Source organism: Hyla sarda, chromosome 4 (assembly GCF_029499605.1).
Source record: "Hyla sarda isolate aHylSar1 chromosome 4, aHylSar1.hap1, whole genome shotgun sequence".
Lineage (NCBI taxonomy): Eukaryota > Metazoa > Chordata > Amphibia > Anura > Hylidae > Hyla > Hyla sarda.
In genome coordinates this window covers 340338202-341483920 of record NC_079192.1, presented here as the reverse complement: position 1 = coordinate 341483920, position 1145719 = coordinate 340338202, and the positions used below count along the sequence as shown (strand labels likewise).

The 1145719-nt window shown below is 42.6% G+C and overlaps 3 protein-coding genes and 2 long non-coding RNA genes across 13 annotated transcripts; 3 read left to right on the top strand and 2 right to left on the bottom strand.

Annotated features, from left to right (window-relative positions):
* Window positions 1-226332: 226332 nt before the first annotated feature.
* Window positions 226333-235764, bottom strand: FOXI1 (forkhead box I1). Of its 3 annotated transcripts, XM_056569447.1 has the most exons (4): window positions 235686-235764; window positions 230304-230401; window positions 227826-228378; window positions 226333-227408 (listed from the first exon to the last, which is right to left on the bottom strand). In XM_056569447.1, the coding sequence occupies exons 3-4, from the start codon at window positions 228316-228318 to the stop codon at window positions 226879-226881; spliced, it is 1023 nt and encodes a 340-aa protein (XP_056425422.1). In that variant the 5' UTR covers window positions 228319-228378; window positions 230304-230401; window positions 235686-235764; the 3' UTR covers window positions 226333-226878. The 3 variants fall into 3 exon arrangements, with proteins under 3 accessions (XP_056425422.1, XP_056425423.1, XP_056425421.1); XM_056569448.1 differs by lacking the exon at window positions 235686-235764 and having other exon boundaries at window positions 230304-230596; XM_056569446.1 differs by lacking the exons at window positions 230304-230401; window positions 235686-235764 and having other exon boundaries at window positions 227826-228434.
* Window positions 235765-238305: 2541 nt separating this feature from the next.
* DOCK2 (dedicator of cytokinesis 2) lies at window positions 238306-1088981 on the bottom strand. 5 transcript variants are annotated; one of them, XM_056516504.1, is made up of 52 exons: window positions 1088811-1088981; window positions 1048908-1048991; window positions 1033826-1033866; window positions 1028532-1028587; window positions 1025762-1025858; window positions 988293-988441; window positions 978612-978747; window positions 974615-974769; window positions 947491-947572; window positions 944023-944158; window positions 940989-941064; window positions 925980-926056; window positions 923038-923163; window positions 914727-914842; window positions 913046-913144; window positions 855561-855633; window positions 855348-855451; window positions 848432-848615; window positions 843806-843903; window positions 839337-839426; window positions 838215-838315; window positions 834012-834146; window positions 767448-767556; window positions 742556-742626; window positions 733236-733342; window positions 693062-693213; window positions 679245-679340; window positions 494963-495061; window positions 492288-492382; window positions 442506-442584; window positions 420792-420892; window positions 414270-414328; window positions 374625-374773; window positions 369921-370006; window positions 366147-366303; window positions 365316-365356; window positions 356049-356139; window positions 353478-353597; window positions 352511-352600; window positions 350364-350468; window positions 348964-349105; window positions 339055-339136; window positions 329552-329636; window positions 313009-313095; window positions 312745-312921; window positions 288512-288595; window positions 281958-282095; window positions 273729-273856; window positions 266209-266392; window positions 255818-255938; window positions 251932-252077; window positions 238306-240020 (listed from the first exon to the last, which is right to left on the bottom strand). In XM_056516504.1, the coding sequence occupies exons 1-52, from the start codon at window positions 1088851-1088853 to the stop codon at window positions 239946-239948; spliced, it is 5514 nt and encodes a 1837-aa protein (XP_056372479.1). In that variant the 5' UTR covers window positions 1088854-1088981; the 3' UTR covers window positions 238306-239945. The 5 variants fall into 5 exon arrangements, with proteins under 5 accessions (XP_056372479.1, XP_056372480.1, XP_056372481.1 ...); XM_056516505.1 differs by lacking the exon at window positions 1088811-1088981 and adding an exon at window positions 1051929-1051966; XM_056516506.1 differs by lacking the exons at window positions 1033826-1033866; window positions 1048908-1048991 and having other exon boundaries at window positions 1088811-1088977.
* INSYN2B (inhibitory synaptic factor family member 2B) lies at window positions 534590-662553 on the top strand. Of its 3 annotated transcripts, XR_008843079.1 has the most exons (5): window positions 534590-534770; window positions 644125-646031; window positions 651103-651177; window positions 659381-659455; window positions 661347-661464. XR_008843079.1 is itself a non-coding variant. In XM_056516519.1 (4 exons), exons 2-4 carry the CDS (start codon window positions 644758-644760, stop codon window positions 661356-661358), a joined length of 1356 nt encoding a protein of 451 aa, XP_056372494.1. In that variant the 5' UTR covers window positions 534590-534770; window positions 644125-644757; the 3' UTR covers window positions 661359-661494. The 3 variants fall into 3 exon arrangements, 2 of the variants coding, with proteins under 2 accessions (XP_056372494.1, XP_056372493.1); XM_056516519.1 differs by lacking the exon at window positions 659381-659455 and having other exon boundaries at window positions 661352-661494; XM_056516518.1 differs by lacking the exon at window positions 659381-659455 and having other exon boundaries at window positions 534591-534770; window positions 661347-662553.
* On the top strand, window positions 948752-988401 carry LOC130267174 (uncharacterized). Its single transcript, XR_008843082.1, has 3 exons — window positions 948752-949004; window positions 980336-980403; window positions 988269-988401. It is a non-coding gene; the product is annotated as an uncharacterized LOC130267174 (long non-coding RNA).
* Window positions 993050-1076764, top strand: LOC130267173 (uncharacterized). The gene is made up of 3 exons (XR_008843081.1): window positions 993050-993176; window positions 1045994-1046091; window positions 1076648-1076764. It is a non-coding gene; the product is annotated as an uncharacterized LOC130267173 (long non-coding RNA).
* Window positions 1088982-1145719: the final 56738 nt, after the last annotated feature.

Below are 1145719 nucleotides of genomic sequence, written 5' to 3'. Positions count from 1 at the left end.
TGAGGGATGCCCTGACTTCGGGAGACAGGGTGCACTTTCTGTCCAACCCCTTGGGGTTGCGATTCCAGATGGTCAAGACTTGATCTTGAAGTGGTCAGAGATGCCATAGGGTCCAGGGAACTGCCTCTGCAGATGCTGACATGTGACCCAACATCTTCATCAGGGTTCTGATGGAGACCTTGTGAGGACTCCTAAAGAACTCTGCGGCTCTTAAGACTCAACGTTTTCTCTCTGGGGTCAGAGATAAGGTCATCTGTGAGGAGTTGACTATAAAGCCCAGGAACTTCCTGGAGGTGGAAGGAATAATCTCGGACAATTTATAATCCAGCCCAAACGCTGGAGAAAATCTAGAGCCAGATGAAGATCAGACTGTAAAATGTCTAAAGTAGCGGCTTTTAGAAGCCAGTTGTCTAGATAAGGAATGATCTCTAGTGTTGAGCGGCATAGGCCATATTCGAATTCGCGATATTTCGCGAATATATGGACGAATATTCGTCATATATTCGCTAAATTTGCATATTCGTAATATTTGCGTTTTATTTTCGCAAATGCAAAAATTTGCATATGTGAAAATTAGCATATAAAAAATTAGCATAAGCTGAAATTTGCATATGCGAAAATTAGCATATGCAAATTTTCGCATATGCGAAAATTCGCACGCCAGTCTCACACAGTAATATTAGAGCCTTCTTTACACCACACAAGCTGGAAGCAGAGAGGGGTGATCACTGTGATGTGTACGCTTGTTTATTCGCGAATAAAATTCGTATTGCGAATATACGAATAAAATTTGTATTGCGAATATTCGCGATCTCTAGACCTTTTAGTCTGAGAGCGGAAACAACTGGAGCCACAAGCTTCATAAAGGTGTGGGGAGCAGAAGTAATGCCGAAGGGCAGAACAGCAAACTGAAGATGCTTTACCACACCCTTAATGTTGACAGCACCCCTCAAGAATTTCCACGTGAGCAGGATAAATAGGAGCGTGAAGGTAGACATCCTTCAGATCGAGGGTGACCATAAGATCTTGAGGGTCCAGGATGCTGGTTACTGATCGGATGGTTTCCATTCTGAACCGTCTTTTCCTGATAAAACGGTTCAGGAAACTAAGGTGGATAATTATAAGCCTGTCTTCTGACGGCTTTGGGAGTAGGAAGATAGGGGAGTAAACCCCTGATCCCCTTTGATGGGGGGACTACCTCCAACGCATTTTTCTCTATATACTGAAGAACAGAATTTTCTAGAAAGGACTGTTTTGGCTGGGGTAACAACTTGGTCAAAACAAACTTCCTTGGAGGGGGAGAAATAAACTCTATTTTGTAGCCTGACTTGACTACCTCTAGGACCCAAAGATCCTGGATTTCCTGCATCCAAGCGTTTAGAAATAAACTTAGATGATCTCCTACTGGAGGGGGATTGGTGGATAGACTTCCCACCTGAGAACTTAGAAGGGAAGGGAAATCGTGGGTTGAGACTATGGGAGAGTCATAGGTCAGATTTGCGGTCTTTACCACGACCACGTCCCCCACCACGTTTTTGGTTGGATTGGCGCTTCTGAGACCTAGAAGGGCCTTGGTTTCTACCCCCTTTTCCTCTATCTCAGCCGCGAAAACTCTAAACAGGAAGGCATTTGCCTTTTTTATAGGCAAAGCCCTCCATAATATGGTCTAGCTCAGACCCGAAGAGTCGACCGGGTTCAAAGGGAAGACCACATAGATTAAATTTAGAGGAATTATCCGCCATCCAGGGGCGGAGCCATAAGGGATGCCTACTAGCAGAAGCAAGGCCCATGGATTTTGCGGCCATTCTAAGGTGCTGTTGGGACACCTCACAGAGAAAGTCCAGACTAAGGAGAAGGGTCTTGAATGAGTCCAGAATCTCTTCTCTGGGAATATTTCCTTCAATATCCAATTGCACACGGAGAACTCAATTCTTAGCAAATTCAGCAACCTCAGATGACGCTATAGCCACGTTAGCAGAAGCTGCCGAATAGCAGCGTCTTATTAACGAATCCACCTTCCTGTCCAGGGGATCCTGAAGATTGCTTCCATCATCAGCAGGGACCAGAACCCTTTTGGATAATTTGGTAACTGCCATATCCACCTTAGGAGGTGGGAGCCAGGATTCTGCTTCACTTTCCGGAAGGGGAAACATTGACTTGAACCACCAAGTGAGGACAGAAGGTTAACCTGGGTGTTTCCTTTCAGAAACCATAAATTTTTTGAGAGAGTCATCAACTTTGAAGGCCCACGGCCCTCTAGAGGTGGACGTTGAGGCTTTCCCTTGGTCAACATCCTGGTCCCTTGACCGAATGGACCGAAGTAATCTTTGTGTTTTGTCTACCTGAAAGAGAGATGGTGGAACTCTCTCTTCCACGGACTGTTCAGACCGTACATCCACAGACATAACCGATTCTTCAGGCATGGAGGTGGGACTAGAGGAAATTCTAGGCCTTTTCGCAGAAAAAATGTTCTTCAATTCATTGATGGAATTTCCCATGAACTCATTCATTCACACAAACATATCTAACATGAATCCTCACTCCTACAGGAGGGAAGGACCTAACAGCTCCTGAAAGAATATATATCTACTTTAGAGTAGGTCTCGGTGCCGGCGCCAAAACCGGAAGTTGTCAGATGACAAGTTCCGGTTTCACATAGATCCAAGCGCTGGAGATAGAAAAAAAACACCGGCAAAATAGAGGTCAGGGTAGCGGCCGCGCTGCCAGATGGAATCTTAGACCTGACCCTGGAGACGCGAGGGGCGTCTCTCAGAATCGGGCAGCAGCTCCGAAGATATGGGATCGGAACACCGGCCTAGAAGAAAGAAACCACAGGTTAGAAAATACATAGCACAAGGGCTATGAAAAAAAGATAAAAAGTAAATAAAATATAACATTCCATGCAGGCTCCAAGGGACTGCACAGGACAGAAAAAAAGCAATGTGGCCTGTGGGTTGAGGCCTTATATGGGAGACTAATTAAAGATTGAATTGCTTGTGCGGGATTAAAAATTCCACCGTTCTGCCAGCTTCACATGGGCAGAACACCCCACTTGTGCTGCTGGTTAGGACGTAAGGGAACTAAGCTTTGTATACCTTTGGCTTAACACATGTGCCTTTATGTAGATGCCCAGATTTGAAGTAACAACATTATTTGTATCCAATTAAAAGACCTTTAGAATTTTCTATACAGAATAGGGAATTGGCATGCATTTATTTTCAGGGATCCTCAAAATGTTATCATTGGAGTAGCAGACTGTATTTCACTCTTCCGTTCCATTTTCATTCTCCATTCCAGACATTCTTTCCCTCAACAAGTTTATTAAACAGTATATTTTTTGCCTTAATGCATTTCAGTGCCACATACCATGGATACATAGTTTTGCTGCTGCTGGTATACATAGAAATGCATTTGTATCAAAGGAGTAAAAAATAACCTATTTTGAAAAATCATAGATTGAGTTTTGAGATAATGTATTTCAGCCTTTTGAATTAAAGGGCCATGAACATGTTTGGTTTTGGCAGCACTGACTTGTTTTTCAAGCTCTGCGAGATTGTAGGTGCTGCCCTTGACCTTTACATTGATAGTAGAATCCTAGGATTATCTTTTCTTTTGTGTAAGAAAATAGTACTAGAACTTGTTATTTTATATCCCTAACCCCTAATAATTTATACATTGTAGATGTATTGATAATCAGAAGCATTACAGTTTATATAGCTAGTCATTTCGTATGTATGGCAATCTTGCAGTAACACCATCATTAGAGATGAGCGAATCGAAATTGACGAACCCGAATTCGTTACGAATTTCATGAAAAATTTGATTCGCAACGAATACAAATATCGCCGCAATTCTATTGCGCGAATCGCTTCATTAAACTCCATTTTACAGTGTTCCAGGCTATTGGAGACCTAAGATGGCAGATCCACATGTGACTACATGAGGCAGGGGATTATGGGAGGGCGGGAAACAGCGGTGGGAATGAAGGTAGGCGGGCTGACCCTGAATCACATGTGAGATGCAGCCTATCAGTGTTCACTGACCCCTGTGATGTCACAGCCCCTATATAATTGGTGGCCATCTTGCCTCACTTCCTTTCATCTATGCATTCAGAGGGAGAGGACGGGACTGCGTGTGTGTGAATAGCTCATACCACAGCGTTACACTGCAACTGCTAGTCACATCAGCATTAGGGAAAGACAGGAGTGCAGAGTGCTTTGCTGTTACACTGAGAATGATCATTGATAGCTAAACCTCCTATTCACGTTATTGAGCATTGGAGTAGAGAGGGGCAGATAGCTGTCAGCTGCCTCATACAGATCTCCAAGCTGCCTGAACTTTCTGAAGCATCTTATCTCCTCATTTTTTAGCCCAATTGAGTTTAATTTTATTTGCTCCACAAATCTTCTGCTGCTCAGAATTGTGTGACAGAGTGCAATTTAGGGTTTAATCCCTGGATTTTTTTTGTGGTGCTGCACTGTTGGGTCCTGCTGCTGTTCAGAAATAAGTCATATTAGTGTGGACTTTAGTGACTTTTTACCAATTTTCACCTGTCTCTGTGCTAAATTCAGTGTTATACCACACGTTATACACCTGCCGGTGTATGAAAGAAAAAAAAAAAGTTTTTCCTGCGTACAAATACACTTAACAGTGGCCTTATCATTGCAAAGGGCCTACATACATACAAGCAAATAGCGTACCATATACTACCTGTATTTCTGTCTCGGTGCTAAATTCAGTGCTATTCCACACATTAGTATACACCGGCTAACACCGGCTAACAGTGCGCTCATCATTGCAAAGGGCATACATAGAATCAAGTAGTTGTCACGATTCGGCTGGCTGGAGGTGGATCCTCTGTGCCAGAGAGGGATTGGCGTGGACCGTGTCGGTGGACCGGTTCTAAGTTGCTACTGGTATTCACCAGAGCCCGCTGCAAAGCGGGATGGTCTTGCAGCGGCGGTAGCAACCAGGTCGTATCCACCGGCAACGGCTCAACCTCTCTGACTGCTGAGATAAGCGCGGTACAAGGGAGTAGACAAGAGCAAGGTCGGACGTAGCAGAAGGTCAGGGCAGGCAGCAAGGATCGTAGTCAGGGGCAACGGCAGGAGGTCTGGAACACAGGTTTGAAACACACTTGGGATGCGATTCGCGAGCGGGCGCGTCCAGCTATGCGAATCGCATCCCCGCCGGCAGTGTCAGTGCAGCGCTCCCGGTCAGCGGGTCTGACCGGGGCGCTGCAGAGAGAGAAACGCCACGAGCGCTCCGGGGAGGAGCAGGGACCCGGAGCACTCGGCGTAACAGTAGTGTACTATTTACTACCTGTTATTCTGTCTCTGTGCTAAATTCAGTGCTATTCCACACATTAGTATACACCTGCTTGTGTATTTAAAAAAAAAAAGTGTTTTTTCTGTGTAGAAATACGCATACCAGTACGCTCATCATTGCAAAGGGCATACATACAACAAAGGAGTGTACTATTTAGTAACTGTTATTCTGTCTAGGGCCTATATACTTTGAATGGACAGCCGTAAGTAATCGCTTGCTGCTGTTCTATACCCTCATAAACGCATTAAATATGTCAGGCAGGGAAGTGTCAGGACGTGCACAGAGAAGGGGCAGAGGCCTACATACGTCAGGCAGAGTTGGCAGCAGACTTGGGGCGAGTGGCAGCAGGAGTCGCAGCAATAGGCCTGAGCTCCTTTTAACACCCAGCGGTTGTGTCGTCGACCCATCTCTCCTCGTCAATTGGTTTGCACACTCATCCCCATCATCACAAGCGACATGTGACAACCCCAGTCAAGAGTCGGTGGGTTCCTCAGACACAACCCTCAGTTGGCATGGCCCGGGAGCAGTCCCCGTAATCCCATTGCCTTTGTCCTATGTGGTTCCCTCTCCCAAAGAAGTATCTCATGCTTTGGGTTCAGCTCCACTATTTACTGAGGACGATCCAATAGAGGACAGTCAGCAGCTAATGGGTAGCCAAGAATGTTTAGGAGACATGCGTCGCTTGCTCCGCAAGGCAGGTAAGTAGTGATGCGGAGAGTGACGTGGGAGGCGGTGTTTCAATTGTTCAGGGTCCTGAGGCAGACACTGTTGTGGAACACGAGGAGGACATCAGTGACGTGCACACATCTTTTGATGATGATGAAGCCAATCGCAATTGGGAGTCGGGTGCAGAAGCCGGGGCTTCATCATCATCAGGAGAAGAGATTTGCTCTTTGTCTATGAGGCAGCAAGGCGGTAGCACGGTTGGCAATCAGCGTGGTGGTGGCAGTAGTGGAAATTCAGGAGCCAAATGTGCCAGGGGGAGACCACCTGCTTCGCGGCAAGCTACCATTCAGGGAGGTAGTGGAACAGGGGTTCCTGGACATGGCGCCAATAGCAGTGAAATAGTGCGGACTGCGGGTGGGAAAATCAGCTACTCTGCGGTGTGGTTGTTCTTCATAAAGAATCCTTAGCGTAGTCACATGCAAAATCTGTCGGCAGAAAGTGAAGCGTGGCCAGAGTCCCAATCTCGGCACCACGGCCCTGCGTCAACACATGATTCGCCACCATAAAGCGGCCTGGGATAACCGTGGCTCCGATGTAGTGGTCCAGCCTGCCGCATCACCCAGTGGCCATCCGCTCCCTCCGTCACCCAGCCAAGGCTCCACCACCTCAGCCGAAGGGAGCATTTTGTCAAACCCTCCTTCTGCTCCGCTTCTTCCGCTCGTAGTCAGCCATTCCACCAACAATCGATCCGCGAAGCCATGTCTAAGAGAGAACAGTATGCGCCCACTCATCCAACGGCGCAGAAGTTGAATGTGCTCCTGTCTAAGTTGCTGGTGTTGCAGTCCCTCCCTTTCCAACTGGTGGACTCTGCAGCTTTCAGGGAATTGATGGCTTGTGCAGAGCCAAGGTGGAGAGTTCCAAGCCGTCATTTCTTTGCGAAGAAGGCAGTACCAGCCCTGCATAATGTTTGAACAAGAGAAGGTGGGCCAGTCCTTGAGCCTGTCGATGTGTTCAAAAGTGAACTGCAGCGCCGACGTGTGGAGCTGTAACTATAACAGGGACAATACATGTCTTTTATGGCCCACTGGGTAAATGTTGTTCCTGCACAGCCACAACAGCAACTTGGACAGGTCACACCGCTTCCTCCTCCACGCTCTCGCTCCCAGGCAGTTGGTCCTTTTACAGTGTGCACCTCCTCCTCCTCCCCCCCCCCCCGTGTCCTCGGCCTCCACTGCACGTCCAAATCTCAGTGGCCCTTCATCGTACCACGTGTGTAGGACACAGCGGTGTCAAGCCGTCCTCCACATGGTTTGCCTTGGCGAACGGAGTCACACAGGGGAGGAACTGCTGAAGTTCATTAGGGAAGAAATCCGAGTATGGCTTACTCCACGAAATCTGGATATGGGAACCATGGTGACCGACAATGGGAAGAACATTGTCGCCGTGCTGCGACAAGGAAGTGTGAACCATTCGCCCTGCATGGCACACGTGTTGAATCTGGTTGTCAAGAAGTTCATCAAGTCTTCACCCCATTTGCAAGACGTCCTGACAATGGCAAGGAAACTGTGCATGCACTTCAGCCACTCGTACACCGCCAAGCACACTTTGCTTGAGCTGCAGCGTCAGAACAGTATCCCACAACATAGTCTCATTTGTGATGTTGCCACACTTTGGAATTCCACCCTCCATATGTTGGACAGACTATACGAACAAAGAAAAGCCATCACGGATTTTTTGATGATACAAGCAGATAGGAGTACTCCCCTGTGTAACTTCAATGTGAACGAGTGGCAGCTCATACGTGACACCTGCCGTTTGCTGAGGCCCTTTGAGGAAGCCACATTTTTTGTTAGTGGCTCGAATTACGCCATGAACAATGTCATTCCACTCCTACATTTACTCCAAAAAATTATTGAAAACATGGCTGGTCACGGCAATGGAGATGTTGCGCCTACATCAGAAGGCTACATGAGTCCTGAGGGGGATGAACTGGAGGAGGATGATGAGGGGTAGAGCGGAGCACAGTTTACGGTGGATGAGATGGGCGGGGTTTCTGGTCATTGGACAGGAGAGGAGGAGCAGGAGCAGCCAGAGGAGCTGGAGGGTTATTATGAGGGAGGCAAGACAGAGGACCCAGACACACCATGGCAGTATGCAGTGGAGATGGAGGCCGGTAGTCCCAGCGAGTCACTGTCACAAATGGCATGATGCATGCTGAGTTGCTTGCGTAGTGACCCCCGAATTGTCAAAATTCGTCAGCGCGATGACTTCTAGATCTCCACCTTATTAGACCCTCGCTACTGGCCCAGAATGGGGGCCTTTTTTACACCCACTGAGAGGGAGGACAAACTGACCTACTTCAGGGAGCTGGTCCTTCCACTCGAATGTCTGACTCGGGGGGCCCTCTGCGCTCACCTTCCACTGCCATGGCTGCTGAGGAGGGGAGGGGTGGCAGGAGCAGTACCGGCTCAATCAGCAGCAGCCTGAGTCTACAGTCGCTGATGAGTAGCTTTCTTCAGCCGCATAGTGAAGCTACTCATCAGCAGCAGGTGGACATGGAGCAGGACCTGAACCATCAGGTGGTGGCTTACCTCGACATGACCCTGCCAACAACCATTGAAGATCCGCTGGACTTCTGGGCAGCCAAACTCGATTTATGGCCGCAACTAGCGGAGTTTGCCCTGGAAAAGCTGTCCTGCCCGGCCAGTAGTGTGCCATCAGAGGGGGTGTTTAGTGCGGCCGGGGCCATAGTCACCCCAAGGCAAACTTGTCTGTCCACTAAAAATGTGGAGAGACTGGCGTTTGTCAAGAGGAATCAGGGATGGATCAGCCAGGATTTCCAGCCACCAATGACAGATGGGTCTGAGTAGACTGACCGTGCTCCTACAACAAAATTTTCTCTATTGTGGTTGGTTATGAAACCCTCTGGGGCAGACCTGGGCATTGTACGCCCTTTAATTGGCTCTGACTGGCCCGCGCTGATTGGGGGACAACTATGCTGCCTAATCTGGGGGACAACTATGCTCCTAATCTGGGGGACATCTATGCTGCCTAATCTGGGGGATATCTATGCTGCCTAATCTGGGGGACATCTATGCTGCCTAATCTGGGGGACATCTATGCTGCCTAATCTGGGGGACAACTATGCTCCTTATCTGGGGGACAACTATGCTCCTAATCTGGGGGACAACTATGCTGCCTAATCTGGGGTACAAGTATGCTTCTAATCTGGGGGACATCTATGCTGCCTAATCTGGGTGACATCTATGCTGCCTAATCTGGGGGACAACTATGCTCCTAATCTTGGGGACATCTATGCTGCCTAATCTGGGGGACATCTATGCTGCCTAATCTGGATGACATCTATGCTTCCTAATCTGGGGGACAACTAAGCTCCTAATCTGGTGGACATCTATGCTGCCTAATCTGGGGGACAAGTATGCTTCTAATCCGGGGGATATCTATGCTGCCTACTCTGGGGGACAAGTATGCTCCTAATCTGGGGGACATCTATGCTGCCTAATCTGGGGGACAACTAAGCTCCTAATCTGGTGGACATCTATGCTGCCTAATCTGGGGGACAAGTATGCTCCTAATCCGGGGGATATCTATGCTGCCTACTGTGGGGGACAAGTATGCTCCTAATCTGGGGGACATCTATGCTGCCTAATCTGGGGGACAACTATGCTCCTTATCTGGGGGACAACTATGCTCCTAATCTGGGGGACATGTATGCTGCCTAATCTGGGTGACATCTATGCTGCCTAATCTGGGTGACATCTATGCTGCCTAATCTGGGGGACAACTATGCTCCTAATCTGGGGAACAACTAAGCTCCTAATCTGGTGGACATCTATGCTGCCTAATCTGGGGGACATCTATGCGTGCTCTATTGCTCTATTGCCTCAGTGCAGAGGAATAGCAGATAGTAGTGATAGTGCCAGCATGTGTTGCATACTCCAAAAGTCCAATCAACAAAAGTGAAAAAAACAAAAACGGATTATTCTATCTCAATGTGCAAGAAGCAACATTGCAGCTTTCTCCAGAGGTTATTCCAAGAGGAAAAAAAAAACAATGCAAGTGCCAAAACACAGCAATCTCGGCTCGCTCGGTTATTTTCAAGAAGCCCACTTGGTGAGGCGGTTGAATCATCACTTGTTGTGATTTGGCACTCTACACTGCTGTCTGGCGTGTACAACCATCCAGCGTCCAAACTGAGACAGCGGATTATTGTGAACTGTCCCATTTAAATGTACTGGATCAGTTCTAACATCAGTTTCCCTCAGGTGCACGACAGAGGGAAACACTGCCAGACAATTGATATATGTAAAGGGGGGCTAAGTGGTGAGTCTCTGACCAGGGTTCCAGAATTTGTGTGCACCATTGTTTTGACATTACTGGGTTGTTTTTCTTCCCAGTTATCTATCTGTCTGTATGTCTATCTATCTATCTATTTATCTAGAAAACGAACGGCAACCGCACTCCCATATGTTGCAAAAAAAGTGGTCTTTATTCACACAAACGTGAAAATGGCGACGTTTCGGCTAGCTCACCTAGCCATTATCAAGCAATACAATGTGCAAACTGGTGAGTATATATGGCCGCGCAGGGCCAGTCAATTAATGACGTCATTATACAAACACATTCAACTCGGTACATCAAACTTAATAAATAATGATCAAAGTGCAATCAGTGTATCAATAGGGCCTCCCATATCGGGACGCTATAGTGTCCAATAGTTAAAAGCTGTATAAAAAACACTGTACATTATACAACATGTGCGTGTGTCCACGTGCAAGTGCGCATTCTTGATTGTCTGGGCGGGGGCACGGGCACTCACCGGATTGGTCCAGGAGACAGCATGTAAACAAAGGCCATGTGTTATGGCGACGAGACACCAATCCTTTCGCTATCCGCCCCGTTAACCTTTCCCTGTCCGCCTCTGGTCCCACCATCAATGGCGGTTGCCCTAGGCAACAAGTGGCACAGAACAGGATCCAGGAGAAGTGAACATACTTCTTATAATAATATGGCACAAATGTAGAGTAGTATGTACTTGCAGCCGTCTATCCCCTTCCAGAGAAAAAAACTTGTCTACATGTCTGTCGCTGTATTCGCTACCTGTGTTGCCCGTGTCCTCCAGCCTACGACAAACAAATGAATAAATAAAAATATATATTAAAATCATGTTTACACAGAAAAATTCTTTCAGCATAACACAGAATCGATGTAACAGGGTTCATGCATTGCATATATCATGGGTGATTTTAAAATCCACATTCAACCCTTTGGGCTTTAATGATTTAAGTTCATATATCCACCAAAGCTCTCTTTTTTTGAGAATAGCAGTTCTATTGCCTCCCCTCTTGGGTCTGGGGATGTGGTCTATCAACATAAACTTTAGTTCCTTCTCGGAATGTCCTGCTTCAAGGAAATGTTTAGGTACTGGTAAGTCTGTGAGTCCTTTGCGTATGGTATACCTATGTTGATTAATCCTCGTTTTTGCATCCAAAGTAGTTTCCCCTACATACAAAAAGTGGCAGGGGCACCAGAGAACATATATTATATGATCCATTGTGCACGTCATATAATGTTTCAATTTGTATACCTTACCCGTCTCAGGATGCACAAACTCATTGCCTTTCTGCATGTATGAGCAGTTAATGCAAGATCGACACGGGAAAGAGCCTTTACTAGCCCCAGAAAAATAGGTTTGTTGGGATTTTACTAGAGCTATGTCACTCTTGACAAGCTTGTCCTTAAGATTGTACCTCCTTCTATACGACATCAGGGGTGGGTTCTCAAACTCGGAGATGCAGTCGTGCCCATCCCTTAAGATATGCCAATGTTTCCTCAATATATTTGTTATTCTTTGTGATGCTTCCGAGTATGTGGAGACAAAAGCCACTCTATCTCGCAGCAACCCCGTTTGGACCTATGGGCTATAAGAACAGGTGGAGATTGCCGTGATCTGCTTCCCCATACAAAGATGGCTGCGGTGGAATCAATAGCTTCAAAGCGCCTGCGCAGGCAGAAGCTTACACGCAACCTAGCAACAAGCAGCGGATGTTTTAGCAGTGACGTCATCTCCGCCTCCAGAGTGAACGCCGACAGGATCGGCGTCTCGTCGCCATAACACATGGCCTTTGTTTACATGCTGTCTCCTGGACCGATCCGGTGAGTGCCCGTGCCCCCGCCCAGACAATCAAGAATGCGCACTTGCACGTGGACACACGCACATGTTGTATAATGTACAGTGTTTTTTATACAGCTTTTAACTATTGGACACTATAGCGTCCCGATATGGGAGGCCCTATTGATACACTGATTGCACTTTGATCATTATTTATTAAGTTTGATGTACCGAGTTGAATGTGTTTGTATAATGACGTCATTAATTGACTGGCCCTGCGCGGCCATATATACTCACCAGTTTGCACATTGTATTGCTTGATAATGGCTAGGTGAGCTAGCCGAAACGTCGCCATTTTCACGTTTGTGTGAATAAAGACCACTTTTTTTGCAACATATGGGAGTGCGGTTGCCGTTCGTTTTCTATGTGGAGGGATTCGTAACCAGGATCTATAGCAACTGGACGCACCCTATCACTGCTGCATGGAACCTAGGAGTGCTGCTCTCTTGGAGTTATCTATTTATCTATCTATTTATCTGCCATCATTTTAACATCCATCCTGGTGAAAATGCCACCTGGCATGGACTCCACAAGACCTCTGTAAGTGTGTCTTGGTATTTGGCAGCAAATCCTTTAAAGGGGTACTCCGGCGCTAAGACATCTTATCCCCTATCCAAAGCGGCAGGACCCCCGCGATCTTGCATGCAGCACCCCGTTAGAATCAGTCCCCGGAGCACGTTCGCTCCTGGTCTGATTACTGGCGATCACGGGGACCGGAGCATTGTGACATCACGGCCCTGCCCCCTCAATACAAGCCTATGTGTGGGGGTGCTGCATGCAAGATCACGGGGGTCCACAGCGGCAGGACCCCCACGATCAGGCATCTTATCCCCTATCCAAAGGATAGGGGATAAGATGTCTTAGCGCCGGAGTACCCCTTTAAGTTGTGAGGAGTGGGCTCCATAGATCAGACTTTCTTTTCCAGCACATCTCACAGATGCTGATTCGGATGCAAATTGAAATCATGTCAACAACTTGAACTCTTTTCCAAGGGGTTCTCTGGTGCTTAGACATCTTATCCCCTATCCAAAGGATAGGGGATAAGATGCCTGATAGCGGGAGTCCCGCCGCTGGGGACCCCCGTAATCTTGCACGCGGCACCTTGTTTGTAATCAGTCCCCGGAGCGTGTTCGCTCCGGGACTGATTATGGGCGACCACAGGGCGGGCGGCGTGTGACGTCACACCCCCGCCCCCATGTGATGTCATGCTCCGCCCCTCAATGCAAGCCTACGGGAGGGGGCGTGAAAGCTGTCACGCCCCCTCCTGTAGGCTAGCATTGAGGGGTGGAGCGTGACGTCACACGCCGTCGCCTCTGTGGTCGCCGGTAATCAGACCTGGGGAGAACACGCACCGGGGACTGATCACAAACGGGGTGCTGCGTGCAAGATCCCGGGGGTCCCCAGCGGCGGGACTCCCGCGATCAGGCATCTTATCCCCTATCCTTTGGATAGGGGATAACATGTCTAAGCACCGGAGAACCCCTTTCATGTTCCTCAAACCATTCATAAACAGTTTTTGCATTATGGCAGGAATGAACCAGACAGATAAGCTTTTGCTCCCCAAACTCATAAACCTTGGGTGCTGAAGACCTGGTTGCTGGTTCACAAGTTTTTCTCCCTTAGATCACTTTTGGTAGGCCTCAATCACTGCTTTAATGATGGCATAGCCTAGTGATTTGCCATAATTTACCATTGGCAATTGTGCATAAAATAATGTGTACTTATCATTATATCAAAAATGTGTTTCATAAATTGAATTGCTGCCATTAAACATTCAGACGTGTTAAACTAGGCTAAATTAGACTTTTATTAAAATTTATTATATACCATTTTTTGTGTGAGACGGAATCACCTGAATTGTTTTGTAAGCACTTGTCTCATAAGTACAACATGTTCAATTGTTAATAGTCATAAACCGACTATTAATTACTTAGGTATAATGCTAGTTTTAACTTAAACAGCAGAATAATAGTGTACACACCCATTGATGCTGTATCATGATGCAGACATGTCGATACAGACAGTATGCACAAGACAGCTGGCAAAGTCATGTTCTCTGCAGGTGTTTTGTGAGTGCAATAATTAATTCATTGAAACTTGCATATTCTCGTAGCCTTAGGTATTTTCTGAAAACCTATATGAAAATAAAGAGGACACAGTATTACAGTGTTATCATTTCACATCCTCATTCACCTTTCATCTACATATCCACACCATAGGTCAATTTCATTGTCGATTTCCTGTGACTTTTTCCCACAGCATGTAGGGATATCTTTTTTTTATCTCATTCACAACACTGCCACTATAATATGCTGTAGATTTTCTGCAAGTAACCTGTGTGAAAGTAGTCTAATCCAAAAGCATACAGTGCCTTGCATTAAAGGGTTATCCAAAGAATAGGGGATAAGATGTCCCCACCACTGGGGACCCCCACAATCTCATATTCGCCACCCACCTGTTTGAGCTGCATGCCGTGATGCCAGCTCACAAACTGACGGGTGGGGACCACGGGGCCATCACACCCCCTCCCATAGACTTGCATAGCGGGGGGTGATGTCACACGGGGACGGAGTTGTGACGTCACAATACTCTGGCCCCGTGGTTGCCATACCGCAGTTTGTGAGCTGGCACCGCGGCGTGCAGCTCAAACAGGTGGCGAATACAAGATTGCAGGGGTCCGCAGTGGTGGGACCCCCTCGCTGAGACATTTTATCCTCTATCCTGGATAGGGGATAAGATGTCTCAGGGCTGGAGTACCCCTTTAACCTCCTTGGACCTTTCTACATTTTGTCAGGGTATAAATACAGATTCAAATTTCATTGCCATTTTATGTAATGGACAAGACAAAATAATCCATAATTTTAAAATGGGGGAAATATTACATGGATATCAAAATTATTTATAAATATGAACCAGAAAAGTGTTGACTGCATATGATTTCACTCCCTCTACTGTGGAAACAGAAATCTGGTGCGACCAATTGTCTTCACAAGTCACATTTGCAAATAATATATTTAGTAAATAGAGATCACTTGTTCTGTAAAGGCTTCAGAGTTTGTTAGAGAGCATTACTAAACAAACAGGAGCATGAAGATCAAGACACTGACAAAAAAGGGCAGCTATAAAGTTGTGGAGAAGTACAAAGCAGAGTTATGTTATGAAAAATATATCCAAAGCTTGCAACATCTCCCAAAGCACAATAATATCCATCATCAGAAAATGAAAAGAATATGACAGAATCACAACCCTACTAAGACAAGGCCGTCCACCCAAACTAATGAATAAACATTAAATATAAAAAAAATTTAAGCTTGGGGTAATGGGGAGCATTGGGGAGCATGATAAAAAAAATACATTTAATGACAGGTACTCTTTAATAAAATAAAAAAAAACTATACCAAGCAGTAAATGCTGGAATTTTCTTGTGCACAAGCATCACCACAAACATTACATGAATCCAGCCTAGGTTTTAAAAATACTAGTGCAACTATTTAGCCTAGAAGTTAGAGAAGTGAGCAAATGTTTATTAAAGACTAGTATAAAAAAAAAAACAATACTTCTTGTTTCTATTGACAAAGGACCTTGACGTGTCAATTCCATGTAATAAATGACTATAATATGTACAGTTTTAGTTATAGTTTTATATATTTACTCTTCCTGTAAAATTCATATCACTGTGAGTTACTGCCAAAGGTTAAAGGGAAAGATGAATGTGTCTGCAGCTAGCATGGTTCATGAAGAGAGAAATACTGACTCTTAGCTATAAAACAGGGTGAGACAATCTGAAAATAAAACACTATCTTTCTGCTACTAATCTTACTTTGGCTACAAATAGTGGTTGGTTCAGTTTTATGGTTGAAACGGTTTCGACCTTTGAATTGCTCTATTGTTTACTTGTATAAGTTTAAAAATGTAACTAAATCAGATGAGATGTACTCAATGAGAAGCTCATAGAAAAGGTCCAGAAACATGGGCCAATGACCCTTTCCTCTTCACTCAACATATTGTGACAGTAGTCTTTCTTCACAGTACCTGAAATAGCTGCTCTCAATAGAAACTTTGCAAAATTCATTTTCATTACACCAGGATTAGAAACAGGATTGTCTCTACTTGCATCATCTAAGAATACACTGGCCAAAATGGAGGATTTACAAAGAAATATAAGGCACCCAGGCAAAAATGTTGCATTACTGTACTAAAACTCAGCATGCAGTTATGTCTCAGGCAGATATGTAAATTAATGCAAATGTGGTCTGATTTGGCACTGGATCTGGCCACAAAAAGGTGTTAAAGTGCTTCCCTTGCTGCCCTATAAAAAGACTCTTAGATCCAACTCTTGGGTTTTAATACCACATTAACCTCCACAGAGAATCATAGGCGCTTCCAATGAGGTAGTCCAAAGAAGTATAAAAGCTGGATTTATTAAAACATACTACGCATTCCGAAACCGGTCGATTTAGTAACGCATAGTATGTTTTAATAAATTCTGCTTTCATACTTCTTTGGGCTACTTCATTGGCAGCGCCTATGTGGACTTGCCTGATATACCAGGGGATATATGATAATTGGTGGAGTGTGGATTTAGATGATCATGCTGGCCCTTCAAAAGGCAGGAAGGCAGCTAGTGTGCACCTATAGGTAGAGCCAGGGAGAGCAGCAATAGCAAAAGAAGAAGCATTGGGAGAGAGCATGGATCCAACCATGAGTAGTGAAGGTAATCAAACGAAAATCACACTAAGACGGCAGCATTAGAATGCTGGCATTGCAATGCCTATGATACAAGTCTACCAACATTTAAATAGCCCAAATCAGGACATTTACACCTCTCCAACAGTCAAGTTTTACTGCAAAACCATTTGCAGTCTAGTTTATGGGATTTTACTGCCCAAATTATTGTCAATAATGCTCGGTAATATCTGTGAGTATACCAATGCTTTAAAGATATGAGAAATAAGATAAAGTGAATTTTTTTATAAAAAAAAATATATACAAATTTGGTTTCATGACAATCTTAAAAGAGTTAACTGTTACTTATTCTACATGATGAATAACATAAATAAAGTGGGACTTGCTAGTATTGGGTTGCAAACCCCTTTGCCTTCAGTACTGCCTTTATTTTTCAGGGCATATTTCTGGAAACATTCCTCAGAGATCATATGGACATGATGACATCACACATTTGCTGCAGATTTGTCGGCTGCACATCCATTATGTGACTCTTCCACCACATCCCAAAGGGGCTCTATTGGATTGAGATCTGGTGACTGTGGAGGCCATAGGAGTCCAATAAAGTCATTTTCCTGTTCAAGAAACCATTTTCAGATGATGTGAGCTTTGTGACATGCCAGTGGGAGCTATCAGAAGATGGGAACACTGGTCAGAAAGTGATGGACATGGTCAATAGGTACTAAGTTTGCCAAACAATTTTCTCCCACGCCATTATACCACCACCACCAGCCTAAACTGTTTGTACAAGGCAGGATGGATTTATGCTCTCATTTGTTTACACCAAATCCTCACCCTGACATTTAAATATCACGGCTGGAATTGAGACTCATCAGACCAGGCAATGTTCTTCCAGTCTTCTGTTGTCCAGTTCCGGTGAGTCTGTGTGAATTGTAGCCTCAGTTTTCTGTTCTTACCTGATAGGGGTGGCCACAGAGCAGCATTCTGCCACTGTACCCCACCTGCTTCAAAAAACAAAAAGAAAAATAGCCAGCACAACTACCTAATACACGGGTGCATGCTGCTGTGGCAAATACAGAGTATACAAAACAAGAAGGTTGCAGCAGCACTCTTGGTCAAAAAATGGAGTGATAAGAGTGTTAGGCTCAGAATGAGTGTTACGGTCCCAAATGAGGCCACCTCCGCGTGGTGGATGGGGGACACGTTTTGATCAAAACGTGCGCTAAGAGCCTCCATTTTTTGACCAAGAGTGCTGCTGCGACCTTCATTTTTTGTATACTCTGTATTTGCCACAGCAGCGTGCACTTGGTAGTTGTACTGGCTTGTGTATTAGGTAGTTGTACTGGCTATTTTTCTTTCTGTTTGTTCTGTGCAACTTAGGGGGAGTTCCACCCTCTGTAGCTGTGCACCCCTCCCCTTTTTCACAGGAGGTATTTTAAATTGATAATGGATCCAGCATGTCACTCAGTCAGAGGCTGTATGCCCAGCAGAGGTGAGTGATATGAGTGTTAGGCTGAGAATGAGCGTTAGGTTCAATATGTTGTGTTTTCTACATATCATGGTTGTAATGAGTTGTTATTTGAGTTACTGTTGCCTTTCTGTTATCTCAAACAAGTCTGCCCATTCTCCTATGACCTTTGACATTAACAAGGCATTTTTATTCACACAACTTCTGCTCACTGAATTTTTTTTTTTGGCTCTTTAAACCCTAGAAATGTTTGTGCGTGAAAAAACCAAGCAGATCAGCAGCTTCTAAAATATTTAGAACCGCCTGTCTGTTACCAACAACCATGACACTTTCAATGTTACTTAAATCCCAATTCAGATGCTTGGTTTACACTTAAGCAAGTTGTCTTGTCCACATCTACATGCCACTTATGCATTGAGTTTCTGATTAGATATTTGTGTTAACAAGCAATTAAACAGGTGTACCTAATAAAATGGCCCCTGAGTGTATATGACAAGGTGTTGTGTAAACTGGGATTACTCAAACAAACCACGCATATTTCATGTGGCCTCAGGATGCTTCTTTTTTCTCACTTTATCACCATCTATGTCTTTAGAAAATACATGCTTCATAACTGTACAGCGAAATTAACTATTTCAATCAGTTGCCAAATTAATTCCATTTTCCCATGCAAATATCAATTTGTCTTAAGTAACAGATGTTAGTAGGTGAATTAAGGCTGCTGCTTCATTTAACTCCTACCAAGAGATTTGCATAGGCTTTGAATAAAATACATCAAGTGTATGCAAAATAAAAAATGAATATTATTTTATTTGAGATATTGATCTCTGTATTTCTACTTTAAAACTTGATCAAAAAGGCATTGTGGACGGTTTGTTTACAACTTGCCTTATGTAACCCTATTTTCTGTCCAAGAAGTATCATGTTAAATTATAGTAGTACGGGGCCAAAAATGTGCTAACAGGAGCATAAAATTAAATCTCCATAAAAATACAAAGCAACAGTCTCATACTGAAGTCATGCTTTATCGCCTCATGCACTTGGTCATATTTGGGCACACCCAATTTCATAAGGATGTTTTTTGTGTTTAATCTGTATGAGCTGACAGAAAAATGTGGCATGCTCCATGAATCTCAGATCCCCTAAAAGCATATTGGGGGGCTCTGAGTATTGTGCCTATTCAACAGACACTAAAAAATAAGGCTGTTTCATATGAAATAGAGATGAAAATGTGAATTTGCTAATTTATTCACGGCGAAACGCTATTAAAAACGGCTATTTCTGGGCTACAGAGAGCCTTAATAAGGGTGTAAAACACTTTACCTTGTCATAACACACATAGGGAGTGTGCTTTGTTAGTGAAATAATACTGTTATTCAATATGACGTGCAGATTAGATGCACCGCGATTACAATCATTGTCGCAGAGTGGCACAATGACAGAGACTGGAGGTGGCATCAGTATGAGAAGACCATGTAGTGGCTGAATGAGACAGAGTGGAGGTGGCTGAAGCATAAGGAGACCATGTAGTGCCTGAATGACACAGCGTGGAGGTGGCAGCAGCATGAGGAATCCATAAAGGGGCTAAAAGACCCAGCCTGGAGGTAGCAACTGCCTGACGAGACCATAGAGCCTCACAATTGAAAAGATTAAAGATATTTTTTAACATTTAAGTTGAAGATTTCAAATAGATGCACCTAAAAAATTTTTTTTAATGTGCCAGCAGTATAAGGAGACCACATGGCGGCACAGTACTAAAACACTAGCCGGCTCAGCTATATATACCAATAATACATAAAAAAGGGTACCGTATGTACTTAATGAATCAACAAATACAAGAGGAAAAAGTACACCATATAGCACACACCTGTTCAATTATCAAAATATATCTTTATTCAAAAATACACAAAAACACATATAAATTGTCTAATCAGACATAGGACCCCCATAAAAACATTTAAAAAGGCATAGAAATGCGCCATGTCTAAAGTGAAAGTAAAACATTGCCGGTTAGCTCAGGGGGCTGTTTGGGATGTCCGCGGCAAAATCGTGGCATCCCTACAGGGTCTCCTACCTTGCCTCCTGGTGTCCGATCGCCGAATGACTGCTCAGTGCCTGAGATCCAGGCATGAGCAGTCAAGCGGCAGAATCATTGATCACTGGTTTCCTATGAGGGGGCTATAACACTGCAAAAAAAGTGGGAAAAAAAAGTGAATAAAGATCATTTAACACCTCCCCTAATAAAAGTTTGAATCACCCCCCCTCTTCCAAATATATCGTTAATTAAACCACACGGTCAATGGCGTACACGCAAAAAAATTCCAAGGCCCAAAATAGTGTATTTTTGGTCACTTTTTATATCATGAAAAAATGAATAAAAAGCGATCAACAAGTCCGATCAATACAAAAAGGGTACCGTCATTTTACAATGAACAACAAGTAACAGCATTGTAAACAGTGTCCATTTTAGCAGGAGTAGGAAGCCATGGAGGATGGCAATTAAAAAAATAAAATAAAAAAATACTGCAGGTATAGTAATAGGGCTCATAAAGAGTCAGGCTTTAAACAACAGTAACATAGTTTGTAAGGTTGAAGACAAGAGTCCATCAAATTTAACCTAATATCCTACTGTGTTGATCCGGAGGAAGGCAACCCTCCAATGAGATTGGTGCCAATTGCACCATGACAGAGGAAAAATTATTTCCCGACTTCAATAATTCCTAGGATCAACGTTTTATCAACATACATCTAGTCTCCATGACCATTAATATTATATTTTTTAGAAAAACTGAGTCAGACATCACAATATCACGTGGCAGAGAGTTCAATAGTCTCATTGCTGTTACAGTAAAGAATACCCATCTGTGATTATGTTGAAATCTACTTTCCTCTAGACATAGAAGATGCCCCCTTGTCATGGTTACCAGCCTAGGTATAAAAAGATCACTAGAAAGATCTGAACTAAATAACACCAAGCTTGATAACCGATCTTGGTTCTGTAATCCTCCCATGCCATTAATTATCTTTGCTGTCCTCCTCTGCACCTGCTCCAGTTCAGCTTCTTATATAAAGGTGACAAAAATTGAACATAATACTCCAAAAATTGAATATAATACTTATACAGAGTCAAAACTATGTTCTTGCAAGCTTCTATTTTTCTCTTGATACATCCCATGACTTTGTTAGTCTTGGCAGCCACTGCCTGGCACTGATTGTTGAAGTAGAGTTTACTGTCCACCAGAACTCCCAAGTCTTTTCTAGTAGAAGGTTTACCTAATGTCTTATTATTTAGAACATAATTGTACATTTAGTTTTTATGGCCTAACCTTGCATAACCTTAGAATACTTTTATCATATCTGCTGGTCATTTTAAAATATTGAATTATGATTAAATTATGCCATCAAAGGCCCATCTAAGCATTGTGGCTAAACAATCTTATCCCTTTATGATAACTGTTTCCAATAACAGAAGGAAGTCATTGCACAAGGATCATATACTCATGTATTGATTCCAGGAACATGACACCAAGCTTTCCTTGCTTCTTTAGCCATCACAGTCTTCAGGTCTTAATCCTATAGGACATCTCTGAGACAAGGTAAAGCAGTATGTTCAGAGTAGGTCAGTACCTTTATTTATTAGCGAAAATAGCAAGAGCCTATGTTGTCCACTTAGGCCAATATTCCTGTAGATCTGAAGGCAAAAGAAGGTCCAACATGCTACTAGACGGACGTTTATGATAAAATGGTTATTGAGTACATATACTGTGTAGTGTACTAATATATATGGAGCAGCCGTATTGAGTTATTAGGTATTAGTTGAGTGATGCAAATAAAAAATCATAGAATATTGTAGAATCTTGTAATAGCTTTTTTATTGGACTAACAGTATTTTGTAGAGACAAGCTTTTGGGAGTCCTCCCTTTTTCAAGTCAAAGCAACCAAAATGATTTTGACCTTAAAAGAGAAGACTGTTAGTCCAATAAAAAAGATATTACAAGGTTTTGCAACATTCTATGATTTTGCTTCTGTATATATTCACACACAAACAATTATAACATTAAAACCTCCTGCCTAATGTTATAATTTATGAATCATTAATAATTATTTATGATTGACCAGAACAGACCATCATTTAATATCTTCATAACAGACTTCTTTGTCCCAATATTGAGGGGGCAGATACATTTAAAACAATTAAATTAAAATAATTTGACTTACACAGAAAGGGCATTATTCATATTATGTTAATATTATTTTTGGGACTGAGATGTTTCCTTAAGCCTTAACATTAATGTGTTTCATGGGGGACTCCCTGGTAAATGGCACTATTGACTAATTAAAAAAAAAAAATAACCTCACACAAAGCTCCTCTGTAAATATGCCACCACAAAAACTAACAACACCACAACCATTGTAAAAGAAAGATCAGCTCTCATCATGCCTACTGAGAGGTTTCATGGCATCAATCCTTAAGACATTTTTAAATAAAGTTTATTAGGCAAACAACATCTTTACAAAAGGTATCTATAAATATTGTTGCATAAATTTACAAGACATCAGTTTCGGCAAACTACATAAAATACAGGCAGACTTGGCTTGTATGATACGTGGGGGCTCATCATCATTTTACTTGCAATGTATCTCAGTTACCTCCTATACATTTTTACATTTTCCTGAGACATTATACATGTTCTGACTCAATAAGACATCACTGACTAAATTACGAACCCCCAAAAGACTTAGGAAGTTCTTGGCTTTCGCGAGGTTAGCTTAAGAATAAAGTTGCAAGGTTCTTGGCAGGTTGCCAGAAACATTTTTTAAACTGTTACTGTAAACAGGAGCTGAAAAATGTCATCTTGGTTTAGTAGAAAATGTTTATAGCAAAAAGATGTCTTTCGCCATTCAATTCTCAATATGCGGGATACTTTCCATTCCAATTATGGTGATCTGTGCCTCTCCATGGTTGGGACAGGTAACAGGGTTCCCTTGCTTGGGCAGCTTCAGGTGCATTAATGGTGTTAATTCATGACAACCAAGATAAATTGGAATGTGAAACACAAGGGATAAGGCTCACTAACATTTGTACAGAAGCGACTTCCACCACAGGGGGAGGAGTGGTTGGTGACCGTTGTTCCAGCCAAACCTCTGAGGCATCAGTAGGAGGCCAAGGCACATTTGATGGAGGCTGTGACTTGGCTCAAGATGAAGCATAATGGAAGCCTCTAGAGCAAACTGACTCTGACTTTCTTTCTCCCTTTCCCTTGGGGCCCAGCAGGCTGAATGGATCAGATGCCCAGTCCTCCGAAGGGAAATATACAAAGAGGAGCTGTGTGGGTTTCTTTTGGTGAATCACCACTGCTGCCCACTCCCCTCTGGAACTCTGTACAGAGGTATATTCTACAATCATCTCCCTGCTCTCTAGGGAGTGTAGATGTGGGGACAGGTAGTCCCTCTTTACAGCTCCCTGATTCAACGGGATGGTACCCCCGTGGTGACAGTCCATCAGGGTCCCAAACCCCGGACCCAGTCAAATTTAACCACAGTGGCTCTTCGTCTTTAAAGAGGGGTTCATCGGATAATGGGTGGTCTAACATCCAGATATATACCGCTTCCAGGAATTTAGTGTGCGTCTGTAGCGACTGTCACACTTCATAAAGAAGATCCTTCTTACAGGCCTCTTGCTGCTGCCCCTTCCTGAACTTCTCCATAATAGCAGCTATCCGTGCCTCTCGTCTAGTCCGCATGGATATAACTGTGGCTGGGACAGGGGGATGCTCTTACCCAGGTAGTTGAAGTAGCAATGGCTGCATATACTTAATCAACTCCGGTTCATTGCTAAACACCCATTGCGGCAGTAGGGGTGACTTAGGACATGGTTTACGGTGTAGAGAACATGGCTTCCGCTGGGGTACTCACATCTGACTCCTCCATGGCGATCTCTGCCCAATGATTCCGAGGTTCAGTGGTGCAAGGAGAGTCACACAGGTGACTCTGCGCTGGATGACGATGGTGTTCCTGCAGGCGTTATACTCACTGATGTGGATAGCCAACTGGAGTCCCTTTTCTGTAGTGGTACGTGTAGACACCGCTTGTACACCGGCAAGTATTTCAGACTTTCTGCCAGCACGGGGAAACCTTTGGTGGCAGCCGCTGTAACTTCTAAAGTGCTGTACGCCATCTTGATGCTCTCAAAATGCTTGGCAACAGACATGCGCTCACTCTCCCCTTCCATCTTGGGTCTCAAGAGGCAGAGCTGTGCACTTCCTTTTATAGAAGGCTCCAGTAAAATGGCCACCAGACGAAAGTTCGTCAGCCGTGCATCTTCTTCAAATGTCCCCTATGCAACAAGGGGGCAGTCCTTTGAGTTCCCTTTGGAGATTGAATCTTGATTCCCCCTGCTGGAGGCAGGACGGTCACTTTCACGCTTTTTGGAGCCTGCTTTGTTAACCCCTGACGGGGTGGATGGCAATCTGTGACGCAGCTGGAGTTTGAATGCAGTAAAACACAGTTCTTTATCACAGTTTTTGCAATGGAGTGGAGAACAATAGACTTTTCTTTCCTCCCCGGACAACAAAACAGCACATACAATAGTACCTCCGCATCAGACCACAAGTAAATATTGAGGATATGCATTAGCTAAAACTTTACTTTTCTTAGGATAAAATATATGTACCCCAATTTTTTTTCATATCTAAGAAAACAAAAGGTGTGTAAAAAACACCATGTGCCACCTACACCACCAAGTATTGATGTGATGCAAAGACCTCTAAAAGGTGGATGGGAAAAACGTATGGTCCATTGTAACCGGTGGGGGTAAACACTTCTCCTGTAAGGCCCTACTCTCGCAAGTGTTACTCGCCCTAAAAAAGGCTAGTAACACTTGTCAAGAAGGGAATTAATAGGGTGAGAGTAAGGCCTTACAGGGGAAGTTTTTAATCCCACCTGCTACAATGGACAATACGTTGTTCCCTTCCACCTTTTCGAGGAAAGTGTTACTCGTCTTAAAAAGGGCGGCCTACACAGGAAACTCTCCATATTTTCACCTAAAAACCATGTGAAATGGCAGTGTTTGCAAGTGGTAATAGGGAGAGGTTCCTATGTGGGGCCGCCCTTTTTAGGGCGGATAACACTTGCCAAGAAGAGAATTAATAGTACGAGAGTAGGGCCTTACAGGGGAAGTTTTTACTCCAACAGTTACAATGGATCATAAGTTGTTTCCTTCCACCTTTTAGAGTTCTTTGCATCACATCAATACTTGGTGGTGTAGGTGGCACATGGTGTTTTTTGCACACCTTTCCTTTTGTTAACTAAATAAAAATTTGCCTACATATATCTTATCCTTAAAATATTATTAAAAGTTAAGTTTTACGCAATGCATATCCTCCAATACTTACTTGTGCACACTAACATTTTTAGAAAAGAGACTGTTTTCTTCTGCCTACCTACCTTAGCTACTATTCTACTATTCCTGCCACCCGCCTGATGCCATACATTTGATGCCAAGTTCTCCTTTTTTCACATACCTCCGTGTCCGGGTATTAGTATTGCCACCCACCACCCCACTCTGTTACTGGGTCACTTTCAGAACTCCTGATGCTGCTGATGCCAGCTCCAGGCTGTCTATTTCTGCCACCATATGTTCTCCTCATGCTGATGCCAGCTCCAGTCTGTCTCATACTGCCACCATATGTTCTCCTCATGCTGATGCCAGCTCCAGGCTTTCTCATTCTGCCACCATAAGTTCTACTCATGCTGATGCCAGCTCAAGGCTGTCTTATTCTGCCACCATATGTTCTCCTCATGCTGATGCCAGCTCCAGGCTGTCTCATTCTGCTACCACATGTTCTCCTCATTCTGATGCCAGCTCCAGGCTGTCTCATACTGCCACCATATGTTCTCCTCATACTGATGCCACCTCCAGGCTGTGTCATTCAGCCACTATATGGTCTCCTCTTGCTGCCACCAACTCCAGGCTGTGTCAGTCTGCCAGATTATGGTCTCCTCATGCTTCCCCCACCTCCAGGCTGTGTCATTCAGCCACTATATGGTCTACTCATGCTTCCACCACCTCAAGGTTGTGTCATTTAGCCACTATATGGTCCCCTCATGCTGCTGCCACCTCCACGCTGTGTCATTCAGGCAATATATGGTCACCTCATGTTGCCGCCACCTCCACGCTGTGTCTTTTAGCCACTATATGGTCTCCTCATACTGATGCCACCTCCAGGCTATGTCATTGTGCCACTTTGCCACAGTGATTCTAATAGCGATGTCTCTAATCTGCATGTCATACTGAATAAGAGTATTATTTTACTAACACAGCACACTCCCTATGTGTGTTACGGCAAGGCAAAGTGTTCTACACCCCTATTGAGGCTCTCTGTATCCCAGAAATAGCCACTTTTAATAGCGATGCGCCACAAATAAATTTTCTCATAAAATTTGTTGAATTGCTGAATCAAATTTTTCAAAAATTCGCTCATCTCTAGTGCCCGTCATAGCACCTAAGGACCATCCAGAAACAAAGAAGAAGTCATCTGCAGATGTGACCAGTCCTACTCCTGGTGATGAGGAGGTTTGGCCTGCTCAACGGGCACCAACTAAAGGGCCAAGGCCTACTCCTGTTGAGGAGGAGGTTTGGCCGGCCCAACAGGCACCAACACTCTGTCCCCCAGTGGCGAAAGCTGCTTTGGTACAGATGTTGGTAACAGTGAGCCCCAGCATCACTGATTCCAAGCTATCCCAGGTGTCTTGGAACACCCGAGTCAGTCCCTTGGAGGGGGCACAGTCATGTGGTCCCCACTACATGTGTTAGCCTAGAAAGCACCTTGGGATGGAAAGTTCCCAGGATGAGCTCACCTGTTCTATTATTGTTTTCCTACTACTCAGTCATGAGACTAACATTGTTTTGTGGAGTACTACTATTGTTTTGCAGGTTTTACTGTAACGTTCAAGTGATGTGCCTGGAGGACCAGCTAAGAACTACCAGTAACCAAAAATGGCAAGCTTATGTGCCCGACTTTGGTCGTGATCCTCTACTACAGACTCTTGAGTACCAGAACTGTAGAGCAGTACTGTCATTTACTTAAAGAGTGTAATATATTGTTTACTGTTTTGCACAAGTATATGCAATACTAAATGTTGATTTAAAGTTGATCTACTCGGACCTATTGTAATAAAGCGTATAAAGTGTAAAGTGTATATAAAATGTTTGCACACAATGGGGTTTATTTACTAACATGATCCCGACTCTTTTTTTGTCAGGCTTTGCGCCCAAATTGTGTTGCACGTCCCTTGCGACACAATTTGCGACCAAAAAAACCAAAACCCTCCATTTTATGAGAAAAACAGAAAAGGGGGCGTGGTCACTGGATAAAGTGGGTGTGGTCCCGACAAAGGGACGTGGCCCCGACAGTTTTGAAAAATCCCAACATGTTTACTATGGTTTCCACTGAAAATGTGGTGGATTTGAGCTGGGGAAAACCCGACAGATCAGAACAGCTGTAAAAAAAAAAAAGCAAAATGTAGGGAAGAGTGCAAAATGTAGGGAAACCTTAGTAAATACCTTGAAAAAATACCTGTCGGAAATCAAAACCCACAAAGAAACCTACACAACCCTCTTAGTAAATAAACCCCAATATCTGTAGTGCCTGAAGTTTCTGCTAGCTATGGCAGATGTACAGGAGATATCTCTAACCCATCAAGAAAAGCTAATCTATTTACCTCCTTGCCATAAGATGCACCAAGTTAGTGTACATGGTACTTATGTATAAAATAGTCAGTAGTCAAATACAAATTAGTTCGTCAGAAGTGTCTAGTCATTTATAGTCACTAGAGAGTATCTACTTATTATGTAATTTCATGTACAAAAAGTCAGTACAAATGTAAGCTAGTCAGAAATGTATATATTATATGTAGTGTACAATAATCAGTTAGGACTGTAGCCTTGTCGTCAGTGTATACTCAGTCCATATTAATCTGTAAAAATGAGTCATGTCTAATGCTTAATGTTTTCCTGTCCACAGAGTGCACAGAGTTCTCTTGTGGCCAAAAAAACCACCTGGAGAGTGTAAGTAGCGCATAAAAGTTGCAGATCTATTGTGTACACATATAATGTTGTTGTGTATGGAGAAATGGTAAATAAAACTGCTAAACAATTGTTACGGGGAGAAGTAGCATTTGCCGATGGGCCCCGTTAGCACAGCATCAGGGTAGAGAGCCTCAGGCAGACCGATCCACACTAACTTCCACTAAAGCAGTTGTAAAGTCGAGAGATATTACTCAATATATTGTTGATGCCACCTCAGTTTCAATACCCTGGTTATCCGAGTATGTATGGATGTTGTTCAAAATGCCCATGAACTCATTTTTCCCATTTATCAGCCTTGTGAGTACGAAACGTATCCATTTACTAGAGAGTGGTGACATCACTGAAAATGCAGCCTATCCATTCACCAGAAAAAAGTGGTGACATCACTAATAATGCAGCATATCCATTGACTAGAGATGAGCAGTGATATCACTTTGAAAATAGGCTATTTATTTGCGAGAGATCAGTGCTAACATTACTGAGAATAAAGCCTATCTATTCACTAGGGAGCATCAGTGACATCACTAACAATGTGGCCTATCCATTCTCTAGAGTGACATAACTAGACTAGACTAGAGGTCAGTGACAATGGAGTATACAGTCTATCCATTGATTAGAGATCAGTGGTGACATCACTGAGTATATATCCTTTCCATTCGCTAGAGTATACATCCTATTCATTGACTAGAGATCAGTGACATAACTGAGTATACACCCTATCTATTGACTAGAGATCAGCGGAGACATCACTGAGCATACATCCTATCCATTCACTAGAGACAAGTGACATAACTGAGTATACATTCTATCTATTTACTAGACAACAGTGCTGACATCACTGGGAGTACAGTCTATACATTCACTATAGAGCAGTGCTGACATCACTGGGAGTACAGGTTATCCATTCAATATACAGCAGTGCTGACATCACTGGGAATACAGTCTATACATTCACTATAGAGCAGTGCTGACATCACTGGGGGTACAGTCTATACATTCACTATAGAGCAGTGCTGACATCATTTGGAGTACAGTCTATGCATTCACTATAGAGCAGTGCTGACATCACTGGGGGTACAGTCTATACATTCACTAGAGAGCAGTGCTGACATCACTGGGAGTACAGGTTATCCATTCAATATACATCAGTGCTGACATCACTGGGAGTACAGTCTATACATTCACTATAGAGCAGTGCTGACATCACCGGGGGTACAGTCTATACATTCACTATTGAGCAGTGCTGACATCATTTGGAGTACAGTCTATGCATTCACTATAGAGCAGTGCTGACATCACTGGGGGTACAGTCTATACATTCACGAGAGAGCAGTGCTGACATCACTGGGAGTACACTCCATACTTTCACTATAGAGCACATCACTGTGAGTACAGTCTATACCAGGGGTACTCAACTGGTGGATAGCGGTCCAGATCCGGACCATGGCCGCCAGTCATCCGGACCTCCGGCTGGAACTCCCCTTATTCATTTGTATAGGTGTCTTTAAGACACCAATACAAATGAACAGTGGCGTACCTACTGTTTGGCGAACCCAGCCGCCGCCGAGGTCCCAGGCCGCAAAACATATCAGGTTGCCACACTAGTAGTTAGAGCAGTGTCAGGGCAGCGGGAGCGCTGCCGCAGCACAACGTTTAGCGTCGAGTCTGGGGTTAAAATCGCTACCTATAAGGAGCGCAGGGGGAGCAGCGCTGGCCGTGCTATACATTATGCTGCCACAGCAGGTTCATTGCCTTCATCCCCAGGGCGGGCTCTTTAAAAATCTGTATAGGGCCGGACAGGTCAGGGGCTGCTGGGAGCAGACACACACGTCTGCTCCAAGCCCCTGACAGGTCCCCCCACAGATCACCGCGGGCACAGAAACAGCACCCTCCATGCTACCTCATGTTTTACCAGCAGCACTGGAGGGTGAGTGTACTGGCTGGGGGAGGAGTGAGTAGAACGAGGGGGGAGGTGAGGAGACCCGTGCATGGATGGAAGGATGGGAAATGTGTGTGTGAGGAGACAACGGATGGATGGACGGATTGGGGGGGGGGGTGAGGAGAATGAATGAATGGGGGGTGAGGAGACTGTGGATTGATGGATGGATGGATGGACGAGTTGGGGGGGTGAGGAGAATGAATGGATGGGGGTGAGGAGACTTAATGGATGAGGGGTGAGGAGACGGTGGATGGTTGGATGGGGAGAGCACAGCGGCATCATTAATTCTGGGGGCACAGCGTCATCATTAATTTTGTGAAGCACAGGGGCATCATTAATTTTGTGCGGCACAGGGGCATCACTAATTCTGGGGGCAGAGTAGCATCACTAATTCTTGGGGGCACAATGGCATCACTAATTCTGGGGGCACAGTGGCATCACTAATTCTGGGGGCACAGTAGCATTACTAATTCTGGGGGCACAGTGGCATCACTAATTATGGGGGCACAGTGGCATCATGAATTTTGTGTGGCACAGTGGCATCCTTAATTCTGGGGTCATAGTGGCATAATTAATTCTGGGGTCACAATGGCATTATTAATTCTTGGGGCACAGTGGCATCACTAATTCTGGGAGCACAGTGGCATCATTAATTTTGTGCAGCACAGTGGCATCCTTAAGTCTGGGGGCATAGTTGCATAATTAATTCTGGGGGCACAGTGGCATAATTAATTCTGGGGGCACAGTGGCATAATTAATTCTGGGGGCACAGTGGCATAAATAACTCTGGGGCACAGTGGCATCATTAATTCTGGGAGCACAGTGGCATCAATTATTTGGGGCACAGTGGCATCAATTATTTGGGGCACAGAGGTACAATTACTCGGTACAGGGCACACACTGTTTGTCGAACATGTGTTTGGGGGCATAGTGTGTGGCAGTAATATTGCAGGGGAATAGTGTGTGGCAGTAATATACCAGGGGCATAGTATGTGGCAGTAATAAACCAGGGGTCCAGTGCGTGGCAGCATTATATTCAGGAGTACAGTGTGTGGCAGAATTATTTTCAGGGGTACAGTGTGTGGCAGTAATATACCAGAGGTACAGTGTGTGGCATTATTATATTCAGATGGTACATTGTGTGGTAGTATTATATTCAGGGGCACAGTGTGTGGTAGTAACATACCAGGGGCCCAGTGTGTGGCAGTAATATACCAGGGGCTCATTATTATATTCTGAAGGTACAGTGTGCGGCAGTATTATATTCAGGGGTACAGTGTGTGGTAGTATTATATTCTGAAGGTACAGTGTGCAGCAGTATTATATTCAGAGGGTACAGTGTGCGGCAGTATTATATTCAGGGGTACAGTGTGTGGCAGTATTATAATCAGGGGGTGCAGTGTGTGGTAGTATATTCAGGGGTACAGTGTGTGGCAGTATTATATTCAGGGGTACAGTGTGTGGCAGTATTATAATCAGGGGTAAAGTGTCTACACATTCACTATAGAGCAGTGTTGACATCATTCGGAGTACAGTCTATACATTCACTATAGAGCAGTGCTGACATCATTCGGAGTACAGTCTATACATTCACTATAGAGCAGTGCTGACATCACTGGGAGTACAGTCTATACATTCACTAGAGAGCAGTGCTGAAATCACTGGGAGTACAGTTTATACATTCACTATACAGCAGTGCTGACATCGCTGGGAGTACAGTCTATACATTAAACGTACTGCCAGGAACAAGCCTCAGCTAGAGCAACTGTACTGCCATTGACCAAAGAGAAAACATTCTGATACTAGCCTCAGTCTCCACCACTGAGTTGTGCCATCCGTGATGCCAGGGCATGGTTTAACCTCTGCACCACCCAAAGGTATGCCGCTGGATCTTGGGCTAGGCATGGAGCAAATAATGACTTAGATGCCAATTTACAGAACAAAGGCAGCTTTACTGAGGCATACAGATGGAATAGTCTTTACAGCTCAGTAAGGCCCAAGGAGGTGACCAATGACTTCAGAGACTTTAGGGCTCGCTGTGACTTGTAGTGGATTTGGACAATTTTCTGCAGGCCAACGCTGACTTGGTACAGACTGATCTTGACTGACTTGACTAGACTGAGTTCACCCCATATGTTGCTTACCAGGTTCTGACATTCACCTGTGGGGTACTGGATTAGTGGGAGCGTGGCTGCGTGGTAGGCCTTGGGTCTCCTCAGGACACCAGACACCCTCAGGACTTTACTTCACTGTAGCTCAGCTTAACTTGGACTGGCTAGCTAGCTTCTCCCAGGGTTTATATGAGAGAGACTCTGGAGGGGTCCCATAGGTAAACCTATTTGTCACGTGATCACTGGTACCTTCCTTGGTTACAACACTTCGTAACAGTATTTAAAGGCACATAACAGTATAAAGACATTATAATGGATAACATAAGGTATAATTAACCATTTACATTACATAAATTAAAGAGGGACTCAGGGGACACCGCAATAGAGTATGACTGACAGGACAGCAAGGGTACAAGGGTGCAACTCCTGTACTGGGCCGGCTAAAACTCCCCCTCCTAACAACAGCCGTCCTCGGCGCCCAGTCCTAGAGGACAGATGAAAATAAGGTGGCCACTGAGGCCATGTAACAACAATAGAGACAGTTCCTGGGGCATTGAGCTAATGTCCTTCACAGAGCTGATGAACTGGGGAAGAGTCCATGTGGCATTACAATCAACATTCTTACATGCTCCATCTTTGAGGTTTTGAAAACTGGGACAACTGAGACAAAAATATATGAGATCCTTTTAGTCTTATAACTGCTTTTTGGTGAATAAAGATGAGATTGGATCGGGCTGCCTGAGGCTCTCTTCCCTGATGCCTGTGCTATTGGGGCCCTTTGGCTTTTAGCTACTTCTCCCCATAACATTAGACTAGCAGTTATACATTTATTGTTCTATTTTGACAACACTTGAGAAAGTTATCTATATAAACAGTAGCTCTGTCACTGTACGTGTTACTTACAGCTACAGGAGAACTCTCTAGCCACAAGAGAACTCTGTACATGATGGACAGGAAACAATAGACATTAGACATTTGTTGACTGATATAGACTGAATATAGTACTACCTAAAAAATGTTTTTAAAAAATTGAAATAAAAGACGAAATACGCATATGCACACTTTATTAAACACAATATTAAAATACACTACTAACAATTTTTTTAAATAATAATAATAAAAAATATATTATTTTTATATTTAAATGGCCCCTTTCTACATTTTTATTCCTGACGGCTACATTTTTTGGTCCCTGCCCGCCCACATAATTTGATCCCTGTTTATAAATTAACATTAAAAAAAATTTTTGTTTGTTTTTTGTTTTTTTTTGTCTTTTAATCTTTGGGAGCAGGCAGGGACCAAAAAATTCAGCGCTCAATATTAAGCATTTCATTTTTTTTTTCTAGTTTTCGTTCTAAATCATAATTTTTATTTTATTTTACTTAACCTTTTTAGCCCCATTTATTTTATTTTATTTTTTCAGGCATCTAGATGTGATCCCATGAATAAGTGGGGGGGTCAGAGATGAGACGAGGACAGGGACATCAGTAATATGTATAGCACAGTAGGAAAAAAAAGGCTGAGTTTCTCTAATTTACCAAAAATCCATAAATTTACAGAGGTCTTCTATCAGAAATCAAAGATACTTCCAATTGTTATTTGTGGAGGTAGATGGCCGGGACAATAATGCATGTATGTATTTATTCTAATTGTGAAGGACTATGGGGGAGATTTATCAAAATCTGTGCAGTGGAAAACTTGCCCAGTTGCCCATAGCAACCAATCAGCTTGCTTCTTTCATTTTCATGAAGGCCTGTGAAAAATGAAAGAAGTGATCTGATTGGTTGTTATGGGCAACTGGACAACTTTTCCTCTGCACAGGTTTTGATAAATCACCCCCTATGTCATTGTAATTATACAATATGAGCTGGTTTTAAATGACAAATTATTGCAAAACTCTTCTTGTGATTCCAATGTCTCTGCATATGCAGGAAGACATGGATGGGAGCTATAATTTCAGGAGGATGAAAAGGACTTTTTCGTTGCTGTCAGCTGTAGAAGGGAATATGTAACCATGGATGTGGGATTACCTTTTTATATATGTGAAAAATCTTTTACTTTTTATGTAGGGGATGATGGGAGTTGTAATTCTTTAATTCCAGTTATCCTCACTTGCAATCACAATGGTTGCAGCAGGGACCAACAGGGAGTCACTGGGGCCGTATGAATGGAAGAAAGTTTTGAAATATACAGTAGCTCCTCTATTAGGAGCAAATTAAGGTTAATTGAATAATGAGACCACAGCCAATTAAGGTCAAATAGGTAATAGAACATCAAAGGAATGTAAGTCAAGTAGTTTGACCTTAATTGGCTGTGGTTTCATTATTCAATCAAGGTCTATATATATATATATATATATATATATATATATATATATATATATACACTGTATGTGACAAATACACATATCTCTCTCGCTCTATAAATATATATATATATATATATATATATATATGTAGACATATATATATATATACATAGATAGATATATAAATCATATATCTGTATATATTTATATATATATATATATATATATATATATATATATATATTTTATTTTTTTATTTTTTTTGCTCATGTAAATGTAGATGTAACCTTTCACATTAGATCATATATATATATATATATATATATATATATATATATATATATATATATATATATATATAGTTAGGAGTAGCCGTATTAGTCCAGTGATGCAAAAAGCAAAATCATCTGTAGTTGCAGTATCTAGTAATACCTTTTTTTATTGGACTAACAAGATTTTGTAGAGACAAGCTTTCGGGATTCCTCCCTTTATCAAGTCATAAGCATTTCTGAGCTCACAAGGGGAAAACACACATTCTATCTCACAAAATGTGCAGGGGTTAAAACAACATATGTGGAGAATGGACATTAAGTTGGGTCATAAATTGTATAGCTATAGGACGATAGACTACAGATAAGGATGAGGGGGGGGGGGGCTGGAGAGCAGAGGTGAGAATGGTGGTTACGCTGGACAGAGGAGAAAGGATAATTTTACTACAGAACCATAGACTGAAGATAAGACTTAGACAGGGGAGGGGGAGCAGGAGTGTAATGTGTTAGAGCAGGGAGAGGGAAGACAGTTTAGCAAAGGTTATAGGAAATTTTGATAATGGGATCAGAAGCTTATGACTTGATAAAGGGAGGAATCCCGAAAGCTTGTCTCTACAAAATCTTGTTAGTCCAATAAAAAAGGTATTACAAGATACTTCAACTACAGATGATTTTGCTTTATATATATATAGATAGATAGATAGATAGATAGATAGATGCAAATCATAAAATGTTGCAGTATCTTGTAATACCTTTTTTATTGGACTAACAGCATTTTGTAGAGACAAGCTTTCGGGATTCCTCCCTTTATCAAGTCCAAAGCAAATCTAAGCTCACAAGTAGAAGACACAGGTTACATCTCACAAATATGCAGGGGTTAACACAATAGATGTGGAGAATTCACACTAAGATGGGCCATAAATTGTCCTGTTATGGGAACATAAACTAAATAGATAAGAATGAGAAAAAGGGGGAGGGAGGGGGGAGCGGAGGAGAGACTGATAATTAGCAGGACATAGTGAGATGTAAAAGAGAACACAGTGCAGGTTATAAGAGAATACAGTACAGCACAGGTTATAAGAAATTTTGATAATGAGATAAGAAGCTCAGATCCACATTAAGTCCCCTGTTTTTCGAGTCAAAAAACAGTATCATTTTGATTCTCTCTTGTGTGTTTTTGAAGTTCCCTCTCAGTATCTTGATTGTAAGGTCATGTATGGACTGGCCTGTTTGGGTAAAATTATGTCCAACTGGGGTGCAGTAGCCATTTTCTTTATGGCGGTTGATGGAATGTCTGTGTAGATTCATCCTTTCGTTGAGTTTCCAGCTGGTTTCACCAATGTACCATCTCATGTCACACTTGGTGCATTGTATCATGTAGACCACATTTGGGGATGTGCAGGAGTATAGTCCCCTAATGTTATATGTATTGTTGTTGTGGGTGGCTTCCATCTTGGTGCAGATATGTTGGCAGAGTTTGCAGCGTGGTTTGTTGCAGGGTTTAGTCCTATTCTCTGTGTCTGTTCTTTCTGTAGGTAATTTTCGGCTGACCAGCTTTTGTTTTAAATTGTGTGGTTGTCTGAAGGCCAAGATGGGAGGTCCAAGGAATATTTCTTTTAGCATCTCATCTTCCGCCAATATCGGCTGTAGGTCCTTGATAATTTTTCGTATTTCTTCAAGGGCCGGATTGTATGTGGCTACCAGTGGTACGCGTGGTGATGGTTGTATCTCTCTGTATTGTAGCAGGTGTTCCCGTGGTGTTTGAAGGGCGGAGTGTATTTTCCTATTGATTGTCCTAGGTTTGTATCCTTTTTGTTTGAATTTCTCAGACAGTGTTTGTAGGTGCAGGTCTCTGTCATCAGGGTTGGAGCAGATGTGATGGTACCTGGTATCTTGGCTGTATATGATGCCTTTCTTTGTGTGTGATGGATGGAAACTGGATTTATGTAGATTGCTGGATCGGTCTGTGGGTTTTCTGTATACAGACGTTTGTAGTGTGTTCCTGTTTATTGTGACAGTAGTGTCCAGGAAGTCCACACTTTCTGTAGAGAAGTCCATTTTGAGTTTGATAGATGGATTGAATGTGTAAAAGACATCATGAAACTTTCTGAGTTTTTCTTTTCCTTCTGTCCAAATGATGAAAATATCATCAATGTAACAGTAGTATCTGTAGGGTTTGTGAAGTTGTGTGTCTAGAAATCGTTGTTCAAGGTCAGCCATGAATAGGTTGGCATACTGTGGTGCCATCCTGGTCCTAATTGCAGTGCCCATCATTTGTAGATATATGTCACTGTTGAAGCTGAAGAAGTTGTGTGTTAGGATGGATTCTATTAGTTTAGTGATGACTCCAGGGCTGTATTTCCGGTTGTGGGTTTGGGATGAGAGGAACAGGGAGCAGGCATCAATTCCATCTCTGTGAGGGATGTTGCTGTATAAGGATTCTACATCCATTGTTACTAATATGGAGTTTGCAGGCAAGCTTGTAATCTGATTGAGTTTGTTAAGAAAGTCAGTGTCCTATATGAAGCTGCTGGTGTTTTTGATAAAGGGCTTTAATAGGTTTTCTACTAAGCCAGAGATCTGTTCTGTTAATGTGTCCATACCGGTTATTATTGGTCTGCCTGGGTTCCCAGTTTTGTGGATTTTTGGAAGCATGTAGAATGTCCCTGTTATGGGATTTGTGGGTATGAGTGTCTCTAATCCTTTCTGTGACTCTTTTGGGAAGGATTCAATCAATTTCTTCAATTCCAGAGTGTATTCTTTTGTGGGGTCTTCTGTCAGTTTCTTGTAGTATGTAGTGTCTGACAATTGTCTGTTTCCCTCTTTTATGTAATCATCAGTGTTCATTATCACCACTGCTCCTCCCTTGTCTGCTGGTTTGATTGTTATGGTTTGATTATTCTTTAAGTTTTTGATGGCGTCTGTTTCTAGTTTTGAGAAATTGTAGTTGGTTTTATAATGGTGTTTTTTGACCAGGGATGCTGTTCTTAATCTGAAACCTATTCATGGCTGACCTTGAACAACGATTTCTAGACACACAACTTCACAAACCCTACAGATACTACCGTTGCATTGATGATATTTTCATCATTTGGACAGAAGGAAAAGAAAAACTCAGAAAGTTTCATGATGCCTTTAACACATTCAATCCATCTATCAAACTCAAAATGGACTTCTCTACAGAAAGTGGGAACTTCCTGGACACTACTGTCACAATAAACAGGAACAAACAACTACAAATGTCTGTATACAGAAAACCCACAGACCGATCCAGCTATCTACATAAATCCAGTTTCCATCCATCACACACAAAGAAAGGCATCATATACAGCCAAGCTACCAGGTACCATCGCATCTGCTCCAACCCTGATGACAGAGACCTGCACCTACAAACACTGTCTGAGAAATTCAAACAAAAAGGATACAAACCTAGGACAATCAATAGGAAAATACACTCCGCCCTTCAAACACCACGGGAACACCTGCTACAATACAGAGAGATACAACCATCACCACGCGTACCACTGGTAGCCACATACAATCCGGCCCTTGAAGAAATACGAAACATTATCAAGGACCTAGAGCCGATATTGGCGGAAGATGAGATGCTAAAAGAAATCTTCCCTGGACCTCCCATCTTGGCCTTCAGACAACCACACAATTTAAAACAAATGTTGGTCAGCCGAAAATTACCTACAGAAAGAACAGACACAGAGAATAGGACCAAACCCTGCAACAAACCACGCTGCAAACTCTGCCAACATATCTGCACCAAGATGGAAGCCACCCACAACAACAATACATATAACATTAGGGGACTATACTCCTGCACATCCCCAAATGTGGTCTACATGATACAATGCACCAAGTGTGACATGGGATGCTACATTGGTGAAACCAGCTGGAAACTCAACGAAAGGATGAATCTACACAGACATTCCATCAACCGCCATAAAGAAAATGACTACTGCACCCCAGTTGGACCAAAACAGGCCAGTCCATACATGACCTTACAATCAAGATACTGAGAGGGAACTTCAAAAACACACAATAGAGAAAGACATTTGAAGCCAAAATGATACTGTTTTTTTACTCAAAAAACAGGGGACTTAATGTGGATTTGAGCTTCTTATCTCATCATCAAAATTTCTTATAACCTGTGCTGTACTGGATTCTCTTATAACCTGTGCTGTACTGGATTCTCTTTTGTATCCCACTTTGTCCTGCTTAATTCCCAGTCTCTCCCCTGCTCCCCCCTCCCTCCCCCTTTTTCTCATCCTTATCTATTTAGTCTATGTTCCTATAGCAGGACAATTTATGGCCCATCTTAGTGTGAATTCTCCACATCTATTGTCTTAACCCCTGCATATTTGTGAGATTTAACCTGTGTCTTCTACTTGTGAGCTTAGATTTGCTTTGGACTTGATAAAGGGAGGAATCCCGAAAGCTTGTCTCTACAAAATGCTGTTAGTCCAATAAAAAAGGTATTACAAGATACTGCAAAATTTTATGATTTGCATCTGCATCACTGGACTAATACGGCTACTCAAATTTACTATATATATATATATATATGATCTAATGTGAAAGGTTACATCTACATTTACATGAGCAAAATAATAATAATAATAATAATAATAATAATATATATATATATATATATATATATATATACAGATATATGATTTATATATCTATATATATTTATAGAGCGAGAGAGGTATGTGTATTTGTATATATATATATATATATATATATATATATATGTAATTTTTCTCCAATAACATAGCAAACAGATGACTGAAAAACAGGAAAAAGGAGGGAAAGACCTTAATTAAATGATGAAACCACAGCCAATTAACCCCTTAACAATGGAGGACGTAAATGTACGTCCTGGTGAGGTGGTACTTAGCACACCAAGACGTACATTTACGTCCTAAGCATAACCGCGAGCATCGGAGCGATGCCCGGATCATGTGCGGCAGGTCCTGGCTGCTGATCGTGAGCCAATCATCCAGCACGGCAGACGGAGGTCCCCTCACCTGGCTCCGCTGCCTTCCCGCCGTCTTCTGCTCTAATCTGCCTTCCCGCAGACCAGAGCAGAAGATGACCGATAATGCCGATCAGTGCTGTGTCCTATACATGGCACTGAACAGTATTAGCAATCGAGTGATCGCTATAAATAGTCCACTATGGGGACTATTAAATTGTAGAAATAAAAGTAAAAAAATGTAAAAATATAAAGTAAAAAAAATGTGAAAAACCCCCTCCCCAATAAAAACGTAAATTGTCCCATTTTCCCTATTTCACCCCCAAAAAGTGTTAAAAAAATATTTTATATACATATATTTGGTATCGCCACGTGCATAAATATCTGAACTATTAAAATAAAATGTTAATGATACCGTAGGGTCAATGGCGTGAACGGAAAAAAGAAGTCCAAAATAGATGCTTTTTTATAACATTTTATTCCCAAAAAATGAATAAAAAATGGATTAAAAGTTCTATATAAGCATATATGGTATCAATAAAAAGTACAGATCATGGCACAAAAAATGAGCCCTCATACCGCCATTTATACGGAAAAATGAAATAGTTATAGGTCTTCAAAATAGGGTGATTTTAAACGTACTAATTTGGCTAAAAAGTTTGCGATTTTTACCGTACGGCGTGAAAACAAAACCTTCCAAAATTAGCAAAATTGCGGTTTTCTTTTTAATTTCACCACACATATAGTATTTTTGGGTTGCGCCATACATTTTATGGTAAAGTGAGTGATGGCATTACAATGGAAAACTGGTCGCGCAAAAAACAAGCCATCATACTAGTCTGTGGATGAAAATATAAAAGAGTTATGATTTTTTGAAGGCGAAGAGGAAAAAACGAAAACTTAAAAATTAAATTGTCTGCGTCCTTAACCCCTTAAGGACAATGGACGTACTCCTACGCCCCCGTTTCCGAGTCCTTAAGGACCGAGGACGTAGGAGTACGTCCTGTCCTTTCCCGGCCCCCCGCCGCTAGCCGGAGGGGAGCCGGTGCCCGATGCCTGCTGAAATCGTTCAGCAGGCATCGCGGCATATCGCCCAGGGGGGTCATTATGCCCCCCCATGTCGGCGATGGCCGCAGATCGCTGGACAATTCAGTCCAGCGATCTGCGGCGATTCCGGGTCAATCGGGTCTCCAGTGACCCAGTGACCCGGAATTACTGGCTGATCGGGGCCGTCAGAGACGGCCCCGAACAGCCAGAGCCTGCAGGGGTGAGGCGGCACTGGTGCCACCTCACGATCGCCCTGATTCGTCGGCCGGATTACCGGCCGACCAATCAAGGCGCCTGCTGCGGGTGTCACTCCCGCAACCGCTCCGCCCCTCTTCCGGAGGACGTGAGCGGGTGCGGGACGTGCACCCCTGGTGCTTGGGACCCCGATCCCCCGCGTTAATGTTGGGATCGGGGCCCCAGGAGCGACGACGGCGGCGGCGGCGGGACTGACCTGTGCGGCGATCAAGCAGCAGCAGGAGGTGAGTGCAAAAAGGGCATGCTGGGAGCTGTAGTTATGCAACAGGAGGAGGCAGACCACCACAACTCCCAGCATTCCCTTATGGACATGCTGGGACTTATGGTTTTGCAACAGCTGGAGGCACATTCTTTCTATGGAAAAGTGTACCTTCAGCTGTTGTGTAACTACAACTCCCAGCTTGCACAAACAGCTAAAGTGCATGCTGGGAGTTGTAGTGGTGCATCTGCTGGTTGCATAACTACAACTCCCAGCATGCCCGTTGGCTGTCGGTGACTGCTGAGAGTTGTAGTTTTGCAACAGCTGAAGGCACACTGAGTTAAGTAGCAAACCAGTGTGTCTCCAGCTGTTGCATAACTACAATCCCCAGCATCCCCAGCCAAAGTAGTATGCCTCCCGCTGTTGCATAATTACAACACCCAGCATGCCCTTCCGCTGTCCGTACATGCTGGGGGTTGTAGCTTTTGCAACAGCTGAAGGCACACTGGTTGCAAAACACTGAGTTTGTTGCCAAACTCGGTGTTTCACAACCTGTGTGTCTCCAGCTGTTGCAAAACTACAACTCCCAGCATGCACTGATAGACCGTACATGCTGGGAGTTGTAGTTTTGCAACAGCTGGATGTCCCCCCCCCCCAATGTGAATGTACAGGGTACACTCACATGGGCGGAGGATTACAGTAAGTATCCGGCTGCAAGTTTGAGCTGCAGCAAATTTTCTGCTGCAGCTCAAGCTGCCAGCGAGAAACAACTGTGAACCCCCGCCCATGTGACTGTACCCTAAAAACACTACACTAACACACAATAAAATAAAAAGTAAAAATACACTACATATACACATACCCCTACAATAAAAATGAAAAACGTCTGGTACGCCACCGTTTCCAAAACGGAGCCTCCAGCTGTTGCAAAACTACAACTCCCAGCATGCACTTATAGACCCTACATGCTGGGAGTTGTAGTTTTGCAACAGCTGGATTTCCCCCCCCCCAATGTGAATGTACAGGGTACACTCACATGGGCGGAGGATTACAGTAAGTATCCGGCTGCAAGTTTGAGCTGAGGCAAATTTTCTGCCGCTGCTCAAACTGCCAGCGAGAAACTACTGTGAACCCCCGCCCGTGCCACTGTACCCTAAAAACACTACACTACACTAACACAAAATAAAATAAAAAGTAAAAAACACTACATATACACATACCCCTACACAGCCCCCCTCCCCTCCCCAATAAAAATGAAAAACGTCTGGTACGCCACTGTTTCCAAAACGGAGCCTCCAGCTGTTGCAAAACAACTACTCCCAGTATTACCAGACAGCCACTGACTGTCCAGGCATGCTGGGACTTTTACAACAGCTGGAGGCACCCTATTTGGGAATCACTGGCATAGAATACCCCTATGTCCACCCCTATGCAAGTCCCTAATTCAGGCCTCAAATGCGCATGGCGCTCTCACTTTGGAGCCCTGTCGTATTTCAAGGCAACAGTTTAGGGTCACATATGGGGTATCGCCGTACTCGGGAGAAATTGTGTTACAAATTATGGGGGGTATTTTCTGCTTTTACCCTTTTTACAAATCTAAAATTTTTGGGAAACCAACATTTTAGGTAAAAATTTTTTTTTATTTTTTTTATATATGCAAAAGTTGTGAATCACCTGTGGGGTATTAAGGTTCACATTACCCCTTGTTACGTTCCCCGAGGGGTCTAGTTTCCAAAATGGTATGCCATGTGTTTTTTTTTTGCTGTCCTGGCACCATAGGGGCTTCCTAAATGCGGCATGCCCCCAGAGCAAAATTTGCTTTCAAAAAGCCAAATGTGACTCCTCCTCTTCTGAGACCTGTAGTGCGCCAGCAGAGCACTTCTCACCCCCATATGGGTTTTTTTCTGAATCGGGAGAAATTGGGCTTCAAATTTTGGGGGTATTTTCTGCTATTACCCTTTTTAAAAATGTAAAAATTTGGGGAAACCAAGCATTTTAGGTAAAAAAAAAAAAAATTTTTAACATATGTAAAAGTCGTGAAACACCTGTAGGGTATTAAGGTTCACTTTACCCCTTTTTACGTTCCCCGAGGGGTCTGGTTTCCAAAATGGTATGCCATGTGTTTTTTTTTTGCGGTTCTGGCACCATAGGGGCTTCCTAAATGCGGCATGCCCCCAGAGCAAAATTTGCTTTCAAAATGCCAAATGTGACTCCTTCTCTTTTGAGACCTGTAGTGCGCCAGCAGAGCACTTTTCACCCCCATATGGGGTGTTTTCTGAATCGGCAGAAATTGGGCTTCAAATTTTGGGGGGTATTTTCTGCTATTATCCTTTTTAAAAATGTAACATTTTTGGGAAACAAAGCATTTTAGGTAAAACATTTTTTTTTTTTTTTACATATGCAAAAGTCGTGAATCACCTGTGGGGTATTAAGGTTCACTTTAGCCCTTGTTACGTTCCCTGAGGGGTCTAGTTTCCAAAATGGTATGCCATGTGGTTTTTTTTTGCTGTCCTGGCACCATAGGGGCTTCCTAAATGTGACATGCCCCCCAAAAACCATTTGACGCTCCTTCCCTTCTGAGCCCTCTACTGCGCCCGCCGAACAATTAACATAGACATATGAGGTATGTGCTTACTCGAGAGAAATTGGGTTTCAAATACAAGTAAAAATTTTCTGCTTTTTACCCCTTGCAAAAATTCAAAAATTGGGTCTACAAGAACATGTGAGTGTAAAAAATGAAGATTGTGAATTTTCTCCTTCACTTTTCTGCTATTCCTGTGAAACACCTAAAGGGTTAATACACTTATTGAATGTCATTTTGAATACTTTGGGGGGTGTAGTTTTTATAATGGGGTCATTTTGTGGGGTATTTCTAATATGAAGACCCTTCAAATCCACTTCAAACCTGAACTGGTCCATGAAAAATAGCGAGTTTGAAAATTTTGTGAAAAATTTCCAAATTGCTGCTGAACTTTGAAGCCCTCTGGTGTCTTCCAAAAGTAAAAACTCATAAATTTTATGATGAAAACATAAAGTAGACATATTGTATATGTGAACCCAAAAATGTTTTATTTTGAATATCCATTTTCCTTACAAGCAGAGAGCTTCAAATTTAGAAAAATGCAAAATTTTCATTTTTTTTATAAAATTTTGGGATTTTTCACCAAGAAAGGATGCAAGTTACCATAAAATTTTACAACTAAGTTAAAGTAGAATATGTCACGAAAAAACAATCTCGGAATCAGAATGATAACTAAAAGCATTCCAGAGTTATTAATGTTTAAAGTGACAGTGGTCAGAATTGCAAAAAACGCTCTGGTCCTTAAGGTGTAAAATGGCCTGGTCCTTAAGGGGTTAAGGTCCAAATGGGCTGCGTCCTTAAGGGTTTAAGGTATCTCTCTCTCTCTCTCTCTCTCTCTCTCTATATATATATATATATATATATATATATAGACAAAGAGAGAGAGAAAAAGAGAGAGACATATATATATATATATATATATATATACTGTATGTGACAAATACACATATCTCTCTCGCTCTATACATATATATATATATATATATATATATATATATAAATGACAAATATATATATGATCTAATGTGAAAGGTTACATCTACATTTACATGAGCAAAAAAATAATAATAATATATATACAGTTATATGATTTATATATCTATCTATATCTATATATAGTTATAGAGCGAGAGAGAGTATTTGTATATGTAATTTTTTTTGCAATAACATAGCAGACAGATGAATGAAAAACAGGAAAAAGGAGGGAAAGACCTTAATTAAATAATAAAACCACAGCCAATTAAGGTCAAACCACTTCACCTACTTTACTTTGATGTTCTATTACCTATTTGACCTTAATTGGCTGTGGTCTCATTATTATATTAACCTTAATTTGCTAAAATTAGAGCAGCTACTGTATATTTCAAGACTTTCTTCCATTAATACTGTCCCAGTGACTCCCTTCCGGTCCCTGCTGCAACCACTGTGATTTCAAGCGGGGGCAACTGGATTTCAAGAATTACAACTCCCATCATCCCCTACATAAAAAATTTATGATTTTTCACATGTACAAAAAGTTAATCACACATCCCACATCCATGGTTAAATATTCCCTTCTACAGCTTACAGCAACGAAAAAGTCCTTTCCATCCTTTTGAAATTATAGCTCCCATCCATGTCTTCCTGCATATAAAGAGACTTTGAAATTACAAAAAGAGTTTTGCAATAATTTGTAATTTAAAACCAGCTCATATTGTATAATTACAATGATATTGTCCTTCACAATTAGATTAAATACATACATACATTATTGTCCCGGCCATCTGCCACCGCAAATTACAATTTGAAGTATCTTTCATTTCTGATAGAAGACCTCTGTAAATATATGGATTTTTGGTATATTATGGAAACTCAGCCTTTTTTGCCTGCTCTATATATATTACTGATGTCCCTGTCCTCACATGTTTTTTGAACAGTGACTGAATTGTTGGTATTAACCAATTTTTTTTATTTATTTTACAAGTAGTAAGAGAAAAAAATCTCCACAAAATTTGTAGCCCAATTTCTCCAGAATAAGAAAATACCCCATACAAGGTGGAAAAGGGCTATGCGGGTGCAAAACAGGGCTTAGGAGTGAGACAGCACCAATGAGATTTGAGGCCTAAAGTGGTGCTTCGCACTGCAATGGTTGAGGTTCCGGCATAAAATCGGAAAAAAACAACCCTGGCAAGTGACCACAATTTTGAAACTACAACCCTCAAGGAAGGTAACAAGGGGTACAGTGAGTACTTACACCTCAAAGGTTTTTTGAACAATGGGCCGTAAATTAAAAAATTTTATTTTTTTACACTAAAATGCTGGGGTTTTTACAATTTTTTACATTTACACAAGGGGTAATGGGAGAAATTGGGTTACAAATTTTGGAGGGCTTTTTCTCCTGACTATGGAAATACATCCCCATATGGTGTAACATGCTGGACGGGCGCACAACAAGGCTCAGAAGTCATAGAGGTCTGTTTGCATTTGCTTCCTATGGCATATCAGTAGCTGACGGTTGCATACATTCAGAAGAAAATACAAAAATGAAACACCCACATGTGACACCATTACAGAAAGTACCCATCCTGAGGAATGGGTATAGAGGTAAAGAGGAAATTTTGAATGCACAGGTGTTTCCTAAATTTATTTTCCAGGAATGGATGAAGGGTACCTTTTGAAAATTCCAATTTTCAACCTATGCCCTGTTTCATCTTTCTGGGAACAACTAACATGTAACTCCGAATTGTCACCTGGAAATACGACAGAGCTCATGAGCGAGAACTCTTCACATTTGAGGCCGATGTTTCTTATGGACCAAACAGTTACAAACATTCAGAGGAAAATACAAGAAAGGAACACCCACATGTGAGCCTATTACAAACAGAACACCCCCTAGGGAAGGTGTATAGGGGTGAAGTGGAGATTTGGAACAGATGGGTGTTCCCTAAATTTATTTTCCAGGAATGGATGAAGAGTACTATGGGGGGGGGGGGGGATGAAAATTGCTATTTTATTACTTGTATGCCAATTATTTTCGCAGAATGATAACCCAGAGTACAGCCAAAAGTAAAAATGATGCCCGTCCCAAACCCTATGCTCTGAATCATTATTCTGGGAATGTGATGTGTGTGGCCATCCCTATTAAGATACCTCAAATGTGCACCCTGCTCAGAGTGCTGTGCATTTGAGGCAACTGCAAACCCAAAATGCTGTTGACTTTTGTCAGGATCCCGATAGGTATGCAGCGAGGACACTGGTGGTGGATCCTCTGTGTCAGTGGGGTGATGACATGGGCCGTACCAGGGGAACGGAGTCTAAGGGGTTACTGGTTTTCACCAGAGCCCGTCGCAAAGCGGGATGGACTTGCAGCGGCAGGTAACCCCCAGGTCGTTCCACCCGATAGCGACTCAACCCCCGCTGACAGCTGAGACAGGTGCGGTACAAAGGGAAAAGGCAAGAGCAAGGTCGGACGTAGCAGAAGGTCAGGGCAGGCAGCAAGAGTCGTAGTCAGGGGCAACAGCAGAAGGTCTGGAAACACAGGCTTGGGAACACAGTAAACGCTTTTACAGGGCACAAGGCAATAAGATCGGGCGATGACAGGAAGGGGAAGTGGGTTTTTATATGGAAGGCACAGGTGTAGGTACTGATTGGGCCAGGCGCCAATCAATGGCGCACTGGCCCTTTAAATTTTAGAGAGCCGGCACGCGCGCGCCCTAGGGAGCGGAGCCGCGCGCACCGGGACTGAGCAGACGGAGGACGGGGCAGGTGAGGAGATTGGGATGCGATCCGCGGGCGGGCGCGTCCCGCTACGCGGATCGCATCCCCACCGGTGACACTAGTGCAGCGCTCCCGGTCAGCAGGTCTGACTGGGGCGCTGCACGGAGGTGAACGCCGCGAGCGCTCCGGCGAGGAGCAGGGACCCGGAGCGCTCGGCGTAACAACTTTGTGTCCCATGACCCATTTTTTTGGGGAGAAAAAAAACAGATATTGTCAGGGGTATTGGGAAATAGTTTATTTTATTTATTTAAACTTGGTGGCTCTGCCTGATCTCTGTGAGGAGAGAGGAATCAACGCCAAAGGCAAAAACAAGAATCAGCTTGCTGTGGCTATGAGAGAGCATGATGAGAGTATTGCTCCAAGGAGCAGCGCAATGGACACTATACAAGTCACTATCTATGAGGCCCTGGAGGACTTGATGGTCCTGGATCAGTTTCTCCAAACACGGAGCTTTGAAGCCAGAGAGTGGATATTGGACCGCAAGCCCAAGACAGCAATGGAACCAGCCGAACTTGGAGATGTCTTCGCCAACAACCGGGCACCAACAGCAAACCGTGGATTTGCACAAGCCGGAAAATTCTTGCCATCAGCACCAAAAGCAACAGGAGCCACATTGGGTCAGGGGGACACTTGCCGATGTTACAGATGCAACACTATTGGGCACCTGAGTGCCACTTACCCCAACAAACAGAATTCTCCACCAGTAGCTGGAGGACACACATGACCCCATTGTACCTCTGGATTATTCTGTATGTATCCCTAAGCTGTATGTACCCTATACCTATTTATAACCCTATTATGTCTCCTATCAAAATGTGCGTTATAATGTCACTGTATCAATAAGTGTACTGCTATCTATGTCACATCTTTTGGGTAGGAGAGGAGTTATGAATTATGGACTGTCAATCAATGTTTGAGAGGAGGTTGGGACATTTGGGAGGTGGGATGATGTGGGCTGATCTAGGAAGAAACTGGAGACCTCCCTTCTAACCCAACCCGCAGAGGGTTGGGTTAGAAGGGAGGTCTCCAGTTTCTTCCTAGATCAGCCCACATCATCCCACCTCCCAAATGTCCCAAAAAAGTGGTGCTCCAACCTCAGCTCATGGTTATAAGTTTGGGGCCAATTCTGAATGGACTTGTGCCTTTATTTTCTTCCTTGGCCCCAGGACAGATTAGGACTTTACTCCACAACGTTAAGTATGGAACTTTTCTGATTTGTATCCCCTTTTATTTTATATAACTGTTTTGCACATTATGTATGTCTATTTCTTTAACCATTTTTGTAACTAAGTACTGTACCTTTTATGTACATTAAAGCCATAACTTTAATGAAGTTCCAGAGGAGCTCTTACCCACTCCTTGGCGCCCACCAAAGATAAGGGCCTTTACAATTTCCTTTTGGAACTGCAGGAATGTTGCCAGCGTACTGGGACAGTACAAAAGAGTTATACAAGGCAACCTGTCAGAAAGATCAACTCCCCCCCTCCCAATATACCGATTGTAGTCCAGAATACATTTGGGCTTGAGGACCGGTTCCACGATGCCTCGCACAGAGACAGGGGTGCTGCCGTTCCCATGAATTGTGGACAGCATAAGGATATCCCTCTTATCCTTATACCTGACCAGCAACAGGTTTTCATGGGTAAAGGCACAAGTCTCACCCCAGGGGATAGGAATTGGGAGGGGATAGGAAGGAAGGCCTCTTTGATTCTTCTGGACTGTCCCACAAGCGACCGTGGATCTGGCGGCGAGGGAAGTGAAGAGAGGGATACTAGTATAAAAGTTATCCACGTAAAGGTGGTAACCTTTATCTAGCAATGGGTGCAAAAGGCCCCAAACGATTTTCCCGCTAACACCCAGAGTGGGGGGACATTCTGGGTGTTCAATACTGAATCTCGTCCCTCATACACCATAAACTTGCAAGTGTACCTTGAGGTACTCTCGCAAAGTTTATACATCTTCACACCATACCGCGCTCGCTTGGTTGGGATGTATTGCCGGAAGCTGAGTCTCCCCTTAAAGCTGATGAGAGACTCATCAATAGCGACCTCCCTTCCAGGGACATAGGCCTCCCAAAATTTGGCCCCGAAGTAATTGATGACCGGCCTGATTTTAAACATTCAGTCATACGCAGGATCAGTTCGGGGGAGACATGCTGCATAATGCAAACATTTCCGAATGGCCTCAAACCGGGGATGGGTCATGGCTATACTGTAGAGTGGGGTGTGGTAGAGGACGTCCCTACTCCAGTACTGCCTGACCGTTGGCTTTTTAACTAGGCCCATATGCATCACGAGGCCCCAAAAGGTCCTCATTTCGGCTGCACTGACTGGGAACCAGCCACCGGGCCTAGCTAAAAAGGAGCTTGGGTTTGATGTGATGAACTGTTGGGCATATAGGTTTGTCTGGGCAACGATCAGATTGACAAAGTCGTCACTGAAAAAAACTGAAATAGTCCATTTCAGTGAACCTGACGATGTCAATCTTGATTCCTGAGTCACTAACAAACTCAGGAATCACAGGCTCGTGGTCCGCTAGCTGAGTCCAGACAAGTTCGCCGGTACCAGGCACCAGTAAACTTGGCTGGGGGGCCTGACTAGTATGAGCGCCAGGGGGACTCATACTAGCCTGGGGCACAGGGTCAGGAGCAGAGGAAGATTGTGGTCTCGCATGGCGGCGACTCCACCGCCTTGGTGGCTCATCATCAGAACTAGATGATGAGGAGGATGAGGAAATAAGGAAGCTGGGGTCTTCCTCGTCCTCTGTGGCACTTTCAGTGTTGGAGGCAAGTATGGCATATGCCTCCTCTGCTGAAAATGCCCTGCAGGCCATTTCCCTACTCTAATGGGGATGGGGGGTGTGTATGTATGTGGGAAAAACTTTATTAGTGTATGTGCTGTGTGGTGTGGTGCGAGACTACCTCCCTATCCCGCCCTAACCTAACTAAACCTACCCTAACAGAAAAAGATATAAACTGAAAAGGGAAAAAAGGGAAATAAAAAAAATAAAAAGACTTCTTGCACAAAAAAAGCCCAGAGTAGTACCTGCAGTTAAGGACAGATCACAGCAGGTGTCACTCCTGACATCCACTGTGATCGCCCTATCTATTGAAGAGATGCAAGTACAGGAGAAAGCCGCACCCATCTATACATTATGTAGAACACTCACAGTGGGTGTCGTCAATGAAGAAATTAGTTATTTTGAATCGAGTCGAAGTTCGGATTTGGTCCTAATTGAATTTTTCATGCAATTCGGAACAAATTCGACTTTGTCCGATTCGATTCGCTCATCTCTAATAATTGCATTCACTTGTTCAAAAGAATAAACAATATATTACTCTGGGAATAGTTTTGGAGTACCGCTCCACAGTTCTGGTACAGAAGACTGTTAGGATTCGGCTAGCTGGATGTGGATCCTCTTTGTCAGCGAGGGATTGGTGTGGACCCTCGCTGTTGCTACTGGTTTTCACCAGAGCCCGCCGCAAAGCGGGATGGTCTTGCTGCGGCGGTAGCAACCAGGTCGTATCCACCGGCAACGGCTCAACCTCGTTGACTGCTGAGAAGGCGTGGGACAGAAGGACTAGGCAGAGGCAAGGTCAGACGTAGCAGAAGGTCGGGGCAGGCGGCAAGGTTCGTAGTCAAGGAGGATAGCAGGAGATCTGGAACACAGGCTTTGGACAACTCTAAACGCTTTCACTGGCACAAGGCAACAAGATCCGGCAAGGAAGTGCAGGGGAAGTGAGGTAATATAGACAGGGAGCAGGTGGAAGCTAATTAGGCTGATTGGGCCAGGCACCAATCATTGGTGCACTGGCCCTTTAAATCTTAGAGAGCTGGAGCGCGCGCGCCCTAGAGAGCGGAGCCACGCGCGCCAGAACATGACAGCCGGGGACCGGGACGGGTAAGTGACTTGGGATGCGATTCACGAGCGGGCGCTTCCCGCTATACGAATCGCATCCCCGCCGGCAATGTCAGTGCAGCTCTCCCGCTCAGCGGGTCTGACCGGGGCGCTGCAGAGAGAGAGACGCCGCGAGCGCTCCGGGGAGGAGCAGGGACCCGGAGCGCTCGGCGTAACAGTACCCCCTCCCCTTAGGTCTCCCCCTCTTTTTGTCTCCTTGTCCCTTCAAAAGAGACGAGAACATAGGGGACGCCTCTTGAGTCTCCTTCTGAAAAAAGAAGTCCTGGGTAGCTATACCAGCGGCAGGTAGTTCAGAAGAAGTGGGAATGGGGAGGGGAGGCAGAGGGTGAAGCTTGTCACGGGGCAGAGTGTCACCAGGACAGGGGCTATGAGGAGGCACGGCACAGTCCAGATAGGCCTTGGGGAGACCAGGCACAGGAGGAGACACTGAGGCCCGACAGACGGGACTGGGAGCAGATGTGAGGCATTTCTTACGGCAAGCAGAACCCCAATTCTTGATCTCCCCAGTGGTCCAGTCAAGGGTGGGAGAATGATGCTGGAGCCATGGCAGACCGAGGAGAACTTCAGAGGTGCAGTTGGGAAGGACAAAAAATTCAATCTTTTCGTGATGGGGTCCAATGCACATTAAGAGGGGTTCTGTGCGGTAACGCACAGTACAGTCCAGCTTCATTCCGTTGACCGAAGAAATGTAGAGCGGCTTGACGAGACGGGTCACCGGGATGCAGAACTTATTCACCAAAGAGGCCAGAATAAAATTTCCAGAAGAACCAGAGTCCAAGCAGGCCACGGCTGAGAGGGAGGAGTTGGCAGAAGGAGAAATCCGCATGGGCATAGTGAGACGTGGAGAAGCAGACTTCGTACCAAGGGACGCCACACCCACGTGAGCTGGGTGCGTGCGTTTCCTAGGCGTGGAGGACGAATAGGGCAATTCACCAAGAAATGTTTGGTACTAGCGCAGTACAGACATAGATTTTTTTCCCTACGGCGAGTCCTCTCTTCATGGGTCAGGCGAGACCGATCCACTTGCATAGCCTCCTCGGCGGGAGGCACAGGGGTAGATTGCAAAGGATACTGTGGGAGAGGTGCCCAGAGATCAAGGTCTTTTTCCTGGCGGAGCTCCTGGTGTCTCTCAGAAAAACGCGTGTCAATGCGGGTGGCCAAATGGATAAGTTCTTGCAGGTTGGCAGGAATCTCTTGTGCGGCCAGCACATCCTTGATGTTACTGGATAGGCCTTTTTTAGAGGTCGCGCAGAGAGCCTCGTTATTCCAAGATAATTCGGAAGCGAGAGTACGAAATTGGATGGCGTACTCGCCTAAAGAAGAATTACCCTGGACCAGGTTCAGCAGGGCAGTCTCGGCAGAAGAAGCTCGGGCTGGTTCTTCGAAGACACTACGGACTTCAGCGAAGAAGGACTGGACTGTGGCTGTGGCAGGATCATTGCGGTCCCAGAGCGGTGTGGCCCAAGACAAGGCCTTTCCAGAAAGAAGACTCACTACGAACGCCACCTTAGACCGTTCTGTAGGAAATTGGTCCGACAACATCTCCATATGTAGGGAACATTGAGACAAGAAGCCACGACAGAGTCTAGAGTCCCCATCAAATTTGTCCGGCAGGGACAAGCGGAGGCTAGGAGCCGCCAGTCGCTGCGGAGGAGGTGCAGGAGCTGGTGGAGGAGATGGTTGCTGCTGTAGCAGTGGCAGAAGTTGCTGTAATGTGGCGGTCAACTGCGACAGCTGCTGTCCTTGTTGGGCAATTTGCTGCGATTGCTGAGCGACCACCGTGGATAGGTCAGCGAGACTTGGCAGCGGTACCTCAACGGGATCCATGGCCGGATCTACTGTTAGGATTCGGCTAGCTGGATGTGGATCCTCTGTGTCAGCGAGGGATTGGCGTGGACCGTGTCGGTGGACCGGTTCTAGGGTTGCTACTGGTTTTCACCAGAGCCCGCCGGAAAGCAGGATGGTCTTGCTGCGGCGGTAACAACCAGGTCGTATCCACCGGCAACGGCTCAACCTCGTTGACTGCTGAGAAGGCGTGGGACAGAAGGACTAGGCAGAGGCAAGGTCAGACGTAGCAGAAGGTCAGGGCAGGCAGCAAGGTTCGTAGTCAAGGAGGATAGCAGGAGATCTGGAACACAGGCTTTGGACAACACTAAACGCTTTCACTGGCACAAGGCAACAAGATCCGGCAAGGAAGTGCTGGGGAAGTGAGGTAATATAGACAGGGAGCAGGTGGAAGCTAATTAGGCTGATTGGGCTAGGCACCAATCATTGGTGCACTGGCCCTTTAAATCTGAGAGAGCTGGCGCGCGTGCGCCCTAGAGAGCGGAGCCGCGCGTGCCAGAACATGACAGCCGGGGACCGGGACGGGTAAGTGACTTGGGATGCGATTCGCGAGCGGGTGCGTCCCGCTATGCGAATCGCATCCCCGCCGGCAATGTCAGTGCAGCGCTCCCGGTCAGCGGGTCTGACCGGGGCGCTGCAGAGAGAGAGACGCCGCGAGCGCTCCGGGGAGGAGCAGGGACCCGGAGCGCTCGGCGTAACAAAGAGTTTGTAGTAAAGAATCACAGCTGTACGCCGGGCACATAAATTTATGCAAAATGATTGCAAAGAGTTCTTGGTTAGTCCACCAGGCACTTTTCTTGAGCGTTGCATAACCTGAAAAACAATAGTAGTTCCTCCACGGAAACAAAGTCAGTCTCTCGACTACATAGTAAGAAACAAGGTTATCACACATAAACCTTTGGCTTGGAAATTTCCCATCCCAACCTCACCTGTCGGACTGCTTCCTAGGCTGGGACATGTGACGGGGACCATGGGACTGTGCCCCCTCTAACGGACTAACACAAGTGTTCCAATTCACATGGGACAAAGTGGACTCTGTTATGGTAGGATTCACAGTGACTACCATTTGCACAGCAGCAGCTTGCGCCACTGGGGGACAGAGTGTCGTTGCCCGTTGGGCCGGCCATACCTCCTCCTCAGCAGAAGTAGGCCGAGGCACTTTAGATGGTGCCTGTTGAGCAGGCCAAACCTCCTCAGCAACAGGAGTAGGCCTGGGCATATCTGTAGATGATTGAGTTGGTACTTCGGCGCCATGACAGGTGCCTTGGGCAGGTATGTTGCTTCCTTTTCTTGACAGGTTCTCCTGGCTTTAGGAGACCGCAAGCCAAAGGGGTCTGCATCCCAGTCGTCCGATGGAAAAAAGGCGAAAGAGAGCTGCGAGGCGTTCTTCGGGCGGGTCACTACTGCCACCCACTCTTCTCTCACACTGTTGACTGGAGTATACTCCACCATCTCCCCGCTCTCCAAAGAACTGCTCTTCTATTCATTAGGATGGTTCCACTGTGACGGCAGTCCATGAGGGTGCCAAACCCCCAAACTCAAAGTTAATGACCGTGGCTCTCCCTCTCAGGCATGGTCTAGCATCCTAATGTACAGGGCCTCAAGGGTTTTCGTGCCTTGTTGTTGCGCTTGGCGCACTTCATATGGCATTGGTTTTGGCCCATACTCCTTCCTACTTTGTGCCATTATCTCCTCCACTAATGGAGCCATTTGGGCCTCTTGCTTTGCCCTCTCGGACTAGGCTGTCGGAACTGAGGAATGGGGCTTCCCTGGCAGGGGTAACAGGTACTCTCTCATGTACTGGATAAGTTTCGTCTCATCGCTTAATAGCCACCGGGCAGCGGTCGTGTCCGGGGGTGTGCTGTGGGCTTCTGGACCTGGGGGGTATGCTCTGGGCTGGGGGTAGATGGAAGGGTAGAGAAAGCTGCCTCATCTGGGGTTACTTCCAACTCCTCTGTATGGATCTCCACCCAGGATCCCCAGGTCCGGGGGTGTGGGGACAGCTTCAATGGCGACGCTCCTCTAGATGATGTAGGCGTACAGGGTACATTCACACCGACAGGGGTTTACAGCGAGTTTCTCGCTGCAAGTTTGTGATGTAACAAATTTCCCACTGCAGCTCAAACTCCCAGCGGGAAACTCGCTGTGAACCCCCACCTGTGTGAATGTACCCTAAACACACTACACTACACCTACACAAAATAAAAAGTAAAGCACTAGATATAATCATACCCCTACACAGTTATCTCCCCCCCCCCCAATAAAAATTTAAAACATCTGGTACGGCACTGCACTGTTTCCAAAACGGAGCCTCCAGCTGTTACAAAACAAAAACTCTCTTAGTATTGCCGGACAGCAATTGACTTTCCAGGCATGCTGGGAATTTTGCAAAAGCTGGAGGCACCCTGTTTTGGGAAACACTGCTGTAGGGTTATTTTGGTATCGGAGGCAAGAATAATTTTTGCATCCGGGTCTGTCCCTATGCAAATCCCTAATTTAGGCCTCAAATGCGCTTGGTGCTCTCTCACTTCGGAGCCCTGTCGTATTTCAAGGTAACAGTTTAGGGTGAAATATGGGGTATTTCCATACTCGGGAGAAATTGCCTATCACATTTTCGTGGGCTTTTTCTCCTTTTACTTCTTATGAAAAGGTAGAGTTGGGGTCTGCTCCAGTATGTTATTGTAAAAAAATAAACATTTTTACACTACCATGCTGGTGTTGCCCCATACTTTTCATTTTCACAAGAGGTAAAAGACAAAAAGATCCCCAAAATTTGTAACGCAATTTCTTCTGAGTACGGAAATACCCCATATGTGGACATAAAATGCTCTGTGGACGCACAACAAGGCTCAGGAGTGAGAACACCATGTCCATTTTTGTTGATTTGCACAGGGGTGATTGATTGTTACAGCGGTTCTGACATAATTGCAAAAAAAAAACACCCACATGTGTCCCCATTTATGAAACTGCACCCCTCACGGAACATAGCAAGGGGTATAGTGAGCCTTAACACCCCACAGGTGTTTGAAAAATTTTCGTTAAAGTTGGACATAAAAATAAAAAATGTGTATTTTTTCACTAAAATGCTGGTGTTATCCCAAATTTTTCATTTTCTCAGGGTGTAATAGGGAAAAAAACCACAATTTGTAACACCATATATAAACATGTCCATATGTGGACATAAATGCCTCTGCTGGAGCCATTGGGCTTTTGGAGAGAGATTGTGTCTGGTATTGAAGGCCATGTGCGTTTACAAAGCCCCCATGGTGCCAGAACAGTGGACCCCATTTTGGAAACTACACCCCTCACGGAATGTAATAAGAGGTGCAGTGAGCATTTACACCCTAAAGGTGTCTGGCCGATTTTTGGAACAGTGGTCCGTGAAAATGAAAAATGTAAATTTTAATTTGCACAGCCCACTGTTTCAAAGATCTGTCAAATGCCAGTGGGATTAAATGCTCACTGCACCCCTTATTATATTCCGTGAGGGGTGTAGTTTCCGAAATAGGGTCACATGTGGGGGGTCCATTGTTCTGGCACCATGGGGGCTTTGTAAACGCACATGGTCTCCGACTTCCGTTTCAAACAAATTTTCTCTCCAAAAGCCCAATGGCACTCCTTCTCTTCTGAGCATTGTAGTTCCCCCGTAGAGCACTTTACATCCACATATGGGGTATTTCCATACTCAGAAGAAATGGGGTTAAACATTTTAGGAGGCTTTTCTCCTATTACCCCTTGTGAAAATGAAAAATTTGGGGTAACACCAGCATTTTGGTGAAAAAATCGAATTTTTCATTTTCACGTCCAACTTTAGCGGAAATTTGTCAAACACCTGTGGGGTGTAAAGGCTCACTGTACCCCTTGATACATTCCTCAAGGGGTGTTGTTTCCCAAATAGTGTGCCATGTGGGGCTTTTTATTGCTGTTCAGGCACAATAGGGGCCTCCTAAAGGCAACATGCCCGCCAAAAACCATTTCATCAAAATTTGCTTTCTAAAAGCCAAATGTGGCTCCTTCTCTTCTGAGCATTGTAGTTCACCGGCAGAGCATTTTACGTCCACACATGGGGTATTTCCATACTCAGAAGAAATGGGGTTAAGACTTTTGGGGGGCATTTTCTCCTTTACCTCTTGTAAAAATGGTAAATTTTGGAAAAAATATGCATTTTAGTGAAGAAAAAATTTCATTTACACATCCGACTTTAACGAAAAGTCGTCAAACACCTGTTGGTTGTTAAGGCTCACTGTACCCCTTGTTACGTGCCTTGAGGGGTGTAGTTTCCAAAATAATAGGCCATGTGGGGGGGGGGGGTTGCTGTGATGGCACCATAGAGGTTTCCTAAATGGGACATGCCCCCCAAAAACCATTTCAGCAAAATTTGCTGTCATAGAGCCAAATGTGGCTCCTTCGCGTCTGAGCATTGTAGTGCGCCAGCAGAGCACTTTATGTCCACACATGGGGTAATTTCATATTCAGAAGGAATGGGGTTACAACTTTTTGGGGGCATTTTCTCCTATTACCTATTGTAAAAATGGACTGCATTTTAGTGAAAAAATTTTTTTTAAATGTACACATCCAAATTTATCGAAAAGTCGTCAAACACTTGTGGGGTGTTAAGGCTCACTGTACCCTTTGTTAGTTTCCAAAATAGTATGCCATGTGTGTTTTTTTCTGTTATAGCACCACAGAGGCTTCCTAAATGTGACATGCCCCCCAAAAACCATTTCAGCAAAATTTGCTTTCAAAAAGCCAAATGTGGCTCCTTCTCTTCTGAGCATTGTAGTGCGCCAGCAGAGCACTTAATGTCCACACATGGGGTATTTCCATACTCAGAAGAAATGGAGTTACAACTTTTAGGGGGCATTTTCTCCTATTACCTCTTGTAAAAATGGTAACTTTAGGGAAAAATGCATTTTAGTGAGAAAAAAAATTCATTTACACATCCGACTTTACCGAAAAGTTGTCAAACGCCTGTGGGGTGTTAACGATCACTGTACCCCTTGTTACTTATATTATGGTTGTATGTACTTCTGGAAAGTTCCAGCTTGGAGTCACAGGAAACTGCTGTGTGCATGATCTGATCCCAGACAGAGCACTGGGAAGCCGCAGCATTAGTCGGTCAGAAGCCATTCTCTTCTCTAAACCTCTTGTGTGTGTGTTCAGCATGGGAAGATTTAGCAGAGAGTCCAGTGAAGGGGGTCAGAATCTTCCACTGCACTGTATTATGTGCAGTTTAGGTTTGTCTACCTGTTGGCGAAACTGTGGATTTGCAGGCAACAATCACCATACAGGCAGGAAAATGGGTCTTGGTAATTGTGTGAATTTTGGTTTGACATGTAAGCAAAACACATATGGCAGCCTAATTTTTACTGGCACTGGCCTCCTTCAGCCAATGCCACATTTGAAAAATGTTCAGTAATGGTTTGAGGAACATGACTAAAAGTTTAAAGGTGTTGACTTGGCGTAAAAATTCCCCAGATCCCAATACAATTGAGCATCCATGGGATGTGCTGATGAAACAAACTATTCAAGGAGGCCTCACCTCACTTCTTACAGGACCTAAAGTATTTGCTGCTCACGTCTTTGTGACAGATACTACAGGACCCCTTCAAAGGTCCTTATGGAGACCATGCCCTGGTGTGTCACTGGGACACCCACACAATATGAGGGGTAAAATACAGGTAGTTGGTAGGTAACAGGTTAGCTATGTGGTTTTAATACTGCAGATGATTGATATACATATATATATATATATATATATATATATATATATATATACACACACACATATACATATATATATATATATATATATATATATATATAGTCCAAAGTTTTCTTTGCAGCACTACTCAAGCCATATAATAAATACCACTGGGTGCCAGCGTCCACAACCCGATCATGGTTTCCACAAATATCCAAACAAGGTTGCAGCACTCCATTCAAAATTCAGTGCATGTTTATTGTCACAGCGGCTGTAACATGAGACAATAAAAATGAACAGAATTTTAAATAACATTATTCCAGAAAGCAGCATTCCTCAGTAAGTAAGGTGCACGGGTGCCTCCCGCTGTTGATCCGGGTGAGGGATCCATAGGTAAATACTTGAAGGAAAAGCAGTGGCACTCCAATATGGTGAATAAAGAATTAGTCTTTATTCACTCCTAGTGAAGCTATGTTTCGTAAACCTCACATTATCATTATCAATCTGGCTTGATAATGACAATGTGAGGTTGCCGAAACATAGCTTCACTAGGAGTGAGTAAAGACCAATTCTTTATTCACCATATTGGAGTGCCACTGCTTTTCCTTCAAGTATGGATAGATAGATAGATAGATAGATAGATAGACAGATAGATAGATAGATAGACAAGACGTTTTTAGGCATTTCACCAGAAGATTCTGATAAGAACTGTAAAGCATGGTGGTGGAAACGTCGATGTTTGGGGTTGCTTTGCTGCATCAGTTCATCATCATAGACTCCACTACAAATTCATTCTTGTACCAGAGGGTTTAAATTAAAGATTAAAATTCACAAAGTGAACCTTACAGCATGATGATAACATAAAAGCTAATCCATCAAGTAATGGCTTAAATATAAATGAAAGAATTAAAACAGCAAAAACGCTGTGGATTTAAAGAATACAAGAAACACACACACGCACGCACAAGGGAATGGGAAAAGTTTTACCCAGTATGTGGCTGGCAGATAGTAACAAGAAATGTCTGCTGGTAGTTATAAGAGCTTCAGAAGGAAATGTAATTTCTTTCATTTAGAGGTCAATTTAGTGTTTTGTGCAATGTACTTTATATATAGAATATTTTTAATATTTCAGGGTTTACATATGTTAAAAAAAAAATAGAAAACTTTCCATGGAGTAATTCAGTAGGTGATTCTCTGATATATGCTCTGGATTCTTTAGACAATAGATACCTAAGATAGACTTAGAACTTTTAGAAAAATGTTTATCTCATATTACATTTCTAATTTCAAAATAATTTAGTCGGGTGCTATGCAAGTTTATTATAACGTCAATGATAACTATGTTTAGGCAGTATGAGCTTAGTAAGGTAGTAATTACCATTATCTATATTATCTATATACCTCTTGATGGGCCAGGCATAGAATATTGCGTGGTGAATTTTATGGCATGACATAAATAACAGAACATTTAGTTAATGATTAATAATTATTGTGCCAGTCTTAAATGTTATTAAGTATTATTGATGTCTTTATGGACTGGTTAAAGGGTAACTCCACTGTAAAACATTTTTTTTTTAAACCAACTGGTGCCAGGAAGTTAAAAAGATTTGTAAATTATTTCTATTAAAAAATCTTAAACCTTCCAGTACTTCTTAGCTGCTGTTATGATCCACAGAAAGTTCTTTTCTTTTTGAAATTCCTTTTTGCCTGACCACAGTGCTCTCTGCTGACATCTCTGTCCATTTTAGGAACTGTTCAGAGCAGGATAGGTTTTCTATGGGCATTTGCTCCTACTCTGGACAGTTCCTACTCTGGACAGAGATGTCAGCATAGAGGACTGTGGTCAGGCAAAAAGGAAATTCAAAAAAGAGAAGAACTTCCTGTGGATCATACAGCAGCTAATAAGTACTGGAAGGATTAAGATTTTTTTAATAGAAGTAATTTACAAATCTGTTTAACTTTCTAGCACCAGTTGATTTAAAAAAAATGTTCCAGTGGAGTATCCCTTTAAGCTAGGACAACATGAAAATATAAGATCATAGTATGTTGAATGTATGGGTTGAATGTAATTGAACAAACAGTTCCCTAAAAAAGTTATGCAACAATTCCTTTGAAATCCACTTTCCAGTGGATGTTTCCCTTAATAGGGTTTTGGAATACACAGAAATGGCTTAGAGATAACTTATTATACCTATAATACTTTACAGATCAATAAAAGTTTCAAAAATGTCATTATTTAAAGACAAAGTGTAAAATGGTGCAATTAAGTGGTTGCTTGGTGACATTTCTACATAGCAGAAGAGGTACCAAAGGTAAATTTTAGAACAAAGGTGGAATCTGAAGATTTGATTCATTGACATTATCTTCTAAAGAGGTGGAGGTAAAAATGTAGGAGATACCATCCCATCTCAACCACCTTTTTCTATGACCAATTTACCTCTTTTTATATCCTACTGTATGAAAGCTGCTCTTCTATAAGCAGAAAATCCCCTTATTTCATAAAAGACCTCCTTGATAATACCACAAATAGAAGTTATATGTCCTCTGGATCATCTGGATGTAGAGCCATACTGTGCCACATCACCAAACTGAAGCAGGAAGGAGGAGGAGACTTGCAGGAGACATCAAAAGAGAGCAGGATAAATGGAAAAAAGCAGGAAGATGGAGACTGTCAGAGATGGGTAGCCATGCTAGGGACCAGGAAACAGACAGTGAGCTATGCTAGAGACTAGGGAAGAAAGGGGATATTATGCTGTGGACCTGGAATGAGATGGGGAACTATGCATAGGACCAAGAATAAGATGGGGAGCCTTGCTAGGGTTGGATAGCTATGCTGGGGATAATGAATAAGATTGGAAGCCAGGAATGGTACCAGGAATTAGATGGAAACCAGGAACAAGATAGAAGCCATGCTGGGGACAAAGAATGAGAAAGGAAGTCATGCTAAAAACCTGAGATGATAGAGTTAGGATTATGCTGTGGACTACAAACAAGATAGGGAGACAAACTGTGAACTAGGATTGAGATGGGGATCAGTGCTGGGGACTAGAATTGAGAAAGATAGCATTGCTGGGGATTATACAGGGTGGGCCATTTATATGGATACACCTTAATAAAATGGGAATGGTTGGTGATATTAACTTCCTGTTTGTGGCACATTAGTATATGTGAGGGGGAAACTTTTCAAGATGGGTGGTGACCATGCCGGCCATTTTGAAGTTGGCCATTTTGAATCCAACGTTGGTTTTTTCAATAGGAAGAGGGTCATGTGACACATCAAACTTATTGGGAATTTCCCAAGAAAAACAATCCTGTGCTTGGTTTTAATGTTACTTTATTCTTTCATGAGTTATTTACAAGTTTCTGACCACTTATAAAATGTGTTCAATGTGCTGCCCATTGTGTTGGATTGTCAATGCAACCCTCTTCTCCCACTCTTCACACACTGATAGCAACACAGCAGGAGAAATGCTAGCACAGGCTTCCAGTATCCATATACACTGCTATATACTACTATATACACCGCAGGAGAAATGCTAGCACAGGCTTCCAGTATCCGTAGTTTCAGGTGCTGCAGAATGGGCAAAACAAAAATTGGAACAGGACCCTCAGTTTACGCAGAATATTTTGTTCAGTGATGAGGCAAACTTTTATGTGAATGGTGAAGTTAGCAAACAAAACCACCGCTATTTGTCTGACATTAACCCACATTGGATAGATCCCTCCAAGACAGTTGGAACACAAAAATTGATGGTATGGTGTGGTATATGGGGTACAAAGATAGTGTCCGACTGGCCACCACCAAAATGGCCGACTTCAATATGGCCGCCATGGTCACCACCCATCTTGAAAAGTTTCCCCCTCACATATACTAATATGCCATAAACAGGAGGTTAATATCACAAACCATTCCCATTTTATTAAGGTGTATCCATATAAATGGTCCACCCTGTACATTTTACTTTGAGGGAACTTCCTATAAAAGACCACTTTTTTTTGCAAATTTGGGTGGTCATTTTAAAAGGGATTTACTGTATAATGTTTACATACAGTGCAATAACCTATTACAATGGTATATTTTCAAGGCCTAGATCAAATTAAAACTTTCATCCCTTCACAAATTCTAGAGGTTTTCTGTTGATGTAAAGGCTAGGGAACATTTTCCAATGTTTTCCCTTGTAGAATAAAGAATACTGCTTTTAAGCTAATACTTTGTTGAAGCTATGCAAATACATACACTATGACAATTAATAGCTAAACTCCAGTTCTTATATGACATTTTCAACGAAACCTAAAGAAAGTACAATCTGTTCTATTTCAAAACAGTTAAACTAAATTTAAATAAGTAAAATGATATCAGTAAGAGAATATCATCATCCTAACTGCTAGACTGGCTGCAGCCCAAAAACATTTTACAAACTCAAATTACTAAGTGTTTTCATCACAGATCTTAAATATTTCCTCCACCTGGCACAATATTGGCATGACTGTGACTTTGTGAGTGGTGGCTTTTGTGAATGCCACCTGTTCTAAAAGGTAAAAATTGGTGTTTACTAAAGAACACAAGTACCTTCAGTATCAGCTTGTTGAAGAAGTGATGCTAAGAATGACTTGTCACCTGCAGGAAGTTGGCTGAGTTTCTGTATTCTAAAGCAGATGCAGGGTCCTTAAATTTGTCATTCTGTTGTATGAAATGCCATATTAGAATTAATACACACACGCACATATACACCAATCGGCCATAACATTAAAAGTATATACTCAATATTTTTTAGCATCTCTTTGTGTCCCCTAAACAGCTTTGACCAATTGAGGCATAGACTCTTCCTGACCTCTAAAGATGTCACTTGGTTACCCAAGGTTTCCCATCATCACCACTGGCTTGCCTTTTTCTATAGTGGATCCTGATGCCTTTTATTTTCCAGATAAGAAACACCCAGCCACTCCACATGATGTAAAAGCCAATAATTTATCAGACCTGGCTACCTTCTTTTCTCACTCCATGGTCCAGTTCTAGTGCTTATGTTCTCAATGTAGGTATTTTTCATCAGGGGTAAGCATGGACAATCTGATGGTCTGCAGCCATACAGCAAGCTCTGGTGTCTGTGTTCTGATAACTTTCTTTCTTAGCCAGAATGAACTTTTTCAGCAAACTGTGCCATAGTATGGGCCTGCACCTGCTTTAACTCTCTCTAAGGGTGCTTTCACACTACGATTGTAGTGTACGGTTGCTGGATCCGGTTGGGAGGGGCGAAAACCGGCAGTTCCCGTATCCCATCTCATTTTTGCCCCATATACAGTTTTCTGACCGGACCTAAAACCGTGGTATACCACGGTTCTAGGTCCGGTCAGAAAACCGTATTCAGGGAAAAATGAGACAACCGGAGTCAGAGTTTGACTCCGGTCGGCTCATTGAAATGAATGGGGTTCGGGCAGGATCAGGCTGGGATACGGGAGCGGCCGGTTTTAGCCCCTCCCAACCGGATCCAGCAACCGTACACTACAATCGTAGTGTGAAAGCACCCTAACTGGCATCTATTTATGGGGAGGACAGCCAAAAATTATTTCATGCAGTCGCAGCCGTGCCGCAATGATTCTGTGCCTGACCTTTGGACCTGCTCCTCCTGGCAGGGAACTAATTTCTCCCTGTCTGCTGCTCCCTCTGCTCTCCTTACCAGCAACTGATGGCAGCTCAGGCTCCCCTGGTGTCATTGGACACTACAGCTTCTTCTGGGCCGGTCTTCTCCTCAACTCGTCCTCACCAACACGTATCCATGCTTCATCTTCAGGACAAAATCTCAGTCTGGACAGCTGCCGATTTTAAGGCCTAAGTCTCCGACCCACTCTCCCACCTCTCTGCTCTGATTGGGGTATCTGCAATGGCGGATGGATCTTAATCTTTCAACAATGACCGACTGGCTTTGTTCTTTGGTCTTCTCTCTATCAACAAAAGAAGACCTGTCCTCCTTGGCTAAACAAATAGTGGTAGAATGTAAGGAGAAGTCTACTCAGTTTCATATGAATGTTTGTCCTGTCTGCCAGAGGGGATGTTGTTAAGACAGTGAAAGAATACTCTTCTTCTATTTAGGCCTTATACAATGTAGTGAAATAGCACACTGAAAAGCTATTTACCAGCAGCACCTGGCTGATGTTGAAAATCGCAATCGACAAAAAAAATTCACGTACGCGGTTTGCTGGAATCAGTGAGACTGGATGAACTGCAATCCACCCTGCTTTCCATCTTTAACAGACTCCTTGATTGCTTTTCAGGTACCAACATTAAACTGAATAGTGCCGAAGGAGCCCTCAGTTCTCCTAGTTCTGATGACCAACGTCCTCGGGATGTCATTTGCAGGGTGCATTTCTACACTAATAAAGAGAATATTTTATGCCAGGCTTGCTCCTGTCAGCAACTTCTCAACAAAGATGTACATATTCAGTTGCTAGTGGACCTCTCTTGCCATACCTTGGAGCAGAAGGATGCACTTAAACGCATTATAGAAGTTCTCACAGAACGGGACATTCCTTATTGCTGGGAAAATTGCTGGTTGTACGAAAAGAATGCTGCACGGTCACCCTCCATTTTCCAGATGACTTGCCCGGGTTCTTACAGGAATTTGACATATCCAATATCAACCTCCCAGACTGGCTTATGCTTTGCTCTCACTCAAACCTCCTTAATATTGTCTACCTCAGAGGCCAGCCAAAATCGAGCGCTTTAGACATCCTCTGAGAGGTCCTCAGCACTAAGGATTTGAGACCCATTTTGATTCTGCTATTTCTACCTTGATGGCCTCTAGTGGAACTGCTTCTGCTACCTAACATCTATGTTAATATTTTGCTGACTTATTTTTTTACTCATTTTTCTTTTCTTTAGAATGGAGGCAGTGGCTTGAGACATATGAATTTCTCAATTCCTCTTCATGTGTTGCTTCCCGCCTTACGCTTATTTCCCTCTTCCTTCTTCCCTTCCATGATTTTGTGTGTGACCTCCCCTTCTGGGTCCCTTCTCATAGTCTGGATCTAAACAGTAGGCTTGGACCTTTATCTCATTTAGATGCCAGTTAGTTACATAATTTGTTGTTATTATGATGGTGTAAACCATGATTTCCCCCTCCCGTGTGCCTAGGTCTTGGTGGTTTGTTCTCCAGTATGTTATGCCATCTTTAGCAGCATGATGTCCGCTATCTGATTCTGTCTTTGTTTATTTTTAGGTTGAGCATTTCATGTCATTAACCCCTTAACAACAATGGACATAAATGTACGTCATGGTGCTGTGGTACTTAAAGCACTATGAAGTACATTTACGCTCCGTGATGACCGCGAGCACCGGACCGGTGCTCACTTCATGCACAACAGGTCCCGGCTGCTATCAGTCTGATCTCCTGGTCTGAGAACAAGCAGATCAGAGCAGAAGATGACCAATAACACTGATCAGTGCTAGGCCCTATGCATAGCACTGAACAGTATTAGCAATCAAATGATTGCTATAAATATGGGGGACATAAAAAGTGTAAAAAAAAAAAGGGAAAAAATAATAAAAAAAAGGAAAAAATTTGAAAAATCCCCTCCCCCCCAATAAAATGTTGTTCCTTTTTTCCATTTTACCCCCATAAAGTGTAAAAAAAAAATATTAATAAACATATTTGGTATTTCCGCCTGCATAAATGTCCAAACTATCAAATTATTATGTTAATTACACTGTATGGTGTACGGCGCAAACATAAAAAATAAAAAAAAATAAAAAATTATTACAAAAAATTTTATAAAAAGTTATTAAAAAGTCAAATAAACCAAAAGTGGTACCCATAAAAACTACAGATCACGGCATATACAGAAAATGAGACAGTTATAGGTATTAAAAAATAGGGCAATTTTAAACTTACTAATTTTCTTAAAATAGTTAGATTTTTATTTATTTTTAAAGCGGCACAATAATAAAAAAGCATATAACATGGGTATCATTTTAATCGTATTGGCCCACAGAATAAATAAAGCATGTCATTTTTGCCATAAAGTATACAGCGTGAAAACAAAACCTTCTAAAAATTTCTTAAATTGCGGTTTTCTTTTCAATTTCCCCACAATAATAATGTTTTTTTTTTTTTTTTTGGGGTTACGCTGTACATTTTATGGTAAAATGAGTGATGTTAAAGTAAAATTGATGACGCAAAAAGCCCTCATATGGGTCTGTGAATGAAATTATAAAAGAGTTATGATTTTTAGAAGGTAAGGAGGAAGAAACGAAAACGCAAAAATAAAATTGGCCTGGTCCTTTTTTTTTTTTAAATCAACTTTTTTTTTTAAATCAACTGGTGCCAGAAAGTTAAACAGATTTGTTAATTACTTCTATTAAAAAATCTTAATCCTTCCAGTACTCATTAGTGGCTGTATACTACAGAGGAAATTCTTTTCTTTGTGGATTTCTTTTCTGTCATAACCACAGTGCTCTCTGCTGACACCTCTGTCCATGTAAGGAACTGTCCAGTGCAGGAGAAAATCTCCATAGCAAACATATGCTGCTCTGGACAGTTCCTAAAATAGACAGAGGTGTCAGCAGAGAGCACTGTGGACAGACAGAAAAGAAATCCAAAAAGAAAAGAATTTCCTCTGTAGTATTCAGCAGCTAATAAGTACTGGAAGGATTAAGATTTTTTAATAGAAGTAATTTACAAATCTGTTTAGGTCAAAATGGGCCTGGTCCTTAAAGGGGTTATCCAGGAAAAAAAAACTTTTTTTTATATATCAACTGGCTCCAGAAAGTTAAACAGATTTGTAAATTACTTCTATTAAAAAATCTTAATCCTTTCAGTACTTATGAGCTTCTGAAGTTTAGGTTGTTCTTTTCTGTCTAAGTAATCTCTGATGACTCGGGAACCGGCCAGTTTAGAAGAGGTTTGCTATGGGAATTTGCTTCTAAACTGGGCGTTTCCCGAGACACGTGTCATCAGAGATTACTTAGACAGAAAAGAACAACCTTAACTTCAGAAGCTCATAAGTACTGAAAGGATTAAGATTTTTTAATAGAAGTAATTTACAAATCTGTTTAACTTTCTGTAACCAGTTGATATATAAAAAAAAAGTTTTTTCCTGGAATACCCCTTTAAGGGTTTAACCCCTTAAGGACGGAGCCCATTTTCACCTCTAGGACGAAGCCCTTTTTTGCAAACCTGACCACTGTCACTTTAAACATTAATAACTCTGGAATGCTTTTAGTTATCATTCTGATTTTGAGATTGTTTTTTCGTGACATATTCTACTTTAACATAGTGGTAAATTTTTGTGGTAACTTGCATCCTTTCCTGGTGAAAAATCCCCAAATTTGGTGAAAAAATTTAAAATTTTGCATTTTTTCTAACGAGTTTTTACTTTTGGAAGACATCAGAGGGCTTCAAAGTTCAGCAGCAATTTTCCAATTTTTCACAAAATTTTCAAACTCGCAATTTTTCAGGGACCAGTTCAGGTTTGAATTGGATTTGAAGGGTATTCATATTAGAAATACCCCATAAATGACCCCATTATAAAAACTGCACCCCCCAACGTATTCAAAATGACATTCAGTAAATGTTTTAACCCTTTAGGTGTTTCACAGGAAAAGCAGCAAAGTGAAGGAGAAAATTAAAGATCTTCATTTTTTACACTCGCATGTTCTTGTAGACCCAATTTTTGATTTTTTACAAGTGGTAAAAGGAGAAAATGTATACTTATATTTGTAGCCCAATTTCTCTCGAGTAAGAACACACCTCATATGTCTATGTAAAGTGTTCGGTGGGCGCAGTAGAGGGCTCAGAAGCAAAGGAGCGACAAGGGGATTTTAGAGAGTACGTTTTTCTGAAATGGTTTTTGGGGGGCATGTCGCATTTAGGAAGCCCCTATGGTGCCAGAACAGCAAAAAAAAAAAAAAAACACATGGCATACTATTTTGGAAACTAGACCCCTTGAGGAACGTAACAAGGGATAAAGTGAGCCTTAATACCCCACAGGTGTTTCACGACTTTTGCATATGTAAAAAAAAAAAAATGTGGGTTTCCCCCCAAATTTCACATTTTTGCAAGGGTTAATAGCAGAAAATACCCCCCAAAATTTGTAACCCCATCTCTTCTGAGTATGGAGGTACCCCATAAGTGGACCTGAAGTGCACTGTGGGCCAACTACAATGCTCAGAAGAGAAGGAGTCCTATTTGGCTTTTTGAGAGCAAATTTTGCTCGGGGGGCATGTCGCATTTAGGAAGCCCCTATGGTGCCAGGACAGCAAAATAACCCCCACATGGCATACCATTTTGGAAACTAGATCCCTCACAGAATGTAATGAGGGGTACAGTGAGCATTTACCCCCCCACTGGTGTCTGACAGATCTTTGGAACAGTGGGCTGTGCAAAATATTTCATTTTCACGGACCACTGTTCCAAAGATCCGTCAGACACCTGTGGGGTGTAAATTCTCACTGTACCCCTTATTACATTCCTTGAGGGGTGTAGTTTCCAAAATGGGGTCACATGTGGGTGTGTTTTTTTTTTTGAGTTTGTCAGAACCGCTGTAACAATCAGCCACCCCTGTGCAAATCACCTCAAATGTACATGGCGCACTCTCCCTTCTGGGTCTTGTTGTGCGCCCCCAGAGCACTTTGCGCCCACATATGGGGTATCTCCGTACTCGGGAGAAATAGCATTACAAATTTTGGGGGGCGTTTTTCCCTTGTGAAAATGAAAAGTATAGGGCAACACCAGCATGTTAGTGTAAAATGTTTTATTTTTTTACACTAACATGCTGGTGTAGACCCCAACTGTTCCTTTTCATAAGGGGTAAAAGGAGAAAAAGCCCCCCAAAATTTGTTAGGCAATTTCTCCCGAGTACAGCGATACCCCATATGTGGCCCTAAACTGTTGCCTTGAAATACGACAGGGCTCCAAAGTGAGAGCGCCATGCGCATTTGAGGCCTGAATTAGGGACTTGCATAGGGGTGGACATAGGGGTATTCTATGCCAATGATTCCCAAACAGGGTGCCTCCAGCTGTTGCAAAACTCCCAGCATGCTTGGACAGTCAATTGCTGTCCAGAAATGCTGGGAGTTTTTGTTTTGCAACAGCTGGAGGCTCCATCTTAGAAACACTGCCATACAATACATTTTTCATTTTTATTGGGGAGGGGGGTGGTGGGGGGGGGCAGTGTACGTGTGTATATGTAGTGTTTTACTCTTTATTTTATGTTAGTGTAGTTTAGTGTTTTTAGGTTACATTCACACTGGCGGCAGATTACACTGAGTCTCCCGCTAGGAGTTTGAGCTGCGGCGTAGCTCAAATTTGTAGCGGGGAGCTTACTGTAATCTGCCACCAGTGTGAATGTAGCCTGTACATTCACACGGGAGGGGGGTCAAAACTACAACTCCCAGCATGCACAGACCATGCATGCTGGGATTTGTAGTTTTGCAACAGCTGGAGGCACACTGGCTGGAAAACCTTGAGTTAGGTTCTATGACCTAACTCAGTATTTTCCAACCAGTGTGCCTCCAGCTGTTGCAAAACTACAACTCCCAGCATGTACTGATTGCGGAAGGGCATGCTGGGAGATGTAGTTATGCAATGGCTGGAGGCACGCAAGTACAACTCCCAGCATGCAGAGACAGCCTTATGCTGTTCCTGCATGCTGGGAGTTGTAGTTTTGCAATATTTAGAGGGGTTCAAGTTGTAAATCACTGTCCAGTGGTCTCAAAACTGTGGCCCTCCAGATGTTGCAAAACTACAACTCGCAGCATGCACAGACAGCAAACTGCTGTCTGGGCATGCTGAGAGTTGTAGTTTTGCAACATCTGGAGGGCTACAGTTTGAGACCACTTAGTGATCTACAACCTGAACCCCTCTAAATATTGCAAAACTACAAGTCCCAGCATGCCCACACAGCAAACAGCTGTCTGGGCATGCTGGAAGTTGTAGTTTTGCAACATCTGGAGGGCCACGGTTTAGAGACCACTGTAAACTGTGGCCCTCCGGATGTTGCTAGGCAACAACTCACCTATCAGGACCCGGAAGTATTGCTGCCGCCGCCGCACGTGGGGGAGGATCGCGAACGGGGATCCGGGATCCAGGTAGGGACCTTCGGCGCCGACCTTCCCTGGACTGTTCCCCCGTTTTGCCCGGACACCGATAGGTGGGCAAAGCGGGGGAACCGAACTTTAACCCCCCCTCCCCCGGTCTGCAATCGGTCGGTCGCTCGGCCGACCAATAGCAGGGATAGGAGGGGTGGCATCCCTGCCACCAAACTCCTATCCCTTTAGGGGGATCGAGGGTGTCTCAGACACCCCCGATCCCTCTTATTTTCTGGGTCACCGGGTCACCAGTGACCCGTATGACCCGGAATCGCGCAGATCGCAGGTCTGAATTGACCTCCGATTTGCGCGCATCGCGGTCATGGGGGGGTCTCAGGACCCCCCTCGGCGATGTGCCGGGATGCCTGCTGTTAGGTAACAGCAGTCATCCCGGCCCGATCACCGCTACCGGTGACGCGGCGCTCCAGGAACCCCGTGACGTACATGTACGTCGCCGCGCGCCAAGTGACACTTCGCGGCGCCGTACATGTACGTCGCTCGTCGTGAAGGGGTTAATGCTTATGCCCCTAATCTAGGCAACACAGACTTCTTTCAGTTGCTTCATCTTGCCCTTCCTATGGTTCAGGTTACTGTGGTGCTTTGCGCGGTATTGAATCTGACCTTGGATCCTACCCTTGATAACTCCACGAGTCAATCTAATCTTTCTTATGAAACTTTCAATCAGGTGAAATGCTCCTTGGCACAGTTACAACTGTCTGATTTCTGGAAACTAGAACATCCCTGTCATAGTAAATTAAGTTTTTCTCTTTCCCACATGGTTCCTACAGTCACCTGGACTATGTTCTGCTTTAACATAGTGCACTCCCACGGTTGTTCTCTTCCCGTTCTACTCTCTCTATGTGCCATTCTTGACACAGTCTGTCTGGTAGTAAAGATTGAATGAATCCTTGCTTCTAGACACAGTGTGCACAGCTAATTTAACACAGGTTAGTACAGATTTAGGCTTTATATTAAAGAGAAATCCAAAAAAGAAATGCATTTCCTCTGATGTCATGACCACAGTGCTCTCTTCTGACCTCTGCTGTCCATTTTAGGAACTGTCCAGAACAGCATACGTTTGCTATGGGGATTTTCTCCTGCACTGGACAGTTCCTAAAATGGACAGCAGAGGTCAGCAGAGAGCACTGTGGTCATGGCATCAGAGTAAATGCATTTCTTTTTGGGATTTCTCTATAGTATACAGCCCCTAAAAAGTACAGGAAGGATTAAGGTTTTTTTTAATAGAAGTGATTTACAAATCTGTTTAACGTTCTGGCACCAGTTGATTTAAAAAAAAAAAGTTTTCCCCGTGAGTACCCCTTTAATGGCTTACCTATATTTTCAGATCATGTGTGTACATAAAAAGTATCAGTATCTCTAGCTATTTTTTTTTTACCTTGTATAGAACATTTTTTACCCGTTTTCCCAACTCCATCTCAAATTGTAAATGTTTGCCTTAAGTTATCTCTCATTCTTTTTTTCTTTCCCTTTCTGTCTCCATAGGCTTCAATGGGCAGCTTAGGACCAATCCTTCAGTGAGTCCGTCTGATCTGTCAAGACAATTTTTGCAGTCAATGGAGAAGTGGAATACAAATGAAGATTTCTTTTTTTGCTGCCAGAGGCAGTGAATCTTTAAGCACGTTCTTAGATGAAATTGGGATGCAGATTTGAACAGAGCTGATATTTGATAAACAGTATTAGAGAGAAGATGGAATAATACTTGTTTCGTATTTTCTAGAATGCTGTTCAGTATATAGTTAAATATATAATGGTAGAGGTTAGTGACTTTGTTATTCTGTAAAAGAAAAGTAAGTAGCAATCTGGTCAATACTCAAGCTAGCTCTCATTCAACCAACAACAATTCCTTCCAACAACTATTCCTTCTGACAGCTATTCCTCCAGGCAATATGAACTCACTGGTGCCCTGCAGTCACTATTAACTATGTCATCTCTGATCTTGGCTTTTGCAGCAAGCAATATTATCGGTCATATACAGCTGACATCTGTAGCTAAGGCCGTGCCATCACATTTCTGTACATGTCTAGCAGACTGTCAGAATGCACGTTGTAAACCTGTTAAGGTGTGTAAATATTGACACTTGCTCTATTGCCCTATCGCAGACTTTTTCATATGGCTCCTATCATGAACAAAAAAGGTTTCATTAAAAGACAAAACTGTGAAAAAATGTACACCTTTATTGTGTACAACCCCAGTGTGTAAATTGCTGAAAGAGCTGTCCAAATGCTCCCCAAACCCCTAGATGAAAAATTTCAAAAGTGACATTTTCCAGAAGAATTCAATTAGAATCACAGAAATATGTGATAAAGTTTTTTCCTCTGCACTACACATGTTGTTCTTAGCTCTGACATCCCCTGCTAGTTCTCTTTATCTTGTGACAGCTGCAGTGTTGGGTTGTCATTTATCACTAAAGACTGAGTGTACAGAGACAAATAAGGGACCATAGCAGCAGGAGAGTCAGGGGAGGTGAGTATACTGTAGCTTCAGCTATACTGAATATACAGCTGACAACCAAGAGTAGTACAGCTGAGCAACTGCTGAGACGTCATGTTCTTTCTGTGATGATAATTAGGAGTTTACTGGAAAGTGATCTCTACAGCATTACAGCAAAAAAAAATAAAGAGCCAGCACAACTACCTAATACACTGTTGTGGCAAATACAAAGTATACAAAAAAAGTTTGTAGCAACACTCTTGGTCAAAATATGGAGGCTCTTAGCGCACCTTTTATACAAAATGGGGGACATGTATCATTATTTGTGTATGGTAGAAGCAGTTTACCCCTTTTCCCGAATTCTAAATTATGCGCAGAAGCGCTAAATTTATCAATCAAGCGCAATGAGCTTCATAAATTGCGGGTAAATATAGTAATCTCCTCAATCCACTCTTTGGAAAATAGAATCAATGATTTAGAGCATCTTGCTACGTTAAGTCCAAGATGGCTTATATTTGCGCAAAAAAAACAGCTCTTGCGGCAAAATTTTTGGTGTAAAGGAAAAGTACGCAGGTAATAAATCCATGCGTACTATAGATGTCACTCCAAGGTACCCTGATTCGGCCACATCTGGAGGACATGCTCTACCAAAACGTGCGCAAAAAATGCGCAAAAAAAGGGCTTGCGCAAAATTTTGCACAAAAAAATACACACAAAACAGGGGTAAAATCTTTGATACATGTCCCCCAATGACCCTACCATCCACCACGCGGAGGTGGCCTCACTTCAACCCTAACACGCTCATGTCACTCACCTCTGCTGGGCATACAGCCTCTGACTGGGTGACATGCTGGATCCACTATCAATTTAAAAACCTCCTGTGAACAGGGAGGGGTGCATGGCTACAGAGGGTGTCCCTTCCCCTAACTTGCATTGCAAAAAACAGAAAACTACACAGCACAACTACTTAATATATGGTGCACACTGCTGCGGCAAATACTGACACAAATAAAACATTTCTCAAAGTTTGCTGCCTCAGTGTTTTTATATCTTTAAGGCTAAGTTTCCACTTGTTTTTTTCTGGCAGTTTTTGGATATCTGCCACTGCAGTTTTTAAGCAAAAGCCAGAAGTGTACTCAAAAGGAATAGCACATCTATAGGAAGGACTTACGCTTCTCCTCCCTTATGGATCCACTTCTGACTTTGGCTCAAAAACTGCAGTGGCGGTTTTCCAAAAAATCCAAGTAGAAACTTAGCCTAAGTCAGATGTTTCTATGCTATACTGAAGTAAAATTAGGCTATGTACAGTATTGACCCTTATTTTTCAAGACTTCTGCAATTTGCCTGGCATGCTGGATATGAGCTTCTGGGTCAAATCGTGACTGAAGATAACCCATTGTTGTCTAAATATTGCTTGGAATGTATCAAAATATCTGTATTGTTTTGTGCGTCCACTTTTTCAGGATTGTCCACAAGTTCTCAATGGGATTGAGATCTGATGAGTTTCCCGGCCTAGGCCTAAAAGTTCAATGTTTTGTTCACTGAGCCTCTTACTTTTCACTTTTTCCTTGAGACATGGTCTCCATCATGCTGGAAAAAGCACTGATCATCACCAAATGGCTCCGGGATCGCTGGGAGAAGTTCTTCTCCCACGTATAAAAATTTTCTTAATCACATCGTATTATTGCATATTTTTCTTATTTTCTTGAACTGACCGTAATACTGTTTGTCTTACAACTTAAACATCACTTTGCAATGGGTTTAAGTACCACACATTTCACAGTCCGGAACACATTCTTCAAAAGTAAAAGAATAAACACATTTTTAACAACTAGTAGTTTTTCAGCACTTTAGAAACTGGTTTGAACCAGAGGGGAGACAGATCTGACCAGAATTGTAACCCATCATAAAGAATGTTTTGAAATTCTCCCTCAGCACTTTGGGTTGACTAAAAGCTGGTTTGTTCTTTACACCCATAAGGTCAATTAAAGTATAGAAGATATGTATCATAGCAATCACACATTAATTATGCTTTCTCAGTAGCATGCTTACAGTACACACGTACATGAAGCCCAATGTTATAAGTGTCTACTGTATGTTTTTAGAGAATGTAGTGTTACAGGTTGTACTGATGATCTGCAGAGAATGAATTTAGCCTAAATCCTTTCTGAATAGTCTTTCCTAACATGAGCTATGTTCCACTGTAGGAAGTGTTCCTAAAGGATCAAGGTTTCCTGTTTCTGTGCTTATATGTTTATTTTTCAGAATATGAAACATACAAAAGGCTAAAGACCCCTATTAATCTTTTCCAATAAAAAAAGCTGCTAAATAAATCAATAGGCAATACAATTAGTATAATTAAATGTTGATTCAGACTGTTCAAAGTATTAACCCCTTAAAGACCAAGACCATTTCACCTTAAAGGGGTACTCCGCCCCTCCGGCACCCCGCTGTCATTATTGCACAGAGCGAGTTCGCTCTGCACGTAATGACCGGCAGTACAGGGGCCGGAGCATCGTTACATCATGGCTCCGCCCCTCATGACATCACGGCCCGCCCCTTCAATACGAGTTTATGGGAGGGGGCATGGCGGTCGTCACGCCCCTGCCATAGACTTGTATTAAGGGGGCGGGCCATGATGTCACGAGGGGCAGAGCCATGACGTCACGCTGCTCCGTCCCCTATATCACACATCATTACGCACAGAGCGAACTCGCTCTGTGCAGTAATGACAGCGGGGTGCCGCAGCGGCAATCCCGGGGGTCCCCAGCAGCGGGACCGCGGCAATCTGACATCTTATCCCCTATCCTTTGGATAGGGGATAAGATTTCTAGGGGCGGAGTACCCCTTTAAGGGCCAGAGCGTTTTTTGCACAACTGACCACTGTCACTTTAAACATTAATAACTCTAGGATGCTTTCACTTTTCATTCTGATTCTGAGATAGTTTTTTCGTGACATATTCTACTTTATGTTAGTGGTAAATTTTTGTCGATACTTGCATAATTTCTTGGTGAAAAATTCAAAAATTTTCTCTGCTTGTAAGGAAAATAGACATTCCAAATAAATTATATATTGATTCACATATAAAATATGTCTACATTATGTTGGCATCATAAAGTTGACAAGTTTTTACTTTTGGAAGACATCAGAGGGCATCAAAGTATAGCAGCAATTTTACAATTTTTCACTAACTTTTCAAAATCGGAATTTTTCAGCGACAATTTCAGGTTTGAAGTGGATTTGAAGGGCCTTCATATTAGAAATATCCCATAAATGACCCCATTATAAAAGCTGCACCCCTCAAAGTATTCACAATGACATTCAGAAAGTTTGTTAACCCTTTAGGTGTTTCACAGGAATAGCAGCAAAGTGAAGAAAATTCAAAATTTTCATTTTTACACTCGCATGTTCTTGTAGACCCAGTTTTTGAATTTTTTACAAGGGGTAATAGGAGAGAAAAAAATAATTTGTAACTCAATTTCTCTCGAGTAAGGCAATACCTCATATGTGTATGTGAAGTGTTCAGCGGGTGCAGTAGAGGGCTCAGAAGGGTAGGAGCGAAAATGGGATTTTGGAGAGTGAATTTTGCTGAAATGGTTTTTGGGGGGCATGTCACATTTTTTATTTTCACAGACCACTGTTCCAAAAATCTGTCAGACACCTGTGGGGCGTAAATGCTCACTGTAGCCCTTATTACATTACATGAGTGGTGTAGTTTCCAAAATGGGGTCACATGTGGGGGGGTCCATTGTTCTGGCACTTTGGGGGCTTTGTAAACACACGTGGCCTTCAATTCTGGACAAATTTTCTCTCCAGAAGCCCAATGGCGCTCCTTCTCTTCTGAGCATTGTAATGCACCCGCAGAGCACTTTACATCCACATATGGGGTATGTTCTTACTCTTACATTCTTACATTTTTGGGGGGCTTTTTTCCTATTTTCCCTTGTGAACATGAAAAATTCAGGGTTACACCAGCATTTTAGCATTTTCCCATCCAACTTTAACGAAAATTCATCAAACACCTGTGGGGTGTTAAGGCTCACTATACCCCTTGTTACATTCCATGAGGGGTGCAGTTTCCAAAATGGGGTCACAGGTGGGTATTAATTTTTTTGCGTTTATGTCAGAACCGCTGTAAAATCAGCCACCCCTGTGCAAATCACCAATTTAGGCCTCAAATGTACATAGTGCGCACTCACTCCTGAGCCTTGTTGTGCGTCCGCAGAGCATTTTACGCCCACATATGGGGTATTTCCATACTCGGGAGAAATTGTGTTACAAATTTTGGGGGTCTTTTTTTCCTTTTACCTCTTGTGAAAATAAAACGTATAGGGCAACACCAGCATGTTAATGTAATTTTTTTTTTTACACTAACAGGCTGGTGTAGACCCCAACTTTTCCTTTTCATAAGGGGTAAAAAGAGAAAAATCCTACCCAAAATTTGTAACGTAATTTCTCCTGAGTACGGAGACACCACATATGTGGCTCTAAACTGTTTACTTGAAATACGATAGGGCTCCGAAGTGAGAGAGCGCCATGCGCATTTGAGGACTAAATTAGGGATTGCATGGGGTGGACATAGGGGTATTCTATGCCAGTGATTCTCAAACAGGGTGCCTCCAGCTGTTGCTAAACTCCCAGCATGCCTGGACAGTCAGTGGCTGTCCAGAAATGCTGGGAGTTGTTGTTTTGCAAAAGCTGGAGGCTCCGTTTTGGAAGCACTGCCGTACGATACGTTTTCATTTTATTGGTCGGGGGGGGGGATGATAGTGTAAGGGGGTGTATATGTTGTGTTTAACTTTTTATTTTGTGTTAGTGTAGTGTAGTAGTGTGAGTTTCCAGTTAGGAGTTTGCGCTGCTGCAGAAAATTTGGCACAGCTCAAATTTGAAGCAGGAAACTCACTGTAAACCCGCCCGTGTTAATGTACCCTGTGCAAAACTACAACTCCCAGCATGCACTGACAGACCGTTCAAGTTGGGAGTTGTACTTTTGCAACAGCTGGTGGCACACTGGTTGGAAACCCTTCAGTTAGGTTCTGTTACCTAACTCAGTATTTTCCAACCAGTGTGCCTCCAGCTGTTGCAAAACTACAACTCCCAGAATGTACTTATTGCCGAAGGGCATGCTGGGAGATATAGTTATGCAACAGTTGTAGATACGCAACTACAAGTCCCAGCATGCAGAGACAGCTGTTTGCTGTTTGGGCATGCTGGGAGTTGTAGTTTTGCAAGATCTGAAGGGTCACAGTTTAGAGACCACTGCACAGTGATCTCCAAACTGTGGCCCTCCAGATGTTGCAAAACTAAAAATCCCAGCATGCCCAGACAGCAAACTGCTGTGTGGGCCCTATGTCCAGTTGTAGTTTTGCAAGATCTGAAGGGCCGCAGTTTAGAGACCACTGCACAGTGATCTCCAAACTGTGGCCCTCCAGATGTGGCAAAACTACAAATCCCAGGATGCCCAGAGAGCAAACTGCTGTGTGGGAATGCTGGGAGTTGTAGTTTTACAAGATCTAGAGTGCAACAGTTTAGAGACCACTGCACAGTGATCTCCAAACTGTAGCCCTCCAGCTGTTGCAAAACTAAAAATCCCAGCATGCCCAAACAGCAAAAAGTTGTCTGGCAAAAAGCTGTCTGGGCATGCTGGGAGTTGTAGCTTTGCAACATCTGGAGGGCTACAGTTTAGAGACCCCTGTATAGTGGAACCACATTCACCCAGTGGGCTGTAAAGGACATGTATTGTCCCTGACCATAGTTACAGCACCACACGTTGGCGCTGCTGTGCACTTTGGTAGACACTGACAGGCTCAAGGACTGGCCCACCTTCTGTTCCACAAAATTGTGCAGGGCTGGTACTGCCTTCTTCGCAAAGAAATGAAGGCTTGGGACTCTCCACCTCGGATAGGCACAAGCCATCAGTTCTCTGAAAGGTACAGAGTCCACCACTTGAAAAGGGAGCACCAGCAACTTGGACAGGAGCACATTCAGCTTCTGCGCCGTTGGATAAGTGGGCGCATACTGTTGTCTCTTGGAAATGGCTGTGCTGATGGATTGCTGGAGGAATTACTGACTCGAAATAGGAGGAGCAGGAGCATCTGGAGTGATAGAAGGAGGGTTTGACATACTGCTCTCTTTGGCTGAGGTCGTGGAGCCTTGGCTGGCTGGAACAGGGAGCTTCGTGCCACGGGGTGATGCTGCAGGCTGGACCACCGCATCAGAGCCACGTTTCTCCCAGTCTGCTTTATGGTGATGCTGTATATGTTGACACAGGGACGTGGTGCCAACATAGGGACCCTGGCCACGCTTCACCTTCTGCCTAAACACATCTTGCATTTGGCCATGTTAACCTCCTCCGGATGCTTCATGACAAAAACTGCCACAACACCGAGTTGGTGATTTTCCCACCAACAGTTCGCACTGATTGACTGCTTCTGCCACCGACTCCTTGTTCCACTACCTTCTGAGAAGTTAGGCTGCCACGAAGCAGATGGTCTACCCCGTGCAAGTTTAGCTCAAGACTTTCCACTTCTGCCACCATGCTGACTACCAACCATGCTACCACCTTGCTGGCTCAGCTGCTGCCTCAAGGGCAACCTGCAACCCTCTTCTCATGATGATGAAGCCCCTTCTACACCCAGCTCCCAAGTGCGAGCGGCTTCATCATCATCGAGTTGTGTCTGCACCTTACTGATGTCCTCTTCAGGTTCCTCAACAGTGTCTGGTTCAGGAGCCTGAATGCTCGCAACACCACCTCCCACGCCACTCTCCTCATCACTACTTGCCCGCCTAGCAGAGGAAGCAACGGATGTCTCCTCCACTTCTTGACTGGGCAGTAGCTGCTGACTGTCCTCTATTAGATCGTTCTCATTGAATAGTGGAGCTATACCCACAGCATAAGATACTTCTGTAGGGTAGGTTACAGCATAGGACAGAGGCAATTGGAGGACAGGGACTGCTCCCAGGCCATGCCAACTGAGGCTAGTGTCTGATGAACCCACTGACTGTTGATTGGGGGTGTCAGATGTCACTTGTGAGGAAGTGGGTAACCGTTTTAACCAAAAGATGACGGCAGATGGGTTTCTGGTCGCGACACGACCGCTAGCTGATACCACTCCTCTATGCACATCCTGGCACTTCTCCACTATGCTTAAAACAGTATTTGTCTACAAAACCAGCAGGTGTGTACTTTTGACTGGCCTTTCACAGTATCTAGGCCCTTAAAGGGGTACTCGGTGTGTACTACACCCAAAGTTGCACTCTCTCTCAATGTCACTCCCTTCCCTATCAGTGCTTCTAGGCTGGATTTGGGTTTGAGGTGATCGCTGCTGTAAAAAAGCTTTTCTGTGCAACACACACTGCTGTCTGCCCCTCCCTCTCTGCAATAGAAAGCTGATGTGACTGGCCGCAAGATGGCTGCCGATTAAACAGAGCTGTGACATCACATGGGTGACTGGCTGCTGATAGGCTGCATGCTGCATGTGATTTAAGGTCATCCCGCCGACCCTTGTTCCCACCTTCCCAGGATTCCTTGCCCCATGTCCTCACATGTGAATCTGCCATTTTAGATGCCCTGGAGCCTGCACCGCGCTAAATGGAGTTTAATGAAGCGATTTTTTTCCTGAAATTCGTAATACATTCAGATTTGTAAGATTCTGTACGCTCATCCCTACTTAAGACATACAGTATTTCTGCCAGACCTGTTTTGCAGTCATTCTTATCTTGTAAACTGACAGCAAAATTACTTGTTACAAGATGTCAAATATAGGTTTGTTGCTTCAGGCAACCATTTTATTGTGTCTTCAGGACCCAAATGCTCCACGTCTGACAACAGTGCCATTATTTCTCTATTATTTTATTATTAGTAGTAAATATTTAAAACATGCACAAATACATCACTGTTCACCAAAGTAGTCCTGAAGCAAGCTTATAGGTCAACGACACTGGATATACCTGACTTTGCCTGTGGATAAAATTCTAATAACAAAAACATGCTTTTTTTTCTGTGCAAAAAATGATGATGTTCTGACGAACTGACAATGTTTTACTACCTTACTTTGGAAAGCTAATGTATGACATTGCTTCCATTTTAATGCTCAGAATGGCGTTTGGTTGTTCTACAAGATTTTCTGGTATAAAATCAGAAATAACCAGATTGTGCAGAAGAAAATTCATACTAGATAAATGTTGCATAAGCAGTTTAGAGTTCATTTTTATTCCCTTGATAAGAATATAAAATATAATTGAAATATAGTGTATGTTACACATGCATTTATGTGTGTACTTTACACATGTCAATAACTAGAAATTAACTGGGTCATATACAGTAAGTCATCTTCAGGAAGACATCACAAGAAAACTCACAACTCAAAAGTACACCCTGTAGACACCGAAGCACTAAAGTCTGCAAGAAAGAGCACTACTTTCTAGCTCTTGATTCCAGTCTTATCCACCAACTCTGCATCTCCTTCAAAATGAATATTGGCTTCTTTAAGAGGGTACTCCACTGGAAAACAGGTTTTTTAATCAACTGATGCCAGAAAGTTAAACAGATTTGTAAATGACTTCTATTAAAAAAAATCTTAATCCTTCCAGTAGTTATCAGCTGATGTATGATCCATAGAAAGTTCTTTTCTTTTTGAATTTCCTTTCTGTCTGACCACAGTGCTCTCTGCTGACACCTCTGTCCATTTTAGGAACTGTCCAGAGTAGTAGAAAATTCCCATAGAAAACCTCTCCTACTCTTGACAGTTCCTATAATGGTCAGAGGTGTCAGCAGAGAGTAACGTGGTCAGGCAGAAAGGAAAAGAAAAAAAAAAGAATTTCCTGTGGATCATAACAGCAGCTGATGACTACTGGAAGGATTAAGATTTTTTAATAGAAGTTATTTACAAATCTGTTTAACTTTCTGGCACCAGTCGATAATTTTTTATTTATTTTTTCCAGTGGAGTACCCCTTTAAGGCTTTCATCACTCCCTATAGAGTTGTGCTAATGATAGGTACAACTCTATGGAGGGCTTAGAGGATGAATTGTAAAGAGCTGCTGCACTCTGACCTGCTCCAACCCCCTTTAGAGGAGGACAAACAGCACGGGGATAGGTGATAAATAAAAAAAAAAGGGTCTTAGAGGCCCTTCTTAAAGTGTACCTGTCAGATCCAACAAAAAATATATAATAATATGTTACTCAGCACCTAATCCTGAACATGTATATGTAATTTTAATGTGTCTAACCTTCATTTTTTTTTAATTACATTTTTATTGTTGCTCACTTGCTTGAATTCCTCTCAAATGGAGGGGGCGTGGCCTCACTGTGCAGGCCTCATCCTCCCCCCGCAGTTTGCTGTCAGCTCACCTCTCTCTTTGCATTAGCAAAACTACAACTCCCAGCATGTCCTCACTGTCAGGGTATGCTGGGAGTTGTAGTTTTGCTAATGTAAATGGAATTGTGAGCAGACAGATGCTACCAATCTAAAGCGGGCTCAGCAAGTATAATATTTCACTGTGTGCTACCACGTATATCCATACTACAACATAATACCAACAAAGAAAAGATGATATACTAAAAGAAAGCGCACACCCACTGTTCCAATGAAACAAAGACATAATTTTATTGGTATAGATATAGAAAAACATAATTCAAAGCAGACAGACATTTAAAGGGATTCTTCGGTGCTTACGCATCTTATCCCCTATCCAAAGGATAGGGGATAAGATGCCTGATCGCGGGAGTCCCGCAGCTGGGGACGCCCGCGATCATGAACGTGGCACCCCGTTTGTAATCAGTCCCCGGAGCGTGTTCGCTCTGGGTCTGATTACGGGCGACTACAGGGCCGGTGGCGTGTGACGTCACGCCTCCGCTCCCGTGTGATGTCACACTCCGCCCCTCAATGCAAGCCTACGGGAGGGGGCGTGATAGCTATCACGGTCCGGGGACGTGAACACGCTCCAGGGACTGATTACAAACGGGGTGCCGCGTTCATGATCGCGGGCGTCCCCAGCTGCGGGACTCCCGCGATCAGGCATCTTATCCCCTATCCCCTTAATGTTTTGCTAAGATGTACAACATCTAAACAGTTTTTGTATCTGACAGTGCCTACTCAAAGCTGGCACTAAAATGACCACAGGCAATGCACAGGACGGCAATAATTTTATTTCGGTACACAGCTGCACAACGCGTTTCTGCACCAGTTATTCTGCTTTCCTCAGGTCCACCAGAATAACCAATGCAGCCTCCTGTTGGGGAACTGTGTGCCCCTCTTGCTCCAATGCTAAGTTTTGTAGGATGGACTTGACAGTGTAAGGGTGTTAACAGTGTGCATTGAGATAGTTCAGTATTTTTGGTATTTGCTTTATTATGCATTTTTATAACTTAATCTTCAAAATGTGCCTTCAGTGATACATTTAGTGATCAGTGTATAAAGTCAGTTCTATCAGTGCTCTGTGATGGTCCTCTTCACTTCTTAAGGTATACCTGCATTCACTCCAATATAGGGCATAGGTGAAGGAGGTAAATGACTTCAGTCATAATTTATTGTTAGTAAAAAAGGAAGAATATAAGTCCTGCCCACCAGCATTGATCACTTTCCCAGTAATGACCCGTGACTGACCCGTACTTTAACTCTACATCTTCATCACTTCGGGTGTTGACAACTTTGCAGACTGTGATCTGAAAATCTGAATGATGAACATTATCTCACCTCTCAGGGTTCTAGAATGAAGAATGGGGAAATTCCGTAGACTCCGCACCTTTGTTTATTGTACGTTAATGTGGTTAAATAAACTCTTCAGTGAGACCAGTTGCACTACAGTCTATGTTTTTTTTACAAATTATTTTCCCTGTTTTATTCCCCAGAAAATAATGATGCTGACAGATTATTAGTACCCAAATGTGTAAGTTAACATTTATCCAAATCTCATTTGTCACGTGCATGTCCAAACACTATAATGTCCAAATCATCTTCATCTTGTAGTTCATAAAGGTCTGTTATAGTAATAATGTAATACATAGTATTGTAATACACCTGAAAATTAGAAACCATGCTATATATATGCCATCTTCATAGGATTCTCAGCACTGAACCTCAGGATATACCACTTATAACCTGGCAACATTCACAGTTTGCATCATTCACCACCACTCTTTGAATACAGTTTTAGAGGAAATTTTAAAATCAACAGCAAACTACACATTGTAAATTAATTTACCTTATGTTACCACTTAGGCATATATTAAAGGGGATATCCAGTTGTGAAAAACGTATCCCCTATCCTAAGGATAGGGGATAAGTTTCAGATCGCTGGGGGTCTGACCGCTGGGGCCCCCCACGATCTCCTGTACGGGGCCCCGACAGCCTGCGGGAAGGGGGCGTGTTGACCACCGCCGCACAAAGCGGTGGCTTAAACACCCCTTCAATACAACTCTATGGCAGAGCCAGAATTTGAAAAAACACTCACTCATCTTCACAGGTTAGGTGTAGTACTGCACCTCATTTCTATTTACTTCAGTGGAGCTAAGCTGCAGTACCAGACACAACCAGTGGACAGGAGTGGCGCTGTCTTTGCATTAAAAAAAATAAAAAAATTCTAATCCTGTCTTTTAAGGACAATGTCAAGCTCAAATACATAAAACACATTTTTTTTTTTTGGGGGGGGGGGGAGATTTAGCAAACCATGTGCAAAGGGACTATGGAGCAGTTGCTCATAGCAACTAATCAGATTCCAACTAATCATTAAAAATGAAACAAACATTCTGATTGGTTGTTATGGGCAACTGATCAATTGTTTTTTCCCACCAGGCTTGATAAGTCTTCCCTAGTATCTGCATAGCTGCTTTCCCCCAAACCCCCCCCCCCCCCCCCAACTAGGCTTTTTCTCGCCTCTTCCATCCAAGAAAATCTTCTAAAAGATCTCAGGATCATTTAGAACCAAGCTCCCTTTCTATGAGTAGCACCATATGATATACATGATTATATAATCTTGCCTTCTCCATACTCATGATGAGTCTAATCCTATCACAGTATTCAAAATTGCATTTTAAAATATAACTTTTATTTTACAAACAAGCTAAAAAAACTAATGCACAATAATTTACACAGTAATATCTACAGTAATAAGGACTTAACAAGCAAAAATTCTACTTACAATTCAAATGCCCTGTCTTCCCACCACTCTAGATGAGAAGTTGTATGATAATTACCTTTAATTTACAAAATAAGCAGTTGACAAGTGAAAATGTCAGGTACAGTACACAAATATTCCTGGCAACAAAAACCTGCAGATTACATCAATAAAACGGTACATCAGTAAAATGGTCCAATCTTACCAAGTCACGTGGCTGGATGGCTACCTGTTGGAATGGTAGACAGCAACACTCGGTCCTCTAAAGAAGAAGGTGGTTTCACTTGCATCCTATATTATAGTGCCTAGACTAAAACCTAAAAAAAAAAAAAGTTGTTATAAAGATATGGGTAACTGCCCCAAGAGGGGTTGACCACATAGCTCTTTATATCAAAAACATTACCTATGTGTCCTTATACATTCCGCTACCTGTACTGTTAGATTCATCAGGGGACCAACTTGCAGAGGACAATATGGAACTGTAGATGAACTGCGCATGGCTCATGTGCTTACATCTTTAATGTCTGTCTCAGGTGATCAGCTAAAATACCTCTCTCAGGTTCCCACTTGCACAGATTTACTTCCCAGCCTAAAGGCTGAACCAGGGCAGGGCTACATACCTGATACTCCACCCATGTACAGCATATGTTGAGGCCAGGAACTCAGAGTTTGGACCTGACAACTGCCTCCAATAATAGCATCTATCTAAAATGACTTAATAAACTACCATGACATCCACAAGGGGGATCCCTGTATGTAATGACCATCTGAAACATCAACTTATGAGGAAAGGGCCTTCCCTCAAATATTGTACCATGTCTGTCTGTTCACAATGGGCTTATATAAACAGGGTTATTTGTGAATTTCCTAGTTTAACAAACATTGATTGGAGCATTCAATGTAAAAACAAACTAGTGCTGTAAATAATTTATTAAATGCTAAATGTCCTTATCAAATGCAGTTGATAACTCAGTAACCACTATTAATGGACCCAGACAAAGGTTACATTAATAATTTTAAATGGTTTAATTTTGTAATTATCAAACAAAACAAATTAAAACAATAACACAAGCAACAGCAGTGTCTGACAATATATAACAATACACACATACAGCAGGGTAAGCATCAGTTACAATCATATTGGAGAAAGGCACAGAACAGCATGTATCAACTGACAAGGCATGAATAATGGGAGAATCACAGTAGAGCAGGCAGACACTGTGCACCAATAGAACTGACATACACCTCCATCACACAGAAAAAACATATATAAACATGATACATATACAATCATTTATGCCTCTGCCTACTCCAACCCGCCAAGGGAGGGGAAAAGGGGAAGAAAAAATAAACACAAGGGAAAGGCTATATCAAGCTAAGGCATCTAGATTTTGTCAAACTTTTTAGGGCACCTTTGACTAAGGAAAAGAGTCTAATAAAAGGGGTACATATTTGCTAAGTAGGTTCATCCTTTCCTATTTATGAAATATGGCTGGATCATTGTATAAATAAAAGCATTTTATGCCTCCTGTCTCAACCCCATTTCTCGTAGTCTGTAAGCTCTCGCGAGCAGGGCCCTCACTCCTCCTGTTTGAATACAGGGGTCCCTCAAGTTACAATATTAATTGGTTCCAGGAAGACCATTGTATGTTGAGACCATAACTCTATGGAAACCTGGTAATTGTTTCTGAAGCCACCAAAATTTCATCCAAAAGTAGGAAAAAGTGAGGATTAAAGAAAAATAAGTAGATAACTAACACAGATAAAGAGCTGCTGGAAGCTCAAAACTCACTGTCTATGTAGAGGACAGGAGCATCTTCAGGATATTGTACAGTACATGTAATGTCCTAAAAAAGGAAAATGGAGCCGCCCTCACCTAGTGTCTAAAGGAGCAGCTAACCCTGGCACAGGTAAAGAGTAGTATAGAACATGTAGTACCTCACTGTACTCTAGGCCTGCGATATCAGACACCAGTCAGTGCATGCAATTCAGTAATACAGGTGTTTTACCAGTGAATGCCCATTCTGATTGGTCGGGTCTTCCAGCAATTGACACGTTTCACAGATCTGGACTGTCCGTCGCATTGTATGTTGAGTCTGGTTCCTAGTTACAATGGTCCAGAAAAGACCACTGTATGTTGAAACTATTGTATGTTGAGGCCATTGTAAGTTGAGGGATCACTGTTGTTAGTGTGTAATATTATGTCTGATACTTGTTTTAATTTTACCCCAATATTGTAAAAGTGCTGCAGAATCTGTTGGCACTATATAAAAAAAATATTATTATCCATCTCGAGGAAGGGGAGTGACACTGTCCTTCCAGGTCATCACTATAATCTTGTGTGCACAAAATAGAAGAGAGTGAACCAGCATATGCTTTTAACCCCTTCAGGACCAAGCCCATTTTGGCCTTAAGGACCAGAGTGTTTTTTGCACATCTGACCACTGTCACTTTAAACATTAATAACTCTGGAATGCTTTTAGTTATCATTCTGATTCCGAGATTGTTTTTTTGTGACATATTCTACTTTAACATGGTGGTAAATTTTTGTGGTAACTTGCATCCTTTCCTTGTGAAAAATCCTAAAATTTTATGAAAAATTTGAAAATTTAGCATTTTTCTAACTTTGAAGCTCTCTGCTTGTAAGGAAAATGTATATTACAAATAAAAAAATTTTTTATTCACATATACAATATGTCTACTTTATGTTTGCATCATAAAAGTGACAAGTTTTTACTTTTGGAAGACACCAGAGGGCTTCAAAGTTCAGCAGCAATTTTCCAATTTTTCACAAAATTTTCAGGGACCAGTTCAGGTTTGAAGTGGATTTGAAGGGTCTTCATATTAGAAATACCCCACAAAAGACCCCATTATAAAAACTGCACCCCCCAAAGTATTCAAAATTACATTCAGTCAGCATTTTAACCCTTTATGTGTTTCACAGGAATAGAAGCAAAGTGAAGGAGAAAATTCACAATCTTAATTTTTTACACTCGCATGTTCTTGTAGACCCAATTTTTGAATTTTTACAAAGGGTAAAAGGAGAAAATGTATACTTATATTTGAAGCCCAATTTCTCTTGAGTAAGCACATACCTCATATGTCTATGTAAAGTGTTCGGCAGGCGCAGTAGAGGGCTCAGAAGGGAAAGAGCGACAAGGGGATTTAGAAGAGTACGTTTTTCTGAAATGGTTTTTGGGGGGCATGTTGCATTTAAGAAGCCCCTATGGTGCCAGAACAGCAAAAAACCCTCACATGGCATACCATTTTGGAAACTAGACCCCTTGAGGAACGTAACAAGGAATAAAGTGAGCCTTAATACCCCACAGGTGTTTCACGACTTGCATATGTAAAAATATTTTTTTTTTCACTAAAATGTGTGTTTCCCCCCAAATTTCACATTTTTCCAAGGGTTAATAGCAGGAAATTCCCCCCAATATTTGTAACCCCTTCTCTTCTGAGTATGGAGGTACCCCATAAGTTGACCTGAAGTACACTACGGGCGAACTACAATGCTCAGAAGAGAAGGAGTCATATTTGGCTTTTTGACAGCAAATTTTGCTCGGGGGGCATGTCACATTTAGGAAGCCCCTATGGTGCCAGAACAGCAAAAAAAACACATGGCATACCATTTTGGAAACTAGACCCCTTGAGGAACGTAATAAGGAATAAAGTGAGCCTTAATATCCCACAGGTGTTTCACGACTTTTGCATATGTAAAAGAAAAATTTAGTTTTTATCTAAAATGTGTGTTTCCCCCCAAATTTCACATTTTTGCAAGGGGTAATAGCAGAAAATACCCCCCAAAATTTGTAACCCCATCTCTTCTGAGTATGGAGGTACCCCATAAGTTGACCTGAAGTGCACTATGGGCAAACTACAATGCTCAGAAGAGAAGGAGTCATATTTGGCTTTTTGAGAGCAAATTTTGCTTTGCGCCCACATATGGGGTATCTCCGTAGTCGGGAGAAATTGCGTTACAAATTTTGGGGGCTTTTTTCCCTTTTACCTCTTGTGAAAATGTAAAGTATAGGGCAACATCAGCATGTTAGTGTAAAAAATTAAATTTTTTTACACTAACATTCTGGTGTAGACCCCAACATTTCCTTTTCATGAAGGGTTAAAGAAGAAAAAGCCCCCCAAACCTTGTAACGCAATTTCTCCCGAGTACGGCGATACCCCATATGTGGCCCTAAACTGTTGCCCTGAAATACGACAGGGCTCCAAAGTGAGAGCGCCATGTGCATTTGAGGCCTAAATTAGGGATTTGCATAGGGGTGGACATAGGGGTATTCTACGCCAGTGATTCCCAAACAGGGTGCCTCCAGCTGTTGCAGAACTCCCAGCATGCGTGGACAGTCAACGGCTGTCCGGCAATACTGGGAGTTGTTGTTTTTCAACAGCTGGAGGCTCTGCTTTGGAAACAGTGGCATACCGGACATTCTTATTGGGGGAGGGGGGCTGTGTAGGGGTCTGTGTATATGTAGTGTTTTTAACTTTTTATTTTATTTTGTGTTAGTGTAGTGTAGTGTAGTGTTTTTAGGGTACAGTCATACGTGCGGGGGATTACAGCGAGTTTCCCAGCGCAAAATTTTCTGTATCTCAAACTTGCAGCGAGAAACCCACTGTAAAACCCTTGCCCATGTGAATGTACCCTGTACAATCACAGGGGGGGTGCACCAGCTGTTGCAAAACCACAACTCCCAGCATGCATGGTCTGTTAGTGCATGCTGGGAGTTATAGTTTTGCAACAGCTGGAGGCACACAGGTTAGGAAACACTGAGTTAGAAACAGACAATGTTTCCCAACCAGTGTGTCTCCAGTTGTTGCAAAACTACAACTCCCAGCATGCCCAGACAGCTGAAGGGCATGCTGGGAGTTGTAGTTCGGCAACATCTGAAGGGCCAGATGTTGCTGAACTAAAACTCCCAGCATGCCTGGACAGTCAGTGCATGCTGGGAGTTGTAGTTTTGAAACAGCTGGAAGAGCAAAGATTGGAGACCATTATACAATGGTCTCCAAACTGGGGCCCTCCAGATGTTGCAAAACTACAACTCCCAGCATGCATGGTCTGTTAGTGCATGCTGGTAGTTATAGTTTTGCAACAGCTGAAGGCACACAGGTTAGGAAACACTGAGTTAGAAACAGACAATGTTTCCCAACCAGTGTGTCTCCAGTTGTTGCAAAACTACAACTCCCAGCATGCCCAGACAGCTGAAGGGCACGATGCCATAGTGTGTGATGATTCTGAGGATGTGGAATCACTGTGGGTAGAATTACAAAAGGAGGGAAATACTGAAAAAATTATATTTGGTGTAATCTATAGACCCCCTAATATCACTGAAGAGATGGAAGTTCGGCTGTATAAACAAATAGAGAGGGCCGCCCGGGCAGGTACAGTGGTAATAATGGGAGATTTTAACTATCCAGATATAGATTGGGGCCGGGGGCTGGCTAAAACTACAAAGGGGAGAAAATTCCTAAATTTATTGCAGGATAATTTTATGGGCCAGTTTGTGGAGGACCCAACAAGAAGTGATGCCTTGTTGGATCTGATCATTTCCAACAACGCAGAGCTTGTTGGTAATGTAACTGTGCGGGAAAACCTTGGTAATAGCGACCACAATATAGTTACTTTTGACTTAAAATGTAGAAAACAAAGACAGACGGGGAAAGCAAAAACATATAACTTTAAAAAGGCAAATTTCCCTGGGCTGAGAGCTGCACTACAGGACATAGACTGGGGGGAGGTGTTCTAAAATACTGATACAGAAGGTAAATGGGACATCTTTAAATCAACTCTAAATAACTATACAGCTAAATATATACCAAAGGGGAAAAAATATAAACAATTAAAACTAAATCCTACATGGCTGACACATGATGTTAAACGAGCAATAAACAACAAAAAAATAGCCTTCAAAAAATACAAATCTGATGGGTCAGCTATAACATTTAAACAGTACAAGGAGCTTAATAAAATCTGTAAAAATGTAATAAAAACAGCAAAAATTCAAAATGAGAGACAGGTGGCCAAAGAAAGCAAAACTAATCCTAAATATTTTTTTAGATATATAAATACAAAAAAAACAAGGACAGAGCATGTAGGACCCCTTAATAATGATAATGGGGAGGTTGTCACGGGCGATCAAGAGAAGGCAGAGCTACTGAATGGGTTCTTTAGTTCTGTATACACTATGGAAGAAGGAGCTGACATTGGCCAGGTCAGCGTTGGTAACACATCATATAATGTATTGAACTGGCTTAATGTAGAGATGGTACAAGGTAAGTTAAGTAAAGTAAATGTGAGCAAATCTCCAGGGCCGGATGGACTATACCCAAGAGTTCTTAGAGAGGTAAGTTCAGTAATATCTGTACCCTTGTTCATGATATTTAGAGATTCTCTGGTGTCTGGTATTGTGCCAAGGGACTGGTGCAAGGCTAATGTGGTACCAATCTTCAAGAAGGGCTCTAGGTCTTCGCCAGGCAATTATAGACCGGTAAGTCTAACGTGCATTGTGGGTAAATTGTTTGAAGGACTTATAAGGGATTACATACAGGAATACATAGGGGATAAAAGTATTATAAGTGATAGCCAGCATGGGTTTACTAAGGATAGAAGTTGTCAAACCAATCTAATTTGCTTTTATGAAGAGGTGAGTAGAAGCCTTGACTGAGGAATGGCTGTGGATATAGTGTTTCTGGATTTTGCCAAAGCGTTTGATACTGTCCCTCACAGACGTCTGACAGGTAAGTTAAGGTCCTTGGGCTTGGAAATTTTAGTTTGTAACTGGATTGAACACTGGCTCATGGATCGTACCCAGAGAGTGGAGGTCAATGATTCGTACTCTGATTGGTCCCCGGTTATTAGTGGTGTACCCCAAGGTTCAGTACTGGGCCCGCTGCTGTTTAATTTATTTATCAATGATATAGAGGATGGTATTAACAGCTCTATTTCTATCTTTGCAGATGACACCAATCTTTGTAGCACGGTACAGTCTATAGAGGATGTGCATAAGTTACAAGATGACTTGGATAGACTAAGTGTCTGGGCATCCACTTGGCAAATGAGGTTCAGTGTGGATAAATGTAAAGTTATGCATTTGGGTACTAATAACATGCATGCGTCATATGTCTTAGGGGGGATTAAACTGGCAGAGTCACTGGTAGAGAAGGATCTGGATGTACTTGTAGATCACAGACTACAGAATAGCATGCAATGTCAGGCTGCTGCTTCCAAAGCCGGCAGGATATTGTCATGTATCAAAAGAGGCATGGACTCAAGGGACAGGGACAGAATACTCCCCCTTTATAAAGCATTGGTACGGCCTCACCTGGAATATGCTGTTCAGTTTTGGTCGCCTGTTCATAAAAGGGACACTGCGGAGTTGGAAAGGGTGCAGAGACGCGCGACTAAACTAATATGGGGCATGGAACATCTTAGCTATGAGGAGCGATTAAAGGAGTTACAATTGTTTAGTCTTGAGAAGAGACGTTTAAGGGGGGATATGATAAACGTATATAAGTATATTAATGGCCCATACAAAAAATATGGAGAAAAACTGTTCCAGGTTAAACCCCCCCAAAGGACGAGGGGGCACTCCCTCCGTCTGGAGAAGAAAAGGTTTAGTCTAAAGGGGCGACACGCCTTCTTTACCGTGAGGACTGTGAATTTATGGAACGGTCTACCTCAGGAACTGGTCACAGCAGGAACAATTAACAGCTTTAAAACAGGGTTAGATACATTCCTGAAACAAAATAACATTAATGCTCATGCAGAATTATAAAACTACATCCCTTTCCCTTATCCCCTTACACCCTTCCCTTCAATTCCCTGGTTGGACTTGATGGACGTATGTCTTTTTTCAACCATACTAACTATGTAACATCTGAAGGGCCAGATGTTGCTGAACTAAAACTCCCAGCATGCCTGGACAGTCAGTGCATGCTGGGAGTTGTAGTTTTGCAACAGCTGGAAGAGCACAGATTGGAGACCATTATACAATGGTCTCCAAACTGGGGCCCCCAAGATGTTGCAAAACTACAACTCCCAGCATGCCCAGACAGCCAAAGGCTGTCTAGGCATGCTGGGAGTTGTAGTTTTCAGACTCCTAGAAGCAGCAGTGAAGATCTTCACTGCTGCCTCTGAGGACCATATACTTACCTGCCGATCCCGTCGCTGCTCGTCCACGTGGCCGGTCCCGCGCTGCTCCTAGGTCCCGCTGCTGGTCCGGGTAAGGCCGCCGGTCCCCGCGTGTTCCCCCACCTATGCCGCGAGCCCCCGCAGCCATCGTCCCCCGTTCTGCCCGACTTCCAGGGGCGGGCAGTGCGGGGGATCTGAACTTTCACCCCAGGTCACTGTGATTGGTCCACAGGGACCAATCACAGTGATCGCTGACCAGGACCATCAATGGATGGTCCTGGGGGTGAAGCAGAAGTTGTCCCCTGCTGGAAACAGCGGGACTTCTGTCAGTTAACCCGTGTGATGCTGCGCATCGCCGGGTTAACTGAATGTCATTTATAAACGTCGGGATGCGCAAACGCACTGCAGGAAAACATTCTGCGGGATAGGGTTAAGAGCCCGACTCCACCTCATTAATCAGACATAACAAACAGACCTCATTTAAAGGGGTTATCCACTATAAGGTGATTTTAGTACTCACCTGCCAGAACTGTGTATTTCTTGTTGGATTTTGTTCTCTAAACTACAGATCCCACAGTTCCATGCTTGAAAGTTTGAGATCACTTTCCTTCCTCCCACACATCAGCCACCCCACCCATTGAAACACTGTTTTCTAACAGAAGGCCTACAGTTGTTGCAAAATTGAATCAGGACAAGCTCCCTCTGATCACCTTACTAGTGATGTCAGGTCTCAACACACTGCACCCTGGGAAATCCTGAGAAATTAGTAATTTTGTATGCTGTTAGAAATAAATATTGGGGCGATAATCACAGAAGAATTGAGATACCCCCATCACACACAGGTACAGACACTATATTATGAACTAACTTCACTGGAATACCCCTTTAAGAACTGCATGACTTCCCTCCAGAATGGAACACCACATGGACAGCTTCGCAATGCGTGCAGGAAGGTCTCCTCCTCCGTTTAAGTTTCACATGTCTGTAATAGAGGCGTAGACGAAATATGGACTGTATCAGCACTGACCACTAGAGATGAGCGAATTTTTTAAAAATTCGATTCGCCCTATTAAAAACAGCTATTTCTGGCCTACAGAGAGCATCAAGAAAAAATACTGTATGACATGCAGATTACAGGCATCGCTATTAGAATCACTGCTGCAGAGCATCTGGATGTGGCAACAGGGAGACCATACGGCGTCAAAATTTAAGAGATTTTTTATGTAATTTTTATTTTATTTGAATTAATTTAAAAAAAATTGAGTACCCATTCTGGTGAGAATCGAACTGGCGGTCTGCCACGAGATGAGCTACCACCTGTTCCAGCCCCTGCCTCTCAGCACCCCTGCCCCTACCCCCAACTGTCTTACTCTGTGAGGAACTGCAAATGATTCATTTAATCAGTTATGGTTCATGTTATCGCTCCAACCTGTTTCATTGGATTAAAAAGTTTGACTCGTCTGATTTGATTCGCTCATCTCTATTGAGGACCCATTGGAGGGCAAGTCTGGTGCCAGCAGCCAAGGTAATTCCAGCTCCAATAGTGTAATATTTGCTGTAGTGTATAAGTTGCTGCAGTGAAAAAGCTCTTACTTGTATCTTAAAACCAAGCTGGAGGTCCACCGCAAGGCCAGCTACTGCTCGTCCCAGCCCCTGCCTCTTAGCGCACCCCCATGATCATGACTGAGTGTCCACTTCAAAAGGGAGGGACTGCAGCCCCAGCACAGGAGCACATTCAGCTTCTGTGCCATTGGATAAGTAGGTGTGTGATAGCCTGGGGGAGTAGTATATGGGGAGTGTAGCTGTGCGGTGACTAAAGGGTGCTTGTTAACCCTTGCTATTCGTGACGCCAGGTTGGGGGCTCCTCAGTAATGCTTATCCTACCGCCACCCTTCCCAAGAGCGATAGGGAGGTAGATAATAATGGAATGCCCAAAACCGGAGAGTTTGCTGAAACAGTTGTAACTTTTACTAAAGATTTTATGCAAGCTTCATAACCGTAACAGTTGCTATACATGCAAGCTTTCTTTGGAGATTGACAAAGGTTGGGACTTTAGCAATTTAGAGTCCTTAGGATAATATGCGCTGTTCTACTGGATTTTGGGGATTTAGTTGCGGTCCAGTAGTCACGCTAACTTTAGTGGGGGTAGTTTAGTATTCGTGACGCCAGGTTGGGGGCTCCTCAGTAATGCTTGTCCTACCGCCACCCTTCCCAAGAGCGATAGGGAGGTAGATAATAATAGAATGCCCAAAACCGGAGAGTTTGCTGAAACAGTTGTAACTTTTACTGAAGATTTTATGCAAGCTTCATAACCGTAACAGTTGCTATACATGCAAGCTTTCTTTGGAGATTGACAAAGGTTGGGACTTTAGCAATTTAGAGTCCTTAGGATAATATGCGCTGTTCTACTGGATTTTGGGGATTTAGTTGCGGTCCAGTAGTCACGCTAACTTTAGTGGGGGTAGTTTAGAACTCACGGCCTAGCGTGTCTTTGAAAATTGCACAGATCCATCCTGCTAGTCCGGCATCCACGAGAGCAGCAACCCAAGAGAGCGATAATTGGCTACAGCTCCCTTATATGGGCAGGAGCTGGACTAGTGCTAATTGGTCCAATACTTGTGTCAATCCCCATTGCAAAGAATCATGTGTAACACATGACCCAAGGACCTCCAAAGGTCCTCCAACATACCATAGAGGATATTAACATGGTCACATGACCAAATGTCCTGCGACCCTAAACAAGGTAAGTACTATGCATTATATTAAAGATACACTATTACTAAATATATACATGTATTAACATTATAGAATTAGAGTAGAGAAGAGGCGACTAGGGGCTGTCCCACCTGGGGGACCCTACCTGAGCGTAGTCACTCTAACTTTGGGGACCACCACACAAGGTACTTAATTCTTAAAATCGAGCTGGCGGTCCTCCGCCAGGCAAGCTACCACCTGTTCCAGCCCCTGCCTCTCAACACCCATACTGTGAAAGTACGAATGTTTCATTTAATCAGTTATGGTTCATTGTTATCGCTCCAACCTGTTTGATTGGATTATTGTGGTAATTCCATAGATAATATATGATGTTGACGACCATAGGGCCTAAGTCTTGAAAAGATTACATCGATTTTTTTTTTATTTAAATTTTGATTAGATTCAAAAGTTTAATGTCCCGGATGCTCAAAGCGTTTACTTTGAACTAATACTATATGACCACAAAACCAAAGATAACAAGGAATCACATGGCAGCACAATGACAGAGCCTAGAGGTGGCAGCAGCCCAACGAGACCATAGGGCCTCACAATAGAAAATATTAAAGATATTTTGGAAAATGTTAATTAAATATTTAAAATAGGTTAAGATTAAGTTTCATTTAATGTGCCAGTATCATGAGGAGACCACATGGCAGTACAATGACACAGCCTTGAGGTGGCAGGGGCATAAGGAGACCATGTAGTAGCAGAATGACCAAGCCTGGAGGTGGCAGCAGCAAGAGGAGACCATAGGGCCTCACAATTGAAAAGATTAAAGATATATTTTCACATTTAAATTGAAGATTTTAAATAGATTACCATAAACATTTTTTATGTAATGTCCCAGCAGCATGAGGAGATCAAATGGCAGCACAATGACACAGCCTGGAGGTGGCACCAGCATGAGGAGACCAAAATGGATTTTGACAGAGATAAAGTAGATGGCTGGATGATGTCATTCCCTCACTTCATGCATGAAAGTGACAACCAGAGGGGAAACTGCTCTATATAGCTAATGAATGATATGTAGAGAATGAAATAGGTTGATGAGATGAAAAGGATGGGCTATGGGTTTAGTTCCCCTAAATTCCCCTTTAACTTCTTCCTGACATTTAACATAAAGGTACATTATATAGGGGGGGGGGGCAGTGGCTATCTGCAGCTGACGCTAATTGATGCTAATTGGTTTACCTCCTGGATGCTGCTTTCGATTTCTGTTTTTCAATGCATTATATTGTGGTGAGCTTGTGGGGATGTAGGGAAGGAAGGGTGTAGCTGTGCAGTGATGAAAGGGTGTTGGATTAACCCTTAACTGTTGTGATGCCAGGGTGCGGGTTCTTCCTATATATAAATATATATATATATATATATATATATATATATATATCCTACCGCCACCCGTCCCAGGAACGATAGGGAGGAATAAAGGATTGTCCACAACCGGTGGTTTAGTAAACTGGAAATAACTTTACTGCAACGTTTATGCAGGTTAACAGTAGTAACAGTCTTTACGGAGGACCGGTCTTTAAGTTCCTCACAGTTGGTTGGGACCTTGTAGGGAATAAGCTCTCAGGCTTGCTTTACGCTGTTCCACAGAATTTAGGGTTTAGTTTTAGGTTCAGTAGTCACGTAGATTTAGCTGAATTGAGTTTAGTAGACTCACGGTTAGTAAGATGCTGAAGGAACAGGCTTCAGGCCTAGGTTTGTCTTTAGACTTGTGCAGAGCTCCGCTCGCTGTCAAATCCCGGGGGAAAGAGATGTTCCTGCTTTGCAGTACAGGAACCAAGAGAGAGCTGATTGGGTAACAGCGCCCTTATATGGGAACGGGCAGGCTCATAGCTTATTGGTTCCCACCAACTGTCAGTCCTTTCACAAAGCATTGTGGTACATCATGTGACCCACTCAAGTGACCTGAAAGGTCCTTAAGCTTAACCTAACATAAGACTTAGTAGTCATGTGACCTAAGGCCCTGGAAGTACTATACAGATATATAAATTATATACAAATTATATACATCAAACACATAAAATTAAAGAAGGAAGAGGTGACCAGGGGTTATCCCACTAGGAGGATCCTACTGGTATGCAGGAACTCTGACTTTGGGGACTTACCACACAAGGTACGGTACAACGTACGGTTACGGGACACCGCAATATAATAAAATGAAGAGTGACATTAAAAAGTGGAAATTGTCACAAAAGCCTTCATTCATATGTCAATGATAAATATGGGTTCAGCCAACTGTATAAGGTATAAAGCAGCCTCAACACATGAACTTTTAACTGTGCTGAATGTTCATGTTCATGTGTATGAGGAGGTCAGGAGATATATCTGTTGGCCAAATAATCATTCCGACACAGTTATTAAAAACATATTTCCACCTTTAGGGTAGGGTCACATGGAGTACATCAGCACAGTATTTCACGCTGATGGCAGTCATAAAAGAGAGTTCACTGTTGTGGCTGGGAAGCTCTGTGTGTCCTCTCGTGACTGGACAAATAGAGTGGACAAATAGAGCTGCCAAGCCACAGCAGGGAGCTCGCTATTGTGACTGCTGTTGGTGCATCCACAGCGTGAAATGCGCTGCAGATGACCTACATGTGACACGACCCTTAAGTCTTTTGAATAAAATATCCTGTTCTACTCCATAGTTGGATGTTCATTCGTTCTCAATTACAACTTACGCAAAGGGAATCTGTGAGCAGTTTTGGGATTTCCGAACCATGGGCAGTATAAACAGAGACAGGGAGTGGGTTGGCTATAATTTGATCTGAATTGCTCAGGCTGCCAAGAACAGGGTGATAGGTGTGTTCCATTACACATATGGAGAAAGACATGTCACTCAAGGTTGAGGGGGGGGGGGGGGTAGGGAGTGGCTCCAGTCACTGATTCTTATGACTACACACTCTGTTCCAGGTAGCACTTATAATGGAATTCTCTGAAATGCCCATTTGTTTTAGAGTAAACCATAGTATATTACCATCCTAGTCACTGGTAAAGGCAGCATTAAACAGCTGTCAGGTTCCTTTTATCACATTCTAAAATGAATTTGAATCCTAGTCTAAGACTCCAAAATACATTTAAACTCAAAAAGGGAGGGGGGATTTATCAAGATCAGCATCACATACGCAGTCTAAATGAATTCCCCACCAGCGCACGAACACACTGGATTTATGTAAAGGTGCATGCCTCTTCACATACAAATCAAATTGTTATTCAACACTTATGCTATGTTCACACTTCAAAATGTCCGCACAGAGAACCTCCTGTCTGATAATACGCCTCTGTGCTCACTCCTGTACTATCAGACAGGAGAGAGCACAGAGGAGTCCTATCAGATAGGAGAGAGCACAGAGGAGTCCTTTCAGACAGGAGAGAGCACAGAGGAGTCCTATCAGACAGGTGAGAGCACAGAGGAGTCCTATCAGACAGGAGAGAGTACATAGGAGTCCTATCAGACAGGAGAGAGCACAAAGGAGTACTATCAGACAGGAGAGAGCACAGAGGAACCCTATCAGACATGAGAGGGCACAGAAGAGTACTACCAGACATTAGAGAGCACAGAGGAGTGCTATCAGACAGGAGAGAGCACAGAGGAGTACTATCAGACAGGAGAGAGTACAGAGGAGTAGTTATAACACATGAGAAGGCACAGAGGAGTACTATCAGACAGGAGAGAGTACATAGGAGTACTATCAGACAGGAGAGGGCACAGAAGAGTACTATCAGACAGTAGAGAGCACAGAGGAGTCCTATCAGACAGGAGAGAGCACAGAGGAGTACTATCACTCAGTAGTGTCACTTCGGTAGGGCATATACAGTATTGTACTTATATATCTCTGTCCATGCGCTGGGCTTGAGAAAGGCACTGCTGCCGAAAAGTTGCATCTCTGTTGTTATGGTGCAATAAATATATTTTTGACCTCTGCTTCTTTGCTGTGATCGCATATCGCTTGTTTAGTCAATCCCTAGGTACTAAATAGATTGATCTATTGCGGTCTCCTGGGATCCCAACGAGTATGTTGGTTGTTGTGCCTTGATTTACATTTGTTTTATATTGCTTTTGTACTGTTTTGTATTGTTGTAATTACGTTTGTTGCAGGTTTGTCTGGAAGCAAACAAGTTAACCTATGTAATACACAGATGGGTACAAAGAAAGAAAAAAGTGAGATCAGCTCACCACCTCTTCATGTATAGCAGGCACCATAGTATAGGGTCCGGAAGCACGGAAACAGGGAGCCGATCATTCCTCGTAGCAGCAGAAAGTTGAAGAAAGAAAATCCAGCTCCCGGTGGAAAGGAATCCAATAAAACTTAACGTTTATTCATGCACATTAAAAAAGGGGTTGCCATTTAGGTGGCAAGTGACTTATCACTCATAAAACAGGAGTGAAACGCTAATGCGTTTCGAGCAGACGCTCTTAGTCACGGCACTGATACCATGTCACACGGGGGTTTAAATACCTACTGAACCATGTCAGAGCCCACCGTGAGCAAACCTCTCTGTCTCCAAAGATAGGAAATTACGTATTACGTACGAGTTGTTTGACTCTTTCCTGGCCCTATGTGACCCAAAGATGCATTGGACAGAATACGCGTGCAATAATAATAGAAGCCAAAAATATGTATATGGCAAAATAGAAAAAATAAGGTAACTAATGCAGCACTAGACAAAAGATTATATTCTCCAATATTACACATAAAGGGTAAATTTGTGTGTGGACGGTCTTAAGTCTTGTGCAGTGATTCACTTTCCGTGCTGAACAGATAGTATGAATATCGGCCTGTAGAGACAAAAGCTCATGCCAGATAATGGAAGGCTGCGCAATGATCTATACATAGGAAAAAGTACAATGTGAACACCGGCTTAGCGTTGGAACAAAGAGTATCAGGTGAGGTGTTCATTATTCTTATTTGTATGATGCGCCTTGTACAAATCAGAAAAAACAGATAACTTGTAGTCGACTTTAGAGTCAGATGACAAAACATATAATATGATGTAAACAATATATATATATATTGTAAGGATTCCTCCTTGGGGATTAGCTCGGGGATCGTCCTGGACCACGCCACAGGATGCGTTTCTTCTCAATAAACCAGCAAGCAAATGGTTCTAATGCAAATCTGGCACCTTGCCAGTTTTATTACACAGGTTGCAGGGAAAGAAATAAACAAAAAGCAGGAACAAACAAAATCCTAGACCGTCTGGTCACTGACTACACAGATCAGCTTGTCCTGACTAACAACCGCTGAGCTACCCTCAGTCGGTTAAACATATGTCCCCTGCAACCTTTAACTCACAATTCATGTCACTCTCTTTGAGCCACTCAGCTCGGGCTGTGTACTCCTCAGCAGCCTCTGTCTCTTCCCTACAGCCCACATGCTGTCTCCTAGGAAGAGCCCCAACTATTCTGTTCCTTTTCCTTTTAAACACACACTTTCCCTTCCTGATACCTCATTAATCAGGCCACAGGTGGAGCATTCTGCAGAGATAGCAAGGGAAATACACCCTTTCCTTGCCACACTGCCACATATCCCCCCCCCCCCCTCTGCTCAGACCACCGGGAAGGAGCACTTGTATTCAAAAGGCAGAGTCCAGCTGCCTTTCCTTTTCCTTGAACAACTACGTCCAACAGATTTTGAGGCACTTGGCTTCCTTCATCAGTAGATTTTATCTGCACCACTTCAATGGTGCACCCTTCTTTCATTCGCACTTTCATCAGCCACCGAGCACAAGACTTTTGGTCACCTTTGACAAATTCCTTGTAAAAAGCTCCATTCATGTCACACCTTTCCAACACCAGGTTCTTCATCTTGGTCTGTGCAGTGCTCTGGACTCTAGGTGCGGACAAGGCAGATGCTCTAGGCCATTGTCTTCTTCTGTCACTGGTATGACCATTGCACGAACTTTGCTGGTGGCCAACCGAGCCTGTATCACCCATTTGCAGGTCTTCTAAGTCATCCTCCACAATTTCAGGAGGCTTCCCTTTAATGCACCTGTCCCTCTTCTCCTTGAGACGGACTCTTCTCCAAATTCTACTTCTGCGGACTTTCTTCCAGTGTTTTCTAATCCAGTGCCTCTCAGGGTTTCCACCACGACCCAGTCTTCTATCACAGTGACCTCTTTTTAAGGACTCTGCTTTCTTATTAGCCCTTTCTTTAGGGACACCGACTTTCACAGGCTCATTTTTAGGCTGAAAACTCTTGGCTCCTTTAGCCAGTTTTTCACCTGCACCTTCAGATGTGTCACTAACTTTACTTGCAGCTTCTGCAGTTATCTCTGGTTTAACTTCTACCTCAGAGAACTTCTCTGCCTCAGAATTTTCACCATGCAATGTTAATATCTCTGCAGCTTCAGAGGACTTCCCATATGGTTTCACCTCAGTCTCAGCTTCAGAGGACTTCCCATATGGTTTCACCTCAGTATCAGCTTCAGAGGACCTTTCATATGGCTTCTTCTCATGGTCTTCAGACTCTACTGTTTCTTGCGTTCATTGTTCAGACTCCGCCTTTTTTAGAGAAAGCATCCCTGTCTCCAGTAGCTTTTGCCTCACAAGCAGTTTTTCTTCTTTTACACGGACGGCTGTGGCTTTGGCCTCAATTTCCATCTGAGACACTTTTAACCTCTCGTTAGCCAGTTCTGCTATAACTTGGTCACGGCTTTCTTTTAGGACCTTCATGTCCCCTTCCAGCTTTAAACATTTCTGCTGCTCACTCTTGAGCTTAGAAGAGTTCTTCTTCTCACTTTCCAGCAATCCGGTCAAGTTTTTGACAGTATCCTCCAGGGACAGCAGTTGTTCTCATATCTGCTCATTGTCTTTATTCAGTTGCGCCATCTTGGACACTTTCTGCTCATAGACTTTTAGCTGAGCCTCTTGTTCAGAGAGCTGAGTACCCAGTGCATCCAAGGCAGCTGCGCGAGACTTAATATGCGTTTCGTTCTGCGCCTCCAGGCTCTGCACCTTATGAGCCATTACCACTTTCTCCTTCTCCAGCTCTTCCATGGCTACCAACCTAGCCTTGTGATCACTTTGTAGAGCCAGATATGCCCCACACAGGACATTCACTTCTTCATCCTTGAATGAGATCTGCTTGGCCAGAATCTCCAATTCTCTCTCCTTGCTGGTCATAAGACCCTGGGAGCGGGACAGTTCATCCTGCAGAGCCGCAAACTCACTTTTGTGGCGCTCCATATCTTTCTGCAGCTGAAGCTTTGCTTCCTGCTCTTTATTCAAGTCTGCAAGCGTTTTTTCTTTCTCCTCTGTCAGGTGATGAACTACTTCTTCCTTTTGAGACAATTTAGCAGAAACCATCTGTAAGGTTTCTTCAAGGTTCTGGATCTGCTCCCTTTTTTTACCAAGACCAGCGCGTTTTTTCCGAGATCTCTTACTTACAGCGGTCTCCTTACTCTCGCTGCTGGACCTTGTGACATTCTCTTGTCCTCTGACAGTCACCTGTGCTTGGCCTGTCTCTTCCTTCAAGCAAACTCGTTCAGACTCTTTTCCACCTTTAGGAGTAGTCTCCCCCTTTTCAAGGGTCTTGGCCACTTGGGCTTCAGGGTAGTTCCTGGACAGTCTCTCTGGACTGTCTCTCTGCTCACTGGCAGACTTCTCTTTCACTTCAACACTGTCTCTCTGCTGCCCAGCAGAAAGGTCTAGGGCTCCTGGGTCTGCAACAACATCTGGTCCAGTGGTTCGACCTTCCTGGTCACGATCCATCTCTGGTCCAGACATCACATCGCCTTCACTCAGGACTCTGTCTGTGACAGTAAGCGCAGCACCCAGCTCCACATGTACTCTCTTCAGTACTTCTGCATTATCCACAGACATCTCTGTAGCTTCTTTTCCAGTCACCTCTTCCAGATGACCGCGCAACTCTAGCCCCACCTTGGGCTCATCTTCAGCTGGCGGATGGAACCCATGTTCCTGTACCTGATCCGTTTCTGGTTTCACTGAAGATTCTGTTTCAGTCAGAGGCACACTTGTCACTTGAGTCACTGGATCCTCTTGGACTTCACTCACGGTCTGGTCTTCAGCTCCCCCAGCAGTCTGGCAGACCCCTATCTGACCTACATCTAGTAACTGCTAACACTCCCCGTCCTCAGCCTCTGCTGAGTAACTCTCCTCTAATGTGTGATGCAAGTCAAGTGTTGTGGGCCTATCAGGTGTTCCTGCTCTAGTCACCTGACAGTCTTCCCATAATTGCTGAAAAAATTGAAAATCCGTCCCCAGTACTACATCATACTCCAAGGAGGGCTCTATTGCAACCTTATGACCTATAGTACCATAGGGAGTAGAAATACAGACATTAACCGTTTTATAACCCCAAATACCAGCCTGCATAGACACTATAGCGGGGTCTGGCTTTCTCCTGCTGGACTTTACCAGACTTATTACACATCTAGGGTCTAACAAAACTGTCATCTTTTTACCTTCTATTGCCAGCTCACACAGGTTTTCTTTTGTCCTGTCAGAGGTGGCAGCAGTTCTCTTTACATCTGAACACAACATAATTTTTTCAACAAAAACATTATCAGATTGCACATGTTCAAAATTTACAGGACAGTTCATAGCACTAGGACCTAACTCAGGCAAAGTGTGTTTTGTTACATTTTCTCCCACTCCTGCATTTAACATTTTCTGTTCACCAGATTTTTTCAATCCGATCTGCACAGTGTGAACAGTCTCATCAGTCTTCATGAGGGGTTCCCCACCCTCACATGATTTTGCAACTGGACATAGGTTGGTACCACTTTGAACACTGTTCACACAGTCAACTAGGGAAACACCACCCTCCGACTCAGCTTTTCTGCTGCAAAACATCGCTCCACTTGCTCTTTAAGTAGCTCTGCAACTTTAAACCCAGCATCACTGTTAGGCTGCAGTGCACACTGTAGTCTTGCAGCTTGGCTTACTCCCACTTTAGTCAGGATCTCTGTCTTGACTTTCTCATAGTCCCGTAAGATCTTTGGATCCAGTTCACAATGAACTTTTTGGGCATCTCCTCCAATGAATCCAAACACCAAGTTTCCCCAGTGTGTCTTGGGCCATGCCTCATGCATAGCAATCTTTTCAAACTCTGTAAAGCTTGCTTCCTCTTGCGCTGCAGCCGTCTGCAACAAAGCACTTATCAGGACATCCATCTTGCAACACTTCAAACCTTGCAAACACAGTATAGTCCTCTGCCGAAATGTCAGCCGCTTGCCAACAAAATTTTTCCGTTGCCCCTAGCAACGCCTTTATACACAGTCTCAAAACGTAATCTGCACTCTGCAGGTGGCCCGTCCACCTGTCTCCTTACTTGAGAAAGAGTGCCCACTCGCTTGATGCGATCTGTTGCCCCTAGCAACAACTTCACCACAGGCGCAGTCCTGCTCTTGTACTCCACAGCTGGGCTCGTCCCACTGTCTCCTCTCTGAGAAAGAGTACACCCTTGCACCATGCACGGTAGTTTTCTCTTGGCAACAACTTCACTGCAACTCGACCACTGGTTGCTCCTAGCAACGTGTTTGCCTGCATCCGACACCAATTGTAAGGATTCCTCCTTGGGGATTAGCTCGGGGATCGTCCTGGACCACGCCACAGGATGCGTTTCTTCTCAATAAACCAGCAAGCAAACGGTTCTAATGCAAATCTGGCACCTTGCCAGTTTTATTACACAGGTTGCAGGGAAAGAAATAAACAAAAAGCAGGAACAAACAAAATCCTAGACCGTCTGGTCACTGACTACACAGATCAGCTTGTCCTGACTAACAACCGCTGAGCTACCCTCAGTCGGTTAAACATATGTCCCCTGCAACCTTTTACTCACAATTCATGTCACTCTCTTTGAGCCACTCAGCTCGGGCTGTGTACTCCTCAGCAGCCTCTGTCTCTTCCCTACAGCCCACATGCTGTCTCCTAGGAAGAGCCCCAACTATTCTGTTCCTTTTCCTTTTAAACAAACACTTTCCCTTCCTGATACCTCATTAATCAGGCCACAGGTGGAGCATTCTGCAGAGATAGCAAGGGAAATACACCCTTTCCTTGCCACACTGCCACAATATATATATATATATATATATATATATATATATATACAACAAAAACACAGGCTTGTTACATATGCATGATGCACATAAAATTATAAAGGGCATATATCATGCATTTTAGCATGTAGCATGGTGTGGAGACGGTCCTAATACAAAAAAAACACCGTCCTCACCTATACCGTTCTGGTTCATCATGCTGAGAAATCAATAAAAGTACCTAAGATCATTCCTGTAATTAAGACGCGGGGGGCTCGGGTCTCCATTCTGAGGATCCACAATGCCTCCCTGGTAAAGAAAGAATGTAACCAGTCCCCTCCCCGTTTGGAAGGAGGGACTTTCTCAATACCTTGGATGTGTATAGTATGGCTCTTTCCTTCGTGTTTCTCCACCAGATGTCTGGTAAGTCCAGACATGGAACGGGAGGAGAAATTGAGATGGGTGGAAAGATGGGTGGAAAGCTTGTGCCCTGTACATGGTGACTGGTTCATGCCCTCTTTAGTGGGGAGGCGTTCTAGATCCTCAGAATGGAGACCCGAGCCCCCTTGGGTCTTAATTACAGGAATGATCTTATGTACTTTTATTGATTTCTCAGCATGATGATCCAGAACGGTATAGGTGAGGATGATGTCCTTTTGTGTTAGGACCGTCTCCACATCATGCTACATGCTAAAATGCATGATATATACACTTTATAATTTTATATGCATCATGCATATGTAACAAGCCTGTGTTTTTGTTGTTTATATCTTGTGTTGTTCCTCTCATAATGGTACATTTGTAAGTAACATACACAAAATAGTCTTTTCCTTTCTGGACTTATGAAATTTTGTTTTTTACATTATTCATTATGTGTTTGTACGTTCCAAGTAGGCGTTGCTTATTGTCCAACTTAGCCGCAGACCTTTATATTTAGATGCACGGCCACTATCTATTATGCGTTTTTTGATATGTATATATATTTTTTCTAATATATTTTTCTAATTTATTGTTTATGCCACGCAAAAAACACTATGCAAAAAACACTATGCATTTCTGACATGCATATTTTCCAATCTACTCTTTATACTATGCGAATATTGTGCGTATACACACATTCACCATTCATTTTCCTGTCTTTTGCTTTGGACAAAATACTGTGCACTGTCAGTTGCAAGTCAGAAATTATTTATGCTTTGCAGTTATTAGTTTATTATTTATGCTTGCATTCTGATTGTCTCTTTAAATATTCTGTTCTATTTTGTCATATATATATATTTCCTTTACATCATATTATATGTTTTTTCATCTGAGTCTAAAGTCGACTACAAGTTCATCTGTTTTTTTCTGATTTGTACAAGGGGCATCATACAAATAAGAATAATGAACACCTCACCTGATACTCTTTGTTCCACCACTAAGCCGATATTCACATTGTACTTTTTCCTATGAATAGATCATTGCACAGCCTTCCATTATTTGGCCTGAGCTTTTGTCTCTACAGGCCGATATTCATACTATCCGTTCAGAACGGAAAGTGAATCACCGCACAAGACTTAAGACTGTCCACACACAAATTTACCCTTTATGTGTAATATTGGAGAATATAATCTTTTGTCTAGTGCTGTATTATTTGCCTTATTTTCTCTATTTTGCCATATACATATTTTTGGCTTCTATTATTACTGCATGCATATTCTGTCCAGTGCATCTTTGGGTCACATAGGGCCAGGAAAGAGTCAAACAACTCTTTGAAAATCTTAATTACCTCGCACCTGTTCGGCCTTCACCAGGTCGGTTCCTGGTCCAATACGTCATTTCCTTTCTTTGGAGGCAAAGAGGTTTGCCCACGGTGGGCTCTGACATGGTTCAGTAGGTATTTAAACCCCCATGTGACATGGTATCAGTGTCATCGGTATCATGTCACTTGCCACCTATATGGCAACCCCTTTTTTAATGTGCATGAATAAACGTTAAGTTTTATTGGAATCCTTTCTACCAGGAGCTGGATTTTCTTTCTTCAAATTTATGTACTAAACATCAAAACAAATGCTTGCACATGGAACTTTCTAGAGGTAGGAGGAGCTTTCTCTAAGCCAACGACTTTCTATAGAGGGGAGAAAATGTCTTAAGCACCATGCAGCCTGTTCTTGAGAGAGGTTCTTGAGAGAGTTACTCTCTCAGGACTGCTGGTGTCTGATATAGGTCCTGCAAAGAACCCAGTCCTTTCTCTTGAAGAAAAGACAAAGTTAGGCTTCATTCGCACTACCGTTATGCCTCGTCAATAATGGTCGCCAAACTTTTTTTTTTCCTTTTTTTTTGGGAGTTTGAGGATTGTCTGTAATGTCCGTTTATGTGTTTTTGTATTTTTCTCTTTTGGGGTCTATTCAAACACTAGGTTTGTGCCTGTATTGTTTTTCTGTGCTTTTCTTTCTGGCTAGGGAATAGTTAATGGTATTAGCCAATTACAAGTCGGACTCTTTGCTGGTCATTTGATCTATTACTATTTTATTATGCACCTTAGTTATGGCTGCTTGTTTATATTCTGAGTGTTTACCATGGTTATTTTGATATAGATTTTGGTCTGAAGTATATCTGTCGGTTTTTAGGATTATGTTTGTCAGTTCTGTTTTTACCTTGTATCTTAGTCTGTGTTCACACTGTGAGTCTTGCCGTACCCGTGCTCTGTATTTATTATTCCTGTTTGCTATCCTGACCCGTGTTCCTCCATGTTGTGGAGTTTGGTTTTGTAGTATTCCTGTTTGTTATTTTGATCTGTCCTGTGTCCTGAGTACAGTGTGAACAGTGTCCTTTGTTTCCTTACCTGTCCAATGTTTTACATTCAGTTCATCTGTTCATCCCCTGCATCTCCTGGTTTCTGATGTATCCATTTCTAGTCTTGTTAATTTTTTCATGTCCGACATTTATCTTGATTCCGGTTTCTGAACTGTATGTAGTACGCTATATCTTGCCCTGTTTGTATCTTAATATCTTGTCTGGTTTATCTGGTCTATCTGGTTGTTTCTCATTGTGTTTCTGGCCTGTGACGACTTTGTTCTGTATATTTGTTTACCTTTACGCCATTGCACTTTAGCGCAGGAATGGGCAAGTAGGCATGGACAGAGCTTCTAGGGACAGCTTAGGGTTCGCTCTCCCTGTCCTTAACCCCGGTCATGACACCGTCATTTTGACCGGGTGCAATGGGCAATAACGGGTCCCGATAGACCTCATTATAGTCAAAGTAAGTAGTGACTTTTTGGGACCAAACATCCAGTTATCACTCACCTCAGGAAAGAGAGATGAGGCACTAGTGACAGAATGTAGGCTAGAATAAAGACTAAAAGCTCCAGGAACCCTTATATTTACTTCACTTTAAATGAGTAGCTTCAGCCATTCCAGCTGGATATCTTGGTTGCTTAGTGGTTAGCAAAGTTGCCTGGGTTTGTGTAGGTTTTCTCCAGGTACTCTGGTTTCCTCCCACACTCCACAAATATACTGATAGGTGAATTTACATTGTAAACTCCTATGGACCACATATGTTGGCACTATATAAAGTAATAATAATAATGAAAAAGAGATTGTGTTTCCCACTTGTGAGCAAGTATTCTACTATCCCAGTGTTTGGTCTTCTTTCTGCAGAAATACGAAGGGCATCCCCCCACACCATTAGGTCAGACACTTTACAATGTGTGCCTAACAAGAAATGTTGCCAACAACAACATTTGTGCCATCCCTTCATCCCTGCACCAGCCCACAGACCGTGGGATAACACTGTGGAAGCCCTTGTTCCAGTGTGATCAGCATGGTAATGATTAACAAAGGACCACAGGTCCCAGCCATACCACAGGCATTCTTCCTCCATGGCAACATCAACTCTTCCTCTTGGTTGCTGAAACATTGTATTCATCACCTTAATGTTTTTTTCACCACTTTCTCAGGCCATGATGTACTTCGAAATATTCAGCTTTTGCAAATGGGAATTAAATTCAGACCCCATCATAATAATAACATTTCGAGAACGTGTCACAGGGCTACGTAAGAGGTGCATATATATGACAATAATGCATTAATACACTGTGCCCTATATATGAATTAATATACTGTGCCCCCATAAATATAGTAATTATATATACTGCGCTCCCTATGGTATATGGTGCATTCAGAAAGTTTTCAGACCTTTTCAAATTTTATGATTTTGCAGATTTTGCAGATTTTTCAAAAAAAGTTTTTCCCAGCATTCTTCGCTCAATACCCCATAAAGACAAAGTAATCAATACTTAGTTGAAGCAACTTTGGCAGGGATTACACTCAGAGGTCTTCTTGGTTATGATGCCACAATATTTGTACACCTGGGTTTTAGGATTTTCTACCTTACTTTTTTGCACATCCTCTCACGCTCTGTCAGGTAGGATATAAACCAATGGTGTACAGCCATATTTAGGTCTCTCTAGAGATGTTAGATTTGGTTCAAGTCAGGGATCTGGCTAGGCCACTCAAGAACATTCACAGAGTTGTCCTTAAATTACACTTATGTTGTCTTGGCTACGTGCTTTGGGCCATTGGTGGGAGATTTATCAAAACTCGTGTTGAGGAAGAGTGGTGCAGGTGCCCATAGCAACCAATCAGATTGCTTCTTTCATTTTTTAGAGGCCTCTACGCAGGTTTTGATAATTCTCCCCCAATTAGCACACAGCCTAGACAACCGAATAGGGGTTTAAAGAAGACATAATGCAAAAATAAACTTATTCCCTATCAATAGGATGGGACCCGGTGCTCAGTAAGCACTACATTATTTTCTAAAGGAGCGCCAAAAATATCAAAGTCCAGCACTCAGGAATAATCGGTGCTCTCATAGAAATGAACGGAGGGCGTGCCATCTACCAGTAGATAAAATGCGCTCCTCACTAGGGAGCTGGGGTCGAGAGGGGTCCCATGCACTCAGACCCCCCACCATCAGCTACTTATCCCTTATCCTGTGGATAGGGGATAAGATTACTTTTGCCGGAGATCTCCTTTAAGGACAACTCTGTGAATGTCCTTGAGTGGCCCAGCCAGAGCCTTACTTGATCACCACCCAGTTGTGCTAAACTAATTCCATTATAAGTCTTTTAAGCCTGTATTTTGCAACTTTATGGAGATCTCAGCGAGCCTGCTCTTGGACTCAAATAAGCAGGATCATTGGATCTAAGAGAAGCAGGATGGTTGTTTGGATGAACTGCCCACCATCTAGGCCGTTCTGACCATGCTGTTAGGAGGTGTTGGAAGCAGTGCTTATGTAAGAGCCTGCACACGTGGCAACCAGGCCCCAGAAGATTTAGAAAGGTCATCAGTAAGGAGGAACTTTTGATCCCCTGACAAGCATGGGCTGTTCCCACAGTTTCCTTGCCCATCATCCCGATATAGTTGGCACCTTCATTACATGTCTGTCTCTGCTGCTCAGACCATTTGCAGATGCTTAGCAGAAGGAAATTTGGTGTCACAGCCCCCATTCCACGTCATGGGATTGACAGCCAGCCACTGTCACCTGGAGCTATGGACTAAAACCGTATAATCTATAGAGATGAATTTAGGTTCTGTTTGGGATTTAACTACCATGATCTGGGGGACTATTGCATATAACAGTAGTTCACCTCTAGTAGCTATACAAGGGAGGCTTACAGTTCTGCAATATGTAAAGGACATCTTATGGTGAAGTGTTGTCTGTCATGGCAGGCGTTCTAATTGGAATTTTTTTCATTAGCAGAATAATGATCATCCACACATGCAGCAAGAGTTTCCCTTTAATGTCTCCTCCAGATTGTGACACTTACTCTGTCTATCAGGTCGGCAGATTTAACGCCAATTAAGCATTTATAGGACTAGTTGGGATGTCAGTTTCAGCAGCCTACAAGTGCACAGGATCTAAAGGCCAAGTTGCATCATATGTGGGCAAACGTGCTTCAGAATGCCATGCACCACCTCTATGCCTCCACGGCCAACCGTTATCCCATGTTGTATCCAGGCTAGAGCTTCCTTTCAATGGTAGTTTCCCCAATAAACCTATCCTATCATTATACGAATGAAAGAAGCGGCACTCCAAAATAGCTTCAAAAGCTGTGGTTTATTCACCCATCATGTGAATGGTGCTACGTTTCTGTCTCCACAATGAGACCTTTCTCAAGCCAATTAAACAGCATATCTCACTTCCTTTTATATGCAGTCTACTGGTGACATCAGTGTACATAATTTACATAATATATTCATATAAACAGTGTAAAAAAGAAACATTCATAGCCCGATCTTCAAAACCTTCATTATTTTGTCCGAAATATTCATAATTAATCAACAAAGTAGGTTGTGACTCACCCCATAAATGTCAGTGAACATACACGCCCCTCTCTTCTCTTCAGCACGTAGCCTTCGTTTGTAAACAAATGGAGAGCGCAGAACCGGAAATTGTAATCGCTCCGTCTGCGCTCTCGCGATGTTAGACTCAGGAGGGAGAGGACCAATCAACAATATGTAGATATGCACATGCGTATATGTACACAACCAAACAAAGTTGGTTGCATGCATGCGCATAAGTTGAGCCCATGTCCATGTCAGCACTATCGCGAGAGTGCACTCCGACAGTCACGCGCAAGCGCAGTGTGCATTTTTATTCCAGCACTGCCATCTTGGACATAAGAAGCATGCCAGCACAGTTCACATAGAACTCTACATGTGTCTTTAGTAAATGGTGCCATGCTACATAGGTGGTCCACTAGAATGAAGAGGGTAACACACTTCTATTGGATAAAGAGAAACAATATATAATCTAATTAATAGGGGTGTGTAAGTGAGTCCCCCAATAATAGATAGGTCACTCTCGCAACCACATATCCATGATTTTATTAGGAGTCCCGTCCGGGCTTTATTTATGATACAACAAGGCCTGTACTTACAGTTAGGAACGTCAGGGGGGGGGTGTATAACACTCCCAAGCCCGTGCCCTCTATATGTGTAAAGGTGAGCAAGGTGGGGGAGGCACCTCACCTTCAGCCTTACTGGAAGTACGGGCCGTGTTGTATCATAAATGTGGATGTTTTAAGCAAGAGAAGCCAAGCAGATTGATACATATTTTTTGGGGAAAAGATCAGTAGAACTTGTTATTTATTGATTGAAACTCTGATATTTTCATGCTTAGGAGTCCAGGAGTCATTTACAAAGAGGAGACAATAAAATGGGTAACAGTCCTACTAGGCTAGGGGTGAGAGATAGGAGAAAGAACCGAAGAAAAAATGCAAAGAGTAATAAAATAAATATAAAAGAAAAAAGAATATGAGAGAGAGTACTGATGTTGGCAGATCAGACTAGGTTCCCTTTAAAGGGGTTCTCCGGTGCTTAGAGTGCAGGAATTATTTACAAAGTCCCCGCCGCTGGGGACCCCCGTGATCTTGCATGCGGCACCCCGTTTGTAATCAGTCCCCGAAGCGTGTTGGCTCCAGGACTGATTACCGGCGACCACAGGGCGGGTGCCGTGTGATGTAACGCCCCGCGTGATGTCATGCTCCGCCCCTCAATGCAAGCCTACGGGAGGGGGCGTGACAGCTATCCTACCCCCTCCCGTAGGCTTGCATTGAGGGGCGGAGAGTGACATCACACAGGGGCGGGGCGGGGCGTGACGTCACACGCCGCCTGCCCTGTGGTCGCCGGTAATCAGTCCCGGAGCGAACATGCTCCGGGGACTGATTACAAACGGGGTGCCGCGTGCAAGATCACGAGGGTCCCTTGGATAGGGGATAAGATGTCTAAGCACCAGAGAACCCCTTTAAAGGAATACTCAGCTGGAAAAAAAAATTAAATCAACTGGTGCCATGAAGTTAAACAGATTTGTAACTTCTATTAAAAAAAATCTTAATCCTTCCAGTATTTATCAGCTGCTGTAGGCTACAGAGGAAGTTCTTTTCTTTTTGAATTTCCTTTCAGTCTGACCACAGTGCTCTCTGCTGACACCTCTGTCCATGTCAGGAACTGTCCAGAGCAGGATAGGTTTGCTATGGAGATTTGCTCCTACTCTGGACAGTAATTGACATGGGCAGAGGTGTCAGCAGGGAGCACTGTGGTCAGACAGAAAGGAAATTAAAAAATAAAAGAACTTCCCCTGTAGCATACAGCAGCTGATAAATACTGGAAGTAGAGATGAGCGAACTTACAGTAAATTCGATTCGTCACGAACTTCTCGGCTCGGCGGTTGCTGACTTTTCCTGCATAAATTAGTTCAGCTTTCCGGTGCTCCAGTGGGCTGGAAAAGGTGGATACAGTCCTAGGAAAGAGTCTCCTAGGACTGTATCCACCTTTTCCAGCCCACCGGAGCACCGGAAAGCTGAACTAATTTATGCAGGAAAAGTCATCAACTGCCGAGCCGAGAAGTTCGTGACGAATCGAATTTACTGTAAGTTCGCTCATCTCTAACTGGAAGGATTAAGATTTTTTAATAGAAGTAATTTACAAATCTGTTTAACTTTTTGTCACCAGTTGATTTAGAAAAAAAATGTTTTCCAGCGGAGTACCCCTTTAATTCTGGGTGTGTGCTTTTTCATAGCCATCTGGGCTGTATTCACAGGTATGCACTGGGCAAAGGGAATAAACTCCACTTCATAACATATGAGAAAGGGAGAGAAATAGAGTGGTATCAGAGTGGAGCTGAGAATACCTTAGTGCACCTGAACTATTAAGGATTGTGACCAGTCTACTGCCTTCTATTAGCTAATATATATACTGTTACTATGGTGCTTCATCAATGACAGGTTTATCTGTAAAGACAAAATCACTGTTCAGAAAAAAGGCATATAACATATTTATAAATATATATATATATATATATATATATATATATATATATATATACATATACATATATATATATATATATATATATATATATATATACACGTATACTTTTTTTTATTGAACAGTGCTTTTGTCTTTACAGAGCAAAGCTGTCATATACACACACACCCACATATATATATATATATATATATATATATATATATATATATAAACACACACACACACACACAACAGCTTTACTACTTTTAAGTATAAAGTGGATTCTGTAGTTGTTATATGGTCTGACAGTGCAGCTTTTAGGACACAAAAATAAATTAGATTTAGCAAATCCTAAACACCACACTCAAGCAACTCACTATAAATCATGATGGTGACAGTATTATATTGAGCAAATACTGCTTAAAGACATATTTTTTATAGTAAAATGCAGATAATTATAGTGGGTGCTAGTCTGGGCTCACAAGCAGTGAGGAGATGTGTATAGCTGACAGGATAGACTGGATCTTACAGAAGTAAAAGAGCTAAAAAAAGATATCAAAGCCTCAGTTAACGACCAGTAGCAAAAATTCCAATAAATAAAACAATATATTTGCAGGCAATATAACCATAAAGCAAGCCATGCAATTCTTAAAGTAAATATTCTATGACCAGCTTTACACTATGACATTGTTTATTCCTATACAAAGGATTGCTTTCCTAAAGAGTGAATGCTTTCACTTGAACTGTTACAAACAAGTATATATAGATAGCTTTTGTCCCTTACAGAGTCCCTGTGTAGGCTACGTCTTTGTTTATGTATAAACACGTGGCACACTTCTTTTTACCCATCCAAAGATAACATTTATTGCTTACTAATAAGGTTTTGATTTATAGCCTTCCTGTAGTTTTGGGATCACTTTATTAGAATTTACATTGCTAGTATTTATGACTCATATTTAGAGATGAGTGAATCGAACTTGACGAACCTGAATTCGTTAAGAATTTCATGAAAAATTTGATTTGCAACGAATACGAATATCGCCGCGATTCTATCGCACGAATCGCTTAATTAAACTCCATTTTACAGCATTCCAGGCTATTGTAGAGCTGAGATGGCGGATCCACATGTGAGTACATGGGGCAGGGGATTATGGGAGGGCGGGAAACAGCGGCAGGAATGAAGGTAGGCACCCAGAACCACATGTGAGATGCTGCCTATCAGTGTTCACTGACCCCTGTGATGTCACAGCCCCTATATAATCGGCGGCCATCTTGCCTCACTTCATTTCATCTATGCACTCAGATGGAGAGGACGGGACTGTGTGTGTGTGAATAGCTCATACCACAGCGTTACACTGCAACTGCTAGTCACATCAGCATTAGGGAAAAGCAGGAGTGCAGAGTGCTGTGCTGTTACTCTGAGAAGGATCATTGATAGCTAAAACTCCTATTCACGTTACTGAGCATTGCAGCAGAGAGGGGCAGATAGCTGTCAGCTGCCTCATAAAGATCTCCAAGCTGCCTGAACTTTCTGAAGCATCTTATCTCCTCATTTTTCAGCTCTATTGGGTTTTTTTTGCTCCACAAATCTTCTGCTGCTCAGAATTGTGTGACAGAGTGCAATTTAGGGTTTAATCCCTGGATTTTTTTTTTTTTTTTTGTGCTGCACTGTTGGGTCCTGCTGCTGTTTATAAATAAGTCATATTAGTGTGGACTTTAGTGCCTTTTTACCATTTTTCACCTGTTACTCTGTCTCTGTGCTAAATTCAGTTTTATACCACACGTTATACACCTGCCGGTGTATTAAAGATTTTTTTTTTTTCCTGAGTACAAATACGCTTTTTCAGTGGCCTTATCATTGCAAAGGGCCTACATACAAGCAAATAGCGTACCATATACTACCTTTTTTTCTGTCACTGTGCTAAAGTGTTATACCACACGTTATACACCTGCCGGTGTATTAAAGAAAAAAAAGTTTTTCCTGAGTACAAATACACTTAACAGTGGCCTTATCATTGCAAAGGGCCTAAATACAAGCAAATAGCGTACCATATACTACCTTTTTTTCTGTCTCTGTGCTAAATTAAGTGTTATACCACACGTTATACACCTGCCGGTGTATTAAAGAAAAAAAAGTTTTTCCTGAGTACAAATATGCTTTTTCAGTGGCCTTTTCATTGCAAAGGGCCTACATACAAGCAAATAGCGTACCATATACCACCTTTTTTTCTGTCTCTGTGCTAAATTAAGTGTTATACCACACGTTATACACCTGCCGGTGTATTAAAGAAATACTGCTGTCAGGACGTGCACAGAGAAGGGGCAGAGGCCTACATACGTCAGGCAAAGTTGGCAGCAGTCTTGGGGCGAGTGGCAGCAGGAGTCGCAGCAATAGGCCTGAGCTCCCGTTAACACCCAGTGGTCGTGTCGTTGACCCATCTCTCCTCGTCAATTGGTTTGCACACTCATCCCCATCATCACAAGCGACATCTGGCAACTCCAGTCAAGAGTCGGTGGGTTCCTTAGACACAACCCTCAGTTGGCATGGCCCGGGAGCAGTCCCCGTAATCCCATTGCCTTTTTCCTATGCTGTTCCCTCTCCCAAAGAAGTATCTCATGCTTTGGGTTCAGCTCCACTATTTAGTGAGGACGATGTAATAGAGGACAGTCAGCATCTAATGGGCAGCCAGGAATGGGAGGAGACATGCGTCCCTTGCTCCACAAGGCGGGCAAGTATTGATGCGGAGAGTGACGTGGGAGGCGGTGTTTCAATTGTTCAGGGTCCTGAGGCAGACACTGTTGTGGAACATGAGGAGGACATCAGTGACGTGCACACATCTTTTGATGATGATGAAGCCGATCGCAATTGGGAGCCAGGTGCAGAAGCCGGGGCTTCATCATCATCAGGAGAAGAGATTTGATCTTTGTCTATGAGGCAGCAAGGCGGTAGCATGGTTGGAAATCAGCGTGGTGGTGGCAGTAGTGGAAATTCAGGAGCCAAACGTGCCAGGGGGAGACCACCTGCTTCGCGGCAAGCTACCATTCAGGGAGGTAGTGGAACAGGGGTTCCTGGAGAGGGCACCAATAGCAGTGAAATAGTGCGAACTGCGGGTGGGAAAATCAGCTACTCTGCGGTGTGGTTGTTCTTCATAAAGAATCCGGAGGACCTTAACGTAGTCACATGCAAAATCTGTGGGCAGAAAGTGAAGCGTGGCCAGGGTCCAAATCTCGGCACCACGGCCCTGCGTCAACACATGATTCGCCACCATAAAGCGGCCTGGGATAACCGTGGCTCCGAGGTAGTGGTCCAGCCTGCCGCATCACCCAGTGGCCATCCGCTCCCTCCGTCATCCAGCCAAGGCTCCACCACCTCAGCCGAAGGGAGCATTGTGTCAAACCCTCCTTCTTGCGCTCCTGCTTCTTCCGCTCGTAGTCAGCCATTCTTCCAACAATCGATCGGCAAAGCCATGTCCAAGAGACAACAGTATGCGCCCAATCATCCAACGGCGCAGAAGTTGAATGTGCTCCTGTCCAAGTTGCTGGTGTTGCAGTCCCTCCCTTTCCAACTGGTGGACTCTACAGATTTCAGGAAATTGATGGCTTGTGCTGAGCCGAGGTGGAGAGTCCCAAGCCGTCATTTCTTTGCGAAGAAGGCAGTACCAGCCCTGCATAAGTTTGTACAAAAGAAGGTGGGCCAGTCCTTGAGCCTGTCGGTGTGTTCAAAAGTGCACGGCAGCGCCGACGTGTGGAGCTGTAACTACGGGCAGGGACAATGCATGTCTTTTACGGCCCACTGGGTAAATGTTGTTCCTGCACAGCCACAACAGCAACTTGGACAGGTCACACCGCTTCCTCCTCCACGCACTGGCTCCCATGCAGTTGGTCCTTTTACAGTGTGCGCCTCCTCCTCCCCCGTGTCCTTGGCCTCCACTGCACGTCCAAATCTCGGTGGTCCTTCATCGTACCACGTGTGTAGGGCACAGCGGTGTCAAGCCGTCCTTCACATGGTTTGCCTTGGCGAACGGAGTCACACAGGGGAGGAACTGCTAAAGTTCATTAGGGAAGAAATCTACGAAATCTGGAAATGGGAACCATGGTGACCGACAATGGGAAGAACATTGTGGCCGCGCTGCGACAAGGAAGTGTGAACCATTCGTCCTGCATGGCACACGTGTTGAATCTGGTTGTCAAGAAGTTCATCTAGTCTTCACCCCATTTGCAAGACGTCCTGACAATGGCAAGGAAACTGTGCATGCACTTCAGCCACTCGTACACCGCCAAGCACACTTTGCTTGAGCTGCAGCGTCAGAACGGTATCCCACAACATAGTCTCATTTGTGACGTTGCCACACATTGGAATTCCACCCTCCATATTTTGGACAGACTATACGAACAAAGAAAAGCCATCACGGATTTTTTGATGATACAAGCGGATAGGAGTACTCCCCTGTGTAACTTCAATGTGAACGAGTGGCAGCTCATACGTGACACCTGCTGTTTGCTGAGGCCCTTTGAGGAAGCCACATTTTTTGTTAGTCGCTCGAATTACGCCATGAACGACGTAATTCCACTCCTACATTTAATCCAAAAAATGATTGAAAACATGGCTGGTCACGGCAATGGAGATGTTGCGCCTACATCAGAAGGCTATATGAGTCCTGTGGGGGATGAACTGGAGGAGGATGATGAGGGGCAGAGTGGAGCACAGTTTAGCTGGTGTCATTGGACAGGAGAGGAGGAGCAGGAGCAGCCAGAGGAGCTGCCAGAGGAGCTGGAGGGTTATTACGAGGGAGGCGAGAAAGAGGACCCAGACACACCGTGGCAGTATGCAGTGAAGATGGAGGCAGGTAGTCCCAGCGAGTCACTGTCACAAATGGCACGATGCATGCTGAGTTGCTTGCGTAGTGACCCCCGAATTATCAAAATTTGTCAGCGCGATGACTTCTGGATCTCCTCCTTATTAGACCCTCGCTACCGGCCCAGAATGGGGGCCTTTTTTACACCCACTGAGAGGGAGGACAAACTGACCTACTTCAGGGAGCTTCTACGTAGTCGGTTGGCCGATGCCTATCTGCCACATGGTCCATCCACTGGCAGGTCTTACTCGGGGGGCCCTCTGCGCTCAGCTTCCACTGCCATGGCTGCTGGGGAGGGGTAGGGTGGCAGGAGCAGTACCGGCTCAATCAGCAGCAGCCTGAATCTACAGTCGCTGATGAGTAGCTTCCTTGAGCCGCATAGTGAAGCTACTCATCAGCAGCAGGTGGACATGGAGCAGGACCTGAACCAGCAGGTGATGGCTTACCTCGACATGACCCTGCCAACAACCGTTGAAGATCCGCTGGACTTCTGGGCAGCCAAACTCGATTTATGGCCGCAACTAGCGGAGTTTGCCCGGGAAAAGCTGTCCTGCCCGGCCAGTAGTGTGCCATCAGAGGGGGTGTTTAGTGCGGCCGGGGCCATAGTCACCCCAAGGCGAACTCGTCTGTCCACTAAAAATGTGGAGAGACTGACGTTTGTCAAGATGAATTAGGGATGGATCAGCCAGGATTTCCAGCCACCAATGACAGATGGGTCTGAGTAGATTGACCATGCACCTACAACAAAATTTTCTCTATTGTGGTTGGGTATGAAACCCTCCAAGGCAGACCTGGGCATTGTACGGCCCGCTTGCCACATACGGCCCTTTGATTGGCTCTGACCGGCCCGCGCTGATTGGGGGACAACTATGCTGCCTAATCTGGGGGACATCTATGCTGCCTAATCTGAAGGACAGCTATGCTGCCTAATCTGGGGGACATCTATGCTGCCTAATCTGGGGGATATCTATGCTGCCTAATCTGGGTGACATCTATGCTGCCTACTCTGGGGGACAAGTATGCTCCTAATCTTGGGGACGTCTATGCTGCCTAATCTGGGGGACAAGTATGCTCCTAATCTGGGGGACATCTATGCTGCCTAATCTGGGGGACAGCTATGCTCCTAATATGGGGAAATCTGATGCTTCTGGCCTTGGGCCTATAATTTTTTGAAGTTTAGCAGTAGCTAAATACATGCTTAATGCAAATGTAAACATTGATGTTTAAATGTAAGGGGTTATGAAAACCTTTTGGGTACTGCAAATGCATGCTCCAGATTCATTCTGTGTCTTTCAGGAACTACTTGCCTCCCTGGTGCCTCTGGCCTTGGGCTTTAAATTTTTGGATGCTTAGCAGTAGCTAAATACATGCTTAATGCAAATTTCAACAATGATCGTTAAATTCTTGGTGCTCTGCCAGGGCCTTCTCCTACCCCGCCTGGGCCGATCTAAGGACCTCACTAACCAACTCACTAACTAATCCAATCGCTTATAGCGACGGGCGGTGTGTACAAAGGGCAGGGACTTAATCAACGCCAGTTTATGACCCTCATTTACTGGTAATTCCTCGTTTTAAGGTTAAATAATTGCAATCACAGATCCCTATCACAAACTGGTTTCAGCGTGCAACACGCACCTGTCCTTGAAAGATAGAGACACGCTTATCCGTTCAGTGGAGCGCTAGTGCGGCCCAGGACATCTGAGGCCATAACACACCTGTTATTGCTCGATCTCACAATTGATCGGGCAAGGTAAGGGGTTATTAAAGCCTCTTGGGTACTGCTGAGGCCTACTCCTGACTGCTCCTGGTGCAATGTATGGGGTAATTAAACACTCTTGGGTAGTGTTATTGTTAAATTTACTGGTAATTTTATCAGTAATAAAATAGAATTTTGCAGAATGCTAACGCTTGTTGCGTGTGATTTTTTAATTAAAAAATAAATAAATAGATGGAGAGGGATTAACTCTGCTTAATCATTTTTGGCGATTAGAATCCTTTTGTCATCTGATTTTTTGGAGACAGATGCGCTTACACACATGTAATAATTTTTTTAACCAAATTTCAAACATTGTGTGATTTATTATTTTTGAGAAGAATGTCTTTTGGTGGTCCACCATCCTGTATATGCGCTTGTTTTTTAAAAAAAAAGGTATTTCGTCAGACAATGTCGATAAAATTTTGCGTTTTTCTGGGGTGGATTGTGAAGCCCGGGTGTTGGGTGTGTAGGGTGTACTCGTGCATCAGTCAACTCCAGTCTGTGTCTGTTAGGCAATGTATGGGTTACTGATGCAGCAGAGGTCGGGCTTTGGTCTTGGAATTTCAATTATTTAAAAAAATTGAACATATTGTGTGGTTTATTATATTATAGAAGAATGTCTTTGGGTGGTCCACCGTTCTGCATTATAGAGTCTTCTGAACTGCTGTATATGCGCTTGTTTTAACAAAAAGGTATTTTGTCAGACAATTTAAAAAAAATGTGCGTTTTTTTGGGGTGGATTGTGAAGCCCGGGTGACGGGTGTGTAGTGTGTACTCGTGCATCAGTCAACTCCAGTTTGTGTCCGTTAGGCAATATATGGGTTACTGATGCAGCAGAGGTGGGGCCTTGGTCTTGGAATTTCAATTATTTAAAAAAATTGAACATATTGTGTGGTTTATTATATTAGAGAAGAATGTATTTGGGTGGTCCACCGTCCTGCATTATAGAGTCTTCTGAACTGCTGTATATGCACTTGTTTTAACAAAAAGGTATTTTGTCAGACAATTTTAAAAAAAATTGTGTTTTTTTGGGGTGGATTGTGAAGCCCGGGTGTGTACTCGTGCATCAGCCAACTCCAGGCTGTGTCTTTCAGGCAATCTATGGGTTACTGATGCAGCTGAGGTGGGGCCTGGGTCTAGGAATTTCAATTTTAAAAAAAAAATTCAACAATTGTGTGGTTCATTATTTTTGAGAAGAAAGTCTTTGGGTGGTCCACCGTCCTGCCTTATAGAGTCTTCTAAAATGTTGGATATGCGCTTGTGCTTACACAAAGTTGTAAATTAAAAAAAAAATGTATACATATTTTGTTGATTTTGGAGGGGGGATTGTGAAGCCCTGGTGTGTACTGGTGCATCAGCCAACTCCAGGCTGTGTCCATCAGGCAATATATGGGTTACTGATGCCGCAGAGGTGGGGCCTGGGTCTGTTAATTTCAAATTTTTGGATAGCGGGTGCTACCAATGAGAAATCTTTGTCAAAAATGTCATATATTGTGTTGTTTTTTTGGGGGGGATTGTGAAGCCCTGGTGTGTAGTGTACTAGTGCATCAGCCAACTCCAGGCTATGTCATTGTGCTGCTGTGCGGCAGTGATTCTAAGAGCGATGCCGGTAATCTGCATGCTATTCTCCATATGCGTTTTAGGACACAGCAAAGTGTTCTATACCCCTATAGAGGCTGTATGTAGGCTAGAAATAGCCTTTTTTAATATCGATTCGCCGCGAATAAATTCGGCTCAAAACAAACTTTTCGGGAAAATTCGGCGAATCGGCTGAATCGAATTTTTGAAAAGTTCGCTCATCTCTACATAGCACTAGTAGTGGGCTGCTGTTATCCTCTTGTTTGTATGTATGTATAGATAGATAGATATATATTTGTGAAATCCCCATAACTAGATGGCCTCCATGTTGGAAAATGCAGTCCAATGTACATCCTGTTCAATGTATGCAATCCTTGAACAACAGTTTGAGGGTGCATATTGTTGTGCGAGATGTGTGTTAGTTGTCCGTTTGGAAGCCCAGATCCTGCATCTAGAGGGGCGACTGGCAACAATGAGAAGCATTAACAACATGGAGAGGAGTCTCCTGCTCACTGAGCAGGCACTCTCGGGAATAGAGGTGGGGGAGGACAGTGGGACGGAGTTGCAGGACAGTCAGGCAGTTAGCTGGGTTACAGTTAGAAAGAGGGGTAGGGGAAAAAGTGTCAGGGAGGCTAGTCCTGAACTGGCACACCCCAACAAGTTTGCCCGCTTGGCAGATGAGGGGGATGCCATTACAGAGCTAGCAGAACTGCAGCAGGATACCGCCTCTGACCGCCAGGGGGGTGTCTGCTCCAGTAAGGAGGGAGGGAGGAGTACAGGGCAGGCCAGACAGGTACTAGTGGTGGGGGACTCAATTATTAGGGGGACAGACAGGGCAATCTGTCACAAAGACCGGGATCGCCGAACATTGTGCTGTCTGCCTGGCACACGAGTTCGGCACATCGCGGATCGGGTTGACAGGTTGTTGGGCGGGGCTGGAGAGGACCCAGCAGTCATGGTACATATTGGCACCAATGACAAAGTAAGAGGTAGGTGGAGTGTCCTTAAAAATGATTTCAGGGACTTAGGCCGCAAGCTTAAGGCAAGGACCTCCAAGGTAGTCTTTTCTGAAATACTACCAGTACCACGAGCCGCACCAGAGAGGCAGCGGGAGATCAGGGAGGTAAACAAGTGGCTCAGAAGCTGGTGTGGGAAGGAAGGGATTGGGTTCATGGAGAACTGGGCTGACTTCGCTGTCGGTTACCGGCTCTACCGTAGGGACGGGCTGCACCTCAATGGGGAGGGTGCAGCTTTGCTTGGGGAGAAGATGGCTAGAAGGGTAGAGGAGTGTTTAAACTAGGGACTTGGGGGGAGGGAACCCACAGCAAAGAGGGGGAAGATAGTGTAGATAGAGAGGTGGGAATTATAAATGTACCTGGGGGTGGAGCGGAGGGAGGGGTTAGAATAGTTAATAGGAATAAGCTTCATAGGAAAATAAAACTTACACCCTTGAATCCCATTAACCCCAATAACATAAAGGATGGAAATGTAAAGTGTATGTTCAGAAATGCCAGAAGCCTAGCAAATAAAATGGGGGAGCTTGAGGCCTTGATACTGGAGGAACATATTGATATAGTTGGGGTCACTGAGACATGGCTGGACTCCTCGCATGACTGGGCTGTCAATCTTCAGGGGTTTACATTGTTTCGCAAGGATAGAATGAACAGAAAAGGTGGTGGAGTCTGTCTGTATGTAAGAAGTGGTATGAAAGTCAGTGTGAATGATGCCATAGTGTGTGATGATTCTGAGGATGTGGAATCATTGTGGGTAGAATTACAAAAGGAGGGAAATACTGAAAAAATAGGATTTGGTGTAATCTACAGACCCCCTAATATCACTGAAGAGATAGAAGTTCGGCTTCATAAACAAATAGAGAGGGCCGCCCGGGCAGGTACAGTGGTAATAATGGGAGATTTTATCTATCCAGATATAGATTGGGGTCCGGGGTTGGCTAAAACTACAAAGGGGCGACAATTCCTAAATTTATTGCAGGATAATTTTATGGGCCAGTTTGTGGAGGACCCAACAAGAAGTGATGCCTTGTTGGATCTGATCATTTCCAACAACGCAGAGCTGGTTGGTAATGTAACTGTGCGGGAAAACCTTGGTAATAGCGACCACAATATAGTTACTTTTGACTTAAAATGTAGAAAACAAAGACAGGCGGGGAAGGCAAAAACATATAACTTTAAAAAGGCAAATTTCCCTGGGCTGAGGGCTGCACTACAGGACATAGACTGGGGGGAGGTGTTGTCAAATACTGATAAAGAAGGTAAATGGGACATCTTTAAATCAACTCTAAATAACTATACAGCTAAATATATACCAAAGGGGAACAAATATAAACGATTAAAACTAAATCCTACATGGCTGACACATGATGTTAAAAGAGCAATAAACAACAAAAAAATAGCCTTCAAAAAATACAAATCTGATGGGTCAGCTATAACATTTAAACAGTACAAGGAGCTCAATAAAATCTGTAAAAATGTAATAAAAACAGCAAAAATTCAAAATGAGAGACAGGTGGCCAAAGAAAGCAAAACTAATCCTAAATATTTTTTTAGATATATAAATGCAAAAAAACCTAGGACAGAGCATGTAGGACCCCTTAATAATGATAATGGGGAGGTTGTCACAGGCGATCAAGAGAAGGCGGAGCTACTGAATGGGTTCTTTAGTTCTGTATACACTATGGAAGAAGGAGCTGACATTGGCCAGGTCAGTGCTGGTAACACATCATGTAATGTACTGAACTGACTTAATGTAGAGATGGTACAAGGTAAGTTAAGTGATATAAATGTAAGCAAATCCCCAGGACCGGATGGACTACACCCAAGAGTTCTTAGAGAGGTAAGTTCAGTAATATCTGTACCCCTGTTCATGATATTTAGAGATTCTCTGGTGTCTGGTATTGTGCCAAGGGACTGGCGCAAGGCGAATGTGGTGCCAATCTTCAAAAAGGGCTCTAGGTCTTCCCCAGGAAACTATAGACCGGTAAGTTTAACGTGCATTGTGGGTAAATTGTTTGAAGGACTTATAAGGGATTACATACAGGAATACATAGGGGATAATTGTATTATAAGTGATAGCCAGCATGGGTTTACTAAGGATAGAAGTTGTCAAACCAATCTAATTTGCTTTTATGAAGAGGTGAGTAGAAGCCTTGACAGAGGAATGGCTGTGGATATAGTGTTTCTGGATTTTGCTAAAGCGTTTGATACTGTCCCTCATAGACGTCTGACAGGTAAGTTAAGGTCTTTGGGTTTGGAAATTTTAGTTTGTAACTGGATTGAACACTGGCTCATGGATCGTACCCAGAGAGTGGTGGTCAATGATTCGTACTCTGATTGGTCCCCGGTTATTAGTGGTGTACCCCAAGGTTCAGTACTGGGACCGCTGTTGTTTAATTTATTTATCAATGATATAGAGGATGGTATTAACAGCTCTGTTTCTATCTTTGCAGATGACACCAAGCTTTGTTGCACAGTACAGTCTATAGAGGATGTGCATAAGTTACAAGATGACTTGGATAGACTAAGTGTCTGGGCATCCACTTGGCAAATGAGGTTCAATGTGGATAAATGTAAAGTTATGCATCTGGGTGCTAATAACCTGCATGCATCGTATGTCTTAGGGGGGATTAAACTGGCAGAGTCACTGGTAGAGAAGGATCTGGGTGTACTTGTAGATCACAGACTACAGAATAGCATGCAATGTCAGGCTGCTGCTTCCAAAGCTGGCAGGATATTGTCATGTATCAAAAGAGGCATGGACTCAAGGGACAGGGACATAATACTCCCCCTTTATAAATCATTGATACGGCCTCACCTGGAATATGCTGTTCAGTTTTGGGCACCTGTCCATAAAAGGGACACTGCGGAGTTGGAAAGGGTGCAGAGACGCGCGACTAAACTAATATGGGGCATGGAACATCTTAGCTATGAGGAGCGATTAAAGGAGTTACAACAGTGGTTGGCTATGAACAGTGGTCCGTTAAAATGAAAACTTGTACAGCCCACTGTTCCAAAGATCTGTCAGACACCAGTGGGGGGCAAATGCTCACTGTACCCCTTGTTACGTTCCTCAAGGGGTCTAGTTTCCAAAATGGTATGCCATGTGTTTTTTTTTTTTTGCTGTCCTGGCACCATAGGGTCTTCCTAAATGCGACATACTCCCCGAGCAAAATTTGCTCTCAAAAAGCCAAATATGACTCCTTCTCTTCTGAGCATTGTAGTTTGCCCATAGTGCACTTCAGGTCAACTTATGGGGTACCTCCATACTCAGAAGAGATGGGGTTACAAATTTTGGGGGGTATTTTCTGCTATTAACCCTTGCAAAAATGTGAAATTTGGGGGGAAACAAACATTTTAGTGGGAAAAAAATATATATTTTTTTTACATATGCAAAAGTCGTGAAACACTTTTGGGGTATTAAGGCTCACTTTATTCCTTATTACATTCCTCAAGGGGTCTAGTTTCCAAAATGGTATGCCATGTGTTTTTTTTTTTGCTGTTCTGGCACCATAGGGGCTTCCTAAATGTGACATGCCCCCCGAGCAAAATTTGCTCTCAAAAAGCCAAATATGACTCCTTCTCTTCTGAGCATTGTAGTTCGCCCATAGTGCACTTCAGGTCAACTTATGGGGTACCTCCATACTCAGAAGAGAAGGGGTTACAAATACTGGGGGGTATTTCCTGCTATTAACCCTTGCAAAAATGTGAAATTTGGGGGGAAACACACATTTTAGTGAAAAATAATATTTTTTTTTTACATATGCAAAAGTCGTGAAACACCTATGTGGTATTAAGGCTCACTTTATTCCTTGTTATGTTCCTCAAGGGGTCTAGTTTCCAAAAAGGTATGCCATGTGAGGGTTTTTTGCTGTTCTGGCACCATAGGGGCTTCCTAAATGCAACATGCCCCCCAAAAACCATTTCAGAAAAACGTACTCTCCAAAATCCCCTTATCGCTCTTTCCCTTCTGAGCCCTCTACTGCGCCCGCCGAACACTTTACATAGACATATGAGGTATGTGCTTACTCGAGAGAAATCGGGCTACAAATATAAGTATGAATTTTCTCCTTTTACCCCTTGTAAAAATTCAAAAATTGGGTCTACAAGAACATGCGAGTGTAAAAAATTAAGATTGTGAATTTTCTCCTTCACTTTCCTTCTATTCCTGTGAAACACCTAAAATGATGACTGAATGTCATTTTGAATACTTTGGGGGGTACAGTTTTTATAATGGGGTCTTTTGTGGGGTATTTCTAATATGAAGACCCTTCAAATCCAGTTCAAACCTGAACTGGTCCCTGAAAAATAGTGAGTTTGAAAATTTTGTGAAAAATTGGAAAATTGCTGCTGAACTTTGAAGCCCTCTGGTGTGTTCCAAAAGTAAAAACTCGTCACTTTTATGATGCAGACATAAAGTATACATATTGTATATGTGAATAAAAATTTTTTTTATTTGTAATATACATTTTCCTTACAAGCAGAGAGCTTCAAAGTTCGAAAAATTCAAAATTTTCAAATTTTTCATCAAATTTTAGGATTTTTCACAAGGAAAGGATGCAAGTTACCACAAAAATTTACCACCATGTTAAAGTAGAATATGTCAAGAAAAAACAATCTCGGAATCAGAATAATAACTAAAAGCATTCCAGAGTTATTAATGTTTAAAGTGACAGTGGTCAGATGTGCAAAAAACGCTCTGGTCCTTAAGGCCAAAATGGGCTTGGTCCTGAAGGGGTTAAGGACCAGGCCAATTTTATTTTTGCGTTTTCATTTTTTTCCTCCTCGCCTTCTAAAATCCATAACTCTTTTAAATTTCAATCTACAGACCCATCTAAGGGCTTGTTTTTTCCATGACTAATTGTACTTTGTAATGAAACCTCTCATTTTACCATAAAATGTACGGCGAACCCAAAAAAATATTTTTTAGGGAGGAAATTTTTATGAAAACCAAAATTTTTCAAGTTTTGGAGGGTTTCGTGTTCACAGTGTAAACTTACGGTAAAAATTACGTGTTCTTTATTCTGTGGGTCAATACGATTAAAATGACACCCATGACTAAATACTTTTATATTTTTGTACCACTTAAAAAAAAACTAAATTTTTTTGGACAAAATCAGTAATCTAAAAACTCTCTATTTTGACCACCTATAACTTTTTCATTTTTCCGTATATAGGGCGGTATGAGGGCTCATTTTTTGCACCGTCATCTGTACTTTTTATCGATACCAGATTTGCATAAATAAAACTTTTAGATAATTTTTTATAATTTTTTTGGGAATAAAATGTGACAAAAAAAGCAGCATTTTTGGCCTTTTTTTTTAGTTTACGCTGTACACCGTACGGGATCATTAATATTATATTTTGATAGTTTGGACATTTACGCATGCGGCGATACCAAATATGTTTATTTAAAAAAAATGTACGCTTTTTGCGGGTAAAATGGGAAAAACTGACAATTTTTATTGGGGGAGGGGATTTTTCACTTTTTTTACTTTTTATTTTTGCATTTTTCAACTTTTTTTTAAACACTTTTTATGTCCCCATAGGGGACTATCTATAGCAAGCATTTGATTGCTAATACTGTTCAGTGCTATGTATAAGACATAGCACTGATCAGTATTTCAGTATTATCGGCTATCTCCTGCTCTGGTCTGCTCGATCTCAGACCAGAGCAGGAGACGCCAGAAGATGGATGGAGGCAGGTGAGGGGACATCGGTCCGCCATTACAGATGATCGGATTGCCGCGGCAGCGCTGCGGGAGATCTAATCATCTATTTTAACATGCGCATTTGCCGCAGATGCATGAAGTACCGCCAAACAAGGACGTACATTTGCGTGCATGGTTGTTAAGGGGTTAAGGGGTTAAACATGTATGGGATAAGCATCCTTCATATAAGATAGGGCCAGGGACTATTGATAGGATTCAGATTATTGGGCAGACTGGATGGGCCAAATGGTTCTTTTTTGCCAACACATTCTATGTTTCTATGTTTCAAACCAATGTAAAAAATGGGAGCTACAATCTTGGCCATCACTATTGAATAGTCTTAGTTGATTTTATTAAACAGAGCAGCCTGTGCATATTAATACAATATTTTGGGGCTCCACCACACAGTGTCATTTTTAGGCATTTTAAAACGCTTAAAACACTATCTTTGTTATTGGTGTTTGTTATTTTGTGTTTTTGGTGGAGTTTTTGCGGTGGTTTTTATTTAGTGTTAATTTGTTCATAAGTTTTTATTGCCATTTTTCAAGACCTATAGGGAGGCCTATGGGAAAAATGCCAGGAAACGTGCTATACCCAGAGTTATGAAAAAATACCACAGACCCAAAAGATGCCACAAACATGCCAAGAACCAATATGCTTTGACTGTAATGAATTAAATTTTTTACTGTAGGCTTTAAAGTAGCATCTCGCCACAAAAATGCAGTTTTAAAAGGCTCTTCAGCATTGTCCATTACCCACTGCTGTTCTATATGATTTATTATCCCTTGACATATACCAGTTACTGAGCACCCTCTAGAGAACATTTGTAAAATGTTTTTAGCTGCTGAGAATAGAATATTAAACATGAGTATAGGCTGAACCACTATTTTACCATTGGTTGTGATACCTCCTAGAATAAATAAGTTAAGGAAAATGTGCAGGAAGAAAACCATATAAGAACAAATGACAACCTTGCAAAAACAATTGTCAAAAAAAGAAATAGAAAACACAATACCATTATGTTCCCTGTGTGTTCTATATGTGAATCCCAACTTCCGTCCTTTGGAAATATATTAGCCTTTATTATCCAACTTTGAAGCACATTGTATAACAGTATATTAGTCTAATAAGTTATATTACAATGTTTCTTATGACCATTAATTTATGGGAAAACTATTGAATTTGCTGTTAGTCTTAACAATCATAATAATAATTAAACAATAATAATTAACAATCTGTTCTTCAAATGAAAAATAGGTTTAATGAAACAACAGTGTTAGGCTTGGTTCTTACACTGAGGAGGAATAGCAGCCAAGGTGTGAAATGGACGACAATGCAGTTTTGAACTGGACCAAATTCATATTGTTGACTACTACACAGGTAAATTGTTTTTATGCTGCAAAATAAGGATGGCCATTGACAATTACAATGCTTTAAGATAAAGTCAAGGAAAAAATGGATATATTTGTCATTATTAAGATCCCTGACTGAACACGTAAAGCTTTTTGTAAAGGTTTCTTTTTTTTGATGGTCAACAAAATGTTCAAATGTCAGGGTGTCTGACGAATAAGCAATACTTACTTGAACGATTCGATGCTGCTTCCATTCTGATGGTGACCTCTCTACTCGTCGCTTACTGTCAGAGCTTGTTTTAAGAGTACCTCTGGGTAAAATTAAAAGTGGGGCCCAAAATGCTGAAATATTGTACCAACAACAGTCACATAGTACAGTTGTGCTTGAGAGTTTGTAAACCCTTGAGATACAGTGAAGGAAACAAATTATTTGATCCCCTGCTGGCAAAATAAAGATCAGTCCATAATTTTAATGGTGGGTTCATTTAACCAGTAAGAGACAGGAATACAAAAAAAAAACATTTTGAAAAACACATTTCACAAAATCTAAACCAATTGATAACTTATTCAAAATAAGTATTTGCCCCTTTTGCAAAACATGACTTAGAACTTGGTCGCAAAATCCTTGTTGGCAATCACACAGGTCAGATGTTTCTTATAGTTGGCCACCAGTTTTGCACAAATGTTAGAAGGGATTTTGTCCCAGTACACTTTGCAGTTCCCCTACAAGTCATTAAGTTCTGAGCGGCAGCACCAAGGCTTGATATTTTGTCAGCAGAGGGCCTGTCATCCATGGGGGGGGATCAAGAATGACTTCTCTGCGAACCAGAGATGCATTGTGGTCCAGTAAGCAGAGCTTCAAGAGGAGATTTGTAGGTGATGGAAGTCCCCATGGAATTTCAAAATAGTGGGGAATTGCAACTGATGTGATCGAGTTTAGTGCACACTTTACTGAACAAACGGCAGTGTTTTGCCACGTCAGCTGAAAAGTTCCACTATGCAAAGGTTTCTAATTTTCCACTCACATAAACCAGATTAGTTTCAACTCTGCCGAGGTGGGTGTTCTGGCCACTATTTTTATCTTTTAGGTTCAAAATACAGCATTCTGCCTAATCCAAACTAACAGCGTGTGCACTCACTTCTGTTTAGATCTGCAGCACCATGGAGAGGATAGTGAGCTCCAGTGCACTCAAGATATCAGGGAAGGTCAGCTTTACAACCTCAGCATGTGGTCCAGGTTCTCCTTCTGCACAGCTGTGGATTTCTCGGCCTGAATGAAGAGGGGCAGGCTGGCATGCCCATCCTGCTGCTAGGTTACAGGAGCAGCTGCTGGTGCTGTGTTTGGTGCCGCAAGTGGCTGTTCAGGGGCGTAAAGGGCTTGTGGTCCAGGGATGAGGGGCTACCAGGGAAAGAAGCACATTGCTCATTTTCTGTGTTACCAGTAAGGGACAAAAATACCACACCATGACCACTACCACCATTACCATTGACTCTTGACTAAACAGTTATATTGTTACTGAATAAAATCCACTCTTCAAAGACCAATATTCCCACATACAGTGACCATCTGTACGCTAGCGCTCTGAAGACCAAATAAGTGATTGCAGTTACATCAAATAACTTATAGGCGGCATTTCTCTTTTTTTTTTTCCTTCATCTGGCCCAGACTTCTCCCAGCAAAGACTCGGCAGAATCTGCTGGACAAATATTTTAGGCTTCTCACTCCAGCACAATTCCCATCTCCATACAAACTACTCATGTGTATTGACCCACACAGTAATAGTGACCTCTTTGTGCACTTATATAGTAATTAGCCTCCTCTGTGCCCTCATATAGTAGTTAAGCCTGTGCTTCTGTGCACCCCATGCTTCTCCTCTGTGCCAAGTTGCAGCCGGTGGTAAAGTGTTGTCCCTGTTAAAATGCCCCTAGGTCCCATTTTAGGGCTGGTCCTGCTAAAGAGTTTGGGTTCCATAAATAGACAGCCAGACAAATTGTATTAAAATGAAGGAAATTCAAGACCATTATTACCCACCCCAGGAGAAGTTGACCAGTAAAGATCACCCCAAGAGCAAAGCGTATAATAGTCCAAGAGGTCAAAAAGCAGCAAAAGGCCTTTCTTACATCAGCTAATGTTAAAGGGGTATTCCATGCAAAGTCTTTTTTTATATCTATCAACTGGCTCCGGAAAGTTAAACAGATTTGTAAATTACTTCTATTAAAAAATCTTAATAATGCTTTTTGAATAGATGAGACCAAGCTGTTTGATTTAATCCCTTAAAGGGGTACTCCGGTGGAAAACTTTTTTTTTTCTTTTAAATCAACTGGTGCCAGAAAGTTAAAGGGGTTCTCCGGTGCTTACACATCTTATCCCCTATCCAAAGGATAGGGGATAAGATGCCTGATCGCGGGAGTCCCGCCGCTGGGGACCCCCAGGATCTTGCACACGGCACACCGTTTGTAATCAGTCCCCGGAGAGTGTTCGCTCCGGGTCTGATTACGGGCGACCACCAGGCCGGCGGCTATCACACCCCCTCCCGTTGGCTTGCATTGAGGGGCGGAGCGTGATGTCACACGGGGGCAAAGGCGTGATGTCACATGCCGCCGGCCTGGTAGTCGCCCGTAATCAGACCCAGAGCGAACACGCTCCGAGGACTGATTACAAACGGGGTGCCGCGTGCATGATCACGTGCGTCCCCAGCGGCGGGACTCCCGCGATCAGGCATCTAATCCCCTATCCTTTGGATAGGGGATAAGATGTGTAAGCACTGGAGAACCCCTTTAAACAGATTAGTAAATTACTTCTATTAAAGAATCTTAATCCTTCCAGTATGTATTAGCTGCTGAATACTACAGAGGAAATTATTTTCTTTTTGGAACACAGAGCTCTCTGCTGACATTACGAGCACAGTGCTCTCTGATGACATATCTGTCCATTTTAAGAAATGTCCAGAGTAGGAGAAAATCCCCATCGCAAATATATGCTGCTCTGGACAGTCCCTAAAATGGACAGAGATGTCAGCAGAGAGCACTGTGCTCATGATGTCAGCAGAGAGCTCTGTGTACCAAAAAGAAAACAATTTCCTCTGTAGTATTCAGCAGCTAATAAGTACTGGAAGGATTAATATTTTTTTAATAGAAGTAATTTACATTTTTTTTTAAACTTTCTGGTACCAATTGATTAAAAAAAAGAAAGGAAAAAAAAACGTTTTCCACCGGAGTACCCCTTTAACCTGTTCAGGACCCTTGACGTACGCGTACGTCATGAAGCTCTGGTACTTAAGGACCCATGACGTACAGTTACGTCATGGGCAGTTCCAGTCCCCGCCGTGCACCGGGCGGGGATTGGACCGGGATGCCTGCTGAAATCAACTCAGCAGGCATCCCGTGCAAACACCCAGGGGGGTCATCAGACCCCCCCCATGTCAGCAATCGCGGCAAATCGCAAGTGAATTCACACTTGCAATTTGCGCGATTCCGGGTCATTACAGGTCTATGGTGACCCGGAATATAAGGGGGATCGCGGTTGTCTAAGACACCTACGATCCCCCTGAAGGGATAGGAGTGAGGTGGCAGAGGTGCCACCCCTTCTATCCCTGCTATTGATCGCCAGAAGCAACGACCAATAGCAGATCGGGGTGGGAGGGTTAACTTTCGTTTTCCCCGTCCTGCCCACCCACAATAGGTGGGGCAGAACGGGGAAATGACGGGGACCGGCGCCGAAGATCTACTTACCCATCCGGGCAGGCGACGGAGGCAGCGGCGACGGAGATCGGCGGGCGGCGATGTCGTGCGGCTGGATCGTATGGAAGCCGGTGAGTTGCTTCGCAACATCTAGAGTGTACAGTTTGAGACCCCTATAAAGGGGTCTCTAACTGTAGCCCTCCAGATGTTGCAAAACTACAACTCCCAGCATGCCCAGACAGCTGTTTGGGCATGCTAGAATATGTAGTTTTGCAACAGCTGGAGGGCTACAGTTAGAGACCATTATACAGTGGTCTCTAAGCTGTATCCCTCCAGATCTTGCAAAACTCCAACTCCTAGTAAGCCCAAACAGCTGTTTACTGTCTAGGCATGCTGGGATTTGTAGTTTTGCAACAGCTGGAGGACCACAGTCTGGAGATCACTTTGCAGTGTTCTCTAAAACTGTAGCTCTCCAGATTATGCAAAAGTGCAAATCCCCAGCATGCCCAAACAGCTGTCTTGGCATGCTGGGAGTTGTAGTTGTGCACCTCCAGGTATAACTACATCTCCCAGCATGCCCTTTGGCGATCAGTACATGCTGGGAGTTGTAGTTTTGAAACAGCTGGGGGTTTCCCCCCCCATGTGAATGTACAGGGTACATTCACACGGGCAGGTTTACAGTAAGTTTCCTGCTTCAAGTATGAGCTGCTGCAAATTTTTCGCCGCAGCACAAACTCCTAGCAGTAAACTCACCGTAACACGCAAGTGCGAATGTACCCTAAAAACACTACAGTACACTAACACATAATAAAGAGTAAAACACTACATATACACCCCCTTACACTGTCCGCCCCAATAAAAAATAAAAACGTATTGTATGGCAGTGTTTCCAAAACGGAGCCTCCAGCTGTTGCAAAACAACATTTCCGGACAGCCACTGACTGTCCAGGCATGCTGGGAATTTAGCAACATCTGGAGGCACTCTGTTTGGGAATCACTGGTGTAGAATACCCCTATGTCCACCCCTATGCCATCCCTAATTTAGTCCTCAAATGTGCATGGAGCTCTCTCACTTCGGAGCCCTGTCGTATTTCAAGGAAACAGCTTGGGGCCACATATGGGGTATTTCCGTACTTGGGAGAAATTGCACTACAAAATTTGGGGGGCTTTTTCTCCTTTTACCCCTTATGAAAAGGAAAAGTTGGGGCTACACCAGCTTGTTAGTGTAAAAAAAAAAAAATGTTTAAACTAGCAAGCTGGTGTTGCCCCATACTTTTTATTTTCTCAGGCGTTAAAAGGAAAAAAAGACCCCCAAAATTTGTCCTGAGTACGGAAATACCCCATATGTGGGCATAAAATGCTCTGCGGGCGCACAACAAGGCTTAGGAGTGAGAGTGGACTATGTACATTTGAGGCCTAAATTGGTGATTTGCACAGGGGTGGCTGATTTTACAGCCGTTCTGACATAAACGCATAACAAGAAATACCCACATGTGACTCCATTTTGGAAACTATACCCCTCACGTAATGTAATAAGGGGTATAGTGAGCATTTACACCCCACAGATTTTTGGAACAGTGGTCCGTGAAAATTTAAAATTAAATTTTTCATTTGCACAGCCCATTGTTCCAAAGATCTGTCAAACGCCAGTGGGGTGTAAATACTCACTGCACCCCTTATTAAATTCTGTGACAGGTGTAGTTTCCAAGATAGGGTCACATGTGGGGTCCACTGTTCTTGCACCACGGGGGGCTTTGTAAACGCACATGGCCCCGGACTTCCATTCCAAACAATTTTTTTCCCAAAAGCTCAATGGCGCTCCTTCTCTTCTGAGCATTGTAGTGCGCCATCAGAGCACTTGACGTCCACACATGGGGTATTTTCATACTCAGAAGAGATGGGGTTACAAATTTTGGGGGGCATTTTGTCCTATTACCCCTTGTAAACATTTTAAATTTGAGGGAAAACTAGCATTTTAGTGAAAAAAAAATCATTTACACATTCAACTTTAACGAAAAGTCGTCAAACACCTGTGGGGTGTTAAAGGGGTTCTCCGGTGCTTACACATCTTTTCCCCTATCCAAAGGATAGGGGTTAAGATGCCTGATGGCGTGAGTTCCGCCGCTGGGGACTTCGGGATAGCTGTCACGCCCCCTCCCGTAGGCTTGCATTGAGGGCTGGAGCGTGACGTCACACGGGGGCGGAGGCGTGACGTCACACACCGCCGGCCCAGTGGTCGCCTGTAATCAGACCCGGAGCGAACACGCTCCGGGGACTGATTACAAACGGGATGCCGCGTGCATGATCCCGGGGGTCCCCAGCGGCGGGACTCCCGCGATTAGGAATCTTATCCCCTATCCTTTGGATAGGGGAAAAAATGTGTAAGCACCAGAGAACCCCTTTATGGTTCACTGGACCCCTTGTTACGTGCCTTGAGGGGTGTAGTTTCCAAAATAGTATGCCATGTGTTTTTTTTTTTTTGCTGTTCTAGCACCATAGGGGCTTCCTAAATGTGACATGCCCCCCAAAAACCATTTCAGAAAGACTCACTCTCCAAAATCCCACTGTCGCTCCTTCCCTTCTAAGCCCTCTACTGGACATACACAAATGAGGTATTTTCTTACTCGAGAGAAATTAGGTTACACATTTTAGGAAGATTTCTCTCCTTTTACCCCTTGTAAAAATTCAATAACTGGGTCTACAAGAACATGCCAGTGTAAAAAATGAAGATTTTGAATTTTCTCCTTCAATTTGCTGCTATGGTTAACAAACTTTTTGAATGTCATTTTGAATACTTTGAGGGGTGCAGTTTTTATAATGGGGTAATTTGTGGGGTATTTCTAATATGAAGGCCCTTCAAATCCACTTCCAAACTGAACTGGTCCCTGAAAAATTTCGATTTTGAAAATGTTGTGAAAAATTGGAAAATTGCTGCTATAATTTGAAGCCCTCTGATGTCTTCCAAAAGTAAAAACATGTCAACTTTATGATGGAAACATAAAGTAGACATATTGTATATGTGAATCAAAATATAATTTATTTGGAATATAAATTTTCCTTATAAGCAGAGAACTTCAAAGTAAAAAAAAAATGCAAAATGTTAAATTTTTTCATCAAGTTTTGGAATTTTTCACCAAGACATGATGCAAGTATTGACAAAATTTTACCACTAACATAAAGTAGAATATGTCACGAAAAAACACTCTCGGAATCAGAATGAAAGGTAAAAGCATCCCAGAGTTATTAATGTTTAAAGTGACAGTGGTCAGATGTGCAAAAAATGGCCGGGTCCTACAGTGAAAATTGCCGGGGTCCTTAAGGACTCAGGGTTTTTGACCCTTATAAATTTTGAATTTTTCTGCATATGGGGCTATATGAGGGCAAATTTTTTGCACCGTGATCTGTAGTTTTTATTGGTACCATTTTTGTTTTGGACTTTTTGATCGCTTTTTAAATTTTTTTTTAGGGTATACAAAATGACCAAAAATATCCAGTTTTGGACTTTGGATTTTTTTTTTACATATACGCCATTGACCGCGTGGTTTAATTAACGTTATATTTTTATAGTTTGGACATTTACGCACGCGGCGATACCACATATGTTTATGTTTATTTTTTAATGGGAAAAGGAAGTGATTCAAACTTTTATTAGGGAAGGGGTTAAATCACATTAACTTTTTTCTTTACTATTTTCACACCATTTTTTTGTCCCCATAGGGAACTATTACATGCAATCTTCTGATTGCATACACTGTTCAATGCTATGCTATAGCATAGCATTGATCAGTGTTATCAGCACTCTGCTGCTTCAGCCTGCTGAGCAGGCATGGAGCAGCAGATTGCCTAGCGGACGGAGATGGAGGCAGGTAGGGACCCTTCCCCATCCTCTCAGCTGTTCAGGATGCCGCGTTTTTACCACGGAAGTCCCGAACAGCCCGACTGAGCTGCTGGGAACGTTTTACTTTCACTAAGGGGTTAATGCCGGCATCACCGTGATCGGTGATGTCCGGCATTAGACACGGGTCCTGGTGGCTGATAGCCGCTGGACCCACTCGGCTATGCCCCGGGTCAGCCTGTGAGTCTGTGTCGTAGCAGAGGAGAGGGCACAGGGTGTACAAGTATGCCCTGTGTCCTTAAGAGGTTAATAGAGAAGTATTATGTTTGCAAAAAGGAAAATATTGCATTCCAGCATAAAAACGTCATATCATCTGTAAAATGGTTTGGGCCTATTTTGCTGCATCTAGGCCAAGACAGCTTGCCATTAGAGATGAGCGAATCCAAGTTGACGAACCCGAATTCGTTATGAATTTCATCAAAAATTCGATTCGCAACGAATACGAATATCGCCGCGATTCATCGCTTCATTAAACTCCATTTTACAGCATTCCAGGCTATTGGAGACCTAAGATGGTGGATCCCTGTGAGTACATGGGGCAGGGGATTATGGGAGGGCGGGAATGAAGGTAGGCGGGCTGACCCTGAATCACATGTGAGTTGCAGCCTATCAGTGTTCACTGACCCCTGTGATGTCAAAGCCCCTATATAATCGGCGGCCATCTTGCCTCTCTTCATTTCATCTATGCACTCAGATAGAGAGGACGGGACTGCGTTTGTGTGAATAGCTCATACCACAGCGTTACACTGCAACTGCTAGTCACATCAGCATTAGGGAAAGACAGGAGTTCAGAGTACTTTGCTGTAACACTGAGAAGGATCATTGATAGCTAAACCTCCTATTCACGTTTTTAAGCATTGCAGCAGAGAGAGCACTTGCTGTCCTAAATTTTCGTAAAAATTTTTAGTCAAAAATGTTTGTCTTTTTCATTAGGCATTGTGAAGCTTTGGTGCGTACTCATGCATCAGCCAACTCCAGCCTGTGTCATTCAGGCAATATATGGTTTACTGATGGCGCTCCTGGGCCTGGGAATTTCAAATTTTCTCATAGGTAGCACCCGCTATCCAAAAGTCTTCTTCATAAATTTCTACAATTGTTGTGTTTTTTTGGAGGGATTGTGAAGCCCTAATGTGTACTCATGCATCAGCAAACTCCAGGCTGTGTCATTCAGGCAATATAGGTAGCACCCGCTGTCCGAAATATTCTTAAATTTTTTTTTTTTAATGGTTGTTTTTTCTTTGGGATTCTGAAGCCCTGGTGTATACTCAATGCTGCTTCCTGCTACACTCTGTCAGACCGTTGGTCCTGTGACAGTGTGCTACTCTACCTCCACATCCTCCACTGTGTCTTAAGCCTCCACTGCTCGGACAAGTCTCAGTGGCCCTTCAGCATACCATGTGTGCAGGTCACGGCGGTGTCATGCTGTTCTTCACATGGTTTGCCTTGGCGAGAAGTCTTGGAAACAATGGCAATGGAGATGTTGCGCCTAAATCTCACGGCCACATGAGCCCTGTGGGGGCTTGTTGGATTTGGTCCTTCGTACCCACACGCTGGGATCCGGGACACGCAAAGGTTGTTTTAAATTTCAAATCAGAGGGGCGTGGCCTGGCAGCCGAGGAGACTGGCCGCATAGAGAGTGTGCTCCGTCCATAGGGCCTATCAACCGACTAAGATACCGCAAAGACGCCGTTCCTTTCCCCACCTTCTACATCTATACCACCTCCTGACATGCCGGGGAGAAGACGGAAGGTTAATAAACCGGGACCGCTGGCTAAATTCTGTTTTACCCGCACTGCGATGTGTGCCCAAGATGGCGCCGACCCGGGAATCGCGGCCTCCTCCACTAGCTTGCGCACATCCGGACGTGGCAGCCCTCAGTCTCCTGCTTCATCAGTGCCGCGGCGCTCGCTCTCGGATCCTGCCCTGCACAGCGGATCACCACAGAGCAATGCAGGGGCTCAGACACCGGAGCAGCTAAGGGAGTCTGCACGTAGCTCTGAAGATGTCAGCAACACTGGCTCGCTGAGATCCCGCGCTCCAGAGGCACAGGGCTTCACAGCAGCGTCTCCCTCCACCAGCCCAGCTACGCAGAGGCAATGTATATCTCATTCGGCACCTTCTATGGAGGTATGTGACGGGGGACTTTCAGACTCTCATGCTACAGGAGATGACAACCTTCTCACTAACCTGTCTGTCACTGGTCAAATGCTCACTGACACTTCTATGAAAGCTATGTTACTGGCACTCAGACAGACATTCCTCCTAGACATGAATAAAATGATATCACCTTTGAGCACCACTATTGATGAGCTTGGGGGTAGAGTGGATCATGTGGAAACCAAGTTTGGGGAGTTTTCTGAGTCGCATAATGCCCTCATAGACTCTCATTATGATCTGGAGGAAGAAGTCACTACACTTAAAGCCAAAGTAGCCGATTTAGAAGACAGGAGTCGGCGCAATAATATTAAATTGAGAGGGGTACCTGAATCAGTGCAGCCAGCTGATATTCCTGATTATGTCCGCTCCCTCCTCAAAGCTGTGCTTCCCTCTTGCTCCTCACATGAACTGGAAGTGGATAGAGCACATAGAGTTCCGCGCCCTCGGCATCTTGATAACTCAGTACCCAGGGACATTTTGGCTAGAATCCATTTTTTCAACATCAAAGAAAGAGTGATGGAACACTCCAGAAGAAATGGTGGCCTCCCTGCACCTTTCCACTCTGTCTCGCTATACGCGGATTTGTCGGCAGCGACCCTGCAAGCCCGTAGGGCTCTGCTGCCAATCACGCAAGCCCTCCAAGCAGCGAAGATTCCATATAAATGGGGCTTCCCAACCCGTTTACTTATCCGGAGAGGGGAAAAGATGCATGTGATTAGATCAACGGATGAAGGCCATACCCTTCTTTCTTCCTGGAACATATCGCTTGCCACTCAGGGAAATCGCAAGGACAGATTATCACCTTCCAAAATCCCTAAAGAGTGGGATGTCGCCTGAAGAATATGGAGGTTACCCTACCTCCTTCTTTCCTTTTTTTTTCTTCTTTTGACATGGCGTATTTGATGATTTATTCATGTTAGGCCCTGTGTGTCCGGTCAGGATCCTTTGGTTACAGTGTGGACTATTGCCCTGTCCATGTTGGTAAATTCCAATATTTGGAACCATTTTAGTGTTTTTTTATTTGTGATGTTTTTGTTTTTGCTTTTTTGTTCATTTGTTGTTCATGCTAATCTAGGCTTTGTGCTAAGATTTTATTGGGATATGTGTTATACCTGCTCAACTCTAGGGAAGTGCGTGCTAGCTGGGAGGCGTGCTTTCCTATCCACTTATACTGTTATGCTTGATACTTGCTTTATACTTACCTTCCCACATGGTAGTTAAAATAGTGAGCATTAATGTTAATGGCCTTAACTCCCCCCATAAAAGATCGCATTTTTGGAGAGAGGCGCAATCACTACATAGCGATATCATATGTGCCCAAGAGACCCACCTTCTAGCGAAAGATGCCCACCGTCTTAAACACCCTTCTTATCCCCATATTTTTCATGCCCATAATGTTACAAAAACTAAGGGCACTTGTATCGCCATTAAGAATTCTGTTTCCTTTCTGTTACAAGAAGCAATTATTGACGTTAAAGGCAGATATATTATCCTGTTATGCTCTATTAATAAGATAGCCCTCACACTAGTATCTTTGTATGCTCCGAACAGAGGTCAAACCTGCTTTTTATCTGCAGTACTTAAAAAGGCTCGTAAATGCAAATAGGGTTCTCTCTTAATGACGGGCGACTTTAATTTAGTGATGGACCCCACTATAGATTCTTCTACTGTTTCAAGGTCTCCTCTTAAAGGATTGTCCTCCTGGACATGGCCTAATGAGCTATATGATGTTTGGCGAATCGGACATGGAGATGAAAGGGATTACACCTTTTGGTCCTCAGCACATAATTCCTACTCTAGGTTAGACATGTTCCTAGTCGATAATGCTATACTTACTAAAGTTCTCACCTCCTTAATTGAGACCATATCTTGGTCCGACCATTCCCCTATCACTATGACTTTGAAGGACTCGATCTCATCGCCAATGACCTACTCTTGGCGGATGAGCCCTTTTTTACTATCCCACGAGGAATATTCTGCCCGCCTCCGAACAGACGTTTCTGCCTATTTCCAACACAATACTGGCTCTGTGTCTAGCCCGATTTCTCTATGGAACTGCCACAAAGCGTTTACTCGAGGTTTATGCATTAGGTATAGCACCATTCTTAAGAAACAGAGAGATCTGAAACTGACAGCTTTGTTGTCTAAGTTGCAGATAGCGGAAGCTGCCAACAGATCTCAGCCTGGTCCAGATGCAGCTTCCAATCTGAACTCTTTGAGGAAAGAACTAAGGGGTTTCATGTTAGCCACGTATGAAAAAGCTTATCGGAAGACTCAGGCTCGGTACTACTCACAGGACAATAAGGCAGGTAAATTATTAGCCCACAGGCTCAAATCCAAACATTTAAAATCAAGAATCCCAGTATTGATACACCCAATCACAAAGGAAAAACTATATTCTCCCCTAGATATTGCTAATGGCTTTGGTATTTTTTATTCTAAATTGTATAACCTTACAGATTCTATCCCGCCCACTCCTAATCATTTAGAATTAGTCCAAGATTACCTTAAAAAATTGCACCTGCCCACTCTTTCCTTACAGCAACAAGATTCATTATGTCAAGATTTTTCCATCTCTGAACTTCTTAAAGTAATTAGTTCTCTCCCTGTAAATAAAGCTCCTGGTCCGGACGGATTTACTAGTTTATATTATAAATCTCTGTCTCCCCTCGTTGCCCCTGCTTTGTTGGCCTTTTGTAATTATGCAATGACACATGGTTCTCTACCCAAGGAAAATTTGCAAGCGACAATTACCACCCTTCCCAAATCAGGTAAATCGAATGATCTACCTCAAAATTTCCGCCCTATCTCACTATTAAATCAGGACCTAAAAATTTATTCTAAAATGATTGCTAATAGACTTGCACCCATTTTGTGTCAGTTGGTTAGCCCGGACCAAGCTGGATTTGTGTCCGGTCGACAAACATCGGACAATACCCGGAGATTGTTAAACCTTTTCCATTACATAGAGAGCCATAATACCACGGCCCTGATACTGGCTTTGGATGCCGAGAAGGCGTTCGACCGGCTCCGCTGGTCGTTCGCCTTCTCGGTTCTCCGAGTCATGGGTTTTAGAGATTCCATCTTATCGGCTATACAATTCCTTTATACTTGCCCTACGGCTAGAGTACTAGCAAATGGATCCCTCTCTGACGAGTTTCCCATCACTAATGGTACTCGTCAAGGGTGCCCCTTGTCCCCTTTAATTTATATTTTATCTATTGAACCTTTAGCACAAGCCATACGACTAGATAGCAGAATATCAGGTATCACAATAGGCCCCACACGGCATATCATTTCACTCTATGCGGATGATATCATTTAAGCCTTTACAGATCCGGTCGCTTCTCTAGAAGCAGTTATGGACAATATACAGGAATTCGGTGATCTCTCATATTACCATCTTAACACTACTAAAACACAGGCCCTGCCTATCAATATTGCTCCACAGGTGGTCACCCAGTTAGTTTCTAAATATGAGTTGGATTGGAGAGATTCTAATTTGACGTACCTGGGAGGGAAATTGTCCTATCCTTACTCTACATTATATCACACTAATTATGTCCCGCTCCTAGCAGATATAGCGACATCCACAGCGGATTTATCTAAAAATGAAGTTTCTTGGGTTGGCAAGATTGCGGCTTTTAAAATGTTTTTGTTGCCCAAATTTTTATACTTGTTCCGATCCCTTCCCCTGCCACTTCCACAATCGTTTTTTCAACAAGCACAAAAAATACTATCTGACTATATATGGGATAAAAAGAAGCCTCGTATTGCACGCCGTATAATGACTAAAACGTGGGAATCAGTGGGACTCAACACCCCAGACATTAAAAGTTATTATATTGCTACGCTAGTCTCTGCCCTTAAACAATGGTGGGTGGCTCCCTCTGACTGTTCGTGGGTAGAATTGGAACAATTTTCAGTCTCCCCCTTCACCTTACGGGACTTAATGTATCTTCCATTGTGGCATCTCCCCCTGCCCTCCCTCTCCAACCCTTACGTAAAAGCCGCTCATATGGCATGGTATAATTATCTTTCCTCCTTAACTATTAACACTAAATCGGACCCTTTGGACCTACCCATGTCACTGATTCAGGCCTCCATCCCTAATTTAAATCTCCATGAATGGTCACTGAGGGGAATAACGCATATTAAACATTTGTTTGATGGGCAGGTATTGATGTCCTTTAATTCCCTGCGACAATTATTCTCTCTCCCTAACAAAGATTTTTACATTTACTTACAATTACGTCACTTTATTCATTCCCTGAAACCTTCTAAGATTGGCATTGATAGTTACACCATTCATTACCTTTCCTCCTCTGTTAAAGGCATAAAACCACTTTACTTAGCGATTACCCAATCAGATGTATGTATTAAAACTTATCCTCTTAAAGCTTGGGAGAGAGATCTCAACTTAACGGCAGATATAGTTGTGTGGCAAAAAGCCTTTAGGAATATCCGTAAAGCCTTTCAATGTTCTACACACCTAGAGTCGGCTTTGAAAACAATTCTCAGGTGGTATCTCACACCAGATAAGCTGGCGATCATATACCCTGAGTCTTCCGATAAGTGTTGGCGTGGATGTGGTCATAGGGGATCTTTGGCTCACATTCTATGGTATTGTCCGGTCATTAAACCCTTTTGGGCAAAAGTTATAGAAATACTAAATGAAACATTCGAGTTCCAGGGGGCTTGGCTGCCGGAATCTATATTACTCTTTATGAACCTGCAATCTATCCCACCGGTTGATAGAGAGTTATTTTGTATTATCTGTATAATAGCTAAGCTTGCCTTAACTAGTCATTGGAAGTCGCAGATTATTCCAACCACTGACCTGATTGTAACAAAGATAAATAACACTTACTCCTTTGAATATATCATAGCCAGAGGTTCGGGACGAATGTTAAAATTCTCAAAACGGTGGTGTGCTTGGGAGAGGTCTAGACATTTCATACCTCCTCCGTGACGAGATGCTGAATACTAATAACCCTAACTTTTATAGCTATACTTGATTGGGGAATAAGGTCACTGACTGACTTACCTTATATGATTACCATCCACTACTATTACACTCAGGTTGACACATAAACATTTAGATATTGACAGATGATCAAACTTAGTACGTCCAAAGTATACCTTTTTAAGGCTGACGATACCCCCATTCAAACCCTTCTGACACTCTTTTTACCGACAAAGGACGAAGACTTTGGGGTTATATAAATCTAAGTTTACGCCCGTTGGTGTAATTTTGTTTGTTTCTGTTCTTCTTGCAAAAAAGAAAAAAATATGTCTACACTTGTTACAGCTGACTATGTATCTTGCACTCTATGTGTTGTATCATACGGCAGCTGTGACTGCTCATTGCTGTATATTTGTTCCTAATGTACAATAAAAACTATTGAACGTAAATTTCTAATAAAAAAATGATGGCGCTGCTGGGCCTGGGTCTGGGAATTTTAAATTTCCTCATAGGTAGCACCCGCTATCCAAAATCTTTTTCAAACATTTCTAAAATTGTGTTGTTTTTGGGGGGGATTGTGAAGCCCTGGTGTGTACTCGTGCATCAGCCAACTCCAGGCTGTGTCATTCAGGCAATATATGGTTTACTGATGCCGCTGCTGGGCCTGGGTCTGGGAATTTAAAATTTTCTCATAGGTAGCACCCGCTATCCAAAAGTCTTCTTCATAAATTTCTACAATTGTTGTGTTTTTTGGGGGGGGATTGTGAAGCCCTGGTGTGTACTCATGCATCAGCCAACTCCAGGCTGTGTCATTCAGGCAATATATGGTTTACTGATGCCGCTGTGGGGCCTGAGTCTGGGAATTTCAAATTTTCTCATAGGTATCACCTGCTATCCAAAATCTTTTTCAAAAATCTCTAAAATTGTGGTGTTTTTTGGGGGGGGATTGTGAAGCCCTGCTGTGTACTCGTGAATCAGCCAACCTCAGGCTGTGTCATTCAGGCAATATATGCTTTACTGATGTTGCTGTGGGGGCTTGTTGGATTTGGTCCTTCGTACCCACACAATGGGGTCCGGGACACTCAAAGTTTGTTTTAATTTTCAAATAAAAAAAATGATGGCGCTGCTGGGCCTGGGTCTGGGAATTTCAAGTTTTCTCATAGGTAGCACCTGGGTCTGGGAATTTCAAGTTTTCTCATAGGTAGCTATAAATTTTTTTTCTAAAATTTCTAAAATTGTGTTGTTTTTTGGGGGGATTGTGAAGCCTTGGTGTGTACTCGTGCATCAGCCAACTCCAGGCTGTGTCATTCAAGCAATATATGGGTTACTGATGCCGCTGTGGGGCCTGGGTCTGGGAATTTCAAATTTTCTCATAGGTAGCATCCGCTATCCAAAATCTTCGGTTTAAATTTCTTAATTAATCTTTTAATCTTAGGGATTGTTAAGGCCTAGTGCCTACTCATGCTGCTGGCAACTCCGGGCTGTGCCATTCATCCACTATATGGTCTCCTCATGCTGCCAACACCTCCATGCTGTGTCATTCAGCCACTATATGGTCTCCTCATGCTGACAACATGTTCATGCTGTGTCATTCAGCCACTATATGGTGTCCTCATGCTGCCAACACCTCTACACTGTGCCATTCAGCCACTCTATGGTGTCCTTATGCTGCCAACACCTCCACACTGTGCCATTCAGCCACTATATGGTGTCCTCATGCTTTAGCCTCATCCAAGCTGTGTCATTCAGCCACTATATGGTGTCCTCATGCTGCCAACACCTCCACACTGTGCCATTCAGCCACTAAATGGTCTCCTCATGCTGCCAACACCTCCACGCTATGTCATTCAGTCACTATATGGTCTCCTGACACTGATGCCACCATCAGGCTCTGTCATTGTGCTCCTGTGCGGCAGTGATTCTAAAAGTGATGCCGGTAATCTGCATGCTATTCTGAATAACAGTATTATTTCACTAACCCAGCACACTCCATATGCGTTTTAGAACACAGCAAAGTGTTCTATACCCCTATAGAGGCTGTATGTAGGCTAGAAATAGCCTTTTTTAACCCCTTAACGACGCAGGACGTATATCCCGCATAATATCACGTCGGTCCCGGCGCTAATCAACGGCCGGGACCCGCGGCTAATACCACACATCGCCGATCGTGGCGATGTGCGGTATTAACCCTTTAGAAGCGGCGTTCAAAGCTGACCGCCGCTTCTAAAGTAAAACTGAAAGTGACCCGGCTGCTCAGTCGGGCTGTTCGGGACCGCCGCGGTGAAATCGCGGCGTCCCGAACAGCTGACCGGACACCGGGAGGGCCCTTATCTGCCTCCCCGGTGTCCGATCGGCGAATGACTGCTCCGTGCCTGAGATCCAGGCAGGAGCAGTCATGCGCCGATAACACTGATCACAGGCGTGTTAATACACGCCTGTGATCTGTGTAGAAGATCAGTGTGTGCAGTGTTATAGGTCCCTATGGGACCTATAACACTGCAAAAAAAATGTAAAAAAAAAAAAAAGTGTTAATAAAGGTCATTTAACCCCTTACCTAATAAAAGTTTGAATCACCCCCCTTTTCCCATAAAAAAATAAAACAGTGTAAAAAAAATAAAAAATAAACATATGTGGTATCGCCGCGTGCGTAAATGTCTGAACTATAAAAATATATCATTAATTAAGCCGTACGGTCAATGGCGTACGCGCAAAAAAATTCCAAAGTCCCAAAAAGCGTATTTTGGTCACTTTTTATACCATTAAAAAAATAATAAAAAGTGATCAAAAAGTCCGATCAAAACAAAAATCATACCGATAAAAACTTCAGATCACGGCGCAAAAAATGAGTCCTCATACCGCCCCGTACGTGGAATAATAAAAAAGTTATACTGGTCAGAAGATGACATTTTTAAACGTATAAATTTTCCTGCATGTAGTTATGATTTTTTCCAGAAGTGCGACAAAATCAAACCTATATAAGTAGGGTATCATTTTAACCGTATGGACCTACAGAATAATGATAAGGTGTAATTTTTACCGAAATATGCACTGCGTAGAAACGGAAGCCCCCAAAAGTTACAAAATGGCGTATTTTTTTCGATTTTGTCGCGCAATAATTTTTTTTTCTGTTTTTCCGTGCATTTTTGGGTAAAATGACTAATGTCACTGCAAAGTAGAATTGGCGATGCAAAACATAAGCCATAATATGGATTTTTAGGTGGAAAATTGAAAGGGTTATGATTTTAAAAAAGGTAAGGAGGAAAAAACGAAAGTGCAAAAACGAAAAAACCCTGAGTCCTTAAGGGGTTAATATCGGCTGAATCGAATTTTTGAAAAGTTCGCTCATCTCTACTTGCCATCATTGATAGAACAATTGTTTGAATGAATGGATTTTAAATTATACCAGCAAATTCTAAAGGAAAAAAAATTAGGACTTCTGGGTCGTGCAGCAAATGAAAAAAAAAACAACCAGTGGTCATACCGAAGAATGGTTAAAACAAAATAAAGTTTTTAAATGGCCAAGTCAAAATCCTGACCTTTAATCCAATAAAAATGTTTTTGAAGGACCTGAAGTGAGCAGCTAATGGGAGGACAATCTACACACCGTTTAAAAATCAAATAGTGCTGAATGCTCTTTTGTTTGTTTTTTTCTCTATCTTGTTAGAGATCACTCTAGTATCATCATTTGTCTCTTTGTAATGAGTACGAGTGTGCCTGCAGGTCACACTCAGTACTATCTGGGCTCAACACTATTGTTTAAAATCTCCAACTCTGCCCCCCTCAACATATTTCGCTATGTTAGTAGCTTTATCGCTTTATCAAGTGGTGGCGGGCATGGCGTCACTAGGGGTCGTGACCGTGACGTCACGTCCCCGTCTAGGAGGCAGCACCAGGCACAGAATGCCGGGGGCTGCACCAGGATCGTGGGGGTCCCCATCGGGGGACCTCTGCAATCATACATTTTATCCAAAGGATAGGGGAAAAGATGTATAAAGCCGGAATACCCCTTTAATACATACTCACCTAAAGCCCAAGTAAAATGTGTTTGTGTTCTGAAAGATGTCTGAAGCTAGTGTATGATAAAGCATTTTCTATATGTGGTTTTGTTACCAGTAAAATATTACTGAACATTGTATCCTTGTAAAGTTTTTATTAGCTCATACTGCATCTGAACAATCACTAGATGCAGTCATGTAAGATGTTGACACAATATACAGAACATGAGCAAAACGTCTCCCTGGCACTAAATGTGGAAGGAAGTGGTGAGTGTTTATGTAATTCTTGAAACTGGTGTCTTTAAAGCCACAAAGAGGCTATTGAAAGGGTCAATACAATACACAGTTTAACAATTGCCAAGAAAACCAAACACATCCCAAACCATGGTAGGGTTATTTTTTCAAGAAATTGAAATAACCTTCACCACTTAAGTAATTTAACTTGCATATACGTTGGATCAGAGCCAGATTTATATGGAATGGCAGTTATATACTACATCCTGAGTACTTGTGTAGCCAAGAATGGAGCCTGGATTACATGCACATTGTGCCCCTGGCATGAGGCTGAAAGCATCTTACAGCTCAGCAGTAACAAGACCAGGAGCTCTTGTAGCCACTAAAACCTGTATAGCCAAACAACTATATATATATTTCAAGCTAAACCAGTAGGATAAGTTTGCATGTAATGTAACCCCAATGTTATTCAGAAGTCATATACAAGATGCAAGACGAGGGTCCAGGATACACTGGACTCCTCAAGTATGCAGCACAACATATTTGCTATCCTTCATCACTAGCTTGTCTTCTCTAGTGCCGATCTCTGGCTACAAGTGAATGATCATATGTATGGCGCAAAGATTAGGCAAAAGTACAACATTGTAAGAGTTTTGCATACAGCGTGTTACATAATTTATATGATTGAGAAAAAAAAAAGACAAGTGTCCATCAATTTCAACCTAAAATCCAACTGTGTTGATTCAGAGGAAGGCAAAAAAAAAACCTTGAGACGGATGCCAATTGTCCCATGAGTCAGGAAAAATGTCTTTCCAACTCCAATATGGCCATCAGAATAAATCCCTGGATGAACCTTCTATCCCTATCAGTCTAGTCTAGTCTTTGCTGTTGGTGAAACCTTCTTTCCTCTAGACGTGGAGGATTTCCCTTGTCATGGTTACAGACCTAGGTATAAAAAGATCACTAGAAAGATGTCTGTCCATTCATATATTTGTACATTGTGATCAAATCGCCCCTAATACGTCTTTTCTTCAACTAAATAGCCTCAAGTTTGATAACCTGTCTTGGTCCTGTAATCATCCCATACCAGTAATTATTTCTCTCGGCCCCCTATGCACCTACTACAGTTCAGCCATATCCTTCTTATATATAGGTGCCCAAAATTGGACATAATACTCCATATGTGGTCTGATTAATGATTTGTAGAGAGGCAAAACAATGTTTCTGTAACAAGCCTCTATGCCTCTCTTAACCAGTTGGGGACATGGGGCGTACAGGTACGCCTTTACCGCCCAGGACTTAATGCATCAGGGCGTACATGTACACCCATAAGCATTAAGTATATTTGAAGTGAGTGCAGTAGCTGGACTGATTATGTAGGCGCTGACCTACAAACCAGCTGTAACACCGTTTCACTAAACACTCCAGCGCATGCACCTGCCGTGGCTAGGAAGCTGTTGTCTACGTATGTGTTTTCCATGAGAAGCAAGTATGGTGGTGTGGGCTATCCTTGTTCTTACCTTGCGTTATTTTGGATATGGCGTCTTTTGCATTATTGGAGTGAGCACCGCCACTCGGAGATCACTACCCCAGCATCATTCCTGACTTACCTTGCACCTGTGAGATTCAGCAGTGCCGCACAAAACTGTTTCTCTTTTAATACAGTGCAGTAGCTATACTTGCTTCATAATATCAGTAACCGAATACTTACTGGGCAGGCAGCAGCAATTCCAATGCAATTAATGCTGATCACAAATTAAATCCTACATCTCTAGTTCATTGGACCCCTGTGAGGTGGTCATGGGGGTCTGAAGAGCTATAATGGTGGCAGAGGGTCCCCTTACTCCAGTAACTGGATCGATGATGTAGTAATGCAGCCTAGGAGATTCGGGCTGTATTACGGGTGCACAGATCTCACTGTTAAATGCTATGCAATTATTAAAACTATAGATCACAATACAAAAAATGAGCCCTCATACCTCCCTGTACACGAAAAAAAAAAAAAAAAAGTAACATGGGTTAGAAAACGAAAATTTTAACTCCTTGGGGACGGAGCCCATTATAACCCTAAGGACGGGAGCATTTTTTGCAATTCTGACCACTGTCACTTTAAGCATTAATAACTCTGGGATGCTTTTACTTTTCATTCTGATTCTGAGAAAGTTTTTTCGTGACATATTCTACTTTATGTTAGTGATAAATTTTTGTCGATACTTGCATCATTTCTTGGTGAAAGATTCCAAAATTTGATGAAAAAATTGAAAATTTTGCATTTTTCTAACTTTGAAGCTCTCAGCTTGTAAGGAAAATAAACATTAAATAAATAATATTTTGATTCACATATACAATATGTCTACTTTATGTTTGCATCATAAAGTTGACATGTTTTTACTTTTGGAAAACATCAGAGGGCTTAAAAGTTCAGAAGCAATTATCCAATTTTTCACAAAATTTTCAAAATCGGAATTTTTTAGGGGCCAGTTCAGTTTTGAAGTGGATTTGAAGGGCCTTCATATGAGAAATACCCCATAAATGACCCCATTATAAAAACTGCAGCCCTCAAAGTATTCAAAATGACATTCAGTAAGTTTGTTAACCCTTTAGGTGTTTCACCTAATAGCAGCAAAGTGAAGGAGAAAATTCAAAATCTTCATTTTTTACACTCGCATGTTCTTGTAGACCCAGTTTTTGAAATTTTACAAAAGGAGAAAAAGGAGGTAAAAGGAGAAAAAGCCCCCCAAAATTTGTAACCCAATTTCTCTCGAGTAAGGAAATACCTCATATGTGTATGTCAAGTGTTCGGCGGGCGCAGTAGGGGGCTCAGAAGGGAAGGAGCGACAATGGGATTCTGGAGAGTGAATTTTGCTGAAATGGTTTTTGGGGGCATGTCGCATTTAGGAAGCCCCTATGGTGCCAGAACAGCAAAAAAAAAAAAACACATGGCATACTATTTTGGAAACTACACCCCTCAAGGCACGTAACAAGGGGTCCGGTGAGCCTTAACTCCCCACAGGTGTTTGACGACTTTTCGTTAAATTCGGATGTGTAAATGAAAAAAAAAAAAATTTTCACTAAAGTGCAGGTTTTTTCCCCAAATTTACCATTTCTACAAAGGGTAATGGGAGAAAAATCCCCCCAAAATTTGTAACGCAATTTCTCCCGAGTACGGAGATACCCCATATGTGGCCCTAAACTGTTGCCTTGAAATACGACAGGGCTCTGAAGGGAGAGAGCGCCATGCGCATTTGAGGCCTGAATAAGGAATTTGCAGTAGGGGTGGACCCGGTTACAAGGATGGGGCTTGTCTCCACCAAAACCCTATAGCAGTGTCTCCCACAGGGTGCCTCCAGCTGTTGCAAGACTCCCAGCCTGCCAGAACAGTCTATGGCTGTCTGGCAACACTGGGAGTTGTGGTTTTGCCACAGCTGGAGGCGCCGTTTAGGAAACACTGATGTATGAGACGTTTTTAATTTTTATTGGGGGGGGGGCGACTTGTAAGGGGGTGTATGTGTAGTGTTTTACTTTTTATTATTTGTTAGTGTAGTGTAGTGTTTTTAAGGTACATTCACACAGGCAGGGGTTCACAGTAAGTTTTCTTGAAGGAAACCCACTGTAAACCCACCCGTGTGAATGTACCCTGTACATTCACATGGGGGGGGGGGGGCACCCCAAACCTTCAGCTATGGCAAAATGACAACTCCCAGAATGCACTGACAGACCGTACATGCTGGGAGTTGTAGTTTTACAACAGCTGTAGGCACACTGGTGGGGAACCACTGAGTTAGAAAACAGACTCTAACTCAGTGATTCCAACCCATGTGCCTCCAGCTGTTGTAAGACTACAACTCCCAGCATGCCCGTACAGTCAGGGATGCTGGGCGTTTAATTCTGCAATATCTGGCCCTTCAGATGTTGCAGAGCTACAACTCCCAGCATGCCTGGACAGTCTGGGCATGCTAGGAGTTGTAGTTATGCAACAACTGGGGAAGAACAGTGGCCTCCAAACTGTAGCCCTCCAGATGTTGCAAAACTACAACTCCAAGCATGCCCAGACGGTCCAGGCATGCTGGGAGTTGTAGTTCTGCAACATCTGAAGGCGAGATATTGCAGACCTACACACCCAGCATCCCTGACTGTCTGGGCATGCTGGGAGTTGTAGTTTTGCAACATCTGGAGGGCTACAGTTTGGAGACCACCATATAGTGGTCTCCAAACTGTGCCACTTCAGATGTTGCAAAACTACAACTCCCAGCATGCCCAGACAGTCAGTGCATGCTGGGAGTTGTAGTTTTGCAACACCTGGAGGACCACAGTTTAGAGACCACTACATAGTGGTCTCCAAACTGTGACCCTCCAGATGTTGCAAAACTACATCTCCCAGGATGCCCACACAGCCTTTGGCTGTGTGGGCATGCTGGGAGTTGTAGTTTTGCAGCTTTTAGAAGGCCACAGTGACGATCACTTATCGCGATCTTCATTGCAGCCTTCTCAGCCGAACTTTCCGGCCACCGCTCTTCTTCCTCCGGCCGCCGCTGCTCCGGGATGCCACCGCATCCGCCGCCGCAGGTCCGGGTAAGCCGGGCCATGTACCCCCACTCGCCGCCCGTGTTCCCCCCGCTCTGTACCGACTTCGATCGGTGCGCAGAGCGGGGGGGGGGGGGGGAATGAACTCTAACCCCCCGCCCCCCTCCTGCCATTGGTGGTCAGCCTGACCGACCAATGGCAGGGGATAGGAGGGGGTGGCAACACTGCCACCTCGCTCCTATCCTTTAGGCTGGTCCTTTAGTATGCTTAACTCCTTGGGGACGAAGGGCGTATGCATACGCCCTCGCGTTCCGTCACTTAAGGACGGAGGGCGTATCCATACGCCCTCAGCATTTCCGATCACTGCCGCTCGCCGGGCGGTGATCGGAACGGGATGCCTGCTGATATCTATCAGTAGGCATCCTGTGGCAATGCCTAGGGGGGTCCTGAGACCCCCCCCCCCCCCCCCCATATCGGCGATCGCAGCAAATCGCAGGTCAATTCAGACCTGCGATTTGCCGCGATCCGGGCAAATCGGGTCACTGGTGACCCGATCTCCCGGAAAATAAGAATGATCGGAGCTGTCCAGTTTTCGTGCCCATTTAAAAACCAAAGCGCCACCCCACAGACATATTTTTTTTTGTTTTGCCGTACATTTTGCGGTAAAAGGAAAGGTGTCATTACAAAGTACAGTGGGTCACGCAAAAAATAAGCCATCATATAAGTGTGGTTGGAAAAGAAAAAGTTAGCTCTTAACCCCTTATAGGGGTACTCCACTGGAAAACTTTTTTTTTTTTTTTTTATCAACTGATGCCAGAAAGTTAAACAGATTTGTAAACTACTTCTATTAAAAATCGTAATCCTTCCAGTACTTATCAGCTGCTGAATACTACAGAGTAAGTTCTTTTCTTTTTGAACTTCCTTTCTGTCTGACCAAAAGTGCTCTCTGCTGATACCTCTGTCCATGTCAGAAACTGTCCAGAGCAGTACAGGTTTGCTATGGGGATTTGCTCCTACTGTGGACAGTTCCTAAAATGGACAGAGGTGTCAGCAGAGTGCACTTGTGGTTAGATGGAAAGGAAGTTCAAAAAGAAAAGAACTTCCTCTGTAGTATTCAGCAGCTGATAAGTACTGGAAGGATTAAGATTTTTAAATAGAAGTAATTTACAAATCTGTTTAACTTTCTGGCATCAGTTGATTACATATTTTTTTTCCAGTGGAATACCCCTTTAAGGACCAAGCCCATGTTGACCTTAACCCCTTAAGGACCGGGGGGGGGGGGGTCCGTTTTTGCTCCTTGCCTTTAAAAAATCATAACTCTTTCAACGTTGCACCTAAAAATCCATATGGTTGATTATTTTTTGCGCCACCAATTCTACTTTGTAATGACGTCAGTCATTTTGCCCAAAAATCTACAGTGGATCGGGAAAAAAAATCATTGTGAGACAAAATTGAAAATAAAACGCTGTTTTGTAACTTTTGGGGGCTTCCGTTTCTACGTAGTAGATTTTTCGGTAAAATTTACACTTTATCTTTATCCTCTAGGTCCCTACAATTAAAATGATACCCTACTTATATAGGTTTGATTTTGTCGTACTTCTGGAAAAAATCATAACTACATGCAGGAAAATTAATATGTTTAAAATTGTCATCTTCTGACCCCTATAACTTTTTTATTTTTCCGCTTATGGGACGGTATGAGGGCTAATTTTTTGCGCCGTGATCTGAAGTTTTTAGCGCTACAATTTTTGCATTGATAGGACATATTGATCGCTTTTTATACATTTTTAAATGATATAAAAATTGACCAAAAATGCACTATTTTGGACTTTTGAATTTTTTTGCGCGTACGCCATTGACTGTGCGGTTTAATTAACAATATATTTTTAGAATTCGGACATTTCCGCACGCGGTGATACTCTATATGTTTATTTTTATTTACACTGTGTTTTTTTTTATGGGAAAAGGGGGGTGATTCAAACTTTTAATAGGGAAGGGGGTTAAAGGATCTTTATTCACTTTTTTTTCACTTTTTTTTTTGCAGTGTTATAGCTCCCATGGGACCTATAACACTGAACACACTGATCTTTTACGTTGATCAATGGTTTCTCATAGGAAACCAGTGATCGATGATTCTGTCGCTTGACTGCTCATGCCTGGATCTCAGGCACTGAGCAGTCATTCGGCGACCGGACAGCGAGGAGGCAGGTAGGGACCCTCCTGCTGTCTTGTAAGCTGTTCGGGATGCCGCAATTTCGCTGCGGCTATCCCGAACAGCCCACCGAGCTAACCGGCATGGTTTACTTTCACTTTAGACGTGGCGTTCAACTTTGAACGCCGTGTCTAAAGGATTAATAGCGCGCAGCACCGCGATCAATGCCGCTCGCTATTAGCCACTGGTCCCGGCCGGGCCCGACCCGCTATTATAGATTGGGAGCGGACACATGATGTTCCAGTATGTGATGTGTCCTTAAGGGGTTAAAGACCAGGCCAATTTTATTTTTGCATTTTTGTTTTTTCCTCCTCGCCTTCTAAAAATCATAACTCTTTTATATTTCCATCCACAGACCCATATGAGGGCTTTTTTTTTGCATCACCAATTTTACTTTGTAATGGCATCACTTATTTTACCATAAAATGTATGGCGCAACCAAACAAATATTGTTTATGTGGTAAAATTGGAAAGAAACCGCAATTTAGCAAATTCTGGAAAGTTTTGTTTTCAAGCTGTACACAACGGTAAAAAAATGACATGTTTTATTTGTTCTGTGGGTCAATACGATTAAATGATAATCATTAGAGATCGACTGATATCGAGTTTTTTAGGGCCGCTACAGATACCGATAATCTGTGGCCTTTCAGGCCGTTTGCCGATAACATATCAATATTCCGATATAAATTATCGGCTATTTCTCCAAAAATTTTACCCACAACAAATGTTAAACTTACAGACCCATATTTTCCAGGGTCTTCTTTTAAACATTGGCACCATATTTGCTAAGCGCCAGTGAAACAATCACTGTCATTATAGAATCTTTAAATATAAGGAATAAGAGTCCATGTGTGGTCACACAGTAAAACTATGTTCTTATCATGAGCCTCTATCCCTCTCTTTATACATCCCATGACTTTATAAGCCTTGGCAGCTGCTGCCTGGTATTGATCAGGATGCGCATGGATGAAAAGGCTAAACATTTGATGTGAGAAATGTCTTACTTGACAATTTTAAACAACAAAGCTTGCATGCAGGTACAGGGAGTATGACACACACTAGCCAATAGGGCATTATGTATAGTGCATTTTAAAGGGGCAGTACAATTCCCTCACACATTCACTTTCTTTGGGGCAAATGAGCAGTTCCTGGCTTTATAAAAGATTGTAGTATGTCTGATTTAGTATGTCCGAGGAGCTGCATAGACACAAGGAGGCACTGATGTCAGCTGCATGCATCTAAACTGCAAAATCCAAGGAAGAGGAAGTGTCAGCTGCTGCTAGGTTACATAGAGACTGTAAAGTAAAGGCAGGGACTTCAGTGCGGGATGGCTCAGCCCTATTGACAACTTCAGCATGTTAAAATAGCATTGGAGTCCTATATGCTTTTCACTGGTTTTGGTGCTTTTAAAGTGATGAAAGTTTGAGGAAAAAATTGTCAGTGACCCCTCTTTAACCCCTTAAAGATGCGGCCTAGTTTAGGTCTTAAAGCATTAGTCTCCCTTCCGCTTTGGTGGCAGGATTCATATAAACTCAAGGCAGCAGAGAATTGCTGAGTCTCACATGATCAGACGAATTCCCAGAACCCCAATGTCAGAGGTCCCAAGCAAGTCTATGGGACATCCAACTTCCGGGAATCCATCTGATAACGTAAGTCTCGGAGCAATTCTCAGGCCATGAAATTTTCTGTGAAGTTTAAATGAATCTTGCGGCACGAGTAAAGGAAGACTAACTCTTTTAGAATGTAACACTGTTTATTTTATTTTCCATGATTGGATTCCAAAGCCATACCTTTTTCTATTTAGCCATTTATGAGCTTTTCTTGTGAGGTAAATTGTATTTTGTTTTAGTAATGCAATTTTGTGATAAATTGAATGTGCTGTATTAAAACATTGTTGTTTTTTGGGACTTGTTTTTATGGTGTTCACTATGAGGTGACATTAAATTTATCATATGGGTCATTTCACTTACAATATAAAATGTATATAGTTTCAAAATCTGTAACTTTTTTATTTTTCCATCAATGGACTTTCCACAGGTTTTTTGTACTGGATACATTGCAGTTTTCATTGGTACAATTTCAAGAAGGAAGGGGAGTAACAAAAAAATAGCAATTTTATTGCATAATGCAGATAAAATATAATAAAGTATATCAGCAAAATGATTTCCCTCAGCTCTTCATCACACCCCTCCCACAACTGCAACACATTGGCCCTCCTTTACTAAGCCGAACCCAACAGTTTTTTATCAGATTTCGTGAACTAAATGTAGGCGCACGCCTGTGCGACACTTTTTGCAACATGTTTGGACAAAAAATAGTCTACAATCTCACATATCACTCGGAGAGCTTCAGAAAACCCCACAAAGGGGTGTGGCTTATCAAAAATTGTCGTACCCCGACATTTTTCAAAAATCACTCAGTTTTTTCGAAAAAGCGGAGAAGAATGACTTTAGAAAACCCGACTGCCAGAGGCTGGTGCAAAAACAGGTAAATGGTCGTTTTTTCCCTCCAGTCATGGGCAATATGCATAAACTAGCTAAACCAAAATTTAAAAGACTGGTTCACTTAACTCTAATTTCATCGGAACTTATATTTTTGACAGATGACAAATATGGACAATATGGACAAATATTTAATTTTAATACCTTAAATGTGTGGAAATGTTACTGTTTACTTTGATGTTTGCATTGTTACATGGTAAACAACAAAAAACATGGTCTCAAATGGCTGGAGGTGCTCAATCCCAAATGCGGTTGTGCATTTATACTGGAGGAGCAGATCCTGCCCTTGTAGTCCGTTGCTAGGGGCGATCCCCAGCATAAAAATGCATACAATGGAGGATGCCTGCAGCGGACTACAAGTGCCACAATAGAATCCTACACCAGATAAACGGTGTGGATGTGTAACAATTAGAATAATACAATACAGGAATATGGGTGCACTACTGTGGTAGATGTATACAATGCCATTGGCTATCCCTCAACACTGATATTAAAATTGAGACATTCGCCAGTATATTCTTATCTGAAGGACATACCAGAGCCCGCACACCAATGCCAAAGTTTCTCAAATGGCGCGGGACCTAACGCTAAACCTACCTGTGCGTGATAAGCAAAACAGGTCGCATTCGGTCGACCCATAGCGTCCTCCCAGGTACCCTCCAGCGTGGCTACAAGCACACACATACAATGGGAGGAGAGAGGAAGGCTGCAAGCTGCCACATTTTTTGTTGTTTGTTTAAATTTTATACTTTGAGGTGTGTAAACTAAATATATAATGCGACATGAATATCTTTCAGGCTGCATTAGGGTAGCACCTGTGAGGCCATGCACCTATATTAGCCAACTTAGGTGGGGCTTGCAGCCTGCCTCTCTCCTCCCATTGTATGTGTGTGCTTATAGCCACGCTGGAGGGTACCTGGGAGGATGCTGTGAGTCGACCGAATGCTGCCGTAATTGCCCACTGGCCCCTGTTTTGCTTATCACGCACAGGTAGGCTTAGTGTTAGGTCCCGCGCTATTTGAGAAACCTTGGCGTTGGTGTGAAGGCTCTGGTATGTCCTTCATATAGGGATTTACTGGCGAATGTCTCAATTTTAAGATCAGCGTTGAGGGATAGCCAATGTCATTGTATACATCTACCACAGTAGTGCACCCATATTCCTGTATTGTATTATTCTAATTGTTACACACCGTCTATCTGGTGTAGGATTCTATTGTTACATGGTAGTACTTTCTAACTTTATCTGTGATTTATTCAATATTTATTACAACTTTATTTATAGGATTGCTAACATGATCCACTTTAAGCCTTTTCTTCCATCTGGTCTGTACAGTATTGTCGCTATGGCTCGCAGCCACAGTGTCAAAATGCATGTTCAAATAGTATTCCCAAATTGTGAAAGTGTGTTATTTCTTAAATAAAATTGTTATGGTTCACAGAGCAGATTTTACATCCATCTCAATTTCTCAGGAATTTGGCAAATGCTTTAGAAATGTCATGCTTTTGCATGGCTGGTTGTTGAGGTGGTGTTTCTTGCCTCAGATTTTCAGGCCTGAAGAGCCAAAAGGACTTCTTAGTAGATAACACACAAAAAAAGAAGAGGACAAATAAAAAAAAAACAACAGACAAAATACCTACAGGGGTTGTTTCTTTTAAGGTGTGTTCCCTAGACATGTGTCATTTATTCATAAATTCATTTTTAGTAATTAATTTCAACTTTTTTTTTTTCTTTTTACATTTGGATCTATCCCAAAGTATGAAAAAAAAAATCATATATTCAGACAAAACATATAATACAATATACATATACATATAAGAACATATAAATAAGGGATTTAGAGCTCTTCTTTTGCTTACAAAAGTCACACAAAAAGTCGCATGTGCACCTAAGCAAATTTTTGTGTGATTTTTGGCTGTAAGCAAAAAGCTACAACATGCGATGGCCTCTCAGAGGCCATCGCATGCTGAAGGCAGCATCAACATACCATGCTTTTGTATGTCGGGGCCATCAAATAAACGGCTATCCGGCAGCTTCAGCTGCTGCCGGATAGCCGTTTACGATGCCATTTGTGCTCCGGTGATGGTCTCCTACCTGTCCACAGGGCTCCAGAGCGTCCTCTTCGCGATCCCCTCCATCGCCGGTGCTCTCCATCGTTGTCATCACGCCGCGTGCACGCCGTCCCATCATCCGATAGGAGCGGCGTGCGTGCGTAGTGACGTGATGACGGAGAGCGAGGATCCCGGGGAAGCAGAGACGTCCGGAGTGTCGGGGACACCACGGGGACACTGCGACAGCGCTGGAGGGCGACATCCAGGGCAGCGGTGACGGGTCCGGAGCGGCAGGGGCAGGTGAGTACAGCTTCCTATACTTTACATTGCACGGATCCCTCAACATACGATGGTTTCAACAAACGATGGTTCATTTGGAACGGATTACCATCGTATGTTGAGGGACCACTGTATATATTGCACATTTTTTTTCAAAGCTGCAAATTGGTGTTCTGAAGTAATTTATTGGTTTTTGCTTATGTGTGCTAAAAAAAATGGTATTCAAAAGTGATTTATCGTTTTTTGCTTATGTGAGCCAAATTTATCAACCCCCTGTGATAGTAAAATAAATGTGTCACACATAAGCAAAACCAAAAGCAAGAAAAAAATGCCTACAGAACTCTCTTATCAAAGCAACGATGATAAATGTCCCCGAAAGTATCTAATAAGAATGCATTTCAATATTTTCATTACATTTCTGCTGAGCTTAATGAAAATCTATTAGGAGTTAATCGATTACTATTTCGGATGGGCGAAGTTATTGTCATGTGTATGGCCAATCAGATTCTCCCTTTGTGTTTCTGTGTGGTCAGACAGCAGACAGGGAGGGAGTAGTTTATGTTTAAGTAGAAGGCGGAGCAGATCTTGTGACTGAGAAAGCAGTTAGGGGAGATTTATCAAAACCTGTGAAGAGGAAAAGTGGAACAGTTGCCCATAGCTACCAATCAGATTGCTTTTTTATTTTTAGAGGCCTTTATAGAAATTAACCCCTTAACTAGCACGGACGTAAATGTACGTCTTGGTTTGGCGGTACTTCCCGCACCAGGATGTCGATTTACGTCTTGTGTATGACCGCGAGCATCGGAGTGGTGCTCGCATCGTACACGGTAGGTTCCAGCAGCCGGGGACCCACTGGTTATGGCCGACATCCACGATCGCGCGGATGTCCGCCATTAATCCCTCAGATGCCGTGACCTGTACAGATCACGGCATCTGTGGCAATGCGCATAATAAAATAGATGATCGGATCGCCCACAGCGCTGCCACGGCGATCCGATCATCTGTAATGGCGGCCGGAGGTCCCCTCACCTGGCTCCGGCTGGCTCCCGGCGTCTCCTGCTCTGGTCTGAGATCAAGCAGACCAGAGCAGGAGGTAGCCGATAATACTGATCAGTGTTATGTCTTATGCATAGCACTGAACAGTATTAGCAATCAAATGATTGCTATAGATAGTCCCTTATGGGGACATAACAAGTGTAAAAAAAAATAGGGTTGAAAAATGTAAAAATAAAAAGTAAAAAAAAGTGAAGAATCCCCTCCCCCAATAAAAAAATTTTTTTCAGTTTTTCCCATTTTACCCCTAAAAAGCGTAATAAAAAAAATTAACATATTTGGTATCGCCGCGTGCGTAAATGTCCGAACTATCAAAATATAATGTTAATGATCCCGTACAGTGAACGGCGTAAACGTAAAAAATTTTAAAAAGTCCGAAAATGCTGCTTTTTTAAATGCTAAATTGTGGTTATCATTTCAATTTCCTCCCTATAAAAATATTTTTTTGGGTTCGCTGTACATTTTATGGTAAAATCAGAGGTTTCATTACAAAGTACAATTGGTCACGAAAAAAAACAAGCCCTTATATGGGTCTGTAGATGGAAATATGGAAGAGTTATGGATTTTAGAAGGCGAGGTGGAAAAAACGAAAATGCAAAAATAAAATTGGCCTAGTCCTTAAGGTGAAAATGGGCTTGGTCCTTAAGGGGTTAAGGACTCAGCCCATTTTGGCCTTAAAGGGGTACTCCGCCCCTAGACATCTTATCCCCTATCCAAAGGATAGGGGATAAGATGTCAGATCACCGCGGTCCAGCTGCTGGGGAGCCCCGGGATCTCAGCTGCGGCACCCCGCTATCATTGCGGCACAGAGCGAGTTCGCTCTGTGCGTAATGACGGGCGATACAGGGGACGGAGCAGCGTGACATCATGGCTAGTTATTTCACGGCCCGTCCCCTTAATGCAAGTCTATGGCAGGGGACGTGACGACCGCCACGCCCCCTCCCATAGACTTGTATTGAGGGGGCGAGCCGTGACATCACGAGGGGCAGAGCCATGACGTAACGATGCTCTGGCCCCTGTATTGCCCGTCATTACGTGCAGAGCGAACTCGCTCTGTGCAGTAATGATAGTGTGGTGCCGCATCGGCGATCCCGGGGCTCCCCAGCAGCGGGACCACGGTGATCTGACATCTTATCCCCTATCCTTTGGATAGGGGATAAGATGTCTAGGGGCGGAGTACCCCTTTAAGGACCCAGCCAATTTTCGATTTTGCACTTCCATTCTTTCCTCCTCCCCTTCTAAAAATCGTTTTCAATTTTGCACCTACAGACCAATATAAGGGCTTGTTTTTTGCGTCACCAATTGTACTTTGTAATGACATTCCTTATTTTATAACATACTCTGCAGCAAAACAAGAAAAAAAAACACCATTTGGTAACTTTTGAGGGCTTCCATTTCTGCAGTGCACTTTTCGGTAAAAAGAACATATTATCTTTATTCTGTAGGTCCATACGAATACAAGGATACACAATTCATGTAGGTTTTATTTTATTTTAGTACTTTAAAAAAAGCATGCACCAAAATTAGTATGTTAAAAGTTGTCATCTTCTGACCCCTATAAGTTTTTTTTTTATTTTTCGACATACAGGACCATTTGAGGACTAAATTTTTGCACTGTGGTCTGTAGTTTTTATTGGTACCATTTTTGTTTTTATGGGACTTTTTATCACTTTTTATACATTTTTTATGATATATGAAGTGACCAATAATGCACAATTTTGGATTTTGGCATATTTTTAAGTGTACGCCATCGACCATGCAGTTTATCTAACATTATATTTGAATAGTTCGGACATTTAGGCATGTGGCGGTACCACATATGATTATTTTTATTTTTTATTACAGTGTTTAATTTGAAAAATGGGAAAAGGGGGGTTGTTTCAAACTTTTATTAGGAAATGGTTAATTAACTTATATTAACTTTTTTTAAACACTTTATTTATTTATGTTTAGTCCCCATAGGGAGCTATACCATGCAATCTTTTGATTGCATATGCTGCTCAATGCTATGCCATAGCATAGCATTGATTAGTGTTATCGGTGCTCTGCTGCTCTAGCCTGCATGGCTGGCTGGGAGCATCAAACCACCGATCGGATGGCCCCCGCCGAGCTGAGCTGCCGGGATAATTTTACTTTAGTTTTAGACTCCGCTATCAACTTTGATAATGGTGTCTAAAGGCTTAATGCTGGGCATCAGCCCAATTGGCGGTGCCTGGCATTAACTCTGGGTCCTGACTGGCAATAGCAGTCGGGACCCACCGCGTTTGAAACGTGCTCAGCTCGTGACCAGGTAATGGGACCAGGGCGCACATGTATGCCCTGCATCCTTCAGTACCAGGACGTACCCATATGCCCTGCATCCTTAACGGGTTAAAGAAGAAATCTAATTAGTTGCCATGGGCAACTGTTCCACTTTTCCTCTGTACATGTTTTGATCTCCCCCATGGTAACTTTGCCAAATTAATAGTTTAGAATAACAAATTACGTTGAAACACGCAAGCGACGGAGCAAAAAAAAATGTGCTTAAATGGGCACCAGAAAAATGTTTTATATGTTGTACATCTTGAAAAAACATCAACCTTTCTAATATAATGTATAAAATGCTTAATCTCCTTTATACAGAAATCATAGCTTAATCAAAAGACCACTAGGGGTCCCCATAGCATCTTAAACACAATCCTGTCCAGCTGCAGCATTATCTTTGTCCCAGCTGAAGCCCCGGACAAAGTTGAGGAAGGGACTAACTAGCACTCCTCTGTGCTCACTCCTGTCCTGTATATCAGATAAAAAAAACAAAACAAGGGAGCAACAGAAAGAAGGTATGTATTTTTTAAAAAATATATAGGTTCTAGACACATAAATATATATGTACATGATCAGGATTAGGTAGTGAGTAACATGTAACATTGTCATTTTTTTTTTTTTTGTGGGATATGGCTTGAATTTTTTTACGAAAAGAGACTAAACTTAACAAAAATTTTCCCTAGTAAGACTAACGTAACGTTTGGAATACCAAATAAGGTAAAAAAAAACTAAACAACAAAACGAAAAACGAAACTTAATGAACAGAACCACTTTTTTCTTTCCTGAACATATCTAGTGTTCACACACCCTGGTTTTAAATACATTTGTGGTGAGTGCTGAGTTAACAGTAGATATGGTGCTAATGGCAATTGTTTGCGGGTAACGTATGCAAAAGTGTCAGGGTTGTGGCACCAGAAATAGGGTTGCACCACTCCAGCCACGTGATACTACAACCCTCATTGTACACTACTATTAGAACATAAATAGTAGTGTACGATAAGGGTTGCAGTATCACGTGGCTGGAGTGGTGCACACAAGGACCTTTAAAGCTAGGGTTTATGGAAAGGAACTTGTACAGTGATCCCTCAAGTTACAATATTAATTGGTTCTAGGACAACCATTGTATGTTGAAACCATTGTATGTTGAGACAATACATCTGTGGAAACCTGGTAATAGATTATGAAGCCACCAAAATGTGATCCAAAAATAGGAAAAAGTGAGGATTAAACAAAAATAAGTAGATAACTAATATAGATAAAGCAAGTCCACATATAAAAGTAAGAAAACGCTGCTGGGAGCTGTAAATCACTGTCTATGTAGAGGACAGGAGCTTCTTCAGGGTACTGTACAGTACACGCAATGTCCTAAAAAGTAAAATGGAGCCGCTCTTACTTGGTGTCCAATGGAGCTGCTAACTGTGGCACAGGTTAAGAGTAGTACAGAACATGTAATACCTCCCTGTACTGAAGGGAGGCGCTACCAGACATTCAGTCAGTGCATACACTTGAGTAATACAGGTGTTGTACCAGTGAATGCCCATTCTGATTGGTCAGTTCTTTCAGCCATTGACACGTTTCGCAGATCTAGACTGTCCATAGCATTGTATGTTGAGTCTGGTTTCAAGTTACAATGGTCCAGAAAGGACCATTGTATGTTGAAACATTGTATGTTGAGGCTATTGTAAGTTGAGGGATCACTGTCTATCAATAAGTATCCTATACAACCTGGTTCTGGTCGAATCTTGGGATTGCCTTCTTGAGTAAAAGGTTATAGGCGATCAGCTGTTTGATGGGGCCACCTTTTCAGTGCTTATTGCGGCTTGTACTAACATTGCCATACATTTATTAGTAGCAAAGTACTGTGGCGTTGTCCCATTTAAAGTGGACTGGGCAATGCTGCCAGATAAAGGGTTGTTAGAAGTCAGACCCCGCTAATCTAATATTAAAGAAGTACTCCGGTGGAAATTGTTTTTTAAATCAACTGGTGCCAGAAAGTTAAACAGATTTGTAAAGTACTTATACTGTATTTAAAAATCTTAATCCTTTCAGTACTTATCAGCTGCTGTATGCTCCAGTGGAAGTTCTTTTCTTTTTGAATTTCTTTTGTTTTTGACCACAGTGATCTCTTCTGACATCTCTGTCCATGTCAGGAACTGTCCAGAGCAGGATAGGTTTGCTATGGGGATTTGCTTCTACTCTGGACAGTTCCTGACATGGACAGCGGTGTCAGCAGAGAGCACTGTGGTCAGACAGAAAATAAATTCAAAGAAAAGAACTTCCTGTGGAGCATACAGTAGCTGATAAGTACTGAAAGGATTAAGATTTTTAAATAGAAGTAATTTACAAATCGGTTTAACTTTCTGGCACCAGTTGATTCAAACATTTTTTATTCCACCGGAGTACCCCTTTAATGGCCTATCCAGAGGATAGGACATACATTTTACAAGACTGGACAACCCCTTTTGAACGAAGGACGAGAAGGTCATGTGACCCCTATTGTTACAAATATAAACCAGAATTATCTATAAAAGTGTTAAAATTACATACTTACGTAGTTCTTAAAGGGGTACTCAACTGGCCAGCGTTTGGAACATTTAGTTCTGAACGCTGTGTGCGTGCTGCGGGGGTCGGTCACGCTCTTTTGTGACTTCACACCACGTCCCCTTGCCACGCCCCCTCCCATAGACTTGCATTGAGGGGGCATGGCATAACGTCAGGAGGGGGCATGGCTGACCCCCTCAGCGTGCACACAGCATCCATCAAGTTCAACCTATATCTTTATTTTGTCCCTACTTTGTTGATCCAGAAGAAGGACAAAAAAAAACTTATGAGGCTGATGCCAACTGCCCCATACTAGGGGAAAGAAAATTCCTTCCTGACTCCAAATATGACAATCAGAATAAATCCCTGAATCAACATTTTGTCCCTATAAATCTATTATCCATAACATGTTATTACTCTTCTGAAATACCTCCAGGCCTCTTTTGAACTCTTTTATTGTGTTCACCATGACCACCTCCTCCAGAAGACAGTTCCATAGTCTCAATGCTTTTACAGTAAAGAACCCTCGCCTGTGCTGGTGTAGAAACCTTCTTTCCTCCAGACAGAGGATGCTCCCTTGTTATAGATAAAATCCTGAGTATGAATAGATCATGGGAGAGATCTCTGTACTGCCCCCTGATATATTTATACATAGTTATTAGGTCGCCCCTAAGCCATCTATTCTAAACTAAATAACCCTAATTGTGATAGTCTTTCTGGCTGGTGTAGTCCTCCCATTCCCCGTACTCTGGTTGCCCTTCTTTGAACCCTCTCCAGCTCCACTATATTATTCTTGTGCACTGGTGCTGCACAGTAGTGTTGAGCGGCATAGGCCATATTCGAATTCGCGAATATTCGCGAATATATGGATGAATATTCGTCATATATTCGCGAATATTCGCATATTCCCGTTTTATTTTCGCATATGCGTAAATTCGCGTATGCGAAAATTAACATATGTGAATATTAGCCCATACGAAATTAACACCCGCGAAAATTTGCATATGCGTAAATTAGCATATGCTAATTTTCGCATATGCGAATGTTTGCACACCAGTCTCACACAGTAGTATTAGAGCCTTCTTTACACCACACAAGCTGGAAGCAGAGAGGGATGATCACTGTGATGTGTACTGTGAAGAGGAAAAAAAAAAAAACGAATATTCGTAATTACGAATATATAGCGCTATATTCGCGAAATTCGCGAATTCGCGAATATGCGATATTCGCGAATAATATTCGAATTGCGAATATTCGTGAGCAACACTACTGCACAGTATTCCATGTGTGGTCTGACTAGTGATTTGTACAATGGTAGAATTATTTCCTTGTCATATGAATTTAAGCCCCTTTTGATGCACCCCATGATTTTATTTTCCCTGGCATCAGCTGCCTGACACTGGTCACTACAGTTAAATTTATTGTTAACTAAAACTCCTAAGTCCTTTTCCACGTCAGTTTTTCTCAGTGTTTTTTGCCATTTAAAACATATGTGCATAACCTTACATTTATCAGTGTTGAATCTTATCTGCAACTTCCCAGCCCAAACCTCCAACCTATCCAGATCTATTTGTAACAGTGCCATGTCATCCATTGCGTTAACCACTTTACAGAAGCTTGGTATCATCAACCCCTCTACAAGGTCAATAATACATATATTAAAAAGAATAGGACCCAAAACTGACCCCTGAGGTACCCAACCAGAGTATGTACCATTAATAGCATCACATAAGACAATAGAAAATATGTGATGCTATTCTGAAGTTTGTACTACTCACACTTCCTAACACTGCTGCTGGACTAAGATTTCTGATTGGCATCTCCACCTAGCGTAGTGTGGATCCTGCATTGTGCTGAGACTCTGGTTTGGGGAATCAGCAGTGCCTCCTGTTCACTTCTAGTTGTCACATACGTATGTACCATTAATAACCACCCTCTGTTTCCTATCACTGAGCCAGTTACTTACCCACTTACACAGATCCTCTCCCAGCCCAATTATGGCACCGTATCAAATGTTTTGGAAAAATCAAGCTATATGACAACCAGCGATTCCCCCTGGTCCAGTCTTGAGTTCACCTCCTCATAAAAGCAGATCAGGTTAGTTTGACAGGACCGATCCCTCATAAATCCATGCTGATATGGGGTCATACATAGGGCTGGGCGGTATGACCAAAAATGCATGTGACTGTATTTTTGTAAGTTATGACGGTTCCACGGTATTTAGCAATATTTCCCCCTCTCCTCGGGAACTAATCATGTGTGACTCTGAGATGCCAGCCGCATGCGCTATAAATGGTTAAGATGCCGGCAGCAACGCTATAAATTGTTAAGATGCCAGCCACATGCGCTTTAAATGAATAAGATGCGGCCGCGGCACTGAAAACGATTAAAGGAAAACTGTCAGCTATATTCTCCCACACTATCCTGGTGGATAGTGCGGGAGACGCTGATTAAAACAAGCCCTACCTTACCCGGATCCGCCTGGCCGTTCGCCCGCAATTGTAGTTTTATTCTATATGTATATCTTGCTGTAGCTTGCACGGGCGGGGCTTCAGCAGGTTGCACTGATGTCAGCGCCGCTTATGAATATTCATCCCCCCTCCCTCCAGTTAGGAGCGGCAAAGAGAGGGAGAGCTGGAGGGAGGGGGGAATGAATATTCATAAGCGGCGATGACGTCAGTGCCACTTAACCTGCAGAAGCCCCGCCAGTTAGAGCAAGATATACACATAGCATAAAATTACAATTGCGGGCGAACGGCCGCGTGGATCCGGGTAAGGTAGGGCTCGTTTTAATCAGCGTCTCCCGCACTATCAATCAGTACCTGTGGATAGTGCGGGAGAAAATATCTGACAGTTTTCCTTTGAGTCGCGAGTGGAAAGCTGTCAGCTCCACATGCAGCAAGGAAATAGAGAGGGCGCTACCACTAAAAACACAAGGGTGAACAGAGGTATTTACAATGCTCACCCAGGATGTTACACTCGCCAAGTGTAACAATGGGAAAGGACTTGTGTGTAAGTATGCCGGCAGCCGGTCCATCTTAGAACAGATGCACAAAGAAACAAGGAGCCTCCAATGAGGTGGCGGACATAAAGAGGCGCTGGACACACTCGGAGGGTAAAATCCACTTTAATCACCCATCATGCAACGCGTTTCACAGATTATCTGCTTCATCAGGCATACTCAGGTGAGTAAAAGCATACTATATATAGGGAACTGGGTGGTTAGTCCTCCAGGCGAGCCAACGAGGGATTAACCCTCAAGGCTCCACTGGAGGGTAACCACCCAGTGTAAAAAAGATACACATACAAATAAACAGAGGAGGGGGAGGGTTTCACATATGAACAATACATATAGAAGGGAACATATATAAAAAGATATAAAAATAATATGTTCATATATACAGGAATGCAGGGGTTATAAAACACCTAGCTAACTAGCAACTATGAGGTAGAATATTACCCAAAAAGCAACTAGTAGAGAATAATGATGAATGAATGGATGAATAAATGAGTTTAGAAAAAATACAAAATAATAAATAATAGTGATAATAAAAATAAAAATAAAATTTAATTTATTAATTTTTTTTATTAAAAATTGAAAAGGAATTACCGGGCATTTTCTATTGTCTCATTCAATCCTCCTGGAAATAAAGTACCTAAAGTAAAAATACAAAACGACTCTCTATTAATCAGTCTCTGAAATCTATTGCGGATGTAATCTGGAATTGTTTCATTGATAATTAGTTTGATGCTATTAATATCTTTATTGTGTTTTAATGTGACGTGAAACGCTATGAAGAAGAAAATTTCTGTTGATGTTTGACCTGTGTTTGTTCATGCGGGACCGCACGGCCTGAACCGTGCGGGCCACGTATTGCATGCCACAAACACAGGTCAATAGGTATATGACATATGAGCTGTCACAATTATGAATACCTTTTATGGTATAAGATAGTCCAGACTGGTTTGACTTGAAACTATTAGTACCCCCTGCAATTATGGGACAGCAAAGGCATCTCCCACGACTACAGGGGTATACCCCCGGCGTCACCTGGGGCGTAATATGATTTTTCACAGGTTGATCGAGGGGTTTTAACCGGCTGGGAGCTAGCAAATTGCGGAGATTGCTAGATCTCCGGAAAGTTATCCCTGGGTGTTGAGGGAGAGACTTATTCAAAATTGGATCATCCTTGAGTATACCCCAATATTTCAAAAGGATGTTTTTTATTTCTTTGGATGCACTATTATAATTTGTAATAAAATTGTATTTGTAGTTGTTACCATTGTCAACCCTGCTCGCATGCTCCACTGACCTGGGCTGTACTAGACTAACCTGTTGTTTGTCTTTGACACTGTTATAAGCTTTATTCAACATTGATTGTGGGTAGCCTTTATTTCTAAACCTTTGTTGGAATATACGTGATTGTTTAACAAAATCCCCATCAGAGGTACAATTTTTCCTAACTCTTGGATACTGACCGTAGGGTACATTAGAGATCCATTTATTATAATGGGCGCTACTGAACGTGAGCATACTATTCACGTCAACAGATTTAAAGAACGTTTCAGTGGTAATATTACCAATCTCATTCTTCTTGATGAGTAAATCAAGGAATTCAATGTTATCTGTGGAGTGATGAAGAGTAAATTTGAGTCCCCAATCGTTGGAATTGATGTGGTCAACAAATTCAATGGCCTGTTGTGCACTGCCCGACCAAATAAAAAACAAATCATAAATAAATCTTCTGAAAAATAAAACATGATGACAGAGGGGGGACCGCGCGATAAAAAGGGACTCGAAACGCCCCATCACCAAATTGGCATAACTGGGCGCGAATCGAGTCCCCATCGCGCTGCCCCGCCTCTGCCTATAAATAATATTATCAAACTCAAAAACATTGTGTTCCAAAATAAATTCCATGGCTCTAATGAGGAAGTCAGATTGGGAAAAGGTGAGAGTAGAATCAAGATGAAATGTGTCATAAATCGCTACCAGTCCTATCGAGGTGGTGATGTTAGAATAGAGTGCGCAGACATCTAAAGTGAGAAAAGAAAAATTAGAGGGGAGGTGTAAAGAACAAATTTCCCGAATTAGTTGAGTAGAATCCTTAAGATAAGAAGGAAGCTGTACTACATAATGTTGCAAAAATAAGTCTATATAGTGAGAAAGATGGGAAGTGAGGGATCCTACACCAGAGATAATGGGGCATCCCAGTGGATTAGTGACAGACTTGTGAAGTTTAGGCAAATAATAAAAGGTGTAAAGAGAATAGTATTTGATGTTAAGGAAGTCAAATTCTTTTTTATTTACCAGACCATCGTCTCTAGCTTTATTAATGAGAATCTTATAGTCCAAAAAGTATTGGGATGAGGGGTCAGTTGGTAATACTTCATAATATTCAACATCGGACAATATTCTCAGAGATTCTTTAATGTAAGCGGACCTATCTAAGATGGCAATACCCCCACCCTTGTCTGCTGGACGTATAACTATAAATGTATTATTCTGCAAAGATTTAATTGCACTCCTTTCTTGGCTGGTCAGGTTATCATACTTGGCGGTGGGACTTATATAGTCACAAATTCGTGAGAATTGCTTAGACACCAAAGAATAAAAAGTTTCAAGATGGACACCACGGTGATGTAGTGGATAAAAAGAAGAAGGTGGTACAACGTGAACGTGTCTGACTTCACTCACTAGGGCCATGTCTGGGGTTTCCAAAACAGGGGTAGGACATTCATGCTCACTAACCATTGAGAAGTGGCGCTCAACAAACAAATTTATTCAAATCCAAAAATAAAGAAAAATTGTCGGGCAGTGCCATAGGGCAAAATGAGAGCCCTTTAATAAGAAGGTTGATCTCATTTCCAGATAATAAGTAAGAAGATATGTTGAATAGCTTGACCACATCACTTCCAACACTTACATTTTTTGTCAGTTTATCCTGTTTTTTTTGGAGGCATCGAGACTTAGATTTTTTACCGCCTCTACATCCTCTATGGCGAGTTTTCTTTTTAGTGGATTCTCTGGTAGGGGATGGAAATATTGTGTGATCCTGTTTAGGGATAGGTTGCTGTGAGGTGTCAGCATCGCAGAATCTGCAAGAGCAGGACCTGTGCCTAAAAAATGTTGATGGTAAGAGGAATTATTAGAGGGATACTCACAAATTTTGTAGTCAACTGTAACATCAACCAAGGTAGATTCACCAGAATTAACAATGGTAACATCATGTACGGTAAATAAAGAAAAGAAATATCAGGTTCCAAAGAAGTGGAGTTGTCATTCATGACAGATCCATCCACCAAAGATGTAATAGGGCTGGGAGCAAGAGTGCTCGCAACTGCTGGTGTAACACTCAATGTTACTTGTGGGTGGCTGGATAAATCAACAACAACAGATCCCCTTTCAAGATTCAGTTTAGAATTAGACATTGTATTATAAGAATGGTCAGGTATTGTAGTCATTTGTACTGAATGGGGGGCACTAGTGTTATTAATATGTCGCGGATATCTCTGGGTGGTATGTGACTTTGTTCTCTGACCAGAAGTACCTGAAGTAACTTGTGAAAAGAGCTTCTTTTTATGTAGGTTTGAGTTAATAATAGTACGGCTTTCATTGTAGGATCGTGTTGTAGGATCCCTCATTTCTAATGGGTGTAGACTGAGTAAGTGTATTAGAAAGGGGTGTTAACTTATGTGTATGTACATTAGAGTGTACACTAAAATTTAATGTGATATTATCATGAAGGTGTACAGTATCAGGTGCATTCGTAGGGACATTGTGATTAACATTGTGTCAATAACACTGTATCCTCGTTGCCAGTAGCGATGTTATCTGGAGTTTCAACACTCCCTGCATTCCTATTAAACCTGGGCCACTTACGGATCTGTCCACAAGCATAATCGTGCTTATCGCGACTAAACTTATGGACTTTTTTATTGATTGTGTCAAGTTCAATTTTCTGAAGACGATTAAGAACAATATTATCAAGTTTTTTAAAATCATTTAAATGAACATATGGTAATAAATCCTCCCTAATTTTGGCTGCATTGTTATATTTAATAGAGGCAGCCATGTTCCTTTTCACATATAAACGTTCCATTAAGCCCAGGGAGAAGGTTTCTAAATAATTCTCCCAATCATTAGTAAAAGCAATGTCTTCAGGAAAAGACGAGTCTATTAGCGGGCGTAGTCCTCTAGGTGTAATGTTACATGTCATGTACCTAGATAGAAACAGTGCATCCAGATTGTGTTGAATTTCCGCCTTGCAGCAGTTTTCATACTGCCGTAGGAGGTCATTAATGCGGTTTAAGTCCGATTCAGACAAAGGACTATGTCCACTCACAGTGGGTGCTATAGTAGGCATAAAGGGTTCACCGATAAGTTGCGAGATTAAACTGTTCCGGGTCAACTCACGGTTAGATAGAAAATCCATAGCGGCGTCCTCACGTGCGTCTCCTCCGCGGGGAAGTGATGAGTTGCCGGAAAGTATAGCGGTGTGGTAAAGTGCTGGTGCAGCCGTCAATCGAGTCGGTTCCTACGGAACCCGATAGGAGGCAAATATCTAAAAACAGCAAGGAAATAGAGAGGGCGCTACCTAGCGCATTATCACTAAAAACACAAGGGTGAAAAGAGGTATTTACAATGCTCACCCAGGATGTTACACTCGCCAAGTGTAACAATGGGAAAGGGCTTGTGTGTAAGTATGCCGGCAGCCGGTCTTTTAGCGCTTGCAGGGGGAGCTTCCAGCTTGCCGCTGCCGCATCTTATTCATTTAAAGCGCCGTGGCCGCAAATTATTCATTTATAGCGCATGTGGCCAGCAACTTAACCATTTATAGCGCATACGGATGGCAACTTAACCATTTATCGCGACGCGGCCGGCAACTTAACCATTTATAGCGCATGCAGCCGGCAACTTAACCATTTATAGCGCATGCGGCCGGCAACTGAACCATTTATAGCGCATGCGGCCGGCAACTTAACCATTTATTGCACCGCGGCCGGCATCTCATTAATTTAAAGCGTAGACGGCTCACAGGATTATGATGATAATTATATACCTGATGTGGGGACAGCCGCTGTGGCTGATAATTCATTCATTTGAGGGGGAGGGGCCCGACCGGTATTGCGGTATGGGGAAAAATTCATATAGTGCGGGGAAAAATTTTGGGTATTTGGTATGAACCGGTATACCCCCCAGCCCTAGTCATACATTTATTTTCATTCAGATACTTCAAAATAGCATTTCTTAAAAAACCTTCAAACAGTTTACATACAACGGAGGTTAAACTAACAGGCCTATAATTTCCAGGGTCACCTTTTGACCCCTTTTTAAATATTGGCACCACATTTGCTATGCACCAGTCCTAGGGAACAGACCCTGTCACTATAGAGTCCTTAAATATTAGATATAGGGGTCTGTCTATTACATTACTTAAAGGGGTTATCCACAATAAGGTGATTTTAATACGTACCTGACAGGCAGTAATGGACATGCTTAGGAAGGATCTGCGCTTGTCTTGGGGCTAAATGGCTATGTTGTGAGATTACTATAATACTGTGGCTAGCTTTTTGGGAACTGGTATTTCCTGTTTCAGTTTTCTTTTTTTGACTACAAACCCCACAATTCCATTTTCCTCCCTCCCACACATCAGCCACCCCACCCTTTGAAACATAAATGAGCTGCAGCCATTTATCTGATGTTTTCATATTTTTTTCCTGATAGCTTTTTTCCCTGTTTTCATTTTTATTGATCCACATTGTTTCTCTCTTGTTTCTAATGGTTCTCTCTTGTTTCTTGGTTTAATTTGATCTTATTGACAAGAGGATTGATGAGAAAGGTCCTTATATTATTTTAGTATGTGTCATAGACAATAAACCATATACCCATGTCAATCTATACTCTCCATTATCGAGACAGATTCATTTTCTGAGTAAAGTCCTTCACATCACTAATAAAATCAAAAAAGGTTGTCTCATCATGGGAGGCGACTTCAATGCAGTCAATGATATCTCATTAGACGTATCAGGCAACACATCCAAAAACAGAGTGACCTTAAACACATAGTTACAAGGCACAGCACTGCATGATGCATGGAGATGCATTAACGCTCAAGGTAAAGATTATTCATACTACTCCCACAAACACAATACATACTCAAGATTAGACATGTGCTTGGTGGAATTAGATGGTCTTCTAAAAGTATCTAAATGTAGTATTGGTAACATTACATGGTCTGACCATGGACCAGTAACAATTCATATTAACTCTGCGCTGAGTGTAGCAACTGTGCATGAGTGGCGTTTAAAAGCTTATGCATTTAGTATTCCTGGTGCCAAAGATCACTTACATAACCAAATCAAAGAATTCTTCAACATAAATGCTTCCTCAGTAGAGAGACCTATGGTGTGCTGGGAAGCACATAGGGGGAGATTTATCAAAAACTGTGCAGAGGAAAAGTTGCCAAGTTGCCCATAGCAACCAATCCGCTCGCTTCTTTCATTTTTAACAAGGCCTCTGCAAAACCAAAGAAGCAATTGGATTGGTTGCTATGGGCAACTGGGCAACTTTTCCTCTGCACAGATTTTGATAAATCTCGCCCATAAAGCGTATGCTGGAGGACTACTCATACAGACAATGACCAAACACAATAAAAGACAAAGAAACACTGACTTATATATTAAATAAGATTAAAGAATTAGAGAGAGCACAAACTTACTGGCTCCTTAATTACTTTACAGTCCCTTAAACATTGTAGGCTTTAGTTGTACGAACTGATCACAAAAGACTTTAACCCCTTAAGGACCAAGCGTTTTTCTGTTTTTGCACTTTCGTTTTTTCCTCCTTACCTTTTAAAAATCATAACCCTTTCAATTTTGCACCTAAAAATCCATATGAGGGCTTATTTTTTTATGCCAACAATTCTACTTTGTAATGACATCAGTCATTTTACCCAAAAATCTACGGCGAAACGGGAAAATAAATTGTGCAACGAAATTTAAGAAAAAACACCATTTTGTAAATTTTGGGGGCTTCCGTTTCTACGTCGTACATTTTTTGGTAAAAATGACACTTTATCTTTATTCTGTAGGTCCATACGATTAAAATGATACCCTACTTATACAGGTTTGATTTTGTCGTACTTGCACGAAAATTAATACATTTAAAATTGTCCTTTTCTGACCCTTATTTACTATAGCTATAGCTGCGTATGGGTGGTATGAGGGCAAATTTTTTGCGCTTTGGTGTTCTGAAGTTTTAATCGGTACCATTTTTGTTTTGATAGGTCTTTTTTATCGCTTTTTATTCCTTTTTTATGGATTTTTTTTGCGCGTACGCCATTGACCGTGCAGTTTAATTTACGATATATTTTTATAGTTCTGACATCCACGCACGTGGCAATACCATATATGTTTATTTTTATTATGGTTATATATTTTTATATGGAATTTGAGAAAAGGGGGGTGATTTAAACTTTTAATAAGGAAGGGGTTAAAGTGTGTTTTAAAACTTTTTAAAACTTTTTTTTTTTGCACTTTTAGTCCCCTTAGGGGACTTTTAGGAGGAATCATTTGATTCCTCATACAGATCAATGGGATTACATACAATCCCATTGATCTGTGTGCTCTGAGCTCAATTGATAAAGCCTGGCCCTGCCAGGCTTTATCATTCTGAGCACCGGAGACGCCGCAGCAGGAGAGGTAAGCCCTCAGGCTACCTCAGTAGTGGATCGCCCCCCTGCGATTGCAATGCAGGTGGGCGATACACCCCATTGGACCACCTGGGACTAGATACAGGCACCTTTAGATGCCGCTGTCAACTTTGACAGTGGCGATCTAAAGGATTAATAGCCGGCTGCGGCGATCAGCATGTCGGCTATTAACGCCGGTCCCCAGCTACAGGAATCAGCTGGGGGCCTGCCGGTATGACGCGGGCTCGAGTCGGGAGCCCGCGTCATACCCCGTTAACGACCATTGGATGAGCATAGACGTCCGTGGTTGTTATCGGGTTAATGACCACCTCAGAAAAACAAAAACTAAAGTGTATTCTCATCAAACCTCTTCATTTATGTCCAGACTAGCCAAGGGCATTGGGTATAAAACCAAAATAGCTTACATAGTAGACCCCTCTACCAATACACAACTCACATCCTAAAGACATTGCCAATTGTATAGTTAAATTTTATAAAAATCTCTACAATCTGAAACAAAATACCAATAATCTTCAAACATCTAATGAAGCAATGAATCAGTATTTGACAGAATGCAAACACAAAACACTTAATTATCTTGACATATATCATTTAAACCTCCTTACTTTTAAAAATCATAACCCTTTCAATTTTGCACCTAAAAATCCATATGAGGGCTTATTTTTTTATGCCAACAATTCTACTTTGTAATGACATCAGTCATTTTACCCAAAAATCTACGGCGAAACGGGAAAATAAATTGTGCAACGAAATTTAAGAAAAAACACCATTTTGTAAATTTTGGGGGCTTCCGTTTCTACGTCGTACATTTTTTGGTAAAAATGACACTTTATCTTTATTCTGTAGGTCCATACGATTAAAATGATACCCTACTTATATAGGTTTGATTTTGTCGTACTTGCACGAAAATTAATACATTTAAAATTGTCCTTTTCTGACCCTTATTTACTATAGCTATAGCTGCGTATGGGTGGTATGAGGGCAAATTTTTTGCGCTTTGGTGTTCTGAAGTTTTAATCGGTACCATTTTTGTTTTGATAGGTCTTTTTTATCGCTTTTTATTCCTTTTTTATGGATTTTTTTTGCGCGTACGCCATTGACCGTGCAGTTTAATTTACGATATATTTTTATAGTTCTGACATCCACGCACGTGGCAATACCATATATGTTTATTTTTATTATGGTTATATATTTTTATATGGAATTTGAGAAAAGGGGGGTGATTTAAACTTTTAATAAGGAAGGGGTTAAAGTGTGTTTTAAAACTTTTTAAAACTTTTTTTTTTTTGCACTTTTAGTCCCCTTAGGGGACTTTTAGGAGGAATCATTTGATTCCTCATACAGATCAATGGGATTACATACAATCCCATTGATCTGTGTGCTCTGAGCTCAATTGATAAAGCCTGGCCCTGCCAGGCTTTATCATTCTGAGCACCGGAGACGCCGCAGCAGGAGAGGTAAGCCCTCAGGCTACCTCAGTAGTGGATCGCCCCCCTGCGATTGCAATGCAGGTGGGCGATACACCCCATTGGACCACCTGGGACTAGATACAGGCACCTTTAGATGCCGCTGTCAACTTTGACAGTGGCGATCTAAAGGATTAATAGCCGGCTGCGGCGATCAGCATGTCGGCTATTAACGCTGGTCCCCAGCTACAGGAATCAGCTGGGGGCCTGCCGGTATGACGCGGGCTCGAGTCGGGAGCCCGCGTCATACCCCGTTAACGACCATTGGATGAGCATAGACGTCCGTGGTTGTTATCGGGTTAATGACCACCTCAGAAAAACAAAAACTAAAGTGTATTCTCATCAAACCTCTTCATTTATGTCCAGACTAGCCAAGGGCATTGGGTATAAAACCAAAATAGCTTACATAGTAGACCCCTCTACCAATACACAACTCACATCCTAAAGACATTGCCAATTGTATAGTTAAATTTTATAAAAATCTCTACAATCTGAAACAAAATACCAATAATCTTCAAACATCTAATGAAGCAATGAATCAGTATTTGACAGAATGCAAACACAAAACACTTAATTATCTTGACATATATCATTTAAACCTCCTTACCTTTTAAAAATCATAACCCTTTCAATTTTGCACCTAAAAATCCATATGAGGGCTTATTTTTTTATGCCAACAATTCTACTTTGTAATGACATCAGTCATTTTACCCAAAAATCTATGGCGAAACGGGAAAATAAATTGTGCAACGAAATTTAAGAAAAAACACCATTTTGTAAATTTTGGGGGCTTCCGTTTCTACGTCGTACATTTTTTGGTAAAAATGACACTTTATCTTTATTCTGTAGGTCCATACGATTAAAATGATACCCTACTTATATAGGTTTGATTTTGTCGTACTTGCACGAAAATTAATACATTTAAAATTGTCCTTTTCTGACCCTTATTTACTATAGCTATAGCTGCGTATGGGTGGTATGAGGGCAAATTTTTTGCGCTTTGGTGTTCTGAAGTTTTAATCGGTACCATTTTTGTTTTGATAGGTCTTTTTTATCGCTTTTTATTCCTTTTTTATGGATTTTTTTTGCGCGTACGCCATTGACCGTGCAGTTTAATTTACGATATATTTTTATAGTTCTGACATCCACGCACGTGGCAATACCATATATGTTTATTTTTATTATGGTTATATATTTTTATATGGAATTTGAGAAAAGGGGGGTGATTTAAACTTTTAATAAGGAAGGGGTTAAAGTGTGTTTTAAAACTTTTTAAAACTTTTTTTTTTTTGCACTTTTAGTCCCCTTAGGGGACTTTTAGGAGGAATCATTTGATTCCTCATACAGATCAATGGGATTACATACAATCCCATTGATCTGTGTGCTCTGAGCTCAATTGATAAAGCCTGGCCCTGCCAGGCTTTATCATTCTGAGCACCGGAGACGCCGCAGCAGGAGAGGTAAGCCCTCAGGCTACCTCAGTAGTGGATCGCCCCCCTGCGATTGCAATGCAGGTGGGCGATACACCCCATTGGACCACCTGGGACTAGATACAGGCACCTTTAGATGCCGCTGTCAACTTTGACAGTGGCGATCTAAAGGATTAATAGCCGGCTGCGGCGATCAGCATGTCGGCTATTAACGCTGGTCCCCAGCTACAGGAATCAGCTGGGGGCCTGCCGGTATGACGCGGGCTCGAGTCGGGAGCCCGCGTCATACCCCGTTAACGACCATTGGATGAGCATAGACGTCCGTGGTTGTTATCGGGTTAATGACCACCTCAGAAAAACAAAAACTAAAGTGTATTCTCATCAAACCTCTTCATTTATGTCCAGACTAGCCAAGGGCATTGGGTATAAAACCAAAATAGCTTACATAGTAGACCCCTCTACCAATACACAACTCACATCCTAAAGACATTGCCAATTGTATAGTTAAATTTTATAAAAATCTCTACAATCTGAAACAAAATACCAATAATCTTCAAACATCTAATGAAGCAATGAATCAGTATTTGACAGAATGCAAACACAAAACACTTAATTATCTTGACATATATCATTTAAACCTCCTTACCTTTTAAAAATCATAACCCTTTCAATTTTGCACCTAAAAATCCATATGAGGGCTTATTTTTTTATGCCAACAATTCTACTTTGTAATGACATCAGTCATTTTACCCAAAAATCTACGGCGAAACGGGAAAATAAATTGTGCAACGAAATTTAAGAAAAAACACCATTTTGTAAATTTTGGGGGCTTCCGTTTCTACGTCGTACATTTTTTGGTAAAAATGACACTTTATCTTTATTCTGTAGGTCCATACGATTAAAATGATACCCTACTTATATAGGTTTGATTTTGTCGTACTTGCACGAAAATTAATACATTTAAAATTGTCCTTTTCTGACCCTTATTTACTATAGCTATAGCTGCGTATGGGTGGTATGAGGGCAAATTTTTTGCGCTTTGGTGTTCTGAAGTTTTAATCGGTACCATTTTTGTTTTGATAGGTCTTTTTTATCGCTTTTTATTCCTTTTTTATGGATTTTTTTTGCGCGTACGCCATTGACCGTGCAGTTTAATTTACGATATATTTTTATAGTTCTGACATCCACGCACGTGGCAATACCATATATGTTTATTTTTATTATGGTTATATATTTTTATATGGAATTTGAGAAAAGGGGGGTGATTTAAACTTTTAATAAGGAAGGGGTTAAAGTGTGTTTTAAAACTTTTTAAAACTTTTTTTTTTTTGCACTTTTAGTCCCCTTAGGGGACTTTTAGGAGGAATCATTTGATTCCTCATACAGATCAATGGGATTACATACAATCCCATTGATCTGTGTGCTCTGAGCTCAATTGATAAAGCCTGGCCCTGCCAGGCTTTATCATTCTGAGCACCGGAGACGCCGCAGCAGGAGAGGTAAGCCCTCAGGCTACCTCAGTAGTGGATCGCCCCCCTGCGATTGCAATGCAGGTGGGCGATACACCCCATTGGACCACCTGGGACTAGATACAGGCACCTTTAGATGCCGCTGTCAACTTTGACAGTGGCGATCTAAAGGATTAATAGCCGGCTGCGGCGATCAGCATGTCGGCTATTAACGCCGGTCCCCAGCTACAGGAATCAGCTGGGGGCCTGCCGGTATGACGCGGGCTCGAGTCGGGAGCCCGCGTCTTACCCCGTTAACGACCATTGGATGAGCATAGACGTCCGTGGTTGTTATCGGGTTAATGACCACCTCAGAAAAACAAAAACTAAAGTGTATTCTCATCAAACCTCTTCATTTATGTCCAGACTAGCCAAGGGCATTGGGTATAAAACCAAAATAGCTTACATAGTAGACCCCTCTACCAATACACAACTCACATCCTAAAGACATTGCCAATTGTATAGTTAAATTTTATAAAAATCTCTACAATCTGAAACAAAATACCAATAATCTTCAAACATCTAATGAAGCAATGAATCAGTATTTGACAGAATGCAAACGCAAAACACTTAATTATCTTGACATATATCATTTAAACCGGCCTTACTCAGAGGAGGAAATTAAAAAAGCGATAAAGAAATTAAAGACAAAAAATCTCCTGGACGGGATGGGTTTTCGGCCAAGTACTATCTCACTTTTAAAGACCTTCTGGTACTTCACTTGACTAATACATTTAATTATGCCAGAACTACAGGCCAGTTTTCTCATTCCATACTAGGGGCTAACATTGTTACTCTCCCCAAGCCAGGAAAGGTGCCTAACTCTCCTGCAAATTTTAGACTTATATCACATCAATATAGATATCAAACTGATAAAAAACATTATCCCTAAAATTCTACACAATGATCAAGTAGGATTAACCCAAGGCCAACAAGCCAGTGACAGCATTAGAAAAATCCTCAATTTGATCTTATGGACCAGAACCAAGAAAACGCCTTCTCTGCTCCTATCTCTGGACACAGAGAAGGTGTTTGATAGGATCCATTGGGAATACCTAAGAGAAACTCTCAAATTTATGAAATTTCCAGCTCAGTTCATCCACACAATTTTTGCTTTATACTACCGTCCTTCCGCTAGAGTTTTTACAAATGGTGTCTCTTCTGACACATTCCAAATAAGCAATGGGACATAGCAGGGCTGCCCCCTATCCTATTTGTATTGGCGGTGGAACCATTAGTGCAGCATATTACAGTCATACCTCACCCCACAAGAAAGTATAAACTTAATTTATTTGCCAACATTTTATTATCATTGTCCAAACCGAGAAAATCCCTTCCAGCACTGAAAGCACAATTGGACAAATTTAGCGTCATATCTTATTATAAGATCAACACATCTAAATCACATATATTATATTACATATTATATCTCAGCAATAGGATTGAGCGACGAAAGGACAAAATCTAATAAAGAAGCAAGAAGAAATAAGGTAAAGTTATTTAGGGACTTTAAATTTATTATCACTATTAATAGCCCATAGAAAAATAAACTAAATAGCGGTCATACATAAATAAAACCCCTAAAATAAAACACTACCGGTATTTTCTTTCGCCTTTTAACCCCTTAAGGACGCAGCCCTTTTTCGCAATTCTGACCACCGTCACTTTACGCATTAATATTTCTAAAATGCTTTTACCGAATATTCTGATTCTGAGATTGTTTTTTCGTGACATATTCTACTTTATTTTGGTGGTAAATTTTCGTCATTACTTGCATCCTTTTTTGGTGAAAAATCCCCAAATTTCATGACATTTTTGACAATTTAGCCTTTTTCTAACTTTAAAGCTCTCTGCTTGTAAGGAAAATGGATATTCCAAATACATTTTATTTTTATTCACAAATACAATATATCCACTTTATGTTGGCATCATAAAATGGACATATTTTTACTTTTTGAAAAAATTAGAGGGCTTCAAAGTAGAGCAGCAATTTTCAAACATTTCATGAAAATTGCTAAATCTGAAGGGACAGATGTTACAGAACTACAACTCCCAGCATGCCTGGGCTGTCTAGGCATGCTGAGAGTTGTAGTTTGGCAACATCTGGAGGGCTACTGTTTGGGCACCACTGTAACAGTGGTCTCCAAACTGTGACCCTCCAGATGTTGAAAAAACTACAACTCCCAGCATGCCCAGACAGCCTTTGTCTGTCTGGGCATGCTGGGAGTTGCTGTTCTGCCTTCCTAGTGGTTGTCACAGTAAATATCGCTTTACTTTCACTTTCATTCACCCCCCCCCCCCCGTTGTTTCCCTACCTGAGCCAGGATCTCTGCAGTCTCCAGCAACGATCTGCCGTCCCCAGGCCATCTTCAGGTAAGGTACCGGCCTCCATCTTCTCCCCCCGTTCTGCCCGGCATCCAGGGGTGGGCAGAACAGGGGGTTGCCATGGCAACCCACTGTCCTGCTCTGCCATTGGTCAGAATCAGTTCTGACCAATGGCAGAGGATAGGAGAAGATCGCAGCACTGCGATCTCGCTCCTATCCCTCATGATGATCGCGGCTGTCCCTGACAGCTCCGATTCATCCCTATTTTCCAGGTGATCGGGTCACCAGAGATCCGATCAGCCTGGAATAGCAGATCGCCCACATGGGGGGGTCTCAGGACCCCCTCGGCGATGTGCCGGGATGCCTGCTGAATGATTCCAGCAGGCATCCTGGTCCGGGCCCCAACCGGCTAGCAGCGGGGACCGGAATTCCCGCGGGCGTATGCATACGCCCCACGTCCTTAAGGACTCGGGATGCAGGGCGTATGCATAATATATGTAATTTTGCTTGTTACAGGTCTGTCGGGTTTATTTGTTGGGGTAGTTTAACTGTTAAGGGAAGTTTATCATGCTGGGAGTTGTAGTCTTGAAGCGGGTGGGAGATGTGTGGCGTGGGTGGATGTAAAGCAGTGTCCCCGTCCCCTCATTAAATTAAAGGGGTTATCCACCATAAGGTGATTTTAGTATGCACCTGGCAGGCATTAATGGACATGCTAAGGAAGGATCTGCGCTTGCCTTGGGGATAAATGGCTATGTTGTGAGATTACCATAACACTGTGGCTAGCTTTTTGTAAACTGCTATTTCCTGTTTGAGTTTTCTTTTTTCCCTACAAATCCTAAATTCATTTTTTCCTCCCTCCCACACATCAGCCACCCCACCCATTGAAACATAAATGAGCTGCATCCATTCAAAAGACCTGTGGTTTTCAATCAGGGTGCCTACAGCTGTTGTGCTAGTTGCCAATTGATCTCTCTCCCACCAAGCGATCGCTCCACCCAGCTGACTAGTAAGGTCAGGTCTCGGCCGCATTGCAAACTGGGAAAAATTTGAGACAACAGTCATTTTGTATGCTGTTAAAAATAAATATTGGGGTACAAATCACATAAGAATTGTGAGAAAACCATCACACACAGGTACAGACATTATATTGTGAACTACACTAACTTTACAGCCCCTGTAGCATAGTCAAATAAAAAAAAATTCCTGGAATACCCCTTTAACCCCTTAAGGACACAGAGCTTTTCCATTTTTGCATTTAAATTTTTTCCTCATCACCTTCTAAAAATCATAACGCTTTCAATTTTGCACATAAAATTCCATATGATGGCTTATTTCTTGCGCCACCAATTCTACTTTGCAGTGACATTAGTCATTTTACCCAAAAATCCACGACGAAACAGAAAAAAAATTCATTTTGCGACAAAATTGAAGAAAAAATGTCATTTTGTAACTTTTGGGGCCTTCCGTTATATGCTAAAAAGGAGCCCAGGGTGGCATCACTCCGCAGCCGCCCGGGATTCCCGCAGACATGACGGGAGATGTGCAGGAGTCATCCCTGCCATCCCACAGCGCTGCGGTACATGCTGAGGGATGGAAGGGACGGCTCCTTCACGTCTCACAGCTCAGCTGCAGGAGTCCGGGGCTGCTGCGGTGTTATGTCAGCCCGGGTTCCCTTTGCTACAGCGCCATGGAGTTTACTTTAATTTAAAATTACAGTGAATGACAGTAAATATGAAATTACAGTGAATTTCTTACCACTGATGGCCAGGGAACGGAACAAATATTTAATTATTTATGCTTATTTTTATTTTTTTTATAAATAATTAAATATAAAAAAAAATGCATAGGGTTCCTCCTATTTTTATTCTCAGCCAAATACCAACCAAGCAGCAACAGCCTGACTTTGGTACCGACTCTTCCCTGCACCCCTATGGCGGTGGGTACTGGGGTAATAATTGGGGGATAGTGCTAGCGGTTTTTGTGGCTAATGCTAAGCCTGGCTGCTATGTTCACACGGCCATCTAGACCCGTCCCGTTCTTCTCTCGTCAAAAATAAAAACGGACTTTAAAAAAACGGACAATAACGTTTGGATCCGTTATTGTTCTTTTAATAAACCCCCCCCCCAAAATTTTTTTTAGTTCTGAGCAAAAATCTTAATCCTTCCAATAGTTATTAGCTTCTGAAGTTTTCTGTCTAACTGCTCAATGATGATGTCACGTCCCGGGAGCTGTGCATGATGGGAGAATATCCCCATAGGAACTGCACAGCTCCCGGGACGTGAGTCATCAGAGAGCAGTTAGACAGAAAACAACAACTCAACTTCAGAAGCTAATAACTATTGGAAGGATTAAGATTTTTTAATAGAAATAATTTACAAATCTGTTTAACTTTCCGGAGCCAGTTGATATATAAAAAAAAGTTTTGGCCTTGAATACCCCTTTAAGATGAGTAGAAAACACCATTACGTATATTGGGGTAGAACTTTCAACAGACCTTTCAACCGAACTTTCAACCTTGAATATAGGTCCCCTTATCTCCCTTATTAAGGAGAATGCTGATTTATATTCAAAAATCCCAATGTCATGGATAGGTTGAATATGGGTAGTAAAAAAAAATGTTCTACCTAAAATTATATATATATTTCAGAATTTACCTATCCTATACTCAGTGGGCTCCATGAGGCAATTGCAATCCATTATATCAAACTACATATGGAAAGGACAGAAAGCAAGAATAGCTGCCAATATATTACGTACACCAGTCCCGCTGGGGGGGATGGGTTATCCTGATCTCGCTGTATACCACAGGGCTGTAATACTTAACCAATTAAAAGCATAGTGGCATAATCATTATGATAAAACCTGGGTCTCAATAGAGACAACCATGATGAAACTGCCAGATGCAGATTTAGCCCTGTGGTCTACAGGGATTTCCCAATATAAAATTATTATAAAAACACCTATGGTAAAGGCAGGTATTAATATATGAAAAGAGGTATTATCTAAAAAATATTCTGAACCCTATAAAATACTCGGAAATTCCCTTTTAGAGTTCTTCAACTCCTGTTACCACAAACAGACCTTACACAATGGAGTGAATTAGGTATTAAGAAATTATCAGATAAAACTACAGAAGGGAAATTGATGCTCTTCTCGGATCTCTGTAGTAAATTTGTGATCCCCAAAATCGACTTTTTTAAGTATCTACAATTAAGACACTTCCTGACTACTCTAAAAAGGTGTTTATTAACAAATAGCTCTGTATATGAGAGACTTTTTCTTAAAGGGGACAATATGGGAAAGGGAGTTTCCCGGGCATATACTCATATGGTTTCTATCAAAAAATCTGATACTTTCCCATTTCAAAAAGCTTGGGAAAGGGATTTAGGTCATAGTTTTTCATCGGAAGAATGGCACTTTATATTTAGTTTACCTTCTGTAATCTCCAGATGCTCCAACCATCCATATCGACCATATGGATGCCATATCGACTTAATCAAATTTCCCTAGACTTTTCGAAATTTTGCTAGAGATGTAGGGAAGAGGTTATTTTTTTTTCCAAATTTGGTGGGAGTGTCGGGAGATTCAAAAATATTGGAAACAAATATTTCCTTTACTCGGCACCATCTTAGGACGCCACATAGACGGAAGCCCTGATGTGGCATCTTTAACAACCAATAACTTACCTGATTTTGAGCTTACAATAATAACACATATTCTGTTTGTGGACAGGTTACAGATAGCAGAGAGATGGAAATCGGATGCAATACCCACTAACCCGAGTTAATAACCATAGTACATGGGTGTTAGGATTCGGCAGGCTGGGTGTGGATCCTCTGTGTCAGCATGTTAGGTGTTGGCGTGGACCGTACCGGTGGACCCGGTCTAAGTTGCTACTGGTATTCACCAGAGCCCGCCGCAAAGCGGGATGGTCTTGCTGCGGCGGTAGCAACCAGGTCGTATCCACCGGTAACGGCTCAACCTCGCTGACTGCTGAGAAGGTGTGGGACAGAAGGACTAGACAGAGGCGAGGTCAGACGTAGCAGAAGGTCAGGGCAGGCGGCAAGGTTCGTAGTCAATGGAAACAGCAGAAGGTCTGGAAACACTGGTAAGGCAATCACAGGAACGCTTTCACTAGGCACAAGGCAACAAGATCCGGCAATGCTGGGAAGGGGAAGTGAGGTAATAAAGGCGTGTAGCAGGTGGGAGCTAATTACACTGATTGGGCCAGGCACCAATCAGTGGTGCACTGGCCCTTTAAATCTTAGAGAGCTGGCGTGCGTGCACCCTAGAGAACGGAGCCGCGAGTGCCAGGACGTGACAGCCGGGGACCGGTGAGTGGATTGGGATGCGCTCCGGGGAGGAGCAGGGACCCGGAGCGCTCAGCGTAACAATAGGAATTATAAGATGGAAGGCCTAGTTGCACAAAAACTGTTGGCCATTATCCCATATGAATCAAGATGTAGGCTTTGGAAGGAGTTTATGAGGAATGAATAGGCTCTGTCCCAGGTAGTCTTTTTATATTCCTGCGGATTGCAGGTTTCATTGAAATGGATAATGAGCTATGTGGTATCCTCTGGTGTATGTATGTGTATGTATAACTAGAATAGATTGGAGTAAAGGGTTTGTGTGTTTCTACCTTTCTTTTCTTCTTTACTCTTTATGTATTTATTTATGTATTTATGTATTTGTTGTATGTATTATGTCTATGGAAAAATAATAAAGAGAATTGTGCAAAAAAAAATTGATTGAAAAAACAGATGACATTAAAAGCTCATCCGTTTTCCATGGACTTCGATGTTAAATTTACTGTATCTGTTCTTTCTTCTGTTTTTTTGATGGGAGAAAAAATACTGCATGCACCGTATTTTTCCCGTAAAAAAAAACAAACTGAAATGAGCGCAGATGGGTGCATACGGATGTGAAAGGATTGTAAAAAAAAAAAAAAGGGATTATTTCACAACCGCTTGTAATCAAGCAGCTACAACGGAACCTACACGGGGGGGAAAAAACGGGGACAGACGGCCGTGTGGACGCACCCTTAGTAATGGACTACGTCTATAAGACAGCTTCCACTACTAAGCTTGTCAAGTAAATAAAACATTTTTAAAAAAACATCGCTTTTAAAAAAAATGTTATTCCAAAAAAACACTCCCCACAAGCCCTCATTAACCATTTTATTAACATTAAACCAAAAAAAATCACTGGTCACCGTACTCCTCTGAATCTAAAGTAATCCACAGGATACATGGATCTATAATGAGAAGTAAAAAAAAATAAAAAAAATAAATGAGTTATAACATTTAGGGTATGTTCACACTGCAGAATTCCGCGAGTGGAATTCTGCGGAGTGCACGTTACCATCACTGTGAATGGGTCTTCCGCCGCTGAAATTGTTCTGCGCAAAGAAAGAACATTCTTTGCGTGGAAGTCTGCGAGCACTGAATAGCCTTCAATGGTGACGGCGCAATGCCGTGGGAAAATACTTTGGCAGTGGCCGCCAGACAGAATCTTCTCTGGCTGAAGTCAGTGAGCGGAGATTCCGCAGTGTGAACATACCTTTAGGGAAAAAGTGGTAAAAAATGTAATAAACACATATATATCGCACATATTTTTCAAAGTTGCAAAGTGGTGTTCTGAAGTCATTTATTGGTTTTTGCTTATTTGTGCTAAAATAATGATATTCAAAAGTGATTTACTGGTTTTTACTTATGTGAGCCAAATTTATCATATGTGATAGTATGATAAATGTGTCACACATAAGCAAAAGCAAATGACTACAGAACTCGCTTACCAAAGCAACGATGATAAATGTCCCCAATTGTCCTCTCGCCTAACAACTATTGTTTATACAGACTGAGGTGTATATTTTCAAGGTGGGTATCTTCTGTCTATTTATTGCACTTATTCACTTGCACAGTTCTATGACACAGGCACACCGAGCATTGAGTTGGTGGATTTTGTTCACGTGGTGGTGTGATGAGTGTGTGTGTGTGTGTGTGTGTATTTTTACAGGTACCTTTTTATAAGCATTTTTTCAATTTTACATGGATCATGCACTTTTTTTCCTTCATACCAGCTTGAAAGAGCCTGTCTTGGTGTACGTCCCCTGCCTCCCTCCACCCATCTGTTTTTGTTACCTGAAATGCCGTAATAAAGCCCTGTTGCCTATGGTGAGTGCAGTCTCTTTTCCTTTATATTGCATACATCGTTCTATATATGGACTTTGCACCTCCTATTATTGGCACACCTACACAGAGTTACACATGCACTCCACCACAGCTCCACATCACTGACATCGTAGCCTTAGTCCTGCTAGTGCCAGGTCATTCTATATTTTGTTGTATATCATGCACTTTTTTTCCTTCCGTGCTGCACTGCCCAGTTGTGCAATGCAGCAGGGCGGAAAATTAGTCACTTTCTGGGTGTTTTGCCCCAATTTCTCCATCAGACATTTTTGGATGTCCCTCATTTCACATGGTTCTACCTTATAGGTATTTATGTAATCACTATCATGGAATAGCTAATTGTCTAATTTCTTTCTTTATATTTATTGTCATATTTATACTCACATTGATTCTATTGTTTTTTTTTTGTTTTTTTGTTTTTTTACTAGTTATACAGTATGTGCTTTAATTAGCATGCACTATTGATTGGGTGCAGCAATTTCAACATTATGCTTATGTTGTTATCTGATGCTCATGTTGTGATTACTGTATGCCATTATGGTATTGGCGCCATGATTATCCCACTTCATACAGTGTATACAGTTTATTGGATGTATTTCTTCCCTGCCCTTCCTTATACTTACCTAATTTTCCTGTTATGCTGCTGGGCTGCGGTCGGGTCACAGCGGCACTCGCGGACACTGCCGGCGTTTGCCCCTCTGCCTTGCTCGTGTCTGTCATATCTACACATTCACCCCTACTGCGGATGTGATGTTGTCCCTAATCTCTCCGTTTACTATTATGATCCTCTCTTTATGTTATGCACGGGATGGCGTCTCTGGTTTCCTAGACTACTATGAGTATACTCCCATCATGCTATGTCAGCTGTGACATAGCTGGAAAGGGGCGTTACTCAACGCTCTCTGCATTGTTTCAGGCATCTCGTGATGTCTGTTATCATGACATACTTCTGGTCTGGGTCACATAAACGGGGACGGCTGTATCAATAGCCGCGGTTCCACATATATATATATATATATATATATATATATATATATAATATATTTTTTTTTTTTATTAACATTTTTCAATAATAATTATTTCTTTTTTTAATAATTACTTAAATAACACCTTTGCCAAAAAAAACTAAGAAAAAAACTACAACCATTTCTGTGATTTCTACACTATCAAAAAGCTGGTGTGAAATTTTTGATGTAAACTGGACTCTCACCCCTTTGAAAATATCATAAAAAGCAGACAATATACATGGACACGCCCACTTTCACTAAACTGACGTGAACAGTGTAAACCGCGGCACAAAGCTCTTTGAAAATGTGGTCGATGCTTTTCACGCCAAAATTTTGGTGCAAAATTGTTTGAGAATCTCCCCCTGTGTTGTTATCTGTTCTTGCTCCTGATATTTTGCCACATTTCTTACTGCTTGTTCCTGATCCTGTATCTTTGGATCTCAAGCTTGCTATCTTTATTACGTATCTCTTAAAAGGTAGATACTTGATATTTTCCCAGTATTGTCCTGGCTCAATTGTATAAGAGCATTACGTTGCACACAGAACCCTGATTCTGTCTTTGTATCACAGAGCTGTCTCTGCTATTTTTTTGCATTTATGAAATGTTTTTAAATGTTTTTAAATCTGTAATTTTCTTACATTCCTGTATTAATAATTTTTCATAATTTAATCTTTACATGCTTTTTTTGTGTATGTATTCTCCTTGTTTATTTGCCTAAGTAATTGATCTTCTGCCTCTTCCATTATATTTGGCAGTTTATAGCAAACCCCAATCTGTATTTTTATCTCCATATATTTCTTTGCATAATGACTCCCCATTATCATTTCCCTCCCATATATCCTCCCGCAGTGCAGCCTTCAGACTGGACTTTGGATAAAGGCAAACTCGTTGTCCTTTCATTTTTTTCTGATCCTTCCTGAATAGACCATGTCTTTGTTATTCCCACTATGTTTTATTTTGTCTCAGACATTATTAACTCCAGTTCATCAGTTACATCAGTTAAATTGGTCAGATTTCTGGAATTAGTCAGCATGCAATTTAAAGGTGTATGGGCTTTTTTTTTTTCCTATGACACCTATCCCTATTAACTATTCTAACTCCTCCCTCTGCTCCACCCCAGGTACATTAATAAGTCCCAGCTCTCTATCTACACTGTCTTCCCCTTCTATATTGTAGTTCCCCAGCACTGCCCCGTCCCTAGTTTAAACACTCCTCCATCCTTCTGGCCATCTTCTCCCCAAGCACAGCTGCACTCTTACCCTTGAGGTGCAGCCCATCCCTACGGTAGAGCCGGTATCCAAAAGAGAAGTTTGCCCAGTTCTCTATGAGTCCAAGCCCCTCCTTCCTACACCAGCTTCTGAGCCACTTGTTTACCTCCCTAATCTCCTGCTGCCTCTCTGGTGTGGCTCGTGGTACAGGTAATATTTCACAGAATACTACCTAGGAGGTCCTTTCCTTATGCTTGCTGCTAAAGTCCCTGAAATCATTTTTAAGGACACTTTTTACCTACCTTACTTTGTCATTGTAACTGGAGCACCAGGAAGACAACACACTTCCGGAATCCCGTTTTTTGCGACAGATCACCTTATCTGTCCTCTTAATAATTGAGTCCCCCTCTACCAGCACCTGTCTGGCCTGCCCTGTGCTTCCCCTTCCCTCCTTACAGGATCAGACACCCGCCTGGCGGTCAGAGGTAGTGACTTGCTGCAGTATTTCTAGCTCTGAAATGGCATCCCCTCATCTGCCAACCGGGCAAACTTGTTGGGGTGTGCCAGTTCAGGACTAGACTCCCTGACACTTTTCCCTCTACCCCATTTTCTAACTGTAACCTAGCTAGCTGAATGACTTTCCTGCACCTCTGTTCCACTATCCTCCCCCACCTCTACTCCACAGAGTGCTTTCTCAATGAGAAGCAGACTCCTCTCAATGTTGTCAATGCACCTCGCACAGCAGTGTGCACCCTCAAACTGCTGTTCAAGAATTGCATACATTGAGCAAGATGTACACCTGACTGCATTGTCAAACATGGAGGACTTCTTGGCAATTAAGTCCCACTTAGACACGCACTTAGTACGAAGACAGGCACAGGCTCACACAAACTTGCTTCCTCTATCTGCTTTTAAAGTTATGCAAGAAGCCTGTTGCAGAATCTGCCTGGAAGTGAATGCATTGTAATCTTGCCTCTGAAAATAATGAGAAGTCTTTGAAAAAGTGATCTCTACAGAGCAGACAGTGTCATTCTATTATGAAGTTCATTGGTCACTGGGAAAACTACAAGATTTATAAAATAGGTCACAAATACGTGGCAAACAAACAGGATCACCATTTGACTGAAAACTTATGATGGAAATCTAAAATAAATATTTAATCTGTAGATTTGCTATGAAGATAAAAAGCTGGGTGACCATTACTTTTGGCAGGGTTATGCGTCATTATAGTAGAGTGCTCTCAGTGATATATCATTTCATTACATTGATTCAAAGTTTAGCCTTTTATGGCCTTTTCATGACTGTAAATCTATTTTATAAAATTTCCCTCCAAGAGTTGTTAGCCATTAAAATGTTTTGTAGAGCATAATGGTTGAACAAATGACTCTTCTTCTTTTCACAATGGTGGCACATACAGAAAGCAGGATGGTATTTTGTGTCACAGAGCATTTATGGGCATGTAAGCTTAGCCCATGAGATTGCGGCAGGTGTTGGCTGTCATACACAGACGAGCTCCGGCTGCAACTGTCAGGACCGATGCTCCAAAGCTAACAGTTATCCCTGTAGATGCAGCTGCGCGTGAGCCTGCTGCATGTAAAGGTCTGACAGGGAGAGGGGGTTCAAATTGTTGCAATGTGATTGGTTGTTTTGGTTTCAGGCAGCCTGTAAGCCCACAATCCCATGAGCTACATGTTGTTTCACCAAAGGGGATCACAGTACATCAAACATAATACAAATAAATGGTAAACACACCACATTTACCAATATAAAAACAAAGGAGACTGTCGTTTTTTTCCATAACAACCAATCACAGCTCAGCTTTCATTTTACCAAAGCTTGTAAGGGTACGAAAGCTGAGCTGTGGATGGTTGAAAGTTTCTGTCATCAGACAGATTGGTAAATCTGAGCCTCAGTGACATAAGGTGGAGTCTAAGAACCCCTCCCCCCTTCTCACATAATGTAAATTCTACACTATGTGCAAAGATCAATGAAGAAACAACTGAGAGCAACAAGGAAAGTGTTAACAGCAAATCAAAAAATGCAGATGGACCACTATGCCATTCTGCAGAGTTAAAGCACTTAATGCGGGTCCTCTGTTAACATAACATTGAGCTGCAGTGCTTATGTTAAAGTTAGGTCAAACATGAGTTCTGAGACCATGATGTGCATTGTCAGTATTATTATGGTAACTCCAAACAGGATGCAATTTCCATTGATTCGTAGGAGCAGGCGGGTATAAAAATGTTGCTAATCTCATTTCCTGCCCCAAAACTGAGATGCCGCAGGTTTGGAAGTTTAATTTGTAACATGCTCCTTCTGTTGATTTTGTGGATTTTTGTTGCAGGTTTTACTTCTGTAGTTTAGAAATCCACAGATAACAAAGGCAGTTTACACAGTGGATTTGCTGCAGATTTGAGGAGACAAGATCTGCACAAAAAATGTGCACTATATGTGGATCTGGCCTCTCTTCATTCAGACTACTTGTTTGTTTGTTTGTTTTCTATTTCAGAAAAGTTAGCATGTGCGTGTTTGTCTTCGTGTACAAGTATTTGGTGAAGGATTATGAACTGTTATGATTGTCAACCCAAAATGTATCAAAGTCTCCAGATAGAAAAATCTAGAACTCAATGACCCGAGTTCAGTGATAATTCATCATGCATTTGTGATTTTTTTTTTCTTTGCTGATGGTCAGAGCTGTGACAAATGTTACACAGATATGTGATCCTGGTTCTGACCAAAGTGTTAAAGGGTTACTCTGGTGAAAAACATTTATTTATTTTTTCAAATCAACTAGAGCCAGAAAGATTTGTAAATTATTTTTCAAGGACTTATCAGCTGCTGTATGCTCCAGAGGAAATTGAGATGTTCTATATTGTCGGACTACAGTGCTCTCTGCTGACACCTCTGTCCATGTCAGGAACTGCCCGGAGCAGGAGAGGTTTGCTATGGGTATTTTTGCTTGTACTCTGGACAGTTCCTGACATGGACAGAGGTGCCAGCAGAGAGCACTGTGGTCAGACTGAAAATAGCTATACAACTTCCTCTGTAGTATACATCAGCTGATAAGTGCTGGAAGGATTAAGGTTTATTTTTCCATAAAAGTAATTTACAAATCTGTTTAACTTTCTGGAGTCAGTTTATATAAAAAAATGTTTTACACTGGAGTACCCCTTTAAGTTATCCTGAGTTTGGCTGAGGCTTTCTGTGTGTTGCTGTGGCAGTGCTCAGATGAATTAGGGGGCTTGGGGCCCATCATTTTGGTCTCAGCATCCACACCCTTTTAGGTGTATATAAATACCAGTCAGTGTATCAAGTTGCTTGTGTTCAGTCTGTCTGCACTAGATTCTATTATACCACTTGCTTAATCCTTTCTCTGTACTTTTGACTCTTAACTAAGTTCTGTCTATCCCTTCGTCTTCTGTTCTTGTATTGCGAGCTCTCTGAACTGAAATCTGGCCTGTCTGACTACGCTTTCTCTGCTTAATACCAGTGTTTTGTACTTTGTGCTTTGTCTGTTAACTATTTGCCTCCTGGCCTGCTTCTCTGACATCTGTACAGTGTATGGTTTATTGCTTTGGACATTTTTAACCCCTGCATGTGCTCAGAACAGGGACCACTGTCCAGTTGAGGGGCCATTGTTCAGGGCAAATATTCAAGTAGGCAGGGAAAGTGGCTGTGGGTAAGTTCAGGGCTGAATCCCTGCCTAACATGACACTAGTGTGGTGGCCCAGTACAGAAGTGGCCCTTCTGTACACTGTTTGGTCCTTTGAGGTGGACTCAGTGGACTCAGTCCCAGTCCGTTGGCCCCACACTCCCCAGGACTCTCATCACCCACTTATGTTATGTATAAAGTAAATATATTATAGTGATGTGGTAAATAAGTGTTTATACCTTTAAATGTTGTTACTAAGCCTCGGAAGATGCCAGTAACCAGGTGACATGTAGGTGACCTATTGGAGTCCTCCAAATTTCTCCCTTATATATCACGGGAGGAGCTAGCCTAGTCAGTTCTGAGATTAGTCTAAGCTGAGCAGTACAATCAAGACCTGATAGTATCTGGTTTCCTGAGAGAGACCAAGGCCTAACCACACAGCCATGCTTCCATCATCAGTGAACCCCCTTCAGGTGTAAGTCAAAGCCTGGTAAGCACATACAGGGGAGAAGCTAGTCAGAATAGTGAAGTCTAAAGTCAGAGTGGGACTGCATAATTGAGTCCAAGTCCACTACAAGTCCTAGCGAGCCTGAAAGTCTCCTAAAGCCATGGCCACTAGCAGCTCCACTAACTCTGCTCTCCATCTGGCCATCAAGGATCATCTCTCATCATCATCCAGCCCCCTGACCGTCCCCTGATGAACTGGGGGCGCAAAACGCGTTGGTACATCTCTAACCAGTCATTCTTACTGATAAGTATAGGCCTCTTTTTTTGCATTTGGCTGCTATCAAGACCTTTGGTTTTAGCTGTCTGAAATTCATCATATAGTTGATAGCCTAAGCATGCTCTGAAATTGTATTTCATGATAGTTTTGATGCATGCATAAGTGGATTATATCACTTGTTGCACTTGATTGCCCCGTCTATGTTGGCGCAATATCCATTCAGTATTTGCAGTCTGTAAGCTATATATATATATACATATGGAGATGGTATATTATGTATAGCACATCTGGACACGGTGCATTATCTGCTGTACATCTTTTTTCTTGGCAGCTATTGAAATATTATTTATGTGTATGGTTATGACATACTACTGTGTATCTGCTTGTCTATCAGTTGCTGTATTATTATTGCATGCATCCACTGAATAATATCTCTATTGGATGTAATACAAACATTTGAGGTTATCCATGTGCATGAATTTATTTATCACACTCTGATAAATCCCACCCCAGTTGGATAGCACTGCGGGACTCTGCATAGAGCTATCAAACTTTATGGAAACCTTTCTTAGTAATTATACTATCTCAGCTTAACCAACAGAGCATTTCATTTCATTTTTGTATAGATCTCATAGGCCATACTGAATGCATAGAACCTAGATTCTCTAAGTGACCAATTATATGATCAACTGGGAAAGCATTTTCTTTCTCCGTGTGGGAGGGATTATCCCTACAATGGTTTATCTGTCCCACATTGGTTAATTTTGAGTATAGCTCAGGGCATCCTCTCCCTGTTCAAATATCTATTTATTGCATCCCACTGAGTTAGAAAGTCACCTTCCCTAATTTTCCCTTATCACTGGGTATACAGGGTCAGAGGAGACTTGATTCCGGTGCGGAGCCGCCCTTATCAGGGCGTAAACTCCGCCTAGGATTAGAGGTGGAGAGAGGGTATAATAGGGAGACTGCCCCTTTTCCTCACCTGCCCCTCTAGTGCCCACACAAAAGGAGCTACAGACTCAGGGTGATAGCTGCAGTAAAAAGGATCCATTGCTGGGGAGATTTGTATGTGGTTTAATGGAGGGTGCTCTGCCCTCCCTGCAGGAAGGGGGCGCCACTCACTTTCTCATTATCAGCTATTTCTCTGCTCCTCTCCACACGGAGGAGACAGGAGGAGCAGAGGAGGCAGAGAGAAGCCCCGCCCACTGTCTGTCCGGCCACACAAACTCCAGCCTGTGCAGAGGGGGATGGAGCCCTTACTTACTGTAAGTAACTGAAAATATAAGTGAGTGATTGTATGTGTGTGTGTGTGTGTGTGTATCTTTATGTATGTGCCTGTGCAGAGAGGGATGGCTGGGGCCTTAGTGTAAGTGACTGTTAGTGTTGCTCGCGAATATTCGCAATTCGAATATTATTCGCGAATATCGCATATTCGCGAATTCGCGAATTTCGCGAATATAGCGCTATATATTCGTAATTACGAATTTTGATTTTTTTTTTTCTTTTTTTTTTTTTTTTCTTCACAGTACACATCACAGTGATCACCTCTCTCTGCTTCCAGCTTGTGTGGTGTAAAGAAGGCTCTAATACTACCGTGTGAGACTGGCGTGTGAAAATTCGCATATGCGAAAATTAGGGTTTGCTAATTTTCGCATATGCGAATTTTCGGGTTTGCGAAATTTCCTATATGCTAATTTTCACATATGTTAATTTTCGCATACGTGAAATTTCGCATATGCGAAAATAAAACGAGAATATAACGAATATGCGAATATTCGCGAATATATGACGAATATTCGTCCATATATTCGCGAATATTCGCGAATTCGAATATGGCCTATGCCGCTCAACACTAGTGACTGTGTGTATATATTAGTGATTGTATGTCAGTGTGTCTGTATGATGTGTGTATATATATATATATATATATATATATATATATATATGTGTGTGTATCTCTATGTATGTGCCTATATATGTGAGCAAGTGAATCTACGTATATGTGTGTGTATATATGTGAGCAAGTGAATCTGTGTGTGTGTGTATATATGTATATACTGTATGTATATATATATATACACACACACACACATAGATTCACTTGCTCTCTCTCTCACACACACACACACATATATGTGTGTGTGTGTGTATATGTGAGCAAGTGAATCTCTGTGTGTGTGTGTGTATATATATATATATATATATATATATATACACACACACATATATAATGTGAGAAAGTGAATGTATGTATATGTGTGTGTATATATCTTTGAGTGAATGTATGAGTGTACCTGTACGTATGATGTGCCTGTTGGCTACCGTATTTATCGGGGTATACCACGCACCGGCCTATAACACGCACCCTCATTTTACCAAGGATATTTGGGTAAAAAAAGTTTTTTACCCAAATATCCATGATAAAATGAGGGTGCGTGTGTGCGCGTGTATACCCCGATATACCCCCAGGAAAGGCAGGGGCAGAGAGGCCGTCGCTGCCCGCTTCTCTCCCCCTGCCTTTCCTGGGGTCTAGAGCGCTGCTGTCGGCCCTTTTCACCCCCTGGTTATTGGCGCCGCTGCCCGTTCTGTCCCCCTGACTATCGGTGCCGGCGCCGATAGCCAGGGGGAGAGAAGCGGCGCCGACAGCCAGGGGGAGAGAAGGGGCAGCGGCACCCATTGCCGGCGCCGCTGCCCCGTTGCCTCCCCCCATCCCCGGTGGCATAATTACCTGGGTCCGGTCCGCGCTGCTCCAGGCCTCCGTCGTGCGTCCCCAGCGTCGTTGCTATGCACGGCGCGACGCTCTGACGTCATGCGCCGCGCCGTTCAGCGCATAGCAATGACGCCGGGGACGCACGACGGAGGCCTGGAGCAGCGCGGACCGGACCCAGGTAATTATGCCACCGGGGATGGGGGGAGGCAATGGGGCAGCGGCGCCGGCAATGGGTGCCGCTGCCCCTTCTCTCCCCCTGGCTGTCGGCGCCGCTTCTCTCCCCCTGGCTATCGGCGCCGGCACCGATAGTCAGGGGGACAGAACGGGCAGCGGCGCCGATAACCAGGGGGTGAAAAGGGCCGGCAGCAGGGCTCTAGACCCCAGGAAAGGCAGGGGGAGAGAAGCGGGCAGCGACGGCCTCTCTCCCCCTGCCTTTCCTGGGGGTGTATCGGCGTATAACACGCACACAGACTTTAGGCTAAAAATTTTAGCCTAAAAAGTGCGTGTTATACGCCGATAAATACGGTATATCTTTTAGTATATATTCCATGTTGTATGTATGTATCAAAGTGTCTCTATGTATGTGTGCATATTTCTTATGTATTGTATGTGTCTTTATGTTATGTGCTTGTATGTATTGTATGAAGCACATTATTAGGGAATTAATTGAGGAATGTAATCACAGTATATAGGGAATTTATGGAAGCACAGAATATATTTTATTTATATTGGAACATTATATTTTTATGTATGCTGGCACTGTGTATAGATCCTTAATGGTGGCACAGTATAGTTAAATAATAGTGGCACAGTATATAGTTCATTAAGGGTGGCACAGTATATAGGGATTAATAGATGAATGGTGGCACAGTATATAGTTCATTAAGGGGGGTAAGGTATGTAATTAAAGGGAAACTGACAGGCTGTTTACTCGCACTAAACCCAATACACTAGGTTACAGTGCAGGTGAACAGGAGAAAGATAATGTTATACTTACTAAATGTGGACCAGCCATTTTCTAGGTATTGCCCCACATTGCTAGTATGCAAATTCAGTCTTGTGCGCAATGGAGGCGGAGCTTCCCTGCCTCCATCCTGTATGCTGTGCTATGCCTGGCCATCTTTGTATATTTATAATTCTTTTTTTGCCAACTTGTATATGGCAGCATGTAAGCATATATTAGTGTGGTGTCCATCTCTTCAGTGTAAGAACCAGAGGTGTGTGGAGATTCCTACATAAGGTGGGTGCTGGGTGATTGACAAAAAAACACCTTTGACCCTGGGAAACCCAGGGTCACTGATACCCTTATTAAATCCCACCCCTAAAACTTAACTTTTATTTGTATTCAAATTAGAATTAAATAATGAGTGTATATTAAATGATGAGTGTATTCACTTAAAATCACGGGTTGGTGTGCTTTATCATAATATTTGGATTATATACAGTTAGCCACTGTGTATGTATCAAGTGTCCCAGGTGGGCTGCAGTACCACCGTAGATAGCACACCAACTCCCGCTAGTTAAAATGCTGTAAATGCCCCCTCTACATGTTTCACTACATCTGTAGCGTCTTCAGGAGGGAAAATGGGCATCTGGGTAATGGGCAAATGGTGCTGGGTGATGGGTGATTGGGGATGGGTGCTGGGTGATGGGTGCTGGGTGATTGGTGATGGGTGCTGGGTGATTGGGGATGGGTGCTTGGTGATTGGGGATGGGTGATGGGTGATGGGTGCTGGGTGATGGGTGATTGGGGATGGGTGCTGGGTGATTGGTGATGGGTGATTGGGGATGGGTGCTGGGTGATTGGGGATGGGTGCTGGGTGATTGGTGATTGGTGCTGGGTGAGGCCAGATACAGTGCACGTTCTGTCATATAGAGGTCAGACCGGGGCATATAGGGGGAGATTTATTAAAACCTTTGCAGAGGAAAAGCCTTCTGCAAAATGAAAGCAGCGATCTGATTGGTTGCTATGGGCAACTGCACCGCTCTTTCTTTGCAAAGGTTTTGATAAATCTCCTCTATTATACAGTATATTATAGGGCAGCTGTCACATGTTTTCTGTAAATAAGACTGACAGCACAGCCAAAGTGTATATTCACATGGCAGACCTTCATAGAAACTGTTCTTGACTTTATTTTACAAAAGCACCAACTTTCCACTGTGTCCCTGGGCCGCAGCCCATTAAAGGAGAACTACGGGATTTAACATCCCGGGGCCGCGGCTCTCTGCAAAGAGAGTGTGTGTCGACCACCGCACGAGGCGGCGGCAGACATGCGCCCTCCATTTACTGCTATGGGAGAGCCGAAGCGCTGCCTTCGGCAATTTCCTGCTCTCCCATAGCAGTGTATGGAGGGGGCGTGTCGGCCGCTGCTTCGCGCAGTGGTCAACACGCCCTCTCTAACCAGAGATCCGGGGCCCCGTACGGGAGATCGCGGGGGGCCCCAGTGGTCGGACCCCCCGCGATCTGAAACTTACCCCCTATCCTTAGGATAGGGGATACATTTTTCAATACCGTAGTTCTTCTTTAAGTCTGGCAGACGTTTTTTAAATGATGAGAAGTGCCCTTTTTTTTACTTGAGCCCCTGCCCTCCAAAATGTCTGTGCACATCCCTATATATATATATATTTTTTTTGGGATGTTTTTTTGAGGACCCTATAGGTTTCCTCTTAAATGGCTTAATAAATGTTAAGTCTTAGTGTTTTTTCGTTGATTTTTCCTAAAGTCACTGGTCATTTCTTGGGCCTAACTGAACTGCAAAGACTATACCATCTGTCTGCCTCAGTAAAGCTGCCAATGTTCTGTAACCTTGCATTGGAGTGATTATTTGCCCTGTGCCTGGCCCAGGAACCAGCGGCCATACCTCGGGTGGTGTAGAGGATAACCATGCCCTGGCATCATGAATACTAAGGGGTAATAACATCTGCCCTAAGGGTAATAACATTTGCCCTTCATCACACTCCTCACCACAACTTTTGGCATCACAACAGTGATATGGATGTGTGCCTTATGCGAAAGTAAACCCCGTCTGAACTGTGTCAGTACTGCCGAAAATTTGCACGCCAATGCGAAAATAAATTGCTCCAGAATTGTATGGGACTTTGTCTGCGAAAACTTATCGAGAGGCGCCTATGAAATAAATGGGAAGGTGAAGAAATATTTATTGTCTGTCAATGTGAATAGAGTTGAAGTTGTGCAGCCCTGTGTAAAATCGTACCTGAAGGGGTTAATCTGGACCAGCGATTCCAACACACGCGAGCAGCTCCGCCCACGTCAATTCCCAGCGGTGACGCCTCTTCAACTCAGCGAGGAGGAACCAAAAGGATTGCCCTATGTTGCACAGGAGAAGATTTTCATGACCGGACCCAAACAGGAAGTTCCCTGGGCGTAGCCAGCTTGGAAGCTCCAGCTGCTGCTTTCATGCTCGGCTGTTGTATGCAAAGTCTTCTGAAAGCCTTACCGATCATCAGTACAGAGTCTCCGGTACCCAAGTCTGCTACTATTATCCTGGTATTGTCAGCATGTCTGGTTATTAAGACTCCTGTTACCGAGTACCTGTAAAATAGAGGGGGAGTGTCTGCTGTAAACCTCCTAACCAACAGGTGCAACTGCTAACAGGACAACTCCAGGGACCGGCATTTGAGGAAGTCCACACCTGGCCAGCATCTGAGAAGGCGATGGTGGAACAGATTTTTGAACTGTACCAGGTATTTGAGTCATATTCCCCATCAGAGGTACGACTCCGGCTGTATGAAAGGCGACAAAAGCCAGATGAGATCCTGAGAGTGTATGCTGTAGCCCTACAGAATGCCCTAGAAACTGTCCAGAAGTTAGAAGGTATAACTCCAGAGCAGGGCAACAAAGTGTTCATTGACAGATTTATTGATGGGGCCCATAATAAGTGGGACAAGGCCCAACTGAGAATGTTAGCAGTCCAAAATCCCAACATGTCATTTCCTGCTTTCAAGAGACTAGCTATCCAAGTGATTCAGTTTGAAGATGTTTGTACTCCCCTTGCACCTTGCACTAGTGGTGATGGCCAGGCCTGTACCATCACCGTCCCCTGTCCCCGCCCCAGTACAACCTACTCTGCCAGTCACCACAGTCTCAGAGCCACAAAGTGTTGTGCAGGACATTGAGCAATTGACTAAATCTGTTAAGGAGCTTGCCGCCCGGCCTGCTCCACCTGACCTGTCCTTGCCTAGGAAACCTGCCCCTGCTCCCCGCAACGCCAGTTACCGTAATCCTCCAACCAATGGATATTCGGGGACTTAGAGACCTTTTTGCACTTACTGTAACAAGCTTGGCCATTGGAAAATACAGTGCTGGGATTTAAACAGATTCACCCTGAGGTCGAGGACCGGCCCTCAGGAAAACAGTCATCAGGTCCAACCCCCGAATGACCTGATGACCTGGTGAACATGTACTTACAGGGCAGGGAGTGATTGTAACTAATGTGACAGATAAGAGGTCTGCTGAAATTATAATTAGGATGAACATTATGAGAAATTGTTTTACTGAGATTCTAGATGCCTTGTATGCCTCTCTTCCCAATATGCCCCCTTCAGACCAGCAGGCTGTGCAGCACAACCTGAAAGTTCTACAAGCGGAACAAGTTTGCCAACAAGCAAGACGAGATCTGCAGAGTACAAGTCCAAGACATCAGATCCGTGACCCTGCAACTCAACACTGAGACCATCATATGGTGACGTGCATGTCCTGGAATCAAGAATCGGAATTATCAAGCCCTGCTGGAACCCATGCAGCTAGAAAATCATCCATTAGTCCGAACTGCGAGAAGTCTTGTCACCGTCTCAAATAGAAGAGTACTAGTATGGTTAGTAAACCTGTCTGATTCTGCTACCGTCTTACCCAAATACACTCCAGTAGCCTAGTTGTACCTCTTAGAGTCAAGAGACATTGTGATTGAACGTCTGGTGGCCCAACAGCATGCGGCCCAAGTCATCAGTGAATCCAGTACTAATCCTCCAGAACCCTGGTGGACACAACTCCAGGTTGGGGATGCTACTACCCTACGGGATCAGGTCAATGGAGTCATGAACGTCGCCAAGAGGTATCATGAAGCTTTCAGTAAACACCCGACCGACATTGGGAAGACTTCAATGGTCCAGCACTGTATCCTCACAGGCGACAGCCCCCCTATCAAAGACAGGCACCGTCCGGTCACGCCTGGCATGTATCAAACTGTCAAGAAGATGTTGGCCAACATGAAGAAGGCGGACGTGATCCAAGAAAGTCAGGGTCCCTGGGCAGCGCCACACCAGTCTGTGAATATGTTCATGGTGAAGGGATACATCCTATGTTCTCACTTACTCAACCCATATACATCTGTCAACCTCTGGCTACTGGCTCATCCCCATTGGCTCCAGTTTATGTGCCAGTTTCCAGAGCTCCGGAAGTAATCCCTGTGACTCCAGCCTATGTACCGGCTCCCACCATACCAACAGTCTCTATCCAGCCGATCTTGGATTCAGTTCAGAATCAAGTTCCAGTGCCTATAGAAGAAGTACATGCGGAGCTTCCAGATGTCCCTCCAGTTCCTGATTCTCAAGAGGTGGTGCTGTGCAGGTCCCAGCGGTCTACCCAAGGCCAACTGCCCGCTAGGTACAGAGAATAAAGCACTTGTATACAAAATGGTCACTAATAACTCATACAGTTATGTCCTGACTGTCTAGTCATTCTTAGTCACTCAACAATGTCTACTTATTGTGTAATTTTGTGTACAGAAAGTCAGTATAAAATGTACACTAGTCAGTAATGTAAATATTGCATTTAATGTACAGAATATTAGTTATATGTCATATTTAGCTAGGACTGTTATCTTATAGCCAGCCAATACATTTATACTCAGTCCATAGTAGCTATCAAATGTAAAGTGTCTAATGTCTTTAATTTTCCTGTCCACTGTGCACAGGGTTCTCTTGTGGCCAGAGAGTTCACCTGGAGGTCGTAAGTAGCACATAAAAGTGGTAGAGCTACTGTGTATATAAATTGTTGTCATGTATTGTGAAAAGTCCACATAATTGCTATACAATTGTTATAGGGAGATGTAGCACATGCCGATGGGCCCCGTTAGCACAGGCATCAGAGTTGAAAGCCTCAGGCAGCCTGATCCACAACAAAGCAGTGTAAAGCCAAAAGAACTCACACCGTCAATTGTTGATTTAATCCTGGTTGAATACCGTTTTTATGAGCATGTAAGGATGTTGTTCGAAATGCCACATAAACTCTTTCCCCACGTTCACCAGCCCTGTGCAGGACATTTACCAAATGCCACAGGAACTGTTTACCCTTGATTTGGGCCAGTGGCCTAGTCCTTCACCCCTCCTCAAGGACTTTACACTGAGGATGTCTTTTTTTAAGAGGGGGAGTTTGTGGTGACCCAGTAAAGAAGTGGCCCTTCTGTACACTGTTTGGTCCTTTCAGGTGGACTCAGTCCCAGTCCTCTGGCCCCACACTCCTCAGGACTCTCATCGCCCTCTTATGTTATGTATAGAGTTAATAAATTATAGTAATGTGGTAAATAAGTGTTTATACCTTTAAATGTTGTTACTAAGCCTCTGTAATCAAGGAAGGTGCCAGTGACCAGGTGACTTGTAGGTGACCTATGGGAGTCCTCCAAATTGCTCCCTTATATATCCAGGTAGGAGCTAGCATAGTCAGTTCTGAGATGATAGATAAAATTCTCCTCCAAATGAAAGCAAGGTAAAATCAAGCGCTGAGACCAAGATAAAATTCAGGGTGTTTAATTACCCACAATGCAACGCGTTTTGCGGGAGTTCCGCTTCTTCAGGCATCTGATTGAGTTGAGTCTAAGCTGAGGAGCAGTACAGTCAAGATCTGAGAGTGTCTGGTGTCCTGAGGGAGACCAAAGCCCAACCACGTACCCACGCTTCCATCATCAGTGAACCCCCTTCAGGTGAAAGTCAAAGCCTGGTAAGCAAATGCAGGGGAGAAGCCTAGTCAGAATAAGTCTGTGAAGTCTAAAGTCAGTGTGGCACTGCATAATTGAGTCTAAGTCCACTACAAGCCCCAGTGAGCCCAAAAGTCTCCTAAAGTCACTGGTCATCTCCTTGTGCCTAACTGTGCTGTAAAGACTATACCATCTGTCAACCTCAGTAAAGCTGCTGTTATTCCGTAACCTTGCATCAGAGTAATTATTTGTCCCACGCCTGGCTCAGGAACCAGCAGCCATACGTCAGGTGGTGTAGAGGATAACCACTCCTTGGTGTCACGAATACTAAAGGTTAATAACATCTGCCCTAAGGGTAATAACATCTGCCCTTCATCACACCCCTCACCACACTAGCATTTACAATAACAGTAGGGACCAGCATAAAGGGTGCTGTTTATAGAATGCTATTTCAGCATCTAAATGGAATTTACTCTTATAAAGTGGGAACTCTCATAGGGAGTTCTGATAGAACAGCCTGTCTGTCCCTATCTAGCTGTCTGTATAATGCTATTACAGTGTGTTTGCACAAGTGTGCAATTTAAATAAGGCCCGTGCATATACTGGTATTGACAGTGCCAGCTGTAGAGCCCAACTTTGAGGGCTGTTTAAGCTTGTCTGCTGAATTGGAATAACCTTCCATCACTGGGGAAAACTGCAAGGAAATTGATTCTGGTATTTGGCTTTAAGATTCACATCAGGATCAGAGAGCTCTAGTTTTTGTAGATTCAGCAGGTGTGTCTAGGCCCTAGGACCATTGCACATATTGTTTCAGTTACCAACTGTGAGTCCATATATTCTCCATAAACATTGAATATTCTCCATAAACATTGTCTGAGTCAATGTACACTCGGACAATGTTGTAAAGGAATTGTGTCAAAGGATAGGGGATAAGTTGTCTGATCGCGGGGCCCGGCCACTGGGACCCAGCGTGTCAGCACCCTCGGCAATCTGAACATTATGTTTAGAACACTGAGTTTGGGCAGACCTAACAATTTTGTATATATTTTATTATATCTCACCTCACCCCCCCCCCCCCAATGTCATGTGACTCGTTAGTGTTACTGGTCAATGGAAGCTCTACCTGACCCCTAATGGCAAAGAATCTAAAAAAAAGGAATTGTTGCTCTACATAAAGATGGCCTACACTGTAAGAAGATTGGCAAGATGGCAAGACCCTGAAGCTGAACTACAGCATGGTGGGCAAGACCATACAGCGGTTTCACAGGGCAGGTTCCACTCGGAATAGTCCTGGCCAAGGTTGATTGAAGAAGTTGAATGTACATGCCCAATGTCATATCCTTAGGTTTTCTTTGTGAAATAGACATACAGGGCCGCCATCAGGGGGCCCGGAGCTTCAGGGGGGCTGTGTAAGGGGCCCGGAGCTTCAGGGGGGCTGTGTCTGTCACTCACTGACCGCTGGGGGCCCGCCACTGTACACTGCGCTGACTGATGCAATCAGTCAGAATCCTTTGAAAAGGCGGTGGGCCCCCTCAAATGCTGGGCCGGCCCTACCGTGGGACCAGATGCACACATGACGGGGCAACTAGTCTTGCCCCGTCACTAAACTGGAACTTACATCTGCCTGTGGGGACTTGCTGGCGGAGGTGCGCGCAGTTAGTGATGTCATCGCAAGCGCCATGCTGGGACGTCATCGTCCTGCTCGGAGCGTGCAATGACGTCACTTATAGCGGGCACCTCTGCCAGGAAGTCCTTACAGGCAGATGTAAGTAGTGCAAGCCATGTGAGAGTGAGGGTGTGCGTGCGTGCGTGTGTGTGGGTTGGGGGGGGGGGGGTGCTTCGTAATGTGGGGAATCTATGCCATGCTACCTAATGTGGGGAATTTATGCTACACTAGCTAATGTGGGGAATTTATGCTTCACTACTTAATGTGGGGAATTTATGCTTCACTGCCTAATGTGGGGAATTTATGCTACACTACCTAATGTGGGGAATTTATGCTACACTACCTAATGTGGGGAATCTATGCTACACTACCTTATGTGGGAAATCTATGCTATGCTACCTAATGTGAGGAATTTATGCTACACTACCTAATGTGGGGAATTTATGCTACACTACCTAATGTGGAGAATCTATACTACACTACCTTATGTGGGGAATCTATGCTATGCTACATAATGTGGGGAATGTATGCAACACTACCTAATGTGGGGAATTTATGCTACACTACCTAATGTGGGGAATCTATGCTACACTACCTATTGTGGGGAATCTATGCTATGTTACCCAATGTGGGGGAATTTATGCTATGCTACCTATTGTGGGGAATTTATGCTAAACTACCTAATGTGAGAAATTTGTTCTCCACTACCTAATGTGGGGAATTTATGCTACACTACCTTATGTGGGGAATCTTTGCTATGCTACCTAATGTGGGGAATTTATGCTACGCTACCTATTACATAGCTTGGGGTTGTCCTAAAAGAAAGCCTATTTTAAAGATAAAGCACAAGAAAGGCAGCGAATAGTTTGCTAAAGACAAACTGACTAAGGACATGGATTACTAAAACCATGTCCTCTGGTCCAATGAGACAAAGATAAACTTATTTTGTTCAGATGGTGTCAAGCATGTGACCACAACCAGGTGAGGAGTTCAAAGCCCAGTGTGCCATGCCTACAGTGAACTAAAACATAAAGGAAAGGTCCTCCATAGTGCAGTAGTGTCAGAAACAGTAAACGCTTAGTGTGATACAGCGCTTACCCTTGATGGTTGTGCGATCACAAGCACAACTTTGGAAACTGTATCTATTGCTCTAGATCTCACTGCAACCTTCCCATCAGCGACGACATGATATTCCAAAAATTCCCTTCAAGAACGACAGGATTATCAGGGGGCCAAGAGAACTACCTTCTATGGTGGTTGGAAGCTCTCTTGGTACCCTGAGAATCCTGTTGTTGTTGCCTACAGAGAATCAGGGGGGTGGGAGTGTAATGGTCTGGGGCTACATGAGTACTGCTGGCACTCAGGAGCTACAGTTCATTTATGGAACCATTAATGCCAACATGTACTGTGACATACTGAAGCAGAACATGATCCCCCTCTCTTCAAAGACTGGGCAGCAAGACTGTATTCCAACTTGATATTGACCCCAAACACACCTTTAACCCCTTAAGGACTCAGGGTTTTTCCGTTTTTGCACTTTAGTTTTTTCCTCCTTACCTTTTAAAAATCATAACCCTTTCAATTTTCCACCTAAAAATCTATATTATTGCTTATTTTTTTGCGTCGCCAATTCTACTTTGCAGTGACATTAGTCATTTTACCCAAAAATGCACGGCGAAACAGAAAAAAAAAACATTGTGCGACAAAATCGAAAAAAAAACGCCATTTTGTAATTTTGGGGGCTTCCGTTTCTACGCAGTGCATATTTCGGTAAAAATTACACCTTATCATTATTCTGTAGGTCCATACGGTTAAAATGATACCCTACTTATATAGGTTTGATTTTGTCGCACTTCTGGAAAAAATCATAACTACATGCAGGAAAATTTATACGTTTAAAAATGTCATCTTCTGACTCCTATAACTTTTTTATTTTTCCACGTACGGGGCGGTATGAGGACTCATTTTTTGCGCCGTGATCTGAAGTTTTTATCGGTATGATTTTTGTTTTGATCGGACTTTTTGATCACTTTTTATTCATTTTTTAATGTTATAAAAAGTGACCAAAATACGCTTTTTTGGACTTTGGAATTTTTTTGCGCGTACGCCATTGACCGTACGGCTTAATTAATGATATATTTTTATAGTTCGGACATTTACACATGCGGCTATACCACATATGTTTATTTATTTATTTTTTTACACTGTTTTATTTTTTTTATGGGAAAAGGGGGGTGATTCAAACTTTTATTAGGGAAGGGGTTAAATAACCTTTATTAACACTTTTTTTTTACTTTTTTTTTGCAGTGTTATAGGTCCCATAGGGACCTATAACACTGCACACACTATTCGCTCATCCTGATCACAGGCGTGTATTAACACGCCTGTGATCAGCATTATCGGCGCTTGACTGCTCCTGCCTGGATCTCAGGCACGGAGCAGTCATTCGTCGATCGAACACTGAGGAGGCAGGTAAGAGCCCTCCCGGTGTCCGATCAGCTGTTCGGGACGCCGCGATTTCACCGCGGCGGTCCCGAACAGCCCGACTGAGCAGCCGGGATACTTTCAGTTTCACTTTAGAAGCGGCGGTCAGCTTTGACCGCCGCTTCTAAAGGTTTAATACCGCACATCGCCGCGATCGGCGATGTGTGGTATTAGCCGTGGGTCCCGGCCGTTGATTAGCGCCGGGACCGACGCGATATGATGCGGGATCGCGGCGCGATCCCGCTTCGTATCGCGGGAGCCGGCGCAGGACGTAAATATACGTCCTGCGTCGTTGAGGGGTTAAAGGGGTACTCCATTTTTTTTTAAAATAAACTGGTGCCACAAAAAGTTAAACAGATTTTAATTACTTCTATTAAAACATCTAAATCCTTCCAGTACTTATTAGCTGCTTTATACTACAGAGGAAATTCTTTTCTTTTTGGATTTCTTTTCTGCCTGCCCACAGTGCTCTCTGCTGACACATCTGTCCATGTCAGGAACTGTCAAGAACATGTGTTTGCTATGGGGATTTTCTCCTGCTCTGGACAGTTCCTGACATAGACATAGGTGTCAGCAGAGAGCACTTCCTGTGGAACACAGCAGCTGTTGGGTGTGTCTGACTTCCGGAGTTTTCCAGAGAGAGAGGATTGAAGCAGTGTTTCCTACAGCTTTTTCCCCAGGAGGGTGGCAGCTTCCTTGGGAAAGCCTCCTGCTATGGAGCCCCAGACTTCCACCCCTCGAATTAGGCCGACGGGGGTGGGAGTGAGAGAGCTACGGCCGATTCCCAGGACGGGGTGAGAAGATCCAGCAGGCTCCGCAGTAATGTGGAGCCCACTCCCCCGTCTGTCGCTGGAAACTGCAAGGCGTCCGGTAAGAAGCTTACGGTTATGTCTTCGGGGACTGTGTCTGATATTATGGAACCCCTTCACCGGGGAGTGAAGGGACCCAGGGAGTCGCTAGCTACTTTCGGTTCCCGCATGCAGGCAAAGCTAGTAGAATATGAGCAGATGGGAAAGAAGCTGAAAATCATAAGGGAAGACCTGAAGTTTGCCCGCTACAAAACAGATAACTCCGCCAAGGCCATGAGGGCAAGGTTCGCTGCCAGGGTGTGTGAGCTGAAGGCAGAGGAGCAGGAGGTGGTGAGAGCCCGAATGCAGATCGTAGAGGGATTGGGCATGTTTAAAGAAAAATTAAAGAATAAAGACCACTAGTAATGTGGAGCCCACTCCCGCGTCTGTCGCTGGAAACTGCAAGGCGTCCGGTAAGAAGCTTACGGTTATGTCTTCGGGGACTGTGTCTGATATTATGGAACCCCAGAAATGCGGAGTGAAGGGACCCAGGGAGTCGCTAGCTACTTTCGGTTCCCGTATGCAGGCAAAGCTAGTAGAATATGAGCAGCTGGGAAAGAAGCTGAAAATCATAAGGGAAGACCTGAAGCTTGCCCGCTACCAAACAGATAACTCCGCCAAGGCCATGAGGGCAAGGTTCGCTGCAAGGGTGTGTGAGCTGAAGGCAGAGGAGGAGGAGGTGGTGAGAGCTCGAATGCAGATCGTAGAGGGATTGGGCATGTTTAAAGAAAAATTAAAGAATAAAGACCGCTATAAAACCATGCGGACCCCTGTGAAGGAGGAAGAGGATAGTCAGGGGGAGGAGGAGTGCTTGTGTGTCACGGAGGAGAAGATGGAGTAAGGTAGTGAGGGAGATGGCGGCAGTGAGGGTGATGAGAGTAAGGGGGATGTGTGTGATACCCTGTGTACCCCTAAGACCTCTGTCACCCCGAGTGCGGATTACATCAACCCTGCCCAAGTCGCCTTACCAGCTACCTCTGAGGAAAGGGACAGTAGTGATGGCAGTGACAGTGGGCCGGTCGGTGGGGGGGCTCCTGCGGGCCATAGTGATGCAGGAGTCACCCACCCGTCTGGAAAATATCAGTTTTAGCCAGAACCTGGGCCCTGAGGAGAGTAAGAGGAAGAAAAAGAAGAAAAAGGCTGAGGAGCAGATAAAGTTTGTCTTCTCCCCTTTCCAGCAGTCTGGGCCACCTGAAAAGTTGGTTAAGGCTGCTGGGCCCCCCACCCTGCCAGATCCCGCTTCTGCTGTGGAACGGGACAAGCATTGGAGGTACAGTGCTGCATCCAATATGGGTGCGGGTGCTACAGTCACGCGTCCTGCTGGTAGGGAAGAGCAGGACGGGCTAATGGTGGGCAATAGTTATGCGGCAGTGTGCAAGGGGAGCGGTTCCCCGAGTATTGTGGGCAATGTTACCAGCCCTGCAGGGCACTTCCCTGAGAGGGGGGGAGTGTCCGGGCACTTGAGGTGTGTGGTGAGATCTTCTGCTCGGGGGGCGGTCCCCTGGGCGCTGCTAGTAGTGTCGGTGCTGTGGGGCACTCCCCTGTGAGGGGGGGGGAGCGTCCAGGTGTCAGAACCTGCTGCTGAGCCCGTGCGGTTGGGCGCAGTGTGTGGCGCGGGCACTGCAGGGATCTCCCCTGTGAGAGAGGGGAGTCCCTGCACATCAGTGGCAGGAGGAGGGGTGAAGGTGCGCCCGGAGGGGCAGCCTCAGCTTCGGGAGGTGATGTCGGCAATGACATCTCGAATGGAGGAGGAGTCAGCTTCGCCAACAATGGCAGCCGCCGGTGACCTGAGAATGTACAAGAAGGCCAAGCTAAAGCATGTCCAGGCCAGCCCAGAGGTAGTGGGTGAAGCAGCTGCTGATCCCAAAAATTCTGTCAATAAAAGCAACGTTAATGTGTGAATGATGGTGAGTGGTAGTGCGGTGGATGAGAGGGGTGTATGTGGCAGTGGCAGTGGTGTAGATGGGAGGAGTGGTAGTGGTGCAAATGGGAGGAGTGGTAGTGGTGCAAATGGGAGGAGTGGTAGTGGTGCAAATGGGAGGAGTGGTAGTGGTGCAGATGGGAGGAGTGGTAGTGGTGTAGATGGGAGGAGTGGTAGTGGTGTGAATGAGAGGGGCGATAGGGGAGTGAATGAGAGGATTGGTAGTGGTGCAGATGGTAGGAGTAATAGTGGTGTAGATGGGAGGAGTGGTAGTGGAGTGATCGGGAGGAATGGCAGTGAATTGAATAAGAGTGGTGATAGTGGAGTGAATAGGAGGGGTGGTAGTGGTGTGAATGAGAGGAGTGGTAGTGGTGCAGATGGGAGGAGTAGTGGTGTGAATGAGAGTAGTAGTAGTGGTGTGGATGGTAGGAATAAGAGTGGCTTTTGTGGCAGTACAGGTGGCCTAGGCGGGGATGTAGGGACAGTGTATGGTCCGGCTGCCCCCCCGGTTGCCAGGAGTTATGCAAGTGTGGCGACTGGGGGTTCAGTAGGATCTTTACCTCCTGCATCTGGTGACGGTCAGTTACAACGGCGCCTCCTGGAGGCACTAAAGAGAGGAGAAAGGATGCTCCAGGTAGAGGGAAAGGAGATGGACCTGTCTTTTTGGGTGGAGAGACATGGTCTGGGAGCGTTCCCAGAGAGGAATGGGGAGACCGTATGGTCCCTCCAGACACCCGGGCAGGAGGTAGGTCACAGGAATGTGGCCAGTTTGGTCTGGAAAGACGAAGATGCATGCCCCCAAAGGGGCAAGGTGGTGGAGCTTCTTTTCCAGAGGGGTTTCAGGGCTGGGGACATCTTTGCCCTGATTCACCCCTTCGGCTCCTCCGAGTTTGACGTCAGCTTTGTTAGGCCAGAGGGACTAGATCTCTTTTGGTCTAATTAAGAGCTGATGAAAAACTAGCCCGGATGGCGAGATTTCGCTGTAAAAGCGGTATCTCGCCAGAGTATGGTAAAGAAAGTGACCGTTTTGACCCGAAACGAGTCACTTTCTTGTTATGACATTATGACCTGGCTGGGCAGGTATGGAGAGATGACGGACGTCCCCCGGAAGAACTTTGACGAGCACAATATATGGTCTGGGGCCTGGACGTTTTCCGTTCATCTCAGGCGTTCAGGGAACACGGTCACCCACATCCCTTCGGCCACCTTCCTGGGACGCGACAGGATTCAGATCTTCTACCAGGGGCAGCCGAAGCTGTGTCACAGGTGTGGTGACCCAAACCACTTTAGTGCCAACTGCACTCAGCAGATATGCGCCCTCTGCTGTGGGGTGGGTCACCTGGCGGCCACCTGTGGGCAGTATAGTGGGGTGGCGGTCCTTTTTACCGCTCCTGTTGAATGCAGACGGGTTATTGAGTTAGAAATGGCGAGGTGCCTGATCTTAGATGTCTTCATGAAGGGACAAGAGCTCCGGCTCATTAACATCTACGCCCCGCAAACTAAGCGGGGCCGTAAAGATCTTTTTATGAGGATTAAGCCCTTTCTTTTTACGAGTCGGCAAGTGATCTTTGGAGGGGACTTCAATAATGTCACGAGGTCCCAAGATAGGAGGCTCCAATGGTCCGCTGACTTGTGATAGTGTGGCGCTGATTAGCATAGCTAGAGAAGCTCGCCTAGAGGACGCCCACATCCGGAGCCCCTCAGGCCACGCGGGTTTCACCTATCATCAAGGTAGTCGCAGGTCTAGGAAAGATAGGTTTTATTTAAAGGAGGAAGCCGTCTCTTCCGCAGTGTCCGTGGATGAGGTGGAGTTCTCCAATCACTGTATGATTTTGTTTTCCCTGAATGTTTCAGAGACCCCCCGGATGGGAAAAGGTTATTGGAAGCTGAATTCGTCCCTCCTGGAGGAAGCGGGCATAAGACAGTCCTTTGAGGATTTTCTTCAGAGTCAGGTACCTTTACTGGGCCTATGTAGTAGTAAGTCAGAGTGGTCGGAGATATTAAGGAGGCGGGTTGCGGGGTTCTTCCGCCAGCTCTCGAGCCTCAGGTCCCTGAACAGGTATCGCCTGTATCAGGGACTGAGGAGGAAACTCGAGCTTCTCATCTCAACTGGAGGTAGCCGTGAGGATATCTCCAGAGTGAAATCCTTGCTGATGGGGTGTCAGTACGATAGGCACGTAAGGGTCAGGAAGTACCGCTCGCCCGACCCTTACAGAAACTGTAAGATGTCAGTGAGTAGTAAAGTCATTTCAGGACTGATTGATAGTACATGATCTCTGAATCGGTCCTGATCAGGGATCTTGGAGGTTGTCAGATCATTCTACTCACACCTCTTGGGGAGGAAGGATCTAGATCGAGACGGGATGTCGGCTTTCCTGGCTGAAACCATTCCTGAGCCTGGGGTAGACCCCTCTCTTGATATTTTGGCAGAAGAAATCAGGGAAGTGGAAGTGAGACTGGCGATCGAGGGGCTTGCCCCTAAGAAGTCGCCAGGTCCGGATGGCTTAACATCCGAGTGGTACAGGACCTTTAAGGAGTCTTTAGCTCCCCTCTTGACTGAGGTATTCAATGAGTGTCTCTCCTCGGGTACTTTGCCGAATTAAACGAGGAGGTCAGCCCTGATTCTTCTGTCTAAGGGTAAAGATCCCAGCCGTATTGAGAATTGGAGGCCCATAGCTCTTCTCAATACGGACAGGAAGCTTCTGGCTAAGATACTGTTTAATCGGCTGGTGAAGTTTGCATCCCGGCTCCTTTCGGGGGCTCAGCACTGCTCTGTTCCAGGCCGAAGCACCTTAAGTGCGGTCCTTAGTGTCAGGGAGGCAGTGGAGCGGAGTAGTGCGGATTTCTGGAAGGGGTACTTGCTGTCCCTGGATCAGGCCAAAGCGTTTGATTGGGTGAACCACGAGTACCTCTGGTCCGTCCTCCTGAGATATGGCTTACTGACTACTTTTGTTAATTGGCTTATGATCTTGCATGCAGGGGCAGAGAGTTTCCCGCTGGTGAACGGTTGATCTGGCAGCTCTTTTGTGGTGGGATCCAGAGTCCATCAGGGTTGTCCTTTGAGCCCGCTTTTATACGTGTTTGCAATCGATCCCTTCGTCCGGAGGGTAGATTGTGGGCCGTTGGCAGGAGTCGGGATGAGTCTGGCGGAGCTGGATGTCGCCCAGAGAGTGGTGGCGTACACTGACGATGTCACCATTTTCTTGTCCTGGCGAGAGGAGGTCGATGTGGTGATGTCGGAAGTGGACCGGGATAAGTGTGAGAGTCTCTGGCTGGGAGGGGGAGATCCCACGTTTGATCTCCCGGACACCATTCCAGGGCCCCATGAGTCAGCAAAAGTTTTGGGCATCACATTCGGCCAGGATGATTATCCCATCAAAAACTGGGATGGTAAACTCCAGGATGCCGCTCAGAAGGTGGACCAGTGGAAGGGTTGGTCTATGACCCTCAGGGAAAGGGTACAACTGATCAAATCGTACCTGCTCCCCTTGTTTATCTATCTGGGCAGCGTATGTATCTTGCCAGAGGCCAACTACACTAGGATCTACAGCCTGTTTTTCCAACTGTTATGGGGAAACAGGATGAACCTAGTCAAGAGGGAGGTTACGTACCGCACGAGGAGAATAGGGGGTTTATCTATGATAAACCCTGTGATCTTCTTGAAAGCTAACATCTCAAACCTCTTGTCAGAGAGGGCTTCTCCATGGGTACTCTCCTGCAGGGAATGGTTTCGGCCTTTCTTCCAGGAATGGGAGACAGGAGGGCAAGTGAAGGACCTCCGTACGCCCCATGGATATCTTCCGGCTTATGCTACCCCGACTCTGAAAGCGATACGTCGGTGGGGTCTGGGAGATCAGGACCCAGTCAAGGCAGGTCCTTGACAAATGGGTTCTGTTGACCCACTTCCAGAAGCCTCTGGCGCTCAGGGACTGCCCAGGTTGGGATCTGAGGATGGGGTTGTACCTTTTAAACATGAAAAGGATCCCCCAGAAATTTTGGGACTTAGCCTGGCGCTGCTTTCAGGGGAAGCTATATGTGAGGGACAATTTGAAGTGTAGGAACTCTGATGACCAGGGATGTCCCCAAGAAGAGTGCGGGGACACGCTGGAAAGCATGGACCATTTCCTGCTTCATTGTCCCTTTAATATAGGGGTTTACAACAGGGTGGGTGCTTCCATCGACTGGAGTCAACTTGCCGGCCTTACCTATCCGGAGTGGGCCTATGGGGCATTCAGGACCCCGGGTGGCCGAGACCAGGGCACTTTATTCTTAGTTAGTTTAGTGGTTAGGTACTACACGTGGAATGCACGGTGTTTAGTGTCGACCCAGCAGAAAATCCTCTCCGAGGTGGAGGTCTGTAGGAATATCACCGTTGACCTCAGGAAGATCAGGTCTTTGGAGTATGGCAGTCTTGGTAACAGTAGGGCTTCTCTCCTATGGAGAGGGTTTTCTTTTGATGTGCCCTAGGTACTAGACCTTTTGGGTAGAGTACCTTTATTTTGGTTAGGGACAATGTTATAGGGATAGAGATAGGATGAGAACAGGGTTAGTTTGAATGGAGGGATAGGATCAGGGAGAATTGTAGGGGGAGTTAGGGAAAGAATGTAAAATTATTTTGAATGTATCAAGTCTGCCATCCTTCTTCCTGGTGGTGGGCTAATGCATGTGCACGCTAGCTTTTTGTTTTGTTTTTAAGCTGATATGGTATGAAGGGCTTACAGGTGACCAAACTTGGGCCTAAAGTGGGTTTGTGTATAAGTTGGTTGGGAGGAGTGCTAGGTGGGGAGGGTGTGCTTGTGGGTGGTGGTGTTCATCTTTGAGGGACCTGACATGGGTCAGTTAAGGACTGGACTTTGTGAACTGTAAGAACGGTATGGACTCTGACCCATGTACAGGAGGGGTGGTGTGGGTGAGGGTACAGTTTTAGTGTAGGGTTTTTCCTAGGGTTTTCTATTTATTTTTTAAGTGTTTTCTGTAGTGCAAATATTTTGTTTCTATCATATTTTATTTATATAGTATATTTAGTGATTTGTTACCTATATTGTGTTATATCTATATTGTTTTATATTGTTTCATGTTATAGCGTTATGGTAGCCGGACCAGTTGTTGTGTTGATATGTGGTTTATTTCGTTATTTGGTCTGTTTTGTTATGTTTTCTTTGGTATTTTCATTAGTCCCGGATAGAGGATTCAGTTAATTTGGTCATTTTGTAAGTGATCGTATGTGTGATATGATTATTTTGATTATTATTACTATTATTATTTTTATTTATATAAAAAAAATAAAAAATAAAAATATATATATAAAAATAAAAAAATAAAAATATATATACAATTTTTTTTTTTTTTTTGAGGTGTGCTTGCTATGTTTGTGTTTAGTTGTTCCCAAGTATAGATGGTTTTGAGTTATAGTCGGGTAATGATAACTTTTATGTTTATATTTTGATAAGACAAGTTGTGCTATTTTTTTTTCTTATGTTAATTTTTGGTAAGCGTGTGAGTGTTTGATTAGATATTTTGGGCATACTTTAATATCTTAGTATTTTAGTAACTTAGTAAAGCTGGGCTGGCCGGTTAGGCAGGGTTTTGTTTTTGGTTCTAGAGTATTTCTTATTTATGTTATAGCTGGTTAAGCTTGCTTTGTGTTTTGTATTTGATAAGTTTTGTATTTTTCTAATAAAAAGAGTGTCAGCAGAGAGCACTGTGGACAGACAGAAAAGAAAATAATTTCCTCTGTAGTATACAGCCGCTAAAAAGTAATGGAAGGATTAAGATTTTTTAATAGAAATAATTTACAAATCTGTATAACTTTTTGGCACCTGTTGATTATGATAAAAAAAAGTTTTCCACCGGAGCACCCCTTTAACCCCTTAAGGACTCAGCCCATTTTGGCCTTAAGGACCCAGACAATTTACGTTTTCATTTTTTCCTCCTCGCCTTCTAAAAATCATAACTCTTTTATATTTTCATCCACAGACTAGTATGAGGGCTTGTTTTTTGCGCGACCAGTTGTCCTTTGTAATGACATCACTCATTATATCATAAAATGTATGGCGCAACAAAAAAACACTATTTTTGTGGGGAAATTAAAACGAAAAACACAATTTTGCTAATTTTGGAAGGTTTTGTTTTCACGCCGTACAATTTATGGTAAAAATGACATGTGTTCTTTATTCTGAGGGTCAATACGATTAAAATGATACCCATTATTATATACTTTTATATTATTGTTGCGCTTAAAAAAAATCACAAACTTTTTAACCAAATTAGTACGTTTATAATCCCTTTATTTTGATGACCTCTAACTTTTTTATTTTTCCATATAAGCGGCGGTATGGGGGCTCATTTTTTGCGCCATGATCTGTACTTTTTTTTGATACCACATTTGCATATAAAAAACTTTTAATACATTTTTTATAATTTTTTTTTATAAAATGTATTAAAAAAGTAGGAATTTTGGACTTTTTTATTTTTTTTCGTTCACGCCGTTCACCGTACGGGATCATTAACATTTTATTTTAATAGTTCGGACATTTACGCACGCGGCGATTTCAAATATGTCTATAAAAAATGTTTTTTACGCTTTTTGGGGGTAAAATAGGAAAAAACGGACGTTTTACTTTTTTATTTTGGGGAGGGGATTTTTCACTTTTTTTTTACTTTTACTTTTAAATTTTTTTACATTTTTTTTTACACTTGAATAGTCCCCATAGGGGACTATTCATAGCAATACCATGATTGCTAATACTGATCTGTTCTATGTATAGGACATAGAACAGATCAGTGTTTTCGGTCATCTTCTGCTCTGGTCTGCTCGATCACAGACCAGAGCAGGAGACGCCGGGAGCCGCATGGAGGAAGGAGAGGGGACCTCCGTGCGGCGTTATGAATGATCGGATCAGCGCTGCAGGCGATCCGATCGTTCATTTAAATCGCCAACTGCCGCAGATGCCGGGATCTGTATTGATCCCGGCACCTGAGGGGTTAATGGCGGACGCCCGCGAGATCGCGTGCGTCGGCCATTGCCGGCGGGTCCCTGGCTGCGATCAGCAGCCGGGATCAGCCGCGCATGACACGGACATCGCTCCGATGCCCGCGGTTATGCTTAGGACGTACATTTACGTCCTGCGTCCTTAAGGGGTTAACCCCTTAACGATGCAGGACGTATATTTACGTCCTGCGCCGGCTCCCGCAAGATGAAGCAGGGTCGCGCTGCGACCCCGCATCACATCGCGTCGGTCCCGGCGCTCATCAATGGCCGGGACCTGCGGCTAATACCACACATCGCCGCTTCTAAAGTGAAAGTGAAACTATCCTGGCTAGTCAGTCAGGCTGTTCGGGACCGAACAGCTTACAGGACACCGGGAGGGCCCTTACCTGTCTCCTTGGTGTCCGATCGACGAATGACTGCTCCGTGCCTGAGATCCAGGCAGGAGCAGTCAAGCGCTGATAACACTGATCACAGGCGTGTTAACACACGCCAGTGACCAGCATAGGATATCAGTGTGTGCAGTGTTATAGGTCCCTATGGGACCTTTAACACTGCAAAAAAAAAAGTAAAAAAGAAGTGTTAATAAAGGTAATTTAACCCCTTCCCTAATAAAAGTTTGAATCACCCCCCTTTTCCCATAAAAAAAAATAAAACAGTGTAAATAAAAAAACAAATAAACATATTTGCGTAAAGATCACAGAGATGTCCGAACTATAAAAATATATAATTAATTAAACCGCACGGTCAATGGCGTACGTATTCCAAAGTCCAAAAAAGCGTATTTTTGGTCACTTATTTATACCATTAAAAAATGAATAAAAAGTGATCAAAAAGTCAGATCAAAACAAAAATCATACTGATAAAAACTTCAGATCACGGCGCAAAAAATGAGTCCTCATACTGCCCTGTACGTGGAAAAAGAAAAAAGTTATAGGGGTCAGAAGATGACATTTTTAAACGTATAAATTTTCCTGCATGTAGTTATGATTTTTTTCCAGAAGTACGACAAAATCAAACCTATATTAATAGGGTATCATTTTAACCGTATGAACCTACAGAATAATGATAAGGTGTCATTTTTACCGAAATATGCACTGCGTAGAAACAGAAGCCACCAAAATTAACAAAATTGAGTTTTTTCTTCGATTTTGTCGCACAATTATTTTTTTTTTCCGTTTCGCCATGAATTTTTGGGTAAAATGACTGATGTCACTGTAAAGTAGAATTGGTGATGCAAAAAATAAGCAATAATATGGATTTTTAGGTGGAAAATTGAAAGGGTTATGATTTTTAAAAGGTAAGGAGGAAAAAACGGAAGTGCAAAAACTGAAAAACCCTGAGTCCTTAAGGGGTTAAGACAACTGCCTTGCTAACGAAGCTGAGGGTAAAGTTAATAGACTGGCCAAGTATGTTTCCAGACCTATACCATATTGAGCATCCTCAAACCGAAGGTGAGTGAGTGTAAGATTTCTAACATCCAGCAGGTCTGTCATGTCATCATGGAGGAGTGGAAGAGGACTCCAGTGGCAATCTGTGAAGCTCCATGCCCAAGAGGCTCAGGGCAGTGCTGGAAAAAAAATTATGGCCACACAAATGATTGACACTTTTTGCCCGGTTTGGATATTTCCACTTTTGATGCCAAGATTTAGACATTAATAACTGTGTGTTGTTAGTTTGAAGGGACACAACATGAAACACTGTTATACAGGCTGTGCACTCACTACTTTACATTGTACCCATGTCATTTCTTCAGCGTGGTCACATAAAAAGATATAATAGAATATTTTTTATATGTGATGGGTAGACCCACTTATGTGAGATACTATGAATTGAAATGGACAGATAGATAGTATAGATAGACATGAAAAGAGTTTGCACTATTTTTTACTTGAAATGGAACAAAGTGATTTTTGGATTTTTTCCCCCCATTTGGTGCTGCAGCAACTCTTTCTCTTTTTTGTGTGAGCCCCGACCCTGCACTTTACTAGCTGTGTGCACTACCTATACATCTGATCTGAAGTTCTACTCACCTTGCTTTTTTTTGTAGATAGAGAGATAGTTGGATAAATGATCTAAATATTAATGAAATAAGCTTTTACCCAGCATCCAAGCTTTCTACAACCTCCCAAGTAGTTGAAGTCATCTTTCCATTGTCTGTTAGAGACAGTATATCTTATACAAATAGCTGTACCCTCCTATAATAGGACCAATACAGATCTCTAGATCAGGCTCTTTGAGACTTTGGGGTAACTGACATAGGTGGTAGGTCTGAGGGGGGGGGGGGGGTGAAGAGCCACAACATCACCCAGTTTTTACCAAGAGTAACACTTTACACAACATTTAACTTTGACAGGTTGCTTCAACTTGTTGTGAGGCGATATAATGCTTTATTTATATGTCTGTGTATGTATGAGTATATCATTATGGTGTGTGGAATGCTAAGGAAATAAACTAGTTTTACTAAACACCACAAAATAGCAATCTTTCTTTGGCCATATAATGAATTAATTACTTTGGTTAATATATAAATCGGTTATTATAACTTAACTGGATCTGATCTAATAAGCACAAGATAACATTGACCTAACTACCCAATGAAACTAAATCCAAGCATAATGTCAAAATCCTTCAAGGGTCATATCTCTGGGATCTTGACATGTTTTGCTCGTATAATTTTATGTATTCTTCATAGGGCTTTCCCTGGGGTGTCTTACCTTTAACTCTATTTAGTCTAAGATACGGTTCAGACTATTTTTTGTACTTCACATTATAAACACAATAGTTCCAGATAAACGAGGACTTAGTTCAATATTAACCTTATCTGTAAGTCATATAGTCCTATCCTCTAAGAACCTTATTGTAGAGTGCATACAGCTCCATAATAACATGTATACTGGATGTATACTGGAGAAAAAAGAGAGCTACACCATTTTTTCATTTGGAGAATTAAAAATCAATACTTTATTGATATTTATCATAAAAAAATATATCGCACAAATGTGGTCTTTAAAATGTACAACAGTCCAATACAAACACAATGCGTGAAGGGAAAAGGGGTATCAGTCTACATAATCTGTCTTATCAATCATCCGTTATATATTAAAGGTACATCAGCAATAATCCTCCATACAGTAGTATGTATTAGTATATATTAGGGGTTGGGAACCAATCACTCACTATGGAGACCCAAACCTTATACTACACTGTAGTTACCATATGTAAACCATACTGGAGTTCTGCTTACCCATTCTCATGTAGTACACCCCGGCCCCTCTCCAGACCTCAACGCACGTTCCACCGTCTTTCTCAAGAGGTCTTTCTGATTTCCTCTTGAAAAAGACGGTGAAACGTGCGTTGAGGTCGGGAGGGGGGCCGCGATGTACTACATGAGAATGGGTAAGCAGAACTCCAGTATGGTTTACATATGGTAACTACAGTGTAGTATAAGGTTTGGGTCTCCATAGTGAGTGATTGGTTCCCAACCCCTTATATATACTAATACATACTACTGTATGGAGGATTATTGCTGATGTACCTTTAATATATAACAGATGATTGATAAGACAGATTATGTAGACTGATACCCCTTTTCCCTTCATGCCTTGTATTTGTATTGGACTGTTGTACATTTTAAAGACCACATTTGTGCGATATATTTTTATATGATAAATATCAATAAAATATTGGTGTTTAATTTTTCAGATGAAAAAATGGTGTAGCTCTCTTTTTCTCCAGTATACATTGTACTTCACATTGTAGATTCCAGATTTACTGTATGGTCTAGAAGCTTCTTAGGAGACTCTGAAAAAATGTTCATATGAATGCAATGTAGAACATGTATGTAATGGGGGCAAACTATAGATTTATATGTATTATATGATCTGACAGTCTAAAATACTTTTCACCTAATAATTTCCTCATTGCCAATGGCACTTTGCTGGGCAGGAGATACTGTGATTGTCATGTTGAAATGAAAGTCAAAGATGACCTAAACAATAACCTTGCGTAAAAATTTACAGGAACAATAAATATAGCCTTTCCCACTTGGAGTTAGACTATACTGGTCCTTGTACCAAGATGTTATTATGGTATAAACAAAGACCTGGATGATTCTGGGCTGTATAATGCAGTCACCTTATTACCACACGTGATGTTGAATACTTGAATGAAGTCACCACAAACACAGAATTTTCTCATTTTCTATTATTTTTATTACAAAATAACCCATGTTTTCCCACAAAGTCAGTTTTAACTCTAAAACATATTTTACACCTGTAAAAAGTCATGGAATTCATTAGTCCCATCCAACAATAGAAATCCCAGTAGTAAACATTTATACAAAACATTGCTGTCTATGCTATCATATACTCCGGTAAAGTACAGTCTGGCAGTAGCATTGTGCATGCTTGATAATATGAATTGACGGGTGCATTTTTTATGAAATTACAACATTTCTAAACATAATGCACTATGCAAATATTAAGCAATAAAAAGGCAGTGTGTAGTAATAATAATACAACATTTTCCTATAAAGAAAAAGTTTTATAGGATTAAGACCTCTAACTTTTAAATTATAAAGCAAAGTAATGCAGCGGGCAATATGGGGGTGCAGAGGAAGGTAACTTGTCATTTTATACATAAAATGCTTTTGGCTGTAACACAATTTCTACACGATACAGTGGTTCTGTTTAGCTGGTGCACATTTTTCTTTAACTACAGTACAACAAAGTATATTGTGGACAGCTCCTTATACTTCTGTGCCTTCTCTGGAGTATAGGGTGCTATTTGCACTGATATTATAGAAATGGGAATTGAACTGATTTAAAACTGAACTGCCATAGCCAAAGGGATTTGATGGCACTGTACTGGACCACTCTGTCCCTCCGTGGTTGGCTAAGTTGGAAAGCGGAGAATAGGAGTTAAAACCAGTCATGTTCTGTCCCATTTTGTCAGAGGTTTCATTGAGTCCAAGTGGCCTGCTTACTGAGTTGGTAGTATTGACATAAGCAGTCATGCTAGAGAGAAAGTTGTTAAGGCATGGTGTTATAGCGGGCGGAGATAATCTTTTCTGAGATGAATCATCGGCTTCTGGTGAGGAGCTCTCCAACATGTCTTGATGTTCACCATTCTTTGGGCTGTTAGACAGCGGACTGCCCTCAGATTTCTCAGAAGATAGCTGTCCAGCGGTGTCAGACTTTCTCTTTCTCTTTCTGCGGAAGTTTCCATTATCAAACATCTTTTCACAGTTTGGATCTAGGGTCCAGTAATTTCCTTTACCTACAAAAACAAGAGAGCCTCTTAATAGTCTTTTACATTGTTTGCAGAAGGCCACATTATCTACAGAAATGGTTTGTAGCATTTTGATTTTTAAATAAAAATTCTACGACTTATGGCTCAGCTGAAAACATTAGATATATAACTTTGTATCTACTGAGTTGTAAAAAAAAAAATATGAAAATATACTTCGTAGACAAGGATAAAAAGTGCACAATGCATCCATCTACTCATTAGCCCTCATATTTCCCAGTCCTTTCTTTGACCTTGTACAGCACATTGCATAGTTTACTTTGCATTTTGATAAATGAGGTCTAAGCAGCGGTAACTTCCTATCATAGGAAACATCTCATATTACTTAAGAAAAAAAATCAACAAACTTTCTTCTCTAAATATAGATAAAAGTAAAATGTTATTTACCTGGATCGTCTTCATCTCTGGGAACCTTCTTGAAACAATCATTAAGAGACAAGTTGTGTCGGATGGAATTTTGCCACCCAGCCTTGCTTTTGTTGTAAAATGGAAAGTTGTCAGCAACATATTGGTAGATCTGGCTCAGTGTGAGTCTTCTGTCAGGGGCACCATGGATGGCCATGGCTATCAGTGCAGAATAAGAGTAAGGAGGTCTCACCAACTTCATGAGTTCTTCCTGGGAAGGAATTGGAAGCCAACCTAGTTCAGAACCTCCTAAGCCATGCATGTTAGGCAAGAGCTGCCTTTGCATCCCATAAGATTGAGGCATGAAGTGGCTGGTGTTAGATCCTGGAAGGTATGGAGGTGGTGTGATGGATGGTCCATTCAGCCATAAGTAAGGATTTGTAGTTGTGCTGTAATCTCCAGTCTCAAAGTTTGAAGGTCGCTGAGGACTAGGCATTGTCTGTGGGTGGAAGATGCTATCACAGTAGATATTCATCTCTGGAGGTTCTTGTCCAATATTTGGAAACTGTGGGCCACAGCGGGGTGGAGAATGTGTCTGTGGATCAAAAGCACTCATGGTATAAAGCTAGAAGGTTAGAGAGCACCTGTGCTTGCTACTGTCTTGAAACAGGTGTATCACCTGTGCCCTTCCTCACCACTACTTATACACCTGTCAGGAGCTAGCTTTCTGAATATGCTCCGCCTAGCTTTCACTGACTGGCTGGAGATGAAGTGATATCTCTTTTTGGAATGCTGGCAGCCTATAAGCCCATTTGAAATTTATGAGTGTTTATCTTTTAAATGAATGGAAGATTTTTTTTTCTAGTTCTAAAAAAAAAAAAAAATATATATATATATTTCATAGTAAACCTACTACAGTTAATGAATGTCCTGTAGTGGTATTTGCTGGTATTTTGCAGAATGAGATCAATTTTGAAAAGTGCAAAATGCACTCCTATCTTCATGACTTAACCAGTAAAACTTTATAGATGTATACCAAAGAAGTCTGGGATTGCAAAACATATGGGACAAAGGCTTCTTCTTATAAAACACACTGTGGATCTGATACATTGAATGTTACACATGTAGGTACTAGGAACCTCCTTGCATGACAAACTTGATCAGTGCATTTATCAATGTCACACAAGCCATCTATGAAATGAGAATCATTCACCAGAGCCACTTACTGCAGCACATTCACTACTTTTTATGGGCTCTGGGTTTTGCTCTGAGTTTAATGGCCAAATAAAAAAGATAAACATCAAAATCATCTTTACCCTTCATAATGTTTAGCTTCCTGCACACAATGTTTGTACTAACAAAAGCAACAGTTTTTCTACAGAGCTGCAAATTCTGGCATTTTCCCCCTAAATACATTTCTGTATTAACCACTTGCTGCGCTGAGAGCTTTCTTTAAACAGCACAAGCTATGTAGACACCGCTTGTTGAAGCTATCCAGTGCAAAGGGAAGCCAAGGACAATGCACATTCTGAGCCAATAGACTTGCTGATGGAGCATACGCTATATTTGTCATCCAGACCCAACTGGTACTTACATCTGTTGTTAAAAATAATCAGTTTTCCATAATTTTAGCAAATCAAATGTATGTACCAGAAAGGGTGTGATTTAAGGACTTCCATAGAAATTACACTCCACTGCTTTCAATAAGGCTTAAGTATTGTTTATACATAAACCAAAATTCAGAAAAAAAATATATATATAATACCATAAACATTTTATTTATTTTTGTAAAAATAAGGTTTGGTAACAAGCCATAGCAGATGTATCTGGTAGACTCTCATCTCTCCTCCCTTGATAAACCAGCCAATCTGCCGAATGATCACTGTTAGATATATATAGTAGCATTCAATGCTATGATATGAGAAATATCCTGACTATATCTAGATATAATTAAAATTTAAAGACAGATATACACAAATAATCAGGGCTATTTTTATGAATATATTATTATTATTATTATTATTATTATCAACAGTAGTAGTATCTAGCCATCTCTCACGATAAATATATCCATATAATCCAGGTGATGATAGAATCCTGATGGGCCTGCCATAGACAGCACTACATTTCTGTGACACAGATTAGTTGTTGTTTTAATGAATGCCTTTGTTTTTAGAAGATAAGTACGGTGATGTTTATGGATTGCTTGAGACTGTCCACCCTGCCTTTGATTCTCCGGGTTGTCTTGTTTGTAGCACACATTGCTGCGTAAAGCTTATGATAACTAGATGCCTTGGTGGCTGGAGATTGTGGAGATGGCTCTTTACATTGATGCCTCCTTGTCCACACTTACACCTGCTGTGTATGAAAAGGTTTAGACAAAGGGAAAGAAGACGTGACCTGATGGAGTGATATTGGTGAAAGTGACACTATAGAGGGACAACTTCTTTACTTATACTGGTGCAGTGCCTCTCTAGACTCTAGTCACATATCTAATATACCATATGATTTAGTACTTACAAAGTGATATCTAGTTCTTAATAGGGTTTTGTTCAGAATTACACCAGTCTAGGAGTCCGAAAGTATGTGTTCAAATACTTCTGCTCATAAGGTGTCATCTAAAAAGAAAAGTCAATTTTATTACTTTAATTCAAATGTATTCAATTCAAGATAAAATATTGTTCTAATAGGTTAATGTATCATAAATGTTGTATATTCAAACTTCAATGTAGTTTTATTTTTATCTTTTACAGGGAGTCCTTCATTTGTGCACTGACTCATTATTCTGCACACACAGGAAGAGTGGGAGTCATAGTTTGTTATGGATGCTGTATTACTGATATGTAATATTACCACAATTGGTATTAAAGGGGTTACCCAAAATCTTCCACAAGGGATAGCATGCTGAACAATTGGGGTCAAAACTCTGGGACCCACACCAATCCCAAGAACAGAGGAAAATTGCCCCTTAAAGAAAAAAAGAGCTGCGTTCTTTCCATAAGGCTTTGACACATTGCCAAGTTCAGCACTGGACGCATGTGCACTAGTTGCTCCATTTATTTGAAGGACAATTGTTCTTTATTTTCACAATCATATTGTGAAAATTGGATGATATTGGATGTTCAGTTAATTATTCCATATTCTGTAAATAGGGATAACTTTGCATCTTTGGTAACCCCTTTAATGTGTTTTTAAGCAGCTCCTATAATAATCAAAGAGTGCAATTTATACTGCTATTCAGAGAATGTATCCGTTCTTTTTCCAAAGCTTCGCTCACAAATACTTGAAATCATTAAATATTAGCCATATGATTTTCCTTATAAGGAATGACCTGAATACTCTTGGAAGAACACCCTACAGGCATACAGTATTCACTTGCCTTGAATTACGGGTTTGTTTTATATTATGATCAGACATATATTATGAGATGGACATACTAAACACTATCCAGTTTGTCAATTCTGGCCCTGACAAGCTGTCTTTGAAAAGTACTGGAATAGGGTAATGTTCCTTCATATGCTACCAGATTAACATTATAACAAAACCATTTTATGTAATAATTTGCAGTATATAATGCATAATAAATAATAATTTAAAAAAAACAATATATATATATATATATATATATATATATTTATATAATTTTCTAACCTTGTTATCATGCATTACTATTCTTGCTGTCAATAAAACAGAACCCACAATGGAGCAAATATGAGGTCCATTGTAAGCCAATGTGGTCTGACGGTCATACTATAGATCTGTCACAAAGTCATGGTTTCCATTTATACACAGAAGCCATGCTGCTGGTGGTGAACATAACCTAACTGATGCTGTCTACAGAAAGCTAAGGATACAGCTTAGCAAGTCAAACCTATGTTAATATTCCTGAGACTTTGCAAACACTTTAACTATCTTACTAATGCAGGGGCATAGCTAAGGGGGAATGGCATAGTATGTGTCTTCGCTGCTGGATGCAAGAAGGGGCATCAACAAAATAAAATAGCAACTTTAATAATGTACTAAATGTGTATTTCATTAAATTGTTTGTAACCCAAATGGGCTTAAACAAGAATGAATTTGAGTAAAATATGAAAAAGGCCCCATAATGAAGTCATGTTTTACAGTTTAAACCTTTTTTAGACTTTAATGCCAAAGTAAAAGGGGTGCTCCACTGCTCAGCGTTTGGAACAAACTGTTCTGAATGCTGGAGCCAGTGCCCCCTCCCATAGACTTGCATTTAGGGGGAGGGGTGTGACATCATGAGGGGCGTGGCTATGACGTCACAAGCTCTCTGTGCCAGTTCCAGCATTCCAACAGCTTGTTCCAAACGCTGAGCAGCGGAGTACCCTTTTAAGTATATCTTAAATTGTAACAACCCCTTATCAATATAATTCCTCATTCTTTACCTCTAATTCCATCAGTGCCATATCGGGGCCAGAATAGCAACCCACATCGGGCCTGTCCGTTTTGCAATTGCAATGCAACTTAGTAGGATATATAGTATTTAATGGGATAAATCAAACTACTTGGAGAAAAGCATCAAGAACAAGTCAATATGTAAACATTCATAAGAAAAAGGTGGAAAAAGTTGACATAAGAAACAGCATTGCGCACATGATAACATACAGAATCCATTTCCTGGCCCTTTATGTATTAAGAGAACACTTCAGACCCATAACACAGGTAGTGGCATTGTGAGTAAACTTGATGAAGACATACACATTAAATATCTATGGAGCTCAGCTTTCAGACTGGTGTCTATTGCCAGCATTAAAGGGTACCTTTCATAAAAAAAACTTTTGATATATTATAGATTAATATATGCAGAATAACTTTCCAATAGCACATTATTTAAAAATATGCTTCTTTCTATTTAATTTTCCATTTTGAGAAAATGACCAATAGGGGTCTCCCTACCAGTCCTTTTTTTTTTATATAGATTTCAGACTCATGCTGGAGTCCTAAATCTCAGACTGTAGCTGGGACACAGACAAACTCAGCGCTGCTCCCTGCCAGGGAGTTTGTCTGTGTCCCGGCTGCAGTCTGAGATTTAGGACTCCAGCAGGAGTCTGAAATCTATATAAAAAAAAGGACTGGTAGGGAGACCCCTAGTGGTCATTTTGTCAAAGTGGAAAATTAAATAGAAAGAAGCATATTTTTTAATGACATGCTATTGGAAAGTTATTCTGCATACATTAATCTATAATATATCAAAAGTTTTTTGATGAAAGGTACCCTTTAAGCCTTCTGACAGCCTCATATATTTGTAATTAAAAGGCCCAGTATAAAATGTATATCAACTATCCTCTTTATCACCATATTTCTCACGACAATTTGTGCGGTTCTAGATTGTAAAGTGTTTTAAATCCAACTGAAACTGTTCTGGTTAATGTTCACATTAAATAAACATATATATATATATATATATATATATATATTAAACAACTAAATGCAAGAAAGAGTAGCGTTATAAAAGGAGTGTTGTGTGGACATTACAACTACTTCAAGTCTTCATATATTTAAATACATTATGCATTGTTATATGTAGGATCATTACATGACTTTTATTGTGTATCCTCTTTCATTTTGTAAATGCAAAGTTGAGATGAAAAGTTCAGATGAAGAAGAAAATTGTATCACATTCCCCAGTATAAGAGCACAAAAATAAAACATTTCAATGATAATCTTATGGATTCATTAGTGCATTATATAAATATTATTAGGTATAGTATATAAAATATAAGAACCTTGTAATGGTGATACTCTGCCGTCGAAGTGTTAAGATAATACTGATTGGGTCTAGATTTCTAAGATCATATAGCTGGGCCAAGGATGCAAAATAGCAGGGCAGAACTGTTCACATCTATAATGTAAGGTAACATTAGGTCGGCTGTGATGTTATACGTAACTGATCTATATGTAAGTATGGTCCACTTATGTTTTATATCTTGTACTTGTTGGATATTATAGAAACAATGACAATGGGTTAAGACCATATTATTATAGAAGTCATTTCAGTATTGAAGCGGGGTAACATATCTCTACGCCTGCCATATTCGATAGACTTTTCCCATGATCTCTGCTTGAACTCTAAACCATGTTTTCAGTAAATGTTCACCACTTGGAAACACAGCCGATAGATTCAGAAGTACTGTACACAGCGCCGCTGTTTATTGTCTCACTAGGTTTTAGCAGTCGGGAGATTATAGTAAATACACCAATAATAACACTGACTTGGTAAAATTTGAAAACTGCGACAAATTGTTAATGATTTATTTGTGACCGCCTCTGGGAAAATCTTGACGGCCAAGAATTCTTACTACGTTCCCTTTTGGTCTCATTTTAAGTCCTACAATGTAATGGAAACAAACACAATCTCATTACATGTCCTTCTCTAAAAGAAAACATGCACTGCTATCGGACAAGGCGGTCAGCTAGCTACCAGAATATTCCGGTAAGTGGCACCTTTCTTTTGGCATTCCTTGAAATCAATACCTGAGGATTGTCCTACGATTGTCCATATACATACACTCAGCTTTGAAACAAGACGTAGTTGACAGTTTGACAGACTGCTACTTATTATTACCAAATATAGAGGGTCAACCTGATCTAGAATCAGATATACCAATCCGGGAAGTGTATGTTTGTATGGTTCACAACCCTAGTGTGCTGCAATATATACTCAGGGATTCCAGAATATTATCATTGGCTGCTGCTCCCTGATTCCTGTCCAAAAAAGAGAATTTGTCACATACATCAGACGCTATCGAAGAATTTATCAACTGTACTATATAAATTAGTGGCTTGATATATAGCCGACGTTGCTGGTGTTCATGAAAAATGTTGTTTTTATTGGTATTAATAACACATTTGCCTATTACTGGGGCTCTCAATCATAAAATACTATGAATATAAAGAGACCAATAGTTATTTCCCATTAGAGAGCCACTTAGTCAATAGGGTCAGACTTATACAATGGCAAAAATGATACCTTATCTCTATAGTCCATTAGTTTTTCTCTATGTAGTTCAGAAATGGCAGCAATTGTTTACTCTTCTTAAGTTATACTTCAAATTGCTTGACATATATATATATATATATATATATATATATATAAATATATATATATATATATATATATATATATATATATATTTTAGATATATCTTACGGAAAAATGTGGATTTGAAGTATGTCAGTGAAGACAGTATAGCATTGATTCCCAACCAGGGTGCCTGGTGGGAGTTGTAGTTTTGCAACAGCTGGGGGCTCCCTGGCTGGGAAACACTGTAGTATAGTCTCGTTGGGAAAATAAGAGCAGCATCTCAGAAGTCTTACAAAGAATTAACTATAAGAGTAATAATACTGGGTATAAGAAAACATGTTTCAAGGAATGAACTACAAGGCTAGGAAAATATTCTTAGCCACTTTTCAAAGTCTGCAATGAAGTCTGTTTCACCACTCACTTATGGAAAAGATTATTAGATTTCCTGCAATTTTCTATGAGAATACAGCCTGTAAGGACTCAGTTACACTTTGCTTACTGTGGGGTTAATAAGATTATAAAAATGATTATAATCATTAATACAATTTAGCTGTATTATCATCAGAAAAAGCTGGGTGTACATCATTTGTCTTGTTATTATTGCGTTATACACCATATATAAAAAACAAAACGTTTTATTTATTGGCCAAGCCAGTGGAATAGGGATCTTGGGACTGAAAGCATAAAAATGGTAAGAAACAATCCACCCTGCAGCGTTACATAAAGTGTAAGTAAATAAGACATTGAGTGACAGGAATAAGTGAGCTCCTGGTGCAGCAATCCCTTACTGGATGCTCCTCATGTCAGCAGGCTCCAGCCATACAGCCCCGTAACACTGTCATACACCACGCACAGACCTTGGATAGAGGTCAACTTTGGTCTTGTTTTGAGTAAATCTTGAGCATAATGCAATACTGGCTTTGATGAGCGGTTTCAGATGGTTTATGCCGGTGGCAATGTGTACGTATTTACAGTAAAAATATATAAAACAGATATCTTGTACTGAAAAAAAAACATGACTCATAGGAGCAGCTCCCAGAAGTGTGACCTTGCAGCACGACAACAGTGGAGGAGGTTGGATTCCATGACACGTGCAGGGGACATAGTACCAGCATCTCTTAAAGGACCAGCTCCCTCTTTTACCCATGTAAGCAACTGCTTAAGAATGAAAAGAATGTGGATATGAAAACAGTGTAACCACTTTATAATACATGGATTATCAGCCCCCACAAGGTTAGGATAGTGTTGAGTATATGTTATTTTTCTTTTGCTAGACAGTTTTATGTTCTTTTTAAACTGTTACAATGAAACACTTGAAGATTCTTGTATGATCTGTCAGACTTTTAACCATTCTATAGATCTGCTATCTGCCCTTTACTTGTGGAAGGAATAGATTAATATGAGTATCTATGTTCTGTATGCAAGAAGAATATTTAAAGGATTTAACGTAAGTAACTCAAGTTGTAGTTGTGCTTTGTCGTGATCTAAATATCTTGGGGCCTAGCTGCAATGGGGATTAAAATAGATTCCTCCATGAAATCTGTCTAAAATCAGAAAGCCATGTAGATATCTATATATCATATACACATATATATATACACACACATCCGTCGTCATTGTAAAAGAAACAGCTAAATCTGTAACTAGAAAACAAAACCTACCATAAACTGAGGTCTACTGACACGCTGGAGCGAGTATGAAAAGCTGGTAGATATCGCCCCCTAGTGTTTCCTTTCTTCACTTGCTCTCCGTAGGATCAATGTACTGTATATTATGATACAACAGCTGTAACAAATGTCTGTCTACTATGTGTATAAGGCTGATGATGTCTTGCAAATGTTAAAAACAATAACAATAAACAACCATGTACATTACATGAGCTGGTGATAATGAATGTGAAATAAATCTGTTCTGCTGTGACCAGATGTGGTAGAATGTATAAGGCCATGTTCACACAACCGAACTTCTGAACAAAATGCGGCGGAAAAATTCTGCGCAGAAATTCCATTGGAGCAGAGATCCATTGTCAATTCAATTGCGGTGGAAACATTTGGCACGAAAATCCTGATTCCAGCCTCCACCAAAACAATTGACATTTCAATTTTTTCATTGGAATCTGCTAATAAATGCATTGCCGTCTATGGAGACAGCACATTTCCAAGCGGTCCTAGCTATTTGCAGAATGTCTGTCTGTGTTTTCCGGACAGACATTCTACAAATATTCCACTGTGTGAACATAGCCTAAAAGTAAAGTAGGAATAATATTCTGATTGCCTGCACTGTGTGTCACTATTGCACAGATTTTTCAAACTATGTGAGAGAGAATATGGTTTGTATGGTTTTCTATTGATGTTCTTTGGACTATTTTATTTATTTAATACATTCTACTTCTACTGAGTGCTGCAGCCTTGTTATATACCACCATATCTAAATATATCAGAGAGCACAACTTGACCTTGTTTCCTGTATTTTAACCACTTCTAGACCAGGCTCATTACCCTACTTCCTCATACTTTTTTTTTTTTTTGTTAAAGCTATAATGTTTTTTGTCCTTTTTGTATTAGAATAATTTTAGTGATTTTTTTCCATAAAACAATGGGCTTAATTTTAGCTGATATATTTTTCAGTCAATTTTTTAAAATCGTTTTTTGTGTAATATCAGGCACAAAGAACAAAGAAGGAGCTAACAGTGAGTGTCCCATTGACATTACATTTAAAACAAGAATTATTTACAACCTGCCATTCTCAGATCTTCCAGCACCCTGTTTTACAGCAGGGACAGCTGAATGGATTGATAGATTGTGTTGGTTGAAAACATTAAGTATGACTTGTATTTCATTCATTCATATCTCTCATTATTCTGGGCTTAGGAGTCCAGTGGGAGGGCCTACACAGTGGCTGGCAGCTACCTCTGTATGTATGCTTACATTGAGCAGCATGTCAGTCATTGAGTCAAGCTACACATTAAGAATATTAATATTTATTTCATGGAGGATAGAACAGATCAGGCAGATCATGTAAAAGTGGAACGTCAGAAGGAGTGCAGACCTCTGGAATTCTTGTTAAAAATAGCTGTTTATTAAAAATTGGTGCGCCAATTTTTAATAAACAGCAATTTTTTACAAGAATTCCAGAGGTCTGTGCTCCTTCCGACGTTCCACTTTTACATGATCCGCCTGATCTGTTCTATCGTCCATTTATGCACTGGATTTCCCCACTGAAAATTCCAGAGGAACCAGGATGCTGCGACCTGTATACTACATGCAACGGTAGGTGTTATGCTCTTAGCATAACGCTCTGAGGTAAGGGTCCATCCTGCTGGCCCATTTATTTACCATATTTAATTCTCTATTCTACTGCTGATTTACCTGTTCCGGCCTTTTTCTCTCTTGTGTATTTAATATTTATTTTCTAGAGCATAAATAAAGGGGGTGTTACAAATAACAAACACAGCATAAGCCAGCACATATGCTAAATGCTATAGCTTTTATTTTATCACACAGCATGCACAAAGTTGATTATATGTGAAAACAATAAAAATGAACATACAAAAAAGTGTAAAAATATAAAATTGTTTCGTCACTTTTGTTAATAAAAAAAACACCATACAAAAAGAAGCCACATTCTATATGACTGAAGAACCTTGCACAAAACAGTCTTTACAACATATTTCAGTTCAATGTTTAGTTTTCATTTAAAGGTTTTTGTACCTTTGTATATCTGATTAATATGGCAGAATGCTCTATGCCGCCTCTTTAACTACATTCCTACATGGCAGATTGGTACAGGTTTGTGTGCTCTTTTTTTAGTAAAAACAAGTTGAGTAGATAAGATACAGTGAAACTGACTAAAAGCAGAGAAAAAGTAGCTTGGCATTCCATATCAATTAGACCTTTCTAAGCCTAAATTTAAGAACAGCCATTCTTATCCAGTAGCCTTCATTAAGAAATATTTATCGATTTGCTGACAAAGTTATTTTACTGTCATTACTCTATGCAGCCTATTTTAGACTTTGTCCCTGGCAATTTGTTAGAAGCTTTTTCCATGGTGCTCAGCTGGGGTATTATTACCCGTTATCACTTTCATGCTTTCTGAACCACAAGTCATCAGGGCGGTCCCTGGTGGCTTCTGCCCGCCCCACCAGCCTTGACTAATAGATTTCTCCTTGTACCCAAACATCTGTCAATAAAGGCCAGTGGGGCAGGGAAAGGCCAGCAGGGACTGCCCCAATGACTCTCAGATCAGGCAGCTTGAAAATGATGACAGGTTCCCTTTTAGTCATTTATCTTCTATGTAGTTTTTTATGCTGTTTTATATAAACACGGGGGCAGCCAGCTTGTCAATGCTACTCTTTTCTGTGAACAATACTTTAGAGCAGTGTTTGCCAACCAGTCTGCCACCAGCTATTGTAAAACTACAACTTCAGCATGCCCGGATTGGTTGTATTGACATACTGGGAGTTGTAATTTTGCAACAGCTGGAGGCACTATGGGTGGGAATCACTGCTTTAGAGACTTTCTTCACAGCAGCCACATGGATGTAGGATATATAGGAAGATGATTCATTTATGGGAATTTTGTGTATTTCCTATAATAACCATAAGCCAAACAAACCCTCATAACTACAGTATTTCTTATGGTTGCTTCACATAGCATTTTATTATATTTGTATATTTTTTTTTTTATACAAATTTTTTTTTTATCACTTTTTTGATCAAAAGGGTTTACTCCAAAGTAGCATACTGCAGGTATTTCCAGGTTACCCTTTGTTTCTCTCCATAAAAACAGTAGGGATGTACTGTTTCTAGCTACATGTTTGATATGTCTGAAGCTGGGACAGTTTTACATAGGAAATAATTGTTCACTGAATATAGTTATTCAGATAAAAAAAAGATTTATATAATAGGGGTACTTTGCTCTAGAATAGGGCAAAAATATGTTTTGTCTTTGTGAACATATACCTTGACCTTCTTTCCATCTCTGCTCTCCATTGTTGTACACAAATTAATTAAATTTTTTGGTAATTTTTACTTTTCTGCATTAATAACAGTAATGAAGATTGATTTTACATGGAAACCGTGTCCCCATTTAGAGATTATTGTCACTTGAACACAAAAATCACAGGTTAAGAAACAATGTTTCATTTTGCGGGTCCATAGTCTGCTTTCCATCATCGGTGCCCTTGGTGGAGCGCTGTAAAGAAAAAGATGAATAAAGCATTAAAAATGTCATTATGCTGTCATTATTTTATATGCAATACTTACCAGTTTAATTTATAACAATAATAAAAACACAAAGTATAACACAATGCGTCAAAAAAACTTTTAAGTATGCAATGTACGGTATAAATAAACCTGCAATATATAAAGTAATAAAGCCAGGCTGTAAAAAAAATAAAAATAAAAAAAAAACATATATATTGATACCAAAAAGTTAATGTGGTTTAAAAAAAATAAAAATAAAATCGGATGTGTCCATTTCAGAGAAATAGATGGCAGGGCTCTATGTGGGCAAAAAAAAAAAAAAGAAATGGCTTTTATATATACCACAGAGACAGCTAAAAACTCATTGGAGGACATTTATCAGTGTTTGCTCTGGTAAGCAAGTTCGGCAGGGATTCTTTTTTTTTTTTTTTTTGCTTAAATTTAGCTTTTGTGCTACATATTTATCATACTATCACGGGGTTGATAAATTTGGAGCACATAAGCAAAACAAAAAAGTTTGCGACTTTTTACATTTGCTCACGTATGGGAGTTTTGTACTCCGGGTCAGACCGGGACTAGAATTGCGACTTTTTATAAGGGGTTTGTGACTTTTTCCTGACTTTGACCTCCTGACGAAGTGGGGAGACAAACGAAATGACGTCTGTTGAGGGTGCACTGTGTCCCTGGATGGCCTGTGGGAACATGCCTACTACTGGTAGTGTTTTATGGATATTTATCATTTTTGTATTAGCAGTGATTTTGTATTAAGGTACACACTACCGTACTGATAATTAGAGGGATTCATTAACTTAACTCGTGCAGTGTTCCTTATATTTACCATCTTGACAATCAGGACCAGGTCACTAGTGCTATTCTGGGGTATATGTTTTTTAGGGGTGGGGTTGTCTGTCCAATAGTTTGTAATTGTTTATCTAATAAAGTTTATACTAATTTTTTCATGAATTTTGTACTATTGGTGATTATTTCATGATGACAATTGTAGGAGTAGTACCATAGGTGGTTTTTGTTGCCATTTCTATTGGTTTAACATTTCAGAGGAAGAGTGTAGGTTATATTGTTTGTGACTTTTTCCTACCTACGTGTGACTTTCGCACATCATAAATACCTGACCACTGCAAAGTGAAACCTGAAAATTGCTTAGGTAAGGCTGTTTAAAGGGGTACTCCGGTGAAAACTTTTTTTCTTTTAAAACAACTGGTGGCAGAAAGTTAAACATATTTGTAAATTACTTCTATTAAAAAATCTTAATCCTTCCTGTACTTATTAGTACTTATTAGCTGCTGAATACTACAGAGGAAATTCTTTTCTTTTTGGAATGCTCTCTGATGACCTCACTAGCACAGTTCTCTGACGTTATTGTAATAATAATAACACTTTATTTATTGTTGTCCTTAGTGGGATTTGAACCCAAGTCCCCAGCACTGGAAGGCAGCAGTGCTAACCACTGAGCCTCCATGCTGCCCTTAGCATACATCTGCTATGCATCTGCTATGCATGGTTGCTAAAATGGACAGAGATGTCAGCAGAGAGCACTGGGCTCGTGATGTCATCAGTGTTCCAAAAAGAAAGGAATTTCCTCTGTAGCATTCAGCAGCTAATACGTACTGGAAGGATTAAGATTTTTTAATAGAAGTAATTCACAAATATGTTTAACTTTCTGCCACCAGTTGATTTAAAAGAAAAAAGGTTTTCACCGGAGTACCCCTTTAAGCACTTTTTTGAGCGACTTTTGTGGGTAAGCAAAAAGTTGGCCAAACAAATCAGGCAAAATATATGTGAACCTGTAAATATTTGGTTAGTGTAAACCCACAGTCAGTAGCAAACATAATTTTGCATGCAGGTCTGGGTCAAGAGTGAGGATAGGGGGAAATGTCCACCGTAAACAAGAGGAATTTTAAGGAGTGTATATATATTTTTTTTAGTATGTTAGCCAAGACTGTATTGGCACTGTGGTAATGTAAAATCATTACACTGCGATAATGACTTGTTATCTGCCAGAATGTAAGGGAATCCCATTTATATCATCTGGCTAAAGTGTTGGTAGCACAGTCCTTCTGGTCCACATAGTGGATTCTGGGACTGTGTATAGGACTGGCTAAGGGTCATTTTGGACCAAAGCTTGCTGTAAGCAAGTGATCTTGTAAGTCAGCATTCATTTAAATTGCCTATTACAAGATTTGTAAGGCTTCAAGCAGGACACCCCCTCCGATAGACATGAATGGAGGGGGTGTGGCGTGACGTCCCATCCCCAGTTCCAGAAACCTGGAGGTTTCCGAAACTGGAGACTCAGCCCTGCATTGAATGTGGGTGCTGCACGGGCTGCAAGGGGGGTCCTAGCAGCGGGCCTCCTGCGATCAGACATCTTATCCCCTATCTTTTGGATAGGGGATTAGATGTTTTTGTCTGGAATACCCCTTTAATTTTCTTGAAAAATTTCAGGGGTGCCAACAAGGGAAAAGGTACTGGGTCTAGGAGAATTGGCGCATGTTTGGCAAATACTCCAGATGTCTATACCCCGATGCAGTGTTTCCCAACCAGAGTGCCTCCAGCTGTTGCAAAACTACAACTCCCAGAATGCCCGGACAGCCAAAGGCTGTTCAGGCATTCTGGGAGTTGTAGTTTTGCAACAGCTGGAGGCAACCTGGTTGGGAAACACTACCCTGACGTATGTAAACATCACCAATGACCACACGAGAACGTTTCTTCCAAGACCGCCTGTATTAAAAAGTGTAGTGGACTAATCTCTTCAATACAGTGGAAAAAGAAGGCATGCCTCCAAAACATATACAGTATGCGAAAAGTGCATTATGTACTGTATACATTTAAGTATTTCATCTAAAAAATATAATACAGTACAGTAGTTTGTTACTAGTTAAAGTTACTGCCAAAAGAGGCTAAATAAAAAAGAGAAAGTAAAGCTGGTTGGGTTCTTAAAGGACATTTACAATTATTTATGTTTTATGATTAAAAAAAAAACTTTAGCATTAACAAATGAAATATTTCAAAATACAAGTTGGAAGATTTAGTTTCTAGTATTTTACAAGTGTTAAAAACTACTAAACCGTCAGCGAGCGTTCTGCATGTAGTATAACACTGACATCTAGTGGCTGTTTTAGGAACTATTATTACAACCTGTATAAAAAGAATACAGTACAAGGAAATGTTCAGGAAATGAAACACAAAGCCCATTGGTTGCTGTGATCAAACTGTTCACTAGTACAGCTGCAGTAGGTAGGGAAAGGCGCATGCAACTTCCATAAGATTTATACATTACTGTCATAGGATACAATGTTGACTCTGTTTAACAATGGCTGTAGCATAGCTATAACTTCAGACTTACAAGAACTAAAAAAGGGGTAATCTGAGGGACCCATCATACCTCCTGGCAGATGCTTGCCATATTACCTTGGCAGGTTGTTTCTCTGCTTAGGTAGACTGAGGGAATGACGCAGAGGCGAAGACACGTGTATATTCCTATCTACAAAGCTTTATTGGGAGATTGGATTGAGGGATGGTGGTCTCTATATGTTTTGACAGGGTTTGTTTTATATTTTCCAAAAAATAAAAAGGGTGTTCTCCAAAAATTTATGATTGATAACCTTTCCTTAGGATAGGCCATATATTAGATCAGTAGGTGTCCAGCTCTCAACGATGGAAGCAATATAGAACAAAGCTTTTATCTGCTTCAGAGAACATCCTTATTGGCCCTCATTTACTATTCTAAACCCGACTTCTTTTGTCGGGTCTTTTTGTCGCATCTTTGTCTGCGCCATGTCGCAGACATCGTGCGCCAGTCTGCGACACGATGCGACATTTTTTCCCGACGGACCCGATGTGGATTCTCCTAAACCCGAAAAAGGGGCGTAACCCGACATTTCTGAGCTTTCCCACGTATTTATAAAGGTTTCCAACCCGAATTTGTTGAATGGTTGTGGATTTTTTCCCGACAGCTCAGAGGAGTTGGAAACAAAACCAACAAAACGCACGTGCGACAAACAAGATGCGACATAATAATAAATACCAGGGGAAAAAAGCAGTCGGGTAAGAAAGCAAGATAGACTTACAACCCGATTTTCTAAGTAAATGAGGGCCATTATGTGTATTTTATAAACAGGTCTTGTCTTTATATGAATACATATAGCCTGTGTGTGAATAAACTGGATACACAGGTTTTATAGAAATATATATATATATATATATATATATATTTGTGGTCGGTGCTCATCCGTATAGCGAGCCTACCTAACTAAACCTCTTACTAAGCTCGTAATTCCTACTCAATCCTGTAACCTATCTATGCAGTTAGAGTTATGCCACATACTGCCGCGTAGGAGTATACCTGAAAAATAGAGGGCATACCCTGATGTATAATGATAGTCATGAAAATTATATTGAGGGAGGGTTGGGTGGGACGTGACGAACCCGCGGCGTCAGAGACAGGTACTGCTGCGGGTTCTTATAGGGAATCCCCACCCCTCCCACAAATACAGGCTAAATTATTAGCCTTAACACTTGTGGTCGGTGCTCATCCGTATAGCGAGCCTACCTAACTAAACCTCTTACTAAGCTCGTAATTCCTACTCAATCCTGTAACCTATCTATGCAGTTAGAGTTATGCCACATACTGCCGCGTAGGAGTATACCTGAAAAATAGAGGGCAAAACTCATAATGAGAACAGAGCGCTATTAACACACATAACCACGTCACCAGTGACTGAAATGTATCGCGCATTACTGACTATGGAATGGGGGTACAGTGCACGTAATACCCCAATTACCTTACTACATATGCTGGCACACCATGTTGTGACGTCTGTGCAGCTGCCCCAATGCTTAGTGAAAGACTGGATATAACCGACAGTTCGCTATAATAGTACTTGACATTTGTTTCACAAACAAAGTAGAAATAAATGCTACCCCCTTTACAATGGCAGCGGCTGATCCCGTTGGATCCTTGATGTGCGGAAGCAAAGCTTGCAACACTCAGGCTGAGCTCGTGACTTGAGAAAATGCCGTATGACGACAACCTGACCGGACAATGACTTCCTTCTGCTACACAATTTCAATGCGTAACTATCTGCATCCCAACAAACTAATGTAACTACGGTCATGCATCTAAATATGATACCCCTAAACCTTAAGAAACCACGACAACTCAAGAACAGTGTGGCCTCTGACCTTTAAGCTGTGCTGATGTCCCACTGGGGAATACCTAAACGTCAACTAACCAACTGACTAAGCCAGCTGTCAGGGCTGATGGCTGGAGGGCTTACGAACCTCCCTTTGTGTGCACTCTTCAGGGCAGATTGATGACATGGGACGCAAACAATGACGCCCCGTCAAGGCTAAACCACGTAAACTATGCTGGATACCTGACAGATACTTTGTTAGTATTATACTAGATGCAATAAGAGTGGCAAAACCCGATAAATTCAAAATTGCACGTGAGACCTCCTCTGGGTATTTGACGTAAAACATTGTGAACGTATACCAGATCTCTGTGAGCTGTAGATGTGAAAAAAGTCTCAGAGAACAACCCTATGCCCGTATGCACAACTCCAAGTGCTACCAACGTGTATACACATGTGACTACCTAGTCACCAACCTCAACTTGTGTCAGGTTACCACTGTAACCAACCTGTGAACGTGACCGGCAATGAAACCACTAATGCAGCAAACATGACGATGAGACTCAACCAACACATGGTTACTATCGTCAACCTAAAGCCGAGACAACAAAACCAACCACCCAGAGCCCAGCTAAGTCCCTGTACGCACAACCCAAATGCTAAGTAAACATGTGGACGCATAATGACGTTTCCGCCAACCAAAAGTCATGTCAGGTTGCAACTGAATAAACCTGTAGACATGACAGGCCGAACATAAATGAAAGACTCAACCAAATCTGTAACTAATAATATGACCGTCAACCTGAACCAACCAGATTGTACCCATAATAGACCTATGAACATGGCAATTAACAATGGAAAATAAAGCTATATCCCTGTGCATAACCCAACAGCTGAAAAACATAACGTATAATGACATTGCCGCCAACCTGAAATCGTGTCAGGTTGTATCTGGATTAAGCTTTAGACGTAACTGGTCCAGCAGAATTTAAAACCTCAACCAATGTAATACACAGACAACTATATGGGCGTATGTACGAACTGAGTGCATGCACCGAACAACTTATGAACGTATGGGTAAAATTAACTGCTTGAGTGAACATATGCACTGAAACAACTAAATAAGCAGGTACACCGAGCAACTTATCCGCACATATGCCCCGTATGACTTGAATAACTGCATTAAGCACTGATATACAATACAACACATGAAATTAAACTATACCACCGCCTATGTGTCGTAATGTTGTCGCTCTGAAAGGCGTGTCAGTAACAATAATTATCTAATGTATCCCCTTCCGTGGCAGGTATAATGGGTATACACTGCCTATGTGTCGTGTTATTGTTGCTCTGAAGACGTGTCAATAACAACAATTATGCAACGTACCCCCCTGCAGACGTGGCAGGTATAATGGGTATACACCGCCTATGTGTCGTGTTATTGTTGCTCTGAATACGTGTCAATAACAACAATTATGCAACGTATCCCCCTGCAGACGTGGCAGGTATAATGGGTATACACTGCCTATGTGTCGTGTTATTGGTGCACTGAAGACGTGTGAGTAACAATTATGCAACGTACCCCCTGGACATGGCAGGCATAATGGGTATACACCCCCTATGTATCGTGTTATGTTATTCTGAAGACATGTCACTAACAACAACTACGCCATGCATCTCCCTGCAGACGTGGCAGGCCTGAAGGGCATAAACCATCAATGGTCATGAGGCCGTTACTCTGAAAGCATGTCAGCAATAACTACTGAGTCAAACAACCCACGACCGTATACATAGACAAACTAGGGGGCGTATGTACAAAACTTTGAGCGCGTGCACCGAACAACCTAGGAACGTATAGCTAGAATGAACTGCATGAACGAACATGTGCACTGAACAAACCATATAAGCTGATGCACAGAGCAACTAATCAACACACATGCCCAGTACGACTATATAATTGCATGAAGCGCTGATGTATGATACAACACATGAATTTATACATACGATGTCTGTCCCACTGTACAGTAACTAGAAAGCACTGACCCGAAGCGATTTTCCCTTTTTATATACAAATATAAATATATACACACACATAAATGGGGCAGGTATAATGGGTACACCACCACTGTGTCGTAATGTTGTCGCACTGAAGGCGTGTCAATAACAACAATTGCAATGTATCCCCCTTTAGACGTGGCAGGTATAATGGGTAAACACCACCTATGTGTCGTGAGGCTGTAGCTCTGAACACATGTCAGCAACAACTACTGAGTACCACCCCCTGCTGGCATGGCAGATACGATGCCCCGACCGCAACAGCTGTATAAATACTAAGTGAGGAACGCATGTGCCCTAATGCTATGAAACTATATGCACTGCAGATACTACAATGAATCTATAGAAATGCACTGTAAACACTATAACGTGTGAAAACTATAGGAACTGACATTAGCATGAAACCCTGAGCGTATAGACCAAATTAACTATGTGCGTATACACAAGCGAACTATATGAATAAAGCCCGCTGTAAATGCTACCATGGCAATAAACACTTATCCACAATATCAAAGTAACAAGCGGATGTAAGATATAACAGCACAAGCGTAAGAACAGTGCAATTAATACTAGCATATGTAAATTACAAGCTTAAGTAAAATGAATCTATGCATGTATGTACGAGAGTGTGCTACAAGTGTATAAACAACAACATACTACCTCACTTATATAATGTAATCTGAAGTCACGAGCCCATATGCCCTATAGCTACAACTAAGTTGACCTGGAAGAAATTAGGACAAACTATGTGTGTAAGTTCGGGACAACTACATGCACATAGGAAAAGAGCAAACTAAGTGCATATGTACGGAACTATGCCGTATAACAAGCTATGAGCGACTGTACTAATAAACTAGATGAACCTATAATCAAGAAAACTGTATGCGCGTATGCACAACAAGTGCATGTGCGTATGGCCAACAACAACTATATGAACGTCTGCACCGAACAAATCTGATAAACTTATGCAAAAAACAAACAATATGCATGCATGTAGTAATCATATGACCACGTACTTACGCACAGAACTCTCCATGCGCTGTACAAGCATATATGCGGCACCATAGGCGTGTGCCCAGCACTACACTACAAGCGTGAGTACAGCACACATACCACGAGCACATGCACCGCACAACTCCCACGAGCCACCAGCGTATGTACAGTGTAACTCCTATAAGTGTATGTATGATATGAATCCTACAAGCGTGTGTGCAGTATGAAACCTACGAGCGTGTGTACCGTGTAAATACTACCAGCGAGTGTGCAGTATAACCCTCTGAGGGTATGTGCAGTATAAAACCCTGCGAGTGTGTGTACAGTATGAACCCTACAAGCATGTGTCCAGTATGACTCCTACGAGCGTGTGTACAGTACAATCTTACAACAAGTGTACACCTGCGAGCGTAAATGCAGTATGAATCCTACGAGCGTCTGTACAGTATAAATCCTGCAAACGTGTGTACAGTATAATTCTGCGAGCGCAAATGCAGTATAAATCCTACGAGCGTGTGTACAATATAATTGCTGTGAGTGTATATACAGCATAAATCCTGCTACAATATAAATGCTACGAGCCTGTGTTACAGTATAAATGCCACGAACGTGAGTACAGTATAAATGCCAGGAACATATGTACAGTATAAATACCACAAACGTTTGTACAGTATAAATGCCCCGAGTGTGTGTACAGAATAAATGCCACAAGTGTGTGTACAGAATAAATGCCAAGAGCGTCTGTACAGTATAAATGCCACGAGCGTGTGTACAGTATAAATGCCACGAGCGTGTGTACAATATGAATGCCACAATGTGTACAGTATAAATGCCACGAGCGTCTGTACAGTATAAACGCCATGAACAGTATAAATGCTACAAGCCTGTGTACAGTATAAATACCACAAGCGTATGTACAGTATAAATGCCACGAGCACGAGTACAGTATAAATGCCACGAGCGTCTGTACAGTATAAACGCCATGAACAGTATAAATGCTACAAGCGTGTGTACAGTATAAATACCACAAGCGTGTGTACAGTATAAATGCCACGAGCATGTGTACAGTACAAATGCCATGAGCGTGTGTACCAAATGAATGCTACCAGCGTGCGAATAACGACTTAAAATTAACTTAACCTATCTGCACGACCAAATGACAAGCGAAGACCTTACCACGATGGTGACACTCCTAACTATTTTGATACCTTACACCTTTTTTTTTTTTTTTTTTGTGACGACATTCACAATGGTCATAACAAATGCCTGATGGAAAGAAATGCTAGGATCGTGGACCTCCTCACAATGAAGCAACATACATAGAAACTGTTCATGACAACCCATAACTATTGACAAATCAGTGCCTCGTACTAGCGAACTTAAATGCCTGGAATAGAAAATGCAGGGATCAATGCTGAGTAAGTCCCTACTGAGCTATGACACCGGCCATTGATTTATCCACGTGCTAGGTGCCGTGCTGCCCACAATATGAGACAGACCCTGCATATACGATGCACTGCTGAAATTCTGCAGATACCCGATATGCCCGGCGGCAAATAACACCAAAAGTATCATCATACTACTTACATCTCCCCGGTATAAATGCACACAGGGCTGCAAGACCCGCACGACCTGAGGGAGACCGCGCTACCCTTCACTGTTGCGGTACCGTAACCTGTTACCGCCGATGATCCTCCGCTATCCCCGAGATTAAATGCAGTATGCTGTACCCAGAGCTGAGTAAAGATAGAAGGCCGGGCTGCTCCCAGTTCCCGGTCCCCGCCATCTTCCTAACCAAGCCTCGGAGCGCCGTTCCACGAGGCTGCGGGAACCGGGACCAGGACAGCATACTCACCGGCCTCAACGCCGCCGCCCACAACATCCAGTCGGCTGACGTGGAATGTGGGATCCCGTGCAGAAACCGGGGCCGGGGTTGACCGAGGGTGCCCTCCGTGCTCCGGCTTACCTCCGGAGAGAGGGCTGCAGCGGACGCCGCCACCCCGGCCGCTTACCAGTACACTGAAAACCGGAACTTCCGTGCATCAGCTGACTCGTGTGTCAGCTGATCCCCAGTCACGTGACGAACCCGTGGCGTCAGAGACCGATACTGCCGCGGGTTCTTATAGGGAATCCCCGCCCCTCCCACAAATACAGGCTAAATTATTAGCCTTAACACATATATATATATATATATATATATATATATATATATATATATATATATCATAGGAAAGAAATGTCCGGCACTCAGGTGTTTGCAGGTAAAAAACTTTGTATGGCTTTATTCACAACGCCCAACACAGGCTAGGATCCTGTACTGTGTTGGGCGTTGTGAATAAAGCCATACAAAGTTTTTTACCTGCAAACACCTGAGTGCCGGACATTTCTTTCCTATGATCTTGGTTGAACCGGGGGCGGTACCGATGTCCGTAGCGCAAGGAGGCGCAGCAGACGGAGGAGTGGTGAGCGGCTCTACCTTGCTTGCATATATATATATATATATATATATATATATATACATACATAATCTTACTTTGGTTACACAAAGGGGAGCCTTATTCTACTAATTTTGTGATATATATAGAATAGCCGGACATTATTTAGGGGTTTCAAAACAAAAGGGGTAAATATATGCACAAATCCATTATATATTTGATATAAGTATCAAACACCAGGAGGAGAGGCTACGCACCAAGACATTTGCAGCATATCACTTAAAGGGGTACTCCTTCCCTAGAGATTTTATTCCTTATTCAAAGGATAGGGGATAAGGGGTCCGGCCGCTAGGGCCCCCCCACAATGTCCAGCCCGGCACCCTGAACATCTATGTTCAGAATGCTGGTTTCAGGCGGCTGTGGTCATGACGTCACACCCCCTCCATTCATGACTATGGGAGGGGGCTCGACCACAGCCCTCAGATCCCCTCCCATAGACATGAAAGCAGGGAGCGTGAGGTCATGACCACTGCTGCCCGAAACTGATGTTCATGTGCCCATTGTAGGCGCTTTGAGAGATGGACACACATCAATATGGGAACACTGACCAGTCAGCAGCAACACAACCATATACACAGCAAAATGCTATGTTCTGTATTTTCTCACATCATCATAAGCCAGCATTAACTTTTATAGCAATATGGGCTTTTGATGAGCCTTGTCTTTTCTTAGACTTCTTTTGGAAAGTCATAATCACTGCATGCTGGGAACATCCCAAACCACAGCATCCTGGAAACCCCATAGAACCAAAGTCCCCACAGTGTGTATTATTGATGTTATAATTTACTTCTAATATTAAAATAGTTAATAAATTTGCAGTAAAAAATTATTCTGTGACCGTAATGATGACGTTTACTGTACAGTGCTGTGGAATATGTCGGTAACAGTAAATTGCATTCTACAATGTTATTATTTACAGCTCAGCATTGTGTAATTTGTATCCTCATATATGAGATTATAGATTTTTGGTAATGCATAACATAATTGTGGATATCTGGCTGCTGCCATCTACCACAGTCCGGCAACAAAACTGATACGGTTCAAAAATGAGCCGAATGGAGTCACTATCTGGGATGGGGTGCAGGTCCAATGGTGATGCAGCAGAGGCTGATTTTTAAATTCTCCTGCCTTATAGCAAAAATGTGGTGTGAATGCACCCTTCGCGGGTATTACTGCAGAGTCCTTTCTATATTTGATAACTACTCACAATTGTCTTAAAGAACTGGTTCACTTTGCTGCTTTTCTTCGCAATCTTCCTGTCTGACTCCAGGGCACCTGCATTTGGTTGGCTCATCCTGTAGGACGGATTTGGATCTTCACTTGTTGAACCATTGGCAACTGATAAAGTTAATGCTGAAAAGAAGATAAAAAGATAAAGATAAATCATTGGCATCTAGAGTAATGATTATACAGTCATGGCTGTAAATGTTGGCACCCCTGAAATTTTTCAAGAAAATGAAGTATTTCTCACAGAAAAGGATTGCAGTAACACATGTTTTGCTATACACATGTTTATTCCCTTTGTATGTATTGGAACTAAACAAAAAAGGAGGAAAAAAAAGCAAATTGGACATAATGTCACCCCCAAACTCCAAAAATGGTCTAGACAAAATGATTGGCACCCTTTCGGCATTGTGGAAAAATAAGATTGTTTCAAGCATGTGATGCTCCTTTAAACTCATCTTGGGCAAGTAACCCACCTGAAAGCAGATAAAAAGGAGAGAAGTTCACCGTGGCACACACAGACACACAATGCAAAGACTAAGCATGGTCAACAGAAAGAGGAGAAGAGAACTGTCTGAGGACTTTAGAACCAGAATTGTGGAAAAATATCAACAATCTCAAGGATACAAGTCCATCTCCAGAGATCTAGATTTGCCTTTGTCCACAGTACACAACATTATTAAGAAGTTTGCAACCCATGGCACTGTAGCTAATCTCCCTGGGTTTGAATGGAAGAGAAAAATGTATTAAAGGTGTCAACGTAGGATAGTCTGGATGGTGGATAAGCAGCCCCAATCAAGTTCCAAAGATATTTAAGCTGTTTTGCAGGCTCAGGGAGCATCAGAGTCAGCGTGAACTATCCGTCAACATTTAAATAAAATTAAACGCTATGGCAGGAGACCCAGGAGGACCCCACTGCTGACACAGAGACATAAAAAAAGCAAGACTAGATTTTGCCAAAATGAACTTGAGTAAGCCAAAATCCTTCTGGGAAAACGTCTTGTGGACAGGTGAGACCAAGATAGAGCTTTGTGGTAAAACACATCATTCTACTGTTTACCGAAAACAGAATGAGGCCTACAAAGAAAAGAACACAATACCTACAGTGAAATATGGTGGAGGTCCAATTATTTTTTGGGGTTGTTTTGCTGCCTCTGGCACTGGGTGCCTTGAATGTGTGCAAGGCATCATGAAATCTGAGGATTACCAATGGATTTTGCCCAGTGTCAGAAAGCTGGGTTTGCGTCCGAGGTCTTGGGTCTTCCAGCAGGACAATGACCCCAAAACATATGTCAAAAAGCACCCAGAAATGGATGGCAACAAAGAGCTGAAGAGTTCTGAAGTGGCCAGCAATGAGTCCAGATCTAAATCCCATTGAACACCTGTGGAGAGATCTTAAAATTGCTGTTGGGAAAAGGCACCCTTCCAATAAGAGAGACCTGGAGCAGTTTGCAATGGAAGAGTGGTCCAACATTCCGGATTTGTATGAAGCTTATTGATGGTTATAGGAAGCAACTGATTTCAGTAATTTTTTTCCAAAGGGTGTGCAACCAAATTTAAGTTAAGGATGCCAATATTTTTGCCCAGCCCATTTTTGGAGTTTGGGTTGACATTATGTCCAATTTGCTTTTTTTCCTCTCTTTTTTTGGTTTAGTTCCAATACACACAACACGGAATAAACATGTTTATAGCAAAACATGTGTTACTGCAATCCTTTTATGTGAAAGAATTTTCTTAAAAAATTTCAGAGGTGCCAACATTTACGGCCATGACTATATAGTAAGATATACAGTGGGGCAAAAAAGTATTTAGTCAGCCACCAATTGTGCAAATTCTTCCAGTTAAAAAGATGGGAGAGGCTTGTAATTTTCATCATAGGTATACCTCAACTATGAGAGACATAATGAGAAAAAAAATCCTTTAATCACATTGTCTGATTTTTGAGATTTTTAAAGAATTTATTTGCAATTTATGGTGGAAAATAATTATTTGGTCACCTACAAACAAGCAAGATTTCTGGCTCTAAAAGACCTGTAACAACTTCTTTAAGAGTATTCTCTGTCCTCCACTTGTTATCTGTATTAATGGCACAAGTTTGAACTTGTTATCAGTATAAAAGACACCTGTCCACAACCTCAAACAGTCTCACTTCAAACTCCACAATGGCCAAGGCCAAAGAGCTGTCGAAGTGCACCAGAAACAAGATTGTAGACCTGCACCAGGCTGGGAAGACTGAATCTGCAATAGGCAAGCAGCTTGGTGGGAAGAAATCAACTGTGGGAGCAATTATTACAAAATGGAAGACATACAAGAACACTGATAATCTCCCTCGATCTGGGGCTCCACGCAAGATCTCACCCCGTTGTGTCAAAATGATCACAAGAACGGTGAGCAAAAATACCAGAACCACACGGGCGAATCTAGCAAATGACCTGCAGAGAGCTGGGACCAAAGTAACAGAGGCTACCATCAGTAACACACTACGCCACTAGGGACTGAAAACATGCAGTGCCAGACATGTCCCCCTGCTTAAGCCAGTACATGTCCGTGCCCGTCTGAAGTTTGCTAGAGAGCATTTGGATGATCCAGAAGAGTATTGGGAGAATGTCATACGGTCAGATAAAACCAAAGTTTTAAAATTCAACTTGTCATGTTTGGAGGAGAAATAATGCTGCGTTTCATCCAAAGAACACCATGCCTACTGTGAAGCATAGGGGGTGGAAACATCATGCTTTGGGGTTGTTTTTCTGCTAAGGGACCAGGACGGCTGATCCGTGTAAAGGAAAGAATAAAAGGGGCCATGTATTGTGAGATTTTGAATGAAAACCTCTTCCATCAGCAAGGACATTGAGGATGAAACGTGGCTGGGTCTTTCAGCATGACAATGATCCCAAACAAACCGCCCCGGCAATGAAGGAGTGGCTTCGTAAGAAGCATTGAAGGTCCTGGAGTGGTCCTAGCCAGTCTCCAAATCTCAACCCCATAGAAAATCTTTGGAGGGAGTTGAAAGTCTGTGTTGCCCAGCGACAGCCCCAAAACATCACTGCTCTAGAGAGGAGGTGTGCATGGAGGAATGGGCCAAAATACTAGCAACAGTGTATGAAAACCTTGTGAAGACTTACAGAAAACGTTTGACCTCTGTCATTGCCAACAAAGGGTATACAACAAAGTATTGAGATTAACTTTTGATATTGACCAAATACTTATTTTCTCCCATAATTAGCAAATACTTTAAAAATCAGACAATGCAATTTTATGGATTTTTTTTCTCATTGTGTCTCTCATAGTTGAGGTTTACCTATAATGGAAATTACAGACCTCTCTAATCTTTTTAAGTGGAAGAACTTGCACAATTGGTGGCTTACTAAATACTTTTTTGCCCCACTGTATTAATGGATGTTTCCAAACAAACCCTAGAAATGGAAAGAATTATTAAAATTTTTTTAATGAATCCAGTTTAAATAAAGCTTTTAAATATATAATTTTTTTTTCTTTTTTTTTAATGTGTGTCGGTGAAAAATTTGGATGTAAAACTAAAAACCCCTTAAATTTTATTTTATTTAGTTGTATGTTTACATTATGAAAAAAAAAGTGAAATTAATACTCCGAGAAAAACTGAGACACTATTCTATTCCTAATGCAGTCCTTGAGGGGGCAGTGCATGACTCAAACATTATCTCTTGCATCCCTTGATGCTTTGTGTCAGAACAGTTTTTCAAACTAATATTTTTGTAGGCGATAAATGAGAATTACCAGGGCCACCTTGCTTACGTATTATCATGCAGTATTTATTCAGACACAAATGACCTCCTGAACATGTTTTCATAAACTGAACTGTGCCCATTACAGCAACAAGTGTTGGATGTTACCTGGTATTGTTGGCATAGAGCGACTTGCAAAGCTCATTTGCTTGAGAACAGAAGTACTTTGCTGTGCCGTTACACGATCTGAGAGGTTGGTGTCACTCATAAATTCCTGCTTCCTTGACAACTGCAAAATAAATAAATAAAAACAAACATAGCACAAATTTAGTAAATAGCAGAAGAACAATGTTAGACTCTGTTCACATATGTTTTGTGGCTTCCAATTATAACAGTCCAAAGTCAGAACATTATGCACGATCACTCATATGACGGACAATAGTGGGACTCAACAAACCTCAATAGTTTTACTAAAAAGTCCATCATTTTGACAATAGAAAGAGCACTGCAAGCAGCATTATATTTATCTAAAAAAAACAAAAAAACAATGGACTTCGAAAGCAGCTCCGAAAATTCAGAAAATTATGCTATACTACAGGAAAAATGAGCACAGTGAGGTCACAGTACAGGGCTAATGTGCACAGTGATGTCATAATACAAAAATAGTGTTTGTCATGCTACAGAATAATATGCCCTGTGAAGTCATGTTACAGGATTAATGTGCTCAATTATGTCATACCACAAGAACAATGTGCGCAGACATGTCATAGTACAAAAAATGTGTTTACAATGTTGTCATCATACAAGAAAAATGTGCACTGTGATGTCATCCTACAGGATTAATGTACTACAGAAATAATGTGCACAGTGAGGTAATCGTACAAAAGTAGTGTTTACAGATTAGAAATCTTACAGGCATAATGTGCACTGTGATGTCACAATCGAGAAATATATTACATGTGGACAGTGACGTCAGAGTACATAAATAATATGTACAGTAACATGTCACAGTACAAAAACAAAGTGCACAGTGATGTAACAGTACATAAATAATAAGCAATGATAATGTCACAGTGTGTGAATGTGCACAGTGATATCACAGTACAGGAATACTGTGATGTTTTAGGTAACTTTTCAGGATATGTTACCCTGTGTATCTCAATGAGCTTTGCAGGCTTCAGCTAAAATTTTCAGGTGTCCAAGAGCTGGTGGGCGGAGCCTAATATCAGCAAAATGTCAGCAAAAGCAGTCTAAACTGTGTATATAGCCCTGAGGTGAGATCTCTTACTTCTAATGTCTCTGTCTTTGCAGCATGTGTATGTTCACAGGCACTTCCCCTCCCATCCCAGAATTTAGCATTGGGGAGGGGGTGTAAAGAAAAAGTTTTGTAACAGATTTGTCTAATTAATCTATTACAAAGTGTCTTACATAACATTGTGCTATTGCTATATGAAAAGTCTGTTGAAACAAAGAAAAACAGAATCACTGTGTCTAAATGTCAGTGCTTCCATAGCATATGGGTGTTTGCTAGATGTTTCTAGCACATCATACCAGCTGTCTGTTACTAAGTATTATACCTACCGTATATTTCTTAAGTGGACAGAAATCAACAAATAGAAACTTTCAAATTTATTTTTGAATAATTTTTGTCTACCCATATGTAAATAATATTTGATCTGTGTATTCACCTTGTGAACTCAATAAGGGAAAACTCTATAAGCCACCAAAGATACAGAAACTAACTGCAACAGAGGAAGACAGATTGGACAAGACAAACAGAGAACATATAGCAGCCTATGTTCGCTGGATCAGCTGCCCATCTAATGGAACTTTTTTTGACAAAGCCAAGATTGAAGAAAGAAAAAGCATTAAGAAAAGACTCCATTTCTATTTTGTAGCTACTCCATAGCTTGACTCAAGACACTGCATGGAAAGTTACATGTGTAAAATTAGTTTAAACAGGCTGAAGTGTTGTTCCAATAAGTGTTGCCGCTAGATGTTAGTTAAAGTAAAAAAATTATGCAAATAAGTGGAGACACTACAGAAAAGAGTGCAAGGAATTACAGGAAAAAATCTGTAAAGGAGAAAGTACAGGAGGAGGAAGGCTAATAAAGGGGGACAGGGGTGACCTTACCTGTTGCAATCACTATTCTGACGGCCCCCTGTCCCAGCTAGTCTGTATTTTATGGTCTGTGACTTAGCACAGGGAAGTGCCTGCCCAGCCAATCATTGTCCACAGCAGTGACATGTCGTGGAACATCCTTGTGTCCCGACAGAGACCAGGGCTGACCAACAGGACCAGGTCATTGGAATGGCAGCAGCAGAGAATGGCGGCAGGTGAGTACTCCATATATTTTTTTAGCCTAGCTTAGCCACTTAGTAAATTTCAAAGAAATTTATAGATAACAAAATTGAAGAATAAAATAATATCAGCATTTTTTTTTCAAAATATAAAGACTTGATTTAAACAATAGGTAATTTTCAAGTGACACATTCCCTTCGAACCCTCCGTGACATCTGCAGTTTATATGCAGAAATTTCAATAAGTACCTCTTATGTGCGGCATGGTTATGGGACAGTCCTATAGCTGTGCCCATACACTCCAAAGTAAGTGTCATCTGGATATTACAGCTGACAAAATACCAGGGGCATGAAGCCATTCAGTGTTCACACATAGAAATATGGCCATATTTTATTCATGGATGGATTTTCCGCTATTAACGGATTAAAATATGGCTGTAAATACAATATAGCTGTATTCTATTGTGTGTGTTAACAAACCCTTATGCTGACAGGCATAAAACACCGCAGGACAGAAGTATTGCAGTTTATTATAGGAGCCATCAAGTAATCACATGGACAAGTCTTTTAGTGGGAGTAAAAAGTGGAAAACAAATATAGCTATAGTTATAGCTAAATAGAGTTAAAGGCCCCTGCAAAAAAAGTATATGTAAATGTAAAATTTAAATTGTTTTCATATTATTTTTAGTATTATTCCAAAATAAACAATAAAGGTATTGTCTGGTGAAAAATCTTACCTATCCACAGGATACGAGACAAGTATCTGATCGCTGGGGGTCTGACCGCTGAGACCCCTCATGATCTCCAGAACAGGGCCCCCTCAGAGCACGTGCTCCATTCATTTGTATGGGAGTGTCAGAGATGCATGAGTGCTGGACTCCAGCGCTCCCATACAAATGAATTAAGTGCGTGATGTCTACAGAACACGCTCTCTCTGAGCCAGGATCTCAGCGGTCAGACCCCCCACCCCAAAAAAAAAAAATCTGTAAAAACATTCCCTTTTCTGTGGATGGAGGTCAAGATATTTTTCACCATACAACCCCTTTAAGGCTGCATTCACACCACATTTTTGCAATACAGTTCCCGTATCAGGTTTTTGATGAAAACCGGATTCCTCAAAACCTGACTAAACTATCAAAATGTGTGTACAAATTTCAACCCATATACAGTTAAAAACCGTATACGGTTTGAAAAATGATGTCCGGTTGCATCAGTTTTTTAAGAAAAAAACGTATACGTTTTGAACTTTTCACTCCATTTTGAAAAAAGTTTCACTTGTTTGATTGAAATTCCAGGAAAAAAAACTGTGCGAAGTCAAAAAACTTATGGTGAAAACCGAATGGAACCGTATGCACATACGGTTCTGTACGGTTCCCATTGACTCCCATGTAAAAAAAAAAAAAAAACGTATACGGTTTAATAAAGTTTTTCACCCGGACCAAAAACCGTGGTAGACTACGGTGTTGGGTACGGGAAAAAAAAAAACTGACAAAACCGTACAGGATGCAAAACGGATGCAACCAAATGCATCATTTGGCATACGGTTTTCAATGGAGAGTCAATGCATACCGTTTTTAATGGAGAGTCAATGCATATGGTTTTCAATACTGTTCCGTACGGTTTTCACATTGAAACGTATGCGGGAACTGTATTGCAAAAATATGGTGTTAATGCAACCTAAGAACAATTCTGTTAGAACATAAGTTTCTAATGGTTTCTGCCTCCTGCTCAGGGCACGCACAAAGCACAGGAGAATGTGTACTGGTATTGCTAAAAGATTATTTCCAACAAAAGGGAAAAGTGACTCAGCACCGACATCTTTAATAAATCCAGTTCTCAAACACACAGCACAGAGAGCTGGAGGTCTGTAACCTGGCCGCATTCAATCCACAATGTAATACAATTATTAATTAACATTGTCAAAAACAAATAAGTAAAACAATCCCTAAAGACTGTAAGAACGTAAAATACAAGATGCTACTGTGTGAAAATGCATTTTAGACCAATATTATAGTGCATAATACAATACCACTTTTTCCTTGATAAAATGTTTATTACATTGGAGTGCCAAAATGTAACCATACAGCTGGGGGAAGTGCTATGATGTCATGTGCATTGCGGCATTGAATACAGTGAAGAAAAAAAACTCCCCTGATGATTTTGTACGTTGGCCCACTGACAAAGAAATGATTTGACTATAATTTTAATGATAGATTTATTTGACCTGTCCCAGACTCAGGGCGTACAGGTACGCCCTGGCGTCCTGGGACTTAAAGGGGTACTCCGGTGGAAAACTTTTTTTTTTAAATGAACTGGTGCGAGAAAGTTAAACAGATTTGTAAATTACTTTTATTTTCAGTACATTTAAGCAGCTGTTTTCTACAGAGGAAAATTTATTTATTTTTTTCTTTTTTGTGTTGTCCACAGTGCTCTCTGCTGACACCTGATGCCCGTATCAGGAACTGTCCAGAGCAGGAGAAAATCCCCATAGAAAACCTATGCTGCTCTGGACAGTTCCAGACACGGACAGAGGTGTCAGCAGAGAGCACTGTGGACATCACAAAAAAAGAAATTAAAAAAGTAAAGAATTTCCTCTGTGGCATACAGCTGCTAAAAAGTACTAAAAGAATTAAGAATTTTTAATAGAAGTAATTTACACATCTGTTTAACTTTCTGGCACCAGTTCATAAAAAAAAAAAAAAAAAGTTTTCCACCAGAGTACCCCTTTAAGGACTTACGCCCTTGACGTTTCCGTTCACCGTCAGTAACCGGGCGGTGAACGGAATGGGATGCCTGCTGAAATCATTCAGAAGGCATCCTGTGCAAACCCCTGGGGTCGCTGTAAATCAATCCAGATCGACGATTTGTGGCGATTCTGGGTCAATCGGGTGACTCGGGAAAAAAAGGGTGATAGGTGCTGTCCCAGACAGCACCTATCTCCCATTACCAGCAGAAGTGAGGTGGCACGGGTGCCATCTCATGATCACCTGATCGGTCGGTTGGGATGACTGACCAATCACTATCTGGCTGGGCGGTGATCGGGTCATGATCACTGGTGATCGGGGCCTTCCTTACCTGTCCTGAGGTCATGGGGGACCCTGCAGGCGGCGGCAGCAGCTGGAGTGGCGACAGCAGGAGCGGCGGCAGGTTACAGCAGGAGGTGAGGCCTGTTTGCCTCCTGCTGTTGCTTATGCAACACCTGGAGGCACAACTACAACTCCCAGCATGCCCTTTGGCTGTCTGTGCATGCTGGGAGTTATATTTATGCAACAGTTGGAGGCACATTTTTTTCTATGAAAAAGTGTGCCTCCAGCTGTTGCATAACCACAACTCCCATCATGCACGGACAGCCAAAGGGCATGCTGGGAGTTGTAGTAGTGTTCCTTTAGCTGTTGTATAGCTACAACTGCCAGCATGCCCTTTGGCTATCAGTGCATGCTGAGAGTTGCAGTTTTGCAACAGCTGAAGGCACACTGGTTGTGAAACACAGAATTTGTTACCTAACTTAGTGTTTCACAACCAATGTGCATCCAGCTGTTGCAATCTACAACTCCCAGCATGCACAGACAGCCAAAGGGTATGCTGGGAGCTGTAGTTTTGCAACATCTGGAGGATTGCAACCCCCCCCCCCCCCCCCCAATGTGAATTAACAGGGTACAGTCACACGGGCGGGGGTTTACAGCGAATTACCAGCTGCAGGTTTGAGATGCAGCAAATTTTTCCGTTGCAGCTAATACTCCCAGCGGGAAACTCTCTGTGAAACCCCGCCTGTGTGAATGTACTCTAAAAACACTACACTTCAATACACTCACACAAAATAAAGAGTAAAACACTACATATACATACACAGTTACACCCCCCTCCCCCCCAATAAAAATGAAAAACGTCTCGTATGGCACTGTTTCCAAAACAGAGCCTCCATCTGTTGCAAAACCGCAACTCCCAGTATTGCCGGACAGCCATTGACTGTCCAGGCATGCTGGGAGTTTTGCAACAGTTGGAGGCACCCTTTTTGGGAAAAATAGGCTATTTTTGGCATCGGAGGCAAGTGTAATATTTGCATCCGGGTCAGTCCCTATGGAAATCCCTAATTTAGGCCTCAAATGCGCATGGTGCTCTCTCACTTCGGAGCCCTGTCTTATTTCAAGGCAACAGTTTAGGGCCACATATGGGGTATTTCTGTATGAACACATTTTGTGGAGCTTTTTCTTCTTTTACCCCTTATGAAAAGGTAAAGTTGGGGTTGGGGTCATGGACTTCTGGATCACCAGATTAGACCATTGGAGAGAACTTGCCCAGTTTGCAATGATCATGCTGTACGCTAGTGACATCAGTCCGCCATCTCGTGCTGTAGGCTTGTAACATCAGTCCATCATCTCATGCTGTACGCTAGTGACAACAGTCCACCATGTCATGCTGTACGCTAGTGACAACAGTCCACCATGTCTTGCAGTACGCTAGTGACATCTGTCCGGCATTTCATGCTGTATGCTAGTGATATCAGTCTGCCATCTCATGCTGTATAATATTATCATGAGTCAGCTATCACCTGCTGTACATAGGCTACTACTAGTAACACCAATCCACCATAATCCCACTTCCAACAAGGCCTACACATACACAATCCATCCTCCTCAGAAAAGGGATAATTTTTTCGGCTTCATACAAGAACTATTTCTACTTCAGTCTTCACGATTTTAGAATGCCAATTCTGTTACTACTCCCAAAAAAGGGATAATTTTTGGTACGCCGGGATAAAGCCATGTCTCTGTGTGCATATTAACCCCTTAAGGACGCAGCTCATTTTCACCTTAAGGTAGGAGCCATTTTTTGCAATTCTGACCACTGTCACTTTAACCCCTTAAGGACCGGGTTTTTTTCCGTTTTTGCATTTTCGTTTTTTGCTCCTTGCCTTTAAAAAATCATTACTCTTTCAATTTTGCACCTAAAAATCCATATGATGGCTTATTTTTTTGCGCCACCAATTCTACTTTGTAATGACGTCAGTCATTTTGCCCAAATATCTACGATGAAACGGAAAAAAAAATCATTGTGCGACAAAATTGAAAAAAAAAAACGCCGTTTTGTAAATTTTGGGGGCTTCCGTTTCTACATAGTAAATTTTTCGGTAAAAATGACACCTTATCTTTATTCTGTAGGTCCATACAATTAAAATGATACCCTACTTATACAGGTTTGATTTTGTCGGACTTCTGGAAAAAATCATAACTACATGCAGGAAAATGAATACGTTTAAAATTGTCATCTTTTGACCCCTATAAGTTTTTTATTTTTCCGTGTATGGGGCGGTATGAGGGCTCTTTGTTGCGCCGTGATCTGAAGTTTTTAATGGTACCATTTTTGCATAGATAGGACTTATTGATCGCCTTTTATTCATTTTTAAATGATATAAAAAGTGACCAAAAATGCACTATTTTGGACTTTGGAATTTTTTTGCGCGCACGCCATTGACCGAGCGGTTTAATTAATGATATATTTTTATAATTCGGACATTTCCGCACGCGGTGATACCATATATGTTTATTTTTATTTTTATTTACACTGTGTTTTTTTTTATTGGAAAAGGGGGGTGATTCAAACTTTTAATAGGGGAGGGGTAAAATGATCTTTATTCACTTTTTTTTCCACTTTTTTTTTTTGCAGTGTTATAGCTCCCATAGGGACCTATAACACTGCACACACTGATCTTCATCATTGATCACTGGTTTCTCATAAGAAACCAGTGATCAATGATTCTGCCGCATGACTGCTCATGCCTGGATCTCAGGCACTGAGCAGTCATTCGGCGATCGGACAGCGAGGAGGCAGGTAGGGGCCCTCCCGCTGTCCTGTCAGCTGTTCGGGATGCCGCGATTAGCCGCGGCTATCCCGAACAGTCCACTGAGCTAGCCGGCAACTTTCGCTTTCGCTTTTAGCCGCCAGGACCGGCGCTGCGCGCTATTAGAGGCGGGTCCCGGCTTCACTATGACGCCGGGCCCGCCGTGATATGATGCAGGGTTACTGTGTAACCCCGCGTTATATCAGGAGAGCAGGACCAAGGACGTACGTCCTTGGTCCTTAAGGGGTTAAGCATTAATAACTCTAAGAAGCTTTCACTGATTATTCTGATTCAGAGATAGTTTTTTCGTGACATATTCTACTTTATTTTAGTGGTAAATTTTTGTCGTTACTTGCATCCTTTCTTGGAGAAAAATCCCAAAATGTCATGAAAATTTTGAAAAATTAGCATTTTTCTTACTTTGAAGCTCTCTGCTTGTAAGGAAAATGGATATTCCAAATGCTTTTTATATTGATTCACAAATACAATATGTCTACTTTATGTTGGCATCATAAAATTGACCTATTTTTACTTTTTGAAGACATTAGAGGGCTTCAACGTATAGCAGCAATTTTCTAAATTTTCATGAACATTTCAAAATCTGAAGGGACAGATGTTACAGAACTACAACTCCCAGCATGCCTGGGCAGTCTAGGCATGCTGAGAGTTGTAGTTTTGCAACATCTGGGGGGCTACCATTTGGGCACCACTGTAAATAGTGGTCTCCAAACTGTGACCCTCCAGATGTTGCAAAACTACAACTCCCAGCATGCTCAGACAGCCTTTGGTCAGGGCCTCAATGGAGCGTCAATGATAATGAGAATGGGTAACACTATGCCATGAAAGACTGAAATCCTGAGGCACCTGCATAGTCCCCCTGCTCAAGAAAGCGGTGTACAGGCCTGTATAAAGTTTGCCAATGCTCTGACTCAATAAACAAGCTCAAGGGGGCCTGGATGTTTTTCTGGAAAAATATACTATTACAGGTTATGGATACTAGATTTATGGGGATAGAACATTGATTCAGGGATTTATTCTGATTGCCGTATTGGAGTGAGAAAGGAATTTGTATTCTGTTATGGGGCAATTAGCATCAGCCTCATGGGATTTTCTCTTCTTCTGGATCAACACAGTTGAGTTATTGGTTGAATTTAAAGGGGTATTCCAGTAAAAAATAAACATTTTTTTCATATCAATTGGCTCCAGAAAGTTAAACAGATGTGTAAATTACTTCTATAAAAAAAAATCTTAATCCCTCCAGTACTTATCAGCTGCTGAAGTTAAGTTGCTCTTTTCTATCTCCTGACACCTCTGTCTCAGAAATTGTCCAGAGCATGAGAGGTATGCTATGAGGATTTGCTCCTACTCTAGACAGTTCCTGAGACAGACAGAGGTTTCGGCAGAGAGGACTGTTGTCAGACAGAAAATAAAAACTCAACTTCAGCAGCTCATAAGTACTGGAAGGATTACTATTTTTTAATAGAAGTAATTTACAAATCTGTTTAACTTTCTGGAGCCAGTTGATATGAAAAAAAAAATAGTTTTTGACTGGAATACCCCTTTAATGGACTCTTGTCTTTTGAACCATACAAACTATAGGTAAGAAAATTTTTGTTCCAATGCATCTAAAAGAAAAAAAGAAACGTTGTAAATATTCATTCTGTTGGTAACTACAGTTCCTTTGCAGACCTGTGTGCCTCCATATTTACACACAACAAACCCTCAGAAGTCAAATCCTGCAGTCATACTCCCCTCTTTTTTTTCATATTTCTTGATAACATAAATCCATTGATACATTCACAAACATGTTTAAACATACTGTAGTATGTGCATTTAAAGGGGTACTCCGGTGAAAACCTTTTTTCTTTTAAATCAACTGGTGGCAGAAAGTTAAACATATTTGTAAATTACTTCTATTAAAAAATCTTAATCCTTCCTGTACTTATTAGCTTCTGAATACTACAGAGGAAATTCTTTTCTTTTTGGAATGCTCTCTGATGACATCACGAGCACAGTTCTCTCTGCTGACGTTATTATAATAATAATAACGCTTTATTTATTGTTGTCCTTAGTGGGATTTGAACTCAAGTCCCCAGCACTGCAAGACAGCAGTGCTAACCACTGAGCCACCATGCTGCCCTTAGCATACATCTGCTATGCATGGTTGCTAAAATGGACAGAGATGTCAGCAGAGAGCACTGTGCTTGTAATGTCATCAGTGTTCCAAAAAGAAAGGAATTTCCTCTGTAGCATTCAGCAGCTAATAAGTACTGGAAGGATTAAGATTTTTTAATAGAAGTAATTTACAAATATGTTTAACTTTCTGCCACCAGTTGATTTAAAAGAAAAAAGGTTTTCACCGGAGTACCCCTTTAAAAAAGATTTTAAGGTTTTACAAGATAGATGTTCAGTAACTCACTCTCTTTGACTCTGACAGAGATGCTTCAGAAGATGTTTTTTCATCAGCAAATACCACACTGCTCCTTTTATTTTTCTTGCGAGATCTCCGCAGTTTTACATCAGGTTCACTGGACACTGGAGAAGGCTCTCCTTCATTTTCAGGAGGTTTTGATTTGGACATAGAGGTTTCAAGATCAAATTTACTGAAAAGGCAAAAAATTTCAATAAACATTACAGTACAATAACTTACTGTCAGTTATTATTATTGTGTCAAATGCTGTTGTATTCATTTTAGAATAATGTGGATTTCCCCCAATAAAAAAAAAGTATTCTGTGTTACCTGTAGTCATGCTTCGCATTATAAGTGTTCCATTTGTTTTAATGTTTTTCATGACTACAAAAAAAAACTGCATTAAAAACTGCACCAACATTTATGTGATCCCAATTGAGACTTGGAAAAACTAGACCATACAAAAACTGCTTGGCAATGGACATGGTAGACATAGTTTTCCTTCGATAATATCAGAAAAATGGTGGTGTACGGGAGAAAAATACCAGAAAAAAAAAAAACACCACATCTGGAACAAAAAACAACAGCAACATGAAAAATATTAACAATAAATACACAATGGCCCAAGTGTATCAACAAATGTGCACCATTTTGGCAGAAATCTAAAGTAAAAGAGGCTATTTTATTAGCACAGAAAAGAGTAACGTTTTGCAGGACCTTTTATGCAGCTGAAGACGGGCCATGGTTTTACACTTTTTTTTATGAAGAGCTTTTTAGAATATCCATAAAGACACATCTGACCCAATACACTAGCTTAAAGGGGCACTCCGCTGCCCTGCTTCGGAAGCTCCGCTCCCCAGCGTACGGAAGTTTATTGTTCAGAACGCTGCGTGCGGGCTTCCGTGTTCAGGGACGCCCCTCGGGACGTTACACCGCCCCCTCGTGATGTCACACCCGCCCCCTCAACGAAAGTCTATGGGAAGGGGGCGCGACGGCCGTCGCGCCCCCTTCCCATAGACTTTCGTTGAGAGGGCGGGCGTGACGTCACGAGGGGGCGGGCGTGACGTCACGTGGGGCGTCCCTGAACACGGAAGCTCGCACGCAGCGTTCTGAATAATAAACTTCCGTACGCTGGGGAGCGGAGCTTCTGAAGCAGGGCAGCGGAGTGCCCCTTTAACACACCCTGCTGATCAGCTGTTCAGTACCTGCACTACACATTGAATGTGGCTGGAAGCATTTAGCCCTGTTAACTACATAGTGGTTGGGCCTGGTTACTGCAGTTCAGCTCCTGGGTACTCCGGTGGAAAACTTTATATATCTCAACTGGTTGCAGAAAGTTAAACAGATTTGTTACTTCTATTAAAAAATTCTTAATCCTTCCAGTATTTATTAGCGGCTGTATACTACAGAGGAAATTCTTTTCCTTTGGGATTTCTTTTCTGTCACGACCCCAGTGCTCTCTGCTGACGCCTCTGATGTCCATTTTGGGAACTGTCCAGAGCAGGAGAGGTTTGCTATGGGGATTTTCTGCTGCTCTGGACAGTTCCTGACATGGACAGAGGTGTCAGCAGAGAGTACTGTGGTCGTGAAAAGAAATCCAAAAAGAAAAATGTTCCTCTGTAGTATACAGCTGCTAATAAGTACTGGAAGGATTAAGAATTTTTAATAGAAGTAAACTTTCTGGCATCAGTTGATTTAAAAAAAATAATTTAAAAAAAGTTTTCCACCAGAGTACCCTTTTAATGAGAGATGAGCTGCTGTAATGCGGTACAACCACTACACAATGAATGGAACTAACTTCTTCTGGCCCCGTTCACTGTATAGTGTGGTGGCTTTATTGCCATTTTTAGACCCCTGTAACTTATTTAATTTTCTGTCCATGAAACTGTGTTGGGGCTACATTTTTGGATATCACGCCCCCTCCATTAGATTTGCATTCAGGGGGTGTGGTCATGATGTCACGGGCAGGGCGTGGCTGTGACGTCACAAGCCTCTGCCCCGCGTTGCTAGTCATCCGGCAAGGAGCGAAGTTCACTCTGTGCACTGGATGTCTGGGGTGCCGCAGATCGCAGGAGTCCCCTAGACATCTGAGGGGTCGCACAGTAGGTTGGTAATGCCCTCAGTAGGTACATAGTAAATAATTCTACAAAAAGCTCCCAGGTAGGTAATGCCCCCAGTAGATAAGTAGTAGGTAATGCTCATGTAGGTGGGTTGTAGGCGATGTCCCAATAGGTAGTGCCCCCAGGTAAGTAATGCCCCCAGTAGATAGTGCCTCAAGTAGATTGTTCCTCCAGGTGGGTAATGCCCCAGTAGGTAGTGGCTACACCTGGCATCTGCTGTGCTAAGTTTATAGGGCCTGCAGCCCGTCCTGTCATTTAAATAAGATGGGGCACCAGGGGAAAGGGGGGTAAACTTGGAGTTAGGGGCTGGCATCTTAATAGGCTGGCAGCGGCATGCTCACCCTCAGGCTTAGGCCCTTGGGTAGTGCACAGGTGCCTGATTTGTCAGTCTGCCCCTGGATATAACATACATTATATATAAGATAGATAGATAGATAGATAGATAAATAGATATGAGATAGATAGATAGATATGAAATAGATAGATATGAGAGAGAGAGATAGATATAAGATAGATAGATAGATATGAGATAGATATGAGATGCATAGATGGATATGAGATAGATAGATAGATAGATAGATATGAGATAGATAGATATGAAATAGATAGATATGAGAGAGAGATAGATATAAGATAGATAGATAGATAGATAGATAGATATGAGATAGATAGATATGAGATGGATAGATATGAGATGGATAGATGGATATGAGATAGATAGCTAGATAGATATGAGATAAATAAATATGAGATAGATAGATATGAGATAGATCGATATGAGATAGAGAGATATTAGATAGATAGATAGATATGACATAGATAGATAGATATGACATAGATAGATATGAGATAGAGAGATATTAGATAGATAGATATGAGATAGATAGATATGAGATAGTTAGAAAGATAGATATGAGATAGATAGATGGTTAGAAAGATAGATATGAGATATATAGATATGAGAGAGAGATAGATATAAGATAGATACCGTAGATAGATATGAGATAGATATGAGATAGATATGAGAGAGAGAGATATATCAGATAGATAGATATGAGATAGATAGATATGAGATGGATAGATATGAGATGGATAGATAGATATGAGATAGATAGATATGAGATAGATATGAGATAGATATGAGATAGAGAAGATATGAGACAGATAGATAGATATGATATAGATAGATATGAGATAGAGAAGATATGAGACAGATAGATAGATATGAGATAGATATGATATAGATATGAGATAGATAGATAGAATGATAGATATGAGATAGAGAGATATTAGATAGATAGATAGATATGAGATAGATAGATAGATATGAGATAGAGAGATATGAGATAGATAGATATGAGATAGAGAGATATGAGATAGATAGATAGATATGAGATAGATAGATAGATAGGTAGACAGATAGATATAAGATAGATAGATAGATCAGTGTTTCCCAAGCAGGGTAACAACAGCTGTTGCAAAACTACAACAGCAGCCCACACAGCCAAAGATAGCAATAGGTAGGAGTTGTAGTTTTGCAACAGCAAGGGACACCCTGCTAGGAAAACACTGAAATTGGCCATTAACCTCTCACTGACCCCCAACCTCTAACCTGCCCCGACCCCACCCCAGAAAGTCTTCAGCTTCCCAGCTGCGCGGGCGGGTGTCAGGTTATGTAAAGCAAACGCCTGCTGCACCAATAGGACTGCACGGCAGGTGAGCATGTGGGGGGAGGGCCCTGAGCATCCCTCTCTGCGCTTTTCCCGATGCGGCTGCAGCCCCTGCGCTGAATTTAAAGTGCCTGCTATGTTAATAAAAACAATGCTGGCAGTGGCAGGCCCTTCCTCAGGCATAGTCAGTCTGCCCCCGGAAGCATGGACTGCTGTTATAACAGCGGTCTCCTAATTCTTTGCTGAGGCTGCTGCAGGGGGTACAGCAGGAGCTCGGGACCCTTACTGGGGTACTGGCTGTACCCCCTAAGGGCGGCCCTGCTCACAGCCAACATCTGTGGGCTGCATTTTTGAACAAAAAAATGTAAAAGAAAAAGGCGTGCAACAACCACACCATTATTTTCTTAGTTGGACACAAAGATTTCTCAGCTTGATAAATGACAGTCACTTGCTAGTTCTGTTTTCCTGATCCATCAAGCATTACACTTCATACAACCCTTTTTTGTTTCTTGGTCACACCACAGCAAACATATTTGGCCAAAATGCTGGGGTCTGTCCTGTATGGCTGTGCCCTTCGCCTAGAACACCTAACTGTACTAGTTAAAAGTCATCAATTGTATTGACATATAACACAAGAAATACTGAATGCTGAATTATTTATCGATAATAGATGGTTGAGGTTGTTCTTTTAACACATACTTGGCTCAATTAATGTTAATGTAACATTTCATTGGTAAACTCTAATTATTCCTGGCTGTGTTCTTCAGAAGTCATTCTTCCCCCACCGGCAGCTAGCTCGCTCCTGATGAGCATTCTTTGTTGCTATTTTGCACTAAAATTCCTAAACACTGCAATTCTCACAGCATTATTTGTGCTGAAAGACATAATGAATGCACTTTGGAAAAATAAGATATTAGCGGGGAATGCTAAGGCAAACATAAATTATGGCATTTTACACTCTTGTGTGGAAGAACTCCCCTACCAGCCATTCTTTAAATGAACAAAAATGAAGCTGCTAGGAACAACGTATAATTAACCATGCGAGCTCAGATCTGAGGGAAGACGCTGACATTCACAATGAAGAGGATTGTGGAACAGAAAATTATTTCCCTAAGTGATACAAATGACTCGCAAGTAAAAATGATGTCTGCCTGCTCTTCAAAATATTTCTCTTCCTCAGATACATCATTTACATCATATAAGATTTGTCAATAGATGGAGGATTGAGGATGTCATGATTCACATCACCCTAACCCAACAGTCATATAGGTAGCAGGGAAACGGAGTCAAGGAAGGGAGTGATATTTGGCACTTCACAGCTTGGCCCCCTGGGCACCAGAGCTGGGGAAAATCATCACTTGTGGCAAATCCATAACCAATAACAAAGGTATGTTGGAGGTTGTTGACTTGTCACCCTACTGGCCATGTCTGCAGCTTGTATCATAGGTATGAGATGACAGATTTTCATGTGAGCTCACATTTCTGTGTGCTTAATATACAGATTTCTGCCAAAATTCATAGGCCCCTTAAGTACTTATCAATATTTTTATAGTATATAATGTAACCAAAAAAGCACAGTTTTGGACTTTGGTATTTTTTATGTGTACGCCATCGACCGAGCGGTTTAGCTAACCTTATATTTTAATAGTTCGGACAATTACACATGTGGTGATACCACATATGATTATTTTTATTCTTTATTACATTATTTTATTTAAAAAAAATGGGAAAAGGGGGGCGATTTTAACTTTTAATAGGGAAGGGGTTAATGAACTTTTATTAACTTTTTTTTTTTTTTAGCCCATAGGGGGCTAAAACATGCAATCTTCTGATTGCATACACTAATCAATGCTATGCCAGGGCATAGCATTGATCAGTGTTATCGGCACTCTGCTGTCCTAGCCTGCTGAGCAGGCATGGAGCAGTAGATCGCCGATTGGACAATGGAGAGGCATGTGAGGACCCTTTTGTCGTCCAGTAAGCTGTTCAAGACTGCTGAGCTGCCGGGACAGTTTTAGTTTCGTTTTAGATGCCACAATCAACTTTGATCGCAGCATTTTAGGGATTAAGGCATCGGCCCGATTGGCGATGCCCAGGATTAGCCGTGGGCCCTGGCTGCCGGTAGCAACCGGGACCAATGAGGTTTAACCCGTTCTCCACTGGTGAGAACGGGACCAAAGCGTACAGGTACGGCCTGCTTCCTTAAGGACTTGGGATTCAGAACGTACCTGTACGCCCTGCACCTTAACAGGTTAAAGGGATTTTGTTGCAGAATTTTGCTACATTTAAAGACATGTTTAATGTTTTTGCAGAATTCAAAAAGCAGTATTTCCACAGCGGAAATTCTGCTGTGTGAATGAAACAGCGGAATCGCAATTTAACACAATGGGGAGATTTATCATTGCATTTCAACCCTTTTTTTTTTTTTTGCTTACTCCGGGGAGCATAAAATGTTGCACTTTTTTTTGCGACTTTTGTGGGTATGCATAAAGTAGCAAACAGCCTTACCTAAGAAACTTTCAGTTTTCACTTTACAGTGGTTTCAAATTTATGTCGCACATAGGTATTAAAAAAGTCGTGAACCTCCCCAAATAGTCAAAGCCAGGTCAGCCTGGCTTACAAAACTGCCTTTGGAGTACACCTTTAAAAAGTCTCACAAAAAGTCCAAAAGTCACAGAGGAGAGGGAAGAGGAAATGTGTATGATAAATTTGTCGCACATAAGCAAAACCAAAACAAAAAATAAATGACATTAAAACACACTTTACAAAGACAACAATGATAAATACCCCCCAATGTGTAGTAAATGTTGCTGAATTTCCAAGCAGACTTTTCGTGTGGTATGTGAACATCGGTAAAATCGGTCGTCAGTGAACAGTGTACGGCAGTAATTCTAATGTTGGAATTATTGACATTTTTTTGGGCTACAGTGTGCACTGACAACCACTTTTTCCTAGAAACTGACAGCAGGGTCACTGGCACTAACATGAATAAACAGATAGATAATGTGGGTGCCCATGTTTCTAACGCTTGTTACCAGGTGAAAATCAATGCAGTCGTTCAGGGGATATTGATTTGGTTCCTAATATGGTAATTTCTTCATATGTGCAAATGAAGTGGCTGCTGCTGTGTGTGCAATTCTTTCTCCTGCACGCTCCAGTGACAACCCCACCCCCTTCTGTCAATAACTTTGCCCCCTTATAAATATTCATCCCCTCTACATTAGCATGGCTGTGCAGGGGATGGGGCTGGCACCTGAGTGGGCAGGAGAAAGCAATAAACATACAGCAGCAGCTGCCACTGTTCAACAAGAGAAAATACCTTATTAGCAACAAACTGAACATTTCCAGAATGGCTGCATCAATTTTCACCCCGTAACAGGCATTAGAAACAGAGACACCCGCACTATCTACCTGTATATTCAGGTAAGTGCAGGTGACCCAGCTGTCACTTTCTTTTAAAGGAACATATTATTAGATAACAAATACTCCTGCTTTTTATACCTATTTTACTACAGTACTTTTGTTTTCGTTTTACACTGTGTGAAACTAGCCTTAAAGTCAATATCCACCACTGGATACAATCTACATACAGTAGGTCAGAAATTCCTTGCAGTTCATTTCTTAACATATCTATAAAGAGATCTAGAGCTCTGGTTTTCTGAAACAAAGCTTCAATCCCATGCACAGACATAAAAAAATGTCAGGATATCAACCTAGAGAGATAAACTTTATATCTAACCTTTCTGCTGCAGGCTTGTTGGGAGTGCTGCAGTCAGATGTCATTGAAGTCATAGATATGATAGACATCTGTCGATAGGATCGTAACATGGATCTTGGCCTTCCCACTCTTCCATCATCAAAGTCAGGCTGCAAAAGATGTACATTATAAGGATTTTACTGTGTACATATTGCTACATATTCTCAAGTGCATTGTCAATTTTACCAAATAGATCAAACAAAATAATTTAAGAAGAATAACTATGCTGCCAATATTGATTTTTTTTTTTTTTTTTACAAAGTAGAAATGGGTAAAATATGATACAGGACATATCTCAAATCATATGAAGGATACAGGACATAACTCAAATGTTACATTACGGTCCACCATTGTTACAATTTTCAATTATCCTTCTGATCAATGTGGTGCTTGATGACAAGCTCTGTGCAGCTCTGTTGCAGAATATGATGTTCGATTGGGTTCAAGTCAGGACTCAAGGACATTCTGTCTTTCATTGATCTATTTTTGGCCTTTGGTCAGATCAAAGCCTGCCTGTCTGCCAAGTTGGGTGGACTTTTCTGGGTGCCGTGTCACAGATTACCAGAAAGAAAAAAAAATTAGTAGGGGAGTGCCATCCTATATATTGCACCTTGCACCATGGTTGGCCAACCTGTAAAGATCCTTTTTCAGTAATTTTAATTTGACAGGTAGAGTACTTTACTCCATGCACATACATCTGCAGTAGACGATTTCACATACATGTGCCAAGAGCACTTTAAGATTTCTAAAATTCAGTTTAACTCATATAAATGCACATTTCAAGAAAGCAGTATTCAAGTAACTGTATTTCTCTGGAATTGTGAAGAAGTTCCGTAAAGTTGTTTTCCTGCTTTGCATGCATGAACAGCTTAATTTGATGTCCCAGCTAGGGATGAGTGAATCGAATCTGATGAATCCGAATTCGTTACATATTTCAGGAAAAATTAGCTTTGCAACAAATCTGAATATCGCTTAATTAAACTCCATTTAGTGCGGTCCAGGCTCCAGGGCATCTAAAATGGCGGATCCACATGTGAGGAACTCTGGGAAGGTGGGTAGGCGGGATTACCCAGAATCACATGCAGGATGCAGCCTATCAGCAGCCGGCCACCCCTGTGATGTCACAGCCCTATATAATCGGCAGCCATCTTGCGGCCAGTCACTTCAGTGTTTTATTTCAGAGAGAGAATTTCATTTCAGGGAGAGGTAGAGCAGAGTGTGCATTGCACAGAAAACAGCTTCACAGCAGCGATTCACCACAAGCCCAAATCACTGCATAAAAGCACTCACAGAGAGAGAGAGAGAGAGAGAGAGAGAGAGAGAGAGAGAGTACACTTTAGGCTATAATACACAGCGACTCTACTGCTGCAATGGTGTACAGCAACTCTAAAGCTTAAAGGGTCCAGATAGGCAGAGCAGTAAAAGCCATTGTCACCTGCTATTAGTACTGTACTGGGCTCTACTACACCGCGATTCTGTACTGCTGCAGTTGGTTGTACAACAACTGTAAAGCTAACAAGGACCAGTTAGGGTGAGCAAGAAAAGCCATAGTCACCTGATTACATTGCCTAATACAGGTTGCATAGCGGAGATTATTGTCCTCTCATAAGTGTAATCTGTGCATACATAGATGGTGTACTTTTTTTTTGGCCTAGTTACTGTGAAAGGCCAGCCAAAGCTACACCCTTGTTTCTGTAGCCTTATACAGTTTTAAGTAGAGCATATTGTCCAGCTCTCATAAGTGTAAACAGTACGTACACCTACGTGGTATAAGCTTTTTTTTCTTTTTCCTGAAAAACTAATTTTGGCCTAGTTACTTTAAAAGGCCAGCCAAAGCTACACCCTTGTTTCTGTAGCCTTATACAGTTTGTAGTGGAGTGCATAGTCCTCCTCTAATAATTTTAAACTGTAGGTACACCTACGTGGTGTACGTTTTTTTTCCTGAAAAACTAATTTGGGCCTAGTTACTGTGAAAGGCCAGACAAAGCTACACCCTTGTTTCTGTAGCCTTATACAGTTTAAAGCTGAGCGTATTGTCCAGCTCTCAGGCTGTTTCATACTGCCACCACATGTTCTCCTCATGCTGATGCCACCTCCAGGCTGTCTAATTCTGCCACCATAAGTTCTCCTCATGCTGATGCCACCTCCAGGCTGTCTAATTCTGCCACCATATGTTCTCCACATGCTGATGCCTGCTCCATACTGTCTCATTCTGCTACCATATGTTCTCCTGCTGCCGCCAACTCCAGGCTGTGTCATTCAGTCACTATATGGTTTCCTCATGCTTCCGCCAACTCCAGGCTGTGTCATTCTGCCAGATTATGGTCTCCTTATGCTGCTGCCACCTGCAGGCTGTCACTGTGCTGCCATGTGGTCTCCTCATGCTGCTGTCACCTCCAGGCTGTGTCACTGTGCCGCCATGTTGTCTCCTCATGCTGCTGGCACATTAAATAAAACTTTTTAGGCTCATCTATTTGAAATCTTCAATTTAAATGTTAAAAATATATTTAATCTTTTCAATTGTGAGGCCCTATGGTCTCGTCAGGCTGTTGCCACCTCCAGTCTGGGTGATTCAGCCACTATATGGTCTCCTCATGCTGCTGCCACCTCCACCTCCATGCTGTGTCATTCTGCCGCCATATGGTCTCCTCATACTGATGCCACCTCCAGGCTCTGTCATTGTGCTGCTCTGCGACAGTGATTCTAATAGTGACGCCTCTAATCTGCATGTCATACTGAATAACAGTATTATTTTACTAACACAGCACACTCCCTATGCGTGTTACGGCAAGGCAAAGTGTTCTACGCCACTATTGAGGCTCTCTGTAGCCCAGAAATAGCCATTTTTAATAGCGATTTGCTGCAAATAAATTCGGACTGAACCAAATTTCTTCGGAAAATTCGGCAAATCACTCATCTCTAGTCCCAGTTACTGAAAAACTCCCCCCACAGTATGATGCTTTCACCACCACACTTTACTGTAAGGATGGTATTGGGCAGGTGATGAGCAGTGCCTGGTTTCCTCCAGACATGCAACTGTCAGGAACCAAAAAACTAAATGGAGACAAATCTGGATCAGAAACCAGAGTGAATGTCAGCCAAGCCAGGGTCATACATGGAATCGCAGTTAGGAAAAACAGGAACATTCTTAGAAATCAGAGACCATGCAAGGGCATAGGCAGTCTAAATAGCTTGCAGTTAAATAGCCAGGGCCTAATAGGGATCAGCTGTTTGATTTGCAGGTAGCCACGGAAACAAGGAGCTGCTCATTATTATGAGCTTAGGTGTTGTTGTTTACTAAGAAGCAGGTAGTGGTGTGGTGAAGGGGTAAGAACTATTAAATTTGAGTGAAGTGCTGCAGTGATGGTTGGCCTTCTAAAAGTTTCCATCTGTACGTAGGATTAGCCAAAGTGGCCATTGAATTCTAGGTCACCTCTCTTACCAAGGACCTTCTCCCCCAATTACTTTGTTTAGGCAGCCAGCACTAGGAAGAGTCCTGGTTGTCCCAGACTTCTTCCATTTAAGAATTATGGAGGCCACTCTGCTCTTCGGAACTCTTAGTGCAGAATGTTTTTCATACTTCTCCAGAACCTGTGCCTCCACACAATCGTGTCTCTAAGGTCTACAGACAGTTCTTTCCACCTTGGTTTTTCCTTTGATATAAAGTGTCAGCTGTGAGACCTTTTATAGACAGGATTGTGTCTTTCATCCTGTTTAGTCACCTGACTGGTGACTCCAATCAAGGTGTAAAAAAATCTCAAAGATGATCAAGAGAAATGGGAGGAGCCAGAGCTAAATTTCAAGTGTCAGAGCAAAGGGTCTAAATATTTATGGTCATGCAAACTTTTTAAATTTTGTTTTAGGGTAAAAAAGACATTTACAATGCCGTGTAACTGTATCTGAAAAAGGAAGTCACTTATGACTGGGTTCATATCAGCATTTGGAGCTCCGTTATGGAACTCTATTCACTGATTATGTTATTTTGACAGGTCTTTAGTAGAGAAAAAAACCTGCATGTCAGTTTTTTTCCTTGCTAAAATTGTGTAAAATAATGGGCATCTAACGGAATCTTGAAGAAGCCCCTTCAAAGTGAATGGAACCTGTTGTGTTCCGTTTATGCCCGCTGTCACAACCTCCGTTCCAGCCCCGTTGTCACGAACCAGCAGGACTGGTAGTGGATCCTCTGGACCAGAGAGGCGATGACGCGGCTGTACTGGAGGACCGGTTCTAAGCAGTTACTGGTCTTCACCAGAGCCCGCCGCAAAGCGAGATGGATTTGCTGCGGCGGTAACTACCAGGTCGTGTCCCCCAGTAACAACTCGACCTCTCTGGCAGCTGATATAGCGTGGTACACAGGGAGTAGGCAAGAGCGTAGTCGGACGTAGCAGAGGTCAGGGCAGGCGGCAAAGGTTCACAGGCAAGTAGACGGTAGACGGTTCGGCAACTGGCAAGGCAAAGTAACACAGTAGGGAACGCTTTCTCAGAGGCACAAGGCACAAAGATCCGGAAAGGCAGGAAGGGGGAGGCAGCTTATATAGGAAGGACACAGTAGGAGGCGAGGAACCAGCGCACCAATTACCGGTTCGCTGGCCCTTAAAATTTACTGAAATTTACTGAACTGCGTGCCCTAGAGAGCGGGGCCATGCGCGCCGGGATGCAGGAGTGCAGGGAGCCGTGCGCCGAGGATCAGGTGAGCCGGGCAGGGACGCGGCGTGTGAGCGGGAACCAGCCGCCACGCCAGCCGCGTCTCTGAAGCTGTGAAACCCGCGCTCCCGGTCAGTGCAACTGACCGAGAGACGCCGGGACCCCAGACTGAGGGCTGAGGCAGCGGGCGCTCCGGTCCGGAGGTGATGACCGGAGCACACGCTGTGACACCGGTTATCAGCTGTTGTAATGGAGTTCCCCATTGGAGCTCCACAATGCTGATGTGAACTTAGGTTTAGATGTACAATTTTAGTACTAAGTTAGAAATGTGATAAATTATTTAAAAGGATCAAATAAAGAAAAAAGCCTGTGCATTACAGAAAACAATACATCTGAGATTAGAGTAGTCCTGCATGCAGTAAGGAATGTAGAACTGTGTTTGGCCGTTAACAGTGGTTAAAGATTTGGTAAATATGGATTTGGCTATAAAGAATTCCGATGTAAGCTTTGAGTGCAGGTTTGTTGCCTTTTGTTGCACAAGCATGTTAGTGGCTTTTGCAGATAGCATTCACGGGTTGCAGAAGACCCCCTGGCATCTTATACAGAAACCCTGTAGGAAAACTGGATGATTAAAGCCACTTTTCATTAAGCAGAATGCCATAAGATCATAGTGCCTGGATATATGAAAAATACAGTGAATTCTACAAAGCATTGCAGGAGAGATCTGCCACCATACAAGGGATAACAGCACTAAAAGTGTCCTTAAAAGCAGACGAAAGTAGAATATAGACATAAAAGAGGCTAAAGGACGTCATTGTTAGAACTGAGCTATTTAAGTCTGATGTTTTTGCTGCTTTTTATTCTCTTTCCTTCCTTTGCCCTTTTTCTCCTCTGTTATCTTTCTTTAGTCTCCTCCCCACATGAACATCTGTTTTTATGCTGAACAAAACCTTTTCTACACATCTCTTTTTAACCGTAATGGGAATGTGGTGAACGTACCTTTTTTTCCTGCAGTTCTGGCTCATACAATTTGAATGAGGTTTCCACTAATCCAAACTGTCCCAGTTTGAGGCTGGCATTTTTTTATCTGCAGATTTGTTTTATCTCCAAAACCAATTACCTCTCTTCCATCTGTCTCCTAACATGCACTGACTGCAGTCAGAGATCACTAAATCGCTCTCCTTATTCTAGGGGATTTGTAATATTTCAGCTGAATATTTTCCTATTACAAGTTATTAACCTTCAATGTACACACTGACAGCACAAAAAAAAAAAGTTTGAAAAGCAACTATTTTACTCACGGTTAAGAATCAGATCTAAGAATGAGTCACACTAACTACTGCTGTAAGTCTGCCTACCGAGTACGCCACGAAGGTCTAATATAAAAGCAAAATTTTGCATATGCCCTAATATACAACTAGAATTACAGACATTGCTCCCTTGTGAGCAATGTCTTTATAGGATAATGGTTTGGATATAAAATTTCACTTGTCATTGCCCTGTAGTATGTCGGCTATAACTTATAAGGATTCGCACACTGCTTATGGCACAGTAGACATTGGCAGCGTCAAACAACATGTGTTTACTGCAAGCTAACAAAAGGCAGTGTAAATGTGAATTCCTGTTGCCCTAGGGCTCATGCGCATGTCTGAACTATGACTCTGCTTTCTCTTTATCTGCCAATGGGCTGCAACAGAGGTGCATGGGCCTGGACTGTAATCCAGTATGTCCAACTTCATAGTTAGACATACAGAGTTTCTTTCTTATAGATTCCATAATAATACAACAAACAAAATGTTGCATATTCCATTAGTCTTACATGAGGAAGTATTCCTTGTAGAAGTCAGCTTCTAGAAGAGAATGTCTATGAACGTACAGCAATCAATTGAGCATTTAGGGCAGTGCACACATTTTAATAAGTCCTAGATGTCACTATCAATGGTGACAGCAGGATCTAGACCAGGGGTAGGCAACTTTCGGCACTGTAGATGTTGTAGACTACATCTCCCATGATGCTCATAAAGCCAAAATTCTGCAGCCAAAGCATCAGGGGAGAGTCCAAAACATCTGCAGTGCTGAAGGTTGCCTATGCCTGATCTAGAAAGTTAGAAGCCATGCCAGAGTACCTATCGGGGTCTGATCACTCCCCGTGACACAACCAGTTCGTTGTCATGGCAGCCCAAGGTCTTCTAAAGGCCTCCATTGCTACCATATCAGATAACATACCATACCAATTATACCATATATAACAGTATACCCACCAGCCTGACCATCAATTCTAGAGTGAAGTGGTGGTTTGTAACCTAGGCAACCAGGTGTCAACAAAGGGAGGAAAGAAGTTTCAGAAGGAGCCAAATTTGCTTAATGAAAGTATTTGAAAAAATATTTACCTTGATGTACCCTACAACTATCTTAGTTTAGTTGAGAGATGGGAATACCCCTTTATGGGGTTAAATACTAATTTATTTCTACATAAATGAGGGTCTGAGGGAGAGACTGGAGTGGCTATAACAGTGGCTCTGTACACTATGGGGGAGATTTATCAAAACCTGTCCAGAGGAAAAGTTGCTAAGTTGCCCATAGCAACCAATCAGATTGCTTATTTCATTTTTAAAAAAGGACCTCTGAAAAATGAAAGAAGTGATCTGATTGGTTGCTATGGGCAACTCAGCAACTTTTCCTCTGGACAGGTTTTGATAAATTTCCCCCTATGATCAGAAGGAAAAGATGCTACTTGACAGCTGCTTCATATGGTCTGACTAGCAGGGAAACACTAGGGTCCATAAAAGGCCTGCCAATTCTATATCCGTCTTTCAGGTGTGTCTTAGAATATATGTATGACACATTTATATATATATATATATATATATATATATATATATATATTTTTTTTTTTTTTTTTATTGGTCACATAAAGCCAAAAACCATCCAAGTGAACAGAACCCAGTATATACAAAACATAGAAGCTGTGGCTTTAAAGAGGTTGCAGAAGTGAAATTAGTTTTAAAACCTATTTACTTATTTCCTAGGGGATGACTAAGCAACTGTACTTCCCACGTACACAAATCTTTACAAGCTACTGAGGTGTGGGTGTAAGATACAGATGGCATATCATTGTGATTACTCCGACTCCTCATCCAAAAATTACAGCAATTGTAATGACTAAAATATGCTGCGTGATGCTTTGAAAATGGCTGAGCTGAGCAATGTTTGGCAGATGCAAACACTTCTGTTGCCTACTACTAAGTTGGCAACCTAATAGTCCAAGTATACTAACAGTCTGATCAGCAATAAGAAGCTATGACCGCACTACAATGCATTCATGACATGGCTTTAATTGTATAAACAGCAGATTCCAGTTATCAATCAGTATTTCCCATGACAACCATCACATGGGAATATAGAAATATATAGTTTGTTTACTTGGATTGATGCTGTCATAAAGAAGAAAACATGTGAGCTCCAAGAAAGATAAAAAACAAAACTGATATATAAGAAGCGGGGATTCTCTTGGGGCAAACATCTAAACCAAAACAGACTGCAACAAAATTTAAAATAATATCTTACCAATTCTCTCATGCCATATTGCTTTTCAACCTTCATTTTTAAACTCCTAAAACATTCCTCCATTCGGTCATGGAAAGGACGAAGGTCTTCAGTGACTCTTTTTTCATGAATTCGTATTCCAGCCCCAAGGAGAGGTGTCTATAATATTAACACATTTGTTACATGCAGCAGTATCCAAAATGTCCACACTGAAGACAACCCATGTAGACTAATTCCATTGTTGAAGCCATTCATTACTATAATGGCTACTACTCTAGGTAGGTTTCAAGGGCTATTCCGATTACTTTTACTTATTGATAGGAGATAAGTGTGTGATCATGGTGGTGGGGGTTCCGACCACTTTACCTGGTAACAACTAAAAAAAAAAAATCAGGATCTGGAAATGTTGTTGTTTTATAAAAAGTTGTAATTTTACCTTAAAGCATTACTGCTAGTTAGAAAAACTCTTTAAATATTATGTAGACAGGTCAAAAGTTTTCACTGGAGGGGTTTCAGTGCTTAAACCCCCGACCAATCTCCAACTATAGGTGGGTAAAGCATGTGGCAGCACACTTCACTCCCTGGCTTAGCATTCACGCCAACTCACTAAACTAATGTATATCTAGAGATCAGTGGGGGTCAGGCACCTCATGAACAACAGTGGACAAGTTATATAACTACTCTACTACTCCTTATAATATTTATTTTACTACTACTTATAACTATGTTCTCAATGCATCAGCACACCAAAACAAAATACATCTTAAGATTTCAGTGATTTAATGCTCAGGAATGTGGTGTGACATAAGGCGTTTGTACAGAATCTATTCAACAGATGTGGCCCACAGTGACATTTGCTAAGTAAATTGAGCGTGAGGTGGTCACATTTTCTGATCTAACAAAAGTCACTTTCCTGCCAATTAATTCTACACATATTTATATAACATTTCTCAAATGATACCATTTACTGTAGGCCACTTTTAGCAAAGGAGAAACATAACAGATTAAAGCCACTACTAATGTCCTTATATGCCTGACAGCTTAAACAAACAGACAATTGGATTCAGCAAAAACATTTCCTTAAAGGGGTATTCCAGGATTTTTTTTTCTATTTGACTATGCTACAGGGCTGTAAAGTTAGTGTAGTTCATAATATAATGTATGTACCTGTGTGTGACGGTTTTCTCACAATTCTTATGTGATTTTCACCCCAATATATATTTTTAACAGCATACAACTGTAGACTGTTGTCTCAGATTTTTCCCCGATTGCAATGCGGCCGGGACCTGACTCACTACTCAGCTGATGACAGGGAGCCTGCCTGCTTCAATGGGTGGAGCGATCACTTAGTGGAGAGAGATCAATCTGCAACTAATTGTATTTTTGCAACAGCTTAAGGCACCCTGATTGAAAAACACATGTCTTTTGAATGGATGCAGCTCATTTATGTTCCAATGGGTGGGATGGCTGATGTGTGGCGGGAGGAAAATAGAATTATGGGATTTGTAGGCAAAGAAGGAAACTCAAACAGGAAATACCAGTTCACAAAAAGCTAGCCACAGTATTATAGTAATCTCACAACATAGCCATTTAGCCCCAAGACAATCGCAGATCCTTCCTAAGCATGCCCATTACTGTCTAAAATCCCCTTATGGTGGATAACTCCTTTAAAGGCTGGTATATTTTACTTTTAGCTGAACCTGGATCCCAGTTTCTGATCAGAATTGAGCTAATGACTGATTCACTTTAGCATCACAATAAATGCCAAAGAGATTGGAAAATGTGAATACTGTACATCCAAAGTGTTTCCGTATAATAAATCATCCTTCTGTCAATTCCTTCACTAGGGGATCCCATCTGTATTTGCTTGTATATACTTCCCATTTAGACCATTGCTTGGATTGAGGTCTCTACTAAGACATCAATTTTACAAAACATGAAAACTATATGTAAAACAATTTTTTTTAGACATTATTTTGTTATTTCGCTTATTAAGATTTTAAAGGGAAACCTTGTTCACCACATTAAACCCCAAAAACAGGGATATAGTCTGGGTAAGCTTGATTAAAAAGAGTTATAACTCACCTGGATCCTTTGTCTGGAGATCAAGGCTGTATACAGGCACCATTACTTATCCCCACCACCACCACCCCCTGTGCACTAGGGACAGGAGCCGGTATGCAGAGCTTCCCTGCCCTTGTCCCCTTCTGCTCTGATATGATCACTCACCTCTTAAATATTTATAAACTCTGATCATGTGATCACAAGGTGGGCGGGCATATGGAAGCAGAGAAGACGGAGGGAGGGAAGCTCTGTATGTCGGCTCCTACCACCATTGCCCTGGAAGGGGATTAGCAATGATGACTGTACACAGCCTGGATCTCCAGAACCGGACCACTTATCAGGGTGAGTTATACATTTTTCTAATGAGGTTGACACATACTTAAACTCTGTTTATTGATTTAGTGGGGGTGAACAAGGTGTCAGTTTTACTTTAAAGTTGAAAGCCATCCTTGTCCATTTGTTAAGTTGCCGTGCAACACTGGGGTTCTAGGTTTAAATCACATGGAGAACAACATCTGAGTTTGTCTGTTCTCCCTGTGCTTGCAAAAATATACGGATATGTTAATTTTTGTGCACTTAACTTTTCTGCACTATAACTAAGAAATGGTTCATATACAGAAGTGGTCTTCAAATTGTGGGTCAATTCAACATATGGAGGTCCACAAATTGAAGGCCACTGATAAACAGTATGTGTTCCCATAAAAAAAAAAAATACATAGTGCTGTTCGCCCATGGGAAAAATGGCTTGCTTTATTATATTATTGGAGATAGAAACTAGCTGCATGTTGACCCTTATACATAAATGAATACTACACTAATGTGAAACATGGCCACATAATGTGGGTACACTTAGGGTTTACAATTCATTATGTACACTCTGACTGTAAAGGAAAAATGGGCAGGCATAGTCCACATATGTGGTTGGGGTACTATCCATGAGCCTGCCTGCATTTGATAGCTCTGTTTTAGAAAATAAGTGCATTGATATCTCTGTGTTTTGGGCAGAAAGTGCATTGATATCTACAGTTGCAAGAAAAATTATTTGAACCCTTTGGAATTACATGGATTTCTGCACAAATTGGTCATAAAATTAGATCTGATCTTCATCTAAGTCACAACAATAGACAATCACAGTCTGCTTAAACTGATAACACACAAAGAATTAAATCTTACCATGTTTTTATTGAACACACCATATAAACATTCACAGTGCAGGTGGGAAAAGTATGTGAACCCTTGGATTTTAATAACTGGTTGAACCTCCTTTGGCAGCAATAACTTCAACCGAACATTTCCTGTAGTTGCAGATCATACGTGCACAATAGTCAGGAGTAATTTTTGACCATTCCTCTTTATAGAACAGTTTCAGTTCAGCACTATTCTTGGGATGTCTGGTGTGAATCGCTTTCTTGAGGTCATGCCACAGCATCTCAATCTGGTTGAGGTCAAGACTCTGACTGGGCCAATCCAGAAGGCTTATTTTCTTCTGTTTAAGCCATTCTGTTGTTGATTTACTTCTCTGCTTTGGGTCGTTTTCCTGTTGCAGCACCCATCTTTTGTTGAGCTTCAGCTGGTGGACAGATGGCCTTAAGTTCTCCTGCAAAATGTCTTGATAAACTTCGGAATTAATTTTTCCTTCAATGATAGCAATCTGTCCAGGCCCTGACGCAGTAAAGCAGCCCCAAACCATGATGCCCCCACCACACTTCACAGCTGGGATGAGGTTTTGATGTTGGTGTGCTGTGCCTATTTTTCTCCACACATAGTGTTGTGTGTTTCTTCCAAACAACTCAACTTTGGTTTAATCTCTCTGCTGAATATTTTGCCAGTACAGTTGTGGAACATCCCGGTGCTCTTGTGCAAACTTTAAACATGCAGCAATGTTTTTTTTGGACAGCATCTTCATCTGTGGTATCCTCCCATGAAAACCATTCTTGTTTAGTGTTTTACGTATCGTAGATTCGCTAACAGGGGTGTTAGCATATGCCAGAGACTTTTGTAAGTCTTTAGCAGACACTCTAGGATTCTTCTTCACCTCACTGAGCAGTCTGCTTCTCCATTTATAGACAATTTTTCTTACCGTGGACTGATGAACAGCAAGGCTTTTGAAGATACTTTTATAACCCTTTCCAGCTTTATGCAAGTCAACATTTCTTAATCGTAAGTCTTCTGAGAGCTCTTTTGTGCAAGGCATCATTCACATCAGGCAATGCTTCTTGTGAAATGCAAACCCAGAACTGGTGTGTGTTTTTTTTTATAGGGCAGCTGTAACCAACACCTCCAATCTCATCTATTGATTGGACTCCAGTTGGATGGCACCTCACTCCAATTAGCTCTTGGAGATGTCATTAGTCTAGGGGTTCACATACTTTTTCCACCTGCACTGTGAATGTTTACATGGTGTGTTCAATAAAAACATGCTAAGATTTAATTCTTTGCGTGTTATTAGGTTAAGCAGACTGTGATTGTCTATTGTTGTGACTGACCAATTTGTGCAGAAATCCATATAATTCCAAAGGGTTCACATACTTTTTCTTGAAACTGTATGTAGTTTTGTGTGGTGCATTCTTGTACATATCATTAAACTAGGATTATACTGGGTTTGTGTAAAATAACCCTTCATATTAGACATATTGAAAGCACTTGACATGTACACCCCTCTGCAGTTATACTTCAGCACTTACACTATCACAGTGACAGAATGATTAATAGTATTAGATAACTGATATTCAAGAATGCATAGGATGTAGATGCACCATTTGCATATTTCCTAGTGTACTTTTCCAAGGTACTATTAATCTGAGCATAGGCTAATCTCTTTAGCCAAATGGATCCTCAATACATCTTTTCCCCGAGGCATGTGAATATCTTAGTTAGGGAATATATCTTTGTATTGTGCTCAGTGTGGCATTCCATCAAATGTCCTTGAGCTATGCCAAAGAAGCTTGTGAAGGAAGCATTAAATCAATGTACAGAAATGCTATATATTTCTAATAGAATGATGAAAACAAGGTTTCTAAAAAGCTGTGATTTTATGTTTTGAAAAGAGAGTGTATAGTAGGTCCCCACTCTATATGGCTACTCCTGGCATTAGAAACAGTTGTGTCTGATATGGGGTAGAAGGTTTTGCAAATACTGGGAAGTAACAGGCCCATGGATCTTGCATTTGTGAGTAGAGCCAAACTGTAAAGTTGATCTGCGTGTACAGAGAAAATGTCATATGAGTGCCCTATAGAGGTATCACCATCTCCAGGGGTAAAAGTAATTTATGGGTCAGCACTTCTGTAGATGCTGGTGGTGCATGTGGCAAATAAGTCCAGAATATAAGTAAAGTAGAGCCCGGGCCCTACTTTACTTACAAGTCCAGGGGTAGACAACGTTTATCCCATGACATCAGATGTTTCACCAAACTTTATTATATTAAAATAAATGAACAAACTGAAACATATCCCATGACCATCCAGCATGCACCAAAACATTACAGTTTCTCAATTATTTTAATTTTTAATAATCAAGTGTCCTACAGATATAATAGCACCAACAATTACGCACAAAACCGTACATTGGTATGTATCTAATTTTCAGAATACAAAAGGGTAGTCTAACCACACATTTGCGTCCCTCAAATAAAACATATACTGGCTTGAAAGAGTTTAATCACAGTCATAAGTAAACTGCCGTACTTTGTTCTATTAAAGCCTATGGCCATGCCACAGCAACATTGTGGCTTTTAGATGATATTCTGATGTTCACGTTTGTCTATTTTTATCTCTAAACTCAAGTTACCCTGAGATGTCTGGTGTGAGCTTACCAGCTTTTCACAACTACATGATTTGGTGACTCTGTCATGAGATGTATACACTTTATCTATGTGTGGATACTCAATGTTTGTCATGTAAATGAAGACCTTTCAGGCTTCTGATATCCGGTCCCGATATTATGTTGAATGAAAAAATGCAGTTCTTACCCAAATGAGAGATAAGCTTAGTACAGGCACATCAGTATATGAGGGGCATACAAACAAAACATAGAATTTGTCGGAAGATAAGAACCATTTGGCCCATCAAGACTGCCTATCTCGAGTTACTCACTCCCTTATGGTGTGTGAGAGTGTGCATGCATCTTCCCTAATTCTAGTTGTAGGATGTAGGAGAGAGAGCGAGACATTGAGAGGGAGAAAGAGCCTCATACTTGTGGCCACTAGAGATTGGGGCATTATTTCTCCCGTGAAGCACATGCACTTGCCAAAATGCAAAGACAAATTTTATATTTCTACATATAACCCTTTTCATATGCAAAACACTTTTAAGGATTGTAAGATGAGAACCACAAAATCCAAACTACAATGTTTCTGAATGTATATGGTTAGACTGGCTACACCTCCACATATAATGAAACCTGCAGTGCCCCCTAACACACCATTATATCAGTACACCCTGTCATATGATTAGAAATGCCTTACAGAAATACATTTATTGGGTGATAGAGTATAGGTGACTGTTAAGATGTACCTGCCAAGCGATAAGATCCTTCAGTTTGTGCAGCTTCTCACAATCTTCAGGATGCTCCCGTGTGTATTCTTCAGTAAAGAAAGCCTAAAATTGAAGAAAAAATATTTTCCATCAGCAGAAATCACAGCAATAACACCAACAGTTCAATTTCATATCTCTTTCTGTGCCCAAATGATAAAGTAATACAAAGGCCAATTGTACAGTTAATATGACATTTCAGATGGGTAGATGGAGGCAGGCTGAGGTTAACACAGAGGACCACACACGCAATGATTGCTTGTGACCAGTAATGAAGACGGGGGCAGCATTTAATGTTCTGAAGATCAGAAATTTAACTCACTGAGAAACACAAAGAAAACTGCAAAACCAGCTAGAAAAAAGTCACAAAAAGTTCTCAGAGTTTAAACCTGTGAATATGCTGCTAGTAGATAGATATACCGTATTTATCGGGGTATACCACGCACCGGCCTATAACACGCACCCTCATTTTACCAAGGATATTTGGGTAAAAAAAGTTTTTTACCCAAATATCCATGGTGAAATGAGGGTGCGTGTGTGCGCGTGTATACCCCGATATACCCCCAGGAAAGGCAGGGGGAGAGAGGCCGTTGCTGCCCGCTTCTCTCCCCCTGCCTTTCCTTTTCCCTGCTGCCGGCCCTTCTCTCCCGCTGGCTATCGGCGCCGCTGCCCATTCTGTCCCCCTGACTATCGGTGCCGGCGCCCCATTGCCGGCGCCGATAGCCAGGGGGAGAGAAGCGGCGCCAACAGCCAGGGGGAGAGAAGGGGCTGCGGCACCCATTGCCTCCGGCGTGTGTCCCCTGCGTCGTTGCCAAGCGCTGCACGGCGTGGCGCATGACGTCAGTGCGCCGCGCCGTGCATAGCAATGACGCAGGGGACGCACGCCGGAGGCCTGCAGCAGCGCGGACCCGACCCAGGTAATTATGCCACCAGGGATGGGGGGAGGCAACGGGGCAGCGACGCCGGCAATGGGTGCCGCTGCCCCTTCTCTCCCCCTGGCTGTCGGCGCCGCTTCTCTCCCCCTGGCTATCGGCGCCGGCAGTGGGGCGCCGGCACCGATAGTCAGGGGGACAGAACGGGCAGCGGCACCGATAGCCAGGGGGAGAGAAGGGCCGGCAGCAGGGCTCTAGACCCCAGGAAAGGCAGGGGGAGAGAAGCGGGCAGCGACGGCCTCTCTCCCCCTGCCTTTCCTGGGGGTGTATCGGCGTATAACACGCACATAGACTTTAGGCTAAAAATTTTAGCCTAAAAAGTGCGTGTTATACGCCGATAAATACGGTAATTGTGAGGTTACATAGCATGGCATTTCATCACTAAATGCTAAAAATATGTATAGCTCAGACAAGTAATAGTGACCAGGCAGTTTAACTGGATTAAAGGAAAATTCTCAGCTTTAATTCCTTCTTTTTTTGTGGGTAAAAAGTCACATAGTAAAATTCCTTGTGAACTTGTAGAAGTGAAACATGCAGAAACAGCGCTGGGGATTCAGTGATCTGGGTATACATAGCAGGAATGGAATACCATCTACCATAGCAGGATTTAGTAACATGAAGATACAATATTTGGCTTTACGGATGTAGCTAGCTTTTCCTTCACCTGGGGAAAAGATTCAGGTTTGTGAAGGGTCCACAGTGCCAGCTCTTCATTCTCAGTATCCAAAAATTACAGATAACTCCAGATCATGACCATATATTACCATATTTATCAAATACCCCTGTACTGTTCCTGAATAACTTTACTTAACTTTACCTTCACTTAGTAAAAATAACCATGTCTACCAACTTCATTATTAGCTTGGCGCAGGCAGGTGCAAATATATAATCATGTCTACCAACTTCATTATTAGCTTGGCACAGGCAGGTGCAATGACAATATCATGTCTGCCTACTTCATTATTAGCTTGGCGCAGGCAGGTGCAATGACATAATCATGTCTACCAACTTCATTATTAGCTTGGCGCAGGCAGGTGCAATTACATAATCATGTCTACCAACTTCATTATTAGCTTGGCGCAGGCAGGTGCAATGACATTATCATGTCTACCAACTTCATTATTAGCTTGGCGCAGGCAGGTGCAATGACATTATCATGTCTGCCTACTTCATTATTAGCTTGGCGCAGGCAGGTGCAATGACAATATAATGTCTGCCTACTTCATCATTAGCTTGGCGCAGGCAGGTGCAATGACATTATCATGTCTGCCTACTTCATTATTAGCTTGGCGCAGGCAGGTGCAATGACATTATCATGTCTACCAACTTCATTATTAGCTTGGCGCAGGCAGGTGCAATGACATAACCATGTCTACCACCTTCATTATTAGCTTGGCGCAGGCAGGTGCAATGACATTATCATGTCTACCAACTTCATTATTAGCTTGGCGCAGGCAGGTGAAATGACATTATCATGTCTACCAACTTCATTATTGGCTTGGCGCAGGCAGGTGCAATGACATTATCATGTCTACCAACTTCATTATTAGCTTGGCGCAGGCAGGTGCAATGACATTATCATGTCTACCAACTTCATTATTAGCTTGGCGCAGGCAGGTGCAATGACATCATCATGTCTGCCTACTTCATTATTAGCTTGGCGCAGGCAGGTGCAATGACATCATCATGTCTACCAACTTCATTATTAGCTTGGCACAGGCAGGTGCAATGACATTATCATGTCTACCAACTTCATTATTAGCTTGACGCAGGCAGGTGCAATGACATAATCATGTCTACCAACTTCATTATTAGCTTGGCGCAGGCAGGTGCAATGACATAATCATGTCTACCAACTTCATTATTAGCTTGGGGCAGGCAGGTGCAATGACATTATCATGTCTACCAACTTCATTATTAGCTTGGCGCAGGCAGGTGCAATGACATTATCATGTCTACCAACTTTATTATTAGCTTGGCGCAGGCAGGTGCAATGACATTATCATGTCTACCAACTTCATTATTAGCTTGGCGCAGGCAGGTGCAATGACATCATCATGTCTGCCTACTTCATTATTAGCTTGGCGCAGGCAGGTGCAATGACATAATCATGTCTACCAACTTCATTATTAGCTTGGCGCAGGCAGGTGCAATGACATTATCATGTCTGCCTACTTCATTATTAGCTTGGCGCAGGCAGGTGCAATGACAATATCATGTCTGCCTACTTCATTATTAGCTTGGCGCAGGCAGGTGCAATGACATTATCATGTCTGCCTACTTCATTATTAGCTTGGCGCAGGCAGGTGCAATGACATAATCATGTCTACCAACTTCATTATTAGCTTGGCGCAGGCAGGTGCAATGACATTATCATGTCTACCAACTTCATTATTAGCTTGGCGCAGGCAGGTGCAATGACATTATCATGTCTACCAACTTCATTATTAGCTTGGCGCAGGCAGGTGCAATGACATTATCATGTCTACCAACTTCATTATTAGCTTGGCGCAGGCAGCTGCAATGACAATATAATGTCTGCCTACTTCATCATTAGCTTGGCGCAGGCAGGTGCAATGACATAATCATGTCTACCAACTTCATTATTAGCTTGGCGCAGGCAGGTGCAATGACATTATCATGTCTGCCTACTTCATTATTAGCTTGGCGCAGGCAGGTGCAATGACAATATCATGTCTGCCTACTTCATTATTAGCTTGGCGCAGGCAGGTGCAATTACATAATCATGTCTGCCTATTTCATTATTAGCTTGGCGCAGGCAGGTGCAATGACATTATCATGTCTACCAACTTCATTATTAGCTTGGCGCAGGCAGGTGCAATGACATAATCATGTCTACCAACTTCATTATTAGCTTGGCGCAGGCAGGTGCAATGACATTATCATGTCTGCCTACTTCATTATTAGCTTGGCGCAGGCAGGTGCAATGACATAATCATGTCTACCAACTTCATTATTAGCTTGGCACAGGAAGGTGCAATGACATAATCATGTCTACCAACTTCATTATTAGCTTGGCGCAGGCAGGTGCAATGACATAATCATGTCTACCAACTTCATTATTAGCTTGGCGCAGGCAGGTGCAATGACATAATCATGTCTACCAACTTCATTATTAGCTTGGCGCAGGCAGGTGCAATGACATTATCATGTCTACCAACTTCATTATTAGCTTGGCGCAGGCAGGTGCAATGACATTATCATGTCTACCAACTTCATTATTAGCTTGGCGCAGGCAGGTGCAATGACATAATCATGTCTACCAACTTCATTATTAGCTTGGCGCAGGCAGGTGCAATGACATAATCATGTCTACCAACTTCATTATTAGCTTGGCGCAGGCAGGTGCAATGACATAATCATGTCTACCAACTTCATTATTAGCTTGGCGCAGGCAGGTGCAATTACATAATCATGTCTACCAACTTCATTATTAGCTTGGCGCAGGCAGGTGCAATTACATAATCATGTCTACCAACTTCATTATTAGCTTGGCACAGGCAGGTGCAATGACATTATCATGTCTACCAACTTCATTATTAGCTTGGCGCAGGCAGGTGCAATGACATAATCATGTCTACCAACTTCATTATTTGCTTGGCGCAGGCAGGTGCAATGACATTATCATGTCTACCAACTTCATTATTAGCTTGGCGCAGGCAGGTGCAATGACATCATCATGTCTGCCTACTTCATTATTAGCTTGGCGCAGGCAGGTGCAATGACATTATCATGTCTACCAACTTCATTATTAGCTTGGCGCAGGCAGGTGCAATGACATTATCATGTCTGCCTACTTCACTATTAGCTTGGCGCAGGCAGCTGCAATGACAATATAATGTCTGCCTACTTCATCATTAGCTTGGCGCATGCAGGTGCAATGACATTATCATGTCTGCCTACTTCATTATTAGCTTGGCGCAGGCAGGTGCAATGACAATATCATGTCTGCCTACTTCATTATTAGCTTGGCGCAGGCAGGTGCAATTACATAATCATGTCTGCCTATTTCATTATTAGCTTGGCGCAGGCAGGTGCAATGACATTATCATGTCTGCCTACTTCATTATTAGCTTGGCGCAGGCAGGTGCAATGACATAATCATGTCTACCAACTTCATTATTAGCTTGGCGCAGGCAGGTGCAATTACATTATCATGTCTACCAACTTCATTATTAGCTTGGCGCAGGCAGGTGCAATTACATTATCATGTCTACCAACTTCATTATTAGCTTGGCGCAGGCAGGTGCAATGACATTATCATGTCTGCCTACTTCATTATTAGCTTGGCGCAGGCAGGTGCAATTACATAATCATGTCTACCAACTTCATTATTAGCTTGGCACAGGCAGGTGCAATGACATAATCATGTCTACCAACTTCATTATTAGCTTGGCGCAGGCAGGTGCAATGACATAATCATGTCTACCAACTTCATTATTAGCTTGGCGCAGGCAGGTTCAATGACATAATCATGTCTACCAACTTCATTATTAGCTTGGCGCAGGCAGGTGCAATGACATTATCATGTCTACCAACTTCATTATTAGCTTGGCGCAGGCAGGTGCAATGACATAACCATGTCTACCAACTTCATTATTAGCTTGGCGCAGGCAGGTGCAATGACATTATCATGTCTACCAACTTCATTATTAGCTTGGCGCAGGCAGGTGCAATGACATTATCATGTCTACCAACTTCATTATTAGCTTGGCGCAGGCAGGTGCAATGACATTATCATGTCTACCAACTTCATTATTAGCTTGGCGCAGGCAGGTGCAATGACATAATCATGTCTACCAACTTCATTATTAGCTTGGCGCAGGCAGGTGCAATGACATAATCATGTCTACCAACTTCATTATTAGCTTGGCGCAGGCAGGTGCAATTACATAATCATGTCTACCAACTTCATTATTAGCTTGGCACAGGCAGGTGCAATGACATTATCATGTCTACCAACTTCATTATTAGCTTGGCGCAGGCAGGTGCAATGACATTATCATGTCTACCAACTTCATTATTAGCTTGGCGCAGGCAGGTGCAATGACATTATCATGTCTACCAACTTCACTATTAGCTTGGCGCAGGCAGGTGCAATGACATCATCATGTCTGCCTACTTCATTATTAGCTTGGCGCAGGCAGGTGCAATGACATTATCATGTCTACCAACTTCATTATTAGCTTGGCGCAGGCAGGTGCAATGACATTATCATGTCTGCCTACTTCATTATTAGCTTGGCGCAGGCAGCTGCAATGACAATATAATGTCTGCCTACTTCATCATTAGCTTGGCGCAGGCAGGTGCAATGACATTATCATGTCTGCCTACGTCATTATTAGCTTGGCGCAGGCAGGTGCAATGACAATATCATGTCTGCCTACTTCATTATTAGCTTGGCGCAGGCAGGTGCAATGACAATATCATGTCTGCCTACTTCATCATTAGCTTGGCGCAGGCAGGTGCAATGACATTATCATGTCTGCCTACGTCATTATTAGCTTGGCGCAGGCAGGTGCAATGACAATATCATGTCTGCCTACTTCATTATTAGCTTGGCGCAGGCAGGTGCAATGACAATATCATGTCTGCCTACTTCATTATTAGCTTGGCGCAGGCAGGTGCAATGACATCATCATGTCTGCCTATTTCATTATTAGCTTGGCGCAGGCAGGTGCAATGACATTATCATGTCTACCAACTTCATTATTAGCTTGGCGCAGGCAGGTGCAATGACATTATCATGTCTGCCTACTTCATTATTAGCTTGGCGCAGGCAGGTGCAATGACATTATCATGTCTACCAACTTCATTATTAGCTTGGCGCAGGCAGGTGCAATGACATTATCATGTCTACCAACTTCATTATTAGCTTGGCGCAGGCAGCTGCAATGACAATATAATGTCTGCCTACTTCATCATTAGCTTGGCGCAGGCAGGTGCAATGACATAATCATGTCTACCAACTTCATTATTAGCTTGGCGCAGGCAGGTGCAATGACATTATCATGTCTGCCTACTTCATTATTAGCTTGGCGCAGGCAGGTGCAATGACAATATCATGTCTGCCTACTTCATTATTAGCTTGGCGCAGGCAGGTGCAATTACATAATCATGTCTGCCTATTTCATTATTAGCTTGGCGCAGGCAGGTGCAATGACATTATCATGTCTGCCTACTTCATTATTAGCTTGGCGCAGGCAGGTGCAATGACATAATCATGTCTACCAACTTCATTATTAGCTTGGCGCAGGCAGGTGCAATGACATTATCATGTCTACCAACTTCATTATTAGCTTGGCGCAGGCAGGTGCAATTACATTATCATGTCTGCCTACTTCATTATTAGCTTGGCGCAGGTGCAATGACGTCACTGCAGTTGCTTACTCAGGGGCTCATCCAGATGTCTCAGCGGCTGTAAGCCTAAAGAGTGAAGGACAGTACAAGGAGCTTGGCGCAGGCAGGTGCAATGACATTATCATGTCTGCCTACTTCATTATTAGCTTGGCGCAGGCAGGTGCAATGACAATATCATGTCTGCCTACTTCATCATTAGCTTGGCGCAGCCAGGTGCAATGACATTATCATGTCTGCCTACTTCATTATTAGCTTGGCGCAGGCAGGTGCAATGACATTATCATGTCTGCCTACTTCATTATTAGCTTGGCGCAGGTGCAATGACGTCACTGCAGTTGCTTACTCAGGGGCTCATCCAGATGTCTCAGCGGCTGTAAGCCTAAAGAGTGAAGGACAGTACAAGGAGCTTTGTTGTAGTATTTATCTGCATCTACATCGTGAGTTGAAAGTGACACATACCTGGCAATAGTGATGGCACCACACTCATGAATTATTTGCAAGGGAGCTGGGTAAGTGCCATAACAGTTAACTGAAAGAGAGTAACAATAGGGTGGTGCTCCCTCTCCCCTCAGTCTATACTGAAACAGGGCATATGTCCTGTCTGCCCCTCCTAGATATGCCCCTATTTATCCAAAGAAAAGGTCCAGCTACTACCATCCCCCTAGACTATATCCCCCCCAAACCCATCCATCATATAACTAGTGGTGAAACATAATTCATGGCTTTGGAGAAAGCAATGCCCAGTAGGGTTTGCTTTTCACCATTTGCCATTTTGCATTAAATTTAGTGATCTGGAAACCCAGTCTAAGACTATCGGTCTGAACATAGCAGTTTGACACCTAGCAGTAAGTATTTACATGCTTCAGCAATAGACAGTCCGTTATGTGAGCTTGTGTGACCTATTGCTTCTTAGTTGAGCTGGCATTGCTTAAACACTTTCCCACTTGGCATGAACAGCACACAACAAAACTAAACAACTCTAGTAGGCCAAACAGAAATGTGGCATCCTATGGCAGCCATGTAGGCCTTTCACTACTTAGCAGCTCTCAGAGGCCATCGCATGTTGAAGGCAGCATCAACAAACTATGCTTTTTTGTGTCGGGGCCATCGCCTAAACAGCTATCCGGCAGCGCAGACTGCTTCAGCTGCGGCCGGATAGCCGTTTACGGTGCCCCGTGTGGTCCGCTGACGATCACTCACCTGTCATCGGGGCTCGGTAGCGTACTCCTCGGGATCCCCTGCATCGCCGGCGCTCTCCTTCGTCATCATCACTTCGCCGCGCACGCCGTCCCCTCATCCAATAGGAGCGGCATGCGTAGCGATGTGATGGCGGCGACGGAGAGCGACGTTCCCAGGCAACAGAGACCTTCCCGGAGCATCGGGGACGCGGTGACAGCGATGGAGGGCGACATCAAGGGCAGTGGTGACGGTCCGGAGTGGCGGGGACACGCGAGTATAACCTCCAATACCAGTGGTCTTCAACCTGTGGACCTCCAGATCTTGCAAAACTACAACTCCCAGTATGCTGGGAGTTGTAGTTTTGCAACATCTGGAGGTCTGCAGGTTGGAGACTACTGTCCTATACTTTACATTGCACGGATCCTTCAACATACGATGGTTTAAAAAATCGATGGTTCATTTGGAACGGATTACCATTGTATGTTGAGGGACCACTGTGTATATATATATATATATATATATATATATATATATTAAATGGTTTATTATGCTCAGTATTAGGGTACGTTCACATATACAGGATCCTGGGCAGATTTGATGCAGATTAGAAGCTGTGCTCAGCCATTTAGTTTACATTGAAATCTGTAACAAAAAATCCTGTGCATAGAATCCTGCGCATCAAATCTGCGTACGTGTGAACGTACCCTTAAACTGATTTATATTTTATGAAGATATCAATGTCCATAAAATATTTACTTTTTTTTTTACATGAAAGCACAGACCTATGTTGGTCATACATCATCTTTGAATGTACTGTATGTGTATTTTCAAGGGATTTGAATACACTGTGCAGGTCAAAGATACAAAGATAAGATACTAAGGAATCAGGAAAGAATGGGGAAAGCTAGATGAAATGCAATGCTGACTGTGCACATTCTTAGATGTTGGAAAAGCCATTCTCGATTCTACAATTCAGCCCAATCCTCATACAAATGGATTGCATTTTGGAGGTCAGGTAAGTCAACCTTCAACCACAGACCATGTAGACTGACCTTTAGTGTTCTGTACACAGTACATCTCTGCTCATAAAAGGAAGGTGGATATATGAGTAACTCTGCCAGACTTACTGTATTATTGGATAGGTGTGACATTCTACTTGGTAGAGAAATGTTAATGTACCTTTTCTTTAATGTCGTCTGTTTTTTTTCTTTTGTTAACTTGAAAAAAGACAAAATGCTTATAAATAAACTGTTATAAAAAAAAACAGCTGAAAAATCTAAGGAAAATCCTTGTCTGGTTTTGAATCATGTTTTTGCATGCAGGGGTGTTACTAGGCTTAAACATTGGGAGCCTGTGCCCCCGGATAGAGTGTTCAGTGCCCCGAATCGCCTTCTGGGAGCAAGAAGACAGTTACACACAATGCAGCGCATCTGCACTGAGGAGAGAGAAGCTGCCAGCACTACAGAGGAGCGACAGGGAATAGATACATATAAGCAAGGGGGGGGGGGGGCTGAGTATCTTGTCCACTGTACATAGTTGTGCCCAATGTGTGTGTGTATATATATATATATATATATATATATATATATATATATATATATATACACTGTGAGCGTGTGTGTTACTCTGTGTATATATATTCTGTGTAGGTATGTAATTGAGTGTGTGTGTGTAGAGAAATACAGTGTGTAGCTTTATACAGTCTGTGTCTATGTATATACAGCATGCATAAGTACATATATACAGTGTGTGTAGGTATATACAGTATGTGTCTATGTATATACAGTGTGCATAAGTACATATATACAGTGTGTGTGTGTAGGTATATACAGTATGTGTCTATGTATATAGTCTGCGTGTAGGTATATTCAGTGTGCATGTAGGTATATACAGTGCGTGGTTATATAGAGTGTGTAGCTTTATACAGTCTGTCTATGTATATACAGCATGCATAAGTACATATATACAGTGTGTGTAGGTATATACAGTATGTGTCTATGTATATACAGTCTGCGTGTACGTATATACAATGTGCATGTAGGTATATACTGTGCGTGGTTATATACAGTGTGTAGCTTTATACAGTCTGTGTCTATGTATATACAGCGTGCATAAGTACATATATACAGTGCGTATGTAGGTATATACAGTCTGTGTCTATGTATATACAGTCTGCGTGTAGGTATATACAGTGTACATGTAGGTATATACAGTGCGCGTGTAGGTAAATGAGGTGTGTGCCTATGTATACGCAGTGTGTGTCTATACAGTATGGGGGGAATTCATCAATGTTTTTACCCCTTTTTTTTGTCTATGTTTGACACAATGATTTGTCGCAAGTCATCCTGTGAGACAAATGCATGCGCCAAACCTTATATGCCATTTTCCAATATGCAATGTGAAGTGTGTTAATTTACTCCTTATTTTCATTATGTGCAACAATCCATTAAAGTAAACAAGAAAGTAAAATGTGTGACAAATGATGCGTTTGTAGCACGATGGTGTTATAAATGCGCCAAACACACATGCGCCAAACGTATGCGACTGTCGCACACATCCATTCAATAGACGAAACATAGGTTGAGAAATAAGAAAAAATATTTATTAGTTTCATGGCATAGGAATACACCGCATTTATCAACTGGCCTATGCCAACTGATGAATTGGAACCTGGACAATCAAATCAAAAGCAAGAAAAAAACGGGGTAAAAAGAAATACAAAACCGTTATTGATGAATTCCCCCTATATGTGCATGTACATACTGTATACCCAATATGTTGCAGATATATGTTGCTTTCCTGCTATGCCAACATATATGTGGTGACCCACGGTGTATGGCGGGACCACGGGTGTAGATGTGTAGGTGGTGGGGCCAGATGGTATTAACCCCTGGGGCAAGATTTTGTTAACCCCTAGTGTTCGTGACGCCAGGATGTGGTTGTATGGTGTAGGGTACCGCCGACAACCAACCCAGAAGCGGCATATATTAAATGAGAGTCCAAAGCAGGTTTTGACACAACTGGAACTTTACTGAAGAAGGCAGTATAATGTTTCATACAGATAGCCAACTTCCACAGAGGCGACACAAGGAACCTCTCAGGCTTGCTTGGACTTGTAATGGTAATAATGATGATGCAGACCACTGTACTACTGTTATGACTTTGGTAGGGACAGTAGAGACTTGACTTGTAGACATAGAAGAGACTTACAGATTAGATGTGGCTGCAGACTTGTAGGCTTTGGCCTAGCTGGACTGGACGGAACTTGTACAGGACTGGTGCTTGCTTTAGTGTCCAGGAAGAGAACAGGAACTAAGAGAGCTAGTGTGAAGACTACAGCCCTTTATATATCAGGGGCTGGACTAAAGCCCATTGGTAGCTGGTTGCCTCTGGTTACCTGTGCCTCTGGAACTCTGGGTATCAAGGGTTCACATATCACATGATCATATCACATGACCTTAGGAAGGTGCTATACAGTTTAAACATCCTAATAACCTCTATACCTAGTTTATATTCACTGTGCAATACTTATAATAAATGTACATAATTAATATACGATAATAATGATCTAGGGGGACCCTGCAGGAGAGCCCTGTGGAGTGAGGGACTCTACCTGAAGGGACTTTAGGAACTATACAGAACCACATTATGTACCGGGACACAACATATACTTCAGTGTAGTGCCAATAGTATAAGTCAGCATACCTGTTTTATAGAACACGAATGTATACCTACAATGCACTGGGTAAATATAGGATGAACCCAGCGTTAATGAAAATATCAGTAAATGGGCAGGAGTTAGTTTATTGATTATTAAAAACACATGGCTTAGGTCCTATTCATCAGGTTCCTGGGCTCTGCAGCTAGAATACATTTGGACGCCTTTAGAACGCATTCACACACCGGATCTGCTGCAGATATGACCATGCAGATCCTCCCTTGTGAAATCAACAGTTGTGGATCCGGTGTGTGTGAATACGATTTTTGTGCAGTGTAACCATAGGTGATAACAGACCCGATAAAATCTGCTTGTGACTATATTTGCCCTGTTTTATGCTATATGGTATATGTTTTATACTGCACTTTTGTGTTTTTAGTAAAATACATACTGGCATAAAACAGACCAAATGTCACAATCAGACTATGTCTGGTCCATATCACTTATGGCTATGCAGCGGTTTACATTTGAATACCTTTTTAAAGGTTTTTAAAGAAGCCTCACGGTAGATTCACATGTACTGTAATTTTATGGCAGAGATAAATCCACACAAAATTCACAGGTCATATATGCATTGCTGTATGTATTCAAATCAACAAATTCAGATTGCTCCAAGTATAGTCTATTACAGGCTATCGCAGGTTCCCCAACATAAATTACAAGACTCAAATTATGAAAAACTGGGGTATGACTTACAAGTTAAAACTGCAATTTATTGGTTATATTCAAATAAAACAACATATAACCCCTATGACAAAACAAAGATACTCTCCTGTGACTGCAAAGGGGAAGAAATATTCACAGAGAATAATTAACATATATATACAATGTCCACCACCTAAATGATTGCACATATAAATTGTCACTTCAATAGTCCTATGATAGTGACCTATTGCACATTTATAATCAGTTGTCACCTTTTAGTCAGTTCCAGTGCACATATTCTGGGTGCATCTGTTGAGCATATTGGGACCTCAGGAGAATTCACATCAGTGACGGGAAGACTAATGTATGTGTTACGCCGAGCGCTCCGGGTCCCTGCTCCTCCCCGGAGCGCTCACGGCGTCTCTCTCCCTGCAGCGCCCCGGTCAGACCCGCTGACCGAGAGCGCTGCACTGACATTGCCGGCGGGGATGCGATTCGCATAGCGGGAAGCGCCCGCTCGCGAATCGCATCCCAAGTCACTTACCCGTCCCGGTCCCCGGCTGTCATGTGCTGGCGCGCGCGGCTCGGCTCTCTAGGGCGCGCGCGCGCCAGCTCTCTGAGACTTAAAGGGCCAGTGCACCAATGATTGGTGCCTGGCCCAATTAGCTTAATTAGCTTCCACCTGCTCCCTGGCTATATCACCTCACTTCCCCTGCACTCCCTTGCCGGATCTTGTTGCCTTGTGCCAGTGAAAGCGTTTAGTGTTGTCCAAAGCCTGTGTTACCAGATCGCATGCTATCCATATTGACTACGAACCTTGCCGCCTGCCCCGACCTTCTGCTACGTCTGACCTTGCATCTGCCTAGTCCTTCTGTCCCATGCCTTCTCAGCAGTCAGCGAGGTTGAGCCGTTGCTAGTGGATACGACCTGGTTGCTACCGCCGCAGCAAGTCCATCCCGCTTTGCGGCGGGCTCTGGTGAACACCAGTAGCCTCTTAGAACCGGTCCACCAGCACGGTCCACGCCAATCCCTCGCTGACACAGTGGATCCACAAACTGTAAGCCGAATCGTGACAGTATGCTACCCCTACACTCCCTGTCAGTCCCTATGATGTAATGAAAGTCTGGCCCCTAATCACACCTTCTCCTCACTATGTGGCATGTAACTGGGGCACTTGTCCTAATAAGGAGGACCCCATGCCTCAGGACCCTGTCCCTACTCTGGTTGGATCCTGATAGTAATGTACACAGTTATTGAGGACAAAAAGTGCAAGTACAAAAGGAACGCCTTAAGCTTATAAAAGAAATATAAATCAACCGCATATGGTACAATATAACCTGGCCTCCAATGCAGCGTTTCGCTTGGATTAGCTCATCAGGGAGACATGTTGTCAGGCTGTTGCATTCCAGCAGGGTGGAGTGGCAGTGACAGCCAGTCTCACCCTTTGCTGTCTTTTTAAACACATACTCCACTCCCCTTTGTGACACATACCTCCGTGTCATCAGGGTGTCATGTCCGAATGGGAGAGGGAACCCCCACTGTCTCCGCCCAGGTTGATGTCACCAGGGTTGCGGCCGCAGCGTCCTGCGCCTCCCTTAAGTGGCGTCACTCGTTCTCTCACCGGAGCAAAGATCACGCCCCCCCCATCAGCTCCACATCCTGATGCAGAGGGGGGGGGGGTATTTTAAGGTCTGTTACCTACGGGACGGTCAGCGTGTCCCTGGTCAGAGCTCTCCCGCAAGTGCTGTAATCGCGAACGGCTGGTCTCAGGTATTGCACATAGATCGCAATAGAGGCACTGAGACTCTGTAGGCGACATTAGTGAGCAGACTTCTTCCCTATCAAGCCCTTTGTATCTCCCATTGACAGAACATGATTCCACAATAGTTTCTAGATGAAGGTTTGATAATTATGCAGTGTAGATGCATGGTGATTAATGGATGGATAGCAGAACAAATGCATATAATGGCAATGGCAGTATATAGCAATTAACATGCAGTGACAATGAACAAGGAGGCAAATGGCATTTCTAAGAACCTAAATACTCCATAGATGCTATTGACATTCACAATATTTATAACGAAAGGTACAGGTTGCATTAAGTCACAGCGCGGCATGATCCTCCATTAGAACTGCATCAGGTGGCGCATACACAACCCTCATATAGCCCATTCGATGTCCTGGCTAGTCAGTTACACATATGCCATATAGGAGTCCTTCGCCCTATCTCACCAAACGCACTCATTTTATACAGACAATAGCCTTAGAATTTTAGACTTACTCTGCAATGGTGGTACATTATGGCCATTTGTTAGTAAATATGTTATGATCTCCTTATATTAATACTTAGAAATATATTATAGCCTTTACTCTCACTGGCCAGCCCAGATTCCCAGACTGTCCAGGAGACACACAATCATAAATTAAATGACATTTAATCACACGCCATTCATATGTTCGCAATATCACACCTACTATACCAAAATATTTCCCTGCCTAAGGGTACCCTCTTTTTTGATTATCAGATGTACTTATGTAGCCAGTTTTTAATTTGATTGTCAGATGTATTTATGTAACCAGTTATACACTTGACAGCCTCAAATGAAACATGAAAAGCTCAACGACTCGTTTAGGCCCACGGAAGCCATCAAATTCAATCTAAATATCCATTTGCATTCGGTTTGGAGGAGTTTAGTGTCCCAATCCCCCCCTCGTGGGCCTTTCATCACAGTTTGTATCCCCACAAATTTTACAGTGTTGGGATCACCACTGTGTGCTTGGTGAATATGTCTCTCGAGAGATGTATCCATATGGTTGCATATATCATTGTAGTGATCCCTGATTCGGCAACGGAATTCGCGACGGGTCTTACCCACGTAATCCATGGGGCAGGGGCACTGTGCTAGATTAATAACCCTTGAGGTTTTACAATTTATAAAATCTATGATTTTATACTCCTTTCTGTCTGATGAGTTTGAAAATGTTTTGCAGGTCATTACTGATGAGCAAGCTACACATGACCCACTCCTAAAGGTGCCATTCGGTTTTCTATCCAACCAGGTACCGGGTCCCCTCTTTGGGGTCAGGTGGCTATGTACCACCAGATCCCTAAGACTTGGGCCCTTTCTATATGTCCCTTGTGGACCATCTCCCAGAACGCATCTGATGTCCTCATATGCTAGCAGAATGTCCCAATATTTCTGCAATATGGACCTCACTTCCGCATGCCTGCTATCAAAGGTCCATATTACTCGGATAACATCCGCATCCTCTTTTGGCGTCTGTTTAGGAACAAGGAGATCTCTCCTTCTGCGAGAGATGAAGCCATCAAATACGTTACGTAGGACATTGTCTGGGCATCCTTTTTCATGAAAACGACACCTTAGATCCTGTGCCTGCTTTAGAAACTCAGTTGTTACTGAGCAGTTGCACCTTAGGCACAAGTACTGGCCCCTTGGAATGCCTTTTTTCAGGGCCAGGAGGTGGGAATTTTACCACCTCAGTAAGCCGTTGGTGGATGTCGGCTCTATGTTTCCATCTCTTCCTTTTGTGATAAGTAAATCCAAAAAAGGAAGTTTACTGGGGTTCCATTCACATGTGAACATGAGATTAAGGTCATTCTGATTCACCAGGTTTACAAGTTTCACAAACTCCTTCCCAGTTCCAGTCCATAGAATGAAGACATCATCTATGTATTTCAGCTACATGGTCAGATGTTTATGCCATGGGCTGAGTTCCTCTCCAAAGACCACTCTTTCCTCCCATCAGCCCAGGAGCAGGTTGGCATACGTGGGGGCACAGGGGCTCACCATCGTGCTGCCCCTAAGCTAGTGGAGGAAGTGGCCATTGAAGAGAAAATAATTGTGCATTACACAGAACCCTAAGAGTTCCCTGACAAATTCATTGTGAGGTACCAGATGTATATCCCGGGTGGAAAGGTAAGATCTTACTGCCTGCAGACCAAGATCATGTCTTATGGAACTGTATACGGCTTCCACATCGATGGACACAAAGATCGTATCTGCGTACATCGATATGCCATCCAATTTCAACAGGAGGTCCGCAGTGTCTCATATATAGGAAGGTGTGGTGTCCTGGTACCGTATTGCACACCGTACCTAGTGTAGAGGTCCCCAAAGTCAGAGTAGCTACGTTCAGGTAGGGTTCCTCAGGTGGGACAGCCCCTAGTCACCTCTCCTAAAGTCTATCTTTAATAATAATAAATGTATATATTCAATAATTATATGTAAAATCTTGTCCTGATGAATTCCAACGCTTTGAATCAAACTCCCCACTCCTCCCTTTTAGGGGGGAGATCCCTGTATGTATCTTCGGGAGTGAGTAAAAAGTTGGAATTACCGGATGTTCTGGATATAGACAAGACGCCTCATTTTCATCCACTAACTGGTTCTCCACAGCTCTGGAGATGATAGCTTGGAGTTTGTGTCAAAAAAAAATGTGGGGATACAAACTGTGACGAAAGGCCCACGAGGGGGGATTGGGACACTAAACTCGAATGCAAATGGGTATTTAGATTGAATTCTACGGCTCACGTGGGCCTCGTTGAGCTTTTCATGTTTCATTTGAGGCTGTCAAGTGTATAATAAATACAGCTGATAATGAAATTAAAAACTGTCTACATAAGTACATCTGATAATCAAAATAGAGGGTACCCTTAGGCAGGGAAATATTTTGGTATAATAGATGTGATATTGTGAACATATGAATGGTGTGATTAAACTTAATTTAATTTATGATTGTGTGTCTCCTGGACAGTCCGGGAATCTGGGCTGGCCAGTGAGAGAAAAGGCCATAATATATTTCTAATCATAACATATTTACTAACAAATGGACATAATGTACCGCCATTGCACAGTAAGTCTAAAATTAAAGGCAATGTCTGTATAAAATGAGTGCGTTTGGTGAGATAGGGCGAAGGACTCCTATATGGCATATGTGTAACTGACTAGCCAGGACATCGAATGGGATATATGAGGGTTGTGTATGCGCCACCTGATGCAGGTCTAATGGAGGATAATGCCGCATTGTGACTTAATGCAACCTGTACCTTTCATTATAAATATGGCGAATGTCATGCAGGGGCTATAAAGTTAGTGTAGTTCATTATATAGTGTCTGTACCTGTGTGTGACGGTTTTCTCACAATTCTTCTGTGATTTTCACTCCAATATTTATTTTTACCAGCATACAAAATTACTGTTGTCTCAGATTTTTCCCAGGTTGCAATGCGGCCGAGACCTGACTCACTAGTCAGCTGATGACAGGGAGCCTGTCTGCTTCAATGGGTGGAAGGATCGCTTGGTGGGAGAGAGATTAATCTGCAACTAATGCAACAGCTGTAGGCATCCTGATTGAAAACCACAGGTCTTTTGAATAAATGCAGCTCATTTATGTTTCAATGGGTGGGGTGGCTGATGTGTCGGAAGGAGGAAAATGGAATTGTGGGATTTGTAGTTAAAAAAAAGAAAAGTCAAACAGGAAATACCAGTTCACAAAAAGCTAGCCAAAGTGTTATGGTTACCTCACAACATAGCCATTTAGCCCCAAAACAAGCGCAGATCCTTCCTAAGCATGTCCATTACTGTCTGTCAGGTAAGTACTAAAATCACCTTATGGTAGATAACCCCTTTAATTGCTATATATTGCCACTGCCATTATATGCATTTGTTCTGCAATTTATCCATTAATCACCATGCATCTACACTGCATAATTATCTAACCTTCTAAGGGTTAACATCTATAAACTATTGTGGAATCATGTTCTGTCAATGTGAGATACAAAGGGCTTGATAGGGAAGAAGTCTGCTCACTAATGTCGCCTACAGAGTCTCAGTGCCTCTATTGCGATCTATGTGCAATACCTGAGACCGTCCGTTTGCGATTACAGCACTTACGGGAGAGCTGTGACCAGGGACACACTGACCGTCCCCTAGGTAACAAGCCTTAAAACAATCCCCCTCTGCATCAGGATGTGGAGCCGATGGGGGACGGCGTGGTCTCTGTTCCGGGGGAGAGAATGAGTAACTCCTCTTAGGATGACGTCAACCTGGGCGGTGACAGTGGGGGTTCCCTCTCCCATTCGGACATGACACCCTGATGATGGGGAGGTACGTGTCACAAAGGGGAGTGGAGTATGTGTTTAATAAGACCGAGAAGGGTGAGAATGGCTGTCACTGCAACTCCACCCTGCTGGGATGCAACAGCCTGACAACATGTCTCCCTGATGAGCTAAGCCAAGTGAAACGCTGCATTGGAGGCCAGGTTATATTGTACCATATGCGGTTGATTTATATTTCTATTATAAGCTTAAGGCGTTCCTTTTGTACTTGCACTATTGCACATGCACATTTGCACTTTTTGTCCTCAATAACTGTGTACATAACTATCAGGATCCAACCAGAGTAGGGACAGGGTCCTGAGGCATGGGGTCCTCCTCATTAGGACAAGTGCCCCAGTTACATGCCACATAGTGAGGGGAAGGTGTGATTAGGGGCGAGACTTTCATTACATCATAGGGACTGACAGGGAGTGTAGGGGTAGCATACATTAGTCTTCCCGTCACTGATGTGAATTCTCCTGAGGTCCCAATATGCTCAACTGATGCACCCAGAATATGTGCACTGGAACTGACTAAAAGGTGACAACTGATTAGATATGTGCAATAAGTCACTATCATAGGACTATTGAAGTGACAATTTATATGTGCAATCATTTAGGTGGTGGACATTGTATATATATGTTAATTATTCTCTGTGAATATTTCTTTCCCTTTGCGGTCACAGGAGAGTATCTTTGCTTTGTCATAGGGGTTATATGTTGTTTATTTGAATATAACCAATAAATTGCAATTTTAACTTGTAAGTCATACCCCAGTTTTTCATAATTTGAGTCTTTCTGTATGCGTTCACTGTGAACTTGCTGTATATTTCCCCCTTTGCAATGCAACATGTGAAACTTGCAACAAACATGCATCCAGCAGTGCATGCATGACCAGCAGATATTGTGTGACAGTAAATTACGACACTCCTCCCCCCCCCCCCCCCCCCCCCCCACAATTTGGGTGGTATTCTTTTGCCTTGAAAAATATTGGATTATATAATATAGTATAGGGCTGTGCTCCTGCTAGCATAATACAGATACAATTTTGTGTTTATGGTACTGCTGCTAGTCCCAGACTGACCAATGGTCTGATGGTCAAAATGCAACAAAGAGGGCCGGTGCCCCTGCTGTTTTAGGACCCTAGCAACGCCCCTGTGTTTTTGTATGTTGTAGAAATGTCCTGTTTGTTTTTCTTGTTGGGCTAGCTTACCATTAAAGTGTCTGTGAATAAAAAAATAAAATAAAAACATTTGGTATGCCATGCAGAGATGTTAATAGTTTTATTGGCCAGGGTCTCAGCGCTGAGACCCCCACTGATTGCTAGATATAGCCAGGTAATATGCGTGGCTGAAAGCTTAACTTTGCATCCTGGCACTCATTGGTGGAGACAGTATATGAAGCCTTTCATCTGCAAAGTGATGGATTGAGTGCCAAGCTAGGAACTGTCTGCATGAAATGTCAAAAGTTTTTTTTTTTGAGGACAGCAAAGCAATGCAGGTTCCTTTTTCTGCCCTGTTAAGAACAAGATCCAAACATTTGTTTTTTTTTTGGGTCAAAAATAAATCAATGGCAAAAAGGGACCTGTTTTAAAGGTACCTTTTTTCCAAACCTTGAAAGAAAAAACAGGACATTTCGACAGGATGCAAAAACTTGGTGTGAAACCAGCCCTAGTAACTTTGACAAGGGACACACGGCAGATCTCACTCCTGCTACAATGAAAGAGTATAAAAATTGGCAGTGAAAATCTACAGAAGAAATTGGTACACGGCAGAATATAAAGGTCAATCTACAACATGTGGTAGAGATTTGTAAGATCTCATCCACCTGCCTGGTACTGTATTCCACTGCAAATCTGCCACTACAATCCGCACCATTTCCGTCCCATGTGAATTTACTCTGAGCCTTCTAAGAATAAACAAGTACTTGGCAATTTTAGGCCCACATTTGGCTTGGGCATCCCATTCTAAATTGCTGGCACACATTTTATTGTCTCCAAACCTTCACTTTCAATCCAAGTTCTTAAAATGCCCTTCAGCTATACTGTGTCCAGGGCCCAACAGTGACAGAATTTTTACTCTCTATTGTTATGAAAACTACAATACAGTATATTTTATGTATATATTTTTTATTTACATGTACAGGAAATGTAAGATGTCTAACAATACCCATAAAGCCAAACCCACGGAAATCTATCTAATACATGGAGTTGTGCCAACTCTCCATCGACCAATGATGTGTTTCAACATGCCCAATTCTTTACTTGAACGGGAGATAATGCCCTGCCAGAGAAGTCTACCTATACAGTCTACCCCTCTCCCTATACATGACTGGGAAGTGAGGAGAAACAGCTGTCGGTTGACCAAGCATTCAACCAAACATTTTTTAAGATGAATGGACAGCTTAAAGTGGTAATTCCATTTGAACATTTACAGTGTATTTCACAGAATATGCTGGAAATGTCTCATGAATGTGGGCCTTATTTCTGAGACCTGCCCCTATTTCGAGATCAAGGTTGTGAAGCTGAAAACAGCTAAGCAGTTTTTTTTGCACTTCACATAATAACCATTGATGTTGATGGTGGCACCATGGGCTTTGCTGTTTTCATAAATCAGAACTTTCAAAAACTGCATAGCTTGGGGTGCTATGCTGTCTATGTAGCTCCCATTATGCCAATGTGAAGTATGCAAAGTATGCATATTGTCAAGGTGAGCGCTCACCGCCCTGCTCTCCCGGCCGGGCTGCGTTTGACATCGCGGGACATGCCTGCATGCGAATCGCGACCCGTCCCTTACCTGCTCCTGCTCCAGTCTCTTGTTCTCGGCACGCGGCTGCCTGAGATTTAGAGGGCCAGAGCACCATTTATTGGTGCCTGATACTTCTGCTAGCTTATTTAAGGCTGCTCCTCCCCCTCTTCCCTGCTGGATCTTCAGTGCCACATAGCCTGAGATTAAGCATTCATTTTGTCTGTTGTTGCCGTTGTATTTTACCCTTCCGCTACGTTATTTGACTACGCTTCCTTGCCGCCTGCCTAGACCTTCTGATAAGTCCGACTAGGCTTCTGCCTCACCCAGCTACTTGTGTGGTTGAGTCATACCGGGGGAAGCGACCTGGCACCTTAGACTCCGCTCTCCGATACCGCCCTAGTCATCTGCCACACAGGTCAGTGGATCCACATCCAGCACCATTACACATATAACAGCTAGTGTGGCATCGAGGATTGATGCGTGTTTCCATGGGCAATAGACAGATGTGGTATGTGACTCAGGTGGTTAGATATCACTTCATGACACCAGGGCACTGTTAACCTACACGAGGATGAGACAGCTTCTCCTGGGCCAGGTGCAGGATAAAGAATACACCAATGCGGAGTTATGGATAACTGTCTTTTTACTGATAATATAGGTAACAGATCTTGTACAATATAGATTTTTGTGCAGAGGGGAAATTGGGGAGCCTGTCGCCTTGCTGAGAGTTGTGGTGGCCGTTGAATGCAGCATTAAGATTTATAAGAGCATACGCTGACTGGAAGCTTTAGCTTGACTGACTGAAGTAAATATTTTCTCCAAAGAGTTTTGCTTACCTCCTTGCTTTGACAATTCACCTGAGAGCCAGGGTCTTTTCCTGAGATTTGGGGTGGCTTTGGAATTTAGTAGACTTCTTCTCCCTAAACTTCTCCTCAGCTGGCTAGCTAGAACACACTCTCCTTCTCCTCTGAACTCTCCAATAACACACCGCTCCAACTCCCTCTCCCTTTCTCCCTTAGATTACCTAAGGGCAAGGTTTGGGGGTTCCCCATTGTGGAATCAGGGTCACCTGGTCTATCTGCCTCACTCCCTTAAGGGTACAGTACATAACTAAATACAGAACATGACATGACAATAGGATACATAACAACAAGGTTAAACAATAAGTTAGTGGGCCCAGTAAACAGTCAGCAAGGGTGCCAGAGGCAATCTTTAGCCCACAGGACAGTGTTTGGTGCTGGGACACCACACCAGTCCAGCAGTTTTTGGCTTCCTTATCACTTTCTGGTTCCAAATGCAGGTAGAGGAGGTGGGTCGGGGCTTTACTCACAACATACGTCCTGATATAACAGATGGGAATACCTCTTTAAGGCTACCACTCTGCTTTAAGATTATTTTCAATGGAGGAAAGAGGGCCTAGTAGTAGGGTAAAGTGTAAGTACACAAGGGAACCCCATATTTCAGTGTACTTTGCCATTTTCTGTAATCTACATAAAAGTTGAGCAACTTTTCAAATACTTAGTTTTACTAATCCTTCCATACAACCTATTTTTGTCCAGAACAGCACAATACAGCAGACTGCCGACAGAAAATCCCCCTTGTTCAGTGTCTGTAATGAGTTTTTCCGGAAATGGCAGCCTTTATGCCATACACAGCACAGTAGTTTAATATAGCAAATCTAAGAAAAAACTAAAGAGCACTTTAGTACAGGAGTTTTACTAAACTGTGAGGGGTGGTCATGTCTACAGAGCATCGACTGATTCCAGGAACGATCAGCAGAATTGTAAAGACAGCTCAGATTTCTTTACTATAATAATTATAATTTTTTTACTGTAAAATAGAAAATATTCTCTTAAAAAGCAAGAGCAGAGGAGTAAGAACACATAACTGATAACAGCACTTGACATTTTAACTCATTTTTTAGCTGTACAAGAAGTGACCACTATAACTTTTTCATTTTTTTCCATCTGCGAAGCTGTATAAGGGCTCATTTTCTCCAATGGTCTGTAGTTTTTCTCCAATTATTTGTAGTACCATTTTAGGATAGATAGGACTTTTTTATTTTTGGATATGTGGTAGGTACACTGTGCAGAATCAATAACATTATATTTTAGGCGTTTGGACATTTCTGCTCAAGGTGATATAAAATGTTACTACTTTTCTTCACAAAATGGGAAAGAAGGGGGGGGGGGGATTACATTTCTGCCCGCTAGTAATCTGCATAAGATTAAAAACTGAGTTGACAATAACCTTACAATTACCAGTGGCTTCATTTTCCATAGAGGTGTATTGTTGGTCTAGCTTTTATACTATGTGACCAGCTTTCTGACTGCCCAAATCCCACAAACAGCAAGTTTAACTTAAGGTATCACTAACATTAGTAAAAATAACGTTTACGCATCAAGGGTGTCCATAGCCTTTCAGCCGCTAAGGCCTTAGTAACATATTTTAGAAATCTGCATATTGATAACATTCACATGAACAAATATTTTCTTACCTTTTCATATTTTGCAAAGCCGCCCATGACAGCAGGGTCAACAATCCCATTCAGACACATGGATAATGGATTTATTGGCAGATTTTCATCTCTCTGGTACTGATTTATAAGCATCAGTATCTTCTCATTGGTGGCAGACATAGTTTCAATTGCATTTTCAAGAGGACTAATGGTTGTCTAGGAAACAAAATAAAACAACACTCAAAAGACAAAATGTCTTAAATGTCCCACAATGTCTTAAAGCAAAATATATATTGCACATACATGAGACACTGATGTAACCTCAAACCAACGTAGTATTCCAGGTAACCTGTAAGCCGTGACAAAAGTTGTTCTTTCAATCCACATGGACTGCAAATAGAAATACAATAATGTTAATATGTACATCTCCATGTAAAGCTCCAATGATATGACAATATAAACAGTCATGGAAAATGTATCCCATATAAAGAGCAACAACACTACATAGTAAAAATGCATTGGTTGTAGAAATAACTATAGTGCCTGTCATCTGAAGAAAACCATATCTACTGTCAAATTCATCCAGTTATACATGCAGAGATTTCATTTAATTGGTCTGGGTAATGCTTCATTGTTCCTGTGGAGGTGCTGCAGGGAAACTGAACACTTGTTGGGAATTTTCCACCTAGTTTGCTGGAAGGTGTAATAGTGATACATTTATGGTCAGGACCCTTCCAACCAGGAGGGATTGTGCTAAGTTATATTGGGAGATTTATCAAAACCTGTGCAAAGAAAAAGCTGCCCAAAGTAACCAATCAGATTTCTTCTTTTTACAAAGGTTTTTGAAAAATGAAAAAATGAAAATGCTATCTGGTTGCTCTGGGCAACTGGCCAACTTTTCCTCTAAACAGGATTTGATAACACATTATGTGTTATTTATATAACACATTTCTGTCAAAGGAATGTACTTCGGCCATTTAATACAGTAGCTGGAAATACAATAGATCAGCAGAAAATTACCCCCTACTTTATTCAGAAGATTAAAAAAAAAAAAATGAAGCAACATGTCCATGATTTGCTTATATTGCACTCAGATTGTCGCCTCCAGAGGAAGTTGTGAATTTCTTTCCAGTCTGACCACATTGCTCTCTGCTGACACCTCTGGCCATGTAAGGAACTGTCTGAAGCAGGAACAAATCCCCATAGCAAACCTCTCCTGCTCTGGACAGTTTATGATATGTCCTATGACAAATGAGTTGGTGCATAGTGATCTGATAAATCATGTCCTTATTGGTTCTCTTTCTATTGCTCTGTTAATAATACACTTTCCTCTTCATCTGTGGCAGCACACAATGGGTTAATGTTTCTAGCACAAGCAATAGAGACAAGTAATTAGCTTAACAGGGTCATGCCTCCTAGAAATACTATAAAGATTCCTTTAACACAATAAACAGGTGTATTTTTTTCTCTTCTTGGACACAGAAGATACAGAAGATATAGAGACAAGTAAGCCTCTAAATCGGGTATTTGCCTGGTCCCTGGGGCGTTATTTCGGCGGCCCGCAAATGGAGTGTTATTTCTGTCCCTCGGTCATCCCGCTACCCTTACCTGATTGGAAGAAGGGGTAGGAAAAGTTCCGGCGCTCCTGCAGGGGTTCGGGGAGGTAAGCCTCCCAGAGAGCCAGCGTGCAGCAGGTACGACGAGTGATGGTCTAAAGTCCGCGACGCGCCAAGGAGAGGATGCTAATGTGCAGATGCGCCCGACTCCTGTTTGCGCATGCGCAAGGTTTGAAATCCGGGCGGGAAAGTTTAAAATGCCGGGAATTTTAATAGTGGATCTAACACTCTGCTGAGGCAGCAGATCCACTGAGAGGTTAAGGTATTTACCTCTCCCTTCCCTCTACAGTCCCCTGGCTCCTTTATATTATTACTACTCTGCTCCTTTCCTTTTTAGATTTCGGGAATAGGAGGAAAGCACAAGAGGAAGTCCAAGCATACTGCTTGTTTGAAATGTCTGCCGCCCCTATCGGAGGCTTGGAGTCGGGACGTTTGTGAGAACTGTATGCAGGACGACCAGCCAGCCCTTTTGGAACCAGGCGCGTTTCAGGGATGGTTTAAAGGGGAACTTACATCGGCTTTTCAGCAGGTGGTTTCCTCCATAAAAGGGAGAAATAAAAGCAAGTGTTACACCGAGCACTCCGGGTCCCTGCTCCTCCCCGGAGCGCTCGCGGCGTGTTCCTCTCTGCAGCGCCCCGGTCAGACCCGCTGACCGAGAGCGCTGCACTGACACTGCCGGCGGGGATGTGATTCACATAGCGTGACGCGCCAGCTCGCGAATCGCATCCCAAGCTACTCACCTGTCCCGGTCCCCGGTTGTCACGTCCTGGCACGCGCGACTTCGCTCTCTAGGGCGCGCGCGCGCCAGTTCTCTAAGGTTTAAAGGGCCAGTGTACCACTGATTGGTGCCTGGCCCAATCACTGTAATTAGCTTCCACCTGCTCCCTGCTCATATAACCTCACTTCCCCTTCCCAGCATTGCCGGATCTTGTTGCCCTTGTGCCTAGAGAAAGCGTTTCCTGTGTTTGCCATACCAGTGGTTCCAGACCTTCTGCTATCACCATTGACTACGAACCTTGCCACCTGCCCTGACCTTCTGCTACGTCTGACCTCGCCTCTGTCTAGTCCTTCTGTCCCACGCCTTCTCAGCAGTCAGCGAGGTTGAGCCGTTGCCGGTGGATACGACCTGGTTGCTACCGCCACAGCAAGACCATCCCGCTCTGGTGAATACCAGTAGCAACCTAGAACCGGTCCACCGGTACGGTCCACGCCAATCCCTCGCTGACACAGAGGATCCACATCCAGCCTGCCGAAGCCTAACAGTAGATCCGGCCATAGATCCCGCTGAGGTGCCGCTGCCAAGTCTCGCTGACCTATCCACGGTGGTCGCCCAGCAATCCCAACAGATCGCCCAACAAGGTCAGCAGCTGTCGCAGTTGACCGCCATGCTACAGCAACTTCTGCCACAGCTACAGCAGCAACCATCTCCTCCGCCAGCTCCTGCACCTCCTCCGCAGCAAGTGGCCACTCCTAACCTCCGTTTGTCCCTACCGGACAAATATGATGGGGACTCTAAACTCTGCCGTGGTTTCCTATCTCAATGTTCCCTACATTTGGAGATGTTGTCGGACCAATTTCCCACAGAACGGTCAAAGGTGGCTTTCGTGGTTAGTCTCCTGTCTGGGAAGGCCTTGTCATGGGCCACACCGCTCTGGGACCGCAACGATCCTGTCACTGCCACTGTTCAGTCCTTCTTCGCTGAGGTTCGTAGTGTCTTCGAGGAACCAGCCCAAGCCTCTTCTGCCGAAACAGCCTTGCTGAACCTGGTCCAAGGAAATTCTTCTGTAGGCGAATACTCCATCCAATTTCGTACCCTCGCCACTGAATTATCTTGGAACGAGGCCCTCTGCGCGACCTTTAAAAAAGGCCTATCCAGTAACATCAAGGATGTGCTGGCCGCACGAGAAATTCCTGCCAACCTGCATGAACTTATTTGGCCACCCGCATTGACATGCATTTTTCTGAAAGACACCAGGAGCTCCGCCAGGAAAAGGACGTTGATCTCTGGGCACCTCTCACACAGTATCCTTTGCAATGTACCCCTGTGCCTCCCGCCGAGGAGGCTATGCAAGTGGATCGGTCTCGCCTGACCCATGAAGAGAGGACTCGCCGCAGAGATAAAAATTTATGTCTGTACTGCGCTAGTACTGAACATTTCCTAGTGGATTGCCCTATTCGTCCTCCACGTCTGGGAAACGCATGCACGCACCCAGCTCACGTGGGAGTGGCGTCTCTTGGTGTGAAGTCTGCTTCTCCACGTCTCACTGTGCCCGTGCGGATTTCTCCTTCTGCCAACTCCTCCTTCTCAGCTGTGGCCTTCTTGGACTCCGGTTCTGCGGGAAATTTTATTTTGGCCTCTTTTGTTAATAGGTTCAACATCCCTGTGACCCGTCTCGTCAAGCCGCTCTACATTTCCTCTGTCAACGGAGTAAAATTGGACTGCACTGTGCATTACCACACAGAACCCTTGCTTATGAGCATTGGACTGCATCACGAAAAAATTAAATTTTTTGTTCTGCCCAACTGCACCTCTGAAGTCCTCCTCGGTCTGCTCTGGCTACAACGTCATTCTCCTACCCTTGACTGGACCACTGGGGAGATCAAGAATTGGGGTTCATCTTGCCACAAACAATGCCTCACATCTGCTCCCACTTCTCTAACTCCTGAGGTGCCACCCATACCGGCTCCTCCCAAGGCTTATCTGGATATTTTCGGCAAAAAGCAAGCTGGGATTTTGCCTCCTCATAGCCCCCTTCGTGGTAACACTCTGCCCCGTGGCAAGCTTCACCCTCTGCCCCCCCTCCCCCTTCCCACTTCTTCTGGATTGCCTGCCATTGTTGAAGTTACCCAGGACTTCTCTGCCTTCCGGAAGGAAACTCAAGAATCGCTCCCAATGACCTCGTCTCCTATGAAGGGACAAGCAGACAAAAAGAGGGGGGAGACCTCAGGGGGGGGGGGGGTACTGTTACGCCGAGCGCTCCGTGTCCCTGCTCCTCCCCGGAGCGCTCGCGGCGTGTTCCTCTCTGCAGCGCCCCGGTCAGGCCCGCTGACCGTGAGCGCTGCACTGACACTGCCGGCGGGGGTTGCGATTCGTATAGCGGGACGCGCCCGCTCGCGAATCGCATCCCAAGCTACTCACTTGTCCTGATCCCCGGCTGTCTAGGGCGCGCGTGCGCCAGCTCTCTGAGATTTAAAGGGCCAGTGTACCACTGATTGGTGCCTGGCCCAATCACTGTAATTAGCTTCCACCTGCTCCCTGCTCATATAACCTCACTTCCCCTTCCCAGCATTGCCGGATCTTGTTGCCCTTGTGCCTAGAGAAAGCGTTTCCTGTGTTTGCCATACCAGTGGTTCCAGACCTTCTGCTATCACCATTGACTACGAACCTTGCCGCCTGCTCTGACCTTCTGCTACGTCTGACCTCGCCTCTGTCTAGTCCTTCTGTCCCACACCTTCTCAGCAGTCAGCGAGGTTGAGCCGTTGCCGGTGGATACGACCTGGTTGCTACCGCCTCAGGAAGACCATCCCGCTTTGGTGAATACCAGTGGCAACCTAGAACCGGTCCACCGGTACGGTCCACGCCAATCCCTCGCTGACACAGAGGATCCACATCCAGCCTGCCGAAGCCTAACAGCAAGCATTGCGTTTATAGGGAATTCCCAGATGTGTCAGACTCATCCAGTGCCATCACGGTATCAGACTCCGCAAGCGAGGAGGATACAAAAGATCTTTACCTGCTGCATAAGGATAAGATGCCTAAGCTTATCTCAGCGTTAAAGAATGTATTAGAGTCTGACAAGGATGTATCTACCAAGCCGGCTAAAGAATGGCTATTTTATTTTCCCCCCAGTTCAGCTAGGAAATTTCCAGGTCACCAGTTGATTTCACAGTGGGGTGAGAAGGATTGGGACAAACCAGAAAAGCGCACAGATCCTGGGGCAAAGTTTAAATCCATATATAAGCTTAACCAAGCTTCTTGTTCCTCATGGGACAACCCTCCCAAGGTGGATATTGTTGCAGCTAAACTGGCAAGGAAATCCATCTTCCCCTCGAATGACTCCTATAAACTACCTGATCACATGGAGAGGAAAGCAGACGCAATATGTAAAAAATCTTATTTGGCAGCCTCCTCAGCAGCCAAATTGGTGGAGGCGTCAGTTCCGGTAGTCAGAGCGCTACAAGTTTGGCTTTCTCATCTCTACCAGGATATCCCAGAGGGAGTGCCAAGGGAGGAATTGTTAAAATATGTCTATAACGAAAACAGCAGCCGATTTTCAGTGTGATGCCCCTCTGGATACTTTGAAGTTCTCTGCAAGATCTATGGCATTAACAAATGCAATAAGAAGAGCTCTGTGGATTAAACAATGGGACGGTGATATCCCAGCCAAGTACAACTTTGTATCCTTACCGTTTCATCCCTCCTTGCATTTTGGGCCACAACTTAAAGACCTCCTAAAGTCTTTCAGTGAGGAGAAGGGCAAATCTTTTTCTTTTAAAAATAAGTATAACTTCAAGCCCTACGGGAAAAGGTATAGAAGATTGCTTAGTAGGCAGTAACCCTTTCGACAAACCGAAAGGAGAAGGCAAAATAGAGGGAGGCAAGAACCGGCATCTAAAAAGAAGCTGTTCCCACAAAAAATGGAGACCAATGATGCCAGTCCGTCAGTGGGCGCCAGGCTTCTAGATTTTGCCAGCATTTGGTCTTCAACATCCTCAGATGCCTGGGTCAAGACCACCTTAAGAAGAGTATATTCTCTGGAACTCAAAAGGAAACCTCCAGATAGGTTTATTACCAGCAAGACAAATCCGACTGTGATTCATCTAGTGAATCCGTTCACTCAAAAAAAAGCGCTGGAGGATGTTCCGCTCTCAGAAAGGGGCAAAGGGCATTACTCTCCGGTGTTCGCAATCCCCAAATCAGGGGAAGACTGGAGGCTGATAATAGATTTGTCATTCCTGAACCTGTTCTTTGTCAAAAAGACATTCCGAATGGAATCTATTCGGTCGGCTGTACTGAATATCCAACAGGGGGACCACCTAGCACCTATAGACCTTCAGGATGCGTACCTGCATGTACAAATACTGATGAGTCATCGGAAATTTCTGCGTATTGCTGTCCAGGACTGTCAGGAGGTTTTTTTCACTTCCAATTCATGTGTGTCCTGTTTGGAATCACCTCAGCCCCACGGGTGTTCACAAAGATTAAGGCAGTTATAGGAGCGGATCTCAGGGTCAAAGGCATTCATGTCACTCTATATTTAGATGATTGGCTGGTGAGAGCTCCATCAAGGCAATTGTTGATTACTCATCTTCAGATGACTATCCAAGTACTCCTGGAACACAAGTTTCTGATAAACCTGAAGAAATTTCATCTCACTCCAACCAATTGTCTCACATATCTGGGGTTCATAATTAATTCACAAAATATGACGCTTCAAATTTCTAGCGAAAGAAGAGCAAACATCTGCCAGGCATTGACATTTTTTTTTATCTCTCTCAACAACTGCTCCATAAGATATGCCATGAATATTCTGGGACTCTTAACATCCACACTGGATGCAGTCCACTGGGGAAAGGCGAATATCAGGACGCTGCAGGACCACATCTTGAATTCCTGGAACAAACATCAAGACACCTTGGATTGTTTAATCAATATTCCCAGTTTTCTCAAGAAACATTTAAACTGGTGGCTGGTTCCAGAGATTTTTCTTCTGGGAAAATCCCTGATCTATGTTCATCCGGTGGTACTGACCACGGACGCATCATCAAAGGGATGGGGAGCCCATATCTCAGATGCTTGGGTACAGCGGGCCTGGACACCGGATGAAGCAAGACTCTCTTCCAACATGAGGGAATTGAATGCCATCAAGTTGGCTCTTCTTCACTTCAAACCCCTACTTGTTCAAAAAGCGGTTCAAGTGCAAACGGACAACCTACCAGCAGCATACTACATCAACAAGCAGGGCGGAACCAGGAGCAAGTTACTACAGAAAGAATGTGAACAGATTATGAGCTGGGCAGAATCTCATCTTCATTCCATATCTGCAGTACACACAAAAGGATCTTTGAATGTGACAGGAGCTTGGCTGAGCAGGAACACTATACTTCCAGGAGAATGGGAATTGAACCCCAAAATCTTCAATCTCCTAGCAGCCAAATGGGGTCTTCCAGAATTGGATGTAATGGCAACTCGCTTGAACAGGAAGACCAGACGGTTTTGCTCAATCTCGAAAACAGACAACCCGGACTTCCTAGATGGTCTGTCTATCAGTTGGAGTCAGAAGTTTATTTATGTCTTTCCTCCAATTCCCCTAACCCCCAAAGTATTGTGGAAGATTCAGAACTAGAAAGCAGACACCATAGCCATCCTCCCATACTGGCCCCGCAGGGCCTGGTTTCTAGTTGTATCAACGAAGGGAGAGTTCTGGGTGCTCCCAGCAGACAAAGATCTCCTCCTTCAGTCAGGAATGTTTCCTTCAGAGCTGGCCAGACTGCGTCTGATGGCATGGAGGATGAAAGGTCACTATTAGTACAGCAAGGTCTTTCGGAAGAAGTAATTTCCATCTTATTGACCTGAAAATCTGCAACCATGAAGGTGAACTCTAGGATATGAGGTCTATATTCTAGTTGGTGCTCCAGATGTAAGGTCTCTCCGTCAGAAGTGTCATCTCTACTAGATTTCCTGCAGGAAGGGTTTACTAAAGGGCTGAAGCCTAACACCCTGAAAGTGCAAGTGACTGCAATCAATGCACAGTTGAATGGAGTTTTTGCAAATAATCCTCTCATCTCCAGATTCTTGAAAGCCATCTTCAAACTGCGGCCTTCTTACCATGACCCAATTCCATCATGGGACCTACCTTTGGTCCTGAAACATCTTTGCGAGCAACTATTTAAACCCCTGGATAAGGCTTCCCTAAAACATGCTTCTTTCACGACCATCTTCCTGATTGCCATGACCTCGGCCAGAAGAGTCAGAGAGTTGCAAGCATTATCTAGCAAGGAACCATACTTAAGGCTTCTCTCTGATGCTGTAGTTCTCCGCACTATGACAGGGTTCTTGCCTAAGCAAATTTAAATCAAGAAATAGTTCTTCCGGTGTGCACCTCTCAAGAAGGGAACATGCCCCTATTAGTTGTGAAGAGGGCAATAATGATCTATCTGGAAAAGACAGCATCTTTCAGGTTATCAGAAGGACTGTTCCTCCAGTTTCATGGCCCGAATAAGGGTAAGAAGGCAAGTAAATCCACATTGGCTAGGTGGCTTAGAGATGTCATCTAATTGTGCTACTCTATGGAAGGGATTCAGTCACCACTCACACTAGGAGCTCATTCTACAAGATCTACAGCAGCTTCTTGGGCAGAAAGGTATCATATCCCTATGGACCAGATATGCAGAGCAGCCACAGGGGCATCACCTATAACCCTCACCAAGCACTACAGATTGGATGTCACTGCCTCTCAGGGATCAGCCTTTGGCTTGAGTGTTATCCAGGGAGCTGGTTGCCGATGAAGAATATTCCCCCCCCCCCCCTTTTTTTTTTTGTTCCTTTACTACTGCTGGGGCTGTCCCATTGTGTGCTGCCACAGATGAACAGGAAGTGGAAAATCTACCTTTTCTGAAATTTTCATTTCCTGGAATCCGTGGCAGCACAAGTATACCCACCCAATAAATATATTCACATATGCAAAAAATACACCTGTATATTGTGTTTAAGGAATCTTTATAGTCTTTCTAGGAGGCAGGACCTTGTTAAAGGGGTACTCCGGTGAAAACCTTTTTTCTTTTAAATCAACTGGTGGCAGAAAGTTAAACATATTTGTAAATTACTTCTATTAAAAAATCTTAATCCTTCCAGTACTTATTAGCTGCTGAATGCTACAGAGGAAATTCCTTTCTTTTTGGAACACTGATGACATCACGAGCACAGTGCTCTCTGCTGACATCTCTGTCCATTTTAGCAAACATGCATAGCAGATGCATCATAGCAGATGTATGCTAAGGGCAGCATGGTGGCTCAGTGGTTAGCACTGTTGCCTTGCAGTGCTGGGGACTTGGGTTCAAATTCCACTAAGGACAACAATAAATAAAGCGTTATTATTATTATAATAACGTCAGCAGAGAGAACTGTGCTCATGATGTCATCAGAGAGCATTCCAAAAAGAAAATAATTTCCTCTGTAGTATTCAGCAGCTAATAAGTACAGGAAGGATTAATATTTTTTAATAGAAGTAATTTACAAATATGTTTAACTTTCTGCCACCAGTTGATTTAAAAGAAAAAATGTTTTCACCGGAGTACCCCTTTAAGCTAATTACTTGTCTCTATTGCTTGTGCTAACTTCCATTCCAGGTCAATCAAGAAACATTAACCCATTGTGTGCTGCCACGGATAAACAGGAAATTAAAATTTCAGAAAAGGAAAATTTTCCACATTTCCTTTGTGTCTCATTTAGTAATCAATCAGGTTTCCACTTTTTTTCAACTAGTTGCAGTGGAGAGATAATATTTTTTGTGGACAATATAACAATACCTGGTTTACACAGAAGTTGCTTGGTTTACTTTATTAATTTACCAAGGTATAGCGACATGGCAGACAATTAAGAACATGGAAGGAAACACTCCACTTAATAGGATTATGAGGTTTTTGTTAGAAGTTTCATTAACTATACATTTTCATTTCTGATACATGTATTAAAACCACTGAGCATGGTATTTATGTGATAATTTGTGTTGACACATAGGTTGCTGATTTAATATATTAACTATATATGTTTTATCAGGCACTAGCTAAGTACCCGGCGTTGCCCAGTTTTACCTACCTAATCCTTGTGGTTGGGGTGGGGGGAGCAACATAGGAGGAAGTACTTGTCCTCACTCATATCCCATCCTCATATCCTGTCCTCATACCCTGACCCCATATCCCGACCTCACATCCCCACCTCAGATCCCGACCTTATATCCCTTTCCTCATATGCTGTTCTCATATCCTGTCCTTATTTTCTGACCTCATATCCCAAACTCATCTCCTGACCTCATATCCTGTCATCATATCCCGTCTTCATATCCTGACCTCATATCCCGTCCTCATCTTCCGCCCTCATATCCCATCCTTATATCCCGACCTCAGGTGGGGATGAGTTGTATTGAAGAGATTGTAGGAAGAAAAGAGGTGTGTTTTTTGGAAGTGGGCATGACTTGCAGGCCAGACCAATGCACAAAAAGGGGAGAAAATAAAGTGGGCGTGGCGTATATGGTGGGTGTGGCTTTGCGGGGTAGGGTGTGGCATGCGGGAGGGGTGTAGCCGGACTGATGCACTCACCGACATGCAAAAAAGAGCTTGGAGTAAGGTACTGGAAGTCCCATATACTTGAATGGGACTTAAGACATTACTTGCATGGGACCCCATCTTTCACGTGAGGGGGTAGGTTAGGGTTTATTTAACTATCATATATTTTTATTTGAAATAAAAGTAACGAGTACTAAGTTTCATCAAAATATTTCCAGCCACTTGGAAGTTATGCTGCAACATATATTTCCCATAGACTTGCATAGGACTTTAAAGAAAAACCCCAACCCTCTCAAATGGGGGTGGGTTAGGGTTAATTTATCTATACTATGTTTGTTGATGACATATAAGTAACATGTGTACCAAGTTTTATCGAAATATCTGCAGCCATTTGGAAGTGATTGCTGGAACATACACACATACACATATACACACGTTGGGGGAGATTTATCAAAACCTGTTCAGAGGAAATTTTGCCCAGTTGCCCATAGCAACCAATCAGATTGCTTCTTTCATTTTGCAGGGTCCTTGTTTAAAATGAAAGAAGGGAGCTGATTGGTTGCTATGGGCAACTCAGCAAATTTGCCTCTAGACTGGTTTTGATAAATCTCCCCCGTTGAGTTATTTATAAATATATATATATATATATATATATATATATATATATATATATATATTGTATGATAGGGTTCATACTATGGCTCTTATCTCCATTGCTTCTTTTGAGCAGATATTTTTTGTGTTGCTGGACTGAAAACCATGACAGACCACGGTTTTCAGTCCAGCAATAAAACCGGATACAGTCCAAAAACCAGCAGACCAGAGTCACTAGCTGACTCCGTCTGGCTCATTGAAGAAAACTGGGTGCGTCGGAGATACAGTAACAGCTGTTTTTTTAATTCTCCTGCCGGATCCAGCTGCCATATAGCCAAAACATGGTGTGAATGCACCCTTCCAGAGGCATTGCTAGAGCAGGGGCAGAGTCTGGAAAAGTAAGATACTGACTGTTCTAAATCTCATTCTTTCCCCACCTGTACCATTTTATGAATTACAGAACCTGACTTATAGATGGCAGAACTACACAACATATCAATTTTCCTTACATTTCCATGTAGGAGCTGTCAACAAAATGCAACAGGGGAAAGCAAGGGATGTGACATTCACTTCCATACTACAGACTCTTGTTAAAAAGAGCTTCACTTTAAGCCCCTTAAGATAACCATACATGTAAATTTATTTATTTACATGCTGTCAATAAAATGATAACATAACTAAATATGGCAAACAGAAACATACTGATACATAAATATAAAAAATCCTGAATAATTGAGAGACAAGGGCTTTCTACCTAAAATACAATTCTTACTTGTGTTTACAACATACCATTCCTTGCAGTCACAAAAGTGACATCTTGCAGTGAAATGTTATCTACAACTTGTCAGTTACAATCTGAAATATGTCACATTATTTGTTTCACAAATTACGGATTTCAGTTTGGATGTTTTTATATTTTACTAGATAGGCCCAGCTGTGAAACCATATGGAAGAGATTGTAGGATAATAGATATCGATACAAAGTTATTTATTAGAAGTAACAATCTCCTATTGATATGTTATGCGCCGGATTATTTCATAATATAATGTAACTTTTAGGGTAGGGTCACATATACCTAATCTCACACATACACAGCATACTTCACGCATATGTTACACATTTTGCCATGAACAGACACAGGGCTGAACCCCCCCCCGGGCTGAACCCAATATCAGTGGAGTGGGTGTGGTGTAACCTCACGAGGGGGCATGGCATGACGTCACGTCTCCATTCCCGTAAACAAAGAGGTTTCCAAGACCGGAGACGCAGCCCCGCACAGAATGCGGGTGCTGCATGGAGATTGCGGAGGGTCCCAGCGGCGGGCCCCCAGCAATCATGCATCTTATCCCCCTATGCTATGGATAGGAGATGAGATGTATTTGGCTGAAATACCCCTTTAATGGGGTATTCCAGGATTTTTATTTTTATTTGACTATGCTACAGGGGCTGTAAAGTTAGTGTAGTTCATATTATAGTGTCTGTACCTGTGTGTGACTGTTTTCTCACAATTCTTCTGTGATTTTCACCCCAATATTTATTTTTTACCAGCATACAAAATGACTGTCTCAGATTTTTCCCAGCTTGCAATGCGGCCGAGACCTGACTCACTAGTTAGCTGATAACAGGGAGCCTGTCTGCTTCAATGGGTGGAGGGATCGCTTGGTGGGAGAGAGATCAATCTGCAACAGCTGTAGGCACCCTGATTGAAAACCACACTGATTTGAATGGATGCAGCTCATTTATGTTTCAATGGGTGGGGTGGCTGATGTGTGGGAGGGAGGAAGATGGAATTGTGGGATTTGTAGTCAAAAAAAGTCAAACAGGAAATACCAGTTCACAAAAAGCTAGCCACAGTGCTATGGTAATCTCACAACTCAGCCATTTAGTCCCAAGACAAGTGCAGATCCTTCCTAAGCATGTCCATTACTGTCTGCCAAGTATGTATTAAAATCACCTTATGGTGGATAACCCCTTTAAGGCATCAAGCCAAGGCGATATTTTAACCTAAGCATACTATAGATAGCTTTGGTATACTATAGATAGCTTTGGTAAACTATAGATAGCTTTGGTGTACTATAGATAGCTTTGGTATACTATAGACAGCTTTGGTATACTATAGATAGCTTTGGTATACTATAGATAGCTTTGATATACTATAGATAGCTTTGGTATACTATAGATAGCTTTGATATACTATAGATAGCTTTGGTATACTATAGATAGCTTTGGTATACTATAGACACCTTTGGTATACTATAGACAGCTTTGGTATACTATAGACAGCTTTGGTATACTATAGATAGCTTTGGTATAATATAGATAGCTTTGGTATACTATAGATAGCTTTGGTATACTATAGATAGCTTTGGTATACTATAGATAGCTTTGGTATACTATAGATAGCTTTGGTATACTATAGATAACTTTGGTATACTATAGATAGCTTTGGTATACTATAGACAGCTTTGGTATACTATAGATAGCTTTGGTATACTATAGATAGCTTTGGTATACTATAGATAGCTTTGGTATACTATAGACAGCTTTGGTATACTATAGACAGCTTTGGTATACTATAGATAGCTTTGGTATACTATATATAGCTTTGGTATACTATAGATAGCTTTGGTATACTATAGATAGCTTTGGTATACTATAGATAGCTTTGGTATACTATAGATAACTTTGGTATACTATAGATAGCTTTGGTATACTATAGACAGCTTTGGTATACTATAGATAGCTTTGGTATACTATAGATAGCTTTGGTATACTATAGATAGCTTTGGTATACTATAGACAGCTTTGGTATACTATAGACAGCTTTGGTATACTATAGATAGCTTTGGTATACTATATATAGCTTTGGTATACTATAGATAGCTTTGGTATACTATAGATAGCTTTGGTATACTATAGATAGCTTTGGTATACTATAGATAGCTTTGGTATACTATAGATAGCTTTGAATATAACTGAACTCTACCAATGTTCTACACCAGATTTCTTTTCTTTTTTTAGATATTGAATACAACAGAATTGAAAACTACAAATTTGAATAGACAGCCACAAGCTGCAGGGAGCATATGGATATCGGATACAGGACAGTGCCTCGATAGCTCTATGGTTTGCAAAGAACAGAATACATGCCATGTGATTTTGGAAAAGGCTCATAAATGTTTTATAGCGATTAAGTGATTTTTCATTTTACTCTAAGGATGTGTCTGTTGCTTAGAACCAACTACACAGAAATAATTGATTTCGTTTTCTTCTTTTATGGATTTTGTAAACCGATTTTTAAAAGGTAAAGCAGAAGAGCTACAGTATGTACATGGATCCTGTAGGAAGGCACGCAGCATGCCTACGACTCTCCTCTCTCCTTCCATATGGATCATTTTCCTCTTATATGGGATAATGGATTAAAGACCGCTTTTATTTACCAGTGACTGCTGCAAGGTTTCTACTTGCCTTTTATCTTGTGGATATAAAAATGATATAATAATCAGTTCACAATTAAAATCTACCAGTGTTTCCATACCAGTGTACCTTCAGCTGTCTGGACATCCTGGGAGTTGCAGTTTTGCAGCAGCTGGAGGTACACTGGTTGGGAAACACTTAAATATACTGATATATACATGAGCAATTGCAGAAACTTTGGCAATGGTGATACATTTACCTAATTTCTAGGGCCCAGAAACCACACAATCTGTGTTATTAAGTCCTAAATGTTTTTATTCCAATTATACAGGAATATAGAAATATTAATATATCAACCTAAAACACCCCTATTTTTACATAGCTAAGTTGAAACTCTTCATGACATACCTGCCATCACCAGTAATGTCCCTTTTTTCAGTCATGTAGCTTATATCACTGTCAATACAAATTATTATTTGTGCTGCTTATTTGTTTTAGGGGCATGATATTCCAGACCTTACAGATTCTTAAGGGAGAATGATTGTTGATGTGTGCCTGGTAAGTGTTGCTTTGTTGGCTGGTAAAACAATCTGTAGACAGAAGTAGCTGTGGTCAAAAGTAAAAGTTTGAAATGAGGGGCGGAAGAGACAAAAAAACAAATGTGAAACTACAGCCCATCTAATTACTGTAGAGTTAAATACAAGTTTTAGGGTAATCTGAAGGATTAAAGGATCTGTTGTTTCATATTTATGGCTATTATTTAATGCCCCTGGAAGAAAATATATTTACTGAAAGGTGTCTGGAGCAGCCTTGCATTTCTAGTAACGGATCTTATGTTTTTTTTTTTTTACTTTTTCTATGTTATTTCTTAACAATTGCTTTAGTTTTCCACTTTTATGAATATTGTAAACAGTTTCCATTAAAAGGTAAAGTAGCAGAGTATGTGCATGGAGCCGGTAAGAAGGTACGCAGCATGCCTGCGACTCTCCTCTCTCCTTCCATATGGATCATTTTCCTCTTATATGGGATACTGGATTATTTTTACCTTTTCTATATAATTTCTTACCACTAGACAATTGTATACTGTTTACTATTTAGTGGCATAACCATTATTTTGAATAGTCACATATTTGTTTCCCTATATTTGTATGCATACGCAGAATTACAACTGCTGCCCAGACATTCTTGGTTGTGTTTTATTTAATTTTTTTATTCCTTACTCTGATTCCTTTTTAATGATCTCGCTCATTCTTTTGGCGGAATATCATGCAGAATACACTGCGGTCTATGGGGACAGATTCAGTGGTCATTGGCTTCCCTTGGAATCTTCCGGCCAGAGGTTTCTCAATGTAATCCTGGCCTAAGTGTTTAGAATATCTAAAGAAACATGTCTTACATATGGTATAGGTTCTCCTCTTGCTGTCAGAACAGAATTTTGACTCTTCGAAGCATAGACTTTAAAAGATCTGTGAAGGTGTCATTTGTTACTTGGCACATTAGCATTAGATGCTTTAAATCTATTATGCTGCCTTTTCCCCATAGTTCACAAAAACTTATATAAAAGCATGGAGCATGTGCCTAAAAGATTCTTCAATGTCAGTGTAGAGTTATATAGAGGCACTAACATAACAATAAATGGAAGCAATACACAACTATTCTAGACAGAAACCTACAGTAGATGCCTAATCATATATTGGTCTAAAGAAAAATCATTATTTATACCATGCCAGCTTGAAAAACCCAAGAAGTCTAAAAAACTTGCTGTTTAACATCATTTCTTCTACTTTAGTTAGATTATTGCCGGTATCATAACATCAAGATTATTATAACTCTTTACATCATGTAACCTTCATCCAGAATAAACGCAATAGTCATGGAATAATGCCTTTTTAGTATTATAAACACATAAAATATCCCAAATGGGTATACTTACAGAAAACTCGTTCTCAGGATCAATGGAGCCTTTTCTTACAGGTCTTGAATAGTGAAATCTTTGCACATAATTTGACTTGTAAAAGCTAAAAGATATCAAGGACAATCAGCCAAAATGAGTAGCGGAATGTAATCTCCAGGGCAATATCACACTCTGAATGTGAATCATGTCCATAAATTCCCCCTTATACATACTCTGCTTATACTTTTACAGGCAAAGTGTATGCAAATTAATTGAAAGTGTCCACCTGGAAAGCTTGTACAATAGATTAAGTAATAAGAATAATGCCTACACTTATTTTTCATACCTCTTTGATTTAGCCTATATCATTTTTTTTCAGCTAGCTGTAAAATGCAGAATTATGATTTTATAGCCGGTGTTCAGAGTTAAGTGCACAGCTATAGAAAATCAATTAGCATATTCTTCACATTGCGTCCGGCATTGTTTTCATTGTTTCTAGAATGAATGTTTAGGAGAATGGTTTCTTACATTGTTTACTATGTAAAATAGTAAGACAATTTATGGGGTTACAGTGTTGAAAACGTAACGGACAGAGAAGCATCTATAATGTCCAAACTAAAAGAAGCAGACCATAATAGTGTATCAATAAGACTGTATAATATACACTAAGAAATAACACTTTTTTTTTTTAAGTCTAAGTAAAGGCTTCTCAACTTTTTCTAGGGGTCACGCCATGGAAAAATTACCGCTGTGCCAGCCTACATCATTTGCTGCACCCCTTTATCTTCCAGATTTCCCTTGCACATCTGCCTAAGTGGAGGAAATATGAACATGGTCATGTGACTATAACATTGTTATTTTTAACCTCATGTCATTTTTAACCTCAGTGGAGTTTCTGCTTTGAAGTTCCAGCTTTGTGCCAATGCCAAAGTCTTACAAGCTAGTCAGCAAAGAATAAACAATTAGTGGAGCTAGGCACTGCATGTGTTAATCAGCTTGTAACAAAGTAGACACACTAGTGGAACGGCAGCTATCTGACATTGGGGGCGCTCTACGCCAGTAGAAAATATAGTATCAAACTATTCCAAAGCAGAGGAAAATAAGCTGAGCACTTCTAAAGCTGCAATGTGGTCTAGGAAAGTCAATCAATCCCCGTACAGACTGTGTCATTTACCTGCTGGCATGTGGGTGGTGCTCACTTCTTCACACGTAAGTATGTAGACACTTCAATAATAGAAATATGCAGTAAGGGCACTCACCCAATAGTTGCTTGGGCAGATTATTCTTTATTAAAGATGTAGAACAAACATGTGCATGGACGGGACAGTGGGCCAGTTAAAGCGCTATTAGGCATGAAACGGCACTGTAGCCCTTTGTGGAGTGATCCTGTCTGTCCCATCCATGCTTATGCTTGTTCTTCATTTTTTTTTAAAAGAAGAATCTACACAAACAACTATTGGGTGAGTGCTCTTACTGCATATTTCTATTATTGAATAGTATCAAACAAAATTCTACAGCTTAGGAAATGAAAACATGGCACTCACAAAGAAATCATTAATGGTCTTTTTCTGTTTATTGTGTAATTGATCACAATAGCTGCCACACCAAGGGAGAGGGTGAAGGGACAAGACAGGCTAGGGGCAAGAAAGTCTTACAAACCAGTAAGCCTCGCTGGTCTATATCTTTGTTTATTAAAGGGGTACTCCTGTGGAAAACTTTTTTTTATCAATTGCTGCCAGAAAGTTAAACAGATTTGTAAATGACTTCTATTAAAAAAAAATCTTATTCCTTCCAGTACTTATTATCTGCTGAATACAACAGAGGAAATTATTTTCTTTTTGGAACACTGAGCTCTCTGCTGAATCACGAGCACAGTTCCTAAAATGGACAGAGATGTCAGCAGAGAGCACTGTGCTCGTGATTCAACAGAGAGCTCTGTGTTCCAAAAAGAAAAGTACTGGAAGGATTAAGATTTTTTAATAGAAGTAATTTACAAATCTGTTTAACTTTCTTGCACCAGTTGATTTAAAAAAAAAAAAAAGTTTTCCACAGGAGTACCCTTTAAACTGGGTGGCAAGCTTCACAAGTGAGGGCTATTAGATAAAATGCTGTAAATTATCAAAGAACATGGACAAGGACATTTCGAAAATGTATTTTATTCTTCACAATTTGATGTCTGAGACTGGGTTCACACTACGTTTTCTCCCATACGGGAGCGCATACGGCAGGGGGGAGCTAAAAGCTCGCGCTCCCGTATGTCACCGTATGCGCTCCCGTATGTCATTCATTTCAATGAGCCGACCGGAGTGAAACGTTCGGTCTGGTCGGCTCATTTTTGCGCCGTATGCGCTTTTACAACTGGACCTAAAACCGTGGTTGACCACAGTTTTAGGTCCGGTTGTAAAAGCGCATACGGCGCAAAAATGAGCCGACCGGACCGAACGTTTCACTCCGGTCGGCTCATTGAAATGAATGACATACGGGAGCGCATACGGTGACATACGGGAGCGCGAGGTTTTAGCTCCCCCCTGCCGTATGCGCTCCCGTATGGGACAAAACGTAGTGTGAACCCAGCCTTACAAAGTACATATTAAAAGTTAGTGCTTGAAGCAAGAAGATGCATTTCTAGTGCAAACAGAAGCATTCACATTGAATGCTGCTCCATGGTCATGCCACAACTTTTCAGGGGCAGACCCCCCCTAATCATGAGCATATAACCTGTGTATTCTAAGTTGTATTGTGGAGCATAATAGAGCTCTGATATAAAGGGCATATTTTCTGGTATATCCTTAAAGGGTCACTCTCATTAAAAATTTTTTGCTATTGCACTCCTTATGGTAAATGAAAAAGTTTTCTATGTTTTATTTGTGCTTAAAAAAGCTCAAGAGCACATTTTCTCCCAACTCATATACAGACTTTGGACCAAAGTCCAAACACAGAAAGTGCCGCCTGGAGTGCTGAGGGGGGGGGGGGGGGGTCCAGCCTCATCCAATCATAGAATCATAGCTCCTCTCACACATAACTGCCATATGCTGTTGGCTGGACACCCCCACCCCCCCCCCCCCCTCAGCACTCCAAGCGGCACTTCCTGTGTTCGGACTTTGGTCCAAAGTCTATGTATGAGTTGGGGGAAAACATGCTCTTGAGCTTTTTTGAAGCACAAATAAAACATAGAAAACTTTTTCATTTACCATAAGGAGTGCAATAGCAAAAAAATTTTTAATGAGAGTGCCCATTTAAGTGAGGAACGTGTGAAACCTGTTGTCTACAGAACAAGCCTCACTTGCGAAGCACATCCTAGTTGTTTGTGACGCACGGCTGGGGATAAAGCTTTGACAGTAGCTGATTCCTAAAGCTTCATGCACACAGGGGAAATTGATCTACCCTCCACTCCAGCTTGTGGTCTAGTCATAAAAGAGGCTTAGCAAAAAAGGGGCATGGCTGAAGTGCCCACCGTATTTACTACAGTTATGCCAGAGAGCTAACATAAATTGTAGCTTAAAGCTGTAAATAAAATATGGTGAACGGAATGCCAGTGGTATTTTATCTAAGTCTGGTGTGTGACAAGGTAGTCTTAGTAAATTCCCTCTTAGTAAATCCCCTTTGAATATTGGCATGACTCTTGTAATGATGCTAGTTGTGGATCCTCTAACCTGTGAGGCAGATGACGCGGGCCGTATCAGGGAGCGGAGTCTAAGGTGCCGCTGGTCTTCACCAGACCTGCCGCAATCCAGGAAGGGCTTGCTGCGGTAGGCGACACCCAGGTCGCTTCCCCAGATATGACTCGACCACACAGTTAGCTGGGCAAAGAAGTGGCACAGAAGGATGATGCAGAGGCATAGTCGGACTTAGCAGAAGGTCAAGGCAGGTGGCAAAGATGCGTAGTCAAATAACGTAGCGGAAGGGTCAATATACAAGAGCATGGCAACAGACAGTAAGGTACGCTTAATCTCAGGCTGGGGCACTGAAGATCTGGCAGGGAAGATGGGGAGGTGCAGGAACTTATAGAATAGCCTCAGGTGTAACATATAATTATGGACGTACTGGCCCTTTAAATTTCAGAGCTCCGGCATGCGCACAGTGAAATGCGCGCTGGAGCTGAGAAGCAGAGGAGGAGGCAGCAGAGGAGCGTGGTAAGTGACGGGCTGTGATTCGTGACCAGAGCGCAAGGTGTCTCAACTCTCTTTATGCCTCCAATTTTTTCATGGAATGTTTAATCACATGCTATTTTAAGGAGATAGTAATGCTTCTAGAAGCAAAATACAGTGCAGTACAAGGGCATGATACATTGCAACACACTGTACATACTGTTTTGTAATACGGAAGACAGGGACTCCTGGCTTGGTCATGCATGAGGCTTATTGCTGCACAGATCTTCTCTAGCTGCAATAAGCTCTAATTTAGCATGTACAGATCAGTTTTGAAACATGAATCATTAGGTTAGGCATGGGCTTTCACCGTAGGTTTACTGGATTGCAGTTGAAGAGGTTGACAAATCCCTTTGACTGTTTCAAGCTAGAAAACCGGGCTCAAATGAATATTTAAGGGAACCTGTCATCACTTTTATGCTGTCCAAACCTCAAGTCATATGGGTGGTCTCTGATTGTTTCTCCCTACCCTACCAGCTTTGATTAATAACTTGTATGAAAATATCTATCAAGGCCAACAGGGGAGGCAAAAGCCATCGTACACCACCCCAGTGACTCGTGGTACAGGTAATATGAAAAAGAGGAAAGATTCCTCTTAAAGTTTGGGATTTATTTGTATTTGATGTTTTAGTGACAATTTGCATGTGTTACCACTTAATAAATATATCATAGAAGGAATATGTGTAACACTTTAGCGGGGTAACGCAGATATAGGATCATGGCAAAGCAATCCAGACCGACATAATTCAGATAAATGTAGCAAACCAAAAGAAAACCAATTCAACGGTGATTTATTCCATAGTGTATCATAAAAGTTACAACGTTTCAGTAGCCTCACGCTACCTTTTTCCACTTGAAAAAAGATAGCATGAGGCTACTGAAACAATGTAACTTTTTTATACACTGGAATAAATCACTGTTGAATTGGACTTCTTTTGGTGTGCTGCATTTATCCAAATTATATATATATATATATATATATATATATATATATATATATATATATATATATATGTACCGGTATATACAAGCCAGAACACCCTGCTCTGTACTGAAGAGGGGCAAACACCCCAAAACAGCTGTCTGCAGATGGGTCCTTTTCCTTCTGGGGAGAATTCTGGCTTGGCATAAAATCCCAATCAGCTTCTGAGTCCATAACTGGAGCTAAAGCTGATTTTAGGGAATGCTACCTATGAAGGTGGTGTGATGAGCTGCTTTGCATATTCCTTTTCCTAGAAAGCTTGTGGACTGCTAATGGCCTTTTTTTAATCTCCCTAGTGGTGGTGCTCCTCCCTTAGGAGAATTCTTATCCCTATATATATATATATATATATATATATATATATTTCACAGCTTTGGTGTGAATGTGTAAACCCATGAAAAGACTAAAGTTTCTAAAGGGCATGTTATATTTCTGTGATATCTTTTCATTTATTAAGCATGTAGTGGCTGTAAAATTCTTTACTGACAGGCATAAAAGGTTGAATATTACACAAGGAAATCCCCGATTCCTGATACCTGCTAAGCACTATTGTTTTCAAAAGTCATGAAAAATCACGCTTGCTTGCTCGGAGACAACTATAATGTTAATTCCATGCTTTCTTTTGACAGAAATAGATTGTACAATTGTAATTGCAACTGAAGGTTATCATCTTATCATGTCCCACAGAGCCAGAGGTAAATGTTGTAGGTCACATTTTCTGACATTTTGCTAATGCCAATATGCTTTTAAAGAAAATCATATTAACTGATTGACCGAATAAATACTGACAATTGTGGCATAAACATAGGCACTTGATAAAGGCAATATTGTTCTGCCGAAATGTCATAAGGTGTTCAATAAAAGCTCCATGTAGCTTTTCAACAACATGATGGAGAAATGGTGCCATAGTTTAGTCTACTTTCTACTATTAAAGGGGTATTCCAGGAAAAAAACTTTTTTTTTATATCAACTGGCTGCAAAAAGTTAAACAGATTCGTAAATTACTTCTATTAAAAAATCTTAATCCTTTCAGTACTTATGAGCTTCTGAAGTTAAGGTTGTTCTTTCCTGTCTAAGTGCTCTCTGATGACACCTGTCTCGGGAAACGCCCAGTTTAGAAGCAAATCCCCATAGCAAATCTCTTCTAAACTGGGCGTTTCTTGAGACATGTGTCATCAGAGATCACTTAGAGAGAAAAGAACAACCTTAACTTCAGAAGCTCATAAGTACTGAAAGGATTAAGATTTTTTAATAGAAGTAATTTACAAATCTGTTTAACTTTCTGGAGCCAGTTGATATATATATATATATATATATATATATAGTTTTTTCCTGGAATACCCCTTTAACATAAATGTTCTCATTGATGATAACACTTAAATAGTTAACGTGGCTACTGGAGATCTTAAAGCCTTGACTAAAATATGTAATTATTGGCTCATGTCTCTGATGATTAAAGACCAGGTAACATTATGTTGTGGATAGATTTAAAAAAATTATCAGTTTAGCGAGAAATAAACTTGGGGCATTTTCTATAAAGTGGCATAATAGGGCTCTGTAAGGAAACCATGCACCACCTGCAGGCACTGTGCACATGGCAATGGCATGAGGCCCTATTAATTGAAACAGAACCTACAGACCAAAAAGTTTAGAACTCTGCACCAAATATCATATTTGTCCCGTTGTGTAAAGTTATAAAACAATTTTCCAATGTTATGTATACATCTGCCAATGGCTAACCAACAACATTGGGTGTTGTTGCCTATATTAATGTATAATGTACTGAATAACATGCATTTAAATGATAGTTTATATGTACTGTATATACTCGAGTATAAGCCGAGTTCTTCAGCACGATTTTTCGTGCTGAAACGCCCCCCTCGACTTATACTCGAGTGAACTCTCCGCCTGTCAATCCCTTCTCAGTGGTCTTAAACCTGCGGACCTTCAGATGTTGCAAAACTGCAACTCCCAGCATGCCCAGACAGCCATCGGCTGTCCGGGCATGCTGGGAGTTGTAGTTTTGAAACCTCTGGAGGTCCGCAGGTTGAAGACCACTGCGGCTTTTGTCATCATTTAGACACCCCCTTTAGTTTTCTACTCACCTCCCCTCGGTGGGAAGGAAGGGTGAGCTGGTCCGGGGCATCTATGCTCTTCTCCGCGCTTCGGACCTGGTCCCGGACTAGTGACGTTGCCTTGACGAAGACGCACAGGGACGCGGATGAACGTCGTCTTCAAGGCAACGTCAATAGTCTGGGGCCGGGCCCGGAGCGGAGAAGAGGGCCTCCTGGTGAAAATGGACAGCCCGGAATGACTAACCCTCCCCACCGGACGGTCCCTGCAGCATAGATGGCCCGGACCAGCTCACCCTTCCTTCCTACTGAGGGGAGGTGAGTAGAAAACTAAAGGGGGGGGTCTGAATGATGACGAATGCCGCAGTGGTCTTCAACCTGCGGACCTCCAGAGGTTTCAAAACTACAACTCCCAACATGCCCGGACAGCCCATGGCTGTTCGGGCATGCTGGGAGTTGTAGTTTTGCAACATCTGGAGGTCCGCAGGTTGAAGACCACTGATGAAGGGATTGACAGGCGGTGATGATGAAGGGGGGGGGGGGGGGGTGGTGACGGGGTGATGATGACGGGGGTCTGGATGATGACCGGGGGGGGGGATGATGACATGGGGGGGGGGTGACGTATTTCCCACCCTAGGCTTATAGTCGAGTCAATAACTTTTCCTGGGTTTTTGGGGTGAAATTAGGGGCCTCGGCTTATACTCGAGTATATACGGTATACATATATATATATATATATATATATATATATATAGTAAGTATTACTATAGTATACATACAGTAGCAACAAATGAATAGATAAAGCTACAAATACTGTCAGGATAAATTGTCATGGCTCTTGTGGAGACATTAGTAAAAAATTCTTTTAGAAGTCAACAGAGTCATGTTTTAGTCTGTGTCTCACAGATGATTCATTGGTTTTCAATACTGTGTTATTTGTAGACGCATTGATCTCACTGTCTTTGTGTGACACTCACACTAATCCTGACATCATGGGGAGAGACATGTGGACGTTACAAGCAGAATGCATAATCATATTATTCTCCATTGCCATGCTGGAGGTCTTCTTACATGTTCTTACTTCTGTAATAACCACAGCGGCATTATGTATAATTACCCTGGATGATGTCATTTACATTGGAGTGACCAGTGCCATAGAGTTATGTGTGAGCAATATTAATGGAAAAATGGCTCTGAGCTACACAGCTTAAAAATATGTGACAATAAAACGTACTGACAATGTTTTTGCATACTGTAACTGGTATGGCTGCAACTAATATTTCATGTGCAGCTTTAGAAAATCATTATTGAACATTAATCTTCAGGCATAGTTACCTTATGTACAGTATATATATATATATATATATATATATATATATATATATATATATATATATATATATATATATATATAGCATTTTATCCTACAGGTGTAGTCTTGGTTATCTTGACTGTGTTGTGTAGGAATATCCTAATGCACCAGGGATGAAGAAGGCCAGTAATTGAGGAGTAATATTAATATAACTCATCCCCAAATTGAGGAGAGCAGCACAATATCTTAACATGCCAGGGATCAAGATGAGACAGGCTACATCTGAATATTACATGCCCTGCAAGTATGCACTTAAAGGGGTACTGCTGTGGATTTTTTATTTATTTTTTAAATCAACTGGGGCCTGAAAGTTAAACTGATTTGTAAATTACTTCTATTAAAAAATCTTAATCCTTCCAGTACTTATTGGCTTCTGAATACTACAGAGGAAATGGTTTTCTTTTTGGAACACAGAGCTCTCTGCTGACATCATGACCACAGTGCTCTCTGCTGACATCTATGTCCATTTTAGGAACTGTCCAGAGTAGGAGAAAATCCCCATAGCAAACATATGCTGCTCTGGACAGTTCCTAAAATGGACAGAGATGTCAGCAGAGAGCTCTGTGTTCCAAAAAGAAAACCATTTCCTCTGGTTCCAGCAACTAATAAGTACTGGAAGGATTAAGATTTTTTTAATAGAAGTAATTTACAAATCTGTTTAACTTTCTGGCACCAGTCGATTTAAAAAAAAAAAAAAAAAAAAAGAGAAAGTTTTCCACGGGAGTACCCCTTTAATGGGGGAGATTTATCAAAACCTGTGCAAAGGCAAAGTTACCTAGTTGCCAATAGTAACCAATCAGATTGCTTCTTTCATTTTGCAGATGCCTTGTTAAAAATGAAAGAAGTGAGCTGATTGGTTGCTATGGGCAACTTTTCCTCTGGAGAGGTTTTGATAAATCTCCCCCTATGTCCAATATCTTATACATGTGGTTATAAAGTTGCTCAGTAGAATGAAGCACAGGACTTACTTTATAATCTGATCAGGAACAGGTTTATTCTTAAACTGGGGTTTTGCCTCCAGCACAGGTTGTACTGTGAAACACTGGATATCTGTAATGAATATCAGTTAAGGTAGAAAGATAAGTGGTCAGAGCTCTGTGTAGCCCTGTGGAAAGTCCTGATACACTTCATTCAAATCAGAAGGGATCCCGGGCATTGTATCACATAAAAAGTTCACTTGTGAATTAGTGCACATTCATTATTATAACACCATCAACTGATATTGTAAAGTATACCAACCAACCAGTACCCTTCTCTGTATTGGTGAAGGGCTCCATCTGTCTACAGATCCCTTTAGAAGAGATTTTGGCTAAGATGATAATCCCTAGTAATGTTAAAGGGGTACTCCGGCCCTGAGACATCTTATACCACCGTGGGGGTCCCGCCGCTGGGGACCCCCGCAATCTTGTATTCGCCACCCGCCTGTTTGAGCTGCATGCTGCAGTGCCGGTATCGTGACGTCACAACTCCGCCCCCGTGTGACGTCATCCCCTGCCTTTGCTATGCAAGTCTATGGGAGGGGTCATGACGGCCATCATGCCCCCTCCCATAGACTTGCATAGCGGAGGTGGAGGGGGACGTCACACGGGGGCGGAGTTGTGACATCACGATACCGGCACTGCAGCATGCAGCTCAAACAGGCGGGTGGCGAATACAAGATTGCGGGGGTCCCCAGCGGCGGGACCCCCCGCGGTGAGACATCTTATCTACTATCCTTTGTATAGGGGATAAGATGTCTCAGGGCTGGAGTACCCGTTTAAGAGGCTTTTATGGGTTGGATATTGATATACAGGGTAGCTACCTTGAGTCAATTTTCTTTCTTTTGTAGGTAATCTGTATTCCTCTTTATGTTTTCCAAGGAGCTTTCCCTAACCTATAGGACTCCCTTTACCACCAATGATTTTCCAGGAAGAAACATTACCCCCCAAGACAGTAATAACAAACATTCAGAAACACATTTTGTACTTAAAGGGGTACTCCGGTGAAAAACTTTTTTTTTCTTTTTTTAAATCAACTGGTGCCAGAAAGTTAAACAGATTTGTAAATTACTTCTATTAAAAAATCTTAATCCTTCCTGTACTTATTAGCTGCTGAATACAACAGTGGAAATTCTTTTCCGTTTGAAACACAGAGCTGTCTGCTGACATCATGAGCACAGTGCTCTCTGCTGACATCTCTGTCCATTTTAGGAATTGTCCACGGTAAAAGGAAATCCCCATAGCAAACATATGCTGTTCTGGACAGTTCATAAAATGGACAGAGATGTCAGCAGAGAGCACTGTGCACGTGATGTCAGCAGACAGTTCTGTGTTTCAAAAAGAAAAGAATTTTCGCTGTAGTATTCAGCAGCTAATAAGTACAGGAAGGATTAAGATTTTTTAATAGAAGTCATTTGAAAATCTGTTTAACTTTCTGGCACCAGTTGATTTAAAAAAAAAAAATAACTGTTTTTCACCGGAGTACCCCTTTAACTTAGTAAAAACTGTAAATTAAATCAAATGTAAATTGCCTATATTAGAAGACCAAGCCCTACCTACAAGTTTATAATCTATAAATAATGAGGCGTAGATACAACAGGTATGGAAATAAGTATATTACATATGGTTGTCATGTCAAGATAAGCAAATTTATAAGGAAGACCTCAAAGTTTGGGGGACAACTACTTTTAAAGGGGTACTCCGGTGCTTACACATCTTATCCAAAGGATAGGGGATAAGATGTCTCATCGCTGCGGTCCCGCTGCTGGGGAGCCCTGGGATCCCCGTTGCGGCACCGCAATATCATTACAGCACAGAGCGAGTTCGCTCTGTTCGTAATGACGGGCGATACGGGGGCCGGAGCAGCGTGACGTCATGGCTCTGCCCCTCGTGACATCACGGCCCGTCCCCTTAATGCAAGCCTATCGGAGGGGGCGTGACGACCGCCACGCCCCCTCCCATAGACTTGTATTGAAAGGGGCGGGCCGTGACATCACGAGGGGTGGAGCCGTGACGTAACGATGCTCCGGCCCCTGTACCGCCCATCATTACGTGCAGAGCGAACTCGCTCTGTGCTGTAATGATATTGCGGTGCCGCAGCGGGGATCCCAGGGCTCCCCAGCAGCGGGACCGCAGCGATGAGACATCTTATCCCCTATCCTTTGGATAGGGGATAAGATGTCTAGGGGCGGAATACCCCTTTAATCTATAATATATCAAAACTCTCCATTAGTTGCATTATCATGCAATGTATGCAGAATAACTTCACAATTGCATGTTATTAAAAAATATGCTTCTTTCTATTTAATTTTCCACTTTGAAGAAATGACCACTAGGGGTCTCCCTACCAGTCCTGGCAGCAAGCATTTCAGACTCATGCTGGAGTCCTAAACACTACGAGCTGCCAGTCTGCTTTGTTCACAAAGGAGAACACTCAGAGCTGCCAGCCTGCTTTGTTCACAGCCTTTTTGGCTGTGAACAAAGCAGGCTGGCAGCTCTGAGTGTTTAGGACTCCAGCATGAGTCAGAAATGCTTGCTGACAGGACTGATCTAGAAAAATACAATAGAAAGAAGCATATTTTTCATTAACATACTATTGGAAAGTTATTCAACATTCATTAATCTAAAATATATCAAAAGTTTATTTGATGAGAGGTACCCTTTAAAGGAGTAGTCCAGTGGTGAACAACTTATCCCCTATCCTAAGGATAAGGGATAAGTTGCAGATCACTGGGGGTCCGACCGCTGGGGCCCCCCCGCGATCTCCTGTACGGGGCCCGACAACCCGCAGAAAGGGGGCGTGTCGACCACCGCACGAAACGGCCGCAGACACACCCCCTCAATACAGCTCTATGGCAGAGCAGGAGCGCTGCCTTCGGCAATCTTCGGCTCTGCCATAGCGATGTATTGAGAGGGCGTGTCAGCCGCCGCTTCGTGCGGTGGTCGACACCAGCTATCTGGCCAGAGAGCCTGGCCCCCATACAGAGAGATCGCCGGGGGCCCCAGCGGTCGGACCCCCTGTGATCTCAAACTTATCCCCTATCCTATTATCCTGGACTACCCCTATTACATGATGATTGTCCTCTGTATTAGGCCCAGCGATCAGACAATGAACAAGCAAATACACATTCATTGGCTGATCGGATTGCAAAATAATCAGTTGTACATCTATCCATGCTATAGATGTGCGGCCTATTGTCAATTACAGCAAAGGACGACCCAAACAATCCAACAATTCTTCATGTAGTCCTCCTCATCTGATGCTTAAGTCGTATAAAAGCTTATTAAAGGATTGCCGATCTATGACATTGGCGTTTGTTAACTATAAAGGATTGGGCGGCCTAACAGGGTCCTTACATTTTAGGGAAGGTGCATGAATGATTTGTCGCACTAAATACTTATATTTCTAAGCAGCAAGTTACACCCCATACAGAGCCACAAACTAACATTGACATATATAAATAAAAATGAAATAAATGTCAGGCCAGTAATATGTCTTGTATACATTTTATATATAAGAAAGAGTTCAATCAGTTTTGTCAGAAATGATATACAGAAAATCCTAGAGCGCAAGTCTGCAAGTACATACTGGATACTATATTCTACTATCCAGCTAAGTACAGAGACAAAAGCTACTAATTCCTGAAAGTTTAGGGCAACTATTTTATGAAAGAATTCGATGAAAGTTTCTCTATATTTGTGTTTTACCTCAGGCCCCGGGGGCCGCAGGAAGCACGCTGGGTGGAATAGTTGCTGAGGCAACCGCATAATACCCAAAGAGCCTGTTGCACCGGTCTTATGAATTAGAATAAGATCTGTGCCTGTGACTTTTTGGGCATCATTTGGTTTCCTTAGCAACTGTATCGCCCCGCGTTCTTCCTCTCTGTGTGTCTCCACGTAAATTACAGTTTGAAGATGCAGATTTTCCATGAAACAGAAATAGATGGTTAGTAGATTGCTCTCAACTAGGTACAAAGATGTGGCCCACATGGTCTGAACAATATTACCAACTTTTGGTATCACACCAGTAGTGCTGAGATCGTACGTTGGGTAACAAACACAAAATAATTGCTTTTCCCTAACATAAATAGAGCCAAGGGACAGCTCTTGAGATGGCTGTGAATATTAATATAGCATGTGTATGCTTTTACTATCTGCTCAATTAGTCTTTACTCAGGTGCCATAAATCACACTGAATAGACTATAAAGTTACATTTAATGAAGTATTTGGTGATAAAGTGCCGAGTGTAAATGTTTTCCATGCTTATCGCAGCTCCGGACAAGAGGAAATAATTGAACACTTGTTTATTTTAAGGGGAATGTGCTTATACACTAAATAAGTGTGGGGGCATATCATTCTTCCCAATTAAGTTATCATGGACTAGTAATTAAGCTAATGTACCGCTATTATAAAAAACATTGATCGTGTCGTATTGTGGAAGATAATACAGGACAACATAAAAATGAAAGAAGAAAAACACACGTTTCTACAGCAGCCAGATAGATAAAGAATTCGGGCAGTCATTAGATGTTCTAGTCTCATGTGAAGCAATATGTACAATTCTAAATAAATATATTATTGTAAAGTACCACTTCCCTGCTGTTCACAAGTGTTTTATTTTTTTTTTTTTGTTTTTTAACGTAATTTTTTTTCTTTTTTTTTTTTTAGACGGGAGATAAGAGCAGGAACATTCGCAGTCAAGGCCACAACCTGGAAATCTATACATTGTGACAGGTGGCAGAAAGGTCATTACATTGATGACAAGGCTTTGTAGTGCAGTACTAATGTCAGACATGTCAGAAACATCTGAAGAAAACCTTCCAAATTGTTACCATGGTCCACACAAATACTGCCCTAATTTATGGCACATGCATCAGAGACACACATACACTAACATAGGGGGAGATTCTCAAAAACTACTGTCATTTCTGTTCCAGAGATATTATTCACACCTTTTTTTTTTCTCCTCACATTTTCAAAGGTCTCTTGTGCTGCTTTGAAAATATCAAAATATGTGAAAATTCATTTTTGCGCTACTTATTATTATTATTTTTTTCGCGCCAATTTTTGTTTGGTTGCAGCCATTTTGGATTTTTTTGGCGCCAAAATTGCAGATTTTTGCCCTAAATTTTAAATCCCAGAAAATTTTGGCAGAAACATCTCACGAAATATTCCATGGTTACTAGTGCCCAGACAAGCGATAACTGTATAAATAAAACCTTTCTAAGCTTAAATGTGAGTGCAGGTGCAGTGACAAAGAAAAAAAATAATAATAATAAATATATATATATTTTTTATACATTTTTTCAATACTTTTTTTTTTTTTAAGAATTACATAAATAACAAATTTTTCCCCCAAAAAATGAAAAAAAATGAAAAATAAAACTACAACAATTTCTGTGATTTCTACATCATAAACCCCTTTGAAAATATCATGTAAAGCAGATAATATATGTGCACACGCCCATTTTTACAAAACTGACGCGAGCAGTGTAAAACGCGGCACAAAGCTCTTTGAAAATGTGGTCGATACTTTTCGCGGCAAACTTTTGGTGCAAAATAAATTTTTTTGGGCGCAAAATTCTTTGTGAATCTCCCCCATAGTGAACATATGTACATTAACTTGCTAACAACATACTGTACATATGTACATTCACGTGTGTGTGTGTGTGTGTATATATATATATATATATATATATATATATATATATATATATATATTATAATATACTGTAAAAAGAATCCATTCAAAATCCATTCATTCAGAATCCATTCAAAATAATTCTGTAAAGAATAAGGTAAAACTATAAGTAATTTTACAGTTTTACGGCAGGGTCGCACGGGGGTGCATCTACAGCACTGCGGATGCGCCGACAGCAGTCACAGAGGGACTGCAGAACAAACTATGTGCCGGGCAGCTATGTGTGTCTGCACGTAGATCTGGATTTCCTGCTGTAGAAATTTGCCACTACAAGTGGACACACAGAACTACTCGGCCACTGCCATTGGCGCATCCGCAGTGTAAAATACGCTGCGGATGTGCCCCATGTGACCCTGCCCTTTACCGGCACACAGTTTTAAACTATTGTAATTTACCCCCACAAATATGTTTTAAACCAGCTAATCACACATATTTTTCACTCGTCATCACGCAAATCAGCCCCTGTGTCCATTGGGGCTCACAACCTAAACAACTGTTGCAAAACTACAACTCCTAGCATGCCTGGACAGCCTTCGGCTGTCCAGGCATGCTGGGAGTTGTAGTTTTGCAACTTGAGGCAAGCTGTTTGAAAAACACTGATGTAAACCCATGCAGAACATACAAACGCCTTTGGACATGTGATCCTAGAACCACAGCATTGCAAAGCAACAGTGCTTGACAGTAACTTCTACAACTAAATATGGTTCTTTAACACATACTTAATGTAAAACTAACAGTTGTGTTTGGTTCAGGATTTTACAGTTGTATTTTTCTAATTCCAGAATATTTCTGTAGATTCAACACAGTTTTATTGTTTCCCAATTTACATAGTTTGATGTCCTGATTTTACATCTTTTTAGAGTATATACATATATATGTATGGAACGAGAGAGACTTTTTTTTAGTGGAGTGGAGAAAGTACCTATAGTGGGATGAATTTGCTAGGCATGCTCCCTCTTCACAGTTAATAAACATTTCTGTAGACAATTTATGATCAACTAGCTGGTTCTTACGTCTATGCCAAGGCTTGTTCAGCACCATTTTTTTTTGTGGGGTCAAACTGGCTTAAAGGAGTACTCCGGTGGAAATTTCTTTTTTATTTTTTTATTTTTTTAAATCAGACTGGTGCCAGAAAGTTAAATAGATTTGGAAATAACTTTACTTCCAGTACTTATCAGCTGCTTTATACTCCACATTTCCTTTTTCGACTGACCACAATGCTCTCTGCTGACACCTTTTTAAGAACTGTCCAGAGTAGGAGCAAATCCCCATAGCAAACATATCCTGCTCTAGACAGTTCCTTACACGGACAGAGATGTCAGCAGAGAGCACTGTGGTCAGACAGAAAGGAAATTCAAAAAGAAAAGAACTTCCTCTGTAGTATACAGCAGCTGATAAGTAATGGAAGGATTAAAGGGTTGTGCGCTGCCCCAATTTTCGGAGCTCCGCTCACAGCGTCCGGAAATTCATTACTGCGAACGTTGTGTGCGGGCCTCCGTGTTCGCGGCCGCCAGGCGTGACGTCACGCTCAGCCCCTCGCCCGCCCCCTCGTGACGTCTCACCCGCCCCCTCTACTAAAGTCTATGGGAAGGGGGCGTGGCAGCGGTCGCGCTCCCTTCCCATAGACTTTCGTTGAGGGGGCGGGCGAGACGTCACAAGGGGGCGGGCGAGACGTCGCAAGGGGCCGAGAGTGACGTCATGCCCGGCGGCTGCGAACACGGAACCCCGCACTCAGCGTTCTGAAAGTCAGGGCAGCACACAACCCCTTTAAGATTTTTAAATAGAAGTAATTTACAAATCTGTTTAACCCCTTAAGGACTCAGCCCATTTTGGCCTTAAGGACAATTTAATTTTTACGTTTTCATTTTTTCCTCCTCGCCTTCTAAAAATCATAACTCTTTTATATTTTCATCCACAGACTAGTATGAGGGCTTGTTTTTTGCGCGACCAGTTGTCCTTTGTAATGACATCACTCATTATATCATAAAATGTATGGCGCAACCAAAAAACACTATTTTTGTGGGGAAATTAAAACGAAAAACGCAATTTTGCTAATTTTGGAAGGTTTTGTTTTCACGCCGTACAATTTCTGGTAAAAATGACATGTGTTCTTTATTCTGAGGGTCAATACGATTAAAATGATACCCATTATTATATACTTTTATATTATTGTTGCGCTTAAAAAAAATCACAAACTTTTTAACCAAATTAGTACGTTTATAATCCCTTTATTTTGATGACCTATAACTTTTTTATTTTTCCGTATAAGCGGCGGTATGGGGGCTCATTTTTTGCGCCATGATCTGTACTTTTTTTTGATACCACATTTGTATATAAAAAACTTTTAATACATTTTTAATAATTTTTTTTTTAATAAAATGTATTAAAAAAGTAGGAATTTTGGACTTTTTTAATTTTTTTTCGTTCACGCCGTTCACCGTACGGGATCATTAACATTTTATTTTAATAGTTCGGACATTTACGCACGCGGGGATACCAAATATGTCTATAAAAAATGTTTTTTACGCTTTTTGGGGGTAAAATAGGAAAAAACGGACGTTTTACTTTTTTATTGGGGGAGGGGATTTTTCTTTTTTACTTTTACATTTTTTTTACATTTTTTTTTACACTTGAATAGTCCCCATAGGGGACTATTCATAGCAATACCATGATTGCTAATACTGATCTGTTCTATGTATAGGACATAGAACAGATCAGTATTATCGGTCATCTCCTGCTCTGGTCTGCTCGATCACAGACCAGAGCAGGAGACGCTGGGAGCCGCACGGAGGAAGGAGAGGGGACCTCCGTGCGGCGTTATGAATGATCGGATCCCCGCAGCAGCGCTGCGGGCGATCAGATCGTTCATTTTAATCGCGAACTCCCGCAGATGCCGGGATCTGTATTGATCCTGGCACCTGAGGGGTTAATGGCGGACGCCCGCGAGATCGCGGGCGTCGGCCATTGCCGGCGGGTCCCTGGCTGCGATCAGCAGCCGGGATCAGCCGCGCATGACACGGGCATCGCTCCGATGCCCGCGGTTATGCTTAGGACGTAAATGTACATCCTGGTGCGTTAAGTACCACCTCACCAGGACGTACATTTACGTCCTGCGTCCTTAAGGGGTTAAAGGGGTACTCTGGAGGAAAACTTTTTCTTTTTTTTTTTTAAATCAACTGGTGCCAGAAAGTAGATTTGTAAATTACTTCTATTAAAAAATCTTAATCCTTCCAGTACTTATTAGCTGCTGAATACTACAGAGGAAATTCTTTTCTTGTTGGAACAGAGTTCTCTCTGCTGAATCACGAGCACAGTGCTCTCTGCTGACATCTCTGTCCATTTTAACAACTGTCTAGAGTAGGAGAAAATCCCCATAGCAAACATATGGTGCTCTGGACAGTTCCTAAAAAGGACAGAGATGTCAGCAGAGAGCACTGTGCTCATGATTTCAGCAGAGAGCACTGTGTTCCAAAAAGAAAATAATTTCCTCTGTAGTATTCAGCAGCTAATAAGTACTGGAAGGATAAAAAAATTTTTAATAGAAGTCATTTACAAATCTAATATATATGTAATATGTAATACTAGCGCAAACAAATGGTACCTCAATACGGCAGCCCTGACACACAAATGGGAGTATTGGCTAGCGCTCACGTAATATATATATAACTACATGTATAAAAACCTGTGTGACGGTGCATATCCGTGCGCCGTCACACAGGTTTTTATACATGTAATTTACAAATATGTTTAACTTTCTGGCACCAGTTGATTTAAAAAAAAAAAAAAAAAAAAAAGGTTTCCACCGGAGTACCCCTTTAATTTCTGGCATCAGTTGATTTAAAAAATATATTTTTTCCAGTGGAATACCCCTTTAACCACAGGCCTGAAATAATAGGAATTATGGAAACCTAAGTGTGAGAGCACATGCCATTCATTTCACTGGATAGAGATCAGACCACCCATGTGCATCCGTCACTCTACTGAAAATAGAAAATTAACTTTTCAATCTTAGAGAAAGTCTCTGCTGTCAGGAACCCCACTGATCTGACTTTTAGAAAATGTCTAACTGAAATGTTTGATGCTCACGAGACAATAAAAGAACATACGATGGATCTACGCAGGAAACAGACAATGAATACTCTGAATTATACTCTTTGTTACACTAGAGTATGGCCACCATAGTGTAATGAAAGGATACATTGTCCAGGGGAGTTCTTGATATTGTCTCCAGGGGATGAGGTAGTGTTCAGCTTCTCTGAGAAAGGGAACTGGCTCATCAACTGTGCCAAAAAATCTTCTCTCCGCTCATATTCTTTTCCTCGATAAATGAACACCTTGTTCTGCAAATGGATATATTTATGGAATAATTAAATATTTTATTAACATTAAACATTACTAACATTGCCCATGTGGGAAATCTTGGTGTAAGGCTACATCCCATTAGCCACTATATATAAACAAGAGTCCCCAGAAGATTGACAAGATTGGGTCTTTTTGGTTAGAAAAGCCTTTTCCCAGGAATTAGTAAATACCTTACTTAGTATAGGTGGCAGCTGGCCCAGCAGGCTAAGAGACGTTACGGCACAGCATTAAGGCTAATAGCTGAGGTCTATAGTTGTCAGAGTACGTGCCTGATCAGTGATGGGCAGCAAGGTCATGGCAGGCAGCACAGGTTTGTTGTCAAATAAGGCTAATTATGTTGAGAACAGTACTAGGGAGCAGGCAGGAACAAAGTCAATGAACACTATAGAACAGTATTGCTCAGTCAGGTTAGTGAGGGTGAAGATTCCTGATATAGATGGTGCTAAGTGCCAATAAACAGAGGGCTGGTTTAAGGTGTGTGCTGGTTCTTCAGGAGGCCAAGATAGCACCCTACAGGCAGTGCTGAAAACTGTAGTAGCAGTTGTAGCAGGAGCAGGGGGCAACAAAGCATGGAAGGAGGCAGCGGCACAGACTGGACATCACTGATAACAGGTAATCTGACAACTGTGTCTGCTACGAGGTGCAGTACACCAAAAGGAGCGAACTGCTAGATATACACAGGGCCATTGTATCTACTATGTCTTAAATACTCCTGAAAAATGTTCTGTGATAATTGTTGACTATTTCCCAATTGTTTTTCCTTTTGTACTGTTCTGCAATTGACAAAAATAAAACCTTGTTTAAACAAAATGCTACCATGTCTGATGAATTGATCTTAATAGGTCATCTGAAAATCTAGCAAATTGTTGCCATCTTTTCACTTGGCCATTAAAAGGCATCAGCTATTGAGGACTCTCAGTTTTATATGGTTTCTATTAAGACATTGCAGCTTTCAGGGTACTTTGATGTTATTTATTTGTGTAGCGGTACTTAGCAGAGAGACATTAGGAAACCCTGCTTTAGACAACCATATTTGACTACCTGATTAGTATTTGGACAGCCCAATATACAAAAACATGTTCTGGCTTAAAAAAAACTGCAATACTACATTCATTTGGCAGCCATTCTACAGGATGTCAGTAAGTCAAAACTCCTGCGTACATCTACATCTGTCTGTTCATTTCCCAACTTTATTGGTGACCATAAAATTAGTTATTGTGGATATAAAACATTTACCCGGAGGAATGTTGGAAATCCTTGCCCATAGTATCCAACTGCAAAGTAATCTGGCTTCGGACGAAGAATTTTCATTATGTTTTCATAAAATTTTGCTTGCTCTGTCTGCCAATAAAAATGCCAAAAAAATGCAATAAATTTAACTATTTTCTATGTATGATATGGCTGTGAAATTGTTGTATAATAATTGTACATTGTTATTTATGAAGTTATAAAAAAGATTAATGGAGAGATGCATGAAATTTAGTCATGTTAGTTTTCTTGAAATATATAGCTAATTTAATCTAGTGATATAATTAGCTATATAGCTATATATAGCTTTATATATATATATATATATATATATATATATATATATATATATATATATATACACAGTATTGAAAAAGTATCAGGATATGTTTTCTTCATAGCAAGAAAAATGATATCTGCAATGTTTGCAATACTTTAATGAAAGGGAATGTATCCTCTTCTTGATACATCAATATTTTTCTAATTAATATTGTTAGATTGTATATTTGTTAAACTCACTTTTCTGCCAAGATTACAGGGACAGCCATTTTGTCTGGGCTCTGATTTTTGTCTGCCTCTGCTATTCCCCTGCCTCTGCTATTTGTAGAGCTCTCTTCCCATGCACTGTGTTTCTTGTGTTCGGGGTCAGAATTGTCACTATGGGGCTGCAGCACTCTTATATCTCAGCCAATAATTGGCTGAGCAGGCGCGTATATGTGTCAACTCTGAATACAAAAAGCTTAGCGCATCAGGACAGAGCTGCATACCAGCAGAGGCAGAGAAGTGGGGAAAGTAAGTACTGTACAGATTTTTTATGTTATCAACTTTCTAAGCCTTTTTTTTCCCACAATTTCCCCAGAATGCCCCTTTAAAGCATGCCTCTTATGTTTGTATGAAAAATGACTATAATGCAGCACTGATCTTTTTCTAAATTCTCTTCATTTTGAATTTGGCACCTAAATGCCAAAAGTAGAGACTAAGGCACCATTCTGCCCACTCCCTGCAGCTTATTGCTGTGTGAAAACCACCTCCAGCCTCCAGTGTTATATCATTCTATGACTCTAGTTCTCAAGCTGGAGAAGTATTTAGCACAGCTATGAGCTGCAAAGAGTGGGGGATCAGGAACAATAGCAAATCAGTAGAGCCATTGAGATGCTGAATTGCATGCACAATGTCATAAAAAAATAAAAATAATAATAATGTGCAAACATTTGTTTTATTTGTTAAGAACCACAGTGGGAAGTGTGCCTGCACCCAAAAATCTGGTGCAATTTTCTTTAAGGCTGGAATTATAATGAGGAATCTCCAGTTAAATAAATGTGGGCAACAGGACTGTGCGGGCATTGCCATCCCTATAGAAAGCAATGTATACTGTGTGGATTCTGCTGAAAGAATAAGCGAGATCATTCCTTCGGCAGTGAAATTTTAGCGGTGAACGTCTGTAGTGAGCAGTGTGTAGTGGAATCCCATTGAAAGCAATTCACACACAGCTTTTTGCTGCATTTTCATTATTATTTTTTTTTCATGCTGCCACCATATTGAAATATAAAAAGCACTACATATAAATTAATTTGTGTGGAGGATTTCTGGGGTAAGGGAGTTTTTTTTTAAACAATTGTTCTTGGTTTCAAATTAGTTCTAGGTTTCAAATTCGTTTTCCTATTGGCTTTTTATAGGACTTGAAAAACTCCAGAAAAAAAATGTGGGAGAGATAATCAAAAAGTAGCTAATTCTGAGGAAGTACCAACTTTTGATAGGCAGTCTAAGATTGTGGCAGAGTTTTAACAGTGACTGTTGGATTAGTTAAAACCAAGAATTTTTGGTGCAGTTTATTCCCGACCCCTTCTCTCAAAACGATGTCCTCTTTTAAAAAAGTGGCGTGCATGGTGTAAAATACAATCATGTGTAAACTATCCAAAAATATAGTGCTAATAACATGTTTCACATTTTAGCACCAAATTTGGTGCAGAATATGTGAAAATGCGCTAAATTCTTCAAATATCCCTTTTGCCACTAGGTGTGAAGAAAGTCTTAGGTGGAATACAATTAGGTTCACAAGATATAATGCTGAAATTTTGGTACAATAAAAATACATATGATTATTAGTGATTATTAGCTAAATGACAAGTTCTTACCAAACACTGGCTCAGTAGTTCATAGTCAAAGATTTCCATTTCATATTGGTCTGCCAATTGTTTGCACAGGGATATTGCTTCCTCCCACATCTGTAATGTAATTACATAATAAAATGGAAAATTGTGCTCCTTTTGAAATATCATAGTGATTTGTCCTTGAATGTCTCATTTTCCAAAGTAATAAAATAAAACAAGGAGGCACAAAGTTAAATTACGGACCTGTCCTTTTAGCTCTGAAAAACACAATTCAAAACCAGTGCCAAACTGCAAGGACAAATTGATAATAAATTATACGAATATTAAAATGCAGCTCCCAAAACTGTATCATGCTGACATTAATAATAGAAATATGTTCTAGTTGTAACAAGCACAAATGGATAGAAGTTTTTATCATACAGATCGTGGTCTATGACTGTTATCCAAGTTGTTTTTGGGAGATAATGAGAGAAATTCACTGTATATGTGAGAAGTATTATTTAAATGGCAAAATCAAAGGGTTTAGTTGTTTTGAGTTTTTTTTTCCCACAAGTTATACATTTATCAACTATATTATTAAAACCACTGACAGGTTAGGTGAGTAATCTTGTAATAAGGCATCTTTCGAGCCCTGCAATATATTAGACAGCATAAAGCCAGATCTTGAAGTGGATGTGTTGGAAGGAAATAAACATCTGAAAAACTTTGATAAGGGCTAAACTGTGAAGGTCAGATCCCTGGTTAGAGTATCCACAAAACAGCCGGGCTTAGAGGGTGTTCCACTACATTAACCAATTTTCAGTCACAATTAGGTTGATTTCCAGGTTGTTTTATTAATGGACTATTAGTACTGACTTTTTCTGCTGTTTATACTGGACACTGGCAGTCCACTGCTAATGCTATATTGTATAAAACTTGATAAAACCTCAAAAAAAATTATAAAAAAAAATGTATGGACTATGAGAGACAACACACATACATCCAATCTCACCTTTCCTTTGTCAAAGTATCCAATGATAACTCCATACAAGGTCTCCTTTAGCTGACGGTGAGTTTGTGAACTTTGGAATTCTGTCTGCATGACCTGGGGTGAACACTGCTCATCTGTCCACTTTAATAGACAAATATGTTATCTTTATATAAATGGGAATCATCATTTATTTATTTATACAGTCATAAAAGCAAAAAATAAGTAAAACATACATTATATATATATATATATATATATATATATATATATATATATATATATAAGATGCAGAAAATATAGCAGCACACCCAGTAGTAAAGTGCAAAAATTGGGATTTATTGACCCATATCAGATGCGACGTTTCGACGGCATCCCGCCATCTTTTTCAAGCTTGAAAAAGATGGCGGGATGCCGTCGAAACGTCGCATCTGATATGGGTCAATAAATCCCAATTTTTGCACTTTACTACTGGGTGTGCTACTATATTTTCTGCATCTTGGATTATCTGAGCTGTCTGCGATTGGGACTGCTATCCTTGCCTGCACCCCAAGACTTGCAGAATACGTGGTTGTGCTGCCTACCCTCTACACATATATATATATATATATCAATATCAAAGAACTGCCTTACGATGCCCTTCTCCTTAGCCCCAATTATCCAATAATATAGTAACCATGCCCTACAGGGCCCATATAACACTGCCCAAATTACACTAAATAAATTATATAGCTAGTTCTATTATAACTACCTTTCCTTAAAGGGGTACTCCGATGGAAAACTTTTTTTTTTTTTTTTATGAACTGGTGCCAGAAAGTTAAACAGATTTGTAAATTACTTCTATTAAAATTTTTTAATCCTTTTAGTACTTTTTAGCAGCCGTATGCTACAGAGGAAATACTTAAATTTTGGAATTTCTTTTTTGCGTTGTCCACAGGTGCTCTCTGCTGACACCTCTGTCCGTGACAGGAACTGTCCAGAGCAGCATAGGTTTGCTATGGGGATTTTCTCCTACTCTGGACAGTTCCTGATACGGGCATCAGGTGTCAGCAGAGAGCACTGTGGACACCACAAAAAAATAAATTCAAAAAATAAAGATTTTCCTCTAGCAAACAGCTGCTAAAAAGTACTGAAAGGATCAAGATTTTTTAATAGAAGTAATTTACAAATCTGTTTAACTTTCTGGCACCAGTTCATTTACAAAAAAAATAATAATAATTTCCACCGGAGTACCCCTTTAAGTTTAAATGGGTTCTCTGGTGCTTAAACATCTTATCCCCTATCCAAAGGATAGGGGATAAGATGCCTGATCGCGGGAGTCCCGCCACTGGGGACCCCCGGGATCATGCACACGGCACCCCGTTTGTAATCAGTCCCCGGAGCGTGTTCACTCCGGGTCTGATTACGAGCGACTACAGGGCGGGTGGCGTGTGACGTCACGCTCCGCCGCTCAATGCAAGCCTACAGGAGGGGGCGTGATGGCTATCACGCCCCCTCCTGTAGGCTTGCATTGCGGGGCGGAGCGTGACGTTACACGCCGGCGCAGGCATGACGTCACACGCCGCCCGCCCTGTAGTCGCCCGTAGTCAGACCCGGAGCGAACACGCTCCGGGGACTGATTACAAATGGGGTGCCGCGTGCATGATCCCGGGGGTCCCCAGCGGCGGGACTCCCCCGATCAGGCATCTTATCCCCTATCCTTTGGATATGGGAAAAGATGTTTAAGCACCGGAGAACCACTTTAAGAAGAAAGAGAAGGATTGGGGGTGCAAGCCTTGAGTGCCTAAGTCATCGAGAACAGTAAAGACCCTTTATTATTGGCAAGTTAGAGGCTCAGGTTGCACTCCTTAAGGCTGGCTTTGATGAAAGGCAAAAATACAGTGTCTAATAGAGTATGACACATGTTTTTTGTATGTTGGAATTATATAGGATCCAACAGAAAAAACAAACTCTTTATGCTTTTTGTATCAGTGATGACCTGTAGACATTTGGAGGTTGCATGTATTGGTAATGTGCCCATGTACATTAATATATGGCCGAACCGCAAATTCTTACAGTAAGATTTAAATGATAAAAGTGTTACTGTCATTAAAAACAACTTTTAACATGCCAATTAGACATGTTAAAAGTTATTGATCGCATTGGGTTTCACCCCTAAGACCTGCTGTGATCGGGAGTTATAAGCCAGCGGCTGGCATTGCACTACGCTCATCAGTCAATTGGAAGATACATCCATTTCCCTGCATAAAAGTCTATTCAGAGACAAACAATCTTTCAGACAACCAGCTAAAATCTCACTACACAGTGGTCTCAGGAATGAGACCCAGCACGATCAACAACTTTTGACAAGACTGACTGACAAGTCAAAAGTTGTTTTTAATGGCCATAATACTTTAAAAGTTAGTGGCCAATATATTTTAGATTACATATATTGTATACAAGATATAATGGTTTACTGTGTGACAGATATACTGGTATAGAAATGTTCACGTAATGTCGACAAAAATAAAAGCTAAGTACACTTTTGAATATGCTAATAAAATAACTAAATAACAGAATGGTTGTAATATTAAATATGTGGTATACACATTTCACCTTTAGGAGCCTTGTATGGAGCAGGAGAGTATATGCTGCCTCTGTGTAGTTTTCACAGTCCAAATGGAAATCTCTGAGCTTGTATAGGTATCTTGAAAAGTAAACAGGAAATAGTTCATGTGAGCATAAGTATACAGTGGGGCAAAAAAGTATTTTGTCAGCCACCAATTGTGCAAGTTCTCCCACCTAAAAAGATGAGAGAGGCCTGTAATTTTCATCATAGGTATACCTCAACTAAGAGAGACAAAATGAGAAAAAAAATCCATAAAATCATACTGTCTGATTTTTAAAGAATTTATCTGCAAATTATGGTGAAAAATAAGTATTTGGTCAATAACAAAAGTTGATCTCAATACTTTGTTATATACCCTTTGTTGGCAAAGACAGAGGTCAAACATTTTCTGTAAGTCTTCACAAGGTTTTCACACACTGTTGCTGGTATTTTGGCCAATTCCTCCATGGAGATCTCCTCTAGAGCAGTGATGTTTTGGGGATGTCACTGGGCAACACGGACTTTCAACTCCCTCCAAAGGTTTTCTAAGGGTTAGAGATCTGGAGACTGGCTAGACCACTCCAGGACCTTGAAATGCTTCTTACGAAGCCAATCCTTTTTGGGATCATTGCTGAAACACCTAGTCACATTTCATCTTCATTGCCCTTGCCGGCGGAAGTAGGTTTTCACTCACAATCTCATGATACATGGCCCCATTCATTCTTTCCTATACATGGATCAGTCGTCCTGGTCCCTTTGCAGAAAAACAGTCCCAAAGCATGATGTTTCCCCCCCTATGCTTCACAGTAGGTATTGTGTTATTTTGATGCAATTCGGCATTCTTTCTCCTCCAAACACGACATTCTACTTTGGTTTCATCTGACCATATGACATTCTCCCAATCCTATTTTGGATCATCAAAATGCTTTCTAGCAAACTTCAGACAGTCCCGGACATGTACTGGCTTAAGCAGGGGGACACGTCTGGCACTGCATTATTTGAGTCTCTGGCGGCGTAGCGTGTTATTGATGGTAGCCTTTGTTATTTTTATCCCAGGTCTATGCAGGTTATTCACTAGGTCCCCCTGTGTGGTTCTGGGATTGTTGCTCACTGTTCTTGTGATCATTTTGACACCACGGGGTGAGATCTTGCATGGAGCCCCAGATCAAGGGATATTATCAGTTGTCTTGTATGTCTTCCATTTTCTAATAATTGCTCCCACAGTTTAAGATTCAGTCTTCCCAGCCTGTTGCAGGTCTACAATTTTGTTTCTGGTGTCATTTGACAGCTCTTTGGTCTTGGCTATAGTGTAGTTTGGAGTGTGACTGAGGATGTGGACAGGTGTCTTTTATACTGATAACAAGTTCAAACAGGTTCCATTAATACAGGTAACGAGTGGAGGACAGAGGAGACTCTTAATAAAGAAGTTACAGGTCTGTGCGAGCCAGAAATCTTGCTTGTTTGTAGGTGACCAAATACTTATTTTCCACCATAATTTGCAAATAAATTCTTAAAAAATCAGACAATGTGATTTTTTTAGTTGAGGTATAACTATGATGAAAATTACAGGCCTCTCGTCTTTTTAAGTTGGAGAACTTGCACAATTGGTGACTAAATACTTTTTTGCCCCACTGTAGGTAATATATCTGCTCCTCAGATGTCTCATTTTTACACCCTTACGCTTCTGTCAAAGCTGCAATCTAATGTAATCTCCCTGCTGCATATATTACTGACAACAGAGACATAACTAGAAGATGTAGGACCCCCAATTATGATGCTTCATTAATAGTACATGTCTTTTCAGATTAAAAAAAAGAGAAACCAAGCTTCTAAACCCTTGTGCAACCATATCCTCGACACCCAATATAGTTACATCCCTGACTGCCATCACTGCATTTTGGTGCAGTACTTTACTGAAAACCTCTGCTAATATTTTAGGTGGAGCTGAAAATTACATTACAAGTGTTGGCATAAAACCTAATTTTTCAAAATGTTACATTTATACAGTAGTGAGAGATCCCAGACGATTCACTCTGAGACTATTACACTAGGCCTTGTGGTATTGGGTGTCTGTAATGTAAATAGGTATGATGTATCAATGTATGAATGACTGCTGGACAGCCTTCACACACTGACATAGCTTAATGTATGAATGACTTCTATACACAGACATAGCCCGGTTGTATCTACTTATTTTGTTAAAAAAGGACTTAAAGCTATAACTATTTATGAAGCATATAAAACTTTAGTCTTCCGGATAGCACATTGCAGTTTACATGGATTAATAAATATCAAAAACAGAAAATGTTACAGATCTTAAACTCATCTAAAGTTAAAGGAGTTCTCCAACTGAAATCTTTTATCCCCCGCTGTGCCCGGGCTGTAAAACTATACATAATAAACTTTCACTTACCTGCCTACGATCCCCCGTTGTTCCGATATCGCCGTCCCGTTCTCCGGACCCGGTCTCTTCCACTTCCTGCGGGTCGGTGACTTCACTCTGCGCTCAGCCTATCAGCGGCCGCAATGGGACATAGCTGTGGCCGCTGATTGGCCGGGACCGGAGAACGGGACGGCGATATCGGAACAACGGGGGATAGTAGGCAGGTAAGTGAAAGTTTATTATGTATAGTTTTACAGCCCGGGCACAGCGGGGGTTAAAAGTTTTAGCTTAGAGAACTACTTTAAGTCTTGTAAATTATAGTTCATTCTTATTCTGCAGGCTTCAGAGCTGAAAGAGAACTTTTCATCTTACTTACATTGACCTAATTTTCATGATAAACCATTTATTTGTTTTATTAGTTTATATCCACAGTGGTGTTATTCATACCTATCCCAAATATACAGAAGAGCCTCTGTAGAAAAAGCAAATGGACCTACCAAGCTTTCTCTCTCCATATATAAGGACTTGAACACAAGTGGATTATTGACTGAATGAACACCTATAGGAGCGTTCACTCTTGTTTCTGACCTTTGTACGGCTGTGTTCACATAGTGTGGTTTGCTTTTTCCTTGGCAAAATTTCAACAAAATGTAGCTATTTTACTATGACTCAGCAAATTGCTGTAAAATAGCTACATTTTGCCCCTTTTTTGGCAAAATTGTGGGAAAAATTTATCAAAAACATGGACAAAACGGACCTTCTGTACACAGCGTAAAAGGGTCAGTGATAATTTTTGGGCTGATCGTATCATTTATGCAGCCACAAAAACATAATTTGTTGGCTATGGCTAGCCATTGACTACTGACAATTTGAACAAATAAATGAACCTGTCAACAAGCACTGGTCACCTATAAGCAGGTGATAATCTGCCCATATAAAAAGGACCCTTAGTGCAAACAGGAAAATAAAAGATTATGAAAGATATCTGAGCGATTTATACGTGTAGGGTTACAGTGGCCAGGTCTCTTTTGTAGTATGAGAGCCCCTTATATTCTTAATTGTAAATTGTGATGATTTAGCCTAAATATTTTTATACTGTTGCAATGTCTACCTTTCTAAAGATGTGCAAAAACAGGATAGGTGACTGGTGCTCTAGAAATCTTGTAACAATGCATTTTGGCTCAATAGCAGTGCTAGTTTTATATGGGTATATGTAGATTGTTATTAGAGATGAACAAACTTTTGAAAAATTTGAGGAGCTGGCGGAAGCATGAATAGACAATAGGGCTTCTGTTACGCCGAGCGCTCCGGGTCCCCGCTCCTCCCCGGAGCGCTCGCAGCATCCTCTCATTCGCAGCGCCCCGGTCAGACCTGCTGACCGGGTGCGCTGCAATATCACTCTCAGCCGGGATGCGATTCGCGATGCGGGAGGCGCCCGCTCGCGATGCGCATCCCGGCTCCCGTACCTGACCCGTTCCCCGTCTGTCTTGTCCCGGCGCGCGCGGCCCCGCTCCTTAGGGCGCGCGCGCGCCTGGTTTCTGCAATTTAAAGGGCCACTGCGCCACTGATTGGCGCAGCAGGCTTAATCAGTATGTTCACCTGTGCACTCCCTACTTATACCTCACTTCCCCTGCACTCCCTCGCCGGATCTTGTTGCCATTGTGCCAGTGAAAGCGTTTCCTTGTGTGTTCCTAGCCTGTGTTCCAGACCTCCTGCCATTGCCCCTGACTACGATCCTTGCTGCCTGCCCTGACCTTCTAATACGTCCGACCTTGCTCTTGTCTAGTCCCTTGTACTGCGCTTATCTTCAGCAGTCAGAGAGGTTGAGCCGTTGCTGGTGGATACGACCTGGTTGCTACCGCCGCTGCAAGACCATCCCGCTTTGCGGCGGGCTCTGGTGAATACCAGTAGCAACTTAGAACCGGTCCACCAACACGGTCCACGCCAATCCCTCTCTGGCACAGAGGATCCACCTCCAGCCAGCTGAATCGTGACAGCTTCACTACCTACAGGAGGCTGGATTATGAGGAGACCATGTAGTGGCTGAATGCCACAGCCTGGAGGTGGCTGGAGCATGAGGAGACCATATAGTGGCTGAATGGCACATCATGGAATTGGCTGAAATATGTCACACCCTGGGGGTGGCTGAAGCATGAGGAGACCACATAGTGGCTTAATGGCAAAGCCTGGAGGTGGCTGAAGCATGAGGAGACCATATAATGTCTGAATGGCACAGCCTGGAATTGGCTGAAGCATGAGGAGACCATATAGTGGCTGAATGCCACAGCCTGGAGGTGGCTGAAACATGAAGAGACCATATAGTAGCTGAATGGCAAAGCCTGGAATTGGCTGAAGAATGAGGAGACCACATAGTGGCTGAATGCCACAGCCTGGAGGTGGCTGAAACATGAAGAGACCATATAGTTGCTGAATGGCACAGCCTGGAATTGGCTGAAGAATGAGGAGACCCCATAGTGGCTGAATGGCGCAGCCTGGAGTTGGCTGAACCATGAGGTGGTGCGGTGGGTGGCAATACCAGTACCTGGTGACGAAGGTGGGTGAGAAAAGGTCTGATGTAGAGGAATGTTTGTAACTGGGGAGCAGCACCTTAAATCTGTTTGGCACTAACCATATTTGTGAAGTGTTGGTGTGACACCATGGTCAATCTACTCTGATGCATCAGGCATTGGTGGGTAGAAATCCTGGCTGATCCATGCCTGATTCATCTTCACAAAGGTCAGTCTCTCCACATTTTTTGTGGATAGATGAGTTCTCCTTGGGGTGACTATGGCCCCCGCTGCACTAAACACCCGCTCTTATGGCACACTACTGGATGAGCAGGGTAGATTTTCCAGGGCAAACTCTGCTAGTTGCGGCCACAAATCAAGTTTGGCTGCCCAGAAGTCCAGCGGATCTTCAGGGTGTGTTGGCATGGTCATGTCAAGGTATGCCACCACCTGCTGGTTCAGATCCTGCTCCAGGTCTACTTGATGCTGATGAGTTGCTTCACTATGCGGCTGAAGAAAGGTACTCATCAGCGACTGTAGACTCAGCCTGCTGCTGATGGAGCTGGTACTGCTCCTGCCACCCCACCCCTCCCCAGCAGCCATGGCAGTGGTAGGTGAGCGCAGAGGGCCCCTCGAATCAGGCCTGCGAGAGGATGGATGATGGCGCTGGCTGATAGGCATCGGCCAACTGACTACGCAGGAAGTCTCTGTAGTAGGTCAGTTTGTCCTCCCTCTCAGTGGGTGTAAAAAAGTCCCCCATTTTGTGCCGGTAGCAAGGGTCCAATAAAATGGAGAGCCAGAAGTAATCCCGCTGCCAAATGGTGACAATTCGGCGGTCCCAATGCAAGCAAGTGAGCATGCATTGTGCCATTTGTGCACGTGACTCTGAGGGACTCCCTGCCTCCATCTCAACTGAATACTGCCACGGTGTGTCTGGGTCCTCTATCTCGCCTTCCTCATAACTCTCTAGCTCCTTTGGCTGCTCCTGCTCCTCCTCTCCTTTTAGATGACTAGAAAAACTGCCCATTTGGCAAAACCTAAACTGTACTCCACTGTGCCTGTCCCCCTCCTCCTCCTCCAGTTCAGCCCCCACAGGGCTTATGTTGCCTTGAGATGCAGGCGCCACGTCTCCATTGCCCTGACCAGCCATAGTTTCCAACACATGTTGTAGGAAATGAAGAGGTGGAATGACGTCGTTCATCCCGTAATCCTGGGGACTTACTAATAACGTGGCTTCCTCAAAGGGCCTGAGCAAACGGCAGGTGTCACGCATGAGCTGTAACTGGTTCACATTGAAGTTACTCAGGGGAGTACCCCTATCCGCTTGGATCATCAAGAAATCGGTGATGGCTTTTCTCGGTCCAACATATGGAGGGTAGAATACCAATATGTGGCAACGTCCCAAATCAGACTGTTGGGGGATACTGTTCTGACACTGCAGCTCAAGAAGGGTGTTCTTTGCGGTGTAGGAGTGGCTGAAGTGCATGCAAACTTTCCTTCCCATTGTTAGGATGTCTTGCAAATGGGGGGAACACTTCAGGAACCGCTTGACAACCAGATTGAACAGGTGTGCCATGCAGGGTGCATGGCTCAGCCTTCCCTGTCACAGCGCAGACAAGATGTTCTTTTCCGTTGTCAGTCACCATGGTTCCCATTTCCAGTTTTCATGGAGTAAGCCATGCTCCGATTTCTTTATGAATGACTTTTAGCAGTTCCTCCCGTGTGTGACTCCGTTCGCCAAGGCAAACTATGTGAAGAACAGCGTGACACCGCCGTGCCCTTCACACATTGTATGCTGTTTGGGCAGTGGAGGCTGAGGACACGGTTGAGGATGAGTCACACACTGTCACAGGACCGACGGCCTGAGAGTGTGGAGGTGGAAGCGGCATGACCTGTCCAAGTTGGTGTTGTGGCTGTGCAGGAACCACATTCATCCAGTGAGCCGTAAAGGGCATATATTGTCCCTGACCAAAGTTACAGCTCCAGAAGTTGTTGCTACTGTGCACTTTGGTACACACCGATAGGCTCAAAGACTGGACCACGTTCTCTTCCACAAAATTGTGCAGGGCTGGTACTGCCTTCTTTGCAAAGAAATAACGGCTTGGCACTCTCCGCCTCGGCTCGGCACAAGCCATCAGTTCTCTGAAAGGTGCAGAGTCCACCACTTAAAAAGGGAGGGACTGCAGCACCAGCAACTTAGACAGGAGCATATACAGCTTCTGCGCCGTTGGATGAGTGGCCGAATACTGTTGTCTCTTGGACATGCCTTCACCGATTGTTGGCAGAATGAATGACTAAAAGTAGGAGGAGCAGGAGCATCTGGAGCGACAGAAGGAGGGTATTAGACACAGCTCCCTTCGGCTGAGGTGATGGAGTCTTGGCTGGCTGAAAGAGGGAATGGCATGCCACTGGGTGAGGCAGCAGGCTGGACCACTACATCGGAGCCACGGTTCTCCCAGGCCACTTTATGGGGGCTCAGCATATGTTGACACAGGGCCGTGGTGCCAACATTGGGACCCTGGCCACACTTTACCTTCTGCCAACATATCCTGCATGTGGCTATGTTAATCTCCTCCGAATGCTTGATGACAAACTGACACACCGCCGAGCGCCGAGTAGCTGATTTTCCCACCAACAGTCTGCACTAATTGACTGCTACTGCTGCAGGAACCCCTATTCCAGAAACCCCTGTTCCACTACCTCCCGGGAAGGTAGGCTGCCGCAAAGCAGGTGGTCCCCCCAGGCACATTTGGCTCCAGAATTTCCACTTCTGCCACCATGCTGACTGCCAACCATGCTACTACCTTGCTGCCTCACGGGCAACCTGCAAACCTCTTCTCCTGATGATGATGAAGCCCCTTGTGCACTTGACTCCTAATTGCGATCTGCTTCATCATCATCAACAAGTGTCTGCACATCACTGATGCCCTCCTCAGGTTCCTCAACAGTGTCTGCTTTAGGACCCTGAACGCTGGCAACACCATCTCCCACGTCACTCTCCTCATCACTACTTGCCCGCCTAGCAGAGGAAGTGGTGGATGTCTCCTCCACTTCTTGGCTGGGCATTAGCTGCTGACTGTCCTCTATTAGATCATCCTCACTGAATAGTGGAGCTGAACCCACAGCATAAGATACTTCTTTAGGGGAGGGAACAGCATAGGACAGAGGCAATGGGAGGAGAGGGACTGCTACCGGGCCATGCCAACTGAGGGTTGTGTCTGAGGAACCCACCGACTGTTGACTGGGGGTATCAGATGTCACTTGTGATGAAGTGGATGACCACTCGCCCCTAGTCTGCTACAGCCACTGCCTGCGTCTGATGAATTTAGGCCTCTGCCACTCCTCTGAGCACGTCCTGGCACTTCTCTGCCTGACATACGCTTCACTACGCTTAAAACAGTATTTGTCTAGAACTAGTACTTTTGCCTGGACTTTCACAGTATGTAGGCCCTTGACAGATTAACAGGTACAAAATAGTACACTACTTAGATGTACATATGTGGTATGCATTTATGAGTGCAGAAAAATTTGCTACAGTACGCTTAAAAAAAAAAAGTATTTTTGCACAACACCAGCAGTACACAATTTCTGTGTACTACACCCAAAATTGCTCTCTCTCAAAGATTATAAGGAAAGGACTGCTGGGTATTATACCATCTACAGACTAGTTTAACCAGCAGACCATTTGTTGTGGAAAAAAAGACACAGAATTGTGCTGAAAAATTTTTCCTCAATCCTCTTAAGGTTCATCAAGATGAGCCAGCTTGTTGAAATGTATGAGGCAAAACACATCTCTCTGCCCCTCTCTGTAATACAATGCTATATCAAGTGACTGGGAGGTTAATGGCTGCAGTAAAAAAATATTTTCTGTGCAAAAATGCACTGCTCTCTGTCCACCAGAAAACTGGTGAGACTAGGAGGTGAAATGCTGCTGGAAGAAGATTTTCTGTGTGACACACACACAGAGGACATCGTCCTATCTCCCTGCAGTGTAATGAATGAAGTGACTGGCCACAATATGGCTGCCGATTATATAGGGCTGTGATATCACAGGGGTGACAGGCTGCTGATAGGCTGCATTTTGCATGTGATTCAGGGTCATCCCGCCTACCCTTGTTCCCGCCTTCCCAGAGTTCCTTGCCTTATGTGCTGACATGTGGATCCGCCATTTTAGATGCCCTGGAGCCTGGACCGCACTAAATGGAGTTTAATGAAGCGATTCACGCAATAGAATCGCGGCGATATTCGCATTTGTTGTGAATCAAATTTTTCCTGAAATTCGTAACGAATTCTGATTTGTCCACTTCGATTCGATCATCTCTAATTGTTATGTTTAAAAGTCTAATAATAAAGCAACAGAATATCATTACAAAATATTTTCTTACCTGATGTACATTGCTTCCCGATTAATATCTTTGTAGAAGTTCTTTAGGAAAAAAAATTATATTGCCCATAAAACACTGCATTATTTTACACATGTTTTTGTTAACAAAAAAATACAAAATAACACAAGATTGGTTTATCAAAATATCAATGATCAATCTTATTTGATGTAAATGCTAAAAGTATTTGTTACATGAATGACCCTGAAATGACCTCTAGGCATTAAAGCTGGCTATATTACTAAACTTCCTACCACTCAAGGAATGGCAAATACTCTATCAGCAATCTTCAAGAGCAAGTCACTGTCATCTGTGAACAAGGTGTCAAGATGAACATTTCTTACTTTCCAATTTTTTTTTTATGAATAAAAAATAACAGTGATACCAAACCTAGCAGTGAATTGTTAGAGCACTGTACACACTATGAGTTACAGTACTGATGCAAACATACTTCTTATGTTGGACAAGTGGCTAGAGCCGAGGTAATGTGCAACTAAATATGGCTGGCACAAAGTTACTTTGTGCACGACATGATTCGCACTTCTGAGACAGAGTCCCTACGATTAAGGCAGAAAATAAAAGAATAGGAAATCATATTTTGTTTTTCCAGTCTCCTTACACGCTCCCCATTAAGTTTAGTTACTACGGTGGCACAGAGTAGCAGGAAGCAGCATGAGTATTTATGAGGGAAGAACCTCTTTGAACACAGCAGTAATCCTTAATTATATGTTTGCCACTGAATTCCGCTGTCTCTTACTGTATACTTTGAATACTGTATGTTTATTCATGAGAATCTTAATCTTCCGGGCTTGCATGAAAAATAACACAACTCACCAATAAGTTGACTGTGCAGCTCATCCGGTTGTCTTTGCTCTCATCAGTCACCACCGCCCTGTAATCCAATAACCTCTCCAACAGGCCTTTTATCAGAGTCACAAAGCTTTCCACTGCCTCAAAGATGGAAGGATGGTTTGCAGCGTAATCCAGCAATCTGAAGGAACATGACAAAAAGGAAAATGAACAGATTTTGTTAGCCAAGGCTATACAAGGCTCATGTATCACAGACAACTTTTATTGTGCTTTGCATTTAAATATCCATTGCTTATAAAACCTTATCCTGCTTCTCTTTTATTGCAGATGAGTTGGCGCACAGATGTCAGTAACATACCGACTACCATCAGATAATTTCCAAACACGCTGATATGTGCTATTTTATTGAAGGGGCTGAAACGGCTTTAACGGATTGGATTCTACATGTTGTCCTTCAATTTGTACCAAATTCATATCATTTGCTTTTTGTCTTTTAGCTATTGGTTTATATCATCTGGCAGACTAATTTATTGTCCTGTGCTCTGCGCAGCTGGTAAATGGATGTAACAATACACCATGCATCATAGAGCTGGCTTAAATAGGGGTTTCAAAGCTGGGATTGGAAGGGGACAAATTTGGGGAAGTGAGTGCTGTCCCTCTAAATCTCAAAGAGTGAGCGTGCATGGTCCCTGTAGGCCAGAACATGAAATGAGAAGACTGAGCAACAGTGGGTTACAGCAGCCAGGAGCAGCAAGCGGGATATGGAGCAGGACCTGGTGGCATGGGCAAGAGGTATGACACTGTTAGGAGTCAATCTCAGCTGTTACCGACCTAAACCAGGGCACAGAGCAGGACCAGGCGGCACAGGCAAGAGGTATGACACTGTTAGGAGTCAATCTCTGCTGTTATCGACTTAAACCAGGACACAGAGCAGAACCAGGTGGCGCAGGCAAGAGGTATGATGCTGGTGGGAGCCAATCACCGCTGTTAAAGATATAAACCAAACCCATTTAGTATTTTTCTTTTTGGAACATGTTTCCAACAGTAGGTCCTTTTTTTCCCTTTTTTAAAGAAACAGCAGAAATAGAATAATTATTTCCTGATTTTAAAATGCTGACACTTCACAAAGAGAAAAATACGACTGCAATAAGAGTGAAACGCAAATATTAAAATGTGCTAAGCCATCACCTTAAAGGGTAACAGAAAAGGGAAAGTAATGCACAGCAGATGTTAAGACACTGTATCACACTATTATAGCAATTATTCTTCTCATTTTTCCCAAGATCTGCAATTTTGTTCCCACTCGATCAAGATAATGTTATTAACAGACAGTTGTAAACCTAACCAGCCAATTCCCCTAATTTCAAAGCAACACATTCTTTCTTCCATAACAACAAATAGATTGAGCCAATAAGTAGTTTAATTAAAGCTACAGAACCGGAACAATTAAATGCATTATATTGATCTGCTAGATAAACGATAAAGTTCACAAGTATGGGTTAAAGAAATATAAGTATGTTTTACGACACTTTATTTTGCTGTTGGAATCTCCTGCTTCCATGACTGGCCATGCAAAGTGTACACCAAGTTAATGTTCTTCAGTTTATTTCATAACCTTATTTAACTCCTGGAGTCAAATGAGATTATAAAACAAACTTTAAGATAAACTTTTTAACAACCCCTAAAAATGTTTATATTTTATTGTCATTAAATAGCCTAGGGTGCCCGGATCAAACAGCGTATTATAGTTCCTTCATACGTCCTACTTTACCGGAGATATGAGGGTTCAAAGACCCTCTGACAGGAATTATACGGTCAGTATATAATCCTGCCCATCACTCCCAATTTTAAAAATGAGTTCAAGCCCATCTGACTGATTCCCTGAATTGTCAGACAAACTATAAACCTTCTATCTCAGGAACAGGAGGGTGTATCAAGAAAAAGTAAAAAGGTGTGTAATCAGAGCCATCTAACCTATTTAAAGGGGTTATCCACGATAAGATGATTTTACTATGCACCTGCCAGACAGTAAAGGACATGCCTAGGAAGCATCCGTGCTTGTCTTTGGGTTAAATGGCTATGTTGTGAGATTACCATATCGCTGTGGCTATCTTTTTGTAAACTGGGTATTTCCTGTTGAAGTTCGTTCTCTCAAACTACAAATCCCATAGTTCCTTGTTTGTAAGTGTGAGGTCCCTTTTCTTCCCTCCCACACATTAGCCACCCAACCCATTGAAACACAAATGAGCTGCATTTCATTCAAAAGAACAGTGTTTTCTAACCAGGGTGCCTACAGCTGTCGCAAAATGAACTCTCTCCAACCCAGCAGTTGCTTCACCCATTGAAGCAGGACAGGTTCCCATTGCACACCTGACTAGTGATGTCATGTCTCGGCCGCACTGCAACACAGGAAAACCTGAGACCTGAGTGATTTTATATGCTGTTAATCTTATTTATTGTTTTTTTTTTTTGGGGGGGATGGCCATAGGTTATTGACCTTTTTATTGTGACACAGGTGTAATCAGCCAGCTCACCTCCATGTCCGGCCAAAGCAAACAAAGGTGTGGATGCACCCAGCAAACTGTAAACAAGTATTTCCAGCATGGCAGCTTCTCTTATGAACTTCCAGCTTTATTGTAATATAAATAATCCAACACACAGGACAGGAGAATGGTTACCTTATTATTGATACACATATGTATGAGCAGATAAGAACCATTTGGCCCATCTAGTCTGCTATAACATCTAACTGGCACCCTAATATATAAGGGTGTGCAGAGTCATAACACCATCTAGCCAATGAAAGTATGAAAAGAAGTATATTAGGTTATTTTATAATAAATTAATCCTTAATTGTGTAATCCAAGCCTGGGGGGGCCATGTATGACTGTTAAAATTATTACAATTCATGTACCTGTGATACTGTACATAGTTATGCTGTTAACTTGCAGGAAAATATGAGATTATAGTTGCCCCTATATTGAGAAAAGGTAATTTCATCTACGGTACAAACTATTGTTTCATTATAAAAGATTGGTGGTTTCCATGTGGTTAGCAACATGGCAGTGGTTAATTACACCCTATACACCATGCCGCTAGGTGTACACACAGAGACTAGGAAAAAAAAAACAGCAGGTGACTGTGGGTAGAAGGTGCTGTGTTCATGTCACCATTTGAGGGGGGGGGGGGGGGGGGGTGTTGTTGGAGCCTTCAATCCACCAGGTTTTTTTTTACCAGGGTTGTTATTGGGCTGATGCTCCACTAAACTGGATTCCTTAGCTACTAACTGTTGCTGGGGCTTCTAAAACTGCGACTGTGAGGGTTTTGCATGTTTCCCAAAGCAGGAGTTGTTGATAAACAAAGACCATCTTTGTAACAAAAAGGTGACAGTAGGTCTGTAGAGCTATAGCCATGAGTGGAAAATGTTGTGGATAGGCAGTGACTGTAATAAGAAAGCCATGTGACAGACCGCGAGAGTAAAAGAACTGAGTTACAAGCCCCAGCCTGTTCAACTGCTGTGACTAAACAGTATGCCTCGAGGTGAGAACTATTAAGAATACATGCCTTGTAAATGTTGTAACCATCAAACCAATTGCCTCTGACAGGTAGGGTAATTTTGAGATTGAATGGACTACTGTGGACTATGTGTGTTATCATTGCTGTGCCCTGTCCTCATGTGGGTTGGTCACTGCTTGATCCCTCACTTACCACCCTTGCCTGACACTTCTCACTATTAAAAAAGCATAATGTGGGCTAACACCATTCATAATTAGATACATATATTGTTTCTTTACTCACATTGTTTCAAAAAGTTGCATGTACTGCCAGTCACCTCGCCCTCCTTCAACTTCATGGTCCAGTTTCAGTATTATCTCATTCTCAAACTGTACAAAAAGGTAACAAGATTAGTGACATCACTTTTTACAATTCTTTAATGAGCATAATTCATACCTCCGACATGCAGCATCTATCACATACTGTATGTACTACATATCTAGGCATGCAAATGTACTCACAGAGTATAACCATAGAATGCATGGAATTGATACGAAAAACAAAATAATAATGTCTTCTAGGCCAGATTCACACATTCATTTTTTAAGCAGTTTTCTTAGCAAAACAGAGGAGTAGAGAAGAGTATACATCTTTCCTTCATACCATTCTTTTGTGTCTTTGCTTAAAAAGGACCTGTCATCAGATTTTAGCATAAATAATGTGGGGCAACGCGTTATATATGGTAAAATCTTCTTCCTCACTATCCCTGGGAGATGATCCTGCCCGCAAGGATGGTGAGGCTATGTAGTTTAAAGGGGTTATCCACCATAAGGTGACATTAGTACTTGCCTATCAGACAGTAATGAACATGCTTAGGAAGGATCTGTGCTTGTCTTGGGGCTAAATGGCTGTGTTGTGAGTCCACCATAATGCTGCTGCTTTCTTTTTGTGAAATGGCTATTTCCTGTTGAAGTTTCTTCCTTCCAACTTCAAGTCCCAGTATCCCCTGTTTGTAAGTGTGAGGTCATTTCTCTCCCTCCCACACATCAGCCACCCAACCAATTGCAGTACAGCTGCAGCCCTGTGGAGGATGATCTACCCCCACTCCCAGCGGTTGCTCCACCCATTGAAATACAGACAGGCTCCCTTTCAACACCTGATTTAGGGACACATTGTCTCGGGCCACACTGCAACCTGGGAAAAGCTGAGACAACCCTCATTTTGTATGCTGATTAAAATAAACATCATGGCAATGATCACATAAGAATTTCTAGACCAGCTATCAAGCACACATTATGAACTACACTAACTTTACAGTCCCAAATAAAAAAAATCCCAGAATATCCCTTTTACCACTGGCCATGTAAGTAGTCTTCTGGGTGGGGAGCTATATACACCTAGTCCCGCTGCTCCAGCTGTAATCACACCTCCTCAGCATGATTGACAGCCCAGGCATGGTTCCATAATTGCTCTGCTTCGCCTTCTTAGGTAGCTGAATGGGGACAAGGGCTGTCCATCACGCTGAGTAGGCATGATTACAGCTAGAAGATGGGACTAGGTGAGTATAGCTCCCTGCCCAGGGGACTACTTACGGGGCCAGCGGGGAATACTTTTAAACTTTATATCTTATCTCGCTTTGTGGAAGTGGCAGGCTTCAGAAATGACCATTGTTATAAGAATATTTCCTAACATGTGCAGTTCATCCTTACTGCGGCACACATGCAGAGAGTTTTCTGGCTGCAGCGACAGCTTTACTGCCTCACTGTAATGTGCCATCAGTGATCTAAGAGTACTGGCTGTCAAGCATAGAAGGAGAGGTGAGGGAGGTAAGCGGGGAGAGGAGTTGCGGACCTGAATCTTCAGAGCATTTTTTTCCAATATTGGCACCACAGACAAGCTAATTACATATACCTTTACTGTCATTGTTACCAGTGCTACATAACCATGCTAAAAGGTATGTATTGTATTTCTAAGTGACAGATTCCCTTAAATGTATTTTGTCTGGTTTATCTAAACTTCTACCTAAAATAAGGGCACAACTTTAAATAAACACTTGTTGGGGTGCTAACTTCTATAATGTGGTCTACATAGTTTGTTTTACCAAGTCACCAGCCAAATTTTGGAATGTACAGTATGTTCGTAATATAGAAAAATCTTTTGACTGCACATTGGCATCTCCTATGTTCTCCATTTACAAGCTCAAAATGTTTTTGTTTTTTTCAAAGCAACCCAACTGGTACGCTGCCTAGTATTTCTATTGCGAAACAGATAAATTACTGAAAATGCCGTATAGCACCTCTGGCAGGCATAAGGTGCAGCTCAAGTATTAAATATCTTTAGATTTCTCCTTGGAATAGCAGCAGTGCATTTCACAGTTCAGACCTGCCACTGTTAACCTCTATATGATTGATGGCAACCGTGTTCAATGCTATGAAACACTGGTGAAGATATAAAGGTACCTAGAGGCCAGAGCTTTATACATATTGCATTTGGATTAGCAGTTAAAAGCAATATATTATCAGATAATGACCTATTCTTTATATCAAATAATTTTGTTAAACATATATTTTTTTTAAATTTGTGGTGATGTCTTTTTCCCTGGTCTCTATAGTAAAAAAAAAAAAATCTGAAACCTTGAAGTTTTCATTCTGGCCACTGTGTTTCATAATACGCGGACACTTAAATTATCTTCAGTAGTCATCTCAAGATCATCAAAGATAGCATTACAATGAAGGGTAACAGTTATATATAGATAACATAGGAGCGACAGGTGAGGACAGGTGAAGAACACATCTCTCCTCCTCCCCCTTTCTTCAGTAACCTCTGCACAAGTCATAGGACATTCCAAGAACACCCTCACATAGAGGTCAGCAGCAGACTACATTTTCTAACAGTCTATGTGGCTTCTGTAAAACATACAGTATGAAGCAGCTCTGTAACAATGACAAAACAACTATAATACAAACAAATGACTACCAGTGAATAAAAACAGATTATCAAAACGATTATGTATTAGTATCTAGTCCTTAATAGTAACAAAAATTATAAGTAAGACATTTTCTTTAAAACTGCATTCATTTTATAGGGACAGTTTGGTATAGACCTTAAAGGCCCCTTTAAGGTCTATACCAAACTGTCCCTATAAAACAAAGGCAGTTTTAAAGACAGGCTTGTCAAAAAATGTCCACGGTCAGGGAGTGGAAAAAAAGTCTTATACTTACCTCTCAGACTGCTCTTAGTTAAAGGGGTCCTCCGCCCCTAGACATCTTATCCCCTATCCAAAGGATCTCGATCTCAGCTGCGGCACCACAGACATCCGGTGCAACTTTGCTCCATGACGGATGACTGGCGATGCGGGGCGGAGGCTCTTGACATCACGGTCACGCCCCATTTGTGACTTCATGGCCACGCTCTCTCTATACAAGTCTATGGGAGGGGGCTTTACTTCCATAGACTTGTATTGAGGGGGCATGGCATCACGAGCCTCTGGCGCTGCACCTGATGCTCTAAACGAACGGGTGCAGCAGGGAGATTGTGAGGTTCCCCACTGGCGGGAACCCTGTGATCAGACATCTTATCTCCTTTCCTTTGGATGGGGATAAGATGTCTAGGGGCAGAGTACCCCTTTAAGCTCTTAAATTAGGAGACTGTACAGCACACATTTCTCCCAGTTCCTTTAAGTCATTGACCAGGGTCTGAACAATCAGACCCAGACTGATCAACACTTTTGATATGTCCCTATGACATATGAAAAGTTTTTTTCTTGAAATGAGAGTGCCCATTTAAATTACTTTATTTGTCTTTGGTGTACAGGTACTACAGTGATTCTCTTTCTACCTACATTTAGATATTGAGAGGAGCAGTATTCCTACTTGGTACTGTATATCCTAACCTACTTTAAACACTTGGCTGATAAATTAGACGAGTCCGCTCTGATCTTTTATCATCACTTTTCAGTTGTTACTATATATTTTAATTGAATTCATAAGACCATTAAAGGTATTGTCTATTAAAAAAATGAATACCTAATCAGGTCCCATGTTCAGGACCCCCATCAGTTAACCAGAGTGAACAAGTAAAGTCTTTGGAGAACCTGGCACTACCAGGCATTGCAGAGACAACCAATTCGTTTGAATGGCCACACTGTAATTCTTCTTTTATCCTGTGGTGACCTTGCTGTGGATTTTGTACATTTGCTGCTAGGTTACCCTAAGGGTCCCAGCAGCAACATGCCTTATGATCAGGGGTAGGTTCCTTCAAGAGACAGTCGGAGTTTGAGTCCACTGCCTATCTTTGAAAACAGTTAAGAGAAGCTCTTGGCTAAGTACTTCACTCCCAACCTTGTTTTTTTAGTATTACTGCTGGAGACCATCTCCATTATAAGTCTATTCAGTCTGTCTCCTGCAGTGGGATGGATGTGTCAATTTTTTTTTTTTTTTTAAAGGAACAGTTGACACATTATTATTATTAATAATAATAATTTAAAAAACTGGGCTCACTGTAGATCCTCATGTTACTCTACTAGTTTTAGTTCATTTTAAATTATTTTGTCTCACTTTGAACCCATGTACATGTATTTTTCCCTTCCCAAGTTACTGCAAAACTGCACATAGTTTGTGTCATTGTAGCTAAGGCTATGGATTCTTAAGGCATACTTCCAGCTACCGGATACCATTTATTACTGTATGTTCAGACAGCCTGTGCCTTCTTGACCATGCTGCTGATAGTAAATGATTGCTCTTGGTATGCTTTCTCTTGCCTTATGAGGATCTATTGTTTCTCCCCAAGAGATAAAGTAAAAGCGGAGAAAACAAAACATATTTTATAACACAGAATAATAGCTTTACAAGGAAGGAACTAATGAGTTTTAGCCAAGTACACACTGTTACATTACTGACCGAGCGGACAATACAAGATAAGCTGCTGAAAAAAGTAAGTGAAAATCGTGTTAAACCATTGCATTTCATGATATCACATAATATATCTATGCCCTAGGTCTTGTATTACCTTTTTAAAATCTCCATGTCTTTGGTATTCGCATAGCATCATATCAAAGAAGATTGGGATTGTGGCTTTGCGTAATTCACCTTCAGGTATGAGAGTCATTTCTAGAATAGGTCCAACCATTCCAGGAATGAAGCAAATTTTGTTCTGACCTACCACAGAGAAAAAAAATAAAAAAATGATTATAATATATATATATATATATATTTTTTATGTATTTATATTTAGTACAACTGTTAGTAACAGATTTATTGTAGCGCTATAATGTATATAAAATACATTATATTATTTGGGCCATACAAATACCTGCCATGCATCTCTTTCTATAACTTTCAATAGTTGATCTAGCATTAACAATGCAATCTCCATATTTAAAACTAATATTACTATTAATGAGAATTATGTTCAGCAACAAATTTGGTTCAGTATATCAGACTGCTCTGACATGAGATAAGGAAAATCTTATGATAAATGTGGCAGCTTTACAAATGGCCTGTCCAATGCAACAATACAGAAAGGAACATATCTTCATAGTATTTAATGCATCTAATGACTTCATCGAGTCAGCAGTAATTGTACAAAGCTGAAAATGTGTAAAAATCAATGCCGAGCAATTAAACAGAGACTGCACGGAATTCTAATAGATGGATAATACATTATATTCTCTGTGATAAATTCTGATTACATTCCTTTTAATTTTTTTATGTAGCAGACAAGGTTCACTGAATGAGAGTACAAAAAAAGAAAAAACATAACTAAATAAATGAAAACATATTACTAATGAAAACTCGAGTTATTGGGTCAGTGCACTATGACATGTATGGAACATTTAAAAGGTATAGGCTATGTTCACACACTGGCTCTGTACACTATGAACAAGCAGGGCTCTGTACTCTGAGGACAAGCAGGGCTCTGTGCACCGAGGACAAGCAGGGCTCGGTACACTGAGGACAAGCAGGGCCCTGTACACTGAGGTCAAGTAGGGCTCTGTGCAGTGAGGACAAGCAGGGCTCTGTACACTGAGGACAAGCAGGGCCCTGTTCACTGAGGATAAGCAGGGCTCTGTACAGTGAGGACAAGCAGGGCTCTATGCACTGAGGACAAGCAGGGCTCTGTACACAGAGGACAAGCAGGGCTCTGTACACTGAGGACAAGCAGGGCCCTGTACACTGAGGTCAAGTAGGGCTCTGTGCAGTGAGGACAAGCAGGGCTCTGTACACTGAGGACAAGCAGGGCCCTGTTCACTGAGGATAAGCAGGGCTCTGTACAGTGAGGACAAGCAGGGCTCTTTGCACTGAGGACAAGCAGGGCTCTGTACACAGAGGACAAGCAGGGCTCTGTACACTGAGGACAAGCAGGGCTCTGTACACTGAGGACAAGCAGGACTCTGTACACTGAGGACAAGCAGGGCTCTGTACAGTGAGGACAAGCAGGGTTCTGTACACTGAGGACAAGTGTTACGCTATGCGCTCCGGCCTCACACGCTGGCCGTGAGCGCATGGTCCCCTTACCTTCTGCTGCCAACGGGGCTGGGACTCGCACTGCGGGACGCACCCGAATGCGAGCCCCAGTCCGTCACTCTCCGGGTGATTCCCCTGCCTCTGCTTTCAGCTCTCTGCTCCAGCACACGTGTCTCCATCCCTTAGGGCGTGCGCGCGCGCCGGAGCTTTAAGATTTAAAAGGGCCAGTACGCTCATTAGTGTAACCACCTGTGTCTTGTTGATAAATTACTCCACCCTCCTCAGTTCTCTGCCAGATCTTTGTTGCCTTGTGCCCTAGAGAAAGCGTTCCTTTGTATTGCCCTGCCGTGTACCAGATCTCCTGCTCTTGTGACCTTGACCTTGCTTCTCTGCCGCCTGCCTACTGAACTTCTGCTATGTCCCAACTACGCTACTGTGCTGCCTGCCCTGACCTACAGCTATCCTAACTACGGGTTGTCTCATCCCTTCTGTGCTTCGCATCTCCTCAGCCGCCTGTGCGGTCGAGCCTTTGCCGGGCAGCAAGCCCATCCTGCTTTGCGGCGGGCTCTGGTGAAGACCAGCGGCACCTTAGACTCCGTTCCCTGGCACGGTCAGAGTCATCTGCCACACAGGTCCAGCGGATCCACATACACCGGAGTTCCTGTCTTCAGAAACGTGAGTGTTACAAAAAGCAGGGTTCTGTACAGTGAGGACAAGCAGGGCTCTGTGCACTAAGGACAAGCAGGGCTCTGTACACTGAGGACAAGCGGGGCTCTGTACAGTGAGGACAAGCAGGGCTCTGTACACTGAGGACAAGCAGGGCTCTGTACACTGAAGACAAGCAGGGCTCTATACACTGAGGACAAGCAGGGCTCTGTACACTGAGGACAAGCAGGGCTCTGTACACTGAGGACAAGCAGTGCTCTGTACACTGAGGACAAGCAGGGCTCTGTACACTGAGGACAAGCAGGGCTCTGTACACTGAGGACAAGCAGGGCTCTAGCGGGTTTGCAGCTATTGCTATCTGGCTTACGTGCCCTGGTGGGGGGTGGTGGTGCGGGGTCCCTGGCGTCTCCTACTGCAGTGTGGGGGTCTGGGGGTGTGTCAGTGGGTGCTTTTGGTGGGGGGGTACCTGGGGGGGGGCTAGCGCTGCGGCTGGCGTTGCAGGGGGGGCGCTCAGGCAGTGGTTGCGGGGACGGTGGTCTGTCTGGGACTGAGGTCCAGACGGCAGGGCCGGTGGCTAAGTAGGCGACCGTGCTGGCCGCCTCTGGAACGAGGGGCAATGTGCGGTTAACAGATCATGCGCGAGGGGAGGTGTATGTGTGTTATGAGGGGCCTTTGGGGGCTCACCTTAAGGCTGAGGTACGGGAAAAAATTTGGAAGGGGGAGTATGTGGAGATTTTCTCCCTGCTTCCGTTAGAAAAGTTTAACCTGGATAGGGATAAGCCGGATGAGGGGAAGATGAGGTTGAAGGAGGAGGAGGAAGAACGGCGGCGGTATCGGCTGATCCCGTGGTCCGTCTCCAACTGGCTGCAAGCGTTGGCCATATTGGCTAGTATGGTGGGCGATAAGGAGCCGGAGCATTATTCCGGCCTCTCCTGTTATATGGATGCCATCGGGGAGGCGTATAGGGTTTATGGCAGAACCGCATGGTTACAATACGATAAGCAGTTTAGGTAGAGAATGGCGGTCCGGCCTTCCTTAAGGTGGGATCATAAGGACATAAGTCTGTGGATGCGGCTAATGGCGGCTCCACGTAGTGGACAGCAGCCCTTTCGGGACGGGGGGGGGGGGCATGAGTGCTCCGGGTGCGGAGGGGGCTCACACGGCCTGTCCTGCAGTTTTAGGAAGGGGAGTGGGGGTAAGTCCGGGGACCCTGACCTCAAGATGGGCGACTCCGGTGTCGGTGGTAAGTAGTACCCAAATAGGGCGGCGGCCGAATTGCCGCAGGGGGGGGTTCGGACGAGTTTAAGATACCCAGTTTGGCAGGGGGGGGGGGGTCTTTGGACCGGTGCTGAATTTGATTTCTGCCCAGATCAGGACTGATTTGGTCGAGGAGTTGTTGAAGGAGGTGGGGCTGGGCAGGATGGCGGATCCGTTAGACGCGCCTCCTTTGCCTGGATTGCGGATTTCTCCGCTGGGGTTAGTGCCCAAGAAGGAGCCCAACAAATTTAGGATGATTCATTCTCATTCATATCCGGCGGCGGATTCAGTGAACGATGGTATTGACCCGGCGCTCTGTGCCGTGTCTAAGGCTGGGTTCACACTACGTTTTCTCCCATAAGGGAGCGCATACGGCAGGGGGGAGCTAAAACCTCGCGCTCCCGTATGCCTTCGTATGCGCTCCCGTATGTCATTCATTTCAATGAGCCGACCGGACCGAACGTTTCACTCCGGTCGGCTCATTGAAATGAATGACATACGGGAGCGCATAGAAAGGTGCGCGAGGTTTTAGCTCCCCCCTGCCGTATGCGCTCCCGTATGGGAGAAAACGTAGTGTGAACCCAGCCTTATACTTCCTTTGACAGAGCTCTGATGTGGGTTAGGCGGTACGGCCTGGTACTCTCCTGGCGAAAACGGACATTGAAGCAGTGTTTCGGCTCCTTCCTGTTCCCATCGAGAGCTTTCCGCTGTTGGGTTGTTGTTCGCGGGGGCGTTATTTTGTGGACCTGTGTCTCCCGATGGGTTGTTCGGTTTTGTGTTCTTATTTTGAGCAGTTCAGCTCGTTCTTGGAGTGGGTGATTCGGCAGGAGTCTCAAGTTGCTTCACTACCTCGATTACTTTTTGATTCTTGGTTCTGGAGGTTCCATGGTTGGTGCGATCTTGTTACAAGTCATGCAGAGGGTGGCGGGGTGGTTTGGAGTCCCACTGGCCCCAGATAAGACTGAGGGCTCAGCGATGGTGGTCAAATTTTTGGGTATCGTGATCGATACTGTGGCCATGGAATGCCGTTTGCCAGAGGACAAGTTGGGGGAGGGGGTGGCGCATGAGCAGCGGGTTGGCAAGTTGCGTCTAAGGGACATTCAGGTTTTGTTGGAGAGGTTGAACTTTGCGTGCCGCATCATGCCTACGGGGAAGGTGTTTTGTCGCCGCCTGGCGGCTGCCACGGCGGGGGCGGTGCAGCCGGATCACTTTGTTAGGTTGTCGGCCGTGGTGAAGGCGGACTTAGCCATCTGGAGTGACTTTCTGGATAGATACAATGGTCGCTCCCTGATTATGGGCAGACCGGTGTCTAGCTGGGATTTGTCTCTGTTCACGGACATGCCGGGTAGTTGTGGTTTTGGGGCTTATTTGGGGGGCCAATGGTGTGTGGGTGAGTGGCCTGCGGCTTGGAGGGTGGAAGGGTACACTAAGAACTTGGCACTGCTCGAGCTCTTTCCCATTGTGGTAGCTACGATGGTGTGGGGGGAGTTGTTGGGTGGTAGGAGAGTGTGCTTTCACTGCGACAATATGGGGGTGGTTTAAGCGATTAATGGGCAGAGGGCGAATTCTCCGCCGGTGGTGAGCCTTGGCAGGCTGGTGCTGCGGGGTTTAGAGCTGAATGCACATTTTGTAGCTTTGCATGTGCCAGGAGCATGTAATGACATCGCTGACGCTATCTCTCGTTTTCTGTGGGAGCGGTTTCGAGAGCTGGCACCGGAGGAGGCTGTCCCATCTCCCGACTGGCTGTGGAGTCAGGTATAGCGGTGGCATTAGGGCTGGTTAGCCTGTCGGTGGGTGGAGCTACTTGGGCGGCGTACGGTAGATGGTGTAGGGATTGGGAGTAGCTGGTGGCGAGATTGGCCATTGGCAAGGATGTTTCGGATTGGGAGGCGGCTTTGCTTTATTATGTGGGTCGGGCTTTTTGTGAAGGGGTCTCCCCTTCAGGTTTGGGGCGTCGTTTGTCCGCCCTGGCGTTTTGGTTTAAAGTTAGGGGGTTGCAGGATATTACCAAGTTTTTCTTGGTGCGCCAGGCAGTACGGGGATTTCATAGGGGTGTGGTCTGGAGGGACGGGAGGAAGCCGGTATCTTTTACGCTCCGGTTGAGGTTGGGGGTTTTGTTGGAGACCCTATACTCTTCACGCTATGAAGTTTGTTTGTTCCACCTGGCTTTTGCATTGGCGTTTTTTGGGGCTTTTCGTATTTCGGAACTTGTGGTGCCCAGTAGGGCCAGGACGGGGGGGGGGGGTTTGATGTGCGGGTTGAGCAGGGTGTCTTGGTGTGTTTCTTGAGACATTCCAAGACTGATCAGTTGGGTAGGGGTGTGGTGTTTCGGCTGGCGGCATTGAACGGGTCGGGAATGTGTCCGGTGGCTTGTTACAAGATGTTTTTGGAGGTTCAACTGGCTGTTTTGGGTCCTCTGTTAGTTCATGGGGATGGTAGTTTCTTATCCCGCTTTCAAGTTTACGGCGGTTTTCCGCAAATGCTTGCGGGAGGCTGGCTTTCAGGCGGAAGAGTACAGTTCTCATTCTTTTCGTATTGGCGCAGCGACTGAGGCTTCTCGGTGGGGGTGGGATCCTGGTGTGATTAAGCGGATCGGGCGGTGGGAGTCTGATCGCTTTAAAATTTATGTTCAGCCGGAATTGTTGTAAGTGGTTTGGTTAAGTTCTATACTGGCATGCTCTTTTTTTTCTTTTAGGTTCCAGGAAGTGCCTGGTTTGGATCATCAGCCATTCATATGTGGTCAGAGGGGGGGCAAGGGCTGCTGTGCGTCCGGAGGGTTGTCAGTTGGGGTTCTCCAGGTCGGAGGTGGAGGCTCGCTGGCTGGGTCAAGGGGGTATGCGGTGGTCCGAGTTGCTGCCCTGTGTTCACTTTTATGCTAGAATGGACAGGAACCAGGATGTTGTGGTCTTGCATCTTGGGGGGAATGACCTGGGTTTTCGTACATCCAGGAATTTGATGCGGGACGTCAAGCTGGACGTGCTGAGGCTCTGGTCGGCTTTCCCTGGACTGCTAGTCATCTGGTCGGATATAGTGGCTCGGAGGCATTGGAGGGGTGCCAGGTCGGTGGCTGGACTGAATCGTGCTCGGGCAAAGGTGAACAAGGCGTTGGGGAGGTTCATGGCACGAAATGGAGGGCTGATGGCGCGCCATTCGGAGTTGGAAAATTGGGACCCGGATTTTTTGGCTTCGGATTTGGTCCACCTCAATGTCTTTGGAATGGACCTATGGCTGTTGAATATTCGTGAGGCAGTGGAGCGGGCCTTGGGGGTGTGGCAGAACGTGGCCGAGTAAGGGGTCACTCACACTCGTTGTGGAAGGGACAGTTGAAGTACCCAGAGGCATCAAGACCTGTGGATTGGGAGTGAAGTGGGGCGTGGAGGAGATACGCCCCGGAGGTATGGTTCCTGTGGCCATAGGGGGGCACAAGGAAGGATACGGAGCTCCAAAGGGGGTGCTCCAGGGCCAGGTGTTTGTCGGCCGGGACCAAGAGTAGGAGACCCCAGAATTTCAGGTTGATGGAAAGAAAGTGGACAGTGCCTCTGGGTCTTCTCCTGATAAAGTTTTAGTTATGAGTTTGGTTATATATATGTTGTATGATGTTCATACAAAGTTATTTATGCACAATGTTTTAATTGTTAAATAATAAAATTGGGCTGCTGTGGCCTTAGCACCATACACATGTGTCGGTCATTACTGGTGGATGGTGGGGATTTGTATGGTCAGGGACAGGCAGCTAGAATCTCCCTTAGTCATGTGCAGTGTGGACAAGCAGGGCTCTGTACACTAAGGACAAGCAGGGCTCTGTAAACTAAGGACAAGCAGGGCTCTGTACACTGAGGACAAGCAGGGCTCTGTACACTGAAGACAAGCAGTGCTCTGTGCAGTGAGGACAAGCAGGGCTCTGTGCAGTGAGGACAAGCAGGGCTCTGTGCAGTGAGGAAAAACAGGGCTCTGTACACTGAGGACAAGCAGGGCTCTGTGCACTGAGGCCTACACAGCAGGATGATTGACAAGCAAGGAGCTTGCACAGAGCCCTGCTTGACCACCTAAACTGTATTTTGTCCTGTATTTCCTTTTCAGCACAGAGACACACAGGCAATAGCTGCAGGGATACGACAGGATCTTTTCACCGAAAATATGCACGTTTTTTAACCACCGTATATTACAAATACACATTGGCCCTCATTTACTAAGAGTGTTGGGTTTTTACTAGTGTGAAATGTTATTTTAGACTTGCAGGATTCCACTCTAATTACTATGAGGATTCACAGAATTACAAGTTGGCAAAATTCTCAAACCAGCTTTTACTAGGTAGAAATTTTACGCCATTTGTTCACAGGGTTTTCTGTGAATTCAATAGAAAATAGATTGGGTTGTGAAACCATGCCCCTTTTCTGGCCACTAACACCCTCTTTGTGACAGACCACGCCCCTTTTAAGCTTTTCACATTGCAATGTTGAGTTTGGCGCAGCCATGTCGCAGACACCATGCGCCAAAATAACTCGACAAAAACTAGTTGGTTTTAGCATAATAAATTAGCGCCATTATGTTTTTATCTACATTATATATAGAGGTTTTTTTAAACAACAGGTACACTTTAATGAACATTCTGATGATCCAAACAAGGTTGAAAATTCCAGCTTTTATTTTTTACATTTAAAATGTTTTGCCTTTTTTACTTATGCCCATTTTTGGCATTTTAGTTTACATTTTGGGAATTGGCTTAACCTCTTAAGGACCCATGATGTACCAGTACATCATGAGTCAGCTCCCGTTCTATAGCGGGTCGGGCCTGGCCTCTAACAACGACCATGACCCGTGACTAATAGCTATTAACCTTTTAAACTCGGCGTTCAAAGTTGATCACCGTGTCTAAAGTGAAACTAAACTAATGTCGGTAAGCTCAGGGGGGGGCTGTTCGGGATCGCCACGTGAAATCGCGGCATCCCGAACAGCTGTAGGACATGAGGAGGGTCCCCTTACCTGCTGTCTGGTGTCCGATGGCCGAATGACTGCTCAGTACCTGAGATCCAGGCATGAGCAGGCAAGCGGCAGAAACATCGATCAATGGTTTCCTATGAGAAACCATTGATCAATATAAAGGATCAGTGTGTGCAGTGTTATAGCCCCCTATGGGAGCTATAACATTGCAAAAAAAAGTGGTAAAAAAAAGTTAATAAAGATCATTTAACCCCTTCCCTAATAAAAGTTTGAATCACCCCCCTTTTCCCATAAAAAAAAAAAAAAAAAAATTAAACATATGTGATATTGCCGTGTGCAGAAATGTCCGAATTATAAAAATATATTATTTAACCGCACGGTCAATGGCGTATGCACAAAAAAATTCCAAAGTCCAAAATAGCGTATTTTTGGTTAATTTTATATAATGAAAAAATGAATAAATATCGATCAATTAGTCCGATCAATACAAAAATGGTACCGCGAAAAACTTCAGATCACTGTGCAAAAATCTGTTTAACTTTCTGGAGCCAGTTGATATATATAAAAAGTTTTTTCCTGGAATACCCCTTTAAGGACACAGCGTTTTTGCTTTTTTGCATTTTCATTTTTTCCTCATCACCTTCTAAAAATCATAACACTTTCAATTTTGCAGATACAATACCATATGATGGCTTATTTTATGCGCCACCAATTCTACTTTGCAGTGACATTAGTCATTTTACCAAAAAATCCACGGTGAAAGGGAAAAAAAATGTATTGTGCGACAAAATTTAAGAAAAAATTTCATTTTGTAACTTTTGGGGTATTCCGTTTCTACAGGTCATTTTTCGGTACAAATACACCTTATCTTTATTCTGTAGGTCCATACGGTTAAAATGATACCGACATGATTTTGTCGTACTCCGGAAAAAAATCATAACTACATGCAGGAAAATGTATACGTTAAAAATTTTCATCTTCTGACCCCCTATAGCTTTTTTTTTTTCGCATATGGGCCTGTATGAGGGCCAATTTTTTGTGCCGTGTTCTAAAGTTGTTATCAGTACCATTTTTGTATAGATCAGACTTTTTGATCACTTTTTACTCATTTTTTCATAATATAAAAAGTGACCAAAAATATGCTATTTTGGACTCTGGAATTTATTTGCACGTACACCATTGACAGCGAGCTTTAATTAATTATATATTTTTATAGTTCGGACATTTACACACGTGGCTATACCACATATGTTTATTTTTAATTTACAGGTTTTTTTTCATGGGAAAAGGGGGGGATTCAAACTTTTATTAAGGAAGGGGTTAAATGACCTTTATAAACTTTTTTTTCCACTTTTTTTTTTTTTTTTTTGCAGTGTTATAGCTCCCATAGAGGGCTATAACACTTAACACATTGATCTTTTACCCTGATCCCTGCAAAGCCATAGCTTTGCATGGATCAGAGCTATAGGGGCTCGATTGCTCAAGCCTGTAGCTCAGGCTTGGAGCAATCAAACGCCGATCGAACACGACGGAGCAAGGTAAGGGGCCTCCGCTCGCATCCTAGTTGATCGGGATATCGCAATTTTATCGTGATAGCCCGATCAGCCCGACTGAGCTGCCAGGAAGTGTTTACCCAAGGGTTAATAGCGCGCAGCATAGCCCTATCATTAGCAGCCGGGACCAACCCGGTGTGATGCGGGGTCACGGCTTGACCCCATTTTAAATATCGGGACCGGGCGCAGGGCGTACAGGTACGCCCTGCATCCTTAACTCCTTAAGGACGTAAGGTGTACCTGTACGCTCTACGCCCGGTCCCCGGGACCCTGGGCTAACAGCGCGCGGCAACCCTTCATAACCCTTCAGACGCGGCGATCAAAGTTGACCGCCGTGTCTGAAAGCGAAAGTGAACGCTGCCCGGCAGCTCAGTCGGGCTGATCGGGACATCGCAATAAAATCGCAATGTTCCGATCAGCTGGGACGCAAGCGGAGGTCCCCTTACTGGTCTCCGCAGCGTCCGATCGTCGATTGATTGCTCCAAGCCTGAGCTACAGGCTTGAGCAATCGAGACCCTACCTGACTGAACCGTGCAAAGCTATGGCTTTGCAGGGATGAGCAAGCATAGGAGATCAGTGTGTGCAGTGCTATAGCTCCCTATGGGAGCTATAGCACTGCAAAAAAATATATATTGTTAATTAAATCGCACGGTCAATGGCGTGCGCGCAAAAAAAATCCAAAATAGTGTATTTTTGGTCACTTTTTATATCATGAAAAAATGAATAAAAAGTGATCAAAAAGTCCAATCAATACAAAAATAGTACCGATAAAAACTTCAGAACGCGGTCCAAAAAATGAGTCCTCATACCGGCCCGTACGCGGAAAAAGAAAAAAGTTATAGGGGTTAGAAAATGAGAATTTTTAACATAAATTTTCCTGCATGTAGTTATGATTTTTTTTCCGAAGTACAACAATATCAACCTATATAAGTAGGGTATCATTTTAACCGTATGGACCTAGAGAATAAAGATAAGGTGTTATGTTTACCGAAAATTGCACTGCGTAGAAACGGAAGCCCCCAAAAATGACAAAATTAAATTTTTTCTTCAATTTTGTCGCACAATTAATTTTTTTTCCGTTTCGCTGTGGATTTTTGGGTAAAATGACTAATGTCACTGCAAAGTAGAATTGGTGGTGCAAAAAATAAGCCATCATATGGAATTTTATGTGCAAAATTGAAAGTGTTATGATTTTTAGAAGGTGATGAAGAAAAAATGAAAATGCAAAAACGGAAAAACCCTGCGTCCTTAAGGGGTTAAGAGGTTAAGGGGTTCTCCACTGAAAAAAAAAAAATTTTTTAATCAACTGGTGCCTGAAACTTTCTGGCACCAGATGATTAAAAAAATGTTTTCCAGTGGAGTGCCCCTTTAACCCCTTCATGACCCAGCCCATTTTCACCTTCATGACCTGGGCATTTTTTGAAAATCTGACCACTGTCACTTTAAACATTAATAACTTTGGAATGCTTTTACTTATCATTCTGATTCCGAGATAGTTTTTTCATGACATATTCTACTTTATGTTATTGGTAAAATTTCACTGATATTTGTATCCTTTCTTGGTAAAAAATCTAAAAATTTCATGAAAATTTTGAAAATTTAGCATTTTTCTAACTTTGAAAGTCTCTGCTTGAAAGGAAAATGGATATTCCAAATAAATTACATATTGATTCACATATACAATATGTCTACTTTGTGTTTGCATAAAAAAATTGACAAGTTTTTACTTTTGGAAGACACCAGATGGCTTCAAAGTTCCGCAGCAATTTTCCAATTTTTCTCAAGATTTTCAAAATCGTAATTTTTCAGGGCCCAGTTCAGGTTGGAAGTGGATTTTAAGGGTCTTCATATTAGAAATACCCCATAATTGACCCCATTATAAAAACTGCACCCCCCAAAGTATTCAAAATGACATTCAGTAAGTGTTTTAACCCTTTAGGTGTTTCACAGGAATAGCAGCAAAGTGAAGGAGAAAATTCTAAATCTTCATTTTTTACACTCGCATTTTCTTGTAGACCCAATTTTTTTATTTTTACAAGGGGTAAAAGGAGATAAATCACCCTAAAATTTGTAACCCAATTTCTCTTGAGTAAGGAAATACCTCATATGTCTATGTAAAGTGTTCGGCGGGCGCAGTAGAGGGCTCAGAAGGGAAGGAGCGACAATGGGATTTTGGAGAGTGAGTTTTTCTGAAAGGGTTTTTGGGGGGCATGTCCCATTTAGGAAGCCCCTATGGTGCCAGAACAGTGGACCCCCCCCCACATGTGACCCCATTTTGGAAACTATACCCCTCATGGAATTTAATAAGGGGTGCAGTGAGCATTTACACCCCACTGGCGTTTGACAGATATTTGAAACAGTGGACTGTGCAAATCAAAAATTTTATTTTTCATTTTCACAGACCACTGTTCCAAAAATCTGTCATACACCAGTGGGGTGTAAATGCTCACTGCACCCCTTATTAAATTCCGTGAGGGGTGTAGTTTCCAAAATGGGGTCACATATGGATATTTATTGTTTTGCGTTTGTCAGAACTGCTGTAACAATCAGCCACCCCTGTGCAAATCGCCTCAAATGTACATGGCGCACTCTCCCTTCTGGGCCTTGTTGTGCGCCCCCAGAGCACTTTGCGCCCACATATGGGGTATCTCCGTAGTCGGGAGAAATTGCGTTACAAATTTTGGGGGTCTTTTTTCCCTTTTACCTCTTGTGAAAATGAAAAGTATAGGGAAACACCAGCATGTTAGTGTAAAAAATTTATTTTTTTACACTAACATGCTGGTGTAGACCCCAACTTCACCTTTTCATAAGGGGTTAAAGAAGAAAAAGCCCCCCAAAATTTGTAAGGCAATTTCTCCCGAGTACGGCGATACCCCATATGTGTCCCAAAACTGTTGCCCTGAAATACGACAGGGCTCCAAAGTGAGAGAGCGCCATGCGCATTTGAGGCCTGAATTAGGGATTTGCATAGGGGTATTCTATGCCAATGATTCCCAAACAGGGTGCCTCCAGCTGTTGCAAAACTCCCAGCATGCCTGGACAGTCAATGGCTGTCCGGCAATACTGGGAGTTATTATTTTGCAACAGCTGGAGGCTCCGTTTTGAAAACAGTAGCGTACCAGACGTTTTTCATTTTTTGGGGGGAGGGGGGCTGTGTAGGGGTATGTGTATATGTAGTGTTTTTTACTTTTTATTTTGTGTTAGTGTAGTGTTTTTAGGGTACAGTCACATGGGCAGAGGTTCACAGCAAGTTTGCCGCTGGAAGTTTGAGCTGCAGCGCAAAATTTGCGCCATATCAAACTTGCAGCACTCACTGTAAACTTCCGCCCATGTGAGTGTACCGTGTACATTCACATTGGGGGGGGGGGGGGGGTGGCAAACATCCAGCTGTTGCAAACTCCGAGCATGCCCTTTGGCTGTCCGTGCATGCTGGGAGTTGTAGTTTTGCAACAGCTGGAGGAACGCTGGTTTGGAAACACTAAGTTAAGTAATAAACTTTCAAGTGTTTTGCAACCAAACTTAGTGTTTCCAAACCAGTGTGCCTCCAGCTGTTGCAAAACTACAACTCCCAGCATGCATGGTCTGCCAGTGCATGCTGGGAGTTATAGTTTTGCAACAATTGCAACAGCTGGAGGCACTGAGGTAGGAAACGGACAATGTTTCCCAACTAGTGTGCCTCCAGTTGTTGCAAAACTACAACTCCCAGCATGCCCAGACTGCCCAGGCATGCTGGAAGTTGTAGTTCGGCAATATCTGAAGGATCAGATGTTGCCGAACTACAACTTCCAGCATGCTTGGGCAGTCTGGGCATGCTGGGAGTTGTAGTTTTGCAACATCTGGAGGTCCACAGTTTGGAGACGACTGTATAATGGTCTCCAATCTGTACTCTTCCAGATGTTAGAGAACTACAACCCTCAGCATGCCAGGACAGACTGAGCATGCTGAGATTTGTAGTTTTGCAACATCTGGAAGAGCACAGATTGGAGACCATTATACAGTGGTCTCCAAACTGTGGACCTCCAGATGTTGCAAAACTACAACTCCCAGCATGCCCAGAAAGCCAAAGGCTGTCTGGGCATGCTGGGAGTTGCAGTTTTGAAACTCTCAGAGGCAGCAGTGAGATCGCTTTACGGCGATCTCACTGCTGCCAATGAAGATGCCAAACTGCTGCCGGAAACTCACCTCCGGGACGCAGCGCAGCCAGGACCGCATGGAGGACGCCGGGACCGCCGGGACCGATCGGGACACTGCATGGACGGGTAAGTGACGCCGGGGGACGGGTCAGGGACACTTAGCAGAGCGGTGTGTGTCCCGATCCCCGTGATCGGGACTCACACACCGCGCTGCTAAGTATTTTCATAGCGAAACGCTGCTATCAGCTAGTCAGATTTGACCAGCTGATAGCAGCGATCGCTGGGGGGGGGGTGGGGGATGAAACCCCCCATGGTCGCACGGTAAGATGGCTGGCTATCAGTGATAGCCACCATCTTACCGGGCGCTGCGGGGTGCCGCGAGTAGCGGTGAAAATGTTCATGACGTACCTGTATGTCATGGGTCGGGAACACCTTGCCACCCATGACGTACAGGTATGTCATAGGTCGGGAAGGGGTTAAACTAACCCAAAACATGATATGAGCTGCCAACCAAAAACTGGACATTTAAATTGTTTGACATTCCAAATTACATGTGAAAATATGATCATACTGGATGCATGGTTAAGCATCATGGTTGATATTGAATCCACCAAGGAAGGAAGATTTAGGTTTTGTTAACACATGGTATTTTGGGTCATTTTTTGAAAATTAAAATGGCCATTTTATGGTTCAAGAATCTTCCCAAAAGTTGTTTTTTGCTTATTGAGTTTCATGTAGCTCAATGAAAAAACAACAGAATATTTACATTCCATAAAATTTCATGACTATAATATCTGAAAAAAACATTTTTTAAAAAAAAAATGTAAAAAAGGCTTAAAAATAATGAAATAGCAGAAAAACTGTATTGGATAAAAAAATTCAACAAGACACATACCGTATTTTTCACTGTATTTTCACGCGATTTCACCGCGGCGGTCCCGAACAGCCCGACTGAATAGCCGGGTTAGTGCTTACAGGACACCGGGAGGGACCTTACCTGCCTCCTCGGTGTCTTCTCCGTTCAGGGATCCCCTGTATGGCCGGCGCTCTCCTTCCTCGTCATCACGTCGTTGCGTACGTGCGTCGGCGTGCGTAACGATGTGATGGCGGCGACGGAGAGCGAGGATACCCAGCCGGCAGCGGACACGGCGACAGCGATGGAGCAACATCCAGGGCAGCGGTGACGGGTCCGGAGCGGCGGGGACACGTGAGTATTACCTCCTATGCAGTGGTCTTCAATCTGCGGACCTCCAGATGTTGCAAAACTACAACTCCCAGCGTGCCCGGACAGCCAACGGCTGTCCGGGCATGCAGGGAGTTGTAGTTTTGCAACATCTGGAGGTCCGCAGATTAAAGACCACTATTGGCTTCAAAATCTTTATTTTTTTAGAATTTGCACCTATAAATTGGGTGCGTCTTATACGCCGGTGCGTCCTATAGGGCGAAAAATGTAATTCCTTTTTTCCACTAATCATTATCTACCTTGCCTAGGGTCTATTCCTTCCTATACCTCTCTACAGCTGTATACCATAAACAAAGAGGAGCATAACTGATAGAAATAACCTTTATTACACCAATTTAAAACTGTATAATTATCAAACCATGATGAAATAATAGGTAAATAGGGAACTAAAAGTAATTTTAAAAACAATGATCTGGGACAGACTTGAGTGACAGAATGACAATTCAACACATGCAGTATAATATACACCCTGTTCCAAATTATTATGCAAATTATATTTTTCTCATTTACCTAAATAATTGATGTAAATAACAGTCAGCATAATTCTCATGTTATCAACTATTAAGAGTACAATTCAAATTTTATTGAACAAACCTCCTAATGATAACATTGTTTTTTTTAACTCCTTAACCCCTTAACGACGCAGGACGTATATTTACGTCCTGCGCCGGCTCCCGCGATATGAAGCGGGATCGCGCCGTGATCCTGCATCATATCGCGTCGGTCCCGGCGCTCATCAACGGCCGGGACCCGCGGCTAATACCACACATCACCGATCGCGGTGATGTGCGGTATTAACCCTTTAGAAGCGGCGGTCAAAGCTGACCGCCGCTTCTAAAGTGAAACTGAAAGTGACCCGGCTGCTCAGTCGGGCTGTTCGGGACCGCCGCTGTGAAATCGCGGCGTCCCGAACAGCTGACCGGACACCGGGAGGGCCCTTACCTGCCTCCTCGGTGTCCGATCCACGAATGACTGCTCCGTGCCTGAGATCCAGGAGCAGTCAAGCGCCGATAATGCTGATCACAGGCGTGTTAATACACGCCAGTGATCAGCATAGGAGATCAGTGTGTGAAGTGTTATAGGTCCCTATGGGACCTATAACACTGCAAAAAAATGTTAAAAAAAAGTGTTAATAAAGGTCATTTAACCCCTTCCCTAATAAAAGTTTGAATCACCCCCCTTTTCCCATAAAAAAAATAAAACAGTGTAAAAAAATAAATAAACATATGTGGTATTGCCACGTGCGTAAATGTCCGAACTATAAAAATATATCATTAATTAAACCGCACGGTCAATGGCGTACGCGCAAAAAATTTCCAAAGTCCAAAAAGGCGTATTTTGGTCACTTTTTATACCATTAAAAAAATGAATAAAAAGTGATCAAAAAGTCCGATCAAAACAAAAATGATACCGATAAAAACTTCAGAACACGGCGCAAAAAATGAGTCCTCATAACGCCCTGTACATGGAAAAATAAAAAAGTTATAGGGGTCAGAAAATGAAATTTTTAAATGTATAAATTTTCCTGCATGTAGTTATGATTTTTTCCAGAAGTGCGACAAAATCAAACCTATATAGGTAGGGTATCATTTTAACCGTATGGACCTACAGAATAATGATAAGGTGTAATGTTTACCAAAATATGCACTGCGTAGAAACGGAAGCCCCCAAAATTTACAAAATGGCGTTTTTTTTTTCGATTTTGTCGCACAATGATTTTTTTTTCCGTTTCGCCGTGCATTTTTGGGTAAAATGACTAATGTCACTGCAAAGTAGAATTGGCGACGCAAAAAATAAGCCATAATATGGATTTTTAGGTGGAAAATTGAAAGGGTTATGATTTTTAAAAGGTAAGGAGGAAAAAACGAAAGTGCAAAAACGGAAAAACCCTGAGTCCTTAAGGGGTTAAGGACTTAGGACGTACTCATACGTCCTAAGTCCTTTCCCTGTCTATAACGCGTGGTCCCGGCGCCTATTCACAGCCGGGACCCGCGGCTAATAGAGCGACCGCGATCGTTCGGCCACGCGCTATTAACCCTTCCGAAGCTGAGCGCCGCATTGAAAGTGAAAGTAAATGCTTCCCGGCTGCTCGGTCGGGCTGATCGGGGTCATCGCGATAAAATCGTGATGCCCCGATCAGCTACCCAGAGAGAAGAAGGTCCCTACCTTCTTCCGTTGGCGTCCCGGCTCTGATTGATTGCTCCATGCCTGAGTTACAGGCTGGAGCAATCAACCGCCGATTACACAGCTTGTTGCCATGCAACGGCAAGGCAACAATCTGTGTATGCAATCAGCCATTGCAAGCTCATAGGTCCCTATAGGAGCTATGAGCTCGCAAAAAAAAAAAAAAGTGTAAAAAAAAGTTAACCCTTTCAGGTATTCCCTTCTGAATTAAAAGTTTAAATCACCTGGCATTTCCTAGTAACAAAATAAAAGAGTGTAAATAAAAATAAACATATGTGGTAAAACCGTGTGCGGAAATGTCCAAATTATAAAAAATATACCGCTTTTAAAACCGTACGTTCAATGGCATACCCGCAAAAAAATTCTAAAGTCCGACAAAATCAAACCTATACAAGTAGGGTATCATTTAAACGTATGGACCTACAGAATAAAGATAAGGTGTCATTTTTACCAAAAAATGTACTGCACAGAAACGGAAGCCCCCAAAATTTACAAAATGGCATTTTTTCTTCAAGTTTGTTGCACAATAAATTTTTTTCCGTTTCGCCGTGGATTTTTCGGTAAAATGACTAATGTCACTGTAAAGAAGAATTGGTGGCACAAAAAATAAGCCATAATACAGATTTTTATGTGTAAAGTTGAAAGGGTTATGGTTTTTTAAAGGCAAGGGGGAAAAAACAAAAATGCAAAAACGTGAAATCGCTCAGTCCTTAAGGGGTTAAATATAAAAAACTTACAATGCACTGTTCCAAATTATTATGCACAGTGGCCGGCATATATCATTGTAGGAGTAAGTGAAGCATTTTTCTACACCTTTTTTTAACAGTCAAACCAAGAATCTTTTATTGAAAAGAATAATGATAGCAGTACAAAAGGCAAAAGATAAATAGTAAAATGCCTTTTCAGGCATAAAATAACATAATAACAGATAAAACAGAGAACATGGAGGTTACATCATCTCGTTGGTTCGCACAGAAACAAAGAACATAGCACATATGCATGGAAAACAGTACAAATACAGGGCAATGGCAGGATCGGTCGTCCCAAACAGTCGCCTCAAGCACATATAATACCTAGGAAAATTCCCCGCCCCCCAGTTCAATATAGAGAAAGGCAATTCTGCATAGGTGGGCAATAAGAGGAGGCCTGCCATTCTTCCCATAATTTATCAAAATATTCCACCCTGTTCTCACGAATGGCAGACAATTTTTCACAAAGCATAATAAAGTTAACTCTATTGATAACCTTCTGAAATGACAATAACGGGGATTTCCATTGGGCCGCTATATGAATCCTGGTAATCATAAAAATGAATTGAGCCATTCGAAAGGTGCGGAATGGCATCCTACTGGGTCTGTTGCTTAAAAGACAAAAAGATGGGGAACTGGGCATGCGGTCACCAAATAAATCTACCAGGACCGCATGAACCCTTCTCCACAATTGCGCTACCGTAGGGCAGCTCCACCAAATATGATGCATAGAACCAGTAGTCTGACATCCCCTGAAGCAAAGAGGAGACACCGATGGGTATAGTGTGTGCAATCTAGAAGGGACCATATAGACTCTATGTAGGATTTTAATGGATGTCTCCATCAAGGAGACCTGCCAACTACCCTTACTAATAGCCGTGCAACAAGCATGCCATTGGGGTAAAGATAGGGTCACATGGAGGTCACGTTCCCAGGCTACCATGAAGCGCAGTTTAGTATCAGTAGGGGGAGCATTTAGATGAGCATAAATGCGAGAAAGCATGCCTGGCAACGTAGGACCATAAAGCAAGGCTGCTTCATAGAATGTAGTATGTACCTGAAAGCCTTTAGGTCCCAACGAGGAGTAATATGATAGGATTTGAAGGGCCCGGAAATATTCCCCAGGCGGGAGTGTATGTATAGAGCAGAGTTGTGTTATGGTGATCAATTGTTTACCCACCAGCAGGTCAGATAATTTAGTTAGTTTAGCAGAGCGCCACCAAGAATATAAAGCGGTGGAAATGCCAGGTTGAAAAGAGGGATTAGAAAGAAAGGGGAGGAGGGGAGGTATAGGGGACTGCAGACGGAATTTGAAGCGAACCAGATGCCAAAGAGACAAGGAAAACAGAGTGATTTGCGCCAAAGAGGAGAGAAGAGCTGAGACAGGACAAGAGGACCACATCAGGGCGGAAAAAGAGTAGGGAGAGATAAGGGATGCCTCCAACCCCACCCATCTAGGGGCATTTTGGGTGGCGTGTGTTAGGGCCAATTGGGCTAGGCGAGCAGCATAGTAATATTTCAGCAGGTTGGGAACCGATAGGCCACCCACCCTTTTATGATAATGCATAACAGTCTTGTTAATGCGGGGCCGTCTCCCATTTCAGATGTAATGGGAAATAGTGTGTTGAAGAGAGCATATGTCTTTTTTCACTACTGGGATGGGAAGGGAGCGGAACAAATACAGGATGCGTGGAAGAATAACCATTTTGCATACATTTATGCGACCTATCCACGAGATATGGGGTACCGTCCACTTAGTGAGATCCGCTCTAACAGAGCGAAATAGTGGAGGATAGTTTGCCGCATATAAAGCTTTAAGGGATGTGGTAAGAGTAACACCTAGATAAGACAGGCCTTGGTAGGAATCATGAAACCCAAAATTTAATGAAATCAATTGACGTGTCAAAGGTGGGACATTGCAATACATAACTTCCGATTTAGCCACATTCACCTTCAACCCCGACAGCCCAGCAAACCTATCCAAGAGAGTGAGTAAATTAGGTAAAGTAACTAAAGGATTCGTTAACGTCAGGAAAAGGTCATCTGCAAATAGACTAGTTTTATATTCCAGCGAACCCACCACAAGGCCCTTAATGTCAACATTGTCTCTAATAGCAACCGCCAACGGCTCCATCACGAGCACAAAAAGCGCCGGTGAGAGGGGGCATCCCTGGCGCGTTCCCCTCCCTATAGATATAGATGAGGGTGAAGTGGAGGGCAGCTTCAAGTAGGCCGTTGGGGCCGAATAAAGGCCACGCAACATGCTAACAAAGGGACCCGAAATGCCAAATTTCGACAGTACTTGAAACAGGTAGGGCCACGAGACCGTATCAAAGGCCTTTTCTATATCTAACGCTAGGGCGGCCATGGGAGTTTTAGTTACATCTGAATAGTTGATAAGGTTTAAGATCTTCCTAATATTATCTGGGGCTTGTCGGCCTGGGATAAATCCCACCTGGTCTTGGTGGATAAGAGAGGGCAAATAGGTATTAAGTCTAGAAGCAAGAATAGAGGTAAGTAGTTTAGAATCGACATTAAGAAGAGAGATAGGACGATAGTTAGAGGGTAGAGTGTGGTCCTTAGAGGGTTTAGGCAAGACAGTGATCAAAGCATCAAGAAATTCAGAGGGAGGTTTGGCGGCAGAAAAAAGGGAGTTGAAAAAGGAAACAAGATGAGGAATTAGCAAAGAGGAAAAGGTTTTAAAGTAGGAGGCAGAAAATCCGTCCGGGCCGGGAGACTTGCCCAATTTAAGATGGTCAATGGCCCATTCTACCTCCTCCACCGTGATGGGTCCGTTCAAGGCCTCCCGGTCCAAAGCAGATAAAGATGGGAGAGACAATTGAGAGAAAAAGGCATTGAAAGAAGCAGAATAATTAGGGGGAGAAGTAGGAGCCGAGTAGAGGTGAGAATAGAAGGAAGAAAAAGCCTCATAAATACGATCAGGGTGGGATGTGCGGAGGGCCCGGTCTCAACTGAACACTATGTACCCGGTTAAATGAGGAAGTTTTCTTAAGCATAGCCGCGAGCAACCTGTCAGGTTTATTAGCCAACCTATAATAGGTCGCACCCATCCACCTCAAAGCTTTCTCAACCTTAGTAAAAAGCAGGGCATCCAATTGCAACCTAGTATCCGCAATAGACTTATAAAGATAGGGGGTAGGATCCTGCTGATGGGCAAAAACCAATCTAGATAATCTGGCCTCCAAGGCCGTCTGGACTGTAGACCTATCTCGCTTAATACCCGAGGCCGTAGAGATCAGGCGTCCGCGGATGTAAGCCTTATGGGCCAACCACGTCCAATGTGGAGACGATTGTGGGGAGCTATTTAAAGAAAAGTAGGAAGCAATATCACTCTCCAATTGGGTTTTAATTCTAGGCATAGTCAAGAGAGACTTGTTAAGTCTCCACCTAAATGGTAATATGAGAGTGGACATAAAATTAAAGACTGACAATACCAGATCATGGTCCGACCATGACACGGGTACATGACGAGCATAGACCAGCTGAGACACCGTCGCAGCGTTGACCAAGATCCAGTCTATCCTCGTGTAGTGGCGTTGGACCGGGGAATAATAGGTATAACCTCTACTGGCACCGTTATGTTCCCTCCATGTGTCCACAAGAGAGTGCATAGCAAACAGACTGGATAATAGGCGTTGTTGAGTCCCCGACCTACGAAACTGAACCGTATTAGAACGGTCCAACTTGCCGTTATAAACAAAATTAAAATCACCTGCCCACAACAATGTCTCATAAGTCAGGGAGTCAAGAATGGAACATATATCTCTAAAGAATAAAATAGGTTTGTCGGTGGGGGCGTAAGTATTCACAAGACAGATAGTTTTCCCATACAGAGTACCTAAAATAATTAGATAACGACCTTCAGGATCACATTTCGCCTCCGTTACCTCAAGTGGAAGGGAGTTGTGCAAGAAAATAGCAACCCCTCTACACTTGGTAAATGACGCCCTGTACATTCTTACAAAAGATTTATGAATAAAACTAGGGTAACAAGTCACAGTAAAATGCGATTCTTGTATACAGACTATGTCAGGTTTGAGGTGGACATATGTATGGAAAGCCATTTTCCGTTTGTTAGGGGAGTTAAAGCCCCTAACGTTCTACACCTTTTTTTGTGTGCTGGTAATGTGTAGGAGAACCAAGTTTATTAAATGGTCAAAGAGCATTTGATAAAGGTCTGAAATTACTCTCTTCACCAAAAAGCTAAGCTAAGTCTGGGCTGGTGTCGTTTTAGAGACTTTTCAGTGGCTTTGTGCCTTTTTTGTGCCTTTTCATAAAAAGGCGCAGTTCATAAAATCCTTCCATATCACGTGTACTGCCAAAATCAGTGGATTGCAACACAAAATCAGCTTGCACATTTTTTGCACCTTTTCTAGACACAAAAAACTGTCTAAAGACAATCATAAATGTCAGCCAGTAAGTTTCAAAACAATTTATAGGTTGTAAAGAACTGAAAATTGTCATTTGTTGTGTTTGCAGCATATTTACTGAAATCAAAAGCAATTTCAATCAAACTTTTGACATTTTAACTTTTTTAAACATTTTAACAGGTCACGTTACATTTTAACATAGGACCCCTTATTTGATAGCAGCTTCACAAGTCTTGCATCCATTGAACTTGTGAGTTTCTGCACAGTTTCTGCTTTAATTTATTTGCAAGATGTCAGAAAAGCCTCCCAGAGCTGCTGTTTGGATGTAAACTGCCTCCCACCCTCATAGATCTTTTGCTTGAGGATGCTCCAAAGGTTCTCAATAGGATTGCGTTCAAGGGAGGACCATGACTTTCTCTTCTTTTATCCCCATAGCAGCCATTGATGCAGAGGTATTCTTTGCAGCATGAGATGGTGCATTGTCATGCATGAAGATGATTTAATTACGGGAAGCATAGTTCTTCCTTCTGTACCAGGGAAGAAAGTGGTCAGTCAGAAACCCCACATACTTTGCAGAGGTCATCTTTACACCTTTGGGGACCCTAAAGGGGCCGACCAGCTCTCTTCCCATGATTCCGGCCCAAAACATGACTCCACTACCGCCTTGCTGACGTCTCAGCCTTGTTGGAACAGGGTGGCCATCCACCAACCATCCACTACTCCATCCATCTAGACCATCCAGGGTTGCATGGCACTCATCAGTGAACAGGACTGTTTGGAAATTAGTCTCCATGTATTTTTCTGCCCATTGCAGCTGTTTTTGCTTGTGAGCATTGGGTAGTGGTGGCCAAATAGAAGATTTATGCACAGTTGCAAAACTCTGGAGGACTCTACACCTTGGTGTCCGTGGTACTCCAGAGGCACCAGCAGCTGTAATGGTATTTTAACAGCTGCTCTCTTAATCCGATGCATTGATCTGGCAGAAATCTTCTTCAATGTGCCTTTATATGCACAAACCCATCTGTGCTCTGAATCAGTCAGAAATCTCTTAACACTTAAGTTTTTGGGAAATATCTAATGTTTTCATACCTCATCCAAGGCATTGAACTATTTCACTCTTTTTGGCAGCAGAGAGATCCTTTTTCTTCCTCATATTGCATGAAAATGGTGATCTGCTTAATAATGTGGAACACGCACCTTTAGTAGTTTTTCCCTTAATTGGGCTCACCTGGCAATCTAATTATCACAGGTGTCCGAGATTGTTTTCAGTCATAACAAAAGCCCTGAGACACAATGCCATCCATGAGTTAAACTGAAAAACAAAATATTAAATTTTTGTGACACTTAAATATCATTTGCATAATAATTTGGAACAGGGTGTAATAATCAGAATATCAAGAATACCTAAATTCCCAGGTAGTATGGTGCACCAAGAAACCTGGGGTGAGAATCATCCTCACCTTGCATCAATGATGGTTTATGCTATACTAATCACTACCCACCAGATTTTCATAAAATAAAGATGTTATAATATACACTATGGAATGGTGTTTAATATACACAATGGAAAAAAATCTGTCACCAGGCGCCTCGACGTACGTTTCGTCAGCTTGACATTATTAAGGGACGCTAACTCAGTTGTTTGTTCATTCTTTATATATCCCAGGTGTTTTGGCGTCTGCTGCGCCATTGGTCACCAAGTTGCGCTCTAACCCCTTAAGGACACGTCAATTTTTCGTTTTTGCTTTTTCTACCTCCCTTTTAAATAGCCCTAACCCTTATGGGTATATATGAATAATTAAAGGGGTATTCCAGGATTTTTTTTTATTTGACTATGCTACATGGGCTGTAAAGTTAGTATAGTTCATAATATAGTGTCTGTACCTGTGTGTGACAGTTTTCTCACAATTCTTCTGTGATTTTCACTCCAATATTTATTTTTATTAGCATACAAAATTACTGTTGTCTCGGACTTTTCCCAGCTTGCAATGCGGCCGAGACCTGACTCACTAGTCAGCTGATGACAGGGAGCCTATCTGCTTCAAAGGGTGGAGGGATCAATCTGCAACTAATGCAACAGCTGTAGGCAACCTGATTGAAAACCACAGGTCTTTTGATGGATGCAGCTCATTTATGTTTCAATTGGTGGGGTTGCTGATGTGTGGGAGGGAGGAAAATGGAATTGTGGGATTTGTAGTAAAAAGAAAAAACCTCAAACAAGAAATACCAGTTCAAAGATAGCCACAGTGGTAATATCATGACATAGCCATTTAGCCCCAAGACAAGTGCAGATCCTTCCTAAGGATATCATTTACTGCCTGCCAGGTACGTACTAAATTCACCTTATGGTGGAGAACCCCTTTAACTTCTTTAAGAAAAATTGCCTTTTTTTAAAAAAAAATTGATTGCCTAAAATTATTCCATTTTAACCTCTATAACTCTTTTATTTTTTCCAAAAATGGGGCTGTAGGAGGGTAATTTTTTTGTGCTGTGATCTGTAGTTTTTATCATTACCATTTTTTGTTATGATGGGCCTTATTAACTGCTTTTTAGTAATATTTATTTTCTGCTATATGAAGTGGCCCAAAACAGACAATTTTAGACATTGGTATTTTATTACATTAATGCACATATCCACGCAATGTTATAAACATTTTCATTGAATAGTTCATACATTTTTTTTTTTTACATTTTATTCACTATGTTTCAGTCCCCATAATCTTTTGATCGCTTTCACTGAACACAGCATTGATCAGTGTCATCATCGCTCCATAACTACAGGCTGCTGAGGCTGCCTGTTGTCATGGAAAGCAGAATGACCAGACAGAAGAAGAAAGGGAACCTCCGTCCATCGTTTTACTTGAAGCAGTGGTCCTGATCATCATCCCTGAGCAACTAGCATTTGAATTATTGCAATCAACTTTGATCACAGCAGTTAAAGAGTTATAGCTGGACATTACCCTGACCGGTGATGTCCAGCTGCTGTCCTGAGCATGCTTCACAGACCAGGAGGTGGCAGAGGGCGTACCTTTACGCCTCATGCCCTTAAGGAGTTAAAAATGGCAGTTTTTTTTAGGTGTGCACAAAACATCATTGTAGATCTTCCCTCCTCTTCCCTGTCTAAGCTCCTGGTTCTGTAATTGAACCCTTCAACAATGTAAGATCCCAGGGTTTTATTCACAATACACTGCTTCTAGGTTTTTAATACAAACCAGTTTCAGATTGAAGTAGTTTCAAATAAAGGAGTATTCCAGCTATAGAAATCAATTAAAAAGTGACCCATGGTAATATAAAATTAAAGAAAATAATGATACTTACCTATCCCAATCCCCCACTGCTACCAATCTCACAGCTCCAGGCTCACTGCAGTTTCTTGGTTCCAGAAATGTGTAATTTCTGCAGGAACTGAGCATTGAGCCAATCACTGGCTGCAGCAGTGACCCACCTTTAGACAGTGGCTGGCTGATAGGGCAGCTCTTGTGGAGGTGACAAGTCACAGAAACCAGGAAGCAGCAGTGAGCACTGGGGACCAGGAGCCATGACATCAGCCGTAGGATTGGGACAGATAAGTATAATTTTTATTTTTTTTTCTTATATGAAACTTTCCCAAAAAAATTTCTGAGGCTGGAATAACCCTTTATGGTAACAAAGAAAAATCAAATCCATCTAGATTAAAGTTGACCCAGAAGGACAAAACTCTCCTCTTATGCTAAATATAGCAGTCATAGATCAATTATCTGAACATCACTCTAAGACCCTATTAGTGAGCTGTACAGCCTCCATGTATCTCCCATGCTTTTTGGGATGCCATGTGTGCAGATTTATTCCCTTCCAAAAAAGAAATGTTTCTCTATATTAGGGATTTGATAGATGGCATCTAATGGAGCATGTTACAAAATTGAATGTGCAGTGGAAAACCCCTCTATGCATCAACCATTAAGATTTTCATAGGGCTCTTACAGTTACTAAATTACTTCTATGCTAATGACAGTACCCTCAGATTGCTCCAGTACTGAAAGGGTAAACAATAACACTTTAGCTACTTGATTTTATCTCTGGACAGTGACAGTCTATCTCTAAAATACAGTCTGTTTTGTAACAAGTTGCTATCCATTTTGCTAGACTCCAGATTTCCCTTTTTAAATGTGAAAAAAAAGTGAATTACAAATGAGACCTTTGTAGTATAATAATGCAATCAGCCACAATCTGCATGTTTGTGCACAATAACTTGCCAAAAAGATAATGAGAAATTGGCTTATCACCTACTCATTGTTTCTTTTTTCTGCCGTTTTACTGTATTCCGTGGGTGTCTTGTGGATTTCTATAGCAGTTGAATTACTGAATGAGCAATTAGTAAAGCAAATCCCAAGCACAGCTAATAGCTTAATAATTATAATGGCAAACTCCACAATGAACTTATCAAATTCAGGCGTAGGTCACTCTTTATATTACAGGATATGTGGGCAAAGAATATTTCTGTGGGCTTATTTTAATGACAGGTTAGCAGGAGACCTTTTTACATTGTTGTGCAAGACACAAAACCCTTGAATTGGATTATAAGAGTTAATTTACGGGTATAAAAAAGTTTTCCTGACTATTATAATTAAAAGCATAGAGAACAGGACAGGAAGCATCTGACTCTGTTCTCTGCATAGTGGCCAGGCCTGGTTACTGCAGCTTATTTCTGTTTTACATGAATGGAAGCCAAGCTGCAGTTACTCTGCGCCAACCACAGTACAGTGAACTGAGCCATATCCGGCCCTGTTTACTGTGTAGTGCTGGCGGCAAAGTGCTAACTGGCAATCAGGAGTCAGATAGGCCATCTAAATAGCCTAGAAAACCCCTTTATATCAAAAGTTTGTATTGATTGGGGTCAACAAGTATTAAAGGGGTTATCCAGCATAAGGTGATTTTAGTATGTACCTGGCAGACAGTAATGGACATGCTTAGGAAGGATCTGTGCTTGTCTTGGGCTAAATGGCTATGTTGTAAGATTACCATAACACTGTGGCAAGCTTTTTGTGAACTTTTATTACGTGTTATCAGTTTTCTTGTTTGCCTACAAATCCCATGATTCCATTTTCCTCTTTCCCACACATCAGCTACCCCACCCATTGAAACATAAATGAGCTGCAGACCTGTGGTTTTCAATCAGGGTGCCTCCAGCTGTTGCATTACTTGCAGATCTCTCTCTCCACCCATCGAAGCAGACAGGTTACCTGTCATCAGCTGACTAGTGAGTCAGGTCTCGACCGCATTGCAAGCTGGGAAAAATCTGAGATAACAGTCATTTTGTATGCAGTTAAAAATAAATATTGGGGTGAAAATCACATAAGAATTGTGAGAAAACTGTCACAAACAGGTAAAGATACTATATTATGAACTACACTAACTTTAAAGTCCCTGTAGCATAGTCCAATAAAAAATATTGCCGGAATATCCCTTTAACCCCTTAAGGACACATGACGTCTTCGGACGTCATGGCACCCTGGGCCTTAAGGACACATGACGTCCCGCGGGCTGGGCAGAGATCGGAAGCGGATCCCTGCTGAAATCCTTCAGCAGGGATCCAGGGCAAACGCCGAGGGGGGCCATGTCGGCCCCCATGTCGGCAATCGCCGCAACTGGCCGGCGAAATCACGCTAGCGATTTACGGTGATACCGGGCTGATCGGGTCTCTGGGACCCGACCGCCCGGTAATTTTGCGTGATCCCGGTTGTCACAGACAGCCAGCACCATGCAGGAGGCTAGGAGCGAGGTGGTAAGCCTGCCACCTCCTCCTATCCCCTGCGATCCGTCGGTTAGCTAACCAATCGCAGGGGGGGGGGGGGGGTTATTTCCTTCCGCCCTGCCCAGCCCGTCGAAGTCCGGAGAGGACATGAAGAAGACCGGCGGACGCGGCTGGGGACTGGCCCCGGTACTTACCTCGTCCCTGAAGACCTGGATCCCGGCGATGAAGACGGCGGCGGCGGCGAAAGGTGAGTTCCTCTTCAGCCGCGGTCGGGCCCTTTACAGCAATGCACGTCGCCATAAAGCGACATGCATTGCTGTATTGGGAACCTGTATACTACAACTCCCAGCATGCCCAGACAGCCCTTGGCGTCTGAGCATGCTGGGAGTTGCAGTTTTGCAACATCTGGAGGTCCACAGTTTTGGGACCACTGTGCCCTTCCAGATGTTGCAAAACTACAACTCCCAGCATGCCAAGACTGTCCAGGCATGCTGGGAGTTGTAGTTCTGTAACATCTGGCCCTTCAGATATTGCAGAACTACAACTCCCAGCTTGGTTTGCTTTGGACAGTCTTGGTTTGCTGGGAGTTGTAGTTTTGCAACAGCTGGAGGCACACTGGTTGCAAAACACTGAGTTAAGTAACTCTCAGTGTTTTGCAACCAGTGGGGCTCCAGCTTTTGCATCACTACAACCCCCAGCATGCACGGACAGCCAAAGGGCATGCTGGAAGTTGTAGTTTTGCAACAGCTGGAGGTTTGCCCCCCCCCCCCCCCCCCCCTTGAATGTACAGGGTACATTAACATGGGCAGGAGTAACAGTTACAGTATCCTGCTGCAAGTTTGAGTTGCAGCAAATTTTGTGCGGCAGCTCAAACTCCAGCGGGAAACTCGCTGTGATCCCCCGCCCATGTGACTGTACCCTAAAAACACTACACTACACTAACACAAAATTAAATAAAAATTAAAAAACACTACATATACACATACCCCTACACAGCCCCCCTCCCCTCCCCAATAAAAATGAAAAACGTCTGGTACGCCACTGTTTCCAAAACGGAGCCTCCAGCTGTTGCAAAACAACAACTCCCAGTATTGTCGGACAGCCGTTGACTGTCCAGGCATGCTGGGAGTTTTGCAACAGCTGGAGGCACCCTGTTTGGGAATCACTGGCGTAGAATACCCCTATGTCCACCCCTATGCAAATCCCTAATTTAGGCCTCAAATGCACATGGCGCTCTCACTTTGGAGCCCTGTCGTATTTCAAAGCAACAGTTTAGGGCCACATATGGGGTATCACCGTACTCAGAAGAGATGGGGTTACAAATTTTGGGGGGTCTTTTCTTCTATTAACCCTTGCAAAATGTGAAATTTGGGGGAAAACACATTTTTGTGGAAATTATTTTTTTTTTTTACATATGCAAAAATCGTGAAACACCTGTGGGGTATTAAGGCTCACTTAATTCCTTGTTACGTTACTCAAGGGGTCTAGTTTCCAAAATAGTATGCCATTTGTTTTTGTTTTTGCTGTTCTGGCACCATAGGGGCTTCCTAAATGCAACATGCCCTCCAAAAACCATTTCACAAAAATGTACTCTCCAAAATCCCTTGACGCTCCTTCCCTTCTGAGCCCTCTACTGTGCCCGCCGAACAATTTACATAGACATATGAGGTATGTGCTTACTCGAGAGAAATTGGGCTACAAATATAAGTATAAATTTTCTCCTTTTACCCCATGCGAGTGTAAAAAAATGAAGATTGTGAATTTTTTTCTTCACTTTGCTGCTATTCCTGTGAAACACCTAAAGGGTTAAAATGCTGACTGAATATCATTTTGAATACTTTGGGGGTGCAGTTTTTATAATGGGGTAATTTGTGGGGTATTTCTAATATGAAGACCCTTCAAATCCACTTCAAACCTGAACTGGTCCCTGAAAAAAAGCGAGTTTCAAAATTTTGTGAAAAATTGGAAAATTTCTGCTGAACTTTGAAGCCCTCTGATGTCTTACAAAAGTAAAAACACGTCAATTTTATGATGCAAACATAAAGTAGACATATTGTATATGTGAATAAAAATTTTTTTTATTTGGTGTATCCATTTTCCTTACAAGCAGAGAGCTTCAAAGTTAGAAAAATGCAAAATTTTAAAATTTTTCATTAAATTTGGGGATTTTTCATCAAGAATCAGAATGAAAAGTAAAAGCATTCCAGAGGTATTAATGTTTAAATTGACAGTGGTCAGAATTGCAAAAAACGCTCCGGTCCTAAGGTGTAGAATGGCCTGGTCCTTAAGGGGCTAATGTTTATAGTACATATTGTTATTTTTAGGAGAATTTCTGAGTATTAATCCTCTGAAATTATAATTTTTTTTTTCTTACTAATAATGAACAATCTAAGGGTATATTCTTGTGTAACCTTATAGACATTTACAAGACGGCACTGGGGCCCTTTGTCTCCAGAGTGCTCACAATTATTGATATTACAAGGAGAGTATTCTTCTTGTACAGATCTGCATTTAACCCCTTAAGGACACATGATGTTCTCATACGTCTCCATTTCCGAGTCCTTAAGGACACATGACGTATGAGAACGTCATGTGCTTTCCCGGCCCCCCGCAGCCATCTGAAGTGGAGCCGGTGCCCGATGCCTGCTGAAATCGTTCAGCAGGCATCGTGGCATATCGCCCAGGGGGATCATGATGACCCCCCCCCCATGTTGGCGATGGCCGCAGATCGCTCTACAATTCAGCCCAGCGATCTGCGGCGGATTCCGGGTCATTCGTGTCTACAGTGACCCGGTGACCCAGAATTACTGGCTGATCGGGGCCGTCTCTGACCGGTTTACCGGCCGACCAATCAGGGCACCTGCTGCGGGTGTCACTCCCGCAACCCGCTCTGCCTCTCTTCCGGAGGACGTGAGTGGGTGCGGGACGTGGACCCCGGCAGCTGGGGACCCCGATCCCCGGCGTCCCTGTTGGGATCGGGGCCCCAGGAGCGGCGGCTGCGAGGGACTGACCTGCAGCGTGGATCAGCAGTTGGGTGAGTGACAGCCTCCTGCTGTTGCTTAGCAACAGCTCCCAGCATGCAAAAAGGGCATGTTGGGAGCTGTAGTTATGCATCAGCAGGAGGCAGACCACCACAACTCCCAGCATTCCCTTCTGCTATTACCCTTTTAAAAATGTGAATTTTTTGGGAAAACAAGCATATTAGGAAAAAAACATTTTTTTTACATATGCAAAAGTCGTGAAACACCTGTGGGGTAGTAAGGTTCACTTTACCCCTTGTTACGTTCCCCAAGGGGTCTAGTTTCCAAAATGGTATGCCATTGGGGGGGGGGTTGCTGTTCTGGCACCATAGGGGCTTCTTAAATGCGGCATGCCCCCAGAGCAAAATTTGCTTTCAAAAAGCCAAATGTGACTCCTTCACTTCTGAGACCTGTAGTGCGCCAGCAGAGCACTTTTCACCCCCATATGGGGTGTTTTCTGAATCGGGAAAAATTGGGCTTCAAATTTTGGGAGTTATTTTCTGCTATTACCCTTTTTAAAAATGTAAAATTTTGGGGGAAACAAGCATTTTAGGTACATTTTTTTAAAACTTTTTTTTACATATGCAAAAGTCGTGAATCACCTGTGGGGTATTAAGGTTCACTTTACCCCTTGTTATGTTCCCCGAGAGGTCTAGTTTCCAAAATGGTATGCCATGTGTTTTTTTTTTGCTGTTCTGGCACCATAGGGGCTTCCTAAAGGTGACATGCCCCCCAAAAGCCATTTGTCACTCCTTCCCTTCTGAGCCCTCTACTGCGCCCGCCGAACAATTAACATAGACATAAGAGGTATGTGCTAACTCAAGAGAAATTGGGTTTCAAATACCAGTAAAAAATGTCTCCTTTTTACCCCTTGCAAAAATTTAAAATTGGGTCTACAAGAACATGCAAGTGTAAAAAATGAAGATTTTGAATTTTCTCCTTCACTTTGCTGCTATTCCTGTGAAACACCAAAAGGGTTAAAACACTTACTGAATACTTTTGAATACTTTGGAGGGTGCAGTTTTTATATTGGGGTCATTTGTGGGGTATTTCTAATTTGAAGACCCTTCAAATCCACTTCAAACCTGAACTGGTCCCTGAAAAATTGTGAGTTTGAAAATTTTGTGAAATATTTGAAAATTGCTGCTGAACTTTGAAGCCCTCTGGGGTTAAGTAGGATGCACCATGGCTATATATTGTGCTTGTTTTCTATTCTGAATTGAGGTAAATTCATTTCAGATAAATGGATGGAATATTGAATAGCATTCAAGTATTACATGTACCTATTGCCTACTGTCTATTCATGTGATAAAGGGTTGATAACAATGTAAGCATACAATGAAAATTAAAATCCTACAGTAGGGTCTCAATGTATTCATGCAACACTTTGTCCTAAATATTAATTTGGAGCACTACGCAGTCTCTACCACAAATATAGAATATATAGATTCCACCTATTTTGTTGTCAAATATACAATGCATTTGGAAAGTCTTCAGACTCCTTCTGAAAGTCTTCAGACAATTTTTTTCACTTTTTGTTATGTTGTTAAAATACAAAAAAAATCTAGTTTTGCCCCATCATTCTGCACTTGATACCCCGTAACGGCCATGTGAAATTTTAGCTTATTTATTGAAAGGGAAAAACAAATATTTCGGAAGGACATACTTGGCTGTAAATGTCATGGCTGTAAATGTTGGCACCCCTGAAATTTTTCTAGAAAATGAAGTATTTCTCACAGAAAAGCATTGCAGTAACACGTGTTTTGCTATACACATGTTTATTCCCTTTGTGTGTATTAGAACTAAACCAAAAAAGGGAGGAAAAAAAGCCAATTAGACATAATGTCACACCAAACTCCAAAAATGGTCTGGACAAAATTATTGGCATCCTTTCAAAATTGTGGAAAAATAAGATTGTTTCAAGCATGTGATGCTCCTTTAAACTTACATGGGGAAATAACAGGTGTGGGGAATATAAAAATCACACCTGAAAGCAGATAAAAAGGAGAGAGGTTAACTTAGTCTTTGCATTGTGTGTCTGTGTGTGCCACACTAAGCATGGACATTAGAAAGAGGAGAAGAGAACTGTCTGAGGACTTGAGAACCAAAATTGTGGAAACATATCAACAATCTCAAGTTTACAAGTCCATCTCCAGAGATCTAGATTTGCCTTTTTCCACATTGTGGAACATTATCAAGAAGTTTGCAACCCATGGCACTGTAGCTAATCTCACTGGGCATGGACGGAAGAGAAAAATTGATGAAAGGTGTCAATGCAGGATAGTCTGAATGGTGGATAAGCAGCCCCAAACAAGTTCCAAAGATATTCAAGCTGTCCTGCATGCTCAGGGAGCATCTGTGTCACCACAAAATATCCATCGACAGTTAGATGAAATGAAACGCTATGGCAGGAGACCCAGGAGGACCCCACTGCTGACACAGAGACATAAAAAAGCAAGACTACATTTTGACAAAATGAACTTGAGTAAGCCAAAATCCTTCTGGGAAAATGTCTTGTGGACAGATGAGACCAAGATAGAGCTTTTTGGTAAAGCACATCCTTATACTGTTAGCCAAAAATGAAATGTGGCCTACAAAGAAAAGAACACAGTACAGTGCTCCCTCAACATACGATGGTAATTCGTTCCAAACGACCCATCGTTTGTCGAATCCATCGTATGTTGAGGGATTCGTGCAATGTAAAGTATAGGAAGTTATACTCACCTGTCCCCGCCGCTCCGGACCGCGTCCTAACCGCTACCGATGCTGTCCCAGGGGCTCCCGATGCTGTCCCGCTGCTCCGGCGTCTTCTTCGGGATCCTCCGGCTTTTTCCACATCTTCTCCAGTGTCCGGGCCTTGCTTTCTGGTGACGTTATTACGTTGCGGCGCCGGGACGGCGTGTGCAGCGACGTAATGACTCCGGAAAGCGAGGCCCGGACCCCGGAGAAGATGCAGAAAACGCCGGAGGATCGCGAAGTGGACCCGGAGCAGCGGGGATAGGTAAGTGAACCTGTCCGGGATGCTTAAACTGCTATCCGACAGCAGCTTAAGCATTTTGCGCTGTCGGATAGCAGTTAATGCGATGGCCCCGACATATAAAAGCATCGTATGTCGATGCTGACATCAACATGCGATGGCCTCTGAGAGGCCATCGTATGTCGATTTGATCATATGTCGGGGCCATCGCATGTCGGGGGGTTACTGTACCTACAGTGAAGTATGGTGGAGGTTCAATGATGTTTTGGGGTTGTTTTGCTGCCTCTGGCCCTGGGTGCCTTGAATGTGTGCAAGGCATCATGAAACCTGAGGATCACCAACGGATTTTGGGTCGCACTGTTCAGCCCAGTGTCAGAAAGTTGGGTTTGCGTCCAAGATCTTGGGTCTTCCAGCAGGACAATGACCTCAAACATATGTCATAAAGCATTTGATACAAAAATTGCCTACACCTCGAGGGCAGTATTCACATTAATAATTTGGTTGACTGAGACTGTGCTTCAATTATGAACCAAATTTTATTAAAAGCACAGCTTATGTTGCATAAAATATAGTGCATATAATATTTCCAACACAGGGCCCTTGTGGGGAAAATAACAGTTGCAATAAGAATAAGTGTGGAGAACATAAAACAAAAATTAATAGACAGTAAAATTGTGTTGTGACCTATAGTCCGGCAATCTGGAAAACCAGATGGAATAGTCCAGCAAATAAGAAGATGGAATAGTCCAGCAAATAAGAATAGTATTTCCGGATGGTGGATTAATGTAACATGAAATTAATATTACCGGATAATTGGAGGTCCCGCTCTGGTGGGCTGCTTTGTGAGCGCTTGCATGCGCTGGCACGTCTGGTTCTGATGGCACTCGAACCCGGTGTATGACGTGCTCGTCTGCCGTAAATCGGAGGTATCCGAAGTGGATGGTTCCTGCTGAGTTATCTTTGGGATTTGCAGTGATGGTCCACCTTTGGGAAGTTTCTCCTATCGGCAGACAGGATCCTTGGCGCTCAGCAAACGTGTGATTATTGGGTTCTTGGTCATGTCTTTTACTAAGGCCCCTCTCCCCTGGGGCAGAAGAACCCTGGTCATTCCAAATGTCTACCATATAAGGATTATGGAGGCCACTGTGCTCTTGGAAACTTTCAGTGCAGCCAAATTTATTTGTACCCTTCACACAATCATTTCTGAACTTTACAGGCAGTTCTTTCTGCCCCATGCCTTGGCTTTTGCTCTGATATACATTGTCAGCAGTGAGACCTTATATAGACAGGACTGTGTATTTTAAAATCCTGTCCAACAAACTGAAATGACCACAGGTGACTCCAATCCAGGTGTAGACAAATCTTAAAGGTGATCAAGAGCTCAGATTTCAAGACTTCAAGTGACATAGCAAAGGGTATACATACTTATCTCCATATGAATGTTTGTTTTTCCGCATTGATACATTTGCAAATTTTTCCTATTGTCAATATGAGGTATTAGGACAAATTCATGTTTTCCCTGATCAATCTGCACTTATTTTACCTGCTTCAGTTCATAGCTCTGTCTGCCAAAATCCATATTGTTGCAAGGTGGAAATGTCCGCCTCAGTCAAGTAAGGATGTCAAGAGTCTCTAAATAAACTGTGTGCCTCTCCCACATTTTAAATTCACTTCAATAAATTAAAGTTAATCAAGATCATAAGTTTATTCAGGATGGAAAAAGTGCTCATCAGATTTTGTTATAGTGTTTTGGCATCCGTTGCCCTCATAATCCTTCAGCAGAATGCTACAGAGGCCTCTGCCTCCCGGCACATTCTCGATGGAGGGGATGCCTTAAGGCTGATGTACATTAACTTTGTCAGCTTTCTACAGGCACATTATTTTATGTTATTGGTAATGTTGTACATTGCAGACAATTTGACAAAGTGTTGTCATATGGCTTCACAGAACTGTTCTATTATAGGAATTTGAAAACTGAATGTTAGTGATGAAAAGCTTCAGCATTCAAAGTAAGAGTAACCAGCTAAACTTCATGAGGTGGAAGATCTAAGAAAAAGACTCTACTGTAAATATATATAGTGCCTCACATGTATTATCCCAAAAGTAAAGCTAAAAATAGCCAATACACTACCGCTAAGGCCAACTCATTGTCAGAAGTGATGTGTTTCTGTGTTTTAGTGCAATTATTATTAATTTTTTGGAAGAAATTTAGAAACTATGGTTAACACTACAGTAAGTAACGGAAAGGAAAGGCCTGACAAGCATCCTTTTCCTATACTTTTAATTAAGAGACACATTTTCTGTATTTTGGGGATCTGAGTCCTCTTAGATATATAGAGAGGCATTCTGTTAAAGTTTTTTTCTGAAGAGTTTCCCTATTTAATATATTCATTAATGACCTTGTAGAGGGGTTGAATAGTAAAATAGCAATCTTTGCAGATGACACTAAACTCTGTAAAGCGGTAAACACTATAGAGGACAGTACACTGTTACAAATTGATCTGGATAGGTTGGAGGTTTGGGCTGGGAAGTGGCAGATGAGGTTCAACACTGATAAATGTAAGGTAATGCACATGGGGAAGAAAAATCCGGACTGGGATTATGTATTAAATGGGAGAACACTTGGGACGATTGACATGGAAAAGGACTTAGGAGTCTTAGTTAAAAGTAAATTTAGCTGCAGTGACGAGTGTCGGGCAGCTGCTGCCAAGGCTAATAAAATCATGGGGTACCTCAATAGGGGCATAGATGCCCATGACAAGGAAATAATTCTACCGCTGTACAAATCACTAGTCAGACCACACATAGAATACTGTGTACAGTACTGGGCACCAGTGTACTAGAAAGATGTAGTGGAGCTGGAGAGGGTTCAAAGACGGGCAACCAGAGTAATACGGGGAATGGGAGGACTACAGTACCCAGAAAGATTATCAGAATTAGGGTTATTTAGTTTAGAAAAAAGAAGGCTTAGGGGAGACCTAATAACTATGTATAAATATATCAGGGGTCAGTACAGAGATCTCTCCCATGATCTATTTATACCAGGGACTGTATCTATAACAAGGGGGCATCCTCTACGTCTAGAGGAAAGAAGATTTCTACACCAGCACAGATGGGGGTTCTTTACTGTAAGAGCAGTGCGACTGTGGAATTCTCTCCCGGAGGAGGTGGGCATGGTGAACTCTGTAATAGAGTTCAAAAAGGGTCTGGATGCATTTTTGGAGAGTAATAACATTACTGGTTATATATACTAGATTTATAGGAACAGAAGGTTGATCCAGGGATTTATTCTGACTGCCATATTTGGAGTCGGAAAGGAATTTTTACCTCTAGTATGAGGTTTTTTTTGCCTTCCTCTGGATCAACTCAACTCAATAGGGACTTATTAGGGTTATAGGTTGAACTTGATGGACTCTGGTCTTTTTTCAACCTTATGAACTATTTTACTATTCAGATATGAATTATAGTAGATGTATTGTGTCCAGTCTATTCTACAGTCTTGATCCTGGGGGCAACTGGCCAATTGTTTTATAACAGAGGTAAACATCTTTATTCTGACTACAGAAGAAATCATTGGCTCAACACTTCCTCTCCAAAAATCTAGTACTCATGACTTGAGGTATTTTATCTTTCAAGACATTTAAGGGGTTAGCAGAACCAAGCAGCATATAAAAAGACAAACCTTTACTTACCTCCAATGCTCTAGCAGTGCCTCTGGTGTCTCGCTCCTGTCACGGCTGTGATCCTCTTCCTGTGAAAAATTGTGATGCTTGTGCTCAGGGTGACATCAGACCCAGAGTGTCACACTGCCCCTTAGCCAATCACTGGCCGCAGAGATGTCTGCCTCAGCCATTGATTGGCTGACCGGCAGAGTGACACTCTGGGACCCGACATCACTCCGAGGACAGGCGTCACAATTTCCCTTTTTTTATATGCTGTTAAGTGGGCAATGTTCTAAAAAACAATGGATAACCCCATCAATCCAGGTCTCTCTTGTTCAGTGAATAATGTGTTGTAGCAGAGAGTTCTGCAGTCTTGCCGTTTTTAGTACAATAAAGAATCCCAGTCTTTGTTGGTGAAACCTTCTTCCCTCTAGATGTAGTAGATGCCCTCCCATCCCTCCACCAGAAGTGCTTACAACAGTCAAAGTGAGCTATGCAGAAATAAACTTCCTTCTGAAGGAAGCTCTGACAAATTTATAAATAAATACATTGACAGAGAGAGCCCTTTTAGCCTGTGGTGTTCAAGAACTTGACAAAAAAAATTACATACACACCTACTATAGCTTTACTGCCTGACTAGACTGATGTACAGAGCTCTGTATGTCAGTCAAGAATGTGCTGGGAGGTGAGGGTGAGCGAGGAAGCATACCAGGCTGTAGTACTGGAGCAGCTCTGCTCCACCTGTTTGACACTTGGCTGATAAATAAAAAGGCGGTATTACAGTCGTATGCAACAGTCTAGGTGCCCCTGACAATTTCCATAATTTTCATTTATAAATAATTGGGTGTTTAGATCAGCTGGTATTCTGAAAATACACATTTGAACAAGCCAGCTTCCTTTTGGAGGAAGGTGCTGTGGACTGTTGAAAAAGAGTGAGGGTGCATGCACACCACCATTGTAGTATAAGTGGCGATAGGAAAACAGGCCCTCCCGTATCCCGGCCGCCGCCCCCATCTCATTTGTCTGAATGAGTCGACCGGAGTCAGATGGTGACTCTGGTCAGCTCATTTTTACCCCATATCAGGTTTTGTGACCCGACTTAAAACCGGAGTATACCTCATTTCACTACTAAAATATTATTGCTTCAAAGACCCAATTATTTATAAATGAAAATCATGGAAAATATCAGGGGTGCCAAAATGTTTGCATACCTCTGTATTATGTTTGGCCACCGTCAGCTTAAGAAAAGGGTATTTTTCTTTAATTCCATACCAGCTATCTAACAGTGTCTGCAGTTCTTAGCAGAGTATACAGCTGACATATTCCCTTTAATTGCAAAAATGGTAGTACACCAGAACCGTCTAACTATATGGTTTAATTTCTGGTTTGTGTATTTCTTTGCTCTAGAACAGCTTCAACGATCTCCGGGCCGGCGCTGCGGTGTTACAGACATGGAAGCCTACTCCCAATGACATGAATGGAGGGGGCGTGACATCATGATCACAGAAGCGCCAGGCTTCTGTGTCGGTAACGCCGCAGTGCTGACCCTGAGATCGCGGAGGGTCCCAGCGGCCAGACCCCCCGCGATCAGACATGTTATCTCCTATCTTTGGATAGGAGATATCCTGTATAGGGGTGGAGTACCTCTTTAAACCACTGCCTTTTTCAGTGTCATACATACCAAGCTTGTACCACATGTCACGTATTGCGAAACCTATCAAGCATCTCATGTCTTCATACCTAGAAAGAAAGCATACATGTCATTACAGATTGCCTTGGAAACGGCACAGCACCTCAAATACATTAACTAATCTTACACATTAGGCCATGAAATGTAATACATGCAAATTGTGCTCTATATTTCCCCCTTTGTATTGTAATAGCTGAAAATCACTATTAATTTGGAAAAAAAATCCTTGACACATGTGAAGCAGAAACCATAGATAACAGCACTAGAATGGAAGTGGTGGTTCTAAATATACCATTGACTTTATTAACCGGGTGGTTATAGATTTTAAGTACAGTTCTTTAACCCCTTAAGGACCAGGCCCATTTTGGCCTTAAGGATCAGAGCGTTTTTTTGCACATCTGACCATTGTCACTTTAAAGGGAACCAATCATCAGATTTTACCCTATATAACACTTGGCAAAGCGTTATATAGGGTAACATCTTTATTTTCGCCATTCCCGGGGGATGCTGCTGCCCCCAGGGACGGTGAAGATATGAAGTTATAAACTAGTCACCGCCGCCGCCGTAAGTAGTCACCTGGGCGGGGAGCTCTTCTCACCAACTCCCGTTCTTCGGCCGGCAGCGATGCCCCCTCCGCTTGATTGATGGGCCGCGTCATCGTTCCGCTCACTGAACAGACGGAGCAGATTGATGACGCGGCCCGTCAATCAAGCGGAGGGGGCGTCGCTGCCGGCCGAAGAACGGGAGTTGGTGAGAAGAGTTTATAACTTCATATCTCCACCATCCCTGAGGGCAGGAGCGTCCCCCGGGAATGGTGAAAATAAAGATTTTACCCTATATAACGCGTTACCAAGCGTTATATAGGGTAAAATCTGATGATTGGTTCCCTTTAAGTATTAATAACTCTGGGATGCTTTTACCTTTCATTCTGATTCCAAGATTGTTTTTTTATGACATATTCTACTTTATGTTAGTGGTAAAATTTCATTGATACTTGCATCATTTCTTGGTGAAAAAATTCAAAAATTAGATGAAAAAATTGAAAATTTTGCTTATTTTTTTTAACTTTGAAGTTCTCTGCTTATCAGGAAAATAGACATTCCAAATAAATTATATATTGATTCACATATACAATATGTCTACTTTATGATTTAATCATAAAGTTGACATGGTTTTACTTTTGGAAGACATCAGAGGGCTTCAAAGTACATCAACAATTTTCCAATTTTTCACAAAATTTTCAAAATCAGAATTTTTCAGGGACCAGTTCAGTTTTGAAGTGGATTTGAAGGGCCTTCATTTTAGCAATACCCAATAAATGACCCCATTATAAAAACTGCACCCCACAAAGTATTAAAAATGACATTCAGTGTGTTAACCCTTTAGATGTTTCACAGGAATAGCAGCAAAGTGAAGGAGAAAATTCAAAATCTTCATTTTTTACACTTGCATATTCTGGTAAACCCAGTTTTTGGGGTAAAAGGAGAGAAATCTTCATAAAATTTGTAACCCAATTTCTCTTGAGTAAGGCAATACCTCATATGTGTATGTAAAGTGTTCGGCGGGCGCAGTAGAGGGCTCAGAAGGGAAGGAGTGACACTGGAATTTTGAACAGAGTGAGTTTTTCTGAAATGGTTTTTGGGGGGCATGTCACATTAAGAAAGCCGTTATGGTGCCAGGACAGCAAAAAAAAACCTCACATGGCATACTATTTTGGAAACTACACCCCTAAAGGAACGTAACAAGGGGTACAGTGAGCCATAACACCCCGCATGTGTTTGACGACTTTTCGTTAAATTTGGATGTGTAAATGAATAATTTTTTTTCACTAAAATGCTGCTTTTCCCCAAAATTTTACATTTTTACAAGGGGTAATAGGAGAAAATGACCCCGAAAATTTGTAATCCCATTTCTTCTGAGTATGGAAATACCCCATGCGTGGACGTCAAGTGCTCTGCTGGCGCACTACAATGCTCAGAAGAGAAGGAGCGCCACTGAGCTTTCGGAGAGTGAATTTGTTTAGAATGGAAGTCCGGGGCCATGTGCATTTACAAAGCCCCCCGTGGTGCCAGAACAATTACGTGAGGGGTGTAGTTTCCAAAATGGGGTCACATGTGGGGGGGTCCATTGTTCTGGCACTATGGGGGCTTTGTAAACACACATAGAAGTAAAGAAGATCCCGGCACACCAACTTCTCGCTGAAGGTAAAGCTTTTATTCAAGCATGTATCACACAGGTGAATGCAGAAAAATATGGAACGCTTCACGAATTTGCGTGTCAACGTGCTATATATGCGCCAAACACACAATCAATACGTCATTTGGCGCATATATAGCACGTTGACACGCAAATTCGTGAAGCGTTCCATATTTTTCTGCATTCACCTGATACATGCTTGAATAAAAGCTTTACCTTCAGCAAGAAGTTGGTGTGTCGGGATCTTCTTTACTTCGATTGGATTCACGCTGTCCCTGGCACCCGCAATTATTCCACAGTGCCGTCCTAACTATTCTTTTGTAAACACACATGGCCTTCAATTTCAGACACATTCTGTCTCCAAAATCCAAATGGCGCTCCTTCTCTTCTCTTTGTAGTGCACCCGCAGAGCACTTTACATCCAAATATGGGGTATTTTCATACTCAGAAGAAATGGGATTTCAAATTTTTTGGGGGGGCTTTTTTTTCTATTTTCCCTTGTGAAAATGAAACATTTAGGGTAACACCAGCATTTCCCTGTGTAAATCACCTATTTAGGCCTCAAATGTACATAGTGCACTCTCAATCCTGAACCCTGTTGTGTGTCCGCAGAGCATTTTACGCCCACATATGGGGTATTTCCGTACTCAGGAGAAATTGCGTTACAAATTTTGGGGGTCATTTTTTTGCTTTTACCACTTGTGGAAATAAAATGTATGGGGCAACATCAGCATGTTAGTGTAAAAATGTAAAAAATGTTTACACTAACCGGCTGGTGTAGACCCCAACTTTTTCTTTTCATAAGGGGTAAAAGGAGAAAAAGCCCCCCAAAATTTGTAGTGCAATTTCTCCCGAGTATGGAAATACTCCATATGTGACCCTAAACTGTTTCCTTGAAATACGACCGGGCTCTGAAGTGAGAGAGCGCCAGGCGCATTTACGGACTAAATTAGGGATTTGCATAGGGGTGGACATAGCTGTATTCTACACTAGTGATTCCCAAACAGGTAGCCTCCAGCTGTTGCTAAACTCCCAGCATGCCTGGACAGTCAGTGGCTGTCTGGAAATGCTGGGAGCTGGAGGCTCCATTTTGGAAACACTGCCGTACAATAAGTTTTTCATTTTTATTGGGGGGACAGTGTAAGGGGTGTATATGTAGTGTTTTCCCCTTTCCTCTTTATTTTTTGTTAGTGTAGTGTAGTGTTTTTAGGGTACATTCGCACTGGCGTGTAACGGTGAGTATCCCGCTAGGAGTTTGCGCTGCAGCAAAAAATTTGCCGCAGCCCAAACTTGAAGCAGGAAACTTACTGTAAACCTGCCCGTGTGAATGTACCCTGTACGTTCACCTGGGGGGCAAACCTCCAGCTGTTTCAAAACTACAACTTCCAGCATGTACTGACAGACCGTGCATGCTGGGAGTTGTACTTTTACAACAGCTGGAGGCACACTGGTTGGAAAACCTTCAGTTAGGTTCTGTTACCTAACTCAGTATTTTCCAACCAGTGTGCCTCCAGCTGTTGCAAAACTACAACTCCCAGCATGTACTGAACGCCGAAGGGCATGCTGGGAGATGTAGTTATGCAACAGCTGGAGGTACGCAACTACAATTCCCAGCATGCCGAGACAGCTGTTTGGGCATGCTGGGATTTGCAGTTTTGCAACATCTGGAGGGATATAGTTCATAGACCACTGCACAGTGATCTCCAAACTGTGGCCCTCCAGATGTTGCAAAACTACAAATCCCAGCATGCCCAGACAGCAAACAGCTGTGTGGGCATGCTAGGAGTTGTAGTTTTGCAAGATCTAGAGGGCCATAGTTTAGAGATCACTGCAAAGTGATCTCAAAACTGTAGCCCTCCAGTTGTTGCAAAACTAAAACTCCCAGCATGCCCAAACAGCTGTCTGGGGATGCTGGAAGTTGTAGTTTTGCAACATCTGGAGGGCTACAGTATAGAGACCACTGTATAGTGGTCTCAGACTGTAGCCCTCTAGATGTATCTAGGCAACTCACCGGCTTCCGTAGGATCCAGGGAGCTGCATAGCCGTCCTCTTCTGCCGCCTGCTGCCACAGCCGATCGCTGCCCGCTGCCATCGCCGATGGGTAAGTGGACTTCGTCCCCGGTCCCCGTCGGTTTCCCCGTTCTGCCCCGCCTATTGTGGGTGGGTAGGACAGGGAAAATGAAAGTTAACCCCCCCGCTCCTGATCAGCTATTGGTCGTCGCGTCTTGACAACCAATAGTAGGGATAGGAGGGGTGGCACCCCTGCCATCTCACTCCTATCCCTTCACGTGGATCGTGGGTGTTTTAGACAACCGCGATCCCCCTTATATTCCGGATCACCGGGTCACCATAGACCCGTATGAACCAGAATCGGCGCAAATCGCACGTGTGAATTCACCTGCGATTTGCGCTGATCGTCGACATGGGGGAGTCTGATTATTTGCTCGGGGTTCCTGCTGATCGATATCAGCAGTCACCCCAGTCCGGTCCCTGCCCAGCGTGTGGCAGAGACCGAAATTCCCCATGAGGTACGCCTACGTGCTTGATCCTTAAGTACCAGGGAGCTAGGATGTACGCATACGTCCTTGGTCCTTAAGAGGTTAGAGGAAATCTATCATCAGTTTCACCTGCACTAAACTATCGATACAGACAGTGCAGGTGACACTTGGTCCCGTTCCATGCTCTGGTTCATCTGCAATCTTCCTCTGTATTTGGTGACATGACGAAGCTCCGCCTTTGCTCCAATGGAATGGAGGCTTCGGCGGAAGATTGCAGAAGAACCAGAGCACGGATTGGGACCCGGTAAGTATCGTCATCAGTGTCACCTGCACTGCCTTTCTGTACCGACAGGTTAGTGCAGGTGAAACTGATGACAGATTTCCTTTAAAATGGTAGCTACACTTGGGCATTGCTACATAAGAACTGTAAGGCACTCTAAATCTCTTTGGGGATGGGAAGGGGAATTTATCAAGGGTGCTGTAGGTGAGCGATTTTTCTTTTTCTGCAACTTTTAAACCTGTTGTGCCAATTTTTCACAAATGCTGCCTACAACCAATTTTGTAAACAAGGTCAGGGCTGGTTTAGATTTGCAACAAGTTAATTCATGACCACTGCATCACATTAACCAGACTATGGCATACTGTAGCAACACAATTGTAGAAAAAGCATCTAAAGCAAAAGTTGGAATGAAAAGTCTCAAAACAGCAACTGCAACAAATCAAGATAACAAAATCGGGGTAAAACCAATTATATATTCCTACATTTCACTGTGTCACAGCAGATGTACTTAAGCCTGCTCACACAGCACTCACACAGCACGCCCCTCTGGCACTATGTGCGCTCACTTCATCCATTCACCTGACCATGACTAAAAGTGACTGTTTACAATGTTCATCAACCCAATGGTGAATTTCACAGCAGCTTCAAAAGGCCTTTTACCTGTCTCACATTGGTTGTACTCAGGCCTGGTTCCAGACACTCAGTCACAATAACTCAGTTCAGGCAACTTTCTTGTAACTTTGGTGCCTAATATATTTTACCTCTGACACATTACACATTACTTTCTCAATGACCAACACCCCTTTGGGGATATAACCTCTCAGGGAAAAACCCTTAACTAAAGACACCCTTAAAAATACCATACAAAGTAGCTTTTAATTATGCTTAGTTTAAAATACTCAAATGGTGAAGTACTATATTACAGTAACCACTGAGTGGCTATCCTCAGTGGTTACTGTAATATAGCACTCCATAATTTGAGTATTTTAAACTAATTTTAAATAAAAGCTAAGTTTTATGGTATTTTTAAGGGGGGTCTTTAGTTAAGGGTTTTTCCTTGAGGGGTTCTGTTGGTCATTGGTTTTGGCCCTAAGATCCTCTGGGGAATTGTTGTTATTCTGCTACATTCTCAGCACCGGTACCCTGGATGCCCCCATAGCCACCAAGACCATGGACTCACTGATGTATTTGGTTGAGGGATGCGTTCACTAGCTCCCCTTCCCCATTACAAGAGCACAAGCACCAAAAGTTAGACTGTTTTCAGGAAAAAGAATAACCTTTATTTTCTATGGTATAATAAAAATTTCTCATAATTTTCTGCTTGTGTAGTGAATAGCTTTCAATAAAGACGCATCCTCCTAGTTTACATATATACTGTAATGTTCTGCAGCTTCACACCATAAGACTTAGCGTCTATTTTGTTTCTGAGAATGTCATTGGTTCCCAAGGCTTCTAGCACAGCACAAAGCATCCTACTCAATAAGCCCAAATGTCATTGCACCAGATCTGGTATTTTTAATTGAAAAACTCATCACTTACTTGTCCAAAATCTCATTGCGCTTGTCATGAGAGAAATTCTCCAGCTGTAGAGAATCCTGAGTAATAAAAGCCACTGCCAGATGAAAATAATTGTTCCAGAGCTGGAAATTGGAAAACATAAACAGAATGAAAGTCAGGAAGAAAGACATTGTCTCATTAATGTGGAAAGACCGTAAAATGGAACAAAAATGAATGTATATTTTTTCATATCCTGTCAAACAATAAACATGATGTCTACCAAATATCTGTCCAAGCAAGGCTAAGGAATCAATAAGGAGTTTAAGTAACAATAAACATTAGATTATTGCCTAATATTGTTGACCTTTCATATTTTCATCTGTTTTGCAGCATAAAGGTCAAAGAAATACTTGAAGTTCTGACAAACAGATTCTAAAACAACAGAATTATCAGTTCCACTGCTGCATTGTCTTGTTACAGACAAAACTACAAAATACAGGAAAGGGTTAAAGGGGTACTCCGACAAAAAACATTTTATCCCCTATCAAAAGGGTAAGGGATAAGATGTCTGATCGCGGGGGTCCCGCCGCTGGGGACCCCCGCGATCTCTGGCGCGGCACCCTAGTCATCCGTGCATGTAGCGAACTCCACTCCGTGCCGGATGACTGGCGACTACAGCCGCCACACCCCCTTCATTCATGTCTATGGGAGGAGGTGTGATGGCTACCTAGTAGCCTAGTGACGTCATGAACATGGAAGCTCCAAGCTTCTGTGTTTCGGACGCTGCTGCTGCCGGACATCGCTGGGGTCCCCAACAGCGGAAGCCCCGTGATTAGACATCTTATCCCCTATCCTTTCCATAGGGGATAAGATGTTTTTCGGTGGTTTTACCCCTTTAAGAGAACATGGCTGGAATAAACAGCCCCACAATGTCTTTAATTCCTGCTTTCACCAATATGTTCTCTGCCACAGCGATCATCATTTGTGGGTTTGACATGACCTAGTAGGCTGTTTGTATGTGACCCCTCTGACCTTGTCTGGATTTCAGATTTTTTTCAACTTGGCCTTGCAAGTCTGCTGCCCATCTTCTGCTGCGGAAATCCAGAAGCGGGTAACCCGCCAAAGCGAACGCACTATAAGTGATCAGCTGAGGAGCAAGCATTTGCTCGTTCGTCAGCAGATCACTTGCCCTATACTATAGAGCAATGTTGGTCTTTTTGATATGATCGCTCCTTGTAATAGGGCCCTAACACATACAGATGTAACATAACAGGGCCCAATGACGTCACATTGGAACCTCATTGTGTTATCACAACACGTTGTCCCAAGGACATTGGGGGAGATTTATCAAAACTTGTGCAGAGGAAAAGTTGACCAGTTGCCCATAGAAACCAAACAGATCGCTTCTTTTATTTTCAAAAATGTATTAATCGATCTAATTGATTGCTATAGCCAACTGGTTTTGATAAATCTCTCCCATTGGCTCTTGTAACATCTGTACTTTAAGGCTAAGTTCCACTTGTTTTATTCTAGTGTTTTTTTTTACCTGAAAAAATGGCAAAAAAAATCAAGTACAAACCTAGTCTTATGGTTTGAAAACCATGTCAAATGTGAGTGGTCTGTGGTTGCAATAAATGTTGGTATAAGCCTCAAATCTCAAAATATAAAATGGGGTACTCTGGAGGATAGCTGATGTTCACATGCCAGAAATTCTGCATGAAAATTCGACATGAATTTATAGTTAATACACTTCAATGGGATTCTGCTGTCCCATTCACACAGCAGAGTTTCTGCTGCAGAATTTCTAAACGTATTCCATTGAAGTGATTTCCCTATAAATTCATGCAGAATTCCGTGCAGAAACTCTGCCGTGTGTACATAGCCTAAAAGTGCTGAAGGTCCCAGGATAAGCAGGCATTTCTTGCATGTCCAAAAGTGCTGACAGAAGAGTCTGCCACTGTTTAAACGCCAAATGTTTAAATGCCCCCCTCAATGCCACTGTTTAAACGTCCCCTCATGCCCCCTCCCATAGACTTGCATTTAGGGGGGTGTTGTGATGTCACGGAGGCGTGGCCATGATGTAACGACCCCCGCAACCCGAACCCAGCATTCTAAACAAACGTCGGGTGCTGCACAGAAATCACTGGGGTGAAACTCCTTCTGTAGTATACAGCAGCTGATAAGTACTGGAAGGATTTAGATTTTTAATTAGAAGTAATTTACATATCTGCTTAACTTTCTGGCACCAGTTGATAAAAAAAAAAAGTTGTTTTCCACCAGAGTACCCCTTTAACCTCTTCAGGACCCATGACGTATGCATACGTCATCACACTCTGGGTCTTAAGGACCCATGACGTATGCATACGTCATGTCTTTTCCTGGTCTCCGCCGCTCACCCGGCGGAGATGGGAAGCGGATCCCTGCTGAAATCCTTCAGCAGGGATTCAGGGCAAACGCCGACGGGGGCCCTTGCGATCTGCGGCGATACCGGGCTGATCGGGTCTCTGGGACCCGACCGCCCGGTAATTTCGCATGATCCCGGCTGTCACAGACAGCCAGGACCATGCTGAAGCATAGGAGCGAGGTGGCAACCCTGCCACCTCCTCCGATCCCCTGCGATTCTTCGGTTAGTTAACCGACCAATCGCAGGGGGAGGGGGCGGTAACTTCCTCCCGTCCTGCCCGGCCCCTGGAAGTCCGGAGAGGACGGGAGGAAGACCGGAGGACGCGGCGGGGGACGGGGGAGTGCTGGGGACCGTCCCCGGTACTTACCTCATCCCTGAAGACCCGGATCCCGGCGAGGAAGATGGCGGCGGCGGCGACAGGTGAGTAGATCTTCAGCCGTGGTCGGGCCCTTTACAGCAATGGACGTCGCCGTAAAGCGACATGCATTGCTGTATTGGGACCCTATATACTACAACTCCCAGCATGCCCAGACAGCCCTTGGCATCTGGACATCCTCGTAGTTGCAGTTTTGCAACATCTGGAGGTCCACAGTTTGGAGACCACTGTGCCCTTCCAGATGTTGCAAAACTACACATTCTCAGCATGCCCTTACTGTCCAGGCATGCTGGGAGTTGTAGTTCTGTAACATCTGGCCCTTCAGATGTTGCAGAACTACAACTCCCAGCATGCCTGGAAAGTTTTGGAAAACTGGGAGTTGTCGTTTTGCAACATCTGGAAGGCAACAGATTGGAAACCACTGTATTAGTGGTCTGCAAACTGTAGTCCTCCAGATGTTGCAAACTACAACTGCAAGCATGCTGGGAGTTGTAGTTCGGCAACATCTGGCTCTAAAGATGTTGCCGAACTACTACTCCCAGCATGCCTGAGAATGTTTGGGAGTTGTGGTTTTGCAGCAACAGGAGGCACACTGGTTGGGAAACATTGTCTGTTTCCTAACTCAGTGTTTCCCAACCCGTGTGCCTCCAGCTGTTGCAAAACTATAACTACCAGCATGCACTGATAGACTGTGCATGCTGGGAGTTGTAGTTTTGCAACAGCTGGAGGTCCCCCCCCTGTGAATGTACAGGGTACATTCACATGGGCAGGGGCTTACAGTGAGTATCAGGCTGCAAGTTTGCGATGCAGCAAATTTTGCCCGGCAGCTCAAACTCGCAGCGGGAAAATCGCTGTAACCCCCCCTGCCCGTGTGACTGTACCCTAAAAACACTACACTACACTAACACAAAATAAAATAAAAAGTAAAAAACACTACATATACACATACCCCTACACAGCCCCCCTCCCCTCCCCTCCCCAATAAAAATGAAAAACGTCTGGTACGCCACTGTTTCCAAAATGGAGCCTCCAGCTGTTGCAAAACAACAACTCCCAGTATTGCCGGACAGCCGTTGACTGTCCAAGCATGCTGGGAGTTTTGCAACAGCTGGAGGCACCCTGTTTGGGAATCACTGGCGTAGAATACCCCTATGTCCACCCCTATGCAAATCCCTAATTCAGGCCTCAAATGCGCATGGCGCTCTCACTTCGGAGCCCTGTCGTATTTCAAGGCAACAGTTTAGGGTCACATATGGGGTATCGCCGTACTCGGGAGAAATTGCCTTACAAATTTTGGGGGGCTTTTTCTCCTTTCACCCCTTATGAAAAGGGGAAGTTGGGGTCTACACCAGCATGTTAGTGTAAAAAAATACATTTTTTACACTAACATGCTGGTGTTGCCCTATACTTTTCATTTTGACAAGAGATAAAAGGGAAAAAAGCCCCCCAAAATTTGTAATGCAATTTCTCCCGACTACGGAGATACCCCATATGTGGGCGCAAAGTGCTCTGGGGGCGCACAACAAGGCTCAGAAGGGAGAGTGCACCATGTACATTTGAGGTGATTTGCACAGGGGTGGCTGATTGTTACAGCCGTTTTGACAAACGCAAAAAAAAAAAAAAACACATGTGAAACTATACCCCTCATGGTATGTAATGAGGGGTGCAGTGAGAATTTACACCCCACTGGTGTCTGACAGATCTTTGGAACAGTGGGCTGCGCAAATTAAAAATTTTGTACAGCCCACTGTTCCAAAGATCTGACAGACACCAGTCGGGGGTAAATGCTCACTGTACCCCTTGTTACGTTCCTCAAGGGGTCTAGTTTCCAAAATGGTATGCCATGTGGGGGTTATTTTGCTGTTCTGGCACCATTGGGGCTTCCTAAATGCGACAAGCCCCCCGAGCTAAATTTGCTCTCAAAAAGCCAAATATGACTCCTTCTCTTCTGAGCATTGTAGTTCGCCCGTAGTGCGCTTCAGGTCAACTTATGGGGTACCTCCATATTCGGAAGAGATGGGGTTACAAATTTTGGGGGGTATTTTCTGCTATTAACCCTTGCAAAAATGTGAAATTTGGGGGGAAACACACATTTTAGTGAAATTTTTTTTTTTTTTTTACGTATGCAAAAGTCGTCAAACCCCTGTGGGGTATTAAGGCTCACTTTATTCCTTGTTACGTTTCTCAAGGGGTCTAGTTTCCAAAATGGTATGGCATGTGGGTATTTTTTGCTGTCCTGGCACCATAGGGGCTTCCTAAATGCGACATGCCCCCGAGCAAAATTTGCTCTCAAAAAGCCAAATATGACTCCTTCTCTTCTGAGCATTGTAGTTCGCCCATAGTGCACTTCATGTCAACTTATGGGGTACCTCCATACTCAGAAGAGATGGGGTTACAAATTTTGGGGGGTATTTTCTGCTATTAACCCTTGCAAAAATGTGAAATTTGGGTGGAAACACACATTTTATTGAAATTTTTTTTTAAATTTTTTACATATGCAAAAGTCGTTAAACACCTGTGGGGTATTAAGGCTCACTTTATTCCTTGTTACGTTCCTCAAGGGGTCTAGTTTCCAAAATGGTATGCCATGTGGTTTTTTTTCCTGTTCTGGCACCATAGGGCTTCCTAAATGCAACATGCCCCCCAAAAACCATTTCAGAAAAACGTACGCTCCAAAATCCCCTTGTCGCTCCTTCCCTTCTGAGCCCTCTACTGTGCCCGCCGAACACTTTACATAGACATATGAGGTATGTGCTTACTCGAGAGAAATTGGGCTACAAATATAAGTATACATTTTCTCCTTTTACCCCTTGTAAAAATTCAAAAATTGGGTCTACAAGAACATGCGAGTGTAAAAAATGAAGATTGTGAATTTTCTCCTTCACTTTGCTGCTATTCCTGTGAAACACCTAAAGGGTTAAAATGCTGACTGAATGTCATTTTGAATACTTTGGGGGGTGCAGTTTTTATAATGGGGTCATTTGTGGGGTATTTCTAAGATGAAGACCCTTCAAATCCACTTCAAACCTGAACTGGTCCCTGAAAAATTGTGATTTTGGAAATTTTGTGAAAAATTGGAAAATTGCTGCAGAACTTTGAAGCCCTCTGGTGTCTTCCAAAAGTAGCTTCAAAGTTAGAAAAATGCAAAATTTTCACATTTTTCATCAAATTTGGAGATTTTTCACCAAGAAAGGATGCAAGTTACCAAAAAATTTTACCACTAAGTTAAAGTAGAATATGTCACGAAAAAAGAATCTCGGAATCAGAATGATAACTAAAAGCATTCCAGAGTTATTAATGTTTAAATTGACAGTGGTCAGATGTGCAAAAAATGGCCGGGTCCTAAGGTGTAAAATGGCTGGGTCCTTAAGGGGTTAAACATGTACAAACTTCTGGAAGAATCCGCCAAAAAAAGTGCAGTCTGTCCATTGGACAGCACTCATGTCCACGGCAGATTGCCACAGACATTAAAGGAGAACTCCAGTACCTAACATCTTATTCCCTATCCACAGGTCGGCCGGACCCCCTGCAATCTCCTGCCCGGTGCCCCAGCTCTTGTTGTGCATGGAGTGATCTCCACACCGATCAAGGAGACTGTCAACACCCACACAAAGCTGTGGTCAACACCCCCTCTCCATGGATCTCTATGGGAAAGCTGGACATACACGAGTACTGTATCTGTGGCTCTCCCATCAAGATACATGGAGGGGGTGTATTAACCACTCCCGCTCCGTGCAAGTGAAGAGCTTTTGTTCTAAACACAAATGTTCAGAACAGCGGGGCACCAGACAGGAGATAGCAGGGGGCCCAGCGGTCGGACCCTCCGCAATTAGACACTTGTTTCTTAGTTTGTAGATAGGATATAATATTGTATGTACAGGCGTTTCCCTTTAAGAGCTGATTCTGAACACTGAAGATCATTTAAGGAGATTTAGCTGTGAAATTTCTCGCTGAATTTCCTCAGTGTGAATGGACGCGAAGGCTGCGTTCCTATGGAAACGCAGTCTAAAGATGCTGTGGTCAGTGATGGTCAACACAATTTGGTGAGCAGGGTGCAAAAAAATGTACCATAAGTGAACTTACCTATATAACTTTTTAAATGTTCAGTATACATTATAATTATTTTAGTCAAAAAAAGTAAAGCAGGAGAAAAAAATATTACAATATAGATTGAAGAGAATTGCATTGTATTCACACCAAGTACATACAAATTCTTCATTTATAGCAGGCGCGTGTATCTTGTACTTATCTACCAGGCAGCAGTCAGTTCTCCAAACACATTATTTGCATAAGCAAGTTTAATTGATCATATAACATTGGGCGTAATACTGAAAATGTCTCTTCATTATAGGTACTGGCTACATTTCTAACAACAGCTGCAAAAAAAATGATGATGTGAAGAGCAGATTTGCAAGTTTGTACATCCCGGGGCCAGTAATGTCTTTCACTAGAATATTCAACTTCATTTCACAACCATAAACTGAACACTTCTTATCATCATGTTCGACAAAGAGTATAGAAATAACGCTAATAAATAAGCAGTGCAAATAGCACAAAGCATGGCACAGAAAAAAAGGTTAATGCACAAAATAGGAATTTATGATGTTTTCTTTACTATAGACATATTGGTACTTGTTCAGTATATATAATGCCGGTTGTTTGCTTTATTTTCCTATTTGTTATAAATAACCCTAAGCATTAGACTATCAGAATTGTCGGGCTCCAACCAAATGTGTATTGTAAACAGCTGCTTAATTTGTCTGCACCACAATGGCCTCTGTAATTGTTACAATATGTTACCCCACATTGTAAACTGAGAGACAGATAGATAGATAGATAGATAGATAGATAGATATAAGATAAATAGATATATATGAGATAGATAGATAGATAGATATGAGATAGATAGATATAAGATAGATAGATAGATAGATAGATAGATATGAGATAGATAGATGGGAGATAAACAGATAGATACAATATGTTATCCCACATTGTAAACTGAGAGACATATAGATAGATAGATAGATAGATAGATAGATAGATAGATAGATATAAGATAGATAGATAGATATGAGAAAGATAGATAGATAGATAGATATGAGATAGATAGATAGATAGATAGATAGATATGAGATAGATAGATAGATAGATAGATAGATATGAGATAGATAGATAGGAGATAAACAGGTAGATACAATATGTTATCCCACATTGTAAACTGAGAGACATATAGATATAGATAGAAGATATATATATGAGATAGATAGAAGATATAGGTATTAGATAGATAGATAGATAGATATGAGCTAGATAGATAGATATGAGATGGATAGAGAGATAGGTAGACAGATAAATAGATAGATAGGAGACAGATAGTTTGAGTTAGATATAAGATAGATAGATATATATGAGATAGATAGATAGAAAGATAGGAGATAAACAGATATATAGATAGATAGTTAGATAGCTGTATTACATATGTATTTGAATTAGAGGGCCTGGTTTATCTGCTACCCCTGCATTCCATGAAACTATGCCCATGATACAACATATATTTGGCTTATATTTATTTAGTTTAAACCTAAATTTGGTGGAAACTGACCAAAAAAAAAGAAGAAGAATAAGAAGGTTGAACATGCAAACCAATCCGTGGCAGCATGCTATAGAGAAGGAGGAGCTGAGAAGGCCGATATATAGTTCTGGGGAAAAAGTTCCAGTAAAGCTTGTCATTTATTCATGTAAATCTCATTCTGGGCTAAGTAGTCAAGTGGGCAGTCTTACTCAGTGACTGACAGCTTCCTTTACATGCCAAATTATACACAGATAGAAGCCAATTACTGATTGTTTTATAATACTTCTCTGAAATCACACTGTCCACTCAGGAAGCCTCACTGATTGACAATCAATTTCACATGCTGTCGTGCAAATGGAACAGACAACAGGTGGAAATTATAGGCAATTAGCAAGACACCCCCAATAAAGGAGTGGCTCTGCAGGTGGTAACCACAGACCACTTCTCAGTTCCTATGCTTCCTGGCTGATGTTTGGGTCACTTTTGAATGCTGGCGGTGCTTTCATTCTAGTGGTAGCATGAGTCAGAGTCTACAACCCACACAAGTGGCTCAGGTAGTGCAGCTCATGCAGGATGGCACATCAATGCGAGCTGTGGCAAGAAGGTTTGCTGTGTCTGTCAGCATAGTGTCCAGAGCATAGAGGCGCAACCAGGAAACAGGACAGTATATCTGGAGACGTGGAGGAGGCCGTAGGAGGGCAACAACCCAGCAGCAGGACCCCTACCTCCGCCTCTGTGCAAGGAGGAGCAGGAGGAGCACTGCCAGAGCCCTGCAAAATGACCTCCAGCAGGCCACAAATGTGCATGTGTCCACTCAAACGGTGTTGGGTGGCATTTCTTTGGGGGGGGGGGGGGGGGGTCACACAGCCCTCCATGTGCTTGCCAGAGGTATCCTGACTGCCATTAGGTACTGAGATGAGATCCTCAGACCCCTTGTGAGACCATATGCTGGTGCAGTTGCCCTGGATTTCTCCAGGATGCAGAAGACAATGCAAGACAATGCTAGACCTCATGTGGCTGGAGTGTGTCAGCAGTTCCTGCAAGGAAGGCATTGATGCTATGGACTGGCCCGCCCGTTCCCCAGACCTGAATCCGATTGAGCACATCTGGGACATCATGTCTCGCTCCATCCACCAACTCCACGTTGCACCACAGATTGTCCAGGAGTTGGTGGATGCTTTAGTCCAGGTCTGGAAGGACATCCCTCAGGAGACCATCCACCACCTCATCAGGAGCATGCCCAGGCATTGTAGGGAGGCCATACAGGCACGTGGAGGCCACACACACTATTGAGCCTCATTTTGACTTGATTTAAGGACATTACATCAAAGTTGGATCAGCTTGTAGTGTGGTTTTCCACTTTGATTTTGAGTGTGACTCCATATCCAGACCTCCATGGGTTGATAAATTAGATTTCCATTGATGATTTTTGTGTGATTTTGTTGTCAGCACATTCAACTATGTAAAGATGAAAGTATTACATAGGATTAGTTCATTCAGATCTAGGATGTGTTATCATAGTGTTCCCTTTATTTTTTGAGCAGTGTATACATATATATATATATATATATATATATATATATATATATATATATGTATGTACTTGTGGAAAATTTCCAATATAGCTTGCCATTTATTTATGTAAATCTTTGCTTATTCTTGGCTAAGTAGTAAAAAGTAGGAAGTTCTATTTAGTGATTGACAATGCTAAATTATACACAGATAGTCACCATTTACTGAGTAAGAACACCCACTTGCCTACTTAGCTCAGAATGACCAATTGTTACATACATACATACATACACACACATATATACACTTGTAGGAAAAGAACCAGGATAACTTGTCATTTATTCATGTAAATCTCTGCTCAGTCTGAGAAAGGTTTTAAAGTGGGTGGTCCTTCATGCTAAATTATATGCAGATAGTCACCATTATTGTGACTATTCCCAATGATTTTGTGCCATATAATTACATCTTGTAGTTTTGCACATCCAGAGGCCCACGTGAGCCAATTCCTGGCAGCGAACAAGTAATTACCTAAAAGGTAGGAGCGTAATGCTTCCAATTCTGAACAGTGTCTTTGCAGGACCCCAATGATCTCCCTTATTGAGACACTGGGCTTAAATAGTGACAACTATCAGCATCATGATCCATGGCCAAAAAGTACATACACATTCATTGTATTCATTTTATTCTACGGTACATGACTGCGTGACTAGAAATTCAAGTGTGGATAATTTTAATGTGTCTCCTGAACTTTATAGTTTAAAGGACAGCGCTGCCTATTAGTTTGTGCAAATAATCAAGAAGAATAATGGCCCCGCAATTGTTTGTCAGCTTACAGTTCCAGTCGTTTTATTTCTTGGCATAGTGAATTAGCACTAAGCCCACAGAATGCCAAGTTTGTCTGCATTTCAATTAGTTTTCAATTTTGTGTGTCACTGGCAGTTCTGGACCCATTGACAACTCAAAGGCAAATCTGACAGGCAATCTACCATCCAATGAAATCTGCCAACATCAAATAGTTACTTGTGTCAAACAAATTGTGTCAGAATTTGCAATTGATAACTTCATCAAATAAAGAATATAAGGATTAAAATACCCTACGGCTGGTTTCTATCTGGGCATGTTTATGGTTTTTATGCTAAATAATTATTCTTTGTATTATTTCAAACCATAGCAGTGAGAAAATATGATTTAGCATTTCCGGTATTTTATTAGACTAATGTTCAAGCATGTCCTGAGTGCAGCATCAGAGTGTTTTTTCTATTGACTTTAATGCAGAGAAAAAAAGCGTAGGGAAAAAATGTATTATTTTAACACTTACATTAGCTAGGTATTGAATGAATTGCCGTACTTCCCTGTCTAAACTATCTATAATAGAGTTACCTCACTTTCTCCTTTCCCGCTGACCTTGCGGCTGTAACATTATGCAGCACTGTAAGAACAGACGAGTTCACCCAGATATGTCCAGCTTATGGTGCATTCACTCTACAATTGTGCCTTCCATTGCTCATATAGGCCAGCATTCTGCCAAAATGGGAAGCTGACAAATAGGAGCACAGAGAAGCAAGGGCCCTATAGACTTTAATGTCGCAAACATAGTTAGTGACTATATTCAGGTCATTTTCCAAAGGTATACATTTTTAGGCTTAAACCCTAAAGCACAGCAAACGTTTTATGGTTCAAGTCAAAATCCATATATGTTTGGGGAAATGACCTGAAGTTAGTAGCTATTGGGTCATTAGAGTCTATGGGGCCCATGCCTATCAGCACTCCTATACATCGGCATCCTTTTTTTTGGCATGATGCTGACCTGCCATGGAAGGCACAATCATAGTACGAACCTGGCTTTACATATCCATGAACTTCAAATTAACACAATACAAATCCAATACATTATTGGAACATAATAGTAAAACCCTTGACAGGCTGCAATTCACATCACAACCACTGCATGCACATACAGTCACACATAGCATGAATATATTTTGATAGAATAATGTAAAATCAAGGGTTTTTGGTTTACATGTTAAGAATATGTTGAGTCACGAGGAAAGGTTAGAGAGCATCTATTTGTAGTTTACCATTGACTATTTGCCAGTTGTAGTGATTTTACCCTGCACCAAAGTTCTAGAATACATTTTCTGAATTTCCTTTGACATTATTTCCACACTGTGTTGTTGCCTATTTCTACTCTGTGCCATCTTCCTTTAACCCCATAGGACTCATTTTCACCTCTTTTTTTGCAATTCTGACCACTCTCACTCTCACTTTATGCATTAATAACTCTGAGATTTTTTTGCCATTTATTCTGATTCCAAGATTGTTTTTCATGACATAGTCCACTTTAACATACTGGTAATTTTTTGTTGTTACTTGCATCCTTTCTTGGTGAAAAATCCCCAAATTTGATGAAAATGAAAATGTAGCATTTTTCTAACTTAGAAACTTTCTGCTTGTAAGGAAAATGGACATTCCAAATAAATTATATATTGATTCACAAATACAATGGCCCAGATTTATCAAACTGTGTGAGAGAAAAAGTGGAGTGATTTCCCCACAGAAACCAATCACAGTTCAGGTTTCACTTTACCTCAGATCGTTAGCTGAGCTGTGATTGGTTGCTGTGGGAAAATCACTCCACTTCTTCTCTTATGCAGTTTGATAAATCTGGGTCAATATGTCTACCTTATGTTGGCATCATAAAGTAGACATGTTTTTACTTTTAGAAGACATTAGGGGGCTTCCAAGTATAGCAGCAATTAAAAAAAAAATAAAATAAAAAATCAAAATTAGCATTTTTCAGCAGGGACCAGTTAAGTTTAAAGGGGTTCTCTGGTGCTTACACATCTTATCCCCTATCCAAAGGATGCCTGATCACGGGAGTCCCACAGCTGGGGACACCCGTGATCATGCACGCGGCACCCCGTTTGTAATCAGTCCCCGGATCGTGTTCGCCTCTGCCCCCGTGTAACGTCACGCTCCGCCCCTCAATGCAAGCCTACTGGAGGGGGCATGATAGCTATCACGCCCCCTCCCGTAGGCTTGCATTGAGGGACGGAGCGTGACGTCACACGCCGCTGGCCCTGTAGTCACCCGTAATCAGACCCGGAGCGAACACGCTTCGGGGACTGATTACAAACGGGTGCCGCGTGCATGATCACGGGCGTCCCCAGCTGCGGGACTCCCCCGATCAGGCATCTTATCCCCTATCCTTTGGATAGGGGATAAGATGTGTAAGCACCGGAGAACCCCTTTAAAGTATATTTGAGGGGCTTTTCTGTGAGGCTTTTTAGGTGCTTCACAGGAATAGCAGCAAAGTGAAAGAGAAAATTAAAAATCTTAATTTTTTACACTTGCATGTTCTTGTAGAGCCATTTTTTTTTATTTTTACAAGGGGTAAAAGGAGAGAAGTCCCCCCAAAATTTGTAACCCAATTTCTCTCAAGTAAGGAAATACCTCATATGTAGATGTAAAGTGCTCTGTGGGTGTACTAGACAGCTCAGAAGGGAAGGAGCGACAATGGGATTTTGGAGAGTGAATTTTGCTGAAATGGTTTTTGGGGGGCATGTCGCATTTAGGAAGCCCCTATGGTGCCATAACAGCAAAAAAAAATACACATGGCATACTACTTTGGAAACTACATGCCTCAAGAAATGTAACCACGGGTACAGTGAGCCTTAACACCCCACAGGTTTTTGACAACTTTTTCGTTAAAGTCAGATGTGTAAATGGAAAAAAAAAAATTCTCACTAAAATGCAGGTTTTCCCCACATTTTACATTTTTACAAGGGGTAATAGGAGAAAATGCCCCCCAAAATTTGTAACCCCATTTCTTCTGAGTATGGAAATACCCCATGAGTGGATGTAAAATGCTCTGTGGGTGAACTACAATGCTAAGAAGAGGAGCACCATTGAGCTTTTGGATAGAGAATTTGTTTGGAATGGAAGTTGGGGGCCATGTGCATTTACAAAGCCCCCCGTGGTGCCAGAACAGTGGACCCCCCCACATGTGACCCCATTTTGGAAACTACACCCCTCATAGAATTCAATAAGGGGTGCAGTGAGCATTTATACCCCATTGGCGTTTGACAGATCTTTGGAACAGTAGGCTGTGCAAATGAAAAATTAAATTTTTTCATTTTTACGGACCACTGTACCAAAAATCTGTCAGACACCTGTGGAATTTAAATGCTCACTGCACCCCTTATTACGTTCCATGAGGGGTGTAGTTTCCAAAATGGGGTCACATGTGCTGGGGGTCCATTGTTCTGGCTTTGGGGGCTTTGTAAACACACGTGACTTCAATTCTGGACAAATTTTCTCTCCAGAAGCTCAATGGCGCTCCTTCTCTTCTGAGCATTGTAGTTCACCCACAGAGCATTTTACATCCACATATGGGGTATTTATATACTTAGAAAAAATAGTAATACACATTTTGGGGGGCTTTTTCCCCTATTTTCCCTTGTGAAAATGAAAAATTTTAAGTAACACCAGCATTTTTGTGAAATTTTTTTTTTCATTTTCCCATCCAACTTTAACGAAGATTGTCAAACACCTGTGGGGTGTTAAGGCTCACTATACCCCTTGTTACGTTCCGTGAGGGGTGTATTTTCCAAAATGGGGTCACATGTGGGTATTTATTTTTTTGCGTTTATGTCAGAACCGCTGTAAAATCAGCCACCCCTGTGCAAATCACCTATTTAGGCCTCAAATGTACATAGTGCGCTCTCACTCCTGAGCCTTGTTGTGCGTCCGCAGAGCATTTTACGCCCACACATTGGGTATTTCCGTACTAAGGAGAAATTGCGTTAAAAATTTTGGGGTCTTTTTTCCGTTTTACCTCTTGCGAAAATGTAAAGTATGGGGCAACACCAGCATGTTAGTGTAAAAAAAAATTTTTTTTTCACAATAACATGCAAGTGTAGACCCCCAACTTAATTTTTTTATAAGGGGTAAAAAAAGAAAAAGCCCCCAAAAATTTGTTAGGCAATTTCGGAAATACCCCATATGTCGCATTAAATTGTTGCCTTGAAATATGAAAGGGCTCCGAAGTGAGAGACCACCATGCGCATTTGAGGCCTAAATTAGGGATTCGCATAGTGATGGACCCAGATGCAAGAATTACACTTGTCTCCGACACCAAAATTACCCTATGGCAGTGTTTCCTAAACAGGGTGCCTCCAGCTGTTGCAAAACTCCCAGGATGCCTGGACAGTCAATGGCCGTCCGGCAATACTGGGAGTTCTTGTTCTGCAACAGCCAGAGGCTCCGTTTTGGAAACAGTGCCGTACCAGATGTTTTTCATTTTCATTGGGGGGGTGGGGGGGGGTAACTGTGTAGGGGTATGTATAAATGTAGTGTTTTACTTTTGTGTAGGTATAGTATAGTGTAGTGTTTTTAGGGTACATTCCCACTGGCAGAGGTTTACAACGAGTTTCCCGCTGGGAGTTTGAGCTGAAGCGAAAAATTTGCTGCATCTCAAACTTGCAGCGAGAAACTCACTGTAAACCCACCCGTGTACCCTGTACATTCACATGGGGGGGAGGCAAACCTCCACCTGTTGCTAAACTACAAACCCCAGAATGCCCTTTGGTTGTCGTGCCTCCTGCTGGGGGTTGTAGTTATGCAACAGCTGGAGGCGCACTGTTGCAAAACACTGAGAGTTTGTACTTAATTCAGTGTTTTACAACCAGTGTGCCTCCAGCTGTTGCAAAACTACAACTCCCAGCATGTATGGTCTATCAGTGAATGCTGGCAGTTGTAGTTTGCAACAGCTGGAGGACCACTGGTTGTGAAACACTGAGTTAGGTAAAAAAAAACTCAGTGTTTTGCAACCAGTGAGCTTTCAGCTGTTGCAAAAAGCTACAACTCTCAGCATGCAGTGATAGCCGAAGGGCATGCTTGGACTTGTAGTTATGCAACAGCCGGATTCATACTACTAAAACTCCCAGCACGCTGGGGGTTGTAGTTATGCTACAACTGGAGGCACACTAGTTGCAAAACACTTTATTACTTAACTCAGTGTTTTGCAACCAGCGTGCCTTCAGCTGTTGCAAAACTACAACTCTCATCATGCACTTACAGCTGAAGGGCATGCTGGGACTTGTAGTTATGCAACAGCTGGAGGCACACTACTGCAACTCCCAGCATGCCCTTTGGCTGTCCGTGCATGCTGGGGGTTGCAGTTATGCAACAGCTGGAGGCACAAAAATGTGCCTCCAGCTGTTGCATAACTACAACCCCCAGCATGCACAAACTACCAAAGGGCATGCTGGGAGTTATAGTTGTGCCTTCTGCTGTTGCATAGAAACAACTCCCAGCATGCCCTTGTGTGCATGCTGGGTGTTGTTGCTTAGCAACAGCAGGAGGCCAGCCTTACCTCCTGCTGCTGCGCCTTCGCTGTTGGGGCCTCGATACTCTGCCGATGCTGAGGATCGGGGGCCCCAGCCTCAGGTGAGGGCTCCTGGCACCTGCTCTCGCACTCCGGAACAGGGGCGGAGCGGGTGCATTTAGGGACACCCCCACAGCATGCGTCCTGATTTGTTGGCCGATAACGGCCGACGAATCTGGCCGATCGTGAGGTGGCACCAATGCCACCTCACTCCTGCTGCTAAAGGATGATAGGTGCCATCTTGGACGGCACCTATCATCCTTTTTTTCCGGGTCACCCGGACCCGATTGACCCGGAATTGCCAAAAATAGCTGATCTGAAATGATCAGCGATTTGCGGTGATCGCCAACATGGGGGGGTCTCAGGACCCCTCCAGACGTTGTCACAGGATGCCTGCTGAATGATTTCAGCATGCATCCCGTTCCGGTTCCCGCCCGGTGAGTGGTGGGGACCGGAAATACTCAAGGCGTATCCTTACGCCCTGCGTCCCCAAGAGATTAAATGGCCACTCTCATTAAAACAAATTTTTGCTATTGCACTCCTTATGGTAAATAAAAAATATTTCTTATTTACTTTGTTTTAAAAAAAAATGAAGTTTTCTATGTTTTATTTGTACTAAAAAAAGCTCAAGAGCACATTTCCCCCCATCTCATACGCAGACTTTGGACAGAAGCTCAAACACAGGAAGTGCAGCCTGGAGTGCTGTCCAACAAACAGCATATGGCAGTTAAGTGGGAGATGAGCTATGATTGGATAAGGCTGGGCAACCCCCCCTCAGCACTCCAGGCTGCACTTCCTTTGTTTGGGCTTCGGTCCAAAGTCTATGTATGAGATGGGGAAAAATGTGCTCTTGAGCTTTTTTAAGCACAATTAAAACATAGAAAACTTCTTTTTTTTAAACAAAGTATATTAGAAATATTTTTTATTTACCATGCAATAGCAAAAAATTTTTTAATGAGAGTTACCATTGAAAGAGTACCTATGGTAATTTCTAAAGACGTAATGTAGTGGTGTGCATAGATTCTTTAGGGGGGGCTGATTTCCTACCTCTTTATGGTTTGTCGACACGCCCAGGGCTGAACTGGGGGCATGAATAACTTCCATCCGTGCAGAGTGCACTCCCATCACTTGCCACTGACATAGCCAGCATGATCTCGTGAGACTGACTATGTCAGAAGGAAGCAATGGGAGCATGTACTGCATTGATGTAAGTTATTCACTTCCCCGGCCTCGATAAGCCCACCCATACCTCCTAGCACCACAGCGCATCAAAATGACGCCCATCTGACGGATTCAGTAATAAGAAAAAAAATGTAATATCAGTTAGGGTATTAAAGCATACTGTACCTTTCCCGGAGCTGATGGTGGTTGCCAAATTTATCAAACTGCCTTTTTATTTCTCAGCCAAGTGTCAAGAAGGGGGATGAGCTGCTCAATCACCACAGCCTGGCACACCTCCTTGCTTACAATAACCTCTCTGCTCCGTCTCAGCTGACTCTACAGCCCTTTACATCAATCAAATATGGTCTGGGTAATGAAGGAAAGCGAGGAGGTATGTCAGCTGTGGCCTCTGACACTTGGCTGACAAATAGAAAGGCAATTTTTTAAGATTTCCAACCAAAGATAATCTGGCAAAGCTCTGGTTTAGGTGCTTGTTCACCGGCGTCTTCATGCCTCCTACCCACACATGTACTAGTGCCAATCAGCCACAATATTTCTGCTTCAACATATCAGTCCATAATGAATATATCAAAAGAAGAAAAAGGTGATTGATCGCCTATTCATGTACACCCCTGCAGTCATTCTCTTTATGTATCCTGTTTTTGTGACTAATAAAGAAGAAACCATAGTAATGGTGAGTGCAGCTATATACAGTAGTCCCTCAAGTTACAATATTAATTGGTTCCAGGAGGACCATTGTATGTTGAAACCATTGTATGTTGAGACCAGAACTCTATGGAAACCTGGTAATTGGTTCTGAAGCCACCAAAATGTCATCCAAAAAATAGGAAAAAGTGAGGATTAAAGATAAATAGGTAGATAACTAATACAAATAAAGCAAATCCTTACATATAAAAGTAAGAAAGATCTGCTGGGAGCTGTAAATCACTGTCTATTTCAGTGTTTAAAAAACCAGGGTGCCTCCAGCTGTTGCAAAACTACAACTCCCAGCATGCCCAGACAGCCTTCGGCTGTCCGGGCATGCGGGGAGTTGTAGTTTTGCAACAGCTGGAGGCACCCTCTTTGGTCTATGTAGAGGACAGACGCTTCTTCAGGGTCCTGTACAGTACACAATGTCCTAAAAAAAAGGAAAATGGAGCCGCCCTAACCTGGTGTCCAAAGAAGCAGCTAACCCTGGCCCAGGTAAAGAGTACAGAACATGTAATAACTCCTTAAACTGTAGGGGGCGCTACCAGACACCAGTCAGTGCATACACTTTAGGAATACAGGGGTTTTACCAGTGAAATATCCATTCTGATTGGTCAGTTCTTCCAGCCATTGACACGTTTTTCAGATTCCATAGCATTGTATGTTGAGTCTGGTTTCAAGTTACAATGTTCCAGAAAAGACCAGTGTATGTTGAAACTATTGTATGTTGAGACCATTGTAAGTTGAGGGATTACTGTATATTAATTTTATAAGATTGGCAAATTTGGCACCATCAACTTGAGTAGAGATGAGCGAACTTACAGTAGATTTGATTCGTCACAAACTTTTCGGCAGTTGATGACTTATCCTGCATAAATTAGTTCAAAAAGGTGGATACAGTCCTAGGAGACTCTTTCCTAGGAATGTATCCACCTTTTCCAGCCCACCGGAGCACCTGAAAGCTGAACTAATTTACGCAGGCTAAAGTAATCAACTGCCGAGCCGAGAAGTTTGTATCAAATTTACTGTAAGTCCGCTCATCTCTAAACTTGAGGAAAGGTATAGTTTGCTTTTATACCCTAACAGCTATCCAACAGCTCTTCGCAGCAAAACAAGCTCATGGATTTCCTTAGACACTATGCCAACACACCATTTCTTGGACAGGTAACGGTCAAGAGTGTCATACAGAGGCATTCTTTCTGGAGTAAAGAAATCATTGCTATATCTTGCTGTATAATATATTATATATATATATATATATATATATATATATATATATATATATGTATATATATATATGTATATATATATATATATATTTATTTATTTAGAGGTGCACCGAAATGGACATTTTAGAACCGAAACTAAACCGAAATTTAAAAAAATGTCCGGCCGAAACCGATACCAATACCGAAAATGACTTCTACCCGTCTTCTGGTGAAATGCAGCTCTCCGCTCATTACATTAGATTCCCCCCCATTAGATTGCCAGCTACCCCACATTAGGTCGGGAGTTCCCCCACATTAATAGGCAGCTCCCCCACAATAGTAGGCAGCTCTCCAACAATAGTAGGCAGCTCCCCCACAATAGTAGGCAGCTCCCCAACAATAGTAGGCAGCACCCCCACATTAGGTCAGCATTTCCACCACAATAGTAGGCAGCTCCCCCACAATAGTAGGCAGCTCCCCCACAATAGTAGGCAGCTCCCCAACAATAGTAGGCAGCTCCCCCACAATAGTAGGCAGCTCCCCAACAATAGTAGGCAGCTACCCCACATTAGGTCAGCATTTCCACCACAATAGTAGGCAGGTTCCCCACAATAGTTGGCAGTTCCCCCACGATATTAGGCAGCTCCCCCCAACAATATTAGGCAGCTCCCCCCACATTTGTAGGCAGCTCCCCCCCACATTAGGTCAGCAGTTCCCCCACAATAGTAGGCAGGTTGCCCACAATAGTAGGCAGTTCGCCTACAATATTAGGCAGCTCCCCCCCACAATATTAGGCAATTCCCCCCAACAATATTAGGCAGCTCCCCCCAACAATATTAGGCAGCTCCCCCTACATTTGTAGGCAGCTCCCCCCCCCAACAATATCAGGCAGCTCCCCCCACATTTGTAGGCAGCTCCCCCCCACATTAGGTCAGCAGTTCCCCCACAATAGTAGGCAGCTTCCCCCCACCCCACAGACATAAAGCTTCCAGCCATGTACAGTGTATGGCTGGAGGCTGTATGTCTGTACTGCTGCCCCCACAGTGATCCAGTCACCGCTCCTCTGGCCCGGGGTCACATCTACTGCTATGGTCTATGGACCATAGCAGTAGGTGCCGGGACCGGAGGAGCGGTGACCGGAACACTGAAGAAGATGACGCGGTCACTTACCAGGCCCCGGCCAGCGCGTGTTCTCCTGCGACGATCCTGTCAGTGACGTCCCGTGCATACGACCATAGAGGCGGAGAAGCGAGGGACAGAAGGAGGATCGCAGGAGGACGCCGGGGAATGGTGAGTGACCGGCGGACATCCTTATGTCCCGAAAAGATTTTTCGGGACACAGGGATGTCCGGGATAGGAATACTTCTTTTTATGTGCCCGGGACGGCTCCCGTGTGTGGCTGCAGGCGGGGGCCGACCAGAGCATACAAAACCTAATACTGTATACTATAAACCAGGGGGCCTCCAGCTGTTGTGAAACTACAACTCCCAGCATGCCCGGACAGACTTTGCCAACACACTCACAAGATATTTACTACTTCCCATAGACTTTAAAGGGGTACTCCAGCCCTAGACATCTTATCCCCTATCCAAAGGAGCATTGAGTGGGAACAGAGTGACTGCAAAAACAAGGCCAATTCTCCACAGACAATTTTACACCTCTGTACTCTTGGTAAGTAGTCAGCTAGTAGTCTTCTCTCCCTTCTCTCAGCCTATGTTCAAACTTAGGATGGTTTGGCATCTTATCAAAGTGGATTTTAACTTTTTTTTTTAATAATGTTACGATACTTCAATAATAGTATCAATAATAATAATAATACAGTGAAATCATGAATCTATCAATTGTCAAAAAACAAAGTCTGATAATCCAGGATTTATATGTATCACATGACAGCCATGTAATGTACAATTTTGCAAGGCTGTGTGTAGAATATTTTATTAAAATACATATACACAATATTATAGTAATATACTATTTTTCTAGTAAATTTATAAGGGATTCTTGTCTCCTCCACACTTGTTTTGTCTGCAATCATTTTTAGTTACCATTTTAATATGCATTTTAAAATATATACTGTATATATTTATATAAACTAAAAAAAAACAGCAAACAAAAAAACACAACAAAGGTGAAAAAAAGTACCAAAAGAAAGCATGTTTAATATGTTTTATATTTCAATACTATATTTTAGAAAACATTGACTGAAATTTTTATGCAACAACAAAAAAGAAACAGATAAATAAAACCCAGGAAACATGCCACAAAAATACAGCATTTTCCATTAAATGACTATGTGTGACATCATCTTATATAGTAGTTTTTTTGTCCGTTTGGAGAATTGTATTTACCCTGTGCCATTTATAACTGGGCTGGAATTACAAACCACTGTAGTTTATTAGATATATGAACAAAATATTACTTTACCTGCACTTCAAAACTCATGTTTTCAAGATATTTTTGGTTCATGGTTCTGGCAAACTTGTCAATCGCTCTTAAGAAAACTCTGCAGAAATAAAAATAGATGAGCATATTAAGACTTAACAAATGAGTAAATAAATCAGAATACATAAGATGGGGCCGATTAATGGCTCTGATAAATTTACTTTTTTTTTTATAGATTATATTATAAAGACAAACTAGCCATGTTGAAAAAAATATCATCTTAATTTTTTTCACAATATTAAAATCATTTACATATACAACAATATAAAACAGGTGTTTGGTGAAAAAAATTCCACAGCACTGATTAAAGTGCACACAGGAGAAAGGTGAAAACTAATTTCACATATACAGTTTGTGCAGTGATATAAAAACCCGCTCTTGTCAGCCATAAGCATGGCCTCTTGAGAAAGAACCGAAACGTGCATCAAGGTAGGAGGGGTGCCCTGACGGCATAACAAATGGGCAAAAACTGCTTTTGTAGCAATTTGGGATGTGGGAGGTGGTTTTTGCCCCTTATAGATGAGTGTCTGTCCTGAGTAGTGAGTAGTGAGTAGTGAATATATCACCCCTATAGAGCATAATTATAGCCATAGTCATTGATTTGCAATGAATGTGGTTATGGACGCGATTCTATCACGCAAATCGCTTCATTAAACTCCATTTAACAGCGTTCCAGGCTCCAAGACACCTAAAATGGCGGATCCACATGTCAGTACATGGGGCAGGGGATGCTGGGAAGGCCAGGTGGGAAGGGAGGTAGGCGGGATGACCCTGAATCACATGCAGGATGCAGCCTATCAACAATCACTGACCCCTGTGATATCACAGCCCTATATAATCGTCAGCCATTTTGCGGCTTCTCATTTCATGCCATTCTTGTTCTCACTGAAAAGGATTTTTACGCCAGACATTAACTTTCCAGTCACTTTATTCAGCATTTTATCAGAGAGGGGCAGATAGCTTTTCACTGCCTCATACATATCAACAAGCTGCCTGAACTTCATGAACCGTATCACAGGAGGCAGGAATGATTTTTCAGCGCAATTCTGTGTAATCATCTGCTGCTTATATTAGTCTGTAGACGGTATAATAACGAGCAGTTCGCACCATTCTTAATACTCTGTGACAGAGTGCAAATTTTTTTTGTGGTGCTGTACTGTTGTGTCCTGCTGCTGTGCAAAAACAAGTTTTTTTTAGCAGACTGTAGTGCATTTTTCTGCCCTCATACGTGCATACCACATACCTACATCAAAGCAGTCTACTATTTTGTATCTGTAACAAGTCTAGATACTGGGAAAGTTTAGGCAAAAGTAATCACCGGCTGGTGTTTTACGAAAAAAAAATTCCAAGTGTACTGTAGCGCATTTTTTGCGCTCATACATGCATACCACATACCTACATCTAAGTAGTGCACATTTTTGTACCTGTTAATTTGTAAAAAGCCTACATATAGTGAAAGGCCAGGGAAAACTAATAACTGGCTGCTGTTTCATGAAAATACATTTTCCAAGTGTACTGTAGGGCATTTTTTTGCCCTCATACGTGCATACCACATACCTACATCTAAGTAGTGTACCATATTGTACCTGTTAATCTGTCAAGGGCCTACATACTGTGAAAGTCCAAGCAATAGTACTCACCAGCTGGTGTTTTACAAAAATACTGAGTTTTTTGGCATATTATAGCGCATTTTCTGTCCTCATCAGTGCATACCGCATACCTACATCTAAGCAGTGTACCATTTTGTACCTGTAAATCTGTCAAGGGCCTACACACTGTGAAAGTCCAAGCAAAAGTAATCACCAGCTGGTGTTTTACGAAAATACATTTTCCAAGTGTACTGTAGCGCATCTTTTGCGCTGACACGTGCATACCACATACCTACATCTATGTAGCGCACTTTTTTGTACCTGTTAATCTGTAACAAGCCTACATACAGTGAAAGGCCAGGGAAAACTAAAAACTGGCTGTTGTTTCATGAAAACACATTTTCCAAGTGTACTGTAGCGCATTTTTTTGCCCTCATATGTGCGTACCACATACCTACATCTAAGTAGTGTACTATTTTGTACCTGTTAATCTGACAAGGGCCTACATACTGTCAAAGGACAGCCAAAAGTACTCATCGGTTGGTGTTGTATTCAGATACTTTTTTAAAGTGTACTGTAGAGCATTTTTCTGCCCTTATCAGTGCATACCACATACCTACATCTAAGAAGTGTACTATTTTGTTCCTGTTAATCTGTCAAGGGCCTACACCTGCTGCTGTTCTAGACAAATATTGTTTTAAGATTAGTGAAGCGTATTGTACTCCCTCATATATGCACTAAGTATGTCAGGCAGAGAAGTGCCAGGACGTGCACAGAGGAGTAGCAGAGGCCTAAATTATACAGGCAGAGGTCGCAGCAGAGTAGGGGTGATTGGCAGCAGGAGTTGCAGCGAGAGGCCTGAGCTCCCGTTATTAGTTAGCGGCCGTGTCTCGACCAGCAATCCATCTGCCGTCGTCGATTGGTTAACACGGTCATCCACTTCATCACAAGTGACATCTGACAACCTCAGTCAACAGTCGGTGGGTTCCTCAGACACAACCCTCAGCTGGCATGGCCTGGGAGTAGTCCCGGTCCTCCCATTGCCTCTGTCCTATGCTGTTCCCTCTCCTACAGAAGTATCTTATGCCGTGGGTTCAGCTTCACTATTCACTGAGGAAGATCTAATAGAGGACAGTCAGCAGCTTCTGCTCAGCCAGGAAGTGGAGGACACATGCGCCACTTCCTCCGCTAGGCGGGCAAGTAGTGATGAGGAGAGTGACGTGGGAGGCGGTGTCCCCAGGGTTCAGGGTCCTGAAGAAGACACTGTTGAGGAACCTGAGGAGGACATCAGTGAGGTGCAGACACTTGATGATGATGAAGCTGAACGCAATTGGGAGACGGGTGCAGAAGAGGCTTCATCATCATCACAGTTGCAGGTTTCCCTTGAGGCAACAGCAGAGACAGCAAGGCGGTAGCATGGTTGGCAGTCAGCATGGTGGCAGAAGTGAAAATTCTGGAGCCAAAAGTGCCCAGAAGAGACCACCTGCTTCACGGCAACCTACCTTCCCAGGAGGTAGTGGAACAGGGGTTCGTAGAGACGGCAGCGGTAGCAGTCAATTAGTACGGACTGTTGTTGGGAAAATCAGCTACTCTGTGGTGTGGCAGTTTTTCATCAAGCATCCAGAGGAGGTTCACATGTCGACAGAAGGTGAAGCGTGGCCATGGTCCCAATGTTGGCACCAAGAACCCTGCGTCAACACATGCTTCGCCACCATAAAGCGGCCTGGGAGAACCGTGGCTCTGACATAGTGGTCCAGACTGCTGCATCACCCAGTGTCCAGCCGCTCCCACCTTCATCCAGCCAAGGTTCCACCACCTCAGCCGAAGGGAGCTGTGTGTCATACCCTCCTTCTGTCGCTCCAGATGCTCCTGCTTCTCCCACTTTTAGTCTGCCATTCCGCCAACATTCCATCGGCGAAGCCATGTCCAAGAGACAACAGTATGCGCCCACTCATCCAACGGCACATAATCTGAATGTGCTCCTGTCTAAGTTGCTGGTGCTGCAGTCCCTCCCTTTTCAAGTGGTGGACTCTGCACCTTTCAGAGAACTGATGGCTTGTGCCGAGCCGAGGTGGAGAGGGCCAAGCCGTCATTTCTTTGTGAAGAAGGCAGTACCAGCCCTGCACAATTTTGTGGAAGATAAGGAGGGCCAGTCCTTGAGCCTGTCGGTGTGTACCAAAGTGCACGGCAGCGCCGACGTCTGGAGCAGTAACATGTCCTTTACGGCTCACTGGGTGAATGTAGTTCTGCACAGCCACAACCCCAACTTGGACAGGTCACGCCACTTCCTCCTCCATGCTCTCAGCCCGTTGGTCCTGTGACAGTGTGCGACTCCGCCTCCTCATCCTCCACCGTGTCCTCAGCATCCACTACCCAGATAAGTCTCAGTGGCCCTTCAGCATATGATGTATGCAGGGCACAGCGGTGTCACTCTGTTCTTCACATGGTTTGCCTTGGCAAAAAGAGTCACTCAGGGGATGAACTGCTAAAAGTCATTCATAAAGAAATTGGAGCATAGCTTACTCCACGAAAACTGGAAATGGGAACCATGGTGACCGACAACAGGAAGAATATCTTGGCCGCGATGTGACAAGGAAGGGTGACCCATGCGTCCTGCATGGCACACGTGTTAAAAATAGTTTTCAAGGAGTTCCTGAAGTGTTACCCCCAGATTGTAAGACATCCTAAGAATGGGAAGGAAACTTTGCATGCACTTCAGCCATTCTTAAACCGCAAAGCACACCCTCCTTGAGCTGCAGCCTCGGAATGGTATCCCCCAACATAGTTTCATTTGTGACGTTGCCACTAGAGATGAGCGGACTTGTCAAAAATTCGATTCGGCCAATTTGCTGAATTTTCCGAAAAAGTTTCTTTCAATCCAAATTAAAAAAAAGCTATTTCTAGCCTACAGACAGCCTCAATAGGGATATAGAACACTTTGCTGTGTTCTAAAACGCATATGGAGTGTGCTTGGGTAATGAAATAATACTGTTATTCAGAATAACATGCAGATTACCGGCATCACTTTTAGAATCACTGCCGCAGAGCAGCATAATGACAGAGCCTGGTGGTGGCATCAGTGTAAGGAGACCATATAGTGGTTGAATGGCACAGCGTGGAGGTGTTGGCAGCATGAGGAGACCATATAGTGGTTGAATGGCACAGCGTGGAGGTTTTGGCAGCATGAGGAGACCATAACAGTGACCGAACAGTGTGTTGTCTGCCTGGCGCACGAGTTCGGCACATCGCGGATCGGGTTGACAGATTGCTGGGCGGGGCTGGAGAGGACCCAGCAGTCATGGTACATATTGGCACCAATGACAAAGTAAGAGGTAGGTGGAGTGTCCTTAAAAATGATTTCAGGGACTTAGGCCGCAAGCTTAAGGCAAGGACCTCCAAGGTAGTATTTTCTGAAATACTACCAGTACCACGAGCCGCACCAGAGAGGCAGCGGGAGATCAGGGAGGTAAACAAGTGGCTCAGAAGCTGGTGTAGGAAGGAAGGGTTTGGGTTCATGGAGAACTGGGCTGACTTCGCTGTCGGTTACCGGCTCTACCGTAGGGACGGGCTGCACCTCAATGGGGAGGGTGCAGCTTTGCTTGGGGAGAAGATGGCTAGAAGGGTGGAGGAGTGTTTAAACTAGGGACTTGGGGGGAGGGAGCCTACAGAAAAGAGGGGGAAGATAGTGTAGATAGAGAGGTGGGAATTATAAATATACCTGGGGGTGGAGCAGATGGAGGGGTTAGAATAGTTAATAGGAATAGGCTTCATAGGAAAATAAAACTTACACCCTTGAATCCCATTAACCCCAATAACATAAAGGATGGAAATGTAAAGTGTATGTTCACAAATGCCAGAAGCCTAGCAAATAAAATTGGGGAGCTTGAGGCCTTGATACTGGAGGAACATATTGCTATAGTTGGGGTCACTGAGACATGGCTGGACTCCTCGCATGACTGGGCTGTCAATCTGCAGGGATTTACATTGTTTCGCAAGGATAGAATGAACAGAAAAGTTGATGGAGTCTGTCTGTATGTAAGAAGTGGTATGAAAGTCAGTGTGAACGATGCCATAGTGTGTGATGATTCTGAGGAGGTGGAATCACTGTGGGTAGAATTACAAAAGGAGGGAAATACTGAAAAAATTATACTTGGTGTAATCTACAGACCCCCTAATATCACTGAAGAGATAGAAGGTCGGCTTCATAAACAAATAGAGAGGGCCGCCCGGGCAGGTACAGTGGTAATAATGGGAGATTTTAACTATCCAGATATAGATTGGGGTCCGGGGTTGGCTAAAACTACAAAGGGGCGACAATTCCTAAATTTATTGCAGGATAATTTTATGGGCCAGTCTGTGGAGGACCCAACAAGAAGTGATGCCTTGTTGGATCTGATCATTTCCAACAACACAGAGCTGGTTGGTAATGTAACTGTGCAGGAAAACCCTGGTAATAGCGACCACAATATAGTTACTTTTGACTTAAAATGTAGAAAACAAAGACAGGCGGGGAAGGCAAAAACATATAACTTTAAAAAGGCAAACTTCCCTGGGCTGAGGGTTGCACTACAGGACACAGACTGGGGGGAGGTGTTCTCAAATACTGATACAGAAGGTAAATGGGACATCTTTAAATCAACTCTAAATAACTATACAGCTAAATATATACCAAAGGGGAACAAATATAAACGATTAAAACTAAATCCTACATGGCTGACAAATGATGTTAAAAGAGCAATAAACAACAAAAAAATAGCCTTCAAAAAATTCAAATCTGATGGGTCAGCTATAACATTTAAACAGTACAAAGAGCTTAATAAAATCTGTAAAAATGTAATAAAAACAGCAAAAATTCAAAACGAGAGACAGGTGGCCAAAGAAAGCAAAACTAATCCTAAATATTTTTTTAGATATATAAATGCAAAAAAACCAAGGACAGAGCATGTAGGACCCCTTAATAATGATAATGGGGAGGTTGTCACGGGCGATCAAGAGAAGGCGGAGCTACTGAATGGGTTCTTTAGTTCTGTATATACTATGGAAAAAGGAGCTGACATTGGCCAGGTCAGTGCTGGTAACACATCATGTAATGTACTGAACTGGCTTAATGTAGAGATGGTACAAGGTAAGTTAAGTAATATAAATGTAAGCAAATCTCCAGGGCCAGATGGATTGCACCCAAGAGTTCTTAGAGAGGTAAGTTCAGTAACATCTGCACCCCTGTTCATGATATTTAGTTATTCACTGGTGTCTGGTATTGTGCCAAGGGACTGGCGCAAGGCGAATGTGGTGCCAATCTTCAAAAAGGGCTCTAGGTCTTCCCCAGGAAACTATAGACCGGTAAGTTTAACGTGCATTGTGGGTAAATTGTTTGAAGGACTTATAAGGGATTACATACAGGAATACATAGGGGATAATTGTATTATAAGTGATAGCCAGCATGGGTTTACTAAGGATAGAAGTTGTCAAACCAATCTAATTTGCTTTTATGAAGAGGTGAGTAGAAGCCTTGACAGAGGAATGGCCGTGGATATAGTGTTTCTGGATTTTGCTAAAGCGTTTGATACTGTCCCTCATAGACGTCTGACAGGTAAGTTAAGGTCTTTGGGTTTGGAAATTTTAGTTTGTAACTGGATTGAACACTGGCTCATGGATCGTACCCAGAGAGTGGTGGTCAATGATTCGTACTCTGATTGGTCCCCGGTAATTAGTGGTGTACCTCTAGGTTCAGTACTGGGCCCGCTGTTGTTTAATTTATTTATCAATGATATAGAGGATGGCATTAACAGCTCTGTTTCTATCTTTGCAGATGACACCAAGCTTTGTAGCACGGTACAGTCTATAGAGGATGTGCATAAGTTACAAGATGACTTGGATAGACTAAGTGTCTGGGCATCCACTTGGCAAATGAGGTTCAATGTGGATAAATGTAAAGTTATGCATCTGGGTACTAATAACCTGCATGCGTCGTATGTCTTAGGGGGGATTAAACTGACAGAGTCACTGGTAGAGAAGGATCTGGGTGTACTTGTAGATCACAGACTACAGAATAGCAGGCAATGTCAGGCTGCTGCTTCCAAAGCCGGCAGGATATTGTCATGTATCAAAAGAGGCATGGACTCAAGGGACAGGGACATAATACTCCCCCTTTATAAAGCATTGGTACGGCCTCACCTGGAATATGCTGTTCAGTTTTGGTCGCCTGTACATAAATGGGACACTGCAGAGCTGGAAAGGGTGCAGAAACTTGCGACTAAACTAATATGGGGCATGGAACATCTTAGCTATGAGGAGCGATTAAAGGAGTTACAATTGTTTAGTCTTGAGAAGAGACGTTTAACCCATTCCCGCTATTGGACGTATGCATACGTCCAGGCGAATTAAACGTTCGCGCAAATGGACGTATGCATACGTCCAAGCGATCTCCTGCTCTGCCGCGGGCAGCGCAGGAGATCGCGGGTGGGACTCAGCTGTCAATCACAGCCGGAGTCCCACCGCAGCTGCCGGGGCCGCGATCGCGCCGGTCCCGGCAGCATTAACCCCATAGATGCCGTGATCAGTTCTGATCACTGCATCTACGGTGTTTGCAGGGGGAGCACTCTCCCCCTGCCCATCAATCGCGGCACCGCGATAAAATAAGGGGGATCGGGGTGTCCAAGACACACTCGATCCCCCTAGAAGAGATAGGAGTGAGGTGGCAGGGTTGCCACCCCTCCTATCCCTGCTATTGATCGGCGGAGTGGCCGACCAATAGCAGACTGGGGGCGGGGGGGTTAAAGTTCGGTTCCCCCCGCTATGCCCACCCATCGGTGTCCGGGCACAGCGGGGGGAACCGTGTAATAGCGGCGGCGGCAGCGGCGGTCACTTACCCGGCGGCGGCGGCTGTGATCACGGCGGCGGTGGAGGTGAGTATGACGCCGCGTGTCCAGAGTCTGTTGCCTAGCAACATCTGCAGGGCGACAGTTTAGAGAGTGGTCTCTAAACTGTCGCCCTCCAGATGTTGCAAAACTACAACTCCCACCATGCCTTGACAGCTGTTTGCTGTGTTGGCATGCTGGGAGTTGTAGTTTTGCAAGATTTAGAGGGGTTCAGGCTGGAGATCACTGACAGTGGTCTCTAAACTGTAGCCCTCCAGATATTACAAAACTACAACTCCCAGCATGCAACATCTGGAGGGCCACAGTTTAGAGACCACTGTCAGTGATCTCCAGCCTGAACCCCTCTAAATCTTGCAAAACAACAACTCCCAGCATTCAGGAACAGCAAATGGCTGTCTCTGCATGCTGGGAGTTGTACTTGCGTGCCTCCAGCTGTTGCATAACTACATCTCCCAGCATTCCCTTTGGCAATCAGTACATGCTGAGAGTTGTAGTTCTGCAACAGCTGGAGGCACACTGGTTGGGAAATACCGAGTTAGGTAATAGGTTCTATTACCTAACTCAGTATTTTCCAACCAGTGTGCCTCCAGCTGTTGCAAAACTACAACTCCCAGCATGCACGTTCTGTCAGTGCATGCTGGGAGTTGTAGTTCCCCCCCCCTCCCATGTGAATGTACACTACACTAACATACACTACACTTCACTAACATAAAATAAAGAGTAAAACACTACATATGCACACGTACACTGCCCCCCCCCCCACCACCACCCCTTCCCCCCCCAATAAAAATGAAAAACGTATCCTACAGCAGTGTTTCCAAAATGGAGCCTCCAGCTGTTGCAAAACAAAAACTCCCAGCATTTCCGGACAGCCATTGACTGTCCAAGCATGCTGGGAGTTTAGCAACAGCTGGAGGCACCCTGTTTGAGAATCACTGGTGTAGAATACCCCTATGTCCACCCCTATGCAAATCCCTAATTTAGGCCTCAAATGCACATGGCGCTCTCTCACTTCGGAGCCCTGGCGTATTTCAAGGCAACAGTTTAGGGCCACATATGGGGTATTTCCGTACTCGGGAGAAATTGCCTAACAAATTTTGGGGGGCTTTTTCTCCTTTTACCCCTTATGAAAAGGTAAAGTTGGGGTCTACACCAGCATGTTAGTGTAAAAAAAAACATTTTTGTACACTAACATACTGGTGTTGCCCCATACTTTAAAATTTCACAAGCGGTAAAAGAAAAAAAGCCTCCAAAATTTGTAACGCAATTTCTCCTGAGGACGGAGATACCCCATATGTGGGCGCAAAGTGTTCTGGGGGCGCACAACAAGGCTCAGAAGGGAGAGTGCACCATGTAAATTTGAGGTCTAAATTGGTGATTTGCACAGGGGTGGCTGATTTTACAGCGGTTCTGACATAAGTGCAAAACAATAAATACCCACATGTGACCCCATTTTGGAAACTACACCCCTCACGGAATGTAACAAGGGGTACAGTGAGCATTTACACCCCACAGGTGTCTGACAGATCTTTGATACAGGGGTCTGTGAAAATGAAAAATAAAATTTTTAATTTGCACAGCCCACTGTTCCAAAGATCCGTCAAATGCCAGTGGGGTGTAAATTCTCCCTGCACCCCTTATTACCTTCCATGAGGGGTGTAGTTTTAAAAATGGGGTCACATGTGGGGGGGTCCACTGTTCTGGCACCACGGGGGGGCTTTGGAAATGCACATGGCCAAATTCTCTCTCCAAAAGCTCAATGATGCTCCTTCTCTTCTGAGCATTGTAGTTCGCCCCCAGTGCACTTCACGTTCACTTATTGGGTATTTCCATACTCAGAAGAGATGGGGTTACAAATTTTGGGGGGTATTTTCTGCTATTATCTCTTGTAAAAATGTAAAATTTGGGGGAAAACAAGCATTTTAGTGTAAAAATATTTTTTTTTTTTTACATATGCAAAAGTCGTGAAACACCTGTGGGGTATTAAGGTTCACTTTACCCCTTGTTACGTTCCCCAAGGGGTCTAGTTTCCAAAATGGTATGCCATGTGGTTTTTTTTCTGTCCTGGCACCATAGGTGCTTCCTAAATGCGGCATGCCCCCAGAGCAAAATTTGCTTCCAAAAAGCCAAATGTGACTCCTTCTCTTCTGAGACCTGTAGTGCGCCAGCAGAGCACTTTTCATCCCCATATTGGGTGTTTTTCTGAATCGGGAGAAATTGGGCTTCAAATTTTGGGGGGTATTTTCTGCTATTACCTTTTTTAAAAATATAAAAATTTTGCTAAACCAAGCATTTTTGGTAAAAAAAATTTTTTTTTTTTTTTACATATGCAAAAGTCGTGAAACACCTGTGGGGTATTAAGGTTCACTTTATCCCTTGTTACTTTCCTCAAGGAGTCTAGTTTCCAAAATGGTATGCCATGTCGTTTTTTTTTTGCTGTCCTGGCACCATAGGGGCTTCCTAAATGCGACATGCCCCCCGAGCAAAATTTGCTCTCAAAAAGCCAAATATGACTTCTTCTCTTCTGAGCATTGTAGTTCGCCCGTAATGCACTTCAGGTCAACTTATGGGGTACCTCCATACTCAGAAGAGATGGGGTTACAAATTTTGGGGGGTATTTTCTGCTATTAACACTTGCAAAAATGTGAAATTTGGGGGGAAACACACATTTTAGTGAAAATTTTTTATTTTTTTTTTACATATGCAAAAGTCATGAAACACCTGTGGGGTATTAAGACTCACTTAATTCCTTGTTACGTTCCTCAAGGGGTCTAGTTTCCAAAATGGTATGCCATGTTTTTTTTTTGCTGTTTTGGCACCATAGGGGCTTCCTAAATGCAACATGCCCCCAAAAAACCATTTCAGAAAAACGTACTCTCCAAAATCCCCTTGTTGCTCCTTCGCTTCTGAGCCCTCTACTGCGCCCGCCGAACAATTTACATAGACATATGAGGTATGTGCTTACTCGAGAGAAATTGGGCTACAAATTCAAGTATAAATTTTATCCTTTTACCCCTTGTAAAAATTCAAAAATTGGGTCTACAAGAACATGCAAGTGTAAAAAATGAAGATTTTAAATTTTCTCCTTCACTTTGCTGCTTTTCCTGTGAAACACCTAAAGGGTTAAAACGCTTACTGAATGTCATTTTGAATACTTTGGGGGGTGTAGTTTTTATAATGGGGTCTTTTATGGGGTATTTCTAATATGAAGACCCTTCAAATCCACTTCAAACCTGAACTGGTCCATGAAAAATAGCGAGTTTGAAAATTTTGTGAAAAATTGTAAAATTGCTGCTGAACTTTGAAGCCCTCTGGTGTCTTCCAAAAGTGAAAACTCATAAATTTTATGATGAAAATATAAAGTAGACATATTGTATATGTGAATCCAAAAAAAAATATTTGGAATATCCATTTTCCTTACAAACAGAGAGCTTCAAAGTTAGAAAAATGCAAAATTTTAAATTTTTTCATTAAATTTTGGGATTTTTCACCAAGAAAGGATGCAAGTTACCACAAAAATTTACCACTATGTTAAAGTAGAATATGTCACGAAAAAACAATCTCGGAATCAGATTGATAAGTAAAAGCATTCCAGAGTTATTAATGTTTAAAGTGACAGTGGTCAGATGTGCAAAAAAGGGCTGCGTCCTAGAGGTGAAAATGGGCTGTGTCCTTAAGGGGTTAAGGGGGGATATGATAAATGTATATAAGTATATTAATGGCCCATACAAAAAATATGGAGAAAAACTGTTCCAGGTTAAACCCCCCCAAAGGACGAGGGGGCACTCCCTCCGTCTGGAGAAGAAAAAGTTTAGTCTCAAGGGGCGATACGTCTTCTTTACCATGAGAACTGTGAACTTATGGAACAGTCTACCTCAGGAACTGGTCACAGCAGGAAAAATTAACAGCTTTAAAACAGGATTAGATACATTCCTGGAACAAAATAACATTAATGCTTATGAAGAAATATAAAATCCCATCCCTTCCCCAATATCGCGCCACACCCCTACCCCTTAATTCCCTGGTTGAACTTGATGGACATATGTCTTTTTTCGACTGTACTAACTATGTAACTATATATAGTGGCTGAAGGTGTTGACAGCATGAGGAGACCATATAGTGGCTGAATGGCACAGCGTGGAGGTGTTGACAGCATGAGGACACCATGTTGTAGCTGAATGACACAGCTTGGATGAGGATGAAGCATGATGACACCATATAGTGGCTGAATGGCAAAGCATAGAGGTGTTGGCAGCATGAGGACACCATATAGTGGCTGAATGACACAGCGTGGAGGTTTTGGCAGCATGAGAAGACCATATAGTGGCTGAATGGCACAGCGTGGAGGTGTTGGAAGCATGAGGAGACCATATAGTGGCAAAATGATAAAGCGTGGAGGTGTTGGCAGCAAGAGTAGACCATATAGTGGCTGAATGACACAGCGTGGAGGTGTTGGCAGCATGAGGAGACCATATAATGGCTGAATGACACAGCATGGTGTTGTTGGCAGCATGAGTAGGCACTAGGCCTTCACAATCCCAAAGATTAAAAGATGAATTTAGAAATTTAAACCGAAGATTTTGGATACCGGGTGCTACCTGTGATAAAATTTGAATTTCCCAGACCCAGGCCCAGCAGCGGCATCAGTAAACCATATATTGCCTGAATGACACAGCCTGGAGTTGGATGATGCACAAGTACACACCAGGGCTTCACAATCCCAAAAAACACAAACATTTTAGAAATTTTTGAAGAAGATTTTGGATAGCGGGTGCTACCTATGATAAAATTTGAATTTCCCAGACCCAGGCCCAGCAGCGGCATCAGTTAACCATATATTGCCTGAATGACACAGCCTGGAGTTGGCTAATGCATGAGTACACACCAGGTCTTCACAATCCCTAAAATAAAACACAACAATATTTGAAATTTTTGAAGAAGATTTTGGATAGCGGGTGCTACCTATATATTGCCTGAATGACACAGCCTGGAGTTGGCTTATGCATGAGTAGACCATTGAAATGTCCGATTTTTTTATTTGAAATTTAAATCAAAGTTTGAGTGTCCCGGACCCCAGCGTGTGGGTACAAAGGACCAAATCTAACAAGCCCCCACAGGGCTCATGTGGCCGTGAGATGTAGGCGCAACGTCTCCATTGCCCTGACCGGCCACTGTTTCCAAGACTTTTCGCCAAGGCAAACCACGTGAAAAACAGCGTGACACCGTTGTGCCTTGCACACATGGTATGCTGAATGGCCACTGAGACTTGTCCGGGCAGTGGAGGCTTAGGACAGAGTGGAGCATGTGGAGGTGGAGTCGCACACTGTCACAGGACTAACGGGCTGACAGAGTGGAGCAGGAAGCAGCATGAGTACACAAGAGGGGTTCACAACCCCTAAAATTAAAAGGTGAACTTTGAAATCTCTTTTGAAGATGCATGTTAGGTAGTGCTACCATCCAAAAATTTAAGGCTTGAGCCCAGAAGCATCAGTAAGCTAAGTAATTCCTGAAAGACACAGGCACAGGCATTTGCAGTACCCAAGAGGGTTTCATAACCCCTTACATTTAAAGATCAATGTTTGAAATTCGCATTAAGCATATATTTAGCTACTGCTAAAATTCCAAAAATTAAAGGCACAAGGCCCAAAGCATCAGTGAGGCAAGTAGTTCCTGAAAGAGACACAGGATGAGTTACGAGCAGGCATTCACAGTACCCAAGAGGGTTTCATAACCCCTTACATTTAAAGATCATTGTTGAAATTCGCATTAAGTATGTATTTAGCTACTGCTAAACTTCCAAAAATTTAAGGCACAAGGTCAGAAGCATCAGTGAGGCAAGTAGTTCCTGAAAGAGACACAGGATGAGTCAGGAGCAGGCATACGCAGTACCCAAGAGGGTTTCCTAATCCTAATTGATAACCCAAGAGGGTTTCATAACCATAATTGGTAAGTGTTGGTGTAGCAGCATTGTCAATGTACTCTGAGGCATCTGGCATTGGTGGCTGGAAATCCTGGCTGATCCAGCCCTGATTCATCTTGACAAAGGTCAGTCTCTCCACATTTTTCGTGGACAGACGAGTTTACCTTGGGGTGTCTATGGCCCCGGCTGCACTAAACACCCGCTCTGATTGCACACTACTGGCCGGGCAGGACAGCTTTTCCAGGGAAAACTCTGCTAGTTGCGGCCAAAAATCAAGTTTGGCTGCCCATAAGTCCAGCGGTTCTTCAATGTTTGATGGCATGGCCATGTCAAGGTATGCCCCCACCTCCTGGTTCAGGTCCTGCTCCATGTCTACCTGCTGCTGATGAGTTGCTCACTATGCGGGTGAAGAAAGCTACTCATCAGCGACTGTAGACTCAGGCTGCTTCTGATGGAGCTGGTACTGCTCCTGCCACCCCTCCCCTCCCCAGCAGCCATGGCAGAGGAAGGTATGAGCAGAGGGCCCCCCCGAGTCAGACCTGCGAGTGGATGGACCATGTCGCCGATAGGCATCGGCCAACTGACTACGTAGGATCTCTCTGTAGTAAGTCAGTCTGTCCTCTCTCTCAGTGGGTGTAAAAAAGGCCCCCATTATGGGACGGTAGCGAGGGTCCAACAAGGTGGAGAGTCATAAGTCATCCCGCTGACGAATTTTGACAATTCGAGGGTCACTACGCAAGCAACTGAGCATGTATCGTGCCATTTGCGCCATTGACTCGGAGGGACTACCTGCCTCCATCTCCACTGCATACTGTCACGGTGTGTCTGGGTCCTCTGTCTCACCTTCCTCATAACGCTATAGCTCCTCTGGCTGCTCCTGCTCCTCCTCTCCTGTCCGATGACTAGAAACACCGGCCATCTTATCCAACCTAAACTGCGCTACACTCTGCCAATCATCCTCCTCCTCCAGTTCAGCCCCCACAGGGCTCATGTAGCCTTTATATGTAGGCGCAACGTCTCCATTGCCGTGACCAGCCATCGTTTCAATCATTTGTAGTAGGAGTGGAATTACGTCGTTCATGCCATAATCCAGGCGATTTACGAATAATGTGGCTTCCTCAAAGGGCCTCAGCAAATGGCAGGTGTCACGTATGAGCTGCAACTGGTGATGGCTTTTCTTTGTTCGTATAGTCTGTCCAACATATGGAGGGTAGAATTCCAACGTGTGGCAACGTCACAATTAAGACTATGTTGTGGGATACCATTCTGACGCTGCAGCTCAAGGAGGGTGTGCTTTGCGGTGTACGAGTAGCTGAAGTGCTTGCACAGTTTCCTTGCCATTGTCAGGATGTTTTGCAAATGGGGTAACGACTTCAGGAAGTGCATTACAACCAGATTCAACACGTGTGCCATGCAGGGCGCATGTTTCACACTTCCTTGTCGCAGCGCGGACACGATGTTCTTCCCGTTGTTGGTCACCATGGTTCCCATTTCTAGATTTTGTGGAGTAAGCCATACTCAGATTTCTTTACAAATGAATTTTAGCAGTTCCTCCCCTGTGTGACTCCGTTCACCAAGGCAAACCATGTGAAGAACAGCTTGACACCGCCGTGCCCTACACACATGGTACTATGAAGGGCCACTGAGATTTGTACGTGCAGTGGAGGCCGAGGACATGGTGGAGGATGAGGAGGTGGAGTCGCACACTGTCACAGGACCAACTGCCTGAGAGCGAGAGCGTGGAGGAGGAAGCAGTGTGACCTATCCAAGTTGCTGTTATGGCTGTGCAGGAACCACATTTACCCAGTGGGCCGTAAAAGACAAGTATTGTCCCTGCCCGTAGTTACAGCTCCACACGTCGGCGATGCCGTGCACTTTTGAACACACCGACAGGCTCAAGGACTGGCCCACCTTCTCTTGTACAAACTTATACAGGGCTGGTACTGCCTTATTCGCAAAGAAATGACGGCTTGGGACTCTCCACCTCGGCACGGCACAAGCCATCAATTCTCTGAAAGGTGCAGAGTCCACCACTTGAAAAGGGAGGGACTGCAGCACCAGCAATTTGGACAGGAGCACATTCAACTTCTGCGCCGTTGGATGAGTGGGCGCATATTGTTGTCTCTTGGACATGGCTGACTAAAAGCGGGAGAAGCAGGAGCATCTGGAGCGACAGAAGGAGGGTTTGACACACAGCTCCCTTCGGCTGAGGTGGTGGAGCCTTGGCTGGATGGAGGAGGGAGCGGATGGCCACTGTTTGATGCAGCAGTCTGGCCCACTACATCGAAGCCACTGTCACGATGCCGGCTGGCAGGAGGTGGATCCTCTGTGCCAGAGAGGGATAGGGAGGACCGTGCTAGTGGACCGGTTCTAAGACACTACTGGTTTTCACCAGAGCCCGCCGCAAAGCGGGATGGTCTTGCTGCGGCGGTAGTGACCAGGTCGTATCCACTAGCAACGGCTCACCTCTCTGGCTGCTGAAGATGCTGAAGATAGGCGAGGTACAAGGGAGTAGGCAGAAGCAAGGTCGGACGTAGCAGAAGGTCGAGGCAGGCAGCAAGGATCGTAGTCAGGGGCAACGGCAGGAGGTCAGGAACACGGGCTAGGAACAGACAAGGGAACGCTTTCACTAGGCACTAAGGCAACAAGATCCGGCAAGGGAGTGCAGGGGAAGTGAGGTAATATAGGGAAGTGCACAGGTGATCACACTAATAGGTAATTGGAAGATTGGGCCAGGCACCAACATTGGTGCACTGGCCCTTTAAATTGCAGAGACCCGGCGCGCGCGCGCCCTAGGGAGCGGGGCCGCGCGCGCCGGGACAGGACCGACGGAGAGCGAGTCAGGTACGGGGACCGGGGTGCGCATCGCGAGCGGGCGCCACCCGCATCGCGAATCGCACCCCGGCAGGAGGCGGGACCGCAGCGCACCCGGTCAGTGGATCTGACCGGGGCGCTGCAGCAACGGGGATGAGGCGAGCGCTCCGGGGAGGAACGGGGACCCGGAGCGCTCGGCGTAACAGTACCCCCCCCCTTGGGTCTCCCCCTCTTCTTGGGGCCAAAGAACCTGAGGAAAAAAAAGTCAATTTTTCCGTGAAGAGGTCCGATGCACATTAGGAGGGGTTCTGTGCGGAAACGCATGAGACAGTCCAATCGTTTATTGTTAATACAATAGATGTAGAGGGGTCTGGCGAGACTGGTCACAGGGACGTAGAACCTGTTGATAAGAGAGGCCAAAAAAAATTTTCCTGCAGATCCGGAATCCAAGGGGACCATAGTAGAGAAGGAGAAGGTAGAGGCAGATATCCGCACAGACACAGTAAGGCGTGGAGAAGCAGAGTTGACATCAAGAACTGTGTCACCTTTGTGCGGAGTCAGCGTACGTCTTTCCAGGCGGGGAGGACGGATAGGACAATCCTTCAGGAAGTGTTCGGTACTGGCATAGTACAGGCAAAGATTCTCCATGCGGCGTCGTGTCCTCTCTTGAGGTGTCAAGCGAGACCGGTCAACTTGCATAGCCTCCGCGGCGGGAAGCACAGGAACGGATTGCAGAGGACCAGAGGAGAGAGGAGCCGGGGAGAAAAAACGCTTCGTGCGAACAAAGTCCATATCCAGGCGGAGCTCCAGACGCCATCCGGAAGAACGCATGTCAATGCGAGTGGCTAGATGAATGAGTTCATGTAGGTCAGCAGGAGTCTCTCGTGCGGCCAGAACATCTTTAATGTTGCTGGATAGGCCTTTTTTAAAGGTCGCGCAGAGAACCTCACTATTCCAGGACAACTCATAAGCAAGAGCACGGAACTGAATGGCGTACTCGCCAATGGAAGAAACACCCTGTTCCAGGTTCAGCAGGGCAATCTCGGCAGAAGAAGCTCGGGCAGGCTCCTCGAAGACACCACGGACCTCAGCGAAGAAGGACTGGACTGTGGCTGTGGCAGAATCATTGCGGTCCCCATCAAACTTGTCCGGCAGGGACAAGCAGGGGTTAGGAACGGCCGGTTGCTGCGGAGGAGTTGCAGGAGCCGGCGGAGGAGATGGTTGTTGCAGCTGTAGCTGTGACTGAAGTTGCTGTATCTGCGGCAGCAGCTGCTGTGACTGAAGTTGCTGTATCTGCGGCAGCAGCTGCTGTAACTGTGACTGAAGACGCTGTGTCTCGGAGATCAAGTATGCCAGCTGTTGATCTGGTTGGGCGATCTTTACGCCAAATTTGTCCGGCAGGGACAAGCAGGGGTTAGGAACGGCCGGTTGCTGCGGAGGAGTTGCAGGAGCCGGCGGAGGAGATGGTAGTTGCAGCTGTAGCTGTTGCTGTATCTGCAGCTGCTGTATCTGTGACTGAATACGCAGTGCCTCGGAGGTCAAGTATGCCAGCTGTTGATCTCGTTGGGCGATCTTTAGGGCTAGCTGGGCGACCAGTGTAGGATCTTCAGCGGGATCCATGGCCGGATCTACTGTCACGATGCCGGCTGGCAGGAGGTGGATCCTCTGTGCCAGAGAGGGATAGGGAGGACCGTGCTAGTGGACCGGTTCTAAGACACTACTGGTTTTCACCAGAGCCCGCCGCAAAGCGGGATGGTCTTGCTGCGGCGGTAGTGACCAGGTCGTATCCACTAGCAACGGCTCACCTCTCTGGCTGCTGAAGATGCTGAAGATAGGCGAGGTACAAGGGAGTAGGCAGAAGCAAGGTCGGACGTAGCAGAAGGTCGAGGCAGGCAGCAAGGATCGTAGTCAGGGGCAACGGCAGGAGGTCAGGAACACGGGCTAGGAACAGACAAGGGAACGCTTTCACTAGGCACTAAGGCAACAAGATCCGGCAAGGGAGTGCAGGGGAAGTGAGGTAATATAGGGAAGTGCACAGGTGATCACACTAATAGGTAATTGGAAGATTGGGCCAGGCACCAACATTGGTGCACTGGCCCTTTAAATTGCAGAGACCCGGCGCGCGCGCGCCCTAGGGAGCGGGGCCGCGCGCGCCGGGACAGGACCGACGGAGAGCGAGTCAGGTACGGGGACCGGGGTGCGCATCGCGAGCGGGCGCCACCCGCATCGCGAATCGCACCCCGGCAGGAGGCGGGACCGCAGCGCACCCGGTCAGTGGATCTGACCGGGGCGCTGCAGCAACGGGGATGAGGCGAGCGCTCCGGGGAGGAACGGGGACCCGGAGCGCTCGGCGTAACAGCCACGGTTCTCCCAGGCCGCTTTATGGTGGCGAAGCATGTGTTGATGCAGGGCCATGGTGCCGACATTGGGACCCTGGCCACGCTTAACCTTCTGCCGACATATCTTGCATGTGGCTACGTGAACGTCCTACGGATACCTGATAAAAAACTGCCACACCGCCGAGTAGCTGATTTTCCCAGCTACAGTCCGCACTAATTGACTGCTACTGTCGCCGTCTCCAGGAACCCCTGTTCCACTACCTCCCGGAAAGGTAGGCTGCCGCGAAGCAGGTGGTCTCCCCCAGGCACATTTGGCTCCAGAATTTCCACTCCTGCCACTATGCTGACTGCCAACCATGCTACTGTGTTGCTGGCTCAGCTGCTGCCTCAAGGGCAACCTGCAACTCTGTTCTCCCTATGATGATGAAGCCCCTTCTGCACCCTGCTCCCAATTGCGATCAGCTTCATCATCATCAACAGGTGTCTGCACGTCAATGATGTCCTCCTCAGGTTCCCCAACACTACTTGGCCGCCTAGCAGAGCAAGCGGCGCATGTCATTCCCCTTCTTGGCTGGGCAGTAGCTGCTGACTGTCCTCTATTAGATCGTCCTCAGTAAATAGTGGAGCTGAACCCATAGCATAAGATACTTCTGTAGGAGAGGGAACAGCCTAGGACAAAGGCAATGGGAGGACAGGGACTGTTCTCGGGCTATGCCAACTGAGGGTTGTGTCTGAGGAACCCACCGACTGTTGACTGGGGGTGTCAGATGTCACTTGTGATGAAGTAGATGAGCGTGTTAACCAATCGACGACGGCAGATGGGTTGCTGGTCGAGACACGACCGCTGGCTGATAACGGGAGCTCAGGCCTCTCACTGTGACTCCTGCTACCACTCGCCCCTAGTCTGCTGCCAACTCTGCCTGAAGTATTTAGGCCTCCTCTGTGCACGTCCTGTCACTTCTCTACCTGACATACTTAGTAGGTATATGAGGGTATTACAATACACTTCACTAATCTTTAAAACAGTATTTGTCTAGAACAGCAGCAGGTGATTACTTTTGGCTGTCCTTTCACAGTATGTAGGCCCTTGACAGATTAACAGGTATCAAATGGTACAATACATGGATGTACGTATGCGGTATGCACTGATGAGGGCAGAAAATTGCGCTACAATGAGCCTAAAAACGTTGTAATTTTTGTAAAACACCAGCCGGTGAGTACTATTGTTTGGACTTTCACAGTATGTAGGCCCTTGACAGATTAACAGGTGCAAAATGGTACACTACTTGGATGTACGTATGCGGTATGCACTGATGAGGGCAGAAAAATGCGCAATAATACGCAGAAAAAATCTGTATTTTTGCAAAACACCAGCCGGTGAGTACTATTGTTTGGACTTTCACAGTATGTAGGCCCTTGACAGATTAACAGGTACAAAATGGTACACTACTTGGATGTACGTATGCGGTATGCACTGATGAGGGCAAAACAATGCGCAAGAATACGCAGAGAAAATCTGTATTTTTGTAGAACACCAGTCTGTGAGTACTATTGTTTGGACTTTCACAGTATGTAGGCCCTTGACAGATTAACAGGTACAAAATGGTACAATACTTGGATGTACATATGCGGTATGCACTGATGAGGGCAGAAAAATGCGCTACAATGAGCATAAAAACTCCGTAATTTTTGTAAAACACCAGCCGGTGAGTACTATTGTTTGGACTTTCACAGTATGTAGGCCCTTGACAGATTAACAGGTACAAAGTGATACACTACTTGGATGTATGTATGCGGTATGCACTGATGAGGGCAGAACAATGCGCAACAATACGCAGAAAAAATCAGTATTTTTGTAAAACAACAGCCTGTGAGTACTATTGTTTGGACTTTCACAGTATGTAGGCTTTTGACAGATTAACAGGTACAAAATGGTACACTACTTGGATGTACGTATGCGGTATGCACTGATGAGGGCAGAAAAATGCGCAAGAATACGCAGAAAAAAATCTGTATTTTTGTGAAACACCAGCAGGTGATTACTTTTGCCAGGACTTTCCCTGTATCTAGACTTGTTACAGATACAAAATAGTAGACTGCTTTGATGTAGGCGTGTGGTATGCACGTACGAGGGCAGACAAATGCACTACAGTCTGATGAAAAAACGTATTTCTGAACAGCAGCCGGACACAACAGTGCAGCACCACAAAAAAAGAAAACAGGGATTAAACCTTAAATTGCACTCTGTCACAAAGTGTTAAGAATGGTGTGCACTGGTTTTTATACAGTTTACACACAATTCTGAGCGGAAGATGATTTGTGGATTGCAGAATTGCACTGAAAAATAAGGTGATAAGATGGTCGATAAAGTTCAGGCAGCTTGTTGATATGTATGAGGCAACGAAAATCTATCTGCCCCTCTCTGATGAAATGCTCAATAACGTGAATAGGAGGTTTATGTCATAAGATTCTTCTCAGTGAGAATACCAAAGCACTGCACTTCTGTCTGTCCACAATGCTGCTGTGACTAGCAGTTGCCAGTGGTACGCTGTGGTATAAGCAATTCACACACAGACGCGCAGCCCGTCTTCTCTCTGTGAGTGCATGGACCAAATGAAGAGAGGCAAGATGGCTGCCGATTATATAGGGCTTTGACATCACAGGGGTCAATGAATGCTGATAGGCTGCATCTCACATTTGATTCAGGGTCATCCCACCTACCTTCATTCATTCCCGCCATAGTTTCCCACCCTCCCATAATCCCCTGCCCCATGTACTGACATGTGGATCCGCCATTTTAGGTCTCCTTTAGCCAGGAATGCTGTAAAATGGAATTTAATGAAGTGATTCGCGCGATAGAATAGTGGCGATATTCGCATTCGTTGCAAATCGAATATTTCATGAAATTCATAACAAATTCGGGTTCATCAGCTTCGATTCGCTCATCTCTACTTTAGCTGTAGTGACCAGTGTCGGGCAGCTGCTGCCAAGCCAAATAAATCATGGGGTGCATCAATAGGGGCATAGATGCCCACGACAAGGAAATAATTCTACCGCTGTACAAATCACTAGTCAGACCACACATAGAATACAGTGTACAGTACTGGGCACCAGTGTACAAGAAAGATACAGTGGAGCTGGAGAGGGTTCAAAGACAGGCAACCAGGGTAATACAGGTAATGGGAGGACTACAGTACCCAGAAAGATTACCAGAATTAGGGTTATATAGTTTAGAAAAAATAAGGCTTAGGGGAGACCTAATAACTATGTATAAATATATCAGGGGGCAGTACAGTGATCTTTCCCATGATCTATTTATATCCAGGACTGTATCTATAACAAGGAGGCATCCTCTACGTGTAGAAGAAAGAAGGTTTCTACAACAGCACAGACGGGGGTTCTTTACTGTAAGAGCAGTGAGACTGTGGAATTCTCTCCCGGAGGAGGTGGTCATGGTGAACTCTGTAAAATAATTTAAAAGGGGTCTTGATGTCTTGATGCATTTTTGGAGAGTAATAAAATTACTGGTTATGTATACTAGATTTATAGGGACAGAACGTTGATCTAGGGATTTATTCTGTCTGCCATAATTGGAGTCGGGAAGGAATTTTTACCTCTAGTATGAGGGTTTTTTGCCTTCCTCTGGATCAACTCCGTAGGGACTCATTAGGGATATAGGTTGAACTTGATGGACTCTGGTCTTTTTTTTTTCAACCTTATGAACTATGTTACTAATGCTTCAGCCACCTCCAGGCTGTGTCATTCAGCCACTATATGGTCTCCATATACTGACTGTGTATTGTAGGAAACATGTGGGTATCCTTGAGTTACTCTCCCAGCATTATTGCCATGTTGATACCAGACAAGTAATAAAAGGAATATTGCCAAGGACTAGCAGAAACAGGAAACTGTGGATACTGACCACTGGCTGTTGGAATTGACTGACTATCCCAGGTGGTAGATTTACCATTTTTAAGTTCCTCAGTTCCAGTAGGCTTTAAGTTGTACATTCTTTGCTGTGGTTCTTCAGTTGCAGAATTAAGTTGTATCATGTTTTCCTGTTCCTCCGATGAGCTAATGTAACTGGAACACACAATACTCATATTGTCATCTAATGAAGGATCCTTTTCTTCAGAGAACATATCTATAATTGTCGCAAATAACTCGGCAAGAGTAAATAGTCGGCACCTCTACCCCAAATAGCGCTCCTCCCTTAATGCTTCAGCAGCAAGATGTATGTACCCTGGTTCCTGAATATGTCTGCTACAGTTCCGTAAAGTGCTGGCAGGCACTGTACACTGTGTGGTTCCAAGTCCCTTAAAGATGCAGCATTCACAAAAGTATGCACAAAAGAGAAAGAGAGGGACGTCACTCACCAGGATACGGTGCAATTTTCTTTTATTTCATTTCAACGGTGAAGAGACATGGAGCACGGACGCCAGAAGGTAGGACTAGCTCATCAGTGAGAAGCTGGGTGACAGCTGTTGCGCGTGCGTATCACGCTTCTTCAGACCCTACCTGTTCCGTGATGCGTCACCCTTAAGAGCACACCTCCCTGGGTGACGCACCCGGAACAGGTGCGTGCTAACTATTATATTAAAAACATTAAATAACAACTCGTAATGCAAAGGATTTGTTACAAGTATAAAAGATTTCTATCTAAATAGTATGCATATAGAAAAGTACAAAAATTACAAAAATTATTCTTTTTATAAAAATGTATCTATAAAAAGAGAAAAGAAGAAAAAGGAAAAAGGAAGCAAAAAGGTTATAAATTAACCTGAAACGTAGGAATATGAATTACAAAAAGACACTGTAGTCTACTCTTTCATTGAGTCCCAGGTTGCCGGCAGCATTAAGTTTTATAATCCATTTGGCTTCTGTTTGTAACAGGAGTTTTCTTTTGTCTGAATTTTCTTTGCTGCGGACAACCTCGAGTCCCTGAAACAGTAGATCATTACAGATGCCGTTATGCTCGCTGTTCATGTGTTCGATAAAACGGGGTGCACCTTTTTTAGTTTTGACTGAGTAAACATGTTCCCTGAATCTTGTATTAAGGGTACGTTTTGTGCTACCAATATAAAACCTTCCACATGAACAGGTCATCGCATACACAACCCACTGGGTTCTACAGGTAATTAAGGTGTTAACATGTATAATTTCTCGACCAATTTGGGTGCTTTTGCCTATTTTCATATTGGGGCACCATATACATGTACCACACTTGTGGTTCCCTGTGGGGCCAGATTTTGTGAGCCAGTCAGTGGTTTTAGGATTCGAACAGAAGTTACTACTAGTAACTGCATCCCTCAGGTTTTTACACCGCTTGAACGTAATGAGAGGTCTATCATGTACAAGTTTTCCTAGGTCGGTGTCACTTTTTATCAAGGACCAACTATTATGTACCGCTCTTCTTATAACGTTTTCAAGGGGACTAAATTTGAAAGAAAAGGAGAACCTAGATACTGGATTATCGGAGGATTTTACTTTAATATCTTTTTTGGGTTTTTTGTTTTTGTTAATTGCGAGTAGATTGTTTCTATCCTGTGCTAAGGCTCTTTTTAGAGCTGTATTAATAATGAATACAGGGTAACCACGAGCCAATAACCTCTGCTTCAGTTCTTCGGCTTGAGAAATAAACTTTTCATCGGTATCGTTGATGCGTCTCAAACGCAAAAATTGTCCGTAAGGTAAAGCGGTTTTTGTGTGTTGAGGATGATAGCTCGAGAACTGAAGCAGAGAATTAGAGGCTGTGGGCTTCCTGTAACCTGATGTACGGAGTTCCCCTCCTTCTGTTTCAATAAGAACATCTAAGAATTCCATTTTTTTCGAATCGACTTTGTAAGTAAATCTAAGATTCATATAATTTTTTTCATTGAGGTATTCTACAAATTCCCTGAAGTTCGTCGCGGTGCCATCCCAGGCGATGAACACTTCATCGACGAATCTGAGATAGCACCGGACGAACTTCAGGAAAGGATTGGAGGTAGTGAACACGTATTTTTCCTCGAATGAGGCGACGTATAGATTTGCAAAGGTGCAGGCCACGGGGGTGCCCATGGCCACACCCCCGATCTGTCTGTACCACACTTCGTCGAACAGAAATGCATTGTTTTCAGACAAAAGAAAACTCCTGTTACAAACAGAAGCCAAATGGATTATAAAACTTAATGCTGCCGGCAACCTGGGACTCAATGAAAGAGTAGACTACAGTGTCTTTTTGTAATTCATATTCCTACGTTTCAGGTTAATTTATAACCTTTTTGCTTCCTTTTTCCTTTTTCTTCTTTTCTGTTTTTATAGATACATTTTTATAAAAAGAATAATTTTTGTAATTTTTGTACTTTTCTATATGCATACTATTTAGATAGAAATCTTTTATACTTGTAACAAATCCTTTGCATTACGAGTTGTTATTTAATGTTTTTAATATAATAGTTAGCACGCACCTGTTCCGGGTGCGTCACCCAGGGAGGTGTGCTCTTAAGGGTGACGCATCACGGAACAGGTAGGGTCTTAAGAAGCGTGATACGCACGCGCAACAGCTGTCACCCAGCTTCTCACTGATGAGCTAGTCCTACCTTCTGGCGTCCGTGCTCCATGTCTCTGCACCGTTGAAATGAAATAAAAGAAAATTGCACCGTATCCTGGTGAGTGACGTCCCTCTCTTTCTCTTTTGTGCATACTTTTGTGAATGCTGCATCTTTAAGGGACTTGGAACCACACAGTGTACAGTGCCTGCCAGCACTTTACGGAACTGTAGCAGACATATTCAGGAACCAGGGTACATACATCTTGCTGCTGAAGCATTAAGGGAGGAGCGCTATTTGGGGTAGAGGTGCCGACTATTTACTCTTGCCGAGTTATTTGCAATATTGCTTATTTCCATTAGTCTGAGCACACCCCTCACTCCCAGCTTGCAAGCCTCATACGCATACCATGGAATCCGAAGATTCGTCTGACAGTATACCCGAGGTGCCGGACGGTGCAGTAGGAGCCGGACGGAAGGATGCTAGGGACTTCTTTCATCAGTGCAATGTGAAGGACACGTTACAAGTTCTAAGTCTTAAGAACCTTGAATTTAAAGTACTTGCTTTGGCGGAAAAGGAAACACGGCTATTTTGGACAGTTAACTCATTACGCTCATATGTGGACTGCGAAAGGGTCCCGAGAGGCTTAAGAGCATATAAAGAACCCTCTCAATTCAGCGATGACCCTGAATTCGTCCACACCTGGAAAAACATCCATCAGGAATATTGCATGCAAATGTTAAGAGCCGTCATAGATAGGAACGAACAAGAATATACAAAAGTAACAGAAGAATTACTAAAGACAAAAACAGAACTCAGAACCCGCTTGGACGAAGAAAAATGTCATACATTTTCTAAAAAAATGGAAAGAAAAATAGTGGCATTACAATCCATCATCAAGGATCAAAAAAAGGATAAATTTATTAGAGATCGTCTAGACTATGAATCCGAAAAGGTGTTTCCCGTAGGAGGTCCAAAAAAACAACGCCCGAGACGACCTAGAGGCGGGCAAGCTAGACGTAGAACAACCGACTATTGGACCACCGAGTCCGATTCAAGTGGGTACGAGGACTCAAATAAAAAGTCTAGAAAGGATGATAGTGAAAAACAAAGAACCTCAAAAGAAAATCAAGATCAAAAAGATCAAGAAACCGCATCAAATAGCAAAAAAATGGACTCTAACACCAAAAAAACAAGTGGCCCTTTAGGCGGAAAACACGAAGGGGACCTAGAAGGAAAAGGAGAAGAGGACTTGGGTCGCCCCAAAAGGAGCACCCAGAGGAACAAAAAAGTGTCTTGGAACAAGTAGAAGATGTCTGTTCAGTTATCAATCTTACGGACAGGTCACTCGACCAGGACACTATATCTCTGTTAAGCAGAGGTCTCAACTACTGTATTACGGCTGACTTCAACATAGTGGACTTTGAAGTAGATCTATTTAAGTCTATCAGAAAATTAAATCTGAAAAAAATATTTGCTAATAAAAATACAGCTATAAGTCCACTAGAAGGGGAGATCCCAGCAGTAGTTGGCCCTCTTGGGTTTAGCGTCCTAAAAGACGCTACAACTAGCGAGCTCGAATGTCTCGACCATTTAATTGATTTGCAGGACACAGCCGAGGACCCCATAGTCACTAGGGAGCTGTCATTTGAGGACTTTAAGGGTGGGGTTAAATCCTCCTTTTGTCCTCAGGTGACACCGGGGAGCAATATCGACCTCTTTCATAATAATGTACTTCGTGAGGTTAAGTCCCTTATCTATAAAAAAGACCCCAGCAATTTGAGTTTAGGTGAGAGAAGAGCACTAGACTGTCTCAAGAAAAGAAATGATATTGTCATAAAAAAAGCCGACAAAGGCGGCAATGTGGTCGTTATGACCACAGAATATTATAAAAACGAAGCTCTGAGACAGCTAGGCAATTCTCTCACCTACACCAAATTACATACGAATCCTGTCCCTAAAATTAGAGAGAATCTACAGGGTCTACTTAGAAAAGCAGTTGAAAACAATATTATTTCTAAAAAATGCGCTGAAAAATTGATTCCTTTTTTTCCTTCTAGCCCGCGATGGTACTTCCTGCCGAAGGTACATAAGACCCTGGAAGCCCCCCCCCCCCCCCCCCCCGGGAGACCAATAGTCTCAGGGAGGGGCTCAGTCACAGAACCATTGTCCAAATATTTGGAGTGGTTACTGCGACCCCTTCTGCAGGAAGTGCCATCGCTGGTAAAGGACACCAACCAATTTATTTTGTTTTTACAGGATTTAGTATGGTCAGACAATATGTTGCTAGCCTCTATAGACATAGAGAATCTCTATACTAGCATTCCACAAGATAAAGGGGTGGAGTGCATCAGGGAGATTTTGTCGCATTCCGGAAAGTCTGATAAAGTGACCCAATTTATTTGTGAGTCCTTGGCATTTATATTAAAAAACAATGCATTTCTGTTCGACGAAGTGTGGTACAGACAGATCGGGGGTGTGGCCATGGGCACCCCCGTGGCCTGCACCTTTGCAAATCTATACGTCGCCTCATTCGAGGAAAAATACGTGTTCACTACCTCCAATCCTTTCCTGAAGTTCGTCCGGTGCTATCTCAGATTCGTCGATGACGTGTTCATCGCCTGGGATGGCACCGCGACGAACTTCAGGGAATTTGTAGAATACCTCAATGAAAAAAATTATATGAATCTTAGATTTACTTACAAAGTCGATTCGAAAAAAATGGAATTCTTAGATGTTCTTATTGAAACAGAGGGAGGGGAACTCCGTACATCAGGTTACAGGAAGCCCACAGCCTCTAATTCTCTGCTTCAGTTCTCGAGCTATCATCCTCAACACACAAAAACCGCTTTACCTTACGGACAATTTTTGCGTTTGAGACGCATCAACGATACCGATGAAAAGTTTATTTCTCAAGCCGAAGAACTGAAGCAGAGGTTATTGGCTCGTGGTTACCCTGTATTCATTATTAATACAGCTCTAAAAAGAGCCTTAGCACAGGATAGAAACAATCTACTCGCAATTAACAAAAACAAAAAACCCAAAAAAGATATTAAAGTAAAATCCTCCGATAATCCAGTATCTAGGTTCTCCTTTTCTTTCAAATTTAGTCCCCTTGAAAAAGTTATAAGAAGAGCGGTACATAATAGTTGGTCCTTGATAAAAAGTGACACCGACCTAGGAAAACTTGTACATGATAGACCTCTCATTACGTTCAAGCGGTGTAAAAACCTGAGGGATGCAGTTACTAGTAGTAACTTCTGTTCGAATCCTAAAACCACTGACTGGCTCACAAAATCTGGCCCCACAGGGAACCACAAGTGTGGTACATGTATATGGTGCCCCAATATGAAAATAGGCAAAAGCACCCAAATTGGTGGAGAAATTATACATGTTAACACCTTAATTACCTGTAGAACCCAGTGGGTTGTGTATGCGATGACCTGTTCATGTGGAAGGTTTTATATTGGTAGCACAAAACGTACCCTTAATACAAGATTCAGGGAACATGTTTACTCAGTCAAAACTAAAAAAGGTGCACCCCGTTTTATCGAACACATGAACAGCGAGCATAACGGCATCTGTAATGATCTACTGTTTCAGGGACTCGAGGTTGTCCGCAGCAAAGAAAATTCAGACAAAAGAAAACTCCTGTTACAAACAGAAGCCAAATGGATTATAAAACTTAATGCTGCCGGCAACCTGGGACTCAATGAAAGAGTAGACTACAGTGTCTTTTTGTAATTCATATTCCTACGTTTCAGGTTAATTTATAACCTTTTTGCTTCCTTTTTCCTTTTTCTTCTTTTCTGTTTTTATAGATACATTTTTATAAAAAGAATAATTTTTGTAATTTTTGTACTTTTCTATATGCATACTATTTAGATAGAAATCTTTTATACTTGTAACAAATCCTTTGCATTACGAGTTGTTATTTAATGTTTTTAATATAATAGTTAGCACGCACCTGTTCCGGGTGCGTCACCCAGGGAGGTGTGCTCTTAAGGGTGACGCATCACGGAACAGGTAGGGTCTGAAGAAGCGTGATACGCACGCGCAACAGCTGTCACCCAGCTTCTCACTGATGAGCTAGTCCTACCTTCTGGCCTCCGTGCTCCATGTCTCTGCACCGTTGAAATGAAATAAAAGAAAATTGCACCGTATCCTGGTGAGTGACGTCCCTCTCTTTCTCTTTTGTGCATATCTATAATTGTATTATTTTGAATGTCAGGTGGTATTCTGACAATTTCTGATTATAAAGGAATTTTGGAATCTCTGACACAGGTAAAAATAAGTATTTTTAAGTATACTATAGCACATTTTTCTGCCCTCATAAGTGCATACCACATACCTACATCTAAGTAGTGTACTATTTAGTACCTGTTAATCTGTCAAGGGTTTATATACTGGTAAAGGGCAGCCAATAGTACACACCTGCTGCTGTTCTAGACAAATACTGTTTTAAGCGAAGTGAAGTGTATTGTATTCCCCTCATAAACGCAATAAGTATGTCAGGCAGAGTAGTAAATTTTCAATTTCAAAATCCTTCATTTCCATTTCAAAATCTTAAATGTAAAAATCATACATTTCAATGGCCTCCTCATGCTTTAGCCAACTTCAGGCTGTGTCATTCAGACAATATATGGTTTACGAATGCTGCTGGGCCTGGGCCTAAAAAATTTTTATGCTAGCACTAGCTACAGTAAATCTTCAATGATATCTTGCACACATTCAAGGCACCCAGTGCCAAAGACAGCAAAACAACCCCAAAACATCATGGAACCTCCACCATATTTTACTGTAGGTACTGTGTTCTTTTCTCTGTAGGCCTCATTCCATTTTGGGTAAACAGTAGAATTATGTGCTTTACCAAAAAGCTATATCTTGGTCTCATCTGTCCACAAGATGTTTTCCCAGAAGGATATTGGCTTATTCAAGTTCATTTTGGCAAAATGTAGTCTTGCTTTAAGTCTCTGTGTCAACAGTGGGGTCCTCCTGGGTCTCCTGCCATAGCGTTTCATTTCATTTAAATGTCGCTGCATAGTTTGCACTGAGACTGATGCTCCCTGAGCCTGCAGGACATCTTGAATATCTTTGGAACTTGTTTGGGGCAGCTTATCCACCATCCGGACTATCCTGCGTTGACACCTTTCATCAATTTTTCTCTTCCTTCCATGCCCAATGAGATTAGCTCTAGTGCCATGGGTTGCAAACCTCTTGATAATGTTGCACACTGTGGACAAAGGAAAATCGAGATCTCTCGAGATGGACTTGTAATCTTGAGATTGTTGATATTTTTCCACAATTTTGGTTCTCAAGTCCTCAGACAGTTTCCTCTTTCTGTTGTCCATGTTAAGTGTGGCACACACAGACACAATGCAAAGACTAAGTGAACTTCTCTCCTCTTTATTTGCTTTCAGGTGTGATTTTTTATATTGTCCGCACCTGTTACTTACCCCATGCTTGAAACAATCTTATTTTTCCACAATTTTGAAAGGGTGCCAATCATTTTTTCCAGACCATTTTTGGAGTTTGGTGTGACATTAATTCCAATTTGCTTTTTTCCCTCAATTTTTTGGTTTAGTTCCAATAAACACAAAGGGAATAAACATGTGTATAGCAAAACATGTATTACTGCCATCCTTTTCTGTGAGAAATACTTAATTTTCTAGAAAAATTTCAAAGGTGCCAACATTCACGGCCATGACTGTATATATATATATTTTTTTTTTAGGGTTTCACTCTGGGATGGTCTTTTGCCGTAGCCAAGGACGCGTTTTTTCACAATAAACCGGCAAACAGCAAGTCCTTATTAAACAGGTTGCAGGTTAAACAAAAACACACAAAACATAAAAATAACACCTACGCCATCTAGCCACATCACTACACATGTAGCATGCCCTGACTATTAACTGGGGGGCAGACAGATGAATGAAGAACAGGAAATAGGTGGGAAAGACCTTAAGTGAATAATAAAACCAGAGCCAATTAAAGTCAAACCACTTGACCTACATTCCTTTGATGTTCTATTACCTATTTGACCTTAATTGGATGTGGTCTCTTTATTCAATTAACCTTAATTTGCTCTAATTAGAGCAGCTATTGTATATGTCAAAACTTTATTTCTTCCATTCTCCCAGGATGGCCATAGACTCCCTGCCAGTCCCACTGTACTGGATTCATTAATTTCAACTCCCATCATTACCTACATAAAAAATTTAAGATTTTTCACATACAGAGCAGAGCCATTGGAATTGCAAGAAGAGTTTTTCAGTAATTTGTCAATGAAAACCAGGTCATACTGTAGAAATACAATGACATAGTATTTCCAAATCACATTAAATACATACATACATTATTGTCCCAGCCATCTGCCTCTGGATTACAACTTGAAGTATCTTTAATTTCTGATAGAAGACCTCTGTAAATGTATGCATTTTAAGTAAAGTAAGGAAACTGTCAGCCTTTTTTTGCCTACTGTATTGTACATATTACTGATGTCCCTGTCCTCAGCTCATCTCTGACCCCCACAATTAGTCATGCCACACATCTAAATGTACCCAAAAAATTAAATAAATGGGGGAAAAAAAATAAAGTCAAACAATATATAATATCGCTCCCGATAATTAGTCCCTGTAGTACCTGCATTAATAGACAGATCAGAACAGGTGTAAGAAGTGACACCTGTTGGGATCTGTCCATTAATGCAGGTACTACAGCTCCCAGCATGGAGCAGAGTGTCCTCCATTTTGGGAGCAGTAGTACCTGCAGTTAAAGAAAGATCACAGCGGGTGTCACTCCTGACACCCACTGTGATTCTCCTGTATAATGTATAGATGCAGACGCCGGCCACTCTTTTCTGGTCTCCTGCACTGCCGTATATATACCTATTATTCATATTTCCCGCAGAGAGTAGTGATTTGCTGGATCCATCTGGCCAATAACAGCTCTCTGTGGGAAATATGAATCTGTGATGTGAAGAACTTCACATCGCAGAACATAGTGCAGGATCACCCAGAAGAGTGGCCCGCTTCTATACATTATACAGGAGGTGTTACGCCGAGCGCTCCGGGTCCCCGTTCCTCCCCGGAGCGCTCGCCTCATCTTCATTGTTGCAGCGCCCCGGTCAGATCCACTGACCGGGTGCGCTGCGGTCCCGCCTTCAGCCGGGATGCGATTCGCGATGCGGATAGCGCCCGCTCGCGATGCGCACCCCGGCCCCCGTACCTGACTCGCTCTCCCTCGGTCCTGTCCCGGCGCGCGCGGCCCCGCTCCCTAGGGCGCGCGCGCGCCGGGTCTCTGCGATTTAAAGGGCCAGTGCACCAATGATGGTGCCTGGCCCAATCTTCCCAATTAGCTTAATTGGCTCCCACCTGTGCACTTCCCTATATCACCTCACTTCCCCTGCACTCCCTTGCCGGATCTTGTTGCACTTGTGCCTAGTGAAAGCGTTCCCTTGTCTGTTCCTAGTCCGTGTTCCTGACCTCCTGCCGTTGCCCCTGACTACGATCCTTGCCGCCTGCCCCCGACCTTCTGCTACGTCCGACCTTGCTTCTGCCTACTCCCTTGTACCGCGCCTATCTTCAGCATCTTCAGCAGTCAGAGAGGTGAGCCGTTGCTAGTGGATACGACCTGGTCACTACCGCCGCAGCAAGACCATCCCGCTTTGCGGCGGGCTCTGGTGAAAACCTGTAGTGGCTTAGAACCGGTCCACTAGCGCGGTCCTCGCTATCCCTCTCTGGCACAGAGGATCCACTACCTGCCAGCCGGCATCGTGACAGTAGATCCGGCCATGGATCCCGCTGAAGTTCCTCTGCCAGTTGTCGCTGACCTCACCACGGTGGCCGCCCAGCAAGCCCGACAGATCGCCCTTCTAACCCGTCAGCTGTCGGAAATGTCCACCATTTCGCACCAACTTCAGTCGCAACTTCTCCAGCAATCTTCTCCTCCGCCAGCTCCTGCACCTCCTCCGCAGCGAGTGGCCACTCCTAGCCTCCGCCTGTCCTTGCCGGACAAATTTAATGGGGACTCTAAGTATTGCCGTGGCTTTCTTTCGCAATGTTCCCAGCACTTGGAGATGATGTCGGACCAGTTTCCTACTGAAAGGTCTAAGGTGGCTTTCGTGTTCTGCCTTCTGTCTGGAAAAGCCCTGTCATGGGCCGCACCGCTCTGGGACCGCAAGGACCCCGTCACTGCCTCTGTACACTCCTTCTTCTCGGAAATTCGAAGTGTCTTTGAGGAACCTGCCCGAGCTTCTTCAGCCGAGATTGCCCTGCTGAACCTGGCCCAGGGTGTTTCTTCCGTTGGCGAGTACGCCATTCAGTTCCGTGCTCTTGCTTACGAGTTGTCCTGGAATAGTGAGATTCTCTGCGCGACCTTTAAAAAAGGCCTATCCAGCAACATTAAAGATGTTCTGGCCGCACAAGAGACTCCTGCTGACCTACATGAACTCATTCATCTAGCCACTCGCATTGACATGCGTTCTTCCGGATGGCGTCTGGAGCTCCGCCTGGATATGGACTTTGTTCGCACGAAGCGTTTTTTCTCTCCGGCTCCTCTCTCCTCTGGTCCTCTGCAATCTGTTCCTGTGCTTCCCGCCGCGGAGGCTATGCAAGTTGACCGGTCTTGCTTGACACCTCAAGAGAGGACACGACGCCGCATGGAGAATCTTTGCCTGTACTATGCCGGTACCGAACACTTCCTGAAGGATTGTCCTATCCGTCCTCCCCGCCTGGAAAGACGTACGCTGACTCCGCACAAAGGTGACACAGTTCTTGATGTCAACTCTGCTTCTCCACGCCTTACTGTGCCTGTGCGGATATCTGCCTCTACCTTCTCATTCTCTACTATGCTCTTCTTGGATTCCGGATCTGCAGGAAAATTTTTTTTGGCCTCTCTCATCAACAGGTTCTACGTTCCTGTGACCAGTCTCGCCAGACCCCTCTACATCTATTGTTTTTACAATAAAAGATTGGACTGTCTCGTACGTTTCCACACAGAACCCCTCCTAATTTGCATCGGACCTCATCACGGAAAAATTGAGTTTTTTTTCCTCAGGTTCTTTGGCCCCAAGAAGAGGGGGAGACCCAAGGGGGGGGGTACTGTTACGCCGAGCGCTCCGGGTCCCTGTTCCTCCCCGGAGCGCTCGCCTCATCTTCGTTGTTGCAGCGCCCCGGTCAGATCCACTGACCGGGTGCGCTGCGGTCCCGCCTTCAGCCGGGATGCGATTCGCGATGCGGATAGCGCCCGCTCGCGATGCGCACCCCGGCCCCCGTACCTGACTCGCTCTCCCTCGGTCCTGTCCCGGCGCGCGCGGCCCCGCTCCCTAGGGCGCGCGCGCGCCGGGTCTCTGCGATTTAAAGGGCCAGTGCACCAATGATGGTGCCTGGCCCAATCTTCCCAATTAGCTTAATTGGCTCCCACCTGTGCACTTCCCTATATCACCTCACTTCCCCTGCACTCCCTTGCCGGATCTTGTTGCACTTGTGCCTAGTGAAAGCGTTCCCTTGTCTGTTCCTAGTCCGTGTTCCTGACCTCCTGCCGTTGCCCCTGACTACGATCCTTGCCGCCTGCCCCCGACCTTCTGCTACGTCCGACCTTGCTTCTGCCTACTCCCTTGTACCGCGCCTATCTTCAGCATCTTCAGCAGTCAGAGAGGTGAGCCGTTGCTAGTGGATACGACCTGGTCACTACCGCCGCAGCAAGACCATCCCGCTTTGCGGCGGGCTCTGGTGAAAACCTGTAGTGGCTTAGAACCGGTCCACTAGCGCGGTCCTCGCTATCCCTCTCTGGCACAGAGGATCCACTACCTGCCAGCCGGCATCGTGACAGGAGGATTGCAATGGGTGTCAGAAGTGACACCCGGCAAGAACTGTCTATTAGTACAGGTACTAGTACTCCCATCACGGAACAGTCTGTTCCATGCTGGGAGTAGTGGTACTACCTAAAAAATTTACAAAATCTAAAAAAAAATTTTAAAAAGTTAAAGATACACACACGCACTTTATTATATTGATTCACCGCAAATTTATTCGGATCAAATCAAATTTTTCCAAAAAATTCAGCAAATCAGCCGAATCTAATTTTTCTAAATTCGCTCATATCTAGTAAAAACCTTAGGTGACACATTCACTTTAAAATCATTACTACATAAGATTTGTCTTTGTCATAAAGGCATGTATTATATATGAAGATGATAAGGATTTAGACAAGGTAAATCATATTCTGAATGCAGATATAAAACACTTTCAGGAAAATGAATTACACAAGTGAAAAGTAAAAGAGTCACCAGGGTTTTACTGCTAAACTTTGCATTTGTCTTGAAAAACATTTACAATTTTCATATACTAAAAAATCTATTACAGTTCACCGTTTCTATGCTCCAAGAAATTATTGAGGATTATTTACTATTCTGCTGTTTGCTGTATCCTCCTCTGTGTATTGTGTATTATTCCTGATCCACAGTCCTCATGGACAAAATAGCTACTTGGAACAGGTGCTGACCCACAGTCCCTTTTCATTGACTGGTGACTGTGAAGGAGAATTCTATTCCAGCCATGTAGCACATTGAACAAACACCTTTTATGTTTATCTAATAAAATGTTGCTGCACTTGTTTATATTTAAGACTCATATAAACCCTTGTGTTTTCAGTTTTCTTTCAGCTGCATCTGAATACAAATGAGATATCCGGAGATAGGATAACTTTTTCATATAGTACTTCTATTTTAGAACATAGTCCCTTAGAGAGCCATTAAAATATATATGCCAATGTATTTTAAATAAATTCAATGCAGATGCTGGAGACAGAGTTTACAGTGTATATTATACAAGTTTGGAAAACAATAAATAAAATGTAAATAAATGCATAGCAATAGGAGATGGAATATTCTACCAAATAATGCACCAAACCGATCCTTAGTCATTGTGGATTTATAAGTAACAAGCTTTGTTGCAGAAATTTCTGTGACTGTATTATTCACCTGAATAGCAGTTTTGGGCGTCCCCAGTGAGTGAACATCCCTGCACTTGTATGTTTTTTACACCACTTAAACCATAAAAGAAGCTTATTGTCACACAAAATACTTCATCTCTATTTGCTGTACACTTAGCAAGTTTTGACAGCTTTTTGGTTTTTTTGCAATGTTTTTTTTATGTGGCCAGGTGTTACTTTATAGGGGTATTCCAGGAAAAAAAATATTTTTTATATATCAACTGGCTCCAGAAAGTTAAACAGATTTGTATATTACTTCTATTAAAAAATCTTAATCCTTCCAACAATTATCAGCTACTGAAGTTGAGTTGTTTTTTTCTGTCTGGCAACGGTGCTCTCTGCCGACATCTCTGCTTGTCTCGGGAACTGCACAGAGTAGAAGAGGTTTACTATGGGGATTTGCTTCTACACTGGACAGTTCACGAGATAGGTGTCATCAGAGAGCACTTCAACAGAAAGGAAAAACTCAACTTCAGCAGCTCATAAGTACTGAAAATATAAAGATTTTTTAATAGAAGTAATTTACAAATCTGTTTAACTTTCTGGAGCCAGTTGATATATATAAAAAAAAAAGTTTTTTTTTTCCTGGATAACCCCTTTACAGTCCATTGTGCATTATTGAACACACTGTATACAATAGGTTTTCCACTGAGGTTGACAGTGGAAATGTTATTTATTTAAATATATAGACTGCTCTAGGCGTTTAACTTTTTTTTTTTTAAGTGGAAATTTCTTCTATAGACTTCTCTATAGAATTTAAATATTTTAAAATATATATGTAGAAAGGCACATTAACATAAAGGCATCTAAAACATTGCATGTGATTTAACAGAGTACAGTAATATTAAGGACTGAAATAGTATTGCAATGCAGTGCCAATAATGGAGTGAGATTAATATCCAATACCTCTGCCACCAAATCCTTGTTATTTTGACATGTTTAACATTCTACAACCTGAAGTCTAACACTTTATCATAAATAGTAAAACATAGAGGTGGCTGTGTGAACTCAAGCTTAAAGGAAAACTGTCAGCTTGCTCCCCCACTGGTTAGTGCGGGGGACGCTGATCAGTTTGATGCCTACCGTGCCCGGATCTGCCCCACCGTTCCGCCAAAATCGTCATTTTTCTGTATATGCTAATTAGGTGCTAACTGGCACAGGCAGGGTAACTGGCATTCTGACGTCATTGCCGCTAGTCTGCAGCTCCGCCCAGCTCATCAATATCCCTCCCCTCCCTCCACCTCTCCCTATTCATTACAGAGCGGGGAGAGGTGGAGGGAGGGGAGGAATATTGATGAGCTGGGCAGAGCTGCGGACAAGCGGCAATGACGTCTGAATGCCAGTTACCCCGCCTGTGCCAGTTAGCACCTAATTACCATATACAGAAAAACAAAGATTTTGGCCGAACGGCGGGGCGGATCCGGGCACAGTAGGCACCAAATTGATGAGCGTCCCCCGCACTACCAGCCAGTACCGCTGAATAGTGCAGGGGGAGCAAGCTGAAAGTTTTCCTTTATAGACATTATCCAGTAATAAAAAAAAAACAGAGCTAATTTCTTCTAAAAACAATGCCAGCCCTTAGGTTGTGTGTGTTATTGCAGCTCACTTACATTAAAGTAAAAGAAATCAAGTCGTAATACCACACAACCTGAAAACAGTAGTGTCGATGTTTTAGGAAGAAATTAGGTTTGTTTTTCTATTCCTGGATAACCCCTTTAAAAGGGATAATTTTATGTTTAAAGAGGACATGTCACCTAACCTCACCTAACCTACCCGTCTCAGTAAACGCATTGAAATAACAATTCTGGAACATCTTTTCATCTAGCTGTGTTGTACCATTCCACATCATACTAGAAATGTATTACTTGATAGCCAAGTGGGTGTTACCAGTTGGAGGTGTGTCCCTTAAGTGTCTGAGACTGTCCAATCACAGCTGACAGTGTCAGATGGTATAAAGATACACCCTAACTGGTAAAACCTAATTGGCTATTGAGCCATACATTTATTTCTAGGAGGAAAGACAGAACCACACTACAAAAATCTATGTCAAAAGATGTCCCAGAATTGTTATTTCATGGATGCATTAATTTAACAGGCAGGTCAGAAGAGGTGACAGGTCCTCTTTAACAGAGATAAGTGGAGATCAGCAAGTCATAAAAAATAAGAGATCCAAGGGGTTTATCAACCGACACTTTACCACGCAGTGCATATGTTAGGGTAAGCCGCTCCAGTAAAGCAAATAAATATTCAGCCAGGCACCCCGTGTAGCTTGAATCCAGTGTTGTAGTTTATTCAGAACAAAGGCAAGTTACATAGAATATGCATAATATTGCATAATATGACATATTTCGGCTCACTTCAGAGCCTTTGAGAAAGGCCCATTTGAGTAGGGCTCAACATCAAGCCGAAAAACGTTGTGTGATTTGAAGCATTCTCCATGTAACTTGTCTTTGTTCTGAACAAACTACAACACCAGATTCCACCAGCTACAGGTGAGTGCCGTTCTGCATACTGTACCTACCTGAAAGAAAAGAAGAACACAAATGTAACTGTAAGAGACAGTGATCCTGTGGGAGGTGGGATTACATAGACATTAAGAAAACCTGTCTATTTCAATTATGTCCCTTTAGTGTAATGTATCCGACTGAATCATCTGTCATATTCTATACATGTAAATTATACATCCATAGGACAGACGGAATTCTACTTTACATTCATGATGTGTTTGTTCCCTGCAGTCTAATCTATTAATATATTCAGACATCTATCTCTTCATAGCTATAGGTTTATCCACCAATGTTCAGAAGAGACAGCTGTCTAGGACACTTATCAGAACTGTGTGTCGACATGTAGCGCCAGGTTCAGAGTTTTGCCTTAGGGTATGTTCACACTACAGATTATGAAAGGAATCTCCGCTCGCAGAATTCCGCGAGTGGAGATTCCATTCTGGCAGCCGCCGCCGCAATACTTCGGCGGTAGGACTGTGTGGCACTGCGCCGTCACCATTGATGGCTATGCAGTGTTCGGGGATGTATTAACACGCCTGTGATCAGTGTTATCGGCGCTTGACTGCTCCTGCCTGGATCTCAGGCACGGAGCAGTCATTCGCCGATCGGACACCGAGGAGGCAGGTAAGGGCCCTCCTGGTGTCCTGTCAGCTGTTCGGGACGCCGCGATTTCACCGCGGCGGTCCCGAACAGCCCGACTGAGCAGCCGGGTCACTTTCACTTTCACTTTAGAAGCGGCGGTCAGCTTTGACCGCCGCTTCTAAAGGGTTAATACCGCACATCGCCGCGATCGGCAATGTGTGGTATTAGCCGCGGGTCCCGGCCGTTGATGAGCGCCGGGACTGACGCGACCGACGCTTCATATCGCGGGAGCCGGCGCAGGACGTAAATATACGTCCTGCGTCGTTAAGGGGTTAAGGGTTTTTCCGTTTTTGCACTTTCGTTTTTTCCTCCTTACCTTTTAAAAATCATAACCCTTTCAATTTTCCACCTAAAAATCCATATTATGGCTTATTTTTTGCGTCACTAATTCTACTTTGCAGTGACTTTAGTCATTTTACCCAAAAATTCACGGCGAAATGGAAAAAAAATCATTGTGCGACAAAATTGAAGAAAAAACACCATTTTGTAAATTTTGGGGGCTTCCGTTTCTACGTAGTGCAAATTTCGGTAAAAATGACACCTCATTATTCTGTAGTTCCATACGGTTAAAATGATACCCTAATTATATAGGTTGGATATAGTCGTACTTCTGGAAAAAATCATAACTACATGCAGGAAAATGTATATGTTTAATAATTTCATTTTCTGACCCCTATAACTTTTTCATTTTTCCACGTACAGGGCGGTATGAGGACTAATTTTTGGCGGTGTGATTTGAAGTTTTTATCGGTATGACTTTTGTTTTGATCGGACTTTTTGATCACTTTTTATTCATTTTTTAATGGTATAAAAAGTGACCAAAATACGCTTTTTTGGACTTTGGAATTTTTTTTACGTGTACGCCACTGACCGTGCGGTTTAATTAACAATATATTTTTATAGTTCAGACATTTACGCACGCGGCGATACCACATATGTTTATTTTTATTTACAGTTTTTTTTTTTTTTTTATGGGAAAAGGAGGGTGATTCAAACTTTTATTAGGGAAGGGGTTAAATGATCTTTATTAACACTTTTTTTTAACTTTTTTTTTGCAGTGTTATAGGTCCCATAGGGACCTATAACACTGCACACACTGATCTCTTACACAGATCACAGGTGTGTATTAACACGCCTGTGATCAGTGTTATCGGCGCTTGACTGCTCCTGCCTGGATCTCAGGCACGGAGCAGTTTTTCGTCGACCAGACACCGAGGAGGCAGGTAAGGGCCCTCCCGGTGTCCTGTAAGCTGTTCGGGACGCCACGATTTCACCGCGGCGGTCCCGAACAGCCCGACTGACTAGCCGGGATACTTTCACTTCTAAAGGGTTAATACTGCACATTGCCGCGATCGGCGATGTGTGGTATTAGCCGCGGGTCCCGGCCGTTGATGAGTGCTGGGACCAACACGATGTGATGCGGGGTCGCGCTGCGACCCTGCTTCATATCGCGGGAGCCGGCACAGGATGTAAATATATGTCCTGCGTCGTTAAGGGGTTAAAGACCAGGCCAGTTTACACCTTAGGACCAGAGTGTTTTTTGCACATCTGACCACTGTCACTTTAAACATTAATAACTCTGGAATGCTTTTAGTTATCATTCTGATTCTGAGACTGTTTTTTCGTGACATATTCTACTTTAACATGGTGGCAAATTTTTGTGGTAACTTGCATCCTTTCTTGGTGAAAAATCCCATAATTTGATGAAAAAATTGAAAATGTTGCATTTATCTAACTTTGAAGCTCTCTGCTTGTAAGGAAAATGGATATTCAAAATAAAAAAATCGTTGCATCATAAAATTGACAAGTTTTTACTTTTGGAAGACACCAGAGGGCTTCAAACTTCAGCAGCAATTTTCCAATTTTTCACAAAATTTTCAAACTCTGTTTTTCCTGGACCAGTTCAGGTTGGAAGTGGATTTGAAGGGTCTTCATATTAGAAAAGACCCCATTATAAAAACTGCACCCCCCAAAGTATTCAAAATGACATTCAGTCAGCGTTTTAACCCTTTAGGTGTTTCACAGGAATAGCAGCAAAGTGAAGGACGAAATTCACAATCTTCATTTTTTACACTCACATGTTCTTGTAGACCCAATTTTTTAATTTTTATAAGGGGTAAAAGGAGAAAATGTTTTCATGTATTTGTAGCCCAATTTCTCTCGAGTAAGCACATACCTCATATGTCTATGTAAAGTGTTCGGCGGGCGCAGTAGAGGGCTCAGAAGCGAAGGAGCGACAATGGAATTTGGAGAGTACATTTTTCTGAAATGGTTTTTGGGGGGCATGTTGCATTTAGGAAGCCCCTATGGTGCCATAACGGCAAAAAAAAAAAAACATGGCATACTATATAGTGGTCTCGGACTGCAGCCCTCCAGATGTTGCTAGGCAACTTACCGTCTTCCGTCGGATCCAGGGAGCCTACTGCACGACATCGCCGCCCGCCAATCTCCGACGCCGATCGTTGCTCGCAGCCTTCGCAGATCGGTAAGTGGACTCCGGCACCGGTCCTCTGTCGTTTCACCGTTCTGCCCCGCCTATTGTGGGTGGGCAGGATGGGGGAAAACAAAAGTTAACCCCCCCCCCGCCCCCCGATCTGCTATTGGTGGTCGCGTCTAGACCACCAATAGCAGGGATAGGAGGGGTGGCGCCCCTGCCACCTCACTCCTATCTCTTCAGGGGGATTGTGGGTGTCTTAGACACCCGCGATCCCCCTTATATTCCGGGTCACCATAGACCCGTAATGACCCGGAATCGCGGAAATCAAAAGTGTGAATTCACTTGCGATTTATGCTGATCGCCGACATGGGGGGGTCTAATGACCCCCCTGGGCATTTGCGCGGGGTTCCTGCTGATAGGTATCAGCAGTCACCCCGGTCCAGTCCCCGCCCGGCGGAGACCGAAATTTCCACGGACGTATGAGTACGTGCCTGGTCCTTAAGAGGTTAACAGTAAATTTAGCTGTAGTGACCAGCGTCGGGCAGCTGCTGCCAAGGCAAATAAAATCATTGTGTGCATCAATAGGGGCAGGACAAAGAAATCATTCTACCACTGTACAAATCACTAGTCAAACCACACATAGAATACAATGTACAGTACTGGGCACCAGTGTACAACAAAGATATAGTGGAGCTGGAGAGGGTTCAAAGACGGGCAACCAGGGTAATACGGGGAATGGGAGGACTACAATACCCAGAAAGATTAGCAGAATTAGGGTTATTTAGTTTAGAAAAAAGAAGGCTTAGGGGAGACCTAATTACTAGGTAAAAATATATCAGGGGGCAGTACAGAGATCTCTCCTATGATCTATTTATACCCAGGACTGTATCTATAACAAGGGGCATCCTCTACATCTAGAGGAAAGAAGGTTTCTACACCAGCACAGACGGGGGTTCTTTACTGTAAGAGCAGTGAGACTGTGGAATTCTCTGCCAGAGGAGGTGGTCATGGTGAACTCTGTAAAAGAATTTAAAAGGGGTCTGGATGCATTTTGTAGATTAATAACATTACAGGCTATGGATTTCAGATTGATAATTTATTTATCAATGATATAGAGGATGGTATTAACAGCTCTGTTTCTATCTTTGCAGATGACACCAAGCTTTGTAGCACAGTACAGTCTATAGAGGATGTGCATAAGTTACAACATGACTTGGATAGACTAAGTGTCTGGGCATCCACTTGGCAAATGAGGTTCAATGTGGATAAATGTAAAGTTATGCATCTGGGTACTAATAACCTGCATGCATCGTATGTCTTAGGGGGGATTAAACTGGCAGAGTCACTGGTAGAGAACGATCTGGGTGTACTTGTAGATCACAGACTACAGAATAGCATGCAATGTCAGGCTGCTGCTTCCAAAGCCGGCAGGATATTGTCATGTATCAAAAGAGGCATGGACTCAAGGGACAGGGACATAATACTCCCCCTTTATAAAGCATTGGTACGGCCTCACCTGGAATATGCTGTTCAGTTTTGGTCACCTGTCCATAAAAGGGACACTGCGGAGTTGGAAAGGGTGCAGAGACGCGCGACTAAACTAATATGGGGCATGGAACATCTTAGCTATGAGGAGCGATTAAAGGAGTTACAATTGTTTAGTCTTGAGAGGAGACGTTTAAGGGGGGATATGATAAACGTATATAAGTATATTAATGGCCCATACAAAAAATATGGAGAAAAACTGTTCCAGGTTAAACCCCCCCAAAGGACGAGGGGGCACTCCCTCCGTCTGGAGAAAAAGAAGTTTAGTCTCAAGGGGCGACACGCCTTCTTTACCGTGAGGACTGTGAATTTATGGAACGGTCTACCTCAGGAACTGGTCACAGCAGGAACAATTAACAGCTTTAAAACAGGATTAGATACATTCCTGGAACAAAATAAGATTAATGCTTATGAAGAAATATAAAATCTCATCCCTTCCCCAATATCGCGCCACACCCCTACCCCTTAATTCCCTGGTTGAACTTGATGGACATATGTCTTTTTTCGACCGTACTAACTATGTAACTATGTAACTATGTAACTATGATACCAACTCAGTAGGGACTCATTAGGGTTATAGGTTGAACAAGATGGACTCTGGTCTTTTTTCGACCTTATGAACTATGTTACTAAACCTTCACATCAAGACTACTGCTCCGGATGTATTTTTGAGCCAGTTTAGAGCTAAATAGACTCTCATTACTTGTCTCCTAAAACAGTTAGGGGCGGTAAGACATATTTCAACCCTACTAACAGCAACCTTATTACAGCGACCCCTTACAGCATCTACAGGGCCCTTTCACTCCATGAATGACCTGAATTCTCTAGCCCAACTATCTAGGCTCCAAAAAAAGACCTAATGACTCTCCTGGGTTTCTACATTTTACACCCTACAGGATTTCCATACCAGGCTGACTTTGCTGCAGAGCCCATCAGACCCCCAAGAGTTTGCTGCTCACAGATTGGCAATGCTAACAGTGGATACTTAACACAATATTCTGCAAGCCATTCATTTCCATGGACAGTCTGTATCTAGCCTCAGGGTAGTAGAAACAGTTGCTTTACAAACTCACCATCCGCTCCCTGATCTTCAGGCTTTGCTTGACCAGGAAACATGATTGTTCTTTCTGCAAATGACCACCCTTAATGAACAGGTCACCCTCCTGATCAACTCCCCATGGGTCTGTGCAGATGGACAAGCCAGTGTCTTGATGTCCAAGCTGGGACAATAGCACAAAGGCAACAACACTTGCCACTTCTCTTTGGCACCAGGAACCCTGCCTTTTATAACTTTTCCTAAACATGGTGGTGAAGCACACTTGTGTCACGATATAGTCTCCCTGCCAGAACTAGGTCCCTTCAGGGGCTATGCCCATATCGGTATCTTCTCTAGTGGTAGGCGTGCCAGGAGAATTTAACCTGTGTTGCCAGCCACTGAAATCTGACATGGCAGTGGTATTAGTTTTATATAACATAATAGGATAGGGAATAATAGACTGATCAGTGTCAGTCTGGCAGCTGGTGCCCCCACCGATCATTAGAAGGGAGGAAAATTGTCTCTCTGAATAAATAGAGTGCACCACGCTTGCAGCCTGTATACCATTCTTACTCTATTGGCTCTCACACAAGCTCAGTTCAGTCCAAGCAGTAGGAGCCCAACCCATCAGCTTGCTATCCCTTGTTATGTGGATAGGGGATAACATTGCTGACGGGAATACCACTTTAATAATATGATAATGTCTCAATACTATAGTGGACAGCATGTAAGCAGAGATTGCTATTTACTAATATTACACATTTTTCACTGTAGGAAAAAGACCTTTGGTATTACTACAACAAGTTCTCAAAGGGATTGTGCAGATTAGAAAAAACATGGATAATTTCTTCCACAAAGTGTGCCACACCTGTCCAAAGGTTACGTGCGGTATTACAGTTCAGCCTTGTTTCATTAAGTTTAAGGGGTACTCTGACATCAGTTTTTCATTTTCCCATTATGCCTGGGCTGCCGTCATAAAAAAAAAATAAACTTTGACTTACCTTCTTCCACTCCCTTGGTGCCATTAGAATCGCTCTCCCGTCCTCCTGTCTTCTTCCTGCTAAATAAACTACTAAAACCCTTTACAATATACTCAGTTGTGCTCCCCTGTCATTGCTTCCCGGTCTCTATATGCTTACTGTATATTAGGATGCAGTAATGACAAGTAAAGTGACTCTGATATCTGGTCAGTCACACAACTGTGATTCTGTACCCTTTAAAATTGAATATTTAAATCCATTACTTAATAAAACAATAAACATTACTGGGTGGAAGACAGAATGAGCTTATGGAAGCTTTATTTATTTACCATGCCCCTCTTTTTAATATATCAATAGCACTTTGTAATATTGTTAATCGATGGTGATGATGATATTACAACTATTTCATCTGACTTTATAGCACTATTCGATTTCATGCCCTTATTTACCGTCCAGCTGAAACTGTAATGCAAGTTTCTAACAAATAAGACAAAATGGGATGAACTTCACCTGAGCGGAGAATATGCTGTACACACCGGCAAGGAGCACTTGATTTACTTCTAGTGTCACAAGATATTTAACTAAGAGAAAAACCCTGACAGGAGAAAGTGACAAACAGTGCAATGCATTCCTCATAGAAGCAATACTTTACACACCGGGGGATTGTTTTCATCTCTCATCTGCCTCACTACAATGCGCACCCATGTATGGGAAACAAGCCAAGCTACAAGCCAACACAATGACGAGAATCCATTCAGAAGCTGAGTAAATTAAATATCTCACTGCTACAGTTTTCTCCGGATTAACTGCTGTAAATGACAGCGATAAGCAAACGCGCTCTCAAGTTTTAGTTTTATTTAAAGCAACAAATCTAGAACGACAAAAATGGTATACATTGATGATATAGTGCTTACTATATGTGATCTGTTAAAATGGAAAAACGTTATTAAAAACAAAAAAAAGTTAATTGTTTATATCATACAAAAAAAGATGATACGTGCGTTCATTCAGGGATTTTCAGATTTTATATAAAAAAAATGCTTAGGGCTTATGCACACAGTTATATAATAGCTCTGTTTTGTAAAGAGCTTTCATAAGACTCATATCATATGATATCATTTCATATTATATGTATGATATCGGGCATATCGAATGCCCCCAATATCATATAGAGGCTTTCTTCTCTGTGCTAATTTAAGTTAAAAAACAAAAACAAAATTGTGGCATGCTCCGCCATACTCAAAATTTTACAGTAAATTTTACATTTCCCACCAATATTATTTTCATATATATATATATATATATATATATATATATATATATATATATATGTATACCGTATTTTTCGCCCTATAGGACGCACCGGCGTATAAGACGCACCCAATTTATAGGTGCAAAATCTAAAAAAATGAAGATTTTGAACCCAATAGTGGTCTTCAACCTGCGGACCTCCAGATGTTGCAAAACTACAACTCCCAGCAGGCCCGGACAGCCGTTGGCTGTCCGGGCCTGCTGGGAGTTGTAGTTTTGCAACATCTGGAGGTCCGCAGATTGAAGACCACTGCATAGGAGGTAATACTCACATGTCCCCGCCGCTCCGGACCCATCACCGCTGCCCTGGATGTCGCTCCATCGCTGTCGCCGTGTCTCCGGAACGTCTCTGCTGCCGGCCAGGTATCCTCGCTCTCCGTCGCCTCCATCATGTCGTTACGCACGCCAACGCACGCACGCGACGACGTGATGACGAGGAAGGAGAGCGCCGGCCATACAGGGGATCCCTGAACGTAGAAGACACATAGGAGGCAGGTAAGGTCCCCCCCCCCCCCCGGGGTCCTGTAAGCACTAACCCGGCTATTCAGTCGGGCTGTTCGGGACCGCCGCGCTGAAATCGCGGTGATCCCGAACATCCCGACTGAACAGCCGGGTTAGTGTCACTTTCCCTTCAGACATGGCGGTCAGCTTTGATCGCCGCGTCTGAAGGGTTAATACAGGACATCACCGCGATCGGTGTTAGCCGCGGGTCCCGGATGTTGATGGCCGCAGGGACCGCCGCGATAGGGGTGTATTCGCCGTATAAGACGCACCGAATTTTTCACCCCAGGGAACAAAAAGTGCGTCTTATACGGCGAAAAATACGGTATATATATATATATATATATATATATATATATATATATATATATATATATATGTGTGTATATAGATATAGTAAGAAATAGTTGCAGCACAGCTAAGTCCCAAAGCAAAAATGGGTGCCAGCGTCCAAACCTGATCAGGGCCTTCTTTAGACATAAAATTCCAATGGTGCAGCACTCCAATAAAAAAAGGTGCATTTTATTCACACATATCTCAATACAGCAATGTTTCTGCTCTTATGGAGCAATTTTCAAGCCTTTCAGGCTTGAAAATGGCTCCATAAGAGCAGAAACATTGCTGTATTGAGATATGTGTGAATAAAATGCACCTTTTTTTATTGGAGTGCTGCGCCATTGGAATTTTATATATATATATATATATATATATATATATATATATATATATATATATATATATATATATACATACGTGACATCTAGGTTATCAAAACTGGAGTCTCACACACCGGTCTTAAACTATCCTGCGCCAAGAGATTCTAATATCTTCACCAGGAAATAAATGCATGAAAACCGTGTGATGAAGAGTTCCTATTAAAATCAGAGACCTGGATTTAATGAATTTTTGTGCAAATTTTAATGTGATATTGACCCCAAAGTTCTGTTTTTATGTGTATATTGGAGAAGAATAAAAAATCTTTTCAGCAACCAATTACACATGCAATATGCCCACAAATGACATCCTACAGATGAAAATGAAAAATTGTAATTATTCACCTGGTATTTGTTTTACCAGTTGATCTCAAATACATAACATGTAAAAAACAAAAAAAAAAATACAAAAGTAGTGACATGTTAATTTTCTTGCATATTGTATTAGACAGTATTAAAAAAGTGCTAAAAAAAAGTCCATATCGGAGTTCGACATGCATCAAGAAGACATGCATAATTTGAAAAAAAGCTTTTAAGGTAAAACGGTCACCCGTTCACCCGCACTATAACCCAATACACTGGGTTATAGTGCGGGTGAACAGGAGACCGATGCAGGGTCTCGGACTGCTATACCTACCTGCAGTCCAGAACCCCGATCCTTAAAAAGTCCCCCTCTTTCAGCGCTGACTTGCGCTCTGGAGGTGAGCCCACCAGCTGGATTTAAATGTTTCTAAGTGCTGGTCATGTAAGCACTCATGCCTACTGAGCGCTCTTGTGACCAACGCTTATGAATATTTAAATCCAGCCGGGCGGGCTCACCTCCAGAGCGCAAGTCAGCGCTGAAAGAGGGGGACCTTTAGAGGATCCGGGTTCCAGACTGCCGATAGGTATAGCAGTCCGAGACCCTGCATCGGTTTCCTGTTCACCCGCACTATAACCTGGGTTATAAGTGCGGGTGAACGGGTGACCGTTTTCCTTTAAAAGCTTCAATTTCTTTTTTATGCTTTGTGACCCAATAACATTCCCTTACCTGTTCTGTACCATGCTCATAGTCATCCAGTCCGAAGGATAAACATTCTTTCCAATAAGATCTTTAAACATTATAAATGTCTCCATTAAAAAGTCCTAGAAGTAATGGAAGAACATAGCTGCTGATAAATAAATAATATGAAATACAAATGGCTATGAAATAAATAGCCAAGTTAAAATGTTTTTATTTTAAACAGGAAGAATAGTTCAAGAGAACCTATCACCTATTTTAGTCTATGTTTTCAATGTTCTGGAAAATTCTAAATCTACATAACACCCCCCCCCCCCCCTCACCACCACATATGATGCAGTTCTTCTGGTTTTGAGGCGGAAGGTCCCTGCTACAGAGTGACTATGGGCAGAATCTTAGTTAGCAAGGGAATCTTTACAGGATCACATAATAATATTCTGATAATATAATGAGGTGTGGCCTATTCACAGAATGGGTGTGGCTTATCAGACTCAAGGACAGGCCTTTGGTGCAATCTGTAGCCATTAGGACCTACATTGATAAGTAGTACAAATGATCAGTATGGGGTATGTATATGTTTTGTGTGTGGTACAGATTATGTGTTTGAGTTTTTTGTTTTGAATGGAACTTTTATGTCCTGTGTTTTCTGTTTGGCATATGTCCAACGTGTGGGAGGCATGTGTGCCTCAGGTGTTAAATGTATGGGTGGCATGTATGCAGCATGTTCTCTAAGTATGCTTCTTTTTTTTACATTTGATGTGTTTTGAGCAGGAAAAATTTGAAAGTGTAAGAATCTGAGCAGCTTTGGCAATGACCAAATTGTGAATGGATTAGGGTATCTACAAAATGGTAAGTCCTAAAAGGTGTTCCTTGTATGCATTGGTAGGACCTACCAAAAGGGGTACAGCCAGTCATGGGTGCCCTAAGCTTATTGATGATGTTCCAGTCCCAGAGAAGAGCTACTGTACGATAAATTGATAGAACACACAGGTGTCAGAAACAATGTTTAAACTAGAAAACTGACCTAAAAAGTCATACATTTTTCCTCCAAAACACCGAAAAAGTTGGAAATTTGTGTACAAAATGTGTCTTGCGCAAAATATTGTGATTTTTTTTTTTTTGGGCCAGAAAACTAACATGCATGCTTTAATGAATCCACCCTGAAGTGCACTACGGTCTGCTACATATCAGGCTGCTTAGCCATAGATAAGTCAGAGTACCCTTGGTACTGTCCACTGCTATAAGTCCTGCAATGAGCATGTGACGCTAAAGTGTACCTTTCGCTTTAAAAAAAACAAAAACGTTTTACATTTTGTAGAGAAAGTTTTGATCGGTCAGGGTTTGAGTGTTCAGATCTTAAGCAATTGTTAGAATCAGCAGGAAGAAAGAGTGGCTGGACAAGACAATCCCATAGACTTACACTGTCTCGCTTAGCGTGTACTTCTTCCAGCTAGTTCTATTTATTGGTTGCAGGGTGAACACTCAGACCTTGATCGACACGTCAAACGTTTTTTTTAGTTTTTTTTTAAGTGACAGCTCTTATTTAAGAACTGAACTATGGAGGTGGTCTGATCTAGAGAATCATGCAGGATAATGCATCTTGCCACAGTGTAGAAACTGTTCAGGAATAGTTTGAAGAATGTGACAAATAATTTAAAGCATTGACCTTGGTTTTAAATTCTCTATATAGCAAAGTATTTCAGTTTCTGTAAAAACATGTCAGATCCACATCCAAGTCCTTACCCTAAATTTACAGGACTTAAATATATTGGTTCCTTTATTTTTAATCTTTACAAATGAGTGGGAAGGAGGATATAGACCACTTCTATATACAATACTTATTATAAGCATGGCCTGTGTATTATAACCAGCACCCACAATGGATTTTGGCTCTATACATGGAATGATAGATGGCCATTCCTTTCATAAGACACAAGGGAAGAGATAAAGAAAACGTGTCTAGTTCTTGGACAGTGTAAATGTAGGTTAGATAGTCTAAAAAGGATTTTAGAAATCTGTGTTTATTACAGGTTTCAAAGTTTTACCAAAATAGTAAAAGGTGAAAAACATGGATTGACAGAGCAATTCATTTGACGTAGTTCTAAGTCAATGAAAGGGAAAGAAATCCTTCCATGCAGAACAATAACAGGATACCCGAAAATGTAAACCACGATCAGATAGAGTGGTTGAAATCAGATTAGAGTGAGCTAGTGGCTGGCAGCTATGAGAGTTTACCTTTGAGCAAAAAATATGTCCCAAAAGTTGGTAAATTTATTGTACATGGTGTTGAAATTGATGTCCTACTTCTGTCACTGACACCACACTACTCTCTAAGCACAGCACACATCATTTTTTGTCTAGTCTGATTTACCAGTTATTTTGGCACAAACTGTGATACAATTCTGGCACACACTCTTATTTATCTCCCCCCAAATATTTGTTTTGCTATACTCTCTTAGAAAATAATTGGGTATTGTTTTTTGATCCATCAAATCCATGCCAGATGATAAATATGCCGAATGGTCCATAGGTCCAGCACCATACCCAATTTTAGCCTATAGGGGAAAATATGGGGGGTTTGACTCAAAACCTTTAGCTTATGGAATTCTATGTTCCCATCCATTGCGATTAAGGACAGTGTCGGATCAGTGGACAAATGTGAACCCAGCCAAACAATAACATAGATAAAGTCACGCAGAACTTACCACTAAGTCTGAACTTGACTGAAAAGTTCCAATGTAATGAGTATAATGTTTGTCATCCATTTGCTGTAGAATTGCCGTCATACATGCCACAAAATTACTCTGAAATATTTCAAATAATAACAATTTAGTATACATTTTAATAACATCATTGTCATCGATTTAGTAATAGAATAAATATATAATATAGAACTGATGAAGAAAATGTCAGGGAAAACAGGACCATAATATTCTGCTGAATAATAATAATAAAATATTTGTTATTTGACATAAAGAACATTTTATACAAATACAAATGTAAGAAAGTAATAGACCAACATTTATTCTAAAACCTTCTAGACAATAAAAGTTAATTTCAAAACAAAGGAAAATAAAAACTTGTTTTAGACTGTAAACAACTGCAAAGTCATTGCAGAGACTCTGGGACTTCAATGAAACACAGTTAGAACTATTATGCCCATATGACGTAGAATGGAGTTAATCTCCATAGAGTAGAACACCTTACACAATACTCCAAGGAAATGGCAACAGCAAAATATAGGAGTCACAAAACAACACAAATTACATCCAAATAACAAATGTCGCTCTATTAACAACTGACGTGAGTGTTCATAATTCCACAATACATAATGATTAGTAGTGTTGAGCGGCATAGGCCATATTCGAATTCGCGAATATTCGCGAATATATGGACGAATATTCGTCATATATTCGCGAATATTCGCATATTCGTAATATTCTCGTTTTTTCGCAAATGCGAAAAATTCGCACATGCGAAAATTTACGTATGCGAAAATTAGCATATACTAAAACTAACATAAGCAAAAATTCGCATATGCGAAACTTAGCATATGCAAATGTTCGCATATGCGACAATTCGCACGCCAGTCTCACACAGTAGTATTAGAGCCTTCTTTACACCACACAAGCTGGAAGCAGAGAGGGATGATCACTGTGATATGTAATGTGAAAAAAAAAAAAATCAAAATTTTTTTTAAAAACTAATATTCGTAATTACGAATATATAACGCTATATTCGTGAAATTCGCGAATTCGCGAATATGCGATATTCGCGAATAATATTCGAATTGCGAATATTCGCGAGCAACACTAATGATTAGGGGAAGATGGGATTCATGGGAGGGTGGCAATGCAAAAATGATTGTTATGGCTGTTCCTTTCCCCCAGTTATTTAAGATATTTTATGGATACTTAAAACACAAGTGGAACTTAAAGGGGTACTCCGAAAGGAAATTCCAGAAAGTTAAACAGATTTATAAATTACTACTGCTGTATACTACAGAGGAAGTTGTGTAGTTCTTTCCAGTCTGATCACAGTGCTCTCTGCTGCCACCTCTGTTTGTGTCAGAAACTGTCCAGAGCAGCCTTTGTTTGTTGCTGACTAGGATTGTCTGACTACTCTTGACACCTCTGCACTTTGTTTTGCTTAGGGACCGTCCCTTAGTTGAGGGTTGATGTTTGGGGCCGATTGCTCAAGTAGGTAGGGACAGTGGTTTGGGTTAGCGTTAGGGCTGCACAGCTCCCTACTCCAGACATGACAGGTACATATGTAGACAAGTGCCAATAGTTTTAATGTACAAATAAAAGATGTGATTAGACAACAAACCAGCATAAACATTTGTTGGGTGACCGCTAATGCGTTTACATGGGCCAATGATGGAAAACAAATGATAACAGATCTCCTCTCTAGAGGAACTGGTTCATTATAGAAAGAGATATGTGAGTCTGAAACACATAACATAAACCATAAGTGCCATTTAGACGAAGCAAAAGTCTAAAAGATATTGAAGGACAAATTTGTTAGAAAGGAAGATTCCTTGCGTAAATAACAAGTGGAGACAATGTTTATGTTGCAAATTCTCATTGGCAGGAGAAAAAGAAAATCTTCTAGATAGGTAAGACACTACAAGCCTGAATGAACAATTCAGAAAGCATTGTAGATTGACAGAAAAAGGAGAGGGCTCATCGAGGCTTTTTAGCTTGTAATTTAAGTGCACAAAGGTGACACAGACATGCTGTGTTTTGATGGGTTTGGCTGTGTGCACACTTTGCAGAGGATCATCATAACACACTTGAAAATAGAAGCTTATTCGATAATAAAAACTAATTCACTTGGAGGGCTAGAAATCTAGATCTTAATCACTTGAAGAGGAAAGGAGGGCTAAGGGGGGTGAGGAAGGTGAGCTTAAGCTTTTAATGTTTTATGAGGCAGTCTGGGTACTACAGTTAAATACAAATATTCACAGGACAACCCCTTTAACCAGCATGGCAAGTGCCACATGTTCCCTTTAAGCAAGTTGTGATTAATTTCAAAACTATAATAAATAAATAACACAGCCTATGGCTAAACAGTCTCTAAGGAATAGTGAAGGGTGTGCTATATATTCACATAGTTAGAGCCAGTACTTCTTGTTATTGCTAACTTTATAAGAAACATACATTCATTTGATCATCAGCTCATGTAAGTGGGTCGTTACAGTGAGACCGATGCTTGAGCAAATAGAGTATCCCATAGTAACATAGTGGCCTTCATTTACTATTGGATTTCCATTTAATTGTGGTATAACAAAAGAAATGTGGAAATAAAAATCACTCATTAATAATGTCGGCTTTAAACAGTATCAAAATCCTACTCATTTATTGAATTTTGCTCCTTGTTTTTGGTGATTTTTTCCCCAGTAAGGATAAATAAATGAAGACCTCTTCATTTGGCCATTTGGGTACATTTTGGTGCACATCCAATATTTCATATAACTGCAAATGTGTTCACTTAGACTAACTTTGTCTTACATATACTTTTGTTTATAGACCTCAAACCATGTCTTATGATAAATATGAAATAATAGAGGGCATATTGTGCATCCCAGCATTGTGTATTTACTTTTTTTTTCTTTTCTTTTCTTTGATTATAAAATATACATGTCGTCTTAGCTCATATGTTCAAACAAACTCCGTCCCCTAGTTTTATAGTAATAAGAATACTGATTATTTTTGTGGTAATTATGTTGCCCCTGGAACATGAATAGGAATGATCAAGGGATACAGTTATAGGGGATAATATGGAAGCAGTTACCCCTGGGCCCTGGTGTCTAAGTGCCCAAAGGGCTGTGCTACACAAGAATACACCAGTATATTAGTGGGTCCTGTTAAATGAGTTCTATAGTGAAATACAACTTATCCCCTATCCAAAGGATAGGGGATGAGTTATAGGTCGCGGGGGGGTCCGACTGCTGGGACCCCCTGCGATCTCCTGAACAGGGCCCCAGCAGACTGCTGGAAGGGGGCGTGCTGACCCCCCGTACGGTGCGGCGGCTGACATGCCCCCTCCATTTATCCTATAGAGATCCATGGAGGGGGCGTGTCGTCTGTGGTTTCCTGCGGGGGTCGGAAAAGCTGATTCCAGCAGACTGCCGGGGACCCCGTTCAGGAGATCGTGGGGGTCCCAGCTATAACTTATCCTTTGGATAGGGGATAAATTATATTTCACTGCACTACTCCTTTAAGTGGGGGCCCTGATCTAGGTTTAGCACGGGGGCTCAGGAACGCTACATTCGGCCTCTGTAGGGATCCTTTATTTACTATTCAGTAATCAATCGTTATACGGATACAGATTATACTGTAATAACTGAGTTAGAATAGACAGTGTAAAATATTAAAACATCCAGGCACAAACTGTTCCCATAGATTTCATTTTGGCTGCCAGTAAAGATGGACTAAGCACCACAGGGTATTGTGATTAATGAAAGAAGTAATTCGGAAGACTCTCAAGAACTTATCAGCATTTCTGTTCTCTGATGAATTTCTATTGTCAAAGCAATAACACGAATAATTCTAACAAAGACAAAAAATATTAGTAAATTTTGAAGGGTAGAAAAGGATTAAGAGATTACATTAAGGATTACAGACAAAATGAGCTTACTGCTCATGACAATTGTCAGAATATAGTGTGAAGAAGGCGTAGGCACAGGTAAAGAATTAACCATGTCCATAGAGGCTTTAAGATGACAAAACAATCAGCACTGCCAGGTGTATTGTGTTATGAAATAAAGGAATAACAAGAACATAATAGATGATTTACTCATGTGAGCCACTTTAATATGTCTGAAAATATAGTGTATCTACTGTATGTGGAAAGTATTGGGGCTGTTCTCGAATACTGTGATCGCGATGGACCTGTTTATCATGCGGATAGATAATTGCTGTTGTTTGTCAGAGAACCACTTGAAGGCTTCTTCCAAAGGTAAATGTCTCATAGGGGTACTGCCAAATTACACTCTGTACAGTGCCTCATTTTAGAGATATTCTAGCCTTGAATCTTATCATAGGACCAACATGCCCCCTAATCATAAGAGCAGCAGCTACCACAGGCAGGAAGGAAATATTGGGTGGAATGTATCATTATGTGTACACTAGCTTTTAGAGTTAAAAAAAAAAAAAAGTTGAACATTTAAGTACAAAGCTCACAAATTTACATGGGGGATCAGTGTAAAAATGTAAGAGGCCACCACAGCCCAACAGATTTACTATAGTTCCCGTCAGTAACTGGCAGTTATTATAACCAAAATTTTTGCCAGCTCAGAGTTAATGTGGAGTTCTTCATCCAGCGGCACCAGCTGCAGTTGCATATTCATTAAGAGGGGTAGGACTCTTAATAAATCTGCCAAATCCACTATACTTACTATACTACTGTTCATGTACTGTCCTATAGACTGCATGCACAATGATAGCCGGTGTTCTGAACACAAATTTTAAGAACACTGGGCAGGAGATTGTCGGGGATCCCAACCATTAGACATTTATCCCTGTGGATAGGGGGCAAGAAGAAAAGTACTGAAGTTTCCATTTAATCGTTATTTGAGATACCAGTAGGTAAAGTGAAGGCCATCTCTTAATCTGCACTTTATATCCAGGAGAGCAACCTCAATAAAACTACTCCAAATAGTGAAAATATATTTAGTTTCTTTGGTTTTATTTTAGTTTATATCAACAACCACAAAAACCCTTATCAGGGAAGGCTAATTGTAACTAATAGAATCAAGTGCCAAACGGCACACAAAAGCCAAATAACCCCCAATAAAATTTAACTTTTAATGGTAACTATTAAAAGGACAAAGGGTTAAAATCTCCTATATTGCCACAGTTAGTATAATATGCTAGTGAAAGAGTGTTTAATTCGGTACAGGGTTTATGTTCCACCCAGACCGGCAGCCTTAGCTGACCACGTATATTTCACATTATTTACATGTTTATTCATATCTACCCAAGCTGCAGCCTTGGGGGATTTAACTGTGGGGGCAGTGACCCTAAGGGGGCAGTGTCTGTTTACTGGTTTTAATAATTTCATTGTTGCCACAGTTAAATCACCCAGGGCTGCAGCTTGGGTAGATATGAATAAACATTTTAGTTTATATGTAACCACTTCATTAAAAAAAAAAATATATATATTTAATTTGTTTAAAAACCCTCACAAGGATGGGTAAAGTATTTACTATCGATTTTTGGAGAAAATATATGTAGTCTCTATGACATGGCTGCTTACTGCTTTGGGCGGCAATTACCGGAGAACGGCTGGACCAATTTGGACAAATGAGGTATCATTAGAAAAATCTTTTAAAGAGCTATCAGATTTTTTGCACCAGTGCTGCAGATGTCCTTTAAGTGGTGGTTTCTGGTTTAATCCCCCACTAGAAATTCTGTGTAGTTTGTAAATTTCTCCAGCTTAACCCCTTCAAGACGGAGCCCATTTTGGCCTTAAGGACCGGAGCGTTTTTTGCACATCTGACCACTGTCACTTTAAACATTAATAACTCTGGAATGTTTTTAGTTATCATTCTGATTCCGAGATAGTTTTTTCGTGACATATTCTACTTTAACATAGTGGTAAATTTTTGTCGATACTTGCATCCTTTCTTGGTGAAAAATCCGTAAATTTGATGAAAAATTTGAAAATTTTGCATTTTTCTAACTTTGAAGCTCTCTGCTTGTAAGGAAAATGGATATTACGAATACATTTTTTTTTGGTTCACATATACACTATGTCTACTTTATGTTTGCATCATAAAATTGACGTGTTTTTACTTTTGGAAGACACCAGAGGGCTTCAACGGTCAGAAGCAATTTTCCGATTTTTCACAAAATTTTCAAACTCAGTATTTTTCAGGGACCAGTTCAGGTTTGAAGTGGATTTGAAGGGTCTTCATATTAGAAATACCCCATAAATGACCCCATTATAAAAACGACACCCCCCAAAGTATTCAAAATGACATTCAGAAAGTGTATTAACCCTTTAGGCGTTTCACACGAATAGCAGCAAAGTGAAGGAGAAAATTCACAATCTTCATTTTTTACACTTACATGTTCTTGTAGACCCAATTTTTGAATTTTTACAAGGGGTAAAAGGACAAAATTTTTACTTGTATTTGTAGCCCAATTTCTCTCGAGTAAGCACATACCTCATATGTCTATGTAAAGTGTTCGGCGGGAGCAGTAGAGGGCTCAGAAGGGAAGGAGCGACAAGGGGATTTTGGAGAGTACGTTTTTCTGAAATGGTTTTTGGGGGGCATGTTACCTTTAGGAAGCCCTTATGGTGCCAGAACAGAAAAAAAAACCACATGGCATACCATTTTGGAAACTAGACCCCTCGGGGAATGTAACATGGGATAAAGTGAACCTTAATACCCCACAGGTGTTTCACGACTTTTGCAAATGTAAAAAAAAAAAAAAAAATTTTACCTAAAATGCTTGTTTTCCCAAAATTTTTTTATTTTTTAAAAGGGTAATAGCAGAAAATACCCCTAAAAATTTGAATCCCAATTTCTCCCGATTCAGAAAACACCCCATATGGGGGTGAAAAGTGCTCTGCTGGCGCACTACAGGTCTCGGAAGAGAAGGAGTCACATTTGGCTTTTTGAAAGCAAATTTTGCTCTGGGGGCATGCCGCATTTAGGATGCCCCTATGGTGCCAGGACAGCAAAAAAAAACCCACATGGCATACCATTTTGGAAACTAGAACCCTCGGGGAACGTAACAAGGGGTTAAGTGAACCTTTATACCCCACAGGTGTTTCACGACTTTTGCATATGTAAAAAAAATTTTTTTTTTTACCTAAAATGCTTGTTTTCCCAAAAAATTTACATTTTTAAAAAGGGTAAAAGCAGAAAATACCCCCCAAAATTTGTAACCCAATTTCTCCCGAGTACGGCGATACCCCATATGTGACCCTAAACTGTTGCCTTGAAATACGACAGGGCTCCAAAGTGAGAGCGCCATGCGCATTTGAGGCCTAAATTAGGGACTTGCATAGGGGTGGACATAGGGGTATTCTACGCCAGTGATTCCCAAACAGGGTGCCTCCAGCTGTTGCAAAACTCCCAGCATGCCTGGACAGTCAACGGCTGTCCGACAATACTGGGAGTTGTTTTGCAACAGCTGGAGGCTCCGTTCTGGAAACAGTGGCGTACCAGACGTTTTTCATTTTTATTGGGGAGGGGAGGGGGGCTGTATAGGGGTATGTGTATACGTAGTGTTTTTTACTTTTTATTTTATTTTTTGTGGTAGTGTAGTGTAGTGTTTTTAGGGTACAGTCACATGGGCGGGGGTTCACAGTAGTTTCTCGCTGGCAATTTGAGCTGCAGCAGAAAGTTTGCGGCAGCTCAAATTTGCAGCCAGATACTTACTGTAATCCTCCGCCCATGTAAGTGTACCCTGTACGTTCACATTGGGGGGGGACATCCAGCTGTTGCAAAACTACAACTCCCAGCATGCCCGTTGGCTGTCGGTGACTGCTGAGAGTTGTAGTTTTGCAACAACTGTAGGCACACTGGTTATGTATCACTGAGTTTGTGACCTCACTCAGTGTTTCACAACCAGTGTGCCTCCAGCTGTTGCAAAACTACAACTCCCAGCATGTACGGTGCATGGTGTACGGTGACTGCTGAGAGTTGTAGTTTGCAACAGCTGGAGGCACACCGGTCGTGAAACACTGAGTTAGGTAAAAAAAAACTCTAAGTTTCACAACCAGTGTGCCTTCAGCTGTTGCAAAACTACAACTCTCAGCAGTCACCGACAGCCAACGGGCATGCTGGGAGTTGGTAGTTATGCAACCAGCAGATGCACCACTACAACTCCCAGCATGCACTTTATCTGTTTGTGCAAGCTGGGAGTTGTAGTTATACAACAGCTGAAGGTACACTTTTCCATAGAAAGAATGTGCCTCCAGCTGTTGCAAAACCATAAGTCCCAGCATGCCCATAAGGGAATGCTGGGAGTTGTGGTGGTCTGCCTCCTGCTGTTGCATAACTACAGCTCCCAGCATGCCCTTTTTGCATGCTGGGAGCTGTTGCTAAGCAACAGCAGGAGGCTGTCACTCACCTCCAACGATCCAGACGCTGCAGGTCAGTCCCGCCGCCGCTGCTCCTAGGGCCCCGATCCCAACATTAACGCCGGGGATCGGGGTCCCCAGCACCCGGGGTGCACGTCCCGCACCCGCTCACGTCCTCCAGAAGAGGGGCGCAGCAGACGCCCTGATTGGTCGGCCGGTAATCCGGCCGACGAATCAGGGCGATCGTGAGGTGGCACCAGTGCCACCTCACCCCTGCAGGCTCTGGCTGTTCGGGGCCGTCAGAGACGGCCCCGAACAGCCAGTAATTCCGGGTCATCAGGTCACTGGAGACCTGATTGACCCGGAATCGCCGCAGATCGCTGGACTGAATTGTCCACATGGGGGGGCATAATGACCCCCCTGGGCGATATGCCGGGATGCCTGCTGAACGATTTCAGCAGGCATCCGGCTCCGGTCCCCAACCGGCTAGCGGTGGGGACCGGAATTCCCACGGGCGTATGGATACGCCCTCGGTCCTTAAGGACTCGGGATGCAGGGCGTATCCATACGCCCTATGTCCTGAAGAGGTTAAAAAAAAAGCTTTACAATTAATTCTGTATATAAGTTTCAGCAAATGTTTTCTATTTAAAATAAAAACACGTAGTTCAGATGCCATAAGTAGAAGAGAATGTCTACTGTAGCTTGGACCCCATATTGAATCCAGTACGTAGGAAACCTGTTTATAAAGACAATAAGGATAAGAACCCTTCCAGACATAATTCTGTTAATTCCCCCTAGATCCTCCTGTTTCTATTACCATATTTATTTGGCAGAATCCTTATTATACTTTCATATCAACCATATTATCTTTATTTCACATCTCCAAATATGTATAAATGAAGTAATTCTCCTAAATGCAAATCATTACAGTGGAGCATTAAATTAATACTTAAATCTGAAACAAACACAGAGGGGACAATATCACTAAATCTGCCTATACACAACAACAGAATAGAACAGGCCTCCCCTTATAATTTCTTTTTTACTTTGTAATAAATCAATGATATGTGAATATTCTGCATTGATAAAGTATGCTTCACACAAAGAAAAGAAAAAAAAACACAATTTAAAGGGGTTATCCAGGAATAGAAAAACAGAACTAATTTCTATCAAAAACAGCTCCCCGTCAGCCTACAGGTTGTGTGTGGTATTTCAACTTGACTCCATTCACGTCAATGAAACTGAGCTGCAGAACCCCTCCGCCCACCCAACCTGGAGACAGACAGGGAGTGTTTTTTTTAAGAAATTAGCTCTGTTTTTCTATTCCTGGACTACCACTTTAACTAATGGCATAGCTTTAAATCAGGAAAAAAAGTATGGAATCATTTAATATTCAGGAAAAATGTATTGAATGCTGAAACTGAATAACAGAGCACATTATTGTAGTAGATCCACTTTAGTGTTAGGATAATAACAAGAAATAAATCTAATTATTTCTTACAAGATTATAATTGTGAAAATAAACAATAACTATGTAGGTTGTCCTTGTTTATTTTCTCAACAAAATCATGTTATTATGCATGACACTTTATATCAGCCATCTTGTAAGACTACTAGTTCCTGCAAGAATACTACTCCCATCGGTGACTGACAGCTAATGGTGAGTTTCCATTTGTTCTGAAGGGGTTATCCACCATAAGGTGATCTTAGTAGGTACCTGACAGGCAGTAATGTACATGCTTAGGAAGGATCTGCGCTTGTCTTGGGGCTAAATGGCTATGTTGGGAGATTACCATAACACTGTGGCAAGCTTTTTGTGAACTGATATTTCCTGTTTGAATTTTCTTTTTTTGACTACAAATCCCACAATTCCATCTTCCTCCCTCCCGCACATCAGCCACCCCACCCATTGAAACATAAATGAGCTGCATCCATTCAATAGACCTGTGGTTTTCAATCAGGGTGCCTACAGCTGTTGCATTAGTTGCAGATTGATCTCTCTCCCACCAAGGGATCGATCCACCCATTGAAGCAGACAGGTTCCCTGTCATCAGCTGACTAGTGAGTCAGGTCTCGGCTGCATTGCAACCTGGGAAAAATCTGAGACAACAGTCATTTTGTATGCTGTTAAAAATAAATATTGGAGTGAAAATCACAGAAGAATTGTGAGAAAACCGTCACACACAGATTCAGACACAATATTATGAACTACACTAACTTTACAGCCCCTGTAGCATAGTCAAATAAAAAAAAAATTCCTGGAATACCCCTTTAACCCCTTAACGACGCAGGACATAAATGTACGTCCTGGTGATGTGGTACTTAACGCACCAGGATGTACATTTACGTCCTAAGCATAACCGCGGGCATCGGAGCGATGCCCGGATCATGCGCGGCAGGTCCCGGCTGTTAATCGCAGCCAGGGACCCACCGGTAATGGCGGACACCCGCAATTCTGCGGATGTCCGCCATTAACCCCTCAGATGCCGTGATCAATACTGATCACGGCATCTGCAGGATCGCGGTCACTTAATTGGATGATCGGATCGCCCCCAGCACTGCTGCGGCGATCCGATCATCCAGCACGGTAGCCGGAGGTCCCCTCACCTGCCTCCACTGTCTTCCGGGAGTCTTCTGCTCTGATCTGCCTTCCCGCAGACCAGAGCAGAAGATGACCGATAACCCTGATCAGTGCCGTATCCTATACATAGCACTGAACAGGATTAGCAATCGAATGATTGCTTTAAATAGTCCCCTATGGGGACTATTAAAGTGTAAAAATAAAAGTAAAAAAAGTAAAAAAAATAACATTAAAAAAATTAGAAAAACCCCCTCCCCAATAAAAACGTAAATTGCCCCATTTTCCCTATTTCACCCCCAAAAAGTGTTAAAATATTTTATATACATATTTGGTATCACCGCGTGTGTAAATATCTGAACTATTAAAATAAAATGTTAATGATACCGTACGGTGAACGCCATGAACGTAAAAAAAAAAAAGTCCAAAATAGCTGCTTTTTTATAACATTTTATTCGCAAAAAAAATTATAAAAAATGTATAAAAAGTACAGATCACGGCACAAAAAAGGAGCCCTCATACCGCTGCTTATACAGAAAAATGAAAAAGTTATAGGTCTTCAAAATAGGGGGATCTTAAACGCACTAATTAGGTTAAAAAGATTGTAATTTTTTTTTAAGCGCAACAGTAATGGAAAAGTATGTTATAACGGGTATCATTTTAATTGTATTGACCCAAAGAATAAAGAACACATGTCACTTTTACCGTAAATTGTACGGTGTGAAAACGAAACCTTCCAAAATTAGCTAAATTTCGGTTTTCTTTTTAATTTCCCCACACAAATAGTAATTTTTTGGTTGCGCCATATATTTTATGGTAAAGTGAGTGATGGCATTACAACGGACAACTGGTCGCACAAAAAACAAGCCCTCATACTAGTCTGTGGATGAAAATATAAAAGAGTTATGATTTTTTGAAGGCGAGGAGGAAAAAATGAAAACGTAAAAATTAAATTTTCTGCGTCCTTAAGGCCAAAATGGGCTGAGTACTTAAGGGGTTAACTTCTGACATTTGATATAAGCTTGTATGAATTCCAAGCATGACTGCTGATTGGGCCCACTATTCTGCCCCACCAAATGTCCAGAAGTTATCTGAGTACTGGGAGTCATTGTTAGGACCCAGGAAAGATGACTGCTAAAGGTAAAGCCGATTCTGAGATCTAGTGACCTGACTGCATTGTTACACATATTGGGAAAATCTGAAGAATTTGCCATTTTGCACATAAGGCCAGTAATCCTAATCACTGCATTTTCATAAAACAAATCACAGACACATACATAAGCAATAAACATCATTACTGCTGTCTAGCCAATATGCCTGTGTAATGTACACAATAAAGATCGGAAAAATTAATTCCTGTAATCCACTTACTGCAGCTTATTAAACATGGAGTAAACAGCTTGTATGCAATGAATTTTTATCAGAAAGTGATTTAATATGGCAAGCATCAACAGTTTTTCAAGCACTATTTATATCAGTAATAAATAATGCGGAGTATTCTTAAGAAAGAATGCACTTGGTCTCTTTTATGATTAACCCTATAGGGGACATACCAGTGGATAAAAAAGTCTACACACCCTTATGAAATGCCAGGTCCTTGTGATGTTAAAGCGTACCTGTCAGATCACCCAAAAAACTAAAATGTTTCATGTTTCTCAGTATCTCATCCTGATCATGTACATATTGAGGGACATTTATCAATGTTTGCTTATGTATTCTTTTTTTTAGTAATTTTTTCCTTACTTTTTTTTGCTTATGTGCGACGTATTTATCAACTGCTTTCAGCCTGTTGATAATTTTCTTTCACGTAAGCAATTTTTCCTTTTTTACTTTGGTAGTAGCTTTTTCTGCTCCATGTTTGAGCTGGAGTAAATTTAGTCAATTTTTAACGCTGTTGCGACTTTTTTTTTGCGCAGTTGCGACTGTCGCAGTTAATAAATACCTGACTACCCGTAGTCCATTTTAAAATTATTACTACATAGTAAATTTTAGGAAAACTTGCTTTTCTCGCTTTCCAGTCAAAATGTCGCACGAAAAATCGAGTAGTCGCAATTGCGACAATTTTGCGACAATTATAGTAAAGAAAACCTGACTAAACCCGTTAATAAATGTCCATATATGTGTCTATGACCTATATTTCTCTTAGAATTCACTTTATTTATTTAGAGTGATTGCAAAGTGAAAGTACTTTTCATTTACAGCAGGGGGACGGGTCCTCACTGTGATGGCCACTCCCCCTCCCTCACTGCTCTGGGAGCAGTAACTCTTTCCTTTCTGGTTTTATGCTACACACACAAACTGTGTGCCTACAGCTTTTGCAAAACTACAGCTCCCAGCATGCCCACACATCCTATGAGTTGTAGTTTTGCAACAGCTGGAGGCATATGATTGGTAAAACTGATTATCAGCAGTGTTGCTGCAGGCTGTGTTCCTCCACTTGCTGCAAAACCACAACTCCCAGCATGCCCACACATCATTTGGCTGTGCAGGCATGCTGGGAGTTGTTGGCTGTTGGCCCTCTTTTACTAAGAGTGGAGTGTAGTTTTCTTTGTGGGTTTTAATTCCCTACAATTTATTTACTAAGGTTTCCCTACATTTTGCACTTTTCCCTACATTTTGCTTTTTTTACACATGTTCTGATCTGTCTGGTTTTCCTCAGCTGAAATCCACCACATTTTCTGTTGAAACCTTAGTAAATATGTTGTTATATATGTGAAAATGTCAGGAACACGCCCCTTTTTGGAGACCACGACCCCTTATCTGATGACCACACCCCCTTTTCGGGTTTTCTAAGCAAAATGGAGAGTTAGTTGGGTTTTTTCAATTCTGGCACAAATTCTGGCGCAAACAGAATTTCTGGCGCAATGCGACAGAATCTGGCGCACAACCCGACAAAACATGTCGGGTTTGCAATAGTAAATGAGGGCCATTCACTTCATATATTCACAGATATATACACATACATATATATCCACACACACATATATATACATGCAGGGACACTTACTGTTGTTTAAACAGTAAGTGTCCCTGCATGTATATATATATATATATGTGTGGATATATATGTATGTGTATATATCTGTGAATATATGAAGTCTCCTGCCCAGTCACAGCAGCAGTGTGCTTCTGCCCTCCCCTTCTCTCCACAGGAGCACACAGTCCTGCAGACCTGTCAATCATGAAGTGGGTCCATGATGTAGGTGATGACAAGTGGACACAGTAGGACTAGTATGTATCCCATGTATCCCAGGAGGGGCGGGGGGCAGTTCTTTGACTGACTTTTTTTTTATGAAAGCAATTGCAAAACCTATTGGTTTTGCATGCTTTACAACATATGAAAAGTTTCTATATCTGGCAGTGCCTATTTAAAGAATTAGACAGAGATGAATCATGTCAGAACTTTTTCCATCTTTTAATGTGCCTTATGACATAAACAATTCAATTGCTAAACAATCTAAAATCTTTGAGGGGAGAAGGAAAAAAAACAACATATATAAGGGTTACCAAACTTTTTATATCCACTGTAGTTATAGTCAAAGGTCTAAAGGCAGAAATTTGCCGAAAAGGACTAAGATATTTTTAGTAGTCATTTTCTTCATAGTTGTCTAATCATTTTACAAAGTTTTATAATGCTTTTTTAATTTAAAGGAAATAATAGACAAAAAACTTTTGAAATAATAGAAAAGCATAACTTTAGGACTAATAATGACCTCAAATACCCAACACTACTGTTATGATGCATTAGGGATAAATGATTACCAAAAACGTAAGAAAATTACCAAAATCATACACCACTCCAGTAAGTAGAATCTAACATGATCCCTAGGTGTCACCCACCTCTGTATAGTCAGATTAATGGTGCAAGACAAGGTCGCCAACAAATCCAGAGGGTCCAGGACATGTAGAAAGTTATCAAATTTCCGGGGGCAAAACCATGAGGGCACCAATAAATTAATATAGCAAGCAAAAGGTAAACAAGAAAATAGTCTAGAGTAAGAAGGCCAGGAAAGCACAGATAAAGCAAAATCATCAAGAAAGGGGTCAACCAGTTCAGAATCAGAGACCCAAAAAATGGCAAGCAGAAGCTAAAGAGGGACAGGAGCATAAGAGACGTACACGACTTAAATCTACCTAGTTCAAGACATTTTTATGGACATTTATCAACGGGTTTAGTCAGGTTTTCTTTACTATAATTGTCGCAAAATTGTCACAACTGCGACTACACGATTTTTCGTGCGACATTTTGACTGGAAAGCGAGAAAAGCAAGTTTTCCTAAAATTTACTATGTAGTAATAATTTTAAAATGGACTACGGGTAGTCAGGTATTTATTAACTGCGACAGTCGCAACTGCGCAAAAAAAAGTCGCAACAGCGTTAAAAATTGACTAAATTTACTCCAGCTCAAACATGGAGCAGAAAAAGCTACTACCAAAGTAAAAAAGGAAAAATTGCTTACATGAAAGAAAATTATCAACAGGCTGAAACCAGTTGATAAATACGTCGCACATAAGCAAAAAAAAAGTAAGGAAAAAATTACTAAAAAAAAGAATACATAAGTGAACATTGATAAATGTCCCTCTTTGTGATTTTCTTAAATTAGTTTTTTGGAAATACATTTTTTTTTTTTTTCAAATTTAAGAAAAACTCTATGGGGGACATTTAGCAACGCATTTTTTGCCTAAAATAGTCGCAAAAAAAAGTCGCACTTGCGACTACTATCTTTTTTCTGCGACTTTTTGATTGTGCAGTGTCCTAAGCAAAAAATACAAATCTTGCTTACCAAAGCAAAAAGTGATTTTTGACTTGCAGTGGTCAGAGATTTATCAAGTGCAAAAGTCGCAAAAAAAGTCACATTACATAAAAAAAAACTACTAAATTTACTCCAGCTCAGACATGGAGCAGAAAAAGCCACTACCAAAGCAAAAAAAGAAAAATTGCTTACATGAAAGAAATTTATCAACAGGCTGAAAGCAGTTGATAAATAAGTCGCACATAAGCAAAAAAATAGTAAGAAAAAAATAACTAAAAAAAAGGAACACATAAGCAAACATTGATAAATGTTCCCCTATATGGTTGTTGTTCATATTTCCACCTAAACAAAGGACTAAATACTCATGGATGTTATAATGGTGTTATATCTCCTATGAATTTACTTTGAAAGAATATTGCATTACCAAAAGAAAAAAAAAAAAAAAAAAAATCCCAGAGTCCAGCTGGTGGCCATAGTAGCCTTCAGATGTTTTAAACCCTTAAGGACCATTTTTACCTTAAGGACCAGAGCATTTTTTGCACATCTGAACACTGTCAGTTTAAACATTAATAACCCTGGGATGCTATTACTCATGAATGTTTTTTCGTGACATATTCTACTTTAGGCTAGGATTCCACTGAGGTTTTTGCACTGTGTTTTTTTTAGGCTTAAAGACGGCAGAAAAAACGCCAGAAAAACTGCCACTGTTTTTCCCTGTGTTTTGGCTTTTTTTTTCTGGCATTTTTACCTTTGTGTGGAAATTGCCTTTTGTGGCCCCTTTGACGTTTTTTCCCCAAATTTGTTGGGTACCAAAAAAAAAAAAAAAAAAAAAGATGCAGTAGGGATGGAAAAATACGTATTTTACAAAATTTTTATTCATTTTTTATAAAGTGTGGTGTGTTTCACTTTTTTCCCCTCTATTTTTAAGGTAGTACTACTACTCCCAACATGGAACAGACTGTTCCATGATGGGAGTAGTTGTACCTGTACTAATAGACATATCGGTGTTACTCCAGACACCAGATGCGATCGTCCATAATATAGCAGAGATGCAAAGCGGCTCTATACAGCGCTCGCATCTCTGCATTATACTCTGGGCTGGCCAGTGATGTGAATAGAAATTCACATCACTCATTCATATTTTCACCCAGAGTGGGAATTGGCCGGATGGTTGCAGCCAATCACCGCTCTCATCGGGAAATACGAATGAGTAATGTTCTATTCATATCACTGGCCGGTGTGAGGTGGAAACCGGCATTATACACACTAATATAACTCTGCCCTGGTTGGGAAACACTAGCATACACACACATAATTGGGACTACAACTCCCAGCGTGTGTCATTCAGGAGTCTCCCCCCCCCCCCCTTTCACATATAGAAATCATCCCCAGTCCGAGATTTATTCCCCAGCCCCTGCAGTCTATAAATCCCCAGCCTGTGCACCTTGTCATCCTCCCGTTCCATTCTGTGAACACAGGCAGAGCTCAGGGAGGAGATGAGGGAGACATGTACATCCTCTCTCCCCTGCTCTGTGTTCTTTCTCCCGTGCAGACCAGCGTCCTCTGAAGGCAGAGCAGGAAGAGTGGAGATGAGGGGGGCATGTACCTCCTCTTTCCTCCTGCTATGCCTTCGCTCTGTCCTCCACCCTGCTCTAGGTTCGGAGAGCTGAGGGAAGGAGCGGACGCAAGTCTGCATGGGGCGCAAATTTCCATCTCACACCGGCCGGAGTATAGTGCAGAGACATGGAGCGCAGGAGAAATCCGCTCCGCATCTCTGCAATAGATAGGACGATCGCATCGGGTGTCAGGAGTGATACCCACTGTGATACCCACTGCGGGTACTACTACTCCCAACATGGAGCACACTCTGCTCCATGCTGGGAGCTGTAGTACCTACATTAATAGACAGATCGCAGTGAGTGAAATTTCTGACACCTGTTGCGATCTGTCTATTAATGCAGGTACTACAGCTCCCAGCATGGAGCAGAGTGTGCTCCATGTTGGGAGTAGTAGTACCTGCAGTTAAGGAAAGATCACAGCGGATGTCACTCCTGACACCCACTGTGATCCTCCTGTATAATGTATAGATGCTGGCTGCTGCTCTTCTATGGTCCCCTGCACTGACGTATATATACACCTATTCATATTTCCCACAGAGAGTTGTGATTGGCTGGAACCATCCATCCAATCACAGCTCTCTGCGGGAAATATGAATAGGCATATATACGGCAGTGCAGGGGACCATAGAAGAGCGGCGGGCTGCATCTACACATCATACAGGAGGATCGCAACGGACCAGGGGTGATCTGTCAATTAGTACAGGTAATACTATCCCATCATGGAACAGTGTGTTCCATGCTGGGAGTAGTAGAACTACCTAAAAAATGTTTAAAAAAAAAAAGTGAAAAACACACACACACTAAATTTTTATTATTGTCGGCTCCATTTTTAGTGCCCTACCCACCCACATAAATTGATGCCTGTTAAAAAATTTATAAAAAGTTCCTTATTAAAAGATAAATTTCATTGAATACAATTTTTTCCAAACCTACTGTATCTTTTTATCATTTTTTTTTAATGGTACCCTATGAAATTTAAAAAAAAAATGTATCCCCATCACCTTTTTGGATCGCTAAAGTCCAAAAACAGAATAAAAAACGCAGGCAAAAAGGCCAAAATTAAAACCAACATGGCGTTTTTCTTGGCCTTTTTGCTCTCCCATAGACTTCTATGGGAGGAAAACGTCAAGATTTCTGAGCAAAAAACGCCAAACTATGATTTGCAGGGCGTTTTTGAAAACCAGCCTCTGAGCCCAAAATAGCTGAAAAAATGTCCAAAGGATTAAAAAAAAATGCCAAACTGAAAAACACCAAGTGGATATGGCATTTTGCAGTTTACTATTGACTTGCAGCTAACATCTGGACATTGTTTTTTTTGCTGAAAAAAACGCTGTGCGGCAAAATGGGCATTTTTTATGGCGTTTTTGCTAGAAAACCCTCAGTGGAATTCCAGCCTTAACATAGTGGTAAATGTTCGTCAATACTTTAAAAGTCATTTCTTGGTGAAAATTTTTAAAATTTCATGAAAAATTTTAAAATTATGCATTTTTCTAGCTTTGGAGCTCTCTGCTTGTAAGGAAAATGGACATCCCAAATAAATTCTATATTGGTTCACATATACAATATGTCTACTTTATGTCTGCATCATAAAGTTGACATGTTTTTACTTTTGGAAGACATCAGAGGGCTTTAAAGTATAGAAGCAATTTTCCAATTTTTCACAAAATTTTCAAAATCTGAATTTTTCTGAGACCAGTTCAGTTTTGAAGTGGATTTGAGGGGCCTTCATATTAGAAATACCCATTATAAAAACTGCACCCCTCAAAGTATACAAAATGACATTCAGAAAGTTTGTTTCATAGGAATAGCAGCAAAGCGAAGGAGAAAATTCAAAATCTCACTTTTTTACACTAACATGTTCTTGTAGACCCAGTTATTGAATTTTTAAAAGGGGTGAAAGGAGAAAAATCCCCCCAAAATGTTTAACCCAATTTATCTTGAGTAAAGAAAAAATGTGTGGATGTTAAGTGCTCTGTGGGTGCACTAAAGCGAAGCGAAAGCGAAAGAGCGACAATGGGATTTTGGAGAGTGAATTTTGCTAAAATGTTTTTTGGGGGCATGTCACATTTAGAAAGTCCCTATAATGCCATAACAGCAAAAAAAAAAAAAAAAAACGCATGACATGCTATTTTGGAAACTACATCTCTCAAGGCATGTAACAAGGGATACAGTGAGCCTTAACACCCCACAGGTGTTTGGCGACTTTTCGGTAAATTCGGATGTGTAAATGAAAATTTTTTTTTCACTAAAATGCATTTTTTCCCCAAATTTACCATTTTTACAAGAGGTAATAGGAGAAAATGCCCCCCGATAGTTGTAACCCCATTTCTTCTGAGTATGAAAAACCCCATGTGTGGACATAAAGTGCTCTGCGGGTGCACTACAATGCTCAGAAGAGAAGGAGTCACATTTGGCTTTTTGAAAGCAAATTTTGCTGAAATGGTTTTTGGGAGGCATGTAACATTTAGGAAGCCCCTATGGTGCCAGAACAGCAAAAAGCGCCCCACATGACACACTATTTGGAAAACAACACCCCTCAAGGAACGTGACAAATTTTCGCTAAAGTAGGACGTAAAATGCTGGTGTTACCCCAAATTATTAATTTTCACAAAGGGTAATTGGAGAAAAAGCCTCCCAACATTTTTAACCCTATTTCTTCTGAGCATGGAAATACCCCATATGTGAATGTTAAGTGCTCTGCGACCGAACTACAATGCTCAGAAGAGATGGAGCAACATTGGGCTTTTGGAAAGAGAATTTGTTTTGAATGGAAGTTGGGGGCCATGTGCGTTTACAAAGCCCCCATGATGACCGAAAAGTAGACGGGGGGGGGGGGGTCTACTGTTCTTTCATCATGGGGGCTTTGTAAATGCACATGGCTCCCGACTTCCATTCCAAACAAATTCTCTCTCCAAAAGCCCAATGGCTTTCTGTGAGGGGTGCAGTTTCCGAAATGTGGTCACATGTGGGGGGGGGGGGGGCACATGTAACCACATTTAGGAAACTGCACCCCTCACTGAATGTAATAAAGGGTGCAGTGAGCATTTACACCCCACTGGCGTTTGACAGATCTTTGGAACAGTGGGCTGTGCACATGAAAAATTAAATTTTTCATTTTTACGGACCACTGTTCCAAAAATCTGTTAGACACCTGTGGGGCGTAAATGCTCACTGCACCCCTTGTTACATTCCTTGAGGGGTGTAGTTTTCAAAATGGGGTAACATGTGGGGGGTGTCCACTGTTCTGGCACAATGGGGGCTTTGTAAACGCACATGGCCTTCAATTCCAGACACATTCGCTCTACAAAAGCCCAATGGCGCTCCTTCTCTTCTGAGCATTGTAGTGCACCAGCAGAGCACTTTACATCCACATATGGGGTATTTATGTACTCAGAAGAAATGGTGTTACTAATTATGGGGGGCTTTTTTCCTATTACCCCTTGTGAAAATGAATAATTTGGGATAACACCAGCATTTTAGTGAAAAAAAAAATTCATTTTCAATTCCAACTTTAACGAAAATTCTTCAAACACCTGTGGGGTGTTAAGGCTCACTATACCCCTTGTTACGTTTCATGAGGGGTTTAGTTTTCAAAACATTTTTTTTGTGTTTATGTCAGAACCGCTGTAACGATCAGCCACCCCTGTGCAAATCACCTCAAATGTACATGGTGCTCTCTCTCCTGAGCCTTGTTGTGCGCCCACAGAGCATTTTACGTCCACATATGGGGTATTTCCGTACTCAGAAGAAATTGTGTTGCAAGTTTCGTGGGTCTTTTTTCCTTTTACCTCTTATGAAAATGAAAAGTATTGGGCAGTACCAGCATGTTAGTGTAAAAAAAAAATGTTTTTTTACAATAACATGCTGGAGTAGTCCTCAACTTTACCTGTTCATAAGGGGTAAAAGGAGAAAAAGACCACCGAAATGTGTTAGGCAATTTCTCCCGAGTACGGAAATACCCCATATGTGGCCCTAAACTGTTGCCTTGAAATAGGACAGGGCTCCGAAGTGAGAGAGCACCATGAGCATTTGAGGCCTAAATTAGGGATTTGATTAGGGATGGACAGAATTACACTTGCCTCCGATACCAAAATCAATCTATGGCAGTGCAGTGGCAGTTCCCAAACAGGGTGCCTCCAGCTGTTGCAAAACTCCCAGCATGCCTGGACAGTCAATGGCTGTCCGGCAATACTGGAAGTTGTTGTTTTGCAACAGCTGGAGGCTCTGTTTTGGAAACAGTGCCGTACGAGACATTTTTCCTTTTTATTGGGGGGGGGGGGGGAGGGGGGTAAATGTCTAGGGGTATGTGTAGTGTTTTACTTTTTATTTTGTGTTTGTGTAGTATAGGCTAATGTTTTTAGGGTACATTCACACAGGCGGGGGTTCACAGCGAGTTTCCCGCTGGGAGTTTGAGCTGCAGCGGATAATTTGCAGTGAGAAACTCGTTGTAAACCCCAGCCCGTGTGAATGTAAACCTCCAGCTGTTGCAAAACTACAACTCCCAGCATGCCCTTTGGAGTTGCAGTTATGCAAGAGAGTTGCTTAACTCAGTGTTTCCCAACCCGTGTGCCTCAAGCTGTTGCAAAACTACAACTCCCAGCATGCAAGATCTATCAGTCATGCTGGTAGGTATAGTTTTGCAACAGCTGGAGGCACACGGGTTGGGAAACACTGAGTTAGAAAACAGACAATGTTTACCAACCAGTGTTCCTCCAGTTGTTGCAAAATTACAACTCCTAGCATGCCCAGACAGCCAAAGGGCATGATGGGAGTTGTAGTTATGCAACAACTGGAGGAGAACAGTTTGGAGACCACTGTGTAGTGGTGTCCAAACTGTAGCCCTCCAGATGTTGCAAAACTTCAACTCCAAGCATGCCCAGACTACCCAGGCATGCTCGGAGTTGGAGTTCAGCAACATCTGAAGGGCCAGATGTTGCCAAACTACAAATCCCAGCATGCCTGGACAGTCTTGGCATGCTTTGAATTGTAGTTTTGCAACATCTGGAGCGCTACAGTCTGGACACCACTGTATAGTGGTCTCCAAACTGTACCCTTCCAGATGTTGCAAAACTACAACTCCCAGCATTTCAAGACTGTCCAGGCATGATGGAAGTTGTAGTTCTGCAACATCTGAAGGGTCAGTAGTTACAGAACTACAACTCCCAGCATGCCTGGGCTGTCTGGGCATGCTGAGAGTTGTAGTTTTGCAACATCTGGAAGGACACAGTTTGGAGACCATTGCACAGTGGTCTCCAAACTGTGGCCCTCCAGATGTTACAAAACTACAACTCCCAGCATACCCAGACAGCCAAAGACTGTCTAGGCATGCTGGGAGTTGAAGTTTTGAAACTCCTAGAAGCAGCAGTGAAAATCACTTTACAGCAATCTTCACTGCTGCCTGTCACGATGCCGGCTGGCAGGTAGTGGATCCTCTGTGCCAGAGAGGGATTGGCGTGGACCGTGCTAGTGGATCGGTTCTAAGTCACTACTGGTTTTCACCAGAGCCCGCCGCAAAGCGGGATGGTCTTGCAGCGGCGGTAGTGACCAGGTCGTATCCACTAGCAACGGCTCAACCTCTCTGACTGCTGAAGATAGGCGCGGTACAAGGGAGTAGACAGAAGCAAGGTCGGACGTAGCAGAAGGTCGGGGCAGGCAGCAAGGATCGTAGTCAGGGGCAACGGCAGGAGGTCTGGAACACAGGCTAGGAACACACAAGGAAACGCTTTCACTGGCACAATGGCAACAAGATCCGGCGAGGGAGTGCAGGGGAAGTGAGGTATAAATAAGGAGTGCACAGGTGAACACACTAATTAGAACCACTGCGCCAATCAGCGGCGCAGTGGCCCTTTAAATCGCAAAGACCCGGCGCGCGCGCGCCCTAGGGAGCGGGGCCGCGCGCGCCGGGACAGGACCGACGGAGAGCGAGTCAGGTACGGGAGCCGGGGTGCGCATCGCGAGCGGGCGCCACCGGCATCGCGAATCGCATCCCGGCTGGAGGCGGTATCGCAGCGCCCCGGGTCAGTGGATCTGACCGGAGCGCTGCAGTAACGAGAGTGTAGCGAGCGCTCCGGGGAGGAGCGGGGACCCGGAGCGCTCGGCGTAACAGTACCCCCCCCTTGGGTCTCCCCCTCTTCTTAGAGCCTGAGAACCTGAGGAGCAGACTTTTGTCTAGAATATTGTCCTCAGGTTCCCAGGATCTCTCTTCTGGACCACAACCCTCCCAATCAACTAAAAAAAAGGTTTTCCCTCTGACCTTCTTGGATGCCAGAATCTCTTTGACGGAGAAGATGTCCGAGGAGCCGGAAACAGGAGTGGGGGAAACAAGTTTGGGAGAGAAACGGTTGATGATAAGTGGTTTAAGAAGAGAAACGTGAAAGGCATTAGGAATACGAAGAGAAGGAGGAAGAAGAAGTTTGTAAGAGACAGGATTAATCTGGCACAAAATTTTGAAAGGACCAAGATAGCGTGGTCCCAACTTGTAGCTAGGGACACGGAAGCGGACATATTTAGCGGAGAGCCATACCTTGTCTCCAGGAGAAAAAATGGGAGGAGCTCTTCTTTTCTTATCAGCAAACTTCTTCATGCGTGATGAAGCCTGTAAGAGAGAATTTTGGGTCTCTCTCCATATGGTGGAAAGATCACGAGAAATTTCATCCACAGCGGGCAGACCAGAGGGCAAGGGGGTAGGGAGGGGAGGAAGAGGGTGACGGCCGTACACCACGAAAAATGGGGATTTGGAGGAAGATTCAGAGACTCTGAAGTTATACGAGAATTCGGCCCATGGTAGAAGATCTGCCCAATCATCCTGGCGGGAGGAAACAAAATGTCGTAAATAATCACCCAAGACCTGGTTAATTCTTTCTACTTGTCCATTGGATTGAGGATGATATGCAGAAGAAAAGTTTAATTTAATCTTGAGTTGTTTACAGAGAGCCCTCCAGAATTTTGACACGAATTGGACGCCTCTATCCGAGACGATCTGCGTGGGCAACCCGTGAAGACGAAAAATGTGTACAAAAAATTGTTTAGCCAACTGAGGCGCTGAAGGAAGACCAGGAAGAGGGATGAAATGTGCCATTTTGGAGAATCGATCAACGACCACCCAAACAACAGTGTTGCCACGGGATGGGGGTAAGTCTGTAATAAAATCCATACCAATCAGAGACCAAGGCTGTTCGGGGACAGGCAGAGGATGAAGAAAACCAGCGGGCTTCTGGCGAGGAGTCTTATCCCGGGCACAGACAGTGCAGGCTCGCACAAAGTCCACGACATCCGTCTCCAGAGTCGGCCACCAATAGAAGCGAGAGATGAGTTGCACAGATTTCTTGATGCCTGCATGACCTGCGAGATGGGAGGAGTGACCCCACTTGAGGACTCCGAGGCGTTGGCGTGGAGAGACGAAGGTCTTTCCTGGAGGAGTTTGCCTGATGGAGGCTGGAGAAGTGGAAATCAGGCAGTCAGGAGGAATGATGTGTTGCGGAGAGAGTTCAACTTCCGAGGCATCCGAGGAACGAGAGAGAGCATCGGCCCTAATGTTCTTATCGGCAGGCCGAAAGTGAATTTCAAAATTAAATCGGGCAAAGAACAGAGACCACCTGGCCTGGCGAGGATTCAGCCGTTGGGCAGACTGGAGATAGGAGAGGTTCTTGTGATCGGTGTAAATAATAACTGGAAATCTTGATCCCTCCAGCAGATGCCTCCATTCCTCAAGTGCTAATTTAATGGCTAGAAGCTCTCGATCCCTGATGGAGTAGTTCCTCTCCGCCGGAGAGAAGGTCCTAGAAAAAAAACCACAAGTAACAGCATGCCCGGAAGAATTTTTTTGTAGAAGGACCGCTCCAGCTCCTACTGAGGAGGCATCAACCTCCAATAGGAAGGGTTTAGATGGGTCAGGTCTGGAGAGCACGGGAGCCGAAGAAAAGGCAGACTTGAGCCGTTTAAAGGCGTCTTCCGCTTGAGGAGGCCATGACTTGGGATTGGCATTTTTTTTGGTTAAAGCCACGATAGGAGCCACAACGGTAGAAAAATGTGGAATAAATTGCCTGTAATAATTGGCGAACCCCAAAAAACGTTGGATAGCCCGGAGTCCGGAGGGGCGTGGCCAATCTAAGACGGCAGAGAGTTTGTCTGGATCCATTTGTAGTCCCTGGCCAGAGACCAAGTATCCTAGGAAAGGAAGAGATTGGCATTCAAACAGACATTTCTCTATCTTGGCATAAAGTTGATTGTCACGAAGTCTCTGAAGAACCATACGGACATGCTGGCGGTGTTCTTCTAGATTGGCAGAAAAAATCAGGATATCGTCCAGATATACAACAACACAGGAGTATAAGAGATCACGAAAAATTTCATTAACAAAGTCTTGGAAGACGGCAGGGGCGTTGCACAGGCCAAAGGGCATGACCAGATACTCAAAGTGTCCATCTCTAGTGTTAAATGCCGTTTTCCATTCATCCCCCTCTCTGATGCGGATGAGATTATAAGCACCTCTTAAGTCCAGTTTGGTAAAGATGTGGGCACCTTGGAGGCGATCAAAGAGTTCAGAGATGAGAGGTAGGGGGTAGCGGTTCTTTACCGTGATTTTATTAAGACCGCGGTAGTCAATGCAAGGACGTAGAGAGCCATCTTTTTTGGACACAAAGAAAAATCCAGCTCCGGCAGGAGAGGAGGATTTACGGATAAAGCCCTTTTTTAAATTTTCCTGGATGTACTCAGACATAGCAAGAGTCTCTGGGGCGGACAGAGGATAAATTCTGCCCCGGGGTGGAGTAGTGCCCGGGAGGAGGTCAATAGGACAATCATAAGGCCTGTGAGGAGGTAGAGTCTCAGCTTGTTTTTTGCAAAAAACATCCGCAAAGTCCATATAGGCCTTAGGGAGACCGGTTACAGGGGGAACCACAGAGTCACGGCAAGGGGTACTGGGAACCGGTTTTAGGCAGTCCTTGAAACAAGAGGGCCCCCAACTCTTGATCTCCCCAGTGGACCAATCCAGGGTTGGGGAATGGAGTTGAAGCCAGGGTAGTCCAAGGAGAATTTCGGAAGTGCAATTGGGGAGGACCAAAAATTCAATTTTCTCGTGATGAGGTCCGATGCACATTAGAAGGGGCTCCGTGCGGAAACGTATGGTACAGTCCAATCTTTCATTGTTTACACAATTGATGTAGAGGGGTCTGGCGAGACTGGTCACCGGGATGTTGAACCTGTTGACGAGAGAGGCCAAAATAAAATTTCCTGCAGATCCGGAATCCAAGAAGGCCATAGTAGAGAAGAAGAAGGCAGAGGCAGATATCCGCACAGGCACAGTAAGACGTGGAGAAGCAGAGTTGACATCAAGGACTGTCTCACCTTTGTGCGGAGTCAGCGTACGTCTTTCCAGGCGGGGAGGACGGATAGGACAATCCTTCAGGAAGTGTTCGGTACTGGCACAGTACAGGCAGAGATTCTCCATGCGGCGTCGTGTCCTCTCTTGAGGTGTCAGGCGAGACCGGTCGACCTGCATAGCCTCCACGGCGGGAGGCACAGGAACGGATTGCAGGGGACCAGAGGAGAGAGGAGCCGGGGAGAAAAAACGCCTCGTGCGAACAAAGTCCATATCCTGGCGGAGCTCCTGACGCCTTTCGGAAAAACGCATGTCAATGCGAGTGGCTAGATGAATGAGTTCATGTAGGTTAGCAGGGATTTCTCGTGCGGCCAGAACATCTTTAATGTTGCTGGATAGGCCTTTTTTAAAGGTCGCGCAGAGGGCCTCATTATTCCAGGATAGTTCTGAAGCAAGAGTACGGAATTGTACGGCGTACTCGCCAACGGAAGAATTACCCTGGACCATGTTCAACAGGGCAGTCTCAGCAGAAGAGGCTCGGGCAGATTCCTCAAAGACACTTCGAATTTCCGAGAAGAAGGAGTGTATAGAGGCAGTGACGGGGTCATTGCGGTCCCAGAGCGGTGTGGCCCATGACAGAGCTTTTCCAGACAGAAGGCTGACTACGAAAGCCACCTTAGACCTTTCAGTAGGAAACTGGTCCGACATCATCTCCAAGTGCAGGGAACATTGGGAAAGAAAGCCACGGCAGAATTTAGAGTCCCCATCAAATTTATCCGGCAAGGATAGTCGTAGACCAGAAGCGGCCACTCGCTGCGGAGGAGGAGCAGGAGCTGGCGGAGGAGATGATTGCTGAAGCTGTGGTAGTAGCTGCTGTAGCATCACGGTCAGTTGAGACAGCTGTTGGCCTTGTTGCGCTATCTGTTGTGACTGCTGGGCGACCACCGTGGTGAGGTCGGCGACAACTGGCAGAGGAACTTCAGCGGGATCCATGGCCGGATCTACTGTCACGATGCCGGCTGGCAGGTAGTGGATCCTCTGTGCCAGAGAGGGATTGGCGTGGACCGTGCTAGTGGATCGGTTCTAAGTCACTACTGGTTTTCACCAGAGCCCGCCGCAAAGCGGGATGGTCTTGCAGCGGCGGTAGTGACCAGGTCGTATCCACTAGCAACGGCTCAACCTCTCTGACTGCTGAAGATAGGCGCGGTACAAGGGAGTAGACAGAAGCAAGGTCGGACGTAGCAGAAGGTCGGGGCAGGCAGCAAGGATCGTAGTCAGGGGCAACGGCAGGAGGTCTGGAACACAGGCTAGGAACACACAAGGAAACGCTTTCACTGGCACAATGGCAACAAGATCCGGCGAGGGAGTGCAGGGGAAGTGAGGTATAAGTAAGGAGCGGGGCCGCGCGCGCCGGGACAGGACCGACGGAGAGCGAGTCAGGTACGGGAGCCGGGGTGCGCATCGCGAGCGGGCGCCACCCGCATCGCGAATCGCATCCCGGCTGGAGGCGGTATCGCAGCGCCCCGGGTCAGTGGATCTGACCGGAGCGCTGCAGTAACGAGAGTGTAGCGAGCGCTCCGGGGAGGAGCGGGGACCCGGAGCCCTCGGCGTAACACTGCCTCTGACACCGCCACCTCTTGCCTGCCGGTCCTCCAAACTGCCTGCCCCACGCACCGGTCCCCGGTCCCTGCGTCTTCCAGGTATCTGATGCCGGTCCCCCCACCTCAACAGCCACGCAGCCATCTGCCCCCGCTCTGCCCGAACTTCTAACAGTGGGCAGAGCATGGATCTTAACTTAATACTAATTTCGGACCAGTGGATGGAGGATTAATTCCATACAATATTTACAATTGGTCACTAGGGTGACCACTGAATCCATCCACTATTTTAAGTAAAACTTAAATTTTAATGTCTCAAATAAAGGATTAAAATTGTTTCCACCAAGAACACTCTCATTATATTTGTAACTGCAAGACTGTGCTCGCTACGTATTGACGTACTGGAATATAATAGTGGCTGCAGTCCACTATTAGATAGCTATTGGTAGAGTGTTGGTGGAGAAATTAAAATCGCTATCGCATAGCCCATCCGACGTTTCACCACAATCAGTGGCTTTGTCAAGCCACTGGTCCGGTCCCCGCCCAGCGAGCAGCGGGGACCGGAATTCCCACGGGCGTACAGGTACGCCCTTGGGCCTTAAGTACCAGGGCGTCAGGCCTGTACGCCCTATGTCCTTAAGAAGTACTTCTCTGGAGAACATTTTTTTTTTTTCAAATCAACTAGTGCCAGTAAGATAAACAGATTTGTCAATTACGTCTATTGAAAAATCTTAATCCTTCCAATACTTATCAGCTGCTGTAATGATCCACAGATAGTTCTTTTATTTTTGAATTTCCTTTCTGCCTGATCACAGTGCTCTCTGCTGACACCTCTGTCGATTTTAAGAACTGTCCAGAGTAGGAGTAAATCCCCATAGAATACCTCTCCTGCTCTGGACAGTTCCTAACATGGACAGATGTGTCAGCAGACAGCACTTTGGTCAGACAGAAAGGAAATTCAAATAGAAAAGAACTTCCTGTGGATCATAACAGCAGCTGATAAAAACTGGAAGGATTTTTTTAATAGAATTAATTTACAAATCTGTTTAACTTTCTGGCACCAGTTGATTTTAAAAAAATAAAAAAAATAAAAATAAAAATGTTTTCCAGTGGAGTACCCCTTTATTACAGCACTGTCACACAGAATGGGACAACATCCAGGGAAAGAAGATGCAGACACAGATGGAGTATAGAAAAACATTGGAATGGGATTGTTTCTACAGTATCTGCATGGATTTCTGTAAACTGTAAATGTTTGGAAATTTTGAATATTCTAGAATTCTTTTGGGGGTGTAGTAGAATGTATATACAATATGCCTGTAACAGGTGTCTGTTTCTAGCTCTAACAGCAGCAAAAGTCCCCCCCATTTAGCTGCAATATCACCTTTCACCGTGACGACATCTAGACCAATCAGAAGGCGCAAACGACTGGTCAATTGTGTCTGGCCTCAGTGTTTACATCCTGCTGAGTTGGTCAATTTAAACTGCACTCCGTTTTTATGTTCTTGCTTGCATTATAGGATCTTTTCCTTGTCTCTGGTATGCTATTACAGTGTATTGTGTGTATTTTTTTGGCCTGTTTTCCTGACTACTCTATTGAAGTTTGATTTTTTACTGCACCACTCTCTCTCTCTCTCTCTCTCTGTTACCGATTTGGCCTGTTTGACTCTCATTATAAGTTTGTTTGTGCATTCTGTTAGTGCTTCTACTGCCATTTTGTTCTTTTTTTTTAACCCCTTTGTGCCGTAATCTTTTTCCTGATTTCCATATTGTTTTGGTTGTTACTTTCACTTTGCTACGCGCTGCACCTTAGTAGCAGAGGGTTCAGCACATTGGTTAAGGAACCCTTTAAGAAAGTAGAAAAGGACAAAGAAGGAGCACTCCATAGTGTAATAACGCCAAATCATACAAAACGATCAATGTAAAGTAGCGCTAACCAAAGCAGGTTGTGCATAGGCCAGCACAACATGGATAAGGGTGTGTAATGGTGATCCACTGCGGCCGCTCCACAAAATTAGCCCAAGAAAAAAACAGTCACCTCCAAGGAAGGGTGGAGCTCAGGCGCTGAAGGACCAGGCAAATCTCAGGACAACAATACGTTTATTCCCAGCATGCAATGCGTTTCGCGCATATGCGCTTCATCAGGCATGTGGACAGTGGAACAGGAAGCACTTTTTATACACTCCAGACAAAATTAACCCCTCATTGTCAGAGACAATCATTCAATGAAGGAGTACAAAGTACAACAAAAATTAACCCTTCACTATGTCAGGTTAACCATTACTCAACCCATAGCAGCAGAACATAAAGGTGCACTCTAACTTAAAGTGCCAACATGTGCTAGTGTTAAACCCTAAATGTTTACAAGGTCCATAAGGTGCATGCAATATAATAAAAGCATATAATGTATGAAAAAATATATCAAAAAATAAAAAAAAATATTTAAAAATATATAAAAAAATATTATAAATGCAAAAGTTACAAAAATACAAATCATGGATCAGCGAGTATTCTCAATAGTTTCATTCAGTCCGTTAGGAAATAAAGTGCCTAGCTTGAAGATCCAAAATTATTCCCGATTTACGAGTTTTTGATATCTGTTAGGTGTATCTATGGGAACCATTTCTAGAATTTGGACCCTCAAGCAATCCGCGTTTTTGTTGTGAAGTGACATAAAATGACGAGACACACTATGTAACAAGAACCCGTTTTTTATATTAGAACGGTGCTTGTTCGTGCCCGAGTGAACAAGCACCGTTCTAATATAAAAAACGGGTTCTTGTTACATAGTGTGTCACGTCATTTTATGTCAGTTCACAACAAAAACGCGGATTGCTTGAGGGTCCAAATTCTAGAAATGGTTCCCGTAGATACACCTAACAGATATCAAAAACTCGTAAATCGGGAATCATTTTAGATCTTCAAGCTAGTCACTTTATTTCCTAACGGACGGAATGAAACTATTGAGAATACTCGCTGATCCATGATTTGTATTTTTGTAACTTTTGCATTTATAATATTTTTTAATATATTTTGTAATATTTTTTAATATATTTTTTTAATACATTATATGCTTTTATTATATTGCATGCACCTTATGGACCTTGTAAATATTTGGGGTTTACCACTAGCGCATGTTGGCACTTTAAGTTAGGGTGCACCTTTATGTTCTGCTGCTATGGGTTGAGTAATGGTTAACCTCACATAGTGAGGTTAATTTTTGTTGTACTTTGTACTCCCTCATTGGATGATTGTCTCCAACAATGAGGGGTTAATTTTGTCTGGAGTGTATAAAAAGTGCTTCCTGTTCCCCTGTCCACATGCCTGATGAAGCGCATATGCGCGAAACGCGTTGCATACTGGGAATAAACGTATTGTTGTCCTGAGATTTGCCTGGTCCTTCGGCGCCTGAGCTCCACCCTTCCTTGGAGGTGACTGTTTTTTTCTTTAAGAAAGTGGGCACCCCAAAATGCAGGGATAGAGGGTGTGAGTCAACTCAAGTCCACACTTATCCCTGCCCAGCATGACAATGCTCCTGAAGGGGATGACTGGCAGATAAGTAAACTTTTCTTTTTTCCAATTTTTTTTCATGACACCAAATATTCTCTGTATAGAGCTGCATATTTTTACACACTATTCAGTTACAAGAAAAAGTACCTGGATTTCTGTACGAAATACTAATAAATATGGACTGTTGTCAACGTTCCTTACTTGTCCTTACTGTAAATAAATAATAGCTTGGGGTGGCAGGACCTTTCTCTCAGTTCAGGCCTGTACAGTTTTGAACTTTATATAAGTTCCATAAACATATTTAGAAAGATTATACCAAAAAAACACCATGTAACGCATCTCCAGACTAACCTACTCCAAGCTTCTGTTTTGCAAGGGTCCATATCCTTTAATGTGACCATCAAAAATATCTACTGTTAAAAGTAAAATGTTCTTTGTTACAATAGTAAATATTACTAAGTAAAATGAACCCCACAAAACTTCATGTATTCTATTTAGGTAGTTTAGTATTTATTTTACTATTATTTTATCCTACCATAGCAGTCTGCATACTTGGCAAGTGTGAAACATAAGCCTATAAATATTTCATTTAGCTTAATCTGCAATTTCCTTCGGGTCTGACTGCACAATTTCCAGGGGGAAACCAGTAACTTTGAAACAAGAGGTTCTCCATTTATCTGCTCCATTTTTTATCTACTTGAAAGTACATTTTACTGTGTAACAAATCCAGTAGACAGGAGGATCAGTTTGCTCTATTGCCAAGTTCAAAAGAATTGGTGATCTGTGCTGAGTTTTCTCTCCAGGATCCAGTATGAAGGAACAATGAAAATTTGCTAGATCGGGTTTGAAAAAAAACTCTTTTTGACCTTCTCAGACCATTTTTTAGAACAAAAAGAACTGTTATGTCAATGTGAACTGAGCCTTACAGTAGTATTTATGCCTAATTAAGACTTTTGAACAATTTATATACTGGCACTTGTGGTATGAAGTGAATTGTTGGCTGTAGCAAATCTGACTTAAGTGGGATTGGTTTCAAAATTCGGGAAACAAGTCTATAAGAGAACAAGAGCCAGACGACAAACACAATTTACACTATATCTCTGCTTCATGAGTCACAGATGGCCAGGATATTTTCTGCATAGCAAGAGAGCAGCACAATATTATTTCTCCATTTTGTTTTTCTATAGTATTTTAATTTGGGCAATTAATTTTTTTTTATATAAAAACTCTATTGTTTTACTCATTTGTTTATATTATTTTCTTCAAATGTGTTACTATACCATAGTTCAGTGTTTCCAAACCAGTGTGCCTCCAGCTGTTGCAAAACTACAATTCCCAGCATGCCCAGACAGGCTTCAGCGATCCACCATACTAGACCACCAGGGGCCATTTAAATGTAAAAGCTTTGACAGTGGCGATTTAAAGAGTTAATAGCCTGCTATGGCGATCGCTGCTTGCTGGGTGAGGGCTCGAGTCAGGAGCCTGTACCATAACCAATAATGAACCATTAATGATACAGTGACGTGTATACACATCATGGGTCCATAAGGGGTTAAACAGATTATATGGCTGAAGTAAATGGCTGCAAATGGATGCAGGTTGTCAATTATTAACAGGTTTGCTCAATAAATAAATTTGCGTAGAGGTCTGATGAAGCGTGCTTTACGCATGCACAACAGCTGTCACTTATCTCTCTGAGTGAAGTCTGGCGTCCGTGTCCGGCCGCACTTGATGTTCACTGTCTTATAATAAGAAGAATTTCTTGCAACTGATCTGGTGAGTGCTGCCATCTTCTACCTTGGATTAAAATAATGGAAAACTTGCATCCTTCTGAATCTGTTTACTTCAGTTATTTCATCCTTTTGCATCCTCTTCTGTCCATTTAAGCTGTTTTTTTAACCCCTTCATAACCTTTTTTTGTTTTTTTCTGGTTGAATTGCGTTTTGTACACAGGCTAGTTTGTCACACTAAGGGCACATTTACATTGATTTTGGTTCTTGGCTATACGGGGCTCCATCAGCAAGTCCGTCGGAATGACGGGAGTTTAGAGGAGAAAAATATAATAAATTAACTTTTTTTTTAAATCAACAGGGCTTAAATTTCTGCAGAATTTTCTGTTCTGAGAACACAGAAATTCTGCTGCAATTTTCTACAAATGGGCTGATGTGCAGCTACAGATGCCAGAATTTGTGTTCCTCGAAGATGCTGGCAGTACAATGTGCTTGGAAAGACTCCTCCCATGCATGCAATGTGATTTCCTGGTTCCTAACCTCTTCTGAGCCTGCTGAATTGTAATAGTGGATTATAATGGACATAGAAAATCAGACTAAAATGGATGACAAACGTGCATCCGTCAACCATCTTCAATGTTAAGTTGTAAATGGCCATTTCTAATCCGTTGTTTCCGTTAAGGATGCTAAAAAGAACCAATTAAAATCAATGGGATCCTTTGAAATCCATTTGCAAGCAAGCTGAATGGAAGAGCATAAGGGGCTTGAAGGAAAGGATGCTAACAGCGGTGTGAACGATCCTTAAATCTAATTTAAATTGGAGGTTGAACAATTTTGACTTCAGCTCTACTTCTCTCCCTGCAATGCACCATCCAGGTAATTTTCATTCATATTCAGCCATAAATTTGTCATACTTCTTGGATATCACACATACAGATATCTGTACAACATTATTAAAGCAGCACCCTCTACACAGTTGATGGCACCCCTGGCACATGCCACTTATTTTCTTCAGCAGTGCTCTATCAGAAAATGATAAATGTCTGCACATTGCCTCCATTATAAGTCCATGCTCCAAAAGTCTTCTCTCAACTATGTCAAACAAGCATATTTAACCTTATCTTATCTTCTTACTATCTAATAACAAAAAATGACTGTTATACTTTTCACTCCCTCCTAAAGGAATACTGTAGTGGAATAAAACTAATTCCCTATCCAAAGGATAGGAGATACATTATAGGTCGAAGAGGGTGTCTGACCGTTGGGACCTCCGTGATCTCCTGTATGGGGCCACAACAAACAGGCCCCTTCCATGTATCTCTATGGGATACATGGAGGCCTCCATGTCATGCAGGGACAGAATGCCCCCCTTCCTGCAGATTGCCGCAACCTCGTACAGGAGTTCACAGGGGTCACCTTCCCTCCACCTCCCACGATCTATAACTTATTCCCTATCCCTCAGATAGAGGATAAGTTATATTACAATACAGTATTCCTTTAAGTACAGGCGTCCATCAGTGCCACCAGAGCTCCAGCAAAAAAACAGGTCACAGTGTTCCCTCTAAGCAGTGACCTCTGGAAAAGAAAGAGTTAAAACATCATTGTCATTAGGCCAATAACAGATCTACCTGTCTGGAGGGTGTGTCATTTTTTTTAAAAGTATTAATTTATAATTTTGGTAAACAGAACAGAACAAATCAACAACATTCCAGAGAGCACCATCATAGCTCAATATGATAGACAAACAGAATTGGCAGAAACTGGCAATCTCAAACAGGAGACCAAGTAAACATGGAGTCTCCAGAGTAAACAGCCCAACAAACATCACACAAACACACATTCACACACCACACAGCCACCCCAGAAACCACAGCAACCTCATACCGAAGGGCAGCCCAAGTAATTCACTGTGGGGAACTCACTCTCTCAGAAGGGACCAACAGCTCCCAAAAATAAACCAAAGCTTCCAGACCTTATCTAACTTTTGGGGGCATTTTCCACGGAACATACCGATTGACTGAATTAAACCATTGGGATATAGGACGGGGTGAGGTATCTTTCCGAGCCATATCCACTACTTTACAGGCGCAGAATAGCAAAAACTGGATGAGTAAGCACCTATGGGAGCCCGACTCTAGACCATTAATCAAGCCTAGTAAACATACTTCTGGAGTAAAAACAAAAGGAAATTCAAGGTGATCCATCAGGAACTGCATTACAGCTCTCCAGAATGGGACTACACAAGGGCAACTCCACACGGCATGCATGAAAGTACCACTTTTAACCTGACAGCAAAAGCAGACATCAGAGGTAGAAACCCAAATACGAAAGAGTTTAACCGGGGTAATATATCTCGAGCACTCACTACCGTGGGATAAGTCGCAGTAGCTCCTCCAAAAGTCCTGGCACATCCCCCACCCACTTCATGTAGGCCACAGCAAAGGAGTCCAGTCCCACAGACTGGAGCAGGGCATAAGCCTGCGTCAATGGCTTTGACATGTCAGTGGCACCCAGGAGCAACTCCATGTCATAAAATACTGGGGTCCCATCGAGACAGCCAAACTGCATCATGACCGCATGTCTCAACTGCAGATACCTGAAATGGGCGCTCTGAGGGACACCAAAACAGTCACGCAATTCAGCAAAAGAAGGGAAGGACGGAAAGTCCCCAAACAAATTAGCTGCAAATTTGACTCCATGTGAGCTCCAGAACCCAGCCACCTCCAACCCCTGCAGGTGCTCAAATGTGGATTCCCTACACAGGGGTTCTCCAGGGGACAATGCAGGTTATGGAAAACGCCCATAGACCACTGACCATACCGCAGCCACAGTTTTTTTTTATAGGAGACAATAGCTTAGAAGTAGGAGTATATCTATACAACGCATTAGTTAAAGTCTCATACAAACCCATGAGAGTGCCAACCAGAGCCGTAGACACGTTGGAGAGATCCAGGTCAATCCGCCAAGCCGCAAACACCAGCCGGGACGCAAAAAAATAATTATACAGGTTCGGGCCCGCCTAGCCACCCTGCTGCTTCGGTGCCTGGAGCAGCACCTGACCCAGTCTCGGAGGTTTATAACTTAGGGAGATATATCATCTTCAAAATATTCACTCTCCCAGCCAAAGATCAGGGCAAATAAGACCAGGCCTGCAGCTGCTCAGCAATAGATGACACTATAGGATCCAAGTTCAGCGCCAGATAATCCCCAAGACAAGCAGAAACCTCAACCCCCAAATACCTAAACTGAGAAACTATCCTGAGACCATTGGGGAGAGAAGGAGAAATAACTGCAGCCACCGACAATAGCATCAGAGACTACTTCGACCAATTGACTCGCAGGCCCCAAAAAGGAGCCAAATCGGTCAAGTAGATCAAACAGTGCCGTCAGGGAGCCATCCACATCAGCTAGAGTAGGGTGTCTTCTGCATACATGGAAACCTTCTCCTCCAATGGTCCCCTACGTATCCCACCTATAGAAGATGAAGCTCGGATTGATGGCGCCAGGGGCTCAACCGCCAGGGCAAACAAAAAGGGAGACAATGGGCACCCCTAACGAGTACCCCTACCATATGGAAAGGACTCTGACACATCCAAGTTTGTACCTATCCCTGCCTGAGGCTGGTCATACAACAATCTCACCCAAGCTCTAAACTTAGTGCCAAAATGGAGAACATCCAGTAAACACCAAAGAAATTGCCATTACACTGAGTTGATGCTTTGATGCTTTGTAAATGTCAAGGCTATCCACATACCCCAGGTACCCAGCACCGCCACAGCAATATTGAGTTGTAAATGCTTAACATTAATATCTGTAGCCCTACCCGTCATAAACCCAGTCTGGCCAGGATGAATGACAGAGGTGATGACCCCCATAAGCCTATTAGCCAGAAGTTTAGCTAAGATTTTAATATCAATATTAAGGAGCAATATGGGACAGTAAGAATCCGGTACAATCAGATCCTTTCCTGGTTTCGGAAGAATCACAATAAGAGCTTCCCTCATGGAGTCTGGTAGCACCCCAGATTCGGAGGCGACACCAAAGAGATTCAGCAAAATGGGGACCAACCGCTCCGCATTCATTCTGTACCAGTTACCCACCATACCATCCAAACCTGGAGTCTTTCCCATTGGCAGAGAAGCAATAGCCCCTAAATCCTCCTCAGCAGAAAAAGGGGCCTCCAGAGCTGACGCCTGAGCTACCGACAGAGGGGTAAGGGACAACTCCCTTAGGAAGGAGAGGAGATCAACAGGGTTAGCCACAAAGTGAGAAGTGTAAAGGTCACAGTAAAAATCCTGAAAGATCCCATTAATAGCTACCAGGTCAGACTGCAATATTCCACTCGGGCCTCTAATACAAGGAATGGACACCACTGCTCTAGCCAGGTACGCCAATAACCTACCATTCTTCCCCAAACTCAAAAAAAGCTGCCTCCCTATCCACCATTTTATTTTTAATTCTTGCCTTTTGCAGGATCAAGAGAGCCCTCTGAGCCTTAGCCCAGTCCTGTTCCGCCTCAGGTGAAGGGTTCCACACCACAGCCACCTCTGAGACCCCAATTTTGGTCTGCAACGCCCTCTCCCTAGTATAATAAGCAGGCCTCTGACCCACAACCCCGGCAAGAAAAGCCCTTCTCACAGTAGCCTTATAAGCATCCCATTGAACCAACTTGTCAAGATGAGACCCTCTATGTTCCCAAAAACTGGTATGTGTCTCAAGCAACGCAGTCATCACCACCTCCTACTGCAGCCAACTGGGGTGCATCCGCCAAACCTTAGAGGAGGTCCGAGGACCTAGGTGTAGTGTAAGAACAATAGCAGGTTGGTCTGAGATCCCCCTACTGGTGTATGCAATATCACTTACCAAGGGCAGAAGATCTGCCTATGCAAAAGTGAGGTCAATTCTGGAGAATGACCGATGAACTGAGGAATAGAAGGAGAAAACCGAGTCAGATAGGTGCTTCCAACACCATAAATCTATGAGAAACAATGCTGCACTCCAGGTATTAAACCCAGAGGAGCCAGGATCAGCAGCACTGATATGATCGAGGAGAGGATCCGGAACTGCATTAAAATCTCCTCCAGTGGCACCACTCTCCTTCAAGCAGCCCAACAGGTCAACGCAGATGAGCCTTATGGGACCCGACCAGTTCCCGCTGCCTCTGCCCACTGCTCCACTGTCACTGCCTCCAGCCACCCGCTGTCTACATTGAAGCCTCCTACTGCACCCCACAACAGCGAGAGTGCCCTGCAGGTGAGTCGGAGCCCCCAGGGGAAGTAAAATACAGGATAATTAGAGCTGGGCGAGTGGGAGCACTGCAAGATGTGACCACTCAGCTCTCCATTCAGGCCACGTCCGAGGTTGTGGAATTTTTAACCCTATCATTTCCAGAGCACATAGTTTAGAGAGAATAGTGCTCCCAAGACCCCTTTCTCTTGCACAATGTGACATGGATATATAATAAATCCCAACAATCCAGTATTTGGGGCACTGGCCTGCTATCATTTTCATAGATTTTTCAAAACATTGGAGAGAGAAAACATTTGTCACCAATAAAAATAATATTAAGAGGTGAGGCTTACTAATATTTTCCTGACATAGACCTATTGATTTTACTCTTTATCACTTTACTTCCTAAAAATTCAGACCATTGCATACATTCCGATTATAACCGATCTTGTACATTTTCTATACATGCCGAACCAGCCAGATATTTGGATCAACAGAAAGCAATGTTTACTGTACAAAACATATTCCAATGTGCAGATTGGAAGCATACACGCTGCTGATATTATAGGTAATGGTCAGTTCTGTCAACAATTTAATCTGCTCTGACTGCAATAGATTGACGTGTCATTCATCTTACAAAACAACTTCAGGATGACTGACTACAGACCTGAAGCACCACATATCACTAGAATTATTCCGCTATAAATTGCTGCTTATTCTTCTACTCATCCCCGGTACCTTATCTCCTCTGATATAACAGAGTGCATGGTATACTTGTGTGTTGGTGTACCCTTCTCTGCCATGTGATATCTATACTTGGTCATTCTCAAGAACACCATCACCTATGTCCTGCTAGCAAGCTGCATTAATGTGTTGATTCCACGTATGGCCACCAGAGGGCTTCCCCTCTCATATGGTGGATGCAGCTCAGTTTGCTCTGGGTTTTATTATTTATTCCTACATGAGCACAAGCAGCAGACTTCTTGCATACAAACTGATTTCCTTTCAGCTAAAGGACTTTCCAAACCTCTTTTTTTTTTTTAGATTCCCATTACTGTTAGTCATATCTGTGACTGCTCGGCAAGAAGAGGAATATCTATATTCTCTGCAGGTAATCCTTCTGCATCTTCCAGGTAAGGATATTTCTTCTTTACTGATGACAATGTTTAAGCAATGTTATGTTTCCCCTATAACAAGAACTGTGTTTGTGTTTAGAGAAATATTTCAGGAGCTGTATTCTTTGGTATTTATCATACAATAGATAGGCTTTATAATCCAGCATCTGATGTACATAAATATTATTAATTTTAATATTGTCTGTAGCATAACACAAGTTTCTTTCTAAGCATGAATAGATGTAATATTTATATTATTAGTAATTATATATTGCTGTGCCTACAATAAATATTGCCACCTATTTGGTAAAATCCCAATACAAATAGCAGCTCCTCTTATTCCTCAACTATGAAGCATCTAGCATTCAAGTCAGGTAGAGATAATAGAGTTTGATCAGCTCTTTGTACCATGTAACTTAACCATGGAATCCGACAATGGAGCTGTGATTGAAAACAGACAGAGCACAACTTGTATAATGACATTTGTGCAAACTCATTACACGCAGAGAACTTGTCATATCCCCTGACTGTGGCAATGACAGATTTCTTTAACATGGGTGGTGACTGCACCGAATGTCTCTAGGGCTGAACAAACTTTTAGCTGCTATATTAGAAAGAACAGACTCATTGGCTTGTGCCTTATTGCTTACGTAATGAAAGTTTTCATCTGTTCCCTAGGCATTGAATTACTCGAATAATTATTTTATACTATTAGATAATATACTCTAGCATCTGTAAATAGGTTGACAATGACTGACACAGATTACTGGGGATTACATGTGAATTTACATCAGAGCATGCACATACGGAATTTAACCCTATTGCCTGATACTTGCTGTATTTAAAGGTGACCTCTCAGATATGGCAACTCTGAAGGACAGGGGGCATCTTAAGTTAGAGGATCTGAAATCCTACTGTGTGTGAACTGTTTACATGGTTTAAAGTGTTATAAAGCTTATAACGTGTAGCGCTCAGTAATGGTGTATATCAACTGTATTTATGGTCAGAATGCAACTTTCCTCTTTGGCCATATAAAGCTGGGCCTCGATGCATATAAATGAAGACCGGGATAGTGATTTACAATTCTGGACAGCTTCTATTTCTTCTTATTTGACATTAGATACTGGTACAGATAAACAAGCTATTGATGGTATATAAGTAGACTGGTAAAGTGCCACTGTTAGTGCATCGAGATCACATTTTATTGTAGCGCTCTGTGGAGCCAGTGATGACTTTGTCGGCTATCATGGTCCATTGTAAATCAATACTACTGTTAAGAGATAAGCCTTTGACCACAGTTTATTTTCCTGGGAGCGAAAAACACAGCACGGAAATACAGGTTAGCAATCCCGAAAGAGCAGAAGATTCTGTATTTTTAATTAATAAATGTAATTTAGGTTCGTGATTTAATAAAACCAATTTCTGCTCTTTGCTTATTGGTCATTGTTTCTGCAGATTTGGCTCTGAAATGCATTGCCGTCTATGGAGACCGTGCATATTGCACAGGAGAGACATAGGCATAGTAATGACATCAGAGATGGAGCATGTACTGTACATAATAAGGAGGGAGGGGGGTTATTTCATGATTTTCCTAAAACTATTCTGCAAACTCATTGTATTCAATGTCAGACTATACAACATCACATTACTGCAGTTCACAGATTCTGATAACCCACCATTTGTTTTAGAACAAGACAGAGGTAACAAATCTCTCATTACAAAGTAACAATTTATTTTGGATTAGAATCTTTATATTGCCATGTGTTCTATCCTTGAGGCTATGTTTACACAACCGATTTTTCACACTGCTCAAATATTAGTGAAAACTCCCAATGTTTGAAGTAATAAACATTAGTTAGTAGTTTTCCGGCACAAATCTGAAATCTGCAACATGAAAAATAAAGATGTCACTTATGTGTTTTATGCATGTGAAGTGCGTGTGGTAGCCAGGCTAGGGATTATCTCTACCGAATAAACTAATTTGCGTCCAAAACAGCGGAATAATCTACTGCTATGAAAAGTAAAATATGTAGCAGAAAACTGAGGCCATACCTCACAATTATTATGTTTATTCCAAAGCAGATTTTCCTTCAAATATTCCATAGTAAAGCCTATGTTCACACACACACAACAGAAAATTCTGCAAATTGACATGCTCTGCCAGCACTAGGATCGCTCAGAAATGCATCTCCATAGACGGTAATGCATTTCAGAGCCAAATCTGCAGAAGCAATGACCATGGCCCACTGTGCAGAGGTTTCTGCTGCGGAAATATTCATATGCATAACTATAGCTGTAGCAGGCATAGCCATAAAGGTGTCATGTTGAACTTCCAGTGACCAGTATTAGAGAGTGTGAGAGTGATAACCCCAATTTAAGACACCTTCTCCCCATTCACACCTGAGACCTTGTAACAGTAAGGAGTCACATGACAATGGGGAGGGAAAAATGACTAATTGGGACCAATTTGGACATTTCCACTTAGGAGTGTACTCCCTTTTGTTGCCAAGGTTCAGATATTAATAGCTGTGCGTTGAGTTATTTTGATAACTGGCTCCAGAAAGTTAAACAGATTTGTAAATTACTTCTATTAAAAAAAAAAGTACTTATCAGGTGCTGTATGCTCCAGAGGAATTTCTTTTCTGTCTGACTACAGTGCTCTCTGCTGAGACCTCTGTCCATATCAGGAACTGTCCAGAGTAGGAGCAAATCCCCATAGAAAACCTCTCCTGCTCTGGACAGGTCCTAAGACAGACAGAGGTGTCAGCAGAGAGCACTGTTGTCAGACAGAAAATAACTTCAACTTCAGCAGCTGATAAGTACTGGAGGGATTAAGGTTTTGTAATAGAAGTAATTTACAAATCTGTTTAACTTTCTGGAGCCAGTTAATATGAAATTATTATTTTTTTTTTTACTGGAATACCCCTTTAACCACTTAGGGACCAAGGGTGTACAGGTACGACTTCGCTCCCTGGTACCAAGGGAGTACCTGCAAGCCCAACGGAATTTCGGTCCCCGCAGAACGGGGACCGGCCTGGGATGGCTGCTGATATCTATTAGCAGGCATCCCGTGCATATGCCCAGGGGGTTCTGGGATCCCCCATGTGAATTCACACCAGCAATTTGCGGCGATTCCGAGTCTCCGGTAACCGGAAAATAAGGGGGATCGGGGTTGTCCAAGACACCCATGATCCCCCCTGAAGGGATAGGAGTGAGGTGGTAGGGGTGCCGCCCCTCCTTCCCCTGCTATAGGTCGGTCAGAAGCGACCGACCAATAGCAGATCGGGGGCGAGGGGTTTAAGTCTGGTTCCCCCATTCTGCCCACCCATAGTAGTCCGAGCAGTTCGGGGAAACCAACGGGGACCGACACCGGAGGTCACTTACCATCGGCGATCGGCGGCGGGTGACAGAGGACGGCGATGAGGCTCCCTGGTGCGGCAATCCTACGGAAACTGGAGAGTAGTTGCCCAGCAACATCTGGAGGGCTACAGTTTGGAGACCACTATACATTGGTCTCTAAACTGTAGCCCTCCAGATGTTGCAAAACTACAACCCCCAGCATGCCCAGACAGCTGTTTGCTGTCTGAGCATGCTGGGAGTTGTAGTTTTGCAACATCTGGAGGACCACAGTTTGGAGATTACTGTGTAGTGGTTTCTAAACTGTGACCCTTCAGATCTTGCAAAACTACAACTCCCAGCATGCCCAAACAGCAAACAGCTGTCTCGGCATGCTGGGAGTTGTAGTTGCATACCTCCAGCTGTTGCATAACTACATCTCCCAGAATGCCCTTCGGGGATCAGTACATGTTGGGAGTTATAGTTTTGCAACAGCTGGATGCCCACTGGTTGGAAAATACCCCAGCTGAAAAAACAGCTGGAGGTTTGACCCCCCCCCCCCCCCCCATGTAAATGTACACACAATTTTCCACCGCAGCGCAAATGCCTAGTGGGAAACTCACTGTAAACCCCTGCCTGTGTGAATGTACCCGAAAAACACTGCACTATACTAACACATAATAAAGGGTAAAACACTACATATACACCCCCTTACACTTTCCCCCCCAATAAAAATGATCGGTGATTTGCACAGGGGTGGCTGATTTTACAGTGGTTCTGACATAAACGCAAAAAAATGAATACCCACGTGTGACCCCATTTTGGAAACTACACCCCTCACGGAACGTAATAAGGGGTATAGTGAGCCTTAACACCCCACAGGTGTTTGACAAATTTTTGTTAAAGTTGGTTGGGAAAATGAAAAAAAAAATTTTTCACAAAAATGCTGTTGTTACCCTAAATTTTTCATTTTCACAAGGGAAAATAGGAAAAAGGACCCCGAAATTTGTAACCCCATTTCTTCTGAGTAAGAACATACCCCATATGTTGATGTAAAGTGCTCTGCGGGTGAACTACAATGCTCAAAAGAGAAGGAGCGCCATTGGGCTTTTGAAGAGAAAATTTGTCCGGAATTGAAGGCCACATGTGTTTACAAAGCCCCCATGGTGCCAGAACAATGGATCCCCCCCCCCCACATGTGACCCCATTTTGGAAACTACACCCCTCATGTAATGTAGTAAGGGATACAGTAAGCATTTACGCCCCACAGGTGTCTGACAGATTTTTGGAACAGTGGTCCGTGAAAATGAAACATGTAATTTTTCATTTGCACTGCCCACTGTTCCAAAGATCTGTCAAACGCCAGTGGGGTGTAAATGCTCACTGCACCCCTTATTAAATTCTGTGTGGGGGTAAAGTTTCCAAAATGGGGTAACGTGTGTGTGTGTGGGGGGGGGGGGGTGTCCACTGTTCTGGCACCACAGGGGGCTTTGTAAACGCACATGTCCCCGACTTACATTCCAAACAAATTCTCTCTCCTAAAGCTCAATGACACTCCTCCTCTTCTGAGCATTGTAGTTCACCAGCAGAGCACTTGATGTCCACACATGGGGTATTTCCATACTCAGAAGAAATAGGGTTACAAATTTTGGGGTAATTTTCTCCTATTACCCCTTGTAAAACAATTTAAAATTTGGGGAAAAATTTGCAATTTTGTGAAAAATTTTTTTTTTCATTTACACATCTGACTTTAACAAAAAGTCGTCAACACCTGTGGGGTTTTAAGGCTCACTGTACCCCTTGTTACATTCCTTGAAGGGTGTAGTTGTCAAAATAGTAGACCATGTGTTAAGCCAAATGTGACTCCTTCTCTTCTGAGCATTGTAGTTTGCCCGCAGAGCATTTTATGTCCTAACATGGGGTATTTCCATACTCAGAAGAGATGTGGTTACAAATTTTGGGGGACATTTTCTCCCATTACCCTGTCTAAAAATGGTAAATTTTGGAAAAAAACTGCTCTTTAGTGACATTTTTTTTTCATTTACACATCGGATTTTAACAAAAAGTTGTCAAACACCTGTGGGGTGTTAAGGCTCACTGGACCCCTTGTTATATGCCTTGAGGGGTGTAGTTTCCAAAATAGTATGCCATGTGTTTGTTTTTTTTCCGCTGTTCTGGCACCATAGGGGCTTCCTAAATGCGACATGCCCCCCAAAAACTATTTCAGCTAAATTTACTCTCCAAAATCCCATTGGTGCTCCTTCCCTTCTGAGCCCTCTACTGCGCCCGCCAAACACTTCACATACACATGAGGTATTTTCTTACTCTTTTTCTCCTATTACCCCTTGTAAAAATTCAAAAACTGGGTCTACAAGAACATGCAAGTGTAAAAAAATGAAGATTTTTAAATGTATCCGTCACATTGCTGCTATTTCTGTGAAATACCTAAAGGGTTAACAAACTTTCTGAATATCATTTTGAATACTTTGAGGGGTGCAGTTTCTATAAATGGTCATTTATGGGGTATTTCTAATATGAAGGCCCTTCAAATCCACTTCAAAACTGAACTGGTACCTGAAAAATTCCGATTTTGACAATGTTGTGAAAAATTGGAAAATTGCTGCTGAACTTTGAAGTCCTCTGATGTCTTCCAAAAGTAAAAACAGCTACCACGCCCCTTCCCATAGGCTTGCATTGAGGGGGCAGGGCGTGACATCACACAGGGGCGGGACCGTGATGTCACAATGCTCCGCCTCTGGGATCGCCATGTGAGCGAACATGCTCCATGGACATGCTGCGTGCAAGATCACGAGGGTCCACAGTGGCAGGACCCCTGCGATCAGGCATCTTATCCCCTATCCTTTGGATAGGGGATAAGATGTCTTAGCGCCGGGGTACCCCTTTAAGGGGTTAAACACTGTTATACAGGCTGTGCACTCACCACTTTACATTGTAGCAAAGTGAAAAGATATAATAAAATAGTTACAAAAATGTGAGCGGTCTACTCTCTTATTTGAGATATTGTCTATACACAATCATTGGCTGGTGGGTGGTCCACCACCCAATGATTATATGCCCTATGAATTCTAGTTTGAAAAGTTTGTGCTATTCTACATTAGAACAGCTATGGTGTGGAGCTTAGTATACAGGGTGTGGAGTGCATGCTGGGATTGATATTATTCAGAATGAAGCTTAAAATAACAAACATGCCTCAATAAGAGGAGGCACTCAAGATAAGTGGTGTGTCACTGTATTACTGATAACTGTAAATAACTTTCTTTATTTTGCAATAACATATTACTTATCGAGTACTGTATAGTGTTTTTTTTTTTTTTAAGTGTCTGGGAAGCCCAGTATTGTTTATGTAGATTATAGACAATTCACTGCATCCCAGCAGGTCGAGCCTTATTGTCAACATGAAATGGCACCAAGACACCAAAAGTTGCCGTAATATGATTTGGAGATTTTTAGAACAAAAAATAACAATCTAGTAGGAGGCACATTATACCATTATATTATATTATATAGTATATTCTTTATACTATCTGACTATGGCTCAGTGTGCTGCCTGCACCTTCTCAGCACATTACTTATAATCTATATGTCTAAAAATACAACATGTACATTGTGCATGCCCAGATTTCAGGTCTTTATTTGTTGGTCGATCTAAACTGACATAATATATAAAATATACAATTACTGTAAACCATGAGGAAATACAAGTTACTATTCTGCCCCTGTCTATAAGAAAAGAGTTCTGCATGATAAAATATGCAGTGATTCTGCATTTTATTATCCTGTAGGACTCTGATATGAGCATTGTGTATTTTATTCCAGCTCATCCTAGGATGTGGGATGCCTACAGCACAGGATCATTACAGCGTTATGGAATAAATCCGGGAAATGCTGCTCTGAATCTGTTCTTTTTACTACCTTACATTAGTGAACTCAACAATAAGTTGTATGTGGAGGTTTTGAGATATCCAGGATATTGACTCTAGGATATGGCAACATTGTGGACTATAGCAGGAAAGAAATAACATATAAATTCTCCAATTGATACATAATGTGGGGCTACGTCTCTGCTTGTGTGTATTAACAGGGATCCAATGAAAACCAGCCAGACACAGGCCAAAAGGACACACTTTTTTTTCCTATAGACGTTGAACATGTACGCCAGGTATACGAAAAAATTTTACATGACAAATTGTGACATTGAAGAGCCCTTTACATTTATATTTTGGTCTCTTTCAGAAGAATGGCTCATATTTATTAATCTGCCTAAAACCCTAAGTGTCTGGTTTTTCTCACAACAACCAATCACAGCTCAGCTTTCACTTTACCAGAGCTCGATATGAAGGTTAAGCTGTGATTGGTTGCTGTGAGAAAAACCAGACAATTAGGGGTTCAGGCAGATTGATAAGTCTACCCAAATGTGTCAGTATGTATACCCAAAGCTAGGTCTAGCTATATCTATATTTCTGTCCCTAAATATAGTGGGTTTAACAATGTCTTATAGTAAGAGTCTCTTGGTTGTCTATAGCAACCCATCACAGCTCAGCTTTTATGTCTTACACTGCTTTGGTAAAATAATTGCTGAGCTTTGATTGGTTGCTATAAACAACCATGAGAATCATACATACCACTTGGTAAGAATTAAAGATGGCACTCACCAGGTAGCAAAGAAAAGGTCCATTTATTCAGACAGCATGGGTACAAGTTGTAATGGCCGACAGGTTGTTTCTCACCTCTTATAGGTGCTTAATCGTGACCTTTGACATCACAGGTAAAACACCCTTTTATACACAACTTTATTAAAATCACATATGATACTCTAAACAATCACAATTACAAACAATATATTATAAAAAGTTAATTAATTAACAGAAGGGTCAATTCACTTACTAAACAGTTATTTTTGTGCGGATAGGGATAGACGTAAAGACATGAGGATTTTTATATATAAAAGAGATCCTAACTAAATTTTTTACATTATGATTAAGTGAATAATATGGGCATCACTACTTTATGGAAAAATATTAATATCACTTTGTTTGTTCAGACGCAAATGTCCCACGGCTTTGGTTTTCAAAATATATTCAATTTTTCTCTGTAATAATGATTTATGTCTATCCCCTCCACCTCGTCATGGTTTTACTACTGATAGTCCCAAAAAACGCAATTGCTCCTTATTGTTGTTGTGGGACAATATAAATTGGGCATAGGACTGAGACGTTGTGTAACCGTATGCATATGCAAACTATGTGAGATAGTAGTGCCACCGGACGCTCCTTTTCTGCTGATTTGAACTTCTACATGCTTCACGAGGTAGAGCACGCTATATGATCCCAAAGCAACATGGAACTTAATAAAAACGGGGAGAATTATTGGATGGATACCATATCACAAGGAATGTCACATCACAGCCCTATGACAGTAATGTTGGGTCAAGAAGATGCAGAGACATTTTTTCACCATGTAACTCAAAGGATTAAGTACCAAGTTGTTGGAGTACAAAAGCGCAATGCTTGCAGAAAAAGAGGTTAAATCCTTCTGGACGGTTAACGCACTACAATCGTACAGTCAATGTGAACGAGTCCCAAGAGGACGCTGAGTTTGTGGCTGAATGGACTAAATTACATCAAGATCACTGCTTACGTCTTACCCCTTTTATGTTATGGAGAACGGAGCAAGAGTATGCTACAGTTACCGCACGGTTATTGAGAGCAAGAGCTGAATTAAAAACCCGAATGTCAGTCGCAGAATAACCAATTTGAAAAGAAAGTAGAAAAAAAGATCTTACCAGTACAAGTGGATAAAAAGGAGCGTAAAAGGAATATGTTTTTTAGAGATAAGCAAGAGCTTATTGGTATTGGATACCCAAAATACACAAAGATGCAAGAGAACCTGAGGTACGCCCCATAGTGGCAGGTAGAGGCACACGCAGGAAACCATCATCCCAGTATCCCCTGTTAGAGATGATCCCATCATATTAACAGGCTATACAACATCTTTTAAGCATTTTGACTGATTTTATGTGGCAGGAACATTACACCTTGGCTAGCATTGACGTTGAGAGCCTGTATACCCAAATCCCACAGGATGGGGGTATACAGGCGACTCAGCGTCAATTGCAGGCAACAGCCCATTATGAGACATCTCAAGTGGATTATTTATGCAAATTATTATCATTCGTATTAAGTCATAATGCCTTTCAATTAGATAATAAATGGTCAAGTCAAGTGGATGGGAGCGCTATGGGGACACCAGTCGCACCCACGTTAGTAAATATATTTTTGGGGGTCCTGGAAGAAGATATGATATTTTAAAGCAGAAATACATATGTAAAATATCTTGCATTATATGTAAGGTTATGTGGATGATGTTTTTGTAGTTTGGTCAGGATCTCAACAGGAATTCCACAACTTTGTGTCCTACATGAACAACAATCAAGTCAATATGACATTTACCAGTAGTTATAGTTACAAAGAAGTGGAATTCCTGGATGTAAAATTAAAAGCCAATCCTACAAGCCTGGAGATAGAGGGATTCAGAAAACCAACAGCTACGATTATATTACTGAGGTATGACAGCTTTAATCCTCAACATATTAAAAAGTCACTCCTGTATGGGCAATTTATTAGATTGCGTTGGATAAATTCCTCATAAGAAACATTCAAGAGACAGGCACATGAACTATGGCACAGACACAATTTTAAATGAAGCCCTTGAAAAAGCAAAATTAATTCCAAGAGTAGATTTATAAAAAAAAAAAAAAAGACAATAATAGACTGAAGAGAACTAGTCAGCAGGAAAACAAAAATTAAAAGGAATTAGGTAAACAAAAAACAAGTAATGATGGTGATAAAATATTTACATTTTCCTTTAAATATAGTCCCATGGAAAAGGTAATAAAAACCGCTATATATATAAAAATTGGCACATATTACAAACGGATGAGGTTTTAAAAGATGCAGCTAGTAACAGACCTTTAATTTCCTTCCGTAGATGTAAAAACTTACGAGACCATTTAATACGTGGCAGGCTACCAAAAATGGATACAAACTGGTTAGAAAAAAAAAATAATAGGAAATTTAAATGTGGCAATTGTAGTCTTTCTGATAGAATGCATGCCACACAAGAAGTAAGGTTGGATGCATACACTGCGGTAATAAATCCCCTACAAAACTAAGTATCTGGTATATGCATTGATTTGTGACTATGGTTTTATTATATATAGGTAAGACTATTCATCCTTTATATGTACGAGCAAGAGAGCACTTTCCTTCACTCACTACAGGTCGAGGCTGCCCACGAGTAATGGAACACATGAGGACTGTTCCCAACAACAATAAGGAACAATTGCGTTTTTTGGGACTATCAGTAGTAAAACCAGGACGAGGTGGAGGGGATAGACATGAAGCATTATTACAGAGAGAAACATAATATATATTTTGAAAACCAAAGCTGTGGGACCTTTGGGTCTGAACGAACAAAGTGATATTAATATTTTTCCATAAAGTAGTGATGCCGTATTATGCACTTAATCAGAATGTAAATAATTTTGTGAGGAACTCTTTTATATATATATAAAAATCCTCATGTCTTTACGTCTATCCCTATCCACACAAAAATAAAATGTTAAAGGGGTTATCCAAGAAAAAACTTTTTTTTATATATCAACTGGCTCCAGAAAGTTAAACAGATTTGTAAATTACTTCTATTAAAAAATCTTAATCCTTTCAGTACTTATGAGCTTCTGAAATGAAGGTTGTTCTCTGATGACACGTGTCTCGGGAAACGCCCAATTTAGAAACAAATTCCCATAGCAAACCTCTTCTAAACTGGGCGTTTCCCGAGACACGTGTCATCATAGAGCACTTAGACAGAAAAGAACAATCTTAACTTCAGAAGATCAAAAGTACTGAAAGGATTAAGATTTTTTAATAGAAGTAATTTACAAATCTGTTTAACATTCTGGAGCCAGTTGATATATATAAAAAGTTTTTTCCTGGAATACCCCTTTAAGTAAGTGCATTGACCCTTCTGTTAATTATTAACTTTCTATAATATATTGTTTTTAATTGGGACTGTTTTGAGTATCATATGTGATTTAAATAAAGTTGTGTATAAATGGGAGGGGTTTTAGCTGTGAGGTCACAATTAAGCATCTGTAAGCGGTGGGAAACGGCCTGTTGGCAACTGCATCTTGTACCCATGCTGTCTGAATAAATGGACTTTTTCTTTGCTACCTGGTGAGTGCCCTCTTTCATTCTTACCAAGTGATATCTACAAGCTTTACTGGATTGAGCAACACCGCATTGGTAAAATTGGCAAAATATACTGGGCATAGGACTGAGACGTTGTATACCCATATGCATATGCAAACTATGTTAGATAGCAGTGCCACCGGACACTCCTTTTCTGCTGATTACTATAAGAAAGCTTGAAAAATTTAACTGAGAACCCTTCACATTGTGTTTTTGGGTTACATCACCAGTATACACTACATACGGCTGCATAATGCAGCATTCCTATGATGCACCCATTGACTGTGATAGAATGAACCTAAGCTACTAGTGATTGTTTTCTGAGCATGTACTTTTTCCTGTAGGACTATAAAGAGCATTAAACTAAACATTTTAGTCTCAAAGTAAGAAAAAGAAGTATAAGTACAGTACGTTCAGTTTATTAAAGCCAATGGGCATGCCACAGTATATGGTAGCATAGCATTTTGCAAGAATCAACAAAGAAACTGGTGGTATACCCCAAAAATGCTATGTGAATGGGGTCTAAGTTGTAAGAAGAAAACATGCTATTTGTAAAAAAAAAATAAAAAAAAAAAATAAAAAAACATCCTAACATAGAACAGAAAGCAAGAAAAAAACTTTTTAGGTGCCTTTTGGCGGGCCTTCCCTTCCCGAAATGTGTTATTTGTGATATGAAATAAAGTTTTTATTTATATACAAATATACAGGTAGGAGAAAACAGCATAGAGGCACTCAATTCCAGTCTGTATAATTTATTGAGCACAGGTGAAATGCACGGCAACATTTGTTTCGCTACCACGTAGCTTCTTTACAGCCCGAGGCTGTAAAGAAGCTATGTGGTAGCGAAACAATTGGTGCCGTGCATTTCACCTGTGCTCAATAAATTATACAGACTGGTATCGAGTGCCTCTACGCTGTTTTCTCTTACCTGTATGGTTTAGTGGACTGTATTCTGTAGAGCAGAGAGCACTGTATTTCTGTTAACAGTAAGGCAGAGGTTCTGGACCCACGCACCAAAGGAGTCGTAATTGGGACGAGTGGAAGGGTAGTGCCAGCTGACTTCTACTTATTTTTTTTCAATGACCTTGTCCTGCCCCCCCAAAAATTTGGTTTAATGTTCTATTGACTAGGGATCGACCGATTATCGGTGTGGCCGATATTGTCGGCCGATAGTCACGATTTTGGGCATTATCGGTATCTGCATTTACCTTGCCGATAATCCGATAATGCCCCGCCCCCCGCAACGCGACCGCCCCACCTCACCGCACCCCCCACCGCACCACCCCGTCCCAAATGCCTCCCCCATCCCCGGTTTTATAATTACCTGTTCCCGGGGCCCGGCGTCCACGCTACTTCTGGCACCTGCTGCGTCCTGCGTAACGCTGTGCGCAATGACGAGTGACGTGACGCAACGTCACCGTCAGTGCGCACAGTGACAGCTCAGGAGGACGCCACCGGAGCCAGATGTAGAGTGGACCCCAGGAACAGGTAATTATAAAAGCGGGGATGGGGGAGGCAATGGGGCCGGGGCGGTACGGTGGGGGATGCGACGCGGCGCGGTGCGGCGGTAGGGGGGCGCAGAGCGGTGGGGGGCGGTGGCGGTGATAGGACTCAGGACCCCCGGACAGGCAGGGGGATAGAAGCGGGCGGCGGCGGCGGTCCATGGCACCGCAAAAGCCGCTGCAGTTCATTGATTTAAAGCGCCCGCTTTAAATCAATGATCTGCAGCGGTGTCACGGTGGGATAAATAGCCGATAACTTATACCGGAATATTGGTATAAGTTATCAGCTATCGGCCCTAACCTGCACCGATTATCGGTATTGGTATCCGCCCTAAAAAACAATATCGGTCGATCCCTACTATTGACCTACTGCAGACAGGGATTCCCACATTCTGCCCCCCCCCCCCCACACACACACACACACACACACTGCTAACAGCGTTCCAGTACAGCAATAGGCCTGGTACAATATTATTATTATTTTTTGTGTATATATTATATGCTTCATCTAAGCAGTATGTACTCCCCTTTCACCAGTTTATGGGGTGACACACAAAATGCCCCCTGTGGTATTTTTCTCCACTACTAGAGATCCTAACATAGATATTGCTATGAACACCATGAGGTCCACAACTTAGATCACAAGAAAAACAGGGTAATTCGAAAAGGATGTAGCAAAAATAAAGGCCTGTAGCTAAAACCTCTTCCTTTTTGCCAAGGATACTGTAACTGGTCACTTCTATCTGGACATGTTATAGTTTATGCCACAGACTACGACTGGCAGATCTTAGCAGAATGGTGCATTTCCATTTGGATGTTCGTCAATACCTAATTAAAACTCTAAGGCAAAATTGTATCAGTGCTGCCGGAAATAATGATTCATCAGTGTGGCGCAGGCCTCCATGATCACCAGATCTAACACCTTGTGACTTCTCTCTGTGGGAATACACTGGCACACGTCTGGACAGAACTGTACTACCACCTAGACATCTGCCATGTCACCATTGAAAAAAACATTAGTAGCATATACTTAAAACTTGAATAGATTGTGTGTCTGTTCATGTTACTACATTTGTGTTGTGTTCTCAGTTATGAAAACAGAAGCGGCTCCATACTTTTGAATCACCCTGTATTTTATAATATATGAATTATATAAATAGTATATCCAATCTTAACGGAGTATTTACCCTATCCTTAGGTTAGGGGATAAGTGTTAAATTGTGGGGGGGGGGGGGGTGGACTTCTGAGACCACCCTTGATCTCAAGAACGGCATCCTTTGTTATGAATGATATATCGCATGGGTGCTGCCTCCTTATTCATTGTCTATGGAGCTGCTGAAGATGGTTGAGTACAACACTCTTAGTTGTTACCATAGAGAATGAATGAATGGAACGGTAAGTAGTGTGCACGTGTCCAACCACTGGGACCTCCAGCCAGCCTGATACTTATCTCTCATTAAAGGGGCATTCTGATCTGGACATTTATAGCATATCTATAGCACATGCCATAGATGTCTGCAAGATACAAGTCTTTTCTCTGGGAGCCAACCCTATCCCAAGAACCAAAGCCTTCTGGTCCCCTCTGAGGTTGCCAGGAAGCTGAATACTCCCAAGTTGGGTGTTTTCTGCACTTTTTGTAGCAGAATAAAGGTGGATCAAAGAGGGAACCTCACACTTAAGATAACTGCAGGTTCCAAAGGTGTCCCATCTTAACCTCTTAAGGACGTAGGGCGTACCTGTATGCCCTACGCCCGGTCCCAGTGTTTAAAACAGGGTCACGCCGTGACCCCGCATCACACCGGGTCAGTCCCTGCTGCTATTCATAGCCGGGACCCTGGGCTAACAGCGCGCGGCACCGATCATTGTGTCGCACACTATTAACCCTTCAGACGCGGCGATCAAAGTTGACCGCCGTGTCTGAAAGTGAAAGTAAACGCTTCCCGGCAGCTCAGTCGGGCTGATCGGGACTCACGATGTCCCGATCAGCTAGGACGCGAGCGGAGGTCCCCTTACCTGTCTCCGCCGCGTCTGATCTGGGTTTGATTGCTCCAAGCCTGAGCTACAGGCTTGAGCAATCGAGCCCCTATCTAGCAGATCCATGCAAAGCTATGGCTTTGCAGGGATCAGCATAAGAGATCAGTGTGTGCAGTGCTATAGTTAACTATGGGAGCTATAAAAAAAAAACTGTGTAAATAAAAATAAACATATGTGGTATCGCCGCTTGTGGAAATGTCCAAACTCTAAAAATATATTGTTAATTAAATCGCACGGTCAATGGCGTACGCGCAAAAAAATTCCAAAGTCCAAAATAGCGTATTTTTGGTCACTTTTTACATCATGAAAACATTTATAAAAAGCAATCAAAAAGTCCCATCAATACAAGAATGGTACCGATAAAAACTTCAGAACACGGCGCAAAAAATGAGTCCTCATACCAGCCCGTAGATGGAAAAATAAAAGATTATAGGGGCCAGAAGATGAGAATTTTTGACATATAAATTTTCCTACATGTAGTTATGATTTTTTTACGAAGTACGACAATATCCAACCTATATAAGTAGGGTATCATTTTAACCATATGGACATACAGAATAATGATTAGGTGTCATTTTTACCAAAAAATGCCCTGCTAGAAACGGAAGCCCCAAAAAGTTACAAAAGGACATTTTTTCTTCAATTTTGTCGGACAATGAGTTTTTTTTTCTGTTTAGCTGTGGGTTTTTTGGTAAAATGACTAATGTCACTGCAAAGCAGAATTGGTGGCGCAAAAAATAAGCCATCATATGGAATTTTATGTGCAAAATTGAAAGCGTTATGATTTTTAGAAGGTGATGAGGAAAAAATTAAAATGCAAAAACGGAAAAACCCTGCGTCCTTAAGGGGTTAAAAGTCTCATCTTTCAGTCATTTATGGAATATTTCAGTGAATATCATATACATACATTTGGTAGTACCCCTGTCTATAGAGGAATAATTCTATAAACATTGACATTTTGTCTCTTTTATTCTTTTAATGCACGGGGGAGCATTAAGGGGACTTTTTTTTTTTTTGCACAGAAAGTCCCTATAAGGTGGAATATTTGATGAAGCAAAACTTATTTACACTTTACTTGTGTAGCTAAAAGATATAAACATTATTGGTCCCTGAAATTGCAGGACCATCGGTCAAGCCCCCGTTCACAACACATATTTCATCTATGTTATATATGCTTGGAGAGCTTCTAACATATACAATAAATTACGGTAGTCAATATAACCTATTGGGCCCCCAAAAGCCTCTGCTTGGTCATTATACTTCAGTGAAGTATGAAATAGTGTAGTAAACAAAGCTATTTTAGGTATGGGATCTATTGAACTAATGCCATTTTACCTTATGGGAGTTGGAAGCAACTGTATGGATTTTTTTTTTATATAATAATTGACCCAAATTCATACAAGCCTTGGCACCATTCCTTTGAAATTGTACTTAAAGTCACTTACATATTATTCAGGTACACTACAATCAGGGCTCAAGTCCTTCAGGAACACTTGGGAACTGGGTTCCTGCAATTTTTCCACAGCAGGAACACCACTCCCATTAGCAGGAGTCATGCAGGACCAGTCATTATGTGGAAGAGTTCCCACACTGTTTTTTTTCTGGACTTGACCCCTGACTACAATGCTGTATAAAATCTAATTCTGTAATGGCTTAGTTTTTTCCTCTTCACACTTACATGAGAGGAGAACCTTTAAATCCAAGCCATTTGTTTTTTTAAATAGACAATTGAAAAGTGATTTAGAAAGGTGTCTCCAACAAATCAAAAGAAAAGCTGAGGTAACTTGGCAGCAGAGAATTATTTCATCTTCAATCTACCACCATTTTGTCTTTCATGGTTGCAATCCATCACATCACACCAGACAGTTTTGATCTTTGTGTACTAGATTCTGACTTAAGACGTGTTATTATGAAGAGGAGTGAAGAAGATGACAACCAATATATTGCAAGGAATCTAAGGCAAAACATATTCTTGATCTCAAAAGTTAGGAATGAGTTTGTTGAAGTAATGTTGGCTATGAAGATCTATCATAGCTAGGTTGGAAATGCTTGACAACATATTTTTCCCTATTGTTATATACATATTTTATAGTACTCTTTACAACAAAGTCAGAAAAGGTAAAGGTAGGGAAAGAAAAACTGTTTTTTTGTTTTTTTTTTATGTACAATTTGTTGTACTTTCTGCTATAATCCAGAGGTGCACTACAAAGCTCTTCAATATACTGGCTGCACTTTTTTTAAGGGATTATGTGATATACAATTGGAACAAAAAAAATTGTGTTAAAAATGCTCATAAATACCTTTTTCCCCCTCACTAAGGCTGCTCATTTCTTCTGTTGTGAGCAAGGGAGGAAGGGGGAGTGGCCAGGTAGGCGCAACGTCATTTGAAGCCTGGCCAGGCTCACTTCTGCCCTTCTTCCTCTCGCTTTCTCTCTCTCGCTCTCTCATATATATATATATATATATATATATATATATATATATATATATATATATATATATATTAGTGTCTCCAGCTGTTGCAAAACTACTACTAGCAGCTGGAGGCACCCTATTTGTGAAACACTAATGTCCAAACGTATGCCCATCACTTACTTGGATTTAGAAAACCTCGATCAGAGATAAGGAAGGCAGACACGATCCTCAGTCAGAGCAGCACTGCACTGACATGGCCAGGCCTGGCCATGTCAGGAGCACTCTCTGCTCTGCTGCACGCACAGCGCGAGCTCCTGCCGTTCTGACTGACCGGCAGGAAGCAGCACTTTGCGCGTCACGTGGCCCGGCTCCAGTCTGAGATTTCGGGCTCATGCCAAACATGAGTCTGCAATCTATAAAAGACTATCTAGGCAGACCCCTAGTGGTGGATTTTTCAAACATAAATTTCTCAATAAAATATAACTTATTTTCTAATGATATGTATTTAGGAAAGTGTCCCAAATGCATTAATGTAAAACATATCAAAAGTTTTTTTCATGATAGGTACTCTTTAAACATAAAAATTCATACTTACCCCAATCTCCCACAGCTGCTGTTCCGACTGTTCCTCGTCCCAGTTTATCACCACTGTTGTTTGGGACATATTGTTCCTGCAACAACTGCCTGTTCAGCTAATGACTGAGACTGGACACCTCAGCAGTCAGTGATTTACTGACATGGCAGTTCCTGATGGAAATATACTCCACAGGAACCAGAAAGCAGTAATTAGGAATGGGGACTGGGTGCTGGTGGAACAGCATCTACAGGGGATCGGAGTAGGTATGATTTTTAAGTGTAACATGCCCACAGCCAAATCAGAAAAAAAAACTGTCCAAATCAACCCCATTACGTAGATTTGTATGTTTACGCTGCATTTAACTGTGTACATGCAAACGTCTTCAATATGGAGACGGTAACAGTTTAATACAGGATATTCAATGTTCTGGGATTATAAAGACTATTTTTACTAGGATTTCTATGGCATTGTGCCTTTGAGCATTGAGGAGGGAGTACAATAACGTCAAACTTCAAACTGTATTAGAGTTACAGTGTCTTGGGCAGTCTTCCATTTAAATTAAACATACTGCGCACCTATCTATATTGCTGGAGGCCGCTCCACGGTGAACAGACTTTTGTACACAAACCACCAGATGAGAAGATGCACAATATTCAGATATGATTAGAGAGAACTGTGATTCATACTGATAAAATGTACAATAAGTGGGATAATGCATTTTTCTTTGTTCTATAAGTTGTTTACCATCTCAAATAATAAGGTATCTTTCTTTTTATAAATCTTAACCATCGGCACTAAACTCATTGGGGAATTACATCCACTTATAACTGGAGGACTTTAGCTCAGAAATAGCAGAGAAGTTGATTGAATTTTCCATGATAAAAGATTTAATAAATAGTTTATTGTAAAAGTGAATGGTACATGGTTAGTGGGTCCCTATTATGGATTTGCTTTTGGGCTCAACGGCTGTACAGTAGAGGCAGCTGCTGCCAATGGAGTGAAGTTTCGGGAGTCCTGTTCCCTGTGGACTCTACAAGCTTAAAGTATACATATTGTTAGCAAGACAAAGGGCATATCTCCCAGGACAGTCCAAAACAGTATTTTCCAAATCACTCTTGCAAACTAAATAATTCATTGGTTTACAGTTCCTAAACAAAAGAGATTCCTGACCTTATTGCACATATTGAACATGAATGCACTGAACTACACGATAAACACTTGTGTTATATTTTTGTACATTCAAAACAACCGATGCCCTTGTCCTATTTAAATTTGCCCTTTAAAATTAATAGGTACTAAATCCTGAATTTATAATAAATCTTTTTCTGCAGTCAGTGTCAATATACATTAAAGGTTTATTTATGTCCCAGCTGTCATCCATAACTCAATATAACCCTTTGTCACAGGCATACAGATGACACCTTTGGAATACGTAAATGATCGGCTTTTACTGGAATTTTAGATGGTTTTAAGCTATCTTTATTGAGCCTGTGTCAGTGAACACTGCAAAAAAAAAAAAAGTTGAGTTGTTTGCAGGGAATTCACATAGGGAAGCCTAAACAATTTCTCTCTTTAGTATTTATATTATACTAGCTGAGTACCCGGCGTTGCCCGGTTTTTTCTTCCTCATCTTTGTTGGGAAGGAAAATCAGCAGAGGAGAAAGCTTTTGACTTCATATCCCATCCCCATATATTGTTGTCATATCCCAACCCCATATCCTGTCCTCATAACCCGACCTCCTATCCCACCTCCTGTCCCGACCTCCTATCTCGACCTCCTATCCCATCCTCCTATCCCGTCCTCCTATCTCCACCTCATATCCTGACCTCCTAACTCAACCTCCTATCCCACTCTCCTATCCCAACCTCCAATCCCGTCCTCCTATCTCCACCTCCTATCTCGACCTCCTATCCCGTCCTCATATCCCGACCGCCTATCTCGACCTCCTATCCCGTCCTCATATATCCCGACCTCCTATCCCGACCTCATATCCCGACCCGTAATATGTGCACCAGGTATTGAAATATCTCCAGTCGTACAGAAGTTATGTAAAAACTTACATTTCCCATTGATTTTCATGGGACTTTAAACAAAAACCCCGACCCTCACAAATGGGGGTGGTTAAGAGTTAAATTAACTATCCTATATTTTAAGTGGACATGTGACCAAGTGTTATCGAAATATCTCCAGCCGTTTGGAAGTTATGCAGTAACATATATTTCCCATAGAGTTGTATGGGACTTTAAACATAAACCCCGCCCCTGGCAAATGGGGGTGAGTAAGGGTTAAATTACCTATCCTATGTTTGTCGTTGACATATAAACAACACGTGTGCCAAGTTTCATTTTAATATCTTTACCCGTTTGGACGTTTTTGTGGAACATACATACATACATACACACACACGTTGAGTTTTATATATATAGATGACTTTGTTACTGTTTAGAGAGCCGCAATCAGGTTTACTGTCAAGTGAACACCAGCTTGGGCCAGTAAGTTGTTGGGGAGAAAAATATAGGGGGAGATTTATCAAAACCTGTCCAGTGGAAAAGTTGCCCATAGCAACCAATCAGATCGTTTTTGAAAAGGCCTGTGTAAAATGAAAGAAGCGATCTGATTGGTTGCTATGGGCAACTTTTCCACTGGACAGGTTTTGATAAATCTCCCCAATAGTTTCCTTGCATTCCTAAAAACTAGTTACAGCTGGAAGATGGTGCATAGTGTGTAAATTGATGTGCCTCATTACCTACTAATACACTATCATTGTTATTGTTATGTAAAACAAATAAAGCACATGTACCACCTTAAGGACCAAGCCCATTTTCACCTTAAGGACAAGGTCAATTTTCATTTTTTGTACTTTCCATTTTTCCTCCTATCCTTCTAAAAATCATACCGATTTTAATTTTGCGCATACAGACCCTACCAGCTTGCTTTTTGCGCCATCAACTGTACTTTGTAATGACATCAATCATTCAATAACAAAATCTACCGCAAAAAAAAAAAAAAAAAAAAATATATATATATATATATATATATATATATATATATATCTTTATTTATTTTTTTTTTTTTTTTTTTGGGGGGGGGGGTGAAATTGAAATAAACAAACAAAAAAAAAAAAAAACATTTTGTCACTTTTAGGGCTTTCGTTTCTACACAGTGCAATTTTAGGGAAAAATAATACCGTATCTTTCTTCTGTGGGTCCAGTTACAAGGATACCCAATTTATGTAGGTTTTATTTTATTTTACTACTTAAAAAACCTAACTACATGCACCAAAATGTATACGTTTAACCACTTAAGGACCCAACCATTTTACACCTTAGGACCCGGCCATTTTTTTGCACGTCTGACCACTGTCATTTTAAACATTAATAACTCTGGAATGCTTTTACTTATCATTCTGATTCCGAGATAGTTTTTTCGTGACATATTCTACTTTAACATGGTGGTAAAATGTTGTGGTAACTTGCATCCTTTCTTGGTGAAAAATCCCCAAATTTGATGAAAAATGTGAAAATTTTGCATTTTTCTAACTTTGAAGCTCTCTGCTTTTAAGGAAAATGGATATTCAAAATAAATAAAAAAAATTTCACACATACAATATGTCTACTTTATGTTTGCATCATAAAATATACATGTTTTTACTTTTGGAAGACACCAGAGGGCTTCAACGTTCAGCAGCAATTTTCAAATTTTTCACAAAATTTCCAAACTCACAATTTTTCAGGGACCAGTTCAGGTTTTAAGTGGATTTGAAGGGTCTTCATCTTAGAAATACCCCACAAATGACCCCATTATAAAAACTGCACCCCCCAAAGTATTCAAAATGACATTCAGTCAGCGTTTTAATCCTTTAGGTGTTTCACAGAAATAGCAGCAAAGTGAAGGAGAAAATTCACAATCTCCATTTTTTACACTCGCATGTTCTTGTAGACCCAATTTTAGAATTTTTACAAGGGGTAAAAGGAGAAAATTTATACTTATATTTGTAGCCCAATTTCTCTCGAGTAAGCACATACCTCATATGTCTATGTAAAGTGTTCGGTGGGCGCAGTAGAGGGCTCAGAAGCGAAGGAGTGACAAGGGGATTTTGGAGAGTACGTTTTTCTGAAATGGTTTTTGGGGGGCATGTTGCATTTAGGAAGCCCCTATGGTGCCAGAACAGCAAAAAAAAAAAAAAAACACTTGGCATACCATTTTGGAAACTAGACCCCTTGAGGAACGTTACAAGAAATAAAGTGAGCCTTAATACCCCACAGGGGTTTCATGACTTTTGCATACGTAAAAAAAAAAAATTTTTCACTAAAATGTGTGTTTCCCCCAAATTTCACATTTTTGCAAGGGTTAATAGCAGAAAATACCCCCCAAAATTTGTAACCCCATCTCTTCTGAGTATGGAGGTACCCCATAAGTTGACCAGAAGTGCACTACGGGCGAACTACAATGCTCAGAAGAGAAGGAGTCATATTTGGCTTTTTGAGAGCAAATTTTGCTCGGGGGGCATGTCGCATTTAGGAAGTCCCTATGGTGCCAGAACAGCAAAATAACCCCCACATGGCATACCATTTCGGAAACTAGACCCCTTGAGGAACGTAACAAGGGGTACCGTGAGCATTTACCCCCCACTGGTGTCTTTGAGCACTTTGCGCCCACATATGGGGTATCTCCAGGGTGCCTCCAGCTGTTGCAAAACTCCCAGCATGCTTGGACAGTCAACAGCTGTCTGGCAATACTGGGAGTTGTTGTTTTGCAACAGCTGGAGGCTCCATTTAGGAAAGAGTGGCGTACCAGACGTTTTTCATTTGTATTGGGGAGGGGGGCTGTGTAGGGGTATGTGTATATGTAGTGTTTTGTACTTTTTATTTTGTGTTAGTGTAGTGTTTTTAGGGTACAATCACACGGGCGGGGGATTACAGCGAGTTTCCCGCTGCGAGTTTGAGCTGCTGCGCAAAATTTGCTGCATCGCAAACTTGCAGCCTGATACTCACTGTAAGCCCCCTGCCCATGTGAATGTACCCTGTGTATTCACAGGGAGGGGGGGGGGGAACCTCCAGCTGTTGCAAAACTACAACTCCCAGCATGCACAGTTTATCAGTGCATGCTGGTAGTTATAGTTTTGCAACAGCTGGAGGTACACAGGTTGGGAAACAGACAATGTTTCCCAACCAGTGTGCCTCCAGTTGTTGCAAAACCACAACTCCCAAACATTCTCAGGCATGCTGGAAGTAGAGCCAGATGTTGCCGAACTACAACTCCCGGCATGCTTGGAATTGTAGTTTTGCAACATCTGGAGGACTACAGTTTGCAGACCACTAATACAGTGGTTTCCAATCTGTGCCCTTCCAGATGTTGCAAAACTACAACTTCCAGTATGCCAAAACTGTCCAGGCATGCTGGGAGTTGTAGTTCTGCAACATCTGAAGGGCCAGATGATACAGAACTACAACTCCCAGCATGCCTGGACAGTAAGGGCATGCTGAGGATGTGTAGTTTTGCAACATCTGGAAGGGAACAGTGGTCTCCAAACTGTGGGCCTCCAGATGCTGCAAAACTGCAACTCCCAGCATGCCCAGATGCCAAGGACTTCCAGGGGCCGGGCAGGGCGGGAGGAAGTAACCGCTCCCCCCCCCCTGCGATTGGTCGGTGAAGGGTGCCACCTCGCTCCTAGCATGGTCCTGGCGGTCTGTGACAACCGGGATCATGCAAAATTACCGGGTGGTCGGGTCCCAGAGACCCGATCAGCCCGGTATCGCCGCAGATCGCAAGGGCGATTTCCCTCACGATTTGCGACGATCGCCAACATGGGGGGCCTACATGGCCCCCCTTGGCGTTTGCCCTGGATGCCTGCTGAAGCATTTCAGCAGGCATCCGCTTCCGATCTCTGCCCGGCGCGCGGCAGGGACCGGAAAACGCCAGGACGTACGGGGACATCCTGGGTCCTTAAAGCCCAGGGTGCGGGGACGTCCCCGTACGTCCTGGGTCCTTAAGAGGTTAAAATTGTGATCTTCTGACCCCTATAACTTTTTTATTTTTCTGCATACGGGGCTATATGAGGGCTCATTTTCTTCCATAGTTTCTAGATTTTATTACCATTTTTGTTTTGATTGATGGAACTTTTTGATGGCTTTTTATTAGTTTTTTTATGGTATATAAAGTGACCAAAAATAGAGAATTTTGGACTTTGATATTTGTTTACTTGTACGCCATCAACTGTGTAGTTTCGCTAAACTTATATTTTAATAGTTCGGACATTTACACATGCAGTTATACCACATAGGATTATTTTTATTTTTGAATACATTAATATATTTAAAAAATGGGAAAAGGTTGGGTGATTTAAAAACTTTTCATAGGGAAGGGGTTAATTCACTTTTATTAAATTTCATATTTATTTTTTTTAGCCTCCACAGGGGGCTACAACACGCATTCTTCTGATTGCATATACTGATAAATACGATGCCATAGCATAGCATTGATCAGTGTTCTCGGTGCTCTGCTGCTCTAGCCTGCTGAGCAGGCTATGAGCAGCAGATCGCTGAACGGGTGACAAAGAAACAGGGGAGGACCCTCTCGTCGTCCAGTAAGCTGATAGGGACATTGTGATTTTGTCGCCATAGTCCTGATATCCACTGAGCTGCCAGGATAGTTTCACTTATAGCTTCACTTTTTAGACGCTGCAATCAACTTTGGGTCCCACCGTGTTTAAGTCGTTCTCTGCTGTGAGAATGGTTTAAACCCCGTAAACAGGGCCAAGGCGTACCAGGGCTCGAGGGTTTACCTGTAAGCCCTTGGTCCTGGACAGGACACTGGGCACTGTAATGTATAGGACACAAAGTAAGAGGATTCTGCTCACTTGTGTAAGTTGTGTGAGTGTCAGGCTCTACTCTAGTCTATAGCCTTTTGGTGTTAGTTACACCAGGGACCTCTTTGTGGCTGCCACACCCTAAATGATACAAGGAAAATACATTGCTAATAAACATGGAATACCGAAGGTCACTGTCTACAAAAGCACTACACCTATTGAAAAAATGGCTGGCGGACAAGTTTTAAGATACAGCTTATCTCTGTAGGCAGCGATCTTTTGTTCCCAGATTATTAGCATTGCGGTTATTAGTAATTGAGTATGATACCTGCTTTTATGTGGGCACTAATATTTCTGTTACTGTATAAATAAAACAAGCAATATTGAGAACTAGGTCTGATAACAAATATTGTATATGGTTCTACACAGCACAGTATGTACACAGAGTAAGTAAAATACACAATAAAAACAGTAGTAAGTTTAGCACTACGGCATCTATGTACTGTATGTACCATAACCGCGATTCACAAGTCCACCTTCTTGCATTGCTCCATGGTGCAGTTCTGAAGCTCACAAACCAGCTGTAGAAAATTTTAGGGGTCGACATGGGTCAATATCTCATATATGGCTATGCAGCCCCATACACAACAAACTATACACAACAAAAACTGTGCTACACTGTATTTTCTAACAAAGCAATAAAGTTTGTAGCAATTTATGCTACAGTAGCTCTTTCTTTGGGATCAACTAGATGCCCCATTTATTGCTATGTGCATCAGTTAGCCAGGCAGCCATGACCCATTCCCAGTTTACCCTTTTTGGATCATTTTTGTTAGGTGCTAAACACTGTGAGCTAGGAGCAACCACAAAGACTCATATTTCTGGAGATCATGTGACCCTGTCATTTAGCCATTACAATTTGGCAATTGTCAAAGCTGCTCAGATCCTTCTGCTTGTCCATTTTTCAGGAACGGACTTGCTGTTTAACATATTCCACCCATAAAAGATGCCATTATGATATAATCAGTGCTAAGGATGATCTGCGTTTATAATGTATGCACCATGAGTGATATTATTACATAGAAACATAGAATGTGTCGGCAGATAAGAACCATTTGGCCCAACTAGTCTGACTAATAATCTGAATCCTATCAATAGTCCCTGGCCCTATCTTATATGAAGGATAGCCTTATGCTTATCCCATGCATGTTTAAACTCCTCCACTGTATTCGCAGCGACCACTTCTGCAGGAAGGCTATTCCATGCACCCACTACTCTCTCAGTAAAGTAATACTTCCTGATATTACTGCAGAAACCTTTGCCCCTCTAATTTAAAACTATGTCCTCTTGTGGTAGTTTTTCTTCTTTTAAATTTGCTCTCCTCCTTTACCTTTATGTATTTAAAAGTCTCTATCATATCCCCTCTGTCTCTTCTTTCTTCCAAGCTATACATGTTAAGGTCCTTTAACCTCTCCTGGTAAGTTTTATCCTGCAATCCATGTACTAGTTTATTAGCTCTTCTTTGAACTCTCTCTAGAGTATCTATATCCTTCTGGAGATACGGCCTCCAGTACTGCGCACAATACTCCAAGTGAGGTCTCACCAGTGTTCTGTACAGCGGCATGAGCACTTCTCTCTTTCTACTGCTTATACCTCTCCCTATACATCCAAGCATTCTGCTAGCGTTTCCTGCTGCTCTATTACATTGTCTTCCTACCTTTACCTCTTCTGAAATAATTACTCCTAAATCCCTTTCCTCAGATACTGAGGTTAGGACTGTGTCAAATATTCTATATTCTGCCTGAGGATTATCTTGCACTTGTCCACATTAAATTTCAGTTACCCTCATATTTGTACTATTGTATATGCATCATAGTTGGTGCTATGTATGCTCTAAAAATGAGATTCTAAAAATACTACTTTAGAATAACACTTATTGCAGTGACTATAGCAGATGACACTTCACTACTGTATATGTACATGTGTATATGGAGTGGTTGCAGAGTTAAGGAAATATATCTAAATCCAATATACAATGCTCATAGGAAATAGGCATGAAAGGGTTTTCTTGAACAGAACCTAAAGATATTTTTTTTCGGAATAATGAGAGTAGTTCTCTTTCTTAGTACTGCTAGTTGCGACAAGCTCACATTACCAGAAAAAAAAACATAATATAATAGGGGCATAATATGGCACTTTTGCTGAAACAATGAAAATCAGAAATATAATCAAAGTTACAAAACAGAAATTCAGTCAGCCCCATTTAAAGCCTTTCAGTATTTGGACTCTTGCTGGGAGAAGGTGTTTACGCCAAATAAAGTTTCCATTTTCTACTTTATAGACTGCACTTTCTTCTTTCTTCTAATACGTCGGGCTCTTCAGCACAGGTGTTCTGCAATGTCAGCTCTAGCATCGCATGAGGTGATATCTGTGTTCTTTCCTCCACTTCACAGCAATAAACAGAAAAAGGAAATAAACCTTAAACTTAAATCATGGCCTCGGGTGTTAAGCTCAGCTGCTACACAGAGTTTCCCTTAAGGTTTTTCATAAACAAAGTCCAAGATAATTAGTTTAATTAAACAATATAGAGACTGACTTTTTGCCTAAGCCTAGGATCCCTTATCGCGGTTGACGGCACATGACATTGTTGTCACTATTGCCCATAAAGAGGCGCCTACAGAGCCAGATGCATTTGACAGTGTTAACAAAAAAGTTCTATTCTAGTCTGGGGCAAATTGTTACAGGTTTCCTCATTTATAAGGAAGCCTATTTGGGTGTTTTTATTTTTTATGCCAAAAAAGACCCTAGATAGTAGCAATAATAACACATCAATCAGACTGTAATACCATCACAATCATGGCAGCTGTCATGAAAAAGAACTATTTGTCAAAGTATAAGCTGTGACGTTACCGACTCTCTAGGGAACAAGATTATAGAAAGCCCACAAGGCACATAGAAATTAGAAAACATTTATCATACGTCAATAATACTAAACTGATCAAGTATGAAAAGTTAATATCACTCATCCATTCCAAAATCCCACTTTACCAATACTAGCCACTATTATAAGACAGAGAACGTGCAGGGCAAACTGATGCCCCCAATTTGGAAAACAGTCTTAAGAAAGTAATCTTCTGAAATATTTTGTGAAAGAAAAAGGTACTAGAGCTGAAGATCATGCAAAGGGGGTGTAAATGCTAATCTTGGCTGCAATGTAGGAATTGTACTATCAGTAGGAGAATTATTCTGCTTATAACACAAGGAAATGCTTATTACCCTGCTTTGTCACTATTGCCCACAAAGAGGTACATAGTGAAACCAATGAGCCACATGCATTTGACAGTGTTACCGAAAAAAGTTTACCAGCAAACTGTTACAGGTCATATGTTTAATTTATTGAAAGCATTTGATACTGTACCACATAAAAGGTACATAAAATAAGAATGATTAGGCTGGGGGAAAATGTTTTAAGTCTGTAAGTAACTGGCTTAAATAATCCCCTAAACTTCTATTCTACTTCTATTAAAAAATCTCAATCCTTCCAGTATTTTTCAGCTGCTGTATACTACAAAGGAAGTTGTTTTCTTTTTTTTTCTTTTTTTATATATTTTCAGTCTTACCACAGTGCTCTCTGCTGACACCTCTGTCCATATCAGTAACTGTCCAGAGCAGGAGAGGTTTGCTATAGGGATTTGCTCCTACTCTGGACAGTTCTTGACATGGACAAATATGTCAGCAGAGAGCACTGTGGTCAGACAGAAAATAAATTCAAAATTAAAAGAACTTCATGTGAAGCATACAGCAGCTCATAAGTACTGGAAGGATTAAGATTTTTAAATATACAAAGTAAACTTAATTTACAAATCTGTTTAACTTTCTGGCACTAGTTGATTTAAAAAGAAAATTCCTATGATGAGTCCAAATGCAGGAAGTGAGGACAGGACAAGCAGGGCTCTGTGCAGGCTTATGGCATATGTGAGGCGGGAGTGTGCCATAGAGCCTCATTGCACAGAGCCCTGCTTGTCCACCCTCACTTCCTGTTTTTTAACCAATGTATATTACAAATATACACATAATGGTATTATCTACATTATATAGAAAATTATTGTTGACGACAGGTACAATTTAAGTAAATCACATACAGTAGTAGGGACTCGCGGAAAGGCAGGAAAACCTGTTCCTGAACACTGTTTGACTCGCCACTCAGTTCACATTTGCTAGGTTGCATGCAGAGCAAATGATAAGTGAGCACCAAGGCATACAGTGAATGCATTCAGTACCTACAGTCCGTCCTGTATTTGACAAGTGTGCATGCCCCTGTATAGCGTAGGGCAGTGTTTTCTTAGTGTGGCCCTCAAGTACCCTCAACAGATCATGTTTCCAGGATTTCCTTAGTCTTTCAATTTTAAATCAGTGCAACAGGCATCACCACAGTTACATCACCAGTGAAAGACTAAGGACAATCCTAAAAACATGACCTGTTGGGGGTACTTGAGAACTGTGCTTGGGAAATACTGGTAAAGGGCACTACAGAAAGTATGTACAGTAGCTGGGATTAAAATGCAGGGTGCCAATAATGTTAACAACAACTACATTGGCCCAACTGTATGCCTACCAGTGTAGTGCCCTCCTTCTGATAACCAGCTTAGATCACACATGTAATGTCTCCTCTGGTCAGTTTGTGCATGCTGCACTCTGGCCAGTTTAGTGTTAATGATTCTAGCCATTCACATAGGTGGCGTTATATCAGGCCTCCAGCATTTGTGGATTGTCCTGCTGATTTGATCTGATTTTTCGGCTCACCTTGTCTGTGTCTGAGCACACCTGCACTTTGTATTAGCCATGGCTTTTTGTAGCTGGGGGTATAATCTTTGTAAAACTCTGTTTTAGAGCTGTGTATCCTTCAGCTGTGTGCCTCCAGCTTTTGCAAAACTACAGAAAAAGGATGTGTGGGCATGCTGGGAGTTGTAGTTTTGCAACAGCTAAAGGCAACACTGCTCTAACACAGTGCTTTATAAACAATGCAGCTCCAGCTGTTGCAATGCAAAACTACAACTCCCAGCTTGCTTGAGCAGCCAAAGCTTTTTCTGACAAAGAAGCTGATCAGACATTCAGGAGTCTGTGAAAGCTGAATGATACACATAGTGACAACTATGTTGATTAGCATTCAGCTTTACTAGGAACAGATAGGAAATGTATGCATAAAAACTACTGTGAAGTGATTTGCAGACAGCCAGACAGCTCCCAGACTCAGAGCAGAGGAGTCATTCACAGTGAGGGAGAGAGACGGACACGCCCCCTCCAGAAGGCAATAACACAAAGCAAGTGAGAAACATATAAATGCTATTTATTAGGGATATGTAGGTCCTAGACACATACAAATAATATGTACATGATCAGGATTAGGTACTGAGTAGCAGTTTTTTTTGCACTATGACAGGTACACTTTAAATATTCTGATATTCTTGTTATTTCATGTACTTGGTCGGTTTTAGCCTGTCCTGTTAGTGTCTAGTTCAATATTCTCTGTTGGCATGTGTTCACATATGCTTCTGTGAGTCTTGTATCTTCACCTCTGTTCAGTCCTGTTTGTGGGTTTATTCATCTGTTTAGTATAAGTACTATGTTTAAATGTGTTTTGGAGTTTGAGTTTCCTATAAGGTTAGATCCTGTTGCACACAGTGGTGTGTCATCTATGTTATTTGAAGTTAGAATTTTGTGTCTCTCCATATCATTGTACACTGCTCAAAAAAATAAATGAACGCTTAAATAACACAATGTAACTCCAAGTCATTCACACTTCTGTGAAATCACACTGTCCACTCCGGAAGCAACACTGATTGACAATCAATTTCACATGCTATTGGGCAAATGGAACAGACAACAGGTGGAAATTATAGGCAATTAGCAAGACACCCCCAATAAAGGAGTGTTTCTGCAGGTGATGACCACTTCTCAGTTCCTATGCATCCTGGCTGATGTTTTGGTCACTTTTGAATGCTGGCAGTGCTTTCACTTTAGTGGTAGCATGAGACTGAGTCTACAACTCAGATAAGTGGCTCAGGTAGTGCAGCTCATCCAGGATTGCACATCAATGCGAGCTGAGGAAAGAAGGTTTGCTGTGTCTGCCAGGGTAGTGTCCAGAGCATGGAGGCGCTACCAGGAGACAGGTCAGAACATCATGAGAAATGGAGGAGGCTGTAGGAGGGAAACAACCCAGCAGCAGGACCGCTACCTCCGCCTTTATGCAAGGAGGAGAACTGCCAGAACCCTGCAAAATGAGATGAAAGCAGGTTCACACTGAGCACATGACAGACGTGACAGAGTCTGGAGACGCTGTGGAGAATGTTCTGCTGCCTGCAACATCCTCCAGCATGACCGGTTTGGTGGTGGGTCAGTAATGGGGTGAGGTGGCATTTATTTGGGGGGGCGCACAGCCCTCCATGTGTTTGCCAGAGGTAGCCTGACTGTCATTAGGTACTAAGATGAGATCCTCAGACGCCTTGTGAGACCATATGCTGGAGCGGTTGGTACTGGGTTCTTCTTAATGCAAGACAATGCTAGACCTCATGGGGCTTGAGAGTGTCAGCAGTTCCTGCAAGAGGAAGGCATTGATGCTATGGACTGGCCCGCCCGTACTCCAGACATGAATCCGATTGAGCACATCTGGGACATCATGTCTCGCTCAATCCACCAACGCCACGTTGCACCATAGACTGTCCAGGAGTTGGCGGATGATTTCGTCCAGGTCTGGGAGGACATCCCTCAGAAGACCATCCACCATGTCATCAGGAGCATTCCCAGGCTTTGTAGGGAGGTCATAAGGGCACGTAGAGGCCACACACACTACTGAGTCTCATTTTGACTTGTTTTAAGGACATTACATTAAAGTTGGATCAGCCTGTAGTGTGGTTTTCCACTTTGATTTTGAGTATGACTCCATATCCAGACGTCTATGGGTCGATAAATTTGATTTTCATGGATGATTTTTGTGTGATTTTGTTGTCAGCACATTCAACTAAGTAAAGACGAAAGTATTTCATACAATTTTTTCATTCATTCAGATCTAGGATGTGTTTTCTTAGTGTTCCCTTTATTATTTTGAGTGGTGTAATTTATCCGATTCCTTCTAGTGTTATATCCATTTTCTGAGCTTTGTCTTGTCCATAACATAGAAGTTAATTTGCTTTGTATCTAATTTTAAATTAGTTTTGTGTACCCAGTTCTTGGTCTGTGTTCAGACCAGTGGTGGTCTTTGAGCGTTTTTGTGCTTGTTCTTGTTATCTAGTATTTGCATATCCTTGAGTTTTATATTGTCTGTCTTCATTCTAACCTTGTTTATCCCCTGCATTCCTGAACATATCCTCCATATATAATTCCTAGTTTACCTTTCTAATTCGTATTTCATATCTGATGTTTATCTTGTGTTGGTTATTAAATGTAGTCTATACAACATATTCATGTTACTTTTTTCTTCCCTGATGTCTGTTTTTTCTACTTTCAATTCTTGCTGTACTTTGCATTCTGGTTTATTTACTTTGTCCCCGGCCTGTACATTTCTTGTTTAATGTTTTGACTATGATGCCCCTGTACTTTATATAGTAAGATACTGATGCCCAGTTGTTAGCCGCTTAATAGAGCTGTTGAGCAAATAGGCAGGGCTCACTCTTCCCTGCCCTACGTGACGCTCTATCGTGACAACACACTGATAAATATATGGCTTCCTTTTATAGTATGACATGCCTGATCCATTGACCCATTAGTAAGTTTACTGAAAAAGTGTGCAGGCTGAACACTGTTGTTCCAGCTGTACCAAAGACAGTCTAACAAGGATATCATTGGAAAGTAATAGCTACTGAGTATGATTATGATTGTACATCCAGCTATCTGCCCCCACAGATAAACAATTGAAACCTTAAAGGATTGCCACTTGAGCGCTTAAAGAGTGTGTATGTGTGATGAATGAGTTTTGCCAGCAGGATGCAGCATGTAAATGTAGGTAGGTAAGATACATTTGCTGCTTACTGCTGAAATGTTATTAAAACACAGACAAGCAAAACCAATTCAGATTGTAGTTTCTCTGAGCTTTGTTGATTACATGGGACCAAAAAAGGGAGTCACCTTGCTTGCCAAGCTCAGTTTCCCGACCATCTTGTTTCTTCTCGGGTGTTGGTCCTCCAGGAAAAAATCCCAGCACTCCAGCATGAGAGTTTAAAACCAAAACATATATGTATCTGAAATCCATAGTGAGTATTACAACTAATTCACAATAGAGATGATAGCTAGCTACTGTCTTTTGGACATAGTACTTAGAGTAGCTATAAATACCATCTTATCTGTTCTTGCTATATAGATTCAAAAAGCTATAGCATTAAAGGTTAACCTGGAATTTACTGTACAATTGGTGAGGTGCAGTGGGAATGTATACTGGTGTAAGAATACCCATTAAAGAAAAATTATTATTTACTACAAATTATTATAAATTACTATATGTATTATTTTGTAATCCATACAGTCAGAAATACAAAGGTTTTTTTGAAAAAACTGTCAATAGTTTTCTTTAGTGGCTAGCTGACATACTGTTTACTGCAGACTCCCTAAAGTACGGAATGACCGTGCGATATGGTTTCACAGTGTTAATACATGTGGCCTAAAAGCTTGGGTTTTTAATCCTGCAAACAGAACCTCATTCAGAGATAATAAACCTAATGGAGTTTTTTTTTTATTTAAGAGCTTGAGAGTGTGCACAAAGTGATGCGAGATTAAAAACTGTTATACAAAGGACTCTATACTACCTATTCATGTAAAGTGGTGCCTCAGGTTACAATATGTGCCTTTTAGTTATAGTGTTTGCTTAATTTTACTAATTAAAAGTTACAACATGCAATTTGTACTAACCATGTACTGCTTGTACTAATACTGTATATATTAATCTGCATATAAAGTGACCCCTCGACCTACGATGGCCCCGACATACGAGGCCATCGCATGTTGAAGGCAGCATCAACATACAATGCTTTTGTATGTCGGGACCATTGCATAAACGGCTATCCGGCAGCGCAGACTGCTTCAGCTGCCACCGGATAGCCGTTTACGGTGCCCTGTGTGGTCCGCTGACGATCACTCACCTGTCCTCGGAGCTCCGGCGCGTCCTCTTCGGGATCCTCTGCATCGTCGGCGCTGTCCATCGACGTCATCATGTCGCTGCGCAAGCCATTCCCGTCATCCAATAGGAGCGGCGTGCGTAGCGACGTGATGGCGGCGACAGAGAGCGCGGTTGCTGGGAAGCAGAGGCCTTGCCGGAGGGTCGGGGACGCGGCGACATCGATGGACGGCGACATCCTGGACAGCGGTGACAAGCGGTGATGGTCCGGAGCGGCGGGGACAGGTGAGTACAACTCTCTCTAACAGTGGTCTACAACCTGCGGACCTCCAGATGTTGCAAAACTACAACACCCAGCATGCCCGGACAGCCAACGGTTGTCTGGGCATGCTGGGTGTTGTAGTTTTTCAACATCTGGAGGTCCGCAGGTTGTAGACCACTGTCCTATACTTTACATTGCACAGATCCCATAACATACGATGGTTTCAACAAACGATGGTCCATTTGGAATGGATTACCATCGTATGTCAGGAACAGCAGCATATGTGAATGGATGGAAGATCTAACCAATCAGAGTTCGTATTTCAATAAGTAAAACCCCTGTATTACTAAAGTGCATGCACTGACTGTCTATCTGGTAGTGTTTCTCTGGTACAGTATTATAGTGATTATTATCTGTGCCAAGATTAGCTGCTCTTTTCACACCTTTTAACACCCTCCCATAGACATGAATGGAGGGGGCGTGGTGTGTTGTCACTTCCCCAGTCCCGAAGACACGGAGGACATGCAGGTGCTGCAGGGAGATCACGGGGGGTCCCAGCGGCGGGCCCCCCCGTGATCATACATCTTATCCCCTATCCTTTGCATAGGAGATAAAATGTTTTTGCCCAGAATACCTCTTTAAGATTTTTTAATAGAAGTAATTAACAAATCTGTTTAACTTTCTGGAGCCAGTTGATATATAAAAAAAATTCCTGGAATAACACTTTAATAAAACAAATTTTGTAACATGCATTTTAAGAGTTCATTTGGAAAAAAGTAATCATTACAACTTTAACTAATGCCCCCCCTGGATCATTCCAGCATCCTCCCTGGGGGGGCATAATTGCTCATTTTGGAAACACTGATGATATACAGTATACATTTTTGGGATGTTTTCAGACCCTTTTACTTTTTCACATGTTGTTATGCAGCAGTCTTGTGCTAAAAAAATCATTTTTCATCATCATTCTATGCTCAATACTGTATAATGAGAATGTGAAAATAGAATTTTAAACATTTTTGCAAATAATTTTTTTTTTAAAACTAGCATATTGCATGGACTTGATCATCTCTGAGATGTTTCTACACATTGATTGGAGGCACCTGTGATAACTTCAGTTGATTGGACAGGATTTGGAAAGACACAGCCCTGTCTTTACATGGTCTCACAGCTGACAATGTATATCAGAGCAAAACCAAGCAATGAGAAGAAAAGAACTGCCTGTAGAGCACAAAGACATGATTGTGTGATGCCACAGATCTGGAGAAGGGTACAAAACATTTCTGCTGCATTGAAAGCTCCCAAGAGCCATAGTGCTCTTCATAATTCTTAAATGGAAAAAGTTTAAAACAATCTAGACCCAAACTAGGCAAATGGGTGAGAAGGGTTTTGGTAAGAGAAATGTCACTCTGGCTGAACTTCAAAAATCCAGTTAGATGTAGGAAACTTATGAAGGAATAGCCAAATAAAGCTTTTCCTCAGTAAGAAAAATAAATAAATAAAAATAAACAAATGAAAGTGCACCGAAAGTTTGCAAAAAATAAAATAAAACACCTAAGGGGCAATCAGGCTGTGGGAAAAAAAAATATCTGAGTAAACCAAGATTGAACTTTTTGGCCCCAATACCCAATACCATCCCTACAGTGAAGCATGGTGGTAACAGCATCATGCTGTGGGTTGTTGTTTTTCAGTAGCTAAGTACTGAGGTAAAGGTTTGAATACTCATACTCATATATTTTAATTTTAACTTTTAAAAAATGATCTATGATTTCTAAAATTCTGTATTCTCTTATGTCATTACGGTGCAAAATAATGGGAAAACCCAATTTTTTTGTTCAAGGCTACAACAGAACAATGGGGAAAAAGGAAAGGGTCTGAAAACTTTCTGAAATCATTGTATATTACCACCTTAAGGACCAAGGACATACTGGTACACTGACCACGGACGTAAATGTACGTCCTGGTTTGGTGGTACTTTGTGCACCAGGATGTACATTTACGTCCAGTGTATGAGGTGCTCGTTTCATACACTGCAGGTTCTGGCTGCTATCAGCAGCCGGGGACCCGCCGGTAATGGGCGACATCCGCAATCGCGCGGATGTCCGCCACTAACCCCTCAGATGCCGTGATCAGTACAGATCAAGGCATCTACGGCAATGCACATGTTAAAATAGATGATCGGATCACCTGCAGCGCTGCTGCGGCGATCTGATCATCTGTAATGGCGGACGGAGGTTCCCTCACCTGCCTCCGTCCGTCTCCTGGCGTCTCCTGCTCTGGTCAGAGATCGAGCAGACCAGAGCAGAAGATGACCGATAATACTGATCATGGCTATGTCCTATGCATAGCACTGAACAGTATTAGCAATCAAATGATTGCTATAGATCAGGCATAGGCAACCTTCGGCACTGCTGATGTTGTGAACTACATCTTCCATGATGCTCTTACAGCCAAAATGCTTCCAAAGCATCATGGGACATTTAGTTCAAAACATCTGCAGTGCCAAAGGTTGCCTATGCCTGCTATAGATAATCCCCTATGGGGACATAAAAAGTGTAAAAAAAAAGTTGAAAAATGCAAAAATAAAAAGTAAAAAAAGGGAAAAATCCCCTCCCCCAATAAAAATGCAAATTGTCCGTTTTTCCCATTTTACCCCCCAAATTTTTTTTTTTTTACAAACATATTTGGTATTGCCGCATGCGTAAATGTCCAAACTATCAAAATATAATGTTAATGATCCCATACGGTGAACGGTGTAAACGTAAAAAATAAAAAATAAAGTAGAAAATTTTTTTGTCACATTTTATTCCCCAAAAAATGTATAAAAAATTATCTAAAAGTTTTATATATGCAAATGTGGTATCGATAAAAAGTACAGGTGACGGCGCAAAAAATCAGCCCTCATACCGCTCTATATACGGAAAAATGAAAAAGTTATAGGTGGTCAAAATAGGGCAATTTTAGATTACTGATTTTGTACAAAAAGTTTAGATTTTTTTTGAAGGGGTACTCCGCCCCTAGACAACTTATCCCCTATCCAAAGGATAGGGGATAAGATGTCAGATCGCCGGGGTCCCACTGCTGGGGACCCCGGGGATCGCTGCTGTAGCACCCCGCTATCATTACTGCGCAGAGCGAGATCGCTCTGCACATAATGATGGGCAATACAGGGGCCGGAGCATCGTTACATCACGGCTCCGCCCCTCGTGACGTCACGGCCCACCCCCTTCAATACAAGTCTATGGGAAGGGGGCGTGGCGGTCGTCACGCCCCCTGCCATAGACTTGCATTAAGGGGACGGGCCGTGATGTCATGAGGGGCGGAGCCATGACGTCATGCTGCCCCGGCACCTGTATTGCCTGTTATTACGCACAGCGTGAACTCGCTCTGTGCAGTAATGATAGCCCAGTGCCGGAGCAGCGATTCCCGGGGTCCCCAGCAGTGGGACCATGCCGATCTAACATCTTATCCCCTATCCTTTGGACAGGGGATAAGATGCCAGGGGCGGAGTACCCCTTTAAGCGGCACAAAAATATAAAAGTATCTAGCCATGGGTATCATTTTAACCGTATTGACCCACAGAATAAAGAACACATGTCATTTTTACTGTAAATTGTACAGTGTGAAAACAAAACCCTCCAAAATGTGCAAAATTGTGGCTTTCATTTAAATTTCCTCCCTAATAAATATTTTTGGGGGTTTGTCGTACATTTTTTGGCAAAATGAAAGGTTTCATTACAAAGTAAAATTGGTCACGCAGAAAACAAGCTCCTATATGGGTGTGTAGATGGAAAAGAGTTATGGATTTTAGAAGGCGAGGAGAAAAAAACGAAAACGCTAAAATAAAATTGGCCTGGTCCTTAAGGGTTAAGGATGCAGGGAATACCTGTACACTCTGGTCCCGTTGCCATGTTTGAAGCGTGCTCACGAGCGTCAAACCTGGGGGACACACGGTTAATGCTGGGCATCGTCGATCGGGCTAATGCCTGGCATTAACCCTTTAGACGCGTGATCAAAGTTGGTTGTGGCGCCTAAAATGCGGGGTTAACGATCCTGACAGGTCAGAAGAGCTGATCGGGACCATCGTGGTAAAATCACTGCCTTCTTGCCTAGTGATCGATCACTAGGCTGGAGCAGCAGAGCACTGATAACACTGATCAATGCTATGCTATGCTATCATGTGTGGTACCGCCATGTGTGTAAATGTCGGAACTATTAAAATATAAGTTTAATTAAACCGCACAGTTGATGGTGTTGATGGCGTACACATAAAAAAATACCAAGGTCCAAAATTGTGAATTTTTGGTCACTTTTTATACCATAATTTTTTTTTTTTATAAAAAGCGAATAAAAAGGCCTATCAATATAAAAATGGTACCAATAAAAACTACAGATCACAGTGCAAAATAATGAGCCCTCATATAGCCCCATATTCGGAAAAATAAAAAAGTTATAGGGGTCAGAAAATGGCAATTTTAAACATACTAATTTTGGTGCATGTAATTATAATTTTTTTTTTAAGCAGGAAAATAAAACCTACATAAATTGTATATCCTTGGACCTACATAAATTGTGTATCCTTGGACCTACAGAAAAAAGATAAGGTGTCATTTTTACAGAAAAGTGCACTGCGTAGAAACGGAAGCCGCCAAAAATTACAAAATGCCATTTTGTTTTTATTTCACCCCACAAATAATGTTTTTTGTTTTTTTTTCTGCAGATTTTGGTATAAAATAAGTGATGTCATTACAAACTAGAATTGGTGACAAACCCTTATATTACCTATTACTATTATAACTACCTATTGTATGTAGGTGCAAAGCATTATGATTTTTAAATGGGGAAAATGGGGGGATGAAAGTATAAAAACAACACATACCAAATACCAAAGGGCAGATTTTTTTTGAGTAAAAGTGAAGTGGTCTCTCATAGCCTTTACTAAACATTCTTCACTACTTTACACTTTGAAAAGTGGTGCTGAATGATGCTAGATGTAACCTCATGTAAGGTGCCCACCTGAGACCACAGACTTCACCCTCAATGTTGTTTGCAACAATGATTTTGCTAGGTTGGCATAGTTCTACCAGTTTATACAGTGCCTCAGTTTCCCTACTAATTGTTACTGTTATTCTAGTCTGTCAAATGCTATTTATGTAGTGTTTTGTACTTCACTTTTTACTTAAAATATGCAATATATAGATGTTTTAAGTTTTTGTTTTGTATTTTCTGGCTGCTTGATGAAGGTACCTACTACTAATTTAAACCTGTATACTTGGTGATATAAAGTGGTATAATTGCTTCTACCATTTATTCATTCCATCATATGTATTTTTAGCATGCCACAATTTACCACAAGGAATAATACTGATATGTCACTGTATAGTTTATCTGCTGGGAATTTTTTTTCAAACATTATGAAATACATAGAAAATTTAAGTTAAAGCAAATCACAAACACATAAGGTGGCAGTTCTTGACAATGTGTGGTCGAATCTAGGTTAAAAATAGGAAAATAGGATGTTAAATAGATAGGTTCTTTTTTACAAACCTGTCACATTGAAATTGAAGTCTAACCTGCAGGAATTAAATTATAGAGCAGGAGGAGCTGATCGGACTAATATATAGTTTTGTGGGAAAAGTTTCAGGATCCACTCGCGTGAACAAGCTCCTAATGCAAACCTGTCCCTTGCTGAACCATGGCAGATGGCAGCACGAAACAGGGACAAGTTCCTTTACTATAGCCGTCATCCAGCAGGGGAACTTGGTGAAAAGTCATTTGGTTGGTCCCAAAAAGCTTCTCCCTGCCTTGCTAGATGTGACTTATAGAGTTTTGAAAAAGGAATAGACCAATAAGGTCTATGAGTAAGTGGGAGCAGAAGCTGCTTAAATTGTAGTGTGGGCTCAGCAGGGTTTCTGTAGCTTACGGGTTTTTTAGGTTGCTTTGACTACAACAATTTAGAACTGTACTCCTCAGGTAAATGTAAGCCCATGTTCTATAGTTAGAACCTCACCATAAGCTATACATTGCATTAAAAAATATCTATTTACTAGCTGAGTACCCGGCATTGCACGTTTTTTCCTTCCTCATCCTTGTTGTGGAGGAAAATCAACAAAGGAGGAAGCTTTTGACTTCATATCCCATCCCCATATATTGTTGTCATATCCCAACCCCATATCCCGTCCTCATACCCCGACCTCCTATCCCCTCCTCCTATCCCCTCCTCCTATCTCGACCTCTTATCTCGACCTCCTATCCTGTCCTCCTATCCCATCCTCCTATCCCGACCTCCCATCCCGACCTCCCATCCCGTACTCCTATGCCTGATGAAGCTGCGCATGCGTAGCGAAACGCGTTGCATCTAATAAATCCATTGATTTTATTTGGCTGTCTGATGGTTCCTCTCTGCGCCAGACAAACTCCTGACTCCCTGGTCATTCGTTTTTGATTGTACTCCTATCACGACCTCCTATCTCGTCTTTCTATCCCATCCTCCTATCCCGACCACCTATCAAGTCCTTCTATCCCATCCACCTATCTCGACCACCTATCTCGTCCTCATATCCCGACATCCAAACTCAACCTCCTATCCCGACCTCTTATACCGACCATCCCGTCCTCCTATCTTGACCTCCTATCTCGACCTCCCATCCTGTCCTCCTATCCCGACCTGTAATATGTGTACCAGGTATTGAAATATCTCCAGCCGTACAGAAGTTATGTGAGAACATACATTTCCCATTGATTTGCATGGGACTTCAAACAAAAACCCCGACCCTCACAAATGGGGCTAGTTAAGGGTTAAATTAACTATCATATATTTTAAGCGGACATATGTAACCTGTAACATGTGACCAAGTATTATCGAAATATCTCCAGCCGTTAGGAAGTTATGCAGTAACATACATTTCGCATAGACTTGTATGGGGCTTTAAACAAAAACCCCGACCCTGGCAAATGGGGGTGAGTAAGGGTTAAATTACACACACACATTAAGTTTCATATATACAGATATTCTATCATTAATCCTGTGTCCTATAAAGTGGCATAAAGTTTCTATTTAAATCATCTTTAACATACTATTTCCAGATACACAGTCGTATATTTTACCCAATAATTGAAATATACGGCTCTGCTTAATTCGAGCAATGAGTCACCATTAGGCTGGATTCAATAATGAGGAGTCACAGACATCCAATTCCTCCCAGGTTACTGAGCAGGTTAGACAGACGTCACACTCAGTATAATAGCTAAATGTGCTTATGACACTAGACAATTTTTAGAAGTCTCTTTTGGATGTTGTCCAATGCTCCGCATGAGTGCCCTTTCCAAGGGCAGCAACTGCTTCACATCCTTTCTTTAATGAGCTGTGTCCAAATGTAACAGTGCATGCAAAGCTGGGGAAGTGACACAAATTCACACTTCTAGACAACACTGGCCTCCATCATTAGGGAATACTTTATTAGGTATTGTACTTAAAAGTTGTTTAAGATACCTATGATATCAAGGTGTCCCCTACATAAACTGGTTTATGTTTGTTAATACTTTGTTTTACTTAGTTTGTTTGAGAATTGTAGTTATCAATGTATTAATAGACAATGCACTTTGCTCAAAAGATCAAAGAAAGTAGAGAAAACCTGGCAATAATTTCATGCTGCCAGAACCATGGTCAGCATGAAACTCAGGCTTCCCCATCACAATGATCTATGGTTGACACTTCATGGCTATGCAATTTCAGAAAATATTTGTATCTTCGGCCAAGAATGAAGTTCCAAGGCATTTGGTCTCCACTGGCTTCATTAAAGGTCTCTTCCTGTCTGTATACACTGCTCAAAAAAATAAAGGGAACACTAAGATAACACATCCCAGATCTGAATGAATGAACTAATTGTATGAAATACTTTCGTCTTTACATAGTTGAATGTGCTGACAACAAAATCCCACAAAAATTATGAATGGAAATCAAATTTATCAACCCATGGAGGTCTGGATATGGAGTCACACTCAAAATCAAAAACCACACTACAGGCTGATACAACTTTGATGTAATGTCCTTAGAAGAAGAAGTCAAAATGAGGCTCAGTAGTGTGTGTGGCCTCTATGTGCCCGTATGACCTCCCTATAACGCCTGGGCATGCTCCTGATGAGGTAGCGGATGGTCTCCTGAGGGATGTCCTCCCAGACTTGGACAAAGCATTCGCCAACTCCTGGACAGTCTGTGGTGCAACCTGGCGTTGGTGGATGGAGCGAGACATGATGTCCCAGATGTGCTCAATCGGATTCAGGTTTGGAGAATGGGTGGGCCAGTCCATAGCATCAATGCCTTCCTCTTGCAGGAACTGCTGGTACACTCCAGCCACATGAGGACTAGCATTGTCTTGCGCTAGGAGGAACCCAGGGCCAACCGCACCAGCATATGGTCTCACAAGGGGTCTGAGTATCTCATCTCGGTACCTAATGGCAGTCAGGCTACCTCTGGCAAGCACATGGAGGGCTGTGCGACCTCCAAAGAAATGCCACCCCACACCATTACTGACCCACCGCCAAACCGGTCATACTGGAGGATGTTGCAGGCAGCTGAACGTTCTCCACGGCGTCTCCAGACTCTGTCACATGTGCTCAGTGTGACCCTTCTTTCATCTGTGAAAAGCACAGGGCACAAGAGGCGAATTTGCCAATCTTGGTGTTCTCTGGCTAATGCCAAACATCCTGCACGGTGTTGGGCTGTAAGCACAACCCCCATCCGTGGATGTCGGGACCTCCTACCACCCTTATGGAGCCTGTTCCCGAATGTTTGAATGGACATACGCACATTTGTGGCCTGCTGGATGTCATTTTGCAGTGCTCTGGCAGTGCTCCTCCTGCTCCTCCTTGCACAAAGGCAATGTACTGGCCTGTCACTTGGTAGCACTCCATGCTCTGGACACTACGCTGACAGACACATTGAACCTTTTTGCCACAGCTCGCATTGATGTGTCATCCTGGATGAGCTGCACTACCTGAGCCACTTGTGATGGTTGTAGACTCTATCTCATGCTATCACTAGAGTGAAAGCACCGTCAGCATTCAAAAGTGACCAAAACATCAGCCAGGAAGCATAGGAACTGAGAAGTGGTCTGTGGGCATCACCTGCAGAAACACTCCTTTATTGGGGTGCCTTGCTAATTGCCTATAATTTCCACCTGTTGTCTGTTCCATTTGCAGAACAGCATGTGTAATTGATAGTCAATCAGTGCTCCTTCCTGAGTGGACAAGTGTGATTTCACAAAAGTGTGATTGACTTGGAGTTAAATTGTGTTATTTAAGCGTTCATTTTTTTGAGCAGGGTACAAGAAGATATCTGTCAATTAGGGATGATAGACCACCCCATTAACTTGGAGCCCCCTTTCCGGCTTAACATACAACTACAATAACTCTGAAATGGTTCTGCATTTAGAATAAACCATAGATCATTCCCTTAATTATCACAATATTTATTGAAAACATGTGGAGATGTGAGGGTGCTGAGGGCACATTTGAACACATGGTGGTCATGCCCTATTATCCATCCCTTTTGGTGAGAGGTTGAGGCGACAATTAATTCAGTCTGTCAGAGCTCCATCTCTCTTAATATGGCCCCTATAGCATTAGCGCTACCCACTTCTTCGTTCAAACCATCAGTTTGCTCTCTACCCACGCATATGCTGGCAGCTGCTAAGTTGTTGGCTCCGCTGCTGTGGAGACAGGCCTGCCCCCCCCCCCTCCAAGTCCCAGTGGGTCGAAAAAATTTATCAAATATGCCGTATGGAGGAAATGACTAGCTGGCACTCACACACGCATGATAAATTTAAAACTCTGTGGCAGCCGTCGCTCTCACACAAACTCAGCCTTGCCGCCCCATCTGGATAGGCTCTTTACTGCTTACATGTAACCTTTCTACTCTCCTAACTTAAGGTTGGTGCTCATAACCTTAGCGGTTCTATTCCACCCCTCCAGTTTCTGGCTATATGCCACAGACAGACATTTGCCCGGCCGGGCGAAACACTACCCTACTCCACAACCCCTTCCTCCGTACCTATTAACCAAGTTCCTCTCCCTATGGTTAAACCCTTTTGCATCTCCACACCTGTCTTAGTAGCCACTTGTGCTCCTAGGCTTTTCGTTGATGTAGACAGGTTTGGGCTTCATTGTTCATTAGTTATGTGACAGTTATGTTTTGTTTAACTTGTTGGCGATGCTTCACCCGCCTATATCTGTATTGGCATGCCTCTATCTGATGATCATACTGTGTAGATTCTACTGTGTATGGAGACATGACCGCTGAATTCTTACATCACATTGTTATTGTTTTACTCGATTTCTAATGACTTTCAATAAAAAGAGATTTGTGAAAAAAAAACATCATTCATGTATATAGGTAAAGGAAAAAAGCTGGCCTTCTGTATTGCCCTGTTACAATATACAGACTCCATGAAGGAGCATCTTTTGCTCAGAAACCCATTTATTAGAAAGTAGAGACACTGGAAAGATTTTGTTTCAACACTTTTAGCCCTATGTAATAAATAGCTCTATATAGCAAATTAATGTAATACACGTGCACTTAGTGGCATTAGTTAATGACTGATAATGGGTAGGGGTTCTCCATTGTTGGGCCCACAGTGATGGGCTGATCATTGAGAGAAATATAACTGTAACACTACCATTTCAGAAGGCAGGAACCCTGGTGGATGTGGATCCGCTGGACCTGTGTGGCAGATGACTCGGACCGTACCAGGGAGTGGAGTCTAAGGTGCCGCTGGTTTTCACCAGAGCCTGCCGTAAAGTGGGCTGGACTTGCTGCGGCAGGCGGCACCCAGGTCGCTACCCCTGGCACGGCTCAACCACACAGACGGCTGAGGAGATGCGAGGCACAGGAGGTATAAGGCAGCTCGTAGTCTGGATAGCAGAAGGTCAGGGAAGGTGGCACGGTTGCGTAGTCAGGACGTAGCAGGAGGTCAATAGGCAGGCAGCAGAGAAGCAAGGTCGGGTCACAAAGCGAAGGATCATATACACGGCAAGGCAGAAACAGGAGTGCTTTCTCTCAGGCTCAAGGCAACAAAGATCCGGAAGGGGAGTGAGGAGGGTGGAGGAATATATAAATGAGCCACAGGTGAATCACACTAAAGCACACTGGCCCTGCAAATCTCAAAGCTCCAGCGTAACCTTCTCCTTCTCCTTGTTGAAGGAATCATTAAAATCATTGATTTTTTTTTGTCAGTCTTTAGTATTTAACCCCTTAAGGACATAGCCTTTTCCCGTTCTGGCACATTTGTTTTTTCCTCCTTACCTTTTAAAAATCATAACCCTTTCAATCTTGTATCTAAAAATCCATATGATGGCTTAATTTTTGTGCCACAAATTCTACTTTATATTGACATCAGTCATTTTACCCCAAAATCTATTGCAAAAACAAAAAAAACTAAAAAAAATCATTGTGCGACAGTGGAGGGGACTATAACATGCATTATACAGATTGCAGGCACTGATCAATGCATTGCCATAGCATAGCATTGATCAGTTTTATCGCCGCTTGACTGCTCCTGCCTGGATCTCAGGCACGGAGCAGTCATTCGGAAATCGGACGCGGAGGAGGCAGGTAAGGGAACCTCCTCGTGCGTCTTAGCTGATTGGGACACTGGGGTGGTCTCGATCAGCCCGACTGAGCTGCTGGGAAGCTTTCACTTTAACTTTAGAGGTGGCGATCAACGTTGATCGCCACGTCTAAAGAGTTAATGCCGGATATTTGCCTGAACGGCGATGTCAGGCATTAGCCATGGGTCCTGGCTGCTGATAGCAGCCAGGACCATGCAGGTATGATGCAAGCTCAGCTCCTGAGCATGTTTCATAACCCTGCCGTTTACAAACTGCATTTTGCGGCAAGGGGTTAAAATAAAAGGGAATAGACATGGCTAAAGGTCTCCTTACTATCAGAAATCTCTATTATATGGTTAAACACCTGATCCAGCCCTAGCCATATTAGATGTTCTTAACAGGCTCATACCAATTATAGACTTCACCGCTTGTCACCACTATAGTTGGGCGAACTTTTGGGTTTCGCAGAACTTTTCAGAAATTGTAAGTTCGGTTTGGCTTAAACTAGTAATAAAATAAGCCCCTATATCACTGCCCAACAGCTCTAAACCCCTGTCTAACACTGTTAGAAATGTATTCAAGTAGTTTTAAGGAGTTTTTAAGGCTCAGTTATGGCGACATGGGGTAACCCGTGGTAACTATTAAGGATGAGCGAATCTAATTGGATGAATCTAATCTGACCGAATCCAAATTTCCACTCGATTTGAAATAACAAATTTCTTCATTCACTCCATTTGTTATTACTCTAAGGCTATATATATATATATATATATATATATATATACACACACACACACAGGGTGGGCCATTTATATGGATACACCTTAATAAAATGGGAATGGTTGGTGATATTAACTACCTGTTTGTGGCACATTACTATATGTGAGGGGCGAAACTTTTCAAGATGGGTGGTGACCATGGCGGCCATTTTGAAGTCAGCCATTTTGAATCCAACTTTTGTTTTTTCAATAGGAACAGGGTCATGTGACACATCAAACTTATTGAGAATTTCACAAGCAAAGCAATGATGTGCTTGGTTTTAACATAACTTTATTCTTTCATGAGTTATTTACAAGTTTCTAACCACTTATAAAATGTGTTCAATGTGCTGCCCATTGTGTTGGATTGTCAATGCAACCCCCTTCTCCCACTCTTCACACACTGATAGCAACGCCACAGGAGAAATGCTAGCACAGGCTTCCAGTATCCATAGTTTCAGGTGCTGCACATCTCGTATCTTCACAGCATAGACAATTGCCTTCAGATGACCCCAAAGATAAAAGTCTAAGGGGGTTAGATCAGGAGACGTTAGGGGGCCATTCAACTGGCCCACGACGACCAATCCACTTTCCATGAAACTGTTCATCTAGGAATGCTCGGACCTGACACCTATAGCAAGATGGTGCACCACAACATTATGGGTCTCAGGTCCGAGCATTCCTAGATGAACAGTTTCCTGGAAAGTGGATTGGCCATCGTGGGCCAGTTGAATAGCCCCCAAGGTCTCCCGATCTGACCCCCTTAGACTTTTATCTTTGGAGTCATCTGAAGGCAATTGTCTATGCTGTGAAGATATGAGATGTGCAGCACCTGAAACTACGGATACTGTAAGCCTGTGCTAGCATTTCTCCTGCGGTGTTGCTATCAGTGTGTGAAGAGTGGGAGAAGAGGGTTGCAGGGGACCAGAGCGGCCACGCCCCTCATCTATACTTTATACATGATGTCCTTAACTCTTCTTTATACATGATCTTTCCTTAAAGCGCAACTGTCCTGGATTTTAACCCCCATATACTAGCCCTAGGATGACAAAGTTGTTAAAATTACAGTTCAAGCATACCTTTTGCTGCTTTCTAGCAGCTTTAGTCAGGTAAAAAAAAATGCTTTTTATTAAAGTCAGCAACAGTCTGATATCCCCTGTATGTCAGCACTTGGACCGCTGTGTGATTGACACACAGATCCCAGCGTATAGGCCCCTTATTCTTCTTACATGCGGGTGGCGCATAAACAGTGCCCATTCTCCTGTGCCCGGCAGTGATGGGATGCGGGCGGCCAGCTCATTACGCTACTGTACTATGCCACTCATGAGGAGCGAGCGCTTTCAGTTAGAGCTGGCCGCCTGCATCGCTCCTGTACACAGGAGAACGGACACTGTTTATTCTTTTACAGTAGAAAACTTGCCACCCACATATAAGAATAAGGGGCAAGAGGCATGAGAAGATGCATTGGCTTTATCCCAGCGTGCCAAAAATGATTCCTTTTTTGTGAATGATGGGTTGTGTATGTGTAGGCCTGGTTGGAAGTAGTGTGATAGTGGATTGATGTTACAAATAGTAGCCAGCGTACAGCAGGTGGTGGCTAACTGATGTTATTAGGGTACAGCATTAAATGGCCGAGTTATGTCAATAGCGTACAGCAGGAGATGGCGGACTGGTAGTAGCAGGAAGGTGGTGGTTTTTAAATTACATTTTAAAATGTTTCAATTAAGTTTTTTAATTTTGAAATAAAAATTAAAATTCAACTACAGTGGTCCCTCAGGTTACAATATTAATTGGTTCCAGGATGACCGTTTTATGTTGAAACCATTGTATGTTGAAACCATAACTCTATGGAAACCTGGTAATTGGTTCTGAAGCCCCAAAATATTGTCCAAAAATAGGAAAAAGTGAGGATCAAACAAAAATAAGTAGATAAATAATACAGATAAAGCAAATGCTTACATGTAATAGTAAGAAAGAGCTGCTAGGAGCTGTAAATCACTGTCTATGTAGAGGACAGGAGCTTCTTCAGGGTACTGTACAGTACACACAATGTCCTAAGGAAGTAAAATGGAGCTGCCCTTACCTTGTGTCCAAAAGAGCAGCTAACTGTGGCACAGGTAAAGAGTAGTACAGAACATGTAGTACCTCTCTGTACTGTAGGAGGAGCTTCCAGACAGCCAGTCAGCGCTTCAGTAATACAGGCGTTTTACCAGTAAAATGTCCATTCTGATTGGTCAGTTCTTTCAGCCATTGACACGTTTCACAGATCTGGACCGTCTGTAGCATTGTATGTTGAGTCGGGTTTCAAGTTACAATTGTCAAGAAAATATCATTATATGTTGAAACTATTGTATGTTGAGGCCATTGTAAGTTGAGGGACCACTGTATATGGTTTCTGGACTGGTGAAGCTGACATGCAAGGGTTGTGTTTGCGTAGTCCTGGCTGAAAATACCAGAAGAACATGTCATAATGGCTTACTGGAGGAAGTTGTAGTAGTCTACTGTGTTCAAAGGCCCTATAGGCATATATAGGTGCCACTTGAAAACACTTTGTGGGTGGCACAAATCACTGCACCTCACTGGCTACTGTAGCTGGTTCAGGAACACTATTAGAGTCACAAATCACTACTGTGATCACAGGCCCTATAGGCATATATAGGTGCCACATGAATGCGCTTTGTGGGTGGCACAGATCACTGCATCTCACTGGCTACTGTAGCTGGTTCAGGAACACTATTCAATTTGGGTATATGCAGGTATGAGCCTTGAAAGAATTTGGGTTTGTGGTAGCAAAAGATGGGTGAGCCCTACAGAGGCTGTGGTTCAGCTCTTTTGGTATATAGAAGTTCCTATAGGATTGTTGCCTGGGGATTAAATCCTGTTCACTCTCACACACACACACACACACACACACACACACAACAAACACACACAAACACAACAAACACACACAAACACACACACACACACACACACAAGGTCTCTATTTCTAATCTGTATCTATCTATCTATCATTTAATTTTACATAATTAATATTTTCTGCATTACTATTCCAAAAAGATTTCAGTTAAAACAAACTAAGTCCAGGGTAAACATAAAATCAATGTAATATAATAAAGTATGGTGCATTCTTAGAAGCATTTACGCATAGACAGATGGAGCAGAGATCTTTTTGGCAGATGGTGCAGAGCAGCACTTGTTTTATAAAAGAAAACCTTTATGGGATGTTACTTTATGAGGTTCAGTATTGGTTTGGTATTGTTCAGTCAGCTTTAAAGTGACTTAGTAGGTTTGCTAGGGTAACCATTTTGGCTAGACTAAAATGTATTTGTCTAAATATTGCCAGGGAGAGGGAAAAAGTTTAAACAGTTACTGCATAAAAAGACTTGGTGGTATTTTTTTCAAAGAAAATAAGTATATAAAGAAATAAGCTATATGAGTGGCATTTTCAATAGAATCAGGGAGTTCAATTCTGAAGACCTAGCTCACAAAAAATACTGATATGATGGAGCTATGGTGTGAGACAAGATAGATGACTTTTTACTGTATGTGGTGTATAGTCTGAGACAGAAAATGTTTCAGCAGTGATTCAGAATAGAGGAAAAATGGAAAGCACTCACCAGACGTAGTTTACAATTTTGTTTTTATTTCATGGCAGTGCAATTACTTGCATAAATGTCAAAGGGGGCACAGATGCTAGCAAATTCTCACAGTGAAAGCTGTTTTGCGCGCACAGCACTTCTTTAGAAGCTAGCAAAATAGCTGTCACCATGTAAGTATGCTGGTATCCATGTCTGCTTTGTCATTTATGCTGCGTCTGCACCACCATGAAATAAAGAACATTTGTACCTCCTGGTGACTACCTCCTGCTTTTTCTTCTATTCTAAATGCTTGTATTGGATCAGGGGAACTGATGTACATCTGGGGGAGTAGTGTTTCGCCTCATGTATATTGCCATAGTCTTATAGGCCAGGCAATGCTTTCTGGTAAAGAGCAATGCAAATTAGCTCTTACCTAAAAAAAAAAAAGCACACTGTCTAACTAGTGCCACCTCTGGGAGGTATTATGACCTATACTTAGGAAAAAATGCATGTATTTAAAGTTTGTAAGTTACACTCTATACAATGCCACTTGCCTGTCAAGTAACCAATCACACTTCGAATCAAGGAAGTAACAGAAGAAGTCACGACAGCATTCTCTAAGAAGGTGACTCCTTTTATTGTGCTACCACATAACACCAGTTGTTTGTGTAATGTGTTATTAATTAAGTAGTTATAAACAGCATTTGTATTTCTTTTCATGGAATTCAGGTGGACAGATTGTAAAAAGTGATGGTTATCACAATGCATTTATGCCAAGAGTTAATATGAAAGGTCTGCTACTAAATGCAAAGTGGTAAATTCCAGTAAGTTGTTGAACAGTTTTACATATACTGTAATTTTGTAATTGCTACAAGTAGCCTCTACATTTGCAATTAATTGTTTGTAATCGTTCCGGCCCTCTACAGAATTACATTTAAATTTAGAGATGTTCATATGTACTAAAAGCTTTTATATAGCGGATAATCCAAATCATTGGGCAACATCTTGACAACAAGTGAATGATTTGCTTAGCTTCAATGCTAGATTAATCACAAATATTTTAAGTTCTAATTTGTGAAGGATACACTCCCCTCCCCACCCACAACAAGATGTTCATCTAAAACCTAATTTTTTCGCCTAATGGCTGAGAACTTTTAGTGAACTTGCCGTAATGTTATAAGGGATAGGCATTAAAAGACAACTTGTCTGACATTAACCTCTAGAGGACACAGGGTTTACCTGTATGCCCTTGCCACCTAGTCTTAAATGTACAAAGGAATACATGTACACCCTGGCACGTTTAGTGTCTATGAAGCCAATGCAGGGGGTTACACTAGCTACATAGGTGGTAAGTGACAGATGGTATCAGCAGCCAGGTACTCACTGCAAATAACGGGCATTGGTGATCCCCTAATGTCTGTAAATAACCACACATTGCTTCTACTGTAATATGCTACAGATTTTCCGTGTGTAAATCCGCAGCAGAAAATTTGCAGCATATCTGCACTGTGTGACAATACCCTTACATTAAACCTGGGAGCTATAAGATGAGGAAGAAAAAAATAATTATCCTGTGCTGGTAAAACCACACCCACATACAATATCCAATAGCTGCACAATGTTTCCCACAAGCAATGAAGCCAATATGGTAGGTTTCCTTCCAAGTAGGGATTGACCGATATTGATTTTTTAGGGCCGATACCAATAATCTATGACCTCTCAGGCGGATAGCCGATAACTTATACCGATATTCCGGTATAATTTATCGTCTATTCCCCCCGGCCCCGCAGAAGCCGCTGCAGATCAATGATTTCAAGTGGGCGCTTTAAATCAATGAACTGCAGCGGCTTTTGCGGGGCCAGAGACCGCCGTCGCCGCCCGCTTCTCTTCCCCTACCTGTCCTGGGGTCCTCCCTAGTCCAACCACCACCGCCGCCGCTGCCCCATTGCCTCCCCCATCCCTGTTTTTTATAATTACCTGTTCCCGGGCCCGCGCTACTTCTGGCTCCGGCGGCGTCCTAAGCTGTCACTGTGCGCACTGACTATGATGTCGCGTTGAGGACGTCACTCGTCATTGCGCTGTGCAGCACACAACAATAGCACAGGACGTCACAGGAGACAGAAGTAGCACGGACCCCCGGGAACAGGTAATTATCAAACAGGGGATGGTAAGGTAATTGACGATAACGATAATGTCCAAAATCGTGAATATCGGCTAATAATATCGGCCAAACCAATAATCAGTCGATCACTCCTTTCAAGCTGATTGCAAAGCAGAAGTTGAGTACTAATGGAGTACTAACACTTTTTCTGCACCTCAGAAAACCCTTTTAAAGAACAGTAAGCATAATGGTGCCTTTCATACAATCCTTACATACCCCTTTTTGCAAGAAAGTGTCTTTTGTCCCAGAAAACAATATATTGCAAACCTGGGTATATAACGTTTATAGGTTGGTTTCTGTATTATTGTAAAATTCAATTGATAAACTACAATGTGCAGAATGTAATTCTGCCAATAAATGCCAACCTCTTATATACATCAGAACTGACGGTAGCTGATAGTGTACAATAGGGTTCAGCATCTGCAGAGACTCATTCCTTTTCATATGTTTAGCCTTAATGTAGATAGAAACATTTTTTTAAATATTCTAAGATGTTTACATAGATTTTTTTTTCTCCACCTATTGTCCATTATCCTGTTCTTCTTACCCATTTAAAAGAGTGCAATTCCTCAGATGGATTACGTGGATTTCATTCAGCAAATGCTGAAATACTTCTTTAGATGTTCAGCTCTTTCCAGACACTTTAGTCTCATGCTACAATGGTCAGACTTTCTCATCCTTGAGATTCTATTAAGACAAGTGGATATTAAAGCTGCCTTTCTGCCAAAAAAGCTCTGCCACACAAAATATATCATAGAAATGAGACAGTGAGAAGAGAAACAGGTGATAAAGGTTAAACTTTAATCTGGTGTTAATAGATGGTTGGGGAACGCTTCTTTAATGCCATCAATGCTCTAGAAGTGGACTTTTGAAGGATTTTAGAGAGCTTAAGGAAGTCCCTGCTGTATGCTAAACAGGGAATATTTTCCAAATGTATTTAGTAAGTGGATAATGTGCAAACCATAAAGCACCTAATAAAACCATCACAAAAAAAAATTAAAAATCTCAAGAGCATATGATGTGACCAATATTGCACTGTATCACTCTGCAGAGTTATGACATGACCATACTGGGGAATATCATTCATAAGAGGCACCTGAAATGTATTAGAAATGTGTCAGTACCTATAAAGTGTCCAGTGACACGAAGAGAATATATTTCCTTCCAACCCAGCTATTCCGCAAGAGACAACACCTTTTGTACAAGCCTGAGGGATTAAAACCATCGGTTGCTTTTAAATTCCCAAAGGAATAAAGTATTATCCTGCATATATTTTTGTCATTTAGCTTTCCATGGGCTTTGCAGGTGAGTTTACTATATAGAGCAGCCTGGGGAGTAGTTACCCCGTGTGATCCGCTACCAGCCACTGATCCCAAACAACTGCTTTCACTGCATTTTCTATTTTAAATTGGTAGGATTTTTTATTTTTATTTTTTTAAATATGGAAGATCACTTTAGCCTTAAGTTACACTAAAGCCATTTTATGTGAAACTAAAATGAGAAGATGAAGCTTTGTGGTGTAATATTAGCTATTCACACTATTCATCCTATCTTCATCAGAAAAACAGAGCAGTTTTCCTAAATGCACTATACAACAAGAAGTCCTGATAAGAATTGTGCTAGTCTAAGAATATGCAGGTACAGCATATAAATATAACACTGTATAAATGCATAAATACATCTGTAATTTCAGAACACAAAGAGGGGGGGATGGGCACTGCTAGACTTCAAATCCCCAGCCTTGTAAAGCACTATATACAGTCCCAGGTGAATGCAGTGGGTGGGGTGCCAGACACTAGTGGGATATAGCAATTCCACAGTAATAACCAGAAGGTAGAAATAATGTCTGCACTCACCACGTTTGTTGCAAAGGTAGAAAATACTTTATTGTGACATATCAAAACAAATGCCAAACTTCACCGGGTGCAGGGAAGGAAAGGCAACTCCAAGTCTAGAGCTGGAGCGTATCACAGGAACGACAGCACCGTTTTGCATCACAGATGCATCTTCCAGTTCCTATCTCCAAACGCTAATAATCTGGTATAAATAGGTAAAGGGGGAGGAGTGGCCCAACACCAGGATTATGCATAGGTAAAAAAGAAATATTGTAAAAAACAATATATAGTTAGCATTATTAATGCTAACTAAATAGAAGGACGTAGTTCGAACCAATCGTAGGGGTGATGCCTCCTGGCCACGCTACTTTTTGCCCTGTTACATAGCTCTCTTTAAGCACAGAATAAGATGGACCTTAAAATTAGAGAAATATCCTGGCTTAATCAGCTGGATCAGGTGTTTAGTGAGGAATCGGCTTCTGTTGGTTTTAATGGACAAAGGAATGTAATCTACTTGCAGAGAACCCTTACTACTCTTTTACATAAAAAACTAAGGATTTGGTGGAATTATTAAAAACAGGCATACATCTTATCCTGCAGTACTCATAAAAATAATTTAAATAATTTCTTTTGTTTAAGCCCAGAGGGCCTAATGCTTAAAGTTTTATAATCCAAGTAACTTCGCATTGTAATAATTTTACATGCCTATCCACACTAGTGTTGCTCGCGAATATTCACAATTCAAATTTAATTCGCGAATATCGGATATTCGCGAATATACCACTATATATTCAAAATTACGAATATTCGCTTTTTTTTCACAGTACACATCACAGTGATCATCCGTATCTGCTTCCAGCTTGTGTGGTCTAAAGAAGGCTCTAATACTACTGAGACCGCCGGGCGAATATTCGCATATGTGAATATTCGCTAATATTGATCCCTCCCTTCTGCTGCTTCTATCAAGTTAAACTGGTATACTTGCTATAAAGTTCATACATTTTCACATATGCAAATATGCGAATTTAGCGAATATATGACGAATATTCGTCCATATATTCGCGAAATATGGCAAATTCGAATATGGCCTATGCCACTCAACACTAATCCGCACCTTGCTGTTGTGGAGGAATTGCCTGTAGTCCAGCAAAACGAAGATCCCTATAATCACCTCCGTGGCATTCGTCTAAGTGGGCAATGAAGCGGGTAGCACCTATTTTAGAGCGCAAAGAATATATATGTTCTCTGAACCTAATATGTAAATTTCGCTTTGTTTTTCCCACAAAGAACCGTCCACATGCACATATTAAACAATATACTACGAATTGTGATCTACATGAGATGAATTGATAAACTCTAACTTGATAGAAAAACTAACCAAGCTGGAAAAACTTATTTTTTTTTCAGATAGTGAAAAAAATTGTGAGTATGGGATAATGTTTTAAATTTCTGGCTACCTCTTTTCTATAGCCAGTAGTGTTAAGCACTTGTCCATCAAGACATAATTTTACATCTAGGAATTCTAGAGTTTTTCCACCAAATTGAAAGGTAAATAGCATGTTCATACTGTTCTTGTTTAAATAGTTAACAAAATCTCAAAATTCTTCCGAGCTGAAAAAACATATATCTTCAACACAGTACAATACATTTAATATCAACCAGGAGAAAAAAACTACAAAAACTTCAAGAAACCATAAAAGAAATAAAAAGGGACAAATTCCTTATAGACAGATGAGAATTTGATTCGGGAAAAATCTTCTTATAGAAATCAGAGGCTGTTAAAACTAATAATAAAATCAGAAACAATAAAAATAAACCATATAATAAAAAAAGAACAAAAAAACACTACTGACTTTTTCACAACAGAGTTGGATACTTCTGATGAACCTGGTACCAGCTCTACAAGACCTTCTGCTCCTACTGCCACTTTAGGCGGAAAACAAGAAGAGGGAGAAAACCGCAACGTGGATACAACCCAAGAAAGGAAATAATGTAACGTGGCATCACTGAACATTCCTACCAATGTACTTAGGCCCCTTTCACACTACAAAATGACTCAGTTTTAAAGATCCGTACATAGTTCTGTCTGAAAATCAGCTAAAAACGGCAGTTACAAAATTAATAACGTCCGTTAGAAAATCCCATTATAGTCTATGGGATTTTTCTATTAGCAGTTTTAACCCATTATAGCCCGTTATCAATAACGGCCGTTATTTTGTGATGGAAAATATAACGGGAGAAATAGTGCATGCACTATTTCTTCCGTTATTATCTTCCGTCACAAAATAATGGGAAATTAATGGGAAATAATGGGAAATTATTAATAACGGGCTATAACGGGTTAAAACGGCTATTCAAAAAATCCCATAGACTATAATGGGATTTTCTAACGGCCATTAGTGATTTTGTAACTGCCATTTTACAGCTGATTTTCAGACGGAACTTAGTACGGATCTTTAAAACTGAGTCATTTTGTAGTGTGAAAGGGGCCTTAATCTGACTGACGTTGTCCTGTTAGGATTCGGCAGGCAGGAAGTGGATCCTCTGTGTCAGAGAGGGATTGGCGTGGACCGTGTCGGTGGACCGGTTCTAAGTTGCTACTGGTTTTCACCAGAGCCCGCCGCAAAGCGGGATGGTCTTGCAGCGGCGGTAGCAACCAGGTCGTATCCACTGGCAACGGCTCAACCTCTCTGACTGCTGAGATAGGCATGGTACAAGGGATAAGGCAAGAGCAAGGTCGGACGTAGCAGAAGGTCAGGGCAGGCAGCATGGATCGTAGTCAGGGGCAACGGCAGGAGGTCTGGAACACAGGCTAGGAACACACAAGGAATAGCTTTCACAAGGCACAATGGCAACAAGATCCGGCAAGGAAGTGTAAAGGAAGTGAGGTAATATAGCCAGGGAGCAGGTGGAAGCTAATTAGGCTGATTGGGCCAGGCACCAATCATTGGTGCACTGGCCCTTTAAATCTCAGAGAGCTGGCGCGCGCACGCCCTAGAGAGCGGAGCCGTGCGCGCCAGAACATGACAGCCGGGGACCGGGACAGGTGAGTGACTTGGGATGCGATTCGTGAGCGGGCGCGTCCCGCTATGCGAATCGCATCCCTGCCGGCAATGTCAGTGCAGCGCTCCCGGTCAGCGGGTCTGACCGGGGCGCTGCAGGGAGAGAAATGCCGCGAGCGCTTCGGGGAGGAGCAGGGACCCGGTGCGCTCGGCGTAACAGTACCCCCCCCCCCCCTTAGGTCTCCCCCTCTTTTTGGGACCTGAAAATTCTTTAATCGAGAAGACATCTGAGGACCCGGAGACAGGAGTAGCTTCCTCTAAGCACTTGACTTCAAAGGGTCCAAGATAACGTGGTTCCAGATTAAAACTGGGGACACGGAAGCAGATATACTTGGCGGAGAGCCACACAAAGACAGGAGGAGTTCTTCTTTTCTTGTCGGCATGCTTCTTCATCCGGGATGAGGCTTGTATGAGGGATCTTTGAGTCTTTTTCCAGACAGAGGCGAAGACCCGGGAAACCTCATCAACAGCGGGCAAACCAGAAGGCGTGGGAGTGGGGAGGGAGGGAAGAGGGTGAAGCTTGGCACGGGGCAGAGTGTTAACAGGATGGGGGCTATGAGGAAGAGACACAGCATAGTCCTGATAGGCCTTGGGGAGACCAGGTAAAGGAGGAGACACTGAGGTTTGACTGACGGGACTGGGAGCAGACGTGAGGCATTTTCTGCAGCGAGTCCTCTCTTCAGGGGTCAGGCGAGACCGATCCACTTGCATAGCCTCCTCGGCGGGAGGCACAGCGGTAGATTGCAAAGGATACTGTGAGAGAAGTGCTTCGTGCAGTGTGGCCCATGACAGGGCCTTCCCAGACAGGAGACCACGGCAGAGTCTAGAGTCCCCATCAAATTTGTCCGGCAGGGACAAGCGGGGGTTAGGAGCGGCCGCTCGCTGCGGAAGAGGTGCAGGAGCCGGCGGAGGAGATGGTTGTTGCTGTTGCAGCTGCTGTATCATGGTGGTCAAAAGCGACAGCTGGTGATCTTGTTAGGCGATCAGTAGGAATTGCTGGGTGAACCACGTGGAAGAGTCAGGGAGACTTGACAGCGGCACCTCAGCGGACTGTGACTGAAGTTGCTGTGTCACGGTGGTCCAGAGCGACAGCTGGTGATCATGTTGGGTGAGCAGTAAGGATTGCTGGGCGAACCACGTGGAAGAGTCAGGGAGACTAGACAGCGGCACCTCAGCGGAATCCATGGCCGGATCTACTGTTAGGATTCGGCAGGCAGGAGGTGGATCCTCTGTGTCAGAGAGGGATTGGCGTGGACCGTGTCGGTGGACCGGTTCTAAGTTGCTACTGGTTTTCACCAGAGCCCGCCGCAAAGTGGGATGGTCTTGCAGCGGCGGTAGCAACCAGGTCGTATCCACCGGCAACGGCTCAACCTCTCTGACTGCTGAGATAGGCATGGTACAAGGGATAAGGCAAGAGCAAGGTCGGACGTAGCAGAAGGTCAGGGCAGGCAGCATGGATCGTAGTCAGGGGCAACGGCAGGAGGTCTGGAACACAGGCTAGGAACACACAAGGAATAGCTCTCACAAGGCACAATGGCAACAAGATGCGGCAAGGAAGTGCAGGGGAAGTGAGGTAATATAGCCAGGGAGCAGGTGGAAGCTAATTAGGCTGATTGGGCCAGGCACCAATCATTGGTGCACTGGCCCTTTAAATCTCAGAGAGCTGGCGCGCGTGCGCCCTAGAGAGCGGAGCCGCGCACACCAGAACATGACAGCCGGGGACCGGGACAGGTAAGTGACTTGGGATGCGATTCGCGAGCGGGCGCGTCCCGCTATGCGAATCGCATCCCCGCCGGCAATGTCAGCGCAGCGCTCCCGGTCAGCGGGTCTGACCGGGGCGCTGCAGGGGGAGAAACGCCGCGAGCGCTTCGGGGAGGAGCAGGGACCCGGAGCGCTCGGCGTAACATGTCCTATCCGAGACTTGTTAACGAGCCCTTGGGAGGGGGCTTAATTTTGGACTTATTGAATCTTTTAGGGTGGAAAGTTTCAAGGTCGATCTGTTCAAGTCATTGAGCAAGGTCGGCCTCGAGAGGTTCTTCCATGTCAAACATAATAAAAATACAAATATAAATCACCCTGGTGAAGCAGGAAAAAAAGAATGACGGTGAAATTCCTTGCAAACTTTGTGATCTGGGTTTCCCTATTGTAAGAGAATTCAATGATGAGGAGAATGCATGTTTATCTATGTTTATAATGATTTATTGTCAGGAGAAATATCAGGAGACAGGGAGGAAGAAAAGGTTCCAGTAATACCTTTTAAGGGAGGGAATACATCCAAATTTTGTTCTCCCATTCCTCCTGGCAGCAGTATAGATCTCTTTTCCCAAGCAGTTAAGAAAGATGTTATTGCATTACGTTAACTTGAAGTAGAATCCAATATTCCAGAAGAGGAAAAAGAAGCCTTAAAGGGGTTATCCAGGAAAAAACTTTTTTTTATATCTCAACTGGCTCCAGAAAGTTAAACAGATTTGTAAATTACTTCTATTAAAAAATCTTAATCCTTTCAGTACTTATGCGCTTCTGAAGTTAAGGTTATTCTTTTCTGTCTAAGTGCTCTCTGATGACACGTGTCTCGGGAACCGCCCAGTTTAGAAGCAAATCCCCATAGCAAACCTCTTTTAAACTGGGCGGTTCCCGAGACACGTGTCATCAGAGAGCACTTAGACAGAAAAGAATAACCTTAACTTCAGAAGCTCATAAGTACTGAAAGGATTAAGATTTTTTAATAGAAGTAATTTACAAATCTGTTTAACTTTCTGGAGCCAGTTGATATATATAAAAAAGTTTTTTTCCTGGATAACCCCTTTTAATATGGTTGGCCTCAAGGGATGACATTATTGTCACCAAGGCCGACAAGGAAGGCACTGTCGACAGCAAAGCCCTTAAGACAGCTAAGCGATAAACATACTTATAATAAATTGCAAGATAATCCCACCCAAAAATTTCTGGATAAGCTTTGTTCTCTCATTAGAACTGCTGTTGAGAAAAAAATACTTACAGAGAGCACTACCACCAAACTCCTCCCTAACAATCCCAAACAGGCTAGGTGGTACATCCTTCCTAAGGTATATAAATCGCCGACCCGACACCCTGGTCGCCCGATCGTGGCGGGGATCAGGTCGGCGACAGCTTTATCCAGCTACCTTGAATGGTTACTTTCCCCCCTCCTGCCAGCCATCCCCTCTTTCATTAGGGACACCAGTGATTTGTTGGGTGTTTTGTCTGATTTTGAGTGGCAAGATTTGTTCAATCTTGTATCATTGGACGTTGAAAGTCTGTACAATCGCATCCCTTGTACAGGCTATGTCCCATTTTTTGGCCTCCTCGGGAAAGTCATCTGATTTCATTACTTTTGTTGATGATGTCCTTACTTTCATTCTAAGTAATAATACTTTTTGTTACGGTGGTCATTGGTACAGACAGGTGCATGGAACACCTATGGGGTCCCCTGTATACTGTACATTAGCCAATATTTATTTAGCGGTATTTGAACAGACATATTTCCACACTCTCAGGAACCCCTTCACCAGGTGTGTGAAGCTGTTCCTGAGATATGTGGACAACGTTCTGATAGTGTGGGAGAGCACACAGTAAGAATTTAGAGATTTTGTTAACTATTTAAACAAGAACAGTATGAACATTCTATTTACCTTTCAATTTGGTGGAAAAACTCTAGAATTCCTAGGTGTAAAAAAAAGTGCTTAACACTACTGGCTTTAGAAAAGAGGTAGCCATAAATTCGTTACTACACTACCAGAGTTCACATTCATTTTACATCAATATCCTATACTCACAATTTGTCAGACTCAAGAGAATAAATAATAACAATTCATCTTACTATCAACAAGCCGAAGAGTTAAAAAACTGCCTCAGAGAGAGAAACTATCCTGAAGCTGTGATTGAGGAAGCATTCCGTAAAGCAAAAAATAGAGAGAGAGAGAAAAGAGCTACTGATTCCAAATAGATTTAAAAAGAAAAAAGAAAGTAATAAGATATTTGTTTTCTCCTTTGATAACAGTGCCATGAATAGGATTATAAAAAATGCAATATTGGCAAATTGGTTTATTTACAGACCTATTGTTGCCCCACCGCACCGCGTCGCACCCCCACCGCACCACCCCTCCCCCATTGCCTCCCCCATCCCCGGTTTTATAATTACCTGTTCCCGGGGTCCACGCTACTTCTGGCTCCCGCTGCATCCTGCGTTACGCTGTGCGCAATGACGAGTGACGTGACGCCGCGTCACAGTATGTGCGCACAGTGACAGCTCAGGAGGATGCCACCGGAGCCAGATGTAGAGAGGACCCCTGGCCCCGGGAACAGGTAATTATAAAACTGGGGATGGGGGAGGCAAAGGGTCCGGGGAGGTCAGGTGGGGCAGTAGGGGGCGCGGAGCAGTGCGGCGGTGGGGGGTCCTGTCGCGGTGATAGGACTCAGGAGGACCCCCGGACAGGCAGCGGGAGAGAAGCGGGTGGTGGCGGCGGCCTATGGCGGCTGCTGCAGTTCATTGATTTAAAGTGCCCGCTTTAAATCAATGATCTGCAGCGGTGTCGCGGGGGGGTTAAATAGCCGATAAATTATACCGGAATATCGGTATAAGTTATCGGCTATCGGCCCTAACCTCCACAGATTATCGGCCCTATAAAAACAATATCGGTCGATCCCTAATTCATAGTATTTTGTTTAATATGAGCATGTGGACACTTCTATGTGGGCAAAACGTAGCAAAATTTACATATTAGGTTCAGAGAACATCTACATTCTTTGCACACTAAAATAGGTGCTACCCGCCTCATTGCCCACATAGACGAATGTCACAGAGGTGATTACAGAGAATATAGATATCATAGAGACTCGTTTTGCTGGACTACGGGCAATTCCTCCACAACCACAAGGTGTGAATAGGCATGTAAAATTATTACAATGCGAAGTGACTTGGATTATAAAACTTAAAGCATTAGGCCTTCTGGGCTTAAACGAAATACATTTTTTAAGTACCGCAGGATAAGATGTATGTCTGTTTTTAATAATGCTAACTATATATAGTTTTGTACAATATTTCTTTTTTACCTATGTATAATCCTGGTGTTGGATCACTCCTCCCCTTTACCTATTTATGCCTGATTGTTAGCGTTTGAAGATAGGAGCCAGAAGATGCGTTGAGGCTTGGAGTTGCCTTTCCCTCCCCTGCACCGGGTGAAGTTCGACGTTTGTTTGGATATGCCACAATAAAGTATTTTCTACCTTTGCAACAAACGTGATGAGTACAGACATTCTTTCTACCTTCTGGTTACATCTTTAATTAATTTTCTGTTAGGCTCAACACTCATGAACTGTCACAATAGGAGTTTTAGAGAGCTAAAAAATTGTGTATAAAAGTTTGAGATTACTTCATTTAACACCTTCCCATCCTGCATCGGATATATCCAGGGCTGTTGGGGAATTATTATTATAAACTACTCTAAAACTACAGTGTGGGCTGAGGAGATAATCCTTCTGCATCTGCAGCGGGTGTCAGCTGTAACATATAGCGAACACCCAGCTGCAATTGCCAAGGATGGACAACTCTGATATCTGTGCAGTTTGTCCCCTCAGATGGTATGGTCAATATCACAAACAGCATTTAAGGGGTTAAAGGGAGAGAGCTAGCAGTCGGTGAGTTAATGAAGCCCCCCAGGTCTGAAATCTGTGTACATTTATTGGGAGGTGGGATTAATAAAAGGCCTGAGTATGAGTTGCTTGACATAAGATACTGCAATGCAAAAGTACAGCACATCAGGTCCTCTCATCGGAGTAAAAAAAAAAAAGCTACATGAAGGGTTAAAAAATAAATTAATAGACAAACATGACAAAGAACTTGGTCCTAAATAAAAATGCTTCAAGGGGTATACCACCCCTAGATATCTTTTCCCTTATCCTTTGGATAGGGGATAAGATGTCTGATCACGGGGGTCCCGCTACTGGGGCCCCCAGAGATCTCTCCTGCAGCATCCTTGTTTCTTAGCTGCATAGAGCAAGGATTGTGACGGCCGCCATGCCCCCCTCCCATAGACTTGCATTAAGGGGGCGGGGCATGACGTCACGAGGGGACGGAGCCGTAACATCAGGATACTCCATCCCCAGCATCACCCATTGCTGCAGGAGAGATTGCGGGGGTCCCCAGTGGCAGGACCACCGTGATTAGACATCCTATCCCCTATCCTTTGGATGGGGGTTAAGATGTCTAGGGGCGGAGCACCCCTTTAACATCAAAAATAGCAAACAGTGCACAATTATTATAGATGTGACCATAGTTACCTAAACAAAAAAAGTGATTTAGATAATGTATGTGCATGGTCGGAATCTGCATTCTTGCAAAACAATATCGCAAAACAATAATGGTAAAAATCAACTCAACCGTCAAAAGTAAGCCCTTGCAGAGGTTTGCCAATGAAAAATGTTATTTAAAAAAGTTATGTTTTCAATGTATTCAATGTGTTTTCAATGTACAGAATAAGTGCAATAGTGATTGAGGAGCTAGTGGGTAATGGAGGTGGACAATGAGGGTGTGGTCCTCATGTGTCGTGGTACAATTCACACTGGTCATGGTGGCTGGCCAGACCTCCCACACTCCTAGCACCGGCACAGTGATGAGAAAGATGCATATAAGATGTTGGTGTAGTGACCTGGGGGGGGGGGCACTCCTTGTATATGTACCCTGGCTGGTGTTAATTATAGTATCATTGATAGTAATGCGTAGTTAACAAGCTGTAGACAGGAATAAGTCATAATGACTTACAGTTCGCTTTGCTTGCTAATCATATAACCCTTTAAAAATGGTAAGCTTTCTGTAAATTTCTAGAAATGTTTCTGCAACTATAATGCTTTTATTATTGGTCAAGTTTCTCTTTGGTTTAGGCCTCCAAATGCTTGGCTCACAGTTATTTTCTAGCTTGTCTTTGTCCTTTTAGTACTGCAATTTCCAAATGTGGGATGCGGGACTTAGAATTGTCAATGACCTGATACCTAGTGCCACAACAGAACAGGAATATACATACTTGGGTCTTAGATTTTACATAGCCCATAAGAAACAATATTTTTAAGTTGACTCATTGATTTCTATAGGAGAGTAAACATGCATACCCTGTGACCTAAGTTTCTCTAACCCACTCATACTCACGGGTAGGGAAGCTGTGAGTATGAGTGGGTTAGAGAAATTTGGGTCAGAGTTAAGTGACATGGCCCACTGTCAGCCTTATTACTGTCTCACTGTGTTATAACAAGCAGCCATTCAAGAGGTACCGCCGAGTATTTTATTAACAGTTTGTGAGTAATGTCAGGTTACTGTTTTAAACAAATGCTAATTTGGAGTTACTGTGCTGCTGTTTGGGCCCTTCATGGGAGGAATTCCACTAAGGGTAATAAGTAAGTCTGCCAAAGAGCCCAGCAAATTATAAATACTAAATACATAAATAACAACCTTCCACAATTCTAACATACAACAGTCATTTCCTTTCACAGGCATTGTGTGTTAAGTTTGTTTTCTTTTGTAATGATTAATTCTCTGAAAACTTTAATTGCAGCTGTGGTCTCGGGTAAGAAAAAACTCAAGCTATGTGGGTTTTTTCTTAAGTCTGTCTTATGCGCTGGTCTTATTGTAAAATGTAAAAGCCCTAGAGTAAAACGTGCCAAATATTTTTAATAGGTACTCTGTGGTGAAACACGTAAATTTTGGTAAAAATTTTAGATTTTAGGAGGTCCAGACTCTTTTTAATTAAGTCTGAGTGACACAAAATATTGCACAAAACAAACATTTGGTAAATTTTGCAAATTTCTGCCCACTATCTTCAATGAACACAGTGAAAAAGCCCATACACCGTAATATGAATATACACACACTTTTTGGAGTTTGGAAAGTTAGTGCACCCTCTGAAAATGAAAAACTTCTTTAGGTTATTGTGATTAAACAATGCCTTATAGGGAGATAAGACCTTGTTCACATCAACGTTTGTGTTTACATTTAGTGTTTATACCAGGTAAGTTCCCAAATTAAACAAAGGTTGTGACAGTGGCATCCTTCAGTCGTAAGACATGGCTGATGGATGGCATCCAGTTAACATGTACATTAAGAATAAAAAAAAATGACACAAACTACATGAACTAAAGACAAGCTAGCCTATGCCTAAGTCATTTTTAGGCATCCATTTAATGTTTCTGTCACCAATAGGCTGATCATGGATCCCACCGAAGGGTATGTCATAAAAAGCTATTCACGATGACATGATGTGCCTATGATTTTTTTTTATTATTGTGCTGTGCAGGATAGAATAGCGTTGTATATCATACTTATCTTTGTTTGGTATATAGACAGAAATTTCAAAATGGATGCCAAAAGTATGCTTTTTACTCCTCCCCCCTCCATTTGGAAGAATAATGTTATGCCATGTTTAGAGTGCACCTAGAGCGATACACCATAACACATACAACATAAACAAAAAGCATGGCCTGTATTTGTGGTAAGCCAAGTTGCTTGCTCAAGTTTATAATAATGGCAAGTTATTCCTGTATAAAACAAGTACATTGTAATACAATTAAATAGAATAAGTGGGGTGTCTTACCTCAGTGTCTACCCAAATGCATTTATGAGTTTTTGTAATCAACACAATGGCCATTTACTATTGCAAACCCAACATGTTTTGTCGGGTTGTGCGCCAGATTCTGGCGCATTGTGCCCGAAATTCTGTCTGCGCCAGAATTTGCGCCAGAATCGAGAAAACCCCAACTAACTCTCCATTTTACTGAGAAAATCCAAAAAGGGGCATGCCCATCTGGAAAAGGGGCATGGTCACAGAAAAGAAGATGTGTTCCTGACATTTTCACAAAAACCCAACATAGGAAAACCCTACAGATCAGAGCATGTGTAAAAAAGGCAAAATGTAGGGAAAGCTTAGTAAAAAAAAAAGCGCTGCAGAATCTGTAGGCGCTATACAAATAAATAAATAAATACTGTGGAAAATAAATTGCAGGGAATTAAAACCCACAAAGAAAACTACACAACACTCTTAGTAAATCAGGGCCAATAACTCTTATTTTATCACCAAGTGATCTCCAAAGCCAAGTTAATGCTCTGGCGTCTTCCTTAAACACAGCGGCTACCAGGGATTTAATCAACACTCCAAAGGAGAAAGAACAAGCCAAACTAATAATACTTTCACATTAAGATCCCTTCAGCCCTACAGATATGAATTCCTGGCTGGCCGCCTGTATCAAATGTAAGAAAATTGTTTACATTTTATCAGAGCTGTGAGAATTGGCATTCCGTTCTATAGCGGTTTACCTCTGACATTCTCCAAAATTCTAAGCTACTGCTTAAGACAAATTTAGCCCTTAATTCAATTTAAATTAAGATGCAAATTCTGATAATAACGGAGAATGTTCACACCTACGTTTTCATTTGCAGTGCTCTATTAATTTCAGACCTGGAAAGCTGTTTCCTGGAGTTTCTATTTTTTTTTATAAACTTCCCATTAAAATAGAGGAAACCTTAGACTAGAGACTATTTACCTACCGTATTTTTCGCCCTATAGGACGCACCGGCGTATAAGACGCACCCAATTTTTAGGTGCAAAATCTGAAAAACTTAAAGATTTTGAACCCAATAGTGGTCTTCAACCTGCGGAACTCCAGATGTTGCAAAACTACAACTCCCAGCATGCCCGGACAGCCGTTGGCTGTCCGGGTATGCTGGGAGTTGTAGTTTTGCAACATCTGGAGGTCCGCAGATTGAAGACCACTGCATAGGAGGTAATACTCACGTGTCCCCGCCGCTCCGGACCCGTCACCGCTGCCCTGGATGTCGCTCCATCGCTGTCGCCGTGTCCCCGTCGCTCCGGAACGTCTCTGCTACCGGCCGGGTATCCTTGCTCTCCGTCATCACGTCGTTACGCACGCAGACGCACGTACGCGACGACGTGATGACGAGGAAGGAGAGCGCCGGCCATACAGGGGATCCCTGAACGGAGAAGACACCGAGGAGGCAGGTAAGGTCCCTCCCGGTGTCCTGTAAGCACTAACCTGGCTATTCAGTCGGGCTGTTTGGGACCGCCGCGGTGAAATCGCGGCGGTCCCGAACAGCCCGACTGAACAGCCGGGTTAGTGTCACTTTCCCTTCAGACGCGCCGGTCAGCTTTGATCGCCGCGTCTGAAGGGTTAATACAGGGCATCACCGCGATCGGTGATGTCCTGTATTAGCCGCGGGTCCTGGCCGTTGATGGCCGCAGGGACCGCCGCGATAGGGGTGTATTCGCCGTATAAGACGCACCGACTTTTTCCCCCCAGTTTTGGGGAAGAAAAAGTGCGTCTTATACGGCGAAAAATACGGTACATAAAGATGAAGCAAACATTCAGCTTTAGTTCAGTTACATTCAGTTATATGGATGAACACAAATAAGTGATTACAGATATGTCATGAACTCAATGATAATAATAAGTCTAATATACGTTCTCACATAGAACAATTCTCATGCTTAAATGCCATACACCTATCTATTAAATATATAGAACCTTTAAATGGGTACTGTCATTCTATAACCAAAAACTTTTCATATGCCAAAGAGTGTTTAGACCCTGGCAGGTCGCAAGAATAGTTTAGGAGAAGTACATTATTATTAGTATCAGTATATTCTTTCCTGACTCTGTGTCACATGGTTAAGGCAGTCTCATAATGCAAGTCTATGGGACAGTGTCCATCACATAGACACAGAGCAGAGACAGAAGAGTTGTGTGATTAGGGGCTCCGAATCATTCCTTTCCGAACCTAGCATAAACACCCCATTTTGCTGTAGAGTTCCCACAAATCTGATAATTAATAAAAAGAACAGATGGTCAACCAAGTAGTAATACCCCTATATCTCGGGGACTGGCGGCATGCCAAGAAAATAATAATTATTTTTTCCTTAATAAGGGCATCTGAGGGTACAAGGTAATGTAAAAAACTAAGTCTGTCATAAATTGTCATAAAGGCGTTATGATTCCCCTAGTCATTGAACCATGCACCTACACAGTTTGGCCCTTAAGAACCCAATTGACAATTTAATCATACATTTTAGAGAGCTGGTCAGTCCCTTTTCAAGTGTATCTCTGATTATAAAAACTTTCCAGAAATTAACTGTACAAGCGATAAGAAACTTTCTAGCATATCTTATGCAAGACTTAAGAATTATTTGACTCACTTTAATCATACATGAGGGTGAAGTATTATGTTAATGCAATTCAGAATAGATTTTGAGTCAACAATTTCAATATATACAGTGGTCCCTCAACATATGATGGTAATCCGTTCCAAATGGACCATCGTTTGTTGAAACCATCGTATGTTGAGGGATCCGTGCAATGTAAAGTATAGGACAGTGGTCTACAACCTGCGGACCTCCAGGTGCAACAAAACTACAACACCCAGCATGCCCGGACAGCCAATGGCTGTCCGGGCATGCTGGGAGTTGTAGTTTTGCAACATCTGGAGGTCCGCAGGTTGAAGAACACTGGTACTAAAGGTTGTACTCACGTGTCCCCGCCGCTCCAGACCGTCACCGCTCGTCACCGCTGCCCTGGATGTCGCCTTCCATTGCTGTCGACGCGTCCCTGGGGTGTCCCCGAGGCTCCGGCAAGGCCTCTGCTTCCCCGGCATCCTCGCTCTCCGTCGCCGCCATCACGTCGCTACCCACGCCGCTCCTATTGGATGACGGGACGGCGTGCGCAGCGACGTGATAACGATGATGGAGAGCGCCGACGATGCAGGGATCCCGAAGAGGACGCGCCGGAGCCCGAGGACAGGTAAGTGATCGTCAGCGGACCACACGAGGCCCCGTAAATGGCTATCCAGTGGCAGCTGAAGCAGTCTGCGCTGCCGGATAGCCGTTTATGAGATGGCCCCGACATACAAAAGCATTGTATGTTGATGCTGCCTTCAACATGCGATGGCCTCTGACAGGCTATCGTATCTTGAAATGATCGTATGTCGGGGCCATCGTAGGTCGGGGGGTCACTGTATATAGAATTTCAGACTAGTATAAAATGTGAATCCACTATCAAATGAACAATTGCAGGGCCAATCGCAGCAGGGATGCTAGTTAGGCTAATTATTTGTTATTGAATGAGATATTACTAATATAGTAAATATATTGTATGATAACATTGAGCACATGAATACACTATAGGATGTATTCTTATTCTATTTACGTCACACTGACACAAATAATTAGTTCCTTCTCAAATAATCACTATTTCTAGCAACAGTCAGTCAGCAGCAAGATGGAGCTGAAAATATCTCCAAGAGTAATTCTGCAATCTTCCTATATGTCTCATCTCCTTAGAAACAGAGTACAACTTCTCCCAGTCAAATGTTAATTGCTCGCAGTGACAGTCACACTCTAGGTATTCTACAAGTTTAATTTCACTGACAAATGACTCAATCTGTCTTGTCTATCACTTAAAATAAGCTTGGCAAGATGTATGCAAGTTTGCCCTTTATCCGAAGTATTTATAGGACTTGACTATGGAATTTGTATAATATTGTTAACAATATTTATGATTATTATTATAGATGTCAACAAGGATGTATCTTTAGGGCTCTGATGGAGTAAGAACATAATTACACCAAGAAGGTTTAGTTATCTTATACTTTGCGTGACATGATAAAACGTTGTTTATGCTTTTTAGGCTAGTTTCACAGATTTTGTAGGGTTTTTATTCTTGCTGCAGCATAAAAATGGCTTTATTTTGTGGCATATTTGTGTCCTTTTTTGAGATAGTCCAGAGAAAAGCAAAAAACTCCCAGGCAGATACCATTTGCATTATATTAGGAGTATAACTTCCCTCTTTATTACAATAACAACAACCTGTCAATAGTAACTTAGTACAGACACAGATGTAGCAAGTACCAACGATCGTTCGACACCCTACAGTGATTTGGTGCAAAAAGACCAATACCTTACTTTTGAGAGATTCTGCAATATCACTGGCAAAGATATTTGAGGGGTTCTCCGGTGCTTACACATCTTTTCCCCTATCCAAAGGATAGGGGATAAGATGCCTGATCGCGGGAGTCCCACCGCTGGGGACCCCCGTGATCTTGCAAGCGGCACCCCGTTTGTAAACAGTCCCCGGAGCATGTTCGCTCCGGGTCTGATTATAGGTGACCACCGGGCCGGCGGCGTGTGACGTCACGCCTCCGCCACGTGTGATGTCACGCTCTGCCCCTCAATGCAAGCCTACGGGAGGGGGCGTGACAGCTATCACGCCCCCTCCTGTAGGCTTGGATTGAGGGGCCGAGGCGTGATGTCACACAGGGGCGGAGGCGTGACGTCACACGCCGCCCGCCCTGTGGTCGCCGGTAATCGGTAATAAACTCATGTTGTTTTTCATCCTGCAATCCATGGGATTTTAGTTTTTCCACAATCCTATGCTTTAGTAGGGTTTCCATTAATATCCCCACTACTAATGTCAGGCTTACTGGCCTATAGTTGCCTGATTCCTCTCTACTACCTTACTTATGAATGAGAACAACATTTGCTATTTTCAAATCTTCTGAGATTACTCCTGTTACCAGTGTTCGGTTAAATAAATCGGTTATATGTTATCTGTTAAAAAAAATTGGTTTTGCTAGTACACATCTAAAGATTAATTAGTCTTCCTCCCTAAATGAGGTCCTTCTCCTTTGCTTTACAGAGGAAGTTATGTATGTTCTTTCCAGTTCGACCAGAGTACTCTTTGCCGACGTTCACAGACACTTGTCCAGCTCACCAAAACCCCTCCAATGTGCACGGATCGGTGTCCAGCCAACACCCAATAGTAGAACAAAGAAGCAGTAGATCCAGCACTCTTCTTAGCAGCTTTATTGTAACACAGCACTCGGATAAAATCAGCCAACACATCAAACGCGTTTCGAGCGCATGCGCTCACCGAAAAAGAGCACATGCGCTCGAAACGCGTTTGATGTGTTGGCTGATTTTATCCGAGTGCTGTGTTACAATAAAGCTGCTAAGAAGAGTGCTGGATCTACTGCTTCTTTGTTCTACTCTTTGCCGACACCTCAGTCCATGTCAGGAAAAGTCCAGGGCAGATGCAAATCCCCATAGCAAACCTGTCCTGCTCTTGACAGTTCCTGACATAGACAGAGGTGGCAGAAGGGGGTAGCATCTATCAGTGGCCTCTTACCTTACTCTGCATGATACAGCATCAGCACAAGGTAGGTATGTGCTGTGCCTGCAGAGGAGAAGAGATGACCACCCATATGCAGAAGCCTAAAATCACTCCCTATTGCTGCCAGGCTGCTGAAAAATCTTTATATTTGTCCATCTGTCTAGACTGCCCCATGACTGCACTCAGTCCTAGGATTGGTGAGCCCTGCTGTACTTCTCCATTGTGTAGGCTGTACTGTAGGCTGTACAGTAGGCTGTACTGGGACTCGTGGTGTCCCAGTGGTCCAAGACATATCAATTTATTACTTAGTAAAGCTGGTATCACGAGCATTATAATGATAATGAGTAAAATATGAGTAAAGATCATATTTTACTCATTATCATAATAATATAAATGTATGTTGTTTGTATAAACATTATGTGAACTATTTCATTTGCTTTGATGTATGTTATGTCTTGTATTAACAATTCTAGATTGCCTGTTGGCTCCGCCCACCTGATTTGAGCGCCCATTTTACTGGATAAAAACACTGTCTGTTGTCCCTGTATGTATGCCAATCTGATGAAGGAGAAGATATCCTCCAAAACGCGTTATTGGAAGCAGAAAAATATAGTGCCTCTTGGCACTTTTCTCTCTACACCTTTGTGCCGTATACTTTGGTCGTGAGCAGCACCTCTTTAAGGTTCCGTCCTTTTTTCTGTGTTTCCTGTCTGCATGTTTATGGGAGAAGACTTCATCCTCTCCCATTTAGACCTTGGGCTTGCAGCTTGCTACCACCTATGTCTGAGTAACCCTAAGGGGTGGATATGCCTGTTTCTTTTGCTTTCTGGTGAGCAACCACTCTATAGACTCTACAATGGGGGATCAAAAGTTTGGGCACCCCAGGTAAAAAAATTTATTAATGTGCATAAAGAAGCCAAGGAAAGATGGAAAAATCTCCAAAAGGCATCAAATTACAGATACGACATTCTTATAATATGTCAACAAAAGTTAGATTTTATTTCCATCATTTACACTTTCAAAATAACAGAAAACAAAAAATGGCATTTGCAAAAGTGTGTGCACCCTGCAGAATTTATAGCATGCACTGCCCCCTTTGCAAAGCTGAGACCTCCCAGTGTCATGGATTGTTCTCAATCATCTCTAGGAAGACCAGGTGATGTCAATCTCAAAGGTTTTAAATGCCCAGACTCATCTGACCTTGCCCCAACAACCAGCACCATGGGTTCTTCTAAGCAGTTATCTAGAAATCTGAAACTGAAAATAGTTGATGCTCACAAAGCTGGAGAAGGCTATAAGAAGATAGCAAAACATTTTCAGATGTCAATATCCTCTGTTCAGAATGTAATTAAGAAATGGCAGTCATCAGGAACAGTGGAAGTTAAAGCAAGATCTGGAAGACCAAGAAAAATATCAGACAGAACAGATCACAGGATTGTGAGAAAAACAATTCAAAACCCAGGTTTGACTGCACAATCCCTCCAGAAAGATCTGGCAGGCACTGGAGTTGTGGTACCCTATTCCACTATAAAGAGATACTTGTACAAATATGGTCTTCATGGAAGAGTCATCAGAAGAAAACCTCTTCTACATCCTCACCACAAAAATCAGCGTTTGAACTTTGCAAATGAACATATAGACAAGCCTGATGCATTTTGGAAACAAGTTCTGTGGACCGATGAGGTTAAAATGTAACTTTTTAGTCGGAATGAGCAAAGGTATATTTGAAGAAGAAGGGGAACAGAATTTAATGAAAAGAACCTCTGTCCAACTGTTAAGCATGGGGGTGGATCAATCATGCTTTGGGGTTGTATTGCATCCAGTGGCACAGGGAACATCTCACGAGTAGAAGGAAAAATTGATTCAATAAAATTCCAGCAAAGTTTGGATGCTAACTTGATGCCATCTGTGAAAAAGATGAAGTTAAAGAGAGGATAATGTATAATGATCCTAAACACACCTCGAAATCCACGGGGGATTACATCAAGAGGCGTAAACTGAAGGTTTTGCCATGGCCTTCACAATCTCCTGACCTCAACATAATTGAAAATGTATGGATAGACCTTAAAAGAGCAGTGTGTGACAGACAGCCCAGAAATCTGAAAGAACTGGAAGACTTTTGTAAGGAAGAATGGGCAAATATACCTCAAACAAGAATTGAAAGACTCTTGGCTGGCTACAAAAAGCATTTACAAGCTGTGATACTTGCCAAAGGGGCAGTACAATATATTAACTCTGCAGGGTGCCCAAACTTTTGAAGACGCCATTTTTTGTTTTCTGTTATTTTGAAAGTGTAAATGATGGAAATAAAATATAACTTTTGTTGACATATTATAAGAATCTCTAATCTGTAATTTGATGCCTTTTGTAGCTTTTTCCATCTTTTCTTGGCTTCTTTATGCACATTAATACAAACTTTTTATCTCCACTGTACATCTAAAACAGTCCTGCCTTGGACTTTAGTGCTAAGGGTAATACACGAGGCGCTGTGCTCTGTCTCCCCATTTTTTCTCCCTCTGCATATAAGTACCCTTCTGACAGTATTCTGATGTATACCACAGCATTTGTGCATTGGGGCTTATGGTGAGTTTCTTTGCAGACTGTTCTGAATTCAGGTAGAATTACTGGTTTACATGTGACAGGAAGAATGAACTCAGCGGATAACTTTATTTGCTTTATCGCTGCTCATCTTTTATGTCCTCTACTTAGATTGCTTAGTTAATTGCTGATGTTTCAGCCTCTGGCTTTCCAGATGACAAAAAACCCACTTAAAAGCAACATGAAACTAACCAATCTTCTCCTGCGCATTGTGCGCCTCAGGTTAGCAAACAGACCAAGAAATTAGAAGGAAAGGATCAATATGTGTTATAACAACAATATTATAGGATAATATAATATTTTACCTTCATTGATACAATGTCAGAGCACCATGTAGTACAGCCTCCAGAAGGCAAAAAAGTGTTGAATAGTAGGATGAATGTCACTGTTCTACTTATCCTGCCAATATAGTTGACTTTATAGGTCTCTGTGATATAACTTAATACTCTCCTAATTCTGAAAAAGTGGTCTTTATATGGTCTGTTTTTTTATGGCCTGATATAATGATCAATCCAGAATCGGAGGTGAAGAGTTAAGTTACTGCACCAGATACTCCAGGCTGTTAAAAATTATATTTACCACAAAGAAATTCTGACTTATTTGGAAATCACTGTATAACATTTGGACACTGTCATAAGTTATTATTTGACCGGCGCCCAGTAGAATTGTCCGCAGTCCGCAACGGTCCTAGTGCCGCCTGCGAGATCTCTGTCTGTCCGTAGATTCTGCAGTGTGAACCCAGCCTTAGACCTACTTTACCCGAAGGGGAGGAAGCGCAAACTGTTACCTTATCCCTTAATAGGAGAGGCAGAACTCTACTCACTAAATTAAAGGGGTACAATGGAAGTGGAAATTTTTTTTTTTTAAATCAACTGGTGCCAGAAAGTTAAACAGATTTGTAATTTACCATATTAACCCTTCCAGTACTTATCAGCTACATTATGTTCCAGAGGAAGTTCTTTTCTGTTTGAATTTCCTTTCTGTCTGATCATAGTTGTCAGGATCTGGGCTGGTAGCTGGTAGCGGAGGCTGGTGGTGGATCCGCTGTGCCAGAGAGGTGATGACGTGGGCCGTACCAGGGGAACGGAGTCTAAAAGTTACTGGTTTTCACCAGAGCTCGCCCAGTAGCGACTCAACCTCTCTGGCTGCTGAGATAAGGCAAGGTACAAGAGGATCAGGCAAAGGTGTAGTCAAAAGGTCAGGGCAGGCGGCTCAGGTTTACAGGTGGTAGTCCGTAGCAACGGGAACGGCAACAGGCAGGGTAACACAGTAACAAGGAATGCTTTCTCTCAGGCACAAAGGCAACAAAGATCCGGCAGGAGGCTGTGGGAGGAGACGGTACTTATATGCAGTGCACAGGTGAGGCCTAATTAAGTCCAAACAGCACTCCCTCTCACAAAGCTTAACCCTTAATGAACCACATTGGACCAGGCACCAGTCACCTGTGCACTGGTCCTTTAGATCTAAGAGTCCTGGTGCACGCGCGCCCTAGAGAGCGGGGAGGCACACGCTGTGAGCGCTGGGAGCGCTGCCTGGGGACACACGCTGTGAGCGCTCCGAGGCCAGCAGGGGGCCCGGAGCGCTCAGCATAACAATAGTACTCTCTGTTGTCCATTTTATGAACGGTCCAGAGTAGGAGCAAGTCCCCATAGAAAACCTATTCTGCTCTGGACAGTTCCTAAAATAGACAGAGGTGCCAGCAGAGAGCACTATGGTAAGACAGAAAGGAAATTCAAAAAGAAAAGCACCTCCTTTGGAGCATAAAGAAGATAATAAATACTGGAAGGATTACGATTTTTTTTAATAGAAGTAATTTACAAATCTGTTTAACTTTCTGGCACCAGTTGATTTAAAAAATAAATGTTTTCCATGGGAGTACCTCTTTAAGTTCTCTTAGCAGGGAGGCTGGCAAAGAGCTAGTTACACCCCTTTCTAGAAAATCTCTGTGTAACACTAAGGGATTTATATAGTGCATTGGTTAACCCTGTTGCATACAGCCAGATATTGTATAAATGCAATAACAAGATAAAACATGAAAATATCACATAAAACAATACTAAAATGCAAACAAACAGTGTAGGTAGCATATAAGTCCAATTACATGTCAAAGGCTATAAGGCTATAACAGTATAACACCCAACCAAAATGCCCCGCAGGGCTCCCAGTGGGGAGCTGCACTTATATCCCATGTTTCTGGGCTATTCTCCCTTTACCTTCCTCTGAAACAAATGATCAGAGCATATAGGTTTTTACCTGCAGACCACTATTTCTGTACTGCCCTTACAATTATATGTCTCTTTCTTTTTGGTTGTAACTAACTAGAGCATTAAATAGGCCACTTACAAATTGTAACTAATTGTTTTAATATTTTGACTATTCATTTTCAGCAGTTCACATACCTGTCTGAATACTGAAACAGATTAAACATGAATCATAGCATATTTAACTTGTTTTATGTGTTTTTGTATCAATGTCAATAGAGATGAGCAAATTTTTTGGAAAATTCGATTCGGCCGATTCGTCGAATTTTCAGAAAAAATTGGTTCAGTACGAATTTATTCATGGTGAATCAATATTAAAAATAATTATTTCTGGCCTACAGACAGCATCAATAGGGGTGTAGAACACTTTGTCTTGCTGTAACACCCATAGGGCGTGTGCTGGAATAATGAAATAATACTGTTATTCAGTATGGAAAAAAGGAAGATTTTCCAGCTTCCATGAAAACAATAAGTTTATTTCAATCCATTAAAAAAGTGCAAAAAACTTGAGCATAACGTGCAGATGAAAGCCAAATGAAATGAGTGTCATCTGGCTTTTATCTGCACGTTATAGTCAAATTTTTTGCACTTTTTTAATGGATTGAAATTAACTTATTGTTTTTACGGAAACTGGAAAATCTACCTTTTTTCCTCGCGCAACTAACTGGGAACCGTCCCAGCAATCAACCGTGTTTCAAACAGATGTGTCTCCACGCAAACCATGGAAGGGTGAGCTGACTCTGCAGTTATACATTTAATATTGTTATTCAGTATGACATGCGGATTAGAGACGTTGCTATTAGAATCACTGTTGAAGAGTGGCACAATGATGTATGAGTACCTCTCCACAGTATGAGGAGACCATATGGTGGCAGAGAGACACAGCGTGGAGGTGGCGGCAGCATGAGGAGACCATATAGTGGCTGAATGACCCAGCCTGGAGGTGGCAACAGCCTGACAAGACTATAGGGCCTCACAATTGAAAATATTAAAGATATTTTTTAAAGTTTAAATTGAAGATGTCAAATAGAAAAAGTGTTAGTGTGCACAAGTAAGTGTTGAGGATATGCATTACGTAAAACTTAACTTTCAATAATATTCTTAGGACAAAATATTATGTAACCGAATGGCGACAATTCCGCGGTCACTACGCAAGCAAGTGAGCATGCATCAAGCCATTTGTGCACGTGACTCGGAGGGACTCCCTGCCTTCATCTCCACTGTGTACTGTCACGGTGTGTCTGGGTCCTCTGTCTCGCTTCCTCATAACCCTCTAGTTCCTCTGGCTGCTCCTGCTCCTCCTCTCCTGTCAGATGACTAGAAAAAACACCCATCTCGCGAAACCTAAACTGTGCTCCACTATGCCCCTCCCCCTCCTCCTCCAGTTCAGCCCCCCACAGGGCTCATCATGTGGCCGTGAGATGTAGGCGCCATGTCTCCAGTGCCCTGACCAGCCATCATTTCCAACATGTGTTGTAGTAAATGAAGCAGTGGAATGATGTTGTTCATCCCGTAATCCTGGAGACATACTAATAATGTGGTTTCCTCAAAGGGCCTCAGCAAACCGCAGGTGTCACGTATGAGATGCCACTGGTTGACAATGAAGTTACACAAGGGAGTCCCCCTATCCACTTGGATCATCAAGAAATCGGTGATGGCTTTTCTCTGTTCGTACAGTCGATCCAACATGGGTGGAATTCCAACGTGTGGAAACGCAAATCAGACTATGTTGGGGGATACCGTTCTGACGCTGCAGCTCAAGGAGGGTGTGCTTTGCAGTGTACGAGTGGCTGAAGTACATGCAAAGTTTCCTCCCCATTGTTTGGATATCTTGCAAATGGAGGGAACAACCAGATTGAACGTGTTTGCAATGCAGGGCGCATGTCTCAGGCTTCCTTGTCACAGCGCAGACAAGATGTTCTTCCTGTTGTCAGTCACCATGGTTCCCATTTTCAGTTTTTGTGGAGTAAGCCATGAATCAATTTCTTGATGAATGACATTTAGTAGTTCCTCCCCTGTGTGACTCCGTACAACCATGTGAAGAACAATGTGACACCGCCTTTCCCTGCACACATGGTATGCTGGAGGGACACAGACTTGTCCATGCAGTGGAGGCTGAGTATACGGTGGAGGATGAGGAGGTGGAGCCGCATACTGTCACAGGACCAACGGCCTGAGAGCGTGGGGTCGGAATCGGCGTGACCTGTCCAAGTTGCTGTTGTGGCTGTGCAGGAACCACATTTACCCAGTGGGCAGTAAAGGACATGTAGTTATAGTGCCACACATTGGCGCTGCTGTGCACTTTGGTACACACCGACAGGCTCAAAGACTGGCCCACCTTCTGTTCCACAAAATTGTGCAGGGCTGGGTACTGCCTGCTTCACAAAGAAATGAAGGCTTGGAACTCTCCACTTCGGCTCGGCATGAACCACCAGTTCTCTGAAAGGTGCAGAGTCCACCACTTGAAAAGGGAGGGACTGCAGCACTAGTAACTTGGACAGGAGCACATTCAGCTTCTGCGTTGTTGGATGCCAACTGTGGGTTGTGTCTGAGGCACCGACCGACTGGGGGTGTCAGATGTCCCTTGTGATGAAGTTTATGTCTGTGTTAACCAATCGATGACAATTAAACACGACCGCTAGCTGATACCAGGAGCTCAGGCCTCTCACTGCGACTCCTTCTGCCACTCCCCCCTTGTCTGCTGCGACCTCTGCCTGATGAATTTAGGCCTCTGCAACTCCTCTGTACACTTCCTGGCACTTCTATGCCTGACATACTTAGTGCGTATATAAGGGGAGTACAATACACTATGCTTATAACAGCATTTGTCTACAACACCAGCAGGTGTGTACTTTTGCCTGGCCTTTCACAGTATCTAGGCCCTTAAGACTTTAACAGGAACAAAATGGTACACCACTCTTTCAATCTCTCTCCCTTCCATATCAGTGCTTCTAGGATGGATTTGGGCTTGAGGTCAATTGCTGCTGTAAAGTCACAGGGGTGACTGGCTGCTGATAGGCTGCATGCTGCATGTGATTCAGGGTCATCCAACCGACCCCTGTTCCCGGCTTCCCAGGATTCTTTGCCCCATATTCTCACATGTGGATCCGCCATTTTAGATGCCCGGCCCCTAGAGCCTGGACCGTGCTAAATGGAGTTTAATGAAGTGATTCAAATGAATGAAGATCGAATCGCGGCAATATTCACATTTATTACAAATCAAATATTTCCTGAAATTCGTTACAAATTCGAATTCGTCAGATTTGATTAGCTCATCCCTAATTGTTTATATAAATTATGTCATAGAATATTAGAGATATCTTGGCCTTCATTATCCCTAGTTATACTGTCACACATTTCTTAATAGAATATTCTCACAATGAATCCTGGTCAGAAGAAAATAATAAATTAATAGAATGTTCTAGTCATTCGTGATGACTCAGCTCAGTAAAGTTAACAATAAATGACTGTGTCAGGGCCTGTCTAAATAATGTTAGAAACCAGGAGAAGACACTTAGAACTATAGAAGAGAATGCAATAAAAATAGCTGTTTTGTCTAGCGAGATATATGCAGAATGCAGGACTGTGATCTGACAGCAGGTCACAACAGATTAAAGGTAGTGAAACCGAAAGGTAGGAAGACATGAAATGAGATACATATAAGTATACTGTATAACTGTATATATACACAGTGCCAAAAACTAATAGAACATTTGCCTTTTTTGTGCAGAAAAAAGTGGACCTCCAATTCCATAAAAACTCTAAACCATACGTGCCCCAGATAAATGCAGTTTATTTTTATTCCTTTTGTAGCTTTCCACATATAGCAAAAATAGAAATATATACCTGTATACTACCTGTTCACTTCTGATACACCACAATGGTGAAACTCCTTTTCTTGTCTGCTCCACAATTTATTTGGCTATGCAGTAAAACAACTATCTGACTGGACAGAACATAATGTCAGGGCTGTGTAGTTATATTACACCCTGATATTCATTAAAGGGGTACTCCTTCAGGACTGATATTTTTTGATAATAATCTTTTTATGTTTGTTTGTGTACATACGGCTTCGTCATGCACTGTTCCGTGTCCATTGGGCTTTTGTTTCCTCATGGACTTTTGTTTTGCATGTTACTTGTTTCATGCACTTCCTCCTTATCGGGCTGTAACAAACTACATTTCCCGGCATGTCTTGTGCCCTGTCTTTGAAGTTTTTGGACGCCCTTTCCCTCGTTATTCCTCCCCTTTGTTGTTTATACTACACCTCTTACTCTGCCTTCCTAATTATCTTATCCCCGCCTGTTATGATAATATTTATGCCTGTTTACGCCCTTTTATGGCTGGATGGGGCTTTTCTCCTTGCTCGCACTGCTGCGAGTCATCCTAGCTTGCTAGCTTTGATGTTTGCACAGTGCTGGCCAGTCAGGTGTTTTTGCCTCGGCATCATTCCTTTTTGTCAGCGGTCTGCTACGTCTTGCTGTGTAGTGCTTAGGGATGGCTCTTGCACATCCGCCGGCTACTGGACTCTATTGGGACTTTTAGGACTACTACTCCCATCATGGCCATACTCTGTCCATGATGGGAGTTGTAGTCCTGGGACTGAAGGACAGATCACAGCAGGTAATTTGATGTGATTTATTAACCTAAAAAGCTGGCAGTATATGTGGCTCCACTGCGTTGCTGCCGGATCCTGTATACAGCTATCATAATTCTATTCACCAATAGCTATTCACCAATCAGAGCTCCCGTGTTCCGGCGGGGATTATAAATTATGAGAGCTGTATACAGGAGCCGGCGGCAGTGCAGTGGAGCCACATATACCTCCGGCTCCTGTATACAGCTCTCATAATTCATAATCCCCACCAGAACACAGTGGCTCTAATTGGTGAATAGCTATTCACCAATTAGAGCTCCCAGTGGTGGGGATTATGAATTATGACAGCTTTATACAGGAGCTGGCGGCAGCGCAGTGGAGCCGCATGTACCACAGGCTTTTTAAGTTAATAAATGCGGATCGCAGCGGGTCTCTGGAGAATAACCTGCTGTGATCTGTCCTTCAGTCCCATGACTACAACTCCCACCATGGACAGAGTCTGCTCATGATGGGAGTAGTAGTTCTAACAGTCCCAATAGAGTTCCACAGCCGGGGGATGTGCAAGAGCCGTCTGTTCCATGATGGGAGTAGTTGTAGCATTACAGTGCTGAGGGTGGGCTCCTGCATCGTCCAGCATTTGACACTTTCTACGTGTCCTTGCTAGTACATGTCCCCCACAAAGCCCATCACTCTATGCATATACATCATTGACAGCTATGTCAGTCACTAGCCAACCTAACTATGTACACAACCAATAGCATGCGAAAAGGATCTGCACATGCGTTCACAGCTGACATTGATAGCACGGGAGACAGCCTATTAGGACGTCTCCAGGAGATAGCCGCAGCCCAACAAGGAGGAGACAAAAGCAAAACATGAATAAACATTAAAGAGGTGTTCCGAACAACGTAATGACGAGAATGACGCAATACAGAGGAACAACCTACAAACGGAGCTCACGAACAGAACATGGCGCCTGCTCTGTAAGTGAAAATGTGGTCGCTACCATAGAGGGGTACAGAGAACTAAACTGCTTCCTGCAACCCACAAAGGTAACCAAAAAACAAAAAGCGTTGCACACTCAGACCTAAAGAAAAATTTTAATAAAATACAGCAGATGCAAAGTAAACATGGGCCAAAAAATACTCCAGCAGTGGAGAACCCCTTTAATAGGGTCACCCTAAGGCTGCATTCATACTACGATCGCAGCGTACCCCAGCCGGACCGGTGCCAAACTCCATTGACTTTAATGAGGCAACCGGGGTCAAACAGTGACTCCGGCCGGCTCATTTCTGCCCCATATCCGGTTTTGTGACCGAACCTAAAACCGTAGTATTTTTTAAACAGAATTGAAGAATTGAGATTTGCACTATGCTCGACCAAAAAATTTGCCAATTTTTGTAGTTTTTTTTTTTCAAGTAAAAAAAAATCAAACTAAAGTTGTGAGGAATCCCAGCTTTAAAGATGCACGAGATTGTCACACCGCCTAAGCCACTGTTAACAATATGTTGCACTCTTAGACTGCAGTCTTTATTTCTTTCTTCCATTGGCTTATTTTCATAGTTTGCAGCCCCTGTCAATTTATCAACTATTATTCTGCTCACTGGAGACTGAGCAGGCAGCAGCGATCTGTACAGGGGTTATACTCACCACCTGAACCTTCTCTGGAAAACCTTCTTTACAATTTGACAGTTGTACCAGTGCTGTCAAATACCTAATGTGCCATTACCCTTGGAGCTAAGGAAGACTCCGCATTAAAGTTCATTGCTTTGAAACTTTGCCACTCTAAGCTATTTTGAGGACAGAAACAAATAAACAAGTTACATAATTCTAGTAAGAAAATGCTTAGCTGGCATAAATGTAAACCTGCACATCTCATATCACATGCCATTTGTTTCCATCTCCATAATGTCCCAGAACAGTAGAAGAATAATCTCTTTTTTTGTTTCCAATCCTACATTTCCTGCATCTAAAACACTTGGGAAATCGATTCTGTAAATGAGATATTTAAACATGCATAGAGCGTGCAAAAATAGCCGCAATATACATGACTTGTTTTAAGTACTGTTTTGTGCGCACTGAATACATATAGTATGAATCATGTCCACAAAAAATGACATAATACAGTATATGCATAAGAGAAGCAGAAGCAGTCATTGTTTTCTACACTGCAAGGTAATGATATAAATGTGTAGTGGATTTAAACAAATTATTCAATGACAAGTATTGTTATTTACACTGTATTATTATTATATTACTACTTTACTTGTATTTTTATTAAAAAGACTTAAATGTGTTGTCCAACCCCTGCATTTTATATATATATGGGCAGACTTGGCTTTAACAATAAATTAAGCATTACTCACTACCTCACCGATCTCCCACCCCTGCCATTTTGAAGCTCACCTGACTTCCACTTCCTGTTCTGTCTGGACACACACAGGTGATGGCAGGAAATGCCCACTCAGCCAATCACTTGTTGAATTGATTCTCCCCTGTGGCCAGTGACAGGTTAACACTATTTTTCCTGATACATTTTCATAAGTATAATTTTGTACAAAAATTATACTTGTGACATCTGATCTGAAAATGAATTAATTTGTGCTCTTGATTCATAAATAAGTCCTACATGTTCCATTTTATGACTGTGCACAAAAATGTTTATGTCTCGCCATATGTTCTAAATACATTTTAAATAAGATTTCTAAGGGGAACATTGTTCAATATTTCCATCTGCCAGCATTTAAAAAAAAGAGTATATCTAAAGATATATAACACTAGAATGCTGAGTGTAAGGAAATACTTTAGAGCAACTCATTTTATTTTCTATTTATAACAGCAGTAAATATAATATACTGGTTTATTATAAAGGTGTGTAAATGAAACCAAACACATTTAGTTGCTCTACTGTTTGTGGGACATTTTCTTGAGGCATAAAGGGAATGTATCGCTTAGATTTATTTATTTTTACTGAATTGAGGCAGTTACTGAAATGTGTTCTTTTTTTTTTTTTCTTTACTGTTTCTATTTTCTGAATGTATTTTTTTCTTCTTTTTTTTGTACATTATGATGAGGGCTGTCATTTTGCCTGAGCTGTTTTTGGGATATGCCTTACTGCAAATTCCACGAGTATAAGCAACAATAGACAGGAACTGTCTCATTAATGGAATGGGAAACATTACTGGGCATTCTCTGTAACCAACGGTCTTTTAACAGGGCAAGTGACATGGAGATCTGAGCTTTAGCTATTGTGAATAGTGTGTTTGTTCCAGCAGCTTCTACCTTATAATCACAGACAAAACAGATATCTTTGTTACGCCATTCATATTGAGGTCAAACTGACATGCAATTTTTTTGCGCCATTATCTGTAGTTTTTATTGGTACCACTTTAGCATAAATTGAATTTTTTGATCACCTTTTATTACATTTTTTCTAAGATGTGATGTGACCAAATAGTTTTTTTGTTTACACCATGCACTTTCTGGGTTCAGTAATATTATATTGTAAAAACTCTGCATTCGGCATACCCCCACGTCCTGGTACATGTGTGGTTAAAAAGCAAAAACTGAAATCTTGCATAAAGATAAGTACTCAGACCCTTTGCTATTTTGAAATTCAGCTCTGGCTTCTTCCATTTCACTTGATCATCTCTTAGATGTTTCTACACCTTAAAATTGAAGTCACCTGTGGTAAATTCAGTTGATTGGACATGATGTGGAAATAAACACCCCTGTCTCCCCTGTTTTTATAAGGCGTCACAGCTGACAATGTATATCAGAGCAAAAGCCAAGCCATGAGAAGGAAAGAACTGCCCATAAAGCTCAGCGACAGAGTTGAATTAAGACAGATTTGAAGAAGAGTACAAAAAATTATGTTGCACTGAAAGTTCCCAAGGGCACAGTGGCCTCCATAATTTTTAAATGGAACACGTTTAGTACAACCAGGATTCATCCTAAAGCTGGCTGCCTAATGTGTTCACCAAGGTGACCTCCAACATGAGCAGCCTGGATAGATCAACAGGTGGCATGATCAAATAACACAGGCAGTGGTTTCAAGGGAATTGTGGCATTATAAAGTTATTACAGTAATGGATTTGCAATAAAAATGGCTGAAAACCCATGCCTGCCACATCATATAAAACAGGTAAGCAGCAGGCATATTCAACAAGAACGTCTACATTATTATCAAATAACAGCTTAAGCTAAACTATATAGGCAAAAATAAATAAATAATATATATGTGTATATATATGTATATATATATATATATATATATATATATATATATATATATATATTAATAACTATATTACAAATTCATAAGACATTATCCTGTCAATGTCATTGATCTGTATCTGAATAATGCTATCATTATTATTACAGAAGAACATAACGCAATAACCAAGGTGGCTATGCCTCTTAGTTTGTGCTCCTTTTCATCCAGCAGTTGGTGAATTTTCCCAATGTTTAACAGTTATACATAGTTTATTTCCACTAATTAGGGAAACATATGCTGGATTTGTGATGCTACCTCTGACTTGTCACATTGTTAATACTGTGTGGAAATAAATTGAGCATCTTCTGTCTATGCTGATTATTTTCCATCTGGCCAAAAAAGAAATTCTTTGAAAATATGTCAGTTCTTTAGAAAAGAGGGAGGGAAGCCTCCTATACGGAGGAGTCTACATCCATTTTGCTAATTCATTTAGGCTTAAAAAAAGGCATTTTGTAGATGATAATATTAAATACTAAATGCTAAGTACATGCAGTTACTAATATTAATATCCAGACGACCTCTTTAGAACCAAGTCAATGAAGACAAATTGACAGAACAAGCTGCAATTTCAATTAAACCATTTTGTCTAAAGGTTATAAAAAATCTGAGAATTGGCCTGCAAAAGAATAATTAAAAAGTACATGTCACCAAATAAACTTTTCTAAACTAACTCAGGCTATGTTCACTAACTACTCCTAACACTCTGTATCATACCTTTATGGAAGTGCAATCTTCCAGCAGGAGAAAGTGGGTGTTTCCCAGCAGGCATGACATCACTGAAACCTGCTGGGGGACCATTTCTGCCCTCAAATCATTGTAGTGCTGTGATGAATAGAAGACCTCAGGCTCTGTGCATGTTTCAGTGAGGCTCTATGCATCTTTCAGTGAGGTTCTTTGCAGCTTTAAATGAGGCTCTTCGCATCTTTCAGTGAGATTCTTTGGAGCTTTAAATGAGGCTCTTTGCAGCTTTCAGTGATGCCCTGTGCAGCTGTCAATCAAGCTTAGTGCAGAGAAACACTTCCTGAGTTTGGTCTCCTGCCAGGCCAGGAGGAGGCCAAACTCACTGTATTTACTGTGCGCCACCTAGTGGCCATTTTTCTGTTACATTTTAAACATATTTATGTTGAATTTTAAAAGAAAGTAAATAGGAAAGTGCCTGCTAATTACACAAGAAACACTATATTAAAAGGTTTATTTGGTGACAGGTACTCTTTAAGGCTCTGTTCACACTATTGCTATGCCTTTCATTTCTAACTGAGCCATGACAGCTACACTGGATCCACTGTAAATAGATATTGGTAATTCCTATTGGCGATTCTACTAACTTTATGGGATCCATTAGGGCTCCAGTTAAGCCTTTTTACAGTACAAATTGTGCTTGAGACAACTATGGCATGAGGCTAGACTTAGATTCCAGTATCAATATGCTAAAAAAGGAAGCAGACAGAAGCGCAGCAATGTGCCGTTATTCCTAATAGTGCTAAATAGGAGTAATGGAGGTGTGCTCACCTTGTGGTGTTGTACTTAGAGCACAACACCTTATGTAGCTTGTATAAGACCCACTGTCAGTGGTGATTAGATCAGGGTGCTGCCTTGCCTCCATCCAACCCGTCACTGGAATCTTATCCTGGCGGTTCTGTACAGCTGTGTAGAGACCTTTCAATGAAGGTGCAAAAAGGATGGTATTGCGGCGCTCACCCATGTAGTAAGTACTATCGGACAAACTGAAGTGAACAAAAAAGTAATAAACAATAAGAAGTAATTTAATAAAAGATACAAGCTCTACAGGACTAAGCTTTGGAAGAGGGGTGGGACCCCCTCTTCCTCAGGTCCACAGATCGGACCTGAGGTAGAGGGGGTCCCACCCCTTGAAATGTGTAGTCCTGTAGAACTCATGTTTTATTAAATTACTTCTTATTGTTTATTACTTTTTTTGTTCACTTCGGTCTGTCCGATAGTACTTACTACATGGGTGAGTGCCGCAATACCATCCTTTTTTGCACCAATGTTGAGAGGTCTCTACACAGATGAAGCTAGACTTTAATGGTATTACCATCATATATAAATGTAAATATGTTTCTGAAGAACGCAGCATTAGGGAGAACTCCTGTTTATTGTAGATTGCTTGTTGCCTGTAATTTTGCAGTGATGGCGGTACTTGTGCAGTGCCCATTCTTCTTTGTTCAATGCAGAATGGCCAGGTTCTCAGGAGCACACAATCTAATGCATGTGCAGTGACTCCTGGCACTGTTTATCCTGCTCATCCATAGATTTCAATGGGGCAGCTATAGGCAATGCCCTATGTTATTAGTGAAGGGCTGCATAGTGCTTGCAAATCTCACTGTACAATTTGCATAGTGCCCTTTCCAAGCACCATTCTGCTTTAAGCTTATAGCTTAGGGTATCATTTTGTTTTCAAAGTGCGCTATTCAGTTAGATGTGGTCTTACACATGTGATGGGGAACTACACTAAGTGGGAACTACACAGAATCGGGAGCACATACGTTTAGGCAAGGGTCAGGCTGAGGTCACCAGAACGACGCTTGTCTTAACTGATAATCAGGTGAAAGTGTTTTGTCCCACATTCGGACTAGTGAGGGGGACACGGCACAAAACACAGAGGTGAGTGCTACAGCTGGATATACTGTATAAGAGTATCTTCAAACTGGCAAAGTCACTCATAATATATATCTTTGCCCGTGTGTTCATTCCCTAAAATATCTTAATTCCTAGTACACATTACTTGGTATTAGCTTTTCATCATATAAGAAAAATGCAGTTCCTTTGCTTTAAATAAATAAGTTCATTTTCTTAATTGTCTTTTCTGGACCATTTTTTTCCCATTTTGTCACACAGCAGTCATCACATCCTAATCAGATAATCAACATATCAGAGCCAGCCGCTGCTTATCCGATTAGAAAGAAACCTCCAGCAGTGAGACCAACCACTAGAAAGGAAATTAAAGAGGAATATATTTAGGCTATTTAAAGAAAGAACATTGGTCTGCAAGTATTTAGGATCCACATTTTCCAATGTCCTATATTCCATGTATAAATGAGTGAATAATAGTAACCATAATGATGATAATATTAACTAAAAGCACAGCTTGCAGGCATGAGTAAAAGTCTGAAATACATTTTAATAATGAAATTACCGTATACCGAGAGTCAAGAATAAAATGACATTCTTTTCCTACCTGCAGCCTCAGTGACTTCTTCATTTATCAGTCAGTTAATTTAATATGTCATTATAATCCCATAAACAAGTTCTAAGGCTGTGTTCCCACATTGCAGTTGAATTGCATCTTTTGATGTAGTCAAAACATGCATCAAGTTCTCCATGGAAAAAAACGGAATTAAGTTGTGTTCTGTGAACAGAACCGGTAGGTATGTGCTTCAGAAAGTACACCATTCTAATAATTGTTTTAATGTTGCACGCAAACACAGTTTTTGTTTGTGTGTTTGTTTTTTAGCAAGCAATACCTGTTGGTTTATTTTTGACTGTATCAAAGAAAGCAACCCCACTGTATTGTGAGAACACAGCCATAGAAGCAACACTGTTATTTTACCAGGGTAATATACTAAATATTACTGTAACTAAATATCCTAGACCTTAAATTATTTATACCATTATAACAATGGATAAGACATCCTTCAGATATATATAAGTGAAAAAAAATGTAATTTAAACAAAGAATAACTGAAAACAAAGGGAGGTATGTAGAAGAAAAAAGAACTAGCTGACTGCCTTAAAATATACATCTGTTCAGCTTTTACAAAGGAAAATGAAGGAAAAGGACCTCAGTTAGGGATGAAGACTAATGAATATTTAGATGCATGTGTCTTTACACCCCCTCCCGTAGACATGAATGGAGGAGGCGTGGCGTGATGTCCTGTCTCTGGCCACAAAAACCCAACATTTTGAACATACTGTTTAGAATGACAGGTGCTGCACGGAGATCGCAGGGGTCCGCGATTAGACATCTTATCCCCTATCCTTTGGGTAGGGGATAAGATGTCTGTGGGCGGAGTGCCCCTTTAAGACAAATAAGTCACAGGGGCCTGATGGCATACAACCAAGGCAATTAAAAGAGCTCAGTGGTGTACTAGCAAAACTTTTAACAGATCTATTTAACCAATAACTGGTAACAGGAATTGTCCCAAAAGATTGGAAATTAGCAAACAGAGTGCCCATTCATACAAAAGGTAGTAGGGAGGAATCGGGCAACTTTAGGCTTTTAAAACTGTCCCACACAGAAGATTCATCAATAAGCTGCAGTCTTTAAGCTTAGACTCCTATACTATTGAATGGATTAGGCAATGGTTGAGGGACAGACAACAAACGGTTGTAGTTAATGGAGTATATTCCGGGCAAGGTCTTGTTGCCAGTGGATTACCTCAGGGATCTGTACTTGGACCCATTTTGTTTAATATCTTCATTAGAGCAGCAGATCGCAGAACGGACGACGAAGAGGCAGGTGAGTACCCTCTCGTCGTCCAGTAAGCTGATCGGTACATTGCGCTCCACTGAGCTGCCAGGATAGTTTCACTTTCATTTTAGACACCGAGATCATTAGTCGTGGGTCCTGGCTTCCCGTAGCAAACGGGACCCACTGGGTTTAACCTGTTCTCTGCTGGTGAGAACGGTTTAAACCACAGAAACGGGACAAGGGCGTACATGTATGCCCTTGGTCCTGGACCGGTTAAGGACCTTAACATGTATAGCTTGGAAGAAAGAGAGACAGAGGGGATATGATAGAAACTTTTAAATACATAAAGTGAATCTTCATGGTAAAGAAGGAGATTGTATTTAACACCTTAAGGACCAAGAGCATACCAGTAAGCCCTTGGTCTTTGGTACCTGTACGGCCTGGTCCTGTTACCCCTTCGTAATAAAAGTTTGAATCCCCCCCCTTTTCCCATTTTTTTAAAGGGGTACTCCAGTAAAACATCTTATCCCCTGCCAGCGACGGGACCCTTGGGATCTCCGGGGTGGCAGCGCCCGGCACACTGAAGCTTGGAGCTTCCGTGTTCATGATGTCACGTCCCCTCCATTCATGTCTATGAGAGGGGGGATGACAGCTAGTATGTAGTCGTAACGCCTGCTCCCATAGTCATTATTGGAAAGGGGCGAGGCAACTTTAGTCACCAGTCATCCGGCACAGAGCGGTGTTCCGTCACTGGGATAGGGGAAATATGTTTTTTTTTACAGAGTACCCCTTTAAATAAAACAATGTAATAAAAAAATGATCATATGTGATACTACCACGTGCATACATGTCTGAACTATTAAAATATAATGTTTATTAAACCGCACAGTCAATACCAAAGTCCAAAAATGCTACTTTTTGGTCACTACATACCATACAAAATATATAAAAGTCGATTAAAAAGTCCCATCAAAATGGTAGAAACGGAAGCACCCAAAATTTACAAAATGGTGGTTTTTATTATTTCACAATCACAAATAATGTTTTTTTTTTTGTTGGTTTTCTGAAGATTTTGATATAAAATGAGTGATGTCATTACAAAGTAAAATCGGTGATGCAAAAAACAAGCCCTTAAATGGAGCTGTAGGTGCAAAATTTTAAGTGTTATGATTTTTAGATGAGATAAAACGAAAGTGCAAAAATTAAAATTGGCCTGGTCCTTAGGGGGTTAAAAGAAGAAAAACTACCACATAAGGACACAGTTTAAGATTAGAAGGACAAAGATTTCTGCAGTAATATCAGGAAGTATTACTTTACTGAGAAAGTGGTGGATGCATGGAACAGCCTTCCTGCAGAAGTGGTCGCTGCAAATACAGTGAAGGAGTTTAAATGGGCACTGTCATTAAAACTAATTTTTGCTATTGCACCCCTTATGGTAAATGAAAAAAAAAATCTTTCTGATGTACTTTGTTTTAAAAAAAATGAAGTTTTCTATGTTTTATTCATGTTTAAAAAAGCTGCCACCACTAGGTGTCTTCCCTACTTGTCCAGAGCACATTTCCCCCCATCTCTAGCACAGACTTTGGACTCCTGCGGGCCTGGCAAAAGTCCAAAATCAGGAAATACAGTCTGTAGTGCTGAGGGGTGTGTGTGCAGCCTTAGCCAATCTTAGCTCATCTCACACTGAACTGTTGTGGGCTGTGTGTAGCAGAGTGAGGGAGGAAGTTCTCCCCTGTATGGCTTCAGATGATGTCACACCTACTGAGGAATGCCCCTTCCCAGTCTGTGAATCTGACTGAGCAGACAATACAGAGCAATATCAAGGTAGAAAAATAAAAAATAATAAAAAATAAAGGCATGGGGGGGGGGTATCATGATGGGGGCATTGAACTGGGAGGATTATAAAATTTAACAAGATCATGAAGGGTACCCTTTAAGTATGCATGGGATAGGCAGAAGAGACAAGGACTTGAAACATCCAAAAGGCAAATGCATAATGAACCACATGCAGCTGCACACTTAGGGGATATTTACACATGGCAGATTTTTTGCATTTGTTCCGTTCATCTCAATAGTGTTTTTGCTTGCAATGCTGTGCTGCAATTCCCGTTCGGATGATTGAAGGCCCATACATGCTAAAGAATCCTGCTTGGAAATTGTAGAGCAGCAGACTTCCATTGCTGTTAATTGTAAAACAAAAGAAGAACAGGTGCTCCCTTGTGGAGAATCAACGGGATCACAGGTGTGTGGGGAGGGAGGGTAAAATGAAGGCTCACCCTGCCAAGTTGTGCAAATTCCCACACAACAAGGATATGCGTTATGCTGTAGTGAAATAGGTCTGCAGCCTTCCTGGAAACGATAGAAATGTGAGGGCGAAAACTACAGGGGTGCAGGAATGCAGGCACTGACCAAGAAGGGGACCAGTGAAGCCAGGCAGGTAACGAACAGCTACAATCCAATGTGACGCGTTTCAGGCCTGATGAAACCGCGCAAGCGTGGTGAAACGCGTCGCATTGGATTAAAGCTGTTCGTTACCTACCTGGCTTCACTGATCCCCTTCTTGGTCAGCGCCTGCATTCCTGCACCCCTGAAGTTTTCACCCTCACATTGCTGTTAATTGGATTCCACTGCACACTACACAATTTTACCAGCCAAAAGAATGAACATGTTCATTCTTTTGGTGGAATATTGGGCAGACTGCATTGCCAACTACAGGAACCCTGAAACAGAAATTCCGGCAACTAATCTGCCATATCTAAATCAAGCCTAAGAGTACGTTCACACTTTATAAACATTGATGAATCCGCTTCAAGTTTTTTTTTTTTACCATTCACTTTAATTTGTCTAAAGAAAATCTGCGATAGTTGCAGATTTGTAATTAAAAAATACCCAAATTAACTGGTTCCAGAAAGTTAAAGGGGTACTCCGGTGGAAAACTTTTTTTTAAAATCAACTGGTGCCAGAAAGTTAAACAGATTTGAAAATTACTGCTATTTAAAAATCTTAATCCTTCCAGTACTTATCTGCTGCTGTATGCTCCAGGGGAAGTCTTTAAATTATTTTCATTCTGAGCACAATGCTCTCTGCTGACACCTCTGTCCGTTTCAGGAACTATCCAGAGCAGGAGAGGTTTGCTACAGGATTTGCTTCTACTTTGGACAATTCTTGACACAGACAGAGGTGGCAGCAGAGAACACTGTGGTCAGAATTCCTCTGGAGCATACAGCAGCTGATAAGTACTGAAAGGATTAAGATTTTTAAATAGAAGACATTTACAAATTCGTTTAACTTTCTGGAACCAATTGATTTAAAAACATTTATTTTCCACCGGAGTACAGGCTGGTTTTCCACTTGGCAGTTTTTTTTTGTTTTTTTTTGGGGGGTGCCAGTTTTTAAGCCAAAACCAGAAGTGTATTCGAAAGGAATGGGAAATTTTAAGGAAGAATGCATAGTTTCTCCTGCTGGATCCACTTTTAAACCCGTAAACGGATCCTGTCCTCCAACCAGTCACTAGATATAGCCGGTAGAAGTGCTCGACAGTGTGCTTCAAACTCCGGGTTGTTGCTCTAATGGAGCCTATTTCTTGCAATGAGCGCTAAACTGGAGAGTGAAGGGTGTTGCTGCACACTTCTCCTGTTTATATCTAGAGATAAGTGGGGATCTCAGCACGAAGACTCTAATCAATCAAAACTTTTGACATCTCAGCATGACATGGCAATTTTTTTTTACAGTAACGCTTTAACCCCATAAGGACAATGGACAATATATTTACGTCCATTGACCGCTCCCATGATATGAAGCGCGCTCAGGAGCTGAGCGCGCTTCATACCCATTGGGTCCCGGTTGCTATCAGCAACCAGGACCCTCGGTTAATGCCAAACATAGCCGATCGGGCTGATGTCCAGTATTACGGGGGTACTCCGGTGAAAACCTTTTTTCTTTTAAATCAACTGGTGGCAGAAAGTTAAACATATTTGTAAATTACTTCTATTAAAAAATTTAATCCTTACAGTACTTATTAGCTGCTGAATGCTACGGAGGAAATTCCTTTATTTTTGGAACACTGATGACATCACGAACACAGTGCTCTCTGCTGACATATCTGTCCATTTTAGCAACCATGCATAGCAGATGTATGCCTTGCAGTGCTGGGGACTTGGGTTCAAATCCCACTAAGGACAACAATAAATAAAGCGTTATTATTATTATTATAACATCAGCAGAGAGAACTGTGGTCATGATGTCATCAGAGAGCATTCCAAAAAGAAAAACATTTCCTCTGTAGTATTCAGCAGCTAATAAGTACAGGAAGGATTAAGATTTTTTAATAGAAGTAATTTACAAATATGTTTTACTTTCTGCCACCAGTTGATTTAAAAGAAAAAGGTTTTCACCGGAGTACCCCTTTAACCCCTTAAGGACCCAGTCATTTTACACCTCAGGACCCGGGCATTTTTTGCAATTCTGACCACTGTCACTTTAAACATTAATAACTCTGGAATGCTTTTAGTTATCAATCTGATTCCGAGATTGTTTTTTCGTGACATATTCTACTTTAACATAGTGGTAAAATTTTGTGATAACTTGCATCCTTCCTTGTTGAAAAATCCCCAAATTTTATGAAAAATTTGAAAATTTTGCATTTTTTTAACTTTGAAGCTCTCTGCTTGTAAGGAAAATGGATATTCCAAATAATTTCTTTTTTTATTCACATATACAATATGTCTATTTTATGTTTGCATCATAAAATTTATGTGTTTTTACTTTTGGAAGACACCAGAGGGCTTCAAAGTTCAGCAGCAATTTTCCAATTTTTCACAAAATTTCCAAACTCACAATTTTTCAGGGACCAGTTCAGGTTTGAAGTGGATTTGAAGGGCCTTCATATTAGAAATACCCCACAAATGACCCCATTATAAAAACTGCACCCCCCAAAGTATTCAAAATGACATTCAGTCCGCGTTTTAACCCTTTAGGTGTTTCACAGGAATAACAGCAAAGTGAAGGAGAAAATTCACAATCTCCATTTTTTACACGCGCATGTTCTTGTAGACCCAATTTTTGAATTTTTACAAGGGGAAAAAGGAGAAAATGTATACTTATATTTGTAGTAAGCACATACCTCATATGTCTATGTAAAGTGTTCGGCGTGCGCAGTAGAGGGTTCAGAAGCGAAGGAGCGACAAGGGGATTTTGGAGAGTACGTTTTTTTAAAATGGTTTTTGGGGGGCATGTTGCATTTAGGAAGCCCCTATGGTGCCAGAACAGCAAAAATCCCCCACATGGCATACCATTTTGGAAACTAGACCCCTTGAGGTACGTAACAAGGAATAAAGTGAGCCTTAATACCCCACAGGGGTTTCACGACTTTTGCATATGTAAAAAAATAAAAATAAAATTTCACTAAAATGTGTGTTTCCCCCCAAATTTCACGTTTTTGCAAGGGTTAATAGCAGAAAATACCCCCCAAAATTTGTAACCACATCTCTTCTGAGTATGGAGGTACCCCATAAGTTGACCTGAAGTGCACTACGGGCGAACTACAATGCTCAGAAGAGAAGGAGTCATATTTGGCTTTTTGAGAGCAAATTTTGCTCGGGGGGCATGTCGCATTTAGGAAGCCCATATGGTGCCAGGACAGCAAAATAACCCCCACATGGCATACCATTTTGGAAACTAGACCCCTTGAGGAACGTAACAAGGCATAAAATGAGCATTTACCCCCAACTGGTGTCTGTCATATCTTTGGAACAGTGGGCTGTACAACATTTTTAATTTGCACAGCCCACTCTTCCAAAGATCTGTCAGACACCTGTGGGGTGTAAATTCTCACTGCACCCCTCATTACATTCCGTGAGGGGTGTAGTTTCCGAAATGGGGTCACATGTGGGTTTTTTTTTTTTTTGCGTTTGTCAAAACCGCTGTAACAATCAGCCACCCCTGTGCAAATCACCTCAAATGTACATGACGCACTCTCCCTTCTGGGCCTTGTTGTGCGCCCCCAGAACACTTTACGCCTACATATGGGGTATCTCCGTAGTCGGAAGAAATTGCGTTACAAATTTTGGGGGGCTTTTTTCCCCCTTTACCTCTTGTCAAAATGAAAAGTATAGGGCAACACCAGCATGTTAGTGTAAAAAGTTTATTTTTTTACACTAACATGCTGGTGTAGACCCCAACTTTACCTTTTCATAAGGGGTGAAAGGAGAAAAAGACCCCCAAGATTTGTTAGTCAATTTCTCCCGAGTACGGCGATACCCCATATGTGACCCTAAACTGTTGCCTTGAAATACGACAGGGCTCCGAAGTGAGAGAGCGCCATGCGCATTTGAGGGCTGAATTAGGGATTTGCATAGGGGTGGACATAGGGGTATTCTACGCCAGTGATTCCCAAACAGGGTGCCTCCAGCTGTTGCAAAACTCCCAGCATGCCTAGACAGTCAACGGCTGTCTGGCAATACTGGGAGTTGTTGTTTTGCAACAGCTGGAGGCTCCATTTTGGAAACCGTGGCGCACCAGGCGTTTTTCATTTTTATTGGGGAGGGAGGGGGGCTGTGTAGGGGTATGTGTATATGTAGTGTTTTTTACTTTTTATTTTATTTTATTTTGTGGTAGTGTAGTGTAGTGTTTTTAGGGTACAGTCACACGGGCAGGGGGGGTTACAGCGAGTTTGAGCTGCCGCGCAAAATTTGCTGCATCGCAAACTTGCAGCCCGATACTCACTGTAAGCCCCCTGCCCATGTGAATGTACCCTGTACATTCACAGGGGGGGGACCTCCAGCTGTTGCAAAACTACTACTCCCAGCATGCCTGAGAATGTTTGGGAGTTGTGGTTTTGCAACAGCTGGAGGCACACGGGTTGGGAAACACTGAGTTAGGAAACAATGTTTCCCAACCAGTGTGCCTCCAGCTGTTGCAAAACCACAACTCCCAAACATTCTCAGGCATGCTGGGAGTAGTAGTTCGGCAACATCTTTAGAGCCAGATGTTGCCGAACTACAACTCCCAGCATGCTGGGAGTTGTAGTTTTGTAACATCTGGAGGACTACAGTTTGCAGACCACTAATACAGTAGTTCCCAATCTGTGCCCTTCCAGATGTTGCAAAACTACAACTCCCAGTATGCCAAAACTGTCCAGGCATGCTGGGAGTTGTAGTTCTGCAACATCTGAAGGGCCAGATGTTACAGAACTACAACTCCCAGCATGCCTGGACAGTAAGGGCATGCTGAGAATGTGTCGTTTTGCAACATCTGGAAGCGCACAGTGGTCTCCAAACTGTGGACCTCCAGATGTTGCAAAACTGCAACTCCCAGCATGCCCAGACGCCAAGGGCTGTCTGGGCATGCTGGGAGTTGTAGTTTACAGGGTCCTATTACAGCAATGCATGTCGCTTTACGGCGACGTGCATTGCTGTAAAGGGCCCGACCGCGGCTGAAGATCTACTCACCTGTCGCCGCCGCCACCATCTTCCTCGCCGGGATCCGGATCTTCAGGGACGAGGTAAGTACCGGGGCCGGTCCCCAGCACTCCCCCGTCCCCCGCCGCGTCCTCCGGTCTTCCTCCCGTCCTCTCCGGACTTTCAGGGGCCGGGCAGGACGGGAGGAAGTAACCGCCCCCCCCTCCTGCGATTGGTCGGTTAACTAACCGACAGATCGCAGGGTATAGGAGGAGGTGGCAGGCGTGCCACCTCGCTCCTATACGTTAGCATGGTCCTGGCTGTCTGTGACAGCCGGGATCATGCGAAATTACCGGGTGGTCGGGTCCCAGAGGCCCGATCAGCCCGGTATCGCCGCAGATCGCAAGGGTGATTTCCCTTGCGATTTGCGGCGATCGCCGACATGGGGGGCCTACATGGCCCCCCTCGGCGTTTGCCCTGGATGCCTGCTGAAGGATTTCAGCAGGCATCCGGTTCCGATCTCTGTCCGGCGAGCGGCAGAGACGGGAAAACGCCATGATGTATGCATACGTCATGGGTCCTTAAGACCCAGGGTGTGATGGCGTATGCATACGTCATGGGTCCTGAAGAGGTTAATCGCCACTATCAAAGTTGATTGTGGCATCTAAAATGGGAGAAAAGTCATCCCGGCTAGCACAGCTGGCTGATCGGAACTGCCATGGTAAAATCGCACTGTCCCGAACAGTGGGAGGCCCCTTACCTGCCACCTTGCTGTCCAATCTGTGCCTCAATGCTCCAGCCAGCCATGGTAGGCTGGAACAGACGTGCACTGAAAACACTGATCAATGCTATGCTATGGCATTGTTCAGTATATGCAATCTATGGATTGCATGTAATAGACCCCTAAAAATTGTGTAAAAAAAAAGTTAATAAATGTGATTTAACCCCTTCCCTAATAAAAGTTTGAATCAATCCCCTTTTGCCATTAAAAAAAAAAATGTAAACAAAAAGAAACATAAACATACAGTCATGGCCATAAATGTTGGCACCCCTGAATTTTTTCTAGAAAGTTAAGTATTTCTCACAGAAAAGGATTGCAGTAACACATGTTTTGATGTACACGTGTTAATTCCCTTTGTGTGTATTGGAACTAAACTAAAAAAGGGAGGAAAAAAAAAATGAAAAGAAAAATGTCACACCAAACTCCAAAAATGTGCTGGACAGAATTATTGGCACCCTTAAGTTAATACTTGGTTGCACACCCTTTGGAAAAAATAACTAAAATCAATCGCTCCTTATAACAATCAATAAGCTTCTTACACCTCTCAGTTTCCTTTGCAAACTGTTCCAGGTCTCTCTTTTTGGAAGGCGCCTTTTCCCAAAAGCAAATTTAAGATCTCTCCACAGGTGTTCAATAGGATTTAGATCTGGACTCATTGCTGGCCACTTCAGAAATTTCCAGTGCTTTGTTGCCATCCATTTCTGGGTGCTTTTTGATGTATGTTTGGGGTCAATGTCCTGCTGGAAGACCCAAGATCTTGGACGCAAACCCAGCTTTCTGACACTGGGCTGCACAGTGTTACGCAAAATTCATTGGTAATCCTCAGATTTCATGAGGCCTTGCACACAATCAAGACACCCAGTGCCAGAGGCAGCAAAACAACTCCAAAACATCATTGAACCTCCACCATATTTCACTGTAGGTACTGTGTTCTTTTCTTTTTGGTAAACAGTAGAATTATGTGCTTTACCAAAAAGCTCTATCTTGGTCTCATCTGTCCACAAGACATTTTCCCAGAAGGATTTTGGCTTACTCAAGTTCATTTTGGCAAAATGTAGTCTTGCTTTTTTATGTCTCTGTGTCAGCAGTGGGGTCCTCCTGGGTCTCCTGCCATAGTGTTTCATTTCATTTAAATGTTGATGGATAGTTCGCACTGAAAATGATGCTCCCTGAGCCTGCAGGACAGCTTGAATATATTTGGAACTTGTTTGGGGCTGCTTATCCACCATCCGGACTATCCTACATTGATACCTTTCATAAATTTTTCTCTTCCGTCCATGCCCAAGGAGATTAGCTACAGTGCCTTGGGTTGCAAACTTCTTGATAATGTTGTGCACTATGGACAAAGGCAAATCTAGATCTCTGGAGATGGACTTGTAACCTTGAGATTGTTGAGATTTTTCCACAATTTTGGTTCTCAAGTCCTCAGACAGTTCTCTTTTCCTCTTTCTGTTGTCCATGCTTAGTGTGGCACACACAGACACACAATGCAAAGGTTAAGTGAACTTCTCTCATTTTTATCTGCTTTTAGTTGTGATTTTTATATTGCCCACACCTGTTACTTGCCCCAGGTGAGTTTAAAGAAGCATCCCATGATTGAAACAATCTTATTTTTCCACAATTTTGAAAGGGTGAAATAATTTTGTCCAGCCCATTTTTGGAGTTTGGTGTGACATTATGTCCAATTTCCTTTTTTTATTCCCTTTTTGGTACATGTGTTACTGCAATCCTTTTCTGTTAGAAATACTTCATTTTCTTGAAAAATTTCAGGGGTGCCATCATTTACGGTCATGACTGTATGTGGTACCGCCTCATGTGTAAATCTCCGAACTATAAAAAATATAACATTAATTGAGCCACAAAGTTGATGGCGTACATGAAAAATGATTCCAAAGTGCAAAATTGCATATTTTTGGTCACTTTGTCTACCCTAAAAAGTTATAGGGCTCAGAAGAGAACATTTTTAAGCTGCTGTATGTTCAATAGGAAATTCTTTTCTTTTTGAATTTCCTTTCTGTCTCACCACAGTGCTCTTTGCTGACACCTCTTTCCATTTTAGGAACTGTCCAGAGTAGGAGCAAATCCCCATAGCAAACCTCTCCTGCTCTGGACAGTTTCTAAAATGGACAGAGGTGTCAGCAGAGAGCACTGTGGTCAGACAGAAAGGAAATTCAAAAAGAAAAGAACTTTCTTTGGATTATACAGCAGCTGATAAGTTTTCCAGTGGAGTGTCCCTTTAAACATGCAAATTTTCGTACAAATAGTTATATATATATTTTTTTTTTAACAGAAGTAAAACAAAATAAAACCTATATAAGTTAGGTATCATTTTAATTGCATGGACCCATAGAATAAAGGTGAAGTGTCATTTTAACCAAAAAGTGCACTGTGCAGAATCGGAAGCCCCCAAAATTTGGTTTCACCATAGATTTTGTGGTGAAATTATTGATGTCTTTACATAGTAAAAATGGTGTACTTACTATATTGGGTAAAAACCTTCTTCAGCATTTTTCTCTGCAGACTGCTGTATGTTTAAGTTTATGCAGCTTTTAACAAGTTTCCATATTCTGTATGCTACATATGCATAGTATTTTACCTTACCATTATGTAGTGTATTATTTACAAGTCTACCTGAAGCCCTTTATTCACACTCTCTAAACCATAGAGAGGCAATTTCATGGATTGTGTGCAACCACTATCCATGAAATCACAGGGATTAAATTACTGCACAAACTAGAATCCATGAAATATTATGATTTATTGGTCATTTATAACACATCATTTAAAGCCACTTACAGACATCACATCAAGGCTCCCAGAGCACGGCAATAAATTAGGCAATGGATTAGGACGCCATTATTTCTAGAGTAGAAGTAGAGTACTATTCATCCTGTTAAAATACTAGACAATGGTGGCTCCCATAAGTATAATATATAAATTTAATTAGTTAATAATCCCTTAATGTACTGCAGTAAGGCATATTCATTAAAAGTGTTCACTATGGCTAAAGCTAAATATGTTGAGGTGTGCCATAGATATGCAATAGGCTCTCCTCTGTAACGCCTGAAGTCCGCAACAATTTTTTATTTTTCTTCATCCTCCTTTCACCTACAGGACCATATGAAGGCTTTTTTTTATGTGGGACCAATTGTACTAGGTAATGAGATCATTCATTTATGGTGAAACTAAAATAGAAATATTTGTGGGGCAAAATAAAAAAAATGTTAAAAACTTTTGGTGGGTTTCATTTCTACGCAGTGCGCTATATGGTTATACCGTTATCCACCAGAGATCAACTGGATGACAATGATACCTAATTTATATAGGTTTTGTTTTACTCCCTTCAAAAAAATGTTTTACTTTTTATAATAAAATAAGTATGCTTCAAATTGTTGTATTCTGACCCTTATAACTCTTATTTGTCTGTATGCGGCGCTGTATGAGGGCTCATTATTGTACTTTTTTATATGGAACTTTTTGATTGCTTTTTTTTTTTGTCTTCTTTTTATAGTACAGTAAAATCTCTGTTAGCGGACACCTCCCAATAGCGGACAGTTTTTAATTCCCCATAACACTTAATATACTTGCACCCTCCGAATAGGGGACACTCCCAATAGTGGTCAAGGAAACACCTGAAAGGGGACAAAAACACTCCCAATAGGGGACAAAACACTCCCAATAGGGGACAATAGAGGACAAAACAGTCCCAATAGGGGACAAAACACTCCCAATAGGGAACAACCAGGCTTATGTGCCGCCCTACCTTGTACACAGGGCCACCGTCAGGGGGTACAGCCAGTATCCCAGTAACAGGCCCCCCTGCAGAAGCAGCAGCACAGAAGCAGAAGACCAATGTTTAAACAGTGGTCTCCTGCTTCTGTACATCCGCTGGCCACATCATTCACTCCCCTCCTTCCCTGATCCCCCCCATGCCCCTTTATTTCCCCTGTGCAAAATCATCCCCCCCTCCCATTAACCCCTTTGTTACGTAATTTCCTCTTGATCCCCCCTGTAATATTTCATTCCCAATTTATTATCCTCTGTGCAAATTCATCCCCCCCTCTTTACCACCTTCTGTGCCATTTCTTCCCCCCGTTGCCATTTCATTGCCCCTTTATCCCCTATGCAACTTCATAAAGAGGGGGCTAATGAAGTTACACAGAGGGTGATACGGGGGAATGAAATGGCACAGGGGGATCAAGGGGAAATTATATGGCACAGGGGGTAAGGGGGCGGGGAATAATTTGGCAAAAGGTATGGGGGAATAAGGTGAAACAGGGTATAAAAGAAGGGTGAAATGATACGGGGGAAGGATGAGGGGAGATTAAACGACACTGGGAGATTCTACTGTAATATTCCTTTTTTTTATGTTTTATAGGTGATTACACTCTGGAATGAGTACAGTACAGTATTCCATCACTTAGGAAGATTATTTTAGCCTTTTTTTCTAATAGGGGGCATCTCTCAATAAGGGACACTTTTTTATTCCCTCTGAGTGTCCGCTATTGGGAGAATCTACTATGTATGAAATGATCAAAAATCTGAATATATATATATATATATATATATATATATATATATATATATATATATATATATTATTTTTTATTTTTTTTTTTTTTTTTTTTTTACAGATGTCATTTACCGTGTGGCATCATAATAATTATATTAAATTTGATTAGGACAGGGGTGTATTTATATTTTTACAAACATTTTTTTATTATTATTATTTATTACACATATGGGACTTATAATAGAAATCTTTAGCTTGCTAAACTGTTCAATTCCATGCCATAGCCTAGCATTGATCAGTATTATCAGCACTCTGCAACTACAACTACAGTCTGCCTAAGGCTGTATGATCCAAGTGGCAGGGAGGTAAGCAGGAGACACTCAGCTGTCATCTTAGCTCATTGTGACTCTGCAATCACGCTGTGGAGGTCCTGATCAACCCCCTGAGCTAACCAGTAACAGGCTTTTTAATTTTTTTGATGTCATGATCAACATTGAACACAGTATCCAAAAGGGTAACTGGCATGATTAGGCTAGGTTTCCACTTGTTTTTTTACACCTAAAAAAACTCCAGCAAAAATGCCAAAAAAACTGCCACAACTTTTTCCTGTGTTATGGCAGTTTTTCTAGTGTTTTTTCAGGCATTTTTCCTGGTGTGTGGAAACAGCCAGTTTTGACCCCTGTGGCAGTTTTTTTCACTGTCTTCTGGGTACCACTCTGTGGGTCGGATGCTGAGCGCCCAGTTCACAGAGTGTAAGGAGGTGAGGAGTGATGTATAGCATCACTACTCACCTCTCCAGGCACTATAGTATACAGAGGTACATAGTGTACCCATGTATACTATACAGGAGACGGGAATCCTGTCACCAGACTGATAAGACTCCCTGCTCCTATAGCCCATTTGGGCGGTATACAGAAGCCGACATCCACTTACCTCCCTTGCTCCTGTACCGCCCAGATCCGTGCAGCTCTGCCACGTAGTGATGACGTCATTACGGGGGAAGAGCTACAGACGGGAGCCAGGCTGGCAAGTGTGAAGCTCTGTTCACATTGTCCGTTTTGTATAATGTGAACAGACCAAACAGGGAGACTCCAGCTGTTGCTTAAATACAACTCCCAGCATGCCCAGACAGCCAAAGGCTGCCTGGAAATGCTGATAGTTGTAGATTTGCAACAATTGGAGGCTCCCTGTTTGGGAAGACATTGCATTATGGGTGCTCTCCCCAGTGGATAGTGCAAAAAATGTCCTAACTAATTTTTTGTGTTTCTTTTTTTCTTCTCGTTTTAGATCCATGTATGCACTACTGCGGATGAAATGATTAACAAGGGCTTTGGGGGGGGGTGTTTTTTAAAATAAAATAATTTTTCCAATGTGTCGTCTTTTTTTTTTTTTATTGAATTTTCAGGCTTAGTAGTGAAAGCTGTCTAATAGACGGTATCCATTACTAAGCTGGGCTTAGCATTAGCCCCAAAAACAGCTAGTGCTAACCCCCAATAGGCCCAGAGCATCAAAAATGGCGCTCCTGGGCCTAGGCGGTAACAGGCTGATGTTATTTAGGCTGGGGAGGGCCAGTAACAATGGTCCTCACCCACCCTGGTAATGTCAGGCTGTTACTGCTTGGTTGGTATCTTGGACCATTGTTACTGGCCCGTCCCCAGCCTAAATAACACCAGCCTGTTACCGCTTAGGCCCAGGAGCACCATTTTTGATGCTCCGGGCCTGTTGGTATTGGCTCTTCCCGGCACCCCTGTGGCAGTGGGTACCGGGGTATTAATTGGGGGTTAGCGCTAGCTGTTTTTGAGGCTGACGCTAAGCCCGGCTCAGTAATGTATTCCGTCTCTTAGACAGGTTCCACTACTAAGCTTGAAAATTCAATAAAAAAAAAGACGACACATTGGGAAAAACTTTTATAAAAAAATAAAAAAACACTCCACCAAAGCCCTTGTTAACCATTTTATTAAAAGGAAAAAAAATGCAGTTCATCTGCAGTAGTCCTCCGAATCCTTCATAATACACGGATCTGAAATGAAAATAAAAAAAACACAAAATATTGGTTAGTACATTTTTGGCGTGGTCCGCTGGGGAGAGCGCCCATATTTCAATGTCTTCCCAAACAGGGAGCCTCTAATTGTTGCAAAACTACAACTCCCAGCAGGGCATGCTCGGAGTTGTAGTTTAGCAACAGCTGGAGTCACTCTATCTGGGAAGACACTGCCAGAAGGGTATGTTCACATTGTACATTTTGTACACCCTGACCAGCCTGGCTCCTGTCTGTAGCTCTGCCCCTAATGATGTCATCACTAGGGGGCAGAGCTACACGGACCCAGCCGGGTCTGGAGGGAAGTAAGCGGACTTCATCTTCTTTATACACTATATACAGCTAACTATAGATAGCTGTATATAGTGTATACCGCCCAAAGAGTTATCCTACAGAGCTCAGCAAGGGGTTAAAAGGGGCACTCCGTCGCTTAGACATCTTATCCCCTATCCAAAGGATAGGGGAAAAGATGCCTGATCGCGGGGGTCCCACCGCTGGGGACCCCCATGATCTTGCACGCAGCACCCCAGTTAAAATCAGTCCCCGGAGCATGTTCGCTCCGGGTCTGATTACCGGCGACCAGGGGGCAGGCGGTGCGTGACGTCACGCCTCCACCCCATGTGACGTCACGCTCCGTCCCTCAATGCAAGCCTATGGTAGGGGGCATGACAGCTGTCACACGCCGTTTGCCCCGTGGTATCCGGTAATCAGATCCGGAGTAAACATGCTCCAGGGACTGATTTTAACTGGTGTGCTGCGTGCAAGATCACGGGGGTCCCCAGCGGTGGGACCCTCGCGATCAGGCATCTTATCCCGTATCCCTTGGATAGGGTATAAGATGTCTAAGCGCCGGAGTACCCCTTTAAGTGAGCCAGCAATGTGTTGACTGTATACACATTGCAGGCTCATTGTAAGTTATTGATGGGCAGTAGATATAGGACATATATCAACTGCTCAACATCAGCTGTTCTCCCAGCTCTGTAGCCGTGGGCACAGCTGAGTCCCGACATTCACATCAGGATGATCACATCGGGTGTCAGGAGGAGCGACATCCGCTGTGATCTGTCCCTTACTGCATGTACTACTGCTCCCAACATGGAACACATTCTGCTCCATACTGGGAGCTGTAGTACCTGCATTAATAGACAGATCGCAGCGAGTGTCACTCCTGACACCCGCTGTGATCCTCCTGTATAATGTATTCATATTTCCCACAGAGAGTTGTGATTGGCTGGAACCATCTGGCCAATCACAACTCTCTGCAAGAAATATGAATAGGTCTATAAATACGTCAGTGCAGGGGACCATAGAAGAGCGGCCGGCCGCATCTATACAATATACAGGAGGATCGCAAGGACCCGGGGCGATCTGTCAATTAGTACAGGTACTACTACTCCCATCATGGACCAGTGTGTTCCATGCTGGGAGTAGTAGCACTACCTAAAAAATGAAAACAAAAAGTGAAAAACACACACACACTACATTTTTATTATTGTCGGCTACATTTTTTGTGCCCTACCCACCCACATAAATTGATCCCTGTTTAAAAATGTATATAAAAAAAATGTTATAAAAAAGATTAATTTTGTTAAAAACTAATTTTTCCATCACTACTGTATCTCTTTTATAATTTTTTTCTCTAATGGTACCCTACGAAATTTTAATAAAAAAGGTATCTCCATCACTTTTTGGATTGCTAAAGTCCAAGAAATTAATAAAAACCGCCTGCAAAAACGCCAAAGTTAAAACCCACGTGGCGTTTTTCTTGGTGTTTTTTCACTTCCATAGACCATAGACTTCTATGGGAGGAAAATGGCAAGATTTTCCCGAAAAAACGCCAAAGTCTCAACAAGAGGTCGTTTTTTAAAAACTGCAAAGGAGCCCAAAAACGCCAAAAGGATAAAAAAAAACGCCAAAGTGAAAAACTCTAAGTGGATATGGCATTTTGGAGTTAACTATTGACTTGCAGCTAACAATTTAGTTTTTTTTTTCCACAAAAAAAAATGGCATGCAGCAGAATGAGCGTTTTTATTGCCATTTTTGTGCAAAAAAAACCTAGTGGAAACCTAGCCTTACTGAAGTTCTGCTTTAGTGGTGAGTGCCCACCACAGACAGCTCCTGAATTTGCTTCAAAGCCCCTTAGTATGCACAGAACAAAGATATACGTCCTGTGTTGTTCAGAGGCTAATTGTCAGACAAGGATTTGTGTGGTTTTCTGAATGGTGCAAAAAGTAGTTAATAATCAATATGTGAGACAAAAATTATCATTTGACTAACAATAACAACAGTTTACTGTGATGCTTCTCATGATCAGTGGAGGCCCCAGAGGTCCGACCTTCACTGATTGTAAAGTGATGGCGTACTCTGGGAATTTGACATACTGGTAATTTTCTAAAATAGAATTAGATTTTTACTGGCAAAATTAAACAAATGTACTGTATAGATAACTTACTTATTATAGCATTATTGTCAAGTCACATAGAGTGTTGATACCCCCTTCGATTGTTAGATACAGTCATGTGATGAGCAAAACAGCTCGGTGCTCAATGCATGAGACAGGATACATAGACTATAATGGAGCCAGTCTCCTGCAATCATACAGACTGATCACCAAACTGAGGAGTGAAGCGCCCTCTATCTTGGAGGGGTTCTGAGCACTGAGACCCTTACCGATATAAACTTTTGACTTTTAGACTGTGTGACAGTCTATGTTAAAATAAAGAATGTGTTCTCTGCCAACTACATGATAACTGCAGGGCAAAAAGACTGGCAGGTATCCCCCTAAATTTGTCCATTAACGCGCATGTCCAGCTGGGTGAATGAGCATTTTGGAAGCAAGTGGCTGCAAAACAGGAGGAAAACAAACAAACTGACCAGAACACAGCTAAGAATTGTCATAGGATCAGAAGAAAACGGCAGGATCTGTCGCATCAATACACTATCACAGCCTTCCACATTACAAATTCCTAGGTTGAAGGTGTATATCTTACTATCTACTTTAACCAATACAGTACAACATGTAATTCCCTCTACAACTGAAATTGTGCTGTCACCGATATGAATCATCTTTGTCAAGATTTTTGTTTGTTGCCTTATTATTATTTTGCAACTTAATAATCACTGATAACTTTTTATTTTCCTGACAGCAGCTAAGAAACTGTCAGCCACTACGGGACACATAAAATAAACTATACAAGTAGTGTCTCAGACATTTCAGTTTTTATACAACATAATGGCTAGCATTAACAGTGAACACTTTAGCAAGTGCTTATTTAGTATTTAGCGGATTACAGCTTATTGCAGAAAAGATTTCCATATGAAAGGCCGACCTGTAGACATGCACTTCACCCTGGTAACATCACTTTCCTTAATGGATAAATGGATTGCACACAAGACTTCTGAATTACAAGATCACATGACTGTCGGTTAACCGTATAAAAAGATTCTGATGTCTGATAAGAAATGTTCTTTCTTGGGTGAATGTCACTGCTTACAAATTGATTTTAGCTTTGGGATCTCATCTTCGACATGTTACATGCAGTACTGGTGAGTGTAAGATAGGGATAGATGAAATGAGTGGCAATGGTGAAAGCAGATTGTGTATACACTGGGTTCACAGAGATATTCAGTGAGATATGTGCATGAACTGTGTTTAACCTGCTGAATGCTAATGCCTTATTGCTGTACATTTACAATAATTATCTGTAAAATGTCATAAGACCTAAATGGTGAGCTCCCTATGCTTTAAAGGGGTATTCCGGCTTTCTACATCTTATCCCGTTTAAAAAAGGATAGGGGTAAGATGTGGGGACCCCTGCAATCTCAGTGCAGCCCCCAGAATGCCAGGGGGCTGCACCAAGATCGCGGGGGTCCCCAGCGGTGGGACCCCTGCGATCATACATCTTATCTGCTATCCTTTGGACAGGGGATAAGATGGATAAAGCCAGAATACCCCTTTAAACAGTTTTCATTGTTATATATCTTGTTAGGGCTTAATGGGCTGACATGCCACTGTATCATTGTGCTTTATGGGTAAACATGCCACTGTATCATTGGGCTAAGATTCCATTGTATCACTGTTCACACTAACCTAAAATGCTACTACAAGGAAAGTAGGGAGCACACAAGCATCAGATGCATTATGGACACCTCTTTAAAGGGAATGTGTCATCATAAAAATTACCTATTGTATAAATTAAGTTTTTCTCAACCATATTTTATAATAATTTTGGTTTCTGTTTTTCTGATTTTCCATTTTACTATTTTTTTTTTTAATAATCCTAAACTCTTGCCATTTTTATCTGACCATGACACCTTATATTATAGAAACATAGAATGTGTCGGCAGATATGAACCATTTGGCCCATCTAGTCTGCCCAATAATCTGAATACTATGAATAGTCCCTGGCCCTATCTTATATGAAGGATAGCCTTATGCTTATCCCATGCATGTTTAAACTCCTTCACTGTATTTGCAGCGACCAGTTCTGCAGAAAGGCTATTCCATGCAGAAGTGGTTGCTGCAAATACAGTGAAGGAGTTTAAATAGGGTATACATTTATTATAATGACAACCATGTTTTTAAATATTGAACATTGTACAAATGTTTCAACTTTTAAGCATCACTGTCATTAAGTTAAACGCATGACATGTTGTCTAGACACTGGGTTTTACTCTTATGACCTGCTGCAAACATGAGTTATAGTCGGGTAAAGAGTGAGGCAGTGCACTTCACTCCCCAGCCGACTGCCTGATGCCATTCATGCACTCCATTTTAATCTACAGAACAAATCAGTTACATTGGGCAGCTGTCCGGGGAGTGAAGCATGCTGCAGCAAACTTCACCCAGCTATAACTCACAGAGACATTCAGCGGTTCTCAGGACTGTGATCCCTTCATCTGTCAGGATATGTCAAAAGTTTTACGAAATGACAATAATATTTTAAATAGACAAAAACTAACAAAAAACTAATGTTGTCTTTTGTATTTTAGGACAACTCATCTAATGAAATGATGAACAATGAAACAACAAAGCTTTACATTTGCTACATAACTTTATCTGACAGACTTGATTCATCATTTATGCTAAGGAATTAAACCATTTGTGCAGTATGTTCTACAAGGAGGGCTTCATAATGGCTAACATTCAACAAACTATTGTTACAGTGGTACTGGACCCAAGGAAGAAGTAGTTTTAGAGATTTACATACAGTGCATTTATAATAATGAGTAAACAGTCTGGATAATTCTAAAGGAATGTGCTGAATGAATAGAAAAAGATCCAAAATCACATTCATATGATTGAGGTAAAATAATGCAAAGAGACAAAGAAAAGTTAGCATTACTCAAGAATCTACAATCAATATACCATAGAAAGTATCTGCATAAAAAGGTAAACCTGAAAACGACGTTGTTATTCGTCAAACCTATACTTTAACTAGGATTTCACTTTTATGCTGCTAAAACAAATTACTTCAGTGTAGTTTATATGAAAACATCAAAAACATTACAAGGCTTTGTCTGGAAATACAGAAGAAAACTAGTTCAACAATGGCCGCTGCCGATAACCACTCTAAGGACGTTATAAACACAGGACAGCATTTCCAACTACAGTGACCTACTGCAATGGGTCGCAAAGAAGCGAGTTCACTACCAAACGTACCCTGCAACTCAATGGAACAACAAACAATGAAAGTGCGTCCTGTGCTCTTAAAACGAAAAAGCTTTGACATTTCAGATCCTACAAAACAAACCAACCACCGTAAGAACAAATCCCAGCAAGTCAGATTTAAGGAGGACAGCACAAGCCAAGAGGCACCAGACTTTGTGGCATCAGATACAAAGCCCTGTGACAACATCTTGCTGGTCAATGGAAAGGCTGAAAAATCCCAAACCAGATCAATGTGTTTGCTTGGTTATCCTCATTCTCAGAAAGGACTTCAAAACATTGCTATACAGACATCTCCTAGTCTCAGGAAACAATTTCCAAACTTTAAGGCAAAAAAAGCAACTGCAGCTAGGTCTAAGGGCATATTATCCAGAGAATCAAGCTGTGCCCAGGTTAATGGTGAACTATCAGATGATGACATAGCTACTCAGATATCTCGTCTTAAACTAAATGACCAATTTGAAGAGCGCCTAAAATGGGTTAGAAGGTCTTCTCTGTTATTACACACTGTACCTAAAGCACAAAGTAATGGACCTACAAGTGACTGCTCAGGTCTTGAAATGCTTGAACAGGCCAATGTCTCAATCCAAGTACCAGATAACTCAATAAAGGTGACAGAAAAGTCCAATACTGATCTACAAATGTATAAAGCGTCTGAAATTCCTGTTGAATGTTCTTTAAAAAGTGACTTAAACATCTTACAACCTTCACATGTGTGTGAGGAACAGGTCAACACATGTGACGATGCAAGACAAAATGAGTTGTTACCAAAAAAAACAAACGTTGAATGTAAAAAGATTTTAACTTTATCCCCATCTTTTAATAGCAATCTATCATACTGCTTCCACTCAGAACACCAGCAGACTGACAAATTAGAAACATTTCACGATTCTGCTTCTCAACCTAATGACAGTCGTGAACTAACATCGTCCCCAAATCTGGAGGAATTACAAGCTAAAGAAACTGATAAGACTGGATCACAGAAAAACACGACAGAGACCACTGACTGCACAGACGCAAGTACGTCTAGACAGCCAAAGACTGGTATACAACAAGGGGCGAGTAATGATGGCAAACTGACAAACCCCGTACACAATCCACATGGCAAGTTTTGTTCTCTGCAGGGTAAACTACAAAACGTAGAGGAATCCTTACAGTCAAACCAAGAGAAGATTAAGATCCTGTTGAATGTAATTCAAGACTTGGAAAAGGCTAGAGCATTCAGTGAAGGGTATGGAACATGTTTTCAGCTAAAGAACAATATGCATTTCTTAAAAAAGGTTATCCCACAAATGATCATAAAGTCCAAAAATGCTGCTCATAGCTGTTGTTACATAATGGGGGAGATTTATCAAAGGATTTAGACCGGTTTTTCCTTGTCACACAGAAAGTCGCAGTCTAAATATGTTCGACTTTTCTGCGACTTTTGCTTTAGAGGATTTTTAGAACATGATGCATTCTAGCCTATTTTAGACGGAAAAATGCATCGTGCTGAATTTATCAAAAGCAACTTTTCAACGACAAGTCACATCGGCTGAAAGTATGCTGAAATGTCAGACCATACTGGAGCAGGTTTAAATACAGTCTAAAGCATAGATCCCAAAGTCTGTGCACAGAATTTATCAACAGTCGTTTGACTTTTGATAAATTAGGTGCACAATAGACCGGCCTAACCCTCTATGGTTTGGTCTATATTGATGCGGGACATAGACAACTTTGATAAATCCCCCCCCAATGTGTGTTATACTAGCATAAAATACCTTTTATATGTTGCTTCCCTGTGTCCCCCTGCTCCAATTCTGTACTGCTGGGAACAGGCTTTGAATAGTATCAGTCTCCTTCCCTCTTTGGCAGCTGAGAGTATAGTCCTTACTTACCTAGTGAAAGTATATACTGTGTAGCATTCACAGCATGTACCCTCTTACAAATGCAGACAAGCAGGAAGGGAAACTATTTCTGTTGGCTGTTCTGTAATGTGTAGAGTGTGTGTCCGCAATTGCACAGATCCTAAGGTGGACATGTACTTTGGTATACACATTAAAGTAGCATTCTGCAAAAATATTTTTTTTTCTTTAACTGTAGCTGCCCAAAAGTTACATAAGTTTGTAGTATATCTTTATTATTGAATTCTAAGGTTGGGTTTACATCACTATTTTTACATACAAATAGTTAATTAGATTTTTTTTACTTGAAAATTGTCCACAATTGTATTTAATAGTGTTTAACCATGTGGTTGACCACAATTTTATCACTCATAGTCATATCCGATTTTTATACCATTAAAGGGGGAAGTCCAGCGGTGAAAAACGTATCCCCTATCCTAAGAATAGGGGCTAAGTTTCAGATTGCGGGGGGTCTGACCGCTGGGGTCCCCCACGATCTCATGTACGGGCCCCGACAGCCCGCGGGAAGGGGGTGTGTTAACCACCGCACGAAGCGACGGCTGACACGCCCCCTCAATACAACTCTATGGCAGAGCCGAAGCGCTGGCTTCGGCAATCTCCGGCTCTGCCATAGAGTTGTATTGAGGGGGCATGTTGGCTGCTTTTTATCTGTATACGGTTAAAAACCGTATATTGTTTGAAAAATGATGTCCGGTTGCATCCGTTTTTAAGAAAAAAAGTATACTTTTTAACTTTTCACTCCATTATGAATAAAGTTTTACTTGTTTGATTGAACTTCCAAGAAAAAAAACTGAGCAAAGCCAAAAACTGAATGGTGAAAACCGGATGGAACCGTACACACAAACGGTTCTGTACGGTTCCCATTGACTAAAAAAACATATGCGGTTTAATGCAGTTTTTCACCCGGACCAAAAACCGTGGTAGACCACGGTTTTCTGTCCGAAAAAAATAAAAGTAAAAAACCGTTTGGTTTGAAAAACGGAGAAAACCACATACATTATGGTGCATACAGTTTTGAATGGGAAGTCTATGGGCACGGTTTTCTGTACGGTTGCATACGTTTTTTTTTTATCAAACTGTATGCCGAAACCGTAAAGTCAAATTGTGGTGTGAACATACCCTAACTCCTACTGTTTGTGGCAGGAAAAAAAAAACAGGATAATGAAGGAGTTTGGCTTGTTTCTTATCAGCCTGCAAGCCCCAACCCTTTGACCTGCTTCTCTCCATGCCTCTTCATTGTATCACCACCCTTCCAGCAGCATCACATCACTGGAGTATACAGTTTACAGTATGTACTGACAGAGGATGTCTGAATTAAGTATTACACCTACCCCACTCCTGGCCCATGCCCTTGACACATCATCAACAATATCTGTATGCAGTATGTCATTGGAGATGCATATGCATTCACACTTTCTACACTCCTCAACTTTAAACTTGCAACACCAAGAAGGAAAAATCATGGAATTATGGAAATCCCATAATTGATAGATATGTTAATGGCATGTAAATAATAAAAACAATTGTTAATAAATTATTCAAAACATCTGAACTTATTTAGTATGAGCAACATGCACAAAAAACATGCACTTACATGCCCTGGCATGCTATCAATGAGGTTATTAATGGTTGTCTAAGGAATGTTCTGCCACAATAAATGCTCTTGGACACACAAATCATCAAGATCTGTTGGTGGCAGCTCCCATTGCAATTGCCAACCAATGACATCCCAGATGTGTCTGATGGGAAGCAAGTCCGCTGCAGGCCATGGTAGCATGTTTAGGTCATGCAGGCTGATCACAGTGGCGTGACCAACATGCAGTCTAGCATTGTCATTTTGAAAAACAGCTCCTGGGACACAGCTCCTGGGAGAAATTACCACTGGCTCTATAACCAAGTCAATGTTACACTAAACTGTTATAGTACCTAGAATTGCATCTTTACATTTTGCCACCCGCAGCATAATCCTGGGAGTAGGACTGGTGTGATGTTTCCTCGTGAAGGCCAGGGTGTCCAAAACAATCTCCAGTTATCATTGCATCAAAGAGAAAAACAGGAGAGACCTCCCCTCCTACTTCCATTGCTGTCTTGCTCTGCACCATGACAGCAGTGGTGTGAAGTCAATTGAACACATGTCACTGGGCATCTGGCTCATAGTCTAATGTCATGCAATCACCTTCTGATGGTCTGTGTAGACATTGTTTGATGCCCCAGTCTTGGTATGTAACATCCAATTTCACTTACAGTACAGAATTGATCAATATGTGCGGCATTACACAATCATACTGTACTGATCCAAAGATCACTACGTGCAGCATTACACAATCATACTGTACTGATCCAAAGATCACTACGTGCAGCATTACACAATCATACTGTACTGACTTGATCCAATTTCTGAGGTTTCACATGGCTGGAAAAAAATATGTTTTCAATCTTGCTTTTATACTAATGAAGCCCCTCCCACATGCCACTGATTAAATCTAGGTGCTTAAAAAGAGATCATTTCCAGATCTTAGCCATACCTTTGACTTGGGTTAGGGCTGGGCCAGGTCCCCCAAAGGTCAAAGGTCCCTACCCAGGCTTGGACCCACCCCCAAGTAATTTCCCACCTAGTGCTGGACACAGTTTTGTCTTTCTTGGTGTTGCATTTTCAATGTTGAGGAGTGTATACATCACAAACACATATACAGTATATGTATCCCTGCTCAATACATTCTATTACCCCCTGTAGCCAGAGGCCAGTAGGTGAATGGTGATGATATTAGCGTGTAGAGAGCATAAATAACTTATGGGCATGTATGATCTCTCATCTGCCAGTATATGAGCTGGTGAAAATACAGTACAGCAAATAGAGGAGTCCCTGCTCCTGTACATACTGTATGTGAAGTGTATCCAGATGAATATTTAGGAGCAGCAACCTACTAAAAATATAACGCATAATCACTTTATTGGGCCCGTTTAAGCCCAATAAAAGACAACAGCACGTTCACTGCAGTAAAAATGATTTATTCATGCCCAAATCTTGTGTGCTGTCACAATTGTTTTCTTATAGGCCATGAAATCATATTACAAATCCTTACCACATAGATCATGTGGTTTAGTTGTTTCAATGCCAAAGGCTTACTATTAATTCTGTTATGCTTCAAATGTTTTTTTCTTATTAATGTAGTAAGCTTAAACATATTTAAATTCATATATTTTCTTTTTAAGCTCATAAGTACTATTTACTATATACACATCTAATAATTCCCCTCGTACCTGTTTTGTTTTGATAACCTGTTGCCTTTGGTTACAACCACCTTTTAGGACCCAAGGTGGTCACACATGCTCAGTTCAACTTCACTCTCCTGGTCTCTCTCAGAAGTATTGTCTCTACTGTACATGCCAGCAAGGGAGGTCGGGGGAAAGTGTGTATCATGTTGCATACCACACACAACATGGGGATAGTTCAGTTCAATGGTGGGGAAGGACAGTACAGTGATGTAAATTACCTTAAAAAGTTCACATTTGTACTTATGCATCATGTATGTGGTACAAATCTGATTTCACCAACTTTGCTTATTGAGAAAACCCCTTGCTTCTTTCCTTTTATATACTCATTTGAATGGGAATCAACTGGTGCCAGAAAGTTAAACACATTTGTATATTACTTCTATTAAAAAAGCTTAATCCTTCCAGTACTTATCAGTATCAAATCAATTTTTTTTATAGAAGTAATTTACAAATCTATAAATTTACAAACCAGTTGATATTAAAAGAAATATTTTCCAGTGGAGTACCCCTTACATGACCAAATTTCTTATAACAGACATAACACATATGTCAGGCCAACTGTAGCAATCTACCTGTAACCAATTCTGTCCGTTTTTGTCCATAGCAACCAATCACTGCTCAGCTTTTGTATCTTAAAGGGATATTCCGGGCAAAAACATTTTATCCCCTATCCAAAGGATAGGGGATAAGATGTCTGATCGCGGGGGGCCGGTTGCTGAGACCCCCAACGATCTCCCTGCAGCACCTGCATTCTATGCGGGTGCTGAATCTCCAGTTTCGGAAAGCTCCGGGACTGGAGACGTGACGTCACGCCACGCCCCCTCCATTTATGTCTATGGGAGGGGTCGTGACAGCCTGCAGGGAGATCGCGGGGGGTCTCAGCAGCGGCCCCCCCGCGATCAGACATCTTATCCCCTATCCTTTGGATAGGGGATAAAATGTTTTTGCCAGGAATACCCCTTTAACAATCTCTGGTAAAATGAAAGCTGAGCTGTGATTGGTTGCTATGGGCAGAAACAAAGTTTTGGTTACAGGTAAATTCATAGATTTAAGCCAATATGTAGTTTTATCTATGGACAAAAATGAACAATTGCCTTTAATATTTACTTTTTTATTGAACAGGCGCATCTTCTATCGAACTGGACAAGACCTAAACAACTGTAGCACTTGTCAGAGCACAGCATGTATAATTTACAGGTAGTGTATTATTCAATGCAATCACTATTATATGTATTTTATATTTATCTCACATATCGTATATAAATTGTAACATCTCAGAAGGTCCGTGTCTATCATCCGCTCTGTTTGACAGTACTGGTTGTAGTGACAACTTTCAGTAAAGTTACAGCTACTACTTCCATACCGAGTCCCCATCTATACAGCAGACAAGTTTAAAGGCAAAGCAATAGTAGAACAATTCTGATAATACCAGAAGGCTAATTAGAGTTCTGCCATGGGAGCGGGGATAGTCGGAGTTCTAGCCGGTGACCTTTCACTGTAATTACAATGTAGTCTGCCTTGTTTCTGTTCTAACAAATTAGCATTCTGCCAAATTAGTGACATTATTATTCCTATCACAGTAATGCCAGCTAGGTTGTGACCACCCTTCCTTGTTCACAGCTACTGTAATTCAATCATTAACAGAGTCACTGATGCTTACAAATATCTTGTTTTATGGCTTGTGGTTTCTTTTCTGATGGGCCGCAAGTCACACAGCATTGTTACACAGTTACTCTATCTACAAAAAGAGAAACTGATTCTTATGCATTCTGGGGTGTAGTAGATGCAGAGAGTTCTTGCAATAATTCTGTTTTAGAATATATATTTTGGACACTAAAAATGAGACCTAGAATTCTTCAAACTGCAACAAGTGCATTGCCACCATAGACAGAAATAGAATAGACCACAGCACCACTTCTGTGCAAAATGTTAAAAAGCTACAAAGAGCTTTAAAAGGGTTATCCAGGTAAAAACGTTTATATATATATATATATATATATATATATATATATATATATATATATAAACTGGCTCCAGAAAGTTAAACATATTTGTAAATTACTTCTATTAAAAAATATTAATCCTTTCAGTACTTATGAGCTTCTGAAGTTGAGTCGTTCTTTTCTGTCTAAGTGCTCTCTGATGACACATGTCTCGGGAACCGCCCAGTTTAGAAGAAAATCCCCATAGCAAACCTCTTTTAAACTGGGCGGTTCCCGAGACACGTGTCATCAGAGAGCACTAAGACAGAAAAGAACAACTCAACTTCAGAAGCTCATAAATACTGAAAGGATTAAGATTTTTTACAAATCTGTTTAACTTTCTGGAGCCAATTGATATGTATAAAAAAAAAAGTTTTTTTTCCTGGAACCCCCCTTTAATTAATTAAACACCAAAAAAGAACACAACTTTTTGGTAAAACAATACTGCCTTTAGCAAAAGCAATTGATAAAGGCAATATTGTTTTACCAAAATATTGTGTTATTTTTTGGTGATCAATAAAAGCTCTTTTTTAGCTTTTCAACATTTTGCAAAGAAGTGGTGTTGTGGTCTAGTCTACTTTTGAATATGTTTTGCGGCGAAAAGAAGGCCTAACACTGTGTGCACTGAGAGACCAGAGGTGGTGCTGTTTCACTGCTCTGCTTCTAATGTCTCAGTAGGGAGGAAAAAAAGGGAGGAGGAAAATGTAATGGGGGGCTCCCTATTGTAGTATTTTTAGGAACAGAAGTGGATGAAGCAATTGCCCACCACCAACACCCAAGGTGTCGTGCTGACCATTAGTTGTTGTATATAAAGATCAGTGGGACCTATGCCGTGTGGTCAGCGGGTATGCAAGACATAGAATTGGACAGTCTGCTGCTCTCACCCCTTGTGTTTCCGTCTTCCCGAGGGAGACAGATGACGAAGGCAATGCAAAGAGTACCAAAACATTATTATTTTTTTTTTGTGAGAGCGCTACTGTTATGTCGATGAGAATCAAATAAAACGAAGACATTAGCCAATACTTGCACAGGACTAACTTTTATTCAAAAAATAAGTCAAAAGTAAAAAAAGGACAACGTGTTTTGGCACACACTCGCGCCTTCTTCAGGTCCACAAATATAATACAGTATTATGTCATCCTGGCTGGGATTCCTGTGAGCGGGCTGTCAGCCCGCTCACAGGAATCCCAGCCAGGATGACATAATAGTATATTTGTGGACCTGAAGACGGCATGAGTACTCTTTGCAATGTCTGTCAAATCATTTCACGCAGATTTACTGAAGACCTGTTAAGCCACTCCAATAGGAAACTGGATCATTTTACTAGCCTGATAACTCCCATGGAAATAAATTTAAAAAAAAAAGGCACCAAGCAAAACTTTCTAAATGCACTGAGATTCCAAACACCTGGGATTTGTACAGCTAATGCTAACATGTATGTGCTTCACTTGAGAGAGCCTTTAACATCTAATACCTGACTGACTAAAATAAGACAAAAACTACACAGGATTCCTACTCCAGCTGGAGAAGCCATTCTATGCATGAAAGGAGATTTCTTTTATTACATTTAGATGTTTATGTCATGGAGTATCATGGTTTTAAGGAGTAAGGAGTCTTATGGTTTTGCGTCTTGCGCTCCTGTGGAGACCTATGCATCTCCATGATAACAAACAGAATCCAGAGGCCACTCTAGGCCTGTAACCTATAAGATGGCTGCTCTGCAGTGCAGGCAGAAACATGATATCATTGCTGTAGACAGCTCAGCAGGAAGAAACCAGTGGTCTGCATGTAACGCTAAAGCGGACATGAAACTGTGTTAGGTGAGTATAATCTAGGGAAGCTTTATTTCCATTGGGTGTATTATCACCAATGCACCACTCTGGGGAAGCATTCATTTTTTATTAATGGTGCCTGTATATGGGGGCACTTAAAGGGAACACTAGTACTATTGGGAGCACTCTGGGTAAGAATTATTACTATGGATAGCAACATGGGGACATTCTGGCACACTTACCTTTGGGGCACTCTGACTATGGGGGAGCACTATTACAGTTTAAAGGATTCTGGTTGGCACAGTTACTTTTGGGGGGCACTGTAGAGGATGTTGGGGACATTCTGCTTGGCACTATTAATTCTGAGGTTACTATTGGGGCACTCTGTTCCTTACAGTTATTTTCATATACGCTGCTTGGTCACGCATCCTGATAGCATTACTATATGAATGCTTGGCACAGCTTGAAACTATTATATTTTGGGGACACTATGTCTATAGCCTTATCACTGTCAGGGGCACTATTTACTGTGCACAATTTTTTGCAGGCCTTAAACAAAAAAAATTATAATAATAATTAATAAAGAAAGAAAGAACAAATGAAGAAAAGAGGTGCGCTCCTGGTGTAATACTGCGGGATGTTACAGTGAGGTGTATGGATAAATTGCACCTTGCCGTATGGTGTTGTACTGAGAGTACAACACCTTAGATGGCATGTAGACTCGCTTGGGTCGGTAACAGGTGGCAGCCTCGGTGTCCAATTCCCGTAACTTCTCAGTCCGGTGGTTGCAATAAAATGTGAACAAAAATGAGAGTAAAATGTGAACAAAGTCTCTCATTTTTGTTCACATTTTATTATAATAAATAAAGAAAGGCACACATAGGGTGTTGTTCTCTTGAGGTATCTGTGACCCATATTCTGGATCCTTTGAATCTCTTGCTGGAGGTTCAACAGGCATTAGTAGTTACTTCTTTAAGGGTGCGTTCACACACTAGTACCTAGCAGCGAGTTTCCCGCTGTGGGAAACCCGCTGCGAGTTACGCTACCATTGATTTAAATGGGTCCGACACTATTGCGGACTGTCTGTGGACCCATTTAAATCAATGGTAGTGTAACTCTCAGCGGGCAACCTGCTGCTAGTAATAGCGTGTGAACGTACCCTAAAAGAAGATTTATATGGACTGAAAAGAACCTCTCAAGAAGGTATCCAGCTTCTCCAGGTTTGAATATATTATATATCTACAATTGTCTTCAAGAGCAACATATGTGTGACAATATTTGGGGTGGCAGCAGAATTACACTATCGGGGCATCAGCAAGAGGAGTTTGTGTTGAGAAGGCGAGGGAGATGAAGGAGAAGTAAAGAATCTAAGATGTCTAGATGTCAGCAAACTGCAGAGATAAGTCATGGCTGAAAGATGTATCAAAGCAGCCTGGGCTTCATGGAGATGAAAAGGAAAGAGAATGACTTACTGCAATTGTATACTCTACCTGTGACTGTGTCTGATCAGCAATAGAATCGTCTGCATATGCTGTAGCACTAAATTTGTTATTACAAAAAAGGAATATCCATTCACAGTCTTTAAATACTCTAGCAAGACCCCTGATAAATGAGAGAAGTAATTCTCCTCGCTGTTATGGTTGCCTACCACTGATATAGCACTATTTACCTTCTGCCCCATTTTAAGTATAATAGCTATTTTATAGGATAAAGAAAAAAAAATCCAAGAATTACAATAGCAATACGAGCTACAATGAAGATCTTGAAGATGATTAAAACACTGAAAACGCTGCAGATTTTCTGCTGCTTATGTGAATTTGCTGCTCAACTCAGCATGTGACAGATAATGAATAATCCTAGATTCTGAAGAAAACTGTAGAAATGCAGTTCATGCAAAGCTACATTTGTTAAACTACAAGCTAATACATATAGCGGCCTGCTGAGCCATCCAGACACAATAATCTTGTTTATTTTTCCGTAGTCTGAAATGCTTTTCATGTTTCTTATCGTAGTGAATTCTTTATCTGTCAAGTTTACACATGAGAGTGAACATAATCTATTATGAAAACCTTTTGTTATAATGGAGTGAGACTACATGACAGATATTTGTTCCCCTTTATGTGCGGCAGTACACACAATGATAGGCTGTTTGAAGCGCTTTCCTTTAATGACTCTGCTATTTTATCTACATCGGGGAAATACTAATTAAGAAGCAGAAACGTCTTTGGCCAATAGTAGGGGCTGGATGTGAAGTGTTTACAAGTCTCAGCTAGATTAGAAAATTGCTGTGAGGCTACATTTCAATAGACTGTACGAGCGCATATTATGGGTCCGATATTAGGCATAGCCTGGAAATTGCCTTGGTTCTGTGCTTCTAAAAGTTCTGCAAACAAAATTGTAGCCTAGAAAAGAACTGTAAATATCAACAAGAGCCGTATTCACTCTAGAAATAACTCATAGGATCACTCATTGCTGCTTATGCAATTAGACTAGAGATAATTATAATAAGCATAAAGTGCTGTCTGTCTAGAATTAACCCTCTGAGTGCCAAAGATCCGTGAGAAGCTTGTAACTTTGGATGGTGGGCGATTCATGTGTATGTGCAATTAACCCCTTAAGGACTCAGCCCATTTGGACCTTAAGGACTCCTTTTTTCCTCCTCCCCTTCAAAAAATCATAACTCTTTTATATTTTCATCCACAGACTAGTATGAGGGCTTGTTTTTTGCGCGACCAGTTGTCCGTTGTAATGCCATCACTCACTTTACCATTAAATGTATGGCGCAACCAAAAAAATACTATTTGTGTGGGGAAATTTAAAAGAAAACCGCAATTTTGCAAATTTTGGAAGGTTTTGATTTCATGCCGTACAATTTATGGTAAAAATGACATGTGTTTTTTATTCTCTGGGTCAATACAATTAAAATGATACCTATGATAACATACTTTTCTTTTACTGTTGCTCTTAAAAAAAATTGCAAACCTTTTAACCAAATTAGTACGTTTAAAATCCCTCTATTTTGAAGACCTATAACTTTTTCATTTTTCCGTGTAAGTGGCGGTATGAGGGCTCATTTTTTGCGCCGTGATCTGTACTTTTTATTAATACCATATTTGCTTATACAAAACTTTTAGTACATTTTTTATTAATTTTTTTGGGAATAAAAGCAGCTTTTTTGGACTTTTTTTTTTGTTTTTTACGCTCACGCCGTTCACCGTATGGGATCATTTACATTTTATTTTAATAGTTTGGATATTTACGCACGCGGCAATACCAAATATGTATCTAAAATAATTTATTTTACACTTTTTGGGGGTAAAATAGGGAAAATGGGACAATTTAAGTTTTTATTGGGGGAGGGTTTTTTTTCAAATTTTTTTAACTTTATTTTTAACTTTTATTTTTACACTCTTATAGTCCCCATAGGGGACTATTTATAGCAACCATTCGATTACTAATCCTGTTCAGTGCTATGTATAGGACATAACACTGATCAGGGTTATCGGTCATCTTCTGCTCTGGTCTGCGGGAAGGCAGATCAGAGCAGAAGACTCCCGGAAGACAGCGGAGGCAGGTGAGGGGACCTCCGTCTGCCGTGCAGGATGATCGGATCGCCACGGCAGCGCTGCGGGCGATCCGATCATCCTGTTAAGTGACCATGATGCTGCAGATGCCATGATCTGTATTGATCACAGTATCTGAGGGGTTAATGGCGGGACATCAGCGGGATCGCGGGTGTCTGCCATTACCGGCAGGTCTCTGGCTGCGATCTGCCACACATGATGCCGGCATCGCTCCGATGCCCGCTGTTATGCTCAGGACGTAAATGTACGTCCTGGTGCATTAAGTACCACATCACCAGAACGTACATTTACGTCCTGCGTCGTTAAGGGGTTAAAGAGGTCAGTATAGAACTCATTCCAATTGTTTTTATTTTGCTGCTACACCACTCCATTCCTGAGATATGGGGTGTTTATTATTTGATTGGCTTTCTGCACCTTTCTCTAAATAGTCAGATGGGAGGGAACCTTAGTTCAAAAGGGAGTGTGGATGCTAGTAAGGAGGGCTGAGGCTGATTAACACCATCTGTTACCATAGGATTGTAGCCTATGGTCAGTTTACAGGGTCTATGTAATGGCCTTAGATTACCAAAGGGAACCTTATGTTTGTTCTTTTGTTTCTATGTTTATATATTAATTGTGTCTGCAACTTTTCTAAAGGGAGGCACAGCAGAAGAGAAATAAAATATACACTTATCTAGACTTACATAGCACATGAGTTGTATTATATCTTATACATATGCCTCCTACACCATGTCAAGCAGATTGTAGAGTTAACAGGTTTTGTTTATGTTTGGGCTGTATGCATGATTTTACCGTAAAGTGTTTTTCCCAAATATGGTTCTGTGTTACCATTAGTGGCTTTGGATGTACAACCTCCTGACATTTTTAGGTGTCAAGCCATTGTGTGGGGCAGTGCATACAACATCTTGACCTAGTTGGCTGGTGTCCGGACCTGTGTGCAGGCCAGGGTAATGAAGAGAAGAAAAGCCAGGAGTAAGAAGAAGTAACTATATTCTTGCTTTTTAAGTCTGATCTGGGATCAGATTTAGGTAAAATTTGCATCAGGGCTCTGTTCGCAAATTGTGTCAAGAGCAGTATATAGAGCTGGATGACCCACTGTACGATGGACACTAATAGATCCCTGGAGAACCCAGTGACTTATTGCACTATTACTGTACTGTACTGTGTACTACATAGCTGTAGTATTGTAGAACCAAAATCCATCAATCTAGCACATAAAAAATAGTCATAGTAAGGCATTAATTTATTTCCTGACACATTAATGTACCTAAATATTGTTTGGGTTTGCTAATAGTGCTCCTTACAGAATATGTTTAGGTCTATGGTTGTATATTGGAGGAGCTAGCATTAGCTGATGATTCTGTAAATATTCCAACTCGTCACAAGATGCCAAAACCGTTTTTCATTGTTTACCTGTGACTCTCAGTTCTCAGAAACTCTAGGACTTCTAGTAGAGTTTAACTATATGTCAAGTTGACAGTCATAAGAAAAAACATAAAAAGCAAGTTACACTGCTGGTAGCTAACAAATAACAAGAGGTGCAACTCACTAATAAAGGGAACTGGACTTGGACTAGTGATGATGGAATGAATGATAGCACAAATGAATAATGATCATAAGGCTATGTTCACACTACGGAATATCTGCACGGAAAATCTCTGTGTAGACATTCTGGACACTGTGGGGCACCAGTACAATATAACAGCGCTAGGACTGCACAGGAATCCGCCATCTCTTAAACGGCTAGGCATTCCGTGCAGACTCTGCGCAAAGAGTGAACGTGCGGACAAGGAATTCGGAATTTCCGTGCCAAAAACATCTGTGCACAGAGCAGCATAATCCAGTTGAATTCAAGGGGCTCTGCTGCAGCGGAATTTCAATGTGTGAACCTAGCATAACAGTCAAGAATGAAGCAGAAGATGTTGAGCATAGCTAAATATTTCCAATATTTTTATAGATGTTACTCTGAATACTGAACCTAACATGAGACATCACTAACTTTATTGTCCCTGCAAATGGCCTTACGTTAACCCCGGTCTAAAGGCTTTTTTTTTTTTTTCAGAACAAATAGGCACTAGGACCAATAGACAAAAGCAAGACTTAGCAGAAATTTTAATCACACGAACAAAAGCACAAGGTAAACTTAGTTTCACAGTGACAACTTCAAAACAGAGAAATGAGGACGTCACTAGAAAAAACATCAACAGATTTAAACAAGACAACAAAAACTAGACAAGAAATAGTCAGAGTATACAGTATACTACAGTCTGCATCGTAATGCAAATGCTGGCATCTTAAAAGAGACTTACCAAGCAGGAAATACAATTTTAAACAAGCAAAAATCAAAGCAGTCAAGACCAACTGATCCAGAGTAATGGATCAGCTGCAGAGAAACTAGCCCAGACTAATAGACAGGAGGAGACAGAGAATAAAAATAAATTCTCTGCTAAGTTACTAAATATAGATAAGTTAGCTGTTACAATAAACATACGGTATATATATTGCAGAATTGAGAATGGAGGTAGATAATGAATAAAATGTATTAATTTAAATATGGATCTTTTTATTTTTTAAACAGTCCATTTTTTTCTTTTTTCTACAGGGGAAAGGGTAAAAGATCTAAATGCTACCATGTCTGTAAATGAGTAAAACTAAATAATAAAGTAAAGAAAAAACGAAATATAATTCATACTAGAAATTACAATTTTGTGTATGTACACATTTATCGAATGTCTGCTTGGTCTTGGGTTCTTCCACACTATAAAGTAGCCTTCTTTAAACGAATGCAGTCAAAATATAGTGGATATGTTGAAGTCAAATTGAAAGTCCCACTCCAAATCTTTTTTATTTCTTTCATTGGACTCAATTACAAGAAATTAATCAAGAAATTACTCAGCACAAAATGTTGGCCTAAAAAAGGACATAGTGTTTCAAGATAAGAATTCCAAGTTTTTTTTTAGTGAAAGCCAATTTTCCTTTCAAAGACTTGTATGTCACCAGCAACAGCGAGATATCACTTATACCATTGTATTTGACAGTGATATTTTTAGGAATAAAGGTAACATTGAAATCTGTGATGCAGACTTTCTTAATTAAGTTGAGCATTGGGACCTTACAGCATAAAAATATGTTGTCTGATTTTGACATGAGAATTATACTTGGTCTTGCCTTTTTATGGAAAAGTAGGCCATATACTATCTATCTATCTATCTATCTATCTATCTATCTATATATATATACTTAAAAATATACAAGCACTGAAAAACAATTTGTAAAGGCCACACTAAAGCTGAATAGTGTTTAAATTCTACTTGTTTCATGCATTAAAGGATGAAGCCAATATTATGGTGAAAGACTAGATGCACTGAATGCTTCTTATTTGCAGACACATTCTATGTTTCTATGTCGGTATCATTGGTGCCTCAATGCTTATAACTGAAGCATGTTTAAAGGAGATGTCCGGTGCTCACTTTTCTTATTTTATCCGTTCCGGGCTGAAAAATAAAAGAAAACAAATTTTCTCTTACCTGCCTAGGCTCCCCCGGTGCTTCAGTACAGGTGTTCGGTCCCCGGGCTGAATTCTTCTTACTTCCTGTTAGCCCGGCACGTCACACGGAGCTTCAACCTATCACCGGCCGCAGCGATGTCCCGCCTCGGCCAGTGATAGGCTGAAGCTCCGTGTGACATGCCGGGCTAACAGGAAGTAAGAAGAATACAGCCCGGGGACCGAACGCCTTTACCGGACCACCGGGGGAGCATAGGCAGGCAAGAGAAAGCTTATTTTCTTTTTTTTTTTGCAGCCCGGAACGGATACAATAAGAAAAGTGAGCACCGGACATCTCCTTTAAAGTATTGCTACCAGATCAGTATTCTAGATCATTTCAATCTTATTTTATCATCTCCGTGTGAGGTTTTAACTAGAAATTGAGAAATAACACGGATGTCTACATGTCTGAGACATCTGAGATTGTTACTTCACAAAGGGGGTTAACACATAATAATAAATATTTTATTCATTTACTTCCTAGTGTAGAATATGACTTCAGACAACAGGAAGGGAGATTCCTGCACATTCTAAAGAAACTGGATAAGATGGAACCAAGGCCTGTTCTGACTCCTGCTCCAAAGCCAGAACCAGAAATTGTCATTACTGAAAGACAGGAAGTGCGGAAAAAAACGAAGAAAGTAAAGAAAAAATGTTTCTGGTGGATCTGACATTACATATGGTATAAGACCACTATAACCAATACTGTGTGCTCATAAACATAGTGGTGCCTATGGTCTTAATCCTGTATGAAATAAAATACATACTGTACGTTTTTCACATGTAACCATATAAAATGAAGATCTTATGTATAAAAAGCTTTTTATAAGGTGTAAATACTTTTATATCAGATTGTACATGTGACTTAAATATTAACAATATTTAAGATAATATTTTTTTTTTTTTTTTAATGCTTCACTGGAAATCAGTTTTCTGCCCCTTACTTTAAATAAAATATAGTTTATTACCACAAAATTGATATTTAAAGATTGTTACAGTTTATTCTTTAAGGGTGATTTACGTGTGTACTGTGGCCTTCTGCAGTATGATCGCATTAAACAATTTTCATGACATTTAAAGTTTCCAACAAAAGCCCTTCATTCAGTTTCTGCAATTCATTCTTAAAGGGGTACTCCGGCCAAAGAATAGGGGATAAGATGCCTGATTGCGGGGGTCCCGCTGCTGGGGACCCCTGCAATCTTTCATGCAGCACCCCGCTATCATCAGCCTCCGGAGTATGGTGACTTCACGGCTCCGCCCCCCGTGTAATGTCACGCTCTGCCCCCTCAATGCAAGCTTATGGGAGGGGGCGTGGTGTCTGTTGAGGGGGCAGAGCGTGATGTCACACGGGGGCAGAGCTGTGACGTCACAATACTCCGGCACCATGATCGTGATTCATCAGACCAAGAGCGATGTTCGCTCTGGAGGCTGATGATAGAGGGGTGCTGCATGAAAGATTGCGGGGGTCCCCAACGGCAGGACCCCGTGATCAGGCATCTTATCCCCTATTCTTTGGATAGGGGATAATATGTCTTAGGGCCGGAGTACCCCTTTAAAGTGTTACTGTTGTTAGAAACTATTTTTTTTAATACTTCCTTAAAAACCAAGCATTTACCTAATATACTTTATAAAAAATGTGATTGCTAAAGATGTTAAAAATAAAATCAAAGGGTCCTTCAGACCAAGAGCTGCTCTTTGTAGCAACTCTCAGCTCTGTCTAAATGACACAAGTCTTCTAAATCAGTGAACTCCTTAAAAGTGTTACTGTCCTTAACACAGATCAAAATGTATTTATTACATATTAAACATGCATATTGTCATGCATTCAGGTCTTAGGGCACATTACTATACTGGCTAGAGCATTTTTTTTTATATTGTCTTACTAAGGATAGTAACCCTTTAAGGAGTTCTCTGATTTAGAAGACCTGTGTCATTTAGACAGAGCTGAGAGTTGCTACAAAAAGCAGCTCTTGTTCTGAAGGAATCGGCACATTTCTGCATCAGATAGCCCTTTGATTTTATTTGATGTAATTCAATGTCTTATTTCCCCAATAAAGTATGAGAGTTATCCTTCAAAGTACAAATATTGCTCAATGCCTATCTACTTATAAATTCAAATAATGTCACAAGAAATGGACAAAGCTGATCACACACAAGGATTCATCAAAGGACAACAAACAGCAATTGCAAGTAAATCAAGGTCAGTATACAAGGACAGTACAAAGGCTCCTATACATGCAATGAATCTTTAAACCAGTTGACGGAAACCTTTTTTTTTTAGCCAATCCCTATTTGGATATTTGTAATATCACTCACAGGTAATACAAAATTATCAACTTAAAGCTTTCCTAGCTATATTTGGTCAAACATTGTATAAACGCCCCCTAAAGTGATGGTTGGAACTGCTTCTCTTTGTGCAGGCGTGTGATGTTATTGGGGATTGATGATATTGCTACTCGCAACTGCTTTTCCAGGTTTGCATCAGTTAGTCTGGAGTGCAGTCAACTCTTTGCTATGGTAAGTTGTTCCAAACAGAGATGTATATTTCAGTGCATGGCTCCTCAAAGTGGGAAATAAAGGATTAATATATTTATATGTTTCATTTATAGGCAGTGGGGGATGTTGGACATAGATTTTAGCTCATTATCCTTGTTACAATCTGCGCAATATTGTGAATCTATGAACCCTCGGGCTACCTAGCAATATCTCGCTATTAAAATAACAGCCTTGGCAGGGCAGATCAAATGACCTTTGGCACCTTATACAGCCCCCCGGGCCAGACGTTTCTCATCTCTGATTTAAACCATTAACAAATGCTGACATTTTCACTTAAGTCAGACTAAGCAGACCTGCTGATGTCTAATAATCAATTTACATATACTAATCATGCTGCTGATAACAGGATTATTGGCATTTGCTGTTAAAATATCCACTAAAAATATTCCAGCACTGGAAGTCGGTGATTCATAACAGAACATACAGGTTATGTGGTTTTCTTCCCTGATCTGTCCTAATTGGAAAAATACCTTTTCCTAGTGTCTCTGCTTAGCTGATCGGCCGAGCGAGCTAATGTACAGTAACCTGTTCCGAAATAATGATATTAATAAAAGGGTTTACTATTAATAGGAGCAATGAAAAAGGGGACCTGGAAATGTTTTCTAGTTTTATGCTTGTCCTCATACAAGGTCATATTCCAAAAGCTCAACATAATTAATCATTACCTGGTCCTGAACAGAATTAGATTCAAGATTTATCACATTTTTCCTCCTTCTGTCTCTATCTCTCTTTCCCTTTCTCTCGCTCTCCTTTTTTGTATACATATACAGGGTGACGCCTGTAGTGAAGGCCTGTAGTTAAAAGGGTAATCCGCACCCCTAGACATCTTATCCCCTATCCAAAGGATAGGGGATAAGATGTCAGATCGCGGGGTCCCGCTGCTGGGGACCCCCGGGATCTCGGCTGCAGCACCCACCTGTACGGCTTCCACATCACACCGGCAAAGCTGGAGGCTTCGGATCCCGACCACAATGGCGGAAGAGCGTGACGTCACGACTCCGCCCCGTGTGACGTCACATCCCGCCCCCTCAATGCAAGTCTATGGGAGGGGGCATGATGGAGATGTCTAGGGGTGCGGAGTACCCATTTTAATACCCCTATAAAAAATATTTTACCTTTCAGTACTTATAAGCAGCCTAATGCTACAGAGAAAATTCTATTCTTTTTTAATTTCTTTTTTGACTTGTCCACAGTGCTCTCTGCTAACACCTGATGCCCGTATCATAAACTGTCAAGAGCAGGAGAAAATCCCCCTAGAAAACCTATGCTGCTCTGGACAATTCCTGACAGAGAGCACTGTGGACAAGACAAAAAAGAAATTCAAAAAGAAAATAATTTCATCTGTAGCATACAGCTGCAAATAAGTACTCTAAGGATTAATATTTTTAAATAGAAGTAATTTACAAATCTGTTTAACTTTCTGGCACCAGTTCATTTAAAAAAATAAAAATTCCACCGGAGTACGCCTTTAACCCATTAACCCTTTAAGGACTGAGCCCTTTTTCCCCTTAAGGACTGAGCCCTTTTTTGAAATTCAGACCACTGTCACTTTATGCATTAAAAACTCTGGGATGCTGTTACCGTTTATTCTGATTACAAGATTGTTTTTTTGTGACATATTCTACTTTAACATAGTGGTAGAAATTTCGTTTCTAACTTTGAAACTTTCTGCTTGTAGGGAAAAAAGACATTCCAAATAAATTATATATTGATTCACATATAGAATTTGTCTACTTTATGTTGGCATCATAAAGTTGACATGTTTTTACTTTTGGAAGACATTAGAGGGCTTCAAAGTTCAGCAGCAATTTTCCACGAAAATTTCAAAATCAGAATTTTTCAGGGACCAGTTCAGTTTGACGTGGATTTGAGGGGCTTTCATGTCAAAAATACCCCATAAATGACCCCATTATAAAAACTGCACCCCTCAAAGTATTCAAAATGACATTCGGAAAGTTTGTTAACCCTTTAGGTGTTTCACAGGAATACTAGCAAAGTGAAGGAGAGAATTCTAAATCTTCATTTTTTTACACGCATGTTCTTGTAGAGCCATTTTTTAAATGTTTACAAGGGGTAAAAGGAGAGAAATCCCCCTAAAATTTGTAACCAAATTTCTCTTGAGTAAGGAAATACCTCATATGTGGATGTAAAGTGCTCTGTGGAGAAAAAAAAACATTTTTACAAGCGGTAATAGGAGAAAATGCCCCTATAAATGTGTAATGCCATATCTTCTGAGTATGGAAATACCCCATGTGTGGACATCAAGTGCTCTGCTGCCGCACTACAATGCTCAGAAGAGAAGGAGTGCCATTGGGATTTTGGAGAGAGAATTTGTTTGGAATGGAAGTCAGGGGCCATGAGCTAATAAGGGGTGAAGTGAGCATTTACACCCCACTAGCGTTTGACAGATCTTTGGAACAGTGGGCTGTTCCAAATATCTATTAAAACACCTGTGGGGTATAAATGCTCACTTCACCCCTTATTACATTCCTTGAGGGGTGTAGTTTCCAAAATCGGGTCACATGTGGGGGGGTCCATTGTTCTGGCACTATGGGGGCTTTGTAAACACACTTGGCCTTCAATTCAAGACAAATTTTCTCTCCAAAAGCCCAATGGCGCTCCGTCTCTTCCGAGCATTGTAGTTTGCCCGCAGAGCACTTTACATCCACATATGGGGTATGCTCTTTCCTTTTTCCTATTTTCCCTTGAGAAAATAAAACATTTTGGGTAACATCAGCATTTTAGTAAAAAAATGTTTAGTTTTTTTCATTTTCCCATCCAACTTTAACAAAAATTCGTCAAACACCTGTGGGGTGTTAAGGCTCACTATACCCCCTTGTTATGTTCCGTGAGGGGTGTAGTTTTCAAAATGGGGTCACATGTGGGTTTTTATTTTTTTGTGTATATTACAGAACCCCTGTAAAATCAGCCACCCCTGTGCAAATAACCAATTTAGGCCTCAAATGTACATAGTGCGCTCTTACTCCTGAGCCTTGTTGTGCGTTCGCAGAGCATTTTACCTCTTGTGAAAATGAAAAGTATAGGTCAGCCCCAGCATGTTAGTGTAATTTTTTTTTATAATAACATGCTGGAGTAGACTCCAACTTTGCCTTTTCATAAGGGATGAAAGGAGAAAAAGCCCCACAAAATGTGTTATACAATTTCTCTCGAGTAGGAAATACCTCATATGTGCCCTAAACCGTTGCCTTGAAATACCACAGGGCTCCGAAGTGAGAGAGAGTGCCATGCGCATTTGAAGCCAAAATTTGCATGGGGACAGGCCCGGATGCAAGAATTAAACTTGCCTCTGATATCAAAATTACCCTACGGCAGTATTTCACAAACAGGGTACCTCCATCTGTTGCAAAACTCCCAGCATGCCTAGACAGTCAATAGCTTGGCTCTCCGGCAATACTGGGAGTTGTTGTTTTGCAACAGCTGAAGGATCTATTTTGGAAACAGTGTCATGCGAGACGTTTTTCATTTTTATGGGGGGGGGGGGTAACTGTGTGGAGGCATATGTATGTGTAGTGTTTTACCCTTTACTTTGTGTAGGTGTAGTATAGTGTTTTTAGGGTACATTCACATGGGCGGGGGTTTACAGCGGGAGTTTGAGCTGCAGCAGAAAATTTGCTGCATCTCAAACTTTCAGCGAGAAACTCACTGTAAACCCCTGCCCCTTGTGACATCCAGCTGTTGCAAAACTACAACTTCCAGCATGCTCTTTGGCTGTCTGTGCATGCTGGGGGTTGTAGTTATGCAACAGCTGGAGGCATACTGGTTGCAAAACATTGAGAGTTTTATACTTAACTCAGTGTTTCGCATCCAGTGTGCCTCCAGCTGTTGCAAAACTACAACTCCCAGCATGTATTGTCTATCAGTGCATGCTGGGAGCTGTAGTTTGCAACAGCTGGAGGCACACCGGTTGCGAAACACTGAGGTAACAAACTCTGTGTTTTGCAAGCAGTGTGCCTTCAGCTGTAGCAAAACTACTCTCAGCATGCACTTACAGCCAAAGGGCATGCTGGAACTTGTAGTTACACAATAGCTGGAGGCACATTACTGCAACTCCCAGCATGTCCTTTGGTAGTTTTTGCATGCTGGGGGTTGTAGTTATGCAATTGCTGGAGGCACAATTTTTCATAGAAAAAATGTGCATCCAGCTGTTGCAAAACTACAACCCCCAGCATGCACAAGCTACCAAAGGGCATGCTGGGAATTGTACCTGTGCCTTCTGCTGTTGCAAAAGCAGGAGGCCAGCCTTACCTCCTGCTGCACACGCCAGATCCTGCCTGCTGCCGCCGCTGCTGTCTCCTCTCGGGGGGGCCCTGATCCCGCCACATCAGGTACACACTCCCGTCACCTACTCTCGCCCTCCGGAGTAAGTATCGGACGGCACCTATCACCCTTTTTTTCCAGGTCATCAAGGACCCGATTGATCGGGGATTTACAGGGATTTCCAACATGGAGGGGGTCTCAGGACCCCCCCAGGGGTTTGCACAGGGTGCCTGTTGAATGACTTCAGCAGGCATCCCAGTCCAGTCCCTGTTCGGGATTCCCATGGCTGTACAGGTACGCCCTGGGTTCTTAAAGGAGAACTCCAGAATATATTGTCCCCCATACTGCCGTCAGTAAAAAAAAATAAAGATGTAAATACCTTCCTTCGCTCTCCCGGGGCCTCCGGTAACTGGCTCCGGTCTCCGCCGTGATCCTCTTCCTGGTTGCCGGTGGTCGGGGAGTCATACTGCGCTCAGCTAATCACCGGCCGCAGTGAAGTCCCGACTCGGCCGGCAATAGGCTGAGCGGCCGTGTGACGTTTTCGGCCCTGGCAGCAGGTGTCGGTGTAGTGAAGAATTGTGTGTCTTGAAGTGTTCTCACACTGCCGCTCAGCCTATCGCTGGCTGAGTTGGGACTTCACTGCGGTCGGTGATTGGCTGAGTGCATTATGACTCGCCGACCACCGGCAACCAGGAAGAGGATCATGGCAGAGACCGGAGCTGGTTGCCGGAGGCCCAGGGGGAGCGAAGGAAGGTATGTACATCTTTTTTTTTTTCTGTCAGCAGTATGGAGGACAGTTTTCATATTCTGGAGTTCTCCTTTAAGTCCCAGGATGTCATGGCGAACCTGTACGCCCTGGGTCCTTAACGGGTTAAAGTAAAATCAGTTGTAAATGGCCAGCGACTGAAAATCTAAGAAAAACTGGCTTAGTTGAACACAGCAACCAATCAGATTTGCTTACATAAAGTGACAAGATGATGACATTGAAGCGTCACTGAAACAGTGGAGGCCATATTCTGGCACACATCTGGACAGAAATGGACTACTGCCTAGACATCTGCTGTGTCACCAATGGAATCATTTTGAACACGTAGTGTATAGCTAAAACTTGGATAGATATGGTGTCTTTTTATATCAATACATTTGTGTTATGTTCTCTTGATTGTGAATTCAGAGGCTTTAATTTTGTCCATTATTTTTAATTCACCCTGTATATGCACACAGGACTTCGTCTGATCAATTGTATGCCGAGCACAACTTCAGCATACAAGGAGAAACAGAGCTAAAGCAGAGAGTTTCTTAAATTTATATATATATATATATATATATATATATATATATATATATATATATATAGTATAAATATGTGTGTATTATACATATGCGTCTATAATGTGTGTACATATATATAAGCAAAATATGTGTGCATCATTTGCAAAAGTATGTATATGTGAGGTATAGTTTGTAGTTTTAAATGTGTCCCCAACATAAAGTTATCTAAACTGAATGATCACATGACACATAAAAAATAGGCAATGACATATATACCACATATGACATCTTACAGTACCTTGTCATGGTAGAACTGGTGCATGGGTATGAAATATCCCCATACTACAATGGAGGAAGAAAAGGACATGTTCAACCTTTTTAAAATCCCAGTCCTGGTCTTTTTGCTTGACCCACTGTGGGCCATAGGACCTCTGTTCTCCTACATACACATTATAAACAATGGCAATGCTCCTTTAAGGATCAAGTCTATTTGAAATTTTCACATTTGTTATTAAAAGCACATAAATCATATAAATGATTGGGCAAACATTAGCCATGATCTCTAAAGGAGTACTCCGGGATACATACCTGCCGACGCTCACCTGGTGCCTCTGCTGTGATCCTCTTCATGGTTGCCGGTGGTCCGTGAGTCATACTGAACCATAACGGCAGTGTGATGTTTTCGGCCCCGACACTGGTCTTCCTGGTGCTAGGGCCGAAAACATCACAATGCCGCTCAGCCGCTCAAATGTTTTGCAAATGACAGGTAAGCCTTAAAATGATTACAAAGTGACAATGGCGAGAGAGGCCATATTTGTTGTCACATTGCGTCTGAATAAAAGCATTTTCTTCTCTCCTCTTAAATTATCTCAATAACGGAGTAAACAAGAGAAAAACCCGCAGGGATTGGACATGCATCAAGTAAATGTGTTAACATCAACCAATCTCCATAAGAGGTTTAATGAGGGAAAACAAAAAGCAGAGTTGTTGCTTTTATGAATCTTCATACATTATCTATTGGTAAGACTTTTCAGCGTGGTAAAGTTATTGCCACTGCAACAAATTATAAAAACAAGACAATAACATTGAGGATGTTTACAATGTGCCCTGGAACTCAATTAATGCAATAAACTCCTAAAGACATCTACTACCTGACACCAATTCTTTACACGCTAAATGAACGTGTCATTTGCTATGCCGGAGCGAGACTTATAGACAATATAGTTCATGCTCATATGGGCAGTAATCTAGTTTATACAATTTCTAATTAATTATCTGACATTTATGTAGAAAGTGTAAAAGAAGGAATTTACTATATGCAAATCAAAAAATGGTTATTTGTACAAAGGGTGTAAAAGGTACCGTAAGCACTGAAACATTATTAGAGTGGGAGGCAATTTTTTTTTATTGCATATTTTTGTAAAAAAAAAAAAAAAAAAGTTGTTTTTAAATTCTGCAAGAATTTGTACAATGTCCTGCTTTCTCCACAAAACACTGGGGGAGATTTATCAAAACCTGTCCAGTGGAAAAGTTGCTGAGTTGCCCATAGCAACCAATCAGATTGTTTCTTTCATTTTTAAAAAGGACTCTAAAAATGATTGAAGTTGCTATGGGCAACTCAGCAACTTTTCCTCTGGACAGGTTTTGATAAATCTCCCCCACAGTTTTTTGCTATAGGTTATGCAGGATGGGCTGTCAATCATCTGTCTAGGTAGGGGTTAGCAGGATCTATGAAACTGAGCTCGGTGATATATATATATATATATATATATATATATGGCACGGCTGTTCAGCAGGTCTATGAAGCGAGCTCAGGAGCTAAGCTCGCTTCATATCCGTTTCGGTCTCAGCTGCAATGCCGGACACCGGTGATCGGGTCGATGTCCGGTGCATTGCCGTGGAATGAGATTTGCCATAGAATGAGATGGTCCGCCTCCATCACAGCCTATTGGCTCTCTCTTGTCACGTGACATATTTAAACCTTACGCATCGATGCGCACAGCAGTGTCAGTTTGGCTATCACAGGGAGAGGATCTCCTCACCCTGTGATAGCTGAAGCTGTACGGAGCTCTCATGGCCTCTGTGGCCCGACAGAAGTTCACACATGTACGCAGCTCATACGGCTGCCTCATATACATTTACTGTTGATCCACAGCGCTATCGGGATCCCGATGGCGCTGTCATCAGGATCCCCACGCCCGCAGCTCTACACCCCGTCCCCCGCAGCTGTACTCCCTGTCCCCCGCATCTCTACTCCCCGTCCCCCGCATCTCTACTCCCCGTCCTCCGCAGCCAAATTGACACTGCTGTGCGCATCGCTGCGTGACGTTTAAATATGTCACGTGACAAGAGAGAGCCAATAGGATGTGATGGAGGCGGACCATCTCATTCTATGGCAAATCTCATTCCACGGCAATGCACCGGCACCAACCTTTTAGACGCCGTGATCAAGGTTGATTGCGGCATCTAAAATGCAGAAAATACACTCTTGGCAGCTCGGCGGAGCTGATCGAGGCCATCGCATGGAAATCGCAATGTCCTGATCATCTGAGAGGATGTGGGAGGGTCCTTACCTGCCTCCTCGCCGTCCGATCAGTTCTTCAAGGCTCCAGTCAGCCTCAGCAGGCTGGAACAATGGAGCACCGATAACACTGATCAATGCTATACCATGGCATAGCATTGAACAGTGTATGCAATCTAATAATTGCATGCAATAGTCCCCTATGAGGAATAAAAAAGTGTAAAAAAAAGGTTAAAAAATTGTTAATAAATGTGATTTAACCCACTTCCCTAATAAAAGTTTGAATCACCCCCGGTTTTCCCATTTAACCCCTTAAGGACCGGGCCATTTTTCATATAAAAACACCATAAAAATGATACCTTATCTTTATTCTGAATGCCCATATGGTTACAAAGATACCTAAGTTATATAGGTTTTTTATTATTTCACTACCTAAAAAAATTATAACTACATGCACCAAAATTAGCATGTTTAAAATTGTCTTCTTCTGACTCCTATACCATTTTTATTTTTCTGTATATGGGGATGTATGAGGGCTCTTTTTTTTTGCGCTGTGATCTGAAATTTTTATTGGTACCATTTTTGTTTTGATGGAACTTTTTCATCACTTTGGAATACAAAGTGACTCAAAAATATGCAATTCTGGAATTTGGTATTTTATTATGTAAATGCCATTGACTGCGCAGTTTAATTAAGATTACATTTTTATAGTTCGGACATTTGCGCACGCGGCGATACCACATATGTTTATTTTTATTATGTTTACATATTTTTTGTATAGAATTTGCGAAAGGGGGGGTGATTCAAACTTTTAATATGGAAGAGGTTAATTTTTTTTTTTTTTTTTTTTTGTTACTTTTATTAATATATTTTTTTTACACTTTATTAGTCCCTTTAGAGGACTTTTAGGAGGAATCATTTGATTCCTCTTTTAGATCAATGTAGTTCCATAGAACTACATTGATCTGTGTGCTTTGTGCTCAATTGATAAAGGCTGGTTCAGCCAGGCTCTATCAATTACAGAGCCACAGCAGACATGAAAGGAGAGGTAAGTTCTCCGGCTACCTCAAGTGAATCCCTCCCCCATGATCATGCTGCGGGGGGACGATCCACCCCACTGGACCACCAGGGACTGGTGAAAAGTCCCCTCAGATGCCGCTGTCAGCTAAAGGCTTAATAGCTGCCCGCGGCTATCGCCGTATGTCGGCTACAGGAATCAGCCAGGGGTCAGCCAGTATGGCGCGGGCTCCAGTCAGGAGCCCGCAGGATACACTGTTTGCCGTCTCAGGAGGAGTCGGCTCATCCTCAGATGGCAACCATTTAAAAAAAAAATGTAAACAAAAATAAACATCTGTGGTACTGCCACGTGCATGAATATCCAAACTATAAAAACATAATGTTAATTAAACTGCACGGTCAATGGCGTATATGTAAAAAAATACCAAGGTCCAGAATTGCGTATTTTTGGTCAATTTGTATACTCTAAAAAAATGTACAAAAAGCGATCAAAAAGTCCCATCAAAACAAAAATGGATAACCCCTTTAATACTTCAGCATACTAAGACATTTTAGACAACTATATGTTCTAATTTTGAGGGAATAGTCTGGGGAAGAGTGACTGTGCCTGTGCAAGGTCCATAAAAGCATGGTTGAGTTAGCTTGGTGTAAGGACTTGACTGGTCTGCAGTCATAGAGTCCTCAATCCCATCAACAACTCTGAAATTAACTAAAATGACTGCAAACAAAACATCACCAAAGCTTTTCTGGATGAATGGGTAAAAATTCCCACAGACATCTCTAAAATCTCATAGGAATTCTTAATAAAAGAGTAGAACAGCTCCATATTAATGTATATTGATTTAAAATGGGATGTCCTAAAAGATCCTGTAGGTATAATATAAATGTGCCCCAATAATCATGTCCATATATACTGTATGAAAAAGGGTGAGTTTGATGGCTGGTCGCTTTGTCCTGACTGATGAAAAAAAATGACACTCATCGGCTGCACACCTCCAAGAGGAATAGGGGATGTGCTGCTGATGAATAATGAAAGCAGAGGGGAACATGAACAACCCAGCGAACGTTCATGCAGCCCCACCTGCACGATTGTTGAGCCTTGTAAAAGGCTTTGTAATGGGCACTCGATTACTGAGGTAACTGAGCATGTCAAGACATCTATTAGGGCCCTAATATCATTTGATCAAAAACATCCATTACAGAGCTCTATGTGGTTGTCATGCAGCGTTGTACAGAACCTCAGTGGCACAATTTTTTTTTTTTACTTATGAAAACGATTAGGGTAATAAAGTAAGTTACTATAGCCCAATAGTTCTAGTTTTCTGAATATTTGTGCACAAGAAAGTCTAGGATAAATAGTGTAAATTATTCAACAAACATGGGGAAAATAACATTTTTTGCTGTTATTTCATTCTCTTCACTAAGCATCTGCAGCTTCAATTTATGTGGAATAGATCTCTAATGTGATGCTTGCCTTCATGTGACCACTACTATTATATACTGGTTATTATGACTACAAGTATCCCATTTTAGGACCAGGTTTGTAACTGTAGAGCCAGTAGACTATAATGTGCAAACTACATACCATGGATAAAATAAAACTGTATGTGGACATATACAATACCTAAATGTATGCATAAATTTCTCTTCCAATAATACACTGCTATTGTTTTAAAGCATATTGTGGGCCTAAACACATACATAATATAAAAATAAACTGAAGAAATCTGTAACAGATTGTGTCATGATTATATAACTTGAGTCTCTCAGTATAACTATAAGGAGAACCCAAGTTAGCATTACTGTATGTCACATCTTATTATTTATATAATAGATGGTGATTTAAATAAGCTGTCAAATAATTAATAATACATCATTTATAAAGCAGGCAGTGCATTGAGTATATGGCAAAGTAAGTTTAACAGTAAATCTGCCCAAAGAAATGTTGACGTTCTGATATCCCAGATTAATCAAATCCTCATTATGGTTGAAGAAGAAAGATAATTAAAAATTAAATCCCTGCAGATTAACATTGCAGATATGTGGCCCCATGATGTCAGTCAATAAAAGGAATCTATTACATTGTACCTTCTGTTTGAAAAAAAAAAATGCCAAGTTACCATTATCTGTGAGAGTTAAAACAAAAATAAAAAATGTAATATCAGATGGTCAACACACAGGCCAGACCTTTGTAGCATTAATGTGCCACTTTCAAATGAATATGTTGCCATTTGATATATGTTTACGATGACTTGTCCAGAACGAAAGACACTCATTGCTTTAGTTAATAGTGGGTGGTCTCCTTCTGTGACATTACTGCTGTTTTTGCCCCAAACAACAATTGAAAACTGATAAAAAACTAATACAAATTAGAACAGAGATTTTAGGCCCTACACACAATACTACAACATGTGGATCATCTATAATGACACATATATTCCAAATGGGTCCATATTGTGGACCAGTGGGCGTGTGGCATGCAAGAACTGTATAATGTCACAGTATATGATTCCTTCTAACATAAAAGAAACACTGAGGTACATCTGTGTCAAAATTAGGTTAATCTCTAAGGCACTTTTGTTTAGGTATTACAAAACACTGCTCACATGGTACTCCATTAACTTCGAAAATCAGCATACATATGAAAAATCATGAAGCTTTGTATATCATTGTTTTTCATTATTTGAAAGGGAATCTGCCAGCTCTATTTGATGCTAAGAGCAGCATAGACTGTTTGGTAGCTATTAGGGTATAAAAGCAAACTGTACCACCTTCCCTGGAGATGATGGTGGTAGCCAAACTTATTCAATTGTCTTTTTATTTTTCAGTAAAGTGTCAAGGAGGTTGGGCTAAGCTACTCTAGAGCACACCTTCTCACTAGACCTCACTTTCCAGCCCCTCCTTGACTGACATTCAGGGCTCTAACAGATATCCAACAGTCCATAAACAAAAGGATACAAAGGCACTCACCAGGTACAGTGGGACTTATTTATTTCTTATTTCCAGACAGGTATAGGGCGGCAGCATGCCGCAGCAAGTGTAAGACGCCAGTGCACACAAATTGGTTACAGCTGTTTCTTTCCTTGCGGAACTTCGACAGACCATTTCCTCTGACCCGTGCTCAATGTCTTAAGTACACTCCCCCTTTAGTGACGTGGGACACAGGTGATCGGAAAATGTATTACAGATAAAAAAGTATTAAATAATGCTAATGTGTATATAGAAATGTAGACAATACATTAGTAAAAACTTTATACAACATGTTATAGAAAGATTCCCATATTAATTCTTTCATTTAACCCTGCCTTTTCTTGCGCTCGTGTTCTTAGTATCCATCTTGCCTCCATTTCTCGTAGCTTTCTAACAATGCCTTGACCTCCTTCTGCATGTACTTTGTGTATGCCCATAAATTATAGTTTATATGTGCGTCCATTGTGTTTGGTGTTGATATGTTCTATTAGTCTGGGTGAACCTTTGCCAGTTGTTATAGATCTAACATGTTTTCTGAAACGTACATTGACTGGTCTAATTGTACTTCCAATATAATATCGTTTGCATTTGCATCTTATCACATATACTATGTTTTTAGTTCTGCAAAACATAAATTTCATTTAAGTGCTTGTTCACACCACCTATTGAAACGTTTTTTCCTGCTTGATAGTTGGTGCACCAGTTGCAGTGGCCCCATTTCCGTTTCCCTTTTACTTGAGTTTTATTTAGCCAATTGCTGGTGTTCTTACTATCATCAGAAAAATGACATCTTACTAGTACATCTTTTAAGTCTTCTCATCTGGGAATCCACACCTAAAGCATGTAAGATGTAATTTCCGTTTTGTAGATGACATCTTCATGCTGTGGAGTGGATCCCTCGACGAGTTCGACCAGTCAGTATCTTTGCTAAACCAACAGCCACAAATACAATTCATCATTATTAGACCAGTCAATGTACGTTTCAGAGAACATGTTAGATCTATAACAACTGGCAAAGGTTCACCCAGACTAATAGAACATATCAACACCGAACACAATGGACGCACAGATAAACTATCATTTATGGGCATACACAAAGTACATGCAGAAGGAGGTCAAGACATTGTTAAAAAGCTACAAGAAATAGAGGCAAGATGGATACTAAGAACACAAGCACACAAAAGGCAGGGTTAAATGATAGAATCGATATGGTAATCTTTCTATAACATGTATGAAGTTTTTTTTTACTAAGGTATTGTCTACATTTATTTATACACATTAGCATTATTTAATACTTTTTCATCTGTATTACATTTTCCGCTCACCTGTGTCTCACATCACTAAAGATACGGAGCACGGGTCAGAGGAAATGGTCTGTCGAAGTTCCGCAAGGAAAGAAACAGCTGTAACCAATTTATGTGCACTGGCGTCTTACACTCGTTGCGGCATGCTGCCGCCCTATACCTGTCTGTTTGGAAATAAGAAATAAAGAAGAAGTCACACTGTACCTGGTGAGTGCCTTTGTATCCTTTCGTTTATGGATTTGCTCACATGCTGTTATTTCTACAAACCATAATTGTCACTGTGCACTGAAGTTCTCCGTCTTGATGTGCCCGTATGCCTAATATTGACTGTCCTTGGTAGACTAGCAGTGCCTGCGCTTTCTACTTTGCTCTGTCTGGATTTTTAGATCTCCAACAGTGTCTGCAGCAAATACAGCTGACATTATCAGTTATAAAATAAGCCTGGTAACAAATGTCACTAAGAATGGGCGCACAATCTTTCTATGACGTCTAGAAAATTTAGTTAGAAACAAGGCAATCGTCATCTAGTGTGTCCCCTTCTAACAGTCGAGGGCACAACTTTTAGTGTTGACTATCACTGGGGAATCCAATAATCATGCCCTGGATGCCTGGGTAAGTGTCCTTTTCCAAATACATCCACATCCTCAGGATATGAATGCACTAGAAAACTTACTTTTGTAGGCTGCAGACTGCTATAAGCGTGCAATCTACAGGAGACTGAGAGTGGCTCAGGATAGCTGCACCCCAGCATAGGATGCACCCAGCCAAATGCAGCATGATCGTGTTACTGCATTGCACTGGAGGAAAAATGCATATCTATGTATCTACTTAAAGGAGTATCCCACTGGAAAACATTTTCTTTTAAATAAACTGGTGCCAGAAAGTTAAACAGATTTGTAAATTACTTCCATTAAAAAATCTCAATCCTTCCAGTACTTATCAGCTGCTGTATACTACAGAGGAAGTTCTTTTCTTTTTGATTTTCCTTTCTGCTTGACCAAGGTGCTCTCTGCTGACACCTCTGTCCATGTCAGGAACTGTCCAAAGCAAGATAGGTATTCTATGGGGATTTGCTCATACTCTGGACAGTTCCCAAAATAGACAGAGGTGTTAGAAGAGAGCACTGTGGTCAGACGAGGAAATTTGAAAAGAAAAGAACTTCCTCTGTAGTATAAAGCAATTGATAAGTACTGGGAGTTTTTTTTTTTTTTTTTCAATAGAAGTAATTTACAAATCTGTTTAACTTTTTGGCACCAGTTGATTTAAAAGACATTTTTTTTTTCCAGTGGAGTACCCCTTTAAGTAGAGGGAGAAATAATTGGCACAGAGTACTATTAAGACACCTTTTTACCAAGTGTGGGTGTAAACCAGTCAAACAAGAGGAAATACTGACATAAAGTGTACTATAAGAGTGGATATACCTACTCAATGGAGAGCACAAAAAAAGACTACAATTGTCACGGGGCACAAAAGGCTAACACTGAGGCACTATTATTTTTTGCACTATTACTGTGCGGGAATACGGGGGGCATTAATACTGTATGAGCCATAAGTGGGAGCACTATTACCATGTAGGACACCAACAAAGAGGGTTGTGACTGGAAGAAATCACCAAGGTAGTCTGGATTGGATGGAGAAGAAGGCAAAGTGGTTATATTTGTAATACTGGTCTTGGTATACAGTACTGGGGTTTGAGCATTAACAATACGATAGTAATATGCATGGTAATAACATTTGTTCCTTGTATAGTGATAGTGTTGGGGGGTGCATATCCAGATGTTGATGCCCTATCAGCAGTGATCTGACCACACTTGCCCTCAAACCTTACAAGGTTTTCCCATCTCATAAAGTAATAGCATAGGATCACTAGGATATGTCATCACTTTATGATCAGTAAGGTACCAGCCACACTAGGGCCCCCTATTGATCATGAGAACAAAGGGGAATCAAGAAAGGATGAGACAACCCCTGTGGACACACAGAATCATATCAAAGAACAAAATGCTATTTTTTTCATGGATTATTAGAAAGTTAAATAAAGCCTAAATGCTATGCAACAAACAATAATCTGTCAGTATCAGCTACCAGCCTAGAGCCCTGGAGTAGTGCCCAGACCACTTATTATCCACTGATAAGAATGAGCATTCACTGCTATGGGTAACGTGTAGGAAAACATATTTACATTGAGGTTCCCCATTATTACAGGTTACCATTTAGACCATCCAGGAACAAGACCTCACTTTTCCATCAGTTGCTGACATACATACTGCATAGTAACATAGTAAGTATATGTACGGAACAGTAGGGGAGGCAGAGAGCAAGGTGAGTGGCAAAATTATGTAATCACAAGTAGAAGTTATATATCATTTAACATGATTGTCAGGTCATGAAAAAGCATGCACAAGTTAAAATAATACAATAAAAAGCATCAATGTGATACTTTTTAGAGATTAAATCTACTTACTATTAATTCTTGGTCTCGTCCCATCATTATGACCGTTCTGTTTACTGTTTGCAGAAGTTGTTCGGTAATTTCTTGGATGTGATAGAAGGTTGTTTTCTGATGAAAGGAAAAATGGTATTAGATTTGTAAATAGTTTTTTGCCAAAGGACTTATCACAGGAAATCTGTACATCTTTGTCTAAGAATGGAGCTACACAACATGTCAGTCCTAAATCACATGAAAGCCAAAGTCACAATATGACTTCTGATAATCCTAGGGTAAAAGTTGCACAATCACGCTATTTCCTACTCTCTTATAACTTATAAAATTACGCAATTTAAGCTGCATGCAAATTAGACAAAGAATACTTTCTTCAGGTTATTACAGTCAAGTTATTTTGTTTTGATATAATGATATAATGTATGTACGAAATGAAAATCTACTTTATATTAAATCACGGAAATGTTTGCTTTACAGAAAATTTCATTTTAATAATTCTTTCATTACATTTTTTAAGATCCCATTAAGGGATTACCGTTTTACAACTGTATTTTATACATCTAATGTGCTAACATACCCCTGTATACTAAAATATTATGATCTTTGTCACTATGAAAATGGGTTCTGTTAGGGCAAAACTTATTGTGCTCTACTAGTTGGCATAGATAACAGACAGTCCTAGGGTACTTTTCTAGGTCCCCATGACTGTCTGTAGAGGGGTTCCCTAATTTCCATTTGGGTCAATGGGGCATTTGGTGATTTATACTGTACGTATAAAGCCTCATTTAATCACAGATGCCAAGTAAAAGATCAGAGGTTCCCTTAAATCCAGTTCATGCTGGGGAGCTCATTTCTCGAGGATACACAAATATCAAACTGCACACAACCTTTACTGCAGCAATGTCAAAATAGGTCACTGCATATTGAGGACCAGCACTATCTACCCTCAATTGGTGATGAAAGGATAATAAGGAGTAAATATGGTAACAATTTACTTTATGTTTTCCGATTCTCTATTGTTTATTTAGACTATTCAGCAGGCAGATGGTGAGTATGGACATTGTAGTGAATGGAGCCTATTAGCAGAGTAATGTCATAGACTATTCCAATCTTAAGGAAGTTTTGGAGTACAGTTTCTCTTTCAGAGCCCATGGAAAGATGGCAGAGATGCGTACACAACCTTTTCTCTCTGTATAGTGCCGCTATAGTGTCTTGTTTTGGCTTCTGGTGGTTCAGCAGAGATGTAATCTCACCCTTTTCTGAACCATCCTACAAAGCAAAGCTGACAGGTGACTTACAGAAAACAAGTAATTTGAGTCTATTGTTTAGAAAACAATGGGAAAAGTCCCACTGGTGCAAAAATATTATTGCTGCATTTACTGTACTAAAGTTTTGCATGCTGAGGACCAGTGACAAGTTTGCTCAGCAGAGGAACCTCTAAACTCCTTTGAACGCCGCTGTCAACAGTCAAAGCTAAATTCAAAGGGAAAGACTTAGGGGAACGAGGTGTGCGTGGGAAGGGCATTGAGGGGGCATAGACTTGAATTGAGGGGGAGGGACGTCACACGGGGGTAGAGTCGTGACGTCACGATACTCCAGCCCCGTGGTCGTCACGCTTCACACTCGGAGCCTCCAGCGCTGCAGAGAGCTCACGAAGGTGGGTGCGGAATGACAGATTGCGGGGGTCACCAGTGATGAGACCCCTACAATGATACATCTTATCCCCTATCCTTTGGATAGGGGATAAGATGTATTAGGGCCGGAGTACCCCTTTAAAGCACCAATTCTGCAGATATATTAGTATTGCAATCATCCGATAAAGCCTAGAAAAATGCATTACACAAACACACTGAAGCATACACTAGTCGGCTTTCTTGTTCTCTGTATTTGAAGGGAAAGCATTACTAAATATATCTTTCCAATGACAGCTTCTGGTGAGTTGGCAAATATCCCAGTTATCTGGCCAGATTTGGAATTCACTTTATTCCTGTCACAACCTGCTGCTGCATCAAGACTGTAAGTGTCCTACTACAATCTTCATTGTTACATTACCTCTATTGAAATGCATCTTCAAGGACACAGAATATAATTCTGGCAGGCTATTTATCAATGTGACACTGGTGCTATTGGTATTAAAATAATGCAATTCATATTATTTTCAGCCAGGAAAAAAACGATAGCAATGGATGGTAGAAGTCACCCAGGGAGCAAAGACTGTCTAATCTGTTTCAATTAGCATTTGGGGAGACATTTCCTATAGAACACAGCAATTATATAAGACATATGGACCTTCTACTGTAAAAACCTAAACTGTCAGGGCTACTTATATTCATAAACCATAACACTTCTTACATTTTAAAATTGCTTAGAAAAATTACAGCAGATCTTATTGGTTTCTTGAGGCAGAAGTAACTCTTTGTTTGGACAGTTATAATGCATGAGATATGAAAGGAATACAGTATTATCTTAAATCGAGATCCACTACCAAACATAAGGCTGGGACTATGTGGCCTCAGTTCATGTGCAATGTAACCCCAACCCAAAGTTCCCTTCCCCTTACAGATTAAAAAGAATCATGAATTGACTCCCATAACTCTATGGAGGTAGAATAGATATCTCCTCAGTTATAGCCTAAGTACATATATATACATAGGTTTTTTGCTATTAAGAAGAAGTTACAGAAACATGTTCCCACCCTATTATTTTATTACAAGGCAAAAATGGAAAATTGGCAAAAGAATATCATATTATTTTAAAATGTAATAACTGTTGTGGTTCCCAGTCATTAGAGTCTTATATAACCGATGCTGAGATCAATAGCAACCAATCAGCATTCATTTCTTTACAAGCTCTGTTAAAATAAAAGCTGAGCTGTGATTGGATGCAATGGGCAAAACATGTAGGTTTTTGTCTCTCTGGTAGATTGATAAATCTGTATCCTTAAAGGGGTTTTCCAGCCCCAAAAAAAAACTAAAAACTTATCCCCTACCACAGTATATGGGACAGGTGCCTGGGTGTCACACTGCTGGGACCCCCCATGGTCTCCAGAATGGGGCCTCTGCTCTCCATGCATCTTAAAGCTGGAGACATCATGTCATCCATTCATTCATTTCCAAGGGAGCGTCAGAGATACCCCAGTACAGCACTCTTATTCTCTACAGCATTAAAGTACTGGCCAAGGCACTAGTTATTAGTGTTGAGCGCGTATATTCGAATAGCAAATTTTTATCCCGAATATCGGCACTTTGCGATTTCGGGAATATTTAGAACATAGCTAAATATGTATATCCGTTGTGACGAATATCTTTTTTTTTTTTTTTTTTTTTACAGTACACATTACAATGATGTGTATTGTGTAAATAAAAAGTGATCATCCCACCCTGCTTCCAGCTTGTGGTCCAAATATGCGAAAATTCACAAATATCGGCACTTCCAGAGGACACTGTTCCCTCCCTTCTTTTAGCTTGTGGGTCAATGAGAAGGATGAAAATACAGTTAGCAACCAATAGGAAAGTAGTTAGTTGAAAGATATAATCGTGCATGCAAACTTTGCAAATTTCATTACGAATGTCGCATGGAAAAAAGTGAACGGATATGCAAAATTCGCAAATATAGGACGAATATTCGTCTATATATTTGCAAAATTTTGTGAATTCAAATACGGCCTATGCCGCTCATCACTACTAGTTACGAGATTGGCTAAGGAGATTGATAGAGTCATACACTCGGAACAAACTGGGATTATTTGAAAACTGTAGGGAGAAAATAAGATAACAAATTAATAGATTACCATCTTATATATGTTTACATCAAGGAAACAATGAAAGAAAGGATGCACTCACCCAGGAATCTTGATAGCAGAATACCTTTATTCAGGAATCAGTACAACACATAGGCGGGTAGGCGCAGAGGAGCAACCTCACCGCGACAGGCTGCTTCCTGCGCACAAGGCGCACTTCTTCGGGCTGCCGATCGGCAACACATAGGCGGGTAGGCGCAGAGGAGCAACCTCGCAGCGACAGGCTGCTTCCTGCACACAAGGCGCACTTCTTCGGCAGCCCGAAGAAGTGCGCCTTGTGCGCAGGAAACAGCCTGTCGCTGCGAGGTTGCTCCTCTGCGCCTACCCACCTATGTGTTGTACCGATTCCTGAATAAAGGTATTCTGCTATCAAGATTCCCGGGTGAGTGCATCCTTTCTTTCATCGTCTCTTTGATGTAAATTTGTATCTATTTGCTATCGGATCGCACCCCCGGGCACCACATGAACGGTGTGAACTGTAACGGACGATTCCGTTTTGTGTAGTCTAGTTTGACAGCAGTGCCGGAATACACTTTCTACATATTATATATGTTTACATTGAGTCATCCAGAGGTTAAACAGCATTTACCAGAAGCTCTCCACACAAGCTAATACATACTCATGCATACTGATGTCACTGGGAAGATTACAAACCTATTTTCACTCCCCTCTCTTTTATTAAGCTAAGAAAAAGTGGTACTTTTTGTCCCGCCAGATTGACCCAGACATGAATAACAGGATTGCACATTGATGGTTGCTGCAGGAGAAATGAGTTAAATAAAACCATATAAAACAAACCATTTTAGAAAACATTGCAAGTGATATGACATGAGTCTCTAGTAAGGAATATGCAGCAAATGCACTATACAATATATATTTCAATAAATCCACAACAAAGGAGAGGAACCAGTTATCCAGTTCTTACTCTAAAGTATCTGGAGCAGGAAGATGATAAGTGAGCTAACTTGGTTCCTCAATTGGGGAGTTAAAATGTTCAGGGAGACAAATCCTGATCCAGTAAAAAAAATAAAAAATAAAAATAAAAATTGAAATGTGAACAAGGGAGGGAAAAAGGGAAGATAGAGGAAGGGAAGAGGCAGCAGTATTTTAAAAGAGTTGTCTTAATAAGACAAATGCTAAAAAGAGAAACTGAAAGGCAGTTTAACAGCACTAAACTCAGTATACAAGGTTATAGTGCAGGGTAACGGGATTAGAATGTGATATAACTTACTTGGATCCATGGTCCGGTTCCAGAGATAGACACGTTATTAATCAACCTTGTGCAATGGAGGCGGGACCAGGCCTGGAGGCAGGGATGCTGGGTATAATGGGTCCCACCTCCATTGTGCAAAGCTGGCAATTAACATATTAGCAATGACAGCTAATAAAGGGTCTATCTCCACAACCAGGCTAAAGATTTGGGTAATTTATACCTCATTTTATTTTAATTTACCCACACTATAACCCTCTGTATTGGGTTTCGTGTGCGTGAACCGGCTGTCAGTTTTTCTTTAAGTTTGTGGAGGCGTTTTGTTTTATTTTTGGTATAGGAAGAATACTATGACTATACTTTTTTATTCTCATTCTTTTAAAAATAGAACAATAAATCTAACTCCTGCAAAGTAAGGTAATTGTCACGATGCCGGCTGGCAGGTAGTGGATCCTCTGTGCCAGAGAGGGATTGGCGTGGACCGTGCTAGTGGACCGGTTCTAAGCCACTACTGGTTTTCACCAGAGCCCGCCGCAAAGCGGGATGGTCTTGCTGCGGCGGTAGTGACCAGGTCGTATCCACCAGCAACGGCTCACCTCTCTGGCTGCTGAAGATAGGCGCGGTACAAGGGAGTAGGCAAAGGCAAGGTCGGACGTAGCAGAAGGTCGGGGCAGGCAGCAAGGATCGTAGTCAGGGGCAACGGCAGAAGGTCTGGAAACACAGGCAAGGAACACACAAGGAACGCTTTCACTGGCACTAAGGCAACAAGATCCGGCAAGGGAGTGCAGGGGAAGTGAGGTGATATAGGGAAGTGCACAGGTGAACACACTAATTGGAACCACTGCGCCAATCAGCGGCGCAGTGGCCCTTTAAATCGCAGAGACCCGGCGCGCGCGCGCCCTAGGGAGCGGGGCCGCGCGCGCCGGGACAGAACAGACGGAGAGCGAGTCAGGTAGGGGAGCCGGGATGCGCATCGCGAGCGGGCGCTACCCGCATCGCGAATCGCATCCCGGCTGGCAGCGGAATCGCAGCGCCCCGGGTCAGAGGACGTGACCGGAGCGCTGCCGCGGGGAGAGTGAAGCGAGCGCTCCGGGGAGGAGCGGGGACCCGGAGCGCTCGGCGTAACAGTACCCCCCCCCTTGGGTCTCCCCCTCTTCTTAGAGCCTGAGAACCTGAGGAGCAGACTTTTGTCTAGGATGTTGTCCTCAGGTTCCCAGGATCTCTCTTCAGGACCACAACCCTCCCAGTCCACTAAAAAAAAATTTTTCCCTCTGACCTTTTTGGCAGCTAAAATTTCTTTGACCGAGAAGATGTCCGAGGAGCCGGAAACAGGAGTGGGAGGAACAGATTTGGGAGAAAAACGGTTGAGGATGAGTGGTTTGAGAAGAGAGACGTGAAAGGCATTAGGGATACGAAGAGAGGGAGGAAGAAGAAGTTTATAAGAGACAGGATTAATTTGACACAAAATTTTGAAAGGACCAAGATAGCGTGGTCCCAACTTGTAGCTAGGGACACGGAAGCGGACATATTTAGCGGAGAGCCATACCTTGTCTCCAGGGGAAAAAACGGGGGGAGCTCTTCTTTTCTTATCCGCGAACTTCTTCATGCGTGATGAAGCCTGTAAGAGAGAATTTTGGGTCTCTCTCCATATGATGGAAAGGTCACGAGAAATTTCATCCACAGCGGGCAGACCAGAGGGCAAGGGAGTAGGGAGGGGGGGAAGAGGGTGACGGCCGTACACCACGAAAAATGGGGATTTGGAGGAAGACTCAGAGACCCTGAAGTTATACGAGAATTCGGCCCATGGGAGGAGATCTGCCCAGTCATCCTGGCGGGAGGAAACAAAATGTCGCAAATAATCACCCAAGATCTGGTTAATCCTTTCTACTTGTCCATTGGACTGGGGATGATATGCAGAAGAAAAATTTAATTTAATCTTGAGTTGTTTACAGAGAGCCCTCCAGAATTTAGACACGAATTGGACGCCTCTATCCGAGACAATCTGCGTAGGCAACCCGTGAAGACGAAAAATGTGTACAAAAAATTGTTTAGCCAACTGAGGCGCAGAAGGAAGACCAGGAAGAGGGATGAAATGTGCCATTTTGGAGAATCGATCAACGACCACCCAAATAACAGTGTTGCCACGGCAAGGGGGTAAATCAGTAATAAAATCCATGCCAATCAGAGACCAAGGCTGTTCGGGGACAGGCAGAGGATGAAGAAAACCAGCGGGCTTCTGGCGAGGAGTCTTATCCCGGGCACAGATAGTGCAGGCTCGCACAAAGTCCACAACATCCATCTCCAGAGTCGGCCACCAATAGAAGCGGGAGATGAGTTGCACAGATTTCTTGATACCCGCATGACCTGCGAGATGGGAGGAGTGACCCCATTTGAGGATTCTGAGGCGTTGGCGAGGAGAAACAAAGGTCTTTCCTGGAGGAGTCTGCCTGATGGAGGCAGGAGAAGTGGAGATCAGGCAGTCAGGTGGAATGATGTGTTGCGGAGAGAGTTCAACTTCTGAGGCATCCGAGGAACGAGAGAGAGCATCGGCCCTAATGTTCTTATCGGCAGGACGAAAGTGAATCTCAAAATTAAATCGGGCAAAGAACAGAGACCACCGGGCCTGGCGAGGATTCAGCCGTTGGGCAGACTGGAGGTAGGAGAGGTTCTTGTGGTCGGTGTAGATAATAACAGGAGAACTTGATCCCTCCAGCAGATGCCTCCATTCCTCAAGTGCTAATTTAATGGCTAGAAGCTCTCGATCCCCGATGGAGTAGTTCCTCTCCGCTGGAGAGAAGGTCCTAGAGAAAAAACCACAAGTGACAGCATGCCCGGAAGAATTTTTTTGTAGAAGAACAGCTCCAGCTCCCACTGAGGAGGCATCAACCTCCAATAGGAAGGGTTTGGAAGGGTCAGGTCTGGAGAGGACGGGAGCCGAAGAAAAGGCAGACTTGAGTCGTTTAAAGGCGTCTTCTGCTTGAGGAGGCCAGGACTTGGGATCAGCATTTTTTTTGGTTAAAGCCACGATAGGAGCCACAATGGTAGAAAAATGTGGAATAAATTGCCTGTAATAATTGGCGAACCCCAAAAAGCGTTGGATAGCACGGAGTCCGGAGGGGCGTGGCCAATCTAAGACGGCAGAGAGTTTGTCTGGATCCATCTGTAGTCCCTGGCCAGAGACCAAATATCCTAGAAAAGGAAGAGATTGGCATTCAAACAGACATTTCTCAATTTTGGCATAGAGTTGGTTGTCACGAAGTCTCTGAAGAACCATACGGACATGCTGGCGGTGTTCTTCTAGATTGGCAGAAAAAATTAGGATATCGTCCAGATATACAACAACACAGGGGTATAACAGATCACGAAAAATTTCATTGACAAAGTCTTGGAAGACGGCAGGGGCGTTGCACAGTCCAAAGGGCATGACCAGATACTCAAAGTGTCCATCTCTGGTGTTAAATGCCGTTTTCCACTCGTCCCCCTCTCTGATGCGGATGAGGTTATAGGCGCCTCTTAAGTCCAATTTAGTGAAGATGTGGGCACCTTGGAGGCGATCAAAGAGTTCAGAGATGAGGGGTAAGGGGTAGCGGTTCTTAACCGTGATTTTATTAAGACCGCGGTAGTCAATGCAAGGACGTAGGGAGCCATCTTTTTTGGACACAAAGAAAAATCCGGCTCCGGCAGGAGAGGAGGATTTACGGATAAAGCCCTTTTTTAGATTCTCCTGGACGTATTCGGACATGGCAAGAGTCTCTGGGGCAGAGAGAGGATAAATTCTGCCCCGGGGTGGAGTAGTGCCCGGGAGGAGGTCGATAGGGCAATCATAAGGCCTGTGAGGAGGTAGAGTCTCAGCTTGTTTTTTGCAGAAAACATCCGCGAAGTCCATATAGGCCTTAGGGAGACCGGTTACTGGAGGAACCACAGAGTTACGGCAAGGGTTACTGGGAACCGGTTTTAGACAGTTCTTGGAACAAGAGGACCCCCAACTCTTGATCTCCCCAGTGGACCAATCCAGGGTAGGGGAATGAAGTTGAAGCCAGGGAAGTCCAAGGAGAATTTCCGAGGTGCAATTGGGGAGGACCAAAAGTTCAATCCTCTCATGATGAGATCCGATGCTCATAAGAAGGGGCTCCGTGCAGAAACGTATGGTACAGTCCAATCTTTCATTATTTACACAATTGATGTAGAGGGGTCTGGCGAGACTGGTCACCGGGATGTTGAACTTGTTGACGAGAGAGGCCAAAATAAAATTTCCTGCAGATCCGGAGTCCAAGAAGGCCACTGTAGAGAAGGAGAAGGCAGAGGCAGACATCCGCACAGGCACAGTGAGACGTGGAGAAGCAGAGTAGACATCAAGGACTGTCTCACCTTTGTGCGGAGTCAGCGTACGTCTTTCCAGGCGGGGAGGACGGATAGGACAATCTCTCAGGAAGTGTTCGGTACTAGCACAGTACAGGCAGAGGTTCTCCATACGGCGTCGTGTCCTCTCTTGAGGTGTCAGGCGAGACCGGTCGACCTGCATAGCCTCCACGGCGGGAGGCACAGGAACAGATTGCAGGGGACCAGAGGAGAGAGGAGCCGAGGAGAAGAAACGCCTCGTGCGAACAGAGTCCATATCTTGGCGGAGTTCCTGACGCCTCTCGGAAAAACGCATGTCAATGCGAGTGGCTAGGTGAATAAGTTCATGTAGATTAGCAGGAATTTCTCGTGCGGCCAGAACATCTTTAATGTTGCTGGATAGGCCTTTTTTGAAGGTCGCGCAGAGGGCCTCATTATTCCAGGACAATTCTGAAGCAAGAGTACGGAATTGTACGGCATACTCGCCAACGGAAGAATTACCCTGGACCAGGTTCAACAGGGCAGTCTCAGCAGAAGAGGCTCGGGCAGGTTCCTCAAAGACACTTCGGATTTCCGAGAAGAAGGAGTGTACAGAGGCAGTGACGGGGTCATTGCGGTCCCAGAGCGGTGTGGCCCATGACAGGGCTTTTCCGGACAGAAGGCTGACTACGAAAGCCACCTTAGACCTTTCAGTGGGAAACAGGTCCGACATCATCTCCAGATGCAGGGAACATTGGGAAAGAAAGCCACGGCAAAACTTAGAGTCCCCATCAAATTTATCCGGCAAGGATAAGCGTATCCCAGGAGCGGCCACTCGCTGCGGAGGAGGTGCAGGAGCTGGCGGAGGAGATGACTGCTGAAGCTGTGGTAGTAACTGTTGTAGCATAACGGTCAGTTGAGACAGCTGTTGGCCTTGTTGCGCTATCTGTTGTGACTGCTGGGCGACCACCGTGGTGAGGTCAGCGACAACTGGCAGAGGAACTTCAGCGGGATCCATGGCCGGATCTACTGTCACGATGCCGGCTGGCAGGTAGTGGATCCTCTGTGCCAGAGAGGGATTGGCGTGGACCGTGCTAGTGGACCGGTTCTAAGCCACTACTGGTTTTCACCAGAGCCCGCCGCAAAGCGGGATGGTCTTGCTGCGGCGGTAGTGACCAGGTCGTATCCACCAGCAACGGCTCACCTCTCTGGCTGCTGAAGATAGGCGCGGTACAAGGGAGTAGGCAAAGGCAAGGTCGGACGTAGCAGAAGGTCGGGGCAGGCAGCAAGGATCGTAGTCAGGGGCAACGGCAGAAGGTCTGGAAACACAGGCAAGGAACACACAAGGAACGCTTTCACTGGCACTAAGGCAACAAGATCCGGCAAGGGAGTGCAGGGGAAGTGAGGTGATATAGGGAAGTGCACAGGTGAACACACTAATTGGAACCACTGCGCCAATCAGCGGCGCAGTGGCCCTTTAAATCGCAGAGACCCGGCGCGCGCGCGCCCTAGGGAGCGGGGCCGCGCGCGCCGGGACAGAACAGACGGAGAGCGAGTCAGGTAGGGGAGCCGGGATGCGCATCGCGAGCGGGCGCTACCCGCATCGCGAATCGCATCCCGGCTGGCAGCGGAATCGCAGCGCCCCGGGTCAGAGGACGTGACCGGAGCGCTGCCGCGGGGAGAGTGAAGCGAGCGCTCCGGGGAGGAGCGGGGACCCGGAGCGCTCGGCGTAACAGTAATGTTACACACATTAAGAGGCATAGGCTAAAGTGAATGGTGAATGTGTAGAAAAGTAGCGCAATTACATTTTTTCAGATCCCTAAAACAAATTTTCTGATGAGGAATGAAATCTCATATAGTGTCCCTAATGAGAAATCTGGCAACAAAAACATTTTTGTGCAGATGAGTGATACATTTTGAGAAAAAGTAATGGGTTTTTGGCAGAATGTTTTGAGTTTTGTTTCACAATGACAGACAGCCAGATTGATAGCAATCTATATGCTCCATATGAATAAATGCCTTATATTTAGCTGTTACAAAAATTAGTTCTGTAGAAGTGGATTTGCTTTTCTCTGGCTCTGTGGGAAGCAGATTACCCTGTTGAAGCTTATAAATGATATTTCCTTCTAAAATGAATAGAAGTACTGTGTTTCCTGAGCTGTCATTCTGGCATTTCTTAATGAGAACAAAATTCAATTGAAAACACCTTTGTCAGTCTTCAATCAGACAAGCCCCATCACTTCCATTTTGGGACTCCCTTTGAACTTGTCATATTGCTGTTAAGTGGATATTCTTGGCAAAACAGCAAAACCCTTAAGAAAATTGTAACAGTTTAAAGTAGACTACCTAGTTTTCATGAAAAGACCCATTTTAATGAGCGTGAAAATAATTGTGCAGACTGGTTCTCTGCTGCGTACAGGACAGATTATAATTTTCGTTATCTAACAAGCGGCATTAATTGTCACATTAAAGCCGATCTGTCACCTGAATGTGCTTCCGTATGTCAGGACAGCATATTACTTGCATATTACTAGGATCGGTCCATCCTCCTTGACTATGGCTCCTCTGTATTCTTTGATCATTATTATTAGCCAAATAGTGCAATATATGTGACATTTGGGATAACAGGAGAGCAGACCTGTTAAAGCAATATATTCTGCCTTTTCGTTTGGTGGCATTGTCATTAAATTGTGTAGTTTGGGTCAAAAGGCCCCTCAAGAGGGATCACCGTCACTCCCTCCCATGAAATAAAAATGAAATAATCGGTTTTTAAACATTTGCTGGACATATTGTTTGTGTCATGTACAAAGTAGATACCTGAAACATGAGTTTTAACAACTTCAAACTAAGGCTGGGTTCACACACCATATTTTGAGCATCCTATCAAAACCAAGAGTGGATCTAAAACACAAAAAGAGTGGCAATTTTTTCCACTCCTGGTTTTTCTGTCAATTCCACTTCTGGTTGTGGCACAAAATACTGATCAAAGTAAGGATGAAAATAAGGAGCAAAATTTGGTGTCAGCTCACCAGCCTTATGACAATGTATGACTGCAACTATATGCACTTCTGCACAAAAGGCTGCCTGAGGTAACCAGAAGAAACATAAAGCAATCCATCCAATGTCTGTTGGTGGACTGTGGCAGATATTTCAAGCTATAGGAAGCAACCTGATTTCCATATAAAACATGACACCTTAGCGAATATATGGCCAGTTTCTGGGAGTCGGGCATATAAAATAGTGATTTGCCTATGTTTGCTGTAATATTTTATTTTATTTTACTACTTTTGATTACCAGAAACAATACAGAACAGAACAAGTAGCAGCATTCGGATTTATTGTTTTTAAATGGTCTCTGTCATTTTAAACTATTTTCCTCCTAGAAAAGCAGCTCTAAAGTCATGTCCTTCCCTGCATTTCATTAAACACTTCCTGTTGTTAGGCTCTGTCTGTCTCTAGTAAAGTAGAGCAGGACAGAACAAAGGAAGAGGTTGTGGGGATTCCCGCTCACCTTTCACCATCCATTAAAGGGGAACTTCGGTGGAAAAAAATGTATTCAAATCAACTGGTGCCAGAAAGTTAAACAGATTTGTAAATTACTTCTATTTAAAAATCTTAACCCTTTCAGTACTTATCAGCTGCTGTATACTACAGATAGTCTACAGAGAATTGTGTGAAATTCTTTCAAATCTGACCACAGTGCTCTCTGCTGACACCTCTGTGCGTCAGAAACTTTCCAGAGCAGGAGAGGTTTGTTATGGGGATATGCTTCTAATCTGAACAGTTCCTGACGCGGACAGAGGTTTCAGCAGAGAGCACTGTGGTCAGACTGGAAAGAACTGCACAATTTTCTCTGTGGTATACAGCAGCTGATAAGTACTTGAAGGCTTCAGATTTAGAAATAGAAGTAATTTAAATATCTGTTTAACTTTCTGGCACCAGTTGATTTAAAAACATTTGTTTTCCACTTGTTTCCATCAGAGTTCCCCTTTGAGCTCAGCTGTCCTTTGCATACATGCCAGTATACCTACCGCTGTATGTCCATAGTGCTAAATTATAATCTTCCTCTCCACCCTCTCTTTAGTTTCTAAGCAGCAGTTAAGTGCTTAGTATAAGCACGTTCCATGCTGTGTTGCTGCTGTTTCTTTTCTTTTCAAACCACATGGCAACTTAAAAAGCCGGGCATCAGTAACCCCCTTTACCTGCCACATGATATCTATAATAATGTACTGTAAATAATCTGCCAGCACAGTGCCAGTGTCCAATTAGGGGTGTTCCTAAAAGTCTGGGTCCCTCAACCCACTAGCTGCTGATTGACAGCTTTCTGTCTATATTGTGGGGGGTGGGGTTAATGGTGTGGCACTTCAGTATCAGAGTAATGGTTGCATTACACAATGTTAGTAATATATAGTAGCAGTCAGTATTTCTGTCACTAGTTGACTCAAATAGGGATGCATAAACCTTTTATCATTTTATTCAGATAAAGAAAATGTCAACGGTTACTATTCTTACCGCATCTTGACCGCTGAGCACCTCCAGAATGCTGTTGAGCAAATTCACACAATACTTCTTATTGTTCTGGGATTGGGATAACTCTAGTTTTCCATGTTCTAACCACTCCTTTAACTCTGTGGTGATCATGGGTAACAAAATATCACGGCATTCTGAAAGAAAGAAGCACATTTTTGTAATATCAATTAAAGTATCACGTTCAGTGGGGCACTAATACTGATAAGTGATAGATTCCTACTACTAATACTTCCTGCCATGTGTAATCTAGTTGCTAAACAGATCTAACTGCCATGGTAACTATATCAGTAAACATGGAATGATACGGCAGATACGAACCATTCATCCCATTTAGTCAGCCCAATATTCTAAATTCTATGAATAGTCACTTATATGAAGGTTAACCTTATACCTATCCCATGCATGCTTAAATTCCTTCACTGTATTTGCAGCTACCACTTCTGCAGGAAGGCTATTATATTTATCCACTACTCTCTTAGTAAAGTAAATAAAACGTTAACTTCACCCCTGAAAGTACTCTCTGGATTCTATCTCAATATTCACAAACAAAAAGCATTTTATTTAAAACATTTAATAAATGACAATGGCATGTACAACAATAATAAAAACAAAATGAAAAAGTATAGTAGCAAATAGAGTTGAGCAAGTTTTTCAAAATGTTTGGTTTGCGGGAACAGGTTTAGCATAAACTGGCAGTGCCAAAAGTCTCAAAATACTTGTATAATACTGCCTAAGAACTATAAAGCCCTGTATAACACTATCGGGTCACCCAGGAATGTATTCAATAATAATAATAATTAATTTATATAGCGCCTACCGATTCCGCAGCGCTATTCAAGTAGTTTTAAAGTGGTACTCTGGCCCTAATACATCTTACCCCCTATCCTGCGGAGAGCTTGCAAGGTGGGTGCTGAATGACAGATTGCGGAGGTCCCCCGCGATCAGACATCTTATCCCCTATCCTTTGGATAGGGGATATGATGTATTAGGGCCAGAGTACCCCTTTAAAGTCTTAAAGTTAAAGTTACAGCGACATGGTAACTAACTGCTTGTTTAAGACACACTGCAGACTTTGTATGTTTTTTAACACTAGAATAAAAGGTGCATAAAGTATCCATGGTTGTTGGCAGATGCCTGCTGGTGTTAAAATGCACATGGAGGTATCAGAAGATGCAACAGCTTTTTCCAAGCCTTCCCAATAGTGTCCTTTTTTGGAAGTTACAAATGGATTTGTGTGTGTCTTAAAGGGGTATTCCAGGCAAAAACATCCTTTGGATAGGGGATAAGATGACTGATCGCAGGGGGCCCGCTGCTGGGACCCCCGCGAGCTCCCTGCAGCACCCGCAGTCAATGCGGGGCTGCGTCTCCAGTTTCGGAAACCTCCGGGTTTCCGGGACTGGGGATATGACATCACGCTACGCCCCCTCCGTTCATGTCTGTGGGAGGTGGCGTGGCGGCCATCACGCTCCCATCCATAGACATGAATGGAGGGGGCGTGGCGTGACGTCACGTCCCCAGTCCCGGAAGTTTCCGAAACTGGAGACGCAGCCCCGTATAGGATGCAGGTGCTGCAGGGAGATCGCGGGGGGTCCCAGCAACGGGCCCCCCGTGATCAGACATCTTATAAGATGTTTTTGCCCGGAATAACCCTTTAAAATAGAGAAGAAGAAATTGCTTTTGTACACACTGAAATTCTGAAAAAAAATCATCAAAAAATCTCCCATAGTGAGAGACAGTGGCACTGATTACTATTGTAAACCTGAACTGTTTTGCCGGGTTGTGCACTAAGATGTGGCGCAGTGCGCCAGAATTTGGCACATTGCACCACAAATTGTGTCTTTGCCAGAATTTGCGCCACAAAAATCCAATAAACCCGAGCAACTCTCTACTTTTCTCAGAAAACCCCAAAACACAACATAGGATTTGTTTAGAAAGAAAAAAAATGACCAGTATTGGCGCCTAGTGTATTACCCTCAGTATAAGAAAATAGGAGTCCAAGATAGGACTAAAAAAAAAACATATAGATGGCTGCTCACCTTGTTATAAGGATAAATAGGCCTATCACCCCAGTGATAATGGGGTACTAAACATCTGGATCCGCCGCTTCAGGCTTCTGGATTGCAGGAATTGATGCTACTATCCTGATATAACAGATGAGTGAGAAGAAAATAACCCTCATAGAATGGTGCTGCAGGCTTCCAGTATAGATGCACGTAGACCAAAGTGTGGTTCAAAGAGTCCTCAGCAGGACCGTTTTATTTCTAACACCAAAAAGAGAACCATACCACAAAGAAAATAGAAAAGTAATAGGATGTAAAAATTAAACTTTATTAATGCAATTTAATAATAAAACATAAAATTAAAACAAAAAAGTAGTAGCAATAAATAGGCACTAGTAGACATACAAAGATATAGGACAATGGTAGGACCCAAATACATCAAAATATACAAGTATATAACCGTTGGGGTTCAGGTGTAGGTATGGTCTGGCACCCTTTATTGTATACTTTTGGCAGGTATTATTCTTGTATCCTACCAGCTACTGCGGCATTTACTCTTTATAATTGTATATTTTGATGTATTTGGGTCCTACCATTGTCCTATATCTTTGTATGTCTACTAGTGCCTATTTATTGCTACTACTTTTTTGTTTTAATTTTATTTTTTATTATTAAATTACATTAATAAAGTTTATTTTTTACATCCTATTACTTTTCTATTTTCTTTGTGGTATGGTTCTCTTTTTGGTGTTAGAGGTTTAAATACGTACCCTTACCTACTATATATGTAGGGTTACATATATATCTTTGAGGACCGTTTTATTGCAAAACATAAAGGAAAACAAAAAATGGGGGGATGACGCGTTTCGGGAGGCTCCCTCCCTTTCTCAGATCAGCATGCTTTTTAACAGATAAGCATGCTTTTAACAGATAAACATTGTGAAAAGTTCAGGTGCTGTGATATATGGAAGTGCTTTTTTTGTGAAACTCTCAAAAAAATAAAAAGTGTTAGGTCATGGACATGGCATCTGGCAGTGGAGTTTAAATTTAGAAACTACAAGATTCGACAAAACTACCCTCTTGATTTGTCTTTGTCAGTCTTATTATTCTCCACACTTGAGGAGAGATAAATATTTATGCCTTTTCCTCCTTTGGTAGAATTTTCATTTTTTTTTTTATCATAATCACTCTGATCCTGTTCATTAATAATTTCAACTCATATCGTTTATTACCATATCTTAATCTGTACAGGCCCTTAATCTTCTGTCACATCCTGGTTGCCTGCTGCTGGCTTTTACCCATGTTAATAGATAACAAAATAGTTTTACACATATTTGTGATTTATGGAAATAACATTTTTACTAATCATGTACATTTCATTTTGAAATAATTTACAATTTAAAAAATGCAAAAACATTCATGGTAAGCTATTTTTCCTGAGATGTTTGAAAACCCCAACTCTCAAACCCCAACCCTTGTGCATAGGGACTGACGACAATTCTTCAATGTAGACTATAACCAAGGTTTGCTCAGCACAATGAGAAGTACATCTGTTCAGTAGTGCAACTGAGAGGTTAGGTGAATGGTTACACACACTGGAGATCAAAATTAGAGAACAATTTATGAACACTTGATTTTTTCAGAAATAATGTAATGTGTGATCATCATTTGAAGGATTTTTTGTAAGGGGTACACCATGCCATTAGAACAGTGTTTTATAAAATATCCAAAGTATATCAACATAAAACCTTTATTTTTCAAAAAACTTGATGATCATAATTAGAGAACAGCAATGACTGTTGCACAGAGAAAGACTGTAAGTAAATTTTCTGAAGGTTACAACAGTCACCAATCAGTAGGAAGTGTACAGGACTTTGCTTTGAATGACTTCAGCACATCTGCGCCCCCCACAGGACATCACTAGTCTCTCACACTGCTCTGGTGTGATTTTGCTCCACTCTTCTTCCAGTCTCTTACACAGTTGTGACTGTTGTGGGTTTTTTGGCCATATCTTTGTCACAAATAATTTTCCAGAGGTTTTCTATTGGGTTTAGATCAGGACTCTGGGCTGGCCATTTCATTGTTTCAATGCCTTCAGTTTCAAGGAACTGATTTAGCCGTTTTGCTGTGTGACAGGGGGCATTGTCCTGCATGAAAACTTCTGCTGATTGAGTACTGAACGCAAGGAAGGAACCATGTGTTGTTGAAGAAGGTTCTCATACACACTTGCATTCACTCTGCCATGTAGCTGTATGAGAGATCTAACTCCTGCTGCAAAAGACATTCCAAAACCATGACACTTCCTCCTCTATCTTTCACGGACTTCTTTACACACTTTGGGTTCAGTCTTTCTCCAGTATGTCGATGAACATTAGGTTTCCCATCAGACCCAAATAAATTAAACTTGCTTTCATCACTAAAATGAACTGTGGACCAATTCTCCTCTGTCCACACAACATGCTCCTCAGCGAAGGTCAGTATAGCCTTTTGATTCTTTCTTCTAATGAGAGGTTTGGTTACTGCAGAGTGGGCTTTCAGTCCAAATGCTCTTAAACGGGGAGACAGTTTCTGATGAGACAGATCCTTACCCTGTTCAGTGCTGAGCTGGCGAGCAATTCCAGCTTCACAGTTGAAACGATTACTCATGGAGATTCTCTGTATTATCATGTCCTCTCTTGCATTTGTCTTTCGAGGGCGACCAACCTTCTTGGGGGACTTGAATGAGTTTGTGATGTTGTAAATATGCAATATTCTAGAAATCACAAACTTGGAATGACCAACCTGTCTTGCTATGGCTAATAGGGTCACCCCTTTGGCCTTCATCTGGACAACCTGCTGCCGGAGGGTTTCAGTAACATTGGATCGCCCCCCCCCCCCCCCCGACTTACCTCTCCTCCTGTGCTGGTCCCAGCACTTGGATTGATAAAGCCTGATAGGACCAGGCTTTATCAATCAAGTGCAGAGCACACAGATCAATGGAGTTCTATGAAAATCTATTGATCTGTATGAGGAATCTAATGATTCCTCCTAAAAGTCTCCTAAAGGGACTAATAAAGTGTGAAAAAAAGTTTTAATAATAGTAAAAAAAAAAACTTTTATCAAAAATTGAAATCACCCCCCTTTTCCCAAATTCCATATAAAAAATATATAAACATAATAGAAATAAACATATGTGGTATCACCGCCAGCATAAATGTACGAACTCTAAAAATATGTTAGTTAAACCACACGGTCAATGGCGTATAAGTAAAAAAAATACCAAAGTCCAAAATAGCGTATTTTGGTCACTTTGTATATCCTAAATTTTTTTATAAAAAACGATCAAAAAGTCCCATCAAAAGAAAAATGGTACCAATAAAAACTTTAGATCATGGCACAAAAAATGAGCACTCACACATCCCCGTACATGAAAAAAAAAAAAAAAAAAAAGATTATAAGTGTATGAAGTTATAATTGTTTAACAGATGTAAAAAAAAATCAAACCTATATAAGCTGTGTTTCATTTTATTTGTACAGACCTACAGAATTAGCATAAGGTAAAAGTGCTCTGCATCGAATTGAAAGCCCCAAAAATTTCAAAATGCTGTATTTTTTATTATTATTTAGCCCCACAAATAGGGAAAAACGGAAGTGCAAAAATGAAAAAAACATGGTCCTTAACCACTTAAGGACATAGGACGTTTTCTAATGTCCCCACTACCTGGGCTTTAATGCCCAAGGACGTTAGAGAACGTCCTGTTGTATTTCCGGTCTCTGCCGCTCGCCGGGCAGAGATCGGAACTGGATGCCTGCTGAAATCCTTCAGCAGGCATCCAGGGCAAACGCTGAGGGGGACCATGTAGGCCCCCCATGTCGGCGATCGCCGCAAATCGCAAGGGAAATCGCCCTTGCGTTCTGCGGCGATACCGGGCTGATCGGGTCTCTGAGACCCGATCGCCTGGCAATTTTGCATGATTCAGCCAGGACCATGCTGAAGACTAGGAGCGAGGTGGCAAGCCTGCCACCTCCTCCGATCCCCTGCGATCCGTCGGTTAACTAACCGGCTAATCGCAGGGGGGGGGGGTTACTTCTTCCCGTCCTGCCCGGCCCCTTGAAGTCCGAAGAGGACGGGGGGAAGACCGGAGGACGCGACGGGGGACGGGGGAGTGCTGGGGACCGGCCCCGGTACTTACCCCGTCCCTGAAGACCCGGATCCCGGCGACGGAGACGGCGGCAGCGGCGACAGGTGAGTTGATCTTCAGCCTCGGTCGGGCCCTTTACAGCAATGCATGTCGCCGTAAAGCGACATGCATTGCTGTAATAGGACTCTGTAAACTACAACTCCCAGTACAGAGTACATTCACATGGGCAGAGGCTTACAGTGAGTATCAGGCTGCAAGTTTGCGATGCAGCAAATTTTGCGCGGCAGCTCAAACTCGCAGCGGGAAACTCGCTGTAATCCCCCGCCCGTGTGACTGTACCCTAAAAACACTATACTACACTACCACAAAATAAAATAAAAAGTAAAAAAACACTACATATACACATACCCCTACACAGCCCCCCTCCCCTCCCCAATAAAAATGAAAAACGTCTGGTACGCCACTGTTTCCAAAATGGAGCCTCCAGCTGTTGCAAAACAACAACTCCCAGTATTGCCGGACAGACATTGACTATCCAAGCATGCTGGGAGTTTTGCAAAAGCTGGAGGCACCCTGTTTGGGAATCACTGGCGTAGAATACCCCTATGTCCACCCCTATGCAAATCCCTAATTCAGGCCTCAAATGCACATGGCGCTCTCACTTTGGAGCCCTGTCGTATTTCAAGGCAACAGTTTAGGGTCACATATAGGGTATCGCCGTACTCGGGAGAAATTGCCTTACAAATTTTTTTTTGGGGGGGGGCTTTTTCTCCTTTAACCCCTTATGAAAAGGTGAAGTTGGGGTCTACAACAGCATGTTAGTGTAAAAAAATAAATTTTTTACACTAACACGCTGGTGTTGCCCTATACTGTTCATTTTGACAAGAGGTAAAAGGGAAAAAAGCCCCCCAAAATTTGTAATGCAACTTCTCCCGACAACGGAGATACCCCATATGTGGGTGCAAAGTGCTCTGGGGGCGCACAACAAGGCCCAGAAGGGAGAGTGCACCATGTACATTTGAGGTGATTTGCACAGGGGTGGCTGATTGTTACAGCGGTTTTGACAAACGCAAAAAAAAAAAAAAAAAACACATGTGACCCCATTTTGGAAACTACACCCCTCACGGAATGTAATGAGGGGTGCAGTGAGAATTTACACCCCACTGGTGTCTGACAGATCTTTGGAACAGTGGGCTGTGCAAATTAAAAATTTTGTACAGCCCACTGTTCCAAAGATCTGACAGACACCAGTGGGGGGGGGGGGGGGGGGGGGGGTAAATGCTTACTGTACCCCTTGTTACGTTCCTCAAGGGGTCTAGTTTCCAAAATGGTATGCCATGTGGGGGTTATTTTGCTGTTCTGGCACCATAGGGGCTTCCTAAATGCAACATGCCCCTCGAGCAAAATTTGCTCTCCAAAAGCCAAATATGACTTCTTCTCTTCTGAGCATTGTAGTTCACCCGTAGTGCACTTCAGGTCCACTTATGGGGTAGCTTCATACTCAGAAGAGATGGGGTTAAAAATTTTGGGGGGTCTTTTCTGCTATTAACCCTTGCAAAAATGTGAAATTTGGGGGGAAACACACATTTTAGTGAATTTTTTTTTTACATATGCAAAAGTCGTGAAACCCCTGTGGGGTATTAAGGCTCACTTTATTCCTTGTTACGTTCCTCAAGGGGTCTAGTTTCCAAAATGGTATGCTGTGTGAGGGTTTTTTGCTGTTGTGTGACCATAGGGGCTTCCTAAATGCGACATGCCCCCCGACCAAAATTTGCTCTCCAAAAGCCAAATATGACTCCTTCTCTTCTGAGCATTGTAGTTCGCCCGTAGTGCACTTCAGGTCCACTTATGGGGTACCTTCATACTCAGAAGAGATGGGGTTACAAATTTTGGGGGGGTATTTTCTGCTATTAACCCTTGCAAATATGTGAAATTTGGGGGGAAACATACATTTTAGTGAAAAAATATAGATATTTTTTTACATATGCAAAAGTCGTGAAACACCTGTGGGGTATTAAGGTTCACTTTACCCCTTGTTACGTTCCCCAAGGGGTCTAGTTTCTAAAATGGTATGCCATGTGGGGATTTTTTGCTGTTCTGGTACCATAGGGGCTTCCTAAATGCAACATGCCCCCCAAAAACCATTTCAGGAAAATGTACTCTCCAAAATCCCCTTGTCGCTCCTTCCCTTCTGAGCCCTCTAATGCGCCCGCCGAACACTTTACATGGACATATGAGGTATGTGCTTACTCGAGAGAAATTGGGCTACAAATATAAGTATAAATTTTCTCCTTCTACCCCTTGTAAAAATTAAAAAATTGGGTCTACAAGAACATGCGAGTGTAAAAAATGAAGATTGTGAATTTTCTCCTTCACTTTGCTGCTATTCCTGTGAAACACCTAAAGGGTTAAAACGCTGACTGAATGTCATTTTGAATACTTTGGGGGTACAGTTTTTATAATGGGGTTATTTGTGGGGTATTTCTAATATGAAGACCCTTCAAATCCACTTCAAACCTCAACTAGTCCCTGAAAAATAGTGAGTTTGAAAATTTTGTGAAAAATTGGAAAATTGCTGCAGAACTTTGAAGCCCTCTGGTGTCTTCCAAAAGTAAAATCACGTCAATTTTATTATGCAAACATAAAGTAGACATATTGTATTTGTGAATAATTTTTTTTTTTTTGGGAATGTCCATTTTCCTTACAAGCAGAGAGCTTCAAAGTTAGAAAAATGCAAAATTTTCAATTTTTTCATCAAATTTTTGAATTTTTCACTAAGAAACAATGCAAGTATTGACAAAATTTTACCAATAACATAAAGTAGAATATGTCACGAAAAAACAATCTCGGAATCAGAATGATAGGTAAAAGCATCCCAGAGTTATAAATGTTTAAAGTGACAGTGGTCTGATGTTCAAAAAACGCTCCGGTCCTAAGGTGTAAAATGGCCTAGTCCTTAAGGGGTTAAAGGGGTACATCGCTGCCCAGCGTTTGGAACAAACTGTTCCAAATGCTGGAGCTGGCACATGGAGCTCATGACATCAAAGCCCCACCGAGCATGACGTCATGAGGGGCCGGGCCTATGACATCACGAGCTTCCGGAGCTGGCTCCAGCGTTTGGAACAGTTTGTTCCAAACGCTGAGCAGTGGAGTACCCCTTTAAGGGGTTAAAGAGCACAGAATGTGTCTTTTTTATGTCTTTGTTGACAGGGTATATTCACACAGGACGTGCAGCTCTAAAGAATAGAAAAGTCATTATTATTCACATTTGCCTCCCGGTAAATGATTTGATTTAGTCTTTCTAACAAAACTCACATAAGCTGTTAATATGTTGTTTACTTCTCTAACTAGAGTCTTGTACTTAAACAAATGCCTGTTTAACATAATTTGTCATAGTCATTGCAAATAATTGTTTTGTTTCTTGTAGATTGGATTGCACTGTGTTAGCATGCCACACGCAAAATGTGATCAATTTGCAAAGCAAACAAACATTTAGGAAATGAAGATATTTTTCGCCAGAGAAAAGGTTTAAATTGTTCCCACAGCAGCAAAGATTTGGCTTCAAAAACAGTATTTGATGTTCTAGCGGGGAGCATTGATACATGTTCAAATGAAATCTTAACAATTGAACATAAAGGTGACTTCCGCTGGTCAATAATCATAGAAAGGTTCTTTTGAACACAACGTTCTACAATCTTGTACAGTTTGGAGGCTGTAAATTTACATTCTGCAAACCTTGGAAAATATTTAGGATGTGTATAAATTGTCATAATAGGGAAAGTAACTTTGAATTGAAGGGCAAAAGGAGTATATTGGAATAGTAGATTATGCATAACCTATATGTTACCCTCCACTGCCATAGGTGACATAAAAGATCACAAAATGCACATAATAAGACTGTAATGCTTAAATAGTTAAAGTAGGGCAACTATTTTTTATCTAAATGCACACATTTGAACAGGGCTAGACTAAAAGAATTATGGGCCTTTTTGAGTGACAGCTGCTATGAGCGCCCGGGACTCACCTTTTAATTACAGACATCTGCAATCATATGATCAATGCTAATCATAGCATCTATAATCTAAAATGACAAGCACTGGTGGATTAAATGCACTCATCAACCCCTCACAGTGTGTTTGCGGGCTCTAAGAAGTGAAGATGGTGGTGGAGGTCTCCTGCTCACCTCCGTGCTGGCATAGGCCCTCCTCTAAATACAGTCAGACCCCAAAAAACCTGCTGCAGCCTCCCTGTGTGTGATTACATTTAGGATGAGAGGTAGCACTGTTCTTCTGTCTGCTCCTGGGAACAAACGTAGTCAAGCTTCACTCTCCTTTGCTTAGGTGGGACAGGCAGGGGGCTGTCTGTGACAGACAAAAACAGATGCTGCCTAGACAGTATACACCTCCCAATGACTCCAAATGTAAAAAAAAAAATCTTAGATTTTATCTTAGATAAATCTTAGATAAATCAATAGATACGACCAAAAATTGTGACTGCAGCTTTTAGGTAGGTAGGTTTTTTATAAGCTAAGCCTCTATTATATATGCTGGGTAACCTTGGGTACCACATCTTCTCATATTAACTTTCAGAAATATAAAAACCTTCTTTAGAGTTTACATTCATAATTTGCTTCAATTCATAGTAAATTGTTTATATATATATATATATATATATATATATATATATATATATATATATATATTTGCTTGTGGTTCCACAACAGAGAAACATGCTTTTATTCTATTGTGCAAAGAGTTAAAGAGGTGTCTCCATCCCCTGAAGTGCTGAGAACTAGAATGCCTCATCATTTGACCTTCCATTCTTTATGGGCGGTCATCTGGAAGCTGAGCCCTGTTTCCAAATCTTGTTCATGTGCTGTACATAAAATTGTGTGCAGGTGTCTCATTTGAAACAGAGCACACCTTTCAATGAGCTGTCAATCAACCAGTGGCAGGGAGTGGAGAGGAAACCAGGAGGTGTTCGGGCCATCAGCACTTTTGAATGCCCTTTTTGACTCTTCGCGCCACAGAATAAAAGCATTTTTCAATGTTATGAAATCAGGTTCATATATATATTAAAAGTACCATGTGTCTCCTTGCTCTAACAGTAGTTACATGAAATAAAGCTGAAAAAACCCCCTTAATGTTATAAGCATTATAATACCGAGAAGTAACCGAATGACATAACATGTACTCCAGTACTAATTATTCACTTAGAATATAATAATAAAAAGTGATTCCAAGGAACTCCAAAAAGTAATTTGTGAAAATCAGGATATCAGTACTAGGCACAGAATAGATAAAATCATTAAAGGGGTACTTCTATTAAAAATGTTTTAATCCTTCCAGTACTTATTAGCTGCTGAATACTACAGAGGAAATTGTTTTCTTTGCTGACATCATGACCACAGTGCTCTCTGCTGACATCATGAGCACAGTGCTCTCTGATGACATATCTGTCCATTTTAAGAACTGTCCAGAGCAGGAGAAAATTTCCATAGCAAACATATGCTGCTCTGGACAATTCCTAAAATGAACAGAGAAGTCAGCAGAGAGCAATGTGGTCATGATGTCAACATAGAGCTTTGTGTTATTAAAAGAAAAAAAATTCCTCTGTAGTATTCAGCAGCTAGTAAGTACTGGAAGAAATTTACAAATCTGTTTAACTTTCTGCCACCAGTTGATTTAAAAAAAAAGTTTTCCACCGGAGTACCCATTTAAGGGTCCTGAGCTCAACGAATCATTAGGGATACTTCGCTGCTCAGCGTTTGAAACAAATTGTTCCTAACACTGGAGCCAGCACTGGGAGCTCGTGACGTGGAAACCCTGCCCCCTCATGACATCACACCCCCTCAATGCAAGTCTATGGGAGGGGGCGTGACAGCCGCCACGCCCCCTCCCATAGACTTGCATTGAGAGGGCAGGGTGTGATGTCATGAAGGTGCGGGGCTATGACGTCACAAGCTCCCGGGGCCAGCTCCAGCTTTCGGAACAGTTTGTTCTAAATGCTGAACAGCAGAGTACCCCTTTAAATCTTTTTAGACTATTTTTAATAACATGACAAGTTCTGTAGGATTAGTAGTAGCTAAGAAATATGGAATAGTAGTAGCTAAGAAATTTAACAATAGAAAAGCTTAAAAAAAACAAAAACCAGTCATGAGGAGTAGTGTTAAGCTTAGGGTTTTGCTACGCATAAGGATAACTTATCTCCTCTTCAAGAGTGCAGAATAACGCACCAGGGATCAAGATGAGACTGGCTACCTCTGTATCATGAATTCCTCACTTGGTGTCCCATAAGAACAGCTTTGTCCTACCTCTTGATCACTATTCTGTGTCAATCCTGTCTACAGTAGGACACAGATATTATTAAGCCACGCCCCCTTGGGTAATCCCACCCCACAGTTATTCCTCAGTTAAAACAGAGCAGTCAGCAGAAAATTTTAGTTTGAAAAACAAGTTTATCTTTGCTTACCTGTATAATGCCTTTGTTAGTTTACTGTTCTATGTAAAAGTCTACAGTCTGGCAAGTGTGATATCTATATAAGTGACCCAGAGAGGGTTTAAAATGGCAAAAGTTCTCTTATAATGTGAGACTTGGGAAAAAGAGTCCATCTTAGAGTAGATCTTAGTAACATGTATAAATACTGCATATGTGTGATCTAGAAATGTGTGTTAGCTTGCGCAATTTATTCATTCCATGAACTGAAAATATCTACGATACATTCTTTATAAAAGATGAAAGTCATTTCAGAATAAATAAAACAAAACGTGCCTTTCAACAATAAAATCCCCAAAAATACAGATGTTGTATTTGTAAACAGAATGACGGCAATAAGTAAAGGATTAGATGGTTGTCTAATGATTAATGACATCAAGAATTATAAATAATCTAGTGAAGAATGATATATAAATGATCTTAGAAAGACTGAATTTGACTGGTATGTTTTATCAATTTATGTAATTTTATTACTTCCTAAATGAATGAGTAAGAAAAGTGTTACAAAAATTAATTTCATAAGCCAGAGCTCCATATAACATCTGTAAGAGTCATTATCTGATCTTGAGACTATTATCTAACTCTTAGAATGGGGCCGAGCTCAGACTTTATACCACTATGATCAGAATGTAGGAAAAAATGCAATTCCTAGAACAGTGGCAAGGTAAAGATCACTATTATATATTATATTATACTAAAGCAGGTAAAAGGGAGCAGTTTTTTCTTTCACATGTATTACGTGAGATGCTGTAAGCATTGCTCTGTAAGGTAACTTTGAATCCTGACAATAAAGGGGATAGCTAAGATTTAAAAAAAAAAAAAAAAAGTATTTTTTTTTCTAAAAACAGTGCCACACCAGTCTTCAGGTTGTGTGTGGTATTACAATTTGGCTCCAGTCAATTCAATGGAACTGAGCTGCAATACCACACACAAGCTGTGGTCAGGTGTGGTGCTGTTTTTAGAAGAAATCATAATTCAGATTGTATAATTCTGGATAACAATTTAAACATTTGCTGGAGATAAAATGGACCTCTTTATTAAAAAAGCTAATGCTAGAGGCTGTGACCTTTTTAGCTGTACAGGAGCTGTTTAGGGGACAAAACATTGAATTCAAGGTGTTATTTTGACCTCCAACTCTTTTTAGATCTCAGTCTGAACAAACATTTGTTTTGATGTAGAGGAAAAACAAGCCAAACAATCCATTGAGCCTCCACCTTACAGTACAAGACACAAAATAGAGCACATGGGTCGTTCTGAAGTCTTGTGGTCTCCTCATTTTTGTCTTGTCATTCTAGTAGAGTTAAGCAGTATGCATTTGCATTTTACAGATGAATATGCCTCAGGAATATAAAGTTGTGTTTCATTAACTTTTTATAATAGAGTTATAACCATAAAAAAGGGAATCAAATATTTGTAAATTAATACATGCAATACAAATTAAATAAATCCACCCTGTAATTATTATGGCTTTTCTATTACATATTTAATGTTTAATATCTAATTTAATTATAATGTGTTTTAGAGTACAGTTATAATGGTTTAAACTGGTTATTGAAAAATGTAATAGTTCCTCTAGTTTATACAATATCTGCAATACACTTTTGTACAAAAAAATTGAAAGAAGACACGCACACCAGATAAAAAATTCATAATATTTCCTAAGCGGTAACACAATCCATTTGTATTGATGCAAGTTCTAAAACTCCTTCTCTACCTGTATACAAATAAAAAAAAAAACTAAAAAACTCCTAGATCTCTTTTACACAGATGTTGTCTGGAGGAGAGCTATTTTGCCTCCTCAACATATGATATTGTAGCACAATTTTATATACTTAACCAGTGCTTAAAGGGGTATTCCAGGCCAAAACTTTTTTTATATATATATCAACTGGCTCCGGAAAGTTAAACAGATTTCTAAATTACTTCTATTAAAAAATATTAATCCTTCCAATAGTTATTAGCTTCTGAAGTTGAGTTGTTGTTTTCTGTCCAACTGCTCTCTGATGACTCACGTCCCGGGAGCTGTGCAGTTCCTATGGGGATATTCTCCCATCATGCACAGCTCCTGGGACGGGACATCATCATTGAGCAGTTAGACAGAAAACTTCAGAAGCTAATAACTATTGGAAGGATTAAGATTTTTTAATAGAAGTCATTTACAAATCTTTCCTGAGCCAGTTGATATATATAAAAAAAAGTTTTTGCCTGGAATACCTCTTTAATTGCAAATTGCTCATTTTCTTAGTTGGTTAGGCGCCCTTCATATAGTGTCTTTAGGATGCGTCGCCAGTATAAGTCAGGATACAGAGAAAAGTATGGCAATTGTCACGAGTCACTGTTCGTAAGTACATGTGTCAGGCGCTTTGGCCATCACTGCACGTGTGACCCCGGGATATAAACAGATGCTCCACTTCCACACTCACTTTACACACACCTATAATAGGTCACTAAAGAGTACACATACAGAAATTGTACCTATGGTAACTAACAGCTGCTATAAAAATATACTTCCCTAGCAGATTTTCTATGCTTTTTAAAATTTAATTAAAATTTTTCCTGTGGGTGGCAGTTGCATGCCAGTGTTAATATGCACATAGATGTATTGGAAGAAGCATTGTTTTTTTTTCCAAGCGGTCCAAAAATGATTCCTTGTTGGGAGCAGCAACAGGATTTGCACCTGGCAAGTAAAGAAGCATTTGCTATTTACAAGTCATTTTGGGCAGTAGCAACTGGATTGGCATCCTAGAAATATAAAAAACAATGTCTTCTTATTTTACAAATGAAAAGCTGTAACACAAATCTGGTTGTGTAGGCCTGGTAGTAGCAGAAGGGATGGTGGTAGAAGTAACTACATTGGCAGCAGTTCAGTGTAAAACAAAGTACAGTAGAGGGGATTTCTTACACATGCCAGGTAGTAGTGGACAGCAGCTGGGGAGGAGGGGGGGGGGTAGACTGGTTGCAGTAGGAGCATATCTGCAGTAGACAATCTTGTCACTTAGGGGCAACCCCATCTGCCATGCTAAACACTCACTTTAATGCTACACTGGAGGGTGGACAAGACAGAACAACCATGGCAAACTGGGCAAGTTTTAGTCAATAGTCTAATCTGGGGACCAAGTAGTCCATGTGATGTAGGCAATGGGGGAAGATTTATCAAAACCTGTCCAGAGGAAAAGTCAGATTACTTCTTTCATTTTTGAAAGGGCCTCTGAGAAATGAAAGAAGTGGTATGGTTGTTTGCTATGGGCAACTCAGCAACTTTTCCTCTGGACAGGTTTTGATAAATCTCCCCCATAGTGTCTGTCAGCTCAAGTATGAATCAACCTGGTTGTTCCGGTGGTGGTGACTATCCCTTTTTTGGTGAGGTGTTTCAGGTTGGAATACCAGATGTAAAAATGTAGACTTCATGTACTCCAATGTGAACATGCTGCTATTGCTGCTCCTACATTTTGGAGGAGTAACGTTAGAATATTGTGTAGCCCCCTATTCAGCAGGTGTTTGCCATTGGAAAGCTGTGGCAAGCTGTCTCCACAGCTTCACTATAAATATTCCAATTTTGCCTTCTTCTCAGAAGGCAAAAATTGTCCCTTTTTAGTTTTAAAACGGGTGTAATGGAATAGAAAAAATAGCTGCTTTCTTTAAAAAAAAAAAAAAAGTCATACATATAGTATTACAGCTTGTTTCCATTCACTTCCGTGGAACTAAGCTGCAATACTATACACACGTTTCTAATCAAGGATAACCACCTTTTAAACAGGGGGTCTAACCATGTGGCTATCTAGTACTTGCAACACCAAACCCCAGTCACCTAAGAGACGGGGTATAGAACCCCTATTAACTAATAATCCCCCTCCTATAAATCTTATGTGTTAAAACATCACTTTTATTATTGCTTCCTTAAAAGGTCCAAAACAAAGTGCATTAAAATTAACAGCACTGTCCCTATATTATCAAACTCTCCTAGATGAAGTAGTATTGCAGTATATACGTCTGCAGTACATCTTATATGAGGACCATATGCTGACATTAAAACCACAAAACTCAATGTCTCCCCTACATGTTTTTCGTGATCATGTCTCACAACCCCTGAAGACATGGTTTGTACCATGAAACATGTAGGGGAGACATTGAGTTTGTGGTTTTAATATCAGCTTATGGTCCCCATATAAGACGTACTGCAGACGTATATACTGCAATACTACTCCATCTAGGAGAGTTTAATTGATAATATAGGGACAGTGCTGTTAATTTTAATACACTTTGTTTTGGAACTTTTAAGGAAGCAATAATAAAAGTGACGTTTTAACACATAAGATTTATAGGAGGGGGATTATTAATTAATAAGGGTTCTATACCCCGTCACTTAGGTGACTGGGGTTTGGTGTTGCAATTATTGCTATTATCCCTTCCCCACTCTGGGCTTGGCTATATTTAGCTATCTAGTGCTTATCTCTTAGCTTGATGCTCACAATAGGCACGTATGCACACAAGCTAAGAAGTATACAGCTCTCCATTATTGCCAACTTTTCCGAGGGCCTGTTTTGTTCCATCTCCATTTCATACTACCATTGGTAATCATCATGGTCACCATCACTACCGTCCTATTGTGTGGGTGACTTATTCCCAATCACTTCCTGTATAAGCTGACCTCCAAAAGCTCCTCATCTCCCTCTTCATCATTTGGCTCCTTCTCAACATCTATACTGCAGCAAGCCAGATAAGAACCCTCAGGTCATATAATCCTTCCTCCTACTTGCAAGGTATTCTGGGCTATCCTGAGGTCATGTGTTCCTCTTTCCTCCTTCTATTTTCACATGGTGTCAAAATAATTTTACCAGGTTTGAGCAAACTGACCAAGGTTCACCTTTGTGCTGAACCACACTTTTACTAAAGTTTGGACTAAACTTGGGTTTGCTACATTAGGTTCACTAAACTCTAATGATAGGTTTATATTAAGTAGAAAAACAGGAAATATTGTTGCTGGAGGTATAGGTATAACTGTGGTATATTTTAGCAATAATTTGTGAATGTTAAAGATTCTCATTATGTGTATTCTTAAATGTATATCATAAAACTCAGACCGTATTATAAATGTACTCTATACATCACAGGGGAGAATTTTAAAAACCTGTGAAGAAGAAAAGTTGACCAGTTGCCCATAGTAACCAATCAGATGGCAATTGGTCATGTTTTCCTCTGCACAGGTTTTGATAAATCTCCCCTCTATATACTAGGGATCGACCGATTATCGGTTTGGCCGATATTATCGGCCGATATTCACGATTTTGGACGTTATCGGTATCAGCAATTACCTTGCCGATATTCCGATAATGCAATGCCCCACCACCACCACACCCTCCACCACCGCACCGCACCCTCCACTGCCACACCGTGCCGCACCCTCCACCACAGCGCTGCATCCACCACCACCGCACCGCGTCGCACCGCACACCGCGGCCCGCATCGCACCCACCACCACCGTGCCTCACCCTCCACCACCACACAGCATCACACCCCCCACCAAGGCACCGCGTCGCACCCCCACCGCACCACCCCGGCCAGAGACCGCCGCCGCCGCTGTACCATTGCTACCCCTATCCTCGGTTTTATAATTACGTGTTCCAGGGGCCCGGGATTCGGGGCGATTTCTGGCTCCTGTGCCTCCTGTGTTACACTGTGAACTGCGCAGCGCAATGACGAGTGACGTCCTCAATGCGACGTCACTGTCAGTGCGGACAGTGACAGCTCAGGAGGATGCCGCAGGAGCCAGAAGAAGTGTGGACCCTGGGAACAGGTAATTATAAAACCTGGGATGGGGGAGGCATTGGGGCAGCGGTGGTGGTGGTCTCTGGCCGGGGCGGTGGTGGGGGCGGTCGCGGTGGTGGTCATAGGACTCAGGACAGGCAGGGGGAGAGAAGCGGGTGGCGGCGGTCTCTGTCACAGCAAAAGCCGCTGCAGTTCATTGTTTAAAGCGCCCGCTTTAAATCAATGATCTGCAGTGGCGTCGCCGGGGGGGATAAATAGCCATTAACATATACCGGAATATCAGTATAAGTTATCGGCTATCGGCCCTAACCTCCACAGAGTATCGTTATCGGCCCAAAAAAAACGATATTGGGCGATCCCTACTATATACCTTACAATTCAGGACATTTAATAAACAGTTACAGCACAAAAAGATTATACAGAAATGGTTGTAGAGATACCACAGCACTCATCTGCAGCTTGCGCACATATTGTGCAATTTTTGCAATTTTTACCATAGCCAAAAAAAGTGCAGTTAGTAAATATCCCCTCATGTTTTTATGGTGTTCGGCAGGGGTATACATCAGGGAATTCCCCAAAAGATACCTCCGCCATATAATTTTGGCATATGCCACTTTGTGGCCTCCATCTTACACAGACTTTAATAGTAAAAGAGTATACTTCATGGTATATGTTTTGACTGGATCCTGCTCTTTGGAATTGCGCAGAGTTCTGCACTCATCCTTTCAGCAGATAAACAGAAATCTAGACAACCTAGCAACCACCAGAACGGAGGCCAAGACAACACCTTTTTGGTGTCTATGAATACTTTTGTCATATGAGTTGTGAGGGATCCTTGTAGGTGTATGACTGTGTTTTGCTAAATACTTGGGATTCTCAAAGACATCTACAAGACCAAGAGTCTTCTAATGAATCTGAAAAGCTTTTAGTAACAGGGAATGAACTACAGTGAGATAACAAAAAAATGTAGGGCGTATTTTCCTTTAAATATAAATGAATATAAAGTTATTGAATAGTGTCAGTGTTTCTGGAATAACTTAAAAACTTGAGGATTTATATGCTAATAAGCTACTTAGCGTAAATGCTACAGGAGTTACACAAGCTTTACTTTCACACACCAAAGTATGCTAATTATACTGACATACTTAAAGGATTAAAACTGTTAGGACTCAAGTGTTGGTAAAGTTACATAGTCGCAAAGCAGAATTCTCTTTCTTGCCTTCTACCTTCTGCATTTTACATATTTGGATGAAGTCCAAAACATTGACAAGTTTATGGACATTAAGAAGAGGCCAGTCCCGTCCCCCCCCCCCCCTTCATGACAAAACACATGCAGATTTGAAAACTTCTTGTTCAAATACTCAAATAACTGTTGAGTCATTTTTTATTCAATAAATCAGGCTTCATATTTACAAATACATCTAAGAATCTAGAGAGCCTGACTGTTGTGAGAGCTGGCTCTTCGCTCATTAAGTGACACAATCTCTGTGCCTCTTTAGACATTGAAAAGACATTCAGGAACACTCTTGCAGATTCACTTGTGGACCATCCAGAAGATTAAAGCCATTTTGCCACAAACTTATTAGATGATTTAAAGTCATCTTCACAAATGACTGGAGAACCCTTAGCACTGGACAAAGATACTTTCTGTCCCTCTGTAAGTAGAAACCTAGTTGTAAGAAATTCCCTAATTCTGGGGCCTATATCTATCATAGGACATACCATATTTACACAGATATACAGTTTATTTACTGCATACACAGTATTGCTACAAAGGGATCAGGGAAAAAGGAGCAGGAGGCCTTTCCACTGTGATACCTTGTATTTTTCAAGGCTTTTTTTTTTTTTTTGCTGAATTATGTACAACATAAGATTATTCTGAACATTTTTTCGGGATCATATGAAATATATATAAAAACTCCATTCACATGCATTTCCAGTAGAATCTTAGCAGATTCTGTCAAGGCACAAAATCTGAGTATAAAATCCTGAACCTGTGAATATGGCCTTATGGAGTTGGATTACAAACAGCCTAAGAATAATTTTATTTCTTATGCCCTAGGTACTTTAACCCCTTAAGGACCAAGCACATTTTCACCTTAACCCCTTAAGGACTCAGGGTTTTTCCGTTTTTGCACTTTCGTTTTTTCCTCCTTACCTTTTAAAAATCATAACCCTTTCAATTTTCCACCTAAAAATCCATATTATGGCTTATTTTTTGCGTTGCCAATTCTACTTTGCAGTGACATTAGTCATTTTACCCAAAAATGCACGGCGAAACGGAAAAAAATAATCATTGTGCGACAAAATCGAAAAAAAAACGCCATTTTGTAACTTTTGGGGGATTCCGTTTCTACGCAGTGCATATTTTGGTAAAAATTACACCTTATCATTATTCTGTAGGTCCATACGGTTAAAATGATACCCTACTTATATAGGTTTGATTTTGTCGCACTTCTGGAAAAAATCATAACTACATGCAGGAAAATTTATACGTTTAAAAATGTCATCTTCTGACCCCTATAACTTTTTTATTTTTCCACGTACGGGGCGGAATGAGGGCTCATTTATTGGTATGATTTTTGTTTTGATCTGACTTTTTGATCACTTTTTATTCATTTTTTAATGTTATAAAAAGTTACCAAAATACGCTTTTTTGGACTTTGGAATTTTTTTGCGCGTACGCCATTGACCGTACGGCTTAATTAATGATATATTTTTATAGTTCGGACATTTACGCACGCGGCGATACCACATATGTTTATTTTTATTTTTTTTTACACTGTTTTATTTTTTTTATGGGAAAAGGGGGGTGATTCAAACTTTTATTAGGGAAGGGGTTAAATGACCTTTATTAACACTTTTTTTTTACTTTTTTTTTGCAGTGTTATAGGTCCCATAGGGACCTATAACACTGCACACACTGATCTCTCATCCTGATCACAGGCGTGTTGTTACGCCTAGCGCTCCGGGTCCCCGCTCCTCCCCGGAGCGCTCACGGCGCCTTTCTCCCTGCAGCTCCCCGGTCAGCGCTGACCGGGAGCGCTGCCCTGTCATGGCCGTTGGGGATGCGATTCGCACAGCGGGACGCGCCCGCTCGCGAATCGCATCCCAGGTCACTTACCCGTTCCCGTCTCCTGCGGTCATGTGCTGGCGCGCGCGGCTCCGCTCTCTAGGGCGCGCGCGCGCCAGCTCCCTGAGACTTAAAGGGCCAGTGCACCAATGATTGGTGCCTGGCCCAATTAGCTTAATTGGTTCCCATCTGTTTCCTGGCTATATCTAGTCTCCTCCCTTGCACTTCCTTGCCGGATCTTGTTGCCCTAGAGCCTAGTGAAAGCGTTTTTGTGTGTTTATACCCTGTGTACCAGAACTTTGCTATCTCCCCTGACTACGAACCTTGCCGCCTGCCCCCGACCTTCTGCTACGTCCGACTTTGCTTCTGCCTACTCCCTTGTACCTCGCCTATCTTCAGCAGCCAGAGAGGTGAGCCGTTGCTAGTGGATACGACCTGGTCACTACCGCCGCAGCAAGACCATCCCGCTTTGCGGCGGGCTCTGGTGAAAACCAGTAGTGGCTTAGAACCGGTCCACTAGCACGGTCCACGTCATCCCTCTCTGGCACAGAGGATCCACTACCTGCCAGCCGGCATCGTGACAGTAGATCCGGCCATGGATCCCGCTGAAGTTCCTCTGCCTGTTGTCGCCGACCTCCCCACACTGGTCGCCCAGCAAGCCCGACAGATTGCCCAACAAGATCACCAGCTGTCGTACTTGACCACCATGACTCAGCAACTCCAGTCGCAGCTACAGCAGATTCAGTCTCAGCTACAGCAGCAGCAACCATCTCCTCCGCCAGCTCCTGCACCTCTTCCGCAGCGAGTGGCCACTCCTAGCCTCCGCCTGTCTTTGCCGGACAAATTTAATGGGGACTCTAAGTTTTGCCGTGGCTTTCTTTCCCAATGTTCCCTGCATCTGGAGATGATGTCGGATCAGTTTCCTACTGAAAGGTCTAAGGTGGCTTTCGTAGTCAGCCTTCTGTCTGGAAAAGCCCTGTCATGGGCCACACCGCTCTGGGACCGTGATGACCCCGTCACTGCCTCTGTACACTCCTTCTTCTCGGAAATTCGAAGTGTCTTTGAGGAACCTGCCCGAGCCTCTTCTGCTGAGACTGCCCTGCTGAACCTGGTCCAGGGTAATTCCTCCGTTGGCGAGTACGCCATACAATTCCGTACTCTTGCTTCTGAACTTTCCTGGAATAATGAGGCTCTCTGCGCGACCTTTAAAAAAGGCCTATCCAGCAACATTAAAGATGTTCTGGCCGCACGAGAGACTCCTGCTAGCCTGCATGAACTCATTCATCTAGCCACTCGCATTGACATGCGTTTTTCTGAGAGGCATCAAGAGCTCCGCCAGGAAAAAGACTTAGATCTCTGGCCACCTCTCCCACAGTCTCCACTGCAATCTGCGCCTAGGCCTCCCGCCGAGGAGGCCATGCAAGTGGATCGGTCTCGCCTGACCCTGGAAGAGAGGAATCGCCGTAAGGAAGAGAATCTTTGTTTGTACTGTGCCAGTACTGAACATTTTCTGGTGGATTGCCCAATCCGTCCTCCACGTCTGGGAAACGCACGCTCACACTCAGCTCTCGTGGGTGTGGCGTCTCTTGATGCCAAGTCGGCTTCTCCACGTCTAACGGTACCTGTTCGGATTTCCACTTCAGCCAGCTCTCCCCTCTCAGCCGTGGCCTGTCTGGACTCTGGAGCTTCTGGAAATTTTATTCGGGAGTCCTTTGTGAATAAATTCCATATTCCGGTGACCCGTCTTGTCAAGCCACTCCGCATCTCCGCGGTCAACGGAGCCAGGTTGGACTGTACCATACGTTTCCGCACGGAGCCCCTTCTTATGAGCATCGGATCTCATCACGAGAGGATTGAACTTTTGGTCCTCCCCAATTGCACCTCGGAAATTCTCCTTGGACTTCCCTGGCTTCAACTTCATTCCCCAACCCTGGATTGGTCCACTGGGGAGATCAAGAGTTGGGGGTCCTCTTGTGCCAAGAACTGTCTAAAACCGGTTCCCAGTATCCCTTGCCGTAACTCTGTGGTTCCTCCTGTATCCGGTCCCCCTAAGGTCATTAAGGACTCTGCCTGCCACAGGAAATGCCCCTCCCCCCCTCCCAGGCAAGCTTCTGTGTCCCCTCATGGCCCTCGTCCTGGTGTCACACTGCCCCGTGCCAGGTCTCGCCCTCTGCCCTCTCTCCCCATTCCTACTCCTGCGGTTCTGCCTGCCGTTGAGGAATCCCTCCATCCTTTCCCGGTGTCCTCATCCCAGGGGAGGCAGTTACCCGATAAAGAGAAGGGGAGACCTAAGGGGGGGGGTACTGTTACGCCTAGCGCTCCGGGTCCCCGCTCCTCCCCGGAGCGCTCACGGCGCCTTTCTCCCTGCAGCTCCCCGGTCAGCGCTGACCGGGAGCGCTGCCCTGTCATGGCCGTTGGGGATGCGATTCGCACAGCGGGACGCGCCCGCTCGCGAATCGCATCCCAGGTCACTTACCCGTTCCCGTCTCCTGCGGTCATGTGCTGGCGCGCGCGGCTCCGCTCTCTAGGGCGCGCGCGCGCCAGCTCCCTGAGACTTAAAGGGCCAGTGCACCAATGATTGGTGCCTGGCCCAATTAGCTTAATTGGTTCCCATCTGTTTCCTGGCTATATCTAGTCTCCTCCCTTGCACTTCCTTGCCGGATCTTGTTGCCCTAGAGCCTAGTGAAAGCGTTTTTGTGTGTTTATACCCTGTGTACCAGAACTTTGCTATCTCCCCTGACTACGAACCTTGCCGCCTGCCCCCGACCTTCTGCTACGTCCGACTTTGCTTCTGCCTACTCCCTTGTACCTCGCCTATCTTCAGCAGCCAGAGAGGTGAGCCGTTGCTAGTGGATACGACCTGGTCACTACCGCCGCAGCAAGACCATCCCGCTTTGCGGCGGGCTCTGGTGAAAACCAGTAGTGGCTTAGAACCGGTCCACTAGCACGGTCCACGTCATCCCTCTCTGGCACAGAGGATCCACTACCTGCCAGCCGGCATCGTGACACGTGTATTAACACGCCTGTGATCAGCATTATCGGCGCTTGACTGCTCCTGCCTGGATCTCAGGCACGGAGCAGTCATTCGTCGATCGGACACTGAGGAGGCAGGTAAGAGCCCTCCCGGTGTCCGATCAGCTGTTCGGGACGCCGCGGTGAAATTTCACCGCGGCGGTCCCGAACAGCCCGACTGAGCAGCCGGGATACTTTCAGTTTCACTTTAGGACGCCGAGGTGAAATTTCACCGCGGCGGTCCCGAACAGCCCGACTGAGCAGCCGGGATACTTTCAGTTTCACTTTAGAAGCGGCGGTCAGCTTTGACCGCCGCTTCTAAAGGGTTAATACCGCACATCGCCGCGATCGGCGATGTGTGGTATTAGCCGCGGGTCCCGGCCGTTGATTAGCGCCGGGACCCACGCGATATGATGCGGGATCGCCGCGCGATCCCGCTTCATATCGCGGGAGCCGGCGCAGGACGTAAATATACGTCCTGCGTCGTTAAGGGGTTAAGGACCAGGCCAATTTTATTTTTGCGTTTTTGTTTTTTCCTCCTCACCTTCTAAAATCCATAACTCTTTTATATTTCCATCTACAGACCCATATAAGGCTTGTTTTTTTGCGTGAGCAATTGTACTTTGTAACGAAATCTCTTATTTTACCATAAAATGTACGGCGAACCCCCCCCAAAAAATTTTTAGGGACGAAATTTTCATGAAAACCACAATTTTGCACATTTTGGAGGGTTTTGTTTTCACACTGTACAATTTACGGTAAAAATGATATGTGTTCTTTATTCTGTGGGTCAATACAATTAAAATGATACCCATGGCTAGATACTTTTATATTTTTGTACCACTTAAAAAAAATCTAAAACTTTTTGTACAAAATCAGTAATCTCAAATCGCCCTATTTTGACAACCTATAACTTTTTAATTTTTCCGTATATAGGACGGTATGAGAGCTGATTTTTTGCGCCGTCATCTGTACTTTTTATCAATACCACATTTGCATATATAAAACTTTTAGATCATTTTTTATAATTTTTTTTTATGTGACAAAAAAGCAGCATTTTTTTGACTTTTTAAATTTTTTTACATTTACGCCATTCACCGTACGGGATCATTACGGACAATTTTTATTTTTATTGGGGGAGGGGATTTTTCACTTTTTTATTTTTACATTTTTCAACTTTTTTTTTTTACACTTTTTATGTCCCCATAGGGGACTATCTATAACAATCATTTGATTGCTAATACTGTTCAGTGCTATGCATAGGACAAAGCACCGATCAGTATTATCAGTGATCTTCTGCTCTGGTCTGCTCGATCTCAGACCAGAGCAGAAGACCCCGGGAGATGGCTGGAGCCAGGTGAGGGGACCTCCGGCCGCCATGCTGGATGATCGGATCATTCATTCAAAGTACCGCACTGCCGCAGATGCCGTGATCTGTACTGATCACGGCATCTGAGGGGTTAATGGCGGACATCCGAGCGATAGCGGATGTTGGCCATTATGGGCGGGTCCCCGGATGCTGCTAGCAGCCGGAACCTGCCATGTATGACGCGAGCACCGTTCCGATGCTCGCGGTCATACACAGGACGTAAATGTATGTCCTGGTGCGGGGAAGTACCGCCAAACCAGGACGTACATTTACGTCCGTGGTCGTTAAGGGGTTAAACCAACATTGGCTACTGGCAATGTCCACATGCCTGTCCTGATAGAAGTAATGTATTGCTTCTGCCTGATAGATTAGGTTGGATTCACACTATGTTTTTGTCTCTGGTTAGCGTATACATTCAAAATGGAAATAAAAATATTTCCTTTCGAATGCTAAAAATAGATGCTGCTATATGCCACAGTATCATCAATTTTTAGCTTCTGTTAGTGCATATGTTTTTTTTTTCCTTTTCAAGTGTATAAAATGTAAAACAGAGACAAAAACACTGTGTGAACCCAACGTAATCTATCAGGACAGCTGTGTGGACAGTAACAGCAGAATCCTTTTCCTTCCATTGACTTACATTATAAATGAAAAATGGATTGCAACATATGTTGTTTTTTTGTCATATACACAATAGCGTAGTTGACTACATTTTTGTATACAGTAAAATTAAATGTACCATTACGGAAACAGTGAAACTTAGACAAAAAGCAAGGTAAACCCACCCTTACATACAAGCAGCTGCTTTTTGGCTGCTTTGATGTAACTTCATGTTGGGGCTGAGAGCAAAACGAAAACATGGAAGAGATAACTGTTATATTATAGGGGCACAGTGACTGGCGCAATTCAGGTGCATCTGTTCTGTCATTAGGTCCTGGCACTCAGTTGAGAACACATTACTGTCTTGAGCTTGGAAACTGGAAGCCGGTACGATAATGGCAGGGTTAGGGAGAAAGCTTATAGCTGAGAAATTTACCACTCTGCATGCTTCAATGACTGAGGCCTCTGAATGACAGCCAGTCATTATTATAGATCTTGATACCAAAAATGCTGTTTGACAGTGTCTGTGTGATCATCATTTTCCTATTGTATCCAGCTAAACACTTTAGAAACAGACACCTGTTGAGATTTTAGAGTGTACATTTAAATGGAAGGCTCTTTAGCTGAGAAAAGAAACTGCAGGATACAATGAACACATTCCTCTGACTTTCTTCAGCACATAACCTGACTTTGCTGGTCATAAATGAGTTAGAGATCAGACAAATCTTCCATTCATTAATGACAGATGACTAAATACTACTGTGTGTCATAGCTATAGATATTTTAGTTTACCCAAGACTGAGGTCTAGAATATTTAAATAAGCTTTGGCAAATAAAAATAGATCTCAGAAGGAATCAATCCCTGGAAGGGGGAGATAAAACTGTTTTTCATCAAAAATGTGTGTAACAAAAGGATATAAAAGATACATATGAGATCTATGGGCATCACTGAAAATACACTGAAAGGATGAAGAGATAACATCACAGCTGTGGGTAGTGATGAATACAAAGCCTTCCAAGTAGATGTACGCAGCCGTGATTTCCATGTAATATTTAAATTAGCGGGAAACATATAGAATGAAGAATGGTACTGATTTTTGTAACAAATATTTGTAGTTTAGTTTTCAGGCCCAGACAATTTTTCCTATCATGTAGTATATTTAAAGGGTACTTGTCTCTCGGAGAAATTCTGACATCTCATAGTGACATATCAAAAGTTTTGATCAATAAAGGTGCTGGTGTTGAGATTAGCAAACTTTTGAAAAATTTGATAAGGTCGATTTACCGAATTTTCCCAAAAAATTTGTTTCGGACCGAATTTATTCGCTGCGAATAGCTATTAAAAACGGCTATTTCAGGCCTACAGAGAGCCTCAAAAGGGGTGTAGAGCACTTTGCCTTGTCCGAAAACGCATAGGGAGTGTGATGTGTTAGTGAACTAATACTGTTATTCAGTATGACATGCAGATTACAGGCATTGCTATTAGAATTACTGCTGCAGAGCGTCGATGTGGCAGTAGGAAGACCATATGGTGTAAAAATTGAAGAGAATAAAGAGATTTTTTATTTCATTTTATTTAATTTGAATTTATTTAAACTTTTTGAGTACCCATTCTGGTGAGCATCCAGCTGGCGGTCTTCTGCCAGGCGAGATACAACCTGTTTCAGCCCCTGCCTCTTAGCGCCCCCTGACTATGAAAGTGCAAAATTTTCATTTAATCAGTTATGGTTCATTGTTATTGCTCCAAGCTGTTCCATTGGATTCTTGTGATAATTCCACAGGTAATATGATGTAGACGACCATAGGGACTCAGTCTTTAAAAAGATTACATCATTTTTTTTATTTCAAATTTATATTAGATTCCCAAGTTTAATGTTCTGGTGTTTATTTTGAACTAATACTTATGATCACAAAATCCAATCTAACAAGGAGTCACATGGCGGCACAATGACAGAGCCTAGAAGTGGCAGCAGCATGAGGAGACCATAATCTGGCAGAATGATATAGCCTGGAATTGTCAGCAGCACGAGGAGACCATATGGTGGCAGAACGAGAGTCTGGAGGTTGCAACAGCCTAACAAGACCAAAGGGCCTCACAATAGAGAAGATTAAAGATATTTTTGAAATTTTAAATTGAAGATTTTAGGTATATAACATTTTTTAAAGTTTAATTTAAGGTGCCAACAACATAAGGAGACCATATGGTGGCACAATGACACAGCCTGAAGCTGGTGGCAGCATGAGTAGACAATGGGGCTTCACAATCCATATGATTAAAATATGAATTTTTAAATTGAAACTGAAGATTTTGAAATTGAAATTTAAGATTACACTTCCAAGTTTTAATGTCCCGGGCCCCGGTGTGTGGTTACAAAGTACCAAATCTAACAAGGAGTCACATATGACATGTCGGCCCAATGACAGAGCCTGGAGGTGGCATCAGTATGAGGAGACCATATAGTGGTTGAATGACTGCCTGGAGTTTGTGGCAGAATGAGCAGACCATATAGTGGCTGAATGGCACAGCCTGGAGTTGGCGGCAGCATGAGGAGACCATATAGTGGCTGAATGGCACAGCCTGGAGTTGGCTGAAACATGAGGAGACCATATAGTGGCTAAATGGCACAGCCTGGAGGTGGTGAAGCATGAGGAGACCATATAGTGTCTGAATGGCACAGCCTGGATGTGGCTGAAGCATAAGGATACCATATAGTGGTTCAATGGCACAGCCTGAAGTTGGCTGAAGCATGAGGAGACCATATAGTGGCTGAATGGCACAGCCTGGAGTTGGCTGAAGCATGAGGAGACCATATAGTGGCTGAATGGCACATCATGGAGGTGGTGAAGCATGAGGAGGCCATATAGTGTCTGAATGGCACAGCCTGGAGGTGGCAGCAGCAGCATCAGGAGTCCTGAAAGTGACCGGGTGACAGAGTGGTGCGGTGGGTGGCAATACCAGTACCAGCATCTCAAATCTGTTTGGCACTATCCATATTTGTGAAGTGTTGGTGTGGCACCATGGTCAATCTACTCTGAAGCATCAGGCATTGGTGGGTGGAAATCCTGGCTGATCCAAGGCCTGATTCATCTTCACAAAGGTCAGTCTCTCCACATTTTTCGTGGACAGAAAAGCTCTCCTAGGGGTGACTATGGCCCCCGCCGCACTAAACACCCGCTCTGATGGCACACTACTGGCCAGACAGGACAGCTTTTCCAGGGCAAACTCTGCTAGTTGCGGCCACAAATCAAGTTTAGCTGCCCAGAAGGCCTATCAGAGTTTGCCCTGGAAAAGCGTACCTTGGTCACGTCAAGGTATGCCACCACCTGCTGGTTCAGGTCCTGCTCCAGGTCTACCTGCTGCTGATTTGCTTCACTATGTGGGTGAAGAAAGGTACTCATCAGTGACTGTAGGCTCAGGCTGCTTCTAATGGAGCTGGTACTGCTCCTGCCACCCCACCCCACCCTTCCCCAGCAGCCATGGCAGTGGAAGGTGAGCACAGGGGGCCCCCCGATTCAGACCTGCCAGAGGATGGACGATGGCACCGATAAGGCATCGGCCAACTGACTACGTAGGATGTCTCTGTAATAGGTCAGTTTGTCCTCCCTATCATTGGGTGTGTAAAAGGCCCCCATTTTGTGCTGGTAGCGAGGGTCCAATAAGGTGGAGAACCATTAGTCATCCCGCTGCCGAGTAGTGACATTTTGGCTGTCACTACGCAAGCAAGGAAGAATGCATTGTGCCATTTGTGCAAGTGATTCGGAGGGACTCCCTGCCTCCATCTCCACTGTATACTGCCACGGTGTGTCTGAGTCTTCTGTCTCACCTTCCTCATGACCCACTAACTCCTCTGGCTGCTCCTGCTCCTCCTCTCCTGTCAGATTACTAGAAAAACGGGTAAAACCTAAACTGTGCTCTACTGTGTCCATCCCCTTACTGTGCCCAACCCCCTCCATGTAGGCGCCATGTCTCCAGTGCCCTAACCAGCCATCGTTTCCAACATGTGTTGTAAGAAATGAAGCAGTGGAATTATGTAGTTTATGCCGTAATCCAGGCGATTTACTAATAATTCTCAAATGGCCTGAGCAAATGGCAGGTGTCAGGTATGAGCTGCAACTGGTTGACGTTGAAGTTACATAGGGGAGTACCCCTTTCCGATTGGATCATCAAGAAATCGGTGATGGCTTTTCTCTGTTCATACAGTCGGTCCAACATATGAAGGGTGGAATTCCAACGTGTGGCAACGTCACAAATCAGACTATGTTGGGTGATACCGTTCTAATGCTGCAGCTCAAGGAGGGTGTGCTTTGCGGTGTGTGTGTGGCTGAAGTGCATGCAAAGTTTCCTTCCCATTGTTAGGTTGTCTTGCAAATGGGGGGAACATTTTAGGAACCGCTTGAAAACCAGATTGAACACGTGTTCCATGCAGGGTGCATGGCTCAGCCTCAGCCTTGTCTCAGGGCAGACAAGATGTTCTTCCAGTTGTCAGTCACCATGGTTCCCATTTCTAGTTTTCATGGAGTAAGCAAAGCTCTGATTTCTTTACAAATTACTTTTAGCAGTCCCCCCCTGTGTGACTCCGTTCGCCAAGGCTAACCATGTGAAGACATTGCCGTGCCCTGCACACATGGTATGCTGAAGGGGCACTGAGATTTGTCTGGGCAGTGGAGGATGAGGACACGGTGGAGGATGAGGAGGTGGAGTCGCACACTGTCACAGGACCAACAGCGTGAGAGCATGGAGGAGGCAGTGGCGTGGCCTGTCCAAGCTGGTATTGTGGCTGTGCAGGAACCACATTCACCCAGTGAGCCGTAAAGGACATGTATTGTCCCTGACCATAGTTACAGCTCCAGACGTCGGTGCTGCTTTGCACTTTGGTACACACCGACAGGCTCAAGGACTGGCCCACCTTCTCTTCCACAAAATTGTGCAGGGCTGGTACTGCCTTCTTCACAAAGAAATGACGGCTTGGCCCTCTCCACCTCGGCTCGGCACAAGCCATAAGTTCTCTGAAAGGTGCAGAGTCCACCACTTGAAGAGGCTGGGAATGCAGCACGAGCAACTTGGACAGGAGCACATTAAGCCTCTGCGCCGTTGGATGAGTGGGCGCATACTGTTGTCTCTTGGACATGGCTTCACCGATGGATTGTTGGTGGAATGACTGACTAAAAAGTATGAGGAGCAGGAGCATCTGGAACGACAAAAGGAGGGTATGACACACAACTCCTTTCGGCTGAGGTGGTTGAGCCTTTGCTGGCTGAAAGAGGGAGCAGCGTGCTACTGGGTGATGCAGCAGGCTGGACCACTACATTGGAGCCACGGTTCTTCCAGGCGGCTTTATGGTGGTGCAGCATATGTTGACGCAGGGCTGTGGTACCAACATTGGGACCCTGGCCACGCTTCACCTTCTTCCGACATATCTTGCATGTGGCTATGTTAACCTCCTCCGGATGCTTGATGAGAAACTGCCACACCGCCGAGTAGTTGATTTTCCCACCAACAGTTGCCACTAATTCACTGCTACTGCCGCTGTCTCCAGGAACCCATGCTCCACTACCTCCCGGGAAGGTAGGCTGTCGCAAAGCAGGTGGTCTCCCCCCGGGCATTTTTGGCTTGAAAATTTCCACTTCTTCCACCATGCTGACTGCCAACCATGCTACCACCTTGCTGGCTCAGCTGCTGCCTCCCGGGCAACCTGCAACCCTCTTCTCCTGATGATGATGAAGCCCCTTCTGAACCTGGCTCCCATTTGCGATCGGCTTCATCATCATCAACAAGTGTTTACACATCACTGATGTCCTCCTCCTTTAGGACCCTGAACGCTGACAACACCACCTCCCATGTCACTCTCCTCATCGCTACTTGCCCGCCTAGCGGAAGAAGCGGCAGATGTCTCCTCCACTTCTTGGCTGGGCAGTAGCTGCTGACTCTCCTCTATTAGATTGTCCTCAGTGAATAGTGGAGCTGAACCCACAGTATAAGATACTTCTATAGGGAAGGGAGCAGCATAGGACAAAGGCAATGGGAGGACAGGGACTGCTCCTGGGCTATGCCAACTGAGTTGTGTCTGAGGAACCCACCGACTGTTGACTGGGGGGTATCAGATGTCACTTGTGATAAAGTGGATGAGCGTGTTAACCAATCAATGACGACAGATGGGTTGCTAGTCGAGACACGACCGCTAGCTGATAACGGGAGCTCAGGCCTCTCACTGCGACTCCTGCTGCCACTTGCCCCTAGTCTGCTGTGACCTCTGCCTGCGCCTGATGAATTTAGGCCTCTGCCACTCCTTTGTGCATGTCCTGGAACTTCTCTGCCTGACATACTTTGTGCGTATATGAGGGGAATAGGATTCGCTTGACTACGCTTAAAACAGTATTTGTCTAGAACAACAGCAGGTGTGTACTTTTAGCTGTCCTTTCACAGTATCTAGGCCCTTGACTGATTAACAGGTACAAAATAGTACACTACTTAGATGTAGGTATGTGGTATGCACTAATGAGGGCAGAAAAATGCGCTATAGTATGCTTATAAAAACATATTTTTGAACAACACTGGCAGTACACAACAGTGCTGGAGCACACAAAAGCTGTGTACTAAACCCAAAATTGCACTCTGTCAAAGACTATTGGGAATGGACTGCTGGGTATTATACCATCTAGTATAACCTTCAGATGATTTGTTGTGGAACAAAGACACAGAATTGCACTGAAAAATTATTCCTGCCTCCTCTGCTAAGGTTTATGAAGTTGAGGCAGCTTGTTGAAATGTATGAGGCAACACACAGCTCTCTGCCTCTTTAATACAATGCTGTAGAAAGTGACTGGGAGGTTAATGGCTGCAGTAAAAATCATTTTTAGTGGAAAAAAGCACTGCTCTCTGTCCATCAGAATGCTGATGTGACTAGGAGGTGAAACGCTGCTGAAAAAGCTTTTCTGTGTAACACTGTAACACTTTTCTGTGTAACAGTGTAATGAATGAAGTGACTGGCCGAAATGTGGCTGCCGATTATATAGGGCTGTGACATCACTGGCCGATCTTCACTGATTGCTAAAATGAATGGTCAGCAGAACTCAGCTTAGCCTGTTTGGGTTTATTCAATAACATTCAGCTCTGGACTGACAGTGGCATACAGGGTGATATTTAGAGGAAGTAGAAACCCAATAGAAACACTGTTTTAGCAATCATTGGGAGTCTCTTCTTCAGTCAAAAGTTTCTTAAAGAGACATGTACCCTTTAAAGAGTCAGGTCAGATAATCCAGACACAGTGACAGGTCTTCGTGTACTATATAGATATATAGTGTTTATTTGAGGCCTCATCAAGACATAAAACAATTCATAGTTTTTCCTGTTTGAAATCCCTTTACTCATCTGCCCCAGCATAAATTTAGAATAGGAAGCCTGAACATGCACCAAATTTATCACAGTAGTTCACAGTATAAAACAGCTTATTTATTTCTCAGGCAGGTGTCAGGATGGTGATGGAGTCGAGCTACTTATGTGCTTCAAAACAATAAGTAGGCTCAGCCCAATAGTTAGCACCAGGGTGCTGCTAAGTGTATTATTACGCTCATGTAACTACACGTACAAATACACCCAAAGATACTGAAAAACCTATACCAATCTTTATTGTATATATACAGAAAACAATGATGTATCAGACAGACATTTTAAAAACATTTAAAAAGGCCCAAATGGCCATTCCCCAACCGGGGGGATTCCCTAGCCTCTCCCAGGGCACCTGTATCAATGGTTTATATAACACTATCCCTTATGCCCAACAATGATAGTATCTCCAGTTTAGTAAATAAACATCCCCCAAGACAATAAAAAACCTGATACAACCTGTATACCAACAGTCCTAAAAGGAAAATGGAGGAGCCAGGGACATCAGATGGAGGATAAGAGCTAAAAACCCATGCGTTCTGTCACCCGTCGGTGACTTCCTCAGGGATGCTGTGGCATACACATCATTTCTACAATTTATATGCCATCAAATTAGTGGTGGGCGGTACCTGGAAATCCATAGGTGTGGTTCCTTAAACATAGCATGTGAAATCAAAGTCACGGCCTTTCCCGCCTTGAACTTCCGGATCATCTATACATGTAACTTCCGAGTTTACTCCTATTCCCCTCCCAACACTCACGCCTGCGCATCATTCACTGTTCACATCACTCTAGTATAGCCCATCCCCCAGCACTCACGCCTGCACACATGACTCCAGAGCCACACACACATCCGCGCCTGCGTACCACTCACCTATCACTCCACACCCACACATTGGCACTTCTACATCATTCATCACTCACGCCCCCCACAACAAACAGAACGAAATAAGCTGTCAGCTGAATATACAGTGAAATCTCCCTTAGCGGACAACTCCCAATAGGGGACACCTCCCAATAGTGGACAGTTTTTAATTCCCCGGCAGAGTCCCATAAGACTTAATGTATTTGCACCCTCCGAATAGGGGACATTCACAATAGCGGACGCAGACACACCCGAAAGGGGACAATTGGGAACAAAAAACTCCCATTAGGGGACAAAACACTCCCAATAGGGGACAACCAGGCTTATGTGCCGGCCCTACCTTGTACACAGGGCTGTTGCCAAGGGGTACAGCCAATACCCCAATAAGGGGCCCAGGCCCCTGCAGAAGCCCCAGCACAGAAGCAGAAGACCAATGTTTACACAGTGGTCTCCTGCTTCTGTACGTCCGCCATCCACATAATTCCCTGATCCCCCCCGTGCCACTTTATTCCACTGTACCAAATCATCCCCCCATTTATTACCCCCTGTGCCACATAATTTCCTCTTGATCCACCAGTGCTATTTAATTCCCCCTTTATTGCCCTCTTTACAAATTCCTCACCCAATCTTTACGACCCCCTGTACCATTTTATTCCCCCTTTATCCCCCTGTGCCACTTCATAAAGAGGGGGTGATGAATTTACACAGAGGGTAATGAAGGGGGAATTAAATGGCACTGGGAGGGGGGTCAAGGGAAAATGATATGACACAGGGGGTAAGGGGATAATTTGGCACAAGGCACAGGGGAATAAGGTGGCACATGGTATAAAGTGGGGGGTGAAATATTGCTTTTTAGCATGTTTGATAGGTAATTACGCTCTGGAGTGAGTACAGTACAGTATACCATCATTTAGATTTTAGATTTTTCCCAATAGGGGACATCTACTGAATTCTCTCTATTCCCCATGAGTGTCTACTATTGGCAGATTCTACTGTATTACTGCTGTCTCACCACATCGATAAGATAATATTTGCGGAGTACCAACCTCAAAAATATATATAAGCCGTACATTTATAGTATGCTTAATCAGATATAATATTTGCAGAGTACCAGCCTCAGAAGTATAGATACTACTGCGCAAATGCTGTGTTCTTATACAGAGTATTCAAATACAAGCAATATTCATCATTAACCCCTTAATGACTGATTTTTCAGTTTTTGCACTTTCGTTTTTTTTCCTCCTTACCTTTTAAAAATTATAACCCTTTCAATTTTCCACCTAAAAATCCATATTATGGCTTATTTTTTGCGTCACCAATTCTACTTTGCAGTGACATTAGTCATTTTACCCAAAAATGCACGGCGAAACGGGAAAAAAAATCATTGTGCGACAAAATCGAAAAAAACGCCATTTTGTAAATTTTGGGGGCTTCCGTTTCTACGCAGTGGATATTTCGGTAAAAATTACACCTTATCATTATTCTGTATGTCCATACGGTTAAAATTTATATAGGTTTGATTTTGTCGTACTTCTGGAAAAAATCATAACTACATGCAGGAAAATTTATACGTTTAAAAATGTCATCTTCTGACCCCTATAACTTTTTATTTTTCCACGTACAGGGCGGTATGAGGACTCATTTTTTGCGCCGTGATCTGAAGTTTTTATCGGTGTGATTTTTGTTTTGATCAGACTTTTTGATCACTTTTTATTCATTTTTTAATGGTATAAAAAGTGACCAAAATATGCTTTTTTGGACTTTGGAATTTTTTTGCGCGTACGCCATTGACCGTGCGGTTTAATTAATGATATATTTTTATAGTTCGGACATTTACGCACGCGGGGATACCACATATGTTTATTTATTTTTTTTTTTTACACTGTTTTATTTTTTTATGGGAAAAGGGGGGTGATTCAAACTTTTTTTAGGGAAGGGGTTAAATGACCTTTATTAACACTTTTTTTTTAACATTTTTTTTGCAGTGTTATAGGTCCCATAGGGACCTATAACACTGCACACACTGATCTCTCATCCTGATCACAGGCGTGTATTAACACGCCTGTGTTCAGTGTTATCGGCGCTTGACTGCTCCTGCCTGGATCTCAGGCACCGAGCAGTCATTCGTCGATCGGATACCGAGGAGGCAGGTAAGGGCCCTCCCGGTGTCCGGTCAGCTGTTCGGGACGCCGCGATTTCACCGCGGCGGTCCCAAACAGCCCGACTGAGCAGCTGGGTCACTTTCACTTTAGAAGCGGCGGTCAGCTTTGACCGCCGCTTCTAAAGGGTTAATAACGTACATCGCCGCGATCGGCGATGTGTGGTATTAGCCGCGGGTCCCGGCCGTTGATGAGCGCCGGGACCGACGCGATATGATGTGGGATCGCGGCGTGATCCCGCTTCATATTGCGGGAGCCGGCGCAGGACGTAAATATACGTCCTGCGTCGTTAAGGGGTTAACCCCTTAAGGACAGGGCATTTTTCGGTTTTTGCTCTTTCGCTTTTTCCTCCCTACCTTTAAAAAATCATAACTCTTTAAATTTTGCACATAAAAATCGGTATTATGGCTTATTTTTTGCACCACCAATTCTACTTTGCAATTATATCAGTCATTTTACCCAAAAATTTACGGCGAAACAGGAAAAAAAAATCATTGTGCGACAAAATAGAAAAAACACAGCCATTTTGTAACTTTTGGGGGCTTCCGTTTCTACGTAGTACATTTTTCGGTAAAAATGACACCTTATCTTTATTCTCTAGGTCCATACGGTTAAAATGATACCCTACTTATATAGGTTTGATTTTGTTGTACTTCAGAAAAAAATCATAACTTCATGTAGGAAAATTTATACGTTTAAAATTGTCATCTTCTGACCCCTATGAGGGTCTCAGGGAGCTATGAGGGTTGATCTTTTGCGCCGTGATCTGAAGTTTTTGTCTGTACCATTCTTGCATTGATCTGACTTTTTGATCGCTTTTTATTAATCTTTTCATGATATAAAAAGTGACCAAAAATACGCTATTTTGGACTTTGGAATTTTTTCGCGCGTATGCCATTGACCGTGCGGTTTAATTAGTGATATATTTTTTTTAATTCGGACATTTCCGCACGCAGCGATACCACATATGTTTATTTTTGTTTTTAATTACACTGTTTTTTTATTATTGGAAATGCCGGGTGATTCAAATTTTTATTAGGGGAAGGGATAATTCAAAGGGTTAATGACATTTTTACACTTTTCTTTTGCAACATTGCATTTACTGATCTTTAACAGTGTTTAATGCATCTCCAATGGGATGCATTGATCAGGGTTTTCGGTGATTGATTGCTCAAGCCTGGATCTCAGGCTTGAAGCGTTCAATCGGCGATCGGATGAGCGCGCGGCTAAAAGGTTAATAGCACGCGGCACCGCGATCAGTGCCGCGCGCTATTAGCGGCGGGTCCCGGCTTCACCATGTCCCCAGGCCCGCCACGATATGATGCGGGGTCACCGTGGGACCCCGCGTTATATCACGGGAGCGGGACCAAGAATGTACTCATACGTCCTTGGTCCTTAAGGGGTTGTAAAGCAGATCTGTGAGCAGATTTTAGGGTATGAAGGGTATGGTTGTGCAGGGCTTTGGGACATGAACACATACATACCTCATTAATTAAAGGGGTACTCTGGGATGCAACTTTTTTTTTTATAATAACTTACCCAGAATGCCAACATTTAAAAAAACAAACTGCACTTACCACCTGCCATTCCCTCGTTGCCTTCGGTAACCTGCAACCGGCCCCGAATTGATCCCTTTCCTGATTCTTGTGGTTGATTTGTCACATCAAGTTATTACCGGTTGTAGCTATGTCTGACCTTGGCCGGTGATAGGCTGAGAAGCAGTGTGGTGTATTGAGCCATGGCACCAGGAAGAAGACCAGCACTCAATAATGGTTGAGGCAGGACATTGCTGCAGCGAGCAATTAGCTAAACAGCAGTGTAACAAGTCGACCACAAGAAGCAGAAAGACCGCATCGGAGGACTGGAGCGGGATATCGGAGGCATCAGGGGAAGTTTTCTTTTCTTAAAGGACATCTGCAACAAACAAAAAATAAATTATCCCTTATCCTGTGTATAGGGGATACGTTTTTTTAGCTGCAGATTTCCTTTAAATGCAGGCATTCTGGGCAAATTGAAAAAAAGTTGTAACCTGAAGTAAACGATTGAAGAGTAATTGACTCTTCCAGCGCTGAGATATGACAGTTTTAAAATATATGCAAATTAGGCTCTGGGGTCAACTAGGCATTCCTTTCAGCTGAAAGAGCCCAGCAAAGTCCAGTCCCTTCACCAGTTAGTCATCTCCCTGTGCGCTGGTCCCCTCTTCTACCCCCTGACTGTGACTAACAGATGAAGAGGCAAATTTGCTGGGCAATAGCAGCCAAGGAGAGCACCCAATGGGCTCCAAAGGCTAATTTCCATATCCTTTTAAACATTAATATCTCAGTGCTGGAGGGGGTAATTAACTATGTACGGATTTATGGTTACAAGCCCTATACAGCTGTGCCCTTACTTTATACTCCAAAATACTGCTGACAGGTCTGCTTTAACCCCTCAATGACTGCCGCTGTATATATATGCTATCAGTAGCTGGGACCTATGGCTAATGCCATAGATGGCCGATCAGGCCGATGTCCAGCATTAACCCTTTAGACACCACAATCAAAAATGTTGAAAACGAGTGGAGCTGATCAGACACCCACAGAAAAATCACGGGGTCCAGTGCAATGCTTTATAAATGTGAATAAGCCCCTTCCCTAATAAAAGTTTGAATCACCACCCTTTTCACATTTTGTAAATAAAACAATGTAAACAAAATCGCATAGACCTACGAATAATTGTACACGTTACATTTAAAAAAAAAAGCACTTAGAAACAGAAGCCCTCACATTTTGTAAATAAAATAATGTATACAAAATCGCATAGACCTACGAATAATTGTACACGTCACATTTACAAAAAAAAAAAGCACTTAGAAACAGTAGCCCTCAAAATTTGCTAAATTGCTTATTTTTTTTCAATTTCTCCATTTCAATTGTTTTTTTCCCTTTCACCGTACATTTAATGGTAAAATGAGTGATGTAATTACAAAGTACAATTGGTGGTACACAAAAACAAGCTATCATATGCGTCTGTAGGTGGAAAATTAAAATGGAAAATTGAGGAAATAAAAACAAACATCGCCCCCCCCCCCCCCCCCCCCCCCCATAAATCCTTTTCAAGTTACTACAGCATATACAGAATGAGGGCTCTACCAAACAAGAAACTGGCTGTCCACTATGAGCTTTTTTGGCCCCTATCATGATGTAATGTAACATAAATTCCTAGGATTTAATCTTGCTTACTGACAGTACGATTTGATGTATTATGTTTAGAATTGTTTTTTATACAGAACTGACTACATAAGTAGTTATCTGTAATCTCTACATGTCTTACCTTGTTTCTTAAACAGGTTACTGCGAACGATCTCATTCATGGACTGTACTTTTTGCTGCTGTAATTTGTCTGGAGGAATGCACGTGTAGAACTCATACAGCAGTTGGCTATATGAAAAAGAGAGTGGTTAAATGTTTACCATTACATTTTCTGATTACATCATTAAACTCTAAACTCCATCTTGGTGAAACTACAAAGATGCTCAGTACTAGAGGATTCCTATAAAATTCTCTCATTTACTTCAATTATCTTTTAGAGGGGAAGTTATACAATACAGTACAGAAACATCTAGGAAACCAAAGCCACCTCCAATAAAAACTGTTTCTCAGTATACTACAGGGGGAAACAGGACTAAATGTGGCTCTGGCACCATTTGGGTAAAATCGGAAGGTGCAGTTACTGCCAGCATCTGATTCTCACTTTTCCTTATTCACCACAGTACACTTTTGTTTCCCTTTAAAAGTTAAAAGGGTTGTCTCGTTTAGGCAATGTTCACATGGCAGAATATTTGAGGAATGTTTTCCCGGATGGGCGAACATTCTACAAATTGTGAGCACTGGCAGAATGTGCCACTGCTAGGACCGCTCAGAAATGCAATATATCTATAGACGCCAAAGCATTTGTAGGCGCATTCTACCAAAATAATTCACTTCAATGTGGACCGAAATGGGATTACAGACGCAGAAATTCTGTCATGTGCATGGAGCAGCAGATTCCTGTTAAAAGCAATGAGATTTCTGAGCGGAATCCAATTATACATTAGCCATACTAGGACCTCCCCGATATAGCCAATGCCATGCCTACAAAGAGTATCTTTCTCTGAAAGACCAAGCATTACCTTGATAAGTAACTTATTTTAATTTGTACAACATAATGCTCCATTTCACCAGTGATGATGATGATGACTCTAGCTGCCAAGTTCCCCAACAGATAATCATTAATTGTTGAGGGTCCCAGCAGCAGGTACACTCTGATCGGCTTGTTGTCAGAGGGCTTCTCAAGAAAAAAGGGTGTCAATGCAAAACCCCTTTAAGTAAGATCAGAAATATCTTCAAGGCCAGAACATTCTGGAAATATGACTTACCTGTGCAGTAGGGTATATACATTAGCTTATGCGTTATCTGTGCAAATTTCAAACTTGGGAGGTTATGACACTTTAAAGAAGAATGAAAGAAACTATTAAGACTACCTTAGTGATAAAATATTAATACTTCCCAATGATCAGAACATACAGTGGTCCTTCAAGTTGCAATGTTAATTGGTTCCAGGACGACCATTGTATGTTGAAACCATTGTATGTTGAGACTATAATTCTATGGAGACCTAGTAACTGGTTCTGAAAAGTACACAAAAATAAAATAAAGAAGCAAAAACATTAGGGTCCCATGTAATGAGACAATTGTCCAGAGAAATCAGGTGAAGGCTCTAAAGTCTCTGGCCACCCTTTTCACTTGTCTCAAGACAATACCTTCACCCAGTGCAAATTATACAAGGCTAAGGCTAGGGAAAGAGGAAGAAAAGCCCCACCTGTGGATCAGAGAAAAAAGCACAGTTGTGTAAAAATCGGAACAGTTAGCCATCGAGCAATTGCAGGGCTCCCAGGGTGCTCTTCAGGGCTTCAAGATTATACCCCATCATCTGTCTAAAAGGACAGACTATGGCAGCAATCCCCGGAAAGTCGAAGTGAGTCACAATAAAGGAATGCCACTTCTGGAAAAACCTCTTAGTACCTGTATTGCAATACCGTTCGGCGTCCAGTCTGTCTACACCCAAAAAGACTTTCAATTGCGATAGAGCATTGCGATATCCGGTATCTGTGAATCTAACCATTTAGCCAATAGGCATCTAAGCACCACCAAAAGTACCACATGAAAAAAAATGGAAAAAAGTCTTCTACCGCCCCCGTGGGCGCAATTGATGAAATAAGAGAGACTGGGGCGCGAATGGAAGAAGCACCCTCCAATGGACATAGTCTCGCACCAACCGCCAGTAGTCAGCCGTGAAGGGACAGTCCCAAATCCCATGACACAAATTTGTTAGTGCGGAGTTACACTTGGCGCAGCTAGTAATTCTATCTGGGAAGGAAGGTGAGGGGAGAATGTTAAAGCCGTACAATACAGCGTGAGACCACTTAAAGTAAGTTTCCCTCCATCTTTCATTAAGGACGTGTTTGCAAACCGTCCCCCAGCCCACTAATATAGTGATGTGCATGTCAGTGTCACCCGTCCACCACTCCCAGGTTGTAAAGAGTTCCTCAGGGTGTAGTTTGAGGAGACGAGTGTGGAAGGCCAGGTAAAGTGACAAAATAGAAACCCCCCTCGGTTCTGGGCCTATGATATCATCTAAGGAATGAGATGCAGCTTAAGTGTGAGGTCCCAAAGTCTGGAAGATATAATCGTGTCCCTAACAATATTGAGCCCTTCACCTCTGTCCATTACATGGCGAGATAAACATGCCCGGTTGTAGCCCCGGATAATCGGGAAGTTGACTCCCCCCTCCGCTCTACATAACATATTTCTGTAAAACATGCTCTATATAAAGTTTCTGTAAAGCTATGTCAGGCATTTACCCTGCCACAGGAAGCGGGTAAAGGTGGAATTTAGGCAACAAACATCATCATGCTTCAGGAGAAAGGGAAGAGTTTGAACGGGATAAAGTAGGCGAGGGAAACTTATCATCTTGACACGATGGCACCGACCCAGAAAGGAGAGCATTAGGTTCTCCCACTTTTTCAATTCCGTAACTATTTGCCAAAAGAGGGGGACATAATTGAGTGAGTAGAGCGTGTCAGGTGTGCGACTGATATGAATGCCTAAGTAAGTGATGGAAGAGGTGGCTACCCTCACCCACAGATCTCCCATAGTAGACAGCCATCTACGTGGGGCAGAACCCAAGGGCAGCAACACGCTCTTCGAAGCATTGATGTTATATCCCGTGAATTCCACCACTGCAGAGAAAAATTCTATAATTTTAGGGACATCACTCCTCGAATCACTAACATAGAGAAGGATGTCATCCGCAAACATGGATAACTTAAGTTCCTGTGAACCCACCGTAATACCCCTATATAAATCAAAAGTTAGCAATGAGTGCGCCATCGTCTCAATCGCCAGGTCAAATAACACCGGCAACAAGGGACAGCCTTGGGGCGTACCTTTAAGCAAAGTGAGAGGAGGGGAAAGGATACCCGGGGTGTAGACACTGGCTGTGAGACCATCATAGAGACCTGATATAAAGGAACTAAAGTGACCTGTGGCCCCGAACTTGTTCAGCACCAGTCCAAACCAGTTCCACCAAACATTATCAAATTCTTTTTCAGCATCAAGTGTGAGTAAGGCAGGGTGGAGCATTGGTTGAGATCAGAGCCGGGCACTATCCATGGCTGCTAGGACTTTGCCCATGTTCGTGACCGCTGAGTGCATTTTGATAAATACCATCTGAGGATCTCCGATGAGAGTGGGCAGGAACTTGGCTAACCTGTTTGACAGGATTTTCAACAGCAATTTCACGTCCTGGTTGATCAATTAAATGGGTCTGTAGGATCTAAAGGGTCTTTACCATGTCACGTCTGCATTCAACTCCTGGCACTGCTCCTACGATAGGGACGGGAGGGAGAGGCCATCCAGAAACTGAGCCCCCTCCACGGTAGGAGTGGAGGGCGTGGAATACAGCTCAGTATAATAGGAGCCCTCCGCAGCATTGACCAAGTGAGGATCGTTCCGGGTTTGACCCTGGAAGTATTTCAACGTTAATACGAGTGCAGGTGCAAATACTTCTTTCACCAGCCTGGCCAAAAGACGGCCAGACTTATTGCCATGTTTAAATAACTCTAGTTCAAAGTGGGATCTATATATGCGTTCCTGTCTATTCAGCCAAAGTTCTTAAGAAGCCCTCGCTTCCTGCCAAAGGAGTTTATGGGTCGGGGTGGCGGAGTCAACAAAGCGGGAATAGGCTTCAGTGAGAGTTGCGCTAGTCTCAGCATGGCCCTCCTGTGTTTTTTGTTTGAGGGAACTGCTATATGCCATGATCTTACCCCTAAGCACTGCTTTTGCTGTTTCCCAATAAAGTGTGGGGTTATGTGCGTGAGCTGCATTGTCGGTCTCGAACTCCAACCACCACCCCCGCAGAAGGTCTATAAATGTCTCATCCTTAGTTAAGTGGAGCATAAAAAAATTCTAGGCCCCCACTACGAGATGGGGAATCATAGGAATGGTCAAAACAGCAATATGTAATACTCAGTCCGGGGAGGAGGATCTGCTGCTACGACTTCTGCTGCGTTTCCCCAACGATTTTCTGAGCTTCCTTGTCTCTCCAGGTGAGCGCATCTGATCATCCCTGCATCTGAGAGGTCTGGAAGTGGTATCAGGTCTCCCCCTCGGAGATGGAGAGTGAGGTGAAGGGGATCGAGAAGGCTGCACAGAGGTCGCCAGAAGATCCGGAAGGGCTGCCTCCACCGCTGCTGGAGCTTGATAAGAAGTGAAAGTCCCATCTGGACAGAAAACCTTCAGGGTCGCTGGACATTGGAGCTAGAAGCACCGCTTGGCCTTATAATGTTCCGTACAGACCTTGCTGTAAGCCTGTCTTCGCTTATCCACTTCTGTAAAAAAGCTAAAGATCAGTAACTTCCTATTGCGGAAGGTCAGTGGTTAAATATGTCTGTGAAAGGCCTTCAGGATCTCCATCTTGTCATTGTAGTCAAGCAGCTTTAAGATAACTTGTCTCGGTCGGGCGTCTACTTCTGAACATGATTGCGAGCGCTCAGACACCAGCTGACCCAGCCTGTGAGACCTTTCAACTCGACATTTGTGTGGAAGCCCCAGAGCTTTGGGTAAGTCACGTTTACAAAAGGCCTGAAGATCTGACTGAGGAAGAGATTCAATAACTCCCACTAGGCGCAGGTTGTTGTGACAAGAGCGGTTTTCCAAGTCCGCAAGTTTTTTGCTGACATTTCAAGCAGGTAGCCAGACTGCTGTTTTCATCTTCTAAAGCAATGATTTTCTGTTCAGCCTCACCCAGCCTCCATGATTGTGCAAGCAGGTAATTCTGTATAAGAGTCAGCGTGGAACGCATTGTGTTCTCCATCATCTGCTTTATGACCAAAGCATCTGTTGACCAAAGCAGCTGCAAAGGACTGGAGGTCCATTGGAGTAGTTAAAGAAACTTATGTGGCTACCGCTTGTGCTTGGTGCTGTGGAATTGTAGTGATATGTTTCAGAGCATCATCCGGGGAGAATAATATCTGTCTCCCTGGCTGCTGGCGGGTCCTGGTTGGCCGGTATCGGGGCCTGAGCAGGTGTAGGCATAGAGGGCAAAGAAGTCTCTGAGGTGCCCTGGCATGGGGTCCTCTTAGTCAGGAAGTGGTCCATAAAGAATATGTGGACTCCTAGGACTGGGAGAGGAGGCCGCTGGCAAAGGAGCAGGGTTGGGAGGATAATACAGGGTTGTCCGGGCCCCAAATGTGACACAGCGTTGGCAGGGAGGTGATTGTGCTCCTTCTGCTGTATGTAAGATGGCGGCTGCCCATCATAGCTGGTGGCGCTGGGACTAGTCCCTCTCTGCAGGACCCGGAGCTGGAGGAGGGAAGAGCGCAGACGGAGGGGAAAGATCCCCCCACTCACCTCCCTGATCATTGCTGGTGAGTGTCTGTCCAGGAGCACCGTGCTGGCTGGCGCTCCTGCCTGTCAGCGCATCCCTGCATTCTTTGCTGCGCTGCAGGGGAAGTTGGCGGCGGGCGGGAGCCTGACTGGGCCTCTTGTGATGCCGGGAGGTGCGGGCACCACGTAAAAGATCCCCTCTTGTTCCCGGGAGGCACTAGGATGATTTGTAGAGAGAGTTGTCCCATATGAGGCCAGTACGGCGCGGGTATGGGGTCCGGGGTGTGGGAGCTCGGTCTCCTCGCTCCTCACATGCCTGCACTGGAACTAGAAGTCTGGCATTGTATGTTGAGTATGGTTTCAAGTTACAATGGTCCAGAAAAGACTATTGTATGTTGAAATTATTGTATGTTGAGGCCATTGTAAGTTGAAGTACCACTTTATATTCTTTATCATGTTTCTAAGCATTGTGAAGTACATATTGTAGTAGTAGAAAATGAAAGCATTTTGCATTCTAGAGACATCCTACACTTATTGGTATATTGTAACCATCCTTACAGATTTAATTACTTTATGACTGCACAGTTTAATTAGATTTAAGATTGTTAAATTAGATTTATTTTTTAATATGCTCTTCATTTTAATTGTCAAGGTAACAAAGTTTACTGTTTAATAAATGCATAACTTTGTTTGACACTAAGTTTTCCTTTTTTAATGTAGTATCCATGCTCCACCTCTGTCAATGTATTGCAAACTGACAAGTAACTTTTTTTTTTTTTTTGGGTGGTTAACCCCTTCCGACACATGACATACATGTACCTAGTGAACAGTGTAAATCACGGCGCAAAGCTCTTTGAAAATGTGATACTTTTCGCGCCAAAATAGATTTTTATTTTTTTTTGCTGCAAAATTCTTTGAAAATCTTCCCCTCTGTGTACTTTATAAAGATTTATGATTTTACTATTGTGCAGAGTTTTGCTAGGCACACACTGCTGCTCTGGCACTTCTAGCTATGTGAGCAGTGTACAGTGGGAAAATGCCACAGCTCTGTGAAGTGCAGCTCTGTGAAGTGTGTGCTAGAGAAGGAGTGCACGGTAGAGTGAGGGGGGCCTTTCTATATTTGCACAAAATTTATCAAAGGAGTGCGCACCTTTTGTAAAACTTGAGCAAGAGTGTAAATTAGACAGGCAGTGTAAAGGGGTAGATCTGTGTCTACAATAGACATTTAATGATAAATCTCCCCCACTGTGTACAAAAGTGGTGTACCTTATGCTTCTGAACAGGGAGCTCTGAGGAAGTTAGCAAAGTCAATAATGGGGAGGAGTGTTAAGTATGGTTTTTCATTTGAACTTTTTTTTTGTTAACTTTATGTTACTAAACTTTTTTTTTCTACAGTTAAAAGACCAGGACCATGTGGTCAATTTTTTTAACACCTTAGGTGTATATATGTATGTATATATATATATTTTTTTTTTTATCTTTTATTTATTTTTTTTTATAACTTTTTGGCTTAGTAGTAGAAGCCGTCTGATAGTGTTCATTACCAAGCCGGGCCTAACCGTAGGCCCAAGAAGCAGCTAATGTCAACCCCCCTATTATTATCCTAGGAACCACTGTTACCAGGGGTACTGAGAAGAGTTGGTTACCGGGAGGCATGGACCATAAAAAATTATGTCCTATGTGTTAGGCAGTAGCAGGCTGTTATTAGGCTGGCGATGGCCCAGATAAATGGTTCTTGCCACCTTGGCAATGCCAGACTGCTGCAGCTTGTTTTTTTTTCTGTCCGGTTATAGAAAATAGCACTTTTTTTTATTATTTAAAGCGTACCTGTCATAGTGCAAAAAAAAATAAGTGATGTTACTCAGTACCTAATCCTGATCATGTACATCCTTTTTATGTGTATATGACTATATATTCCTAACAAATAGCATTTATATGCTGCTCACTTGCTTTTTGTTCTTGCCTTATGGAGGAGGTGTGTCAGTCTCTCTCCCTCACTGTGGATGACTCATCTGCTCTGAGTCTGGGAACAGCCTGGCAGTCTGCAAATCACTGCAGAGTGGTTTTAATTCATATATTTTCTATCTGTTCCTAGTAATTCTGGATGCTAATCAACATAGCTGTCACTAGGTGTGTCATTCAGCTTTCACAGACTCCCGAATGTCTGATCAGCTTCTTTGTCATTCAGGAGTGAGAAAGCTTTGGCTGCTCAAGCATTCTTGGAGTTGTAGTTTTGCATTGCAACAGCTGGAGCCGCATTGTTTATAAAGCGTTGTGTTAGAGCAGTGTTGCCTTTAGCTGTTGCAAAACTACAACTCCCAGCATGTCCACACATCCTTTGTCTGTAGTTTTGCAAGAGCTAGAGGCACGCAGCTGAAGGATACACAGCTCTAAAAACAGAGTTTTACAAAGATTGTACCCCCAGCTGTTGTAAAACTACAACTCCCATCATGGGACTTGTAGTTTAGAAACAGCTGAAGGCTGTAGTGGAGCAATGGTGATCTCCTATACAGGATACCAACACACTTTACAACCGGTATCCAGTATGCTGCAAAATACAGAGTAGTCTGTCTGCATAAAGATAGATGATCCCTAGTGGCGGCTATTTTCATTTTAGATTTTTGGGGGAAACTGACATTTTTTTAAATAAATGTATATTTAAAAAAAAAAGTAATCTTATCAGTAGTACTACAAAATATAAAAAGTTTTTTATAATGGCAGTGCTTCTTTAAGAAAAAATGTGTGGGGTTCACCATTTTTTCCACATAACCAGACAGGTACAAAACAAAGCAGCAGCAGTATGCCACTACCAAGATGGCAAGGGCCATTTACTTAGACATTACTAGCCTAATTACAACAGCCTGCTATTGCCCCAGGCATTGACCATCATTTTTAAATGCCTGGGCCTGCAAAATGCCTGGGCATGCTGGTACCTGGCTCTTACAAGTACACGTTGTGATAGACACTGGGGTAATAGGGGTAAGCATTAGCTATTTTACAGTGTAACACTAAGTCACGGATAAGAATGATTCCCTTCGTCAGACAGCTTCCACTACTAAGTAAAAATGAAAAAAAATATATATAAAATCACATCAGGTAAAAAAACAAAACTTTATTGAAATAATCTTCTTCCTCCGTGGTTAAAAAAAAAAACTCTGTTTTTTGCTCTAGAGTAGTCTAGGTCTTCTTTTTGTACAAAAAAAAAAGGTTACTAAATGAAAAGAGAAAGACAATGAAAACCATACTTACCTCTCCTCTCCAGGATTGTCTTTACTAACTGCCACAGGATTTCCTGGGCAGAAGCCGTAAAGGCACCATTTCTGCACACAATTCGCTAAACATTTTCTGATTCTGTCCAGGAAATCTTGTGGCAGTTGGTAGCAAGTCACTGCTGTGTATGGAAAGCTTTGTAGCGCAGGAGGAAAAATTCCCAGGGTCTGGCAGAGTGACCTGGCCTGGGAAGTTTATTACAGTGAGCTGAGGATGTATAAAGGTTCGGACAAAATTAACCACCTGAGATTTGAGTTTACACCAAATCCAGATTCGATTCACTTAACACTATTTTTAATAATTGTAATTAATTCTAAACTATATTAGTAAATGCATTAACCTTTAAAACTGAAAAAGATTACACAGCAATCCAGAACCAGCCGACTAAACTAGCAATTGCCTTTTACAAGTGACTCCTATGACATTGACAGTAAATAAGATTTATTTATTAGTTACCTAAGCAGTCTGGCATCAAATACTGACTCCACATCTTGTAGAACTGAAGGTAGATATTTCAGAGCAGCAACCTGAAAACACAATAAATCAACACAATGATATTAGCAATTTTATGTTCTCCTGCTGGTCTCCTTTATAACATATTGACATGAAGTAGTGCCAGGAAACTCAATAACAAAGAACGCTATTATGTATGTATGAATCAGCAACTTACGCATATGCCATAAATGTTTGATAACATTTTATTGATGACTCCTTAAAACAAATAACTAGTTCAGCTTTATATTATTTGGTGCTGAAAAGGATGTTCAAAATTTGGCATTTTTTAAAATCCTAACACTTTTTAACATGAAATATTTCTTAGTAGTATTTTAATACTTAAAAACTTGGAACTTATCAAAACATTAGCAAAAATATAAATAACACATTGGTATTTTTAACCTCCTAAGAATGCTACTATTTTTTTTAGACTTTAAAGGGAATTTGTTTACTGCTAAGAGCTGCATACACCATTGGATAGCTGTTCTATACCTTTCTTGGATCTGATGGCGGTTATCTAACCAACTTATAAACTGTTTATTTCTCAGACAAGGAGGCAGGCCTGATATGAAAAAGCATGGCATGCCTCCTCACTCACCCTCACCTCCCAGATTTATGTACAAAGTTCTGAACTTCAATCAAGGAGGACTATGATGTGAGGGCTAGCTAGAAGGTGTACCAGGCTGTGGCACTTGAGCAACTCAGCCTCGCCTCCTTGACACTTGTGTAAAAAATAAAAAGGCAATTTTATGTTCGGAAACCACCATCATCATCTTTCCGTGAGTCATAACTTTTAAGTTTTCTGTCAATAACGCTGCTTGAGGGTTTATTTCAGAGGATAAAAAAACAGAAAAACACAACAATGTAGAATTGCTATGGTGTACACTGTGCAGGATAGAAGACACGTTGGCTTTATTGTGCAGGTCATTGCAATTACAGTAATTTAAATAGTTTTTTTTTTAGGTTTTACACTTTGTACAATGAAAACACATTTTTAAAATTTTTTTGCTTTCTGGGTCACTATATTCCTAATAGTGATAACCTTTTATTTTTATATTCTCATTAATGGATATCTCTGAAAATTTTATTAGTATCATCTTGGGTTACAGAAGCTTACTGCACACATATCCTTAATGAAACATGTAGTAAATTTCAGTGCTATTACAAATCAAGAATGCTTAAAGAGGACCTGTGAACTGTCAATAAATAGCTTAGAATGCCCTGATCATAGTTCCTTGATATGCCCTCCCGCTCCTGAAATACGTGGGTTTATAGTTTGTATGACAATTCATGGAATCAGATGGGTGTCAACTTAATTTAAATAATTTTGCAATTAAAGAAATAGAAAAACGGAGCACACACCTGTGATTTCCTGCTGCCACGGCTTTATTCACAGTTCATGTAGAACATCGCCATGATATCTTCCCCACAGACATGAGCAAGAGGTAAGAGGCAGGAGCGCAGTCCAGGTGAACGCTCCTGCCTCGTACCTTCTGCTCGTGTCTGTGGGGAAGATGTCATGTCGATGTTCTACATGAACTGTGAATAAAGCCGTGGCAGCAGGAAACCACAGGTGTGTGCTCCGTTTTTTTATTTCTTTTATTGCGAAGTTATATTTTGTACCCAGTTCTACGTGAAGCACCCCTGTCACCCTGGTCTGCAAGGACTTATACCCCACTATTTCTACAGCTATTCTAGTGGTATTTTGCAGTAGTGCCCAGCCATTCTGTTTTTTGGACTTGTTTAATTTTAATAATGGAAATTAATATATTAGGCATACATACCCCTCAGTTTATAATATTATTGCTCACCTGACTGTATAGTCCAGCCAATCCCTTATGTTCACTGTTATAATTCAAATTAAATTTACCCCTATCTGACTGATTATCTAAATTTTTCAGATAAACCATAAACCCACCTATCATGAAAAAGGGAGAATGTATTAAATTAAATAACTGTAAAAGGGTGTGTAACAGTAATATTTCACACAGTTTGACCACAGGTCCTCTTTTAGAACATTGAAAGGGTATCTAACTTGTAGAAGGAAGCAATTATTCAAATAGATAGAACAAAATGTAAAATAGATGTGCAGCTCACTTGGATGAATTGGAAAATATATACCCAAGGTTACTGGTGATGCCTTCACCCAGAAAGGCCAAAATCATATGAAAAATGGGAAGATAATTTATTAAATTAATTACATACCAGTCCTGAAAGGTACATATATAGAAAAGAGATAGAGATAGAGATGGATCCAGTTGTAATAGAAATGGGATTTATTCACATAGAAGAATTGGGTAATAAAATGAAACAATATAAAATGATATAATATAAAAGCCTCCTCACGCCCTGGCAGGGCCTGTGCATCGGGAGTAGGAGCTTATCACTGTGCAATAAAATATTGGACAAAACAATTATGTAATGGAAATATGCCAACTAATGGTATGTGTCACTCGCAATATTGAAGATATTATAGTAGCACAATGTAGGTTCAGGAATCGTTAATGAAGTGAATACATCAGTATCGCAGTAAAAGTTCAGCAATGCAGTATATCAAATGGTTCCATAGTGATATCAGATAATTCCATTAGTGAAGTAATATAGTCAATTCTATACACGGGATTGTTGGTGCATGGCACCACTCACCGACCATTCAGATGATGTATTGCGATCGGGCTGGCACGGGGGCGTCTGGCGCTGAGGGGGTGACCGTCTGCAGGAAGAGGTCTCTGTGTTCAGCGGCTGGCACGGGATGGCGTCCGGCCTGGAGAGAAGTTGAATAGGTTGCCGCAGTTCGTGGAAGGGGGGACAACAGTGGTGCGGGAGTGGTGACTGGCGTCCTCGTGTCTGTGATGTGCTAGGTGTGCACGAGCAGGAGTGGTCCCAAAACCAGGGGTATCCCGCTGTTGCGAGTGCAATTTCCAAGTTGGCAGTCGGTGTACAGGTAGGTATATTTCCTGGGGGTAGTATAGACTGATAAATGCGTTTCAAGGCCCGCTAACTTCACTAATTTCACTACTTCACTAACGAAATTATCTGATATCACTACGGAACCATTTGATATACTGCATTGCTGAACTTTTACTGCGATACTGATGTATTCACTTCATTAACGATTCCTGAACCTACATTGTGCTACTATAATATCTACAATATTGCGAGTGACACATACTATTGGAATAACACCTCTATTAGTTGGTATATTTCCATTACATAATTGTTTTATCCAATATTTTATCGCACAGTGATAAGCTCCCATGCCCAATGCATGGGCCCTGCTAGGGTTTGAGGAGGCTTTTATATTATATTATTTTATATTGTTTTATTTTATTACCCAATTCTTCTATGTGAATAATTCCCATTTCTATTACAACTGGATCCATCTCTATCTCTTTTCTATATATACCTTTGAGGACTGGTATGTAATTAATTTAATAATTTTTTTTCCCATTTTTCAATTGTTCAAAAATACTTGATTAAAAATGCACTATTCTGTATGAAAATCTCTTATGCAAAGCCATGTATCTCCATGGTTACAGACTACAAACAGACCCTGCGTAATCTGCTACTTCAGTCATATGTAATAATAAACAGTTAATTCCATAACTATCTTTATAAGAATTAACTGTTTATTCTACTAAAATGAATTGTACCAAGTATCAGTTACTATAGTCTATACACCAGTCAGAAAGATATTTCATAACGTGAGCTGACAGGCTCAATTTTGGTAGAGAAATTCCTTTCATCTTTTAGACAGTAAATGATATGTTTTGTTAGACATTGCTTCACTTTGTTTTGGCAATTACAGTCATTTTTCTAATAACGTTTCTGCCATTGTCACTTCCGTTCTTAATGTCACACAGCGATTATAACAAAAAGTTTCTAGAAAATGTTTAAATAAAAGAACCAATTGCGTCAAACCAGTCAGGCGAGACTGTTATGGGTCAAAAATTGCTTTCAGTTCTCTGCAAGCACAGTTTTGTAGTCAATAGAAAAAAAAACGAAGACTTTTCGAAACCTTATTTTGAAAATAAAATATTAACAACAGGGAGGCAAGAAATTGCTGCACCTTACTAGCTTAGCTTCATTTATATGGTAAAACATGTCTGACAAATACGTACTTTATTAAAATATAGACAATGTGAAAAAATGCTCAATCATGTATATTTGTTTCTATATTTACTGGTGCTGAGATCTTTCTGTCCTCTACTAGACCTCAGCTAAAGCAAGGTATAGGGCTGGGTTCCCCTCACGTTTTTCCCCATACGGGAGCGCATACGGCTTGGGGGGAGCTCAAAATTTGCGCTCCCGTATCCCTGCCGTATGCCGCCCGTATGTAATTCATTTCAATGAGCCGACCGGTTGTTGGCTACGGTTTTAGATTCGGTAGAAAACCGCATATGGGGAAAAATGAGCAGGCCGGTTCACTCTGGTCGGCTCATTGAAATGAATTACATACGGGCGGCATATGGCAGGGATACAGAAGTGAACGTTTTTAGCTTCCCCGTATGGGGAAAAACGTAATGTGAACCCAGCCTTAGAGCAGATCTATATTAAGTCACTTCCGAGTCAGCACAGGAAATACTACTACTGTCAACAGCATCCCATCATGTCAATATAATAACTAAGCAGCACTGTCATGAGGCACCTAGGGGGCAGTGACTGGTGAAGAGTAAAGCAATTTAACCCCTTAAAGGGGTACTCTGCCCCTAGCATCTTATCCCCTATCTAAAGGATAGGGGATAAGATGTCAGATCGCAGGGGTCACGCCGCTGGGGACCCCCAGGATCTCCGCTATAGCACCCCGCTATCATTACTGCACAGAGCAAACTCGCTCTGTTCGTAATAACGGGCAATACAGGGGCCGGAGCATTGTGACATCACAACTCCGCCCCCTCGTGATGTCACGGCTCACCCCCTCAATACAAGTCTATGGGAGGGGGCGTGGCGGCCATCACACCCCCTCCCAAAGACTTGCATTAAGGGGGCAGGCCATCACGTCACAATGCTCCAGCCGCTGTATCGCCGGTCGTTAGGCACAGAGCGAGTTTGCTCTGTGCAGTAATGATAGCGGTGTGCTGCAGCGGAGATCCCCGCAATCTGACATCTTATCCCCTATCCTTTGGATAGGGGATAAGATGCTAGAGGCAGAGTACCCCTTTAAGGACTCAGCCCATTTGGGCCTTAAGGACAAAGACAATTTTATTTTTACGTTTTCGTTTTTCCCTCCTTGCCTTCTAAAAATCATATCTTTTATATCACTCTTTTATATTTTCATCCACAGACTAGTATGAGGGCTTGTATTTTGCGCGACCAGTTGTCCTTTGTAGTGACATTACTCATTTTACCATAAAATGTATGACGCAACCAAAAAAATACTATTTGTGTGGGGAAATTGATAAGAAAACCACAATTTTGCAAATGTTGGAAGGGTTTGTTTTCATGCTGTACACTTTACGGTAAAATATACATGTTTTCTTTATTCTTTGGGGCAATACGATTAAAATGATACCCATGATTACATACTTTTCTATTAAGATACCGCTTAAAAAAAAAACGCAAACTTTTTAACCAAATTAGTGCGTTTAAAATCCCTCTATTTTGCTGACCTATAACTTTTTCATTTTTCTGTATAAGTGGCGGTATGAGGGCTCATTTTTTGCGCCGTGATCTGTAATTTTTTGTGATAACATATTTGCATATATAAAACTTTTAATACATTTTATATCAATATATATTATAGCAATTTTTGACTTTTTTTTTTACGTTCACACCGTTCACCGTATGGCATAATTAACATTACATTTTAATAATTTGGATATTTACGCATGCAGTGATACCAAATATGTTTATTAAAACATTTTTTTACACTTTTAGGGGGTAAAATGGGGAAAACGGAAAATTTACATTTTTATTGGGGGAGGGAATTTTTCAATTTCATTTTACTTTCATTTTTTACTTTTTTTTTTACTTCTATTTTTACACTTTAATAGTCCCCATAGGGGAATATTTATAGCAATCATTTGATTGCTAATACTGTTCAGTGCTATGCATAGCACTGATCAGGGTTATCGGCTATCTTCTGCCCTGGTCTGCTCGATCTCAGACCAGAGCAGAAGACGTCGGGAGACAGATGGAGGCTGGTGAGGGGACCCCTGTTCGCCATTACAGATGATCGGATCACCACGGCAGCGCTGGGGGTGATTGTCAACATTAAAGGAGTAGTCCAGTGGTGACCCGTGGTGAACAACTTATCCCCTATCCTAAGGATAGGGGATAAGTTGCAGATCGCGGGGGGTCCGACCGCTGGGGCCCCCTGCGATCTCCTGTACGGAGCCCCGACAGCCCGCAAAAAGGGGGCGTGTCGAACTCCGCACGAAGCGGCAGCCGACACGCCCCCTCAATACAACTCTATGGCAGAGCCGGAGCGCTGCCTTCGGCAATCTCCGGCTCTGCCATAGAGATGTATTGAGGGGGCGTGTCGGCCACCGCTTCGTGCGGGGGTCGACACCCGCTATCTGGCTGGAGAGCCTGGCCCCCGTACAGAGAGATCGCAGGGGGCCCCAGCGGTCGGACCCCCCGCGATCTCAAACTTAAGTTTTTCACCACTGGAATACCCCTTTAAGTGCCGATTGTCAACATTAAGTGCTGCAATTCTGCAGATGCCGTGATCTGTATTGGTCACAGCATCTGAGGGGTTAATGGCGGACATCTGCGCGATCACGGATGTCGGCCATTACCGGCGGGTCCCTGGTTGCTATCAGCCGCTGGGACCTGCTGCGCATGACCCGAGCATCGCTCTGATGCTCACGGTTATATATAATATGTAAATGTACATCCTGGTGCGTTAAGTACCACCTCACCAGGACGTACATTTAAGTCCTGCGTTGTTAAGGGGTTAAACAAATTTGTTCTGAAAAAGTGCAGAATCTGTCACATACCGGAGTCCCTGCCCCTGTACACTGAACAGTTAAGGCATACATAGTACTGCAAAGTTAACATTCTCTGAGCAGCGATGCACACAGTGAAGCTGGGACTCCTATATATGCATTGCTGCATAAACTCACTGGTATAATTTTTGGGCCAGTGAGTATATTTGACCCTGGGGCCAGTGAGTATATTGGCTGAATTCAGGACAGTCAATAATTCAAAATCAAATTGACAGATGATTCTCAGGGAATCCTTCCTAAACAAATGTCAGAAGGCTTGCTCATCTTAAAGGGTACCTCTCACCAAATAAACTTTTGATATATTTTAGATTAATGAATGTTGAATAACTTTCCAATAGCATGTTAATGAAAAATATGCTTCTTTCTATTGTATTTTTCCCGATCAGTCCTGTCAGAAAGCAGGCTGGCAGCTCTGAGTGTTCTCCTTTGTGAACAAAGCAGACTGGCAGCTCGTAGTGTTTAGGACTCCAGCATGAGTCTGAAATGCTTGCTGCCATGACTGGTAGGGAGACCCCTAGTGGAAATTTCTTCAAAGTGGAAAATTAAATAGAAAGAAGCATATTTTTTAATAACATGCAATTGTAAAGTTATTCTGCATACATTAATCTATAATATATCAAAAGTTTTTTTGATGAGAGGTACCCTTTAACCACTGATCATGTATATTGTGCCTAATGGAGGCTTATTGATCCATGAATCATTGAAGGGAAGCTGTCATTGGGGCTGTCCCTGGTGGCTTCTGTCTACCCCCCTGGACTTAAAGGATGGCTCTCTCCCTATACTAAAACAGTGATTGGTCTATCAATGAAGGCTAGTGGAGTCGAAAGAAGCCACTGGGTCTACCCTGATGACACATGATACAGACAGTATGAAAGTGATGACAGGTTCCCTTTAAAGGGTGGGAAGAAGGAGACACATGCAGAAGGATGATAAGTTGGGCAATTGCGTAGCATGGTGCATGCTATGATGTTGATGATATATTATTGTATAATAGAAAAATGTTTTGTCATACAATGCTATATAAAGCTGCTATAGGAATCACTAATATGACTTCTGAAGCAAACCTACATTTTCACACAGGGCACTATTGTAACATGGATGGGATGCTGAAGTCAGAAAGCTATAAAATGATCAGAAGGAATGTAGATTTCCTTGCTGATCTTGCAAATCTATCTAATCCAATCTAGCAAAGGAATTCATTCTCACAATAATATCTAATATTAGAATTTCTCTGTAAGGAAACTTTAATAAAGTCTACAAATATAAGCTACATTTAGTAAATGCACTATATTAGTCATACATTATTGTGCCATTAAGCAAATTAATATGAAAGCTGAAGTAGTCATCATGGTCTCTCTCCTTTGTCTATCAAACAGATTCTCCTGTGTACATAGAGGCATAACATAAAAAAGCACAATGAATGATAAATAGTGGTGCATTGCTGTTTTCACCCTCTATTGTATGTGACCTCTAAGTATTAAAGTTAAGTATTTCTTTTATTCTAAGAGGGATAATTATTATATTCATTCCATTCAGCAGAAATTGAATCATTTTCCATCTTACTGCCTAAGCCAATGTTGTTATCATTGATTATACACTTGTGTAGGAACATTAAAGCTAAACACCAATAAAAGGAACAAGAAATGAGACAATTTACACCAACCAAACCATTGAGAAGCATTTATAATATATTACATGGTCAAGTGTCCAAATATCTGTCCAAGCACCAGTTTCTGAAATTCAGCCTTGGCATTTGAAAGCACACAGGGCCACTTGCTGTGCTGTGAATGTGAAATATGTTTGTGCGCTTGTGGGTTAGGGCATATATCACATCTACAGAACACAAACAGCTTGTAAACTGCATCTTGTCATCCGTAGACAGAAACAGAGAGAAACCATGGGAAGTATGGATTTGCCTTCAAGCTAATTTCGATGGGAGGTAACGCCAAATTTGTAAATGAGACTCTCACTGTCTCTTTTACATGCAGATAAGGTGTGCCTTTTGTGGCACAAGTCATGTTTTTTTCTATTACTTTTGTCCGGTTTAGTATGTGGCTGTAATTGGTAGGCTTCAGGCCTAATTTGCTTGTAGAATTGTAACAAGCTCAGCTCGCTGTCATATCCCGGAGGAAAGAGAGCGATCATTGGATGCAGCGCCCTTATATCTGAAGGGGCAGGCTCAAAGCTTATTGGTTCCCCAAACCTGCCAGTCCTAGTACAAAGGATTGTGGTTATAACACATGATCTAGTCACACGACCCGAAGGTCCTTAACCTCCAATACAACACAAATATCTTTGATCACGTGACCTAAGGTAATGTACATTACTTACACTATATTATAATATATACAATTTATACAATTTTAAGAACACTAGGAGGCGACTAGGGGTTATCCCACCAGGAGAGCCCTATCAGCATGAGGAACTCTGACTATGGGGACTTACAACCAAAGGTACGGGACCAAGTCCAGTACCGGGACACCCCATTTCCATACAGGGATGAGGGCTCATTTTTTGAGAAGTGATCTTTAGTTTTTATCAGTGCCATTTTTGTTTTAATGGAACATTTTGGTCACTTTATATTATTTTTTTTATTATATGAAATGACCAAAAATCTGCAATTCTGGACTTTGGTGTCTTTATTTACATTTATATGTGGTTTCAGTACCATTATATTTTAATAGTTTGGACTTTTCCACACGTGGCGATAGCACATATGTTTATGGTTGTTTTTTTTGTTTTTTTTATGTTATTTTATTTGAAAAATGGAAAAAGGGGGATTATTTAAACTCTTATTAGAGAAGGGGCTTATTCACATTTATTAACTTTTTTTTATTCACTATTTTTCAGACCCCAGAGGGGACTAATACATTCAGTTGTTCAATTACAAACACCGAACAATGCTATGCCATTGCACAGCATTGATCAGTATTATTGGTACTCCATTACTACAGACTGCCTGCTAATCTATTTGTCTATCTACCTAAATACCTATATGTCTAATCTACATTTCTAGAGATATCTAACGTGTGGCTCCAGTTATTGCAAGACTACAACTTCTAGCATCCCCTGATGGTCTGCAGCTATCAAGGCTTGCTGGGTGCTGTAGTCTTGCAAAAACTGAGATTAGTGATTCTAATCTTGCCCCAATTTTACTGGACAAAGTATAGATTGACTATAAGGTGCAATATGCTTCTTACTTTTATTCTAGACCCTACTCTTAAATATTCCAAGTAACTGATCCATTTATTGCAGTGTCTTTATCCCTGAATAGCTTGTTGGAACTTTAAATAAAAGTAGATACATTTTAAATGTGCATTTATTGGAAAGCAGTTAAAAATAAAATATTAAAACATTCAGAAGGTCCCTAAAGATAATAAATACATTCAAATTATCTATATTTTTTTTACATTTTTTAATTATAAACTATTATTTTGTTCACAGATGCCTTTGACAGTTTAAATATCAACTTTTAAATATGTTACTTTCTTAAAAAAAAAAAATCCATATTTAATATTTCATCAATTTTTCATGAAATGCAGCAAATGCTGACTTATTTAATTTCACCCAGGATGGGTTATCATCTATATTACAATGTTTTATTGCATCATTACAATTATAGAAGTCCCAGTAGAATCCCTCATACCTCGTGAATATGCATTATGACTACTTAAAGTGTAAGATCTAAGCATTTACAATACAGTGTGAGATGCACATACTTTGCCGATGGTTTAAAGCTGCAATATTAAGCTCTGAGGACCACACATCAGCCTATCTATCTATTACATGGTTGGCCACTCAGTGTTTTATAGGTTTATTGGAGATATTAGTGTTCTCTGATCAGCATGGCTGTCAATTACCACCATCATCCCAAGAGTGATCATATGAACATACTGTTACCTCAAAACAATGAAGCAAATATATGTTATAATGTACTTAGGTTTAATAAAATATATCAAGGTCCTATGGAGTTTAACTCTATTGTCTTTGTAAGTTAATCTGGGATCTTTGGTTACCATTCATATTATCCTTTTTTATTCGATTTGTCATCAGATTGGCTACAGTCCTGTCAACCAAAAACTTCTGACCAGTATGTGTAACTGTAGTCACGGGAACCTCAAGCTGCATGGAGTCTTTTAGCCTTTACCTATATTTTCTAATCTCCTGAGAACTCTCTCTCCTTGGCATTCTGTGGTCCATACCAAACAGCACCGTGACTTGTTTTCACCCTTAAAACAGGCAGACTGACTAATTACAGATTTGGAGACACCTGTGCCACTGATTGTAGAACACTTCTTGGTACAACAGACTTCCAGTTACGGTGCTCCTATGGCAAGACACTTGTAAAAGAGCTCCTACCCCTCACGCTCATATCGTCCTCCTTCGCCACTAAAACCAACTGATATACGGTCCTGCCAGACTGGTAAAGAATCCCCAGTGTCAGCATTATGGACAGGCTACCTCACCGCAGCAGGAAAGGATGCACGAACCTTCACTTACCAGAAGCACAGTAGACCACCAGCTATCTAAGATGGTGACGTACCTCAGGCCATGTCACAAGCCACAGGCGCTGTATTAGCACAGCCATAAGCTACCTCATCTCCCTCTGTGCATGAGATGGCCCTGACGGGGATCGGCATTTCTTGCCAACAACTGGCCATTGAAGTGGCCCGCTACTGTACCGCAGACCTGTAAGCCTCTCTGGAACCTACTATCAATGCTTCCCTCCAGTCGATCACTAAGGATGTAGCCGAAGATGATGCCCGCATAGCAACACTGGAACAGTGCATGAGCACCTTGGAAGATAAACTGTTGGCCTCCATGGCTCACCTCCGTCCAATGTCAGGGACACACCAGGTCCTCAAGTACAAAATAGTAAAACCTAGAGAACAGGTCATGGCGGAATAATCTCTGTATTGTTGAAATTCCAGAATCTGTCCCCGCAAATCAACTGAGCAAAGTTACCAGCACTCCTTAATTTGCGTGGAAAGGACTCAAAGACAGCCTGCTGCCGAAGAAGTCTTTGACCTCCCAGGGCAACGATATCCGCCCTCGTCACGTCATTGTCCCCTACTTAAATTACTCGGATAAGGAACTGCTGCTCTGCACATTTAAGAAGCTCCATAATCTGATACAGTACCAAGGGCAGCACATTCTTTTATTTGGGGACTATTCCCTAGAGGTCACTAAAAAGAGGAATGCATTTTCCTCTATTTGCTTGACCCTCCACAAGAAACAAATCCACATCACTTTATTATACCCAGCCACCCTTTGCATCTTTTATCAAGATGGGTCAGTCTCCACTTTCACCAAGCCTGAAGAGGCTGTCACGTATTTGGAAGCAGGATCAGCCATGGACACTTCTACCAGGGTGAACCAGAAAAGACGAAGAACCGACCAGACCAGCACGTCTACCAGTGTGGTTGACTGACTGTTCATGTAGCAGAGTTCCTGACAACATTATACTGTTGGCCAGGAGGGATCTGCCGACATGTTCTCCAATACTGGAGTCCATCTCCTTTTTTCCTTAAAGGGGTACTCCGGTGGAAAACTATTTTTTTAAATCAACTGTGCCAGAAAGTTATACAGATTTGTGTACTACTTCTATATAAAAATCTTAATCCTTCCAGTACATATCAGCTGATGTTTACTCCAAAGGAAGTTCTTTTCTTTTTGAATTTCTTTTTTTCTGACCACAGTGCCCTCTGCTGAAACCTCTGTCCTTGTCAGGAACTGTCCAGAGCAGGATCAAATCCCCATAGTAAACCTCTCCTGCTCTGGACAGTTCCTGATATGGGCAGAGGTATCATCAGAGAGCACTGTGGTCAGACAAAAAAGAAATTCTAAATGAAAATAACTTCCTCTAGAGCATACAGCATCTGATAAGTACTGATGCGGGCTCCTGACAACAATGTAGTACTTAAAGGGGAACTCCAGTGGAAAAAAAAAACTTAAAACATCAACTGCTGCCAAAAAGTTTAACAGATTTGTAAATTGCTACTTCTTTTCTGTCTGACCACAGTGCTCTCTGCTGACACCTCTGTCCATTTTAAGAACTGTCCAGAGTAGGACTAAATCCCCATAGCAAACCTTTCCTGCTCTGGACAGTTCCTGACATGGACAGAGGTGTCAGCAGAGCACTGTGGTCAGACTGGAAATAACTATGCAACTTCCTCTGTAGTATACAGCAGCTGATAAGTACTGGAAGGATAAAGATTTTTTAATAGAAGTAATTTACAAATCTGATTAACTTTATGGTACCAGTTGATTTGAAAAAATTGTTTTCCACTGGAGTAAGCCCTTAAGGACACAGCCCATTTTGGCCTTATGGACAGGGCCAATTTTATTTTTGCATTTTTGTTTTTTCCTCCAAGTCTTCTAAAAATCATAACTCTTTAATATTTCCATTCACAGAGCCATGTGAGGGCCTGTTTTTTGCATGACCAAATGTACTTTGTAATGACATCACTTATTTTTATCATAAAATGTACAGCAAACCCCAAAAAGTTATTAATTATGTGAGAAAATTGAAAAGAAAACAGATTTAGCAAATTTTGGAGGGTTTTGTTTTCACGCGGTACACTTTACGGTAAAAATGACTTTTTTATTTTATTTATTTTTACATTTTTTTTTTATTATTGTACGGCTGTATGAGGGCTCATTTTTTTGCACTGTGATCTGTAGTTTTTCTTGGTACCACTTTTGCGTTTATGTGACTATTTGATTGTTTTTTTCTTGGACTGTGAGGTCACCAAAAAATAGCAATTTTTTTTTCCATGTTTACGCCGTTCACTGTATTATTAACATTATATTTTGATTGTTCTGACATTTACCCACATGGTGATACCAAATGGGGGAGATTTATCAAGACCTGAGCAAAGGAAAACTTGCCCAGTTGCCCATAGCAACCAATCATCTCAATTCTTTCATTTTTAGGAAGGCCTGTGGAAAATGAAAGAAGCAATCTGATTGGTTGCTATGGGCAACTGGACTTTTCTTTTGCACAGGTTTCACTTTTTTACAATTTTTGGGGCGTAAATTGGGAAAAAGGGGCATTTACCATTTTTATTGAGGGAGGGGATTTTTAAATGTATTGTAATGTATTTATTTTTTTTTTACACTTTTTATGTCCCCATAGGGAACTATTTATAGCATTCATTTGATTACAAATACTGTTCTGTGCTTTTCCTAGCACTGATTAGTATTATCGGCGATCTTCTTCTCTCGTCTGCTCTATGTCAAACCAGAGAAGAAAGTGAGGTAGATAAAAAAAACGGATATTTTTCTTGCAGCGCTGGACCAATGGAATAAGAAGAGACCAAACTCTTATGGTAAAGAGTAGCGTTTATTGGAAGCACGTCAACGCCCAGTGCTGCAAGAAAAATATCCGTTTTTTTTTATCTACCTCACTTACTACTACTGACGACTACACGGAGGCTGCAGGACCAAAATACTCACTCTAAATGTGAACACAGGTGTTGTGCTCTCAGCGCAACACCAAAGGGTGAGTGAGATTCATATGTTTTTTTCCCTATAATCATTGTTTAAACTATACTTCCCTAGGGGCGCGTGTCCTGTTTTTTCCTTTTCTCCTCTCAAGACCAGAGAAGAAGACCCCCAAGAGAGCAACGGATGCAGGTAAGGGGACCTCCGACCCCCATGCTTTATGATCGGATCCCCACAGCCATGCCGCGATCCAATCATCCATCAGAATGCCTGTATTGCCGCAGATGCCATGATCTGTATTGATCATGGCATCTGAGGGGTTAATGGAGGACATCAGTGTAATTGCTGATGTTCGCCATTACCAGCGTGTCCCTGGTGGCTTCTAACAGCCAGGACCTGCCGTGCATGATGCGAGCACCAACAAGCATGTCATCTTCGCTCTTACTCTATACACCCCACACCTTTCTCCTTCCTCGTTCTCTTCTTTTCCCACCACCCCCTCCCTTCCTGCTACCCAACTCTTACTTGCCCTCTCAATTCTAACTTTCTTTCTTTGTACAGTTTATAGTTTGGGGTTCCGTAGGGGTCCCCCTGCTACAGTATCATTCTTGAAGCCCACCAGTTTCTCTAGTGAGGGCTTCCTTTGGAAAATGTTGAATGTGTGATTCTATGTGTGTTTTGAGGCTCAGTGCACCTTCTCAGTCTGTAAGGCGGAAAAGTTGCTCAATCTCTGTCACTGCTGTTTTCTCTGTTTGCTTGTTCAGTTTAAAGTGATTTCTATGCAATTGTTATTCGCTACTATACTCTTCATTTTATCCTTGTCAGGTTCTTACCTGACAATCAAATGCTACCTTTCACTGGAGCCCCGCAAATTTCTCTTACACTAAAATGTTTTAATGCAAGTTCTGACATGGAATGTTAATGGTCTTTCTCCCTTTAAACACAGTATGGTCCTGTGTAATAGTCAAAAGCAACACAAAGACATTGCATTATTACAGAAGATAATTGCTGTAGAGTGAACCATGGTTGGCACAGTGTAAGGGCCTTCAGCGATTGGTAAAAAGGGAGGAGTTGTAATCCTCATCAGACGTACTTTTGCCATTACGCTTCTTGCCCTTGAAGCGAGAATGGTACACGAGCTGGAAGGCTTAGCATTTATAATATATATGTCCCTAATAATAATAGAGATCCTTCTTTGACCCACTTACCCCCAAAATTCAACAGGATAACAAAAGGTTATGTCATCCTGGGAGAGGACTGCAATGCGCTTTTTAATCCAGCAGAGGACAGAAAACACTCTGACACTAGGGCCATAAGCTCAGATGCTATGGAAACCTGACTCCTATCCAATTATGCAAAATCCACTCGCCTCACAGATACATGGAGATTCTTTCTTCCTGTAGACTGAGTTTACATTCTATTCGCATTCCCAGACCTCTTGGTCTCATATTGACTTCTTTGTCTCAGAATCTGTCCTAGCCAAAGTCTCATTAATAGTTATTGGTGATATAACTGTATCAGACAATGTCTCTCGAGTTAACAGATACCTTTCCTAAGGGCACAGACATCTTATGGCATTCCCACAGGCACTGCTTAAAGGGATTCTCCAGTGCTTACACATCTTTTCCCCTATCCAAAGGATAGGGGATAAGATGCCTGATCGCGGGGTCCCCCCGGAATCTTGCACACGGCACCCTGTTTGTAATCAGTCCCCGGAGCATCTTCGCTCCGGGTCTGATTACAGGCGACCACCGGGCCGGCGGCGTGTGACGTCACGCCTCCGCCCCTGTGTGACATCACGCTTCGCCCCTCAATGCAAGCCTATGGGAGGGGGCGTGATAGCTATAACGCCCCCTCCCGTAGGCTTGCATTGAGGGGCGGAGTGTGACGTCACACGGTGCCTCGTGCAAGATCCCGGGGGTCCCCAGCGGCGGGACTCCCGCGATCAGGCATCTTATCCCCTATCCTTTGGATAGGGGAAAAGATTTGTAAGCACCGGAGAACCCCTTTAACCTTTCAAACAGCCACTGCAAAACTCCACATGGCCTATACCACCTATCTTGGTGCCCCATCAAAAACCAACAGGTTAAACTGGGTAAGAGGTCCTTTTTGGACAGTCAATAAACAATTAACCTTCTTTTTAGAGAACAAAGAGAGTATCTTATAGATACAGGAATGAGGTCTGCAGACTGCTTGCTAATCTGGCCAGGGAGCGATAGGGCATGCCATGCATCATGCATCAATGGTCTGCACGATCATCAGGGCATTAAAGGGGTATTCCAGGCAAAAACACGCCACTCCTTTGGATAGGGGATAAGATGTCTGATCACGGGGGGCCCGCCCCATTCTATGCGGGAGCTGCATCTCTAGTTTCGGAAACTCCTCCATACATGTCTATGGGAAGGGGCGTGACGGCCCCTCCCATAGACATGAATGTAGGGGGCATGCGTGAGGTCCCATCCCTAGTCCCGGAAACCTGAAGGTTTCCGAAACTGAAGACACAGCTTAGAATGCGGATACTGCAGGGAGATCGCGTGGGGTCCCAGCGGCGGGCCCCCCACGATCAGACATATTATCCCCTATCCTTTGGATAGGGGAAAAAATGTTTTTGCCCAGAATACCCCTTTAACATTGCCATCCCAAGGACATAAATAATGTTTTCAGGGAATACTATCAACAGCTTTACACTCAGGGACCAGTAGACATGTCTCCACTAATGGCTTTCCAGAATAACCTACCCTTTCCCCGTATCTCCCGTGAGGAATTCCAAGCCTTAACCTGTTAAGGACCAAGGGCGTACCTGTACGCCCTGAGTCTGCTCCCTTTCTATAACGCGGGGCCACGCCATGTGTGTCGGGCCTGGCCTCTAACAATGGCCTGGACCCATGGCTAATAGCGTGCAGCACTGATCACTGTGCTGCACGCTATTAACCCTTTAGATACTGCATTCAAAGTTGATTGCAGTGTCTAAAGTGAACCTAAACTATTCCAGGCTAGCTCAGTGGGCTGTTCGGGACCTCTGTGGTGAAAATGCGGCGTACCGAACAGCTGTAGGACACGAGGAGTGTCCCCCTTCTTGCCTTGTGGTGTTCGATCGCCGAATGACTGCTCAGTGCATGAGATCCAAGCATGAGCAGTCAAGCGTCAGAATCAATGTAAAAGATCAGTGTGTGCAGTGTTATAGCCCCCTATTGGGGAAAAAAAGTGAAAAAAAAAAAAAAAGTTAATAAAGATCATTTAACCCCCTCCCTAATAAAAGTTTGAATCACCCCCCTTTTCCATAAAAAAAAAACAAAAAAAACTGTGTAAATAAAAATAAACATATGTGGCATCGCCGTGTGCGGAAATGTCTGAATTATAAAAATATATCATTAATTAAACCGCACGGTCAATGGCGTATGTGAAAAAAAAATTCCAAATTCCAAAATAGTGTATTTTTGGTCACTTTTTCTATCATGAAAAAAATTTAAAAAAAAGAGCAAAAAGTCCAGTCAATACAAAAATGGTACCGCTAAGATCACGGCGCAAAAATGTGCCCTCATACCACCCCATACACGGAAAATGAAAAAAGTTATAGGGGTCAGAAGATGACAATTTTAAACGTATAAATTTTCCTGCATGTAGTTATGATTTTTTTCCAGAAGTACGACAAAATCAAACCTATATAAGTAGGGTATCATTTTAACCGTATGGACCTACAAAATAAAGAGAAGGTGTCATGTACTTCGTAGAAACGGAAGACCCCAAAAGTTACAAAATTGTGTTTTTTCTTCAATTTTGCAGCACAATGATTTTTTTTTCCATTTCGTTGTAGATTTTTGGGTAAAATTACTGATGTCATTACAAAGTAGAATTGGTGGCGCAAAAAATAAGCCATCATATGGATTTTTAGGTGCAAAATTGAAAGAGTTATGATTTTTTAAAGGTAAGGAGGAAAAAAAGAAAGTGCAAAAACAGAAAAACCCCTGGTCCTTAAGGGGTTAAATTACTGACATAGAGATAACAGAAACCATAAAATCTCTCCACAAGGAGGGGAAACCAGCTGTTCTGCCTTCATATTGGCCGATTTCAATTATAAACCAAGATATCAAAATATTAACCAAAATATTATCTAATCAGCTATTAACTTACCTCCCTATACTGATTGGCAGGCACCAGGTGGGTTTTATAAAGGTACTGTTAGGTGTCATAAACCTCAGGATGGTATTGGCAGAGTTGGATGCCTCAAGTGGGCTGGATATGTCAGGTACTCCCCCAGGCCTCCTGGCAATTGATGCAGAAAAAGCCTTCAATAATGTTGACTAGGGATAGCTGCGGGGGTACTTGGCAGGTTTGGCTTCTTGGGAGGGTTCATGTCCTTTGTGAATAACTTATATTCCAGGCCACTGGCACGGGTCTCCATTACAGAACACCTTTCCATGCCGATAAGTCTACAGAAAAGCATGCGGCAGTGATGTCCCCTGTCGCTTCTGCTCTTTGACATGGCAATACAACCTCTGGCACCTCTTCTTTTGTCATCTCCTGCCTTTTCTGGCGTAAAAGTGGGCTACCACAAGATTTGTTTTACCTGCTTTGCAGATGACCTCCTTATATTTCTGGAATGCCCTATGGAGTAAATAGATGCTGTGCTGGAGGCTCTTCACCTTTTTTGATCCTTCTCGGGCTTTACAGTGAATATGTCTAAATGCCAGCTACTCTTCATAGGTCGAGGGCCAATTCAATCCTTTCCTAATGAACCAGTTGCAATCACCCATGATTATATCACATACCTAGGCATCCGCATAGGCAGAACCCCAGGAATGCTATATTCCCTTAACTTTCCACCCCTATTAAAAAAAAATACAGAGAGACCTTGCAAGGTGGCACAATCCGCCTAGCTCCTTGGTGGGAAGAGTACACTTCATTAAGATGTTGTGTTTCGGGCGACTGCTTTACCCACTCCAAAATATCCAGCTGCATCTTAAATAAGTAGATATACAGAGATTGACCTCTGCTCTAACTAGGTTAATTTGGATGGGAAAAACAACCCAGAATAGCAATAAGGAAGCTGTTCCTACCTAAAGCACAGAGGGGGTTTTAATATGCCTAATATCTGTATGCATAATCTAGCAATTATGTTGCAACATATCAGCAATTGGATAATGGACACTAGCCACTTCTCTAATACTCACCTAGAACAGCAATTAACCAGTCTATGGAACATGGTAGCACTCTTGCACTCCAAATATAGTGAGTTTCCCCCAGTTTGAAAGGAAGTGCGCTTGCTCGGTACACTGAAGGGCAGTTTGTAAATCGTGTAATCTGACGCTTGGCATATCTTCTTACGTAGCTCTTGGGGATTCCCCAGCCTTCCCACAAGGGGCAACAAATAAAATGTCCAGATGGAAGAAAATGCTGGACATCACCACTTTATCAGATTTATTATCATCAGAAGCTTCTCTGTCATGGGAAGACCTTAGAGTTTGCTATGGCATCCCTCAATCGCACTCCAGAGCATACCTACAATTAAAGTATTTCTGTACATTCAGAGCAAAAATTCGGTAATCTCCCTCATGAGGCAGCATTTACTAAAAACCTAGGGTCCCTGACTAATTATTTTCCCTTCTCCCTGTCCCCACTTTATAAATCCCTGATGAACTATCTCACCTATCCAGTGGCTCATTCCATATTTTATCACTGGAAAGAGGAAATACATGATGAAGAGGTGGCCTTGAAAATTATAATGGGCCTCCTCTATGTCAGCCACTTGATCAATTGTCAATTACGGAGGGAGATTTTTAGTACTTAGAAGAAACCTCACATTACTTACGCCAGTGCCCCAAATGTGACTTAGCAAAAGCAGACCTAATCCAATGTCTATTACCTCACCCTAATCTGCAACCATACTGGAGACAAATTCAGGCCCTTCTGGACAGGGTCTGGAAGAGAAAGGTACCGCTTAGTGTTTTACATTATGTCTTTCACTATATACCCAACATGGGAGATCCAGATGACACTTCAGCAGTTGCATCCAAAGAAGTTCAAATGACGCTTCTAGCTGCAGTCAAATGCATATTGTGCAAATGGTTTCTCCCAGAAATCCAACAAGAATTAGTCCAGTGATGCAGAAAGAACAGACACAATGGGACCAAACCCTGCACCAAACCTCGCTGTAAACTCTGCCAACATATCTGCACCAAGATGGAAGCTACCCACAACAACAAGACATATAACATTAGGGGACTATACTCCTGCACATCCCCAAATGTGGTCTACATGATACAATGCACCAAGTGTGACATGGGATGGTACATTGGTGAAACCAGCTGGAAACTCAATGAAAGGATGAATCTACACAGACATTCCATAAACCGCCATAAATAAAATGACTACTGCACCCCAGTTGGACACAAATGTACCCAAACAGGCCACTCCGTACAAACAAGATACTGAGAGGGAACTTCAAAAACACACAAGAGAAAGACATTTGAAGCTATAATGATACTGTTTTTGGATTCCATAAACAGGAGACTCAATGTGGTTCTGAGCTTTTTTTCTCATTTTTATATAAAAATTTCTTATAACTGTACTGTACTGTATTCTCTTATAACCTGTACTGTACTGTATTCTCTTATATCCTGTGCTATACTGTATTCTCTTATAACATGTACTGTATTCTCTTATAACCTGTACTGTACTGGATTCTCTTTATATCCTGTGCTGTACTGGATTCTCTTATAACCTGTGCTGTACTGGATTCTCTTATAACCTGTGCTGTACTGGATTCTCTTATAACCTGTGCTGTACTGGATTCTCTTATAACCTGTGCTGTACTGGATTCTCTTATAACCTGTGCTGTACTGGATTCTCTTATAACCTGTGCTGTACTGGATTCTCTTATAACCTGTGCTGTACTGGATTCTCTTATAACAAGTGCTGTACTGGATTCTTTTATAACCTGTACTGTACTGGATTCTCTTATAACCTGTGCTGTACTGTATTCTCTTATAACCTGTGCTGTACTGTATTCTCTTATAACCTGTGCTGTACTGGATTCTTTTATAACCTGTGCTGTATTGTATTCTCTTATAACCTGCACTGGATTCCCTTATATCCTGTGCTGTACTGTATTCTCTTATAACCTGTGCTGTACTGTATTCTCTTATAACCTGTACTGTACTGGATTCTCTTATAACCTGTGCTGTACTGGATTCTCTTATAACCTGTACTGTACTGGATTCTCTTATAACATGTGCTGTACTGTATTCTCTTATAACCTGTACTGGATTCTCTTATAACCTGTGCTGTACTGGATTTTCTTATAACCTGTGCTGTACTGGATTCTCTTATAACCTGTGCTGTACTGGATTCTCTTATAATCTGTGCTGTACTGTATTCTCTTATAACCTGTGCTGTACTGGATTCTCTTATAACCTGTGCTGTACTGGATTCTCTTATAACCTGTGCTGTACTGGATTCTCTTATAACCTGTGCTGTACTGGATTCTCGTATAACCTGTGCTGTACTGGATTCTCTTATAGCCTGTGCTGTACTGGATTCTCTTATATCCTGTGCTGTACTGTATTCTCTTATAACCTGTGCTGTACTGTATTCTCTTATAACCTGTGCTGTACTGCATTCTCTTATAACCTGTGCTGTACTGTATTCTCTTATAACCTGTGCTGTACTGTATTCTCTTATAACCTGTGCTGTACTGTATTCTCTTCTAACCTGTGCTGTACTGCATTCTCTTATAACCTGTGCTGTACTGCATTCTCTTATAACATGTGCTGTACTGTATTCTCTTATAACCTGGGCTGTACTGTATTCTCTTATAACTTGTGCTGTACTGGATTCTCTTATAACTTGTGCTGTACTGGATTATCTTACAACCTGTGCTGTACTGGATTCTCTTATAACCTGTGCTGTGCTGGATTCTCTTATAACCTGTTCTGTACTGGATTCTCTTATAATCTGTGCTGTACTGTATTCTCTTACAACCTGTGCTGTACTGGATTCTCTTATAACCTGAGCTGTACTGGATTATCTTATAACATGTGCTGTACTGGATTCTCTTATAACCTGGGCTGTACTGTATTCTCTTATAACCTGTGCTGTACTGTATTCTCTTATAACCTGTGCTGTACTGGATTCTCTTATAACCTGAGCTGTACTGGATTATTTTATAACCTGTGCTGTACTGGATTCTCTTATAACCTGGGCTGTACTGTATTCTCTTATAACCTGTGCTGTACTGTATTCTCTTATAACCTGGGCTGTACTGTATTCTCTTATAATCTGTGCTGTACTGGATTCTCGTATAACCTGTGCTGTACTGGATTCTCGTATAACCTGTGCTGTACTGGATTCTCTTATAACCTGTGCTGTACTGGATTCTCTTATAACCTGTGCTGTACTGGATTCTCTTATAACCTGTGCTGTACTGGATTCTCTTAAAATCTGTGCTGTACTGGATTCTCTTATAACCTGTACTTTACTGGATTCTCTTATAACCTGTGCTGTACTGGATTCTCTTATAACCTGTGCTGTACTGTATTCTCTTATAACCCGTGCTGTACTGTATTCTCTTATAACCTGTGCTGTACTGTATTCTCTTATAACCTGTACTGTATTGGATTCTCTTATAACCTGTGCTGTACTGGATTCTCTTATAATCTGTGCTGTACTGGATTCTCTTATAACATGTGCTGTACTGTATTCTCTTATAATCTGTGCTGTACTGGATTCTCTTATAACCTGTGCTGTACTGGATTCTCTTATAACCTGTGCTGTAGTGGATTCTCTTATAACCTGTGCTGTACTGGATTCTCTTTTGTATCCCACTTTGTCCTGCTTAATTACAGTCTCTCTCCTGCTCCCCCCTCCCTCCCCCTTTTTCTCATCCTTATCTATTTAGTTTATGTTCCTATAGCAGGACAATTTATGGCCCATCTTAGTGTGAATTCTCCACATCTATTGTCTTAACCCCTGCATATTTGTGAGATGTAACCTGTGTCTTCTGCTTGTGAGCTTAGATTTGCTTTGGTCTTGATAAAGGGAGGAATCCCGAAAGCTTGTCTATACAAAATTCTGTTAGTCTAATAAAAAAGGTATTACAAGATACTGCAACATTTTTTGATTTGCTTATATATATATATATATATATATATATATATATATATGAGTAGTGCAGCTCATTATGATGGGGACCCAGGTATAAATAATTTATTTAGCTCCTGGCAGCCTTTTTTCACCTGATGAGCGGATCCACCAGATGCAGAAATTTGTGCATACAGAATGGTAACTAAAGGGCCAGCTCTCAGGGTCCCTAGGTATACTGGAAATTCTTTGAGGCCAGTGCTTCATGTTCTCTTTATTCTGATTAAATGATTAAGATGGGGCTTCAGCAATACCCCCTTACACCATCAGCAATTGAAGAGTTTAGGGTAATATATCTGTACTCTGTATCTTTCACAAGACCAGGTTTGAGGCAGCGAATGTTCAAGATGTCTAAATTTTTTTTTGTTTTTCTTTATTGATTCATGGTCATGATTTGTCATTTGTTAGCAATGCTGAGCTTATCTACTGTAAGACCACTTTCTGGTTTTTGCATTGCACTCTTGCTTGCTACAATTCTGATGATCCTCTGTCTAGGATCGAATTTGACATCCATGTTGTATCTTTCTTTGAAAACTCAATAAAACATCCCTATTCTCAAATTATGTCCTATCTTCTCTAGCTAGGGGTACCATATTTTTTCCCAGTCCAGTTTCTTATTTTATTGTGATGGTGTCATGGTGTAGGGAGCATATTCCTTGCATGCCCAAGGACTGTTGCTCATTATACCACAATCCTTAAAAAAAGATTGCTAAGGAAGAAGGATGTCCAGCGCACACACGTGTAAAAGGAACTTATGTTTATTCAGTTGCCATGGGATACATCAGGTACTCAGGTAACGTGACGCGTTTCGGCCCGCAGGGCCTTAGTCATACAAAGGTTACATGCAGTAACAATCTTACCTGTCCTGTCCTCTTGGGGTGAGCTGGATTCAATTGACTTTGTTTAAAAAAAAGATTGAATGCTATTGGTACCTGTTAGCTGACCACATCTTCACTGACCAGTCCAATATTTCAGCAAGACAATACTTTCTGTCATAGGGAGTCATTAAAGGAACACAACAATTGATTCTCCACATTGCTTTGGCCCCAAACTCACCCGACTATACCCCAAATGAGCATGTTTGTGATATGCTGGAACATTGAGTCAAGTTGATTATAAAGGATGCTGCCAACTTGTGCAAAATGTTTCCTGACATCTGAAAGTCGTGATGGTCCAAAAATGAGGATCAATCTGATTTTCCGTAGAGGTTCCTAATACAGTGATCAATTAAGATATAGCAAAACCACCCTTTATGCTGATACAATATGTTATGTGATCAAGCCTATTTTAAACTAAAAATAAAGATAAATTACACAGACCTGTAATAAGATTGTAGTCTTGCATTCACTCTTCATGAGATTATTTATAGACTCAAAAAGTTTTCTCATGGACTCTTCAAACTCTGTCTGCTCTTTGCCTTCGTAGAGCCTAGAAAAGATTACAATGTGAAATGTGAAAAAGTCTTATCTACAGATTCAAAAATAAACTAAGAAGAAATGTCTCCCTTTGAACACCAGACTAGTGATGTTATGTCTCAGACCGCAATCCAACCTGAGACGACACTAATTTTGTATGTTGCTAAAAAGGAACATTGGGACAAAGATCACATAAGAATTACGAGACCAGCCATCAAACACCGGTACCAACATTATATTATGAACTACACTAACTTTACAGCCCTTGTAGCATAGTCAAAACAATCCTGGAATACTCCTTTAATGAGGCTCTGCAACGCTGATGTGAACATAGCCTTAGCCATATGAGTTTAGCCAAACAGGCATTCAGAACTTATGGCAGAAAATAATTAAAAACTAAAATCCAAATACCATATTATACCAGATGTTTTGTCCTTTTTATTACTATGTATGCATGTCTTGTGACCAAATACAGTGGAGGTAGCATGATTTCATAATAAGTATAACACAAGATATGTCTTTGGTTTCTCCTTACCAATTCTTACATGGGCGGAAGCCAGGTAGTAAGGTGGACCAGGTAGTTTATGTTTACTCATTGAGGGGAAAAAAGCAGTCAAGGGTAAAAATAAACTGTGCCTGTCTAACTTGAACCACCAATAGTGGAATCCTTTCTACTAAGCTCGCAAAACGCAATTTTGGTCAAAATGTTTTTCTTGTGCTATAGTTTATGTGCAGTCGCATGTCACACCTCTTTACAATCTGAATCAAGTAAATCTGTTTTAATCATAGGAATAGCTTTCATGCCCAGTAATTGAAGTGCTAGTTAGACGCAAACTACTGGAACTGAATACAAATTTAGGATCAAATTACAAACCATTTGCCGGAAGTGATATAACCGCCATAACTCTTAAAGTAAAGTCAGGGCTGCTGTTAGACTCATACTGTAAAACTACGCTTTCAGTGGTCATAAATCTCTCTAAACTGCCAAAAAGCTTGGCAGCGCCTAGATACAGTGAGATATAAAAAGAAATATATGCAGTTTTTTTTCCCCTTTTAAGGCCTAAGCTCTTTCTGCTCTCAGTTCCTTACCTCAGTGATAAATGAACCAGTTCATGGATTCTTTTATGTCATTTAAATGAAAAAAATAAGAAAAAGAAAAGTTTGCTGTGCCCTGACTTTGTCTTGTGTAAAATCTTCACAATGCAGACACTATCAGCAGAATAATCTGCACAGTATATGTTCATTTATTGCATTCCCTTCCTTTTATTATGGCCTTTGCCATACAGCAAATAATATTAAACATTGATGCCGCTATTCCTGCAAAAGAATCAATATGTGCTATGAAACGGGAACATTCTTTTAAGAAAGGAGCTGAGATAATAGAATACCAAAACGTCTTCAACAGCCTTAACACCTTATAGACTCCAGTATATATGGATTCATAAACTGTATAATAATATATGGAGATGATAGAATACCAAAACACCTTCAACAGCCTTAATTCCTCATACACTGCAGTATAAATGGCTTCATATATAATATATCGATAAAATAGAATAGCATAACGTCTTTAGCAGACTTAAAGGGGTCCTCCACCCCTAGACACCTTATCCCCTATCCAAAGGATAGGGCATAAGATGTCTGATCGCAGGGGTCCCGCCGCTGGGGACCCCTGCAATATAGCATGCGGCACCCACCTGTTACTGCTCCGGAAGCGCTGGAGGGTCTGGGTCCCAACCATGGGAACGGAAGATCATGACGTCACGACTCCGTCCCCGTGTGACATTATGCCCCACCCCCTCAATGCAAGTCTATCGGAGGGGGCGGGACCCACACGATCAGACATCTTATCCCCTATCCTTAGGATAGGGGATAAGATGTCTAGGGGTGGAGTACCCCTTTAACCCTTTGTAGACTGTGGTATATATGGATAAATGTATTATATAATAATAAATTGAGGTAATAGAATACCAAAAAAATCTTCAACAGCATATACCCCAAATACACTGCAGTATATATGGATTCATATAAAACAATATACTGAGATAATAGAATATTAAACATATTTAACCCTTCATAGACTGTAGTATATACACTGCTCAAAAAAAATAAAGGGAACTTACACAACACAATGTAACTCCAAGTCAATCACACTTCTGCGAAATCACACTGTTCACTCAGGAAGCAACACTGATTGACAATCAATTTCATATGCTGTTGTGCAAATAGAACTGACAACAGGTGGAAATTATAGGCAATTAGCAAGACACCCCCAATAAAAGAGTGGTTCTGCAGGTGGTGACCACAGACCACTTCTCAGTTCATATGCTTCCTAGCCGATGTTTTGGTCACTTTTGAATTCTGGCAGTGCTTTCACTCTAGTGGTAGCATAAGACGGAGTCTACAACCCACACAAGTGGCTCAGGTAGTGCAGCTCATCCAGGATGGCACACCAATGCGAGCAGCAAAGCATGGAGACGCTACCAGGAGACAGGCCAGTACATCAGGAGACATGGAGGAGGCTGTAGGAGGTCAACAACCCAGCAGCAGGACCCCTACCTTCGCCTTTGTGCAAGGAGGAGCATGAGGAGCACTGCCAGAGCCCTGCAAAATTACCTCCAGCAGGCCACAAATGTGCATGTATCGACTCAAACAGTCAGAAGGGTGGTATGAGGGCCTGACGTCCACAGGTGGGGGTTGTGTTTACAGCCCAACACCGTGCAGGATGTTTGGCATTTGCCAAAGAACACCAAGATTGGCAAATTCACCACTGGCACCCTGTGCTCTTCACAGATGAAAGCAGGTTCCCACTGAGCACATGTGACAGACATGGCAGAGTCTGGAAATGCTGTGGAAGACGTTCTGCTGCCTGCAACATCCTCAGCATAACAGGTTTGGCGGTGGGTCAGTAATGGTGTGGGGTGGCATTTCTTTGGGGGGCCGCACAGCCCTCCATGTGCTTGCCAGAGGTAGCCTGACTGCCATTAGGTACTGAGATGAGATCCTCAGACCCCTTGTGAGACCATATGCTGGTGCGGTTGGCCCTTGGTTCCTCCTAATGCAAGACAAAGCTAGACCTCATGTGGCTGGAGGGTCAGAAGTTCATGCAAGAGGAAGATATTGCTGCTATGGACTGGCCCGTTCAACAAGTACACACAATTCTGAAATACAGATATGGGTAGGTCTATTTTCTTCTTGACTTCAGTTTATAGCTCTTCATCTTTTTCAGTAAATTGCTGCAAGGAAACGTGTTAGAATCAAGCAACTCCTGTCTAATATTTACTCAGCTGTAACAAATACATTTTCGCATTGCTCTATAAAAAGTGGATAAAGGATATTGTACACTTAAGTCACTCCATTTACATATTTTTACTTGAAAATAAGTTAATAAACTTAAACAAAATAAATGTCTGCCCCAATATGGATAAAAATAGACTAAAACTGACATTAATGGTATGTTCACACAGGTAAAATAAGCTGGAAACCCCCCCACAAAAAAGCCTCTAACAGGTCCCAGAAAATGCCCCTAAAAACGTAACAAAAACTTATGGTTTCCATTTCTTATTGAATTTAATGATAAATGCTTAAACCAGTGCTGAAAAAAAAGAAACACGTTGCTTCTTGAAACCTTAAAAAAAAACACCTGAAAAAAAAACAAACATCCAAAGACGCCTGTACTTGGCTTGTTAAAATCACTTAACAATAAACTGATTGAGGTATGTCATGCTGCTAGCATTCTTCACAATCTAATTTTAGGACACATTGGGGGACCTTTATCAAGCTTTTTACATTGCTTTCTGATGTAAATTTGTTGTAGATTTGTCACACTTGCACAAAAAGTGTGCAACACTTATTACTAAGGACCCCTTTACATATGTTCGTTGTCAGTTTTCTTTTCCCTCTGGCGCTGAAAAAACATAAATTACTCTCACCGGTAATTGGCACCTTTGGAGAGACCGCCTCCTTCCACAGGACAGGAAACAGGAACTGGAAACAGTTTGCATATAAGGACCATAGGAGCTGCTATTCCCCAGTTCTTAAGCAAGTATCAAGGAGTAACAACCCAAAAGGAATTATCAATGAATAATAATCAACCATAACCTACATACATAGCTAGGAAATATTAATATAACTCCCCTTTTTTAAATTTTTTAAATTTATTTTTATATAAAACATGGGAGGGAATTAGTAGGTGCCATCATGGGCTCAACGAAAAACAATTACCGGTAAGAGTAATTTATGTTTTCCCTATCGCCCATGATGGCACTTTTGGAGAGTGAGTAGACTAGACAAATAATTAGGGGGGGACTACTGCCTGGAGAACTTTACGACCAAATGAAAGCTCTTCATCTCTCATTTGATTCAACCTGTAGTGTTTGTAAAAGATATGTGGTGAACTCCAGGTGGCTGCTCTGCAGATCTACTGAATAGAAGCTGAGGCTCTTTCTGCCCAGGATGTAGAAACTGATCTGGTAGAATGAGCACTAAACCCTGAAGGGGGATTTAGATTTGCAGAAGTGTATGCTAGCTGGATGGATTGTTTTATCCACCTCGCCACAGTGCTAGGAGCAGCTGCTCTACCCTTATTCGGCCCCTGAAATTGAAGTAACAACTTAGGCGATAGGCGCCAATCTTTAGATATCTCCAAATAATGAAGAAGACATCTCCTAACATCTAGACAATGGAATTCTTTTTCCTTGTCATTTTGAGGATTTTCACAGAAGAAAAGTAGAATCACAACTTGAGTTCTATGGAAGTCAGAGACCCTCTTGGGGAGAAACGCTGATTCAGGAGACAATACCACTCTATCATTAAAGACAGACAAATAAGGCTGGTTAATAGAGAAACTAGTAATTTCCCCAACCCTCCTGGCAGACATGACTGCCAAAAGAAACACAAGCTTAAAGGTAAGAACCTTTAAGGGAACCTCAACTAATGGCTCAAAGGGAGTTTTAGTGAGACTATTTAGGACAATATTCAAGTCCCAAGGTGGAACCAATGGTCTAACCACCGGAGACATCCTGACTGTTGCTGATAGAAATCTTTTAATCCAGGGATGTTCCGCTAGTTTAAAATCAAAAAGAGCACTAAGTGCTGACACTTGAACTTTTAAAGTACTGGGTCTAAGCTGTTTATCTAGACCCTCTTGCAAAAATCAAATATTTTTGGGATGTCAGGAGTTTAAAGAACATCAATAGGGTTTTGCATGAATCTACCAAAGGCCTTCCAAGTTCTCAAATAAATTTGAGAAGTTACCTTGCTTCTGCTCGCCAACAGAGTAGTAATAACACGATCAGAAAGACCCCTTTGTTCTAAGATGCCCCGCTCAACCGCCATGCCCTCAGATGCAGATTGGAGGTCTCGGCATGCATAACTGGACCTTGATGCAGAAGGTTCGGGGACTCTGGAAGGATCCAGGGATCTGACACTGACATCTTCCTCAACCAGGTTAACCATACCCTGCGGGGCCAGAATGGGGCAATGACCACTACTCTCGCCCTGTCCTCTCTGATCTTCCTTAGGACTCCGGGAAGTAATCTGACCGGAGGGAAGGCATAAAGAAGTCCCCTGCACCAACTCTGTGAAAAAGCGTCTATCCCCAGGGGGTGATCCGCTGGTGACAGGGAGAAAAAATATTTTACTTTCCTGTTGGCCCTTGAGACTAACAGATCTATGCGGGGAGTACCCCAACGTTGACAGATCTGGAGAAAGATCCTCTGATCTAACTCCCAATCCCCTTGGTTCAGGCGATGTCTGCTGAGATAGTCCGCCACCTGATTTTGGGACCCCTTTAGATGGAGAGCAAACAAGGAGCTGAGATGCATCTCTGCCAGTCTGAAGATGTGATGACAAGTCCTCATGAGGAAAGGGGATCTGGTACCACCCTGATGATTTAAGTAGGCAACTACTGTGGAATTGTCTGACAGAATCTTTAGGTCCTTGACGCCAAGCAGAGGAACGGATTGAGAGATGGCGAACAGGACTGCCTTCAATTCCCTTAGGTTCTGAGATTCCTTGGAAATCTCCTGACTCCATTGACCCTGAAGGATTAAGGATTCTCCGTGGGCTCCCCACCCCCAGGGGCTTGCATCTGTAGTAAGGCAAAATTTGTTCTTTTTTACCCAATAAATGCCCTTTTCTAGATTTACCGGATTTACCCACCAGTGAAGGGACCTCTTTACTTGGGCTGAAGGGGTCATGTAAGTGTCTAATGAATCGGGGACTCCGTCCCACTGGCTCAGGATTTGTCCCTGTAGCCTCCTTGAATGGTACTGAGCCCATAAAACCGCTGGGATACACAAAGTTAACAGGCCCAGGACAGACATAGCCTCCCTTATGGGGAGCTCTTTTAGTTTCAGTAACTGAGACACTTTCTGCCTGACCAAAATCGAGATCTGACGGGTGGAATCCAGGCCTATCCCCAGGAATGTGCATACCTGAGAAGGGACTAGGTGAGATTTGTCTAGATTCACTTCCCACCCTAAGTTCAACAGAATTTTTTGAGTCTGAAGAACCTGCCGAATCAAGAGCTCCTCCGAGTCTGACACCAAAAGGAAATGTCTAAGTATGGAACTATGACTATATTTTGTTCTCTTACATGGGCCATCACCTCAGCCATAAGTTTGGTGAAGACTCGGGGAGCCTGTGATAGACCAAAGGGAAGTGCCTGAAACTGGAGGTGGAACAGACAGCTTCCCAAGACTACCGCCACCCTTAAATATTTTTGATGACCTTGGAAAATCGGGACATGATAATATGCGTCACTCAAGTCCAAGGTGACCATAAAACAGTTCTGGTTCAGGATAGCTGATTGAATCGTTTCCATCCGAAATTTGTGGTACTTCAGGAAATGATTCAATAGCTTGAGATTTATAATAGTGCGGAAGGAGCCATTAGGCTTTCTTACCAGGAAGAGCGTGGAGTAGTATATCAGACCTCGCTCTTCTTCCGGAACCTGAACCAGAACTCTCTTCTGAATCAAGGAGAAAACTTCTTTCTCCAGGGCAGCTTGTTTCACTGGAAACCTTCGGAGATCTGTAAGAACAAATCTGGGAGTCGGGAGACCTGAAAAAAAAATGTAAACCGTTTTTTTATTGTGGACAAAACCCAGTGGCTTGCAGAAATTCTCTCCCATTGGGGAAGAAAATGAGACAACCTGCCTCCCACTGGGAACCTTAAGTAATTGCTGACTGGACTTCTTGGAGGTCTCAGGGGTAGTGAACATGAAACCTCTGCTTCTTCTCTGGCCTCGCCACTGCCTGGCCATGAATGAACCTCTCCGAAATTCCACCCTTCCTCTTCCACGAAAGGGCATCTTGTTCTGGATAGGGAAGGAAGGGATTAAGGGAAAGGCCTTCTTCCTATCCGCTGCTTTCTCTAAGACTAGATCTAAATCAGTCCCAAAAAGAAAGGAACCTTCACAGGGTATAGCACATAATTTAGATTTGGAGGTAAGATCACCTTCTTTCCACTCTTTAACCCAAATAGCACGTCTGGCAGAGTTGGCACAGGCTGAGGCTTTAGCGGATAGTCTTAGGGTGTCTGCAGAAGCATCCAATATAAAGTCTGCCGCTGCTGCCAAGGTAGGGATTGATTGAAGCAATTGGTCTCTAGGAGCACCATCCCTGATTTGCTCCTCCAGCTGATTATTATAGACCTTTAAGGATCTTGCCACAGATGTGGTAGCAATAATTGGCCTGAAGGAGCCTGCTGCTGCTTCCCAGGCTCTTTTAAGAAATCCATCAGCCCTTCTGTCCATTGGCTCCTTTAGAGAGCCGGCATCCTCAAATGGTAGGGCTGCTTTTTTAGACATCTTAGCTACAGGTGGATCAATTCTAGGGGACCTATCCCAATTGACGGTGAATTCTTCCTGAAAAGGATATTTTCTCTTAATAATGCTCGGTACTATAGCATATCTCCTATCTGGTTTTTGCCATTCAGACTTTGTAATAGAGGTCAAAGAGTCATGCACTGGAAAACCAATCATTTTGCAGGGTGCAAGGCCTTCATACATGCGATCTTGCACAGATAAAGGCTCAATCCTATCATCAAGCTTCATGGTAGATCTAACCACTCTGACTAGACCGTCCACATTTTCAGTAGGAAAAGGAGCACTGCTATGAACTTCCTCCAAAATTTCTGACTCTTCATCCAAATCACCCTCTTCAAATTCAAAAAAATCTCTTTGCTCTGAACAACTAGCTGAAGAAGAATGGATGGCTATAGTGGAATAACTAGGCTCTTGCACGGATGACCAAGTAGACATACAGGCCTTAATCTCCTCTCTGACTATCTCCTGCATACTTTTGGAGAAAGACGGAGACACATCCTCCACAATCCTTTTAACACAGGCTTCACAATGTGAACTTAAATAATTTGGATCCAACTTCTTTCTACAAAGAACACACTCTTTACTTTTATATTTAGCCTTCCTAGGCGTTTCCTTAGCCTAAAACAAATGACCAAAAACTACCATTAAAAGGTTGCAAAAAAGACTTCATGGGACAGGTGTCCCCTTACCCCACCATAGTACCGGTTCGGCTGTCACAGCAGGCTCCATTTCAAGGTGGGTCGCTTGTTCCATAAGTCACTGACCTGAAGCAAGCACCTCTCCTGGATCCTGGAGAGGTACTGGACTGGTTGGGTGCCCCTCCTTTTAAATCCCCCGCCAGATTCCGTCCTTCCCGTTCAGAAGCCGCAATGACTTCCCTCTCCGGGTACTTCAGAATAGGCCGCAGCGCCCCCTTTCTCCTCACCGCGGAAGTGCACTGATGTTACGTGCGCTGAACACGTACGCACGTCATGCAACGTGTGTACGTGCGTACGCACGCAGACTCTGCCCCCCCCTCTTCCCGGAAGCGAACGCCGCCGGATCGCGAACGCTAGGCCGCGCTCGCAAGAGGAGGAGGAGAAGGCCGCATGCCGATGCCGGAGGGAGGGAGAGGGACCGGGAGACGCGCGCCATGCCCGAGATGGGGAGAGGTCGCCCAGACTTAGCGGCTGCCTCCATACAAAGGACTTTAACCCGCTTGCAGCTACCCTGTATGTCCCAATTAGACCAGAGCCCCCACAGTCCACCTATTTACATGCAAACTGCCCGGTTAGTCCGGGACCCGTCCCGCTTACCATCCGCAGGACAGGAAACAGAACTGGGGAATAGACGCTCCTATGGTCCTTATATGCAAACTGTTTCCAGTTCCTGTTTCCTGTCCTGTGGAAGGAGGTGGTCTCTCCAAAGGTGCCATCATGGGCGATAGGGAAAAATGCGCTGTAGGAAAAATGAAGCCAGAACCAATCCCATTCTTTTGAATGGGACCATTAACAATCTTTCTGAGCCGATTCGGTGCGTCAAATCATCCGGCATCTAAACTGAGACGTCGGATGATTTGACGTGCCGGATCGGCTTTGACAGAGGAACACATCTTGCTGTGTTCCCCCGCCAATGCCGCATATACCGGTCAGGCAACTGATGATTTTAACTGATGACAATTTATGCACTTTTTAAACATCAGTCAAGCCATCAACTGTGAACAGTTTATGTAAAAAAAACTGAGCCTGACACAACTGATATATGTAAACCTAGCCTAAAATGAGTTATGTACACCCTCACTTTTGCTTTTTCACTTTTTAGTGGTAACAGATCTATTAACTGTGACTTATCTCAAAAAGATGCAGTTTTGTTGTATATTCCTCAAACATACAACAGCTCAGGCCTGGCTTACAAAACTGACAGCAGACAGCAGTTTCAAAAAGTCGCACAGGTGAAAAAGTGACATAAAGCTTTGTTCTAAAGTGAAAATGTGTACTAGCCCCATATTTAACACACAATCTGTACCATTTAATAAATTTGGTGCATGTACATTCCAACTACACAATCAAAACCCAGTGCACCTACCCTGACTTTCATAAATGTTCCCCATAGCTTTTTCTGAAGAAGGGGTCGTTCACACGGACAGATCCGCAGCGTATTTTAATTTACGGATCTGCCAACGATGGACCCTACGGTGTTACCTTCATCTGTGCTTGCTCATCGCACATCGCAGCATTGCCGCTATGAGATGAAGGCAACACTGTAGGGTACATCGGCGGCGGATCTGTCCGTGTGAACGAGCCCTTACAGCATTTTCTCTGCAGCCCGACATGAAGGAAGTAAAAAAGGCAAACATAAAACTCTATGGTGGTAATTTATCAACTAAATATGCTAGTGTGTGGGTGTCTAAAATTTTTGCACAAGCCCCATTTCGTGCAAAGAATTACATGATTTGTAATAAGAAAAATGTAACAGAGAAATGACAACCGAAAAAATGCAGGTAGTATAACTCCCTATTATTGAAAAATACACTACAATAACTGCATAAAAAATGTGTGAAGCACAAGAAATATAGCTAGAGTTTTTTTAGGCCTTTGTTTTAAGCTTAAAAAAAAGTTTTAAAAAAGAGAGAATTTCTAAAGGCGACCTTAACCCATTTCGGAACACTAAATAAAACCTCATAAAGTTGTTAATTCTTTGTGTTCAGCTATGGGTACACATTAATTCTGAAGCACAATTACAGAGTTGCTGCCCTTGGTGGAACTCTATGACTTCAGAGCTGTAAAGTAGTAATTCTAACCTCTGTACCACCTTCTAAATTAGCAAATTGTTCATTTCCGTCATGGATAATTTACTGGACGTACAAACGCTTCTAATTTAGCATAAAACAATTACATTTCAGTTACCCTTTTTATGACCTAAAACAAAAAGGCTGAACATAAATTATTGCATGAATTATTATTTTCATATGCAGATCATTGCTGAAAGACATGCTTTACCTGAAACTACTAACTATACAATATTTAGAATGGCTTTTAACCATGAAAAGAATAAAATAACACTTGTAAATAAATGTAGTTGCTTACTGTAGCCTGCTGCAACCATTAATTCTCTTCTAATACAATAATTAACCCCTTAAAGGGGTATTCCAGGCAAAAACCTTTTTTTTATATATCAACTGGCTCCGGAAAGTTAAACAGATTTGTAAATTACTTCTATTAAAAAATCTTAATCCTTCCAACAGTTATTAGCTTCTGAAGTTTTCTGTCTAACTGCTCAATGATGATGTCACGTCCCGGGACGTGAGTCATCAGAAAGCAGTTAGACAGAAAACAGCAACTCAACTTCAGAAGTTAATAACTATTGAAAGCATTAAGATTTTTTTATAGAAGTAATTTACAAATCTGTTTAACTTTCCGGAGCCAGTTGATATATAAAAAAAAGTTTTTGCCTGGAATACCTCTTTAACCCCTTAAGGACTCAGGGTTTTTCCGTTTTTGCACTTTCGTTTTTTCCTCCTTACCTTTTAAAAATCATAACCCTTTCAATTTTCCACCTAAAAATCCATATTATGGCTTATTTTTTGCGTCGCCAATTCTACTTTGCAGTGACATTAGTCATTTTACCCAAAAATGCACGGCGAAACGGAAAAAAAAATCATTGTGCGACAAAATCGAAAAAAAAACGCCATTTTGTAACTTTTGGGGGCTTTCGTTTCTACGCAGTGCATATTTCGGTAAAAATTACACCTTACCATTATTCTGTAGGTCCATACGGTTAAAATGATACCCTACTTATATAGGTTTGATTTTGTCGCACTTCTGGAAAAAATCATAACTACATGCAGGAAAATTTATACGTTTAAAAATGTCATCTTCTGACCCCTATAACTTTTTTATTTTTCCACGTATGGGGTGGTATGAGGACTCATTTTTTGCGCCGTGATCTGAAGTTTTTATCGGTATGATTTTTGTTTTGATCGGACTTTTTGATCACTTTTTATTCATTTTTTAATGATATAAAAAGTGACCAAAATACGCTTTTTTGGACTTTGGAATTTTTTTGCGCGTACGCCATTGACCGTACGGCTTAATTAATGATATATTTTTATAGTTCGGACATTTACGCACGCGGCGATACCACATATGTTTATTTTTTATTTTTTTTACACTGTTTTATTTTTTTTATGGGAAAAGGGGGGTGATTCAAACTTTTATTAGGGAAGGGGTTAAATGACCTTTATTAACACTTTTTTTTTACATTTTTTTTGCAGTGTTATAGGTCCCATAGGGACCTATAACACTGCACACACTGATCTCTAATGCTGATCACTGGCGTGCATTAACACGCCTGTGATCAGCATTATCGGCGCTTGACTGCTCCTGCCTGGATCTCAGGCACGGAGCAGTCATTCGTCGATCGGACACCGGGGAGGCAGGTAAGAGCCCTCCCGGTGTCCGATCAGCTGTTCGGGACGCCGCGATTTCACCGCGGCGGTCCCGAACAGCCCGATTGAGCAGCCGGGTCACTTTCACTTTCACTTTAGAAGCGGCGGTCAGCTTTGACCGCCGCTTCTAAAGGGTTAATACCGCACATCGCCGCGATCGGCGATGTGTGGTATTAGCCGCGGGTCCCGGCCGTTGATTACCGCCGGGACCGACGCGATATGATGCGGGATCGCGGCGCGATCCCGCTTCATATCGCGGGAGCCGGCGCAGGACGTAAATATACGTCCTGCGTCGTTAAGGGGTTAAGGATGCAGCCCATTTTTACCTTAAGGGCTGAGCCTTTTTTTTGCAAATCTGACCACAGTCGCTTTATGCATTAATAACTGTTTTTTCATGACATATTACTTTACGTTAATGGTAAAAAAATTTCGATATTTGCATCATTTCTTGGTGAAAAATGCAAAAATTCCATGAAAATTTTGAACATTTAGCATTTTTCTAACTTTGAAATTCTCTGCTTCAAAGGAAAATAGACATTCCAAAATAAAGTATATATTAATTCACATATACAATATGTCTAATTTATGTTGGCATCATAAAGTTGATATGTTTTACTTTTTGAAGACATTAGAGGTCTATAGCAGCAATTTTCCAAATTTTCTCCCAAAAATTAAAATTCTAATTAATTTAGGGACCAGTTAAGTTTAAAGTGTACTTCACAGGAGAAATAACGTCAGGCACAACTTCATGGTGTATTGCAGTGGTGTGTATATTCTGCAAGTTTTCTGCATGAACACAGACTACAGTCTGCTTGATACGGCTGGGTGGTTCTCTACGTCCTTAAAATTTGTAGCATGATAATCAATAGTGTGAAGAAAAAGAACGGACGGATCACTCACCACTGTGCCGGTATAAAAGATATCTTTATTCTTCAATCTTTAAAATTTGTCTCATTCCGAGATAAAACGCAGACAGGTGGAGGGTTGTGTAGGGATGCGAGAGTACCCCACCTGTCTGCGTTTTATCTCGGCATGAGACGATTTTTAAAGATTGAAGAATAAAGATATCTTTTATAACGGCACAGTGGTGAGTGATGTGTCCGTTCTTTTTCTTCACACTATAAGTTTAAAGTGTATTTGAGGGGCCTTTCTGTGAGAAATGCTCCATAAATGACCCCATTATAGAAACTGTACCCCTCAAAGTATTCAAAATGACATTCAGAAATTATGTTAAACCTTTACATGTTTCACAGGAATCTAAATCTCCATTTTTTACACTAACATGTTCATTTAGCCACATTTTTTTTTCATTTTTACAAGGAGTATAAGGAGAAAAATCCCCCCCAACTTGTAACCCAATTTCTCTTGAGTATGGCAATACCTCATATGTTGACATTAAGTGCTCTGCGGGCTCGCAATATGGCTCAAGAGGGAAAAAGCAACTGTGGGATTTTGCCTGGCAAATTTTGCTGTCATAGTTTTTGGGGGGCATGTTTCATTTAGGAAGCCCCATAGTGCTAGAACAGCAAAAAAATAAAATAAAATAAAAAAAAACACCCCATGGCACATTATTTGGTAAACTACACTCCTTAAGGAATGTAACAAGGGGTATAGTGCACCTTAACACCTCACAGGTGTTTTACAGGTTTGCGTTGAACTTGGACATGAAAATGAAAAATTTGATTTTTAAAAATAAAATTATGGCGTTACTCCAAATTTTTCATTTTCACATGGGGCAATAGGAGAAAATGGACCCCAAAATTTAAAGCCAATTTCTCCCGATTAAGGAAAGGTCCCATATGTGGATATAAATTGCTCTGCTGGCTTTTGGAGAGAGAATTTTGCTGGAATTGAAGTTGGGGGCCATGTGCGTTTACAAAGCTCCCATGGTGCCAGAACAGCAGAAACTCCCCACATGACCCCATTTTGGAAACTACACCCCTCCAGGAATGTGCAGCAACTAAGTAGGTACCATAAAATATAACTTTTAATCCAAATATGTAAAAAATTACACCAAATAATAAAGACTTGGGTATGTGTATACAAAGTGATCCTATCATCAAAATAGGAGGAAACTGAAAGGGGAACACAGATGCAACTCCACTGTTTATCGCATGACAAGTAGGAATTTCTGTACACGAGTCAATGCAAAAAAAAAAACCTTTTTTGCTAAATACCCAACGTGTTTCTGTTCATAGAGAACATCAGGGGTAGATCAAAAGCAGAGGTAAAACTGAAAAATGTTTAATAATAAACATAGGTGTCGGAACCAGTCACAAAAAAGCAGCAGCAAGCCCAATCACACTTAGAATAGATTATCAGCTACATAGTACATTATACATATACAGGTCCCTGGCAGGAATGATAACCTGCTTGTGGATTAACAGGGAATAAGAGCAATGGACCCCTATCCTCAACATATCAATAACAGGGTCACAGAGGTAGGAGATCCCATTTGAAAAAAACACAAATAAAATGCACTCAGCAAAGATAAAAAATGAGATGCTTACCAGATCCGAGATATACATAATAAGGAAATCTGTACTCACATAGTGCTGTATGAGGGCTATTATACTGCTGCCTAAAAACAAGGACCATGCGAGACAGTTATGCTAGGTCATTAATGACCGACAAAAGACAGACCGCTAGAATGAAAACAAGTACAGCAGTACTTACTAAGTAGAAGTGAAGTAGCGTAATTAGCTCTGCAGTGGCAGAGCACCCGTACGATGCCGGGGAGCGCAGTGTTAAATAGAACAGTGCTTCCGGGTTGCATCACGTGAGCGGCTCCCACGTGACGCCCTATGTGGGAGCGGCCCAGGCATCGGAGCCGAACAGCTCCGAAATAACACGATATGTGACAATTTAGGCTGTCTATCTGTAATAGTACAGAGAGAAAGAGAGAGACTGGTTTGATGGCATGAGTGTGACAGGGACAACAGAAACCCCAAACGGATGGGAGCGCAGAGGGACATGTATGTGAGACGTAAGACAGGGAGGAAAAGTAAAAAAAAAAAAAACATGACGGCATAGTATAAATGAATAATAGATAATAAAGCATAATAGGTATAAGAAATAATAATTAACAGATAGATATAGTAGACTGATTGGAAAAAACTAAGGAAAATGATAAAAAAAAAAAAATAAATAAAGAATATTCAAATGAACAAAAAAAATATAACAATATTAACAGAGAATGTAATAAAAGAGATATGATGAAAATAATATATGTGTAACTACACACAGAGTGGGCAAACCTACGCTACATAAATAAGTAGCAGAGGACCAGGTTTATAACATATAAGAAGTGCTAAAGGCTAAAACTGTATAACTAGGGCCATTTTTCTTTTTGCTTGTATTTACTACATAGGGGGAATGGCACCCTCTTTAGCTGTGCACCCCTCTCCCTTTCTCCCAGGTGGTGTTTTAAATTGTATATGGATCCAGCATTTCACCCAGTCAGAGGCTATATGCCCAGCAGAGGTGAGTTGGTATCTGAGTGTTAGACTCAGAATGTGTGTTAGGATCCCATCCTAAATGAGGCCACCTCCCCGTGGTGGATGGGGGACACGTTTTTGATCAAAAAAGTGCGCTAAGAGCCTCAATTTTTTGACCAATGTGTGCTGCTGCAATCTTCTTTTTTTGTATACTCTGTATCTGCCACAGCAGTGTGCACCCGTGTATTAGGTTGTTGTGCTGGCTATTTTTCTTTTTGCTTGTATTTACTACATAGGGGGAATGGCACCCTCTTTAGCTGTGCACCCCTCCCCCTTTCTCCCAGGTGATGTTTTAAATTGTATATGGATCCAGCATGTCACCCAGTCAGAGGCTATATGCCCAGCAGAGGTGAGTTGGTATCTGAGTGTTAGGCTCAGAATGTGTGTTAGGATCCCATCCTAAATGAGGCCACCTCCCCGTGGTGGATGGGGGACACGTTTTTGATCAAAAAAGTGCGCTAAGAGCCTCAATTTTTTGACCAATGTGTGCTGCTGCAATCTTCTTTTTTTGTATACTCTGTATCTGCCACAGCAGTGTGCACCCGTGTATTAGGTTGTTGTGCTGGCTATTTTTCTTTTTGCTTGTATTTACTACATAGGGGGAATGGCATCCTCTTTAGCTGTGCACCCCTCCCCCTTTCTCCCAGGTGGTGTTTTAAATTGTATATGGATCCAGCATGTCACCCAGTCAGAGGCTATATGCCCAGCGGAGGTGAGTTGGTATCTGAGTGTTAGGCTCAGAATGTGTGTTAGGATCCCATCCTAAATGAGGCCACCTCCCCGTGGTGGATGGGGGACACGTTTTTGATCAAAAAAGTGCGCTAAGAGCCTCAATTTTTTGACCAATGTGTGCGGCTGCAATCTTCTTTTTTGTATACTCTGTATCTGCCACAGCAGTGTGCACCCGTGTATTAGGTTGTTGTGCTGGCTATTTTTCTTTTTGCTTGTATTTGCTACATAGGGGGAATGGCACCCTCTTTAGCTGTGCACCCCTCCCCCTTTCTCCCAGGTGGTGTTTTAAATTGTATATGGATCCAGCATGTCACCCAGTCAGAGGCTATATGCCCAGCAGAGGTGAGTTGGTATCTGAGTGTTAGGCTCAGAATGTGTGTTAGGATCCCATCCTAAATGAGGCCACCTCCCCGTGGTGGATGGGGGACACGTTTTTGATCAAAAAAGTGCGCTAAGAGCCTCAATTTTTTGACCAATGTGTGCTGCTGCAATCTTCTTTTTTGTATACTCTGTATCTGCCACAGCAGTGTGCACCCGTGTATTAGGTTGTTGTGCTGGCTATTTTTCTTTTTGCTTGTATTTGCTACATAGGGGGAATGGCACCCTCTTTAGCTGTGCACCCCTCCCCCTTTCTCCCAGGTGGTGTTTTAAATTGTATATGGATCCAGCATGTCACCCAGTCAGAGGCTATATGCCCAGCAGAGGTGAGTTGGTATCTGAGTGTTAGGCTCAGAATGTGTGTTAGGATCCCATCCTAAATGAGGCCACCTCCCCGTGGTGGATGGGGGACACGTTTTTGATCAAAAAAGTGCGCTAAGAGCCTCAATTTTTTGACCAATGTGTGCTGCTGCAATCTTCTTTTTTGTATACTCTGTATCTGCCACAGCAGTGTGCACCCGTGTATTAGGTTGTTGTGCTGGCTATTTTTCTTTTTGCTTGTATTTACTACATAGGGGGAATGGCACCCTCTTTAGCTGTGCGCCCCTCCCCCTTTCTCCCAGGTGGTGTTTTAAATTGTATATGGATCCAGCATGTCACCCAGTCAGAGGCTATATGCCCAGCAGAGGTGAGTTGGTATCTGAGTGTTAGGCTCAGAATGTGTGTTGGGATCCCATCCTAAATGAGGTCACCTCCTCGTGGTTGATGGGGGACACGTTTTTGATCAAAAAAGTGCGCTAAGAGCCTCAATTTTTTGACCTGATAGCGACTCAACTTCACTGACAGCTGAGACTGGCGCGGTACACAAGGACAAGGCTAAGGCAAAGTCAGACGTAGCAATAGGTCAAGGCAGGCGGCAACGGTTCGTCGTCAAGGGCAACAGCAGAGGGTCTGGATACACAGGCTATGGATACACACTAAACGCTTTCTCAGGGCACTAGGGCAACAAGATCCGGCAAGGACAGGAAGGGGAAGTGGGTTTATATGTGTAGGGAGTGATTGGAAATGAATGGGCCAGGCACCAATTAATGGTGCGCTGGCCCTTTAAATCTGAGACACCAGGACCGCGCGCGCCGGGACTGAGCAGGAGGACTGGGCAGGTGAATGGAACGGGATGCGACCCGCCGGGGGACACAGAGCAGCTCTCCCGGTCAGCGAGTCTGACCGGGGTGCTGCAAGCAGGAGTAGAACACCGTGAGTGCTCTGGGGGAGGAGCGGAAACCGGAGCACTCGGCGTTACAGTACCCCCCCCCCCCTAGGTCTCCCCCTCTTTCTGGAACCAAGAAATTTGTGGATAAGCTCCTTGTCCAAAATATTGTCCTCCGACTCCCAGGACCTCTCTTCAGGACCACAATTCTCCCAATCAATGAAAAAAAATATTTTACCTCGGACGACCTTGGAGACGAGGATCTCCTTGACAGAGAAGACATCAGAGGAGCCAGAAACAGGAGCAGGAACAGTGACGTTGGGAGAATAACATTTAAGAATGAGAGGTTTAAGAAGAGAAACATGGAAAGAGTTTGGAATACGAAGAGAAGAGGGAAGATGAAGCTTGTAGGAGACAGAATTGATTAGTAGTGTTGAGCGGCATAGGCCATATTCGAATTCGCGAATATTCGCGAATATATGGACGAATATTCGTCATATATTCGCGAATATTCGCATATTCGTTATATTCTCGTTTTATTCTCGCATATGCGAACATTCGCGTATGCGAAAATTAACATATGTGAAAATAAGCATATACAAAATCAACATACGCGAAAATTCGCATATACGAAAATTAGCATATTGTAATTTTCGCATATGCAAATTTTTGCACGCCAGTCTCACACAGTAGTATTACAGCCTTCTTTACACCACACAAGCTGGAAGCAGAGAGGGGTGATCACTGTGATGTGTACTGTGAAGAAAAAAAAAAATAAAAAAGAAAAAACGAATATTCGTAATTACGAATATATAGCGCTATATTCGCGAAATTCGCGAATTTGCGAATATGCAATATTCGCAAGTAATATTCAAATTGCGAATATTCGCAAGCAACACTATTGATTAGTTTTTTTATTTTAAATGGCCCGAGGTACCGAGGACCAAGCTTGTAGCTAGGAACACTGAAACGGATGTATTTGGCAGAGAGCCACACTTTGTCATCGGGGGCAAAGACAGGAGGAATTCTTCTCTTTTTATCAGCATGTCTCTTCATGCGAGATGAGGCCAGTAGGAGCGACTTTTGAGTTTCCTTCCAGATAGAGGAGAAATCTTGTGTCAATTCATCTACGGCAGGAACTCCAGATGAAGTGGGAATGGGGAGAGGGGGAAGCGGATGACGGCCGTACACCACAAAAAATGGAGATTTGGAGGAAGATTCATTTTTTCACGTGCACACACTGTACAGGCCCGTACGAAATCGGTCACATATTTCTCACGGGAAGACCACCAATAGTGTCTGGCAATTAACTGTATGGACTTTTTGATTCCAGCATGACCAGCCAGGTGGGAGGAATGACCCCATTTGAGAGTCCGGAGGCGAAGACGTGGAGGAACATAAGTTTTTCCCAGAGGAATTGGCGCCAGAGAAGTAGGAGCAGAGAAGATCAGACACTCAGGAGGTATGATGTGCTGAGGAAGAATTTCAGATTCCAAGGCATCGGTGGAATGTGATAGGGCATCAGCCCTGACATTCTTATCCGCAGGATGAAAATGAATTTGAAAATTGAAACGGGCAAAAAACAATGACCATCTAGCCTGGCGAGGATTTAACTGCTGGGCGGATTGAAGATAAGACATATTTTTGTGGTCAGTGTAGATGGTGATGGGATGAAGGGATCCTTCCAGAAGATGTCTCCACTCCTCAAGAGCCAACTTAATAGCCAATAGTTCTCGGTCTCCTATAGAATAGTTTTTTTCAGGAGGAGAAAAAGTTTTGGAGAAAAATCCGCAAGTGATATTTTTTCCCTTAGCGGTTCTTTGAAGAAGGACAGCGCCGGCTCCAACTGAGGAGGCGTCAACCTCAAGGAAGAAGGGCTTCAGAGGATCAGGCCTGGACAAGACTGGAGCAGAGGGGAAGCCGGCTTTGAGGTGGTTAAAGGCTTCCTCCGCGTGCGGTGGCCAGGATTTCGGATTAGCATCTTTTTTGGTCAATGCTACAATAGGAGCAACGATGGTGGAAAGTGGGGAATGAATTGACGGTAATAATTTGCAAATCCGAGAAATCGTTGAATAGCTCGCAGACCAGTGGGACGTGGCCAATCTATTACCGCAGATAGCTTATCAGGGTCCATTTGAAGGCCTTGACCGGACACTATGTATCCGCCTGACGAAGGGGATCCCAAGCCCCGAAACGCGTTGCACCCTGGCCTAATAAATATCTTATACATCCATCATCATCTTCTGATTGAATTTGTGGACTGCGCTGTGGAACCGGGTATTTTTCCTCTTTATTCATACATTCTGCTCTGAATCGTCCTGCTCATCGCTGGATCCGATACCGGGAGGCTGCACCACTATTTTCATGCGCTTGTGTGGTTGTGTCAATTACACAACTGTACCAGGTGAGAGGACCACTAAAACAGCTGTGATTCCTGTACTCACCTATTTTCACATTGTCTACGACATACTGTCCTATGAGGAGCTCTGCTTTTTGTTGTTTTTAGATTTATGAACTATGTATCCCAGGAAGGGTAGACTGCTGCGCTCAAAAAGACATTTCTCAATTTTGGCATAAAGATTATTTTTGCGTAGGCGTTGAAGCACTTGATGGACATGGAGGCGATGTTCCTCTAGGTTGGAGGAAAAAATGAGGATGTCATCAAGATAGACTACCACACGGGAATACAGCATGTCCCGAAAAATCTCATTGACAAAGTCCTGAAAAACTGCAGGGGTGTTGCAAAGTTCAAAGGGCATGACAAGGTATTCAAAGTGTCCATCTCTAGTATTGAAGGCGGTTTTCCATTCATCACCTTCTCTAATACGGATGAGGTTATATGCGCCCCTTAGATCAAGTTTGGTGAAAATTTTTGCTCCACGCAATCGGTCAAAGAGTTCAGAGATAAGTGGCAGAGGATAGTGGTTTTTCACAGTGATTTTATTAAGACCGCGGTAGTCTATACAGGAGCGTAGAGATCCGTCTTTTTTGTCCACGAAGAAGAATCCAGCTCCGGCTGGAGAAGAAGATTTCCGGATAAAACCTCTTTTTAGGTTTTCCTGAATGTATTCAGTCATGGCTTGTGTTTCTGGACCGGAGAGTGGGTAAATTCTACCACGGGGCGGTGTGGTACCAGGGAGCAAGTCGATAGGACAGTCGTAGGGTCTATGTGGTGGTAAGACCTCTGCTTGTTTTTTACAAAAGACGTCAGAATAGTCCTGATAGGCCTTAGGAAGGCCTGGCAATGGTGAAGCGATGGAGACTTGACTGGTAGGAACTGACTTGAGACATTGATACACAGGCTATGGATACACACTAAACGCTTTTTCAGGGCACTAGGGCAACAAGATCCGGCAAGGACAGGAAGGGGAAGAGGGTTTATATGTGTAGGGAGTGATTGGAACTGATTGGGCCAGGCACCAATTAGTGGTGCACTGGCCCTTTAAATCTGAGAGACCCGGCACGCGCGCCCTAGAGAGCCGGACCGCGCGCGCCAGGACTGAGCAGGAGGACGGGCCAGGTGAATGGAACGGGATGCGACCCCCAAGCAGGCACGTCCCGCCGCGTGGATCGCATCCCCGCCGGGGGACACAGAGCAGCGCTCCCGGTCAGCAAGTCTGACCGGGGGGCTGCAAGCAGGAGCAGAACGCCGCGAGCACTCCGGGGGAGGAGCGGGTCCCGGTGCGCTCGGCGTTACAAGCACAGGGTGGCTCAGGTGTGGTGCGGCGTAACCCCCAGTGTGCCAAACTGGATCCACATAAATACTTCCTCCACTAGGAAACAGCACCCAACACGACGTCCAGCTTAAAGTGCAAGCTGTAAGATCTTTATTGCATCATGATATACAATGCGACGTTTCAGCTAGCAAGCCTTTTTCAAGCATGCTTTTTCAAGATCTTGTAGCTTGCACTTTAGGCTGGACCACATGTTGGGTGCTGTTTCCTAGTGGAGGAAATATCTATATATATATATATATATATATATATATATATATATATATAGTAAAAAAGAGAAATAAAGTAGTGACCTAGAATGGAAAAAGTTGGTGAGACCCACCCTTCCTGACAGGGAAGGGGGCAGTAAGACTGGGCCTAAGAGCCTAACCTGACCCTATAGACCCTATAAAGGCAGCCCTAAACGGCATTGATGCCCTAAAAAGGGCGGTACTGTAGTACAGGAACCTCCTACAACAACCTAATTGCCCTATCACTGGGGGTGGAACTAGGACATGCGGCCCTCTAAGGCCGTCCCTGACTACCTATCCAAAACCACCCATATGGAGGGCAAAGGGGGGGGGGTCTCAGTAACAGAACACCAATAGATGGACCTACAAAAATGGGGCAAAAGAGAGCTGTTCATTAAGTCCACCTGGGGACATGAACTGTAGTTTAAAGATCCAACGGGTTTCTTTTTGTAAGAGAAATCTGTCTAAATTACCTCCCCGAGGTGAGGGCTTGACTTGTTCAACTCCAGTAAAGGAGAGGACCCTCATATCCTCCTAGTGGAGGGCATTAACATGCATGGAGATAGGAGTGTCACGTTTATGTTTTATATCTCCCAGGTGTTCCAGGATCTTCCGCCTAAACTCGTGGATGGTCTTACCCACATAATTGATGCTACAAATGCAGGTGGAACCATAGACAATGGCCCTAGAACTAAGGATAATGAAATCATAAATCTGAAAAACTTGTCCTGTCCTGGTATCTTCAAAAGACCTGGTCCTCTTCACATTCACGCAGGCCTTGCAATGCCCACAGCGAAAACAACCTGGTGTAGAGTGTTCATTAAACCAAGTGGTATTTAGTGGTGTAGATAAATGTATAAGTATATCACCCAGACTCCTTCCCCTCCGATACGTGATAGTGGGTCTGTCGCCCACCACCTCCATGAGGTCTGGGTCGAGTTGGAGAATATGCCAGTAGTAGTTGATAATATGTCTAACTTGATGGGTCTGATTATCATAGGTCCCCATGATTCTAAGAGGTTGCTTTTCCTGGTTATTGGCCTTTGGGATTAGTAAATGTGTTCTATCCCGTTTAAGAGCTGACTGGTAGGCCGCTCTTAAAACTTAGTCGGGTAGCCCCGTTCCTTTCAGGGAGGGTTACAGTGAATACTTACATCTCACAGTTTTTTTGAACAGTGGGCAGTAAAAATGAAAAAATTGAATTTGATGGTGTTACTGCAAATTTTTCATATTCACATGGGGTAATAGGAGAAAATGGACCCCAAAATTTGAAGCCCCATTTCTCCCAAGTAAGGAAATGCCCCATATGTGGACAAAAAGTGCTCTGCCGGAGCACTGTAGGTCTCAGAACAGAAGGAGTATCATTGGACTTTTGGAGAGAGAATTCTGCTCTAATTGAAGTCGGGGCCATGTGCGTTTTACAAAGCCCCCATGGTCTCAGAACAGCAGAACCCCCCCCATGTGACACCATTTTGGAAACTACACCACTTAAGGAATGTAACAAGGGTTACAGTGAGTACTTACATCTCACAGGTTTTTAAAACAGTGGGCAATAGGGGGAAAAGGCCACCAAATTTGTAGTGCAATTTTGCCTGAGAAAGAAAATACCCCATATATGGATGTAAAGTGCTCTGCGGGCGCACTTCAATGCTCAGAATAGAAGGAACGCCATTGGGCTTTTGGAGAGAGAAGTTTGTTGGAATTGAAGTCGGGGGCTATGCAAAGCCCCCATTGTGCAAGAACAGAGGAAAAAAGCCCCTACATGTACACCATTTAGAAACTACACCTCTCCAGGAATGTTACAAGGGTTACAGTGAATACTTACACCTCACAGATTTTTGAACAGTGGGCCGTAAAAGTGAAAAATTTGATTTTTAACACTGAATTTCTGATATTAATCCAATTTTTATTTTGTTTCACACCGTATATACTCGAGTATAAGCCGACCCGAGTATAAGCCGAGACCCCTAATTTCAACCCAAAATCCCAGGAAAAGTTATTGACTCGAGTATAAGCCTAAGGTGGGAAATACATCATCCCCCCCTGTCATCATCCAGACCCGTCATTAACATCCTCATCATCATCACCGCCTGTCATCATCCAGACCCTCATCATCATCACCTGTCATCATCCCCTTGTCATCATCCCACACATCCCCCCTTCATCATCCCCTTGTCATCATCCCCACCCCCCTTCATCATCCCCTTGTCATCATCCCCACCCCCCTTCATCATCCCACACACCACCTTCATCATCCTCTTGTCAACATCCCACACCCCCCCTTCATCATCCTCTTCTCATCATCCGCCCTCAGTGGTCTTCAACCTGCGGACCTCCAGAGGTTTCAAAACTACAACTCCCAGCAAGCCCGGGCAGCCATCGGTTGTCCGGGCTTGCTGGGAGTTGTAGTTTTGAAACCTCCGGAGGTCCGCAGGTTGAAGACCACTGCGGCCTTCGACATCATCCAGCCCCCTCTCACCCCCCTTTAGTTCTGTACAGTACTCACCTCCGCTCGGCGCTGGTCCGGTGCTGCAGGGCTGTTCGGTGAGTAGGTCGTCCGGTGGGATAGTGGTTCCGGGCTGCTATCTTCACTGGGGGCGCCTCTTCTCCGCGCTTCCGGCCCGGAATAGAGGCGTTGCCTTGACAATGACGCAGAAGTACGTTGGCAATGAACGTACCTCTGCGTCGTTGTTAAGGCAACGTGACTATTCTGGGGCCGGGCCCGAAGCGCTTAGAAGAGGCCTCCCCGGTGAAGATAGCAGCCCGGAACCACTATCCCACCGGACGACCTACTCACCGGACAGCCCTGCAGCACCGGACCAGCGCCGAGCGGAGGTGAGTACTGTACAGAACTAAAGGGAGGTGAGAGGGGGCTGGATGATGTCGAAGGCCGATGGCTGACCGGGCTTGCTGGGAGTTGTAGTTTTGAAACCTCTGGAGGTCCGCAGGTTGAAGACCACTGCGGGTCGAGAGTTCACTCGAGTATAAGCCGAGGGGGTTGTTTTCAGCACGAAAAATCGTGCTGAAAAACTCGGCTTATACTCGAGTATATACGGTAGCAATAGAAAAAAGCCCCATACAATTTGTAGTCCAATTTCTCCAGAATAAGGAAATACCCCATATATGGCCGTAAGACACTCTGCGGGTTCAAAATAGAGTTTAGGAGTGAGACAGAACCAATGAGTACTTACACCTCACATTTTTTTTTTTTTTTTTAACAGTGGGACGTAAAATGAAAAATGTAATTTTTAAAACTAAAAAGCTGGGGTTACCCAATTGTTATCATTTTAACAAGGGGTAATGGGAGAAATTGGGTTCCAAATTTTGGAGGGATTTTTCTCCTGACTATGGAAATAAATTCACATATGTGGTAACGTGCTGGACGTGCGCAGAGGTCATAGAGGTCTGTTTGTATTTGAGGCCTATGGCATATAATGTAGTTGATGGTTACATATATTCAGAGAAAAATGCAATAAACACCCACATGTGACACCATTACAGAAAGTACAACCCCTGAGGAATGGGTATAGGGGTAAAGAGGACATTTTGAATGTACTGGTGTTTCCACATTTTTTTTTTTTAGGAATGAAATTTTCAACCTATGCTCTGCTTCATCATTCTGTGAACAACTAACGTGTGACTCCGAATTGTCACCTGGAAATAAGACAAAGCTTATGAGGGAGAACTCTTCGCAGACCTGAAAGTTACATACATTCAGAGGAAAATACAAGAAAGGAACACCCACATGTGAGCCTATTACAAACAGTACATCCCCTTGGGAAGGTGTATAGGGGGGAAACAGATGGGTGTTCCCAACATTTATTTTCCAGGAATGGATGAAGTGTAGTTTGGGGAAAATGAAAATTGCAATTTTACTACTGATATGCCAATTTTTTTTCCAAAATGATGACCCAGAATATAGCCAAAAGTTAAAATTATGCTTGTCCCAAACCCTATGTTCTGTATCCTCATTCTGGGAATGTGATGTGTATGGCCATCCCTATTTTGTTACCTTAAATGCGCATCCCGCTCAGGTGGAGAGAGAGCACTGCACATTTGAGGCAACTTGCAAACCCCCAATACTATTGACTCTGTCACCCATGACCCATTAAAAAAAAAGAAAGAAAAAAAAAGAAAATTATCAGGGGTATTGGGAAAGAGGTTATTTTTTTTATTTTTTTTTGGGGGGGGGGGGGTTTGGGTAAATTTGGAAGACAATGTACTCTGGAGTGGTACAATTATGGGAAATTTAAATGAGTGGTGGTGTCTCATTCCGAATCCACACTCTGCATTTTTTGGGGGATCGTCCCTTCTTTACAGTGTGGGGGACCTCACCTGGAAAGTGTTGGCCGGGCACAATCTGGGCGCCCACAGTTCTAGAGGTGCTCTGGCCCGCTCTTTGGCGGTCACCAAAGATTAGGGCCTTTAGAACTTCCTCTTTGAACTGCAGGAATGTTCCATTGTTGCCAGCGTACTGGGACAGTACAAAAGAGTTGTACATGGCAACCTGTACCAAGTGGACCACAACTTTTTTGTACCATACCCATGTTTTCTGCATGGCATTATAAGGCTTGAGGACTTAATCAGAGAGATCAACTCCCCCCATATACTGATTGTAGTCCAGAATACAATCGGGCTTGAGGGACGATCCAGCGTTGCCTCGCACAGGCAAAGGGGTGCTGCCATAACCATGAATTGTGGTCAGCATAAGGACATCCCTCTTATCCTTATACCTGACCAGCAACAGGTTTTCATGGGTAAAGACATGGGAATCAACCCGGGGGATAAGTGTCTGGAAGGGATAGGTCGGGAGGCCTCTTTGATTCTTCCGCACGGTAGAACAAGCAGACGTGGATCTGGTGGCAAAGGATGTGAACACAGGGATACTAGCATAAAAGTTATCCACATAAAGGTGGTAACCCTTATCTAGCAATGGGTGCATAAGGTCCCAAACACTTTTTCTGCTAACACCCAGAGTGGGGGGACATTCTGGGGGTTCAATACGGGAATCTCGTCCCTCATACAGTATAAACTTGCAAATGTACCCTGAGGTACTCTTGCAAAGTTTATACATCTTCACGCCATACCTCGCCCGCTTAGTGGGAATGTATTATCGGAGCTGAGTCTCCCATTAAAGCTGATAAGAGATTCATCAATAGAGACCTCCCTTCCAGGAACATAGGCCTCCCAAAATTGTCATTATCAGCATAATGCCAACATTTTCGAATGGCCTCGAACCGGGGATGTGTCATGGCCATACTGTAGTGTGGGGTCTGGTAGAGGACGTTCCCACTCCAGTATTGCCTGACACTGGGTTTTTTGACTAGGCCCATATGCAGCACAAGGCCCCAAGAAGTCCTCATTTAAGCTGCATTGACTGGGAACCAGGTTTGCAGTGCCGAACTGTTGGGCATACAGATTCATCTGGTTAACCATCAGATTGACAAATTTGTCATTGAAAAAAATAACAAATAGTACATTTCAGTTAACCCAACAATGTCAATCTTGATTCCTGAGTCACCAACAAACTCAGGAATCACGGGCTCCTGGTCCGCTGGCTCAGTCCAGACAAGTTAACCGGTATAGGGCACCAGTAAACTTGGCTGGGGCTTTTGACTTGTACGAGCACCAGGGGAACTAGAATGGGGCTCAGGGTCAGGAGCGAAGGAGGTTTGCGGTCCCGCATGGTGGCGTCTCTGCTGCCTTGGTTGCCCATAATCAAAACTAGATGATGAGGAGGGTGTGGAAGATAAAAGGAAAGTGGCATCTTCCTCGCCTTCATTGGCACTTTCAGGGTCGGAGGCAAGTAAGGCATTTGCCTCCTCCGCTAAAAAACGTCATGCGGGCCATTTCCCTACTCTAAAGGGAGGGAAGTGTAAGTATGTGTAAGAAAACTTTATTCGTGTATGTGCTGCATGTGGTGTGGTGCTCGACTCCCCGCCATAACCTACCCTAACCCAACCCCTAAAAATAAAACTTAAAAAAAAAAAATGAAATGAAAAAAGGACTAGCACAAAAAGCCCAGTGCAAAAAAAAGTGTCTCCCTAATCAGTGGTGTGCACACTGATGAGTGCTTTGCAGCGGCAGGGGGCAAAGAAGTCAGTAAAGGGTCAGAATAGTGTCTGGTGGCTTGAACACAGAACACCCCCACACAAAAAAAAACTGTCAGCGGTCCGTCCACACAGCACTGGCCTGCTGCTGATGGCATGAACCGCCTATAGGCCACTACAACCCCAAAAAAGCTCCTGCACCACAAAAAACACTGATCAGTATTACGAAACTGATCATCGGAGGGTAGGCCAATGTCATCATTATGTTTTGCAACAATTAGGCTGCAAAACCCATCATTAGCCTTGTGAGACACCTTGTCAATGAGACCTTTTTGTAGGCCATCAGACCTTTTTGTAGGCCATAGGACTGAACCAGCTGATATTAATTTGTACTGACAAGGGGCTAGATTATTAATTAATCTTTAATTATTGATTTTAGCTGTTGACCTCCCTTTCTTCATGTGTTCAATACTTTTTTGCCTGTATCATTACACATTATTACATGTAACGTAACTTAATTTCTGATTATTTGCTTCAATTTCTTTGTATGTATTGATTACTTGGGTTGTTACCAACATCTGGTGAAAATGTCATGTCAATAGGCCTTTTGGAAATATATTTTGTGAGAAAAATGGTGATATGTTCAATACTTGCGCCTGCTGTACATTTATTTAAGTGTTCAATACTTATTTCACCCGCTGAAGGTATAACAAAAATCTTCCCATAAAAAATTCAAATCAAGCCCCATTCCAAGTTTTCACATATAAAAAATTGAACATAAAGTGGTCAAGTTCCTTCTGCTACAAAATGGTATCTATGAAGACTACAGATCACAGTGCAAAAACATAGGGGTCAAAACATGGTAATTCAAAGCAGAAAAAAAAAAAAGCTTTCATTTTTTAAAGTAGCCAAACATAATAAAAACTACCATATTTATCGGCATTAAACTGAATTTTTTTTATGAAAACCCTACCTCCATGATATAAGCTGATACTGTGTATTATACGCCAGTCCCGCCAGTCCCGCAACGCCGCAATGAGCTGTACAGGCTTTCCTAGCACATATCTCTTACGTGCCCTCTCTGATGCCAGGAGCCAGGTGATGACATCACTCCAGCCCCGGCATCAGCACATGTAGAATGCGGCATACAGGTATATGGGCTTGCCTGCATGAGGTGCTTCAAGTTAACCCCCTTTCGGATCCATGACATACATGAACATCATGGGTCAGGTTAGGGGAATATGGCGCAGGCCCGCAAGTTGGGACCGTGTCTTAACTGGCAGCTACCCATCAGCTGACATCTGCCAGTAATGACGGACATAGGAGCAGTCTACGATGTCAGATATCTAAATGGTAAAATTCTGTGATCAATTGCGATTATGGTATTTAAACACTAAAAGCTGCTATTCCGTGGTGTCTAGTGGTTCCATCGGCCCCTTTGATGTAATCACAGGGAGACTATGGGTTGCTGGGGAAGCCCAGGGCCTTACCAGGCCCTTGGAGTCTTCCCCAGCTTTGTGTTCGCTTAAGACGGATCCTGCACGGTGAACATAGTAAACCCAAAAATATTCCAAACGCCAACATTCCTGATTTTGGTCACATCACTTCCCTGTAAAAAATCGAATAAGAAGTGATCAAAAAGCCAGACCTACATATACATGGTACAACTGAAATCTTAAAGGGGTACTCCAGCCCTAATACAGCTTATCCCCTATTCAAAGGATAGGGGATAAGATGTCTGATTGCGGGGGTCCCGCCGCTGGGGACCCCCGCAATCTGTCATTCCGCACCCACCTATGTGAGCTCTCCGCAGCGCTGGAGGCTACGAGTGTGAAGCGTCACGACCACAGGGCCGGAGTATTGTGACGTCACAACTCCGCCCCCATGTGATGCCACACCCTGCCCTATGTCTATGGGAGGGGCGTGACAGACATCTTATCCTCTATCCTTAGGATAGGGGATAAGATGTATTAGGGCTAGTGTACCCCTTTAAGCTCATGGCGCAAAAAATAAACCCAAATTTAAAGCAATTTATTGCAGGATATTACCTCAGTACAAGGACATTGTGGACAGTGGTGCAGCGTTTCGACCCACCAACTGGTCCTTTGTCATATGTCTGAGGCCCAGTTGGTGGGCCGAAACGTGTCACCACTGTCCACAATGTCCTTGTACTGAGGTGATATCCTGCAAAAAATTGCTCCATTCCGCATCTATCAGCGCTGGACATTCCATTCTTTATTTTCTACAAAGCATCAGGTGTAGCCCACGCCAGTCCGTGCGCTCCGGGCTTTGAGGGAGAGAGCTGAGATCCTGTTTGCTCACCAAATACAAGTCTGTATAAAAAAGTATAGAGGTCAGAACATGGCAATGAACAAAGTGTTGTTTTTTTTTCTTTTTCAAGTCTCCAAGTCATTTATTTGAATATTTTTAACTCAGATTTGCTTGTTAAAATGAGCGTGCATGTTATACACCAGTGCATGTTAAACACCGATAAATACAGTATATAAATTGGATATGGCTGTAATCATACTGCCCTGCAGTGTAAAGATAAAATGTCAGTTTTACCGCAAAGTGAATGTTCTATAAATGTTAAAAATGTTTTTCTGGTCTTGTTTGCAGTCTGGTAAAATGAAGGGTATCATTACAAATTACAAATTGGTTCCCTCATATGGTTGTAGATGGAAAAATAAAAGAATTATGACTTTTAGAAGGTGAGGAGGAAAAAATTAAAATTTAAAAATTTTAATTGTAATTCACTGTCAGATACAAAAATGTTTTATAAATTGTACATCTTGGCAAAACATTAAAGGGGGGATAAGATGTCCGATCGTGGGGGTCCCGCCACTGGGAGCTTGGAGCTTCCGTGTTCATGATGCCACGCCACCCCCCCTACATACATGTCTAGGGGGAGTCTCCTCCCATAGACATGAATGGAGGGGGCATGGCGGCTGTAGTGGGCAGTCATCCGTAACGGAGAGGAGTTTGGTCCGTGCACGGATGACCAAGGTGCCGCGCGTAGATCGCGGGGTTCCACAGCGGCGGGATCTCTGCAATCAGATATCTTATCACCACCGATCCTTTAGATCGGGGATAAAATGTTTTTCGCCTGAGTACCCCTTTAACCTTTCTAATATACTTCATAAGAACATTTTATTTCCTTTTTAAAGAAATCATGGCTTAAAGGGGTACTCCGGCCCTAAGACATCTTATCCCCTATCCAAAGGATAGGGGATAAGATGCCTGATTGCAGGGGTCCCACCACTGGGGACCCCCACAATCTTTCATGCAGCACCCCGCTATCATCATCTTCCGGAGCGAACATCGCTCTGGGTCTGATGAATCACGATTACAGGGCCAGTGTATCGTGATGTCATGGCTCCGCCCCCCCCACACACCCCCGTGTGATTTCACATCCCGCCCTCTCAATGCAAGCCTATGAGAGGGGGCGTGATGGCTGTCCCCTCCCATGGACTTGCATTGCGGGGGCAGGGCGTGACATCACATGGGGGTGGGGGCGTGACATCACGATACTCCGATGGGTGCTGCACGCAAGTTTGTGGGGGTCCCCAGTGGCAGCACCCCCGCGATCAGACATCTTATCCCCTATCCTTTGGATAGGGGATAAGATGTTTTAGGGCCGGAGTACCCTTTTAACTATAGAAAAAGCCAACAACAGAAACCAGATTAAACTGCTAGTGTCAATAACATATTTTACATATATATATATATATATATATATATATATATATAAAAGTGAAGAAGAAGGAGCACCATGCGTGGCTGTAGCCAAGGATTCTAAGATCCACGTGGGTGCTCAGCTCCAGGGTCAGACCCAGGCCCCAAGTAAATGTAGCAAAAAATGGAAGAGAGCGGCACTCCAACTTTCAGTGAAAACCCAGTGAGGGTGTATTTATTCACACATCTGCAATACACGCAACGTTTCGGCCCTTCAATAGAGCCTTTCTCAAGGCTCTATTGATGGGCCGAAACATCGCGTGTATTGCAGATGTGTAAAGAAATACACCCTCACTGGGTTTTCACTGAAAGTTGGAGTGCCGCTCTCTTCCATTTTTTGCTATATATATATATATATATATATATATATATATATATATATATATAAACACACACATATATATATATATATATATATATATATATATATACATACATACACACACACACACAGTGATCCACCAACCTACGATGGCCCCAACATACGATCATTTTAACATACAATGGCCACTCTCAGGCCATCGTATGATGAGGACAGCATCACCATAAAATGCTTTTATATGTCGGGGCCATGGCATAAAAGGCGATCCAGCAGCGCATACTGCTTCAGCTGCTGCCGGATAGCCGTTTAATGTGCACCGTGTGCTCCGGTGAGTGTCACTGACCAGTCCCTGACGTTCCGGACAATACTCTTCAAGCTCCGCAGCATGGCCGTCCCTCTCCTTCGTCGTCATCATGTCGCCGCGCACGCCGTCCCGTCATCCAATAGGAGCGGCGTGCACGGCGACATGTTGACAGCGATGGAGAGCGACAATCCCGGGCAGCGGTGACAGCCCGGAGCAGCGGGGACACCCCGGGGACGTGATGACAGCGATGGAGAGGGACCATCCAGGGCAGCGGTCCAGATCGGCGGGGACATGTGAGTATAACTTTCTATATTATTATTGCACGGATCCCTCAACATATGATGGATTCAAGCAACGATGGTTCATTTGGAACTAATTACCATTGTATGTTGAGGGATCAATGTACAGTGACCCCCCGACTTATGATGGCCTCGACATATGATCATTTCAACATATGATGGCCTCTCAGAGCCCATCGTATGTTGAAGGCAGCCTCGACATATGGTGCTGCTGTGTGTCGGGGCCATCGTACAAACAGCTATCTGATAGCGCTGACAACTTCAGCAACTGACAGATAGTTGTTTAATGTGCCCCGTGTGCCCCGTTCTGCCTCCTGTTACTCACATGCTGTCCTGCTAACTCACGCAGGCTTCCACTGTGAGCTCCGTGTAAGTCCCCCCCCCCCCCCCCCCCAGTGCAGCCATAGCCAATAGCCTGCAGCATCTTGCTGCAGGCATCCAATGAGCTGCTGGCTGCCCTCCCCTTCCTTTCCTATAGAGCTGTAGTCGGCAGGATCGTAATGGAGGACATTCTGTCCCCCCTGAAGGTATTTAAAGAACTGTACAGTACTGTATGCAATGTCACACATCACATACAATACATATACACACACTATACACCCATACATCAATGTTTCCCTATCCGTGTGCCTCCAGCTGTTGCAAAACTATAACTCCCAGCATGCCCAGACAGTCAATGGCTGTACATGCATGCTGGGAGTTGTAGTTGTGCAACAGCTAGAGGCACCCTGGTTTGTTAAACACTCCCCATACACTCCACATACAATGGTCATCCCAGAACCAATTAGCAGTTTCCCATAGAGATATGTATTCAACATACAATGGTTCCGAGGCCCCAAAACCAATTACCATTTTTACATAGACATATGTACTCGACATATGATGGTTTCAACATATGATGGTTCTCCTGGAACCAATTAATATCATATGTTGAGGGACCACTGTATATATATAATATACAGTACAAATGCGAAGAGGAGGAGAAGCACCATGTATAAGGATTCCAGATCCGTCTGAGTGCTCAGCTTCAAGAGCAGACCAACCCCCAATGAAATATAATATACAGTATTTATCTATTTGTGCTCAGGGCTTTCATCCATGCACGTGGTTCCAAGAGTTGACTACCGATTTATACATAAACACATATTGACTTACCAAGAGGTTAGGGTTCTTCCATACCTGAGATTGCACCTTACAGACAGACCTAAACCTATACCAATGAGAATGACTAACTCAGCGGTTGAATTGTGCCCATAACCGCGTATGAGGGCACGCCTGAAGAGGGCATGCCCTATGATGAGTTTATAAGAATAAGGGAGGGTTGGGAGGGTTCCTCAAACGTCACGTACGCCCCGCCTGCATGATGCAGGGACAGGGTGAGGGGATTCCCGCCCCCTTGCACAAATTCAGCCAGATAGGCTTCCCACTTGTGCTCAGGGCTTTCATCCGTGCACGTGGTTGCAAGAGTTGACTACCGATTTATACATAAACACATATTGATTTACCAAGAGGTTAGGGTTCTTCCATACCTGAGATTGCACCTTACAGACAGACCTAAACCTATACCAATGAGAATGACTAACTCAGCTGTTGAATTGTGCCCATAACCACACATCAATCAGACATAGGATTGATAACATTACTCCTGATCAAGATAACCCACACCACCACTAGTCATATCTATCTACCCCAACTGTACTAACTAACCTCGAGCAACCAAGAGAGAGTTGAGCCTGCCGGCTCGCGACCACCTTAGGCAGTACCTGACCCTGGGAAGTAACAGTATTGACACCCACTACGGATGGCCTGACTACCTACTGGCTGATTCAAGCCTATCGACGTACTTACGGTGACAATGCAGCACGATGGAACCGATAAACTTACCAGGCATAATATCCTCAAGTCCTTGCTAATAAGTGGCAAAGTTTCCACTGTTAGTTAAGTGATAAGCAATCTGACACAATGACCGACCTTTGGTGACAATGACCTTACATTGGCATGACGCCTATACCAATTAAGTCTCGATAAGCAACCTACCTGAAGAGTTGACTCTACTGTACAGTGAGCCATACCCTCACCTGCCCAACATGTCGCCATGAATAAGATCTGCGGAGTGATGACCTGCAGCGAATGATGGGTCTCCTTGTCATGCACATTCCTGTAGATTTGACAGAACCCGTGTAACAATTGCGCCTATAGACTGTTGAACATGAACGCGTGACAGGTATAAACAGAAGCATTGTGTCTCTAAACACGATCGGTCTCTGCGTGCCTATCGTACCTGTAAATTAGACAGGTCCTGCGTACCCTCGTGCCTATACACGTGACAGGACTTTGCATAATCATCGTGCCCATAACGAGCCAATCTAACTCAAACCTCGTACCTGTAGGCGTGACAGATCTTGAGTAACCCTGTGGACGTGATGCACTTACGCGTGATGTTGATATTACTGGACTAAACAGAATAATGCTGACCACGAACTACAAACGTACGCACCGTGGACTGCTACCATCGTACCCGGTGCAAGTTTAGGCGTATGCGAAGTATACTGGCACAGAGGTATGTGCGGTGTAACTACCGGTGATTGTAGAGTACAAGCTATGACCATCTGTACAGTATGAAAGCTACGAACGTATGTGTAGTATACTCAGTATGCATGCATGAGCGTAAACAGTGCGAACTATGACCCTCATTTACTATTCTAAACCCGACTTGTTTTGTCGGGTTTTTTTGGCGCATCTTTGTCTGCGACATGTCGCAGACATCGTGCGCCAGTCTGCGACACGATGCAACATTTTTTCCCGACGGACCCGATGTGGATTCTCCCAAACCCGAAAAAGGGGCATAACCCGACATTTCTGAGCTTTCTCACGTATTTATAAAGGTTTCCAACCCGAATTTGTTGAATTGCTGTGGATTTTTTCCCGACAACTCAGAGGAGTTGGAAACCAAAACCAACAAAACCCACGTGCGACAAACAGGATACGACATAATAATAAATACCAGGGGAAAAAAGCAGTCGGGTAAGAAAGCAACATAGACTTACAACCCATTTCTAAGTAAATGAGGGCCTATGTGTATGGTAAGACAGTACGAAGCTGGATACGACAACAGTTATAAGCATATGTTTCTGGATAGCGACCCGCGTGTGTATGAAAGGACGGCACGCTTGAGTGCAATATGACCACGACAAGCACACGAACATTGCTCAAGGCCTGAGTGTTTAACACTGTCTGTACACATTGCATATAACACAATGAGCGTATGAACAGTGCAAGCTATGTGTATGGTAAGACAGTATGAAGCTACATACGACAACAGTTATGAGCATATGTTCTGGAAAGCGACCCACGTATGTAAGGAAAGGACGACACACGTGAGTGCAATATGCCACGACAAGCACACAAACAGTGCTTAAGGCCTGAGTGTTTAACACTGTCTGTACACATTGCATATAACACAATGAGTGTATGAACAGTGCGAACTATATGTATGGTAAAACAGTATGAAGCTAGATACAACAACAGTTATTATGAGCATATGTTCTGGATAGTAAACGCATATGTATGGAAAGTACGGCACAAGTGAGTGCAATATGACCACAACAAGCACACGAACAGTGCTTAAGGCCTGAGTGTCTAACACTGTCTGTACACATTGCATATAGCACAACGAGCGCATGAAATGTACACAAGAGTAACTGTACCTGCTGCCTAAGACACTATGAGTGCATGTACTGTATGCAACACTAACTGTGGCTCCTGCATGTGACACTTAGGAGTGTACGTATTGTAAACAAAACACTAACTGTACCTGCTGAATTTAACACAAGCATTGTGTCCGTAGACATGATCGGTCCCTGCGTGCCTATCGTACCTGTAGATTAGACAGGTCCTGCGTATCCTCATGCCTGTAGATGTGACAGGTCTTTGCGTAATCATCGTGCCTGTAACAAGACAATCTTACTCAGACCTCGTACCTGTGGACGTGATGGACACTCGCGCGATGTTGACCTGAATGGACTTAACAGATTAATGCTGACCACAACTGCAAACCTACACACCGTGGAATGCTATAAACATGTTCAGTGCAAGCTTAAGCGTATGCGAAGTATACTGGCACGGAGGTATGTTCAGTGTAACTGTTAATGATTGTAGAGAACAAGCTATGAGCATCTGTAAAGTATGAAGCTACGAACGTATGTATGGTATATTCCGTGTGAATCCATGGGCGTATGAACAGTGCAAGCTATGAGCGTAAGTATGGTAAGACAGTATGAAGCTAGATACAACAATAGTTATGAGCATATATTCTGGACAGCGACCTGCGTATGTATGGAAAGGACGGCACACGTAAGTGCAATATGACCACGACAAGCACACGAACAGTGCTCAAGGTCTGAGTGCCTGACCCTATGTTTGCAGACGTAGCGTGTGACACAACAAGCGTATGAACTGTACACAACAGTAACTGTACCTGCTGTATGAGACACTATGGGTGTATGTACTGTATGCAACACTAACTGTGGGTTCTGCATATGACACTATGAGTATACGTGCTGTACAAAAAAACACTAACTGTACCTGCTGCATGTGACTCTGAGCATAAGCCCTGTATGCCACCTAACAGTGCCTACCGCCTATAACACTAGAGTGTATGCCCTGTAAACCATACCAGTGGGACTGTACCCACTACATATGACACTGCGCATATGTACTGCAAACTACCCTAACTGTACCTACTGCATGTGATACTATGAGCATATTACTGTATACAGCACCTATGACTGTAACCCCTCCCAATAACACTATAAGCCTGTATACTGGTGTACAAACTAACTATACCCACTGCAACAACACTATGAGCGCATGGACTGTATATAACACTAACTACCCACTGCAATATAACACTATGAGCGTGTGTACTGTATACGATACTACAACGTATCCACTGCAAGTACGCCACGAGCGTATGTGCTATGCCTAACACTGTAACCTACTACATGCTACTATGACCTTGTGTACTGTATATGACACTGTAACTGCCCTTCTGCATATAATGCTACAAGGCATGTATGTACTATATATACGCATTTTTTTTTTGAGTGACTGTACGGTATGAACGTTATGAACGACTGCATGAAACGCTATGAGTGACTGCACGGTATGAAACGCTATGAGCGACTACACTTTATGAACGATAGGAATGACTGCACGGTATGAACGCTATGAGTGACTGCACGGTATGAATGCTATGAGTGCCTGCACGGTATGGACGCTATCAGTGCCTGCACGGTATGGACGCTATGAGTGCCTGCACAGTATGAACGCTATGAGTGCCTGCACAGTATGGACGCTATGAGTGCCTACCCAGTGTGGACGCTATGAATGACTACACAGAATGAAACGCTATATGTGGCTGCACGGTGTGAAACGCTATGAGTGCCTGCACGGTCTGGATGCTATAAGTGACTGCAGGTAAAACGCCATGAGTGACTGCCCGGTGTGAATGCTGTAAGTGACTGCACCGTATGAGCGCTTAAGAGTAACTGCACAGAATATGCTGTGAGTGACTGCACAGTATGACCGTAATGAGCGACTGCACGGTATGAACGTAATGAGTGACTGCCCGGTATGAACATAATGAATGGTATAAATGCAGCAAATGCACCGTGTACATATGTAATATGTTGTAAGAATGCACGGAATGCAGGCTTGCAAATAATGATCGCCCAGTTATGAGTGAATCTATGGTAATGGCGCAGTAAATGAAAGCATGGAAACACTACAACCCGTATGAAATGAGCACAGGAACTACTAGCATACTGGCACCCTATAAGGACATGACTCAATTTGCCTCGAGAAGCTAGAAGCCCCCCCCCCCTTCAGTACCTCCGAGGACGCAACATTGGGGCTCTGAGGGCGACGGGCGTGCAGCATATAATGTTACCGGCATGCAAACATTACCCCCCCCCCCTTGCAAGTAATGCTATGACAATAATACTAAAACTCTGGTCGTATGCGCTCCGGGCTCCCGAATCCCGGCAGCGCCGGTGGAGGTTTTTTTTTTTTTATTGTTTTTTTTTTTATTACAGCGTCACCAGCCGTCTGCAGATGGCTTAAAAACCGGTACCGCAGGCCTGCTGAGGCAAACAGACGCCGTCCGCCCCAACCAAGCCTGCCATCACCATGGTAAACAAAAGCACATGGGATACCGGTCCCAGGCTAGACACGTGGGACGCCGGCCCCTTCCCAACAGCGCAGCCACGAGCGAGCACACAGGACAGAAGTGAAAGAAAAGTGTGCTGCACATGCCGGGCGGGAGCAGGGTCCAGTTGCACCCCTTGTGGCAGGGCCGGTGGCCATCGAGATGAACAGCACCACCAGCCAGCACCCGCCATACCCTGGGAGAGCGTCCCCTGGGGTTCCGAGTATAGTGGGAAATTCAAGCGGGACTTGGCCACAACAGCGGGGGGCGGGATCTGCGCCCGTTGCACACGGGGGCCCGTTACAAAATTCCCCCTCCCAGTTGCCACTTGCGGCGGAAACCGGCACTTACCGGGCAAGCAGCGGCGCCCGCGCATGTCATTCACAGCATGGTGCGAAGCCCGGAGCCTTACAAGCCCGGTCACCGACACTCACAATGTAACAAACTATACCTCTGTGGCCCGAGCAAAACTGCCAGGAACAGCAGCGGCCTCACAGCTTGCGGTGACAGAAGGCAGGAGGGTTCAATGACGGTGGGAGAAACGAAAATGCCGGATGCTGTGAGGAGCCCCTGTGACCGATCCTCTTCCTCAAATGTCATGTACGCCCCGCCTGCCCCGCCTCCCTCCCCTAACACAGCTCCGCCTAGAGGTGCGAGGGGTATGGGGATTCCCCCTCGCACAAATTCAGCCAGATAGGCTTCCCACGTATATAAAACTCAATGGGGGAGATTTATCAAAACCTGTCTGGAGAAAAAATGTCTCAGTTGCCCATAGCAATTGATCAGATCGCTTCTTTCATTTATTAGAAGACGTTTCAAAAATGAAAGAAGCAATCTGATGTTGCTATGGGCAACTCAGCAACTTTTCCTCTGGACAGGTTTTCATAAATCTCCCCCAATGTGTGTATGTTCCACATCACTTCCAAACGGCTAAAGATATTCGCATGAAATGTGGTAGACATGTTACTTATAGGTCAACTACAAACATAGGATACATAAATGAACCCTAACCCACCCCCATTTGCAAGGGTCTGGGTTTTTGTTTAAAGTCCCATACAAGTCTATGGGAAATTTATTTTCCAGCATAACTTCCAAATGGCTAGAGATATTTTGATGAAACTTAGTACACGTTACTTTTATGTCAAATTTGAATATATGATAGTTAAATTAACACTAAGCTACCCCTTTTCGTGAAGGATGTTTTTTTTTTTTGGTCTTAACCATGCAAGTATATAGGACTTCCAGTACCTTACTCCAAAAAATCTGTTCTGCATCTCCTGGTGAGTGCGTCAGTCTGACCACACCCCTCCCACATGCCACTCCCCATCCCGCAAAGCCACACCCACCATTTAAGCCTATGATCTCTTCATCACAACTCACCTGAGAATGGGATATGAGGTCGGGATATGAGGACGGGATGTGAGGTCATGATGTGAGGACGGGATATGAGGTCAGGATATGTGGACAGGATATAAGGTCAGGATATAAGGTCGGGATGTGAGGACTGGATGTGAGGACGGGATGTGGGGACGGGATGTGAGGACGGGATGTGAGGACGAGATATGAGGACGGGATATGAGGACGGGATATGTGGATAGGATATAAGACCGGGATATGAGGACAGGATATGAGGATGGGATATGAGGACGGGATATGAGGTCGGGATGTGAGGTCATGATGTGAGGACGGGATGTGAGGATGGGATATGAGGATGGGATATGAGGACAGGATATGTGGACAGGATATGAGGACAAGTACTTCCTCCTATGTTGCTTTTCTTCCCCCACAAGGATTAGGTAGGAAAAACCGGGCAACGCTGGGTACTCAGCTAGTAAATTTAATATTTAATCATACATTTTTTTTATTGTTTTATGTTTACTGCATGTTACTTTCTGTATAAATCGACATTTGGCATAGATTTCTACTGCTTGTCCAAGGAGGACCACATATGGTGTTTGCTGCCTTGAATTTCAGTGCACACAAATGTTCAGGAACCCAATGCACATTTCACTTATAAAAAATAAGATGGAATCTTGACAAAAGCTATTTTACGTCAAACCTGGGGAACCTAGATTTATGAGGAGAAATAATATGCAATTTTCAGCAACAGTCGAAGCAATGCACAAAACAAAAAATAAAAATATCTTAATATACTGGATACATTGAGAAAGTCAGTGGAATCTTAGCAATATAATTTCTTAAGGGTATTAATAAATCTGCAAAACAGAGTTGGATACAAAAGATTTTCCTTCAGAAAGTAAATTAATAAAAAAAAAATCTATGAAAATTCAGCTTTACAAAAGTAGCTATATTGTGCAAAAACAAATGGAACAGGTCATTACACAACCAAACAATTTTTTTCCCTACCTATGGTGAAATTCCTTTTTTCTTCATTATGTTATTCTTCTATGTTTGCATTGATCACTCTCATTGTACCGACACGTTTTTTCAGTATTGAAAGTAGTCTGGTTGACACTGATTAAAGCATTGGCCTATATTATTTAACTGTCAGACCTCTACTCTATATACTAATGTTTTTCAATGAAAATGCCACAAGTAATCGCTATAAAACTGAAAATCAATGGAAGGAAATTAAAATCACTATGGTCTCAATGCTACCCACGTTCAGGCTGTTCTAGGTGTCCCATTTGCAGACCATAGGTTTCCATTAACAGCAGATTGATAGATTCATAGCGCAGTTGGAGAATATGAAAGTTGTTGCAGGCCTTCATCTTCTCTCTGAAATATTACTGTGGCTAAAGACTAAAATTACATTAATAATATTGTTGTATAACTTATTCACCACTTCTTAAAGGGGTTATCCAGTCCCCCCAAAAAATTATCATTTATGCACAAGATAGGGGATACATGTCTGATCGCAAGGTGTCCAACCACTGGGACCCCATGATCTTTAGCATTCTCATAGACAAGGCATGGATCGGCACACGGCACATGCGGTCTGCTCTTCCATGCATTGTCTATGGGAGTACCCAAGTCCATAAACAATGCATAGAGCTGCTGCTTCGTGCAGTGGGGAGAGCCGGGATCCAGTTCTGAAGATCAAAGGGGGTACTTTTTTTTGTGCTCTTTAAAGAAATAAATAAAGTTATAAAGAATTACAAATGATATTTCCTGAATTGGACAGTTTCTAATATGGACAGAGGTGGCAGAAGGGAGCAATGTGTCAGTTTGGAAAGAACTATACTGCTTCCTCTAGGGCATACAGCAGCTGATAAAAACTGGAAGGCTTGATTTTTTTTTAAATTATTTATAAGACAAGTAGATAAAAAATAGTCATATAGGCTATTTGGATATTCAAAACGCATTCCCTGTATTCATCTCACTCTTTTTGAGAATGAATCTGTTCCAGTGTATTCCAAGTTTCATAGGTCATATCACTTTATATGCCTGTAAATGTACAGATATAAGTTTTCCCTTGTGCTTTCCCAGATATGTCATGCTGGAGCAGTATCATTTTCCTATTATTATAAACAATCTTTTCCAGGAAAATTTCCTAAAACTTACACTGGTTTTCCCAGTGTTCTAAAGGACATTCTTGGAGATTACTTTAGATGAAAAATCGCTTAGCCTACTGTACAAGTTGAAAATTCTCTACATCTGTATTCTCTGTCGGCACATTCACTATGTAAGGTTTAATCTTGCTTAAAGGGGTTACCATGGAGTAGAAAAAAAACATTGCTGCTTACTTCCAAAAACAGCACTACTGGTATGGCATCTCAGTTCCATTCATGTGAGCAAAGCAGAGTTGTAATACCACACATAACCTAGGGAAATTAGTAGTGCTGTTTATTTGCAGGAACTATATATGTTTTTACATGTTTGTTGGGATAACCAGGTAGATCTTATTCTGTTTCAACAAAGTGGCTGCCTTCTAGTGCTAATAAAAACCAAAAGGCAGTGTGCCAGGACTCTCTTCCTCTCCCGATCCAGCATCAGTGCCCTTGCATGTTCCAGTACACTCATGACGACACATTCTCTCTGCTGCTGGTACTCCAAACCCACTCTCCACAGGAGAGTGCATCCTCAAGGAAAGTAAACAAGGCTCAAAGCACAGTTAATGCAGTTATTTCTGTCCTGTGGGACCTGAATCATTAATGTTAATAGGCCCGATGGATGACAGCAGCTTCTTTACCCGATTGGGCGAATGCACTTCTTCAGGCCTGGAAGGGCCTGAAGAAGCAAATTCAAGAAATACAGTCTTTTGCCCGAAGTCCTCCCTGTGTGTCCGCTCCCCCGCACTATATACCTGTACCCAGAATAAAGATGTTCCTGCATTGAAGACATGCCGGTCAGTGGTCTGCTTTCTTTCTTTTCTTGCAAGGATTGTTGTACTGGACTGTAGCAATGTTGTAGAACTCATACCAGTATCATATCGGGTTAGCTTTTACAAGAAGATGGCATGCAGCTACTGTGTAAGATAGCATGAAGAGAGTGTTTCGGATGGTGCTGAGACTTATGAACTTTAATAACATGCGTTATATTACCATATAAATCTTCATAAACCATACAATCTTTAGTTAATAAAATATAAAAAATGCCTCTCTAAAATTTTGTTTAGAAAAAAAAAAAAATACTGAAAAAGGACATTGTGTAGGAGAAATCAGTTACAAATTGTTTTCGCTAGTTGTTAAATAGCTTTTTATAAATTTCTTGCATACTATAAACTAAAGGGCACTTTGCACTGTCTTTGCCCATCACAACCCTTTTAAATGGACTGTCATAATGCAGTTGAAAGCTTGCCTGGAAGCAGCCAAAATCCATATCTCAAATTGAAAAAATCTAATAGTATACAAGTTGGCATGATAGCTCACGACTACTAATATACATCAGACTGTTGCATTTATAATATTGCAAAAGGGACAAAGGACAAAATGACAGTGACATCATATGCAGGACATTAGAATCATATGAATGTCTTCTGCATTGTAAAAGGTTATTGGCAAAATACACTTACCATTTGGAGTTTCATTGAGGATGATATGCAAGACGGAAGGGTAAGGCCCTGCTCATAGCTGCATCATAGATTCTATTATATTTGAGGGTAAAACACAACCCTGCATGCATTATGAGTATTCCCATAAAAACAACGGACTACTCAGTGGAACCTGATAAACCTCACAAGCAGGGCTGGTGTATGGATTTTGCCACCCTGGATGAAAGCAAATTTTGCCACCCCTCCCATTGTCTCCTCCCTCTGAAATGCCACACCTTAAGTGGGGATCTTACGTGTGTTGTATCAAGCTAGGAAATTAATCACACAGTTCTGGATCAGACCGTCTCCTCCGGGAGTAGCTGATCTTATTAAAAGACTCAGGCTGATAATGTGCATGGAGAAAGAGATATATATTAAGCGTAAGGTTAAAAGGAAATTTGATGGTATTTGGGGACCCTGGGTACGTCATTTTGACCCCCCGATGTCTGATTCTTAACTGCTTGTATGCCCCCATTCTGTCCTGGACGTGGTGGGCTTGGCTTGAATGTTGAGGATCTGTGGATGTGGCTTTGCTATTTTTCCTGCTCGCCCTTCTCTGCTTATATTTTTCTGGTGGCCTTGTTGGAGTGTCTGTAGGGGCCGCCTGCTGTGGCTGTGTGTATAAGGCCTGAGGGAGTATGCCCATCGGGATAGAAGCATAATCCAACCTCTAGTTAACTACGAGTGTGTATTTTTGTTGCTGCACAGGGGAGAGACGGAATGTTCGTTAGGGAGGTGGGGGTTTGCGGTTTCTTGGGTGTGAATTGTTTGTATGTTAAAAAAAAAAAATTGTGTAAAAATCCAATAAAAACTATCTGATTTAAAAAGAAATGCCACACCTTACTACTTGGGTGACACACTGTAACAAACTCTCTTCTTATGTAATCACCTTACTACTGGAGTGACACACTGTAACAAACTCGCTTCTTATGTAATCACCTTACTACTGGAGTGACACATTGTAACAAACCTCTTCCTCATGTAATCACCTTACTACTGGGGTGACACACTGTAACAAACCCCCTCCCCATGTAATCTCCTTACTACTGGGTGAGTATGGAGGGGGGGGGGGGATGTGTCAGGATGCTGGACAAACCTGACCTGGGTGATCATGAAGGGGGAACAGCGCTCCTCTGACAGCATTCTTCTCAGTGATACAGCACTCCTCTGACAGGCTAAAAATTGCTAATTATTATGGTATAGAGAGGTGGTGCTGGTTGTGAGCGGGTGGTTCAGATTCTGGCTGGCTAAGTTTCTTGCGGCGGGCAGAGAAGCACCCTTCCTCAAGAGGGCGCTCTAGGCAGCTGTCTGTTTTGCCTAAAGGCCGAAACGGCCCTGTTCACAGGCACTGGTGGTATGCATCATATGATTCAGCATGTCTTAGCATATTATTAGCAGTTATAGAAAATATATTTTTCTTAACCAACCTATCTAAATTGTATTGTTTATGCTACTACATAAATGAAGATGTATGGTTGGTAGCAGTACTGAGTTGACAAAGGTTCCCACTTAGTAGCCTCATGTTTTGGAGGCATAAATGGAAAAAGTTACTGGTAATGAAACCTTACATAGAACCATAGTTCATAAGATTAAAAGACAATATATCACCCCGTTCAACCTATATCCCTATTATGTCCCTACTGAGTTGACACAGAGGAAGGCTTAAAACCATTATAAAGGTTGATGCCAGTTGCCCCGTACCAGGGAGGATAATTCCTTCCTGACTTAAAATATGGCAATCCTAATAAATCCCTGGGTCAACGTTCTGTACCTATAGATAAACTATCCATAACCTGTAATATTTTAGAAATTCCAGAGAAAGTGTTAAGCAGTCAGCAGCTCCTCCCCATTAGATGTGTCTGACGTCCCCAAAGCTTCTGAGCCTATCCCTCTGCGAAGGTCAACCAAGCCCAATGCTGGTGTGCCCCCACAGTGCAATGCTCAGGATGCAATACAAAACGAATGTCCAGCACTAGGTGATCAGATGCAAAACCTCTGACGCATTTCACGCAATGATGCGCTTAGTCATAGAATGATTTCTTAATACAATCGACATGATAAACTACTCTTGACATTCAGTTACATGACACATTTTAAAATTGACAGCTGGAAAACATGGTCCGGACTCTATACTGGCATTGCAATCGTATACATGTATACATTCTGCACGGTGGGAACATAAAACATATGGACAGGTATACAAAAAAGGTACACATAATATCAATACACAGTAATCAGATCCAATCTTTGATTTAATTCCTGTGGATGGATCGTTTTAAGTGAGAACATCCAAAATGTTTCTGTATTTAATAGGTGCCACCTCATATCTGCACCCCGGGGTTTCCTGTTGATTTTTTCTGTACCTTTTACTCTGAGTGAATTAGTATTGCCTTTGTGGACCTCACAAAAATGTCTTGTTAAAGCTGAAACCCCTACTTTTACACCTTTCATATCTGAAAGAGGTCTTCTCATATGGACCTTGAATTGGTTGCTACTAGATCCCATATACTGCACTCGACATGCAAAACATTAAGCCAAATAGACCACATATTCCGTGTTGCAATTGATGTAACTTTTTATAAGTTACGTTACATTGGTAACATATGACGTGAACTGATTGGATTTTTAATTATATCCACAAGTGATATATCTCATATGTCCACACCCTATATAACCAATGTATTTCAACCATTGTGTATTTTCCTGAGCAGAACTACTTTTTCTTTTGTACATGCCCGAGCCTATAGTCTGTCCTCTTCTAGGGACTATGTTCACACCCGTTGCGATAACTTCCCTCAAAACCGCATAGTCCCTAGAAGAGGACAGATTATAGGCTTGGTACTTTCTTGCCTAACATGTACAAAAGAAAAAGTAGTTCTGCTCAGGAAAATACACAATGGTTGAAATACATTGGTAATATAGGGAGTGGACATATGAGATATATCACTTGTGGATATAATGAAAAATCAAATCAGTTCACGTCATATGTTACCAATGTAACGTACCCTATAAAAAGTTACACCAATTGCAACACGGAATATGTGATGTACTTGGCTTCATGTTTTGCATGTCGAGTGCAGTATGTGGGATCTACTAGCAACCAATTGAAGGTCCATATGAGAAGACCTCTTTCAGATATGAAAGGTGTAAAAGTTTCAGCTTTAACAAGACATTTTTGTGAGATCCACAAAGGCAATACTAATTCACTCAGAGTAAAAGGTACAGAAAAAATCAACAGGAAACCCCGGGGTGCAGATATGAAGAGGCACCTATTAAATACAGGAACATTTTGGATGTTCTCACTTAAAACGATCCATCCACAGGGATTAAATCAAAGATTGGATCTGATTACTGTATATTGATATTATGTGTACCTTTTTTGTATACCTGTCCATATGTTTTCTGTCCTTACTGTGCGAAATGTATACATGTATACGATTGCAATGCCATTATAGAGTGTGGACCATATTTTCGAGCTGTCAATTTTAAAATGGGTCATGTGATTGCATGTCAAGAGTATTTTAACATGTCGATTGTATAAAGAAACCATTCTATGACTAAGCGCATCATTGCGTGAAACGCGTCATAGGTTTTTTTCATGCTGTTTGTATCCTGTTGATCCCAATAAAGAGCCAAGGATTTGCATCTGATCACCTAGTGCTGGATATTCGTTTTGTATTGGATTCTGCCTTGAAGCCGGGGCGGTGCCGGCGGGTCCAAGGCACAGGTGTACTCAGTGGGCTAGGAGTGGAGCTGTACAACTTCCAGTAATGCCCAGGATGAGTTTGTATGGGAAGGATTGCTGAGGACGACAACCTCTAGTGGGGTGGCATGAGAGATGGGAAACAGCTCTCATTGTCTGAACACTGATCGTTTAAATTAAGTTTTTATCGAGTTTCCCATGACCACTTTCTCTGGAAGAGAGTGCCCCAATCTTACTGCTGGTGTAGAAACCTACTTTTCTCTAGCCATAGAGGAGATTAGATACAGTACTGGGTAACCTAGATCAGAGAAAAGATCTGTGTACGGCAAACAAATATATGTACACAGTTATTTGGTCACCTCTAAGCCTTCTTTTTTCTTTTTTTTTTTCAACTGTAATTTTTATTAAAGATTTTCACAAAAGAAAACAGGAGTCCGCTAAGACTTAGGCAAATCAGAGTCCGGGGCGCAGCCCAGCACAATTACAATAGGGGTAAGTAACAATTCAATATAGAGAGCAGGACAAATAAAACAGTTGTACATCGGAACAATTAGCCCCGACTGCAGACAAACCATCAACCCAGCAAATATACAGAAGATAAGAAGCCATATAGTGAATTACTCAAAGGAGAACTGAAAAATTCTCCAACATGAAGGACCGAGAGAGAAGACAAACAGAAGACAGAAGGAGACAAAGACACCAAAGCACAAACACATTAGGGGAGAAGGAAGGAAGAAAGAGAAGGGAGGGAAGGGGGGGGGGATAGGGAGAGTTTTCGGTAGCGCCTTAAGGAGGTTGCCTGTCAGAGAAACGATCCCACGGCTCCCAAACTGAAAGGAAGGTGGGGATAGTATTATTCAGAGAGGCTGTGAGGTATTCTAGAGAGCGTATTTCACTAATACGGGAGAGTAGGTCTGACTCAGAGGGAGGAAGAGTCCTCTTCCAGCATTTAGCAACTAAGGTCTTAGCCGCCAAAAAAATGTGCATAGCCAGTTTAAACAACCTCTTGGGTAGAGCTGAGTGCGAGAGGTGCAAAAGATAGACCTGAGGGTTAGGAGGGACCGATACTCCAAAAACATCCGAAAGTAAGCGACTCACTAACTCCCAATATCCCGTGATGAGCGGGCAAGACCAAAAAATATGAAACAACGTACCCAAACCCACTCCACATCGCCAGCACTGGGGGGGGGGACACTGGGATTCAGTCTATTCAATAACTCCAGGGTATGGTACCAACCCATAATCAGTTTGTATTGAGTCTCCTTGTAAGCAGTACATATGGATGCCCTAGAGGCTCTCTCCCATATTATTTTCCACTGAGGAAGGGTAATAGACATATTAAGCGCTTCCTCCCAACGAGACATATACCGGTGGGATACCTGGACATCCCCCATAGGCCGGGTAAGCAAAGAGTAAATATCGGAGAGAAGACCCCTCGCCCGAGGTCCACCACGACACAGCCTTTCAAAGCCTGTAGGCAAGGACACCACAAGGGAACCGAGCGTGGAGGACATAAAATGCTGTAGCTGTAAATAATGAAAATGCTCAGACGAGGGGAGATCCCAACGAGACTGCAACTGAGAAAAAGGCAAGAGAGTTCGCGACAAGGGATCAACCACATCTGCCCAGCAAAAAAGGCCTCTAGACCCCCACTCCCTCACCATAAGAGAAGTCCGGCCGGGGGGAAAACTAGGATGATAAAGGAAAGATCGAAGAGGGGAGGAGGGAGACAGTAGTTTAAATTTGACAGAGCAGTAACCCCACACATATCTGGAAAATGCCATAGGGCCCAGGAGAGGGGAGAGAGAAGGAGCAGAGGCAGGAAGAGTCCAAAGGAGAGCGTTAGGGTGGACAGGCGCTAACCATAGCTTCTCTAGCTCCAACGGCTATAGGCATGATAGGTAGACCATGCCGCTAGATGGCGTAAGTGGGAAGCCCAATAGTACTTTACCACATCCGGGACCGCCAAACCACCAAACGCCTTCCCGGCCATCATCACGGACATCGGGAGCCGAAAAATAGCCGCCTGTAGAGAGCGCAGGGCTGACAGTGGGACCCGAACCGGCAGGGTCTCAAAAAAGTAAAGAAGCTTCGGGAGAATAGTCATTTTCACCGCAGCAATGCGACCAAAAAAAGAGATGTATTGCGAGCGCCATTTTTCCATAAGAGCACGGAGCTCCCGAAAGAGGGGAAGATAGTTGGTGGAATAAAGTGAGGAATAGTTAGAAGAGATCCAGACCCCCAAGTACTTAATAGCAGAGGGAGACCACCGGAAAGAATAGTCAGAGCGTAGAAGAGCAGAAAACAAAGAAGGGAGATTGAGAGGAAGGGCCTCCGACTTAGCAAGGTTAACCTTATAGCCGGAAACCACCCCAAAGTCATGCAAAACCTTGTAAAGAGAAGGAAGAGACAGTAGAGGGCGAGAAAGTGTAAGAAGAACATCGTCAGCAAACAGACAAACCTTGAATTCCCTATCATGTAAGGAAATACCAGTAATGTCCGGATCACCTCTGATCATAGTGGCTAAGGGTTCAATACATAGCGCAAAGATCAGGGGGGATAACGGGCAACCCTGACGAGTTCCATTAAATAAAGAAAAAATAGGAGATGGCGAGTGAGGAAGCTTGAGTGAGGCTGTAGGAGAGGAATAGAGACCCCGCAGTGCAGTCAAAAACTTCCCCGAAATCCCAAATTTTTGTAAAGTAGCAAAAAGAAAAGCTTTTTCAGCATCTAAACTAAGAATTAAGGCCTGCTCAGATCTCCGATTGATCAAATCAATCAGGTCCACCACCCTCCTTGTGCTGTCTCCACCTTGGCGACAAGGGATAAATCCAACCTGGTCTTTATGAATGAGAGCTGGGAGGAAGGAGCAAAGTCTAACAGCCAATACCTTAGAAAAAAGCTTAAGGTCAGAGTTAAGGAGGGCAATGGGCCGATAGCTGGAGCAATCGTGAGGATCTTTGCCGGGCTTGGGTATAAGGGTGATAAGGGAGTGTAAGAAAGACTGCGGAATCGCCTCCCCGTCCAGAAAGGAATTGAAAAGAGGAATGAGTTTAGGCACCAGCAGAGTGGAGAATGTCTTATAATACAGATATGGGAAGCCATCAGGCCCAGGAGAGCGACCAGTCGGGAGAGATTTAAGGACCTCTAAGACCTCCTCTCCCGTAATAGGGGCATTTAGAACATCCCGGTCGGCACCTGAAAGAGAAGGCAATCCACACCGAGAGAGATAGGTGTCTAAGGTGGCTGCCCTCTCCCCCGGGTCGGACGGCAACTGGGAAGGAAGTGAGTAAAGACCAGTGTAATAGTCAACAAAAAGACGGGAGATATCAGCAGGGTGGTAATGGAGAACCCCATTAGGGTCCTTCAAAGAAGAGGGGGATTGAGCAGCAGCCCGGTCACGTAAACGCCTCGCCAGCATTGTGTGAGCCTTATTGCCTTTCTCGTAGAAGCGTTGCTTGGCATAGAGCAATTGCCTCTCAACTCTATGTAGAGCCAGGTCGCCCAATCGTGCCCGGGCCGCAACCAAGCCCCTCAGTGTTGAAACAGAAGGTGAAGACAGCAAGCGAGCTTCCAGACGAGCAATCTCCAATCGAAGTTCCCGAGAGCGATTCAGAGCATTACGCTTAAGATCAGCGCCTAAAGCAATGCAATGGCCGCGGATCACAGACTTGTGAGCTTCCCAAAGGATAGTCTGCGAGGACACTGAGCCTTCATTAGTGGCAAAGTAGTCAGTAATACACCGCTGAATCGACTCTCGGGAAGGTAACGTTTTAAGGAGGGAGTCATTCAATCTCCAATGACAAGACCTCAGAGAGGAAGGGGAAGAGGAGAAAGAGAGGATAACCGGACAGTGGTCAGACCAAGAAATAGGATCCAGAGAGGTATCAGAGAGCATGCGCACCATCGGAAGATTCCCCAAAAAAAAGTCAATACGCGTATGCAACTTGTGTGGGTGCGAATAAAAACTAAAAGAGCGCTCCGTCGGGTGGCCTATCCTCCACAAATCGTAGAGCGAGGAGTTACGGATGAGACGCCGAAAAATTGAGGCAAGACGCAGCTGCGCAGGCACAGGGGGAGCGCCGGTGACCGAATGGCGGTCCAAGGAGGGGGAAAAGATGAGGTTAAAATCTCCACCCACTAACCATGCAGAGGGGGATACCTCTGGAGTTTAGTAAGGACCCTACGCAGAAAAGGAACTTGCGAAGTGTTAGGAGCATAGACATTACAAAGCAAAAGGGAGACCCCGCCCAGGGAACCCTCCAGTATGACATACCTCCCCTTAGGATCAAGAAGAGAGGAAGAGACTTGTAATGGGCAGGACCTAGACACCAAAATAGCTACCCCCGCCCTCTTCCTATCCATGGTAGCCGAGTAACACTGGGGGAACAGGTGTTGAATGAATTGGAAGGATCCAGAATGGTCAAAGTGCGTCTCCTGAAGGAAAACTATGTCAGCGCGTTGACTAACCAACTCCCTTTGCAACAGGCGTTGCTTAGTAGGGGAATTAAGCCCCTTAACATTCAGGGAGACGCACTTGACCATGGCGGATAACAAGGAGGAAAATACACAGCCAATAAGAAGCATACTCACGAAAACAGGCCAAGAGGACAGAAAGGGCATCACAGGATCCACCATGAGAACCGGATAAGAACAGGGATCAGCAATAATTTGTACAGGAACAGGCAACCTAAGGCAGGAAGAAAAGAGGGAGGTGGGGTAGGAAAGGAAAGACAGAAAGGGACCAAAGAAGAAGACACGAAGGGGAAAACATACAATACACAACCAGACAGGACACCACATGACAAAGAAAAAACAACAATAATCAGTGAAATAAACCATTGACCAAAAAGCCAATGCGGAGGCCAGGACCACCGAAGTGGGCCATGGTCCAGAGCATGGGCAGACCATTGCCACAGCCTCAAGAGGGGATATGGAAGGAGGCCAACAAAGAACAACCCCCAAAAAAGTGGGGCACCCCACTCCAAGGCCGTGGCAAGTGAATAAATGAAACGAAAACCCATAGGCGACCAAAAAATTCGAAAACACCAAAAAAGCAAAAGTGACTATGAAGAAACAACAGTGCTGGCCTCCCATAGAAAGACAGTCCACAGTCAGGTGAGGAGTCTAAACATAATCATCCCCATGCAAGCCAGGATATGTAGATAACATCTCAGGGAAAGTTAACCCCACTTGTCGGGGGGGGGGGGGGCAGTAGAACCAGAGGGGACCAGCAGAGTCCAATATAGAGGAACCTTGTAGCGAGACCATCTGCTCAAGGGGGGGGCTGGTGGGGCTCCCTTGGGGGGAGAGAAGGGGGGTCACGTCGGCCACCAGCCTGTCGGGATCGGACAGGCTGCCACACCGGGGGCAGGGGAGGAGGGGGAGACATCAGGTCCCAGTCCGCTATTTTCGGAGTCGGGAGGTCCAGGGCTGAGCAGAATGCCTGGAGGTCATGAAAGGAGCGAAGAAAAGCAGAGCGTCCCTCCCTGCGTGCCTGCAGGCCAAACGGAAAAGTCCAGCGGTATGGCACATGATGGGAGCGAAGTATTTCCAGGAGAGGTTGCAACAAACGTCTCTTTCTGAGAGTAAGCCAGGACAGATCTTGGTAAAGCTGGACAGGAGCTCCATCAACGTCGAAATTGCGCAAGGATCGAGCTTTAGCCATGATGGCCTCTTTGATCTGGAAATCGTGGACACAGCAGATGACGTCTCGAGGAGCGCCCGTGGCTGACTTGGGGCGGAGCGCTCTGTGTGCTCTGTCAAGTTTAATCCTATGCGATGGCGGTTCACCAAGAATCTTATTAAAGATGGTCTCCAAGGTGCCAAAGAGGTCTTCTTCCCTTGTTGCCTCCGGCAGCCCCCTCAGTCGGATATTATTGCGTCTCCCCCTATTGTCAAGATCCTCAACATGGGCGTGGAGATCACCCAAGAAATCCTTCTGGGAAGCAATGGTGGAGTGAAGTTGGGCTATATATGACCGTGTTTGATCATGGGCATCCTCCAGGTCATCCACCCGATCCGAGACATGCTGGAGATCCCGGCGCATTTCTGAGATCTCAGCCCGGCAGGTCTCCTTGACCTCCACAACCAGGGAGCGAAAGTCCTCCTTCGAAGGAATTTGGGCAAGCAACTGACTCAAATCTGGAATTGCGGCCGACAGCAGTGAGCCCCCGGAGCAGGGTATGCCGGAGCCAGGGAGAGCATCCCAAGAGGGTGAAGGTGGTGCCGCCTCAGGGGTCAGGGGAGGCTGATGCAGATGGCCAGGGGTCCCAGGAGGGGACCGGCATCCGGATCCCACAGACATCACCGTAGCAGAGTGGGGCCTCTGTGGTCTAGGGGTGCCAAGAGGGGAATAGCAGGCTGCTAGGGGGTCCAGGGGAGGCACAACAGGGAACCCCAGGGGATCAGGGGGAGACCTAGGAGAGGAGCAGATAACAACCCCCTCAAGGATTCCAGAGGAGGGGGAGCCTGAGCAGGGTGAAGCAGCTAAGGAGGCAGCAGGCAGGCTTGTGGTCCCCTGAAGAGGAGCGCTGGCCCCCACCACGGCAGCCCAGGTGATGGCAGCAGGGGGACTGCCAGGAGAAATGGGAGAAGGGTCCGCCAGGAGGGGTGGTGATACTGCAGGAGGGAGAGGGTCAGGGAGTGAAGGTGAGCCCTCCGCAACCAGCACGGGAGTCAGCGCACTACACAGGGGATCGCCGGTGTCACTTACTGCACGTCCCCGGAGCGCACACGTGTCCAGCACAGAGGCGCTTCCTGTCAGCGGAGGGGTCCGGGATCCAGACACCGCAGGAGCAGAAGGTGCGATCGGGACCAGGAGAGAAGGTAAGCTCAGGGTCTCCGATCGTCGTGGGCTATCTTCCTGAGAGGGATCCCGCCCCGCAGGGAGGCGGCAGTTGGAGCGAGATCGCAGGCCTAGAGCAGGGCCTGTAATGGCGGGTCCGGAGTGCAGAGCAGAGGTAGGAAGGAGTCGCCACAGACGCTGTAGGGGTCCAGGGGCCGGAGCAGAGAGCCTGGCAGGTGCGGAGGGTGTTCTAGTACGTCTAGAACGTTTCCCATGGGGGTGCTGGGTCGCCAATGCGGGTCTGTTAGGTGCTAAACGGCTCAGGGAGCGGGAGCCTCTTCAATGTGCGGCCATTCTCGTCAGCGCCAAGCCACGCCCTTCAGCCTTCTTTTTTCTAAACTAAATAAACCCTAATCTGATCATCTTTCTGGGCATTGTAGTCTTTCCTTTACTCTGGTTGCCAGTCTTTGAACCTTCTACAGCTCAATGTCTTTTTTGTACACTGGTACTCTACACAGTATTTCATGTTTAGTCTGACTAGTGATTTGTATAGAGGTAGAATTATTTCCTTGTCGTGGGCATCTATGCCCCTATGATTTTATTTGCCCTGGTAGCAGCTGCCTGACACTGGTCGCTACAGTAAAATTTACTGTTGACTAAAAATCCTTAAGTACTTTTCCATGTCAGTCAACCCCAGTATTTTCCTATTTAGTACATATTCCCAGCTTGGATTTTTCCTCCCCATGTGCATTACCTTACATTTAACCCCACGAGGATGGAGCCATTTTTCATTTTTGCACTAGTTTTTTTCCTTCTCTCCTTTCAAAAATCTTAACGCTTTCAATTTTCCAACTACAGACCCATTTGAGGGCTCGTTTTTTGCACCACCAATTTTTCTTTGTAATACTGTCAATCGTTTCACACCAAATCTACGGCGAAACCAGAAAAAAATTATTTGTGAGACAAAATTTTAAAAAAGCGCCATTTTGTAACTTTTGGGGGCTTCCAATTTTACGGAGTGCATTTTTGGGTAAAAATGACACCTTATATTTATTCTGTAGGTCCATATGATTAAAATGATACCCAACAAATATAGGTTTGATCTGGTTTTACTTGCTTTAAAAAAATATAAAAAAAACTTTTTGTACCTACATTAGAATGTTTAAAATTGTCCTCTTCTGACCCCTATAACTTTTTTTTTATTTTTTTGAATACAGAGCTATATGAGGGCTCATTTTTTTGCACTGTGCTATGAAGATTTTATTGTATTTAATTTTTTAAAGCTTTTTATACATATTTTTTTGGGTATGCAAAGTGACCAAAAATACGCAATTTTGGACTTTTTTTATGTTTATTGTTTATGTTTATTTTTGTTTACATTTTTTTTAATGGGAAAAGGGGGTTGATTCAAACTTTTATTAGGGAAGGGGTTAAATCACATTTATTAACTTATAATTTTTTTTTTTTTACATAATTTTTTAGTCCGCATAAGGAACTATTACATGCAATCTTCTGATAGCATTGATAAGTATTATCGGCGCTTTGCTGCTCCAGCCTGCTGAGCAGGTATGGAGCATCAGATCGCCGACTGGACGGAGAGGAGGCAGGTAGGGACCCTCCCCTATCCTCTTAGCAATTCAGGACGCCGCAATTTCACCGCGGCGGTCCCGAACAGCCCGACTGAGCTGCCGGTATACTTTACTTTCACTTTAGATGCGGCAATCAACTTTGATCGCTGCGTCTAAGGAGTTAATGCCGGGCATCACTGATCGGTGATGTCTGGCATTAGACACGGGTCCCAGCGGCAGATAGCCACTGGGACCGAACCGCTATGACCCGCGCTCAGCTCCTAAGTGCACGTCATAGAAGGGGAGCAGGACGAGGGCATAAAGGTATGCCCTTTGTCCCCAACAGGTTAATAGTGTTGAACCTTATCTGCCACTTCCAAGCCCAAATCTCCAACCTATCCATATCCATTTGTCCTCTATTGTGTTAACCACTTTACAGAGCTTAGTATCATCTGCAAATACTTTATATAATCCCTTTACAAGGTCATTCGTAAATATATGAAAAAGAACAGGGCCCAGAACTGACCCCTGTGGCACCCCACTAGTAACAGTGACCCACTCAGAGTATGTACCATTAATAACTACCCTCTGTTTCCTATCACTGAGCCAGTTACTTACCCACATTTTCCCCCAGCACATGCATTCTCATTTTATGTACCAACCTTTTATGTGGCACCGTATCAAATGCTTTGGAAAAATTCAGATATACAATATCCAGCGTTGCACCGTGGTCCACTCTTAAGCTCGTCTTAAAACCATGCTGATGTGGAGTCATGTATGTATTTTCACTGAGGTTCTCAAAAATAGCATCTTTTAGAAAACCCTCAAACTATTTACATACAACAAAGGTCAAACTATCAGGTCTATAATTTAAGGGGTCACCCCTTTTTGAATATTGACACCACATTTGCTATGCTGCTATACTGGTAATGTTACTGGTATGCGCTATACTGGTAATGCAATAAAAGGTTTCCAATTAGCAGGGTTGGACATTAGTTAGATCTTGCTCACAATGTTTAGCAACAAAGTTTTGTTCCAGAATTGGGTAATTGTAGGGTGTACAGGTTTGCCAATAGATATCCTTTGTGGGAATGTGCAAGTCCTGAGCAACTTAAAAGATATTCCTGTGTTTTACCCTTGCATGTAGGTTGATAACTCTTTTTGTAGTTAACACCAAAGAGAACTTGACTTTTATACACTCTATCCACAAGATATTGCTATCTACGGCAGCTCCTATTGAAAAAGAGTAGAGTCTTGCTGACTGGAGCTTCAGGTCTCCATTCCTGGATTCACTGTGGGTCCCAGTAGTCATATGGTGGCATTGACCAAGGCTCAGTAAGGCATCAAAGCATGGTAGATCTCAGCATCTTTTTTTGTTGTGAGTAATTACTGCAGGTAGTAAGAGGCTAACTTGGGAGGGGAACCCAGTAACACAGTATTTAAGAGAAAGACCTGTATATATATTTTTTTACATACCGTATTTATCGGGGTATGCCACGCACCGGCCTATAACACGCACCCTCATTTTACCTAGGATATTTGGGTAAAAAAAGTTTTTTACCCAAATATCCATGGTAAAATGAGGGTGCGTGTGTGCGCGTGTATACCCCGATATACCCCCAGGAAAGGCAGGGGGAGAGAGGCCGTCGCTGCCCGCTTCTCTCCCCCTGCCTTTCCTGGGGTCTAGAGCGCTGCTGTCGGCCCTTCTCACCCCCTGGCTATCGGCGCCGCTGCCCGTTCTGTCCCCCTGACTATCGGTGCTGGCGCTGATAGCCAGGGGGAGAGAAGCGGCACCGACAGCCAGGGGGAGAGAAGGGGCAGCGGCACCGCTGCCCCGTTGCCTCCCCCCATCCCCGGTGGCATAATTACCTGAGTCGGGTCCGCGCTGCTGCAGGCCTCCGGCGTGCGTCCCCTGCGTCGTTGCTATGCACGGCGAGGCGCACTGACGTCATGCGCCGCGCCGTTCAGTGCATAGCAACGACGCCGGGGACGCACGCCGGAGGCCTGCAGCAGCGCGGACCCGAACCAGGTAATTATGCCACCGGGGATGGGGGGAGGCAACGGGGCAGCGGCGCCGGCAATGGGTGCCGCTGCCCCTTCTCTCCCCCTGGCTGTCGGCGCCGCTTCTCTCCTCCTGGCTATCGGGGTGAGAAGGGCCGACAGCAGGGCTCTAGACCCCAGGAAAGGCAGGGGGAGAGAAGCGGGCAGCGACGGCCTCTCTCCCCCTGCCTTTCCTGGGGGTGTATCGGCGTATAACACGCACACAGACTTTAGGCTAAAAATTTTAGCCTAAAAAGTGCGTGTTATACGCCGATAAATACGGTAATAACAGTCCTCACAGGGGAGAATCAACCTGCTCAATAGCCATTTTAATCTAAACGCATACACTGCATATTGCCTATACTGTAAGACTGGGTATCCATCTACCTACCCTACATCCTGGGGAAACACTCCTGTTATAAGTTTTTAGTTTCTGCTTCAGACTTTCCTGTTCTGAAATACCTAGCATTATTATAATCCTAACATTCAACATTTTACCCTCACAACTGCAGTAGATTTATTGTCAGTCTTTATTTTACGTATGTTTCATATGCAGATTCTGTTAGAGTATGAGATTGTGTTGTAAACCGACATCATTCTAAGTAGTTGTGGGCTAAATCGATAACCCAAAGGCAATATACTGTGCATTCTATAGGTGCATGTATAGAAGAAATATAGTTTTACCATATCTAATGTACGCTGTACAATTCATTTATGACTGTCATCATTGCCGCTTCAGTTTCCCTCCAAGTTATAATGTCAATGTTCCATATAGAATTTAGATTAGGGCTCTATTTAAGATTAGAATGTTGTGCATATTACCACATGCATCTGTATTCCACACTTGACAATGTTAGAGAAAATCATATATATAAAAATAATATTTAACGTGGGTTTAAGAGTTACGCTAGTCATACACATAAGGTTGCTGTCAGCCGCTGTCCCAATACACATAAGATGGATGGCCCATCCCAACATTTTTGTAATGTTTAAGGGCAGCTTTATTTTGTGGAAATATTCTTATTTAAGATAAAGGGTTAACTTTACGTTGTCTGTATGAGAAATGTTTTGTTTTAGCTATGATTTTTTATCTGAGAATATTGCTCATAGTAGAGCTTTGAGTAAAACATATGAACACAGAAAAAGCCTAGACCAAGTTTAGACAATGTTCCTGTGTCCATTTTATTATTTTTAAAAGGACATTTTTTCAAAAGAAAAGGCACACAATATAAGGTTAGATAGAGGGAAGATCTGAAACAATATCAGGAAATATTGCCCAATTTCCTGCAGATGTGGATGGTAATTCTACAGTTATAGTAACAGATTACAATGATTTTCTAAGGTAATAAATTCAGTTCCAGGGTTATAACGTAATCTAGTCAACGCCTAAACTCACAATTTTTGATTCTGTTAAACACAACACTATTGTATGTATCCTACCAATAGCATTGGCGGCTGCTCCAACCAGCCTGCCTGGAGTCTCCAGGGTTCCTTGAACTGAAACTGTTGCAATGTATAAATTCAGGTGGGATACAAGATGTAACGAAATATATTATTTATTGTGACAATGCATTTCAGGACTGTACTGGTTCCTTTGTCAAGTCATAAACCACTTGGACCACTGCAGCCTTGAAGCACATCGTAACAATAAAGCAATACAATATATTTCACTACAACCTGGTAGCCTTTGTATATCGCCTGTATAAATCTGGAAATTTTATTTAATACAAGTACAGGGACATAGAATACAAGCAGTAAAGATTGGTGGAGTAGAACATAGCTGTGTTGTCCTTTACTGCTCTATAAGTTACTAATAATATTCAGTGCTAGCATTCAAAGTTCATCATACAGTTAAGAATATGTATATACATATTGGCGCTCACCCCATTGTAAGCAGCAGAATCCTTATGTATGATGATATTTAGGGCAGCAGAACCCTAGCGAACTGACAATCTGCTTGTTCATTCATCACCTAATGGGCCTGTTTGGCAGATAATCTTCCTGTGTGAAAGGCTCTTTAATCCACAGATTTTTGTTTTTCCCAGCTGATGCAGAGTTGCTATAAATGTTATTAAATGGGCACTCTCAGATTCAAAAACATATTAAATGTTGTAACTGATGAAAATTAAAGATCTTTTGTAATATGGTTGTTTAAAAATGTTTGAATATTTAATAAAGAAAATGGCTTCCATCAATAGGGGTCTCCATACCTACTGGAACACTAACCAGTCCTGCAGCAGCATCAGCTTGTCCATGAGTCATGGACAAGAAATGACTCATGGACAAGGCTGCATGACACACCAATCCCCTCCCACCACCACAAGGAAGGACATGCCCCCTTCTCCTGAGAGGATTTGAAAAGAGGGTTTTTTATAATAAACATAGGTGATAGAGGCATAAAAATGTATGTACATGGTCAGGATTAGGTACTGAGTAACATATTAATTTCTTAATTTTTTTGTGGGATCTGACAGCTCTGCTTTAACAATCATCAACACATGTAAGATATAAACCAAGAACTATTATGTGACAATCTAGTAGGGATGTCTCGCTACCGATACTGGTATCGGGACCGATACTGCACATTTGCACAAGTATTTGTACTCATGTAAATGTCCCTGATACCTAATCCGATACCAGGATTCCCGTCGGCATGTGTCACAGAGGTGAGGTGGGCCGCCAGAACTCCCTGCTCCCGAGCTATGCAGTGCACCCAACAGCTGTGCGGACATAATAGTCGGGACCCACATTAACCCTTTAGACGCTGCAATCAAAGTTGATTACGGTGTCTAAAAGCCCTGAGATACACTTCTGCGATGCTGATCGGGATCACCGCGGTGTAATAGCGGTGTCCCGATCAGCTATTAGGACGGCTGGAGGTTCCTTACCCCTGCTCCGTGTGTCTGATTGTCGCTCCTTTACTGCTGCCAGCCATGGCAGGCAGTAGTAAAGAATAACCAATAACACTGATCACTGCTATGCTATGGCATATCATTGATCAGTGTATGCAGTCTACAGATTGCATGTAAAAGTCCCCTATGGGGACTAAACAAGTGGGGGGAAAAAAAAGTGATCCTTCAGTCGCAGTGTGAAAATACCCTTAAGGAAAAAAAAAACACTGTCACACGACAGTGAAAAAAGTATTGGTATTTGGTAATGGCGAGTACTTAAGAAAAAGTATCGGAAATTGTACTCCGTCTTAAAAAAATGGTATCAGGATATCCCTACAACCTAGGGACACTTTTTATATTGTTTACGGGCAACATCAGTGGTAAATGTCCAGTGACTGAAAATCTAAGCTCAACTGGCTTAGCTACCCATAGCAACAAATTACAGCAATGACAATTTTGAAATCTTAAGTGTGACATAAGATGGCGACATTGAAGCAAGAAAAATATTTCTGTGTACTGGAATTTGCAAGTCAGGGCCTGTTGTAACAGTACACTTTCGTAATTATGCTCTGCATTGAAACAGCATTTTGCGCTGGGTGAAGCAATTTAAAACCAGTAGACAGGATTCCAGCCATGTACGAACATCGGAACTACAGGTGACGCAAACAATGGTATGTCGTATTTTACAAAAACATCTGCATTTGACCATTTGTCAAATGAATAGATAAAATTTGGATATATAGTTTGTCTTCTCACATTAAAGAAGATGTCCAGTGAAACAAAATCCATCCCCTATCCACAGGATGGGGAAGAAGTGCCTGATCGCGGGGCTCCAGGAAATGACGTTTCAAGATGCTATTCTGAAATATCTTAATGGAAATAACTTTATGACATAGCACCAACATTGGTTTATGCAGAATCAGTCCTGTCAGACTAATCTGATCAGCTTCTATGAGGAGATCAGTCCTAGATTGGATCTGGGTGAAGCTGGGTGAAACTGGATGGACTCTTGTCTTTTTTTCTACCTTACAAACTATGTTACTATGTTTTTGAATCACCCTGTATAGCATGTAAGTCAATGGGATTGATTTTTAAAGGAGTACAGTGGTCCCTCAAGATACAATAGTAATTGGTTCCAAATGAACCATTGTTACTTGAATCCATCATATGTTGATGGATCTGTGCAATAATAAAAGACAAAGTTATACTCATGTGTCCCCGCCGCACCGGACCATCACCGCTGCCCGGGATCGTTGCTCTCCTTCGCCGTAATCACATCTCCGCGGACGCCATCCCTTGATGACAGGACGGCCATGCAGCGGAGCATGAAGAGGATGGCCCGGAGTGGCGGGGACAGGTGAGTGACAGGTGAGGGGCACATGAGGCACATTAGACGGCTATCCAGCAGCAGTTGAAGCAGTCTGCCGGATAGCCGTTTATGCGATGGCTCCGACATACAAAAACATCGTATGTTGATGCTGCCTTCAACATATGATAGCCTCTGAGAGCCATCGTATGTTGAAATGATCATATGTCGGGGCCATCGTAAGTCGGGGGATCACTGTACTGCAGTGAAAGTTAACTTATTCCCTATCCACGGGATAAGCGATGAGCAGCTGATTGTGGGAGGTCCAACCACTGGGAACCCCCGTGATCTCCAGGACAGGACCCTGGCTCTTTGAGGAGCACGTGCAGTTTACCGGATTATTCATTTCTATGGGAACGCTGATGATGCCCGAATGCTCCCATAGAAATTAATGGAGAGCATGCCATCTGCAGCTCCTCAGTGAGCGCCAAGTCCCATCCCAGGGGAGATCACAGGGGGCCCCAGCGGCCAGACCTCCTGTGATCAGCTACTTATCCCCTATGCTGTGGATAGGGGATAAGTTAATTTTTGCCATAGTTCTCCTTTAATGTACATGGAAAACCTTCTGAATGTTTTACCCATTTTTAAAATTACTGCTAAGGAAAGGAAGAGAAAAATCTCATTGCAAAGGATTCAATTATTGGAACGACAGATGGCTTTCCAGCACTAAACAATTTAGGTGTTTCTGTTTATTATCTTTGAATGAGATTAGTGTGTATAGCAATTACAGTGGATGCCTGAAATATACCTCAGTTGTTTACTTCTTCATCGTATCACATTTATGCAAATTCATAGCTTCTAAAACATAGAAAATACAAATTTGAATTTGTAACAATGAAATAAAAAGCATAGGGATGCCTTCTCAGGGTAGTAGCTGGGGAGATGTTGGCACATGTACCCCCAAATCCTGGATTCTAAAACAACAAGCCACTCTGGCAGGCAACGAGGCCTAGTACAGGCCCTGACAACCAATTAATCACTGATGCACCAGGTATGCACACCAAAATAGTTTAAATGCCACAATCACTACAGTTGCAATTTAAACAGTTAAATTACCAGCATTGGAATGATCTCTGATGCCAATAAATATTGGTGAGTGCCGGCTTCAGACAGCAGCCAGCATCTGCTCATCCGAACCATAACATAACTGTACATCAAGGGTAGGATGCGCAAAAATGTTTCTATCAACGTAATTTTTTTGTTAACTTTATTCTCTAGGTTAGCATGATTATTGTGAGGTCATATTTTTCTAGGTTTGTTTTACAACTCCTGCACTGATAAAATGCTTTTTTTTTAAGTTTAATTCAACTTCTGACTGCTGAGGCCGACTGCAGAGATCCCCACCGATCGTTAGAATAATGGGACAGAGCTGAGCACTTTGACCTTTTGTTTCTGCTCAGCTTTGCTTAGAAAAGTTTTATGGATGGCATGAGAGCCTCTATGTATCTTTACTGTGTATGACTGTTATGACATCGGAAAGCCAAGCAGAATCAATGGACGTGCTTCTGTCCCTTTGGCCTAGTTATCAGTGTGTGTGTGTGTGTGTGGGGGGGGGGGGGGTCTCAGCAAAATTCAGGTTACACTTTAGGGTAAGGTCATGTGTGAAATATTTTAATCTATATTTACTGCTGCATATTTCACTGCTCATTGAAGTCAATGGGTAGCAAAATCAGCTGCAGAAAATACGCTGAAAAATATGGCGCGTGAGACCGTACAATTTAAGAAAAAAACAAAGTGTTTCTTTATTTTGAGTTGACATTTCTTATATGTACCATTTTGGGGTACTGGCAACTTTGTTATCTTGTTATTTATGTATTTTTTACATCATTTATCATGAAGTATAAATAACATTATAGTTTTACAATTCAGCTTGTTATAGAGGCAGTGATACCAATTAATTATTTTTTTCTAATAAAGCATCCCCCCCCCTTCCATTTTTATATATTTGTAAACATTTTATTACATTTGTTTGCATTTTTTTCTCCACTACAGAAATTTACTTTAGTAGGGCCTAATATTGTGTGCTAAGTCAGCAAACCTGGTGCTTTCATTAGGCTGTATGTCTGCCCCTTCTCCACTGAAAAATAAAGGTCAAAGTAATTTTTGGGTGGAAAAGGTGGCAGCCATACAGCCATTCTATTAATATATAGGAATTATCCATTATTTGTCATAGATGTTTCTCAAATTTTTATTATAGCAGAAATGAACCTTTGCAATAACATATGAACAAGGTACAGTTTTCTACAAGTGAATATCACTCATTAATCATTTACCATTATTCATGTTAAGCAAAGCAATCTGGGGATCATTATCAGTGCAGCAATACACTATGACTAGCATACTGAAGCAGTATTTGTTTTTTTGATGGTTGCCGCATTCAGGTTTTTCTAAATCCATTATTACTTGCTTGAGGACCATGTCTAAGCAGGCATTGTAAAATGTTAGATTTCACTGCCTGCCGTTTTATAAGACACCTGTAATTTCCATTACTTCTGACATGTCATAGTGGTAGATGAGTGGTTAATGTTAACCCTATAGTTTGTGACGCCAGGCTGAGGGCTAGTATGCTGAGGTAATCCTTCGGCCTATCGCCGCCCTTCCCAGAAACTACAGGTGCATGTAATGAAATGACTGAAGGTCCACAATGTACTTGAACTTGGGTAACTTTACTTAAGTGCTTGCGGTACATCCAATGAACAATGACAGTCTCAGGAATACAGTCCTTATATAGCTCAATGACTGACAATTGTTGCGGACCTTGAAATAAATTAAAGTCTCTGAATTTAGGGTAATTATTGCAGATCCGTCCGGATTTAGGGGATAGATAAGGTCCGGTGATCTTGCAGAGTGCGTGGGGATTGATACACTCAGAACTTTGAAGTTATCGGCCGTCGCCGCAAGGTTCAGGCCTAGACTCACAGATCTCAGCAGCGCAGATGCTTCTTGCTTGCTTGAACAGGAACAAATGCCCAAGAGAGCGAGAAGATGGCCGCCGCTCCCTTATATGGGCAGGGGGCGAGGCTAATCTGATTGATCCGAACATCCTTCATTCACTGTTACAATGAGTGATGGGATTGACTACGTCACAAGGAACTCCAAAGGTCCTAAAGCAGAAATACCATAGAGTTCACTTAACCACATGACCCGCAGGTCCTGCTACGCTATAGACAGGTAATTAACTATTTATATGGCATTTATATAATATTTACATGATTCCTAAGTAAGCTATTGGAGCAATAACTATCTGGATGAGAGGTGACTAGGGGTGAAGTAGACAATGAGGACCCCGATGTCCTAGGGACTCTAGTTAAAGGGACCCACACACGCAGGTACCGGATAGGATACGGTACCGGGACACCACAGTGACATATTAGAAGATTTGATCAATGGTGGTCCAGATCACCATAATGGTTAAAATGAAGGGGCGGAAGAGCAAAGCTGAGCGTTATGCCCCTTCAGTTATGATCAGCTCTGATCAGACAACCAAGCCAGTGGTGTATGGATTCATAGAAAGTCTATGAGACCCCACCAATCAAAACTGCTGACATATAACTGTGACATATTAGAAGTTTGTAAAATAAATTGTAGATATCCTTTAAAGATTACCTGTCACCAACTAAAACGTTTAATATAGTGTTCATTGTGTAATTAACAGACACTTTCCCATTGACTTGCTTTTATAATTATCAACATAAATATGTTTAAAATGTAATAGAAAAAACTGCTACTAGGTGGCTCTGTTCTGTCCCCTGCCACAATTAATACAGTGAGTTTCAGCTCTCCCCGGCCTTACTTAGTTGCCTGTTGTGATAATAATGATAAAATGTCCTATTATAGCACATAGGCAGTACCAATATTTCCACCCACATTAGTTTAATAACACATAACTGTAAAACACAAAAGAAAGTGTGAAATGTTTACATACATCAAGTCTGCAAAACTTATTCTGATAGCCTCATGATGTTATATGTTTACTCTGTGAAACTGAATTTCACTAACAAATGGTGACAAACTTTGTCTACATCCTCTAGTTCCCCATTTGCATCCTAGAGTAAAACAGGATCATTACAGAGCTATAAATTGTGCATGTCTTGTAGCAGTAATACTACATCTCAGTGGTATAGCAGTACTAATCAATTACAAGGTACTTCAAAAAAAGATGCTTACTGTGAAAATAATGTCCTCGACCGCACAATGAACTTGAACACATATTCCAGCGCTTTCAAAGTCCTTAGAATTGGCTCGCACTGCTCTCCTCTGCTGGAAATATCCAAATATTTCTTCAAAACAGTCATTAGCTTCCTGTCAAGAAAATGTTTTCCAAACAGATTACACTTTAGTTGATGTACTACATGAAAATGGTAAACTATTAAACACAAATATTTCTGAATCATTCAAGAGTCATTGTATGCTAATATGTAAATCTTTTTCATAGACTTGTTAAATGTATAGTGAACTATTTAAATAATATATATTTAATAATATTTTATTATTAATAATAATAATAAAAAAAAATATATATATATATATATATATTTTTTTTTTTTTATTATTATTAATGAAGAACTTATTTTTGGAAAGGGAAATGTTTCTGTTTTCATACATAATTTTAGTCCTAGTAGGCAGATACTAGTCATAGACTTGGAGATATTAATTGGGCCCGCTACAGCCATGGTAACCAATGAGCACCTGGGCTTCTGATGGCCAGAGAGAGCAAGGGGCAAATACTTTAGATGCTGTGGTCGCTATGGCCACAGCATCTACAGTATTCCACTAAAGAGAATTAAGTTATGTTAGATCTCAGCCATTGTAGCAGGGCATAACAGAGGGCAAAGCTGAGTTCGACAACCGTATATAATTTGCTAGTATGTAAATAGTATATGACATTGTAAAGTTAACGTTCACTTAAGGGCCTTAATGCATGGCACATTTATATTATAGGGCCTAATTTTCCAGTAGTCATAACCTTTTTTCTCTTGTCTGCCTGCATAAGACTTTATATTTTGTGGGACAAGTTGTAGTTTTTATAGGAATCATTTTGGGATACCCTTTAAAAAATGATGAGGAAGAAATTATAGACGGGGATCAAGAAATAGCAAATATATTTAACAAATTCTTCTCCACTGTATTCACCAAGGAAAATGAAATGCCAGGTGAAATACAGTGTGATAAGGTAAACTCCCCAGTACAGGTCACCTGTCTAACCCCAGAAGAAGTACAGTGCCGCCTACAAAAAATCTAAATAGACAAATCACCAGGTCCAGATGGCATTCACCCCCGTGTTCTAAAGGAATTAAGTAATGTAATAGACAGACCCCTATTTTTATTATTCAGGGACTCTATAGTAACAGGGACTATTCCCCAGGACTGGCGCATGGCAAATATGGTGCCAATATTTAAAAAGGGGACAAAAGATGACCCCGGGAGTTATAGACCTGTTAGTTTAACCTGTTGTATGTAAATTGTTTGAGGGTTTCCTAAGAGATGCTATTTTGGAGTATCTTGATAAAAATAAATGTATGACTCCATATCAGTATGGGTTTATGAGGGATCGGTCCTGTCAAACTAACCTGATCAGCTTTTACGAGGAGGTGAGCTCCAGACTGGACCAGGGGGAATCACTGGATATCGTATATCGGATTTTACCAAAGCATTTGATACAGTGCCACATAAAAGGTTGGTGCATAAAATGAGAAGGATTCGACTGGAGGAGAATGTGTGTAAGTGGGTAAGTAACTGGCTCAGTGATAGTAAACAGAGGGTGGTTATTAATGGTACTTATTCTGATTAGGTGGCTCTTACTAGTGGGGTACCACAGGGGCCAGTCTTGTGTCTCATTCTATTTAATATATTCATTAATGACCTTGTAGAGGGGTTGAATAGTAAAGTAGCAATCTTTGTAGATGATACTAAACTCTGTAAAGTGGTAAACTCAATAGAGGACTGTGCACTGTTACAAATGGATCTGGTTAGTAGGGATCGACCGATATCAGTTTTTTAGGGCCGATACCGATAATCGGTGGAGGTTAGGGCCGATAGCCGATAACTTATACCGATATTCCGGTATAAGTTATCGGCTATTTATCCCCCCGCGACACCGCTGCAGATCATTGATTTAAAGCGGGCGCTTTAAATCAATGCACTGCAGTGGCTTTTGCGGTGCCATAGGCCGCCGCCACCACCCGCTTCTCTCCCCCTACCTGTCAGGGTGGTCCGGGCCATCCTTCCTTCCTGTAGTGTCCGGCGGCATTCCGGGTGGAGGGTGAACCGGTCCGGGCTGTCCTTCTTCTCCGGGGGTCATCTTCTCCACTCTGGGCAGACACCGGCCTAGTAACGCAGCATAGACGCCGGTGCGCAGTGACGCACCTGACGTCACGGCGTAGCAGCGTCTATGCAGCGTACTAGGCCGGAGCCTGCCCGAGTGGAGAAGATGACCCCCGGAGAAGGACAGCCCGGACTGGTTTACCCTCCACCCGGAATGCCGCCGGACACTACAGGAAGGACGGATGGCCCGGACCACCCCCATTACAGGTAAGTTTAATTTTTTTTATTGACTCGGAGGGTGGGGGAGGGGCCCGACCGGTATAGCGGTATGGGCAAAAATCCATACCAGTATACCGCCCAGCACTACGGTGGGGGGTGCGACGCGGTGCGGTGGGTCAGGGGGGCGGTCGCGGTGCGGCGGGTTGGGGGAGGGGGGCGATCACTGTGCCGTGGGGGCAGTGCCGTGGGGGCGGTGCGGGGGGCGGGGCATTATCGGCTTATCGGCAAGGTAATTGCCGATACCGATAATGCCCCAAATCGTGATTATCGGCCGATAATATCGGCCATACCGATAATCGGTCGATCCCTACTGGTTAGGTTGGAGGTTAGGGCTGGGAAGTGGCAGATGAGGTTCAACACTGATAAATGTAAGGTAATGCACATGGGGAAGAAAAATCCAGGCTGGGATTATATATAAAATGGGAGAACACTTGGGATGACTGACGTGGAAAGGGACTTAGGAGTCTTAGTTTATAGTAAATTTAACTGTAGTGACCAGTGTCAGGCAGCTGCTGCAAAGGCAAATAAATCATGGGGTGTATCAATAGGGGCATAGATGCCCACGACAAGGAAATAATTCTACCACTGTACAAATCACTAGTCAGACCACACATAGAATATTGTTTAAGGTATTGGGCACCAGTGTACAAGAAAGATATAGTGGGGCTGGAGAGGGTCCAAAGAAGGAGAGGGGCAACCAGAGTAATACGGGGAATGGGAGGACTACAGTACCCAGAAAGATTATCAGAATTAGGATTATTTTGTTAAAAAAAAAAGAAGGCTTAGTGCTTAAATAGCCGGACTCATCTGAACGGTTGCTACGGGTTACTAACCTTATGGTTGCCATTGGTTACCACAATACCAGAATTGGTCTATATGAGCAGGACTTTTTTATGAGAGGAGATTATTTACCATAGAGGATGGACTAAGACTCTCCCACCCAGATCCCTCTCTATACATATGTTTATGGTGGTCTCTATATTCTTATTCTATATTTTTTATAATTTTTACAAGTATATTTTTATATTTTATATACTGTACTATACATATGCTATAGTTCTTAATAGTTGGTGCTGCGCCTACACAAGGGCCCTGTGTGACTTAGTTGCTGCTATTTACATTTTATCTAATATTCAATTGTCACATTACCGTATATACAATCAATAAATTTAAATATTACTTGAAACACAACCTGTCCAGTTGTCTTAAACCCTGAGCCCTGATATATATATATATATATATATATATATATATATATATTTCTACAGATGAACTTGATAAGAGTTTGGTCTTTTTCAACCTTATGAACCATGTTACTATATACTGTAATTAATATTATTTACACATTTTTTAAGGAGAAAAGTGTGAAAAAAACAAGCCAATTTTGCTGTTGTTTTTTTCCCATATATTTTCCCCCACTTTTTACCAAACAGTAAAAAATTATTTTTTTTGCTAGAGTCTGTGGGTTGGTACCAAATATGTATTTTATTTTATATATTTTAGTAATTTTATGGAAAAAAATTCATTGTGTTGTAGGTGGGTGGTGGCTTGTTATTTTGAGGTATTTATGTCACAAACTGCTTTTTATCTATATAGTTGTCATATTATAGCATAATACAATATTTTCCGTTCACACAACCATAATTTTTTATAGTGGAGCTCTACTTTTAACTTGCTCTGCATGGTCCACCATAAACTGCACTGTTCTAACACATACATCTAAGAAAGGTTGATGGAAAATACTAAAATGACTTTCAATGAACCATGTTCTAAATAGCCTTGAAAATACACATACTGCCAAATTGGTGGGGTAAGGGCATAACTTACTTATAAGCCAAAGTGGCACTAAAATGTTGCTTTATGTAGGCTTCTAAAACAGTGTTAAAATGTTGGAATTTCCGATCAGCAATAAGTCCAATAATGTAAATCTAGAAACAGAAGAAAATAAAGTCGTAAATAAAATATATATGAAAGAAGGAGTGACATACATAACCCAAATAAATGAAAAAAAAAATGACAGCTAGATCAAACTGGCATTCTTCTGTCAGAATTGTAAGACAGTGTTAGGATATTTCAATGTGTTGTATGTCGATACCAGGTTTCAGGCAGCGAATATCTCATCCAAGGCAAGCTGGGTGAAATATGGGAAATCCAGAAAGAGTAAAAATCCATGGTGAGTATTAGCTAGGGACTGTGGTAAGTCTTGTTATTGAGCCTGGATTTTTCAAAGTCACATTTAGTAGTGGGCATTTCATCCCCTTCCTGTGCCACTACAGGTTTTTAGACTAGCCAGATCAGCACAGGTGCTGAAGACAGCATGTCACTTAGCTTTAAAGCTAGGTGAGAGTCAGTGTGCATGCTGAAGCTGTGAGGAACCTGCACCACTGATATGAGTTTGAATCCGAAGGGGATATAATAACATGTGTAATTAACACATTTGTTAACTGTTGTGTTAGGTGGCTGGTAGTAAGCAACCTGTGTAGACAGTGAAGTTTATCTGCATAATCAGCACTGGGCAAGCAGAATTTATTTTGTGCCAATGCTTAGAGTGAAGGCTGTATTTGTATTGTTACTGAAAAATAAAGACATGAAAGAAAACCTGTTTAAACATTACTTCCATGTCCCTGTCTGCTTTTTTGCTGCCATTTGACTGGATCTACGGAGATAATCTCCCACAAAATGTAGAAGCAGCTACTACAAGATCAGCTTTATTATTCTATAAAATTGTAAGCGTAAAATGAAAAATACATGTCACTTCCAACCATAAAGCATTTTTACTCTTTTATCTGCAGAATACAGATGCATGCCAGTACGCTTTATAAATGATACACATATTTGTAATTTAGTGTAAAACAATTCCTAGTCTTGGCGTACAGTGTATTTTATCAATGGGCTCATCAAATTTTACATTCTACTATAAGGTATGAAAGGAATATGAGACATACTTACTAAAGCATCAAAGACTAGTATATCATATTTGTTTGAATGGGAATGCTCCATCATGATATTAAACAGGGCATCAAGAGTATCTTGAAGAAACTGCAAAAAGAGAAGTCAAGATATTGGTAAAACAAAGGGGACTGGGACCTAACAATACAAAAAAAAGTTGTCTGTGAACCAATTCATGAATGAATTCAATCTGAAGCAACTAATGGATAATAGGTTGGATAGGTTGGAGGTTTGGGCTGGGAAGTGGCAGATGAGGTTCAACACTGATAAATGTAAGGTAATGCACATGGGGAAGAAAAATTTGGGATGGAATTATGTATTTAATTGTAAAACAATGAGGACGACTGACGTGGAAAAGGATTTAGGAATTTTAGTGAATAGTGAATTTACCTTTAGTGACCAGTGTCAGGCAGCTGCTACCAAGGCAAATAAAATCATGGGGTGCATCAATAGGGGCATAGATACCCATGACAAGGAAATAATTCTACCGCTGAAATACAATACCGTACAAATCACTAGTCAGACCACACATGGAATACTGTGTACAGTACTGGGAACCAGTGTACAAGAAAGATATAGTGTAGCTGGAGAGGGTTCAAAGATGGGCAACCAGAGTAATACAGGGAATGGGAGGACTACAGAACCCATTACATAGAATTAGGGTAATTTAGTTTATAAAAAAGATGGCTTAGGCCTTAGGCTTAACTATGTATACATATATCAGGGGACCGTACAGAGATCTCTCCCATGATCTATTTATACCCAGGAATGTATCTATAACAAGGGGGCATCCTCCATGTCTGGAGGAAAGAAGATTTCTACACCAGCACAGACAGGGGTTCTTTACTGTAAGAGCAGTGAGGCTATGGAACTCTCCAGAGGAGGTGGTCATGGTGAGCTCAATAAAATATATAGCATTCATTTAATGTATATACCCTCGTATATGTTAACTTACTACTTGCTCATCTCTCCTTCACAGCCCCACTGTTACGCCTAGCGCTCCGGGTCCCCGCTCCTCCCCGGAGCGCGTACGGCGTCTCTCTCTCCGCAGCGCCCCGGTCGGTCCCGCTGACCGGGAGCGCTGCACTGTCATGGCCGTCGGGGATGCGATTCGCACAGCGGGACGCGCCCGCTCGCGAATCGCATCCCAGGTCACTTACCCGTTCCCGTCTCCTGCTGTCATATGCTGGCGCGCGCGGCTCCGCTCTCTAGGGCGCGCGCGTGCCAGCTCCCTGAGACTTAAAGGGCCAGTGCACCAATGATTGGTGCCTGGCCCAATTAGGTTAATTGGCTCCCACCTGCTCCCTGGCTATATCTGGTCTCCTCCCTTGCACTCCCTTGCCGGATCTTGTTGCCCTTGTGCCTAGTGAAAGCGTTTTGTGTGTCTAAAGCCTGTGTACCAGAACTTCTGCTATCCACCCTGACTACGAACCTTGCCGCCTGCCCCCGACCTTCTGCTACGTCCGACCTTGCTTCTGTCTACTCCCTTGTACCTCGCCTATCTTCAGCAGTCAGAGAGGTGAGCCGTTGCTAGTGGATACGACCTGGTCACTACCGCCGCAGCAAGACCATCCCGCTTTGCGGCGGGCTCTGGTGAAAACCAGTAGTGATTTAGAACCGGTCCACTAGCGCGGTCCTCGCTATCCCTCTCTGGCACAGAGGATCCACTACCTGCCAGCCGGCATCGTGACAGTAGATCCGGCCATGGATCCCGCTGAGGTTCCCCTGCCAGTTGCTTCTGATATCACCACGGTGGTCGCCCAGCAAGCCCGACAGATCGCCCATCTAACCCACCAGCTGTCGGAAGTGTCCACCATTGTGCACCAACTTCAGTCGCAACTTCATCAGCAATCATCTCCTCCGCCAGCTCCTGCACCTCCTCCGCAGCGAGTGGCCACTCCTAGCCTCCGCCTGTCCTTGCCGGACAAATTTAATGGGGACTCTAAGTTTTGCCGTGGCTTTCTTTCGCAATGTTCCCTGCACTTGGAGATGATGTCGGACCAGTTTCCTACTGAAAGGTCTAAGGTGGCTTTCGTAGTCAGCCTTCTGTCTGGAAAAGCCCTGTCATGGGCCACACCGCTCTGGGACCGCAATGACCCCGTCACTGCCTCTGTACACTCCTTCTTCTCGGAAATTCGAAGTGTCTTTGAGGAACCTGCCCGAGCCTCTTCTGCTGAGACTGCCCTGCTGAACCTGGTCCAGGGTAATTCTTCCGTTGGCGAGTACGCCATACAATTCCGTACTCTTGCTTCTGAACTATCCTGGAATAATGAGGCCCTCTGCGCGACCTTTAAAAAAGGCCTATCCAGCAACATTAAAGATGTTCTGGCCGCACGAGAAACTCCTGCTAACCTTCATGAACTCATTCATCTAGCCACTCGCATTGACATGCGTTTTTCTGAGAGGCATCAAGAGCTCCGCCAGGAAAAAGACTTAGATCTCTGGACACCTCTCCCACAGTCTCCATTGCAATCTGCGCCTAGGCCTCCCGCCGAGGAGGCCATGCAAGTGGATCGGTCTCGCCTGACCCTGGAAGAGAGGAATCGCCGTAAGGAAGAGAATCTTTGTCTGTACTGTGCCAGTACCGAACATTTTTTGGTGGATTGCCCTATCCGTCCTCCACGTCTAGGAAACGCACGCTCGCACCCAGCTCTCGTGGGTGTGGCGTCTCTTGATGCCAAGTCGGCTTCTCCACGTCTCACGGTGCCTGTACGGATTTCTACTTCAGCCAGCTCTTCCTTCTCAGCCGTGGCCTGCCTGGACTCTGGTGCCTCTGGGAATTTTATTCGGGAGTCCTTGGTGAATAAATTCCGCATCCCGGTGACCCGTCTTGTCAAGCCACTTCACATTTCCGCGGTCAACGGAGCCAGGTTGGATTGCACCGTGCGTTATCGCACGAAGCCCCTCCTAATGTGCATCGGACCGCATCACGAGAAAATTGAGTTTTTGGTCCTCTCCAATTGCACGTCCGAAATTCTCCTGGGACTACCCTGGCTTCAACACCATTCCCCAACCCTGGATTGGTCCACAGGGGAGATCAAGAGTTGGGGTACCTCTTGCTTCAAGGACTGCCTTAAACCGGTTCCCAGTACTCCCTGCCGTGACCCTGTGGTTCCTCCTGTATCCGGTCTCCCTAAAGTCGTTATGGACTCTGCCTGCCTTAAGAAGTGCCTCTCCCCCCCCTCCCAGTCCAGTCAGGCAAGCCTCGGTGCCTCCTCATGGCCCTCGTCCTGGTGTCACACTGCCCCGTGCCAGGCCTCGCCCTCTGTCCTCCCTCCCCATTCCTACCCCTTCTGTTCTGCCTGCTGTTGAGGAATCCCTCCATCCTTTCCCGGTCTCCTCATCCCAGGGGAGGCAGTTACCGGACAAAGAGAAGGGGAGACCTAAGGGGGGGGGTACTGTTACGCCTAGCGCTCCGGGTCCCCGCTCCTCCCCGGAGCGCGTACGGCGTCTCTCTCTCCGCAGCGCCCCGGTCGGTCCCGCTGACCGGGAGCGCTGCACTGTCATGGCCGTCGGGGATGCGATTCGCACAGCGGGACGCGCCCGCTCGCGAATCGCATCCCAGGTCACTTACCCGTTCCCGTCTCCTGCTGTCATATGCTGGCACGCGCGGCTCCGCTCTCTAGGGCGCGCGCGCGCCAGCTCCCTGAGACTTAAAGGGCCAGTGCACCAATGATTGGTGCCTGGCCCAATTAGCTTAATTGGCTCCCACCTGCTCCCTGGCTATATCTGGTCTCCTCCCTTGCACTCCCTTGCCGGATCTTGTTGCCCTTGTGCCTAGTGAAAGCGTTTTGTGTGTCTAAAGCCTGTGTACCAGAACTTCTGCTATCCACCCTGACTACGAACCTTGCCGCCTGCCCCCGACCTTCTGCTACGTCCGACCTTGCTTCTGTCTACTCCCTTGTACCTCGCCTATCTTCAGCAGTCAGAGAGGTGAGCCGTTGCTAGTGGATACGACCTGGTCACTACCGCCGCAGCAAGACCATCCCGCTTTGCGGCGGGCTCTGGTGAAAACCAGTAGTGATTTAGAACCGGTCCACTAGCGCAGTCCTCGCTATCCCTCTCTGGCACAGAGGATCCACTACCTGCCAGCCGGCATCGTGACACCCACCTTGACTGTAAATCGAGCCCTGTATGTCAGTCAAGGAAAGGCTGGGAGGTAAGGGGAGTGAGGAGGGTTAGCCAGGCTGTGGTTTTTGAGCAGCTTCTCCCACCTCCTTTACACTTGGCTGAAAAATTAAAAGTTGAATTAATAAGTTTGGAAACGACCATTAGCTACAGGAAAAGTAGTTTGTTTTTTATACCCTAACAGCTATCCAATGGTATCTGTGCTTAGTAGCAAATAGAGCTGTCAGGTTCCCTTTAAGATGATTAATTTTGGTTTAAGTGTCAGAGATTTCCATTAATCAATAACAATTCCTTAATACATAAGATATTTTATATGCAGACAATAGAAAGAAAGCACATACTTTTACAACTTCCTCTCCATCTACAATTTTCAGCTTTTCCAAATTTTCTTGCAGAAGCTCAGGCTTCATACGCCACTTCAAAAGTCCAAGTAGACCAACTGAAATATCAGAAAATGTTAGTATCATGCTTAATATAAATGTTTTAGGTAAACTGCAGATGTCCGATTTTAAAAGTCATTGTGACTTTAAAGTGGTTATCCGGACTTTATAATTTGATTAAATAAATATTTACTTGCAGGGAATAGTTATCTGATTTAGTCAAAATCATTACGGCATGACCAATAGAGTAGGGCAGTTACAGTTATTGTATACAGTAGGGCAAAAAAGTATTTAGTCAGGCACCAATTGTGCAAGTTCTACTACTTAAAAAGATGAGAGAGGCCTATAATTTTCATCATAGGTATACTTAAACTATGAGAGACATAATGAGAAAAAAAATCCATAAAATCACATTGTCTAATTTTTTTAAGAATTTATTTGCAAATTATGGTGGAAAATAAGTATTTGGTCACCTACAAACAAGCAAGATTTCTGGCTCTCACAGACCTCTAACTTTTCTTTAAGAGTCTCCTCTGTCTTCCACTCATTACCTGTATTAATGGCTCCTGTTTGAACTTGTTGTCAGTATAACATACACCTGTCCACAACCTCTAACAGTCACACTCTAAACTCCACTATGGCCAAGACTAGGGATCGACCGATTATCGGTATGGCCGATATTATCGGCCGATAATCAAGATTTTGGGCATTATCGGTATCGGCAATTACCTTGCCAATAAACCGATAATGCCCCCCCCCCCCCCCCCACACACACCGCCCACACTGCCCCACGGCCGCCCCCCCGACCCGCCACACCACACCACGACCGCCCCCCCGACCCACCGTGTCGCACCCCCACCGTAGTGCTGGGTGGTATACCGGTATGGATTTTTGCCCATACCGCTATACCGGTCGGGCCCCTCCCCCACCCTCCGAGTCAATAAAAAAAATAAAATAAACTTACCCGTAACGGGGGTGGTCCGGGCCATCCATCCATCGTTACAACAGCCCGTACCGGTGCACCCTCCACTCGGAATGCCGCCGGACACTACAGGAAGGAAGGAAGGATGACCCGGACCACCCTGACAGATAGGGGGAGAGAAGCGGGTGGTGACAGCGGCCTATGGCCCCGCAAAAGCCACTGCAGGGCATTGATTTAAAGTGCCCGCTTTAAATCAATGACCTGCAGCGGTGTCGAGGGGGGATAAATAGCTGATAATTTATACCGGAATATCGGTATAAGTTACATAGTTAGTATGGTTGAAAAAAGACATACGTCCATCAAGTCCAACCAGGGAATTGAAGGGAAGGGTGTAAGGGGATAAGGGAAAGGGATGTAGTTTTATAATTCTGCATAAGCATTAATGTTATTTTGTTCCAGGAATGTATCTAACCCTGTTTTAAAGCTGTTAATTGTTCCTGCTGTGACCAGTTCCTGAGGTAGACCGTTCCATAAATTCACAGTCCTCACGGTAAAGAAGGCGTGTCGCCCCTTTAGACTAAACCTTTTCTTCTCCAGACGGAGGGAGTGCCCCCTCGTCCTTTGGGGGGGGGGGGGGTTTAACCTGGAACAGTTTTTCTCCATATTTTTTGTATGGGCCATTTATATACTTATATACGTTTATCATATCCCCCCTTAAACATTTCTTCTCAAGAGGCCCTAACCTCCACCGATTATCGGTATCGGCCCTAAAAAAACGATATCAGTCGATCCCTAGCCAAGACCAAAGAGCTGTCGAAGGACACCAGAAACAAAATTGTAGACCTGCACCAGGCTGGGAAGACTGAATCTGCAATAGGCAACAGCTTGGTGTGAAGAAATCAACTATGGGAGCAATTATTAGAAAATGGAAGACATACAAGACCACTGATAATCTCCCTCGATCTGGGGCTCCACGGAAGATCTCACCCCGTGGTGTCAAAATGATCACAAGAACAGTGAGCAAAAATCCCAGAACCACAGGGGGGACCTAGTGAATGACCTGCAGAGAGCTGGGACCAAATCATACAGTGCCAGACGTGTCCCCCTGCTTAAGCCAGTACCTGTACGGGCCCATCTGAAGTGTGCTAGAGAGCATTTGGATGATCCAGAAGAGTAGAGGGAGAATTGCATATGGTCAGATGGAACCAAAGTAGAACTTTTTGGTAAAAACGCAATTCATCGTGTTTGGAGGAGAAATATTGCTGAGTTGCATACAAAGAACACAATACCTACTGTGAAGCATGGGGGTGGAAAAATCATGCTTTAGGGCAGTTTTTCTGCGAAGGGACCAGGATGACTGATCTATGTAAAGGAAAGAATGAATGGAGCCATGTATCATTAAATTTTGAGTGAAAACTTTCTTCCATCAGCAAGGGCATTGAAGGTGAAACGTGGCTGGGTCATTCGGCATTAGAATGATCCCAAACACACCGCCCAAGCAACGGAGGAGTGGCTTTGTAGAAGCATTTCAAGGTCCTCGAGTGGCTTAGCCAGTCTCCAGATCTCAACCCACATAGAAAACCTTTGGAGGAAGTTGAAAGTCCATGTTGCCCAGTGACAGCCCCAAAACATCACTGCTCTAGAGGAGATCTGCATGGAGGAATGGGCAAAAATACCAGCAACAGTGTGTGAAAACCTTGTGAAGACTTACAGAAAACTTTTACCTCTGCCATTGCCAACAAAGGGTATATACAAAGTATTGAGATGAACTTTTGTTGTTATTGACCAAATACTTATTTTCCACCGTAATGTGCAAATAAATTCTAAATCAGACAATGTGATTTTATGGATTTTTTTTTTTATCATTATGTTTCTCATAGTCGAGGTATACCTATGATGGAAATTACAGGCCTCTCTCATCTTTTTAAGTGGGAGAACTTGGACAATTGGTGGCTGACTATATACTTTTTTTGCTCCACTGTATTATATAAGTATATTATTAAGGTTGAGAAAAAGAAGAACACTATGAACCAGTGCACGCCTAAATCACAAAGTGAGGAATAATGATAAGTTTATTTGCAATAACAGACACACATTTAAAATAAATTAAAACCAGCTCAAGAAGAGTGAAACTACAACATGAGAGGGCACTGTTGCTGACCCACTTGGATATCTCATGTCCCACAAATAAGCAAATGCATACATGGCTATATCCAAAGAATAGTGTACAGACATCTATTGCATATAAAATACAGTGACCTTGATCATATAAATAATTTAGTCTCACAAATAATATAATATTATTGTAGAGTGCTAAAACAGAAATCCTGATAGGCTATAAGAGAAGCTTAAAATAAACCAACAACTAACAGCCAGAAGAGAGGAGCCATGGAATGTGTACAATATGGTGCAGGGACATGCGGTCTTACTGAGACCCCAAGTGTTCTGTTGCCAATCCGCAACTTAGGTGTGTTGTAGTGGTTAGAACCACTCTTATAGTCTTATACACAGCAATATGTTCAGACCTGGCAGACTAGGACTCAGGACTCACAGGGTCAAGATAACATCCATCAAACTTTATTACCAATAATGCAACGCGTTTCGCTGCGCATGCGCAGCGAAACGCGTTGAATTATTGCTAATAATGTCTGATGGATGTTATCTTGACCCTGTGAGTCCTGTGTCCTAATCAGCGCCACAAATCCTGGTCTTAACAAAGCTTTTTTCTACATTATCCTACTCTTATCCAGGAAGGCTGCAGATGGACCCTATATAACTACACACCTCTACCATTGTTGTGTATGTTGTTACACAACCTCAACTGGTAAGCGTTATTGAATTCCCTTATCTTCTTACCATTACCTCCTACGTTACTCCACAAGGAGCGCCTTTGCTTTTTTCTCTTTTTTTTCTCTTTCATACCTGGCAGACGGAAGGATGACGTGCAGATTCCACATGGTACCACGCATGTTAACATGTATAGCACCATGATGAGTCCGTACGCTGTCCTTCCACTAGCCAGGTATAAACATAATTGCTGAAGATATATAGGATACAGGGTCTAAACACTACAACACCCCTTACTTAGTGTTCTTCTTTTTCTGTACCTCAGACTTGAAACACTCAGTAGCACCCTGTCTTATGCTTAGTTGAGCCCCCCTCTCCCTTGTATTGTACAAATATAGTATATGTCATAAATGTATTTCCAAAAGCCACTAGGAATTTATACAGAAAGAATATTGAAAAATTGCACAATTTTACATTAAACAACCTAACAGGAGTAGGTGCTGTCAATTATATAGTAAGGAGTTATTAAGCCAGTTGTCAAAATGTTAAGATTTGGTTTGACTCTTCAGTTACTAATTCCTTTTGCCTAAATGGCCATTGTTATTTGGAATGAAGTTCTTTATGTTATAGTAAACATGAAACATAATGTATAGCAATTGGAATTTTTCTTTCTTTCTTTCTTTTTTTTTTTTTTTTTTAAATAGAGAAACTCAATGCTATAGTAAAAGCCACCAGGGGTCCCCCTATACTGCTGAATGGCTGAACATATTTTATAAAAATATGAGATTATGAGGGGTACTCTTGAAGTGACTTGGCAAAAAAAAAAAAACTATGAACATATTTATAATTGTTTCACAATAACAGTAAACACAGCCTACCATTTTGGGTCAATTTGGTTGAACATACAAGTGTTGAAATGGCAAAAGAATCACGTGAACTGACTGACAGTCCACCAGAACTGCCACTATTTCTGATGAAGGTTGAACTTTTCACGTCCATTTGCTGACGGGTAGAGGGAAGGGAAAGATAAGTGCTGGCATCTTCCATTTTCTTGCTATCACCCTGGGGAAGATACAATCCACACAATTGAGGGAGGGTTCATCAACATTATAGTTCATGTTCTATTTTGCAAATAATACCGTTTATGCTTTCAAAGCACCAATAAATAAATAAATAAATTATAGCCATAACAATAGTCTACCATTTTGTGTATACATCAGTTCACAAGCTCCTTTCCACATAACTCACGTGCAAAAACTAGGACCAATTCCATGAAAAGCAGCCATATGATGAATGAGTAGTATGTTATCAAACTTAAAGGGGTACTCTGGTGGAAAACATTTTTTTTTTTAAATCAACTGGTGCCAGAAAATTAAACAGATTTGTTAATTACTTCTATTTAAAAATCTTAATCCTTCCAGTGCTTATCAGCTGCTGTATGCGCCACAGGAAGTTATTTTCTTTTTGAATTTATTTTCTGTATGACCACAGTACTCTCTGCTGACACCTCTGTCCATGTCAGGAACTGTGCAGAGCTGGAGAGGTTTGCTATGAGGGTTTGTTCCTGCTCTGGACATTTCCTGACATGAACAGAGGTGTCAGCAAAGAGCACTGTGGTCAGACAGAAAAGAACCATACAACTTCCTCTGGAGCACACAGCAGCTAATAAGTACTGGAAGGATTAATATTTTTCAATAAAAGTAATTTACAAATCTGTTTAACTTTCTGGCACCAGTTGATTTAAAAACATTTTTTTTCCCCTGAAGTACCCCTTTAAAGAAATACTGCAAATGGGAATGTGCAATGATTAAAATTTTTGTTGCACTAATTAAATGTCAAAATAAATAAAGTTTATGCTATTTTACCTTTTTTGGACTCCGTGATTCTGCACCATAATGATAATGAAGTAAAAACAGAATGTTACAAATCTTTGCTGATTTATTGAAAAGAAAATAAGAAAATATTACATTGACAAAAAGATGTAGCCATGTTTCTCTTCATTGTGTTAACCAGGCAACATAGCAATTTATATTAAACTTCGGATTCTATAACACATTATGACAACATTTCTTAACTTCAGGAATGCAGGACAATATCTTAATGTGCCAGGGATGAAGATGAGGCTTGCTACATGCTTAAAGGGGTTATCCACCATAAGGTGATTTTAGTATGTACCTGGCAGGCAGTAATGGACATGCTTAGGAAGGATCTGCACTTGTCTTGGGGCTAAATGGCTATGTCATAAGATTACCATAACGCTGTGGCTAGTTTTTTGTGAACTTGTATTTCCTGTTTGACTAATGTTTTTTTGACTACAAATCCCACAATGCCATTGTTACTGCCTGCGCTCCGGCCGCACATGTTAGCCGTGAGCGCATTGTTACTACTCCCGGTGGGGTCGGGATGCGCATCGCGGGACGCGCCCGCATGCGAATCCCAGCACGTCACTCACCCAGTACTGATGCCACTTCCGCTCCTGTGTCTTGGCCCCGTCGAGCGTGCCCCTGTCTTCTAGGGTGTGCGCGCGACGGAGCTCTGAGATTTAAAGGGCCAGTAAGCCCTTAATTATAGTTTGCGCCTGACACTAACTAATAAAGTCCCTGAACCTCCCACACTTCCCTGCCGGATCTTCAGTGCACTTTGCCTAAGAGAAAGCATTCCCATTGCCGGTTTTGCCTACCCGTGTTACCAGACTTGCTTGCTACGTTCTTTGACTACGAACCTTTGCCGCCTGCCTTGACCTTCTGCTATGTTGACTATGCCTCTGTCTCATCCTCTTGTACCTCGCCTTGCCCAGTACCTGTGTGGTCGAGCCGTTTCGGGGGTAGCGACCTGGGTGTCGCCTGCCGCAGCAAATCCATCCTGCCTTGCGGCGGGCTCTGGTGAAGACCAGCGGCACCTTAGACTCCGATCCCCGATACGTTCCGAGGCATCAGCCACACAGGTAGAGGATCCACTACCTGCTCCGTGACATCCACATAAAGGTCCGTGACAGCCATTTTCCTCTCTCTCACACATCAGCCACCTAACCCACAGAAACAAACTACACTAACTTTACAGCCCCTGTAGCATAGTCAAATAAAAAAAAATCCTGGAATACCCCTTTAAGTATTCAGACCCTTTACTCATTCAGTACTCAGTACCAAGTATTCCATTTAAGCACCTCTTGGCAGTCATAAGATCCTCCAGTCATCTTAGGTATGCTACAAGGGTTTCACATCTGAATTTGGGAATATTCTGCCATTTTTCTGTGCAGATCTTGTCAAGCTCTGTTAGGCTGGATAGAGAATATCGGTGGAAGCCATTTTCAGGTCTCTCCAGGGATGTTTGATTGGATTCAAGTCAGGGCTCCGGCTGGGCTACTCAGGGACATTTGCAGAGTAGTCCCTAAGCCACCCAAGTGTTGTCTTGGTTCTGTGCTAAGGGTCATTGTCTTGTTGGAAGGTAAACCTTCGACTCAGTCTGAGGTCCAGAGCACTTTAAATCAGGTTTTCATTAATATCTCTGAACCTTTCTCCATTCAGCTGTACTTCAATCCTGTGTCACAGCAAATGGTCTGAATACTTATGTTCATGCAAAAGTTAATTTATTTATTTTCAACAGATTTTAAAAAATGTCTAAAAGATACTATGCAGTATTGCAGAGTTCAGATTGTTTTTTTTTTTCATTTTAGCACAAGCATGCAGCATAACAAAATATGAAAGAAGTAGAAGGGTCTAAAAACTTTCTGAATACATATAGTGTTACTATCCTGCTATATGTTTGCCTCCAACAGTACAACATAGCTGTCATTAAAGAACTAGGATATGCCAACATGCCTATTTTCTAGTATCCCCACCAATCTTGAGAGTGGTAGAGCTGCAGAGATAATTTAGTGCTGCGCCCCCGTCACTAACTTTTCTTGTACGGCGGCACTGCTCACCACCTAGCTGTGAAAGGAACTGCAATTCATTCACTACACTGCACCCCCTTCACTGTTGAAATGATGGGGCTACAGGATGTTGGACCTTTCACAATCATAATGTGATGGCATATTCAAGAGATATACTATGACTTATTAGATCGGTAGGTCCCTTTAAATCCTCCAATTCTAATGATAACCAGATGATTATTTTTATCTTGACCCAATCTATACAACAAAGCTGCAGAAAGCAAGAGGCATCAGCCAACTTTGTCTTCTCTTGTGGTCACTATACAAAATGAATATTTGATGCCACATATGAAATTTAAATAAATACACAGCAACAACTAAATCTAGGTTTATTATGAAAGCCTGATATAAATAATATGTCATTTTCTGAATACACACTGCATTTAAGCAGTGGGACATCTAATGTTTCTCTCCGTTGCAGGTAGAAAGCGGCCACTGTGTGAGTGCGTTGTCCTCAAACAAACACTGCAGCTAGTTTCAGTGGCTTGGAGGTGTAATTTAATTAACCGGGAATGCTAATGTAAAGTCCCTTCGGAACATAAAGTAAAGAACATCTAAAAATGTGTAGTAATAAAGAAAGATTGTTCACCCTGTGCAGAACAATAAAACAAGAAATAATCACACTGTCCTCTGCGATGGATCAGTGCTAGCAAACATAAGTTTCCTCTGATGAACTGACCAGTCACGGACTGAGGATTAAGTATTGAGGAAAAATGCATATACAAAACATTCTTTCAAGTTCAGTGGGCTGCTTACAATCCCTGCACTGCTAAGGGAAAATAATGTTAGAACATCTTAAATGTTAAATTAAAGGAAACTTCAGGAAAAACTGATACACTATTGTATACCTATTTTATACTAGTTATACCTAGTATATCTTTATGAGAACATCACAAACAAAAGTCAAGCTCTGCTCTATCAGGCCATGAATTCATTTTCCAGGATAACTTCTTCAAGATGTTAAGAATTACAGAATATTGCAACCCATCAAATTGCTGTTGAAATTTTACAACGAACCCCCCAAAAAATGGATTTACAGTTGGATTGGTGGCTATAGTTCTTTTGCACTAATTTTGATAAATCTCCTCCAATGTACCCAGGGTAGGATACCTATCACGGTGTCAATAGCACAAAGCACAACTGCCTTATACATAGAAATGGTCTTACTTTATTTGGACACATTTTTGGTGTAAATCATCCTAGTTTACATTAAAAAGATGAAAAGGGTGGTTATTGCACATTTACTGCAACATTTCTTACATTTACAATAAAATGCATTTAAGTAAAAATACAAGAAGTTCCAGATTGCATTAAGAAAATTCTTTGAAGGTCACTGCACACCTTTTATTCACTGTTACATGTTTGTTAGCTAAGAAAGTGTAACGCACATAAAACCAGAATCAATTAAAGGTTTTCACAATAAGAAGTGACTAAAAGAAACAAGAGGCTTAACCAGAGTCCTGTGGCTCCAGGGCAAATTTTGGACCCAACTCCCTTCCAAAACATTAAAGGAAAACTGTCACTTGTTTTCTCCCGCACTATCCACAGGTACTGGTGGATAATGTGGGAGATGCTAATTAAAATGAGCCCTACCTTGTCTGGATCTGCGCCGCCGTTCTCCCGCCATTGTAGTTTTATTATCTGTGGAAATCTTCCTGTAACTGGCACAGGCGGGGCTTCGGAGCTTAACTGGCACTGATGTCAGCGCTGCTTATGAATATTCATCCCCCCTCCCTCCAGTTCTCCCTCTCTTCGCCGCTCCTAACTGGGGGGATGAATGTTCATAAGCGGCACTGACGTTAGTGCCAGTTAAGCGCCAAAGCCCCGCCCATGCCAGTTACTGGAAGATTTCAATAGATAATAAAACTACAATTGCGGGAGAATGGCGGCGCAGATCGGGACAAGGTAGGGCTCATTTTAATCAGCATCTCCTGCTCTATCCACCAGTGCCTGTGGATAGCGCGGGAGAAAAAAAAGTTTTTTTGGCAGTTTTCCTATAATAGGATATATAACAAAAAATTAGATGTTATAGCCATATAGTTACCAAATAACACAGAGAGCAAATATCACCCTACATAATACCATTATACTGTAACTGACCAAATCCAGCATACCAGTTTAACAATAAAACCCCTATACAAGAGACACCTAATACTGCCACACAATGACCAATACCATTACACTGCAAAGTGACTGGATAATACCACCATACTGTTTTGGGGGGGCTTTGCATTTGGGCTTGTAACGCTCGCACCTTCTGCCACTGTAATTGTTACGCCACTGCATGAAACAGATTTAAAAGTACCTTTTCAGATCAAAGAGAAAATCAAATGACCATTCAATGTGTATTGAATTTTTTTTATTTTCCCAAAGTGGCTGTATGAGACCATAAAAAATAGCTGTTTTCTTTCAATTATCCTCTACCCAAAGGATAGGGGATAAGATGTCTGATCCCGGGAACTCCGGCCACTAGGACTCCCAATCTACGGCAATTCATTGTTCTGAACATTTTTGTTTAGCCGTCAGGCCCCCCCCCCCCATAGACTTTAATGGAGGGGGCGTGGCATGACATTATGACCACAGTAGCCCGAACCTAGTGTTCTGAACAAAAATGTTCAAAACACTGGGGTGCTCTCCTGGATATCCCGGATGTCAAGGGGTGGAGTACCCCTTTAAGCAAGTCATTTTATGATAGACATACTGGTGGTCACGTGACCAAATTAGAGTAATGAAATGCATAGCTACAGCTGTGATGAACACACTCCATTCATGGGGAGAGCCGGGGCATCAGGCAGGAGATTGCAAGGGGTCCAAACGGTCAGACCCCCTGCGATCTGACACTTTGCCTGCATTTAGGGGATACATTTTTTTTTTCTTACACTGGCTAACTCATTTAATACCACTTTTCTATAGATATCAAGAGCACATAGAGGTATCTAATGGGTAAGTATTCACAAGATCACATATATATAGGTTAGTTCTTATAATGCAGTTATCTTCGTTTTAGTACTGTTTATAGTGTTAGTGCACTTAGTCTATTAGTTCATTATTCAGTTTGCAATAACACAAAACTTATATACAGAAATTCATTTCACATGATGCACCAACATACATCAACCAAACCTTTGTGTTATGACATGTTTTCACATTGGTGCCTACTCCTTTTAAAGGAAAACTGTCAGTAAAGCCCTCTGCACTAACCAGAGGTACTTGCTGATAGTGTGGGGGATGAGGATTCATTTGTTGCTTAACATGCCAGGATCCGGGCACTTCGGGCACTCTGACGTCAGCACAGCTCCTCCCCGCTCTGTACTGGACTCCACTGCTCATGTGCCGCTTCCAAACAGGGTATAGCTAGCTTTTGCAAACGACAACTCCCAGCATGCCTAAGGGTTATGTGCCTTACTTTGCTACATATTTTGCTGCATATTTTCTGCAGCTGATTTTTCTACCCATTGACTTCAATGGTGGGAAACTACGCAGCAGCAAATATGCAGAAAAATACAGAAGTATGACCCTTCCCTAAAAGTTATGTTTAAAGTCCCTTCTGTGACTTTTAGTAAAAATTTTCATTTATTTAACCTCTCTTTTGGAAATGAATGATCACAGGGGAAACTGACGCCAAAAGCAGGGCAATAAATGACTCAGATTTTAAAAAGTAAAAAGCCATGCCCACATTTCTGATAAACAGCTGAAAGTGATGACTTTCTTTCAAGAAAAAAAAATGTGCACATTTAGTGCAAAACTTTAAAAAGTAGAGGAAGATGTATTTCCTCATACTTTTTTTAAATATTCAATATAATATTCGATATAAAACAAGTATTAGCATGTAAAGAGCAGAAATCCTGTAAAACTGACACTACCTTTAAAACCACCAAGTCATGGCTTCCATCGTGCAGCGTTGTTCCATCATCTTTCATCAGCTTAACATAGGCCATGGCAAAGTTCCTCTCTCCTCTGTCTTTTGCTATTTATAACAATACAATTACATAGGATAAGAAAAGGGTTCACACATAATAATATGGTTACAAGAAATAAAAATATAATTTCAAAAAGAAAAATGAAGTATAACTTACATTCCATAGATGATCTGTGCCTGAACATGAACCGCAGGTGTATGCGCTGCATTTCCTCAATTGGAACAGCAACCTTTAAAAAAGGGAGATAGGTCATAAGTTAAAATGCTAAAAGAATACATGTAAAAACGCAGGAATGATGGGATGAGCTCAGACTGAATAAATAGGAATAAATATACTGCTAAGTGAATAGCTTTTGAAGATGTTTTCTCACCATTAAAGGGGAACTCCACTGCCCCAGTGTTCCGAATTTAGTTCCGAATACTGGATGAGGGCTGTGAGGGTCGTGACGTCACGGCATGCCCCCTCAATGCAAGTCTAAGGGAGGGGGCGTGGCGGCTGCCACGCCCCCTCCCATAGATTTGCATTGAGGGGGCATGGTGTGATGTCACGAGGGGGCATGGCCATGACATCACGACCCTCACAGAACGCACGCAGCATTCAGAACTAAATGTTCCGGATGCTTGGGCAGTGGAGTTCCCCTTTAAAATATCACATTCATTGTACAGATCATAAAAAATGAACAATGTTTGCCATTTACAAGCTGTTAGAAAAAAAGCCAATGATCCCTGACTTATTCATTTGCTTACATAGTAAGTCACCTGGTGTTTAACAATGTGCACCCAGTGTGCTGAATACTGGTGGGACACATGCTTGGTCACTGTCCCCATAGCCGGTTCTCTGCATAGTGATCAGAGTAACTCTCTGTTTACTGCAAGGCAGCTTAAGAAATATCTTTCAACCCTGTTTATCGGGAAAAGGAGGAGGATATTTCTATAGAGGAATTAAGAAGGAGCGATACAATAATTTATTTTTTATTATTTGTATTATTATTATTCCTTTATTTATATAGTGCCAGTATATTCCGCAACGTTATACAGAGAACATTATCAATCAAATTGATGACCGTCTCTATTAGGACTTAGCAATCCAAATTCACATGTTTTGAAGGGTGGGAGGAAACTGGTGTACTTTTATGACTTTTTTTTATGTGCTGAAATGTGCGACTTTTACAAATGCTGTTCACAGACAGATTTAAAAATCAAGACAGGGCTGGTGAAGATTTGCAAAAAAATGTATAAATAGAAAATAAATCCACTGCAAGTTAACCAGATTATGGCATACCATAGCTAAACAAATTTAGGAAAGAACATCTCAAGCAAAGTTTGCAATGAAAAGTCCCTAAACAGCAACTGCGACAAATTGTGCGACAAGTCAACACAACAAAAACAGGTTAAATCCAATTATAAATTGCCCTCATATACTTTTTGTAATTTAATTTTATTGTAAGAAAAAAAAAATCCCAGTTTTGATGGACTTCTGTACACCTGTATGCTGTAGAGGAACTTCTGTAGTTCAGATGTTCTCCTTGTTGCTCCTTTCTGTTCTTGTGAAAAGGTGTTTAGCAATTGTGGCAAAGCATGTATTGTAGTGTATGCATCACAGCTCACCCGTATCTCAGCCCCATGGAACAGTAATGTGAGCAGTGTTGCATACAGTACAGTTTATGTATTGCTGCAATTACAAAAACACCTTCATTATCCCGGGCATTTGACATGAACTGGAAGGGGGAGAAGGGAGCCTGTGTTAAAGTAATCTGAACTAAATAAATTCCCCTTGGGCATCGAGTTCAGCAAAACTGTGATTATATAATTAAAAGTAAATTATAAAAGAATAGGGTTTCTTTAGGATAGTTAGTATTTTAAACATTATTTTTAAACAGTTAAAGACCCAGGGCGTACGCTTACGTCCTGACACCCTGGTACTTGAGGACCCAGGACGTAAATGTACGCCCGTGGGAATTTCGGTCCCTGTCGCGTGGGGCGGAGACCGGACCGAGATGACTTCTGATATTGATAAGCAGGCACCCCACGCAAATGCCCAGGGGGGTCATTAGACCCCCCCATGTAAGCAATCGCTGCAAATCGCCAGTGTGAAATCACCGGCGATTTGCAGGTCATACGGGTCTATGGTGACCTGGTATATAAGGGGAGTCGGGGCTGTCCAAGACAATCACGATCGCTCTGAAGGGTTGGAGTGATGTGGCAGGGGTGCCACCCCTCCTATCCCTGCTATTGTTCGTCAAGAAGCGACAGCCAATAGCAGATTGGGGGCGGGGGGATTAACTTTTGATTTCCCCGTTCTGCCCACCCACAATAGGCGGGGCAGAACGGGGAAACCGAGGAGGACCGATGCCGAAGATCCACTTACCCAGCGGCAGCAGGCGGCGATCGGCGGCAGAAGCGGACGCCGATGCGGCTCCCTGGATCCTACGGAAGTCGGTGAGTTGCCTAGCAACATCTGGAGGGCTGCAGTTTGAGACCACTATACAGTGGTCTCTAAACTGTAGTCCTCCAGATGTTGCAAAACTACAACTCCCAGCATGCCGAGACAGCTGTTTGGGCATGCGAGGATTTGCAGTTTTGCAACATCTGGAGGGCAACAGTTTAGAGACCACTGCACAGTAATCTCCAAACTGTGGCCCTCTAGATCTTGCAAAACTACAACTCCCAGTATGCACACACAGCAGTTTGCTGTCTGGGCATGCCGGGATTTGCAGTTTTGCAACATCTGGACGGCCACAGTTTGGAGATCACTGTGCAGTGGTCTCTAAACTGTTGCTCTCCAGATGTTGCAAAACTGCAAATCCCTGCATGCCCAAACAGCTGTCTCGGTTGGGAGTTGCAGGTGCGTACCTCCAGCTGTTGCATAACTACATCTCCCAGCATGCCCTTCAGCGATCAGTACATGCTGGGAGTTGTAGTTTTGCAACAGCTGGAGGCACACTAGTTGGAAAATACTGAGTTAGGTAACAGAGAATAACTGAAGGTTTTCCAACCAGTGTGCCTCCAGCTGTTTCAAAAGTACAACTCTGTCAGTACATGCTGGGAGTTGTAGTTTTGGAACATCTGAAGGTTTGCCCCCCCCCATGTGAATTTACAGGGTACATTCACACTGGCAGGTTTAGAGTAAGTTTCCTGCTTGAGGTTTGAGCTGCAGCAAATTTTTTACCACAGCGCAAACTCCTAGCTGTAAAACTCACTGTAAACAATCGCCTGTGCGAATGTACCCTAAAAACACTACACTACACTACATTAATACATAATAAAGGGTAAAACACTACATAAGCACTCCCTTACACTGTCCCCCCAATAAAAGTGAAAAACGTATTGTAAGGCAGTGTTTCCAAAACGGAGCCTCCAGCTGTTGCAAAACAACAACTTCCAGAATTTCCGGAAAGCTACTGACTGTCCAGGCATGCTGGGAGTTTAGCAACAGCTGGAGGCACCCTGTTTGGGAATCACTGGCATAGAATACCCCATATCCAGCCCTATGCAATCCCTAATTTAGTCCTCAAATGCGCATGGTGCTCTCTCACTTCGGAGCCCTGTCGTATTTCAAGGAAACAGTTTAGGGCCACATATGGGGTATTTCCGTACCGAAAAAGTTGGGGGCTACACTAGCCTGTTAGTGTAAAAAAATTAAAAATTTTACACTAACATGTTGGTGTTGCCCTATACTTTTTTTTTTCACAAGCGGTAAAAGGAAAAAAAAATTGTAACACAATTTCGCCTGAGTACGAAAATACCCCATATGTGGGCGTAAAATGCTCTGCGGACGCACAACAGGAGTGAGAGCGCACTATGTACATTTGATTTGGTGATTTGCACAGGGGTGGCTGATATTACAGCGGTTCTGACATAAACACAAAAAAATTAATACACACATGTGACCCCATTTTGTAAACTACACCCCTCACGGAATGTAACAAGGGGTATAGTGAGCCTTAACACCCCACAGGTGTTTGAAGAATTTTCATTAAAGTTGGATGGGAAATGCTGGTGTTACCCTACTTTTTTCATTTTCACAAGGGAAAATAGAAAGAAAAAAAAACATAATTTGTAGCCCCATTTCTTCTGAGTAAGAACATGCCCATACCCCACATGAACATACCCCACATGTGGATGTAAAGGGCTCGGCGGGCGAACTACAATGCTCAGAATAGGAGCGCCATTGGGCTTTTGAAGAGAAAATTTGTCTGGAATTGAAGGCCACGTCTGTTTACAAAGCCCCCCGTGGTGCCAGAACAGTGGACCCCCCCCACAAGTGACCCCATTTTGGAAACTACACCCCTCATGTCATGTAACAATTGGTACAGTGAGCATTTACGCCCCACATGTGTCTGACATATTTTTGGAACAGTGATCTGTGAAAATGAAAAATTTAATTTTTCATTTGCACAGCCCACTGTTCCAAAGATCTGTCAAATGCCAGTGGGTGTAAATACTCACTGCACCCCTTATTAAATTCTGTGAGGGGTGTCATTTCCAAAATGTGGTCACATGTGGGGGGGGTCCACTGTTCTGGCACCACGGGGGGCTTTGTAAACACACGGGGCCTTCAATTTACAAATTTTCTCTTCAAAAGCCCAATGGCGCTCCTTCTCTTCTGATCATTGCCACTGACTTCCATTCCAAACAAATTCTCTTTCCAAAAGCTCAATGGTGCTCCTCCTCTTCAGAGCATTGTAGTGCGCCAGCAGAGCACTTGATGTCTACACATAGGGTATTTCCATACTCAGAAGAAATGGGGCTACAAATTTTGGGGGTAATTTTCTCCTATTGCCCCATGTAAAAATGTAAAATTTTGGGAATAACCAGCATTTCAGTGAACATTTTTTTTCTTCATTTACACATCCAACTTTAACGAAAAGTCGTCAAACACCTGTGGGGTGTTAAGGCTCACTGTACCCCTTGTTATGTAGTATGCCATGTGTTTTTTTTTATTTTGCTGTTCTGGCACCATAGGGGGTTTCTAAATATGAAATGCCCCCAAAAACCATTTCAGAAAAACTCTCCAAAATCCCATTGCCGCTCCTTCCTTTCTGAGCCTTGTAGTGCACCCAAAGAGCACTTGTCATACACATATGAGGTATTTCCTTACTCGAGAGAAATTGGGTTTCACATTTTAGGAAGATTTCTCTCCTTTTACCCGGCATAAAAAATGAAGATTATGAATTTTCTCCTTCAATTTGCTGCTATTCATGTGAAACACCTAAAGGGTTAACACACCTTTTGAATGTCACTTTGAGTTGTGCAGTTTTTATAATGGGGTCATTTATGGGGTTTTTCTAATAAGAAGGCCCTTCAAATCCACTTCAAAACTGAACTGGTACCTGAAACATTTCGATTTTGAAAATTTTGTGAAAAATTGGAAAATTGTTGCTATACTTTGAAGCCCTCTGATGTCTTCCAAAAGTAAAAACAAATCAACTTTATGATGCAAACATAAATTAGACATATTGTATATGTGAATCAATATATCATTTATTTGGAATATCCATTTTCGTTATAAGCAGAGAGCTTCAAAGTTAAAAAAAAAATGCAGGATTTTAAATTTTTCATCAAATTTTTGAATTTTTCACCAAGAAATGTTGCAAGTATCGACAAAATTTTACCACTAACATAAAGTAGTATATGTCAGGAAAAAACAATCTCAGAATCAGAATGAAAAGTAAAAGCATCCCAGAGTTATTAATGCTTAAAGTGACAGTGGTCAGATGTGCAAAAAATGGCCGGGTCCTACACTGAAAATTGGCTGGGTCCTTAAGGGGTTAAACTGGAGTAATCATTAATCCCATAGAGGACATACCTTCCCACCTGCTGCATGGTACTTGTACTTCTTGAGTCTCTGCTGGATTATGAAGCAAGAGCAGGATCTGCAACCTCTTAAAGGGGTACTCCCACCCTAGACATCTTATCCCATATCCAAAGGGCAGTCATGCCCCCTCCCATAGACTTGCATTGAGGGGCCGGGTGTGACGTCACACGGGGGCGTAGTCCTGACATCACGGACTTCCGTTCCCGGAGTCGCGACTCAGACCCTCCAGCGGTTCCGGTGAGAGCACAGGTGGGTGCCACATGCAATAATGCGGGGGTCCCCAGCGGCGGGACCCCCCCGCAATCAGACATCTTATCCCCTATCCTTTGGATAGGAGATAAGATGTCTAGAGTGGGAGTACCCTTTTAATAGACATCAGGTCCTGGTTGCTCTCAGCAGCTGTGGACCCATTGTTAATGTCATGCTGATGCACAGAAAGCTCCGTCCATCCCCCAAAGATGCTGACCGAATGATAGGAACATAGAAAGATAACGGGGGAACGGGACCAGAGATCGGGGACAGGTAAGTATGGTTATCATAAGTGTCACCCGCACTACCTGCCTGTACCAACAGGTTAGTGTGGTGACACTGATGACAGTTGGTAATAGCATTTAAGAACTTTTGGTATCAAAAGGATTTTAAGTAATGTCATAGACAGACCCCTATTTTTAATATTCAGGGACTCTATGGTAACAGGGACTGGCGCATGGCAAATATGGTGCCAATATTTAAGGGAATTATAGACCTGTTAGTTTAACCTCTGTTGTATATAAATAGTTTGAGGGTTTTCCAAGAGATGCTATTTTTGGAATATCTTGATAAAAATAAATGTAGGACTCCATATCAGCATGGGTTTATGAGGGATCGGTCCTGTCAAACTAACCTGATCAGCTTTTATGAGGAGGTGAGGTCCAGACTGGACCAGGGGGAATCGCTGGATGTCGTATATCAGGATTTTTCCAAAGCATTTGATACGCTATCACATAAAAGGTTGGTGCATAAAATGAGAAGGATTGGGCTGGGGAAGAATGTGTGTAAAGTAACTGTCTCAGTGATAGGAAACAGAGGGTGGGTATTAATGGTACTTATTCTGATTGGGTAACTGTTACCACAGGGGTCAGTCTTGGGTCCTGTTCTATTTAATATATTCATTAATGACCTTGTAGAGGGGTTGAATAGCAAAGTAGCAATCTTTGCAGATGATACTAAACTCTGTAATGCGGTAAACACTATAGAGGACAGTGCACTATTAAAAATGGATCTGGATAGGTTGGAGGTTTGGGCTGGGAAGTGGCAGATGAGGTTCAACACTGATAAATGTAAGGTAATGCACATGGGGAGGAAAAACCGGGCTGGGATTATGTATTAAATGGGAGCACACTTGGGGCAACTGACGTGGAAAAGGACTTAGGAGTCTTAGTAAATTTAGCTGTAGTGACCAGTGTCGGGCAGCTGCGGCCAAGGCAAATAAAATCATGGGATGCATCAATAGGAGCATAAATGCCCATGACAAGGAAATAATTCTACTACTGTACAAATCACTAGTCAGACCACACGTAGAATACAGTGTACAGTACTGGGTACCAGTGTACAAGAAAGATATAGTGGAGCTGCAGAGGGTTCAAAGACAGGCAACCAAGGTAACACGGGGAATAGGAGGACTACAGTACCCAGAAAGATTATCAGAATTAGGGTTCTTTAGTTTAGAAAAAAGAAGGCTTAGAGGGGACCTAATAACTATGTATAAATATATCAGGGGACAGTACAGAGATCTCTCAAATGATCTATTTATACCCAGGACTGTATCTATAAACAAGGGGGCATCCTCTACATCTAGAGGAAAGAAGGTATCTACACCAGAACAGACGGGGGTTCTTTACTGTAAGAGCAGTGAGACTGTGGATTTCTCTGGCAGACGAGGTGGTCATGGTGAACTCTGTAAAAGAGTTCAAAAGGGGTCTGGATGCATTTTTGGAGAATAACAACATCACCTGATATGTATACTAGATTTATAGGGACAGAACGTTGATCCAGGGATTTATTCTGACTGCCATATTTGGAGTCGGGAAGGAAGTATGAGGGTTTTTTGCCTTCCTCTGGATTAACTCAGTAGGGACTCATTAGGGTTATAGATTGAACTTGATGGACTCTGGTCTTTTTTCAACCTTATGAAAGTGTACCTGTCATTAACACAAACCTTTATATAATGTAGTTAATACCATTATATGTATATTTGTAATATACATTGGTTAAAAAATATGTATTTTTGTCCCTACAGCTATTGCCTGTGTGTCTCTGTGGGACAAGCAGGGCTCTATGCACTGAGGATAGGCAGGGCTCTGTGCACTGAGGACAAGCAGGGATCTGTACACTGAGGACAAGAAGGCTCTGTACACTGAGGACAAGCAGGGCTCTGTACACTGAGGACAAGCAGAGCTCTGTACACTGAGGACAAGCAGGGCCTGTACACTGAGGACAAGCAGGGCTCTGTGCAGTGAGGCTCTGTGACACACTGATGGTCCAGGAGCCTGCACAGTGTCCTACTTGTCATGCCCTCACTTCCTGTATATTGGACTCCTCACAGAGACATATAGGCAATAACTGCAGGAACAGCATTTTTACATCCAAAAATATTTTAAAAAATGTAATCAATGTATATTACAAATATAGATATAATATTTTTATCTAAATGATATCAACAGTTTTTGTTAACAACAGGTACACTTTAAATGGATCTTCTAAAAAGTGAACCATCCCCTACCCAAATAGAAGAAAATATTCTACTTTTAAAAATGCTGCCCTGTCAACCATTAATCATCATTATATCATCAGGTTACATAATGCAGCCAATTACTCTTGGCTACAGCAAAGTTTTGACAGTGATCAGGGACGAGGAAAGAGTTTTTAATATAAGTGTATTAAAAGTTTATTACTTTACCACTTTGAGAGAGCCTTCTAAACAACTGTAAAACCCTTTACAATGTTTTGACAGCCATCTTTGTCAAAGTATCTAACTGGTAAGTTTCTTTAACATTTCATTATGACAATGTATAGTTACTTGTCAAATCATATTGTATTGACAGAGTGTAACTCAACTGAGTTTATATTTGACAAAACAAAAAAAGATTAACATCATGTGTAGGTACTACTAACATTTGCATTGATAAACAAAAAAAATAATAATAGCTTGAGCAAATGGGAAGTAACATCCAGAACATGTAAGTGTACACCATGCTTACTCACTGTATCAATCATACATGTAGTTCTAACAAAGGTTAAGTACAAGACAATACCTATTTTTTTCATCTTTTCATTGCCCACTTGCGTTTTCTACCACTTTTTTAAAGTTTTACTCCGCTCCCCAGCGTCCGCAAAATTCCACCTCACACCGAAACATTGAGTTCCCAATTTTAGATGAAAAAGAGTTTACCAGAAACATATGAAGGTATATTTTTATTTTAATGGTATTTTATTAATCACTTTTATATTTTATAATGAAATCAAGGGAATAAACTTAATTTTAATACTGCTAGTAACATTTAAAATTAGAAGGCAAAACTGTATTGTAATTTATTGCTTCACATATAAGGCACTAAAGTTTTATAAAAGATAAATATTAATATTATACTTTTATCCTTTTACGTACTTAAACATTCATGATGAATGTTATAGAGCTTCTCTTGTTCCTGCTATATCAAGGAGCTATTTAGAGGAAACAACAAAAGACGTGGAGAAATTTTCATTTTCTGCATGATTCTTCCAACAAAACTGAAAGAAAACTGAATATACTCAAGTATTTTTTTTCATAAATTGGCATTAGACATAGGACTGGGGCTGTCAGAGCTGCCTTATTACCTCCATTTATACATAGAGCCCTGACAACTAGCCCCAAAGCCACTCTGTTCCCTATAGCCTGCATACATTTTTGCTTAGCTCATGAAAGCATGGATCAGTGCAGGTGGCAAACGAAGAAAAATATGGAATGACTACCTGATTGGCTTTATTAAGTACTGGCCAAGATCCAATTTCAATAAGCTAAAGGGTTAATCTGGCTGGCCGAGGTGAATGGTGGCCAAAGAGCTCCTGCCTTTAGCCTGATTTAGCGACTCCTCAAAGCATTTACAGTCGCCACATCTGACCCGAAACCTGCTTAAAAGCTGTCCGATCATCCGTCCATCATGCCCGGAAGGAGAAAGAAACCGGTCCAAACTGGGACAGCAGCAACCTCCAGTCCTGCTCCCACACTCACCTGGTGTTCCCTGTCGGTGCCTTCCCTGCACCCACTGCCTCCGGATGACACTCTTGCTACTGCTGCACTGGCGGCGCCAGGAGCCTCTTCCCTCAGCACTGAAGACCTGCAAGCACAGAGCTCCCCCTCGGGATCACGGCATACTGAGGGAACCTCTCTAGGGCTTTCCCCAACACACAGTCCTCTGAAGCAGAGGCCCAGATATGCATCTGTTGAAAATACTAATGAGGGCTCCTGGACTGTTACCGATCATTTACATGCAGAGGAGGAGAATGCTTTAAGTGCCTTATCTGTCCCTGGGGGCTCTCTAATGGATATTGCAATGAAAGCAATGCTGCTGGTGCTCCACAAAACCTTTTCGAAGGACATGACTAAGATGGTGACCCCTATGCAGGCTGCTATAGACGACCTGGGGGAGAGGGTTGATCATATAGAGACAAAATTTGGAGAATTCTGGGACTCACATAACCAACTTATTGACTCTCACAATGACCTAGAAGATGAAGTCACGGCTTTAACGGAGAAGGTGGTGGACCTGGAGGATAGGCGCCGCAGCAATAATGTTAAATTTTGCAGTGTCCCCGAGTCTATTCTGCCTCCAGACACACCGAATTATGTACGCTCCATGCTCCAGGCGGTACTACCTGACTGCTCTCCCACTGAAATAGAAGTGGACAGGGCCCACAGGCTCCCTCTCCCAAAACACCTGTCTGATAGTACCCCTAGGGATGTGTTGGTGAGAGTTCATTTTTACACTACTAAAGAACACTTCATGGAATACGCCCGCAAGAACAATGGACTCCCAGCTCCTTTTCATGGGATCTCGGTATATGCTGACCTATCTGCGGCAACTATGCAGGCCCGGAAAGCTTTACAACTTGTCACTCAGGCCCTGCGTACTGCTTAAATAGCTTACCGTTGGGGGTTCCCGACATGCTTGCTCATTAAAAAAGGAGAGAAGATACACGTCGTCCGCTCCCTTACTGATGGACATTCTCTCCTGGCATCTTGGAAAATCTCTGTTGCTTCACCTGACTTCTCTGGCCGCAACGCACCGCCACAACATCTCCGCAGGGACTGGTCCATGGCTTGAATAAGTGACATCTGTTCTTCAATGATCATCACTTGAAGGCTTTGGGCTCCGGCAGTTAGGTCGGCCCTCGGCATTAGGATGGACTACTACCCCCCTCTTTGCTTCTCTGGCTCTATTGTGTTTTTTTATTTTTATGCTTTACTGTATTTTCTTTTGCACTTTTTGTTCCCTACTCTACTGTTACCATTTCTCATGCTCCATCCTATGCTCATGTTTCACCCTTCTCCATTAGACTATGTGTGTGCTGGCTGGTAGGCACACATGGTCGCCCATACTCTATATTATATTCTATCTACTCTCATTCTCCAATTTGTTCTCTGTAAATGGTTATTAAGCTAGCAAGCATCAATGTGAACTGTCTTAACGCTCCTCATAGACGTTCATATTTGTGGAAGAAGGCCAAATTATTGCAATGTGATGTTTTGTGCGTTCATCTCTTACCTGGGGACACACATAGGGTTAAACATATGACATTCCCTAATATATTTCACTCCACCCACTCCTCTAAAACTAGTGGGGGGGGGGGGGTCTCTATTGCAATCTGTAATACAGTAGCATTCTCCCTACATAACTGCATCACTGACCCAGCAGGGAGATTTATAATACTCCAGTGCACAATAAACAACGTTCCATTGACAATAACCTGCCTTAATGTCCTGAATTTGGGCCAAATTAGATTTTTAAGGTCAGTAGCCCACCTATTGTGCAAATCGGTATGGGGCTCATATATTGTCTGTGGTGATTTTAACCTGATTGCATGCCCTTCCATGGACACCACCTCTAGCACCCGCCTCCTTTCCTTCATATTAGACACCTGGCTTCACTGTGAGGATCTGTATAACATCTGGAGGGTGCATCACCCTTTTGATAGGGACTTGACATTCCTCTCTGGAGTTCATAACTCATCTTCACGCCTTGTAATGTTCCTGGTGGACAGAACGCTTTTGACAAGAGCCTCACACTCTCACACTCTTCCATAGAAGAAATTAAGTGGTGGGACCACTCTGCCATTACGTTGTCCGTTAGAGATTAAATATCTTCACCCTCTGCACATATGTGGAGGTGCAGTCCATTTCTTTTGTCACACCAGGGATATTCTCAACGCCTTAGGGAAGACATACAGGAGTATTTCCCAATAAATCCCCCCTCCACGACAAACCCAATTATGCTCTGGAACTGCCACAAGGCAGTTGCTTGGGGACTCTGTATTAAATATTGTGTTACCCTAGAAAAGATCAGGGATAAACTCATTAATGAACTCCTTTCCCATTTGAAAACAACGGAAGTCGAGAATAAACGAAACCCCTCTCCTAGCACAGCACAGAATGTGGCCTCTTATTGCAATGATCTTCGCTGCCTCTTACTTAATGCCTATGAAAAATCCCATAGAAAACTTGGAGCTATGTATTATTCTCAGGATATTAAAGCTGGAAAACTACTCGCCCGTAGACTTAAATCTAGTCAACAAAAATCATGTATTCCCTTCCTTATACACCCAGTCACAGGTAATAATTTATACACCCCAATAGATATCGCCAATGGTTTCCAAACATTCTATTCCCACCTCTTCCCCAAATCATCTTCCTAAAATGCAAGACTACCTCTCCTCCCTCAATCTCCCTACCTTATACACTTCCCAACTGGAAACACTTAATTGTGAGATCACATTACCCGAAGTCCAAAAAGTTATCCTGTCCCTCCCCAAAAACAAAGCCCCCGGGCCAGATGGCTTTATCTCAATGTACTATAAAACATAATAATTCCGCAACACAGCTAGGTTCATTGCCCAGGAAGAACTTAGAGGCTCTAGTCACTACCCTCCCCAAACCTGGTAAATCCATGGACGCACCCCATGGATTTCTGTCCCATATCACTCCTTAACCAGGTATTCCAAGATTCTTGCTAACAGACTGGCCCCCTTCCTCCCCTCCTTAATAAACCCCGATCAATCAGGCTTTGTCCCTGGCAGACAAACTTCAAACAACACCAGGAAGTTGCTCTACATCCTACACCAAATAGAAACGCGCTCCACTCCTGCCCTGATAATGGCGCTTGACACCATGGGGTTCTATGGCAACATTCTTTCTGCTATGTCATCTCTATATTCCTCAGCACGAGTGTTAGCTAATGGCTGCCTGTCTGATCCCTTTAATGTTACCAACGGATCTCGCCAGGGTTGTCCCCTATCGCCGTTACTATATATTCTTTCAATTGAACCTCTGGTGCACTCTATGCACCAGGATGCCCAGGAGTTGGGAGTTCAGATAGATGATTGTTCGCATATCATCTCATTGTATGTGGATGATGTAATTCCAACATTATCCAACCCCGCTCAGTCACTAATAGCAGTAATGGATGCCATTGACACATTTGGTCAATTATCATATTATTCTCTCAACAAGTCCAAAACGTAGGACCTCCCTCTTAACCTCCCACATCCCCTAGTTGAGTCCCTTAAGTCCTCTTTCTCATATGACTGGAGGTCCTCATCACTAGACTACCTCGGGATCCACTTATCCTACCCACATCACTCTCTCTATCCTACAAATTTTATTCCTCTTTTACAGGCACTGTCCTCAGAGGCTGATACCTACCTTAAATATGAAACCTCTTCTGTGGGTAGAGTGGCAGCATTTAAGATGCTCCTGCTTACCAATCTTTTGCATTATCGGTCACTATTTCGGTCACTCCCTATCTCCCTCCCTAACTCATTCTTCGTTAGAGCCCAAAGCATTCTGAACCGTTTAATTTGGTCGGGAAAAAAGGCTAGAATCTCCACTACTATTCTTTCCAAATCTAGAAATGTCGAAGGATTGGGCTCCCCAGACGTTAAAGGGGTACTACTGTGCTGACAACTTATCCCCTATCTGAAGGATAGGGGATAAGTTGCTTGATCGCACGGGGTCCCGCCGCTGGGGACCCCCGCGATTTCGCACGCAGCACCCCTCTCTCATCAGGCCCCAGAGCGAACATCGCTCCGGGTCTGATGACTGCCGATCACGGGGCTGGAGTGTCGTGACGTCACGGCTCTGCCCCCATATGATGTTACGCTCCGCCCCCTCAATGTAAGTCTATGGCAGGGGGTGAGACAGCTGTTTTGCCCCTGCCATAGACTTCCATTGAGGGGGTGGAGCGTGACATCACGATCACTGGCCCCATCATCAGACCCGGAGCGGATGTTCGCTTTGGGGCCTGATGAGAGCAGGGTGCTGCGTGCGAGATTGCGGGGGTCCCCAGTGGCGGGACCCAGCACGATCAGGCAACTTATCCCCTATCCTTTAGATAGGGGATAAGTTGTCAGCACAGTAGTGCCCCTTTAAGGCCTACTTCGTAGCAACCTTAGTCTCCCCTCTTAGACATTGGTGGCTTGATACCCTGGATTCTCCATGGGTAATGGTAGAGAACCAATTAGCCTCCCCTTACTCTACCAAATACCTCTTACTTCTACCATTTTGGAACCTTCTCACCCCTACCATAGAGAACCCAGTCCTACGCCATACCATCCAGGTCTGGAAATTGTATCTTAGCAGATTAGAATACACCGGAGAGGCGTGTATAGATAATTTACCCCTATCCCTCATACAGGCTTCCATTCCTATCCTCACCTTTTCCACATGGATTAAAGGAGTACTCTGGTGCAGAGTATTCCTGCTCCGCCCTGCCCGGGCTGCACAAAAAATGAACCATCTCTCACCTTCCTGGGTTCCCGCGGAGCGCCACTACAGCTGATCGGTCCTCCGGTCCATCCTCTTCATACTTCCGTGTGTAACAAAGCATTACATGGCGCTCAGCATATCACCGGCCGCCGCGATATTCTGCCTCGGCCGGCCATAGGCTGAGCACCATGTGACGCTTCGTTACACACGGAAGTATGAAGAGGATGGACCGGAGGACCGATCAGCTGTAGTGGCACTCCGTGGGAACCCAGGAAGGTGCAAGATGGTTCATTTTCATTTATTTTGCAGCCTGGGCAGGACGGAGCAGGAATACTCTGCACCAGAATATTCCTTTAAGGCTGGCATTACAAACACCCAAAACCTGTTCATAGATCATGTTATGGGAACCTTTTAACATTTAACCTCCACGTTCCACATCCCCAGAGAAGATTTCAATAAATGCCTTCAAGTACACCAATTCCTCAACTACCTCAAACCCTCCAATATTGGCCCTGACCCATCCCCCTTAAGATACCTAAAAAAACAAAGCCCAAGGCCTTAAAATCCCCTACAATTTACACTCCAATTCAGATGTTTACTCAAAATCATAACCTTTGAGATTATGGGAAAGAGATCTCAGCATGAGACGGGATCCCCAAGAATGGGGTACAGCTTTTAGAAACATTAATACATTTTTCTTATGTGTTACCCATATTGAGTTGGCATATAAAACCATTCTCCGATGGTATTTCACCCCAGAAAAAATTGCTAGGGCCTACCCGGGTTCGTCAGATATGTGTTGGCGCCAATGTGGCTCAAAGGGCAATATACTCCACGTGCTCTGGACCTGCCCACTAATACAAAGTTTTTGGAAAAGGTGTCTAGCTTTGTTAACAGAGGTCCTTCGAGTTAGTGTAGTGTGGTCCCCACATTCTGCTTTGCTATTCCTAGACATACAATTAATACTCCCGACCATGCGTGCTATATTTAGCATAATCTCATAACTTGCCAATGGAAATCCACGACCATTCCTCAAGTTTCACAGATCATACAAAAAGTCAACAATACTTTAGCATATGAACGGATATTAGCCTAGCCGCTGGCGCTGGTACATATTCTTCTTTTCTCCAGAAATGGCAGTTTTGGATTGACTCTCCTCACTGCATGTCCATTTGAATTTATCCTCCACTTTACTACCCCCACAAAAGTAAAACCATACACTTATGTTTCCTTTATTTGTACAGTTTATCAACTAGATCACTGTTTGTAAGAGTGAGATAACAAATCATACCTTGCTTTCTCATGTACAAAGCGCTACATATAGACAGGATGGAATGTGTTCCTGTATTATCGCCTGTTGTCCATTGGACATTGTTCTACTGTTCTTATTTTATGGACCTGTTTAGTCTAATGTTTATAACTCTTTGATTTATGAAAAATTATTCAATAAAAAAACTATTGAAAGTAAAGGGTTAATCTGTGAAGCAGAAAAGCTATCATCTTTCCACCACTGCTCCCCAGATAACCCTGGATAAACTTCTTGTCAGTCATTAAAATAGAATGACAGCCCTTTCCTATTGGTAGAACGTGTGCGTGTGTGTGATAGAAATAAGATGGGATTACTAATTTAAATTCTTGTATTACCGTAGTTTAATGTGATTGTTCTATTGTATAGGAAGTGCTGTTCACTTGACAAAAGTGATCCATGAATTCAATGGAAACATATTAACCAAGTTGTGTTTATTACAGATGTCTGCGAAACCCATCGATCTGTGAAATTACATAAATATTTTAACGGTCGTCCATTTTTCCAAGTATTCTGAATATAACAAATGTGACAAATCCTAATGAGCTCATTATTTTCCTTTACAGGGTATTTGGGGAGAGAAAATGTTAAAATGACAAAACTTTTCATGAGCAGTTAAAAGCAAAGAATGCTTAACCAAGAAAACATGAAAAATCGATGTTCACACTAAGTGAAGCGAAATGGAAACATGCTGAAATATACATTTAGAATGTTTGTAGATCTATACTATATGCAAGCAGAAGAAAACAAGTTACAGACAGTTCTATGGCTGTTTTTTCTTCCAATAGGTGCAGACAGATACTGTGCAAATATATTCAAATGTCTACAGTAGTCATATATCAAAATACCTGTCACTGACTTTTAAATTACCTATACATCAACGTATACCTTAAAAAAGTTTTGCAACTCATGTATTTCTAAACAATTAAAAAAAGGATCCAGACAAAAACCTGACATATGTATATTAAGTTAAATGGACACACATCTTACATAGGTCTACATAGAAATCTATGGATACTATACAGCTTCATTATGGTTATAGATGTAAACTGCTGTAATGCCCCAATGGATGTGGACCAACTGTGCCACTTACTGGTTTGACTTTGGGCAAAATTTTGGTGCAAAATTTAAGTAAGTATTATCCAAGTTTTTACCCATCATTCCACTCCAGAATGTGGAAGCTGGACTCTGCATTAGAGAACATACTAGGTCGCTACCGCAAGAGTACCAATTAGGTTGCACCTGGTATGGTAGGCAAAAACACCCCGATGCCAAGTACTGGAGATACAGGCAGGATGGGTGACCTGATGCTGTAGTTGGCAGTAGAAAAGTTCCGCAGAGTATAAAGTGGCAAAGCTGAAATGGTGTTATAGCAGAACTGAGTATGTAGCACAGTAGAACTGAGAAGCTCAGATGCAGGCCAGTGGCACAGGCTTGATGAGAGCACGGGCATGGTTAACAATCCGGATCATACACTGGAGAATCAGCAAGGTACCAAGGGACAAGACAGAGGCAATATCAGGAAGCCACATGTACAGGTCAGGAACACGGATCAGCAGGACAGAAATCAGACACCTTTGCTAGTAAACTATAAAATTGCTCAGGCAACAGAAGAAAGGTGTAGCAACCCTATATATGTGGTGACTGACAAGGACTGGAGAGGGAAACTTAGAGAAGTGTGCCCCATCCCAATAAGTTAGAGTCAATATTCTTATGTGGCTGAAGAGGGCAGAGCAGGGACTTTAGTAGTGGAAGAAGGAGTAGTAGTGTGTCCAGATGAGGAATCTACAGTGTAGCAGTGAAGCAGAGAATGTAGCTTGGTTCAGGTAAGTGCCAGGAAACACAGAACGCCGGCAAAACAACTACAATAGGTATGGAGTAAGAATTGAGCATTGCTACAAAAAATGTTTTTCCAATAGTTTTATTCAGGTTACAAAAAACCTTAGAGATGAACTAATGTGGGGAAAGTTGTCAAAAATAAATAAATTTACTGACTGGTTACAACAAGGACCTATGGAAGGGAAATCACAAATTCAAGCAATGTTCTTTTTGTATGTATTTAGACACTGCAAATATTATACAGATAGGAGTAAAACAACATAGTTACACAATTTATTACATGCAGCTCTGATTATGTAGTATATGCTCTTTTCTGTTCTTGTCACAGATATTATATCAGACAAACGATTAGACCTATGTTTCATAGGTTAAGGGAACATATCTTTTCATTCCGTACGGGTAAGCCCGAGATTCATTTCTCACATGAGGGATTGTCATAAAGATGATATTTCTCATTTTAAGTTCTGGTTTAAAATATTTATATAACATTTTATGATATATCATGGTGAAGGATATATTTGTGTTGTGTATTATATGTACTAGTTGTTCAGAGATGTGAAACATTGCAATTGTGTCCCCTGTTGTGGTGAGCAAGAGCAATAAAGTAATTGGAATCTACGAGGGCCAGTGAGAAATCTTTCTTGCAACTTTTTTGCTAAAAGCGTACCTGTCAGAGGCCACAAAAAAAAAAAAAATATGTTACTGACCATGTACACCTTTTTTTAGGCCTCTATCATCTATATTTATTATCAAAATAAATATTTTAATTAGCTTACAGTGTTAGAAATCCTCTCAGGGGAAGGGAGGGTGTCCCTCCTTGAGGTGGTGGGAGGTGATTGGTGTGTGGTGAGAGGAGGGGGTGTGTGCCTCCTTGTGGTGGTGGGAGGAGGTGATTGGTGTGTCTGCTCACGCAGCCTAGTCCGTGAGTCATCTCTTGTTCATGACTCATGGACAAGCCTGATGCAGGACTGGTTAGTGTCCCAGTAGGTATGGAGACCCCTAGTGGTGGGATATTTAGAAGCAGTTTTCTTTATTTAAAATTCACTATTTTTTTTTTTTTTTTAAACAACCATATTACAAAAGGTATTTTATCTTTATCAGTAACAACATATAAAAAGTTTTTGGATCTGACAGTGCCCATTTAAGAATACTGAATTTTATCACCTAAGCACAGTAGACCATGGGAGAATCTGCTGCTAATCCATAAGGTACTATTTACACGTAGTGCCGACTCTTATTTATGTAAAAGACTCTATATGAACTCTACAAAAATTCTATATCTTATCCATAAAATTTAACAGACAAATATTCTGTTTCTGGTAAAGTTCAAATGTAGTTATTTCACTTATTAAGCTTTGTTTTGGGCTACATCACTTTTGCTAATAAAAAAAAAACTGAACCCCATTGGACTACATTATAACTCAATAAAGGTCTGTCGGTCACCACTTTTTTAACATAGGACAAATGTGACACAAAATCCTGGCCTTCATTGTTACTGGAAACCATGATGCCATTGTGAACATAGGCTTACCTTGTTTATCAAAAGTATCACTGAAGCAAAACTTATCTCATTAAGTTCTTGTCAGGGTTGCCAATAAAATTTAAATACTAGAGAAGAGATGTTAAGATAATAGAATGCAAAGCAATTACCAAACAATTAGTCATAGGTCAGGGCACTCTTGGCTTTTTGGCACTACAGTTTTTCCTCCAATCCAAATGGCATTCAAACATTGCCAAAGTGTTGATTTCTTGTTATTTACTATTTCCAGCAAATATAACAGGCCACTTATGCAAAGTTAGGCCTTGTCTAGTACAAAACTGCCTCACTTTAACCAAATTCAAAGAAGTCAGGAAAAATATAAACATAAAAATTTAACTACTTCCATAAAGGATTGAAATCTACCTTGGAGGCATTGTCTTATCACAACAATCCCATTTATATTGAATTTAACCCTGTGATCAGTTGATTGATGTGGTTAGGCATTTATAAACCCAACCATTAGCAATTATCACGTAAGGAAGGTGTGGTTGCACTTACACTTTCCCTAGAACGGCTGTTCAGTCTCGGGCCTGTCCTTCATTTACATTATTGTCAAACCTTAATTGGCATATATCAGGTTATAAGGGCACTATGGATACATTCGGCATGTCCCTACGTTCAACACAGTCATAGATATAGTTTCACTAAACTACTTATACAAACTAATATTGACAAACCAGTCTCGCAGAAAAGACTGCATAGAAAAACGGAAATGTTGGAATGACTAAAAAAATGTGTCTCATGACATTAACTGTTATTAACTCAAAATTATATATTTATTTATTTCATAATTAATAGAGGCGAAAACGTGTTGGACTGGTAAAAAACCTACATATTTTCTGTTTTGTAATTCATTCTCTTCATGTATTTATCAAATTTTATTTATATAATAATTATTATTGCTAATTAAAATGTTGATTTTTTATTGTAAAATTTAATTAAAAAAATATTGGAAATGGGATAAATTTGGCATGTGCACTGGGAGCTTTACAGATAATGCATATACAGAATGCAGTGCTCAAACATGATGTTAACACCACCTTATACATTTTGGGATGTATTAGGCATATAAAAAAGGCATATACTGAAGAGGATTGCGCATCCCCTGTTACGGTAATCTCTTTAAAAATAGACATTATACATTATGTTTCAAGTGATGAAATCAAAGCTTCGATCATTAGACGAAATATTTGAATAATGTGCAAAATCTTTTCATCTTGTGATGTTGATGATACATAGAAGCTATAATGACTGTTTAGGAATGAAACAGACACTTTGCTTATCTTAAAAAATAGTAGGATGAGCATTTTTGTCCTTTGTTTTTTTCAACTTTGTTGTCAAAGATAAGATGAACTCGCTATCTAAAGCTAAATAAAATTTGGTGCACACTACAGTACTTCTAACATACTCAAGTATAGAAAACATTATAATTATGGATTACTCAAAGGTTAAACAGGAAAGGTAGATAAATGATAAAATAATTTAGAGAATTATAAGTCGCTAAATGGACTTGCAGATGTATTGGTCAAACCTGCCAACTATCTAAAGATCGGGGGATCATGATTTTCCTTCAACCACAGATGTGAGAGAAAATAATTTTTTTCTGTAAGAAATACTGTTAACAGTAAAAACATTATGTTTCTGGTAAATATTGCCTGCTTCTATGACATCCCTGGCAGCATGAAAACAGCAGTGCTGTACAGAGCTGTACAGGATAATGCATATAGAAGTTAATTAGAGTACTTCTGTGCTATGGTGGCTTCAGCTGAGGAACTTTTCAGCACATACAGGCATTTTGGGGGAGATTTATCAAAACCTGTTCAGAGTAAGAGTGGGCTAGTTGCAACCAATCAGATCATTTCTTACATTTTTAAAAAGGCCTCTGAAAAATCAGATTGGTTGCTATGAGTGCACTACTTTTCCTCTGCACTGGTTTTGATGAATCCACCGCCTTTAAGTTCAGAAAACCACATTAAATGGGCCCTGTAAAAGATGTTATACCTGGTAACAAGTTAGGAAATCAATGGTTTAATAAAGCTGTCGGGGGGAGCAATAATTGATAAAAAAGAAAGTTTATTTACTTCCCCATAGTGATGACATGCCCTGGGAACCCTGCAGCCAATCACAGAGCTCAGTGTATGTTGACAAACTGTTTGACTGATAAAGGTAGCAAAGACTGAAACAGAGAGACTTATTACATAAATAATATATAAGTTACCCCCCATCATTCTGGACTCAATACACCACAATGGTAAAGTGATAATAGAATGTTAGAAATCTTTGGTAATTTATTGAAGAGGAAAAACTAATATATTGCATTGACAAAAGTATTGAGACCCTTCACAAAGTACTTAGTTAAAGCCCCTTTCGTAGTGATTACAGCCTCCAGTCTTCTTATATAAATTGGGGCAAAAACATATTTAGTCAGCCACCAATTGTGTAAGTTCTCTAACTTAAAAAGATGAGAGAGGCCTGTAATATTCATCATAGGTATACCTCAACTACACTGCTCAAAAAAATAAAGGTACCACTAAGATATCACATCCTAGATCTGAATTAATTAATTAAATCGTATGAAATACTTTTGTCTTTACATAGTTGAATGTGCTGACAACAAAATCACACAAAAATTATCAATGGAAATCAAATTTATCAACCCATGGAGGTCTGGATATGGAGTCACACTCAAAATCAAAGTGGAAAACCACACTTCAGGCTGATCCAACTTTGATGTAATGTCCTTAAAACAAGTAAAAATGAGGCTCAGTAGTGTGTGTGGCCTCCACGTGCCAGTAAGACCTCCCTACAATGCCTGGGCATACTCCTGATGAGGTGGCGGATGGTCTACTGAGGGATGTCCTCCCAGACCTGGAATAAAGCATCCTCCAACTCCTGGACAGTCTGTGGTGCAACCTGGCGTTGGTGGATGGAGGGAGACATGATGTCCCAGATGTGTTCAATCGGATTCAGGTCTGGGGAACAGGCGGACCAATCCATAGCATCAATGCCTCCCTCTTGCAGGAACTGCTGACACACTCCCGCCAAATGGAGTCTAGCATTGTCTTGCATTAGGAGGAACCCAGGGCCAACCACACCAGCATATGGTCTTACAAGGGGTCTAGGGATCTCATCTCGGTGCCTAATCAGTCAGTCAGGCTACCTCTGGCAAGCACATGGAGGGCTGTGCGGCCCCCCAAATAAATGCCACCCCACACTATTACTGACCCACCGCCAAACCGGTCATGCTGGAGTTTGTTGCAGGTAGCAGAACATTCTCCACAGCATCTCCAGACTCTGTCATGTCTGTCACATGTATAATAAATCCAAAGAAAGGGCAAAATAATAACAATATATTTAGAGTCGAGTGTGTTAATGACTAACAATAAATCCTATATACACACTAGAACACCAATTTTATACAAAAATAATAAACTTTATTGAGAACATCATTTAATAAAAACAGTTAAAAGGGACAGTATAGCCAGACAAAAAGGAGTTGGTAAGGCAGGTAGTATATTGTTGGTTAGTATAAATGCAGAAATGCAAAACATGACATAGTTATTCCTAGCTACAGAGTAGGACCACCAGTATAACAACAATTACAAGTTACACATAATAGTCATGTAAAAAATTGCACAAAAAAACAAAGCTAACCTAAATAAGGAGGTCACTGCATAGATAGCCTCCAGCGAGTGGTCAGGAGAAAGGGGAAAGGCAGGTAATGGTGTGCAATTAGAGCACAGAATATCGGCATTACCATAAGGCTTCCCCACTCACAAAGCACAGGCTGGGAGACATAAACAGTGTACCTACCTACACAACACCAGTACCCCTACTGGTACTGGTGTTGTGTAGGTAGGTACACTGTTTATGTCTCCCAGCCTGTGCTTTGTGAGTAGGGAAGCCTTATGGTAATGCCGATATTCTGTGCTCTAATTGCACACCATTACCTGCCTTTCCCCTTTCTCCTGACCACTCGCTGGAGGCTATCTATGCAGTGACCTCCTTATTTAGGTTAGCTTTGTTTTTTTGTGCAATTTTTTACATGACTATTATGTGTAACTTGTAATTGTTGTTATACTGGTGGTCCTACTCTGTAGCTAGGAATAACTATGTCATGTTTTGCATTTCTACATTTATACTAACCAACAATATACTACCTGCCTTACCAACTCCTTTTTGTCTGGCTATACTGTCCCTTTTAACTGTTTTTATTAAATGATCTTCTCAATAAAGTTTATTATTTTTGTATAAAATTGGTGTTCTAGTGTGTATATAGGATTTAATGTCTGTCACATGTGCCTAGTTGTCACGCTCGGCTGGCAGGAGGTGGATCCTCTGTGCCAGAGAGGGATTGGCGTGGACCGTGCTGGTGGACCGGTTCTAAGTTGCTACTGGTATTCACCAGAGCCCGCCGCAAAGCGGGATGGTCTTGCAGCGGCGGTAGCAACCAGGTCGTATCCACCAGCAACGGCTCAACCTCTCTGACTGCTGAAGATAGGCGCGGTACAAGGGAGTAGACAAGATCAAGGTCGGACGTAGCAGAAGGTCGGGGCAGGCAGCAAGGATCGTAGTCAGGGGCAACGGCAGGAGGTCTGGAACACAGGCTAGGAACACACAAGGAAACGCTTTCACTGGCACAATGGCAACAAGATCCGGCGAGGGAGTGCAGGGGAAGTGAGGTATAAATAGGGAGTGCACAGGTGAACACACTAATTAGACCAACTGCGCCAATCAGTGGCGCAGTGGCCCTTTAAATCGCAGAGACTCGGCGCGCGCGCGCACTAAGGAGCGGGGCCGCGCGCGCCGGGACAAGACCGACGGAGAGCGAGTCAGGTACGGGAGCCGGGGTGCGCATCGCGAGCGGGCGCCTCCCGCATCGCGAATCGCATCCCGGCTGGGAGAGGTATCGCAGCGCACCCGGTTAGCAGGTCTGACCGGGGCGCTGCAATTGCGAGGATGTTGCGAGCGCTCCGGGGAGGAGCGGGGACCCGGAGCGCTCGGCGTAACAGAACCCCCCCCCTTGGGTCTCCCCCTCTTCTTGGAGCCTGAGAACCTGAGGACAAGACTTTTGTCTAGGATGTTGTCCTCAGGTTCCCAGGATCTCTCTTCTGGACCACAGCCTTCCCAATCCACCAAGAAAATTTTTTTTCCTCTGACCGTCTTGGAGGCCAGTATCTCCTTCACGGAGAAGACGTCAGAAGAACCGGAAACAGGAGTGGGAGAAACAAGTTTGGGAGAGAAGCGGTTGATGATGAGTGGCTTAAGGAGAGAGACATGGAAGGCATTGGGAATACGAAGAGAAGGAGGAAGAAGGAGTTTGTAAGAGACAGGATTAATCTGGCACAAGACTTTGAAAGGACCAAGATAGCATGGTCCCAGTTTGTAACTGGGGACACGAAAGCGGACATATTTAGCGGAGAGCCATACCTTGTCTCCGGGAGCAAAAATGGGGGGAGTTCTTCTTTTCATATCGGCAAACCTTTTCATGCGGGATGAAGCCTGTAAAAGAGAATTTTGGGTCTCTTTCCATATGGTGGAAAGATCACGAGTCACTTCATCCACAGCGGGCAAACCAGAGGGCAAGGGGGTAGGGAGGGGGGGAAGAGGGTGACGGCCGTACACCACGAAAAATGGGGACTTAGCAGAAGATTCAGAGACTCTGAAGTTGTATGAGAATTCGGCCCATGGTAGAAGATCTGCCCAGTCATCCTGGCGGGAGGAAACAAAATGCCGTAAATAGTCACCCAGGACCTGGTTAATTCTTTCTACTTGCCCATTGGATTGGGGATGATAAGAAGAAGAAAAGTTTAATTTAATCTTGAGCTGTTTACAGAGGGCCCTCCAGAATTTAGACACGAATTGGACGCCTCTATCCGAGACGATCTGCGTGGGCAAACCGTGAAGGCGAAAAATGTGTACAAAAAATTGTCTTGCCAACTGAGGCGCTGAAGGAAGACCAGGAAGAGGAATAAAATGTGCCATCTTGGAAAATCGATCAAGGACCACCCAAACAACAGTGTTGCCACGGGATGGGGGTAAGTCTGTAATAAAGTCCATACCAATCAGTGACCAAGGCTGTTCGGGGACAGGCAGAGGATGAAGGAGACCAGCAGGCTTCTGGCGAGGAGTCTTATCCCGGGCACAGACAGTACAGGCCCGCACAAAATCAACAACATCCGTCTCCAGAGTCGGCCACCAATAGAAACGAGAGATGAGTTGCAAGGATTTTTTGATGCCCGCATGGCCTGCGAGGTGGGAGGAGTGTCCCCATTTGAGAATCCCGAGACATTGGCGTGGAGAAACGAAGGTCTTCCCTGGAGGAGTTTGCCTGATGGAGGCTGGAGAAGTGGAGATCAGACAGTCAGGAGGAATGATGTGTTGCGGAGAGACCTCTACTTCCGAGGCATCCGAGGAACGAGAGAGGGCATCGGCCCTAATGTTCTTGTCGGCAGGGCGAAAATGAATTTCAAAGTTAAAACGGGCAAAGAACAACGACCACCTGGCCTGGCGAGGGTTCAGCCGTTGGGCAGACTGGAGATAGGAGAGATTCTTGTGATCGGTGTATATGATAACTGGAAATTTTGATCCCTCCAGCAGATGCCTCCATTCCTCAAGCGCCAATTTAATGGCCAGTAGTTCTTGATCCCCGATGGAGTAGTTTCTCTCCGCCGGAGAGAAGGTCCTAGAAAAAAAACCACAAGTAACAGCATGCCCGGAAGAATTTTTTTGTAGAAGGACAGCTCCAGCTCCCACTGAGGAGGCATCTACCTCCAATAGGAAGGGTTTAGATGGGTCAGGTCTGGAGAGCACGGGAGCAGAAGAAAAGGCAGACTTGAGACGTTTAAATGCGTCTTCCGCTTGGGGAGACCAGGACTTGGGATTGGCATTTTTCTTGGTTAAAGCCACGATAGGAGCCACAATAGTGGAAAAGTGTGGAATAAATTGTCTGTAATAATTGGCGAACCCCAAAAAACGTTGGATAGCACGGAGTCCGGAGGGGCGTGGCCAATCTAAGACGGCAGAGAGTTTATCTGGGTCCATTTGTAATCCCTGGCCAGAGACCAAGTATCCTAGGAAAGGAAGAGATTGACATTCAAACAGACATTTCTCAGTTTTGGCATAAAGTTGACAGTCTCGAAGTCTCTGAAGAACCATGCGGACATGCTGGCGGTGTTCTTCTAAGTTGGCAGAAAAAATCAGAATATCGTCCAGATAAACCACAACAAAGGAATATAAGAGATCACGAAAAATTTCATTAACAAAGTCTTGGAAGACGGCAGGGGCGTTGCACAGGCCAAAGGGCATGACCAGATACTCAAAGTGTCCATCTCTGGTGTTAAATGCAGTCTTCCATTCGTCCCCCTCCCTGATGCGGATGAGATTATAAGCACCTCTTAAGTCCAGTTTGGTAAAGATGTGGGCACCTTGAAGGCGATCAAAGAGTTCTGAGATAAGAGGTAGGGGGTAGCGGTTCTTTACCGTGATTTTATTAAGTCTGTGGTAATCAATGCAAGGACGTAGGGAGCCATCTTTTTTGGACACAAAAAAAAATCCAGCTCCGGCAGGAGAGGAGGATTTGCGGATAAACCCCTTTTTTAAATTTTCCTGGATGTATTCAGACATAGCAAGAGTCTCTGGAGCAGACAGAGGATACATTCTGCCCCGGGGTCGAGTAGTACCCGGGAGGACGTCAATAGGACAGTCATAAGGCCTGTGAGGAGGTAAAGTCTCAGCTTGCTTTTTGCAAAACACGTCAGCATAGTCCATATAAGCCTTAGGAAGACCGGTTACAGGGGGAACCACAGGGTCACGGCAGGGAGTACTGGGAACCGGTTTAAGACAGTCCTTGAAACAAGAAGTACCCCAGCTCTTGATTTCTCCTGTGGACCAATCAAGGGTTGGGGAATGGCGTTGAAGCCACGGTAATCCAAGAAGAATTTCGGAAGTGCAATTGGAGAGGACCAAAAACTCAATTTTTTCGTGATGAGGTCCGATGCACATTAGGAGAGGTTCCGTGCGGTACAGTCCAATCTTTCATTGTTAACACAATTGATGTAGAGGGGTCTGGCGAGACTGGTCACCGGGATGTTGAACCTGTTGATGAGAGAGGCCAAAATAAAATTTCCTGCAGATCCGGAATCCAAGAAGGCCATAGTAGAGAAGGAGAAGGTAGAGGAAGATATCCGCACAGGCACAGTAAGGCGTGGAGAGGCAGAGTTGACATCAAGAACTGTCTCACCTTTGTGCGGAGTCAGCGTACGTCTTTCCAGGCGGGGAGGACGGATAGGACAATCCTTCAGGAAGTGTTCGGTACCGGCACAGTACAGGCACAGATTCTCCATGCGGCCAGAACATCTTTAATGTTGCTGGATAGGCCTTTTTTAAAGGTCGCGCAGAGGGCCTCATTATTCCAGGATAATTCGGAGGCAAGAGTACGGAATTGGATGGCGTACTCGCCAACAGAAGAATTACCCTGGACCAGGTTCAGCAGGGCAGTCTCAGCAGAAGAGGCTCGGGCAGGTTCCTCAAAGACACTTCGAATCCCCGTGAAGAAGGAGTGTACAGAGGCAGTGACGGGGTCATTACGGTCCCAGAGCGGTGTGGCCCATGACAGAGCTTTCCCAGACAGAAGGCTGACTACGAAAGCCACCTTAGACCTTTCAGTAGGAAACTGGTCCGACATCATCTCCAAGTGCAGGGAACATTGCGAAAGAAAGCCACGGCAAAACTTAGAGTCCCCATCAAATTTATCCGGCAAGGATAATCGTAGGCCGGAAGCGGCCACTCGCTGCGGAGGAGGTGCAGGAGCTGGCGGAGGAGATGATTGCTGAAGCTGAGGTAGTAGCTGCTGTAGCATCACGGTCAGTTGAGACAGCTGGTGGCCTCGTTGCGCTATCTGTTGCGACTGCTGGGCGACCACCGTGGTGAGGTCGGCGACAACTGGCAGTGGAACTTCAGCGGGATCCATGGCCGGATCTACTGTCACGCTCGGCTGGCAGGAGGTGGATCCTCTGTGCCAGAGAGGGATTGGCGTGGACCGTGCTGGTGGACCGGTTCTAAGTTGCTACTGGTATTCACCAGAGCCCGCCGCAAAGCAGGATGGTCTTGCAGCGGCGGTAGCAACCAGGTCGTATCCACCAGTAACGGCTTAACCTCTCTGACTGCTGAAGATAGGCGCGGTACAAGGGAGTAGACAAGAGCAAGGTCGGACGTAGCAGAAGGTCGGGGCAGGCAGCAAGGATCGTAGTCAGGGGCAACGGCAGGAGGTCTGGAACACAGGCTAGGAACACACAAGGAAACGCTTTCACTGGCACAATGGCAACAAGATCCGGCGAGGGAGTGCAGGGGAAGTGAGGTATAAATAGGGAGTGCACAGGTGAACACACTAATTAGACCAACTGCGCCAATCAGTGGCGCAGTGGCCCTTTAAATCGCAGAGACCCGGCGCGCGCGCGCCCGAAGGAGCGGGGCCGCGCGCGCCGGGACAAGACCGACGGAGAGCGAGTCAGGTACGGGTGCTGGGGTGCGCATCGCGAGCGGGCGCCTCCCGCATCGCGAATCGCATCCCGGCTGGGAGAGGTATCGCAGCGCACCCGGTCAGCAGGTCTGACCGGGGCGCTGCAATTGCGAGGATGTTGCGAGCGCTCCGGGGAGGAGCGGGGACCCGGAGCGCTCAGCGTAACACTAGTGTTAACCTGCTTTAATCTGTGAAGAGAACAGGGTGCCAGTGGTGAATTTGCCAATCTTGGTGTTCTCTGGCAAAGGCCAAATGTCCTGCACGGTGTTGGGCTAAAAGCGCAACCCCCACCTGTGGACGTCAGGCCCTCATACCACCTTCATGGAGTCTGTTTCTGACCATTTGAGTAGACACATGCACAATTATGGCCTGCTGGAGGTCATTTTGCAGGGCTCTGGCAGTGCTCCTCCTTGCACAAAGGCGGAGGTAGCGGTCCTGCTGCTGTGTTGTTGCCCTCCTACGGCCTCCTCCACATCTCCTGATGAACTGGCCTGTCTCCTGGAAGTGCCTCCATGCTCTGGACACAGCAAACCTTCTTGCTACAGCTCACGTTGATGTGCCATCCTGGATGAGCTGCACTACCTGAGCCACTTGTGTGGGTTGTAGACTCAAGGTGAAAGCACCACCAGCATTCAAAAGTGACCAAAACATCAGCCAGGAAGCATAGGAACTGAGAAGTGGTCTGTGATTACCACCTGCAGAACCACTCCTTTATTGGGGGTGTCTTGATAATTGCCTATAATTTCCACCTGCTGTCTTTTCCACTTGCACAACAGCATTTGAAATTGATTGGCAATCAGTGTTGCTTTCTGACAGTGTGATTTCACAGAAGTGTGATTGACATTGTGTTGTTTAAGTGTTCCCTTTAATTTTTTGAGCAGTCTCCTCTGTCCTCCACTCGTTACTTGTATTAATGGCACCTGTTTGAACTTGTTATCAGTATAAAAGACACCTGTCCACAACCTCAAACAGTCACACTCCAAACTCCACTATGGCCAAGACCAAAGAGCTGTCGAAGGACACCAGAAACAAAATTGTACACCTGCACCAGGATAGGAAGACTGAATCTGCAATAGACATGCAGCTTGGTGTGAAGAAATCAACTGTGGGAGTAATTATTAGAAAATGGAAGACATACAAGACCACTGATAATCTCCCTCGATCTGGGGCTCCACGCAAGATCTCACCCTGTGGTGTCAAAATGATCACAAGAACGGTGAGTAAAAATCCCAGGACCACACGGGGGGACCTAGTGAATAACATGCAGAGAGCTGGGACAAAAGTAACAAAGGCTACCATCAGTAACACACTATGCCGCCAAGGACTCAAATCATGCAGTGCCAGACATGTCCCCCAGCTTAAGCCAGTACATGTCCGGGCCCGTCTGAAGTTTGCTTGAGAGCATTTGGATGATCCAGAAGAGTATTGGGAGAATGTCATATGGTCAGATGAATCAAAGTAGAACTTTTTGGTAAAAACTCAACTTGTCATGTTTGGAGGAGAAAGAATGCTAAGTTGCATCACAAGAACACAATACCTACTGTGAAGCATGGGGGTGGAAACATCCAGCTTTGGGGCTGTTTTTTGCTACGGGACCAGGACAACTGATCCGTGTACAGGAAAGAATGAATGGGGCCATGTATCATGAGATTTTGGGTGAAACCTCCTTCCATCAGCAAGGGCACTGAAGATGAAACGTGGCTGGGTCTTTCAGCATGAAAATGATCCCAAACACACCACCCGGGCAACGAAGGAGTGGATTTGTAAGAAGCATTTCAAGGTCCTGGAGTGACCTAGCCAGTCTCCCAATCTCAACCCCATAGAAAACCATTGGAGGGAGTCGAAACCTCCACATGTTGTGACAGCCCCATAACATCACTGCTCTAGAGGAGATCTGCATGGAGGAATGGGCCAAAATACCGGCAACAGTGTTTGAAAACCTTGTGAAGACTTACAGAAAACATTTGACCTCTGTCATTGTCAACAAAAAATATAAAAGAGAGCGCTCCATAGCGTAAAACCAACTGGGTAGGTATTGGTAGAAGGATTCTTTAAAGCCTCTTACCCCAGGTGGTTGTGTGAGCTCACACACAACAATGGACAGCGTGTAAGGATGGTTAGAGCCCGGTCTGTAGCCTCACAACCAAGTAGATAGCGACAAATGGACTTCAAAGGTGCGGTGGGTCTTTTGAGGCGCTGACTCGGAACAGGCACATCAGGTGAGTATAAAAGGTTTATTAAAATGCAACGCGTTTCACCGCAAATGGGCGGCTTCATCAGGCCACCATGCCTGATGAAGCCGCCCATGTGCGGTGAAACGCGTTGCATTTTAATAAACCTTTTATACTCACCTGATGTGCCTGTTCCGAGTCAGCGCAGCAAAAGACCCACCGCACCTTTGAAGTCCATTTGTCATTGTCAACAAAAGGTATATAACAAAGTATTGAGATTAACTTTTATTATTGACCAAATACTTATTTTCCGTCATAATTTGCAATTAATCCTTAAAAAATCAGACAATGTTATTATTATGTCTCTCATAGTTGAGGTATACCTATGATGAAAATTACAGGCCTCTATCATCTTTTTTAAGTGCGAGAACTTGCACAATTGGTGGCTGACTAAATACTTTTTTTGCCCCACTGTATGATGTCACAAGGTCTGCACACCTGGATTTAGGGATTTGCTGGCATTTTCACTGCAGGTGCTCTTAAACTCTATGGGGACCATAAGCGGACAGCCATTTTAACCCCTTAAGGACATAGGGCGTATCCATACGCCCCCGTTTCCAAGTCCTTAAGGACCGAGGGCGTATGGATACGCCCTGAGCATTTCCGGCCCCCACCGCTAGCCGGAGGGGAGCCGGGGCCGGATGCCTGCTGAAATCGTTCAGCAGGCATCCCGGCATATCGCCCAAGGGGGTCATTATGTCCCCCCATGTCGGCGATTGCCGCAGATCGCTGGACCCTTCAGTCAAGCGATCTGCAGCGGATTCCGGGTCAATCGGGTCTCCAGTGACCCGATGACCAGGAATTACTGGCTGATCGGGGCCGTCAGAGACGGCCCCGAACAGCCAGAGCCTGCAGGAGTGAGGTGGCACTGGTGCCACCTCACGATCGCCCTGATTCGTCGGCCGGATTACCGGCCGACCAATCAGGGCGCCTGCTGCGGGTGTCACTCCCGCAACCCGTTCCGCCCCTCTTCCGGAGGACGTGAGCGGGTGCGGGAAGACGACCCCGGGTGCTGGGGACCCCGATCCCCGGCGTCCCTGTTGGGATCGGGGCCCCAGGAGCGGCGGCGGCGAGGGACAGTCCTGCAGTGTGGATCGTTGGAGGTGAGTGACAGCCTCCTGCTGTTGCTTAGCAACAGCTCCCAGCATGCAACAAGGGCATGCTGGGAGCTGTAGTTATGCAACAGCAGGAGGCAGACCACCACAACTCCCAGCATGCCCTTATGGGCATGCTGGGACTTGTAGTTTTGCAACAGCTGGAGGCACATTCTTTCTATGGAAAAGTGTACCTTCAGCTGTTGTGTAACTACAACTCCCAGCTTGCACAATCAGCTAAAGTGCAGTTGTAGTGTAGAGTTGTAGTGGTGCATCTGGTGGTTGCATAACTACAACTCCCAGCATGCCCGTTGGCTGTCGGTGACTGCTGAGAGTTGTAGTTTTGCAACAGCTGAAGGCACACTGAGTTAAGTAGTAAACCAGTGTGTCTCCAGCTGTTGCATAACTACAAGACCCAGCATGCCCTTCCGCTGTCCGTACATGCTGGGGGTTGTAGCTTTTGCAACAGCTGAAGGCACACTGGTTGCAAAACACTGAGTTTGTTACCAAACTCGGTGTTTCACAACCTGTGTGTCTCCAGCTGTTGCAAAACTACAACTCCCAGAATGCACTGATAGACCGTACATGCTGGGAGTTGTAGTTTTGCAACAGCTGGATGTTTCCCCCCCCCCCCCCCCCCCCCCAATGTGAACGTACAGGGTACACTCACATGGGCGGAGGATTACAGTAAGTATCCAGCTGCAAGTTTGAGCTGCAGCTAATTTTCTGCCGCTGCTCAAACTGCCAGCGAGAAACTACTGTGAACCCACGCCCGTGCGACTGTACCCTAAAAACACTACACTACACTACCACAAAATAAAATAAAAAGTAAAAAACACTACATATACACATACCCCTACACAGCCCCCCTCCCCTCCCCAATAAAAATGAAAAACGTCTGGTACGCCACTGTTTCCAGAAAGGAGCCTCCAGCTGTTGCAAAAAAACTACTCCCAGTATTGCCAGATAGCCACTGACTGTCCAGGCATGCTGGGAGTTTTACAACAGCTGGAGGCCCCCTGTTTGGGAATCACTGGCGTAGAATTCCCCTCTGTCCACCCCTATGCAATCCCTAATTTAGGCCTCAAATGCGCATGGCGCTCTCACTTTGGAGCCCTGTCGTATTTCAAGGCAACAGTTTAGGGACACATATGGGGTATCGCCGTACTCGGGAGAAATTGGGCTTCAAATTTTGTGGATATTTTCTGCTATTACCCTTTTTAAAAATGTAAAATTTTTGGGAAAACAAGCATTTTAGGTAAAAAAAAATTTTTTTTTTTACATATACAAAAGTCATGAAACACCTGTGGGGTATAAAGGTTCACTTAACCCCTTGTTACGTTCCCCGAGGGGTCTAGTTTCCAAAATGGTATGCCATGTGTTTTTTTTTTTTGCTGTCCTGGCACCATAGGGCTTCCTAAATGCGGCATGCCCCCATAGCAAAATTTGCTTTCAAAAAGCCAAATGTGACTCCTTCTCTTTTGAGACCTGTAGTGCGCCAGCAAAGCACTTTTAACCCCCATATGGGGTGTTTTCTGAATCGGGAGAAATTGGGCTTCAAATTTTGGGGGGTATTTTCTGCTATTACCCTTTTTAAAAATGTAAAATTTTTGGGAAACCAAGCATTTTAGGTAAAAAAAAAATCTTTTTTTTTACATATGCAAAAGTCGTGAAACACCTGTGGGGTATTAAGGTTCACTTTACCCCTTGTTACGTTCCCTGAGGGGTCTAGTTTCCAAAATGGTATGCCATGTGTGTTTTTTTGCTGTCCTGGCACCATAGGGGCTTCCTAAATGCGGCATGCCCCCAGAGCAAAATTTGCTTTCAAAAAGCCAAATGTGACTCCTTCTCTTCTGAGACCTGTAGTGCGCCAGCAGAGAAATTTTCACCCCCATATGGGGTGTTTTCTGAATCGGGAGAAATTGGGCTTCAAATTTTGGGGGGTATTTTCTGCTATTACCCTTTTTAAAAATGTAAAATTTTTGGGAAAACAAGCATTTTAGGTAAAAAAAATATATATTTTTTTACATATGCAAAAGTCGTGAAACACCTGTGGGGTATTAAGGTTCATTTTACCCCTTGTTACGTTCCCTGAGGGGTCTAGTTTCCAAAATGGTATGCCATGTGTGTTTTTTTGCTGTCCTGGCACCATAGGGGCTTCCTAAATGCGGCATGCCCCCAGAGCAAAATTTGCTTTCAAAAAGCCAAATGTGACTCCTTCTCTTCTGAGACCTGTAGTGCGCCAGCAGAGCAATTTTCACCCCCATATGGGGTGTTTTCTGAATCGGGAGAAATTGGGCTTCAAATTTTGGGGGGTATTTTCTGCTATTACACTTTTTAAAAATGTAAAATTTTGGGGAAATCAAGCATTTTAGGTAAAAAAAATTATCTTTTTTTTACATATGCAAAAGTCGTGAAACACCTGTGGGGTATTAAGGTTCACTTTACCCCTTGTTACGTTCCCTGAGGGGTCTAGTTTCCAAAATGGTATGCCATGTGTGTTTTTTTTGCTGTCCTGGCACCATAGGGGCTTCCTAAAGGTGACATGCCCCCCAAAAACCATTTGTCGCTCCTTCCCTTCTGAGCCCTCTACTGCGCCCGCCGAACAATTAACATAGACATATGAGGTATGTGCTTACTCGAGAGAAATTGGGTTTCAAATACAAGTAAAAATTTTCTCCTTTTTACCCCTTGCAAAAATTCAAAAATTGGGTCTACAAGAACATGCGAGTGTAAAAAATGAAGATTTTGAATTTTCTCCTTCACTTTGCTGCTATTCCTGTGAAACACCTAAAGGGTTAATACACTTACTGAATGTCATTTTGAATACTTTGGGGGGTGTAGTTTTTATAATGGGGTCTTTTATGGGGTATTTCTAATCTGAAGACCCTTCAAATCCACTTCAAACCTGAACTGGTCCATGAAAAATAGCGAGTTTGAAAATTTTGTGAAAAATTTCAAAATTGCTGCTGAACTTTGAAGCCCTCTAGTGTCTTCCAAAAGTAAAAACTCATAAATTTTATGATGCAAACATAAAGTAGACATATTGTATATGTGAACCCAAAAAAAAATTATTTTGAATATCCATTTTCCTTACAAGCAGAGAGCTTCAAAGTTAGAAAAATGCTAAATTTACATTTTTTTCATCAAATTTGGGGATTTTTCACCAAGAAAGGATGCAAGTTACCATAAAATTTTACCACTAAGTTAAAGTAGAATATGTCACGAAAAAATCTCAGAATCAGAATGATAACTAAAAGCATTCCAGAGTTATAAATGTTTAAAGTGACAGTGGTCAGAATTGCAAAAAACGCTCCGGTCCTTAAGGTGAAAAAGGGCTCGGTCCTTAAGGGGTTAAAGGACATCTGCAGCGTATCAAACACTTATCCCCTATCCTCAAGATAGGGGATAAGTGTTTGATCGCGGGGGGTCCGAACGCTGGGGCCCCCGGCGATCTCCTGTACGGGGCCGCGGCACTCCCATGCAGGGAGCGTGCCAGCCACAGCATGACGTTGCGGCCGGCACGCCTCCTACATACATCTCTATGGGAGAGGCGGGGAGGCAACATTCATGCCTCCCCGCATCCCCCATAGAACTGTATGGGGACGGGGAGGAGACGGGGCGTCACCGTCGACCTCTAGGTCGACGCTACGCGCCCTAGCGCTCACCATGAGCGCTTATGGTGGCACCCCGTTAGGGAGATCGGGGGGTCCCAGTGGTCGGACCCCCCGCGATCAAACACTTATCCCCTATCCTGTGCTGCAGTTGTCCTTTAAGGTCTCTCCTTTGTTGTCTTGGCTGTGTGCTTAAGGTCATTTTGGGGAAATGTATCAAAACCTGTGCAGAGGAAACGTTGACCATATAGATTGCTTATTTATTTTCCAGAGACCTTTAAAAAAATATGAAAGAAGTGATCAAATTGGTTGCTATGGGCAAATGGTAAACTTTTCCTATGCACATGATTTGTTAAACCCCCAATTGGCTTATTGGAAAGTGACTCTCCAACCCAAACTGAGGTGCAGATCAGGTTTTCATTAAGAATATCTATGTACTTTGGTAAGGGTTGAGGGAAAGCTGAATGGAGCAATGTTCCTGTCCCAGCCGATGAAAAGCTACAGGATTATGCTACCACCACCATGCATCACTGTAAGGAAGGTATTAGGCAGGTGATGAGCAGTGCCTGTTTCCACCAAACATTTAAATCTTGGTTTCTAACAGTCAGAGTGCTTTTGTTGCTTTCTTCGCATACTTCAGGCAGCTTTCATGTGTCTTTTACTGAGGAGAGACATCTTTCTGGCCACTCAGCTATAAAGCATAGATTTGGAAATGCTGCAGTGGTGATTGACCTTCTAGAAGTTTCTCCAATCTGCACACAGGATCTTTGGAGCTCAGCAAGAGTGACCATTGGGTTCTTGATCACCCCACTACCAAGACCCTCCTTCCCTAATTACTTAGTTTAGTGGGGCGACCAGCTGTAAGAAGAACCCTGGTTGTTCCAACCTTCTTCCATTTAAGAATTACAGAGCCCACTGTGCTCTTGGGAACTTTCCGTGCAGTGAACATTTTTTGAGACCTTTTTGTACCCCTGTTCCCTGAGTAAGGAAGTTTGGTCTCAGTCACAGGTCATGAGTCCTCCAACAAGATGATGACTCAAAACACACAGGTAAAAAAAAACTCAAGAATGGCTAAGAGCAGAACATTGGTCTATTCTAAAGTGTTCTTCTATGAGCCCTAATCTAAAAGCCATTTGACAGCTGTAGAAGGAGCTAAAACATGCAATCTGAAGAAGACACCATTCACACCTAAGACAGCTTGAGCAGTTTGCTTATAAGAGGTGGACCAAGATACCTGGAGGCAAGAGCACAAGTCTCATTGAGAGTTATAGCACTATACTGCCTCAAAAGGTTGTACAACAAAATATTAAGTTCAGTAAGTTCAGGGGACCATTATTTATGTCCAGGACAGTTTCATTTATTATTTTCTATTCAAATTATTCAGTTAAACCCCAATTCACAAGCCATGGCTGATTTTCAGGGACCTTTGGTAATATGGTTGTTAAAAATTTATTTTTGAATAATTAATAAAGAAAATGGCTCCTCAAAATCCCACTACTAGGGGTCCCCATACCTACTGGGACACTAACCAGTCCTGCAGAAGCATCAAGTTTGTTCAGGAGTCATTACAAAGCTGTATGAGCTGACTCACCAATCACATCTCATTACTAGAGATGAGCGAACTTACAGTAAATTCGATTTGTCACAAACTTCTCGGCTCGGCAGTTGATGCCTTATCCTGCGTAAATTAGTTCAGCCTTCAGGTGCTCCGGTGGGCTGGAAAAGGTGGATACATTCCTAGGAAAGAGTCTCCTAGGACTGTATCCACCTTTTCCAGCCCACCGGAGCACCTGAAAGCTGAACTAATTTATGCAGAAAAAGTCATCAACTACCGAGCCGAGAAGTTTGTGACGAATCGAATTTACTGTAAGTTCGCTTATCTCTACTCATTACCACAAGGGAGGGACACGCCCCCTTCCCCTGAGAGGATTTCTAACACTGTGAGCTAATAAAAAGAGGTATTCTTATAATAAATATTACAGATATGCTGGTGCAGATAAGCAATAACCTGGCGGGTTATCCAGATGACTGGGAAAAAATTCTGACTTTTAATTTTATTACCACCTTCAGCAGATCAGCACCAGAGATCAGAAATATTTTAAAAAAATATTGGTATATTTTAGAGGGAGATCAATTTTTAAAGGGATCTCTAACAAATACACCTGGTATCACCTTTCAAAGAGCCCCTACATTGAAAAATATTCTGGCACCCAGCCAGTTAAAACAAAATCAACCTAAGAAACAAGAGCAAACCATAGTTGGAAGCTACCGATGTAGAAAAAAGAGGTGCCCATGTTGTCATGATATTATACATCAACATAACAACTTTACCTCCAATGTTACCGGTGAAGTTTACCCTATCAATTATCATTGTCTTGTGAATCAGACTATGCCATCTATCTAATCCAATGTCAGTGTGGTATCCAGTATGTGGGACGCACCGCCATGAAATTAAGTAACAGAATAAATAAGCATCGATTCAATGTCAAGACAGGCTTTATGCTACACAGCCTGTCAAGACTGCAATACTGTTCATTATGGTGCCAAAAAATCCTTCACTGTCACCCCCATCAACCATGTCCCTAACTACAAGTCTAACCAATTTGAATTATTGAAAATATTGGAGTTTTTTTGGATTTATAAATGTGGTTCATTACAACCAAGGGGTCTGAATGAAATTTCTGAGACCATCTTAGTCTGATTTTACTGACCCCTCATGTTTCCTCATCACACCTTATCATGTATTTATATAGTTATTATTTATATCCTATGCCTTACTCTTCTTCTGTAGGTACTGATATGTTTTACTGCCTCCTATCCTTGGCTATATCACTGCTGAGTTATACTATTGTTCTATTCCTGGCTCACCAAGTTATATTAGAGTTGTCAATTTCCATATAAACTGTAACATGCTTGGGTTTTTATTTAAGTATGGTCTGCAGGTCACTATGTGTATCCATACTATGCCCCTACCTCAATTGTACTATAATCTTGCTTTACACTAAGTTGCATTACCACCATGTAGCTTTCTACTTATTCATCACTGTAGCTCTCCCTCTATAAATCACAATTAGAGATGAGCGAACTTGAAAGGTGATACCAGGTGTATTTGTTAGAGACCCCTTTAAAAATTGATCTCCCTCTAAAATATACCAATATTTTTTAAAAATATTTCTGATCTCTGGTGCTGATCTGCTGAAGGTGGTAATAAAATTAAGAATCAGAATTTTTCCCAGTCATCTGGATAACCCCGCCAGGTTATTGCTTGTCTGCACCAGCATATCTGTAATATTTATTATAAGAATACCTCTTTTTATTAGCTCACAGTGTTAGAAATCCTCTCAGGGGAAGGGGGCGTGTCCCTCCCTTGTGGTAATGAGTAGAGATGAGCGAACTTACAGTAAATTCGATTCGTCACGAACTTCTCGGCTAGGCAGTTGATACTTATCCTGCATAAATTAGTTCAGCTTTCAGGTGCTCCGGTGGGCTGGAAAAGGTGGATACAGTCCTAGGAGACTCTTTCCTAGGACTGTATCCACCTTTTCCAGCCCACCGGAGCACCTGAAAGCTGAACAAATTTATGCAGGATTAGTCATCAACTGCCGAGCCGAGAAGTTCGTGACGAATCGAATTTACTGTAAGTTCGCTCATCTCTAATCACAATGTAGTGCTCTACTGTACATTCAAAATGTAGCGCTTTCATTCATCCTCTACACTGAAAATGTAGTGTTTTATTTGTCTACAAGTGTCTTACTAACAGCGTAGTGCTTTACATAATTCTGAGGGCCTTATGTTTAACACCAACCTCCGGATAACACTACTGCCTAAGCCCCGCCCCACACTAGCTTTGTTATTGCTATATAGCGCTTTACCGGAGCGCATGTTCTTCAGCATAGCTAATAGCATGATTCTTAGTACAGGATTTGCTATTCATATCTTTTTCGGCTATTCCATATCCCTTTTCGGCCATTCCTTGCTATTAACAACTATAAATCCACCCTTGGACTTACCAATTACTTATGAAGACTTATTCTCTAACACATTAATGCCTAAGTCCTGCCTGGCACTAGCCCCGTTACTGCTATATAGCACTTTACTGCAGTACATGATCTTCAGCATAGCTAATAGCACGATACCCAGTACAGGATTTGTTATTCATATACTTTTTGGCTATTCTATATTCCTTTCGGCAATTCCTTGCTATTAACATTTACAATCAATCCTTTGACTTACCGATTATTCATGAAAACTTCTTCTCTGTTCTACCCACACTCACTGTATGGGTCTGGGCTCACGCTACATATCGGCTGACTCCCACCATTAGCCACGCTACAGCTTAAATTGCACTCCCATTCATAAACATTACTGCAATCAGAGCGCGACTAGCTTTTATACCTTGTCTCCTGCCATGTGTACATGCACATTGCCTGATGAAGTGCTCTTTACAGGCTAGAAACGTGTTGTTGTGCTTTGAAAAAACCTTATGAAGTGAACCCACTTATACCGTCATCTGTCTTCAACTGTTACTGCTCCTGATAAACATCCACTTTTATTTCTGCTATTTCTGCATGATCAGACACACCAATCACCTCACACCACCACAAGGGAGGGACACGCCCCCTTCCCCTGAGAGGATTTCTAACACTGTGAGCTAATGAAAAGAGGTATTCTTATAATAAATATTACAGATGTGCTGGTGCAGACAAGGGATAACCTGGCGGGGTTATCCAGATGTCTGTGAAAAAATTCTGACTTGTTGCTGAAATGGCACACAACCGAGGAGTGACAAAGAAGGTAGTGAAGAAAAACTGTTTTATTGAGTGTAGAACAGTCTTAGGTGAAGTTCTTGGGTGGTTCTACCAACATATTTTTTGCCACAGATGCAGGAGATGACGTAAATTACAAAGCTGGATTTGTATGTCAGACATCTGGATAACCCCGCCAGGTTATCCCTTATCTGCATCTTCTAGGGACTTGCACACAGTTTTATATACAGTATATCTATAGCAGGACACCTATCCAGCATGATAATACCACTGGGTGATAACACAACCGAATTCTGCTCCTTTATTAAAACAGCGAATACCACAATAACCCAGCATGACATGTCACTGGTCTGCTTAACTCTGCTATTACTTTTATCCTAAACACATATGTTCACAATTGGAAGTTATCATTAAATCAAGCAATAAAGACCAGGGAAGCAGCTCTGGGATGGAGGCCAATAAAGTAAGCTTAAATGTCATCCGTTTGTTCATTATTTCAGAAAGCTACTTTAATAGCAGATTAGCAGCATCCTATGTGGTAGGGAGGTAAGAGTTTGTATTCACAAAAAAAGATTACAATAGTACAATCGTCAGTAGAGAACAAGGAACAGTATGTCAGGAGCATGGCATGCAAGTGTGTCAATGCAGAAGTATTCACTAAATATGAAAGAAGCTAAACAACATAGGAGGAAGTCATAAAAACAATATAGCGAGGGAGGATAGTGCGCCACAAGGAGTGGCAGCTCAAGCAGACACATGTTCAGCTTGTTCGGGGAGACAACAAGGATTGGCTAAACATCTGAAGAACAAAAACCTCAAACAGAACAAGGGGAGAAAAAAAAAAGAGGAGGAAAGGGAAAAAAAAGGAAAGATAAAATGGGGGATGGTGCACAAAGGAGTTAGACCAAGGTGCGTGATAGGACCACCTGAAGTGTTTGAAATAGGTACAACAGGCGGGGCAAGAGGTTCATTTTAAGAATGTGAATGCTCTCAATCCATTAGATATCCTTATGGTTCCATGTAAGCAGGTCAGCCTTAAAGCGACCAATCAAGGGGGTGAAATTCAGGTTGGAAACACGAGAGAGATCATTAGGGATGGTGACCCCCAGATATCTAAAAGCAGAGGGCTTCCAATTGAATGGAAATGTGCAACATTGTCTCTGGACCAGTGCGGAATCTAGGGACACATTTATGGCTACACTCTTGGTATAAATAATGTTTTAAGCGTATTGTACACCCCTCATATACGCACAAAGTATGTCAGGCAGAGAAGTGCCAGGACGTGCAGAGAGGAGTGGCCGAGGCCTAAATTCTTCAGGCAGAGGTAGCAGCAGACTAGGAGCAAGTGGCAGCAGGAGTCGCAGCAAGAGGCCTGAGCTCCCGTTATCAGCTAGCGGTCGTGTCTCGATCAGCAGCCCATCTGCCATTATCGATTGGTTAACACGGTCATCCACTTCATTACAAGTGACATCAACAGTCGGTGGGTTCCTCAGACACAACCCTCAGTTGGCATGGCCCGGGAGCAGTCCCTGTCCTCCCATTTCCTCTGTCCTATGCTGTTCCCTCTCCTACAGAAGTATCTTATACTGTGGGTTCAGCTCCACTATTCACTGAGGACGATCTAATAGAGGACAGTCAGCAGCTACTGCCCAGGCAAGAAGTGGAGGTGACATCCGCCGTTTCCTCCGCTAGGCGGGCAAGTAGTTGCCAGGGTCCTTAAGCAGACACTGTTGAGGAACCTGAGGAGGACATAAGTGACGTGCAGAAACTTGTTGATGATGATGATGAAGCCGATCGCAATTGGGAGCCGGGTACAGAAGGGGCTTCATCATCATCAGGAGAAGAGAGTTGCAGGTTGCCCTTGAGGCAGCAGCTGAACCAGCAAGGAGGTAGCATGGTTGGCAGTCAGCATGGTGGCAGAAGTGGAAATTCTGGAGCCAAACATGCTCGGGGGAGACCACCTGCTTCGCGGCAGCCTACCTTTCCAGGAGGTAGTGGAACAGGAGTTCCTGGAGACAGTGGCAGTAGCAGTCAATTAGTGCAGACTGTTGGTGGGAAAATCAGCTACTCGGCGGTGTGGCAGTTTTTCATCAAGCATCCGGAGGAGGTTCACATAGTCACATGCAAGATATGTCGGCAGAGCTGCTTCACCCAGCTCCAGTCTGTGTCATTCAGGGTTTAGTGATGCTGCTGGGCCTAGGACATTACCTATATACGTTTATGGTAGGGCTAGGTACCATACATTCTCAATGTAAATTTCAAAATAAATTTGCTATTCTTAGAGATTGTGAGGCCCTATTGTCTCCTCATCTGCCGCCAACTCCAGGCTGTGCCATTCAGACACTATATGATCTCCCCATGCTGCCACAAACTCCAGGCAGTCATTCAGCCACTATATGGTCTCCGCATACTGATGCCACCTCCAGGCTGTCTCATTCAGCCACTATATGGTCTCTTCTCATGCTTCAGCCAACTCCAGGCTGTGCCATTTAGTCACCATATGGTCTCCTCCTACTGATGCCACCTCCAGGCTCTGTCATTGTGCTGCCATGTGACATGTGACTCCTTGTTAGATTTGGTCCTTTGAACCCACACGCTGGGGCCCGGGACACTAAAACCTGGGAGTTAACAGTTCAATTTCAAAACCCTCAATTTCAATTTTAAAAATCTTAAATTTTAATTTAAAAATCATGAATTTCAATGGTCTCCTCGTGCTTCTGCCAACTCCAGGCTGTGCCATTCAGACACTATATGGTCTCCTCATGCTTCAGCCAACTCCAGGCTGTGTCATTCAGCCAATATATGGTTTAATTTTTGTATACTCTGTATCTGCCATAGCAGTGTGCACCCATGTATTAGGTTGTTGTGCTGGCTATTTTTCTTTTTGCTTGTTTGTACAACTCAGGGGGTAAATGGCACCCTCTTTTGCTGTGCACCCCTCCCCCTTTTTCACAGGTGGAGTTTTAAATTGTTTATGGATCCAGCATGTCACCCAGTCAGAGGCTATATGCCCAGCAGAGGTGAGTGGATATTTGGGCGTTAGGCTCAGAATTTGTGCTAGGGTCCCATCCTAAATGAGACCACCTCCCCGTGGTGGATGGGGGACACATTTTGATCAAAAAGCGCACTAAGAGCCTAAATTTTTTGACCAATGTGTGCTGCTGCAATCCTCTTTTTTTGTATATGGTTTACTGATGCTGCTGGGCCTGGGTCTGGGCCTAAATTTTTTTTTATGGTAGCACTAGCTACCCTAAATCTTCAATAAAAATGTCAAAATGTGTCTTTTTTCTTAGGGATTGTGAAGCCCTGGTGTCTACTCATGCTGCTGCCAACTCCAGGCTGTGTCATTCAGACACTATATGATCTTCTTCATGCTTCAGCCAACATATGGTTTACTGATACTGCTGGGCCTGGGAATACATTTTTTTTATGCTAGCACTAGCTACCCAAAATCTTCAGTTTAAATTTCAGAATTCATTTTTTAATCTTAGGGATTGTGAAGCCCTAGTGTCTACTCATGCTGATGCCAGCTCCAGGCTTTGTCATTCAGCCACTATATGGTCTCCTCATGCTTCAGCCTCATCCATGCTGTGTCATTCAGCCACTATATGGTCTCCACATGCTGCCAACACCTCCTTGCTGTGTCATTTAGCCACAATATGGTCTCCTCATGCTGCCAACTCCTCCACGCTGTGTCATTCAGCCACTATATGATCTCCTTATGCTGCCAACACCTCCACGCTGTGTCATTCAGCCACTATATGGTCTCCTCATACTTATGCCTCCTCCAGGCTCTGTCATTGTGCTGCTCTGCAGCAGTGATTCTAAAAGCGATGCCTGTAATCTGCATTTTTTGTCATTGTCATCTTAAGTGACACACTCTCGAATGGAGGGCCATAAGTGAAAAGGAAAGTCCAAGGGAAGGAAGCGAAGAGCAAAACCTCCTATAGCGCCTAAGAAAGGGGCACAAGACAGACTAAGAGAAAAGCCAATGGCTTGAGTTCGGTAGTTAGACCATTCTAGCAACAACCTACGTGGGGTGGACAAAAAAAATAAATAACAGTATTATTTTACTACCCCAGCACACTCCATATGTGTTCTACACCCCTATTGAGGCTCTCTGTAGGCCAGAAATAGCCATTCTTAATATAGATTCGCCTCAAATAAATTCGGATTGACCAAATTTTTTCTAAAAATTTGACGAATCGGCCGAATCAAATTTTTCTAAAGTTCACTCATCTCTAATGGGTTTCCTCCAGACAGACTATTTGGGACCTCCGCTTGTGAAAATGGTAAAGGGCCTGTGCTTGCTTTCCAGGGATATTAAACCCCTGAATATTCAGGGATTAAATCTTAAGTGACACACTCTCGAATGGAGGGCCATAAGTGAAAAGGAATGTCCAAGGGAAGGAAGCGAAGAGCAAAACCTCCTATAGCGCCTAAGAAATGGGCACAAGACAGACTAAGAGAAAAGCCAATGGCTTGAGTTCGGTAGTTAGACCATTCTACCAACAACCTACGTGGGGTGGACAGAAAAAAACAGGCAATACGGAGGGAAAAGACCATAACAAAAACAGGACCCGAAGACACCATATGACCGCACTTGAAAGCAAATAACCTGGACAAAATAACAGATAGGGGAACACCACTAGAAACTGGCACACATAAACATAGGCAATACTCATAAGCTTCAGAGGCACCATAGGAAAAGTCCTGGCATCAGAGAAGAGACTTCCAGGGCCACAGGAACCATTCAAGGTGAGCATTGAGAGCCCCTCTTAGACCGGGATGAGCTTTGCAGACTCCTTCTGGAGCGTTGCGGGCAAGGAGTAAGCTGGTTAAAAGGGGTGGTTACTTCAAGGGGCCTGTCTGGGCCTATTTGCTGGAAGGGATCCCTCAGGAGCTCAGTCCAGGCCTGGAAGGAGAAGTGGAGTGAGGCCCAGAGCTTGATGAAAAATAGGTAAGTCCTGTGGGTGTCGTAGCATCAACCATTCAAACCAAGAGGGCAAATAGAAAACCTCAATGGTAGGGGATGTTGCGGGATTGGAGAACAGCCAGAAGCGGCTTCAGAGCAGCTCCTTGTTTTAAGGTATGACGGGAGAGGTCCAGTAACAGCTGGAGTCTAGTACCCTAAAATTTGATGTTTACTAACTGCCATGCCATTGACATAATCTCCTCCTTGACAGCGAAGCAGTGGAGCTGACAAATAAAATCTCGGGGCTTCAGTGGGTCAACACTTGGAGCCCTGTCAATTTCATTGGGTGAGCGGGGAGGGCGTTGTAAGATGGAGTTAAATATGTCCAATATCGCTGACATGAGGTATGCCGGGCGGTATCATGGAGTCCCCTAAGCTGTACATTATTTCTCCGGTTATGGTTTTCCAGTTTATCTAGTTGGGAGTGGATACTCTGCTGTTGTTGGGAATGTAACGTCATTGTAGCCTGGAGGTTCAAACGGTCTGCTGGATCATGGTGCGGAAGGCCTCCAGTTCTCTTACGGTTGTACGGACCACCTCTTAAGGTTGTACGGCCTGCACAACTTGAAGATCCTGGCCCCAGGCAGTTTTGAGGTCTGTAGCCAGCGAGGAGAGGTCTTGTTTGGTCAGGAGGAATGTGAGAAGAGCTTGGAGTTCCGGGTGACCACTCAGGATGTGTGTGGCTTCAGCACAAGGCAAGGAGGTGCCTTGATTAACCCCTTAAGGACGCAGCCCGTTTTCACCTTAACCCCTTAAGGACCAAGGACATACCGGTACGTCCTTGGTCCTGCTCTCCTGATATAACGCGGGGTTCCACGGTAACCCCGCATCATATCACGGCGGGCCCGGCATCATAGTGAAGCCGGGACCCGCCGCTAATTAACCCTTTAGCCGCGCGCTCAGAGCTGAGCCGCGCGGCTAAAACCGAAAGTGAAAGCTGCCGTTTAACTCAGTGGGCTGTTCGGGATAGCCGCGGCGAAATGGCCGCATCCCGAACAGCTTACAGGACAGCGGGAGGGCCCCTACCTGCCTCCTCGCTGTCCGATCACCGAATGACTGCTCAGTGCCTGAGATCCAGGCATGAGCAGTCATGCGGCAGAATCGTTGATCACTGGTTTCCTATGAGAAACCAGTGATCAATGATGAAGATCAGTGTGTGCAGTGTTATAGGTCCCTATGGGACCTATAATAATGCAAAAAAAAAAAGTGAATGAATATCATTTAACTCCTCCCCTATTAAAAGTTTGAATCACCCCCCTTTTCCTATAAAAAAAAAACACAGTGTAAATAAAAATAAAAATAAACATATATGGTATCACCGCGCGTGGAAATGTCCGAATTATAAAAATATATCATTAATTAAACCGCACAGTCAATGGCGTGCGCGCAAAAAAATTCCAAAGCCCAAAATAGTGCATTTTTGGTCACTTTTTATATAATTTAAAAATGAATAAAAAGCGATCAATAAGTCCTATCAATGCAAAAATGGTACCGTTAAAAACTTCAGATCACAGCGAAAAAAATGAGCCCTCATACCGCCCCATACACGGAAAAATTAAAAAGTTATAGGGGTCAGAAGATGACAATTTAAAACGTATTAATTTTCCTGCATGTAGTTATGATTTTTTTCCAGAAGTCCGACAAAATCAAACCTATATAAGTAGGGTATCATTTTAATCGTATGGACCTACAGAATAAAGATAAGGTGTCATTTTTACCGGAAAATGTACTACGTAGAAACGGAAGCCCCCAAAAGTTACAAAACGGCGGGGTTTTTTTTTCAATTTTGTCGCACAATTATTTTTTTTTCCGTTTCACCGTAGATTTTTGGGCAAAATGACTGACGTCATTACAAATTAGAATTGGTGGCACAAAGAATAAGCCATCATATGGATTTTTAGGTGCAAAATTGAAAGAGTTATGATTTTTTTAAGGCAAGGAGCAAAAAACGAAAATGCAAAAACGGAAAACCCCCCCGGTCCTTAAGGGGTTAAGGAATGAGCCCTTTTTCACAATTCTGACCACCGTCGCTTTACGAATTGATAACTCTAAAACGCTTTTACCAAATATTCTGATTCTGTGATTGTTTTTTCATGACATATTCTACTATATTTTGGTGGTAAATTTTCGGCATTACTTGCATCCTTTTTTGGTGAAAAATCCCCAAATTTCATGAAAATTTTGCATTTTTCTGACTTTGAAGCTCTCTACTTGTAAGGAAAATGGATATTCCAAATAAATTTTATTTTTATTCACAAATACAATATGTCCACTTTATGTTGGCATCATAAAATGGACATATTTTAACTTTTTGAAAAAATTAGAGGGCTTCAAAGTGTAAAAATGTAATGAAAATTGCAAAATCTGAAGGGACAGATGGGGCAGTCTAGGCATGCTGAGAGTTGTAGTTTGGCAACATCTGGAGGGCTACCATTTGGGCACCACTGTTATAGTGGTCTCCAAACTGTGACCCTCCAGATGTTGCAAAACTACAACTCCCAGCATGCCCAGACAGCCTTTGGCTGTCTGGGCATGCTGGGAGTTGCAGTTTGGCCTTCCTAGTGGTTGCCACAGTAAAGATCACTTTACTTTCACTTTCATTCCCCCCCAGGCATCTTCTCCTCCAGGTACCAGCCTCCATCTTCTCCCCATGTTCCCCTCGACATCCAGGGGTGGGCAGAACGGGGGGTTGCCATGGCAACCCACTGCCCTGCCCTGCCATTGGTCAGAATCAGTTCTGACCAATGGCAGGGGATATGAGGAGATCGCAGCACTGCAACCTCACTTCTAGCCCTCAGGATGATCAGGGCTGTCCCTGACAGCTCCGATCATCCCTATTTTCCGGGTGATCGGGTCACCAGAGACCCGATCAGCCCAGAATAGCAGAAAATCACATGTCTGAATTGACATGCGATTTTCTGCGATCGCAGACATGGGGGGGTCTCAGGACCCCCCGCGGCGATGTGCCGGGATGCCTGCTGAATGATTTCAGCAGGCATTCCGGTCCGGTCCCCAACCGGCTAGCGGCGGGGACCGGAATTCCCACGGGCGTATGCATATGCCCCACGTCCTTAAGGACTCGGGATGCAGGGGGTATGCATACGCCTGGCGTCCTTAAAAGGTTAAGTGACTGAGGGAGCAAGCAGGCCGCAGGGGCAGCTAGTGCCTCAGGGCTGCACTATTTCCATCATGGAACAGGCTTATGATGGGAATAGTTGTCTCACATCTGCACAAAATGAGTGTGCACCAAAATTTGCAACCTTTTCCAATGCTGTAGCAACAAATTCCCCCATAGTCTTTTATGGTACAGCATTGAAACAATTCATAAAATAATTGAAACAGATAAAACATTTCACATTTCGGGATAACAACCTTTCAGATGATCCTGAAACAAAGCTTTGTACGTGAATCTATCACACACGCTCTATCAAGTTCTAAAAATAAGGCTGCTCTTTTGGATGATTTCCCAGATTACGAGTCTAATGGTTATCCTCTCCATTAGTCATTTTCTATGGATTCATGACTGATCAATTTAAAAAAACTTCAGAGAATAATCAAACTAATAACTCTTGGAACATTTACAAGAAAGGAGGACATTTTACAAGGGCTTGACATGTCACATAATGATACCCATTTCACACTTCTGAAAATGCAGTCCTCATTGGAAACAAATAGATCTTCCTGACAAGAAATTAACTGAAAATAAGAACTTTAAAATAACAGTCATTATGCAAAATATGGTGAATTAGTTGCTATTTGCTACAATGATCTGCTCTATATTCACTTCTTAAAATGTAGTGAATTTGTCTGGTAACACTGACAATATTAACTACAATCTCTAATTTACCAGTATATTCACAGATGAAGCAGAGCTAGCTGGGTAACTGATGTTTTGTGGGTAGTGAACTGAGAAATAATATAACATAATAAATTAAAGTAATACCAAGACATGACTCTACTGCAAGAAATGTACATGAGCTGAACACCAATGAAATGAGGTACCATTCCAGCAAAGACACAAGATAAAGAATATCATGGTTCTCAACACACACATGGTGGGATTCAGTAGCATATTTACAGGTAGAATACGGTAAATTAACAATATTGAGGTGTACACATAAGTCCATGAGGTCCATGACACATATCAGGGTATACATAACAAAACAAGAGGAAGCAATGGTGCTCCATATGGCAGTACACCAAGAAAAAAAAATGTGAAACAGAAATATGGAGGGGGAGAGGGAAAGGGAGACATTCTGCCACTCTAAAAAGGTGAAAAATAAAAATAAAAATCACTCATGCCAACAGAGGAACTCCTGTGAGTCCCGGAAAGAGTCTGAAGAGTACAACAGCAAAGCAAAAGACTCATTTCAGTTGTCACCAGTTCCTCTATTCTCCGTATACAATTTTCGAATTTCTACAGTTTCCACTTAGGAGAGGATAACCAAGGATTTCCAAAGTCTCGGAATTATTGCCCTAGTGGCACCTAGGATGTGCCCCAAAAGGCCCTGTTTAGCTCGGGAGATACACTCCAGAAAAAGTAATAATAATGCCAATTTCGGGTCAGGAGAAAGTGATGTTAAGCTAAAAAGCTGTCACGATGCCGGCTGGCAGGTAGTGGATCCTCTGTGCCAGAGAGGGATTGGCGTGGACCGTGCTAGTGGACCGGTTCTAAGCCACTACTGGTTTTCACCAGAGCCCGCCGCAAAGCGGGATGGTCTTGCTGCGGCGGTAGTGACCAGGTCGTATCCACTAGCAACGGCTCACCTCTCTGGCTGCTGAAGATAGGCGCGGTACAAGGGAGTAGGCAAAAGCAAGGTCGGACGTAGCAGAAGGTCGGGGCAGGCAGCAAGGATCGTAGTCAGGGGCAACGGCAGAAGGTCTGGAAACACAGGCAAGGAACACACAAGGAACGCTTTCACTGGCACTAAGGCAACAAGATCCGGCAAGGGAGTGCAGGGGAAGTGAGGTGATATAGGGAAGTGCACAGGTGAACACACTAATTGGGACCACTGCGCCAATCAGCGGCGCAGTGGCCCTTTAAATCGCAGAGACCCGGCGCGCGCGCGCCCTAGGGAGCGGGGCCGCGCGCGCCGGGACAGAACAGACGGAGAGCGAGTCAGGTAGGGGAGCCGGGGTGCGCATCGCGAGCGGGCGCTACCCGCATCGCGAATCGCATCCCGGCTGGCAGCGGAATCGCAGCGCCCCAGGTCAGAGGACGTGACCGGAGCGCTGCCGCGGGGAGAGTGAAGCGAGCGCTCCGGGGAGGAGCGGGGACCCGGAGCGCTCGGCGTAACAGTACCCCCCCCCTTGGGTCTCCCCCTCTTCTTAGAGCCTGAGAACCTGAGGAGCAGACTTTTGTCTAGGATGTTGTCCTCAGGTTCCCAGGATCTCTCTTCAGGACCACAACCCTCCCAGTCCACTAAAAAAAAAATTTTCCCTCTGACCTTTTTGGCAGCTAAAATTTCTTTAACCGAGAAGATGTCCGAGGAGCCGGAAACAGGAGTGGGAGGAACAGATTTGGGAGAAAAACGGTTGAGGATGAGTGGTTTGAGAAGAGAGACGTGAAAGGCATTAGGGATACGAAGAGAGGGAGGAAGAAGAAGTTTATAAGAGACAGGATTAATTTGACACAAAATTTTGAAAGGACCAAGATAGCGTGGTCCCAACTTGTAGCTAGGGACACGGAAGCGGACATATTTAGCGGAGAGCCATACCTTGTCTCCAGGGGAAAAAACGGGGGGAGCTCTTCTTTTCTTATCCGCGAACTTCTTCATGCGTGATGAAGCCTGTAAGAGAGAATTTTGGGTCTCTCTCCATATGATGGAAAGGTCACGAGAAATTTCATCCACAGCGGGCAGACCAGAGGGCAAGGGAGTAGGGAGGGGGGGAAGAGGGTGACGGCCGTACACCACGAAAAATGGGGATTTGGAGGAAGACTCAGAGACCCTGAAGTTATACGAGAATTCGGCCCATGGGAGGAGATCTGCCCAGTCATCCTGGCGGGAGGAAACAAAATGTCGCAAATAATCACCCAAGATCTGGTTAATCCTTTCTACTTGTCCATTGGACTGGGGATGATATGCAGAAGAAAAATTTAATTTAATCTTGAGTTGTTTACAGAGAGCCCTCCAGAATTTAGACACGAATTGGACGCCTCTATCCGAGACAATCTGCGTAGGCAACCCGTGAAGACGAAAAATGTGTACAAAAAATTGTTTAGCCAACTGAGGCGCAGAAGGAAGACCAGGAAGAGGGATGAAATGTGCCATTTTGGAGAATCGATCAACGACCACCCAAATAACAGTGTTGCCACGGGAAGGGGGTAAATCAGTAATAAAATCCATACCAATCAGAGACCAAGGCTGTTCGGGGACAGGCAGAGGATGAAGAAAACCAGCGGGCTTCTGGCGAGGAGTCTTATCCCGGGCACAGATAGTGCAGGCTCGCACAAAGTCCACAACATCCGTCTCCAGAGTCGGCCACCAATAGAAGCGGGAGATGAGTTGCACAGATTTCTTGATACCCGCATGACCTGCGAGATGGGAGGAGTGACCCCATTTGAGGATTCCGAGGCGTTGGCGAGGAGAAACAAAGGTCTTTCCTGGAGGAGTCTGCCTGATGGAGGCAGGAGAAGTGGAGATCAGGCAGTCAGGTGGAATGATGTGTTGCGGAGAGAGTTCAACTTCTGAGGCATCCGAGGAACGAGAGAGAGCATCGGCCCTAATGTTCTTATCGGCAGGACGAAAGTGAATCTCAAAATTAAATCGGGCAAAGAACAGAGACCACCGGGCCTGGCGAGGATTCAGCCGTTGGGCAGACTGGAGGTAGGAGAGGTTCTTGTGGTCGGTGTAGATAATAACAGGAGAACTTGATCCCTCCAGCAGATGCCTCCATTCCTCAAGTGCTAATTTAATGGCTAGAAGCTCTCGATCCCCGATGGAGTAGTTCCTCTCCGCTGGAGAGAAGGTCCTAGAGAAAAAACCACAAGTGACAGCATGCCCGGAAGAATTTTTTTGTAGAAGAACAGCTCCAGCTCCCACTGAGGAGGCATCAACCTCCAATAGGAAGGGTTTGGAAGGGTCAGGTCTGGAGAGGACGGGAGCCGAAGAAAAGGCAGACTTGAGTCGTTTAAAGGCGTCTTCTGCTTGAGGAGGCCAGGACTTGGGATCAGCATTTTTTTTGGTTAAAGCCACGATAGGAGCCACAATGGTAGAAAAATGTGGAATAAATTGCCTGTAATAATTGGCGAACCCCAAAAAGCGTTGGATAGCACGGAGTCCGGAGGGGCGTGGCCAATCTAAGACGGCAGAGAGTTTGTCTGGATCCATCTGTAGTCCCTGGCCAGAGACCAAATATCCTAGAAAAGGAAGAGATTGGCATTCAAACAGACATTTCTCAATTTTGGCATAGAGTTGGTTGTCACGAAGTCTCTGAAGAACCATACGGACATGCTGGCGGTGTTCTTCTAGATTGGCAGAAAAAATTAGGATATCGTCCAGATATACAACAACACAGGAGTATAACAGATCACGAAAAATTTCATTGACAAAGTCTTGGAAGACGGCAGGGGCGTTGCACAGTCCAAAGGGCATGACCAGATACTCAAAGTGTCCATCTCTGGTGTTAAATGCCGTTTTCCACTCGTCCCCCTCTCTGATGCGGATGAGGTTATAGGCGCCTCTTAAGTCCAATTTAGTGAAGATGTGGGCACCTTGGAGGCGATCAAAGAGTTCAGAGATGAGGGGTAAGGGGTAGCGGTTCTTAACCGTGATTTTATTAAGACCGCGGTAGTCAATGCAAGGACGTAGGGAGCCATCTTTTTTGGACACAAAGAAAAATCCGGCTCCGGCAGGAGAGGAGGATTTACGGATAAAGCCCTTTTTTAGATTCTCCTGGACGTATTCGGACATGGCAAGAGTCTCTGGGGCAGAGAGAGGATAAATTCTGCCCCGGGGTGGAGTAGTGCCCGGGAGGAGGTCGATAGGGCAATCATAAGGCCTGTGAGGAGGTAGAGTCTCAGCTTGTTTTTTGCAGAAAACATCCGCGAAGTCCATATAGGCCTTAGGGAGACCGGTTACTGGAGGAACCACAGAGTTACGGCAAGGGTTACTGGGAACCGGTTTTAGACAGTTCTTGGAACAAGAGGACCCCCAACTCTTGATCTCCCCAGTGGACCAATCCAGGGTAGGGGAATGAAGTTGAAGCCAGGGAAGTCCAAGGAGAATTTCCGAGGTGCAATTGGGGAGGACCAAAAGTTCAATCCTCTCATGATGAGATCCGATGCTCATAAGAAGGGGCTCCGTGCGGAAACGTATGGTACAGTCCAATCTTTCATTATTTACACAATTGATGTAGAGGGGTCTGGCGAGACTGGTCACCGGGATGTTGAACCTGTTGACGAGGGAGGCCAAAATAAAATTTCCTGCAGATCCAGAGTCCAAGAAGGCCACTGTAGAGAAGGAGAAGGCAGAGGCAGACATCCGCACAGGCACAGTAAGACGTGGAGAAGCAGAGTAGACATCAAGGACTGTCTCACCTTTGTGCGGAGTCAGCGTACGTCTTTCCAGGCGGGGAGGACGGATAGGACAATCTCTCAGGAAGTGTTCGGTACTAGCACAGTATAGGCAGAGGTTCTCCATACGGCGTCGTGTCCTCTCTTGAGGTGTCAGGCGAGACCGGTCGACCTGCATAGCCTCCACGGCGGGAGGCACAGGAACAGATTGCAGGGGACCAGAGGAGAGAGGAGCCGAGGAGAAGAAACGCCTCGTGCGAACAGAGTCCATATCTTGGCGGAGTTCCTGACGCCTTTCGGAAAAACGCATGTCAATGCGAGTGGCTAGGTGAATAAGTTCATGTAGATTAGCAGGAATTTCTCGTGCGGCCAGAACATCTTTAATGTTGCTGGATAGGCCTTTTTTGAAGGTCGCGCAGAGGGCCTCATTATTCCAGGACAATTCTGAAGCAAGAGTACGGAATTGTACGGCATACTCGCCAACGGAAGAATTACCCTGGACCAGGTTCAACAGGGCAGTCTCAGCAGAAGAGGCTCGGGCAGGTTCCTCAAAGACACTTCGGATTTCCGAGAAGAAGGAGTGTACAGAGGCAGTGACGGGGTCATTGCGGTCCCAGAGCGGTGTGGCCCATGACAGGGCTTTTCCGGACAGAAGGCTGACTACGAAAGCCACCTTAGACCTTTCAGTGGGAAACAGGTCCGACATCATCTCCAGATGCAGGGAACATTGGGAAAGAAAGCCACGGCAAAACTTAGAGTCCCCATCAAATTTATCCGGCAAGGATAAGCGTATCCCAGGAGCGGCCACTCGCTGCGGAGGAGGTGCAGGAGCTGGCGGAGGAGATGACTGCTGAAGCTGTGGTAGTAACTGTTGTAGCATAACGGTCAGTTGAGACAGCTGTTGGCCTTGTTGCGCTATCTGTTGTGACTGCTGGGCGACCACCGTGGTGAGGTCAGCGACAACTGGCAGAGGAACTTCAGCGGGATCCATGGCCGGATCTACTGTCACGATGCCGGCTGGCAGGTAGTGGATCCTCTGTGCCAGAGAGGGATTGGCGTGGACCGTGCTAGTGGACCGGTTCTAAGCCACTACTGGTTTTCACCAGAGCCCGCCGCAAAGCGGGATGGTCTTGCTGCGGCGGTAGTGACCAGGTCGTATCCACTAGCAACGGCTCACCTCTCTGGCTGCTGAAGATAGGCGCGGTACAAGGGAGTAGGCAAAAGCAAGGTCGGACGTAGCAGAAGGTCGGGGCAGGCAGCAAGGATCGTAGTCAGGGGCAACGGCAGAAGGTCTGGAAACACAGGCAAGGAACACACAAGGAACGCTTTCACTGGCACTAAGGCAACAAGATCCGGCAAGGGAGTGCAGGGGAAGTGAGGTGATATAGGGAAGTGCACAGGTGAACACACTAATTGGGACCACTGCGCCAATCAGCGGCGCAGTGGCCCTTTAAATCGCAGAGACCCGGCGCGCGCGCGCCCTAGGGAGCGGGGCCGCGCGCGCCGGGACAGAACAGACGGAGAGCGAGTCAGGTAGGGGAGCCGGGGTGCGCATCGCGAGCGGGCGCTACCCGCATCGCGAATCGCATCCCGGCTGGCAGCGGAATCGCAGCGCCCCGGGTCAGAGGACGTGACCGGAGCGCTGCCGCGGGGAGAGTGAAGCGAGCGCTCCGGGGAGGAGCGGGGACCCGGAGCGCTCGGCGTAACAAAAGCTCATAAAGATTGAATATAGATGACCAGAAAGGCGGAATCAGAGGGCAGTCCCACCATGTTTAAATAAGTACAGTGCCAGCAAGTGGCGAGAGTAGTCGGGAACATCTCATGAAGCCGATCTGGACATCTATACCAACAAGATAACACTTTATAATTATGCTCCTAAACTCAAGAGGAGATTGAAGTTTTATGAGTGAGTGAAAATATTTCACTCAGCATCTGTGAAAGATCTATTCAAATCCCTCTCCTATTTAGAGACAAAAAAGTTTTATCAACAATCTCCCCCGCAGCCTGCAGTACTCCGTAAGCGGGAACAGTGAGGACACGTAGATGTTCAAAAGGCAAAAGTTGTCTCTGCAGTTGTGATTTGAGTGTAAGGAAGGCGCAAAAGTGGTGTAGACGTTTATACACAAACCAACTTTCCAGAGCAGAGGGAGAAGCGATTAAAATTTTTGACATGTCTCTAACAAGTGAAAAGTTTTTTATACAGTAAATGACAGGAATGTTATTAAAAACAGCACTCTTAAAGGGGTACTCCGCCCCTGGCATCTTATCCCCTATCCAAAGGATAGGGGATAAGATGTCAGATCGCCGCGGTCCCGCTGCTGGGGACCCCGGGGATCACCGCTGCAGCACCCCGCCATCATTACTGCACAGAGCGAGTTCGCTCTGTGCGTAATGACGGGCGATACAGGGGCCGGAGCAGCGTGACGTCATGGCTCCACCCCTTATGACATCACTGTCCGTCCCCTTAATGCAAGTCTATGGCAGGGGGCGTGATGACTGCCACGCCCCCTCCCATAGACTTGTATTGACGGGGGCGGACCATGACGTCACGAGGGGCAGAGCCATGACGTAACGATGCTCCGGCCCCTGTATTGCCCGTCATTACGTGCTGAGCGATCTCGCACTGCGCAGTAATGATAGCGGGGTGCTGCAGCAGCCATCCTCGGGGTCCCCAGCAGCGGGACCCCGGCGATCTGACATCTTATCCCCTATCCTTTGGATAGGGGAGTTAAGATGTCTAGGGTCGGAGTACCTCTTTAAAGTACATGCAGGTAATGTAGCTTTCAACCAATACATTTTAGCATTCTTAAATTAAACTATACAGCAATGAAGAAATGTTGCTTCTAAATGGACTCAAAAATACCAATGAATTCATTGTTGGAGAAACAAAACAATGAAGCAAATAGCCCATAAAGTAATTTTATTTAATGCCATGCAATCTAGAACATTAGGATCTAATACAGCACAAGACTGAAGCTGATGTCTTTAGTCAGGTGTTTGTGCCCACAGCTACTGTTCTTTTTACACATTCGTACATTACTTTACAGACACTGCTTCCTTTTTTCTGCAGTTTCAGATTTTATTACTATCCATAAACATTGGAGAATATCTGTGTACCTTCCTTCTTATTCCTACTTAGAACTTAAATATTTATGAAGTGGCCAAATAAACTACATAAAATCACACAACACTGGTAATTTGGTGTGACCGCCACATAACTGTCCCCTCATCTGATGAATATTCTCTTTACCTGATTTTTATTTGTTATTTTTACCTCTATTTTATGGCTCTGAATTAATGAACTCTGCAGCCATACGCTTCTATTAAACAACTTCACAGCTTTCCTTTAAATGATGCTGTCAATAAAATGAAGAGAAAGGGGCAATTTACCAGCTAAAATGAACAAGATAAATGGTCTCTCTTTACCTTTATGGTTTCCATCCAGCGTGGCTGTTTGATCTGATAATACAGGACAGACCTATATTCACTGACAGGTTTGTCCCCAGCTCCCAAGCAGATGGCATTCTGAAGGGAAAATATGACAAAAATATTGCAATTCAATGTAATGAACACATAATTACAGTAAAACACCTATATAAATCATTAGTTAGTATACATCATAAGTATTATAAAGAGTTTGGGCATTGGTATACAGAAAAACAGAGCGCAACTCGAAAAGGTGTAGAAATAGTAACCTTAATAGTCATTGACGGAAAAAAATAACACACCACGGAGTAGTTTGAATTTAAAAAAACTTTATATGTGAATGTAATGAATATATATTTAAGTGATTAAAATATTAGGGTTAAAGGATAGGTTTATCGGGGAAAACTGTTGGCCAGTCTCTATTCTGTATACAAGATGAGATATGGTTCGGCATGGAGGCATAGAGGTTGTGTATGACATCCTGCAGTACTTTTACCCACATTTGTTGCAGCTGGGCCTGTAGATCATGCAAACTCATAGGGTGTCAAAGCCACCTTGCCATAAATGCTTGATTGGTGATTAATCTGGAGAATGTACAAGCCAAGGAAGTGTTACAATCTGGCAGAGACATCCCTAGGAAACCCTTGCTGTTTATGGGCGAGCATTATACTGCTGAAAAATGCCAGTTGGAAGCTCTGCCATGCGAAGCAACACATGACTGCAGGATGTCATGCACATATTGCTGCGCTAATATCACTACTAGGGGTGACCTTGTCATATGCAACGCCTGCCCAGTTCATTACACCAACAGTTGAGTGAAGTGTGTATCTCCACAGTAAAGGCAGGATTAAAGTGCCTACCACAAGGTTTCCATACTGGAACCTGGAGTCATTGCTAAAGAGAATTTGAATATTCCAGTCAGTGGCAGTCCAGGTTTCTCATACACAACATCATTGCGAGCTAAGGCAACGGTTGTTGGCTGTCAATAACAGGATAAGTAATGGGCACAGTGACACAAAGTTTCCTTCTGCTAATCACCTTGAAATGGTCTGGGCAGAGATAGTGGGGTGTAATGAAGGTGTTATCTGCGTCTGGATGATGGACAAGGAAACTAGGAGCTGTTCATGCTTGCCGGCAGAACAAATGATCCTCTCTATTGGTGGTCTGTCTGGGATTTCGGAGCCTGTTTGCTTTGTGTCCCTTTATGTAACCACTGCTCCCAAAACATCCGAACAGCTTAGCCAGTACGGCCTAGATGGTGGTAAATTCATAGAAATACCTTTCCTTTCAGTTTTCTGATGTGCCCCAATTAAAGTATGTCACCTGGGTAAAATGTGAATCATAGAGGCATGTCTAGCATGTAATGATCGATCAGGAAGAGGTACATGAGGGCCTATTTATAAGACAGTCGGGAAAGCCATTTTACATCTTTTTGTGGCAAAACCACGTGTCTCTATCAGACCACATCTGTAATCATTTACATATCTGCCCGAGATGTAAATTTTGAGTGTATTTTAGGGAAATAGTCCAAATTTAGAACTTAGTACAATATTAAAATTTCACTATATATGAGTTTGTGTCATGAATACAAGTGCTGTAAAAATGTTTGCTACCCTCCAGATGTCCTCTGTTATTACAGACATATGACTACTTACAGAAATAGATATATGCAAATACTTACTGGCAGGACTTTTCCTTCTTCATCACACACACACATAATAACTTCAACATTCCTCTGTGTGGCTCTGTCAAAATCCCCACTTACTAATGTAATGTAAATGTCATTCCTTACATCCCCTGCACAACAAAAAGGCAAATATCACAGAAAGAAATGCAAAATAAGCTGATAATAATGTGGACCTTTAAAAAAAAAAGACCACTCTCGCTAAGTAAATTTAATTAAACTATATCCACTATTTTGAGGCCCCTTTTCTCAAAACTCTACATTATACCGGTCCTCTGTAATTCCTCCTAATAATTTATGAATAAACGGATAACTGTGTGTTACCCTTGTCAATAGTGTCGCTCGCGAATATTCGCAATACGAATTTTATTCGCACTATATATATATAGCACTATATATTCGTAATTACGAATATTTTTTTTTTTTCACAGTACACATCACAGTGATCATCCCTCTCTGCTTCCAGCTTGTGTGGTGTAAAGAAGGCTCTAATACTACGGTGTGAGACTGGAGTGCGAATTTTCGCATATGCGAAAATCTGCATATGCTAATTTTCGCATTTGCGAATTTTTGATTGTACAGGTTTTTATATATGCAAATTTTCGCATATGCTAATTTTCGTATATGCGAATGTTTGCTTGTACAGGTTTTTATATAGGCAAATTTTCGCATATGTAAATTTTCGCATACGCAAATATTTGCATATGCGAAAATAAAATGCAAATATTCGCGAATATATGACGGATATTCGTCCATATATTTGCGAATATTCGCGAATTCGAATATGGCCTATGCCGCTCAACACTACTTGTCAATTGGGTCTGGTACTGATAGCACTGACTGGATAGTGTCAGACTGTGTAGAGACACCCAAACCAGTAACATTCTGTTGACAACTTACCGTATTTATCGGGGTATACCACGCACCGGCCTATAACACGCACCCTCATTTTACCACGGATATTTGGGTAAAAAAAGTTTTTTACCCAAATATCCATGAAAAAATGAGGGTGCGTGTGTGCGCGTGTATACCCCGATATACCCCCAGGAAAGGCAGGGGGAGAGAGGCCGTCGCTGCCCGCTTCTCTCCCCCTGCCTTTCCTGGGGTCTAGAGCGCTGCTGTCGGCCCTTCTCACCCCCTGGTTATCGGCGCCGCTGCCCGTTCTGTCCCCCTGACTATCGGTGCCGGCGCCGATAGCCAGGGGGAGAGAAGCGGCAGCGGCACCCATTGCTGGCGCCGCTGCCCCGTTGCCTCCCCCCATCCCCGGTGGCATAATTACCTGAGTCTGGTCCGCGCTGCTCCAGGCCTCCGTCCTGCGTCCCCAGCGTCGTTGCTATGCACGGCGCGGCTCTATGACGTCATGCGCCGCGCGGTTCAGCGCATAGCAATGACGCCGGGGACGCACGACGGAGGCCTGGAGCAGCGGAGCAGCGCGGACCGGACTCAGGTAATTATGCCACCGGGGATGGGGGGAGGCAACGGGGCAGCGGCGCCGGCAATGGGTGCCGCTGCCCCTTCTCTCCCACTGGCTGTCAGCGCCGCTTCTCTCCCCCTGGCTATCGGCGCCGGCACCGATAGTCAGGGGGACAGAACGGGCAGCGGCGCCGATAACCAGGGGGTGAAAAGGGCCGACAGCAGCGCTCTAGACCCCAGGAAAGGCAGGGGGAGAGAAGCGGGCAGCGACGGCCTCTCTCCCCCTGCCTTTCCTGGGGGTGTATCGGCGTATAACACGCACACAGACTTTAGGCTAAAAATTTTAGCCTAAAAAGTGCGTGTTATACGCCGATAAATACGGTATTCATATTCAGATTTTAAAGTTGTTACAAAATAGTTCTGAAAAGTATTTACTACCATAGACAGGTCAGGAGAGCTGAAATGTCCTTTTCAATAATGTAAGGCTTCTTTTACACATGGAGACTACGCATGAATGATCACTGCGGCCAATCACATACATTAGGGACATGCTGATGACTAACAATGGTTTTTAGTGCCACATAATCCCAGCAATCAGCCAATGAATGAGCTTGTTTATTGGGTGATTATTCGGTCTTTAACACAGAACAATAATCGGTGGCCAATTTAGCCAATAATCACTTTGTATAAAGGCCCTTTACTCTGCATGCTAGTATATTTTTAAAGTACAGCTCCACCTGTGATTTTATATTTTACTGCGACTCGCGACGTGGCAATGGAGATTCAAGTGTTACTCTGCTGTCATCAGACCCAATAATAGGGAATATGGTTATGTTAGGATCTGAAAGTTTTCAGAAATATATGTGTTTGGATTACTGGATGGTGACTGTAAGAAAACTCCATTCATTTTAATAAGGCACAATACAAGTAGAGCAACACTGTAATCTTTAGCCATAGGACAAGTGGCATCGCCAAAACCACACTGGAGTCCTATCTTTTGCTGTTTCTTGACACTTATTTTGACTTTTGCTACAATTACTCTATTAATAAAGTAATGAAACGTAATCAATTGAATAAACCAATTTCAACTAAAACAAGCAACAAAAGTGTTACAGGTTTTGGTGACATTCTTTGACACCTAAATAAATCGGTCAGTTGACAAGCAGTTAAAGAGAATATGTCATTATGACAGACTCATAAATCAAAGGACAGCCATATAATACCAAATAGAGGCAACATGCCTGATTTTTTGCTCCTGCAAGAATGTCTAGCTACAGTATTTACTACTTATTGAAAAACCATGCAAGCTCAGATGAGATGAAAGTACATGTTTCTTGTGGTGGAGTAGTTAGGGATAAATGCTTAAAGCATACCGGTCTTTACAAAAGATTTTTAAAACATGCATTGTTTTGATGCATTAATTCTTCAGAGTAGTGACAAGGTGATTTTTAGACTCTCACTTCTGTTACCTCCGAGAGTCACCTCAGTGATGCAAAGCTGTTTTTCATTTTCTCATGTTCAGGGGGGCAAGACAAGAGCTTAGCTGTTTGCCAGTAGTACACTTTCTATTACATATCTGTCTGGCCAAGCACAGCAAAGAACCTCGTCCTTACTGATATACCATGACATCATGCTGGTTAAAGTGTACTGGGCAGAAAACAGGTTATGATTTACTGTAAAATACTTTAGATGAAATTTAGAGGGAGAAGGTAGTAAGTGATGCATTGGCTTTCCAGGTGTTTTGTTAGCAGAAATGAAAGACACATGATGATGTTGCTGATTTTGATGATGACAACAAGCTAAAAGGAGAGAGGGGATAACATTAAGGAGGCAGCACTATGTACAAACACAAGTAAGAACACAAATGACAGCTGCTCAGAAATGTATGGGTAGTAAGAGATGAGAGAGATGAGGAAGGATCTCTGAGGAAGGAAAGTGTACTTTCTGAAACGTGTAAGATCCTTTTTGGCCCTAGGCCCATGCAGTAGTGACGTCACTAGCATACCTCAGGTCACGGCTCTAGAGTAGTAACATTGGGGAAGCCAGCAGGTGAGACGCTTCCGGCCGGGGCAGATCTCCCGGAAAACGGTTCATGTAGCACTGTGGAATCCAGTTCTCGTCTTGAACACCCGTAGCCGCTCTGGACAGCGGAAGGTGATATAGAAGCAAATCGGAGTATATCAGGAGACTGACAGGACCTCGCAACAAGCCGACAATACCGATATCAAGAATACAGGTAGTACCGACCTTGCCATACGATAGTATTGTTTTTACCAGCTTGCCTCTCTGTCAATTAGTAAGATTGTGTTTACAATAACATTGGAGGACTTTTTATGGACCAATCACTGAGTACATCTCCTTTTTACAGTGAATAATGAGTGCCGCATCTAATACTCCCTGAGACTTTATGAATTTATGCAATCAGTTAAAGTAAGTGTCATCTATATCAGATAAACTAAGTGTTAGTTGTATTCCACCATTTATAAGCGCCGATACACATATTTGCATTATTGTTAACACCTCTCTGAGTGGAATTACAGGGATCCACCTTGTTATATCTAGGCTGCTCAGATAACTATCCCAGTGCGCCGGTGCTATAACTGTTTTATATTTCAATATATATATATATATATATATATATATATATATATATATATATATATATATATTAGCATCTGATGCTATCTGGATCTCAAAATTGTTATATTTAGAAAAATTGTAAAATATTTCAAGTAAAGAGTATTCAGGCATAAAGAAATAAATATAAAAAAAAACTTTAATATAAATGAACCATAAACGTCCTTTTATGTTCATCAAAAAAGTTGGGAGGTATGGCTAAGCATTACCCCCTCTTCCTGAGTTCCATCTTGGTTTCTCTATTACTAAAAAGGGGTTGAGACCAACAACAAGCAGTGAACAGCAGACTGCAGGGGATTGTGACACTTAGACTTTTTTTCTGGGGTAAGGAGTTATTTTTGGTAAATTAATTAGAAATAATGTAGAAATCACATAGACTATATTCTTGTGAGGATGTAGGTACTTTTACGTATTTCCTTTAAGTAGGAACTGCTTGGATTAATATTGTTGAGAATCACTTCTATGAAGTATATGGCCATCTTAAGTGAAAAAAGATAATGAAGAAATATTACAAATGGAAGAGAGGCACTTCACCAATAAAATTATATTAGATAGTAGTTATTTTCATGGGAAAAGTTTTGCTTAGCTAAACAATTGTGACTATATGCTATAAAGAGAGCTACAGGTAAAAGTAAGGCTAAGGCTGGGTTCACACTACGTTTTCTCCCATACGGGAGCGCATACGGCAGGGGGGAGCAAAAACCTCGGGCTCCCGTATGCCTTCGTATGCGCTCCCGTATGTAATTCATTTCAATGAGCCGGCCGGAGTGAAACGTTCGGTCGGCTCATTTTTGCGCCATATGCACTTTTACAACCGGACCTAAAACTGTGGTCAACCACGGTTTGAGGTCCGGTCGTAAAAGCGCATACGGCGCAAAAATGAGCCGACCGGACCGAACGTTTCACTCCGGCCGGCTCATTGAAATAAATTACATACGGGAGCGCATACGAAGGCATACGGGAGCGCAAGGTTTTAGCTCCCCCCTGCCGTATGCACTCCCGTATGGGAGAAAACGTAGTGTGAACCCAGCCTAACACAGAAGAATTTTTTTACTTTTACAGCTCATAATGCAGTTTTCGTAATCTCTAAACACATTAAGTCATTCTACTGTTTTCCCATGCAAATATATTAGAAATGATGGACAGGAAATTGTTTATTTAAAATATAGAACATTTAAAATAATGGAGAACACCCACCCCATGGCGGTCTGTGACACAGTAATGTGCTGTTATAGAATAAAAATACCCAAAGTAAAAAAAAAACATTCTGCTCCATTCGCTGAACAAGAATATAACCCTTAACATTTTTTCTTTTGAACATACAATTCAGTAGAATTTCTGTTTGATGGGTGGTATAATTGTGTGTATGTTACATGGCGTAATTCTATACCTTTTACTGATAGGGGGAGCAAGAAAACATATGAAAAATATCAACAGACTAAATCTTTTGTTACTCAAAAAGTGTTGGCAGTACAGAACTAAAGCTTACATGTTTCTAAAAGTATACAGGCAACTGAAGTTGAGCTCAGCAGAAAGGACTATTGCATGTTGGATACACGAAAAAAATAAGGAAGAACTTTATCAAACATGAAAAATTAAGGAGGGGTAAAATCAAACATGAATGAATAACATACTGTATTGCAGAGCCATAACTATGGGGTCATCTTAGAAAGGAGGTTTTTCAAGACTGGCCCTATACCCTTTAAGGCTAAGTTTCCACTTTTTTTCGGTTTTTGAACCAAAGTCAGAAGTGGATCCATAAGCGGGGAGAAGTTTAAGTCCTTCCTTTATATGTCCTATTCCTTTTGAATACACTTCTGGCTTTGGCTCAAAAACTGCAGTGGCAGATCTCCAAAAACTGCCAGAAAAAAAAACAAGTGGAAACTCAACCTTAGGGTGTATTCCCACGAGAGCGCATCTGTAGTTTTTTGACGCCACGGATGCACGAATCCACAGATAAGAGCGGACACATACAGAGTACAGCAGCAGCAGGGAGATTGCTCTGCCTTAACTGTGTGTGTGTGCCGGAAGCGCATCAGTGGCATCAAATACGTTGTGGATGCACTCCCATGTGAATACACCCTCAAAATGGTCCAAGTCTTCCTATTGCTGGGTTGTCTCGGAGCAAGATTACTGTTTGAAGAATACAAAAACGTACACTACTATATCGGAATTTACATAGAGGGTATTATGGAGCATTTTAGGGGCACTATCAGTGTGTAGAGGTCACTAAGGTGGCACTTTTACTTAGTAGGGCACACACTAAGTGAGCACTTTTACTGAGTGGGATACACAATTAAGAGTATGTTCACAATGAGTAATAAGTGTGGAATACCGCGCACTGAATGTTGCATCGGAATTCTGCGGTGTGAACTCCTAACATTAGTGTGAATGGGTCTTCCACGGACCCGTTCACACTGCGGAATTTCAGTGGCAGACAATTCCGCAGCTGAAATTGATTTGTGAAAAGAAAGAACATGTTCATCCTTTGTGCGGAAGTCCACGAGCACTGCATAGCCGTCAATTGTGACGGCGCAGTGTCCCGCGGTCCTACTGCCGAAGTAGTTGGATGGATTCCGTTCACATTACGCGGTGTGAACATACCCTTTTACTGTGTTTATGAAGTAGAGGCACTAAGAAAGCTCTATTATTTTGTTGGAGCACTATATAGGCACTACTACTAGTAAAAGGACCTCTTTAGATTTTAAGTACCTGAAGGTTTTTTTTTTGTGAAGGCTGGAGCAGTAGCTGAATTACTGGGCTAATTCACTGAGAAGTGTATAGGACACAGCTGCAGACATTAAAGGGGTATTCCGGCCAAAAAACTTTTTATTCCCTATCCAAAGGATAAGATCTCTGATCGTGGGGGGCCAGCCGCTGGGATCCCCCCCCCCCTTGCAATCTCCCTGCAGCACCCTGATAAATTGTTTTTGCCCGGAATACCCCTTTAATGGGGATAATATTTTATTATATTATATTTTATGTGAGATCACAGAAAATGTCATTTTTAAACTAAAATCATTGAAAAAAATGATCCTGTGTCTAGATATTGGTGTATTTCTCAGAACATCCATCTAAAGTGTTCAATTCCGTTGGTCACACATGCTCAGAGGCTCAGTCTAATTCACTGGATTCTCTTACATACAGGTGGCAGAGTGATTCCTGCTATGTTATTGTATTGTAGTGTCAATAGGTATTCTTCCAACCAGCACTGAACCCTACATCCATGGAAATCACAACATAGCCACGTCCAGAATATAAATTTGCTGCTTTTATTTAATCCATTATAAATCCATCATTTAGGCTTGATACATTTTGCTAAAGGCTGGTGTGTCCTGCCAAAAAATTACACTTTATGGTTGGATTCATTAAAAGAAGTTTAGAGCCCTAGAACTCTGTTTATGCTGTAATTTTCTTGAAATAATGGGGTTGTCTGGGGACAGATGTCAAGTCATGATCATATCAACATTGGCAATATTGACTCATACTACACAAAACAGCTCTTTTAATGGTGTTTCATTACTAAAGTTATTATTTCATTGTCAAATTGTCATTACATTTTTTGCACAAAATCATTGAAAACCACAAACTCAATAATTCAGTGCAATTTATAAAACAAAAATATGATTTGTCGGTGACGTAATTTCACCATCAGCCTCTAGGAATTTAGATTCAGTTTTTTCAATAATATTTTACAATCTTGGCCTTCTAATTATTTATTAGTATTTACTGTGTATATTGTGGCACTTTAACCGTGTGCATACACTTTAGTAAAAGGTTGGCCAACTTTGGCAGTACCAGCTAACTTACTAATGTATATGGGGGCCTACGGATGCCGACGAAGTCAAGGAAGAGAAGGGTTGAGCATGTGGGATTGAGCATGTTGGATTTCCATTTCCAGAGATAAGCTGCCAAAAGAGGAGTCTAGCAGTGGTTTACCCTCTTCTCTCTACTGAGAACACATGAAAGTTCAGCCAAGCTGAACATTCTATTGTATGGAAGAATCAGGAGTGATAGCTGTAGGCCAAACAAATGCTTGGCAGACAGATATTTAAGGTGTAAAAGCTCCTAAAGGGGGCAGAGAGTGGTAGCGTACTATCAAGGAACTATGTGAATGCATTTAAAATAAAGTTTTCAATATCCCGGTCCCTAAGCTCCTTTGTTGAAGACGAAGTTACTTTTGATCAGAGCAGTACATGTTAACATTTTTATGTCAGTAAGCTTCTGTATATTGCTAAAACTTCATTAAGCAGTCTACCTGGCATGATTATTTCAGGGAATCCTAGCTTCCTTGCAATAACTGTAGTTCTGTCCACAAGATGAGGATAGTCCTTCCGAATCTGAACAGAATCGCCAACCAACATCTTTACTGTAACCCAAAGACCTGCAAAAGAATAATCCGGAATACAACATTTTTACTGTCATGAACATCAGTGTTACATAATCATCAATGTGATATACCGTATACATACACAGACATGCACATAATTGTTGGTATCCTTCCGTTAAAAGACAGAAAAACCCACAATGCTGTATGAAATAACTTTTACTGAAATATTTATTTAAAATAGCTTAATAAATATTGCCTCATGTAATTACCCACCTCCCTCTTTAGCTCCATACTTAAGGCAGCCCTCTGTCTATCACTCCATGGACAGAGGGCTGCCTTAAGCATGGAGCTAAAGAGGGAAGCAGGTAATTATATGAGGCAATATTTATTAAGCACATCATTGTTGGTATCTTTCCATTAAAAGACAGAAAAACCCACAATGCTCTATGAAATAACTTTTACTGAAAAACGTATTTAAAATGTATATAGCTTAATAAATATTGCCTCATGTAATTTCCTACCTCCCTCTTTAGCTCCATGCTTAAGGCAGCCCTCTGTCCATCACTCACTTCCTGATTCGTAGGAGTGGCTAGGGACATTCAATCATGATTGGCAGTTCAGGCCAGCAGCGCTATGGTGGTATCAAAGCTGCTGCTCTGAACGTAGCGGCATAAATCACAAATGGCTCCAGGGCTTGAGTACTGTTCCTGGAGCCATCAGTGACGATATTTGCTGACACAGAGTTGGGCAGGGAAGCCAGCACACATGCACCCTCTGAAGGAGACCTCAACTATTCCAGAGCAGAACGGTTGTCTGTAACCTAGGCAATGAGCAGTAAATATCAGATACCGTATATACTCGAGTATAAGCCAAATTTTTCAGCACGATTTTTCGTGCTGAAAACACCCCCCCTCGGCTTATACTCGAGTGAACTCTCCGCCCTCAGTGGTCTTCAACCTGCGGACCTCCAGATGTTTCAAAACTACAACTCCCAGCAAGCCCGGGCAGCCATCGGCTTATTAGCAACGTCCCTCTGCGTCATCGTCAAGGCAACGCCTCTATTCCGAGCCCGAAGCGCGGAGAAGAGGCCCCCCGGTGAAGATGGACAGCCCGGAACAACTATTCCACCGGATGACCTGCCCACCGGACAGTCCTGCAGCACCGGACCAGCACACCCTAACGTCCCGCCAAGCGGAGGTGAGTACAAAACTAAAGGGGGTGGGCGGGTCTGGATGATGTCGAAGGCCACAGTGGTCTTCAACCTGCGGACCTCCAGATGTTTCAAAACTACAACTACCAGCAAGCCCGGACAGCCGATGGCTGCCCGGGCTTGCTGGGAGTTGTAGTTTTGAAACATCTGGAGGTCCGCAGGTTGAAGACCACTGTATCAGACATTGACAAGCGGTGATGATGAAGGGGGGGGGCTGATGACATGTGGTGATGATGACAAGGGGATGATGAAGGGGGGGGTGTGGGATGATGACAGGGGGATGATGAAGGGGGGTGTGGGATGATGACAAGGGGATGATGAAGGGGGGGATGTGGGATGATCACAGGGGGATGATGACAGGCGGGGATGATGAAGGGGGTGTGGGATGATGACAAGGGGATGATGAAGGGGGGTGTGGGATGATGACAAGGGAATGATGAAGGGGGGGTGTGGGATGATCACAGGGGGATGATTGAAGGGGGGGTATGGGATGTTGACAAGGGGATGATGAAGGGGGGTGTGGGATGATGACAGGGGGATGATAAAGGGGTTGTGGGATGATGACAAGGGGATGATGAAGGGGGGGTGTGGGATGATGACAAGGGGATGATGACAGGCGGGGATGATGAAGGGGGTGTGGGATGATGACAAGGGGATGATGAAGGGGGGTGTGGGATGATGACAGGGGGATGATGAAGGGGGGGTGGGATGATGACAAGGGGATGATGAAGGGGTGGTGTGTGATCATGACAAGGGGATGATGAAGGGGTGGTGTGTGATCATGACAAGGGGATGATGAGAGGCGGTGATGATGAAGGGGGGATGATGAAAGGCGGTGATGATGAAGGGGGGATGATGACAGGCGGTGATGATGAAGGGGGGATGATGACAGGGTGATGATGATGAGGGTGTTAATGACGGGGGTCTGGATGATGACAGGGGAGATGATTTATTTCCCACCCTAGGCTTATACTCGAGTCAATAACTTTTCCTGGGATTTTGGGGTGAAATTAGGGGCCTCGGCTTATATTCGGGTCGGCTTATACTCGAGTATACACGGTAACAGAATCGGGCACAACATGAAAGAGAGGAAAGTTGGATGATTATATTTATTTGAAAACATGTTTGACTTTGAATATTCTACTAGTTGAAATCTGATTTAGGAGATGGGAATAGTAGTTTTGACAACTTGTTAACTGGGGCCCCAAATGCTAAGATATTAAACAAATAACAGTCACAATAACACAAATTTTACCACTATCACATGGGAACTAGACTGTAGAATAAACTAATACATGAAACATTTTCCCCAATTTTACTTGGCACTATACTATACTATTAAGTCAACGAAAAATTGGTGCTGGAGAATTGTTTTATGTAGGATTCAGAGCACTGAAATTATCAAAAAGGTAACAAAAGCTTCCTATCCAATTCCAATCAAGTTTTTTTTTTATGTATTATGACTGAGAAGTAGATGATAGTATGGCAATCACTTGTATTATTCATTTATTCGTCTGAATTTATGTGTACATTTTATTTTAGAATGTACAATTTAACAGTCTTATAACAAAAATGTGTTATTCATTTGTACAGAATGTGAGAAACTGCAGAAACTCGGTGATTTAATATTTCATTTTAAAACAGGCTGACATTCATTCACCTTGTCCACCGCTGTCTCCTTTTAGTGCTGTGACTTTGTTAAGAAGGCTGTGCAAAAAATCATTCTCTGCTGCAACCCTGGAGGAATACAAAGAGAAGATGATGTAATTTGACAACTGTTACTTTAATGTGACAGTAAAACTCATCAATTAACTGGTTGTAAAGCCACTTACTCAATGCTTCACATAGCAAATTTGGCAACACACACAACAAAACATGCCTGGTCTAATGCACATGTTGCTCCTACATTTACTACATCTTTATTATTGATTTCATTATATGCTCTGTGTTAGAAAAAAAGGCATATACCATCTTGCATTTATAATGAAAAAGTTTACAAAAAAGAGTACAATAGGCTTTTATGCAGAGGTAAATATTATATATGAAGTGACAATAAAAAAAAAAAAAAAAAAAAGACGTGAAAGTTTTGTTTAGTCTGTGTCTAAGTACTGATGTCCCACCGATCAGTAGAACAAACGGGAAGATGTGTGTGGTAGCACACTTTACTTCCCAGCTAACAGCGATCTATGTTCTGCTTCACTGAACAGCCCCTATAGACTTATAATAGGGCCACAGGATGGAGATCGCTAGATAGAGATGGTAGGATTAGACCAGAGGTTTGCCACTGATTTATACTGTGTAAACTGGTGGCAAGCAATAATTCACCAAGTAAGTCTACTATGGCCACCTCCGGGAAAACAACTTAACCCGTTAAATGCCTAGCCCAAATATACCTTAAGGACCCGCCCATTTTTTGAACATCTGACCACTGTCACTTTAAGCATTAACTCTGGGATGCTTTTACCTTTCATTCTGATTCCGAGATAGTTTTTTCGTGACATATTCTAGTTTATGTTAGTGGTAAAATTTTGTCGATACTTGCATCATTTCTTGGTGAAAAATTCCAAAATTTTATGAAACTTTTTTAAATTTTGCATTTTTTTTTAACTTTGAAGCTCTCTGCTTATAAGGAAAATGGATATTCCAAATAAATGTTATATTGATTCACATATACAATATGTCTACTTTATGTTTGCATCATAAAGTTGACATGTTTTTACCTTTGGAAGACACCAGAGGGCATCAAAGTATAGCAGCAATTTTCCAATTTCCCAAAAATTTTCAAAATTTGAATTTTTCAGGGACCACTTCAGTTTTGAAGTGGATTTGAAGGGCTTTCTTATCAAAAATACCCCATAAATGACCCCATTATAAAAGCTGCACCCCTCAAAGTATTCAAAATGACATTCAGAAAGTTTGTAGACCCAGTTTTTGAATTTTTACAAGGGGTAATAGATGAAAAATCCCCCCAACATTTTTAACCCAATTTCTCTTGAGTAAGGAAAGATGTGTATGTCAAGTGTTCGGCGGGTACACTAGAGGGCTCAGAAGGGAATGAGCGACAATGGGATTTTGGAGAGGGAATTTTGCTGAAATGGATTTTGGGGGGCATGTCACATTTAGGAAGCCCCTATGGTGCCAGAACAGCAGAAAAACCCCACATGGCATACCATTTTGAAAACTACACCCCTCAAGGCATGTAACAAGAGGTCCAGTGAGCCGTGAGCCTTAACACCTCACAGGTGTTTGACGACTTTTTTTAAAGTTGGATGTGTAAAAAAAAAAAAATGTTTTCACTAAAGTGCAGTTTTTCCCCAAATTTATAATTTTTACCAAGGGTAATGGGAGGAAATGCCCCATACCCCTTGTTACCCCTCAAGGAACGTAACAAGGGGTACGGTGACCCTTAACACCTCACAGGTATTTCACAAAAATGCTGTGTTTTCCCCAAATTTAAAATTTTTACAAGGGGTAATAGGAGAAAATTACCCCCAAAATTTGTAACCCCATTTCTTCTCAGTATGGAAATACCCCATGTGTGGACGTCAAGGGCTCTGCTGGCGCACTACAATGCTCAGAAGAGAAGGAGTGCCATTGAGCTTTTTGAAAGAGAATTTGTTTGGAATGGAAGTCGGGGGCCATGTGCGTTTACAAAGCCCCCCGTGGTGCCAGAACAGACGACCCCCCCCCCCACACATGTGACCCCATTTTGGAAACTACACCCCTCACAGAATTTAATAAGAGGTGCAGTGAGTATTTAGACCCCACTGGCGTTTGACAGATCTTTGGAACAGTGGGCTGTGCAAATGAAAAATTAAATTTTTAATTTTCACGGATCACTGTTCCAAAAATCTGTCAAACACCTGTGGGGCATAAATGCTCACTGTACCCCTTATTACATTATGTGAGGGGTGTATTTTCCAAAATGGGGGTCACATGTGGGGGGGGTCCATTGTTCTGGCACTATGGGGGCTTTGTAAACACACAAGGCCTTCAATTCCGGACAAATTTTCTCTTCAAAATCCCAATGGCGCTCCTTCTCTTCTGAGCATTGTAGTGCACCCGCCGAGCTCTTTACATCCACATATGGGGTATGTTCTTACTCAGAAGAAACAGGGTTACAAATTTTGGGGGGCTTTTTTCCTATTTTCCCTTGTGAAAATGAAAAATTTAGGGTAACACCAGCATTTTAGCTAAAAAAATGTTTTTCTCATTTTCCCATCCAACAATTTTGTCAAACACCTGTGGGGTGTTAAGGCGCACTATACCCCTTGTTACGTTCCGTGAGGGGTGTAGTTTCCAAAATGGGGTAACATGTGGGTATTTATTTTTTTGTGTTTATGGCAGAACCGCTGTAAAATCAGCCACCCCTGTGCAAATCAATTTAGGCCTCAAATGTACATAGTGCGCTCTCACTCCTGAGCCTTGTTGTGCGTTAGCAGAGCATTTTACGCCCACATATGGGGTATTTCCGTACTCAGGAGAAATTGCGTTACAAATTTTGGGGGTCTTTTTTTGCTTTTATCGCTTGTGAAAATAAAAAGTATGGGGCAACACCAGCATGTTAGTTTAAAAAAAAAAAAAAAAATTTACACTAACAGGCTGGTGTAGACCCCAACTTTTCCTTTTCATAAGGGGTAAAAGGAAAAAAAGCCCCCCAAATTTGTAGTGCAATTTCTCCCGAGTACGGAAATACCCCATATGTGACCCTAAACTGTTTCCTTGAAATACGACAGGGCTCTGAAGTGAGAGAGCGCCATGCGCATTTGAGGACTTCATAGGGATTGCATAGGGGTGGACATAGGGGTATTCTACGCCAGTGATTCCCAAACAGGGTGGCTCCAGCTGTTGCTAAACTCCCAGCATGCCTGGACAGTCAGTGGCTGTCCAGAAATGCTGGGAGTTGGTGATTTGCAACAGCTAGAGGCTCCGTTTTGGAAACACTGCCGTACGATACGTTTTTCATTTTTATTTGGGGGGGACAGTGTAAGGGGGTGTATATGTTAGTGTTTTGCCCTTTATTATGTGTTAGTGTAGTGTAGTGTAGGGTTTTTAGGGTACGTTCACACTGGCAGGCGTTTACAGTGAGTTTACCGCTAGGAGTTTGTGCTGCGGCGACAAATTTGCCGCAGCCAAAACTTGAAGCAGAAAACTAACTGTAAACCTGCCTGTGTGAATGTACCCTGTACATTCACATGGGGGGACAAACCTCCAGCTGTTTCAAAACTACAACTCCCAGCATGTACTGACAGACTGTGCATGCTGGGAGTTGTACTTTTGCAACAGCTGGAGGCACACTGGTTGGAAAACCTTCAGTTAGGTTCTGTTACCTAACTCAGTATTTTCCAGCCAGTGTGCCTCCAGCTTTTGCGAAACTACAACTCCCAGCATGCACTGATTGCCGAAGGGCATGCTGGGAGATGTAGTTATGCAACAGCTGGGGGTACACAACTACAACTCCCAGCATGCCAAGACAGCTGTTTGCTGTTTCAGCATGCTGAGATTTTCAGTTTTGCAACATCTGGAGAGCTATAGTTTAGAGACCACTGCACAGTGATCTCCAAACTGTGGACCTCCAGATGTTGCAAAACTACAAATCCCAGCATGCTCAAACAGCAAACTGCTATATGGGCATGCTGGGAGTTGTAGTTTTGCAAGATCTGGAGGATCATTGTGCAGTGGTCTCAAATTGTAGCTCTCCAGCTGTTGCAAAACTACAAATCCCAGCATGCCTAAATAGCTCTCTGGGCATGCTGGGAGTTGTAGTTTTGCAACATCTGGAGGGCTAAAGTTTAGAGACCACTCTATAGTGGTCTCAGACTGTAGCCCTCCAGTTGTTGCTAAGCAACTCACCGGCTTCCGTAGGATATACGGAGCTGCGTCGCCGTCCTCTTCTTCCGTCGATCGTCGCCCGCTGCCGCCGTCGATCGTCACCTGCTGCGGTCGCCGATGGGGGAGTGGACTTCGGCGCCGGTCCTGTGTCGTTTCCCCGTTCTGCCCCGCCTATTGTGGGTGGGCAGGATGGGGAAACCGAAAGTAAAGCCCCCCACCCCCGATCTGCTATTGGTCATCGCGTCTTGATGACCAATAGCAGGGATAGGAGGGGTGGCACCCCTTCCACCTCACTCCTATCGCTTTAGGGGGATCGTGGGTGTCTTGGACACCCGCGATCCCCCTTCTATTCCGGGTCATCAGGTCACCATAGACCCGAATCGGCGCAAATCGTAAGTGTGAATTCATTTGTGTTTTGCGCCGATCACCGACATGGGGGGGGTCTGATGACCCCCCCTGGGCATTTGCACGGGGTGCCTGCTGATCGATATCAGCAGGCACCCCGGTCCGGTCCCCGCCGTGCGCGGCGGGGACAGAAATTCCCACAGGCGTATGGATACGTCCTTGGTCCTTAAGTACCAGAAAGCCAGGGTGTATCCATACGCCCGAGGTCCTTAAGGGGTTAAAGTTAAAGGGATACTCCAGTGGAAAACATTTTTTTTTAATCAACTGGTGCTAGAAAGTTAAACAGATTTGTAAATTACTTATATTAAAAAATCTGTACCCTTCCAGTACTTTTTAGCAGCTGTATGCTACAGAGGAAATTCTTTTCTTTTTGAATTTCTTCTGTCTGTCTTGAGGTGCTCTCTGCTGACACCTCTGTCCGTGTCATGAACTGTCCAGAGCAGCATAGGTTTGCAATAGGGATTTTCTCCTGCTCTGGACAGTTCCTTTTATGGGCATCAGGTGTCAACAGAGAGCACTGTGGACAAGACAAAAAAAAGAAATTCAAAAAGAAAAGAATTTCCTCTGTAGCATAAAGCTGCTAAAAATTACTGGAAGGGTAAAGATAAGATAAGATAGATTTTTAATAGAAGTAATTTACAAATCTGTTTAACTTTTTGGCACTAGTTGATTTAAAAAAAAAGTTTTCCACTGGAGTACCCCTTTAATGCTTAAAGCATTGCTGTCATTTGAAGAAACATTTCACACGTGAAAAGTTTAGATTGCACAGGGCATCAGTCCCGAGACCTGCGAGCTATAAACTGGTGAAGTGTGCAGCAGTGATCTTCACTCTTCAGCCGCCCAAATAATCTGTCTCTTTCGATCTATAGACTACTGCAGTTAGAGAGTCGGATCTGATTGACAGCCTGGAAATGAAGCACATTCTACAGCGTACTTCACTGGGCTTATAACTTATGATCCCAGTGGGTGTCAGGACTGAGACCAAGTGCTATCTTAATTTTTAACATGTCTGTATGACAAGTCAAAGTTTTTTTTTCAAATGACAGTAACACTTTAAGATAAATCCTATATGGGGGCAAAGATGAACCACTGCACTACGATTCTGTGGGGGCTACGAGAATATGTACTGTTTCTTTGCGGATATGAAGCCCTAGGTTCACTTTTCATAAAGATCAAGAATTATAAGCAAATATTGAAATCGATGCCAATCGTATCTGGACAGCAGACTTTTCCACAACGTCTATTATTCAGTATGGTAGGCAGAGCTGATTAAGTAGTGGCACAAATGATAATCTTAGGCAAATGTTTGGGCACCAACTGTTTACATTATATGTTCTGCTGATTTCCTAAGGATAAAGACATTAACACAAACTTTGCAAAGGACAAAATGAAATATGTTGCTTTTCTGCAAAATGTTAATGCACCATTACTCCTACCAGAAAAGAAATAACATTTTATGTTGGCTGTAAGAAATACTGGATATGTTTGTAAGGTCTCAAGGCCCCAAGTTCAAGTCCTTTGGTCAGTATAGGACGTATAGCTTAAAAGAAGTAGGCTATTATAACAGTGATTATAAAACATACTTTAGTAGCAACCTTGAACTTTTTTTTATTTATTTTTTTTAAACAAAGACATTCCTGGAACAAAATAACATTAATGCTTATGCAGAAATATAAAATCCCATCCTTCTCCTTTATCCCACCGCACCCCTTCCCTTGAATTCCCTGGTTGAACTTGATGGACATATCAACCATACTAACTATATAACTATGACTAAGATTTTGGCCAAGATCTTAGAAAATCTGTGCATCCGAGGAAACTGAAAACTAGAAGTGTTCTGCATGGAAGAATTGAAAGACTATTTCTAAATATGTCAAAGAAGCATTGAAGGCTGCGGTTTCTGCCATACAGGTAAAATCACAGATTTTGGATGTGCAAACAGTGTGTGATGCAGTAACATTTACAGAAATAGGTCATATGTTTCCTGCAGAAGTCGTGTTAACTTTTATTTCTCAAACATCTATCCATCAATCGTGTATTTTGCTGTAACATATTCATTAAATTAGTTTCTAGTACTCAGCACCTCATTTGCACTGCTGCAAAATAATAATAATAATAATTTCCCAGCATGAATGTTTGTCAAGTTGTACATCTGAAATAAACTGAGAGCCTTGTGTAAGCACATAAAAGATGCAAAAGCTGTCAAAGGGCCAGGTGTAAAGCAATTGGGCTTAATGCAACCAGGTTAATTTTGGTACAGTACCTTTAAACCACACAGGAGAAAAAATTTATAATTTATGACAGAACTATAAAGAGTCAAATAATAGTGCTGATATATGCATTACAATGTATGGCATATTTGGTGTTATTATTTACAATATGAATTTAAACTTTATATAACAACTTCAGTGATGTTCATTTACAAAAGTAATTGTATTTGATATTCTGGCCCAAAGCCTTGAGATCTGTTATGGTTATAGCAGTTAGAGTCAGGAAGATTTATGCTGTTACTTTAGAAAAATATTTTAGTTGACTTGTCCCATATCGATCAAATGGAGAACATTATTATTTTTTTTTAAAGCCAAATGTACTATTTCCCAAATGGTAACTTATCGCCCTTTCTTCCCATTCCCCAATATGTTAAAAAAACACTTATGAAACATTAATGAATGCGCTTATGCCTATAAAAATTAAAACACCAGCATGAGTTTAGTATAGTATATTACACTCTACTAAGATGTTCATTTGCCCAAAAATGTTCTGTTTGCCAGCAGAATGCACTCAGAGCAATGCTGAACACTATGCTGTTTTAAAATATTCGCCCAACCCCCCCCAAATGTTTAACTACAAACACTTATTGTCTTTAGGGGCAATTGAGATGAGATTCCTATTAAATCTAATCACTAAGGAAAATTAATTTTTAGTAGACTGAACGTAGGTTTTCAGCTGCACTGAGATCAGATTACACTGCCCATACAACTCTATGGAGAGGGAGGGACCAAGAGGGAAGAGTGAAGAGAGGATGTGCAGGCTTACAGACAAAGATTATGCAGGCTGTCTCACAAATAGTACAGGATTCACAGGTTGGACTGCTCAGTAATAGTCAGTATGTTACTGCAACATCTGGTGGGGATTTTACAGAGAGAAGCAAGAGTCCATGTTTTCTGTGTCTATGTAACAAATTGGAACGATCACACAGACTACTGTAGTTTGAGTCCACTCTATCATACTATAGCACTACTCCTCATGTACACATACAGGACAGCTTATCCTGAAAAGTAACCTGAAATAACAAATATACATTACAATAAATTGCTCCTTCCATGTAAATAAGGACTCTATAATTCTATTTTCAAAAATATCTCAAAACATTCCTGCTTAAAGGAAATCTGTCATTAGTGTCATCTGCACCAACCTGTCGGTACAGACACGTAGTGCAGGTGACAGTTCTCTGGCAATCCTCTTCAGTATCTTCAGCTCCGGGCCGACTTGGATCATGAGCAGAGCTTAGTGACGTCACAGCTGCTGTTTGCTAGCAGCGGGACCAAGCAGAGAACAGCAGCGGCAATGTCACTTAGCTCCACCCATGCTCCAAGTCAGCCCGGAGCGGAAGATATCGAATTGATATCGATATCGATATAGAATTGCCGGAGAAGGACAGCACGTAACGGGACAAGGTAAGTACCGTTGTCACCAGTGTCACCTGCACTACCTGTCTGTACCAACAGGTTAGTGCAGGTGACACTGATGACAGATTTCCTTTAAAGGGATGAAGTGAGTTCAGCTCCTTTTCTTCCAGCAAGATCTACTAGATGAAACACTTTGAAGAGGGGATTAAATTGCTGAACAAGCAGTCTACTATTTGATATGTATCTTCTGTAGATTATCCTAAAACACAGAAGTAATACTTCCAGATGAAGTAGGAAGAGGACAGGGCAAGGAATAGGAGAGGTACATGAGACAAAATTAGAGGTCTATATTTGCTCTGAACTCTAGGCTTAAAGATTATTATTTCAATAAATCCTTTACAGCAAGGTCATGTTAATAACATCAACCACTAGCAGCAGTCACTTGACAACTACAAGTGAATGAATAGTTTGATATTATGGTTTCAGGGGAGAAATTTGTTCAAACTATGTTTTAATCTGGCCTATACTCCTCACAACAGAAGAAGTGTAGCTATTTAATGGTTTTGTTGCCAAAGGGGGAACATTATTGGATTTGCAATTATGGTATCAAATACTTTGCTTTAGGAATAAGATTTCTAAGATGGTTATAGTTTTACTTTGTTCTAATGTTGTTTCTTTTCAGGTTCAGTGATGCCAAAGCCCTTTTAATTGCAATATTATGTATGTGTTGCCTACAGTTTACATATTTACTTTGGATTAAAAAAGACAAAACATGAACAAGAAAAATCACTGTCTCTGGGTAGTGTAAAGGTCCTCATACACAGAGATAAACGCAGGCCAAACCCACTGATTTTGGTTGGGCAGGTGAACTGTGTAATGTGTATGAGAGCCTCCCAGCTCTTTCCTGATGGATGAAGTTGGGGAGATAAGGATTAAACATATTTACTGAAACTGCCTGATCATTTTGGCTTTAAACAGATCGGCCAAAAGAGGAGTCTGGCTGTAACTTTTCAAACCCCTCCCTCTGCTCCCGACTGTTTAGGGAGCAGAGTGATTGTGCGGGCCATGGCCAGGCTGTGAATCATGCTGAGGGTGTGTGATTACAGTTGGAGAAGATGGGACTAGGTAAGTATGGCTTCCTGCCCAGGGGATTACTTAAAGAGCTTGCGGGGAAACTTTCTAACCTCATATCCTCACCATCCCAGCAGGCAGAAACGTCTCCCAGGGATGGGAAGGAAGAAGATTTTACTATACATAATGCATAGCCACACAATATATATGGTAAAATCTCATGATTAAAGCTGCTTATAGACTTGTGTAGTTGAGTGAGGGTTATTGCAGATTATTAACTTTTCTGAAGATTTAGTTGAGGTTTGATGGGGTACTGAGATAGAATGAGGGGGTAGTGAGATTGAAAGTACCAGGGATGCACAGTAGAAACCTTGGAGACAATGACAGCAGGAAGAGAACAGAGAAGAAAGTCTTGTGAGGCCTGGAGATTACAGAGGTATTGAGATATTTTAGTAGATGTAGTTAATAGGTTGTGGACTGCTAGTAAAGAAGTACAAGGTGGAATAACCAGGCAGTCAAGGATGGATAGGAAGTGGTGCCACAAAAAGGATGTTGCAAAAAGAATGTTGCATTTTGTTGGAGATAAGGGCCAGGCATGTTTGCCAACTCATGGTTAAGAGAATAACAGATTCAAGAAATACTTTTCAATTGGGGGTGGTAAGGACATGGATCTGTAAGCTGCAGAATGGTGGGGGGACCCAAATTAGACAGCAAGAAAGTGTGCAGTTATTGACTGTAATTTATTGTTCCGTCATAGGGTCTGAATAGGATAATTAATTTTGTTTGTACTTGTTGTGCTTTAGGAAGCAGGAGGACAAGGAGAGTGGGAGATAACATCAGAACTCTACTAGAAGAAATTAAACATCTGGGCCAGAGATGTCATCAGTGTAATTGATCCAGTGATTTATTCTATCATAATGGAATTTTGAATATGAAGACAACTGCCAGCCTTCTTTTCGCTCCTTTGGATTAATACTGTAGGGCAAATTTGGTGCAATAATTATTACTTATGGAATGCTATCTTTAACCCCTTAACGACGCAGGACGTATATTTACGTCCTGCGCCGGCTCCCGCGATATGAATCGGGGTCGCGCTGCGACCCCGCATCACATCGCGTCGGTCCCGGCACTCATCAACGGCCGGGACCCGCGGCTAATACCACACATCGCCGATCGCGGTAATGTGCGGTATTAACCCCTTTAGAAGCGGCGGTCAAAGCTGACCACCGCTTCTAAAGTGAAAGTGAAAGTATACCGGCTAGTCAGGACACCAGGAGAGCCCTTACCTGCCTCTTCGGTGTCCGATCGACGAATTCCCTAATAAAAGTTTGAATCCCCCCCCTTTTCCCATAAAAAAAATAAAACAGTGTAAATAAAAATTTAAAATAAACATATGTGGTATCGCCGCGTGCCTAAATGTCCGAACTATAAAAATATATTGTTAATTAAACCGCACGGTCAATGGCGTACACGTAAAAAAATTCCAAAGTCCAAAAAAGCGTATTTTGGTCACTTTTTATACCATTAAAAAATGAATAAAAAAGTGATCAAAAAGTCCGATCAAAACAAAAATCATACCGATAAAAACCTCAGATCACGGCGCAAAAAATTAGTCCTCATACTGCCCTGTATGTGAAAAAATTAAAAGTTATAGGGGTCAGAAGATGACATTTTTAAACGTATACATTTTCCTGCATATAGTTATGATTTTTCCAGAAGTACGACAAAATCAAACCTATATAAGTAGGGTATCATTTTAACCGTATGGACCTACAGAATAATGATAAGGTGTCATTCTTACCGAAATATGCACTGCGTAGAAACGGAAGCCCCCAAAAGTTACAAAATGGCATTTTTTTCTTCGATTTTGTCGTACAAAGATTTTTTTTTTTCCGTTTCGCCGTGAATTTTTGGGTAAAATGACTAATGTCACTGCAAAGTAGAATTGGTGGCGCAAAAAATAAGCCATAATATGGATTTTTAGGTGGAAAATTGAAAGGGTTATGATTTTTAAAAGGTAAGGAGGAAAAAACGAAAGTGCAAAAACGGAAAAACCCTGAGTCCTTAAGGGGTTAAATGTGTTACAGTTGTTAATCCACTAATTGATTCACTGTAGAATAAAATGCATCTGGCACTACATAACTACATAAACAATATATACAATGCATTTGTCTACAGTGGGGATCAAAAGTTTGGGCACCCCAGGTAAAAATTTGTATTAATGTGCATAAAGAAGCCAAGGAAAGATGGAAAAATCTCCAAAAGGCATCAAATTACAGATTAAACATTCTTATAATATGTCGACAAAAATTAGATTTTATTTCCATCATTTACACTTTCAAAATAACAGAAAACAAAAAAATGGTGTCTGCAAAAGTTTGGGCACCCTGCAGAATCTATAGCATGCACTGCCCCCTTTGCAAAGCTGAGACCGGCCAGTGTCATGGATTGTTCTCAATCATCATCTGGGAAGTCCAGGTGATGTCATTCTCAAAGGTTCTAAATGCCCAGACTCATCTGACCTTGCCCCAACAATCAGCACCATGGGTTCTTCTAAGCAGTTGTCTAGAAATCTGAAACTGGAAATAGTTGACGCTCACAAAGCTGGAGAAGGCTATAAGAAGATAGCAAAACGTTTTCAGATGTCAATATGCTCTGTTCGGAATGTAATTAAGAAATGGCAGTCATCAGGAACAGTGGAAGTTAAAGCAAGCTCTGGAAGACCAAGAAAAATATCAGACAGAACAGCTCGCAGGATTGTGAGAGAAACAATTCAAAACCCACGTTTGACTGCACAATCCCCCCAGAAAGATCTGGCAGACACTGGAGTTGTGGCACACTATTCCACTAGAAAGAGATACTTGTACAAATATGGTCTTCAAGGAAGAGTCATCAGAAGAAAACCTCTTCTACATCCTCACCACAAAAATCAGCGTTTGGACATTGCAAATTAACATATAGACAAGCCTGATGCATTTTGGAAACAAGTTCTGTAGACCGATGAAGTTAAAATTGAATTTTTGGCCTGGAATGAGCAAAGGTACGTTTGGAGAAGAAGGAGAACAGAATTTCTGAAAATAACCTCTGTCCAACTGCTAAGCATGGGGGTGGATCAATCATGCTTTGGGGTTGTATTGCAGCCAGTGGCACAGGGAGCATTTCACGAGTAGAAGGAAAAATTGATTCAATAAAATTGCAGCAAATTTTGGATGCTAATTTGATGCCATCTGTGAAAAAGCTGAAGTTATAGAGAGGATGGCTTCTACAAATGGATAATGATCCGAAACACACCTTGAAATCCATGGGGGATTACATCAAGAGGCGTAAACTGAAGGTTTTGACATGGCCTTCACAATCTCCTGACCTCAACATAATTGAAAATCTATGGATAGACCTCAAAGGGGTACCCCCACCTTAGACACCTTTGGATAGGGGATAAGATGTCTGATCGCGGGGGTCCCGCCGCTGGGGACCCCCGCAATGTTGCATGCGGCACCCACCTGTTTCTTGTCCAGAAGCGATGGAGGGTCTGGGTCGCGACCACGTGAACGGAAGTCCGTGATGTCAGGGCTCCGCCCCCATGTGACGTCACACCCCGTCCCCTCAATGCAAGTCTATGGGAGGGTGGGAGGGGGCCGCATGCAACATTGCGGGGGTCCCCAGCGGCGGGACCTCTGCGATCAGACATCTTATCCCCTATCCTTTGTATAGGGGATAAGATGTCTACGGTGGGAGTACCCCTTTAAAAGAGCAGTGCGTGAAATCTCAAAGAAATGGAAGACTTTTGTAAGGAAGAATGGGCAAAGATATCTCAAACAAAAATTGAAAGACTCTTGGCTGGCTACAAAAAGCGTTTACAAGCTGTGATACTTGCTAAAGGGGCAGTACAAGTTTTTTTTGTTTTCTGTTATTTTGAAAGTGTAAATGATGGAAATAAAATCTTACTTTTGACATATTATAAGAATGTCTAATCTGTAATTTGATGCCTTTTGGAGATTTTTCCGTGGCTTCTTTATGCACATTAATACACATTTTTACCTGGGGTGCCCAAACTTTTGATCCCCACTGTATATAGTGCAGCATATGCTATTCTAATAATAAAAAAAAATGTACAGGCTCTTGTGTATGCATTGTGTATACCTATTTTAGAAGGTGTGCTATTTATGGTTTGTCTGCCATTTTGATCCCCTTTACCTCTCCAATATGGTTTCCCTAATGGATCCTACATTTCTCATCAGACTGTACTTGCTCTGCTACGAGTTCTATTTAAGAGCCGCAAATAAAAAATAAGTGACATTTTGGTTTATCTGTCCACTCTTACAAGCAGGAAACAGAGCGTGTGAAAATCTGCATTGGACAAATATCTAATATACAGAACAAGTTCTTAAACCTTTTGTTTCCTCATAGACTGTAAGCTCTTGTCTGCAGGGCCCTCACTCCTCTTGCCTGAACTAATAAATCAATGGTTTTCTTTGGTCTTGTACCCTCTGTACTCTAAAGTCCTGTTAAATATGTTGGCTCTTGAAAAAGATTATGAGACTGACTATCTGCTGTTGGGAGAAAGAAGGCTGCTGAATACCAAGATGATTGACCCTTTGTCTGTGCAGGCGATAAGTTGCGGTAAGGCTGGGTTCACACCACGTTTTTGCAATACAGTTACCGTATACGTTTTTAATTTGAAAACCGTACGGAACAGTATTGAAAACCGTATGCATTGATTTTCCATTGAAAACCATATGCCAAAAGATGCATCCGGTTGTGTTCGTGTTGCATCATGTACGGTTTTGTCAGTATTTTTCCCGTACCCAAAACCATAGCATACCACGGTTTCGTTCGGGTGAAAAACCGTATTGAAACGTATACTTTTTTTTTTTTAACATGGGAGTCAATAGGAACCGTACAGAACCGTATGTGTATACAGTTCCATCCGGTTTTCACCATACGGTTTTTGACTTTGCACAGTTTTATTCTTGGAATTTTAATCAAACAAGTGAAACTTTATTCATAATGGAGTGAAAAGTTAAAAATGTATACGTTTTTTATCTTAAAAAACAGATGCAACCGGACATCATTCTTCAAACCGTATATGTTTTTTAACCGTATAAGTATTAAAATTTGTACACACATCTTGATACAGTTTAGTCAGGTTTTCAGGAATCTGTTTTTTTTTTTTAAATAAAAAAACCTCATACGGGAACTGTATTGCAAAAACGTGGTGTGAACCCAGCCTAAGACACATCTTCAAATTCCTAGGTGAAATAGCTGTTGACCGAACAAGCTGATAGCGATCACAAGCTTGTGGCGTGCTTTAAAAGTGTATAACAATGTTTATAATGATTCCTAAACAATGAAATAAAGGATGCCTTCACTTTACTGCATTGTTTTAGGATTTAAGCCAGCCTACTTCCCTTTTATATTTCAAAGCATCCAATTGAAGACAATATTTCTGCATACACTATTTGTATAGTCAACTATATTCTGGCTAGTTACAATAAATCTATCAAAATAGCACTTTACTTAAAACGGTCTATTTACCAGCAAGGCTGTGTATTAAGAAAAGTTTGACACTTGCTACATCTGTTCATTAATAATTTAAGAGACATTTTTATGAACTTTGTAGCATAAGGCATTAATAAATGAAAAGCTATCAGCACTGCTCTAGTAACAAATGGCTAATTCTTAAATTAATTTGTAGATTCTGGAAATGCAAATCAGGCACATTTACTACTTACGGATGGAAGGGTATAAAATGCTGCTTTTCTTCATCGCTTTCAGCTTTCCCTTTCATTACGTCAGTGATGTCCATTACTGGTGAAAGTAAACATTTCAAGGTCAAGACTGAACATATTAGGAATATTTATGAAACATGGCTGTGAAATGTGCTGTTAAAATGCTGAGAAATACAAACAGGTGGAATCTATAATTGTCAGATTTGCCTTTTAAAACCATGAACGTCATACAGCTACCATTCAGTTCTTATACTACTATAATAAATTATAGGTTCTTACATGTACAGATGCAACTTTCAATACTATCAAAAACAACTATCAATAACCCCTATCTATAGGACCTACTAGGGGAAATTAAAGGAGAACTAACTTTTATGTTATAAAATCTAGTTACCTCCAGCGCTCCTGCAGTGCCTCCGGTGTCTGTCTCCTGTCTCCCGATGCGATCACCTTCCTGAGCTGTAGGTTGACTGTCGTCTAGGGAAGCATCCGGGCCCTATGTGTCTTACTGCCGCTTAGTGAATTGTGAGTTGCGGTATGACGTATGGGGCCCAAATGCTTCAGCAGAAAGACAATTGATGCAGCAGACCAGCACAGAACACCAAGGCACTACAGGAGCGCTGGAGGTAAGTAGATGTTTATTTTTTGATATCCCATAAAATGGCAATACTTATAAAATAAAATAAAGACTCCCGCCAGAGTTCTCTTTTAAGATCAAGATAAGGGAGATCTTCAACCTAAGACCCTTTTTAGTCTGACCACATTTCTCTCTGCTGCCACCTATGTCTGAGTGAGGAAATCAACTGGTGCCAGAAAATTTAACAGGTTTGTAAGTTACTTCTTTTAAAAAACCTTAATCCTTCCAGTACTTATCAGCTGCTGTATGAGCCACAGGAAGTTCTTTTCTTTTTGATTTTTTTTCTGTCTGACCACAGTGCTCTCTGCTCACACCTCTGTCCATGTCAGGAACTGTCCAGAGTAGGAAAAATCCCCATAGCAAACCTCTCCTGCTCTGGACAGTTCCAGAAATGGACAGAGGTGTCAGCAGAGAGTACTGCGGTCAGACAGAAAACAAATTAAAAAAGAAAATAACTTCCTGTGGATCATACAGCAGCTGATAAGTACTGGAAGTATTACGATTTTTAAGTAGAAGTAATTTACAAATTTGTTTAACTTTCTGGCAGCAGTTGATTTGAAATGTTGTTTTCCTCCAGAGTACCCCTTTAAGGAAAATAAATCTTTCTTGAGTCCAAATATGTCACGATAAATCCTTGAATGCTAAAAAGTCTTCTCAAATAATCATGTACCCAAACCATGTCGCTCCTTCACAGTTCTGACCTACACAGTAATTCTCCTGACTTTGCTATGTAGAGAATTGCAGCCTAGCCCAATTCACTTGAATTGAGCTGAGCCACACTTCTTTATATAATGGGTTCCTGGGAGTGACGTTGGGCAGGTATAAAGGCAAAGTTTTTTTTCACTTAATTCTTGGGATATGAAGTTGCCCCAGAGATCAAAAAAACACCAACCATAATTTTATATTAAAATGAGAAGAAGTGTCAAAAGACAAATGTCCGGCACTGCTGGATTAAGGTGAGCGGCAGCGGGTGTGGTGTGGATGATGCTGTTTATCCTGTATGTAGGACTCTGGTCTAGGTGGTGCTAAGCTATAGAGGCAGTAAGCAGAAATATTAGCAAAGAAAACAGAGCTTGCACTCACCATCCAAAGTGAATTCTTTATTTCTTCGTGTCAGGCATAACAGGCTGGTGGGGGTGGAGGCCGGGGGGGAAGGACCGGGACAGACTGTTTCACGCCACTCGGGCGCTTCTTCCAGCCGGTATACAAAAACTTTTTGTATACCGGCTGGAAGAAGCACCTGAGTGGCGTCAAATAGTCTGTCCCGGTCTGTTCCCCCCCGGCCTCCACCCCCCACCAGCCTGTTATGCCTGACACGAGGAAATAAAGAATTCAATTTGGATGGTAAGTGCAAGCTCTGTTTTCTTTGCCAATAATTTTATCTTAAATCTTAGTGATATAGTATGTCATTAAAGGTAATACCAATACAAACTAAAATTTGACATGCAGGCCTTATTAAAACCTGTGTTATTTGTCTCAATATTCTGGACTTAAGGACAGATGCTTTCACTATATTTTTATATATATATATATATATATATATATATATATATATATATTAAGATCAGATCGAAACTGATGGATAATGTGAAATAAAAAAATGTTCTACAATTTCTGAAAATGTACTGTTTGAAATATACCTATATATACTGTATATATACTTACTAATTCCACATGTGCCTGCTTTGTTTGGAAAACCCGTTACCCATGGTCGTGACCACCATATGGGATCTACTAAGGTGGCTCAGTTCAACTACAATCTCTGAGTATTAGTCTCAGAAGTATTGGCCATTTGTCTCTACGATGCATGCATCCAAAAGGAATTGTGGGAAAGTGTGTTTAAAGGGGTATTCCAGGCAAAACCTTTTTTTCTATATATCAACTGACTCCGGAAAGTTAAACAGATTTGTAAATTACTTCTATTAAAAAATCTTAATTCTTCCAATAGTTATTAGCTTCTGAAGTTTTCTGTCTAACTGCTCAATGATGATGTCACGTCCCGGGAGCTGTGCATGATGGGAGAATATCCCCATAGGAACTGCACAGCTCCTGGGACGTGAGTCATCAGAGAGCAGTTAGACAGAAAACAACAACTCAACTTCAGAAGCTAATAACTATTGGAAGGATTAAGATTTTTTAATTGAAGTCATTTACAAATCTGTTTAACTTTCCAGAGCCAGTTGATATATATATAAAAAAGTTTTGGCCTGGAATACCCCTTTAATATTGAACAGAACACAGAATGGGGATAGTAGATAAATCCAGGAAGTGATCAGATCCATTCTGGAGCAGAAAAATACAGTGAATTTTTTTTTTTGTTTAACTAAAAAAGGCACATTCAGATTGTACTGTTCTTTACACTAAATAGAATAAATTGTGATATAGATGATCTTCTGATACCTGCAACTCCAAAGGGTCGCCTTAATCCTAGAGTGCACTTCTTTATATTTGCTTCTTTAAGGTCCATTCTTCCAATTCTAACAATTTGGCACACTAAATAAATTCTGTCTCTATTAAGGTCCTTGTTTCCAAGATCCTAAAAAAAAAAAAAAAAAGACATTTATTAAAAATGTTGCCCATTACAACTTCTCACATCATTTTTTTTGTTATATTTCTTGTGAATTTTTAAGTCCTCTTCTTGCCTGAACATTTCAATGTTGTTATACACAAAAGCCAATCGTTTTTCGTAAAACATCCTGTACAGAAATACAAAGTATAATAGCAGCTTGTTAACAGACTTCAGGTGAATTGCAGTGGAATTTATTGCAGGGTTTTTGCTAGACATTGGTAGGTGCCAACTTGAGAATCTAGGCTGGCAATTCACTCCTACTTTAATTACATGTATTCTTTTGCAACAAGTTATTATCCAATACAGTAACAGGCTACGAATTGTGAATGTCCAGTTACTGTTTACATCAGAAAAGTGCAGTACATATGTGTTCTAAGCCACATTCCATGAGACACATACTTTTCTATTATTATTATTAATTTTATATTTTTTGCTACCATGCTTTTGAGTCCCACTGAAAACTATATATACATATATATTCAGGGATGCGGAAATCCTATCGCCCGGTGCCCGGGACATGTAGTTCCGGGCGCCGGGCAGGCAAATTTTTCATAGCTGTAGTCTTTTTTTTCTCTCTTTTTTTTATAATGCCGGTGTGAGGTGCAGGAGTGGACGCAGACTTGCATGGGACACAGGTCTGCACCTCATACTGGCGCTCAGGATGTATGGATTGGGCTCCTGACTCGAGCCTGCTCCATTATCGGCAGTCCCTGGCTGATTTCAGTAGCCGCGGGCCGCCACTAATAGCCCGGCAAAGTTGACAGCAGTGTCTAAAGGGATCTTTTAACCATCCCTGGTGGTCTAGTGGGGTGGATCCCCGCTCCCTGCAGCGTGATTGTGAGGGGGCGATCCCCTGTGGAGGTAGGCGGGGGGCTTACCTCTGCATTCATGGCTGCCCCCATAGATCTGCATTTGATTGAGCCTGCCTTGAGCAGGCTCAGCCAAATGAACACAGATCAATGGAGTTCAATAGAACTGCATTGATCTGTATGAGGAATTTAAATGTTTCTTCCTAAAAAGTGTATGTAAAAACAGAAAGATTAATAAAAGTTTAAAAACACACATTAAAGGGGTATTCCAGGCAAAACCTTTTATATATATATATATATATATATATATATATATATATATATATATATATATCAACTGGCTCCGGAAAGTTAAACAGATTTGTAAATGACTTCTATTAAAAAATATGAATCCTTCCAATAGTTATTAGCTTCTGAAGTTTTCTGTCTAACTGCTCAATGATGATGTCATGTCCCGGGAGCTGTGCATGATGGGAGAATATCCCCATAGGAACTGCACAGCTCCCGGGACGTGAGTCATCAGAGAGCAGTTAGACAGAAAACAACAACTCAATTTCAGAAGCTAATAACTATTGGAAGGATTAATATTTTTTAATAGAAGTAATTTACAAATCTGTTTAACTTTCCGGAGCCAGTTGATATATATATATATATAAAAAAAGTTTTGGCCTGGAATACCCCTTTAACCCCTTCCATATTAAAAGTTCATATCACCCCCCTTTTCCACATAAAAATATGTAAACATAATAAAAATAAACATATTCGGTATTGGCACGTGCATAATTGTCCAAACTATTAAAAAATATTACATTTTATATCCCGTACGGTAAATGGCGTTAGCATAAAAAAAAAATACCAAATCACAGAATTGCACTTTTTATGTTTATAACATCATATTCCAGAAAAAATTTAGTAAAAAAGTGTTCAAAAAGTCTGATCAATACCAAAATGGTACGGATACAAACAGCATATTACAGCCCAAAAAATTAGCCCTCATACAGCCCAGCATACGGAAAAATACAAATGTTATAGGGGTCAGGAATTTTTTTTTTATTAAAAAAAATTATTATTAAAACATGACGGAAACTAAAAACATTTGGTATTGGTGTAATCAGGCTAACCTAAAGTATCAAAATAATATGTAAGTTTGACCAACAAGATGAATGGCGAAAAAAAAGAAAACCCCAAAATTAGCATTTTTTTCAATTTCATTTTTTTTTTTGTTTCAGAGCATAAGTTATGGAAAAATGAAAGGTGTCATTACAAAGTATACTTGGCCCCACAAAAAACAAGCCTCGTATGGGTCTGTAGATGGAAAAATAAGAGTTGTGGGACAAGGAGGAAAAAACTAAAGTTCAGAAACTAATAAATGGATTTTCTTGAGGGACAAGTAGATTGTGTTCCGCTTTTTTCATACAGGTGCACGCTGCTAGGCTAAACATACACAAGCAGGAGAATGCAGCAGCGCACTGCTAGCACAAAGATACAGATAAAACTTGAAATGCTATATTGCTACAATGAAAAATAAAAAATTGAAGCACCTCAATTTTTCATTTTTCATTGTAGCAAAATAGCATTTCATGTTTTATCTGTATCTTTGTGCTAGCAGCATGCTGCTGTATTCTCCTACTTGTGTATAATTAGCCTAGCAGCGTGCACCTGTATGCCGGTTCCATTCAATAGTTTGGTATCAGTATGTGCTGGCCAACGTATCCTTTTTTGTGTTATACATATGGGGGGGGGGAGTGGCTACCTCCATGTTGGTTCCTGCACCCCACCCATCTTATAAGGTGCTGGATGTCTCAGACCTTACAAGCCTGGTAACTGACTGTACAGATGCACATTCATAGTGTAAGGTCCGTCCCAATGAGGTCACCTTATCGTGGTGGGATGGTCCCAGTCACTAGTTCTAATTCATTAGCACCTCTGTATTAAAAAAAAAAACAGAATGCAGAATAATTTTATACCGTATATCACAGACATACTGCACTATTCTGATATAAACATAGCTTTATGTTTTAGCAACTACATAACCTGGTAAAACAGAACTACTGACAATAACCAGAATAAAGGGGTACTCTGGCTCTAATACATCCTTTGAATAGGGGATAAGATGTATGATCAACAGGGTCCCGCCACTAGGGACTCCCGCAATCTGTCATTGCACATCCCCCTTTGTGAGCTCTCTGCAGCGCTGGAGGCTCCGAGTGTGTAGCGTGACGACCACGGGCCCGGAGTATCACGACATCACGACTCTGCTTGTGTGACATCAAGCTCTGCCCCCTAAATGCAAGTCTATGGGAGGGGGCATGACGGCCAGTGGTGGGACCCCCGCGATCATACATCTTATTATATATCTTATACATCTCCTTTGGCTAGCGGGTAAGATGTATTAGGAACCGTATACCCCTTTAATACATAATAGTAGATAATAAATATTATAACTTGTTGCCATTACATTTTTAAACATGATAAAGTTATTATACTTACTGTAAAAACAACCTTTAAATTGTTAAGCATGTCTATTTCTTTAGGAAATCCTTTGCTTCCCCATCTCACCAAATAATTCTCACTGTGAAAATATTTTTCATATTTTTTTTAGTGTATTTAATCTTACAACAATTCATAAAAACTATCATTGACTTTAAAAATATACTGTGTGTTTGTAACAAAGTTAAAAAAGACAGTAGTATTTCACTTTACACATTACCAGGCATTGCTGTGGGATAGAGACACTGCACATGCGTTTAAAATATAAATGTGGTCACAAAAGATAAATAAGCATTTTCAACCTGTAGCTGCTGACAACCAGCAAGGTTCCCTAAATTACAAATAAACAATGTAGAGAATCTTTGCTGGTCCTCAAATTCGTACATTTGTTAATATGAATTTCATAAAGGTAATGATGTTAAAGGGGTTATCCACCATAAGGTGATTTTAGTATGTACCTGGCAGGCAGTAAAGGACATGCTTAGGAAGGATCCGTGCTGGTCTTGGAGTTAAATGGCTGTGTTGTGAGATTACCATAAAGCTGAGGTTATTTTTCTATGAACTAGCTATTTCCTGTTGGACTTTGTTCCCAAATCCCATGATTCCTTGTTTGTAAATGGGAGTTTGCTTTTCTCCCTCCCAAAGATCAGCCACCCCACCCATAGAAACAGACCTGTGATCCTTTCTATGCAATAGACCAGTGTTTTCTGACAGGGTGCCTCCAGCTGTTACAAAACTACAATTATTGCAGAATGATTTCCCTCCCACCCAGCGGTCCCACCCATTGAAGCAGACAGGCTCCCTATGACCACCTGACTAGTGATGTAATGTCACGGGCCCCACTGCAACCTGGGAAACGAGATGAAACTCATTTTGTATGGTGGTAAAAATAAAGCTTGGAGCAAAAATCACAGAAGAATGGTGAGACCACCATGAAACATAGGTACAAACACTGTTATGTACTACACTAACTTTACAGCATAGTCAAACAAAAAAAATTGTGGAATACCCCTTTAAGGGTATTTGCAAAAACTTTTTATATAATGTAGATAAAAAAAAAAAACATTATGGGGAGATTAATCCAACATGTCCAGTGGAAAACTTGCTGAGTTGCCCATAGCAACCAATCACATCGCTTCTTTCAGTTTTGAAAAAGTGAAAAATGAAAGAAGCAATCTGATTGGTTGCTATGGGCAACTCAGCAACTTTTCCTCTGGACAGGTTTTGATAAATCTCCCCCTGTATGTGTAATTGTGACAGTTTGGCAGGCAAAGGTTGTATTTTTCTAGCTGATCTTGGAGTAACTTCCACCTAGGATCAAGTTAATGAGGCAGCACAAAGGGGAAGTAGGTTTAAAAGGAAGTCAAACAGTGTAGTCTGGGCTCCCCCTGAAAGACAGAAGTGGCTGTTAGAGGGGGAGAAACCGTGTCCATTGCCAGGCGGGCACAGCAAGGGCTGCAAAGGACACAAGTATGGACTCCCTGAGTGAGAGCAGTGGCTCTCTGGTAACACAGGTTGGTGTGCGTGACTGAGTATCAGGACTTTTATTTTTGTTCCAGTGTGAACTGTGACTGATTTCTCTTTTTCTGCCAAAAAACCTGTCTGAGTGTCAGACTGAAAGAAGTTGGTGTGGACCTGCTTGTTGGAGTGGAGAAACGTGTCCTTTTGACCATAAAGAACGAACCCTAGAGCTAAAACTCTACAATATATTACAAGTATACACATAATGGGGGAGATTACTCCTATCCTGTCCAGAGGAAAAGTTGCTGAGTTGCCCGTAGCAACCAATCAGATTGCTTCTTTCACTTTTGAAAAGGCCTCTGAAAAATGAAAGGAGTAATCTGATTGGTTGCCATGGGCAACTCAGCAATTTTTCCTCTGGACAGGTTTTGATAAATCTCTTCCAATTGTTATTATCTACATTATGTAAAAAGCTTCTGCAAACACGTAAAATTTAAAATTTTACAACTGGTGCCAGAAAGTTAAATAGATTTGTAAATTACTTCTATTAAAAAATCTTAATCCTCCAGTAATTATCAGCTGCTGATCCACAGGAAGTTCTTTTCTTTTTAAATTTCCTTTCTGTCTGACCACAGTGCTCTCTGCTGACACCTGTGTCAATTTTAGAACTGTCAGAGCAGGATAGGTTTTCTATGGGGATTTGCTCCTACTATGGGCAGTTCCAAAAATGGACAGAGGCTTCCTGTGGATCAAAACAGCAGCTGATAAGTACTGGAAGGATTAAGCTTTATTAATAGAAGTAAATTACAAATCTGTTTAACTTTCTGGCACCAGTTTATTTAAAAAAAAATTTTTTCCAGTGGAGTACCTCTTTAACCCCTTAACCCCTTAAGGACCGAGCCATTTTATACCTTAAGGACCGGAGCGTTTTTTGCAATTCTGACCACTGTCACTTTAAACATTAATAACTCTGGGATGCTTTTAGTTATCATTCTGATTCCGAGATTGTTTTTTCGGGACATATTCTACTTTAACTTAGTGGTAAAATTTTATGGTAACTTGCATCCTTTCTTGGTGAAAAATCCCAAAATTTGATGAAAAAAATGAAAATTTTGCATTTTTCTAACTTTGAAGCTCTCTGCTTGTAAGGAAAATGGATATTCAAAATATATATTTTTTGGGTTCACATATACAATATGTCTACTTTATGTTTGCATCATAAAATTTATGAGTTTTTACTTTTGGAAGACACCATAGGGCTTCAAAGTTCAGCAGCAATTTTGAAATTTTTCACAAAATTTTCAAACTCACTATTTTTCAGGGACCAGTTCAGTTTTGAAGTGGATTTGAAGGGTCTTCATATTAGAAATACCCCATAAAAGACCCCATTATAAAAACTACACCCCCTAAAGTATTCAAAAAAACATTCAGTAAGTGTATTAACCCTTTAGGTGTTTCACAGGAATAGTAGCAAAGTGAAGGAGAAAATTCTAAATCTTCATTTTTTACACTCGCATGTTCTTGTAGACCCAATTTTTGAACTTTTGCAAGGGATAAAAAGGAGAAAATTTTTACTTGTATTTGAAACCCAATTTCTCTCGAGTAAGCACATACCTCATATGTCTATGTTAATTGTTCGGCGGGCGCAGTAAAGGGCTCAGAAGGGAAGGAGCGACAAATGGTTTTTGGGGGGCATGCCGCATTTAGGAAGCCCCTATGGTGCCAGGACAGCAAAAAAAAACACATGGCATACCATTTTGGAAACTAGACCCCTCAGGGAACGTAACAAGGGGTAAAGTGAACCTTAATACCCTACAGGTGATTCACGACTTTTGCATATGTAAAAAAAATATATATTTTTTTACCTAAAATGCTTGGTTTCCCAAAAATTTTACATTTTTAAAAAGGGTAATAGCAGAAAATACCCCCCAAAATTTGAAGCCCAATTTCTCCCGATACAGAAAATACCTTGCATGGGGGTGAAAAGTTCTCTGCTGGCGCACTACAGGTCTCAGAAGAGAAGGAGTAACATTTGGCTTTTTGAAAGCAAATTTTGCTCTGGGGGCATGCCGCATTTAGGAAGCCCCTATGGTGCCAGAACAGCAAAAAAAAAACACATGGCATACCATTTTGGAAACTAGACCCCTCGGGGAACGTAACAAGGGGTAATGTGAACCTTAATACCCTACAGGTGTTTCACGACTTTTGCATATGTAAAAAAATATATATTTTTTTTACCTAAAATGCTTGGTTTCCCAAAATTTTTACAATTTTAAAAAGGGTAATAGCAGAAAATACCCCCCAAAATTTGAAGCCCAATTTCTCCCGATTCAGAAAACACCCCATATGGGTGTGAAAAGTGCTCTGCTGGCGCACTACAGGTCTCAGAAGAGAAGGAGTCACATTTGGCTTTTTGAAAGCGAATTTTGCTCTGGGGGCATGCCGCATTTAGGAAGCCCCTATGGTGCCAGGACAGCAAAATTTGAAGCCCAATTTCTCCCGAGTACGGCGATACCCCATATGTGACCCTAAACTGTTGCCTTGAAATACGACAGGGCTCCAAAGTGAGAGCGCCATGCGCATTTGAGGCCTAAATTAGGGACTTGCATAGGGGTGGACATAGGGGTATTCTACGCCAGTGATTCCCAAACAGGGTGCCTCCAGCTGTTGTAAAACTCCCAGCATGCCTGGACAGTCAACGGCTATCTGGCAATACTGGGAGTAGTTGTTTTGCAACAGCTGGAGGCTCCGTTTTGGAAACAGTGGCGTACCAGACGTTTTTCATTTTTATTGGGGAGGGGGGTTGTATAGGGGTATGTGTATATGTAGTGTTTTTTACTTTTTATTTTATTTTGTGTTAGTGTAGTGTAGTGTTTTTAGGGTACAGTCGCACGGGCGGGGGTTCACAGTAGTTTCTCGCTGGCAGTTTGTGCTACGGCAGAAAATTTGACGCAGCTCAAACTTGCAGCCGGATACTTACTGTAATCCTCCGCCCATGTGAGTGGACCCTGTACGTTCACATTGGGGGGGGGGGACATCCAGCTGTTGCAAAACTACAACTCCCAGCATGTACGGTCTATCAGTGCATGCTGGGAGTTGTAGTTTTGCAACCGCTGGAGGCTCCGTTTTGGAAACAGTGGCGTACCAGACGTTTTTCATTTTTATTGGGGAGGGGGGCTGCGTAGGGGTATGTGTATATGTAGTGTTTTTTACTTTTTATTTTATTGTGTGTTAGTGTAGTGTAGTGTTTTTAGGGTACAGTCACAAGGGGCGGGGTGTTCACAGTAGTTTCTCGCTGGCAGTTTGAGCTGCGGCAGAAATTTTGCCGCACCTCAAACTTGCAGCCGGATACTTACTGTAATCCTCCGCCCATGTGAGTGTACCCTGTACATTCACATTGGGGGGGGGGGAACATCCAGCTGTTGCAAAACTACAACTCCCAGCATGTACGGTCTATCAGTGCATGCTGGGAGTTGTAGTTTTGCAACAGCTGGAGGCACACTGGTTGTGAAACACCGAGTTTGGTAACAAACTCAGTGTTTTGCAACCAGTGTGCCTTCAGCTGTTGCAAAAGCTACAACCCCCAGCATGTACGGACAGCGGAAGGGCATGCTGGGTGTTGTAGTTATGCAACAGCTGGAGGCATACTACTTTGGCTGGGGATGCTGGGGATTGTAGTTATGCAACAGCTGGAGACACACTGGTTTGCTACTTAACTCAGTGTGCCTTCAGCTGTTGCAAAACTACAACTCTCAGCAGTCACCGACAGCCAACGGGCATGCTGGGAGTTGTAGTTATGCAACCACCAGATGCACCACTACAACTCCCAGCATGCACTTTAGCTGATTGTGCAAGCTGGGAGTTGTAGTTACACAACAGCTGAAGGTACACTTTTCCATAGAAAGAATGTGCCTCCAGCTGTTGCAAAACTACAAGTCCCAGCATGCCCATAAGGGCATGCTGGGAGTTGTGGTGGTCTGCCTCCTGCTGTTGCATAACTACAGCTCCCAGCATGCCCTTTTTGCATGCTGGGAGCTGTTGCTAAGCAACAGCAGGAGGCTGTCACTCACCTCCAACGATCCAGCCGCACAGGTCAGTCCCTCGTCGTCTCCGCCGCCGCCGCTGCTCCTGGGGCCCCCATCCCAACAGGGGCGCCGGGGATCGGGGTCCCCAGCACCCGGGGTGCACGTCCCGCACCCGCTCACGTCCTCCGGAAGAGGGGCGGAGCGGGTAGCGGGAGTTACACCCGCAGCAGGCGCCCTGATTGGTCGGCCGGTAATCCGGCCGACGAATCAGGGCGATCGTGAGGTGGCACCAGTGCCACCTCACCCCTGCTGGCTCTGGCTGTTCGGGGCCGTCTCTGACGGCCCCGATCAGCCAATAATTCCGGGTCACCGGGTCACTGGAGACCCGATTGACCCGGAATCCGCCGCAGATCGCTGGACTGAATTGTCCAGCGATCTGCGGCCATCGCCGACATGGGGGGTCATAATGACCCCCCTGGGCTATATGCCCCGATGCCTGCTGAACGATTTCAGCAGGCATCGGGGACCGGCTCCGCTCCAGATGGTTGCGGGGGGCCGGTAAAACACATGACGTTCTCATACGTCATGTGTCCTTAAGGACTCGGAAATGGAGACGTATGAGAACGTCATGTGTCCTTAAGGGGTTAAGGAACAAAGCCCATTTTCACCTTAAGGACCAGAGCGTTTTTTGCACATCTGACCACTATCACTTTAAACATTAATAACTCTGGAATGCTTTTACTTTTCATTTTGATTCTGAGATAGTTTTTTCGTGACATATTGTACTTTATATTAGTGGTAAATTTTTGTCGATACTTGCATAATTTCTTGGTGAAAAATTCCAAAATTTTATGAAAAAATTTAACATCTTGCATTTTCTATCTTTGAAGCTCTCTGCTTGTAAGGAAAATAGAAATCCCAAATAAATTATAGATTGATTCACATATACAATATGTCTACTTTATTTGCATCATAAAGTTGACATGTTTTTACTTTTAGAAGACATCAGACGGTTTCAACGTTCAGCAGCAATTTTCCAATTTTTCACAAACTTTTCAAAATCTTCATTTTTTACACTCGCATGTTCTTGTAGACCCAGTTTTCGAATTTTTACAAAGGGTAATAGGAGAAAAAGCCCAATTCCTCTCGAGTAAGGAAATATCTCATATGTGTATAAAAAGCCCAATTTCTCTCGAGTAAGGAAATATCTCATATGTGTATGTAAAGTGTTTGGCGGGAGCAGTAGAGGGCTCAGAAGGGAAGGAGCAAGAATGGGATTTTGGAGAGTGAATTTTGCTGAAATGTTTTTTGGGGGGCATGTCGCATTTAGGAAGCCCCTATGGTGCCAGAACAGCAAAAAAACACACAAAAAAAAACACATGGCATACCATTATGGAAACTACACCCCTCAAGGCATATAACAAGGGGTCTAGTGAGCCTTAACACCCCACAGGTGTTTGAGGACTTTCCGTTAAAGTCGGATGTGTAAATTAATTTTTTCACTAAATTGCATTTTTTGCCCAAATTTACCATTTTTACGAAAGGTAATGGGAGAAAATGCCCCCCAAAATTTGTAACCCCATCTCTTCTGAGTATGGAAATATCCCATGTTAGGACGTAAAATGCTCTGCGGGCGAACTACAATGCTCAGAAGAGGAGTCACATTTGGCTTTTGGAAAGCAAAGTTTGCTCAAAATTTTTGGGGGGCATGTCGCATTTAGGAAGCCCCTATGGTGCCAGAACAGCAAAAAAATACCCACATGGCATATTATTTTGGAAACTACACCCCTCACGAAATGTAACAAGGGGTACAGTGAGCCTTAACACCTTACAGGTGTTTGACGACTTTTTGTTAAAGTTGGATGTGTAAATGAAAAAAGTTTTTTCCACAAATTTTAAATTTTTACATGAGGTAATGGGAGAAAATAACCCCAAAATTTCTAACCCCACTTCTTCTGAGTATGGAAATACCCCATGTGTGGACGTCAAGTGCTCTGCTGGCACACTACAATGCTCAGCAGAGGAGGAGCACCATTGAGCTTTTGCAGAGAGAATTTGTTTGGAATGGGGGCCATGTGCATTTACAAAGCCCCCCGTGGTGCCAGAACAGTGTACCCCCCCACATGTGATCCCATTTTGGAAACTACACCCCTCACAGGGGTGCAGTTTTTTTTTTGTTTTTTTTTTACACAAACAGGCTGGTGTAGCCCCCAACTTTTCCTTTTCATAAGAGGTAAAAGGAGAAAAAGCCCCCCAAAATTTGTAACGCAATTTCTCATTTCCCATATGTGGCCTAAACTGTTTCCTTGAAATACGACAAGGCTCCGAAGTGAGAGAGCACCATGCGCATTTGAGGACTATATTAGGGATTGCATAGGGGTGGACATAGGGGTATTCTATGCCAGTGATTCCCAAACAGGGTGCCTCCAGCTGTTGAGAAACTCCCAGCATGCCTGGAAAGTCAAGTGCTGTCCGGAAATGCTGGGAGTTGTTGTTTTGCAACAATTGGAGGCTCTGTTTTTAAAACACTGCCGTACGATACGTTTTTCATTTTTATTGGGGGGACAGTGTAAGGGGGAGTATATGTAGTGTTTTACCCTTTATTATGTGTTAGTGTAGTGCAGTTTTTTAGGGTACATTCGCACTGGCGGAGGTTTACGGTGAGTTTCCCGCTAGGAATTTGCGCTGCGGCAAAAACTGGCACAGCTCAAACTTGAAGCAGGAAACTCACTGTGAACCCGCCCGTGTGAATGTACCCTATACATTCACATGGGGGGGGGGGGCAAATCTCCAGTTGTTTCAAAACTACAACTCCCAGCATGTACTGACAGACCGTGCATGCTGGGAGTTGTACTTTTTCCAACAGCTGGAGGCCCACTGGTTGGAAAACCTTCAGTTAGGTTTTGTTTAGAGATGAGCGAACTTACAGTAAATTCGATTCGTCACGAACTTCTCGGCTCGGCAGTTGATGGCTTTTCCTGCGTACATTAGTTCAGCCTTCAGGTGCTCCGGTGGGCTGGAAAAGGTGGATACATTCCTAGGAAAGAGTCTCCTAGGACTGTATCCACCTTTTCCAGCCCACCGGAGCACCGGAAAGCTGAACTAATTTATGCAGGAAAAGTCATCAACTGCCGAGCCGAGAAGTTTGTGACGAATCGAATTTACTGTAAGTTCGCTCATCTCTAGTTCTTTTACCTAACTCAGTATTTTCCAACCAGTGTGCCTCCAGTTGTTGCAAAACTACAACTCCCAGCATTTATTGATCGCCGAAGGGAATGCTCGGAGATGTAGTTATGCAACAGCTGGAGGTACGCTACTACAACTCCCAGCATGCCGAGACAGCTGTTTGCTGTTTGGGCATGCTGGGATTTGCAGTTTTGCAACATCTGGAGGGCTACAGTTTAGAGACCACTGCACAGTGATCTCAAAACTGTGGCCCTTCAGATGTTGCAAAACTACAAATCCCAGCATGCCCAGACCACAAACTTCTGTGTGGGCATGCTAGGAGTTGTAGTTTTGCAAGATCTAGAGGGCCACAGTTTAGAGACCACTGCACAGTGATCTCCAAACAGTAGCCCTCCAGCTGTTGCAAAACTACAAATCCCAGCATGCCCAAACAGCAAACAGCTGTCTGGGCATGCTGGGAGTTGTAGTTTTGCAACATCTGGAGGGCTACAGTTTAGAGACCACTGTAGCCCTCCAGATGTTGCTAGGCCACTCAACAGCTTCCGTAGGATCCAGGGAGCCGCATCGCTGTCCTCTGCTGCCGCCTGTTGCCGCCACCGATGGCAAGTGGACCTTCGGCGCCGGTCACCGTCAGTTCCCCTACTCTGTCCGGACTACAGTGGGTGGGCAGAGCGGGGAGTACCGAACATTAACCCCCCGCCCCCAATCTGCTATTAGTCGTCGCTTGTGAACGACCAATAGCAGGGATAGGAGAGGTAGCACCCCTGCCACCTCACTACTATCCCTTCAGGGGGATCGTGGGTGTCTTGGACAACCCCGATCCCCCTTATTGACCCAGAATCGCCGTAAATCACGATTTGCATACAGCGATCGCCGACTTGGGCATTTGCGCGGGGTGCCTGCTGATACGCCCTTGGTCCTTTAGTACTGGTGCAGTTATGTCCATTGTGAAGGAACTTCTTGAATAAACACTAGGCAGACAATTGAGAATAGGAATTGATGCAAAACAGTCTTTAAGGGTCTATTCACATTTGTACAGTATTCTGCACAGACTTGATGCACAGGATTTTCCGCTGCATATTTCAATGTAAACTGAATGACTGAACACAGCTTGAAATCCTGCACATTAAATCTGCGCATCAAATCTGCGCAGAATACTGTACGTGTGAATAGACACTAAAGGGGTATTCCAGGTATTTTGTTTATTTGACTATGCTACAGGGGCTGTAAAGTTAGTGTAGTTCATAATATAGTGTCTGTACCTGTGTGTGACAGTTTTCTCACAATTCTTCTGTGATTTTCACCTCAATATTTATTTTTAACAGCATTCAAAATGACTTGTCTCAGATTTTTCCCAGGTTGCAATGTGGCCGAGTCAGCTGAGGTCTTTTGAATGGATGCAGCTCATTTATGTTTCAATGGGTGGGGTGGCTGATGCGTGGGGGGAGGAAAATGGAATGATGGGATTTGTAGGCCAAAAAGAAAACTCAAACAGGAAATGCCAGTTGACAAAAAGCTAGCCACAGTGTTATGGTAATCTCACAACATAGCCATTTAGCCCCAAGACAAGGGCAGATCCTTCCTAAGCATGTCCATTACTGTCTTGCAGGTACGTACTAAAATCACCTTATGGTGGATAACCTGTTTAAACATTCAAAATGTGGGTAATGATATGAACATGAAGGTCCATTTTCTCCAAAGCCTCCAACACAGATTTTAGAGAGGAACAAGGAGAAAGGTTGCAAAGTTATAGAGGAAAGGTATCAAGGACAAACATTTGGTGGCAGGATACTGATGGAGCCTCCAACGCAAATGCAGTTTTAAGTTTTCAATAGACATTTTTTTTAGTAAAAATGCATTCTACTGTCAGATGGAGAGAAGAGGAAAATCTTTCATACAAATTATAAAATAAGTGCAATTTTTAGTGGGTTAAAGAAATATCTTTCCTTATTTCTTTCATTTTTTATATTTAACCAAACAAGCACAGTCAAGATTATGTATTTGTAAACAATATATAAAAATAATATACATGAAATAAAATTAAAATTAAATAGAAACAGACAGATCCATTAATAGACCTTATACATATTATGGTGAATATTCTGACTAGAGATGGTGAATCGAAGCTGATGACTCCGAATTCGTTCCGACATTCATTCTGGCTAGAGAGAGCGCAGACACTGTGTGGTCACTAATCAGCATTACTGACAATACAGATCAGCAAAGGAGAAAACCATTGACCTCAAGCCCGCATCACTGCAGGCAGGAAGGCAGGGAGAGTTAAGAAGTAATTTCATAGTCAGCCAATTGAGATCATCACAGGAAACACTCCCCATTCAAAAACTGCAAGCAACCATAGTGCAGGTAGAGACAGTTCAGGGAGCGAGAGTATGCTTTTTTTCTATTGCAACCGTACTGGGGTGTAGAAAAATCATTTCACAACCCCAGCACACACCCTATGCATGTTACGGCAAGGCAAAGGATTCTACACCCCTATTGAGGCTCTCTTTAGCCCGGAAATACCTGTTTTTAATAGCAATTCGCCGCGCGTATATATTGGGATCAAACCTATTTTTTTCAGAAGATTCAGCCAGATCGAATTTTTGAAAAATTCGCCCATCCCTAATTCTGACTATTGGAATATGAATAACTGGTTCAGATCTCTTTCATTGCCATTCTGGTAACATCTTCTACAGTTATGTGGGGATGTCTAAATTGCACTGTATAATTTTCTATAAGATAAAAGATAACATACCCTGTTTGCCAGTTTTGTAAGATATCACCACTAAAAATGTCTGATGGAGAAATTTGTTGTAGCCTTTATGTGACAACATAATAGTATGTTGGATAAATGTTTTGCTGCCAGAACAGAAAATGTCTTGCTGAGGGAAGTAATACAGCTGACATCATGACTTTGTTTAAACTAAGAGGCAGAGAAAAGGAGCACAACAGCATCTAGAGCTGCAACATACTCCATATTTTCATCATCTTATCAATAAATTGTTCGGCCTGAGATCGTATGTCCATATTAATGGTACATTGTATGTCACACAGACTACTGGAGGAAACAAACACAATGGCCCTCATTTACTAAGAGTGGAATGTCAGTTTGTGTTTTTGCAAGTCCTTTACTCCTTTTTTTTCTGATGCTATTTACTAATCTGTCGCCCAATTTCCCTTTCTTTCTGTAGCACAAAATGTATTCTGTGCGACAGAAAAAAAGTCTCTGCAAATTCTGACTACATTAGTGCTTGTACTACTACCCCCATCATTGAACAGGGTCTGTTCCATGTTGGTGGTAGTAGTAGAGGGGCTGAGGGATTGATCGCACCGGGTCTCACTTCTGAGACCCGATCCGATCAGATGTTGTTAAGCAGGGGAGCGGGCAGCATGTTCCGATCCCCTGCAATGTACAGTAAACTTTCATTTTTAAATTCCCCACCGAGGAGCCAATCAGGGCTCCTGGCAGGGTTTTAATATAGAAGCGCTGTGGTGGGCAAAGATGTATAGAATCACTGGGGGGGGGGGGGGGTATATATCTGGCCCCTCCATCATTTCAATATATTTTTCCCCCTGCTGCGCTATATCAAACTTAGTGCCCGCTGTGCTTGAATAAATCAACTACCCCCCAGCGCTATTATATATCTATACTGACCCCCGCTGCGCATATACTGACCACCGCTGCGCATATTTATATATATACTGCCCCCCCAGCTGTGCATATTAATATTCATATTTTCTCCCTCCCCTGGCTGTCAATGAATGAAAACTCTAATAGCGGCAGAGCGGAAGGCTGCTGCCCGCTCATGCTGCTAAGAGTTTGTCATTCATAGTGGGCAGCAGCTGGATATCATGCTGTGAGGGTCAAACATATGGATATATGTCTGACCCTCACATCATACATATACAAATGCCGCCTCACCGCTATGAATGACAAGTAAGCTATTCGGAGCAGCAGCGCGAGCCTCCCTGCACTGCTTTACTTGTCATTCATAGTGGTGAGCCGGCATTTGTATATGTATGATGTGAGGGTCAGACATATATCCATATGTCTGACCCTCACAGCATGATATGCAGCTGCTGCCCGCTATGAATGACAAACTCTTAGCAGCATGAGCGGGCAGCAGCCTTCCGCTCCGCCGCTAATAGAGTTTTCATTCATTTCATCCATGCTTGGGGTAGCAGGATTCACTCCATTTTGAGGAATTTACCGACAGCTCTGAGCTGTCGGTTTTCTGTGAAGCAAAACTCACAGGTTTTCCTGTGAGTTTTCTTCACACTCAGAGTTTTTTTTTCTCTTTTTGTCGGGAATACGCCCCTTTTGTCGGGAAAAACGCCCCTTTTGTTTTTGTTTTTTTCACTCTGAGTGATTTTGATTTTGTGCGGGTTGTGCGACAGAATTCTGGCGCAAAACCTGACAAAAAGTGTCAGGATCCTGTTAGTAAATGAGGGCCAAGGTATGCCATTTGAAATTGTATATAAATGTTCATATGTGTAATGTTTTAGTATTTAAAACTCTGCTCTGAGACTCAGTAAATCCTTGCCTCAGAAACAATGGGGGTGATTTATCAAAACCTGTGTAGAGGAAAAGTTGACCAATTGCCCATAGCAACAAGATGAATGACAAAATCTGATTGGTTGCTATTGGCAATTGGTCAACTTTTCCTCTGCAAAGAGTTTGATAAATCTCCCACAATGTGTCTTATAGCATTTATATCTCTCCCTCAATGGGCCCTAGATGTATTATCAATTCTAGTAACTTATTGGATACATAGATAAGTAGTGGCTGTTTTACATGGGCCTTTACTTATAAATAAGCATTCTTACATTGGTCAATGTAAAAAAAAAAACTGCTATTGGCCTGAAGAAGTAAATGCTTTTTCTTTGGCTAAAAAATTCAGGTATTTAAAAGGAGCCTGTCATGTCCCTATAGCCCTAATAGTCCTCAGTACATTGTAGCCAGTGGTCATAGTGTTCAATTGTGAAATTTTCATAATAATTTGGCAATCCTTGCACCTCCTAAGTAGGCATAGATGTGGAGATGCAACGGCATGTAGTCACACTGCCTCTGCCCTCCTTCGAGCCAATCAGGCTTGATCATTATGATATAGAGGTCTCTGTAGTGTCTATTTATATTAGGATTTACTTCCCATAGATTGCTTCAGCATTTAAATGTTTGTATCACATCTCTCTTCTATCCATAGACTCTACTTGCATATCTCCCTCCTAACTTCCACTATATCTTAAAACATTGCACATAAAAACATAAGCATATAGATTTCCCTGACGTTTCCCCAGATACAACTGGCTTTGTTAAGGGTAGAGTACCTCTGTGTCTGAACGTTGTGGGCATTCACATTTCCCAAATCCTGCAGTGTTCAGTAACAATGTCCTCCTGCGGTGCTCAGCCCGATAGCAACAGCAATAGTAAGATCAAAGAAACTGATAGTAGAACGTAAAGTGGCACTCTCCGGATCTACCGGATCTATAGCAAAACTATTCCTTAGACATGTTAAAAACAATGGAGAAAAGATGCTGGCACCGCCAGCTAAGTTACAGCTGTTTCATACACAGTGTGTGAGTATACTTTCTCAGACCACTGGTCACGCAGCGCCTTCAGTGTCCTGCTCCAGCACCAGGACCAAATTTGTTACAGTGGGGATCAAAGGTTTGGGCATCTCAGGTAAAAATTTGTATTAATGTGCGTAAAGAAGCCAAGGAAAGACGGAAAAATCTCCAAAAGGCATCAAATTACAGATTAGACATTCTTATAATATGTCAACAAAAGTTAGATTTTATTCCATCATTTACACTTTCAAAATAACAGAAAGCAAAAAAATGGTGTCTGCAAAAGTTTGGGCACTCTGCAGAGTTAATATCTTGTACTGCCCCCTTTGGCAAGTATCACAGCTTGTAAACACTTTTTGTAGCCAGCCAAGAGTCTTTCAATTCTTGTTTGAGGTATCTTTGCCCATTCTTCCTTACAAAAGTCTTCCAGTTCTTTGAGATTTCTGGGCAGTCTGTCATGCACTGCTCTTTTAAGGTCTATCCATAGATTTTCAATGATGTTGAGGTCAGGAGATTGTGAAGGCCATGGCAAGACCTTCAGTTTACGCCTCTTGATGTAATCCCCCGTGGATTTCGAGGTGTGTTTAGGATCATTATCCATTTGTAGAAGTCATCCTCTCTTTAACTTCAGCTTTTTCACAGATGGCATCAAGTTAGCATCCAAAATGTGCTGAAATTTTATTGAATCAATTTTTCCTTTTACTCGTGAGATGTTCCCTGTGCCACTGGCTGCAATACAACCCCAAGGCATGATTCATCTACCCCCATGTTTAACCCCTTAAGGACCGGGGGGTTTTCCGTTTTTGCATTTTCGTTTTTTGCTCCTTGCCTTTAAAAAATCATAACTCTTTCAATTTTGCACCTAAAAATCCATATGATGGCTTATTTTTGGCGCCACCAATTCTACTTTGTAATGACCTCAGTCATTTTGCCCAAAAATCTACGGTGAAACGGAAAAAAAAATCATTGTGCGTCAAAATTTAAAAAAAAACGCAGTTTTGTAACTTTTGGGGGCTTCCGTTTCTACGTAGTACATTTTTCGGTAAAAATGACACCTTATCTTTATTCTGTAGGTCCATACGATTAAAATGACACCCTACTTATATAGGTTTGATTTTATCGGACTTCTGGAAAAAATCATAACTACATGCAGGAAAATTAATATGTTTAAAATTGTCATCTTCTGACCCCTATAACTTTTTTATTTTTCCGTGTATGGGGCGGTATGAGGGCTCATTTTTTGCACCGTGATCTGAAGTTTTTAACGGTACCATTTTTGCATTGATAGGACTTATTGATGGAGCGGTTTAATTAATGATATATTTTTATAATTCGGACATTTCCGCACGCGGTGATACCATATATGTTTATGTTTATTTTTATTTACACTGTGGTTTTTTTTCTTGGAAAAGGGGGGTGATTCAAACTTTTAATTGGGGAGGAGTTAAATGATCTTTATTCACTTTTTTTTTCACTTTTTTTTTGCAGTGTTATAGCTCCCATAGGGACCTATAACACTGCACACACTGATCTTCATCATTGATCACTGGTTTCTCATAAGAAACCAGTGATCAACGATTCTGCCGCATGACTGCTCATGCCTGGATCTCAGGCAATGAGCAGTCATTCGGCGATCGGACAGCGAGGAGGCAGGTAGGGGCCCTCCTGCTGTCCTGTAAGCTGTTCGGGATGCCACGATTAGCCGTGGCTATCCCGAACAGCCCGACTGAGCTAGCCGGCAACTTTCACTTTCACTTTTAGCCGCGCAGCTCAGCTCTGAGCGCGCGGCTAAATGGTTAATAGCGCGCGGCGCCGCGATCGGCGCTGCGCGCTATTAGAGGCGGGTCCCGGCTTCACTATGACGCTGGGCCCGCCGTGATATGACGCGGGGTTACTGTGTAACCCCGCGTTATATCAGGAGAGCAGGACCAAGGACGTACCGGTACGTCCTTGGTCCTTAAGGGGTTAACAATTGGACAGAGGTTAATTTCATTAAATTCTGTTCCCCTTCATCTCCAAACGTACCTTTGCTCATTCCGGCCAAAAAGTTCAATTTTAACCTCATCGATCCACAGAACTTGTTTCCAAAATGCATCAGGCTTGTCTATATGTTCATTTGCAAAGTTCAAACGCTGATTTTTGTGGTGAGGACGTAGAAGAGGTTTTCTTCTGATGTCTCTTCCATGAAGACCATATTTGTACAAGTATCTCTTTATAGTGGAATAGTGTACCACAACTACAGTGTCTGCCAGATCTTTCTGGAGGGATTGTGCAGTCAAACGTGGGTTTTGAATTGTTTTTCTCACAATCCTGTGAGCTGTTCTGTCTGATATTTTTCTTGGTCTTCCAGATCTTGCTTTAACTTCCACTCTTCCTGATGACTGCCATTTCTTCATTACATTTCGAATAGAGGTTATTGACATCTGAAAACGTTTTGCTATCTTCTTATAGCCTTCTCCAGCTTTGTGAGCGTCAACTATTTTCATTTTCAGATTTCTAGACAACTGCTTAGAAGAACCCATGGTGCTGATTGTTGGGGCAAGGTCAGATGAGTCTGGGCATTTAAAACCTCTGAGATAGTCATCATCTAGGAAGACCAGGTGATGTCAGAGAACAATCCATGACACTGGCAGGTCTCAGCTTTGCAAAGGGGGCAGTGCATGCTATAAATTCTGCAGGGTGCCCAAACTTTTGCAGATGTCATTTTTTTGTTTTCTGTTATTTTGAAAGTGTAAATGATGGAAATAAAATCTAACTTTTGCTGACATATTATAAGAATGTCTAATCTGTAATTTGATGGCTTTTGGAGATGTTTCCATCTTTCCTTGGCTTCTTTATATTATGAAAATGTTTTACCTGGGGTGCCCAAACTTTTGATCCCCACTGTATACTGTCGCTCAGCGAATGGCTGGCTGAGGCAGGACATCTCTGCATCCATCAGTTTAGCCTCTCGAAAAAATGAATCAAAAATCATTAGAAAGTAATATGTACCCTATAATAGTAAAAATAAAAACTAAAGCTCATCCCGCAAAAAATAAGCCCTCAGCAACTTAAAAATAAAGTTTCTTAAAAAAAAAAAAAGGAAATCATAAAATCATAATCATAATGCCATAATCATACTGACCCACAGAATAAAAATAACATTTATACTCCACAGTGAACGCCATATTAAATATATACATGGCTGCTACTCCAGTCTCGGAAACCTCTGTGTTTCCGGGACTCGAGACGTGACTTCCCCCCCACGCCCCATTGTGACGTCATGCCTGTGAGTCACTGCATTTCTTATCTCTACATGTTCGAGGAGGTGATTTATCTGCTTAGTTTCTGTGAGCACCACCTTATTACTTTCAAGATGGGACTGCACTAGAGGGTTAATCCCTGAAGCACTGGATGATTTGCAGCTGCTGTTGTAGAGCCAAGTTGAACTGTCTTTGTGAATTGGCTTTATGAAATTTTATTTCACCTCCACTTTGCCTTAAAGGAAAACTGTCAGCCTGTTCATCCACACTAAACCCAATACACTGGGTTGTAGTGTGGGTGACCAGGAGTCCAATGAGGGGTCACTAACTTAAATATGTCCAGTAGGTCCTGAGATATGTCCCCCAGAAGATCCTCTGTGGAATTAAGTGAATCCCATGCAGGGGATGGGGCTCCACCCACTCAATTTGCATATTTATTGTCTGTGACTCCTAGTGAAGTGGAGTCACAGACAATACATATGTAAATTGAGCTGGTGAAGCCCCATCCCCTGCACGCCAATCACTGAATTCAGCAGAGGATCTTCTGGAGGACATATTTAAGTACACACTTAAGTAAGTGACTCCATGTTGGACTCCTGTTCACCAAAACTATAACCAAGTGTATTGGGTTTGGTGCTGGTGAACAGGCTGACAGTGTTCCTTTAATTCATGTGCACCACCTTAAGAGTTAACAAAGGAATGGAACATTTCTTCTTTTCTATTTTTTGGAGAATTGCAAAAGGTGGATAGGATGATGTCTTGAGACCAATGGAAGTTTGTCACTACTTTTGGTAGGAAAGCTGGATTTAATTTCAGAATAATTCTGTCTTCAAGCACAGTGAGGTAAGATTCTTCAATTGCAAATGCTTGGATTTCACTCACCCTTCTAGCTGTCATGATGGCTCTCAAAAAGACTGCTTTCCAGGTCAGAAATTTTATTGAAGAATCTGAAAGTGGTGGTTCAAAGGGTTCTCTAGTAAGACTAGTGAGGACTAAATTTAGATCCCAAGGTGGCAAGAGGTTAGTTATTTTGGCTTTTAGTCTTGCCACAGCACTAAAAAATCTTTTAATCCACTTATGGTCTGCGATACTTGTGTCGAAAAAGCAACCCAAGGCTGCTGTTTCTACTATTAGTACTGACCGATAAACCTTTGTCAAGTCCATGTTGAAGAAAATTGAGAATTTGAGGGATATCAGGGTTCTAGGCACTTGAAGGACAGGAGCCGCACCAAGATACACATTTTTTCCATTGTTTCCAATAGATAGCAGAAGTTGTAGGTTTCTTTTTTTTTTTTTATAGAGTATTAATAACTCTGTGAGAAAGACCCTTCTGATTTAAAATTGACCGCTCAAAAGCCAGGCTGTCAACTGCAGATTTGATAGATCCTTGAAGAATAGCGGGTCCAGCAACAGAAGATCTTCTCTTACTGGAAGAGGGTAAGGGTGATCTATGGACAGTTGCTGAACCAGGGTGTACCGCCCCCTCTTGGGCCACCTTGGAGCTATGAATATGACTTTGGATTTCTCCATACGTATCTTCTGCAGAGACCTGCTGATCAGAGGGAAAGTAGGGAATGCATAGGCTATTTTGAAGTTCCAACTTTGTTGAAGAGCATCTACTCCATCTACGAGATCACTTGTAAACAGGGAAAAGAATTTGCTTACCTTCCGATTTTTTTCGGGTGGCGAATAGATCTACTTCTGGTATGCCCCACTTCAAAACCAGCACCTGAAAAACTTGTGGATTGAGTTCCCATTCTCCTGGATTGATCTGATGTCGGTTTAGATAATCTGTCTAAATATTCTCGCTTCCTTTGAGATGTATAGCAGAAATTGACAATATCTTGTCCTCCGTCCAAGTAAAAAAAAATTCTGTCAGTGCTTGTAGGAGACTGTGTCTTGTTCCCCCTTGATGATTTAGAAAAGTTACTGCAGTTGCATTGTCGGTGTAAATCTTCACATGATGATTAAGAATGAGATGTGAAGCCTTCAAAGCCTTGAACACAGCTTTTAGTTCTCGGAAATTGGAAGAGCGAAGGAGCGTTTCCTCTGACCAGGTGCCCTGGAGAAAAAGATCCTGAACATGTGCTCCCCAACCTTTTTGGCTGGCATCCGTTATGACTGTCACTGACGGAAGGGGAACCCAGGATACCCCCTTCTTTAGATTTTTGCTCTTCATCCACCATTTGAAAGACTTCTTTATAGTCAGAGGAATCCTCATCTTCTTTTCCAGAGAACACTGAGAACGATCCCAGACTTTGAAGATTTGTTTCTGAAGACTTCTGGAATGACTTTGGCTCCATGGGACTGCTGGAATTCATGAGGTCATGGAACCTAACAGGGACATTGCATTTCTGATGGTAGTCAAGTTTGCTTGATAGAAGATTTTGATTTTCTGGATTAGCGCTGAGACCTTCTCCTCTGGCAGGAAAGTCATTTGCTTGTTTGAATCCAATATCATTCCTAAAAACATTTTTTGTCTTGCAGGAAGGAGATTTGACTTCTGGAAGTTTATGATCCAGCCTAAATTCTGTAGGGAGAGAATTGTTAAGATTGACATGCTGGGACAAGAGCTCTTTGGACCGGGCAATAACCAGAAGATTGTCCAGATATGGAATAATTTAAATTCCATCTTGTCTCAAGGATGCTACTAATTCTATCATAACTTTGGTAAAGATCCTCGGGGCCGAGGATTAGTGTTGAGCAGCATAGGCCATATTCGAATTCGCGAATATTCGCGAATATATGGACGAATATTCGTCATATATTCGCGAATATTCGCATATTCGTTATATTTTCGTTTTATTTTCGCATATGCGGATATTCGCGTATGCGAAAATTAACATATGTGAATATTGGCATATACAAAATTAACACGCGCGTAAATTCGCATATGCGAAAATTAGCATATGATAATATTCGCATATGCGAATTTTCGTATATGCGAATTTTCGCACGTCAGTCTCACACAGTAGTATTACAGCCTTCTTTACACCACACAAGCTGGAAGCAGAGAGGGATGATCACTGTGATGTGTACTGTGAAGAAAAAAAAAAAAAAAAAAAAAAAAAAAAAGAATATTCGTAATTACGAATATATAGCGCTATATTCGCGAAATTCGCGAATTCGCGAATATGCGATATTCGCGAATAATATTCGAATTGCGAATATTCGCGAGCAACACTACCGAGGATATCCTGAATGGTAGTGCCTTGAATTGATAGTGGAAGGTCAGATGGTTTTGGGTTACAGCAAATCTCAGAAATTTTTGATGTGTAGGAAAAATGTGTATGTCGAAATAAGCGTCCCTTAGATCTATTGTTGCCATTCAAGCATTCTTAGGTATTAGGGGGACAGCTGTTTTGAGTGTTTCCATCTCGAAGCGTTTGTAAGTTATGTAACGGTTTAGATTTATTATTGTTCTGAAAGAACCATTCGGTTTGGGTACAAGAAGAAGATGAGCATAGTGGCCTTGTTCTTGTTCCTCCAGAGGGACAGGCATGATTGCTCCCAGAGCTAGTACATCCTGAACCCCCTGAAATAACATTTTTTTTTTAGACAATCGGAACAGAGTTTTGTTGTGTAAAAGGTTTGAGGTGGAGGGGAGACAAACTCTTTCTTGAACCCGTTCTTTATCGAATTTAGAATTAACTGGTTTCTTGTTATATCCTTCCACTGATGGTAGAATAGAGTTAGTCTCCCCCCTCCCAATGGAGACAAGTCACTGCTTTTTGTATGAATTGTTAGGGTTGAGCAAAAAATCTCGCCCCTTACCTCCTTTAGGGTAACTCCACCTTACGGACTTTTCTTTCCCTTTATATTCTCTCTGTTTATTCTTGAAATGACAAAATAATTTTTTGGCTTTGTACCCTTCTCTTCAGGTGATTTCTTCTTGTTGTCTGATGCTTGCTGTAAAATGTTATTTAATACAGAGCCAAACAAGAATTTACCTTCAAATGGAATAGAACATAGTTTAGTTTTTGAGACAGAATCACCCTGCCAATTCTTCAACCACAGGGCTCTTTGGGCAGAGTTGGATAATGCGGCAGATTTTGCTGCCATCCTTACAGATTCAGCCGATACATCAACTAAAAAAACAGTGGCAAGTTTTAACATAGGAATAGAAGAAAGAAGTTGATCTCTGGGTGTTTTATTTTCAATATGGTTTTCCAATTGACCCAGCCATAGAAACAGAGATCTTGCAACACTTATGGCTGCGATACTTGGATTTAATAATCCAGATGAAGAATCCCAATTTTTCCTAAGTATACCCTCCATTTTCCTATCCATAGGGTCCTTTAATTCAGAAGAATCCTCAAATGGGAGAGACGTCTTTTTGGCTACTTTAGCCCCCTGTATATCTATTTTAGGAGATTTGCTCCATGAATCCGTATCTTCACTATTGAATGGGAACCTTGCTCTGAATTCTTTAGCGATCATGAGTTTTCTATCAGGATCTTTCCAATCATCCAAGATTAGACTTTTAAGGTTCTCATGAATAGTGAACATATTTTGTTTCCTAGGTTTTAACCCCACAAACATTTCCTCTTGTACTGAAAGGGTAACCTTAGGATCTTCTATATTCACAGTACTTTTTACTGTACTTAGCAGGGTATCTGTATCTTCGGCCGAAAAATAGTATCTTTTATCTTCAAATTTCCTGGAGGTAGAAGGAATATCTTCTTCTAAATCCAAGTTAGAAGAAAAAGCATTCATCTGAGAATATGAGTCTGAATTCACATTAAAAGTTGGCTTAGATTTTTTTTTAGCAGGAAGAGGATCACAAGTTATTGGCATAAGCAGAGCAGCTGCCACAGAGGCCTGGACCTGTTAATTAATCATGGATCTTAATTCGTCCATAAAGGATGGAGTCTCCTGCTGAACAATCCTGGCCGTGCAAGAATTACATAGGGTTTTCAGGTCCCCTTCAGGTAACTTGTCAAAGCATATAGCACATTTCTTAGGCTTGGCCTTAGAAGGTTTTTTCGGGGTCTCCTTGTCCCCCTAAAAAGGAGGGACGGAACACCCATGAATAAGGAAAAAAAAAACTCACAAGATCAAGTAAATGAAACCCCAAGGGGCCAGATACTCACTTCCCCAGCTCCACAGATTCAGAGTGGATTGAAGAAGCAGCTTCCATTCTGACAATAGACAGGATAAGGAGGAGGTCTTAACTTTAAATAGCTCAGCTGTTTGAATTTCAAAATCCCCGCCACATGAGATGGTGGAACTTCCAGTCCCCGGCAATCCCAGCATCCCGCGTGCAACTTGACGTCCCATGCAGGCACCAGAACCCCGGAGACCAGAAAAAGACCAGGGGGACACGCGCGTGCACCCGAGGGAGGCATGCAAAGGGTCCGGGAGGCATTCTACAAAGGGCGCATGACAGAGCGGCATTAGAAAGAGGGAAATCCTGGGAAAACCGACCTCCACCGCCTGGCTTGGTCCGCACCGATCATGTCACAAGGCCCAGGTCCAGGAGGTAAAACCTCAATGCTTCCCAAAGGAACAGGAGACACTGAGGGGTTTTCTGAGGAGGGGCCTTTTAACCCCTTTGTGCTTCCTGTTCCTTTAGGATCATTGGGGGAAATCTCATGTGTGGTGCTGATGTGATGATGAGATGAAAACAAACATTTAAAGCCTTGGGTAACACTAAAGTTCTACAGATGCAAAGTTACTACTTTCATTGCCATTTCAATATACCGATAATTTTAGTCTTCACTTTGAACTTCTAGAAAAATAAAAATAATAGAAAAATAAATTCCAGCTCTAACTGAAAGCAAAAATCTATATTAGATTAATATCTTAATTTTGTCTACATTAGACAGCAGGAAGTCAGCGCTTCTTGGATCCTCATTACCTTGGGTTATGCACTGCCTGCTACTGTAATACTGCTGAAATTAATTTTATTTTTCTTCCTTTTGACTTTTTATGACAACAGAAAGAAATACAGAGTTCAATAATGGATACTAAATGGGTTTGGCGAGCCAAGTTTGAAAACTTCACCCTAGAACAGTTTGCTCTACCTCTGCTAACAAAAAACCTAGCCAGGCGTGACACTTTACTCATTAGGGAGTCATTAAGTCTGCTGCCTTACTTGTTACTTTTGCTGAAGATATTGCTCTGCTAAACAAACTCTAAATAAACTCAATAGTACCACAATGCATTTTTTCCTGCTAATGGTTTCCTCTGTCACTTTTTATATCCAATGCTATTTGTACTCTAGGATGCATTATAGTAACTGTGCTGAAGAATCAAGGTAGCCAAAAGGCTGTCATACTCTATTTTTAATTTTGCAGTAAGTTGCACTTAGGTAGTCCACTCACTTCCATTATATCTCAATTCATGAGCAAGAATTGGATTCATCAGTGAAAGGAAGCAATTACTGACCCTTATACAACCATTACAGAGAACTTTTTGATTTGATATGCGGCGTGTCACCGAGCCAAGTCTAATGTGTCTTCTTACACCTGATCCTATAATTCATCAAACTAAATACAGAAAAGTCCACTCAATCCATTCATTGATTGCCTCTGGCAATGTCAAGCAAATGCGACAATCTGTGTTATTATATATTTCATTTTATAAGAAGAAAAGCATCATCATTTCAATAGCAGACCCTGACACCTGAAGGCGAAATAGGGATTAACAATGGACAAAAAGGTCTATTACATAATTTGGCTATGTTTACACTGCACTAATGATGTACTGACATTAAAGGGGTACTCCCCTGGAAAACATTTGTTTTTAAATCAACTGGTGCCAGAAAGTTATACAAATTTGTATAATCTTAATCCTTCCAGTACTTATCAACTGCTGTATGTTCCACAGGAAGTTATTTTCTTTTTACATTTCCTTTCTGTCTGACCATAGTGCTTCTGCTGACACCTCTGTCCATTTTAGGAATTGTCTGGGGCAGGATAGGTTTGCTATGGGGATTTGCGCCTACTCTGGACAGCTCCTAAAATGGACAGAGGTGTCAGCAGAGAGCACTGTGGTCAGACAGAAAGGAAATTTAAAAAGAAAAGAACCTCCTCTGGATCATACTGCAGCTGATAAGTACTGGAAGGGTTAAGATTTTTTTAATAGAAGTCATTTGCAAATTGTTTAACTTTCTGATTTAATTTTTTTTCCAGTGGAGTACCCCTTTAAGCATATCCATAGAAGGCTATTTCAAAAGGATTTGTCTGTGTCAGACAACTATAACAATTGTGGGAGATTAGCTCTGTGCAGCCAGGCAAATAATGGTAAAACAGCAGTCAGAGGCAGTGACACAGGGAACTTGCATACTTCTGAGGGAAGGGTGGTGGCCCTCTGGGTGAACCGCCTGACTACTGGGGGAATTGCCTGCCATCTGAATGGGCTATCTGCCTACTGCTTGGGGTGTCTATCTGCCTGCTGGGGGGATTGCCTGCCTACTGGACAAGCTACCAGACTTACTTGCCAACTAAAGAGGCCTACTGTGGGAGGCAATCTAAATGGGAAATGGCAATCTACCTACATAACTATTTTTCCTGTTTTGGAGAACACTCTACAGAAATGAGTCATGGCTGGAAGAAGTCATCATGGCAGTTTGGAGAAGAAAAAGGAAAGAGAATGACACCAAGAAGACATCACTGTGAGTCACTGCTGGTATCTATATGGTTTATGGTCATTAAATGTGCTGGTATCTATATGGTTTATGGCCATTATACTCTGTGTATAACTTGTGTTAGGCTGCTTTCACACTGGGAAATAGTTCCGTTTAGGAACTTCCGCCAGAAGTTCCGTCACTATATCGGCGAAACCCGGCCGTTACAAAACCCCTGACGGCCGTGACTAAATTGCATTGCAGCCTATGGGGTTTTGTAACTGCCCGTTTGCACCCGCATATGCCCATAATTCATTATGGGCTTTATATAGTGACGGGACATCGTGGCGGAAAAATTACTGCATGCAGCACGCTCGCTCCTGGCTCCCCGCCAAAACATGTGTTCAGCCACTACCTGAATAAAGAAGCCTGCTGTGAATGAAGTATCGTGAGTGCCCTCGTGTTTCCTTCTTTTAGCATATTGAGTAAATCCTTGCTTGAAAGCCCAGTAACCAGTAAAAAAAGATTTGGGCCACAATGAAAACCAGGAAGGGAATGAAAGGTCCCACTATTAATCTGCCTTTTAATCCTATAAAAATATAGCTCCAAAAATATAATTTACTAGAATTATTTCCTTGTCGTGGGCATCTATGCCCCTATTGATGCACCCCATAATTTTATTTGCCTTGGCAGCAGCTGCCTGAGACTGGTTTCTACAGTTAAATTTACTGTTAACTAAGACTCAAGTCCTTTTCCATGTCAGTCGTCCTAAGTGGGCTTCCATTTAATATATAACCACAGCCCGGATTTTTCCTTCCCATGTGCATCACCTTACATTTATCAGTGTTGAACCTCATCTGCCACTTCCCAGCCAAAACCTCCAACCTATCCAGATCCATTTGTAACAGTACACATAACGCACACAAAAAACAACACTCATTCCTTACTGCTAGGTCAGGACATAATGCTGGTGAAAGTGCACTGAACAGGTTGCAGGTGCTGGATAATGATTTACAAAGCACAGTACTATAGATGTACCGTGTTTGCAAGGTGCTATATAAGAAGAAATGCAAGAAAGAGCAGCAGCACAGCAAGGAATGGGTTACACTGAGCGCTGAGCTACTGGTGAAAAGCAGGACTGTTGACATACAGCAGTAAATACATTAATATTTATTGTCCCAATCTCACTTCCTGGATTTTGTCCCAGAGGCTGGGACACAGATGACGTGGACACCAACAGAGAGGATAGCATCAAAGCCAGAACGAGGACCCCTAGAGGCCACGGATATAGGCAAATATATTTTAAAAACTGTATATATGTTTTTATGCTTGTAAAAAAGCAGATGTTTGCTTTTGGTGCTCTGTCACATATTAAAAGTTTGATATGTGACAGTGCCCATTTAAACCAAGTGGGACCTTCAAACGAGCAGGCTTTTAGGTTAATACTTTTTATGACTATTGGCAATCATTAAAGTCACTGAGGTGGTTGTTAGAAACATAGCCAAGGCATCTTAACAGTGTTCCCCTAATCCAATGTAGCCATAGCTTTCTAGGGAACAAACCTATGCCCATACAGATGTTCTTCTGTTATACATATAACGTTTCTGTTAGGAGGAGGATTATTGGACGTCGTTTTTGGATAGCTAGACATGACTTTTCAAGATTTGGGGGGAGATTTATCAAAACCTGTCCAGGGGAAAATTTGCCCAGTTGCCCATAGCAACCAATCAGATTGCTTCTTTCATCTTTAACAAGGCCTCTGCAAAATGAAAGAAGTGATCTGAATGGTTGCTATTGGCAACTGGGCAACTTTTCCTTTGCACAGGTTTTGATAAATCTCCCCCTTAATCTTTCACAATATATCTATAAAACTATTCCTTATCATAGTACAGTAGTAATATATCAGCAGACTCATCTTTCCTCCAGCAGTGTGTCTGATCACTAATATAGGTTTCTTTGTCTGTTTTATTTTCTTCTGCTAAGTAAAAAAAAAAGGTAAAACTGCTGTCCAAGATATTGCTGAGTGGTTATTTAGAGATTATATCGTCTCAGGCATAAAATGCATCTCCTACCTTATAATTGCTTGTTTCTGAGGATCGTACAATGACATAAAAAGCTCGGCATCTTCCCCTATTCTGCAGACAAAGTTTCTTACAAAGACATAAAGACTGTGCGTGGGTGAAGAAGTTATACGGCCATGCATAGCAAAGTCATTTTGATCTCTGGTCTGAAAACAAAAAGAAAATATGATGGCTTAAAATACATCCAAATTACAGCATGATGAATGGCACCATTTACAGCAGAGAGGTTTTCTAAGAGCTATTTTGTTTTCTAAACTAATTTTTTACCATGCTATGAAAGTTTCATCACATCAATTATTTAATGCGATTGGCTCTGAAAACCATACAGAGAATATGAAAATATGTTTGATCTATTATGATAAAAGCTGTCATCATCGTCAGCCCCAGTCTACACAGGATTCCCTAATGTCTAGCAAAAGAAACAGGTAAGTTCCCATACAGTGCTCTATAACAGAACATAAGGAAAAAGTAAGAACTAAAGTTCAATTCACACTTGGGTTGTGGCTCCCTTTTCTGAAGATAGATACCACTGGCACCTTATCAATCCCTACAGAATGAAAATAGGGTCCGTTGGGTTACAAAATTGTGCCTTTATATGATCTTTGCATAGGCCCTGGCCAGTGCACGCTGCTGTCCATACTGTATTTACTGCTTTTGTAATTCTATTTGAGATGGAATTAATTTCAATTATGATATATTATATCTTAACTTATGCCAGTAATTGGCATCTGGACTGTGTGTAAGGTCAATAAGAGGAATAAGAATTCTCCTCTATGTTATGTTTTTAGATAAAATTTGTCAAATAAAAAAAAAAAATAAATAAATAAATATATATATATATATATATATATATATATATATATATATATACATTTTGTTCTCTATCCTGGTTGTTTGAGGTTCCTTGAAAAAGTGCTTTCAATCATAAAGTGCTTTCAATCAAAGTGCATTGAATCATAAAAGATATTCCATGTTGATTTTACTCTTCATAGCTTACACGTAAAGAATAGGACACCAAAACTCCTAGCAATAAACAGTAAGTACCGTACATCTATATTCAGAAGAGGTTACAGACAGATGGACTTAAAAAATAGGGACATTTGGAAAGCATGACAACCTCTAATAAATATGTTCCTTCTCTTTTTAGCTTCCTTCTGTAGCATTTACTCTTTATATCATTTGCCAGTCCTAATTAGGAAAGTACATTTGGTTTTCATGTAGAACAGATGAGATGCTTGATATTTTAGGGTATCAACAAAATCATATATATAATTGTTCCTAACAGGCAAAAGAAGATGGTAAGTAACTAAAGCACAGTGCCAGACGACCTGTCACCTGAAAAGGTTGCTACTTATGTACTACAAAATATCTCTAATATACTTTTATTATTATTTTTTTCAATTAAAATTGTTTCATTTACATTTAAAAACCGGCCACTAGGGGTCTCCCTCCTAGTGTCCGGCTGCAGCCTGGCGTGACGTCATGCTTGAATTCGGACCGATGCCGACCGGGCATCGGTCCGAATTCAGTCAGGCTCCGCTCGCTCCCTGCCTGTCAATCAGACAGGCGGGAATGAGCGCTTTGAAGGAAGAGGATGCGCGCAGTCTCCCTGGCCTCACACGCCGACCCCGGCTCCCAGGGACAAGGTAAAATATTATGCCGGGGGGGTTGCGTGTTCATCTATACAGTATGCCTCCAGTTTCCCCACTACAACTCCCAGCATGCCCTGACAGCCAATAGATGTCAGGGCAAGCTTTGAGTTGTAGTGGGGAAACAGCTGGAGGGACACTGAATAGGTGAACTAAGGGGGGTGGGGAGGGGGAGTGGGTTGAGCGGAGCGGCGGAGCCTGGGGGGTTGCAGGCTGCGTGGCGGGGAGGAGGTACACTAAATGGGTGAACTAAGGGGGGGAGGGGGAGTGAGTTGAGCGGCGTAGCGCGACGGGGCCGGGGGGGGGGTTTGCGGGCTGCGCGGTGGAGAGCGGGATGTGCGGCCATCACAGATACGGTGTTCACCTATACGGTATGCCTCCAGTTGTTTCCCCACTACAACTCCCAGCATGCCCTGACAGCCAATACACGTCAGGGCAAGCTGGGAGTTGCACTGGGGAAACAGCTGGAGGCACCCTGCATAAGTGAACTAAGGGCGGAAGTGTGCCCCCCCCCCCAGCAGGCATCAGTGACATTGCGCCTGCTGGGGAAGTCTGCCTGGTAGTGAGCACACTACCAGGCAGACAAAAGGCATTTTTAATATGTTAAAGGGTAGCTCCCACCATCCTATTTTTTTTTTTTTTTGCTAGCCCGTTCCCCCCCTCCTGCTACGGTACTAGCCCGTTCCCTCCTCCCCCCCCCCCCCCCCCGCCCCGCATACCCCGTTCCCTCATTACACTTGCAGTTACTGCAGAGTCCGGCAGCGGGCGTGCAGGGACAGCGGCGAAAACGAGGCGGCGGCGATGTGCGGGAGGAGTGGCCTCCCAGCCAGTGGCCGGGGAGCCAATGCTCTCGCTCCCGCCTGTCTGATTGACAGGCAGGGAGCGAGTGCAGCCTAACTGAAAAAGGACTGATTGCCACTCCAAAATCAGTCCTTTTTCAGTAGCCGGTTTTTAAATGTAAATTAAACCTTTTTAATGAAAAAAAATAATAATAAAAGTATATTAGAGATATGTTGTAGTACATAAGTACTACAACAGATCAAAAAATAAAGTTGGTGACAGTGCCCATTTAAAGAAGAAATTTGAGGCAGGGAGGGGGATAGGGATAGTTGGGCAAGAGGCAGGGACAGAAAAAAAGGGATGGTGGGAGCTACCCAATTTATTTTGATCTGACTTTTTGATCACTTGTTATTCATTTTTTATTATATAAAAAGTGACCAAAAATACGCTTTTTTGGACTTTGGAATATTTTTGCGCGTACACCATTGACCATGCGGTTAAATTAACAATATATTTTTATAGTTCGGACATTTAGCAATACTACATATGTTTTTTTTATTTTTTTATTTACAGTTTTTTTTTTTATGGGAAAAGGGGGGTGATTCAAACTTTTATTAGGGGAGGGGTTAAATCATCTTTATTAACTTTTTTTTCACTTATAGGGGGCTATAACACTGCATGTTATAGGGGGCTATAAGATGAAATACACTGATCTCTCACACTGATCAATGGTATGCCATAGCATAGCATTGATCAATGTTATCGCTGTTTGACTGTTCCTGCCTGGATCTCAGCCTGGAGCAGTCATTCAGCAATCGGACACTGAGGAGGCAGGTAAGGGACCCTCCTCGTGAGTCCTAGCTGATCGGGACCCAATCAGCCGGATTGAGCTGCCGAAAGTGCATTTTTGTAACTTTTGTAACATTTTGCAACTTTTTGTAAAGGGTTAAAAGCGCACCCTGATCAGTGTTGCCCACTATTAGCCACGGGTACGCCCTGTGTCCTTAAGGAGTTAATTGTAACAATTAAAAGGTATTCCAGCAGTCAGTCTTCCATCCAGGAGTCAAGTCCTGGGGGGGGGGGAAGAAGTGTGGGTACTCACCAAAGATTTCCACTCAAGGGCTGGTCCAGCAGGACTCCTGCTAATGGGAACAGTGTTCCTGCTGGGGCAAAAGTGCAGGAGATAGGGAGAGATTTATTAAAACCTGTCCAGAGGAAAAGTTGCCCATATTAACCAATCAGATCGCTTCATTTTCCACAGGCCTTTTCAAAAATGAAAGAAACAATCTGATTGGTTGCTATGGGCAACTCAGCAATTTTTCCCATGGACAGGTTTTGATAAATCTCCCCCTCAGTTCCCACATGTTCATGCAGGACTTGAGCCCTGTCCCCACCAATCTGACAATTATCAACTATCCTCAAAATAAGTGATACATGTCTGGAATACTGTCTTTGCTCAAATGCCAATAGCGGTTGGGTTATGTAAGACTCAACAAATATAATCGATTCACATCTCTGACAACATGAAACCTTTCTAGCCACCTAACATAATTACTTACAATTTCTTCTTTTATCCGCTCAGTGATTTTCTCTGTGGCTTCTTTGTGGGCATGGAACAGGCTGATAACACTTGTTTTGTCAGGATCCAAGATATTTCCATCTTCATCTCGTACAATCAAATCAAGCTCAAGGATTCTGCCGTTAAGACAAATAAGATTAAAGACGCATCATTCCAACATTCTTCATTCTTGTCATGGGAAAAGCAAATATTAGACTTTTATTCGGTAAAGCAATTGAGTGTATCTTTCCAGTGTGTAGAGGTTTGCATATACTGGAGATGCTATATAAATAATACATTGTTACAGTATCACTTTATATCAGTTTATTTTCAAATATAATTTATACCATATCAATATTCTCAAGAAACCAATAATGTCTGTATGTTATTTGCAAAAACGGAAACATTTTACTCAATGGATCGTGAACTCGTATGACCCATGTGGTTTACTAGAAATATTTATATATACAAGCAGAGATTAAAACATGATACACTTACAAACTGCAACAGGACAACAACAGGATCAAATAAAGAACAAATCGAACAAATCCTTAACCTCTCAGATGTACCAAGGCAGATTAACACTTTAAAGGTAGATTTAAAGGTAGATTTAAAGTGTTACTGTCATTAAAAAACAACTTTTGATATGTTGATCAGACCAGGTCTCACTCCTGAGCCCCACTGTGTTCGTGAGTTGTTATTTAGAGAAGCGGCATTGCGCTCCACTTCCTGGCCAGCCGAGAGATCTATTTATTTCTCTGAAATATCAGTTGACACATGAGAAGTGAATCTGCGCTGCTCCATTTTAGAAGGGGACTGCTAATCCCAGCTTAACTACAAGACACTATTAACTATTCCCCAGCTCGGCAAGCAGTTTATGGAGCCCATCTCCTGAGATGACTGCAGAGTCAGAAAGCTCACAGCAGCTTGCTTCACCCAGCCATAACCAACAATCAGAGAGGGTCTCAGCGCTGAGAACTTGAGACAGTCCAAACTTTTGACTTGTGTCTGTAACATGTCAAAAGTTAAATGGCATTCCAGTAATGTGTATTCTAGGACTTAAACACCGAAATCCTGTTCATTGAATAGGCCATCAATGTTTGATTCATCGGAATTTGACCTCTAGAATACCATGAGCAGCAAAGGGTCCTCAGCACTTCAGCAGCAACCACGTTCTATTTATTGTTCACACAGACACAGTAACCTGTCCATACTAAGGTCAAACTTCCACTAAACATATTTCATACCAAAAGTATGTGTCATCTATATTTAAAAGGTACCCATTAATTAAGGTTGCTTTTCAGGATACGCTGTCTTGTGTGTACATGAATAGCAGCACTATTTCTGGCCAGTATATTAATTGTATACAGTATTTTTCAGCAAATTTCTCCTCTGCAGGCTCTATCTATAATTAGCAGTTCTCCCAGAGCTGGTAGGTGGAGCTCCTCCCTCCTCCCCCTCCCATAGACTTGGATTGCTTGACTTGCAGACACAGGACAAAGGTGAGAGTGGAATACAGTCCCAGGAAAAGGGAAAAAGTGTGATAAAAGAAGAGGTTTTTATAACATGGATAAAAGAAGAGGTTTTATAACATGGATCCCTTTTCCACATGACAGATTGTGATTCCTCTTGCCATAGAACGCACGCGCCGCCCGGCAACTGCGATATGACCCATATGACTTCTTTTGCTCCCTCTGATTGGTGAACTTTTGTCTCCTCTGTTAGGGCTGCTGCTCAGCCTCTTTTACACATACGCCGTTCTGGTGTGATCGCCATGTTTACAGCATGTACAGGTGAGCGCCTGACGCTATTTCTTGTCTTCCAGGTGACATTTATGTAATTATGTTTGTAATCAAGCTATGTCTCTGGTTTTTACCACTTGTTTTTAATAACACTTATCCTATAAACACTGTATTAACCTGACAATATGTATATTGTCCCTATGTATTTCACTGTTTTGCACTTATGGATTGCTTGTTTTTATTAACTTTATTTTAATAAATTTTTGACACTGTTTTGCATTGATTGTAATTGGATACCACATATATATATATATATATATATATATATATATATATATATATATAACTTGTATTCAGTCACTCTGTATGCTTGAGAAAGGCTGCACTGGCAGCTGAAACATTGCATTTGTATTTTTAATGGATTAAAGCTACCCCTATTTTTTCACTTATTTTGAGTGCCGCAACCGCTTTTTTGTTCTCTGCATTTGGGGACAAGTGACCAAGGTCCATCTTGGGTGCTAGCACCAGAAACCGATAACAAGGTGTGCTGCCCTCCTTTATATTCTCTCTCTCTATATATATATCTATATATCTATATCTATATCTATCTATCTATCTATATATATATATATATATATATATATATATATACACACACACATACACATTGTGTACACAAAAATGTATTCAACGAACAGGGGAGAAGTTTCAGATTGCGGGGAGTACAATTGTCTGGATCTCCTCCTGCATGGAAACCTGGCTTTCCCCGGGCACGGAGCATGTTGCCCTTCCCCCCCATCAGGCTCTTCCATAGAGGTACATGGAGGGGGCATGTCGGCCGCCGCTTCGTGCGGAGGTTAACAGGCCCCATTCCCAGGCAGATCTGGCATCCTGTGCAGGAGATCACTTATTTCTAAAGCTCCTTTCACACTATGAGTATTCATCCATTAAAGGGGTATTCCAGGAAAAAACTTTTTTTTTCTATATCAAATGGCTCCAGAAAGTTAAACAGATTTGTAAATTACTTCTATTAAAAATCTTAATCCTTCCAATAATTATCAGCTGCTAAAGTGGAGTTGTTGTTTTCTGTCTGACAACAGTGCTTTCTGCTGACATCTCTGCTTGTCTCGGGAACTGCACAGAGTAGAAGAGGTTTGCTATGGGGATTTTCTTCTAAACTGGGCGTTTCCCGAGACAGGTGTCATCAGAGAACACTTAGACAGAAAAGAACAACTCAACTTTAGCAGCTCATAAGTACTGACAGGATTAAGATTTTTTTTATAGAAGTAATTTACAAATCTGTTTAACTTTCTGGTGCCAGTTGATATAGAAAAAAATAGTTTTTTCCTGGATAACCCCGTTAAGACCCGTTTTAACACCTCTGTCTACAGACTCCTGCAGCCGGGACTATTACTACTCCCATCATGGAACAGACTTGTTTCCATGATGGGAGTAGTAGTTCCCCAGCTGCGGGAGTCTGCCGGTGGCCGGGGAGGCTACATTAGTGCCCGTACTACTACCCCCATCATGGAACATATTCTGTTTCATGATGGGGGTTGTAGTACAGGGGCTGAGGGATTGATCGCACCGGGTCACACTTCTGAGACCCGATGTAATTAGAAGCTATTAAATGGGAAAGGGGCTGGAGACATTTTTGGAGAATAATAACATTGCTGGTTATGTAGCCAGGGGGACAGAAGCGGCACCAACAGCCAGGGGGAGAGAAGGGGCAGCGGCACCCATCTGTTATTCATGGCGGGCTATAACGGGTCATGACGGATAATCCAAAAATCCCATAGACTTTAATGGGATTTTGTAACGGCCGTTTAACATCCGCTTTTATAGCGGGTCTTTTAATGGAGCATTTTTATAGTGTGAAAGGGGCCTAAGTTATAGCTGTATGGATCTCATCTAGAATCAATTGATTACTATGAGCTCCAGCAGTCACAAAATTGTTACTATTGTTGTTAAAGTTAACTACAAAGCTTCAGTGTGTAGGCCTAACTCTAAGACTAGTTATAGCACTATGCTTGCAATTGCAGCCAAAGTCCAATATTGCAATGGTACATCAAGCTTTATAGTGTTCATCAAGTTTTAAAGAGTCATGGAATCTAATTTATTATAGTGGGCTGAACAGTCTCTCCCAGCACGGTGCTTAGGAAATTGTAACGCATTATAACAGTCACTTAACCAATCAATTCCTACAACAGATTTTAAAGCCTGTAATAAAACCAAAAAATTATGTATTCATTATTCTGCACTATACTGTTACGCCGAGCGCTCCGGGTCCCCGCTCCTCCCCGGAGCGCTCGCTTCACTCTCCCCGCGGCAGCGCTCCGGTCACGTCCTCTGACCCGGGGCGCTGCGATTCCGCTGCCAGCCGGGATGCGATTCGCGATGCGGGTAGCGCCCGCTCGCGATGCGCACCCCGGCTCCCCTACCTGACTCGCTCTCCGTCTGTTCTGTCCCGGCGCGCGCGGCCCCGCTCCCTAGGGCGCGCGCGCGCCGGGTCTCTGCGATTTAAAGGGCCACTGCGCCGCTGATTGGCGCAGTGGTTCCAATTAGTGTGTTCACCTGTGCACTTCCCTATATCACCTCACTTCCCCTGCACTCCCTTGCCGGATCTTGTTGCCTTAGTGCCAGTGAAAGCGTTCCTTGTGTGTTCCTTGCCTGTGTTTCCAGACCTTCTGCCGTTGCCCCTGACTACGATCCTTGCTGCCTGCCCCGACCTTCTGCTACGTCCGACCTTGCTTCTGTCTACTCCCTTGTACCGCGCCTATCTTCAGCAGCCAGAGAGGTGAGCCGTTGCTAGTGGATACGACCTGGTCACTACCGCCGCAGCAAGACCATCCCGCTTTGCGGCGGGCTCTGGTGAAAACCAGTAGTGGCTTAGAACCGGTCCACTAGCACGGTCCACGCCAATCCCTCTCTGGCACAGAGGATCCACTACCTGCCAGCCGGCATCGTGACAGTAGATCCGGCCATGGATCCCGCTGAAGTTCCTCTGCCAGTTGTCGCTGACCTCACCACGGTGGTCGCCCAGCAGTCACAACAGATAGCGCAACAAGGCCAACAGCTGTCTCAACTGACCGTTATGCTACAACAGTTACTACCACAGCTTCAGCAGTCATCTCCTCCGCCAGCTCCTGCACCTCCTCCGCAGCGAGTGGCCGCTCCTGGGATACGCTTATCCTTGCCGGATAAATTTGATGGGGACTCTAAGTTTTGCCGTGGCTTTCTTTCCCAATGTTCCCTGCATCTGGAGATGATGTCGGACCTGTTTCCCACTGAAAGGTCTAAGGTGGCTTTCGTAGTCAGCCTTCTGTCCGGAAAAGCCCTGTCATGGGCCACACCGCTCTGGGACCGCAATGACCCCGTCACTGCCTCTGTACACTCCTTCTTCTCGGAAATCCGAAGTGTCTTTGAGGAACCTGCCCGAGCCTCTTCTGCTGAGACTGCCCTGTTGAACCTGGTCCAGGGTAATTCTTCCGTTGGCGAGTATGCCGTACAATTCCGTACTCTTGCTTCAGAATTGTCCTGGAATAATGAGGCCCTCTGCGCGACCTTCAAAAAAGGCCTATCCAGCAACATTAAAGATGTTCTGGCCGCACGAGAAATTCCTGCTAATCTACATGAACTTATTCACCTAGCCACTCGCATTGACATGCGTTTTTCCGAAAGGCGTCAGGAACTCCGCCAAGATATGGACTCTGTTCGCACGAGGCGTTTCTTCTCCTCGGCTCCTCTCTCCTCTGGTCCCCTGCAATCTGTTCCTGTGCCTCCCGCCGTGGAGGCTATGCAGGTCGACCGGTCTCGCCTGACACCTCAAGAGAGGACACGACGCCGTATGGAGAACCTCTGCCTGTACTGTGCTAGTACCGAACACTTCCTGAGAGATTGTCCTATCCGTCCTCCCCGCCTGGAAAGACGTACGCTGACTCCGCACAAAGGTGAGACAGTCCTTGATGTCTACTCTGCTTCTCCACGTCTTACTGTGCCTGTGCGGATGTCTGCCTCTGCCTTCTCCTTCTCTACAGTGGCCTTCTTGGACTCTGGATCTGCAGGAAATTTTATTTTGGCCTCTCTCGTCAACAAGTTCAACATCCCGGTGACCAGTCTCGCCAGACCCCTCTACATCAATTGTGTAAATAATGAAAGATTGGACTGTACCATACGTTTCCGCACGGAGCCCCTTCTTATGAGCATCGGATCTCATCATGAGAGGATTGAACTTTTGGTCCTCCCCAATTGCACCTCGGAAATTCTCCTTGGACTTCCCTGGCTTCAACTTCATTCCCCTACCCTGGATTGGTCCACTGGGGAGATCAAGTGTTGGGGGTCCTCTTGTTCCAAGAACTGTCTAAAACCGGTTCCCAGTAACCCTTGCCGTAACTCCGTGGTTCCTCCAGTAACCGGTCTCCCTAAGGCCTATATGGACTTCGCGGATGTTTTCTGCAAAAAACAAGCTGAGACTCTACCTCCTCACAGGCCTTATGATTGCCCTATCGACCTCCTCCCGGGCACTACTCCACCCCGGGGCAGAATTTATCCTCTCTCTGCCCCAGAGACTCTTGCCATGTCCGAATACGTCCAGGAGAATCTAAAAAAGGGCTTTATCCGTAAATCCTCCTCTCCTGCCGGAGCCGGATTTTTCTTTGTGTCCAAAAAAGATGGCTCCCTACGTCCGTGCATTGACTACCGCGGTCTTAATAAAATCACGGTTAAGAACCGCTACCCCTTACCCCTCATCTCTGAACTCTTTGATCGCCTCCAAGGTGCCCACATCTTCACTAAATTGGACTTAAGAGGCGCCTATAACCTCATCCGCATCAGAGAGGGGGACGAGTGGAAAACGGCATTTAACACCAGAGATGGACACTTTGAGTATCTGGTCATGCCCTTTGGACTGTGCAACGCCCCTGCCGTCTTCCAAGACTTTGTCAATGAAATTTTTCGTGATCTGTTTTACTCCTGTGTTGTTGTATATCTGGACGATATCCTAATTTTTTCTGCCAATCTAGAAGAACACCGCCAGCATGTCCGTATGGTTCTTCAGAGACTTCGTGACAACCAACTCTATGCCAAAATTGAGAAATGTCTGTTTGAATGCCAATCTCTTCCTTTTCTAGGATATTTGGTCTCTGGCCAGGGACTACAGATGGATCCAGACAAACTCTCTGCCGTCTTAGATTGGCCACGCCCCTCCGGACTCCGTGCTATCCAACGCTTTTTGGGGTTCGCCAATTATTACAGGCAATTTATTCCACATTTTTCTACCATTGTGGCTCCTATCGTGGCTTTAACCAAAAAAAATGCTGATCCCAAGTCCTGGCCTCCTCAAGCAGAAGACGCCTTTAAACGACTCAAGTCTGCCTTTTCTTCGGCTCCCGTCCTCTCCAGACCTGACCCTTCCAAACCCTTCCTATTGGAGGTTGATGCCTCCTCAGTGGGAGCTGGAGCTGTTCTTCTACAAAAAAATTCTTCCGGGCATGCTGTCACTTGTGGTTTTTTCTCTAGGACCTTCTCTCCAGCGGAGAGGAACTACTCCATCGGGGATCGAGAGCTTCTAGCCATTAAATTAGCACTTGAGGAATGGAGGCATCTGCTGGAGGGATCAAGTTCTCCTGTTATTATCTACACCGACCACAAGAACCTCTCCTACCTCCAGTCTGCCCAACGGCTGAATCCTCGCCAGGCCCGGTGGTCTCTGTTCTTTGCCCGATTTAATTTTGAGATTCACTTTCGTCCTGCCGATAAGAACATTAGGGCCGATGCTCTCTCTCGTTCCTCGGATGCCTCAGAAGTTGAACTCTCTCCGCAACACATCATTCCACCTGACTGCCTGATCTCCACTTCTCCTGCCTCCATCAGGCAGACTCCTCCAGGAAAGACCTTTGTTTCTCCTCGCCAACGCCTCGGAATCCTCAAATGGGGTCACTCCTCCCATCTCGCAGGTCATGCGGGTATCAAGAAATCTGTGCAACTCATCTCCCGCTTCTATTGGTGGCCGACTCTGGAGACGGATGTTGTGGACTTTGTGCGAGCCTGCACTATCTGTGCCCGGGATAAGACTCCTCGCCAGAAGCCCGCTGGTTTTCTTCATCCTCTGCCTGTCCCCGAACAGCCTTGGTCTCTGATTGGTATGGATTTTATTACTGATTTACCCCCTTCCCGTGGCAACACTGTTATTTGGGTGGTCGTTGATCGATTCTCCAAAATGGCACATTTCATCCCTCTTCCTGGTCTTCCTTCTGCGCCTCAGTTGGCTAAACAATTTTTTGTACACATTTTTCGTCTTCACGGGTTGCCTACGCAGATTGTCTCGGATAGAGGCGTCCAATTCGTGTCTAAATTCTGGAGGGCTCTCTGTAAACAACTCAAGATTAAATTAAATTTTTCTTCTGCATATCATCCCCAGTCCAATGGACAAGTAGAAAGGATTAACCAGATCTTGGGTGATTATTTGCGACATTTTGTTTCCTCCCGCCAGGATGACTGGGCAGATCTCCTCCCATGGGCCGAATTCTCGTATAACTTCAGGGTCTCTGAGTCTTCCTCCAAATCCCCATTTTTCGTGGTGTACGGCCGTCACCCTCTTCCCCCCCTCCCTACTCCCTTGCCCTCTGGTCTGCCCGCTGTGGATGAAATTTCTCGTGACCTTTCCATCATATGGAGAGAGACCCAAAATTCTCTCTTACAGGCTTCATCACGCATGAAGAAGTTCGCGGATAAGAAAAGAAGAGCTCCCCCCGTTTTTTCCCCTGGAGACAAGGTATGGCTCTCCGCTAAATATGTCCGCTTCCGTGTCCCTAGCTACAAGTTGGGACCACGCTATCTTGGTCCTTTCAAAATTTTGTGTCAAATTAATCCTGTCTCTTATAAACTTCTTCTTCCTCCCTCTCTTCGTATCCCTAATGCCTTTCACGTCTCTCTTCTCAAACCACTCATCCTCAACCGTTTTTCTCCCAAATCTGTTCCTCCCACTCCTGTTTCCGGCTCCTCGGACATCTTCTCGGTCAAAGAAATTTTAGCTGCCAAAAAGGTCAGAGGGAAAAATTTTTTTTTAGTGGACTGGGAGGGTTGTGGTCCTGAAGAGAGATCCTGGGAACCTGAGGACAACATCCTAGACAAAAGTCTGCTCCTCAGGTTCTCAGGCTCTAAGAGGAGGGGGAGACCCAAGGGGGGGGGTACTGTTACGCCGAGCGCTCCGGGTCCCCGCTCCTCCCCGGAGCGCTCGCTTCACTCTCCCCGCGGCAGCGCTCCGGTCACGTCCTCTGACCCGGGGCGCTGCGATTCCGCTGCCAGCCGGGATGCGATTCGCGATGCGGGTAGCGCCCGCTCGCGATGCGCACCCCGGCTCCCCTACCTGACTCGCTCTCCGTCTGTTCTGTCCCGGCGCGCGCGGCCCCGCTCCCTAGGGCGCGCGCGCGCCGGGTCTCTGCGATTTAAAGGGCCACTGCGCCGCTGATTGGCGCAGTGGTTCCAATTAGTGTGTTCACCTGTGCACTTCCCTATATCACCTCACTTCCCCTGCACTCCCTTGCCGGATCTTGTTGCCTTAGTGCCAGTGAAAGCGTTCCTTGTGTGTTCCTTGCCTGTGTTTCCAGACCTTTTGCCGTTGCCCCTGACTACGATCCTTGCTGCCTGCCCCGACCTTCTGCTACGTCCGACCTTGCTTCTGTCTACTCCCTTGTACCGCGCCTATCTTCAGCAGCCAGAGAGGTGAGCCGTTGCTAGTGGATACGACCTGGTCACTACCGCCGCAGCAAGACCATCCCGCTTTGCGGCGGGCTCTGGTGAAAACCAGTAGTGGCTTAGAACCGGTCCACTAGCACGGTCCACGCCAATCCCTCTCTGGCACAGAGGATCCACTACCTGCCAGCCGGCATCGTGACATATACATTCTATACTTTCAGGTAGAGTGAAGAAAGAAAACATACTTGTTGCCGTAGTCAATCTTTGAAGTTACTTTTTGCTTAAGTTCCTTTAATTCGTCCTTTGGCAAGGTGCCGGAAAGGAGCTGTGATCGCCATTCCATCAAATCACACATCATTGACTGGACCTGCTGGAATCTCTCCTTTTTGCTTGACTGCAACAAGACAACACACAAAGGTTAATAGCTTCACAATAACGTTACAGACATTTTCTTAATATGAATAAATGCTGATATTCTCCAGGTAAGGGGTGCCACATTATCAGGTTGTAGGTGAACACAGCAATTATTAAGAAATGTCATAAAACTAAAAATGTTGCAGACAACAGCATAAGTGTAAGGACGAAAGCAAAACAGTGAAATTCTATACTATACATATACAATCTAGGAGGAGAGTCATCAAAACCTGTGTAGAGGAAGAGTATCGCAGTTGCCCATAACAACCAATTCGATTTTTTTTTATATATTTAGAAAGGCCTCTTCAGGCTATTCAGATGTTGGACATTTGTGGTTGGTTCAGAAGCAGTCTTGCATGCAAATACTGTAGCAAAGTTGTGTTGCCATACTTATAAAAGAGAGCACTTCTGAAAATAAAATTCTGAAGTCGTAACGCGCAGCGTGTGCCACATTTATAATTTGCAACCCTATAGGCTTTTGCAGGTTGAATTCAGTGGGTGTGGTTTGGGTATGGTTTCCTAGGTGTTTAATTTACACACTGATTTTCGATGTACAATTTCTGTAAAAGTCACCAAGTTTTGTGCACAGGCCATTCCAGCCAGGACCAAGCATAGGCAGCCGAGCAGACAAACAAGCGTGCTCCACATAAACTCCAAGTCACGTGTAAACATTAGCTGGCATTAATCAAAAGGTGCAGGAACCCTGCAATAGTGTGCCACCCAGACAAAAGTCACACGTTAATAAATGACCCCTTGCATTTATACCTCTACGCAGGGGCATCGCTGGGGGGGGGGGGGGGTCCCGGGTGTGGCCCCCATAGCTCCGGGTCTGGCACCAGATCGCTCGCTAATGGAGATCCAGGAGACTTGTCCCGGATCCCCAGGCAAGTGAGCGCCGCTTTCACCAATATGCGCATACAGGTGAAAGCTTCCTGTCAGTGTCAGCTGGAGAGTGTGACCTCTGCCCCCACACAGTGCAGGTGCGATGATTTCACTCACACCTGCACCTACACTGTGAAGGAACAAAGATGCGGCCGGTGATGTCAAGTTCACTTCCCGGTCTCTTGTACTGATCGCTCAACTACAGTAGGTAAGTATCTGCATTTTTTTCTCTTCCTTTTCTCTCAACTACACACAAGTAATGGGGTGGGGTCTACCTACCATACTACCTATATACATGACTACCAAATTACCTGCCTACACACCTGGTTACCATACTACTGTAAAAAAATTATGAGATGTCGAAAGGTATTTTTTTAATATACAGGGTAGGCCATTTACATGGATACACCTTAATAAAAATGGGAATGGTTGGTGATATTAACTTCCTGTTTGTGGCACATTAGTATATGTGAGGGGGGAAACTTTTCAAGATGGGTGGTGACCATGGCGGCCATTTTGAATCCAACTTTTGTTTTTTTCAATAGGAAGAGGGCCATGTGACACACCAAACTTATTGGGAATTTCACAAGAAAAACAATGATGTGCTTGGTTTTAACGTAACTTTATTCTTTCATGAGTTATTTACAAGTTTCTGACCACTTATAAAATGTGTTCAATGTGCTGTCCATTGTGTTGGATTGTCAATGCAACCCTCTTCACCCACTCTTCCCACACTGATAGCAACACCGTAGGAGAAATGCAAGCACAGGCTTCCAGTATCTGTAGTTTCAGGTGCTGCAGAATGGGCAAAACAAAAATTGGAACAGGACCCTCAGTTTACGCAGAAGATTTTGTTCAGTGATGAGGCAAACTTTTATGTGAATGGTGAAGTTAACAAACAAAACCACCGCTATTGGTCTGACACTAACCCACATTGGATAGATCCCTCCAAGACTGTTGGAACACAAAAATTGATGGTATGGTGTGGTATATGGGGTACAAAGATAGTGGGGCCATTCTTCATCAATGGAAACCTCAAGGCCACTGGATATGTCAAATTGCTACATTATGATGCGTTTCCCTCTTTATGCAATGAAGCTGGCACGTTCCCTGAGTTTTTCCAGCAAGATGGTGCACCACCACATTATGGGTGTCAGGTCCGAGCATTTCTAGATGAACAGTTTCCTGGAAAGTGGCTTGGTCGTCGTGGGCCAGTTGAATGGCTCCCAAGGTCTCCCGATTTGACCCCCTTATACTTTTATCTTTGGGGTCATCTGAATGCAACTGTCTATGCTGTGAAGATACGAGATGTGCAGCACCTGAAACTACGGATACTGGAAGCCTGTGCTAGCATTTCTCCTGCGGTGTTGCTATCAGTGTGTGAAGAGTGGGAGAAGAGGGTTGCATTGACAATCCAACACAATGGGCAGCACATTGAACACATTTTATAAGGGTCACATGACCCTCTTCCTATTGAAAAAACTAAAGTTGGATTCAAAATGGCCGACTTCAAAATGGCCGCCATGGTCACCACCCATTTTGAAAAGTTTCCCCCCTCACATATACTAATGTGCCACAAACAGGAAGTTAATATCACAAACCATTCCCATTTTATTAAGGTGTATCCTTATAAATGGCCCACCCTGTACTATATGTAATCTGTGGATCAAGGTAATTGTTCAAGGGTATACAAAACAAAATGGCTGAAATGACCTTTGGAACAAGCTAAAATATATGATGAGCTAGCTGAATCCTATAGATAGCATTGCTAAGCTTAGAGGTATTTCATGACCCACTATATACTATTTCAGGGGAATAGTCAAGTAGTCACGTTGAAGTACCATATATGTAAGGTTAGTAGTATCCAATCGGACAACAATGTAGCCATGACTTAATGTATACACCCATGAGATTTTTATATATATGTATATATATATATATATATATATATATATATATATATATACACAGTACAGACCAAAAGTTTGGACACACCTTCTCATTCAGAGTTTTCTTTATTTTCATTACTATGAAAATTGTAGATTCACGCTGAAGGCATCAAAACTATGAATTAACACATGTGGAATTATATATATAACAAAAAAAGTGTGAAAATATATCATATTCTAGGTTCTAGCCACCTTTTGCTTTGATTACTGCTTTGCACACTCTTGGCATTCTCTTTATGAGCTTCAAGAGGTAGTCACCTGAAATGGTCTTCCAACAGTCTTGAAGGAGTTCCCAGAGAGGCTTAGCACTTGGCCCTTTTTGCCTTCACTCTGCGGTCCAGCTAACCCCAAACCATCTCGATTGGGTTCAGGTCCGGTGACTGTGGAGGCCAGGTCATCTGGCGCAGAACCCCATCACTCTCCTTTTTGGTCAAATAGCCCTTACACAGCCTGGAGGTGTGTTTGGGGTCATTGTCCTGTTGAAAAACAAATGATGGTCCAACTAAACGCAAAATGGATGGAATAGCATGCCGCTGCAAGATGCTGTGGTAGCCATTCTGGTTCAATGCCTTCAATTTTGAATAAATCCCCAACAGTGTCACCAGCAAAGCACCCCCACACCATCACACCTCCTCCTCCATACCAGCACACCTGTGAAGTGAAAACCATTTCAGGTGACTACCTCTTGAATCTCAACAAGAGAATGCCAAGAGTGTGCAAAGCAGTAATCAAAGCAAAAGGTGGCTACTTTGAAGAACCTAGAATATGACATATTGTCAGTTGTTTCACACTTTTTTGTTATGTATATAATTCCACATGTGTTAATTCATAGTTTTGATGCCTTCAATGTGAATCTACAATTTTCAGTGTCATGAAAATAAAGAAAACTCTGAATGAGAAGGTGTGTCCAAACTTTTGGTCTGTACTGTATATATATATATATATATATATATATATATATATATATATAGATATATATATATATTCAGCCAACCCACTAGGAGGAGATATATACTATGTAGGCATATTTATGGATAGTAGACACAGGATTACTTAGGATAAACATGCCCACATATATAAAGGACACACTTCAATCATAGTAAACACACCCATAGTTATGGTATATAAGGTTGGGGCTTCAAAGCTAAGCTAATGAACGTAGGAGGAAGGAAGGCGGGGCCAAGCCAGACCAGACCAAGCCAGCCTGATGAAGGATCACAGCTAGAGGATGCTAACAGAGGAGGCCATCTTAGGACATCCCAAGATGGATCCAACACACAGAAACCCCAGCTGGTGAGACAAGTCTAAGGACATGCCTACATAACCTTCCTACTGTATGCTAAGGAATGTGTTTACATGAAGATGTCTTGTTTTATGTTTGCCATGATGTCAAGAAGATTACAATAAATGTATGTTTTTTATACAATCATGAAATTATTTGTTCTCCATGGTGACCGTGTCATAGTGACCGGTAATATTTAACAACTACCTGCCAACACACCTGGCTATACGGTTGCCGCCTAGGCAGTATTTTACTGGCACAGCCAGTATTTTCATCTTCCTGACGGTATCTTTGTAATAATAATACTGGCCATACAATGGCAGAGCCTGGCTGGAATGCACTCAGCAGTAACTGCAGCTTACCTATAGGCCAGGGAGCAGGGACATTTTTTTTCAGTTTCTCCCCAGTGTTAGGACATGCCCGTGAATGCAGAAGGAGAGAGCTGGAGCTCTGAAGTTTCTCCTCCCTCTCCCCAGAAACTTCTCCTGTCACAGAGGCTGCTATCAGCCTGTCATCTTCCTTCACCTTGTGGGAGCACATGGAGGCCATATTAACCCTCTCCTGGCTGCCTGGATAGCAGACAATGACTGGAGTAGGATTGTGTAAGTACAGTAGCACAGTAATTCACTGTCACTGATGCCCTATAGGGGGAGGGGGTTACTAATGGCACTGGAGGCTGCACACTACACAGAAATACTGTGTAGCTTCTTAACAACTAAGGCTACGTTCACACAGCCGTTGTCCCCTGTCTCGAGTTTGTCCATTATTGCCTCCTAAACAGACCATTCTATTAACCAGTGCAAACTGATGCAAAGGGATGCTATTTAGTGGCATCTGTTTGCATCACTTTTTCATCCGTTTGTATCAGCTGTCTACAGACTCCTGCAGCCAGGACTACTCCCATCATGAAACTGACTTCTTTTCATGATGGGAGTAGTAGTTCTTTGGCTGCGGGAGTCTGCAGGTGGCTGGGAGGCTAGATTAGTGATTGTACTACTACCCCCATCATGGAACAAAGTCTGTTATATGTTGGTGGGTAGTAGTACAGGGGCTGAGGGATTGATCGCAGCGAGTCTCACTTCTGAGACCCGATGCAATCAGAAGTTATTAACCAGGGGAGTGAGCGGCATGCTCTGCAACCCTGCGATGTAGATCGTGTGTGTGTTTTACTTTCATTTTTTTTAAACCCGCTGGGAGCCCTGAATGACCCCTCGATGCCAGCCATTCAGGGCTCCCGGCAGGGTATTTGAAAATGAAAGTAAAACACACACACGATCTACATCGCAGGGTTGCAGAGCATGCTGCCCGCTCCCTTGGTTTATAACTTCTGATCGCATCGGGTCTCAACGTGAGACCCGGTGCAATCAATCCCTCAGCCCCTGTGCTACTACCCCCAACATGGAACAGACTCTGCCACCACCAGTGAATGTAGCAGAGCCCAGGCCAGGCAACTGCTTTTTAAAAGGAAAGCATCGGCCTGACGAAGTGCTTCGGCGCGATACCGGCCGGTTGCCATGCTTGAATGCCCAAGCACGCTTACCATCTTGCTCCCGTCTGTAATCCTGCCTTCATGTTGCAAGTGAAATAAAGAAATCCCTGTACTACATAACTGGTGAGTTGCTCCGCTTCATTTCTTGGTTTTGAAATTGCTTTTTAAAAGGCCTGCCTGGCAATGGCAGCCGCAGACAGTCCTTTTCTCTCAAAGTCTCCCACAGCAACAATCTTTTATGCTGAGTGAGACTGTCTAGGGTGCAGCTACTCAGTGTTCACTGTATATTCACTCTGTGTTCACATGGCCGAATGGCCGCACGTTTCTATTCTTTCTATGGATGCTAAAACTTAAATTTCTGTGCTAGGTGTTTCCGGAGCGGAGAAATCAATAGGACTCTGCTGCAGCAAAATTTCTGTGTGGAATATTCCTTTGGAATTCTGCATGGAAATTCTGCCATGTGAACATAGCCTAACAATCATTAAATAGGTGGGCGGTGCAAAAAAGGTGTGAGACTAAAGGCTGTGCAAAGGCCAGAGCCAAAGGGGTGGCAAAATGATGTTTTGCCAAGGGTGGCAAAAATTCTTGCATCAGCCCTGATGGCCATCACCTGAGCTGCTGAACAGGCTGCCAGCACCGCAGTCACTTTTAATCAGTGAGCTGCCAGGACTGACGAGTGAAGCCCCTGACAGGAGCCGCACAGGAGGAAGTCACCCATCACTGCCGCCCACCCAGGTCAACTGGTGCTGAGAGATGCTGCCTGGCCAGCGGGGGGATCAAAGGGGGGGGGGATTGAAATGGCACAGGGGGGATCAGAGTGAGGGAATTGAAATGGCACAGGGTCACTTTGCCATTTCAATCCCCCCTCCCCATGCCATCTAATTCTACACTTTTTATACCCCCTGTGCCATTTCAATCCCCTGTATATGTATTGTATGTCTTCTATCACTTCCTGTGTTGTCACACAGATATAATTAATTATGCAAATTAACATGGCCGGTATTCCTTTGCAAGAAAGATGGCAACCCTTAGTTCATAGAACAGAAACAGCTCTGGCACTGCTACTTCATGGCTGTGCTACTTCAGTGACAGTATAATGATAATATTCCTCCTTGTATACTGGTATTATTAGTAATATTGTTCCCAGTATACAGAATTTGGTCAGTAACAGTATGATGGAAATATGTATGGTGCTGAGATACAGGAATTTGTCCAGCGCAGATCTTGTGCAAAAGATAATTCTTTATTGAAGATTAAAAGCCATGTTTAGGTGTACAATCCTTTCCGCGTTGGAAAGCACCCTTAGTCGTACATAAATATATTATTATAATATTATATTTATGTACATCTAAGGGTGCTTCCCAACGCACCTGAAACACTTTACATTGTACCCCTGTACATGGCTTTTAATCTTCAATAAAGAATTATCTTTTGCACGAGATCTGCACTGGACACATTTCTGTATCTCAGTTCCACAAGTTGTGCTGTCTTGCACAGTCTGAGCGTGGCCAGGCTGTTGGGGGTGAGCTGAAGTTTCTGTCTATCTGATCTAATATGTATAGGGATAATATCCACCTTGTATGCTAGTATTATTGGTAATATTGGTCTCAGTATACAGTATTTGGTCAGTATCAGTATGATGGTGAGTATGTTTGCTGAAACCACACTGCACAGTTGCCCGCTGGTAGTAGTGAGTATATTGATGAAGGAGCATGGTTAGGGGCGTGACTTAGGGTGTGGTTAGGGGCATGGTTTGAGTAATGGGCTCTAGCCCCCAGTTTTTTGGAGACCTAGCAATGTCCCTGCCTCTAAGCATTAAATAGCCCAACCTTCACTGAATTAGCTTTCTAGACCGTCAACAGTCTTAAAGGCTTCTCACTGTATACTTGTAAGGAATGTGAACGAGTGTGTTCAAGAACTCCTTTGTGCCACTGCTAATCACATTAGATTGGTGCCTACATCCAGACTATGGGGCCCGTGTGCAGATCCTCTACAAAATTTGCATGTCTATTCTTCCTTCCTCTGCTTCTTTCTGCTCTCAGGTGAGACCAAGTTAAAGGGGTACTCTGGCGCTAAGACATCTTATCCCCTATCTAAAACATAGGGGATAAGATGCCTGATCGCGGGGGTCCCGCCGCTGGGAACACCTGTGATCTTTCACACAGCACCCCGTTACCATCAGCCCCCCGGAGCATGTTCCCATAGGCTTGCATTGAGTGTGCGGAGCGTGACGTCACACGGTGGCAGAGCCGTGATGTCAGAATACTCCGGCCAAGTGATCGCCAGTCATCAGACCCGGAGCGAACATGCTCCGGGGGCTGATGGTAACAGGGTGCTGCGTGAAAGATCCCAGGGGTCCCCAGCGGCGGGACCCCCGCGATCAGGCATCTTATCCCCTAACCTTTGGATAGGGGATAAGATGTCTTAGCGCCGGAGTACCCCTTTAAGGTGATAACCAGGACAATGGGGGAGATTAATTAAAACCTGTGCAGAAGAAAAGTTGCTAAGTTGCCCATAGCAACCAATCAGATTGCGTCTTTCATTTTAAACAAGGCATCTGAAAAATGAAAGAAGTGATCTGCTTGGCTGCTATGGGCAACTGGGCAACTTTTCCTCTGGACAGGTTTTGATAAATCTCCCCCAGTGTTCTTGGCTGGAGCTGATAAATTCTCTTTAAAGAGTACCTGTCATCAACTAAACTTTCCCTGATCCCCCTCCCCCTCTGTCCCTTACTCTAACTATGCCTATCCCTGTGTTTATTGAGGTTTAAAACGCTGTGGAAATTCCTTTTTTTATCCCTCTTCATTAGCTCAGGAGCAATGTCTTTCTGAGGGGTGGAAGGAGGCGGGTCCCGGCAGGCATGATGTCACATGAAGCCTGGCCGGGACTCTGCTTCTGACAGTATTCCTGTATGCTGCTCTCCCTCTGCAGCAGTGTTTCCCAACCAGGGTACCTCCAGCTGTTGCAAAACTACAACTCCCAGCATGCCCAGACAGCCAACAGCTGCATACAGACTAAGTACAGGGGAGGGACGGCAGCCTCTATCGCTCTCTCTCCTGTGTCTCTCTGCACTAAAAAGTCAATGCTGAGAACCAGGGGCGGTGGGAGCAATTACAGAGGCAGTAATTAAGATGAATGTCAGGGGGGGGGGCACAGAGCAGGGAGTGCAGTGAGATAATACAATGTATAAGATAACGCGTGGTGAGGGGCAGGGAGAACACAGAGCAGGGGGAAGGGGAGGTGACTGGCCTCTGTTATATGAGAGGCATGTGCAGGCTTGTAGCTCACAGTGCTGCTCCAGGCTGGGAGCGAGCATAGGAAGCTGCCTGCAGACCAGGCATAGAAGAGAGACCCCTAGTGGCCAAAAGTATAAAATGAAAAAACTGGTATAAATATTAATATTTTTTAATGAAGATATATTACAATATGTCTTCATTAATGATTATGAACAACATATTAAAAGTTTTTGTTGATGACAGGTACTCTTTAACTCATTCATCACACCTCGGGTGCTCAATGCCAAAATGCAGAGTTAGCAAGTCATATAGCAATATCCAGACCAAGGAAGAAAGTCTGCAACACTCACCTAGAGAGTTACAACATCTGGCTTTCATTTGCGATAGTAAAAGACATACAGTGTAACTGTACAAATGGCAAAAGCAACTTCTGCTTTTGGGCTCTCTCTCTTTTGTTTCTTACATTTCTACTGTATACCCATTTATATGATGGAATAAACACAGAAGTTTTAGCTCATCAAGTGATTGCATCAGATTTTTTCTTAAAGCGGTACTCCACTGGAAAACTTTTTTTTTACTCAACTGATGACAGAAAGTTAAACATATTTGTAAATTACTTCTATAAAAATCTTAATCCTTCTAGTACTTATAAACTTCTGTATGCTCCACCGGAAGTTCTTTACTTTTTGAATTTCCTTTCCAGCCACTCCAAGCCTTGTGCGCAGCATACAATTAACAACAAACCTCTGGACAATAGGGCTGAATCACAAGCGCTGGGAGCCGGAATAGGTGAATTGCCCACATTATTGCATTATTACCCACAATGCAATGCATTTCGCGGTAATACCACTTCATCAGGCATATTGGGAACACAGGAGTGCATCAGTATATATAGCAGTACAAATTAACCCCATACATACAGAATAGAAAAATATACATATATATATATATATATATATATATATATATATATCTCAACAAACAATGTATATAAAAAAGAAATACTTATAAATATAAACATAGATACACATATATAAAACAATGAATTCATCATGCATAAAAATTTTTTATAAAAAATATTTTTCTATATAAAAGACATACATAAAAGAACGGATACGTGTTAAAGGGCATTCTCGACAACTTCATTTAAACCCCTCGGAAACAGGGTATCAAGGGTTAAAATCCAATTGGATTCCCTATTACTTAGTTTCTGAACTCTATTGTGTATTTGTGACAGAATGGTTTCAATAACAACCAAACACAAGACATCAAGGAACATAATAGCTATGACAGCATGTTTGCAGTTTACCTTTTATCCTATAGATGTGGCTTGCAATACGCGCCCGCACCATTCAGACAGTGCAGTCCCGTATTAATAAACCTTCGTCTATGTGAAGGACGAATACATGTTGCATAGCGTATCTCATCATTTAACTCTTAAACATAATAATGATTTTGATGTCTTGAGATTGGTTGTTATTGAAATCATTCTGTCCCATATACACAATAGAGTTCAGAAACTAAATAATAGGGAATCCTATTGGATTTTTACCCTTGATACCCTGTTTCCGAGGGGTTTGAATGAAGTTATCAAGAACTCCCATTAACATGTATCCGTTCGTTTTATGTATGTAATTTATATAGAAAAATCTTTTTTATAAAAAAAATTTATAAGGAATTATTTTAGATATGCGCATCTATGTTTATATTTATGCAAGTATTTATTCTTTATATATGTATACATATATACATACATTGTTGTTATATATATTTCTATTCTATATGTATGGGGTAAATTTGTACTGATATATATACCGATGTACGCTTGTGTTCCCAATATGCCTGATGAATCGGTATTACCGCGAAATGCGTTGCATTGTGGGTAATAAATGTGCAGTTCACCTATTCCAGATCCCAGCACCCTTTGTGATCCAGCCCTATTCTCTGGAGGTTCGTTTTAGTGCTGGGCAGTATACTGGTTCATACCGAATACCGAAATATTTGTCCTGCAGAATATGAATTTTTCCCATACTGCAATACCAGTTGGGCCCCTCCCCCTCGGGAATGAATGAATTATCAACCCAGCGCTGCGCTCTCCCCACATCGGGGAACTAATCATATGTGACCCACGAGCGCTGCTTCTCCCACCCACCAATTAATTTTCAGCCCAGCACTGCGCTGTCCCCATCGGGGAACTAATCGCTGCCTTCCTTGTCCTCCTGTGTGTTGCGGACCGCCAGCACTGGAACTCTATACTGTACGCTGTATCTCCGGGCTGCAAAAGATAAACAAAATAAATTTTAACTCACCTCCCGTTGGTCCAGTACCGGCCTCACCTGCTTCCTGGGGACGGGAACGTCGGAGAGCCGTCAGCCTATCAGCCGGCTTCTTACATGACAGTGCGCTCAACCTATCACCGGACAACCAGGCTTATGTGCCGGCCCTACATTGCACAGGGCTGCAATCAGTGGGGGTACAGCCAATACATCAGTAAGGGGCCCAGGCTCCAGTGGGGCCCTGGCACCCGTTGCACCCCCCTGCAGAAGCCTCAGCACAGAAGCAGAAGACCAGAAGACTGTTTAAACAGTGGTCTCCTGCTTCTGTACATCCGCTGGCCACATCATTCATCCACCCCTCCTCCCCTGATCCCCCCATGCCACTTTACTCCACTTTACCCCTGTGCCAAATCATCCCTCCCCCCCTGGCATAGATGGGATCAAGGGGAAATGATGTGGCACAGGGGGTAAGGGGGGGGATGATTTGGCACAAGGCACAGGGGAAATAAAGTGGCATAGGGTATAAAGGGGGTCTGAAATGGTACAGGGGGTGATAAGGGATGAATCTACTGCAATATTGCTTTTTATTGCGTTTGTAAGGTAATTTTAGTATTTGGTTATTTAGAAAAATGTTTGAGCCTCTTTCCCAATAGGGGACATCAATAGCGAACACTTTTTAATTCCCCGTGAGTGTCCGATATTGGGAGATTCTACTGTATTATACGAGTTTTAAAAATAACAAGAAATAGTGCTTTATGTACACACAAAACAGCTTAAGGTGCCAATAAACGCTATGCTAAAGTCAACTAACCTGGCTCCGCCGACACAGTTAGCCGACTGTCTAAGGTGTATGGCAGCCTCCTGACTCTTCACCAACAGATAAGTGGGGAGAACCATTTTGTACTGGAATGGATAATCAAGTGACAGAGCTGTCTAGCTGCACCTTACCCCTCCCCATAGAGGAACATGAATATTCAGCCTTGTCAAAGTCCATATGTATGGAAAGGTCAGGAGAGATAATTGTTGGCTGAACAAACCTTTGACCAACACATATTAAATATGTATGGCTATCTTTACCCTGTAGTATTATGAGAAAGTGTTAAGAGAAAGTGTGAAACATTCTGTGTGTCTATACAGTAAGCTCCAAAGATCTAAATCTGATACCAGTTCAAACAGCCAAAAAATCATTTAGACCATTCTATCACCTTTACCAATATACTCTCAAACTCGCTGGACACTTTTTCAATATTTCAAGCTATACAAAATTCATTGTTTGGGATTGGGGGGGGGGGGGATACAGAACTTTTAAAATACAAACTATAACTAGATTCACTATGAAGCATACCAATAAGTTATAATGTTATAAGTGTATAAGAAGCTCAAGAAACAGTCAAACTTTTGAGATTTTTCTTTTGTGCAGGGAAACATTTTCATGATAAACCCAGTGACAGAATAATTAACATCTATTAAAAGTACTATTTATTCTGACAATAGGCTACACTTCTGTGAATGCTACCTGATACATATCAAGTTTAATTCTTAAGCTCATTTTAAGGTGACTGGCAAGTAAAGAAAGGTCTAAAGTAGAACAAAGCACAAATGTGTCATTTACCAAACTTACTGAATAACATTGTAAAGGTAATGGAACACTTAATCCTAGTTGTCTGGGTCTTTATTAAAGTTGTTTTATCTGTTTCCTCATGTAGGGAAATCATAATATGAAATTACCATACACATCCTGCAGCAAAGAATAAGACTATTATTGAAATATCAGGCCCGTTAATTAATTGTGTTATAAAATATATATATTTAACCCCTTAAGGACGCAGCCCTTTTTCACCTTAAGGACTGAGCCCTTTTTCGCAATTATGACCACCGTCACTTTACGAATTAATAACGCGAAAACGCTTTTACCAAATATTCTGATTCTGAGACAGTTTTTTCGTGACATATTCTACTTTATTTTGGTGGTAAATTTTCGGCGTTAATTGCATCCTTTTTTGGTGAAAAATCCCCAAATTTCATGAAAATTTTGCATTTTTCTAACTTTGAAGCTCTCTAATTGTAAGGAAAATGGATATTCCAAATACATTTTATTTTTCTTCACAAACACAATATGTCCACTTTATGTTGGCATCATAAAATGGACATACTTTTGCTTTTTGAAAAAATTAGAGGGCTTCAAAGTAGAGTAGCAATTTTCAAAAATGTCATGAAAATTGCTAAATCTGAAGGGACAGATGTTACAGAACTACAACTCCCAGCATGCCTGGGCAGTCAAGGCATTCTGAGAGTTGTAGTTTGACAACATCTGGAGGGCTACTGTTTGGGCACCACTGTAACAGTGGTCTCCAAACTGTGACCCTATAGATGTGGCAAAACTACAACTCCCAGCATGCACAGACAGCCTTTGGCTGTCTGGGCATGCTGGGAGTTGCAGTTTGGCCCCCCTATTGGTTGCCACAGTAAAGATCGATTTACTTTCACTTTCAATTCCACCCCCCTCCCCCCAATGTCGATTGCCTACCTGATCAGGATCCTGCAGGCTCCAGCGAAGATCCCAGGTCCCCAGGCATCTTCTCCTGCAGGTACGGCCTCCATCTTCTTCCCAGAGCCCCTCGACATCCAGGGGCGGGCAGAACGGGGGGTTGCCATGGCAACCCCCTGTCCTGCGCTGCCATTGGTCAGAACTCCGTTCGGAGTAATAGCAGGGGATAGGAGTAGATCGCAGCTTTGCGACCTCACTCCTATCCTTTAGGCTGATCGGGGCTGTTGCTGACAACTCCGATCAGCCCTATTTTCCGGGTGATCGGGTCACCAGAGACCCGATCAGCCCAGAATTGGAGAAAAATTGGATTTTCTCTGATCGCCGACATGGGGGGGGGGGGGGGGGGGGGTCTCAGGACCCCCCTGGGCGATGTGCCAGGGTGCCTGCTGAATGATTTCAGCAGGCATCCGGCTCCGGTCCCCAACCGGCTAGCGGTGGGGACCGGATTTCCCACAGGCGTATGGATACGCCCTCGGTCCTTAAGGACTCGGAATGCAGGGCGTATCCATACGCCTTGTGTCCTGAAGAGGTTAACAATCATACCTGGCCAAGCATCACATGCTGAGCTTAGGGGCCAACTGGCTTTAGTGACTGCACCTTCCTGGGCTGGTCTTTATAAGGCTTTAGTCTGCTTCAACTCATCGTCTGTGTTAGAGCTTCCTATCTGCACTAGCTCCTGTATTGTTTGTTATATTGATCCTCTGTATTCCGATATTGGCTTGTTACCCAACTTTCCTCTGATTTTCCGATTTGGTACTACAGCGCTATCTGAGTTTCTACTTGGCCTGTCTGACTTCTCTTTGTCTGTTTGTTGATTCCCTGTGTTTTGCCTCTAGGTCTGTGCCTATTAACCCACTGTGTCCTGATCTGTCTCCCTGACTTCTGTACAATGTTAAATGTATTGTATTGGACAGCGCTATACCCTGCCCTTTAGTAGAGTAGGGAATAGCACCATAGGGTTGGGTCCATTCTATTAAGGAGATGGGTTCCCCAATAGCAGGGAGGGAGGTTTTGGTCAAGTTCAGGGCCACACTTATCCCTGCCTGGTGTGACAATATACAGTTAGAATGTGTTTTATGACCAAAAAAATTATCTTAATGGTGCAAAATAATTAAAGTCATACTCATCTTACCATTATTCTGCATAACCTGTTTCCAATGACATTGTACTGTCTGGCCCCTCTTGACAGGGACATATACCGTATATACTCGAGTATAAGCCGAGTTTTTCAGCACGATTTTTCGTGCTGAAAACACCCCCCTCGGCTTATACTCGAGTGAACTCCCCCACCCGCAGTGGTCTTCAACCTGCGGACTTCCAGAGGTTTCAAAACTACATCTCCCAGCAAGCCCGGGCAGCCATCGGCTGTCCGGGCTTGCTGGGAGTTGTAGTTTTGAAACCTCCGGAGGTCCGCAGGTTGAAGACCACTGCGGCCTTCAACATCAACCAGCCCCCTCTCACCCCCTTTAGTTCTGAGTACTCACCTCCGCTCGGCGCTGGTCCGGTCCTGCAGGACTGTCCGGTGAGGAGGTGGTCCGGTGGGATAGTGGTTCCGGGCTGCTATCTTCACCGGGGAGGCCTCTTTTAAGCGCTTCGGGCCCGGCCTCAGAATAGTCACGTTGCCGTGACAACGACGCAGAGGTGCGTTCATTGCCAACGTACTTCTGCGTCATTGTCAAGGCAACGCCTCTATTCCGGGCCGGAAGCGCGGAGAAGAGGCGCCCCCGGTGAAGATAGCAGCCCGGACCACCTCCTCACCGGACCACCTCCTCTCCGGACAGCCCTGCAGGACCGGACCAGCGCCGAGCGGAGGTGAGTACTCAGAACTAAAGGGGGGGAGAGGGGGCTGGATGATGTTGAAGGCCGCAGTGGTCTTCAACCTGTGGACCTCCTGAGGTTTCAAAACTACAACTCCCAGCAAGCCCGGACAGCCGATGGCTGCCCGGGCTTGCTGGGAGTTGTAGTTTTGAAACCTCTGGAGGTCCGCAGGTTGAAGACCACTGAGGGCGAATGATGAGAAGAGGATGATGAAGGGGGGGGGTGTGGGGATGATGAAGGGGGGTGGGGATGATGAAGGGGGGGGGTGTGGGATGATTACAAGGGGATGATGAAGGGGGGATGTGTGGGATGATAAGGGGATGATGAAGGGGGGATGTGCGGGATGATAAGGGGATGATGAAGGGGGATGTGTGGGATGATGACAAGGGGATGATGAAGGGGGGATGTGTGGGATGATAAGGGGATGATGAAGGGGGGATGTGTGGGATGATGACAAGGGGATGATGAAGGGGGGATGTGTGGGATGATGACAAGGGGATGATGATGAGGATGTTAATGACGGGTCTGGATGATGACAGGGGGGGATGAGGTATTTCCCACCCTAGGCTTATACTCGAGTCAATAACTTTTCCTGGGATTTTGGGTTGAAATTAGGGGTCTCGGCTTATACTCGGGTCGGCTTATACTCGAGTATATACGGTAACTGATAAAGTCAATTACTAGCTATATGTCACTTTTTCAGTTAGTTATTGGCTGCAGCAGTCCTGTGTCCCAGTTCAGAGGAACCAGGAGATAAAGAGACTGGCAGGATCCAGGAAACAAAAGTAGTGGGAATGTGTTAGGTGAGTATGACTAAGATGTGCTATAGTTACTAAAAACAAAGCACTTCAACCCTTGGGGTACTTTCTTCAGATTTTCCATACCAATGTAATCGGTACTTCTATACCTATACCAGATTGTTCACATTTTCAACATAGAACTTTTAATTAGGTTTTTCTTTTTTGTTGTTGTTTTTTTTTTTTTTAAGTAACCGTAATACAATAGCAATAGTTATAAAAACAATCTGCAGTTTACAGAAAAAGAAAAATCCTCAAATATAACATTTTATAGTCGGATTTCAAGCTAGTTTCAGCTTCTACATTGAAGTCAATAAGGAAAATCGTAACAAATCCAGCTGCAAAAACTAACATACTGTGGATTTAAAATTCAGGAGCTGGCAGCAAAATAGAAAATAATTTAAAGGGGTATTCCAGCTTTAAAAAAAAATCTGAAAAATACCTATCAAGTCCCCCTATGGTCCCCTGCAGCTCCCGTTTGGCTCCTTCTAGTCTCCTGTTCTGTCTTTGTCTTGCTTCCGAAATAAGAGCTAACAGCAGGACCTGCAGGCTCAGCCAATCATTGGCTGCAACTTGTGATTGGCTGAGCTGGCAAGTCCTACACCGAAGGAGGAAGAAGACAGGAGTTAGGGGATGGGGTGTAAGTATACCTTTTTTTCCCATTTTTTCAACATATACATTTCCCAAACCACTGAAACACCTCTAAGTTTTGCTAGTCAAGACACTGAAAATGGCAGTTTAATTATTCAAAATGAAAAAAACAATGGCCTTGGGGAGAAGCAATCCTCTGTCTATCATATTGGCCATAAAAAAAAGACTTCAGAAGATAAGGATTTGGGGGTAGTGATTTCAGACAATCTCAAAATATCTAAACCATGTAGCCATATGGTAGGGAATGCTTTGCTGCATAGCCAGAGGTAAAACAAAAGAGATGAGAGGACAGAGCCTTATTATACCAGGATGGTAGGACCCCCTTATGGGGGTTTAAAGCAGACATTTTATAGATTAGCCTTTCACCTGGAGAGCATAAAGTTTGCACATATTACCCCTAGATAGGTGGAGCAACGGTAGAGGGAGGATGCTTTCCAGCCTAAGTGTGACAAGAGAAGGGATCCCTAATCCTGTAGTCAAAGTGATGTTAAATGGTGAAAACAACCCTTATAGCCAGGTGCTGCGATTACTATGAAAATCCAATGGACAATAAAGTCTACAGCAAAAAGATGACCTCTTACAGCCTGATTTCAAGGGTCCTTTTAAAGGTATAATGAGTAGGAGGAGGGAGATTGTGATTCTACTGTATAGAGCTCTAGTGAAACTACTTCTGGAATACTGTGTCCAGTTCTAGAGACCTCACCTCCAAAAAGATATTGATAAAATAAAAAAGGTCCAAAGATGAGCTACAAATATGCAACCATCAGGTTGTACATGCAGTTCAATCTGTGTGCAGTATATTATAGAGGAATTAAGAAGAATTATTATATATTATATACATACACAGTTGTGCTAAAACAATATAACTTGTTATTTATTCCTTTAAAACTCTGCTTTTCATCCTTAGTAGCTGAGTACAGTGGTCCCTCAAGTTACAATATTAATTGGTTCCAGGACGACCATTGTATGTTGAAACCATTGTATGTTGAGACCAGAACTCTATGGAAACCTGGTAATTGGTTCTAAAGGCACCAAAATGTCATCCAAAAATAGGAAAAAAGTGAGGATTAAAGAAAAATAAGTAGATAACTAATATAGATAAAGCAAATCCTTACATATGAAAGTAATAAAGATCTGCTGGGAGCTGTAAATCACTGTCTATGTTAGTGTTTTCCAAGCAGTGAGCCTCCAGCTGTTGCAAAACTACAACTCCCAGCATGCCCGGACAGCCAAAGGCTGTCCGGGCATGCTGGAAGTTGTAGTTTTGCAACAGCTGGGGGCTCCCTGCTTGGGAAAAACTGGTCTATGTAGAGGACAGGAGCTTCTTCCAGGTCCTGTACAGCACAAGCAATGTCCTAAAAAAGTAACATGGAGTCGCCCTCACCTGGTGTCCAAAGGAGCAGGTAACCCTGGTACAGGTAAAGTATACAGAACATGTAATACCTCCCTGTACTGTAGGGGGTGCTACCAGACATCAGTCAGTGCATACACTTCAGTAATACAGGTGTTTTACCAGTAAATTGCCCATTCTGATTGATCAGTTCTTCCGGCCATTGACACGTTTCAAAGATCTGGACTGTCTGTAACATTGTATGTTGAGTCTGGTTTCAACTTACGATGGTCCAGAAAAGACCATTGTAAGTTGAAACTATTGTACGTTGAGGCCATTGTAAGTTGAGGCATCACTGTAGTTGGTCCTACTTAGTGGTTGACAGTATGCGCTCACACAGGGAAGGCTGTCAGACACTATGTAGGATCGTCCACTGGAATAGTAAGCAAAGAAAGAGCAGATCATTTATTAAACTGATAACAATATTTATGTTTTTATATATACCACAAATAAGACAAAAGTACCCTACAATAATAACAGCTTACAAACTAAGGATACACAGACTGTATTTATATAACAAACTCCTCTGGTTTTACTGATCCAAGCTTCTATCACCTACAGAAGTATGATAATTCATGTGTTCAATGTGCATTGCAAACAACTGGTAATTCTTCTAATAGACTGGATATAAGCGTACTTCAATTGTGCTTTACATACAGTATATGAGAGCGCACTCAGTACTTTAATTACACAAACATGAAAAAACCCGTCAAGTCAGGCGAGAATATATCATAGGGTGCAATATATATATATATATATATATATATATATATATATATATATATATACGGTATATATATTTTACTTTGTTAAGATTTTGTGTATTTGCTATATATTCCAGTTCCATAATTCACTGCTACTTGAATTAACCAACAAAAACAATTATTTCACTCATTAAAGTTACAAGCCATAAGTTAGGAGGCAAGAATTTTGATTTAGTTACTTATGTCAATGCTTTCAACCTGATTATAAGATTGCATGGCAACTTTTTATACGGCTTTGAATTTACATTTTAACAATGAAGAAGAACATGAGTTATTACAATCAAAGTTTTTGTTCTGAGCGGCATCAGTCTGCATGAGGTATGAAAATGCTAAAAAGTAGGATAATGTGCCACGTAGGTTCAGTGCTCAATATATTCGATGCACTCCTTAATTCTTTTTTCTTTTATTGAGCATTTCTTGTTTAATGAAATGTTTCCATTAAAAGCCATCATTTTTCCAGACAGCTCATCAGGGACTGGGGGGAACTCCGCAACATATTTTATGGTTATATAGTAGTTGTTCTTCTGTACAAACAACAAAACAGATGTACAAGAAAGAGCAACCTGTAAATTTAACAATATACTATTGTGCTCTTAAAATAAATGTACCAATCTAAATATTTTTAAAAGATTCATCTACAACAACCCAGAAGGTTTTGATGTGCCTGTAAAAAAAATATATATATATATTACCAGATGTTGGTAAAAACCAAGGGAATCCACCACATGCCTACGGATATGAAAGGGGTACTCCGGTGGAATTTGTTAATTTTTTTTCTCAACTGGTGCCAGAAAGTTAAACAGATTTGTAAATTACTTCTATTAAAAATTCTTAATCCTTCCAGTGCTTATTAGTGGCTGTATACTACAGAGCTAAATTTTTGGGGGATTTCTTTTCTGTCACAACCACAGTGCTCTCTGCTGACACCTCTGTCCATTTTAGGAACTGTCTACTGCAGCATATGTTTGCTATGGGGATTTTCTCCTGCTCTGGACAGTTCCTGACTTGGACAGAGGTGTCAGCAGAGAGCACTGTGGTTGTGACAGAAAAGAAATCCAAAAAGAAAAGAATTTCCTCTGTACTATACAGCGGCTAATAAGTACTGGAAGGATTAAGATTTTTTAGCTTTCTGACATCAGTTGATTTAAAAAAAAAAAAAATTCCACCGGAGTACCCCTTTAAATACTTTGTGGAAAAACCTTAATTGGTGATGACAGCTTCAAGACACCTTCTCTATAAAGTAACTAGTCACATGCATTGCTTTGGTGTGATTTTGGCCCATTCTTCCACACAGACTTAAATCTTGAAGGTTCGATGGGTCTCTTCTATAAATCAAGATCTTCAGTTCTTCTAATAGATTTGCAATGGGAGTTAAGTGAGGTGATTGGCTGGGCCATTCTAGCAGCTTTATTTTCTTTCTTTAAAAGATAATTTCCTTGGCTTTGTGTTTGGGATCATTCTCTTGCTGAAATGTCCACCTTCATTTTATCTTCATCATCCTGGTAGATGGCAGCAGATTTTTGTCAGGAAAATCTTGGTAAATTTGCCCCTTCATATATTCTTCAATTTTGTGAAGTTTGCCAGTACCATTTGCTGAAAAGTAGTCCCACACCATGATGTTACCACTTCCAAACTTCACTGTTGGTTTGGTGTTTTTGGGATGAGGTGTCATTTCTCCTTCAAATATGAAGTGTAATAGGTCATCCAAACAGTTAGATTTTGCCGTCATCTGACCACTCTATATTCTCCTTGTGCAGCAAGCTTTATATGATCTTTAAATAACGCTTTTAGTTTAGTCTGAAGTCTTGCATGGTGAGCGTGCATTACTTACTGTTCTCTTTAAGACAACAATACCTGCTAATCCCAGGTCTTTTTGAAGCTGTCCATAATTGGGCCTTGGCAACTCTTCTGATTATTCTTCTCTCTCCTCGGAAATCTTGTGAGGAGCACCTGGTTGTGAGGAGCACCTGGTTGTGAGGAGCACCTGATTGTGAGGAGCACCTGATTGTGAGGAGCACCTGGTTGTGAGGAGCACCTGATTGTGAGGAGCACCTGATTGTGAGGAGCACCTGGTTGTGAGGAGCACCTGGTCAAGGTAAATTTATGGTGAAATTATTATCTTTCCACTTCTTGATAATGGCCCAAACAGTGCTTACTGGAACCTTCAGAAGCTTAGAAATGCACCTGGAACCATTGTCATCATTATGTTTTGCAACAAGGTTGTAATGGTCTTGAAAAATCACTTTGCTTTTACCCATCATGAGATGTGTCTTGTGTAACACCTTGACAATGACACTGGGGACAGTAAAAAGATGAAAGCTGAGCTCTACAATAGAGTAATAAAGTCTTAGATATGGTCTGACTTTTATATAGCATAAGAGATCAGCTCAACTTACTGATTTGTGTAGAAGATACAACAACTTATACAGCATATGTAAAATCAATGGGGATGCAGCCTTGCCGGGTTTCAGTGGTGCAGGAGACTCCTGTCCGATATGAAGCAAATTTCCCAGACGTTATACAAGAAGACCCGATTGTTCCGCGGCGTTAGTCACTAGAATTTTGATCCAAACACATTCATGGTATATTTATCCAGTGTGAATATTTTATATCTTACCAATCACAGACGCGTTTCGATACTGTCCCGAATCTTTCTCAATGTGAACACAGGCATAAATAAATGACGTAGAGGGGAACTTGTATGCTTGCTGTTGCCTTACACTACTAAAAACAGGTATTGTAATTGAAACTGTATTTTCTACAAAATGGCATACATTGAAGCAAAGCATGCCATATCATAGCCGAATAGGAATATGAGCAGCTGTAAGGCCTGTTCAGATGTTGTCTATACTTACGATCTCTCATATGGGGACCCGGCACTGTTGTGGATCTGTGCGGCTACTGCTTGTGTTGTCAACCTCACTGAGGTCGACAGACACGCCCCCTCCATTCAGCTCTATGGGAGAGGCGGGAATGCATGAACACTGCGTTTCTGCCTCTCCCATAGAGATACATGAAAGGGGTGTGTCTGGCATGGCGCCATCCCCTATTTTGCAAGCTATGCCAATGGAACCATTACCTTTATGAGCAATTCTACAGGCAAATCCATTCCCATAAAAACCCAGAATGGATTGTTCATCAGACTATATGTCATTTACCTCATGGAGTGTAGTTGTAAACTACAATATGGGGAAGAAGGACACAACAGCTCCGGAGTAGAATGAACAAGCAATGGTTCAGTGTCATTCATAGATGCCCCAAGCACATAATCTCAAGACATGCATCTCAAGCACACAACAGTGATTTTTCTGCGTTCAAAATAAACACCTTGGATCAGATTTCAGAACGAATAGAAGAACGATTTGAATGCCTTATGACATGTGAATCCTTTTGGATTTTCAATCTTAACACTATCTGTCCTGCAGGCCTTAATAAAAGTATAGACAACATCTGCCTTAAAGCAGCTCGTATTCCAGTTCGTCTATGATATGGCATGCTTTGGATCAATGTATTCCATTTTGAAGAAAATACAGTTTTAATTATAATACCTGTTTTTAGTAATGTATATTTACTGTCTAAGTCAACAGTGAGCATACGAGTCCCCCTCTTCGTAAGATATATATATATATATTTAGCTAGCCTTTCCTAATTACATCCCAGCTAACCTAATAAGGTGGCGCGCATGCGTAAGCTCCTGTATGTGACCCTGAATTAGAAAGACCTGCCTGAGAATGAAAATAACAAGCCTGCATATATGTGCAAGATTTCACATAAGTGTATTAACCCGGTGTTAGAAGTACCTTAAATTAAATTATCAAATTCCATCAGTTATTGCGCATGCGCTGGTGCAGAAAAAGCTGCACATTCATTATGGATTTCCCAATCCAAGACCATCTTAAATGTATCTAATACAAGTATAATAATATTAGCAATTCATCCAGAGTACGATTTTAGACATAATTTTAGATTTCATTTATGTTACAGCTAGTACTTTAAGTGAGACACTTGTCACTTTATTGTTGTGGTTTATTATTTGGAATGCCTTCCTTTAATGTTTTAAAGCTGTACTGTCTCTTGGGCCTTTTTTATTCTAAGATAGATTTTATATATTTATGATCTCATCACGAGTAGATTGTTTACACTGATTACGTCATTATGCTGCACCCAGCACAACCACATCATTTGTTTTGGCACCATGACCTTCGTTTTAAAAGACATGTTCTCCACGTCATCGAATTATGTCTGTGTTCACATTGAGAAAGATACGGGACAGTATCAAAACGCATCTGTGATTCAACTCACACGCTGAATCTCTCTGCTCACAAAGCAGGAAGGTGGAGGCTGCTCTCAGAGAGAGAGAGAGCTGCAAGAGCTTGGCCAGCAGTCAAAGCAGAGAAGCAATGACTGCCAAGAGATGTAGTGGACATGTATTGGCTTAGAATAGAAATGTTGTGGGAGAGTTTGCCCAGTGTGCATCAAATTTGTGCAAAGAATTGGGGCTTCTTTTTTTTTTTTTTTTTTTAAGTCTCACTTGATAAATCCCTTGATTTCTCTAATTCATTCACCTAATTAATGAATTATGTAAATTTATGTGTCTATAAATTTGTTCTGCATTTTACCTTGATGTATTTTTTACAAGCATATGCTTGTTTTGCACCGCATCATCATACTGTCTTTCCATGGTGGGGGCAAGCTCTTTCTACATAGCCATGCTCACAATGTCTGTTTTTTAAGCGGCTCTAGACTTTGTGAGGCCTTAGTCGAAACTTAAACATGAAGCCCCCGCTAATACAAGATATACAAGCGATAATAAAAATGAACTATAAAAACACCTGGTTTAGCATTGCAGACTCTAAAGGATTAATGCTAGAGATCAGCCCAATCGGCGATGTCCAGCATTAGCTGGCAGCAACCGGGACCTACCGGGCAGTGGCGTTGCGACCGGGGTGCGGGGGGTGCGGCCCGCACCGGGTGACACCATCCTGATGGGGTGACACCAGGTACGCCGCCGGTCCTCAGTTGCGCTGCCTGTCTCCATACTAGCAGCCCCCCACTTGCGCTGCCTCTGTAAGAGCATTCCCCCCCCCCCGTCCTCACTTGTTGCGTCTCCGTACTAGCACCCCCCCCCCCCCCCGTCACCTGCACAGTGAACTGGCCTGCGCCCCCACGTCTTCTGTTGCGCCGGTCCGACGTCCCTCCGCAGGGCCGGCGCAGGAGGACGTGACGTCACTCGCAGAGCGACCGGAGAGAAGGAGCGCTGCGCTGGATGGGTGAGTGAGTGTCTGTCTCTCTCTGTTTGTGTGTCTCTGTCTGTGTGTGTGTGTGTGACTGTGAGTGTGTGTCTCTCTGTGTGTGTGACTGTGAGTGTGTGTCTCTCTGTGTGTGTGACTGTGAGTGTGTGTCTCTCTGTGTGTGTGACTGTGAGTGTGTGTCTCTCTGTGTGTGTGACTGTGAGTGTGTGTCTGTGTGTGTGTGTGACTATGAGTGTGTGTCTCTCTGTGTGTGTGACTGTGAGTGTGTGTCTCTCTGTGTGTGTGACTGTGAGTGTGTGTCTGTGTGTGTGACTGTGAGTGTGTGTCTCTCTGTGTGTGTGACTGTGAGTGTGTGTCTCTCTGTGTGTGTGACTGTGAGTGTCTGTGTGTGTGACTGTGTGTGGCTCTCTGTCTGTGTGTGACTTTCTGTCTTTGTGTGACTGTGTGTGTGTGACTGTGTGTCGCTCTGTGAGTGTGTGTGTGTGTGTGTCTCTCTATCTGTGTGTGTGTGTCTCTGTGTTGTGTGTGTGTTTTTTTTTTTTTGTGTGTGGGGGGGGGGGGGGGAACCAGCGATCTAATGTGGGGAAACTTTGACCTATTGTGGGGAACATGCAAGGGAACCTGCGGCCTAATGGGGGGGAAACTACTACCAAATGTGGGGAATCTATGCTACCTAATGTGGGGAAACTGCTACCTAATGTTGGAAAATTGCTACCTAATGTGTGAAGGCTGCTACATAATGTGGGAAAACTGCTATCTAATGTGGGGATTCTGTGCTACCTAATGTGGGGAAACTTCTACCTAATGTGTGGAATCTGTGCTACCTAATGTGTGGAATTTGTGCTACCTTATGTGTGGAATTTGTGCTACTTAATGTGGGGAAATTACTACCTAATGTGGGGTAACTGGTACCAAATGTGGGGAATCTATGCTACCTAATGTGGGGAACTGCTACCTACCTAATGTGGAGAACTGCTACCTACCTAATGTGGGGGAACTGCTACCTACCTTAAGTGGGGGAACTGCTGCCTACCTAATGCTCCTCCCCCCCCTGGCAGTAGCACCCTCATCATCCACCAGCAACCCCCCCCAGCAGCAGCACCTACATCAGCAGATCCTGATGGTGGATGATGGGGGTGCTCCTGCCAGGAGGATGATCCTGCCGATGGACGATGGGGGTGATACTGCCAGGGGGGATGGCCAGTAGCACCCTCATCATCCTCCAGCAACACCTCCCCAGTACTAGCACCCCCATCATCAACTAGCAACACCACCAGATTTATATTCAGAGGGTACAGTATGTGGCAGATTTATATTCAGAGAGCACAGTGTGTGGCGGTATATTCAGAGGGTACAGTATGTGGCAGATTTATATTAAGAGGGTACAGTGTGTGGCGGTATATTCAGAGGGTACAGTGTGTGGCGGTATATTCAGAGGGTACCGTATGTGGCAGATTTATATTCAGAGTGTACAGTATGTGTTGGTATTCAGAATGTACAGTGTGTGGTAGTATTATATTCAGTGGGTATAGTGTATGGAAGGTTTATAATCAAAGAGTATAGTGTATAGTAATATTATATTTAGAGGATACAGTGTCTGGCAGGTTTCTAATAATTATTGTTTTCATATAAAGGATGAGAATGCGCTGACATAGTGAGGAGACATCTGGGCGTCAAATTCTACAGACAGAAGTTTTAGCTGGACCAGGCGGTATGTACCATCTGAATTAGATAAGGGAAGACTATAGAGAAGACGTCACCTGTAGTCACTGATGTCATTGTACATTCTCCTCACTATGTCCTATCAGAGCTGTAGTCACTTGTCAGTTCTACAGTTATGATGAGTGAAACTACAACTCCCAGCATAACCTCACCACTGCATAAAGGGGTACTCTACTGGAAAAAACATTTTTTTATCAACTGGTGCTACAAAGTTAAACAGATTTATAAATTACTTCTACTTAAAAATCTTAATCCTTCCAGTACTTATTAGCTGCTGTATAAGTGATTCACAGGAAGTTCTTTTCCTTTTTAATTTATTTTCTGTCTGACCACAGTGCTCTGTGCTGACACCTCTGTCCATGTCAAGAACTGTCCATAGTAGGAGCAAATCCCCATTGCAAACCTCTCCTGCTCTGGACAGTTCCTAACATGGACAGACAGAGCACTGTGGACAGACTGGAAAGAACTACACAACTTCCTGTGGAGAATACAACAGCTTATATAAGTACTGTAAGGATTAAGATTTTAAATAGAACTAATTTAAAAATCTGTTTAACTTTCTGGCACCAGTTGATATAAAAGTAAATGTTTTCCAGTGGAGTACCCCTTTAAGTAATTCTGGGAGCTGTATATTTAAATGGTGAAAACTTCTTTAACACTTTCCCATTCTGTGGCAACTGGTATATCTGATTATTATACTGGAATTTCTCACAATGCACTACAACAGTGGTGTCTGTCACAACAGGCTAAAAACTTACTGAGGGGGGGGGGTAGGTATGGGGGGTGACACCATTTTCTACCGCACCAGGTGACACCAACCCTAGCAACGCCACTGCTCAGGTGGAAGGAATTAAAGGCAAAGGGGGCATGAACCAGATTTAGGGAGGTGTATCCGGTTCAATGGAATATCCAGGGGAAAACAAATGTCGACAAATCGACTGGTGCCAGAAGGTTATACAGATTTGTAAATTACTTCTGTGTAAAAAAAATTATCCTCCACTTCTTTTCAGCTGCTGTATGCTCCGGAGGAAGTTGTGTAGTTCTTTCCAGACTGACCACAGTGCTCTCTGCTGCAACCTCTGTCCGTGTCAGAAAATGTCAAGAGTAGGAGAGGTTTGTTATGGGATTTGTTCCTGCTCTGGACAGTTCCTGACACAGACAGAGGTGTCAGCAGAGAGCACTGTGGTCAGACTGGAAAGAACTACACAACTTCCTCTGGGACATACAGCAGCTGATAAGAAGTGGAGGATAATTTTTTTTATATAGAAGTTATACAAACCTGTATAACTTTCTGGCACCAGTTGATTTGAAAACAAGTTGGCAGAGAGGGCATGAGTCAGGCTCAAGGGGTATGAATATGAGACTGAAAGGGTGTGAATCAGGCTCATATCCCCCCTAAACCTGACATTCAAACCCCTTTTTGAAACAAAGTTCCCACCCATCTAACCCTAGAGCACAAAAAATGTGCGCCCCTAGTGCAGTATGGACAAAGTATGCTCAGGTGCAATAAAATTCAGTTCCCAGATAGCATTGCGCTGTTGGTACAACACTATAATGAGCCTTCAAAATTACTGTTGGGTCAACAGCCTCTGATTCCCCAGCTAATGTTGTTCTAAAGCAGTCAAAATACAGTAAAATCATTCACTCCATGAAAAATGAAAAAGGATCTTGGATTCTGCCCTTCTGCCATATAATGCCACAGATGCAGATTGGGTTTGAAAACTTGCTTTTATTTACAGCACATTAACGTGTTTCGAGTCTGTACGAGACTGTTCGTCACATGCACTATCCAAGATCCATTTTTATCGATGGGGTGAATGATTCTACTGCACACATCTGACTATGCAGAGAAAAATGGAGAAAGTCAACCAAATAGTAAAACCAAAAACGTGTATAGGTAGCTGCAACCTGACAATAGGGACAAAAGTATTACTGCCAGACGAGTACTAATGTGAAAAAGGTTGTGTATCCAATACAACCTGTGAACAATGTATAAAGTGAGGTAACATTTTCCTCAAGTCTGGGCTTGATTGTCACCATTAAATGGGTGTATATAAAATATATGTAAAAAATGATGTAGATCCAGTGAACTAATAAAAAAAAAAAATTATTACAATGATAGTGCTTGTGGTGTCCTTTGTATGGCCCTACATTGGGCTCCACGATAAGCAAGGTAGTGAATGTATAAAAAATTCATACAATGAAATAAAATAAAATAAAACAGACATAATATACAGGGTAAAAAGTGCTGGTATCCCAGTGTGGCAAATAGTCAGTAGAGCTTAAAGATGTATGCACGGAGATCATGCCTTGTATGGTTGATTACAAATAGTCTGAGTAGCAATGTCTCTGTACAGCTCGTATGTGGTCAGGATACGGCATGCTGCAGCATGTTGGTAAGGGATTAAAATCAATGCGCCCTGCGGCGCTGGGGTTTTCTTGTGTGTATCCCACTCTCAGTGGCGTTGCGACCCGGGTGCGGGGGGTGCGGCCCGCACCGGGTGACACCAACCTAATGGGGTGACACCAAGACGCTCCTCAGCACCCACAACCCCTCCCCAGCTACACTGACACCACCCTATGTGCCCGACCGGCCTCCCATCCGTCAGCACCCCCCCCCCTTTCAGTGCGCCCGTCCGTCATCACGCCCCCCCTCACCTTCACCAGTACTGTGCCCGGCCTCCGCTCCCACGTCTGCGCCGGCCTGACGTCACACCGCATGGCCGCGCAGGGGGACGTTAGTTACGTCACTCGCATTGCGCCCGGTGAGAAGGATCGCTGCGCTGGATGGGTGAGTGTGTATGTCTGTCTCTATCTATGTTTGTGTGTGTGTGACTCTGTGTGTCTGTGTGTGACTCTGTGTGTGACTCTGTGTGTGTGTGTGTCTGTGTGTGTGACTCTGTGTGTGACTCTGTGTGTGACTCTGTGTGTGTGTGACTGTGTGACTCTGTGTGTCTGTCTGTGAGTGTGTGTCTCTCTGACTGTGTGTGTTTGTGTGTGTGTCTCTCTGTGTTGTATGTGTTTTTTTTTGTGTGTGTGCATGTGTGTGTGTGTGTGTGTGGGGAGACTTTGACGCATTGTGGGGAATCTGCAAGGGAACCTGCGGCCTAATGTGGGGAGTCGATGCTACCTAATGTGGGGAGTATATGCTACCTAATGTGGGGAGTCTATGCTACCTAATGTGGGGAGTCTATGCTACCTAATGTGCGGAGTCTATGCTACCTAATGTGCGGAGTCTATGCTAGCTAATGTGGGGAATCTGTGCTACCGAATGTGGGGAAACTGCTACCTAATGTGGGGAAATTGCTACCTAATGTGGGGTAACTGGTACCTACCTAATGTGGGGAAACTGGTACCAAATGTGGGGAATCTATGCTACCTAATGTGGGGAAACTGCAACCTACCTAATGTGGGGGAACTGCTGCCTACCTAATGCTCCCCCCCTGGCAGTAGCACCCTCATCATCCGCCAGCAACTACCCCTCCCAGCAGCAGCACCTCCATCAGCAGATCCTGATGGTGGATGATGGCGGTGCTCCTGCCAGGAGGATGATCCTGCCGATGGATGATGGGGGTGATACTGGCAGGGGGGATGGCCATTAGCACCCTCATCATCCTTCAGCAACACCCTCCCCCAGTAGTAGCACCCCGATCATCCACTAGCAACACCACCAATACCCCCCTCCCATGGTAATAGCATCAGCTAACGGATGTTGAGGGGTGTTACTGCGGTTGTGGTATTATATTCAGAGGGTGCACTGTATGGCAACGTTATATTCAGAGGGCGCAGTTTGTGGTAGTATTATTAGAGATGAGCGAACTTACAGTAAATTCGATTCGTCACGAACTTCTCGGCTCAGCAGTTGATGACTTATCCTGCGTAAATTAGTTCAGCCTTCAGGTGCTCCGGTGGGCTGGAAAAGGTGGATACATTCATAGGAAAGATTCTCCTAGGACAATATCCACCTTTTCCAGCCCACGGGAGCACCTGAAAGCTGAACTAACTTATGCAGGAAAAGCCATCAACTGCTGAGCCGAGAAGTTTGTGACGAGTTGAATTTACTGTAGTTTGCTCATCTCTAAGTATTATATTCAGAGGACGCAGTGGGTGGTAGTAATATATTCAGAGTGTACAGTATGTGATAGTATTATATTCAGGGGTACAGTATGTGGCAGATTTATATTCAGAGTGTACAGTATGTGTTGGTATTATATTCAGAATGTACAGTGTGTGGTATTATTATATTCAGTGGGTATGGTGTATGGAAGGTTTATAATCAAAGAGTGTAGTGTATAGTAGTATTATATTTAGAGGATACAGTGTCTGGCAGGTTTATAATAATTATTGTTTTCATATAGAGGATGAGAATGCGCTGACATAGTGAGGAGACGTCTGGGCGTCACATTCTACAGACAGAAGTTTTAGCTGGACCAGGCGGTATGTACCATCTGAATTAGATAAGGAAAGACTATAGAGAAGACGTCACCTGTAATCACTGATATCATTGTGTATTCTCCTCACTATAGAGAAGACGTCACCTGTAGTCACTGATATCATTGTACATTCTCCTCACTATAGAGAAGACGTCACCTGTAGTCACTGATATCATTGTGTATTCTCCTCACTATAGAGAAGACGTCACCTGTAGTCACTGATATCATTGTGTATTCTCCTCACTATAGAGAAGACGTCACCTGTAGTCACTGATATTGTGTATTCTCCTCACTATAGAGAAGACGTCACCTGTAGTCACTGATATCATTGTGTATTCTCCTCACTATAGAGAAGACGTCACCTGTAGTCACTGATATCATTGTACATTCTCCTCTCTGTGTCCTATCAGAGCTGTAGTCGCTTGTCAGTTCTACAGTTATGGTCAGTGAAACTACAACTCCCAGCATAACCTCACCACTGCTCAAAGGGGTACTCTACTGGAAAACATTTCTTTTAATCAACTGGTGCTACAAAGTTAGACAGATTTGTAAATTACTTCTATTTAAAAATCTTAATCCTTCCAGTACTTATTAGCTGCTGTATAAGCGATTCACAGGAAGTTATTTTCTTTTTTAATTTCTTTTCTGTCTGACCACAGTGCTCTGTACTGACACCTCTGTCCATGCCAAGAACTGTCCATAGTAGGAGCAAATCCCCATAGCAAACCTATCCTGCTCTGGACAGTTCCTGACATGGACAGAGGTGTCAGCAAAATAGCACTGTGGTCAGATTGGAAAGAACTACACAACTTCCTGTGGAGCATACACCAAGCTTATAAGTACTGTAAGTATTAAGATTTTAATAGAATTAATTTAAAAATCTGTTTAACTTTCTGGCACCAGTTGATATAAAAGTAAATGTTTTCCAGTGGAGTACCCCTTTATGTAATTCTGGGAGCTGTATATTTAATGGTGAAAACTTCTTTAACACTTTCCCAATCTGTGGCAACTGGTATATCTGATTATTATACTGGAATTTCTCACAATGCGCTACAACAGTGGTGTCTGTCACAACAGGCCTAAAAACTTACTGGGGGAGGGGGGAGGTATGGGTGACACCATTTTCTACCGCATCGGGTGACACCAACCCTAGCAACGCCACTGCTACCGGGTATGATGCACGCTCAGCTGCTGAGCGTGTGTCATACAGCGGGTGCCTGTAGTGGGCGTAAATATACGTCCATTTGCGGGAAAGGGTTAACCATATACTGTAAGTCACTGTGTAACCCTGTGACATTAATGTAAAGCGTTAATATACATATTAATGTCACAGAACAGGGCTAATATACAGTGATGTCACAACAAGGTTATACTATCCTGCATGGCGCATAGTAACACTTTGCGCTCAGGCAGCACGCACCGCTGCGAGTGCATTGTTCCCTTCGCCCGGCTAGACTGGGATTCACATCGCGGGACGCGCCCGCATGCAAATCCCAGCCCGTCACTTACCACGTTCCCCTGCTGCCTCCTCTGCTGCTTCTCAGCGTGCGTCAGAGCTTTAAGATTTAAAGGGCCAGTACACCCATAATTATGTTTCACACCTGACACTACTCTATAAGTCCCTGCAACTCCCATACTTCCCTGCCAGATCTTTAATGCCCCTAGCCTGAGATTAAGCATTCCATATTGCCTGTTTGCCTTACCCGTGTATCCAGACCTTCCCGCTACATTATTTGACTCTGCACCTTTGCGCCTGCCTTGACCTTCTGCTACGTTTGAATACGCTACTGGCTTATCCTTGTGTACCTCGCCTTGCCCAACTAACTGTGTGGCCCAGCCGTGTTGGGGGTAGCGACCTGAGTGCCTTGCGGCGGGCTCAGGTGAAGACCAGCGCACCTTAGACTCCACTCCCCAATATGGTCCGAGTCATCAGCCACACAGGTTAGAGGATCCACATCCAGCTCCGTAACAGGCATATATACATAATACTGCTATATATAAATATATATATATATATATATATATATATATATATCTTACAGTGGGGTAAAAAATGTATTTAGTCAGCCACCAATTGTGCAAGTTCTCTCACTTAAAAAGATGAGAGAGGCCTGTACTTTTTTACTTAACTATGAGAGACATAAACAGAAAAAAATACATAAAATCACATTGTTCTGATTTTTAAAGAATATATTTGCAAATTATGGTGGAAAATAAGTATTTGGTCAATAACAAAAGTTAATCTCAATACTTTGTTATATACCCTTTGTTGACATTGACAGAGGTCAAACGTTTTTCTGTAAGTCTTCACAAGGTTTTCACACACTGTTGCTGGTATTTTGTCCCATTCCTCCGTTGCAGATCTCTTTAGAGCAGTGATGTATGGGGCTGTCGTTGAGCAACATGAACTTTCAACTTCCTCCAATGGTTTTTAATGGGGTTGAGATCTGGAGACATGCTAGGCCACTCTAGGACCTTGAAATGCTTCTTACAAAGCCACTCCTCGTTGCCCGGGCGGTGTGTTTGGGACATTGTCATGCTAAAAGACCCAGCCATGTTTCATCTCAATGCCCATTGCTGATGTGAAGGAGGTTTTCACTTAAAATTTCACGATACATGGCCCCATTCATCCTTTCCTTTACACGGATCAGTTGTCCTGGTCCTTTTGCAGAAAAACAGCCCAATGCTGGATGTTTCCACAGTAGGTATGGTGATCTTTGGATGCAATTCAGCATTCTTTCTCCTCCAAACAGGATGAGCTGAGTTTCTAACCAAAAAGTTCTACTTTGATTTCATCTGACCATATGACATTCTCCCTACACTCTTCTGGATCATTCAAATGCTCTCTAGCAAACTTCCGATGGGCCAAGACATGTACTGGCTTAAGCAGGGGGACAATGTCTGGCACAGTCATGATTTGAGTCCCTGGCTCTCTGCAGGTCATTCACTAGGTCCCCCGTGTGGGATTTTTTGTTCACTGTTCTTGTGATCATTTTGACACCACGGGGTGAGATCTTGCGTGAGCCCCAGATCGAGGGAGATTATCAGTGGTCTTGTATGTCTTCATTTTCTAATAATTGCTCCCACAATTGATTTCTTCACACCAAGCTGCTTGCCTATTGCAGATTCAGTCTTCCCAGCCTGGTGCAGATCTACAATTTTGTTTCTGGTGTCCTTCGACAGCTCTTTGGTCTTGGCCAAAGTGAAGTTTGGAGTGTGACTGTTTGAGGTTGTGGACAGGTGTCTTTTATACTGATAACAAGTTCAAAAGAGGGGCCATTAATACAGGAAAGAGGAGACTCTTAAAGAAGAAGTTACAGGTCTGTGAGAGCCAGATATCTTGCTTGTTTGTAGGTGATCAAATACTTATTTTCCACCAAAATTTGAAAATTAATTATTTAAAAATCAGACAATGTGATTTTATGGATTTTTTTCATTGTGTCTCATATAGTTGAGGTATACCTATGATGAAAATAAACAGGCCTCTCTCATCTTTTTAAGTGCGAAAACTTGCACAATGGTGGCTGACTTAATACTTTTTTTGCCCCACTGCGTGTGTATATATATATATATATATATAATATATACACACACAGCACATATATATATAGATATATATATATATTTTTTTATACACATAATACTGCTATATATATGTGTACATATATATTTTAGGCCAGCGAGGACAGTGACATAATACTGCAGGGCACATACACCCACTGCCTGGCTTCTATATATATATATATATAAACAACATCAGGTGGGGCTTGCAGCTTGCCTCCTCCTCCCATTGCATGTGTGCTCAGTCACGCTGGAGGGTATCTGGGAGGAAGTTGTGAGTCGACCGAATGCTGCCGTAATTGCCCACTGGCCCCTAGGACTAGCGTAGGTCTCGCACCATCTTGAGAAACCTTGGCGTTGGTGTGCGGGCTCTAGTGTGTCCTTCATATAAGGATACACTGGCGAATGTCTCAATTTTAACATCAGTGTTGAGGATAGCCAATGTCATTGTATACATCTACCACAGTAGTGCACCCATATTCCTGTATTGTATATATATATATATATATATATGTATAGCAGCCAGGACAGTGGATACAGTAAAGCACATCAGCATTATGTCATTGTATACCAATGTCTGTGCTGTGTCCTCTGAACTGGCTAGACCATATTACATATATTATACACGTAGTGTAGGCCAGAAAGGGCCGAGGGCACAGCACAGTAATGGGTATACAGTGACATAATACAGCTGGGCTATATACATCAACTGTGCTGTACCCACTGCCCTGGTTACTATATATATATATATATATATATATATATATACACACACACACACACACACACACACACATTTATGTAGTAGCCAGGGCAGTGGGTACAGCACAGTTGATGTATATAGCCCAGCTGTATTATGTCACTGTATACCAATGACTGTGCTGTGCCCTGTGGCTGGCCCATACTGCATATACTATATATATATATATATATATATATATATATATATATATATGCAAGACAGGGCAGAGGGCACAAAACAGTCTTTGGCATACAATGAGTGACTGACATTGTTTCATGAATGCAGCCTGAGCCAGGCCCTTGGGACTTAACTACTGACCTGCTTTTTACACTGATGGCCGCAGCTGCAGGTCGGAGACTGCTAGACTGGGCGGAGCTCTGCATGGACTGGAGATACAGAGCCGCAGGGGCTGTGAGATGGTGTCTCTCTCTGCCGTTTCTCTTCAGCACTGTGGTGAGACAGGGACAGGCAGACAAGGACTAATAAGCTGCAGATTCTTCGGCACGCCACCAGCCCCATCAGCCCCTTCTCTTAAAGTGGCAGCAGGGGCTGGTCGGGCGCAGCACTGAGGCCCGCAGGAAATGTTTTATGTTTTAAACGTCACTCCCAGCGGTCAGGCCGGAGAGCGGGAAGTTACGGCGGAGAGAGCCCTGAGCAAGGCCCCCACTAGCGCGAAGCCTTACGTGGCCTAAATGGCGTAATGTTAGAGCCGCTTCTGTTATCATATATACCACTTGCTGCCACAGAGAACACTATGACCCCCAGCATAACCTAAATACTAGGCATAGCCATACCATAATTCTGGTATACTCTAGATAGAGAAGACTACAACTACCAACATGATACAATCACTGGATATGCCTATAATATAACAAAACTCTTTTCTTAATACAGAATCTTACAGTTACCAACACAACACAACCTGAGATCATCATTGGTTTTTGACTCTGCATCCAAGGGGATCTATCACCTTGGGATCTATCACTATATATATATATATATATATATATATATATATATATATATATATATTTTTTTTTTTTTTTTTTATATATATATTTTTATTAAACATTTTCACAATAAACAGAAACAGAAAAGCATTTAAGGAAAATACAAATACAAAAATGTTGGTGCATCGGATGAAAATATACAATCTGTAGATGACGCCCACATACAAGTGTATAGCAGCTCCCAAAATCAGAACTCCCTATCCTACCCTCCTCCCCCACCCCCGAAGCATCCTTTGCAGCAGGAGGACACCCAATATAATCCATGGGTGACCCCCCCTGAGCAGTCTAGTATGTATTATATTTCGGTTACACCGAAGATTCCAGCCCACTGAGAATCACACCAATGGCATGGAGCAAGATGTAATAAGAGCAAGTTAGGAACACCCTGCGACTCCCAAGGGATCTAGTACAGGAGCGACAAAGCTCTTAAACATCAGGATCACCATATATTTTAGTTAGGCTTCCCCTTTAAAGCGCTCATCCAGGATAAACAGAACAAATTTCTTTCAAAAAATGCTCCCCATCTGTCTGCAGATTGGGTGTGGTATTACAACTTGACTACTTTCATTTCAATGGAACTGAGCTGCACAACCACACCCAACCTGGAGACAGAAAGCGGTTTTGGAAAGAAATTAACTCTGTTTTTCTATTCCTGGATAACCCCTTTAAATATTTAGGTTTTCTTGCAGGATTGCTCTATCTATAATGTGATTCCCCCCTTCCTGTAAGTAGTATGTAGGTCCCCATATAGGTAGTTTCCTGCCACCCCCCCCCCCCCTGTATATAGGTGGTTCCCCTCCTCCCATGTAGGTAGCTCCCCTGTGCATATAGGGGTACAGAATATCACAGTCACTTGCCCTCTCAGTATGTTCAGTGTATGCTCTGGGACCTTTCCAGGTATATACACCAAATTAGGTTAACAACCTTCATCTGAGCAGTACTTTTTATATGTTGTTACTGATGAAATTTAAAGAACTTTTGTAATATAGTTTTTTTTAATAAAAAAATAAAAAAAAATCCTGAAAATCCCACCATTAGAGGTCCCCATACCTACTGGGACACTAACCAGTTTCTGCAGCAGCATAAGGCTTGTAATGCTGCATAAGCAGACTTAACTATCACCTCCCACCACCACAAGGAAGGCCATGCCCCCTACCGCTGAAAGGATTTTTAACATTGTGAGATAATGAACGCAGGTATTTTTATAATAAATATAGATGACAGGGACATAAATTAGATGTACATGGTCAGGATTGGGTACTGAGTAATAATGTTTTCTCTTGTGGGATCTGACAGGTTCGCTTAATACATGCGTCCCATCCCAAAGATCATGGGGGGTTAGATCTGTGGATAGAGGATGAGTTAACTTTTGCTAGAGTTCTCCTTTAAAAAACTTCCATGAAAAAAAAACCCAGTAAAATAAGGTTAGATAACCACAGCATATGACCACTCCTGTATATATTTTATTTAGTTCACAATACCAATCAATATTTCTTACCGTGTATAACTGTTTCCAAATGTTTCCCCATTCGCGTAAGGTAGTTGTAACTTCACGCACCAAAGGAATCTCAGCAGGAACTATGTTTTCTGTATTTCTGAAAGAGAATACCATAATATATACAACAAGCATTTCAAAAGAATTATGCAGGAGTGTAACTATATTGAAAAATTAAATATAAATTGTTCAAGTTACACATAAATAACTCCGTTCACAGTATCTTACTTTAACTCTCTCCTGTCTCAAGTATGACAAATACATATCATAGGAGGCCAGACAATTTCTCCTTCTCTTTGGCCTATTACTGGTTTATATTAACTGATGAAGCATCCATGCAAAATGCGTGGGATACTGAGGTGCCACTATTATGCTATATGTATCCTTTTATACTATTCTTGTATGAGATGCATAATTTTTAGGTATACAGTTATGTTATATTATTGTTAATTTGTAGTAAAATGTAGTGAAATGTGGTCCATTTCAGCATATCTATATTCCTTACATTTATGTATATGTATATATATATATATATATATATATATATATATATATATATATTTGGGCCTCACTGTGGGGTTTTATTAGCATATCTTCATTGGCTAGGGCATATAGGTATATATGATACTCGTGTTTTCAGTGTCCTTAACGTCTTTTTCTTTCTGTGACTTTTACTGTCCTGAGACAAGACACAGGAAGTGACAAGCAGGACTCTGCACATGCTCCTGGCATTTCAATCAGCCTGCTGTGTGAGCTGGGGGCATGTCACAGAGCCTCCATGCACAGAGCAGCAAGTTATCAGCTCTAAAGGGTAAAGAAGGAAGTTCCCACATGAGATGTGAGGACAAGCAAGATAATGTCCTAAAACTACAGGAAGTGTGAGCAACATATACAATGGGAACTAGGAGCCATAAAAGGATGAAAACTAGCATTTAAAGGGGTATTCCATGCAAAAACTTTTTTTTATATATCAACTGACTCCGGAAAATTAAACAGATTTGTATATTACTTCTATTAAAAAATCTTAATCCTTCCAATAGTAATTAGCTTCTGAAGTTTTCTGTCTAACTGCTCAATGATGATGTCACGTCCCAGGACCTGTGCATGATGGGAAAATATCCCCATAGGAGCTGCACAGCTCCTGGGATGTGAGTCATCAGAAAGCAGTTAGACCGAAAACAGCAACTCAACTTCAGAAGCTAATAACTATTGGAAGGATTAAGATTTTTTAATAGAAGTAATTTACAAATCTGTTTAACTTTCCGGAGCCAGTTGATATATAAAAAAAGTTTTGGCCTGGAATACCCCTTTAAGGTTTAGCACAAGGTAAAGAGTAAGTCTGGAGGATTTTTTTTCTTTATCTTGTGACAGGTACACTGGAAATGGATTTTAACAACATTGATCTACAAACATTCTCACACCTCCACTCTCCAATCTGTGAAATGATATAATAAAGTAGCACTTGAGTAGAAGTGTGCTTACTCAAGCACTGCTCCAATGATATCAATGAATATGAATAAAATATATACTTTAGGCCAGGCATAGGCAACCTTCGGCACTACAGATGTTTTGGACTACATCTTCCACGATGCTCTTACAGACAAAATGCTGACAAAGCATTATGGGAGTTGTAGTCCGAAATATCTGTGGTGCCAAAGGTTGCCTATGCCTGCTTTAGACACTTCAAGTTTTGGTATTTATGTTGACTTTTGCCTTGAAGATCTTTTTCATTTTGGGATCCTTAGATTGCCTTGATCTATCTTATTTGTGTGCACTGGTTTAGGTGGAGGACATTTTTTTTTGTGGCAGTTTAGGATTACATAGCATACAAATTACTGTGTTAGGTCTTTATTTTTTATTTTTGCAGCATTGCTTTTTTTCTATATGTTTTTTTAGATTTTAGAATGTTGAATTCTGAAAAAAAACTAAAAACTGTTCCATGAATTCATCAAATTATGTATTTCCAGATACCTAATATGTACATTTTTTACATATGCGAAAATATGTTTTTTTTATACTAAATCCATTTGTTGCAGACTTTTTTAAGTGTAACTTTTAGTTTTTTTTATTACATATTTAATTTGATATATTACTCTTTGGGAGAGATTTATCAAAACTTGTGCACAGAAAAGTTGACCAGTTGCCCATAGCAACCAATCAGATTGCTTCTTTTATTTTTTCAAAGGCCTCTGGAAAATGAAAGAAGTGATCTGATTGGTTGGGCAACTTGTCAACTTTTCCTCTGCACAGGGTTTGATAAATTTCCCCCTTTGCGTTTAGGTGTGTAACTGGAATTCATAAAGCGCCACAACTAAAGGAGATGGGTCCCCACTACCCAATTACAGGTAACTAGAATAGCAGCATAAGTAGCAATAATTAAAGGTATGTATAATACTGCCATATCTCAAAATACCCACACAGCACTGTTAGATTGTAGGTTGGTCACCACAAGTTGGTGACTTTCTGCTAAGATTGGAGGATTCTCTAAAAACGGAGCAGTTAGTGACAGTTCAAATTCTTAGAACAGGAGGCATAAACTCCCCTCAATTGTAGTAACCCAAAAAAAAACATTGGTGCAGACTAAAAACCTACACTGCCACACATTAAAAGACTGTGGGTGGCAGTTAAGGGGTTAACTCTCTATATACATTTGTCTTCAGTTATTTATATAACATAATCAAGTTGCACAAAAAAATAGTCTTAAAAAAAGAAAAAATCTCCAATTCCCGGGAGAGATCATGACTCAACATAGAAAAGTAAAAATCAAGCATACCTCTTCTTTTGGATTGTAGCTTCCTTGATATGGATGAAGGATTTAGGAAATATCCCCTGTAGGATATAAGAGCAGCACTGAATTATGTAAACCGTAGATATACATTACAGTCTATTAGCCAAATATGATCTTATTTTTGAAAGCCTGTGCATCAAAAGGCATATGCTCTGTCTCTTTGTTACCCAACAATGAACATAGCTTTATTATTTAAAAGGGATACTCCCATGGAAAACATGTTTTTTTTTTTTAAATCAACTTGTGCCAGAATGTTAAACAGATTTGTAAATTACTTCTATTTAAAAATCTTAATCCTTCCAGTACTTTTCAGCTTCTATTTGCTCCACAGGAAGCTATTTTCTTTTTTAATTTCCATTTTGTCTGACCACAGTGCTCTCTGGTGACACTTCTGTTCATTTTAGGAACTTTCTTGAGCAGGAGAGGTTTGCTAAAATGGACAGTCAGCAGAGAGCACTGTGGTCAGACAAAAAGGAAATTCAAAACTTCCTGTGGAGCAACTAGAAACTGATAAGTACTGGAAGGATTAAGATTTTTAAATAGAAGTAATTTACAAATCTGTTTAACTTTCTGGCACCAGTTGATAAAAAAAATGTTTTCCAGTGGAGTACCCCTTTAACCTTATAGCCTCCTCTGCTGTGTGTATGTGTAAAACAGATTTAGAGTATATCTCAGCAAGTTAAACTTAATATGACAAATACATATAAAGAAGGAGCGCACTGACTCAACATATCACAAGATTGTTCAGCAAGTGCCTAAGGCTGGGTTCACACCACGTTCTTGCAATACAGTTCCCATATACATTTTCAATGTGAAAACCGTACGGAACAGTATTGAAAACTGCATGCATTGGCTCTCCATTGAAAACTGTATGCCAAAAGATGCATCCGGTTGTGTCCATTTTGCATCCTGTACGGTTTTGTCAGTTTTTTTTTCCCGTACCCAAAACCGTAGCCTACCACTGTTTTTGGTCCGGGTGAAAAACCGTATTGAAATGTATACTTTATTTTTTTAACCCCTTTAGGACGCAGCCCTTTTTCACCTTAAGGACTGATTGTTTTTTCGTGACATATTCTACTTTATTTTGGTGCTAAATTTTCGGCATGCTTTTTTGGTGAAAAATCCCCAAATTTCATGAAAATTTAGCATTTTTCTAACTTTGAAGCTCTCTGCTTGTAAGGAAAATGGATATTCACAATAAATTTTATTTTTCTTCACAAACACAATATGTCCACTTTATGTTGGCATCATAAAATTGACATATTTTTGCTTTTAGAAAAAATTTGAGGGCTTCAAAGTAGAGCAGCAATTTTAAAAAAATTGCCAAATCTGAAGGGACAGATGTTACAGAACTACAACTCCCAGCATGCCTGGGCAGTCCAGGCATGCTGAGAGTTGTAGTTTGGCAACATCTGGAGGGCTACCGTTTGGGCACCACTGTAACAGTGATCTCCAAACTGTGACCCTCCAGATGTTGTAAAACTACAACTCCCAGCATGCCAAGACAGCCTTTGGCTGTCTGGGCATGCTGGGAGTTGCAGTTTGGCCTTTCTAGTGGTTGCCACAGTAAAGATCACTTTACTTTCACTTTCAATTCCCCCCCCACTGTAGTTTCCCTACCTGACCCAGGATCCAGCAGTCTCCAGCGACGATCGGGGATCTCCAGGCATCTTCTCCTGCAGGTACCGGCCTCCATCTTCTTCCCACGATCCCCTCGACATCCAGGGGAGGGCAGAACAGGGGGGTTGCCTCTGTCCTGCTCTGCCATTGGTTAGAATCAGTTCTGACCAATGGCAGGGGATAGGAGGAGATTGCAGCTCTGCGACCTCACTCCTAGCCCTCAAGATGATCGGGGCTGTCCCTGACAGCTCCGATCATCGCTATTTTCTGGGTGATCGGGTCACCATAGACCCGATCAGCCCGGAATAGCAGAAAATCGCATGTCTGTATTGACATGCGATTTTCTGCGAGCGCCGACATGGGGAGGTCTCAGGACCCCCCTGGGCGATGTGCCGGGGTGCCTGCTGAATGATTTCAGCAGGCATCCCGATCAGGTCCCCAAACGGCTAGCGGCGGGGACCGGAATTCCCACGGCGTATGCATACGCCCCACGTCCTTAAGGACTCGGGATACAGGGCGTATGCATACGCCCGGCGTCCTGAACAGGTTAAACATGGGAGTCAATGGGAACCATACAGAACCATATGTTCTTGACTTTGCACAGTTTATTTCTTGGAATTTCAATTAAATTGCAACCGGAAAATCAGTTTTCAAACCGTATACGGATTAATTTGTGCACACGTTTTGATACAGTTTAGTCAGGTTTTGAGGAATCCGTTTTTTATCAAAAACCTGATACGGTAACTGTATTGTAAAAACATGGTGTGAACCCAGCCTAATTCACTTAGTCTATTCTTAGGCTGCTCTTACACTGTGCAGTTTTGTTGCAGTAGCATGTGTTCTTCATTTTAGCTAATTCATTATGCTCCACAGCTGGTTTTGGCTTCAAAGCTGCAAAAACTGTAGCAAATTCTGCACAAATTCTGTTCAACATAGGTTGCTCAATGGAATTACAGTGGACTTTTACCGTAATTCTGTGTTCTCAAAACACAATTCTGCTGAAATTCAAACCCCCATTGACCTAAATGGGATTTTGACGTGGAATTACGCAAAATTAACCCCTCAACGTCCCAGAACGTAAATGTACATTGTGATATCCTGTACCAGGATGTACAATTATGCCCTATACATGACTCAAGCACTGTCACGGTGATCGCTTCATTTGCGGAAGGTCCCGGCTGCTATCAGCAGGAAGGGACCCGCTGGTAATGGCAGACATCAGCAATTGTATTGATGTCCACCATTAACCCCTCAGATGCTGTGATCAATACAGATCATGATATCTGTGGCAGTGAGGGTGTTCTAATTTATGATCAGATCGCAAGCGGCACAGTGCAGTGGAGTCCGATTATCCAAGATGGCGGATGGAGGCCCCTTCACCTGCTTTGGCCATCACCCCTGGAAGGCAGACCAGAGAAGAAGATTGCTGATAATACTGATCAGTGCTATGCCTATGCATAGCACTGAACAGTATTAGCAAACTGATGATTGCTATAAATAGTCCCCTATGGGGACATAAGAAGTGTAAAGAAATATATATTTTTTTTTAAATGCCAAAATTGCTGCTTTTTTGTCGCATCACATTCCAATTTTTTTTTTTTTATAAAAAGCATAAATGCAAAAGTGGTACTGATAAGAAGTACAGATTATGGCACAAAAAATTAGCCCTCATTCATCCCCGTATACGGAAAAATTAGAAAGTTAAATAGGGCAATTTTAAACATACTTATATTGTAAAAAAAAAAGTCATGTATGAAATTGCTGAATAAGAAGATAAGATAATGTTAAAAGTAGGCAAAAGAACAAAGACATCAGATTGTGAAGGACTGGTGAACAGTATAAGGTTTCCTTCAAACAGTGGGGAAGATAAATAAAACTGTCTGCACCAGAAAATCTAAATAATAGTTTACATAACTTGCACCACATTTTTAGACACTTTTTAGAGGCTTTTGCCCTTTGCCCAAAAAGAGGAATGACTTAGTGAAAAAGGGTGAGGGCGTGGTTTCAATGTACACTAAATTCACTAAAATTAGCAAAATATTCCAACAAGTTTTCATCAAATACCAATTAAGAGCGGTGTGGTGTTATGCACTTGAAATGCATTGGGGGGGGGGGAGCTGCAGTCTGAGTCTATGCCTTGCTATATTTTTATACAAACATGAAGCAAAAAAAAAGGAACAAGAGTTTGTGAGTTTGCTTCAGACCAGAACTGGATTCATTACTTATTCTTGTTGTACTACTGCCTGCCATGCTTGGCTGATACGCTGGTGAGCTGGTTCCTTTTTCTATACAGTCTAAATGGCAGCCCCATTTGTGCTTTTCTTGGGCTGATTGGCATGGTGTCAGTGTGTTCAGCCACAAGAAACAGGGCTGTTAGCCCTATGCCATTCATTGTATAGTGGTGGCACCAGGTGACTGAAACTCTGCACTTTTCAAAGTGAATGGGAACGGAGCTGCAGTTTCCCCAGGCCACCAATACACAAGGGTGCAGGGAATTCAGTATGTAGTACAAGGTAATGAACAGCTGATCCAGAAGATAGGCCATCAAATGTTTCCGCCTAGGAACCCCCTTTCATTATTGGTGGTGTCTTCATTGACTATCATTTTGCACAGGTGTTTTCCCATTTGTATTTTATTTTTTATTTTTTTATAAAACATAAGACTAAGGGGGTTAAGTTTCCCCTGGAGGTGGCCATGCATTATTCCACTGGCTACCATATACAAAGTCGTTCTCCTCCAGTGTGAAAGAACAAACAGCAGCCAAAAACAGCAATGTAAAGTAAGTACAAAGCTTTTTCACAGTTGAAAACGAGGATCAAAAATTATATAAAATGGATATAGTCTCAAAGTACTGGAAAAACCCTTTAAGTGTGAGTAAATATTGATTTTGTGCTAAGAATATATTAAATAACGAAATCAATTGCAAAATGCAGTTTTAGGGTGCGTTCACACGTACAGGATCCTGCGCAGATTTGATGCGCAGGATTTGTAACTGCAGATTAGAAGCTGTGCTCAGTCATTTAGTTTACATTGAAATCTGCAGCAGAAAATCCTGCGCATCAAATCTGCGTACGTGTGAACGTACCCTTAAAATGTAACTGTCATTTATATAAACTTTTGACATGTTGTCCAGATATGTTAAACGTTTAGATCGGAAAGAGTCTCAGTCCTGAGACCTGCTACAATTTTGAGTTTTAACCAGGTGAATTTTGTGGTAGTGCGCTTCACTCCCCAGAAGGATTCCCAATCTGACTGATGTGCTTAAAAGACTATATGGGAGTGCATCTGCTGGATAGGGGAAGCACGCTACACTTCACTCAGCTATAACTCACGTTTGCAGCATGTCTCAGGACTGAGACTCAGTGTGATCTAAACTTTTGACCTGTGTGGACGACATGTCAATGGATTATATAAATGACAGTAATGCTCTAAATTACAAATAAACTATTGTTAATTAACAAGGAGAATAATTGCGGAGAATGAATCATTGATACCAGAAGGTAAAATATAATTAAACTCTGCAAACACAGTTCATTTATTTGTCTTGTATTAACACAGAAATGAAAATAAATCCCTGCAATCCTTTCACCACATTCAGTCATGTTCTCTACAAGGAGAGTAATAAATCAAATTAAAGATAGGAAGCAATTTCATCTTACCACATGCATCCTCTGTTTCACCAGATATCCTCTGTACCAGCCTAAGAATAAAAAAACACATTATATTCACACTGTAAATCACATTATCGACCATCCAATGAAGTTCATCTGTTTATCATATCTGAAGGTGAATTGGCTTGGAAATATTTGAAGGTGTAGGTTACTATATTTATAATGAGAAAATGGTTCAGATTACTGAGTACTGCAGGTGGCTAAGGCTTGGGTTATGTTTATGTGCTTCCATCCCTTTAATGTAGGGTCAACAGAAGGAATAAAAAAGGGGCGGCAAGATGGTGTATTATTTGCCCACTTAGACCTCATTCCTGACAGTCTATCACCAAGGTATCTGACTACGGTATGTTAAAGTGGACCTGGCAGCAGGTTTTTAGGGTATGTAGTAAAGGCCCAACTGTATAGGACGTTGACCCTTAATCTACACATCTCATTAGTTAATTGACCCCTCCAGCACAGAGGAAAAGATATGCAAATTAGACTTTGGAGCCCACTGGACATTCTCCTCGGCTGCTAGATAACAGGGAGCGATTGGGATTACAGTGCAGCCTAGTGCTTGTCAATCAGAGGGGTAGATGAGGTGACCAACGCACAGAGAGGAGGGAACAACTAGTGAAGTAGCCAAACGGTGCTGGGCTATAGCAAATGAAGATTATGACCAGTGGGCTCCAAAGCCTAATTTGCATATCTTTTTAAGTTTAATATCTTGGTGCTAAAGGGGTCAAGTAACTGAGAGGTTTTCACCTGGCACTGTAGTAGCCCTTTAAGTGTCCTTTATAGTTTGCTGCCAGTGAATGAAAGCACTGCCTGAATGTTTACATCCAAAGGTTTAAAAACCTGTCCTAAAAAACACTTTTTACAGCTGAGGGTATACTACTAAAACATATCTATCTTCAATGTATAGAGCTTGCATGCCAAGCTGATATGTTTTATCTACAATATAGCAAACTATGGACAAGGTCATGACAAGGTTTCAGCCTTTTTGATCGGTGGGTTCTAGATCAATTATCTCCAAGCTGAAACAAAACTACAACTCCTAGTATGTCCCGAGAGCCATCAGTAGTGAAGACCAGCAATATCTTAATCTAAGCTCTGTGCCATGTGCTGAATAGTGAAAGCCATACTCTAAGAGCCCCTATCTCCGACTATCTATTGATACATTGTACACTATAGCTACCTCACTCCCATTCAGCTACATGAGATAGGCTACATGCCTTCTGATTTATGGCACATGATTTTGATATACAGTACTCAATATACACCCTGTTCCAAATTATTATGCCAATTGTATGTTACTAAGATTAAATATTTTTTTTTTTTAGTTTAACGCATGGATGGCATTGTGTCTCAGGGCTCTTTTGATCACTGAAAACAATCTTGGACACCTGTGATAATTAGATTGCCAGGTGAGCCCGATTTAAAGGAAAAACTACTAATGGTGGGTGTTCCACATTATTAAGCAGATCACCATTTTCAAGCAACATGGGGGAGAATAAGGATCTCTCTGCTGCCGAAAAGAGTGAAATAGTTCAATGCCTTGGACGAGGTATGAAAACATTAGATATTTCATGAAAACTTAAGTGTGATCATCGCACTATTAAGAGATTTGTGGCTGATTCAGATCACAGAGACAAACAACCTTGGGGATGCAACTCCCCTCAGGGTAAACCCTGAATAGAGACCCTCTCTGGTCTAAAACTTGACTTTTAATTTTACAAATAATAACTATATTAACGTGCTCAAAATTGCCCACTAGGTGGCAGTGTGTGATTTAAAATTACAATCCCGTATTCATTTGTTTTATTTTTGTGGTATATTATGCTTGGATGTATCTGACCACGGGGCTCTGTATACAGTGCTCTGCTCGAATGCCGTCTATAGACTTAGCATCTCAGAGCTCCGTGGTCCATCCATATATTACTGCCGGGATTGAGCTAAAATCTGTTCTCCTCTATATCAACGTTTTGCCGGTGAGACCCGGCTTTTTCAAGAGTCTGAGGTGGGTGTTCCACATTATTAAGCAGATCACCATTTTCAAGCAATATGGGGGAGAATAAGGATCTCTCTGTTGCCGAAAAGAGTGAAATAGTTCAATGCCTTGGACGAGGTATGAAAACATTAGATATTTCATGAAAACTTAAGTGTGATCTTCGCACTATTAAGAGATTTGTGGCTGATTCAGAGCACAGACAGGGTTGTGAAGATAAAGGCACATTGAGGAAGATTTCTGCCTGATCCATGCATCGGATCAAGAGAGCAGCTGCTAAAATACCAATACACAGCAGCAAACAGATTTTTGAAGCTGCTGGTGCCTCTGGAGTCCTACAGACATCAAGGTGTACAGTCCTCCGGACTGTGGAACTGTGGATAAACCTTCTATTCGGCCACCACTAACCAATGCTCACAAGCAGAAACTGCTGTATTGGGCAGAAAAATACATAAAGACTAATATTAAAACAGTCCTGTTCAGTGATGAGTGCCGTGCTACCCTGGATGGTCCAGGTGGATGGAGTAGTGGATGGTTAGTGGACGCTCGGCAACCCTGTTCCAACAAGGCTGAGACGTCAGCAAGGCGGTGGCGGAGTCATGTTTAGGGCCGGAATCATGGAAAGAGAGCTGGTTGGCTCCTTTAGGGTCCTAAAATGTATAAAGATTACCTCTGCAAAGTATGTGGAGTTCCTGACTGACCACTTTCTTCCCTGGTACAGAAGGAAGATATATGCTTTCCATAAAAAAATCATCTTCATGCATGACAATGCACCATCTCATGATGCAAAGAATACTTCTGCATCAATGGCTGCTATGAGTATAAAAGGAGAGAAAGTTATGGTGTGGTCTCCATCCTCTCCTGACCTAAATCCTATTGAAAACCTTTGGAGCATCCTCATGTGAAAGATCTATGAGGGTGGAAGGCAGTTTACAACCAAACAGCAGCTCTGGGAGGCTATTCTGACATCTTGCAAACAAATTCAAGCAGAAACTCACAAGTTCAATGGATTTGTGAAGCTGCTATCAAATAAGGGGTCCTATGTTAAAATGTAACGTGACCTGTTAAAACATTTAAAAAGTTAAAATATTGTTAAAAGTTTGATTGAAATAGCTTTTGATTTCAGTAAATATTTTGCAAACACAACAAATGACAATTTTAAGTTCTTTACAACCTATAAAGTGTTTTGAAACTTACTGTGTGTAATAATTTGGAACGGTGGATTGTAAGTGCATTTATCATTAGGATCCTGATCTGAGGAGGGGAGGGATCCTCCCGAAACGCGTAATCTTGTCCATTTTATTGTTTTTTTAAATAAAATGTCCTGCTGAGGACTTTCCTATTACCTTTGGCATCCGCCTCATCTGTCTACAATAGTCTGCAGCGCCATACCTGAGGGTTTTTTCCTGCTCTACTTCTAATATTGACTCCTAGGACGACTTGTTTCCTCCTGCAACCCATCGGCATAGCAGCGACTCGCACTACAGTACCCAGATTATATCATGGGTGATATGCTTTTTTGCATAGATCTCAAGGTGAGCGGCCATCTATAAGCCCCGTGGGGTTGCCCCCCCACCCACCACCCGATCTATTGAGGGTAAATACATGAGGCGCCGTCCGTCGGTCCTTTCTTTTCTTTTCCCTACAGATTTATCATTAGGAGGTTTGTTCTATAACATTTTAATTGTACTCTTAATAGTTTATAACATGAGAATTATGCTGACTGTTATTTATATCAATTATTTAGGTAAATGAGAAAAATATAATTTGCAGAATAATTTGGAACAGGGTGTTCTACCCTTCTGGCCAACTTTTTTTCTACCCTTCTTAAAGGGGTTTCCAGTGAAAAATTATTTTTTTTAAATCAACTGATGCCAGAACATTAAACATATTTGTAAATTACTTCTATAAAACAAATCTTAACCCTTCCAGTACTTATTAGCTGCTGCATAATACAGAGGAAGTTATTTTCTTTTTAAATGTATTTTCTGTCTGACCACAGTGCTCTCTGCTGCCACCTCTGTCTCAGGAACTATCCAGAGCAGGAGAGGTTTGCTATGGGGATTTGCTCCTGCTCGACAGTTCCTGAAATGGACAGAGGTGTCAGCAAAGAGCACTGTGGTCAGACAGAAAGGAAATTCAAAAAGAAAAGAACTTCCTGTAGAGCATACAGCAGCTGTTAAGTACTGGAACGATTAAGAGTTTTTAATAGAAGTAATTTACAAATCTGTTTAACGTTCTAGCACCAGTTGATTTAAAAAAATAGTTTTTTTTTACCGGAGTATCCCTTTAAAGTGCCTGTTCCACTGGACTATTTGATTTGTCTGTTTTGTCCGAAGAGACATGGCAACACAATGTAAGGATATCTTCAAAGGAAATGCACTCTCTTGTTTTGGGAGTAGATGCTAAATCATGTTTAAATTTTTCTACTTTTCGTACAGGTATGTAACCTATGGGGGAGATTTATCTTTGCCTTCCTGACATTTTATTGGCAGAAATTTTTGTGCAGTTAGTTTTTACGCGAAAAATTTTACGAAATTTCTAAATATACAACTTTAACAAAAGTGACTGAAATGCACTGCTTCTTTCCTGACTATGCAGTGGACAAGATTTATAAACTGTGGGGGGAGATTTATCCAAACATGGGCAAAGTTGCCCAGTTGCCCATAGCAACCAGCGATCTCATTGGTTGCTATGGGCAACTCAGCAACTTTTCCTCTGCACAGGTTTTGATAAATCTCCCCGTGTTTTTTTTAAAAAGGTGCAAAAATAATGCGCAAACATAAAAAAAAAAAAAGAAGCAAACTCATATCACATTTGCTTTGCCTTAGAAAAAGGACTTCCCACAGCAAGTTCTGAGGTGATTTTCACATTTATGCAAAATTTATCAAAGTCTCTGCACTGTTTTGATAAGGTTTGGCACACACATTTTTTTTACTGCACTCACTGTGCATTAAAAATGATTTTATCTTTTTTCTGTGGATCAGTACGATTATGGCAACAACCAATTTATATAGTTTTTTTATGTTCTTTTTTGTGTTTCCATGTTGTAACAGCCATAACTAACTTTTTTATTTTTTGTCCAACGCCATTGTGTGAGGGCTTATTTTTGCGGGATGAGCTGTACTTTTTATTGGTATCATTTTTGCAATGCATGCTACCTTCTGATCTCTTTTATTCTATGTTTTGGACCAAATTGATCGATTCTTGTGCTTTTGCTATTTTTTTTTATTTTAATTTTTTTAATCAGCGTTCACCATGCAGGATAAACAACATCATTGTGTTTTATTGTACAAGTCATTATGGACATGGCAATTCCTATTATGTATAGAATAAAAGTAACAAAGAAATAAATCCTGCACTCACCACAGTCCACCGCTACTGAAAAGAAGGCATCCTAGAGGCAATGGTGCTTGGACGGGGGCTCAGAGGCAAGAAGTGCTCATTAGCACGAAACCACCGGTCGTGGCGTCTGAGCCCCTGTCCAAACCCCCTTGCTTCCAGGATGCCTCTTTTTCAGTAGCGGTGGACCGCGGTGAGTGCAGGATTAATTTCTTTGTTACTTTTGCGTTATTTACCTGCAACTGTCTTCTATCCATGCATCACCTTGCCGCCCCTTGAATTGTTGTTAGTAGCGCTGTTCTCTTATGGAAGCGTCTTCCAGGTGGATGTTTCTTTATCTTTTCTACAGTTACGCAGTATCAATTATGTATAGGTTTGGTCTTTTTTTGGGGGGGGGGGGGTGGGGGGGTGGGGTGGGGGGGTAATAATACAGCCCTTTTATGGGAAAGGGGAATTTATTTTATTTTTTACACTTATTTATTGAAAACTTTTATTTACATTTTTTTCACTTTTTACCTGTTATACTATGCTGCAGTACCTCTGTACTGCAGCACAATATAACTGTCAGTACTACACTGACATACAGCCTGTGCGATCCAGGCTGAACTTCACAGGCTGCCGTACTAGGCAGACAGGAGGCCATCAGCAGGCATCTCGCTGCCATGGCAACCAATGAGATTCCGCGGTCGCATCGCCATTGCCATTGGTGAACAGCCCTTCCCCCTGTCAATCGCATAGATGCATCACGGCATCTACAGGGATAATGCTGCTGAGCCCAGAACGATCCCGGTCTTGGCAGCTGCAGCTGGATCCCGCCACAGATCTTCTGCAGCGCATTGCGCTGTGCAGGAGATCACTAGGACGTATGCATACATCCAGTTGCGCGAACATGTCAGCAACTGAAATGTATGCATAAGTCTTAGGGCAGAAAGGGGTTAAAAAGAAACTGTCATGACTTTCATGCTGCCTGAACCATGAGTCATCGGGATGGTCCCTGGTGGCTTATCCTTACCCCACCAGCCTTAATTAACAGAACTTTACCTATATCCAAACATTGAGAGACATAATAATCAAGGCAGGGCGGGGTGAGGAGAAGCCACTGAGGACCGCCTGGATGACTCGTAGTTAAGGTAGCATGAAATTAATGACAGGTTCCTTTAAAGGGGTACTCAACTGGAAAAAAAAAATTTAAATCAACTGGTGCCAGAAAGTTAAACAGAATTGTAAATTACTTCTATTTAAAAATCTTAATCCTTCTAGTACTTATCAGCTGCTGTATACTACAGAGGAAGTTCTTTTCTTTTTGAATTTCCTTTCTGTCTGACCACAGTGCTCTCTGCTGACACCTCGATACATTTTAGGAATTGTCCAGAGTAGGAGCAAATCCCCATAGCAAACCTATCCTGCGCCAAACAGTTCCTAAATGGATAGGTAGAGAAAGGAAGGAAGGCGCCTCATGTGCGGGATCAGTAGATCTTGCAGGTGGGGGTAGGGGAAGGTAATTCCCAAACCGCTTACCAAAGTTGGTTGTGCGCCCACACACAACAAGGTTAGAAGCAGAAAAGATATGAAGGCAGGTCCACTGCAGCCCTCCTGGATAGGTATGAAATCAAAGGCGAATGACCAGGGAGTCAGGAGTTTGTCTGGCGCAGAGAGGAACCATCAGACAGCCAGGTAAAATCAATGGATTTATTAGATGCAACGCGTTTCGCTGCGCATGCGAAGCTGCGCATGCGCAGCGAAACGCGTTGCATCTAATAAATCCATTGATTTTACCTGGCTGTCTGATGGTTCCTCTCTGCGCCAGACAAACTCCTGACTCCCTGGTCATTCGCCTTTGATTAAATGGATAGGTGTCAGCAGAGAGCACTGTGGTCAAACAGAAAGAAAATTAAAAAAGAAAAGAACATCCTGTGGTGCATACAGCAGCTGATAAGTACTAGAAGGATTAAGATTTTTAAATAGAAGTAACTTACAAATCTGTTTAACTTTTCTGCACCAGTTGAAAAAAAAAAAGTTTTCCAGGGGAGTACCCCTTTAAGTGTAGGGCTACATGAAATGGATCTGCAGCAAATATTATGCTGTGGATCGGCCAAAGACTAACCCTAGAGTGTGCCTCTAGCTGTGCCTGCACTGTCTGTTCGCAGCTACAATCTGTCACTATGAGCAGACACACAGGGATCTGTGAGACGCTGCAGGCACGCGCAGTATACTCAGACATCGCGCGCGCTCTCAGCCTGGCTCAGGAAGAAGAGGAGCAACCGCTATGTCTGCACATGGCGACTCACAGGTCCCTGTGTCTGCTGTAGAGCAATTGTCTCAACTGCTATTAAAGAGCAGAAACTTCTTTGAAAAGTGGAGGCAATTTAAAATGTCTAGGAGAATGAGATAGAACAACTAACGAAAGCTTTTACACTGACAGATGGTATCTTATGGAGGATATGAAGAGCAACTTAGATTGTCTTTGAACCACTCACCCTTAATAAATGCTTCCCAAATATATGATACACACCCTCTATGAATATACAATACCACCTTTACTTAAAATAACTGCACATGGATATTACTGGTCTTTATGTCTTTCAAACCAATTTTATATTATCTTCAAGATCTTCACTCCATGGAGGTGACTGCATTAATATATTCTGTGTTTTGCAGTTATTTCCCTTTCCACATGACTTACACATTTCAACCCATTCTCTAAAAAGATTTATATGTTTAATATAATTACTGTTTTATTAGCCATATATTACACTCGGCACTTCATTTTCTTCATCTCTTTCTCTCAATCTAGGAAAAAACAATTATCTTTTTATCAGTTCTATTCTTCAATGTTCCCTTACCTGTCTTTATTCTAGAACATGCTTAACCTTTCCAGTGGAATGATATTTGGAATTGGTGCAAAGCGCTTTTTTATGTTATTCTGAAGCAAGGGTTTAGTACAATAAAGCAACTGTGCCAGTGTTTAGACCACAAAGTCTGGTAGATTAATAAATATACTTCCAATGTATGGGTTAAATATATTTTACTAAAGAAATACTGGGTTAAATATATTTTACTAAAGGAATATTCCAGGATTCTTTATTTGACTGTACTACAGGGGCAGTAAAAATAGTTCATAATATAGTGTCTGTACCAGAGTTTGATGGCTGGTCTTGTAATGCTTATGTGATATTTGCCCTGATGTTCATTTTTACCTGCATACAAAATGAGTGATGTCTCAGGCTTTTCCCAGGTTGCAGTGCGGCCTGAGACATTACATTACTTGTCCGGTGTTGAAAGGGTGTGTGTCTTTGCTTTAATGGCCGGAGAAACTCTTAGGTGGGAGGGAGATCATCCTCAACAGGGCTGCAGGGAATTGTAGTTTCAAGCACAGCATGCTTGGAAGGGAGCTCGTCTGTGCTGCAATGGGTGCAGTGACTGAGGTGTAGGAGGGAGAAAAGTGACCTCACACTTACAAACAAGGAATCCTGGGATCTGTAGTTAGAGGGAGGGAACTCCAACAGGAAATAGCCTTTTCACAAAAATACATTAACAGTATTATAGTGGATTCACAGCACAGCTATTTACCACCAAGACAAGCACAGATCCTTCCTAGACATGTACATTACTGTCTAGAAGGTAAGTACTAAAGTCACCTTGTGTAGGAGTTTCCATTGACATATTGGGCCCAAAAAGTTGGCGATAGGATAATCAGGCTTTCCTGAATTGTCTATGGATGCTACAGAGGGACTTGGAAGTGTAGAAATAGTACAGATTTCTGTAGCTTGTCAGAACCTTAAAGCCTTTCAAAGAAAATATCAACTCATCCTAGAAATATTTGAGCACGTACAACCTGGTAGATTATCCAGGCTCAAAAACTGCTTCTATTCTTGGAGTGGCCATGATGTGCCCTTCTAGGTTTGTTAGCCTATGCCAAATATGTCATTGTACATAGAATCCTATATCTTTTAAGTCAGCATGAAGACACAAATAACTTTTTTTTTTTTAAACAAAACTATCTTGCTGTTAAATAAGTAGGCTTTCATTTCTTAGTTCTACTTTTTAAAGGGGTAATCTAACACAGAGTCTAGCATCTTGCTTTTTTTTTTTTTTGCATAATATGCTGCATACTCCTCTCCTGTTTTTATTTTAATTTTGTATTTAGTCCAGTTTTTTTTTTGCCACAGGAATGGATCCATGACAGATTAGTCTTGTATCTGGCTCTTGGTGTGGCTTCTGCTCTCAAGGTTATTTAAAGGGTCCAGTCACCTCTGTGCAGCTGCCGGTGATATTGTTAAACTTTAAAGTGTGGTATGTGCTTTCTGTCATGCCCCCTCTGCTATTTGCAAAGTAGGCATTTGGTTTTTGGTTGCTTATTTGGTTTTCTTGCTAACTTTGCATTTCGTTTTTTGGCTCGTCTGTCAGTTAGCTTGTGTAGGATAGTGTTGACTTGTGGCTCTTGGATGTTGGTGGTTTGAGTCATCCTTCAAGTTTTACAATCCTGATCTGCTGCAATTATTCTTGCTTCACTAGCATGTGACATTATTGCACTCCTTAGTCCCTCCACTTGGGACAACAGTTTATTCAGCAACAATCCATCAAGCACATCCTGGTCCTAAAGTGCCACTTACGAAGCTATGCTTCCTGTCAATAAGCCGGAGACTGGCACGACTTAAAGGGGTTATCCAGGAAAAAACTTTAAATAAATATATATATATATATATATATCAACTGGCTCCAGAAAGTTAAACAGATTTGTAAATTACTTCTATTAAAAAATCTTAATCCTTTCAGTATTTATGAGCTTCTGAAGTTAAGGTTGTTCTTTTCTGTCTAAGTCCTCTCTGATGACACCTGTCTCGGGAAACGCCCAGTTTAGAAACAAATCCCCATAGCAAACCTCTTCTAAACCGGGCGTTTCCCGAGACTGGTGTCATCAGAGAGCACTTAGACAGAAAAGAACAACCTTAACTTCAGAAGCTCATAAGTACTGAAAGGATTAATATTTTTTAATAGAAGTAATTTACAAATCTGTTTAACTTTCTGGAGCCAGTTGATATTAAAAAAATAAAGTTTTTTCCTGGAATACCCCTTTAAAGTTACATGCATTTTTTGTTTTTCTATATTCTGTTTATTTTCTTGTGTATACATTAACCACTTTGCCCTACACTATATACGTAACACAGCTAACAGTGTTATACTTCAGTTCATAATACTTATATATAACACTAAGAATAGGCATTGATAAACAATGGGGATTTTAAACATTTATGGGAGAGCAGTGACCCCTATTGGTAATCTTTGTTTATGATGACTCCTGTATAATATTAATAATATGTTATGATAGCTCCTGCTTCTAGCATTGTTTATTAATTTATACAAACTGGCCTGTATAACAATATACTTTTGAACGTATATTTTGTATGTTATTTTTGTACTGTTCTGTATAGGTTTTCATTTTCTTAAATCACTGTATTTGTGTCTAAACCTGACGATTATCTTACTGAAATGTCAAACATTCTTTGGATTATCTATTACATGAAAATGGGAATTAAATTGTAGCGCTCTACAATATAGAGAGCAGAAATAGATTCATGCTCCATGTGCTTTTATTATTATACTAGAAGAAATCCCAATAGCTTTAGTAACCAGGTCAAGGGCAAGTCATCTTTCCCAGTTAACGACCAGGCACAGTTTTACTTTACCTTACTGCATATGTGTTTAAAAGCAACACATGTCTGTGTTTGGGTTTTTAAATAACTGCAGTACTCCACCAGTCTGGGCTTTATGGCAGAGTGGCCATAACGAACTCTCTCAATACAACAACCATTAGGACCACACTGTAGTTTGAAAAAAAAAAAAAAGCACCTTAAGGACTTCCCAGGATGGGAGAGACAAGATTCTCTGGTTTGACAAAACCAAGATTGAACTTTTTGGCCTCAAATCCAAAAATCATGTTTGATTTGAGGAAACCAGGCACTGCTTATCACCTACCTGATACCATCCCTACAATAAAGTATAGTGGTGGCAGCATTATGCTGTGGGTATGTTTTTCAGTGGCTATGACAGAGAATGGTCAGGGTTGAGGGAAAGTTGAGCAAAAAGAAGCAAAATACAGGTATATTCTTAAAAAAATAAAACCTGATCTAGAGTGCTCTAGACATTAGACTGGGCCGAAAGTTCACCTTTCAACAAGACAAAGGCGGACATTTATCAAAACCTGTGTAGAGGAAGAGTGGTGCAGTTGTACATAGCAACCAGTCAGATCGCTTCATTCATTTAAAAGAAAATCCTCCAAAAGTTAAACGTTGGAATATAATTGGTTGCTATGGGCAACTGCACCACTTTTTCCCTTTACACAGGCTTTGATAAATCTTCCCCAATAACCCTAAGCACAGAGTTGAGATAACAAGAGTTCTTAGGGACAAATCTGTCAATGTCCTTCAGTGACCCAGCCAGAGCAGAATGACAGAAAATCCCAAATCCTGGTGTGCGTAAAGCTTGTGGCCTCATACCCAAAAATACTGGATCGCTTCAACTATGAGGCTTCAACTATGTACTGAGTAAATGGTCTGAATAGATTTCTAACATTTTCTCTTTGTCATTATATGGTATTAAGTGCAGAATTTATTTTAAAACTCAGCAACATCACAAAATGTGAAAAAAGTACATGAGTTAACAGTCAGATTCATAGCGCATAAACTAGATGCTTCAATCCACCAATCTGACTGTAATTTTAATACATCTGTATATATTATGCTTCACATTTTTTGGGGGGCATTTGTTTACATTTCCTTTTTCTATGTAGTTGCCATTTTTATTTTCTTTCTTTCTTAATTTTGTAGAAAAGAGGAACCATGGGAAGTCCTGGGTGGAACCCATAGTGCATGAATAGCATATGATGACAGACAAAAGACACAGAATGGAGGAACTACACAAAGTGGTAAATATTAACCCCCTGCCCACCCTTCAAACTGAATTGCTAAAAAGTGGAAATTAGCCATATTTATACAAATACTGCACTATCTTGATATATCCTGATATATTTTTATTTGGTTTCTGTTATGGTCTGTTAGGGTTCTCTCTCTTGGGTTTATTCACATATAATCTGATGCTAAATTGGCAGTATATGTCCCCAAACAGACAAAATGATATGTACTCAAACCAGTTTTGCATTACTTAAAAGCACAGGTAGCTGCACTTTTCGAACCCACAAAGAATGTATACACATAGAAATGGACCTTTGAGTAAAGAGAATCATCTTCTAGAGCAGTGACCTGACATGGTATGCCCACTGGACGCAATCTTTTCAGTGAATAAGTTGAGTGTACAGAACTCCATAATATGTCAAGACTACATAAATAATGGGAAATACATACCAACATTTTAAAATGGTATTCAGGGACTTTTTATTGATAGTCTTTCCTTAAAATAAGTCCTCAATATCAATTGGGTGGGTGTCCCACTCCCAACACTCTGCCATTCGGCTGAATGAAGAGGCCACAGGTCTTAAGCCTATAAGATACAGCTTTGTACGTTTGAGGCTAAGATTCCAGTAGGGATGGGAAAAAAGTTATTTAACAACATTTTTATTTTTTATAACAAAACTTTAATACATTTTTTATAAAGTATGTGTTTGCTTCACTTTATTTCTCTATTTTTCTCTATTTTTTACATTTTTTACTACTACTACAGACTGTTCCATGATGGAAGTAGTAGTCCCTGTACTAATAGACATATCACCCAGGTGTCACTTCTGATACCTGTTGCGATCGTCCATAATATAACAGAGATGCGGAGCGACTCTATACAGCGCTGAAATCTCTTCTCTGTACTGCGGCCGGGCAGTGATGTGAATAGAACATCACTCATTCATATTTTCACCCAGAGTGGGGATTGGCCGGATGGTTGCAGCCAATCACCGCTCTCAGAGGGAAATATAAATGAGTGATGTTCTATTCACATCACTGGTGGAGTATAGTGCAGAGATGCAGAGCGCAGGAGAAAGCCGCTTCGCATCTCTACAATATATAAGGACGAGCGCATCGGTTGTCAGGAGTGATACCCGCTGTGATCTGTGCTTAACTGCAGGTACTACTACTCCCAACATGGAGCACACTCTGCTCCATGCTGGGAGCTGTAGTACCTGCATTAATAACTTCTGTAATTAGTAACTTCTGAAATCTGTCTATTAATGCAGGTACTACAACTCCCAGCATTGAGCAGAGTGTGCTCCATGTTGGGAGTAGTAGTACCTGCAGTTAAGGAAAGATCACAGTGGATGCCACTCCTGACACCCGCTGTGATCCTCCTGTATAATGTATAGATGCGTCCGGCCGCTCTTCTATGGTCCCCTGCACTGACATATATACACCTATTCATATTTCCAACAGAGAGTTGTGATTGGCTGGAAGCATCCGACCAATCACAGCTCTCTGTGGGAAATATGAATAGGTGTATATATACGTCAGTGCAGGGGACCATAGAAGAGCGGCCAGCAGCATCTATAAATTATACAGAAGGATCGCAACGGACCCAGGGCGATCTTTCAATTAGTACAGGTACTACTACTCCCATCATGGAACAGTGTGTTTCATACTGGGAGTAGTAGTACTAACTAAAAAAAATTAAGAAAAAAAGTGAAAAACACACACTACATTTTTATTATTGTCGGCTACATTTTTAAGTCCCCACCTGCACACATAAATTGATCCCTGTTTAAAAATTTATAAAAATTTTGTAATAAAAAAGACAAATTTAATTAAATACAATTTTTTTCCATCACTACTGTATTTTTTTTTTTTTATGGTACCCTACGCAATTTTATTAAAAAAGGTATCTCCATCACTTTTTTGGATCACTAAAGTCCCAAAAAAAAGGATAAAAACCACCTGCAAAAACGCCAAAGTTAAAACCCACATGGTGTTTTTCTTGCAGTTCTTTTTACTCCCATAGACCTCTAAGGAAGAAAAATGCCACGATTTCAAGGAAAAAATGCCTGCGATTTTGCAAAACCGCTCAGGACCTGAAAAAGAGTGAAAAAACGCCAAAAGGATAAAAAAAAAAAAAACACCAAACTGAAAAACGCAAAGTGTATAGAGATGAGCGAACTTACAGTGATTCGATTTGTCACGAACTTCTCGGCTCGGCAGTTGCTTACTGTAGCCTGCATAAATTAATTCAGCTTTCAGGTCATCCGGTGGGCTGGAAAAGGTGAATTCAGTCCTAGGAGAGTCTGCTAGGGCTGTATCCAACTTTTCCAGCCCACCGGAGCACCTGAAAGCTGAATTAATTTATGCAGGCTAAAGTCAGCAACTGCCGAGCCGAGAAGTGGAAAAAGCATTTTGCGATTTATCATTGATTTACAGCTAACATCTGTCCGCAACGTTTTTTGGCCAGGAAAAAAAAACGCAGTGCGGCAGAATTGGCGTTTTTCCCCCCCAAAAAAAACACAAGTGGAATTTCAGCCTGAAAGTGCCTGGACCAGGTATTGCAGCTCTTCCTACTGAAGTGAACTGGACAGGTTCTTATATCAGGTACAGCTGCTATTGAACACGCTTAGCTGTGCCTGGTAGGAAGTAAAGAGCTCACACAAGCCCCACATCAGCTGATCAACAGGGGTCCTAGGGGTTGGACCACCACCTACCTGATCAATGTAAGAAAAATTAAGTATTGGCAACCCCCTTCAAAAAATGAGTTACCAGTAAAATATTTAAAGTACTGTAACATTTTCTAAATAACTAAAAAAATGATTCTCACCTTCCCATGACTCTAATATGTGGACTACATCTCCAATTTGAAGGGATATTTGAGGCGATCCTCGACTTGTAAAATTACATATTGCTGTAATAAAAAAAATAAAAAAAAACAGTTATCAAAATAAATGACAAAAACATATAAATGCTGTAAACTTATTTTCTTTAGCACTGATATTCCTGACTTGCACTGCCATCTAGTGGTCTATGCTAGAATTGAAGACGTTATCTCACAGTCATAAAAATTTTAAGTATAACTTTAGAACCTACAGCAGCTTTGGAAAAACTTTTTTCCCAACCGACTTAGAACTAAAGATACCTTTATTGGGATAAATAAAGGTTTTCTTATAAGAAATACAGAGAAATTTGATTCTACTCTCGAATTTCCACAGTGGAAATTTTGCCATGAGTTTACTAGCAAACATAAACTACATATATAATATCCTAAATATCAGTATCAGCATTACATATGTGACTGCTAACCCCCTGTGCCATTTCATCACCCCCCATTTATCACCCCCATGCCATCTCACTCCTTCCTTTATCTACCCCCCCCCTCCCTGTGCCATTTCATCACCCCCCATTTATCACCCCCATGCCATCTCACTCCTTCCTTTATCTACCCCCCCTCCCTGTGCCATTTCATCACCCCCCATTTATCTCCCTCGTGCCATCTCACTCCTTCCATTATCTACCCCCTTCCTTTATCCACCTCCTGTCGCTCTCTTCCGCTCCACAGCAGGCCCAAGTACAGGCTCAGGTACCACTCCCGCTCCCGATGAGTGACATCCTCCTACTCTGCTCCCTGGGCGTGACTTCGGGTGCATCACTCATCGGAAGTCTGGTCAATTACCACAGAGTGAACCTCTGCAGAGGGGAGCTCCATTCTGCGGCAGAGAAAGCTCAACACAGGGGAGGAGATGTAAATAGGAAGAAGCTGGCCGGACAGCACAGTGTACCAGGGAATACTACCGAGCACCAAGCCGGTCATTTAATGTACTGAAGATACAGGATTGAAGCAGAATGGAAGCACTGAGCAGGAATCGGTAAGTTTCATTGTCATCAGTGTCTAACCAAGTACAAGCCTGTACAACAGGTTTAATAAAGGTGATATTGATGACAGATTCCATTTAACACTGAGTGTTTAAATCTCTATTCTCCTGACTTCTAAGGCCTCTTTCACACTATAAAGTTGCTCCATTAAAAGATCCATTATAAACTTCCAATAGAAAAGCCTTAAAAACAGATGTTAAACAGTGGTTACAAAATCCCATTAAAGTCTATGGGATTTTTTGATTATCCGTTATGACACATTATAGTCCGTCATAAATAACAGACGTTATGCACATGCACACATTTTTCTTCCTTCACAAGAAACAGGTAAATTAATAGCCGTAATTTTTAACATTGAAGTCTATGGCAAACGCATGAGCCTTTATGTCATCCGTTTGCACCCGGTTTAAAATATATGCTCAAAAGAGGTGACATCAGCAGACTCTTGCAGTGCTGGGGGACTACTACTACTCCCATCATGGAACAGACTTGTTTCCATGATGGGAGTAGTAATTCCCCAGCTGTTGGAATCTGCAGGTGGCTGGGGAGGCTACATTAGTGTCTGTACTACAAGCCCCATCATGAAACAGACTCTGTCCCATGATGGGGGTTGTAGTACAGGGGCTGAGGGAATGATCGCACCGGGTCTCACTTCTGAGACGCGATGGGATTAGAAGTTATTAAACAGGGGAGTGGGCAGAATTCTCCACTCCCCTGCGATAAACGTTTTTTTTTTACTTTCAATTTTAAATTCCCCGCCAGGAGCCCAGAATGGCCGGTATGGATGAGCCATTCAGGGCATTCAGCAGGGTTTTTAAACTTCAGTCTTCCTAACTGTATAATTACATTCAATAAATACCCCCAATTGTGTTGTGGACCCTAAACTAGAGTCTATATAATATGCTCTGAACAGGGCAGGTAGAGCTTTTTTTGCTGCCTGAGGTGAAAACTAACATGGGACCCCCCTCCCCCCACTGTATATAATAGTAGCAGCGAAGGGGAGCTCTAAATAATAGCCATACATGATACAGGGAACAAATATCACCATATACACTACATCATACAAGGGGCCTGCCTATCCTCTTTGCTGCCCATACAAGGGCCCATACACACATGCATATTTTCTGCTGCAGATTTGCTGTAGCTGATTTTCCTACCCATTGAAGTCAATGTCCATGGGCAGAAAATTCTGCAGCAGCAAATCTGCAGCAAAAATACGCACATGTGAATGGACTTTAAAGCGGTAAATAATAAAGCATTTCTTCCCTTTTTCTCCATATTGCATATTGCCAGTGTAGCATTGGAGAAAATTGCCATATCAGAAATATCTTGCTGCAGATCTGGTGATCTCCCCATATAAATCCCGCTTCATTGATCACTTAGGAATTACAAATCTGACTCTGCTTCTTAATGATCAAGTTCTCTGGTCATGTCTCTGCACTGTGTGTTCTGCAAGAACAGTTAGAAAAAGAAGCGGAGATCCTTTACAGACATTTACTAACATTGCATGCTGCCGGATACAGCATGTGTGTGGTTCCCTTGGAATGTATCACATATAGTAGGCTTAGATACACCAGCAACACACATAACAGATTAAGACGTACTAGTTTCAAACATAATAGGCACTATTGTCCATATGATTGGCTTAGATTCACACATGATAGACTTCCATACAATTGTTATACACAGAATGAAGTAGATATACTAGTATAATTATATATAGGATTAGGTTCATAAGTGTACAACATGGTACAGTAGTATCGCAAGGGATAGGCTCAGATACACTGCTGTAAGACATGATAGGCTTGGATACACTAAAATCACACAGGATGGCTTATCGCACATGATAGTCTGTATCCAGAAGGCCAAAGTAGTCCAAATGTTTTCTGACTTTCACACACAAACATACACACAGAGAGACAGATATAAACACTCACAGAAACACAGTACAGTAAGAACACACAGTACTTACATCCCTCTCATTCCTCTTCTCTGCAGTCATGCTGCTCCACACTCTAGGTTTAAGGCCCTGCAGGAGGGTCACATGACTTGTCTGCCAGGTCCTTCAGCCCTTTCCTACACACATCAGGGATATTTATCAGAACCTGTCTATGGGGAATGTTGCTGAGTTGCCCATAGTAACTTCTTTCATTTTTGAAAAGGCCTTTGAAAAATGAAAGAATCAATCTGATTGGTTGCTATGGGCAACTCAGCAACTTTTTATCTGGACAGGTTTTGATAAATCCCTCCTGATGCTATGTGGCAAAACTGCAATGCACATCAATTCTTAAAGGGGTACTCCGCTGCTCAGCGTTTGGAACAAACTGTTCCGAATGCTGGAGTCAGCGTCGGGAGCTCGTGGCGTCATAGCCCTGCCCCCTTATGGTGCCACGCCCCACCACCTCAATGCAAGTTTATGGTAGGGGGCATGACAGCTGCCACGCCCCCTCCCATAGACTTGCATTGAGGGGGTGGGGCATGACGTCATGAGGGGGCAGGGCTATGAGGCCACGAGCTCCCGGCTCCAGCATTCGGAACTGTTTGTTCCAAACTCTGAGCAGAGGAGTACCCCTATAAGGTATAGGTGCATGCAGGATTGTGGCGCTGAAGGATAAACTGCTGCCCTGCAGATTGCTGCCTGAGGTAAGAACTTCAACTTGCCTCATGGACAGAGTGGCCCTGGCTCTGAGCCCATCAGATGTATACTCCTGAAGCTTGTCCTCCTCTCTGTTACCATGTAGTCTCATACACAGGCTGCAGTACATAATACATAGGCTGTATTAGGATTCTCACACAGACACACACACAAACACAGTAACAACATACACAGTTCACAACTGAAGCAGAAGCTCCATCTTTGAATTTACATTTTTTTTTGTGTTAAAAAAGTCACAAAATAAGTGCTCATGACATTTAGAGAAAAAAAAAGAAGAAACTTGAATGTAGTGTGGCATGGTTAGCTATTTGCAGTGGCTTATGATTTATTAACTGCAACTTTTTAACCCCCTTAAGGACCAAGCCTATTTTGACCTTAAAAGGGGTACTCCACTGGAAAACATTTTTCTTTAAATCAACTGGAAAGTTAAACAGATTGGTAAATTAGAACAAAAATTAACCACACCTCAAGAATACCACCATAGGGTTGTGTACCCTATGGTGGTATTCTTGAGGTGTGGTTAATTTTTGTTCTAATTTACCAATCTGTTTAACTTTCCAGTGAATGATTGTTTGAGACAGATAGTTTTGAACAAAATGCAGATTTTATTAAAACAGTATTAAATCAATAAAACCTAAATGGTTAAAAATATCAGAGCAATGTTGATATTATCTTAAACTGTCATTGGGCCCTAATGACAGAATTAGAAAATGTATGTATAACAACCACCTAACATAGGATATTCTGTAGATATTAAAAGTAAATGCAATTTTTCAACGACATATAGCAATAATCCGGAATTGACTATTAGTCCGGCACTTGTGATGGAAAAAGGCTGATAGTCCGGCACTTGTAATAAAAAAGGCAAAGTCACTTGATGGACTGATGTAGAAAATGCTGCCCACAGTTTTTAAACAAATGCAAAGTTCAATCTCACCCTGGCTGCTGGTCCCGTACTGCGACGGGCCGATGGATGGAATTCTATATTAGCTGCAGCAATCCTGGTGTGAGAGCCTAGATGAACAAAGGGCTCCGGCAGAAGACTCTCTCGGGAGCAGTCCGTGGAATCGGCAAATACCTGGATGTATGTCGGACCCTCACTGGAGAGATCGTGGCTGGGTTCTGGTATTGCAGGCAGCAGGTTGGTAATGCGCTCAGTGGGAGAGGATGTTTGATGAATGCAGCAGGTGGTACACAAAGTTCTGGGCCGGCTTCAGTCTAGGTAGTGCATATGAATCGTGCTCTGTTCAGATTAGGTATCAGCCTAGACGCGTTTCAGGGTGCTAAGAACGACCTCTTCCTCAGTAGGCGAATGTGGGAAATAATGAATGTGCAGCCTGTATATGGTGGGTGCACATGTGTTCTTGATTAATAGGACAGAAAGAACCTGTGGAATGAATTTGACGGCAAAAACCTGGTAAGTGGACCAACTTAGATCACCACATTTAAGTCTACTATTAGATGAATAATTGTTATCCCTTAATCTTTCTGTATCTCTTCGATATTCAGTATAAAACAGATTCGGAAATATAATCCTAAATGCATTTATTAGTGTTATACTAGAATTGTCAAGTCTGGCTATTTTTTGATTTCACATGTTAAAACCTTCACACAAAAAGGGAACTGATGTGTTAAAGAGACAGGTGCTAAATGTAGCTGGCACTCCAATACAGGTAACGCATGGAGACATCTAAAGTGTGAATTGGGGTCAAGAGAACATGTTTGTGGGAAAAAAAATTTATAAAATAAAACATATATATATATATATATATATATATATATATATGTTTGTGGGAGAGAGAAAAAAAATACTGTGTGTGGGTGTGTAAATGGGATTAAATAAGTGTTTTGAGAAAACTAAGAGAGAAGAGAAAAAATATATGTGTTCAAATGGATGAATGTCAGTATGAGAATAAAAATAGGTGATATGGTGTGAACTGGGGTAAATGAAACCAAGGGGAAAATGGTGATGTGAAATGGTGTTGGATTGTTGAAAATGTGTGACCAGTGAAAAAATAAATTAATAGTAAATATAAAGGTTTTGGATGAAGGAATTGTAGTGGGTGTCTGTGAATGAACAAATGAACTTATGTGACAGTATGCAACGGTAGTAATACAAAGGTGAAAAATAGATAGTTGGAGATAGAAATGAAAAATATAAAAAAATGGAAGTATACATAAAAATAAATTGAGAATAAAAAATTAAATATAAATATAAAAATGAAAATAAAAATGGAAATGAAAATATACAAAAATAGAAATAGCCGTGAAAATGAAAATGAGATAAAATGCGTGTGAATGCATGATTGTGGATCAGTCATAACATATTCTTGTCCAAAAATACAAAGAACATTGCCATAATTCTAAAACTCCGGAGAACAAATGTGAGAGACCTGTCCTGGAACCGACAACCGTCGTGATTAAAACAACGGCGGGTGTTGGTCCCATAGCAGGTCTCTCAGAGAAAACCAAATAATTCAAAGCTGGAATTCAGCCCTTTGGGCTCTATAGTATCAAATTCAAAAAAAATTTTGCTCTCTGCTTTAGACATTCTGAGCATAAAACTTCCCCCCCCCCCCCCGCCAATCTTTCTTGATGATTTGGAAACCTGCAAATTTTAAACTGGATGGATCCTTTTTGTGTACTTTTGCGAAATGGGCAGATAAGGGGTGTTTTTGTTCTCCCTTTTTTATATTGTTAATGTGCTCTGCTAGCCTGACTTTTAATTGCCGCTTCGTCTTTCCCACATATTGTTTGTGGCACCCGCATTCCAGAATATATAGGACCCCTTTTGAGTTGCATGTGATACATTCGTCTATTTTCCACTTATATTCATTCACTGTGGAATGAATAGTGGTTATTCTTCTAACATCCTTGGATGTTGTACATCCACTACAGGATCCGCAGCGAAATAAACCCCTCATATACATCCAGGATTGAGTTTTAGTGAATTTGGTGGGAGGTTTAATGGATGGGGCTACTGTGATACCTAAGTTGGGAGCTCGTGTATATATAATCGGAGGATGTTGAGGTATAGTGTCACCAATTATTTAATCCTGTTTCAAAATTTTGCAGTATTTTCTTATGATTTGTTCTACCTTCATGTGGGTTGTATTAAAAGGCAGAACCAATCTGTATTCTGGGATGGATGTTTTTGTATTTGACTCCTGGGGGATGAAAAAATGTTTCCTATCTAAACCTTTGATTTTTTCTAATGAGTTTTGTAAGACAGCTTGTGGATACCCCTTTTCCCTGAAACTGGCTAGTCAATTGGTCTTCTTCTTCAAGAAATTTACTGTTGTTGGTGCAGTTCCTTTTCAGGCGGCAGTATTGACCTCCAGGGACATTAAGTAGCCACCTGGGTAAATGGCAGCTCTCAAAGTCAATGTAGCTATTTTTAGCCATGGGTTTCCTGAAGGTGTTACATTTTAAACCACCGTCTAAAGCTTTAATTTCTAGATCCAGGAATTCTATTTGTGAATTACTAATTGTGGAAGTGAAAACTAAATTATGTGGATTGGTGTTTAAATTATAAATAAAGTGATTAAGATCTTCTAAAGACCCCTGCCAAATTAAAAAAATATCATCCATATACCCCCGCCAGAGCACCAGGTCCGCGCCAAGTTTGGGACTGATGGTATTGTCCTCCCAGGCTGCCATGAAAAGATTGACGTAACTTGGCGCGAACCTGGTGCCCATGGCGGTACCGGTTTGCTGTAAATAATAATCACCCTTAAAATGAAAATAATTGTGAGTGAGAATAAAATAGATTGCCCGTGTTACAAACTCCACCTGTTCTAACTTGATGTTTCCTCCTCATAAATTTTTTTTGCCCGCTTCTATACCCTGATCATGTTGTATAATGGTATAGAGAGAGGATACATCAAGTGTAGCCATGATGTGGTGCCCCTCTCAAAACACTTATTTAATCCCATTTACACACCCACACACAGTATTTTTTTTTCTCTCTCCCACAAACATATATATATATATATATATATATATATATATTGTATTTTATTTTATTTTTATTTTCCCACAAACATGTTCTCTTGACCCAAATTCACACTTTAGATGTCTCCATGCGTTACCTGTATTGGAGTGCCAGCTACATTTAGCACCTGTCTCTTTAACACATCAGTTCCCTTTTTGTGTGAAGGTTTTAACATGTGAAATCAAAAAATAGCCAGACTAGACTATTTTAGTATAACACTAATAAATGCATTTAGGATTATATTTCCGAACCTGTTTTATACTGAATATCTAAAAGGTATAGAAAGATTAAGGGATAACAATTATTCATCTAATAGTAGACTTAAATTTGGTGTTCTAAGTTGGTCCACTTACCAGGTTTTTGCCGTCAAGTTCATTCCACAGGTTCTTTCTGTCCTATTAATCAAGAACACATGTGCACCCACCATATACAGGCTGCACATTCATTATTTCCCACATTCGCCTACTGAGGAAGGGGTCGTTCTTAGCACCCTGAAACGCGTCTAGGCTGATACCTAATCTGAACAGAGCAGGATTCATAATTACTACCTAGACTGAAGCCGGCCCGGAACTTTGTGTACCACCTGCTGCATTCATCAAACATCCTCTCCTACTGAGCGCATTACCAACTTGTTGCCTGCAATACCAGAACCCAGCCACGATCTCTCCAGCGAGGGTCCGACATACATCCAGGTATTTGCCGATACCACGGACTGCTCCCGAGAGAGTCTTCTGCCGGAGCCCTTTGTCCATCTAGGCTCTCACACCCGTTGCAGTACGGGACCAGCAGCCAGGGTGAGATTGAACTTTGCATTTGTTTAAAAACTGTGGGCAGCATTTTCTACATTAGTCCATCAAGTGACTTTGCCTTTTTTCTTACAAGTGCCGGACTGTCAGTTTTTTCCATCACAAGTGCCGGACTAATAGTCAATTCCGGATTATTGCTCTATGCCGTTGAAAAATTGCATTTACTTTTAATATCTACAGAATATCCTATATTAGGTGGTTGCTATACATACATTTTCTAATTCTGTCATTAGGGCCCAATGACAGTTTAAGATAATATCGACATTGCACTGATATTTTTAACCATTTAGGTTTTATTGATTTAATGCTGTTTTAATAAAATCTGCATTTTGTTCAAAACTATCTGTCTCAAACAATCATTCACTGTGTACCCTAGGGTGGTATTCTTGAGGTGTGGTTAATTTTTGTTCTAGTTTTTACCCATTTGGATTGGTGGGGATCAATCCTTTAACCACATTAACCTCGAATACCTGGTTGTGAGCTGCACACATTTTTTCTTCTAGATTTGTAATTCACTTCTAATAAAAAATCTTAATCCTTCCAGTACTTATCAGCTGATGTATGCTACAGAGAAAGTTATTTTCTTTTTGAATTTCTTTTCTGTCTGACCACAGTGCTCTCTCCTGACACCTCTGTCCATTTTAGGAACTGTTCAGAGTAGAAGCAAATCCCCATAGCAAACATATCCTGCTCTGGACAGTTCCTAAAAATGGACAGAGGTGTCGGCAGAGAGCACTGTGGTAAGACAGAAAGGAAATTCAAAAGGAAAAGAACTTCCTTTGCAACATATAGCAGCTGATAAGTACTAGAAGGATTAAGATTTTTAAATAGAAGCAATTTACAAATCTGTAACTTTCTGGCACCAGTTGATTTAAAAAATAACAATTTCCAGAGGAGTACCCCTTAAAGGACCATGGCAATTTTATTTTAGCGTTTTAGTTTTTTCCTCCTCGCCTTCTAAAATCCCTAACTCTTTTATATTTCCATCTACAGACCCATATATAGGCTTGTTTTTTGCGTGACCAATTGTACTTTGTAATGACACCTCAAATTTAAATGAAAACCACAATTTAGCAAATTTTGGAGGGTTTCGTTTTCACACTGTACACTCTACGGTAAAAAAGACATGTTTTCTTTATTCTGTGGGTCAATGCAATTAAAATGATACCCATGGCTACATACTTTTCTATTATTGTACCGCTTAAAAAAAAATCTCAAACTTTTTGTACAAAATTTGTATGTTTAAAATTGCCCTATTTTGACCACCTATAACTTTTTAATTTTTCCGTATACAGGGTTTTTATTGATACCTCATTTGTGTATATGAAACTTTTAAATTACTTTTTATAAATCTTTTTAGAATAAAATGGGACAAAAAAATTTGGACTTTTATTTTTTACATTTACGCCGTTCACCTTACAGGATCATTAACATTATATTTTGATAGTTTGGACATTTACATAAGCAGCGATACCAAATATGTTTATGAGGTTTTTTTTTACGCTTTTTGGGGGTAAAATGGGACAATTTCCATTTTTATTGGGGGAGGAAATTTTTTTTTACTTTTTATTTTAACATTTTTAAAATTATAATTTTTCTTTACACTTTTTATGTCCCCATAGGGACATCATTTGATTGCTAATTAGGGATCGATCGATTATCGGTATGGCCGATATTATCGGCCGATAATCACGATTTTGGGCATTATCGGTATCGGCAATTACCTTGCCGATAAGCAGATAATGCCCCACCGCACCGCGACCGCCCCCTTTCCCGGTATGGATTTTTGCCCATAGCGCTATACTGGTCGGGCCCCTCCCCCACCCTCCGAGTCAATAAAAAATAAATAAATAAACTTACCCGTAATGGGGGTGGCCCGGGCCATCCATCCTTCCTTCCTGTAGTGTCCGACGCCATTCCGGGTGGAGGGTGCACCGGTACGGGCTGTCCTTCTCCGGGGGTCATCTTCTCCACTCCGGGCAGGCTCCGGCCTAGTACGCTGCATAGACGCCGCTACGCCGTGACGTCAGGTGCGTCGCTGCGCACGGGCTTCACTGCGCAGCGGCGTCTATGCAGCGTACTAGGCCGGAGCCTGTCCGGAGTGGAGAAGATGACCCCCGGAGAAGAAGGACAGCCAGGACCGGTTCACCCTCCACCTGGAATGCCGCCGGACACTACAGGAAGGAAGGATGGATGGCCCGGACCACCCTGACAGGTAGGGGGAGAGAAGCGGGTGGTGGCAGCGGCGGCCTATGGCACCGCAAAAGCCACTGCAGTGCATTGATTTAAAGCGCCCGCTTTAAATCAATGACCTGCAGCTGTGTCGAGGGGGGATAAATAGCCGATAACTTATACCGGAATATCGGTATAAGTTATCGGCTATCGGCCTTAACCTCCACCGATTATCGGTTTCGGCTCTAAAAAACCGATCCCTATTGCTAATACTGTTCAGTGCTATGCATGGGGCATAGCACTGATCAGTATTATCGGCGATCTTCTGCTCAATCTCAGACCAGAGCAGAAGACCCAAGGAGATGGCCAGAGGTCCCCTCACCTGCCATTTTAGATGACCGGATCCCCGTGACAGCGCCGTGGGCCATCCGATCATCTATTTAAACGTGCACATTGCCGCAGATGCCGTGAGCTTGATCACAGCATCTGAGGGGTTAATGGCAGACATTAGCGCGATCGCTGATATCCACACTGCTGATAGCAGTCGGGACCTGCAGTGCATGATGAGAGCATCACTCCGATGCTCGCGGTCATGTACAGGACGTACATTTACTGCAAATTTGGGCGCAATTTCACACTGGCCTGAACCACACTTAGCATCCGTTCTTGCCTATAGTAAATGTCTTACAAATGGCTGTAAATGAATCCCATTGATGTTAATGGAATTTTCTTACAGTCCTTTGCAGGCCGTTTGCACCCGTTTGGTTCCTAATCCGTTAATTTTGACAGCAAAAAGACGTTGCATGCAGTATTTTTTTCCCCGTCAAAAAAACCCTGGATGTTGTAAATTTAACATTGACATCTATGGCAAACGGATGAGACTTTAATGTTTTTCGTTTGCGCACATTTTTTTAATATCCATTTTTAAAACTGTTATTACTTATGAGCATGCTCAGAAGAGGTGAAATCAGCAGACTCCTGCAGTGCTGCATGACTACTACTACTCCCATCATGGAACAGACTTGTTTCCATGATAGTGGTAGTTCCCCAGCTGCGGGAGTCTGAGCAGGCTACATTAGTGGTTGTAATACTACTCCATTATGAAACATAGAATCTGTTCCATGTTGGGGGGTAGTAGTACAGGGGCTAAGGTATTGATCACATGGGTCTCACTTCTGAGACCTGATGCGATTAGAAGTTATTAACCAGGGGAGCGGGCGGCATGCTCCGCTCCCCTGCAATATATGTAGTGTCTTTACTTTAAATTTCCCGCCAGAAGCCCTGAATGTCCAGCACCGAGTGGTCATTCTGGGCTCCTAGCAGGGTTTTTAAAGTGAAGATTGTGAGTGCGCTGCGGGGGCCATATGTTTATAAAAGCGCTGTGGGGAGTGAGCTATATAGCGCAGTGGGGGGCAAGACATATAGTACAGCGGTGGACAAGACATATAGCAGCGTGGTGGTGGGGGGGGGGGCAGGAGCCAGACCCATAGTACCATATATCTAGTCACCTGCTTCGCTATATATCTCCCTCCCCCTGCTGCGCTATATATGTTTTCCCCCCCGCAACGTATTTATATACATATGCCCCCTGCAGTGCATTTATATACATATTCCCCCCCCCCGCAGCGCATTTATATATATATATATTGCCCCCTGCAGTGCTACATGTGAAAACTATTCTATCAGGAGGCATCGGGCCGGCCGATGAATGTAGCGAAATGCCGCTGGCTTCCCTGGCCGGCCCAATGCGCTGCTGATAGAATACTTTTCACACATAGGGGGGGGGGGGGGGAGTCATATGTATATAAATAGCGATATATGTCTGGCCCCTGCAGCGCTTCTATATACATATGCCTCTCCGCAGTGGTATGTGTTAAGAGTATTCTATCAGCAGCTCTTTGGGCCAGCTCTTTGGGCCAGCAGGGGAAACAATGCGCAGCAATGCGCTGCGTTCGCAGGCCGGCCCAATGCCAGATAGACAAACCAAAGTTTATACTTGCACAACAATTAGTGTGAGTGAATCATCAATAAAAGACGCACTCACCACTAGTATTCTAGTCAAAATAAAAGAGGCACTCACCACTAGTATTCTAGTCAAAATAAAAGAAGCACTCACCACTAGTATTCTAGTCAACGTTAAAGAAACACTCACCACTAGTTTTCTAGTCATGTGTTTAATTCCAGCTCATTTGCATCCATAGATTTCAGTACAGTGATCCCTCAACTTACAATGGCCTCAACATACAATAGTTTTAACATACAGTGGTCTTTTCTGGACCATTGTAACTTGAAACCAGACTCAACATATAATGCTACGAACAGTCCAGATCTGTTAAACGTGTGAACAGCTGGAAGAACTGTCCAATCAGAAAAGGCATTTTACTGGTAAAACACCTGTATTAATGAAGTGCATACACTGACTGGCTGTCTGGTAGCGCCTCCCTACCGTACAAGAAGGTACTACGTGTTCTGTACTACTCTTTACCTGTGCCACAGTTAGCAGCTCCTTTGGACACCAGGTAATAGCGGCTCCATTTTTCTTTTTTAGAACATTGTCTGCACTATACAGGACCATGAAGAAGCTCCTGTCCTCTATATAGACAGGGACTTACACCTTCCAGCAGATCTTTCTTACTTTTATATGTGGACTTGCTTTATCTGTATTAGTTATCTACTTATTTTAATTTAATCCTCACTTTTTCCTATTTTTGGATCACATTTTGGTGGCTTCAGAACCAATTGCCAGGTTTCCATAGAGTTATGGTCTCAACATACAATGGTTTCAACATACAGTGGTCGTCCTGGAATCAATTAATAGTGTAACTTGAGGGATCACTGTATAGCAGTTGGGTCCTGTAAACACCACTCAGAACACCAGAATTTTACATGCTTTCATATGTAACAGGACATTATTGAATTCTAACAGGATTACATTATTAAATCCCTCCTACCAGCTCCCAAACCCCCTTCCCTACAAAGCTCCCTCCTCCTTATCCCTTTGTATGTTCTTCCATGCATAGACTGCTGCTAAATATAATACATCTGCCTTATCTAAGGTAGCAGGATGGCAGTGATCTAGTAGGTGAGTAAATATAAAGAATGGCTGCAGTTATACAACTTCCCTGACTCACACTGTCTCTTTGGTGTGCAAATTCTGTAGATCTGGAAATTCCCTCCCTAAAAAATGAAGACAATTGGCATCTTTGCATGGTAAACACCAAAAAAGATCAATTAGAAATGCCAAATGTAAGCTCTGCAAGAATGTGATTTTTGATCACCTTGCATCTGAAAACACAATACCACATACCACAAAAAGCTACCAATAAAAACTGCAAATCATTGCACACAAAAAATATGTGAGATACCTAATTAGATGGAAAAGAATAAGAACGTTATTGGGGTGAGAAAATGAAGATGCTAAAGATTTTTCACATTTTATAAATCTTTTTAAAAGTAATAAGACATAATCAAAACAATATAAATTTAGTATCACTGTAATTGTACTGACCTTTCAGATTTACCACAACATAAAAATGAACCTTTTTTTTGTTTCATGGTACATTGTATGGTAAAATAAAGTGTGCCATTAAAAAATACAACTGGCCCCACTAAAAGCAAGTAAAGGGGTTATCCAGTGTTTAACAACTTGTACTTTATCCACACGATAGGGGAAAAAATTCTAATCTCCAGAGCAGGGGTCCTAATCTCCCTGTGCGTGGAGAGTGGGGTCGGCACATGCATCATGCATTCCCTATGGGAGCACCGTACACGAAACACAAGTGTTTACTCTGGTATCATAGAGAATGTATAGAGCAAGGAGATTCTGGGTACCATTTCTCAAGATCACAGGGGATCCAAGAGGTCTAAAGAGGATACGTTTTTAAATGCTGGAGTATCCCCTTTAAAGCTTTGTCAATGGGGAAAAAAAGAGATCTGGCTCTTGGAATTTGAGAAGGAAAAAAAAAAAGCTAAATCTAAAATTGTCTGGAGTTAATAAAAACCTATGCAGCACTATAAAAGCAAATAAAAATGGTTTTCATCATTTTTTTGATCTCAGCTTGTGGTTAGTGAATGGACATATTCAGTATATACATTCAGAAAAATAAAACTGTGAGGTAAGGTAGAGCCTTTCAGTTGGGGCACAGATGATTTCCTAGAAAGATACACTATAAGCCTGTATCTACATGAGCAGGACCAAGACTCTATTCATAAATCATTTACGATTACATCGGAGATATAGGTAGAAAGGCTACAACATGTGCAATGTATTTGAACAGTTAGGAATCAATGTTAAAAAAAAAAAAAAAAGAAAGAAAATAATACACCGTGTTGTATATGGTCTTTTTTTCTTTTTTGCAGGATGCCTCGGTCCTGTTGTGTAAACCAGTTCTAATATTATTAAACTAAAGAAAGAGACGCCATGTGTCTTAGCTTTTCTTCTAAAAAGAAAGACTGCTTGTGAAGCCTCAGATGACTCAGTTATGCGAAACAAAACCATGTGACTTGAAATAGGGAAGTACAGGGTGAACTCTGCTAAACATAATATTAGCTTTGTTTCAACAGTTTGAGGCAAACCAATTTTCTTTACATGCTAGACAAGGGGGAGGTCAGCATCAGTCTTACAAAGGCCCAAGCCAACAGCTCAGAGGAACACAGGAAATCAAAAATAGAATTTTTCTTTTTATATTTATGGAGTTGACAGAACTGAAGACTTTATTGGTGCTTTTAGGGTCAAGTCTTTGGGATGCTGCCACAAAGATGCTACAAGATAAACAATTTGTAAAGGAGTATAAAAAAAATGGTACTATACGGGCATACTGTATACCATAAACCATTATAAGTCTATGTAACCCGTCTTCTGCAATGAGTCATATTGAGTAGTGAGTTGGAGATGAAAGCGCTATATTTAGAGATTGGTGGGGGTCTCAGCACAGAGACCCCAGCTGATCAAATTTTTGTCTGTGTGACACATCAACATACAAGCATTACCAGTAGACAGGGTAGCTGACTCTGTCAAATTGGTGTCCAATAATATTGCTGTGGTAGGCAACAAAGCTCACCCAAATGGATGGGACTGTAGATGTACTATGGCATGTCTAATTATCTGGGATTCATTTTCAAACTTAATTTAAAATGCCTCTCATTTGGAGAGTTGTTTGCTTGGGGGCTTAGAGGGCCTAAAAAATGCAGCGCATCAGCTGGATTAGTGTAAAACACTATAACTAACATTAAAATTATGTTTTACAATCCAAACTTTTTATGAACAAACATGGGTTTTGAACATGATGGGGGATACAGTGAAACCTTTTTGAGCCGATGACTCAAATTTCAATGAAAAATGGGTCTTTTATGAGGGTTTTTCTATTTAAAAAAATAATAATATACAGAATGCTGGTTAAATTGCCTAATGAAATCAGCAAACATGTAGAGGGCTGAAAATATGTGTCTGTGTTGAATTTCTATCACCTTGCATGGAACATCATCTTATTTCTGGTCCCATCCTCTTATTTCTAGTTCCCAGAATGGTTTTCATGTTATCCCTGCTCCCCACATGGTTCCTCATTTCATTGTAGTCCACAGCATGTCTTCCTAACTCATTCCTGGTTTCCAATTTAGTTCCCCAACTGATTCCTAGTTCACTACATGGCTGTCCATTTCATTCCTATTCCTTGGCATGTCTCCTTATGTAGTTCTTGGTTCCCAACATGGCTTGCCTTTTTATTCCTGGTCCCATGCATGGCTCCCTATCTCCTTCCTTGTCCACAGTGTGGCTGCATATCTCATTCCAGTGCTCCGCATTGCCCTCCATCTCTTTCCCAGACTCCTGCATGGCTTTCATTTGTTTACTAGACATAAGCATGGTTCCCCATTGCATTCTGAGTCCCCATCATGGCTCCGCCTCTCATTCCTGCCCCTTGGCATGGCTTTTCCTCTAAATCCTGGCCCCCTTCACTGCTCGAACCCATATCTTGGTCCCCTGCGTGGCTCTACCCCCATTCTTATTTCCCCAGCAGGACTTCTATCTACATTGTAGCATTATTTCAGATGCACCCAATGTGTCTGTAACAGCCTTCCTCCTCCTAATTCCTATTTAATGACACTTGCTGGTGCTGTAATACTCTTGTTTCTGTCTTATCGCTCCAATGACGTGGCACAGTGCTGACAGAATCTCTCCCTTGCTGTCCCTTAAGTCTCCTCCACCTTTTGGCTACAGTTTGGTGATGCAACACAGTGTGGACGTGCTGCCACATTATTCAGAGTGCATGCAAGTCCAATGCATAGTTTTTTCAAGGGTTCTAACTAAAACATTAAGAATAAAGGGGCAGTCTTCTTATAGGAGAAAAATCGGTCACAGAAAAAAGAGGACTTCTCAGGAGATTCCATTTCCTGCTGTATATAAAATGTTTAGTAGAGATGGAACAATGGCTTATGGCTGCTTTACATTCCTTGGGCTTTGCCACTTTGCAAGCCGTGACAACCGTTTATATAAATAAAGCTGATCATCTTGGGTTTAGCTGTTCCATGATGGGAGTAGTAGTACCTGTACTAATAGACATATCGCCCCAGGTGTCAATCCTGACACCCGATGCAATCGTTCGTAATATAGCAGAGATGCGGAGTGGCTCTATACAGCGCTCACATCTCTGCACTATACTCAGGGCCGGCCAGTGATGTGAATAGAAATTCACATCACTCATTCATATTTTCCGCCCAGAGTGGGGATTGGCCGGATGGTTGCAGCCAATCACTGCTCTCAGCGGGAAATATGAATGAGTGATGTTCTATTCATATCACTGAGAGGAGTACAGAGCAGAGATGCGGAGCACAGGAGAAAGCCGCTCCGCATCTCTGCAATAGAAAGGATGATCGCAGTGGGTGTCAGGAGTGACACTTGCTGTGATCTGACCCAAACTGCAGGTACTACTACTGCCAACATGGAGCACACTCTGCTCCATGTTGGGAGCTCTAGTACCTGCAGTAAAGGAAAGATCACAGTGGATGTCACTCCTGACACCCGCTGTGATCCTCCTGTATAATGTATAGATGTGGATGCTCTTTTATGGTCCCCCGCAGAGAGTTGTGATTGGCTGAACCATCCGGCCAATCACAGCTCTCTGCGGTAAATATGAATAGGTGTATATATACGACAGTGCAGGGGACCATAGAAGAGCAGCCGGCCGCATCTATAAAATAAATACCGAAGGATCGCAACAGTCTAGGGTGATCTGTCAATTAGTACAGGTACTACTACTCCCATCATGGAACAGTTTGTTCCATGCTGGAAGTAGAAGTATCACCTAAAAAATAGAAGAAGAAAAAAGTGAAAAACACACACAGACTACATTTTTATTATTGTCGGCTATATTTTTAGTGCCCTGCCCACACACATAAATTGATCCCTGTTTAAAATTAATAAAAATAAAAAGATCAATTGTATTTATTTATTTCTTAATGGTACCCTACGGAATTTTATCAAAAAAAAGGTATCTCCATCACTTTTTTGGATCACTAAAAACTAAAAATTGCCTGCAAAAACACCAAAAGTTAAAACCCACATCTCCTATGGGAGAAAAACGCCACGATTTCAGGGGAAAAAACGCCATAGGCTCAACATGCTGTGATTTTGCAAAACCGCAAAGGAGCTAAAAATTCAAAAAGAGTGAAAGAATGCCAAAAGGATTTAAAAAACGCCAAACTGAAAAAAGGCAAGTGGAAAAAGAATTTAGCAATTTCTCATTGATTTACAGCTAACATCTGGCCGCAGCGTTTTTTGGCCAAAACGCCATGCGGTAGAATTGGCATCCCCCCCCCCTTTTTTTTATGAAGGGGAGAGGGTGGTGTAAACACCTCAGAAAGTTTAACATTTTTGCAGAAGTGATAAAAAGGTCTAGCAAATTCACCCCCCCCCCCCCCCCCACATTGCTCAGTAAGTTTCTCACCAGCAGTATTACTTATCTTGACTCAATTATAATGGGGGAAACAAATGTAACTTTACACAGACAATGAATTTTAGCTACTATGAGATATAGACATTTTACATAAAGATGACTCATACCAGGCTACGACCCTACATTCAATAGACATGACTCTATATATACCACATTACCACAGCAGCCAATGGTTTAGCAAAGAACTTACAGGAAAATATGTAGCAGATGAATTTACTGTGGTTGATATACAGATCGATGACCTGACTATAGCATGAATGTTAAAATGAAAAATTATCAAAAAAAAATCTGTATGTTCCTATAAGTGAAGTACAATAGCCAGAATCTCACAAATAGAAGCCTGGAGGTTCTGACAGGACTATTTTTCAACCCTTGGTGTCCTTCATATCAATGAAGATATTAGGAGAAAACCTGCATTACATAATGGAAGTGGCAGATATAAACCTAATGACAGGTTATCTTTAAAGGGGTACTCCGGTGGAAAACTTTTTTTTTTTTTAAAGAACTGGTGCAGGAAAGTTAAACAGATTTGTAAATTACTTATATTAAAATATCTTTACCCTTCCAGTACTTAATAGCAGCTGTATACTACAGAGGAAATTCTATTATTTTTTAATTTATTTTTGTCTTGTCCACAGTGCTCTCTGCTGACACCTCTGTCCGTGTCAGGAACTGTCCAGAGCAGCATAGGTTTGCTACGGGGATATTCTCCTGCTCTGGACAGTCCCTGGTATGGGCATCAGGTGTCAGCAGAGAGCAATGTGGACAAGACAAAAAAGAAATCCAAACGAAAATTATTTCCTCTGTAGCATACAGCTGCTAAAAAGTACTGGAAGGGTAAAGATTTTTTTAATAGAAGTCATTTACAAATCTGTTTAACTTTTTAGCACTAGTTGATAAAAAAAAAAAATTCCATCGGAGTACCCCTTTATGCATTGCAGTACAACACTGCGTCACTTAAAGAAGCACTCTGGGAATGTTTTTATTTTATTTTGCTTATATAGTGCAGTATAGGCCATTAAAGAATAATGTAGAGGTTCTTGTGTATGGCTTGTGCATACCTATTTTAGCTGATGTGGCAGGCATGGATTTGGCTCCATACTGTATGCAATGCCGTCACTGATATGGGTTCCTAATGCTTCCTATATTTCCCATGAATCCTCTGGCTTTGGGTGACCCTTTTGATCACTGCATCTGGTCAGCTTATTAGGCACCGATGCTGAAGTTCACCCCTGTCACTTGATTAGACTCCTATGTGGGTTGAGATCAGTTCACATTATGTGCAGTTTTGATGTTTCTTATAATGCGTTTTTTGTAGAGAAATATAGTGAAAGTGATTTGACATATAATCACAATTGAGGTGTTTTGTGAGGATTTGAAGTCTTTAGGCTGTGTTTACACATTGAATTTATACTGCATATTCCCTTGTTTGAACAGAATTTTTGCAGTTTTTCAAAAACAACATAAAATAGCACATTTTACCATACTTTGCACAATTTTGGTAAGATAGCACAATTTTAGCCATGATTTTGGATAAATCACCGCAAAAAACTAACAAAAAACACACAAGGTATCACAAACTTAGAAAGACATGACCGCACATTTTATACATTGATCTATTGCTTCTCAGCATAATTTTAACAACTAACATCAGGTAGTTACAATACATTTTGGTATAAGACCACTTGCAATTTCACATCCTCCTGATTTAAGTGGGTCCATAAATGGTAAGGCCTGCGCAGCTGGCCTGTAATTGTGGGAGGAGCGGGATGACCATAAGAACCCACGGCTCTCCCCCCTTCAATGACGCCGTGGGTTCTTCGGTTAAGGGTTTGTCACGTGATGTTGGCAGGAGGTGGAGTCACGTTCCCACCGGTCAGCTGACTGCACGAGTCAGCTGACTGGAAGGTCGCTTCAGCCGGCATGGTGGTGGTAAGTGGCCGTGGCTGACCGGGGGGTAAGCTGGCTGTTCCCGGACTCCGGAGGTAAGCTGGAGTTCAGGGAAACCCTTGGTCAGCCCGGCCCCAGGTTATTGTATTACATATCGGCGTTCGGCTTCTTGCACATGCATATCATTACCGCACTATGTGAACGGCTTGCTGCGCATGTATATGATTACCGCACTGTGTGAACAGTCTCCTGCACATGCATATCATTACCGCACTATGTGTTAGGCTTCTTGCACATGTATATCATTACTGCACTATGTGAACAGTCTCCTGCACATATATATCATTACCGCACTATGTGTTAGGCTTCTTGCACATGCATTTCGTTACCGCACTATGTGAACGGCTTGCTGCGCATGTATATGATTACTTTATTATGTGAACAGTCTCCTGCACATGCATATCATTACCGCACTATGTGATAGGCTTCTTGCACATGTATATGATTACTGCATTATGTGAACAGTCTCCTGCACATGCATATCATTACCGCACTATGTGATAGGCTTCTTGCACATGTATATGATTACCGCACTATGTGAACAGTCTCCTGCACATGCATATCATTACCGCACTATGTGATAGGCTTGCTGCGCATGTATATGATTACCGCACTATGTGAACAGTCTCCTGCACATGCATATCATTACCGCACTATGTGATAGGCTTGCTGCGCATGTATATGATTACTGCATTATGTGAACAGTCTCCTGCACATGCATATCATTACCGCACTATGTGTTAGGCTTCTTGCACATGTATATGATTACTGCATTATGTGAACAGTCTCCTGCACATGCATATCATTACCGCACTATGTGATGGGCTTCTTGCACATGTATATGATTACCGCACTATGTGAACAGTCTCCTGCACATGCATATCATTACCGCACTACGTGATAGGCTTCTTGCACATGTATATGATTACCGCACTATGTGAACAGTCTCCTGCACATGCATATCATTACCGCACTATGTGTTAGGCTTCTTGCACATGTATATGATTACTGCATTATGTGAACAGTCTCCTGCACATGCATATAATTACCGCACTATGTGTTAGGCTTCTTGCACATGTATATGATTACTGCATTATGTGAACAGTCTCCTGCACATGCATATCATTACCGCACTATGTTAGGCTTCTTGCACATGTATATGATTACTGCATTATGTGAACAGTCTCCTGCACATGCATATCATTACCGCACTATGTGAACGGCTTGCTGCGCATGTATATGATTACTGCATTATGTGAACAGTCTCCTGCACATGCATATCATTACCGCACTATGTGTTAGGCTTCTTGCACATGTATATGATTACTGCATTATGTGAACAGTCTCCTGCACATGCATATCATTACCGCACTATGTGTTAGGCTTCTTGCACATGTATATGATTACTGCACTATGTGAACAGTCTCCTGCACATGCATATCATTACCGCACTATGTGATAGGCTTCTTGCACATGTATATGATTACTGCACTATGTGAACAGTCTCCTGCACATGCACATCATTACCGCACTATGTGAACAGTCTCCTGCATATTTTATCATTTCCGCACCACGTGAACAGTCTCCTGCACATGTATAACATTACCGCTCTATGTGAACAGCCTCCTGCACATATATATCATTATCACATTTTGTAGTTCTGTGACGCTGGGAGGATCTATATGTGTCTCCGGTATACTGAGACTCGCACACCTTTACACTCAATCGGACTCACCGCTCCGCCCCACCCTGTGGGCTTATGCTTCACCCCCACAGCTGCCAATCTGGTCAGTCTAAGGCACGCTACACCAACAGCTGCGCTCACTTCCAACCTTTGTCTCTTAACTAACTTCCTCACAGTTTTCTTTCCATTTATTTTATATTTATACTTCTGTGTTTCCGGGCGGTGTGCCTCCAGCTGTTGTGGAGCTACGATTCTCACTTATAGGAATCATGCCGTAGGATTCATGCTGTACACATCCTGGTACCCATGCACGTTGGTAGGATTCATGCCGGTAACATTTATACGCCACACACGCTTATAGGGTTCATTCGTTCTCTACGCGCTTGTTGTTTTATACCGTACACACGCTTTTAGGGTCATACTGTACACCCCCTTTGTAAGGTTTATACTGCACACACGCTTGTAAGATTCATACAGTACACACTTGTAGAGTTTATGCCGTTTACTTGCCTACAGGTTTCATACCGTACACTCGCTTGTAGGATTATATTGTACATTTGCCCTTAGGATTCATGCTGTACGCTTGCTTGTAGCATTCATACTGCACTCACGCTTGAGCATATTTGTGGGGTGTATGCTTGTAGCATTTACTCTATACACACGCTTGTACATACTTGTAGCGTTATGCTGCGTACATACTTATAAGATTCATGCCGTACACAGTACACACTGGTAGGATATCCTGTACACACGCTTGTTGGATTCTTACTTTACACACGTTAGGATTATGCAGTACATTCGCCGGTAGCATTTACACGGTACACTCGCTCGCATAATTCATAAAGTTCATGCGGTGCATACCAATGTAGCATCCATACCGTACACTTGCTCGTAGGTTTACGTGGTATACACGCTTGTACTCGCTTGCAGGGTTCATACTACACACGCTCTTGTAGGAGTCATGTTGTACACACTCATAGGAATCATACTATGTACACGCTCATAAGAGTCACACTGTACGCACGTTTATAGTATTACATGGCCCCACGCTCGTAGGATTACTACTGAATATGCACTCATAAGGATTGTGCTGCACACCCGCTCGCAGGACTTGTATCGCGCATGCTTGTAGGGTTATATTACTCGGGTGCACGTGGGAATCAGGCTGCGTGTGCACTCGTGGCATGTGTTCTGTACATGCGCTTGCGCTATTTGTGAAGTTCGTACGCCCGCAGTTTTGTGCAGCGCACATGCTCATACAGCACATGGGGTGTGGCCCTGTACGCAGGTATGTGGTCATAATAGTTACTACTTGCCGGCATATTCTCTGCCATCGGTCGTGGTTAGCTTCAGGCATTCGCTGGTGGTCTATACGCGTATATGGTTGGCCCGAGTATAGGTTCATCAAGTTGGTGGTACAGCCATGCATAGCGGTTCACGACAGTTTCACACGTAGTCGTTCTGCACGCATCTTTATATAGGCAGGGTGATACATAGCAGTTGTCGCTGCTGACACATATTCAGAACGACAATTACACGACGCACAGACGGGGCTTACCCAGTAAACCGTTGCAGATGGGGTATGTTTCATTATCGTTGGTACTGACATGCCTTCTGAACGACACTGACATTACGCATAGGTGGTGTTTACCTGTTAAGCCTGTCATGTTGCAGAAAGGGTACGTCGCATAATTGTTATTACTGACACGCCTTCAGAACAGCAATAACACCACACATAGGTGATGTATACCCATCATGCCTGCCACGCCTGCAGGGGGTACGTTGCACGGTTGTTACTGACACGCCTTCAGAACAGCAATAACGCCACACATAGGTGATGTATACCCATCATGCCTGCCACGCCTGCAGGGGGTACGTTGCACGGTTGTTACTGACACGCCTTCAGAACAGCAATAACGCCACACATAGGTGATAAGATTTGTTTTATTATCCAAGTAATCACCTCATGAACCTGACACGTCTTCAGGTTGTGTTTACTTGTGTTGTCGGTGCACCCCTTTTACGATATAGTCACGTTCTCAAAAAACGGAATTCACGATGTTCTGGGTTGTCATGGTACTCGTATAAACTTTCGCACTTACCACTGGGCACACACTTATCTAGACTCAGTTACGCATACAATTCTCGTCCGACACGTCTTCGGATACTTTCCCTCTGTCCTGGTTTAAAGAGTTGTTTATTGTTGTCCAAGTAATCACCTCATGAACCTGACACGCTTTCAGGTTGTGATTGCTTGCGTTGTCGATGCGCTCCTTTCTCTGTGTAGTCAAGTCCCAAAAATGTACTTCATGGTGTTCTAGGTTGATATGGTACTCGTATAACGTTTCGCACTTGTCACCGGGCGCATACTCGTCTAGGCCCGGTTACGCATACGATTCTCGTCCGACACGTCTTCGGATACTTTCCCTCTGTTCTGGTTTAAAGTGTCGTACATTGTTCTCCAAGTAATCACCCCATGAACCTGACACGTTTTCAGGTTGTGATTGCTTGCGTTGTCGGTGCACTCCTTTCTCTGTGTAGTCTCGTTCCTAAAGATGCTCTTCAGGGTGTTCTAGGTTGTTAAGGTACTTGTATAATGTTTCGCACTTGTCACCGGGCACATACTTGTCTAGGTCCAGTCACGTATACAATTCTCATCCGACACGTCTTCGGATACTCTCTCTCTGTCCTGGTGTTAGACGGTCAGCTATGTTATAGATAAATGAGCTTGGCTAGACGGTTAGTTTGGCTGTCCCTACAACATACATTTACTTTCACATGTGCTCACATTGAAGGAGTCCAGAATATTGCAGCAGATGCCTTATCTAGGAACAACCTATCACATTTCTTTCAGGTGATGCCAGAAGCCGATTCCATAGGGGCGCAAGTTCCCCCATTCCATTCACTAGTCATGAACTGAACCAGCACCTTCGGATAGCCAAACGTTTGGTCAGTGATTCCTTGTCCGCAAATACACGAAAAATTTATGGTACGGCGTGGAACTCATTCTCCAAATTCAGATCCAAGCGCGCCGAGGACGACAAGATTTCAGTTCCCTTCCTATTAGCATATGTCGGGTTTTGCCATACCACACTGCATTTATACCACAATACTATTAAGAGTTATCTAGCCGGTATCCAACACCATTTATCCTTGACCAATACCCGTAGTTACTCTATACTCTCTTCTCGCTTGGTGAAGTCCGCTCTGAAGGGCATCCTTAAGAAGGAAGTCCCTCGCAGCCCAGTCAGACAACCAATCACAGGCAACATGTTCAGGCAGTTGTCCGACGATCATATGAGCTGTCCCTCAGTCAGACCAAGACCTCGTCTCCGGGTCAAACTGTGATTGTCCGGTTTTCCCCACCGTGCACAAATGGTGTCCTGTCACAGTCCTCCGTGAATTGTTGAATGCCTGTGTTAACCTATCAGCTGACGACCCTTTACTCCGTTTCAGATCCAACCCGCTAACTACTTCTCAATTCATCAAACATTTACGCATTTTGGTCAGGTCGCTGGGAGGAGACCCGACTTCATTATCCGGTCACTCCTTCCGTATTGGCGCAGCTACAGCCGCTTCTAAGCACGGGGTCCCAGCCCACGTAATCAAGAAATTAGGACGTTGGAAATCCGGATGCTACATGCAGTATATCCCTAACCCTCGCAAAGAAATGGCTAGCGCATTCCAGTCTCTTGTGTTGTAATCTGCAATAAACAAATGTTTGTTTAAATCCGGGTTTTGCCCTCTTTTCCAGGCATATTCTTTACGCCGCAGTTATGGCACACTTCAGACTGCTTAGTTGAGGTTGATAGGTTATTGGTTACAGTTGGTTGTTAGGTTAGTACTAGGGTTTTACGCATATCAGTCATGTAGCAACGACCACAACTTGATTTAAATGTATACTAACTACCTGATGTTAGTTGTTAAAATTGTGCTGAGAAGCAACAGGTCAACATATTGTGGTAAGCTGTAGGGGTGTAGGGTGAACATAGGTGCTGCAGAGTAGTGTTGCAGGGTATAGCATTAACCCTTGATTGTCGTGACGCCAGGGTGCGGGCTTCCTCTATTTATTTGTCCTACCGCCACCCGTCCCAGGAACGATAAGGAGGAATAAAAGATTGTCCACAGCAGAGGTTGTAGTAAACCAAGAATGAACTTTACTACAGATTTTATGTAAGTGCAGATAATGCACAGTCTTTTGATAAGAGGATCATAATACAGGCTCCTCACAGGTTTGCCGGGATTTTGTAGTGAAATGAGGTTTGACTTTGTGGCCCGCTATGCCACTGAATTAAGGGGTAGTTTTAGGTTCAGTAGTCATGCAGGATTTGTAGGTTTTTGAGCTGGATTAACTCACAATTTAGATGGCTGCTGAAGTGGAAGGCTTCAGGCCTAGCTTGTCTTGAAGCTGTAATAACAGATCTGCTTAGCTTGATAGTCTGGAACTAAGAGAGCAATTCAGTGGCAGCAGCCCCTTATATATCAAGGGGGCAGGATAAAAGCTCATTGGTTTGGCAAACCTGTCAGTCCTGACCTGAAGCATTATGGGCATATAACATGACCCATCACATGACCCAAAGGTCCTTGAACCTTAGCATAACACAATTATTAACGGTCACATGACCTAAGGTCCTGTACATTATTACACTATGACAAAATATATTAAATATATACATTTTTAAATAGCATTATGAGGCGACTAGGGGTTAACCCACCAGGAGAGCCCCTAAAGCATGGAGGAACTCTGACTGTGGGGACTTACGACAAAGGTACGGGACCAAGTCCAGTACCGGGACACCAAAAAATAACATGTGGGTGTAGGTCAATGTGTTTTCTTCTAAATTTGTGTTAAAAGAAAAAGGTAAAGTGTAAGCATAGAGGAGGTGTATAACCGCTGCAGTATTTCCCATAAGTGAGTACACCACTCACATTATTGTAAATATTTTATTATATCTTTTCATGTGACAACACTGAAGAAATGACAGTCTGCTACAAGTAAAATTAGTGAGTGCACAGCCTGTATAACAGTGTTTAAAGGGCTTAATGCATTTACAATATATATAACACTAGCGCTGGACCAGAACCTATGGTAGAGCCGCCGCCGCCGGCCGGGGCAATACTCCCACTGCACACACGCTACGAGATCAACTCCAGGACATCTGAACCGCTCAGTCGGAACAATCGCAACAGAAGCAGGTACCATCCCGGACATTCAGAACACTTTATAGAGGTATCTGTCATGCGAAATATACTACTGCCTTTTACAACACAGGTCTGATCCCTCCCCACAGCTCATTGATCTGACGGATTTTTTCAGCAGCGATATTGCTCTATATGCTGACAGAATCATCATCATTCACTATACTTGCTTACATCTAGAGGTACATTGCTGATACATGTGTAGCATTACAACTAGAGTGTCTTTTTGCCTTTTTGTTTGTATAGCAATTAGTCATTGCCCTTTTTACTCCCTTTTGCAGCATTGTCCGTCTGACCCCTATACACTGCATGAATACCTAGAGAAGAGCTACTAGTTCTTCCCTCCTCCAATCCAGTCTTACAGTCCCAAGGTATGCTTAACATAGATATATTATCCATCTACTATTTCTAAGTCCCCCTCACCGCACACTATATATATTTTGATTGTATTCCCACTTAATGCATTTAACTTGAGGATCCAACATCCCTCTTTGTGGAGAATCTTACGCCAATCTAGTCAGTGCTCATGGATCTTAACTGTTTCAAGGCCAGCAAATGTTAAAGGGGTACTCTGCTGATCAGCGTTTGGAACAAACTGTTCCAAACACTGGAGCCGGGAGCTTGTGACGTCATAGTCCCGCTCCCTCATGATGTCACGCCCCACCCCTTCAATGCAAGTCTATGGGAGGGGGCGTGACAGCCTCAGTTTGTTCCAAACGCTGAGCAGCGGAGTACCCCTTTAACACCCTGCAATTCCCTCTGTGGGCTTCTCTCACATGGGCAATCAGTCTAGGGGCTCCATGACCTATAACTACTGAACGAAAATATTTCCAGATACGGATAAAAAATGAACATTAGTTACAGCGACATAATATCATTAGCTGCTTCAGAAGCGATGAAAGGACAAAACTGTTAGATGTTCTTTGAGTTCTTCCTGTGGCAAAGAGGTGGGGTACTATTGTGAGGCTACAGTGAGTCAATGTATCTGCTGCACTATTACAATGATGTCTGTGCTATCATCAACAATAAAAATGGAATATATCTCTATACATGGAATGCCACTCTATGGACACACTACATTACAACTACATTAATACATTATCTAAGACAATAGAATAGCTTCCATATCCTTATTTTACTAATAAGATGTCTAGCAGAGTTTCACAGAAAAAAATTATCCTTCATATCACACATCCTTTAAGATATCATATCTGCACTGCATAACCTGATAATGCAGATATTAGATAGCTGCTGAAACTATGGAAGATAATGCAAAAGGTTTTGATGATCTATGCTCAGAATAGGCCATGAATATCTCATCAATGGGAATCTGACTCCCGGTGTCCCTGTTGATAAGCTGATGGAAGGGGCTGCTGCAATCATGTGAGCTGTGCAGTCACCACACTGTATACCAGACACAGCTCCATACACTCAGTAGTAGCTGGACCTGGTAATGCAACTCATCCCATTAAAGTGAATAGGATGAGCTGAAATACTTTGCCTGGTAAAGCATCCAAAGGATAGGGGATTAAGATGTCTGACCGCGGTGGTCCCGCCACTGGGGACCCCCGCAATCTTGTATTCGGCACCCACTTCTTTAAGCTGCATGCCGCGCTGCCAGCTTACAAACTGCAGGGTGCTGACCATGGGGCCGGAGTACCGTGACGTCACGACTCCTCCCCTGTGTGACATCACGCCCCACCCCGCTATGCAAGTCTATGGGAGGGGGCGTGACGGCCCATAGACTTGCATAGCGGGGGCAGAGTTGTGACATCACGATACTCTGGCCACGTGGTCGGCACCCGGCAGTTTGTGAGCTGGCAGCGCGGCGTGCAGCTTAAAGAGGTGGGTGCCGAATGCAAGATTGGGGGTCCCCAGCGGTGGGACCCCTGTGGTCAGACATCTTATCCCCTATCCCCTATCTTAGGGCCGGAGTACCCCTTTATGTGTGCAGAGCTGTGTATGGTAGGAAATTAAGAGGCTACACTGAAGATAAGCCACCAATAAAAAAAATGTCCCAGTAAACCCATTTAACTTGTAATAATCATTTAATGGGTTATCCCTTGGAAAATATTTTCTTTTTAAGTTACCAAAAAAACTCACAGTTGTTTTAGTAGTAAATCACCATCATCCTTAACCAGCAAGGCACAAGAGGGCACACTTGCATCAGGCTCTTCTTTTCCCTGTTTTGCACCAACTACAGTACTGGTACCAGTTCAGCCAAGTTAAGGAACTTTTTGAAGTATCTTTTGATGTGGTCAGCCTATATACTATATTGACCATGAGAGGACATTACATGTATAAAAGTTTGAATGAAAGGGTCACAAAAGCTTTGCAGAATTATGACTATTCTGATGAATGTAAAGATTTTGTTACCAGCTAGATTTAGTTTGTTTTCACATGTAATTATTTCTTATCTGAAGAGAAAGTTTAAGTCCATTTTAGGAACTGTCCAGAACAGCATATGTTTGCTATGGGGATTTCCTTTTAACCTGGACAGTTCCTACAATGGACAGAGATGTCAGCAGAGAGCACTGTGCTCATGATGTCAGCAGAAAGCTCTGTGTTTCAAACGGAAAATAATTTCCACTGTAGTATTCAGCAGCTAATAAGTACAGGAAGGATTAAGATTTTTTAATAGAAGTAATTTACAAATCTGTTTAACTTTCTGCCACCAGTTGATTTAAAAAAAAAAAAAAAAGTTTTCCACCAGAGTACCCCTTTAACGACGCAGGACGTATATTTACGTCCTGCGCCGGCTCCCGCGATATGAAGCGGGATTGCGCTGCTTCATATCGCGGGAGCCGGCGCAGGACGTAAATATACGTCCTGCGTCGTTAAGGGGTTAAAGGGGTACTCTGGTGGAAAACTTTTTTTTTTTTTTTAAATCATCATATCGTGTAGGTCCCGGTGCTCATCAACGGCCGGGACCCGCGGCTAATACCACACATCGCCGATCGCGGCGATGTGCGGTATTATCCCTTTAGAAGCGGCGGTCAAAGCTGACCGCCGCTTCTAAAGTGAAAGTGAAAGTGACCCGGCTGCTCAGTCGGGCTGTTCGGGACCGCCGCGGTGAAATCACGGCGTCCCGAACAGCTGACCGGACACCAAGAGGGCCCTTACCTGCCTCCTCGGTGTCCGATCGACGAATGACTGCTCCGTGCCTGAGATCCAGGCAGGAGCAGTCAAGCGCCGATAACACTGATCACAGGCGTGTTAATACACGCCTGTGATCTGTGTAGAAGAAAAATTGTGTAGAAAAAAAATTACACTTTCACACAAAATTACATAAAGGTGTTTATGTGTACTAAGAGCAGGGTGGCATTTTAATAATGGACTAGGTGTTTACCTTCAGAAACTATATGGTAATGGGGGGTGGGGGATAGGGTGTTTTATTAATTTTTTATTTTGTATTTCTGGTTTTATTGTGCATGTGAAAATTGTAACTAACCGGAAAGGACCTTTAACCCCTTAAGGACGACGGGTGTATCCATACGCCCCCGTTTTAAAGTCCTTAAGGACTTAGGGCGTATGGGTATGCCTGTGGGAATTCCGGTCCCCGCCGCTAGCCGGTCAGGGTCGAGACCGGTATGCCTGCTGAAATCATTCAGCAGGCATCCCGGCACGTCGCCGAGGGGGGTCCTGAGACCCCCACATGTTGGCGATCGCCGAAAATCGCCAATCAAGTCAGACCGGCTATACCGGTTCATGCCTCTCGCCAGGCGGGATCAGAGCTGGATGCCTGCTTAAATCATTCAGCAGGCATCCCTGCAAAGTGTCGAGGGGGATACTGAAACTACAAGCCTCTGTTGCTTTTTGGTAACAACTATAGAGCAACAAGATGCAGATCAGTGACCTAACTGTAAAAGGCATATGCATTCTTGTTTTTTTGGTAATCTACAGTGGCACAAGCCACATACATGTACATTATTTATGATGATGATGATGGAGTATATGTAATAACGGGTATAACCTTTTTCCCTCCAAGACTCAGGGCTGCCTGATCATAGGGGCACTCTCACAGAAGACAGGAACTCACCCTCTTACTTACACTGTGGTCAGACTGTTCCGTGACAGTAGAACATCCTGTCTTACATGTGTCAGAATTGGGATTATTGTTCGAACACTGCACCAGGTTCTAAATACAAAGCTGATGCTTTAATGACTAAGTTGGTGCCAGCAGTAGGCAAATCTGGACAAGTGCAAGGGCCCACTGATCTTCAGGGGAACAATTGGGATCTGGTAATAATGATGGTCTATACTTGGCAAGCTTTTTATACACAGGAAGCCCACTGTAATTCTGTCACGCAGAGGTCCACCTACAAGCTGCCAGATCTGTCCGGGTTAAAGAACATTACAAGTAAATATCAGTTTGCCTTTTCTGTCAAATTGTTAAAACCTCTAAGGGAATCCTAATGGCAGCTGCATTGGTTCACTCCCAGCTTTTTCAGAAACAATTATAAAGAAACAGTTATGTGAAGAAAATGCTGAGTATGTTTTAACAACTTCTCACGTTCGGTATACATAATCTTTAACTCGTTAACCTAAAATATGTCATTTGATCATATATTGTTTCATATTACTTAACAATAATACTGATGCTGATTGGCTCATCCAATCACTGTCGGCGTGACCAATTTTGCTCTCTAAGTCTACCTTGACCAGCTCTCTGCATTGGTGAAATTGAGAAGGCAGTCCGAGGTGGAATCTGTAGAATGTCTGGCTCACTTTTCACCAACCATCTGGCATTTGCCAAAACTGCAAAATGGCCACTCTACTTCACCATCTTTAGTTGTGGTCATGGCTAGGTAGAGGATTGTTTTGAGCACCCCACTGGTTGTCGTGGTTATATAATTATGACAGTCTGATGTCACTGGCAAAACGCAAAAGCCTGTCAGGTAAGCCAATCAGGATTCATCATGAACTGCAGTTTCCTGATTAATCCAAGAGCAGAATGACAGCCCCACCAGCAATAATTGTATATGAAAAAAAAAAAAAAAGTATAACTGTATATTTTAAAATAAGTCATAGTTGTAAAAGGACATCAGCATATAAGAAGCAAATATTAGCACCTTACATATTACCATCATATGGTTATTGAACAAATTTGTTATAACGAGACCATATCACCAATATTACCAGTATACAAGAGACAAATAACCCTACCATATAATGACCACTACCATACCACCACATAAAGATTAAAACCACCACACAGTTACTGGCTAAACTACACCATACAAAGACCAAAATTCCACCCTAGGCATTGGCTCTCCAGTGCCTAGTGGTATATACAGCATCACCATATTCTGACTGTAACGCCGAGCGCTCCGGGTCCCGCTGCTTCCCCGGAGCGCTCGCACCGTTACTCTGCTTGCAGCGCTCCGGTCGGCGCTGATGACCGAGAGCGCTGCTACCCTGTTACCGGAGGGGATGCGATCCGCGGGTCGGAACGTGCCCGCTCACGGATCGCATCCCATGTCTCTTCTCACCTGCCCCGTCCTTCCTCTGTCCCGTCCCGGCACGCGGCCCCGCTCTCTAGGGCACGTGCACGCGGCCCCGCTCTCTAGGGCGCGAGCGTGCCGGCTCTCTGAAATTTAAAGGGCCAGTGCACCACTAATTGGTGCCTGGCCCAATCAAGTTCAATCACTGTTTTTCCTATAAAACATCACTTTCCCTTCCTGTCCCTGCCGGATCTTTTTGCCTAGTGCCTAGTGAAAGCGTTCCAGTGTGTCCTTTGCCTGTGTTTCCAGAATCTTTGCTGTTGCCCCTGACTACGAACCTTGCCACCTGCCCTGACCTTTCTGCTATGTCTGACATTGCCTTGCCTCGTCCTTTTGTACCGCGCCATCTCAGCTGCCAGAGAGGTTGAGTCGCTACTTGGTGGAATGACCTGGGGGTTACCCGCCGCAGCAGGTCCATCCCGCTTTGCGGCGGGCTCTGGTGAATACCAGTAACCCCTTAGACTCCGTTCCCCTGGTACAGCCCACGCCATCACCTCTCTGGCACAGAGGATCCACTTCCAGTGTCCTCACCCTCCGCCAGTCCGGATCCTGACACTGACCCCTATAGCCTTTTTTATTTTTTGTCTATAGAGCTGTGTAAAGGCTTGTTTTTGCAGGGTCAGTGTTACTTTTTATTGGTACCATTTGGGTAGGTGGGACTTTGCCAGTGCTTTTTAATCCATGTTCTTTAGCATGCAAAGTGACTGAAAAACAGTAATTCTAGCATTGGATATTTCTTGCAGGATAATGTTATATTATAATAGTTAGGACATTTCTGCACACAGCAATTTTAATTGTTATTTTAGTTAAAAAAATTTATTTAAAAAAGATAAAAAGAGGACATTTACATTTTTTTATATTGGACATTGTTTATTTTTATTATAACTTTTAATGCTCCTAGAGGACTTGAACATGGAATCACTTGTATAGCTCACTGCAAAACTAATGTACTGCAGTGTATACAAAAATGGCTGGCCAGAAGGTCTTAACAAGGCTCCCCTTGTAGGGAGTAGTTTTATTTCATCAATCTTATTTTTGGACCCCTCTTCACCAATCCTCCTATTGTCCATCAGGCTCAGCCCCCTGCTCTCTGGCCTGGCCTGGCACACCACACCACAGGTCTGCAAGGGAAACCGACCTTTCTACTGTTAAAGGAAAACTGTCAGCTTTCTTCCCCCGCACTAACCAGCAGTATTGGCTGGTAGTGCAGGAGACGCTGATCAGTTTGATCCTTACCGTGCCCGGATCCACCGCGCCGTTCGGCCTTAATCTTCTATTTTCTGTATATTCAAATGAGGGGCTAACTGGCACTCTGACGTCAGTGCCGGGCCGCAGCGCCGCCCAGCTCATCAATATTGGAATATTTATGAGCTGGGCGGTGCTACAGCCCGGCACTGATGTCAGAGTGCCAGTCAGCACCTCATTTGAATATACAGAAAATAGAAGATTAAGGCCAAACCGCGTGGTATACACAGGTACGGTAAGGATCAAACTGATCAGCGTCCCCTGCACTACCAGCCAATACCGCTGGTTAGCGTGGGGGGAGAAAGCTGACAGTTTTCCTTTAAAGGGGTACTTCATTGAAAAACTGGTGCCAAAACGTTAAAACAGATTTGTAAATTACTTCTATTTCAAAATCTTAACCCTTCTAGTACTTATTAGCAGCTGTATACTCCACAGGAAGTGCTTCTCTTTTTTAATTTATTTTCTGTCTGACCACAGTTCTCTCTGCTGACACCTCTGCCCATGCCAGGAATTGTCCAGAGTAGGAGCAAATCCCCATAGCAAACATATCCTGCTCTGGACAGTTCCTGAGACAGAGGTGTCAGCAGGGAGCACTGAGGTCAGACAGAAAATAAATTTAAAAAGAAAATAACTTTCTCTGTAGTATACAGCAGCTGATAAGTACTGGAAGGATCAAATTTTTTAAATAGAAGTAATTTACAAATCTGTTTAACTTTCTGGTACCAGTTGTTTTAAAAAAAAAGAATAGTTTTTCACCGGGGTACCCCTTTAATTACAAGTGCATTTGGGAAAGAGAATTGTCTCAGCCACAAGACATGACCGAACTACAGCCTCCCCAAGTCTGAGTGCACTATTCACGAACTCCACCTTCCCACACACTTCCTTAAGGAAGGGCTCTTTTGAAGGCAAGAGGGACCAGAAACAGATTTTGCACTGTTAAATAGTGGAAACATTTAAGCAACAGTGCCACCTTGTGCAGATGTAACCATTGAGATTTTCTGCCATATGTAAGAACTAGAACCATCAAGATTGCTGTGCAGTCGTGTGTAAAGAAGTGTTTAGTATATTGGATCTGTTTGAAATAAAATGGTCTACTCGTACCACTCAAAATTTACACCACATGGTACAAACTTTAAATTATAATACACTGCCTAATACACTTTGGGATACCGTGGTACTTTAATAAAGGCATTTTGGTAAATCAGTGGCCCCTGTGTACACTGAAAGAGTGCCCTTTGGCATACAATGGGGTAATATGCATGCTTTGGAATGTTTTCTTTATACAGTTTCTAAACATGGCAGCCCTTGGGTGACGAATGGATTGGTAAGGCATACAGTCACATATGTTGGAGCGTTATGTTTAGGGCATACAGTGCATGTGCAAAACATAAATGAACAACAAGGAGTAATTCAAGCCAAATAAAGATGAATACAATGATATTATAAAACAATAATAGGTAAAAAGAAAAAAATCTATTCAAATAGAACATGATAAATGTCTGTTAGAGCATAAAAGCCTTGTTATAGGGAGTATGCTCAGTCCCCTGGTGCTGTAATCTGAAACAGGGACTATATACTGTAAACTTGGAAAGAGTACATCAAGTGCAACATCCCACCCTCTTAACATCTTGGTGCAATTTCTAAATCACAAAATATACCAACTGTAATGAGATAATACATAAATGTAGCTTTTATGTGCATACATGGCCTGCTTTAAAATTCTTTGTAAGAAAATTATTGTAAATTGTCTGCTATATTACCAAAAAATAAGAAAAGTTTAGTCATAGGCTAGTTGGACAGGACAGATGTGGTGCACAGCTACATATATCTTATATTTACTACAAAAATCTTTTGAAGTCTAGACCTCAACAAGGTCCTGGCACGTTTCCATTTTACTGAGCTTTATCAGGGGGCAAAAGCTAAGTAGGAGTAAAATATGCACGCTCTCCAGGTCAGAAATCTACATACTCCAAATATTGTGGTTGGTTATTTTTTCTGGGCAAAAGTTTTTTTTATTTTAATGGCTACTGATATGTTTATATGTATAATATTGACTTTGCAGTCTTCCTTTGTTGAGTTATAGACTTATACCCCATATGTGCCATTCTATTAACTCTGGTGCAGTTGCCCATGGCAGCCAGATTATTTAATTTTTTTTAAAAGGCCTCTGAAAAATAAAAGAAGCAATCTGGCTGGTTGCTATGGGCAACTGCCCTATTTTTCCTCTGCACGTGTTTTGATACATCTTCCCCAATGTGTCCTGCTCCCAGCTAACAAACTCCTACCAGAAAATCTGTCAATATATGCAGATTAACATTTCCCCCCTATCACAGGCTGCCGTCTGGGTACCTGAAAGATCTGTTTTGCAGCATGCTGGGTAGATCTTTGTAGACAAGTAGCCAATGCCACTAAGACAGTATGTAACCTTGTTTTCAATTTATTGTTTTTCTTTAGTTTAAAAACTAATAATATCCTGCCCCATGATAACACCACTTGAGAACTGAATTGTCACGTCACTAGGTGTTTGAGGCACAAGGGAAATTATACCAATGTGTTCCACTCGAAATATTGCACAATGCTGCTATAGAATGATATTGCATTATTGCCCTATTCCCTTAACCCCTTAAGGAAAAAGCCCATTTTCACCTTAAAGGGGTTATCCAGGAAAAAAAATGTTTCTATATATCAAACTGGCTCCAGAAAGTTAAACAGATTTGTAAATTACTTCTATTAAAAAATCGTAATCCTTTCAGTACTTATGAGCTTCTGAAGTTAAGGTTGTTCTTTTCTGTCTAAGTGCTCTCTGATGACAAGTGTCTCGGGAACCGCCCAGTTTAGAAGCAAATCCCCATAGCAAACCTCTTCTAAACTGGGCAGTTCCTGAGACAGGTGTCATCAGAGAGCACTTAGACAGAAAAGAACAACCTTAACTTCCGAAGCTTATAAGTACTGAAAGGATTACGATTTTTTAATAGCAGTAATTTACAAATCTGTTTAACTTTCTGGAGCCAGTTGATATATAAAAAAAAGTTTTTTCCTGGATAACCCCTTTAAAGGACCAGAGCGTTTTTTGCACATCTGACCACTTTCACTTTAAGCATGAATAACTCTGGGATGCTTTAACTTTTCAGTCTGATTCCGAGATTGTTTTTTCGTGACATATTCTTCTTTATGTTAGTGGTAAATTTTTGTCAATACTTGCATCATTTCTTGGTGAAAAATTCAAAAATTTGATGAAAAATTTTAAAATTTTGCATTTTTCTAACTTTGAAGCTCTCTGCTTGTAAGGAAAATAGACATTCCAAATAAATTATATATTGATTCACATATACAATATGTCTGCTTTATGTTTGCATCATAAAGTTGACATGTTTTTACTTTTGGAAGACATCATAGGGCTTCAAAGTTCAGCAGCAATTTAAAAAAAAATTCACAAAATTTTGAATTTTACAAGGGGTAATAGGAGAAAAAGCCCCCAAAATTTGTAACCCAATTTCTCTCGAGTAAGGAAATACCTCATATGGGATGTGAAGTGTTCAGTGAGCAAAGTAGATGTCACGAGCTCCCTGCGCTGGCTCTAAGCATTTGGAACATTTTGCTCCAAATGCTGAGCAGCGGAGTTAAAACCCCTTAATGACGCAGGACGTGAATGTACATCCTGGTGAACTGGTACTTAACGCACCAGGACGTACATTTACGCCCTATACATAACCGCGAGCATCGTAGCGATGCTCGGGTAATGCGTGGCAGGTCCCGGCTGTGCGATCGCACAGATGTCTGCCATTAACCCCTCAGATGCCGTGATCAATACCGCGCCGATCTGATCATCCAGAATGGCAGACTGAGATCCCCTCACCTGCTTCCGATGCCTTCCACGGGCCTTCTGCTCTGGTCTGAGATTGAGCAGAAGATCACCGATAACACTGATCAGTGCTATGTCCTATGCATAGCACTGAACAGTATTAGCAATCGAATGATTGCTATAAATAGTCCCCTATGGGGAATATTAAAGTGTAAAACTAAAAGTTTTAAAAAAAAGTTTAAAAAAATGTGAAAAACCCCTCCCCTAATAAAAATGTAAATTGTCCCATTTTCCCTATTTCACCGCCAAAAAGTGTAAAATAATTTTTTTTATATACATATTTGGTATCGCCATGTGCATAAATATCCAAACTATTAAAATATAATGTTAATGATACCGTACGGCGTTAACGTTAAAAAAAAGTCCACATTTTTTAAAATATTTTATTCCCCCAAAAATGTATTTAAAATGTATTTAAAGTTTTATATAAGCAAATATGGTATCAACAAAAAGTACAGATCACAGCGCAAAAAAATGAGCCCTTATACCGCCGCTTATGTGGAAAAATTTAAAAGTTATAGGTCTTCAAAATAGGGGGATTTTAAACGTACTAATTTGGTTAAGAAGTTAGCGATTTTTTTTTAAGCGCAACAGTAATAGAAAAGTATGTTATCATGGGTATCATTTTAATTGTCTTGACCCAAAGAAAAAAGAACACGTCATTTTTACGGTAAATTGTACGGCGTGAAAACAAAACCTTCCAAAATTTGCAAAATTGCGGTTTTCTTTTTAATTTCCCCACACAAATAGTGTTTTTTTGGTTGCACCATACATTTTATGGTAAAGTGAGTGACAGCATTACAATGGATAACTGGTTGCGCAAAAAACAAGACCTCATAATAGTCTGTGGATGAAAATATAAAAAATTATGATTTTTTGAAGGCGAGGAGGAAAAAATGAAAACGTTAAAATAAAATTCTTATTTTAAGGGGTTAAAGATGAGCTGCAATCTAAAGCAGCTTATGTTCAACACCTAGAGAACTCTAATATAAATATTATTAACTATAAATCATATCCAAACTATAAACCACAACCAAAGGCAGCCTGATTATCGAATAACAATGGAGATGGGAAAAAACTAAACCGTTTCACTATCTTACTATCTGATTCACCATGATAAGAGTGTCATCTGCTAACTGAATCTCATTTTAGGAAAAAAATGCTTCTCTTGGGGGGAGGGGGGGTCTTTGGCGAACAAGCAATGTTTCTACATTATCTATTATCAAGCTAAAAAGACACTTATGGAAAAGGAGTTTGCTGCGGTGCCTTTCCCTTTTACACACAGTATTGAGATTATATAGATGAGCATTTTAACACTATCATCGCCTTATCTAAAAGCTAGTAATCCAGGCTCACTAGAAGCTCATGAACGCACATGTATGCTCCTCCTAGCTTCATAATCACCACTAACAGCAACTAGATCAACATCTTGGAGTACAGATCAAGAATACAAGGCTGATTACAACAAAAAGAAGAACTCCTTTTTCTGTCTCTACATCCTCATCTTGCTTAATAAGAGAAAGCCCCACTTGTTCCTGTTTGTATCTTCTATAATGATCTTTTTTTCAGAACACTGAATAGATTACATTTTATGTAAATAATTACTCTCAAACTTGCAAAATAAAAAATAAACAGATTTCCCATACGCCTTTGATATTTTTTGTAACAAAATGAATAAATTACTGTTCAGATTACGCACCCAGATAACTTAGACAAAAAACGTATGCTGATCACTACTCCCATCATGACTGTGCACCTGCCACATCCTTCCTGTTCTTAAAGAAGAAGAAAAAGCAAATCTACAAGATTTTACCAAATCCATGATAAACTCACCAACTCCATATCTCTCTTTGCTAGTGATCTGCCAGGGAGGCATGGTGACCAGACCAGCTGAGCCTGGAAGCACAGATGCTGCACAAAGCTTTCAAGTGTCCCTCAAGAGTTTTGGAGGACCAGGTAGAGCCGTCACAGTTGACTTTGTGTAGCTTTAGGCAGCAGATTGAGATGAACCCTCCCTGAGACACTCCTACTCAGCACTTCCTTCTTGTTCTGTATGAAATACTGTGTTTACTGAATTTCCTCTTCTCAGTATGTAACAGCTTCACAGTCTGTCCCTCACACTGCTCACTCTTTCATATTGAATAATCTATCTAGTAGGCAATCATTTTAAAGTTGTCATTGAAAAATTCTAAAAGTGTAACAAAGTTTTATGTGCTTCACCCTTTTACTTAAAGAGATATACCTTTAACTTTTGAGTCCATGATGCCATGTTTAAATGAATGAAATTAATTGTGTTTGTGGGAGGGGATCAGTATATTAACCCCTTAAAGGGGTAGTCCAGTGTTGAAAAACGTATCCCCTATCCTAAGGATAGGGGATAAGTTTGAGATCGCGGGGGGGGGGGGTCCAACCGCTGGGGCCCCCGCGATCTCTCTGTATGGGGGCCAGGCTCTCCGGCCAGATAGCGGGTGTCGACCCCCGCACGAAGCGGCGGCCGACACGCCCCCTCAATACAACTCTATGGCAGAGCCGGAGATTGCCGAAGGCAGCGCTTCGGCTCTGCCATAGAGTTGTATTGAGGGGGCGGAGGTCGACACGCCCCCTTCCCGCGGGCTGTTGGACCCCCCGCGATCGGACCCCCCGCGATCTGCGACTTATCCCCTATCCTTAGGATAGGGGATAAGTTCTTCACCACTGGGTCACCACTGGACTACTCCTTTAAGGACCAAGCGGTTTTCTGTTTTTGCACTTTTGTTTTTTCCTCCTTACCTTAAAAATCATAACCCTTTCAATTTTGGCACCTAAAAATCCATATGATGGCTTATTTTTTGCGCTACCAAATCTACTTTGTAATGACATCAGTCATTTTACCCAAAAATCGATGGCGAAACGGGAAAAAAAATCATTGTGTGACAAAATTGAAGAAAAAACACAATTTTGTAAATTTCGAGGGCTTCTGTTTCTACGCCGTACATTTCTCAGTATAAATTACACCTTATCTTTATTCTGTAGGTCCATACGATTAAAATGATACCCTACTTATATAGGTTGGATTTTGTCGTACTTTTGGAAAAAATCATAACTACATGCAGGAAAATTTTTGATCGCATTTTATTCGCTTTTTTATGGTATGAAAAGTGACCAAAAATACGCTATTTTGGACCGTGCGGTTTAATTTACGATATATTTTTATAGTTCGGACATTTGCGCACGCGGCGATACCACATATGTTTATTTTTATTATGTTTATATATTTTTATATGGAATTTGGGAAAAGGGGGGTGATTTAAACTTTTAATAAGGAAGGGGTTAATGTGTGTGTTTCAACTTATTTATTTATTTATTTTTTTACACTTTTAGTCCTCTTAGGGGACTTTTAGGAGGAATCATTAGATTCCTCATACAGATCACTATGGTTGTATAGAACCATAGTTATCTGTGTGCTCTTCGCTCGATTGATAAAGCATGACAGGAGAGCTAAGCCGTGGAAGGAAAGGTAAGCCTACAGGTTACCTCAGCAGTGGATCGCCCCCGGGGGGGCGATCCACCCCACTGGACCACCAGCGACTGAATACAGGCACCTTTAGACATCAACTTTGACAGTGGCGATCTAAAGGGTTAATAGCCGGCCGCGGCGATCGCCGCATGCCGACTATTAACGCCGGCCCCCAGCTGCAGGAATCAGCTGGGGGCCGGCCGGTATGATGCGGGTTCGAGTCGGGAGCCCGCGTCATACCCGGTTAAGGGCTATTGGACGTGTATACACGTCCATGGTCCTTAAGAGGTTAAAACCCCTCTTTTCCTCACATGGCTTTCGTCCTTGGTACTTGTTGTCTGAGGTTCTCCACACAGCACGCCCATTCTCCTGCATTCCATGTAGTGTCCATAGCTCTAAACTGTGTTCTTAACATAAGGGGGCTAGACAGTGAGCGTTGTGATCTCGATCCTCTTGTGCATATTGCCTGAGTGTGCTTCTGGCTGAGCCTGTTAAGCGACACTGGGCTCGGGCTTTACTCCTCTTGTGGTTCTGCATCCCACAGTCGGTGGTGGTCATCTTATGTGCTGAGGCTTGTCACGTCCAGATAGTTATGATATGTGACATTATTAGACGAATTTTTCTACGAATCTTTGCGGCGAATCTATATAAAAAATGGCTATTTCTGGCCTACTGAGGGCCTCAATAGGGGTGTAGAACACTTTGCTTTGTTCTAACACACATATGGAGTGTGCTGGGGTAGTGAAATAATACTGTTATTTAGTATGACATGCAGATTACAGGCATCGCTTTTAGAATCACTGCCGCAGAGCGGCACAATAACAGAGCCTGGAGGTGGCATCAGTATGAGGAGACCATAAAGTGGCTAAATGACACAGCACGGAGGTGTTGGCAGCATGAGGAGACCATATAGTTGCTGAATGACACAGCCTGGTGCTGGCAGCAGCATAAGTAGACACTAGGGCTTCACAATCCCTAAGATTAAAAGATGAATTTTGAAATTTAAATTGAAGATTTATGGTAGCTAGTGCTACCATAAAAGATTTTAGGCCCAGGCCCAGCAGAATCAGTAAACCATATATTGGCTGAATTACAAGCCTGGAGGTGGCTGAAGCATGAGGAGATCATGTAGTGGCTGAATGACACAGCCTATAGTTGGCTGAAGCATGAGGAGACCATATAGTGGCTGAATGACACAGCATGGAGGTGCTGGCAGCATGAGGAGACCATATTGTTGCTGAATGACACAGCCTGGAGCTGGCAGCAGCATGAGTAGACACTAGGGCTTCACAATCCCCAAGATTAAAAGATGAATTTTGAAATTTTAATTGAAGATTTATGGTAGCTAGTGCTACCATCAAATTTTATAGGCCCAGGCCCAGCAGCATCAGTAAACCATATATTGGCTGAATGACACAGCCTGGGGGTGGCTGAATCATGAGGAGACCCTATAGTAGCTGAATGGCACAGCCTAGAGGTGGCTTAATGATACAGCCTGGAGGTGGCTGGAGCATGACGAGACATATAGTGGCTGAATGACGCAGCCTGGAGTTGGCTGAAGCATGAGGAGACCATTGAAATGTAAGATTTTTAACTAGAAATTGAGGGTTTTTAAATTTAAAATTTTAACTCCCAATATTTTAGTAAAACACCAGCCGGTGATTACTTTTGCCTGCACTTTCACAGTATCTGGGCCCTTGACAGATTAACAGGTACAAAATAGTACACTACAAAATAGTACACTACTTAGATGTACGTATGTGGTATGCACTTATGAGGGCAGAAAAAATGCGGTACAGTATGCTTAAAAGTATTTTTGCACAACACCAGCAGTACACAACAGTGCTGCAATGCAAAAAAGCTGTGTACTAAACACAAAATTGCACTCTGTCAAAGACTATTAGGAATGGACTGCTGGGTATTATACAGTCTACAGACTAGTATAACCAGCAGATGATATGTTGTGGAACAAAGACACAGAATTGCACTGAAAATTTATTCCTGCCTCTTCTGTTAAGATTTATGAAGTTGAGGCAGAGCGTTGAAATGTATGAGCTCTCTGCCCCTCTCTGTAATACAATGCTGAAGAAAGTGACTGGGAGGTTAATGGCTGCAGTAAAAATCCTTTTCAGTGAAAAAAACACTACTTTCTGTCCACCAGAACGCTGATGTGACTAGGATGTGAAACGCTGCTGGAATGAACTTTTCTGTGTAACACACACACAGCGATGTACGTCCTATCTGTATGCAGTGTAATGAACGATATGACAAGCCGCAAAATGGCTGCCGAATATATAGGGCTGTGACATCACAGGGGTGATTGGCTGCTGAAAGGCTGCATCCTGCATGTGATTCAGGGTCATCCCGCCTACTTCTCTTCCTGCCTTCCAAGAGTTCTTTGCCCCATGTACTAACATGTGGATTTAAGATGCCCTGGAGCCTGGAATGCAGTAAATGGAGTTTAATGAAGCGATTTGTATGATAGAATCGCGGTGATATATGAATATTTCATTAAATTTGTAAAGAATTTGGGTACGTCAGCTTCGATTCGCTCATCTCTAGAAATTATCATAGAATTAGGCCCATCATGACTTTGGCCTGTCAAGATATCAGTATGGTTCATTTTTCTTATTTGTTTAGGTTGTCACTTCTCCCGGTAAAAGTCAGTATAATTACATTTCTCATGTACTCAGGTCGGTCACATCTTCAAGTCATTATGGTATTACTACTGGTATGTTTTTTATGTAATCACTAGCTGAGTACACGCTGTTGCCCGGTTTTTCCTTCCTAATCCTTGTTGGAGAGGAAAATCAACAAAGGAGGAAGCTTTTGACATCATATCCCATGTATTGTTTTCATATCCCAACCCCATATCCCATCCTCATATCTCAACCTCATATCCTATCTTCATATCCCGACCTCATATCCCATCCTCATATCGCATCATCATATCTCGACCTCATATCCTGACCTCCTATTCTGTCCTCATATCCTATCTCGACATCATATCCCGTCCTCCTATCCCGACCTCCTATCCCATCCTCATATTCCGACCTCCTATCCTGTCCTCATATCCCGTTCTCATATCCCCACCCCCTATCCCGTCCTCCTATCTCGACCTCCTATCCCGACCTCCTATTCTGTCCTCATATCCCATCCTCATATCTCGACCTCATATTCTGACCTCGTATCTCGACCTCATATCCCGACCTCACATTCCGTCTTCATATCCCGACCTCACATCCCGTCCAAATATCTTGACCTCATATCCCTTCCTCATATCCAGTCCTTATGTCCCATCCTCATTTCCTGTCCCCAGGTGGGACTGATTTGTGATGAAGATATTGTAAGCTGAAAATAGAAGGGGACTTGGTATTGTGGGACTTAGCGTGATTTGCAAGCAAAACCGACGCACAAAAAGGGTAGATAATAAAAGGGGTGGGGCTTAAACAGTGGGCATGTATTTGTGAGATGGGGTGTGGCTTTCAAGCCAGACTGACACATTCACCAGGAGATGCAGAGCGTGGAGTAAGGTACTGGAAGTCCCATATACTTGCATAGGAATTGAAGCAAAAACCCATTTTTTATATAAGGGTGTAGGTAAGGGTTAATTTAACTATGATATTTTTTATTTGACATATAAGTAATATGTGTACAAGGTATTATTGAAATATCTCCAGCCGTACGGAAGTTATGTGGGAACATATATTTCCCATTGATTTGCATGGGACTTTGAATAAAAACCACGACCCTCACAAATGGGGGGGTGGAGTAAGGGTTAAAATACCTATCCTATATTTTAAGTGGACATATAAGTAACATGTGACCAAGTATTATCGAAATATTTCCAGCCGTTTGGAAGTGATGCAGTAACATATATTTCCCATAGACTTGTATGGGACTTTAAACAAAAACCCTGACCCTTGCAAATGGGCGTGAGTAAGGGTTAAATCACCTATCCTATGTTTGTTGTTACATATAAGTAACATGTGTGCCAAGTTTGATGTTAATATCTTCAGCCTTTGGACTGATGCTGGAACATACATACACACACCTATCTATATACATAAAACTCAATGGCCCTCATTTACTATTGCAAACCCGACATGTTTTGTCGGGTTGAGCGCCATATTCTGTCACATTGCCCCAGAAATTCTGTCTGCGCCAGAATCTGCGTCACAAATTCTGCCTGCGGCAGAATGTACAAAAAGGGGAGCGACCGCTGTGAAAAGGGGCGTGGTCTGCGAAAAGGGGCGTGCTCCCGACATTTTCACAAAAACCCAACATATTTACTAAGGTTTCCACATAAAATGTGGTGGATTTGAGCTGAGGAAAACCAGACAGATCAGAGCAGGTGTAAAAAAAGGCAAAATGTAGGGAAACCTTAGTAAATACCGTGGAAAATAAATTGTAGGGAATTAAAACCCACAAAGAAACCTACACTCCACTCTTAGTAAGGCTGGGTTCACACTACGTTTTGTCCCATACGGGAGCGCATACGGCAGGGGGGAGCTAAAAGCTCGCGCTCCCGTATGTGACCGTATGCGCTCCCGTATGCCATTCATTTCAATGAGCCGACCGGAGTGAAACGTTCGGTCCGGTCGGCTCATTTTTGCGCCGTATGCGCTTTTACAACCGGACCTAAAACTGTGGTCAACCACGGTTTTAGGTCCGGTTGTAAAAGCGCATACGGCGCAAAAATGAGCCGACCGGACCGAACGTTTCACTCCGGTCGGCTCATACGGGAGCGCATACGGTCACATACGGGAGCGCGAGCTTTTAGCTCCCCCCTGCCGTATGCGCTCCCGTATGGGACAAAACGTAGTGTGAACCCAGCCTAAATGAGGGCCAATGTGTGTATGTGCGTATGTATGTATGTTTGTTCCAGCATCGCGTCCAAACCGCTGAAGATATTAACATGAAACTTGGCACACATGTTACATATTTGTCAACAACAAACATAGGATATGTGATTTAACCCTTACTCACCCCTATTTGCCAGGGTCGGGGTTTTTATTTAAAGTCTTATACAAGTCTATGGGAAATATATGTTCCAGCATAACTTCCAAACGGCTGGAGATATTTCGATAATACTTGGTCACATGTTACTTATATGTCCACTTAAAATATATGATAGTTAATTTAACCCTTAACTACCCCATTTGTGAGTGTCTGGGTTTTTGTTTAAAGTCCCATGCAAATCAATGGGAAATGTATGTTCCCACATAACTTTCGTACGGCTGGAGATATTTCAATAATACCTGGTACACATATTACTTATATGTCAAATATAAAGATATGATAGTTAAATTAACCCTTATCTACACCCTTATATAAATGATGGGTTTTTGTTTCAAGTCCCATGCAAGCATATGGGACTTCTGTTACCTTACTCCACAAGCTCCGCTCTGCATCTCCTGGTGAATGTGTCACACCCCATATTACAAAGATAAGCCCACATTTTAAGCCCCACCCATTTTATTCTCTACCCTTTTTGTGCATCGGTCTGGCTTGCAAATCACGCCCAGTCTCACAAATCCACACCCCCTTCTATTTCCAGCTTACAGTATCTTCATCACAAATCAATCCCACTTGAGGACAGGATATGAGGATGGGACATAAGGACAGGATATTAGGTTGGGATATGAGGTTGGGATATGAGGACGGGATGCGGACGGGATATGAGGACGGGATATGAGGTTGAGATATGAGGACGGGATAGGAGGTCGGGATAGGAGGTCAAGATATGAGGATGGGATATTAGTTCGAGATAGGAGAACGGGATAGGAGGTCGGGATAGGAGGATGGGATATGAGGTCGAGATAGGAGGACGGGATATGAGGATGGGATATGAGGTCGAGCTATGATGACGGGATATGAGGTTGGTATATGAGGACAGGATATGAAGTTGAGATATGAGGATGGGATATGGGGATGGGATATGGGGATGGGATATGGGGTTGGGATTTGACAACAATATATGAGGACAGGATATGAAGTCAAAAGCTTCCTCCTTGTTGATATTCCTCCCTAGCAAAGATTAGGAAGGAAAAACCAGGCAACGCCGGGTACTCAGCTAGTATATGTATGTATATGTATGTATATATATATATATATATATATATATATATATAAAAAGAGAAGGCCTGACTCACTGACTCATCAACATCCAGCCTAATCCCTTGGACCTAGAAATCTGAATTTTTTCACAGGTGTTGTTTTTAAGACGTAGTCGAGAAATAAGAAAGGATTTTTCGAAATTCAAGCCTTAAGGGGGTGAAAAAGGGGTTGAAAGTTTGTATGGAAGTCCATCATTTTTGAAGCTAAAAGCTGTATGTGTGTATGTGTGTATGTTCCAGCATCACATCCAAACGGCTAAAGATATTAACATGAAACTTGGCACATAGGTTACTTATATGTCAACAACAAAGATAGGATAGGTAATTTAACCCTTATTCACGCCTCATTTGCCAGGGTCGGGGTTTTTGTTTAAAGTCCCATGCAAATCAATGGGAAATGTATGTTCCCACATAACTTCTGCATGGCTGGAGATATTTCAATACCTGGTACACATATTACGGGTCGGGATATGAGGTCGGGATAGGAGGTCGAGATAGGAGGATGGGATATGAGGTCGGGATAGGAGGATGGGATAGGAGGACGGGATAGGAGGAAGGGATAGGAGGACGGGATATGAGGACGGATAGGAAGTCGGGATATGGAATTGGGATATGACAATATATGAAGTCAAAAGCTTCCTCCTTTGTTGATTTTCCTCCCCAACAAGGATTAGGAAGGAAAAACCGGGCAACACCGGGTACTCAGCTAGAACACATATACACACACATTGAGTTTTATATATATATATATATATATATATATATATATATATATATAAACAAGGATGAGTTGGCCAGCACATACTGATACCGAAACTATTGCATGGACCTGGCACGCTGCTAGGCGCTGAATATATATATATATATAAACAGGAGAATACAGCAGCACACTGCTAGCACAAAGATAGAGATAAAACATGAAATACTATATTGCTACAATGCAAAAAATGCATAAATGCGGTACTTAGCTCACAATTTGGCAGCCAAATAGTTTGGACCATCCCACCACGATAAGGTGACCTCATTGGGACGGACCCTACACTGTGAATATGCCTCTGTGTAATCGGTTTAACAGGCTTGAAAGGGGGAGTGGCTGCCTCCATGTTGGCTCTTGCACCCCACCCACCTCTATTAGGTGCTGTATAAGGTGCTAGACGTCTCAGACCTTGCAAGCCTGTTAAACTGATTACACAGAGGCATATTCACAGTGTAGGGTCCGTCCCAATGAGGTCACCTTATCGTGGTAACATAGTTCATAAGGTTGAAAAAGACCAGAGTCCATCAAGTTCAACCTATAACCCTAATAAGTCCCTATTGAGTTGAGTTGATCCAGAGGAAGGCAAAAAAATACTCATACTAGAGGTAAAAATTCCTTCCCGACTCCAAATATGGCAGTCAGAATAAATCCCTGGATCAACGTTCTGTCCCTATAAATCTAGTATACATAACCAGCGATGTAATTACTCTCCAAAAATGAATCCAGACCCTTTTTTAAATTATATAGTTCACCATGGCCACCTCCTTCGGGAGAGAATTCGACAGTCTCACTGCTCTCACAGTAAAGAAACCCTGTCTGTGCTGGTGTAGAAACCTTCTTTCCTCTAGACATAGAGGATGCCCCCTTGTTATAGATACAGTCCTGGGTATAAATAGATCATGGGAAAGATCTCTGTACTGTCCTCTGATATATTTATACATAGTTATTAGGTCTCCCCTAAGCCTTCTTTTTTCTAAACTAAATAACCCTAATTCTGATAATCTTTGTGGGTACTGTAGTCCTCCCATTCCCCGTATTACTCTGGTTGCCAGTCTTTGAACCCTCTCCAGCTACACTACATCTTTCTTGTAGGGATCGACCGATATGGTTTTTTATAGGGCCGATACCGATAATCGGTGGAGGTTACGGCCGATAGCCGATAACTTATACCGATATTCTGGTATAAGTTATCGGCTATTTATCCCCCCTCGACACCGCTGCAGAACATTGATTTAAAGCGGGCACTTTAAATCAATGCACTGCCGTGGCTTTTGCGGTGCCATAGGCCGCCGCCGCCACCACCCGCTTCTCTCCCCCTACCTGACGTCACGGCGTAGCGGCGTCTATGCAGCGTACTAGGCCGGAGCCTGCCCGGAGTGGAGAAGAGGACCCCCGGAGAAGGACAGCCGAGACCGGTTCACCCTCCTTTTTATTGACTCAGAGGGTGGGGGAGGAGCCCGACCGGTATAGCGGTATGGGCAAAAATCCATACTCGTATACCGCCCAGCACTACGGTGGGGGGTGCGACACGGTGCGGTGGGTCGGGGGGGGGGGGGGTGCGGTCGTGGTGCGGTGGGTGGGGCATTATCGGCAAGGTAATTGCCGATACCGATAATGCCCAAAATCGTGATTATCAGACGATAATATCGGCCATACCGATAATCGGTCGATCCCTACTTTCTTGTACACTGGTGCCCAGTACTGTACACAGTATTCTATGTGTGGTCTGACTAGTGATTTATACAGCGGTAGAATTATTTACTTGTCGTGGGCATCTATGCCCCTATTGATGCACCCCATGATTTTATTATTAGCCTTGGCAGCAGCTGCCCGACACTGGTGACTACAGCTAAATTTACTGTTAACTAAGACTCCTAAGTCCTTTTCCATGTCAGTCGCCCCAAGTGTTCTCCCATTTAATACATAATCCCAGCCCGGATTTTTCTTCCCCATGTGTATTACCTTACATATATCAGTGTTGAACCTCATCTTCCACTTCCCAGCCCAAACCTCCAACCTATCCAGATCCATTTGTAACAGTTCACTGTCTTCTAATGTGTTTACCGCTTTACAGAGTTTAGTGTCATCTGCAAAGATTGCTACTTTACTATTCAACCCCTCTGCAAGGTCATTAATGAATATATTAAATAGGACAGGACCCAAGACGGACCCCTGTGATACCCCACTAGTAACAGTCACCCAATCAGAATAAGTACCATTAATAACCACCCTCTGTTTCCTATCACTGAGCCAGTTACTTACCCACTTTGGAAAAATCCAGATATACGACATCCAGTGATTGCCCCTGGTCCAGTCTGGAGCTCACCTCCTCGTAAAAGCTGATCAGGTTAGTTTGACAGGACCGATCCCTCATAAATCCATGCTGATACAGGGTCATACATTTATTTTTATCAAGATATTCCAAAATAGCATCTCTTAGAAAGCCCTTAAACGATTTACATACAACAGAGGTTAAACTAACAGGTCTAATATTCCCGGGGTCACCTTTTGACCCCTTCTTAAATATTGGCACCACATTTGCGATGCGCCAGTCCTGGGGAACAGTCCCTGTGACTATAGAGTCCCTGAATATTAAAAATTGGGGTCTGTTTATTACATTACTTAATTCCTTTAGAACAAGGGGGTGAATGCCATCTGGACCTGATGATTTGTCTATTTTGATTTTTTGTAGGTGGCACTGTGCTTTTTCCTGGGTTAGACAGGTGACCTGTACTGGGGAGTTTACCTTATCACACTGTATTTCACCTGGCATTTCATTTTACCTCAGTGAATGCAGTGGAGAAGAATTTGTTTAATATATTTGCTTTTTCCTGATCCCCATTTATAATTTCTTCCTCATCATTTTTTAAAGGGCCTACACTTTCATTTTTGAACCTTTTTTTGCTATGGTGGGATGGTCCAAACTATTTGGCTGCCAAATTGTGAGCTAAGTACCTCATTTATGCATTTTTTGCATTGTAGCAATATAGTACTTCATGTTTTATCTGTATCTTTGTGCTAGTAGTGTGCTGCTGTATTCTCCTGTGTGTGTGTATATATATATATATATATATATATATATATATATATATATATATATATATATATATATATATATATAAGATAGATAGATAGATAGTGTCTCTCTTGCAGCCTGCCTCCAAAGCATAACTGTTACATTGTCTAAGTATCCATGTCAGTCAGGCAGTCACGGTATATCTTATAGTTACAGTTTTCATGTATGCAGGTCTGTAATGGGAGAGATACATCAAAACCTGTCAAGAGGAAAAGTTGCTGAGTTGTTCATAGCAACAAATCAGATCAAATCTTTCATTTTTCAGATGAGTTGCTATGGGCAGCTCATCAACTTTTCCTTTCGACTGTTTTTTTTTTATAACTCTCCCCCTATTCCATTAATGTTATATTCCCATCTATTCAGGTTGTCATGTCTTTAGGTAGTTTCATTGTCATAACTATCACATTAAACTAACACGTTTTCACAAGTTCAGGCCATCACATATGCAGGCAGTCAGTGTTGTTGGTTACAGGTTCAACCATTGCAACCGTTCCCATTTTCAAGCTGGCACAAACGTCAATCCCATTGGGTTTTTTATTCACCTGTATATTTTAGGCTTATACATTATCTCTGTCATGTTTAGGTATGTCACATATTCAGGCTCCGGCTTATGTCAATACAGTTTTTTTTCCCACTAGTATCTGGTACCATTGGGCCTATCCAGCATGTGTTGATCCGGACTCTTGGGAGGTCCATCACAGCTCCACTACTTGTGACAGCTTATTGATTAGATAGCTTAGTATTGTAAATAAGTCGCAGTTGAATTCTGGCTTCTGTTCCATTTCTAGTGTAGTAAGGCTGGGCATGCTTAAGTTGTTTTTAATGTCTTCTGTTACGTTTTATTTTGTAGACGTGACCAACCTGACTACAGGCAGACTGGCAAACTATTGAAATTACATATTCTCTTCATTGTATGTTACAGGCACCTTTTTAGAGGCAGATTGCCCTTGCCAGTTCACAAAGCCTCATATCATCATTTAGATGTCTGTCGACTAAGTTCTCTTTCTTCTACATTACATGCACCCTTGTTAGAGGCAGATTTTCTTGTCAATTGTCAATCCACATGTTGTCTTAGGTTAAAAGCTGTTGACCATGCTCTCTTCCTTGTGCGTTATTTGTGCCCTTGTCGGAGGAAAATTGCACTCTCCAATCCATGAAGCCTTATCTAGTCATTGTCATTATGTTGTCTTATGTCTTTGGGTAAGTTAACAATAATTTGAAAACAAAAATAGAGAAACAGAAACATAGCCGCATATCCACCATTTGTATTTTGATCTACTTGCTTGATCAAAAAGTACAAGCCCACTCGCCATGTCATGGCCACCTAGTCAGAGTGGGTCCCTGACCTAACACTGGCGTAGCCCTGGGCGGCAACCACTGCCTCCGCGACACCAAGCCCACACGAGGGAATTACCCAGTGGCCAGGCAGCCCCACTGCTGCCCGACCAAGCCGCCGGCTCCGGGCCACACCACCCCACCCCACAGACTAGGGATCGACCGATTATCGGTTTGGCCGACATTATCGGCCGATAATCGCGATTTTGGACATTATTGGTATCAGCAATTACCTTGCCGATATGCCGATAATGCCCCGCCTCCGTCCATCGCCGCTGCTGCCCCCTTCTCATTGCCTCCCCCCATCCCCGGTGTTATAATTACCTGTTCCCGGAGGTCCGCGATCCTTCTGGCTCCTGCGCTGTTGCTGTGCACTGCGTAATTACGAGCGACGTCACCCTCAGTACGCACAGTGACAGCGCAGGACGCCGACGGAGCCAGAAGGATCGCGGACCCCCGGGAACAGGTAATTATAACACCGGGGATGGGGGGAGGCGATGGGGCAGCGGCGGTTTGTGGGCAGAGGATAGGGGGGAGGCGATGGGGCAGCGGCGGCATGTTGCCAGAGGATGGGGGGAGGCAATGGGGCAGCGGCGGCGGTATGTGGGCAGAGGATGGGGGCGATGGGGCAACTGTGGTGGTTAGACTCAGGACAGCCCGGGGAGAGAAGCAGGCAGCGGCGGCGGTCTCTGGCACCAAAAAAGCCACTGTAGTTCATTGATTTAAAGCACCCGCTTTAAATCATTGATCTGCAACTGCTTCTGCCCTGCCGGGGGGGGGGTTGAAATAGCCGATAACTTATACCGGAATATCGGTATAAGTTATCGGCTATCGGCCTGAAAGGTGACAGATTATCGGTATCGGCCCTAAAAAAACGATATCGGTCGATCCCTACCACAGACAAAGCATTACAGCAGCAATGGCCGCCACCGAGCACCACACGCGCGTGAACACACAAAAATAGAGAAATAGAAACATAGCCGCACATCCACAATTTGTATTTTTATCTACTTGCTTCTCAGCATAATTTGAAAAACTAACAGGTTAATAGTATACATTTTGATCAAAAGGTACAAGCCCACTCGCCACATCAAGGCCACCTAGTCAGAGTGGGTCCCTAACCTAACAGGGGCCTAGCGCCGGGCAGCAATCAATGCCTCCGTGACAACAAGCCCACATGGGGGAATGACCCAGTGGCCAGGCAACCCCACTGCTACCCAACCAAGCACCTGGCTCTGGGCCACACCACCCCACAGACAAAGAATCACAGCAACAATGGCCACCACTGAGCGCCACACGCGTGTGAACACCTTCCATAATTGGTCTTACACTTTTTCATCACATATGTTATCAATGCATAACTTCGGTCAAGGAGTTCTGTTTGTCTTTCTACATGTTAGTGTTGTAGTGCTTTTGTTGTGGGTATGGCATGGTTCATGATCAGAGTCCCAATGTGGCTATCCAGTTAGTCTACTAATATGGAGCACATTCTAGCTGTTAATATTTTGTCACTTTACCCCAATGGATCACATAGTTCTATTTGGCTATAGTTGCAGGGTTCATCTTTTCTTGCTTTGAAATTATTTTCAACCCTTGCCTTCCAAGACTCACCCAGGTACAGCTATTTAAAGGGCATCATATACAGTGGTCCCTCAACATACAATGGTAATTCGTTCCAAACGAGCCATCGTTTGTCGAATCCATCGTATGTTGAGGGATTCGTGCAATGTAAAGTATAGGAAGCTGTACTCACCTGTCCCCGCCGCTCGAGATGGTGTCCCCGCTGCTCCCGATGGTGATCCCGGGCCTCCGCTGGGCTCTCCGCTGTCTTCTCCGGTCCTCCGCTGTCTTCTCCGGTCCTCTTCTGTCTTCCGCAAGGCCTTACTGGGCCTGCGTAGCGACACCATTACGGCGCTGCGTACGCCATTCCTATTGGATGTGGGTAGAATTACAAAAGGAGGGAAACACTGAAAAGAAAATTTTTGGTTTAATCTATAGACCCCATCCCCCCCCCCCCCCCCCCCCCCCCAATACCACTGAGGAGATAGAAGGTCAACTGCATACTCAAGAGGGCTGCCCGGGCGGTTACAGTGGTAATGGGAGATTTTAACTATCCAGATATTTATTGGGGTCGGGGTCTGACTAAAACTATAAAGCAGAGACAATTCCTAAATTATTGCAGGATAACTTTATGGGCCAGTTTGTGGAGGACCCACCAAGAAGTGATGCTCTGTTGCATCTGGTCATTTCTAACAATGCAGAGCTGGTTGGGAATGTAACTGTGCGTAATAACCTTGGTAATAGCGACCACAATATAGTTACTTTTGGCTTAAAGTGTAGAAAACAAAGACAGGTTGGGAGGGCGAAAATATATAATTTTAAAAAGGAAAATTTCTCTGGGCTAAGAGCTGCACTTCAAGACATAGACTGGGAGGAGGTGGAGGTGTTGTCAAATAATGATACAGATGGTAAATGGGAAATTTTCACATCAACACTGAATAACTATACAGCTAAATTTATTCCTAAGGGGAACAAGTATAAACGATTAAAGGAGGCTGATGTTAAAAGAGCAATAAACAACAACAAAGAAAATGTATTAAAAAAACCTGAGGGGTCAGCTATAGCATATAAACATTACAAAGAGCTTAATAAAATCTGTAAAAATGTAATAAAAACAGCAAAGATTCAAAATGAGAGACAGGTGGCCAAAGAAAGCAAAACAATCCCAATTTTTTTTAGATACAGTACAGACCTAAAGTTTGGACACACCTTCTCAAAGAGTTTTCTTTATTTTCATGACTTTGAAAATTGTAGATTCACACTGAATGCATCAAAACTATTAATTAACACGTGGAATTCTAGACATAACAAAAAAGTGTGAAACACTTATTCTAGGTGGAAAGTGTCCCCAAGTGCAGTCACAAAAACCATCAAGAGCTACAAAGAAACTGACTCACATCCAGACCTCCCCAGAAAAGGAAGACCAAGAGTCACCTCTGCTGCGGAGGATAAGTTCATCCGAGTCACCAGCCTCAGAAATCGCAGGTTAACAGCAGCTCAGATTAGAGACCAGGTCAATGCCACACAGAGTTCTAGCAGCAGACACATCTCTAGAACAACTGTTAAGAGGAGACTGTGTGGATCAGGCCTTCGTGGTAGAATATCTGCTAGGAAACCACTGCTAAGGACAGGCAACAAGCAGAAGAGACTTGTTTGGGCTAAAGAACACAAGGAATGAACATTAGACCAGTGGAAACTGTGCTTTGGTCTGATGAGTCCAAATTTGAGATCTTTGGTTCCAACCACCATGTCTTTGTGCGACGATGGACTCTACATGCCTGGTTCCCACCGTGAAGCATGGAGGAGGAGGTGTGATGGTGCTTTGTTGTTGACACCGTTGGGGATTTCTTCAAAATTGAAGCCATACTGAACCAGCATGGCTACCACAGCATCTTGCAGCAGCATGCTATTCCATCCGGTTTGCGTTTAGTTGGACCATCATTTATTTTTCAACAGAACAGTGACCCCAAACACACCTCCAGGCTGTGTAAGGGCTATTTGACCAAGAAGGAGAGTGATGGGGTGCTGCGCCAGATGACCTGGCCTCCACAGTCACCAGACCTGAACCCAATGAAGGCAAAAGGGCCAACAAGTGCTAAGCATCTCTGGGAACTCCTTCAAGACTGTTGGAAGACCATTTCAGGTGACTACCTCTGGAAGCTCATCAAGAGAATGCCAAGAGTGTGCAAAGCAGTAATCAAAGCAAAAGGTGGCTACTTTGAAGAACCTAGAATATGACATATTTTCAGTTGTTTCACACTTCTTTGTTATGTCTATAATTCCACATGTGTTAATTCATAGTTTTGATGCCTTCAGTGTGAATCTACAATTTTCATACTTATAAAAATTAAGAAAACTTAAGAGAAGGTGTGTCCAAACTTTTGGTCTGTACTGTATATTAATAAAAAATAAAAATAAAAATGACAGAGTATGTAGGACCCCTTAATAATGATAATGGGGAGGTGGGAAGGCAGAACTACTGAATGGATTCCTTACTTCTGTATATATGAAGGAAGAAGGAGGAGCTGACGCTGGCTGGGCCTGTGCTGGTAACATATCATGTAATGTACTGAACTGGATTAACCCCTTAAGGACTCAGGGTTTTTCCGTTTTTGCACTTTCTTTTTTTCCTCCTTACCTTTTAAAAATCACAACCCTTTCAATTTTCCACCTAAAAATCCATATTATGGCTTATTTTTTGCGTCGCCAATTCTACTTTGCAGGGACATTAGTCATTTTACCCAAAAATGCAAGGTAAAATGGAAAAAAAAATCATTGTGCGACAAAATCGAAGAAAAAACGCCATTTTGTAACTTTTGGGGGCTTCCGTTTCTACGCAGTGCCTATTTCGGTAAAAATTACACCTTATTATTATTCTGTAGGTCCATACGGTTAAAATGATACCCTACTTATATAGGTTTGATTTTGTCGCACTTCTGGAAAAAATCATAACTACATGCAGGAAAATTTATACATTTAAAAATGTCATCTTCTGACCCCTATAACTTTTTTATTTTTCCACGTACAGGGCAGTATGGGAACTCATTTTTTGCGCCGTGATCTGAAATTTTTATCGGTATGATTTTTGTTTTGATCGGACTTTTTGATCACTTTTTATTCATTTTTTAATGGTATAAAAAGTGACCAAAATACGCTTTTTTGGACTTTGGAATTTTTTTGCGCGTACGCCATTGACCGTGCGGTTTAATTAATTATATATTTTTATAGTTCGGACATTTACGCACGCGGCGATACCACATATGTTTATTTATTTATTTTTTACACTGTTTTATTTTTTTTATGGGAAAAGGGGGGTGATTCAAACTTTTATTAGGGAAGGGGTTAAATGACCTTTATTAACACTTTTTTTTTTACTTTTTTTTTGCAATGTTATAGGTCCCATAGGGACCTATAACACTCCACACACTGATCTCTCATCCTGATCACAGGCGTGTATTAACACGCCTGTGATCAGTGTTATCGGCGCTTGACTGCTCCTGCCTAGATCTCAGGCACGGAGCAGTCATTCGCCGATCGGACACCGAGGAGGCAGGTAAGGGCCCTCCCGGTGTCCCGTCAGCTGTTCGGGATGCCGCAATTTCACCGCGGCAGTCCCGAACAGCCCGACTGAGCAGCCGGGTCACTTTCACTTTCGCTTTAGAAGCAGCGTTCAGCTTTGACCGCCACTTCTAAAGGGTTAATACCGCACATTGCCGCGATCGGCGATGTGTGGTATTAGCCGCGGGTCCCGGCCGTTGATGAGCGCTGGGACCGACGCAATATGATGCGGGATCGCGGCGCGATCCCGCTTCATATTGCGGGATCCGGCGCAGGACGTAAATATACGTCCTGCGTCGTTAAGGGGTTAATGTAGATATGGCCCAAGGTAAATTAAGTAAAGTAAATGTAATCAAATCTCCAGGACCAGATGGATTACACCCAAGTAATTTCAGTATCCTGGTTTATGATATTTAGAAATTCTCTGATGTCTGGTATTGTGCCAAGGGACTGGCGCAAGGCGAATGTGGTATCAATCTTCAAAAAGGGCTCTAAGTCTTCCCCAGGTAATTATAGACCGATAAACTTAATGTGCATTGTGGGAACATTTTTGAAGGACTCATAAGGGACTACATACAGAAATACTTCGGGGGTAATAGTATTATAAGTGATAGCCAGAATGGGTTTACTAAGAATAGAAGTTGTCAAACCAATCTTATTTGCTGTTCTGAAGATGTGAGTAGAAGCCTTGACAGAGGAATGGCTGTGGATATAGGCCGGCATGTATCATTGTGTTTATCCTTTTTTTCCATCTATATTTGGCGCAAGTGTGTTTTGCACCTTTTTATTTACACATTTCTGCTGATTTTGAGTTGCAATCCACTGATTTTGGCAATACGCATAATATGGACAGGTTTTATGAATCGCGCCTTTTTGTGAAAAGGCGCAAAAAAGGTGAAGAGTATGTGAAGTAGCTTTTCGGAGTATGTGAAGAGTGAAATTTCAGAAAATGTGTACTTGCACAAAATGTATTAAATGTTCTGCTACCATTTAATAACGTTGGTGCTCCTAAACATTACCAGCACACAAAAAAAAATTTATTTTGTATTGATTTAAAAATAAATATGGAGGGAAGGGAAACTTTTTAGAATTGAGGTTAATTTGTAGATTTGGAAACATACTGAACTAGACAATATCGGGAGATCACAAGAGATGATGCTCACAGAGAATGGAACGGAATCCGCATCCTGCAAATACAATGGGGGTGGGACGTTTAGAGTACTTTTCGGGGCTGAAGTAATTTAGTACAGGTTAGCATGTAAAGGACAGGCTGTGACTTTTTTGCAAATTTCAGACAAAAGTTGCTCGTCATGAATCAATCACCACTGGATAAAAATAGTCTAAACTACTGCAAACTGTAGTTCAGTTTCAGATTTGTTATATGGCTATTGTCGCTCAAAAGTTGCAGGAGAAGTGACAGACTTTTGATGCAACAATTTTAGATAAAAAAATTATAATATCTAAAAAGCTTGATGAATTCCCCTCAATATCCTTTGGTAAGAGGCCAATTTTTCTTTCTTTCCTAATTTATCTTGTTCATATGGTCCTCACTAGGTGCGCTCATGTCGTTTTCTTTTTGTGCTTACACCCAACTACCTACCTAGATAGCTACCTACCTGGCAACCTACCTAACTACCTACCATTACTGTGCAAACACCAAGGGGGTATTATACAGTTCGAGTTCTCTAGATAGGGAGATTGTGTAGAGGGCACTGAAAAATGAAAAGTTTAACATGTTTGTCCTGCATATAAGAGATCAGTTTTGGCTGGAAGAAGTCATCATGGCGGTCTGATCAGGACAGAGAAATAAAGGTAAGAAGATGCTGCTGATCAGAAAATATGTCTTATGTGAGTCCCTAGATGTAACTGTAATCACTTATATGCTATACAGATCCTGTGTACAGATGGTATATACCTCTATATTTTCCTGTATATAATCACTTATATGGTATACAGATCCTGTATACTGCTGGTATCTACTTCTGTATGGGCACTGTATGGGGGAATACCAGTCTGTGTACAGTGGTTTTATTCGGTAAGAGTACTTCACATTAGGTCCCTGTGTGATGTATACTGTGTTCCTGATGCGCTGGTATTATTTTGCCCTTGTATTCTGGTATTATTGGTATTGTATGTCCATGTATGCAGTATGATAGTAATATTTATGGTGATAATATTCCTTCTTACATACTAGTATTATTGGTATCAGTACACAGGATTTGGTCAGTAACAGTATAATGGATATGTATGGTGATAATGTTCCTACTTGTATACTGGTATTATTGATAATATTGATCTCAGTATACAGGATTTGGTCAGTAACAATAATAAGCGTCCTCTCTGTTTACTGGTGTTATCTTGGCAGAGAAGCGGACGAGGGGTGGAGTCTCACAAGGGGCCCTTGCTTTATTTGGTTCAGGGGCCCCAAGTGTTACAAGTCTATTCAAAGGTGTACTCCACCCGTAGGTATATTTTCCCCTATCCAAAGGATAGGAGATAAAATGTCTTATGGCGGGGGGGGGGGGGGGGTCTGGCTGCTGGGACTTACAGTCATCTCCAGGCCGGCACCATGGCGTTCTGAAAATGGAAGCTTGGAGCTTCCGTGTTCGTGATGATGTCACACAACACCCCCTCCATTCATGACATGATTGGAAGGGGCATGACGGCTGTGGTCGCCCATCATCCAGCATGGAGCAGAGTTTGATCTGTGCACCGAATGACTAGGGCACCACGCCAGAAATCGCGGGGGTCCCAGCGGCTGGACCCTAGTGATCAGACATCTTATCCCCACTCCTTTGGATAGAGAATAAGATCTTTAGGGTCAGAGAACCCCTTTAATGATATAAAATAATGGATGTGGGGGCATTTTGGTTGATGTATTTTTATAGCAGGGGGCATTTCATTCTCAGACACAGGCAGCACAGTGGAGAAGTGGTCAGCAGCATGGAGTGAAGAACCAAAGCCTTCCTAGCACTCCCTGTTCTACAGCTCCATCCTTCGTGGACAGGTACCTACCTACATATCTACATGGCTATCTACCTAGCTGTCTACTTAGCTAACAATCTACCTAGCAAGCTACTTACATGGCTACCTACTTATGTCATACTATGTATCTTACATGTCACATATAAAGTAAGTAAATTGAGTTGCACTGTAACCCAAAAATGGCCACAACCCAGCTGTTAGATTGCTTTTAGGCCCATCGAAATCCTCAGCACCAGGCCCATGATACTTTTACGCTGGCCCTGAATGAGAGTAGGCATGTTTACAAACTGTTTTTACTGACACAGCACCAATTTCTAAAGTAACCAACTGTATATAGATTTGAGGTCAATATGAGATGTCTTAGTCCCCATGTATGTGACTCCCCCTAGTGGTGCATTAAATAATTGATCAAGTTAGAAAATGCAGAGCTTCCCTTTTCAGAAGAGTCCTAAATATTTGGACCTAAAACAGTTAGGTGACTTAACGCTGTGATATCTTCGTGCTAACCATTACAGTTCTGAAATTCTCATGCTTGGAAAGGACAACAAATTAAAATGTGTTCTTTATGAGGGTACCTAGAAAACCTAAAAAGGAAAAAGCATCAAGAATTTATGAACAGTTAAAGAACATGGCAACTTAAATGGTCACCATTGTGCCCTACAATTTTCAGATGGTAAAAATAATTCACAGTGTTATAATTTTTAACTAGCTACTCTTTTAAAATAAAAATGAATTTTCCCTGCATATAGAGGTGGATCCAGCAGACATGTTTAACGTGTTTCTCAGCAATGTGAAGATTTCCATTTATCCACTAATCTATATTCTCTCCTTATTTTATGTAACTATAGGTCTTTGCCACCTTAAAGGTGATATCCAGTGGTGAAAAACGTATCCCCTATCCTAAGGATAGGGGATAAGTTTCAGATCGCGGGGGGTAAGACCGCTAGGGCAGCTGGTGATCTCCTGTATGGGGCCCTGACAGCCCGCGGAAAGGGGGCGTGTTGACCACTGCATGAAGCGGCAGTTGTCACGCCCCCTCAATCCAACTCTATGGCAGAGCCAGAGCGCTGCTTTCGGCAATCTCCATCTCTGCCATAGGGTTGTATTGAGGGGGCGTGTCAGCCACGCGGTTGTGAACACGCACTATCTGGCCAGCGAGCCGGGGGGATCGCGGGGTGCCCCACCGGTCGGCCCCCCAGCGATCTGAAACTTACCACCTATCCTTAGGATAGGGGATAAGTTTTTCACCACTGGACTACGCCTTTAAGCCCAGCAATAATGAATTCCCATTTGTTAGTCCGGGCTTGTGTTAAGGTCACTGTTGAACTCTGGGATATGAACCAAAACCAAACGTAGGAAAGCATACACTAACTGGCCACTTTATTAGGTATATCTTGCTAGTATTGGGTTGGACCCTTTTTTACCTTGGCTTTATGCTTCATGGCATACTTCCACAAGGTGCTGGAAACATTCCTCAGAAATGTTGGTCCATATAGGCATGACAGCATCCCAAAGTTACTGTAGATGTGTCGGCTGCACATCCATGATGAAAATCTCCCTTTTCACCACACCCCAAAGGTGCTCTATTGGATTGAGATCTGGTGGCTGCATTAACTCATTGTTATGTTCAAGAAACCAGATTAAAAAGGTAATGTGTGCTTTGTGACATGGAGCATAATCCTGCTGGCAGGAGCCATTAGAAGATGGGCACATTGTGGTCATAAAGAGATGGACATGGTCAACAACAATACTCAGGTAGGCTGTTGCATTCAAATTGGTACTAAGGGTTGAAAGTGTGCCAAGTAAATGTCCCCCACAACATTACTCTGAACCGGCAGGATGGATCCATGGTTTCAGGTTGTTTACCTTACAAATAGTAGATAAAGGCTCACTTCACTAAAAAACACCAACAATTCGAGCTAACCAATTGTACCCTAAATGAGAATTTTTTTTAAATAAAACAACCAAACAATATTGGGGCTCAAGGATTAAATGGACATACAGTAGAAACATCTAAAACTAATAAAAGATTAATTACAGTAATACATCACAATACAGTACCCATATGGGTATTATGCCTACCAAAAGACTGTATAAATAAATTCTTGCAAATAATTAAAGAGAACCAATCATCAGATTTTACCCCCGCTCAGGGGACTACTTACGGCTGCGGCGGCGGCGACTACTTTATAACTTCATATCTTCACCATCCCTGGGGGCAGTAGCATCCCCCGGGGATGGTGAGGATAAAGATTTTACCTTATATAACGCTTTGCCAAACGTGATATAGGGTAAAATCTGATGATTGGTTCCCTTTAAAAACCCATATATCTGCATATAGAAAAAATCACCATAATCAACTGTAAATAAGTTATATTCCTGTAAAAAAAGGGAAAAGCACCAGGAAAAAAAAAACAAATGTTTCAAACTTTACGTGTATAGCAAAAGTAGTTTGTTCCTATGAAACAATAAATCCAAGGTTCTTGTAAACAAACTTTCAAAGTATGCAATATATATAGAGCAGTTTACACCCAGCAAGTTTTGTAAAGAATTGCAGAACTGATGTAGTAGCTCAACAGTCATAGTATATACACATGCTCCATATCCAATTGGGATATAGCAACGATTGTAGAAATGCCAAATATCACATATATATTGCTTGATTATAAAGCATTTGGCCATCCTGCCATTCCTGTAATTAAACTGCATATACCACAGTACGCTCAATCGCTCACACCTCCGGCATCCTGCAGCGTAGATGACACAGGCCGTGTGCGCCTCCGCTTAACCCCACTTACAGCCGCTGCCGCAAGTCGTGGCAAATATCCTCTGCTGTTCTACCAGTAAGATTGGGACCTCCTCACTATACAATCCTCAAGCAGTGACATCACAGAGACGCTAGTCTTTCCAGCCCTGATCGCCCACACATTTGCCACTAGATCCCAGCCGGCAGTGTCAGAGTATTTAACAGTTTTCTAGACACTATACCAGGGCTGTGGAGTCGGTAGATAAATGTTCCAACTCCGACTGCGGAGTTTTCTGTACTTCCAACTCCGACTTCCCGACTCCGACTCATCTGTATTAATATGCGAATGTATTTTATAGATTCCTTGAAGGAAAGAAAGGCAACATGCATGTCATTATCACAGGACTACTGGCTGGGAAGCCAACAGTCTACTGTATTGAACAGTTTGTGTGCTGATCTGCTGCTGAAGATAGGGCAGTGGGAGGATCCAGGAAGGGGCATTTATTATAAAACATGATTTCCCTAGTAGAATCCCATAGTCAAGTTTAAAGGGGTACTCAGCCCATAGACATCTCATCCCCTATCCAAAGGAAAGGGGATAAGATGTCGGATCGCCGGGTCCCGCTGCTGGGGACCCCCGGGATCGCCGCTGCGGCACCGCGCTTTCATTACTACACAGAGAGAGTTCACTCTGTGCGTAATGACGGGCGATACAGGGGACGGAGCAGCGTGACGTCATGGCTCCGCCCCTCGTGACATCACGGCCCTCCCCCTTAATGCAAGTCTATGGCAGGGGGCGTGACAACCCCCACGCCCCTTCTCATAGACTTGTATTGAGGGGGTGGGCCGTGACATCATGAGGGGCTGAGCCGTGATGTAACGATGCTCCGGCCCCTGTATCGCCCGTCATTACGCACAGAGCGAACTCGCTCTGTGCAGTAATGATAGCGCGGTGCCACAGCGGCGATCCCGGGGGTCCTCAGCAGCGGGACCCCGGCGATCTGACATCTTATCCCCTATCCTTTGGATAGGAGATAAGATGTCTAGGGGCGGAGTACCCCTTTAAGCTAAAAATAGAGTTTACAAATTTTTATAGCCTTAGCTGAATGGCAGCAGTTTTTCCAATGGTTTACAGCTTCAGTCTTGAACTATTGACCCTCCATTCCCTTCACTTATACAAGTTTCTCTAGTCCTGCAAAAAACATATTTACTTAATCCCTTATCAGTGAGAGGCTAGGTTACCCATGGGTTCCCTGTAACAGCAGAACACAACACTATGGAAAATATAAGTATTGCCGCTCCTAATTGTGCGTTGTGTGCCATATAGTAAAGCACATGAAAAACATGCTTCTTCACGTTTTGCGGTTACATGAGGCACTGCGTGCATTGATCTTTATTCTTACAGTAGAGAATTCATTAATTATAACTTTTGTGAATTGGGACATTTAAACTTGCTTTTTTTTTTTTTTTTATTCCAATCTAAATTTAGTAGGAGTCAGAGTCGGTGCATTGTTTGCCGACTCCGACTCCAGGTACTCAAAATTTTGTCCGACTCCTCAACTCCACAGCCCTGCACTATACAGTGCCTGTGATATTGGATTCTGCATCACAAGGCCCAACTCATACTCCCCATTACTAACTTCATATGAATGCTCTCCAAAGGGCAGATAAAAGAAATCATGGGTCCAGTGCCATCCAAAAATTGTGGGTCCCATATGATCCTGGAATTTTAAGGGCAAAGGCACGCACAACAGATACATTTCAGAAATATGAGCAGCTAAAAAATCCATTCCAAACTTGTGAACAGAGTTTTGTAAGCAGCTATGTTACAACACAGCTAGCCAGAGGTGGCTCTAGACTTTGTGAGACCTTAGGTAACACTGGATCATGAGGTCCCTGTTAACCCCCGTCCCCCTGCGTGTGCGTGTAAGAGAATAGCATTGTAAACAGTGTATGCATAGACACTAATCCGGGAGCACACAGGAGTTTCTCGAGGCTTAGGGTTTAAAAGCATAAATAATACCTACACAACAGGATGACATATTAAAGGGGTACTCCACTGCTAGACATCTTATCCCCCTATCCAAAACATAGGGGATAAGATGTCTGATTGTTGGGGTCCCGCTGCTGGACCAGCAGCACCCGGCATTGTTTAGAACTGCAGCAGTGATCGTGACGTCACAGCCATACACCCTTGTGACGTCACGCTCCCTCCATTCATGTCTATGGGAGGGGGGTGTCGACTGATACACTCCCTCCCATAGACATGAATAGAGGGTGCGTAGTGTGATGTCATGATCCCGGCCACCAGCACAGAGCATTCTGAACAAAATGTTCAGAATGCTGGAGCACCGGAGTACCCCTTTAATACTGCAAGGACAATTACCAATATCACCACTATACAAGGAAAAAATAATTGCATCACACCATGACCACTACCACCATATAGTGACTGGATAATACCACTACACTGATACTGAATAACACCACTATACACAGACCATTATCACCAATAACACTACTATACAGGGGACAAAAAATTGCACCACACCATGGCCACTGTTATTACTACCATAATAAAATCATACTGATACTGAATAAAACACCTAACCTTGTTAACCTACAAGTGATTACACACAGTTACATCAGGTGACGTCTTTTCTAATTGGAGTTGTTCACTTTTGTTATTATTCTCCTTCCGATTCAGGTCATTATGTAAATTTCTTCCAGCCACAACTTGTCTCTACAGAACCTGCAAGACAAACATTTTAGCCTTCACTCTTTTCCAGCCCTTACAGCACTCCAAACAGTAATAACAACCCCCTGGGTGACCTACACAGTAGGGTGGGTAGATAAGTGGGTTGGGAGGAGAGTAAATAGGTCTCCCTCATTAATTAGCTCGCTCCAGTAGGTAGACAGGTCCCTTCACATTGTTTTCCACATTATGTGCCCTAAGTAGGTAGGTGCCACCTGTAGGTAGGTCCCCCTGTAGATGGCTGCCCCTGCAGATAGTTACAATCTGTAGTTACTAGCAGCCCACAATAAGTAGGGCTTCGTCTTTGTAGGTAGGTAGATAGTAGCCCCTTTATATAGTAGCAGCCACCCAGTATATAGTAGTAACAGCCCTCCACATATAATACTAGAAAACCCCCTTCAGATAGCAGTCTAGGTAGTAGTAGAATCAGCCCCCTTTAGGTAAAAGTAGTAGCAGCAGCCCCCTTTAGGCAGTATAAGAAGCAGCAGACTCCTTTAGGTAGTAGCAGCAGCAGCCCCTTGTAGATGGTAGTAGCAGCAGTCCTCTTTAAAACAGAAAACACCCAATACAAAATTCACATCTGAACCAGCCTCCACCTCGACCTTCAGGAAATCCAGCACAGAGCACCCCACTTTAAGTAACAGTAGTAGCACCCTTCTTTAGGAAATAGAAGTAGCAGCTCTTTTTAGGTAGCAGTAGTAGCAGCCCCCTTTAGGGAGTACAAGCAGTGGCCCCCACTAGGCAGTACAAGCAGCAGCCCCCTTTAGGTAGTAGTAGCAGTAGCCCATTTTAGGTAGTTGTAGAAGCAGCCCCATTTAGGTAATCATTGTAGCTATAGCTGTAATGACTCACTCATATGCGGGAGTGAAGAGAAAGGACGCACTTCCTCTTGTGGCTGCCTGCATTATGCGGGTAGCCACAAGAGTGATTGATAGGGTGAGAAGCAGGTGGCTCTTTGTTCTGTTAGGCAGCTGTCTGCCTGATTTAACCATAGGTGTGTCATTAGGACACACTTTTAGTTAAAGGGGTACTCCCATGGAAAACTTTTTTTTTTTTTTTTTTAAATCAAGTGGTGCCAGAAAGTTACAGATTTGTAAATTACTTCTATTAAAAAATCTTAATCCTTCTAGTACTTTTTAGGGGCTGTATACCACAGAGATAATGCTTTTCTTTTTGGATTTCTCTTATGTCACGACCACAGTGCTCTCTGTCCATTTTAGGAACTGTCCAGAGCAGAAGAAAATCCCCATAGAAAACATATGCTGCTCTGGACGGTTCCTAAAATGGACAGCAGAGAGCACTGTGTTCGTGACATAAGAGAAATCCAAAAAGATAAGCATTTCCTCTGTAGTATACAGCCCCTAAAAAGTACTGGAAAGATTAAGATGTTTTAATAGAAGCAATTTGCAAATCTGTTTAACTTTCTGGCACCAGTTGATTAAAAAAAAAAAAAGGTTTCCACGGGAATATCCCTTTAAATGTGTCCCGATCCAAGCACTGTAGAGTGGCGATGTGTACATTGTAAGCATTGCCCACTAACTTAAGGTGCTGAGAGGCCCCCTAAAGCGAGGCCTTAGGCAGCTGCCTAACTTGCCTAATGGTAGAGCCACCTCTGCAGCCAGCCCACAGTATTGCTACTGCTGACTGCTTCCATGAGCGGATATGAAATGATAGGGAACTTCACATGGCTCAAAGCTCATAGAACCAACTTTAAATAAATAGTTTAAGTTGCATAAAACACAATACCACAATTTCCTATATATGTAAACTATTATCAAAGGGATATTCCTATCTCAACTAGCATAAGTAAACTTGTAGGGCATGTAAAGTTATATAAGTTAAATATTTTTGCAAATACATTAGTTTAACAAAATAACTCTAGATAATGAATGATCTTACACCCACAAAAATTAACACACACACAAAAAAAACTTAATGTAGATCAAAACATAAATACATCTTAATTGAGACAACTAGATATAGTAAAATACATTTAAAACCATATAAAAATAGCAATAAGCAGGACATATAATTCCAGAGATCAAAATCTGTTACATAACAGAGAAAGTGAAGATCACAAATGCCTGGGAAATCATCAGGCAGAATACACGACAGTATCATACTCACTGGCGACGTCTTCTCTGTAGAGTTTATTGCTTCTACTAGCTACATCTTCCCTCTGCAGAGTTTAATGTCTGGACAACATTGGCGTAATCTTGTACAATAACCTTAGGCCCTGTCAGGTTGAGTCCCTCAGTGTCCTGGGGGCTCTCCTGCAGTATCTCCCCCATAAAGAAGTTGGTATTACTATGTCTAGCCAGTACAAGGTTATGTACTATGGGGGGAATTTATCATTGTATATAGAGCTGTTTTGTGTCTATTTTCTGCGCAAAAATATGCGCAAGTGTTTTTTTACATCTTTTTTTTGTGCACATTTTGATAGAATTCTTCATCTCCTTGTCTACGGTTAAGTTTACCATAGATTAATTTTCTTGCGCAAATATACACCACCTCAGAGGACACGTACCAAAGTGTCTATTTTGGCACAGTAAGGACTGCTACTCCCATCATGTACAGACTCTGCCCATGATGAGTTGTAGTTGTAGTCCAGGGGCTGAAGTGCAGATCGCACCGGGTCATTCTGCAGAAACCCACTGCGATCTGCATTTATTAACTGTAAAAGCCGGCGGTACATGCGGCTACACTGCACTGCCGCTGGCTCCTATAAGCACTGTCATAATTCATAATCCCTGCCGCCGGGACATGGGAGCTCTGATTGCTCAATAGCTATCCACCAATCAGAGCTCCCGTGTTTCGGTGGGGATTATGAATTATAAGAACTGTATATAGGAGCCTGTTGGCAGCGCAGTGTAGCAACATGTACTGGCAGCTTGTATGGTTAATAAATGCGGATCGCAGCGGATGTCCAGAAAATGATCTGCTGCGATCTGCCCCTCTGCCCTTGGACTACTACTCCCATAATGGAACAGAGTCTGTCCCATGATGGGAGTAGTTGTAGTACGGATACTGGAAGCCTGTGCTAGCATTTCTGCTGCGGTGTTGCTATCAGTGTGTGAAGAGTGGGAGAAGAGGGTTGCATTGACAATCCAACACAATGGGTAGCACATTGAACACATTTTATAAGTGGTCAGAAACTTGTAAATATCTCATGAAAGAATAAAGTTATGTCAAAACCAAGCATGTCATTTTTTTTCTTGTGAAATTCCCAATAAGTTTGATGTGTCACATGACCCTCTTCCTATTGAAAAAACAAAAGTTGGATTCAAAATGGCTGACTTCAAAATGGCCGGCATGGTCACCACCCATCTTGAAAATGTGCCACAAACAGGAAGTTATCACCAACCATTCCCATTTTATTAAGGTGTATCCATATAAATGGCCCAGCCTGTACAACTCCCATCATGGGGGCTGTAGTTAAGCAACAGCTGGAGTCTCCCTGTTTGGGAACACACAGCCAGAAAGGCTCTGTTCCCATTATGCAAAACGCATAATGTGAACAGAGATCTCTCCCTCTGCCCTTGGACTACTACTCCTATCATGGGACAGAGTCTGTAGTTAAGCAACAATTGGAGGCTCTCTGTTTAGGAACACGCTGCATTATGTGCGCTCTTCCCAGTGGAGAGCACAAAAAATGTACTAACCCATATCTCTTGTTTTTCTTTTCTTCTCACTTCAGATAACTGAAAGCAGAAGACTACGTCAGATACAGTAGACTGCAACGATGACCAGCGTTTTTTTTTTTTAATTTCAATAAAATGGTTAACGAGGGCTGTGGGGGAGTGTTGTTTTTAACCCCTTAACGACAATGGACGTAAATTTACGTCATGGTGACGTGTTATTTAGCGCACCATGACGAACATTTACGCGCCGCCATGTTCGCCATGTTTTACCCCCCAAAAAGTGTAAAAAAAAATAATTAATACACATATTTAGTATCGCCACATGCGTAAAAATCTGAACTATTAAAATATATTGTTAATTATCCTGAACGGTGAATGGCGTAAACGTAAAAAAAAAGAGTCAAAAATTACTGCTTTTTTGTCACATTTTATTCCAAAAAAATTAATAAAAGATTAATAAAAAGTAAAACATAAGTAAAAGTGGCACTGATAAAAACTACAGATCATGGTGCAAAAAATGAGCCCTCATATCGCCCCATATACGGAAAAATTAGAAATTTATAGGTGGTCAAAATAGGGCAATTTCAAACATACTAATTTTGTTAAAATGGTTTGAGATTTTTTTTAAGCGGTACAATTATAGAAAAGCATATAATCATGGGTATCATTTTAATCGAATTGACCAACAAAATAAAGAAAACATGTAATTTTTACCGGAAAGTGTACAGCGTGAAAACAAAGCCTTCCAAAATTTGCTAAATTGTGGTTTTCTTTTCAATTTTCCCACATAAATAATATTTGTTTGGTTGCGCCGTACATTTTATGGTAAAATAAGTGATGTAATTACAAAGTACAATTGGTGAGGCAAAAAACAAGCCCTCATATGGGTCTGTGGATGGAAATATAAAAGAGTTATGATTTTTAGAAGGCGAGGAGGAAAAAACGAAAATGCAAAAATAAAATTGGTCTGGTCCTTAAGGCCAAAATGGGCCTGGTCCTTAAGGGGTTAAATAAAAAATGTTTTTCAATGTGTTGTGTTTTTTATAATTTAATTTTCAGGGTTAGTAGTGGAAGCTGTCATATAGACGGAGTCCATTACTAAGCTGGGGCTAAGCATTAGCCCCAAAATCAGCTAACGCTTACCTCTAATTATTACCCCGGTACCCACCACCACAGGGGTGCCGGGAAGAGCCGGTACAAACAGGCTTAGAGCGTCAAAAATGGCGCTCCTGGGCCTAGGCGGTAACAGGCTGGCGTTATTTAGGCTGGGGAGGGCCAGTAACAATGGTCCTCGCTCACCCTGGTAAGGTCAGGCTGTTGCTGCTTGGTTGGTATCTGGCTGATACTGAAAAAAGGGGGAACCCTACGCATTTTTTTTAATAATAAATACATTTTTTTTAAAGTGTGTTGTTCCCTAATTTTTTCAGAATCAGACAGATACCAACCAAGCAGCAACAGCCTGACGTTACGAGGGTGGGCGAGGACCATTGTTACTGGCCCTCCCCAGCCTAAATAACGCCAGCCTGTTACAGCCCAGGAGCGCCATTTTTGACGCTCCGGGCCTGTTGGTACCCAGAACCCCAGTGGCGGTGGGTACCGGGATAATAATTGGGGTTAGTGCTAGCTGTTTTGGGGGCCAACACTAAGCCCCGGCCTAGTAATAGATTCTGCCTACACGATGCCTTCCACTACTAAGCCTGAAAATTCAATTATAAAAAACATTTTTGTTTTAAAAAAACACTCCCCCACAGCCCTCGATAACCATTTTATTGACATTTAAAAAAAAAAAAAAACACTGTTGATCGTCGCAATCTACCAAATCTGTCATAGTCCTCCGCATTCAGGTATCATAATTTCGAATAAAAAAAAAGAACAAAAAGTTTAGTACATTTTTTTGTTTCCACACACCAGCCAAAACGCAAGAAAAAATGCAAGAAAAACTGACAAAACGCAGGAAAAAGTTGGGACAGTTTTTCTTGCGTTTTTGCTGATGGACAAAAAACCTCAATGGAATCCGACCTCAAAGCAATAGAACAAAATCCCTACGTCCACTTTTTCTGTGAGGTAGAGAAGGAGTGTACAGTAGAGCGAGGGGGGCATTTCCATTTCTATATTTGTACAATATTTATCAAAGGAGTGCACAACCTTTGTAAATTCTGAGCAAGAGTGTAAATTAGGCATGAGTGTAAAGGGGTAGAACTGTGTCTACAATAGACAAATTATGATAAATCTCCCCCTATATATATAGTCAGTATAAAGTTATGTATTTTGTGTATAAGGTATTAAGGACCTGGGGAGTAGGGCTGGGCGGTATGACCAAATATGTGGATCACGGTATTTTTTTAACTTACGGCGGTTCCACGGTATATAACGGTATTTTCACCCCCCCCCCAAATCATGTGACCCGCCAGCATTGTTCTGCCCCCCTCCGCCCCAATCATGTGGCCCGCGCGCGGTGTTCGGCTTCCCCCCCCCTCCTAAATCATGTGACGCGCCAGCACTGTTCTGCTCCCCCAATTAATGATCAGCCCAGCGGGGTACTACTCACATATGTCACCTTCAAGCACTGCCCTCCTCCTCTTTGTTGGGGGCCGCTGGAACTCTATACTGTACGCCAGTGGTCTCCAACCTGCGGACCTCCAGTTGTTGCAAAACTACAACTCCCAGCATGCCCGGACATGACAATGGCTTCAGCCTATCACTGGCCGGGGCGAGATATCGCTCCGGCCGGTGATAGGCTGACGGCTGTCCGACGTTCCCATCCCAAGCGTGTGGCCGGCGTAGGTGAATTACAGTTTATTTTCTTTATCTTTTGCAGCCCGGGCATAGGGATACAGCGCACAGCAGTGGTCTCAAACATGCGGACCTCCAGCTGTTTCAAAACTACAACTCCCAGCATGCCCGGACAGCCGTTGGTTGTCCGGGCATGCTGGGAGTTGTAGTTTTGTAACATCTGGAGGTCTGCAGGTTGGAGACCACTGGCGTACAGTATAGAGTTTCAGCGCCAGCGGCCCCCAACAAAGAGGAGGAGGGCAGTGCTTGTCATATGTGAGTAGTACCCCGCTGGGCTGATCATTAATTGGGGGGGGGGGCAGAACAGCGCTGGCGGGTAACATAGGATTAGTTCCCCGATGTGGGGACAGCGCTGCGCTACATTCCCGAGGGGGAGGGGCCAAATCGGTATTGCGGTATGGGGAAAATTCATATCGTGCAGCCCAAAAATTGGGTATTCGGTATGAACCGGTATACCGCCCAGCCCTACTGGGGAGGTCACATGATATGTTCACATGATACCCAGAGAGCACCAGCTTAACACATGACCCGCAGCTTGACCTATGGGCTTCTAGTACAGCCCCCCTTTTATAAGGAAGGGAGGTGCTGCAATTTTTTTTGCTCTTTTGCTGCTGAGGAACAGAGAGACCAGTGTCCTGCTACCTGGAAGGCCTCAAATCTACAGTCACTTCCAGTAAGTCAAGTCTATGTCTGCTGTCACTGCCTACAGTCCAGTCAAACCTAAAGTCAATTATCTAAAATCTGTTACAAGTATAATTGGTCCCAGCAAGCTGTGAGGTCCTTCTGTGTTCCTGGCCACCTCTCTGGGATTCTGGCCGAGCTGTAAAGACTATAACAACCACTGAAGTGGTCACTAGAAACCGTAATTTCCCAACCACTGACTATTAGTACATAAAATATATTCTTTATTTCAAATAGAAATAGACACACATTGTCATGGAACCATATAGAAGTTAGGCCCTGCCCCCATGACCATTATGTAACTTTATAACAATTGTGCCCCCTTTGTGTTCCATATTGTAAAGCCCCCATATTAGCGAGCCCCCATATTAGCTTCCGCCTTCCATATTAGCTAGATAAATCCCCCCCACCACCATATTAGACTTCTCCCCCCCCCTTCATATTAGGTAGGTAGATACCCCCCACTTTATATTAGGTATGCAGGTAGGGATCCCCCTTATATTAGGTAGGTAGGTAAGCAGGCTCCCCCTCCCCTCTTCCCTCCCTCAATGTAAGTAAGGTAAATCTCCTCCCCCTTTAGAGTAGGCAGGCAGATAGGCTTCCCCGCTTTATAGTAGGCAGGTAACCTGATGGCCACACACACACCTCCCCTAGAAGGGCTACTGCATCCTGCCAATCCTGTGAACACACAAACACGCAATAGTGACACAGTGACTACAAAATTAAACAAATAGGCGAATGTGTGCAGATATACTGCCCGGACATCCGGCCGGATATATAAATAATTTCTCTGATCCAAGCCAGAAGGCTGGGAATCAAGAGGTTAATGCCACAGGTGTAGAGGTTGGTGCAAGTGCATCAACTCAATGAGTCCATTCACTGTGCGTTTCAGCACCTTGGGGTCACCACTCCTCGAGGCACAAACGTACCTCTGCTCATGGCAAGACTCAGAGGGCACAGGTCACATCAGGGCAGCCGTTGAGCCGATTCCTCAGAACCAGCCACGGATCGTTCTGATATACCTGCCCCTCCATGTAGCACCCATCCCCACCAGTCCCACCTCAGCGGTCCCCGATCCACTGAACAGAACTGAGAACAGATACTATACTGGCATTTTCATCAGGCATGGAATCAAGTCTACCCCACCGGATGTGACGTGTCGCATTCATACAGGTGAAACTCACAACTTCATATTTATACACAGTTGTAGAATAGATTATTCTATGAAAACACAATATTCCCCAATTCATAGAATATAAAAGCCGTAAAAACAGAAAGCGCTTTTACAATACAATTAAATGTACATCATTTGAATAAAATCAAAAACAAATACTAAAACAAAGAGTACGTCCATCAGAATTCATTTCAATCATTTCATCGCTCCGGCCAGAGCGTATTCAAACTAAAAATCAAAAGGATTTTTTTAATCAACTGGTGCCAGAAAGTTAAATAGATTTGTAAATTACTTCTATTAAAAAATCTTAATCCTTCCAGTACTTTTCAGCTACTGTTCTGATCCACAGGAAGTTCTTTTCTTTTTGATTTTGCTTTCTGTCTGACCACAGTTCTCTCTGCTGCCACCTCTGCCAATTTTAGGAACTGTCCAGAGTAGGAGCAAATCCCCATAGAAAACCTCTCCTGCTCTGGGCATTTACTAAAATGGACAGAGGTGTCAGCAGAGAGACCTGTGGTCAGGCAAAAAAGTTAATTAAAAAAGAAAGAACTTCCTGTGGCTCATAACAGCAGCTGTTAAGTACTAGAAGGATTACGATTTTTTAATAGAAGTAATTTACAAATCTATTTAACTTTCTGGCACCAGTTGATTAAAAAAAAAGGTTTTCAAGTGGAGTACCCCTTTAATATGTTTTTGGTATCTATTTGCCGCATCAAGTGGAATCGTTTCAACAACACATACTGAGACCCTTTACATCACCCCCATGTGCCAAGGTAATGTGTGGTGATACACTGTGCTGCATATTTTGTCTATGCTTATTCATCCTGGCTCTTAATCGTTTAATGTTTGGATTGTGCAGCCTATATATATTGGATGCTGCATCTACATGCAGGGCTGGCACAAGGATTTTTCCCACCCTAGGCAAATGTTAATTTTGCCGCCCCCTTGACCCCCTCCACTGGCTCCGCTCTTTGACGTGCCCCACCTTACATCTGAGGTGACACACTGCAACAAACCTCCTCATCTAATCACCTTACTACTGGGGTTTCACACAGTAACAAACCTCCTCCTCATGTAATCCCCTTACTACTGGGGTGACACACAGTAACAAACCGCCTCCTCATATAATCTCCTTACTACTGGGGTGACACACAGTAACAAACCGCCTCCTCATATAATCTCCTTACTACTGGGGTGACACAGTAAAAAACCTCCTTCTCATGTAATCTCCTTACTACTGGGGTGACACACTGTAACAAACCTCCTCCTCATGTAATTACATTACTACTGGGGTGACACACTGTAACAAACCACCTCCTCATGTAATTACATTACTACTGGGGTGACACACTGTAACAAACCGCCTCCTCATGTAATCTCCTTACTACTGGGGTGACACACTGTAACAAACTGCCTCCTTATGTTATCTCCTTACTACTGGGGTGCGGGGCCGGTTTTAGGCTTAGCGTGGCCCTGGGCAAAATAAAAAGGAGCATTTTTAACACTTACCGTAAAATCTCTCTCGAAGGATCCATTGAGGGACACAGACCGTGGGTGTATCTTGCTGTCTCTAGGAGGTGTGACACTATGGTAACAAAAAAAGTCAGCTCCTCCCAGCAGGATATACCCGCCTTCAGGCTCTGAGCTAGTCAGTTTAAGTTCCAGAGCAATAGGAGGAGACCAATAGGTCAAGGAAAAACCCAAAACTGTCCGAGAACCAGAAGAAAAAACATAACTGAATACACCCTCGGACAGGGAACCAAAAGGAAAAACCCAAAAAGGGCAGGAGATGTGTCTCCCAATGGATCCTTCGAGAAAGAGATTTTACGGTAAGTGTTAAAAAATCTCCTTTTCTCTATCAGCTCCATTGGGGGACACAGACCGTGGGACATACCAAAGCCGTCCCTTGGGTAGGCAGATAAGTAATCAGGCAGACGGCCGATCCACTGCCACCTGCAACACTTTACGACCCAGACTAGCATCAGCCGATGCGAAAGTATGAACCCGGTAGGACCTCGAGAGAGAGTGTGCAAAGACGACCAGGTAGCCGCCTTTCAAATTTGCGCGGCCGAGGCTCTATTCTGGAGAGCCCAGGATGCCCCAACAGAACGTGTGGAATGAGTCACAACCCTGAAGGAGGAATCTTCCCCTTACAGCAATAGGCTTCCGAAATGGCGGACCGAATCCACCTAGAAATGGTGGCCTAGGAAGTAGGTTGTCCCTTGCGACGACCTTCCGTGAGGACGAAAAGGGAATCACACTGACAAAACAAAGAAGTGATGGAGAGATAAGACCGAACAGCCCAAACTACGTCCAGCTTGTGTAGTAAGGGCTCCTTAGGATGAGAAGGAGCCGGGCAAAAGGACGGGAGGACAATGTCCTCATTGAGATGAAGAGCTGCCAATTCAGACACCCACCGGATGGAGGTGATAGCCACCAGAAACGCCACTTTCCAAGAAAAGAGGCGGAGAGACACCTCTCTAAGGGGCTCAAAGGGTGCACCCTGGAGGGCACTCAGAACCAAATTCAAGTCCCAAGGAGGAGAGGGTGACTAAAAAGGAGGAAAAGCGTGCGCTGCTCCTTGCAGGAAGCTCCGGACATGAGGATTAGAAGCCAGGGGCCACTGGAAAGGAACAGTAAGGGCCGAAAACCTGACCTTTAAGGGAACTGAGGGCTTTAGACCTTGAGCATGGTGCGAATGACTTAGGAAGAGAACCCGTGGGCTCAACCGCCACGCCGTCAAATGCAGCGACTGTAAATTGGAGTGGCAAAGAGGACCCTGAGAGAGTAGATCCGGGCGGAGCTGAAGGCGCAGAGGAGCGTCGTGCAGGAGCCTGACTACGTCGGCGCACCACGACCTTCGGGGACAATCTGGAGCTACCAGAATGGCGGGGACGTCCTCTGCCTTGAGCTTCCTCAGCACCCTGGGAAGGAGTGGAAGAGCAGGGAACAGATAAGGTAGGGCGAACCCCGCCCAAGGAATCACTAGGGCGTCCACGGCCAAAGCCTGAGGGTCCCGGGACTTGGACACAAACGGAAGGATTTTGGTTACCTCGGCCATGGCTGCCAAGCTGTGAGTGCCGCCCTGTCGATTTATGTACGCCACGGCCGTGGCGTTGTCCGACTGAACGCGGACAGGACAAGACTGAAGACGGGGCTCCCAATGAAGAAGACAAAGAAGAATCGCCCGTAATTCCAATATGTTTATCGGAAGAAGGTTCTCCTGGGGAGACCAGAGTCCCTGGACTGTCCAATCCCTGAACACGCCGCCCCAGGCCGACAGGCTGGCAACTGTTTTAACAACCAGCCAGAGAAGGGGAAGAAATGACCGCCCTTGGAGAAGAAGGGGGGAGCGGAGCCACCAGAGCAGAGACTGACCGACCCTGCGAGGGAGAACAATCTGACGATCGAGGGACAGAGGAAACCTGTTCCATCGAGAGAGAATCGCCAGTTGAAGGGGGTGGTAATGAAACTGGGCAAAGGGTACGGCCTCCATAGTTGCCACCACCCGACCCAGGACGTCCATACTGTGCAGATGGAGACTGACACCTGGGTCTGAAGGGGGCGGACCCCCGACCAGAGCGCCAGACGTTTGTCCGGCGGAAGACAAATGCGGGCAGAGGCGAATCGAAGTCCTATGAAGGTTAGAGACTGGGTAGGACAGAAGACTGACTTGTCCCAGTTGACCATCCACTCGAAGCGAGTCAGAGAGTGGAGAGTGACGTCCAGATTCTTCAGAGTCCGGGCGCTGGTCGGAGCCTTGATGAGAGGGTCGTCCAGATAGGATATCACCGACATTCCCCTCGACCAAACAGGCCCAACACTGGCGCAAGGATCTTTGTAAGGACCCAAGGAGCCGTGGCCAAACCAAAGTGGAGGGCCACGAATTGAAAATACCCCTCCGAGACCGCAAGCTGAGGTACCGATGATGGGCCGAAAATATTGGCACATGGAGGTAGGCATCCTTGATGTCCACCAATGAAGGTAACTCCCCTTGTTACAGGGACGCCACCACCGAACGGAGAGATTCCATTCTGAAGTGGTGGATGAGAATGTGACGGTTGGATTGGTCGCACAGAACGGTCCGTCCTGGGGACCACAAAAAAATCTGAATAGAACCCCGAAAAACGTGCCCCTGGAGGAACGGGGACGATAACCCCCTGGAGAAGCAGAGACTGGAGAGCCGCTCGAAATTGTTTCGCCAGAAAGGGAGACCGGGGGGGCCCGGGATCGCAAAATGCGATCCCTCGTAAGGAAGGCGAATTCGATCCAGTAACCGTTGGACACCACATCCCCGACTCCAGAGTCCTGAATGTGTGAAGTCCAGATGTCTCGGAAAACAAGAGACGACCTCCCACCCGAAAGAAAACACGGGTGGGGGCCTCACTTCAGCAGAAGTGGGCTTGCGGTTGCCCGATTTGGGTGCAAAACCGCCGTACCGGTTGGAGTCCGACTTGCAAGCCGGGCGTGCCCGGCAAGAGGGAGCCTTCTTGTCCCGCGAGGGCGCCTGCCCAGACCATTAGCTGGAACCAGAGGTCCGAAATGACCGAAAGGAAAAAGGACTTCCATAGGGAAGAAGGGCGAGCCTTATTTTGAGGTAAGAAGGAACTCTTACCTCTAGTTGCCACGGAGATAATCTCATCAAGGTGGTCGGCAACAAGACGGCCACCCATAAAGGGAAGCTCAGAGAGAGACCTTTGGAAGCGGCATCCGCATTCCAAGCTTTAAGCCACATAAAGCGGCGGAGAACCGCTAGGTGACCCACAGCAAAGGCAGAACAACGGGCTGATTACGTGGAAGCTGAGCACAGAAAGTCCCCAGCTTTAGAGCACTGGAGAGCCAGAGCAGAGAGATCCTCTGGTGGGGGATCCTGTTAAGATATCCTGATGGAGCTTTCGGCACCACTCCGACAGGGCTTGGACACCCATGTCGAGGCGAAGATGGGAAGAAGGGAAGAGCCAGCTGCCTCAGAAGCGAACCTCGCTAAGGATTCTACCTTCTTGTCTGTGGGATCCTTGAAGGCAGCGGCAACTGCCAGAGGCAGTGTAGTCGCCCTATAGATCTGGGAGATTGGTGGATCCGCTGAGGGAGGGGAAACCACTTTAGCAACAAGGTCCTTGACAAATGGATAACGTTCTTGGATTGTCTTGATTTTCGGGAACCTCTTGTCTGGATGTTTCCATGCAGATTCCAGAATGTCATCAAAGTCAGCGTGAGAGCTGAACCTTTGAGGTGCTGGCTTAGCACGATGAAAGGATACTTCTGGATAGACATCCGAATATCCTGGGTCCTCTAGATGAAGGGTGTCTCCTATGGCTGTCACCAATGAGTTCACCGTTGCAATTGAGTCCGAGCGGTCCTCTGAGTCAGATGCCGGCTCGGGAGTCTCGTCCACCAGTTCACCAGGGGAAGTGAATGAGTAGAGGCAGTCCTGGAGGTGGGCAACCCTGACCGGGTCCGCAGCTCTTGCGTGGCAGAGCGGCAAATCCGAGAACGTCCTCAGGAGGAGCGACGTTTGTGCCCAGATGACAGGGGGGGCGGGACCCATGAGGGGAACGCCCACATCTATCTGAAAACTCAATTGAAGAGTCAGACGAGGCACCCCTATTACGCTTGTAAGAGCGCGAAGCATGAACGAGGAGCGGGCCCTCTCAGAGGTCCCGCGCAGGGAAGACCCCTTCAGGGCAGACACCACTACCCGGAAGGCCTCAGCCACCGAACGGGAGACTTGGATCAAGTCAGCCATATACTGGGTCAGGGAGAAACCCAGGGTGGTGAGCGTTTGGACCCACCGGGACCGAAAGGGCATCAGGGGGTACCAGAGCGTCTGGGGGAGCAGTGGAGCAGGCAGGACAAGGGGGCTCAGCAGAGCCAGACATCTTGTATTACAGTGCTACAACATAATAAGTTACTGATGTTTCAGGTTTCTGACTAGAGAGAGGAACAGCTCTGGGAGCGGACATAATGGTGGAAAAAGAGATGGAGAGAGGGACTAGCCTTCTCACCCTGGTCTGTGTCCCTTGTCAGCTGCAGTGAGAAATCACTCCATGCAGCTAAGGAGACTGAAAAAGACCAGCCAATAGAAGGGGAAGGGCGTGCCCGAAGTAAGGCACCCCCCAAATGTAGTGAAAATCGTGCCCACGGCACTGATTGGGGGCTGCTTCCTGCCCCTGGAAGCTCCCAGCCCTGTGGGCGGAGCTAAAACCTGCTGAGAAAGACTGTAATGGCGCCGCTCCTTGTCCCGAGCGCCATGTCCAGTCCGCATAGCGCTCGGGGGAACAGAGCGGGCGGCCTAAATGCCGGCCGACACGTCCGGCAAAAGTTAAAGTAAGCCGGCGCAGAAGCGCCCGGCTCGAAGCGGTGCCGTGGCTGTAAGCCGCGGATAAGGCGCCGAGGGAAAACTAAAGTAAGCCGGCGCTGGAAGTGCCCGGCCCGAACAGCGCCGCGGCGACAGCCGCATATAAGGCGCTGAAGTATTGCACCAAGCACACACACACACCTAGTAAAATAAAGTGCCCCCAGAAGTAAAGTGCCCTGTAATATTTGCCCCCATAGGTGCCACTGCTCCCCCAATAAAAAGAATCAGCCCCTGTAAAATGCAGCCCCATAAAACTAAGGTGGGCCAAAAACAGGGGGTCTCCAGAGGTTGCGAGTCCATACCTATGGAGAAAAAAGGGGAAAGTACTTACCTCAGTCAGAAGAACTTACCTAATGGAGTCTTCAGTGAAGTCTTCAGGCAGCTTATGGTCCCCGCATCACGCCTAGCTGCTATGCCCGAGCGAGGCGAGCGGAGACATAGGGGGACCCGGACCCATGAGGTACCACCCAGGCGCTGAACGTTGGCGAGGGGGGGCTAACAGCGCGTATACGCAATGTCTGTGCCCCCTCACTCGCAATGGGGAAACAGGGAACCGCAGTCCCTGAGTCCCCACCTGAAAACGGAAAAGAAAATGGAATAAAAAACTAACACGTCCCTATACTAGGAAAATAAAAAACAGAAGACCTGGACTGGAGAATCCAGCCCATGTCCACCTCCTTCAGACACTAAGCTTAAACTGACTAGCTCAGAGCCTGAAGGCGGGTATATCCTGCTGGGAGGAGCTGACTTTTTTTGTTACCATAGTGTCACACCTCCTAGAGACAGCAAGATACACCCAATGGTGTCCCCCAATGGAGCCAATAGAGAAACGAGGGGCTCCAAAAGTCTTAATAGTGCACTAACCAGATGTGCAAATTTTTGGTCACTTCTAATACCATAAAAAATATCTAGAAGGCAATTGAAAAGTCCCATCAAAACAAAAATGGTACAGATAAAAACTAAAAATCACAGCGCAAAAAAATGACCCTCATACATCCCCATATACAGAAAAATAAAAGAGTTATATATAGGGATCAGAATAGTACAATTTTATATTTTTGTATAGTTCTCCCACATTAGGTTGGCAGTAAAATTCCCCCCCACATTAGGTTGGCAGTATAGTTCCCCCACATTAGGTTGGCAGTATAGTTCCCCCCACATTAGGTTGGCAGTAAAGTTCCCCCCACATTAGGTTGGCAGTATAATTCCCCCACATTAGGTTGGCAGTACAGTCCCCCACATTAGGTTGGCAGTATAGTTTCCTCATATTAGGTTGTAGTTCCCCCACATTAGGTGTGCAGTATGTTCCCCCACATTAGGTTGGCAGTATAGTTTCCCCACATTAGGTTGTAGTTCCCCCACATTAGGTTGGCAGTATGTTCCCCCACATTAGGTTGGCAGTATAGTTCCCCCCACATTAGGTTGGCAGTATCCCACATTAGGTTGGTAGTATAGTTCCCCCCACATTAGGTTGGCAGTATGTTCCCCCCACATTAGGTTGGCAGTATGTGCAAATTTTTGGTCACTTCAAATACCATAAAAGATATCTAGAAGGCAATTGAAGAGCCCCATCAAAACAAAAATGATACCGATAAAAACTACAAATCACAGAGCAAAAAATGACCCTCATACATCCCCATATACAGAAAAATAAAAGAGTTATATATAGGGAACAGAATAGTACAATTTTATATTTTTGGATAGTTCCCCCACATTAGGTTGGCAGTAAAGTTCCCCCCACATTAGGTTGGAAGTATAATTCCCCCCACATTAGGTTGGCAGTAAAGTTCCCCCCACATTAGATTGGTAGTATAGTTCCCCCAAATTAGGTTGTCAGTATAGTTCCCCCACATTAGGGTTGGCAGTATAGTTCCCCCACATTAGGGTGGCAGTATAGTTCCCCCACATTAGGTTGGTCTTATAGTTCCCCCACATTAGGTTGGCCTTATAGTTCCCCACATTAGGATGGCAGTATAGTTTCCTCATATTAGGTTGTAGTTCCCCCACATTAGGTTGGCAGTATAATTTCCCCACATTAGGTTGTAGCTCCCCCACATTAGGTTGGCAGTATGTTCCCCCCACATTAGGTTGGCAGTATAGTTCCCCCACATTAGGTTGGCAGTATAGTTCCCCCCACATTAGGTTGGCAGTATCCCACATTAGGTTGGCAGTATAGTTCCCCCCACATTAGGTTGGCAGTATGTTCCCCCCCACATTAGGTTGGCAGTATGTGCAAATTTTTGGTCACTTCAAATACCATAAAAGATATCTAGAAGGCAATTGAAAAGCCCCATCAAAACAAAAATGGTACTGATAAAAACTACAAATCACAGCGCAAAAAATGACCCTCATACATCCCCATACACAGAAAAATAAAAGAGTTATATATAGGGAACAGAAGAGTACAATTTTATATTTTTGTATAGTTCCCCCACATTAGGTTGGCAGTAAAGTTCCCCCCACATTAGGATGGCAGTATAGTTCTCCCCACATTAGGTTGGCAGTAAAGTTCCCCCCACATTAGGTTGGCAGTATAATTCCCCCACATTAGGTTGGCAGTATAATTCCCCCACATTAGGTTGGCAGTACAGTCAACCACATTAGGTTGGTAGTATAGTTCCCCCACATTAGGTTGGCAGTATAGTTCCCCCCCATTAGGTTGGCAGTATAGTTCCCCCACATTAGGGTTGGCAGTATAGTTCCCCCCACATTAGGTTGGCAGTAAAGTTCCCCCCACATTAGGTTGGCAGTATAATTCCCCCACATTAGGTTGGCAGTATAATTCCCCCACATTAGGTTGGCAGTACAGTCAACCACATTAGGTTGGTAGTATAGTTCCCCCACATTAGGTTGGCAGTATAGTTCCCCCCCATTAGGTTGGCTGTATAGTTCCCCACATTAGGTTGGCAGTATAGTTCCCTCATATTAGGTTGTAGTTCCCCCACATTAAGTTGGCAGTATGTCCCCCCCCCACATTAGGTTGGCAGTATAGTTCCCCCACATTAGGTTGACAGTATAGTTCCCCCACACATTAGGTTGGCAGTATAGTTCCCCCACATTAGGTTGGCAGTATAGTTCCCCCCCCCCCACATTAGGTTGGCAGTATAGTTCCCACCCCCACATTAGGTTGGCAGTATAGTTCCCCCCACATTAGGTTGGCAGTATAGTTCCCCCCACATTAGGTTGGCAGTTTAGTTCCCCCCACATTAGGTTGGCAGTATAGTTCCCCCCACATTAGGTTGGCAGTATAGTTCCCCCCACATTAGGTTGGCAGTATAGTTCCCCCCCCCACATTAGGTTGGCACTATGTCCCCCCCCCACATTAGGTTGGCAGTATGTTCCCCCCCACATTAGGTTGGCAGTATAGTTCCCCCCCCCCATTAGGTTGGCAATATAGTTCCCCCCACATTAGGTTGGCAGTATGTTCCCCCCACATTAGGTTGGCAGTATAGTTCATCCCACATTAGGTTGGCAGTATAGTTCACCCCACATTGGGTTGGCAGTATAGTTCCCCCCACATTAGGTTGGCAGTATAGTTCCCCCCACATTATGTTGGCAGTATGTTCCCCCCCCCCACATTAGGTTGGCAGTATAGTTCCCTGCTCATTGCTACCCCCTTTCCCCCTGCTTTTTCTATTTTTCCTTGCCTGGCCGCACTCGGCAGACTCAGGTAATGTACCGGGTCTTGTGGGCTGTGTGGATAATATGACGAGTGACGTCTCCTGTGGCTCCTCTGCGCGGCGTCAGGGACATCAATCATCATTTCCTGCAGCCGCGGCCGCTACAGGGCACAGTTTTCTTCATTACACTGGACTGCTAAACTTAAGCAGCCAGCGCTGCGGGGAATGAGGAGTGATGTCCCTGATGCCGTGCAGAGGAGCCACAGGAGACGTCACTCGTTATATTATCCACAGAGCCCACAAGACCCACCGCATTACCTTAGCCTGCCGAGCGCTGCCAGGTAAAGTAATATGAAAAATAGAAAAAGCAGGAGGAGAAGTGTCCGGGCCCGCAGGACCCACCGCTGGTCACTGTTTTAAAGTGGCCGCGGCCAGGCTGCTGATGTATAACAAGCAGCCGGCGCTGAGGCCACTTTAAAAGCAGCCGGCAGGGGGCCCCCTGGGGATGGGGGCTCCAGGAAATTGCCTGGTTTGCCCCACCCTAACGCTGGCCCTGCTGGGGTGACACACTGTAACAAACCGCCTCCTTATGTAATCTCCTTACTACTGGGGTTACACACAGTAAAAAATCCTCCTCCTTATGTAATTACCTTACTACTGAGGTGAGGCACTGTAACAAACCTCCTTCTCATGTAATCACCTACTACTGGGGTGACACACTGTAACAAACCTCCTCCTTATGTAATTACCATACTACTGAGGTGAGACACTGTAACAAACCTCCTTCTCATGTAATCACCTACTACTGGGGTGACACACTGTAACAAACCTCCTTCTTATGTAATTACCTTACTACTGAGGTGACACACTGTAACAAACCTCTTTCTTATGTAATTACCGTACTACTGGGGTGAGACACTGTAACAAACACTAGTATTGAAAACAGTATCACAAATAACAGTATTAGGGTGCATTCACACCACGTTCTTGCAATACAGCTCCAGTATACGTTTTCAATTTGAAAACCGTAGCATCTGGATGTGTCCTTTTTTTCTCCCGTACCCAAAACCATATCCTACTACAGTTATTGGTCCGGGTGAAAAACCGTATACATTTTTTTAAAACTTGGGAGTCAATGGGAACCGCAGAGAACCGTATGTGCATATGGTTTTTTACTTTGCAGGTTTTTTCTTGGAAGTTCAATCAAACAAGTGAAACTTTATTCATAATGGAGTGAAAAGTTAAAAACGTATACAGTAATCCCTCGAAATACGATGGCCTCGACATACGCTATTTTCAACATACGATGGCCTCTCAGAGGCCATCGTATGTTGCAAGCAGTATCGACATACGATACCTTTTGTCGGGGCCATGATGAAAATAAACGCTTCTCCAGCGGCACTGGTTACTGCAGCTGCCACCGGGCTGCTGCCGGGCTGTTTCAACAAAGTATAGTAATCGCGGAAGAGCAGAGCTTCAAATCTCCCGGCTATGTCATGTGACGTTACATCGTCACATGACATTGCTGCGTCACACAGAGAGTCGCTCTGTGACAGTGATAGTCTTCTGCGGGCTAGGTGCAGACAGTAAAACAGTGGTGAGTCCTCTAAAACCTATCCCCGGCACATTAACCCCCATGGCTGCATGAACCCCTTAACCTGTTAACGACCATGGGGGCCTGTAGCTGGGGGCCAGAGTTAATAGCCGACATGGGGCAATCACCGCGGGCGGCTATTAACCCTTTAGATCGCCGCTGTCAAAGTTGACAGCGGCGTCTAAAGGTGCCTTAATCGCTTCCCCAGAAGTCCATGGGGTGGATCGCCTCCCCGCAGCGCGATCCACTGTGGAGGTAGCCGGAGGGCTTACCTCTGCTTCCATGCTGGCTGCTGTGCTCTGAATGATAAAGCCTGGCAGGACCAGGCTTTATCAATCAAGCACAGAGCACATAGATCAATATGGTTCTATGGAACCATAATGATCTGTATGAGGAATCTAATGAATTCTCCTAAAAGTCCCCTAAGGTGGTATAAAGTGTAAAAAAAATGAAAAAGAAAAAAAAACACACATTAACCCCTTCCTTATTAAAAGTTTAAGTCACCCCCCTTTTCCCAAATTCCATATAAAAAATATATATAAACATAATAAAAATAAACATATGTGGTATTGTCGCGTGCGTAAACGTTCGAACTATAAAAATATATCCTTAAACAAGCCGCAGGGTCAATGGCGTACACGCAAAAAAATTCCAAAGTCCAAAATAGCATATTTTTGGTCCCTTTTTAGACCATAAAAAATTTATTAAAAGCGATCAAAAAGTCTGATCAAAATAAAAATGGTACCAATAAAAACTTCAGATCACGACGCAAAATATGAGCCCTCATACCGCCCCATACACAAAAAAAGTTAGAGGGGTCAGAATTTGACAATTTTAAATATATAAATTTTCCTGCACGTAGTTATGATTTTTTCCAGAAATACGGAAAAATCAAACCAATATAAGTAAGGTATCATTTTAACCCTTTAAGGACCGAGCCCTTTTTCACCTTAAGGACCGGAGCGTTTTTTGCAATTCTGACCACTGTCACTTTAAACATTAATAACTCTGGAATGCTTTTAGTTATCATTCTGATTCCGAGATTGTTTTTTCGTGACATATTCTACTTTAACTTAGTGGTAAAATTTTATGGTAACTTGCATCCTTTCTTGGTGAAAAATCACCAAATTTGATGAAAAAAATGAAAATTTTGCATTTTTCTAACTTTGAAGCTCTCTGCTTGTAAGGAAAATGGATATTCAAAATATTTTTTTTTTGGGTTCACATATACAATATGTCTACTTTATGTTTGCATCATAAAATTTACGAGTTTTTACTTTTGGAAGACACCAGAGGGCTTCAAAGTTCAGCAGCAATTTTGAAATTTTTCACAAAATTTTCAAACTCGCTATTTTTCATGGACCAGTTCAGGTTTGAAGTGGATTTGAAGGGCCTTCATATTAGAAATGCCCCATAAAAGACCCCATTATAAAAACTACACCCCCAAAAGTATTCAAAATGACATTCAGTAAGTGTATTAACCCTTTAGGTGTTTCATAGGAATAGCAGCAAAGTGAAGGAGAAAATTCAAAATCTTCATTTTTTACACTCGCATGTTCTTGTAGACCCAATTTTTGAATTTTTGCAAGGGGTAAAAAGGAGAAAATTTTTACTTGTATTTGAAACCCAATTTCTCTCGAGTAAGCACATACCTCATATGTCTATGTTAATTGTTCGGCGGGCCCAGTAGAGGGCTCAGAAGGGAAGGAGCGTCAAATGGTTTTTGGGGGGCATGTCACCTTTAGGAAGCCCCTATGGTGCCAGAACAGCAAACAAACACATGACATACCATTTTGGAAACTAGACCCCTCAGGGAACGTAACAAGGGGTAAAGTGAACCTTAATACCCCACAGGTGTTTCACGACTTTTGCATATGTAAAAAAAAAAATTTTTTTTTACCTAAAATGCTTGGTTTCCCAAAAATTTTACATTTTTAAAAAGTGTAATAGCAGAAAATGCCCCCCAAAATTTGAAACCCTATTTCTCCCGATTCAGAAAACACCCCATATGGGGGTGAAAATTGCTCTGCTGGCGCACTACAGGTCTCAGAAGAGAAGGAGTCACATTTGGCTTTTTGAAAGCAAATTTTGCTCTGGGGGCATGCCGCATTTAGGAAGCCCCTATGGTGCCAGAACAGCAAAAAAAAAACACATGGCATACCATTTTGGAAACTAGACCCCTCGGGGAACGTAACAAGGGGTAATGTGAACCTTAATACCCTACAGGTGTTTCACGACTTTTGTATATGTAAAAAAAAATTATTTTTTTTACCTAATATGCTTGGTTTCCCAAAATTTTTACATTTTTAAAAAGGGTAATAGCAGAAAATACCCCCCAAAATTTGAAGCCCAATTTCTCCCGATTCAGAAAACACCCCATATGGGGGTGAAAAGTGCTCTGCTGGCGCACTACAGGTCTCAGAAGAGAAGGAGTCACATTTGGCTTTTTGAAAGCAAATTTTGCTCTGGGGGCATGCCGCATTTAGGAAGCCCCTATGGTGCCAGAACAGCAAAAAAAAACACATGGCATGCCATTTTGGAAACTAGACCCCTCGGGGAACGTAACAAGGGGTAATGTGAACCTTAATACCCTACAGGTGTTTCACGACTTTTGCATATGTGAATTTTTTTTTTTTTTTTACCTAAAATGCTTGGTTTCCCAAAATTTTTACATTTTTAAAAAGGGTAATAGCAGAAAACACCCCCCAAAATTTGAAGCCCAATTTCTCCCGATTCAGAAAACACCCCATATGGGGGTGAAAAGTGCTCTGCTGGTGCACTACAGGTCTCAGAAGAGAAGGAGTCACATTTGGCTTTTTGAAAGCAAATTTTGCTTTTGGGGCATGCTGCATTTAGGAAGCCCCTATGGTGCCACGACAGCAAAAAAAAAAAACACATGGCATACCATTTTGGAAACTAGACCCCTCGGGGAACGTAACAAGGGGTTAAGTGAACCTTTATACCCCACAGGTGTTTCATGACTTTTGTATATGTAAAAAAAATTTTTTTTTTTACCTAAAATGCTTGTTTTCCCAAAAATTTTACATTTTTAAAAAGGGTAATAGCAGAAAATACCGCACAAAATTTGAAGCCCAATTTCTCCCGAGTACGGCGATACCCCATATGTGGCCCTAAACTGTTGCCTTGAAATACGACAGGGCTCCAAAGTGAGAGCGCCATGCGCATTTGAGGCCTAAATTAGGGATTGCATAGGGGTGGACATAGGGGTATTCTACGCCAGTGATTCCCAAACAGGGTGCCTCCAGCTGTTGTAAAACTCCCAGCATGCCTGGATAGTCAGTGTCTGGTAATACTGGGAGTAGTTGTTTTGCAACAGCTGGAGGCTCCATTCTGGAAACAGTGGCGTACCAGACGTTTTTAATTTTTATTGGGGAGGGGGGCTGTGTAGGGGTATGTGTATATGTAGTGTTTTTTACTTTTTATTTTATTTTGTGGTAGTGTAGTGTAGTGTTTTTAGGGTACAGTCACACAGGGGTTCACAGTAGTTTCTCGCTGGCAGCTTGAGCTGCAGCAGAAAATTTGCCGCACCTCAAACTTGCAGCCGGATACTTACTGTAATCCTCCGCCCATGTGAGTGTACCCTGTACGTTCACATTGGGGAGGGGGGGGGGGAACATCCAGCTGTTGCAAAACTACAACTCCCAGCATGTACGGTCTATCAGTGCATGCTGGGAGTTGTAGTTTTGCAACCGCTGGAGGCTCCGTTTTGGAAACAGTGACGTACCAGACGTTTTTCATTTTTATTGGGGAGGGGGGCTGTGTAGGGGTATGTGTATATGTAGTGTTTTTAACTTTTTATTTTATTTAGTGTTAGTGTAGTGTAGTGTTTTTAGGGTACAGTCGCACGGGCGGGGGGTTCACATTAGTTTCTCGCTGGCAGTTTGAGCTGCGACAGAAAATTTGCCGCAGCTCAAACTTGCAGCCGGATACTTACTGTAATCCTCCGCCCATGTGAGTGTACCCTGTACGTTCACATTGGGGGGGGAAACATCCAGCTGTTGCAAAACTACAACTCCCAGCATGTACGGTCTATCAGTGCATGCTGGGAGTTGTAGTTTTGCAACAGCTGGAGACACACAGGTTGTGAAACATGGAGTTTGGTAACAAACTCAGTGTTTTGCAACCAGTGTGCCTTCAGCTGTTGCAAAAGCTACAACCCCCAGCATGTACGGACAGCGGAAGGGCATGCTGGGTCTTGTAGTTATGCAACATTAGGAGGCATACTACATTGGCTGGGGATGCTGGGGATTGTAGTTATGCAACAGCTGGAGACACACTGGTTTACTACTTAACTCAGTGTGCCTTCAGCTGTTGCAAAACTACAACTCTCAGCAGTCACCGACAGCCAACGGGCATGCTGGGAGTTGTAGTTATGCAACCACCAGATGCACCACTACAACTCCCAGCATGCACTTTAGCTGATTGTGCAAGCTGGGAGTTGTAGTTGCACAACAGCTGAAGGTACACTTTTCCATAGAAAGAATGTGCCTCCAGCTGTTGCAAAACTACAAGTCCCAGCATGCCCATAAGGGCATGCTGGGAGTTGTGGTGGTCTGCCTCCTGCTGTTGCATAACTACAGCTCCCAGCATGCCCTTGTTGCATGCTGGGAGCTGTTGCTAAGCAACAGCAGGAGGCTGTCACTCACCTCCAACTGCTGCTCCACGATGCCGCCGCACAGGTCAGTCCCTCGCCGCCGCCGTCGCTCCTGGGGCCCCGATCCCAACAGGGACGCCGGGGATCGGGGTCCCCAGCACCGGGGGTCGTCTTCCCGCACCAGCTCACGTCCTCCGGAAGAGGGGCGGAGCGGGTTGCGGGAGTGACACCCGCAGCAGGCGCCCTGATTGGTCGGCCGGTAATCCGGCCGACGAATCAGGGCGATCGTGAGGTGGCACCAGTGCCACCTCACCCCTGCAGGCTCTGGCTGTTCGGGGCCATCTCTGACGGCCCCGATCAGCCAGTAATTCCGGGTCAGATAGATAGATTTATAGCAGACAGTATCACACATTATAGGATTAGATACAGGGGCTCAACAACCAGTTTCAGACATAGGGGGATTAGATACACAGCTCAGCAGACAATATCACAAATAGGGCGATTAGATCAGTTTTTCCCAACCAGGGTTCCTCCAGCTGTTACCGAACTACAACTCCCAGCATGCCCAGACAGCCAAAGGCTGTCTGGGCATGCTGGGAGTTGTAGTTTTGCAACATAGAATGTGTCGGCAGATAAGAACCATTTGGCCCATCTAGTCTGCCCAATAATCTGAATACTATGAATAGTCCCTGGCCCTATCTTATATGAAGGAGGCACCCTGGTTGGAAATCACTGGATTAGACACACGGCTCAGCAAACAGTATTACACACAGAGGGATTAGATACACAGCTCAGCAGACAGACCACACATGGGGATTAGATACAGGGGCTCTGCAAACAGTATCACACATGGGGGATTAGATACACAGCTCAGCAGACAGATCACACATGAAATGAGTCTCACCAGGTCAGTGTCTCTTCCCGCTCCCTGTAGCCCTGAGTTGTGACTTGAACTTTTCACCCTGGTTTCTCTGAAGACACACGAAGTGCAGTAGCTGAGGCAGAGACACGTCAGGGGATGGAGCAGCGCTCAGTGGCCGGCCGCCGGCGGGAGGAACTACTTACTTGCGCATGGCCACTGCGCATTGATACAGCCGCCGCAAGTAGCGCTGTGGTGGAGCAGAGAGACTCTCTGCTGCCTGCTGCTGATTGAAGGAGTCAAGTGCGCTTCCGCTCCGCTGGCTGGCTAGCTAGGCTTAGGTCACGGTGAGTTAGATAAGAACAGTCTGCAGAGCTATAAATGTGAAGAAACATATATTTGTGGTCATGGCTCAAAAGGCCGTACGAGCAAGTATACGAAAAAAGGAGAACAAGAGTACTTACTGTCCTGAGCCTGGGAACCCCGGTAGACCTAGTACAGAATTATGAAATACAAACAGCGGATGAGGTGTGCCCAATAACCGCAACCGAGGGCACGCCTATAGAGGGCATGCCCTATGTATGGATTATGATAGAAAAGGGAGGGTTGGGTGGGTGACGCCCACGAGTCATACGCCCCTACCTGTGGGAGAGGGGAGTTTATATACCCCACACCACTCCCACAAATGCAGCCAATTAGGCTTTTTACTTGTGGTCATGGCTCGAAAGGCCGTACGAGCAAGTATACGAAAAAAGGAGAACAAGAGTACTTACCATCCTGAGCCTTGGAACCCCGGTAGACCTAGTACAGAATAGTGTTGAGCGGCATAGGCCATATTCGAATTCGCGAATATTCGCGAATATATGGACGAATATTCGTCATATATTCGCGAATATTCGCATATTCGTAATATTCCCGTTTTATTTTCGCATATGCGAAAATTAACATATGCGAAAATAAGCATATACAAAAGTAGCATATGTGTAAATTCGCATATGCGAAAGTTAACATATGCGAAAATAAGCACATACAAAAGCAGCATATGCGAAAAATGCGCATATGCGAAAATTAGCATAAGCTAATTTTCGCATGGACGAATTTTCGCACGCCAGTCTCACACAGTAGTATTAGAGCCTTCTTTACACCACACAAGCTGGAAGCAGAGAGGGGTGATCACTGTGATGTGTACTGTGAAGAAAAAAAAAAAAATATTCGCAATTACGAATACATAGCGCTATATTCGCGAAATTCGCGAATATGCGAATTGCGAATATTCGCGAGCAACACTAGTACAGAATTATGAAATACAAACAGCGGATGAGGTGTGCCCAATAACCGCGACCGAGGGCACGCCTATAGAAGGCAAAGAGTCAAGAGTAGGGTGTAACTCTATTTTATTTGTATCACAACGCCAAAACTTTAAACACATTAGCCATTTCGGTAGAGGGATCCGGAATGTACCGGTCAAAACTGCTGGAGTTCCAGCGGCCTAGCTTCTTAATGATGTGAGCTGGGACATCATGTTTGGAGGCTGCGGAGGCCGCCCCGATCCTGAATGAGTGTCCTGAGATGACAGCGGGATCATGACCTAGCATGGTGACTAGGGAGCGGACGTATCTGATAAACTGGGAGGAAGACAGAGCATGCCCAGCCACCGGGAAGAGCGGACTGTACGCTGCTTGCCCGGACAGCATTGAGAGGAGGTCGGTGAGAGACGAGACTGGGCACCACTGATGTGAGGTGGGGAAATATCTGATGGATGCTCCCCATCTGCAGGTTTTAGTGGATGGAAGGGTGAAGGTGAAACCTAGCCTGTTGGATGATAGCTGGCTCAGGGTTGGCCCGGGTGCTCTGCAGCCAGGGCGCGTGAACTCCCCCGGTCTAAGGAAGCCGTAAAAAGCAAGGTGTATGGCAGCTTTGATGACCGTGCTGAGGTGAAAACCAAAAGGGTGCGTGTCCAGTAAGGAAGACATAGCCCGGAAAAGATCCCCCGTGACCGGTGCGCGAGAAAGAGATTTGGGGTGCGACAAGACTGAAATACCCTTGAGTGCTGCTTTGATCGGATGAGCAGAGAGTAGAGAAGAGGCGTGAGGGTGCGAGAGCGACCTGTGGTGTTGAAGACCTGTTAAGTGAAGTTTGATGGTGTTCTGGGATAAGTGTAAAGAAGAATGGCAAAAACCAACAAAAGCTAGGGCAAAGTGTAAAGTGATTGTGGGGGAAAGCCCTAAGCCCTGCATGAAGGAGGAGAAAACCGCCAAAGCTGTATTATAAGCCCGGATCGTGCTGGGAGCTAAAGACTTCTTGATTAGAGTGTTGGCAATGGAGACGTATCTGGCTAGTCCGTCAGCAGTTGTTGGAACGGAGGCACCGGGACTCCGACCCGGTCTGCGTCTGGTTGTACCTGAAAAACACACTGAATTTAGCCCGAGAGAGTGCATCAGCCGCCAAGTTCTTCCTACCTTCTATGTGTTCGATCAAAAAATGGAAATTGTGCTGGAGAGACAATAAAATGAACCTCCTGACAAAGCGCATTATGTGGGGGGACCTAGAGCGTCCTCTGTTGAGAATGTCGACTGTAGCGGAATTATCGCACAGAAATCGAACTGTGGAGTTAGCCCAGGAATTTCCCCAGACAGCAGCGGCGGCTACGATGGGAAATGTTTCAAACAGGGCTGAAGTTACTCTGAAGTCAGGAATGTTGAGGATCTCAGCTGGCCAGGGGCCGGCTAACCACTTGTTCCCGAAAATGGCTGCGAAGCCAACCGATGAGGCATCGGACACTATTGTCGGGGACCCGTCTGATAAAGGGGGAACGAAGAAAGAGACACCGTTCCAGCTCTCCAAGAAGTGATCCCACATGAGTAGGTCAGCCATCACCTCATTGTTGATGTGAATGACCTGCCTCTGACCCGATACTGAGGGGAGAAGGTCCAAAAGTCTGGATATGAAGGCTCTCCCCTGCGGGATGATCCTCATAGCGAAAGCCATCATGCCCAGGAGGCTCTGGAGTTTGACCCTGGTTACTGTGCGACTCCTGGATAGGTTGTGTATCATCTCCCAGGTTCTGACTAGTTTCTCCTGGGGAAGCCTAGCCTGCATGCTTACAGTGTCTAGGATGACGCCCAAGAACACCAGCTGCCTGACGGGGCCCTCCGTCTTGTGTGGTGCCACTGGGACCCCGATTTCCTTGAACAGAGACAGTAGTGAAGTGAGGTTGAGAGGAGTGAGACTGGGATGTTCGAGTAGTAAGAAGTCATCCAGGTAATGTATGATGTGCTGGCAGTCGGCCACGTTCTGGAGTGCCCAATGCAGTGCTGTGGCTAGTTGGTCAAAGAGCCAGGGGCTGCTCTTTGCCCCGAACGTGAGCTTAACTGCGAAATAATACTTGTCCAGCCACCTGACACCGTGCCATTGCCAGAGGTCTTGTCTGATCGGGAGTAGTTTAAAAGTGTCAGTTATGTCCGCTTTGGACAACCAAGTGTTCCTCCCTAACTGTAGGATGATCTGTATGGCTCGGTCAATAGTAGCATATTTCATGGAGAACTCGTCGGAGGGGATTAAAGCATTGATGCTGGGAATGATGGAGGAATAAGGCGCTGAGAGGTCATAAATTAATCTTCTTTTATTGGAATATTTGCCTGTGGCAAGCCCCAGAGGGCTGACTCTCCAACATGAAAAAGGGGGCACATCAAAGGGACCTATCATGAAACCTTTTGCCAGTTCCTGCTGGATTAGCCCGGACACGATCTCTGGCTCGGAAAGGGCTGATGACAGGTTACCACATTCATGCGTGCTTTGCGGCAAAGCGACCAAACCTGTGTGGAACCCATCGCAAAAACCCGCCACCAGCCATCTCACCCAGTAGGGCTCAGGATGACCAGCTAGGACCTGGGCGAGGACCTGGACCTGTACCACGCCTAGTCATGCCTGAGGGCCCTTCTGGGAGCAGATAGAGCTGGGGTGAGCCCTGAAACAAATGAAACACACATGTAGTAGTCTGCAATTGCTGTACACGCAGGAGGAAAGATTGAAGTTATTGCAGATCTGGGTCTTGCCCAGGTACCTCACTGGTCTACCGAGCCTATCTAAGGCGGCCACGTTCCTTGGAGCTGGAGGGGTGAAGGTGTTCAGGCTCCTACTGGTGCTGGGTTCCCCTGGGTTGCTGACCTGCGGGCACCAGCTGGAAGAATGCGTGGTCACCCCGCATGCGGTGCAGGAGGGGGCTTTCAGACCAGCGAAATGTTCGCAGTATAGCTCTGTGTCTATGGACCCCCAGTTGGTGACGTAGCCGAACTGAGCGTATGCGGCTGCTACTTTTGCTGAAAAATACTTGTGGTACTCGTAGAACGTGGTACCCCCGTATTTGTACACCATCTGCACTACCCTGTGTAAATACAGGTCCAACTCCTCCCTGCAGCCAGGGCTGACTGAACAGAGTACGTCCCTGAATAGTCCAAATGCCAGCACAAACTCAGTGACACTCAACTTCCTGCTGAGCCTAGCGTCCTTGCTTTTGAACGTGACCGCCAGCTCCCCGCAGGCAACGGTTTTGGTATCATGTAAGTCCGTGGTGGCAATTAGCAGAGAGGCGAGGTTGACCTCTTTTCCCTCAAGGATGTCCTTTTTTATGGCTGCTGGGATGAAATGTGCGGGCGTGATGATCAGTGGAGGATGTGGCATACCTGAAGGCGTGGCCTGAGAGGTAGAAGCCGTGGGCGACGCTGCGGTCGGGACTGCTTCGTCGCTCCTGGAGAGTTCCATTAGGTCTAGCCTAGCCTTGAAGCCTGACACCGTCGTAAGCACCTCAGTCATCATAGTGTGAAGCTGAGACAAGGAGGCGCTTGAGACTTGGTCCTGGGCCGCAGCCTGGCTACCCCGGGGGGCTTGGTCAGCATTCAGCAAGTTGAATAACTCGCCCTTCCTAGCTGAGGCCGGAAAGGGGACACCCCTCCTTCTCAACTCTTCCATTAGCCTGGGGATGGTCCAGGACCTGTACGAGGGCAAGCTGCCTCGGTCCGAG

What these genes read in the sequence shown, in the direction of transcription:
- FOXI1 (XM_056569446.1), bottom strand. Translation starts at nt 228,399, where the DNA reads ATGAGTGCTTTTGATCCACAGACACATTCTCCACCCCGCTGTGGCCCA. An exon ending in CAGAGATGAAGACGATCCAG is followed by an intron (nt 227,409 to 227,825) that starts GTAAATAACATT and finishes TTGTTTTTGTAG; the next exon opens with GTAAAGGAAATTACTGGACC.
- INSYN2B (XM_056516518.1), top strand. Translation starts at nt 644,758, where the DNA reads ATGGGTCGCAAAGAAGCGAGTTCACTACCAAACGTACCCTGCAACTCA. An exon ending in GCTAGAGCATTCAGTGAAGG is followed by an intron (nt 646,032 to 651,102) that starts GTATGGAACATG and finishes TTTATTGAACAG; the next exon opens with GCGCATCTTCTATCGAACTG. An exon ending in ACAGCATGTATAATTTACAG is followed by an intron (nt 651,178 to 661,346) that starts GTAGTGTATTAT and finishes TTTACTTCCTAG; the next exon opens with TGTAGAATATGACTTCAGAC.
- DOCK2 (XM_056516504.1), bottom strand. Translation starts at nt 1,088,853, where the DNA reads ATGCCTCCCTGGCAGATCACTAGCAAAGAGAGATATGGAGTTG. An exon ending in GCGACCCTTTGGAGTTGCAG is followed by an intron (nt 941,065 to 944,022) that starts GTATCAGAAGAT and finishes TACTTTCACCAG; the next exon opens with TAATGGACATCACTGACGTA. An exon ending in CTCTATGCCAACAATACCAG is followed by an intron (nt 252,078 to 255,817) that starts GTAACATCCAAC and finishes TCTTCTTTTCAG; the next exon opens with CATTAACTTTATCAGTTGCC.